General features: G+C 44.4%; 2 protein-coding genes across 3 annotated transcripts; one reads left to right on the top strand and one right to left on the bottom strand.

Moving 5' to 3' along the window:
• The first annotated feature begins 213,132 nt into the window (after positions 1–213,132).
• GPR153 (G protein-coupled receptor 153) lies at positions 213,133–774,146 on the top strand. Its single transcript, XM_085608887.1, has 7 exons — positions 213,133–213,385; positions 307,964–308,030; positions 391,746–392,275; positions 438,330–438,759; positions 673,126–673,315; positions 756,414–756,598; positions 768,654–774,146. The coding sequence occupies exons 3-7, from the start codon at positions 391,899–391,901 to the stop codon at positions 769,413–769,415; spliced, it is 1,944 nt and encodes a 647-aa protein (XP_085465013.1). The 5' UTR covers positions 213,133–213,385; positions 307,964–308,030; positions 391,746–391,898; the 3' UTR covers positions 769,416–774,146.
• Positions 774,147–1,100,248: 326,102 nt separating this feature from the next.
• Positions 1,100,249–1,103,900, bottom strand: HES3 (hes family bHLH transcription factor 3). 2 transcript variants are annotated; one of them, XM_085615179.1, is made up of 4 exons: positions 1,103,817–1,103,900; positions 1,103,028–1,103,123; positions 1,102,115–1,102,196; positions 1,100,249–1,101,623 (listed from the first exon to the last, which is right to left on the bottom strand). In XM_085615179.1, the coding sequence occupies exons 1-4, from the start codon at positions 1,103,868–1,103,870 to the stop codon at positions 1,100,953–1,100,955; spliced, it is 903 nt and encodes a 300-aa protein (XP_085471305.1). In that variant the 5' UTR covers positions 1,103,871–1,103,900; the 3' UTR covers positions 1,100,249–1,100,952. The 2 variants fall into 2 exon arrangements, with proteins under 2 accessions (XP_085471305.1, XP_085471307.1); XM_085615181.1 differs by having other exon boundaries at positions 1,102,115–1,102,191; positions 1,103,817–1,103,857.
• Between the last annotated feature and the right edge of the window lie 49,533 nt (positions 1,103,901–1,153,433).

Here is a 1,153,433-nt window from a genome sequence, read left to right as displayed (position 1 = left end):
GTGTTTCACACTAAACGACCATGGTATTATCTAATGCCACGCTTATTATCCAGCCCCCATTCCCATGTATTTTCTTTTTTTCACTTTCCTTTTATCCTTATCCTTTAATTAAAAATTCCTCATTTTCTCCTTGGATCTTTTAAAAGATCTTCACTTGGGTATACGTTTAGTCACATGAAGCCCACACAGCATTTACCTAATCTCTTTTTCTTTTCGGTACATTTTTGCATGCTCATAGTCTATATTCTATTGCTACAATCACGTGATCGGAACTCTCTTGAAAGCACAACACTGCCGACTAACCGCTCACACATGCTCACACAGATGCTCCGTTTTACATCTATTCGTAAGAAATGGTGAGTTGCTTTAAGGTTACTTTGAACACTTCAATTACGAGCACTGACTTTTTGTTCCATTCACAGGTTAAGCGCTGTTAAAAATTGCCATTACGTTTAGCTTTCCCGTGAAGCAGCTCACTCCGTTTTCACCAAAGGTTTGACTTTTTATATTATTTAACGCGCCACATGACTACACAGTTAATGCATTTAAACGCACGTATAACACATTTGACTAAAACTTGGGAACCAGTTATTACTCTTCACCCCTTTTCACAGAACCGCGAGCATGTATATTCAAACACTTCAATCACGTGCACCTATTTGATTCTAAACATAGACACATTTTTTAATGTTAAGAAACACACGCTTTTTCACATTAATTTTTCCACCGGTGACCTTCAGTATAAATCGTCTGCTACTTTCTATCCTTTTGAACCTTTGCTCTCTTATCGACTTAACCCAATCACCTTTTTATCCTAATTGATTCACCTTTTATAACTAGGATATCAATTCATTACTGAGCATAAGATTTGTGTTTATTTTATGATTTAGAGACCATAATTTTGCCTGTACCAACGTTTTTTGTTCCTTCATTAATACTTTCAGAACGCAAGTCCCCTGATGAAGGGCAAGCCCAAAATGCATTGGGCAGAAATACGTGAAAAACATTAAATATTCGAGACACATATACTATGACTGCAATAGTATGGAACGAAAATTGAAAAATAAAAGAATATACAATGAAACAGTCAATTACAGCGTTTTTCTACATTTACTGAAATTCACATTAAAGAAGTGCCGATTGGAGACGTTACTCCCACGGGAGATAACGCTTGACCAGTAGTCTCTACTAGTGACATACTTTAGTTTCGCCTACCTCTAAATTAGGTGGCTTTGCAATGGAGTACCTTCTTCGCCAAACTTTAAAACAAGCACTAAGCCAGAAGGTCAACTTTTTGACCGGGACGAATCTGATTGGTGTATCTGACCAGTGCTCCTTCTCATTCATCGTGAATGACAAGACCGGAGGCTAATGGAGTATGCATTCTCAGTCATCGTGAAATTGCACCTAGGCCCCGGTCTACCCTAGCCTGTCATTGGCGCCTAGTGCTTTCTTGCAGCTATTTCTACTTAAAACACAAAAAATTAATGTCTACTGTTCCCCTTATTGGATTTTTGTCATTTTCTTTATTACATGTTGCTCTATTTTCCTAATTCTGGTTGAGATTTGTATTGCTTTCAATTGTGATTTTGAATGTATTACTGTTTAGGTACTGCATAAGCACTTTACACATTGTCCTAAATTAATATTATCTGCCCTGTGCTATAGCTACAAGATGGTTTGAGCTCAGGTTAATTTAGTGACTTTGAGGGTTTACCCTGACAAAAGGTGTGATTAATCCTTGAGGTGGGCAGTTGGCCATCCCAAATAATAATCCAATTTCTTACAAGTATGTTGTTACGAAAAGCATTATCCTCAATCTACATTGTGGAAGAAGAAGCTGTATGCCGCCATGATCTGGAAACTCATGTTTTGGCCAGTGCTGGGAGAAGCTCCAGTAATATTCTGAATCCTAGGGGAAATCTTTGGTGAATCTCAGCAGAGTAACATTTGCATGTTGTTTAATGGATAGGTAGTCATATGCTAGAAATTGGGTTTCTGGTTGGCAGAGGTGTGCACCCTGCCCACGCAGAAACCACAATCCTAGTCACCCCCTGGTAGCTTGAAATAGAGCAGCCAGGCTTAATTTACGAGGCTATGTCTAAAGTATTTGTGCAACACTTGAAACAGTAAAACCATAAAACGACCACACAAATAAATACCTGCTTAGGAGATTTGAGCTTAATTTAATGAACAAAAATACACTGAAATGGCAAAAATACAATACGTATAACCAAAGTTATGAATTTGTAAAGAATAAACTGAAATGTAGTGCTTTAAAGCATAAATTACCAATCACGGCAATCTGGTCGCTCTAGACCTGTTCAAATCCAAACGTTCAGGCTGGCCATGATGAGGCATGGGTCGGATACAGGGACTGGCCTTGGCCCACTGAAACAGTACCTTGTTTGCGTCGACATCAAGGACGGGATGAGAGAAGTAAAAGAGGCAATGTGTCAATGTCAATCCTTAGGATGTAGGCGATTCATTGGCTCTGAGCTGCGTAGAGTCAGAGATGCACCGGAAAAGGGAGGCAATGCGCTTGCCTAGTCAGCAATAAGATGTCCTTGATTCTTGCAGCAGCAGTGAGGCATCGACGTAGATGGAGATGCAATGCACTCGATCCTCGCAGCAGTGGTGATGCGTCGGCGTAGATGGAGATACACTGGTTCCTAGCGATGTAAAGGCGTGGATGCATAGATTTGAGCTGGAACAGCTCTTTATACCCACTACCAAGGTTCCAGGCCTGGATTTGCACCACTAGGCAGGGCAAGATTCTCAGAAGGCAGAGTTCAGCTGCTGTAGCAAGTGGAGTTAGAAGTATTTTATGTCCCTAAGACTTCAATCAGGAGGCAAGCCAGCAAGCAGGTGCATAGCTTAGTTGGGGGGGGGGGTGGGGGGGGGGTGAGTCTGAGATGTCCCAACTAACAACATGGGGGACCCAACTGAAAAGAGTAGTGACGGTCTGAGGTCACTGAACGGGAATAGCAGACAAGCTTAGGGGCATTAGTTTTAAGTTATTTAGTAAAGCAAATATATACTTGGTCCAATAAAATAGTCATTAAGCCACAGTACAAATTAGCCTAGAACTCAAAGTGTCTACTATGTATTTGCAAACTGCTGTATACTATAACTTAAGGTCTTTAGCATGTTCTTAAAAGGCGCCATAGAACACTTCAAATTGGAAACAAGCAGCTTTTTTCTAAAAAAAATAATTTTATTAATTCTTTTCCACAGGTCTGGAACTATCAAAACACTGTTTATTAGCATTCAACTAGTCTGTTGTCATTCTATATTAGTTTAAGTGTCCTTTGAATGCATTCTGTGGATCAGTTTATCTTTACCATGAGTAACATTTCGGCCAGATAAACCTCAATTCACAAAATTTGATCAAAATCATAAACTGTGGAACCCATATGAAAAATATAGCATAATTTCTGGCAAGGAGCAAAATAAAGTGGGAGCTTAAACTGAAACTTGTTGATCCTTTAAAATGCTCCAGTTTGAAGTTATGGTGTTCAAGTTCAGTTCATATGCGGTATCTGCTTCACAAGTGATGCGCATCAAATTATTTAACCGCTCATTTGTCATTGTAGATCTTCGGTAATTATTTTCCAGTTTTAGTCAGCTAAAACTATGCTTGTTGCAGGTAACAGTAACCGGTACACGCACTGCCAATTTGTAAGCCAAAGCAAGTTGTTAGCTTTGTCTGATAGGAACTGTGCTGCTTCATAGAGAGTAGTTTTCCCTGATTCTTTTGGATCTTCAAATGCGAGCTAGTTCTATGAAGCTCAATTTTAATGACTGCGCAGTCCTCCCAAGACATACAGCGTAGGGGTTTAGTTTTGCACGGACGAACCTGGAGAGGCCAGGAGACAGCCAGGAGAAGGAGGACAGGCCGTGCACGGTGGGGAGAACGCACCAGTTAAGCCAAGCAGGTGGCAGTCTGGGGGACAGGAACCCTCCAGGTCTGCTACCTGCATCATGCTGCATGCAGGGGGTGGAGAGGAATTCCACTGAGTGTTTAGGCAAATCCGTGGAATTCTGTGAAGTGAGACTCTGCCAACTTCCCCACCCCTGATATTTACTAAGATTTTATTCCATGATTGTGTCACAAAAGTGATGCTTATCAACATAAAATCTTTGTTTGCCTATTTACTTTCCAGCACAAAACCTGTTTTGCGCTGGAAAATGACTTGAAAGCAACGCAAAGCAGCGCATTGTGCTCCTTTGCATTACTTAGCGGCAAGTGGCCATTCCATGGGTGGTGCATGGCCGTTCTCATGCAACTACCCAAGGTTTTTGACTCAAAACCTTATTTACTTAAAAAAGTAGACATGGTTTACCTGCACAGAACTATGCCTATTTCAAATAGGTGCTATGAAGGAGAAATACTTTCATTTCTCCTTTCTGTTCTGGCTTTGCATGTTTGCTGCACTATACAGTACACATACAAAGTGGGAAAATGTTTAAAGTTAGTCTAAGCATAGTATTATGTACTGGAAGGGTATACTTCCAGTACAAAACCTATGCTAGACTCACAGAGACACCCTTGCACTAAGGTGAAAAGGCGTGTCCGTGGCACAAGGCAGCACATTTCTGCACCAGCACTCGAGAGAGAGGGAAGGAGAGTGCAAAATTTCTGGAAATATGGCACTCTCCTGCTGTCTACTTTTCACGCAGTGCCACATTTGTGGCTGCTACACTGTGTTGCATGATAATCTAGTAACTCTGGGCTAGAGTCATTTAAGTTTCATCCTATACCTGGGTCACAGTCACAGAAGGAGAAAAAAGTTACAATTAAAAAATAACACTTGGGAGAGCGCGCAGCGCGGTGAGGCAAGATGGCCGCCAAGTGAAGAGCTCCGCCTGGTTGAGCCGGCTCGAACATGAAGGGATCCTGTTTTAGCAGCGGAATTTTGCAAAAAACAGCGGTTTTCGCTGTCGGAAGTGGCAGTGCTCCACATGACAAGTTTTCAGACCGAAATGCGGTCTTTTCGTCATTTTATTAGTTGAATTCTGTTTACCTCAGTCAGCGGCCGCCATTTTGACTCCTATGCAGTTTTTTTTTTCTTTCTGCTGCAATGATGTTTTTTGCTCACTCCTAGCCGCAATTCAATGCTACTAAAGAGGAGGCTGTCTTCTTCAATTTACGCCATTTTCCATTAGTGGTTCTTGCCTCACTCTCTTGCGTTTTTTTTTTCTTGTCTGCTCCTTGGTTCCCTTCAGTGCCTTTACTGTATTTCCTAGCATCAAATACTCAAACAAATATGGGAAGGAGAGTTTTGCATGCACTCCTCACGTGAAGTTCTCAGTTTGCTCCGATGGTATGATCTAATTTCCTATTATATGGTCATTCTAGTGCTGCTGGTGTTACTGTTTTTCTTTGTTCTGCTCTCACTGACAACTCGCTGTTTCCCTGAAGCGCTCTTCCAGCACCCCATACTTCAGCGCTATCCATCGCTGTGCTGCGTTGGGGAATTTGTCACTTTTTTTTTTATCTCACGAAGTGCCGGTTTTGCACTATACTTCCTCTCAACACTGCTCCATTAACATTATTGCTGTTCTGTCTGCTGTCTTCATTTTGCCTTCATTTGCAATTCATCTGCTGTGATACCTTCATCATGGATACCACACATTCAAATAAACCTCATGGATGCTCCTCAGGAGGTCCAAAGGATTCTAATGCCTCTTCTGTCAAACGTACCAAAAAAGATCCACCCTCCCCAACTAAATCTCCACTGCCTCTTACTCTCGAGGACATCATGGGGGAGCTGCGTCTTATCCATCTCTTTATGACAGACACTGTTACCACACTTCAGAGGCTGGATGACAAATGGTCTAGCCTGGATACGAGACTTCTGATATAGAGCAAAAGATCAGTGATGCTCAAGATGTGGTCCCCAGAGTTGACACACTCACCAAGGAAGTCAGCCAGGTTAAAAGGGTTACGGAAGATTTAGAAAACCGTAATAGATGCAACAACCTTTGCATTTATGGTATTCCAGAAGGTTCTGAAGGGTCAGATATGATCCAATTCTTGAAAACTCAAGTTCTCCAAATTGTTGGTCTCCCAAAATCTTCAGACTTCAACATACAACGTGCTGATTGCCTGGGGCCAAAGACTACGTCTCCTACATCTAAACCTCGAGGAATCATTGCCTATTTCCTCCTATACTCGACCTTATGACGATTCTCCAAGCTGCTAAGCAACATAAGCAAATGATTTGGTCTGGTCATAAAGTCTTTTTCACTCAAAATGTTTCTAAACCTACTGCTTCTCGTCGAAAAATTTTTTTGGACCTTAGACCTGCATTGAGATCCATGAATGCACGCTACGGTTTAATCTATCCTTGTTTTTTCAAAGTGACATATAAAGACAGAACTTTTAGTTTTGAAGATCCTTCAGACCTGCGGAACTTCATTCATACTCACAAAGGAGAACTCATGGAACTGAGCAAACCCTAACTGTTATGTTATTGTCTTATTATTGAGTCTTGTTCTAGTTTTATTTTAATATGTATAGTATAGCTCTTGTGTTTCCTTTGTTCACCCCTTCTTATCTCGTGCAGGTCTCCCCCATGCGGTGTTGTTGTCAAGGTCACCTCTCGTATCGTTCTGGTGTATATATTGTGCATTCCATCCCGCTGCTGTTTTCTTTTCCCTAGATGCTTGGTAAGTTCCCTTCACTTGTCTTATTTGGTTGCCTTTAGTCTTGTATTTTCATTTCATAGTTTTTTTTTTGCCGTTTTATATGGTGACCTGTTCTCTTTGGTGTCTCTTCTTAGTGTGGCTGTCTTGCTCTTCGTTGCCCCCCTCCCACATTAATGTTTTTTGTTCAACTGTTCTTCGTGGCTAAAGCCCTTTGGCTTTTTGCCATCCTTCTTTTGATGCTTTTTTCTGGGGGACTCTGTTCCCCCTTACCCTCTTTTTTACTCTTTTCTCTTTCCTCTCCCTTTCTTCTTCCTTTCCTTACCTTCTGTTCCCTCCTCCCTTCCTTGTTATCCCTCTCATCTCTACAACATTTATACTACCTACCCCACTCTACATTTTCATCTTTCCTATTTCAGCTTATGGTACTCCACTGTTTTCCTTATTTATTTCTGTCTCCATTTCTGTGGTGGTCACATGCTTTAGCCTCTTCGCTTCTGGCTCTCCCTTGTCATTTACATTTATCCAACATCTCTTTTCTTCTTTTCTCTCTTTTCCTACTCTGTTTTGAATTCTCTACCTCCTTTTGCTTACTCCTATTCTACTCCCAGAGATGAACGGTCTTCGTGTCATTTCTTGGAATGTTAAAGGTATTCAAAATCCTGTTAAAAAGCAACGTGTTTTATCTCATTTAGCGAGACTGAAATGTCCTGTTGCATTGTTACAAGAAACTCACCTTAACTCACAAGATTTGTCTTCACTACGTAAACAATGGGTTGGGGGGGCCTTTTGCTCTCCGGCAGTGAACAACAAAAATGGTGTTATCATTCTGTTTCATGAAACGTTGTCTGTTCAGTTACATAATGAGCTTCATGATAACTGTGGTAGATGGTTGTTTTTAGATGTTACTGTTAAAAATGCACAATTTTCCGTCTGCAATGTTTAAGGCCCTAATGGTGTAGATTTAACCTTCTGAAATGACTTTTCCATGCTTCTTTCTTCTCATGCGACTGATGATTTAATTGTGGGCGGTGATGGTAACCAACTTATGGATCCCTTTCTAGATCGTAAGTCACTCACCAGATATGTTCCTAATAAGATGCAAAAGTCCTTTTTTAAGGCCATCTCTTCTAGAGGTCTTATAGATTCATGGAGACTTTCTCACCCTGACACTTTAGAATTTTCCTTTTTTTCTCCAGTGCACGCATCACACTCCCGTATTGATTATATTTTTCTTACGCAACATGCCCTCCAATTTATGACTAACTCAGAAATAGGCTCTATTCTTATATACGACCATGCCCCTGTTATAATTGACATGGATTTTCCCTCATCTACTCCCACCTCTCGGCGCTGGCGCTTTATTAACTCGCTCCTCCTAGACCCACAATTTACTGAACAATTTACGCTTTTTACAGAGGATTTCTTCAAAAATAATCTTCATTCTACTTCTCAATTTCATTTTATTTGGGATGCTTTCAAGGCTGCTGCCAGAGGATATATTATTGACTTTGTATCCCGAAAGAGGAAAAAAGCCCTATCACAGTCAGCTCAAATTCTTAAACAAATTAAAGACCTGGAGCATCTTTACTTCACCAAGAATTCCTCAGAAACACTCTCTTCTCTCATTAAAGCGAAAATGCAATATAACAAACACTCTTGGGACTCTGCATGTAATACCCTTCTCAAATTCCATGCCAAAATGTACGTGGGACGCAACAAGGCTGGCAAATCTCTCACTAACTATCTCAAAATTAAAAAACAAAAATCCAAAATAAGAACCATTATTGATTCATGTGGAAATCATCACTACACTCCTGCACAAGTTGACTCTTTCTTTCAGTCTATTCCTAGATCATCTGATAGTTTTTCTGATCTTTCTTCCCTAGATGTTCCCATCTCAGAAAAGGAAATACTTAATGCTGTTACTCTTCTACCTAAAGATAAAACACCTGGCCCAGATGGCTTTACGGTTCGTTTCTATCTTCACTTTAAGGATAACCTATTACCACATTTATTTTCGTTGATTACTTATTTTCTCGCCCAGGGAGAATCCAAAGGTTCCTTTACGCAGGCAATTTTATGTCTAATCCCTAAAAAAGATAAAGACCCCTCCCTCTGTAAAAATTATCGACCTATTTCTTTAATTAATACTGATAGTAAAATTCATGCTAAAGTTTTGGCCTCTCGCATTAATGAAGTCATTCCCAACCTTACTAACATCTATCAATCTGGGTTTGTTAAAGGCAGGTCCATTACTGACAATTCGAGAACTCTCCTCAACATCATTCACCTTGCCTCAAAGATGGACTCCCCAGTCACAGCTATTATACTGGATGCTGAGAAAGCATTCAACAGAGTTTGCTGGGATTTTATGTTTGGTGTGTTGAGGTGGCATGGCTTTAGCCCTTCCATTATTCAATATATTCAATAGTTATATTCTGCTCCCTCTACCTCTATTTGGGTTAATGGCTCTTAATCTCACTATTTCTCTCTGCATAGAGGCACCAGACAAGGTTGTCCTCTCTCCCCTCTTCTTTTTAGTCTTGCTGTAGAACCCTTCTTAGAAAACATTCGACGTTCATCATCATATACTGGCTTCACATTTCAGAACATTGATATTAAGTTTACTGCTTATGCAGATGATATTTTAGTTTATATCTCTAATCGACCACTTCTTTACCTTCACTCTTCTCCTTGTTACAGAATATTCTCTGGTTTCTGGTTACAAACTTAATATAGACAAATCTGAGGTTTTACCCCTTAACAAATTTTGCCTTCCTCACATGTTTCATGACTCTGGCTTCGAATGGAATTCTGGTAATATTAAATGCTTAGGTTTTCTTTATGCTAACACTATTAGAGAAACCATTAATCTTAATCAGAGAGATATAGTTAAAAAGCTCTCTTCCCTTATAGATAGTTGGTCTCCCCTTTTCTTATACTGGTGGGGGAGGTTAGCAACTATCAAAATGATGCTTCTTCCTATTGTTAATTTTTATCTTTCAATGCTTCCAATTTCCCTTCCACTCTACTTTTTTAAAACAATAAATTGTATCTTCACAACATTCCTATGGAATAAACGCAAAGCTAGGATCTCTCTCTCTCGTCTTCAACAACTCAAAGATTTAGGTGGAGTCAACTTCCCCAACCTCACTCGATTCCATTATGCTTTTAGCTTAAAACAAATTGGGCCTTTTTTATCTGATTTGTCTAATCCTCCCCTAACAGCCTGGAGCTCAATAGAACTTGCGCAACTTTCACCTTTCTCATTTATTACGGCTACTCGCTTATCTCAACCTCCGCAGCGTTTTCTCACCCCCATCTTTAAGCACTCCAAAACACTTGCTCTCTCAGTGTTTCGCTCCTCCCTCTCGCAGTCAGAGTGTCACTCCTTAACTCCAATTTGGTATAACAAATCTTTAAAGATAAATCACAGAGCACTTTTTTGGAAAGAATGGATTGATAAAGGTATTATTACTTATGACCATTTACTAAGCAATAATTCCTTGCGAGACTACTCTGACATTCGTGCCTCTTTTCACCTTTCCAACGCATTTTCCTCTCAGTATCCCTTGCTTAAAAATTCCTTAGCCTTCATTATCTCTCAAAATGCTTCCCTGCCCACTACTGACACAACCCTTCCCCCGTTACCAGAATTTTCTTCTATTCTTCTCAAAGCTGCTGCCATCTACAAATTACTTTCCCGCCCCTCTGCTGATAGACTCAAATCTAAACTTGAACTCTCCTGGGAAAAGGATTTAGCGCAAGAGTTTCCCCTTCAGGCTTGGAATTCTTACAACAGACTTTTTTTTACTCCTTCTGATTTACATAATTTTAAATTAACTGATTCCAAAAAGTGCTGGTCTTGCTCTAATGCTGATAGTGATTTTATTCATATGTTCTTTCACTGCCCGTTAGTTAAATCCCTTTGGTCTCGTATTTGGTCAAAATTAAATGAAATGTTAGCTACTGACCACTCTTTTGAGATTGTCCATATCTTTCTGGGTGGTGCTTCACCTATATGGAATGTTCAATGTAATGTGCGCAAATTTATAGATTTGTATATAGCCATTTCTTTACAGATAATTACAACCAATTGGAAAGATACTTCAAAGATTTCATATAATGCCTGGTGGAACTTATTGTGCCACCATCATAGGCTTGATCGTGCTTTTGCTACCACTGTACCTCTTTTGTTATGGTTGCCTTTAACCAATTTTCTCTCTCGAATTGACCCTTGAATATCTTGTTTTTTGTACCCTTTTTCAATTATGACCATTACTTATTATTTGTTTTTTTTATACTTTTATTAGTTTTTGTTAATTATTTGATATTTACTCTGTATATTGATTGCCTTTCTCCCCTCCTTCCCTTCCCCTCTTTCCTTTTCCTCCTCTTGCTCCTCCCTGCTCATTTCACATAATACCTTTAAAAGCTTTTTCCCTAAGTATATTCCCTAATTCCTTTATGTCATTCTTTATATCTTGTAAGAATTCAATTTTTCTTGCTTTGTCTCACTGCCTGATGATTTTCTTTTTGTACTGATGTTTTACTTGGATTATCATATTCAATAAAGCTTTCTAAACTAAAAAAAAAATAACACTTGTACTTTAAAAGGGGCAATTCTCTTTTTTTAAATTGTCTCTTGTTTATGCAACTTATTCCGATGCAAGGGCCGATTTTAGCACTGATGGCGCCCTGTGCGACAATCTTTTTTGTCACCTTTCCCCCAGAGACCTCTTTTTCCACGGATTTCCTCACTACTACTGTCCAACATTGCCATTCACCTCTCCATAGACCCTCTTGCAAATGCAATGTATTTGTTTTATAGTGCTATTCATACTAGTGTAGGGTGTCAGAGAACTTTACATCACGCATAAACTACGCACATGAAATGTTACATAAGAAATTGAGTATTACATGGTGTAGGAATCACATGACATCCATACTAGTAGGCAACATATTTTAAGAGCGTTTGGTCTGAAGAAACACAAACATAGGACTTAAAACGAATCACAGTGGCTGGGGTTGATGTTACTAATAAGAATGTATTACTATTCAAACTAATTCATTTTTAGCAACATTTGGATAATGAAAGACTAGAGAAACAACATAACGTTCTAACCTTTACCATGGAGTTTGCATGCAGCTCTTCTTTGATACAGTTCAAAGCTCATTGTGCTATATTAGGATTGTAATCTATGACCAGCAAGTAACAAAAGGATCTCTGTGACAGAAACAGAAACCCACTGAGCTATCCACATAAATGCAGATGTGGCATCTGCATGGTTCACATTCTTTGCAAAAGCCATATTAATTATCAGCACGCCAGTCAAAACTACCACTAGACAAAACGCCGATCTCTCTCCAGCAGGAACATAACCTTTAAAATCACCAGTATGTTGTGTTATCTTGACATTTCTATTGTTGCCTAAATCCTACTGGAACATACAAGGAACTCTACAGCAGGTGTGTGTAATTCAAGTTCTTTTGTAACACAGTGCCCCACAAATCAGTGCCCAGAACTCAGTGCTGGGTGCTCACTGTCCTAAAAGACGGCCCTGTCCGATGCCCAGCTGTTGGTCACCCAAAATGACATGCTCAAGTTTTAGATGTCAATTGCACGTTATCGGAATCATCCAAGAATTCACTTTTTATTGTCTGACTTTCTAACAGTGCTGATGATAATTGACAGCCATTTGAAAGCACAGGCTAATACATACATACATGAAACTCTTACAAAAGAGTTCCTGAACAAGTAGAGTACATATGCAATGCAGGTGCACATGCGGCCTTTGGTATACAGAAATATAAAAAATACACACCTGAAGCGCATCAGTCTCTCCCACCTGCCTTCTCACGGGCAAGCACAGCCCTCCCAGAACACACAAGTAGAATTCCAATTGTAGATAATATCACTGGCATGCAGAGGCGTGTTACTATGCTGCTAAAGCACTGGGCCTCGAATGCAGTGTCCGACAAAGGCGCATAGGGATGAACATTAGTTAGTTCACTGAGGGGTCAGCCGAGCACCAGAAGCACAGTGGAGTGAGTGACATGCAGAGAGAGGACCTTTGCTCTGGTCAGATTGTGTCAATTTTATTCTGATATGTGTTTTAAGCTTAGGGCCCTGCACGTGCTCTAAGCACTGCCTCCGCCTGGCCCCAGTAATCTTAATAAAATGATTACATGATTACTGGCAGTAGAACGACTATCCTGCTTTGTAACCAACAGAGTGGTTATTAAGGGAGGGGGCCTATACATCCCCCTGAAGCTGCGCCCCTGCCAGCAAGCCCTTGGAGTCATTATGGTACTGGTTTCAAGTGATGTGGGTCCAGTTCTTCTCACCCACGCAAGGGGGCAGCAGGCAGAAGGTCAGCACAGCAAGAAAGCAATTCTTCCAGAGCAGTAGTCCAGCAAAATGGCAATCCTTCAGCAGCACAGCAGTCCTTCTTCCTGACACAGTATCCACAGATCCAGAAGTATGCTGAGTTGGTAGGGTCAGAAGTCCAGTTCTTATACGCAATGGTGCCTTTGAAGTGGGGAGACTTCAAAGAGGAGCTTTAAGTGCACAGAGATTCTCCCTTCCTGCCCTGGCTCCAGATTTACTGCAGGAGGTTAAGCAGTCCTTTGTCTGGGGACATGATACAGCCTATTCAGGTGTAAGTGTGAGGCTGTGCTCAGATTCTCCCTCCCATCCAGCCCAGGATGACCCATCAGGATGTGGATGGCCCATCAAGTCACAACCAAGCTACCTTTGTGTGTGGCTGTCTAGAGGTAATGCACAAAGCCCAGCTGTCACCAACCCCAGACGTTTATTGGAGGTAGGCTGTAGGCACACAGGGCTAAGAGCACACAAATTCTATATTTCTAAAAGTAAATAAATACCATCAAGAATACCAGTACTGATGTATATTTTTCTATTCGCACCTATTTGCGGCAGGACATATTGAAAGAAAACAACATGGACCTTTTGACCACTTTTTCCGTCTATTTAATCAATCAATTTAAACAATTATTATTTCACCATAATTTTAGTGACTTCTCAAAAACTTCAAAACATGTATCTCAAATATATAGCTGTGAACGCATAAAAGCTATTACAAACACATTCTTTACGCACGTCATTCATTTAAATCTTTCACATCTTACATTCATTACCTATATCACACTGCACAGTCCAGAACAGACATACTTTCAACTTTCAAGAAAACATCATATAACCACTTCTAAAAATACACGGCCGTAGAAAAGTTTTTTAACAAAGTAAACAAAGTACAATGTTTTTCAAATATTTTTTGTGATTCTTATGGCCGGAAAAACAATAGGTCAAAAGGTCCATGTTGTTTTCTTTCAATATGTCCTGCCGCAAATAGGTGCGAATATACATCAGTACTGGTATTCTTGATGGTATTTATGTTACAGGCTTGGCCTTACTGATATAAGCCTAAATCGCACAACTATAACGCCTATCTGGCAGAATTTTGTTCCACTTTATCCTAAGTACTCCAAGTAATCCAATTTTTTTTTTTTTTTTTTGAAAAACCTTTATTAGCATTTCAACCAATAACAAGTATGGGCCTACAACCCCCCGGGGCCGGCCGCTAAGCAGTCAAAGCAACAGAGATCCAATGTTGACACAAGCAGAACCTCGGGGAGCAGAATCTCCATGCTAATATATTCTCAGCCAGTGAATGGCGCAAGTAGGACACCAGGATTAAGAAGGCTTTCATTTTATAATAGGGAAAGACGAAAGGATCAGGTGCCAAGCAATTTCCCAGCAGCAAAAAATGGCAGGCAGAATAACAAACGTAAACAATAAACGGCAATCTATCGAGTCAATGGCGCTAAAACAGGAAGTGCAGGATGTAGAGAAGTATCATGACCAGTTGCGCCTGCAGTCCCATGCCCTAAAGCCCAGAAAACACCCCGGAAATTGTGGCACACATGAAAAAGCAGTGATTCACCACAAAGGAGTTGTACCACGCTGATCCCAGAAAAGAAAAACAAAGAAGAATCAGAGAAGAAAAAGGAGGCCATGGAAAAAAAGGGTAAAGACTAAAGAATCCCCTTCCCCAACACCCCACCCTGCACCTCTGCAGATGAGTACGCCCCCCCCCCCCAGCAGTGTGCCTGTCGCCCTGGAACCCGAAATATAGAAGAACAGAGAAAAGGGAGTAAGAAAAGAACCCCACCAGACGGGGGGTAGAGAGAGTATTAATAAACTAGAGGAGGGCCTTCAAAACATGCCCCCGGCTTCTCCCTCCCGCACGGTAAGTTTTCCCCAAGGCAAACAGTAAGCAGCACAAAATCGACCATGTCAAAGAAAGATGGGGAGCATTATGCACCAATTATACTAATAGCTATGCCATGAGAGCACGCAACCCCTGAGCCCGCCCGTCTACTAGATGACCACCCCTGAAGGATCAGCCTTATCCTTGACCACTCTTTGCAAATCTGCCCATGCATACCCCTCGACCCAACGCCATGTCCAATGTTACAAGGTAAAGGAGTGTCCAAAAACGACCGGGAAGCGACGCACACAGGTGGGGTGGAAGTCTCTGAGTACCAACACAGTCCGCATCATGGAGGGACGTCTTTCCCAGTGTTGCCCCAGGATCTGCACTGCACATAAGGTCCAGGAAGGCGGAATCAGCCAAAGTAGACAACTGTTGCTTGAATTTTCCCTGGGTCGCCGGAGGCCGTGCACGGGACGAGGCCACCACCTCCCACTCAGGTCCAATACCTCCGGAACAGATCAGACCCACAGCCAGCCGATCACACGGAAGCATACTGTCCGGAGTTTCCAGCTGTTCACTAATCTCAGGGGTGGCCGCGACATTGTCCTCCTGTGTGCAGTGTGGGAAGTCCCTGTGTACCTGAGGACAGGCAGGCCGCAACTGTCCCGACGCTGATGCCACACCATCGAGCTTACTCCCCAAGACCCCAATGCCATGAACCAAGGTGGAATGAAGGGCACCGAGAGCCTCGAGGAGGTCGCCGTACCCCAGCACAGCTCTCTGCGATCGCTCCGCCACACTCCCAAAAGTCACACACTCCCAATCCTGCTGTGACCCGGTGGACAGGATGGTAGGCTTCATCATAACAAGATGGCCGCCGGGTAGGCCCGACCCGTATTGGGACCGGGACCCAGAGACAAGCGCCTGAAGGTCCACGTCGCTGGAAACAGGGTAACGGGGGCAGGCAAAAATTAACCGTAGTGTGGTCACGGGCAACAGTCGTCCCCACCACGGACCAGCGCCCGCGAAAATCCGGGAGCAGCCCGCAAGAATCAGGGCGAGTTACGGGCGGCGTCCGGGCAGCGCACCGTCAAAGGCAGGGGCAATCACCGGAGAATCTCAGAATTGCCACCCCGGGCATGCACTCGGTCCGCTACGCTTAGCGGTAGGAACGACCACGGCGAAATGTAGGCCGAGGTGTGCACCGCTCCGGTGGTCCGACTCCACCCAGTCACCACAGGCCGCTGTTGTTGAACTGCCACCCGGCCAAGGCGTCCACTCGAGGTCCTGGCTCCAGGGCTACACGGGCCGCAAATTTCAAAGGCACATTTCTCCGGCGGTACCGCCGCCAGAAACTTCGGAGTCACACGGTCGGTTGCCACTCTCATTCACAAATACGAGCGCGTAGCGCAGGCTGAGGATCTCATGCAGGATATCCGTGCGGGATGCGGAGGTTCACAGAGCCGGGAGTCTACGCTGCCGTCCCGGTCGCCATCTTGTAATCCAATTTTTTGACCAATTATTATGACTTTAGTTCAACACTTTTCCATCGTCCACACACGGAGTGGTATGCCAATTTTCAAGTTTCTTATATTCCAGCTGGGCCATCCGTAACTCATTTTCAAGAATACGATTGACGCAAATTCGTCGAAGACAGTGTTTTATTAAAAGCCCAATGCATTTCGGGCAACTGGTGCCCTTCATCAGGGGTCAACGTGCATAACACACAAATCAATTTACAAATTAAGAACCATTACTATTCGCAATTTACATTGTGATTTTGCATCATGTAATATCAACGCTTCCAAACATGTCATTTCATCAAGATACAGCGTAACTATAAAACTTGCACATGTACTTATACTCACACATTTCCCCCTCAAACCTGCAGAATTAGTGTGAACCCTTCATTAACCCATTCTATCGCGTTCTAGACCGAAACCTTCCTCATCCATCTTCACGTTCATTTAAACAATCATCCCTCCCCCTTTTTTTCCCTTTTTCTCCCAGTGAACTGTTGTCTTACGTTAACCAATATTCTCTCTCTACCACCTACTCATTTTATGTCATCTATATGCACCTAAATCCAAAAGTTACTTTTACTCCGAATTTATCTAAAAAACTTTTTTTGCCTCTACCTTTTAATTATACAGCACCCTGCCCTATGGGGACTTATTTTTAACACTAGGGGAGTTTAGGACTTGGCAAGGGGGTTGAAATGCCAAGCCGACATGGCAGTGTAAACTGCACACACAGGCTCTGCAGTGGCAGGCCTGAGACATGTTTTAAAGGGCCACTTAATTGGGTGGCACAACCAGTTCTGTAGGCCCACTAGCAGTGGCAGGCCTGAGACATATTTTGAAGGGCTACTTAAGTGGGTGGTACAACCAGTGCTGCAGGCCAACTAGCAGTGGCAGGCCTGAGACGTTTTAAAGGGCTACTTAAGTGGGTGGCACAACCAGTGCTGCAGGCCCACTATTAGCATTATTTTTTACATGCTCTGGTCACATGTGGTAAACTTTACTAGGGACTTACACGTAAATCAAATATGCCAATTGTAGACAAGTAAATCAAACCATGTTTAGGGAGAGAACACATGGACTTTAGCACCGGTTAGCAGTGATAAAGTCCCAGAGTCCTAAAGCCAACAAATACAAGAACAGCAAAAGGGGGGGGGAGGAAGGCAAAATGTTTGGGCGTGACTCCTCAGAAGGGCCATTTCCAACATGATGTTGAGGATTTTAACCTCATCTTGAAACAAGCTAAATTTTAGTTCTGACCAAGAGGATAGGAAGCCTTTGTAAGTGGAAAAACCTTAGATTTTAACTCATTTGTCATAAACCCAGGATAACTTCTAAAATATACGATTTCATTCATGAATGCCTGAAAATTCAATTCAGGATGCTGAATGCATAATTTACTACTATTTTCTTGCATGCTAATATTAGTTTTACAAGAACAGACACTAGTTTATTTCTCTAAATGTTTTTCATGCATAGTGCATAACATACACCGAAGTCTTGTTTGTCATAAGGTTGATCGCACCAAAGTGACACGGCTTGCGCCGTTGGACAGGTATATAAAAAAATTAAAAAGTGAGATCACGTCTACTACGGTCATGTGGTTAATAGTCTGGAAATTACATGACCACTCGATAGTTAAATACCTTTTCGTGAATAGCAGTACTGTGGATGTAGAGTGCACATGATCAATCAGATTAAGTACAGCAATTAGTATACGTACTGCATGTAGAGGAAATGTGGGGGTAGAAAGAATGGAGGTGTCAGTGTCAGTAATCTGTTGGCAGTTTCCTTAGCTAGCATCTCATTAAGAAGGTTAATGAGACACAATGGACCATGTAATAAAGTGACTTACCTGGTCTTATTATGATCATTATGTCAGCACATGTTAAATGTCACAGTGAATCATCTACTTGAGACCTCTACATGTATTTGTAGTGGACTGGATGGAAGACAGGATATCCGCATTGACCTAATAAATCTTAACTGTAAATTCTGAGAAACAAAGGCGTACACTCCCTGCCAAACCTGAAATTGCAACTTGTATCTCTTGAACAAAATTAAGAGTGTCTATGGTAGAACGCCCTCAACTTCTATGCAGGTCAAAGCAGCCTGGTGTAGGGATCAAAACCAAGTTACAGGGCGAAAACATAATTAATATCCTGATTTGCACCTAGCATGTCACCATCAAAATTTGTGTCATTGAATGTAGAATCTGGACTCTTTTCTAACCTCACAACCCATTACAGTATGTTACCATGTGTATTCCATCACCATATATTCTAGTATCTATGCTGTCTTCCAGGGATTTAAAATGAGTCCTCACCTGATTTGATTTAGAACCCTTTGTCAAATTAATGTAACTAGGACAAAAATGTTCTAGTTCCTCACTGAGTGCCTTGAGGCCTACTGCCTCCTGAGAAATACAAATACTGCATATAGACTTTAAAAGCTTCCCATACTGTGCATATGCTATCAAAGGCCCATTGTTTCATTAAACAAGTATAATGTCCTCCCACACTGTACTTGCTAATACATGGTATATCAATACATCCCTATGAAAACACTAGCCCAGAGCTATGCATCTATCAAAGGAGAGGCACATTTTGCAACAGCTGGTAAATGATCACACACCAGTCTTGTATAATTCTTCATTGCCTCCAGTCAGAGAAGAAAGTATGCCTTGTGTTTGATCTGCACATGAAGATGCCTAAGGCATCCACCACACCAATAAATACTCAGGTTGGTCAACAGTAACAGTGCATTTAGAGATTGGTAACTTCTGGGACAACCTTGGAAGAGCTGTAGGAATGTGTTGCATTCTCCAGCTCATAACAAGATGGTGACTATGAATACAGCATACATGTTTAACCCTCCTTAATGAAACTTTCAGGGGCCCATTTTAAGAACACATATATTTATCAGGGCAATAGGCACATGTCAGATTTGCTTACTCCCAGACCTTGAAATTGCTAGGGCAACCAAGGGCTATCAAAGGGATATGGGTACTCACTCTGCGATAGAAAGCTGCCCTCTATAGCCCCCTCACCTCCACAGCTACCTTGACTCTCCGGGGCATATTTACAAGCCCCTATCACCACAGGAACGTCACTTTTAGTGAAGTTCCTTTTAGTGACATTCCTGTGGCGATATGTGCTTCACCTTATTTACATGGAAGTGTTAAGCCACTTAACGTGGCTTAACGCCGCCTTGTAAATAGGGCCCCCTTTCACGCTATACTTAGAGTGAAAGGGGTGAGCAATGGGTGTTACGGTGGGCGTTCCACGGCAACACAATTTTGACGCTGCCCCATATTTACAAGGACAGCGTAAATATAGGGCAGTGCCAAAATTAAGACTAGGGGAAACTTGGGGGAATATTTACAAGAATTGCCGCTTACTAGCGTTAGCATTAGTTAGCGGCAGTTTTCTTAACGTGGCCTATCACCAAAAACTTTTGCGCTGTTAGCGATGTATTTACAATTTGTCACTACATGGCAACAGAAATAGCTAGTCGCAGTGAAAACTGCTGCTAACACTGAGATCAAGGCGATAAAATGTTTGACTGTAGCGAGGGAAAAGTGACAAAAGGCCCATTAGCGGCAAAAAAACTCATGTTAGTCAGCCCAACTTAACTTTTTTTGCCTCTAGAGGCAAAAATAGCCTATGTGTCCACCTCCAATGAAAAATAAAAAATAAAACCAATTGAATGCAGAATGGAGCAGCCAGGGCCAAGTGCAGCACAGATCAACAACCCCTCCAAATCCCCCAAAAGCCAGGATGACTAGCCAGAGTCCTAGTGGAAGAGGAAATGCAGATTCAGGGCTACAGTTATGAAACGCGGCGCATCACTGGGGAAAAAACAGTGATGCATCACTTTTCAAAGTCCCCTCCTTGCAATACCATTGCAGCCAAAACCTTGAAAGCGGGGACGGTCCCCGGGGCCCGGAGGCCTCATTGGACCTGCATCTGTGACCCGGAGTGGGAGGCAGAGGTGCTGTGGAGTTGCTGGGCCATGGCAGTAGACATTGAGGCATCGGCGATCGCCCTTACCTAGTGGTGAAGTCTGGCAGGTCGCATGGATACACGTTGCTGTCCTGCGTGAGAAGATCGCCTGGCGCCCCTTGGAGCTGTGAATGGTAGAGGCGCTCCGGTGTACCAACATTGGGAGGTCTGCATAGCATAACACGCACCACCACAACACCGAGGTGCATGGAGGAGATTACCAATGGTGGGCTGCGCCTCTCTGCATCACAGGCTGGAGGATGTTGCACTGGCCAGACGCTGTGGAGGGTGAGGCCCCTGAGCTGCACCAGACTTGTGTGGCAGGAGCACTGCTACTTCACACGTTAGGGCACCCTGTTGCATCACCTGCATCTGGAGGTTCCCCTGCATTCTGAGTCACAGATTTGGAGAGAGTGCAGCCCATTGAGCCCTGGTGTTAATGTCCGATGAGAAAGTGGGACGCATAGCGGAGGAGGGAGGGGGCGAGTCGGGCCCAGGCCTAGCACCTGTGGGCGATGCACACCATGCCCTAAGCAATCCCTGCGCTGTGGCTGACCTGTATCACCAAGGGCACCGCACAAGACTGGTGGGGGACTCCACTATCTGGCTCAAGTCGCTGAGATCGGCCATTGGTTGCAGTGGGTGCCAGGGACACGGGGGCTGGTTCTGGCCCAGGGCCTTGGGTATGCAGCATGATCCACCGTTACTCGCTGGGGAACTGGGGAACATGCAATCTTGTCACCACTGTTAGATCAGAAGAGGCAACCGGGTGGTGCTGTCTTTCATTGCCCCCTGTTATTTTGCTTTCGGGTGTATGGAGACTAACCCTTAGTGGATTTCCTCTTCCCACAGTGCTGCGCCGTCATGTTGCTACTGCTGCTGTCCCCATCTGCTGCTGCTGGTTACTCTGACCCAGAGCTCAGGTGTTCGAGTCCCTTCTCCACTCGCAAGCTCCTGCCTGCACCTCATCCCTGGTGGTCCAGTGGTAGAGCTTCACTGCTTTACAGCTTGACTGCCCTCCTGTCCCTCTTTTCTGCTGTTCCTGTTCATCTTTCTGATCTTCTCCATTGCTTTTCTACCTTTGTCTTCCTTTATAATCTCTGCTTTGTTTGGCTTTGTTTTTCCCGTGCATTTTTGCGGTTCCTTTTTCCCTATCTTCTCCCTTGTTGCCCCTGCAATCACCTGCGTCCCCGCTCCCTCCAGCGTCCTCTCCCAGGTTTCCTGCCTCCCAGCTGCCCTACTCCCCTGCAGCACTACTTAATGGCAGACGCTGTGTGGTCATGCGTAGCGGGCGTGCCACTGATGTGCCAAAGGCAGGCCCGTCGGCACCCGTCCGCCCCTGTACCGTGTCCAGCACCAGGGACCCTGCCTCATGGACACTCTACCACTACAACACCAGCAACCTCCTCACCCTCAACCCTAGATGCCACGCCACCTGCCATCTAGCATCACAGAAGAATACCCTTGCACCCTGCACCTGCCGAAACTGGAAATGCACCTCCTGCCACATCAGCATACCAGTGCCTCTTGCCGCCCAGCCCACCAACAGCGCATCCGACTGGCTCAACTGCGTCCTCCTCAACATGCGGTCCCTCCACAAATATGCCAAAGAAATCTAGGACCTCCTCGACACCACCTCTTCAGACATTGCCTTCTTCACGGAAACCTGGACCAACCTCTGCTCTGGACCAGACATTGCCATCGCCATCCCCGACAGCTACAAAATCACCCGCAAGGATCACCCCGACCGTTCAGGAGGAGGAATTGCCATTGTCTACAAATACACACTCCGACTGGCCTCGCACTCTAATGACCCAACGACGAACATGGAACACCTCCACTTCCAGATCCAGACCAACCCCAACAACACCCCCCATGTCACCCCCGTCTACAGGCCCTTCGTGCCATGAACCCCCATTCACACATGCCATTGTAGACCTCATCGCAACCCAGGCTCTCCCATCTACCGACTACATCCTACTCAGAGACGTCAATTTCCACCTCGCCAACCCCAGTGACCAGAACACCAACCCCCTCCTGGGGAACCTCGCTAACATTAGACTCAATCAGCTAGTCACTGCACCAACCCACCAAACACAGAGACACACTTGGGCCTGTCATCTCTGCCAGTGGGAACTTAAGCTACAGGCACACCACCGAACTCTCCTGAACCAACCATCATTGTATACATCACACCTTCACCACGCCCACCGTACACCACTGTCATCATCGCTCCCCCTTTCACAGCTGAATCAAGGCCACCGAAGAACTTCTCGTCAACTCCCTCAGCACCACCACTCCGCCAACGCTTCCAGATGCCAACACCGCAGCGCACAACCTCCACCAATGGGGATCTCCAACTGTGCCGACACCCTGGCACCCCTCAAGAAAAAAACAGGCAAACAGTACTTCAAGAAGGCCAACTTGTTCACTCCCGTCCTCCACTAGTCCAGACCCACCTGCAGACGTTCTGAGAAGAGATGGAGTCACAACAATACCCCTGAAATTCACACATCCTTCAAATCTGCCATCAACGCATTATACACAGAGGACAAGGAGATACCATGGATTTAGGTTTTGTGCAGGTAGGTGTCCCTTCCCGCACAACATCAATCAACTCCGCAACACCATGGCCCAAGGGTGCCTGCATTGGCGCATGACAGCCATTGTGCGTCAATGTAGGGGAATAATACAGGGGCCCCTTGAGCACTTTCCGACAGTTTAATGCCACAGGTGCGTCATTTTCTTGACATATTTGCAGCGTTAATTTTGCACCACGTTGCGCCGTATTTACAAAGTGAAGCATCAAGGCATATGCGTGACCTTGTGAAACCCTGTGCCACATTATACCTGCGTCAGGTATGATGTATGCAGGGTGGGCGTTCCCACGCAACAAAGCCTCATAGGAGTGGCATAGTGAAATCCATCAGATTTCACTGCATCAATTCTAGGACGCCACTGTGTCAGAACCTTACGTCTGCCTCATGGCAGGCATAAGGGTGATGCAGTGCCATAAGGATAGGCTGGCCCCATGCATTGCTGGACTTGCGTCATGCTTGTGACACAACTGCAGCAATGCGTGCCTTTAGCGCTGACAGATATGTCAGGATTCCAGACGTATCTGTCATGGAGCGCCATACAGTGAATACGGCACATCCATGATGTCGCAAGAAGGGACCATTTAAAAATGTTGCAACACTGTTTTGTCACAGCGATGCAATACTTTGCATGAATGAGGCTCAGGAAAATGTGCATTTCTGTCCTTTTGTTTTGTCGCAGTGCAGCGCAGCAACATTCCTTGCAGCGCTGTCCACCACCGAAACCTCTGAAATGAGGCCCCAAGTGTTTGCACCAATTTTAAGACCAGATATTTTCTGGACTTAAAAAACTACCTCTAACTGGACTTACCACAGTTTTTAGGGGTTATTGCCAGATGAAAATGTCATTGGAAATATTGCAAAGTTGGGTTATCGGCAGTCTTTGCACGGGAACGCCCACCTAGTATTTCATTTTTGTTAAGTTGCGCTAACAGAAGTGGCGATCTTGAAAATTCACGTTTAGGCTGGAAAAGTGCTGCTGACTGCAGTTAGCGGCAACTTGTAAATAAGGCGATAAAAAAAGCCGCCGTAACGTCAAAGAATTGACGCCACGGCGGCGTTAAGTCCTTGTAAATATGACCTCTGGTCTTAAACAGGTGCAACGAGGAGAAATGTTTATTCCTCCTCGTTGTTGCTGTTTCCATATGTGCACTCATAGAAACAGCAAAAGGCCATTGGTTGTTTATGTGCAGGAAGGTGTCCTTTCCTCCACATAAACAATCTTCCCCTCAATGCCGGCACCTTTGCACAATAGCGTTGGCGCTAGGCAGCTGAAATTAGCGCCAGCATAGGGGGAAACGCACGGCAGCACTGACGGTGCAGCCCTGTCTTCCTTAAGTGACGGACCGTGGGGTTAGCTTTCTTGGCTTAAGGCCACGCTTCACCCCTTTATTAGTAAATATGCCCATCCATGTGGCCTAAGGCAAGGCTCAGCTGAAAGAAAGTTCTGTAGGTTTGAGGTACGACACATAACAACACAAGCTTGACAGCAATACAGCGGCGATTGCAAAGCATGTGTTTTTAATACATGACATTTTAATACAATGTGAATATAAATATATTTTTTTTTAAACGATCTCAGAAGCCTTCTCTGGCAGAAACCTTAACTATTCATCCCAGACAGGTCTGGGAGACAAAGGAACTTGAGAGAAAGATATGAGAAATGTTCGGGCATATTATCAAGAATGGCGTTAAAATCATTGCCATTTAGCGGCAGGATACCGCCCCTAAAGCGGCGATAATGGGCTTGATAATGTGCCGCAGAGAATTCCAATAGAAGCCCATGTTGACACCAGAACATGGGCTTCTATTGGAATTCTCAAGGGCATATTATCAAGCCCATTATCGCCGCTTTAGCGGCAGTTTCCTGCCGCTAAAGCGGGAATGATTTTAACGCTGTTCTTGATAATATGCCCCGTGCTGTTTTTGTTACCTGTGCTGGTTGCATCGATACTCTGTACTGCAAGTGAAATTCTTACAAAACGAGTTATGTTTGCAATCAATTAAGGGTAGCCCTGGTGACAGGTCTCTTGCTAGTGCTTACCTTCAGAGCATAAACTTTTTGATATTTATGATGGTTACTGCAAAACCACTGCATATAATACTCACAGACATTATTGTTCATGAAAACAGGCCGCTCGACTTCATTTAGAACAGGCGAGATGGCATCATTCCTGGGAACAAGCTAATTTAGGGCAACTGTTTGTGCTGCATCTCTGTTCAACCTACTTCTTTTTGTGCCTTATGTGGCACACATTTTGGGAATAAAGAATGGCATAGAAATAAGAGCCACAACAAGAGTCAAGTTGCAGAACCAGGTAAGAAATCATCAGTATGAAATTGTGCACACCTGTATTTCTATGGATTAGCACTTTAAATCCGGACTCAGTGGCTTTCCTGGGAGAAAAGTTCTCCTATTTCTTTTTCTGCCAAGGTCGCAGAATTCCTCGCCAAACCAATGAACAAGTGGGAAACGCACATTACCATCTGCTGAGAGTCCTTTTCTGTTGACTTTCACTGAGAGAGGTTTGACTCCTTGTGATGGACTGCACAGCTCTTCTGCTTCCTTGTTGTGCAGGAAGGGAAACTGCGCTCTGACATGGAGCAGTGTTTCATACTGACACCTTTATTATTATTATTTTTTTCCAGTGATGAGGTGTCTGGAAATGGGCTATGCCGCTTGCTTTACATATTAATGGTTTGAATTAATAAAGTCAAGGCTATTCACTGAAATTTTCAAGGTGAAAATAGCTGTTAGTTTCTCTAATCTTGATTAGAATACAGGACTTTTGAAGTTGGAGCAGAAAGGAGATTAGGTATGTTTTTGGAAGAAGAAAAAAATACGCCACAAAAGTACAGGAAAATGGAGTGCAAAAAAATTAGAGTGCCCCCACACCCCAAAAATGTCCACATGGACTAGCAAATCACTCTAAAAAATGAGAGTGGGAGATGAGCGCATAAGAAAAAATAACCCACTTGCCAGGCTCAAACCTTCCCTTTAATTGCATTAAATCACCCCTAAGGTAGACCTGAGGCAGCCCTATGGGCGGGATGCAGTGTATTTAAAAGGTAGGGCATGTACTTGTGAGTATTACTTGCCATGGTAGTGACAAACTGCTAAATGTGTTTTTCACCACTGGAAGGCCTATTTCTTCCATAGGTTAACGTTTGGATTGCCTTAAACACCTTTTACATGAACTCTCCAATTGGGAGCAAATAGAAATTTGGAGTTTGGTGTCTGTGGAATCACAATTTAAAACCACAGCTTATGCTGAAGTCGGATTTTAAATTGCAAGTCTGAAAATGCCACTTTGAGAAAGTTTACATTTCTAACTTTAGCCATTCTGTGCCTCTGCCTGTCTCTAAATACACGTCTGGGTTGGGTGACAGCTGGGATTTGTGCATTCCCTCTAGACAGTCACACAAAGGGAGCAGCTGTGGGACATTTGTATCCTTATGGCCCATTACCAGGCTGATGGGCCTTCCTGAGGTAGGTTGGGAGGGAGGAGCTGACACTAGCACCTGACTAGGGCTGTGTCTGTCCCCACGCAAAGAGCTGCATACCCTCCTGTAGTGGAGCCAGGGCGAGACAGGCAGGGACCTTGTGATCTTCGAAGGCTTCTCTGAAGTCTCCCCACATTTAACAGTCACATTTGGATAGAAAGACTGGACCCCTGACACCAACAAATCAGAGCTCTTCTGGTACCAATGACATTCTCCCTGGGAGAAGAGCTGCTGTGCTGTAGGAGGGACTGCCACTTTGCTGACTACATTGCTGTGTTCGCCTGCTGATTGCTGTGATGTAGGAGGGACGGCCACTTTGCTACCTGTTCTGCTGTCTTGGCCTGCTGCCTGATGCTTTTTGTCTGAGAGTGAAAGGGACAGACCTGCTCTCTCCATCCCTGAACCAAATATTCTCCAAGGGCTTGTTGGCTTGCCTCCTGTCTTCTGAAGTCTCAGGGACACAAAACACTTCTTGCAACTCTGCTGATGCTGCTGGACTCTGCAATCTGTCAGTCCTACCCTTGCCTCTAGTCGTGGGCCTCAGATGTGGGTTCTGCAGCTGTTCTCTTAAAAAACTCTATGCAGTGGCCCCTTTGCGCCATTCTGAACTGATTTAGTATCCTTTGATGCTACACAGTGCCAATTCGATGATGAGAGTCCTGACTGTGAGGTTTGATGATGATGCAGTGCTGATCCTTCAACACCTTCAGCGAGGCTTGACAAAGAAACCGCGCCGATCCTTTGAGAACGCCTGCTAGGCTCGACTCCGACTCATTGATCGACTGTGTTGAAAAGACTGATGCATCGTGCTCTCAACATCGATGCTTTGTTCCATACAAGGTACTTATTCAGCGAACCCGGCATGGGATCTGTAGCTGGCATGCCCTCCATCGCGGTTGGCTGGAACTTTGGATTTGTACTGTCCCTCACGACCTCAAGTAACCTTTTGACTGCTAGTGACTGTTATGTTTCCCATACACAAGGAAAGCCCAAGGCTCCCTAGTGACCAAAGGTGTTAAAGGAATTCCTTTGGGGCCCCGCTGGCATTACGCTATTGTAAGCTTCTGTTTGTTTGCCGGATACTGGGCTGCTCACCTGACTTCAGGTATTAAACCGCTGGCTTAATTCGTGATTTTCACTTTTTGTATTCATCTGATCCAGGCCAGCGTAGATGCTGGCTCTGATTGTTTATGACTAGAATCAGTAGCAATAGTTTCCCCTTTATTGTTAATGAGGTTCTAGACCCCCAGGGGGGTATACTCCCTTGGAGTGCTCTGGTTTTCATTTTGATCAATCTACATTTTCACGTTGTCGACCTAGACACTCTGGGGCTTATTTATAAGCTCTTACCTCACTTGTATTGATGCACCGGCAGCGCAATGGGCTTCCCCATATTTACAAGGCCATGTAAAGTCACCCTGTGTGACTTTTCATAACCTTGTAAATATGTTGCCCTTTCACGCATAACTCTGTGAGAAAGGTGCGTGCCATGGGTGTTTTTGTGGGTGTTCCCACGCAGCATCCATGGAACTTGACGCATTGTGGGTGTTCCCATGCAAAATCCATGGAACGTGACGCATTCCCAGATTAACAACATTTTGTAAACCAGCTGCATGCATAGAAAGAGGAAAATGCCTTTAATTACTGCTTTTAGCGCAAGGATGTCTGTGCTGGTGCACAGCTGCTGTTTGTCTGCCAGTCAAGGGGAGAAGGACTGGAAAGAGCCATATATTGTAGATACGGCAAATTACTGCCCTTTTATTTTGACGCATGGCAGCGCAGCAGGAAGACTTGCTGCGCTACTGTACGGAAAATATTGTAAATGAGGCCCTCTGACTCTATTGAGTATGTACAATTGATTTTTGGTACAGTTGTGTTGTGTTGTATATATTTGTGACTTTGAGCCTTTGTATATTTTTTAGTCACTTATTGCTGCCTGTGTGTCCGTTTGGTACCTGTAGTAGTATGCCCCGTGAGGGTGATTTACCCCTACAAAATATTTTTATTGTTCCAATAAGTGAATTAATTTGAAACAGTTTATTGAACACTACCTGGGTATTGTTCTTTTCCCCAGTGTATCCTTTATTATATTACTGTTTAGGGACCTCGGGTCCTTATAACGCTAGTGACTACTAAGCACTGTTTTTGCAAGTAATCTTTTAAAATTAATATCTCAAGTTCTACTTATTGGATTCTTGTCGTTTTGGTCTTGTTATACTCAGATAGATATTCTCTATTGTTCTAAACTGGTGTGGAGTCTTTTTTGTGGTGTTTTCACAGTGTTACTGTAATTTAAGTGTTGCACAAATACTTTACACATTGCCTTTTAAGTTAAGCTTAACAGCTGTGTGCCAAGCTACCAGAGGGTGAGCACAGGTTAATTTAGGTTGTGTATCTGACTTTTCCTGACTAGGATTGCGGCTCCTGCTTGGACAGGGTGTATACTCTGTCAACCAGAAACCTCAATTTCTAACAGGTACGGTCAAATACAACAACAACTTTGGTCCAGGGCTTGCTGATAAGTCAAGGATGATGAGGGTGCTTTTGAAGAAAGGTGTAGGGTTTGTGTGGGATGAAGAGTGTAATAATAGGTTTGAGGATGTTAAAGAAAGCTTGCAGTTTGCATCTTATTTACAGCGCTTTGAGCTGGTTTGAAGACGACCATTGTAACTTTTGCCATCACCAAAGGTTTGGGTGCAGTCCTGAAGCAGGGCGAGGGTAGCTCTGAGCAAACAATCATGCCTATTACCAGATGTTTGAGGGAAGCTGAATTTAACTACTCTGTCATATAGCATGAAGTGCTTGTGATATATTTGACTGTGAAGAAATTGAGGAAGTTTGTGTGGGGAAGCAAATTATTCTGTACATCTCATAAGCCTTGGAGGAAGTATTTGAAAGGAGGGTATTGCCATGATTTCTAGTAAGATATGTAGATGAGTGGTCACATTCCAAGAACATGATTTTGCAGTGTTTTATAACCCTGGTGCCAGGGATCGTGTGGTGTATTGTCTTGGTTTGTTGACAGGAACAAATTGGATGACTTAGAGGAGGAACATGTGGATTTTACTGCTGTATTTGGAAAGTACAAAGTTTGTGATGTGCTCAGGACATGGATGAGGAAGAAAGGAAAAAAGGAATGTGAGGGGTGAGTTGTCGGGGTCATAGAGTGGTACCCCTGGATGCTCTTAAAGATGTGCTAATCAAGAAAGCTCATTGATGGGCACATGGGTATCCGTAAAAAGGGAGAATTTGTGTATATCTTATTGGTGGTCCACTTTGGACATTCAAGTGGAGAGCAATGTGAGGAATTGTATTGAGTGTCTGCAAAGTGTATAAAGGGTATAAAACATAAATGCAACCAATGGCATTATGGAGGTTGCTAGAGGCTCCCTCAGAGAACATTGTTATGGACATCTTGGGCCCACAGAAATAGAGAGGTGCATGTGGTATGTGATTGTCTTAATGGATGCATTTACCTGCCTTCCCAAAGTGGACTGTGTGAATAAGGTGGAAACGTGCAAGGTGAATACGTTTGGGTCAGGTGTTCACTGGGGAAGATTTTTCCCGTACTTTTTTGTTGGACAGTGGTGTCCAGTTGATTTTACATGAAATGGAAAAGTATCTGAGTGAGAAGAATATAAAGCATAAGACATGTGTGTTCTAAATGCAATAGCATGGTGGAGCGTTATTAAGAAAATGATACAGTGTGGAGTAGTGAATCAGTGCAATTACAAAGCAGTGGTATTGAAGAGGAAGATGTATCAGTTGATCACACATTCCATCACATGGAAAATGGCTTTTTAACTATTCAGAAGTAATTCCCTGGTTAGCCTGAATGGATAGAGAACAAGGTGAAAGAGAGAGAAGGTGAGTGGAGACACTTGGAGTGAAACAAGCTGAGAGTCAGAAAACAATGGTTCAATAGAAGGCCACCAAAGTGTAGCTGAGTGACATCTGTGTGAGGTTGACTGAGATTCAAGGGGGGTGCTTCCAAGTTTTCAAGCCTATGACGGTCACCGAACTGCTTACGAATGACAAGAAAACGAATGATAGGAGGGTATGGAATTTGAATAGAGTAGTGCTGCATGTTGTAAATGCTGATGATGAGAGGAAGAATGGGTGAAATGGTGGAAATGTTGATTGCAGAAATGTGGATGAGGGTGTGTAAGGCGATGATGGTGTAAGGAGTAGTAGTGGGAGGTGGGTTACTGAGCCTGTCTACTTGAATGAGTTGGTAAGTGGTGTTGACACTCAGTAGAGCAGGTCTGCTTCTTCCTCCTTGTGAGAGCTGCCTCTCATCCATGTAGTTCTGTTTACCAACATGAACCTAAACCTAGTTTTAGATAAATATATTATAGCAAAAAAATCCCCACTTTACCTAGGTTTCATGGATTTAAGCTCTGCTTTTGACTTTGTCAACCGATCTCGTCTATGGACAGCCTTGCTGAGCTATGGTTTAGATGAATCTCTGGTCCAATTTTTGGCTTACCTACACAGAGATTTAAAGGCTCGTGTTCGCATTAATAATGATGGTGAGGTTTCGGACGAGATTTTAATTGGTAGGGGTGTAAGACAGGGTTGTGTCCTGGCTCCCCTACTTTTTATTTTATATATAAATGAATTAAGTTCATCACTAGACAAACTAACTACTGATGTCCCGCTCGTCAATGGCAATTCTTTACCCGTACTTCTTTATGCCGACGATGCGGTACTCATAGGCCGTACACCTAATGCACTCCGCACTTTAATTTCAGGCTTTGTTTCTTTTATGGCCGACCTCGACTTATGTACAAATTTTAAAAAATCTTATATAATGTCTTGTGGGCCAAAGAAACATAAAATTCGACATATAATGGCAGGGAATAATATCCTAGACAGCACTTGCACTTTCCCTTATTTGGGCTTGCTGTTCTCTGATTTTGGATCCTGGCAACCACATGTTGCCAGAGGGAGGAACAAACTGGGTAAAGCCATTAATTCTTTAATCACTTTACGCCAACCAAGGCACGCCGAGGTCACCTCATCACTACTACAAATTTATAAAACCCAGTGCGTCCCTACAGGAACTTATGGCGCCGAGGTGTGGGGATACTCGAGCTGCACCAATATTCAGGTAGAAGAAAATAAATTCTGTAGGAAGGTACTGGGGGGGGGGTCATTTCGGCTCCGTCATACGTATGCCATAGAGAACTGAACCTCCCCTACATAGAGGATTTTATAAAATCAAGACCCGCTTTATTTTGGTTAAAAATCTGGCGTAACCAAGCTGCTTCATTGACCCGCGACATAATCTTAGACTGCTTAAAATGTGAGCGGGTAAATTACATCCCTTGGCTTAAAGCGGTACAGATGAGCTTAGAAAGTGTAGAAATGGGGCATCTTTTCTCAGCACCTGACACAATAAACCCATCACATAAGCTCATAGTGAAAAGGGCCTTATTTGATTTGTATCGAACGAATAGAGAAAATATTGAATTTAGAAAGCCAGCCATCCTTGGGTACCTACACATACAAGAACATTTTACTAGGCCACCTAACAAACCCCAAGGTTATTTGTGTAAGGTACTGGGCAGATGGAACAGGAGCCTGTTGTTTAGATTTAGGGACGGGAGCGTGGTAAACTTACTCTGTTTCCCCCTAGGTTACTCCTATAATTTAAGAAACTTACCCTGCCCATGTAACCAAGGCGGTAAGCAAAGTTTGATGCATTTTACATTGTTTTGCGGCTTTTATAAAAAATATACTAAATATTTTCTCATTCCCTATTTTAAAGTCAATGCCCTGACAGATTTCAAAGAGGCCTTTAGAATTTTGCGGACACTAAGCAATGAGGATGTAATTTATAGAGTCAGTCACTTTCTCCAAACTGCTGTCCGCTCCCGTGCCTCAATGAATACGATTTGAATTATGTCTATTATCTTACATACCTGTATAACGGCTGTTTACATATTGTAATGAATGTGGCCTGATAGCTTGTTTATTATTTGTATGTTGCATTTCTGCCCATTAGGTGTACGACAATATGTGTCGAATATATGTTTTATTTTTTACTATTCATTGGGATGATCTTTTTATATATTTTAAAGATGTATTTTATTGAGCTTCTGATGTGAACAAAATGGATTTGGCCTGTTAGCTTTTAGAAGTATCCTTTGCATATTTGCACATTGACTTTGCACTTTTGTATGAGAATGTATGAAATAACTTTTATGTACTTTTATGGATGTTTTTAACATATCCGAATAAAGATCATTTGATTTGATTTGATTGATTTTGACTGCTAGTATGTGTTCTGAGCATTGATTGATTTAATATTGTATACCTTGCTTTCATTCTTTTTTGTTGGTTCCAAGGGGACTATTTGCAAGCCCAGTGTGCCGCTGTAACATCACTTTTTATGACGTTCCAGCGGCACCATGGGCTTACCCGTATCTACGAGGCCACGTAAAGCCACCCTGCATGGCCTCATCGATATGGTGCGACTTGTGCTGCGTTGCCTCACACTGCAATAGGAAGGCGTGCCATGGGTATTACGGTGGGTGTTCCCATTACATTTGACACATTCCAAAATTTACAACATTAAACATGTAATTGAGTCAAAAGCCTACGCCTCCCCAGGGGTGGTGTAGGGGTTGTTTCAAGACAGACACTCTTGTACCATGGTGCAAGGGTGCCTGTATTAGCTCATGGCAGCCAATTGTGCGCCAGCGCTGTGAAAAAGGACAGGAATGTGCCATATCTCATAGATATGTCACATTCCTGCCCTTTTCTTTTGAAGTAGGGCAGCACAGTAGGAAGGCTTGCTATGCTGCCCTACACCAACATTTTATAACTAAGCCCCTACATGCATAATTTGATTTGTTCCTTATTTGTTGATACTATGTGCATAGCTTTGATTCATCATTTTTGTAAAGGGGAAAGATGTTTGTCGTCTCATGCTCATAGTAGGATGCCCAGGCACTTGGAGTTGGGAGCACTGAGGCTGGGATGCTCAACTTTGACCTCTTTCTGGATGAAGCATTTTACCCAACTAAATACATTCATCCTGCTAGGCTATTCTGTATCCTTTCTACAGGGGGCTGACCCATTGCCCACTCCATGTATACAAACTGTAAGCTGCAGCAAAATGTGATAAACACTTTAACAAAACACCGTCTGATGCAGGCCCGATCCAAAGTCTCTTTATCTTTGTGTATGTATGTATGAATGTATGAATGTTTGTATGTATGTATGCATGTATGTATGTATTATTATTTGTAATAGCAGTAATAGTAGAAACCTTGGCCCTGAGCACATACACATAAGTGTCCAAATATGTGTAGCCAAAATGATCTTCACGTCTTTAATCTTGTTTTGAGGCAGACTTCATTTTATTCATGTAGTCACATCAGCCTCACATCAGCCAACAGGTTTTTCGTCTTTGGGTTCAAGTCACCCTACGACTTCTTCGGGCTGTCAAAGATTAGGTCAGTATCTAGGGTGCTGGGTTGACACCCTTTTCCTTGGAGCACTACCTACATCCAGAGTTATAAAATTGGGGAGACAGACTGAGCGCTGGATTGCCCCATTCCCCACCTTTGTAGTTGTTAGTAGTAGTATTAATAGTGGTAATAGTGATCCAGCGCAAAAATCCGAGCAACATGGAAACAACCTGCACCGATATCCTCCCTGCGTCACAGACCCGACGTCACACTAACTCATTCACACACGCAGTCGTTGGTGGGGCCTATAACACCAACACTCACACGTTACTTCCACACCGGTCTGCACACACAGGATGGATGAATGATTCAAGCGCCGGACATGTGGGGGAAACACCATATAACCTATAGGGAAGGAAAATCATTTACAAAATATACATTAACGCCCTTTCGCCTACAGATCCTTAATCCTAAAACATCAAGGCACTCCTCCCACTTCGGTCAAATGGACCAAATTAGTTGGATTGGTTGATGGTAATTTAGAACCAGCTAAAACACATTTTAAGACCTCAGAATCTATCTCTTGAATGAAACTCACAACTCCTGAATTCTTGTTTATCAATAATTGTTTATCTAAAATTTCATAATGATCTAAATTCGCATTTGTCTCGTCAAAATTTTAGAAAGTTTATATCAAATTTTTAGTAAATTGCAGAACATCATATTTACCTAATCTTGCTATTTGGAGTCCTCTAATTCATTGGCTCTGCATAATTTTGTCATAAATCGTCCGAAAGCAAGCCAAAGCTCAAAGTTCTTTGCTCAGCACGCTACTGTCCCAAAGATCGGGACAGAGACGTGCAAGCATCTATCATTGCCCGTAGATTTAGGAAAAGTTTGCAGTCATCAGATGATCGGGCAGCATCCAGACCTTCAAGGGTTCAGGAAAACGCGCAAAACGAAGCAAGGCAACGTAAGCGACGTGACCCAAAGGTAAGAGCCAAATGAGTCAAACGAGTCAAACGAGTCTAACGAGAGTCAGTGGCGTAACGAAACTTGAGGGGGCCCCCCTGCAAAGTACATGGAGGGGGCCCCCCATTCTCCTTGCCAGTCAAGAGCCCTCAGGCCAGCGACCCGCCATACTGCAGGGGCTCACCCCAGCCATAAAAAAAGGATTCTGGTTCCTCTATTGGTCACATCCGCCCTCTCATCGAGCGCCCTCCAGCAAAGTTACATAACACTGCCTCCAGCCGGTCCACCAAACACATCCTCCTACTTGATGAGCCACCTTCAAGCGAAGCCCTCTCAGTTAACCACCTCCAAACTCAGATCACTTCCGTTGTGCCTGCTACTAACTCATCCATTACACTCTACCCTCACCCCTATGAAACCCGCAATTATGCTTTTCTGCCCGCCTTTAAAACCACCCCTCGGATGTCACTGCAAACCTGTGACCGCCGCCTACTGCTCCCCTGTCCATCACCCACAGAAAGACTGATGACCGGTCACCATCTAACCACTGCCTACCAGTAAAGACAGAGCCTTTCAGCTGCTGGCCTCCCCAATGCCACTATGGAAGTTTTAAAAATGTTGAACAATCTCTGCAACTGACCACCTCAAAACATTTCTTCCTGCTAGCCTATACGGCATCAAAGCCGTTCCTGCTACTTTTCATCCTCTGCATGATGCACACAATAATATCAAATGTACAAAGGGTCAGATTTTTGTTTCCTCACGCCAACATTAATTTACACTATGTACCCCACTAAACCATACCTGCTGTCAAAGGCAAACCAGATCCCATATGTAGCACCAGTCAACAAGTACCCCAAGGACAAACACCAGAGAGAATGAGCGATTCATGAATTAAACCTACAATGACAACGTAGCATTTCCCCACCAACTGTCAGCCCAGCGAAGTCTGCAACCGCACAGTAGCCATCAATACCAGCAACGTCTAAAGCGCATTTCCACTTCCTTTCTTTGGCAGCTCCTGATACATATACGTATGCCTTCTGGGCGCCATCTACCACAGACCACAGCATTCTTTGTGTCCCTAAGACTAACCGAATGCTGTCGGTGAACGCTTCTCTTCCCCCTTCCTTACTAATAACTAATGGAGGATAACGAAAAAAAAATATAGTATTTTCTTTTGCAAATAGCGTGTCAAGCACTTGCTGCCCGCAGTCCTCGCCAGATCCACCCAAATCAATATTCTGCTATCGCACCATCCTGTCACCCCTATTATTATCTGAAGATATTTTTTTATCCCTTCCTTGAACTGGGAAAAGCAATACTTTGCACAAAAACAAGTCCCTTTAAAACCTTTGCTACTTACAGACTCGCAAAGCACTTCCTTGTTTTACTAACTGTTGTAAAGCAAACGGATAACTCATTCTAGGATTGGGATTATTGTTTAGAGGTGTGGAAGTTAATACTGAGACATAGGATGATTTTTTGCATACACTCGTTCTTCCCTGCATGCGCACACAAAGCAACATTACAATTTAGCTAAACAAATTGTTCAGAAATGTACCGGAAGGTAAAGAAACAGCCCAAATAATTTTTACAAAGAAAAATAGACAATCGTCAACTTTATACCCCATGACATAAAAGCCTTAGCGTGCACAGCTTGCTCAAATCCACGCTACCTAATTCTACCAAACTCAGCACATTTGAACATCTCATAATTCCATGCCACACAATTCAACTATAAATAATTTAACCCTACATTCCATACCACATAATTACAATCCTAAAAATGAAAAAACATATATTTCTACTTCACTCCATACCACATAAGTCCACATCACATAATAACATTCCACACAACTTAATAGCACTCCAAACCACATAATTACACTCCACACAACAAAATTTAAGTATACATAATTCCACTTCAACCTATATAATTATACGTCACACAACATATTTACACTCAACTTTAAAACACAGAATTACCCTCCACAAAATACAACTCTGCAACATGCTACATAATTCCACTCCACACAATTATACACCACACCATGCCACATAATTCCACACGTCTCACAATTCCACAATTCATCCCCACACAATTCATCACACATAATTACTCCACATAATACCACTCAGCACCACATAATTAACCTCCACATAATTATGCTCTCATCCATATTGCATAAATACACTCCACATAAATCTAGTCTATGCCACGTAGCAACATTCCACATACACTCGTTCTTTCCTGCATACGCACAAAAAGAAACATCACAATTTAGCTTAACAAATTGTTCAGAAATGTACCGGAAGGTAAAGAAACAGCCCAAATTATTTTTACAAAGAAAAATAGACAATCGTCAACTTTATACCCCATGACATAAAAGCCTTAGCGTGCACAGCTTGCTCAAATCCACGCTACCTAATTCTACCAAACTCAGCACATTTGAACCTCTCATAATTCCATGCCACACTATTCAACTATAAATAATTTAACCCTACATTCCATACCACATAATTACAATCCTAAATATGAAAAAACATATATTTCTACTTCACTCCATACCTCATAATTCCACATCACATAATAACATTCCACACAACTTAATAGCACTCCATACCACATAATTACACTCCGCACTACACAATTCAAGTACACATAATTCCACTTCAACCTATATAATTATACGTCACACAACATATTTACACGCAACTCCAAAACACAGAATTACCCTCCACAAAATACAACTCTGCAAAATGCTACATAATTCCACTCCGCACAATTATACACCACACCATGCCACATAATTCCACACGTCACAATTCCACAATTCATCCCCACACAATTCATCACACATAATTACTCCACATAATACCACTCAGCACCACATAATTAACCTCCACATAATTATGCTCTCATCCATATTGCATAAATACACTCCACATAAATCCAGTCTGTCACGTAGCAACATTCCACATAACTACACTTCACACCATGCCTCATAATACCACTCAACATAATTTTCTCCCAGCAGCGAACACTTCCACGTCACACATTTCAACTCTACACATTTCCATTCCACACCACATAATTCAACAACAAACTACATAATTCAAACCAACAACAGAATTACATAACACACCACATACATCCAATCTACACCACAAAATTCCACATCATGCTATAATATTTAACAGCACACCACATAAGTAAACTCCACTACATACTACTCCACAACGCAAAATACCATTCCAGATAATCTCATTCCAAGACACACAATCCCACTCCATGACACACAATCCCACTCCACATAATTCCAGTACACTCAATACCACACAATTACTATCCACATAATTACATTATTTCGCTACACAGATCCAATCCACACAATACAATTCCACAACTAACAATTCCAATCCAAACCACATATGTCCACTTGACACCACACACATTCACTCCACTCCAAGCAGAAAACACATAGGTAAAATACCCTGTCCTTTACAATGTCAATAGCTCTAACTCTCACAAATGCGAGACCAATTGCATTGCAAATGCTTGTTTACCTTCCAATGCGACCGAGCAGATCCTGTTCATTTTTTTTATTTTTATTTATTTTATGGAGTTTTATATAGCTCGAACTTGACCCGTATCGGGTATCATAGCGCTTTACATGAGCACCAGTTGCGTTACATGAGGACACACATTCATATTTGTTAGGCACAGGTAGATTAAGTGATTTGCCCAGAATCACAGGATGTTCAGCGTCATTGTTGAAACTCGAACCCAGTTCCCCAGATTCGAGGTCGACCGCCCTAGCCGTTAGGCCAACTCCTCTCCCAAGTATGAGTCAGAATAGGCATAAGAAGGGCTAAGCAGAAGAGCCGAAGTATTTAGATGTAAAAGTAGTGGAAGGTAGGTTCAAGTAGGAGTATGCAGGAGTAAGAGTGCAAGTAGGAGTAGGTAGGACTAAGTTAATGGTAATAAGGGCATTGGTAAATACGGTAGCAAAAGTAAGAATAGCAGTTAGAAGACGTAAGAGGAGTAAGAGGAGAAATGAGTAAGAGCAGGAGGAAATAGGCATAATAAGTTGTAAGTGGAAGCAAGAGTATGTTGGAATAATAAAACGTAAGAGTGGGAACAAATATGAGGTGCAAGAGAAAGGTAAAATTAAGAGGTTACGTAGCACAGTAAAAGGAAGTATGCAACATATGAGTAGAAACAAAAATCAGCAGTAGGCATAAGTAGGAAAAGTTAGTAAATTAAGTGCAAGATTAATGAAAGTAAGATTGAAAGAGACCAAGATGAGAAAAGAAAGACGAAGACAGCAAATCCTTCCATATTCTTCTACGACTCCAGTGCTAACAAAGCGTGACATGCTTTTCATTTTATGCACACATCAGATGAAGAGCAAGGACCTTCCATTAAGCACTGTTGTAACACGCTTCAGTTGGTAACTTGCGTGCAGCTGAAATAGGTACAATTTATGTGTTTTATAGCGCTCACAAACAGCATAAGCGTGTTTCTTGGCACTATTTCAACAAAAGTTAACACTATGCCACTGGCAGAGGTGCAATTTGTTTTATTAATGGGTTGCACACAGACCGGTATCTGTGACATGCTGTTCGACGAAAAAGTGCAAGAAAAGACTTCTTAATACCACGTGAGCAGCACTTCAGAACTGTTTGGATAAAGCTTAGCCGATGCCCGGGAGCCGAATAGTGATTTTTGTGTGTCTCTGGCGCCCAGTAGCAGTGCGTTTACCCCGAGGGCCACATTTGGCATGTTCTGATTTGAACTCACCATTATAGAGAGAATGTAATACTAGGTCATTTATTGTCACATGCAACAAGGGTTGTCAATCCCGGCCCCCTTTCTCTGTAGTCCCCGGCACCTGTTTAGAGGTGGACAGGAAGGAGCCCTCTCTCCTTCCAGCACAGCAAGCAATACCACAGAACAGCGCCAAGACCAACACAAACGGCTCCCGGTAGCTCAGCTCATGTGCCCCGGTAGATGTGAGGCTGTGAGCTGATGAGTAAGAGGTTGAGGAGCAGGGTGAGGAGCTGGCAGCCTACACCAGGGTGGAGCAACAGCACCGAGGCGTCTACAGCAACAGGGGACGGGTCTCCTCAGCTCCGAAGTGTGAGGCCAGCACGTGGGAGCCATGCAGCGGCAGCCAATGCTTGTGAAGCAAGTAATCAAGCATTGGCAAAGGTAAAATAAAACCAAGCTAGTGCCAACTAACACGAAGGGTGGGACGGGGAATGGTAAAATTGGGGGCAGGAGGCAGGCCCGGCTCCAGGAATTTTTATTTGGGTGGGCCAAGGGTACATTCGGGTGGGCCACTGCTGGCCCAATTTATCGCTTATATATCTAGCCAGGACTGCTTCTGGGCCCTCCTTTATCTCTCCTTACTCTTACAAGGCACAGTAAAACGCACTCTTTTCAAAGTCTCTTTCTAAATGTTATCACTCTCAAAAAGTGCTTTTCTTCCATGCAATGTCCCTTTGATGGGAAGAGGAAGTTTCTAAGGTGGGAGTATCAAGCAAGTGACACTACCCGGGCTTCCTCTGTGCGAGCCTTCAGGGAGAAACCCTCTTCATTACTACCTCCACCTGACCTCTGACTCTGCAGCGCACTCTCTTACAGGCTTGATTATCCACTTTTCTACCACCCTTCTCCATCACACCTTATCTCACACCTGACCTTGGGCCCTAGCCCCATATCAGCCACCATTCAGTTCCACTTTCACTATTCCCAGTAAAAAACAATAGTAAAATCACCTTCAAACTTGAAACATTGAATATAGCAGTAAAAATAATTAGCATGCATGATAAAGTATGCTCCACAGTTGTCCTAATCACCTGACTGTTAATTAAATAAATGAAAACAGAGAGGCCATGACAGGGCCGGCTTTATTGCTGGTGCAAACGTCTTTTTGACCTCTTTCTCTGTAGATAGCTTAACTACCACCCTCCAACAGTACCCTTCATCTCGCCATAGCCACTCCCCCTCATGGCCTCCTCCTCAGACTCCCTAACTACCACCCTCCACCAGTGTCCCCCATCTTTCTGTAGCTCCCCCACACCCCATGACCTCCTCCTCAGATTCCCTCACTGCCACCCTCCACCAGCGCCCCTCATAGCTTCGTATTTCCCCCACTCCATGACCTCCTCCTCGGATTCCTTGCCACCCTCCACCAGTGCCCCTCATCTCTCTGTAGTCCCCCCCCAAGACCCCCTCATCAGATTCCTTCACTGCCACCCTCCACTAGTGCCCCTCATCTCTCTATAGTTCCCCCACCCCATGACCTCCTCCTTGGCTTCCCTCACTGCCATCCTTCACTAGTGCCTCTCATTTCTCTGTAGCCCCCCCACCCCATGACCTCCTCCTCAGATTCCCTCACTGCTCCCTCAACCAGCGCCCCTCATCTCTCTGTAATTCCCCCCGAGCCCCATGACCTCCTCCTCGGATTACCTCACTGCCACCCTCCACCAGTGCCCCTCATCTCTCCATAATTCCCCCCACCCCCATAACCTCCTCCTCAGATTCCTTCACCGCCACCCTCCACCAGCACCCCTCATCTCTCCGTAGATCCCCCCACCCGTGACCTCTTTGGATTCTCTCACTGCCACCCCCCACTAGTGCCCCTCAGCTCTCTGTAGTTCCCCCACCTCATGACCTCCTCCTCCGCTTCCCTCACTGCCAACCTCCACTAGTGCCTCTCATTTCTACATAGCCCCCCCACCCCATGACCTCCTCCTCAGATTCCCTCACTGCTCCCTCCACCAGCACCCCTCATCTCTCTGTAGTTCCCCCCCACCCCATGACCTCCTCCTCAGATTTCTTCACTGCCGCCCTCCACCAGTACCCCTCATCTCTCTGTAGTTCCCCTCCACCCTGTGACCTCCTCCTCGGATTCCCTCACTGCCACCCTCCACTAGTGCCCCTCATCTCTCTGCTGTTCCCCCCACCCCGTGACCACCTCCTCTGACTCCCTCACTGCCACCCTCCACCAGTGCTCCTCATCTCACTGTAGCTCCCCACCCCATTACCTCTTCCTCGTTTTCCCTCAATGCCACCCTCCACTAGTGCCCCTCATCTTTCCGCAGCTCCACCCCCACTCCAGGACCTCCTCCTCGGCTTCCCTCACTGCCACTCTCCACTAGTGCCCCTCATCTCTCTGTAGTTCCACCCACCCCGTTGACCTCCTCCTCTGACTCCCTCACTGCCACCCTCCACCAGCGCCCCTCATTTCTCCGTAGCTCCCCACCCCATGACCTCTTCCTCGGATTCCCTCACTGCCACCCTCCACTTGTGCCCCTCATCTCTCCATTGCCCCTCTCTCATATCCATTCCATTTGTTGTACAGCGCTACTCATATGAGTGTAGGGTGTCACAGTACTTTACATAACAGCACGCATTATACAGAGACAATAAATCAGTCTATGGGGAATGTCACATAAGCCAATGAGGATTACAAGGTGTAGAAATCACGTCATCCATACTGGTGTGCAATATATTTTACGGGGGTTTGGACTGGAGAAGCACAAACTCAGGATTTAAAGAGTACTCCAGTGGTTGGGGGTCAGCTTTACTGATTAAAATGTATAACTGCCCAAACAAACTCTTTTTGGCAACATTAGAATAATGAAGGCATGGAGAAGTTCTAACTATATCACAATACAAAAAAGCGAAGTTTGTATGCAGCTCTTTAAAGACAGTTCATAGGTCACTGTCCTATGTTAGGATAGTAACTTCTGAACTGCAAGTAACACAAGGATATCTGTGACAGAGGTAGTAACCCACTGAGCTATTCCCATAAAATTCAGTTTATCAGCACTTAAAAACTACCAACAGACAAATGGTTACTCTGCAGCAGGATCGCAAATCACCAGTTATCTGCACAGTTTTTATTGTAGTTGTACATCGGTGGCAGATTCACTGGGAGGGCCATGGCTCATGTTTGGGTGGGCCTGGCCCACCCGGCCCACCCCACCCTCTAGAACCTGGCCTGGCAGGAGGTAACATATCCTGCACTTGTTAGTGGTGTGAGACAAAGAAAAGGGTCAGCGACAGGAGGATATTTACAGCTGGGACTAATTAAAGTCCCAGATAACCTATCTGTAGAAATGTAAATGCTGCATTTTAAAACATATCAAGCATTTGTTATCAACCCACAACATAGCATGTTTTTTGAAGGAGCTCACAATGAAAACTTACAATTAAAACTGCTAGACTTACCGACAACGCTGCAGAATGTTACCTGTCCTGCTCTTTACAAGTCTAACCTCTCTCCCTGAAAGCCCCCGTGTTTCTGAAGAGTGCAGGGCCCCATCCTTTTTCCGGCGGGCTCTGACTGAAGAGAAACAATGTAACTTGTTACTTTGTTTCTCTTCAGTCCTGCCCTGGGTCAGCGAGGAGCTCTGAGCAGGCTGCACACTGCACCTGCTTTCTAGAGCAAGCATTTCTCTCCCAGCTCTTTACCGAAGAGCTGAGGGGGCCCCCTTCACCTAACCGAAGACTGGGGGCCCCCCCGCACCGCGGGGGCTGCGGGGGCGTTTGTTACGCCCCTGACGAGAGTCTACGCTCTCTATTCTACTACTTCTTTTGTAACACAATGAAGTCAAAAAGATACAATATAATATTTTAGAACAGTCATGATTGGCTGGTTAAGATCGTCCGATGTCAGTTTTAAGTTTTCAGTTCAGTTCGAGGGGTGATGTCATGAGTTTGTCCAAAAGTCGACTTGTTCCGGTTTATTGTAAGGTCGATTGTTCTCTGGTTTTTGGCTGATGTCCCACTCTGTCCTTGTTCGGGTACATGGTGAACAAAGCTTGTGACAAGGTTTAGGAGAATTCTTGCGCATGTGCAGCTCACTCCGCGCCGCGTGGGACAGTGGCCACTTCGTCGTGTGGTGTCAGCGGCCATCTTGGATTTAGGCCCAAATGCTAATTTAAGCGAAACAAACACAAAAGTGTAATTAATACATAGAAATAATTAATCTAATGTTAATCCCTTACTAATCCCTCTATGTGCTTGTATTTAACTAGCGTATAGCAACATTTAAAGCCATTATATTCACCTTTTCGGTCCTCCTCTTGGCCAACATTACAAAAACAACATATATCATGCAGTATTCTATTTACCACATATACTACTGTTAATATGCGTACAGATTTTAGTCATAAAGGTTATTTTAGCCATGCAAATGCAAATCCCACGTGTAATTTCGATATTAATAATGTTGGTTAATAAACATGCAAACTCGTTTTAATAATATTATAGTTAATAGATTATTCAATTAGTATTTTCATGCAGAATAGAGGAGGTATACAAAATTTTGCACTACCCGCTCCATCAGTAGTAGTAGGAAGAAGTCTGACAGACATCTGAAGTCGGCTCTAGGCTAGAGCTATGAGTGGTTGAGGAATTTTTTCCTTACTCGAATCATTAATAGTGCCATTCATAGTAACATATCTCCCTTTCGGGTTTGTGAGGGCCTTTTGTAACCTGAAATTAAGTGTAGCGAGTGTATTTCTTCAAACATTGCTACTGGATTTTGTGGGCATACGGAGACACTTCAATGTTTTCCTTGCTTTTAGACCTGATTAAAGCACTTTGTATTCCTTCTTAATACATTTTATGGAGTCCCATGATTTACTAAAACACAGACATATATAGTTTAGAATGCCCCTTCTATCAACCGCCGAAAGTGCCTTCCTAGTCCCAGAAAACAATGAACCCATAAAAAAAGAACACCACTGTAACGAAGTAGAGCACTCAGGTTAAGGTTGAAATTAGGATTTATTCCAAGTAAGAATCCCATCCAATGTAACACTTCCACCAGGGAGCAGGCTCAGCTTCAACTGCTTTATAGAGCATCTTACATCACTACATTCCAAAGCTCTTGGCAACAGAAGAAGCCTAGAATACCACAACTACTAACTTCAAACCGCTAGTCACCATCTAATAATTAACCAACTGGCACATGCATCAACAATGCCATTTGCGATTCCTTAATAGCGAAAAATAAGGATTCGCTAATAAGGAATAGCAAAAGGCTATACATGTAGAAATCGCTTACAAAATAGCGATTTCTAAACATTCCTTAATTGCTACTCGCAAATTGCGAGTCGCAATTAAGGAATACCTCCCCATTGATTCCTATGGGCCTAGAGGCCCATAGGAATGAATGGGAAGACTTTCTCAATTTGCTAATCTCAATTAGAGAATCGCAAATTGCTCATGCTATTTCAAGGGTGACAGGGCGTCAAAAAGACACCCTGTTGCACCCCTGAAATCTGCATATGAATACATCTTGCACACACATGGAACTTTGAAAAATGCACTTTAGTGCATTTTTCAAAGTTTTTGCAAATTACCATGAAGTTCAACTTCATGGTAATTTGCTCCCCCTATTAGCGAAATCGCTAATTTTTAAACCTTCATGCATTGCATTTAAGGAATCTCAATTTGGGATTCCTTAAATGCAATAGCAATTTAAGGAATCGCAATTTAGAGATTCCTTAAATTGCGATTTTTGCATTTGGGATGATGCATCCCAAATGCAAAAATCCCAGTCGCAAAGGGGCAGATTCTGAGAATCTGCCCGTTTGCGACTGGCTTTTGCTTTGATGCATGTGGGCCCAAAACGTATAAATAATAGCCAATTTCAAAGTTTAGTCAAAGATTCCCATAGCAGCTGAGTCATCTACCACCCAGGGGCTGGTAGGCAGGCCTACTCTTTGCTGCTCAAGCAACATGCTCACTCCACCCCCCTTGCACTAGCACTATAATCCTGCTCCTTCCATCCACCGACGTCAGCCCTTGTGCTATTGGTGCCCGAACCTGCCTCTGGACTACGTACGAATTCTGTCACAGCAGCAGGAGTTTAAAAACAGGTATTAACATCTTGAATATTATTTGACAAGAATAACACTGTGTGATAATTAATTATTTTGGCCACGCAGGGCTTTCTTACCACTTGCAAAAGCTTTTCTGCAGCGGTGATAGCAGCGGATATTGACACTTGACATCATATGTAACTAAATTCAACATTTTCCATAGCTGTTGAAAGGGCTAGCTCACAATCCCAGTAATTCAGTATTCTGTCCATGAAGTGGCGCACAGGCAACACCAAGACAGGTACAGGGACCAGTGAATACTGGGCACACTGCTTCCAGAGGTACAAGGTGACCTGCAAGGATTCTGATCACTAGTTTTTCAACAAAGGTCTGTTTTCTTGGTTTAGTGCCTGAAATCCAAGTCGTGCAGACGTTGTGTGTGCCTTGATTCTACATCTCATTTTTAGCACCGGATAGCCTTGTCAGTGGCATCTAATTTGTGAATAATAAACGGTGCGTGGCGCCCATTGCCTAAACAATGGGCTACTCTGCTTCATTCAACCACCCAAGCAGCTTCTTCTCAACATTTGTTTTTATTTCCAGCTGAACATTCCTCTTTTTCAAGTTTTTTCACTGTTGCATAGGTGTCCACTTTTGCTTGCTGTACACATTTGCTGTATTTCTAAACTCATGTTAACGCACACAGGAGAATGAATTAGTGAAAGGTCATTATTTTGAAAAAGACAGTATGTTGAAGGCAATGAAGCTACAGTGGCCTAGTGATGGTGTCTTTCAATCCAAGATTAGTGAAAGGGGAGAGACAAAATTTAAAGAGGAAGTAGTACACCCTCCTAATCGCATGTATACTTATAAACAGAGCTCCTTCCTCCACGCACATTGCTAAAGGTACATTTGCTATTACTTCGTATTACTTGCTGGCCTGAGTTGCGTGAAAGGGACAACGCAGAAATTCTCTATTTTCACAAAGATATGGAGCATTTTTGCTCTCTCCTTGTGCTAGGGCACTGTGAGCTGCCTAGTGGCAACATAGGTAACCTTAAGTGCAAGGGTGCCTGCATTACAAGCAGGATTGTTTTTGTGGGGGAAGGGACTCCTTAGAGGTGTAGTCCTGTGTGCTGCAGATGCAGGTAGTGATGAGGAGAAATAAAGATAGGTCTTATAGTTATTCCTCTGTTGGGTAGGCGCTCCATTTTGGTGCATTCCCATGTTTTCAAGTCTTTGTAAATAAGGGTTTGCATTAGAGTGGATGGATGGATGGATGGATGGATGGATGGATGGATGAATGAGAACTCCCATGTCCCACCCATATAAAGCCTACCCAGCTCAAAGTAGAGCAAGGCAGCGCTATGTGCTGCAAAGCGTTACTTTGTATTTACTAAACCATGCAAAGCCACTCAAAGTAGTTTTGCATGGCTTAGTAAATGCCAAAATAATTTGATGTTGGGGCTGACCAATGAAAAGTGACACAACCCTGATTCAAAATAATAGTAAATCTGGACCCAAGTCTTTTCTGGCATGCATAGCAGTCCTAGTAAGTGTGTATAATGAGGAAATCTTTTTTAAAAGGGTGTCCAACCCTCACAGACAACATGTGGCATGCGTCATCTTTGGGTTCCCTCCATGTGGGACTGGACATCCACTGGAAAACATATGGTGAAATGTGTGGTGACTACAGTCCTGTGAGTCTAGGGGGCACATGTTCTCTGTCACCATACCTCACAGTTTCTTGACTTCTCCGCAGAGTACAATAGTGCAGATAGTCCTGCTCTGTTCTATTGTGTTGCCACCTACCATCCTATACTAAAAAATTGTAAATGGGTTGGAAATATCCTCCCTTCCACAAGTTAAAAACAGCTATTGTGCCATCCTATATATTGTTTTCTTGTCAGAATTATAGACTAGTTTCAGTGCTACCATGGTTGCCCACTAGTGATTGAGAACATTCATCAGTCGTAGCACATGTATATGGTGGGTGTGCTCCAGTATTCAACTAAGAGGCACTGCTGATATCTCATCAGCTACTGATACATGAGGAGCAAAGGCGTTCTAATCATCAGTGGAACCCTGGAACCTAAATCAGCATAAAGGACACACAATTGCTTTCATGCACGTTAAGGATTCCACCAAAGCACCCAATATGGTCTTGTTCATTCAGCTGACCACTGAAAATTAGGCAACTGAGACCTATGGGTAAAATCACACCTTAAACCCTCTAAATAAAGGGACTAACTGGATGATTATGGGTATACAAATTTTAGGCTTTTGCTTGATTGTTAGTTGTCTAATCAATAAGGACGTTTTTGTGATTATGAGAGCAAAGTGCTTCATGTAAATGTTGAATAGCAGTGGTAACCATAGATAGTCTAGGGAGATGTCAATGATGATTTTTTTCATGACAAGTTGATAAAAATTGTAATCAATTGCATTGAGTTTGTGATGGAGGATCAACAACCAGATGAACTTGTGGCTTTGAGGCCAGCTCATGTTATTAAAGGCGTCATAAAATTTCTTAACAAACCTTTTTGCGATCTGCCCACACAACGGCCAGTCTCCTTCTGGCAGTACGGCCATGCCCAGGCTGATCTCTTTCGCAATAAAACAGCCATGCAGAGACTGATCCTCTAGACCATAAGACCATGCACAGGCTGGTGTTCTTGGCAAAACTGACACACAAGGGTTGATCTTCCTCTGGGCAGTAGGGTCATACACAGGCCAATCTTCTAGGCGACACATTCATGCACAGGTTGATTCGAACTCAGGTCACAGACCCAACTGGGCAAATCATCATGGGTTTTCCCGGTACCATTTTCCGCCAGGTGCAGCTTCCGGAAAGACTGTAGGTCAGCAGGCGCAGAGGTGTACAGCTCACTCTGCACAGTCCTCCTCTTCTTGAAGTACTACTATCATAGGACACCCATCTCACCTCACGCCTCCTGGACAGTCTCTCCACCTTCGAATTGACAGGCTCGTTACATCTCTTAGCAGGCATCGTGGCTTCTGGTGCTTCAGAACAGTTATACAGCTGTTCCATCAAGGGGTTATACTCAGGTGAGGTCCCCTCACCTCTGAGAACCTGGCTAAGGTGCTACACTCAGGTGATATCCCCTCACCTTTGAGAACCTGGCTATCAGTGAGACACCAGCTGTGGTTGACCAGCAGCACTCTGAGTACTCTACAAGGCAAGGCACTCCCTTCTCTGGCCCCAAGGGTCTTTGAACTGGAGCAACAAGTTGGATAGAGAAGTACCTCCTTTACACAGAAAAAGCAGTCAGGAGATGTTTACCCACTATCTGCACTTTGGAGTAGTTCTCTTTACAAGTAGCCTTTCCAGGCTGCTCTCCAGACGTTTTGTAGAGGGAACAGAAGAATTGTCTCCAGCTTGGAGCAGCCAAAACAGAGGGACAAAGAGGTGTGTTGTTTCTGCAGCTGAATTTCATCAGCCAACTAAAAGTATAATCAGGAAAGATAAAAGTCTGGGCCCCTCTCAACCTTTGGGCAACAGATTCTGCAGTCCCACCATTCACCCCTGCCATCCACCAAATGGCATTCAGGAAGACTACTCAGAAGGTCCTTGCTCAGCAAAAGGCCAAAATAAATTTCTAACGGGCCCTTGTCTCTTCTTCTCTCACTTCAATGCCTAGGTCTCCTCCCCTCAGCTGCAGGACTTTCAGAAATATGCATCCACTCTCTGGGAAAACAACTTCATGACCACCTTGTGCAAAAAACCAGGCCAGGAGAACCCAAGCAATTGGCATAGGCCTCCATAACTGTGGCTTGCGCCATATACAATGCATATATCTCATTGGCTGCATCTCCAAAAGCAAACAAACACTTGGGATTTTAGTGCTAGGATTTGGGTGAGGGTATAGAAGTGGTAATTTACATGAGTGGGCCAGTAAGCCCTCACTCTAGTGACATAGATAAAAGTGGTCTGATAACAACTAATGATTCACAAAGCATTGCTACACTGCCACAACCGTTCAATGTGCTGAACTCTCAGTAGGGATAATAGTCCACTCTTTCAATGACGAAATGCTTGATGAGCCCCTCGAGGTCACAGGAAAGGGTTATGACATTACCCAAGTCAAGGGGCGGGCCTAGGTTAGTGTGACACTAATGCCAAAATCCAAACACGAGACACACGCAGTCAAGCACCCAGGGAAGGGGACCATGACTGTATATCATGCAGGAGACTTTACCATTCCAACAGTAATTCACAAATTCTTTGTAGTCTATCAGTTTTGTCTGGTGCAGTGAGCATTTTAGAGCCCTGGGAATCACATCCTGTTGGAGAAATACATTGGTTCTCATTATAGCATCAGGAATTATGGTTTAGAAGTGGTCTTTGAGGATGGATGACGGGAATTTCTCTGATTGGAGGGTGAAACCTTTGATTCTTTTTGTTATGTCATGATTCGCTCCCTGCGCTCTCGTGCCCACCACCAGAGGGCCGCATGGTGGAACTTTCCAATATTCTAATAAGCTCTCAGACACTCCCCTGTATGTCTTTCCTGACTTCCAGCCATTTGGACACTATTTGTAAATTGACATCCATTCCCAATCCGTGTCGGGTTTTGTGGAAGCCAGCCTGCTCATGCCTGAAACTCCATTACCTAGAATTCCCTGCTCACTGCTACTTCTCCACCCGGCAGGCCAAGGATGGGTGGAGGAATTTAGCTCACCTGTGGCTGGCCGCTGCTAGCCTGCTCACACCTGAGGCATGAGATTACTGTGAGCTCTTTTAAAGCCCCAGCTCCCTTCAGTCCAGGTTGGTCATTGTAGCTGTGTACCTGTGAGACCGACCCTTGTTTCCCACGGTTTTGATATACTTGTTTCAAGTGTTTCCTGAGCTTTAGGTATTCCTCGTTCCTGAGCTATTGCTGTTTTCCTTGTTCCGGAATTATCACTGCCTGCAGTGCTACCTTGACTCCTGAGCATTCCTTATTCCTGAGCTGCAGCAGTTTCCCTTGTTCCTGAACTAGCACTGTCTGCAGTGCTACCTTGACTCCTGAGCCTTAGCATTCCATGTCCCCGAGCTGGAGACGTTTCCCTTGTTCCTGAACTAGCACTGTCTGCAGTGCTACCTTGACTCCTGAGCCTTAGCATTCCATGTCCCCGAGCTGCAGACGTTTCCCTTGTTTCTGAACTAGCACTACCTACAGTGCTACCTTGCCTCCTGAGCCTTAGCATTGCTTGTTCCTGAGCTGAAGCAGTTTCCCTTAGTCCTGAACTAGCACTGCCTGCAGTGCTACCTTGACTCCTGAGCTTTTGCTCAATTCTAGTTCCTGTTCCAGCACTGACTTCAATGCTGCTTTGTTTTCTTGATTACTGAACCAGCACTATTCTAGTATACCCTTGTAGCCTCCCCTTCTATATATCCTTTTCCAGTCCCTGCTTTTCTTCCCTTTCCTTGGTTCCATTTCCTAATACTGTCTTTCTATTTCTGCTGTCTTGCTTCAATTACCTTGGATGTTTGTTACTTTGTCTGCCAAGTTTGCCCTGTGGTTTATTTCCTTTCCTATTAAGCACTCCTCCTTGCTAGTTCCTTGACTATTGTGCTTGTGTTTAGTTCTACCCCCTTGCTGTTACTGCCTTGCATGTTCCTGGTTGATGGCCAGGATCTGTGGGCACAGCTGAGTAATTTTGATATTGGGTGTGAATTTAGCATGATAAGGTGCTATCCCTTAGCATGATGCTCACTAAAAATGGGAATATGGTGGTTCACATAGACAAACTGAGAATCAAAAGTACTCAAGAAAAAGGAATGCCAGGAATCTGAAAGCACAAAAAGTGGTTCTAAGGCACCACAACCTTTTCAGTAGCCCAGGATTGCAAAGCCACATCCTTTGGCTATACAGGAGTAGATGGGTATTACTTGTATGCAGGGGCATCACTGAGCTAGAATGCAGCTATCATATGGCAAACCATGTCAAAGTACCAAAGAAGTACCATAGATGGCCACCTGGAATCAGAAATTGTCATTATATATCACCACTGTTATGAAAAACGAGTACATTTTTATTTATTTTGATGTCGAAATGGTCTTCACGTTTGCAAAAAAACACCCTCACGCTTCATAGGGCTGTTGCTTCATAATGCAGACACCTTGGCTTCTTTATATCCATGCACTGGCTGGGGACACTAAGAAATGACCGTGCAGGAGGAGGCGATGCGCTCTAAAAGAAGTTGTGTCTGAACATGTCTGACATTGTCTCATGCTGTGATGTGAAAAGTCACCTCTTGATCATTTTAACATTGATCAGTTCTAGTTGCTTTTACAATTTCCATATTCTACAGTTGTCCTCCGTATAGACACGAGCTGCAGAACGACCTTGAGGTCTGGATGCTTTTAGTTTTTGCTCGTTTAGAGATTGTATCCGTCACAGGAAAAAATGAAACTGACAAAAATAGAAAACGATGTCGTCTGTCCACAGTCACATTCACTTAAAATTGCCTCTTCTTTCCTTATTTGCTCGTTTTAGGCATGCCCAAGTAGTATGTGTTTTCCAGATGTGAGCATTTTTTTCAAACCCTTTAAATGCTAGGTTATTTTGGTAATTTCTCATGTATGTTTCAAAATCCAACTGTTTCTGTAAGAAATTACATCCATGCAAGTTTGAAACCATTGTTGTGGTGAAAGAAAGCCTAACCGAAATGTGATTTCTCTTGGTTTATCTTCCAAAATGTCAAAGGTAAATACAGTTGTTTTTTTTCCTCATTTAAGTTTCATCAATATCTGACTATTTTTTTTATTTCAAACACCCCTCACAGAATTACTACTTTCTTAAAGTTAGTATTTTGTCATCTTTTACAGAGAGTAGAATTTTTCTGATATATTTTCCTTTGACAGCGAGTGGCCAATGTGTCTTTTGTGATTTGTAGATACATCTACTGAAAATGTTAATAAGGAAATAAGATATAGCGAAGGAAGTAATAGCAGTCAGGCACGATTTTATTTTCACGAACGATTCACTTGTATACATCTTACCAAAACGGGCATTCATATTCTTCACATTAAGTTGAAACAATAGCGACAATAAATCGTTTACATATGAAACACCATAGACAGCCAGACACCGAGATAGATAGATAGATAGATAGATAGATAGATAGATAGATAGATAGATAGATAGATAGATAGATAGATAGATAGATAGATAGATAGATAGATATCTTATGAGGAATAGATAGATATCTTTCGAGGAAGTACTTTATTTTTTTCTAAATCCACCTATGGTGAACATTTGTTATTGGCTGATCAAAGATTGTAGCTCCTTTCCTAAATTTTGGTATTATTCTTACACAATTTTATGAGAATTCTAAACCTAAGTAATTAAAGTTTGTATTTTTCCTTTTAATGTACACATTAATTGTTTCCTATTTTATATAATATTTCTGAGGAAACGTTGCATACTGAAAGAATTATAAGATAGATAGATAGATAGATAGATAGATAGATAGATAGATAGATAGATAGATAGATATCTTATGAGGAATAGATAGATATCTTTCGAGGAAGTACTTTATTTTTTTCTAAATCCACCTATGGTGAACATTTGTTATTGGCTGATCAAAGATTGTAGCTCCTTTCCTAAATTTTGGTATTATTCTTACACAATTTTATGAGAATTCTAAACCTAAGTAATTAAAGTTTGTATTTTTCCTTTTAATGTACACATTAATTGTTTCCTATTTTATATAATATTTCTGAGGAAACGTTGCATACTGAAAGAATTATAAGATAGATAGATAGATAGATAGATAGATAGATAGATAGATAGATAGATAGATAGATAGATAGAGTGCTCGTATGTCAAGAGAGAAAGTCATGGCAACATTCTTTAAAAATACTTTTTGCATTCAAATATGCCTAGACCTGATATGTTAAGGATATATGAACAAGAAATCTTGCACGAGTTAGTCTGATGTCATTCTGTTCAGGGGACTTTGTAAAAAAACAGCACAAGGATCAAAAACAGCTGTGCTGTTGCTACAGATGGGTTCCAAAACCAATTATGTTAATTTGGGCTTAGAACTTGATTGGCTTGCAGGAGTTGAAGATTTTACTCTGGTAGTCATTATGAAGTCTGTAATAACCCAAGTTTGGGAAACAGATCCTATCTCTTAAAATATCTTTACAGGGGCCGTGGAAGGAGGTGGGGGTGGGGGTGAAGTAGAGCCCCATCGCAGGGGTAAAGGGCTTTCTGCAGAGCAGGTACAAGCACAGTGAGAGGATACTTATTTAAATACTAAAAAAGTCAGTTTTGATCAAGGAAACAGGTTTGTCAAACCAAGCGAATAGAGATATGAATATTTTAGGCTATGTTCCTATACCAAAGGAGGACAAAAATATTCTTGATATCAATGGGCTCGTTAAGACCTGCGGACATTAAAGATAATTAAAACAATAGGCTGCTTGGCGGATTGGTACACAGAATCACAAAAGGCCATATCTTACTCTGGGTGGCTGTAGCGCAGTGCTTTCATCCATGCAGTATAACATTTACAGGAGGCAGTGAAAATGGGAAAATGGGCATCGACTAAAGCTACACACTGTGGACAGAATAAAGAGCATAGTTGAACATCATAAAATGGAGACCCTCGGTTACGGGCTACATGTCACGTACAAAAGTCATGCCCGTTTCCCAGCATTCACAGATGATGGCTGCAGACCATGACCTGTGGGTGCTGCAGGCTTGGGTAGAAGGACATGAGAAACAGCTTGGCTTGCTCAAAAATTATTCTTTTCTAAATCCAATTATCTGAAGTTTTTTTTTAGAAGACCGAAAACCCAGCTCAAATTTTGCTCCTAAGAATTGGAATCTGACAATTATCTATAGTCCTATCCCTATCCCTATCTACATAATTTCGTTGTAGGAAATTCAGATAGCAGGCTATGTGGAAGAGAGGGCATACGTTTCGTATGACTTGTAACTGTGCTTCTACACTGACAAAAAAGGGGCTCACAATGATACACAAGGTTCATCATAGGTAGCCTTCTCACTTGTGTTATCTTGGCCAAAGGAGCAATTCAACTTTCAGAGATATGTGTGATGTGTACTGTGAAATTTATGTAATCAAACCACCAAACCACAATACAGCCAAAGATGTGTTCAGTATTTTTGTAGCAAACCCACTAAACAAGAGAGGTCACGATCTTGACATTAACCACGTTGGTGCTTCTACACTGAAAAAGAGGGACCCACAATAAATGACAAACATGTTTAACTAAGAGAAGTTTTCTCTCATGTAGTAGTTTCGCCTGAAAAGCAATGCAACTTTCAGAGATGTTTGTGATGTATTTTGCGTAGCTTGTGAAACAAAATCACCACACTGCAATAAAGCAAAAGAAAAAATTTACTTAAAGGTCAAAATTGAATTTAATTAAAAGCTTACCCATTTTACAGGAAAAATTAAACGTATGTAGGAAAACAGATAAAGATTTCAAAAGATGGTAGTACTCTTTAAAAATCTTCTCTATTGGAATCAATGTGGGAAAATGCTCACAATAATTCTGCAGGTTAATAAAGAAAAGTAAGTGAAAGTTTAAAGTACCTTTATTGTAGGTTTTCCAAAACCTCATAAGGTGACCTGTCTACGTATTCTACGTTCAGGCATAAACAAATATTGAAGCTAGCAGGATAAAGCTGAAAGCAGCTTCTGGGTTAAACTACAAAATCTCAAACAAGCTGTGTGAAAGCTCTAAGTGATCCAGGGAAATCAGGTGTTAAAAGTTCCCAGAGTGACGTTTTACACCAAGAGCCTTTGTGATTGTTGATGTTCGTTATGAAAAAGCAGATACAAGACAGATTTATGTCTCCATTTAGGACCAGTGGTGGCCTATCTGGCACAAGGGAAAGTTCCATTGTAATGTAGAAAAAATATTTTTACACAAGGTAAGTCACCCTAAAGTTTGCATTGTAACCCCAGAGGGCTAAGTCCTTGATACATAAAATGTGGCAAATTACATATTGGGAGTAGTATGACCTCATATTGAGCAATTATGCAAAAGCTGTTTTCAATGCATATGTAAGGCTACATCTATCAGGAACAGGACTAGATTGGATTAAAATCATGTTTTATGTCCACCTGAGAAAATACAAGACAACTGATAACAAAGTTATTTTTCACTAACTTAACAAAAAAGTAACTGTAAAAAAGTATTTCTTCTGCTGTCTGAGGGAAAACTGGTTTCGAGTCAGGTTGCTTCTTAGAAATTCTCCAGACAGCCAAAACGGATTACTGGTTAGGAGTTAAAACCCTGATCCCACAGGCAAATTGCTTAGTTTCTGGTTCCAAGAAGGGATGAGTGTTACCAACTGCTGGACACTTATCATGGATTAGCAATCTAGCAGGGAGACCCTGTCGCAACTCAAAGTACTTCTAACGTATAGCAGAGGTGATGCTTGGACAAACAGTTTCTTTTGGGAATAATGCTCAGGCAAGGGAAAATGACTATAGTCCTGGAAAGGTCTATCCACCTTGGATTTGGCCTTTTGTGAACTTTTGCAGGATATCAAAGATGAAGTGTTAATAAAGCTGCTGGGTATAGGATGAGAATATAGATAGGAATGGGTATGGAAAATTATTAAATCACAGGCTAGTGCACAAGATAAGACTGTCACCTCACCATTACCGCCTCAGAACAACCCTGGACCTTGTGAGAAAACATCTTGAAAGGAGAAGACTCGGGGAGAACCAAGATGGCGGATTGAAGCCGCCACGGAGAGCTGCAGCCCTGATGGTCTCCCTATACCCCCTGCAACAACACGCGCAATGCTGAGACTCTAAGTGAAGTACCTGCAGAGAAATCTACGGCGACTATTGAGCCGAACGAATGTGGCAGCTTTTCCTTTTGAAACTCGAGCGGAGATCGCTAGAGCGGTTGCTGGCTGTTTACTGCTCCCTCCCGAGACGTTCGCCTGGCCGCTCGACATTCTACTGGTCTGGCCTCGCCCCTCTTGCCGCAGCAGCTGTCTCAGACTTCGAACGCGGGGAAAGTATGGCGCCGCCGAAAGTGACACCACGGTGCACCCGCACCGGCCGCAAAGGAGAGGTTAACTTGCTCACGGGTGCTGGTGGAAAGGAGAGACCAGGCATTACAACCAGCAAGCCACTCTCGCATCTCCTTCAAACAGGAAGAGTTCCGGAGCTCCTCGCAGGCAAGTGTTCGACCGGCAACAATGTTACGGAGACTTTACTCTTCGCGATCTCGGATGGTAACATTGTTGCATCCAGTATTGCCGCTCCTCCAATAGATATTGCTTCGGTATTAGCGGACAATGACTGTGATGCGAGTGCGCCTGCCGCAAGTAGTGGAGAGGGTGCGGGGGGCTTGTTACCTGAGCCTTTGTTATTAGTACAGCATGATGAGGGGCTCAGCGGTCAAGAGGAGGAGGGAGAGGTGGCGGAGCTGCCCATATCTTTTGACTTGAGACAAAGCAGAGAAACAGGGGGACACAGTGTGGCTGCGATAGCTGGTGGGGGTCAGACTCTTGTTCCAGAAGGCTGTGTCACACAAGAAGGAGAAGGCAACAGCGAAGCTAACGATTCGGCTTCATTTGATGACATAGAAGAACCAGTCGAGCATCCAGAACAGACGGGGAGTAAGTTATCGACCATCAGAAAGGGCAAAGGGAAAGTTAAAAATAAATCCAAGAAAAGTACACTTCATCTACATACTGTGCCTGCAACAGGGAAAGCTATTTCCGATAACAGCCCCCTTAGGAAGTGGGTGCAAGCAAAAGGTGGAGTGCGAAACATGGCATTAAGACTCTCGGGTGTTAGCTGTATTGAGGTTAACTCACCGATACCTCGTTCTGGTGATGTGATATCAGAAGCTAGCTCTGGGCAGGGTGTCCCAGGAGGAGCACAGCCTAAATCTACAAGTTACAATGATGTGTATTCCCCAAAGGAAACTCAAGCTACTCGGGAGACGGTTTTACCTGAGGTAGGAACTGCTGGTTTTCAAGAGGGAGCGGCACCATCACTTTCTCTGATTTTACAGTCTCTAGCTGAGCAAAGACAAGAGGCACAGCTACATTACTCGCAGGTCAGAGAAGATAATAATAAAATCCAACAATCCCTGCGGGAAATGACTGATAAAATCAGCGGCCTAACACAAGATATAACTGAATTACAGCAGAGAGTTTCCGCAACCGAGGATCTATCAGCAATTACAGATGTCTCTGTCAGAAAACATGAGGGACAGATCTCGGATATACAAATTAAATTGGAGGATATTGAAAATCGCCAGCGAAGACAGAATCTCAGACTTTTTGGTATTTCAGAAGGAGCGGAGGGGTCAGACCCGAGGGGGTTCTTGGTTAAATTATTTCAAAAAGCTTTCCCTGATCTCTCTGATTGGGACTGGGACTCGCAACTCCAAAGGGTACATAGACTGCCGTTAACTCAGAGGAACAAGGGAGGGCAATATCCTCGCCCTTTTTTGATCTACTTTGGGAACTTCTTACTAAGACAAGCAGTTTCAACAAAAGCACGACCTAATGCCCCAGTCTTAGTAGACTCTTTTTCTTTTTTTGTCAGATCAGATCTGAGTAAGGCTACAATGGACAGACGTTGGAGACTGCGCCAATTTATTGATCCTATAAAAGCTCTCGGCGCTCAGGCCTTTCTACAAGAACCTGCACGTCTGAAAGTTCTCAAGGGTAGCCATGCTTATATTTTCTTGGAAGAAAAGGAAACAAGTGCGGCAATCGCCAAGTGGCGGGCAGAAGCCGCCGAACAGGGATAGAAGGGGGGTCTGCTTTATTGTGTCTGTGGGCCCTGGTTCTTCTTTTCTTTTCTCTCTTTTTTTTGAAGAGCCAAAATGAAGTGCAGCACTCGTAGAAACTGTGAATTATGACTTTTGATTATGATTAGAAACAAGGGAGGGTTGGGTTGACCTATTGGGCTGTGGCTCTGTAGCGCTGCCATTTCCAGCGGCAGCTGTTAATAAGGGGGGGGTTCTTCTAGGAGACGGGGTGTGGTGTCACCCTCAGACTTGAATCATGTTCGGTGAGGGTCAGGGTCAGGGAGGGAGTTTGAGGTTAAAGGGGGGAGAAAATCGTCATCACTGGGGCACTGTGGTTTTAAAGAATGGGGAAGATTTTTCTTAGTTTTACGGGGCATAAATAATAAACCATATGCAATAACTCATTTAATTTTTTTGATAATTATTATTGTAGGAGGAGGATTAACACAAAAGATAAAATTTAATTATGAATTGGATCAAGTGTCTGGTCTGTAATGTTGCCGGCCTTAATAGTACAGTTAAACAAAGGCTAGTCCGAGAGGAGCTACGAAAGTATCAGTATCAATTAGTGGTTTTGACAGAAACACATTTGTCTTACAAAGACCGGAATTTATTGGCGGATCTGGGGTTAGATGTAATCATTAGTACTACTCAAACTGTATCTATTAAAGGAGTAGCTATCTTAAAAGATAAAAAGTTTGTTTGCAAAGTCATTAACAAACAGGCTGACCAATGGGGGCGTTGGGCAATAGCTCAGCTGGATATAGGGCGTAAGAAGTATGTGATCTGTGCCGTATACGGCCCTAATGTGGATGACCCTGCTATTTTTGAATTCCTCAATTTGGAATTATTAAATTGGGAGGGGGAAAAATTAATTATGGGGGATTTCAACTGCGTTATAGATTATCATATAGACTCTACAGGGAATAGGCGTAATCTAAGAATGTGTAAAACACGCAGAGCAATCCTACAAATGATGAGGCTTCAGTCCATTAAGGACGCTTGGAGACATATATATCCTTTAATACCGGGCTATACTTACTATTCGGCTCCTCATAAGTCATATTCTAGGATTGACATGGCCCTGGTGTCTGATAGTGTACTCATAGCATCAAAAATGGAAATATGCCCCCGGGTGACCTCCGACCACAACCCTATTATTTTTTCTTTTCAGGTTAAAATCGAAGATAGGGAGATTAGGCAATTCTCCTTCCCCAGGTACTTGCTGACAGATAATGAATACTTGTCGAGTACAACACAGCAGTTAGAGGAATTTTTTAATATAAATACTGGTTCCGCATCCCCAATAATTGTATGGGATACTATGAAAGCGTTTGTTCGCGGCATTACACAGAAATATATTCTCTTACAGAATAGAAAACGAAAAAGCGAAATGGGGAATTTATTACTTAATTTGCGTAACATTGAGAGACAACATGTGAAGGTGGTTAAGAATAAGGATTTAAAGGCTCAGGAAAGTATGTTTCTCTCTTTAATTGATGCAAGAGTTGCTGTAAAAAAAAACTTAAGAGAAAAAATGGCCGCAAATTACAGTAAGCTTCGGTTAGAAAAGTATGAGTATGGGGAGCATATAGGACATGTATTGGCATATCAGACTGCAGAGGCAAAAGCTAAAACTAAGATTGATTCTATTAAGGGAACAAATGGGATATCATATACGGAAACTACGGATATTCTAGACCAATTCTTGCAGTTTTATCAACAGCTATATTCCTTGACATGGCCCTCTAATCAAGACGAGATACTAGGGTATATTAATAATTGCGGCCTTCAATCTGCAGATAACGAGAAAATTATTACATTAGAAGAAACGGTTTTGTTAGAAGAGGTTGAATCTGCATTGTCATCATTGCCTAATGGGAAAGCGGCTGGTATTGACTCGATACCATTAGAGTTTTATAAATCTTTCAAACAGATTATACTCTTGCCTCTTACTAATGTGATTCAATATGTAGCTATTAATGGAGAGGTGCCGCCATCATGGAATAGGACACAGATCGTGTTCTTTTTAAAAAAGGGCAAACCACCAACTGAATGTGGTTCATACCGGCCAATTTCTCTTATCAATGCGGACGCAAAGATATTTTCTAAAATCTTGGCAACCCGCTTAGCCCCGCTTATGCCGGATTTAGTTTCCAAAAGTCAACACGGATTCATATTAGGGAGGGATACTACTGCTCACGTTAACATGGCTATTAGCTCATTCGACTATGCAGAGCAAAAGAAAATAGATTTTGGTATGATCTTATTAGATGCTGAAAAAGCATTTGATCGTGTCAGATGGGAATTTTTATGGGCTATTCTATCAAAGATAGGTATTGGTAAGCAGTTTCAGTCCTGTGTAAAAGCTTTATATTGTAATCCACAAGCCAATCTTTCTTACATGGGTTCTAGGTCAGTATCATTTAGGATTTTGTGCGGGACCAGGCAAGGTTGTCCGTTGTCTCCACTACTCTTCGCTCTCTATATAGAGCCATTTTTACGTATCCTTCAATCCTGTGCATATATTGATCCGTTGGTTTCCGGCACTTCTCAACTTAAACTCACACCATATGCTGACGACATAGCGGTTTATGCTACTAACCCAAGAGTGGCCGTGATTAGGATTACAGACGAAGCTCAGAAATATGGTAATGTCTCAGGGTACAAGCTGAATGTGAATAAAACTCAAGTACTTACTACAGCAGGGATCCAAAATGCTACGCCTGGGGCGTGCACAACTGTAACCTATCTGGGGGTAAAAATAACTGCTAATGTTAAACAGATTATAGATATTAATTATTTACCACTTTTACAGGCAACTACTAAGTCGTTTAAATTTTCGCACAGGCTTCCTTTGGGATTACTGGGTAGATCTAACTTAATAAAAATGAAAATACTTCCCAAATTCCTATATTTGTTTCGGTCCATCCCGTTGAAAATCCCTAACAACTTGTTTAAAAAACTTGAGGGCATTTGTAGTAGCTTTCTATGGGGTTATAAAAAACCTAGGAGAGCAATCGAGCTACTTAAATCTTCGTATGAACAAGGAGGATTGGGCTTCCCGGATTTTAAAATATATTTCTGGGCTTCATTTACTGGTCGTTTTCGTTGCTTGTTGGGCTTGGACCAGTCTGATCCATTATTCAAGCTTATTTTAGGTAATCAGAGGGACATGTTTTTGTATGGAATAAACGACCCAAATTATTTTAAGAGAGTCAAGTTTAAGACTTTGAAGGATATTGTGGCTATATGGAGAGATATGTCTCTCAAGTGTAAACTACCAAAAATCCATACTAAATTTCCATTGTGGGGGAACCCATTGCTCCCTGAGATCTTTCAGGATCAGGCTGGCAAATCTTGGAGTCAGTACGGGATCTCATGCTTGGGCGAAATTTATGATGAGAGAGGAATTAAATCATTTGAAAATTTGCGTATAATTTATAAGCTACCGATACATTTTTTTTTCAAATATTTGCAAATAAGAGACTATTTGACTACAAGTTTTGTCGCAACTGAGTTCATTCAGTCAAATGTTTGGGACTGTATATATGGAGGAAAGACCAAGTCTTTAATAGGTATGATGTACACTCATCTATTTAGCTTTAAATTAGACGGTAGTGTAAAATTAGCCGAACGCTGGAGTCAAACTCTGGGTATAGTGGTCTCTCCTAGTATGATCAAACAAGCACTAGCCAAAGTAAAGGACTCGGTGCACTCTGTTAATTTGCAACTCCAACAACTATGTATTACCTGCATGCTATATTACACGCCGGCTAGAATTGCTAAATGGGATCAAGGCAATATGGTGGGAGATAAAAAATACTGCCCTAAATGTGGATTGTACGCTGCCGATCTGCTACATATGTTTATCTCGTGCCCTTCACTGACGGTTTTTTGGCAGAAAATCGAACAGTTACTCCAGTTAAAACTTGGATTGGATCAACCATTGACTGATCTTGAAATTATGTTGGGATGCAAAGAAAACAATTCAGGTTCAGCACGTCTTTTTTCAATTTTAATGGCGGCTGCTAGATTAGCTATTGCTAGGGTTTGGATTTCCCCCACATCTCCTCAGGCTGAGGATTTTTGGGTGATAATTAAAGAAACTTATGGCTTAGAGGCTGCCCTGGCAAATACAAGGGGACTTCGTTCCCTGGTCAAATTAGAAGCACTTTGGCGACCAATGTCCTTTTGATTATATATTTTATATTGACTTTGGGATTATGTAGATTTGCGTTGTCAGGTTTTTCAGTGCCCTCGTGATCATATCACTCTATATCATTTGGTGATCACCTCAATTCGTGCTTATATGGTCCTTCATGATTATTTGTCTACTTTATGATTGCTACTTTCCTCCTTCATATTTTATTTATTTATCTATGCAAAAAAAAGGGAAAACATTTTTTTTTTTTTTTTTCTCTTCCCTCTTTTCTGAATTTACCATATGGTTGATGTATATTTTTATATGCTTTTGTTTTATTGTATCTATGTGTCTACTATGATGATGAAAATAAAAACATTAAAAAAAAAAAAAAGAAAGGAGAAGACTCTGCCTGAAAGCAAGAAGAAAGACTCCTGGCGCTTGCTAGCACTCAGGAACTAGGACTGCTCTACAAGTGTCAAGGTATTGACTTCCTGTTTGCCTGCTCCAGGGAAGCAGAAAAACTGACTCCAACACAGCCCAGCTGACCACTGAGAACTAGACTTTGCAGGCGCCCTTGTCAAAGAGGGTCTTGGAGCATGGAAACCTATCCTGAAAACTTAAGGGCAGCAGGAGTGACCAGGGTGATCTTATTATCAGTTGGAGAGAAGCAGAGCCTAGTTATTTTTCCACCTCTGGGATACCGGAACAAGCTGCTGAAGCTTTCCTGGGAGGGTGCATCCTACCTGCCAGAGAAAAATAGGCTTGCCCTGCTTTGAGCTTATGTGAGTGGAAAAGATTCAGCAGGACCTCACATTAAAGATACCTGGGGTCATATGTATCAAAATGTTCATTTGCGATTCTCAAATAGCGATTTTTTGCGAATCGCTATTTGAGAATCGCAAAGCGCTATGTATGTAGGATTTGCAAAAAAATATTGCGAATCCTACATATTCCTTAATTGCGAATCGCAAATTGCGAATCGCAATTAAGGAATACCTCCCCATTCATTCCTACGGGCCCAGAGGCCCATAGGAATGAATGGGAAGACATTCTCAATTTGTGATTCCCAATTAGAGAATCGCAAATTGAGAATGCAATTTCAAGGGTGCCAGGGTGTCAAAAGGACACCCTGTTGCACCCCAGAAATGTGCATGTGTGCACATGTGGCATACATACATGCCCTAAAGGCATGTATGTGCATCACATGGCACCTTGAAAAAATGCGCAAGAGTGCATTTTTCACAGAAATCGCAAATTACCACCAACTTGAAGTTGGTGGTAATTTGCGATTCCTTAAGGCCAAATTGCACTTTTTCTGTGCTTCTTACATTGCATTTAGGGAATCGCAATTTGCGATTCCTTTAATGCAATCGCAAAATAGGGAATCGCAAATTTTGCGATTCCTTATTTTGCGAGGCTTTTTTTCATTGATACATACCACTAAGCGATCGCACTTTGCAATGATGCATATGGCCCCTGGTCTCTTGGCCTTCCAACCAGCTATAGCTTGCAGTCTTGAGAACCAAAAATGTGACAGAGTCTGAAGGTAAAATATTGGACCAGGAAAATTCAGCAAATCTATCCCAGCAGGAAGTGGCCTCTGTAACTTGTAATTCAGCTTGGTCTTGCTTGGATCTTTTTGGGCCGAAACCAATAGAGTCAGTGGGAGCTCGACAATGAAGTATCCAAATATGAGGGACCCTTGCCAGCTTCAGTCTTTGACCTTGCCCCACTGTAAGACTTTGAGACCATAAAGTAGATTATGAGCCTTATGTTGATCTTGGCGGGACTAACTTTGTCCCGCCACACCGGCGGATCCAAGTACTCCATCAAGCTGACAGCAGTCCGCCCTCCGTATTTAAATGTTGTGGCAACCAACAGTGGACAGTACTTCATCGCTGTTAGGCCAATGGGTTTGCGCTGAGCCAATTTAGATGGTCTCTTTGTACTGACGGTGTCCTAGCAGTGGTCTGCTGCCGTAGTAAGTTCCTAGTGGAGAAGAGACTGGTAAGTACAATTATTAATGTGGCAATACACAAATATGTCATGTTTGCATGAAAAACATATGTAGGTAATTTGTTACGTCTCTTTGTGTTACATGTTGCATGCCACTCACACAACATACAGAAATTAATAAATTCCCACCCCACCCACAGGCACCATTAGCAAAACACCACCAAGCACCACAACATCCCCCAAAAAATTACGTGTCAATACAGGTGTGTTCTTTTTTTAAAACTTTTTTTATTGATTTTAATACCTTTTAACATAAGGCAATACAGTCATGGCTTTCAGTCCAAACATATAAATATATTGAACATTACATCTCATATAGAATGACATATTCAATGGCAATAAAGTAAAGAAGAAGAGAAGAAAAAAGAAAAAAGGAAAAAGAAAAAGGAGAAACAGAGAAAACACAGTAAGAATATCCAGGCAAAAGGGTGACGAGAGGAACACACTGCAGAGCCTTATCCTATTGACAATCTAACCATAGCCACTATTTAATCCATTCCTCCACCGGAGACCAAATCTTAGAGGCAAACTTCCGCCTCCGCCTGCCCTTAATTGAGTATACTGAGGATTCCAACTTATGGATAGCGAGCAATCTAGTTCTCCAATTTATAAATGTCGGAGCTTCAGGGGAAAGCCATTGTGAAGTTATACATAGCCGAATCATAGACATAGCGATGAACAGAAACGCAGAGGTGTACCATGAATTGCCCGATGACGCTGCCCCGTCATACCCCATTATCACCATCTCAGATGTCAAAGTACACTGAATCTTAAGTGTAGAGTTAATAAAACATTCTATGTCTGCCAATTTTTTTTTCACATTTGGACAAAAATAGAACATATGGGTTGTATTTGCTGCATATAACCCGCACCTAGAACAATGGTCACCTCTTCTGCTACCCCATTTTGCAATTCTTGCAGGTGTATAATAAAGATCGAACATCGACATATAGCTCTGAGTCCGAAGACTGCCAGATACCAAAACTTTACTAGCAAGCTCCAAAGCCGGATTTAAATCCATAGCGGTCTTTCCCAGTTTATCCGCCCAGCTTAATCCTTGTGCATTCAAGTCATCCGGTAAACTGGAGAGTACATACCGTTATATCATTCCAATTCTAGCTTTCTTTTGAATAAGTTCGAATATGGTTATTTTATCGAATAGAGAGGGAGTTGCATCAAGATGTTTAAACAAAACACTTCTGACCTGCAAATACTTAAAAAAATCATGAGTATGCAACTGAAATGTGTCCTTCAAGAATAAAAAAGGTAATAATTGGCCATCGCCTACCAAATCTCCTATAGCCCGCAACCCTTGTAGTTGCCATCTAGACATTACCTGATCTTGAAAAATAAGAGTAGGAAGGAGTCGGGATGCTTTAAATGGAGTATATACATTAAGCTGATGTATAGACAATTTCCGCCGAATTTTCTGCCAAATTAGGAACATAGCATTAATTACCTTGAATCGAGTCCTTTTGAAGTAGCTCGGCTCCAGAACTTCGACCAAGATACCCTTAGCCGCAGTACCTAAGCCGATCTCAAAAATGGTAGGGCAATTACATAGCGGAACTTCAAATCTATCTCCTAGAAGCGGCACTACAAAAGCCTGTACCATTGCAGACCAATAATATAACACCAAATTGGGTACTGCCCATCCGCCTCGGTTCCGAGGGAGACACATCCACTTAGCAGCCCTTCGAGAACGCCTATAACCCCACAAAAACCTGTGGCATATCCTATCTGCCTTTAGCAGACTACTTTGTGGCAGTACTAAAGGAATTGTCCTAAAAAGATATAAGAACTTTGGGAGTATAAGCATTTTAAGGACACTGCAGCGACCATAAAGAGACAAGTGTAGGTGATGCAATCGTTCGAGTTTGGTATTTACTGCATCTATTACCGGAAGAATATTTAAATCCGATATAGAATCGACTGCCGCTGAGATTCTTACCCCCAGATACACTGCTTCAGGAGCCACTGGGTTGCCAGAATGCGGCATATCTGGTGTTTGAACTACCTGGGTTTTAGCCACATTTAACTTATAGCCGGATATTGCACCGAACTGCGCAGCAGACACCTTAAGTACCCGAAGTGCAGAGGAAACGTTGGAGGTTAGGTAAAATGCTCCTATCCCCTTCAATCTGACTAAAAAACGTATCAATATATAAGGCAAACAACAGGGGTGAGCACGGACACCCCTGTCAAGTGCCCCTACTGATATTGAAATAGCTGGTTTCTTGACCCGATATTCGAAGTACTGCCTCTTGAGAGAAATATAATGACCGGATAGCTTGTATGAGCTCAATGCTGAAACCCTTCCAACTAAGCACGGCCTACAAGAACCCCCAGGAGACCCTGTCGAACGCCTTCTCGGCGTCCAACAGGATCACCCCAAGGGGGGAGGCCACGGCCTGAGCCCAATCCAATAAGGCAATAACACGCCGAACATGGTCTGTTGTGTCACGGCCCGGGATAAATCCATGTTGACGTAGGGATACTAATGGAACTATTACCTCAGCAAGTCTAGAGGCTAGTATTTTAGAATAAATTTTAGAGTCACTATTGATAAGAGAGATTGGGCGAAAAGATGACGGGCTCAGCTCTGGCTTTCCTTTTTTTTTAAACAGAACAATCGTAGTCCGCCGCCATGAGTCACGAACCATACCTTTCTGAGCTGCCCTAAGAACAGCAAGTAGATCGTGCCGAATCTCTACTAAAAAGGTCTTATAGAACTCGAGAGGTATCACGTCTGGGCCTGTGGCCTTGCCATTGGCCACGGCTTTGACCGCTGCCACCACCTCCTCCCATGAGATAGGGGCTGATAGTATTTCATTCTGGTCTGGCGATATCTTCATAGTATCCTTACTCCCTAGATAAGCCTCAATCTCAGACTCTACCTGAGCACTCTCAATATCTTCAGAGTAAAGCTTGGTATAATATTTTTGAAATACCCTATTCACTCCCTCCTGGGTATCCTGAACCATGCCGTTTTCATCCTGAATTCTAATAACACGACTCTGTACACTTTTCTGATGGAGCCTCTTCGCCAGTACCCTTCCAGAATTTTCACCAAATTCAAACATAGTCGTCCGATATAAAAGGTACTTGGCAGCCAGATCCAGACCAAAGAATTCCAAAAGGTTGGATTTTATTATAGCAACAGCCTGCTGGGAGTGCTCTACATCACAACCATTCTTAATTTTAGAAGCCAGTTCTAATTCTGCTATTCTAAGCTCCTCCAGACGAGACTTCGTTTGCTCTTGCCCTTGCTTCCACCGGTACGAGGAAACACTTTTAGTCTCTCCACGCACTGCGGCCTTTAGGGCATCCCACACCACCTCATTAGGGGCTGTACCCCTATTGTTACCGAGAAATTCTATTAGCCATTTCCTCATATGTGCCTGGTAAGCCTCGTCAAGCAAAAGCTTCCTTTCGAAAGACCATTGCCTGGGAGGCTTTCTATTTCGGGGCCACAAACACTCAACAATTAATGAATTATGATCAGATATGATCCTAGGAGAGACATGAATAGAAGAGACTTCGGCGAGCTGCTCTGAGACCAAGAAATAGTCAAGCCTGACCAATTTATTATGAGGGGCTGAGTAATATGTGTACCCATCATCCATTTTATTGTGTCGATACCACAAATCCATCAGCCCATGCTCTTGAACCAATGCCTGCAGTGCCTTGAACACTTTAGGTTTCCTACCACTGTAATTGAGATCAGCTACCAAATTAAAATTACTAAGTAAATTGATATTCAGATCTCCACAGATGAGGAGTGGACAAGGCCAAGTAGCCAATTCAATATTTAAAAATGTAAATACTTCCTGATTGTCACTATTGGAGCCATAAATTGTGCAGATGGTTAGTGACCTTTGACCTACTAGAATTTCTGCTATAATCCATCTGCCCATTTTATCCTCTCGGGATTTTTTGCATATCCCTACCCCGGTCTTCATAAGAATAGCCACTCCTCTGATCATAGATGTTTGTTTAGTGCACGCTATTAAGTCATACCCTGGCAGCTTCAGACAAACATGCCTACCCCAGGGTATATGTGTCTCCTGTATACAAATTACATCTACATGCATAGCATGCACAATTTTAGAAAATAATGCTCGTTTTTTGGGATCATTAAGACCGCATATGTTCCATGAGCAAAAAATAATTCTATCCTGCCCCATTAAACCTAAAGTAACATTTCCACCTGGACTGCGCTTTTTCCAACATTAGAAAAACAATAATCAGCGAAGAAGAATATATACAAAAAACTGAAGCCATCACTACAGCATCTTTCCGATACCAATACTTCCGTACCCCCCTCAGCCCCCCCCTCCCCTCCCCATTCCCAGTCCCTCCCCAATACAGCCCACCCCCATTACCCACCCACCCCTAACAATACCCTTATATGGCAACAGGACCTAAGTCCTTGTGATGAGCGAGCTGGTTCAACAACCTCCCCTGACAACCCTCACCCCTCATAACAATAATAAAACGACACCAAAGACGATAAATCTCACATACATTCATGTCCAATAGAATACATTTATTAATTCCATACACTCTTGCTATTTGTATGAAGCCCAAGATACACCCAAGTAGCTCACACTTGCCTATCGTCACTCCACCCCCGAAACTCGAACAGAACTATTGGGGGAAAACACCGCCACCCCCAAAAAGAGTGGGGGGGGGCAAGAAAGCAAAAGAGCAGAGAGAAGGCAGCAGAGATACACCTTGACTATATAGTGGACAGATACTCCTTGGCCTGAATTTCTGACAAGAAAAATCTTGTCTGCCCCTGAAAGACAATTTTTAATTTGGATGGGAAAAGCAAAATAGCTTGTGCGCCCTTCGCCTGAAAAAGGGATATCAGCTGGCGAAGCTGCCACCTCCGCTCCACTGTTGCGGGACAAAAATCTGTCCGCACAAAGAAATCACAATCTTTTCCCCTCCTCTGTCTGTCAGGCCTCGCTAAATCATATATCTTTTCCCTTGCCAAACAATTATTAAGGCATATCAATATTGCACGAGGTTTACCCCCAAGAGATCCAGACTTTTGCCGCTGTTTTAGCGGAGAGCGATGGGCACGTATCACTTCCATCTGCCAATCCCACTCCTTTACTTCCGGGAATGCCTCAGAGAATAATTCGACTACAAATTGCCTAGCATCTCCACCTTCAAGACCCTCCGGTACCCCTAAGATCCTGAGGTTATTTCTTCTGGCTCCATTTTCTAAGTCAGTTAATTTCCAGAAAATGTCATCTTTCTGAGCACCCATCAGATCAGTTGCGCTCTTCTGTGCTGCTAAGGCATCCTCTAGATCTGAAATCCTCTCCTCGGCTATCCCAATTCTGGTAGCAATATCAGTACAGGTTTTAGCGACTCTACAAATGGAATTCTGAACTCTCCTGCATGCCCCCTGGGTTCGGATGTTTTCCTGCCTAGCCTCCTCCCGATGCACCATCATCGTCTGATAGATTAACGCAAGTGAAATTTCTCCCGGAGGCAACTCAATCTGATTCAATGCAGTAGAGGAGCCAGGTGTTATGACGCCCCCTGGGCCATGCTGCTGAAAAGAGCTCTCCCCTGGGGGTAGTCCCAAAACCTCTGAGTCCAGAGAGCCTGGCCCATTCATTTTACGAACTGTGCCAATGCGACAAGAAGTTAGCCCTTCCTTAAGAGCCTCATTCTGCCGCCAATCCCCAACTTCGCTGCGATCATCAGTCCATTCAGGGTCATTCTCATCCTCATCGTCCAAAGAAGAGCCAGTATGCTCTGACAAAGAGAAAAATGTATCCCCCTCAAGCTCCTTACAGAATTCATTAGCAACTGAAGCATAGCAGGTTGGAGGATTCATTGCCTTGGAAACCAGAGTGTCAGAAATGGAGAGAGAAGGCCCAGAACTTGTAGAATTCTCACTGCCCTGAACTACATCTCCCATAATTCCATTCACTATGATATTTGAACCAAGTACAAGACGACCGTTTCCTCCTGCATTCCCAACATTGTCAGTAGCACCCTGTTGCTCCAGCACTGTAACTTCTTGACCTATAATAGTATTATCAGCCGAGGGAGAGCCAGATAAGATTGGAGATGATTGAATCAGTACCTGAGAATCTGCCAATGCTTGCCCAACTACCCCGACAGCGGGTCCACACTCAAATAGGAGGTTCTTTGAGGTTACATTTTTAAAAAGAGCCGGCACTGTAACCGGCAATACAGCTTTACCCTTCCCGGGTCCTCTAGAGTAAGAGCCTTTGCGGGTAGAGGTGCCTTCCGTAGCGGTATTCCCACTGCTACGCACCGCGCTTTGCAGACCTCCCGCGCTGTTCGTGTCTCCACAGTTACTTCCAGATATTGGAGCAGCCAGCGCGGATCGCGCCCTCGCTGTGGCTGCCGTGGTCGTCTTGACCTCCGGAGGCATAATTCCAGGCCAGTAAGGTACGAGGCGGCAGGACACCAAAGGAAACTACACGGTCCGTACTCCGGTGAAGAACGGAAGATCAGCTTGAGCATGCCACTGCTTTTCCGCGACTAGAAAACGGTAAGGAGAATCCCGGTCTCTGACAGATTCTCAATCGAGGGGTGGTTCAGAGGACAGAGACCAGCTCACATGACCGAATCTACGGCCGCCATCTTTCCTTGTGACCTCCAGGATCAATACAGGTGTGTTCAATTGATAAGTAGGAAAATTAACACTACTGCATTACACCTGAGAAAATTATTGCATGTAAGACCAACTCATAGTAGGAGGGATTCCCACCACAGTTACCTCTATGGAAAGGCTCCTCACAATCAGCTCTGCAGGGCTCTTAGCTAGAGTCCCCCCACTTCTGCCTACGGAGTTGTTGATGCAGACGAAGATTCATGGCATAGGTGGCGGGACTGTGGCAGTCTTTCACCCATGCAATCGCCAGCATCTAAATACAGTGGGCGGACTGCCAAGTCGGCTGGTGAGAAGACTGTCGAAAACGCGACATCTGAACCTGATCCGCTAATATCTAAATCGTGCCCTAAGTCATCAAGTTCTAAGGTAAAAACTACAACCAGTGTGACCACTTCGCTAAACCTATGTAACAAATGCTGTTTTGCGTGGTCTCCTCGCCCCATTTTTTGCTGGATTTTATTGCTGATATATGACCCACGAACACAGGAGCACTGCTGTCCAGCCCACAATGCATGTACTCTGACCCCTAAAATATGTGTACAATTGGATAATCCCTGATTGGCATATTTAATTTACTTGCAAGTCTCTATTATACTTTACCTGGTGTGTCCAGGGCCTGTAAGTTAAATGACGTTAGTAGACTGCAGCACATATTGTGCCACCAGTAAAGTGACCATCTAAAATGTGACTGTAGGCCAGCCACAGTAGCCTAGCATGGTAATTTAAAAAAAGCATTTTAGCCTGTTAAAATCACCCTTTTAACAGGCCTAAACTAGGCTGGGGAGAACTTTTAATTATGCCAGAGTAATAGGAGTAATTTCAGTAATTATGCATTACTTTAGTGATGCTAAATTTCTGAAATTACGCAATTATGCCAACTTGAGTAATTAAGAGTCATTTGAGGCAAAATCCTACCACATGAGCACAGGAACAACAATCTAAGAAAGCTTGGTCATTGCTGGCTCCCTCTGTTCGTGGCCTGTAGCATTTAGAGTGATTTTCTTAGCGCAAAATGCATTCTTGGGCCCATTTTGGATGAGATGGTTGCACTAGGAAAATAGCGATAAATGCTGAATTATGCTCTCATGTAACTACACATAATTACAAGTAATGTTGCAGTAACTACATTAGAGAGAAATATTGCAGTTATGCTGTAGTGTAGTCCCAATAGTACCCTGTCATGCAGGACCTATGCTGTTTACGGATAACATATACTGTGGGTCTGGTGGCAGACTGACTCTGTGCACCCCCATCGCATATGTTAGCCTATGGTTTGCATTAGCTAGTTCGTAGTGCCACTAGAATCTCCTGTTATCAGAGAGATTCGTTTTTGGCAACCTCAGAACACAATAACCACAGACTTGTGGAAACAATATACTTCTTTTCACCCAGTCACTCGTGCTTGCTTGTTATGCTCTCAGAGAGATACAGAGAAGAAACAGTTGAGCGTTTTTACAATAAGAATTTATTGTACCGTAGTTCTTCTCATGTAAAATAAGTGTGCTGTTACAATTGTAACACAGTAACAGAGATATAGAACCAGCAGTACAGTGAATAAAAAGGAATAGTATTGTTCTACCATTTTGAAATAGTCACGAACATATACATGAATATGACATGCATTTATAAAATAAAGTGCGTACTGCTAAGATGCCTGACTGGATGTACCTAAGTGTACCTAGCATGTGAGTAGGTACGAAAGAGCTACTAAGCCTAAGAGCCAAGAATCCCCCTAGGATTGAGTCGAACCCCCATACCTGAATAGTAAGAGTGTGGGACTTTGTCCTGGACTTGAGCTGGACACCCAGCGAGGGATCTTCAGACCACTGTCAGTTGGAGCGATGGATTGCCGGAGCTGCAGAGTCTCTGGTCAGTGTATCGGCCTTGAAGTCTCAGTTCCCTCCTGCTCTCTGGTAGGAAGAGGTGCTGTTTCTATACAGTCTTTATACATGTGTTACCCATTGTTCAGTATGAGGATGACGTTGGGGATTAAACCTTGTGCGTCGATGGTAGAGGTGAAGTATACCTCCTGGAGAGTGTAATCATCAATTATTCATATGTGCTAAGGATGACATCTTAGCAATATTGATTGGGAAAAACCCACCCTCGGCATGGAACTAGGTGAAAGGTTTAGTCCATAAAAGGCAGCAGTCCTTTTAAGCCGTGATGTCCCTATAAGGCATTTTGTCCTTATTTAGAGTTATTACTTTTAAGGCTCGTTCATATGAATTAACAGGGAGATGATATAGGGAACGTGTACGATGTTCCCTGGACCTATATTAGGGTACAGATATGAAATATAACAATGCCCACCCCTCACCTATACCCTCCTTTTTGATACTTATAAGTAAGCCCTAAAGCAATCCCTAAATGTCCATGTAGCAGAGTGCATAGTATCTAAAAAGTAGGACATGCCTTCATAAGTTTTGCATGTCCTGGTGATGCAGCGTGGAATGTCAAATCCTCCCTTCCGCACAGACCAAATATCGCAATAACACATTAATTCAATACATTCATTGGTGGGGCTCATAACACCAACACTCACACTTCATTGATCTACTTTTCCGGGAGGGATAAGTTTCCATACGCTGACATGAAAGGAATATCTTTTCACCTAAACCCTAATATACCTTGAATACCTTTGTTAACTTCAAACCTCGTGATATTCCCCTCATTTGGCGATGAATGAGTTAGTTGGATTGTAATTTGGTAATTCAATTCTTTTATTTATGCTCTTCTCTTAATCTAATTTCTTCTAAAAAACAACTCAACACATTTTTCTATTAATCAAAGCATCGTTTATCTAATTAATTGCAAATTTTTAGAAACTCATCGTCCAAACCACAGAACATCATATTTAACTAATCTGGCTATTAGTCGTCCTCTAAGTCAGTCAAGTCGTGGTAAAATCTTTAAATTCATCAAAGTCAGGCCGCAATTCAGTCTCTCAAAGATTCAGGATAACAGCTGTCCAGCAGTGTCACCGTCCTCTCCGTCAGCATGACATCAAGAAAATGAAAGTTCGCTCAAAAGAAGGAAGATCACTAATTCGCCTTGTCTACCCACTTTTATAATGAAACTAACGTCAAAATGTAACAAAAATCAGTTTTAGACAGTCCTGATTGGTGGAGTTGGGGTCATTCGGTAAAGTTTTCCCATAGTCCGTTAGATTAAGTCATCGCACTTACTGGTTCCGGTTTTAAAGACAGTCCTTTGTTTTGTGGTCCTGGCAACTCTCCCAGTACGACCTTGGTTGGTACATCTTGCCTGGGGTCAGGACGAGGCCATTGTTGCTGGCGGTGGCGCAGGCGCACTTCACGCAAAATCTCGTGAAACGGTAGCAGTCACGTCGTGTGTCTCAGTCGGCCATCTTTTCTTAGGCCCAAACGGTCAACTTAAGCAAAACAAACACAAAACATAATTAAACATAGAAATGGCTAATAAAATGTTAAACCCTCACTAATTCCCCTATGTGTAAGTAATTATCTAGCATAATAGCAACATTCAAAGCGTTTATATTCACCCAGTGATGTAATCTGGTGCAATTTACAATTACGTCACAAAAGCAACATATATCATGCAATATTCTATTTATCTACCATTAGTATGCGTACATATATTAGTATACAATTGGTTTAGCCATGCAAAATGCAAATCCCACGTGTAATTCTTTTGTTAATATAATTGGTGAGTTATCACTTCAAACAGATTAATAATATTACAATTAATAGATTATTCGGATTAATATAAACATGCAGAGTGGGAGGGGTATACAACATTTTGTACTAACCGCTCCAGCAATCCCCCCTTTGGTGATTATATCACCACACCAACAAAATTTTGTATCCCTTTTCCGGAATTTCAAAGTGATTTCTTGTTTTTATTCATATTTCAGTTTCCTGAGTTTCTTGTCTTTTTGCTGATTTATACATGCTTTCCTTAAACTCCTCAAATTCTATCTCTTCAAATTCTCTATCTTGTTTCTTATCTCTTCTCCTTAAGTTTTCTCTTCTTAACTTTTTCTGATTTTTATCCTTTTTACGACAAATACACCCTAATTTAATTATTAATACTATGAAAATTACACATGTTAATGGAAATAATATCTCACCTAAAAATGTACTACCTAGTTTTACTACAAAATCTTTAATAGCTGATAATTTCTTTCCAATCTTTTCCCAAACACCTTCAACCTCCGGTGGTGCAATTTCGTCATGCAATTCTGTAATATTTTTAATATAAATTTTCAAATCTTTACTTTCGTCAGGAATGTAAGTACAACAGTGTTGAACTTTCAGCATTCCACAGACTCCACCCTCTTTTGCCAATAATATATCAAGGGCAAGTCGATTTTGCATTACCATAGCACGCATGGCAACCATTTCAGTGTTTACCAACAAAAATCCTCCAGCGGTGCTTGTTGACAAGCGATTCACTACTGTTGAAAGTCTTCTAATTTTGTTTGCATTCAGAGATATTCCCACTGCTGGTATCAATGCTCCAAAAATGTCACCTACAATTTCTGTCCAAGATTCTCTCTTACTACGTGCTAAATAACTACCTAAGCTATGTACATCATCTTCTCCTCTATCCATATGACATTTTTTGGGAAAAACCAGGCCTACATAACACGTGCCATACCAATGGTCTGGGAAATGATAATATGCCCTGTTCCCACAAATGAAATATAATCCAGGAAAAACTGGATCTTTTCCACCTTTAAATCCCCATCCACCCTTGATTCGGTATGTATCATGGCACTCACTGTTACCTACAAAATAATTATCATATGCAGTTTGATTCCTTCTAATACACATTTTCCTTTTCTGAGGCCAATCTAAAGCCATAGTTGGACTTGTTTCCCCTTTCAACTGTGTTTCCATTTCTACATCCCAGACTGTCTTCTCCACTTTTCCTTCAGATGCTTTTCTTTCCATTTTCGGTCTCCTTTCTTCAACCATATCTAAAAATGTCTTTTCCTCTTTCTTTAAACTGCAAGTCAAATTATTTCTAAATATGTATTCTAATGTTAGTTCTTTAGTCTCTAAGAAAAATTCACCTAATACTTTTGCAGGTTTTACCTTGTTTAGCTTGTTAATTGATGGTACTTGTGAAAATATAGTATCTACATCTGAAAAATAATGCTCTAATTTCCCTGTTTGATAAAATAGACTAGCTATTACACTACATGTTATTCCATAAGTTACTGGAAGGTGGTGATAAGTCACTCCCTCCGATACAGAGGCAGGTAGCTGCAAACAAACGTAGCAGTCCCTTACGTCCATTGTCTTTACATATTCATACAACAATTTTGAAAACACATTATTAGAAAAATCAGTTATAGACCTGTATTTATGTAAATAATTTGTATCTATTCTAGTCGGAACTACCTTTTGAATCTTCCCTATATTAGTTACGTTTTTACTATGTCCTTCTAATGTATCTATAGTAACTTTAAATGAGATCAGTAGAGCAAGTATACTCCATAGAAGCATTAATAATCCTGTACAACAACAACACATTTTACACCATCTCCTCAAAAATGTACATCTACCTTTGCTACTATCTATGTTTGCCATCTTTGCTAAAATGGACCGTGTCTTTTGACTTAGCCTCTTTTACTTCACAACTAGTTTTCTAACCCAAGGATCTAAGCACCTTCTTGGTTCTACCAGTTTTTGTCTTTTTCTGTATTTTAATTGTCTTTCTCTCAGTTGGTTTCTTGTCTCATTCACTTTGGCATTTCATCATCTTTCACTTTTCCTTCGTGATCTGTATACAGAATGTCCTGAACATCCGCTTCTTCTCCAATATCGGACAAGATAACTCTCAGGATTACCGATTCTTCGTCTTCCTCAACCACTTCTGGTACAACCATCTCTGGATTTCTTTGGCTACCCGCCTCTTCTTTTACTTCAGGCAGGGCCACATACATCCATTCTGGTGATTTATACTTCTGGTTAGGTTTCCTTGTTCTTTTGCTTTCTTTAACTACAATTGTTTCTTCTTCTTTTGATTTCTCGTCACTTCATTCACCTGTTCAGCCCTTGGTGAATTTACTCGTGTCAGTCGATATCTCAATCTTTTTATTTTATTCGGCCAAACGTCGTCTTTTGCAGTTCTTTTCAATTTACTCCCTTTAGCGTTCTTTTTACATTCTCCAAGCTCTCTTTCTTAGAACTCGACCTTCAGGTATTTCATCTTCGTTTTCCTCTGACTCTGTTTCAACTTGCTTTTTAATCTCAACAGTTTCTTTTTCCACCACTTGTTTTGTTTTCCCTACTTCTGTCCCTCCTCGAATCTCCGGCACGCAATCTTCCTGCTGACTACTTGTCCCTGCTTCTAACTGGATGTTGGAGTTCCCTACACCTCCTCGGGGGTCTTCCGCAATAATCTTTCCCTCTCTCTCTGTATCTGGCACCTGTCCATCTAAATGTGTTGTTTCAGGTGGAATTTCTCTTAATCTTTCATCTGGCACTTCCTTCTCATGAATCTCTTTTATCGTCTCTTCACTGTCTTTTTCTTTGTTCTTTCCTTGTTCTTTCCTGGAAGAATGTGATCCTTGTTCGGTTTCTGAGTCTGAACTGGTATCAGAAATCTGTAACCTTCTCCTCAGGGATCTACTTCTGGGAACAAAAGTTAAGCTTGGTTCTGTTTCCCCCCTTTCAGGGTTTTCTTTGGCTTTTGGCTCTCCGTCATCTGACTCAGTACTAGATTCTGATTCATCAAAATACTACTTTTCTGTGCTGTCCACTGGATTTGGAATTCTCAAAGTATGGCGTGCATGGATCCAGTTTTTCAATCCAGCACACTTCACAGCTGTTGTGGTCAAGATGACTTGTCTTGGCTTTACCCACCTTGGAACCAAACAGTTTCTTCTTCTGTGGACATTTATCCTTACCCAGTCCCCTGGGCTTAGATCATGGGCTGGCTTCTTTTCAAGGGTGGTGGCATCCGCTCCAACCTGATGAAGCACAGAATGATCTGCGTCAGCCAGGCTTTTACAGTATTCCAACACCATGTCATCAGTTATAGTCATCAGCTTATTGACTGGTATAAACACGTAACGCATGGCCCGTCCCATGATGATTTCATGGGAGCTTAACCCTGTAGTTCTGTCTGGAATTTATCTAATAGTCATGAGTACTAGAGGCAAGACATCAGGCCATTTCATACCTGTGGCCAAACACATTTTCCCCATTCTGTTTTTGATAGTACCATTCATCTGTTCCACCACACCAGAAGCCTCTGGTCGGTAGGCACAATGTAGTTTTTGTCCTACATTCAATGCTTCACAAATCAGTTTTATGATCTCATTATGAAAATGTCCTCCTCGGTCTGATTCAATTGTCACTGGGAACCCAAATCTAGGGATAAATTCCCTCAAAAGTAATTTTGCCACTGTCATCCCATCATTTCTTTTTGTTGGAAATGCCTCTACCCATCTGGAAAATAGACAGACCATAACCAAAACATACCTTAGTCTGTTACAGGGAGGCATCTCAATGAAATCTACTTGCATTCTGGTAAAAGGCCCTCCTTCTCGACCTATTGTTCCAAGACTCACTACTGTCTTTCTTCCTGGATTGTATTGCTGACATATTAGGCATCTCTGACAAAGACTTTCTGCTACAAGTCTGAACTTTGCATTGTACCAGGTTTGTTTAAAGGACCTGATCATAGCATCTCTCCCTGTGTGTCCCTGTCCATGATACATCCGTGCCATGGCAGACATCATGCTATCAGGCATGACTGGTCTTCCATCTCGATAGACCCACACATGCTCTTTCTCTCTGGGTGAACATCCTGCTTTTACCCACTGCTTCATTTCCTCATATTCTGCTTCTTCCTGCAATTGTCTTACTTCTTCCCATGTTCCCACAGTGTTAGTAAACATCAAAGAGCAAGAAATCACCTCTTTTTCCTTAGCCCGATTAATTGAATTCTGATTTTGTGCACAGTATTGTGCCATGTCAATTGCAAATTTATTTCCAGTGGCGATATAATCACCACTGCGACTATGGGCAGCACGCTTTACAACTGCCAATTGCCTAGGCAGCTGTATCGCCTCAAGCAACTTTCAAACCACTTCAGCATTCTTAATGGGAGTTCCACTTGATGTTAAAAATCCTCTCTGCAGCCGTATCTGGCCGAAGTCATGGACCACTCCATAGCCATACTGGCTGTCAGTTATCACAGTCACCGTCACACTTTTCCTAATCTTGCATGCTCTCGTCAAAGCAACAAGTTCAGCTACTTGGGCTGATTTAAATCCTTTCAAATAGGATGCTTCCATTACTGCTGCAACTGTACATACCGCATAGGCTGCACTTACAACTCCATCATCTGTCCTCAAATAAGACCCATCAACAAACAAAACAAAATCACTTTCTGATAAGGGTTCATCTTATATGTCAGGTCGTGGTTTTGTACAGAAATCAAGTACATCCAGGCAGTCATGATCTGCTTCATCCATTACTTCCACATTCTCATCATCAGGCAACAATGTTGAAGGATTCACATTCAAGCATCTCACAAGACTTACATTTGTTGCACCTAATATGACCTTTTCATACTTAGTCAGCCGACTATGTGTCATATACTGAGTATGATTCCTTGTTAAAAGGATCGCCACATCATGAGGTACAAATACTTTCACAGGATATCCCATCACAATTCCCTCACTCTGTTCCAAACTCCGACATGTAGCAGCTACTGCTTTCAAACACCCAGGTAGGGCTACAGCTACTGGGTCCAACACTGATGAAAAATATGCAATTGGTCTCCTCAGTTTTCCATGCTTCTGTATTAGAACAGAGAGTGCACATCCATTTCTCTCACTGCAATACAACTCAAACTCTTTCTCATAGTCAGGCATACCCAATGCAGGTGCTTCACACAACCCATCTCTCAATCTTTTGAATGCTGCCAATTCTTCTTTATTCAAATCAATGGGATCTTTCACATCGCTTCTTGTCAGTCGTACCAAAGGTTTTGGATCGACGAAAAATTGCTGATCCATTGACGACAATATACAACCTTTCCCAAAAACATTCTCACTTCTCTTTGGGTCATAGGTGGACTCATTCTTTTTATGATCCTGATTCTGTCTATTGTTATTCTTCTCAGTCCTTTTTCAATGTTATGTCCTAAATATTGTACTTCTTTCTTGCAAAATTTTAATTTGGATGGTGACACTTTAAGTCCTCCATCTGGCAAATGATTCAGCAAGGCTATCGTGTCTACCTCACAAGCTTCACGGATTTTTGACGCGACAAGAAGGTCGTCGATGTACTGGACAAATACAGAATTTTTGGGCATTTCTAGACTTTCCAAAGACTTCTGGAATTTCTCTCATAGGGCATTCTGTTACTACCTTCTCTTTTTCTCTAACAGGGAAAGCTGAAAAGATTTTATCTGAAACATCATCTCTGGTTATCGATACCATCTACTTTCCATTTGTCCACATCTCCCCATTTTCTCAACAAAATAATTATTTCCTTAATCTGACTCATTCGTCCTGTGGTATTCATATTTTCAATGTCCTTTTCAGTGAAATCTACTCGATATGGTTTCTGTAGGGCTTTTACCTTTTCAATGTCTATACCCATTTCATTTGCCACTTCTTCTAATCTTTCATGGAGACTTTTTGCTCTCCACGTTATGCTTTTACACAGAAATAACAACTCCTCATCATGGTAGGTTTTTAACTTCTCCGTAGGGATAGTTCCTACTATTAACTCTTCCAGTACCATTCGTAGTTTGGTCACATCTATTGACTGAGATTCTTTGTCTTTCTTCTGCAAGCTTCTCAACCATTCACTTAATTCCTCTGTAGATGGTCCTAATGACTTCTCTACATTTCCTTGTCCAGAATCCTTTTGTGTTTCTAATATTGACTCCACTGTTGTTATACGTCTTTCTGCACAATTCTGGCCTACAAACGGATTATTTGAAAGATTTGGTTCAGTCATACTTATTGTCTGTCTCCATGGATTATCATTTTGACTCAGTTTTGGTTGTTCAACCTGTTTATTGCTTTTATAAGGGACCGTTAAACAATGTTCGCTATCTTTCTGTTTATCAAAAATAGGCATTACTGGACCTATCGTTACCGGAACTGTTACAGCTTCCAGATTTTTAGTCAATTCTCTTATTTTCTCTATTAATTCTAGGGTTGTCTTTGCTAGTTCTGCTGAATTTTCACCATTTATACTACCTCCGGACTTCTTTTCTACCTCTCTAATGGAATTGTTTTTTCCCAAATCTTGGAACTCTGGTTCCGATTTTATGATTCGTACAGTTTCTTTCATTGGGGCACTTGGGGTTAATATTTCTGGTTCTGGCCGATATGCGGGTGGATTCTTATAGAACATGTCATCAAGAACATCATCCTCTGATTCATTCACTCCATACCCTCTCGTTCCCACATTATGTCTCTTTTCTACGCATTTTCTTCCTTCATTTTCTCCTGCAGTTCTCACGGGAAACAAACCCTCAGTAATACTCGCATTCCACCACCTTCTCATTCGATCATCATGATTCTCATGTCCGTACGACCTACCAAACATGTACCTATACCTTCCGCCACTCCTCTGTCTTTCTCGGTCATGCAGCTCATCTTCCCATTCTGTCAATGCTTCAAATTGTGTCAGTCTAGGTCTTGGTTCTAAATTCATCATTTTCTCTCTTAAATTTCTCAAAACTGCCAAATTAAATGAACCATGTTCTGGAAAAGCCAACACTCCGTCTTTCTCAGTATACTTGACCCAATTGTCTAACCAAATACAGGTGTGATATCCATATTTCGCAACCATAAAGGATGCGGGGGTTTTCGGTGGAGGAAGTAACTGTCCTTCCCTAGTTACAATCGGTTTGTCCTTCTTAAACCACTTCTTAATTTTTCCAAACCACGACTTTTTCTCCTTTTCTGGTGGATCGTAATACATTTTCCTGTCTTCCGTGTATCGCTTGTCTCTCCTTACAACTGTACCACTATTCTGTCCAATCGTAACGCGACTCACACTAACGCACCAATCCGGAGCGTTTACGTCACCTTTGCAATTCTCCAATCCCAGCGCGACTCACACTAACGCACCAATCCGGAGCGTCTACGTCACCCTGTGCTTCTCCACTCCTAGCGCGGCGTACACTAACACACCAATCCGGAGCGTTCTACGTTTCCGATTAACTGGCCAATCCCAGCGTGGTCGTTCTGACATCAGCAGCCGCTGCCGCAACTCCTGCTCCTGTCTACCCCTCCTTTACAAAATCCACTCGGTAAGTTTTGTTTCAAATTTACAATTCTGTTAGTAACAACACAAAAACACCACCATTGTCCACTTCGCTAACCAAGGAATAGCAATAGACCTTTCTCACGAGAAATACGTTTTTCCCGAGAGCAGCGCTTACCTCTGCCCTACTACGGAATCGATACTTCCGTTGATAAAGTATCACATCCCTCTACCTTACCCTTCTAACAAGCATTAGCTAACCGTTTCTCCAGAATTAAGACACATAGTTGGAGACCCAATGCTCCTGAGAAATAAAACTAGAGTTTCACAATTAACCCGAATGCCTTCACATTCACGCACTTTCACACGAGAAAATGTAATACATTCACACAGAATCCTGTCTTTCCCGAGAACAGCTAACAGTCTGTCCTACTACAAAATTATGACATACGTTAACAAAGTAGCACTTCCCTCTACTTTATAAAGCAAGCTCAGAGAACACCTGTTACCTTTCCAGTGATAAGCGTTATCGGAATGCCATTTGGACTCCTGGTACCTAAGACCAAAATTTCACAGGTGACCTTCGCTATCATACATACTTTTCTCACACAGAAAATGTCTCTAATGGCAACACACGGCGATGTCACCGAATCGAACCAACCCAGACAATGCGTTGTGCAACTTCAATCGTTACACGTTTCTCCCTGTGTACCTACAGGGCAACAACAATTCCGTCTTTCCCGAGAGGAGCGCTTGCCTCTGCTCTACTATGGAACCGTTACAAACTTCTGACTTCCTACATCCCAGAAGCCGTGCAAACAACATAAAACTCGTCGCGACTCAACATAGAGTGTTAATACATAAACAATATCAATCAATAACCAATAATCAATAAGCAATTTACAAGCTATATTCACCAAACCAAAACAATAACAACCCTCATTCTGCTACCAAAAAAACAGATGCAGCGTGGAATGTCAAATCCTCCCTTCGGCACAGACCAAATATCGCAATAACACATTAATTCAATACGTTCATTGGTGGGGCCCATAACACCAACACTCACACTTCGTTGATCTGCTTTCCCGGGAGGGATAAGTTTCCATACGCTGACATGAAAGGAATATCTTTTCGCCTAAACTCTAATATACCTTGAATACCTTTGTTAACTTCAAACCTCGTGATATTCCCCTCATTTGGCGATGAATCAGTTAGTTGGTTTGTAATTTGGTAATTCAATTCTTTTATTTATGCTCTTCTCTTAAACTAATTTCTTCTAAAAAACAACTCAACACATTTTTCTAATAATCAAAGCATCGTTTATCTAATTAATTGCAAATTTTAGAAAATCATCGTCCAAACCACAGAACATCATATTTACCTAATCTGGCTATTAGTCGTCCTCTAAGTCAGTCAAGTCGTGGAAAAATCTTTAAATTCATCAAAGTCAGGCCGCAATTCAGTCTCTCAAAGATTCAGGATAACAGCTGTCCAGCAGTGTCACTGTCCTCTCCGTCAGCATAACGTCAGGAAAATGAAGGAAGATCACTAATTTGCCTTGTCTACCCACTTTTATAATGAAACTAACATCAAAATGTAAAAAAAAATCAGTTTTAGACAGTCCTGATTGGTGGATTTGGGGTCATTCGGTAAAGTTCTCATATAGTCCATTAGAATAAGTCATTGCACTTGCTGGTTCTGGTTTTAAAAGACAGTCCTTTGTTTTGTGGTCCTGGCAACTCTCCCAGTACGACCTCGGTTGGTACATCTTGCCTGGGGTCAGGACGAGGCCATTGTTGCTGGCGGTGGCGCAGGCACACTTCACCCAAAATCTCGTGAAACGGTAGCAGTCATGTCGTGTGTCTCAGTCGGCCATCTTTTCTTAGGCCCAAACAGTCAACTTAAGAAAAACAAACACAAAACATAATTAAACATAGAAATGGCTAATAAGATGTTAAACCCTCACTAATTACCCTATGTGTAAGTAATTATCTAGCATAACAGCAACATTCAAAGCATTTGTATTCACCCAGTGATGTCATCTGGTGCAACTTACAATTACGTCACAAAAGCAACATATATCATGCAATATTCTATTTTTCTACCATTAGTATGCAGACATATATTAGTATACAATTATTTTAGCCATGCAAAATGCAAATCCCACGTGTAACTCTTTTGTTAATATAATTGGTGAGTTATCACTTCAAACAGATTAATAATATTACAATTAATAGATTATTCGGATTAATATAAACATGCAGAATGGGGGGAGTATACAACATTTTGCACTACCCGCTCCAGCACTGGTAGTGAAAAATCTAAGTCTGGGTGGTGAACTCCGCTCCACTTGCGGAGTTTGCGGAGATTTCCACACACCGCATTAGGTAGAGCTCACGGAGTTCAGAAAAACTCTGCTTTGCGTTGCGGAGCGGAGTTTTTTACTCGCTCAAGTTCGTCAACATCAAGTTGGCGCGAGCGATGAAAATCCACCTACTGGTGAGATTTTTCTTCACTCACAATCGTCAACATCAAGTTGTTGAGCAGGAGCGTGGAAAAACAACCTCCCAGCGAGATTTCTCAACGCGGGTGGTCATATTTCTCATTGCAAGAGGGCATGTATACTCGCAACCGCTCGCGTTGAGAAACCGTCCGTTCGCGTTGAGAAAGCTGCCGTTCGCGTTGAGAAAGCTGCCGTCCAAGTAAAAATCTAGTCGAATGGGAAAAAGGAAGCATGCGGAAAAGCACCTGGCACTGAAAATCACAGCAAACAGCATTTTTTCTAATGCACTCCGCTGCTCGCAGAGCACAGCATAGCGCGTTTTTTTGCACTTTGCGGACTTCCACTTAGCGAAACTCCGCCGAGGCTTAAGAAAAATCTCCAAAGTTGTTTTGCACTGTAGCCAAGCTAGCTCTCCCATAGTAAAGCACTGGGTTACATTATAACACCGTATAATTCATTTTTCAGTTTGGGAATAGCTAGAACCATGGTTCAAGGACAAATTATTAGGAATTTAAAATCCAATTTGAGTAAATTGATATTTTTAAATGCTAGTTTTAGAAAGTTGGAATTTGCCTGCATAAAGTCTCTAGTAACCTTTGCAGAGTTAATCCACAAATGTCATCTGGCAGCCTGCTGTGAGGTATGAATGGCTCCCAGGAAAGGTAATAAGAGGGCCTCGGTTGGGAGGGGACATAACCTCCTTTTGACAAGATGGCCTGGTGGATGTTCCCACCAACTGCACAAGCTACAACGGGCATCCCCGATCATAGACAGATGTAACTCATACGTAGGCCTGCCATTGTCCAAGTAGCCAGAGTGGCATCAATCGCAATGGGGGGAACCTGTCCCAGAACTGTGTTGCAGTGGAAAGTTCCTAATTTCCCTAGCCACTCCTCAGGGGTATGCCCAGAGCTCTCACCAGTGGAAGAAAGATTCTCCCATATTAGATTTTGGCAGAGCAGGGTATTGTGGGATTGTTTAGGCCCAACCCTCTTGGAAATTATGTCAAAGTGGGTATGGTTACCCCTTGGAACTTTTTTCCCTATTGGATTGGGAGTTTTACTCATGCACAAGCTAGTGCCAGGCATAAAAGTGCCAAACTTGAAAACCATCTTCAGAACAATGCTGGACCAGATGAAGACAGAAGAAGGACTGTACCTGTTGATCCCTTTGAACTTCAGAAAGAGGAATGCAACTACCGTAACCTAGAGAGAAACCCCACTAGCTGGACCTGCTCCCACTTGAACTCAGGACAGGAGAGTGGAGTCCAAGGGCATTTTGGCTAGCCTCCTGTTAAGCTTCAGTGAGACAAAAGCTGCAAGAAGCCCACCTTCCCGAAGACCCCAGATGACCAGTTCCAAATGGTCCCTCTGGATCTAGCTGGTGGCTTTTTCTGGAATGAATCGTGACCCCTAAGCGGTGTCCCAGAGGTCCTGGGACCCTTGTTTAAGTGTCAGAGTATACTCCTTCTGTCTAATTCTAAATGTTGCTACAAACGTTTTCAAGTATTTTTGCCAAAAGTACTAGGGGTGGGTGGAATGTTTTATTCAGCCAGTGGAATTGGTGGAATTTGGTGACTAAAGTTCCTGCCAAATTCTGCCAATCACCACGTGGCAGAATTTGTTTTCTGCAAAGCTCCAGAAATGCAAGTGTAATTTGGCATTCTCTAGCGCCATTTTCTAATGTGGATGGGGGTAGGAGGTCACAGTCAGGGGGCTGCTTTTTGAGTAGATTTTCTGCCGCTCTAGTGGATTTTCCTCTTGAGCAGCAGTAAAATCAACTTGAACGGCACACACTCTTGCACACCGCATGACATCATTTGCACAGTTTTTTCAGCACTGCTCATGCTAAATTTCAGTGTGAGCAGCACAACATGCTGGATTTCTGCCCGTTGGCAAAACTCCATGGAATTTGCCAGAGTTTTTATGTAACTCTGCTGAATTCTGCGGGGTGAAACTCTGCGAGTTCCGACCAACCATGAAAAGAACAAGAGGCTAACACCGGACCACAGCCGAGGCACAGCTGCCGACTTTGAATTACCGGTCAGACTAAACTTGCTGGTTTGCCCCACTAAAAAGGATCCTGAATTCCCCAAAACTTTCTAAGTTTGAACATAGAGGACTTCACTGGGATTAATGTCGAGCAGCACCTTGCCACAGCCAGCACCTACCTGGACCTGATTTTCAGACTTCACCAGCTCTGAGATTGTTATGCCTTTGATGACAAGAGCGTCAAACTTCTTCCCAGATCCAAGGCTCCTACTAAGGTCCTGCACTTCAGCCTGCTAACATCAACGAGACCTTTTTCAGATCTAGCTTGCACCGCAACCTGCCGACGGCCTCGTTGACAAGGATCTTCTCCAAAAAAAAGACCATGTCAGAAAGCAAACTTTTCACTAGGTTAAACCTGGTCCCCGTAACTGATAATCACTCCCTAACTGTTGGCCTTAACTTTTGACTGTCACCCTGTCTAGTGTGACCAAATTCCTGTGGTTTAAACTTTGTGTTTTTTGGCACTAGAAACATCGAACATTTTAAAAATCATATTACTAGTTTCCTACATCAAATATTTGCTGTTTTGGTGTCTTTTTGCTCATTAAAATTTACTGGGATTTTGGAATGGGATTTTATTGTATTGTGTTTTCTCTTTTTAAGTATTTTGGTACTGAAAGGTGCTTTACACATTTCTCCTACATTAAACCTGCCTGCTCTGTGCTACAGCTACCAAGGGTTGAGCTCAGGTTTTAGTTATTGTGTCCTAACCGGACCTAGTAAGGAATAATGCCATCATTACTTGATGAGAACTACCATCCACTTCAAGCAATAATCTCCTTTCTCACAATTGACCTCTGCTCCTTTGCTGCAGAGCGGAAATCACCCTAGGTTCCCTCTAACCTTAATCTGTTATTTTTCACTGGTACTTTACCTTTTCTAGGATCTTTTTCCTTGAACCATTACATTTTTTTATCTTTGGCTCTTATCTGATCTTGATTATTTTGGTGTTTTTTTTAATTATTAAAAAAGCTGTACTTTTCTAAATTGTTTTCAAAATGCTATTGGGTTTTTCTTGGGTTTAAAATTGTTGGTACTGCTTGAACTTAAAATACACCTCTCTGGGGAATTGCCTACTGCTGCCAAAGCTACCAGTGGTTGAGCAGAGTTTCACTTAGAACTATATTGACTCCTCACCAGTGGGTGTTAGTTAAAATTGTAATGGCACCCCTTTCCCTAAATGCTTTCTGGCTACGATGATTTAACTATAGGAGACATTCAGGCAAATCACTTGATATTAAATTAAAACTAGATTCTCAATCAGTGAAAAAGCACATATAGTGGATAAATACAAGAAAAAGTACAGGAAGAGAAAACTGAAGTATGTTATGAATGATTAACATACTCGGAATGCATTGTGAGCCAAAGTTATTAAAACCTGTTTGAAAAACCAAACTATGGCATTCCCAAATGACATGAATTCGGAATACAAAGTGAACTACCTTAGAATTCACATTGAGTTTATCACATAGAAATGTTAAAATCAGAATTTATCAATTTAATAATACCGAAAATTAACTATATTGGGATAGTGCCCTGATTTACTATTTATATTCTATTCAAAGTAGTACTTTGTAAATACCAAGTACTATTTGAAACTGAGGGCAATAAATCAACAAATATTTTTGGAAATCAAAAGAAGACAGATTAGCATATAAGATAACATAAGCCAAGGACTTCTTATTTTAGTTCTTATTTTAGTTCAAGTCATAATCACTACAGATATGAAACTTTTGTACATGCTCTGCCAGATTGCATGAGTAGAGCCTAAAGGTTATGGTAAAAATAGTGGTACACAAGAGAGGATGGAAGGTTTTACCACCAGGGGGAAAAGGACAAAGCATTCCATTTTGTGCCTACACTTCAGTGGAGCGTGTGGTGAAAATGGCTGTACTCTATACAGGTGAGGCTGTGTGGTGTCCTCTTGACTCTCTTCCGGATTGGGAGGATAAGGCATCTCCAAACATCCTTACATAATGTGCCCCCAGTACACCAGCAAAGGCTAACACCATTAAAATAGGGTCTATTCCACATTGGTAGCATTCCTTCTCTTACTGGTACCACATTAATGCTATTATATCTTACTGGTACCACATTAATACTATTATAAAAAGCTCTGTTCGTAGAAGGAGGTAAGGCACATTTCCAAAAGGCACCACTAAGTAGAGCACAGCATTTTGTATTGAAGAACATATAATGCTGATTGATGGTTGCCTGCACTAATTTTACTGACCCAAGGGCCCGGTTTAGAGTTTGGCGGACAAGGTAGTCCGTCGCGAATGTAATGAAGTACCTTGCCCACCAAACCCTCAGTCCACCTATTTCATTTAATGATGGACGGACATTACATCGACATAATACTTGTTTTGGCAATCCGATGGCATAGAGGCGGTTTGATATAGGCGATTACACCACAAACCTTATTTGGGGTGGGCAGCGTAATGCCGTTTTTTACAGTCCATCACCACAAGGAAAAAGATAGCAGTGAAGGACAGGAAAAAACAATAAGAATCCCCACACCCTAGATAAAAACTTCCAGACAGTGTGGAGTCATTGGCTAAACGTTTGGAGGATGACTATCAAAACCGACAGCAGCCTCCATCAAACTTTTAGTACAGTAAAATGAACTTCTGTTAAGGTGGTTTATTTGAATGCACAAAGATGACCACTAAGCCAGCAGTGAGCGCTACAATTGATGAATGGAGTACTATCAGGATTGTGAAATCCTGACCGAGACTACTCCATCTGTCAAACACATTTGCATCATTTTTAACATGGGAAAAGTGACGTAAGGGTGGCGCAAGGGGCCTGTAAATCTGCCCCTAAGTTTTTTTGTCTCTCATCAGCAACATTCTTCAAGGAAATCTATTTGACATATATTTTATCACTTATGCATATCTGATGCATGCGTACAAAGAGAAAAGATATCATAAGTCTACATTGGAAGTCACCAACATGGAATAATGCAGGACGTGTTAAAGGTATTTAAGCTATCAAAATTACAGACAATGTGAGTGGGAAGCTTCAGCAAAATTTGTGACTTTTCTTAACCATGGTGGATTGTTGAAAACTACAGAGCAATATCACAATTTTACAAATAAATCATGAAATGATACTTGGAATTCTATCAATTCTCTGATTCGGGTACTTGTATTTATAATGCTTTTTGAGAAATGTTGTAATTATAGCTTTTAATTATACATCAAGTAAGATTGTACAAGTGAAGTAACATTACAATTTTATAAATTATTCATAGAAAATTACACTGATTGCACAAAGTGTCTGAATGGCAACAGCATATCAGAGCATTCCAGTTTATGTTCTCTCTGCTTTGGGAGGTTATGATTAGTTTGTAACATGCATTCATTGTTATTACTAAAATAAATTTATATAGTTCATGAAGACTTCCAGAAGTGTTTCTCTGACTATAGTAACAAATCTGTCTTCTGAGTTCATAATTTTGAAACTTGCCCAATATTGCCAGAAAGAGATACCTGGCTGTGGCCAAATATCATAATTTTGAACTTAAGCTACAACTCTGCTTGATTATACTTGAAAAATAATCTCTGTTAACATTTATTGAAATAAAAACAGAATTTGTCATATGCATTTTCAAATAGGATTTCTTTATCTAAATGAGTCTTATTTAAAAGGCAAGTTGAGAATAATATAGCAAAGTTGTTGCATTGAAATGAACTAATTTAAATGAGAATGTTTATATAAGGACTAAAACACAGATTGAATATTCAGCAATACTTATAAGGTCTAAGATTAAATATTAAATGATGCAGTGCTGCCATAGTGATTTAGAACAGATACTCTTGGCATGCAGGTAATTTGGCTGTACATTTATTTGTTACGTTTCATCCTTTATTTTCAATGCATTATAATTTTAGGCTCTTTTTTCACACACTATTGAGGATATCTTATTTGTTTAATACAATAATAGTATATGTTTTCCCTGTAGATCCAATCACGCAGAGTGCTTTAGCACATTTCTCGTACCATCTGTAATCCCACTAATATGTGGCAGTGGCAGCCTTTTTCTAACTACTGTGACAATGAGCTTCCCTGGAGGCTTACTTTTCTGTTCCATAGTCTGGATTTATCATTGCAAATGCTTTTCTCACTGATGGTGGTATGCATATGCTAAGATAGGTTATAAAATGAAAAATCATATGCTTATAAGTACAATTTTGTAAGACCTCAAAAGATATGGATGAGTTGGAAATATTTATCCAGATATTCATGAAACAACAATAATTCTTCTTGTATGTTAGTGTTTACTACTCTGCATTGATAAGAAAACATTCTAGAGGAATTGTTAGACCTGTTTTTTTCAGCGGGTTTATCCCCAGAATTTTGGTTTTTAGCCTCCTGTTTTTTAACCTGTTTTTGTTGGTTTTAGGACTCTGGGCACTTTAACACTGTTAATCAGTGCTAAAGTGCATATGCTCTCTGTGTAAATTATTATGGATTGGTGTTTCTATGATTAACTTATTTGATTTACTGCTAAGACCCTAGTACAGTGTATTGTGTGTCCCAGGGCCTGTAAATCAAATGCTGCTAGTGGGCCTGCAGCGCTGATTGTGCCACTCACACAAGCAGCATTTCATAAGGTTCTCAGACCTGCCACTGCAGTGTCTGCGTGCAGTCTCTACTGCCATGTCGACCTGGCAAGTGCATCCACTTGCCAGGCCCTAACCTTCCCTTTTATTACATGTAAGTCACCCCTAAGGTAGGCCCAAGTTTCTCCTGTGGGCAGGGTGCAGTAGATATGAAAGGTAGGACATGTACCTATGTTTGTGACATGTCCTGATAGTGAAATACAGTGTATTTCGTTTTTCACTATGGCAAGGCTATCTGTCCCATAGAATAGAATGTGAGTCTATGTATAACATTTTCTAAATATAGCTTCCCATTGGGACAAGATAGAAAGATGGAGTTTAGTATGCCTGAAGTATAAAAATACACCTTTTAGTAAAGATGATTTTTCTATTGTGTGTTTAAAAAGACCCCTTTAAGAAAGTGTTTTTTTCTTGTTTAGCCATCCTGGATGCCTCTGCTTGTTTGTGGATTGACTGTCTGGCTTTGAAGTAACAGGGGTGCGGGATGTGTATTCTCTCAGACAGCCACTGGGTGGGGGTGGTTGATGTGTGTCCTGCCTTTCCAGAATGAGTCAGGGTTGGGCCGAATAGACCTGGGCTGCATTTAGAGTAGGGGAGGAGATTTCCTTGCATCTGAATGGGCCTGGTCTCCCGTACACAATGCTGTCTCCACCTCCTGTCATGAAGCTGGACCAGAGAGAAATGAACTGTTATTGACTGACCACAGAGCCTCTCTGCAACCAGCGAACAAAGGAAAATGCTGTGTAAATATTGGGGTCCAGGCCCTTGAACTTTATATTACTTCTGGACTCAAGAGGAACCTCTGCCAAGGAGAAGAGCTGGGAAAGCTGAAGGAGAAGTAATGCCCCTTTGCTGTGTGCTGTCCGGGGTTGGTCTGCAGTGGCTGTTTCAGCCAAGGAGAGGATAAAGACTTTGCTGTGTATCCCGCTTGAGGAATATCTCCAAGGGCTTTAAGTAGAGCTTGCCTCCTGTTTTGAGGTCTCAGGGACACAAAGGCCTCACTACCAGCTCCCCTAAACTTCCTTGCTGGGAGTCCTGACCTGCCAAGCGGTGCCTGTTGCCCTGTTGGGCACTGGAGGTTGGTCCTGCTTCTGGGAGCTAGAAAAGAGACCCAAGACGCCGCTGTGCCACTGAAGAAACCGACGCAGTGCCTGCCCGTGGCTGGAGAAGTTGTCCATGCTAAATCCTGTGACCTGATCTCCTAAGCCCAAGATCACCGCACTGATTCCAATGCAGGCCCTGCTGTGCGGCTGCAAGAACCAATGCGTTGTGGGACAGCAGCTGGAGAGACCAACATAGCCCAGTTGCCTTGAGAACCGCCACATCCTCGATCCCCACGCATCGTACCGGGCACCAAGTCTATAAGAACGCCAAGACCGCAATAAGAAACCGATGCATCAACCCCCCCACAGTAAGAAACCGATGCATCACTTCCCCTGCTTGGCGGTAAGGAACCAACGTATCACCTCCCCTGAAGTAAGGAACCAACGCATCACTTTCCCTGGGCATAAGGAACAGATGCATCACCTTCCCTGCGGCTGTTTTTTTTATGATTGTGACGCACCCAAGGTATTTTATGTTGAAGGTGTTGCATCTATAGTTTGCTGTGGACCTAACTGTTTTTACCTTCTAAGAATCACGTTTTTAATATTGTATGTTGGATTTTTGTCGTTTTGGTCTTGTTTGGTTTAGTTGAATAATTACTATTTTTCTAAACTGGTGTGGTGTCCATTTGCAGTGTTTTCACTGTTACTGTATGTGTGCACAAATGCTTTACGCACTGCCTCTGAGATAAACCTGTCTGCTCATGCCAAGCTACCAACGGGGTGAGCAGAGGTTATTTTTAGAAGTGTATCCCCCTTACCCTGACTAGGAAGAAGTGCCCCTACTTGGACAAAGGTGCAAACCACTGACAACTGGAGACCCCCATTTCTAACAGAAATGAGCTTACCCTTTAACAGAATGGAAAGGTTATCAAACATAATGTATTAACGTTTCTTTAAAACACTAATTAAAATAAATATATATTGAATAAATATTTATGCTGTATCAGGATAAGGGTGTAAAACTTGCTCTAAAATAATTAAGCAATATTAGTCGAGGAAAGAGGATACGCCCACTTAGATATTGATCATGGTGGAATCAGAGGGTCCTGAAGCATCGTCTGTCAGTATGTACCTAGGATTGCCCTTCCACATGGATAACTTTTGATTGTTCGAAAGTTTCAAAATTGTTTATTCAATTGTGTGTGTTTTTTTATAGGTGGAGGGCTGCAAGAAGAAAAGCAGCTGGATTTTTGGGGTGATGAGGCTGTGCCTTTTTTGTCCCTATGAAATACATTATAATGAAAGCCTGGTTTTGGAGCTTACAAAAAGATGAATATAGAAAGGGTGATAACAGCGTTTAGTCACAATATGATAGTTAATGGTGATATAATCATTTTAAAACTGTGGTGAGCTTTAAAGTCATGTCGTTTATATTTGTATAGTGCACAACTCACCCTGGAGGGTATCCTGGTTCTGGAGGTGATTTCACCATGTTTCAGAGCACTAGCATTTTACATCTGTGACAAAGGAGGTGCAAACCTGAACATCATGCTGTTGGAGTAGGAGGTGTAGAAATGAAATTGTCTCAATTAGAGGAGACAGTAGTAAGTTAACAATATGATGGGTTGGAGTTTGTTACAAAAAGTACAGTTAGTAATCTGAAATGCTAAATGGATGATACATTTTCTATAAATTCTCAGATTTCTCCTGCTTAATGTCAGAAGTAAGTCTGGCAGGCTGAGTTAAACGTACTTCCAATAGGAGTAGCAGTCTGTAAGTTAATTTCCCAGTGGTCTATATTCACCACAGATTTCTAATGGACAAATAAAGTATTAACGTTTTATATTCATGACAGAGTGGATGTCATGTTTCTGAATAAATGATGTCCAAATCAAAGCCCTTCTTATTGAGCAGGATGAAGTAAAGTGAGCTGTTGATGGAGATATATAACTAGCTATGGCATAGTAGTATTTCAAAGGGCTAATATACTTTGGGTTTGATTACGATGACGGTCGGACCGCATCCGACATCTCGTCAGTTGTGGTATGACCTCCATCTGCTGATGTGGTTTGACCTATGCATTACAATGCGTGCGATCGGAGGCAGCAGGTGAAGTGACCGTCTGATGCTTTCCAACGGGCTCAAGAAGCCCGTTGGTGTACCGCAAACACTCCATCATCCGTTAATGACGTCAGCTCTGCCGTTGGGATTATGATGTTGGTTTCCGACAGCCATTCCATGTCGGCCTTTCTGACATTGAAAGGCTCTCGGAAGAGACATTCCCTCCTGGCCCTCTGCTCTGGGGCCTGGGGCTTACCTATGGTGCCCCCCCAAACATACCTGCACCGTGTGGCAGGCACCTAATGGGATTTTTGAAAAAATCTATTTTTCAATGGAAGCTTGTACTACGGTCCTTTTCCACCCACCACACAAGGTTCCATTGAAAAATTGATGTTTCCGACCTTCCTATGGGCGGTCGCATCATAATACTGCGGTCGAAACCACCAACCTAAGGTCGGGAGGTTCCCAATCCACAACAGTGTTGGGCAGACATGAGTCCATCTGACATCGTACTCAGCCCCTCTATGAGAGAGATCCCTACATAAGTAAAGCATCCCCTTCCACCTCTGTTTTCACTGACTATCCTTCCTCTCTCTTTTCCTTCTTCATACCGCCTTTATTTTAAAATAGTTACATTTCGTTAGAGATGAAGGTTATTTAATTTATCATTTCAATGTACAGTAAGAGATTTTTAGAGGTACAGGAAGCTATTTGCAGACTGACGTCTTATTTAATTGTATTAGATTAGTGTTCCTAATAAGTTGCCATTTGTATATTTAATTTTCTTTTTACATTTTCCCACTTCCATTAGTGAGTAGTTGCCTCGCCCTGCATGAGTGTAGAATGCTTCAAAATTATTTTATTGTGAGTTAAATATGAAATAATGCTAAAACATATGCAACTATATATAAATATGTCTTGTATAATGAAATGTTGTACTGAATCCCTTAAAATCACTACATTCAAAGTCAATTAAAACAGTTTAAAATAAGTACTACACAAGCCCTGCACAACTTTAATAATATAATATATGCAAAATAAAAGAAATGTTTATGGGGGCTAATTTATTTCAGAAACTTGTAGTAGCCAAGGCAATGACCATTTTCATGTACACATTATCAAGCTGCTTTCTACAGCAGATTGTCTACCAGTTCAGGCACATTCTGTTCGATAGGTGAGCATTCTAGTTATGTATTAGAATGCTGTAATATGTACATGCAGCTGTATGGGAAGAATATGTAGTGATATGTGTAGATGTGTGTATTGATATTGTTCAGGTTACAGCTCTGAATCTCCTGAGTAGATATTGATCATAATGCAGCATTCCGGGCAGTGAGAGCTATTTGAGTTACAACATTCCATATATTTCTAAGGAAGAAATAATATAGAATTCATTTGAGCTATTAGAAATGCTCAGTGATATATTATGACCTACCATTTAAACTTAGATATTATGAATTCCACCAGAGTCTCATTAGTCAGACTAAACAAATCATGGCAAAATGGAGGCTTTCAATTTGCCAATATAAAGTGTACTGTGTAGGAGCTAGGCCATAGCTTCATATATAATGGTCAGGAACATTTTCAGACTATTCATTTTCAGAAGCGACTGAGCAAAGTACTCCTTTGTAGGGATCGTCAAAGAATGATAAAATTGAGTGCCTTTGTTACACCCTACTTTGTAGTAGGTCTCATTTTGCCAAATGCCCATTGTTGGTTTCACAAGTAATACTTGACAAAGCATAATGTCTCTTTGTGGCACAAGCACAAATGTTCTTTTCTAATGCATTTGGTACACCAGACAAATCACTCCTTGGCTTGAAATTACCAAAATAGCTGCACGGTGGATTGAAGATCAGCGGTTATGCATCTTTGTGTATGGACTATTTTGTGACTAGCATTTGCGCTGCGATTTAACATAACCCCAAAGGCAGCTGTACACTATTATCAATTGAAACCCAGTTATCACATTTTGGACTTCATTATGAGTGGCTTAGAAAATCAAATGTTCTTTTCCCATTTATGGAGTTACTCAAACCGGGAGTAGCAATAACTCCAGGTGCGGGTAAACTCTAATCTGTTAGAAGGTGGGCTGTGAGGAACCACTAATAAATTAGGAATTTTAGGGAATCTAGTAATTCTGGATCGAATTTCCCAAGTAATTCCTCATTTTGGCTCACACTTTCACCTTGAGTTTTTGGTTGCTTTCTATTGATAAGAATTCAAGATGAAAATAAGAAAACTCAACGGTTACTGCTCCCACTGGAATTAAATGACCACTTATAATGCAGGCCTATTTGTGATTGACAGAAGAGTAATCCCCTACTTTGAAGTATTTCTACGTCCTGCTCTCTAGACCTGCCAATCTATTTGACCATGGATACTGGCCAAGAATGTTGGTTTGCACTATCTTCAAAGATGATTGAATTGTTTAAAGACCATCAACTGCATCGCTGCATGGGGCAGTGCTGTTTACAATCATACAGTTTGTAGAGTGTCAAAGCTGATGCTCAACTGCATGTTTTCATGCTCTCCTCTTTTGACTATATTTTACACTGCATCACTAATACACCTTGGTATAATTTAAATTAAAAGCGTGCAATTTAACAAGCAATGAAATTGTCAATATGAGTATTTTCATTGTTAGAATTGGGGGACTCTAGTTTGCAGTGGTATGTACCCTGTCCAAGTAGGGACCCTTGCTTCCAGTCAGGATGAGGGAGTTACACACCCAGATAACCCCTGCTCACCCCCTTGGTAGCTTGGCACGAGCAGTCGGGCTTATCTCAGAGGAAATGTGTAAAGTATGTGTACATAGCACACACAGTAACACAGTGAAAACACTGCAAATGGACACCACAGCAGTTTAGAAAAATAGGCACTCTTTTTCTAAACAAGACGAGTTCAGAAAGACAAAAATCCAATATACATAAGTAGAGATGTCACTTGTTTCAAGTAGGAGGCTTTCATTGTAGGTGTAAGGTTACACAAACACTCCCCACAGCATGGATAATAATGACTCTTAAAGCTAGAGCACTTCTAACAAAGCAATTATGGTACCAGGTAAGTTGATGTAAGGGGCTCAAAAGAAACACGTTGGAACTTGGGTACAAAGTAAAGAAAAGCAGCTTGTCCCCAGGTATTGCAGTAAGCTCCGCTTGCAGCGCAAGCGCCTTTCAACAGCAGGTGATGTTCCACCACAGATTTAAAGGTTGGAACACAAAGTGCGGGCACTTCCTTTACTGGAGATTACAGTAGTGCTCCAGACTTTCCCTCCCACCTTGCAGCAGTCTCTGAGGACAGGGAGATTCAGAACGGCTCCGCTCGCTGATCCCAAATCAGAAGTGAGTTTTAGGGATAAGGGGGTCAGAAACAGAGTGGCTGGGAGAGCGAGGATCAGTGTCTCACAGTACTTTGCAATTGAAGAGGGCAACACAGGCGGTTGCAGGCGAGGGTCTTTGTCAGGGACTCCAGCGCGGTGTTCCTCTCACTGGCAGGTGCTGACCCACACTCGGCAGTACCGTGGTGATCTCCTGAGATGTTCACAATCAGCACCAACACTCCCTGGCGCTTGTCCTTGCTCGCTGTAGCTCTGGGGAAAACCACAGGGAAACAAGGCAGCTCAGAGAAGGGGTTGCTTGTAGGGCCCACAGGAAATACCCAACTCCAGCCCTCGGACCTGACTGGCACACTCCTGTCACTTAGAGCGCCCAAGTCAGTTAGTTTGTAGTCGGAGGTCCTTGATGTCCTGGAGACCTCTTTGAAAACCAGAGGCAAGCACACACAAGCCCTTGGAAAACCTTTGGGAAGCAGGAGAGAAAGTCAGCTGAATGCAGCTTCGTGCCACCACATTTCCGAAATTCTTGCTGCACCTTCTTTTTAATTTTTGACTCTTTGAATGCCCTTGATGTTATAACTAATTGAATAAATATTTTTTTTTAAATTGACATTTCTGCCTAAGTTACAGTGGCTGCAGTTTTCGCGGGTTGGGAGTGGTTTGGGACGTACTGGTAGCACTTCTGATTGGCTGGCAAGGGATCAATCGAGTGTCTGATGGGTGGAGTTTGTTTGAGCTCCTACCCTTGAAATCTTTGCCAGTAGCATGGACGCGCATCGGACGCGCGCAAGGGTGCGCCGCTGGCAAGCTTGTCTGCACCCGTACAGGAACAGGGGCTAGGCATTATGCCCCAAAAATGTTTAACTACATCACTTAGAAGCTCAAACAACTCTACATGGCCAACAATCAACTTGAGCCAACCATTGTTGCTAAACTTTCAAAGCTAGGCATCCTTAATCAGAACATGCCCAATGCTGGCTTGCACCATTAGGGGCCCAGCACTAATTCTCCTCATGCCAACATATCTATCTCGGACCCTATAAATAAAAGCCAGCTGGCCTCATGCATTTTGAATAAAAATCAACTCACTGTTTTCTACCTCAATACTCGGTCCTTGGTAAAGCATCAATTAGAGATCTTCCATTTGCCCAATTCTGACTCACCGGATACCCTATTTCTGACTGAAAAATTGTTTACAAATTACTTAGTAACTGATATTGTAGCAGCTCTCCCAGACAATTTACATTACTCAACACTAACTGGCCACAGGGGAAGAAAGTGGGAGGGCTGGTGGTTATTGCTAAAAAACATCTTAAAATTGTTAAAATCACCTCACTACCTCTCCCGAGGGTGTACAATATTGTGATTAAAATTGACTCCCCTGCTTCCCCCCATTGCTGTTTGTCCTAATGTACAGACAACCGAGACACATGCAGAATTTCCCCCAGCTTGTGGCTGTGTCACTATCTGAGCTAGCCATCGATTATGCAAACATTCTTGTCCTGGGTGACTTTAACTACTGGGCGAATTAAGTAAAGGGTGGACAACTGACACCCAAATTGACGGATAGGTCAGCTATCACCAATCTTGACCAACATGTTTTTGTACCAACTCACATTAAAGGCCACACTTTAGATCAAGTCTTGTCCTTTATTTTAGTCATAACTAACCTTAACGTCTCTCCTTGCACTTGGTCCGACCATCACCTTATTTACTTCCCCATAAAAGAGATAACTCACCCAAAACCTCCCTCACGTCCAGATATTACCACTAGAAATTGCAAACGCATGGACCTTGATTCATATTGTACCTCTTTGCATCTCTCTCTTCCTGCTCCCTACGCTAACCTGGAGTGATATAAGGAAGCGATTTTGGACTGGCTCACAGAAGCCAGCAATTCTCATGCCCCCCCTCCGGAAGATAAAGCTTGCCCGCCGCCATGAAGCTTCTAAGTGGTTTTCGGCAGATTTGAAAGCCGCTAAACTTGAATTACAGCAGGCCAGGAGCTAATGGTGTAACACTTATCTGCCTGAAAATAGAGAAGTCTTTATCCAAAATGTGAAAACATGCAAAAAAATAATCTTGCAAAATCTACATTCTTCTTTAACAAAATCATAAATTCAGAGAATAAATCTAATGTCATTTTTGAGAAACGGTCAGAAAACTATCTAACCCTGACAGACTCTTTGTACCTGTGGTCCCCAACTAAAATGTGTTTAATGAATTAAACCTTTTTTTGTGTGGAGAAAATAAAAGTCATAAAAAACAAAATCCCTCCCAAGTACTCGAGCCTTCTATATACCATCAGAAGATAAACATTTGACCTCTCTTGCTGCGTTTCCAGCCATCAGCAAAGAGCGGCATGCCGAGTTGATGGTCACAGTCAAAACAGGGTCACCGACCGATATCTTTCCTCCTCACGTCCATAAGACAATATTTTCTTGCTTTCCAGATGTAGCAATGTTTCTCCTCAATTTATCTCGTGTCACAGACCTATTTCTTTGCTGCCTTATTTAGCTTAATTACGACAGCATCATGTAGCCCAACACCTTTGATCCTTTTTGGAGGAGTCAGGCTACCTGGACTTCTACCAGGCTGGTTTCAGTCCTTCACATTCCACTGAGACAGTCATTCTCGCTGTTTTGGATGAAATGAGGAAGAAAGCAGAAAATGCTGGACCTCTCAGCGGCATTTGACACGGTTGATCACGCTTTATTGATCCACCATGTCAGCAATACATGACTGTGGCACCGCACCTGAGTGGATGACCTTTCTCAAAGATTGGATTCAGTCACTTTCCCTTACCCCATTTTGCTCACCCAAAGTCAACTTGGACTGTGGTGTGCCTCAATGGTTGTCCTTGTCCCCCACTCTACATCTGTCCTTTAATACACTCTCTTCAGAAGCAATATGTCAAAATATTTAATTACACTGATGAAATGCAGCTAATTTTTGCGATTGACACAATAGAGTCTAAGGTACTCTTTCAAAACACCATACTTTATATTCGGAACTGGATGATTTTCATCAGTTAAAGTTAAACTCTGATAAAACAGAAGTAGTGGTAACGAAAAATAACTCGATCCAATGAAGCTCCTCCTTCTGGTCTTTAGAATTACGCTCTTTCCCCACACCTAATAGAGCGGTGAAAAGCCTTAGGATTCTTATTCATGAAGATTTATCTCTCAAACAACAGATTGTTGCTTTGTCATCTTCTTGCCACCTTCAACTTTGAAGAATACGGAAAATGTGCAGATATTTTAGAGAAAGTTGTCATTAAAATTATCATCACCCTAGGGATATCACGGATTGACTATGCAAGTGCCCTCTACCTGGGACTCCCTACTGGGTTAATTCACAGGTTGCAATTGGTGAAAATCAGGGGGCCTGGATGGTCTTCTCCAAGCCACAACATTGCCACACTAAGTCACTGTTGGAAAAGCTATACTGGCTCCCCGTTGCCCAGAGGACCATCTTTAAAACAGGCTGTATGAACTTTAAGGTAAAAGCCCCGGTTTTATATCGACCAGACTTCAAAACCACATGTCCAATCTGCATCTGAGATCAGCTCTTCTCAATTTACTAATGGTGCCAAGAAGCAAAAAGAAAAGGCTAGGAGGGGCCATGTTTTCTGTTCGGGGTCCTCTCACTTAGAACGGTTCCTTTTGGATATTAGATCAGGATCCAACTATGGAAAATTCAGGAGACTCTTAAAAATGTGGTCGTTCCGACAATCCTATGCTTAAATTGGTGATCGATGCTACCCTCTGCTACTAGCGCCAAGAGATCTTATGGTGAACGTGCGTTCTACAAGTGACCCATAACATAACATAACATAACAGCCTATTTCTCTCACTGCCCACATAGAGAAGCAGCAACTACAGGCAGCCCAGCAAAGCAATATACAAAGTAGCAGTACTCCTCCTGACAGCTCTTCATCTCTTCTTCTTGGCAGAATCGTCTCTTGATCCAGAAGCATTCTAAAAATGTGGGGTTACATTTCCAATACTTATACCCCTTTTGGCATACTTCAAAGGGAACTGTTTGTTGTCCACAAGATCCTGCCTTGCCCTGCCATGGCTCTAGACACATACAGGGGGGTGGAGATAGCACTGACAGAGGACAGGCACAGCCCTATTCAGCTGTCAGTGACAGCTCCTCACACCACTCTAGCCCAAGAAGACCCATCAGCCTGGCGACGGGCCATCAGGATATGCAGGGCACAGCTCAGTTCCCTTTGTGTGACTTTCTAGATTGAATGCATAAACAGCCCCTGTCAGTCTAAACCAGATGTTGGTTCTATAGGCAGGCAGAAACAGAATAGTAGAGCAAGAAAATGCCCATGTTCTAAAAGTGGCATTTTCAAATGTACAATTTAAAAACCAACTTCACTAAAAGATGTCTTTTTCAATTCTGAGCTAGGGGGGCCAAACTCCCAATCTCTATCTCGTCCCGAATGAAAGTTACACTTGTAAAATGGTACAACACAGCTCCAGGAAAGAGATTGGCCTTTCAATAGTGAAAAATGGAATTGGCAGCATCTCAACATCAAGAAATGTAGAACAAACCAGGACATGCCCTACTTTTCACATACACTGCACCCTGCCCATGGGCAGCCTTGGGCCTACTTTAAGGGTGCCTTACATGTAGTAAAACGGAAGGTTTGGGCCCGGCAAGTGGGTGCACTTGCCAGGTCAGCATGGCAGTTTAAAACTTCACTCACAGACACTAAAATGGCAGGTCAGAGACAAGTTTACAGTGCTACTCATGTGGGTGACACAAACAGTGCTGTAGGCCCACTAGTAGCATTTGATTTACAGGTCCTGGGCACACATAATGCACTTTACTCTGGAGAGAGAGTGTGCGTTGGCCACATGTATGTAGTGTACTAGACGATGCACCAACACAATCAGGCCATTTTACTAGGGACATTGAATATGCTACTACATTTTAAATAAAGTATTATTTTCTGACCTAAGCTGAGGGTGTCAATACATGTATTATTTCTTGAAAAAGTCATAAAATGAGAAAACTATAAATTCGAACATACACATTGATGCATGCAACATAAGACGTTTATCTTGCTCAAATCTCAATATTCTCACAATTTCAGGAATTAAATATGCAAAAAGATAAATTCTGGTAGAGAATACATTTGTTATGTTTATAATTTGCAAATTATTGTTTGCCCTTTCCTAACCCTGGTGCACTTTTGACTGCTTATCTCAAAAGCAGGTACCCTTGCGTCATGCCGTAAGGGTGCTTGCATTGCAGACAGGATTGTTTTTGTGCAGGAAGGGGGCATTTTGTTTTTTATATTATTCCAGCATTTTTCATTTTCTAAAAATACCTTCAGCTCTATATTCATTTGATGTTAGGCTTTCTCGCTCAATGTTTCACACTGAGATAGGGTGGTAATGGCAGAACAGTGTTTTCTCGCTGAATGCGAGGTAATACTTTTCACAGCCAGTGTGATACAGCATGTTGCAATATTTGGTTCAGCAGTAAGGCTTCCAAGCAGAGAATATATGCAGAGGAACCATTATATTCTGAGCACACAAAATGATCTTCCCTTTGATGTGGTTTCAGATGGCTTTACTGTTTCTTTCCAATTTGAAGAATTACTAGGTATGAGAGGACAGATTAAGATTCGCCTGCACAACTTGCCTAAAATTTGTATTCATTGTTTCCTTGGAGAGGCCGGATGCAGCCACTTTATTTCACCAGTATGGCATTTGCAGTATCCCATGTTTAGTGGTAATGTAGGCACAGTCATTTTCTTATATTAGTCCTTTTGTTAGATGGTGGCAGCTGGAAGAATTTAAAACACCGTTGTTTACAAATAATGAAAAACATAAAATGTTGATCGAGAGACAATTAATTTTTTTCAATGTGCTTTTTCCAACATTTTCCCCCTGCATTGCATGGAGTGGTTCACTGGGCCCACACCCAGGTGTAGCGGGTGATTCATGCAGAAGAGCCAGACGCCGTGTCCAAAGACTGAGGTAAGGAGAGTATTATGGATACATGCCGTACTAAAGCATTATACCTTCCAAGGAAAGATTCATTTTCAAAAGAAGGGATTTTTCACAAACTTAAACATTACATGTTCCGAGGAAGAATTCATTTTCACAGAAAAGTGGCTTTTTACACACTTAGGGCCAGATTTAGATCTTGGTGAACGGGTGACTCTGTCACAACAGTGATGGATATCCAGTCTACTGAAATATAAATCCCATAAGAGATAATGGGATTTATATTTCGGCGGACAGGGCATCCATCACCGCTGTGACTGAGTAATCCGTCCGCCAAGATCTAAATCAACTAGTGAAAACAAAGAAGGCGTGGGTCCTGTACTCCCCAGACTGGACCACCCAAATATTGAAATCACAGAAAGGTGTCAAGGGAGGTTTATTTTAAATATTCGCGATAAACCTGAGACCACTAATTCTGAGGTTTTTGAGCACTTATTCTGCTTAGTTTTGATAATTCAAAAAGACATTCATAAATGAATTGGATATGTCTTTTAAAAGGAAACACCACATTAGTAAATCACACAATTTCAACACATTTGTATGCGTGATTTAGAACCATTTCTTCTGTGAGACAATATATACAACACATACATAATACCAAACGTTATTTGTGACAGAAATATATACAACAAACCAATGATCACAAGACAAACACCGATAAATTATGTGTGCCAGCCTGAAATTAATACAGCCCTGCATTTGCACTGAAAACACAAGGTGGACAATTGCTCATTCAAAGACCTATGTCTACTGTCCTGCCTGTGGGAGGGTGGGGATGAATATCCTACTTGAGGGTGTTGACAATCTAGAACAAGGGGGAAATAATTTCTATTCAGTCCCCTCGTGGCAAACCCTGTTCTACCGTCTCCCACACTCAACAGCCAACGCGTTTCGAATCCCCAACAATTCCAGGATTCTCTTCAGGACTCGGACTTGGTTTGGTTAGGGCTCTAAAAAAATGAAAAGAAAAAATTTAACTATAAATCTGCTGACCCCTTGTATGACTCTATCTCAATAGAGTATGAAGGAGATTCTATTTAGCCCTGGATCAGAGACAAATACATTGTGCTGAACATTCTCAAAGGAGAACTGCTGGTATAGGTGTCAGCAGAGTATGGATGAACTGGACCTGATACTGGAGAATGGATTGGCACTGGTTGACGGTGGTTTTCAGCTCAACTGCCAAGAATTTACCACATAATCTGAAGCCCCACTTCAGTAATTGCAAGGGTGACATTGACATAGAACTATGTGGCCCATGATGAGGCGCTTTCTTTAATGTATACATACAGGCGACTGTTACTTTAAGGCTAGAACTAAGCCTGATTTCCTGCTAATGCTCTCCTGCCCTGCCCTGCTGCTGACTTTAACTATGTAGACACACACAAGCAATCCAAGGAGACACGTGGATCTGTAGTGCCAAGAAACCCTCCCTGCCATTCACCAGAGACTGGTGGATGGCTGCTTAAGAAGTATTGCTCTGTAGGCCTAGGTGCGCTAAGGGCTGAGCGTCTGGTGAAAATACTCCCTTTCAGCGCTCCCAACTTGCTATTTTCTGATTACTAACCCGAACCAAGCATGATATGACCATGAGCCACACATAACAGCCCTGAGTACGAAAACAGTAGTCCCAAATCACATATGTAATCAGAGACGTTTTAAGGCATGGTCAAAGTGGGCTCTGGCCCAGGGCCCCAAAATCCTTAAGATGTCCCTGCATGTAATACGCCTGACCCTGCCTTCTGTCTACAAATCCAGCATCCACTTGACCTACGTGCTCACAGAATCTCGATAACTTGAAAAGGTCATGTGCACCCTTGTTTATCTGTGTGCCTGTGAGCTCGCACCACAATTTACTATGATGGTCAGATTAGTGTATTTCTCCCTTCCCTAGTGAGATCTGTTCCAGTATAAAGATTTATTCATCCAGTGTCGATGGCACCTCACTTTTCTTAGGTATAGAGGCAAATTGCAATCCAAATCTGGGAGGCATAACATCTTTATTGGTCCCATAACTGCTAAATTGAACACTGTTACTATATCACAATCTTGTTTCTTTCCCTGTGGATTGCACCATTTACAGTATGTGCTTTATCTTCCTAGTCATCAAGATCTGCTGATGATTGCAAAGGTCACCTTTTGGGAGGAAGAACCAGTTCTTTAATGTGCTCTCGTTTGCTTTACAAGCAGAACATTATTTGCCATCATGTGGCGATCATTATTTACTATTTTTAACTGTGTTTTATATAGCGCGGACTTGACCCGAAGGTATCGGGTATCCGAGCGCTTTACATAGCAACAGTTGCGTTACATCCAGACACGTTCGTTTTTGTTAGGCACGGGGAGATTAAGGGATTTGCACAAAATCACAGGATGTTCAGTGTCATTGCCGAGACTCGAACCCGGTTCCCTAGCCGTTAGGCCACCTCCTCTCCCAAATGAAGGTGTATATTGTGTGGCATTACTATCTGAACCCTAATTGGATTCCAATTATGTTATAGTGCTGTTTTTCACAATTTGGATGGTTTGCAACGTTTGCTTACTCTTTTTAAGTATATTTATGAAGTTGTTATGAAAGTATTTCTTTTAATGAACAAATAACACCTCATTGCAGCTTGATAACTGTGTTATGCTGTATGTAGATCCAAGCTCCAAACCAATTTCTTTGTCCTAAGTATTGACTGCTCAATAAGGGTCGACTCAAGGAGGCTTGTGATGTTAATTTTCCACATAGTGAAAACCCAGGGAATTGTTCATAGAGCACACCTAAATCTCACGCTAATATTGCTACATTGCTCCATTTAAAACTCAAGATAAACTAATTTAACGTTTCTTGCCTTTCCACAACAAATTGATACTTCCTGTGAGTGTGCATGCTCATGGAAATCCTGTAAAGCCTCCAGACACCAAGGTGCCAATTACGATCCGGTAAAAAATGTCCCCGTACGACTCGTATCCGGTCTTTTTACCGTACGAATCGTACAAGTGCCGTACGAACTGGCAATCACGATTCGCATGGTAAAAAGTCCATACGAACCGCACTGGGAATCATTCCCCACACGTCCTCGGGTCGGAAAATGTGTCCGACACGTCCTCGGACGATTTACCTTACAAACGTGAAAAGCCAAGTCCGACCGAGGAATCACGATCCATCCCGTGCGTCCGAGCTTACAACCGTATGGAAAAAACACCGTCCGCACCGAACTCCTATAGCAACCATGGAGACATGTGCCCGCATACGCGCCCAACACTCCCCCCAGCCCCCGTACGTCCGACACGTACCCCCCGTGTATGTATACCCCCACCCGTCTAGGTATACCCCAGTACGTTCGAGTCCTACCCCCACCCCTGTACGTGTCGCACCACCGTGTACCCAGTACGTTCCAGTCGTACCCCCACCCCAGTACGTGTCGTACCACCGTCTATGTACACCCCAGTACGTTCGAGTCCTACCCCCACCCCTGTACGTGTCGCACCACTGTGTACCCAGTACATTCCAGTCGTACCCCCACCCCAGTACGTGTCGTACCACCGTCTATGTACACCCCAGTACGTTCGAGTCCTACCCCCACCCCTGTACATGTCGCACCACCGTGTACCCAGTACGTTCCAGTCGTACCCCCACCCCAGTACGTGTCGTACCACCGTCTATGTACACCCCAGTACGTTCCAGTCGTACCCCCACCCCAGTACGTGTCGTACCACCGTCTATGTACACCCCAGTACGTTCGAGTCCTACCCCCACCCCTGTACGTGTCGCACCACCGTGTACCCAGTACGTTCCAGTCGTACCCCAACCCCAGTACGTGTCGTACCACCGTCTATGTACACCCCAGTACGTTCGAGTCCTACCCCCACCCCTGTACGTGTCGCACCACCGTGCACCCAGTACGTTCTAGTCGTACCCCCACCCCTGTACGTGTTATACCCCCGTGTACCTGCACCCCAGTACGTTTCAGTCGTACCCCCACCCCAGTACGTGTCGTACCACCGTCTATGTACACCCCAGTACGTTCGAGTCCTACCCCCACCCCTGTACGTGTCGCACCACCGTGTACCCAGTACGTTCCAGTCGTACCCCCACCCCTGTACGTGTCATACCCCCGTGTACCTACACCCCAGTACGTCCCAGTCGTACCGACACCCCAGTACGTGTCGTACCACCGTCTATGTACACCCCAGTACGTTCGAGTCCTACCCCCACCCCTGTACGTGTCGCACCACCATGCACCCAGTACGTTCCAGTCATACCCCCACCCCTGTACGTGTCATACCCCCGTGTACCTGCAACCCAGTACGTTCCAGTCGTACCCCCACCCCAGTACGTGTCGTACCACCGTCTATGTACACCCCAGTACGTTCCGGTCCTACCCCCAACACAACCTCCTAAGTACGGAGCGCACCCCAGGCCCCAACATCACAACCGCATGTACGAGTCCTACCAACCCACACACAAGGACAGCACCGTACAACCAAATGGCCCATCTACACACCGTACACACGCTCAAAACGCACGTACACAACCAGGACAAAACAAAACAACACAAGAAGACACTATTCGAATGGCACAAAGCCACTAAACATGGCCAACAAACACTACAAATACACCTTCACTGACCTGCAACTGCCAAAGACAAACAGAGGGCCAAAACACCACCACTACTTATAACACACCCACCCAAAATTCAAACACTGCCACACCCACACATGGACCAATAAAAAGGGCCCACACACACAAACCATGAGCCTTTGCAACAGACTCACTGCTGCCAGACACCACAGAACCATACAACAAGCTACACCACACCTTACACTTGCACACCTTCACACAACCACCCTCACAAACACCCCCTCATCACATTCACACACACAGACACACACAACCATCCACACCCCCCCCAACATCCACACACCCCCCCCCACCATCCCCACCCACACCCCTCACCATGCCCACTACCAAGAATCCAAAGTTCAGTAACCGAGAGTTGGAGGTCCTTGTTGATCAAATCCTCAGAGTCGAGCCACAGATCTTTGGAACATTGGTCAGAAACACCAGCCTGGCAGCAAAAACAGCCATGTGGCAGACCATCGTCGATGCTGTGAATGCTGTTGCGGACACTAGAAGGACCAGGCAGGAATGCCAGAACAGGTGGTACGATCTGCGGAGGAGGGTCAGAGCCAAGAGGCAGGAGGAACACGACCAGGCCAACGCCACCGGAGGAGGGCCCTCCCGCAGACCCGTACAGTACCATCCCTGGGAGGAGAGGGTGATGGCCATACTGCCGGTGGAGGCAGTCGAAGGATTAGAAGGACTCCGAGACCCGGGTGAGTACACAAACAACGCACCTCACATGGGGGGAACGGCATCCACAACCAAAATCACTAACAGGCACGCAACCACCACAAGCCATCGCATTACTCAACCACACTCCATGAGCACGCACATGCCACTGCTGCCACCATGCCCCATGCACCCAGCTGGACAATGTCAAGTCACAGGCCACAGAAGACAACAACACATGACACGGTAACCCGGATGGCGGGAGGCTGGGCCCCAAAAATCACATAGTGCGACTCCGAAGCAGACAACAATGCACTCTGCCCATATGGCCTAGGTCACAGCCAGACAAACAGTGTGTCCCAACACAGGAATGACTTGCCAGCAAATGGCGGACGCCTTGCATCAACACATGGGGGTGAAGGCACTGTTTTGCACATGACAGCAGCTAATGAACAGCCAACATTGTGAAAGAGTGGCAGCACACACCACCACAGCAGCAGCGCACATCAACAAGCCAAGGGCCACTCAAAGATCTGCTAACAGTGTGTGCCCAGGAAGCTGGGCTGAGGTGACAGAGGGTGACACACAGAGGGAGGGAGAGGGGGACAGAGAGGGAGGGAGAGGGGGACAGAGAGGGAGGGAGAGGGGGACAGAGAGGGAGGGAGACACAGGGAGACAGACAGAGGGAGGAGGCTGACACACAGAGGGAGGGAGAAGGTGACAGAGAGGGAGGGAGAGGGGGACAGAGAGGGAGGGAGAGGGGGACAGAGAGGGAGGGAGACACAGGGAGAGCAAATCAGCCGTGTGGTGTGTGGGAATGTCTGCTCGTCAGCAGGTAGACTGCGTGCATGTAGCCAAGGGTGGCCCGTGCCAGAACCCCCCCTCTTCTCCATGGCAAAACACAGGGCCATGTCACAACCTGTGCACGAGCACAATGACAGCTACCTGCATCACATAAGTGTGTGGAACAACTCCATGTGCACATGTACAGTGCTACACGGAAGGCGCCAATGCATGGCTCGCAACACCTGCCCACTCCACTGCTGACTGCAGTCACACTTGACGCAGCAAGTAAGACTGTGCCACACATAGTTAAAGGGGCCAAAGTGGTGCCCAAGGGACACACCCATGCACAAGTGCACTGTGAGTGGAATGCAAGACAGATCCTAATTCCAAGAGGAAATGTGCCAACTTTGGAAATGATGAAACATGGATGTTGCATGGACCAAAATTAACATTGTCTCTCTCACACACAGGTCAACGTCGTGGTGCACCCCCCAACACTGGGGGGGAACACTCACAGGACCCGGATCTGCAGGAGCCCGATCCCACCGGCAGCGACCACTCTCACCACTCTGTGGACGACCCCGACCGACCTGGCCCCTCTGGTGTCCAACCGCCTGCAGCACCTGCGTCAGGTACAACTGTGCCAACCACCACCCCCACTCCTGCCACATCCCAGGAGACACCCAGGATCCCTGCCCCAACACCACAATGCAGCCAGGCTGGCCAGGAGGGACACGGTGTCCCGGGCACCCAGGAGGAGGCAGGCGACAACGCCAATGCCACCCCTCAGGGGTCCCGGAGACCCGATGTGCCCACAAGGGCAGGCCAGGCGCAAGTGGGCAGGGGTGGTGGGAGTGGAGGACGGCGGAGGCACGAGCCTGACCAGTTGGCTGGGGATCCGGTATTTTCCCATGTCCGTAACATCCTGGACTCATACCGGCAGGACACCACGGGCATGGCCCAGGTTGTGTCCACCCTCAATGGGATCAAGGGGAGCCTCGATGAGATAAAGACCCAGCAGGCCCAGCAACATGCGGAGCTACATGCCTGTCTACTGGTACACCAACGGAGGATGGAGGACAGACAGGCTGAGCAAGTGACGGCATTCCAGGGGATTCACGCTACACTCCGACAACATGGCCGACCCTCCCTGTGCCAGAAGGCGGAGAACATCACCACCCACAGGAAGGGATCAGGAGGAGGAGGAGGAGGAGGAAACATCCGACGGAGCATCCCAGATGTCGTCACGGCCTGCTGCTGAGGTTCCCCGCAGGAGGCCGGGTCATCCACGGAAAGGACCGTGAGGGTCGGCGCTACATCACCATCTCCCAGGACACCTGGCCTGGCACCTGGCCCACTGGAGCAACAGCATCACAGCATCAAGAGACATTCTCTGCCCTGGCCCTGCTGGTCACTGGCTGACCAATGTTGACAAAGACTGTGGCATGGACTCTGAGGACATCCAATGGCAAGGACACCAACTCCCCTACTGAACTTTGGATTCCAAATTCCCGGAAAGACACTCACTTTGTTGTCCCCCCCCCCCCCCAATAATAAATCACACTATGAAGAGTAGATGCCTGCTGGTAGCATTATTACCTAACATGTGTCTTGTAAAGTCAAAACATGCCTGAGTCATCTTTTGTCTTCAACCACCCACACCCTGGGGCCTGAGTCTGGCACAGGACACATGGGTCACAGTGTATTAGGCAAGACAGACATGGAGCACCATACACACCCGTGATGGGCCCAACCAGCTGAGGGGGTTACCGAACAACCGTGCTGACACACACATTGAGTACAGCAACAGTCATGCGCAGAGGTCAGGGATCCAGTCCAGTGTCCTGGGGGGCACCCAGGTATGTGTAGACAGGTGGCAGAAACATGTCCTGCAAGCTTGAGTCCGGTGGATGCAGAGAATGGGGGCCTGGCTAACGTTGGATGCATGGGGATGGCACATGTCACAATACCCACACAGTCATGGACATCATGCCCAATACACAGTCTCAGCCCACACACACAGCTTGCATCTTGCCACTCGACACATTGACACATAGCCACAATCAGGGAATACCATGCCAGACAAGCAGGATGCACCGTGGCAACACACCAGCATTGACTGAGAAGAGGCACCTTGGAGGCATAGGGACACCTTTATTAGTCATGTATTCGGGATTGCAGAGGCAACTCGAAGTACACATGAACACATCATGTGGAGTAACATGTGGGTCCAACACTGGCACCCCCCTTCAGCAGCACACATGCGTGTTCGCCATGGAACTGGCACACAAGCGTCGGCTAACAGCTAAATACCCACAGCTGCACACGGAGAGCCTGCCATACACCATAGATCCGCGGATGTCGAAGTCCCACACCATGTCAAGCCAATGCTAACCGAATGTGTCCGAGGGCAGTGTCACACACATTGATGCCATCATCAAAATCCCCTATCCCATCACTGATGACTGTCAACCAGGCAGACCATCTATTCAGGTGTACACAGCTGCATGTCGTGTCCCATGGGGATGCGACATGGCTGCAGAGGAACCAAACACCGACAGGGGCAGTGTGCACACATCGTGAACAACTGCCACACCCAATACACCCCAGATGCATCCCTTACCCCATGGAGACTTCCAAACGTGTCCGTGCCTGTAACGCTGAGTCAGCCCACGATGTCATGTCCATGAGGAATAGCAGTGCCACAACAATGCAACCAGCAGACGGCATGCGCAGGTACCTGGGGAAGAGAGACACACAAGAAGTCAGCCACAAAAAGCACAGCCACTTGCATGTGCATTTACTCGACACATGTATGGATGACAACATGCTAGGTCACAATTATGACTGAGGAAGTACAACCATCACTGGCACCATCACTCCAGTGACACACCCACACACACCTCTGACTCACGTGCCATACATGCAGGTGGAGACACACATCACAACGCATGCCACACGGGGACCAATGCGTGCACACTCAGACACTGGTACTCACCACTATGCAAAGAAGTCGCGTATGAGCCGAGTCCAGATGTCCTCTTGCGGCTCCACATCCTCCACATCACTAGCCCCATTGCCAAGCCCTTCGTCCTCCACGGGTGGATGGTCCTCGTCATGTTGATTCAGGATGAGTGGCACTGCTCTTTCAACTGCCATGTTGTGCAGCATGCAGCAGACCATGAAGATCTTGCAGACCTTCGCCGGGGCATATGGGAGTGCGCCGCCGGTCTTGTGGAGGCACCTGAATCGGCTCTTCAGCATGCCAAACGTCCTCTCTATCACTCGCCTTGTCCGGCCATGGGCGGTGTTGTAGCGGAGCTGGGCCGGCGTGATGGGGTTGCGGAGAGGTGTGAGCAGCCAAGGCATGTTGGGATAGCCAGCGTCCCCTACATGGAAAGCACATGGTCATCGTTAGAAGTGGTGAAGCGGTCGTGCTGGTAGGCTATACTGAATACAGGACAGACAGACTGTACCCACCAACAACACATGCCCGTTCGTTGCGCAGCTGCATCATCATATCAGGCATCCCGCTACGCCTCATGATGTAGGCATCGTGTGCTGATCCTGGAAAACGAGCACAGACATGTGAAATCACCATGTTGGACAGACACACATCAAGGGCATTGATGGAGTGGTAGTGCTTCCGATTGCGGTACGCCACCTCCCGTGCGTGTGGTGGTACCAAAGCTACATGTGTCCCATCTATGGACCCAATGACATGGGGCATCCCTCCCAGGGCATAGAATCCACGCTTGACCTCAGTCATCTGTTCAGGGGTTGGGAACTTGATGAAGTCATCCAGGTGAATCAACATGGCCTCTAAGAAATCATGCAGCACACCACTGAACGTGCTCTGGGACATGCCACCAACATGAGCTATGGTATTTTGAAAGGTACCCGTGGCAAGAAAATGTAGGGCAGCCATTACCTTCAACTGGGGTGTCAGTGCCGTGGGATACCTGTGCTGCGGTTGCAGGTGTGGTGCCAGTCTCGCCGTCAACTCCAGAATCAACGGTTGGGTGAAGCGGTAGAGCCGGATGCTGTCATTCTCCTGCATGGCAGCCAAGTCTGGAATTCTTCGGTGCTCTGCAGTAATTTGGAAGTGACAACGAAGAGTGAGTGCACTACGACAACAACTCATGTGTACTGAGCACATGTTAATCTGGCAATACACACATGCTACATAGGGAGTCAGGTATGTGCTACATGGCCAGGACACGTATGGATGCAAGGTGACACTCCTTCAAAGACCCAGCTACACACGGAGATTGAGAACCTCCCCATGCCACGCCATGGGAATAGCTGTGTCCCAGTGCAAGTGAACAGCCAGACGCAACACAGGAGTGACATACGCCCACACATCAGCAGCAGTAGGATGCCGATTGCAGAGATTGGTAGCGGAACACTGGAGCCACAGGTCACATGACATTACACTAGGCCAGCCCACACACCTTGCCATGAAGGTGCACATGTCATGACTCACCACACATACCTTGTGAGGATGCTGACATGTCCTTGTCACGCTACTCCGTGTCCCATGCATACATGTGCACCTCACATCCAATACCACATGTGGCATGGTGTGCGGAACAGTGTGCAATGACAATCTACACACAGACACATGTTGGTTGCTGCAACGGCTGCAGCTTTTGAGGGTGCTCCAACATCAACCTGATGGGAAGCCCCCACACATACATGACATAGTCACATTGTGCACCGTGGGTAGTGACAAGTCAGGTGTCATAACCCCTGTACCGGGCATCAGGGGACACTTCCGTGTGTTGGTGTCCGTGCCATGCCAGTGACGCTCACCCCAAGTGCGCAGTATGACATGCACACATGTCAAAGGAGTCAAGGGCATGCCTGGCACACATCGCACCATCACACAGTACATCTGTAGACATCTCATCATACATCTGGTGCCTTCTCGACTCAGGAGTAATGTTCCACATCACAGGCCTTTCACACCTGTGCCCCACACATGTAGTGATGCACAGACGATGCCTCGATGTCAATTAATGGACAAGTATGTCCATCCATGGACAAGTATGTCCGCCCTATCCCTACCTGTGTGCCGCCTGTCACCACTGTGATGTGTGAATACCGCTGTACTGCTGCAAAGAGGGCCTGTGTACGTTCCCATATCACTATGGGAGTGCTGCCGTATGTGTACCCATCGTGATGGCGAGCGTACAGGCATGTGTACGGCCCGTACCACTACGAGTACGCATACGCGAGGCCACCCATACTGATAGGGAGCGTACAGGCGTGTGTACGCTCCCTATCAGTATGGGTGGGCTCGCGTATGCGTACTCGTAGTGATAGGGAGCGTACAGGCGTGTGTACGGCCCGTACCACTACGAGTACGCATACGCGAGGCCACCCATACTGATAGGGAGCGTACAGGCGTGTGTACGCTCCCTATCAGTATGGGTGGGCTCGCGTATGCGTACTCGTAGTGATAGGGAGCGTACAGGCGTGTGTACGGCCCGTACCACTACGAGTACGCATACGCGAGGCCACCCATACTGATAGGGAGCGTACAGGCGTGTGTACGGCCCGTACCACTACGAGTACGCATACGCGAGGCCACCCATACTGATAGGGAGCGTACAGGCGTGTGTACGCTCCCTATCAGTATGGGTGGGCTCGCGTATGCGTACTCGTAGTGATAGGGAGCGTACAGGCGTGTGTACGGCCCGTACCACTACGAGTACACATACGCGAGGCCACCCATACTGATAGTGAACGTAGTCACGCGTGTACGGGCCGTTGCAATGCATTTGGGGTGCCCTAGGGCCCCGGAACGCACCGTACCTGTGTGTGGAGCTCAAAATTACATAGGGGACACATGAGGGACAAGTATTAAGGCCTACATGCATGCTGGTTGTCATGGAGACCAAGTTCAAAATTCGAATTTCTTCTGGAAGGTGAACAGCAGAAGTCAGTTGGAATAAAAATACTTTGTTGCAATGTGTTTGTGGAGCTGACATCATGCAGGAGAATGAAACCGATAGAGTACACACAGACTGCTAGGTTTGAAGGGATTGGTGGAAACATAGGATGCAAATGTGAGTGACCAATCACTCTGTACTCCTGTGCATGAGACAGGGCAGAAAGGCACATATAAGGCAGCCAGGTCCCATGAGGGAGTACTTGCCTGCACATCTTTGAATTCGTCGACCCAGCTGCTGCTACTGATTCCCTGGAACCATGTCAAGGGCTGTGGAGAGGTCACAGCCATTCACCCTGGAGGAGAACATGGCATTGCTGGATGTGATCCTCCCACAGTACCCCATGCTGTATGGGCGACCAGGGTATCAGGTGAGTGCATAGGCCACTGGCACAGACTGTCCCTATGTTGTGACTGTGACTTCTGGCATTGTGTCCTGGTGTGACACACATGCCATGTACTGTTGGGGGGGTCCCAGGGGGGGGGGATGCCTGATGTCTCCCAGCAGTGCCCTGAGACAGGAGGGGTGTGTGCCTATCACTAACAGCAGTGCCCTGAGACAGGAGGGGTGGGTACAGAGTGCTCCCAGCAGTGCCCTGAGACAGGAGGGGTGTGTGCCTATCACTAACAGCAGTGCCCTGAGACAGGAGGGGTGGGTACAGAGTGCTCCCAGCAGTGCCCTGAGTCAGGAGGGGTGGGTACAGTGTGCTCCCAGCAGTGCCCTGAGACAGGAGGGGTGGGTGTGATGCACAGTGTGAGCCTTGATCATTGATTGTGACATTGCCATCATTCCACCTGTGTACCCACTATGGCACGTACTGCTTTTTCCCTCACCAGAGGATCATGTCCCTATGACAAAGGTGCAATGCGTTGGCTGCATGACATGCCTTGTTGTTACCAGCTAATTTGTTATCAAATGTCTCTCTGTGACATGTGGCTGGTGTATTGATGTGGTGTCACTTGTTCTTCCTCACAGGTAGGCGCCACTGACAAGGAGCAGATCTGGCTGACCGCCGTCAGTGCCGTGAGGGGTGTGGATGGTCGGAGGCGGAGCCTGTCCCAGGTGAGGAAACGCTGGCAGGATATCCGGTGCTGGACGCGGAGGATTGCACGGGTCCTGCTGGGGGACTCACCTGAGAGCCACAAGAACCGCGGCCGCCGCCGTCTGAGCCACCTCCACAGGCGTGTGCTGCCGGTGGTCTTTCCAGACTTGGATAGGCGCTTACAGGCGAAGCAGCAGCCGGAAGGGGGTAGGTACATGTGTGTTTGTTGTGTGTCACCGGCATTTGTAAGGGCACAGTAGCATGAATTCACTGCCAGGGTTTAAAGGTGCTGTGCAGATCCATTTTGCCCCAGTATAGCGCTGCGCCCCTGCCACCCTTCCCCTCCTTGCAATGTGTTCCCTGGTCTGTGTGTAGTCACTCCTTCACAAGGTAATGTAGGCTGGCGCTTTGTCCACGAGAACTATGCCTGTAGCATCATGTGTGGGGGTGGTGTGTAACAGGTTTTGGGACCTTGGCTGTGCCCTGTCAAGTTCACTGCATGTGGGTTCCATGTCAGTTGGCACTGATGCTGACTCCAGACATGGGAGTTGGTCTCTCATGTGTCATGCCTTACAGCGCGCATGTCCTATGTAGTGGCCTGTGACATGATGTGCATGAGTGTGCGATACGCATAGTGCAGGGATGGTGGCGTGTGTTGCAGTCATTACCATTCAGGAGCATGGAGTTGTGTGGCCACTACTGTCCCCTGGGGCACCTTTTCATCGGTGTTGTATGTGTCATCATAAACGTGGACACTCTCAGTGTCTACAGCGTAGGTTGTGCTCTGTGCCATTGTCCCCTGGCACCATGTATATAGACGTGCTATTTTGTACAGGTGTCCACTGTGCAGCCTGACCTGAATGTCCTTCTTCATACTCACAGTTGCTAGTGCCTGTGTGTCTTGTTATACTCATCTGAGGATGGGCACTGGTACCTCATTATTTGTACAGGCGCACCTTGGCTGTTTGGCGTCCAATCTTGCATTTTGCCTGCCCCTGTGTTTATCACCCAGACTATGAGATGTTGGTGCCACCTGTGTCTCAACTATTTGCCTCGTGTAGGGGGTGGTTGGGGCGGGCAAAGCCTATATGTCAAATCCAGATTTCTACTTGCTGGGTCTGGGCAGTGTGTGATGTTTGTCTGGACACACACGCAAGGTGCAGTGACCGAGTCATGTTGTGCATGTTTTCAGCATTACCTATGCAGCATGTGTCTCAAGTTCATGGATATGGTCCCTGGTCATCGGTATTTTCGCCAACGCTGTGTGGTGCAGATGCAGTGCTGGATTGTCCCCAGGGCCTGGGTGCTATGTCAGACTCCGTTTCCTGTCTTTAGCTATTGTCTCATGCTCTCCATGGTATTTCAGTGGCATGGTGGCTCAACCAACTGTGTGTTTCATGCCCTACATCGGTACCTTGTTTAGTAGATGTTAGGGATCTTCCTTTTAAGGCTATGCAATGTTACCTATGTAGATTGGACTCATGTAACAGATGTGTACAGGTTTCTGATTAATTTCTGTCTCTCCACCCTGCCCACAGCATCGTCGGGGGACACAGAGGGAGACATGGACACAGACCAGGCGGAGGGACCGAGCACCAGTGCCATCCGTGACATCGGGGCTGGCACATCGAGTGGGACAGAGGCGGAGGATAGTGCGGCCGAGGACCTGTCGACTGGCACATCAGAATACGAAGCTGACAGGTCCGAGGAGGATGTCTCCGAGTGGGCGGAGGCTGCACCAGCAGCTGACAGCGGAACAACACCTCGCACCGCCCCCTCAGTTCCCATCAGCCGCCTCCCACTTGCTCGTGTCCCTTCCCAGCGTGCCCGGTCACCGCATGTCTCCTTCATGCCAGGCACCGCACCCCCTGCCCCTGTCTCCACTGCTGCCGCCAATGCTGAGTCTGTGGACATCCAGCGGCAACTGCAGGTTGGTCAGGCTGCGATCCTTAATGTCCTCCATGCCCACGGGCAAACCCTCAACAACATCGAGGCATACTTGGAGGGCATTCATTCATCGCAGGCTGACCAACGCAACTTGCTGAGGTCCATAGACTCCACACTGACTGCAGCAGTGGGTCTCCTGCAGCGCGACCTCCCCCCACCTACCCCTGCCCCATCCACACTTCCCACTCCCATGCCTGTCCCACGTACACCCAGACGTCGGCATGCACCCACATCAACAGACACAGGCACCACACCAGCAGGGAGGGTCCACCGCACTCCTCCTGACACGCACACACAGGGTGAGGTAGGCACACCCACTGGGTCGGGGGGCAAACGTGTGACACGCAGCCATAGTGGGAGTCCGCATTCCACCCAGTCCACTCCCTCCAAATCCCCTCCCCTCAGCTCTCCTGGCCACATCTCCCCCAAGGACTCCTTCATGGCCGCTCTGTCCCTGAGCCCCACAGTGACACCACCCCGCAAGCGGTCAAGGAAGTCCTCGGTCAGGGTGGTTTATTCTCCCCCCCTGTCTACACCCTCCCCCGGTGGCGCTGCGACCCATCCCTCTGACCCCCCCCCACCTTGGGGCCTGTGGATCCTTCGGGTGCAGGGGAATCCCTGGAGGACCTTGCAAAGGTGTGTAGTGCCATCCTGGCCTCCGCCTTTGGCCCTGCCCCACCCCCTGTGGTGGAGTCCTCCATCCCTGCACCCACAACGCCTCCCCTTTGCCCTGATGTCCCTGCGGTGCCTGTTGCTTCCCCCCCCCCATGATGCCCTCACCCCTGTGGAAGACGATGGCATGTAACTGTGCAGGCAAGGTAGGGGACACGCATCCCACTGTGTCCCCCATCCAGCTGAGACTCATTGACTGCCCTATGGGCTTTGTGAATATTGAACTGCCTGCGATCCACGGACATTGTGCTCATGCTGAATAAAGCTTAATTTTCTTTTCATTATAACACTACTGCTATGCTGGTATTGGTGTTGGTGGGGCTGCTACATGGTTTTGGGTGGTGTTTATGTGTTGGGTGTGTGGGATATGTAGTAGTGTGCTGCTCATTGGGGGGACCCTGGGATCTGTGTGCCATCACAAGGTGTTAGCTAACTTTCTTTGTTCATGTAAGCAGTTACTGCATGGTGCAATTGTCCCAGGGTGTATTCCTTCCTCTGTGTACCCTGATATCTTCCCTGCAGGGTGTTCCCAATGTTTAGCGCAGAGCTGTGTCTACATGAGCTGTGTGTGTGACGGAGCCCTTCTACTTTGGCCATGCATGCAGGGCCATGTCTCCACCTGCAACATTCGTGGCATCCTTGGTGATCACTGTACTTGTGTGTGGAGTCTGTTGACATGAGTTCATGGGGACATGTTCCCTTGTAGGCAGTATGCATGTGGGTACTTCCAGCCTCACACACATGTGTTGCACACCTCCTGTCTCTGGGCACTGCTGGGAGTGATAGGCACCCACCCCTCCTGTCTCTGGGCACTGCTGGGAGGACTCTGCACACACCCCTCCTGCGTCTGGGCACTGCTGGGAGGACTCTGCACACACACCTCCTGTCTCAGGGCACTGCTGGGAGTGATAGGCACACACCCCTTCTGTCTCAGGGCACTGCTGGGAGGACTCCACACCCACCCCTCCTGTCTCAGGGCACTGCTGGGAGGACTCCACACCCACCCCTCCTGTCTCAGGGCACTGCTGGGAGGACTCTGCACACACACCTCCTATTTCTGGATATGTACGCTTGGAACATACACGGTGGGGGTACGCTCCATGCATTCGAGGTGAGGGTACGGGTCGTACTTACACTGTTGGGGTGGGGGTACGCTCCATGCATACGAGGGTGAGGGTACGGGTCGTACTTACACTGTTGGGGTGGGGGTACGCTCCATGCTTGCGCGGGTGAGGGTACGGGTCGTACTTACACTGTTGGGGTGGGGGTACGCTCCATGCATTCGAGGTGAGGGTACGGGTCGTACTTACACTGTTGGGGTGGGGGTACGCTCCATGCATTCGAGGTGAGGGTACGGGTCGTACTTACACTGTTGGGGTGGGGGTACGGTACGTACATACGCGGTTGGTGTGGGGGTACGCTCCATGCATACGCGGGTGAGGGTACGGGTCGTACTTACACTGTTGGGGTGGGGGTATGCTCCATGCATACGAGGGTGAGGGTACGGGTCATACTTACACTGTTGGGGTGGGGGTACGGTACGTACATACGCGGTTGGGGTGGGGGTACGCTCCATGCATACGCGGGTGAGGGTACGGGTCGTACTTACACTGTTGGGGTGGGGGTACGCTCCATGCATACGAGGGTGAGGGTACGGGTCGTACTTACACTGTTGGGGTGGGGGTACGCTCCATGCATACGCGGGTGAGGGTACGGGTCGTACTTACACTGTTGGGGTGGGGGTACGCTCCATGCATTCGAGGTGAGGGTACGGGTCGTACTTACACTGTTGGGGTGGGGGTACGGTACGTACATACGCGGTTGGGGTGGGGGTAGGCTCCATGCATACGCGGGTGAGGGTACGGGTCGTACTTACACTGTTGGGGTGGGGGTACGCTCCATGCATTCGAGGTGAGGGTACGGGTCGTACTTACACTGTTGGGGTGGGGGTACGGTACGTACATACGCGGTTGGGGTGGGGGTACGCTCCATGCATACGCGGGTGAGGGTACGGGTCGTACTTACACTGTTGGGGTGGGGGTACGCTCCATGCATTCGAGGTGAGGGTACGGGTCGTACTTACACTGTTGGGGTGGGGGTACGGTACGTACATACGCAGTTGGGGTGGGGGTACGCTCCATGCATACGCGGGTGAGGGTACGGGTCGTACTTACACTGTTGGGGTGGGGGTACGCTCCATGCATACGAGGGTGAGGGTACGGGTCGTACTTACACTGTTGGGGTGGGGGTACGGTACGTACATACGCAGTTGGGGTGGGGGTACGCTCCATGCATACGCGGGTGAGGGTACGGGTCGTACTTACACTGTTGGGGTGGGGGTACGCTCCATGCATACGAGGGTGAGGGTACGGGTCGTACTTACACTGTTGGGGTGGGGGTACGCTCCATGCATACGCGGGTGAGGGTACGGGTCGTACTTACACTGTTGGGGTGGGGGTACGCTCCATGCATACGAGGGTGAGGGTACGGGTCGTACTTACACTGTTGGGGTGGGGGTACGGTACGTACATACGCGGTTGGGGTGGGGGTACGCTCCATGCATACGCGGGTGAGGGTACGGGTCGTACTTACACTGTTGGGGTGGGGGTACGCTCCATGCATACGAGGGTGAGGGTACGAGTCGTACTTACACTGGTGGGGTGGGTGTACGTTCCATGCATAGGGGGGGTGGGGGTAGGGTCCGTACATCTCCGTCCCCACGCTATGTGATGCTTGTGCAGGCCGTACCCAGGCCTTTGCCACGTGGGTACGATCCGTCCCGCCATTGTTGGGGTGACGTGGGTGTGGGCGTGGTACGTCTCATACCCACGCTCTTGAGGCGTGGGTACGGGACGTACCGGTCTAGTTGTATTGCCGGTTCGCGTGGTGACGGACTTCCGTTGTGGCGGTCGCTGGCTTAGCTGGACACGCCCCCACCCCCTCGTAGTGACCAGGGCATGGGTGTCAAGTATGTCCTGGGCATGTGTGGTGTGTGACTTTGGTGGGGGTTTTGTGGCCTGCCCTGGTCCTGCCACCCCCACCCCCCCCACTTTCCCCCCTCCCTTAGTTGTTCTGACCTTCTGCGGCGTCTGCGTCGGAACCTGTAGAGGAGGTGGACTGCTATGAGGGCCGGGATGACACGTAGGTTCGGGTCCATGTCTGTCCGTCGCGTACGGGTCCTCCTTGTTTGCGTCGTCCTGTGTGTCCGTCGCGTACAGGTCCTCCTTGATCGCGGAGTCCTGTCTGTCCGTCGCGTACTGGTGGTCCTTGTTCGCGTCGTCCTGGTTTCCCGGCAGTTTTTGGCAGCCGGAAAATATTCACCGTGCGGGATGACGTCGGTGCGAATCGTGATTCCTGGTTCGTGAATGGCAGGCTGCGAGCGTCCCGACATCAGGTCGGCCCTTTCCCGGATCGCATTGGTAGGTTTATTTTATTCGGTCGGGCTTTTTTACGAATCGTACGGAAATGGTGTTCCGTGCGAATCGTAATTCCTTGTTTGTAAATTTTGACGACCGGGTACGCGTCGGACGGAGAATTTGCTCCGTCCGACGGTTCGTACCCGGTTTTTACAGGATCGTGATCGGCACCCAAATCTTAGGATGACTTGTACTTAAATGGCTGCTGGGCGTATGGGAGAAGACTCTCAAGTATGTACACTTAAAAGGGCTCACTCATGAAGGCTCTAGGTGTGAGGAAACCTAACCTGGTGCTTTATACTAACCAGGCTGCCCTCAGGTGGGCCCTCTGAGGTCGTTGTGATGTTTTCCAACCAGATTTCCAGAAAAACTAATAAGTTATGGTAAAAGGGTGATTGGCTTGTGAAAGTCAGGAATTAGTCTTGCAAAGGTAGATCAGGTATAAAAATATTTTGTAGGGTTAATATGTTTAAAGTTAAACTGCCTTAGAGAAAAGGTAGTTCAGAAGGAATGCACTCATCACCTTGCAAGTAATTAAGAAGACTGACTTTGTAAAGAATAAGATTGAGTTAGACCTCAGTATGTGGTATATATAATGAGCTCTCTCAAAATCACAAATATCAATCGTGTGCTCTATGTAGTATTGCGATACACCTCCCTTTCTGTATGATAAACAAGATTTCTCACTATTCCAGTTATAGAAAGCGTGAGTGATTCCTATATTTTGAATGGCATCAGAAGTAAGTCTTTATTCATCCATCAGCAGTAGTGCGGCGAATTGGTATTAAGACTTAAAAGACGGAAGGAGGTACATGGCGTGGCATGATAACCGCCGGTTTTGAGAGAGCTCATTATATATACCACATACTGAGGTCTAACTTATGCCCTATGTGTTTGGATTTTTGCAACATAGGAGCCCTGACGAAGTTCCCTCTGGCAAAGAAACGGGAACGAAAAGCGTTGGATGTGTGCCAGTTTTGAGAGATTTATTGAATAAAAGGACTTAACTATGGAATAACTGTTTACGCTGCCTTATTGACTTCGGAACGAGTGCACCTTCCAACTTTCTGTTTGAATTTGGCTTTCATTTGACACCCTTGGACGACGGGTGCGGGAAGAGATTGCACCACCATTCAAATTGGTAGTACATATGGATTGGAAGTGCTTGACCTTGGTCTGCCATTTGTTCTTTCTTCAACATATTTATTTAAGTATACATATCTAAGATTAGAAGAGATGGAGTAGAGGATTGATTATATCTCTGCCATAAAATAGTATATGGGCACTGGCCCAGTACTCGAGTAAAAGTAGAGTTTATTTCACCTTGGTGCTATGTAATGATGAATTCTCTGCAGGTCACTCTAGCTATTTGTAAATAATATAAGAATAGAATTTATATTTTAATTTGCTGCCTCGGACCACACGAAAAAGCCCTAAGTTGTTGAGAGATTTTTAGAATTTGAAAGAAATTTCGTTTATGATGAGGTCTAATCATGATTCATGAATTGGACGCTTAGAGAATTGTATAGAGAGTACAAATATATTTTTGTATTCCTGCATGCTTTTAATATCACATATTTTATGGTGGATGAGCACAGAGATATCACTGTTTACCATTTGAAAACTGTAAAAATATGGGATGAGAGACATAAGCAGTGTTTCTTCAGTGTTTATGCCACAACAGCATTTATTGTTAAAGCGTGATGGGGCTTGTTCACCTTGACAAAGGTCAAGCCGAATTGTGTCGGAGGAGCGATGTGGTCCATTTCATCATATAATAAAGCACGCTGATATCTGCAATGCTTACTGGAGTGTCAGCGTTCCTTTTTTGGTGGCTGCTGATATATATATATATATATATATATATATATTATCTACTGGCGGTCGCCAGTAGATAGTTATAGTTAGGACCATGTTTCCATAGGAAATCTCAAAATTCTATTTTGAATAACTTTGGCGCCGGTTGACGAATCTTCACGAAATTTTCAAAACTAATGGGGCGCTCCGCTCAGCTCCTACCCTAGAAGTCTCGGGGGGATTCGTCAAGCGGGGGCCGAGAAAAAAGGGGGGTCCCAAAACGCGTTTTCCCCATGCATTTTCACATAGGACCTTTAGTCGAAGGTACAGCCTGAACGGCTGAACAGAATTACTTGAAATTTGGCAGAGAGGTAGTTCTCAGGTCAGGGATGTGCCTTTTGCATATATGGAGTCAATCTGTTCAGTAGTTCCAGAGAAAATTGCATTAAAAAGCACATACAAATCTATAGCCGCTCACCGTGCGCGCACCGTGCGCGCACCCTATCGTGCGCGAGCGTAATTCTGCTTGGTTGTTACATGTCAGTCAACATTCGAATCGGTCGAAATCAGGAAGTGTCGGCCGCCATTTTGTTTGTTTTCAGTGCGAGAGTGGAAAAGGAAGGTGGCGAACGTGAAAAGGGGGCAGGGTAGAGAGTTCCTGACCCTCTAGCCTTGGTCAGGGGGTCCCTGAAGGACCCCGAAGGCAGAAAAAAACATTTACATTTTTTTTTTAAATCAGGGGCACGGTGAAAAACCACAAAAAATTTTTTTACAATTTTTATACGTAGTTTATTGAAAAATAAATATATAAAAAAATAATAATACATACATAACTTAGCATTTAAAAAAACATACAAATTCACTGAAAAAACCATAGGTTTCACACACGGTATAGTTAGGAATTAGCATTTAAAAAACCTTGCAAATTCACTTAAAAAACCATAGGTTTCACACATGTTATAGTTAGGTGGATATTTCACTCGTAAAAAACCAATGAAATTCCCCCATAGAAATTATGATTAATGCTGAAGAAAGAAAATGAGGGCACATTTTGAGTGACTTCTCAAATCCTCTTCTATTTCATTAAAAAATTCTGACATGCAGACTGAAACAAGCACTTTTAATACCAGGAGCAGACTTCCATGGTGAACAGTAGTTTTACTACAGTGATCTAATGAGCAACTAGAGTGCTAACATTCAGAATTTATTGCAAATGTGTGACATATCTGAATACCTTCATGATGGAATCAAAGTAAAAAACTGAAAGCATTTCCTACTGAGGAGACTGCAGTACATGAGGAAATTAGGACACTTCATAACAAATAAATCTCCCAAGATGGCCACCGGAGACAAAAGAGCCCAAATGTAGCCCAAAATCACCCAGATGTAGCCCAAATATAGGCCAATGACAGAAGTGTGCAAAACACTTATTATTTTGTGTTTTTGCAGTGTTATATAGTGCAGACTTGTCAGGTATTGGAGTGCTTTACATGAGCATTGGTTACATCACACAAGAACAAATTCATTTTGGTTGTAGACATGGGGAGACTAAGTGATTTGACCAGAATCACAGAATGTCGAGCTGAAGCAGAAACTCCAACCTGGTTCCCCAGTTGCAAAGTCTGCAGTTCTGGAAGTAACACCACATCCTCTCCCCTAAGTGCAACATTTAATCAAGTGGTCAACTGGATAAAAAAACATAAAGATAACAAATCATTTAAAAGTGCTTTGTCGCTATTTGAAAACTCAGAAAATATGTCCTTATTTTAGACTTTTAGAGCACTAACCATAATTTTGATGCCAATAAGATCCTCTCATATATGTAATTTCTAAAGGAAATGCTTTAGGTATTACAGTTTTGATTACATCAAGATGATGTCAGGCGTTCCACACTTTTGTAATAAATATAGAATGTTAGCAATCTAGTTGTTCATTAGGATACTGTTGAGAGGCAGAGGCCAGGGGCACGGATTCTGAAAATTGAAGGCAGGTAGGAGGGTGAAAAGGCAACAATTTAACCACACTGAGCAGGCAGGAAGGGCCGTGGCAGCACAACAGACTATGGAGGGCAGTGGAAAGGGGGGCAGGGGCAACAAACCAACAATACAGGACTTGCAAGAGAGGCTGTGGCAATATAATAGACCATTGTGGGCAGAAGGAAGAGGCAATGGTAGTACAACCATACATGCCAACAGACCTGATTCAGCCAGGAAACGTCCAATGTTTTTAAGCTCAAATGGGCTTTATTTGATCTGTCTCCTGTCTACAATCTCCTCTTTTTCAATGTAACTCAAAGGGAAAAATCAATACCCCAGTTTTTTTTCAAAATCTCCCTCTTACCAAGTTCAAAATGTTCGCAAGTATGGTACATTGGATCATGGAAGGAAATGGGGTAGTGACATGGACTTGGATAACAGAGGACAGGAGGGACATGGAGAGGTGCACCAAACTGACCCTGCAGGGCAGGCATCAGGGTTTGCAGCAGCACAATACACCACAGAGGGCATGCGGGACGGGAGTGCAGCACAACAATCCATAGAAAGCAAGAGGGAGGGGACAGGACCATGCACATGGACAACAGAGAACAGAGGGGCAAGAGGCAATGGTAGCTAGCTGACCATAATGGACAGACAGGAGAGAAAGCTGCAGCATAACAGACCATAAAGGGCAGGAGGGACGGATCAGGGGTATTACAATGGAACAGACAAGCCAGGAGGGAGGGAGTAGGGGTCTGCACATGTAAACAGAGGGCTGGGGGCAAGGGGGCAGGGCAGGAGCAGCAAGATAGCCATGGAGGTCAGGCAGGATGGGCACTAGAAGCAAGACACACCATGAAGAGCAACAGTGAGACTGTGATGGCATACACACAGACCATGGAGGGAAGGTGGGAGGGGGTCAGGGGCAGCTAACTGACCACACAGGGAAGGTGGGAGGGGCCATGGCAGCACAGAAGACCAGGCATGGCAAGTGGGAGGGTTAGTGGCAGCACAATGGCTATGATGGGCAAGAAGGAGGGTGCAGGGGCATGCACAAAGGACGATGGAGGATAGAAGGGAGGGTCAGGACCTGTGCACAGACGAGAAAGTTCAGGGGAAGGGGCCTCACAACAGACCGCACGAGGCAGGCAGGAGGAGCAGTTGCAGCACTATAGACCAGGGAGGGCAGAAGGGTGTGGCAGTACAATGGACCATGTAGGACAGGAGGAAGAGGATAGGGGCATGGCATGTGGACAGGCAGGGTGGAGGTGGCAGGGACAGGTTACAGTCATCTGACAATGCTAGGCAGATGGGAGGGGAGTGGCAGCTCAACAGAACACTCAGAGTAGATTGGAGTGGCAGGTACATGGAACATGGTGGGCAAAAAGGATTGAGCAGGGGCATGCACAAAGACATCGGAGGGCAGAGGGAAGGAGAATAGGGGCAGCAAGCTAAGCACAGAGTTTAAGCAGGAGGTCAATGATGGGGCATAGAATTGGGCAATGGAGGGCAGGAGGAGTGGGCTGGTACATCATACTAAATTGAGGGCAGTGGCAGCACATCAGACCATGCATGGCAGGAGGGAGGAGGCTAGTCCATGGATTCACACAACAGAGGATAGGGAGGAGGGGGATGGGGCAGCAAGCTAACTGTTCAGAGAAGGTGGGTATTAGGAACTTTATTGTTTTTAAAACGTGTGTCTGTGCGAACTACTTAAAATATGAACAAGTATGCAGCATAATCTCACTTTTATTCAGGAAGAAGAGGACGTTTGTGACTGTGACTCCGGGCTCACTTGGCAGAAACACCCCTTGAGCCTCCACCCCCTATCGCAAAATGTAATGCCCGTGAAAAGGGTAGGTGAACACAGTGTTATATAGAACATAGTCCTGAGAGCACGATTGAAAATGAAAACTAGATATAGTGTATGGTATGCACTATGCACCAAAAAGTGTGATATAAGATGAACCGGGCGTGAAATATAATATGCAATACATTGTGCGCAATGACAGATTCATTGGAGAGCGCGAGATAGCACAGGCACTAGCGCGTGCTATGCGATATGCGCCTTGGAGTGTAATATGCACAGGGCAGTGTTGTGTAACCTAACTAGTCTCTAAAGTTGTAATATAAAATATGTGCTGGGGAGTGTAACGTTGCATATGCACTGTGACAAAGATATGGATCCCAGTTGCACTGTGCGTTATAACATAGGCATCGAGGAAGGCACGTTAGATGGGGCAATATAACCCGTGTGAAGACAAGTGTGGCATGACATATTCACGGGGTGGTGTTACAGTGCACATGGGCTAGAGAGTGTCATAGCATATGCACTAGCTAGTGGAATACAACACAGAGGTGTGTGGCACTCAGCAGGCAATGGTGGGTTACACAGCATTGGGCTCTGCCAGGAGCGCGCTGTGACTCTCAAGTGATGTTCGTCCCCTTTCCAGAGAGTAAAATAAAAAGTATTACACATCCGGCAGTGGATGTGTGTTTTATTAACCTTGAGGGGGGTTTCTTGCATAGTTTTGGTCGAATTTTTGTCGAATCCCCTTTGAATGGCTTGGTGTGCATGTGTATTAAATGTGCCCGTCAATAGCTACCCATGTTTGTATAAATAAACGACAAGGGTGTCTACGGGGATTAGGCACGGTAGGGCATCAGACATGTCAGAGCTTCACTAGTGGTGTAAATACATTCCACGTGGATTCATTGTATGCATAGTCGCCTTTTAATGAATATCACGCAAATCGTCATGGTGATAGGTACGTACGGTTTGTTCAGCATGTCCTAGGTGTGTCTATAAATATATATATTTTTAAAATAATAAAAAACAGTGGCCGGCCCTGGGGATTGGGGTCAAAAAAATATAATTAGGAGACAGGCCCTGGGGGATGGGGTCATCAGGGCTAATAAATTAGAATAAGAAGGGGAACCACACAGCCCCCCTTCTTAAAAAATTAAAATAAATAAAAGACTGGCATCGTGCCGGAAGCCACGCCCCCACCTTGCAGCACTCTGCAAACGCGCCCCCCTGGCGAGTTGTAAGTTAGGGAATTAATTCCTCTTCAATACTGAGGGTCCCTGAGGGCCAACTAGCCAAACAGGCATCTCCAGTATGCGCCAGGGAGCTGCGCTGCAGACAGGTGTTCTGAGGCCAAGCCCCTTTTTACACCTCTCTGCAACACAGCTCTGTGGCGCTTACTGGAGGTACCTAGTGGTCTAGTTTGACCCTAGGGACCCTTAGGATTCAAGGGGACTTAATCTCTCAACTTAGAACAGCCACAGGGCGCGTTTACACAGTGGTGAAGGGAGGGGACGGGGCCTGAGGTGACCTGTGCAAACACGCACTATGGCACTTTTTAAATTGGGGATATAATTTCCCTTCAATACTGAGGGCCCCTGGGGGCTAACTAGCCCACCAAGTGCTTCCAGTAAGCGCCACTGAGCTGCATTGCAGAGAGGTGGTCCAGGCCGTGCCACTTTTTACACCTCTCTGCAACGCAGCTCTGTGGCACTTACTGGAGGTTCCTAGTGGGCTAGTTGGACCCTAGGGACCCTCAGGATTCAAATGAACTTAATCTCCCAACTAAAAACGGACACAGGGCGTGTATACACAGTGGTGAAGGGAGGGGACAGGGCCTGAGTTAACATGTGCAAAAACGCCCTGTGGCCTGTTTTAAGAGGTAGTTTTAATCCCCTTGCCCTATTATATACTAGGGGCTTACAGAGGAGGTCATGCTAATCACAGGGGGACCCCAACGCATAGTGTTCCCTAGTGTATGTAGGTGTTTTCACTGTATTCTAAGTGTCTTTTAACATAGCACTGGCTCTAGGACTGGTTAGTCAGACTCAGTTACCACCAGTATCCGTCTGAAAAAGTTGAGGGTACAGGATGATTTTGCAACAAGGCTTCTTTCTGCTCTTCTTTTTGTTCTTTCTGCACAATATCCTTCTTCCTGCACTTTTCTTCGTCTTTGATGACTTCTGTTGCTTCTTTCTGCACTTCTTTTTTTTCTTTCTGTGCATTTTTTCTTCTTTCTTCACATGTCCTATCTCTGTAGGCATAGTTAGAAATTAGCATTTAAAAAACCTTTGAAATTCACAGAAAAACCATAGGTTTCAGGCACGTTATAGTTAGGAATTAGCATTTAAAAAACCTCAGAAATTCACTGAAAAAACCATAGGTTTCAGGGTTGTTATAGTTAGCTGGACTTTTCACTTCTACAAAACCATTGAAATTCCCCCGTTATAGTTAGTTCAGCTAACTATAACTCGCGCGCCCGCAATGCACTGCTGATGACGTCACATATTACATCACTCATGACATGGTCAGTGACATCACTCATGACATCACTGATGACATCTCAAATGACATCACTGATGACATCACTGATGACCTCATCCTTGTGATAGAGTGGCAGACCTCCTCTCACCCTAATATAACCTTTGATACACACATTCAAAAATAGAGACTAAAATTTTCAAAACAGTGGACATACCAATACCAGTTACAACAACCTCTTCAGTAATTCTAAGATCCACATACACATCCACTCATTCACCAACAGTCCTATACAGTCACTCATACATGTACTCACTCATCATATGTACTCATACACCTATACATCCTGTTACACAATGCCACTCATCCATAGAGCTACTCACACACATAGTCACTCATGCTAATAAAGAATCAAACATACATTTACTTGCATATACAGTTATACACACACCACCACACTTACTCCTACGGAAACTTAACACATACTTAGTCTTTTAAACAATCACTTATAGAAACACATACTTATTCATACAGGAACTCTTTCAATCTCTCACTCTCCCATAAACTCACTTATATACACCAATAGTCACATATACTAGTTTAAAACATATGTAGTTACTCATAAAGACACTATTGAGAGTCATTCACTCACTAACACACCCATACACACACTCATCCACCCATACAGTCCTGCACACATGCTGTCTTCAACACATACAAACAGTGAGTCACTCATTCATGTACGTATGCACTACGTAATACCCCCCACCGAACCATACAGACACTCAGACACTCATACTGATACTCAAAAAACCAACTAATAACCTATATAGACACTCATGTAGCTACTCACCAACCTATGCAGCCACTTATACACAAAGTGAGAGACTGATACAGATATTTACATATTTAAACATTACTCACTAAGCCATGTATTCACTAAGATACACTTAATCAGTCAGTATACAATCAATTTTTCAAAAACAAATCATCCATTTAGACACTTATATACCCATTTATTCTTCCATCGACCTTGAGATATACATATATAAAACATATTTAATTTTCAGAAACACACACATTCACTGGATGATGTCATCAGTGATGTCATTTGAGATGTCATCAGTGATGTCATCAGTGATGTCACTGACCATGTCATGAGTGATGTAATATGTGACGTCATCAGCAGTGCATTGCGGGCGCGCGAGTTATAGTGAGCTGAACTAACTATAACGGGGGAATTTCAATGGTTTTGTAGAAGTGAAAAGTCCAGCTAACTATAACACCCCTGAAACCTATGGTTTTTTCAGTGAATATATATATATATATATATACAGTCGTGAGTGTGTGTATATAAATCGATATACGTATGTGTGTGTATGTGTATATATATATATATATATATATATATAATATCTACTGGCGGTCGCCAGTAGATAGTTATAGTTACAACCTAGTTTCCATAGGAAATCTCAAAATTCTATTTTGAATAACTTTGGCGCCGGTTGACGAATCCTCGCATAATTTTCAAAACTAATGGGGCGCTCCGTTCAGCTCCTACCCTGAAAGTCTCGGGGTGATTCGTCAAGCAGGGGCTGAGAAAAAAGGGGGGTCCCAAAAATCGTTTTCCCCATGCATTTTTCCATAGGACCTTTAGACACAGCTACAGCCCGAATGGCTGAACAGAATTACTTGAAATGTGGCAGAGAGGTAGCCATAAGGTCAAGGAAGTGCCTTTTGCAGGTCTGGTGTAAATCTGTTCAGTATTTCCTGAGAAAATAGCATTTAAAAGCATATATATATGTGGGCGGAGCCTAACCACACATCTCATCCTGAGATCTGATTGGCTGTCAGCACTTCATCCAAGAAGTGTTGGCAGTCATCTTGGGACCAATATACATGATAGCACCTCATTAAAAAGCATTGCAGTTAATAGAAGGTTTTAAGACTTTAGTTACATTATAAATCATTTGTTGATGGTACCATACTCATTTTAGGAATTGTGGTATGTTCTAAGGTGATTTCACCATGTGAAAAAAACCTTCTGCTGGGATATCATGATTGAGAGAAAAATATTTTCTCATGCTTTTACCACAGAGGTTTGGAAGGTGATCTATAAGCTAAACTGAGAGCTTATTTTCTGTAAATTCACATTATCTTTCTCAGTCATGTGAGAATGAAGTCTGACATTCTCAGTAAAACATGTACATCCAACAAGGGCAGAGACTGTCAGTTGATTCCTTTGTGTTCTACTGCAGCTTCCCAGAGTGTTCCAAAGAACTACTAGAGTGCTAACAGTCCTACCTATGATAAACGTATGGCACACCTGAAGCCATCTTGCTTGGATTAAAGTGGTAACTCTTAAAACATTTAATTTAAAAAGGAACAAAATGAGGGGGTTCATTTTTCCATAAAAAGTATGATTAGTGCTGCAGAAAGAAAAATTAAGGCACATTTTGATTGACTTCTCAAATCCTCTTCTATTGCATTAAAAAATCTGACATGCAGACTGAAACATGCACTTTCAATACCAGCAGCAGTTTTCCCTGGTGAGCAGTAGCTTTACCACAGTGATCTAATGAGCAAAAAGAGTGCTAACATTCTGAATTTATGCAAATGTGTGACACATCTGAATGCCTTCTTGATGGAATCAAAGTAAAAAACTGAAAGTATTTCCTACTGAGGAGACTGCAGTAAATGAGGAAATTAGGAAACTTCATAACAAATAAGTCTCCCAAGATGGCCACCAGAGACAAAAGAGCCCAAATGTAGCCCAAATATCACCCGGATGTAGCCCAAGTATAGCCCAATGACAGAATGTCCCAGAATGTTCTTAAAAACAACTAGAGCGCTTACTGTCTTCATTATGACAAAAGTATGGCACACCTGAAGCCATCTTGATTGGAATAAACTGGTAACACTTAAAACATTTAATTTAAAAAGGAACACAATGAGGGGGTTCATTTTGCCATAGAAATTATGATTAATGCTGAACAAAGAAAATGAGGGCACATTTTGAGTGACTTCTCAAATCCTCTTCTATTTCATTAAAAAATTCTGACATGCAGACTGAAACATGCACTTTTAATACCAGGAGCAGACTTCCATGGTGAACAGTAGTTTTACTACAGTGATCTAATGAGCAACTAGAGTGCTAAAACTCAGAATTTATGGCAAATGTGTGACATATCTGAATACCTTCATGATGGAATCAAAGTAAAAAACTGAAAGCATTTCCTACTGAGGAGACTGCAGTACATGAGGAAATTAGGAAACTTCATAACAAATAAATCTCCCAAGATGGTCACCGGAGACAAAAGAGACCAAATGTAGCCCAAAATCACCCAGATGTAGCTCAAATATAGCCCAATGACAGAAGTGTGCAAAACACTTATTATTTTGTGTTTTTGCAGTGTTATATAGTGCAGACTTGTCAGGTATTGGAGTGCTTTAAATGAGCATTGGTTACATCACACAAGAACAAATTATTTTGGTTGTAGACATGGGGAGACTAAGTGATTTGACCAGAATCACAGAATGTCGAGCTGAAGCAGAAACTTCAACCTGGTTCCCCAGTTGCAAAGTCTGCAGTTCTGGAAGTAACACCACATCCTCTCCCCTAAGTGCAACATTTAATCAAGTGGTCAACTGGATAAAAAAACATAAAGATAACAAATAATTTAAAAGTGCTTTGTCGCTATTTGAAAACTCAGAAAATATGTCCTTATTTTAGTCTTTTAGAGCACTAACCATAATTTTGATGCCAATAAGACCCTCTCATATATGTAATTTCTAAAGGAAATGCTCTAGGTGTTACAGTTTTGATTACATCAAGAGGATGTCAGGCGTTCCACACTTTTGTAATAAATATAGAATGTTAGCAATCTAGTTGTTCATTAGGATACTGTTGAGAGGCAGAGGCCAGGGGCACGGACTCTGAAAATTGAAGGCAGGTAGGAGGGTGCAAAGGCAACAATTTAACCACACTGAGCAGGCAGGAAGGGCAGTGGAAGCACAACAGACTATGCAGGGCAGTGGAAAGGGCGGCAGGGGCAACAAACCAACAATACAGGACTTGCAAGAGAGGCTGTGGCAATGTAATAGACCATTGTGGGCAGAAGGAAGAGGCAATGGTAGTACAACCATACATGCCAACAGACCCGATTCAGCCAGGAAACGTCCAATGTTTTTAATCTCAAATGGGCTTTATTTGATCTGTCTCCTGTCTACAATATCCTCTTTTTCAATGTAACTCAAAGAGGAAAATCAATACCCCAGTTTTTTTTCAAAATCTCCCTCTTACCAAGTTCAAAATGTTCGCAAGTATGGTACATTGGATCATGGAAGGAAATGGGATAGGGACATGGACTTGGATAACAGAGGACAGGAGGGACATGGAGAGGTGCACCAAACTGACCCTGCAGGGCAGGCATCAGGGTTTGCAGCAGCACAATACACCACACAGGGCATGCAGGACGGTAGTGCAGCACAACAATCCATAGAAAGCAAGAGGGAGGGGACAGGACCATGCACATGGACAACAGAGAACAGAAGGGCAAGAGGCAATGGTAGCTAGCTGACCATAATGGACAGGCAGGAGAGAAAGCTGCAGCATAACAGACCATAAAGGGCAGGAGGGACGGATCAGGGGCATTACAATGGAACAGACAAGCCAGGAGGGAGGGAGTAGGGGTCTGCACATGTAAACAGAGGGCTGGGGGCAAGGGGGCAGGGCAGGAGCAGCAAGGTAGCCATGGAGGTCAGGCAGGATGGGCACTAGAAGCAAGACACACCATGAAGAGCAACAGTGAGACTGTGATGGCATACACACAGACCATGGAGGGAAGGTGGGAGGGGGTCAGGGGCAGCTAACTGACCACACAGGGAAGGTGGGAGGGGCCATGGCAGCACAGAAGACCAGGCATGGCAAGTGGGAGGGTTAGTGGCAGCACAATGGCTATGATGGGCAAGAAGGAGGGTGCAGGGGCATGCACAAAGGACGATGGAGGATAGAAGGGAGGGTCAGGACCTGTGCACAGACAAGAAAGTTCAGGGGAAGGGGCCTCACAACAGACCACACGGGGCAGGCAGGAGGAGCAGTTGTAGCACAACAGACCAGGGAGGGCAGAAGGGTGTGGCAGTACAATGGACCATGTAGGACAGGAGGAAGAGGATAGGGGCATGGCATGTGGACAGGCAGGGTGGAGGTGGCAGGGACAGGTTACAGTCATCTGACAATGCTAGGCAGGTGGGAGGGGAATGGCAGCTCAACAGAACTCTCAGAGTAGATAGGAGTGGCAGGTCCATGGGACATGGTGGGCAAAAAAGATGGAGCAGGGGCATGCACAAAGACATCGGAGGGCGGGGGAAGGAGAATAGGGGCAGCAAGCTAAGCACAGAGTTTAAGCAGGAGGTCAATGATGGGGCATAGAATTGGGCAATGGAGGGCAGGAGGAGTGGACTGGTACATCATACTAAATTGAGGGCAGTGGCAGCACATCAGACCATGCATGGCAGGAGGGAGGAGGCTAGTCCATGGATTCACACAACAGAGGATAGGGAGGAGGGGGATGGGGCAGCAAGTTAACTGTTCAGAGAAGGCGGGTATTAGGAACTTTATTGTTTTTAAAACATTGTGTCTGTGCGAACTACTTAAAATATGAACAAGTATGCAGCATAATCTCACTTTTATTCAGGAAGAAGAGGACGTTTGTGACTGTGACTCCGGGCTCACTTGGCAGAAACACCCCCTGACCCTCCACCCCCTATCGCAAAATGTAATGCCCGTGAAAAGGGTAGGTGAACACAGTGTTATATAGAACATAGTCCTGAGAGCACGATTGAAAATGAAAACTAGATATAGTGTATGGTATAAACTATGTACCAAAAAGTGTGATATAAGATGAACCGGGCGTGAAATATAATATGCAATACATTGTGCGCAATGACAGATTCATTGGAGAGCGCGAGATAGCACTGGCACTAGCGCGTGCTATGCGATATGCGCCTTGGAGTGTAATATGCACAGGGCAGTGTTGTGTAACCTAACTAGTCTCTAAAGTTGTAATATAAAATATGTGCTGGGGAGTGTAACGTTGCATATGCACTGTAACAAAGATATGGATCCCAGATTGTAATATGTATGGCATAGCACTGTGCGTTATAACATAGGCATCGAGGAAGGCACGTTAGATGGGGCAATATAACCCGTGTGAAGACAAGTGTGGCATGACATACTCACGGGGTGGTGTTACAGTGCACATGGGCTAGAGAGTGTCATAGCATATGCACTAGCTAGTGGAATACAACACAGAGGTGTGTGGCACTCAGCAGGCAATGGTGGGTTACACAGCATTGGGCTCTGCCAGGAGCGCGCTGTGACTCTCAAGTGATGTTCGTCCCCTTTCCAGAGAGTAAAATAAAAAGTATTACACATCCGGCAGTGGATGTGTGTTTTATTAACCGTGAGGGGGTTTCTTGCATAGTTTTGGTCGAATTTTTGTTGAATCCCCTTTGAATGGCTTGGTGTGCATGTGTATTAAATGTGCCCGTCAATAGCTACCCATGTTTGTATAAATAAACGACAAGGGTGTCTACCGGGATTAGGCACGGTAGGGCATCAGACATGTCAGAGCTTCACTAGTGGTGTAAATACATTCCACGTGGATTCATTGTATGCATAGTCGCCTTTTAATGAATATCACGCAAATCGTCATGGTGATAGGTACGTACGGTTTGTCCAGCATGTCCTAGGTGTGTCTATAAATATATATATTTTTAAAATAATAAAAAACAGTGGCCGGCCCTGGGGATTGGGGTCAAAAAAATATAATTAGGAGACAGGCCCTGGGGGATGGGGTCATCAGGGCCAATAAATTAGAATAAGAAGGAGAACCACACAGCCCCCCTTCTTAAAAAATTAAAATAAATAAAAGACTGGCATCGTGCCGGAGGCCATGCCCCCTCCGGGCAGCACTCTGCAAACGCGCCCCCAACAGGCATCTCCAGTATGCGCCAGGGAGCTGCGCTGCAGACAGGTGTTCTGAGGCCAAGCCCCTTTTTACACCTCTCTGCAACGCAGCTCTGTGGCGCTTACTGGAGGTACCTAGTGGTCTAGTTTGACCCTAGGGACCCTTAGGATTCAAGGGGACTTAATCTCTCAACTTAGAACAGCCACAGGGCGCGTTTACACAGTGGTGAAGGGAGGGGACGGGGCCTGAGGTGACGTGTGCAAACACGCACTATGGCACGTTTTAAATTGGGGATATAATTTCCCTTCAATACTGAGGGCCCCTGGGGGCTAACTAGCCCACCAAGTGCTTCCAGTAAGCGCCACTGAGCTGCATTGCAGAGAGGTGGTCCAGGCCGTGCCACTTTTTACACCTCTCTGCAACGCAGCTCTGTGGCACTTACTGGAGGTACCTAGTGGGCTAGTTGGACCCTAGGCACCCTCAGGATTCAAATGAACTTAATCTCCCAACTAAAAACTGACACAGGGCGTGTTTACACAGTGGTGAAGGGAGGGGACGGGGCCTGAGTTAACGTGTGCAAAAAACACCCTGTGTCCTGTTTTAAGAGGTAGTTTTAATCCCCATGCCCTATTATATACTAGGGGCTTACAGAGGAGGTCATGCTAATCACAGGGGGACCCCAACGCATAATGTTCCCTAGTGTATGTAGGTGTTTTCACTGTATTCTAAGTGTCTTTTAACATAGCACTGGCTGTAGGACTGGTTAGTCAGACTCAGTTACCACCAGTATCCGTCTGAAAAAGTTGAGGGTACAGGATGATTTTGCAACAAGGCTTCTTTCTGCTCTTCTTTTTGTTCTTTCTGCACGTTATCCTTCTTCCTGCACTTATCTTCGTATTTGAGGACTTCTGTTGCTTCTTTCTGCACTTCTTTTGTTTCTTTCTGTGCATTTTTTCTTCTTTCTTCACATGTCCTATCTCTGTAGGCATAGTTAGAAATTAGCATTTAAAAAAACCTTTGAAATTCACAGAAAAAACCATAGGTTTCAGGCACGTTATAGTTAGGAATTAGCATTTAAAAAACCTCAGAAATTCACTGAAAAAACCATAGGTTTCAGGGGTGTTATAGTTAGCTGGACTTTTCACTTGTACAAAACCATTGAAATTCCCCCGTTATAGTTAGTTCAGCTAACTATAACTCGCACGCCCGCAATGCACTGCTGATGACGTCACATAGTACATCACTCATGACATGGTCAGTGACATCACTCATGACATCACTGATGACATCTCAAATGACATCACTGATGACATCACTGATGACATCATCCTTGTGATAGAGTGGCAGACCTCCTCTCACCCTAATATAACCTTTGATACACACATTCAAAAATAGAGACTACAATTTTCAAAACAATGGACATACCAATACCAGTTACAACAACCTCTTCAGTAATTCTAAGATCGACATACGCATCCACTCATTCACCAACAGTCCTATACAGTCACTCATACATGTACTCACTCATCATATGTACTCATACACCTATACATCCTGTTACACAATGCCACTCATCCATAGAGTTACTCACACAAATAGTCACTCATGCTAATAAAGAATCAAACATACATTTACTTGCATATACAGTTATACACACACCACCACACTTACTTCTACGGAAACTTACACATACTTAGTCTTTTAAACAATCACTTATAGAAACACATACTTATTCATACAGGAACTCTTTCAATCTCTCACTCTCACATATACTCACATATATACACCAATAGTCACATATACTAGTTTAAAACATATGTAGTTACTCATAAAGACACTATTGAGACAGTCATTCACTCACTAACACACCCATACACACACTCATCCACCCATACAGTCCTGCACACATGCTGTGCTCAACACATACAAACAGTGAGTCACTCATTCATGCACCTATGCACTACGTAATACCCCCCACCGAACCATGCAGACACTCAGACTGATACTCAAAAAACCAACTAATAACCTATATAGACACCCATGTAGCTACTCACCAACCCATGCAGCCACTTATACACAAAGTGAGAGACTGATACAGATATTTACATATTTAAACATTACTCACTAAGCCATGTATTCACTATGATATACTTAATCAGTCAGTTACACAATCAATTTTTCAAAAACAAATCATCCATTTAGACACTTATATACCCATTTATTCTTCCATCGACCTTGAGATATACATATATAAAACATATTTAATTTTCAGAAAAACACACATTCACTGGATGATGTAATCAGTGATGTCATCAGTGATGTCATTTGAGATGTCATCAGTGATGTCATGAGTGATGTCACTGACCATGTCATGAGTGATGTAATATGTGACGTCATCAGCAGTGCATTGCGGGCGCGCGAGTTATAGTTAGCTGAACTAACTATAACGGGGGAATTTCAATGGTTTTGTACAAGTGAAAAGTCCAGCTAACTATAACACCCCTGAAACCTATGGTTTTTTCAGTGAATATATATAAATATATATATTTATTTATTTATATATTTACATTTTGGAAATAACATTTAGACAATCAAAATCCTTGAGAGACCATATAGTCAAGTGTGAATATCAAGAAAATGTGGGTAACCAAACTTGGTTACACCAGAGAGAGGGTTTTAGAAAATGTCTAAAATGTAAGGGATGCCAACATGGGGAAAACCGTACAGAGCTGAAAACAGCTTTTAATAAAACTATTAAAATAAATGATTGTTTACACTGCAAATTGAGTTTTGTTTTATGCATTTTAAAATGCCTTTGTGAGAGAATATATATAGGAAGCACAACCTTACCAGTTCATAAAAGAATTCTGCAACATAGAAGGGCAATAATCAATAAAGACAGAAGTTATCCGGTAGTCAGGCACTTTGAGAGAAATCACCAAAGTGACCCGAACTTGATGCGCTATAGCTGCATAGCAGAGATTCCAAGAAAAAAGAGGGGTGGTAACAGAGAAAAAGAACTGTGAAAGCTGGAAACTTATTTTATCCTTGAATTTGATAGCAAAGAGCCTAATGGATTGAACATTGATGAAGATCCATTTACATACCTGTATTAATAACTGCTGTAGAGATTGTACATTCAGGAAAGCCATTTTTATGAGAATTTTTAGGAGAAGGGCAATGGACAATAGTACTTTATTACTAATCACTTTAAAGTAATATAATAAGCAATAGTATCTGACACTTAAAAAAACAAAAAAATTAGAAATCAAAAAGCACTAAGAACTTTACATGAATAAGGTGGACATGAGGAGGTATAGATAGATATCTATATGTAGAAAGGCAGCTAAGGAACAGTATGCACTGATGCACTTTATATTCAAAAGGGAACTTTCCTTTTTACTTGTATATATATATATATATATATATATATATATATATATATATATATATATATATATACATGTTATCTACTGGCGGTCGCCATTACATAGTTATAGTTAGGACCGTGTTTCCATAGGAAATCTCAAAATTCTATTTTGAATAACTTTGGCGCCGGTTGACGAATCCTCGCAAAATTTTCAAAACTAATGGGGCGCTCCGCTCAGCTCCTACCCTGAAAGTCTCGGGGGGATTTGTCAAGTGGGGGCCGAGAAAAAAGGGGGTCCCAAAACGCGTTTTCCCCATGCATTTTCCCATAGGACCTTTAGTCGAAGGTACAGCCCGAACTGCTGAACAGAATTACTTGAAATTTGGCAAAGAGGTAGTCCTCAGGTCAGGGATGTGCCTTTTGCATATATGGAGTCAATCTGTTCAGTAGTTCCAGAGAAAAATGCAGTTAAAGTACATAAATATCTATAGCCGCGCACCGTGCGCGCACTGTGCGCACACCCTAACGTGCGCAAGCGTAATTCTGATTGGTGGTTACATGTCAGTCAACGTTCGAATCGGTCGAAATCAGGAAGTGTCGGCCGCCATTTTGTTTGTTTTGAGTGCAAGAGTGAAAAAGGAAGGTGGCGAACGTGAAAAGGGGGCAGGGTAGAGAATTTCTGACCCCCTAGCCTTTGTCAGGGGGTCCCTGAAGGACCACGAAGGCAGAAAAAAACATTTATATATATTTTTTTTTTTAAATCGCAGGGTGAAAAACTATTTTAAAAAAAATAATAATTTTTAATTCGTAGTTTATTGTAAAATAAGTATATAAAAAATATAATAATAAATACATAACTTAGCATTTAAAAAAACATACAAATTCACTGAAAAAACCATAGGTTTCACACACATTATAGTTAGGAATTAGCATTTAAAAAACCTTGCAAATTCACTTAAAAAACCAAAGGTTTCACACATGTTATAGTTAGGTGGACATTTCACTCGTAATAAACCAATGAAATTCCCTCGTTATAGTTAGTTCAGATAACTATAACTCGCGCGACCGCCACTCTATCAAAAGGATGATGTCATCAGTGATGTCATGAGTGATGCCACTGACCATGTCATGAGTGATGTAATATGTGACGTCATGAGCAGTGAATTGCGGGCGTAAGAGTTATAGTTATCTGAACTAACTATAACGGGGGAATTTCATTGGTTTTTTACGAGTGAAATGTCCACCTAACTATAACATGTGTGAAACCTATGGTTTTTTAAGTGAATATATATATATATATATATATATAGATATATATACATATATATCTGTCGTTTTTTAAATTCATCGAATAATTCTGAATTGTTGGTTTCAATTGTATTTGATTGATGAAATTATGCACTAGTATTAGAAAATGATGGAGAAGTATGTAATACAAAACCTGTTCCAAAATGGCGCCCGTATTTACCTAAAAGTACTGCCTTAGGATGCAATGGGAATTGTCCTTTGTTAATGTAAATTTTTGGTTACCGTAGATTTTGTGTATTTAAAGTCAAAAGAAATGGCGATCTGTGTCGTGGACAACGCTGTGTGTAACAGCCGAAATGCGTATATACCATCACTAGAAAATTAATAAAAAACGAGAGAAATCCCTCTGGAGTGCTGGTTCATTTCTATAAAGGAGAAAGGAGTCGTGAATATATATGTTAGAAATGGAGGTCTCTTGTTGCCTGTGGTAGATACCTTTGTCCAAATAGGGACCCTTGCTTCTAGTCAGGGTAAGGGGGATACACACTTTAGATAACTCCTGCTCACCCCCTTGGTAGCTTGGCACGAGCAGACAGGCTTATCCCAAAGGCAACGTGTAAAGTGTTTGCACCAACACTCACAATAACACAGTGAAAACACCACAAAATGACAGCACACCAGTTTAGAAAAATAAAATATCTTTATCTAAACTAAACAGGACCAAAACGACAAAAAACCAACTTACACAGTCAACAATATGACTTTCAAAAAGTTTCAAGTACTTGTACCATAAAATAACTATGGATGCGTGACTTTTCACCAAAGTACCTATAGTTGCGTCAAAGTTCACCAAGCCAAACAGCCGCAGCGTTGGAAAACAAACAGATGCGACACTCCTGAGACCCTGAGGAGGTGATGCGACAGTCTCGATGCACGCAGAGGTAGGGTTGCATCGATTGCGGTCTGTATGGGGAGTGATGCGTCAATTCTTTGTTCCGGCACGCAGGTGATGCGGCGGAAGAACTTGCCGCACAGGTGCAATGCGTGGAAATCAGGGATGTGTCGGCGATCGATTTGGCGGCGTTGTGCAGCGATGTGTCTGTCCTCTTCAGCCGCAATCCCTCGATGCGTCAATTCTTGCAGTGATGACAGGTACTGCGATGGTTTTCGCAGCGGCGCAGTGATGCATGGAAATTCTTCTTGCGCCGTGAAGATGCATCGGAAAAACAGCCGCAATAGAAGCGATGCGTCCTTTTCTGTATTTCGTTAAGTTTCTTTTCTCTTCCAGCTCCCAAACAGCAGCGACAACATCCAGAGGCCCAAAACTAGCACAGGCACCTCAAGGCAGGTCAGAACTCAGAACAGCAGGGTACAGGGGAGCTGGGGGTGAAGTCCCTGAGACTTCTGAACAGGAGGCCAGCTCACTTCAGGCCCTTGGAGATCTCCTTCAAGCAGGGGACACAGCTCACAGCAAAGTCCTTCTCCTTTCCTTGGCAGAAACAGAAACTGCAGGCCAACCCAAGACACACAGCAAGGGCAGTACTTCTCCTCAGTCTCTCCAACTCCTCTCGTTGGCAAAGGTTCCTCTTGAATTCCAGGAATGATCTAAAGTCTGGGGTTTCGGGTCTGATACTTATACCCCAAAATTTCTTTGTTCTCTTTGTGCAAGGGGCTCTGAGCCCAGTTCAAACCATTTCTATGGGGCACTCTGCAAGTGCACCACAACATCCATTATCAGTGTGAGCCTTCGCTCCAGACACACCACAGGGGGGCAGAGCCAGCAATGTAGATGGCAGGCACAGCCTTTTCAGGTACAGGTGCTACTCCTCCAACCACTCCAAATGCAGATCAGGCCTATTCAGCCTAGTGCTGACTCATCCAAACACAGGTCAGGAAAACATAGGAGGAAAAAGCAAAACTTTTGGGGATAACCCAGCAAAAAGGGCCACTTCCAACAATATATATATATATGTCTAACAGGTTAGGCAGCACTCGAGTACAGAAAGAGCTTTCCCCATCGCTTTATTTGGTACAACAGACACGCTATCCAGCAATTAAAACCAGCGGACCGCAGCCCTGACGCGTTTCGAATAATTTTCGTTTTCAAAGGGATAATTGCAGTCCAAAGCGCAAATGCGGCAACACCTTCGCGCATTTACCCATATCGCGAGTCCTGATTGGACGGCTCTAAATGAGTTCTTCACGTTGGCTGCTGGGAGGTGAAGTGCAAAATATTTCCCCAAATGGTTGCGCTTTAATTTTTCTGCCAATTTCAAGCTCTACAGAAGCCCCGGAGAGCGTGTCTGCATAAATCCATCTACTGTGCCCCACTCATAGGGTCCCTCATAATTAGAGACTCAGTGGCCCCTGTTGTTTGGAGTGGTGCTAGCCCTGCGGCAGGACGGCCGCACATAGATTCAGCTCCACGGGGAATGTCCAACAGGTTAGGCAGCACTCGAGCACAGAAAAGCTTTCCCCAACTGCAATTATCCCTTTGAAAAAGAAAATTATGCGATACCCGTCAGGGCTGCGGTCCGCTGGTTTTAATTGCTGGATAGCATGTATGTTGTACTAAATAAAGCGATGGGGAAAGCTTTTCTGTGCTCGAGTGCCTAACCTGTTGGACATTCCCCATGGAGCTGAATATATATATATATATATATATATATATATATATATATATATATATATATATATATATATATATATATATGTATATATACAAATTCACTTAAAAAACCATAGGTTTCACACATGTTATAGTTAGCTGGACATTTCACTCGTAAAAAACCAATGAAATTCCCCCGTTATAGTTACTGCAGGCAACTATAACTCACGCGACTGCAAACCTCTGCTGATGACGTCAGATATTACATCACTGTACTTAGACACTTATTTACCCATGTCTTCTTCCATTAATCTTTAGCTATACATATATTACAAATATTTATTTTTCAGAAAGACACATATGTCATCAGTGATGTAATATCTGACGTCATCAGCAGAGGATTGCGGTCGCGTGAGTTATAGTTGCCTGCAGTAACTATAACGGGGGAATTTCATTGGTTTTTTACGAGCGAAATGTCCAGCTAACTATAACATGTGTGAAACCTATGGTTTTTTAAGTGAATTTGCAAGGTTTTTTAAATGCTAATTCGTAACTATAACGTGTGTGAAACCTATGGTTTTTTCAGTGAATTTGTACGTTTTTTTAAATGCTAAGTTATGTTTTTATTTTTTTTAATTTTTTTCAGGTTTTACACCGTGCGCGCACTGTGCGCGCAGGGTGCGCGCACCTCGCGATTTAAAAAATAAATAAAAATTGTTTTTTTCTCCCTTGGTGGTCCTTCTGTGACCCCCTGACCAAGGCTAGGGGGTCAGGAACTTTCCACTCTGCCCCCTTTTCACGTTCTCCACCTTTGTTTTTCACCCCATAAGACTGCGAGAGACAAAATGGCGGCCAACACTTCCTGGTTTCGACCGATTCGAATGTTTACCGACATCTAACAACCAATCAGAATTCGCTCGCGCACGGCAGGGTGCGCGCACAGTGCGCGCACGGTGCGCGCGTATAGATATTGATATGCTTTTAAATGCTATTTTCTCAGGAAATACTGAACAGATTTACACCAGACCTGCAAAAGGCACTTCCTTGACCTTATGGCTACCTCTCTGCCAAATTCCACGTAATTCTGTTCAGCCGTTCGGGCTGTAGCTGCGACTAAAGGTCCTATGGAAAAATGCATGGGGAAAACGCGTTTTGGGACCCCCCCCTTTTTCTCGGCGCCCGCTTGACAAATCACCCCGAGACTTTCAGGGTAGGAGCTGAACGGAGCGCCCCATTCGTTTTGAAAATTTCGCGAGGATTTGTCAACCGGCGCTAAAGTTATTCAAAATAGAATTTTGAGATTTCCTATGGAAACTAGGTTGTAACTATAACTATCTACTGGCGACCGCCAGTAGATAATATATATATATATATATATTAAATGAATCCGCAGAGCCTCTGCCTTAATTAGCCACGTACGGACACGGACCACATTCCTGGTGCAAATTTATACACACACACACATATATATATATATATATATATATATATATATATATATATATATATATATATATATATATATATATATATATATATATATATATATATATATATATATATATATATATATATATATATATTACCTACTGGCGGTCGCCAGTAGGTAGTTATAGTTAGGACCGTGTTTCCATAGGAAATCTCAAAATTCTATTTTGAATAACTTTGGCGCCGGTTGACGAATCCTCGCGAAATTTTCAAAACTAATGGGGCGCTCCGCTCAGCTCCTACCCTGAAAGTCTCGGGGTGATTCGTCAAGCAGGGGCCGAGAAAAAAGGGGGGTCCCAAAACGCGTTTTCCCCATGCATTTTTCCATAGGGACTTTAGTCGCAGCTACAGCCCGAACGGCTGAACAGAATTATGTGAAATTTGGCAGAGAGGTAGCAAAAAGGTCCATGAAGTGCCTTTTGCAGGTTTGGTGTAAATCTGTTCAGTATTTACTGAGACATTAGCATTTAAATCAATATATATATCTGTAAGCGCACAGTGTGCGCGCACTGAGCAAGTACTGTGCGCGCACCTTGCCGTGCGCGAGCGCACTTCTGATTGGTTGTTAGATGTCAGTAAACATTCGAATCGGTGGAAATCAGGAAGCGGCGGACGCCATTTTGTCTCTCGCATAAAGAGGGGGTGATAAACAAAGGGGGAGAACTTGAAAAGGGGGCAGAGTGGGGAGATATTGACCCACTAGGCATTGTAAGGGGGTCACAGTAGGACCTTGTAGGGCAAAAAAAAAGATTTATATTTTGAAAAAAAATATCGCCGAGTGCGCGCACCCAGCGCGCACCCGATTATTTTTATTTTTTTTAAAATAATAAAAAATCGCATTTAAGTGTTTAGATATAAGGTGGCTCTAAAAAGAGCCCTTGTGTTTATTGTTTGTTTTTTGGTACCTACAAGTAAGTACCGATGCAGAGTCTAAAGTTCAAGAGGAAGACTCTGTTGCCTTCATCAGTGAAGTGTACACCGTCTCCTCTATAAATGTCTTGCATGTTGTAACGCAAGTTGTTGTGGTATATAGAACCCATACCATAGTCTCTGAGGAAAGCAGAAATAGATTTGTTGACGTGCTTCCTTGCTTTGTCAATCTGCGGACAAAATTGGTTGGACCAGTTCCACTTTTGCCTTTGGCATATGTTAGAATATACGAAGGCAGTTTGTGGAAAAAGTGACATCAATTGCACAAAGGTGTCCTTAATAAGCATTTCCAGACCTACCCCAGTTAAAGTGCCTAGGTCATTTCCACCACAGTGCACAATAATAAGGTTAGGCTGTGGGAGATGTAGAAAGGTTTTCACCAAAGGCATTAATTGGTGCCACTTTAACCCTCCCTGACCAATCCATTTGATGTCTACATTTGGCAAAGCAATGTCTCTCACCATACCTCTTTTTTCTGCAAATTTTTCACTCCAGAAGACATAGCTGTGACCTACAATCCACACTGTGAACATCTTCAAAGGAGATCTAGATGCACTCAGGAGGTGTCTTTCAGTAGAAAGGCAAAAAGAAATGAAAGACAGTTGAAAAATGGGGGCACACATACTTTTTTTTATAAAAAGGACTCATTGGCTGTTTCAAACCATTCTACACTAAAAACTAGGCTGTATGTTTAAATTTTAAAAAGCATGTATTGTATTGGTTCAGAAAAATGTGTGAACAAAGAACATTAGTTTGGATTTGCTGTTAGGTTTGAAAAGTCAACCACTCTTGCTCTTTGGAAATGAAACATTGTCTGTTGAACTTCTGACCTCTCTGCTCACACCTGTGTTCCATGACCTGTTGCTATGGTAGCAGGCAGAAGTCAAGTTGGGGGAAGGGTACATTTGGAAAGGGGTTGAAGTTTTCAACCAATAGAAATGTGTGATTTCATTTGAAAAAATGTGGGAAGCACTGAGATTTGAAATTAACATGTATATGTGTGAAAAAATAGAGGGAAACTGTGCCATTAACTGGTTCTGCTGAGAGGAGAGAGGTGTTCAGCTCAGAGATTCTGGTCTGATAAACTGCTGTGTGACTGCCACATTTCTTTCACAACTAACTAATTTTAAAGGGGAGTTATGAGTTTGAGAGGGGGTGTTTGTGGTTAATTTTGATATAAATAAAACAATTATGATTATGTGTTTAAAGTTGTGATTTACATTTTCTGTTTTGTGAGATATTTAACTGTTTTGAATATGTAAAATATTATGGAGTATGTTTTCACCATAAGTTAATGTGTACTGGTAACAATGAGGAATACTGTTTTGTGCCTACCATCAAACCATGAGTCTGTGTGCAGAGAAGAATTGTTGACAGAGATTTAATTTGTGTTGCTGTTGAAAAGTAAGACTTGCAGTTGAAAGAAAAGGACGGCTTCTTTTTAATTGTGATGGTTAGCATTTAGCAGAAATCACTTTGAAAGAAAAGAGAGGAAAATGGCAGCACATTTGAAAAAAGCATTAGTTCTGTTAGAATTGATAACCCAGGAAAGGGGCAGCCTGTGTTTTGTGCCTACCAACACAGCATGAGTCTGTGTGTATATAGGAATTGTTGTCTGAGATTTAATTTGTGAAGTTGTTGTTCAGTAAGAAATGCAGTCCTAGGAAAGGGGCAGCCTGTATTATGGGCTTAAAATGATGACATGAGTCTGTGTGCACACAGGAATTGTGGGCAGAGATTTAATTTGTGAAGATGTTGTTCAGTAAGAAATGCAGTCCCATGAAAGGGGCAGCCTGTGTTATGTGCCTAAAATGATGGCATGACTCTGTGTGCACACATGAATTGTGGGCAGAGATGTAATTTGTGAAGATGTTGTTCAGTAAGAAATGCAGTCCCTGGAAAGAGGCAGCCAGTTGTGTTTACACAAATTATCCCTTAGCACACATGCACTGTTACATACATCCCTGCAGTCTTCATGCAGTTCTGGAAGTCTCTTTGCTCATCTGTCTTGCACCAGACAATACACAGTGTTCAGAAACACACTCTTGGCACACACGCAGCAGCTTCTCCAACACTCTCATGTGTAGTACTCAGCTCTGTGTGCTGTTTCAGATAGCACTGTGTAATGCAAACACATTCAACGTCAGCAAGGCCTCATTTAAATTGATCTAGTCTAATCACTCACTCTGTAACACATGGTCATTGTCTTAAGGAGCTGTTAGGACATGTGCTGTTTTCTGCTTCTGTAAATGATAAGGGAAATGTATCAGGCTGTAACAGTAATTTGGTACTATTCAGGGACACTGTTTTGTTCCAAAAAACATAGCATGAGTCTGTGTGCGCACAGGAATTGTGGGCAGAGATTTAATTTGTGAAGATGTTGTTCAGTAAGAAATGCAGTCCCAGGAAAGGGGCAGCCTGTGTTATGTGCGTAAAAAGATGGCATGAGTCTGTGTGCACACAGGAATTGTGGGCAGAGATTTAATTTGTGAAGATGTTGTTCAGTAAGAAATGCAGTCCCAGGAAAGGGGCAGCCTGTTGTGTTTACACAAATTATCCCTTAGCACACATGCACTGTTACATACATCCCTGCAGTCTTCATGCAGTTCTGGAAGTCTCTTTGCTCATCTGTCTTGCACCAGACAATACACAGTGTTCAGAAACACACTCTTGGGACATACGCAGCAGCTTCTCCAACACTCTCATGTGTAGTACTCAGCTCTGTGTGCTGTTTCAGATAGCACTGTGTAATGCAAACACATTCAACGTCAGCAAGGCCTCATTTAAATTGATCTAGTCTAATCACTCACTCTGTAACACATGGTCATTGTCTTAAGGAGCTGTTAGGACATGTGCTGTTTTCTGCTTCTGTAAATGATAAGGGAAATGTATCAGGCTGTAACAGTAATTTGGTACTATTCAGGGACACTGTTTTGTTCCAAAAAACATAGCATGAGTCTGTGTGCGCACAGGAATTGTGGGCAGAGATTTAATTTGTGAAGATGTTGTTCAGTGAGAAATGCAGACCCAGGAAAGGGGCAGCCTGTTTTATGTGCGTAAAAAGATGGCATGAGTCTGTGTGCACACAGGAATTGTGGGCAGAGATTTAATTTGTGAAGATGTTGTTCAGTAAGAAATGCAGTCCCAGGAAAGGGGCAGCCTGTTGTGTTTACACAAATTATCCCTTAGCACACATGCACTGTTACATACATTCCTGCAGTCTTCATGCAGTTCTGGAAGTCTCTTTGCTCATCTGTCTTGCACCAGACAATACACAGTGTTCAGAAACACACTCTTGGGACATACGCAGCAGCTTCTCCAACACTCTCATGTGTAGTACTCAGCTCTGTGTGCTGTTTCAGATAGCACTGTGTAATGCAAACACATTCAACGTCAGCAAGGCCTCATTTAAATTGATCTAGTCTAATTACTCACCCTGTAACACATGGACAAGGTTTTAAGGAGCTGTTAGGACATGTGCTGTTTTCTGCTTCTGTAAATGATAAGGGAAATGTATCAGGCTGTAACAGTAATTTGGTACTATTCAGGGACACTGTTTTGTTCCAAAAAACATAGCATGAGTCTGTGTGCGCACAGGAATTCTTGGCAGAGATTTAATTTATGAAGATGTTGTTCAGTAAGAAATGCAGTCCCAGGAAAGGGGCAGCCTGTGTTATGTGCGTAAAAAGATGGCATGAGTCTGTGTGCACACAGGAATTGTGGGCAGAGATGTAATTTGTGAAGATGTTGTTCAGTAAGAAATGCAGTTCCTGGAAAGGGGCAGCCTGTTGTGTTTACACAAATTATCCCTTAGCACACATGCACTGTTACGTACATCCCTGTAGTCTTCATGCAGTTCTGGAAATCTCCTTGCTTATGTCTCTTGCAGCTGACAATACATAGTCTGCAGAAACACACTCTTGGGACACACGCAGCAGCTTCTCCAACACTCCCATGCGTACTACTCAGGTCTGTGTGTAATGCAAACACATTCAACGTCACCAAGGCCTCTTTTTCTTTGCTCTACTCTAAACACTCAGCCAGGTTGCAGATACTTATGGTATGAAGTAGCTGTTAGGAAATGTGCTCTTTTCTGCCTCTGTGATTTTCCAGGTAAAATGTGTAAGGCTGTAACAGCAATTATCACTTGATCTACCAGAGTAGTAAATGTGCTTTGAATTTGCAAATCAAATTCTGTTTTCTGCTTAGAAGCACACCATGAGGCTGTGTGTGCACAGAAATTGTGGCCACAGATATAATTTGTGTTGCAGTTGTTCTGTTAAAAAATGCACTTGCAGGAAAGGGGCAGCTTGTTTTTTTTCAACTGTGGTGGTTAGTACTGTGCACAAATTAGTAAATCACAAATGAGAGACAAATGGAAAAACATTTGAAATAAATGAAAAGTAAAAAAAAATATTTAAATGAATTATAATTACAAAAAGGATTTTTTTTTAGTTCCTTGCAGGTATTGCTGAGCAACAGTGAAAAAAAAATGCCTTTAAGGACAAGAAAAAGGAAAGAAAAGCAACAACAAGTATATCTGGACAAAACTGGGAAAAAAATAGCAGGAGAAGCTGGTGATGGCAAAAAGAAAAAGTCTACTGGTAAGCAGAGCAGAGATTTCATAAAAAAGATTTTCAAAAAACAAAAAAATGGCAAAAATAACTGTAAAACAAAGAGAGTTTTATGTACAAAGCCACAACACAGTCAACAGCAAAAAAAAAGCTAATGTACAATCAGAAGTATGTCAAACAGATTTAACACGAAAATTAGATTTTAAAAACATTCGTCGAAAAATATTTCAGAGAAGAGTGATGTTAAATTTGCTAAAGGATGTGAAAAAATATAAGAAAAAATCTAAATTTATTAAGAATTTTTTTTTTATAGAAAATATTGTAAGTAAGACTTTGGAAATAAAAAGAAAACTTTTTATTCTAATTTTGAATAGGATGCGTAGATTAGAAAAATTAGTGAATGCAATGAAGTCACAAAGCAAAAGGAAAAGAGAAGTGAAAAAAAGTAACTTTTGTAAAGTGTTCTTGGGAGAATGGAAACACAGTTCAAGTACTGAACCATTTTTTAATGAAGAGAGTTATCTTCAAAGTAATAGTTTGTTGCATGCAGTTGACACTAATGGTAGAGCATATGAAGTTAAGGATGGTTGTGTGATGCAAAAAGAGAAAATGGTCCCTAGAAATGAGGAAGGAGTAATGGCTGCTGAGGCTATGGGGAGACGTCCAAAAGCCCCAGTGTACACTTGGAACTGTAGTAGTATTTGTACTGTGCGTCAGGAATCTATTGATAAATTACGTGACTTTCTAAGAGAATATAGTAAAAAGAGTGTAAAACAGAAGATGAAGGTGCTTCAAACACTAGATCCATGCAGAGTGAGAGAAAATACTGGTTTGCAGGGACATTCTCTGGCTTGTCTATCTAGAAAAATGTGTAAAAGTGTTTTTCATCATTTTAGGATGCTGGCTGTTCATCATACTGAAATGAGAAAGTTTGTGAGAACATTGTATTTTGCTAAAAGTCCAGCAGTAAAGTTGAATGAGTTGAATAATGCTCTGTTCCGTGGATCTGTATCAGATGTAGTGAAGGTTACTGATGAGATTCAGTTTTGTTACTTTGGTCCAGAACAAGAAAGTGCAGAAAAGGACACAGTAAATGAGGAAAATGAGGAACAGAATGTAGAACTCATTATTACTAAAAATTTTGAGGATGAAATGACAAAATTTACTATCACCTCTAATGAAACACCAAATATTACTTGTATTTGTTGCCGCAGAAGTCATTATAAAATTCAAACAAGGAGTGTTGATCTGTATAAAAAAAGTGAAAATGAAGATAATTATAAGTGGAAGGATTTTGCAACATATATATTTCTTGAAAATTGTTTTGAATTGGGTGAAGATCAGCGTATTTGTAAATACTGTTATAATAAATTAGAAGAAAATAGAATGCCGACCAGAGCTGTACATAATAATTTAGAATTGGATGCTATTCCTGCCGAACTTTCTGAATTAAATACATATGAGTCTATACTTATTCAATGTGTTCATCCGTTCCAGACCATAGTACGTATGGAGCCCAAAACTGGTAAATTACCTCCTTCTGATTTACTGAGAGGTTTAAAAGGAAGAGTGGTGTATTTGCCCTTGGATTTGAAAAAAAATATGGAAACTATTGATGCAGATACTTTGGAAACTGAACCATTAGTAATTCTGGTTAATGGTGTACCTACAAAGAATAAGAAGATTTGGCAAGAGCTGGTGGATGTACGAAAAGTACAAAGAGCAAATTTGTATTTGAAAAAAAATAATAAATGGTATGAATCAATTAATATAGAAGAAGAAGAAGAAGATTTACAAGAAGACACAGAAACACCAACTGGTCAAATTGAAAAAGTGGACAAGTCAAAGGAAGAAGAAATTTATGAACATTTTAGCATACATCCTCTTCATTCAAAAGAAGTTATGGGAGACACTATTGATCTGTTTCAGATGAAGAAAGCAAAAGGAACTCCCGTGAGTGTATGGGAGGAGAGCTTGGAAGCTCGATGTTTTCCCCAGCTGTTTCCTACAGGAAAAGGAGGACGATACGATGAACGTCAAGAACAGATTCCAGCTTCTGAGTATCGGACTACAAGACTATATGCAGAAGATCCAAGATTTCATCAAAGTATTCCTTATTTGTTCCATCTTTTATTTGAAAGCGACTTGTCTGCATTATCATATGCAGTAAATCACATTTTAAAAAGTGGAGTACATTTACAAAATGTGTCTGCTAAGGATTTTATGGAGAAAGTGCAGCACCGAGATGATCATTTGGAAACACAACTGATCAATCTGATGGCTTGTCAGCGTGGGACAAATGAATATTGGTACCGACGCCATGGTGAATTAAAATGCATGTTACGGAATTTAGGAACTCCAACATGGTTCCTTACCCTAAGCTGTGCCGAGTACGCTTGGGATGATTTACTGGATTTTCTAAGAGAGGCAAATTCAAACATTAAAAACATTGAATACAAGACAGCTGGAGAACTGTGCTCTTTGGATCCAGTTAATGTTTGCAGATATTTCAATCATAGATTTGAGACTATGATGTCCTTCATCTGCAATAAAAAAAATCCACCTCTTGGAGAAGTAGTGGATTTCTTTTGGAGAAAAGAGTACCAGGCAAGAGGTGCTCCTCATATTCATATGCTGTTGTGGATCAAGGATGCCCCAAAGTTTGGAACAGATACTGATGAAGCAGTGTTATCTTTCATTGAAGAATATGCAACATGTGCTATACCTAAAAGCACAGAAGAGAAAAAGTTAAAAGAACAAGTTTTACGTTTCCAAAGTCATCGGTGTGGAAAATACTGTCGACGGAAGTACAAGACCAAAGATAAATTCTACACAAAGTGTCGATTTGGATTTCCTAGACCTGTTCTTTCAAAAGAAAGAGTCAACAGTTTTATGTCAGCTGTGCGACATACTATAACCAGAAAATTTCCCAAAAATACCTACAACCTAAAAAGAAATGAAGAGTCAAAATTTATAAATGACTTCAACCCAGTGATTTTATCCATGTGGAATGCTAACATGGATATTCAGTATGTGGCAGACAATTCTATTGCTGTTGCTCGGTATGTGACATCTTACATCACTAAATCTGAGAAAACAGAATTGAAGGAAATGTGGGAAGAGATTTCTCACGAGAAGACTGTCAGTAAGAAGCTGTACAGTTTCAGTTTAAAGATGTTATCGCATCGAGAAATTGGATCCTACGAATGCTCAGATAGGTTATCATCTGCAAGTCTTTACTCGAAATCCAGAAGAATAATTTGGGTAAGCTTAGGCCTTGCAGGAATGAGAAATCGGGTACTGAAATCTGTTGGAGAAATTGAATATTTGGCCGAGAATGACCCAGAAAGTACAGATATTTTGAAATCAAACATGTTGGACACATATTACCCAAAGAGAAGTCATCATCTTGAGAACATGTGTCTCTATGAAGTGCTGCAGAACTACATTTATTCACGGAAAGCCACAGAAGACATCAACAATGGAAAATATAAAGTCATTGGTGAGGAAGGATGTTTGGTGAAGCAAACAAAAGGAAGTTTGATAAATCACAGGAAGCTGAGTTGCGACACTACTGACAAAAAGGAATTTTACTACTTGGCTCTTTTACAGCTCTTTAAACCATGGCGTTCAGAGGACGAACTACTGGGAGAATTTCAAAGCTATGAAGATTCTTTTAATGCTAGCAAAGACAGCATAGAATGCAGTACTTTCACAACTTATGTCCAAATGTTAAATGAAGAAAATGAACAGGAAGCAAAAATTGCAGCTGAAGTAGCTAGAGACAGTTCTCAAGACAGCCAAAGTTCAGGAAGTTCAAGATCCCCTAGGACAACCGATCATAGAAAATGAAGCTGCAGTAGCCATGACTGAAGTAGAAACGGCTATGAATCAAGCACAGGAAGATTCAATTGACTTACTAAATCTGGAAGAACAACTGAATGAAGAACAAAAAGAAATTTATGAAGAAGTCATCAAAAAAATTGATCATGGATTACTACATGAAAAGAAAGAGTGCTCATGCACATCATTTGAACCAATCAGGATGTATGTGAGTGGACAAGCTGGAACTGGTAAAAGTTTCTTAAGAAAAGTCATCAGAAGCTACATACAGGAAAAAACAGCTTCAAATTTGTCTTGTGTGGTAACTGCTCCAACTGGGTTAGCAGCCTATAACATAAAATGAATTACCTTACATCGCTTGCTAATGTTACCAGTGGAGCATGAGAACAAAATAGAATACCTCAAACTAACTGGAGAAGCATGCCTCGAAGTTTCAAGAGTGTTGAAGAAGATGCAAGTTCTCATTATTGATGAGGTGAGCATGGTTTCAAATGTAATGCTTGCCTTTGTGCATTTAAGAATGCAGCAAATTCTAAAGAGAGACTATGACGTGTTATTTGGAGGTAAACACGTCATAGTTTTTGGGGATCTTCTGCAGCTCACTCCAGTTAAAGGACAACCAGTGTTTAATACTGTGACACATGAAGACACGAAGAAGTCATTAGGAAGCATTGGTAATGCGAATATTTGGTCGTTCTTTGAGTACAAAGAACTCACTACCAATATGAGACAAGCAAACGACGAAGATTATGCAAGTATTCTGAAAGATATCAGAATTGGACTACTCACAGAAGTTGGTAAAAAAGCATTACAGAGTCGGTTGCTACATAACTTATTTCCAAATGAAGAAATAGTTGCAGAGAAAATATACCAGAACATTGCAGAAAAAAATACTGTAATCTGCTTAATGCCAACACTACGTGAGTGCTCAATATTCAATGAGGAACTTTTGAAATTGGAAAACGAAGAGATTAAGAAAATGGAAGCAGAGGACAAAATTCAGCATGGAAGAATTACTTTTACATTAACAGGCAAACTGAAAAATAAATTGGATTCACTAGAGAAGAATATTTCCAAAACAGCTGGGTTAGAAAAAAATCTATATGTTTGCATGAATTGTCGATTAATTTTAAGGAGAAATTTGGATGTAGAAAAAGGTTTAGTGAATGGAGCTATGGGAAGAGTTGTGGGTTTGATTAATTATCAGAAAAAAGAAGGAATTGAATGTTTAAAAATAAAATTTGATCAGATAGAAGAAGTTAAAGACATTTGTCGTTGTTCAGTTCGTTTCATGCTTGTGAAAGACTTATATGTGCGTAGAAAGCAGTTTCCATTTTCTCTAGCATATGCTGTAACTATTCACAAGTCTCAAGGATTGACTGTAGATAGTGCTTTTGTAAACATTGGTTCTACTGTGTTCAAAGAAGGTATGGCATATGTTGCTCTGTCACGAGTAAAAACATTATCTGGTTTATTTATGATAGACTTTGATGACTCAAACGTTAGTGCTGATACAAACTATGTAAAGGAGTATAATAGATTAAGAAGTACCTATGCTCCTCATTTAGGTCAGTATCCTGTGATTGAAAAACATGTTGTTTCTCGGAAAAGGAGATTTGAGAATATCTGTAATGTGGATGAACAGAACAAAAAAAAAAAGGACAGTGATATGATAGCAAGGAAAAAGAAAAAGGACAGTGTTGAAGAGGTTGTTGGTTGCCATTTTGAAAATAGCTCTGGTGTCAACTGCTATGCAATGTAGTGCTGAATGTTGTATTTTATCTTGAAAAGTTGCTTGAACAGATAATAGTAAATCATGGAAAAAGATTGTGTTCTCTGCTGAGTCTCCTTTTTGAGAAGCTGAGTACTGATAAAACTGAAATAGAAAGTGCTACTGATGTTAGAAATCTTTTAGATGTATGTTCTGGTTCTACACAGTTTAAAGAAAATGTCCAGCAAGATGCTCAGGAATTCTTAATATATATTTTGAGTGTACTAGAAGATGAAGGAGTAGAAGTAGAAAACTTATTTGGTGTCTCTTACAAGTGGGAACATTGCTGTGAAAACTGTATGAACACTTGTAGTAGTAATGTTGATTCAGAAAGGTTCATATTTTTACCATTACCACAAAGTAAATCAGTGACTTTTAGTAAATTAGTTAAAGATGCCAATCACAACATGGAATGTTCTGAATGTAAACATTATTTTTACAGAAATATGGTCAGTATGTAATTTTAATGATGCAACGTTGTAGAACTGATGGTTCAAAATTGGACACTTTAATAAAGAAGTTTACAGGACAGCAATTATCAATTTCTGGAAAAACTTTTGTTACAGTTGCAATAATTTTTCATGAAGGACCTACTCTAACTTCTGGACATTACACAGTTTATCTTAAATGTGAAAAAGGCTGGACACTGTGTAATGATTCCCAATTGATTTTCAAGCAACGTTTGCCTTATGATTTACCCAATTCTTACTTAATTTTTCTGAAACCTAAATTTTGAAAACTAAAAACTGCATCTGAAGGAAGCATTTTTTGTAATTTTAAAGGATTATAATTGAAGATATCACTTAAAAAGGATATTGAAATTACTATTTGGCCTAAAGGAAAAATTTTTGCATGTGTACTTTTGCGACAAGGTTTAAAGACGGTTTGTCTAGAAATTTTTTATTCATCTAGAGAAGTAGTTGTAATATATATGTAATATTTCTAACAAGGTATATTTTAGTGAGGATAGTTTTGGGGCTTTTTTTAAGCAATCTTTCAGATTGTTTTTTTTTTGCCCGCTGTTAAATGATGAATACAATTGTTTTCACTATTTTAAGTGAAAAATAAAAAATTCTGAAAACAGCAAAAAAAGGGCAAAAAATTGCTTAGTAAAATATGTAAAAACATGTAATGCTTTTTGTAATGTATGATTGAATATTAATACTTTTTTTCTTTTTTTGCAGAACTGGAAAGAAAAAATAAAAAAAAAATTCTGTTCCCTTGCAAAATACTTTTAAAAAATTTTTTTTAGAATTTTTTTTTTTTTTTTAAAATAAGTGAAAGATATTACTATTATTCAATCCTCCCTTTTCATGCTTCCATTTCTTCACCTCTTTTTGTACATTAAATTTAAAAAAAAAAAAAAAATGTAAAAAAAAACCTTGGGTGCGCGCAGGGTGCGCGCACCTAAAAAAATATTTTAAAAAAAATCCCTCAAAACATTTTTTGGGGGGTTTAGTTTATAAGTGGCTCTTAAAAGAGCCCTTGAGTTAATGGAGTGAAACAGGAAGAGAAAAACTAAAAAAAAGAAAAAACATCTATGGCCTACTTGCACTCATGGGCATCAAATTTTCTCTGAATGAGATCAAGACTGGTCTCACCCACAGAAATAAGTTTACCGCAATCAGTGCAGCGTGTGGACAACCTAGCCAAACAAGGTGGTCCAAAAAGAGGTGTGGAAGAAGGCAAAGGCACCACTGCAGAAGAAGTGCTCGGCTGAGCTGCCGAAGATATGCTCGGCTGAGCTGCTGCAGATGTCGTCGGTAGAGCAGGTGGAGGGTTTGCTCCAGAAGCTCGACGAAAAGTTACTGGATGCATTTTGTTAACATGTCTCAACATAGTGTGAATGCTAAAAGAATATTTCTTGTTAGGATTCCCACGAGATAAGACTTTATCACAAAGTACACATGTAACTTTAGGTGCATTTACCTTTTTTTGTCCCTCTGGAAAAGTGAAAAACTGCCATATAAAGCTGTCTTTCTGCTTCCTGCTCCTCTGCCTCTCAAGAGTGTCCAGATCACTGTCTGAAGATGGTTGCTGTTCAGCCATTGTCTCTCAACAACAGAATAGCTCCTTCTCCAAAGGAATCAGAACTAATAATGAGGGGAGTAGGTGTGGTTTGGGAAGAATCTGGAACTGAAAGTACTTCAAACCAACCAAAAGTGATGATTCTTGATCACATGACTTGCCATGAGGGGATTGGGTGTGGTATTGAAACAATTAGAAACTGAAAGTAATGATAACCAATAAGAAGTACTGTTTTATTATGCATAAACCCGAGGTGCGCGCACTGCGCAAGCTCCGAGCGCGCACCTCGTGATTACGTATGCGCGAACGCGTAGGAGCGCATGTGCATATGTCATATGCGCGTACCTAGCGCGCATACGTTGAACCACTGTATACGCGACCGTTATTGCGCGTAATTTTAGCGTATGCGGAAGTAAACCGCGTGGAGCGCGTAGGACGCACGCACGCATGCGTACGTACGTACGCATAAGTACTGGGTGCGCGCTCCCAGCGCGCACTATGACGTATATTTGCGTACGTAAATAACGTACGACGGTATTCATAAAAAACTTACGAAATTGTACTAGGAGCGCGCCCAGAGCGCGCACCTCAAGAATTTATATAAAAAAAAAAAAAGTGGAGAAAAATTAATTGCAAAAATTAAAAAAAATAATCAACTTTATCCTAACTGAAATTTAAAAATAAATAAATACATAAATAAAAAGATACAGATAATATATAAATGAATACATAGGAATTTTATTGGAAATAAAAACATTTTTTTTAAATTAAATAATACAAAAATTAGCATTTAAAAAACCGTACAAATTCACTGAAAAAACCAAAGGTTTCACACAATTTATAGTTAGAAATTAGCATTTAAAAAACCTTGCAAATTCACTGAAAAAAACATAGGTTTCACACATGTTATAGTTAGCTGGACATTTCACTCGTGAAAAACCAATGAAATTCCCCCGTTATAGTTAGTTCAGCTACCTATAACTCACGCACCCGCAATCCACTGCTGATGACGTCACATATTACATCACTCATGACATGGTCAGTGACATCACTCATGACATCACTGATGACATCTCAAATGACATCACTGATGACATCACTGATGACATCATCCTTGTGATTGAGTAGCAGACCTCCTCTCACCCTAATATAACCTTTGATACACACATTCAAAAATAGAAACTACAATGTTCAAAACAATGGACATACCAATACCAGTTACAACAACCTATTCAATAATTCTAAGATCCACATACAAATCCACTCATTCACCAACAGTCCTATACAGTCACTCATACATGTACTCACTCATCATATGTACTCATACACCTATACATCCTGTTACACAATGCCACTCATCCATAGAGTTACTCACATACATAGTCACTCATGCTAATAAAGAATCAAACATACATTTACTTGCATATACAGTTATACACACACCACCACACTCACTTCTACGGAAACTTACACATACTTAGTCTTTTAAACAATCACTTATAGAAATACATACTTATTCATACATGAACTCTTTCAATCTCTCACTCTCACATATACTCACTTATATACACCAATAGTCACATATACTAGTTTAAAACATATGAAGTTACTCATAGAGACACTATTGAGACAGTCATTCACTCACTAACACACCCATACACACACTCATCCACCCATACAGTCCTGCACACATGCTGTGTTCAACACATACAAACAGTGAGTCACTCATTCATGCACCTATGCACTACGTAATACCCCCCACCGAACCATGCAGACACTCAGACTGATACTCAAAAAACCAACTAATAACCTATATAGACACCCATGTAGCTACTCACCAACCCATGCAGCCACCTATACACAAAGTGAGAGACTGATACAGATATTTACATATTTAAACATTACTCACAAAGCCATGTATTCACTATGATACACTTAATCAGTCACATAATCAATTTTTCAAAAACAAATCATCCATTTAGACACTTATATACCCATTTATTCTTCCATCGACCTTGAGATATACATATATAAAACATATTTAATTTTCAGAAAAACACACATTCACTGGATGATGTCATCAGTGATGTCATCAGTGATGTCATTTGAGATGTCATCAGTGATGTCATGAGTGATGTCACTGACCATGTCATGAGTGATGTAATATGTGACGTCATCAGCAGTGGATTGCGGGTGCGCGAGTTATAGTTAGCTGAACTAACTATAATGGGGGAATTTCATTGGTTTTTCAAGAGTGAAATGTCCAGCTAACTATAACATGTGTGAAACCTATGTTTTTTTCAGTGAATATATATATATATATATATATATATATGTATATATATATATATATATATGTATATATATATATATATGTGTATGTATATATATTACATTTTGGATGTTATACTTTCTCTGTATGCCAATGCAAAAGGTAGGTGGCAGCCTGGAGATAGAAAACTGAGACTGTATGAATCTAATACTTCTGTGGACTTAATGAATCTATCAGAAAGAAAATGGTCAGTGGCTTGTTGCAGGTTGTGCTGGTTTTCTCATAGATAATGTTGCCGTCGCGGGAGGAGTTAACAGCCACTCTATGAAGCCACATTGAAAGGTGATGCAAGAGCATGCACATTTATCCACTTACACAGCGGTGATAATGAGTAGGCTGGCATGTGGGGAGGAGGGAGGCGCGAACACACATTTGTTTCCAGCTCAAAGCTCCTGTGCAGACTGAAGATTTGGCTTTTCTCCTGATTTCAGCAGAATGTCATAAATATATGATGAATGATAAGTGCATTAGCAGCCATGGCCCAAAGAGATGTATACCAAAGCTCAGTATGCGATATCATAACATCGGAACAGTGGAGAAACTTGTCATTTACTAATAAAATAATTCTTCCGCTGCAAAAGACAATAAATAAGGCACTGCTTTTAGTTATTAGCCAGTCATTAGCTGCCTGCAAGATTGTTATTGGCGTTGTATTAAATTCAAAATGTAGGTTACTTTTGTCTGGATGTGCATGTTGGTGACTAGGGCCGGGGTGACTTCTGGTGTCCAGACCAATGTAGAAAGACACATGCCTATGTTCTCAGCTACCTTCCTTTCCATGTGCCTGACAACCATTTTTTGTGAGTTTGTGTCTATTTACCATGGTTGATATTGTACTTCACTCTTATTTCTGCAACTTTTAAAAGTATTTTGGAGGAGTAATTGATGTTCCCATGGGATGTGTGTGTTTGGTGAAATGTTAAAGCTAATTTTTCTTTTCTGACATTACCAAATACTGACAGTAGGAAAAGGTCAGTCCTATGAGTGGTTCCAGACACATTTTGGGCATGTCTGTGCAATCTTTTTCCTGCAATGCTGAAAGATTTTTTGGGGCGAAAAGGGTGCTCGAAGCAGAATAGGGCAGCATGCTCTTTGTTCTCCATGTCTCATTATTTCCTGGACATGTTGCGATGGCCATTTTGTGTATCCACGCGTGCTTATCACAGGCAGCCATTTTTATTTGTTCTCCATGCCTCCTTCTTTGCTGGCCATGCCATGGTAGCCATTATGGGGAGCTAGCGTGTGTGAACATGTAGTACTTTAATTCACTTTTTGCCGAAGGAGGAATAATGATTTTGATGATGTATTGCAAATCAAAATTTCGGAACCCATGAGGGCCATTTTAGCATCGTTCAGAGTTCTGAAAGTTGATTAACTTAACACTGGAGTAATAAGTGTGTATTTTTTATACAGTGCTTTCACAAGGCAACGTGTGACATGAGGCAGAACATTAAAAAAGGTGTGTTGTTGCTTCGTTGGCAATATTCCATTCATGGCATCCATGAAATGAAGGGAGTCCAGCTGGATCCTTCATCCACAGCTATTTCTGAGCGGGGTTGATGCAGATTGGGGTGTATAAAATCTCCCTACTTCCACGGATAGAGTAATTTCACAGTTACACGCACATACACTCACCATACACTAGGGCCCATTTCACTAACATACACTCAAATACTCCACCAGCATTGAACCTGTGGAAAGAAAACTCCTAAAACTCCTAAACCCCACAACTACATCGAGGTCGATAAGACCTAGCTATTGCAATTGTCATAATCTAAACAATCTATACATCAATAATCAAATAGAGTACTCAATAATTGACAAGAAATAATCACCAACACCGTAATTAAAATTATGATTCTTTATCTAAAATTAGTCAAAGAAATTAATCAGAATAAATCATTTTCTCATAATTACCTATTCTAGCTAAATGTCAGAATGGGTCATCAGGACAAGTCTCTCAGTAGAAATCTCCCGAGTCACCGTCTTCACAGCATTGATCCTCACCAACGCAGGTTTGGGAAGAAAATGGCAAAGTGGCAAAAACCCTCTCTAGGCTAACAATTTTTATAATATTTTAAACAAAAGAAAGCAACAAAAAGTATTCATCGCGTCCGCTGAACCTCTGAGCAAAGCGAGAAGGAAAGGATGTAGCATCGCTACATTTGGAAAATCTCCGCTCAGGAAATCACAAAAATAAAAAGACAGAACAGGAACCAAAAATAAAAAAGTATCTCTTTACAGTCCACATTTCCTCAGCGATGACACAATGCTCAGAGTTCTTTCTTAACAGTTCCTTTGTCCTCCAAGGCTGTCCAATACATCTGGAAACTGCCCAGAACTGCTGCTGTCCTCACGGAAAGTTTTAACCAGGCAAGGACTGTGATCAAATGTGTTCAGCAAGGCCTTATCATCACAAATTCTCACTCGAGGCCAGTCTGCAAACGGCGGACATGTTTGGTTAGGCCAAAATGGACCATCTTAATTAAAAGAGACAAAAACAACGTTACCACAGCATAGTGATTAAACAGTGTTAACCCCACTAATACCCTTATGTGTATGTAATTATCTAGCTTTAGCAACACAGAAAAGCATTAATTCAAAAGCGTTTCGTGCTTAAAATAAACAGCACTCAGCAACGTTTATTTAATAGAACATGTACACTGTTAATAGCAATACGAAAGCATTCCCTCGTGTCGGTTTTCTTCTCATTAGTATGTTGGTAAGTTTAAACATATACACAAAACAAATAATTAGTAATTAATAATTAATAATGTTAATCTTATGACGAATAGACAAACCAGAGATTCAAAACCCTATAGATTTTCATTAGAAAATCCTGCTCCAGCAATCCCCCCTTTGGTGATTTTATCACCAAATAACCCAAAAAAAAAATGTTGTGAAATTTAGTCCCATTTTAGGAGAAATTGGAAATGTCTTTTTCCTCCTTACACAACACTACACACCAGACACTCTTTCATCATCCCTCTTTGTTTCTAAGTAGACACTCTCCCTTAATTCTTCTAATTCAATTTCTTGTGGTTCTCTTTTCAACCTTTTATTTCTCTTTTCATTATTTCTTCTAATTAATTTCTTTTTCCCTCCCCTGTTTTTACAACACAAACACACCAATCTCAATATCAATAAAGCAACAATTATACAAGTTAAAGGAAACAATATCTTACCTATAATAGTACTACCTATTTTTGCAATAAAACTTTTAACAGCTATCACCTTATTAGCTATTTTAGTCCAGATACTTTCAGCTTCAAGTGGTACTAATTCTTCATGCAAATCAGTAAAATTTCTGATATAGACCTTCAGGTCTTTACTTTCGTCTGGAATGTAAGTGCAACAATGTTGAACTTTCAGCATTCCACAAACTCCACCCTCCTTAGCCAATAGAATATCAAGAGCAAGTCTATTTTGCATAGACATGGCACGCACGGCAATTAGTTCCGTATTCACCAAAAGAAACCCTCCAGCGGTATTTGTCGATAAGCGATCCACCACTGTTGACAGTTTCCGAATCCCATTAGCATTTAAAGAAATTCCCACTGCTGGAATTAAAGCTCCAAAAATGTCACCCACAATTTCAGACCAAGTTTCCCTCTTGAAGCGCATTAGTAAATTAATATGTTCTACATCTTCTATTCTATCTATATGAAAAATCTTTGGAAAAACCAGGCCCACATAACACGTGCCATACCAATGGTCAGGCAACTTGTAATAAGCCTTGTTCCCACAAACATAATACACTCCTGGAAAAATTGTATCTTCTCCACCTCTGAAACCCCATCATGTTGCAATGAAGTATGTATCATGACATTCACTAGTCCCAACAAAATATGTATCATATTGAGATTTCCCTCTTGTAATGCACAGCTTACCCTTCTGTGGTGCATCTAAAGCTAAAGTTGGACTAGCCCCATTTCTCAATTCTTTTCCCATCTCAATGTCCCAAATTGTCTCACTCACTTTATATTTCCCTGCCTTTTCATGCATACTCAATCTCCTTTCCTCCACCATGTTCAGGAAAGCTTTCTCCTCTTCTTCCAAACTACAAGTTAAATTATTCTTAAAAATGTAATCTAATGTTAATTCTTCTTTCTCAATAAAAATCTCACCAAAAATGTTAGCTTCTTTAGCTGGATTCAGCTCTTTGTTCATTGGCAAGTGCCCAAAAATACTATCTTTGTTAGACATCTTATAATCTATTTTCCCTAACAGATAAAAAACACTACTTAATACACTACAAGAAATTCCATACGTAGCTGGTAAATGGTGATAAGTAACACCCTCTGAAACGGATGCAGGTAATTGCATACAAACGTAGCAATCCCTCACTTCCATTGTTTTCACATATTCGTATAGCAACTTTGAAAAAACATTACTAGAAAAATCATTAATTGACCTATCTTTATGCATGTAAGTATTACTAATTCTAGTTGGAACTACTTTTTGCAAATTCTTTTCTACATTTGTCTCATTCTCAGTATGTATTTCAAATGTACCTATTGAAACTCTAAATGTAACTAATAAAGCTAAAATACCCCATAGTAGCATCAATAATCCAGTACAGCAGCAGCACATTCTACACCATCTTTTTAAGAAGGCACATCTACTTTGATTATTCTCTATGTTAGCCATTTTACTACTTTGACCTTGTCTTTTGACTTAGCCTCTACTACTCCACTACTGTAATTTTTCAAACTTTGGATTACTTCAGACAGCTGAATTTCAGACTTTCTCCTTTCACTTTTTCTCCAAGTGATTTCTTCAGTTCACTCAATTTGGATATTCATCACTTTTCACTCCTCCTTCTTCAGCAACATCAAATTGTATCAGATCATCAACAACATCCTGTGCATCTGACTCTTCTCCAATGTCAGTCAGAATAACTTTTAAGATTCCAACAGATTCTCCCTTTTCCTCAACCACTTTTTTCAAGATCCCCTCCGGATTATCTCGAGTCACTGTTTCTTCTTCTCCTTCTTCAGACAGTGCCACATAAGACCATTCCGGTGATCTGTACTTTTGGTTGGGTCTTCTAATTCTCTTTATTTCCTCAGGTTCTCTTGATTCCTTTTGCTCCTTCCTTTTTACTTCGTTTTGACTCGACACTTCATTCACTTGTTCAGCTTTGGATGTATTTCCTCTTATCAATCTGTATCTCAGCCTCTTTACTCTGTTGTTAGGCCAAAAATCTCCTCTTACAACCTTTTTCGGTCTTGTTTCTGTATTATTTCTTTCTCCAATCCAAGTTCTCTTTCTCAGAACTCGACCCTCTGATTTTCCATTCTCACTTTCATCCGATTCTGTTTCAAATGCCTCTTGTTCTTCAGCAGTTTTCTTTCGCTCTTGTTCTTCAGCAGTTTTCTTTCGCTCCACAGTCTTTTTCACCACTATTTGAGACTTCCCTACTTCTTTCCCTCCTCGGGTCTCCGACACGCAATCTTCTTGCTGTCTACTTGTCCCTTCACCTAGCTTATTAGAAGGTTTCCCTACACCTCCTCGGGGGTCTTCCGCAATCTGTCCCTCTCTATCTTCTTCTGATCCTACTTCTTCAGATATAATCTCAAGAGGTTCTTCAATCTCCTCCTCTTCTGATTCAGGAGTAATTTCTGTGGAACTGCTCTTTTCTTTTCTTTTTCCTCCACTGCTTTTTGGAACTTCAGGCTCTCTTTCAGAATCTGATCTCCTTTCTGAGATTCTCAATGTTTCTCTTGAACTTGAAGCCTTTTCTGCTTCTTTTCCTGAACTTTGATTTTTTCTCACTGGTTCTGGGTCTTCATCATCACTGGAATCCGATTCTTCAAAATACTCTCTACCAGTCCCATCCTTTGGGTTTGGAACTCTCAGAGTATGACTCGCATGCACCCAGTTTTTCACACCAGCACACTTCACTGCAGTCGTCGTAGTTAGAATGACTTGTCTTGGTCTTCCCCACCTCGGAACCAAGCAATTTCTTCTTCTGTGAACTTTAATCCTCACCCAGTCTCCTGGACTCAGATCATGAGCTTGCTTCTTCTCAAGTGTAGTAGCTTCTTCTCCAATCTGGTGAAACACAGAATGGACTGCGTCAGCCAGGCCTTTACAGTAATCCAAAATCATGTCATCAGTTATTGTCATCAGCTTATTGACAGGTACATATGCATGTCGCATTGCACGTACCATTATGATTTCGTGCGGACTTAAACCAGTAGTTCTATCTGGAGTAGATCTAATAGTCATTAGCACTAGAGGCAAGACATCCGGCCATTTCATGCCAGTGGCTAAGCACATCTTACCAATCCTGTTCTTGATTGTGCCATTTATCTGCTCAACCACACCAGAAGCCTCTGGTCTGTATGCACAATGTAGCTTCTGCTGTATGCTTAATGCTTCACAAATCAAACTCATGAGTTCATTATAGAAGTGTCCACCTCTATCAGACTCAATCGTTACCGGAAATCCATACCTAGGAATCAACTCTCTTAACAGTAACTTTGCCACTGTTACTCCATCATTTCTCCTAGTCGGATAGGCTTCAACCCATCTTGAAAACAAACAGACTACCACCAGTACATATCTCAGTCTGTTCACTTGGGGCATTTCAATGAAATCAATCTGCATTCTTGTAAAAGGACCTCCTTCTCTGCCTATTGTTCCCAGACTCACCACTGTCTTCTTCCCAGTGTTAAATTGCTGGCAAATCAAACATCTTTGACAGATACTTTCTTCAATTGTCCTGAACTTTGCATTGTACCAGGTTTGCTTAAAAGACCTAATCATTGAATCCCTTCCCAAATGTCCCTGGCCATGATACATCCTTGCCATTGCTGACAGCATGGAATTCGGCATTACTGGTCTGCCATCTCTATAGACCCAAACATGGTCTGTCTCTCTTGGGGCACAACCTGCCTTAATCCAATCTTTCTTTTCTTCCTCCTCTGCCTCATCCTGCAACTGTTTCACTTCATCCCATGTCTCTAAGACATTAGTAAACATCACAGAACAAAAAGACATTTCACCCTCTCGTTCCCGATTAATGGACTGATTATTTTTGGCGCAATATTGGGCAATGTCATTTGCATAACGGTTGCCCACTGTCACAAAATCATCTCCTTGTCCATGAGCAGCACATTTTACAACTGCTAATTCTTTAGGCAGCTGTATCGCCTCAAGTAATTTCCCAATCACTTCAGCATTCTTTATTGGAGTCCCACTCGACGTCAAGAAACCTCTTTGTAGCCAAAGTTGGCCAAAGTCATGCACAACTCCAAATCCATACTGACTATCAGTCATCACAGTCGTTCTCAAATCTTTCCCAATTTCACAAGCTTTTGTCAATGCAACTAATTCAGCAACTTGCGCAGATTTCACTCCTTTCAATGATGATGCTTCCATTACTTCAGAAACCTTACACACTGCATATGCTGCACATAGCACACCCTCATCATTCCTCAGACATGATCCATCCACAAACAACACATGATCACTCTCATGCAAGGGAAGATCCCTTATGTCTGGTCTCGGTTTTGTACAGTAATCAAGCACATCCAAACAATTGTGATCATCTTCTGTTTTCACACCCACATTTTCAATATCCGGCAACAATGTCGCTGGATTCACATTCACACATCTCTCAAGAGTCACATTTGATGCTCCCAGAATGACTTTCTCATATTTAGTCAACCGACTATGTGACATATACTGAGTTCTACTTCTCGTCAAAAGAATTGCCACATTATGAGGTACGAATACCCTTACAGGATATCCCATTATGATCCCCTCACTCTGTTCTAGGCTTCTGCATGTTGCAGCCACAGATTTCAGACAACCTGGTAAACCCACAGCTACAGGGTCAAGTGTCGATGAGAAGTATGCAATAGGCCTTCTCAGTAATCCATGCTTCTGAATTAACACTGAAAGTGCACATCCATTTCTCTCACTGCAGTACAATTCAAATTCTTTTTCATAATCTGGCATACCCAAAGCAGGGGCTTCACACATTCTGCTTTTTAACTCTTCAAATGCTGCCATTTGTACCCCATCTAATTCCAATGGGTCTGTCATCTCACTTTTAGTCAGCTTAATCAGTGGCTTTGCTATCAGTGAAAAATTAATTATCCACTGACGACAATAACCCACCATTCCCAGAAACATTCTCACTTCCCTCTGGGTCTTTGGGGCCTTCATTTCCCTGATAATTTTGATCCTGTCATCAGTCACTTTTCTCAGACCTTTCTCAATATTGTGTCCAAGATAATGCACCTCTTTCTTGCAGAATTGCAATTTAGTTGGAGATACTTTTAACCCTCCATCTGCCAGATGATTTAGTAAAGCTATAGAATCTACTTCACAAGCTTCACGTGTCTTTGATGCCACAAGTAGGTCATCAATATACTGCACTAATACTGAGTTTTCAGGCATGATCAAACTCTCCAATGACTTTTTCAATAACTGATTGAATATTGAAGGACTCTCTGTATACCCCTGTGGGATACGACACCATGCTAAAATACGCTGGCCAAATCTAAATGCAAAAATCGGCTGACTGTCATGATGCAATGGAATTGAAAAGAAAGCATGACACAAATCAATCACTGTATACCACTCAGCATCATGTGGAATCTGATACAAAATCACTGATGGATTTGGCACAATAGGACAACATGCCACCACAATTTGATTAACTTTTCTCAAATCCTGTACAATCCTGAACTTCCCATTAGGCTTCTTTAGCCCCATTATCGGTGAATTACACGGACTACTCAGTAGTTCTCTCAGAACTCCCTGCTGAATCATTTTCTCAATTATAGGAGTTATTCCCTCAATTATTTCTGGTGTCATTTTGTACTGAGGAATGTTAGGATAAGTAATTCCCTCTTTCACTGAAATTTTCACAGGATCTACATTATTCATCAATCCCACATCCTCTCCAGTAAAATCCCAAACTGTCCTTTTCACTGTGTCTCTCAGCTCTTGAGGCAAATCCTCCGGATCAAACACAGCATATGCACCAATTAACTCACTCTCTCTATTTTCTAGAGTCATTCGGTACAAAACATGCTCATCTGGTGTTTCAAAAGCTATTCCATCTGGTGTACAAAAAATTGTACAGTTCATTTTACATAACAAATCCCTACCTAACAGGTTCACTGGACTTGTGTCACAGACGATAAATCTGTGCATGTCTGAAAATTTCCCTATTTGTACTCTTACTGGTTCAGTAAGACGTGTTCTGATTTGTGTATTGGCTACACCAACTACTTGGATTGCTTCATCCGAGAGAGGAAGATTTCTAATATCTGTTGACCTGACAGTTGATCTTGTCGCACCTGTGTCTACTAAAAAAGTAACACCTTCTTCATTTATTTTTCCATCCACAAATGGTCCTGCCTGGTCTATTTCTAGAGTTGCACCAAGTATGCACTCTTCCTCCTCTCTTCGGCACCGTCAATAATCACCCTCAGACTCACTCCCTTCATTCTTTAACAAGTACTGTTGTACCTGGTTAGAACGCCTTGGTTTGTTTACCTGCTCATCATTGTAGAATCCCGAATCCGGATTATACTTTTGTGCTCCTCATTCTGCGGCAAGGGCGGTTTTGGCTCTTGACTCTGCTGTCTCACAACTTTCTGCTGTTGCTGTTGATTATTCCTCTCGTTCTGCACCTGTTGATTTAAGGATTTTCCCTCATTATTCACTAATGGTGGATTGGTACATTCAGATCTCCAATGTCCCAGTTGGCCACAGTTGTGACATGGGAACTTTTTTTTAGCTTCCTCAAGATTCCCCTTTCCTTTCCCTGCATACCTAGGTCTATTCCCTGCATTATTTCCTGCATTATTCACCTGTTCCACCAACTGTGCTTCCTGTCTTTCCGCAACTTTCACTTGTGCCCACATTGCTTTCTCTTTCAGCTTTCTCTGTTTTGCTTCAATTTCATCACTGAAGTATTTTGCATGTCTCAGAATCTCATCTATTTTCTTACTTTGCCAATCCACAGTATGCTCACGAATTCTTTCACTAATCTCAGGTCTCAGGCCATATACAAATCTGTATACAAAATGACTCAAATCCTTGTCACCCAGGCGTTCATCTCCACTGAATTGTTTAAATGCCAGTATCAGCCTCTCGTAAAAAGCATGAACTGATTCTTTTGCTTCCTGATGTGTTCGATCTATTTTAACCCAGTCTGTTTCTTTTGGAGGTACTTTATTTTTCAGGTATACAATCACCTGCTCATACTTTCTCATTACTTCTGGATCTGGTGCTCCTGTTCTCTGATCTCTTGGATATTCCTCAGTAGGCCAACTCACAACTATTTTACACTCAGCCCACAAGTCTGCTGGAACAATTATATCAAACAGACTATTCAGGTCAATCCACAGCACTTTTGACAATTTCACAAACCTGTCTACCTGCCTATACCACTCGACGGGCTTTTCTCTCAATCAAGGAAATTCATTTGTAAATGATAAAATATCCTGTCTGGTCCATGGAACATGTACATATCCTCCTCCAGGTATTTCTCTCATAGGATAAGTATCCACTGGTTTTTCCTTTTCTCTCACAGGAAATGCTGAATAAGTCCTATCCCCTGATTCTTCTCTCTTTTTGTACCATCTATCCTTCCACTTCTCAACATCACCCCATTTTCGCAATAAAGCGATCATTTCTTTAATCTGTCCTGTTCTACCAGTACCATTCAAATTCTCTATGTCTTTGTCTGTGAAATCCATCCTGTAAGACTTCTGCAAAACTTTCACTTTATCAATGTCAACTCCATAGTCATTTGCTATTGCTCTTAATCTGTCATGTGTATTTCTCGCTCTCCAGGTGATATTCTTGCACATAAACAATAATTCACCATCATGATGATTTTTTAGAATTTCTGTTGGAACTGTCCCTGCAACAAGCTCTTCTAATTCTACACGTAACCTAGCAACATCAATTGCTTGTGAATCTTTATACCTCTTTTGAAGAACTTTCATCCATTCATTCAAATCTTCAGCTGTTATTTCAGTAGATTTTCTCACTGGAACCACTTTCTTCTGCGGTTCTAAAATCGGCATCCCTGAACAACTAGCTTCACCAGCATCCAGTCCTGAATTAGACTCCTCTAATCCTTCATTACATGTGTCATGTCTGAATTTTCCTGCCCTTTTTCCTGAATCTCCTGAAGGACCAGCCAAACTTGTCAATCTATTCCCAACATATGGAATAACCAAACCATTCTCACCCGTCCTCTGCTTATCAAAAACAGGCATAACCGGACCTATGGTTACGGGTACCGTAACAGCGTCTAGATTCTTTGTCAGTTCTTTGATCTTTTCAGTCAACTCCGATGTAGTTCTGGCTAATTCTCTCGTATTTTCGCCACTGCTTCTATTCTCTCTTTCCCTGAAAGGATTACCACTTCTTAACTCAGGTGTCACATTTTCTGTCTCAATGATACGCACTGTATCTCTTATCGGAGAAACAACTGGTGTACTCTCTTCTGGTTCCGGTCTATATGGAGGTGGTCTTTTGTAAATCATGTCATTTAAAACCTCATCCTCATATTCATTAACTCCATATCTTCTCACTTCTGCCTCAGGAACCCTTTCTGCTCCTTCTTCAACTGTTCTCACAGGATATAGTCCCTCTGACATACTAGCATCTCGCCATCTCGTCATTCGATCATGATGAGTTTCACGACCATGTCTCCTCCCGAACATATACCTATAGTTGCCTCCAGACCTCTGTTTCTCTCGCTCATGTACTTCCTCTTCCCATTCCACTAAAGCCTCGAACTGTGTCGGCCTTGGTCTTGGGTCAAGACATAACATCTTTTCCCGTAAATTTTTCAACACAGCCAGATTAAATGAACCATGTTCTGGAAATGCTAAAACTCCATCTTCTTTAGTATACCTAACCCAATTTTCCAACCATATACAGGTATGATACCCATATCTCGCAGCCATGAAGGATGCAGGCGTTTTCGATGGAGGTAACAATTCACCCTCTCTCGTTTTAACATCTTTATCCTTGTCGAACCAATTTTTAATCTTTCTGGACAAAGATTTTTTCTTTTTCTCTTCTTGGTAATACATTTTAACGCTTACCAAAACTTTCTAATCCCTTCCGTAATACAACTGCACAATATGATTTTTTCAACCAATAACAGCGCGACTCACACTAACGCACCAATCCTGGAACGTTACGTCACTAGAATAGCTCCACCAATCCTTGCGCGGCTCACACCAACGCACCAATCTCAGCGCGAGCACTATCCTGATCTAATATCCAATCAGAGCGCGGTCTGTTTGATGTCAGCAGTCGCTGCAGTCGCTTCTGTCTCCTGTCTCTTGTCACTCGTCTACCCCTCCTTTACAAAATTTCTCAGTAGACTCCGTGTCAACTTTCTACAAAATCTATTAGTTACAACATATAAACATCTCCATTGTCTGCTTCGCTAACCACAGAATAGTAAAGAAAATCTATTTCACAAGAATCAACAAAATTCTTTCATACATTCCTTAACTGTTTCCTCTAGGACTTGTCCAAAGAGTCTTACAGTCAACTAAATATTCTAACATTCACGCACATTCATACAAGAAAATATAGTACATACACACAGAATCCTGCTTTTCCCGAGAACAGCGAACAATCTGCTCCACTACAGAATTATAACACACATCAACCAAGCAGCTTACTTCTACCCAGTTTCTCAAACAAGCTCAGAGAATACCTATTACTTCTCCCGCGATAAGCTTTAACGGCGAACCTTACGGATCCCTGGGACTTAAAACCAGAGTTTCACAGATAACCTTCACTACCATACGCACTCCTTATATACCAGAAATATCTCTAATAGTAACATATAACAATGTCACTGATTCCGAATCCAGACAATGTGAATTTTCCTGCATACGTACAGGACCAACAATCCCGTCTTTCCCGAGAGCAGCATATACTTCCCTCTGCCCTACTACGGAACTGCTACTAGCTCCCAAGTTCCAGAAGCACTACATATAACTCAACATGACGACTCCAACATATAGTATTAGTACATATACCAACATCAATCAATAATCAATAATCAATAAGCTAATGTACAAGCAATCTAATCAGATCAAGACAATCATCAATAACCATCATCACTCTGCTACCAGGAACTTGATGCAGATTGGGGTGTATAAAATCTCCCTACTTCCACGGATAGAGTAATTTCACAGTTACACGCACATACACTCACCATACACTAGGGCCCATTTCACTAACATACACTCAAATACTCCACCAGCATTGAACCTGTGGAAAGAAAACTCCTAAAACTCCTAAACCCCACAACTACATCGAGGTCGATAAGACCTAGCTATTGCAATTGTCATAATCTAAACAATCTATACATCAATAATCAAATAGAGTACTCAATAATTGACAAGAAATAATCACCAACACCGTAATTAAAATTATGATTCTTTATCTAAAATTAGTCAAAGAAATTAATCAGAATAAATCATTTTCTCATAATTACCTATTCTAGCTAAATGTCAGAATGGGTCATCAGGACAAGTCTCTCGGTAGAAATCTCCCGAGTCACCGTCTTCACAGCATTGATCCTCACCAACGCAGGTTTGGGAAGAAAATGGCAAAGTGGCAAAAACCCTCTCTAGGCTAACAATTTTTATAATATTTTAAACAAAAGAAAGCAACCAAAAGTATTCATCGCGTCCGCTGAACCTCTGAGCAAAGCGAGAAGGAAAGGATGTAGCATTGCTACATTTGGAAAATCTCCGCTCAGGAAATCACAAAAATAAAAAGACAGAACAGGAACCAAAAATAAAAAAGTATCTCTTTACAGTCCACATTTCCTCAGCGATGACACAATGCTCAGAGTTCTTTCTTAACAGTTCCTTTGTCCTCCAAGGCTGTCCAATACATCTGGAAACCTGCCCAGAACTGCTGCTGTCCTCACGGAAAGTTTTAACCAGGCAAGGACTGTGATCAAATGTGTTCAGCAAGGCCTTCTCATCACAAATTCTCACTCGAGGCCAGGCTGCAAACGGCGGACATGTTTGGTTAGGCCAAAATGGACCATCTTAATTAAAAGAGACAAAAACAACGTTACCACAGCATAGTGATTAAACAGTGTTAACCCCACTAATACCCTTATGTGTATGTAATTATCTAGCTTTAGCAACACAGAAAAGCATTAATTCAAAAGCGTTTCGTGCTTAAAATAAACAGCACTCAGCAACGTTTATTTAATAGAACATGCACACTGTTAATAGCAATACGAAAGCATTCCCTCGTGTCGGTTTTCTTCTCATTAGTATGTTGGTAAGTTTAAACATATACACAAAACAAATAATTAGTAATTAATAATTAATAATGTTAATCTTATGACGAATAGACAAACCAGAGCTTCAAAACCCTATAGATTTTCATTAGAAAATCCTGCTCCAGCAGGATCAGTAATCCGGGCTGGGGCTAGTGAAATATGCTGAATGTGTTCCTGTGCAATTTGCAGACACCAGGACTCATTCAACAATTTATTATTTAATTTTCACTTTCAACTGGCTCCAAAATAAAGATTTAATTTTAAGCCATTATCCTTGCTGGGTGCAATCTGAAACCTTACACCTAGATACTAGTACAATGGAGGGAAAGAAAGGCACACAGCTTATCACTTAACACTTATTTAAGAGAAAACAATGAATTAGAGGCAGGTTATTGACTTTTTTTACCCATATATGTAAGTGATAAACATGGACTATAAGAATACCAGATGTCTCTATATGAACAATACTACCAAAAACATTTTATGCAGCACTATTTTATTATTGTTTCTTTTATAATGTTACTCATTACAATATAGAGTGTCACTACACACTTCATCACACACATGTATTACACAGAGATAATAAATCACACAAGTCTGTAGATTTATGATCAGGAAATGTTACATAAAACACTCAGGTTTGCAAAGAGCAGGAGTCACATATCACCCTACTGGTATGCATTATATGTTAGGAGTACATAGTATCTGGAAGCACAATGTAGGGATTTAAAATGTAATGCCATAGTTCCGGTTTTCTGTACTATTAAGACTTTTCTACTACCTATAGGAACATTTTTTAGCAGTCTTACAATAACGAATGATCGATAAAAAAAAATGTTTTAAATCCATGCTTTGCAGTTTGCAGCCAGCTCCTTCGGGTCAGCTCCTAATTCACTGTGCTACTGTGCTATGTTAGATAGATTGCAATGTATGAACTGCAAGTAACAAAATAATCTGTGTGACAAAAGCGGTAACCCACTGAGCTATCCACACAAACTACAAATCTGTGATCTGCATGTTACACAATATGCTTTGTTCCAGACACATTTACCATCACATTTGACAATTTCTATGGAGAAGAATTGTTTTTAAACAATTGTATAAGAGGACTGTCAGACTCTACTTTTCATTATCCTGCCTCTCGTAACTCCATCTCATTTTTGCTACCACACATAACCCAAAATATATGGGTTCCTGGAGTATATTTTTACCTTTCCAGCACTGAAACACACTATTGTTACAAATAAAGTCCGTAATCGATATGAGTTCTTCAGTCATCTGCACTGTACTGGAAAGCACACTCCCTTCCATTTTGAAGATATCCCAGGGGTGTAGCTATCTTTAATGCGGAAGGTGTAGTGGCACCAAGGCCAAAGGCAGTTAGGGATCCTCTTCACCTCAATAATTGCTGCATTAATACCTCTCTGGATGGCATGATGGTCCATCATGCTTAGGGGTCACAGCTCCCCTCCTAGAGTCTGCATGCCCTAAACATCAGTTACTGTGAAACCAGGGCACAAGTTGGGATACACATGGGTGGGCGGTTTCCACCCACTATTTTCACAGGGTGGAAACCGTCCCCCCCTCCAAGAGGTTGGGCCCCATGTAATATGCTGAACATGTCCTGATGTAATTTTCGGATGGAGGACACATTCAGCAGAGCCAGCATGTTGTCTGCATTCCTTTCCAAGAAGCAACCTGCAGGCGGTGGAGGGGCTTTCTTACATTTACCCCCAGTTAGCTCATAGACAAAGGCCAAGTTTAAAGGGCTATCAACCCTCCTTTTGATCTAGTAGCATCCTGCCTGGGAGCTAGCTCAAGCTTATCAATTAGATGCCAGAGCTATGAACGGGAAACAAAGTCATACAGCTTGTTATGCCTCACTTTATCACTTAAGAGAAATTATGATTTGGAAGCAAGCTGTTGACTTTGTTCAATCATATATTAAACAGATGTGAATGCACTGGAATTGCAGATGTATGTGCAAGTATTTACATGAATAACAATTTAAATGGCACAATTTTTTAAATTACATTTCTTTATAGTGCTATGGTGTTAAAGCGCTTTGCATTTAATGCACAGATTTTACATTGACAATAAATCTTATCTGTGGGTAAATCAATGTACAAGATTTGTTTCATAATACAATGATGACTGGGCCACTGGAATTATGCAGTAGGGACAGACAAAATTGTGCGGCAGGGTTGACTAAATTATTAGGCAAGAAGAGTCAAATTGTGTGGCAAGAACTGGCAAATTCTGCAGCCGATTGCAGTACATCGAATGCTAGTAGTTCTTCATTATTTTGGAATTTGTACACATGTTGACATTATCTGGCTAAGGTTTCATCTCCTTAGTAACACTGTGACACCAAAATGAGGATATAAGCAACATATAAGTGGTCATTCAACCTCTGCAATGTGCCTTCCACTGTGCAGCAACATGTGTCACTGTGATTTTAGCAACTTTTAATTCGTTTGAGCTAGAACCAAATATTTTTTTTGAAATCTGCAGGTTATGCAGCAAATGATGGATTATGTGGCAAATCCAAAATTATGGGGAAAATGCTGCGTCTGAAACATCATATAATTCCAGTGGATCTGAATGAGGGTTATGTTATAACGTAGAGGAGTCACACGTCGTCTTTCATAGCTCACTGCTAGATTAGAAGGATTGCAGTTCAAGAACTGCAATTGACAAAACGATTTATGTGTTAAAAGCAGTAACCAATTTACCTATTCACATAAAATAAATATCTGTCATCTAAATGATACATATTGTGCTATGCAGCAGACAGATTAGCCCTTTATTCTGCTTTGAGTCAAAACTGTGACCAGACAAAACAGAGATCTCCAGCACATGCCTTAATCATCACAGTTATCCTACCATTATTATTATTCCTTGAGATTTACCAGCACACAAAGATCTCTGCAGCAGGTGCCTTAACCCTATAAGATATTTTACAATGTGGACTATGCAACAGCCAGAACAGATTTACTGTCACGTTTCTCCTTATTGTCAATTTCTTTGCGGCAGAATTTTTTTAAAAGAAAAGTTGGCTGTCAGATTGCCTTCCATGAGTCCGCCCCTCATGACACTATCAACATGTGTTGCATGAAGACATGGGTAAGCCAACAAACTAACAGGGAGGCCAGAGTCGAGCAAAAAGTCTGGCTTGGCTGTATGGGATTGTGCACAAGCCCAGCCTTGGAAAGATTTAGCAAGTAAATCATGCAACAAACATGTTAGAATATGGTAGGATGTCTTCAACATTCAATTTAGTGTATTTAGCACACAGAAGCATTTTACGTTTGTACATCAGCTCATATCACTGCATTGATTAACAGTAATGTTTTTAAACATGAACTTGAAAACGTACCTGCACACACCTGCTACATATACAATGGCTTTAGTAATCTAAGAAGCAAGTCAGTTGTCATGCATACCATAAAAATGGCCCAGATTTGAATTATAAATGGAGCAACATTGTAGTCAATTTAATGAAACACGAGTGGTTTTTGAACAGTGCACATCCAGAACTCACTTATCTGAAGGTGCTCTCATATGTGGTGATAATGAAAAAGAAGGCTCAGTGAAATAAAACGCTTGCCTAGGATCACATAATTGGTGAGCATGGCAACCATGATTGATCACTAGTTTTCTTGTTCTACATTGTGCAGTTCAAGCCCTAGATGGGTATCTGTTTTGTGTTAACTGTTAATGCTATGTCTTCAACTCTTAGGGGTCGATTCCGATCCCGGGTCAGACAGCTCTCCGAGAGCTGTCCGTAGCCTTACCGTGTGACCGACACGTACCCGTAGCCGGTCCGTCCTGTAGAGGAAGAACGATGCGCATAACTGCCAAAAACACGACCGACACGTAGGCTGTGATTCAAGCTCCATTCTCCGTCCGAGCCGTACCTCAGAATGCTGAACCGAGTCGCCCGGAAGCAGTATCCATAGCAGTTTCCGGCCTGACAAGTACGATGCGTACTTCTTACGCGCCGAAAGGGTCGCCACGTACAGCACGTCACAGCATCCAGAAAACAAGCATATCAGCTACGATTCGCGCCACAACTCAATCCATGGCTACAAGACGGACCAGCTTGCAGCGGGTACGAGACGGAGCAACAAGCAGCGTGTATGACACGAACACATCATGAATCCCATCGCGCAGGTCATACCAGTACTCTACATCTATGACCGGATCAGGAACCGACGCAGACGGCGCAGGCGGTAAGTCAGACACCTACCACACAAACAAACAACACGTACCCGCAAAATGGCACACACACACAGGGGATCCACATCCTGGCCACTAACAACAGGCCACCATAGGGGTTGTATGGCCAGCACCACTACCACCCCCACCCATAGGGCTTATGTTCCCCAGCACCCCTGCCACCCCCAGTCATAGGGGACCTGTTGCCCATCACCCTTGCCACCCCCACTCATAGGGGACCTGGTGCCCATCACTACGGCCACCCCCAGCCATAGGGGACCTGTTGCCCATCACTACTGCCACCCCCACTCATAGGGCTCATGTTGCCCATCACCCCTGCCACCCCCAGCCATAGGGCATATGTTGCTCATCACTACTGCCACCCCCACACATAGGGGACCTGTTGCCCATCACCCCTGCCACCCCCATTCATAGGTGACCTGTTACCCATCACCCCTGCCACCCCCACTCATAGGGGACCTGTTGCCCATCACCCCTGCCACCCCCTCTCATAGGGGACCTGGTGCCCATCACTACTGCCACCCCCAGCCAATAGGTGACCTGTTGCCCATCACCCTACCACCCCCAGCCATAGGGCATATGTTGCCCATCACTACTGCCACCCCCACCCATAGGGGACCTGTTGCCCATCACCCCTACCACCCCCACTCATAGGGGACCTGGTGCCCATCACTACTGCCACCCCCAGCCATAGGTGACCTGTTGCCCATCACCCCTGCCACCCCCACTCATAGGGGACCTGGTGCCCATCACTACTGCCACCCCCACTCATAGGATGGGTGATGCGCCACACATCCATCATACTCCAATATTAGGTATGTCAGCAAAATACATACCCCCTAACATCATGACAACAGTGTGTAGTCTGTGACAAATGCCCACAACAGTGATTATGACTTCGAACATACAATGTAACTAACAGCACATGTGTGACCAACAAATGAGTGTGCCCTACGCAAGGCGAGCATCACCATAGCACTGTGTCAATGTAAAAAGAACACCCCCTCACTGTGTAGAACAAAAGTTAAGTGTGGGCTTCCAAACTGCAGCAGATGTTGAGCATTGTGGTGATGGGGTCTAAACCTCCCCTCATCACAGTGACCAAAAGGTAAGTGTCATAATGGTCAAAGCATCAAATAACAAACAGCATGTATGATCCCTGCTCCCAACACATTAAACACTTTTGGGGCGAAGTAGTGGTTGTGTCCCTTTCCCACAGAGATGTGGTGAGGCTAACAGTGCTGTGAAAACATAACACACTCTCGGCCATGTGCAGACAGGCACCACACATGCGGGCTGACAATGCATACAGTGTACAATGACACAAGAGCAGAAGTGACCATCACAAAGCATACACACATCTCGAAAACAGACACACTAATCAAAACAACCTGTGTAGACTGTAGGTGCCAGCTCACAAACTCCCATTCCTTGCCGGCAATGGCACCTAACAACCAGGATGAATGTGCACAATGATGTGATATGACTCACAGGGACAGCAGGGAAAATCATAGAAACAGCATCCAGACAATGTCCCATGACAGCAATACCAATGCACTGATGCACATGCACAATCACAAACAGGCAACCTCACACTGCACATCTGACACAACATGTGTGTGTGTGTGTGTGTCTCAGTATCCCCAGACAACTACGCAACACATGAGGGGGGTTGAACCACAGTGACACAGATGTGGACACAGTGCCATACAAAAGTAAACCATCATTGGGACACCCTTAGTGGGCAATCAGGCATTGTGAGATGATAGGGAGCACAACAGACACATGTGACACAAGCTGGAATGAACACCAACAAACACAGCAAGAGACTGACATAGAACAGCACTACCCCCAGTGACCGGACATTGGGGTGACACAAGCATGCATGACACCTCCACTGTGATGACAAAGGCAGATGTACAAACTGGGAAACCCAGACATGTGTCCTGTTCCACAAACATACCTCACACATACACAAACACAAATCACTCAGCATGGCCCCTCATCCATGGACAAACGGGAGCTAGGGGACCATCCATGCAAACATTTACATCAGTCCACCCTCAACACCACACACCCTGAACTGCAACAGTGTGCATCTGTAAAGCCCACATGGACAGGTGACATTGCACATGCACCCATGACAAACACAGGAATGTTGGGAGGAACTAAGGTGCACAGACGCATCACACAAGGACAGTGTACAACCGTGGGGAATAACAGACATACTGCACAGTATGTGGTACATGGCCATGACGTCAAAGCTCACATAACCTTCAGAATACCTATCACAGTCCCAGGACAATGCAGAAGCCAAGGAGAACCACAAGGCACACATGCTGACACCTGCCAACATTGCAGCCCTGAACCCGACAAGTGGGAGCAGTCACACACACATACACATGTCTCAATCACTGAAAGGTACTACCTAGGGACAACTACTTGACATTGCAAATAAACAAGTGCCTTGGGGAACCCTGAGTGTGTCCCATCTGTGTCTGACAACATCATCACCACTCAGAACTGACAAATCCCAATGATGATACACCAATTAACAGTAGTGTGTCATGAACCCACACATCTGGTAGCCCATGGCAAAGTAGTGGGATGAACCCAGTGCCACTCAGCAAGCATCAACAACAGGAACATATCAAGGGAACACTGCCTGTGTATGAAAAGGGATGTGGACACACACACACACACATGCTCATACAACACACACCATGGGCCCAGGCTATGTCACGGGACAACGCACTTACTTGAGGGGACCCAACTCCTGTGGGAGCCCAGCTGTGCCAAACATATTCACAGCACGTCTCACTCATGTCAGAAGAACACTTGTTCAGTCAGCCATCAGTTACCACACAATGAAGGCTCTGGTCACAACAGCCTGGGTACGTGAGTCTCCCCTAAGTCATCTGCACATACTCAATACATATGTACAACAAGTTGCACAGAGGACCCAGTTGCTCCTATACCAATGTTGCCCAGACCTGTAGGTCCAGTGGTGATGCGCACAAAGTCTGTGAAATTGACAAATTGGACAATGGGAAGCACATCATATGTGCATGGGTGCAAGCCAGAGATGTGACCATGCACATTAAATGTTCACAGAGATGTCCACAAATAGTTGCTTATGACACACCCAGGTAGCTGCAAAGGATGACATGGATACCCACCAGAATAGGATACATATCTCATGGACCACATGGAGTACTTCACATCAACACATCAGTATTCTACATTGGAAACCAAGCGACTCCAAGTGCAAGGGCATGTTAAACATCATCAACATAATGTACAGCTAAATCAAGTTCACAGGGATAAAGAAAAAAGCTTTATTCAGCATATTAAAAGTTGAACGTCCGTTCCAACAAAAGGCCAATGGCCAGTCCATGTCCAAATGCCAAGGAGTGAACTAGAGTGACAAATGTCACACGTTGCTTGCCTGCACTGCTAAGGACTGGGGTCATCCCCTCGGAGGGGCATACATGGAGGCAGGCCAGGCACCGCAGGGACAGGATCAGGGTGCAGTAGAAGGAGACAGTGAAGAGGTGGTGGATGCAGGTGAGACACTTGCAACTGCAGTGGAGCTGACTGAAATGGTGGGTGCAGTCACAACTGTGAGGCACAAGTCAGATGGGGTGGGTTCCGGCACAGCTCCAGTGGGCAGGTCAGATGGAGTGGAATGGGTCCCTACTGCAGTGTCCAAGTCAGACGGGATGGTCGTGGACTCCACTGCAGTGCCTACATCCATGCTAGTGGAATAGGGTGCAGGTGAGGTGGGCAGGACAGGGGGGGGGGACACGGTCCCCACATCAGTGGCACTAACCCTCTGACCAGGTGTGGAGTAGCAACTGGTAGGGGGGAGGGCCTTAGCATTTTGGGGATGGTGTATCTGTGGGTGGGGGAACCCAGGGCAGGGAGTGGCGGGGGAACCTCTGGAGTGGTGGCCTAGGGGATGGAGGACGGAGACTTTGTCTTGGAGCTGCCTGGTGGTGGGGGGGTCTTGCTCTTCCGGCTCCGGGGGGACTTGCGGGTGGGGGTCTCAATCTGACTGTGCCTGGGGGAGGGTGTCCGGGTGTGAGGGGCACTCCCCTCTGTGTGTGGGGACTTCCTCTTCCCCTTGTAATCAGCATCTGCAGGGTGGGTGGGGAAGAGGCCAAGGACACAGAGGAAGAGCTTCTGGGGAGATGGGGTTGCAGGTGAGGCAAGGGAAGGGGGCTGGGAGGGAGAGGTTTCGGAGGACTGCGGAGTGGTTTTGGATGACTGTGTGTGTGTCTGCAAACCAGCCCCTGTGAGTGTGGTATCAGTCCCCTGCGCTTGCTTGTGTGCACGTCTAGACCTTGGTTTGGGTGTTTGTGTGCTGCCCGTGTCTGTGCCTCTGTGAGAATGTGCAGGTGTTTGTGTGCTTGGGACAGGTAGGCTGCTATGAATCGTGGGTGGTGCAGGGGTAGGAGGGGTGTGGGACTGTTGGAGGAGGGACACTGCTGTCGTCAGGGAGGAGGCCATGGACTGATTGGTCCTCTGTAGGGCAGACATGCCCGATGAAATGCCCTCCATGAACGACACCAGTTGTGTCAACAGACTTGTGTGTGCATGGAGGACCTTCAGCATCAACGTCTGCCCTACATGGCACAAAGGAGACATGCTCACGAACACGTGAGCCTACAGGGACCTCTGGGATGGGAGCCGATGGGAGGGTGGTGATGGTGGAGGTGGTGGTGGTGGCAGGGACAGCCCACTAGCTGGGGTTTGGTGGCTGCTGACACCCGCCTCCACAAGGGAGTCATCCTCAGAGCTGCTGTGGCCCTCAGCTGGGGGGGATGGTGCTGATGACTCCTCTGTGTGGCTTCACTCGCCCTCCGTGCCACTGGGTCCCCCCGACTCCTCTCCTTCTGTCCCTGTCAGGCTCTGTGGCTCCTCCTGGTCCATGGAGCTGTCCCCTCCTGTGGCCGTGGATGGAATAGGAAGTAAGAGAACAACATCAGTCACCTGCACCAACTGCACACACCACAGTGAGTACATCACATCACAGGGCAAGCCCTGGCATCATCAGCTGAACACAGCTCGAAGTGCCAACACTGTTTAGAATAAGCCAATTGTCATTCTCAGCATCAACCATGGCACACATATCCCTCCTTGACTTGCACACATATGTCTGTTGCATGTTGGATGCTAATACCCCAATGTGCCGACATGCACCACCCACACATTATTTGGACATGCAAGTGAACAAGTAGGAGTATGTCACTATACACACAGCACATCTCTTGCTACTGACTCAGTACAGGTGTCCAGATGAAGGAATGGGCAGAGACTCATTTCACATGTTTGTGATGCATGCCAGCAACACACATATGATGTTCTCATGTCCTGATGGGAAATGCCACAATGGGGTGCAGGGTGCACATTTGAACACAATGCAGGATCACTCATAGCAAGTTAAATGCCATGGCACTGGGATGCCCTGAAAGTCAGTCAACACTGTCTCCTGTCACAGGGGCAGGGCATCCAGACAACAACAATATGCACTGACTCACAATCCTAGCTCAGGGGTAAAGCTAACTCTGCAGATGACCGGCGCAATTGCCCATCCCCTGCAAACAACATATACAGGACCCAGAAGACCCCACATCATGCAAATCAGACATATGAGTCTCTGCAAACACAACTCCCTGTACATTAACACATCACAGTCTGCCATGCATGTAACACAGCTGCATGAAGGACACAGTTGCATACACCAGTGTGCGCTGTCAGATGATCACACACCTTTTGTCACACAGGTCTTGTCTCTCACAGTCACATCTCAAATGTCCTGCTGACCCTCTGAATCATGGACACCCCAGTTGTACGTAACAACAAGCCACACCCTAATGACACAGAGGCAGACACCTAAGGGCACATGTCACTAAGCACAACCTGTAATTTAGTACACAAGAGTGGGATTACAGAGTGTTTCTAAATGCCCTTGAGGAGGCATGACTGCCCAGGTCTCCATGAAACAGTGTTTGGCCCTGGACAGTAGTCAGGTGGCTAAGCAAGTATGACATACTTGATATACATACTCCTGAGGCCCCAAAATTGGAGTCCCCTGCTGCATGGGTTTGTTTGGAATACCCCAGCCACATGTGGCGAGTCAGACCAACAATTGGAACACATCTCAAGGGCACACACAGATCACATGTCAGATCTCAGGCATTGGGCAAACAATTGACCCACCCATGAAACACACAACAGAGTCACAGGAACAGATGCTGTCTGGTAGATGAAGCATAGCTGACTGCAGGGACACAGTGCCCTAGTGACACAAGCAACAGACTGTAGGGGCCACACCTGTGGAACAGATGAGGAGGGTTCATCACACAATTGAGGGACCTGAGTATTGGACTACAAGACCTATGTAATGTGGAAGTTTGACCAGGCCAAAAGACTGCAATTAGCATGTCAGACATAGTACACAGATTAGGCATGGACTTACCCCCTTCCTGCTGCTGTCTGGCCTTCAGCTACCTATCCAGGTCCGGGAAGACCACCACCAGTATCCGGAGCATGTGGGGGGTCAGGGTCCGGTGTCCGCCCCTCCTGCGCGGAGGTGACAGCTTCAGCTGGACTCTATCTATCCTCCGGGTTCAGCCCCGAAGGTCCTGCCACCTCTTCTGGCAGTTGCGGATCCGGCGCTTGTAGACCCCCACCGAACGAACAGCCCGGGCGATGGTCCGCCATATCTCCTGCTTCTGGTGGGCATCAACCTGTGAGGATGAAAAAGTTAAAAGTACATTAACTCACATGCCCCAGATTTGTGCTGCACACATTTGGATATACATGTCATCATCGCAAAGGGAAATGAGTTACACAGGTAGTGCAACCATGCGGAAGGACAAATCACCTGCATGTCTGACATGTTAACAATGCCTGGATAGTTTAAGCTTGCACTAATGCACTATAGCAGCAGGACACCTGTACATTACATGTGCCTACACACTTTGGGGGATGAAAGTAGTCAGTGAGAATGGTTCCCCATAGAGCTTGCTGTACTGTGGAAGGAGCCCGTCCAGCAGGGCCTGGTTCTCCTCCTCAGTGAAGGCTGGGGCCCTCTCCAGAGTAACTGCCATCGCAGGATCCAGAGGATGCAGAGACAGCAGCAATGGTAGCAGGGATGTGGTCCAGTAGCATGTAGTGCAGGCAAGTGAGCTCCCTCGGGTCCAGCCAGCCTTATATCTGTGCCATGTGTCCCAAGTGAAAGGTCCAACACGGTTGCATTCTGTGAATCTGGCCAATCCAAGGAATTGTGCGACTCGTAGACGCCTTCCGCATCGTTCAAATCTTCACCTGCATGAAACACGTGAAATTGCAACATTGTTGTAGGCATCCAACTGAATTTCCAGTGTACAACTCGTACAAGTTTTGAATCCGCATCCGTCTCCATGACAGTCCAGAGTCAATTGGTGCGCCCGGCTCGGTCAACTGACTGTACAGCGCTTATTTTGAAAATACACATGCACCCGTCTCCATACGATTCAATGGCCAAGGCGTACGCCTGTCTCGGACCATGCCTGCCCGACGCTTATGCATGATAGTCACCCACATCGGACCTCATTGCATTCAATGGCAAAGCGTGCGCACGGCTCAGTCATGAACCGTGCAATGCGTATGCATTGTCACCCGCGTCGGACCTCATTGCATTCAATGGCAAAGCGTACACACGGCTCGGTCATGAACCATGCAATGCGTACGCATTGTCACCCGTGTTGGACCTCATTGGTGTGACTATTCTACGGATTCAACACACAATTACTAGAAAGGGACACCTGTGCACAGCTACCACACTACAGCATTGGCCACACAGTGTCCCATGGCATGTAAGGCTGCATTCTCTGGGTGTTTGGGGGGGGCACATTTGGTTTGTTGGGTGGCACTTTTGTGCAGCCACTCCCAGGCTGTGCACGTGTACATGGGGGCAGAATCTTTTGTGTGTCGTGCACATTACCACTGTGATGTGCAATTGTACAGTAATGGGCATGAGTCACGGACACAGTTTCATGTTGGATATGTTTGGGGCATGTCACATACACCCTGAGTCCAGGGGGTGATGGCATGTACGTCACAGTGAGACCTGTAGCCACAATACTGATGTGCACGCACAGTCTGTGTGCATGTTGTGTCTCAGATGTGTCTGATCAAATGTGCCCAATGGGTGACAGTCTCCACATCCATGTGGTATATGCATCAACCTTGATGGTGTGTGTGTGTCTAAGAGACGTACATGTAGGGCCTGCAGGAACAACAGTGGCCACTATCTGTGGGACTTACGCTTGCCTTGTGGTGTGTACGTGATACGCTATGTCCATGCCAGTGTCGATGTGGCAATACAGGGACCCTGGGTTTCTGCATGGCAAAGATCTGTGATGCCTGGGAGACATCAGGCCTCACTTGTCACTGTGGTGTGTGTTTGGAATGTCACAGCAGTACATAGGTTGGGTGACACTGCCAGATGATTGGCCATTGCACTACATGGGACTCATGTGGGCATGTGGAATTGAGATGTGAGGTGATGGTCATGTAGGTGACATATGTGTCCATGCCCAACAGCACACTCCTCAGTACATTGTGTAATGTCATGATCTATCATGTGATATTGAGCATGGTCATGGCCACATGGGTGGATGAACTGACAATCTTCCTTTGTGCATCTCTGTACTGCAGGGCACCAGCTGTCCATAGACCATTCCTAGACCTTACAACCATGCAGGAACGCGACTTCATCAGACGGTACCGCTTCACCAGGCCGCTGATTGAGGAGTTGTCGGAGCAGTTGGCGCCACATCTGCTACCTAGCCGGACATACCCTACAGCACTGACCCCAGAGGTGAAGGTGATGGCAGCCCTGCACTTCTTTGCTACTGGTACCTTTCGGTACACTGTGGCTACTGCTGGTGGTATGTCGCAAACGATGTTTAACCGGGTGCTACGCGATGTCTTGGAGGGGATGTTGCATTTCCTAGACCTGTACATCAAGTTCCCTAGCCCAGCTGAACTCCCTGAAATAAAGGATTGCTTTTATACACTGGGGAGGATGCCGAACGTCATCGGATCTATTGATGGGACACATGTGGCCCTGATACCACCACAGGCACATGAGCAGGCATACCGGAACAGGAAGCACTACCACTCCATCAATGCTCTGGTGGTATGTCTTGCTGACATGTCTATCACACATGTGTGTGCACGGTTCCCTGTTTCGGCTCACGATGCCTACATAATGAGGAGTAGTCGCATTGCAACGCTGATGTCAATGATGCCAGCTCAGCATGCCTGGCTTGTCGGTGTGTACTGACTGTTTCTCATTGTGTGTGTTTGTCAATGTTGTATTCCGCACTCCTACAAAACTCAGCTACTTGTTCATTTTTGTGTGTGTAGGTGACTCCGGATACCCCAACATGCCATGGTTGCTGACACCCCTCCGGAACCCTGTGACACCAGCCGAGATGCGCTACAATGAGGCACATGGTCGGAGCAGGAGGGTGATTGAGCGGACATTCGGCCTCCTGAAAAGCCGCTTTCGCTGCCTGGACAAGAACGGAGGGGCCCTCTCATATGAGCCTGCAAAGGTGTGCAAAATAATCCTTGTATGCTGCATGCTACAGAACATGGCAGTGCGGAAGGAGGTGCCTCTCATCCAGGATGACGATGATGATGACCAACCTCCGGCACCTGTGGAGGATCCCGGCCTGGGCCAAGATGCCAGTGATGATAAGGATGAGGGTGACGTCCGCTCACAGCTCATCAACAACTTCTTCACCTGAATGTGAGTTTCCAGGCTTGTTATGTCAATGTATGGAGGTAGCCTGGAATGTGTTGTGGCTGGTCTGTTGCTGTCTGAGTGTGTCTGTGTGCCACTTGACTGGATGCGTGCAGTGATATGTCCATTCAGGTGGTGTGTACTCCACAATAGGGTAGTACTGCTAACTTGTTTTTGTGTAGGTTTCTTGCGACATGTTTTGTGCATGTGTATTGCATTTCTCTCCTGTTCTGCTGTGCTTTTGACTGTGTCTTGTGTCTGTCCTTCCCAGGGTACTTTGCCTGTTGTTTGGTCATCACTGACCCCCAACACCCAGAATCCAACACCAGTGTGGAAGTTGTCAATTCCCATCAACTGATGTACCACACATCAACTCTCCAACACTTTGTGAGCGTGTGTCCACTGTTACGTAGAATTACCGTGCAACTATTGTGGAATAAACATGTTGCTGATGTGTAATGAACCTGTGCTACGCTTTGTTATGTGCGGTGTCTGTCTTCCCACATCTGACTGACATCTGCTTACCTCACCTGTGGACTTGTTACCACTGACTGGGGTTGGTGTTGTGTCTGTGCATGCCAATGTGTTTCAGGTCAACATCATTGTGTGGGATGAGTAACATGGCCATGGTAAGTATGTGTTGTGGTGCCATAGTGGTGTGTCTCCCTCAGATGTGTCACATCACCATGACTCATGTTACGTTGGTCACATTGTTGCAGTATTTGGCATGCACTGTGTTGTGTAGCAGATCGACATCTCCATGACACATGACAAGTTGGAATCACAACAGAGGCAAGTATGGTGTACTGGTGAGTTTATTTTCAAACATGTGTGAGGAAAGTGCACAGGATGGTGGGTGCTGTACATTGGTTTTGGAATCCAAAGGTCACATTAGAGTTGGATGTGCTGGTAGATGAAATGTCCAGAGTAAAGTCCACAGTCATCTGCTACATTGGCCCAACATGTACCCTCCATGTTATGTGGGCGAGTTGTGTGCGATTGGACAAGGTGAACGGGTTGTGCACAAAGAACATTGTCCAGAACAGGTTTAGAAGCCCTGGGGGATGTGCTGGGACATCTGCCTCTCACATATCCTTCTTCGGATGACCCCTCTTCTTCCTGGAGGGGTGGATCCTCAGGTGCAGGCCTCTGCGGTGCAGGGGACTCTCCGCCAGAGTCCTCCTCCCTCCCTGTGGTGCTGGCAGATGGTGTTGCAACAGATGTTGTGGTCAAACAGGGAGGTGTGGACAGGTTTGTGTTGATCTGGCGAAGGCATTGGAGTATGTCCCGATGCACCGCAGTAAGGGCATCCCACTTGGTCTCCATGCGGGCATGGTGGGCAGCCTGTTCCTGTTGCATGTCCTTGAGGATCCCCACTACCTAGTCAAATCCTCCGGTGCTATCCTGGTACGCATCTATGATGCGTGTCAGGTGGGAGTCATTATGCAGTCCAGACCCCTCTGCAATGCGCGTCCTCTGCCTCCCAGCCCTCCCAGCACCCCTATCCACACGGGCAGGACCAGTGGTGGGACGCACAGGTGACACTGGGACCCCGTGGGTGGTGTTGCTAGTGGTGTTTCCTGTAGCTTCCGGGGGGTCCTGTGTCCCTGTGCTGTGGGTGTTCAGTGGCCTTGTCTGTCCGTGTTGGCGGGGGTGCCCTGTCGGTTTCCAGATGCTGGAGGCGTTGGAACAGGGGGTGCAGATGTTGATGCTGCTGGTGCTACATGATGACTCACACCGGAGGGGCCAGGTTGGTCGTTGTCATCCGAAGAGGACAGAGACAGAGTCAAACCAGAGAGCTCAGTGTCCGCCAGAGTCTGGGACTGGGAATCCTCTTCATTTGGTGCTGGGTGCCCAGCACCACCTGTGTTTGGAAGAGAAACACGATGTGAGTTATGTTTCTACATCCATCGATGGTTCACAAACATGACATTTTCTACTTTACGAACAGATGCCTGCCTGTACACTGCTTTTTCCCAGCTTGTCAGGAAACAGAGTTTGATATTGTTGTTGCCCATTTCTCAGCATGGCCTTGTGCTCCCCACAACCGAGCCCAGTGTCAGACATCCTGTCAGTCCCTTCCCACTCCCTGTGGGGTGAGTATGGTTCAGTTAGAACTTGCTGGGCCATGTGGGTGGGTGTAGATTGTCTGTGACTGCAACTCCCATCATGCTCCTGGCTACACCTCCCTTCCCAGCATGCCCATACTTCCTTCCTCTTGACTCTGCTTCCCTGTGAGGGGGTGTGACAGCAATGGCAAGATGGCTGACTGTGAAGTCCTGGTGTTTGTTGAAGCCCAGTTCCCAGCAAGGCCTTGTGCTCCCCACAACAGAGCCCAGTGTAATACACCTTGCCAGTCCCTTCCCACTCCCTGTGAGGCGAGCATGGTTCAGTGTATGCTTAATGGGCCATGTGGGTGGGTGTAGATTGTCTGTGACTGCGACTCCCATCATACTCTTGGCTACACCCCCCTTCCCAGCATGCCCATACTTCCTTCCTCTTGACTCTGCTTCCCTGTGAGGGGGTGTGACAGCAATGGCAAGATGGCTGTCTGTGAAGTCCTGGTGTTTGTTGTAGCCCATTTCCCAGCAGAGCCTTGTGCTCCCCACAACAGAGTCCAGTGTCAGACATCTTGTCAGTCCCTTCCCGCCCCCTGTGGGGCGAGTATGGCTCAGTTAGAACTTGCTGGGCCATGTGGGTGGGTGTGGATTGGCTGTGACTGCAACTCCCATCATACTCTTGGCTACACCCCCCTTCCCAGCATTCCCATACTTCCTTCCTCTTGACTCTGCTTCCCTGTGAGGGGGTGTGACAGCAATGGCAAGATGGCTGACTGTGAAGTCCTGGTGTTTGTTGAAGCCCAGTTCCCAGCAAGGCCTTGTGCTCCCCACAACAGAGCCCAGTGTAATACACCTTGTCAGTCCCTTCCCACTGCCTGTGAGGCAAGCATGGTTCAGTGTATGCTTACTGGGCCATGTGGGAGGGTGTAGATTGTCTGTGACTGCGACTCCCATCATACTCTTGGCTACACCCCCTTCCCAGCATGCCCATACTTCCTTCCTCTTGACTCTGCTTCCCTGTGAGGGGGTGTGACAGCAATGGCAAGATGGCTGGCTGTGAAGTCCTGGTGTTTGTTGTAGCCCATTTCCCAGCAGGGCCTTGTGCTCCCCACAACAGAGCCCAGTGTCAGACATCTTGTCAGTCCCTTCCCGCCACCTGTGGGGCGAGTATGGTTCAGTTAGAACTTGCTGGGCCATGTGGGTGGGTGTAGATGGTCTGTGACTGCAACTCCCATCATACTCTTGGCTACACCCCCCTTCCCAGCATTCCCATACTTCCTTCCTCTTGACTCTGCTTCACTGTGAGGGGGTGTGACAGCAATGGCAAGATGGCTGACTGTGAAGTCCTGGTATTTGTTGAAGCCCAGTTCCCAGCAAGGCCTTGTGCTCCCCACAACAGAGCCCAGTGTAATACACCTTGCCAGTCCCTTCCCACTCCCTGTGAGGCGAGCATGGTTCAGTGTATGCTTACTGGGCCATGTGGGTGGGTGTAGATTGTCTGTGACTGTGACTCCCATCATACTCTTGGCTACACCCCCTTCCCAGCATGCCCATACTTCCTTCCTCTTGACTCTGCTTCCCTGTGAGGGGATGTGACAGCAATGGCAAGATGGCTGACTGTGAAGTCCTGGTGTTTGTTTGGCTACAAGTCCAAAGAGAGCCTCTGTGCTTCACACAGCAGTACCCAGTATGGTGTATCTTTTGCTGATATTTCACAGAGGTGTGGGTCAATGCATTCTACCCGGTGAGTTGTGTGGAGTTTGTGTTGAGGGGTGTGTGTGTCTCCACATGCTGATAAGTATGGTCAGAGCTGTCAGTCCTCCTTCCCACCCGGCCAGACATCCCACCATGAAACGTGCTTCCATTGTGGGGCGTGCAAGTTGTCTTTCAGGATGTCAGTCAGTGGTGTCCTGCTTCTGATTTGTGCACATGCCATAGCAGGGCCTTGTGCTCCCCACAGCAGGAGCCAGTGTCAGCCATCTTGTCAGTCATTTTCCACTCCCTGTGATGTGGGCATGTTTCAGAGAGGTCTTGATGGGCCAATCAGGAGGGGGAGCATTATCTGTGACTACAGGCTCCATCATGCTTTTGGATACACTCACTTCACCTGCATCCCCACTGTTCCTTCCTGTCAGTCAGCTGCACTGTGAGGTAGTGTGTTTGTGGTGGCAAACTGTCTGGCAGTGTCTATTTAGCTTTGTGCCACTGCCTTGCTCTATTTGTTTGTAGATTGGTGCATGTCATGACACAGTTCCAAGTCACTTTGAGATGGCAGGTATTGTGTTTGTCTGACTGGCATGCACATCTTGGTATGATTATCTATTGGTTAGTGTAGCTTTGCTTGCGGTGCATGGTTTCACTGTCCCCTTGCCACACAATCTTGGGTATGTTGTTTGTGTACTCACCAGGCTCTGGTATGTCTGTTAGCCCATGGACGCTCTCTGGTGGTAGGATGTCCCGCACCTTCTCCTCCCAGGTCCTGAAGTAGACTGGTTTGGCAGGAGGGCCACCGCCGGTGCACTGACTCAGGGCGTGATCTTTTTCGATGAGTTTCTTGACCCTCCTGCGCATGTCATACCACCTGTTCTGGATATCGTCCTTTGTGCGCTTTGCTGGTGCTTGAGCGTTCACCTTGTCCACAATCCTCGCCCACATCTTGGTTTTCTGTGACATGGGGGTCCTTTGGACCAATGTACCAAACAAATGTGGCTCTACTCTGATGATCTCGTCTACCAGCACTTCTAACTCACTATCTGTGAACTTTGGATTCTTCTTTGGGGGCATGGTGATGGGTGGTGGTGGTGAGGGATGTGAGGGTGCAAGTGAGGGTGGGTTGGTGTTGGTTTTGCTGGCTGTATGTGTGTGTGCTTTTGGATGAGGTGCTGATGGTGTGTGGGTTGTGTGATGGGTGAGTGGCGAGTGTGTCTGTGGTTGCTGTGTAATGGTGTTTGCTGCTGGTTGTGTCTCCTGTTTGCAAGGGATGATGGTAGTGATTGTAGTCCTTTATATAGTTGGAGTTGTGGCTTTGTCTTTGTCCCAGTTTTTTTTATTTGATATTTATTGGCTTTGTCATTGCTTGTTTGGTCCTTTTTTTGTCTTTTTTCCTTTGGGTTTTGTAGGCATGAAGGAGACATTCATCTGACGGAAACAGACTTCTCCGCCTCGTTCACGCAGCCTATCTTCTGTGTTTCATACGCGTCTGTCGCGAAGGTCTCTATTACTTGTGGGCCTGGTTGTCTGTGCGTGTCGGTCGTGCGGCTTGGTCTCCGTGCGAGTCGGTCTGGTTTTACACACATTGCATCCTACTGTGCGGATCGGACATCGCGGGTACGGGTCAGTCGGGTTCATTACAGGTTTGTGTCGGTCGGTGAAATTCGCATTGGTTTTCCGGCCGGATCACTATTTTCCCTATGGCTCGGTCGTACGGCTTGTATTCCGTACGTGTCGGTTGTAATTCACATGCGTTGCATCGTACTGCATGGGTCGTACGCGCTGGTCCGTGTCGGACGGTATCCGGTCTGGGTCCGTGTCGGTCGGTTCGTTTTGCGGCCGGAATCGGAATTGGCCCCTTGGTGTACAAGGCTAGAACATGGTGTCAGGCAGAAGACACATGAAAGGTTGGCTTTTGTTGGGCTTGAGGGCCGAAGAAGACTTCAAGTGAGCCAGCAACCTGGCTCTAGCCTGCCTCAAGCTTTTAATGTCTCACCCACCTCTAGGTGCACACCATTTAAAAAGCCGAGAAGCCAGAATGTTGGTCTTTTTGTTACTGTGCCCCTACACCTGCTTACTCACCCTGACCTGATGGGGCAGGATTTTCGTGAAAGAAACCTGCTTAATCGAACACCCCTATAACATGTACTAACAGTCAGTAATGGTAAATGGATTAACACGCACAAATACACTACACATGGGAGGCTTGCTTTGCAAAATGCATGAACTAACCAAAATTTTAATACGTAAATGACCGGAACTGTAATAATCTTGTGTATAGTATGAAGTAAGAAGGTTTTTTTACATGGCAGGACCCCATGTATATGTAGTAAAAGGCATGACGTGTGCTGCTTTATTCTAATAAAGAAGGCTGCTTTCCTGCTTATGGTATGCTAGGAAACATGATAACATGAAATAGAGCTAAGGTGGGCGGTAAACAGTGAAAAATACATTATCACATAATTAATAAATGTCTGTTTTCCGTTTTCAGTAATGGATGAATCCTCCATCTTTTTAAATTTGACCACATAGTGGGCGGGTGGAGATGTGTGCATGAGGGAGCCATGTGACCACATGATTGAGTTGTTGAACAAGCTGAGAAAGCGTGACCTGGTGAAAGACAGAACATTTGCCAAGCGGCCAACACCAATGTCTTCGTGGGAACGGAAACCAAGCTGTTGAAATTATTAGTTGTATATTAAAATGTTGCATATGAAGCTGAAATTGATGACTGTATAAAAAAATGTTCAGAACAATAGTGTAGTCAAGAGTAGAATGATTTCACCAAGTGTTGACATCCCACCCCCAGAACTTAACCAATCCCTTCGCTTGAAAATTTGAACTTAGCAACTATTGTGGGAAGGACATGTAATTTAGAGTATAAGAATAGGTGCATTGGGGGTGTGGTTAGCGCTGCTGCAGGTCGCATAGGCTGAAGGTGTCCGAGTGAGGGGTGAGCCGCTGATCGTCGGGTTGCAGAGAGGCCTAGCCGTTCCTGTCCTGTCTCTGTCCTGATTCTTCCTGAATATTTTATCCTTGACTCTTAGTCCAGGGGTCCCCAGCACTACCTAGGCATGGGTGGTGGTTTTCCCTTACCAATCCATTGGGTTTGTATTTGATCCAATCAAGCATTGCCGAATAATTTTGCAGTCATATTTCTTGTCTCTGTAGCTTATGTCTCTTCAATCTGTCCCTCCAAATTGACATTTAAATTGATATATCTTGCCTGTAGTCTGATGTCTCTTCATCTGTCCACTCTTTTGCAACGTAAATTTGAAATTACAGTTTATTTATAATGTTGATAAGTTTTGCTCTCTCTCACGAGGTTTCCAGCATTTGATTTTATGTAATAATCGATATGAGCAATTTAAATTACTAGATGAAAATTATTAAATCCCACTGAGAGTCTCTAATTATTTTAGTCAGTTTATTGATTTGATGTTTCCTTTAGAATTTCCATTACCATCAACTCTTCAACTAGTTGGTCCATCGACCAAGTAGATGAAAAGTTGAGTATGATGACTTCAGATTGCACAAATAATACAAATGTGTAAAGTTTAACCTGAAAAGCGAGAGTAAAAATTGAGATAAGTTAACAAACCTGACCCCAGCGCATCAGGGATCTGGGTGAGTGTGTATGGGACAATGTATATGATTTATTGAATATTTATCCCTGATTAAATTATTGGGTTCACGCTGTATCAGTTTTTTGGCAGCAGAGGACGGTTTATCTCTATTGATTAGTTTGGTAATGGTTATTGAATACTGATTACTTGTCTTAACATGAAGAGTTAGTGTCTCGTTTTATGTTGTCTAGAAGTTCAGGTACAGAGTTGCCTGAGGAATACCGGGAAGGAATTAGCCTGAAGTAGGCAGAAGAAGAGTATGCTAAAGAAATCACACTGCAGAAGTACTTTGTCTCTTGGAAATAATACTGAAAAGCTACGTAGGGCTGTCAGTGTTATAATTAGGGAATTTTCATATGTATGGAGAGTGTCTGAGATAGCGAAGGGTCCCTTTTGAAACTCTGGCAGTATCTCCGGGAGAAGTAACAGGACACCCTTTTTGTATGTCAAAAGGTCCTCTTGTGAAACTTCGGTTTTATCCCTAGAGGAGTAATAGGTCTCCACAAAACTTGGTAGAGAAGTGAGATAACGCTGGTCGTTATTGTTGCTTGCAGTATAAGACTCTCTTGGAAAAGTGCAAACTATCTCTTTATTTAGTGGAGCAGACAAAGTAGCATAGTCTTTTATTTTGTCACTAAAAGATATTTGAATTAAAAAAAACTCAGAAAAATACTGTCGTAATATTTTGTAAAGGAGGGGTCAGTAGAAGGAGTGATACTGACGTCACAAAGTGCCGCGCTGGTATTGGACAAAGCAGAGGGCGTGTATCGAGAGCAGATTGTAAAGGGAGGGTCAGTAGAAAGAGGAATACTGATGTCATACAAAGGCCGCGCTAGCATTGGTCAGATAGCGGGTGTGAAAAGAGCTGTGATGGGGTAGTAGGAGCGAGACGCGCTGACATTGGTTAAGACTGTAGTTACGTAGGGAGCTGTAATTGGTTGGTTGGTGTGAGTTGCGCTGGTATAGGACATAATTTAGCAAATAAAGAAAAGAGAATTACAGGAACGTTTGTTATTCTGTCTGTTGAGAAATTCTAAGAGAAAAGTCTGAAAATTGGTCTGATTAAGACAATAAAGAATTTCTTTAAGAAAGACAAACCAATTGTGAGTAGAGAGGGAATTCTGATTCCACCCCCAAAAACGCCTGCATTTTACCTGATGACGGAGTGAGGTTATCATACGTGTGTGTGGTTAGAAAATTGGATGAAATATACGAAGGATGATGGGATGTTAGCTTTTCCCGAGTATGGTACATTTTTGGGGCCGATTCTGATCCGGGTCGGAAGGGCACCGAACGCGATCCGGACGGAAAAACTACGAGCTGTACGCGTGTTTTCCGCCCGACTTGTACAGCTGTACGAGCGAGCCAGTACGATGCAAGCTACATGAAATTCACAGACCGAGTCGTTTCCGGGTCCGATCCGCTCCATACATCTCGGTCGTAAGCTAACCGTGGCGTGCAATGAATGCGATTCACCACCGAGCCAGTACGATGCACGCGTTAGACAGCCTGTGCGAGCTGGAGTGTCCGGCTCACAAGAGCTCCCGGGGTCGGACTTCGGGGGTCCGCGTCGGAGAACCCCGACACCCGCAGCCGTACGACTCGCACACAGGGGGAGACACATGGGTCTCCCCCACACAGGCATGTACGATGCAGATGGCACTGACGCGTACCCACTGTAGGGGGCGCACTTGTTCGAGACGTACCCATTCAGTCAATGGGAGCACATGTACGCGTCGTACAACTGGCTCCCATTGACTTCTATGGGAGTCCGACCGAACCGAGTCCGACAGCATACGTGCGGTCGGACTGTAGGGGTCCGGCTCAGTCGGAAAACACTTTGGATCCGACTCGGTCAGAGTGCTTTCCGACCCGGATCAGAGTCGGCCCCTTAATGTAAGAATTTTACAGAATTTGAGAACCAGAATGAACACGCTAGAGCCAAATCCAAGACGTACTCAGTATGAAGCGTTAGAAGAATGGGAGGTAGAAGCGTACGAGCAAGAGAAAGATCGAAGTGGTAGAAGATACAGAGGCTTTATGCCTAGATTTCGGATTGAAAAACGAGAAGATCAAATGAAAAGATGGAGAAGAGCGGTAGTAACCGAGGGTCTATATTCAGTTTTGACAGTAGGGAATCAGACAGGTACAAAGCGTAAGGAGAAGAAGAAAAATATAAAAATGAGGGGAGAAGGCTTGGATGAATCTGATGACGAATTGTTGGAAGATATGATGATTAAAAGACCTCTGCCATTTGATGAAAATTCAGGGGAGGTGATTCCAAGTGCTCCACAAATGGAAACTCCATTAACTCCCCAAGTTACCGAAATAGCTAGAATAGTGCGCGAAAATGAAGTGAGTTTGTTAAATAAGGCTAGAATGGAACATGTTCAGAAAATAAAACCACTAAATCTGAATGCCGAAGCTTTGACAGTGCGTGACAATTGGTCCTGTGGTACCATTATTTGGAGAAAAATCGTCCTTGCCAAAAGTGCACACATTGTCAGTTCCAAGAATTAGTATAAGGAGTGAAGTAGTGTCGGTAACAAATGAGAATAGAAGGGATGACCAGAATAACACATTGTTAGACCTACCAGTTGGTGACTTGTTAACAGAAACACCGAGAAGAGGCATTCAATTAGACCCAAGAAAAATAGGGTCGAATTTTACTCCAATAGCAGGGAGTTCAGCAGGTCCCTCCCCAGAAGACTTAACTAATTGAATAAAAGAAATGATCATGCCACAAGCTCAACCACAGAGTTTAAATGTGAGCCAATTGAAAGTAGATTTAAAAGAGATTATTATTGGTACGGTAAACTCAGATAGACTAGGGACATACAGTGATGAAGAGCTATTGTTTTTGTGTAAAAGTATTACTTGGAGAGCGAAGAACTTTCATGAAAAATTATCGGAGGTTGCGAGTGAATTTGGGGTAGATATAGAAAAGTCGAAAATGTTGCAGAAAACATACAGGATGGCTTTCACTGACAAGGATATAGAGAGTTTGAATACGTCAGGGAAAAGATTGCAGATAAAGGAATTAATGAATATCTTGAAGAAATTGGGAACTGTAGAGCGGTGGAGGAGTAAATGGATGAAAAAGAAAGAAGAGACTACTGGTAAAGGAAGTTCCATGTTAACGTTAAAGGAAATCGAGCAAGTTGAAAGGGCATGTCCCATGAGAAAAGTTCCAGGTGGTGAATATGTTCATGTGCCTTGGACTAGACAGGATATATTGTCATTAACAAATGATTTCCCCAGATTACAAGAGTAACCTGTTGAATGGTATAAACAAGTGGACAGATTTGTAAAAGTTTCAAAGGTTTTGTTGAAAGATTTAGATGGTCTTTTTGAAATAGTGGTTCCGGCTGATTTGTGGACAGCATGTAAAATTACTGTCGACTTGCCGAAAGAGGAATATACCAGAGATGCAAAAACAGGAGCACCTTCTGAAGAGGTGATGAAAAAGAAAAGTAATGTGAGTACTGAGATTCTGTGCTATGGGGAAATGTCTAGTCTGAGTAATTAACACTGTAGATACTAGATAGGCCAGTTAAGAGGTTTTCTTTTTGTATTTATTTCCTTCCCCCTCCTCTTAGGCCTTAAAGTAATTGGAGGATACCTTTGTGTACACAGGTTTCTTGGCAGTCTTTACCGCAGGTATTTTTTGTGTAAAGAAATTATTGTGTTTCGCTCTAGCGTGGCGCTACTCATAACCCCTGAAACTACCTAGTTGATTCTTCTGTCTTAGAATAATTTTCTTCACACTATTTCTCCTTACCCTCTTTTTTTTTTTGACCAGTGATTACACTTCTGGGAGTCCTACCCAAGAACCAAATGAAAAGAATAATCAACCAGAAATAAATTTGATGGACTTGTGAATGTCAAAACTGTGTTTTTGATAACTGTGACCAACAGGATTAATGAGTAGGACTCCATCACAGATGTGCTTTTATTGTGACCCTTTTGCTTGTGTTGGTATGATTGATGGTATGTATGAGTAGAATGAAAGGTGAGATTGGAAGGATGATGGTGTTTATTTGGGGGATACTATAATTTGTTTCTAAACTAAGAGAAGCTAATAATGGTCTCTTGCAAACTGAAATGATATCATGATTTTGTCGTATTTGTAAATGTTTTTGTGAAGTTTACACAAATTATAAAAAATATATGGCAATATATAAATATATATAAATATAAAAAAATATTTTTGATAAATAAACAAAACAAAAAAAGAAAAGTAATGTGTGTACTGAGATTCTGTGCAATGGGGAAATGTCTAGTCTGAGTAATTACCACTGTAGAAACAAGATAGGCCAGTTAAGAGGTTTTCTTTTTGTATTTATTTCCTTCCCCCTCCTCTTAGGTCTTAAAGTAATTGGGGGATAACTTTGTGTACAAAAGAAGGTAAAGATATCACCTTATTGTTGGACACTGGTGCTACCCATTCTACTGTGAGAGCAGCAGAAATTCCAAACCTACCCCTCTCTGGAGAAACTATCCAAGTTGTAGGCGTTGCAAATAAACACATCAGAACCCCTGTTACAGCCCTCATAGAGGTCCACATTGGAAATTTTAAAGATATGCATATGTTTGTGGTATGTGATACCAGTCCCGTGAATCTCTTGGGCAGAGACCTTTTGTGCAAAATGAATTGCACTATTTATTGCACACTGGATGGTGTTGCCTTTATGACACCTGATGAAGATGTTGAATACAAAGTATTGATGGCGCAACGAGAGTCAGAAGTGAGTGAATTGTATTCAATGCTAACCGAGGAAGATTTATCTGAAGAGTTCAAAGGTACAGTGACAGCAGATGTTTGGGACTTCTCAGGAAAAGAGATAGGATTAATGAAGAATGTGGATCCAATCCAGATTACAGTGAAAGATGGTGCAGTATATCCCAATACCCAACAATACAAAATGAGTCCTAAAGTAATTGCTGGAGTCACACCTGTGATTGATCAAATGATATAACAGGGAATTCTAAAAGAAATAATGAGCAGTCCCTGAACTCACCCATTATTGGAATCAAGAAGCCTAGTGGAAAATACCGAATAGTCTAAGATCTGAGAAAGGTGAATAAAATTGTAGTGCCATGTTGTCCAATAGTGCCAAATCCAGCAGTAATTCTTTACCAAATTCCCTGTGATGCTGAGTGGTACACTGTCATTGATTTGTGTCAGGCATTTTTCTCCATTCCTTTACACCCAGAAAGTCAATATTTATTTGCCTTCCGCTTCGGAAACCGTGTCTTGGCATGCTGCCGAGTTCCTCTAGGGTACACTGAGAGTCCCTCAATCTTTAATCAGATCCTGAAAAAATATTTGGAAGCCTTAGTCATGCCTGGAAATTCTGTACTGGTCCAGTACATTGATGACCAACTGGTGACATCAAAAACACGAGAGGCATGTGTGTCAGACACAATTGCTTTACTGAACCAATTGGCAGAAGGAGGACAAGTGTCACCATCCAAATTGCAATACTGTAGACAGGAAGTTCAGTATAAAGGTTACAAAATTGAAAAAGGGGTCAGAAAGGTGACGCCAGGCTGGACTGTTCCCATGAGGCACAGGGTCAGACTGATTTGCATATGGCCATGTCTGAACTGGGTTGGCGGAGTGAGCTAAAGAATGGTGATGGATTAAACCCAAATCAGTTGACTGGGGGTGAGTGCTTGCAATCTTCAACACTCCATCCATCATCCCCTTTGGTTTTGCTTTGTTCGCCCTAAGTTGGCAGGGTATGCCCAGACGTGGGTCCCTTGCTCACTTTGCCACTGGATTCAAGATAGCCTGGCTGATGAGGGTTATGAACCCGAAACCGGTCCCAGGATGCTTTTTTCCGGTTCAGGGAAGACATGGCTTGGCAGTTCGGGCTGGACTGTTCCCATGAGGCACAGGGTCAGACTGATTTGCATATGGCCATGTCTGAACTGGGGTGGCGGAGTGAGCTAAAGAATGATGATGGATTAAACCCAGATCAGTTGACTGGGGGTGAGTGCTTGCAATGTTCAACACCCCGTTCATCATCTCCTTTTGTTTTGCAGAGGTGTGCCATATGCCAAAAACAAAATCCAGTAAGGAAGACAGTCGTAAGTTGGGGTGTAATTGGGAAAGCAGGAGGTTCTTTTACCTGACTTCAGATCAATTTCATAGAGTTGCAGCCATGCAATGGGCTGAAGTATGTCCTTGTCATTGTCTGTTTGTTTTCTCGCTGGGTAGAGGACTATCCAATGAGGAGGAATGACAGTCTCACCATGGATAAACTGTTGTTTAGAGAACTGATCCCTAGATTTGGTTTTCCAGTCACTTTGGAATCAGACAGGGGATTACATTTTAATAATGAAATAATTTGGATGATTTGTGCACCATTACAAATTGAACAAAAGCTGCATTGTGCCTATCGACCAGAAGCATCTGGTATTGCGGAACAGATAAATGGCACAATAAAATCGAGATTAGGAAAGGTTTGTGCATCCACAACAGTGAAGTGGCCTGGCGCTTTACCCCTTGTACTGATGAGTCTTGGAAGCATACCTGACAAAAAGACTGGATTGAGCCCCCATGAAGTACTATTGGGAAGAGCCATGAGACAAGCATACATACCTGTGAACAAACTGATGAATATGTCTGATGATCGTGTGCTTGATTATTGTAAGAGACTGGCTGACCTGGTACGTTCTGTGTCTCGCCAGGTTGGAGGAGATGCCACACCCACACAGCGGAACCAAGCACGTGATTTGAATCCTGGTGAGTGGGTTCTAGTCAAGAAGCACGTGAGGAAAATGTGCCTAGAACCCCGCTGGAGCGGCCCTCACCAGATCATATTGGTGACGACCACAGCAGTGCAGTGTTTTGGCTTGCCAAATTGGATACATGCAAGTCATACCCGTCTAGTTCCAAGCCCAATTGAAAGACCTAAAGAACAGCAACTGGTAAATCAAAATCAATAACCAGCAGCTGAGGTGTGCGAAGCTGAAGAGTCTGGAGTGACAGATTCTGATGAACATTTTGACAATGAACAGCCGAGCACTAATCGAGTAGAATGGGCACCAGATACTGGGGCTGAAAAGACTGCTGTTGAGTCAGGAAAAGGTGAGGTTTCTCTTGAGCCAGAAGAAAGAGAAACAGCTGTCGAGACAGAGGGAAAAGAAACAGCTGATGAAACAGAAGCAGGGCCAGAGGAAGGTGAATCCACAAAGGAGCTAGAAGAAGGTGAACTCACTGATGAATCAGGAAAGAGTGTAGAACCTGCAGAGAAAGAAGTACAAGAAAATAGGGAGAAACAGATAGAAAGAAGATTAAATAAAAGAAATGGTGAACAAAACACAGAAGGTGAAAGCATAGTACAGTAAAAGAGACTAAGAAAAGGAGACAATTGGCCAAGTGGAGCAAGTAAACTAAAATATAAAATAGTAAGGAGAAGATTGAGAAAAAGACCAGAACAAAGTAACGAAGTCTCAAGTCAGACAGAACAAGAAAATTCAAGAAGAAAAACCTGAAAATCAAAAAGTGCAAGAATTCCATGTAGAAAGTACAAAGCTCCAGAATGGACATACATTATCTTGGAAGAATTTGAAAGTCTAGGTTTAAGCGAAGCACACAACAGTAGTGACATTGAGAAGGAAGATGAGAACAAACTGAGACCACCTTAAAAGGAACTGTAAAGAGATTAAGGTGAAAGATTTGTCAGATATGTAAATAATATTGGTAAGAATACTAATGATGGGCCAATTGAAGGAATGAAAAATGGTTCTAAACAAACTGTGAATACTAACAAAGAACAATTGGATGGAAGTATTCTCCATCATGACAAATCAATTAGTGATTTTTCATTAAATGTTTTTGCTAAGCTGTTGTATGAGTATACTGACACTATGAATGTGAGTGATTGTTACGTCTGCATGAAATTACTTTCGTCTGTTTCTGACGGTATAACATACCACCACCTGTCACTAACATATGGTGTGTCTTGTAGTGTCCTTAGCAGCTTATCTAAATCGCAGGTAAGCTAGAATATCAATATACTGATTTAGATTTAATATTTTCAGAAGTACCAATTGTAAGGGAATTAAATAAAGTAATAAATGGTAAGAATGCACGCTATATAGGAGAGTTCTTCCATATTACTAAACCATTAGATGTAGAATATGCATATAAGAACAATTTAACGTGTAGCTTGCATATTGAAGAGAAGCTATTCCTGAACATGGTAGAAAATAGAAGAGTAAGGGGCATATTCTCAAGGACACATCGCCGATTTAGCTGCACTTTTCCGCCATGAAAGTGGCGATGAATTATTGCCCTATTCACAAGCCTGTGCTAACAGCTGACATTGTCAGTTTTCCTGCGATAGCTGCCGCTAAAAACACCGCCAAGGCTGACAGCGACAACTAACGCTAATCATATGCAGAGTAGGCGTTCCCGTGCAAAAACACACGATAATACCACTTCACGATATTCTCAACGACCAGCCAGATCGATGATGTGGTCCAAAAACAGGCGATAAGGCGCGTAGCAGCAGGGATTTAAGACCTGCTTTTTTCTGGTCTTAAGTAGGACGACAACCTGCAGTATTAAGGGAGCCCAGTCCACAGCCACATCTGAAGATCAACATATGCCACGGAGCAACTGATCATGCAGCTTGGAGACCCAAGAGGGCAACAACACCCACCACCACCCCCCCAGACTACCACCGAGACAGCGCAGAACAAGACAGTGGACCTTCCGAAAGCGCACCAGTCTCAGAGACTTAACACCAGAGGATGTCATTGCCCACTACAGGCTCAAAAGGACAACCATCCTCCGCATCCTGACCCACATTGGAGGTGATGAACAGTCATTGGTGGTGTTCTATCACCCCCGTAATCAGGATCTTGCTTTCCTGCGGACTGAATGCGGGTTCCTCTTTTTCTTCTCCTTGCCCTTCTCCTTCCCCGAGATCCCTGGCTGGTCCTCCGGGGGGTTTGTGGGGTTCTGGTGGGCCTCTGTAGTTGCTCCAGCTTCCTCCATGGTGCTTCTCATTTGTTTGGGTTTTGTTTTTTGTTTTTTGTTTCTTTTTCAGCTTTTATAGTGATTTTTCCCACCTGACGTGGGAATTGCAAGCCTGGCACTGCTTATCGCTGATATTTTATTTGCTGTTGGGCCAATCGCCACTTTTTTCATGTTCAGGTTTCCTTTTTTATCGGCGTCCCGGTAATTTTAACGCGGACATTTGGCGCGTTATCGGGAAACTATCGCCTGTTGCCGGCGTGTTGAGAATATGCCGTTAACACGTCGTTAGTTTCCCTGCAATAGACGGCGTTATGTAAAGTTGCGTTAACCTAGATTGGCGATAATTATCGCTCGTTCTTGATAATATGGCCCTAAGTTTCTAGAAGAAAGCTGATGAACAGAAATCACAGACACCTCCTTGGGCATTTAGAAAGGGAAATTATGAGAAGGGGGAGACATATGCTGCGATGTCCCTGTACTGGTCACCGAAAGGGAATCTATATTTATTTAGGTCAAAGACTAATTATGCAAATTATTACATTGGCACTAGTGAATGCGAGCATACTTTCCAAATTACTGGAGGATGGGGATTGAAGGGTGGAATGGATCCTGTATTCCCTGAGATATATTATATGTGTGGCAAGAAAGCCTATTATAGGTTACCTGCACATTGGTACCTGAGCTGTTATTTTGTGATTGTTTTTCCCAAAATGTACCATGTAGACCGTGAGGATAATAGTGTCAATGAAAGAAAACAGGGACTAATACGTAGTAAGAGAGCAAGTTTTTCAGAAATAGAAGGTGATATCTTTGGTGCACTGATACCCTCAGTTGGAGTTGTTTTGAATTTGCACAAAATTTGCAAATTGTCCACAGTGGTTGATCGTTTATCAATATATACTGCTGGTGGTTTCTTGATGATTGATACCGAAATGGTGGCAATCAGATCAATGGTTTTGCAAAATCGACTTGCCCTTGACATTCTTTTGGCAAAAGAGGGTGGAGTCTGTGGCATGTTGAAAATTCAACACTGCTGTACCTATATCCCGGATAAAAGTAAAGGGATAGAAGGGTATATTAGAAACATTACACAATTACATAAAGATTTACCCCCAACTGGAGGGTGACAGTATTTGGGAGAGACTAGGGGCCATATGTAGGTAGCCTCACATTTACCGATTCATAAATACCGAATTTTACCGATTCGGTATTTATGGATCGGTAAATGTGATGTAGGTAATGATTCGGTAAAGTTTACCGAATCGGAAAAATTCGGTAATTATGAATCGGTATTTACCGATTCGGTAATGAGGCATACCTTCCCATTGATTCCTATGGGCCTGGAGGCCCATAGGAATCAATGGGAAGGTATGCCTCATTACCGATTCGGTAAATACCAATTCGGTAATGGGGGGAGCATATTCAAGGGTGGCAGGGTGTCACATTGACACCCTGTTGCTCCCCTGAATCTTGCCTGTGTGCACATGTGGCGCACATACATGCCCTAAGGGCATGTATGTCTGCCACATGGCACTCTTAAATCTGCAAAATATTGCTTTTTGCAAGGTATTCGTTATTTATCACCAACCTGTATTTGGTGGTAAATAACGAATTTCTAATACTAATTTTCAATCTTTAGAGTGCTCCCTACATCTGATTTCTGGATTCGGTATTTACCGAATCGGTATTTTACCGATTTCTTAATTTCCGAATCGGTAAATACCGAATCCAGAAATCAGCCCCCTACATAGCAAATGCCTAAATACCGGTCGGTAACGGGATATTTACCGAATTTCGGCCGTTACCGACCGGTATTTGGCTTCCTACATGAGGCCCTTGGTGAGAGTTTCTAGAAGGTAAGTAAGTGTTTTTCAATCTTGGGAAGTAGTTTATTAGGAAAAATAATAATTCCAATACTTTCTATAGCAGTAATAGTTCTAGTGATCCTAACAGCATATAAGTGCTGTAAATGCATAGAAGAAAGAAAAGAAGTAACAGACAAAAAGAATAAATGAAGGGGAATAAAAAGAAAGAGAGAAGAGATAGAATTAGAGGAAATAAATGAAGAATATTATGAAAGAATGAAGAAGCTAGATGAGAGTGCCATAAAAGAAGAGAAAGAAAGTAGGATCTAGATAAATTGAAAGGTGGCACTCGGTATGGTGAGTATTTATGATGGCTCCTAAAAGCCATGAGAGGGGGGATTCATGGATCAGGATTTTCACGAAAGAAACCTGCTCAATCGAACACCCCTACAACATGTACTAACAGTCAGTAATGGTAAACGGATTAATGCACACAAATACACTACACATGGGAGGCTTGCTTTGCAAAATGCATGAACTAACCAAAATTTTAATACGTAAATAACTGGAAATGTAATAATCTTGTGTATAGTATTTTTTGCATGGCAGGGCCCCATGTATATGTAGTAAAAGGCATGATGTGTGCTGCTGTATTCTAATAAATAATGCTTCTTTACTGCTTATGCTTTGCTAGGAAACACAATAACATGAAATAGAGCTAAGGTGGGTAGTAAACAGTGAAAAATACATTATCACATAATCAATAAATGTCTGTTTTCCATTTTCAGTAATGGATGAATCCTCCATCTTTTTAAAGTTGACCACATAGTGGGAGGGGGGAGATGTGTGCGCGAGGGAACCATGTGACCACATGACTGAGCTGTTGAACAAACTGAGAAAGCGTGACCTGGTGAAGGACAGAACATTTGTCAAGCGGGCAACGCCAGTGTTTTCGTGGGAATGGAAACCAAGCTGTTGAAATTATCAGTTGTATATTAAAATGTTGCATATGTAACCGTGAGAAAGAAGCTGAAATTGATGACTGTATAAAAAAATGTTTAGAACAATAGTGTAGTTAAGAGTAGAATGATTTCACCATGGGGTGACATCCCACCCCCAGATTTCAACCAAACCCTTAGCTTGAAAATTTGAATTTAGCAACTATTGTGGGAAGGACATGTAATTTAGAGTATAAGAATATGTGCATTGGGGGTGTGGTTAGTGCTGCTGCAGGTCGTATAGGCTGAAGGTGTCCAAGTGAAGGGTGCGCTGCTGATCGTCAGGTTGCAAAGAGGACTCTTTACTGAATCCAGGAACTGATGCCTCGCTTACTTCAGTGAACCCTCCCCTCTGTTGGGCCAACGACTAACACCAACAGTAAGGAACTGACGCTGCATCGGCCTCAGTAACACCTCACCTCTCGGGTGCCTTGCAATGTCTTTGTTTTGTCCTTGTTTCCAAGGTACTGTAACTGGGGGTCTGTACTACTCCGTAGCCAGCCTGCGGTCCATTGCGGTCAGCCCCAACCCTTTGGGCCCGACTTCGTCAAGCACATTGCTATAGCCCCTGCCAGAGCTCTTGTGTTTCTAAGCACTATAACTGCATTTAATTTTGAGAATTTGATATCTTGACTTGTGTATGTTGTATTTTTGTCATTTTGGTATTGTCTTACTCAGATAAATATTGGCTATTTTTCTAATCTGGTGTGGAGTACTTTTGAGATGTTTTCAATGTGTTACTGTTTCATACAAATACTTTACACATTGCCTCTGCAGTTTAGCGTGACTGCTCAGAGCCAAGGTCCTCTAGGGTGAACATAGGTAAACTTTGGGTGTCCTACACTTACCCTGACTATAATTGTGGGTCCCTACTTGGACACGGTGCGTACCTTTCTCAACTAGAGACCCCATTTCTTACAGGCCCTATCAGGGCTGTGGGTTTTGTTGCGTGAGAGTGAGACTTGCTAGGGGCATGCCCCTCCAAGGTGGTAGGGTCCGAATATAGCTGCGAAAGGTGTCTGATCTATACCTCCGGAGGAATCATTGTGTCAAGGCTGGATTCCTGGCCTTTCTCTGGGTAATTTGTGTTCACTGTCCTTGAGTTGGCTGGCCTTTACTAAATCGTGATACGCTTCCTCCTTTAGGGTTCTTTTTCGAGCCTGTAAGGCAGCCTTATACCCCCTTCTACAAGTGGGAACCCTTTCCAAATCTCTTGGTACTGCTTTAAGTGACAACAATAAGAGGTTGTGAGTTTTAGTACATGCAGCATCAAACCACCTTGCCCGTTTGTTGTGGCCAGCCTCCAATCTAACGCTAAGAATTTCTCCTTCTGTTCTACAGATTTTATCGAAACTGCTTACTAGCTCTAACTCCCCACCATTGTTCTTCTCCAAACATGTCATAAAGTAAGAAGCAGAAATTAAATTTGACAGAAAGGAGTGCTTGTCTACTTTCCCCCAACTCATGATAACCCCCTTATTGGAAACAGAGGACAGTGCTAATGATGGTCAATGGGATAACTCCTGCTGTTTTTCAAAAAAATGCATTGATTGTCTTAACTGAAATCAGCCTGTAATCTCAGAGGTGAATCCATTTTATAGATCTGATGTCTGATTTATGACAATTGCAGATTCTAGCATTGCTAATGTAATGCATGAAATGTGCTTCGCTCTTGGTCCCAAAGTTTGTATGTCTAGCTTGTAGAAATTAGTGGCTTGTCTACTGTAGTTAGTCAGAAACCAAACTTCATCCACATTTGGGCTGTTAATTTCTTCAGACAGGGAACTCAAGTCACAAACTGAAGTACAGATCGGATTTCATTTTTCACATCTTGTAATGTTCTCAAAAGTACTCATACAAGACCCGCTAAACATATGTGTGAGGTCTTAAGATCTGATGCCACTTGTGATGTAACTTCCTGTGATGGCACACGTGATGTCATGCACTGTGATGCCAATTGCATACTGCTACTTGGTTAGTCCCCCCAAGTGTGTGTTTTTTAGGACATTAAACAATCGTGAAAGTTCCCCGCGTTGGGTGCTTCAGAGGGGTCCCGTGCAGCAGCGAACAAGCCCAGCGGAGTGTGTGCAAGCCCCGCTCCTGCCTCTCGAGCAGCTCGCCATCCCTGTGCACAGCCCATCAGCTCTCCTGGCGGGGAAGAGGGGGGTTGCCCTGCCTCTGTTTGGCTTTTCTAACACAAAAGCGTGCGTTGTGACAGAGGACACGCAGTGCCAGCCTGGAGAGAGAGAGAGAGACATTAGGTACTCCCGGAGCAGGGAGAGGTACTTGGCTAAAGGGAGACAGGACCTCGAGCAGTCAGGGAATAAATACATTGTAATCTGCGAGTGTATAACTGGAGCCCCGGAGCCCAGACTGCACGAGGACACACAGTAGCTACCAGGAGGAGGTGGCTCGAGCCAGGATGTGCGGGATCTACTGTGGCAGATGCTGACGGGGGTTACACGGTGACCAGTCCGCTGACAGGAAGGAACACAGGCGGATTAGAAATATACAGTGTTCGACAGGATTACACGAGGCAAGGGGATATACCGTAACTAGGAGGGGAGGAGACCATGGCTCACTTGGATACTTCGTGACCATCAACGAGGACAGGAGAGCCGGGCTCGAGGGGACACACCGCCGCCTCCAGAGGACGGTCCAGTGTGCACGAGGGCACACACAGACCATCGGGAGAGCGCGCGACTTCACTAAACCGGCCAGGAGGACAGAGCCCTGGCAGACTCGCGGCGCACTATGTAGCCAGCAAAGCATTGGACGTAATGTTTATACAGGGAACACTGCAATAGGAATTGTTTATATCCGTTTGTATCGAGCCCGGCTGTGTTTATTGTACTTTTCCGCGGAAGGATGAGGAGCTTCGAGCCTTCAACCCCTAAGATTTACACCTCTTCGCAATGGATGCATGAATCCACTGAGCTGCCTGACAGGTGCTCGCCCAGAGGTTGAACTCGGGAGTAAAGCACAGCAGCATCACGGCGCTGTAACCATCACAATGCTGCTAGTCTCTCGGCCGTGCAGTTCGGAGGGAGCTGGCCGGCACACCGGAGCCGCCTCGCCGGTCCGTGGAGCAGCCTCGGGGCTGGAGCCGGAGACGGGTTCGCTTCAAGTTCGGGGGCCGAGCCCTAGCTGTCCGCGGATGCACGGAAGTGATGGGTGCGCGCCCTGACACCAGGAGACACCTCTCGCGCCAGGGGTCACCGGCAGAATGCGAGGTAACACTCATCACTTCTAATTATTTCCAAGGCTAATAGCTGGCTGTACACACTTTTGTTTCTACAAATATATAGAACAGAAAGGGGCGCCGTAGTCAAAGGAATGTTACATAATTGCATTCATACTGGAGCGGAAACGGTTATTGTGTTTGTATTCGCGGTATGCTGACGGGGCTACAGCACTCCTTGATAGTGAATACATGGTGTTTGTTTTGGTGAGAGGTTGTGTTATATCCTATGGCACAACAGAGTGCGAGAGAATACATTTTTTTTTAAAATTTATATTTTAGCAAGAGTGGGAAACTTGTCAGAAGGGTGACGTCAACATTTTGCCAAGCTATCAAAAGGCTCGTGTTTCAATTATTTTTCTGTACATTACAATGGCAAGCGCCCCCTGCTCTCGTGACTTTAATTAACAGATGGGTGAGCTGCGGTAACTTGTAAGCCTTCACTGACGGTGCTTTTGTCAAAGCGAAACACGGAAGGCGCCTTTCCTGCCAGCAGCAGCTGACGGGCGCGCGCCCCGGGGAGCCCCGGGGCATCTATCTGCCCCGTCCCCTCCCGAACACACTGGAAGCAGCGGGGGCGGACACACAGTGCACAGCCAGCCTGCCTCTTGTCACGCGCCCGAAGCTGCACGCACCTTTATTGCCCGGACCGTTTCACTCATATATGTGGTATGGGTTCCGTGCGTGGGTTTGTGCGTGCACCTGCACTTAACGAATCGGACGGAATGCGACTGAATGTACCTGTACATTCACTCGCCTTTAGCTGCTGCACTTGCATGCATTGCGAGGGGTGCTGCTACCTATGAGTCATTTGTTTTTGCAGACAGCTACATCATTTGCTACGTCACTATATGTTTGTATGAACCTATAACACAGTTCACTAGTGGCGTAGTGTGGTGTGCGATACATTAGCCAGTGAGCTCTAAAGCAAGCTATGCTTTGAATTTGCTGGGATTTTGAACACATGCAATTGAAAATGGGAGTTTATAAGTGCTGCTATTAAATGTCAGATTTGAGTAAAAGTGGCACCTATGATACGGGTCCTCTTCTTGACAGCATGTAGCATTACCAGACACTGGGCCCTTATCACAAGGGCAAAAATACATGCGGCATTTACTCGTGAGTAAATTTACACTTGCACTTAGATGTAAGTCTGTGCTTTTTCGCTATTCATCATTTAGATATGTAGATTTACACTTCGGTCCAGGGTTACATGTCTCCATCTCCTCAGCCCAGGGAGTGGAGACATCTAAGACAGGGTGGAGCCATCTAAGACAGAATTTACAAGTGTAAAGTTACTGCCAGTAACATTTCACATGTAGGCAGAGATTTACACCACTGGTGCAGGGACAAAAGGAAAATAATGAAATGTATTGTTAAGAAATATCAAAAATATTTACTGTAAAATGAAAAGGTGAAATAATGTAAAATATTTTTATTAAACTATATATATATTGAACAGAAAAGAAAAGCAAGATGGCAGTGGTAATCGCAAACTGCCAGCAAATTCGTCAAGTCTGGGGTGAGTGTAAAATTACAATGAGTTTGGTGTGCTCAAATGGATAAACACTATGCCACCATAGTAGTGTATATTAAGATATGAAAATGAGGCTTTCATATATATACAAATAATTAACAATCCAGAGCACTACACAAATATAATGATTTAGATCTGTTAGAACTCCGAATCCAATTTTAATTTTTCAAACATACAAATCCAAAAGTTGTTGATACATAAGTCCATGGGTGAACAGCACTGGCAACCGTAATTTGTTGACACGCAGGTCAAACGGATGAAGAACACAGCCGACACGTGTTTCATCGTATTAATGACTTTTTCAAGGCTGTTGACACAGGTAAATTCAGTACATTAGATGCAACTAAAACTGCTGTTCAGAATATCGCCTTGGTATCAGGTTTGAACATCTCAATTATATTCTAGTGAATTTCAGTTCAAAAGCTTTATTTCGACAGTTAGTCATAAAAGCACAACAATACAACACATATCGCACAATAAATAAGACATAATACAATACAGTTACAAGATAAAATGATTATTAAATTCCATATACTGTCGGATATCTAAAAGTTTAAAAAAAGGATATTACTGTAACAGCTGTTTCCTTGCAGATCTTATCCTCCAAGCCCAACCCAAAAATTTAGCTAAACAGCAGGCAAAGAAGGGACGAGCGTCAGAGTGCAATATGCGTAAAGCTTCCAAGTATGATCTTGTACCTAGGCTCCTACATAAAGGCTTCAGCCATCTCGACCTAGGCACAGAATAAGCATGACACTCGAACAACAGATGAGCTATGGACTCGACCCTTAAATTACAAAAGGGACAGTAAGGGACAGTTTGGTATGGAGGTTTCCAGGTAGACGTAAAAAGACCTAGAGGAAGAACACCCACCCTGAATTTAAAGTATAATGCTCTATCACCTGGGTTGGAGATTGCATCCAAATAAGGTTCTCTGAAAGGGATCTCCTTGACTAACAAAAACTGGGCGACAGATTTACAATGATTGGGGTTACACAACCTCTCATTATCCACCCAGAGCCAATAGATCTTTTTGAGCAATTGTTTTGAGGGTGCTGTTCTATTGACCCAAGCATCTCCTAAACCCAGGTCATAGAGAAGTCGCTTAACCTCCCTGAGCCAGATTACCTTATGCCAACCGGATGAGGATAAGATTTCGCTCAGGGCATCTGCGTAACTACTCAATTCAGGGACATTCCATATCCTGGCCCATAATAAAAGGGGACGTAGCCTGGCTTGCTCGCTGATTGAGCGTGTGCCTGCGTCAAACAGGAGGGGAATTGTGGGGGTACTGTGGGGTAATTTCATAAGGTCTTTATGAAAGTTGTTTTCAAGGTGTGTCAAAATGTCAACTCTTTGTATACCCCACAATTCCGCACCATACAGAGCTGCACTCACCACCCTTGCCCTGTATATATCAATAAGTGCCCCAATAGGTTTTAAAGCTGAGGCACGTTGTTCCTTGAGCAGGGCCCCTGTGACCCTCTTGTGGGTCAAGAACACCTTTTGGTGATGCACCTTCCAGCTCATATTGGCACATAGACGGATACCTAGATAGTCAAATTCGTTGACTCTATCAAGGGGAACAGAGTCCAGGGAAGGAGGAACAGCCGCTTTCCTGGGAGGGTTGAGAACAAGGAATTTGGTCTTGCTTATATTTATGGACAGGCCCTTGGTATCACAAAAGGCCTTAAAGCTAGAAAGCAACTTTTGGATACCTGCTGGTGACTTTGAAATTAGGAGGGTATCATCCGCAAAAAGGAGCGTAGGTACTTTTCTGCCAGCCAAGGATGGTGCGTCTGATGGCTGTTGGAGCAGATGTTCCACCACTCCGTTAACATAAAGAGAAAACAGAGTGGGAGCAAGCACACATCCCTGGCGGACGCCCCTATCTACGGAGATACGAGATGTTTTCTCCCCCTGGGTACCCCACCTAATCTGGGCAAAGTTGCTTTCGTGAAACTTTATAAGCAAGGCCAACAAATAGGGAGGTAAACCCAACCTACCTAAGACATTCCATAGTTGGACTCGTGGGACCAGGTCGAAGGCAGTTCGCAAGTCTATAAAGACTAAATACAAGCTGCCCCCACCCAGCACAACCACTTTCCAATATATCATTAGAAGGCGAAACGTCTGCTCGATGGTACCCATCCCTGCTCTAAAACCAGCCTGGAAGTCTGACAGAACCTGATTTTCTTCAATCCACTGCAGAATCCTACCTAGCACCACTTTGCCCGCAACCTTTTGTGTAGAATCAAGCAAGCTAATAGGACGATAATTAGCTGGGTCATCCCGACAACCTTTTTTGAAAATAGGGACGACCTCAGCACCCCTCCATGAGTCAGGGAGAGAACCTCCCGACACAACCTCATTCAATAGTGATGCAATTAACCTACTCCAGGGTAATGGGTATTTCTTCAGCAAGTCACCCGGGATTCCGTCCGGTCCGGCAGCCTTGTTAGAAACAATACAACTAATTGCCCTTGCAACTTCCTCAGTGCTGAAGGGGCAGGGATTAATGGAGGTCTCAGCTGATAAGCTGGCGAGAAGGCCCATGTTAGGATGGAGTACCCCACTTTGGGCAGAGTAGAGTTTAGAGAAGTGGGCAAACCAAAGATCGCCAGGAATATTGCAGGTAAGCAGGGAATCAAAAGGTTTGTCCCTAGCTCTCAGCAGCTCCCAGAACCCCTTGGTGTCTTTCCTGGAGCTTGCCTCCACTAAATCCCACCAAAAACTATAATCATGGGCCTCCTTTGCCTCAGCCATAACTTTTTTATAGCGTTTCCTCGCCCATCTAATGCTGCCTGCATCCTTACTTTTCACTGCAGAAATAAGTTCCCCCTTTGCGGCCCGACATTTAGAGGAATACCACTTGTTTCTTGCCCTAGGAGCACTTTTCGCAGAAACATTCGCGCTCGGTTGGGGTATAATAAACAAATCACTTAACAGCGCAATGGTTTCTGTGAATAATGATGAAACAGATTGGCTGGTGGTACCCAGGGCTTCAAGGCGCGTGCCCGATGCTGCCATAGTGGTCCCTGCCTGTGCCATCCTTTCCTCATCCGCTGCTACTTTAGCCCACTTTAGGCGCCTGCCACAGCGCGAAGGAGCAAGCTCATGGGAGGTTTTCCACTTGTAGGGGAACTCAGCTATGTTCCCAGCCTGCCAGGGGGAAATCAATGTTAAGGAGAGAGGATTGTGGTCGCTATCGCAAGACGCAATAACCTCCATATCGTAATGGAGTGGCCACAAGTTATAATTCAACAGAACATAATCTATTCTAGAAGTGTGTCCCATCCTGTTATAGGTGTGCGCACCCAAAAGATCCGATTTGGATCGACCATTAGTTGATCTTAGGTCAAATTCCATACAGAGAGCATTGATGTCTACCGCGCTCTGGGACCATTTAGGGATCGGGTCTAGGGTCAGGGTGGGAATGCCTCTCCTTATATCCTCATCCCAGGTATCCAAAATATCCTCCCTGGCCAATGGCTCGAAACAGCAATTAAAGTCGCCTGCGAGAAGAATATAAGAATCAATACAGCAGGCGGAAAGATCGTTACTTTTTTTTTTTTTTTAATTTTTCAAAAACCTTTATTCAGTCGGAAATAAGCAGTACACAGCCCCTATGCCTACAACCAGCAACTGGCCGGCAGCGTAATACACGAACTGGATGATGGTGAAGTACACAGCTGTCCGCCTACAACCCCTTCAGGGGCCGGCAGCGTTGCAGTAAACATTAATGCCACAGTATGATGTTCAATAGGGCTGCAACATACTTTACGTCATGTGATTTGTATTTGTTATTAAACCTGATAAACCATTACAATTTGTGCATAGGTTGAATCTATATAATGTAGTGACCTCTTATGCTACACCTGAGGAACATAGTAGAACTTGGTCACAGTGGCACCTGTTTCGTGGTCTATGGAGACATTCGGGATGGCTACAACCCCGTCGCCTTTCTGAACCCACGAAGAGGGGCATGCCAGCTCTCGGAGGGACCATCAATTAGCAACGGAAGCTCCGGTCTGCCGATCAAGAGTGAGACCTAGGACCTCCCCTTCCCAACAGAGTCTCTACCTCCCACCTCCCGGGTGGTGTGACCCAGTGGAATCAAGAGCGTAGAATTCGGGCAATCGGGTAAGTGGAGGTGCGCTATGTCAGCGGGTGTGATAATAGATATGTCGTAAGGGGGCTCCAAATATCTACCGGTCTGGATGCTGTGGGCAGCAGCTCAGCATAGCAGAGCAGCGTATCTTGGCAGTGCACCATGTTTTCGATCCAGTCTTTGTATTTAGGAGCCCTGCCCCTTCCCCACCTGCAGGCGATGAGCCTCTTCGCAATGAGGAAAGCAATGGTGGCAAACTGCCGAACCGGTTTCCTTATGGTTTTCGTGTAGCCCAGAAGTGCCTGCATCGGAGATGGCGTAAGTGAGACTCCTATCATTTCCGAAATACCGGAATATATTTGTTGCCAATAGTCGGCTATTTCCCCGCAGCCCCAAGCCATGTGCAAAAAATCTGCCGCTGGTGTGCGGCAGCGCCAACAGAGATCGTCCCCTCGGAGGCCCACCCTACACATGTGAGATGGAGTACAATAAAGACGATGCAGGAACTTATAGTGGATGACCCTGAATCGACTACTGGAGGAGATCTGCGCGGTCTGGAGACAACAATAACTCCAAAGTTCGTCTTCTATGGGTATGCCTAAGTCAGCCTCCCACTTAGTACGGGCCCTGCAGATTCCCGGGTCGGACACCGTGCGTATAGAATGATATAGATTGGAGACCGCGTGTGCTGGAGTGGCAGCTTTAAGCAGCTGATGTAGAGGTTCTAAAGTGGGTGGTTCTTCCGGAAATCCCTCGGTCAGCGATCGCATCCCCCCACGCAGGCGAGTGTAAAGAAATGTATCCATGGGAGTGGGTGTGAGGTCTGCTAACATGTGCGTCTGAGACCGAAATAGTCCATTATGGTATAGGTCTCCCCACGTCTTAATGTTGAGTTTGGCCATAAATTTCTTAAATAGTTGCTCCTGCAGAATGGGGAGCCGGGGATGATATGCCAAAGGCAACAGAGGAGAATACAGAAGTGTCATTCTGGCGTCTTTTGCTATCTTTCGCCACGCGAGGGCCGAGCTGGAGACTGTGGTGTGGTGTGCAGCTCTAGCCTCCGGCGCACTAAAGATGGCCCCCTCCAGCGGGATGGGATCCACTAACCAGTGTTCCACCGCTATGTGTGGCATAAAGGGAGTGGGGTGGATCCAATGGTGCACATAGTGGGCTTGAGCGCTGTAGTAGTAAAGTTCGAGCTCCGGTAAATCGAAGCCCCCCTGGGCGAATGGACGAGTCAAGATGTCCCAGCTCAGGCGCGGACGCTTCCCCCCCCACACCAGTCGGATGAGCTCGGAGCGCAGAAGGCGGAAGAAGGACCTGCCCGGGTAATATGGGATATTTAAGAAGAGGTAAAGTAGCTTGGGAAGGATCACCATCTTAATGAGAGACGCCCGCCCTGCAAAAGAGAGGGGCAGCGTGATCCATCTGGTCACGCAAGTTTGGATATGGTCAAACGTGCGACCATAATTCATCCGCATCAGTTCTGCCCTATCACGAGAGAGTAGAATGCCCAGGTAACGGACCTCATCCTCACACCATCTCAGTGGGTAATCTAGAGGAAACGGCTGGGCGGACGCGGTGAGCGGGAATATAGTGGATTTGCCCCAATTAATGTGTATACCTGACAGGCCGGCAAACCGAATGAATTCTCTCAAGATAGGGTTAAGATTGGCAGCAGGGTCGCGGACGTACAGCGTGATGTCGTCCACATACAATGATATAAGCACTTCCCTCTGAAGACATCGCAGAGCCCTTTCCCGGTGATGCTGTCGAAGGCGAGCAGCAAGCGGTTCCATCGCTATGGCGAACAATAATGGAGAGAGGGGGCACCCCTGACGAGTCCCCCTGGATACAGCAAAAGCCTCAGAGATCCGACCGTTCACCCCCACCCGAGCCACAGGTCCGCGGTAAAGGACACTGATCCATTGCGTGAATCCTATCGGCATCCCCATGTTCCGCAGGATACATTGGAGATAGTCCCACTCTAGGGAGTCGAACGCCTTGGTGGCGTCCAGTAGGACAGCCGCCAGAGGCAAGTTCGGGTCCACATTATCCACTATAGAAAAAAGGGTCCGGAGGTTGTGGGAAGTGGCTCTGCCGGGGACAAATCCAGCTTGGTCTGCCAGTACCAGGCCCCCCAGTATTAGCTGCAGGCGATTGGCCAGCACTTTGGCCAAAATTTTTGCATCACAATTGATTAGTGAAAGGGGGCGGTAGGAGTCGCAGTATTGAGGCGATTTCCCGGGTTTTAGAAGCGAGGTGATTAGAGCTTCCTGCATAGAGGGGGGAAGTGCGCCGGATTCATGAGCTTCCATATAAACCTCCCGAAGCACTGGCGCAAGTAGATCCACGTATGCCTTGTAGAAGTCCATAGGCAAGCCGTCCAGGCCAGGGGCCTTCCCGGGTGTCATCTGCCTGATAGCGTCCCTAATTTCGTCCAGGCCAATGGGTTCAGCCAAGAACTCCCGGTGACGATCTGAAAGCCAGCCCAGCATCAGCTCCCTCAAGTAGTCGTCCATATCCAGTGCACCCACCCTAGTAGTTGAGTAAAGGGCCGAATAATGGGCAGTGAAGGCAGCCAGGAGCGAGTCCGAGTCTCGCAGAGGCACTCCGTCATCTCCCTCTAGCTCCAGAATGAAATTTGAGCCTCGTGGGGGCCGAACCATTCCCGCCAGAAATTTCCCGGGCCGCTCTCCCTCCCCATAGGCCCTCGCCCTGAAATATTTGCCCCGGAATTTGACCTCTCTCTCGGCGGTGGAGGTGTAGTCCGAGAGGGCCTTCCTGTATTGTACCTGTGTATCCGAGTCGGTGGCATAGTCCGGTCGGGTTTCTAGCGTGTGTAGTGTAGTTTCCAATGTGCGCAATGAAGCACGCAAAGTTCTCAGTACTCCTGAGCTCTTTGAGATGCAGATTCCCCGCACTGTGACCTTCAGCGCTTCCCAGAGAGTAGCAACTCGCTCCACCGAACCCTTGTTATGAGTAAGGAAGTCGGCAATCTCCTGACCTAGTTCAGAGCGGAATAGTTCATCGAGTAAAATGTTGGGTTGGAGTCGCCAGGAAGGTGGCCTTCCCATTATATCCGGTAAGCGGAGCTTCACCAACACCGGGGAGTGGTCCGAAAACGTGCGAGCCACATGTTGGACCGTGACCAGTGAGGGTGCCAAACCTCTGGACACTAAAATGTAATCCAGTCTGGCCCACGTGGCATGAGCGGTATTCCAGTGTGTGCCCTCCTTCTGAGTCGGATGTAAGTGGCGCCAGGTATCTACGATGTCCTGTGCGTCGCAAATGTCACGCAGGTATTTGTGTGTGGTGGTGTAGTGTTGGGCAGAGGGGTTGGACCTATCCAGAGCGGGATTAAGCACAGCATTAAAATCTCCCCCCCAAATGAGATGCGTTGAGCCCACCTCCCTGATCTTGTTCCAGAGAGCAATGAAGCTGCTCGAGTCATCACAGTTAGGGCCATATGAGCAGGCAAAGGTGACAGTTTCAACTCCCATCCTACCCCAAGTCATGCAATACCGTCCCTCCCGGTCTACAGCGTTACCCATGGGAACGTAAGGGACATTTCTTTTTATCAGAATTGCAGTGCCTCTCGCATAGGACGAATAGGAGGCAAAGGCAGAGTGCGCCGCCCACCTGGAGGCAAAGGAACCCCCGCGTCGGGGATCCATATGAGTCTCCTGTAAGAAGGCGACCTGGGCCCCCAGCCTGTCAAGGGCTCCCAGAATTTGTCTCCTCTTTCTAGGGTCTCCCAGCCCTCTTACATTCCAGGTTGATAACGGAGAGCAGTCCCCCCCCATTGATGTCAAGGTTCACGATGCGACTCATAGTTTCCGATAGGTGAAGAACAAGTCATGGGACGCACTGTGCCATCCCCTCTTTGGTGCCACTGTGCCGTTAAGGTGTCGGATGTTGCATCAACTCTATGCCAAGTAACCATATCAGTATTTACTGCAAACCAAACAAGAACAACCCCTTGAAATCCTCCCCGCCCTCCCACATCGACAACCCCAACCCGTCGGGCATCTCCCCCACCCCACTTAATCCCACAACTTCGAATCATATCCTACTGGGGAATACCCAATTGGGGGACACAAGGGCTCCGGACCTGCCTCCGACTCCCCCGATATTGCACCCGCTGTCCGCTAGCGATAATAGCCTGCGGAAAAACGCGGGAGGGGGAGGTAGGTGCCAGGGCAAAGAACAGATGTAGTGCACATCTAGGAAACCATGAGTTAATGAAGGCTCAACTGTTTGTAGCCTACCAAGTCCAGGCTAGAGCCGAGAGCAACCAAAAAATAGCGAGCGCCCGGGCCTAAACCCCAGGCGGGAGCAAAGCACAATGTCAGCAATAAGAGGAACCAATGCAGGAGATGTAAAGACATGATCAGTCCAGAGCAGAAGTGGGCGAGCGGGAGCCAGCACCCCCCCGACGGGGACCCAGCAGCTCCGCGGGCCCGCCTGTGGTCTTTCAGGAAGAGTTCCACCTGAGCAGGGTCCTGAAAAATGTGGGGCTTGCCCTGATGAAACACCCTAAGCCGGGCCGGGTACAGCATGGAGTATTGGATTTCGCTTTGCATAAGTCGTTTTTTGACCGGACCAAATTTACGGCGCGCCTCCTGCACCGATTGCGTGAAATCAGGAAAAAAGGAGAGGGTGGCGTTTTCGAACTGGACAGGCTGCTTCTCCCGGGCGAGGCGAAGTAGGGTATCACGGTCTCTATAGTTCAGGAATCTGATAAGTACAGGCCGTGGGGGGGCTCCCGGCACCGGGCGAGGGCCCAAGGTGCGATGCGCCCGCTCCACCACCATCTGTGGCGAGAAGGCATCCGCGCCAAACAGGTCAGCAAGCAGTTTTTCGATGAAGAGTTCCATTTTGCCTACCGCGGTGGACTCCGCCAGCCCAAGAAGGCGTACGTTATTGCGGCGCGATCTCGCTTCTAAGTCCTCATTCTTGTCGGCGATCACTTTAAGCAGTCTCTCCATCTGCGATACTTTGACTTCAGTGGCCGTTGCCCCATCCTCCAGGCCTGAGATCCGCTGTTCAGACTCCTTGACTCGCTCCTCTTGTTGATCAAGTCTATGCACCACTGAGTCGAGGCGGCGAGACATACCGTCAATTTTGGAGTCTATGGAGGATAGGCTGGTTTGCATATTAAGTAAAAGCGCCTTCCAGTCCACTTCGTCAGTATCCCTACCATCGGAATCGCCGTCTCCCGGCAGCGGGGCACGGGATTTTTTCTTTGGGGTGTCAAAGGGGAGCCGAGACTGCTTAGTGTCCGTCTTCCCCATTGTAGGAAGCTGGCAGGTTTGAAGTGCCCTGTAGGTGCGTCGGTATGGGAGACCTTCTTCGGAGTTGCTGCTACCACGCCGTGAAGGTCGATAAGGTGCAGCGGTCGCACCCGACGCCACTCGGTGTCAGCGGATGTAAGGGCAATAGATTGGCAAGAGGGGGGGACGGGTCACCCCATCCAAGGCGTCGATTGTAGTGCTCTGTCTCGAGGCGGGGGCCAAGCGCTCCGCCGCGGGTCCGCTAGTCCAACTCCACAGAGGCCTCAAAAGTTCAAGGGGGACGGCACAATCCGGTACAGCAAGTGGGAGCAGCCCGGGTCAGGGTCACAGTCCACCGGGTATGTCGATCACTTGGTGCGGCAATGAAACGGGCCAGTAGCGGCGCCTTCCGTGGGCCCCACCGATCCCCAGGGGCTCAGCCGCTGTCGGAGGGACTGCACCCTCAGTTGGGTCTCCACCGGGTCAGGCGCGGCTCCACCCAGGCAGCGATCAACCCTCCGTCGGGAATCGGGAGGAGGGGGGGGGAATAAGGGGGGGGGGTCCCCCGGCAGCCAGGAGCCCAACCTTCTCGGAGCTACAGGGCGAAATTCGGGCCGGTGATGCAGCACCCCCCCCGTCCCCAAAGGTCAAGTGCTGGTACGCCGGGGCCGCAGGCAGCTCCACCCCAACGACTTCTCAGCTCCCCCTCACCTTACCGGCACTCCGGGAGGGCAGCCAACCCGAGCCACGATCACCCAGCGTCTCCTCCTCCAGACACAGCGTCCCGCGGCCTTCCGCCCACGTGTGAGCCGCGGCCTCGCGTGCACACCTCCGCCGGCCGCCTCGCGTCGCAGGTTCCACAGCCGCTCCCGCTGGAAGTTGCGGCGGCTATTGCTCCGGGTGCACCTGTCAGAACAGCCCAGGACTCGCTACAGGTGCGTCGCAGCCCCAGCCCAACACTCGGCGCTGGTCAGATTTCGATTCCCAGGGTGCAGGATGGTCTGATGAAGTGAAATCTCGCCCGGCTGGCGGGAGCCTCACGTATGTGCGGCCATTACAGTCCGGCGCCCTCTAGCGCCCCCCCCGGAAAGATCGTTACTTAATCCTGTGGAGGATAGAGTAGAAGACCCGCCCCTAGCCCCCCTTAAGTAGAGGTTAAAGACCTCCAACTTCCTGCCCCCTGGGCAAAGGATGGATATCCTCTGGAGATCAGGAGAATGCGTCGGCTTTTGGGTTACACTTAAACCTAAAGCAATATTAACCCATATAAGAAGGCCACCCGACGGGCGGCCTTTACGTCCATATTGAAGGGAGGCTGGAACAAAGTAGGTCGTAAAGCCCACTCTGTGCTTAGGTTCAAGGCACCACGTTTCCTGCAAAAGACAGATGTTATAAGGGTCCAAAAAGGCATTCCATTCAGGGATTTCAAAGTTACGGGCGAGCCCTGCTACATTCCAACTTATAATCTTTAGCAAAGGGACGTCAGGGGTAATCTCCCTTGGAGGATTATCTAGTGTGGCCAGAATGGACGCAGGTCCTACCCCCTCCGCAGTAGATCTGTTTAGCCTAGGTAGTGGCTCAAACTGGTGGTGATAGGGTGCTATTGCTACATCAGACAACCTCCTGATTGATGAAACATTTTGAATTGGCAAAACATCCTGAATTGGAGGCAAGGGGATCGTACAAGATGGATTCAGTTGATCCCCTACTACTTGGGAGTCGGAAATACATGGCGTATACAAACTCTCCTCTATAGGTAAAACAGTAAACGTTCCCTCTAGACTAAGGGAGCTAACAACCGAAGGAACAGACACTACAAGAGAAGAGTCGCTGTGCCCCAAGGCCTGTAATAAGGGGACCTGGGGAACCGGTTGGCATACGAGTCAATCTACCTCCTCAAGCCCAGCAAACCGATTCGAGGTGGAGAAACCATACCAATTTATACATGAATCTTGAACTTTTTTGGGATGGCTCCTCCAGTTATGGTGGTGTACAACAGACCAATTCTCTTCCCGTGTGTAACTAGGACACGGAGGGTAAAAAAAGGGCAATGGCCTTGGTGTAACAAGAGAACCTTCACCAGTAGGCCAGGAGCAGATGTAATGTGCCGTGTGAGGGTCCTCAAAGGTCACCACTATACAGTCCCCGGGACTAGATTTCTTTGAGGGGCCCACCCAGGGGGTTCTGCGTACCATCAAGATTCTACTTCTCTGTCCAATAGGGATTGGTCTATTCACGTTAAGCCAATGAACTGTCTTGTTCTTCAGAGACTCATAGTTCTCATGATGGCCACTTCCTAACTCAGGGACACCCGTCAGCACAACCACATGATCATTGGCCTCTGGAGGGAGATCAATGTAACCCCCTCTAAAGTTGTTCTTAGCAGGAGGGCTCTTAGATGAATGTAACGCCACTTCGCTAGGAGGGGGCCTACGCGGTGCACCAACTTTGGATTTAGCTAATAGTTGGGGGGTAGGACGCTTTAGAGCCTTAGGTATGGAGGCGGTGTTAGTAGGATCCACACCCACAGTCCCTGATGTAGGAATCAAACGTGCAATGGCGGGGACAGGAAGGGAGGTTTGCGGGACTTGAGGGGTTAAACCATGGGGGGGTGGCTCAACAGCAGGAAAACCCTGGTTTTCTAGACTTCTCAGGCCGAGAGTGGCCAGAGCAATGATGCTCTTTTCCATCTCGAGCAGATTATTCTCAATACGTGAGAGTCTAAGATCGAGAGGAGTAAGAAGTTTTTTGAGGGTTTCCCAAACTAAACCTATGAATTCTCCTTCATTACTTTCCCCATTCTCTACATGTAGGCCCTCAACCTCAACCTCTGACTCCGTGACCGTAGAAGCAGTCAAGGGAGCAGAGACTGGACCCTCTTTAGCTCCCACATGATGTGGTTGATCCCTGGGCACACGCCCTTCTATGGAATTTAATGCCGGAGCACTAGTCAAATTCGGGTATTGTGCAACCACAATTTTAGCCTTCTTGCGACCGTAAGCAGACCGGGAGGTGCATCTTTTTTTGGGTTGATATTTTTTATTAATAGAGCGCCTGAGTGGAAACATAGCAGGGGTAGAATTATTAGAACTAACATCCTGCTTAAAAGGCGTATTAAGAGAATTCATTGCACTATCCTGGGTCAGTGGCTCTAAAGTGGGGGGTAATGTGGGGAGAACCGGGGTATGATGAACATCAACCTGTGCAACTACACAGTAGGGGATAGGTGGGCGCACCGGGGTAACCACAGTAGCTATATGGCCTAGGGAAGATTTTTTTGACTGATCAATTACCTGGGACAATCTCCTAGCGGATGCCAGTTCCAGGGAAACTCGAGTCTGGAGTTTAGAAATCTCATAGTCTATGGCTGTGTTAGTACGAGTAATAAAATCGTCCATAGGACCAATGATTGAGGGGCCGCCATTTGCGGCCTTGCTCCGTGTTTGCCTTGTAGACATAGCTTGGTAAACAACAACGGCAACCCCCTGGCTAGACTGTGGGTAAGAAACAGTAACTAATCAACAAATAAGGAGCAACAGAACTGTTAAAATGATATACAAAAGAGGGTAGCCCCGACCTGACCTCGCTGACCTCGAACGGCCTCAAACGGCCCGCTCTTTGCCCGGTCTTCGCCCCGGGCTGCGTCCCGCGCGCGTCCCGTTAGCGCGAGTAGGCAGGGAGACGTTCATATAATGGAGGGCAACAGTATTGGGGGAGCAGTCAGGAAGAGGACCAGGTGCGGCTGATCTGCTTCGTGCACAGCACCCTGGTCCTCGCAGTCCTGAATACGCCGGTTCTTGCAGGGTCAGTGTCAGCACACCAGCAACAATTCCCCAAGTGACTGCAGCAGAGTCCCGGTCCCTCGAGCGGCTCCCGCGAAGCGGGGGCCGCGAGGCGCGGTGTTGATTTCAAAAGAGCTGGGATGAAAGTCCAAGAAGTCCCTCCGATGGGCAGCAGCACCAGACGAGATCACAGATGGAGCCCACGATCAGGGGGCTGCACCGCGAGGCGCGGTGTTGATTTCAAAAGAGCTGGGATGAAAGTCCAAGAAGTCCCTCCGATGGGCAGCAGCACCAGCCGAGATCACAGATGGAGCCCCTAGTGAATTTACCTTTGTCAACATCCTTGAAAAAGTCGTTAATATGACGAAACACGTTTCGGCTGTCTGCTTCATCCATTTGGCCTGTTTGTCAACAAATTACGGTTGTCAGTGCTGCTCACCCATGGATTTATGTGTCAACAAGTTTTGGATGTGTCTTTTTGAAAATTTTAAATTGGATCTGGAATTCTGACAGATTTGAATCATTATATTTTTTTAGTGCTCTAGATTGTTAATGATAAAAGAAAATATTACAGTACATCAACTCATCACATTACATGTTTATTAAATAATTAAATATGTAATATACATACATTACATTTTTATACATGTCATTTTTAATCACAATTAAAAATTAATTATGCAAATTTTAATATTTTATTAATATGTATTCAATTTCATTTATGTATATATATTTTTATTGAGGTTTTATTAAAGTATCATTCGATTAATTGTAAAAAGAGGTAGATTATACATTTTTTAATTTCAAAATATTTAATTTAATGTCCCTTTTAACACTAAAACTATTTTGTACATATTCAATTTAAAAGTCAAATTAATTTAATTTCTTTAATATTAATTTCTATGTGTTTTTATTTACTATGGAATTGTAATGCAGTACCTGTGAGTGGCCATGTGTGATGCTAAACTTACTCCCTGGCTGATGTGGAGTACATTGGAGTACATTTAATAATGTTTTGGGACATTTTTGGCTTCATAAGTTTTGTGTGTTGATGTTTGTATTTGCATGTCCTTCCCTAAACCCCTTCGTACTCCTTCCTACCAATTTAGGAGTAAGTATTCTGCCTTTTCCAGTGGCTCCCTCACAGATTTACTACTAAAATGTGTTCCTGCATATGTGGGGATCTATAGTGGAGATCACTGCACAGAAAAGATAGGAACTGGTGGAGGCAGATGTTTCTGCATGTACATTAGTGAATAACATTTTGTAGTACACAAGTAGTATTGCTGTAGTAGTAATCCAAATACTACAAAATGCAGCTTGTGAATCAGGCCCATTACATTGAGTGAAGAAGTGCAGAAGCGTGGCATGTTTGCCACCGAGACCATGAATATAATAGTGTAAAACACTTACTACATGGGGTTCCTGCAAACATACTTGATGCAGGATCTCTGTGTTTGCACATAACGCTCAAGCACATGTATATCCTCTCAGATTGTTTGCACCTCTACAGAAAAGACCCTTTTGTTTCCAGACACAGCCACATCATCTTGTGCCTGTTCCATTTGCATGAAATTATGGGCATTAGAAAATTAAATTGTGCAGCCACACTGTTGTCTACATAGATATAAATATGCACACTCACCATGTACCCCATCCTTGTTGTTTCGAGCTGAAAGGTATCCAACAATATTACAATTACTACAAATGGGTTTCAATTCCCTACCAGACTTTTTAGTTAAAGTGGCTACCTTCAGCTATTCATTGTTTTTACTAGACACGTTAAAAGGTGACAAAGTTGCAGAGATAGTATAAAAATCCCGATTTGGAGGACTGGGAGAATTACAAGTGCTATGAACTCTTGCTAAGGTCACTTGTTTTGCATCCTGAAGTGTCTCCTAGTGAGACGCTATACTCATAAATATGAAATGTTCTATATTGTTCTGCAGAGATATTTTTAATGGAAAGTGATGCCACTCACATACTTCATAATTTGCCTTACCTTACCGCATAATTTAGTCAATCCTCCCACATAATTTGGTCCTCCAGTGCTGTATGAATCCAGTGGCTTTGTCTGTAATGCATGACATTTTTAGCCGTTTTATTTATCTTTATCTTCTTTAAACTTGTGCTTTTTTCTCAGCATCATATGAACATTTAAAAACACACTGCATGTAATGCACAGTTGGCTAAAAAGACAGAATTGGTAGAGAATTTAAAACCTGACATATTGCCACTGGTATGTTAATGTTTCCATATATACCGTTGTTTAGGGTGTCTCTTTCTGAATACAAGAAAAAGTAAGCTTTTTAAATGAATTACAGCAGTAGACCCTGGCCCTGTCTGCTGTTACTACCACCTTGTATTGCACGGGGTTCATCTGTATTCGCAAGTACCTGTAATCACAAAAGGAGTTATGTAGACTTTGGTAGATATGGGCCATTCCTAAAAAAAATGGCGAATCTCACCCTGTGTAGAGTGTTCGGTTAAGAAAAGTTCTATAGTCCACGTCTTCCCGAAGTTGTCTTGGCACTTGCGGACAATGAGTTACTAAGCTGGTGCGTTACTGATTCCTAAACAGCCACGTCTTCAATTCCCTTCTAAAGGCAAGAAGAGTGGGTATAGACCTAAGATGCAATGGGAGTGAGTTCCATAGCTTAGCAGTGCTATCGATGAAACTCCTTCCTCCCCATTTCATTCTCCTAATTCTTGCGATGGTAATCAGTTTGGCATTAGTTGACGGTAAAAGTCTACCATGTGAGTGCCAATTGAAAGCCTCCCACAGGAATTCCGGTCCTTCTCTGTACAAGGCTTTATGGGCCAGACAGAGAGCCTTAAACTTGATCAGTTGTCGCACCGGGAGCCAATGCAGCTCCCGAAGGCCTGCAGAAATTGACTGGAATTTGGGGGTGTTCAAGGCCAATCTGGCTGCTGCATTTTGAATTGCTTGGAGTTTCTACCCGTGCATGCACTGAACACAGGATAGCTGCAATTCTTTGGCAAAAGTAATTCATCTGCCAAACTAAAGGTATCACAGAAAGTCTCTGTGGAATAGAATCCGTCTGCAGTGCTCATGACACTATAAGGGCCTAATTATGAGTCTGGGGGTCCTTGTACCGCCAGACTCAAGGTGGGGCAGAGGTCGGAATGAGCTTGCCGGTCGTGCCGCCATGGGACCGCCGTCCCGCCAAGCATATTACAACTTTCCTCACGCCACTGATTTCATTGAAGTCTTTTCTCCACAAAACAGTGGTGGTGAGTACAGTAAGGGAGCCCTAAAGGGCCCCCTTGTGCCTCAATCCATGTAAATACACCCAGGGAGGTTCAACATGTGACCTCCTGTGTGCATGCACCCTCAATTCCAGCACGGTATGGACTTCACAGTCCATGCCATGCTGGAACATCCTTTGATGTTCCCATTGCGGTGCTTATTTCATAGGCTCTGCCATGGGAACTTTAAAGTAAACGCCAGCCAAGGCGAGCGGTTCTCACATGGGTTTGGCTTACGGCGGTTCTGCCGCTGCACCGTTAAACTCTTATCGGGCCCTTAGTGTGATGTGTACATATGTGTTGCACAGACCATTAAATCTATCACCCTCACGTAACACATGGGGCCTACATCTTCCTGATTACATGGTTCTGTAATGCGTGCAACCAGTTGCTGAATCCACCTGGGTTTTGAACCGTGAGCCCATTTGATTGTATGCACCTGCAATTCACTCCCTCTGCACATATTTGCAAAGTGAATCAATTGGAGGTGTGACACGTTCAACCAATTCTGGCTTTTTAACCAACAGTGCAATGCACTTTAGGATCTGTAGCGTTCTTTTTACCATTAGGAGCGTGGGCTAAACAATAACTGCAGGCAAAGTTCCACTGGGTAAAAAGCAAGGCTTGGAAAAAGGTGTCATATCAACAAGTTGCCTGTTGGTAGCAATGCCCATATTTCCATACACTTGCAGAATGTGGCACCTCTTTCTTAGCATATGTACGTGTCAAGTATTGTTTTATTGAAGTAGAGGAGTGGACCCTTTACCCTATTTTTGCTGTTACCTCTCTTTTTTAGTTGTATCCACAAGTACTCCATAGGGCTCCTATGTTATTGTATGCACTTGCAATGCAGGGCGAGTGGACCATTTTGCATGCATATGTGACGCTCAGGTTTTTGTCTCATTATTACAAATGGTATTGACAAGACTGCTGTTTGAGTGCATTTCTCTGGAATACGTGGTTACTGATTCTTGAATGCCACTTTATATTGCACACTGTCACTTTCCAATTGCATACTTCTGCAGTGCATGCACCTGCTATTTGCCACATACGTTTACACCATGGGTGACTCTGGTTACAAACATCTGTAACACATTTAAGGGCTTGCTTATAAGAACCCTTCACTTTTGCATCAAGTAATGTGTTACAACCATGAGGCAAGGCTCTGAATCAGATTTATGAAGCTATGCAAAGCCACCCTGCTTGGTTCTGAGTGGCCTCATAAATCTTGAGTGGGGCAACACAGCACAAATCGCCTTTCTCTGCACCCGAGAGGCGCTCCATGGGCGTTGCGGTGGGTTTTCCCACGCAACACCCATGGATTTTGACGCTGCCCCAGATTGACAAAATCATGTAAACTGGGGAGGTACAAAATCCTTAAGCCTACTGAGGTGAGACGTAACAAAAGAAATACCTTTACTTCTCCTTGTTTTTTCCTCTTTCTGCAGCACACATAGAAAGAGGAAAAAACCTCATAGGATTGTATTTGTGCAGGAAGGTGCACCTTCCTGCACAAAAACAATCTTGCATGCAACGGAACACCATGGTGCAAGGGTACCTACGTTGGCGCTAGGCTGCCAAAACGGTGCCAGTGCAGGGAGAAAGGACAAGTATGCACCGTATTGCATAAATACTGTGCATTCCTGCCCTTTCACTTTGGCATAGGGCAGTGTAGCAAGGTGCCTTGCTGCCCTGCCTTACGCCAAAATCCCGTAAATGAGGGCCTCAGTAGTGAGGCAGCCACAGTAGGTCATCATGGACCCATTTTGAAGCCCTGGACTTTTAATGAAAAACCAGTGCTACCAGGTGTGCCCGTCTAATTAGTTCACTGGGAGCAAACTAAGCTTGTAGCACCCAGGATTTATTAGTGCCTGTGATGACATGGAGTAAGGTGGCAACTCTAGCTGCAATGGGTATCACTTTAGTATGCTCGATGGGATGGGAAGGAGCAGCACACAGCTGCCCAAAATGCAGAGGAAACTCAAGCGTGGACTCACTATAGTTACATTTCAACAATATGCAGAAACATCACCTGGGTCACCAAAATAGCTGAATTCCCTAGAGACACTCATCCCACATATGTGTTCTGAGGAACACACGATATAATGGGTCCAAAACAACAATGAAAACTGGACAGCTCCAAAGCGTGGTAAAGGGACCATTCCGGGAATGTGTTGTTAGGTTTCGCCTGCACAGCACTTGTGCTGTCCTAGAGAATGTTATTGTTTTTAATGCAAATTTAAAAGGTGACTTAAATCCCGTCTCCTTTCTTTCCTGGCTTCTCATTTGGTCCTGTGTGTGCCACTTACCTTTCCTCCATTTCCATTGGCTGCAGCATATTTTCCTGCATTTACTAATTCTTGGTGCTCGTCTACTTCTCTTATCAGTTTCCCGCCGCTGAAGTACTGTTTACATCCACATTGGTCGAACTATATTTTCATAAAGTTTTACCTTTCACTGTTGCAGCAAATTTATATAACAATTTATCACCGGGAGAGAGCAAGTGATTTTCAAAGAATCACAGGATGTAGTGCAGCGCCCCCGAGACTCGACCCGGCATCCCCAGCTCTTGAGCCAACAGCTCTGGCCGCTGTGCCACATCCTCTCTACTCCTGTGTTATCTGTCAGTTAGCTCTTACCTTCCGTAGGAGAATGATTTATAAAAACAGCTATTTATTCATTACTTAGGTGAAACCAGTGCATTACCAATGCTTGTTTAATGTAGCAAGTTCAAACATTTGTCAGCTTGCATTCCACTGTTTACTAAACTACACATAGAACTGGCTGAATGTGTCACACAATGACATTACACCATCCTCATATTGCCTGGGAGTACAAACACTATGCTGTTGAAAACTCACCGTTCCCCAAGATGGCACGTCTCACCATGTTAAGTGAGGCACATTCAGCTCCTCTTGGTTTTTAGCCAGCCGCATTTGCAGGCTGGGGTATTTGTGCTTGGCACTTCAATGTTGAACATGAACTTACAGGCCCGGGAAGCAGAATAATGTTGTCTTAAAATCAGCCATGTCACACACCACTTGTAGGGTTATTTGGCACCAAGGCTTTATAAAGTGGCAAAGTCATCTGCTCTCAAATTTAATGGGTAGATCACCCCATAAAATAACATATTAGTCTCTGTAAAAAGCGATGGCACAGACAAAATAACAAAGAACTATGAAACCTACATACCGATAACAGTCAGTTAAATTAGTGACACTTGATATTTTAAGTGCTTTACAACCTAAGCCTCCTTATTAAAATTGCCATCACGTGGCCCAACGTCACGGGGTTATCCATGGCCCCTACTTGATGATGGAAAAAGTGAAGTACAGGTTCTAGAGTACAAGTGCTATTGCCAAAAAGCCAGGGCTGAACATTAAGGATTACAACATGGAGGGCCAGCCTAAAATCTTAAAAGATTCTAAAAATAAATTTAAATTTGGCTAGCCAGTTCTATCCTCTGCAGGTAAAAATATTGTGTATGGAAAATGAGCACGTTGTTCCTTTGCTTATAACTTTATCAACCATATGTCTGAGAACTAATCAGCAATGGTATGAAGAATGTAAGAAGGAATAGACTGACAAAAGGAGCGCTAATAAAACTAGACTGAGACAAGCAATGCAGACACACAGTGACAAGCAACACAGGCATATTTATATTTGCCAAATGGGATGCAGCGCGCGCAACAAAATTCGTTTTATTATTTTTTTTCGTAACTTACCTGAAATCGGCCATTTGCCGCATTTTGCAACCCCCCACCCTGCCCCTCCTCTGAGCCACGTCACCGCCCCAGTAAAACGCCCTACACGGGCCGTCACTGTTTACAGGGGAATGGTGGAGTGTGGCGTTAAGCACAAAATGCTAGCACCACGGTCCGCCATTCCAAAAATGCTAGGATGAGCCGTATTTATGGCACATCCCTGAGTTTTCCCTAGCACTGGCACTAAATTAAGCTGCCTAGCACCAATGCAGGCACTCTTCGCACCATAGTACAAGGATGCCTGCATTGAGGGAATGATTTTTCATGGGCAGGAAGGTGATTTGAAACTTCTATGTGTGCTGCATTGTGCAGCCCACATAAAAGTTGCACATCTTCATTTTTTTATTGATTGTTTATGTGCAGGAAGTGACATCCTCCTGCATATAAACAATCATTCATGGCGTTTTGCTGTTTCTTTGTGTCCTGCACAATACCGCACACATGGAAACAGCAATAATAGGAGAAATAAAGCCTTTCTCCCTGTTTTGCCATGTTAAGTTAAGACCAGGCTTTTCCTGGTCCTAATTTTGACGCTGCCTCCTGTTTACGCCACCCTTGTAAATAGGGGGCAGCATCAAAATCAATGGGTGTTGTGGCGGAAACGCCCACCACAATACTCATCGCTCACCCCTTTCATGCAGAAAAAAAAAATAGTGCCTTTTTACAAAGCGACCTTGTAAATAAGGCGAGGCCCGTTTCACCACAGGAACGTTGTTAAAAGTGACGTTCCTGTGGCGATAGGGGCTTGTAAATACGCCCAACACACTCTTGGAGCAGTGATTATTCTGACGCTTGTTCATAGGAAATGCTTTTCTTGGTTTGTTAATAACTTTAGTACCATTTGACAAATCCACATAGAACTTTTTTAAAAAGAGCTCTTTTTTGCTTAGTTTCTTCATGGAACGTTCTAGGTATGAGAAAAAGGGGGGCCCCAAAACACAAAACCCCATGCAATTTCCATAGGGACATTTGAAAAGGGCTACAGCCAAACCAGCTGAATGGAATTCTACCAAAGTTGGCAAGAAGCTACATATTGGTCTGAAAGCTTGCTTTTTGTAATATGGTTAAAATCCATTCAGAGGTTTTTGAGAAATTAAGGTACAAATATATTTGGATAATAGGATGGCTGGGGTTGAGTGTCTCTCAGGAGAGTCCAGTGAGCTCACCTTAAAAAAGATTGAGTGTTCTGGTTGGCCTACGGGGCTGTTTTCCCTATGGCCACCTCACTTCTGTGGTAGTGAGGCTCCCTTGGGAGCTGGCTGCTACATGAACAAACATGTTGCAGCTGCCTTTAAAAGACTCCAGTGACTCAGTCTCCTGCTCTGGAAAAAAGCCACGTCCTGGGGCACAATATATGTACCCTACCCCCCAGGGTCTGACATATTATTTAAAGGGAGAGGGAGCGCAGCCCACATCTCCAAGCCTCTACGAGGCCCGGGGATCTCATGACCTGGGGCCGATTAGAAAATAAAGGGGAGGGAGGAACGTAGGTCCCCTCCCCGAGTATCTCCTGGGCCCCAGGGACTCCATCCCCATGGGCTGATTTTTTAAAATGGGGAGGGGACTCAAGGCCCCCTTCCCAATCCATTGTTTGCTCCTGGGACCCCATGTCCCAGGGCCAATTTTCTTAGTAAAGGTGAGGGAGGAATGTGGCCCCTCCTTGTGGTGCTATCAGCCCCAGGGACCCCATGCCTCTGGACCCCGATACTGAACAGTGTCCTGGGAAACCCAACCTGGAACACGGTGGTTCCCTGCCCGGGAGTATACCCTGCATGCACTCTCCCAAACAGGTAACTCAATTTGGCTCCCGCCCGGCAGGTACAGTAAAGAAATGCTGCTTCCATCCAGTTAGGTGCAAAGAGAAAGTGCAGACCCCTGCCAGCACCCAGTATGGTGCAGGCTTGGGAGCTAGTGGAGGTCACAGGGGCTTTTGGGGCTCCAACTGTGGACCCCAACAACCCCTGCACTGTGGGTGTCCTGTGTGGGCACTGAGGCACCTACCTACACTTTGAAAAGGGGCCGGCTCCCACAAGGGAATCTGGCACAGGCCGTGAGGGCTGTAGAGCTCCCCTAACAGCCTCCAATGACCCCTGCATTGTGGGTGCCACAGGTGGACACCAGGGTACCCACCTACAAAAAAGTCACTGGCTTCTGCAAGGGGAACCAGCTGGGCCCTTGGGGACTCTGGGGCTCCATCTGCAGACCCCAATGACTTCTGCAGTGTGGGTGTGCTGGATGGCCACTGGGGCACCTACCTACAAAAAAATGTGGTCTGATCCCACTAGGGCCCCCACGACCCCCATCTAAAAAAGATGTTCGTGCTTCGGTTGAGCACCGGGGTACCAACTTAATACTAAATATTGAGCAGTTTAACAACCCTGAAGATATGCTAAAGACAGATTGGAAATGGGCGAGGGATCAGTTTTTAAAATGAAGAACGTTGGCTAGAGCACAGGAGGAATTGTTAAAATAAACAGTACAGGGGTATGTCTTGATGAATACGACCCAATTGATTGAGCCTTATTTAAAAATTGTGAAAAATAACACGGAACACTTTTTGCTCACCAGATTTAGACTCAATTTATTGCATTTATAGCGAGATTCTCCTAGCGGATGGCATGAGGTTGCCTCACTGGGTCCTTGCGGTTGCGACAATGTCTCTCTGCAAGACACAATGCATTTGATTATGTTCTGTAGGTTTATTGATGCACCCAGAAAAGCTTTTATTGTTACTACTTTATTGAAGGCTATGACATTTTCACAAGTCCGACCTGCTCTCATGTTTCTACAGCTATTATCTGATGAATATGTTATTTTTGATGTCACCTGTTTTTTAAAAGCTATCATGAGATTGCAGTATATTAAAAAAGATGAACTGTTTCATGTGTTCTAAATGTATCTGAAGGTTTACTGATTATTGTATTGTATTTATTATTTTTTAAATATTGTGTTTTTATGTTTTTAAATGCAGCCGAATAAAGGTTAATTTGAGTGAGTGAAAGAATATGCTGGCTCCAGCTGACACACACGATGTGTGCAGGCAGGGGAGCCAGAAGGGACCGAGGAGGTCCTCAGGCTTCCCCCATGGGCCCCAGGCAAAATCAAACATGTGTGTGTCCCGAATGGGCACCGGGACACCCACACAAAAAAAAGACAAACATGGTAAAAGTGAACAATAAATGAGTGGCAGGAGTCACTCATTTATTATTCACCCCTGCTTGAAGGAGAGCCCCATAATGCCTTGCCAGGGCTATTTAATTTTTTTTGTTTAGCTTGATGATTTCCCTAGAAGGGGAAGGGGCACCACCAAGTATTTTCTTTAATGTTTTGGGTGCTTCAGGGAGTGCTACACCCCCAAGCAACAACTTACCATATATTTTTAAATCACTCCTAGCTGGAGCTATATGCTCTTCAGCTGGAGTGCAAGGTCCTCTTGTGGTTGTTTTTATGATTGCATTTTGAAGGCTGAAAATTGTTAAAAGAAAGATTCAGAGATATATTAGTTTTATTAAAAAATGTCTCCAAATCGTCCTTTTAACATATTTCAGCCCACAAAATGCAATCATAAAAACGATGCTAAAAAAGACTCACGGACATGTTGATTTTTCAAAAATTAAAACTTTATTGAACATTTTATTAAACTTTTTATTGTGTGAATTACTACAGAATAAATTTGATTAAAAATATTGGTGATTTTTGGACAAAGATTACAGATTGACTTTACATATATATTTATATATCGCCCCTAAATAAAGCCAGTCGGCTCACTTTTTATATTTTGGTGTTATGACTGTTTGACAAAGTCCTTAAGTCTACCTGAGTGCATCTAAGACCTGTGAGACCAACCACATCCCGTGCATGCCAGAAGGCCTTGTGCTGCATGAGGAAGAGCACTTGTAGGGGTTTTAGGTGCAGGCCTTGCACCCAACCCCACACTGTGCACACCAAAGGCACTTGTAGGTGGTTGGGTATCGGGCCTTGCCGCACACACCCCACGCTGGGGTTTGGCTGCTTGCAGTGGGTTGGACACAGGGCCTGGCCACAGGGGGATTGGCTTTATGTATGATAATGAATTATTACTTTACATTGAAAAAATCCTGGGAATTCACTGATAAAACAGAGGTTAAAGTGATGTTATGGTTAGGAATTGTAATTGTATCTTACATTACATAAAAAAAAATGCAGTGAAACAACCAAAATTCAGTGACAACCTAACATTTTAAACTAAAACAACACTGAAATTCACAATTTATAGTTATCTCAAGTAACTATAACTCGTGCCCTAAAGTTACTATAACTTGTGTTGTGCCCTCACCACGAACAGCTACATATTACATCCCTCATGACATGTTCTACAACATCATTGATATCATCACTGCAACACTTGAAATAACATCAGTGATAACAAAATTATGCATGGTGGGGGGCGAGTTACAATTACTTCAGGCAGGGTTGGATTGGGATCAGAAATAGGCCCGGGTACACTAAAAAAAGTGGCCCACATTTGCATATTGCATTTCTGCTGTGACGAGCAGAGGCATGTTTTCTTAACTTCACTTAGTGCACGGATTTATTCACACTGGTGAAACAAACCTGAATACAAGTAAAATCACTTCTGCTCCATTAATGGGCTGGCCCAGCGAGAGAAAGGGGGTGACACCTCTGCCCCATTGTTAAAAGGGAGGAAATGGAGGCTCATCTGCCTCCAGAAAGGCCATTCAGGCACCCACTGGGCCACTGGCAGCATCCAAACAACAGACATACCCCAGGCTGTCCAAAAAAGCAGCCCACAGCTGAACTCTGATACCTGCCCCTCGGCCATTGCCCTAGTTCCCGCCTTACCAATCCGATCCTGACTTTAGAGCAAGAGTTATAGTTACTTGAGATAACAATATCTGCTGAATTTCTGGCTGTGTCTCCGCTTACAGCATTCTTCCACAAGTCAGAGGAGTGGGGGCAGGTGACTCTCCCTCTTGATACTGTCAACTATACAGTTAGCTTAACTTCTTGACCACCCTATTATTTCAGTAATATTTACCACCAATTTACTTAGGTAACTGTCTATTCTCTACAGACCTGCTTCCAGTCTGTCCTATTCTCGTTTTCAATTTTCTCATTAGCACTATATCTATTAGTTTCGGATCTACTTATGCTCTACAATTCAGATACTGTCCTGATGATGGCCCTACTAATACCCTCTGGGTTGAAACTCCGTCAGCACTAGGGGGAATAAAGACACCCTATTAAGAAATTGACCCACCAGGAGCTAATAAGAAAATTGAAGGATGCCTTTCATTTTGAAATTCAATCATTATTGTGTCAGCCCTGCAATTAGATCATTGTATTGTATATTGCCCTTTTCATGATCCCCTTTATGTTTTTCTTAATACTGCATTCACTTGCACTGTGTGATCGCTTCTCTTCTCGGAGCACCATTTTATTGATTGCAAATCCGTTTTGTACAGTATTTGAATGTGAATCCTGTGACGTCTATCATCTATAAAGGACTTTTGCACTTTATACAGGTCACTGTTGACATTCATTTGCTTGTGATTATGTTAATTGATGATCAAAGAACTTTGCATTACCAATGTTGTGAGAGGAATCCTAGAGAGAGATTTGTTGCTTTATAATTTTTGGGATTCCTGGTAGCAGGGCAATTGGAACATTGCTGTTTCGTCTCAGAAATAGTAAGTACCCGTTGAGTAGCAAGCTTATGGAACAGGAAAAGTGCTATAGGCAAGGCACATGCTTGACCCAATTTAAAAATATATATTTTTAAAAACATTGCAAGTTTCACGGATCATGAGGCTGGCGAATTCTACACAAAATTGTTAAGTTACATTAAATCGCTCACAATTTTGCACACACTTCACACGCTCCCCTAGACAGCTATTCGTGTGTAACATTTATCTACAGTTGATAGAAGATGTGCTTGTTGTTTTGTTCACTCTCTATGTTAAAAAGTCTTTGGAGCTTTCGAAACTGCAAATAACAATTTGTCCTAATAGACAGCAACTGCCTTATCCTTCAATGCTTCAAACTTTGACCTCTAAGGGGGCGCTCTGACGTTTAAATCTGCCTAGAATATCAAATGTTTTATTTAAAATTTGAAATTACTTTGATTAGATCCTTTTTTGTTAACAAGCAATGGGTGACTGCATATCGGCCAAGCTTTTCAATTGAACTCCTCAGGTCTATTAAAAAATATAGCAGAGACTAAAGGTAACGATTTTTTTTTACCAACAAGATCATCGCACTTCACTCAACTGTGTGTTGTTGTCAAATGATTCATGAATGAATGAAACGTAGTGCAGCTCTGCAAAATGACGTGGCTCAAAGTACTTCACGGTTAGGGGGAGTGGGTGCATTTAGGATTCAGAAAAGAAATGTTTTTACTTTTGAATGACAGGGAGAGGATGACTGCGTGTGGATGGTCCTAGAGAGTGGCAGCCATATTTGGGGTCTTTGGACTATAAAGCCTCTTTTTCCTTACAGGATACTGCCTTTTTGTGGAAGCTGGAGTAGGGTTTAGGCAGATGAGTATGGCCATGCTCACTGATGCTGTATTATATTTGTCATTAAGATGTTAATGCTCTATTACTTACCGGTAATCTTCATTACTGCAGGTCTCGTTGTCCTCGTCCCATTCATTTACATATTGGAGATGACCATCTCCACAACAGAAAAAAGACAGAAGAATGCTGTTACACTAACCCCGCCCCTCCCACAGGGAGTATATATACCGGCCTAACCCAGCATTCTCCCTGAACCACCAAGCCCCCAAGAGGAAGGCCGGCCGGCCGGGAGGGTGGGCGGGGCGCATGAATGGGACGAGGACCACGGGACCTGGAGTAATGAAGATTACCGGTAAGTAATAGAGCATTACCCCCAGGTCCCTTATGCCCTCGTCCCATTCATTTACATATTGGAGAATACCAAAGCAGAAAAGCCGGGCTTCCCAAAAAAAACAGAAGCCAACCCAGGAAACCACACCAAAGCAGCCATCGAAGGAAAGCCAAAAAGGAAGAACTGCCGAAAACCCCCAGGCAGAGCACCCAGACAAGAGGGAGCCTCACCAAAGCAGGAGTGCACCCAACAAAACAACTGGAGACCAGCCAGACGAGGAGGCCGACAACCACAGAGGCCAAATCAGCCAACCGCAGGCCCCACAGCAAGCAAGGGAAGCGGAGAGAACGGACACCACAACCCACCTAGACAGCCAAGAACAAAAACAGCGAGGAGGCCACCCAAAGAAGAAGACCAACGGCAAACACGCCACCAAGCCAAAACAGGGCAACAGGAACCAGACCAAGGCCCAGACAACCTACGCCAGCCGAAAACAGGCAGCGGAAAGGGAACCCCAAGAACAGGCCACAGAAGCCCACCATGGGCAGGACCAAACAGAAGAAGAGGGGAGCAAACGGCCAGGCCCAAGCAACCCCCCCCCCAGAAGCAACCAGCACGAAACGGCACCAGAGAGCCCTGAGGACAACAGCCCCCGAAACCCCACAGAAGAGCACCAGGCCCCAGGAAAAAAAGGAGACCAGCATTAACCACGACAGACGTACCCAGCCCGGAAGGCGAAAGAGCCCAGGGACACGCCAAGACGGAAAGCCAAGGCACCGGGGAACGAAAGATGAAAGGGGAACAGGAGGGAGCGTATGACCCAAAGAACACAGCCCCAGCAGAACATCCCAACAGCAAAGCCGGGGAGACAGGAGCAGGAAGCCACAGCCCGGACAAGCACTCACCGACCACCCGAGAAGAGGCGCAACAGGCCCGAAACTGAACAGGAAGCCGAGCAAACGATCCAGAGAACCCAAGACCAGAACAAGGGAACCACAAGGGAGCAGCAGCGGCCAAACTCAACCAAAGACCACCGAAAGAACAAGCCTGGCAGAGAGGAACCCAAATAGACCAGGCAGAAGGCAGGACCAACAACACAGGCCAGCAAAGACCCGAGCCCAACAACCGGAGCCCCCAGGGGCCTGGAAGGAACCGGAGAGGTCCACACACCACAGCCGAGAAACACCAACCCCCAAGGGGAAGGACGCACAAAACCAGCTCGGCCACAGAGGCAACAGAAGCCAGGGCGGAAGAAAAACAAGCAAACCAAACCCCAAGGCCCAGCACACACCAGGGGAAGGCAGAAGCAGGGGAGAAACCCCATGGCCGAAACCGCAACAAAACACAAGCAGGCGAGAAGCCAGAGCCGAAGGCAAGCAAACAGCCCGACCAGAAGGACCCGAATGACTTGTGGAAAGCCAAAGAGGGGAGGACCCCAACAAAACAAAGGTAAGCAAAGGCCGGAAGGGCGCAGAGAGCCCCAGCAAGGAAAACAGCGGAGCGAGCCTGACCACAACCAACAAGGAAACCGCACAAAGACCCAGGAACAGCAAGGGCCAAGAACACGGAAGACACCAGGCCCCGGCACCCCACAGGGGAACCGAGACCAGAAGAGTCCACAGAAGAGAAGAACTGCCAGCAGCCACAAGGACAAAACCAGAAGGCAGAGAGCAAGCAGCCCCGGGGACAGCCCCACAAGCGAAGCCGGAAAGGACAGCCACCCAAAGGAAGCCCCCAGCACCCGCAACACCCAGGCGGACCCCACAACCAGGCACGAACCAGGACCAACCCAGCCGAACCACAGCGAACAGAGGAGAGAAGGCTCAGGCAAGGAAGCAACGCAACAAGCCACCAGACCCCTTAAAAGAAGCTGCAGCCAGGCACGCCACTCGACCGACACAACCAGAGGCAGCAGGCAAGCAGGAAAGACAGTAGCGGGAGACAGCCCAAAACAGGCCCAGCCGGAGCCAAGAGGCCACAACGGCGGGAACACCACACACACGCAAGGACCAGAACCCAACCACAGAGGAACCAGCGCAAGCGAACAGCCGAGCAACCCCGAGCAGACAGCACCCGCACATCCAGGAGGAAACCCCACCAGGACGCAACCAGGCACCCAAATGTCAACAGGGAGGAAAGGCAGAAGGCAACCGGAGACCACAAGGAGGCACTGCCGGAGACCAAACAGAGGCAGCCGCAAGCCCGCAGACCAGGAGCGGCCAGAAAACTGCCCCTGGAACAACAAGACCATGGGGAAAAAAAACGAGGCCCAACCCCGGCTCAAGAAACAGGACCAGGCAGGGACAAGAACACACCACCACCAGAGAACCAAGGCGGAGAAGAACACCGCAGGTCAGTGGAAGCACAGCCGAGGCCAACCGCACCGGGTAAACCAGCCAGGCACAAGCATGGCCCACCCATCCCCAAAGACACAACCACCGCAGGAAGAGCACAGAGCGGGAAGGCCACCCGAAGGGAGCAGGCGCAGAGACCCAGAACCAGCCGCGAAACAGAAGGAAACAGGCAACAGACAGAGTATCCAGCAGACATGGAGCCACAGCAGGAGCAGCCACAGACCGGGCATAACCACTGACAGAACCAGGAGCCAGGAAAAGCCAGACCAGAGGCGAAGGGCACGAGCAGGACCCACCGAAGGAGACCAAAGGCAAAAGGCATGCACAGGAGACAGAACCGCAAGGGCAACTCCCGAGAATCCAGCGGAAAGCAGCAGCCGGGAAACACAAGGACCAAACCAAGGAAACCACAGAAGCCAGGAACAGTGCAATGAAAGTACCAGAGCCCAAAGCAACAAAGACAGCCGAACCCAGCATGGAAGTGTCATGACGCTGAACCCAGCACCACCCGGGCAGGCCTCACAAAGCAGCCCAAAGGCAGAGGACAAGCCACCCATGCCACATAAAGCCAGGACCAACACAAGGAAGGAAGGAAAAAGGCTCCATGCACCCAGGAGGCCCCATGGTCAAACCCAGTCACCCCAGGCTGTACAGGACTCAAACCAGGACCACCCACAGGGGGCAGCTGGGGAAGCACGCAGCAACAGAAGCCGCGTAGTGGAACCACACAGGACACAAGACCAGACGCCAGGGCCCGAGCGAAGCACCAGAAAACAGCCCACCGCAGGAACTGAGAGGCAAAGAAGGAACAGCCAGGAACCCCAAGAACCAGACCGGCCAAGCCAAGGCACGCCAAGCGAGCACAGTGGAACACCCCAACAGGGACCGCCAGCCGGCAACAAACCAGCACCAAAACAACAGGGCAGCGGCACCCGAAGACCAGGACAGGTACCAACGCGCGACACCAAAACGCAGCGCAGGACACATACTGGAAAAACGAGACCTAGAGGCAGGAAGGACACCACCATTCCCAACAGACCCACACAGAGAGGGTCGTCTCAAAGAGACGCAGAAGCAAAAGGGACAAAGGCGGAAGAAACACGCAGCAGGGTACCAGAGCAGAAAGCACGCAACCCAGGGAACACCAGAAGCCCAGGAAGCGGCAGCGACCCTGAGGCGCGAACAATGGCCCCCCCGCACCAAGTCCATCCAAAGTGCAATAACAGACCACAAACTGCACAGAGGAACACATACACATAGAAACATATATGACAGCAGCAGTAGGCACGAGGGGAAACAAGACAAACTGGATCCGCACCCCACCCCCACCAGACAGCTATCACAGGCAGGGAACACAAGAGAGTGAAACTCAGACCAATGAAAAAAGAATATATGACCACAACCACCAGGCCACAGTCACACCGCAAGGCAGGAAGAGCAGGACACCAAAAGGAGAAGAACCCCTGCAACCTGGAAAAAAACATCAGGCAAGAAACGGCCAATTTGGAGCCGGTGGTGGGACTCGAACCATTGCAGCGGAGGGAACTGTCACACCAAAGACTCTTGACGCGGCCTCCAAACTACAGCTTCAGGTCGATCCACGAATCCAAGCATGGCACACACAGAATCGGTAGACCCCCAAGTGTATAACAGAGGAATCGGCAAAGCGCACGGCCACCCAAACAACCTGGCACTGAACAACAGATGAGTCACTGTCAGTAATGAAAGAAAAAACGGGAACACAACCCAGGCACCCCGTGGGCCGCCGTAAGCAAGTGGTAAAATAAACCACTATGCGATCCTCACCACGAGGGTAGTCAGCCACCAACACTCCAGATTGACCCCCAACCACCAGCCCAGACGCCATCCAAAAGCGAGCGCCGAGGCATCAGAGGAAAAACCAGGAGCAACCGGCACCCCCAGGTGTCCATGTAGAGTCCTGGGAGGAAGGCCAAATCCAACATCTGCAACCGGCACCCAGGGACACCAGGAGCCTCACCAAGACCGGCTCGAGGCATCCCAAACAGCAACAGCAGCGCGTCTTCCCGACCGGCCCAGCCACAGGAAGACGCGGCCTTCTACCCGGAACAGCCCGGGAGGAGCAGCGCCCCAGCCACAAAGGACCGGCCACCCTCAACGTGGCTCCCAGCAAGCTCGGCAGGCCAGGAGACCGCGGAACAGGACGTCGAGAAGCCCAGCAGCTCGACGAGATAACGAGGAAGACTTCAGGGACGCAGAGGACAGCCAGGCAGCCCGACGAGACGTCCCAGAAGCCAACGGCAGGTAAGAGCAAACTTCACATCTTTTCTGTCGGAAGACAGAAAAAAGAACAGGGAGAATGCTGGGATAGGCCGGTATATATACTCCCTGTGGGAGGGGCGGGGTTAGTGTAACAGCATTCTTCTGTCTTTTTTCTGTTGTGGAGATGGTCATCTCCAATATGTAAATGAATGGGACGAGGACATAAGGGACCTGGGGGTAATGACTTTTCTGTGGATGCATTTTAGGTTAATAAAAATGTACCCTGACATTGACAGAGAGGCAGTGTAGTGATGTCATAGTCTAACAGACGGCGTCTCAGAGCATCATGGCGTCTTAGAACATCATTCCAGATAGTACACATCCTGCCACATGCTGGACCACTTAGAGACATTTGATGCTTTAGCATGTGGAGGGAAAGTGAGTTTGCCTAGTCCAGAAGACAATCAAGTTGGTTCTCTACTATTTGAAGGCAGAGTTCAGGGCATGGAAAGGCAGATATATCACAGTATGCTGAAGTGTTGCTGTGATCGGCTGAGCACAAGCCCAATCTAGCAGTCCGGGGGATACTTCAAGATTTTTTATTTTAGTGTTGTTTTGGTGGTAATTGATGGATCAAGGATGCGAAGAACAAAGTGGTTAGATGGAAGTGTTGTGGTACATAGAGGTAAACAGAGGGAACTTAAAAAAATGTAACTAGTATATTTCTTAATTTTCCCATCGAAGAGACAATGTAGAAAAAAACAAAGTGAAGGATGATGCAGCCTTTTGAAAAAGTTGTTATATTTTGTTAATATGTTTATGTACCGGGAAGTGCTAACTTAACAATCACTCATCTGTTAACGTGGTATATCGCAATGAAGATTATTTTTCCACAGAGAAAAGAGTATTGTAGAAATTGACTTATTGAAGACAAAGGATCTGTGATGGATGCAAATGAACACATTGAGAGCAGTTTGGCCTGATTTATGGTAAACAAGTGAATATGGACTGTAATTTATCAGGGGACAGGTCGATGATTACTCCGGAAATGATGGAATTCAACTCTGTTCAGCAGTAACATTTGAGGCAGAAGGGCACATTTTGAGATTGTAAATCTATCCGAAAATTGACCAGATCCACGGAGTTAAAAGAAAGACGCCACGTTCAATCTAAAGTAGGAATTTGGGATTAGTACAGTGAAGGTCACTGAGAAGCTCTTTGCTTGTGCATTTGCACTGCCCACCACACGCATGTCAATGCTCCCTCACCTCTGACACCCTTGTAGCATAACTCCACCCTCCTGGCAGAGTCGCATCACTTCTGGAAGATCTTTCACTCAGGAAGGAGTTGTCACATGTAGGGAATGGTTCAAAGTGCCCCCTTCCTCACCATCTGTCTGACACAGAGTGCCTTTAGTGTAGTTCTGGTGTTTGTCATTCTAGGTTACCATCCAGGTATGCAAGATTAAACATACATTTTGTTACACCAGACCCTTTTTTGCAGGTCATTGAAGCTAGTTTCCTTATGGAGTGATCCGCTTATAATGCGTAATACAATGGAGTTGTAATAGCTAGCTCTCTGTACAGTTGCAGTGCATTGAACTTGAAATGAATAAAAAAGGCGCGTATTTACAAGCTCTGAAAACTGAACTGTACAGACTTTATGAACAGGCAGCTCAGGAAAATAAACTCACAATCCTGTGGGCTGAAGCTCTCACTGCCTAAGCGAAATTTCATACATAATCAATAAGCAGCATTTCTTTTAATGTTATTTTGTCTGCTGAAGCTAGCCTGGACTCATAGGTGTTCAATAATCCAAAATGATTTACGCCCTGTTTGTTGCCATCAGTTCTATGCAGTTGACAGTTTCCATGGGGTGCGAGATGGGAGTGATGGCTAGGATGCCACAGGCTATATGACCACACAGCTGCAGGCTTCTACTTCTGAATCAGATCTAATGGTGTTGCTGCATAGGCGGTGTTTGATGTCACTGCTGTGAGAGTAGCAGATGCATTTGAATTCAATTGAAATTGCATTTCTAAAGCCCTTACTGCTCCTGACAAGGCGTTGCAGCACTTTCCGACGCGTAGCACGTTACGTGATACCAAGTTAGTGGTTAGTCCAGTGGTTATCGGGATTAGTCTTGTGCTCTCATGGAAACCATTCCATGCAGTTTACTCCAGTTTCTCTGTGGTACATTGAAGAATCAGATGTGATCAACAGTGGGGACTGTGTGAGAAGCAACTAGTTGATGCAATGAACAGACCTATCGTTACTTTGCAGGGACTTGGCATGCCATAGAGTAGTCTATATACTCAGGAAGCATACTAAAGCTAGAAGGGAATGAGAAAGAAGAAATAAAGGATGGAAAATTACATGTTTAAATAAAGGGCAATCTTTCATGACCGTTTTTCGAAATACATTGGGTTGCCTTTTTTGAGATAGCATGTAATCTGTGAACCTATAGAAAGAAACAGCAAACCATCTGCTGCAAGACCCAGCTACAGTTTCCTATTCTGCTCCAAAGAAAGGTGGCTTTTCACAGTCTTTCTAAAGACACTTAAACTTTAAAAGAGGTGACAGATTGTTGCCTCGCCACAAAAAGCAACCTGAGTGATGGTTGAGAGATACTGTTATAAGTGACCAACAAACAGTGTCCTAATTCCTGTATTTACTATTTGGCAACACCATTGAGAAAATCAATTATTCAAGGCAAGTGACCAAATGTCTAGCTCTTGTGCACACTGTCTCAATGTATGCATTGGGATCCATGCTTGAAAATCTGGGTAAGGATCCCTGTGTGTACCTACTACAACATATTATTCAATTTAAAAATATTGTTACCATTTGTGTATGGTTTCAAAAATTTGCATAAACCACATATATGTTAAAAAACATAAAAACTCTAATGTAAAAAAAAAAACAGGGTAGCTGGTGAACAAATTTAAGCAATCATTAGTAGATTCAGTGCAAATGTATCTGACCCATTCATTACCTGTTTCAGAAAGGTGCTGCTCATTACAGAAACTTTCTGTCCCCAATCCCCATCTGAAGGCACCAGGCTCCGCAAAACAATATATTTTCTCTTCACAGAGCTGACATCGGCCTAAACATATTAAAGGCCAGTCATGTTTATCCAGAGGAGTGGGGGCAGATGTTAGAGAGTGCAAGTGACAGAGGAAACACATTAGGGACAAAAAGTGAGTTCCATCATATATCAGGGAGCATAGGGCCAAGCTTCAGGCTCTGTTAGATATGGATAATTTTATTATTTACCTACCACTAAAAATGAAAGAAATCACATATGGAAAGTGGAGAAAATAGTGTTAATCATTTCAACAGATGTAAATGGCAGCAATTATTCAAAATGGTGTCTACAGAGTTGCCAAAGTGACTATGCTGTGCTACGGATCTTTTTAGAAGGACCCGTAGCAAAGTGAAATATGATCATGTTTGTTCACAGTTCTATAGGGTATAGGGTTAATCAGGTCAGTAAATGGTACCTTAGGACTAATGTTTGTATGCTGCTCAGAATTTGCCAGAAGAGGGTATCTCTCTACTCTGTGTCTGAAGAGGAAAGCAGAAGATTGAATATGGGGATAGTGTAACCTTATGAAATGTACATTAAATGTTAAAAGCTCTTGGTGGGAGAAAGGGTCTCTCTGCTGCAAATGCAGAACACCCTGCTACCATTAGATCCTCCTAGCGGATTCCCTCATTTGGTTCTGTTTGCAAATTTCTGGACATTTCTCTCATCAGCTAGCAGGGGCTACAGGTTCAGACTGAACATCTCCCTATACATTCTCATGTTGACAACTTCAATAATGGTCAGCAATATGAGGAGGTTCTGACAGAGGCGTCATATGGTGTGCTTTCCCAGACAGATGATTCATTCAGGTTCTTCTTTAGATCTTTAAAGATTACTCGGTGAAAACTTGTAGGTGAGATTGTGCGGACTACGCTTACTGCAGGTCTCCAGGGAACTATAAGACAAAGTCTCATTCACTCCATTCTACCTGGCCATCTACAGGGCGTAGAGCATTAGCGAGACTCTGCTGGAAAAGAAAATGCAATCTAGTTTGCTTAGTCCAATGTTCTTCTTGAAATAATATAACAAACCGAATTGTATAAGTTACATATTTTGCATTGATGAATATTTTGCATTTCAAAATGCACTGAAATAGCTTCACAATTTGCTTATACCTTGAATCCCCCCTGTAGATCAAGAAACCCTGAGATCCTCTTTCTGTAAAAGTGAAGGTTGGGAGCTTATGTTATCCCTGTATCCGCTCCCAAACCATATGCTGGAGAGGCTTAATATGATGGTGGCTTCGTGGGATAGCTAAAGTAGCAATGGGCGTAATGCTGGTGAGCCAATCTAACAATTACAACTAAAAAACAGAGTTCAAGTTTTTCAAAAGAATCACCAATATTGTTTTTGTCGATGGTCTCTGTTTTTGTATGTAATGCCATCTGTGTTCGTTTCATTGTGCCAAAGTGACAAGAATTGGTTGAATGGGTATGAATGAGCAATAAGTGTTTGTTTTGTACTTTGTCATTGTCGTAATTTGTTATGAGGTGTCTAAAATACACAAAAGTAAATATATGTTCCTTAAACAATATGGACACCACTATGAGATGTGTTTTTAGGTTTGTAAAATATTCAATGTAATTTGAGTGAACTTTTTGATTAAATCTGACAGAAAAAGTAGTCACCAGTGTTATTGTTTAAGTCATTACACGTTGTGAAAAGCTATGTTCTGAAAAAAGTGCAGTATTGGCATATTTTTGGTATCTGATGTTATTAGGCTAGGCCTTGCTGCCACTCAAGCCACAACCCGAGATTGTTTTTTCCGGTGAGCCATACTTGGCACTGCGTATCTCTGAGATGCTGATGTAGTTCAATCTAGTTGATTAATGGAGGAAATAATTCTCTATCTTTATAATTTCTACCTTTCTAGCATTAGGTACAGGAGATGGCTGAGAAGTGATTGCTTCCTGATACCAAATGCCATGCCCTTTTTAGGAAGCAGGGTTACATTCAATGGAGTACCCTGGTCACTTTATGATTACAAAAGAGGGTGATTTGAGATTGGGAGGTGCTAAAACCTTAAATCTTCCCATCCTATGTGGCAGGGTAATTCATGCTTTATTTTACGACGAGGTTAAACAATTTTTCAGTATAAACTATGGTGCAACCATCTTGTGGTATCCTAAAGAATAGTGGTAAACATATAAATAACAGAAATGTAGAACGATAAAGCCATAGGATCAAGTAATGTGGGGGCAGCAATTGAATTATTCAATAATGACAACAAAAGCTTAGAGCTCATTTTAAAGAATAATACTTATAACAAGAAACAAAAAATAATAGACATGGTTAAAAAAAGAAGAAACTAAATTATCAGGCTGTCAGCGCAACTCTCAAAAAGTAGAAAAACTGAAAACCAATTGATAAAATATTATCCTTTGGCTGAGATGTAAAATAATATCTCACAGTTCTTCCTACTCTATTACACTATTCTAAAGAAATCATACAATTCAAATTGAAATGTAGGCCATGTGCCTCTATGGAGCTATCTCCAAGCAGGCGGAAGAGGATCAGCAGGCCAGCAATCTGCCAATATTTTTTCATTACAGACGAAACTGACAATGGATCTGGATAAGAAGCACCCTGGCTGCATCTGTTGTATGCAGCAACATCATTTGGCCAGGTAAAATCGGAGTTGTTATGGTCAGCGCTGCAGGAAATGGCCTTCTCCTGCCAGTTTATCAGATCAACACATTGGATTTATTATGGTGCTTACTCAGAACTAATCATTAGTTCTAGATCTACTGAGATAGTGTCTGAGGAAATAAACAGGAATGTTGGCCTCACTTATTTGTAAAAAAAAGTAGGTTAGATCATTGTTTATAGCAATTTCAGTAAGTGTTACTCAGATGCTGCAATATTGAAATATCCCTGGTTGCCGGATAAAAACCATAGATACTTTCAATGCAAGCAGCAAGGGGCACAATCCATCAACACTACTGGAAAAGAACCGTGGAGGTCACAGAGACACATATGCCCTAATTAAAATGCCGGTCAGACGAGCGTCTGGCCGGCATCGTGTCCGAATGGAACCCAACTGACAAGCAGTCGGCGGTTCTGTCTGACGAATTTAGATGCGAACACCCATGAGGCGGTCGGAAACATCCAGTTTCCCATTGTGGCTTGTACCGCAGCCAGAAGAGAGCTGCAGCACAACCCACATTGGGAAAATGGAGGGGTGCAACCATCCATGCAACCATGTTTGGCGGTCTCATAGTGGAGGCCGCAGATGGATGGGACCCTGCCAGGGGCCCCCAAAGGCCTCTTTTGTCTGCTTTTTTATGGTGGTCAGACCACCATAGAAAGGCAGACCAAAAGGGACATTGTAATCCTTACGGCGGAGCCTGAGAAGGCACTGCCCTTATTGTAGGGATTACATTCCGGCCGCTGGGCTGACTGGCTCCTTGAGCCAATTGGAACAGCAGCTGTTGGTTACTCCACATGCTGCCTCCGATCACTGCATCATAATGTGGCGGTCTGAATGCATCCGACTGACATCAAAATCAGGCCCATAGTGTTTAATGGCATAATTTACAGATGGGTAGGTAGCCAGCCAGCATGGTGGGCCAGTAGAAGCATAACGTCTGCTCCACCGGCTGAGGACTGCCTGCTGTAATTAGAAAACCCTGCATGCCTGGAGGGAATTACATTGATGAAAGTAAGTTCGCTGCTGTAGTAGATGCAAAAAAGTGAAAGTGAAAGCTGAATGCAAGAGGGCTGACATTTTGTTTCAGCCCATTTGCCATTTTATGTCTTTCACAAAAAAAGCAAAACAATGGAATTTATGAATAGGGAGTGTTCGCAGATCCACAATGCGTCTTTTATGATATTCAAAATGTACTTAAAATTATTCGTTTCCCATGAAAATTCACATGCCACAAAGTCCATGTGATACCTTTTTCTTTGGTTTTCTCCAGATTTAGAGCACAAAAGAACCACTTTTTTATTTCAGGAAATTACAAAAAAGACCCCCCAAAAATGTCATGGTGTAAAGCACTGATTCTCATTGTTGACTGTCCTCATGTGGGGCATTATGTCAGACATTCTTTTTATAATCAGTGAATATGCAAATAATTCCCTTTCAGATTAATGGAATGCAAATGTATGTCATAAACATTACTTATGAAAAGTGTGCATGTCTGACCGGATTTAACTCTTGAGCGCCATTGATGGGTATACATGCCCTAAAACAGTGTCACATTAAATATGTGCTTGTAAGCCATAGACAGACGTCTTTCAAAGATGTGCATCAGTCACTCATGTATTTTGCACTGTTTGAAGACAGTCAATGTAAACTTTACTCCTGTCTAACCTTTCCTGATCTCTTATGACCCTAACCTACTCTATTGACCACTCATTCCTGTTCAACTCTACCACTTCTGTATAGTTTTCAGAAAATGGCACTAATTAACCTGTAGATCATTGAAGCTTCATTGCAAGGTTGTTAATCTTGAATCTGGATGTCCCTACCTGCTAGCAGCATTGTTATGATTTTCTAGTTGTGATAAACTACTGCTTTTGAATTTGTATAAGTCTCCCACCTGCCAATGGTACTCTGAGCATTTGAGGACCTTGAGACCCTTTGTAGAGCATTTCAGCGAGGTACATACTTCTGTTGCGCCACTTGTCAATCTGGGTGATTTTAATTTACATCTGTGTGAGGCCAATAATTGAGCCCAAGGTACTTGATTAATTGGTGGGACACATAATCTGGGAACATCATTCTTATTGAAAACCTTCACTGATGGGGAATATCTGAATTGCATTTTAAACAAGTGTAATCTGGTATTTTCAATGTATAAAGGGGACTCTAATCAATCTCATAATAGGTGTCCAACGTTTACTGGACAGGGTTCTGCAACAGTTATTGATTATATATTTATTTCGGTCCCATTGCTCCATTTATATAGGGTTTTAGGATCTTGTGGAATGGACTGAGTGTTCATAAACCATTAAGGCTGGTAGTATGACAGGAGAAGGCGGAAAGTAGGCCGCCCCAGCCTACATTCTGTCACCATCTTGACAAGAATCCAATATCCCGGGTTAATCAAGGGTTAAGGATAAAATGGGCCAAAGTCACTCCTGTTGATTTTCTTAGACATATCATAACTATCTGAAGAAAGGTTACCTACGTGTATCTTTTGGAAACCTCTTCTAATCTTGAGATTTTTGATGCCTTTGAAGTCATTTGTAATTAGATCACCCTTGGTCTGACCTTTTATGGCCCACTTAATAGTACTTGCCAAGAGACAGAGACTCAGTCAGGGCCTGCCTGTTGAAGTATAAATCTGCTACTAGAAATAGAAAAAAGTTTTAAGAGAGGAGGCCTTGGAACAATTGGCTCAGGCCAGTAAACTCGCTTAAAATATGCTATATTGGGATATAGTTAATTGCCCCATCTTTACCCAGCCTAATTAGAATTCTGTTTGCTCACATATTTCCCCAGAGAATTGGGTGAAGCATTATGAAGGGGTTTATAGTCCCACAGTTGATTCTCCAGATGAGTCTGCAATATGGCCTGTGCAGGACTTGCCAAATATTTCCTTTATTTTGGAAGAAGTGCAGTATGCCCTGACCTGGCTGTTCTGATGGCGTGCCTCCTGACTTTTATAAAACAGTCTCAAAGTATGGACCTTCATAATTACTTAGGTTGTTAATGCTGTAGCTAGAGATGGCATTCCTACCTCTTGATCATGCATGGTCTACTATCCTTTGAGTTTTCAAAAAAGGTGATAAGAGTGACCTCTGCTTTTATAGACCTATTTCGTTAATCGATAAAACTAGGGCAGAGGAAAATCAAGTTATTACAGATTTGCAATATGGTTTTAGGACTACCTAGAGAATGCTTGATCAGTGCTTGAACTTACATCTCCTGATAAATACATATGCTGTGGCAAAGAATGGCAGACTACACTTGGCTTTCATGGGTCTTACCTCAGCATTTGATGAAGTCAATAGTAGCAAACTGGGGAGCATATTTACAAAAGAAGTGTGGAGCGCGGTGTTAAGCCAAAATAGCTAACTCTGTGCTCCACCATTCTGAAAACGCAGGGACGCAACATATTTAAAACAATACAGTGCATCTCTGCTTTTTGCCTAGCGCTGGTGCTGAACTCAACTGCCTAGCGCCAATGCAGGCACTCTTGCACCATAAGTCAAGAGTGCCTGCATTGAGGAAATGATTGTCAATGTTCAGGAAGGTGTACTTTCACCTTCCTGCACATAAACAATCCAGAATGGTGATTTATAACTTCTGTGTGCTGCATTGTGCAGAAACAGCAAAAATTAGGAGAAATAAAGCATTTCTCCTCGTTTGGCCATGTTAACATCAGGTTCTCCCTGGTCTTAATTTTGGCACTGCCTTCTATTTATGCCACCCTTATTTACCACATTAAGTGGCTTAACTCCGCCTTGTAAATAAGGCAAAGCCACTGTCGCCACAGGAACGTCAATAAAAGGGATGTTCCTGTGGTGATAGGGGCTTGTAAATATGCCCCTATGTTCCTTGATGATCTATTTGGGAATGGATTATATTATGGTCATTTTCTCAAGGGATCTACATAAGGACACACTGGCCTCTGTAAGATATGGTGTAGAGGGCCAATGTACAGTGCGTTTTAGAATCAGGAGGGAGTAAGGCAAGGATGTATTTTAGCCCCATTTTTATTTACAGTATATTTCAACCATATTGAGAAGACTCTTCCAACGGATGCTAAAGATCTTGCTCTTGCAGGGGATAGACCAATTCTGGCACTTCTCTATGCCAATGATGCTGTCCTACTAGCCTGTATCCTGTTAGCCCTTAAGAAACTTATTAGCTCACTTGTTTCTTTTATGAATTCCTTGGACCTCTCTACCAATTTAAAAGAATCTCATATAATGGAGGTTGGCCCAAAATCAACTATATCTAGGCAATTTTCTATTCAAGGGCATGAATTAAGTAGGGTCCTGATGTTTTCTTACTTGGGTTACATTTGGATGAAAACGACTCTAGAGCGCCAATTATGGTTTTTAAAAAACATCTTTTTATAAAGTCTGTTTCTGCCATCTTTCCCTTTGCATTGAGACTGGGCAATTGGACACTGACAACTATGTTGAAGATATACCAGGCCAAATGTGTTTCTGCTGTTTCATTATGGCAACGACATTTGGAGGGATGGGGACACTTTATCTTACAATCAGGCAAGAATAATTTTTGAAGATGTTTGTTGTCCCTGCCCTGGAATACCCAGATTTTTATAGCTCATCAGGAACTAGGCCTGGTATACATCTCTGTTATTCTTGCTTTGCTCCTTTACTTATTTGGCTTTTGGTCTGGTCCAATGGAGAATTAGTCCGTAATAGAGCGATATTGAAGGATTGTCTGCATCTTAGTGGTGTTCAAGGAATCCATTAGCTGAACCATATTGAGGTTTTTTTTTGCACTTGGTCAACTGGAACTGTTTGGTAATGTCAGATATTATCATTATATGAGATCGGAAATGACTACTTAAAATTTCCTTGCACATTGTATGGATAGGCAAGAATCCTTGGACCTCTTGGACCCTTCTGCCAGGGGGCAAGTGCTGTGAAAACTACCTTTTATATGGAACATTACTTGTTGCAGGTGGCTAACCTAAATTGTCATTATTTTTCAACAAAGTTCAGGTTAAATCTTGTGCCCTGTCTTTTTGCTATCCTAGGGGCCTTGATCCTGGTAAATAATCTGGATCCCTGTGGAAGTGATTTATTTTCAACCCAAAACACATTGCACTTTGTCCTATTTTGCTGGTTTTAGGTCTTCTTGTGAAGTAAATTTATTTTTTCATCGTGAATGGATATGAATTTTAAACAAGCAGACCAGCCCTGCTTTACGTGCTAATATTATCCTCTGCTTAGACCTGCTTTGCGATTGTTGCCTTTTTAAGAGGTGCTTTTAAGAAGAGGTCAGCTATAGTTTCTAAAGATATATTTTATAACTTTATTACATATTTATGATATTATTGTTTTTGGTCTCATGAGGAGTTTTAATGGATTTATAGTTTGTTAATGTAATACTTATTTGGTGTGTAAATGAAATGGGTATTGTCGTTCTGATTCATCACAAACCTCGGTGACCTTGTATATTGTTTTATTTACTTGATTGTTTTCTGCAAAACCGAATTAAAGGCATTTTGTTAATGATGATGAGACGAAGATCATTAAAATAATTTGAGAAAAGTTTTGGCAGCACCACCTCATGCTTCATTTTCTGATGTAGCTTTCTAAACTCTAGACTCTAGCTATCCACAATGTAAGAATTTACATAAACTGATTTTAAACTATTATAAATGTGATGTTTGAAAATTCACGTTGGGTGTCCTGTTTGAGGCCCTTTGTAGCCTCAGTTTGCATCCCCTCTGCGAGGAGAGAGTGTTCCAGGTTAAGACCCCTCTAGTTGTGTAAGTTAGCGCCCATTTAGGCTGCGAAAGTGACTTCTATTTCTGTTAAATGAAGTTCACTTCCTGCTTTGAGTTCTTTACTCCGAACCCGCATATGAACTGTTTATTAATGACCTGTGTGACCAGATTGGATTTTGTTTGCTGTACAGGGAGCACAGATGACAGTGAATTATTTTACTGAATCGCATCTCTGAGCATTCACAAATTAACTGGGCGTAGGATAGAAGGAAATTCAATGATTTTATGACAGAATAACCACTTTTATTTCGCCCTGGGCACGGTGACACTTAATCCCTCTGGGTCCTTTCCACCACTTTAACACAGCGCATGCTAAGGACTTCCAGAACTCTGACAGTGACAAATGTTTCTGGAAAATCTCCGTGACATCGACCTTGTCTGAGGCATCAGCGAATGTGCGGCTTCTTGCTCGAGCACAGCTGGGAAGAAAATCTGAGCATCAGTCGCCAATATTGAACAGCATCCCTTGAAGGATAACGCAGGCGATCATTGCATCTGAGTGTCATGCAACCCTAACTGCCCCCCCCAACCAGAGGAATACATTCCCATCATCTTCGTTATTGTAAACAATAACCTTACATCTGTTTGTCTACAGCACAGGGGTCCCCAATGAAGCAGGCAGGGCTGGAGACGGGTGGAACTGCACATCATTCAGACGCCTCTATCCCTGGGGGCAGCTTAAGACGGGCCCTGTGCAATTGTAATGGTACATCTGCGGACTGCAGTATATGAGGGAGGGTGAAGGGAAGCCCCTGTAATAGATCTGTAGAGAATAACCCAAAAAACTTAGGATGGGTGATCTGGGGACAGTTGGCCTGGTTTAAAGGCACAGTTAGTTCTAGGGCAAGGCAAGGCAAGGCTAAGCAGCTACCTAGAGGTCCTTGATTGTCCATAAAGGCTGCCAAATGTGCCCTGGTGCTAGGGATTATTAGAAAACCCAAGTAGTGGCGGCCCGTGCAGGTAAGCGCGGTGGGGTGGGGCAGGGCGAGGGTGGGGGGCGGATGTGACAAACGATGAAATAGGAAAAATAAATAAATAACATCACTTACCTTGCGCTTGCTTAGTGCAAGGTAAGTGGTTTTATTTTTATTTATTCACTTTCACCCCTACCCCTACCCCGTCCACGCCGCACCGCGCTTACCTGCACGAGCCGTGACTGATCCCAAGGTTTTCTGAACGTAGCTGCCAAGTGGTCTGTGGGCACCTTTAACCAGTCCTGGTTTTAAACCAACAGCCCTTTGCATGGTGGAGTGTATGTTCTGTACTTTTAAGGGGAAAACAAAGTTTAAAGTTACAGTATGCATTGTGTATCACACACATTTATCATTGAGAAGGGAAAAATCTTTATCTTACACACAAATGCACACACACAAATACACCCACACACACACACACACACACTGTGCCATAGAACAAAGAAAACTAGATGAATCTTTTACTTGCACCACATCAATTTATTCAAATCACAACACCTCAAAAACAAAAATCTCCCATACTACGTCTCCCACCTATTCAATATTCACACCACTGCACTTTTGAGCCATGCTTCTATAAACACAGATAGCGAAAACAACAGAATACAATGTTACAGCTGCCACAAGTCCCCTTGTACCACAACCACCAGCAGAATGGAAATCCCTCTCAACTACCTGAACAAACAACAAATAAAAGAAGTCATTGCCCCTCTTGTGCTGCAAATGTCTTCTCTGCTGTCACCAGCAGAGCGTATCACCACCTTATTCCTACCTGTAACACATAACAGAACCAGTGCTTAATTTGTAAAATATTAAGTGCAGGTGCTCAAATTTTTTAGGCGACCACACCCACCGCCCCTGGCTCCACCTACTTCCTCCACTGGCTCCACCCCCTCCTTTAATGGTTCAACCCACAAGCTCTAACATCAGAGCCACCTCCTCACTTCATGAGTTCTGCAAGAAGATGAAGACCTGGCTCTACATATAAGCACCTTGAGGACCTCACACCTACACAAGCACCTGAATACCCTCTTGGGTGAGTAGTGCACTATACAAATCAATATAACATAACATAATATAAAAATAAGGACAACAACTCAAAAGTGAATTCAAGTTAGAGAATGTGTGTACGTCTCAAAATGCAGCTTTTGGAAAGGTCATTTTAGGACTTGAGGCAACTTTGCAAACTAAAGAAATGTGCTTGTACTGTGCTGGAAGGGATGAAGGAAGAAATACATTAAAGAAGGCAGCAACAAATGAAGGCAGGATGGGGAGTACTGGACTGAGGAAATTAATTAATGGATGAATAAAGGAGAAACTAAGAAAAGAATGTGAAAGGATTAAATGAAGGGATAGAGGGAGAAAGGAAGTGAACGATGTGTGATGGATGAATAGAAAGATGAAAGGAGGAAGAAAAGAAGAAGGAAGGGTTGAGAATATGAAAGAAAGACATTAAAGGGATAAAGAAAGCAGCTGGAAAAAAGAAAGTAAGGAATGAATGAATGGAGGAAAAAATGTACCAAGGGAAGAAGGATGGGGGAATGAATGAGGATGAATGGAAGAATGGAATGAAGGGAGGAGGCATGGCTGGAGGTGCGGAGGAAGAGAAAAAGGAAAGAAAAATATGGTACAAAGGAAAGAAAGGAGGTCAAGATAATGTATAAGAGAATGAAAGGTACTGGGTCAAAGAGGGACAGAGGGAATAATGACAGTATATTACAAATAAATTGAAAAACAAAAGATTAAAATAAATTTCTGTGTCCTTCCCACACCATGTATGTTGTAAAGCACATATTCACCAAAGAGGGTCTTGACACCTCAGAAAGATGAAAGACTGGGTGGCCACACCAAGATTTAGATTTATAACCCTGAGCTCAAAGTAGAGTTACAAAGGCACATCATGAGCACACATGGTAAGCACTCAAACGCCTGCCTTTAAAACGTACTGCTCTCCAACCCTCCTTTACCCTGCATTGCTCTCGAAACCCATTTTCAGCCTGTGCCGGTCTCCCACCCAGTGGAAACCCTTCAGTGGTCTCACCCCTCCACTGCCTCAGGCCAGGCACTGCCCCTATCTCCCTTTATACCCCGTGCTGCTCTCCCACCCCTCTGGACAATGCAGTATTTTCTCCCCTCCACCGCCCTAGGGCTGGCAGTGTTCTCTATAGACCCTGTGCTAATCTTTGCAGCATGCTAGTGTCTGCCCTCTGAGCTCTCTTGGCACCCTGCAGCTCTCTGCCTCTATCTGCTCCTCGCTGCCCTCTTTTCCGCTTTCTGCTCCTGTTTGCTTCTCTCTGCCCCTCTGCGCTGCTCTCTGCTCCTCTGTTGCTCTCTTCTTCTCTCTGCCGCTCTCTGCCCCTCACTGCTCCTCTCTGCCCCCTATACCATCCTCTCTGCTCCTCTGTACTGTTCTCTGCTCCTCTTCTGAGCTGCTTCACATTTCATCTCCTTTGGACCCTGCACCGGTCCGTCCTCCTCACACCCTGAACAGCTTTCGAGTCGACTCCACTCCCAACCCCAGTTCACACACTGAATGTGGCAGTGAATTAGCCTTTGTATAATGATGAGATATTTACTAGGCGTCACTAACGGATAATTCAGGCATTGAATGGGCAGCATCACTGGTGCTGCATTATATGGAGAACAAAAGCATCCATTACTAACACCCATGTGCTGCTGTTATAAGCTGGCAATATAAAAAAGCCTAAACTATAGGCATCACAATGCGAATTAATATAGTACTTCTGAGGCTAGCCAGTTTCTAGCACTCCGAGCTTTGTTAGATTTCAGATCGGAGATACAGTGACACAGCTGACCAGGGCAGGAAACAGAGTTTGATAAAGTTGGATCAAGAGCCAGCATTAGTTTCCAGGTTCGTAGATTTCAAAGTTGCGACTGGGTTAAAACAAACCGATCATAATGCAAATATTTATAGGTGAGTCACACACTGGCACTACGTTTTCTTTTACATAGCAATCGGTACCACAGTTGAGTGGCAGTGTAAATGGTAGTTTTTAAAACTATTATCCAACTGAGAAAATCACATTTATCAATCCTAGAAGCATGAAAGGTTGTGCTACGAGATTCAAACATGCGACCTTTCAGCTGTCCTCAGCAAGCAGTAAAATGTGGTACATAAATGCATCTGTAGAAGACTAGCTCAAAGGGTTAAAGTGCCCATTGCAGCAACTGGTTTGTATGAAGTAGGTCTCTGCTCTTCTGTTAAGATAGATAGGGTGTTTAATGCCCTTGCTGCAGATGCCTATGTGAAACCAGCTGATCACAGGTTTACATCACCATAAAAGAGACCTGGTATGTTCACATGCCTGCTGCTGAGCAGTGTGAAAGAAAACGCAATACGCCATCATCCAAGTATCATAGCTTAGCAGGTTCATGTGCTTGCTGCTGTGATTCATGCATAGCTTTCATACCACACAAGACATACAGTTTAATCTTTGAGGTGCTACTTGAGGTTTTTGTTGATTTCAATGTGAGTACTAGTGAGTTGGAAACCAAACACCACCAAAAGTATAAACAATAGTGTGGCCTGAACATCTACTTCTCCACATGCATAAAAGTGTTCTACAACCGCCCTACTGACCCCGACTGATAATTAATGTAAACAAAGACAGAAAGCCCATTTTATATGAAGTTTTTCGTAAGAATCCCGCCAGGCCTTTGCAGAATGTTAAAACATGAAGCGATGAGCAGTACTTTTATCTGGTAATGTTGGCAACGCTAAGCAGAGTCAAGAAACATGAAATTTAAAATATGAGGCCAGCAGGACGAAGTTGTCACTACCTCGATTTACCTGATTTAAAAGCAGTAAGGGGGAGCACAGGCTCTTGCAGCACCTCTGAGTGCAGAGCGGATGGAAACAGCCTCTGAAGGTCAAGTCATATGCTTTACTAGCACAGCACAGCTCTTCAGTTTGGAGTGGAGACTGGTATACAGAGCTGTACGTGAAAGTAAGTTGTAGCTTCAGTTCATCCACAGACTAGGGAGGCAAGGCCACATCCACTCCTGAAAGGAAAAGCCCGGGCCTCCTGCCTCACGAAATAGATACATTTCAGCTCCTGAAATAACAACCCAAGCAGGGTCCAGCGAATTGTTTTTATAATCATTTTGAAATACACAATGCAGGCTGAGAGGGTCTATGTGATCGGCCCGCTTATACTATTCTTGGAAATCTTCTCACCGTAGCCGGTTCCTCAATACTTTCCTTGCCGAACGAGGATTTTGGATCAAGCGACCCGGCACTTCTTTTACTGCCATCGGGTCCAGAAGTGAAGCATCCCGTCACAGCTTGATGCAATTATCTCACTCATGGCTATTCTTTGGCCCACCCCCGCACTGCGGGGCCTTATGTTACACCTCTGCATCCAAAAAATGCTGACAAAACGGACCAATGTTTTCTTCTCTCCCTCAGTGAGCTCGGCCTGAATATGCACAGTGCCCGGCCCGAGCAGCAGAACTTCTCATTCCCTCTCAATCTCACGGCAAGTAACCAATCAGCTTCTGCTTCAGTTTCGAGGCGGAAACAATACAGTGGAATGCGAGAGATTGAAAACGGACTATAAAAACATTTAGTGTATCTTAGCGGCCATCAAGCATTGGCAGTCACAACATGTCCTGATATACAATAGACCCGGCCCTGTGAAATAGGTGCCGGTGCTGAGCACCGGAAAGCACCAGCACAAATTAAGCACTGAACAGAACACTTGTATTTTGACAAGATTGCCAATCCTCCATCTATCTCTCTTATGTTGCAGTCACCACTGGCAAAAAGCTCACTCTTTCTGCCCGTCTTAATGCAGAACAGCAGTAACATAAACTGTATGGTTGCAGGATCCTCAGCCATGTGAGAGGTCAATGCTTTCACCTTTCAACCACCATTCACACAGTCCACTCCTGCCCCTGCCTATCAACCAACACACAACATTTCACTTCAAGAGAGCTTGTATGGTCACATCTCTACAACTTGATAGTCCATATGCCACTGCCACTCAAAACGATGTCAGTCACTCACCACTGGATTCAACAATACAATTTTTAGAATAAATACAGGTTCTGCATCCCCAATAATTGTCTGGGATACTATGAAAGCGTTTGTCCGCGGCATTACACAGAAATATATTCTTTTACAGAATAAAAAACGAAAAAGCGAAATGGAGAATTTATTACTTAATTTGCGTGACATTGAGAGAGAACATGTGAAGGTAGTTAAGAGTAAGGATTTAAAGGCTCAGGAAAGTATGCTCCTCTCTTTAATTGATGCAAGAGTCGCAGTTAAAAAAAACTTAAGAGAAAAAATGGCCGCAAACTACAGTAAGCATCGGTTAGAGAGGTATGAGTATGGGGAGCACATAGGACATGTATTGGCATATCAGACTGCAGAGGCAAAAGCCAGAACTAAGATTGATGCTATTAAGGGAACAAATGGGATATTGTATACGGAAACATCGGATATCCTAGATCAGTTTTCGCAGTTCTATCAACAGTTATATTCTTTGACATGGCCCTCTAACCAAGAAGAGATACTAGGTTATATTAATAACAGTGGCCTCCAGCCTGCAGACAACGAGAAAATTAATACATTAGAAGAAACAGTCTTGTCAGAAGAAGTTGAATCTGCATTGTCACTACTGCCTAATGGGAAAGCGGCTGGTTTTGACTCGATACCATTAGAGTTTTATAAATCTTTCAAACAGATCATACTTCTACCTCTCATTAGTGCAATCCAATATGTAGCTATTAATGGTGAGGTGCCGGCATCATGGAATAAGACACAGATTGTGTTTTTCTTAAAAAAGGGCAAACCACCGACTGAGTGTGGCTCATACCGGCCAATTTCCCTTATTAATGCGGACGCGAAGATATTTTCTAAGATTTTGGCAAATCGCTTAGCCCCGCTTATGACGGACTTAGTTTCTGAAAGTCAACACGGATTCATATTAGGGAGGGATACTACTGCCCACGTTAACACGGCTATTAGCTCATTCGACTATGCAGAGCAAAAGAAAATTGATTTTGGCATGATCCTATTAGATGCTGAAAAAGCGTTCGATCGTGTCAGATGGGAATTTCTATGGGCTATTCTAGCAAAGATAGGTACCGGTAAGCAGTTCCAGTCCTGTGTAAAAGCTTTATATAGTAACCCACAAGCTAATCTTTGTTATATGGGCTCTAGGTCGGCATCATTCAGGATACTGTGCGGGACCAGGCAAGGTTGCCCGTTGTCACCATTACTTTTTGCTCTGTATATAGAGCCATTTTTACGTATCCTTCAATCCTGTGCATATATTGATCCGTTGGTTTCCGGCACCTCTCAACTTAAGCTTACAGCATATGCTGACGATATAGCGGTTTATGCTACTAATCCAAGTGAGGCCGTGAATAAGATTATAGACGAAGCTGAGAAATACGGCAATGTCTCAGGGTACAAGCTGAACGTGAATAAAACTCAAGTACTTACTACTACAGGGATTCATAATGTTATGACTGGGGCGTGCACTACAGTAACCTATCTGGGGGTAAAAATAACTCCTAATGTTAAACAGATCATAGACATCAATTATCTACCACTTTTGCAGGCAACCACTAGGCTGTTTAAATTTTGGCACAGGCTCCCTTTGGGACTACTGGGTAGATCTAACTTAATAAAAATGAAAATACTTCCCAAATTCCTATATTGTTTCGCTCCATTCCGTTGAAAATCCCTAACAATCTGTTTAAAAAACTTGAGGGCATATGCAGTAGCTTTCTATGGGGTTATAAAAAACCCAGAAGAGCAATTGAGCTACTTAAATCTCCGTATGAACAAGGAGGACTGGGTTTCCCGGATTTTAAAATATATTTCTGGTCTTCATTTATTGGTCGTTTTCGATGCTTGTTGGGCTTGGACCAGTCAAACTCACTATTTAAGCTTATTTTAGGTAATCAGAGGGACATGTTTTTGTATGGAATAAATGACCCAAATTATTTTAAGAGAGTCAAGTTTAAGACTCTGAGGGATATTGTGGCTATATGGAGAGATATGTCTTTTAAGTGTAAGCTACCCAAAATCCATACTAAATTTCCATTGTGGGGGAACCCATTGCTCCCTAAGATTTTTCAGGATCAGGCAGGCAAATCTTGGAGTCAATATGGGATCTCATACCTGGGCGAAATTTATAATGAGACAGGAATCATGTCATTTGAAAATTTGCGTATAAGGTATAAGCTACCGGTAAAAAATTTTTTCAAGTATTTGCAAATAAGAGACTATTTAACTACAAGTTTTGCTCCAATTGAGTTCACACAGTCAAATGTTTGGGATTGTATATATGGTGCAAAGACCAAGTCCTTAATAGGTATGATGTACACCCATTTATCTAGCTTTAAACTGGATGGTAGCGTAAAATTAGCCGAACGTTGGAGTCAAACTCTGGGTACAGTGGTCTCCCCTAGTATGATCAAACAAGCACTAGTTAATGTAAAGGACTCGGTGCACTCTGTTAACTTGCAACTCCAGCAATTACGTATTACTTGTATGCTATACTACACACCGGCTAGAATCGCAAAATGGGATCCAGGTAGTATGATGGGAGATAAAAAATACTGCCCTAAATGCGAATTATACGCTGCCGACTTGCTACATATGTTTATTTCATGCCCTTCACTGACGGTTTTCTGGCAGAAAATCGAACAGCTACTTCAGTTAAAACTTGGCCTGAATCAACCATTGACTGATCTTGAAATCATGCTGGGCTGCAAAGAAAATAATTTAGGTTTAGCACGTCTCTTTTCAATCTTAATGGCGGCTGCTAGACTAGCTATTGCTAGGGCTTGGATTTCTCCCACATCTCTTCAGGTTGAGGATTTTTGGTCGATAATTAAAGAAACTTATGGTTTAGAGGCTGCCCTAGCAAATACAAGGGGACTTCGTTCCCTGGTCAAATTAGATGCACTTTGGCGACCAATGTCCTTTTGATTATTTACTACATATTCTATATCGACTCTGTGGTTATGTATTTTGAGATGTAAAGGTTTCTCTGTGCCCTCATGATCATATTGCTTTATATCATTTGGCGATCATCTCAATTTGTGTTTATATGGTCCTTTATGATTACCTGCTTACTTTATTATTGTTGCTTTCCTTCTCCATATGTTATATGCTACTTATTTTATCTTCTTTTTGAATTCACCATATTGTTGATGTATACTATTATATTTGCTTTTGTCTTACTGTATTTTTTTGTGCCTACTATGATGATGAAAATAAAAATATAAAAAAAAAAAAAAAAAGGAATGCGAGAGATTGAAAACGGACTATAAAAACATTTAGTGTATCTTAGCGGCCATCAAGCATTGGCAGTCACAACATGTCCTGATATACAATAGACCCGGCCCTGTGAAATAGGTGCCGGTGCTGAGCACCGGAAAGCACCAGCACAAATTAAGCACTGAACAGAACACTTGTATTTTGACAAGATTGCCAATCCTCCATCTATCTCTCTTATGTTGCAGTCACCACTGGCAAAAAGCTCACTCTTTCTGCCCGTCTTAATGCAGAACAGCAGTAACATAAACTGTATGGTTGCAGGATCCTCAGCCATGTGAGAGGTCAATGCTTTCACCTTTCAACCACCATTCACACAGTCCACTCCTGCCCCTGCCTATCAACCAACACACAACATTTCACTTCAAGAGAGCTTGTATGGTCACATCTCTACAACTTGATAGTCCATATGCCACTGCCACTCAAAACGATGTCAGTCACTCACCACTGGATTCAACAATACAACCAAACCTCAGAACGTAAAAGCTGTCAGAAAGCATCTTGCACACTTACAACACACCTCAGGGCCCATGACAGTCCTAGTTTAATTCAATACTCCATACATTAGCACAACACTAACATCATACATTTAATCAACAACAGTATTGCGATTAAACTTTAGCTACCATCTTTTTTTAGAAAACTAATGTAACAAACAAATACAAACATTTAGGATAGCGCATAAAATTCGAATATAAGTTTAATTTAAAAATAGCCAACAGACATTCTAAAACAGCAAGGTTATTACCTAATCAAAGAATGAGAGCTTCACTCTTGATCAGCTGGAGTATGTAATGCTAAAGTCCATACGTTTTGGTGCCACATTTATACACTTTTTAGGTCTGGCATTAGCCAAGACTTTTTGATTTTGCTAAAAATGTATAATATATTTACACATAGGGGCTTTCAGCCACATCTCTTCATCTATTGGTCTGTTGTTGTGTCATTTACATGTTACTTCTGCCCGCTACAGCATACAGCATGGGGCAGTGGGTCAGCCCACTTAAGCCACTGGTTAACTTCACTTTGACCGAGTGCATTTTGCGCTCTCAAAAAGAGCACATCCGCACACAAGCTTGTTCCCTTCGGAGACAGTGAATTTGTTTTCACTTTATAACTACTTTACTGTTGCCTTTGTGTTTAGAGCCAGATTTGACTGCAGGACGCTTCTGATGCACAGCCCATCTTTACCAGATCCCATCCAATGCCAGTGCTGTTGTAAATTCCATTTTGCAATGTTGTCATCAATGATGTAATTTGAGATGTCATCAGTGGTGTTATCAATGATGTCATATAACATATCATGAGTGATGTTCTATGTGAGGTCATAAGCAGTGCATTGCAAGGGTGTGAGTTATAGTTACTTCAGTATCCTCATATTGACTATGATAAGATATATTTCCCTTGAATGTCTCTAACTCCCTTCCTCCAATCTTGTTCTCAGTTTGGGGGAATGATACCAGAATATAATCTTCAGAATATCATTTGACATAAATTATGTGGTAAATATCATCTACAATTTACTGCCCTATTGTAGTTAATAATACAAAATCCTCACACAATGGGACAACACTTTTATAAACAATATTTAGGACATGATATTTACAGCAAAATATATTTCTGCATAAGATTCTTTGACATACAATCATATGGAGCTCTAACATATCCAATAGTCTGTTCTAGGTACCTTTTGCATTCTGTCATTAAATAGGGAATTAGGGTTTGGTTTGGCTCATACCTAACCAGTTCGTTGGCCTACTGTATTTTTTTGTCATAAAAGCAATTAACTTTCACAATTTATGATTATCTTCTGTTTCAACACTCAATGTCTCCAGCAAAATGATAACCTGGTTCCAGTTGACCATTGCCACGATTCCATGTCAGAGTCATGGACCAGAAATGTAAATCTTTCCAAGAGTAAATGATTTCCAACTCAATTTCCAAATGAGGTATTTTGCCCAGCCAATTATGCAGAGGTGGCTGGTCTTCTACTAAACTATGCATCTGCAGAATCATGCATTACATTTTCTTTATGAACATATGATGCTTGGATTGCCATTGCAGTCCCAATGAAAGAGATGTGAATAAGCATCTGCAGTTCCGAATCACTCATGCAGACCAGCTTTGTTATGCTGTGTGCTGTAGCCAGACATTTCCCATCTCAAACACAATATGGGTGGCTGGGTTACAAGCATCGGACATGAAGTAATTAACCACCTCTGCTCTGTAGCCCAGAACCCTTATAAAGCACAACTATAAAATATAAACATATATTTTAATATGGAAATGTATGTATTTTTAGTTAATAAACAACTTTACAATACATAAAATCACTTATCAAAAAGGATTTCATGACAAGCATGTTGTTTGTGTAAATTGAAATGAATGTCCTATTAATTAGCACCATTGGCTACAAAATGTACAACAGGTCTTGGTAATAGACTTTGAAGTGCACGAAAATAAAAATAACTCATGGCCTGATTCACAAAAGGCCCCCACACTAATGGCGGGGGACCTGCAGTCAAACTGCAGTTTTTCATTGTGGGGGTCCTCCCGCGAGAAAGGGCCCCCGCCACGACTGTGGGGCCTCCGCCACAAGTGTGTAGGCCCTTTGTGAATCGAGCCCCCAGTTTATTTTCAAAGAAGACATTTGTGAAATATTTTTATAATTATTTCACCCTTTGATAGCTTAAACTCACACAAAATCCCCACATACATATTTTCTCCCATGCCAAAGCAGCCCTTTTAAAATTGTAAGGAGGCAGAGACAGTGCCTTATTAAGAGTTTGGTGGATGGGATACTCTGTCCTAACATTGCAAGATCCTGTCTGACATATTGCAAGTGCCACAGGCTCTAATGTACTTGTAATGGAGTTAACAGAATATCTGCCACATTTTTGGCAGAGTATCCTAACAACCAACATGCTTCAGAGTATGTATGAGCTTTGTTTCTGAAACGGTTATTATTAACAAATGAATTACTTCCTGCACTATTCATTGTGAATTCTATTTAGAGCCCTGTTGGCATAATGTCTCAGTGCTGTGCACAGAAACAAAGAAAAGATACATCAATTGTTCTTGTTAATGTTGAGAGATCCAGTGCTCTGTTCAGTTGTGTATGTGCTAAAAAAAATATTTTGAAGAGTCTCTGCTGAGTGCTTTGAAATGCAAAGCAAGTGGTATCATCAGTTTGAAGTGTCTTAAGTTAACAAAACAAATTCTACTGCAGCAAAGGAAGATTCCTGAAATAAGAGTTTGTTGCAATACTAGTTGAAATGCAGGTTGAAGTGTCCCTCAGTAGGTAGGATTTACTGGGCTGCAAGAACCGGATCTTCCACTTCTAATGCCAAGTGGCCCCCATTTTGTGGACCCTCAACAGGGAACCAAGTAGTCCTTTTTACATGTGACTCTCAAGGATGTGAGCCAGAGCAGTCTAAGTCTTACTCATGGAATTGCTATGGGTTAGAAACTAAAAAATCAGCAACAACAAAAAAAACAATCAATACATCAATGTCCATTAAGGGATTTTTCTTTTAAAATAAAGAGTACTCTAATTCATACAAAGCAAACACTACCTCACAAATGTAGAAATATATATCTAAACTAACCAATGGGAACATCCTATAAAGTAGGCCTAGGTGAACTTTTAATTCCGGCGGGGTAATTGGAGGAATTTGTAATTCCGCATTATTCTTGTAACGTGAAATAATTGATAAATTCCACTGCTCCGCCTGCAGAGTTAGTCTGCAGTGGTTGGTTTCTAAACAGGGTTGGAATCTGCAGTGGTTGTTAAACATAGACGGACTGCTCCCTCTTCTAGCTCTGTTTTGAAACTACTGCACTGCAGTCAATACTCCTCAGCGCCCTTCCATACTCTGCAGTGATTACTGCAGAATATGTTTAGGGGGCTAAGTGGTATGCACCGCAGTGATTTTTAAACAGGACGAGAAGAGGGACTGCTCCCACTCTGGCCCTGTTTTGAAACCACTGCAAAGCAGTGCATACTTCTCTGCGCCCTTACAGCGTCAGTAATTACCGGTGAGTCCGTAGAGGCGCTGAGAGGTATGCACAGCAGAGGGATATGCAGTGGTTTCTAAAGTGTACCACTTGGTGGCAGTGGCCTTACATACTCTGAGGTGATTAAACGTTGTAATCACACTGCAGAGTATGCAGGTTACTGAGTCGTGCTGAGTATGCTATATTCTTAGCGCAAAATGCCTCCTTGCATCCATATTTGGATGTGAGGGTGCATTTTGCGCTAAGAAAATAGTGCCAAATGCCCACTCCACCCCGTTGTGGAATTCCATGGAATCTTGCAGAATCAAACTGCGCCATTTCCGCCCACCCCTACTTTAAAGGGCCTCACAAACTACCAGTGGTGGGCACTAAAGGATGGTCATGGAAGTCAACTATCTCCCTAGATGCAGACTAGACCCAGTAAGGTTGAATCGTCCCAAATGGTCCATGAACCAGACAACTGTATCCGCTCAAACCACAACACACCCATAAAACTCTTGAAAAAATTACATGGTATCTAATTATATAAAACCAGGCCTATTTGCTTTGATTCAGTTTGCTGGCAAATCATTCAGCAGTAAGAAAATAAACATTTCACTGTATGTATTCTTCTTAGTACTGTTTCACAAATATGAGCATTCACTTTTTCACCATTGAAAGAAATACCAAATGGATTAGTTTCGTTAAAGTCCCACTAATAAACCTTGGTCAACAGCAAACATTTAAATGAAAAACGATATGGCTGCTGTTGTACCCAATTGTGTATCTAGAACTCAAACTTTAGCACTTTCCATGCACTCCCAGAGTAAAACAAAAGGATAGCCATAGAAGGGCTTGACATTTACTAAATCTCTCACAACAGAGCACTATTTCAATACCATAAGACTTCTAGGAAGCCATTCTTATAGAAAAAGGTGGAGGGGCTCATGAGGAGGTCTGCGCTGCTCCTGCCAGTCATTCAGAGCCATCAAGACACTTTTAGTGGTGCCCCTGTTCCTCCTAGGAGCATCACAACTAATATGCAAATTGTGTAGCCCCACCCATGAGCAGATGGAGTGCTCCTTCCAATCACGGCAATGCTATTTGATGCAGCCATGGATGCAACATTTTCCTGTTCTTTTAACCTTTGTTTTTTAACAACCTTTTAATGTACCCACCTCCCAGCAGTGTGTTTTCTCCCTTTTCCTCTCTAGCTAGGCCTATGTCTAAAGTGCAGGATGGAAAATACACTGCCTCTCCCTCTCCTGCATTGCTTTATTTCTGGTTTGTCAGCAAGGTGGGACACATTTAATTGGTTCTGATTTGCCTGAGGGCCACCCAAAGTTTACAGGGACAATATACTCAGATAAGGGGGCTTCCCAGATTGAGTTGTTGGTATGGTAGCACTCCACCTCTAATATGGGGACAATTTGGAATATCACAATGGCTCTCTTTCTCTGCCTTCAGAGAAACTCAACGTTCACGGGCTCCCTGGTAGGGAAATGAACTTGCATTTGCCACTTTTTGCTTAATGGTTGCACATGTCATTTAAGACACCAATGCAGAGGATTTTCACCCTAATTTCGGGTAGCTGGCTCGTCTACACATAACTCTGTCCCTGATGGGCAACTTTGGCTGGAGTTGGTGTTGTTTAGCTTCTTATGGCATACCACCAGTAGTGTTCTTGTGAAGCCCTTGGCCATTAATTATTATTGAAATTTCTTGAAGACTTTTTCATAGGCCCTTGCACTGTTCCTTTCCCTTTTTTAGCAGCAGTGGTATGTAGGAGCCTGGTGTGCCCTTCTGTACACCCCTTGGTGGTCTCCTGATTGGGGGTCATCCTACAGTAGCATCCCACAGTTCTGAAGGCAGATCACTCTCCCTGCCTGCACTTCCCATGCACACAAGGTATTCCGCCACTTGCATGGTGCCTGTGTGCCTTGAGGTAGCCTTGGGTACCCAATTGTAGGGTGCCCACACACACAGGACCAATCCACAGACGTCCAAGGGGAGCTATTTTTATGTTTAGAGTACCCAGCAAGTCCACACTCTACTGTCCCTGGGAGAAGGGTGGGAGCCAGTGCCACTATATCTGGAGACATAGTCGAACAAAAGTGTCAGGTTCAGATGTGTTCTTCACACTTCAGACAGGGGTACATGTCTGACCCAGGTTCATCCTTTTTCTTCTGATGCTCTTCTTCTTGACTAATCTTCTATGCAGGGGTTTAAAAATGGAGGTGGAGAGTTCCAGTAAGTTAGATTCACAATCCACTCCAGAGATGCCCCATTGCCACCCCACCTCTGACTGCCATGTACAGGAAGCAACTCACTGCCTGTTCACAACTTCCACATTATTCCTGGAAGAATCTAAAGAGCAGCTTGACGGAAAATTGGGTTAGATCCCTCTCTTGCAGCCAAGCTCCTCAAACCAAGATTTATTTTTTCCCTTCTAGCTTTCAAGAATTTCCCTAGTGGATAGTGGTGCCAGAGATCAATGTTTCATATGGCAGCATCCTGCCAGTGCTGGTCAGGGGAGACGGCTAATTGATTCATGGAGATTTCACCCCTCTTCTGTCTCCTTCAGGGAAAAGGCTAATCTCTCAGGACGGTTATATTTTATGGGAAACTCTGAACTGCCAGCATGGTAGTTAATTCACCCAGTAGTGCAGCTAAAAACAGAATTCCATTAAGACTGTCTCCGGTGAGCATGCCCAGTTTTACAAATGCATAAATAAACACATATACAGATGAAAACAAACTTTGGATATGTGTTTGAAACTCAGTAATAGATAGGAAAGGCCACGTCAGTGTTTTTTTTACCAATAAATTGCCCAAAAGTGTAAAAACAGTTTAAATTCTACAAAATATACACTTCATCCAAAAAGAAAGGGGATATTTATTCTTGGATTCACAGCTGAATATTAAGCCCACAGAATCCATAAACAATTTATTCTTGGTCCCATCTGTCTCACTTTTCCTGCACACAGATGGCCCGGCTGGGTCATACAACCAGTCTCTCTCCTAGCCTCTTCAAGTGTGCATTCACATGGAAATATTTGTTGCTCATAAGCTTCCCAGAGCCCTTTACCAAAGATTGAACCCTAAAGATGACCTTATTTTAAAAGGAAGACCAAAAAGGTTGCAGATCAAAATCATTGTAACAGCAGTGTGCAGCAGATGAGACTTAGGGGCATATTTACAAGCCCCTATCGCCACGGTAACATCACTTTTTACGATGTGCCTGTGGCGATAGGGGCTTCGCCTTATTTGCAAGGCAGCGTTAAACCACTTAATGTGGCTTAACGCTGCCTTGTAAATAAGGCACCCTTTCATGATATGCTTAGCCTGAAAGAGGAGGGCAATGGGTGTTGCTGTGGGCGTACTACCACAACACCCATTGATTCTGACGCTGCCCCCTATTTACAAGGGAGGCGTAAAGAGGAGGCAGCACCAGAATTAAGACCAGTGAAAACCTGGTCTTACCCTGGCGCAACGAGGAGAAATGTTTCATTTCTTCTAGTTTTTGCTGTTTTTATGTGTAGTGCGTTGTGCAGCACACATTAAAACAGCACAAGGCCAATGATTGTTTATGTACAGGAAGGTCCCCCTTCCTGCACATAAACAATCATTTTTAAAAATGCCGTTTTGCAACTTCTATGTATGCTGCATTAAACAGCACACATAGAAGTTACAAAAAGGCATATAAAGATTATTTATGTGCAGGAAGAGGGACCTTCCTGCACATAAACAATCTTCGCTGCACGAAGACACCCTTGCACTATGGTGCAAGGGTGCCTGCGTTGGTCCTAGGCTGCTAAGTGTTGCGCCAGTGCAGGGGGAAACACAGGGCTGCACCATATTCTTGTAAATATGGTGCATTTCTGAAGTGGCGGAGTGAGGCGTTAAGACAAGACAGAAACGCTAACACCTCACTCTGCCACTTCCCTTGTAAATATGCCCCTTAATTCGGGAGACTCACTCACTGGTGAGGTTCAAACACCAAGGGTCGAAAAGCAAAATGGAATATTCTCATGGGTCACAATCAGCTTCCCTACAATAGTTCATGGAAGTAAAAATCCAAAAAGCATAATTATGACATTTAATTATTACTTGTTCACATACAATTTAAAAAAAGCAGAAGGATCACTATAAGTATAAGACTTGATAAACTGTGTCCCACAATGCTGATGTCAGGTGCTGCTTAGCCCTTGATATTCATTTAGGACTTCTTTGGTCTAAAATTCTTATGAAAAGAAATAATTTATAATTTGTTCTTAGGGCCTGTGCAAATCTGGAAATATGTGTATCTATATATTTTGAAAAACACGCAATGGAAACCTATGGCGGCATAAAATTGAACATATACATAATTGATGTTAATTGAGTATAGTTTGTGAGTCCCTTATAATGAGAAAATGGATTTTTTGGCCCCCCTCCATATAGACTATAAGAACTTCTGGGCATGGAGTGGTATTACACAAGTTGCAGCTGGCTGATCTATCTATACGAAAGGCATTGATGGGTGCATTATTGCTGGATGAGTGTTCGCAAAAACTCTTTAAAAAAAATCTCAGTTTCTGGAGTGAGTGCTAAATCGATAATAGGGGCTAGAAATGGAATTTGCGCCACAATAACATAATAATACTGATAGTATGGTAGATGGCATTGCAGTTGTGGTTTGCTCTTTAAATTTTGTTTATCAGATCTGTTATAACACAAAACTAAATCTGACTCCCAGTCTATTGCTGTAAAAGAAAGCCTTCACCTGGTTGATGGTGGTGAAGGATTCATTCAGCAAAGGCTTCACGAGTTCTAATGACCTCACCGAGGTACTGCGACCAAGATGAGAACAAAATTGAACAAACTGCAGAAAGGAGCACCTTGATGGCTGCTATTCTATTTAGTGATATAGAATCTGTTTGTCCTTATGGATCATCAGACCACCTCCATTGTCATTCAGTCAGTTATCTGCAGTAATTATAGCCTGACGATGTCATTTCACTAAAATACATATATCGTAATTAATTATCCTATGTCTGTAAGGACCAGAAAAACAAGTTCATGAACTCCAATTAAGTTGGGAGTGTTGAGTAGAGTGCATCGAGATACCCAGAAATCTAATCATTCCTCGTAGTAAGGGATATAATGCCTGTTCCTTATGCAACAGTGGTTAGCCTGGGGGTCAAGCTCAGCAGATAGATCTTCTACACAATGCAATGACATAATCGAGGAAAAGGATTACATCATTCAACATTCCATGGAGTACACTTCTGCAGAACTGCTTTGCAGTCCAGAAACTCCCTCTCTGCATAATTTCAACTTATAAAAGCATGGTGAACATGATACAAAACATGAGAGTAGGCTTTTTTTCAGAAGAAAGCCAGTGATGGTAAACTAACACTCTACCCAGATTAGCCTCTGCCAGTCAGTGATGTAGTATTACATAACAGGATTGTTAGTATTCCATTACTAATGGTGCTAAATGCCACTGGTGAAAGTGACAGATAGTGATAAATCAACACCTTCAGTGCAACCAATTTCTTCTTTTTAAAAGCTGTGAAAGTGGTATTGTTTTGTCATGGGGGAACATTTTATATTGGTGGTGCCACTTGCCACTGTCTTGTATTAAAATATAAACTAAAGTGGCATGTTAAGGGCAGCTTTTGCTAAATCAATTCCTTACTAAATGTGTAGTGACCTTACCTAGGCTGCTGTTTACTTATTTAGTGTTCCCACTAATTTTCTCGTGGGAGTCAGTAAAGTGTTTTCTAGCTGATAATTCCTCTTTAGCAAGAGTGTAAAATTACCACCCTTTCTAGAATGAGATACAAAACTATGGTAGCTGTGGGAAGAGAAATTGTTGCACATCCAACACAACAGCATGGGTGTGAAAAATTAGGTTGATGGTTGAGGGGGATGAAACCCTACTCCAAACCACAATCTTCGTCAGGGCGAACCACAAAGAGTCACTAAATTAATCTGTGCCTAATCTTCTGGTAGCTTGGTGCAAAAGCATTCAGGCTTAACTTAGAATCAATGTATTGTATTTATGCAACACACACACAGTAATAAAGTAAAACCACAACACATGTACAATCCCACACCAATTTAGAAAACTGGAGTAAAATGTAATACATTATTTGAGATGAAAAAGATTAAAATCCAACAGTTGAACTGGGAATATGTAATTTCAAAGATTTAAGTAAAAATAGTGCCTAAAAGCACAAAGCGCCAATTGCAGTTATCTGGTCACGGTGGACTAGGTTCAAGTCATGAAGTCAGGCCAACCACAATGGAGCGCGGGCTGGATACAGGACTTAGTTCAGTCCACTGTTTCTTGTCCCTCGGTGCATCAAGATGTGAAATTCTTGCGTAGGCCTGCGCAGTGTGGTCATCAAGGATCCGTTGACAGGAGCTACAATGTGAGGTTCTGCATCAAGATGCATTGCACTGAGACGAGGTCCTTGGCACCTGCGCAGTGATGCAGAGTGCTGTGTCAAGGACGATGGAGCCGCTGGTGCAAGCCATGTTGTTAATCCCACTGAGCATGGCAAAAGGCCAGGCCTTACAGCAAACCCTGATTCTTGTTCATGATGATCATGCACATCTATGTATAATTGCTTCAGGGGGTTGGGCACAAGTATTGGCAAAAGGCCTCACTCTGTAGCCAACCCCCTGCTGCATAGAGGTGAAGGCTGTATATAGTCACAGATGTGTCAACCATAGTAGGTAGGGCACACAGGTCTTGCCGAGTGCAAGATCTACAAGCCTTGGCCATATGGAATGGTGAGTGGCCAATCATAGTATGTTGGGTGAATGGCCTGGACATAGGCCATTCTCCGTGGCCCACCTCTACTGTGCATGGTCAAAGGCCTTTCACTTCATGGGAACCAGCTATGTGGGTTGTTGCAGGACCTGGCCTTCAGTGTGGGATGGTCGCAGTGAGGTTTTGCTGTCCTTGAGATTTTCAAAGTTTTATGAAATGCAGCATCAAACAGATTGCTGAAAAAACACATTGAAATTGAAATTTAGGCTGCTACTGCTTATGAAATCTTACACATATTAAAAAAAAAACTTCAAAAGTTTACTTTAAAAGTACAGTTGTAGATGCATATTAAAACAAAATCACACTGAAATTCACTTGTTATGGTTAGCTCCACAAACCATAACTTGCATAATAGCCATTCAAACCAAAAATTGCACCCAAATGCAATAATTATGACTTCAGAGGGGTTATACCAACAAGAAACAATACCTAAAAGCACAACATCATGAAAAACCAACAAATACTCAAACAATTAATAATAATATATTCATGGTTATCAAGTCAAGTCAAAATGCTTTGATTCGATTTAACATAGAAAATCATAAAAGTACAATAAAAACAATTCAGTATCATTAAAATCAATTCCAATTGCTAAAATACTTTTTCATACACGAGAATAAAACACCCCCGCTAAAAACCACGATACATAATAGCAAACATTAAAATTAGCTAAGCATTGCAAGTACAGTAAGGCTGGTTTTGCCTGCTTAAAATCCAGAGGAGAGGCAAAAGAAGGGGCCAAAAATATTTGTGACTTAAACTAGTCCATTTGGGAACAATCCAGAGGCAGAAGAAGGGGGCAAATCTATTTGTGTCTTAAACTAGCCCATTTGGGACAAATAAAGGTGATATGTAAAGTGTCTAGTGCTGCAGCCATATCACGTGAGCATATCAGAGGGTCTGAAAGCTTAAACCACTCCACTAATAATTGTGGGAACAGATTCAGATGAAAATACGTTAAAAGTCTTCTATGTAAAACTGACATATCAAGCGTTCAATACAAGTCTATCATACTCGACGATTTCACCACATCATAATGGAAGCACAAGTTTTGTGCAGTGAACATTTAGCCATTTTTTCTTGCATGTATCCCATAAAGGACCCATTTACCCTAGCAACATCTGATTTAGTAATCGAGCATGAATCACTAAAAAGCTGCGATTTACCGAGTTCAGCCACAATGGTTTTGATATAATTCAACCATGGTATATGAAGACAATGATCCAGGCTGAGGCAGCCTCTTCTTCTGTTGAACTCTAATTCACCTTTTGTGTATACTGTGAACCATAAAAGTAAGGGACGAATTCCTGTATGGTCCGAAATAAAGCCAGCACCCTAATACTCATGCACAATCTCTGCGGGTAAATTCTGGGGGATCCTTAATATCCACCTAAAGAATTTATTCTCTGCCCTGAATGACACAGTTGGTACACATTTTGCTTTGTAGAGAAGTAATATTGACTTAATATAGGCTGTATCCTAGGCGCCTAGAGAAGGCATTGACTATGAGCTACCCTATTGAACGAATGGACATGCGATCTAATCAAGGGGTCCCAATTACTTTTAGTGTCTAGCAAACGAGCAGAATTGATCTACTTTGTCAATATGATGATTTTTAATTGCCTATCTTTTGGTTACTGCATTTTTTGGGCCTAGTGTCATCGTGTAGGATTTAGTATAATTAATTTTCAGTCCCAGCTTATCCCTAAAATCGTAAAAAAGTTGTAAAAAAAGCTGCACGCCATTCGCTGTACGTGTTATGAGGACGGTATCGTCCTCACACAGTAATGCTGGGACCGATCTAATTCTTACCTTTGGCACGTCTTTTCACTGACTGCCAAAAAACTGCTCTACCCAGTTAATATAATGAATAAAATTCATAGGAGCCAATATAAAGCCCCCCCGGACTCCCATCCCTAAATAAAAGTGCGTGATACATTCACCATTTGCTCCAAATCTAACTTTAGCTTCTAGTCCCATATGTAAATCCTGTAGAAAAGCTACGAGAGCATCATCCACCCCCATGTCCCTCAGGTTCGATCTATCCACTGTGTAAAATGCTGTCCTGAGGCATTGTAAAAATAAACACCTAGGCAGTCTAAGCACACAGCAGAATAATGTTCAATAGAAAGACAATAAACAATGTAATATTCAATAAGAGAACATGAATGTTATAGAAGGAGACACAACATAAGATATATTGTAAAAAATATATTAAATTTATTATTTTTAAGTATAGCAGTGATAGAAATAAATTGATGATACAGGACTATATAATTAGAGGATGTGATTTAAACAGAGGTTGAATAAAATGGACAATGCATTAAACAATGTGCAACAAATCACATCTGTGGTCAATCAGATAACAAAAAATAAATACAGAAAAATAAAAATAGGAGTGGCGAAAACCGAGATGTTCTCAACGCGCGTTTCGACGCTAACACAGCGTCTTCATCAGGAGAGCCACAGTATCTTTAAATCCTATGGACATACAAAATATACAATATAAAACACTATGTACAATATATATATTTTTCATAGAAGGTCAAACAGTTATTAATTAAATGATCATCATTTTTTTGTTAGATTTCTAAACATTTTTTTTCCCTTGAAAACGTGGTGCTCCTTCATATGAGTTTAATATCAATAACGTCAAAGTGCTGTCACACACCAATCCAATAGAGGAAATACCAGATAAGAAAATGAAATGAACAACAGCTGTCAATGTGTAAATAAGAGAAAGAAGTAGGAATAGATAGAAACAATGTTGCCGGGTTAATGTAGAGACGTCAAAGTGATATGTAGAAAGTAAATCGACAAAAGATGTCAGAAATAGTCATGAAATGATAGTTAAGCAGAGAAAGAAGAAAGGAAGAGAGAAAAAGGAAGAGAGAAAAAAGAGAGAGGATCTTACTGTATCGATAATAGGACAAGACGGTGAGTAAACCCATACGGTCCAGCTGAAAATCACGGGCGTGAAGAATGCTGCCTATTTGAGATAAGAGCAGAAAAAGCCTCAAAATACATATACAGTACTCGACTTGTAAATTAGAACCTGTGGTGTGGGGCAGTACAATAATACTACAATCAGGAACTGTCCAACCTACCTAATAATTAAAGGCGTCGTTTGTGGCGAAGGATGAGCCCAAATGGAGACAATCCGCGAAAGGAGAAAGTTCAGAACCTTCCAATTACAGGCGTCGCTTGTGGCGAAGGATGAGCCAAAATAGTAAAAATACACGAAGGAGGAAGTTGAAAGCCGTCCACTTCAAGATTTTAAACTACCGAAGGGTACTATAGAAAATGAGAATAATGAATGAAACACAAGAAATATAATTAGGGGCGATAGCATGGACGTGGGACATCGCTAAAACGGAGGATGCCAAAATGTACCTGCTATGCAGATCCGGTTGATGTATGTAATCACGGTAACCATCCAGAAATAAGCGGAGGTTTTCTTTTAAGCAGATGTAGTTAAATGAAGCTGGCTGCTTGCGTAGTAGATCAAGGATAGACGCATAAAATATGCAGGTGACCACTGGGGGAGTCAAACAGGTATGGGAAAAATTGTAAAAAAGACCAATAATGTCTTTTAAATTGCTTAGAAATACTTGCAAATAAATGAGGTTTAGGAAAAGGAACCAAAGGTCAACTTACTTAATGGAGTCACGCATCGAAGAGCTCCGCGTCGATGGACCACCGTCAAGGGTGAGCTGGTCAAATGAAACGCCCTATTTAAACGGAGTGCATGCGCTCTTCCTTTCTTCTTTCTCTGCTTAACTATCATTTCATGACTATTTCTGACATCTTTTGTCGATTTACTTTCTACATATCACTTTGACGTCTCTACATTAACCCGGCAACATTGTTTCCATCTATTCCTACTTCTTTCTCTTATTTACACATTGACAGCTGTTGTTCATTTCATTTTCTTATCTGGTATTTCCTCTATTGGATTGGTGTGTGACAGCACTTTGACGTTATTGATATTAAACTCATATGAAGGAGCACCACGTTTTCAAGGGAAAAAAAATGTTTAGAAATCTAACAAAAAAATGATGATCATTTAATTAATAACTGTTTGACCTTCTATGAAAAATATATATATTGTACATAGTGTTTTATATTGTATATTTTGTATGTCCATAGGATTTAAAGATACTGTGGCTCTCCTGATGAAGACGCTGTGTTAGCGTCGAAACGCGCGTTGAGAACCTCTCGGTTTTCGCCACTCCTATTTTTATTTTTCTGTATTTATATTTTGTTATCTGATTGACCACAGATGTGATTTGTTGCACATTGTTTAATGCATTGTCCATTTCATTCAACCTCTGTTTAAATCACATCCTCTAATTATATAGTCCTGTATCATCAATTTATTTCTATCACTGCTATACTTAAAAATAATAAATTTAATATATTTTTTACAATATATCTTATGTTGTGTCTCCTTCTATAACATTCATGTTCTCTTATTGAATATTACATTGTTTATTGTCTTTCTATTGAACATTATTCTGCTGTGTGCTTAGACTGCCTAGGTGTTTATTTTTACAATGTCATTTACCCTGCCCTAGGAGTACTGCTAGTCCCTGCAGGGGGTCCCTATTTTTGAACATTAAATGCTGTCCTGAGGTCCATAAAGGCCAAATGAATGATTTCCCTCCTTGCTACTCTGTTTGGTGATTAATAAAGATTCAGATTCTGTTCCACTGTTCCTCGACCCGATCTAAAACCATGTTGAATTTCCAACATGATTTCATTGCTATCTGCTCCCTCAATTAGCCGATTAAGCAGGGTCATTCCAAGAACTTCCACTTCAGCGGTTATCAAAGAAATTGGTCAATAGCATGCAGGATCCGCTCAGTTCCCTTTTTTGAAAATTGGAACAATAACTGATTGCTTCCACGATGTGGGAATTAGGCCACGCACTACTACATTTAAATGTTGAGTAATGAATGGGGCCCAGAATTCAACACATGATTTGAAAAGGTCTCCTGGCATGACTTTGAGGCACAGCGCTTTTTCCTGAGGTAAGACCCACAATTCCTGCCTTCACCTCCACCAGGTCAAAAAGTAGTTTTAACTCTCAACTGAAAATGCGATGGGGGCTGGATGGCTATTATTCGCATGCATAGATTGAAAATGGGATACCTACTTCGGGCTGGGATAGTTTGGGCCTGGACCTGCTACCTCATTGAAAAGTGGCTGGTTCAACACTTTCCAGAAGACCGAGCTATCTCTAGAGCTGCACACCTCTTTTAATTCTTCCCATGCTTCTTGTTTAAGGGCACTCTTCCTATTTCTACGTACCAGCGTTTACAACCTAGTGGCCTCCTTTACAGATTCTTTCGACCTTGGTTTATGCTGTAAGGTCAACTTTAAATCGTTGTAAGCTTTGGTACAGCTCTTGTAAAACCATTTGGGACAAGAACTATCTGATCTTTTGCTTTTCCTGGTTAAGTCAGTCTGAACTTCTTTACAAATAGGGGAAAAAGAATCCACAAAATCTTGGTCAGCCATGTCTAGATGCAGGCATACTTCAAGTTCCGAACTGCACCTTTGAACCAAATCCCTCTTAATGAGCTTTCCTAACCAATTCACCTACCTTGTTCCTTGATTAGAAAGATCTCTTCAGGAATGTTGCTGCTTTTGTCCCTAAATTACCAGCAGAACTCAGGTGTGTGTGGGGTATGATCTCTATTAGAACTCCACTCTGTCTTAATAAGAGAGGGAATCAAGCCATCAGACACAAAGATAAAATCTATAGTGGAATTGACACCTCTCCAACTTAAATGTGGGTATTAGACCGGGGGACTCAAACTCATCATTACTCAAAAGGTTGGTAATGTTAAATTCACATGGCATGAGATTTAAACTGGCAGGAATGACTGAAATTTACATACTCTGAATCATCACAAAAAACGTAGTTTTTGTGTTCTTCGCAAGCAGGGAGTTGGTGGTTGTTTGAGGTATGTAATATGCCCAGTGCCCTCTTCATACCAATGCGTGTATGGTCCAATATCACCAAGTCGTCCGCATATTGTATGATAGGTCATTTTGTCAGGCCTAGCTTCGGTGGGAAGCGATTCCCTTTCAGCAATTCCGAGCCTAAGTCTGCTGTATACAGATTAAACAAGATAGGGATAATAACGCATCCCTGTTTCAAACCTATGTTTGTATGTATTCTTGAGGTGAAATGGGTTTGGGTTATCTTAATCTAGACCCAAGTATGAGTATACAATGCTGTAATGGCTGCCAGAAGTTGAATTGGGATTCCCCAATCGGAGATTGGTCCATAGTATGTTTCGATAGATTCCATCAAATGCAGTGCTGTAATCAATAAAACAGGCATTGAGCGGGCTGGTAGATTTTTTTAACAGCTTTGGCCCCCAGATAAGAGAGGGCTTTCACGTTGTCAATTGTTTGAGGCGTTTGGACGGAATACCATTTGGTAATATGAGATGACGTTATTATCCTTGATCCAATTCTCCTGCTCATGCAGGAGCACCATCAAAAAGGCTTTTCCACTTTTATGCTGTGGACTTATCACTGCTTTATGTTTTTCTTTTCTTTCCTCAATAAAAAATGTTTAAAAAAAAAAAAAGGTTTTTCCATCTATGTCTCTATTAGTGAGATTAGCCTATAGTTTTCAGGTGAAGTGTTAGTTTCTTTTTTGTGGATTGGGTGCTAGATGGAACCTTTCCATGACTCTAATATGACAGACAGCAGGATGTATTCATTAGAGAGGTTATTCATATAGGGTGCCCATAATGTGATGTCCTCTTTGAAGATGCTGCCTGGTAGGCCATTTGCCCCCTGGGATCCATCCTTGTGAATTGGCTCCAGGACGTTTACTGTCTCCTTTTCATTGACTCAAGGCCCTCTAGGGCTCCGGCGAGTACATTCTCCATTGTGGCCCTTGGTTTCGTAGTTTCTATGTAGAAGTTTGACTCGTGGTCAACCCATTTTCCTGCGGAAACATGATTCTCCATGCCCACAGATTTCCTTTCCAGGCCATTGATAAAGCCCCAGAGTTCTCATGACTTGCTTGGGGCCAGCAAATTATATATTTGTTTCCACTCCTCCTCTATGTATTTTTGTTTTAGAGCCCAAACTGTGTTTTTGCCTTGCCTCTTTTAGCACACTTTTCGTGTTTGGGCCCTTCTTTCTTCTGTTTTAGTTCTGCCAAGCCACACATTCTTTTACTCTCTTTGAACTCTTTATTTACTGGGCATGGGGAGGACCTTCCTCCCATAGGCATGCACGGTTTTGTTTGGGCCTAAGAGGATGTTAAGGCTGTGTGTAGCTCTCTTATTGTTGCCCCCCAGTGCTTCTCTACTGGGGTCATTTTGTAACCAAGGGTGGGCAATGTGAATGTTGCTTTCCATCTTTGTATAAGGTTTAACTGATTGGGCCCCATTTAATTTGTGTATGTTCTAGTTTGAACTTTGTACGCCTCACAATTGCTCAACCAATGTTTTCTCAGGAAAATATAGTCCAGTGTTGAAATATTTCTAAGGGTAGGTTTTATTTATCCTCCAGTGTGCCTCTCTGGTCAGCCCAGTATAGATCAAATTCTCTAATTCAGGCCTCTAGTATATTGTGAGATGCATCCTTGTGGTCTCCCCCAGGTTGACACATGTTTTGTGTATTAAAATGGTTGATCTTCCTGCTTCCACACCCTCCGCCTCCTTCGTAAGACCTTCAAATGGATCCCCCTCGAACACAGAAAGACCGTCACTCACGCCCCGGTCACCAGCAGACTCGACTACGGCAACACACCCTATGCTCGAATAAACAAAAACCTCACCCGCAAGCTACAGAACATCAAGAACGCCGCCGCAAGACTGGTCCTCAACCTGCCAAAACACTGCCACATCCCCCAGCACCGGTACACACTCCACTGGCTCCCAGTCGAGGCGAGAATCACCTTCAAGATACTAACCCAAGCACACAAGGCCCTCCACGGCACTGGACCAGCATACGTGAACAGCCGACTCAGGTTCCACGCACCCCAAAGGAGCTTACGATCAGCCCAGCTCTCCTATGACGTGGTCCACTGTACCAAAAAGACCAGATCGGAAAGCGGGAAGCCACACCTTCTCCTTCCTCGCGGCCACAGCCTTGAACGCCCTTCCGCTCCACCTCAGACAGACAACATCGCTCCCCATCTTTGGAAGAAACCTCAAAACCTGGCTCTTCGACAGACCCCCTCCTTGATGTAATGGAACCTGCTCCCCCCTACCCCTAGCGCCTTGAGACCCTTACGGGTGAATAGTTGTGCATAAACAAACTCCTGATTGATTGATTGATTGACCACTAAGCACTCGTGTTCTGGATATTCATACGGGAGAGTTTTTATCTGGTCAGTGATATTCATGGTGACTTTTCTTTTCTCGTCCCTGTGCGGATTGATGTACAGATTTATCCCCATGTTGGGAGTGGCTTTACCATCCATTCGAGTTCAAGGTCCTGTACGTTGTGGGAACGTTTTTTTGTTTCCCTTGCTTTTAGCTGCAGGTCGAATTTCATGAAGATGGAAAGGCCACTGGTAAGTCTCCCAAACAGTTTCTTCAACTGACCTACTGTGTGGATTGTGTGGTACCCCGGAATAGAGATGGGCACAGTAAATCACTTTTCTTGAAAGCACATGATGTCACCTGTGTTCATGTATTCAAGAGTGCCTTTATTATCCATCAGAGTGTTAATCCTGCCTCATTCCAGCCTATTATTTTAATAGTAGATATAATCACCTTTTTGGTGTTTCACCTGCTGCTAGGGATTCGTCTGACCCTTAGTTGTAATTGTTTATCCTCCATTATGATGTTTTTAACATCTGTGATATCAGTCCACTCTGTTAATGTGGATTCTCTGTGAATGATCCTAGAGTAGGTTTTAAACTTCACTAGTTTAAGATGCTCCAATGTGAGGTATGATAGTGAAGGTATGTTGTTTGAGGTGTAGGATGTTTGACCTGTGCCCTCTTGAGTTGAATTCTGGGCTGAAAATCAATACTACTGGTGTTGGTGCACGTAGATACTCATCCTTTTTTTCGTCAACATTGGGGCATGAATGATGGGGGATGGATCCTTGTTTGTTCTCTACCATCCACCATTCCAGCCAGGCTGCTCCCTTGCTTGTTGGGAGTGGTTAAGTGTTCCAGTTTCGCCATCCTAATTGTTGTTATTGGTTGTGGCTAATTCACCCATGTTTTCACAAACTGGTTTTTTTGGTCTTCAGTTCGGAAGGGACTCAATTGCGCGGGGGCACTACCTTGGCCACAACCTGTGAAAAAGACAAAGACTTTGGCCAAACGCCGTGCATACATTGCTTGTGGTTTTCCTTTTCTTGTGCTTTTGTGTGCAGAATGAAATTGATGTTTGTCAGTGCAAGGGTACGTCCCAGGATGTTTGTTCCTTGATCTTCTTGTGGGGTCAGTTTAGAGGTCTTCTTTAAGATCGATTTATGGTCTTTAGGCAATGTAAATGACTCTGGGTTCCATTATGAACGTTATCCCTTTAATTTCTTTGACTGTTTTTTAAGGGTTTTTGTAGTCTTTTCTTTTGTAGTCATGAAAAGGGTCTTTGAGTGTTTTCCACCACTTGGGGTTGACTGGCATTCATGACATCTGGAGACGTCACGATTGCATTATTACTTATCGATGGTCTAGCAGTTATGTTCATGGGGGACCTGCTCTAATCTGTTCATGCTCTTCATGTTACAACTGCTTATTGCCCTTAATATTTGTACGGAGGTTGCCCAATTGGCTAAAAGGGACTGACAGAATATGCTGTAGATTCTCATTAGGACCGCTTTGCTTGCCCTTGCTTTTCGACACTTGGTTAATTGGGTTACAATGCACTTCCAATTCTGTGAGGGTAAGACTCCTAATGGGGCCTCTCGTTGAGTCATTGCCGTCTGCATGTGATAGTCTCGAGGAGGAGTATCTCTACCTTATCTAGTATTGAGCTGTGTAGTTTTCATATAATTTACTAGCTTGGTCAGTAGCTTCTACAAAATAGCTAGCTTATCAATTATGGCATCACCAGCTGCACTGTCTTCTCCGTTGTGTTTATTTACATTTGGCCTATCTTCTGATTGAGCATATCCAGCTTCTTGTCAAGCATCAGCTTGACAAGAAGGGCCCAAGAGCCCTCGCTTGTGGTCCTTGGACCCATGCACCAGGTTGGGATCCTCAGAGCCTTACTCAGGGTTGTTAAATCCTGCTCAAGGGTTCATGATCATTTAGACTTTTCTCCTTTTCAAAACAAATTGACTCCCACCTCGGCCACATACTCATCCTGCCACCGTGTGGGTCTCCTAATTTTTTTTGTCTATGACATGGGGAGCAAGCACTGCATCTTGAAAAGGCAATGACCAGTCGTCAGAGCCTCCCTTATCATGGGTCTCACTTTGAGTCCACCAACTTAACATGGAAGACTGAGAGAAAAAGCTCACTTGTCTAATTGGGACCTTTATTTTTTAAATTTAGGACCACAAACAGTCCTTGAATCACAATTGTTTGTGGACTAAATGACACAGATTTTGTTAACTATTAACCCTTTTTACCTCACCTGACGCATTTGTAATTGTTAATTACTGAACGGATTTACACCAAAATAAGTAAAGGCACTTTCCTGATAAAGTCCCAGTTTCATGCCAAATTTGCTGTTATCACATTCAACGCACTCTCTCTAGCAGAGAGCAAATGGCCTTACTTTCAAAGCTATTTTGAGGTTGCAAAGGCTCCCTTTTGCAAAATTGGAGATTTTGCAACTGCAGAATAGCTTTTGGATATGTTCAAAACCGAAATTGCAATTTGATAACTTGTTGCCGAATTGCAAAACAGATTTGCAACTACATACCGAATCGCAAATTGAAAGTAGCGTATTTAAGGCACCCCTTCCAATTTGTGATTTCTAATGGTATGTACGACTGGTTTGCAACAGCAATCATAAATCAGTGATAGGTTGCTGAATGGCAAATGGGAAAAGAGATCCCTTAGGGACTCTTTCACCTTTGTTGCAAAACACATTTTTTAAGAGTAGGCTGTGGTCCCTGGGAAATTCAGAACCTTTTTTTCCCTTTTCTAAACACATTTCATTTTTCTTTTAGGAAATTAAATTAAAGATTGCTGTGATTAAAAACAAACACAGACATGGTGCACTCCTGACCCCAGTAGGTCGCCATTCCTGAGATGGCAGCCACTTTGTAGTGGGTTGCAATTTACAAGCTATCTCATGCATATTATTAATGAGCTAGGTCAAACGGGAAACGGCCACTACAACGCGGCCGTTTCCACGCCTAACCATAACCACGCATGCATAACAACGAATGCGTGGTTACAACGAAAAGCCTTTACCATGTATACCTTTACTACGAAATATGTAGTAAAGGCATGTGTGCTAAAGTTAAAAGAAAAAAAAAAAGGGGTTGGGGCTCTCCCCCCCACAAAAAAGCATGGGATTAAAAAAGAGGGCTGGGGGGGGCAAAAGACAAAATAAAATATAAAAAAACCGCACCTGATTCCGTCATTTAAAGAGGGATGTGGAGGCAATCCACGTCATTAGAGGAATCGGAAGGACACTTCCGCTTCCTCTTAATGACGTGGAACGTCACCAAGGAAGATCGAGGAGAGGAGAGGTAAGGGGGAATGAGGGGGCGGTGTCGCGCAGGGGTAAATTTAGAGGGGAGATTTTTAGTGCGATATCCTGTACCAAGAAAATGCCATTAACATGCATAATTTAACAACGAAAATCGTTGAAAAAATATGCGTGTTAAAGGCATTTTCATGGTAAAGGATATGCGAGGTGATGGCATTCGCGTTGTAACGCATGCGTGGTAAAGGCATGCGTTACAATGGTATGTGTTGTAAAGTCATACATTCAGGTCAAATTACAACCTTTATGAATCAGAATATTGAGAACTAACATGTTTGAACATATGTTGGTTCACAAAAAAACAACCTATTCTGTAAAGGTTGGTGTGCAACTTGCAACCACTTTTAGTTAATGCATTGTATGAACCTAATCTCAAAGTTTCCTATAAGCCTTAAACAGGGAACATATGCTTGTTTTGACAACTCCTTTGTTCCTAACCCCTTTGACAAATATCTATGAAACTTGACTGAAACCACATACCTTTTTCTTTTGTAAAGTTTAATGCAGATTCACCTAACAAAATAATGTTATTGACAAAACAAAAAACAGCTTTCCAATAGAGACTTTAACCTAACCATACTACAGACTCTAACTGGTTTTCACCTCACGTGCACTGATTTCATGCCTCACTAGCACTGCTGGTCTTTCTAAGAAGTGCAATGGAGCTCCATCCATTGAACCAGAGCAGCCTGTATGTGGCCATTCATTGATAGAAAACATTCTTATGTGTGCTTGGTGGGCAGGTGTAAATCATGTTTAACAAGGTAAGAGTGTCCCTTCACGCAGGTGCAAAAAAGATCCTTTTCCTGTGTATCCAAAAGACCAGCTTCCTCTGCGTTCAGCCTGATAACACAGAACCTCAGGGCAGGCAATTTTCATTAATTGGTCAGGATTTGCAAGTAATTTTTAGATGAGAAATATGTTTGTACTTGTCTTCAGTGGTCTCATTTTACCTACCTGTTAATGGTTAAATAAAGGCGGGCTGAGCTATAGTTCACTGTGGAGTCTTTGATTATTCCTGCAAGTCATCTCTCCATGGGGAATCAATAATATAATTATGCATCAAAGATGATTACTCTCAGAATAATGTCTGTAGCTGGTACCCGACAAGAGTATAAGCGTAGGTTTTCATGCTTCATCTAGCACCTATACTTCTTTCTCCTCTCGCTGGGCTTCTGCGGAAGGACCATGACACTTTTATATGTGGGGTGGTGGTTTTTTAGCCATAGTTGCTTTCTTGGTCCTCGTTGTTTCTCAATTAGTTGAACATCTTTGTCTTGTAGCTGTACTAAACTTGCTATCACAATTTTATTTCATGAAATTCAATGAATGCATACCTCCTGCACAATCTGATAGGCATGAGATTGTCTCTCAACTTAAAATGTTTGAATCCATTGTCACAGACCTCTCTGTACAATCAGAGTGCTGATCAGGGAAACAGCTATGTTGAGCATACTCCCACCAGCAAAGGAAGCTGAAACCCCTAATAGATCACCTGTGATACCATAATGCACAGTCCTTTCACATAAAAATGAGAAAATGAATGCATGTTCCCCATCAATACCAAGTCAAGTCCTACACTGACCAAGCTTGGTAAGGCCCTTCTAGGACTATTGGTCCCTGACAACGTGGTGTTGTGTACCATTAAACTGTTTATGTTGTCAATTGCATAAGAAATCAGACTTGGAGCCGGCTTTTTACATGACATATTTGACTTTGACCAAGAACTTATCCTTTGGCTAAGCCATTCAAGTAGGCTTACATTCAGGTGTGACTGCTGCAATCTTACCACGTGTTCAAGATGGTGAAGGATGAGAGGTCATATTTTTATACTCCCAGAGTCATGCTGTGGTGAGTGGAAATTGAGTTTAAACTCAAAACCCCTTCTTCGGGTTCTTTCAGGCCACTGGTAACCCAATAACTCCTTGGCACGCTCAGTCGTGTATTGGATGAATGGACGATTCACGGTCTTTTGACCCTGAGTTCTTCCATGGGATCTGTGACTCCTATTGTCACATTTTCAGAGAGTTTCTACAATGAAACATTTCGTCACTGCAAACCAGCAAGGCAACTTTTCAAACATTGTTTGCAGTACAGTTGGTGGCCAAGTTAGGTAAATCTAGGAAGTGGAAAAGAATATGCTTTTCAGCCAAATTTCCACCCAAAAGATTGAGTACGATGATATGTACCAATGGTTGCAACAATGCTGATGTTTGAGGGAGGTACTTTCACTCTCTTGCAGAAGTGTCGATACTGATTATTTGCAGAAGCAGTATAATGCATACAAAGACACTTACAATACTTCCATACTAATTGATTGGTCCAGCATAGTTACTGACCAGATAGACTGGAACACTGAATGTCATGAACATGCACAAGTAATATAGGCATTTCAAGCACTCATTGCTGGAATCAAAATCGGTTGTAGAATTATCTAACCATGTTTGTTGCTAAAACATCTTTCTTTTGACTTGTTTTATTAGTGCAGAGAGGAACAGGAGGAGGTTCAGTAGAGTGATCATGTTATTCCCACTTACCCGGTTATTTGAGGTGTGTGGTTTAAAAACATAATATAGTGACATTTGAGACTTATTATAGCCAGTGAGCTTCACATAAATGAATATACTCTAAGTTCCTCAAATTCATGGAAAACATAACTATTGACTACATTAACATAGGAATAGCTGATAGCCAATATAAATCTTTACATGAAGAAAGCCATCACCAAAAAATCTAGTACTCAACTCCCTAACCAAGGAACCTTTATAATAAATGTGTTTTCCTATTGCTACTTTTATTTTGGGTGGTAAACCTCCAGAACTTCTGAATCAACCCAAATCCAATATGCATGTCTACATCACGTTTGGTCTATCTCCCAATTTGTGGTTATAGATTTCATTTATTTTTTTCCGATATAAAAGCTTTCCCCGTAATGTGGTAGAGATGTTCATATAATGCTGCTTTATCAACTAAGGGGCCGATTTCGATGTTGTTAGGAATAACATTTCTGCAAAAAAGATAGTCCTTCAACAAATCATAATATCCCTTTACCTAATAAGCACTCTGGAACTGTAGTTGACCCATGTTTGGGTTGCATTTAAAACTGCAGGTTTGCAAGACATATGCAGTATTTTTACGAATAAATATCTCTGCGCTCTGTAGAACAGATGTCTCCCTGTACTAGTTGCTGATGTTGTAGCCAAACTATTCTGTTCCACTTACCTTCATCATGCAGACCAATCAAGGCCCCATCACCATCCTGATACCTAGAGCTCGTCATGACTTGAACGTCATGATTTGAGCATTACGCATGACACTTCATCCGTACCACCATCGTCTCTCCTTCAAAAGCACAGCAGCTGTCATCACTTTGACAGGAGAGGGAAGCTTTGACTCACCTTTATCAGCTCTTTCTGAGTTTTTAATAGTGAACCAATCTCCTACCATTACGTCCACACCTCTGGTTTCAGTTTTAGAGTCATAGTATTATTTAGTTACTGCATGATTAGCAACTCTCTCCCTCAGATTCTTCTGCAAGTTAGGTGTGTAACTTCTTGCTTTTGAACTACACTTCAAGCAGACAGCATTTAACATTCTTTCTTTCTTCAAAAGTACAAAAGGAGAAACTCCCATAGTACACTGTGGAGTAGTGATATAACCCCACGTTTTTCCTTAAATAAAACTTCCTTGGTAAATGTGTTGTGTGTACGCCTTCTTTGAAAAACTGGTTATCGATTTAAACAAGACCATTGTATGCAGGAATATACAGTGCCGTCAGCAGATGTTTGACATCATGTAATTTCTCCTCACAATATCTTCAGAAATTAAATGAGTATATTTCTCAGTGATTTAAGCCTTAGGCAAATCTTACCCCACAATATTTGTGAGAATTCGATCACATTATCTCTGGTAGATGCTCTAACAAATGAAAAATGCAACCATTTTGAGTTATAATGTACAATGACAATCCAGTGCCGGTTGTATGACATTACAACACAAACATTTACAACGCATGCCTTTACAACGCAGTTTTTATATCGCAACATCCATTACAATGTATGATTTTACAATGCATGCCATCACAACGCATTTTTCGAAACTACACTTACAACTCATTCCATTACAACGCATACCATTACAACGACTACTATTACAACGCATATTACTTTTAGAGCAACAGTAGGGTAAGTGTTGGATAGTGTAGGGGTAAAAATTACTATTCCCACTTCAGTGAGTGCAAAGTAGGGTAAGTGTTGGATAGTGTAGTGGTACAAATTACTATTCCCACTCGAGTAAGTGCAACAGTAGGGTAAGTGTTGGATAGTGTAGGGTTAAAAATTACTATTCCCCCATTAATTACCTTATAATGCGTTGTAATGGCATGTGTTGTAGTGACATGCGTTATAATGATATATGTTGAAGTGACATGCATTGTAATGGCTGCGTTGTAATGGCATGCAATGTAAAGGATGTTGCGGTGTAATGACTGTGTTGTAAAGGTAGTGCGTTGTAATGACTGCGTTGTAAAGGTTGTTTCCCTCCAGTGCCTCATGCCTGCAGAGAGCAAATTGAAAGGCCTTGAGCGGTCCAGAGCAGGTTTTTCCCAGGGCTCCAAAGATAACGGAATTGGATGTAATGGCTTCCTCTCAGTCTTCCAATGCTTGTTAAATCAGAAGCCCACCTTGCCGTCACGCACATATTCAATGGTGCTGTAATGAGAGTGTATTTACTTTAGTAACTTAAAGAGAGAGAACGTTTTGTTCTTTGCTGTAACTCACTAACTCAAATACGCTCATAAACCACTACTGCTAGCATCTACTGTAATCACATATTTGTCATCGGACTCAAATGGTTTCAAAGCGAGTGTGTTATTTATTAAACCCTTCACTCTGTTAAATGCTTCATGACAAAGTGGCCAATTCAAACTTACACCCTTTACAATGCCTTCAATGGTTGTACAACTATAGTATTCCCCTTACAAAAATGTGGCATATTATTCATTCAGACCTAAGAAGAAGTGTAGTGCATCTTTACCAACAGGCTGAGAAGCATTGTTGATTGCTTGTACTAAGCTAAACTTTGATTGACTATCAATGGACATATTTAGAGTGCCCTAGGTATTCAACACCCTCAGTAAAGAACGTGCATTTCGCTTTGCTAAGGTCATGCCTCTATCTCTCTAAATTGATAAAACCAGGTTTAAGCAGCAGCGGCCCGTGGAGGGAGTTCCGTGGGGCGGAAAGGCAGGGCGGGGGAGGGGCAGGGTGGCGGGGTACTAAAAACCGGAATATGGATAATTGGAGGTAAGTACACAATTAAATAAATAAAACTAATTTGGTAGCGCGCGCTGCATCGCATGTTGTGATCCAGGGCGCGCAACGATATTCGTTTTATTCATTTAATTGTTTACTTACCTCCAATTATCCATATTTCGGTTTTTAGTACCCCCCACCCTGCCCCTCCCCCGCCCCGCCCTTCCGCCCCACGGAACTCCCTCCACGGGCCGCGGCTGGGTTTAAGCCTATCATTATGTACTTCTGACTTGGTGGCGTAAATGAGGATGTCATCTTGGATACATTTGAGCCCCTCCAAACAAGACATCCATTATTTTTTTTAATATGCTAGTAGCAGATGCTAACCCAAATGGTATAAGTATTTATACTCCCTGACATATCACAAAAATAGTAAATCTATAGACTCTTCATTCAATGGTACCTGGTAGTAAGTTGAGTGTAAAACTATGATGAAAAAATATTTTGCCTCCTCCGGATTGACTAACATAATCATTAATGGGCAGTCTACAATGATGATCTTTTTAAGTGTGCAGAGGTCAGCACACACACCTATGTCCCCAAGTCTTTACAGACACCGATTCTGATGAGTTAGTGGGTTGGATGATACCATCATTAACAAATGTGCCCAGACGTTTCTTAAGCTGTTTACACATAGTTCTAGGAAGAGGAAAATATTCGGGAATCTATTGTGAAATACTTTTGAGTAACTGTTTAGTATTGCTTAAATACTACCGCCTTTCTATTCCACATTCAATACTGACATTTCTCCCAAAACAATTGTTTTTCATAACCTATCTCAAAGGTTTCCCAACTTGGCTCTGTCTTGCCATCCCAGAATGTCTTTCAGTTTGACTGAAGCATATATCGTGGTGGTAATATGTCTACCAATTTCTTCAAAGATGCTCTCAAAATAGTCAATGAGTTAAATGTTATATTCCTCCAAATGCTTTGGGATTAATATCTGTGGTTGTTAAATATAAATTGCTGTACATATTTAAGAAGGTGAAAAGTAACAAAATTGTTATTGATGACCCAAAATTAGTCATTATATTTAGGGAAACATTCCCTATGTGTACCCTACGCAGGCGTCCTTGTATGAATCAATTCAAAGACGTACTCTTGGCAGTTTCAGCAGCGAGCACCAACCTACTTACTCTACATTTACATCCCGCGTTCACCCGTCTCAACATGAATAACCCTGACAGTGTTATTTAAGCCCCCCCTGGACTGTTTGAAAGTGCCCTGTTCCTTTATAGTAATTTTAACATTTAAAAGTAGCTGGACAACTAACACTCTTGCTGATGTGTGATTATGAACATCTGTAACAAAACATGTCATTATGTTGCTGTAGCACAGTCTGTCTTCAGAGTTGACTAAGCACACAGGTTCAGTTTCCAGGACGCTGCTAACATGGAAGCCTCATTATCCTCATCAGCTGCTAGAGCCTTAAATGACAAGGTAGATCAATCTTTGTCTTTTGCCATGGCCGAAACGCCCCTCAAACTAGGAGTTCTGCAGATCAATGGACTGAGTTGTATCTTCTTGGAGAAACAATTGAACACAAATGTGTCTCTTAAGTAAACTCCAAAATTAGTTTCAAATTTGTAATTGGCAGCTGAAATGCTCAAATCTGTGCTATATATAGTTTCATGACTGCTGTGTTTTCTTTTGAAAACATTATGCCATTCGAGAATGAAGCTCTTCTCCTTGAAGTACTGTTTCTCTATGTGTACAACATACTCACAGTATTCATCTCATTGTTGAAATGTGTTTTTAGGGCTCAATCTCAGGGTGATTATCAAAAGCTTGCTTGTCTGCGTCCCCAAAGTGATTGAAAAAATGGGCTTTTCTCATTTCTGCGTCATTATTTCTAGCATCAATTGCTACCAAACGATTTTCAAATCGTCTTAGCCGCTGCTTCCATTTCATGAGTGGGCTTCCTGGATTTTCCAGTAAGGGAGGGGGCCGCATTACTGTCTCCATAATACCATACTGCTGGAAGCAATGAGTTGACGCTGCTCATTAAATTTTAAATCCACTTCAAATTCCTCTTTACATCATAAAATGAATCAAGAATCCATTTCCTCTTTATTTTTTAGTCTGTGTGTAAAAGTTACAACTAGAGTCGTTTTATTTATTAATGCCATCTTGTATTACTTGCAAATGTACCTCATGAATTGAGGAAGGTCTATTTATATTTCCTTTTAGAAACCTTTGTACTTGCAACCTTAATGGTTGCCGGGTGCAGCATCTTCAAGCGCATCCGCTGTGTTAACCCTTGGTAAAGCCTTTCAAACGAATCAAGATGGCCACCTAGCACAATGACGTCTTACACGCTTGTGCGGCATGGCAAGAGGATGCTGGCCTGGGTACACTTTCCACGTTGCAGATAAAGTCTGATATGCACACATGGCTAGTGATGCTGGAATGCTTGTGTTACTTAACAGCTGGTTGTGATGTCACATACCTCAATATCAGGCCTCAATTGCACTGCATTAGTTTCAGGTGGGTTCTTGCTATGGGTTCCTGGTGTTGGTAGTAGAAGAGAACCAAAGGTGTGCACTGCCCTCGAAAGGCATCCAACATCCACAGGAGCTAATTGGTAGTCACATGGCCCACCTTCACTGTTCTGCAGTGCACTGAACATCAGCCTGTAGAGGGAGGAGCCACAAGCAGAAGCAGGCACATAGGTGCACAAAGAGACATAGTTAATTACAGATGAAGCCCACAATGAGACACAGGACCTCAGCAACTAGTAACTGATTGGAATGCATCAGTCAGAGTTCTCTGGACCTGTCAATTCCCTGGACCACAAGCATGAGAAGGAATGTTCCATGAACAAACATGGAAGAAAATATAACGCAAGATGTAAGGCCCATTTACAGAAATGACTGTGCTTGTAAGGTTTGTTAACAGAAATGACAGTGGCACATTTCTCACAATACCCAGTTAATTCAGCAAATGATAAGGAGTGGAATCCTAGCTGAGCTGTATGTTCATTGCTACTCAAATATTTGCATTGCTTGTCTAAATAGAAATTTCAAAGCTGTCACGGCTCATTCGCGTTGACCTTTTTTTGCTGTGAAGTCTCTCATCATCTGTAAACAATTTGTTAGGATTTCTACCTGAATCACATAGCAATAGCATGAGCAATTATACCTGTGAGACTTCAAACCTTAATTATAACGAACTCTTTGCTGGAAATGAAGCTACTTTGACACCTGTTAATTTCTGGTTTATGTCAGCACCTTGTACAAAACAGCAGTGCATATGTTCTAGCTAGCACTTTCTCTACTGGTCTTTAGAGAGTTCTTATCGTTAACAGTAGATTTTAAATTTGTATTATATCTTTTTGCTGATACACTGAACCGATGAATGATTTTAAAATTCTATCTTTTATTACGGCTGTCACAAATAGTAAAATTGGTAAGGTTTTAATTAACTAAACAATAACCTTTACCTACCTACCGAACTGTGAGTGCACTCATATATTTGCAAGAAAATGCAGATGCACACTGTCTATGGTTATACCATCCATCAAATTGCAGCATTTTCACGTGAAAATAATGTCTCCTGCATTACATTGAGTTAAACACTACTGTTTAAACAGCAATAGTGAATATATATTTACCATGATGATGTCGTGGAGGGCAATATGATGGTTGCAGTATTATTGTAGCTCAATATTGTTGACTGGTCCGTAAAAGCTGTACCAACTCACAAACTGTTGTTCAGGATATGTAGCAATTGTGATTCCTAATGTGTACTGCATTTCTCCTCTTTGTTGTAATCTGTATGGTCGATTCACTGTGTTTAATAAAAAAAATATATAAAAAAAAATATTGTTGACTGGTGAAATTGTCATACAACCAGTCCATATGATAGTTTCAGAGATCCTTTGAAAACAACTCAGTGATGAAAAATCACAACCTCATGTAGATGTTTAAAAATCTGTTAACCCTAGACTTGTCCAAAGTAAATATTTTCAGTTACAACACTGATGCCAGCCAATGCAGGTAGTTTAAGGTTCTCTACAGCTAACCTTAAAAATATTAATCACCCTCTGCTAATTCTTCTCATGGGGCAACCCAAACATTTGGAACTACCTCCTTCTGGATCTGCAAGTGGCCCCTTTGCAGAATGTGTCCATAAAGGATTTGGGAAAACACTTGATCCCTCTTTACTTCTCCCATCTTCCTTCCCACGCTCTCACCTCTCACCTATGATACACTTTAGTGTGTCCTTCTATTAGCTTTGTTTTTTCATCTGATTCATCTGACTGGAAATATCCCTTCTTTTCCCAATTACCCAATTATCTAACTCTGTCTTGCCTATATCATGTGCCAGTGAATACAGCCATGTATGATCTGACTATCCATTATGTCTATATTACTGCAATTTAATTATCTCTTAAAGTATAATATTCTGACTCTGGCATTACTATTATACTTGTATGCATTTGTCTTGATTTAATGTTTTGACGCCAATTGCTCCTGTTGTTCACTTTCTGATCATTTATTGACCTCCTAAAATTGTAGAACTGCCTGACAGCTTTTGAGCATGGTTCATTTAATAGAAAACTAAAAACAAATTGTTTATTTGGCCTGTTTTTTCATATTTCATATCTGCATCACCAAGTAAGGAAAATAGCAAATGTGTGCTCAAATATCATTTTATCCCCAAAGACTTACAAAACTCCATCTAGAGTTCTTTTTAATGTTTAACCCAATTTAATACTGCTTTTACTGTTCAATCCAGCTTACAACTGCCTTTTGATCAACCTTAGAACAAGAAGAGGCAAGACAGACTAGATAAACTTTGACATAGGACCTTAAAGTTGCACATGGATGCCTTCAGGGGATGCATTATTCCATGGAACTGCCTCAATGGCTAGGGTCCAGCTAAGGTCAAAATTAAACTCCCAAAATTTAACATAAAAATGCATTACTAAAAGTAACATTTCTCCAAAAATAAAACGGAAGAAAACATAAAATAATAATATAAAATGTAAATACATTCTTAAAAATGTAATAAATAAAAATAAATTTTAAGCACTAAAACAAATACACTTAAAAAAACAAATAACACTCAACAATCGAATAAAATTTAAATACACATATGCTGGCAGAAATAACACCCCAAAAACATAAATAAAATAAATATAATTTAAAAACAAAGAAAATAATCATTCCAATTTTAACTCAAATATTATACTCAATTTTAAAAATATATAAATATTTTTCCATGCATAAAACACATAAATCAAAGAAAGTACAATTTACTACTCAAAGTCCAACCTAAGGAGCAGCAAGGAAAGGATTTTACTTTGAAGGGGTCTGATTTATTATTCCCACTCCAAACTGAGCATCATTAGTAAACGTGTTGGACTTTGGAGGGTTCTGATTTACTGTTCCAGCTCCAAACAGACCAATAGTAAGAAACTATTTGGGCTTTGGATGGTTCAAATATCTTTATTGCTTGATTCATGAAAACTGTTGCAATATAATGCACAATAAAACACATTATAAAACACATAAAACATTCACATCCAAAACGTCTTCAAAAATAAATGCATTGCAAAATGTTCCATCTTTAAATCCATTTAAAATAACACATTCAAAACGTATAAACCTCTTGTTCATAGATAAGTTAAAAACAGTTGAGAGAGGGACCCTTCCACTTACCCTGCTACTCGATATTGTTGGCCCTTTGAAACATATGTGCACTAAGGCCTGGCAGCTAATGCACAGGGTTTAAGGTACATAAGGCAATATGGGAGATAAAGTGCACATGCTCATAATAGGTTTCCAAGGTGGACGCAAAACAACCATTCTAATCCACCTTCCATTGGATCAGAAAGAAAAATGTCATTAAAGTGCTTGCGTCTTCCCCAACATGTGCACCTCCTCACCCCCCCCCCAACAAAGTGCATAGGACAGAGTAAGGACTCAACTGCAATTGTTGCAGTCAAGTGGCATAGGGAAATGTGGGAGTTAAAGTGCACATGCACATTACAATTTATGTGTTGCGCAAAGAAAATGCGTTCTAATAGGCCTTCCTTGAAATCAAGATCAGGTGTATCTTAAAATGCTATGCCTTCCCTAAACATGGTACCACTACTTCCCGTACAAGATGCATTGAACAGTGTGAGGTTTTAAGTGCAAGTGCGACAGTTAAGGTGCATAGGGCAATATGGAAGTTAAATTGCTAATGCTCTTTGCCAGATCTAGAATGGCTACAAGGCACATTTTTCAATAGTCCTTCCTAAAGGTCAAAAGCAAAAAGAATCTTATACTGCTTGTGCCTACCCGAATTCCCCTGCGAAATGGTCACCTATGCCAGCTAAAATTGAGCTTAAGGGACCCTTTGGGATTATAGAATCTAAGTCTTCAATAGTGCTACAGGTCACTAAACAGGCCAAGCCAAATGCTTAAACCTGTACCCGCCTCCACTGCTTCTGCAAGATCTTTAGCCTCAGCCCTTTTCCCAAACCTCTGAAGAAATCTCACTAATGCAGTGTTCAGCTTGGGATCAGTTGGTTCAAAACAGGCCATCACCACCTCCCTGCATGACCTTATTCCTCATTCTTTCAATTTCCTGTGCAAAACCACATGCCTTTCCCCTTAACAGAAATGCACAAGCACAGTACATGAAGAATGTCCTCCGGCCCTTGTTCACATAGCCAGCAGATCTCTTGCCCTTCCCTTCCCTTCCATGGAAGGCAATGTCTTAAAACAGGTAGAAACCCCAACCTATATTTCAGGAACTGTTCCTTAACCTGATTACTATAGGATTCACTTAAGTAGCATTGGCATGGTATAACTGGGGGGTTTCTTCCATCCATGGCTATGTTTAGGCAGACTGGTTTTTTCCTGAACCACTGATAACAGCTGAGTGTTAGATTTAGCCCGTTTAATGAACTCCGAGTGGCTTAGAGGTGAATCCCAGGTGCTAAATAGACCAAGGGTGCTAATGGCCAGATGCAGGTAGTCTCATACCACAGAGTTCAGAGTGTCTTCCATTTCGGGCCAGAGAAGATAGCCCAGGGAACCTTCCGGTGCCAGTTTTAGACTGTGGCAGCAATTCGTGAAAGCCGCCTTCCGAGCCAATGATTGTTTGGCAATACCAAACTCCAACCTAATTTGGGCCAGTGATGTATTTGATGGTAATTGGAAGATTGCCCTGTATACTTTAAGTGTCATTTTATCCAAAATGATACTGTCCCTTCCCCTCAGGGCCTCATTTCCATAGGTAAGTGATGGGATGACTTTTGCTTGAGCCACCTGCAAGATCAACATGAGCATTGACCCTTTCAACTTATTATATAGGAACCTTAGACTGAAACCCAATACATTACCTTTCTTTCTCATTTCATCCAGTTGATCACTGTACCTTCCATTCAAGTTTAAATAAACCCCATTGTACTTGAAGGATGTCAACAATTCTATTTTTTTGAAACCCAAAAACCAAGAGTGCTTCTGAGTCCTTTTGCCTTGAACTGCTAATATTTAGTTCTTCTTCCTATTAATAGTCAGACCATTACTTGCTGAGTAGACCAAGGTTGCATGAAAAAGATGCTGCAGTCCAACCTTAGTTCTGCAAATGAGGACTAAATCATCCGCATAAAGTAGGTGTGAGAGCTGAAGACCCCCCTAGTTTGGGAGCGTGGTCATTAACTGCATTTAAAACAGGTGAAAGATCCGATAAAAACAAATTATACAAAGTTGGGGCCAGCACACAGCCCTACTTCAGGCCTTGAATTGTTTTAACTACCCTTGACAAGTGGGAGCCATCTTCTAGTTTAACTCTTGACCCATGTATCCGTGTGCAGTAATTCCAGAGCCCTTAGCAAGCCATCTGGAAAGTTCCAGTTGGTCAGTTTCCTCCAAAGCCTCCCCCGGTCGATCCTGTCAAATGGCTGACTTATAATCTATAAAGCACAAATAAACTGGATCGTTGTTTGTCATTGCAGAGCCATTCAACAGCGAGAGAGCCATGATGTTAATTTAGGTCCCTGTATGTTTGGTAAAGCCTGTTTGGTTTAGTGGTATGATGGTGTTCCCCTCCGCCCAGTGCTGCAGTTCTTCAAGTAATAGCCCTGCAACTTGTTCAGCATTATTGTATATTAAAGCCACCAAGTGATTATTCCCAGGGTCTCCTTTGTCTCCTCTCTTGAAAATAGGTGAAAGAGTTAGATGAGCTGCCCAGAATGGTGAGTCATCCTTATAGATTCCTGGCAGGATTCCGTTTGGGCCTGGAGCTCCTTCTCTTTGTTCCTTAGCAATTTGCCTCTGGATGATACATTTGGTAATAGTGCACACAGGTGGTTTATGAACCCTTTCCCAGTGTGGCGGAGGCAACAATTTGAATAACTCTGGGTCTTCTGAGTGAATACTTGTATATTCTACCTGCTTCTCAGGATTAAAGTGACTGAACAGGAGGTCACACCAAGTTGGCTGCAAGATATTAGAGGTTACCACTCTTGGGAAAGTCCTGCTAATTCCATTCACAGTCCGCCAAAAACTAGTGGAGTTGTTTTTCCTAATATCTTACAGCAATTTTCCCCAGAAAGAGTCACAGCACTCCCTTTGAACTCTTTTCAGTTCTTTCCTCGCATTCCTGAGATTATAAAGGATCTCTGAGTCCTTTGGGGTCTTTTTAAGAGCCTGCCAAAGTTGATTTACTTTCTTATTAGCACTCCTGATCAAAAGGTTACACCCCCACACCTGATGACCGTCCTTGTAATCATAATGTTACCTGTTGCCCAGAACTGGTTTAGCATATTGATTTACAAAATTTGCTGTGAACCTTTCCCAGTTTGTCAAGGTTTTTCTCCCGCCGTCTTCGTAGATGACACTACTTGCTTGGCTCCATGCACCACGGCGGATGCTCCTGGGAAGCAGCAGTGGGCCAGTGGAAGGGGAAGAGAAGGAAGAGGGTAAAAAAAAAATCACTTACCAGCTGGCCAGCCGCCACCTCTTCTCCTCCATCCTCTTCCTGGCTTTTTTTGTGGAAACAGGAAGCACCCAGGCTCCCCATAGCCAATTACAATGCTACAATGCAGCATTGTGATTGGTCTGAGCGCCGTGGTTCGGTTGTCTCAGGGAGATTTCACAGTTTGTCCAGAACAGGGAAGCAATGGCAATCTTGGCCAACACCCTGTGACAGAGCTGCAGGTAAGTGTGTGTTTTTTTTCTCCAATGAATGTTTGGTGCGTGCTTGTGTGTACGTATGAATGTTTGGTAATGAGTGTTGTGAATGGTTGTGTTTGTGTGGGGCATTTGTGAATGCATGGCTGTGAGTGTGTATGTGTATGTGTGCGTTTGCCTGTGTTTCCCGTGCTCCCCCCCTCCTAAACTTACCAGTCGCCACTGTTGAAAACGAACCTATAGGAAAGTTAAAAAAGCTAAAATGAGACAGTTTACTGGCAAGTTCATCCCTGGGTTAACTGATGGATGGGTTTTTACAGCACAAGGCCCTATACCAAGCTGAAACATTTGTGGATGAGGTGGTGCCCAATTTAGCTAGAACGCTGTATCTACAGTTTAGACATGGGGCACTACCCCTGCGTGCTTTATCTCATAAATGAAGCGATACCAAAGGGGATGATGGACGGAGCGTTTGAGCAAATCAAACACTCACCCCCAGTCAACTGATCTGGGTTTAATACATCATCATTCTTTAGCTCACTCCACTACCCCAGTTCAGACATGGCCATATGCAAATCAGTCTGACCCTGTGCCTCATGGGAACAGTCCAGCCCGAACTGCCAAGCCATGTCTTCCCTGGACCGGAAACAAGCATCCTGGGACCGGTTTCGGGTTCATAACCCTCATCAGCCAGGCTATCTTGAATCCAGTGGCAATGTGAGCAAGGGACCCACGTCTGGGCATACCCTGCCAACTTAGGGCGAACAAAGCGACACCAAAGGGGATGATGGACGGAGCGTTTGAGCAAATCAAACACTCACCCCCAGTCAACTGATCTGGGTTTAATCCTTCATCATTCTTTAGCTCACTCCACCACCCCAGTTCAGACATGGCCATATGCAAATCAGTCTGACCCTGTGCCTCATGGGAACAGTCCAGCCCGAACTGCCAAGCCATGTCTCTCATAAATGGGCATTTTATCTCAGTAGAGATAACCTGGTATGTCCGACATGTGCTAGGTGTACGGAAACTGTGGTCAAAATAGATTATACCTATCTGTAGGAATATGGGGATTGTCTGGCATAAGGAAGCTTTGTGAAAATACTACAAACTGAAGCAAGCCATTATATTGTATTCACAGTGCCAAAATACTTGTTTTCATTATGGTGTATCAGGAAGAAGTTTACTTTAACCGCTTCAGTTGACAACAACACATAGGATCACAAAATATATCTTCAGTGAAAAGGCATGTGCATTTTTCGAGACACGAACAAAAACTTGATTCCAATATTTGGGCAGTAATGTCTGGACAAAAAAGCATTGTCTGGACATGCATGGCGATATGGTCTTTTAAAACTGCCTAACGGAGAAAACATTCTCTACATATCATTAACTATACATGTGGATAGTTTTTTGAAGTTGTGTTCATTTGATAGGCTTTTTAATGTTCTTAATATTTTAATCAATGATCATAGAGAATGATAATTTTATTTGGACTTTTATAATGTTTTGTACTTTAAATGTCTTAATCTGTTTTATGTTGTTCATGGCATTAAGCCGAAATAAAGATTGCCTAACGGTAAATAAAAGGTATTTAACAATTTTACAGAATGACCAATTATTTATACAGTTTGCCACCAAAGTATTTTAAATAGTATACATATTCAATAAGCGAATTAATGATTACAAAAATAATGAATGGATTTAAATATATATATTTAAAATAGTTCCCACAATACACCCATACAAACACAAGAAACCACCCAAAAATTCCAAATTACGTTAAAGTCTAAATCTTCATTCTGTATAAAAGAAACACAACATCATACTTATTCTGTAAAAACAAAAATGCACATGTACAAATGCATCAGTTAATAAAATAAGTACTCAAGTTAATCAATTGAAATGTAATACATTAATGATGAAAATGATAAAATTATGTACAATATATGTTTAGAAACACCTCCCTGCTCCTCTACAATCCCAGCAACCCACCAATAAATGAAATATAAATGCTCAAATATATTACGAAACCCAAAATTAACAAACTTTACCAAATATAATTATAAATACCATAAAGAAATAATAATTTGTAATGCTAACATGTTTAAAGCATTACAAAAACAATCAAAACAGATCATATATGCAACAGTATATAAATACTTTAATATTTTAAAAGGTAAAAAATACTATATTCTTACCTGTGATATTATGTCCCACAATGTTATTGTCATCAAGCTACATTTTGAATTATATTAAAGTACTATATTTTTTTAACATTATTAAGGTGGAACACCACGTCTGCATGCTCAATTAAGGTGCATGTATTTTCTAAACATTAGAGTGAAATCTGAAAGATACAAATTAAAGACTTGGACACAGCATTTGTGCTAAATGTCATATTTCTAGAGTTTTTTTTACCTTTCCTCCCTGCCTCAACTCAAGCCTTTAGGGTTGGATGCAGGAATACCACTCATTTTATAACCCACCATAGGGGAAAATATAATTTCTTACACTAAGTTTTGGAAAAGTGTAAGTACATTCTCTGCATTCACTCCATACATATAAAAGCTTCTTTTCTTTAATAAAGGACAAGATCCACTGTTGAAACATTTTTTCAAAATTTGATATGCAGTAAGGACCAATCGTCCAATAGATACCACTCAACTAGGTGCCTCAATAGTACCGCAAAACAAATCTTCATGAGGTGAATGAACCAAATGCATCACAAAAAATGGTGATCATATTCTTTTCCTGTCCAGCGGTTCCAGAATATGCGAGGGATTTACCAAAAAATCAAGGCGGCAGCTGGAAAACCAGCTCAGCTGTTGCACCATATTTGGCTAAATACAAGCAGAGGGTTATTTAGAATATATAGTCAGTAAAGAAGGAGTTGCAGTCCTCTTTAAGCAGCCTAAATTGACATATTTATCAGCTTAAGAAATAGAGAGTTCCTATGTCTCACCAGTGAGCATGAGCTGGCGTGAGTACTCGGACTGGAGACCTCACAATCTGTTCTTTTGAATCAAACCATCAACTAATTGGTGCCCCTAATTTATTTTCCCTGAGTAACAAAAGCAGCATTTAAATGTTATTAACAGTTTCTCTCTTGACTATTAGCCTGCTGCCATATAGTTGGATTTTAATTTAACTGATTTTGCAGTTTTCATCTTTCTACAAAAACACTGGGAAGCTCAGTGTAATGAGAACTGTTTTTGAGATTACAACTTCATCATTTGGTGCTTCCGCTGTTGTACTGCAAAAAGAGCAAAGAGCTTAAATGGCCAGTGACTGAAAAAGCACTCTCAATTGTAAGCCAGACCTTTTAGAATTGCCAATGCTTGTTTTTGAGAAGCCCAAGAGCCATTTTTCTTTTCATCTGTTTTAATGTGCTAGTTTTAAACAACCTGAGTTTCAACCATACTGGGATATTGAGAAGCTGCAAAGTTGATGACTTTGTCAATGGTAGAGAACACTTATTTAATGATCAATCTGATCATTAGAAATGGGTTTATGAGAGACTGTACAATGTCAAATTAAATGTAAAAGGCAGATATTTGTGATATCGAGCGATTGGAATGTGTTCGCACTAGTTACAGAGAAGACAAAATAATGTAAGTTCATTTTTGTCAACAGCGTACTCCAAAAATGCTGGCTGCAGAAGAATGAAAGAGAACATCTGGTGGAAATGCGATTGTTAGAGGTAAGGGGAAACATGTTGCACAAAGCTGAACAATAGGTGATCTCAATGTTCATGAATTTGTCTTGATGGTACTCTAAGCCACCCAGTGCATGACAGCAGTGTGACAGCTGGAGATTTGAGTTCAGAGTCTAAAGGAGATAAAGGAGAAGAATATTTAAGTCTCATAGGCATAAAGGGAAAAGAGAGGGAGGCGATATCTCTCAGTGAGTTGTAGAGTAAGAAAAGTAATGAGCCTCAGTGTAAGACTTAGAGGATACCTTTGGAAGATGGGAGGAAGAGGACTGCATAAGCATTGTAAGACAGAAAAGGAATGATTGCGCAGGTAGGAGTAGAGCCACTTGAGGATACGTGTTGCCAGTGACTGTTATGCAGAATGGAACACTCTAAAATATAGAAATGAAATGAAAAGTTGAGGAGGTTAAGTACCTCTAAATGATTGTTGTGATAGGCTGAGTTAATGACGTTAGAGATGTGGGAGAGGACAGCCATGATTGTTTGTAGGGATTCTTTAAATGGGCATGTATTGTGAGGTGCTGAGAACTTGTACTTCTTTAATTTTAAAGAGAGAGTAATTGCCCTTGTCAGGAGAGGTGTAATATTTCTAATTTGAGGATGCCAGCATTTCTCTAAAGCATAGTGAGTACCTACATTTTTGCATTCAATTTTCAAGCATAAAAGCCAGACCGGAGCGGGTTGAACCGACTGTGAGAGGATAGGTAAAGACTAACATTGTTATATACAAGACGATCCAGCTCTTTATAGAAAAATAATAGTTAGGAGGAAGATTGGGTGGTGGATGGAGAGCAAAGGTCATCTTTCAGTTTTTCAGGAGTGGCAGTAACACTGCAGATTAGAAACATTGTGAATGAATGTGAGTGGCTAGGAATTTGGGCACAGTATGTGTAGCTAACCTCCATCACAAATGGGGAACAACTAATTAATACTAAGTAATAAGACAATAATGGACTATGGATCTTGAAAAGAACTCTGTCCTCTAGTGACCATACAGGTTTGTGGCCAACTACTGTTCATGACATAAAGAATCTGGGATTCATTAGTAATCATAATATATCATTCCAGGGGATATGGATACATGAAGCAGCCCCCGCATGGTGCGGCGTCCTTAGCGCGCATTAGTGGGATGGGCCCAGACATAGGCTTCGTTAGCCGGTCTCTAATTCAGAGAATAGGCGGGGACAATAACACTGTAAGCCTGTAAGCTCCGCTGACTCTAAAAGCAGCGTCTGTACACTGTGGTTCAAGGGCTCATATCTACTGTAATTCCAACGGTGAAAATGTATGCAATGTCTTTTTTTTTTTTTACTACAAATGCCAATAAAAAGAGTTTAAAAAAAAAAATCATAATATATCATTCAGGTGCCAAGGTAATGTGGTAGCTTCCATCTGTATGTATCATTTGGAAATGCAAAAACATTCTCTCTTAACACTGGACCGTATTGGCAGAAATAATTGAAGTTAGAAGAGATTCTACTAAGTTGCTCTATAGGGGCCTAATAACATATTTTGTAATAAGATCCTAATGATTCAGAGAGAGGCTAGTCAGCAAATTCCTTCAACAGAAGGGTTTGACCATACGTCCCTTTTGCAGACTGTAGCCGGGGCTCTATTTGAAGACTACAGTATGAAACCCCTTGTACAAATGCTAAATCTCTCCACCATTCTAATCCTTCTATGACCTCCATACTGACTGTCACCTGTTACAGGAAGAAATGGAGGGGATGCAAGGTCTTAATAGCCTTATCCTTTCATTGTGAAATAACACATTTTCTAATTTTCAAGTGTTTCTGACAGCTGCCACTGGGCCACCAATATTCAATCATCTGGTAACCCCACCATAATCAGAGTGGGGCTATGTTCACTGATTTCCATGCTACTGATTTCCCTATTGGGCATAGATGGGAAGGGAAAACAAACAATGCTTCCATCCATGGGGAGAAATTTTTCTGCATGTCATGACCTTCAGTAGCGGCTCGCAGGAAGCAGGGTGGAGGTGCGGGAAGGACAAAATACAAAAAATAAAATACCACTTACCTCGTCCGTGGGTCGCGTCTCTCCTCCGCTTCTCTGGCGAGTCCAGAAAGCACACAGCCTCCCCTAAGCCAATCGAAATGTTGCAATGCAGCATTGTGATTGGTTCCGCTGCGCCAATCGCAACACTGCAATGCAGCGTTAAGATTAGTCTGAGAGCCATGGTTCGGCGCTCAGACAGGGACAGCGAGCCAGTGGATTTTCACCACCAAGTTGTGCATTACAGCCTGGTGGGGAACATGCAAAGTGTTCATGACTGTTTGGCCGGCCCAAGACGACCGGCCTAACCGTCATGCGCACTTAAAGTGTGCAAACCACTCCTCCCCCTGTGCTACCAACCCCGCCCACCCTGACCGAGCCCTGAACCAACAAAAAATAAAATGATAATAACAATGTTATTATCATTTTATTTTTTCTGCTCTGAGAGCAGTGTGATGATGCTCCTCCACCTTAGCGAAGGAGCTGCCCCTGATGGCCTTTGATTATTTGTGTTTTTCTCACAAACACATTACAGCTTTTGAAATGTGTTTGAGAAAAACAAAAAATTAAAATACTGAATGGGGAAAAAAACTGGATCATGATTGGCAAACAGCTGTTCTTGTGATGTGGCAAATGCACTGTATGCACAGAGAACCCCTCAAAGGAGACGACGATCTCCAAATATGGCGGTCTGGCATCCTTAAAGAAAAGTGTGGTACTGTTTAGAGTTGAATTATGAAAAAACTGGGTGGCTGATAGCAGAGTTTCAACTAGCTGACGCTCAGGGACAGATATCACAACTGTCTAGGCTCTGAGTGCTATGGGGAGTAGAATCTAAGACTGTAAACAAAGCGGTCAAAATCCTTGCCTTATTGTAAAAGATAGAAATGGAATGTCAGCATCTTATTGCAGAGTCAAGGGTGGTATTGACTCATAGGTCTAGTGAAACCACTGAAAGACATTGGCTTGAGTGGAGAAGATTGATGCTGTAAAAATTAAAAAATCCTAACTTCAGTTGGCTATTCACATTCAAAATATTTTTAAATGTGATGGTGATTAACAACTGCATGTTACATGGAGGAAAAATGGGTATGCACGATGCCGAGTGACAGATTTTAGAAACAAAACACTCAATCAAGTTAAGCACCTCTACATAGGTGAATTTTCTTTTTTTTTTTTATATCTTTATTCAGATTTTTTCCACAATTATCGCCCCGCCCCCCACCCTCCGGAGTCAGACAAATATACAAACAAATTCCTTATACACATTACATAATAATCAGCAAAAGCATTCTTATTCATCATACATTTGGTTAATTTACAGAAAAATGTATAGCAGTTAGCTTTGAGCTAGGTTCCATTGTATAAGAGGAGTCCAAATCCTCAACCCCCTTTTGCACCGTAGCTTTCCCTTCCGCTTATAGATGGCAACCTCCAAATTAGACATGGCTAATAGCCTGGCTAACCACTGTTGGAAAGATGGTGCTATGGGATCTAACCATGCCGAGGCTATACATAATCTTAAAACCGCCATCGCAATAAAAATAAACTCGTGGCCAATACCAGGGCTGTCCGGGTCGTTGACCCCTAATAGGATTACTTCCCAGGGTAGAGCTGTCTCTCTATGCAAAACAGTAGTCAAACATTTCTCTATGTCTTGTTTTAACATTGTTAATCCGGGGCAAGTGGCAAAGATATGAATAGAATCAGCATTAAACATCATGCATCTGGGGCAGCAGGTTCCCTTGCCACTCCCCCACTTGGCTATTTTGTCTGGCGTGTAATATAAGAAGAAGCAGGTTTTGTAAAACTGTGCCTGAAGTTTGGTAGACATGAGTATGGTTTGAGAAAGAAGATAGGCATAATTAAATCCATCTGCAGATATTTCTAACTTGTCCAGCCACTTCTGTGAGATTTTCTCTAAATCATCCGGAAACATTGCGATGAGAAAGGAGTAAACTCCCCCTATAGTGTGGTTCCTGGTGTGTATGACTGTCTCCACTAAGGATGTTTTTCACCCAATACCCCCCCCCCCCCCAAATTACGTGTAAGAAAATCCCTGATTTGTAGAAATTTAAGAAAGTCCCGCCAATCCAAGTGATACTCATTTTTCAAAGCTTCAAAAGATTTAATCCCGGATGGGGAGAAGAGGCATCCTACCTGTATTATTCATGCCTTGTTCCATCTGTTTATGCAATTGTCTCTAAAGATGGTTCCCGAAAGAATTGGATTATCCATTATGGGGGTATACTGAGAAATTTGCCCTAAACCTAACATTTTCCTCACTGCCTTCCAAACCTTAAACCCACTGTAGAGTGTTTTAAATTTGACCTTCTTGTGATAACTGTCATGCAGATGTCTTCATAAATACCATCTGCTTTTGTTACCAAGAATTACTTGGAAAATAGACAGTGTATTGCCCTCACACATTTCCTCAGCCCCCATATTTTGTAGTAGCTCACTGCTATAGAGTAGCAACGATGCCCAATAATAAGCTTTTAAATTAGGGAGAGCTAGACCTCCTCTATCCTTGGGGAGAGTGAGAAATTTATAAGCACGCCAGGGTTGCGAATATGCCCAAATGAAACTAGAGAACGTGCGTTCCATTGACTTAAACCAGTGACTGTCGAATTCGAGGCAAATTGCTCTAAACAAATACAGAATTTTAGGGAAATACACCATCTTGACTGCATTCACTCTTCCAATAATAGACAGATGAAGATTGTATAAACGGCGCGAAAAGAAATGGTGTATGAAGTTAACGAACAAATGGGTCATCAGCTAGCCGTGCGAATGCGACAACAAACCACATCCAATCTGTTACGCGAAATATATGATCCCGTTGAGGGCCAATTATCCGATCCAGAACTTATTAGAGATGCTTTGTGGCGGTTCTATCGAGATCTGTACACGGAAGAAGGAAGGGGTGGCTTAACCGAGGTTGATAGATATCTAGACTGCGGCGTTTATGATAGGCTTGCTGAGGAGATCAGACTATGTTGGAGGAATCTCCTAGATGAAATCGTAATCACCATTAAAAATCTCCCGAAGGGGAAAGCTACCGGATTGGATAGTATCCCTTCCGAGTTTTACTTAACGTTTCTAGAGCAAATTAAAAATATTTTATTAGAACTAATTATACGTATTTTTAAAGGCGGCCAACCTCCAAATTCTTGGTCTAGGGCAAAAATAGTTATTTTCCCTAAAATGAATAAACCTCCAGAGCAGCTAGGCTCATACCGCCCTATTACCCTCATCAATGTAGATTCAAAAATATATATTCAAAAATCCTGGCTAATAGGGTTGCCCCTATTGTCCACAAAGTGATTGCTAAGTGCCAACATGGTTTTGTGCCAGGGAGGTCAACTATTAATCACATTCAGAGAGTGATTACCCTATTTGACGGTACAGAGGTTGCGGAGACCCTATGGCATTGATCCTTTCTTGATGCCGAGAAGGCTTTCGATAGGGTCTCCTGGCAATTTCTTTGGAACTCTATGTCTAATGTTGGGATCAAGGAAGGTTTTATACAGGCAGTACAAAAATTATATATCAACCCCAGAGCAGTGGTATTGGTGAATGGAAGCTTAACCAAAGAATTAACAATCTCCCGAGGAACACGCCAGGGCTACCCATGCTCACCATTGCTTTTTGCAATTTACATAGATCCCTTTATCCGTAGACCAGAAAGGAATAGGGAAATAATACCTATTGTGTTACAAGAATATCCAACCAAAATATTGGCATACGCCGATGATATAGCCATTGTTACTGCTGATCCTATTACAGCTATGTCTGGTATTGAGAGTGAAGCTAGCAATTTTGGATTAGTTTCCAGCATGCGCTCAATCGAGGGAAGACACAGATTGTTTTGAATAAAAAAAGCAAGATGGATGATCCTCAGGTGGTGGAAAAAGCTACATACTTGGGAATCGCCATCTGCTTTAATCTTGATAATATGGTAGACATAAACCTAAAACCAATTTTGGGCTACATAGGTGAATTTTCTGGTGTGTTCAATAGAGAAGGTTTTGGGAGGATCGCTTCCACCAGTCCAATGGGGAGGAGGGATAAGGAGTGGGGGGAAATAGGTATGAATGGGGTAACAGAAGAGGGGTGGTGTGGGGTGGGGTTAGAGTGGGTGGGGGAGGAATGGCACAAAAGAAGAAAATTAAATGTTCCAGCATAATGAATTTTGACAGTTTTGACAGTTAATTGTATTTCAGATTGCAAGAACTGTGGTTAATTAGGTGGAACATTAGGATCTTTTATATATATATATATCGTCTCATGCTGCCAGAATGCAAGAATAGTCGCACTCAGGATATGCAGTTTACGGAGTAATTAGTATTTAATGACTTGACGTGTTTTTGACAGCACGGTCTGTGTCAAAAAGTCATACAATGACCCAGAAGTAGCAGTGATCTTTGAAACTTTTCCTGAGTGGTAGTAAACATAGAAACACTGTGCATGTTAATAGTCTGTCTTGGAATTCAGAAAACAGACTTAAAACTTTTTCATTTCATTGCAACATAATAATCTGACAATTAGTGAAAATGAAAATTAAATGCAGTGCAACATTCAATAAAAATTCATGTGGGAATTGAGAAGAAAAGAAAAAAGGAAGCGCAATCCAAAATGCCAGGTGGCAGATTAAGCTAGTGCTACAACTTGCTAGACAACTCTAGAGCGCTGCGTGTTGTGTGCTGTGGGCTTCGATTTAAAACAATTCTAGTGAGTAACATGAGATAAGCTCCCATTAAATCAAATGGCCAGGCCAGAGTCTGATGTTGAAACCAGGGAAATGTCCGAAAAGGGAGACACTGGGTTAGACCCGCTCCGGGCCAAATTGAAAAACAAAGTTTGACGGTTTCACAGAGAGAAGGGGGGAGGGGAGTGGCAGACCAGCATTGGTCAGTAGAGCAGCCGCTCTGTAGACGTGGTCGGCTATGGTGCATAGAGGAGTATTGGTTCGGGTTCAGGCCATTGGTCCCGCCATGGGAAGTTTACGATTTTCGGTATTCACAAAAGGCTCCTAATTGTGTTTGTGAACCTAAAGGTACCCCCACACTCCTGTAGATGTTGCACGAAGGGTGTTTTAGTAGATTAGCATGACTTTGGGCCTGATTTAGATCTAGGCAGATGGATTACTCTGTCACAACTGTAACGGATATCCTGTCTGCCAAAATATAAATCCCATTACATCCTATGGGAATTATATTTCAGCAGATGGGATAACCATCACAGTAGTGACAGAGTAACCCATCCGCCAAGATCTAAATCAGATCCTTTATCTAAATGTTGTCTGGCACTTTAATATGTGTTTTCACACCAAGGAAGATTTTCCACCTAAAATTGATGTTGCACCGAAATATATTTTGCATTGAAATCTGGATTGTTGTATGTAGAAATGTTTCCACACTGTGGAGACTATTACACCAATAGTCATTTTGCACCTAAATGTTTTTGTTCCTAATTATGAGTTCTTCTCCTAACAAACATACCATATTTAATGAGTTTCTTTTTAGCCGCCCATGGCGTTTTAACAGATTTATGTGAAAAGTGTGCTTTTAAATTGCCCTATTTGAATTTCCAATTTTATTGTGGTGAGACCTCTTACCCCTGTATCCATTGAAAAGAGATCTGGTTCATTCGCTTTGATCAGTGCAATCTAGGGCCATAATTATATTATGTATGTTTATATTTGTGCCATGGATATAATGTAACTTCAGTAATGTCAATTATTGTGATGTGATCGTGGTTAATGCCTAATGACATAACTTGCTGGGAAAATTCAGGGTCAAAGGTCATATGATGTCACTTCCTTTGATGGCAATAAAGTCGAAGGGTGTATGATATCATTTCTGCTACACTTGGCATTTTGGCGAATTGATGTCCATGATCATTGTCTGATATTGAACTAGGGGTGGGCGGAATTTGCGAAATTCACTTTCGCAAATTATCGCGAAAATGTTAAAAATCTCCGCAAACACGCGGAAATATCGCGAAGATGCAGAAGTTTTTTTCCCGCCCATTCGCCGTATTTTCTGCGTGGTCGCGGCTCGCCAACTTACCCATGCGATTGCTCGCGGACGCGGCCATCTTGTTTTCACTTGTCTCGCGGTGCATGATCGCGAGAAGAAAGACGTGATCGCGCGACGAATGGCGTTACTGCGGGCGCGAACTGTCGCGAGACAGCGCAAATGGCTACCAACAATCCAACATCTCGTGGAGAACACGACCGGATCGGGAAAACTTGTCGGCGAACGCGGGGATTCAGGTAAGGTGATCGCGCGCACGCGAGAATGTATTATTTTACAGCGCGAGCAAGCAAAACATTTCCGGTAAAATGCGGATTGCGGAAATTTTGACATTTTCGCGCTCTCCGCGGAACGCAAAAATGTCAAATTATCGCAATTTCCGCGAGCGGAACGGAATTTTAGCCCAGGCCTAGATTGAACTCCATTAAAACTGATCTGCTCTTTTTATTTTTTACTAAGGACTATCTCTCTGGATTGATGTACTCTGGGAGTTCTTCATAGTCTCAAAGAACACATAAAATCCCTTAAGGGAATAAAACGTACTATCTCATGTTACCAGTACCAGGAACATGATCTACACATCATCCTTTATAAAAGTGGGAAGGTCATGAGCCAATTCTCAGATATCGATTTTCATATTTTAACCCCATTGCTTGAAACCTTTAAGGCCTTAAAAATGTTACCAATGTTAGGGTATGAGTGTTAATACAGATTCAGTGTCTGCATTTCCACTGCATATAATACTACTAGCTCACTTTCCTCCACTCCTCATGTCCAAATTATTACCCACCGACCACCAAAGAATCAAACAAGACAGCATAATAGCAGCATTTATCAAGGTAGTCAGGACCATAACTGGAACAAAGCTACTCCTAAACTGACGCAGACTGAAATACTGTCAAGATCAAATCCACAGTTCTCCCGGTACCCTCCCAATCCCCATCAATACAGCTTCCCTCTGTCAACTAAACTCCTACTCTAGTCCAGCTATACTGAAAAAACACCATGCAAACCGCCTCTCCGGAATGGTCCTCAATAACCCGCAGGCACAATTCACATGGGATGTGCAATTGCTAGTCTATTTGTGCGTTAGAGTCACTTATGACTAGAGAAAGCACTAACCTCTTACCCGTTCCATAAAATGAACTGCTTGACATGAAACCAAGGCTGGATCACCTGCATTTGATGACTCAAAGCTAGAAAATCACACTCACCATCTCTCTCTTTCTCATGCAGTCTCCTCAGTGGGATCCTGATCCCCTGTTACACCTCACGTAAAACATCTATTCCTGAAGACATGCACACAAACACCAATGCTTCCCAACAATCCACCACTCGTATTACATCTACAGTATCTCCTAAACATGTGTGCTTCATTTTCGCAGATCCCATTACATATCCTATTACAATAATCTCTAGTGCTAGATATCAGCTAGCGCTGTGAAGCCTTCGGGTAGCTATGCGCTTTGCAAAATCCCCCTGAATTGAATTGAATGTTTTAAAAGCAATCAAGGATCAATCTGCCAAACAACCTCAGGAGAATCACCTCCTGTCAATCTATTGGCCCGTGTCCTATACATCATAACAACAGTGTCCTCCTGAATTGCACGCACTAAAGCTGAACAACTGACATTCCCGATAGCAAAAAGTGTTTTATATGTGGTTTCCTTTAGCAAAGCACAGAATCAATTCAGCTCCACTGTTGATTTGATTTTCCGAGGAGACTTTAACCTCCACATTGAACAATATAAATACAACCACATTCATGTCAAGATCTTGACCTTCACTCACCCTGCCCATGTTAAGCAAGAGATGTAAATCATAAAATCTAAAGATCTCACACACATTCACAGCAATCATTGACAAAGGCAACACATCAGGCTTTAATGTGGTAACACATTGAAACACAGACATATAGAAATGTGAACAAAGTAATGATGCTTGGTGTACAAGTGTTCTGTCCTCGAACCATACTTCACAGAGATATGCCATAATTAGTCTGTGTTCATGTGTGCTTGGCTGTGTTGGAACACATTAGCACAATAAAGTCAGTTCTATTGGCTATTGTGTATATAACAAATGCATACTGTACCATTGCTCAGCAGGAGTGCTAAGGAAAATATAATCATGACCTGCCTATTTCAAAACCCTATTATTTATTTCCAAATATTCATTTTCAAATATTGGATTTTGTAATAACATTAGCTTTGTTAGTTCTTTCGATGAAGCTGGTTTGATAAAAGGTGCTCTTTGTGCCCATTATTTTAAAAATCCACATCTGAGGTTTCTTTGTTGTGGTTAACGTTGGAAAAACAGCAAGTCAATTTTATCAAGCAAAGCAAAAAATTGGTGATGCTCTTAAATCTATATTTGCGAAATTACCATGGAACAGAAATTTCTCCAAAATACGACTCTGGGAACAGAACCAAATGTTGTTATTCCATTTATCAGGAAGACTTCAATGAGCTCACAGTGTAAAAACGTATAATTTCGGGATGATTAAAGATGGATCTCTCGAACTTGAAATACAAAATATGAGATAATGTAACATAAAGGAAGCTTTGAATAAAATGAATGTAACTTTGAACGGTAGAGATTTTACACTCTTTATTTTCAAAATTCACAAGGACATGAGCATTGCAATCGTAAGGCCACCTTGGTTCAAAGGAAAAAAACAACTAGAAAAATCCAATTAATAGCTCTTAGGACTTCAGGGCCACATGTACAGCTCCGTAGCATTGAGCACGGATAGGACATAAGAGGCTCTAGACCTCAGCCAACATAACCATCATGTGGGAAAACCATCATAGCTTGCAAGGTCACTGATCGCAGGGGTTTCTATAACAAGAGGGGCCCACAAAACATCTCACCTGCAAACTCGCATAAACTTACCAATGCTCAGCATGGTGTTCTGCCATCATGTACAGGCAGAAAGAACCACACAACTGTGAAGAGGAGCTGGTAATCGATTCCCAAAAATGGTGACCTCTGTAGGACACATGAAGCCAGAGGTCCAGTGTGGGTGCCATGACCACAGGTGTCCTATTAAAAGAGATTACAGGTCTACAAAATATTTTTTGATTATCTCCAAAATCAGTGATACAGAAATTCACTCACTTTGGCATTTTTATTTTGGTTACTTATTTGTATTAAGTATTGTTGTCTCTGTTATATATTGACATGATTCTGAATCCACAGTTATCTGTGTTAGTCACTCAGTTTGACATCACATGGTTCATGGGTACCTTCCGAAAACCCCTAACAGTGAGTGACCAAACACTGCTTCCAATAAGCCTGGCTAGGCTGCCATTTACTCTACCATGATCTAACATGGGCAAACCAGGGGGCTGTTCTCAGAAACTGGCACAAACCTGCACCCATCGATTTACTGCCTCGCAACAGTGCAGATTTATGAATTTTGGAAAGTTCAAAACTTTTCAAGAATACCCTGGGAAATCTGCTCCTGTCTTATCTATAGTCTTAGACATAATGCCACATTTTGATCTTGTTCGACAGCCCATCCTCTGCCAGGGCAATGGAATAAATGCCCTAACAGAGATGCCTTTTGCCATTTTTTTAAATGTCTGTCGGCCCAGAGGATCATTCAAGCATTGACGGTGACTGCCAACGAGGCGGTTCCTGCCAATGCATTGTAACTTTACTGGACAGCTCCATCAAATGTGATAAAGTCATAAGGCAAAGTTCAATTTTTGTTTTACTTTCTCAAAGCAGGATTTTCTTTTTCAATGCCCCCCTCACAATGGGAGTTTTCTCTCATGGCAAAAGGGCATTGAGCACTTGCTGCTAGGTTTTTCTTGACAGTGATGGGCATTGAAAAACGGCTATATGTCCATCCATCTAAATTAGGTGGGTAGATATATAGCTAAATCTCCAATGGCCCTTACTCCATCAAGCCCTCAGAGAAGATTGATCATGTTGAAGACCTAGTAGTCTCTGCTATCATCAAAATATGGTCTGCCCGAATGAAAATCGAGTGGGCAAACCATAATATTGGTCCACCAGCATTTATATTATTTTTCTCTTTTGTTCTTCCTCCTTGGGGAAATCCTTTTTCTTGTGAAGAAATCTTTCTCGGATATCAATTAGGGGGTCATTTCCATTCCACTCCTGAAAAAGCTTTACTTATGTAAACCTCCCACTATTAAGATATGATATGCTTGAAAATAAAACAAAAAAGGCTCAAACCCCTTCAGCAGCTTAGAATCAAAACTAAACGTGGCTGAAACCAAGATCAGCATGCGAGGCAGGAAAATACAATCGGTCTTGATAAACAGCAAAGGGACAAACCGTGACACCCCCTACTGTACAAAGATTACAACAAAGGTACACTAACATTCCAACATTGAAACCAACATCCAGAGGTGCCTCGCACAGAAAACATCAGTTGCAGCAAGATTAGCAACCGCATGTATTTGCAACATTTGGCGCACATTGAGGGATTAAGCAATTACAGGTTGAGTCAGACACTGCTCTAGAACTCAAGATTTGCGGAGATGTTGCCCACTGATTAATTGTTTCCTCTTTAGGTGTTTATCATCTGTACAGTGCTTCTCAACTTCTTGCCAAACTCCACACCTTACCGACTATATACCAAACACACTGTTCTCATCCAGATGCTTTCAGCATTAGCTTGCGATGATTGGTATGAATTGCTTTGGTTCCTCCACCCAGTGCAAGGAATTCACTTTCAGCTTCAATGATCAGTGCATTGTCATGACGGCAATTAAACTGATTCTTCTCTAGATCTTATTATCGTGACTCTTGTAGTGCCCCTACAAAAGTCATAAGATTAATGGTGAATCCATGACAGCAAGTGCTCGTAATTTGGTGATTATTCTATGGCAATTACAGCAGGGGTGTGCACTTCACACAGTGTGTACAGCCGTGAAGTGTACAGGAATGTAAGCTTATACAATTTCAATGGAGATCCAAACCTACTGTGACATATTTGACACTAGACCTTTCTAAACATCTAGCATCCATGCCTGTGGTCCAACACTTGGTTATCTTGTGGTCTAACTCTGCTGTACTACATATTGATGAGATGGTTTTAGCACATGTCCTTAAAATTATCTTCCATGACTTCCCTACATCCTGTCCTCAGTCAGAAGCTCACAAATGATCAAAGTATATGCATATCACATGTTTACATTTATTTCCTGTGTCTTTCTTTCCCTAAGTAGTGGTCTGAAAGCTCTCCTGTTCTGCTATCCCACTCTGCAGGTTTTGAATTCAAATATCTGTGAGATCTCTGATGAATGTTGGGGCTTCAGACACCAGGCCCCTGAACCTTCTGCTTTAACTCAGTCTTGATTTTAGGACGTGCAAGATATACCAGCTTATTGTTCAGTCACTACTTTTTCAAGTTGTCTTGCGTGTGGCGCTGTAACAATTTACATTACAGTATAACGTGGTGTCAACTCGTGCCTGTATTATTTGTGTTTGTTATAATCACTAATAGAACTGGCTTTAGCCAAGACACTGGTCTTGTTCTGCACGCTGGATCCCCCCTTGCGTTTATGCTCAAGTCAACTTAATGTCAACAACTTTAGAGTTATTCTTCGATTTACTATTCACTCTAACCCTGAGCCTATGTCTGTTCCACTATAAGGTTAACCTATATGTCCTTTAAGACCTTCAAAGTGAGAACGTAGAAACGGCAAGGAAAGAGAAAGAGGAACAATCATTAAACCTACCCAGAGTTAAGCAGGTCATGCCAACGCCAAGTGCTTAAAAAGAAAAGAATTTGTGGAAGAGAAAAGAAATGGGGCAACCTCAACAAAACAGAAAATACAATCTCTGTTTGGGGCACATGCATCAAGCTAGGCAATTGCGATTCCTTAATAGCGATTATTAAGGAATCGTATTAAGGAATAGAAATTGCCTATGCATGTGGAGTTTGCAAAAATATGCACGATTCCTACACATTCCTTGATTGCAAATCGTAAATTGCGATTCGCAATTAAGGAATGCCTTCCCATTCATTCCTAAGGGCCTAGAGGTCCATGGGAATAAATGGGAAGCCATTTCGCAATTTGCGAGTACAAAATAGGTACTCGCAAAATGCGAATGCAATTTTAAGGGTGCTAGGGTGCCTTAAAGGCCACCCTGCTGCACCCCCAAATTTGGCATCTGTGCTCATGTGGTGCACACATATACCCTAGGGGCATATGTGTGCGCCACATGGCACTTTGAAAAATGCACTTTTGTAAATTTTTCAAAGTTTTTGCAAATTACCATCAACTTTCGGTTGATGGTAATTAGCGTTTCCTAAATGCGAAGTCGCATTTAGGATAGACTTTGATGCATCCCGAATAGGGATTTGCAATTTGCGATTCCCTAAAAGCATTTGCAATTTAGGTAATCGGAAAATTTGCAATTACCTATATTGCGAATGGGTTTTGGGTTGATGCATTCCAATTGCCTAAATACCGGTCGCAAAGGGGCCGATTCTGTGAATCGGCCCGTTTGCGATCGGTATTTAGGTTAATGCATTTGCCCCTTTATCACCAAAATAAGTTATCCCCAAGTCAAAGTTTTAAAAAAGCAAGTCCTTTTGAGCAACTAATGCCAGCATAAATAGACACAGACCCCATACATAGCAGCAATGAAAGATAAGACAATAATACATCTCCAGCATGTCTCAAAATATCTCTCAAGTGCATAATGAAATGCAATGGTCCGATACATTAACACTACAATAAACTAATCACACATTACATTAAGCCTTATTTCCAGACCTAGATTATTAAACAGAAATTAATATTTTGATTTATGAGCCACTTTATTCTTTAGCATTTGTTTTTTTTCTGTTCGAGTCAGTGACATGTTTGGGCAGATTTACTAACATTTTGCACCTGCAGTGTGTCACAAAAGTGACACAAGCCAGTGCAGAATGTTGAGTTTGAATTTACTTTAAAGCACAAAACTTGTTTTGCACTGGAAAGTTTCCTCAAACTAAAGCAAAGCAGTGCGTAATGCTGCTTTGCATTACTTTGTATCAAGGGAACATACCATGGGTGACACATGGGTGTTCCAAAGCAACCACCTATGGTTTTTGATGCAAAGCCCTATTTACTAATAATAGGAGACATGGGTTTGTGCCAAAAAACAATATCTCTTTGAGACTGCGGTCAACTTGGAGAATTGCTTTGTTTCTGATTTTTGCACCTTATAGCACATATCCCAGGTGGGAAAAGTTTTTAAGTTTGTCTAGGCATGGTATTTTGTATTAGAATGGTGCCTAACTAGTACAAAACCTATGCTATATATGACACAAATCGTTGCACTATAGTTCAAAGGTGTGTGCGTTGCACTAGGCTGCCTAATTTGCACCAGCACTAGATAGCAATCAGGACAGTGCCATATCTTAATATATATGACACTTTCCTGCTCTCTCCCTCTCATGCAATGCAGTGCAAAAACTTTAATTCCTACACTCCGTTGTGTGCCATCTGTGTGCCATCTGCATTATGTGACATCTTTGTAAATCGGTACCTTTGTTTGCTAACTCCTGCACTTAGGCACCTTCATCTCAGCTGTACTCAACATTCAGTCATATGCAGTGCTGAGGACTGCTGCCAATCTCTTGTATGGTGCACGACATGGAGCATGCATACAAAGGGACTGATTCATCGTTGATTGGTGCATATTTGTAAGGAGAAAAATGCCCTTATTAAATATGTATCACACTTTTCAGAGCCCCTAGGTCTTGATTCATGAGCAGGAGCTGGTGGTGGTTCTAGTGCAGGGTGCAAGGCCTGGTGCGGCACTCACAGTTTCAGTCTGGTACTCCGTGCATGACAGAGAAGTAGATGCCCTACTTCTGCTCTGCAACACATTGAGATCATGACCCATGGAAATGCTGATGCCCGCAGGTTCCCACTCTTTCACCCATGTTACTCTGACATGTGCAGCCCATATATAGAATTCAGAGAACTGCAATTCCTTACATGTTAGGTGATGAACGGAAGGCCTCCCTCACATACATAAAAGCTTTTTGTGGTTGTAAATCCTGCCATTAACAAAATCAATGGTACTGCAACCACAAACTACTTGACCTCAATTTACAAATGTTGCTTTACCAACAGGAAAAGTATTTCCGACTCACAAAGTAACTGCTATGAGTCATGACCCACTTCAAAGAGGAAGAGGCGCGAAAGAGTCATAACCTGATTACTTGTGAGTCAAAATGTAATGTATCAGTTGCTTGGGACCACAATTGTAGGCACATACTGTTGGAAACGGCCATTTTTGCAGGGTTATCCACAAACTTTTTGCTTCTTCCTCCTTTATTTTTTTCTGACCCGTGGTTGTTGGCAATAGGACTCTGGGCACTTTTACCACTGCTGATCAGTGCTAAAGTGCATATGCTCTCTGTATAAATTGTTATATTGATTGGTTATCCATGATTGGTATATTTGTTTCACCTGTTAGCCCCTAGTAAAGTGCACTGAGTGTGCCAGGGCTGGTGATTCAAATGCTACTAGTGTACTGCAGCACTGATTGTGCCACCCACAGGAGTAGCGCTAAAATGATGTCTTAGGCCTGCTTGCAGTGCCTATGTGCAGTCCAGGACTGCCATGTCGACCTGGCCAGTGCACCCACTGACCAGGCCTTATCCTTCCCTTTCTGTACATGTCAGGCATCCCTATGGTGGCCCTAGGTACCCCCCTGGGCTGGGTGCAGTGTATCTGAAAGGTAGGGCATGTACTGAGGTGTGTAACATGCCCTGGTAGTGAATTACAGCCATTTTCGTTTTTCACTGCTGAGAGGCTATCTTGCCCATAGGATAGAATGGGGAAGGCTGTTTACATGCCTATCTTCCCATAAGGGCAAGATGGAAAATCCAAGTTTGGTATCTCGGTGTTCAGAATTTAATTATACATCTTTTTAGCAAGATGGTTTTTAAATTCACTGTGTGAGAATAGCACTTTTTAGAAAGTAGCTATTCTCCTGTTTAACCTTCCTGTGTGCCTGTGTGCTGGTTGGCTGACTGGTGTCTTGTGATGGGCTAGGTGGCTCCAGGAGCCTGGATGAGTCAGCAGCAGGGTGAATAGGGAGAACTGCTTTAGATGGGTGGGAGGAGTAGTCCCTGGGTTTGAATAGGGCTGCCCCTGACAAACACAATGCTGGCTCCACCCCCTGCTGGCCAGGCTGAGGACTCTGCCTCTGCTGGCACAAAGAAGGCTCCACCTCCTGCTGAGCGTCTAACGACCCTGCCCCTCACTCTGAAAGGAACCAGGTGCTCCAGAGCAGAGCACACCCAGGAACCGGTTTGAGCAGGGGAATCCCCCCACTGGAACATAGAGAGACAAAGACTTGGAGGGGTATAAGAAGAGGACCCCAGACACCTAAACTTTAGATCACTTTGGAACTAAGAAGAAACCTCTGCCAAGGAGAAAGCTGAAAAGGACTGAAGAGGAGAAGACTGCCTGCTTGCTGTTTTGCTTTGCTGCCAAGGAGAGGGGAAGGACTTTGCTGTGTCCCCTTCTTTTGATTCTGATCTCCAAGGGCCTGAGAAGAGCTGGCTCCCTGTTAAGAAGTCCCAGGAACAAAAGGACTTCACCACCAGCTCCCCTGGAACTCTGCTGAAGGAGTTCTGACCTGCCTTGGAGTGCTTGCCCAGTCTTGGGGCCTCAGGAGGTCGTTTTGCTGTGTTTTGGGAGCTGGGAAGCAGAAGCGTGAAAAGAGTAACTGGTACCCAACGCATCATCCAATTGTCGCAAGGACGAGAGTGCGTGGAAAATTTCATCGCAGCACCATCGCAACACGCAGGGTCCCCGCATCGCCGAGTGCGTCGAGCATCATCCCGAAGCGTGAAGATTCCTGACATTGCGAGGGTCGTCGCTGAACCAGTTTGCGAGCCGCACCACTGCCGGTGTGTGGAAGTCTCCAGTCATCGTGTGCGTCGACGCAGAGTCCCGTTCCGTGGCGCATTGAGAGTTGCGGCGCCGGAAGTCAATGCTGCGCCGCGCATCGTGCCACATCGAAGCGTGTCGCATCGAACCTGTGCGTGAAGCTTCCCCCTAAGAAACCTACGCAACGAAGGCCAAAGTCATCGCATCCTCCCTTTACAGATCGGAGCCGGCGCATCCACCTCTGCTGCGTGAAGCAGGGCTGCTGCAAAGCCTCCCCAGGATCTCAGGAGTATCGCATCGCCTTTGCAAGCTTCCTTTTTATAGCTTTTGGGAACCTTATCGCAACTACAGGTACTGTTGGGCACGAAAGTGTCGCATTTTGTGCATTAAGAGTCGCATTGTGCAAGACACTGACTTTTACATCCTGGAGTACTTTCTGCAAACTCTTGAACTATCTTTAAAGTAACCTTTTTGAATTATATGTTGGTTTGTTTGTAGTATTTGGTCTTGTGAAGCTTTTAGTAAAGATACCTTATTTTTCTAAAACTGGTGTGGAGTAAATCTGTGGTGTTTTCACTGTGTTACTGTGAGTGTTGGTACAAATACTTTCCACATTGCCTTTGATAGCCTAGACTGCTCAGGCCAAGCTACCTAGAGGGTGAGCAGGGGTTATCTTAACAGTGTATCCCCCTTTCCCTGACTAGAAGCAAGGGTCCCTACTTGGACAGTGGTACCCACCCTGCCAACTAGAGACTCCCAGATCTAACACATACCATTGATCAGTTACCCACACCCGAACTGAGTGGGCTCAGAGTTTCAAAGAGGAAGCATTCCCTGCAGGACAAATTCCCATTTATGAATAAATGTGGCGATTGACCTCAGTGGAGCACACCATAATCCCTTCAGGAGACACAGCCTGCTTTTAATACAGATTCACATGGAATGAATGCGAAGGAAGGGAGGAGATATCCTGGCACTTGCAGGGGATTATAAATGCATCATATTTTATTAACATTCATGAGGCAGAAGGCTTAGTGGTCACCTGCCAATGTACATTTTGTGGTGCGACTGATTAGTGCATTAATCACATCACAAAATGCAGCCCTATTTGCAAGTCAGTCAGTTGTAAATTGCACCAACTGGTTTGTAAACTGGACCTTGTACATGAGGTGGGTATTTCTATTCTCCACAATGCAAGCATTCATATACAATGAAATACAGGCAGTGCTATTAGAGCAGGTTACATTACTCCTCACATCAGATCATGCCTTTTGTTTGTGTTTGATGTGATGTTCTTCATTTTGAGAAACAGGCCAAAAAAGTCCCTACCTAAATGTAAAGGACACTGGAGTGGTGGGCACTGCATTTACAGTTTCACTGTCATTTGAATGCCTTGTTGGGTCTCCGTGACAGCCAACCATTGATACATTGAGCAATCAATCACTAGATCAAATCATTGGATGTGAATTACATGTGGTTCTAACCAAATGGTTTGAAACTAGTCGGATAATAAACAGTGAGGAGGGAAACAAGCTTGAGAAAATGAGCACATAGGCTTAGTGTGAGGAGTAGGGTACGGGGAAAGCTAGGTTTCAGATTTGGGTGTGAAAGTTATAGTTATAGTGAGGATTAGGATTGGAATCAGGGATTAGGTTAGAACAAAAGGATAGTTCAGCCTTAGTGGTAGGTTGAGTGTTAGGATGAAGTTGAGACTTAGGGTTTAGATGAAAGCTAGGGTCAGGCTAGTTTGAAGTTATGATCAGAGTAATGGTTAGGCTCAGGGCCCGACTGTCCGTAGCGGGCACTAGGCATTTCCCCAGTGGGCCGCCAGGATGGGGGCCGGTTTTGGACCGCTGGGGGGCGTTTTATCGGTTTCCACACACAACCCCCGATCGGCCAGTCTGACTTAATTGCCAGGGCGGGTCTGCGTTCCTAGTTCGACCCTGGTTAGGGTGATGAATAAAGGTTCGAATTTGAGCTAAGGTTCGGTTTAGGCATGGATTCAGATTAGGATAAGAATTAGAATTAGGGCCTGGGTTAATGTTAGGGTTAGAGCGAGGGTTAAGATTAAGGCTGAGAATGAGGGAAATTACAGGAACTAATGTAAATTCAAACCAATTGATTACAATTAATAACAAGATCAGCAGAGATTAGTAATTTCAAACCATTTGAAAAATAACATTTTGATTAAACGATTTTCAGGCTAATTCAATGAAACGGTTCACATAAAATCAATGCACTGTATATAGGTTCTGTATCAATATAGGGGCATATTTACAAGGCCACTGCGTCACAATAATGTCTCCGAAACGTCTCTTTTATGATGCTCTGGAGGGGCAGTCCGCCTGCCCATATTTACAAGGCCACGTAAAGCCACCCTGAGTGGCTGATCATGGCCTTTTTAATATGCCCCCCTTTCAAGCACTACTCTGCGTGAAATGGGCGTTCCATGGGTGTTGTTGTGGGTGTTCCCACGCAACACTGATGGAATCTGGTGCATTCCCAGATTTACAAGGTTTCGTAAACATGGGAATGCATCAGTTTCCTATTCCTCCCCAGGGGAGGCATAAAATTGGCGCAACGAGGAGTAATACCTTTATTTCTCCTTGTTTTTTCTCTTTCTATGAAAACGCCATCAATGATTGTTTACATGCAGGAAGGTATCCCTTCCTGAACATAAACAATCATCCCTGCAATGCAGGCACCATTGCACCACTGGCGCTAGGCAGCCAACTGTGCACCAGTGCAGAGGAATGCACAGGATCTGTCATATTGCTGTAAACAAGAAGCGTTCCTGCACTTTCCTAATGACGTTGCTTGGCACAGCAAGATGACTTGCAGTGCCGCGCTGCATCATTTTCTAGTAAATATGCCGTATAATGGTAATTTACAGTTACATTGGTCCTCTGGTTATCCAGCTGAGCTCTGCCAAATAGTATTCTACAGTGAAAACGTTTCGGTTCTATCGATAAACACTCCAACTGATAGTGTTTGGGTTACCTGTTGACATGTATTAGGCATTGGTTGCATCTAATAATTTGTTTCAAGTTAAATACAGATAGGGAATGCTATCAGCATGGGAACCATAAAAATATGTAAAGTGTCAGAGAATGTGATCAAGAGCTCAATTGCAAGTAGCTTTTAGGAGCACTTTCCTTGTTACCAGGCGAGTGGGCTAGTAAGCGCTTTTATTTCTAATGACCTTGTTTACATGCAAGCTTCGGAATAAATCTGCTGTTATCTATATATACTGTATTCTTTCTCATTTCAACCACTGATCACAGGCAGTCAGTGACTTTAAATTGTAGTCACTAAAGCCATCTAATGTTGACCATCATTATATGGCTCACCTGCAACTGTTGTCGCTATCTACTCTATCTTGCATTCATTCGCCCTTTTCCGACCATTGCATCTGCGCGACTACTCTCTTAGACACTAATCATTTATAGCATCACCATTTGAACTAACTTTTTTCTGTAATTTCCTGCTTATTGTATTTCTCATCTTCAACTTCTCCAATTCCCACTCTGTTTACAGTCTGCCTCATATTTGCCACTTCTTTGTGCTTCACTCTGAACTCCATTAACAACCCACCTCCCAAAGGATCCCTTTAATGTTCTCTGCATCATTTTTGCACCTACACAATATATTTTGCTCCCAATGAATACTCCTTCTCCTTCCCTTTTCTTTCCGTCACACCTCATGTGCTCTTCTTACCCGCACCTATTGTTTTCTCCTCCTTCTACATACCCCCCTTTCTAAAAACCTCATTAACCCTCTTCCCTGGAACGCCTGCCTTGTGGAACCCAACTGTCTATCACCCTCTTTTCTACTGGAACTGAAACCCATCTTACTTTCCTCACCACCATTTCTTCCGTTTGATTGTTTCCGTTGTTCACCACTCTCAGGTAATTGTGTTTATTTTTCATTACCTGAAGTGTTTTCCCACTGTTTTTGGTTCAAACACCCTCGACAGAGGTGCTGAAAAGACAAGATGATAAATATATAGACAGACAGCAAGAGGGTGAATTTGAGGCATGTGAAGGAGAAGTTTGGAAAGAAAAGAACATGTTTGTACTCCAGTAGTTTTCTATCTGTTTTAAAACTGAGACTTGCCTGATTTCTCATAGTTTCACCCTTGCTGCATGGGGAGTAGATGCCGCAATCATCACACACTCATAGAGAGAGCTACGTCTATGTTACTTTTGAAATGCTGTTTTATTCCTTTTGCATGTCATATTCTCTGACATATGACACGATCTTGGACATGCAATTGATTCCTCGCTCCTTTTTGTATTAATGATTTTCAATGATTTCAAAGGGTGTTATTTATTTTCAAATAGAAACCGCCATTGCAAAAATACTCCCGCTTGCACCACCCACTTTTTCTACAACATATCTCAAGGACACTTTTCTCTCCATTGACTCTTTTGACATAAATAATTACATTGTTTTTAATACACTTCACACTTTCATTAAAAATAGATTTACCTTTTATCTTTTTAGCAGCAACTGCAATTTCCTTATGTAAAAAAAACACCCTAGTCCCAGCTACAACATAAATATCAATGCAGGGTCTGGATTTTATTTCACAGCTTTACAAATAAAACTGGGATATCTCAGGGGTCCACAATGTCACTGTTGCTGTTTAACTATTACATACGACCCCCGCAAGAGCTAGAACATAACAAAAGCTGGCTTTTTCAGGTGTAGCAATGATACTAAGATTATGGTTTCATTCGGCACAAACTTTAGTCTTGCTGTCCATGATCAGGTCGTACATGTTCACATCATTTTAAAAATTCAGTTTGAGGAAGACTGAGGTACTGCTGACTACTCTGAACTTTCATCTCTAGGATCCCGGACTATGACCAGGATCTATCAGTATTACAGTACAATAGAGTGGCGGTCGTGGTAGCAACTTTCTTATACAAAGGAATAATGGAAATGCATTCACCACTCCTGCTTTTGTATGATGCTCAATTCAGATTATAATTCTAAAGTTGAAAGGCATCAAATGCAATATAAAGTCAAAGCATTACTTAAAGGCAACACAGTTGCTCCAATAGATAGCAGTGTGATAATTATTTACAGTTCTCTTGGTTTGAAGGAAGAAGAGGAAAGGGTAGGGTGAGTGGTGGTGAGTCTGTGGGTGAAGGACAGGGTAAAGGTATAGTGACATATATACATCATTAACACTTGAAGTTAAACCTTTCCAGCCTAACATAGGTCAATTGTTCCTGAGTGCGAATATAGCTCAAATGTACATGTTATTCGTAACAGTCAATCCTTTGAACTTGTGGTTGGGTTGTAGGTTGTCAACGTTTCGACCCCTAAAGTTGAGGGTGAGTTAATCCTCACGTTGGGGTCTTCGTCAGGACAGGGTTGGAAAGAGCACCTACGAGTAATTAGAGAAATGTGTAAGTGGGGTGGTGGTATTTACAAAGGAGGGGTGAGTGCCTGGGTGAGTGAAGTAACAAATACCTACTTGTAGGAAAAAGCACGATCAGTGTGCATTCCAGGGTATAGTGGGCTAGTTCGTACCTCCTAAAAGAGAAAGGAGGAGAAACATAATCAGTTTGAGAGGTCCGATGTGCTGGTAGAGCATCTCACTCACTGGACTGACCAAAGAAAACGAATGGAAACTTACTGTGTAAAAAGGTTGCTATCGAGGTCATTAGTCTCTCGCAGCAGGGAACCAATCCAAACAATATCTAGTACAAGGAGAGGGGGTCATTAGAATACAACTCAAAAGTAAGCACGGACTACCCTGACATGAATAATCAAGTCTGAACAGGGCGTGAGTCACATTATGTGATGTGCGAAATGGAGACAAATATGACTGTGCGGGCATCATTGTCCCATAGTGTTGACATGATAATGGCTAACGGGATGCAATATGAACATAACAGAGCCGCTGTTTTCACAGAAACAGCACTGTGATTGGGCATCGTTAGTGAGAAAACCCTAGTTGGGTTTACGTTGCCACAGTGTTTAAAAGAAACAAAGAAGACTCAGTGCTAAATAAAATCAGGCGTCTACGCATGCGTGGCCACAGCATTCTGTAAAATAGATGATTCAGTGCTAAATCAACTATAATGTCGGCATGTACATTGCCGTAGTGATCTAAAAAACGTCCCAGTGCTAAACACTTCTAGTATCAGCGCAGTATAGCAAGTGCAACCAAAATCGAGGGCATAACCAAAGTGACCGCACAGTAAGTGGCAAAATGCTGCGGGAAGTGCTCCTCGTCAAGTCTAAGATGTGACACAGCGCCGATCCAGGCATAGATCGCGTGGGAATAGGGCTTACCTCTCTATCGGCCGTCTGGCTCAAGGGTGAGCACGAATGCCAGATCTCACGCTTTATGTAGTGAAAGGGCAGGGCGTGCGTGCACCGCAAGGGGCAGCTGCTAGATGTTGACTCGGGGGCTCGTTTGCTGACGGCCAATGGTAGAACAGGAAGACGTCATTGTCTTCGGGGCTTGCAACTCCATATCGCAAAGCGAAATGGAGGACTCGTCTAGACTACGTACGCAGCTAAGAAAGTGAGAAACCTTGGTCTAATGACCAACTACAAAGTATCTTTGGGTAAGCTGTTGTGAGCCATGTTTTCATCCTGCAAGTCTACTTCATCAGGGTTAATTTTCTTATTGCCACATCTTTGGTTGTTGCCAAGACATATATCTGTATGAATTTGCAGAAATCCATTAGCATCTACATTAAATTAAGAACTACACAGCCAGACTTCTGACAGAATTTCAAAAATTGAATAATTAACTTCTGCTTTCCAAGTCTAAAGTGGATGGTTGTGACAAAACTACAAAAATACACAGCCTAATCTTTGGTCCTTGTTCCTAAAGATATATACAACACAGCAATGTATTTTGAGCCTCAAAATCCAACTGGTATCACTCAAGTCTAACATCAGCAGCCGGTGCAGGTAAGTGCGGTTGGTTGATGGGCCGGGGAGATGTTGACAGACGACGGAATAGGGAAAATTAAATAAATAAATACATCCTATTCCATTGTTTGTCAACACTTCCCCCCCCTCCCCGCCCTGCCTCCCACCGCACTTACCTGCACCAGCCGCTGCTGCAAGACACTTTAAGCTGGGTTTGCCAAGGAATTGTTTGGATTGCACATTGGGACGGGATCTTCTGAAATGCGGCTATCAACTTATAGACTACTCTGCCCATCTTCATCAGAAGGCAATCTCATCCACTGAAATTAGTTGAGAACTTTGGCCTTTTTGTGTTAGATTCCTTGAATAACAGGGATGGTTGGTTATGCTCATTCCATTGGTAGATAACAGAGCCAATAAACAGTGGAAATCCAGGATTTATAAATCAGATAAACAATAATGTAACATTTACGACTATCTTATAAACAGTGCATATACTAGGAACGTGCCTTAGTGTTTTCCAACTGTGTTACGTAGCTACAAACCAAACTGTAATAGGATCAGTAGTTTGAACATCCTTACTGTGTCTGGCAACTGAGTAGTATAGGGTTAAGTTTTTCACAGCTGAAGAGGAGTGTTTCCCAATGAGATATGCATTGTATCTTATAACTTATTATACAAAGTTTAAAAAAAATGGAAATCTAATCCTGTATTTGTTAGAGTACTGAATACACCTGTTCCATCACCTAGAAGGAAGTGTAATGGGCCAATCTTTGGCACTCTAACTTTAAGGTTAGCAGCATTCACCATCAAGCTGACCGGTCTTCAAAAGTTAAGAACAGTGGGAAGAAACAACCATGGGCTTTTCCCTTATTATAGGACACAAAGCAAGATGATAATAATCGATAAAGGACTGAATAATATATCAGTAATAATGGAGATACAGTTCTACTATAACCAAAACTAGGAAACCATTAAACCACCCAGTCGGGAAAATGGAATAAGTCCCATAGAGAGTGACGTCCTAATATGGAGGATTGGTTATAGAGAGCAATCTGGCAACATTTACATCTAATTTAAAAATAATTATTTTGTCACAGAGAAGGTGTTTGGTGTAGTTATATATATAATATTTAGTATGTTTAGACAGACTTTGAAGTCTGTATGTTGAAATGAATGCAAGATATCATAATATTCCAGGATTTAACTTGTAGAAATGTGTAGCAAATTACTTCTCTGCTGTTCTCCACTGAATAGCTCTGTAGAATGTACCATGACATCATGGAATGCCTGGGTGTCTCTCTGTGCTTACAGTGTCAGTTGGTCAACTCAGGCTGAGCTGCTAGGAGCCTGCTCCTGGTGGGGCTACATATGTACTTCCTATCTTCTCCTACTTACCTATCCTAGAAGCAAGCTACAATAAAGGATTATCTACTTATACAGCTGGACTGTGTATCTTCCTTTACCACAAAATGCATCTGAATGGTCAATCTAATGGTTTATGTTAAAAAGCAAAATTATAGAGCATAAACGGATGGAAATGCAGTGAAACACAATTCCAGGGGCAATTGCTAAGCAACATACCTAGAAAGGAAAGTGACTATTTGTTGGTACAAGAGAAAGGGAACATTCTTGCCAGATTTTGTCACATTTGTTATAAGTTTAATGCATGTGAAACCAGCTCAAAAACAGTGACACTGATGTATGAGTATCAATAGATCTAATGACTGTCAATCATATGAATCTCCAAGACTGAAAACAAAATATCTGTATTGTTTTTACTTCTAGCCTCTATTAATGTGTACTGCCAAAATGATAGTTCAGGTGAGAATCTGTGCCAGCTTTAATATCAAACAGAATGAGACATTGAAACTCTCAAAAACCCCGCTGTGCCATAAAACCAACCTCTCTTCCTAATATTATAGTTCATAGCATGGCTACGTTCTTCAGGTTCCACTAATCACAAGATGGTTGACTTTCTGCTTGCAGAAGAGTGTTGTTCATGCTCCTTTTAGTTGTCTTAAAGTCAGTAACAAATACCTTACGACTTTATGTGACTGTCAAGCCAAATATTTCCTTACCTCCAATTTGGTTTTCTATAAAAAAAAAAATCTTTCAGAAATGTCCTTGCTGTTCAGTAACATCAAGTTCATGAATACAACACAGTGTGGGACAGAACAATCAATACGGAGAAACTGGGAGCACATCCAGCTCCTGCAAGAGGTTTAAGAGGCTGACTGTGCATTGTGAAGAAAGTGCAAACCAAACCAATAAATTCTATTTGAAGAATAGAACTTGTACTTATTATGACAATTCCACAGTTATGCGCCATGCATACTTTTGTTGTGCATGTTCCCACAAATTTATGCTAGCCACTTTCTGAAACTGTCACTTTTGAACTTAGGGCCATTTATACTGAGCATGTTAACCATTTCAAATGCGCTAATTTGGCGTTATGACCATTAAAATGCTTTTTCCTATGTACTAAATCCTTTTTTACTAAAATGGAATTCCTAATGGATATCAATTTGTTATCTGGAATGGGCATGTTGTAGTTATCCCTCCCAAATTGCAAATTGGCATCTAATATATCAATGTTTTGCAGCCAAACCAGGGCACTAAACTTTGATATTTTACTGACACCTTAAACGAGGAGGTAACACATTCACAAAAGTGAAAGGGTTGTTTTGAGACACCTCCTTCTTTGCAAATGTAAAAACAAGGGGCCAAATTACAATGGTGGTCGGACGAGCATCCAACTAACATCGCATTGGGTTGGAAACCGACCAACATGTTCTACCCGCCAAATTAAGATGCGACTGCTGTGTGGGCAGTTGGAAACATCCCCTTTACCGGTGCGGCTTGTGCTGCGGCCCAGAAAAAGTCTGCAGTGAAAAGAGGATGTTTTCAAAAATTGATGCCCGTGTGCCAGACACCATGTGGTGCCTGGTACACAGGGCATCGATGTTTGGGGGGCACCACAGATGCTCCCTGGGTCTCATAATGGAGGCCCACAGGGTAAGGGGGACAGGGGCCTGCTAGTGGATCCAAAGTCCCTTTCCGACAGACTTTCCATGGCAGTCAAACCGCCATGCAAAGGCTGTCGGAAAGGGACATTATAATCCCTATGGCAGTGTCTGCACAGGGACCGACCCAATTGTAGGAAATAGGATCCGACTGATAGCCTGATGGTTTCTTTGAGCCTGTCAGGTGCGTCGGTCGGTCCCTCCGACCGCAGCTGTTGGTCCGACTTCATCACAATGCAGACAGACGGCTATACTGGATGGCTGTCTTAAATATTTTATAATTAGCAATAATATAATCTAAATTAAATACACGCAAATAATATGTAATACTATATATGAATAAATACTTATATAAACACCCAAATATAGTGTGTAATATAACACTGTTCATAAATATATATATTTTACATTACAGAAACATAAACAATATTAATAAATCAACTGAAAAAACATTAACTAAACAGCCAAATTGATTAAATATAAAAAACAGACATTTACTAAAAATATCATAAAAAATATAAATATTATAAAAATGTAAAACATCTATAATATAAACAAACAATATAAAATTAAACAAATTAACAAATATTAATAACATATATATTTGAACAATATCAAGAAAAGTATTGAAGTCTGGGAATAATAGATATACTATTCCCACCCCAGTCTGTGCAACAGTTGGGAAAACATTGGACTTTGGAGAGTTGAGATTTACAATTCCCACTCCAGTCTGTTAAATAGTTGGGAAAGCGTTGGACTTCGGATGAGTTACATTTACTATTCCCACTCTATAATGTGCAGCAGTAGGTAAAGTGTTTCATTTCAAACATATAACATATTTGAATAATCCTATTAATTTACAACACATATAAAACTCTTAATATGAACATTATTAATTAACCCACAAATTATATATTCAAAAATAAAAAACAATTTCACAATTTACATAATTATTAAGCAATTTAATAATTTAGTATCAATTAAAACGTTTATTATTTATTTATTACTTAATTAACTTCCCACACTGAACCCCCACAAACCTAGCAATCCGCACTTACAATATAACTAAAATAAATTAGTAAAATACAATTAACATGATTTATAATTAGCTAAATAATTATTAATAAATTAATAATTAATTCTAAATTAATTATTACCTAATCAACTTACCACCCAATACTCCTACAAACGGAACAACATAAACCTAATACGTAGCTAAAAATATAGTTAATATAAAATGTACTTATTAATCAATTGAATAATTAATAGTACATCAATAATTAATAGTTAAATAATTATTACCCAATTACCTTCCCACCCTATAGCCCTACAAACCCAGCAGCCAGCACATAATATGTAACTTAAAAAATATAATAATTACACAATTTACATGAATAGCAATCAATTAGATAATTAATAATAAATCAATAATGAATTGGTCATTCATTTTACTTTATTTACTTCCCACCTATACTCCTACAAACGTAGCAACCTGCTACAACACTATAAATTACTATTAGCAATGAAACAAAAATTTGTAAATCACTTAAAATTACAAACTATATATAAACGGATTCTTAACAATTAGACAAACAAAATAGCACATAAAATTAATTTATGAACTAAAACACATAAAGATAATTAAAAACAATATTTTTGTGACTATATTGATGAAAACGAGATTAACAACGATATTCTTGACAACAATATTACTTACCTTAAAAAATGGATTTCTTGGCAAAGATATTTCTGCAATACAATATTTCTGTATCACAATATTTTTGTTTTGATGTTTCTGTAACTCATTATTTAAAACTCAATATTTTGCCCAAATACCCTGGCAAGGCTGGCTCTCCCATAGGTTAACACTGGTTTACACTGTTACCTTTAATAAGTACTAATTTGAATTTGGGAATAGGTAGAAAACTGATTCCAGGACCTTAAATTCAACTTAATGGTCAAGTCAGAATTTATATTACTGTTTTGGAAAAGACACCTTTAGAAAGTTTTTATTTTTTGCATAAAACCAAAACCCCTAATGGCTCCCCTGTCGGGCTGTGCTCAGTCCTTTCCTGATGTCTACCTTGTCACTGGCAGAGGAAGCTCACACCTAGGTCAGCGTCATTTTGTCTCTCTAGTCAGTCTGGCACCAAAGCCAGAAGAGTGACAGAACAGATCACAACTGGTTTGTGGGGTGGACAAAGGCTAGCTCTCCATCCCAGGATGGCACTGGGCATAAAAGTGGACCCCATAAACCTCTCCTCAGAAAACTTTTGGACTTGTGAGGAATCAGGAGAAGGGCTGGCCTGCTGCCTGAAGAACCTGATGGGAGACTGGATCGACTTGCCTTTAACTCAGAGTTCTAGTAGTGACGTCAATGGTAATTTAACTGACCTCCTGTTTGAGCAGCAGGGACGCAACAAACTTCCAGAGGCCTTTCTCTGCAACTGCTAAGTTGACAAGTTCCAACTAGACCTGCCCAGGACCCTGCTGCTAGCCTATGTGGAAGTGAGTCCTAACTTCCAAGTGGTGCCCCCCCCCAGTTCCTTGGCTGGAGTTAGAGTGTACTCCTCCTGCCCCAACCTGCAAAACTTTTTTCCAGCTTTCTACCTTGAGTGCCGCCAGAGACCCGGGTAGCTGTTGAAGCTGAAGATGTCAACTTTGATTTGTTGGTAAGCCTTAGCTTGCTCATTTGCCCACTGAAGGAGATCATACTTCAAGAACAGTTTCTAAGTCTGAACGGAGAGGCCTCATCAGTACTCATGCAGATCAGCAGCTGATCGTTGTTCATGCCTTCCATCGGGACCAATGCCATGCAGCAGCTGATTGACATTGAGGCCTTCCCAGGCATGTACTTTGCCCATTTGAGGCTTTCCTGCCTTCAGGACTTTGCCCACTCAAAGCTTTCCTACCTTCATTGACCACTGCATTTGGACTGCACACTTCAGCAATCCACCTTCTTCGAGCCTCGCTGATGATTCATTGACTGCCATTTTTTCTCCATAAACGTTTCTAAGTTAGAAGGTAACTCTTTGACTGGGACCATCATGGTCCTTGTATCTGACCCCCACTCCACCGTGACCGGTCTCAAACCTTGTGACCAGTCTAGAGCAACCAGTTGCCCACAGCTGGTGCTCTGGGCTTATTGGCACAATTTTTAGGTAGAACTTTAAGAATTCATATATCAGGTTGCTCTTACTGGATTTTTGTCATTTTGGTGTCATGTTGGGCAATAAAATATTCTCTATCGATCCCTTCTCCCTTTCTCTCACAGGAAGAGGTAACAGAGCAGGGGTTGATGGAGTCCGTCACAAGCATGGTGCGAGACACAACTGTGCAAACACAAGGAGATGGTGGACGGAGTGCTGAAACTTTTCAGACACTCACCCCCAGTCACAGATGTGGGTTGAATCCATCATCATTCTTTGGCTCACTTCACCACCTCAGTTCAGACCCAGCTATATGCAAATCAGTCTTGACCCTGTGCCTCATGGGAACAGCCCAGCCCGAACTGCCAAGCCAGGTCTTCCCTGAACCAGAAACAAGCATCCTGCGACCGGTTTCTGGGTAACACCCTTCTTCAGCCAGGCTAGCTTGAATCCAGTGGCAAAGTGAGCAAGGGACTCACGTCTGGGCATACCCTGCCAACTTAGGGTGAACAAAGCAAACACAAGGAGATGATGGACGGAGTGCTGAAACTTTTCAGACACTCACCCCCAGTCACAGATCTGGGTTGAATCCATCATCATTATTTAGCTCACTTCACCACCTCAGTTCAGACACAACTGTGCCATAATGTCATTATCTACCTGCAATAACTTATCAGTAGTCTGACTTTCATTTCTTATTACAGTCACCTTTTGATGCAAGAACATTCCTGTAATAAGAAACTATTTTACACCCCTAATAGGGAGAGTAACATCTCCAAAATCTCTTCAATATTAAATATAGGACAGACAGGATCAGCTATAAGCATGACCACATTCACTTCAGTGTTTGTGTTTACATAAAACAAATGTATAAATGCATTTCTTTAGCATTTCATATGTACACTGTTAATATTGTTATACAACATTTAGCACCCTGATTGGCCCTCTTTTGATATGTGAAAGTGCAGCACATAGTATTGCTTAAAGGAAGGCAAATCATAGAAATTGGACCAAATACACACATTTTTGCACTGATCCTGGGATATTTTGTACGAGTCAAAGGCTGACAATTGCTTGAACTGAACAGTACAAATTGTTCTTGACTGGCAATCTCATTGTATGTGCCATTTTTGTAAAAACGTCTAGATTGCTTCAAAATTACTCTGGACCAATACAAAATTGTGCAAAATCCATCCAGTTCATGTGATCTGGCCCTTGGTGTTTATAGACTCATTGTGTTTTACTTTTCCCTTTCAGTGGTTCTGGGGCTATCATGTTGCTGCAAAGTTCACTTATATGCAAAGACCTGACTCCAAAGGTCTTTTGGTTTTAAATTAATTGCCAGAATATTCCTCTGTGGCTCGCATGCATTTCTGGTCTATTTCCTGCTCTGAATGAATTACTTTATGATGGCAAAGGTACGTTTTTTCTAGTGTCAATTTGGCCTTTTGGAAAGCCTCTCCCCCATTTGTGGCTCTGCAGAATGTGACTTTCTTTTCTCTACATTTATCTGAAGTAGAATTCACTGGAAGGCTCTCATTCAATGATTACCAACAGTGAAGCCAAATGACACCTTTAGTGTTTATGCTCCTGCTTTTATTTTTAATGTTTCTCTACAGACAGCATCAAGCGGTCAGTCTCAGACAGTGCTACACACAACACTCCATAGAATGGCCTTTGCTGTATTTCCTCGCTATTCTTTTGTTTGTCTCCCACCTTGGAGCATTTCTTCTTTACCTTCACTCTTGATTGATTTGGCTGTACCTTCCACTGCTGACATTTATGGAGCTATTTTGCATATCCTCTTCCCTGCTCCCGCTCTGTACATGAAGCATACTCACATTATTTCCCTCACTCTTCCAGCCTACCCACCTCAATGCTCTCCTCCCACCTCCCCTCATAGTATGTGACACCAAGCACTCTAGTAGTCCCTGGGACAGCCCAGTGGTGCTGGTGCCCAGGGTCGGCTTTAGGGCTGTGCGACCGGTACCGCTGCACTGGGTGATGACCTGGGAGGACCTCAAAAGGGGTGCTGTGTTTAGCAATAACTTATGATTTAACTTACAATTTAAAGACACCTTCTGCAGAGTTCCGTGTTGTAATGAGTGCCTTAAGTGTATTTTCCTGCAAGATTAAATCTGCTCAGGAGTGGGTGCCTTTATTGGATGAATTATTGCAGGATATTATAATGCTAATCATCTCTAGATTTATCTAGTCATGTTAGGTTAGAAGTGAGCTTGAATATTTTGTGTCAATCAAAATCTGAAGAAAATAAGGTCTGCAAGTTTGAGTAATACTAGCCACAAAGGATCTGCACGGGGCGTCGGGTTTGCATATAGTTTTTAATCACGACATGGAACACATCTTGAATGTTACCTTCAACTACAACAGCAGCAAGGTCCCACTCACTTTGCACTGGACACAGTGTCACCTTAACAATTTTTGTGGCCCTGGGCAAGATATACTTTGAGGCTCCCTGTTTGGAATAAATTTGAATTTTGCTACCCATTTTATGCTAGCATAATGCCCAAAAAGATAAAACTATATTAAACGTTCATAAATTAAATCACATAAAACAGCTGACATATGTCTTACACTGGTCCTCAAACATCCGTAAGATTACACAGGAGAGTGGGAGGAGCTGAGATAGAGAAATATACAGAGGTGACATATAGCGAGATAACACTTTTTTAGGGGGTCCCTTTAGAGCTGGGGGCCCTGGTCAATTGCCCACTTTGCCCATGCCCTGAGACGCCTCTGACAGGTTTCATGTTCCAAGGGCACAGCTAGATAGATAGACAGTATGACTGCTACCTTTTGCCCCAGGAATATCCTACTGTGCTTGAAAAGTGAAATAGTAAACGAAAACATCCACTAATCAAGAATCACCATGAAAAAGAAAAATGTGTGTCTAAGGCTGCTTTGATTTAAATCTTGGGAGAAGCCAAAGAAATAGATCATCATGCAAATGCAATTACCGCCGTAATTATGTTTAATTACCATACGGATTCATAGCTATTAATCTTACAGAATTACGGTGCAGGTGTATTTCCGGTGGAAAGCATGTAGTAATAGAGTAAGTGCCTCCAGATAAATGATACTCAAAATATACACAAAATATGTTCTTTACAGTGGAAGATGAGGAATATTGGTGCAGTTGTTGGCCACTGGAATTCATTATCCGGTCCCATCATGCAGAGCATAGCACTGTTTTGCTTTACTTAACCCCAAGGGGGTGTACAATGGCAGGTGCACAAGTGTTCCCATACAACCACTCAAGGTTTCTGACACTAAGCCCTATTTACTTAAAAAAGTAGACAAGGTTTAGCATCAGAAAAATAGCACCCTTGTCAATCAGGCGCTGCCATGGAGAAATGCTTTCGTTTTGCCTTTCTTTTCGGACTTTGCATGTGTGCTTCACTGTACAGCACACGTACAAAATGGGAAAAGGTTTAAAGTGAGTCTCATCATAGTATTTTGGGCTGGAGGGCTATCCTTTCAGTACAAATCCTATGCTAGACTCACCTAGACACCCTTGCACTACGGCGCAAAGGTGTGTCCATGGCGCACAACAGCACATTTCTGAGTCAGCGCAAGGGAGAGGGGAGGAGAGTGCTATGTTTCTGTAAATATGGCGCACTCCTGCTCTCTCCTCCTTACGCAGCATAGTGCAGCATTTACGGCTACTGCACTGCACTGCACTGCGTGACAAACTAGTAAATCTGGCCCAAGGTGTCTAAAGGTCATAAATTCAGAAATCCTCAGAGTTCATGCATGAATTCCAAATGGCAATAAATTGGAAAACAGAGGGAAGCAATCCCTGCTCACTGTTTTGGTCTTGTGTCTGCATTAAATGGGCTAATTCGGAGGGTACTCCTTCGGGTTTGCAATGGCGTACCCTGTCCACCAAAACTAAGGGCAAGGGCAACACAAAACTAAAGCCAGATTTACTCAGCAATGCAAGGCCACCTTGATTGCCCCTGCGATGCTTTGTTATTTCTGGTGTAATGCAAGACAGCGCAAGTCTCTGCCCTGCATTACTCTGCACCAGAGAGGCGTTCTATGGGTGGAGTGTGGATGTTCCCATGCATCCACCCTTGGATTTTAGTGCATTCCCAGGTTTACCATGAGTGGTAGACCTAGGAATGTGTAAAGATGCTAGACCTTCCCATGGGACGTGTAGCAAGTAGAAATATGTTTATTTCTCGTTTTTCTTCTTTCTTTCTGTGCTATAGAGGATTGTTTATATGCAGGAAGGTGTACCTGCCTTCATAAAAAAAACAATCCAGACTACAACACATGCACCCTTCTACATTAGTGCAAGGCAGCACATTGTGTGCCAGCACTAGGAGATAACAGGAGTGCGCCATAGAATGTTAAATATGGCTCATTCCAGCCCTCTCCTATTCATGCAGTGCAGCAAGGTGTCTTGCTTCGTTGCATTGCATGAAAGTTTGACAAATCTGGGCCAAAATCAGGCCCTTAGTTACAAATGCATCCCCCATTATTATATCTGTTTGCATAACAAATTAGATAACTCAAAAGCCTAACTGTCCACCTAGAGACCTGAAAGGAAATGTCAGCCTCATTTAAAATGAAGCAATAATATTGGAAAACATTAAGTATCGCGCTGTTGAAGTTTGTAATTTGTTTTGTTCATCTTTAATCATCTGGATAAGGTTAGAATTGGCTTGAACTTTAAATAGAATACTTCTTTTCCTTTTTGGGCATAAACTTAAAGTTGTGCGTGTTTGATGATTATAGAATTGAATTTATATTTAAGGCACTTTAGTGTCATCAGGATAGCTGTGTCATTAGTTTCCCGGTATCTCAGTTCTTTATCTTTTATTTCTGATGTCAATTGGTCCAGGGATGATTTGATTAGTCTTTTCTGGGACATCCGGCTTATAATTTGACCCTTACAGTAGCATTTCAGGGAGTCCCAAAGACTTATTGGGGAGGATACAGAATCTTTGTTTATCTGAATGGATTGTGATAATTCATCATGGAACTCCTTAAACGTGCCTGAGCCTTCCAGGATCTCTAGATTCATACACCAGGCCTTCGCTGTCAGGGGGGGTGGGAAGGAGTTGGAGAGTTATTGAGATGGCTGCATGGCCCAAGATAGTGATAGGTTCTATGGAGGTAGATTTGGCATGTTGAAGTAGAGTGGAGTTCATTAAAATATAGCCGGTTTTGGAGAAGGTGTTATGTGGGGGGTGAAAAAAAATATAAAGTCACAGCCAGTGGGGTTCTAGAGTCTCCAGACATCTGAGAGTTTGTGGGCTGAGCACAAGGCATGTAGTGCTTTGTGGAATGTAGGGATTCCCGTATCTGAAAGCAGACTGTCTGTCCATAAGGGGGTCCATTGGGAGCTTAAAGTCGCCAACAAAAAAAAGCTGTGCCTCATGGGGGGAAAAGTGCAGGTTTGAAAGAGAGGTTGTCCCAAAATTTGAGGTTGTCTATGTTGGGGGCATATGCGTTTGCTGCATACATTTCTGTAGTGGTATTCTGTAGTTGTGTAATTAACCATCTGCCATCATTATCTGTTTCTGATGAAATAATTGAGAGTCCAGAATTCTTGGAAATCCATGTAAGTAATCCATTTGTTTTGGATATTGCAGGGAAACAGGCACTGTCTGATATCCATCCCTTGTGGAGGGTAAGAGCTTCTTTAAATTCAAGTTTGATCTCTTGTAGAAAGACAAGGGCGTCCTAAGAGAGTGGCAGTAGTCAGAGAATTGTCTATGCTTTACGAGATGTTTAAGACCTTTGGCATTAGGGAAATCACTTTGAGTATGGTGAAGTTTTGATCAGCCATTGGTGTACTGCGAATTCATAGCGGGCAAGGGATTGTGGCTGGCCATGGAGTTTGGTGCAGCAAATGTGGGTTTGTGGTGATCACATGTTTCAGGGTAGGGGTGAAACAAATGGTTACAGTTAGTGTTTAGAATAGAATAAAGGGTCAATGGGAGACCTGTTTTACTCCAACAGGGAGAGAGAGTCTCAAGCTATGAGGTGTAAAGTGTGGGGCAGTGGGTATCAGTTGCAAGATACAACTAGCAAAAAAGTGACTCATTTGTAAGTTATAAACAGCAAGGCCCTGATGGGCAATAGATGCATACATAGAACATTTACGACTTAATACAACTCAATGCAATCGAATTGTCTAGACGAGTAGCCTCCGCAGCTGTAACTAGGTACATAAAGTCATGAGACACTGTGTTGAGACATCATAAAAGATTCTATAACAGTGATGTGCGGAATATTTTATTATGAGGAATCATATAGTGACTAATATACTTAAATGCGCCATAGAGTGTAGAATGCAGTAATTGGGTGCCTTGTAGCCTGCATGTTCAATGGAAGAAATGAGGACATAAAACCTGAAGGTCCGAGTGTTGCATAAGTAGTATGTCGGCAACTAAGAAGGAGACATCATATATGGGCTCTTTCTGAGGCGTTATCCTAGAATAGAGTTCTTATGCCTCACGGGGGTCATTTATTGGGTCATATGTTCGATCTTTTGTTGGGTCTTATGTTAGCGCACAAGGGGAGCTGAATTGCGTTGTAGGTTGTAGGATTCAGTAGTATGGTAGTAGGGTGTCTTGTAGAGTGCATTGTCGGGTGTGCACTTCAAACTCACAAAAATCTGTATATGCGGTATATAGATTATGTATAGACACTTGCACAGGAGACAATGTGTCAACCCTTTGTAAGATGTTATAGGAGGATGGGGTGCGTGTATCTTCTATAGGGCCATATGTTGGGTCATATTGTGTATGGAGCTTCTAAGATGTGTGACATGTGAAACATGACAAGTGAGACATTATAGTGAAACATTATTGTATTCTGGTACATTATGCAACATTATGCGATAATATGAAACATTGTGAAGCAATACAGAGCATGTAGAGAAATATATTGCATATAGTTAGACTTTACTGGTCATTCTATGATCTCCGTAGAACATACCACATCACATATTGAATCGAATTGTAGGGTGCAATACTTTGAAGGTCAAAGCCATATATAAGGATCTAAGTATCTGGGTAGATATGGATTGTACATTGACTTCAACCGAGACCACTCTGGGAGTCTTCCATATGAGTTTCTGCAGAGTTGTCCAGGAACGCTCGCAATTCATTGGGGTCCGAGAACACATGGGTCTTGCCGTGATAATTAATCTTAAATTTGGATGGACCAATAAAGGAGTGTTGGATTGCTCTATCCATCAGTGTTTTTTTGAGGGCTGGAAACCCTTTTCCCTGAACAACCTCCCCCCTATCATAATCCTGGGAAATATTGATCCTTGCGCCTTGCCAGAAGACTGATTTGTTTTTTTCTGTATCCGATAAGTTATGTATGCTGATAATGCAAGGGTCGAAAAACTTGTGCCCGTGGGGTGGGCATGTTTTTAGGTTTGTAGAAAGGCACCCTATGAATGGGTTCAATTTCAAAGTCCTTGTTGAATGTGACTTCTAAGGTCGCTGGGATCCAATTTTCAAGGAAGGCGATCACAGTGGGAGCTTTGTCCTCTGTTCCTTCTGGCAGACCAAAGCTTCTGAGGTTCCCTCTCCTATTTCAGTCTTCCAGTTCGGTGATTTTGCATTTGAGAGTAGGGAAGGCGTTGTCGTTCTTGAGTAAGTGCTTGGATTGCCCTGTTAGGCGATTCTCTGTCATGCTTATTCGGCTTTCGCTGTTTGATACTCTCCAGTTTAGTTCTTTGAGGTCTCTTCTGATTGCCACTACTTCCGTTTGCATCATGTCAATGTTGGTCTTTGTGCTTTGAGCAATGTCGGAGGCATCATTTAGTTTTCTGAGAATACCTTCCAGGGTAGACTGGCTCTTGTGTTTGTCCTTACTGGGAGACTCAGAGTTCAAAGCTACATGTTTTGACCTTTTTAATCCAGTTTTGCTTTCTTTGTCTTTGAGTGATTTATGATTCCTCTGGTCTGCCATTTTTGCAGAGTATCCAATGACTTCTGATGGAGAAATGAGCAAATGAGTGGGGTGCTGAGGCAATGTGGTTTGCGCTGGGCCAGCTGGGTCAACAATATGGGTGACTGTGGCAGGGTGTCTGACAGCCAAAATATGAAGAGTCTGTTATGAGTTTGGTATGGAGCCACAGGTAGAGTTTACTAAAACGGCGCTACCCCTGCACTACCCCTGCAGTGCGCTATTGGAATTAATTCAAATTAATTTCTCCTCCTAGTACGTAGTGTACGGGCCCACTAGTAGGTTAGTTTATGGAATTGGATCACATTATTCATTGGAGTATACCTGAGATTACCTGAACATCACATATCAATCATTCATTCATTAAATATCCATCATTTATCCGTAGAAGGCACCTGCATCAAAGAGGCGTATAGATGTTGTCATTTTCAGTTTCACATTCTCTAATCTCTATTGTTGATTGCAACATCAGGCATTTAGTTATGTGCTGTGCTTGGCAGGCTGAGGAAGTATTTGGATCAAAAGGTACAGGCTGGGTACTGGCCCAGTAATATGCACTGCATGCTGGGTTCAATGTTCACGCACTGGAAAAGAGCCAAGAGGGAGAGAGGGTCAGGGCATACCCCACAACGCCAGCCAAAATCAACAAGACCACTAGCCAGCTACAATCAGGAAGATTTGCAGAACGAAAAGACAAGTTGGAAGTATTGATCCCAACTTTGCTGCGATGGAGGCCCTTGCAACAGTGAACGTTATTAGGCCAACAAGCGCATCCTAGATGCAATGTTTAAGGCCTCTGTACACTGTATGCAATGAGGGCTGATGGCCACAAGGCTTGCAAATTAACCATTAGCGGTCGTGGGGCGAGGTAAGGTTAAGGATTGTTTTGTGGCGCTAACATAAAGTTGTGAGATCGGAGTCCCGATCGCCCTACCTGGATTGGAGATGTTTAAGGAATCTGGAGCATTTAAGGCATGGAAATGTTTAAAGCATCTGTTGCGTTAAAGGCATCGGATGCATTCTGAATGCCAGAGCTGAGGTACATGGGCCACAAGGGCATCCCATAGGCCGCTAGGGACCACGGGGTGAGAGCAATTCAGAGTACGTGTGTCGGATTGATTGTTGGGAATATGTAAGATGTCAGTGGGCACAGTGATTATTGAAGAAGTCTGTGCAGGTGCTGAATCTGCTGGAGTACTTGCACACAATGTCTTCAGATGAGGGAGTGGGCGCCGCCATTTTGTTGCCCATAGTCCATGCGGGTCTCAGCAAGTTTGTAGAGGATTCAGCCCACACGGGGTCTCGGGACCTCAAGGACCCCCTGCACCTACAAAGTAAGACACTGGTTCTTGCAATATGTCGCCGGAGAGGTGCTCAGGGACAGAGAATCCAATTGACGATGCCACAGGCTCAATGGAACTTAGTAGGGAGCCACCACCTTCTGGGACTCAAGTAACATCCCCGATGTTTTATTTTGTACAATATTTTACCACATAATTAAACTCCATCACCCTCACATCCATAAATGTTGTGGATGTTTCTTGTTTTTTTAATAAGGAAACATGCTTACTTCTATCCTATCGAAGAGCATATCTGCGTGCATTTTCAAAAGGGGAAACTAACTGCAAATTGTTGGTGAATCGAGTTTGTGAGCGTTCACCAGATTTCACAGGTGGACCCACCAAGAAACACCCACAAACATTTACATTCCTGATACTTTAAATCAGAAATGTTACTTTCCCATCACATTTTTTTCTAAATTTTTTATAGACTCCATAATTTTAAACTATCAGATAAGAACATAAACAACTTTTGTGTGTTCAAGAATCTGGTCCGGTATGGACATACATGACATATAGTTTTCTCATGTATTATATTCATAGTGTATTAACTATTTAAACAATAATAAATGAGTACACAGTATATTAAAAAGGATAATATCAAAGGTATCAAACATTTCTGAGCACCTTGTGTCTTAAACAATATCTTAAGTCTTAAACCACCTGTAACCTAAGCCAAAGCTGATGTAAATGTATTTTCTGTATATGCTAGCTGGAGCAAAAGCTGGGACTAAATGAGTTGAAGCAATTAGAGTATTTTTTAAAGCCTTTCAAATGCTTCTGTTCTTTATTGGATAAATGGTAATGTTTCTAAAAAGCACTTAGTAGGGGTCTAGGTGATCATTAGTTAAACATCCTCTGAAACCAGACCAAGAAACTTATTTAGAGCTTGGCTGATGCAGGGCATTTATCAAAAAGTGCTGGTGACATTGATATACTTGTAAGACGGCAGACAGGACATATGGCAATTTCTGGCAGAAGTCCCACATCTGTAAAACTCTAAATAAGGCCCACAATGCTTTAAGACACAAGATATTGCTCTACTAGAGGCACAAGCTCAATATATTTCCCAAGTCATTCTATGTATCTGAAATCCTTAGCTTGCAACTCTCAATTCGCCGATTCATTTTTTCCCGAAAATACTTCTTGCACTTGCCAGTACTAATAACATCAGTTCTTGCTTCCGCTCGATTCAAGCCATTCAGCGATCCTTGCTAACGAGTGGATGTTTGAAATAATGTATGGGGATTTAGCATTGCAACTTGGTTATTTTATGAGGGAATATACAACTTGCAATATTAAACTACTAAAACATATTTTAAAAGAGGACGAGTTCTTATTTTGAGCAATTGCACAAGTCAACAAGGGACATTGAAATTAAGAATTTGCAGTGTGCAAAAAGAGGTTGCTGCCATAGTAATCCTGTCCAAGATTCCAGGAATTATGTGTCATGATACCTTTCCATGGACAAACTCAAATGTCCATCTAAAGAACTTTGTCCTGGCTTGAAAACCTTATGAATTGTATTTTCTTAGCCTAAAAAACTGGTAATCCACTAATCTCTCATCAGAGGCTACAAGACCACTTTTGAAATAATTCAGGTTTTTCAAATGCAAAGTAATTTGATGCTGTAAAAGCAGGAGTATTTGAATATGGCAGGCTATATCACCTTGTGCAGTTGACACGCTGGAAAAATCTCTTTAAGGGCAGCCATCCAAATAGCTGCTGATATTTTGCCATGTGGTCTTGTAACAACTCCTCAGGCTTTGGACATTCTAGGGTAAAATGTCTTTCCACAATGTATGATTGCATGTTGGGTACAGGGGAATCAAATAACTTTCTGTAAATGTACAGGCAATGAAGAGTTCACAGTACTAATGATTGTTATATTGTACTAATGATTATTATATTGTACAAATGTGCATCCAGTACACGGGGCAGCCATGTGACACTTTCCCTTTTGACAATGCCTTGGAATCACTTAGTGTAATAAAAGGTGTTTGACTTTTATGGGGGATAAAAGTTGCATGTCTTACACATAGATTCTACTGCCAAAAAATGCTGCCAAGATTTCACAAGCAGTCCAACTGTTGGCCTTGTTTTTTGCAAAAGATCTATAATTGTAAGTGAAATGTTCAGTTTTATCTTCTCAGTACAGTCTCTAGTACTTTCTTGGTTTAGGACTTACAGCACACATGTAATTCTAAAACCATCCACAGCAGAAAAGATTATTTATAGAAAAGTAGAGAAAAGAAAGTGGCGTGAATCATTGCTCCATTTGGTACGGTAAAAACGCTAACATTTAAATGTGTAAAATCTCCATATTTGATTAACCCTTCATGAAGTTACTCATTTAATTTACCATTTCAGTTTTAAAAACATTCCCCCGCTTTAAACCTGCATGTTGTTTTACTTTTATGGAGGAAAGCTATCCAGCTGTGTACTCCAGTTCCCCTTTACATGCTATCTCTTTTTTTTACCTACTCATTACCCTTATTCAGCCCTATTTTCTTCACAGGGGTTAGCTCAGGCCACATTCATTGTACCCTCTTCTTTCACTGACCCCACATCTCTCATACATGGTTTCTCTTCCCTTTCAGTCATAATCCCCAAATTTGATTTGTTGTTACCGCTTCCGGCAACATTTAGGTAAACCACAGTACTGCTTCTATTTGTGACCAACACTGTGCTCTTATAGCCTGCAATGTGTTATGTTTCTACTCCATTCTTTTATTTGCATGTGCTCTGTTACCATGACTGTTCATTAGAATGTAAGGCTAAGAGAGTCCATTTGGTGCCAGTTGATGCTGGGACCTCGGGGAGGACTGAAGCCAGGCTGTGTCCTTATTAAAACGTATTTGTATTCCTCAATATCTGCCGCGTGAGACCTGTACCTTGTTTCACCACATTTTGGCGACGAGTTAAAGCTGAAGACTTTGAAGGACAACTAGAAGAAGCACACACAGCCTGGGTGGTCCAATCTCACAAAAGCGGTGTGATACTACGTGGGAGAGGGAGCTCACCGCATGAATAAAGGGGTGAAGAAGCAATCCCACAGGTACTGTCATTTTGAGAAACTCACCATTTATTGTAAATTGGCATACGGAATTGAGCGCACTCGCTGAGATGGCAGCGAGCACCTCCTATTAAAAAGTGGCACTGGCGCGAGCAGTCTTGATGTTAAATGGTAGCGGCAGTTTCAGTCGATAACCTTTCAAGTATTGCCCGGCGGTAATCGCCTCTTATACCATTCGATGATTAACCAACAAAAGAGGCAGGCGCCGGAGACTGGAAGGCAGGAAACAAAGTTTTATTCCGTCGGAGCAGAACACATCAGATCGGACAGCAAGGTATCGTCTCGAGGTGCTCTAACCACATCTCTGAGGCCTGGCCTCTTATACACAGGTTTATTGCTTTATTACACATGACACATTCTTGTTGAGACTTTGATGTACGGAAAGACATCCTTGGAATCCCCACTTCAAGCTCGTTCCCACACATATCTACAGTAAGTGATGGCTATTCCACAGCAGGATACTCTGTCGATTCCCGGAACGGGGTATCTGATCGGATCGCACGGGGTGGGAGGCCTTTGATTAGTCGGAGATCCTTTGAATCGGGGCAACTGCTTACAGGAAGGGGGCCAATAAATGGCAGCTGCAGGACCAGGTGGTGGCTTGGGAGCGGGGCAGGGTAGAGGAAGGGGGTTCATCAAAGGACGGGGAGGTGCTGGCCCCGGGGGGTTTTTTCGCTTCCGAAGTATGGTCGCGCTGGGGAGGGGTGTATGGTCAATGCACGAGAGAGCGGGGGGTGTTCGCAGCACCAAGGGAACACGCTGGTGATCGGCGAGGGGCAGAGGGGCCATGGCGCTTTCAAAATGGCTACTGCTTAAGTGAGCGTACGGGCCTGAGAGGGGACAAGGTGGCGCCGATTATGTTGACATCGCAAACCAGATTTTAACATAGAGGCACGTGAAGTCTTCGGTGGCTGCGCTCCAGCATCTCATATTCAGAAGTTGCTTCAGCGCGTGCAGTCATGAGGCACTCAAAGCTTTCCTGTGTCACGCACCGCTGACGTTTCAGTTGGACGTCTTTCCACACATCATTCATTCGGGCTGGGTGCATCCGTGCGACGACTAGACTGCTTAACAGAATGCAGTCACTCAATTTATACTGTCTCACGCATCTCCCTGTGACAACTCTGAGGCAGCTACAAGAACCATGCGTAATTTAGTCAAAGGCGGCCTCTGCTGGACATAACGATCACAGGCAGCGAAAGCTTATTACTACATGCTGTGAGGAATAGAATTTCTTTGGCTATTCCTCGTTGGGTGAGTTTACCAGTACATGGAGTTTTAACTTTGGTACATTACGCTGTGTATCATCATTGTGGCCCGTTCAGTAAGTGCCTTTGCTTAACCTCATCATCACTCTGTTTTGTTTTGAGTGGATAAACGTAATGTCAGGTACTTTTCCCCTGGTGCCTATTTTGACCTGTGGAGTATGTCCAATAAAATTATCACACCACCATTTTTTCTATCTCAACCAGGACCCCAATCAATACCATGGGAAGATTGGGGGGAAATGATGGACAATTATATAGCAGCATTAGATGGCCATGATTTTTCCGCAGCAAGGATGAAAGCATTACTCTAGAGTTTACAGGGGAATGAGGGACAAAGGATTTTCAAGTACTTACCTGTAGCGATGGGGCCCAATGGTCAGCCTATATCTAATGTGTACAAGGAAGGCATTAAACGATTGGAGAATAGGTTCGCTAAGGAGATCAACTTAGTTATGGTGCTCTACAAGTTTTATACTCAACCACAGGCGGAGCATGAGTCAATCGATGAATTTGTAGCAAGGTTACGAGAACTTTCAACTAAATGTCATTTTGGCAATATGACTGATGAATTGATACATGACCAGCTTATCGTGCAATGCAAAGACAAAAAGATTCAAGAGAAGTTGTGGGCTGCAAAGGATCCTTCCCTCAAGAAAGCGATGGACATGGCGAAAGTCATTGAAGAGTCTCAAGGGTGTATAAGGGAACTTAACAAGAAGGAGAGAGTGGGTTACACATCTGTTGTAAATGAGTATTGTCAAGAAGATACTGATGAAGTGGTATGCGTGGCAAAGAAGAGAGAAGGGAAAGGAGTACCAGCAGCTGGGCCTAAAAATAACAAAGGGAAGGAATGTTTTAGGTGTTGCAGTGGCTACCATACTGCTGAATCCAAGAGATGTTTTGCCTTCAGCAAGGAATGCAGGGTCACATCATGGACACCCCTCCTGGTGATAATGATGGCACTTTGTTAAAGAGTAGTGTTTATGGTGAAAGGGTGTTAATAGTGGGTGATAGCCAAGATACCACTCGGTATGATGTGAGAAGACGAGTGAGACCTGTAGCAAAATTTACTGTGTGTGGGGAGGAAGTAGAATTAATGGTGGATTCAGTTTCTATGTACACTATCATACCCAAGAAACGTTTCAGCGTTGTTTGGGGTGGTGTGAATATATTGGTAGGGTACCAAGGGGAGGCAATTGATATTGTGGGGTACATGGAGGGAGACATCCAATTTGGTATGCGATGCACATAAGTAAAGGTGTATGTAGCCGAGCAACGGCCTCCGATTCTGGGATGGATGCATTAATTCGACCTCAACATAATGATTAATCTCAGAGCTGACAACCAGGTTATGATTGTGCATGAAGTGCAGCTGGATGATGTGCTGAAGGGAGCTGAAAAAGTGTTTGACAAATCTTTATTGTGTCTCAAGGGATATGTGCACAAAGTTGTGGCGAGGAAGAATACGGTGCCTGTGCACCATAAACTTCGGAGGGTACCTTTGTCCAAGAGGGAAGGGGTTAAAGAACCAGTTGAATCATCACCGTGGGTTTCTCTGGTGGTGATCACCCAAAAATCTGACGGCCGCTTGACATTCTGTGTCGAATTGAGGTCCCTTAATCAAGAGATTGTAGTGGACACTATTCCCCTTCCTAATATAGAAGACATTTTGAACATGGTGAAGGGTGGTAAGTACTTCTCGAAGTTAGATTTGAGGAGTGCTTACCATCAAATTCGGATGCATGAAGATTCAAAGAAACTCACTACTTTCATCACTAATGAAGGCACATTCCAGTTCACCCGTATGCTGTTTGGTTTAGCCTCGGTATCGAGCTTGTTTCAGCGTGTGATGACAGAAGTATTGAAAGGAGTTAAAGGTGTCATTTACTTTCAGGATGACATTCTGATCAAGGGGGAAACTATAGAGCAGCACAGTGCCACACTGATGAGGGTGTTAAAGAAGCTGGAGGAGGTCGGATTAACATTGAATAAAGACAAGTGTAAATTCTTGACTGAGCAGGTGGATTATCTTGGATATTCCATATCCAATGGAGGTGTCAGTCCTAAACACTCGTTATTGGATGCTATTGGGAAAGCACTTGCTCCTGTAGAAAAAGATCAATTAGGATCCTTCCTTGGATTTATAGAATATTATTTAAAGTTCGTGGAGAGGTTTGTGGATTAGACTGAGGTTTTGAGGAGATTATTGAGAAAAGGAGAGAAGTTTGTGTGGGGCGAGGAAAAAATGAAAGGGGAGATTTACTAAGCTTTTGCGCCGTGTTTGCGCCACAAAAGTGATGCAAAACGATGCAAAATAATTTTTTGGTAATTTTCTTACCAGCGCTAAACCTGTTTAGTGCTGGAAATAATGTAAAACTAATGTGAAGCAGCGCATTGCGCTGCTTCGTGTTACTTTGCACCATGGGGGCGTACCAAGGGTGGTGGATGGGTGCTCCCATGCAACCACCCAAGGTTTCTCACGTTAAACCCTATTTACTAACACAGTAGATTGGGTTTAGCGTGAGAAAACGGTGCCCTTTTCAACTAGGCACAAGGAAGGAGAAATGCTTTCATTTCTCCTTCCTTTCCTGACTTTGCAAGCGTGCTGTATTGTGCAGCACGCATAGAAAGTGGGAAAAGCTTTCCCTTGGGTTGAGCATAGTATTTTGTACAGTAAGGGTACCCTTCCTGTACAAAACCTATGCTGGACTCATGCACACAGCTGCGGCGCTAAGGTGTTTGCATGGTGCACGGCAGCTGTAATCAGCGCTGGCGCAAGGGAAGGGGGAGGAGATAGCCATATCTTTGAAGATATGGCGCTCTCCGGCTCCCTCCCTGTCGCACAGCGCAGCCTTGTAGGGGCTGCGCTGTGCGACTTTTTTCCGTAAATCTCCCCCCAAGTGTTTTGACAACATCAAAGCAGAAATTTGCATTACAGGTGTCTTAGCACTTTTTGATAACAAGTTGAAGTCTGTCTTAACAGTAGATGCGAGTGGTAAGAGGTTAGGAGTAGGTTTCTCACAGGTACATGGAAAGGAAGAGAGGAATGGCAGAAAGGCATTATTCTATGATTGAGCGTGAGGCATTAGCAGCCACGTGAGGGTGCTGCATTTTTCGAGTTTATTTATGGACATGGGGTCTGCCAGACTAGCTAGGTTAGCTGCCAGGCTACAAGAATATTCTCATACTATGGAATTTGTGCAGGGATGGAGCAACATTCAGGCAGACTGTCTATTGAGATTGTCATTGGAGTGGGAGACTGTAGATGTCACTATTGAACAATGGGAAGAAGAGATGGAACGTGATTTGGTGCTAAAGGAGGTGTTTAAAATGATTTGGGGTGGGACACCAAGAGGGTGTGCATTGCCACAGACTGTTCAGCCTTACTTTAAGGTTGTTGATGAGTTGTCCATTTGTGGAGGGAATCTTTTAATGAAGCTTTATGTCTTCGGAAGGGTTGAGACGAAGGTTGTTTGAACTTGCCCACGAGGGACATTTGGGTCAAGGTTTGACTAGCAGAAGACTCATGGTAGAATTGTGGTGGCCGGGCTAGGATGATCAAGTGAAAAGGTGGGTGGAATGTTGTATCATTTGTATGGAAAGTGAAAAAAGATTGAAAGTAGGGTGTAAGGAGGATGGAGTACATATGGAAGATCCAGGCAAGCCTTGGCACACTGGGTGCTTAGACTTTATTGGACCCATGATGGAGCTGCCAGTGCATTTAAGATTTGCTCTTGTCATGGTTGATGTACATTCCAAGTGGATTATCATAAAATGTATGAAAGATGTGACCACATGTTCCATGACTGCTGTATTGAAAGGAGTGTTCAGGGAAGAGGGTTGCCAGTTGCGTTGATTACTGACAATGGCACTCAGTTAATTTCTGCATAGGCACGGTATAAGACATGTATGCACTTCTCTGTATAATCCCTGGGGTAATGGTATTGCAGAGAGGGTCAACCGTTTGGAGAAGGGTACTATTCGGTTAGCCATGTGCAATCGGTGTGATGTTGAAGAGATGGTGGATTATGTGGTGTGGTCTCATCGCACCACCAGGCACAGCGTCAAGCATGAGATTCCATTTGAGGTCATGCATGGGCGTTTCCCGCGTTCTAAGTTGGTGCCTGTATGGTTGAAGGAACGGGTCATACAAGAAGATGGCAGGAGAGGTAGGACAGCTGGCAAATCAAACTTAACATTGGTGACTGAGTTAAGGTGATGTCTGGGAGGATTGGAAGGGGACTATCTAAGTTTAAAGGTCCGTTTCGCATTGTTACAGTGGGGAAGTATGTGGTCACATTGGAAAATGGTGACGAATGGAACTTCAGAAATATTGCTCTATATCAAAAGGGAGGAGAGTGTCCAAGGAAGGATGAGGGTTGTCCAGCAGCAATGTATATGAAAGATGTGGTGGTTAGAGATGAGGAGCTGGGTCACACCATGGATACCTCTTCTGGGGAGAGTGATGGCACTGTGGTAAAGAGTAGTTCAAGAGTTCGTAAAGCACCTGCTTATCTGGATGATTTTGTCAGATGAGGAGGTTCTTGTTATAACTGCAGGCTTTGTCTAACATTTGCTTTTGAATATACTCACTGAGAGCGAGCTCTTGCAAATTTGTTTTTTTCTTTTTTTATGGTGTTCTTGGGTTCAAGTGAAGGAAAGAGGATATGTTATGTTTCTACTCCATTCTTTTATTTGCATGTGTTCGTTTACCATGACTGTTCATTAGAATGTAAGGCTAAGGGAGTTCCTTTGGTGCCAGGTGATGCTGGGACCTCGGGGAGGACTGACGCCAGGCTGTGTCCTTTTAAAAACGTATTTGTGTTCCTCAATATCTGCCCCGCGAGACCTGTACTTTGTTTCACAACTCAACGCCCTCTTCATTGGTTTCCCTCCTGGTAGTCTTCCATTGCAGCTATCTTACAAAAGGCTTCCAATTTTAAGTCAGTTTATTTCACAACTGTTTTAATCTCTATAGACATTTTTTGTCTGCTTATTAAGGATTATACTTTTTCGTTTGATTATTTTTACTATAACTTTTTTTCTGCTTAATTACTGCATAGCCAAATTTCTGCTGGAACTGTAATGCCCATTCTTGTTTCTTTGAAAGACTCACAAGAGAACTGATAGATCTGAGAACACAAGAAATGTGTTTGATGATGTGTGTTTTTTGCATTAACTGATTTAAATGTTGTGACAGGATACACAGTCCTGTTTGGTTGTTGCAGTTATCCACTTAAAGATACATTTTTTCTTGAGTATTTAAACTAGCAATTTTATGTTCTTGAACCTGTGATGCTGGGATATGAGCTAAATACAAAGCCATTTCTGTATATGATTAATTAGTCCAATAAAATTATCAATTCCTTTCCTATTTGAACAGAAATTTTGTCTGACCAGTTAGTCCACGCCCCGCACATGCATTCACCATGTTATTTGAAACCGGCCAGCATTGTGAGCTTATTGATTACATCAGGGGCGGCTCCTCCACTAGGGTGGAGGAGCATCGCCCCACTGCTTTCTCGCAGTGCGAAAAGCAGAACCATAAAATGGTAATAACTACCATTTTATGTTTCTGCTTCTTGCACTGAGAGAAAGCAGAAGGGTATGGTTGCGGGCGGGCGGGTGGATGGGGCTGCTCTGCAAGCAGGGCTGGGCAGGGGAGGAGTGGTGTGCCCACTCCTGAGTGCGCATGACTGGTTTGGTCGGCCGTCTGGGGCCGACCAAACCAGTCATACGCACTCTGCCCTTCTCCATGCAGCCTACATGTAGAATATGGCCGGGCCATTAGCCCCTGGCTGTGTGGCGTCCCGACCAATCACAACGCTGATTTATTATTAAATCAAATCCCCCGCACCACCCACCTCCCCACACGCCCCACCCAGCCCCCACCCGTGACTGAAATACATTTTTGAATTGACTCACAAAGTTTTCTTGAGTTTACTTTTATACTTGCACAATGTAAAATTCATAATTTAATCATGTGTGAATGATCGGCAATTGGCAAAGCCTGAGAAGTCCAAGTAGGTAATTTAGAATGCAGTGAACCACTGGTCGAGTACACACTCTCCCTAAGATGGAGTTCGCCCACTTCAGTTAAGGGCTAGTTTCCTGATAGCAAAGTCTCAGATAGATATACCATCTGAAACACTTTACCTGGCGGCCTATCTCCATGGGCACAGGTTCCCAGTGACTGTGGACCCAACCTGTTTAGAGGGGAAGAATGGCACTCATTTTTTGTGCCCAGCACCACTCTACAGCCATTTGAACTTGGATATAAAAAATGTTTTACAATGTGCTTGCGCCTATGACTTAAACAGATTGAGTAAAAAGGTGGAGTGAAGAGCACAAATAATTACAAAAAACAAAAGATGATTTTAGGAAATGGGAAGATGTAAGATATTAACGTAAAATACCTCTGCTAATAGAAGGTATAGTTGTCCATCAAAATCAATGAGTGTAAATAAAAACTTAAAAATTACCAGACCACTGGTACTAGAAAAAGATTACTAGCAAAAAAACAAAATAGCACTGAAATGCCATGGTTATGTTTACCCCTTTCCCAGTGGGGGCATCAAACCACTGTCCATGACATCATTAATGGCATCACACTTGGCTTCATCAATAGTGTCATGGGTGATATTACTTATGACATTACCCTATTCAATCAGATTGGTTAATTGACATATTATGGAGGCAGGAAGACTTGCCTTCATATCTAGGCATGGAGTGTGTCAGACTTAAAGACAACATAGCACATAAGACTCTGCAAAACAACATATATTTATTTCATTTTCATTGTGAGAAGTGCATAACTTCTATGAATGAATGTTCAGGCAAGGTGCTTGTGCTTAGCACACAATAACTAAAATATTGCATCAGAGATTGATTTTTTTTAGGGATGGGCAGAACTTGTGGAGTTGAACTCCGCGAATTCTGCTGAATTACAGAAACACTCTGCAAGATTTCATGGAATTCTGCCAATGGGCAGAAAATATGCAGGTTGTGTTGCAATTTAGTTCTGATAACGAAAGCAGTGCTGAAAACCAGTGTGAATGGCACCATGCATTGTGCAAGAGCGCTCAGCCTTTTGAGTTAATTTTGCTGCCACATGAGTAGAGAATCTACTCGAGCAGAAGTAAATCTACTCTGACTGCTCACGAGGGTCGGTTATCACCCGCAACAGAAAATTGTGCTATGGGATGCCAAATCTCATTCACGCTTGCCAGCTTGCATTTTCTGGAGATTCGCAGGAGAAAAATTCACCCATACAGTGATGGGTGGAATTTGGCCACAACTCTGCATTAAAGAGTAATGCAGACTGGCCAAAATTCTGCCAATTCTGTGAGCAGAACGTAACATTCCGCCAACCCCTAGTATTTTTTTAGTATGCAGCATATATGAAATGGATAATGCACTCTATATATATTCTTGTGAGGCTTTGTGATTTCAAAACTTTAAATTCTGAGTTCCAGGGTAACATTAATCCAAGACAGGCAGGCTGGCATTCCTTAATGTAGTTTGTAGTTGGCGGAAGATAAGATATTTCACTTGGCAAATAAAACGGTGTGCATGTCAAAGCTCATTTAATTACTGCCTTAAGAACTTATTTCATGAAAGATAGAAAATAAATTACTTTGTTAGACTAATGAATGTATCACTTTTTTACATTCTTTTATTTTTAACATAGATAGATAGATAGATAGATAGATAGATAGATAGATAGATAGATAGATAGATAGATAGATAGATAGATAGATAGATAGATAGATAGAGAGAGAGATAGATAGATAGATAGATAGATAGATAGATAGATAGATAGATAGATAGATAGATAGATAGATAGATAGATAGATAGATAGATAGATAGAATAAGATATTTAGATGTAGAAAGAGGTTGAATTGATGCCTCAGAGGATCGTCCAGATGTACCTACAATTGATAGATTAGGAAATCAGGCTTTATTTCACCTGATGAATGTATGTTGGTCAGTCAGTCAAGAATCATTATTTCACTACATTTCTGTAGCATAAAAGCACAGAGAAAAGATAAAAGAAATACATTACAATTATAAAAGAACAAATACGTTCATCAAATAAAACATCTCATGTTACATCCTAATTTAGAACAAGATTAAACGCATATCATATAACCATAAACAGTGCTCAAAAGATATAGCAGAAATGGATTGTACAGTGCATAGTGAGTAGCATGTCAAGGAGTAATACGTTTCCGTAATTTAACAGCCTGCCATATAAATGAGGCCACAGCATAACATACCCAAGGGCTATGTAAGTTTTATAAGAACAGCAACGCCGGTCTACACTGTCTAAATTTGTTTTTTTTCAAATGGTTATTAAAAATAGTTTTCTGGGAATATCATAGAGTGAACAAAAGAGCATAATATGCAAACTGAATTCACTGGAAACCACATCACAAGGGCACAGACTCAAATCCACGAAACTAAAGCCTTTGGCAGGGTAACCAATCATGAGTGGTAGGAGATTGAATTGAAATCTTGTCAGCAAATAGCGATGTTGTACATTCTGTATTTGGGATAAATAAGTCGGGAGATCTCTTGAGAATATAGTGAATTGTAAGCGACTACTAAGGGGTTCACTTTTTCCCTCTCAAATCTTTTTAACTGGGCCTTGTTTATAAACATTTGTTTCAAGGTTGACTTTGAGATTTTAAGACAGTATTCCGGCTCTTCAAATAAATTGGGGCATCCAAGCTCCTCAAATATTAATTTTACATAAGCGAGCCATGGAATATCCTGTGTCGCGTGAAGTTGCAGACAATCCTTCAAAGTCAGTTTAGTTAAAACTGTTTCCTCCCTTCTCCGCCAGATTAACAAAGGTGCCATCTTAATCTTATCTGTTATAGATTGAGTCTGAAGTTCATCATGAATAATAGCAGTAGAACAGCTTTGGGGAACTGCCAAAAGGTTTTTTAGAAAATGCATTTTCTACGGACTGAATACTTTGTACATTCTGAGTACCTCAAATACCAGCCCCATATGCAGCTATTGTTACACATTTAGATGCATGTAATATGAAAATTTTAGCGCCCAGCTTTTCCATGAATCTATGTAATCTGTATATTTCTTGTTCAAACACGGCCCCCCTATTTGCAATCATGGGTTTCCAATCATTTCTATTATCAAATAGCATTTCTATATACTCAAATGTCGCGGTCTCCGCCACTCTACTGTTGTTAATAGTGTGTGCAGGTCTTCTGCTTGGCTTTGCCCCACATATCAATGCAAATATTTTAGATTCATTAACTTGTAAGTCAAGGTTCTGCTTGACGACAATTTAGTCATCAATCAACCCTTGTAGACTTCTACCCATTCTCGCAATTAAAACCGCATCATCTGCATGCAAAAGAATCTGTTGTGGTCGCAAGCCAATGAAGGTGTATCTCGTGACCCTGAACTCAATACATTAGCAACACTATGTGTGTACAAAGAAAATAAAAAAGGAGCGGGTACGCACCCCTGTCTTACTCCTCTTCTGATTCTGAAGTGCTCAGTGTATTCATCATTACTTCCATAGCATACACATGCATTGACATCCTTACACGTTTGTCCTATAAATGCGATGATTGTCTCCTCTGCTTCTAGATCTGCCATAATAACCCAAAGTCTTGAATGTGATACACAGTCAATGGCTGCTGTCATATCAATAAATACAATAGAAATGGTGCCCTTTTTTGCAGCTGTGTAGGACAGATTTAGTCTCTTAAACAATAGGAACCAGGAGCTTTTTTAAACAGGTCCTGCACATGTACTCCTAAGACGTAATATGAAAAATAAACCAGTATGCAGTTCCTAAGTGTGTGGGAGTGTTCAGGTCTGTTATGAAGTGCCCTCACACACCCCAGGGGATGTCATGCTTCATCATTGGGCCTGCTCCTCGTCGGGTCGATGCTTCAATGCCCGACGGGCACTCGCGAAGGGGCTCTTTGGCGGAGATCTTTTTTTGATGAAGCTGTTGGGTGTGCGAGGGTTTGTGGACAGGGCAGTGTCGTGAGTGCGTAATGTAATTTAAAATAGGTCTGGGGCCCTTTTTAATAATTTGATTCCCAGGGTGCACTAACCTAACTAAAAACTGAAAGCCCTGTCTGAAGATAATGGTCCTACAGTGTCTGTGTGGTGCATAGGGTCAACATGTTTCTTGATTAAAAAGAAGCCCCTAACGGGTCTGGTGGCAATTCATCAGGACCGTGATGTATAGGAGAAGTTAATCTCAACTCTTGTACTACCGCAAAGCTGGTTCTTGATGTTGTATAATGGGGTAGTAACCAGCGTTACTGTTGAGCACCAGGTCCAATGGCCTGGTGTACTGAGTCCTGAAGGAAAGAGGTAAAACTATAAAACAGTGTTGAAAATAATGGGGGGGGAACGTCCTCGTGGCACTAGGTAAGCAGAGTGAGCCCATAGGGGTCTCATTGTGCTGCAAGTGGGAGAGAAAGGTGGTGGTTTTAAGCTTTCCCTCGTGAAGTGCCTTGGCTTGTTTCTAGAAGTACTATTAGAGAATTGGCCGGGAAAGTCCTGTGTGACCAGGTGACGGCAGCGTGCAGTGGATAATATATCATGTATCTTACCGGCAGAGATAAATCGTAGCCGGTCAGCGTGTCCTGGATGAGGGCAGGCAGGCAGGCATACTCACGTAGGGTGGCGCGGCAACTAGCTGTGATCCTACCCTTGCTCCGGTCCCAGTGTGTGTGTCTGCGTGGCTAGAGTATTTGTAAAGCCACGTGTTGGTGTCCCAGCATGACGACGCTAGAACGCTAGTTGCGACAACCATTTTGTGGATGAACTTTATTGAGGCTATGCTACGCTACCAGTGGCAAATGTAGTGGCGAGTGTGTCTCCAGGTTGCCTATGTGTTAGGTCGTGTTAAAGCTGATACGATCTTCCCTATACTCTAGTGGATATTGCTTATGAATTAGTGTGTTACCAGTAAATTGGTGTATTACCAGTTTTTAACGTTGATGGAAGGGATCTATTGTGATTGGTGGTAAGAGGACCTCACCATAGACTGCATAGAGTGATACGTAGGTGGATTATACAATCATAATGAAAAATTGTAATATGTAATTATCGTGATTAATTCCCCAATACTACATAATGTTCAGTGTGGCTTATGATGTAGGCGTAGTTACCTTCCACATTGAGTGTAAGTATGGTGGTAAGGTGGAAATACAGACCATGATGTGGTACAACTATCATGAATTGTGGCCCCCATTGTGCGACGAGGATGGGCACATAACGTCGCACAATGGCAGCCCCAATTCATGATAGTTGTACCACATTATGGTCTGTATTTCCACCTCTACGGATCTAAACTTCCATGGGCATGAGAACCTTTTCCATGCCAGTCTTACTCATAACCATCGTACCCTTCGCGGGTGCCCGTCTGGCATTGCAGCACCAGCCCAACGAGGAGCAGGCCCAATGATGAAGCATGACATCCCCGGGGTGTGTGCGGGCACTTCATAACAGACCTGAACGCTCCCACTCATTAGGAACTGCATACTGGTTTATTTTTCATAGGACAAATTTAGACCTTTGTCAATAGTGACCATTCCTTTTTATAACCATATTGAGTATCTGCTCAAATATTTTTCTCCATAGTCCAATCCACCAATCTGTTTGATTAAATATGCCCATCACCTTCAGAATCGAATCAAGAAGGGATATGGGCCTATAATTTTCTGGAAGAGATCTATCAGCTTTTAAAAAAATGAGGATTATGATCAAAGTCTTCCATGTTGGGGGTGGATCTAATTAGTGAAAGTTCAAAAACATTCGTACTTAAAGGTGTCCATAGCTCTTGTGGTTCATAAAACACACCCAGTTTGACCCCATCTGGGCCTGGAGCCTTGCCCCTACTGCTTTCCTGCTTTCCTCTGTACTTCCTCTAATTGAAAACTCAAATGATTGGAATTCTCCCTCTGAGCATGTTCAGAGATGACTTGTGCCTTTATTTTCAGTGCCGTAAATACTACTAAAATGATCCACCCACTTTTTCTCTTGTATGTGGACATCCATATTAGGATCGGAGGATTAACTAAAATACGGTGCATTGATTACTTTTCAAAAGGATGTGGTATCTTTTCATTCACTCGCCTTTTGGAGCACCTCCCAAGCTTCCTCCTTTAACTGGGACTTCCTGGTGTTCAAAACCTCTTTATAAATCGCTTGCAAGGTCTTAATATGTTCTGCTATTCTGGGTTTGGCAAGTAGTGCTTTATGGAGCTCATTAAGTGCTCTGGTTGACTCCTGTCAAACCAGCTCCTGATGTTGGACATGAAAGGACGCCTTAATAACTGCTTTATATTGGCCAAGATACCCAGAAAATCATTTTTAAGTAAAAATCGGTCAGCCTGCGAATCCAAGCAGCTATCCACCTCCTCCCTTGTTTTCGACAGGGTAGAGGCCAGAAATCTTTTGTGCTCTACCTTTCCCCATTTAATGGTAAACCCATTTTTATTTGCCAAAGATGGAGGCACCTTAACAAAACCACTTAGCCCCAAACTACATACCGCGAGATCACTGTACGCAGCAAATCTACAAACAACATCGCCACCCAATTGATTTGGTCCTCAGTGATTAAAATATAGTCAATTGATGAGGTAACCAAGTTACTCTGGAATGTTGGTGCTAGCTCCCCCGTATCCTCCAAATCACTAACCATCTTAAGATCCAGTTTGACCAATACATTATTTAAACTGGAACCATAATCATTGTGTCTAAAATGCATTAATGGCTCTTCCTGGGAATCCTTTAACCCACAAACTGCTTTAACTGAAATGGGACAATGATGTACATTAAAACCTCCAGCCCATAAAAGGTGAATCATGTGAGGAAGATCCCTGAATATTAAGTGATTTGCCTTATCCAAATCTTCAACCACCTGGGGGCTCTTCCCATTAAAACATTGTATCTCATAATACGGTCACCTAAATATTCGCTCATAAAAATATTGTGATCTAAGTATCATTTACAAAAATATTGGATTTTTAGGTTACAATATTTTTGTTGGATGATATTTAGGCAACCATATTTTGTTACCACATCTACCTGACAACAGCCATATGTAGAAAACATCACCTAGTTGTGGCTTTAATGGTAGTTTTATCTTTTGGACCACATGGCCTTGGAGAACTTTTGTTTTTCGCCTACGAGGGAGGGCATTCTACCCATGGATACTGCAATTTTTCATTATTTTTAAATTATTTTCCGTGGCAAGGGGCACCGTTGTAGAGGTGTTTTCATAATTTTAAGCCAAAGGATTTCACTGAAAAATCCTTTATTAAGTGATGTTATGGATTTGCACTAAGGGCAGAGCTTATATGTCAATAAAGTTTAAAAGTGATGTTATAATTGGTTTGTTTAGCATTACTGGTAACTGCCAGCTGTGTTTGATTATACCCTTAACTTTCCTACTAAATAATACCGTTAGTGCCCACAGGGCCATGGGCAAAGGGCACAGCACTTGGCTATGATCTGTACCCAGTTCAGTCTGCTCTACTTATCCGCACCTTCCTCTCTTTTTAGACCTCTACGAGTGATTCTCTACACCCAAATGTGCATACGAAATTTGTATATGTGCATGGTGGTTCACAGCACCAATAGTGAACTTGGTGAAATGCCATAATGTTGTTATTTTCAGTAGAATAAAACACAAGAAGGCATGTTTAACCCCTCTTTCTGTACTTGTTTCCACGTGGTTTTAGTGTGGCAAAGTTAGCCGGATGTGTCCTCAGCAAAATTTGTGTGGTTTAGGAAACAAAAAGTGGTCAGTGGTAAAAAATGTCTCAGATTTAAGTTTAGATTAAAAATGTGGGTTGTGAACACAATCACAAGCACATCCAATGCTATTGACCATTTTTTACATCTCTCGAAATATTTTGAATATATTTATAACAAATTCATCATGAAAACGAAGTTGTGCCGAAAACTATAATTTAAAATAGGTTTAGTGTAGTTCTCGACAGCATTTTTGCTATGTTGTTTTGCAAAAAATCATATGAAGGTTTAAATAGAAAATTCTACATTTACTTCCCCATTATAACTTTCCTCTCATCACAAACCTCTAGGGGAGTGAGGTCACCATGGACCCTAGTGCAAGCAGGGAAAATGAAAAATGGGGCCCTATGCCACCAAGTTAAGTATTTTAAGAATTGATAGAATTGGGGAGCCGTCGGCCCCTCACACTTCTGGGCCTCAATACCTCTTCACCTTCACGCTAGTGATAAATCTTCCCAAAAATAAAACCTAGATACATCTTCATTTCACGTAAATCTTTTTTTAGAAAGTGTGGAAATATGGATTCTTATGATCAGTTATGTCCCCTATCTTGGACCCCAACGGTTTCATGTATAAATCATAAGTACATGTATGTTTCCTCCAGTTCCAGTTATGAAGACGCAAACACATGTGAGTCCACCGTCAACATGTCCTCTTTCAGATCCGCCATGAATGGGCCGGATATTCTATTCCTAAGTATGAAAGGCCACCGGCTTTATATGGTTCATTTATCCTATTTTACAGTCCAGGCGAGTAGGCCCTGATTCCGCCATTAAGCCTTTTCTGCCTTCTGCCTCTGAAAGCTCCAGTCTGAGCTCGCATCTGTATCCATGAACTTTGTCCTACTCCCTGTGCGGCTAACGGTGCCTGACTCGGCCTGTCTGACTGCCTGCCAAAAACTGTATTTCACCTTCAAGATTATCTGCTCTGCTCCGCTCCTCATCCAATGCATTCCTGTCTAGTAGTTTAAGTAAACATTCTTTCAGCTACCGAGCAAAAGGCCCGGCTTCTCTGTCTTTATGCAAGTAATTCATAGCCCTGTTACTATGGAAGATTTCTGCCCTCGCATCTAGTGTAGACACTTAGACGCTTGTACACGCACTAACAGTCAGTATAGTCAGTATAGAATAAGATTCTATCCTAAGAGACCTTTCTTTTTGGATAACACAGTTCTTTAAACATAGGATGTTAGATATGATTTGGGATTAGGTTGACATAACCCCAGACTTCTGTCTCCACATGTAGAGCTAAATGTCAAGTCCCCTTCACCCCCTAGTTGCACGTCAATCACACGTCATGCTGCTGCGCGCGCATCTCTGCCAAGTATTTCTGCTGACGTTGCGAAATTCTTCCGTAGAACCACCCATTTATGACATCGTATCCAATGACGTTCTTTAAGTTACGCCCAGTTACACCCATTCTTGTTACGCATGTATGTTCTTATCTTTGTAATTAACTGTTACGCCTCCTGCATCTGTTTCACTATAACGCCTATTGTATAAAAATGATTACTTGTCAATAAAGTTTGTTCTTCACTTCCTGAACCTTCGTGGTGATGGAACATGGAGTCCATCGATTCGAATTGATTTTGGAATAAAGCCCGTTCCGAACCTCTAATACCACGGATTCTGCCTCTTATTTTACTGAGCTATTATTATAGATTTTCCGCATCAAATTAAGTCCCGGTAATTAAATTATTTACCACATAAATGGCGCCCGAACAGGGACACTTTCTCATCTCACGCGCCGGAGGTGCGTTGCAGGCCCGGTCTCCTGTCACAGCTGGACGGACAACAACGCGTACCCACAGGATTTCCTGTATCTCCCTCCTGCCGAGCGGGGGTAACTGAGGCTGCGATCAACACCCAGACGAGGTGGTGAGAAGTGCGAAGTATCCCGACCAGAGCTTAGCTGAGAGAGCAAGATCCGAGGTATACAGAGGCCCACCAGGTTCCGAAGTTCCGAAGTTTCGAGTCGAGTCCAGTCCGGTCCGAGTCCGAGTCCAGTTCAGTTCAGTTCCGAGGCCTTCCGTTCCGAGCTACCCGGTGAGTACCATTATCGGGGAGGCATTCTGACGTGCACATAGGTTGTGCCGGTCAAGACGGGTTTGGGTACACAAATCCGGTCTGCACTGTTTCAGCAGTGTATCTGTACTGTTTAGCAGTATATCAAGTATGTCTAGTATATAATTCAGAATTACCTAGTTAATGCCGAGTATCATGTTTAGTGACTAGTTCCCTAAATGGCCATCATTGTTGTTCATTAAATATTAAATGTTAAATGTTTTAAATATGTTCTGCATATTGTGGTGTGAATGACTGTTCATTATTGTGTTTTGTTGTATTAAACGTGTTCAGAATTAGGTATCAGATCAGATCAGTTCTCAATATGCCGCTCTTTTCGAAATTAAGACAGATCAAAACTAGAAAAGGAGTACTCGAAGAAGCTGTTCCCATTCCTCCTAGGGACACTCCAGGGTACTTCATGTATCATAAACATGGCCTAGACGCCATATTATTTCTTGATTTATGGGTAGACTACACCAAGGAATTACCAGAAAGTCAGAGGTGGCCCGCAGCTGGGACCTGGGATGCAGATTGTATCGTGAAAGTAGAGGAAGAATTATGGAAAAAGAAAGCTAGACAATCACAGAAAGATGCCATTGAATTATGGCGTAAAGAATCGTATAGACGTACAGAAAAAGCACGTAGACAGGAAGAGAAGAGTAAGGAGAATTCAGATAAAGTTCGAGAAAATTTATTAATTGAAGAAGGTACTCGAGTAAAAGCAGAACAAGTAGACAGACAAAGAAATGCCCTTATGAATGGTATGTATCCTCTTCTGGCCGAAGGGTTACCTAAGGCTACTCTGGAGATACCCAAAGACTTGCCACCCCCATTGTTTCCGATAAAAGTACATCCCAAAGGGCATCCCAGAACCGCAGAAGATGTTTTTCTTTCTTCTTATTTAGACGACGCAGCTCCCGAGTATGCTAATGCTGCGCCACATAGACCGCCTGCCGAGGGGGTTCAACGCCAAGACCCTCCTCCGTCTGTACCTCCGCAACAACAAATTCCGACACAAGTCCCGGCAAGCACATCTGTTTCTACAGCTGCACCCACCACTATGGTTGCCATATCACGTTCAACGAATCCTTTCACATCCAGCACCCCAGGTGGTGCTACGGGAGGTACAACAAACATTTTTTCCACGCCACCCAGAGTAAATAAACTTTCCTTTCAAGAATCAACCCACCAACGTACGCCCAAACTAGTAACTCCCGACACGCTTAAAGAACTTCTAATAGATTGTAGATATGATCCTGTGCCCGGCAAAAAGGATGAAATGCTGCTGGCATCATTACGTATCCGACGAGCTGCAATATATTTAGGGAGGCTACCAGGAATGACTGCACATTTAGAAAATATATATCATTTTGTCCAGTCAGGACGAGATTCTGAAAGTATTAATAGAGCCTTGGAGTACCAGAAAGTGGAGATACAGGGGGAACTGTTACGTTTCCTCATAAATTGTGTGGTCAGAAATCAAGACCGACCAGGAGTAAATCCGGAAGAAATGCAAATTCTTACCACCTGGAGTCGGAATATATCAGAAGGGAGACATGATAAACGATCATGTATAGTAGCTATGTGCCGCAAGATCCGCAAAGAAATAGAACGAATACACGAAGAAAGATTAGCAGTAGACGAGCCTGAACAAACCGAAGAGGGGGAAGAAATAGAACTGCCCACAGGACAGTTAGAAACTATGGCCTATGTAGGTAGAGGAAGATCTTGCAATAATACTAGATGCTTTACTGATCCGATACGTCCGATACGTTCAGATAATAACAGAAATTTCCAAAACCCAATAATAAATATAAGGTCCCCCGAACATTCGTTCCAAGCCGCTGACAAATTGCTCCGAGCACGAAGGGGTTATCACATACTCGATTCTATGGACGAACAAGAATTAGCCAGGTCAGCCGTTCACTGGGTTGACAGTCCCGGAAAATATAGTGATGATACACTAGCACACACGTTTTTGAACCTCAACCCCGATGAACAGCGTTTAGCTGGTATCTACATGATTCAACAACTCCTCGTATTATATAAAAGCCAACACTCCGATCCTGGTCTCTTACCTGATATGTTAACTGAATTACTCACGAATAAATGGAGAGGTTCAGGTACTGAGTTAATTAGAGAAATACTAGAATCCAGAAAGCAGTATATTCTTTTTGTATGCCCCGAACATGTCTCACTGCCCATCAAGGAAAGAACGACGTATTATATGGATAGACAGAATCCCTTACGCGAAGTGCACCCGATAAAAGGTGATGACAATCAGTTTAAACGTGTGTTTGTATACACACCCATATCTAAAATAGAACTATTAGAAATGAAGAAAGTGGTACCCAGTCATGACAAAGACCCAGCGGGTTTCCACCGTGAAATTAAAGACATGTTGCTCATGGGAGAATATACCTATCCCGACATTATGACAATATTGAAGGTATTAATGCCTGCGGGCATTTACGAAAAACTCAAGGAAAAGGACTGGGAGGTGGGAGACCAGAAGATAGATTGGACAGCATTAGAAAACGAAGAAAAAGCTCGAGGTCCAGGTTCAGGGCTTGGGGAAAAGACCAAAACACTACCAGGTTTACTAGTACAGGTACTGCCACGTTTATTAACTACGAAAAAGGAAGACTGGGGTGCAATCTCAGCCTGTAAACAAAAGCAAGATGAAGACACTAGTGATTTCTATGCCCGATTCGAAAAATGTTTTGGTATAAATAGTGGAATAAAAGCAAGTAGCGAATCTTATCCACATCTGTTTGTGACAAAATTAGTTGAAAATGCCCTGCCCCAAGTTAAGAATAGAGTATTGAAATTCGAGAGTACCTGGCAAGGTAACACTCCGTCACAAATGTTACAAATGCTACAGTACCATCACAATAGAATTAGAGAGGAACAAGAACATGAACAAAGACGCATGAAAGACACGAAAACGAAAATGCTAGTTTCCCAGACAGTTCCAGCTGACGGTCATAAAAAGGGTATGACACAGTCTAGTGTTTCAGCAGGTTCTGTAAAAGGGACATGCAACTATTGTAAACAGCCAGGTCATTATGTACACGATTGTCCAGTTTTAAAACATAATATCGCCATAGGTAATACAAAAGAAAGACCACGACCACTTAGACAGGATCAGAACCAACCAGGAGCTCCGCAGCATGCACAGGCCATGCCAGCTCCGCAACAGTCTATGCCAGCTCCACCACAGCAGCCTATTGCTGCTACACCAACAACGACACGACAGATGTACCAGACTGCACAGTATGACTACCCTGATTATCAACGATACTCATGAAACAGCCTAGAGAGGGAAGTTGGCTTACCCCTTATCGAGGTCCCTGTAGATCAAGAAGGACCTTATGTACACAGTGAACTGTTAGGCCAGGATAGGAAATTTTTACTTGATACAGGGGCAAGCCGAACAACAATAAAACGTAGTGAAGTTCCAGGGGCACCCCTCTCAGGCTCACAGAATATTTCCCTTGGTTTTTCAGGAAAACCTATCATTAATGAGGTATCACAGCCTCTTCCACTTACGATTGGTCCTTTGACATGAACTACAGATTTATTGCTTACTAAATCATGTCCAGAAAACCTGTTAGGTATAAAAACATTGAAAGCTCTAGGAGCTATAATATGTTGTTCTCCGGAAGGAGTAAGATTGTTTTTACGTGATTTCAAGGGGCACTATGTGTCCCGAGATATGGATCACCGACTGCAGACTTTACCCACACATTTATGGGCACAAGGCCCTACAGATGTTGGTTGCATGAACATTACACCATATTGAGTCACACTAAAGACAGGAGTGGTACTACCACGAATGCGACAATACAAGTTACCCCCAGATGCTGTAGTGGCTTTACTGCAAATCATTGACGAGCTTATTACCCAAGGAGTGGTTGTGGAAACCGACTCCAATGTATGTAATTCCCCGATAATTCCGATCCTTAAACGAACTGATCCAAAAGCCTCGCCAGTATATCGATTGGTTATTGATCTGCGCGAATTAAATAAATGTATTGTACCACAATACCCCGTAGTTCCAGACATTTCTTCATTACTGACAACCATTGATTCCGAAGCAACATTCTTTACTGTAATTGATCTCAAGAATGCCTTTTTCAGCGTCCCAATAGATCCGGAAAGCCAATACTTGTTCGGATTTAGTTTAAATGGACGAAGCTTTAAATTCACGCGCGCACCTCAAGGATTCACAGAAAGCCCCAGCATCTATAGCCAAGCACTGAAACGAGAACTTGACAGTATCCACATGCCAGTCAACACTGCCCTGCTTCAATATGTCGATGATCTGCTGATCACCGCTAGAAGCGAACCTGAATGTGAAAAAGCTTCACTGACGGTTTTACAATTTTTGGCCGAAAAGGGGCACAAGGTGTCCCCTTCTAAGCTGCAATTCTGTGTCCAGCGAGTTGTTTACCTTGGTCACTCGCTGTCCAAGGAGGGAAGGCAGCTTACACCCGACCGCATACAGTTAATTGATAACATGTCAGTACCCAAGACACAAAAGGAGGTGCGGGCTTTTATAGGCCTAATTTCATATTGTAGGCAGTGGATCCCTCAGTATGCATTTCTAGCAAAACCACTTATTCAGTTGACAACACAGGAGGCGGCCACATCGACTGTCCTCCCTTGGACTCAAGAACATACACACGCCTTTGAAAGTTTAAAGAAAGCTTTATGCCAAGCACCTGTTCTAGCAACACCATGTTACAGTAAACAGTTTACACTCTTTGTTACAGAACGCGAAGGTACTGCCTTGTCAGTACTCACACAGGAACAAGCAGGATCACACAAACCATGTGCTTATTTTTCTAGTACATTAGATCCCGTAGCTCAGGCTCTGCCTGCGTGCCTGAAATCAGTGGCAGCGACAGCTTTAGCAATCAGACAAAGCGATGCCATAGTGTTAGGACATCAATTGACAGTACAAGTACCACACGCAGTAGAGGTTCTCTTGAACCGCACACAGACACAACACTTGACTATAGCAAGACTCACCGGTTACGAACTAACATTGTTTCAGCCACACATAGAAATCAGACGTTGTAGTACATTGAATCCTGCCACACTTTTGCCAGTAAACGGAACAGACCCACTAGCACATGATTGTATTGAAGTTATTACTATCACGACGAAACCCAGACAAGACTTGACAGACGTCCCATTGACAGATCCAGACCTGACGTTGTATGTAGATGGTTCATGTATGAGAACAAGTACAGGAGAGCTAGTGGCCGCGTATGCAGTCACAACAGACACTGAAGTCATTGAAACAAATCGTATTAATACCTTGTCAGCTCAAGCAGCAGAGCTCATCGCTCTGACACAAGCCTGTATTCAAGCCACAAATAAGAAAGTCAACATATACACAGATTCACGTTATGCATTCGGAGTCGTCCATGACTTCGGCGTGCTGTGGCGAGAGAGAGGTTATTTAACTTCTCACGGTGCCCACATTCAGCACGGACCCCTCATTCATGCCTTATTAGATGCAATACATCTACCCACTGCAATATCAATTATGAAATGTAAAGCTCATACGAAAGTTACTGATATCATTTCCCAAGGCAATGATCTAGCTGACAGAACAGCTAAACAGACTGCTCAAACTCACAAATCTGACATGACAAAGACAATAGTTCCGACACCAACACATTGCATGACGGTTAAGGATCCCGCTCTTGACGTAATTGACATACAGACACATGCTACACCAGAAGAAATAAAGAAATGGACTGAATTAGGAGGGATCCAAACCGATCAGGGATGGATGACGAAAGAAAAATCTATATGGTTTCTTCCCGACTCAATGGTCCAAGTTATCATTAATACAATACATAGTCCAGCGCACCTAGGAGAAAAAGCTATGCTAGACAGCATTCAACACATTTGGTTCAACAAACATTTACGAGCAGCAGCTAAACAAAAAGTTCGTACCTGTATGATCTGTTGTCAGTTTAACCCAGGTAAAAGCATTCCCGTAGAACAAGGTGGATTTCAGCCTCCTGATCACCCTTTTGAAGTCCTCCAGATGGATTATATCCAGATGGAACGATGTCGAGGATTCAAATATGTTCTTGTAGTTGTTTGTGCTCTTTCCCGTTGGACAGAGGCATACCCGGTTTCAGATTACACTGCCCCGACTACTGCCAAACAGTTGGTTCGAGAATTCTTCCCACGGTACGGTTTACCACGTGCTGTCTACTCAGATAACGGCCAGCCGTTCTCATCCGAACTAATGAAACACGTTTCACTTTTGTTAGGTTATCAATGGAGATTTCACTGTGTCCGACACCCCGACGCGGCAGGTCTCGTGGAACGACATAATCAAACTCTGAAAATAAGATTGTCCAAAATATGTAGAGAAAAAGGTGTCGACTGGGTAGTAGCCTTACCAGTTGCACTCTTTTACATGAGAATGGTAGCACACTCTCGAACAGGGCTATCCCCGTATGAGGTGATCTTCGGTAGACCACCAAATATGTGGGGGACGCCTATACCTCGTAAAATAACTGACGTTGACTGTAATATGCTGACAGATTACCTGGCTTCCTTGATGTCTGCACTACAATCTTGTCGTTCACAGGTAGCTGCAGCCTTTCCCGACAACACCGAGGTGAAACCCCACGACGTAGTTCCGGGGGATTTGGTGTTAGTACGGAACTTTGACCGGAAGTCTCAGCTGGATCCTAGGTGGAAATCGCCTCAACTCGTACTGTTAACCACGAGGACAGCCGTGAAGATCGAAGGTCGAAAAGGCTGGATACATTCAAGTCATATCAAGAAATTTCATGGACTACCATCCGATATAGAGACTAAACCCTGTATTTCCTCAAAGACAGACTCAAAGCTTCCTTTGGTTGAAAAAACGAACTCAGAACTGTATAGACTAAAACTACGGTCCAATAAGTCAGACAATTTGATTGTTTAAGTCCTCTCCAAGGTGAATCGGTTGAATTTGTCTCTGACATGTATCCTCTGGACCGGAATAGAGAAAGAAGTAATCAAATCAAGTTGAAGAAACATGCGTACTGTAAATCACTGCGTAGTCATTGCACAGTGACGTTATTAATTTTATTTTTCTTATGTCTTTTAATAATCGCTGCAAGTATATTGTTGCACATATATTATCCTATTTCTAAACATGTTTACAATGTTACTGCTGAACATTCTTTTAGTGAATTTCCCCCGCATGAGTTGTCATATAGATTTGCGCTGCGCAATAACACTTTTATTAGTATGTTACATCATTCCCATCAGACTAGCAATGCTACAAATTGTTGGATATGTGGCCGACTCCCTCCCTATCAGAACTATAAGGGAATTCTGCCTCTCTTTCCATATCCGTTCACACACAATGGCTCCTGTGGAGCATGGTTTAGTTTAATTAATTCCCTAGATTCGAATTCCGCAGTTTATCAAGACAACTGGGTTTGGGGAAACCTGAACTTAGCTTTGATTAAAGTCTGCTACCCTAACAAGGAGGGACTTCCCAAAAGAACAGGAACTGATCTAGAAAATGAAGTATATGGATTAGGTAATTTTACACTTAACCTCATGATCCTGAACGTTGAATCTGAAGCTACACCAATTTTGCCTGCCATGTCCGTATTCCCAGTTAAAGGGGAACTATGCATAAGAAAGAATGGCTCCATACACATGGGCCATAGTAAATGCACCACTGTGATAAAATTCAGTGATCAAGGCAAGTCTACATTTAGAGCTTCTCGTCATTCCTATTTTATATGTGGACAGACCGCATATATACACCTACCTTTAGATTGGGATGGTACCTGTTACATAGCATTCCTTCTACCACCTGTTTTCCTAGCTCCTCCTGATTATCATAGAAATACTCATTTAGTACACAATAGACAGCAGAGAGATCTCCCAATAGTCGATTACACTGAAACAGCATGGGAGAAATACACAGATTTCAATAAAGGTTTCTTTCCTTATATAGGTACAGTCACTAATAGTAAGCTGATACGTAGATTAACCAGAACCCTTGAAGCAGTAGTAAACGAAACTATTTCCGCCTTAGGCAATTTAACAGAAGAGCAGTCTGCTATGCGGATTGTTGTGCTTCAAAATCGTCTTGTCCTTGACGTCATCCTGGCCGATAGGGGTGGAGCTTGTAGGGTCATCGGATCAAGTTGTTGCATTTTCATACCAGAAAATTCGCCGTCAGTATATAAAGCCATAACCCGCCTTCATAAGATTGTAAGCCAGATACACCAGAATCCAGGCACCTGGACTTGGTCCGGTTGGTTCTGGAGTGTATTATCTACCTTTGGATGGAGGGTCCTATCCTTCCTAGGTATTGGCTTTCTCATACTATTCAGTTGCTGCTTATGCCTACAATGTGGGCCAGCGATTTGTGGTCTATGTGCCACCTCGTGTATCCCACATCCAAGTTTTCATTCAAGATTCCGGAAGAAGAAAGAAGAACAAATGATGTTATATGAACAAATCAACGGATTGATGAAGATTGATATCTCTTAAGGGCAAGTAGGGGACAAGGAGGGAATGTGGAAATATGGATTCTTATGATCAGTTATGTCCCCTATCTTGGACCCCAACGGTTTCATGTATAAATCATAAGTACATGTATGTTTCCTCCAGTTCCAGTTATGAAGACGCAAACACATGTGAGTCCACCGTCAACATGTCCTCTTTCAGATCCGCCATGAATGGGCCGGATATTCTATTCCTAAGTATGAAAGGCCACCGGCTTTATATGGTTCATTTATCCTATTTTACAGTCCAGGCGAGTAGGCCCTGATTCTGCCATTAAGCCTTTTCTGCCTTCTGCCTCTGAAAGCTCCAGTCTGAGCTCGCATCTGTATCCATGAACTTTGTCCTACTCCCTGTGCGGCTAACGGTGCCTGACTCGGCCTGTCTGACTGCCTGCCAAAAACTGTATTTCACCTTCAAGATTATCTGCTCTGCTCCGCTCCTCATCCAATGCATTCCTGTCTAGTAGTTTAAGTAAACATTCTTTCAGCTACCGAGCAAAAGGCCCGGCTTCTCTGTCTTTATGCAAGTAATTCATAGCCCTGTTACTATGGAAGATTTCTGCCCTCGCATCTAGTGTAGACACTTAGACGCTTGTACACGCACTAACAGTCAGTATAGTCAGTATAGAATAAGATTCTATCCTAAGAGACCTTTCTTTTTGGATAACACAGTTCTTTAAACATAGGATGTTAGATATGATTTGGGATTAGGTTGACATAACCCCAGACTTCTGTCTCCACATGTAGAGCTAAATGTCAAGTCCCCTTCACCCCCTAGTTGCACGTCAATCACACGTCATGCTGCTGCGCGCGCATCTCTGCCAAGTATTTCTGCTGACGTTGCGAAATTCTTCCGTAGAACCACCCATTTATGACATCGTATCCAATGACGTTCTTTAAGTTACGCCCAGTTACACCCATTCTTGTTACGCATGTATGTTCTTATCTTTGTAATTAACTGTTACGCCTCCTGCATCTGTTTCACTATAACGCCTATTGTATAAAAATGATTACTTGTCAATAAAGTTTGTTCTTCACTTCCTGAACCTTCGTGGTGATGGAACATGGAGTCCATCGATTCGAATTGATTTTGGAATAAAGCCCGTTCCGAACCTCTAATACCACGGATTCTGCCTCTTATTTTACTGAGCTATTATTATAGATTTTCCGCATCAAATTAAGTCCCGGTAATTAAATTATTTACCACATAAAGTGCACGCACATTTATGAAATGAGCTGAACATTACTATCGAAATTAAAGCAGTTTTCTTCTTTTATTTCTTTCTATGATGTAGGGTATGACTTTCCATTATCGTTCACCTTTTTTTCCTTGAAGAGTTTACTGGTGCTCCTAGCTGAATTGTAAAAAATCAGTGCATTACACGTTTCCCTAAACTCCATTCAAGCGCGTGTTGAGGAGGAAAATAAAAGAAGCTGTTGAACCTTGACTTCTTGCAATTGGCTCACAAATCATTACTATTCTAGCATAGACAGGACATAATAATTTGCTTCGTTTCTTTGGGTTTCCAACAACAAACGTCAAGGATGACTTACAAAGTCTGTAGGGTCAGTCTTTCTCCATCACTGAAAATTGGTGTCAGAATGTGTTCAGATTTAAGAACTAATGGCTGAATATAACATGTCAGTGTAAGCTTTTCATTGCCAATTATAGGCTCGGGCAAATGGTACACACAGCAAGAAAATGCAGTCTTGCAAAGAGGCTTAATGTTGGGAAGCCGGAGGAGGATTTTACTGAGTAATTGTTTTGACATATATTATAAACATTCTTCACACTGAGCTATAATTCTGTTCAGCGCAAAAGAAAAGACATGGGAACCAATTTTCTAAAAGGCTCATTTTGTGAGAAAAATGCACCCGACTGCTCTGTCGACATATTTGTAAATTTTCCACTCTCTCTTTTCAGCATGATTCAGTTTCTTGCTTCCCGTCCGTTACTGCATAAACCCTATATTTATCTTGGCTACAGCATCTCTATGTGAAGGACCCCATCTGTATCAACACTCCTATATGCTTTAGTTACCATATTTTAGATGCAGCATTTGTGAAATTTGCTATTATTATGGTCTAGTACTTTATATACAGGGAAGCAGTGGTCACTGTGCTTGGACCTATTATGATATATGCAGAGCTCTGAACTCTCACATGTCCTGTATGAGTAGCTCATCCAATCCAGATGTTTTTTATTGCTTCACATTTTGGAACTTGGAGTCTGATTCCTAATAGGATAAGTGCCTAATAAAAGACGAATATTTTTAAAGAACACTGTGTCATGATAAAGTAATAATTTAAAAGCCAGCCACCTCTCAAATCAGTGGATGACTGTTTCTTTGCCTTTGACTCTGTAAAGGTGGTCTCTTGTTTTAGCTGGGATTTTGCTGTGCGTACAACTACCACATATAAGTTTACTATGTATATAATCTGCCAGGTTTTAATAAAGGGAAATGGCCCATTATGTACTGAGACATACAGATTATTTCACGTTATTGCCCAAAGAGTTAGAAGAGGGTGGTTATTATCACATCCAATAATTTCCAAACACCTGTGTCTGATTTTTTTCAGGTATAATAATTTACACATTCAAATCTGGTCACTCATAATAAGCCCCTATGACTGTTCCTCATGGAGGGGTTCAAGTCACATGGATGAACAAAATGAACATATGGACACACAAAAGAATTAACTAAATGGACAACTTGGTGCAGAATTTGAGACAGCCAGAGACATGTGGAATGCCTAGAGCTTAGATTGATACAAAAGATGGTGGCTTCCTACACTGACCTTTCTTAGTTTGACATCATCAGTAGTCTAGTTTTGTGACAGAAATGCATGGGAAGGATTATACCTTTTGAAACACGGTCAGAAATAAGAAGAATCAGAGAATGAATAGTTGTGTTAGTCGTCAAAGTGTTTCTCATGACAACTGAATGCATATGAAAGATGTCCAGAGATAGACTGCAGCTGTTGTAGCCACAGATGCTCTGCATCATTTTGAATGATCTTTTGGGGTATTAGATTTATGAAGACTTAGGTATAGAGAGTTACCTTGGTACAGATGATGTAGGAATAATGCCTAGCTCATACATTTCTGATCATTAATGTGCTTAAGAAACGAGTTTTTCCTGACCACATGTGGATGCAGGGGTAGAGAGCAAGTTGGAACCCAAGAGGAAACGCAGACGTGGCTGGCATGAGAAGGCCATCTAGTTCAAGAGGCCTATCTGAGGAGTTCTAAGAAACAATAGAGTCTCCTTGAAGTATCAGAACCTTCATTTTATGGAACTTAAGTTTGTGTGTTTTTCCTGTTATTCACAGTGAAATGGCCAAGATACACTATTTGAAACATTATGTGATGGCCTCAGAATCCCCATCCGGCCTGTTGGAGATATGTGTCTGTTTGTGCAGAAAATGGAACCTGAAATAGTGAGTGAAGTAGGCCAGAGGGGCTGTATAGTGATATAATGAGGGTGCGCTCATGGACGAAGATGATTATTGGGCAATCCCATCTTGCCAATCACCGTCCCCCAAAATATGGTCCCCACTGGCAAATCAGATCGTGGCCTTGACCTTGAACAACTCCTTGAGAGCCTGCAATGGGCGCACCCCGTCCGACACTCCTTCAAAGTCTACCTATAATAAAAGGGGACAAGAGTCTCGCCTAGATTACATCATGGTTGAGACCAAGTTATGGTCTAAGGTCATCGACTTTAGGGTAATTCCTAGAGTCGAGAGTGACCACAATGCTCTCTGCCTGGAAATGGTACTACCAGGTTCTGTAGGCTCCCCATTATCGGAGTCGGATAACTTGGGAGAAGGACTGTTGCTCTCTAACAAGAGACGAAGAGTAAAATGGGCTAAAATTATAGATACCCATGACGGAATAGCTAAACTCTACAATATAGTACTGCCCAGACTCCTACAGATTGAAAGTCTAATCACTGAGTACCCTAACGATGATTTTAATAGGAAAGTAGGGGCTATTCATCGGGACTTGGTGTCTAGTTTAGCAGAGGTTACTAATCCTCTTACCCTTAGGCGGAGGAAATATAGAACCCCAGCCTCATCCTGGTATAATTCAACGTGTAGAAAGGCTAAGGCAGAGCTACTCCTGGCAGTAAAATCTGGGAGTGACAGAGCGAGAATCAGAGAATTAAGATCACACTATAAAGGGGTTATGGTCGATGCTAAAAAGGAGTGGGATACGGAAAGGTGGACCAATCTAACTGCCGCTCTGGAATCCAGGGATGCACGAAGATTTTGGTCCTTAGTTAATATAGGAATAGGGGACTTGAAATCAGCTGTGGAACCCAATATTGAACCACCAGTGTGGGAAGCACACTTTAGGGGCCTTCACACGGATGAACAGAGTATGGACACTGTCCTGCCTCTGGCAGCCATCTCCAGCGAGGACGAGCCCTAGAATTTACTTTAAGTGAGGTGACCACTGCAATTGACAAACTTGCAGCAGGAAAGGCCCCGGGGCTCGACAAACTCCCCGGCGATCTTTTTAGGCAGCAACCTGGGATATGGGGTCCCTATTTCCTTGTTTTGTTTAACGCCATATTGGGCGGTATGGAGATTCCCTGTACCTGGCTGGGAGCAGAGATAGTCCCGATTTTTAAGAAGGGTTCTCCTCTGCTTCCAGTCAAACACAGGCCTATTAGCCTTATTGACGTCCCACAAAAAATCTTTGCCCGACTTGTACTGAACCACCTCCTGGAGTGGATGGAGGACCATGATGTCCTGAGTCCCTTCCAGGCGGGGTTCAGAAAGAATATTTCAACCATGGACCAGATCTTCCAGCTGCTCCTTTTATACTGGAAAACTGTAAAGATGGAGGGAGGCAGCTTATATATGGTCTTTGTGGACCTTCGGTCCGCTTTTGACTTTGTACCACGGAGGAAACTGTGGGCCGTGCTCCGGGATTTGGGTGTCCAATCGAAAATTTTGAACATCCTAACGAGGCTCCATGACGAGAAATTTGCCCAGGTTAGGTGTGGGAGGAATGGTGTACTGTCCCCTAGGTTCCCGGTCAGAAGAGGGGTGAGACAGGGCTGTGTATTGGCCCCAACTCTCTTCTGCCTATATGTTAATGACCTAATCCCGTCTCTGAACGAGGTGCCAAATAATGATGCTCCGCTATTGGCGGGCAGGAGGGTACCTGCAATCATGTTTGCTGACGATACCCTCTTGCTCTCCAAGTCCCCCATGGGGATTCAACGGATACTGGACGGCTTTCGGGATTTCTGTAGTCTGCGAGGACTAGAGATTAATGTCGACAAAACTAAATACATGATATTTAATCCCGCTGCATCTACACGTTCGACTCCGACCTTGGGCAAAGGGAACCTGGAAAGGGTAACTACCTTCACCTATCTTGGGGTTCTAGTACAAGAAAATATGTCATGGGGACCCCAAATTGCTAAATCCCAACTAAAACTTACACAGTTGGCGGGTGGTATACTCAAGGTGTCAAATACTTCATCATTGAAGCCAGTGAGCCCCGCCCTTGAGATATACAAAGTACAAGTAAGAGCAGCAGTCCTCTATGGCGGGGAGTTGTGGGGTCACACGAAGGTAACAGCAATTGCCAAAATTGAAACCAAATTTATGCGACAACTGCTGTCCCTTCCGCAAAGTACACTTACCCTACCCCTAAGGTTGGACTTGGGATTAAATCCAATCGAAGATGAATTAGAGATCAAACCCTTAAGGTTTTGGCACAGACTCTGGTCAACGCCTGAACTATTCAATTATAGGGAGGAATTAAAACAGTTACTTGCCTATAACAAGGCAAGAAAGATCCATTGGTTAGTGTTCATCAAGCAGGAACTGACGAAAATTGGCCTAGAAGCCATGTGGGAAGACCCAGAAAAAGCGTGTAGTGAGATCTCGCGAAAAAACCTTACTAGGATTTATAAGGAGCACAGATTTAGTTCCACTTTCTGTGCCGTAACACTGGGTTCACTAACCACTTCTTTCCTTGATTTTAAAAATTGCTATGGCTTTGAAAACTTTATGGATATTGTATATCCAATCTTTGTCAGGAAACTCTACATCCAGTGGAGACTTGGCACTCTTCCGCTTAAAGTCTTCACTAGTAAGTGGTCAGCATCCTCGGACATGTCATGCCCGGGTTGTACCTGTGGCGTGGAGGATGAACTCCATGTCTTTTTTTTCTGTCCTGCATATATGAATTCCAGGAGATTTTGGCTGGTACCACTGTGTAGAAAGTTGGGGTTTAAGCAATACCAACATGCTTATAGAATTCTAAAGTCAGACATAGCGGGCTTTACAGTATTTGCAATTTGCAAATATCTCTCAGCCATGTGGCTTAAGCGGTGCAAATTAGTTGATATCCAATGCTAACTTGTAGCAAATTGAATTTCATGGAACTAATGAATTTCGATTCAGATGGTTCTAAGTAATACTATGCAATGAGATGTAATTTTTCTTTTTTGGTGTTAATTATGAATTTTGAAAAGTGTTGTTTTATTGTCTATGTACCCTTTTATGACATTGTCAAAATAAAGGCTATTTGACTTGATATACAGTACCAGGCTTAGAAAAGGACCACTACTGGGCTTCAATAGAAATGACAGAAGTTGCAGAGATGGAAGTAAAGAGAGAGAGAGACTCCTGGTTAGTAATAAAACGAGGAGAAAATTGGTTTATATGTTGATCCAAAGAATGGGTTAACAATGGCACATTTAGGCATTTCAGGACCTACATTGGGCGTAAGTCGGAGTGGAGTTGTTGTAGATGTGACTGATTATAGAGCACAGATGTTCTCCAACTTTATATAGATTTTCATCATAATTGTGGTCAAACTTAACCTGGATGCAGAACTGGAAGTACTAACCTCTTCGGAAAGCTCATTAAATGGTAAGGACTTTGGGTGGACAACTTCAGGACGCACCAGCACCTTATATCTGATGATGTCTGGATGTCCTTGAAGACAGGGACTGCAGCCATTAAACCAGCATCATTCATGGTAGTTTTTAGAAATGAAAACATTAAAAAGGGATTGTGAGAAATTGAGTTATTGGTTGACTGGGGTGTGAGCCCCGGTAAAGCTTAATCCCTGGCAGGGTGAACCACAAAAAGTCACTAAATTAACTTGTGCTTAACCCTGGTTAGCTTGGCACAAAAAGCAGTCAGGCTTAAGTTAGAGGCATTGTGTAAATTATTTAGGCAGCACACAAACAGTACAAAAGTAAAAATAAAACACAAGAAAAATAGAGCAAATTTAAATACATGATTTTACACGAAAACAACAAAAATCCTATCAGTAGAACTGGAGTTATGAATTATTAAAGCTTTTGGTAAAAAGTAGCACATAAAAGATCAAAGCACGAACTGAAAACATATAGTCGTGGGTAAAGATTGAAAAATATTGGCAACCACAATGGAGAGTGGGTCAGATCCACGGAGTGGATTGAGCCCCGGTCGGGGGCTTACCTTCGGAATTGGAGTCATCTTCACAAAAACAATTTGGTGAAGGTAAAGTTCAGACGGGCAAGGCTTCAGGCGATGTTCGAGGAGTGAGCTTTGCCGTCGGAGAGCCTTGGGTGGAAGACGCAGTAAAGAGTTTTAGTTCGGACTTAGTTTCTTTTCTGAAAGTCATAAATATCTCCAGCAAGACAAGGCAGAAGGCTGCAGCCAAAGATAGTTCCAGGGGATCGGAAACCCTTTGTCAAAGGACCGCTAAACAGGATTTGCTGCTGTGGTGAAGAACGTAGTAGAAGCAGTTGCGAACTCAGACCGACTGGCGATGTGACTTGGGTGGATAGACGAGCAGGTTGGTACTGGTTTTTGCTTGGTTCTCATAGCAGTTTTTAGCCCAAAAATGTTAAGTCCTTAGTTTTGGGTTTTGCCTAGTGGGCATCTTTAGCACAAAAACTAAGGGTCCATAAATGGTTCAGGACTCACTTAGGCTAGGTCAAGGTGTGGGTTTAAGGTGGGTGCCTTTTATGTTCCTGTGGGGCTCTGAACAAGTGGCCTGCAAACTAGCCCTTTGAGTAACTTGTAGTCCTGGGTTCAGGTGAAGATTCAGAGCGCATACAGCAGGGCTGGCCTCTGAGGGTTCAGGGCAAGCCCCAGGCAGCTAAGCAGATCTTCCAGGTACAGCAGAGTAGTCTTGCAGAGTGCACAGCAGCTCCTAGCAGCAGGAAGTACTCTAAGAGGGCCAGAAAGTGAACTGAAGAGTGGGTCTGAGGGCCCTATTTTTATATACCCAGTGCCTCTTGTGAGGTTGGGAGAAGTTTCTAGAGGCTTCTTCTTTCAAGTGCATGGAATTTCCTGACTCTCCTGCCCTGGCTCCAAGCTGGCTGCAGTGACATTGTGGAGTTGATAACTCCTTTATGTAAAGGCAGAGCACAGCCTATTCAGTTGCAAGTGGGGATGTGCTCAGCTACACCCCTCCATTCTGCCAGCAGATGGCACATTCAGGCACACCTATTACCTCTAGTGTATGACTGTCTGGGAGGAATTTACAAAGTCATACAGTTACACCGAGTCAGGTGACCTAAAACAGGCTACAGGCACCAAAAGGCTAAGGGCAGGAAAATGCCGACTTTCTAAAAGTGTCATTTTCAAAATTGTAATGTCAAAGCTGACTTTACCATGAAAGATGATTTTTCATTACAATTTCATAGATACTACATATGAAGTGTCTACCTGGTCCGAATCAAAAGTTAACACTTATTAAATGCAATAATGCAACATAATGTTATCCTATAGGGCAGGTAGGCCTTACAGAAGTGAAAAACAAATATAAGCGTTTTTGCCTACCAGGACATGTAAAACGCAAAAACTACATGTCCAGCCTTTTTATTACAGTGCACACTGCCCTATGGGCTACCTGGGGTCTACATTAAGGGTTACTTACATGTAAAAAAAAGGGGAATTAAATGCTTGGCAAGGGATTCATATTCAAACACAATATGATGATGGAAGGAGTGTTGAAACTTTTCAACCACTCACCCAAGTCAAGAGATCTGGGTTTAATCTATCGTTCTTTTGATCACTGTGCCACCCCAGTTTGGACCAAGTCGTATGCAAATCATTCTTGACCCTGCTCCTCGTGGGAACAGGCCAGCCCAAACTGCCAGGCCAGGTCCTCCCTGGACTGGAAACAAGCATTCTGCGACCAGTTTCAGGGTATCACCCCTCATCAGCCAGGCTAGCTTGAATCCAGTGGCACAGCGAGCAAGAGACCCACATCTGGGCATACCCTTGGCCACTTAGGGCAAACATAGCAAACAAAACAAGATGATGGCTAGGGTGCTGAAACATTTCATCCACTCACCCCCAGTCAAGAGATGTGGGTTTAATCCATCGTTCTTTTGCTCACTATGCCACCCCATTTTGGACCCAGCCATATGTAAATCAGTCTTGACCCTGCTCCTCAAGGGAACAGTGACGCTCGAACTGGCAAGTCAGGTCCTCCCTGGACCGGAAACAAGTTTCCTGTGACCAGTTTTGGGGTAACACCCCTCACTAGCCAGGCTAGCTTAAATCCAGTGACACAGCGAGTAAGTGACCCACGTTTGGGCAAACCCTTGACCACTTAGGGCGAACATAGCAAACACAACAAGATGATGGATGGAGTGCTGAAACTTTTCAACCACTCACTCCCAGCCAAGAGATCTCGCCTCGATTTTGGCCAACCTCTGATGTAGAGTGGCAATATCCTGAGCTTGTACCTGTTTGAGATCTCTGATCTTAATAAGGATTATCTTGAGTAAATGTATTAGTGACTTAGACTGTCCCACAAAATGCATCTGCACCTCACTTGAGCTTTGATCAATGTTTATTGACTTAGGGGCATCACTAGGTCCCATAATCTCCCTAAGAGTTCCCACTATTTCTAGTGTGGCGCCAAGATCTTCCGGGAGTAAAACTAAGCCCTGTGCAGATACATTTTACTGACACATCTTGTCTCCTATGAAGATGGCTGTGCAGGTATTTGCTTAATCATTTTGTCAGCCTGAAGTTTTGCTTGTCTCAAAAAAAGTGGATATTCTTTCTGTCCAATCTTGCTACACTGGCCCTCCAACAAGCACTCAGGGTAAGCCTCTTGCTCCGCCCCCAAATCCATACTTTTTTGTGTCTGGTCGACCAATTGAACGTTATGATTTGGCAAAACTGATAAATTAATCTCCCAATTAGTCTCCTAATTAACTAGGTTATAGTCTTCCTCCTGAATGCCAGCCATCGCATTTAAAGTTGTTAGCATTGTCTCTTTCAGGTCTGGTCTTGACAAGGCGGTTTTCCTGGTCGGCCCACTGTCAATTGGCCTTGTGTACCACGATTTTTCCCCTTTTGAGTAAACAGTACAATGCCTCTTGGCATGCAGCTGTTGCATGTTGCTGTGTATCTACACAAACTAAGTCAAAGAACTTGTAGTGAAGAATCAAATGATGTCCGACTCCACCACAGAAAATCCCTTGGATATGTCCCGGAAGCCTAGGACCATCCACACTAATTACTTGGGCTACTGCAATCTTTCGACCTTCAACCCTGAAGCCGACGCCCACAACTGTGACCAGTAGTTTCTCCACATTTCTCCTGCTAATTCACAGTCCCTCTGTGAATCCTTCACGTAAGAGAATATGGTAAGGGTTTAGCGGAGATGAAATGCAGCTCAATTTCAATGCTGCCTTGTGTCTCACGGCTCGCTGCAACCCCCCACTCTGAAATGGATAATGGGGAGGATCGAGGCAGCAAATCATCTGGGCTCCACTTGCTGCCCTCTTAGCCCAAAAAACAGACATCTTAAACAATAGGATCCCTGGGTCCTCTCGACACCACAGGCACGAACATAACAAACATGGACATCTACAGGGAGTGAAAAAGATAAGCAGACAGGATAGAAAACTTAGGGAACTAAAAGCAAACTAAAATCTTAAATGTCAGCACATACTTGACATTTTCAAAAAAAATAAAACAAGCAAAGGGAAAAGCATTAAAAAAAAAAAAGACAACAGACAGCTAAAATCTCCAAAGCAGGTAGACACCAGTTGTCAAAGGCAGCTGTCGCAGCAGCGCCTATAAGAGGGCTGTGGGAGTATCCATCAGTCTGGCTGTCATGTGATACAGACTACTGAACAACAAAATAGTAAAGAAGGACAACAGAAAAAATACACAGCACAGGACACTATTGATGCTCCAGCAGGAGACAGCTGCATCCATGCGCTGTGCACTCGCCAACAAAATGAAATGATGTGAGGGCCACAGTATATGCTGTTTTTTTTATCCTTCCTTAGCCAGGCTGCACAGCATCAGTTTGCATGGCTAAAAACAATTGGCAAAGTCCGTAGGTATTAAAAACAAGACCTATTGTCTTTACCAATGCATATTATTGTTTATTGACCCTGTTTGGCAAGTGCCATCTAATTGCTACCACCCATTTGTCATTCAGCCCAGGGATATAGATTTTTGAAGATTTAGGTCGTCAGCTCACCTCTCTCCATCCACATGATATGGTTTAACCGAAGTACAAAAATGCATTTTTTTATTCCTACTTTTCATAAATCCTTCACAATGGTAGTAGAAGCTATCCAGAACTGCTTTTGTAGCCTGGAATGTAAAGAAATGCTGTAATGAGCGGCTGTGTTCCTGCTGCTTAATCCTTGAATGAACAAAGTTCAGAGCAGAAAAAATTGTAGTATGGAATCATAACCATGTCTCATCCCAGATGCTTAGATTCTGCAGCCAGGGCAAGCAGTTTTAACTTTAAGACTTTTCCAATAAAAGAAAGCTCTCACCTAATTTCAAACACTCATCTCTGCTCTGTATTCTCTTGTATAGGCTTGCAGGTAGCAGGCACATTGTGAAACTGTGACATCTGTGAAACGTCCACTGAATATTACAGGTCTCCACAATCTGATTACATATTGAAAAAAAGACAGTTTTGACTGTTAGCAAATTTAAAATAAGCGTACTGAAGAAGGTTCAAGATGGCGTTCAGCCATCAACAAGTTTATGTCTTTCGAGAGTAACACCTTCAACAATAAGCGAAGGAATTATCGATATTTGTTGAGAGGAGGGGTAGGGGGAGTAACTTTGCACTGAGTGAAGTGAAAAAAACGCACTTTGAAGACAAGCCAGTAATGCATTTTAAGGAAGTGGAGAAATTATTCGAAACTATGCACCCTGGTGTGGTGTTGGTGGTTTGTTAGATACATTTTTTGAATAAAAGTGTATGGTGCTTTGGATTAAGGTCAAGCAGATCATTTAAGTTACTAGAGATGCACCTCTAGTAGTATTTTTCAGGTTTTTCGAAGTTTGGCTTTGTTGGTAAATTATGGTTTGTGTGTGGGCAGGGGAATAAAGAAACTAAGTTGACATTCTAAACATTCAAAGTCGTCATATTACACTGGAAAAGTACAAAACATCTAACTTTCGTCATTGCTTTTTTTGAGGACATGAATCTACAGCTACTCCAGTGAGACACTGGAGTCTACTAAAATAATGTATCATAAATATAGCTGACATTACCTTAAGAATTTCATGCACACCTTCCATTTGAAACAAGCATTGGCATAGCCAATAGGTCGCGCCTTTGGGACCTTATAAGTGTTTAGCCATGCAACAGTTGCATAACTAAATACTTATAAGGTCCCAAAAGCGAGATCTATTGGCTATGCCAAGCGGCCGTGCAGCCGCGAAAGTGATCGCGATCAAACATCAAAGCGGAGAAAGTGAAGGTAATCGCGGTCAAGCGCGGCGCGCGCGCCCGCGCACATGCACTGTAGCTCTAGGCTGGCCTGGTAGCACTTTTTGGAGCCCTCTCAAAAAGTCTCGCCAGTCCAGCGCATGCGCTGGGTCAGGCGAGACCTAAAAAAATACAATATAACGTGTATTTGTAAAGTACACATTCACCCAGAAGGGTATCTTGGTGCTGAATAACAGATGTTTATTGTTACCCAACTGTACTCATTTTATCGACCTCAGAAGGAAGAAAAGACCCATTGGGATTTGTGCCTTTGACCACACATTGTTAAACACAGGCCCCTGCAGTGGGTGCATTAGTCAACTTAGCCCCCAAACACGGTCACCCAAGTGGCCAGACCCGGAACATGCAGTTTTGACTAGGAGCTATACAAGGGCTGTCCAGCAAGAGAGGGGAATATAACATTGGTTTGGAATACCCATTGCAGAGAATATTTTCATTGACAAAGGCATGCTGGATGTAGACTTCTTCTTTGAGATGTATGCACACATGATGTAACATCGAATCCCACAAATCAGAAACCAGGATGTATCAGACCTATGGGAATAAAAAGACCCTTGCTTTCTAATTGACTTTTGTATGCTTTTTTTCATTGATAACGTGTAGCATCAATTCTGCTCAAGCATCATTAAACCCAAACCTATATATGCACCCTTTAAGATTTCTACTTTTTCAAGACTTATCCGTTAGGTCTACATTTGTACCAGGATACTTTACTGCAATTTTTACGTACGTTTTACCACCCTCATTTTGAGATACATTGGCATACCAATTTTTGAGAAAACTGGAGTTTACCCAAATTGGTATGCCAAGTAATCCAATATTTCTACAAGTGGTATCACGTTTCCTGTGTGTTCCTGTGCTACACTTTGCTGCTTCTAACCTGGTGGAATGTGTCCCATAGAAAACGACCCTGTAATTTGATATTACCTGAATTATCTCTGCTGTCCCATTTCAAAACAAAAACATGGTATAGAGTGATAATTGTGCGTCCTAGAATTACTGACTCCTGTGGTATCTATAGTTCTGGCAGTCCAGTACACTTTCAGGAGTTTTACAAACCTTATTGATGGCCATAATCTCTAATGGTATTTCGATGTAGTGGTTGAAAAATCATCAGGAGCACAGTTTCAGTGGATAATTATCCTAGTAGGTTCATCTCAATATCTTAAGAGTAGGAGGACAAATGTATTATTCAAGATTGATATTTCAGTGTACATTTCCTTGTTTCACATGTAGCACATTCAATTAAAGAGATATATTTTAATTTCATTTGTTTGCTCTCGAAAGATTATGATCAGAAAGGAAAATACATAATTTCACCTTCGCTTCTCTTCTCTTCTCTTCTTGATCTCATCTCTTCTCTTCTCTTCTCTTCTCTTCTCTTCTCTTCTCTTCTCTTCTCTTCTCTTCTCTTCTCTTCTCTTCTCTTCTCCTCTCTTCTCTTCTCTTCTCTTCCCTTTCCTTCCCCCTCTCCTTCCCCTTCCTTTCCCTTCCTCCAAGTCCTTCTTATGAGGAGAGCTGAAAGAAACCAGGGCCTTGTCCATGCTGCTCTTTCCACATGTTCTCATTCAGTAACACTAGTACCACGCAAACAGTGATCAAGTGCAAAAGTGCTGAAAATTCCCATCTACATTTAGATATAGATAAGTTTTAAAATTGCTTAATTTATTAGGAAGTTTATTGAGGCAGGGCAACATTTCCAAAAAAAAGTACAGAAACTGTTGAAAAGCTAAGCAGTGAACAAAGTAGTATGAAGTACTATTTATTAAATTCAGGGACTGCTTTAGTGATTCGGTGGAAAGTTTGTAATATTGTTTTTGCCTTTTTTTGTTTTTTGACAGATATCTGAGCTGTGACAGCTTCGAGCGATGCATTTACTTGCTGGTAAAAGATGGTGGTGCCTTTTCCAGACTTACCCTTGAGGATCCTGTCCCCCTGTAGGATGCATTTATTTTTCCTCTTCTTCACCGCCAGTTCACCGTTTGCCGCTTCTGATGGTGCCCCCTCGCTTCACCATGAATGATGAGCAGAGACTGCACAATCACGCTGTAGCCTGGCTCGTCTGCTCAGGGATATCGCTGCTCACTAACACCTGGGGGATTCTGAGCGTGAGCGCCAGGCAGAAGAAATGGAAGCCTCTTGAGTTCCTAATCTGCACTTTAGCTGGAACTCATATCCTCAGCCTGACCATTCCCATCACCATGTACTCCGTGATCCAGCTCCGCAGGCAGCACTCGGATTACGAGTGGAATGAAGGCCTCTGCAAGGTTTTTGTGTCTACGTTTTATACCTTAAGTCTAGTGACTTGCTTCTCTGTCACCTCCTTATCCTACCACCGGATGTGGATGGTTCGGTGGCCAGTAAACTACAGGTAAGAAAAATAAAATGTAAACTTTCTATCGATGATTTGTAGAATGCTTACCTTAATGCAAATTCACTATGGACTGGTTAAAAAATAGGGGCCAAATTTCTGTAAAGGTTGGGTCGTTTTTGCACCATGCACGGTGTGCATGCACGGCACAGCCCTAAAATGAGGTTTATCAAACCACACAAGGCCACCCTGCGTGGGCCTAGTGGCTTGATAAATCCAGAGTAATATTAACGGTGCGCAAATAGCTGCATTGTGTTACTCTGACCCAAGGAGGACTTCCATGGGTAGTAAGTGAGTGTTGCCACATAAAACCCATGTATTTTGACGCATTATCAGATTTACCATTAGTGGTGTACCTGGGAATGCGCCAGGGAGTGTAATGGAGAGAAATAGCTTTATTTCTCCCAACTTTTTCCTCTTTCTATGTGGGCTGTATTCTGCAACACACATATAGAGGAAACTGCCTCAGGGGATTGTATTCCTGCACAAAAATGATCCTGTTTACAAAGCAGGCACCCTTGAACCAGGACGCTAGGGTGCCTGTATTGGTGCTGGGCAGCACAATGTGAGCCAGCACTGGAAAAAGGCAGGAATGTGCCGTATAGTGTTAAATACAGCACATTTCTGCCCTTTCCCTGTCACACAGCACAGCACAGCAAGGTGACTTCCTGCACTGCGCAACGTTTACATAAATATACCCCTTAGAGTTGTCTGTTTTACTCATTTTAACAATTGAAGAAGGATAATTGTGGTAGGGAATATCAAATGCAGAATATCAAAGGGCCAGAATATCGTGACCAGAATATATAGAGGGGCAAAATATTGAAGAGGTAAATGCATACAGGAAACTATGGATTTATTATTCTTAACTCCACATCTACGTACAATGAAGCTATACTGATCAACAAGGTCCGTATATGTGGAGGTATGTATAGAAAATCCATACAAACTTATCTTACCATATTTTGTCTTTCAATGTTGTGACCTTTTGATATTCCCAATCCACACCTACAAGAATGAAATGTTGAAATGTTGAGTCTCTGCTGGGATTTAAATTTGCGACCTAGCCACTGGTTACAAAGAGATGTTTTTACACAATTTGCTAAAATGGTTCCAATGTTCATTTCTCCATCAATAATTTCTTTGTGATTAACAGTGCAGAAATATTATCTTTGAACTAAACTTCACAGGTGAAAACATGACATGATGTTTTATTTCATTAAGGTACAACAAAAAAGCTGTATCGTAAAAAAGGGTATTTTAAATCAGACATAAGTGGGTTAATTAAAATAAGAAGAGGCTTAATTTATGCATGAAAGGAGCCAGCATGGGTGTAAGGGGAGGATTCCTAACTCCTCCTGACATCAAGAAGCCTCCGCGCTGGGGAAGAAGCATCCATCTATGCAAATTAGTTATGAGCCACTGCTGATTTTGTGATGGTGAAAGGATCTAATTTTGGGATGGCGAGCAAGCAATACAGAAAATGATATTCTAAAAGGAGCAGCTATGAAACCTCTTAGGTTGGAGCATTAACATAAACATATATTCAGGCAAATGATTCATATTCCTAGTGCGTTGACGTTCTCAGTTGTGATTTTTTGGGCTCATGGATGTTGTCAGCTATACAGGCCCCTGTCACTGTATGCTCATGGTGAGATGACCAGCCATGACATAAAAGTAGGACTTAGCAATGGTGAATCCAGAGCCATGTGAAATGGAGCTGCCAGAAAACTGAAACATGCCTGGAACCACTGGTATTAAGGAAACCCTCTGTCCCCAGACTCCTCCCTGCAGGAAAATACTGCTCTGTGATTAGACTGGGTACCAAGAGTAGATATGTTCCTGAAGAGGAATGAACACCACGAACTTAATAGTGGCAATAGTTTGCGGCCGATTGTGAGTTTGTGAGTAATATACAAATCTGATAAAGAGAACATTTTGTGTGTGAACAGCTTTGGACAGAGATTCATATTTCTTACGTTTATGTGGCTTGACCAGAGTTAGTGACATTGATTGCAGGTAGTGGGCACCGGCACTCATTTATCATCTTCAGACTTGGGCCGGGAGCAAGAGAGAAAAACCTATAAAAGTGAGACAGAAGGAAGATGGGAAAATAGGTGCCCAATGAAACGGGATAATCCAAGGGTAATAAATTGGACGTTTAATTGGGCCTGGGGGTAGTGGAAAGAGGCATGATGTGTAATAAAAACCAGGGAACCTCGATACTGGGCAACCCCATTGTCGGTGATGGGCTCCTGAGAAAAACTGTGGGTTCCTACACTTTTTATATTTTAATTAAGCACTGAATTCGAGGGAGGATAAGGAGGTTGTTTTTCGAGGTATTATTGTCATTTAATGTCCCTTAACCAGGAAAGGAGCCTCCTGAACACTTCTTGAAGTTAAGAATTACTTGTAACGTTTAAATCAAGAATTACCAGGAAAAATTACTTTGCTTGTTTTTGATTCTAGCAAGAAATTTAAACTTGAAACAGGATTCCCCGTTTTAAGTGTTTTGTACAACTAACCATGTGTCTCTACCCTTGCCTTCATTCATCGCTGCATGGCCTGTTAATAGAAATACAATACTGTATAGGCTAATAAACAGTAGATAGTTAACTTGTATGATAATAGTGCACTCAACACAAGTTATAATATTAAGTTATACATGTCCTTGAATACCCTACAGAAGCTCCCATAAAGGTCTCCGATCTTACGGCTCCTCATCCTGACCGCCGTCTGAAGGAAAGGCTTGATGAAGGCCAGCTTATAGCATGGCCCCACTGTCTACACCACAATCCAAAAACCTCAACAATATGAGGATTCAAAATGAGGCTACCAGCCCATGCTTGAGCATGTAAAGGACCAATCATATAAACCCGGCTGTGTTACCATTGTTACGGTTAAAGGTGAAGCCTAAATTCAACACCTTCTGCCCAGAATAGGGAGTACTGGGTACTGCCAGGACCTTTCACTCAGCAACAGTCAGTGCTTAATTGGTGAAAGAATAAGTGCTCGGTCCCAAAGTTTTGCTCCGAAGTTCACTGCTGCCGCTACAGAATGTCGGCACGCTGAATACCACGGCTTTGTAGTCTTGATTATTAGAAAATATTATTATTAGAAATTCTTATATATTGCTCAGCTAGCCACACGCCCGTTCCTGGTACGTTAGAGGCAGGCAGGGTCTAACCAGATCATGCTGACTCAAAACAGCCAGGTCTTTAGCTGTTTTTGGAAAGTGGCAGCGAGGTACACCTTCTCAAATGTTACAGTAGAGCATTCCAAAGCTTAGGGCCCAGATATGCGAAGGACCAACCACCTATGCATGCCTGTTTAGCTCTGGGAACAGTGCACAAGGAAAGATCACTGGACTGTTTCATGAAGAGAACGGAGGCTGACTTCTGATCTTGCTCTATAAACAAAGCACAGGGCTTTAAACTGAATTCGTTCCACGTTGAGCCAGTGAAGCTCGCGAAGGAAATAGGAGGCCAATACACTTTTTAGGAGTCTGTAGAGCATCTTGGCAGCTGAGTTTTTGACCACTTGCAACCATCTCAAGTAGGCTTTCTCTGCTCCAAGATAGAGGACGTTATCTTAGTCCAGTCTCAATAGGACCTGGTTAACTGTCCTTTGGGCTGAGAATGGGAGTATCCAGAGAATTTTCTGCAGCCATTTCAGGATGGCAAAGCAGGTAGCGGCCACCTTTGCTATTAGAGACCTCATGGACAGCTTTTGTTCAGCAGAAGCTAAGGGGCATAGCAGCAACAACTGGCGATAATTATCGCTAAGCGCACTTAGCGCTAGGATAATTATCGCCGGCTATCGCCGAATTTTATTGCTGAGATAGCGTGCTATTAGCAACGTTCATCTCAAAAGCGATAAAATTCCAGGCGCAAGCTGCCAATTGTGCGATTATCGCTGCAAATCCAGCGGTAATCGCACAACGTTTGGCGATAGCTTGCTGATAGGGCAGGGCAAACTCAACCATGATATCCACCTTCCATTGGATATCATGGCTAAGTCAAACTAAAAGCAGGCGTAAGGAAAGTAGCGATAACCGCGGTTAGCGCTACTTTTCTTATCTCTATGCTTGTTAGCGTGCCCATTGATAATTGAAGAAATGTCAGTTTGCGACATTTCTCCGGTTATTTTGGGACGGAACTCCCACTTTGCATCTTATTAGTGATGCAGAGGTTGGCATTACGGAAAAGGGCGCTAAGGCAAAGATTCACGCGGTAGCGCGACCTTGCTGATATAGCGATAAAATTATTGCCGCTTTTCATCCGAAAACGGCCGCAAAAGCGGCGATAATTTTTAATCGCCGCCTTGTAGATCTGCCCCCAAGTTTCTTCACTTTACTAGCCGGAGCAGGAAGAGCACCCAAGGTTACTGGCTAGTGCTGTCAACCCCAGGGGGATGGGTTATTTCCTAGCATCAGTACCTCAGTCTTGCCTCTGTTAAGTTTAAGAGAGTTGTTCTTCATCCACTAGGCAACCAGACTCAGGCAAGAGTTCACAGCCTCAAGGTTGTGGTCCTGAGTGGATGTCAGAGAAAAGATGATTTGTGTATCATCTATGTAGAAGAATAAGGTGAGGCGACAGCTGTTAACCCGGTCAGCAGATGGCGGACAAAGATTTTGATAAGTGCCGGGCTTAATGAACCCCTGAGGTAACAGTGTGTCGTGTGGAAAAGTCACCAACTGAGGAGACCTGGAAAATTCGATCCTTTAAAAAGGATGCCATCCAGGCTAAGGCTGTTCCTTCGAGACCTAAGTTGGCCAATCTCTCCAATAGCGTGGCATGCAATACCATATCGAAGGCAGCGCTTATATCAAGCAAGATCAGTGCTGCCATCTTGCCTTCATCCAGGAGACGCTTGGGATGCTCTATGACTCCTAGATGGGTGGACTCAGTGCCGAATCCCACTCGGAATCCTGACTGAGAGGGATGTAGAGAGTTCTGAGACTCCACGAAGACGGAGTGTTTATTTTTAACATGTTATTCCATGATTTTAGACAGAATAGCGAGCATAGAAATCAGTCTGTAGTTAGACCAGTTGGAATGACCAAAGGGCCTGATTTAGCCCACGGTGTTATGGCCATTCCTGAAATAGAGGCTTGTAGGCAAAGGTTAGCCCACTAGCCGAGTGGACACGTGACCCCAAGACGGCAGCTAAACCAAAGTTACGAGCAGGGCACTTAAACACATGCACCTCGCTCGCAATGCCACAAAGACAATTGCCAATGAAGAGGAAAAGGCCCCAGGTTCCCATCGCTGATATTAGCGGCAAGATCAATTTAAAACAGCACACTCAGATTAAAAATGATCAAAAGCAGTCATAAAAAGTAGCGGCGCCAGAGAGACACCCTACCTGACTCTACCTCATGCCCCTTTAATCTGCTGCACGTCACTCCCTGCCACTCTGGCAGGCTAGTGTTACCCCCGCTTTCTCCCTTTGTCACAGCTTTTCCATCTTTCTCTGTGTGTTTTTCTCTTTCTTAAGGCACCCGCAACCACTTGCTCAAATTGAGCACTGGCACAAGCACAATTTATGCAAACGGCTCACCCACAGAGGTAGACCATAGAGAGCCAAGGCTCCTATGCTGTATAAAGAGTCCAAACCTGAGGGCGGAACCAAAATATTTGCATTTCAGAAACAAGTTGAAAACCAAACAAATTTTGAAGAATGAAGGAATAGAGCAGTCTCTCCTTCGACCGGCCTCTCAACCCTCTCTCATCAAAACATATGGACTCTGCACATTCATATGATTTCGATGAACCGAAAAGGTAACACACAATGCTGTACAAAATGGCAAGAAATATGAAATAATAATAATAATAAATAAATAAACAAAGTAGATCTAAGCATGTCTTAGCGCCTTGAATACCACCGGTTAATGTTCTGGCTCCACTAAAGGTCCACTTTTTCCACTCCACAATTTTGAAGCGCTGAAACTGCCCTCTGCTGCATGTCTTTCATACTCAACCTAGTAACCATCATCCACCGCGAACCTGAACCCTGCACTGCGTCGTCATCTTCTTCTTCTGAGCAGGCATCATACATTGCTGCGCTGACCCCACTGACAACGCAGGCACCCTTACAAGGGTGGTGCAAGGGTGCCTGCTTTGGCGCTAGGCAGCCAAGCGTGCGCCAGTGCATGGAAAGGACATGAATGCGCCATATGATGTTAAATACACCGCAGTCCTGCTCTTTCCCTGCCATGCAGTGCCGCAAAGTGGCTTGCTGCGCTGCGTGAACATTTGATAAATGTGCCCCTAAAAATCAATAACTGTAAGCCCATACTAAAAGGGACTTCGCTGTAAGTCTTGGATCTCTGCCTTGACATCGGCCACGCCTTAAAACATTGAAACCTATTAAAACAGTGAATTGCCACTCTATCGGTTGTCCCCCACGCTAAAAGTATACATTTATAGGACCAAAGCATGTCAATTCTGTCCTCACCGTATATCTTACCGTATACCTTTTTTTTAGAGCTGCATGAATTGTGAAGCTGACAGCAAGATATTTGCAACAGAGGTTGCCTGAGGCCTTCTCTGGTAGCAATAAGCTCTTCCTTGTATGGCTCGTCTTAGCGAATGAGCGAAGGAGGAGAATGTCTATATCCGTCATGATTACAGTGTAAAAAAACGCGCCTTCACAGCTTCACAAAGATCTGTGTCCAGGGGTGCTTTTAATGCCCAATGTGTAAGCCAGTGCATTTGGTTGCCTGCTGCTTTCCTCTCGCGTTTTTCTTCTCCATTTTCCCCCTCGTTCATTAAATAAATGTGATTATTCACCCTGCTACTGCATCAACATGAGGACTGGGACGTTTAAACATTAATGTGACGTACACCGTGACCAATATGGAATTAAAGAACGGGGGCTATCCTACTCAGGCACCAGTGTAGAACAAGAAGAACAAAACTACCAAACCTTCATGACGGAAGTAGATCATTTTTATACGGAAATGACAGATAACCCAGAAACATGTCCATTCCCACCATGGGCATATTTCACGACTTTGAAGTGATACCTTCCAAGTTGAGACAACTGCTAGGAAAATCAATTCCAGCAGCCGGCTGGTGGAACCATGCAGGGCGGCAGGGTCAAGGGGCGCGTTCTCTAAGTTCGCCCTGGGGGTTCTGCTCAGTTGGGTGGGTATCATGGGGACGCTGCAGGCTGGGATAATCCACTTCAAACAGAGTCAAGTACTCAGGGCAAAAAAAAAGGTGTAAACAGTTCTTCGTCGACAGCTCTCACATTTAAAACAAGTCAATGATTTAAAAGACAATACAAACATTACATGGATCAATATAAATTGTATTAGTTAGTAGCAGATCCAATGACCTGTGCTTGAAGTAACTAATTGACAAGAATGCAAATTCCCTACACAGGGTTGAAATAACTTAAAACCGTACGGCTGCATCACTGGTTAAAACAACCAAAGTAGTACATTAAATGGTGCCTATCAACATTGTTTAATAAAAAGATATTTCTAAAACAGCCTTTCCCTTTTGCTTAAGAAAAAACTGATTTATTAATAAAACGTATTCTTCTTCCTTAAAATGTATTCGCAAAATCTGCAAAAGCTATTCTGCCGTGGCCCGTGGACCGCTTTCTCATGCTCCAGTTATTGCTCACTTTATTTATTTATCTATGTCCCCATTCATTTATTTAATTCATATGTTATATATTTATTATTTATAGTCGCAAAAACATTTCGGTCAGCAATGCCGTGCAGAAGAATATTTGTGATGCAAAGGGCAGATGTGCAGGGGTTATACTGCTGCTGTACAACAAATATAAGCATGAGCAGTTGCAATGATGACTATAGGCACAACTGTCAGTAACAGAGCAGCAAAGAAAGACATAGGACAAACATGCCTAGATCGTATACGATAAACAGGCATCAATATACATCTGTAGACTGTATGAAAGCCGTATTTAGCTATCATCACTACTTCCCTTGTAGCTTCAGGGGATGGATTGAACAATGAATGAGCAGTTTATAGATACCCATGTTTTGGCAGAGAGTCCAGTCGCGGCCCATGCAGGTAAGAGCGGAGGGGTGGTGGGGCCGGGTGAGGGGGGAATTCGACAGAAGATGACGAAGGAAAATTACTTATTTATTTAATGTTCCCTCGTCATCAGGGCCGGACTGGCTCTAGCGGGCACCTGGCAATTCCCCGGTGGGCCGCCAGGGTGGGGTCCGGTTTTGGGCTCTCGGGGGGCTGATTTTGTTACAGGGCCGTGTTTGCAGCATAGCTGCAATATCAGCCTCTGTAACAAAATTGGCCAAAACCGGCCCTGACAAACAGCTTGGCCGCACCCACAACCCCCTGGGGAGCCGGCCGAGCACTTTTCCAGGGCCGGCTTTGGTTCCCAGTCCTGCCCTGCTCGTCATCGTCTGTCGAAACCTCCCCCAGCCGGCCCCACCACTCTTACTTACACGGGCTGCGGCTGAGAGTCAGCCGGCCTGATATAGAGATGTTGATGTAGGTGTGTGTTCTGCGAGATTAAATAGTGTTCAGTGGCACTGAGAACATTATCCAGAGGATGAAAGGAGTGTGCTCCTTGAATATTGAATCCAGAATATTGAGACATGCAAATGTTCAGGACAAAATATTGAAATCGAAATATCGAAAGGAAAGTAAGCATACATTTTATATACCTAACTCCACATATGTGTACCTTGGTGATATATATTTCTTAAAGGTATATAGATTTAGATTTAGGAATAGTAAATCTATACTCCCCTATATGCGCTTACCTTTTCATATTTTATCTGTCAATATTCTGTTCACGATTTTGTGAATGTTGCGATTCTTGGGCTTGATATTCAGTAGTACAACAGATGAAAGGATGTTGGGTAAGATCCATTGGTACACTGAGGGCCTGATTACATATTTTTCTGGGAGGTGGGATATTACTCCACCCGATTATAAGAGGCCAGGTGTTCCCACACCCTGATCTATGGGTCTGGAAACATAGTGCTCGATTTTACTGGCGAGAAAATCTGGCTGGTAAAATCATACAAATATTGCAAGGTGGCCTTGCCCCCTCCCCTGCCTGACTCTCCTGTAGAGCCACATCTTTTCCTACCCACTGCCATTTTTCCCAACTCAAGCTGCTGCCTCCCTCCTTGCAGAGGCACCCGCACTCCCAGTTACCCCCTGGAATAAGAACACTGTATGTAAAAATTGGACCCAGGTATTCCCCATTCTGAGGAGAACAACTCAGAAGAGCGGACTTAAGATGCAGGGATACTGCATTTTTTATGGCCACATGTTATACATGTAGATATGTATACATGCATAGAATAAAGGGCATAACATTTCACTGGTGCTTCTTCTTCATCTTCCAAGTAGGGCATCTATGTCTAAATTGATGGATTTTTTAAATTGGCAAATGGAACCAGAAATCAAAACCAACGTAATATGAATATTTACTAACATCCTGTTACTATTTGCTATGGAACCCTGACCTAAAGCATTTCTTGGCAACTGCAACCTTTTAGTTATTAAACACTTAAGAGGTTTCATGTGAGCCTTTATTCAATTGTACCAAAACAGCAGTAAAATATTCACATTATTATATACCCCTGAAATTAGTTTTTAATCCACTATATGGGAACATTAACATATAATATTTGATGTTAAGCTGCTCCCTTGAAATATTAAATACATGTTCCACTTGAGTGCACTTCCTATAGAAGTCTTATTCACTTTTTTTTTTTTTAAATTGGAGCAATTTTAAATTCAATATCTCATCCTCAATAAAGAGAACAGTAGTACAACGTTAGAAATAACTTTACCTTATTGACTTGAAGCAGTGAAATAAAATTAAGCACACAATATTTTAACATTAACACGTAATAGAACCTTTCCATTTTTGCACCCAGGATAACATCCCCACATCCATCAGGACTGTCTCTACTCTGCTCGGATTGAGGAAATAGTTGAATACACATCTCTTAAAAGAGTACTACACCACCGTGCATTAACCATCACCAGACCAGCTACCCCTCTTAACACTCATTGACATTAATCTTGCCTTTGACCCTACATAGTGTTATGCTGCCTTTTTGTCTAGCTTTGCATTATAAAAATGCCACATCCATGCATGCATACAACTCAGATAGTTGCAAACATCCTTATATGCAGCATGACTAAATGCATATACCCTGTTGGGAGCTCGTTGAAGCACAGGTAGGTTAGTACATTTAGTTACCATAGCCAATCTGTAACTCTCGATGTGCCAGGTAGTTTCATCATCACCTTATCAAAAATACATAATTGGAATCTTCTTATAACCTATATTTAAGTGATTTTTTTATGACTACTAATACATTCGGAGCCAGGGCCGGATTTAGAGCTGGTGGAGCCCTGTGCGACAATGTTTGTTGGCGCCCCCAATGACCACCTCCACCACGGATTCCCTCAGCACCACACTTTTACAGTGCCCAAGTCTCCATAACCACTCTCTCTCTTCTATGCATATATAGCACACTCTCCTCAGATACTTAAATATTGCCACTCATACCAGTGTAGGGTGTCAGAGCACTTTGCATTACACACACATTACACAGACAATCAATCATACGTGTGTAACTCAGCGTATAGGAAATGTTACATAAGGCAGAGGACTACAAGGTGTAGGAGCCATATGTCATCCATACTGGTAGGCAGTATAGTTTATTATTGCTTGGTCTAGAGAAACACAAACACAGAATTAAAAAGGAACACCATAGTTGGGGGTTCTCTTTAATAATGAGAATATATTTCTGCCTAAATTAATCCTTTTTGTGACACTAATCTTTACTCAAATCTATACTTTGCAGGGTGCATGCAGTTCTTTGATAAAAGTTAATAGTGGAGTACAATTACAAAGTGCATAGAATGTAAATAGGTCAGCGGGTTACTGCTTTTAAAAGAGACATCATTTTGTTTCTTGCAATTTATAAATTCAAATCCTATATTAGGATTTTAACCTATAAATTGCAAGTAACAAAATGATGTCCCTTTTAAAAGGACTAACCCACTGACCTACATACATTCTATGCACTTTGTAATCTGCTCAGTACTTGTTTTCTGCAACAGGAACATTAACCCTCTGCACTACTTTATAGTGGGTCAAATCCCCAATTAAACCAAACTCCGATCTCTCTTCAGGAAGAACATTAATCACAGGATTTATCCTGACATATTTTTGTTGCCGGGAAATTGCTGGAGGAAACCAACGCTGCAGCAGCAGCAGGTGCTTTAAAATAACAATAAACTTGCAAACAGCGCCCCCTGGAAGCCAGCACCCGGTGCGGTGGCACCGGTCGCACCGCCCTAGAGCCAGCCCTGTTCGGAGCTATCAAAACTCATGTTAGAAGCCAGGAAAAAATTGCAGTTTTGTCTACGTAGTTGTCCGTGATAAATGCAAAACACATCCTGCATTGGAAAAAATAATTCTCTCTACTCAATGCTTCTGAAACCTCAGCAGTACAATTGTTAAAAAGCAGCAGGGCAAGAACACACCTCTCCTTTCCCACATTTCTTATAGAAATTCAATGAGATGGCTCCCTGATTGTCTAGGTGCATTTCCTCTGACAAATCCATATATAGAAACAGATCAAGGAAAGCACGTAGTCTTTGCTCCATGACTATAGTTTTAAACACACAGCATGCAGTCTATCAAATCTAAAGATGTCCGCTATTTAATGAGCATTCAATAAGTAGTGAATTACCAGGTCTCACAGGGCACCTGAACTTCCATCAACCATTGAGAAGACTACACTCCACCTCCCTTTCACTTGCCCATACTCCCTGCATCTACAGAAACAGAAGTGGAGGATACTTCTTCTCCCACTTCGCAGTGCAGCCCTGGAAAAGCCTCCTCACGCACCTCCAGACCATCATATCACTTGGGTTATTCCGAATGGCCCTCAAGACTTGGCTGTTCGAATAAGCATCTGGGACCTGCAAGCTCCTGCATACCCTATCACGGGGTTTGCCTCACTTTATAAATCCTGATTGATTGATTGATTGAAGGCGCTAGCAAGAACAGGTTTCAAGAATTAGCACTTGTCACCTTTGCTGCATTACAGTTTAGGGAGAACCTGGCACGGGTTTTCAGGCTGGACTGTTCCTATTGGAGCAGGACCAAGGTTGATCTGCATATGTCTGGGCTAATCTGAGGTGGCATTGTGGGCAAAAAAGAACTATGGACTGGACTGGGACCACAAGTAAGTACCAGAGGCGGAGATTGATTCAAGCATCCCACTCATCACTTTTTTGTTTACTTCAGTGCAATACCCCAAGCGCAATGGGTATGCCCAGATGTGTTTCCTGTGCTCACTTGCAATTTGAACCGAGCTGCACCTGATTGAAGAACCATAACAAGGGTGAAGCCGGTCTTGGGTTCCTTGTGTCCCGGTTAATGGAGAACCTGGCTTGGGAGTTCGGACTGAACTCTTCCTATTGGTGGAAGATCAAGGAAGATTTATATATGGCTGAGTCTCACGTGAGGTGACATTGTGTGCAAATAAACAATAGACTGGGATGTGGCATCGTAGAAATGGCTGAGGTTAATTCATGCATCCCAACCATCACTTTTTTGTATACTTCAAGAAAATTATATGCCTCATCTTTATTTTTACCTGTGCACCGCAAAGGTATTTTGACAATCTTCGTTGACTGATACAAAATGAGATCATTTCAATTACATGGAAGTACTATCTTAATTGTTTTTCCAAAAACTGATCTCAAATCTAGAGGCACTAGGTATTCTCAACATGGAAGATTTTACAACTAGATTTAACAGTAAGACACTTTACAATCTCAGCATCACAGATAAGCAAATTACTTTTGAATATGGATTTGATATAACCAGCCAATCCACCCATGTGGTGCTCATCTCGGTAATTTATGGCAACCTTCAAAACTCTCACAAAAGTTTGCTTATGAAGACAGGGTTATCACTGATTTGCACTTTGAAATATAAAAGGTCATACAAATTGAAAGAATCAAGGCATTCTGCGTTATCACAATATTGCAGGAGGTTGAGGTAAAATGAACATCTCAGGTTAAAGTATTGACAATTAAATGGTAAACTGTTCAAATCCTCTCTTGGAATGCATGAGCAATACTCTTCCAATTTTGGATTGATTAGGTATAGGATCTTTAAGTGAGGTTTTCTGTGAGAAATTTGATATTGCCCCTGCCATTATTGTCATCACCCAACCTGGTGGTTTAGCACTAACAGGTGAGACTCTCATGCAATTACATGTTGCAAAAACTCCCAACAAACCACAATAGAAATAATTCCTACTTTTTTTAGTAAAATTCTACCAATCATCCACAATGTTTTATAAGTGGACTCTCTTTCTCTAGTAGTACCCTTTGACTCTGAGGACATTGAGCGACACAAAGGAGGAGAAATCCATTGGAAAAACCAGCAAATTAGCCCTCTTAACAAACTATGAAAGAAGTTTAAATATGGCAATTCTTATCTATGAACAAAGGCAAACTAAATTGATTAGTGTTGACTCATTAAAGGAGGTTAAGATATAGTGCTGACAGGTTAAAATGGTGCCTGCCACTATGCCATAAAATTTCGGCTCCATTTTCTTCACATGGCAAACAACAGGGGAACAGATTGGAGTGGACTCACATGAAAAAGTGAAAAATAAAATTCTCAGAGCCTCGGAGTTCCAGAAAAAAAAGAAAAAGCAACACCTCACTCACTTAAGGGCTGAACAGATTAGAAGGAAACTGCTTTCAAGCGAGTTCACTGTAGATGCTGTGGCAAACATCCTCAGAAAATCAAATAAAACATAAGTATGTCCTCTCACAAAGAACACCACAAATAGAATGATACTCATTTACTCTTATCACATATACAACATGCTCAAACATGGGGCTGTCCAGCACTGCAACCAAACACATTTCAATGTATCGTAGACACTCGCCAACTAAGCACTCATTCAGAGAGCAGGGAGAGTCATACACACCTACAACTAATTTGTACCCTTCAGCAGCCAATCAACAGACAGGGTCAAACTCCACCACCATCTTACACTTTCCCTTACTGAATGTCTGTATCGGTGCCCAGAAACCACTATCTGATGTATAAATACTTTGCACAGAATACCTTTCATTAATGTACGTATGTCTTATTATAATATGTTCCACCCTCTTCATGCAGGAAAAATAATGAAAAAATCTCAATAAAAGTCGATGGCACAGCACTTGTCCTCATCAAAGGCAAAATATACTGTCACACTCATGCAGTCATGATCGTAACCACTATGACTAGGCTACACATCTTAAATTTTGGTGGATGGGTTACAACGGTGCCGGAATATATATTCCATTATATCCTATGGGATTGTTATTTTGGCGGACGGGATTACTGTCACCGTTGAGATGGAATAAAAGGACAAGCAATCTATTCCATGACAGTGGACAGTCATATAGGGTTAATTCGTGAAATACATTCATTGGATCATAAATATAGAGTATATGCAATGGTGCTTACTTTTGGATGATACTGTTCAGAAAGGCTTGTCAGTAAGTAGAGGGAAGACGATCGAAAAGTAATCACAATTAGGAGATTATATGCAGAGACCTAGCTATCAATAATGTACCAGATGGAGATAGATGTTGGGGGCCCACCACACCCAAATGATGGCTGTATTTTACTATCCAACCAGTGGAAGGCCCATGTTCCTCACTTGCACCATAGCCCATGGCACCTAGCTCCATTAATTATATTTTATATGCTACTGTTGCCATCCATATTGCCAACAAATGAACATACAGAGTGACGAATGAAGGTAAAATGGGTAGAAAAACAATAAAGGAAGTGTGTACATTGTAGACAGTGTTGGCTTGAGAAATGTATGACTGAATGTCCTCCTTTTTGAAAGCCACATGAGAAATTATCTCGTAAGGATGTCTTAGACCATATAAATCACTCTGCTGCTTTTTTTGCTAAGTTTGCGCTACAGAAATACCCTATACATACAGACATACATCTCAGAGGAGGAAGATTAACATTCTAGGAGTATGTATCGAGAACGATTGGGCAGCTGTATGTTGTCTCTGTACAAGAGCATTGTCTCAGTGCTGAGTTTGGACCATTGCCCTATAGAGAGTGCCAGCTTGTAAACAAAGTACATAGAGGTAGGTGAGTGTGAAGAGTTTTGTTGCCCAACAAGGCAATTTTGCAATACATTTTGCATCATTTAAAAGCCACCCCAAAGTGTCAAAGACAGGGATGTTGTTGTATGGTTTATAAAACGTGTCCTGTGCCATGATAACCTACTGTAGAGTGAATAGTGGGACTCCAATTATATAAATATTGCACATTTTTATTGAATTGAGAAATACTTAGTTAAATGAGGAACACAATGAACCATGCATTAGACAAGAGAGTAACCTTCTCTTTAAAGCATCAATGTTATTTTCATTGTAGCATTAATTATTTTGTACTACAGTGGAAGCAAGCTGTGGAGTTAACTCTGTGCAGTCTGAGGGCTGTGCAATATTCTGTAATAAAAGTGAAAATCATCATTCAAATAGAATACTGAGAGGCACAAAGGAGTAATTATATTGTGGAATAAGACAGAATATGAGGCCTTGTCGAGCCAGTGGTGTTACAACCTAAAGCAAATTGGCACGATAAATGTTACTTGCTTTCTTTACTTGCTGTATTTATTTATATATACATTAACCCTATCTTTTAAAGGTGCATACACAAACCACACACAGCATCTGTTAATGAAACTAGCCATTTGATGTGTAATAAAATGTGGTTTTAAATTTAGCTTAACCATTTTCCAAAGGTTATTCACCCCTATTGAGTTTGTAATATTTTGCTGGTATGTTCCTTATACACTGGTAACTTTGACATATCCTGCAGCCAAACAAACTGTATTTGACGCATTCTGGGAAAACATTTTTCTCTGACCTCCAGGCCAATACTTAATTCCATGCAAAAATAGTGAGCTTTAGCCGGGTTGTAGATTGTTAATGCTTTGTACTGCACTGCTCTTTAAAGAGGTGAGCCTTCAACTCTTTCAGAAATTGGAACAGCATTGAGGATGTCCTGATGGAAATTGCTCCAGATTCTGGTTGTACAGCTGGAAACTGCCTACTGTCCTGTTTTTATTTTTACACATCTGAGGGGCATATTTACAGCAGCATGAAGAAGTGTGGTGTTAAGCAAACATTGCTAATGCCACGCTTCTCCATTCTGAAAACGCAGAGATGTGCCGTATTCACAAGAATGCTGTTCACCCCTGCGTTTCCCCCTGCGCCGAGTTCAGCTGCCTAACACCAATGCCAGCACCCTTGCACCATATTGCAAGGGTGTCTGCATTGACGGGAAGATTGTTTATGTGCAGGAAGGTCCCCCTTCCTGCACATAAACAATCATTTAAAAAAAAAATGCAGTTTTGTAACTTCTATGTGTGCTGACCATGTCATGAGTGATGTAATATGTGACTTCATCAGCAGTCCATTGCAGGGACGCGAGTTATAGTTATCTCATCTAACTATAACGGCTGAATTTCACAGGTTTTGTACAAGTGAAATGTCAGCCCAACTAGAACGTTCCTGTATTTTTGTAAGTGAATTTCTACGGTTTTTTAAATGCTAATTTCTAGCTATAACGTCCCTGAAACCTGTGTTTTTTTTCAGTGAATTTCTAAGGTTTTTAAATGCTAATCCATAACTATAACATCCCTGAGACATTTGTTTTTTTCCAGTGAATATATATATATATATATATATATATATATATATATATATATATATATATATATATATGTATTATATAGCCGAAACACGTAATAGCTGGTTTACCGTGGGGTGAATAAACCGATTCTATGCACCAAAATTGTGGTCCGTGCTCCATTCTTCACCATTTGCAGTGCTAGCAGCAGCAGTGGAGTTTTTAAAATATATATATATATATATATTACCTACTGGCGGTCGCCAGTAGGTAGTTATAGTTAGGACCACGTTTCCATAGGAAAACCTCACCATTCTATTTTGAATAACTTTGGCGCCGGTCGACGAATCCTCGCGAATTTTTCAAAATAGGTGGGGCGCTACGCTCCGCTCCTACCCTGAAAGTCTCGGGGGGATTCGTCAAGCGGGGGCTGAGATAAAAGGGGGGTCCCAAAACGCGTTTTTCCCATGCATTTTTCCATAGGACCTTTAGACAGGGCTACAGCCCGAACGGCTGAACAGAATTACTAGAAATTTGGCAGAGAGGTAGTCCTCAGGTCAAGGAAGTGCCTTTTGTAGGTTTGGTGTAAATCTGTTCAGTAGATTCTGATAAAATAGCCTTTAAATCAATATATATATCTGAGCCAGCTTACGGTGCGCTTACGGTACGCTTACCGTGCAGTTCGTTCCGTGCGCGCACGGTGCGCTTCGCACCACGCGCCCACTTTACGCAGTTAGTGCCCACCGTGCGTGCACGGCACTAACTGCGTAAAGTGGGCGCGTGGTGCGCGAAGCGCACCGCGTGCTCACTGTGCGCGCACGGTGCGCGAAGCGCACCGTGCGCGCACGGAACGAACTGCGTTAAGTGGGCGCGCACGCCACGAATGGCGTAAAGTAACTTAGCATTTAAAAAACCGTACAAATTCACTGAAAAAACCATAGGTTTCACACACGTTATAGTTAGGAATTAGCATTTAAAAAACCTTGCAAATTCACTGAAAAAACCATAGGTTTCACACATGTTATAGTTAGCGGAAATTTTACTGATAAAAAACCAATGAAATTCCCCCGTTATAGTTAGTGCAGGCAACTATAACTCACGCGACCGCAATCTTCTGCTGATGACATATGTGTCTTTATGAAAAAAAAATATTTGTAATATATGTATAGCTAAAAATGTATGGAAGAAGACATGGGCAAATAAGTGTCTAAATACAGTATTAGCATCAGCAGAGGATTGCGGTCGCGTGAGTTATAGTTGCCTGCACTAACTATAACGGGGGAATTTCATTCGTTTTTTATCAGTAAAATTTCCGCTAACTATAACATGTGTGAAACCTATGGTTTTTTCAGTGAATATATATATATATATATATATATATATATATATATATATATATATATATATATATATATGTATATATATATATATATATATATACAGATAGATAGATAGATAGAGAGAGAGGGAGAGAGAGAGAGAGAGAAAGAGAGAGAGACAACAATTTTGACAATAAAAAGTCCACAAGATGCCAGCATATTTTAAAATCAGTACCCAGGATTTATTCCGTAATGTTGTAATATAGTGAGATGGTGCCAGGTACAAATAAATCCTGTGTACCGATATCACTGTGCTCTGGAGTTTTTGTGGACTTTTTACTGTAAAAGTAATTTGCACAGATTTAATTGGTCACCATCCTATGACGAGTATGTATGTATGTATATATATTGGTCATGTGATCAAGGCACCTTACGAGTTGAAACGCGTTATGGCGCCATCCTATTAAATCACTGAAAGAAATACATTCTGTGGTCCGTGTCTGTGGTTTGGATGAATCCGAACTACTGACGGAGAGTGCAATATTTATATATATATATATATTCACAGAAAAAAACATAGGTTTCAGGCACGTTATAGTTTGTAATTAGCATTTAAAAAACCTCAGAAATTCACTGAAAAAACCATAGGTTTCAGGGGTGTTATAGTTAGCTGGACTTTTCACTTGTACAAAACCATTGAAATTCCCCCGTTATAGTTAGTTCAGCTAACTATAACTCGCGCGCCCGCAATGCACTGCTGATGACGTCACATATTACATCACTCATGACATGGTCAGTGACATCACTCATGACATCACTGATGACATCTCAAATGACATCACTGATGACATCATCCAGTGAATGTCTGTTTTTCTGAAAATTAAATATGTTTTATATATGTATATCTCAAGGTCGATGGAAGAATAAATGGGTATATAAGTGTCTAAATGGATGATTTGTTTTTGAAAAATTGATTGTGTAACTGACTGATTAAGTGTATCATAGTGAATACATGGCTTAGTGAGTAATGTTTAAATATGTAAATATCTGTATCAGTCTCTCACTTTGTGTATAAGTGGCTGCATGGGTTGGTGAGTAGCTACATGGGTGTCTATATAGGTTATTAGTTGGTTTTTTGAGTATCAGTCTGAGTGTCTGCATGGTTCGGTGGGGGGTATTACATAGTGCATAGGTGCATGAATGAGTGACTCACTGTTTGCATGTGTTGAAGACAGCATGTGTGCAGGACTGTATGGGTGGATGAGTGTGTGTATGGGTGTGTTAGTGAGTGAATGACTGTCTCAATAGTGTCTTTATGAGTAACTACATATGTTTTAAACTAGTATATGTGACTATTGGTGTATATAAGTGAGTATATGTGAGAGTGAGAGATTGAAAGAGTTCCTGTATGAATAAGTATGTGTTTCTATAAGTGATTGTTTAAAAGACTAAGTATGTGTAAGTTTCCGTAGAAGTAAGTGTGGTGGTGTGTGTATAACTGTATATGCAAGTAAATGTATGTTGATTCTTTATTAGCATGAGTGACTATGTGTGTGAGTAACTCTATGGATGAGTGGCATTGTGTAACAGGATGTATAGGTGTATGAGTACATATGATGAGTGAGTACATGTATGAGTGACTGTATAGGACTGTTGGTGAATGAGTGGATGTGTATGTGGATCTTAGAATTACTGAAGAGGTTGTTGTAACTGGTATTGGTATGTCCATTGTTTTGAAAATTTTAGTCTCTATTATTGAATGTATGTATCAAAGTTTATATTAGGGTGAGAGGAGGTCTGCCACTCTATCACAAGGATGATGTCATGAGTGATGTCATCAGTGATGTCATTTGAGATGTCATCAGTGATGTCATGAGTGATGTCACTGACCATGTCATGAGTGATGTAACATGTGACGTCATCAGCAGTGCATTGCGGGCGCGCGAGTTATAGTTAGCTGAACTAACTATAACGGGGGAATTTCAATGGTTTTGTACAAGTGAAAAGTCCAGCTAACTATAACACCCCTGAAACCTATGGTTTTTTCAGTGAATATATATATATATATATATATATATATATATATATATATATATAAATTCACTGAAAAAAACAAGGGTTTCAGGGGCATTATAGTTAGCTGGACATTTCCCTCGTACAAAACCCTAGAAATTCCTCCGTTATAGTTAGTTCAGCTAACTATAACTCGCGCCCCCGCAATGCACTGCTGATGACCTCACATATTACATCACTCATGACATGGTCAGTGACATCACTGATGACATCACTGATGACATCTCAAATGACATCACTGATGACATCACTGATGACGTCATCCATGTGACAAATTAGTGCATCTTCTCACACCCTAATATAACCCTTGATACACCGACTCAAAATTTCAGACGGCCATTTTGAAAACCATAGATACTCCAATACCAATAACTATATACCCACTCGTTGACTCTTAGGTCTACATACACCTCCACTCACTCACCTGTACAGTCACTCATACTTACAGTCACTCAGTACAGGACTATCATATGCATTTATACACCTATATAGACACTCACACACCGCCAATCACCCATTGAGGTACTGACACACCTAGTCAGTCATGCAAATAATTAATCACAGTCCAATTTACTCACCTATAAAGTTAAACACACTCAAGTTCACTTACTCATAAAAATACTACCACATTCTGACGCTTTTATACAATTACTGATACAAGCACACACTCATCCATACAGCCACTCTCGCAATCACACACTCTCACATATGAACAGTCATATACTCTTACACACATATACACTGCGTTTCACATATGTAGTTACTGACACATGTACAACTGAGATATACATTCAATCACTAACACACCCATACATACACTCACCCAACCATACAGTCCATCACAGTTGCACTCTTAAAACCATGCACCCATAGAATCACCCACTCGCACATCTATGCACAGAGTCACACACACCCTACCCACACAAACACTCAGGCACCCATACAGATACTCAGACAACCAATCAATAACCCATATAGCCACTCATATAGCTATTCACAAAACCATGCAGCCACTTATACACCAACACATACATACAGACATTCACACAGTTTAGTCACTAGTCTGCAGTAAGATACATTTAATGACTCACCTATAGAGTCAGTTACGCACCTAGAAAATCATCCATTCACACACTTGTACACCCACTCATTCTCCAACAGGCCTTTCCCTATATATAATATTACAACTTTACAGAAACACAGACTCACTGGATGACGTCATCAGTGATGTCATCAGTGATGTCATTTGAGATGTCATCAGTGATGTCACTGACCATGTCATGAGTGATGTAATATGTGACGTTATCAGCAGTGCATTGCGGGGGCGCAAGTTATAGTTAGCTGAACTAACTATAACGGGGGAATTTCTAGGGTTTTGTACGAGGGAAATGTCCAGCTAACTATAACGCCCCTGAAACCTATGTTTTTTTCAGTGAATTTCCAAGGTTTTTTAAATGCCAATTCCTAACTATAACGCCCCTGAAACCTATGGTTTTTTCAGTGAATTTCAAAGGTTATGTAAATGACAATATTTAATGTATTAATTGTTATACTGATTTTTTTGATACTGATTTACTACATTTTTTAAACTATTTAGTTTTAGATATATGTTTTTTAATTACATTATAATTACATTTTACATTACAATACAAAATTTACTTTCTCAGAATGAACTAATTAAGTTTAAATACTTGGCAAATAGGCAACAGACTTATAAGTACAGTAGTTACAGTTGTTGCAATGGGCAACACAATTTCAAACACAAAGCAACATTGAGCTCAATGTGAATTTCTAGTTAAATGCAATTAGTTGCTTTATGGATTACTTTTCTAACCACAGGACTGGATCCTAGATTCAGTCCTGGGACATCTCCTGTAAACAGTTGAGTAAAAGCGCTTTGGTTACAGTAGTAATTTTTAAGGAATATTATTGCATTTTAAAAGTTGACACTTAGAAACTTTTTCCCATAGAATCACCAATGTTATCCCATGGCAGAAAATTCACTTAGCAGGTAAGTAGTGTTATCGTTACTTTTTCTTACTCAGTGGTGGATCCTGGATCCAGCACTGGCCAACCTCCTGTAAACAGTTGAAAGAATGTGTTTAAGTCATACAGACGATTTTTTAGGAATATTTTTAGTTTGTGAAAATAGACACTTAGAAACTTTTTGGGTGAAAACCACACAATGGATTCCTATGGAAGAAAATACAAGTTACTGATAAGTACGCTTAGAATTACTTTTCAGGGTCAGTGCTGGGCTAAAAGATGCAGCCCTGGGTTCTCTCCTGATAACAGGTGAGTAAATCGGAATTCGTAGTTCGGCTGATTTTAGAGGAATATTTGTACAATGGTGAAGGAAGGGGGAGGGGCCTGAGGTGATGTGTGCAAACACGCCCTGTGGCGCGTTTTAAGATGGGGAATTCATTCCTCTTCAATCCTGAGGTCCCCTGGGGGCCAACTAGCCCACCAGGTAAAAATCACGTGGCCCCCTCCCGAGGCCGTAATTTGCCCCGGGGATCCCATCCCCCGGGGCATGGCCTTTTTTAAAAATGTTTTTGGAGGGGCTGCCTTGCCCCCCTCCCGGGCCCCTACTGGCCCCAGGGACCCCATCCCCCGGGGCCTGGCCATCTCGTTGGGGACCGTGGGGGGTCCCAATCCCCCCACGGTCCCAGCCGGCATTGCTTTTCCACATGGGGAGCAGCTAACATGCTGCTCCCCATGTGGAAAGCAATCTGCTTTGCTTCATTGAAGCGAGAGCCGGTTTCCCTGCTCTCGCTTCAATGAAGCAAAGCAGTTTGCAATGGCAGGGTGGGAGCCGCGAGGCTCCCGCCCTGCCATTGCAAACAGCAGTGTCCCGGGGGTGGGCACCCCGGTACACTGCAGGAGCCGGCCCTGGGGGGTGGCGGTCCCCAGGGCCATCATTGGCTCCAGGAGGGGGGCCGCGCGACACCCCTCCCACATAATTTAAAGCGTGGTCCCCGGGGCTTGGGGGTCCGTAACGGACCCCCTATTTTAAATAATTAGTGCCATGGGGAGGTGGCGGTCCCCGGGGCGTGTGGAGGGGCTCGAGCCCCCCCACACAGGGTTTTTTTATTTAAAAAAACAAGCCCCGGGGGTGGTGGTCCCCGGGGCTGCGGAGGGGCCATGAGCCCTCCCGCATACATTGATATAGAGCCCCGGGGGGTGGCCTTTGAGCCCCCCCACCCATATCTAATTAAGCCCCGGGGGTGGCGGTCCCCGGGGCTGGGGGGGCTGAGAGCCCCCCATAATTCTGTTAAGCCCCGGGGGTGGCGGTCCCCAGGGCTGGGGGGCCCCTCTAGGCCCCCCATTATGATAAAGATATTGCCCCCAGGACTTGGCCCCACCGGGGGCTAAATAAAAACGTAGTCTGCGCTTCATTTTTTTTTTCATCAGTGGGATGCGCATCCCGTGATTTAAAAAAAACAAAAAAAAAATTTGGGCCTTGGGGGTCCTTGTGGGACCCCCTGAGCAGGCCTAGGGGGTCAGTGTGTTTCTACCCTGCCCCCTTGTCGCGTTTTGAGCCTTTTTTTCAGTTTTCTTGTGCCTAGGATCTACCGAGGCACAAGATGGCTGCCAACACTTCCTGATTCAGAGTGTTGGCAGCCAATTAGCATTCAGCTCGTGCTCGGGAGGGTTCAGGGAGGGTGCGGGGAGGGTGCGCGGATCCTCCGAGGCCATAGATATATATGTACTTTTAACTCTAATTTTCTCTACTGAATGGATTTACACCATTTAAGCAAAAGGCACGAGCCTGAACTGAGGACTACCTCTTTGCCAAATTTGGTGTAATTCCGTTCAGCAGTTCGGGCTGTAGCTGCGTCAACAGGTCCAATGGGAAAATGCATGGGGAAAACGCGTTTAGGGACCCCCCTCTTTTCTCGGCCCCCACTTGATGAATCACCATGAAATTTTCAGGATAGGAGTGGACTGGAGCTGGCCAAAAGTTTGGGAAATTTCGCGAAGATTCGTCAATCGGCACCAACGTTATTCCAAATAGAATGTTGCGGATTTTCTATGGAAAATAGGTCCTAACTATAACTACCTGCTGGCGACTGCCAGTAGGTAATATATATATATATATATATATATATATTGAATCCCAATCCTGGCAGTAGAACAACAGTCAGGCACAGACTCCGTGAAATAATGGCAAAAAGATGTAGTTTAATCCAACAAAAGGCAAGACGCGTTTCGACGGCGAGCCGCCTTGTTCACTTGTCTATAACACACTCTTGTAGCACTTAAGTACGTTCATGTATAGTTGTCAGAGCAACCACCGCTCTGTCATCATAGACATAGAAAACCATGACTAAACATACGGCATGACATGGCAAAAAACGAACATAATTATAACAATGGTGATAGAGTTAAATACATAGAGAAAAATGGAAAGAGCACAAGATACACGTATTAGTAGCATACATATATCTAAAATAACAAAATAACATGCTCAACTAAAAAAAAAGTTTCTCGTGTGTCACTGAGTCCCGTAAACAGGTAGACATAGAAGAAGTGGTAAAGGTGCCGAAGGGGAGATACAGAGTCAGATTGTGTGTAGTAAACAAGGTGAGCATGACGATGAAGATTAAGCAGACGACTACCCAAAGGAATCGGTAAACAATCTACTGTCGTAAAGGAAGACGCTCTCATGATGATATTATCTCACCCGCGTGTCTGCCAGTAAGTGGGCGATTCAAGTGAACACTCGCGACAGAGACAGGCACGACCAAGGTGGAAAGTAAATGCAAGAACCAGTGTAAGCATTTAAGACACAGAGTGAGTCTAAAATTATCCTAACTCGACTACAAGTGGGTAGAGTAGATGAGGTGCCGCCCAAGTGGGCTTTGAAAAGTAGAGGTCCTGATATGCAGAAAAGTAAAACTAGATCTATATATATATATATATATTATCTACTGGCGGTCGCCAGTAGATAGTTATAGTTACAACCTAGTTTCCATAGGAAATCTCAAAATTCTATTTTGAATAACTTTGGCGCCGGTTGACGAATCCTCGCGAAATTTTCAAAACTAATGGGGCGCTCCGTTCAGCTCCTACCCTGAAAGTCTCGGGGTGATTCGTCATGCGGGGGCCGAGAAAAAAGGGGGGTCCCAAAACGCGTTTTCCCCATGCATTTTTCCATAGGACCTTTAGACACAGCTACAGCCAGAACGGCTGAACAGAATAACTTGAAATTTGGCAAAGAGGTAGTCCCCAGGTCAGGCATGTGCCTTTTGCATATATGGTGTAAATCCGTTCAGTAGTTCCTGAGAAAATCAAAAGTAAAATCATATACATATCTGGGCGGAGCCTAACCACACATCTCATTGTGAGATCTGATTGGCTGTCAGCACTTCATCCAAGAAGTGTTGGCAGCCATCTTGGGATCAATATACATGATAGCACCTCATTAAAAAGCATTGCAGTTAATAGAAGGTTTTAAGACCTTAGTTACATTATAAATCATTTGTTGATGGTACCATACTCATTTTAGGAATTGTAGTATGTTCTAAGGTGATTTTACCATGTGAAAAAGCCTTCTGCTGGGATATCATGAATCATGTTTGAGAGAAAACTATTTTCACATGCTTTTCCCACAGAGGTTTGGAAGGTGATCTATAAGCTAAACTGAGAGCATATTTTCTGTAAATTCACATTATCTTTCTCAGTCATGTGAGAATGAAGTCTGACATTCTCAGTAAAACATGTACATCCAACAAGGGCAGAAACTGTCAGTTGATTCCTTTGTGTTCTACTGCAGCTTCCCAGAGTGTTCCAAAGAACAACTAGAGCGCTAACAGTCTTACTTATGACAAAGGTATGGCACACCTGAAGCCATCTTGATTGGAATAAAGTGGTAACATTTAAAACATTTAATTTAAAAAGGAACAAAATGAGAGGGTTCATTTTGCCATAGAATTAGTGCTGCAGAAAGAAAAATTAGGGCACATTTTGAGTGACTTCTCAAATCCTCTTCTATTTCATTAAAGAATTCTGACATGCAGACTGAAACATGCACTTTCAATACCAGCAGCAGACTTCCCTGTTGAGCAGTAGCTTTACTACAGTGATCTAATGAGCAACTAGAGTGCTAACATTCTGAATTTATGGCAAATGTGTGACACAGCTGAATGCCTTTTTCATTGAATCAAAGTAAAAAACTGACAGTATGCCTACTGAGGAGACTGCAGTAAATGAGGAAAATAGGAAACGTCATAACAAGTCTCCCAAGATGGCCACCAGAGACAAAAGAGCCCAAATGTAGCACAAATATCACCGAGATGTAGCCCAAGTATAGCCCAATGACAGAAATCTCAGAGTGTTTTAAAGAACAACTAGAGCGCTAACAGTCTTACTTATGACAAAAGTATGGCACACCTGCAGCCATCTTGATTGGAATAAAGTGGTAACATTTAAAACATTTAATTTGCAAAGGAACAAAATAAGAGGGTTAATTGTGGCATAGAAATTATGACTAGTGCTGCAGAAAGAAAACTTAGGGCACATTTTGACTTCTCAAATCCTCTTCTATTTCATTAAAAAGTTCTGACATGCAGACTGAAACATGCACTTTGAATACCAGCAGAAGACTTCCCTGGTGAGCAGTAGCTTTACTACAGTGATCTAATGAGGAACTAGAGTGCTACCATTCAGAATTTATGGCAAATGTGTCACATCTGAATGCCTTCTTGATGGAACCAAAGTAAACAAGCATTGAAAATGCAATAGGTCTCGCCCTCGTTTAAGTTAAAGCAATTCTGTTTGTAATTAGGTGGCTTTTTAGCTTTGCTTTTATTAGTGTTTTTCAAAATGTCATGTAAATAAGATGCATATCTGTATATGTATGCATGCATTTATATTTGTATTTATATAGATATGCAGATTTTATATATGTATGTATATACATATATATACACATACATATATATAAATGCATATATGTGCATATGTGTGCGTGTAGAGAGAGGTAGAGAGAGGTAGAGAGGTAGAGATGTAGAGGTAGAGACGTAGAGGTAGAGAGGTAGAGGTAGAGAGGTAGAGGGAGGTAGAGGTAGAGAGGTAGAGGTAGAGAGGTAGAGAGTAGTAGAGAGAGAGGTAGAGAAAGGTAGAGAGGTAGAGAGTAGAGGATGAGTAATAGAGAGTAGAGCGTAGAGAGAGAGTAGTAGAGAGTAGTAGAGAGAGTAGCAGAGAGTGAGTAGGAGAGAGTAGTAGTGAGTAGTAGAGAGTGAGTAGTAGAGAGTAGTAGCGAGTGAGAAGTAGAGAGTAGTAGAGAGTAGTAGAGAGTGAGTAGTAGAGGGAGTAGTAGAGAGTAGTAGAGAGTGAGTAGTAGAGGGAGTAGTAGAGAGTGAGTATTAGAGAGTGAGTAGTAGAGAGTAGTAGAGAGTGAGTAGTGGAGACTGAGTAGCAGAGAGAGAGTAGTAGAGAATGAGTAGTAGAGAATGAGTAGTAGAGTGAGTAGTAGAGAGTAGTAGAGAGTGAGTAGTAAAGAGTAGTCGAGAGTGAGTAGTAGAGAGTGAGTAGTAGAGAGTAGTAGAGAGATAGTAAATGAGAGTGAGTAGTAGAGAGAGTAGTAGAGAGTAGTAGAGTAGTAGAGAGTGAGTAGTAGAGAGTGAGTAGTAGAGAGTAGTAGAAAGTGAGTAGCAGAGAGAGTAGTAGAGAGTAGTAGAGTGAGTAGTAGAGAGTGAGTAGTAGAGAGAGAGAGAGTAGTAGAGAGTGAGTGGTAGAGAGTAGTAGAGTGAGTAGTAGAGTGAGTAGTAGAGAGAGTAGTAGAGTGAGTAGTTGAGAGTGAGTAGTAGAGAGTAGTAGAGAGTAGTAGAGAGTGAGTAGTAGAGAGTGAGTAGTAGAGAGAGTAGTAGAGAGGGAGTAGTAGAGAGAGAGAGTAGTAGAGAGAGAGTAGTAGAGAGTAGTAGAGAGTGAGTAGTAGAGTAGTAGAGAGTGAGTGGTAGAGAGTAGTAGAGAGTAGTAGAGAGTAAGTAGTAGAGAGTGAGTAGTAGAGAGTAGTAGAGTAGTAGAGAGTAGTAGAAAGTGAGTAGTAGAGAGTGAGTAGTAGAAAGTAGTAGCGAGTGAGTAGTAGAGAGTGAGTAGTTTAATTTAAAAGGAACACAATGAGGAGGTTCATTTTGCCATAGAAATTATGATTAGTGAGGAAAAAAGAAAAATTAGGGCACATTTTGAGTGACTTATCAAATCCTCTTCTATTTCATTAATAAATTCTGACATGCAGACTGAAACATGCACTTTCAATACCAGCAGCAGACTTCCCTGGTGAGCAGTAGCTTTACTACAGTGATCTAAGGAGCAACTAGAGTGCTACCATTCAGAATTTATGGAAAATGTGGGACACATCTGAATGCCTTCTTGATGGAATCAAAGTAAACAAGCATTGAAAATGCAATAGGTCTCGCCCTCGTTTAAGTTAAAGCAATTCTGTTTGTAATTAGGTGGCTTTTTAGCTTTGCTTGTATTAGAGTTTTTCAAACTTTCATGTACATACCATGCATATGTATGCATATATGTATATGTTTGCATGAATTTATATTTATATAGATATGCAGATTATATTTATATGTTTATATATTCACTGAAAAAACCATAGGTTTCACACACGTTATAGTTACGAATTAGCATTTAAAAAACCTTGCAAATTCACCGTACCGTACCGTACACGCACGGTGCGCTTCGCGCACTTTGCTCGCGCTGTGGGCGCGCAGTGCGCTTCGCGCACCGCACGCCCACGTTACGCAGTTCGCGGAATTTTTCTGTTTCTACCGTACACGCACGCTACGCGCACTCCGCGAATTTTCAAAACAAAATTAAAAGAAATTTTGGCCCTCGGGGGTCCTTCTGGGACCCCCTGACAAAGGCTAGGGGGTCAGGAATTGTCCACCCTGCCCCCTTTTCACGTTCTCCACCTTTGTTTTTCACCCCCTCAGACTGCGAGAGACAAAATGGCGGCCGACACTTCCTGGTTTCGACCGATTCGAATGTTTACTAAGATCTAAAAAAGCAATCAGATTCGCGCTCGCGCACGGCAGCGTGCGCGTACGGTAAGTTTTACCGTACGCGCATGGTGTGCGCTTATAGATATATATATGCTTTTAAATGCTATTTTCTCAGGAAATACTGAACAGATTTACACCAGACCTGCAAAAGGCACATCCCTGACCTGAGGACTACCTCCCTGTCAAATTTCAAGTAATTCTGTTCAGCCGTTCGGGCTGTAGCTTGGACTAAAGGTCCTATGGAAAAATGCATGGGGAAAACGTGTTTTGGGACCCCCCCTTTTTCTCAGCCACCGCTTGACGAATCCCCCCGAGACTTTGAGGGAAGGAGCAGAGCGCCCCACCTATTTTGAAAATTTTGCGAGGATTCGTCAATCTGTGCCAAAGTTATTCCAAATAGAATGTTGCGGATTTCCTATGGAAACACGATCCTAACTATAACTATCTACTGGCGACCACCAGTAGATAATATATATATATATATATATATATATATATATATATATATATATATATATATATATATATTCACTTAAAAAACCATAGGTTTCACACATGTTATAGTTAGCTGGACATTTCACTCGTAAAAAACCAATGAAATTCCCCCGTTATAGTTAGTGCAGGCAACTATAACTCACGCGACCGCAATCCTCTGCTGATGACGTCAGATATTACATCACTGATGACATATGTGTCTTTCTGAAAAAAAAATATTTGTAATATATGTATAGCTAAAAATTAATGGAAGAAGACATGGGTAAATAAGTGTCTAAATACAGTGATGTAATATCTGACGTCATCAGCAGAGGATTGCGTCGCGTGAGTTATAGTTGCCTGCACTAACTATAACGGGGGAATTTCAATGGTTTTTCACGAGTGAAATGTCCAGCTAACCATAACATGTGTGAAACCTATGGTTTTTTAAGTGAATATGTAGATATATATATATAGATATGTCGCAGACTGCTTCTGGAAACATCCACTTGTAATTTCGAATAGACGAACGCGGACCCAAAGTTCTTCGTGCAGAAAGTTTTATTTGTTGCCCTGCATCGCCGCCATTACGCATTTCAGCCCCACCTGGGCCTTGATCACAAGCTATAGATAGATATATAGATGAATATATATATGTATTCGCCACACTTATTCCTTATTCAAACAATAAAGTTCAGGACACTTCCACAGTTCTCAAATGCTATTTTTTGCAGACACAATAGCCTCGGACCGACGCGTTTCAACTTTGGTGCTGTTTAATAAATCAGCAAGGAACTTTCCAAAAGAAAGTTCTTCAACTTTGGATTAGATATTGAACATATCGACCTGATCTGTGAAGTGGGGGAGAGGCAAAAAAGAGGTGATGCCGATATAGAAAAATATGGCTGAACAAAATTACGTGGTGCAGGAATGACCTAAAAGAGCTCTAAAATATGCCCCTTAAGGTTTAAAATGTCATCAGGTCCTCAGCAGTGAATAATGGAGGTGCAAGTTATAGTTAGTTCACTGAACTGTAACTGATGATTGATAATGTTTTTCAGGTTTTTAAGCATAAGTTCTTGTCTCAGTTTCCACATCTAACTTTAAGGTCACTTTGTTTTTCAGTATATGTGTGTGTTTATATGTATATTTATATGTATATATATATGCACACACACACACACACACACACACACACACACACACAGGCATATATAATTATATATATGTAAAAAAATAATATATATACATATAGGTATGGCCAGATCGTCATACACTCAAGCCGAACAAAACCACAGTACTGCGGCTCCAATGTCACAGCGTGTTTATTCAAAACGCCAGCAACAAGGTCCCATCGCATTTTGGAGCCTTTCGCTCCTTGATCACGGGTTAGGTTTGTAAGCTACTTCCATTTCTTTTAAAGAAACCACCACATGTGATGGGTGCAGGTAATACACATAGTAAACATACTCTTTGTCTGTTTCAGTTTTTGTACATGAAATAGTCCTTTTGCATCTGAGAGATTCATACAATTGCAGCAATTGGTATAACTTATTTTTAGAGTCTTACGAAATCTGGGGAAATATATTTCATGATAAATTTGTAATTTTAAAAAGCGCTTACCGCCGACTTTTACGGCACCGTACATCAGCATAATTTGCCCAAGTGGGCGAATCTTATTCTTTTTTCACAAAACTCCAAGGTACAGTAAAACTACAAAATTCTGCCCCAGTGGGCTAATTCTCATTGGTGCTGATGTACAATATCTTGACCCCACGATATTTATAATTAATGAAACCAACCGATAGTTGCTAAAGTAAACATTGCCTTGGATCAAAATCACTGATTTGTGTGCCTGTGTGTGGCCTATATTACAACATCATTCCACCCAAGTGGGTGATTTCAGGATAAAGTCCAAATATTGCTGAAACTCCAAACTGAATAAGAAGACCCTTTCTGCTAAACCACAATCAAAAGACAAGATAGCACTCCTACGTTTTCCATATCTCTTCATCTGTAACAAAAAAAAACAAAGACTAATGGTTAAAATCAAATTCACGAAAACATGTTACATTTAAAAAGGCCTAAACCTAAGATCAATATACAGAAGGGAGGTTTGATAATTCAAAACGCCTGCTTCTACATTGAATTATCCCAAATGAACAACCAGTTCCTCATCCAGGTTCGAACCTATTGGATGAAGAGTATTGTATTTTATAATCAATTTCAATTCTAATCTTCTAAGCTCTAACGTTCGGGTCCTTCCTCTTTCACTTGTTGGAATCTTATTTAGGACATACAATTTCAGTAAATTCCAGCTCTGATTGTGACTGGCTTTAAAGTGGCGGGCAATAGGATATTGCATGTCATCATTTTTAATAGCTCGCATATGCTCGAGCACCTGTCTTTTTTGCTTTATGTACGGTGCTTCCTATATAGAATTTGTTGCATGGACACCTGAGAGCATAAACTACATGTTAGGTGCTGCATGTCAGATGTTTAGTGATGGTGTATATTTTTTGGTTATCTGCTAATTTTACCGTTTTGCAGCTCTCACTATATTTGCATGCTTTGTATTTGTTACAGGTAAAGAACCCCTTTATGTCATTCTTATCTTTTTCAGTATTGACCAAGCAGCGACTCGAGGTGTCTTTCAGAGATCTTGCCTTTCTAAAGATTATTGCTGGATTATTGCCCACTGGTATAGCTAAATCTGGGTCCATTTTAAGGACTTTCCAGTATTTCTTCAAACGTCTTTTAATTTACCAGGTTTAATTATGATACCCAGTGATGAATCTAATCTTTTGTTCTTCATTCTCTCCCAGTTGTTTAGGAATAAGTAACTCATTATGTTTTAGTTTTTCAACTTTTTCAACTACTTGTTTAATGATTTTGTTACTGTATCCCCTATCAGAAAATCTCTGAGTCATGACTACCTTTTCTCTCTAAAACTCCTCTTCCGTACTACAATTCCATCTAGCCCTTAATAGTTTGCCAAAAGGGATACTTTGGATCAGAAATAATGGGGTGACACCTGTCAGCATGCAGCAGGCTGTTGCCTGCCGTTTCTTTGCGAAACAGGTAACTTGTTAGTTTGTTGTATTTTAACTCTAATTTCAGATCAAGAAATTCAATAACTGTATCATGTATGTGGCTGCTAAATGTCCAATTCAAGGAATTATCATTCAGTATGTTAATAAACTCATGGGCTTGCTTGTGCGTACCTTTCCATGTACAAAAAATATAATCTATGTAACCCACCCAGAGGACGACAGAGGTTCTCAAATTGCCAGATGTTGTTGACACCCTGCTTCTCCCACCAGCCCAGTTACAACCCGGCAAAACTGGGGGCGAAGCACGTTCCTATCGCCGTCCCTAGGGTTTGTCTATACAGTTGTTTATCGAAGAGAAAAAAATTGTTGGTCAAACAGATATATATCATTTCAATGAGCATCTCTGTATGTAAGAGATAGGAGAGAGATCTTCCCATAAAGAAGTATCTACAAGCATCTATTCCTAGGTCATGCGCAATACAGGTATACAGGCTGTTGACATCTAAGCTCATTAGTAGATAGTCATTATTCCAAGTGATGTCATTGATTAATCTCAGAAAGTCTCCTGTGTCTCTAACATATAAAGGGAGAGCATGAACATAAGGTTGTAGAAAATAATCAACATACTTTAATGTATTATCTAACATGCTCCATCTAGATGAGACTATTGGTCTGCCTGGTGGATTGGAAAGATCTTTGTGCAGTTTGGGCAACAGATATAAAACCGGGATTTTGGGAAATTTACATACCAGAAACTGATATTCTTCCATTCCAAAATTCCTTGATCCCGCCAACTAATGAGTTTGCCTAGATTCTCATTATTGGCATCCTTGTAAAATGTTTTGATGATACTTCATATCTGTCCGTGTCACGTAATTGTCTTTTCCCTTCTTTAAGGTACATGTCAAGGGGCCACACCACTACATTGCGGTCCTCGTTGGATTTCTCGATAACTATGTTTTTGTTACTCTCTAACTCCTTGATAGCATTAAGGTGAACCTTTTCAAATTGTTCCTAGTATAAGGTTTTTACAAACGAATGTTTTGCAGCTCTTTAGGCATGCTTCGATAAAAGATGTCTATGAAAGATGTCTATGGCATCATTGGTAATTTGGGGCATGAACACATACTTAGGTTTAAAACCACTCATACAACCCAAGCTTACATCAATGTCCTCATTTATCAAATTCAAAAAGGGATGTTCCCTCCAGCTCATGCATAGTGTGCAGAATATTGACATCATTAATAGTTAGGGTTGTGGGTTCCGCCTGGTGAGTTGTGACTCTTTGTACATTTACCACTGTTCTGTTGTCCTTCATATTACAGCTTTTTGCCCCCTTGTCAGCACTCCCAATGGGCTTTCTTGTTGATGTTCTTTGCTTGTTTCCTCATCTGCCTCCTCGACCACGACCTCTTTCTGCAGGGGGTACCCTTGTTTGCCTTGGTGGTTCAGCACGTGATGCCGCGATGAGGTCACCATCCGCGGGGGCTCCAAATGCTTCATGCTTGCGCTGGTGTCTGCCCCGGTTGAATGTATCTCAGGGTCATTGCAGGACGTGAGAGACGGGAGTGCAGTGCCGTCCTGAGCTCCGTCGTGCTAGCAGGTAACCCCAAACTGCAGAAGAAGAGAACAGGGGCACGTGGGGAAGTTGGATGAGACCCCAGCTTCTCCTTTAGTGGCACAGCCCATGGTAGTAACGACGCCCGAGATTTTTTCCAGGGTATAATGTCTCGGTGGGTTAATAAAACCCATGCCCTTCCCACCGAGCTCTATGGTTACAGGTTCATATCCCGCCTTTCACTACGCGAGGACTAGAAAATGAGGGTCGTTGTACTGCGTAGCAATACACCTGCAATATAGAATAGTGCCGAAAGACCGACTGCTGTAAAAAATGTTTTATAAATGCTCTTATGTAACCGAAGACAATGTTCCGTGACCACCCCGATCCTAAGGGCTCAATGACACCGCAGTGGAAAGCTGTCACCAGGCTTTAACGGCGCCAGGAGGCTGTGTAACAAACATAGCAATAAAGTGTACCTCCTGTTCACCGTGAGGCTTCGTGGTGGGCTTTGAGTGGTATCTCACACAGGAATAACCTTGAAGAGCCGGTGTCACAAGAACCCAGAAGTCGGTAATCACCAGCCAGGTATAAATAGCAGATGCTATAATGAAGCTTCTATGCGTTCAGGCTCCATATTCAGTTCATCCATGAGAAGTTATTCCCCACCGTATTGGGCACTAAACTCTCACTTGCTTTCCAAATCCGACCTCAAGATGTTTGTGTGTGTACGAGGCATAGATTGGCTACTTTGTAATACTTCTGTCAGAGAAGGCACCAAGCCTCACAATAATGTCAAGTTTGTAGTAACCGGGTTAAAGCACGCGTGGCCCTCGTGCATGGTGCCTCGCGCTTCTCATGTAGGACTTCCTCCCACCATGCATGAAGCACACCTTTCTATGAGAGCAGCACACTGAGCTGTGCCATCATGTGCACGGTGACTTTCAAATCAAAGCACATCCCTGGCCCTCGCACCCACTCCCAGTTCATCCCATCCATGCAACTTCCAACCATTTGTGCAAGGTCCTGCTCACTTTAATTCTTACTAGGGAACAGGACTCGGAGGCCTCATCAGTGGCATTAGTTGTGACCTATACACGACACAAGCTATGACAATTGCTGTTCTCTGATGTCTTCTTAAGTAGCAAATGTGTATCTAAGACTACGTCTTGTTACAAAACTACACCGCATACACGTAGACTGAGCAAACATGCGTCCACCATAAAATGAAATGGTAATTATTCAGGGGAGGGGTTAGGTGGAGGATGAATTAAGCATGTCATCTTTCAGCTGTAGTATTACATTCTGTTGTGTTCTGTTACATAACACATTTATGCGCTCATATGATTCCAAAGCGCTTTCAGAACGTGGGCCCCTTTTCTGGGATTCTTGTTTTCCTGAGTCAAAAAGTCTATGATCATTGTATCTAGTTAAATGTCATAAAGGTCAGAGCTGGATTATATTAGTGGCCAGGAAGATTCTATTATATCATGTATTAGGTATGTTTTCTAAGAACAAAGTTGTTTAGACAAAACTAATGCCCATGCAACATTCATACAAAACAATATACATAAAGTCATTACATAACAACCTTTTAAAAGATTACCATATGCTAAAAAAACACTATTCTGCAACTTTATAAATACATTTATTGCACTTTTACCTAATTTAACCTTAAGGGCTCATACTTAAGACACATAATAGATTGAACAGTAATCATATATTTACAACAATGGCCATAAGGAACTAAATCTAGCCGTATAAGATAGGAATTAAATGTAGGGGATGGAGGGCCGCTGTACTGCCTCTGTGTAGAACATTGTGTGTACGGATGGTGCAGATGGCCTTTGTTCTTTGTTTTCTTTTGCTTGAGTGTATGATTGTCTATTGCTGATATTTGCGAGGTGGTTCTTTGGAAGCATGTTGCTTATTATATGTCTTTGATGCAAAGTGGTGTGCATGTGGTAAAATCAGATTAACTTCAGTATGATTGATATGATTGGTGAGAGGGTGTGAATGTACTGTAGAGGTGACTCCACTAAGTCAACTATATGGTTCAGAACCATGTCCTGCACAATATAGTATCAAGGACGATCTCTATTGTGCTCTGTTGGTGCACAGGTAAATCTGACTTAGACTATAAATGGATGGGTGCAGAGCACTGCTGTTGTATTCTGTTGTGAAGGCTTGACATCTCTGCAAGTGTGATGGTACAACTTCCAGCAAGGCCGTCTCTGTCTTTCAAGTGTGCTTTAGGGATCATGAATAGTGAATATGACTGGAGGGATGACGTGAATACAGCTGTACCAGCAAAGCTGCCCAGAAGGAGTGATGCACTCACCAACACACCTGTAGACAGCAAACATCAAAAGAGTACAGAAATGCTATTCTTTGCAGTTGGCCCATTAAATATTCTGTTACTTTTGGTGATCATAACCTTTGCAAATTGATTAAGCATATATGAATGACACATGTCAGCGCAACAACCCATTCAATAAAGTACTTGTTGCTGAGCTGAGTGTGAAATATGTCAGATTACAAAGGCTTCACTTGGCCTTCTATCCTTCTTACTTACTGCCTGATATGCCGACTGGCATGTAGGGCAGCATCGAAGGACCTCCACTTCCATTTGTCTTGGGCAAGTGTCTGTACGGTTCCCCAGTTGCCAAAAGGTCTCGCCTTTGGGACCTTATAAGTGATTAACCATGCGGCAGGTGATGTTGTTGCACCAAGGATATTGTGCTGCATAACTAAATACTTATAAGGTCCCAAAAGCGAGACCTATTGGCTATGCCAATGCTTGTTGAAGTTGAGGGCTGTTCCGGCTTTGCTGTCTCATGTGCTATTGTCCTTAGATGCTCAAATGTTTCGCCAAATGTGAGGATTTGTCCTCTTTCATAGTCCATTTCGTCTGGGTGCAATCTCCTCTGTTTTGTAGCTTTTTAGCTTTGATTTCTTCTTCCACCTTTTCCAATCTAGTATCTAATTTGGCCATTTCTACATCAAATTCTTCTTTATTATACATCTCCTTTAATTCGATGGTATATTTGTCGATTTCCTGTGACATTTTTTCACAGTCTTTTTTTGCATATTTGATCAAGATCTTTAGCATAGTTGTAGAACATTTGTGATTGTTCGCTGCCCACTCCTCCACTATATTAGGGTCAGGATTATCAAAATCAGTGTGATTAAAATGTTCTACAACTATGCTAAAGATCTTGATCAAATATGCAAAAAAAGACTGAGAAAAGTGAAAGTATAATTGATTTCTCTGCTCTTTACACATTCTTCCTCATTTAGACAGTACTCAATTATGATTTATGTGCACACTCTTCCATATTTTACAGTTCAATTATGCCCACCTGCTATTGCATTGCATCCCTTCCATATCACTATTAAAGAAAGGGGACTTCCATCTTGTATCATTTGGTTTCATGGGCAGTGAACCGCACGCCATGCACAGCCTACGATAATGTGCCGCTTGCAGTTGGCAACAGGTCACGCCCGGGACCCAACCTCCGCTGGTGCCTAACCAACTAGCTGCGCATAAGGGGTGTCATCAGTGATGTCATTTGAGTTGCCATCAGTGATGTCGTCAGTGATGCCACTGACCATGTCATCTGTGATGTAATATGTGAGGTCAGAAGCAGTGCATTGCTGGCGTGTGAGTTATAGGACCTGCGGATCCCGCCAAAAATAAAAAATAAATGCTTTTTTGGGCCCAGAGGACTAGGGGGTGAGGATGTTTCTACCATGCCTCCTTTTCTTTTAAGATCAATGTTGTGGGACTCAGTTCAACCGAGTCTCAAGATGGCTGCCAATACATCCTGGTTGAAGTGTTGAAAGCAATCAGATTTCAGTAGGATTTCAGTAGGCTGCTGGGCTTCCAGATATTTAAACTACTAAACGGATTTACAACAGATCACAAAAGGCACACTTTCTGAACCAACATCTAGCTTTCTACAAAATTGGGTGCAATTCGGTTCAGCAGTTCGGGCTGTAGTCACGTTAAAAAAATGAAAGTTCCCCATAGACATAACATGGAGAAAATGCATTTTGGGACCACCCTTTTTTCACGGCCCCCGCTTGACTCATCACCTCAAAACTTTCAACACAGCAGCTGAACCAAAAAGGGGAAGCTTTGTGAAGATTCCTCAAGTGGCGCCAAAGGTATTTGTAAAACTTTGGTCCTAACTATAACTACCTACTGCCAGTAGGTAATACACACACACACACACATTCACAAACACATATACATATAAATATATTTATATATTTTTGTATATATAAATATATATATGTATATAGATAGATAGATAGATAGATAGATAGATAGATAGATAGATAGATAGATAGATAGATAGATAGATAGATAGATAGATAGATAGAGCGAGATAGAGAGATAGATATAGATATATATAAACAAAGTTTACAGTGACATTATAGTTAGGTTCAGATTGTATGCACACAAAACAATAGACTATAAGTCGTTCCCTAGGTAACTATAACTCACACCCTCACCATGCAATGCTAATTACCCCACATATTACATCACTCATGGCATCTTCTATTACATTATTAATAATTGGAGTGCACCATTTGGTGTAAAATTATCAATGAGATGCATGGCAGGGGTACGAGTTATAGTTACCTTATGGCACAAGTTAAAGTTTGTAGAGATATCTTTAACTACAACTGCTGAATTTCTATGGTTGTAATATTACATTTTTTATTATAACTCATACATATATGTATATATATACACACACACACACACACACACACATATATATATATATTGGGGACCTGATTAAAAAAGTATATATATTCTTTGCTTTTATTAGTGAACATTCTTGAAAGGATGTTATCCAGAGGGTGTTGCTTGCATTGAGTAATGATAACCTATTATTGTGATGACATACTGACAAAGCCTTAGGCTTGATTTTAGTGCTGCCACTTCATTATGCAGTATTCACATATGTGAGTATGTATTGTGAATTTAGGTTTCAGGCCCAGTTGGGGTATCATTTGCTTTTTTCTGGGCTTTTTGGTTAATATTTTTCCCATTTTTGGTGTGTTATACCTTTTGACTATGTGAATACAGAGGACACTCTGAAGCTACAGAACAGTAAGTCATATTTAACATATTTGTTTTTGGTTGGAAGTGTTATATTTAATTATTTGTGTAACTATTCTGAGATTGTTATTTGGAAATGTATATTTTATGTAATGTAATTATTTTATGTAATGGATTGAGTTTGTTTTTCGAACTTTTGTTGGTGAGGTTGATATTTTTAATATAAATAATGTATGTATTCTATCATTCTTATTTAAGATTGGAGTTTTAAATACTGTTTTGACTTATGTAATAAAATATTATGCTTATTATTTATATAAAAATTATTTGTCATGTTGGTTAAGAATATGTTATGGTTTTGTGGCAGTTTTGTAGGTTAGTAGTATTTTTTTTATAATATGCTTTTGCATATGCATTGCTAAGTAATATACTCCTTTGTTGTTTATGAAGAGTTTCACTTTAAATTCTAGCACATTGCACATTCTTTTGGTTTGTTTGCTAAGTTTAGGTGCAATTTGGGCTACATATTGCTTCATTCGTACTTATTGGTAGCTTTGCTCTTTTTGTAATTTTTCTATAAATTTATAGAGTGTAGGTTGGGTTCTTCCTTGTTTGGATTAGAAGCCATTGTGCGTTGTGTTGTTTGTTTTGGTTTCTTGTACCAAGGTGCTGTCATAGACATTCCAACCATGGTATTTGGAATATGGATTCACATCTGTGTCTGGGGAAATGAAGTCTCCCAACCCAAATATCTTCAAAATAATCCATTAGGGGGCCTTAGTTTGTGTTCATTTTTGGTGGTAGAAAGGGATTTCTATTAGTAAAATAAAATGGTTAGCTATCTCTGTGACAGAGACATGGGCTAGTGCTATCATTATTTTTGTTTGAAAATCATTTTTTATTTCAAAGGCAAATTGACTGTTTGTATCATATTCTATATTTAGTGTAGATTGTTGAAGGTGTCTCCATATGCTTTGATTTAAATGACAGTAACAGCCTTACGTGGCTGTGTGGGGCTACATTTTAAAAATAGTTTGATTTATTGCTTGTTCAAAGTCCATGATAATTTTTTGTGGGTAGTAGTTATTTCTTTTATGTTTAATGTGGCTTAGGAGTTTGTGGTAAGTGCTACTTTGTTTATTTGGTGGTAGGGCATATATAAAAGGGACATTTGAGTTGTGATATTTACCATGCATGGTGCATATCCGAGTGAATGGTTTGGGACACATTTTGAAGGTTCCATCCCTCATTAAGGTTTTACAATGGCTTAACTTTAGTAGGTTATCTGCCATAGTAAATATTAGGGTTTGTCAATCATTGTTGAAGCAGTCATAGAACAAGACGGGTTCCTCATTAAGTTTAATTTTTAAGTGTTCGAGTATTTCTATATCTTGTTATCTTCTAGGAGCAGGAGGACTACAGCCGGTGGATTTTTTAGTTTGTGCAATTAAATGTTTTAAAGTGGGTATTTGTGGTATTTGGCCTGTGATGTGTTCAGGGACTTTAGGGAGCATATCTTTTAGCATTTTGGAATTAGGTTCCTGGGAGCTAGTGTTTGCCTCTCTTATATCCTGCAACACCTCCCTTATTTCAATTTCTGTCACAATTGGGGGTGGTTGTTTTTCCTTACATTAATTACAACATCATCTTTTGTAGTGGCCGGGCCATAGCACGCTATAGAATGCTACTTTCTTGTTTGTAGGTGTAGACCATTTAACTTAATAATTGCTTTCCTTCTGGGATGTTATATATCTTGCTCTTACTGTCACTGTGTCTGAAAGTAGTGTAATAGTATAAACAATTACACTTTTTAAATAGTTATAAGTTTATTTTCACATAAACTTATGCAACTACTTTTATTATTCATATTTACATGTATATTCTTCTTAGATGTTTCACACGTTTTTGCAGCTTTTCCATTATGAGTGTTTTAATGTGGAGCAGGTGCTTTCTTTTCTGTTAGAAGCAAAAAAGAGTGCCATTTTCATTTTAAATGTTTATTTGTTGGTAGCTTGTAGAGGTTGAGTTTGTTTTTTTAATCGTTTTTGGGTGAGTTTCTATTTATAATATTTTATTAATGCGTACTTTTTTATGTCTTCTTTTCTGGTTTGTGATTGTTGTTGATTTCCCGCAGGTTAGCCCTTTTGGAAGTTGCAGTCAGGGCCCGTAAATATGTGTTTTCCGCAATTGCTACATAATTCATCATCTGTTGCGTAAGGTGCAATTTTGTTTCTAGTTCAAATGGATCAAAGTTTACTAAAAACGCAGAGACGTGGATTTGCGCATAATGGAAGGCCCTTTGCAAAGGCTAACCAGTTATCTTTCCATTCCTTTTTCCAGTATTTAGTTGTTAAACTAGTTCTAATGAGAGGAAGTGTTTGCCCAGGCAGTATTTCCATGTGCAAAAATGACAAAATAGTGAAGTAATGTATCAAAAGAGGTGCCACATTATGTCGCATAATTAGCTTTTTCCTGCTGCATAATTTAATTAACTGTGCTGCATACTTTGGTGCTACCCTGCCACATAATTCCAGGGGCCCTGGTTGTAGTATTTTCTTTTAGTAAGTACGTGTAAAGAGATAGAAGTTGGAGAGTGTCGTTTCAATATTTGCTATTTTACATTTATATTATTAATTACAAGTACATTTTAGTTAAAATATGTTTTACTTACTTTGCAAGGTAGTTGTTGAGATGTATATATTTGTGTTTTAAGGGTCTGGTCGAATAATTCAGCAGAGTTTCCTCTTCTTGCAGCGTTTGTTGTTTGTGAAGGATTTAGTTGATGACGTACATTTGATTTTATTAGTCAGTTTAGGTTTAGTTTGATTTTTGTTTTATCAGTTATGTCCTCCAATGGTATACGCTAATTTAGGTTTTATTTATAATGTTTAATAGCTAGTTTGATAGTTTTGAATAATATATGTTTATGAATAATTAGTTTGTTGTATAAATGTTTATGTAAATACTTAGTTTTGTTAATTGCATTTGTTTATGTATATTAATAGTAATGTAATTATTTTGCCAATATTATTGTAGTCGATGTTGTGTGAGGCAATATTTTTGACATAGGATGTATTTATTTAAAGGTGACAATATTTTTGTTTCTGATATGTGTTTTCGATAGAAGTTGAAATCAATATTTTCAACAACGATATTTGTGTTATTGATATTTGTAGTTTTATTAGTTAAGTATAGGAAGGTGATTTTTTTGTTAACAATATTTATTTTCTGGATGTTATTGTGTTTCGATATTGTATGCATCGATATTAGATATTTCTCCTTGTTATGCCTCACCCCCTCACTTGGGAAGGCATACCATTTTGATACATACCCACATTTACAAGTCTCTGAAAATGTGGGAATGCCCATGCTCCAACCATTGAACACCACCCAAATTAAAATGTAACATAACGCAGCACAAGCAGCTGCTTTGCTGGACATTTCTTTACAAAGCCACGCAAGGCCACGCAAATCAGGCCTGCTTGGCTTTGTAAATATTACTAAAGCCTTTGCATTCTTAACGTAAGGACAACATAAAGGCTTCATAAGCATGAGCCATAGTATTTTGCGTTGCCAAATGTAAATGAATATGCATTTGTAATTTTATGACTGTATGCCTGACGGTTGCCTTGCGGGAAAGCTTATGCTCACTACTGCAGGTCTGAGTTGGTTATAATGAGATCCCAACAATAAAAGCTTTATGACTGATTGGTGCCCTATTGGCACTTTAAAACAACAATAGACTATGTACAATACCGCTGCAAGACAGACACCTGCTGCCAAGTTTATTTTCTTTATTGCAGTTATTGGCCCCCCATATATAGATCACAACATGTTTTCTTTTTTCTATTTGTATTTATTAATTAATCTTGCATAGATTTTTAAGTTCATATGTGTTTTATTGTGGTTGTTTCAGAGAATGAATGCAAGAACGAGGCAGTGGACAGATGACTTGATGCATGAGTGCAAAGATGAGTGACCAAGTGCACATATGATGAATTATTGAGTGCATAAACCCACCAGTGACATAAAATTCACTTTAATTCATAAGCCAGACTTATTGCCTTTGCCAATGCTTTTTTATTATCTTGTGACTGTGCAAGAAAATAGTCTTCTGAAATATGAGAAAAACCATAACATATGACTGGTATTTTCTAAAATATTGTCAACCTGACCCATATAGTAACACATCAGCAATTCCAATGACTTTTCATGACTAGTGTATTTATGTATCAGGTACAAATAAACGGTTGAGTTGAAATAGTTGAAATGATGAATGCCTTTACTGTATCACCCAGAAAGGGTTGTCTTTAAAATTTCCAGAGCAAAAATGTCATAATTTAGGTTAAATTGAGGGAAACAGATCATTCAAAGCTTTTAGAATTCCTTAGAGACACTATAATGTTCATAAACATGCATAACTCCGCCTCTCAATTCAGGAGTACATCAGGATGTGTAACTGTGGAAAGAAGAATTTCCTCCAGAGGTTCCGATAATGTGGTCGTTTGTGTATTGTTTTAGACTCACAAGAAAAGAAAAGTACAAATGCGTATTGTCCTGGTCACATACCTAAGATTCAAGACAAATATAGTAAAAAAATCGATATATTTTCTGATAGTTTGTCCTTCATTGTTTTTGATGAGTGTAGCTTGTGCTTCATAAAAATATGTTTTGCAGGTTCATTATATGTACAATATAAGTTGCTAACTCGAGTATTCAACTGTAAAGGTGAGCAATAAATTGAAAAGCACAGCAAACTCATGTTGGTAGAGAACAGTGGCAGCTGCTTTTGAAAAGTAGTGGTAGGGCGGAGGGAGAAGGGGGCTCGATTTAAAAAACAAAAGTTCACTTACCTGAAAGGACGCGGCCTCTCTTCTGTTCGATGCAGGAAACAGACAACACACAGGCTCCAAAACTGCCCTAGTCAATCACGACGCTGCTGTCACCAGTATGACAGCAGCGTCGTGATTGGTATCAGTGCCGTGGTACGGTGCTCAGACAAGGAGTGGGAGGCCATGCATGTTCTCTACCCAGGCTATGCTATACAGCTGGGTGGAGTACATGTTAAGTGCAGATGACGGTTTGGCCAGCCCAAGATGGCCGACCAAACCATCATACGCACTTAAGTGCACATTATACGACTCTCCACACTCTCCCTGTGACACAGCCCAGCCCTGCCCTTCCCTAACCTGGCTCGGGCTCCATAGAGAAAAATAAAATGATAATAACGTAATGTTATTAACGTTGCGTTATTATCATTTTATTTTTCCTTTTACACTCAGTGGGGCGACGCTCCTCTGCCTTAGAGGAGGAGCCACCGCTGGTGGAGACGCAGTCTAATCTGCTTGAGTTGTCTCCACCATTTCTATGAAAGACCACCTCAGAAAGCGTAGCAGGCTTTCAGTAAAAGGAAACTGCAATGTCCCTTACATGCTGAATAACATCCACCAACATTTTTGGGAAACTAAGGGGTGTATTGTCAAACATTTTGTTCTGGGTTAGCGTCACAAAAGTGACGCTAACCAGCACAATTTATTTTTGCCTGATCCCATTTACAGTGCGCACTGGTAAGTACCTAAAAAATAACGCAACGCAGCCTGAAACACTGCTTTGCATTACTTAGAGCTACAGGAGAGTTACATGGGTGGTACATGGGCGTTGCCATGCAACCACCCATGCCTTTTGACACAAAACTAATCAATAGTAGACATGGTTTAGCACCAGAAGTTGACACCATTTGAAAGGAGGCATTAAAAGGAGAAATTTGTTTTTTTCTACTTTCTTTTCCGACTTTGCATGCCTGCTGCACTGTGGAGCACACATACAAAGTAGGAAAAACTTTAAAGTGTGTCTAAGCATAATATTTTGTATTAGAACGGTACCCTTCCAGTACCAAACCTATGGTAGACTCAAGCACGCACCCTAGCACTATGGCGATACGGTGTGTGCCTGGCAGACGGCAGCTAATATCTGCACCGGCGCTAGGGAGAGAGGATGAGATTGCCATATCTTTGTAGATATGTCGCTCCCCTGCTCTCTCTCTGTCATGAAGAGAGCACAGCATTTTTATCTTCTGTGCTGCATTCCATGATTCTTTTGAGAATCGGGGCTTAAATATTTCAGTACAGAAAATATACTAGTGTTATGTTCCTAGTGCTGATAGTTGGGGGAAGAAATTCCAATGTAGTCCACTTGCATTAGTAGATTTCTGATTGGGTGTAACCAACAATTTTGCTACTCTGATGGTAGGGATAGCCAATTTACAGATGCTGTCATGCCCTAGAACTCAAAGGCCCTGATTTTAAGTAGGCCAGATGGTGAGGCGGTATTAACCATACCAACACAGTGTGGTGAGGTGTTTACTGGGAGTGATAAATTCTTCCTATTTCAAGATGTCACTCACAAAATGGGGCACAACATACGAAATTCGATGCATATTGCACCAAATTTCTCATATATCATATTTACCTTACATTTTGTCCTGGGAAAACTAGGGGGGTTAAGATAATGACTGTAAATCTCAAAATTCTGATCGCTGTGGAAACAGGGATTTACTCAGGGATTGGAATTATATCATCCACTCAGAATGGGGCATCAAAATGTGGCAGAATTTCTGGCACTGGTGTGGTCGGGAAATGGATCTGCCTTGCTAGTGGACATAAAGTCTGCTGAAACAACTGAATAAAGCTGATACTAAGAAGTTCTCACCATCTTATCTGATACATTCGCCTATTAAAGTTGCATTTGTTTTTCCGTAGGTTAAGCAATACGAAGAAGCAAGCTGTGCACACAGTAATGGGAATATGGATGGTATCTTTTATCCTCTCTACACTTCCGGCAGTTGGTTGGCATGATACCACTGAACGATTCTATGCTCGCGACTGCCGCTTCATAGTTACTGAAATCGGCCTGGGCTTCGGTGTTTGCTTCCTTCTTTTGATCAGTGGCAGCATCATCATGGGAGTCATATGCATTGGGATTGCCTTGTACCAGACATTTTCCATCCGAACTGGGCACCACATTGATAACAACAAGTTCAACGTGCCAACCATTGTGGTAGAGGATGCCCAGGGCAAAAGAAGATCATCCATTGATGGATCTGAACCTTTGAAAACGTCACTTCAGATTACATACCTTATAACTGGGATTGTGTTTCTTTACGACTTTCTAATGGGCTTTCCAGTATTGGTAAGTACTTTTTGTAAGGTGTTGCTCACATGCATATGAATTTTGATCTATGCTTGACTAATACTATTTTAGAAACAAAAATGTGTAAAAATCCATGATGCACAGTTATGATTTCATAGATGTGAATTATGCATAGTTGTTCATGGAAGAGGTGCCATTTCCTTGAAATAAGGATTGTCAACAATGAGAATCATATTCTGACATTAGAAAACCTCTATCGCAGTTTAGAACATATTGACCATATTGGTTTGTGATCCATCATCTCCTTGCCTTCTGCAATCTCTTACGCTAGCTCTCATGGTCTGTTTCTCTCTCTTGCTTTCTCTCTTGGCCTCACTCATTAAATATCTTTCCTATTTCTCTCCCTGTCTTACTCTTACCTTTTCTTCCCCTCTCTCATTGAGCAGTGCGTTCTATCTAGATTTTTATACAGGTTTCAGCTGTTGCAAGTCTAAGCGTGGGATTGCTCTCTTTGAGAACTTGTGAACGCTTTAATTGGAGGATTGGCCTGTTAACCATTTTCATTGGCAAGTATCGAAATTGCGCTTGCTCTAGTGTGGTTAACGCTAGGCATCGTTGCGTGATTTTAAATGTGTTATGCTCTTGTTGTAACACAGAACAAATTGAGCTCCTTCGCTTATTCACAGTGTCAGTGACATTTGTTTCAATCAGTAAAGTGGTTTCTAATAATAAATAGTATTATACCCTAATTGTTTGTAGCAACACCGGGCATTGTTCTTACCCTATATTAGAACAGTGGAATGTTGGGTGCTCCATTGAAGACAATGAAGAGGCTTGGGGCTTATGAGTCTTTTGATTCAACAAGCCAATGTTTATCTTTCTGTTTCTTCCTTTTTAATTTAGAACATTCTACCTCAGTGGGTGAGATGTTATAGTACTAAGAAGCCAACAGGCCCAAGGCAAGGTCCCCACTGGGGCCCTATTTTCAGGAAGGGAAGAGAGACCTTGAAAGAATAGGCCAAAGACTACAATCTCCCTATTATAACCAGAAAAAGTACAAATGGGTATGAAAACGTGCAAAGCTCACCAAGTGTGATTACATGTAGTATTCACGGACTGATATTTTGGTAAATATAGCATGCTTGCATGTTTGCATGAATCATACGTGTGCCAGAGATGTGACAGAGTGTGAGATGGCATAGGTGATCACCAACAAGTGTCTACAATCATAAACAAATGTGTTTCTCTGTTTTCCTTTAATATACCTGTTGCTGCCAATACAGCTTTTTCTTATCATAGGAATCAAGACCTATTACATCGACACAAAGGTGATTAGTAACTTACATTGCATCACGATAGTGCCGAATGCTTTCTGAGTGAATGGATTGTGAATCTGGGGCAGTGTGTATGTGATGTCCTGATGAAAGCCCTGGACCCAAATGGCCTTAGAATAGGGGCTGAAACATGTCGATAAACTATTAGGGTCATAGGACCATAATATCCTTAGCCCCCCCTCTTTTTAGATGTTTTCACCATACCCGAACATCCGTTCAATAAAGGAAAACTGAGGCTAGTTTGAGGTATTTTTATCTTTTTATACCCTGGCAATGAAAATATCCTAAGTACTACCTGAAATGTGGTTGATCCCATACTGGCTTTTAGGGACCATGAGGAGAGCCGATGATGAAGCATACCACTACAAGAGTGGGTGACGGTCTTGCAAAAGAAAAATACACTTTTCCTTCTCTCTAATAATGGCAGGGCACTGTTAAAAGGAGAGACTTAATTTTAGGCAGGGGATACTCATTTGTATTTTTTTCAGGTTGTAATAGGAATTTTATAATAGTCTAACAGCCCTTTTGCCTTGAGCTATACCGGTAGTTAAAGACCCTCTCGCTCGTTATAGGCAATAACTCAGGTTCAAGGCCTTTAGCAAGTGGTATAGCCCTTGCCAGCAGTCTATAAGGCTATAATAAGTATTAGAACATTGGAATGTTGGGAGCTCCATTGAAAACAATGGAGCGCTCCGGGCTTATAATGGCTGGTATAAGCCCGGAGCTCCAACATTCCAATGTGTCTTTGTTCACAGCTGTGGCTGTGAACAAAGACTTCAGGGAGCCTGAGGGGATTTCAATCCCCTCGCGCTCCCTGAAGGCTTTGTTTTGTTAGAACATTCTGCCCTCTAGTGGGAGAATGTTCTAATAGCCTTATAGCCCTTCGTAGCAGGGCTATACCGGCTTTTAAAGTCCCTCTGCTTTGTTAAAGTCCCTCGCCTTTGGCTCGGACTTTTAACGCTGCAGTGGGCCTTTAACAGCCGGTATAGCCCGCTACGGCGGACTATAAGGCTATATTAGAACATTGGAATGTTGGTAGCTCCATTGAAAACAATGGAGTGCTCCGGGCTTATAATGGCTGGTATAAGCCCGGAGCACCAACATTCCAATGTGTCTTCGTTCACAGCTCTGGCTGTGAACAAAGACTTCAGGGAGCCTGAGAGGATTTCAATCCCCTCGCGCTCCCTGAAGGCTTTGTTTTGTTAGAACATTCTGCCCTCTAGTGGCAGAATGTTCTAATAGCCTTATAGCCCTTCGTAGCAGGGCTCTACCGGCTTTTAAAGTCCCTCTGCTTTGTTAAAGTCCCTCGCCTTCGGCTCGGGCCTTTAACGCTTCAGCGGGCCTTTAACAGCCGGTATAGCCCGCTACGGCGGGCTATAAGGCTATAATAACCCACTTCATATTAGGTTAGGATAATACATAAAATATTACTAGACATATCTAACTATATAGTTTTTGACATGATTCTTTCGCATGTGTAGAAGTTGCAAACCAAAGTATTTAAGAAGAAACCGGGCACAGGGGCTAAATTGGTGTAGGATGATAGAACATTACTTAGTATGTTTTATGAGTATGAGTAAATTTTTACAAAGAAAATGCAATTCATAATTAAATGAAAAATGAATGCACTGAGAGGCAGCAAGGAGAGATTTCTCAAGTTGGTTTTTGATGCAATGAGAATAACATGCAATTAGACGTTTACATAAAAAATGTGTGAATGAGTTTTTAGCAGAAGTATTTTTATTAACATTTAGGTTTACTGGCATGGCATATACAGACACAGTGCAGAAATAATATAATTTGAGATCTGTAAAAAGCCTTATATTTGCACATTGAATTTCTCACGAGAATATTTCATGATTTATGACCTAGTTCAAACGTCTTTGGGCTTGATGTGGCCACTATGCTCTTTTTTTTTTTAAAGACAAAACCAAAACAGTTCTTTGTAATTCTGTAATGAATACAAATAACAAACCCTGACACCCTTGTAGTGTTCCCCAGCATGTGCGGGTCATTTTTATATTTTGTTGTTGGTTCCAGCAGCCTTTCCCTGGCAGGCACAAGCATGAAAATATTAATCCGAAATATGCACACTTAGCTCTAACTAAGAGGCTGTGTACATGAAGACATGAAAATAGTTGTACATCAAAATGCCATATATGCTTGTAGATTGTGCACATGGTTCGTTCTGGAAATGAAGAAACACAACACTAAGAATAATGTGAACTGCGACCCAAGTAAACACCTGTGTGGGACATTTGTTAGTTTAAATGTAAGTTGTTTAGCAAGTTAAAAAGTGGTTCCTAAAGGAAGTAATGGTCAAGCATATCAAAAAAAAAATTTCTTAGTACATACCATTGTCTGCTTTGCCTTCAATGCCTACAATGCCTTCACTGTAGTGTATTGTCAGGTATGATGAGAATGGACTCTTGCACGCAAGTCATTCCACCTCTTGCGGATGTTGTCCTGTGAGTGTCAGACACTAGAAACAGCTTCCAGCCTATCCACTCTTCTGGTATATTTCCCTGTGTTGATTACAGTTTTAGTCTGCATCTGAGATTCAAACAGCTATGGTTCTAACCTCACAATTTCATCTACCATTACACTTTGCACATTCTCAAACAAATCCCCTATCTGCCATGATAATAGTGTTTCCTGTGGAGCAACGCAGATTTGTGCTGTGAGTGATAAATGGTCTATTTTGTTTTTGATACAAGTTTTGTACTGAAGGCAGAAGGTGTTAGGAATTAGTAGATGTACATCAGGTGTGTTTTGACCAATCAGTCGCTTAATATTGCCCACCATATATGATGCTGTCTCCATTGCCATACTTTGGATCCTCCATCACACTATGGTGGCAGACAACTCTAGCTGTGGTGGACATATGACCACCATCAAAGGAAGGATGAACACCTAGCAGAAGTGGGATGGGCTGCCGATGGACTTTACTCTGCTTTGGCAGACATAAATGAAAATACCCTTAATATAGAGAATGGCCATTCACCACAGGAAAGAGGATCCCTTCCATTGCATCTGCTTAAGTAATTACAAGGAACTAACAACTGATTCCAGTAATTTACAAACATTAAATACTCACTTTAATGAGCATCCATGACTATCTAGAAACCTTTAGTTATCATTTCTTCTCACGGTATTTAATAAAATGTCCAAATTTCATTAGCATATACAGTAAAAAGAGATATTGGCTAGGAAAGCATTCACAAAATAAAAGTAGAAAACTTTCCACAACTCTACCACAAGTTTTGTATAGGTCTGAACAGAGCTTAAGGAGTTTCACTCTGCAGTATTCTGTGGATTTAACTCCACACTATTCTGGGGAATTGCCAAAAAATGGCATCAATTTCTGGGGAGTTACGCGAGAAGGTGGAGTACGACGTACACAATGCACCTTGGCACAGTTAAGGTAGAGGCTGCTTAATAAAACACAAGCACACAGACATAGCCTGGCAGGGAATCTGTAGGTGCCATAACTCACTGTGATGTTTTAGCTTCACTGTAGCGCACACCCACTCACATACAAAACAGTGATGCTCATCCCCCTTCAACCCACAACTTGAAAACATTGGCCACCCCTATCCCCGTGCTCGGACCTTGCTGCTGCGCCGGGTTTGGCAGAGTCCTTGATGGAGAGGGAGGGTGCCCAGCAGGAGGAGTTTGGTGGCTGCATGGCTGTGGCGGGAGGTTCCCTGCCAGGCTGCTTCTCTCCCTCCTCCTTTCTCTGAGGCTCTTCTTATCACCGCATTTTCAGCTCTCTCAGCTGGCCTCCTATCTCCCCAAGGGCAGCTGCCTTTATGCTCACCTCAGATAGCGAAAGAGGGCGGGGATGCTCCTGTATGGCTGCTGAGTGGAGAAGCCTTAGCCTCTGACACACACAATGTGATTTCAGCCTGCTGCTGTAGCCACTGGGCCCCGCCTATGTACTGAGAGAGGCACTGCCCACCCACAGCAATGCTGCCTTACCCACAGCACAGGGCATGTGCAGAGCAGGATGAGACATTGTGGGATTGACATGGAGAAGCGTTGAGGGCACAAAAATAATCAAGGGGGCGCTTTTACAGGTGTCACACACATGACACAACCACTAAGTACTTTGATTTGCTGCTTTATTTTTCCCACTCCCAATGCAACATTAGGAGGAACTTGTTTATGGGCTGTCAGCACATACCACATAAACGTCCATATTATTGTTCCTGTTAAATGTCTTGCTACATGGAAATAATTTGCTCTGACACCGTCACTTGTTGCTAATGCAATTCAGGCTCTGTTTTAATTTCCATGCTAATGCTTGGAATGCTTTGTAGAATGGCCAAAATGTAATTATAAATATTTTCAAAGGAGCACTTGGAGCACTGGGAATGAATGTTACAAACTATTCTAGGAGTGGGCGCCAGTAAACTCCGCCATTCATCAGTTGGTGAAGTTTTTGCCGATCTCCACGGTCCAAGCAGAGCGAAGAGTAGCAAAACTCTGTGAACTCTGCCAGCAGAGTGGAGTTTGACACCCACCTCAAGTTTTGTATACAAATTTTACAAACGGTTTTCACAATATCTCATTTGAGCAATTTCGATTTCAGTAGTTATTGCTCGATACTATTAACTATGGAGAGGGATTTACCACTAACTATAAAAAAATCAAATAATTATTAGAAAAAAATGCTGCACGTCAAAAAGGGAAAGACGGAGCTCTAATAAGGCAGTGCTGCTCGGACCCTGTAGACACTCTTGGTTCTGGACCCTTCTATTCTGATCTCACTGTTTAGATGCTAAGCTCTCGCCAGTGGCATGAGTAAAGAATTTGGGCATCAAAATTGATTCTGCAATGACTATGTTGGGTAAGAGAAGGCTGTTGTTAGTTTTTGTTTGTTCCAGCTCCCCACACAAACAAATCTTGCATCTGAGCTCCTCTTCACACAAGGTTCAAATTCTGAATATCTTTATATCACCATAGCTAGATTAGTGTAACTCAATTGTTAGAAAATGTGTTTTTAATTGAAGGGGTGAAAACCATTTTCAAACAACAACCACAACCCATATCAGGGTGAACCACAAAAATAACTAAATTAACCTGTGCTTAACCCTCTGGTTGCTTGGCACAAAAGCAGTCAGGATTAACTTAGAAGCAATGTGCTTAGCATTTATGCAGCACACAAACAGTAATGAAGTAAAAACACAACACAAGTACAATCCCATACCAATTTAGAAAAATGGAGTGAAGTTCAATAAATATTTGACACCAAAATGACAACAATCTAATCAGTAGAACTGGAGCTATGAATTTTTAAAGTTTTTTGTAAAACCTGGAGCCTAAAAGATTAAAGCACCAACCATGGGCATTTAATGGCACAAGATGGGGCAAAGTTGAAAGTCACCAACCACCTAGCTCTTGGACTTACTCTGGTAGTCTTCGGTACAAGCAGCAAAGCAGTTCGAAAGCAGCAGGGCAGCCCTCTGGGAGGGGTAGGGCAGTTATGTAAAGCACAAAGGAGATCTCAAGCAGACAGACAGTCTTCTGAAGTTCTAGGCAGGCCTTCTTTTTTTCCTTTTAAATGTAAGTGGGTCAGGAACACCCTCTCCCATCCTGGCAGGATGGTCCATCCTGCCAACACTCAGTCCCCCTTTGTCCCAGTGTCTGGGAGGAATACACAAAGGACAACTGCCACTCTAAACACTCTCATGTGACTCAGCACATGGGCACCACATGGTTAGGAAAAGAAAATGCCAACGTTCAAAAGTGGCTTTTTCTGAATTTAGACATAAAATCCAACTTTATTAAAGAGGATTTAAAAATACAATTCATGAGAGACCAAACATGATATTTCTACCTATTCCCAAATAAAGGTTATCACTTATTAAATGTAATAAGGTAGCCCAATGTTATCTTAAGGGAGAGGCAGGCCTCACAGGTAATGAAAACAAATTTGGGAGTTTTTCACTTCCAAGACATGTGTAACATAAAGGTACGTCAATCTTTTTTTACATACACTGCAACTTGTATGTATTTGTTGGAAAGTGGGTTATTAGTAGTGGCAACTATGGTTCTACCATTGGTAATAAGGCCACTAACACAGTCTAGGGCTCAGAAATGTATTCCTATGCTCAACCCTTGTTAGCTTGGCTGCAATTAGACAGGCTTAACTTAAGAGACAGGTTTGTGAAGCATTGAAAAACAACAATTCAGTGAATAATTAGGAAACAACATCAATTTATAGAAATAGGAAATACTTTTATTTTTAAAATGACACCAAAATGAAACAAATCCAATGTAGAGAACTAGAGATATGAATTTTTGAAGACCTAGTACTATATAGCACTTAGAAAGTTATAGAGCCATGTTGGTTTGGTTGCACTTGAAAAGGGACAAAGTCAAAGTTTTAGGCTGGCCGTGATGGAGCCCTGCTCGGATACCCCTAGTGGTAGTCCTCGGTCGAGATTTTACCTTCGGTTTTAGAAACTTTTCTGGAGCTTTTTCTGTTGGGGTTCCTCGATGTTCTTCACCGGAGCTTTTCAGCAGGACAAACCAGCAGGGCAGGCCCGCTCGTGGTTGAAGGTCACGGGCTTGGCTCTCATGGTTGAGTTGGTCCTCCAATGGAGCTTTTTCCAAAATTGCTCCAAACGCCTCCAAACTTTTAGAACTTCTAGCTGAAGTTCCTCTGGGGGCCCTAAAGTGTCCAAAATCCACTCCAAGGGTCTGGAATCTCCAAGATGGTCCTTAAAAGTTTGGGACTTCAGTTCCCATAGTCCACTTGGACAAAGCCCTTACAAATCCACTGGACTCCACGCTGGGGATTCCTGGTGGTGTTAGTCCAGGTGAGCTCTGTTAACCTGCAGGGAGTCTACTCTTTCTTCCTTTTGAAGCAAGGTACATCCAAAGGGCTATAGTTTCAGATCATGCAGCAGGCACAGTCAGTCAGCATGCAGGGCATGATGGTGCAAATCAAGTTTCCAACTTGGCAAGCCTTCTTCTTCTCTTAGTTTGAAGCAGCGGATCTGAGATGCTCTGCACCTCTCAAATATTTATTCAGTGGTCTCTGGGGTCAAGCATAAGAACACTCCTGTTCAATGAGGTGCAGGGCAACACCCCAGAGCATGATCACTTCCTCCAAAGTGTGGCATAATCTTCTCCCAAAAAGCAATATTGCTCCAAAATTAACTATGGCTGAATTTGTAGCAGAGGATCAAGAACTAGTTAAGCCAACCTCCAGTACAGTGGCGGCTGGTGACATTTGAAAGTGGTGTGCATAAACATTGGGCATTATTTTTATATATTAAGCGATGTGAACAAGTTCTATGGACAAACCTGGGGTCCACGGGGAGTCCCTCTCCTGAGAAAGAAATGAAAAAAAGATTGGCAAATGGTGCATTTTAAAGCAAATGAATGTAGCCATAAAGCAAGGCTTATTAAGCAGTGGGAACATATAGTCTTGAAATATTAAACACATTAAAAACTGCCCCATATCTTCTTGCATTAATTTGTTTAACAGTGTGTAAATTGTTCTACATGACAGCTTTAGCCCTTTAAAATGTATGCTTGCCCAGTGTCTTGCACTGCCTGCAGCATTAACTTTGGAAAAATATGCTTTAACCAGACTTAGTGAAGTACCCACAGATACTAGCTGTAACCAGTCATATAGAAATATGTGCAGACATGTCTTTAAGTGAGATGAAAAAGGTGGGTGCTCACTATAAAGGAACATGTCAAATACATTTCTGTGATTCCCATAGTGTGCCATCAGACCAGTATTTTGGTTTCTCTCTGAGCTGTAATTTTATCCAGATAAATGGCACAGCAACTGACATATGTCAGTATAATTGGCTTTGTCACTGGGTGTTAGCTGTTTAAGATAAATGAGTAGCAACAAAGATTTCTTATAAATAATTAACATTAAAATTGTCATCCTTTTACCCAGTTCCCATTGTCTCGTGGCCATTATTTGGGAAACATCAGACCTGATGGTATAAGAGAACGGGCTGGGATATAAGTTACACTTCACTGGACCTGTTTTCAGCGCAAGAGATAAGATTTTCTCTTTGGATGTATAAGTAAGAAAGTTCACCAAGATCTTTCTCGGCTTAGGCCTTGTGGGATTCCTTCTGTAGGGATCTCGGTGAACTCGTTGTATATCGGTAACTAGGTCCATATCCGGTACGTCCTTGAGGATTGTTCCCTTCAAAAGTGCTATCACGAATTCTTTTATGTCGCTTCCCTCCAGATCTTCCGGGACATTCAAAATTTTCAGATTGTTTTTCCTGGCATGATTCTCGAGCCGTTCCATGTTGTCTTTTAATTCCCTATTTTGGAGGGCTAGCTTATCCAGTACAACAGTGGAGCTATGTACGGCTTCCCTTAGTTTAGGAATTTCCTCTTCCAGTGTATCAGTCCTTTTAGAGACCTCTTCAATCCTCTGCGCCAGAACCTCACATGAGGATTTAATATCGGCTTGGTTAGACTCGGAAATTGAGAAGCGCTTCCCAATGTCTTCCTTTAAGGCCAGCAAGATATCCGCAAGACCCCCTACTCCTTCATTCCTATTACTAGGGGATCCGCTTTCTGGTGGACGGGGGATTTCTGCGACAAACTGCGGTGTTTTCGCAACTGGGTCTAATTCCGTTGCTATTTTGACTGGCCCTGATGAAGTTTCATGATTTTCACAGCTGAGGGGGCTGTCTAAGGTTTCTAAAGCCGAATATCTATTTGACACGCTAACCGAAGGGTGAATGTCTCGAGTGTCGGTTAGAGATACTATATCACCTCCTTCAGCTAGCTTCGACTGAATGCCATTCTTAGAAGATAAAAGTGAGGGTGATTTCTCTGATTGTGAGTTCTGTTTGTTCGAGGAAGCCATATTATTTTTGTTGATTGTTTCTTTACCTCTGTCTAAGGGATTAGATAATACCCTATAGAAGGACTTTAAGGAAGGGGTCACTCTGACTTTAGACAAAGGAACTTTCTTTGCCCTTCCCTTACCTTTCCCTCCTTCACTGGAAAGACCCTCCGTGGTGTTTATTTTCTTTGTCTGGCAAGCAGAAACTTTAATCTTGGGAGCAGGGGGGGCCGGGTCTGTTATCTCCAGCCTTGCTGCTCTATTCGCAGGGTATATCTGCTGACCGGGGTTATGTCGCTGATGTTATTAATATTCAACAAATCCCCCTGCTGCGAAATAATACTACAGGGGGCACTCTGGGAATCGCACTCCCTGCTATCCATACAATCTTGATAGATAATATGTGGAAAAAACACTCCACTTACTTCTTTAGGAGTAACCTGAACGAATTTCAAAGAGTCGAATTCCAGAGCTCCCAGAGCTTCCTGGGTTTCGATAGCAGGGACAGCCTCACCTCGAGTCTTCCGTCTCCCCCAGCAGGCCAGCTCCCTTGAATACCAAAACTTCCTCCACTCGGTGAATCCGGGTTTGCAGGTTCTGTCTCTGCCTGTGTTAGCCCGGAACCAAAGCTCTGGGACTCGCTTCCTCCACTCCCGAACTGCTCCGCCCAGCCTAAGCTGTGAGATCCCCGAAGAATCGGCAGGCACCATCCAGGTATAGTTATTCCAACGATATGCGCGGTAAAATTAGGAAAAGCTTCATAGAATTCCGAAATAGCGGAAAGAGTGCATCTTGCTGCGCTTCACGTAGAGACCGGGAAAGAGTGTCAGGGAGCTCCGCCACGGCCGTTAGCTTCTGGCCGCCATGTTCCCCCCCTCTGGCTCTCCACCACATGACAATTTTAAACAATTTAGGTGCTAAGGTTCAATTAAGGTTCCCAGCTCTCCTCAGAATAATGTGGAATAACCACATGTATAATATGCACCAGATTGAGGAAGTTGATGACCTTATCAGGAAAATAAGAAGCGGAAAAGAGGGAGAAACTTCCGTGTAATGAATTGTCAATAGTTATCTCTGCACATAGCTCTTGCAGAGCGCTCTACAGTTTTTTTTTTTTTTCTGCATACATAGTGTCAGGGAGGTCCTGCCCAATGAGCTCATGCTCAGAAGAGAAGGGAGGGTTCCCCAGGGCAGTACGGTAGGGACACTGGGGTTGGATAGGATCACGGGTGTTAGGGGAGGTAGAAGGGGGGTAGGGAGCACAGGTGGGGTTGCAAAGGGAAAAAATCCAATAAAATATCCTCATTCTCATAGAAATTTTGTAAATATGGCACTCAGTAAGCAGCGTATAGAATCTCTGAATAAAACCCGGTTAAAGGGGTAGCCACAATGAATAGTTGTATAAACTTCATCTCATGGAATGTCAATGGTCTTAGATGTTCACGGAGGCTGGGGTTGGTAATGAAATATCTTGAGCAAACCACAGCTCAGGTTTTTCTCCTTCAAGAGTCGCATTTAAGTCTTTTAGAAAGTAGGGCTTCCTTTAGTAAATTCCGCTGGGTTGAGTTGTATTATTCATCTGAGCAAGTATGCCATACTAAAGGGGTGGTAATTTTAATTAGGAAGGGTACCGGAGTGAGCATTAAATCAGTCTCCTCAGATCAGACAGGTAGATGGATTACTGCACAAATTGAAATTGAAGGGAGAGAGTTATCTATAGCTTCATTCTACGGACCAAATCTCGACGATCCAGCGTATATGTATAAACTCCAGGCTAAGCTAACTGAAACCTCGTCCCCAATTATTATTGGAGGCGATTTTAATGTCCTTCTTAACCCTATTCGGGATAGATCTAATAATAGTCATTATGTTGGAAATCCTAATATCCGCCGTGGGATGATTAATATGATGCATGAACTTGGGTTAGTTGAAGTTTGGAGGATAAAGCAAGGAGAGAAGACAGGTTTCACCTTCTTCAGTAAGAAATACGGTCATTCTTCAAGAATAGACTACATACTAGCTGATAGGTCTGTCTTGGAGAATGTCCTTGATATCTCGATTCTACCTACCATCCTCTCGGACCATGCACCCATATTTTTTTCATTTTCATGTTCAGGAGGAAGGAGAACCCCCGGTCCCAGATGGACATTAAAACGGTCAATGCTTTCTAACATAGATATTATTAATGCTCTTAAAACCTCCACAGTAGACTATTTTCAACTTAATTTAGGTTCCACATCTTTAGATTTTGTTTGGGATGCTTTTAAAACAAACATACGAGGGCAGTTGCATAGTTTGATTAGCTCAAAAAACAGAGAAGAAAGATCAATCTTTAAAAACCTGGAATATAACATAAGTAAGTTGGAGGACGAAAGGATGAATAACCCCCAGTACCCAAATGAAAAAATGATACAAATAAATAAAGATCTTGAACATCTACGGCAGGTCTATAGAGGTAAATTAGAGACTAAAATTAAGGCACAGTGGTCCGTCCAAAACATGCAACATCTTGAATATGGAGAAAAAGCGGGAGCTATCTTAGCCTGGAAAGCAAGAGTAGACCGCGCCAAAAATAATATAAGTGAGCTAATAACTGACGAGAGTGGGGAGAGCTCAGGAAAATGGGAGGATATGCAGAGATGTCTTGTGTCCCTGTTTTCAGACCTATATAGAGAGGAGTCTATTCCTAATGCAGATAGCATTCAGAAGTGGTTGCAAACCAAAGAACTACCTACGTTAACTGAAAACAGTCAACTCACTATAGATGCCCCTATAACTGAGTTAGAAGTAAAACTATATATTAGTAAGATCAAGAATAATAAAGCTGCAGGGACAGATGCCCTTCCAGGCGAAATATATAAAATATTACAAAGTGAGTTAGTCCCTGGGATGTGTGCATTATTTAATTCAATATATAACCTAAGTGGTAGAGTTCCAAACTCTTGGAAAGAAGCTACCATTGTTCTTGTACTAAAACCAGGGAAAGATTCTCGGAAAGCAGACTCATACAGACCAATCTCCCTGCTAAATGCTGATTATAAGATCTTTATGAGCATACTCGCAGGGAGGTTGGTCAAGGTAATCCCCCTCTTGATAAATGAGGACTGTTAGACCTGTCAGCCCTTTGGGTGGTCCCTCCTCATCATTATTTATTTTGTCCCACTTTTGCCTCAAACCCTGTTTGAATTTTTCCTTTTTGGGAACCACCAGACTTTTTCGTGTTGCTACAGATTCAGGGAACCATTTTAGCTACCCCTGAAACTTCTGTCTGAGGGCCTGAAGCACAAAATGGTGGCCACCTGTGACATCACCAGCATCCACTGGAACCTACCAGCACCTTCCAGAACATTCCAGGAGATTCCAGAACCCTGTGACCGTTGGAGGCGGTTTAGAATGTTGGGAGGATAAGAGAGGCAGTTGGCAGTTGGAGCTGGCAGTTGGCACCTGACTGGTGAAGAGAGAGCAGCACAACAGTGAAGGAGGAAGGAGTGAAGCAGCAGGGGTGGAAACTTGTGCCTGGAGTGGGGTCCATAAACCCACCCTTGATACTTGTCCCTACTGATGGATCCCAGCCTATAGCCCTGTGTGGGAAGAAGACAGAAGAAAACCATCCTAAGGACCTGGACAGCAGGAACAGGCCTTAGAACCAAGAAAGCAGCAAGATCCTGACCTGGAAACTGGTTTCCCTGGAGCCCGGCGTCGAGTAGCCTGAAGACCTGGAGCCCGAGGTGGAGAAGCGGCGCTGACTGAAGTAGCAGACGTCGTACCCGGAGCCGCCTGAGGTCGTGAGAGGGCGCCGACGGGGGTCGAGAGGAATACCAGAGGTCGAGGAGGAAGTGAACCGAGGTCGAGCGAGCGGCGTCATCGGAGGAGTGAAGTCCGCCCTCCGGAGTCGTCGGAGACCGAGGTAGAGGAGCACCGGAGGTCGGGAGTGAGGATCGCACTCCGGAGTCACCCGGAGCCTGTGAGGAGGAGCACCGGAGGTCGGGGGTGAGGATCGCACCCCGGAGTCGCCGGAAGTCGACATCGAGGCCAGGCCGGCCGACGTCATCGGAGCCGAGAGCGCCATCGGACCGGAGCCGCCCGAAGTCGACATCGTGAAGAGACTGCCTGACGCCGTCGAATCGGAGGTCGAGATCGAACCGAGGCCACCGACATCGGACCGGAACCGCCTGCCGGCGTCGTCAAAGAACTGACATTGTGCCGAGGCCGCCGAGACCGAACCGGAACCGCCTCACGGCGTCGACACGACTCCAGCGGCGTCGGAACATCAGAAAAAGGGCAGTAAGTGGAGTAGAGGGCGCCTAAGGCCCTGTGGAGACCTGAGAGACTGCTCTAAGGGGCTAGGGAGGTGCTGAAACCCATCTGACTGTGCCTGGGGTGAACTGGGACTAACCTAGAGAGGTTGTGTGGAGAAGGAAAGCCAGGGCATTGGTATTTCCCCCCTTTGATCTACCTCAGTTTAGGCCTCAGCCTTGTCCCAGCCAGGGAGTAGCCTCCCCCCTCAAGCCTTCCACAACCCTACAAGCTGTGCCTGGGCCATATCAGCCCTTAAGAAGTGAAGTGTCATCTGATTATATGAGGGGTGCTGTATACTTGTAATTATTTATTGGGGATACTGTATTTATTGAATTTTTATCTATTTATTGCTGCACTATATTTATAGGTCCACAGGACTTGTTGGTGTACAATATTTATTGGTACAGTATTTATTGCCTCAAAGTATTTAATTGTATATATTGCACTTGTATTTATGCCCTGTTATTTATGATCACCCCTATTTATTTCATCAAACAGCCAATATTTATTTGACCTGCACTAATTGAAACTTGTATATTGTGATTGACCTATTTATTTTTCCAATCAGCAACTAAGAGAAAAAGATAAAGAAAGAATATTTTCATAATTTTTACGGTGTAGAGTCGTTTTTGGAACGGATGCACGCATGGTTCTTGTATGGGTATATTGTATGCTTAGCACTGCGCCTGTTTCCTGACCACTCGAGCCAAGCTACCACAGTGTGTTCGGGGAGTCCACCACCACCCTGCGGAGTGGGGGTGGGGCTGTTTCCAACATAAATTGGTGTTCAGTGGTGGGATAGAGCTGTGCCTACGCATACTCAAAAATAACTGTGGGTAGTCCATAGGCCTACACCGGGAGTTTTCTCAAGAGCGGCCTTCCTAATTGTGGGTTTTTGTTTTTTCCAAATTTACTCTGGTGGTGGGAGGAGGTATTATTAAAGGTACCCCCCTGCATAGTTACTGCACAAAACCTGTCCTCTAACCTGAGTGGGCAAGATGGAGTTTGTACTAGAAAATCTAGAAACGTACACTGTGGCCCAACTCCGGGAGTTTTGCCAGCGGGAGGGGGTGTACTGTCCCCCAGGAGCAAAGAAGGGTGCACTCCAAACCAGCTTAAGGGCTTGGGGGGAGGCACGCCGTGAAAGCAAGGCTGAGGAGGAAGACAGGGATGGAGAGCCTGACCCCGAGGGGGCTGAGATGTACCAACCTGAGGTGGGGAACCTGTCAGCAGGGCCCAGAACCATTTCTAGGAAGGGCAGCAGTGCCTCTAGCGGTGGCTTGTCTGAAGTGGAGCTAACAGACCGGAGGGAGAAAAGACAGCTCACATGGGACTTAGCAAGGCTGGAAAAGGAGAAGGAGGAGCAGAGGATGGCCCATGAATTACGACTGAAAGAAATAGATCTTCAGATCCTGAGAATCGGGGCACAACCTGTTCCTAATGGTGGCAGCCAAACCCAAGAGATCACCAGGGAACCTAAACCATACCTGCCAAAGGACATAGTAGCTAGCTATGGAGTGGGCGACGATATCGCCAAGTGGCTAGCGGCCTATGAGGTCTCATTGAGGGCCCATGGGGTTCCAGAGAAGTACTGGGGAGGGGGATTGTACAAGTACATGCCTCCAGCAGGTAGGGATGCTTTATTGGCCCTCGAGGAGGATGAGCAGACCCACTACCCCACCATGAAACTGCCGCTCATCAGAAAGTTTGGACTAACACCTGAAAAGTACAGACAGAAGTTCAGGGGTAGTCACAAACTGGGCACGCAGAATTGGGTGGACTTCCTGGACTATGCAAAGAAGGCACTGGAAGGTTGGATTCAGGGCAGTGAAGTAAGGAACTACGAGGAGCTGTTTGACCTAGTACTGAAGGAACACCTACTCGAGAAATGTTTCCCTGAACTGCGGCAACACCTGGTGGATAGCAAGCTGACCAGCCCCCGGAAGCTTGCTGAGGAGGCGGACATTTGGGCTAGTACCCGGGTGTCCACAAGGGGGACTGGAGGGGATACTCAAAAGGCCGGACAGGGCGCCCCCCAGAAGAAAGAAGGAGGGGAAAAGAAAAAGGAGTTCTCCAAAGGCCCCCAAAATAACTTCCAAGGGAAGGGAACAGGATTCACCTCTAAGGCTAACCCACCCAGAAACCCTAATCCTGGCCAGAGTCAGCAGCCAAGGGTTGTCCATTGCTACGAGTGCGGTGGCGTTGGACACTATAAAGGAGATCCGAAGTGTCAGAAACGATCACCCCCTCCCACTGGAGGAAAGACCCCCGGAGTAGCTAGTGTAGTGCTCGGGGAGGAGATGCCCTTAACTAAGGGAAGGGAGTGGGCGGGTGTCACTTTAGTGTCCCTGGGAGAACGGGAGATGGTTCCTAAGATCCAGGTGCCCGCAAATACCGCAAAGTATGGGCAATGGGTCACCATCAACGGCCAAAGAGGGGAGGCTCTGAGAGACACAGGAGCCAGTATGACTATGGTGCGTAGCCAACTGGTGTCTCCAGAGCAGGTGATTCCCGATGTACTCCACCCAGCCGCGATGGCTGACGGCAGAACAGGCCACTATCCCGTGGCCGAGGTTCCCTTTGAATGGGGGGGGGTTGCAGGTTCACTTCGAGTTGCCGTAAGCCCTGCCGTGCCAGTCGATTGTCTGCTGGGGAATGACATGGAGCACAACGCTTGGAAGGAGGTGGAATACCGGACTCACACCGAGATGCTGGGTACACCTGACTGGGCCTGTGTTAGCACAAGGTTCGCGACTTCCCGAAGAGGGAGTTCATTTCGGCTGGAGCCTGGAACAAAGGCCCAGCCAGCTGCCAGTCAAGGGAAGAACCGAGGACAGGAGGAGCCTGCCTCGGCGTCCCCACCCCGTAGGACGGATAGGCCACCGGAGGTGGTGGACCAGGAGTCTGCGGTGGGGGACGTTACCAACCTGGAGGACCTACCCATCCCGGCCGAGTGGCACGTGGAGGGAGGCCCTTCCAGGGAGGAATTCTGCCAGGGCCAGAGGGAGTGCCCTACCCTTGAGGGGCTGAGGCGGCAGGCCGAAGCCCAGGCAGCAGGGAACGTTGAAGGGAACTACAGTGTTTACTGGGAGGATGGCCTCCTCTACAGTGAACCCAAGGCACCCCTACACGGATCGTCACGAGCCTTGGTAGTTCCTCAACGTTATCGAGCCTTCCTTCTGGAGTTGGCTCACGAGATACCATTGGCAGGACACCTGGGGCAAGACAAGACCTTCGCCCGTCTTGTCCCACACTTTTATTGGCCTCAGATGAAAGTGTCGTCCGATACCTACTGCCGGACATGTGTGTCTTGCCAAGCCAGTGGGAAAACAGGGGTGAAGCTGAAAGCTCCCCTGGAACCACTTCCTGTCGTTAGCACCCCCTTTGAAAGGGTGGGCATCGACATTGTGGGTCCATTAGATCCGCCGACTACAGCTGGTCACAGGTTTATCCTGGTTCTGGTGGATCATGCCACACGGTACCCAGAGGCAATACCTCTGAGGACCATAACAGCACCTGTTGTGGCAAGGGCCCTGATGGGAATCTTTACCCGAGTGGGTTTTCCCAAGGAAGTTGTGTCCGACAGGGGGACCAACTTCATGTCAGCGTATATGCGGGCGATGTGGAAGGAGTGTGGAGTGACATACCGGTTCACCACTCCTTACCACCCCCAGACAAATGGTCTGGTGGAGAGGTTTAATAAAACCTTGAAGGGCATGATCAGAAGTCTGCCTGAAAGCCTGCGGAGGAAATGGGACGTCCTCCTACCCTGCTTACTTTTTTCCTACAGGGAAGTGCCACAGAAGGGAGTGGGCTTCAGCCCCTTCGAGCTTCTGTATGGGCACCCTGTACGTGGACCTCTCAACCTGGTGAGAGACGGATGGGAAAGAACTCCCAGAAAGCTTCCCCAGGATGTGGTGAGCTACATGCTGGCCTTCCGGAGCCAAATGGCTAAGTTGTGGAAGCAAGCTTCTGACAACTTGGAAGCCAGCCAAGCAGTAATGAAGGCGTGGTATGACCACAATGCTCACCCGGTGGAGTTGGAGCCTGGCCAGAAGGTGTGGGTGATCGAACCGGGAGAGCTTAGTGCCCTCCAGGATCGCTGGTCAGGACCCTTTGAGGTGTTGGAGAAGAAGGGTAAGGCTACCTACTTGGTGGACCTGAAGACCCCTCGTCAGCCCCTGCGGGTGCTGCATGCCAACCGCCTCAAACCCCACCACGAGAGGCCCGAAGTCATCTTGATGATGGTGACTGACGGAGGAGAGGACGTGGAAAGCGAGCCTCTCCCTGATCTGTTTGCGTCTCAAGAGAAGGATGGGTCGGTGGAGGGAGTGATTCTCTCCCCATCTCTAACTCCTGAACAGCAGGAGGACTGTCGCCAGGTCCTGGGGCAGTACTCTTCGTTGTTCTCCCTTGTCCCGGGTAGGACTCACCTGTGCGTCCATGACGTGGACACAGGAGACAGCCCACCTGTGAAGTCCAAGATCTACCGGATGTCAGACAAGGTGAAGGCCAGCATTCATAGTGAAGTCACTAAGATGCTGGAGCTAGGAGTGATCGAACCTTCTAGCAGCCCCTGGTCCAGTCCGGTGGTACTAGTACCAAAAGCTGCACCACCGGGTACCCAACCAGAACTGAGGTTCTGTGTGGACTACCGGGGACTGAATTCAGTGACAAAGACTGATGCACATCCGATCCCTAGGGCGGATGAATTAATTGACCGGCTGGGAGCTGCCCAATATCTAAGTACCTTTGACCTTACTTCAGGGTACTGGCAGATCTCGTTGACTGATGGAGCAAGGGAAAGGTCAGCCTTCTCCACGCCCAATGGCCACTACCAGTTCTGTGTGATGCCCTTTGGGCTCAAGAACGCACCTGCCACGTTTCAGCGCCTGGTAAACCAGATCCTCACCGGAATGGAGAGTTTCTCTGCTGCTTATCTGGATGACATAGCCGTCTTCAGTAACAGCTGGGAGGATCACTTGCGTCACCTGCAAGCTGTTCTCCAGGCCCTGAGACAAGCTGGATTGACGATCAAGGCCAGCAAGTGCCAGATCGGGCAGGGGTCGGTAGTGTACCTTGGACACTTGGTGGGTAGGGGAACGGTGCAACCCCTCCAGGCGAAGATCGAGGCCATCATGGCCTGGGAACCCCCCAAGACACAGACTGAGGTCCGAGCATTTTTGGGCCTCACGGGTTACTATCGCCGCTTCGTGAAGGGGTACGGTACCATCGTAGCCCCTCTCACGGAGCTCACGTCCAAGAAACAACCTCGACGGGTAGTCTGGACGGAGGCTTGTCAGCAAGCCTTTGAGAAATTGAAGAAAGCCATGTGCGAGGCCCCGGTCTTAAGGGCCCCAGACTTTTCCAAGGAGTTCATTGTCCAGACAGATGCATCAGAACATGGCATTGGGGCAGTGTTATCGCAACTCAACGAAGAGGGTCTGGATCAACCCGTGGTCTTCCTATCCCGGAGACTACTTCCCAGGGAACAGAAGTGGAGTGCAATAGAGCGCGAAGCCTTTGCAGTGGTATGGGCTCTGAAGAAGTTGCGGCCATACCTGTTTGGATCGCACTTCCTAGTTCAGACCGACCACAGACCCCTTCGTTGGCTGATGCAAATGAAGGGGGAGAATCCCAAGTTGTTGAGGTGGTCTATTTCCCTACAGGGGATGGACTTTCAGGTGGAACATCGGCCTGGAGTGGACCACGCCAATGCAGACGGTCTCTCAAGGTACTTCCGCCTTAGTGATGAGAACTCCCAAGGGGTTGGGTAGCTCTCCCCACTTTCAGCTGGGGGGGACGCGTGTTAGACCTGTCAGCCCTTTGGGTGGTCCCTCCTCATCATTATTTATTTTGTCCCACTTTTGCCTCAAACCCTGTTTGAATTTTTCCTTTTTGGGAACCACCAGACTTTTTCGTGTTGCTACAGATTCAGGGAACCATTTTAGCTACCCCTGAAACTTCTGTCTGAGGGCCTGAAGCACAAAATGGTGGCCACCTGTGACATCACCAGCATCCACTGGAACCTACCAGCACCTTCCAGAACATTCCAGGAGATTCCAGAACCCTGTGACCGTTGGAGGCGGTTTAGAATGTTGGGAGGATAAGAGAGGCAGTTGGCAGTTGGAGCTGGCAGTTGGCACCTGACTGGTGAAGAGAGAGCAGCACAACAGTGAAGGAGGAAGGAGTGAAGCAGCAGGGGTGGAAACTTGTGCCTGGAGTGGGGTCCATAAACCCACCCTTGATACTTGTCCCTACTGATGGATCCCAGCCTATAGCCCTGTGTGGGAAGAAGACAGAAGAAAACCATCCTAAGGACCTGGACAGCAGGAACAGGCCTTAGAACCAAGAAAGCAGCAAGATCCTGACCTGGAAACTGGTTTCCCTGGAGCCCGGCGTCGAGTAGCCTGAAGACCTGGAGCCCGAGGTGGAGAAGCGGCGCTGACTGAAGTAGCAGACGTCGTACCCGGAGCCGCCTGAGGTCGTGAGAGGGCGCCGACGGGGGTCGAGAGGAATACCAGAGGTCGAGGAGGAAGTGAACCGAGGTCGAGCGAGCGGCGTCATCGGAGGAGTGAAGTCCGCCCTCCGGAGTCGTCGGAGACCGAGGTAGAGGAGCACCGGAGGTCGGGAGTGAGGATCGCACTCCGGAGTCGCCCGGAGCCTGTGAGGAGGAGCACCGGAGGTCGGGGGTGAGGATCGCACCCCGGAGTCGCCGGAAGTCGACATCGAGGCCAGGCCGGCCGACGTCATCGGAGCCGAGAGCGCCATCGGACCGGAGCCGCCCGAAGTCGACATCGTGAAGAGACTGCCTGACGCCGTCGAATCGGAGGTCGAGATCGAACCGAGGCCACCGACATCGGACCGGAACCGCCTGCCGGCGTCGTCAAAGAACTGACATTGTGCCGAGGCCGCCGAGACCGAACCGGAACCGCCTCACGGCGTCGACACGACTCCAGCGGCGTCGGAACATCAGAAAAAGGGCAGTAAGTGGAGTAGAGGGCGCCTAAGGCCCTGTGGAGACCTGAGAGACTGCTCTAAGGGGCTAGGGAGGTGCTGAAACCCATCTGACTGTGCCTGGGGTGAACTGGGACTAACCTAGAGAGGTTGTGTGGAGAAGGAAAGCCAGGGCATTGGTATTTCCCCCCTTTGATCTACCTCAGTTTAGGCCTCAGCCTTGTCCCAGCCAGGGAGTAGCCTCCCCCCTCAAGCCTTCCACAACCCTACAAGCTGTGCCTGGGCCATATCAGCCCTTAAGAAGTGAAGTGTCATCTGATTATATGAGGGGTGCTGTATACTTGTAATTATTTATTGGGGATACTGTATTTATTGAATTTTTATCTATTTATTGCTGCACTATATTTATAGGTCCACAGGACTTGTTGGTGTACAATATTTATTGGTACAGTATTTATTGCCTCAAAGTATTTAATTGTATATATTGCACTTGTATTTATGCCCTGTTATTTATGATCACCCCTATTTATTTCATCAAACAGCCAATATTTATTTGACCTGCACTAATTGAAACTTGTATATTGTGATTGACCTATTTATTTTTCCAATCAGCAACTAAGAGAAAAAGATAAAGAAAGAATATTTTCATAATTTTTACGGTGTAGAGTCGTTTTTGGAACGGATGCACGCATGGTTCTTGTATGGGTATATTGTATGCTTAGCACTGCGCCTGTTTCCTGACCACTCGAGCCAAGCTACCACAGTGTGTTCGGGGAGTCCACCACCACCCTGCGGAGTGGGGGTGGGGCTGTTTCCAACAAGGACCAAAAGGGCTTCATCCCTGGTAGATACATTCAGGATCAGACTCTCCAATTAATGGGTAGTATCGACCTAGCGATTGCAAGGTCGGAGCCCCTGGCTATTGCTGCATTCGATGCGGCTAAAGCCTTCGATCGCGTTTGTTGGACCTTTTTATGGGAACTCCTGAAATCAATGGGCTTGGGCCCAATTTTTACTCAGACTTTGATTAATTGCTACCAGGGGGCCTCTGCTACAATTCTACTAAATGGCATGTTAACATCCAGCTTTCCAATAACTAGAGGGACAAGGCAGGGGTGTCCTATCTCGCCCCTGTTGTTCGATTTGTACATAGAGCCTTTGGCTCAAGCCATACGTCTAGAAGAGTCAATTACTCCCTTCAGTGTTAACTTATACAGCAGCAAGGTAGCTCTCTATGCAGATGACCTACTTATATATACCAATAATCCAAGTGAGGCACTCCCCAGAGTAGAATCAATCATGGATGAATATGGTGTCTTTTCTGGGTATCTTACCAACTCAACTAAAACGGAGGTGATGTGCTGGAACGTCGAGAATTGGACTGGCCGTATTAGTAAGGAATTTAGATACCTAGGGGTTACTATAGTGAGCAATTTAGAGGACATTCCGAGGGTTAATCTGAAAAAAGTGTCAAATGAGGTTGATCGCCTATTCTTAAGATGGAAGAACTTACCCCTAACTATATACGGAAGGGTTAACCTGGTAAAAATGGTAATCTTGCCTAAACTAACTTATCTATTCAGTACTATCCCTCTTGGTTTCTCTAACAAAGATATTAGTAAAATTCAAGGCAAGATTGGCAGCTTTATTTGGTCCAATAAAACCACGAGACTCTCATGGAAGAAGCTAAGGCGAAAACTTTTGAAGGGAGGTCTCGGCCTTCCCGATTTGCTTTTGTACTTTTATTCATTCCAATTTAAAAATGTTCGGACACTACTCACCTCCCCGGGAGATTCAAACTGGGGGATGATCCTGAAGGAAATGGCTACTTTCGAAGGTGGAGGAAGGGGTTTCCTATACAAATTCGGAGCCCCGAGGTTCTTCAAAAAGGTGCGCCTGAAGATACTAAAAGCTGCCCTAAATGGGTGGTATAAAATCAGGAAAATGTGGGGAATCTCATATTACTCAGAGTTTGCCCCAATCTGGGATTCCCCAGGTATCCCCGCCAGTCTGAAAGATAGCCTTGCTAAACCCATAAAATATGCAGGTCTTACGATCTGGGCTGACCTCATTTCTCCAGAAGGTGTCCATCCTTGGGAGGTGTTAAAGTCCCGAATTGGTTGCTCTCTTTCAAAGTTCAAGTATTTACAACTGGTTTCCTGGTTTTCCGCAGAGAGAGAACATATAGGTGGAAATTGGGAAATTGAGTCTCTTTTCCAAAATACAAATCTCATCAAAAAAGAGGCCGGCTTTTGGTATAAAAGTATTTTGGAAAATGTTACAACTGAGTCTCCCTCACAACAGACGGTTTGGAACCTGTCAGCCCTGGATAATGTTGCAGAAGAGCTATACGAATCCTCATTGGCTATACTATACAAATCCATCAAACCTGCCTCGTTAAAAAAGAACCATTTTTATGTCATAAACCGGTTGTATTATACCCCAGAGAAAATAGCCAAGTTTGCTCCCCTAGTTTCTGCAAAATGTCCAAGATGTGAATTCTCTCCGGCCGATGACTTACATATCTTTTTTGACTGTCTGATATTGAGGCCCTTTTGGCAGCAAGTAGAATATGCGCTCCAAGCCATTTTCAAAGCTAAGATCAACTTGAGCCCCTCGATAGTAATTTTTGGAATTGATAAGGATTTGATAGTCTGGATGTCTGCAAAACAGAAAGGTCTGATTATGTATTTAATCCTTATAGCTAGAAGGGAGATATGCCGGCTATGGAAAGATCCATCACCTCCACTGTACGAAAAATGGCTGCGGACTTCTTTTAGTACTGCCCGATTAGATCTTGGTCATTTGGATGGTATGGAAACTAGCACGTGGTCACCTCTTTTAAGCTGGGGAAGAGATTTGAGATTGATTTAATACCCCCAGGTCCTATGATTACACCTAGCTTCAGAAGAAGCCGACCTGGGTAGGTCTATAGCTAATGCAAAATGCAGATGCCAGAGGGAGCTCAGGATCATAGTTGGCTTACTGCTCTTTATTGCAGGTGCTATATGGTGAGATGAGGACAAAAAAAAAAAAATAATAATAATAATTAACATTGGAAATGTTTAAATTCTGAAATAGTGAGTCTGTGAATTAAATAGCATTGAGGCCTGTGGAAGGCGTTTTGGCCATCAATTATTTGTGCTTTATTTTAGATATGTATCCTCTTTTTCTCTGCATATCTTGTCCATCTGCACATCTTCAGTCCCCTCTCTTTCCTCTTCAGCATCCTCTTTTCACTCTTCCCTGAATACCCTTCCTCGCACCTCTGTCACTTCACCTTCACCAACATGCACTGCACTCCTTAAAATGTAAGCACTTTAATTTAACTTCTTTTACCTTGCAAATATTTTGACATCGGTGTGTGGCCTTCACACACATATCCACAGAATTACAGTTGCAAATGGAATACACAAACATTGTTCTGTGTGCTCTGCAGAGAGGCCAACCCACTGACAGGCACTTTGTTTGGCTTTAGCTTTAGCGCCTGAGCACTCAATCAAAGTACCTCATAAACATCTGGCATGGCTCTAGCTTCAAATTATTTTAACAAAGCACTGGCCCGGGGCCTGCCCAGAGCAGAGTCCAGGGCACTCTCAGAAGTCAGAAAACCAGCATCTAGGGGTCTCAAATAGGGCAAAAAGTGGGGAGACACTGCAAACAAGTCCTGATTTCCAATAGTATTAAAGGGGGATTTCAAGCCCGGAAAAAGGTTTATATTTCCAGGTCAAATTGGCAGTTTTAAAACTACACACAGGCTGCAATGGCAGGCCTGAGATGTTTTAAAAGGCTACATATGTGGGTGGCACGCCCGCTAGTAAAACTCAATTTATAAGCACTCGGTACATGTTGTACCACTTTACTAGGGACCTATAAGTAGATTAAAAGTGTAAAGGTGTAGGCCAATTTTTACCATGATTTGGATAGTGAGCAGCAGCACTTTATCACTGGTTAGCTGTGGGAAAGTACAAAAAGTCCTAAAGCCAACAAAAATGAATTTCAGCAAACAGGAGAGAAATAGGCAAAACATTTGGGGGAAGCCATCCTAAGGCTGACGTGTCTAACAGTTTACAAGAGGAAACACATTTTATTTACAGCAAACTCTTCTTTGAGTGAATGCTTGAACTTTTTAAATGTCATAACCTAATCTATCTGTCTCTTGGGCACTCATCAGCTAGCCTTCTATTTCCATAGTCTCCCATTTTTGACTCAGTCTCCTCTCTCTTGTGATGTGGGTAGGTTAAGGATATAATTATAAGTTCTACTTTCAAATGCTCTGTGTTTATGTTTTAAAGTTTTCTTCCTAATGTTGTGCAATATGTTGTTAAACTTTGATGTTTATTTTTTCTGTTTTTTTAATTAATCATTGATTTGATCATTGTTGTTTTACAATTAAAAGTCCCAGCTTTACATTTTGACACTGCTTTTAAAAGATAAACACAGACGAAAAACAATCTGTTTCTCTGCCTGCAGTTGTTTTTGAAAAAATGGTAAACAGAGAACTGCTATCTTCGTTTGAGTGTCTCTCCATGCTGTCAGTCTTTACATAGAGGCCAATAGCTGTGCACACTGACAGAATAGGCATTTAAAAAAGGAATACAACTTGGTAAAGAATTGGTTGCATCTGTGCACAAGTGATAGTACAACAATGATGCCTAGATAAAACATCGATGCCTGAACGTAGATGTAAATCGGTATTTGTAAAGTGTGAACTACTCACCCTTACTTGTCTCAAGGCGCTGGGGGCTGCCATGGAAATTAAGTGAGCTATTGCCCAGAGTCACATGGTGCTGAGCTGCTGCCAGGGATTGAACTGTGAACCTTGTGCTCTGAAGTCAGTTGCCCTGGCTGCTGCACCACACCTCTCCACACCTTACCAAGAAATGCCATGTGCACCTGGGTTCTAGACTTTCCATTTTGGGTAGTAATCAAAAACGCACAAAAGTACTGCAAGTCAGTCCTTAGAGTTTGGAAAACAGCTAAAATGTATTCCCAACAAATATATTTCAGGGACATTAAAAGTATGTGTGTTTCCCCAGGTTGTGTTACCACCGCGTGTACCACTACCACCCAGACCATGCTATTCTATTTCATCAAGGGAGATTGTAAAGGTAACTCATGGAAACATCTCCCAGTCCTTCTTTGCCTGTGTAAATATCGGAAATTCTTGCCCTTGGAGTTGAAATCTGGTAATCAAAACTGAGTCAGAGTTCTACAACACCTTCTCCCAAAAATGTAGGGCTTCTAGTTGCATTTATGTTTTTTGCATTCCAGGCCGTATTTATCCAAATTCATTTTTTCTCTTAATATATCGCTATTGATCCATACTTGGGGCATATTATCAACGGCCAGCGATAATTATCGCTAAGCGCGCTCAGCGCAAGTATATTTATCGCCGGCTATCGCTGGATTACATTGCTGAGATGGCGTGTTATTATCAACGCTTATCTCCAAGGCGATAAAAAATCCAGCGATAGTGGCGAAATGCAGGAATATCGCTGAAAATCCAGCGATATTCCTGCAGCTATAGGGAAAACCTTGATAATAGGGAGATGTGGATTCAGCCATAGAATCCACCTCCCATTATATGTATAGCTAAGTCTGGATTTTTGCAGACGTTATCTTACGGCGATAATCGCGGTTAGCACAACTTTTTTTATCGCAACGCGGGCATTGATAATAGGGAGAACTTGTCTTGGCGACTGTTTCCATTTACTGTTAGTGAGGAACGCCTACTTTGCATGTCATAACGATAAATATCGCTGACATGCAAAGAGGCAAAAAAACGGGCGCTATTGCCAGTAAACTGTCACTATCAGCTGTTAGCGACAGCTTGCTAATAGGGCGATAAAAATATTGCCGCTTTAGCAGCAAAAAGTGCCGCTAACGCGGTGATATTGCCCTTGATAATATGCCCCCTTATTTCTTAGTGAGAGAAATGAGTTAAGTTTGAACTCGTATATTTCCACATTTAACAGAATAATAAATGCACGTTTAGATTAAGAATCAGCAGATTTTAAAGCTCAAACAATGAATTTACAACACCAGAACCTCAGTCAAGTGTCCAGATTTAGAGTAAAAAGGTAATCAAAGAGAGGGAGGGAAGAGGTATAAGGATAGAACCTACCTCCTATCTGGTATTTAATAAACAAAAGTGATTCTATCCTATCAAAAAAGTGTAAAAAAAGTGATACTAAATAGTTAGTTAATTACTTGATTTTATATATTTTTTGTTTTATATTAATTAGTACAGTGAGATAGAAGTGATCCGTGGAGTGCCACGGAAAGCACTAAGTGTTTTTAAAATACCCCTCACACACTATGAGTCCCATAGTGTCATGCTTCATCATGGGGGTCTTCCCGTCCCTCTACGGGGCGGGGCGTGCTACTACCAACGACTGCGCGGGAGCACTGTTGTTGTGATAGTAAGGCTTATGTGTAGTGCAAGGGATGTGAGTGATTAGGGATACGTGAAAATAAAAGTAAAATTAAAAAGACCCTGGCTAGTAGAAAAAACAATTTTATTCTGTTCTCTAGCTGGGACCATTAAAAATGGGGAAAAGGAGTAGGAAATCTCAATTTTGTGGTTACCTACTGGGTCGACATGTTTCGTGAGCAGTCCCCACTGCTATACTCATCAGGACCAGAAAATAATAATCCCTTAAGCACTAGAGAAAATTTCTAGAGTCATATGCCTATTCGTCTCTGTTGGCAGACTTAAATGAAAGCTGCATCATAGGGTACACTGACCCTAATTGAAAAATAGGACCAAATTGGTATCTGAAAAAAAGAAAAGAGGATGAAGATAACACCAGAAATACATGGCTGTTTTGTCATTTGTCGGGTATGAGCACATCACCGTACTTATGATATATCTTGCTGCAATTGATCTGTGATATATTTTTCTCGATATATATATTTTTCATTCTATATCTATGCGGGTATGGTAAATTGTACACAGCACCCGTTTTTTAGGAAGGCTGGAAAAGAAAGTTGGACATAGAAAACAGACTATACGAAACGTTACTACACAAAGGCACACAATAGTATATACATATACGAAATACGAAAATTAGACATAATGGTACACAATCATACATACAAAAAAACGTAGTGTACATACTTTGGTTAGTTGTACTGTTCAGGCTTCATGAGCACGCACTGGAGGGGAGGACGCCTGGTAATAGTCACTACAGAATAGTAAGTATCGTAATAGTTAGTGAAGCGGTAGCTGTTGGTGATAAGCGAGCTTACCAAACTCCTGACCTGTTTTTAAGGACCTGGCCCGGTCACAACTTACAGTTTTCAGGATCATGCCTCGCTTCCGTCTGCCTCCGTGCCGCTCCGTCGATGTAAACACTGAGGTGTACAGCAGTGTTTTTATTGGCCGGGAGCACGTAGGAAGCGAGCGCGCTGCTAGAGCGTGAAAGGCTAAAAAATGGCCGCCCAGCATGGACTTATTGAGACACCAATCCCTCACTTCCTGGTTGTTATGGTAACGTCTGGATTTAAGGAAGCAAGCGCGCTATTGGCGCGTGACAAGCTAAAGATGCCCCACATGGATTCTTTGTCAAATAACACTCCCTCACTTCCTTGTTGCGGCATTAGAATTGCGATTTTCTGCAGAACACCAGATAAAATCATCGATCGATCGCGTTCTTCATTGGTCGTTAATTTCAAGAAACATTTATTCATGGTCTGACTTCATCTAATGACTCCCCGTCGTTTATATGGAAATTGAAGCACGAAAGACACAAAAGAACACACTGTTCCGTGGCGCGTGCTCCTAGAACGGAATCAGATTGGTCATTTCATTCATTATTACTCATTGGAGGCGCTGCGTGCTGTACAGATGAAATGACAGAACCATCTACTACAGTGTATATAACAAAATGTGAGGCGCTCCTCAAGGTATATCAAAGGTTTCACAGTCTGCCCGAAGGTGAGTTAGATAGATAGAATGCAGCGGGCGTTTGAGGAGTGAAGTAATTATAGCTGACTCCAAGGAATATCATCGTTCAGACCTTTGATATTGGTCTTAATGCGATGGACCCATCTTTGTTCTTTTTCGAACAGGTGTTTGTCATTAGGTACATGTTCTATGACTGTCCATGATATTTCTTCTGGTGAGTGTGCGAAGTCAATGAAATGTGCTGCCATTTTCGTTGCTCCTTTTTTGCACTTGATGTTGCTTTTGTGCTCGCCGATTCTCACTTTTACGCATCTCGTGGTCATTCCTATATATTCCAATTGGCAGGGGCATCTGATCAAGTACACAACGTTCTGGCTGTTGCAGGTGGTGAATCTTCTCTGTTCCCATTCTGTGCCATCAGAAAAAGTGATACTTGTAGTTCTTTTGGTAAGACTGCAGACTTTGCATCTTCCACAAGGATGGTGTCCCTGGATTTTGGCCATGGCGGTTGATAAACCTGTGGGATCCTTGTTGCTGGGTCTAGTATGGACCAACATATCACGTATGCTTTTGCCTCTTCTGTGTGCGAAGATGGGTTTTGGGAGGTTGAGTCCACCACTGTTCAAAATGCGCCAATGTTTATTTACGATTTTCGTAATTCTATTGGAGTTGGTGTTATAAGTGGTAATGCAAAAAGGACGTTCTTCCTTTACTTTTGGTGTGGTTGGTTCAAGAAGGCTTTCTCTGCAATTGTTGCGTGCTCTTTTGTATGCTTTCTCAATAATACGTTTGGGATATTGTCTTTTTGCTAATTTCACTTTTAGTTCTTCTGATTGGTTTTTGAAATCTGCAACCTCGGTGCAGTTGCGTCGTAGGCGCAAAAATTGACCATAGGGAAGGTTATCCCGTAAGTGTTTTGGGTGGAAACTTTGATACAATAAAAGGCAATTTTTCGCTGTGGTTTTAAAGTGAGTGGTAGTCACAAGTCTGCCATCTTTAGGTGATATGTTTAGGTCAAGAAAGGTCAGCTCCTTATTGGATATTGTGCTGGTGAACCTCAGAAACTCATCTTGATAGTTTAGCCAGGTCATAAAGTGATTGGCAGTGGTTTCATCGCCATTCCATATGATCAAAATGTCATCAATGTATCTTTTCCAGATACCAATGTGGCCCTGGAAAGGATTATTTGGATGTAATATCCTCGTAGTCTCTAGATGGTGCACGTAGAGACCAGCTACACTAGGAGCGAAGGTGCTCCCCATGCTGGTCCCGTGCTTCTGAAGGTAAATGGTATCTTCGTATTTAAAGAAATTTTCCTTCAATGCTAAGCTGCAGCATTCCATGATGACGTTTCTGGGGGTTTGGTACACCCAGTCAATACTGAATAGAACCTCCTCAATTATGTTGAGAGTCTCTGTGTGTGGTAAGCTGGTATAAAGACTCTCAACATCACAGCTAATGAGCAGTTGGTGTCTAGGATCGAAAGGAAGGTCTTCTAGTAGTACGAGGACATCTTTGGTGTCTCGCAAGTACGTGGATGTTTTTTGAACCATGGGTTTTAAAAAGGCGTCTGCAAATTTAGAAATTGGTTCTAAAATTGAGCCTATGCCAGACACAATAGGACGACCTGGAGGATCTTTTAGTTTTTTATGTATCTTCGGGAGTGTGTATAGATACGGTGTTCTCGGTGATTCTTGGATAAGAAAGTCTCCTTCTTTCTTAGTTATCCATCCATGTGTGAGGGCCTCTTCCACCATGCTCATAATCTTGATCATTACCCTTTCAGTTGGGTCATTCTCCAGAATTTCGTAGTTTCTAGGGTCTTGGAGTAGACGCTTACATTCCTTGTCATACTGTTCTTTTGATTGTATGACTATGGCCCCTCCTTTATCGGCTGGTTTTATTACCAAGTTTCGATTGCTATTCAGTTCTTGTATTGCTTGTTTTTCGCTTCTCGTTAGATTTTGAAAGACATGGTTGGTAGTAGGGTGGAGATTCTCCAGATCCTTCATCACAGCCTTCTCAAAGGTAAGTAGCTCTATGGGGAGGGTGATGTCAGGTGGAATGAAGGTGGATTTTGGTTTCAGACCGGAGTCTCCCTCTTGTGTTTCCACAGGTTCTTTGTCTGTAAAAAAGACTTGTAGCTTCAGTCTCCTCATGAAGTCTTGAATTTCTTTGCATAACAGGAACCTATCCATGTTTGCTGTAGGTACAAAACCTAGTCCTTTCTCCAGGACTGAAACCTGTGCAGTGGACAGTGGTTCATCAGTTAGGTTGACTACTAGACTCATTTCTTGCTGGTCGATGCCTTCGTCATGCTCCTGGTCGATATTCTCTCCTGTTCTTCTTCTCTCGGTGTCCAATGGATGTTGGTGCCCCTTCGATTCCTTCCCCTGTTTCTTCCTTGGCGCGTCCCTAAAAAAGGAGTTTGGTCAAAATATGAGTATTCTTGGGGTGGGTACTGCCATGGTGGATATGCTCCTTGAGGGTGTGGGAATGGGGGTGGACCATAGAATTGTGGAGGATACATAGGGGTTCCCTGAAAATTGCCCCATCCTCTCGGTCTTTGTTGACTTGGGCGTCTGTAGTTGTTCCTCATGTTGGAATATCTTGGACTTTTCCCATAGTTGGATCCTGAGCTGTTTGAACCAGTGTCAGATGAATCATCGTCTGTTGTCGCTTCTTGTTGTGGTTTGTAATCCTCTCTGATATAAGGATATACCCTCTCATGGCTGAATTTGCTGGTATCCTTTTTAAGTTTATTGTATTTACTCTGTTTAAGAGTAGCTTCAAAGTCATTCAGTGTCTTGTTAAGTTCCTCTAGATGTTTCTTCAAACTACTGGTCGTCTCATAACTTTTCAGTCGTATTTCGATGGTTTGGATTTCAGTTTTTAATTCAGATGCCAATCTACTTGCTGTTTTTATGATTAGAACTATCCAATCCCTCGTGCAATGCCACGATATCTGTGACCAATCTTTTTTGAACCTCATATCGTGTAAAAATATATATGGTTCGTTGCGAACGATCAAACCCTGTGGTGCAGCGTTCGCTTTCAGGTATTCTGACATAAGTAACCCATGAAGGGCTGTTCTTATTTGGGTACGTCTTAGTTCCTCTAACTCATCCCAGTCGTTATTTCCAATTGAGGATTCTGTAGTGTTAAGTCCTTCAAAAGTGCCCAGTGACGACAGGATGTTCTCTATTTCTTCGTCAGTGAACGTTAGGCCTGTGTTTTCTGCCATCGTGTGTATAGTGATAACCGAATGATGTTGCAAAAGTATCGTCCAAAAACTACTCCAACTAACAGATAGAACTCAGAAAAGTGACTGAGAACAAAAGGAGACCAAATAATGGTCAGATATAGGGAAAATAAACTCCCACAGCTGCACGCTGTCTAGATGCAAAGAGGTAATCAAAGAGAGGGAGGGAAGAGGTATAAGGATAGAACCTACCGCCTATCTGGTATTTAATAAACAAAAGTGATTCTATCCTATCAAAAAAGTGTAAAAAAAGTGATACTAAATAGTTAGTTAATTACTTGATTTTATATATTTTTTGTTTTATATTAATTAGTACAGTGAGATAGAAGTGATCCGTGGAGTGCCACGGAAAGCACTAAGTGTTTTTAAAATACCCCTCACACACTATGAGTCCCATAGTGTCATGCTTCATCATGGGGGTCTTCCCGTCCCTCTACGGGGCGGGCGTGCTACTACCAACGACTGCGCGGGAGCACTGTTGTTGTGATAGTAAGGCTTATGTGTAGTGCAAGGGATGTGAGTGATTAGGGATACGTGAAAATAAAAGTAAAATTAAAAAGACCCTGGCTAGTAGAAAAAACAATTTTATTCTGTTCTCTAGCTGGGACCATTAAAAATGGGGAAAAGGAGTAGGAAATCTCAATTTTGTGGTTACCTACTGGGTCGACATGTTTCGTGAGCAGTCCCCACTGCTATACTCATCAGGACCAGAAAATAATAATCCCTTAAGCACTAGAGAAAATTTCTAGAGTCATATGCCTATTCGTCTCTGTTGGCAGACTTAAATGAAAGCTGCATCATAGGGTACACTGACCCTAATTGAAAAATAGGACCAAATTGGTATCTGAAAAAAAGAAAAGAGGATGAAGATAACACCAGAAATACATGGCTGTTTTGTCATTTGTCGGGTATGAGCACATCACCGTACTTATGATATATCTTGCTGCAATTGATCTGTGATATATTTTTCTCGATATATATATTTTTCATTCTATATCTATGCGGGTATGGTAAATTGTACACAGCACCCGTTTTTTAGGAAGGCTGGAAAAGAAAGTTGGACATAGAAAACAGACTATACGAAACGTTACTACACAAAGGCACACAATAGTATATACATATACGAAATACGAAAATTAGACATAATGGTACACAATCATACATACAAAAAAACGTAGTGTACATACTTTGGTTAGTTGTACTGTTCAGGCTTCATGAGCACGCACTGGAGGGGAGGACGCCTGGTAATAGTCACTACAGAATAGTAAGTATCGTAATAGTTAGTGAAGCGGTAGCTGTTGGTGATAAGCGAGCTTACCAAACTCCTGACCTGTTTTTAAGGACCTGGCCCGGTCACAACTTACAGTTTTCAGGATCATGCCTCGCTTCCGTCTGCCTCCGTGCCGCTCCGTCGATGTAAACACTGAGGTGTACAGCAGTGTTTTTATTGGCCGGGAGCACGTAGGAAGCGAGCGCGCTGCTAGAGCGTGAAAGGCTAAAAAATGGCCGCCCAGCATGGACTTATTGAGACACCAATCCCTCACTTCCTGGTTGTTATGGTAACGTCTGGATTTAAGGAAGCAAGCGCGCTATTGGCGCGTGACAAGCTAAAGATGCCCCACATGGATTCTTTGTCAAATAACACTCCCTCACTTCCTTGTTGCGGCATTAGAATTGCGATTTTCTGCAGAACACCAGATAAAATCATCGATCGATCGCGTTCTTCATTGGTCGTTAATTTCAAGAAACATTTATTCATGGTCTGACTTCATCTAATGACTCCCCGTCGTTTATATGGAAATTGAAGCACGAAAGACACAAAAGAACACACTGTTCCGTGGCGCGTGCTCCTAGAACGGAATCAGATTGGTCATTTCATTCATTATTACTCATTGGAGGCGCTGCGTGCTGTACAGATGAAATGACAGAACCATCTACTACAGTGTATATAACAAAATGTGAGGCACCTCCCATTATATGTATAGCTAAGTCTGGATTTTTGCAGACGTTATCTTACGGCGATAATCGCGGTTAGCACAACTTTTTTTATCGCAACGCGGGCATTGATAATAGGGAGAACTTGTCTTGGCGACTGTTTCCATTTACTGTTAGTGAGGAACGCCTACTTTGCATGTCATAACGATAAATATCGCTGACATGCAAAGAGGCAAAAAAACGGGCGCTATTGCCAGTAAACTGTCACTATCAGCTGTTAGCGACAGCTTGCTAATAGGGCGATAAAAATATTGCCGCTTTAGCAGCAAAAAGTGCCGCTAACGCGGTGATATTGCCCTTGATAATATGCCCCCTTATTTCTTAGTGAGAGAAATGAGTTAAGTTTGAACTCGTATATTTCCACATTTAACAGAATAATAAATGCACGTTTAGATTAAGAATCAGCAGATTTTAAAGCTCAAACAATGAATTTACAACACCAGAACCTCAGTCAAGTGTCCAGATTTAGAGTAGTCATGACTGTGGTGGAGAAGCTGGGAACATGGGCATTCGCCGAGAAAGTGGAGGTCGGAGAGTTGTCCATGGGAGTGTGGGTATTCACAAACATTCCGAAATAAGGGCCATATTATCAAGGAACGGCGATAATGGGCTTGATAATATGCCCTTGTGAATTCCAATAGAAGCCCAGGTTCTGGTGTTAAAGCGGCGATAATGTTATCGCCGTTCCTTGATAATATGGCCCTAAATTCCCAATCAAAACGTTTAGGTAAACTGATTTTAAAGAAATTATCGGATTAAATTAGTATTTTTCTCGAGACAGTAACCCAGATTACCCATCCGCCGGGTGCCATGGATGAAGAAATGTTTTAATATGGAAAAAGATTTCCATGGGAATGAAAACGTGAATCAAATAAAACTGTAAAAATACGTGTTTCATTTACCCCTAAGCCTTTCTTTGGAAGTCTGTGGACAATCCTCAGCTGCACGGCATATGGAAACATTTCTAGACTGAAAATCTATGGTTTTCAGAAATTCCCAAGAATAAACCTCAGAATTTATGCTAATCCTGTGAAATTAGCTAATTTATAAAAATCGACAAGTATAACAGTATGACTTGTAGAATTACTCACTTTGTAAGAATCAGGCAGACAATGTTCTTGTGTCATTGTGGAGTCATTGCAGAGTCTTAGGCGCAAAAGCACAGACCTGCATGTCCCCATATTCTCATTGGACCTCATGTTGTCTACTGAAAACAAATGTGACCATGGCATGACTTTCAAAATGCAAATAACATACCATAACTTGTGTTTTTTCTTGTGGTGTCTTTTTCGTGTGCCATTTTCTGTAATTGGCTTTTTCTTCAACTCGGAGTTATGGACTGCAAGCTCCTTGGAACGCTGTACTCATTTTAGAAAATATAAATGATAAACTACTTTAGTTCAAAGCTGAAACAGCTACAGCTTAGTATAAAAAATGTTGCACCATGTTTTAAATATTAGCCTCTGGGCAGTGCCAGCTTCCTGCTACTTGTCTCCATGATTTTCCGCTAGCCTGCTAGCAGTTGTAATAACATCTCGTGAATCATGATGATTAGGGGGCATCCTTGCCAGCCTGGTGGAATCATGCCATCATGCAAAACAAAAAACATAATGTGCCATTTCTGCGTTCATTATTCGTGTCCTTGTCATGGCGTTTAATTATCTGCAGTCGAGCTGCGTGAGACAAGAGTTTGCAGCATTGTGACTTCTCCATTTATTCTTGACCTCTGTTAGAACGGTGACACTTGTGTGAAATCAGTGACAATATCTGTTCTATACTTTCCCTTCTCTTCAGAACAAATCATGTTGTGCTCAGTGGATTAATGTGCATTGCCATGAAAGGTAGAACTGCAAGGAGTTACACAAAGTCTGGTTGCACGAGGCTTCCTTCATAAATGATCTTTCTTTTGGTCTTTTCATGGAGCTGGGGCTGGCCTCAGAGAGGGTTGGGCGCAGGGCCTGGCTGCAATTCAAGCCCTCAAAGTAACCCGCACAGATGTGAGCAGCAAGGGCTGCCCACACAGGTGCGTGGGGCTAGTGGAATATAAAAACATTGGAGTTGGAAGTCTATCTTCCTGCTGAAACCAGCAGCCTTTACTAAACTTTGTATTATGCCTGATAAAATGGAATATTTATCTACCAAAGGCAAATTCAAATGTCATTTGTTCTGTATTTAAAGAAGGCGTTTTTGCAGTCAGCACCAATCAATGAATCAATCAGGGATTTACAGAGCCCACTACTCACCTGTGAGGGTCTCAAGGGTCACCAAGAGTTGTTTCCTGCAGGCTGTACACCCTAGGGACCCAATAAGGTGATTCAAAAGTCAGGCAATGTGAAAAACAGAATATAAGGAAATATGCTTAGATAGAAATGGGCATTTAAAAGTAAGACACGTGCAAACGGAACCACAAATATAGTGAGAGCCTTAACCAGCTTGCGTAAAATCTTTCCACTGCCATTGAAAGTATTTGGTAAGACAGAGGCTTGTCCGAGACTGTAGATCTCCAGTTGCCATTTACTGAAAGTTAGCTGAGAATGTCTCAGAACTTGAGATGTTCCTCAGAAAGGAACAAAGACGGGTTGTTTCATCCTCCACTTCGCACACCACAGCCTTCAGCAGCTCGGTCCTGGGGGAAGGTGCTTCTCTATGCAACGCTTCTCGCTCTGGAATGTCTTTTTTATTCATTCGGCTATTGGTGGCTTAGTACAAGAATAATTGGCTTTCAGGGGTTCCTGTTAAAAGACACCTTTTCTAACATCTGAGAATTGAGAAACTTTAGGTGTTTTCCAGACTAATATTTGCCAAACAAATCCATTAAAATATTAATCCATTTGTCAGCAGGCTTCTTCATCCATTGATTTATTTAACTGATATTCACATATTGCTTCTGCCCACAACAGCATCCTGCATGGGGCAACGGGTAACATGATGGGGCAAAGGGTCAGCCCACTTCAACTATTGGCTCCCATCACTTGGACTGCACAAAGCTTGTGCATATTGTTCATATCCTCTTAACCCCTTCCCCGCTCATGACGGAACCACTCCGTCATGAGCCACGGGTGCGCTGTGCTCATGACGGAGTGGTTCCGTCATGCTGCGGCTCCTCCCACGCGGCGCTAATTCCCCGCCTGTGCGTGCGATTAGCGCAGTGGGTGGAGTAATGACGGAACCACGCCGTCATGAGCACAGCTCACCCGTGACTCATGGCGGCGTGGTTCCGTCATTAGCACAGCGGCGCCGTCAACCCCCCCAAACCCGTCCAGCGCTGCGGCGGAATTCGCGCCGCAGCGAATGGGTTAAATATAGTTCCTTTCTCTTTAGTGCCAAAGCTGTTCCAAAGTGTGCTTTTTAAATTGTATCCTTCTACATTAGCTTTAAAGAAGCAACGATTTTGCTTACGCTTTTTGTGCCAAGTTCTTTAGTGATTTGTTCCCTTTCTCTTTTTTAAAGTTGCTTTTATAAAGGTTTTAAACACCATGGTGGCGTCATAGCTGCTTGCAACTGGAGCGCACGGTTGCTGGTGTTTTCTTCTTGTCGCCTTTGTGAAAAATAATGGAACAACGCAGGGCACAGCTGGAGGCTCGTTTCTATAAAAACAATACTAGTAACAAGAACAAATCAGTAAATATTGTCTTAAATCTTCTCCTCTGACCCAGCTGATCAGCAGACGCTGAGACTGAACGTGGCGCTGTGCCATGTCAGTGACTCACTCACTCGCTTGCTGAACTGCAGGTTCTACTCGGGATGAGCTGAAGACATGAGACATGAGCCAGGGAGCCTGGGAACCAGCAGCGTGCATGCCGGGGGAGTGCCTGCCATACCACCGGCAGAGTTGTTAGTCATTTGTCCCCCACTGTGAAGGAACCCATTGGAGCAGGTAAGTCCCATAGATCGATGGGTTGATGCAAACAATATAATATCGGTCAGCTCAGAGCTGTGACTGGTCACTAGAACAAGGCTCATTCATTGTGCAAGTTTGCTGCGGCTGGTTGGAGAAAGGGACTCCAAGGCACCACAGAGGCCCTGGTGTCTAAGACTCGTGCTTCCAGGGCTTTAAAGGGATGACAACAAATGGGAATTTCTAAAAGGGGCGTGGCAAATCTATTAAACGGGCGTGACCAACACAATTAGGGGCATGGCTAGAAGCATGCTTGCTATTCATTATATTTTACCTGGTTTAAATGTCTCTTTACCAGTACCAGCACTAAATGTAATTGAACAATAAATTCATATGTATCTAATATCGTCAGCACCTGAACAGAGCCTCGGGTTAATTATTTAGTTAGTAGCTAAATCCCGGGAACTCGATTCTGTCCATAAAACACCTGAGTCCGTTTGCCTTGTTTATAACAAGACACCAGCAACTCCTTCAATGTACTTGTAACGCTTTTTAGATCAGGCTCCATTTATCTGTTTTGTGTGTTCAATTGCAGTTGACAGTTTCGCATAGTACTACAGTCAACTTTTCACGATTTCAGGCATTTAAATGCTCACATTAATTGATGGAATGAGTTTTCTGCTGACCCTTGAAGGCTGGGAAGGCAAGTCTTGTGTGGCTGTTGATCCTAGGTGTGGACTTGGCAGAGACTGAGTCCTAGCATGCTGGTGCTGGTGCTGGTAAGGCTGGGGCAGGGCCAGCCAGGCTTCAATCCCAAGCCCCTATGCTCCCCTGTAAACTCTGACTCCAGTGGGCAGAGCAGGGTCGTGCTGGTTCAGCTAACCTGGACCTGTTGTCACCAGTGGCTGGTACAACGACGTTGTTGGTGAGATGCAGAAAAAGAAGGGAAATCCAGAGAGAAAGTGTCTCTTTAAAGGATTTCCCTTCCCGCTCCAACTCTCACCTGGGGTGACCTCATGCCACAACTTGTCAAGTAGTGAGACAAGAATGAGCAGGTTGGCACAGGAAGTGCACACGGAGGGTCGTCGTAAGGTAACGTCATCAAGAGGCGCAACGAAGCCTCAGCACTATTTAAGCCCGCTCGCTACGTAGAGCTTCCTCTTTGTCCCTTTCATTACGCCTGGTGTGGGCCAGGAATCAGGATCAGCCGTCGCTCGTCAAGGACATCGTCTCTGTGCTCATGGACTTCACTTCGGGGTAATTCCAGTATACGTCCTTGGCACTTGCTGCAGTACACGTGATCATTATTGGTGGTAATTGGGCATTGTGCACACTGTTGAATAGCTTGGCTGTGCTTGATTTTCTCTAGGAATTAATAAGTGGGAGCGCAGTAGATTTTACCATTGGCGTTGTGCATTCCGATGTTCATTACAGTTAAGGGCATTCCCGGCCCTCCTAACAAGTACAATAGGTTGTTGGTATGGAGATCTTCCAGTAGTTCGGGGGTCACAAGCTAGGCAAGGCTTGTGGAACCTTTCACCTTTAGGTAGGAGGAGATGGAGATGTGGTGAAGGTGCCCCACTGATTTTCCTGTAAATTCCCTTTAGGAAGGGTGCAGGGATTCCCTGGGTGGAACCTGGGGGAAGGCTTTTGCAAGGTGGGGCTTGCTGGCACACTGTGCACAGAGGATCTCACCATAATGTGGGCTGAATGTTCTTGGAAATATGATATTTGACTTGGGTATTAACCTTCCATCTTGTATTTGATATCTATGAAATTAATGTTTTCTACATGCATAACTGTCCTTTGACAGACTTCGCTTACAAGCTATTTCAAATGTTGATATGATCTGAATAAAATGGCTACGCTGTGGAAAACCACAAACTGGTTCTAGTCTCTGTTCTTGAGTATTGCAGTGAGAGAATGTGGGTCAAGTTGCACGTTTGCACGTCCTATGAGAAGTGATAATGTGTACATCTTTTTTTACACTGGTGCATGGTCACCCCAGAGTTTCTACTACTTTTTCATTCTTACAGTTTTACATAGCGCAAATTTGGCCCAATGGTATTGGAGCACTTTACTAAGCCCGAGTTAGATTACACAAGGTCAGATTCATTTCTTTTGCCAGAGCATAGAAACAGAGCCCGATAGGGACCCGTTTCAATACCGCCTTTACCAGGGCTTTAAGTAGGCTGGGTCCTGCCGGTGCTCAGCACAGGCACTTCTTAGAACCAAGTGCAGAAACGGGTCTTTATCAGGCTCTCCATATCGGCCCTCACCTTCGGGGTGAAAAACAAATCTTAACTCTGTAGCAGTATCATCCTTCACAGCCTTTGATAGAACTTGAAAGAGACTCATTATCGTTCTTTCACGATCTCATCATTTCAGGACTGAAGCATTTTTATTATCATATACAACGATGCCAAAGTTGTGGCCAATTTATCTTATGCAAATAACAACCACTGGCAAAGCCAATAGTCCTGGCTTGTTTTAGGAGTAATGTTACTTGTATTATATATATGGATGCAATGACAGAAGCAGCAAATTACCAGTCGGGCAGCACACTATGCTAAGTACAACTTTTTAGGTTACTTTTTAAGCCACGCCCTAATTGCATGGGCCACGCCCCTTTGAGGGACCCTCTAGGTATTTCATCCCACTTAAAGCCCTGCCCTTTACAAAATGGTCAGTGCTCAGCACCGGCAGAACCCCGCCCACTTAAGCCCTGCGTTTCTCTCACTACTGTGCCGGCATCCCCAGGGAGTCAGAGGTGCAAGAGTGCGGCAAGGCGTGGGTGGGTCTGGGGCTTGACCTTACTGTGGTCCCTCCGTGTTCTCCGTATGGCCTACAATATTTTGTATGCTTTCAGCATATCCAAGCAGTATTGGTACCAAATAAGGCTGGAAAATAGCACAGAACATATTTTTAATAACTGATTCTTCGGGTTGTGGCGGCTACTGCAGCTGAGGTGCGGGGATTGTAGAGAGAAAACATTTTTTCTTCATCCTCTAGAACAAATTCATCGTCTTGGTTGACCTTTTTTTGACCAAACAGTGTCTCAGAACTATAAGAAAGTGGAGGGTAAAAAGTAATTATGACTAAAGAAGAAACATCAAGCATGGAGATGCCTACTCAAAAGAAGAGGCCTGGAAGGGCACAAGGGACTTTGAGGGGGAATTCAGAAGTAGAGTAGAATAAAGTAAAAGTGCAAAATAAGGAGGTTACTGGCAATAAACTTATGCTGTTTTGTCGCCGACTCTCCCTCGCAGGAGCGTGCTTCCTCCTAAAATAATTCTCGAGCTTCAATAAAGGATTTTCTAGAAAAACGTTTAAAAGAAAAAATGAGCGCATGGGTGACTGTTTTCCTGGACTAGGTGGGGATCCACTTGATCTTACGAAGGAGGCAGAGCATGTGGAAGCAGGAGGGTGAGACGGCGTTGATTTGGCAGTCCATTGAGAGCTAGGAGTCCAGGAAGATGCAGAGGTTTTGTGCGTGGTCCGTGGGGGTGGGGGGATTCTGAGCGCTACAGGTCACAAAGAGTCATCCCAGGTGGAAGGGGAGGAGCCCGGGATGAGGACTCTAGTCTCATCTGAGTTGATCTTGAGGCAGCAGCCCTTCATCCAGGTGGCGACTGCTTTCATCCTGTCATGAAAGTTGCACTTGGCAGTTGTGGGTTTGTCTGTGAGGGAGAGAATTAGCTGGGTATTCTCAGTGTAGGAGATGATGTTGAATCCATGGCTTTTGACGATGGCTGCAAGCGGAGCCATGTAGATGTTGAAGAGAGTGGAGTTTAGGGAGGTTCCCTGAGGCACACAGCAGCTGATCTCTGTGGGTTCTGATTTGAACAGTGGATTTCTGACTGTCTGTGTACGCCCGGTGAGGAAGGAGTAGATCCATTCTAGGGCTTTGTCACGGATGCTGGCGTCATGGAGTCTTGCGCAGAGGGTGTGGTGGGAGACGGTGTCAAAAGCAGCTGAGAGGTCTAGGAGGATGAGTGCTGGAGTGTCTGCTCAGTTGAGGAATGTGCCGATCTTGCCTTTAGCAGCGAGGAGAGAGATCTCAGTTCTGTTGTTGCTTTTGAAGCCCTATTGGGATCCCAAGACTCCTTCTGAGAGCCACTCAATGTATCACAGTCTAAAGAGTCTTTATCTATGGTATGGTCCGCCACCTCTCCTGCCAATAAGGTCAGTGTTCATTATATTTTATCCATCCGGTACTGCCATGGCTAGTTCAGGAATACTAGAGCTCTTTAACTACATTTTAGTAATTCAAACAAAATCCAGGTTCAGGCTTTGAATTGTGCCCCACACCTACACACAGTCTTTTGGTAGCAATCTAGTATTAATATAAAGAAATCTAGGTACCGAATCATCACCCATGCAATCTAGACCACGGTCAGGAACAACCTCCCCATAAGAGAGCCCTCCATCCTGGGCTATCATTGATGCCAAAGGACCTCTCCAGGAGCTCCCTTGACCCTCCATGGTGGGTTAAGCAAGACCATTTGCAACTGGCACACGAAAAGGGGCCCAATGTACTCCCAGGGCCATCTCTGTAGTATTTCCCCCTATGTTGCCCCTCGGAGCCTAAAACCAATAAGAAATCTCAGGATTAGGTAAACGTAGTTCCCTTTCCTGAGCCAGGACAACCAGAGGTCTCGGCGACTGGTGATGACTGGGCGTGGATGGGCTATGTGGATGTGCTGCATCTGGGTTTTTATCTATGATGGCTTATCATCATCCCTGTGTTTCTCTAAGCTTTAACAGCTGAGTTTTGTTTCACTGGATGCTAGAGAACATGAGGAAAGGGAAGCATCACAAAGAGGAGCGTCCTTGGAGAAATCTTCATTTAGGCATATTGGCAATACCTGTTTTGAAAACTCTAACAGACCTGGAATTGACGAAGCTAAAAAATCCTTTGTGTCTTAGAGTATGCATCTGCCCTCAAATATGGAGAAATCTAAAGCTGTATCTTCTTCAATGCTAGAAGTTCTATTGCTAATGCAAATAATATTGCTTGTGATTTTAGAAGATACCTTACCTTCAGATGACCATATGACAATCCAAACAGGTTTAATTATGGAATTAAAACAAATTCGTTTTTGTATGTCCTCAATAGTCATGTCTATAGAAGACCCAGAGAGAGAGGGCAGCAATGGGGCAGGACAAAAGAAGAAGCAAAGGCAAGAGAGTACTACAGTTTATAGGTAGTCTATGTTGATAAAGAGAATAAATGAGCCAGTTCCATATAAGAGACATCAGTCATATTGTAGATGGTGGATGATGATTACTAAAAGGTCTACTAAAAGACTTAATAAAAGAGAGAAGGCTAAGAGGCATCAACATGTTAATAAGGAGTTGTTATAAATTGTGCTACTGGTTGACAGGGGTGTGAGCCCTGGTCAAGCAGCAAACACAGTCCTAGTCAGGGTAATGCAAATGCAAACCCCAAATTAACCTATGCTCACCCCCTGGTAGCTTGGAACATAGCAGTTAGGCTTAACTTAGAGGCAATTTGTAAAGTATTTGCGTAACACTTCAAACAGTAAAACTGTGAAAATACCACACCAAAAGTATCTCACACAGACTAGAAAAATGGTGCAAAATGTAACAAATAAAAGAAGGCCAAAACAACAACAATCCAATCAGCTGAACCGGAGTTATGAATTGTTAATGAATAAACTGTAAAATAGCACCTAAAAGCATAAATCACCAACCAGAGACATGCTGTACAGGTCAAAAATCAAACGGTTAAGCCAACCAAGATGGAGCGCAGTTCGGATACAGTCCCAGCTTAGTTCTGTTGCAGGTTAACCTTCTCAAGTTTTTGCCAAGAGTCTCATTTGTGATGTAGAAAGTCGTCTGGAGCAAGGAGAGCATTGGTGGTGGTGGACGGCGTAGGATGAGGAGAAGGGTGAGGTTCGCGGGCAGGTGGGCTGGTACTTTGTATTGATGGTCCTCCGCGGGTGATAGATGCTTTGTGGCAAAGAAACAGCCTTGCAGCATCTCACGCTTATTTCTGTTGTGAGTAGCGTTGTTCGGGTTTGAATGTGCCTGTTCGCGGTCACAATGAGCCCAAAAGCTTGAATTTAAGAGCTAATGAGTCACACCAAGAGTTCAGGACCTGAGAGGTACCGCCTGGGGGTCATTAACATGCTGAAGATGTGTCCGGAAGCTGTTGGGGAGCCAGTTATGTCCCTGAGGCTCATATCAAGAGGCCAGTGGACTAGCCCTTTGAGTCACTCTGGGGCCGTTGACAGACCTAGTAGCAGCACAGCAGTCCTTCTTCCTGGCAGAGTATCCACAGGTCCGGAAGTGTATTGAAGTGGTGGTGTCTTAGGTCCTTCTTTTACACACTTTTGTGCCTTTGTAGTGGGAAGAAACTTCTAGAGGCCTGCATTTGAAGTTCACATGTGCCCTGCCTTCCCAGCCCTGGCTCCAAGCTGGCTGAAGTGACAATGCTGGGTTGTTAGGCATTTTGTGTGAAGGCAGGACGCAACCTATTCAGGTGTAAGTGAGGTTGGGCCCAGCTCTTCCCTCCCATTGTGCCAGTATTGGCCCATTCAGTCACACCTAAGCCCCCATTGTGAATAGCTGTCTAGGAGGAATGCACAAAGCCCAACTGCCAACTATACTCAGTCATGTGACTAGAGACAGACTGCAGGTACCAATTGGCTAAGGCACAAAAATCCAACTTTCGGAAAGTGGCATTTCCAGAACTGAATCCGACTTCACCATAAATTAGGATTTTAAATTAGGATTCCAGAGACACCATATATGAACCAATCATCTCTTCCCATTTGGAAATTACACTTGTGAAATATAATAAGGCAACTCCAATGTTACCCTATGGGAGAGATAGGCCTTGCAGTAGTGAAAAACAATTTTTTTAGTTTTTCACTACCAAGACATGTAAAACTTAAGGGCATATGTCCAACTTTTTAAATGCTTTGCACCCTGTCCTTGGTACTGGCCAAAGCCTACCTTAGAGGTGACGTATATGTATTAAAACTGAAGGTTTGGGCCTGGCAAAAGGTTTATTTTGCCAGGTCCACATGGCAGGTTTAAACTGCACACACAGGCTTCGTAATGGCAGACCTGAGACATGTTTAAAGGACTACATAATTGGTGGAACAATAAGATGTTCCAGGCCCAGTGGTAGCATTTCATATAAAGGTCCTTTGTACATGTAATGCACTTTACTAGGGACTTAAAAGTAAATTAAATATGCCAATTCGGTATAAGCCAAGGTTACCATGTTTTGAGCACAGAGCACAAGCACTTTAGCACTAGTTAGCAGTGGTCAATTGTGTAGAGTCCTAAGGCCAGCAAAAACAAAGACAGCAAAAGCAGGAGGTCTGAAGACAAACAGGGGGAAACTATTCCAAGGATGCCACGTCTAACAGGCGGAAAGTAGAGGAATTATGATCATTGAATCCAGAAGGAAAAGGGAGCAAAAATACATCATTAGCTCCAGTTGTTGAAGCAAGTTTAACAGGATATGAAAAAGCGTTTGAGAAAATGGAGGTGAGTAAGGAATATAAATTTAGAAAGACACAAGATTAGGAAATGTATACCCAGGGATCAACAAAAGTCTGAGAGGAACCTAGTAAGCAAGATGTGGGAAGGGAACAAGAAATTACCTATGTATGGAAATCATGCCATCAAAACTTTCCTATGAAATAAAAGGAGGGGAGTTTTTACTTATTTAGGGTGAAAAACATTATTTATATTTTGATGTATTAAGGTGAGGGAAGAAAGTAAAAAAATATGAAGCCCCTGAATAGATCAAATTTGTTATAAGCTTTCCAGAATTGGACACCATTAAATGATATTTACTCTAAGGATATCAAACAAGTGGCCTTCTGCAGTAGTACCAGTGGTAGAGAGAATACAAAGGCAGGGTTTTATTCCTCGCTAGCTATTAGTTTATTTAAGGACATGGAGAAATACCTAAACAGGCTTGGCATAAGGATAGCCCATATGAAGAAGACAGAGCAATTCCATGAAAATACTTTCATAAGTAACCATGTAGGTCTGAGTGGTAAACTAATAAGCTCTGCATTGGAAGACGAGCAATGGAGTGTACAAAAATGGGCAGTACGTTTTAATAGAGGAAGTTTAAATATAACGATTCCCAGCAATATCAGTAGGATGGAGCATATGGAACAGTTAACTAATAATTGTATTTCTTGCCTACGCCTCTTACTGGAGGATGAGTTGTCTATCATGAGTATTGTGAATTAGGGAATGGGGTCTCCAGATAACCTGGGAATGTGTTCCTGTAATGTACGTGGGCTAAAAAGACGATTAAATGCAGTAGACATCATAAGTGTGTTGGCTGACAATGAAATAATCTGCTGCTGGGAAACCTGGTGATCAACAGAATTTTGATGGGTTTGTACAATTTAGTATGGATGCAAACCAAATAGCCTTATGCCGCGCCTCTGGGGGACTTCTAGCTTTATTTTTTTACTGAGATTGCCAAAAGCTCTATGCTAATTAAAACAAATTGTGATTGGGTACATGCTTGCTTAGTAAATTTATTCAAAAGCCCAGTAGCTAAAAAAGCATTAATTGTTCTGAAATTTTATCTTAACCTCTCGCTGAAAATAGCTATAACTTAAAGCAAATACAACTGCTCTGTAATGTATATGCAGGTATGGAGGTTTGCATCAAAATACCCCGGTTGTAATATTGAATGATTTTAGCTTACGCTTGGCTCAGGTCGTGGGGGATGAAATACCAGGTGGAAGTTTTCGAAGTCTTAAACATCGCAATGTAGCTGGGTTTATATGTCTCATTGGTCATTATAGGGAGACATACCAGTTTGACAAATATTTATATTTGGGAATCAAAAATGCCAATTGATTGTATATTTATTTTAACAGGGTGTGTTGGGCTCTGTAAAAGCTTTATGGTCACAAATACGGCAGTTAGAGAACACTGTGCTTTAAAGGCAGAGTTCCTTTTTGATTTTTGGCAACAATAATGTATTTCCTTAAAAAGTACCTTTACAAATATGATGTCATGTATTGATAAACAGCATCTTGAACATTTGACGCAATTGCAAAAAACACAAATCACATATTCTTTAGATTTTTGCAGTAAAGATTATAATGAAATACTGAATTAGTAAACCTGATGATTTCAAATGCGGTAAGCTGCTTAGTAATATTGGTTAAAAAGTGCAATGTTAATTCCATGAGAACTGAGACAAAACATCTAAAAAAACACAAACTTGGCATGACTTGCAATGCCAGGTTCTAAAAAAGAAGTTAAGAAAAACCTGACAAAAACAAGTTCTTCAACATAATATGTGAAGAAAACATGCTAATACAGTCAGAGATATATTTAGCTCTAACTAAAGAAACGAAAATTAGTTATGATAGGGGTAATTGGGATGAAATGCTTGAGGTTTTTTCTTCGAAGATAACAAAAAACATTTTGGAAACTTGTACTAATTGGGATTAAGTAGAAAACATGTAATACCAGGTGTATGGTCCTAGAGAATGTCTGGGTAGCTTACTTGAGTAAAATTTATAAAAACAATAACAATCACTGTGAAAGGGAATGGGCAAGACCAAAGAAGGATCTGCTGTCATATTTGACAGTAACCTCGCTTAACAAAATAACATCTTCCTTAAATCTAACAAAGGTGACAGGCCCGATAATTTCTTACCTGTTATTATTTTTAAAAAAGCTGGTAGGCATGGTTATTTTTATTTTTTTTAATTTTTATTGAGCAGAGACAACAAGAAGCAGCCAATATTTACATTTAACAAATACTTTAAACTTAAACAAACAAAAAAACAAAAATCCTTGTTCGTTAATTATTAATTACTGATAGCAGCAGCCAAAAGAAAAAGCCGGCATCAAATTAACAATCAACTAAATACTCCCAGACCGGTGAAAATTTCTTAGTTGCCCCCACCCGTTTGGCATAGGCTTCTTCGAAGCGCTTTGTTCGTTTCATCTTTATCAACCATTTCTCAAACAAAGGTATTTCCGATGATCTCCAATTTTGTAAAATTAATGAGCGGGCAACCAACATACCAATAGCATAAAAAGTCCCTCAGTTTTCGATAATATCGCCTCCCTAGACCCTATCCCGAACAAAGCAGCTTCTTCTGAGGGTTTGTACATTCTCTCAATCGCCCTACTAAAATATGCAATTTTTTTTCCCCAAAACATTATCAGCTTGGGGCAAGAAAAAGAAAGTATGCCGCCATCCCCCTTCCGCTAGAGTACCACAATGAAAACAACTATTTGCCACCTCTGGATATATTTTGTGTAATGCTTCTGGGGTATAATATGCCATCCAGTGTGCAAGAAATGCCATTCTTTTATAGTTAGCAGCTCTCAGAGCCTTATTACCTAAGGTTGAAATCTTTTGCCATTCTTGATAAGAAAAAACGCATTGTGTTTGAGCTGCGACTTTTTCCAGCATCTTTAAAACCAAAGGAGATTCGTTTTGAGAGTTCATTAAACGGTACCAATTGCCCACTCCAGATAGTCTCGAAATATATAACGCGGAAGCAATTCTTCCTGGGGGGATATTAAATATAAAATTAAATTTTTTCAAAAAATTAATAATTTGAATAAATTCAAAAAAAGAAGGTTTATTGGGACCCAGGCTTCTGACCTATACTTCTTCCCAAGTAATCAGCCTGCCCTGAATACAAAATTGATTAACTGTCCCCAAGCCTGAATCATTCCATTTTTTCAATTGAGTAGGATGAATATATAAACCTAAGTCTCGACACTCGGTTAATTTTAATGAAAAAAAACCAGAGAGATCTTTTTGTTTAAAAATAGTACGAAGTCTATTTGAAAAGTCTACTAACGTTTTATATATTGTTCTCTTTGGGAGTTTGGATGTCTTTAAAAAAGTAGGAAGTTGAGTTCCGGCCTCTTGGATCATTCTGATGACAAAGAAGTTGTCGACCTGGTGCGGTTTAGACAGTAAACATGCTACATAATCAAAAATTTATGAATCATAATATAAACGAATATTTGGAAGTGCCAACCCACCCTGCAGAGTATCTAATTGCAGAATTGGCAGCTTAATTCTAGCTGTCCTTTTATTCCACACAAATGACCTAATCATAGAATCGATCCCTTTAAAAAAACTAAGGTTAACCTTTACCGGAATGTTAGTAAAAAGAAATATCAAAAGAGGTAAAATAGACATCTTAATCAGTGCCACTCGTCCTATTAAAGTTAAAGGAAGATTAGTCCATTTATCCAACAGTTTCTGAATCTTAATACTGGTGGCTTCATAATTATTCTTAACCAGCTCCCCATAATGACCTGTAACGTAAATTCCTAGATACCGTATGGGATCGGTTTTTATTGCCTGTTGTTTTAATTCTTCTGGAAGGCACTCATGCCCGGTGTTTAACATTAAAATTTCAGTTTTACAGGGATTAATTTTATAGCCCCCTATTTGTTCGAATTTCCTAAATTCTGCCATAGTTGACTGCAGATTTAATTTTTCTGGATCTAAATATAAATAGCGTCATCAGCTAAAAGTTTCAATGTCGCCATTCCATCGTTCGGGGCTCTAATATTCCTATTAGCTCGTAATCTAATAGCAAGAGGTTCAATAAAAAAGGTAAACAAAAGGGGTGATAAGGGGCAACCTTGCCTAGTCCCACAATTTATATCTATTTACCATGCTTGGGCCCCATTAACTATTATCTGTGCCCCAAGGTAAATGTTTTTAAGCATAGTTATTACTGAAGACGGGATTCCAAACCTAAAAAGTGCATAAAATAGTGAATCCCAATTAACTAAATTGAAGGCTTTTTCTGCTTCTACCATCATGATGCAGGCAGGTGTCTTATTGATATTAAAATAATCTAGGGCTTGAATCAAAAATCGAGTATTGGTCGTCATCATGCGACCTGCTATAAACCCCGTTTGATCACCGTGAATTACTTCCTTTGCTGCAGAAGTGAATCGCTGGGCCCAAATCTTCATAAAAATTTTATAGTCGGCGTTAAATAGACTGATGGGTCGATAGGAATTCAAATTATTAGACGGTTTGCCCTTTTTTACAAAGCTAATTACTATCGCTCTTTTAAATCCGGAGGATACCGACCGCCAGTTTTAATATGATCAAATATTTGTTTCCAAAAATGAGGTCAGCTCCTTCACAAAACTTTTATAAAATTCGATCGGGATTCCATCCTCACCGCAAAGACATAATAACTGCCGATATCTCAGCTTCTGTAATTCTCTTCTGCAACATCGTAACTAGACTCTGGGATATTGTTGGTACTTGAAGTGAAGCGAAATGCTGCTGAATCATCTCTGGATTAACTGGATATTTAGTGAGTGGTATATACTTGTTGAAAATGATTGACAAAAATTCGAGGAATATCAGCTCTGTCAGTTACTAATGTGTTTGTTTTGGGAACTATTATTTCTACGATACAGGCGGATTCTCGTCGAGCCCTAGTTGACCAAGCTAGCATCTTTCCAACCATTTGGCTTTCTTCATACACCTTCTGGAAATATGTCTGAGAGCTATTTATTTCTTCTAAGACAAAGAAATCTCTTAATGCCTTCCTGGCCTGTTCCAGCTGAGCCCGATATGTGGAGCCCACAAGTTTAGAAGCATGGACCAATGACTGGTAGAGCTGTGCAATTTGACCTGAACGTTCCCTAATTTTCTTGGTGGAAGCGGCAATCATCTGCCCGCGGGCTGCGGCCATAAAACCCCCCAGACAGAAAACATATCAGCAGTCCCTTCATTAATAGTAAAATAATCTTGTAGCCAGCGTCTACACTACTCAAGCCATACTAGATCTTAAAGGAGGAGGCGGTCCATCTGCCACTTGGACCTGCACTTTTTAGAAGAACCCATTTCTATGCTAACTTGAACATAAGAATGATCGGAAAAGGCATTAACACCAATATCTGCATCTCTGAGAACCAGTGAGCGTGACAGCAATAAAAAATCAATTTGGGATGCAGTTTGATGTAGGCGTGAAGAGCCATGCATCAATTAGCTGAAGATCTTCTACCAAAGCCTCAAAAAGCTTCTTTGTTTTAGGTTTCAGTTTTTTTTCCCTCTATTTGAAGTATCCATTTTCAAATCCTGAATATAATTAAAATCGCCCCCAAACACTATTTGCCCCGAGACCCCAATCAGAAGTTTGTAAAGTGTACGTAATGCAAATACATCATCAGTTATTGGGCCATAATAAGTAACAAAATTCGGGAGCTGACCATTTAACGAAACCTGTACACAAATCCACCTCCCCTGCGGATCCCTTTGCTCCTGGAGAAACACCCAATAAAATTCCCAAGAAAAACAAATAGCAACCCCCCGCATTGCAACACCCGCTGAAGCAAAAAAACCTTCGAAAACATTCCTGGAATATAACATTTTGGGGTATTAGTTTTCAGATGAGTTTCCTGAAAGAAAAGAATTTGAGGTTTTAAAGTAACTAGCCATCTGATCAAACCACCGTATTTACGTCTATTCAGTATTCCATTAACGTTGACAGATAGAATTCGGCATTTACTAGATAGACTCATTCTGCCAGGTAGACAAGGAAAAAAATAAGAAACATTCTAAGAAACAATATAAGCTGCAATTCTATTCTAAGTTGATTCCTGAACCATTTAGCACTTTCCTGATAGCACCTGCTCATGTTTTCTGTTAACCCAAACCACCCTATCCCTCCCTCAACAAAAACCCTCCTTCCCTTGGGAGATGTGGCTAATCCTGCTATCCACATACTCCATACTGGGCAAGGTTATTGGTGGGTAATAACTGAAACTGGTTACTTCCCAGACAGTTGGCAATTATTAAACTGATTCACAGGAAAAATTGTGACATAGACATGTAAAATTACCGGTTAATTAGCTTGAGAGATATGGCGGCTAAACTGTACCCCAAAACTATATTATTATATTTGAAGAACTCGATAAAGAGCAATCACTTAATCCCTATTTAACAGGGTGGCTTTGTAGAGGGGCAATCCACGATTGATCACTGTTTTAGGCTCTGTTCAATGGGATAGAAAGCAATAAAAAACCACAAGGAATTTATATTGTTGCTGTGTTGATTTTTGTTGAGTTTGACTTAGTAAATTGTACTATTTTGTAGAATAAATTAAGGAACATGAATATACCCAACCGTCTTCTGGTTATAATAGAATAGTTGCTCAGAGATATATGGGTAATGGTGGGACTGGATTAGAATGGTTCCTTATCGAGGAAGATTCCAATAGGGGATGGTCTTCGGCAGGAATGTGTTTTAGCTCCAACTCTATTTGCACTTTATCTTGCCGATCTATGAGCAATGTTACGGAAGGTGCATGGCTTCTACCCGAAAATGGGATGGAAGGCATATACCACGTCTTTTGTATGCAGGTGATCTTTCAATTTTAGATCTAACTCAGGTGGAGCTTCACAGGAAGCTTGAAGCTTTCCATAATTATTGTATGGCAAATTCACTGATTATAAATATGAAGAAAAACAAAATCATGGTATTTGTGGAAAAGGGTAATCTGTTTAAATGGTCATTTAAGGAAATGGTAGTGGAAGAAGTCTGTTATTATATTTATTTATATATAACCTTTCAAATAATCTAAACTCAATTTAAAGGCCCTTTAAACAAGAGCTATGGCAACAATTGGAGATCTAAGGGAAATTAAAAGGGATTTTATAGGTAAAGGGATTTTTAGGGTTTAGGGATGGGTAAGGGCATTTTAAATGTTATGGGGTAGGTAAGGGAATTGGGTGGTAAGGGTACTTTTAGGGTTTAGGGGTGGGTAAGTGTATTAGATAGTAAGGGTATTTTTACGTTGGATGGTTGGATGATTTTACGGGTTAGGGGTCGATAGAGAGGAGAGAGAGAGAGAGAGAGAGAGAGAGAGAGAGAGAGAGAGAGAGATACAAATATATACACATAGGGGTTTCACTTACATGATGTAAACGTACCATTTCATTGTAAAGGCATGAGTGTTAAAGGCATGTATGTGGTAAAGACCTGCATGGCAAAGCCAATGCATGGTAAAGGCATTGCGAGGTAAAGGATGCATGGTAAAGGTATTGCGAGGTAAGGGATACATGGTAAAGGTATTGTGTGGTAAATGCAGCGTTGTATAGGCTGTTTCCCTTCTGGGTAGTGGCACGCTAGTGACCAGTACCCAGTGTCTTTGTGCGTATCTGAATGTGGAAAGAAACAGACTAACTCGCTTAGGTTGCTCCTTAGAAAGGCCTTATTTTGGACTGACTGCCCTGGCTGGGGTCGCACTGGCCTACAGGGCAATAAGCAGTGCCTGAAGGGCTTTGTCTCACTGGTCAGTGTGTGCGCTGCTTTTTTTGGGCAATGTGTGGGCCGGTTTATGGTCTGATGGCTGGTAGTTACTGTTAATTTCCCAGATATTACCACTAAGACTGCCTGCAGCAAGCTCAAATCCATGAACTCTTCTATACCTTTCAATACACTTAACCAGCTTGTCTTCGCACGTTCAAAACTGGCCCAACTTGCAAGCAGGGGCCACTTTTTCCCCGGTTTAATTCATTAATGAGGGACAAATATATTTTGGTTCCCGGCACGATTGTCTGTCCAAGTCCGTCCTTGGCCCTTCTGCTTTCTTCCATTTGGACTTTGTCTGGAGGACCAGCAAAGTGTGACAAGATCAGGATTTCTGATGGGGATAAAGTGAAAAGACAACTTCAGGTTTGCAGCCTGGCAAGGCCGCAGACAGCTATTATTATCTACCAGGAGTCAGAGGAGCAATATTCCGGTAAAATAGTCTGCATGCTTAATATGAAGCAAATGTGCATTTGATGTTTTTCTACGTTTCTTAATGGAGAATTTTTTTTTCCTATGTAGACTTCCTCAACTGGAATCTGCCTTCTAGCCATGAAAAGGCACTTACTACACCATCCAAAGGAAGTCTTTTTTGTGGTGTTTACCTACTTTTGTAGATGAGCCCACTTAGAATCTCCTTCAATTTTGACTTATGTACGCACAATGCCTTTTAATTGGACCCTTTGAGTTTCGAATGCAGTTTAAAGTGGCGTTTCTATATATTTATCATGCATGCAACGAGGACTGATCTGATAAGGATTTACTAGGTTGGTGCATGTTTTGAATCATGTTTTGAATCATGTTCAGTTCGGATGCCTTCATGCAACTCTGGAATGTCGCAGTGGGGGGGGTATGGTGCATCTTAATCCGGTTTTTGGATTTTTTGATTAGTGGCAGAATTATCCCAAGCAGTGTAGTCATGTGAAGAATGTGGCCTTCATGCCTGAAGTGTCTGCGGGGCCTTGGTAAGGAAATTTCATGTGGGGGCCACACAGCACGAGCATCCGTTTTTAAGGTAAAAAAATATCCCCATGGAAATATAAAACAGAGAAGCATCATATAGTGCTATGGCAGGGTTAGATGCGGATCCGCTACAAATTCTAAAAATAATATTGCAGCAAACGCATGGGGCCCTGGAAAATATAGAGTCTGAAAAATACTGCCTCCTCTGCTGCCCTCCCTCTGAATGCCCTGATCTGTGCCACTTTCCTCTGCATCTGCACCGCTGCTTAGAGCCAGCCTTCTTTTCATATAGGAGTGAATCTCCTTCGCTTGCTCCGCAATGTTGTATCGTGAAGAATAGACTCACAGCAGGTGGCATTACTCATCTTTTTAATGTGTCTCCTGCAGAGAAGTCTGTGCTCATCCATAGCCGAACAATGTGTCATATCCAAGCAGGTGGCTCAACCTTTTATCAAAGGGGTGTTTCATTTTATTATAATAATATTATTAACAACATAATAATAATAACAGTGGTAATAATAATCGACTTATTAATTATCGTCATTGTACAGTTCATTATAATTTATATAGTTGCATGTATTATTACAATTTTTTTAAATTATTACTATCATTATTGTTGCTCTTTTTATAACTCTGAGTTACACAATAGTGTCATATATTTTGGTTTTCAAAAAACCGCACCACTAGTTCTTGCTGCTTTATTGTCTTTACAGTGGTTTCCCCACGCCACGCTTCATTCAAGTCTGTAAACATGTGTGGGAGTGAAAACAATGCAGTTCCTAGGAAAAGCTGGTACATGCAGCCTGTGTGATTACACCAGTCTCTGCCCCCAGCTGTGACTTCAGGGACTGTGGGGGAGGGCTGCATTTCCATTGCCAATTCCTTTGTTCGCGGATCTGCAGAAGGGTTATTAACTTTTTGTTTCCAGTGCCTACAGAAATTGAAGTGAAGCTTTATATCTGTTTTTTTGCTTGGAATTTATGGAGTGTTGTCTTTTGCTACTGAGCAGATAAACATTTTTGAGATCTAACATTTGTTACACCGGGAACCAGTGACTTAAACTGTCAATACAATACTATAAATTACATCCCAAACATTGCACAAAAATAATTGCTTAAGTGTATTTTTCCTTGCTGATTGAAACCGTGTGTATGTAGGAGTCTCTGTCTTAGGTGATTTGCCCTTGCTATAGTGTTAAACACAAAACAAAGTGGAATTAAACGTATACCAGGGCTCATTTAGTTTTGAATTTCTGCAAATGAGTGGTCGACTCAGATAATTCTCCAAAACTGGAAATAGACAATGGATCGTGTTGTCTTTATTGTAAGCACCGAGATTTTGTGTCATGCTTTTCTGTGTAGTAGAATACTTGGTTGGTTACTTTTGTTGCATTTACCCATGCCGTGTAGTGTTAGGGCACTCTTATGGTCTCACAAACGGTGCTTAATTTGAGTTGGCGTCTCAGGTGGGTCCCACTTGCACTCATTTTTGGGGACTGGCACCTATTTTTCCTTAACAGACTTTGATCCAGCCAGAAAAAACAGTGCCAAGGGGGGAAAGCAGGGGTGAAAAAGAACCTACAAGAGTGAGATGCATTGGAAAGGGGATCTCGTTGTGGATTAAAGAGGCATGAGATCAAATAAAGTCGATTCAGCACCCCGGCCTTCGGTAGTGCCAGCCGTCGGCTTCTAATGCACAAATTCGGCACTTCTCTCAAATAATATCTTTGGGTACTTCAAGAATTTGCTTTCTCTTCCCATAACCGTCTTTCACTGTCTTTCGTCATCGTGAAAGACAGTTCAGACTGGCAGTATTTTATTTTTGTTCTGACTTTTCTTTGTCCCAAATAGGGATTGGCGGATGCTTGCATGCAGCATTGTTATCATAGGCTAATAGCACATGGGTCAGACTGGCCTATAGGGCAATCAGGCAGTACCCCACGGGCTGGTCCGACAGATCAGTATGTAGGCCAGTTTTTGCAGATTGTGGGCCTGTTTTATGGTCAGGTAGGCTGGTGTTTACTGTTGATTTCCCTGCTAGTAACACAAGCATTGCCTGTAGCAAGCTCAAATCCATACAGTCTTCCATACCTCACAAAATACTTATACAGGGTGTTTGTAAACATTCAAAACTGATTTGCAGATGTGTGCCCCTTTTTCGGTCTCGCCTGACCCAGCGCATGCGCTGGTCTGGCGAGACTTATTGAGAGGGCTCCAAAAAGTGCTACCAGGCCAGCCTAGAGCTACTGTGCATGTGCGCGGGAGCGCGCGCCACGCTTTACCACGATTACTTTCACTTTCGCGGCCGCTTTGATGTTTGATCGCGGTCATTTTTACTTTCGCGGCCACATGGCCGCTTGGCATAGCCAATAGGTCTCGCTTTTGGGACCTTATAAGTATTTAGTTATGCAACTGTGGCATGACTAAACACTTATAAGGTCCCAAAGGCGAGACCTATTGGCTATGCCAATGCTTGTTGTGCCAAGTTGTCTCGGAGGTCAGTAGGCAGATTCACGTGTAATTTGGTGTAAGGAATACATAGAACATTGAAGTGTATCATCACCTCAAGCAGATAATTAATAATTGAGGTGCAATTTGTCCATGATTCCTGGCTTCAATTATCAGTGGGCCAAAGTATGGTGCTGGACAATCTTTAAAAAATCCTATAAGTTTTATTTTGGTTCTTGTAGAACCTTCAGATGTGCCCCAAACTGGAAACCCTAAAGTGAACCATCTGGTTGGACATTCCTTCTGACCTCCAATCTGCAGACCAAGTTCAATGACAAACACAATTATTTCTGCTCGAATTGGGGTTTAACTATCCTCTGGGAAATATGTAACCTATTGATCACTGCACAAACTGCCGGTTGGTAGTACCCTTCAAGATCATCTAATGCATTTATATAGACATCCCGCTCCCCACTTCCTCTAGTATTTTTTCCATTTTGTTAAAAAACTCTTAGACCTTCTGGACCTAATCTATGTAAAAGAATTCTTTTTCCTAGAAGATGAACATTCTTCAGATAATTCCTTCTCTATGGCCAAAATATAATTTAAAAAATATTCTTGTCATTCAGGCCATTTCATTCGAGGTACGCCTGGACATGGTAAAATGGGCAAGGGTGAGGTAAGTGAAAATGTTTGGGCACACATACTTTATTTTTACAAAATAGCTCCTGACTGTATGCATTAACAACACTTGTGGCAGTTAATAGTCAGGCTCATTAAAATGCAATCCAGACAGTTCTCCAGTACTGTTCTTGGCAGTACAAGTACTTGTAAATGGATGGATGACCCAAAAACGTAAGGTACGCACAAAATCCACAGGAAGTGTATCTGATGCGTTTTACCTTGAAAAGTGATTCCTGTCTGCCTTTACTTAATATATGTAGTGTAGGATGTACATATCACCGAAATGCCTTGAATTTGTTTTATAATAACATTCATAAGGTGTACCTATCACCACAACAGACATGCCATAGTGAGCGTATCACTGATATGACTTGAAGCTTCCCCTCTCAGATGCAGATTAAATGACACGGTGTTGTAAGAATATCACCTAAACAACTTGAAGCACAACCCGCTTCAAAATGTCCTCCGACGTAATGTCGTGACACAGAAGGACCACATGATGCACCTTCTCCAGTCATTTGACCATGTCCCCAAACTTCACCATGGAAACACTTCAGGCCACACACCACGCCACAAGGACATGGATAAAACGACTGCCGTACGTACTTTGCCGGCTTTCCCCCCACCTCACTGTGTGACCTCTGAAGACGACAACGATGCAGTCGACTGTAGGGAACTGCTCTGGATCCAAGAAAGCATAGATAAATCTCCTCAACACCTCACTGAATTTGTAGTGAGTACTCCAAATATGTGTACTTGCTTCAAATATGTTTATTCTGCACAAATGGGGTAGAGCAGAAAGCAAGTCCTTTAAGCAGGAATTTTGCAGCAACTGTCACTCCTTGCCTACAAGTTCTAAACAGAACATACATATGTCATCACGAGTCAATAGGCATTCATTCCCTAAGACCCTACCTAGCAATACCACAATTGGAACTTTCAACTAGGTCTGGTGTTATATAATGCTCTCTAGGGCCTAGTAACATAAGGCAGAGCCTTCTTTAGTGGCCCTTGGGCTTCCTTATCTGAATACATTGGCTAAAGTGACCCTGAGCTACTGAATATTAGAGTTGTTACCAGCATGCCTTTGGACTTTTCTTGCTGGTTTCCCTTATCTGAGGTTACTTAAAGGGTCTATTAACAGGGCTTATTGGAATTTCTTCAGCAGGTACTATGAGACAGCAGCTGTCTGAGACTATCTAATGCAGCAAGATTGCAGTTTTCACCTAGATCTTTTCATATTTTCACCAGGTATAAGTGATTTTGGGGTCTGCAAAGGGTACAGAGCAGGGCTTTCTTTATAGCCGTCAAGCCTTTAAACTAGAGGCTGTTGACAGGGATGTATAAGTGGAATCTGATACCCGGTATCCCCCAACCAATTACCATTTTATCAACTAGGGACATGCCCTTGAGAACCGTGTATAGTTCCCTTTACAAGATCCCATAACCTTCAGTGATCACTTGTCTAACTGAGTCATTTACGGGTGAGTTGGAGGCTATCACATTTGATTTGCCTGAACTGTATTTTTCTGATGTCCACTGTGAGATTTTCGAGAAGGGGGAAACTTGATCAAAGGCTAGTGCCTCTGTTGTCTTTGAGTCCTATGGGGATGAAAGAGAAGTACATCACAGATTCAACTAGAAATAATCAAAAATGTCACCAATTGAAATTGAGAACTAGTGACTTCTTCTAAATTACTCTGGTGAAGTTATAATTCTACATAACCTTATTTGGACCAATTTGCTCCTGCTTCCCTCTCTCCCAGAGCCATATAAATGTTTCTCTCCTCCACTTAGCGAGCAGAACTCAAATTTTCTTGGGGAAATGACAAGTTCCTCTGTTTATGCAGGTCAACAGCCCATCTCCACATCATCATTGCCAAGTGGAGCATTATTTATCTTCTGTCCTAGTTCTTACAGCGGTAGTGTCATGTTTGCCTTCCACTTATTAGACTTCACAGAAAAAGTCTCAGTTCAATTTGGGTGGGAGCTGTGAGCGGTACACTTCTAAAAGATGTTTCTTAGAATTTTATTGGTCCTTTTCTGCATCTTATCCCTCACAGCAAACCAGAGTGCCCTGCTTTGCAGCCTCTAAATACACTGGGTTAAGAAGATATATGGCCCAAGGTGACTTTTACATTTTTTATGATTTTGACATGATTACAATAATAATTTCTTTCAAATGTGTTACAAAAGACATTATAATTTCTCTTCACTATTTCTGATTAGATTGCATATTTAATAGTGCATGAATAACATCCTTAAAGGGAAGCGGACTTGAACAGAGACCAGGGGGTATGTTATTGGGCATGTTTGTCGACTTTCCACTGGAATCACTCAGTCTTATTTATTAGGTGATTTGATCCTGTGCTGTTTTTGCCCTGATCAAACATCCCGTTTCCTGATGACTGAATAATAATCTTTTTTATATCCATGTTTGGATTAAAGTACTTTCTCAAAGTCAGTGACCCTTCATCATCAAACCATATTCACCCCTTCACGTACTACAACAGAAATGTCTTTCAGAAAGTTTTCTCATGATCAAATCTGTCTTTTAATCTTATGGGTAGTAATTACGGACTGGAGAAAGGAGTTGCTTTCTTTTTCCATGTAGTCTGATAATATTTGTATTGGTAAAGCATGGAGCTGACAAGGAGTGTATTGTGTTGAACGGAGAAGAGATAGTGGTCACTTGAGTTGGTCTTAAGGAGAGATGCTGAAGTTGCCGTACTCCAGCATGAATATGATGTTCAATATTTCAAGAGGTCACAATGTAAAAGTATTTCCATAAGACCAAAATGACCATGCACCAGACATGAACAACTGATGAAGTGGTGAGTCTGGTCATAGGCTTCTGTCCAGGCTAATTTGTGATATGCTCCATTAAGGGGAAGACTTGTTTTGCAATGCCAGTGGAGTTATTGTTATGACAGCTAACTTATTGGGATTTTTAAGAAAGGTATTGACTTATTTGGGTTTAGATCGTTCAAGACTTGGTACAAATTCATTAGGACTGGAGCGGCATCTGATGTGGCTAGGCTAGGTTTTCAGTCTGAAGATATGAGGAGGATTGGGAGACGTCATTGCAGGTGCTCAGATGACTATGTGAGGCAAGGGTTTGGCATGTTCCATAACTGCTGGCTGTGTTGTATTTGATACTGTAAAATGTTTAGTGAATATTTGTGAACACAGCAGGTGTTCTAGGCGCATAAAAATCTGCAAATTACTGTTGAAAATGTGTAGTCACCAGACTACAAGGATGTACAAAAGGATGCATGTACTGAACTGGCAGCATAGTGAAGTTACAGAAGACAATGGGCAATCTGGGCGCATGCTGGTGGTCTTTTAACTATACACACTGGGGTATTGATGTCCAGTTCCGAGTGCATGTGCCCTGTCCCTTAAAACAAGGTAAATTTGACTAATTCCTAATTAGCATCTTTAACTTTCCAGTAAGGCCATAGTATATGGTGCAGGAAACAACACCAAGTCATAGAAAGATAAATGTCACCTGTGTGCCGCTCAAAGATCTTGAGCTCCAGCAAAGACCTTGTAAACAAGGAGAGGGGCTCTAATGTTCCAAAGGGACAGACCACCTAATAACTTGGCTGTTAGAAAACAAATTTACCCTCTGGAATTGCCACTTCATACCTCAGCATCTATGCAATTAATTCAACACCCATGCCTTTTCCTTTTTTCCTTATCCCAACTGTTTGTATTAACCTACCATAAAAAGACAAGAATAAATATATATACGGGTCAAGAACAAATACATCGTATTACATCCTCATTCACTAATAACCTATCTACATATATTGCATATTTACTTGTTAAAAACCAACCCCTTATACTAAACCATGTTTTAACATATATTGCAACAGTGGGTATATAACAACTACTAAGCCAGTTTCTATAATTTATAATGTTTATGATCAGTTAAAAATGCTGGGACAAAAGCATTGACACGTCCTTAGAACCTTCACGGAACTGTAGGGTGAGAACAAAATTATTATATGCACGATTAATAATGTCACTAGAAAATATTTACACAGAGGTTTGCTTAACCCATATAGGATATCATTGCATTGAAAGTGAAGGCCAATGAAACTGTCTCCACATTCCGTGAAAATAAAAAGGTAATAATTTATAGTTAGGAATTGACAAAATGAATTGGTGAGAAAAGTAAAAAGAACTATTGATGGACAGAATGCAGAACAATGTCATACATTCACCCCAATACAGAGATCTGGGCCTAAATCCATCGTTTTTTTGTTCACCACGCCATTCCAGTTTGGACCCAGCCATATGCAAATCAGTCTTGACCCTGTACCCAATGGGAACAGTCCAGCCCGAACTGCCAGGCCAGGTCCTCCCTGGACTGAAAACAAGCATCCTAGGACCGGTTTCGGGGTTTCACCCTTCTTCAGCCAGGATAGCTTGATTCCAGTGGCATGGAGAGCACGGGACTCACGTCTGAGCATACCCGTCCCATTCAGGGTAACAAATGCAAAAAGAACTATTGATGGACAGAATGCAGAACAATGTCATACATTTACCCCAGTACAGAGATCTGGGCCTAAATCCATCGTTTTTTTGCTCACCACGCCATTCCAGTTTGGACCCAGCCATATGCAAATCAGTCTTGACCCTGTACCCAATGGGAACAGTCCAGCCCGAACTGCCAGGCCAGGTCCTCCCTGGACTGGAAACAAGCATCCTAGGACCGGTTTCGGGGTTTCACCCCTCTTCAGCCAGGATAGCGTGATTCCAGTGGCATGGAGAGCACAGGACTCACGTCTGAGCATACCCGTCCCACTCGGGGTGACAAATGCAAAAAGAACTATTGATGGACAGAATGCAGAACAATGTCATACATTCACCCCAGTACAGAGATCTGGGCCTAAATCCATCGTTTTTTTGCTCACCACGCCATTCCAGTTTGGACCCAGCCATATGCAAATCAGTCTTGACCCTGTACCCAATGGGAACAGTCCAGCCCGAACTGCCAGGCCAGGTCCTCCCTGGACTGAAAACAAGCATCCTAGGACCGGTTTCGGGGTTTCACCCCTCTTCAGCCAGGATAGCTTGATTCCAGTGGCTTAGAGAGCATGGGACTCACGTCTGAGCATACCCGTCCCACTCGGGGTGACAAATGCAAAAAGAACTATTGATGGACAGAATGCAGAACAGTGTCATACCTTCACCCCAGTATAGAGATCTGGGCCTAAATCCATCGTTTTGTTTGCTCACCACGCCATTCCAGTTTGGACCCAGCCATATGCAAATCAGTCTTGACCCTGTACCCAATGGGAACAGTCCAGCCCGAACTGCCAGGCCAGGTCCTCCCTGGACTGAAAACAAGCATCCTAGGACCGGTTTCGGGGTTTCACCCCTCTTCAGCCAGGATAGCTTGATTCCAGTGGCATGGAGAGCACGGGACTCACGTCTGAGCATATCCGTCCCACTCGGGGTGACAAATGCAAAAAGAACTATTGATGGACAGAATGCTGAACAATGTGATACATTCACCCCAGTACAGAGATCTGGGCTTAAATCAATCATTTTTTTGCTCACCACGCCATTCCAGTTTGGACCCAGCCATATGCAAATCAGTCTTGACCCTGTACCCAATGGGAACAGTCCAGCCCGAACTGCCAGGCCAGGTCCTCCCTGGACTGAAAACAAGCATCCTAGGAACGGTTTCGGGGTTTCACTCCTCTTCAGCCAGGATAGCTTGATTCCAGTGGCATGGAGAGCACGGGACTCACGTCTGAGCATACCCGTCCCACTCAGAAAAGTAACTCTGCCAACACGGGTGAAGAACAACTCTTAATCCTTCCCTTTCCTGTGATATATAGGAATTTAAACTTGAAATTTCACCGTTGAAGTGTGGACAACCCTTACTCAACAGAGAGCCACACCCTTCCGAGTGCTGTTGCACCGGTGAGTGTAGTCATTGATTGGTGGTGTTTGGAATAGCAATGAATGGATGTGATCCCATGAGACACACATATAAATGCGATAGCTTGGAGTGACCGGGTGGTATCTTGGAGACTCTACTGGGAGTTGTGTTGGTACTTATGAACTGGGATAATGGGTGACTGTAGAGGGCGAGACCCATTATAAATTATAGAAATTGGCTTAGTAGTTGTTATATACTCACTGTTGCAAGATATGTTAAAACATGGTTTAGTATAAGGGGTTGGTTTTTAACATGTAAATATGCAATATATGTAGATACGTTATTAGAGAATGAGGATGTAATACGATGTATTTGTTCTTGACCCTTATGTATATTTATTCTTGTCTTTTTATGGTAGGCTAATACAAACAGTTGGGATAAGGAAAAAGGAAAAAAATTAGTTCTGAGGAAGGTGGCATTATTATTTACTGCTACACCGAAATGCGTCGACGCATAATATCAATGTTAAATTTGGGAAGAGACAGCGATCAAAGACATAAAGTATTGTCTTATGTAATTTTCCTGTGCAGGGGATTGTTTTTTGATGAATTGTGATGATTTGTATGTTTTTAAATATATTTTTTTTAATTGTATATTTAGATATGTGTTTTAAAAAAAAGAAAATTTAAATGACTTATTAAATATACGTATAAGTGCACATACATTCTTAGTAGAGCTTCTATATTCACGTTTCAATGAGTAAGTGAGGCATGGGTGTTGAATTAATTGCTTAGATGCTGAGGTATGAAGTGACAATTCCAGAGGGTACATTTGTTTTCTAGCTCCAGCAAAGAGACAAAGGTAGAAATCTTGACTGGGCGCAGGCACGAGATGTAGCTACCCAATGAGAGAACTTTGGTGTCCATAAATTTTAAATTTACCACCAAGACCAACAGTCTAAGTGGAACTTCATCCAATGTTCAACCTTGCCTGCTGGAGAATTTTGAACCAGAAGTTAAAACTTTGACCGGGTTAACCTGCTTGGTGTATCCGACCTACGCTCCATCGTAGTTGCCTGGAATTCGCACCTCAGTTCTGTCGAGCATGAACTGTGATTTATTATTGGCGCCTTACTTTTTCTTCGACCCTTTTGCCTTAAAACTCATATCTTCAGATCCCTTTATTTTCAGAAATTGGTTGTGAGATTTTTATTGATTTGTGTTTTGAATTTCTGACTGTTTTAATGTTGCTAAGTACTTAGTACATTTTCCTAAGTTAATCCGGTGTCCTCTAGGCCATAATTACAAGGGGTTGGGTCCATGTTTAAATTACTGAAGCTCTGTGTTTGATCTGGCAGCATTTTGACTCAAATTCTCGCCAACAAATAACCCATTTTGTTGCACTTGTCAAAGGCTTACTCAGGCAAAGCGCTGAGAACTTGTCCGATAGGTCAGATAGTGGATGTTTGACGTGTCCCAAAGGCCAACTCTCATACAGAGCTTTCTCTGTCCTGGTTAGCAAATGTATGCTAAAAGGGGACCAACCACAGGAGATCCTTCTGAAACCTTTGTGGTCATACAGACAAGCAAGAGCCTCCCTCCACTGAAGAAATGCCTTTAAGTAGTGTTATTTACTTTGATCATTAAGGGGCTGGATGTGGCGGGCTTTGAGTAGTACTAGGAAGCAAGGGAGAGCGAATTTTAGATCACCTTTAAAAGTTGGGAAATAGGGAGTTGTGGGACAAGCAACTTTGAGTTCCTAAGTTATAGACTAAAGGCGATCTTCAAAGGGGAAGCCATCTTTGAAGGGCAAATGATAGTCATACCCAAGAGGGACCACTCTTTTTGATTTTGCAAATAGGCTGTCATAGGTAACAGATATAGGGAAGCCATTGCCAAACCTTTTTTTCCCAGAGCATGTAGCCCTCAGGTTCCAACACTTTTGGAATGGGCTAGGGAGCTCCACACGCCAAGGGAAGGGTCCTGCCATGGGAGTGGGCAGAATGGTATATTGTGTGCTAGATTCATGCCACACTTTACAGGATGTCGTCAATATTTGGGAGAGGACCTGGTAGCCTTATGGCTACTATTGACCACATCCTGCAAGAACTGGGCATAAAAGTGGCACCCCTGGCACCAACAACTGAGATCACGTCTGAACTAGAAAGAGGACTGAAGATGTACTGCCCTGCTATTCCCTAGACCCAGCAAAGATAGTCTGCAACATAGTCTGAACTGTGCCTGCTGCTGCTTGGGCTATAAAAGAGAGGACTGTGCCTGTGGTGCTCTGCTTGAGGAAACGTCATTCCTGACCCTTATACAGAAGAAGTGACTGAGGGGTGGCCCAAGGAAGACACCCGTTGCCAGCTCAGCATCGTCGGCATCCTTGAGCATCTTCAGCATCTTGTATCACTTGTATTAGGACTATTTCAGTAAATCCTATGGCGGTTTATCCATAGAGCCTAGAACTGGACTGGGGACTGCTTTAATTGCAAGGTAACTGTTATGTTAGACCTTATAGGTCTGGGTCACTGGCTCCCTGCCAGAGTTGTTCACTAAAGGAGCCTCAGGAGGGCCTTTATGGCCATTTTCAAGTTACTTGCCGTGGCTAATCCTAAATTATGTGTCACAGTAGATTACAATAATTTATTTTGCTAAGTGAAAATCTATGGTGTTATTGTTTCTTTAACTATATATATTTTCAGAACCCACCAATGAAATTTCATAATTGAGATATCTATTTAAAGATAAAAATACAACCTATGTTCATAAATTGGTGTCAGATTGGTATTGTTTTGTGTTTTCCTACCATTCAACTGTTTTGGGGGATTCTTAAGGTTTACACTTGTTTATTTGATAAAGCCTTACTGCTCAGAGTCACAGCTACCCAGTCCCACTCTCACTTTCGAATTTCAAACCATTTTCATGATAACCATTAACATGCACAGTGTGCAACATGGGTTGTCACGTGGCATGTTCCAATCGCTGTGTGACTTCATCAAAGAAAAGCACTTATCATTCCAAATTTAGAATTGCTGTTGTTAGTTATGAAAATAATATAATCTGTTCTTGTTTGAGCACAATGCTTGACTGGACAAGCTGTGCCATAGCATTGGATGGTTTCACTAACTAGCATGAAGGAAAAACATAATCATATTACATGAATACAGGAGCAATGCTGCTGAAGAGAATCTTTAGTTCAATCAGCACCAATGAAAATATAATTAAAAATGCAACCCAGAAACCCCCCCCCCCCGGCAACACAACTAACATTGTTATTAAATAATCAGCATCAGTTCAGTAATCGTTCCAACAGAATTTCATTCCTCCTTCCATGAAACTCAGACCCTGTTCCAGTGTTGGTCTGGCCTATCGGGGACTCTAAATCTGGCACTGCTAGGTGAGCCAGCTTGAAAGGGGCCATTTTATTTTGTCCTATCGGCCATTGCAGGGTTAAAAAAAATGGACCACACTCTGACTCTTTCAAGACAGCTTATCTGTCAGTGCCAAAGTGCCCAATGGTCCAGTTCAACACTGACTTGCTGTGAAGTAGCAAAAGAAGAACTCTCACCCAAACTATGTTGAAACTGGTGGCAAGAAGACCTGGTTGGACTCCCCCCCCCAAAATGAACATCGAATATTGGCAGGTTTCCTAAGGATAGTTTGCATTTACGATTCTACCAGAAGCTGTCAAAAAGTATTTGATTTGACATTTTAAAAGACCGGTAGGGCATTGCAAGCCAGGATCCCCCTAGAGCAGAAATGCATTTTTTGAAAATCAGTGAGTCTATTTCATGTCTTGAATTAAACAATTTAAACATATTTTTAACCTTGCAAGGGACATCAGATCCCCATAAAGCAATGAAAGAACAGTAAAAAAAAAACAAAGAAACCGAAAATATCAATTAAAGTGTTGTATGTCAGACTAATGTTAGAAAAAAATATTGTCTAAGGGAAATATTAAGTACTATTTCTAACTCCATTGAGAGTAGATTTTCTATTACAAGTGTTGGTAATAATATTTGCACCCATGGAGCGATATTTTTGTAAGCATTATTTAGATCCCAATATTTCTGGCTGATGATATTTTCCTTACTGTATTATGATATCTTAACAATACAATATAAGTCTTTTGTGTATATTTAACAGAGTTGCTGAGCGGAGCAGTACTGGTCGTTGTCGCCAGATTCTTAATAATTGAAGAACCTCTCTTGGCAGATCTTCCCTTCTCAGCACAGGGCAAGTCTGTTAGCAATACAATAGAAATAAATGCTTTATCTGTTAAGCCTACAGCAGCTTTGGCTCTTTGGGCTGCTTCTATAGTGTCTAGACCATCCTGAAAATCACTTTGTTATTAATGCTTTGGCTGCCATGCAAGTTCTCATCGAGTGTGCATAAACTCAACCTCTCTGCATGGAATCCCAGAAGACCTGCCTGGGAGGACATAATGGGATCACAGCTGTCCTAACATTCTGAATAAAACTGATTTTCCTTGCTAAGGACCACTTTTGAGTCCTTCCTTATAAGCTTTATATGTGACGTAAAACAATCACTAACCAATGGCCTAAGTTTAGCTGAGTTTTTATACCCTATTACATTTTTATAGTCTTATGAACGTCACGCAATTCACAAAAATATGAAGTTTAAAAACGATCTTTGCAAAAACGTTAAGAAGACATTAAGGCAGGGAAAGCTAGGGTTCTAGGGACCATAAATAATAATTTTTGAGCATATACAATAGGCATGATTCACAAAGTTAAACCTACAGTTTTGATTAAGTTTACGATTGTTTGCTTTTCACAAAGGTATTTTACGAGTAGTATATTTTCAACTGCGTAGTCTCTGCACTTCAAAAGATACAACATTAATTGTTTTTTCTTAAATTAATTTTTGGAGTGCCCAGCAGCTGCAGTTCCTTGGCACCCAGGCAGTTCCTTTGCTAGAATGTCATTTCAAAAACATTTGTTCTTTAATTTACCATTTCAAGATAGACATCCACCATCTAGAAAAATTAAGTAAAAAAAAAGAACAAAGGCCGCATCATGACGTATAAGCATGCATGTGACACAACACATGCATTTATGTCATGACACACACATGTTCAGTTGTCATGAAGCACACATCACAATATGTGCACAATCAAATCATGACACATGTGCCCATGTGTGAAGACACATGGTGGCTGTTCCCACATTGCCAGGTATGCATGTACTTGATTCTTGACACATACATTTCCATGGCAGTGCAAACAAGCATTGTTAAAATCTAGAGAAATTTTAAGGCATGGGTAAAGTGAGCAATTTTACAGGGACCCCACATTCCAGGGGCCCCTAAAGAAATGTAACTCTCTCCCTCTCTGTGTCACTTCTAGGTACCTTTGCCTTTTTTCTCTGTCTGCCCAGTGTCATTTTAAGGATTTCTGGGAACACTATAAAGATATGCCTGAACTGTTTTTGTTTGGCCACATATCTGAATATTTGTTTGGTATCATGCCAGCTTGATGCACCGAACATAGCCCCCCTGGAGTGTGTGTTGCCCAGCACCCACATATCCTTAAACTGACATTGCTAAAGTCAACAACTCAGCCATTTAAAGCTGTAAGCTATTGGATTTGCCTGTATTTGTTTTGTAGGGGGATAGCTGTTGACTCAGGCAGAACAAAGCTTGTTTCATTGCTTGTTTAAAAAGGCTTTTAGGCTATCCACAGTAGCTTAGCTTAGCACTAAGAACGTATCCTTCCGTAAATTATCTCCTTTTAGTAAGCAATTGGGATGTATTCTAAAAAATGATTCAATGGATACCCTTATGCATAATGACCAAGCGCTGTGATTGTTGTACAGGAGCATTTTTCTCTGTGTTTTTTCTACACAATGGACTACATAGCGAATCTGCAATGCATTTTACTGCCAGTTGAACGTAACTGAAAGATTATTAAAATGTTGGTAAATATGAGGTCTTTATTCAATTCATGTAACAAATTCATTCAGTTAGTCAATGCTACCTTACGTCACATATTTTGAGGCATAAATAAGACTATTATAAGCTAAACCCTACAGAACAGAGAATAACTGTGCAGACCAGGATTTACCAGGTGGAATTTCACAAGGAATTCCTAAATCCTTGGAGCTGAATGCAAACATTTACCATCTGCTCTGAGTACATGGGATTTCTGCTCCGCTTGAATTTGTAATCTATGTCAAAGTTGTTAAAAGATGCATGTTTTAAACAAAATGACATGTGAGGAGAAACCCGCAGATCATAACATGTTCACACCAGGGGAAAGGATCATTGGAAGACAGGGAATAGAATAGTGTTTTAGGCAGGACTGTTCAGTGGCAACAGGAATAACCTGATATTTATCATACACAACTGACAGTAAATATAGCGCAGTTTATGGTTCATCAATAGGTAATATTTGAATTGTCTGTGGAGCGGTTTAGCTCTGCTCTGCAAAGGTAAGAGAGAGAAATTCCACAAATCACCGTGTGGCGGACTTTTTCTGCTGCGAGGCTCCAGAATGTGTGACCTGGCAAGCATGAGCAAGATGTGGCATCCCTTAGTGCGATTTTCTAACACGACCGGTCACCGGGTTCATGAACGGTCACAGACAGAGGGATGCAGTTCGAGTAGATTTGCTGCCGTTCAAGTAGATTTTCTGCCGCTCTAGTAAATTTTCTACTTGAGCAGCAGCAAAATCAACTCAAATGGCTGTGCACTCTTGCACAACACATAGTGCTATTCGCGCCAATTTTCAGCGCTGCTTGCTCTGCCAGTGCTAAATTGTAGCGCAAGCTGCATATTTTCTGCCCATTGGTAGAATTCCATGGAATCCCACAGAGTTTTTATGTAACTCCTTGGAATTCTGCAGAGTGAAATTCTGCAAATTCCACCCACCCCTAGGGTTTGTTGGCCATAGAGCTCTGTGAACTTTACCACTGCTAACCAGTTCTAAAGTGTGCATGCTCTCTCCTTTAAAAAATGATGAAATTGACAAACACTCAATTGGCACATGTAATTTTCTGGTACTACGTGTTCCCAGGGCCCTTAAATTGAATGGTACTAGTGGGCTTGCAGCATTAAGTGTGCCACCCTCCTAAGTAGCCTTTCAGGCCTGACATTGCAGCTTGTGTGTGCCGTTTAACCTGCCATTTGAGCCTAGCAATATCAACCTCTTGCCAGGCCTAAACCTTCTCTTTTTTAATACATACAAGTCACATTTAGGGTAGGCCCTAAATAACCCATAGTGAAGTCTGCATTGTATTTAAGAAGTTGGGCACGTACTTTGCCTTTTAAATGTCCTGGTAGTGAAAACTCTTACACTTGTTTTCCATTACTGCAACGCCTGCCTCTTCCATAGGATAACATTTGGGTCAACTTATTACATTTAATAAGTGAGTTTGGTGTCTAACGAATTGCATGTTGAATCCCTATTTGATGGTAAAGTTAGATTTTAAGTCACAATTCTGAAAAAGCCACTTTTAGAAAGTCAACATGTTTTGGGGGCCCAACCATTAGGTGCCTACAGTCTGTTTCCTCGGTCAGATGACTTAGTGTAGCTAAGTTGGTCTCTATATATTCCTCCTAGTGAGACACAAGAGCATAGGTGTGTCATGTCTGACTTGATGAGGGGGAGGGGTTCTCATTTACCACACTTACACATCACAAATGCTCTGCCCAAGCACACTCACAAAGGGTTTGTCACTTGTCTACTGAGACCCCAGACATGCTGGGCCAGGGCAGGGAGGGAGGACATTCCAAACACCTCTGGGGTTAAAATCGTCTAGAAACTGTACCTACTTCAAAGTTGGCAGAAGGTATACATATTGGACCTTTAAACCCAACTCTTCAGTACACCTCACTCACAGCAGACTGAGCCCAGGTACTAGGTTCCTAGTACCTGGGCTCAGTCTGCTGTGAGTCTTGCCCCCCAAGTGGTGCCACCCCAGTCCTGGACCCTTGGAAATGGCCCTGAAAGTGCTCTGCCAGGCCAGCTGTGGTCCTGTGGGCAGAACCGACGCAGTGCGACACATCTCTTCGAAGTAGTTTCAGAACCTCCGCTGAGCAGGGGATCCCATATGCTGGACCTCGTATTACAGCCCGCAGCTTCCTTGGAACTACTGCTGTGCAACACATCCTCGACGCAGGCCGTTGCATTGCAAGACCCTTGTCAATGGCATCCTCAACGACGACGCAGGACTTGGCATCCAGTGGAGGCTTCTCGAGGGAGTGCTGCGAGGCGCAGGCGGGGGAGGGGCAGGGTGGGTGGTAGTAAACTCCGGAATGCGGCCAAATAGAGTTGTGTATATAAATAAATTAAAACACGAATTACATTGTGCGCTGCATCGCCAATTTGGCGTTGCAGCCCGTGCAATGTAATTCGTTTTATTTATTTATTTTATACACAACTTCGTTTGGCCCCTTCCCCTCCCCCGCCCCGACCACCGCCCCGCAGCACTCCCACGAAGAGCCGCCACTGTTGGCATCCCAGCACCACTGCTTCTTCTGACCCATCAGTGCGCAATGCATCTTTGACGCAGGACTTCGCATCACAAGCTCCTGCCTGAACCAGATAACCATAGTTAGCACTTTGTGCTTGTAAACATTATTTTTACCTAAAAATCTTCAATTCTCATGATTGGATTTCTACCGTTTTGGTCTCAAATGATTTATTAAATTTTAATCTATTTTATTTAATTGGTGTGGGTTTTTTCTTGTGTTGCGTTTTCACTGTAATATTGTTTGAAGTGCTGCAGAAGTACTTTACACAGTGCCTCTATGTTTTGTGTCAAGCTGTCAGAGGGTTAAGCATAGTTTAATTTGGGGTTTGCTTGTGTTTCACCTTGACAGGGATTGTAGTTGCTGCTTGAGTTGCTTTTCACCCCCTCAACCAGTAACCCAATTTCCAACAAAAACAACCACTGGATGTCATCCTTTTAGTCTAATATTTGAATCTCTGATGTTGCTTTTTGAGATTGGGTTACACATCAGTTCATCTTTTACGGTTTTCTATTTGAGGCAAGGAGAAGCAAGCTGGAGCATAGGAAACAAATGGCCATAATAAAAATCAATATTGTAGCCTCATGTTGACATTTCTGCAACATATTTGTGTATTAATAAAAAAATTGAGTGCCAGTCTTTGCTGCTAATTCAAAGTTTGAGTTTAATATAGACTTCATCAAAATTTGATTCTCCAACAAAGATCCTAAAAGCTGAGTTCTCTGATCCTAGAAATCATCTTTTGTTCATTAGTGACCAGTATGTCTTTAAGGCCTTTCCTGAACCAGTGAAATTGGCAGGTAATTTTTAGTATGTAGGTGATTGTTACCCTTCTCAGATATTACAACAATAGTTGCTTCAGCAGCTGATCCTAGACTAGACTCTGTTTTTGCAAAATGAAGGAAAAGATTATGTAAAGGAGTGAATATGCAAAATCTCTATAGAATTTGCAAGGAAGTTGGGGGCATATGTATCAACATCACCATTTGCGATTCTCAAATAGCGATTTTTAAAGAATCGCTATTTGAGAATTGCAAAACGGGATGTATTTAAAAAATTGCAAACTTTTTGCGATTTCTTAAAATTCCTTAATTGCGATTAGCAAATTGCGAAATCGCAATTAAGGAATACCTGCCCATTCATTTCTATGGGCCAGGAGACCCATAGGAATGAATGGGAAGTAATTCTCAAATAGCGAATCGCAATTTGCTAATCGCAATTTGAGAATAATTTCAAAGGTGCAAGGGTGTCATGATGACACCCTGATGCACCCCTGAAATGAGCATGTGTAAAATTAAAAAAAGTGCATTTTGAAAGGAAATCGCAAATTACCACCAACTGGAAGTTGGTGGTAATTTGCGATTTCTTAAGGATAATTCGCACAACTTGGGTGCTTTTTACATATCATTTAAGAAATCGCAATTTGCGATTTCTTAAATGCTTACGCAAAATTAAGAAATCGCTAAATTAGCAATTCCTTAATTTTGCGATGGGATTTGGCTCATACATCCCGATTACCAATTTTTTAATTGCAAACGCTGTTATTTTGCGAATCGCAGCGTTTGCGATTAAAAAATCGTTTGATACATATGCCCCTTAGTTCTTTAAGTATTGCATTTAAGATTTCTGCTTGCGAGATGAGGCTATTCAGTTATTTTCTGTGGTACTTTTTCAATGTGAAATGGCAACGTTTATTTAGGTATGCCTCACAGTTATTGATAATAATTTCCTTGTGAGGGTTGTGTAATTTTTCATAGAATTCCTGGGCAGCCTCCATAATATCTCACAATGGTCCCCAGAATTTATCACATGGTGGGATAGGTTGGTGATAGCCAAGATGGTGCTGACTCTCATAGTTAACTTCCCACGTTTATGCTCCCACAACGATTCTCTGAATCATTTTATAAAATAGTTGACAAACTAATATCTGAATTTCTTTGGTGTAGTAAAAAAACAAGCATATCCCTCAAAAAACCTTGGCTAGATAAAATCAAAAGTGGTCAAACTACCTGACTATATAAGATACCACGCTGCCTTTTTTGGCCAGACAATGTGCCTGGTGGCTGTCTTCAGATGTACAGGAAAGTATTGTATGGCTACCTATTGAATCACAGCTCATCCAGCCTTTATCGCTGCAAGCACTTCTCACAACAAAAAGTTTATCTCTTTTGAAAATTGAGCACTCTTACACTATTATGAATAGTACACTGGAATCACTATGCAAACTAGAGAAAATCCTTCAACTTCAAATGCCTAAATCTATTCTTGTTTCCTTATGTCATAATAAACACAGAAAGATTGATTGGAAAACAATTTTTTAGGGGGAAATTAGGGGTAAAAAGGCATAAACCAAATTAAAGACATTGGGTTGAGAGGACAACTCGACATCCTTTGCATCACTATAGCACTCCTAGAATCTTTCTAATATGGGTTTTTACCAATTCCTAAAAATTACGGTTGCGCTAAGGAAACTAGGGTTAGACCATATACCAGATCTTCCAATATTGCTAGATTGGCTTACAAGCTTGGGCCATGTAGCTTAAAAAATATACTCACTTCTCTCACTCTGAACACTACACCTTACTCTTAAAACCATTTCTATGTAAATATTTGGCATACCATTTCAGGCTACATAGTCTCTAGTAAACACCATGAGATAATATACGATCCTCTTCTTCTTTCTAAGGCAAGATCACACCTGCAATCCCCCATGTAGATATTGGATACAACTCAAGGTTATTTGGACCCTAAAAAACTAGGTTTTATAGACTCACAACTTTTTTTGGCGATGGTAAGACTACCTTGAGAGATCTAATGGATATGTTATTTAATTGCATGCATGTACGTCCTCGGAACAAAATTCGAAACCTCATTGGGAATATATTCAACATTCATCTAAGCATTGATGCTACAACAGCTCTGCTAGGCATTTTTGCTTATATAGAGCTTCCTTTATTACCCAAAGATGACCTCCTACTTATAGATCTCATGCTTGCCTTGGGTATGAAACTAATAATTTCTAAATAGAACAGTACTGCTAATATTTCCTTCCATATGGGGTGGGATTGTCTGTGCTTCACTTGAAACGCAGACAATGCATGCTTTTCAAAATCTCACAATTTCTTATGTTCAAGGAAACTCTGGAACTCCCTGTATGTACCACTATAATCACTTCACAGCCCAACATCCTGAAGCAGACGCTCCTAATAGAGAATGTAATTACATGTCTCCCTTGACCATCATGACTATACATAATTTGATTATCCCAGATCCCTTCTTCATATCTCTATCTCTTCATTTCCCCTAAGTCTTTTTAAACCCGTGTTATGCTGTTACTTTTCTCCTTTCCTTTATAGCCATAAAATAGTACTTCAGTTTGCTACTTGGAAGCAAGTATGCTTCTGATACATATGTCATTATAACTAGCGGACCCATTAATAGCTATATGTCCCATACTTTGTATCCAAATTCTTTATGACTGATCACAACATATATACATTTTATGTGTACCTCTTATAGCGTAACACACATGTTCCATTATCATCCATGCTATAAGCCTACTAAAAACATCTGAAACAAATGAAAAACAATCTAAACGTCCGGATCTTAACAAAAAGAATATTCCACAGTGTTTCACTCGATCATCGATGATGAGAAACTATGAAAAAAAGAGAAACCCAAGGGACAGATTTTGTAAGTTGTCATGCAGCATGGTGCAGCATCCAAATTTGCTGTGCTGTGCTGCACAAAGGGGAAAACAGTGCTATATCTACAAAGACTGGCTGGTTGTTGATGTCATCCCCAACGTTGGTGGACAAAAAGGTGGCCTTGCATGAAGCACAATCTTGCACCATGGTGCGGAGGTGAGTGACCACTCTCTAAAATAGTGTTTGTACTGGAGTCATACCCTTACAATACAAATTAATTAATGTAGACAACCCTTTGAGGATCCTGCATATTGGATGCGGGCTGTGCATTGATCATATTATCCTTTGTTTTCATCTGCTTCAACTAGGTGTTAGTTTTTGAGGCAATGCTCAGTCTGGCTACCTTGGTAGATCAGCTTTGAATGAAAATCTCTGAGTGTTTTTATTGATCTTCCTCAATAACACCCATTTGATTCAAAGCAGCACAAAGCGGCAACAAAAAGGTTTTGGTGCTGTGAAAAATTCATGTTTCCAGCGCAAAACACCTTTTGCACTGGATAATAAACAGGATGTGCCACTTTGTGTTGCACTACTGCCAGTGCAAAGCTTTAGTGAATATGGGCCCAAACGTATATAATCCAAAAACAGAAGCAGACAATTGAGAGGAAGAACTGAGATAGATGTTACAGCACAGCTCATGAATGTACATAGATGGGCAAGCCTGTGGATAGGTCAATCAGAGGACAAGCATCAAAATAGGATTTACTAACAACACAGATTGTAATCGGACAAGGATTTACTGCCAAACAGCCCAGGATAGGAATAGGATTTACATCCAGCACAGCACAGACATGATGCAGAGTGTTTTTTTCCAAACGCAGAACAGTTTGAAAATAGGAGTACTTATGCTATCTTTAGGGACAAGGAATGTTATAGAGGACGTTGAAAACAGATAGACATCAATCAAATCCATCACAACCAACGATTAAAATGAGCTAGCAAGGACAAAGGTAACGGCAAAACACAAACGTAAATGGAAAGACAGGTATTAAAAAAAGAATCAGAAGCGGCAAATTTACAGCAAGGCAAAGGCAGGTTGTGCTATACATCTGACAACTGACAGGAACGGATCAAACCGAGGTCAATTGGAGTCCCTACGCAAGGGCTACAATTGATCCTAGTTTGATCAGTTCCTGTCGCGGGCACTGGGCCTAGCCACAGAAGTGAGGCAGTGTTTCTATTGGCACAAGTGGGGTAATGCTGGGTGGTAGGATTCTGTGGATTCCTGCAGGATCCAAAGGTTTCCATCACAAAAATATAAGGAAAATGCATAATGTTACGCAAAGTTTACGATTTGCAGGGCATTGTAGGCTTAAAAACCTCATGAGATCCATGCAAGTCACCCCATCCTGGATTCCCCTAGGTGTGTAGGCATTACAAATGTGCAGGTTTGCTAGATTTCCTGTAGAAATTATCATTCTTCAACAAGCTGGATGTAAACTCTTCCTTTATTCATGCACATAAGTCCAGTAAAATAAACCCCATCCATCAGTCAACAGCTCCTGGAAACTAACTGCCTCTTCACTTCTAATAAAAACATTCCTCCCTGGAGCCTTCATTACATAAACCTTTCAGAACAGTGGCAGGCTAGCAAGACTACCACAAAACCCATAGTATAGCATACCACATTTCCTTAAGTGGCCTCTGAGCTAGGGATTAAAATCCACAGCTATCCATTTTGCAAAAAACGGGTCCGTTTTGGGTGGAAAAATGTGATGTATCCATGTTGTGTCTTTGGCCGTTTCCTGATGAAGGCACTAGGCCAACTCACACAAATGAGGTACCATTTCTATTGGAAGTCTTGGGGAAATGCTGGGTGAAATAAAGTTTGCAGTCCCCTGCAGATACCAGCACTTTCCAAAACAGAAATGTGAGTTTTTTTGTAAACGTTTGAGGTTTGCAAGAGATTTTGAAAAAAACAACCTGGTGAGAACTATTCAAGTCATCCCATCTTGGATTGTCCTATGTGCCTGGTTTTAAAAATAAATGTACAGGTTAGCTAGGTTTCCCTAGGTGCTGGCTGAGCTAGGGCCCAAGATCCACGACTACACACTTTGCAAAAAATGACGTTGTTTTGAGGGGAAAAATGTGATGTATCCATTTTGCGTTTTGAGCCATTTCCTGTCGCAGGCACTAGGCCTACCCACACAAGTGAGGTAACAATTTTATCAAAAGACACGTGGGAGCATAGAATAGTAGGATATTTGTTATTGGATTTCACTGCATTTGTGCCTTCCAAATGTAAGCTAGTGTGAAAGAAAGAAGACATACTAAAAATACCCTTAAATCATATGCTCCTACGGGTATCCACAAATTCAGGGATGTAGATATAACTACTGCTTCTAAATTCCATATCTTGTGTCCATTTCAGAACCACTTAGGTTACCTTGATACTTATTTTTCACTTTACATATTTCACCATATAAATTGGTCGATACTCAGTACACAATGAAAAACCATTGTACAGTGCAGGTCAGTTGTTAGCTCTGGGTGCTTCGGGTACTTATAGAACCTACAAACCCTATGTGTCTCCACCACCAAAAGGGGTCCAACAATAGTAATAGTATGTTGCTTTTGTAAGTCGGCCATCATGACAAAACGTTACAGATGAAAACATTGTCACAAATGGCCATTTTTTCCTGCTCCTTTACAATATTTCTTTATTTCAACACTTATGGCCTTATTATGAGTCTGGTGGTCCATGGAACCCAGGGCTCACGGTTGTGGTCGGGCCGCTATAGGACCACTACAACAACCAGGGAACTACTGTTCCCAGGCGATTGCGCAGCAGTCCTGAGGTTGCAATATGCTTGGCAGGCTCGCTGCGGCCCTGTCAAGCATATTACGAGTTTCCTCACCACCACATTTTTCAAGGCAGTTGAACCACCATTAAAAGTGTGGCGGTCAGGAAACCTGGTACCTCACACCATGTGGATGCACACAGGGGGCACAACATGTGCCCACCAGCTTTTTAAAAGTATTGAGAATGTTGTTAAATGTGATTAAAAAGCGTTATGCCTTAATAAGTTCTGGCTTTGGCACTAATTAGTCTGTTACTGATATTTATATAGTGACAACATACTAATAAAAGTTGAAATTAGTCCTTTTGGAAATATTGCAAACACTTCGGCAAATCAAATATATGTGTGCACAAATGTTTTTCAGAGTTGTACAAAGTTGAGGCATAGGAGCAAGAGTTCAAGGAAATGGTATGGCAAACCCCAAAAGTGGAATAAAAAATACAGAGTGGTCGGATATATATGGGAAAGTTCTGGCCTGAATACACTTTGGGCCTCTCATGACAAAAGCCAATGTGCATGGCTAATTGCTTTGAATGATTCTTCTGTGCCACAAGGTGCCTTTAGAGTATCAGGCTGCTGAGATACCATACATTTTTTAATACTGTAGATCAAACTGATTGCCATATTCTGCACTGAATGCAATTTTTGGATAGTCCTCGATCCCCAAATAATTGGCTTTCGCATAGTCTAACTATCATCAGGAGCATAGCAGCTACCGCTACTGAAGTACACATGTGATGTGGGCTAAAGGCAGAATCTTCCACAGTAGCCTCATCTGAGAGTAGCCTGTGGAGACTGCGCAGCTCACTTTGTCCCCAAGAGAAGCTGCTTGTCAAAGTGGAAGCCAAAACTCTTGATCTTGGACAGTGGAGCCAGAAGGGCACTATTTAGCTAGAAATAGTGATTCCACAAAATGTTGATTCCACAAATTGTCTTAGCCTATTATCAACCTCTTTGTCTTGTTTGCCTGTCGATCAAGTACTAAATAGCCAAGAAGCAGGACTGACAAGTGTGTTGAAACTCCTGTGGGGTGATTAAACAGCGGACCAGCTGAGAGTCACCAGCATAAGTAAACAATCATTGGAAAATCCAATAGTTTTGGGGTTGGTGCCCAGCCTTCTGGCAATTCTTGTTTTGGCATGGTTTTGGTACAATTTTATTGTTTGGAATGTACTGGGCCCTCATCGATCAAAAAAGAGAGTATTGGCTACAGGGAAAAACGTTTTTTTTGTCTCTAAAAACCACAACACAATTACCATAGTACTCCCTGATGCCAAAAGGAACTAATTTGTATGTGAATATGCACTTTGTGAAAGGGGAGCATGCCATAAGTCTCAGTGAAGTGAACCAATGGCTAAAGTGGGTTAATGAATGCTGGAATTGGTGGATGAAAAATATTAATGACACCAACCACAGACTAATGGATGAAGAGTGGCGGAAAATCCCTATGAGTAACTATGTTGTTCATATTATGTTAGTAGAATCAAACAAAGACATAAAAAAGTTGAGTACCATTGAGCTGTCCAATAATTACTCTTTTCGCTATATACTGTACAAAAATACAGTTTGTGCTCATTACAATGTTCTTGATTGTTCCTGGTGTTCAAACAAATATAAATATCTAATAGTATACAATATTCAAACAATGCACAATAGTATGGTATGTAAATTGTGTAAGCCACCTAGATCAGGGTCATGCTAAGCATAAAGCTACAGTCATGGTACTTGGTAGTCACTTCCAACATTGAAACAATGTTCCTGAGGCAGGGAGAGTTACATTTGTAGCATAGTATTAAGTTGATGCACCCACCAGAGGACCTTGCATTATTCTTGGTGGGTGGTCATGTGTACAGCTCATGTGTCCATGCCTGAATTTTTTTCTAGGTCCAGTAATCTTCAGGGAGTCTTGTACCCATCTCTCCTGTTGATATGTCCCCAGAGTAGTGCGCAGCTTGGCCCTTTACACTATCAGAAATGAGGTGTCTTATAGTTTTAAGGTTCAGGCTGTAAGCTTGGGCCTACACACCTTAGTGTACTCAATGCTCTTGGATGAAAAGACAGAACTGGGGCCATATTAAACAAAGTGCCCAGGGGCGCAACGGGCGTTTGCGCCCACTAAGCATGCACACAGGACACTTCGGTATTACAGAAGGGGCAGCAGACACTTGTGCCGCCCCTTCTGTAATACAGATAGTGCTGATGTACATATAGCACCAGCGCTATCATCAGAGGGTGCTCCCTCATTTGCATGAGGCGTGGTCCCATGCAAATGAGGGAATTTCTTTGCCTTGGTGCCTACGCCATATTAGAGATGCGGGCGCAAAGGGAAAGAAGCTTTAAGGAGGCGACCAGGCAGTGTGCCACAAAAAGGTGGTGCAGTGTCATTGCACTCCCTGATGGCAGCCCTCTGGAAGGGGTGAAGGTGGTTTCCCCTGACATCCCTTTGCAAGTGGGTGCAGTCACTCACTGCACTCCCTGCAAGGGGATCTCTCACCCATCTTAAAAGTGCAGGTGAAATGCCGACTGCACATTGAAACAAGGACCAGTAGCTTCAACGCCGCTCTGTATTTTACATGAAAGCTTTCCCCCAGGGCAGCGCACGTTTGAGACTTCCCTGGGGGCAGTGCTTTCATCCTAATATGGCACACTCTCCTTGTTTGCGCAGGTGCAAATAAGAAAAAAGGAGCCACATTCTGCAATACGGCCCCTTGGTTGGCTGTCAACCACATGATGACATTGACATAAGCTTCAAAGCCTTTAGAGCATGAATGCACTGTGGTGCTGCTGAAGTTTGAAAAAGTGCACTTGATTCAGGAAAGAGTGCAGGAGGTTGTGTGCAGCGCTTTATAAAGCTCGAAACTTCTTACATAAATCTTATTCAATGTGATAAAAAGAAATGAAAGCATGTCCAGTTAAAAAACATGCTTGAAAAAGGTAAACCAGAACATGCTTTATCAAGATTAAATAGCTAGCAGAACAGATGTCTATTAAAACAATAGAAAAAAAAGTGTTAAGGAATTGTCAGATAGATGTGTTTTTCTTCTAAATTTCTGTGCAGATGTGTTGTATTTCATTAACACCTGGAAGAGGGAGAAGAACGCAGGCTGCAGTTTTCTCTACATTTGCCTTCTCTACGAATGATGTTAAGTGGTTGGTTATTTTTAATTCCTGAAAATATATGTATGGCACTTACAGTTCCCAATGATTTCTCTTTTCCCACCAAATGTAATTGAGTGCTGGTGTTAAGTAGAACTGACAGTTGCAACGGGAGAATGTAGTGGTTTAATATTAACGGATTCATATGCATTAAAGATTACATGTGAGACTTAGAACATGCACTGAATCAAGTGTTGGACAGAGACTGAGATGTGAAACTTTGCAACAGACTTCTGATTTAACATCCATGCAGTACTTTCTAAAGTGGTGTCTTGGGAACCCAGAGATGAACAAGCTATGTGCCAGGTACAAAGGTATTAATCTAAAATGTGGTTGCAATTTGCAACCAGTTTCTAATTTTGCGATACGACCTATATACAAATAGGTCCATTCGCAAAATTCAGATTTGGAGTGGGTCTCAGTCCTGCCTACTTCAATAATATTTATTAGTAGGTCGCAAATTGCAACAACCTCCAATTGCTCACAATCAAGGTGTTGGTGCCTGCAAGAATCAGCAGACCACCGTCATTGCAGCTGTTTTTAAATAGGAGGATTTAAAAAAAAGAATTCACACTTACTCACAAAACTCAATACATTCTTTTAAACGTTTCAGCTCGAGTTGGCCGTGGTCCCATGCACCATGGCCTACTTTCCCTGAAACTTTGTCCACGATTCACAAAAGCGTCCAAACAGGACTCTTTCCCTTCACAAATGGTAACTTTTCAATGGTTTGTTACCAGCATTCTTGTTGCAAAATATTGAAGCATCTGACAGTTGCGGCTCCTCCTCTATGGCGGAGGAGCGTCACCTCACTGCGTTGCAGCTTTGAAAGAAAGGAAAAATAAATGATAATAACTTCTTCCTTCTGCCGGCAGCTTTGTGGTTTGTCCACTCCAAATGTGCATGACTGCTTGGTAGCACTTCCCACGTTCTACACCAAAGCTACATTACAGCCTGTGTGGAGAACATGCCAAGGCCCGAAACACCAGTCTGAAGCGCTGAACCACGATGGCATTGCAGACTTGTGATTGGCTTAGGGGAACCAATCACAACACTGCATTTTAGCGTTGTGATTGGCTCAGGAGAGCCTTAGCCTGGCTCCTTACTGTTTGGAACACAGGCCATGAGAGAAGACAGCAGGACGAAGGCAAAGAGGCGCCTACCCCTCTACCCCTGCCCCGCCATACCCGATCAGTGCCGGATGCTCCTGGCATCAGATACCAAATAAAGAATTTTGAAAGGGACGCCCACAACACGCTGCTTCCAAGTTGTGATTCAGTATTCATATCTCAACCCATTTTAGGGGTAGGTGAACCTTCACCAAGTTCTAAAATGGGTTTTAAGCATCCCTAAAAATCTTTTTACTATTTGCAAATGCTCTGATTTTGCGAATCTGTCTTTGTGTTATATTGTTTTTTGTATTTGGCCCCAAACTAGGTAACATTTAACTTTGACAAATACATGTAAAAGTGACTAGATGTTAGAAAACATGACATTGTGAAAACTATCTTTAACTTCCTCAAATACTTCTTTCTTTTTTCACTCTCTGTTAATTAAATTGAGATACCCAGGACACTAAATCAAGACAAGTTCATACGTTTTTTGTACATTTCACATTGCTGTTATCATGATGTACCTTCTTGCCATTTTTTAATTTATAGGAGGCAATCGACTATGTAAGTAAGAAGTATTCTCTTAGCTGACTGGTTCTGGACCCCACGTTGGGTGTTGCTTTGGAAACTCCGGCAGAAATCATAGCAACATTTGTCAAAATGTATCCATACCAAGCGATTGTTTTACTTACCTCTAATTCCACCAATAAAACATAATTTAAAATGAAGCAAGCACTAGAAAAGCTAATCGGTCTGTTTTTTTAGTCTAATTGTCCTGAAAAGTTTCATATTTGCGCAAGTTAAGCAAATTTCACAAATGCCTAATTTCTATGCGAAACCACATTAAAGCAGGTTTCTTTACTTTGCCATTTATTGATATTGCTGATGTTGGTATTTGTTGAACTGTTGGGGTGGTACTGATATCACTGTTGGTGGTGTGAGTATTGATGCTATTGGTGGTGTTGATGTTACTGGTTATTGTGGTTTTAGTGGTGTTGTTGGTTTTGGTGTTGTGTATTTTTAGTCGTTATGATATTATTCTGGATGGTATTGGTTTTGTGGAAATGATGACGTGGTATTGACAGTATTAGTTCTGGTCTGGTATTGGTGGTTTTGATGGCATTGGTATTGTGAGGGTATTGGTGATGTTGGTTGTGGTGATGATGTAGTATTATTAGTGCGGTTATAGTGATGATATTGGTGATTACATTGCTATTGGTGGTGGTGGGGTATATGGAGGTGCTCTTAGTGTTAAGATAAGGCTTTGTCCCTATTTCACATACAAAAGAGAAGTTGGTGGAAGGTCATGGCAAGTGATATTAGAGGTGTGGTATTGGTGTTGTTGGTGGCATCGATTTGGTCATGATGTGATATTGGAGGTGTTGTGCTGATGTGGTATGGGTGTTGGTGTGATATTGGTAGTATTAGTGGTGGTGTTCATGGTGGTGTGGTACAGCTGGTGGAGTGGTACTGATCTGTATATTTAGAGTGACAATTGTAGTGGTGGTGCTGATTATGGTTTTGGTGGTTGTATTGGTGGTATTAGTGGTAGTGGTATCTGTGGTATTTTGTGGCAGTGGTATCATAGCATTCTGAAGGAGATTCACAAACACAACCTATTAATAAGAAAGCATATTTTCTCTATAGATTACTCATTTTATTATATATTTGATTCTGCAAAATGTTTATGCAACATGAACAGGCCTGAGGAAAATGTAATTGTGCTGCATATTTGCACGCTGTCTTAAATTTTGCATTGCACTTGTTTCACATAATAGAAGAAGTTATGCCAAATTACACAGTCACATTCTTATGCTGCTTTCATGGCAAAAGTATAGTGTAGGAGTGTGAGAAAAAGGAAAAAAACCAGATCAAGAGTTGCTGTTGTTTGTGTTTTTCATGATTGTTTTTTTGGCAAAATGTGTTTTTGTGTCAAAAATTGACACAAGGCTGCTTTTCATGCTAACAAATAGTGATAAAATTGATGGATTTGCATTTTCTGTGTAATGTGGCTTAATTTCTTGACATTTTGTATAATTATGCAAAAGCAAAGTATGAACATTTTACACACACCTATATAATTTCCCGTGGATGCAGCATTGGGTCTGTCTTGATGGATACAAGACTGTTGCTCCATATCCTATGTGCCTAAATAGAAAAGGCCTGCTATCTTGATTTTTTTTTTTTTGCACTTGTTCGTCTCCAGTCTTAAGGTGTTTTGCCTGTGGATGTGCTGAGTGTTAGAAATGGGATCTCTGGTTGGCTAAGGCTTGCGCTAAAGACAGGCAGAGACCACCACTCTAATCAGGGCAAGGGAGTTACACGCCAAAGATAACCCCTGCTCACCCCCTTGGTCGCTTGGCACGAGCAGTCAGGCTTATCCCGGAGGCCATGTGTAAAGCATTTGCGCACGCACACAGCAACAGCATCTCAGGCACACTACAAAAGGAGCTCCACACAAGGTTATATCAAAAAAAGCCTTTGTATTCTCATAACACATTATAATAGTAAACACATAAAATACATGGTGCCACCTGAAACTAGGTCATATTTACAAGGGATTATATACACCTGACAGGGCCCACTGGACCACTGTCAGAACCATCACAAAGCAAACTTGGTAAAAGTAATACATCTCATAAACGTACAACCAGTAATCACTGGTAATCACTGTTTAGCATCAACCTGTAACATAAACTACATTATGCACAGTATCACATTTAGGCGTGAAATACATTCTGCGCCAACCCCACCAGCATAAACACATTATGCAATCCTCTCATAAGTCGAAACGCATTAGACCCTAACCTCCTAAGTATAACTCACATTAGGAAATAATCTCAGTGGAACATAATCTTACTAGCATAATCCATAGTATGCAAAAAACCTCATACATAAAACTACATTTAGAGGTATAAAACAGGGTGCGTAAATCATACTACATGAATCACATTTCCTAGCACCACATAAATCACATTCGCACAAAATCTCCTAGGAAAGACCATAGTAGAGGCATAAATCACATTAGGGCCTGGAGCCCTACAAACCTCCCAGTCCCCCTGGCCAACTGGCCATCTCCAAAGGGGCTCAAACGCCCTGTGTCCAGAATGTCACGGTTGCTGCCTAGCAGCTGAATCCAAAGTGCGCCCATGCACTAGGGCAAAGGACTGCATCTCATTCCTATCTCATAATGCCCCCAAAGAACTGCGGCCTAAACGTTGCAGCTGCCCACTACTTGCTGGGCAGCTGTGAAGCAAACGAGGCCGGGCACCACTGTTCCCCTTCTGTCCCTCTCAGGGACTATGGATTTACTTTGTGCAAAGCGTTGCAGCTGTCTGTGCTCTCGCAGGGCAGCTGGAGAAGAAGCAAGCACCAACAAGATGCACGTTGAAGTAACTGGGCCCTGGCACAACTGTGCCCTCGGGGCCTCACTGGGGCTCTCTTAACAAACATGCCCCCAAACGTGGCAGCTGCCCTCTAGCAAGCGGGGCAGCTGTAGAGGAAAATAGGGGCCCGGCACTACGGTGCCGTCTGGCCCCCACGGGGCTTGTAAATAAACTTGCCCAACGGGAAAGGCACGGGCCCCTCTGGGCCCTCTGTCAACAATTATGCCAGCATCATGGGAACGGCCCGCTCTCCTGGCGGGACCACTCAGACTGTGCCTCGGTCGGCACCAAACAGCACAGAGCCATTACTCATTGTCTCTCAGTATCGAGGATGCACCCCCACTCACCGGGGTCTGCTGGACTCCTCCTGTGTCCTCCATCTCCTCTCCTCACAATGTCCAGTGCGGGGTGGGCTCCCACCTGGATTCTCGGTCTACTTCACCCGGGCCCCCTCCTGGGACCTGGGACTCTGCACTGACACGGGGCTTCCCTTGCTCACGGGAGCCCCGTGCTGCTCTCGGCGGCCGTGGTAGACTTCCTCCTCTTGGGCACTGGTCCAGAGCGGGGTGGGCTTCCGCCTGGATTATCTCACTCTCTCCTTCACCTGCGGCGTGCGCGGGACTTCCCTCGAGAAACCGGAAGTCCCGCCCGCCGTCAGGCACTACGTTGCCTGACTTCCTCCCGGCCACTGTAGATGCGGGGTGGGCTCCCGCAAAGGCATACAAATGCAGGGTGGGCACCCGCAGTTGGAATAAGCTCAGAAGCGGGGTGGGCACCCACTAAGTAACAGGCAGTTACCGTATCCATGGGGGGTGGGCACCCGCTTCCATCTCCACCAGCAGGGGAAATCCTCACGTCGGGATTCCCTCAGGAAGATTGCAGCCCAGCGCTGCGGAGCCCTCGTGCTCCTGCTTGGGAGAATAATTAAAATAAAGCTCTCGAAATGCGCTAGAAGCACAGTCCTGCAGAAAGAAGCATCAGCAGAAAGTCCCTGGAGAGATTAAGGGGGCAATGCAGGGCCCAGGGAGGCAAGCCCTCCTGCCAGCCCACCCTGGGCCCCAGCAGCAGCATGCCCCGGCAGGGACAGCACACCAAGACTGAACATCTTCATGGGGTCACAGCCCCTATATTTATACTACAGTTCCCATTGTGTCACAGCACAGGGCTTGGGGATACCAGTCAGAACTGGTTTAGGGGGGATTTGGAGCACTTTGTTTTGCCCAGCTCCTCTCCTCTTTGTCAGGTGGGGACTCAGTGATCAGACACACCACAGGGGGCGGAGCCAGCATTGTGGAGGGAAGGCACAGCCCTATTCAGGTCCCAGGTGCAACTCCTCCCTCCCATCTAGATGCAGATCCCTCTATTCATCACTGGGCTGACTCACCCTGTCTCCTGGAGCCACCCACACCCTTCAGCTCCTGTCAATCACAAGCCAGACATGCAATTCACATCAGGCCGGCAGGCACACAGCGCACAGAAATGCAAACTTCTAAAAGTGGCATTTCTCCACCAGTCACCGTAAATCTGCGCACAACATTGCGCAGCATTTATTCTCACGAGTTCATACATACTAAACTCGCCCCTGCACTCCTCTCATACCCGGAATTACCATGGACACACATATCCCCCATGCATTCCTATGGGAGGGCAGGCCAATCTCACCACATGCACTCAGAGCGCGCACGCACTTTACACTGTGCCCAGAGGCCTAAAACCACTACCACCGTGCCAAAGCTTAAGGCAAAAAGTTCAGGGGTGAACCTGCCAAAAAGGGCCAAGTCCAGCACTGAGAATCACCAGAGATGGTGAGCTTGTTTGCAAGATAAAGGGGAGTGCTGGTCATGATGGCTTTGTAAATGATGCCGCTGGTTTTGAAGATGATGCGGGTCGGCAAGGGGGGGCCAATGGAGGTCCACCACGATGTGATCATATTTCTTCTGTCCCTGGATAGGACATCCTGTGGTGTGTAGGATGCCCTTAAGGAGTGCCAGTGTAGAGTTTCAGAGGTTATAGAGAAGAGCAAAACCACCATCCAGATACAAGAGTACGAGGACTTGAAAAGCAGTTCTAAAGTCACTTTTTTGTAGAAACAGTTTGATTTTCTTTGAACGAGAGAGCTGGTACCTGGCCGTCTTTGTTTATTGTCAGTATGCTCCTTGAGGGTGATGTCGGTGTCCAGGTTGAGTTCAAGTGACTTAGATTTTTGTAAAAGTTGGGGTTTAAAGCCAGTTAAGGTTCATGTCATTGAGGCAGGATTGCTCTTTATCATGTACATTGTACTTATCAAATACCAGGAATTCTGTCTTGGTTAGGTTGTGACTCAGATAGGCACTGGACATACAGGACTGATTGATGTGCAAGCAGTGTTTAAGGTACTGGATGTCTGATGCAGAGAAGACTTCCAAGTAGAGTTGTATATCATCAGCAAATTGATGAATCCTGATGCTGTTATCTGTGAGTACACAGCACTAAGCGGCTCAATGCAAAGGTTGAAGATGACAGGAGGCAGTATGGAACCCTGGGGGAGTACCTAGGTGATATGGATAGTTTGTGGCCTGGAGATGCCCATGTGAACAAACGGATTTCAGTTGTAAAGGACTGTAAACCAGTAAAGGACATTTGAAACATCGGGTGTGAATGAGGGTGGTATGGTTGACTGTGTCAAAGGCAGCCATGTGGTCTAGCAATATTAGGAGGCAGGAGACATCTTCATATGTGGTCAAGAGGGCATTGTCTACAACGTGTACGGTAGCAGCCTCTTCCTCATGATCACTGGTGGTTCTCAACACCCCCGCAGCCAAGAAACCAACAGACTGCAGAATAAGAACTATGAAAAAGAAAAAAACAGGACAACAGGCCTCTTCCATCTATGCACCCGGGATCTGGAACAACAAACCCGTATCCATCAAAACTGATCCAGTGCTGCTCCAATTTAGGATCAAGTTGAAGACTCACCTCTTCAAAGAGCACTACATGACAATATATCAACCATTCACAATTCTGCTTCCTCTCATATTACTTGACTCTGATGACCTACAGAGTTCTGCTGCCTTTTGGCTAGGTTTGCACAATACCTCCGGGCCTGGTATTCTGAGCATTACAGTTGAAGAGATTTTCTCTTGGCCTTCTGCATCAGTTGGCCAACTCTGCCAGGATCTGTAGGGGAAAACAGCTCCACAGAACATAGGTGGTTGGCTTTGTGATTATGTTCTTTGGATTGCTACTTTGGTGAGACCAAAGTAGTAAGGTATACTTCTAGTATTTAGTTTTCCTGTGTTATTACTAATATTTTTGAAGTTATAACAAATCTTTTCTTAGTAGAAACAAAGGATGCTACAAAAGGTTTTTTCGCTATCTGCAGCATTAAATCATATTTCCTCTCATTAACCTGCAGTTTATACATCAAATCATTTCTACTTTAATTGCAGTTTTTCAACCATTCTTTTCATTTTAAGCATTAATTTTTCGACTTTTTCAATCATTGAAATGTTTATCTAAATGTATATTCTTCATATAAGAAAACATTTTAGGGCCAGCTGTGTGCAAAGAATGGTCACATGTCTCTCTCACTCCAAAATGTTCACCTTCTAGGTTGATAATTGTCACCTCAAGTGAGCAATATCTTTGCAGTGCCCTATTTATAGTGTTTATGATATATAATGATGCAAGATTACATTTTGTAGCATGAGTTGTGTCCTCTCATTCCACAAAAATGGCCTGTACGCTGTAGCAGGTGATTGTGGCTCGAAGAACTCCAATGACCTAAAAACCTACAGCTTAAATGAGAGGTTGGTGGATGCAGGACACAAGGCTAAAATCGGCAAATATTCTCTGGCCAATTTCACAGTACCTGGAACCTTTTAGAGGTGAGGGAACCACAGATGTTCTGATGGTGAAGCCTTGCTTGACTTGATGGTCCATCCACTGCTGGGCCAGCAGGTCACTGTGGCGCTCAAGCCTTCTTATTTAGGATGGAGCAAATCTTACTCATTCATTTTAACTGCTGAGGTATCCCAGATCTGGTATGGTTGGCTTGGGGTGTGGAGGGGGGGTCATTGATTGTTTTGTTTTAAACATTAATGGTTATTAAGCACAACAAATTGCAATATCTTTGTATTCTGACCTTCCATCAATGCATTCACTGATCCGACAGATGCACTTATGGCATAAAGATCTCCACCAGGTAGACAAGGATCCCTAATTATGACCATGAGAAGCAAACTAAATGAAGCTTGAGTGAAATAAATATGGTGTGAGGGGCTATCAGAAGTTAATTGGAATGTAGAAGAGAACACTATGAGTTACATCAAAGGTGGAACAAGAGTCAGCAATGAGTCATTCAGAGGGAACATGAAGGTGATGGGAGGTATGCTTGCTAAAGTCTTGCTCTGTTTTGTATTTAAATTTATCGTCTTTTTTGCCCACTGTTACACACCATAGAGGGACCGTCCACATGCAAATCAGACTTAATCATGCTCCAATAGGAACAATCCAACCCAAAATACCAGACCCCCCCCCAGACGGCTACATGAACAACCAGATTGTATGGTAAAATGGACAATTCCTCGGTCTTAGGTGAACAGCAAAATGTGCACCTTTGTATTTCTAGCTACAGGATGTGGGCATGGCAGGCTGAAATGTTTGCTTGGAGGTATAGGTAATATTTCCCCATAGTTGGAGCTCTGCTAATTATTTACACCTATTAGCAGCGGCGGCCATAACATGTAATTGAATACCGAATTATCAAATGCATATTTTTCTATGGGCTTTTCCCATAGTTTAGTAATGCGACTTTTTTTTTTTTTAACTGGAATGCACTGAAGATGTCATTAATTGTTTTGCGGTGAATTTACCTCCCTTTGACGCACGTCTGTAAAGGTGCATATTTTTGTCTAGCCCTCTATGTTGTGTTTCTGAATGAAAACCATCTTATATGGCCTATGCCTCACATCCACATATCTGGCAATGATTAAAAATAGTACTGAATACCCCATTGGGACTTAAAACGTCGCATCCGATCAGCTAGTGCCTAAAATAAACTTACAACTAGACACCAAATTGACTAAAAAATACATGTCACAAGAAGGGGGCCCTTAGCGAGAAGAAGTCAGCGGTGAGAGAGGCACATTTCTGGGCTTGTTTCCAATTAGCTTTTGCTCTGCTGAAATAGGAACAATTGAAGTGAACGGATCAGTCAGGATCTTAAGGCTTCTAGCAGTCGGCCTATTTTTGGATGTGCTTGGAACCCGAAGGCTTGCGACAGGCTTTCCAGACTGAAAAGCTATGTTTGAAGAAAGCCTTTTTTTTTGCTATCTTTTGATTTGTTTTTTACTCTAACTGGTGTTTCTGCATCTCAGCAAAATCTTCTGGCCTTTTTTGTAATACTGAATTATTTCACGTCTTTTTTTGGAGTATAAAAATCCAGAATAAGAGCCTACTGATCTTCAATTGAAAAAGTTGGGGTTTCTCCGCCTAGGAGCAGATAGGCTTAGCTTCAAATTCCTTTTGCTGATGATGCTATGCTGCAATGAGATAGGTCAGCAGTTCTTAACCTTTGACCTCTGTGGATTCCCAATGAATCACTACTGCGTGCACCTAAGCAATTTCTATGATTTGAGCCTCCCAAAAAAACTACAGAACCAAGTATACATCAAACAAATTCACAAATTCTCAAATATTTGATTTAATTCACATAAAAAAATTTGAATACCTCAAATTTACTGGGGAGATTGGAGTATTTTCAAACTTTAGTTTTGTTTCTGAAATACAATGCAATTTGTTATAATCTAGCATATCATTTTGATTTTTGTGCTCCTAATGCATGCTTTCTTTTTGTTGACACATAAATAGTGCCATTTCAATTGAGGCCTCCTATCACCCATACTAGATTCACTTTGCTGTACCTTTGCTAATCCCATGTATCAAGATAACAATACCAACTTAATTTGTAGCATCCAATTTCAACTTCTATTCTATTTAAGAGCATTCTACAACATTCACTTCTGCTTTATGTATTTGTACTTTACTGATCCGCTAAATCATATTGTTGGAAATCGAGGCAGCATCTGTGAGGCCTGCACAAATAACATGACTACATTTGTCCTTCACTGGGAACCAAACACCCAATTGTAGCGCCTGACTCTCAGAGGGTAGCGTTGCAGAGCAGTCTGAGGCTTACTCAAGGGAGGTGGTGTGGGCTAGTAATCGCCATTTGCAGGTGCACAAAAATAACACTTAATAATTGATTGTCCAGTCTGTACTTTGCTTTATAAAAGTAAGAGTACATTTATTAAACACACACAAAACTCAATACTATGCACCAATTTACAAATATACATAGGCTGTTGGAATTACTTTGTGACATTGCATAACATCTCCACCCCTCCCGCGGGGCGGTGGGGTCTAGTACCACCACTCCCATGTATGCACATCAACTTGCCCCCAATGCAGTTAGTTGAACATAACCTGGAGCGAGGGATCTGCGCACTGGCACCATCCCAGTGGCGACCCACCCCATTACCACAACAAGCATTAAAAAGGGGTAAACCTGCCTTGGTGACACATGACCCTGACTGAGCATCTCCTACTGACCATAAAGTATGCACCTCTATATCTTAAGGGCTAGCAGTCTGGGGTCTTCACCTAAGCGCAGCAGCAAGAATCCATGTTTACGCACACTTTAGAATGACAGTACTCATCACCTTGGTTGATCATTTGAATGCATTGCAATTACAGCCCCCAAGGGCATCACAGATTAAATCACAGGATTGCGCATATACAGCCATACACCCTAGCAGGACTGTCTGGCAACATAGCCCCACTTGGCTTATGACATCTCCTTACACATGTGACTTACATTCCCTTCAAAAGAAGTACTCCTGGCAACTACACTTCTCCTGCAGTGCGCCTCTTCACTTTAAAAGGAATCACAGGTAAAAGCATGGGATTACGTAAATACAGCCAGACCCCCTAGCAGGAAGGTCCAGCAACATAACTCCATTTAGCTTAACATCACCTTACACATGTGACTTACAGTCCCTTCAAAAGAAGTACTCCCGGCAACTACACTTCTCCTGCAGTGTGCCTCTTCACTTTAAAAGGAATCACAGGTAAAAGCATGGGATTACGTAAATACAGCCAGACCCCCTAGCAGGAAGGTCCAGCAACATAGCTCCATTTAGCTTAACATCACCTTACACAGGTACTTCACTTTACACATGTGACTTTCAGTCCACCTAAAAAGAAATAACCAATAGTAAATGCATTTTGGTGCAATTAGACCACTTCACCTCCAGGGGATGCCCTGCTCCAGACATCCCCAACTCAGCCCTTCACTCCATGATGCACTTCATAGTACACCCTCAGCTGTAGAACATAAGTTCCAGCCTAGAAGGTGTTAAAGGCTGGCAGAGCCCTTGAGGGGTTATTCTTTCAGATGCCCCGTGAAACTTAGGGGTGGACTGTTCTTCTTTATGCTGGGGGAGACTGCGGTGCTCCTGCAGCCCCCCTGCACCCCATTTCACACGTTTTCACTCTGGGGGCCACAAAGCACCAAAACGGCAGATTTCCAAATGCCTGGCGAGGCATTATGGGGCGCTTCATGCTCCTCTTTACCAGCCCCAGCCACTGGGAACACTCTCCTCTGCCCTCTGGGTCTCTGAGAGGGTAGATTCAGCAGTGTGCTGTCTTCACTGGCTCCCTGCGCCAGCCTTTCGCCAGGCTCTCCTTCTGGGCCTCTCTCCGTGCGCAGAGGCCCCTGCTTCTGTGCACCAGTCCTGGGCTCTTCTTCTGGTGCTGATAGGGTCCTGAGGGCAGTCAGGGGGTCTCTCCTTCCAACTGCCCATTGCGCCAGGCTCCAGCACCTTCACCCTCAGCAGACCACACCCCAGAGAGACCTTCTCTTCCTGTGCAAGCACTTTTTAAAAGTTGAGTAGGGGGCTGGCAGGAAGTCTCTGTTGGTCCCATCAAACAGCGACACATCACGTCCCTGCCCCTGCTCCCTCCTTCTTGTCCAGCCTCTGAGCTTGTTCAAAATGGCGTCGTCCAGGGTTTCTGCCACATGTCTCGGAAGCACCTTCCCCCCAAGCTGCCTTTCCTTCTTGGTGCAGCCTTGTGCCTGGCACCCAGCGACAGCGGTTGATGAATTGGCCTGTAGCCCCACCCATCTTCTCTTCATGGAGAGGAGGCCCTCGCTTGTGGAAGAAAGGTTATCAATCCATCCAGCTGAGGTCAGCCCTCAGCCTGGGTCTGGTCATGGCTGGCTCAGAGAAATATGACAGTTCTGGATGACCCAAAAGCAGTACAAATATGACTTTGGACTCTGCAGAATACTTATTTTCACATTCGCTACATTGGACTTAAGTGCGTGTCTGGAATCTGTAGGCCTAACGGAAGTTAATCTAGCCATGGGCCCCACATTCCCTTAGGGGAATAATGAAGTGAAAACACAGTAAAACACACTGACTTTCCCTGGCATGTTTCTTTCCAGCCTATAAAGTCTATTCCATGTACACACGTGTCTGCATGTAACCAGCCCGGTGTCCCTTACTCCAGCTGCTGCGCAGTGGCCTGGTCAAGCCAGGGGAACACCAGTAAAATCCCCATGCAGTCTCTTACATCCTGAGTTCACTGTGGGTAAGTCCCAACTTATGAGGCTACCCCACAGTAAAAGCTCAACAATTAGGTGCTCAAAAAGCGAAAAATCCGGGGGGCCCATAGTGTCAGAACCACCTTCAAACACATAGTTAATTTTCCAAACCTTTGTGGGCCCCCTGAGTTGGCATCGTAGACCCTCAAGCGTCCATGGAGAACAAGTTAAGAACCACTGAAGTAGGATATGCTTGTGCTATGAAATGGACATAAGGCAACACGTCAACATTTCTTTAATACATATTTGTTGAGGAAGAAGCATATACTGCAATAAAAAAAGACAATTGCATAGATACATTTCTCTTAGTCAATTAAAGTGGAATGTTTAGTAGTGGATTATTTGGTCATCCTGCAGTGGTTGATCAAGGCTGGTGATGGATTAGTGCTTGCTTGCTTGGGTAGCTGAAAATGAAAAGGTAAGTTGGTTTTGCTAATAGGTCAGAACAAAATATTCGCAGCGATTAGTATCTAAAGAGAAAGGCTTGAGAAGTTAGTATCATTCATGACGTAGAATCTGTTAAGCCTGGATTGATGTGCATCTTCACTGGAGGAGTGTTGTGCTTGGATATGACATCAGGAGACTCTGATCCTGCCTCATTGTAGCCACCCTGCCAGGGTCTGTGGCCCCCTAAACAGAGCAAATGGAGATTTGTTACTAGTAAACGGAGCATGACTCGCTTGCCTCTACTATGGAGTAAACAGTATGTTTCCTATGAATAACCACAAGTGGAGATGAGTAAGGGAAGCGAGCTAGAATGTGTTCTGGGCTTACGGATTCAACATGATGAAAACCGCTGCATGAGACAGTAAGGCTTGGCATGTTTGCAACTTTTAGAGACTTCATTCAATTTTGCCCACTGAACTTTCCTAAATAATGACATAATGCAGTGTTTTTACGAAACTATAGATATTAAACACTGCATGATGATTTAATTCTTGATTGATGCTCACTGCACATGCTTGCAAACAAATGACCGGAGGGACAGTGTTACTATTCAATTAGTGTAGTCTTTAAAACAGATGGTCATTTTGGATCGAGCAGAGACTTTAAAAAAACAGTGAACAAGGCTCGTGAGTAGACCTGAAACGCTTTAGGGACTAGCATTTCTTAAGGCTGCCAAATGATGTATTTCTGAAATAAAGAACTTTGTTTCCTCTGGAATTTTGCTTTGATGTACTATTTCATTGTAGGCAGGTTGTACTTGGACATATATATATATATTTTTATACCTATATAGATATCTATATATCTATCTATATCTATATATATATATATAAATATCTATATATATATATATACATATATATATATATATATGTATGTATATATATATATATATAATACCTACTGTTGGTCGCCAGTATTTAGTTATAGTTAGGACCTAGTTTCCATTCGTGAACCCTCCCGAGCATGAGCTTTACTGTGATTGGCTGCCAAAACACCAAACTAGGAAGTGTTGGCAGCCAAACCGAGTCACAAGAAAACAGTAAAACAAAGTGAAAAATGAAGAAAAGGGGGCAGGGTAGAAACACCCTGACCCCCTAGGCCTGCTCAGGGGTTCCCACAAGGACCCCCAGGGCCAGAAAAAGCATTTTTTGAAAACAAAATCGGCAGAATTTGCATTGGGGTCGCGAATACCGCCAAAATAAAAAAAAAATGCCGCAGCCCCGGGGACCGCCACCTCCCCTGGGCGTATTACAATGTATGCGGGGGGCACTACGGCCCCCCCACAGCCCTGAGGACCGCCCCGGGGCTGTAAAAAAAATGTGTGGGGGTCCCAATCCCCCCCACGCTGCCTCGGGTACCATCACCCGGGGATCTTTTCTTTTATTTTGAAAGATGTGGGGGGGCTCAAGCCCCCCCACATGCCCCGGGGACCAACACCAGGGGCACTCTATATTTAAATTCGAGGGTCCGTTATGGGCCCCCAGGCCCCGGGGACCACCACCTCCACATAGCTTTTGGAGCACCGTGGGTGCTCGGTGCGCGAAGCGCACCGAGTGCCCACAGAGCGTGCACGGTGCGGTGAGTGCACAATGCGTGCACGGTGCGCGCACAGTGCGCGCACGGTGTAAGACCTGAAAAAAAAAAAGGAAATAAACCTTACTTAGCATTTAAAAAAACGTACAAATTCACTGACAAAACCATAGGTTTCACACACGTTATAGTTACGAATTAGCATTTAAAAAACCTTGCAAATTCACTTAAAAAACCATAGGTTTCACACATGTTATAGTTACCTGGACCTTTCACTCGTAAAAAACCAATGAAATTCCCCCGTTATAGTTACTGCAGGCAACTATAACTCACGCGACCGCAATCCTCTGCTGATGACGTCAGATATTACATCACTGATGACATATGTGTCTTTCTGAAAAATAAATATTTGTAATATATGTATAGCTAAAGATTAATGGAAGAAGACATGGGTAAATAAGTGTCTAAATACAGTTATGTAATATCTATATCAATATGGGGTATTGATTTGTTACCTGAGTATCTGTATGGGTGCCTGGGTGTTTGTGTGGGTAGGGGGTGCGTGACTTTGTGCATAGATGTGTGAGTGGGTGATTCACGGGGTGTATGGGTTCAAGAGTGTGTCTGTGAAGGGCTGTATGGGTGAGTGAGTGTGCGTATGGCTGTGTTGGTGAGTGAATGGATGTCTCAGTGGTATATGTGTGAGTAACTACATATGTGAAAGGAAGTCTATGTGAGTGTTGGAGTATATAAATGACTACATGTGAGAGTGAGTGATAGTGAGAGTTGCTGTATGGATGAGTGTGTGCTTGTATCAGTGATTGTATAAGAGAGTAAGTATGTGTTAGTATTTGTATGAATAGGTGAGGTGGTGTGTGTATAACTGTATAGATGAGTAAATAGGAGTGTGATTGATTCTTTACATAACTGACTAGGTGTGTAAGTAACTGTATGGGTGAGTTGCGGTGTGTGAGTGTCTGTATAGGTGTGAGTGCAAATGATAGTGCTGTATTGATGAGTGACTGCATGTATGAGTAACTGTATGGGTGAATGAGTGAATGTGTGTGTAGACTTAGGAATCAGTGAGTGAGTATGTAGTAACTGGTGTTGGTGTATCTATGGTTTCGAAAATGGTACTCAGTATTTTAGAGTGAGTGTATCGAAGGTTATATTAGGGTGTGAGGAGGTGCATCAGATTATCACGTGGATGATGTCATCAGTGATGTCATTTGAGATGTCATCAGTGATGTCACTGACCATGTCATGAATGATGTAATATGTGTCGTCATCAGTAGTACATTGCGGGGGCGCGAGTTATAGTTAGCTGAACTAACTATAAGGGATGAATTTCTCCGGTTTTGTACGAGTGAAATGTCCAACTAACTATAACATCCCTGCAACCTATGTTTTTTTCTGTGAAGCTCTAAGGTTTTTTAAACGCTAATTTCTAACTATAACGTACCAGAAACCTATGGTTTTTCAGTGAATTTCAAAGGTTTTTTAAATGCTAATTTCTAACTATTCCTACAGAGGTAGGACATGTGAAGAAAGAGGAACAAAGGCACAGAAAGAAGCAAGAGAAATGCATAAAGAGGCAACAGAAGTCCAGAAAGATGAAGAAAAGTGCAGGAAGCAGCAAGAGATGTACAGAAAGAACCAACAGAGGAACAGAAAGTCCTCCTGTGCACCCAACTTTTTGCTGACGGGTACTGGTGGTAACTGACTCTGACTTACCAGGCCCAGAACCAGTGCTATGCTAAAAGACACTTAGAATACAGTAAAAACACCTTCATACACTAGGGAACACTATGCATTGGGGTACCCCTGTGATTAGCATGACCTCCTCTGTAAGGCCCTAGTACATAATAGGGCAGGGGGATTAAAACTACCTCTAAGTCAGAGGTGCAGAAAGATACTTCTTTAAGTGGTAGTCATGTTTGCAGATTGGTGGAGAAAGGGTGCTGGGCCTCCGACCAACGCTCAGGAATTCCACTGCCTAGGAATTACAGGAGGTACCAGGAGCGCTTCTTGGCCCCCAAACTCCCTCAGGTCTAAATTGGACTTCATCCCCCATCCTGTAGTCTGCCAGGAGGCGCATTTGCAGAGTGGTGGAGAAAGGGGGGCATTGCCTCCGAAGACGTCTTAGCAATCCCACTGTGTGGTACTTACTGGAGGTAACAAGGACATCCTTGGGGGCCAACTTTCCCTCCTATTACCTCCAGTAAGTCCCATACAGCAGCATTGGTAAGTATTCGTACCAGGCCACGCCCCCTTTGCCACCACTCTACAAACGGCACCCTGGTGCACTCTTGGATGGGGATTGAAGTCCCCTTCGCTGCTGGGGGTTCTTTAGGGGCCAACTAGTCTACCTCTTACCTCCAGTAAGCCCCGTACAGTGGAATTGCTTAGAGGTAGACAAAGGCCATGGCCCCTTTCTCCACCATTTTGCAGACTCGCACCCTGGTGCCCTGTTAGTTGGGGAATTACTTCCCCTTGAATACTGAGGGACCCTGGGGGCCAACTAGCCCACCAGGTACCTCCAATATGCGCCACAGAGCTGGATTGCAGATAGGTGGTCCGAGGCCATGCCCCCTTTTTACACCACTCTGCAAACGCGCCTCTTGGTGCACTGCTGCTCGGGGGATGAAGTCCACTTGTGTCCTGAGGTCCTTAGGACACAAGAGGACCTCACCGCCCCACCAACAGTGCGCCAAGAAGCGCGTTAGAAAAATAATGCATTTTGGCAAACATTTAGGGCCTTATTTAGATCTCGGAACATGGAATATTCTGTCACAAATGTGACGGATATGCCATCCATCGTCTTATGATCTCCATAGGGTATAATGGGATAGCAATATGGCGGACGGGATATCCGTTACTTTGTGATGGAGTATTCCTCCATTCCAAGATCTAAATCAGATATTTAGTCATTGTCGAGTTCAAATAACGTGTTCACCAATCGTCGAGATAAATGTTTGCAATTCATGGAAATAAAGAAAATACTTCTATACATTGAATCGACCCTCCTACCCAATTCAAATGGCAGTTTCAGTAATATTCACAAATTGATCATCTCTACTTAGACATTATCTATATAGGAAGTATCCCACAATATCAAGCACATTTCAGAATAAATATATAAGTGCCAGCTTTTGCATGAACATATAAAACATACTTGAGCACTACCATTACTTTGCAGTGCTGAGAAAACGATAATTCTTTTTTAAGATGAAATCGCTTTCAGCAAAGGAGGGCTTTATGATCACATTATAAACAACAAATGCATACTAATATTGCAAATATAGTACATAGTTGAAGTGTTATACATATAATACATGTGACATCATGTGGGACGAAACTTGATATTTTCTTTTGCATAACAGTGCATCGAATAATTCACCAAGTGCAAAACCCAATTACAAATCGTTTGTGAATTTACCTACTATAATCTCACGGATGCTTCATGCATTAATACCGGTCCAGGGGTCAAATCAAGGTGATGCTGAAGCAGCATTGACGGGGTGCCAGCCGTCACAGGTACCAACATTGCCAGGTGGGAATCAGCCTGCTTGCAGCAGCCAAAATGCCATGTATGTATAAATGTTTATGTATGTATGTAAATATATGTATACATATAAATATATACATATGTATATGTGTGTGTGTGTGTAATGTATAAAATACTAAAGGAAATGTACTGTAATAAAAAAAGATGACATACTTTTCTCCACCAGGGCCTCCAAGTGGGTGGAGATGACACAAAACTGAAGTTCCTATCTCATTATCATGTCATCTGAATCCTTTATTTGCAATATCAGACCATAATACACAGCTAGCATCCTTTTTTTATTAAGACATTTGCAACATGTCTAGTGATGCTGTCATTAAATGTGAGTGACAACGAAATAAGCCAATTTTCTTAAACAGGCATTTTGAAGGCGTACATAATACAGATGATTTCTTCAAATCCCATGATACTATCGGTTGCATTTAATAGTCTGTCAGGCTGATTGCTTAGGTGATTTCAGGCAGTATGCAGGAAGAGTGAATTTTTGTACTTTATTTAACAGTGTTTGTGTCTCATTTTGTGATTTTAAAGCTAGTACAATCCATGGTAGTGCAACCATTATAGTCCCTGTAATGTGTGAAGCACAGGGAATCACAAGTCATGATGAACTACATGTAAAAGGCATTTCTTATTCCTAAGTATCACAGCAGCTGATTCACAAAGCAATATTTACATGTATAAATAACGTATTACAATCAAATATTCTTCAGCTTTAAATTGTACATTCATTTTAAATTTTGCTGTACAGAGCCCACTGTTGTAAGCCAATAATCAAAAGTAAACACTATTTACCAGTCTAACTTCAATCCAGAATGTGTTATAAAAACAGTGTATGAAGTAAACACTATTTACCAGTCTAACTTCAGTCTAAAATGTGTTATAAAAACAGTGTAGGTGAAACTATTTAAAAAAGGACTACTATAACTCCGTTCCAACAAAACTAGAGGAGAGTGATTATATTTGGATGGGTGGGAGGTGTCAGATTTACTATTCTACCCTCAGTATAACTGACATTGGTGAAAGTACATATATTTGTGGTGGTCAAATTTACTATTCTGTACCGAGACTGGAAAAGAGGACAATCCTCTTTTCACTCAACATTGTGTAAAGTGTAATAGTTTAGGGAGATCAGATTTAGTATTCTCACTCCAGTACAACACTAATTGGGGAACAAAAATATACTTAAGAGCGTCTAAGATATTTATTTAACTGTTGTCCAAGAAACGTTGGGGGAAAAACACATCTTTGGCGGTGGGTGAGATTTCCTATTCTAATTCAGGACTGGGAATCATTGTCAAAAGTCCATATTATTTTGGGTGTCAGACTTTATTTGCTAACTCATTGGATGAAGTCTATACATTGTTTGGAGGTTGGGATCAGATGTACTATTCTAAAACCAGACCCAACAAACACTGGGGGAATTTCATTAGAACTAGCCATAATATTTTAACATTCACTAAACAACCAAAAATAATGTGATACATTTACGTTTTTTAAAGAAAAAGTTATTAATTATTATTTCTTTTAAATATTAATTTACCCCAAATAAAACACTCTGTCCAAATTTGATAAAGTTAATACATACATTTTAAATAATTGCACATGGAAAAATATATTATTTGTAATAATTATCAGAATTAATATAGTAATCAATTAAAATCAAATTGTATAGAGTCCCCCAATAAACCCTACACACAAAAACAAATAAAAGGAAATAATTTAACAGTAAACATGAATATTGTTTTTTAAATCATTCGCAATTAATGTACTATCAATTAATTTAAATAATATACATATTATTTAACCTACTATCCACTCAATCTCACAAATAAAACTCACAACCTGAAAACAATAAAAAATTAACATGTAAACAAATATATAGCAATTTAACAAAGTTACATAACTAACATGTTAATCAATTATTTTACTTAAATGATTAAGTTCTAACTACCCAATCCCCCGATAAAACTAAAAACACAAAATAAAAACACAAAATTCACATTAAAATAATTACACATGGAGATAAAAAGTCAAGGAATGAAAAATTAACACCATTAAAAAATAAAATATAAAAAAAATACATTATTATATATTTATTCATCTACTATGACCCTAATTATGATGGCGTCGGTCGGAACTCTGACTGCTGTTGCAGTGAGAAGGAGACCGCCCGACAATGAGTCAGTGGTCCCATCTTCCCAATTAGGATGAGACCACCGTGCTGTCGCCCAGGAAAAGGTCCGCAGCACAAGCTCAATTAGAAAAAAGCACTTTGTGCACATTCATGCACCGTGTGCCAGGCACCATGTGGTGGCTGGCACACAGTGCATGGATGTGTGGGGGGGGGCACTACATGTGCCCTCAAGGCAACTTAGCAGTGGCCCATGGTGGCCTTGCTTGGGGCCCTCAAAGTCCCCTTCCATCTGCCTTTTCATGTGGGTCGGGCCTTCATGAAAAGGCCGTCAGAAAGGGACATCCAAATCCCTACAGCGGTGCCTGCGCTGGCACCACCTCCATTGAAGGGATAGGATTCTGCCTGTCACCCAACAAGATCATGGATCCTGTCGGAGGCGATGGTCTTTCCCCCCGACCTCTGCGGTCCGACAGCCTGCATCCAAATGTGGCGGTCGAACCAATGGCCTGTATGTCGGTGGGACCACCACCAACAGCCTGTCAGTGGCGCTCCCACTGACATTGTAATTAGGCCCTATCTTTCTAACCCCCTATAAACCCTACATGAATGAAATGAAACAAATTAATTTAAATATAAACAATAATTAAACATGTAAACTAATAACTTTTCTTTTGAATTGCGCTCATAACATATTGATCAATTAACATTCCTGCATATAATTTAAATACAAACATTTAAAACAAAATATCACTATAAAATAGTTTTTTTAAAGGGTAATAATATACACTTAAATATTATGATATTATGATCTGATATTATAATAAACAATATTTTATTGTGTTGTATATTGCAACAAACTACAAAAAATAGACTTACCTCCTATATGTTTGTCCAGAATATCACAACATTTTAACCAAAATATTTTGGAGTCTACATGTTTTGGCCAACAGTGAAGCCCAGACCAGTTAGTGGCCTTCCTCAGGACCATGGATCTGTGACACTTGCCCTACCTGAAATCATGAGTAAGGTGTAGGAGACAGTGAAACATGAACAGTTTAAACATTTCATTATACTTGCTGTTACTTTCTGTGTAGTACTAAGGATGTGGGAATAAGAGACATTCAGCCAGCATATTTTCTTTATTTTGATCCTTTTCTCCTCTCTCTTCCTTTTGTGGATACGAGTACTGTGCAGTCAACCGCTGTGGGAGTATTCGTTTTCTTATCAAAAACTGAAGTAATAAAAGGAAAATCTTATTACCAATACCCTTTGTTGGTTTCTAGTTTATCTGAAATTCTGCCCACTATCAAAACTGCTTAGCTATGTCTTTTTAGAAATATGGCGGAACAATTAGGAGCATCTTACAGAGACGAGATTGTTATGTCCATCTTAGCTGCACCTTTTCTTCTGGGGGTGGGTGGTATTAATATTTTGCTGATACTATCACAAGGAGAGAACTCATCACCAGAGTTAAAAAGAATTTAATGAGGACTGACCTTCATGGGGCTATAATGACAGAAAACCTAATTGCAAATGGAGCCGGTAGAGGGCTGATTGCCACAAATGACCCCATATCTTAATAGTGGATTTAGGGCCAGATGTACAACCTCTACAATTCGGGAGTCGCAAATTGTGTAGCTTTGTAGCTCCCAATTTGCGACTCACAAAATGTAATGTACAACAGTGTCTCAGACACTGTTTGCAATTCCTAATGGGGTCGCAAATTGCATGCCTCATTAATATTCATGAGACAGGTGCAATTTACAACCCCATTGGGAATGGCTAGCACTCCAAGGGATGGTGGCCTGCTAAGGTCGGCAGACCACCATATCTGTGACTGCTTTCTAAATAAAACAGGTTATTTTTTTTTAAATACAGCCCGTTTTCCTTAAAGGAAAACGTGATGCACTTAAAAAAGAAAAGCAAAACGTTTCTGTTTAATTTTTTAGGAGTAGGCAGTGGTCCATGAGCCCACTGCCTGCTCTTAAATTTTTTTTCCGCATCCATTCACAAAGGGGAAGGGGTTCTCTGGGGACCTCTTCCCCTTTGCGAGTGGCTTACCACCTACTTGAAGTAGGTGGTAAACTGCAAGTGCTTTGCGACCGAAATTGCAGTCGCAAAACAATGGTCCATATCAAAGGGAGCCGGTATTAGGGAGGGACACCCTTGGCACGCCCCTTCCTAACAGGGAGTCACAAACCCTATTTTGGGAGTTTGTAATAGGTTAACGACTCTCAAAACATGGTTTGTACATAGGGCATACCGATTTTGTGGTCGCAACCAGGCTGATTTCCCGTTTGCAACCGCAAAAAACATACATCTGGCCCTTAGCTTTATGCAAGGACTGGTCCCTCATATCATGAAAATGCACAAGGGATTAATTCATTCACAACATAAACATTGAAAACAGACTATGTGATACAATGTTAGTAATTATCCAAATGGGTGACATACGGATTGTCCTTCATAAGAAAAGACTTGTGGAAATTGAAAGTAAAATGACTGAGTTTAAGGAATTTCTAACACAATTTGAAATCACACAGTTAGACAAAGATATCAAATATTTCATACATTACACCACTTAACAACCTATGACAAAGAAATATTATAAACAAGCTAATCCACAAACTGTACAAAAATGTATGAATCAGAGAAGAACCAACAGCAGTTGGTCTTCAATCTCAGAGAGCTGAAGCAGTAGAAATGATTTTAATCATAAGGGGCATTGCCAATAATATGGACAGCCTCACACATTACCTCCCCCTAACTCCTCCTAGGTGGTCCATATATGCATTAGCCACATTTGTGTGACCCTTCATCAATTAGTTTGCCCATCCAGTATAATGCACAGACTTTTTAGGGCAAGGCTGGGGAAAGGGGAAATAAAAAAAAGATTGAACTTAAAATGGGAGACTGCTACCATCAAGGACATACAGTTAGGAACCAGCAATTCAGGATCCTAGCTGAGAACTATAGAGAGACACCCCTCACAGAAGTCCAACTTGGAGTCCTTAATAAGGGTTTGAGTTTGTCTTGACCCCAACAGTGGATATGTTTAGTTTACGCTGTCAACCAGCAAAAATGTTTTAGACACATAACATTAAAATGTTTCTTTGTTGGATAGGAAGCGACCATGAGATGACCATTGACAATGGTTTACACAACAAATCACACTTCTAAACCCTCACCTTCTAGCTTGTTGCCTCAGGTGATAATATTTGAACAGGCAGTTATCAATGAACTCAAATCTATCAATACAAGGTATATTAAAATGTCCCGTAAACCAACAAGTGTAGAAGAGTACATTTAGGATGACCATAAGTATAAAGCAGAATTTATCTAAAAACACGTAGATAATTTCTGTGATTGGTTTCTTCATCCTTTAGTAGTGACGATACTGTCATGCTTAAAGGACATTTAGGAAATGATTAATCTGTTGTCTGACACGTTCTTTGACTTTAGCAATGGAGTCATGTTGGGTCTTGATACTGAGTCATTGTATGCCAATATTTCCAATGCACAAATGTTGCAGGTCACTGAGGAACTCCTCAATGAGTCACAATGGAATTGCAAGACATCAGTACACTTTGTTATAGAATATGCCTAATTAACACTCACTAAGAACTTTTTGAAATTCAAAAGTGTGATTATCAACACATCCATGGTACATCTATGGACGTCACTTTAAGACTAAATATATATTCTCAGAAATCAACCTTTACAAAGATTGTATGCGGATGCGGTGCAAGTACCTGCATGATGTCTTTGTTATCTGAAGGGCATTAGGGACCAATACATTGAATTTATAAATGTAATTGATACTCAGAATACATATTTAAAGTTCACACAATCAGCAGCAGTAAACAAGCTTGTATTGACCTTAACATTACAACAAAGATTCGGTCTTTTAATAGTGATGTCTATCAAAAGGCAGCTGACAGAAATAATCTTCTCCATTCGAATAGCTTCCTCCCATCATTCTTTTGCCCACCATGCCACCTCAGTTGGGACCCACCCATATGCAAATCAGATTTGACCCTGCTCCAATGGGAACAGTCCATCCCGAATTGACATGTCAGCTCCTCCCTGAACTGGAACTCAAGCAATCACAGGACAGTTTTGCCCTGATTGCAGTTCCTCAGTTGAGTGCAGCTTGATTCCAGTGACACTGTGAGCAAGCATCCCATGTTTGGACATACCCTTGGCCACCTAGTGCTTTACATTAAACACACAAAAGGTGATGGTAATGCTAGAAACAAGTCTAAACACTAGCAATATCCTCTACCTTACATACTGCTCATGATTTAAGGTAGGACAAGTACTGTGGAACCTGGCCTTGAAGGAGGTCACTGACCCACCTGGGCAAAAAATGTTCACCTAGGGGAGTGGGAATAATAGACATTCCTCCATCATCTTTTAACCTTCTCAGTGGCACCGAAATAAAATTATGTGGGTGAATCACTAAATAATTTTAACAGCAATTAACGGATCCTACACACTGCTACATGTAAATTATATATACGCATCCCACTAATAATGGGTGAGGGATCTTTGTCCATTTTAATATTAACTTCATAGCATTTCTCATCACAGTCTTACATTTTAGTCTTGGTTCACAATATAATTTTTTAATGATGTGTTTGTAAGAGGATGCATTAGCGAACCTGTTTTCCTCTTTCTCCTTTTGTGGATACAAGGAGTTTATATGACTTTGTGGCCAGTGAATCGCCTTGCTATCAATTTTACTGTGCAGCACTATTATCCACCCATCAAAGTCTCTTCTCCTGTGAACCTCAAATAGAACTCTCTGAAGTTGCTGGGTTATACATGTGTCACTTTATCTACATCACAGCTTTTAGTGAAAGTAACAACTCTCTCCACTTCCTGCTCCTAATTTAGAGTAAGTATACCATCTCCTGCAGAAACAAGATGCTTAAAATGAAAAGTGACTTTATAACTATTTCCAGCAACATTTGATTTTGCATATATGTATATTCGAGAAAAAGTTGAAGCCTCCCCTGCCAATGAACACAAACACACATAGACAAACTCATAAATGCACTAACACTCTGAGTTCCGGTTCAGGCAAATTCCCTTCATACATATGTGCATTCTTACACAATCACAAACCCAACCAAAGACCCTAATGTGAACACATGCACACTCTCAAAAACACACGTGCAAACCTGCAAAAACTCACATGCCCACAAATGCCCCACTATGCAAGCAAACATACACACAACACACACACTAAGGGGCTCATTCTCAAGGAGTTATCAGCGAGTTAACGACACTTTATCACAGCCAAAGTCGCGATAAATTTATCACCCCATTCACAAGCTGGTGCTAACAGCCCATAACACCAGTTTACCCGCGATAGCAGCCGCAAAAAACATCGCCACAGATGACCCCGGCAACTATCGTTAATGAGATGCGGAGTAGGCGTTCCCGGGCCAAAAGCCGCGACAACACCACTCCGCAACATTCTCATCGACCAGCCAGATCGGCGAAAAGACCACGAAACATGCGATAAGGCACGTTAGCAGCAGGATATTAACACCTGCTCTGACCTGGTACAAAGTCGGACCACAGCCTGCACCACTTATGGAGCCCAGCCCAGAGCCACACCTGAAGGGCAACAGATGCCAGGGAGCCACTGATCATGCAGCTCGGCGCCCCAAGAGGGCCACAACACCAACCGCCACATGCCACATCAACTACACGGAATAATGTACCAAATTATCCACCTGATGTCGCACAATCACATTTGGTGATATGCATGTGTTGTCACAAAATCGAGCATCACACATTCACCTTCGATGTAACATATGAATATGTATTCAAAGAAACAGAACAGAAATGAAGACAAATGGCGGCTCCCCTCGGGACAATCCGTAGGTCACACCCTGCAAGACAAAAATCATGATGAGAAGGCGTGTCTTGCGCACATCAAAGGACAGAGAGAGACCGAAGGAGAGAGAGAGAGAAAGAGAGGGAGAGAGAGAAAGACGGACAGAGAGGGGGAGTGAAAGGGATAGACGGACAGAGAGGGGGAGAGAGAGATAGACGGACAGAGGGGGGAGCGAGAGAGATAGAAGGACAGAGAGGGGGGAGAGTGATAGACGGACAGAAAGGGGGGGAGAGAGAAACACGGACAGAGAGGGGGGAGAGATAGACGGACAGAGAGGGAGGAGAGAGATAGATGGACAGAGAGGGGGTAGAGAGAAGGACGGACATAGAGGGGGAGTGAGAAAGCTAGACAGACAGAGAGGGGGGAGAGAGATAGACAGACAGAGAGGGGGGAGAGAGATAGATAGACAGAGAGGGTGGAGGGAGATAGATAGACAGAGAGGGGGAGCGAGAGAGATAGACGGACAGCGAGGGGGGAGAGAGATAGATGGACAGAGAAGGGGAGAGAGATAGACGGACAGAGAGGGGGGAGAGTAAAAGACGGACAGAGAGGGGGAGCGAGAAAGAGAGGGACAGAGAGGGGGGAGAGAGATAGATGGACAGAGAGGGGGGAGAGAGATAGACAGACAGAGAGGGGGAGCGAGAGAGATAGACGGACAGAGAGGGGGAGCGAGAGAGATAGACGGACAGAGGGGGGAGAGAGATAGACAGACAGAGAGGGGGGAGAGAGATAGACGGACAGAGAGGGGGAGAGAGACACAGATAACAGAAGAGATGGACAGGGAGAGAGAGTGACGACAATGCGCACCCAGGCCACACTGCTCACCTGCTGCCACCGGTGTGTCTCCAACCATGTGCTGGTATGTAGTGCAGTTCACCAGGTCACACATCTGAAACAGATCAGTCATCTGAAACAGAGTCCAGATACATGAATGGCAAAGTACATACAATTGCACAAGACATCATTGCATGTCCGCCCCTGTGCACCCAGGCAGATGCACCCCAGCCCCTCCTGCCACCCAGTGGTGCATGCCCGCCTCTGCGCACCCAGGCAGATGCATCCCAGCCCCTTCCGACGCCCAGCGGTGCATGCCCGCCCCTGCGCACCAAGGCCTCACTGCTCACCTTCCGCCCTTGGCGTGTAGCAATGAGGGCCCACCAAGTGCCGATGCAAACCACATGCCCGGGGCCCGTGAACATGGCACCCTCAACATCAAGCAGCCCCGCTCCGCAGGCCACCAGGTCTCACATTTGATTCTGGGTCTTGATTTCGCCATGGCAGAGGACATACCAGTGCACCCGGAATCATCGCAGGCTGCACACCCGCTCAGCCTTATAGGTGCCACTAACTCTGTGATCCAGGAGGCGACGCCACATGGCGGTAGGCCCCGCTGTCCGCTGGCTCAGGCCTACAATGCGGTCCAGCAGGGCACACAAAACCTGAGCAATCCGGACCACTGGGACGGGGCATTATTGCAGGCTGCACACCTGCTCAGCACTTCAGGTGCCCCTACCTCAGTGCACCGAAAGTCACCGTCCTGTGGCGGTGTGCCTGTGCCAGCCGCAATGTATCCGGAGCTACCAAGTCTGTGCCCTGCAAGTCATGGACCCTCTATGATTGGGTATCGTGGTGCGGATGCCATCATGTCACCCCCGGGTCAGCAGAATGTGATGTTGCAGGCCCCTGGGCCCCCATGCCTACATGTACACCACACAGATACACCCAGAGAGAGGCTTGAAATGGCGTCGAGCACGTGCGCTCTGCCCTTTTCATTGGCGGGGTCACATGTCCTGTGACGCATGTGCTGGATAGGTGTGGTGTGGGTGTCTAACAGCCGTGAGAGAGTGGCTGTGGCATGCTGACAACTAAACCTGTGATCAGCAGATTACTACAGGGCAAACATGGGACTTGTAGCGTTGCCGTCCCCCCCTTGTGAGCGTAAGCGGAGTGGGCTGGCTGGCCTGGCGTATGCCAGTCCAGCATAAGGGTTTGTTCAATGACCCCGGGGCTCTGTGCGTGGTTCCGTACAGGGCTGGATAAGGAAGTAACAAATGCATGTGTCCCTGTTGTTGCGTCGGCGCCACCCAGTCAACATTCGGCAATGTTTCACCCTGTGACCCAAGTCCAACGACATGAGTCACATGGACGTAAGAGGAATTCACTGACCCTACATTCATCCATACTCTCACACTTGAAAGACCATAGACACAACACATCTGAGTGATTATGAATGCTAAATGCACATTCAGTGGAGTGTTGCATCTGGAGCAGTACAGGGCCGTGCAAACCCCAGATGGCGATGTTGGCCCAAGGAGGGCCAGTCAGAGTCCGTCAGGGAATGACAAGTCCAAAGGAAAGGGAAGTGTTCAGTCCGCAGTCTGATTGCTGTGTCATTGGCGATCAAACAGTAGATGGCAGTCCATGTTGAGGTCCAAGGTGAGTGTCGCAGAGTGTATAGGGGGACAGTAGAAGGTGATGATGCAGAGGGCAGAACCAAGCAGAAACAGGCCCTAGTGCGGAGATGAATGCTAATTGGTCCTTCTTACCACGAAGCCAGATTCATCCACATCTTTGTCCTCTGCTGTTTCATGTGCCTCACGTGTGGGTGGTGGTTCCCTTTCTCCAGCACTGTGTGTCAGTGACACCTCAGGGGCCGGAGGTGGAATGTCTGCCGCACTACGTGGTACTGACACATCAGGGGGCAGAGATATGGATGTAGTGGTAGCAGCAGCATGCATCAGCGCCAGGCCTTGTGGCAGCAATGCAATGAGGATGGTCTTGAGGTCATTGAGGAACCCAGCTACCACTCGCTGGTGTGCAGCCGTGGTAGCCGCACTTTCCACATTCGCCTGCTCCATGCTCTTCATTAACCTCCGCATGTTTCCCAACTCCCGTGTGACATCGCTAGAGCCACTCTGACTGGACAGTAGTAGTAGCGATGTCAGCCATGGTTCGTTGGAGAGCTTGGAGCAGACTGTGGGTGTCCTTCGGGGACTGTGAGTGGTCCCTGGTGGGACTTAGACACCCACGTATGGCATCCAGTTTGTCTGCCATGCAGTTGAAGCCCTCCCGCACCTGTTCAGCCAGCTGCTCCTGGCACCCCAACACACGGCGTTGGGGGGACATGTGTTCTTCGTGGGGGTCCTGGGAGGCAACTGTGGTGGTGGGTGCTGCCTGCTGTGTGGTCTGTGCAGGGGGTGGGGTCTCCTCGTAGCAGCTGGGCTACCCAGCTCCTGGAAGTGGGCTGCAGAGGCTCTCCACGAGCAGTTGGAGGGTGTTGGAGTCGAAGCTGTGATGGTCCTCTTCATCATCAGAGGAGAGAGGTTCGGGCTGCTCTGCAGGAGGTGTTGATTCTCCCTCTGCAATCTGAAGTGGAGATACAGTTTAACAATGTGTTCAAATGTATGTTGTCGCATTGTACATGTTTACATACAGACTACATGACCGTGTACATCGTGGCTGTTTGGGAGGAGCTGCCTATTTGATGTGGGACAGTGGACATTTCGACAACAGACGTGTGTGTTTGTACTTGTACGTTATCAACTCACATTTCCCTGCAATGCTAATTGGTATTGGTCAGTGTCTACACCCAGTCGGCACCAGTTGTGTCCTGTGTTCTGTTGTAGACGTGTTGCGGTGTGTGCCACATCATTGTCAATGTTGATGTGCTTTGCATGTTCTGTGTGTGTGCTGCATTTTGGGAGAGTCGCCCCTGCAGCTCTGATTTTGCTGCCCCTTATCACTTTCATGCGGTGTGCCTTTGACTTCTGTGCTTATACAGTGCTGAGATGTTGCATACTTGTGTACATTGGTCTCTTGGTGTGAGTTGGGGGCTGGGGCATGGTTTGTCTGCAGATGTGCTCAGCTCAATTGTGCATGTGTGCCATTGTGCCCATCTCCCCCCGTCCCCCCAGTCCCTGGTCGTTACTCACCCTGTTGCTGTTGTGTCCAGTCCTGTTGAGCAGTGTCCATTCCCCCAACTCCTGCCACCGTCTCCCCACTGATGACTGTGGACACCATTTCCTCCATCTCGTCCAGCTCCTCCTGTGGCGCAGGACTCCCACCTCCAGTCAGCATTGCTGCCTTCCGGTTGTTGGCGAGTTTCAGCTTGGTTTTGGGCTTGACATCATTCCAGCACCACTTGACCTCTTCCATTGTCCTCTTCAGCACTCTGACTGCCTTCACCTTGTCCATGATGGACTGCCATAGTCCATTTTTGGTTGCCAATGACACAGTGGAGTTGACGAACAGTTGTTGATGGTGTTCTACCACCTCCGTTATCAAGATCCTGTTTTCCTGCGGACTGAACCGCTTCTTCCTACTCTTCTTCTCCTTGGCCGGCCCTGACCCCGAGGTCCCAGGGATGTCCTCCGGTGGGCTTGTGGTGTTCCGGTTCTCCTCCGTACTTACTCCGGCGACATCCATTGTGTTTCGCTGTTGTTTGGCATTTGTTTGTCTGGTTTTTTTCTGCTTTTATGGTGATTTTCCTGCCTGACTCTTGTGAATTGCAGGCCTGTCGCTGGATTTCGCTGATCTTTGTGTCGCGATTGGCCTCATCGCACCTTTTTTAGCGTTCGAGTTTCGCATTTTTGCTGTGTGGCATTGATTTTAACGTGGCCATTTGACACGTTATCTGGTGACTATTGCATGGTACCGCTGTGATGTGAATACTTAGTTGACACAGCGTAATTTTCCCACAATAGATTGTGATGTTGAGAGTTGCGTTAAGTTACTTTTGCAATGGTTATCACACGTTCTTGAGAATATGAGTACATTTATGAGTATAAAGTTACTATGAGTACCTTTTCACATGTAGGTGGAGATCTTCAGTACTGTGGTGAACTTCTCCCTAAAGGACAGTATAATGAAAATTATTAAAGCTGATCATTTTTGTAATATAATGATTAATAATATCTAAATATAAAATATGTATAAAAAGTATTTTAAAATATTTAATATTTATGCAGAATTAATCAAATAAAATGTTATAGCACATTAACTCATGTAATTAAATGTGTGTTACATACTTAATTAATTTAAAGATGTTCAATTTATAAATAATATTTATAATAATAATAATAATAATTTCCCCACAGTAACATTTTCATTTTTATTTTACGTGTATTTTCATTTTGTTAAAATGTATTTGTTTAGTTATTTGAAATTATTTGTATAATTTTAACAGAAGTTTAAAAGTGTAATTTTATTTCATTTTTAAATTAAGTTCATGTGGATTTTATTTTATTTATTTAACATTATTTCCTGAGGGGTTATTTTAATTCCCTGCTTCCATTATATTCTATGGAAGAGTGTTGCAGTGCCTTTGAGTAGCCATGTGTGAGGCTTGACTTACTCCAAGGCCAAGATTGAGTACATTTACAACTGTTTTTCACCAGTAGGGCTGTAGTAACTTTACAAGTGTAGTTTGTGAATAGCAATGTGCTTACTCTTTTGTGGGTGGGTGCGTTTGTAGTAGGCTATCCCTCCTTAAAGCCCTCCTTATTTTTCCTTGAACCCCTTCAATTTGTTGTAGATATTTTATATGTTTTTCTACCACTGACCTTCGTCCCTCCCGCATTTACTGCTAAGTAGTAACCCTGCATGTGTGGAGATCTCCTCATGCAAAATATGACAGGAGTGGAGGCAGAATTTCCATTCACAGGTTTGTAAATTGCATTTCGTAGTAAATATGTAGTGATACTGCAGTTCTACTTTAAGTACTACAAAATGATGTTTGTGAATCTGGCACATTGTTTCTAGTTTAACTGATCAAAATAATAATGCCAGAGAAAAGACACCTTAAACACTCTTAAGTGTATTACATAAACATTTAGTACTGAACAAAAATTGAGAGAAGAATCACAAGGTTTGTTGTTGATAAATTAATGTAGGGAATAATAAATTCGAATGAAACAAATACGGCCCTAAATAGGGGCGAAATCCATGCCCTTTCTTAGTAAGAATCCAAGCTGGGTCAGGATTAATTTCCATACTTTCATATTTCCTTTGTCAAGCTTTGTTTTAAATTTGCCTTCCAACAATAAAAACGCGTGGCTATACTTTCCTTGGAAAAGGTGATATACTCCTGTTTGAAAAGATATCTAAACAAATGAGAGAGCTGAAAGTGAAGCTCGCCAGCTTTATTTCCTGGAAGAGACTTGCTCTCCAGGGAAAATGTCTCCAACGCGGGTATTGTTTGGCACACATGCCCTGGAAAAAATATCTACCTCAATCCAGAACCAGGACATGCTTGGGTAACACTCCCTATCACCCTTTCACATTTGTTTGCAAATGCACTTTATGGCTCTTTAATATGGCAAATAGGGGTTTGTTTTGCAGTTGGCATGCATTCACTTCTTTGGAAACCACGTCTAATATATGTTTTTTTTGTTTAGAATGGTTGCAATGTGTCCAGTAATGGTTTCTTGGTTAATTCTAGTGCAGTTTCTTTTTCTATGACAAAGTTGTCATTTTTTTTATTTTTTATTTCAAAGTGTTTTATTAGTTTTTTATGAACAAGTACATTAGCATTTCCGTTACGGGGTACCCGCCAAAACGTGGTTGGTTTTGCAGTAGTTACAGGGATTTGGTATATGTGTTTAGCTGTGTCCCTTTGCATTGATTTGCTAGGAAGTTAAGAACCAAATGAAAGAAAGAGAGAGGATAGAAAGGAAAGGGTGGAGATAGAATACAAGAAGTGTTCTATAGCAATGTGCCTATTCTGGGTTTGTAGCCTTGAGTGCCAATCCGACACCCCCCAAGTGGCCTCACGGGGGTTCATAAGTGTCCAGAAATGTGTAGAGTGACTTCCACATCCCCCTAGTGGCTGGTTTCCAGGGGGAGTTTTGCAGGGCCATGCTGTCTGCGCCTCTGAGGTACGTCACCCAGTTAAACCAGCTTCTGTATGATGTCTTAGCGGTATCCTTCCAGTTGGACAGGACCATTTTCACTGCCGCGGTCAGCAGGAGGTCTAGCAAGTCCTTGTCATGCTGTGAGGCAAGTCCTGTGGTCAAAAATGTGGTGGTGAGGGAAGAGAATTCTGGGTGTAGAGTATATCCCAGCGCCTTTTTTATGAACTCCAAGATTTTTCCCCAGAACGTTTTGAGTTTTGGGCAGTGGAAGATAAGATGTGCTAGATCCCCCTTTTCGTTGCCGCAGTTCCAGCATAGGTGGTTTTCTCTAAGGCCTAGTGAGGCTAACCGAGCAGGGGTCCAGTATGTCTTGTGGAGTAGGCAAAATTTTGTTTGGGATAATACTGGGGAGATTTTATTGCGTGAGGGAGAGGCACAAAGCAGAACTAACTCTTGCTCATTTAGTGCATTATTGCTTTGTTTTACCCAGTAGTTAGTTGACTTATCATTAAGTTTGGTCGAATTTGGGCGTAGTAGTTTGTAGAGGTGCGATACTTGATGACCTATTCTGTTGTGATTTTCGCCATATACTGCATAATTGACGGGTTGGATGGTGATAGTTTGGCTTTTGTTAGGGCTGTTTTGATTTTTAGGAAATCGTAGAACTCAGTGTCTGGCAGCTTATGTCTATCTTTTAGTGTGGCAAACGTGATGCATCTCTAAACATTTCATCCCACTTACTTTTTGAGAATGAATGTTTCCACCCCAAAGCAAATGTAGGAAAAATGTGCTGCATAGGTTTTTGCACAACATTTCGCCCACAGGTTTAGCTTTAAAACGATGAAAAAGTTTGATGTTTTCAAAGTTGAAAACTTCCACACTCTCTCAAAACTTTTCAGCATAATCATAATTTTGCACATCATTAGTTAATTATACTAAAAACACTGTCTCAAAGTGTAGAACCTAACTTGACACATTTTAATGGTGAGGAGTCTTAATCACCCTTTCTCCCACAATTATTTTAAAGAAATAAGAAATTGAATCTGAAAATATGTAGGAATTTTACTACAATGGAGCTACTTTATGAAACTGCCAAGAAGTGTAAAGGACGTGTGAGCCTGTGTTCAGGGAACTTTGGTATTACAGAAGGGTCAAAACACCCAAGCACTGAAAAGTAGGTGCTCCCTCATTGAGATGGGGCAAAGAGCCATGCAATAGCAAAAACACTTTGGTTCCCAGCATGGGTGGGGGCCAGTTTTGTAGCTGTGAGGGCTGGTTGTGTTTCTGTCGGCCGGTTGTGCAGCAGTGCAGCAATTTCGGCTCCTAGTAACAAATGCAGCAGAGCACACTTCTACTTCCCTCCCCCAGCCTACCGGGGGGACTGGTTCAGCAAAATTGTCAGGGCTGCTTTGGGTTCCCAGTCTGCCCCTGTGCCCGGTCTGCTTGTACCATATTACAGACACCGGTGCGAAGTGAAGATCCCCTCATGGGAGCACAAACCATGCCCATCTGAGGGAGCCCATTGGGAGAAGGCACGAGGAATTCCAAGAATCCCTCAGACAGCCCCTACAATCATACAGTGCACACCTTCTGAAGGGTGTCTCGGGACACAATGACAAATGAAAGTGGGCATCACACCTACAGAGAAACTGTCCAGTAAGAGAAATACAGGCAGAATTTCTGCAAAGGTACTCTCCACTCCACCCCCAGCAGGGGTCAAACAACCTGACCTTGCTTGTGGTTGGGTTCAGGGCATCTAAACTATTTTGGGGCCACCTGGAATACTCAATTGAAGACATGAACCTCTGTTTAGTGTTTCTGTTGATTGTGCAACACATGTACTAAATCACTTATTAAGCATATGTGCTGCAAACAGTTCTTTATGTTAATGAGGTGCACAGCCGTAGTGAGAATGTACAGTGGTGTAAACCATGGCTGCATACCACTGTGCTAACACAGTTCCATATCTGTGATATTAATGTGATGTTTCTGTTAAAACAGTTCTATTTTTAAAGAAGAGGTGTTTTTTATTTAGCTATTTTTTTTAAATAAAATTATTCTTCGGGTCTATTTTCTGCCACAGTCTAACCCTAAACTTGCTTCCCCCTGGTGGAAGTCTGGGTGATCAGAAAGGAGATATGGTATAATATGGTTGATTGTTTTCCCCTTCCCAGTGACCAACAGAGCCATTAAGTGCTAAACTACTTGATGATTCAGCAGTTTGTGAAGTCTGTTGTCCTCCACATCTGTTACAATGAGTGGTTGCTAAGTATAAGGCCTTCATCCTGGTACCAATTTGGGTGGAAATAGGTGTTTCTACCCAGTTTGGTGTTACTAATAATACACTAGTTTTGCATATAGTATTACCACAAGCAAAACGTCTGTAGGTGTTTACAGTGTCGAATTTATCAGGTCAGACCTGGAATAATTAGGGGGATATTCACAAGGACATATCTCCGATTTATCTCCACCCTAACGCATCAAAAGTGGAGATAGATTTAGCACCCCATTCACAAGCTGGTGCAAACTGCAGACAACGCCAGTATTCCCGCGATAACTGCTCCAAAATGTATCTCCACGGTGGACACCACCAACTAACCCTAATGAGATGCAGAGTAGGCATCCCGTGCAAAAACACACGAAAAAAACCACAACACCACTTTCACAACGAACTGCCAGATCTGCGAAGCGAACCAAAAACAGGCGATAAGCCGTGGTAGCAGCAGGGAATTAACACCTGCCTTTTGCTGGTGTTAAGCAGGACGACTATCTGCAGCATAAATGGGAGCCCGGCCAAGAGCCACACCGGAAACCCACAGATGCCATGGAGATAATGATCATGCAACGCGGATACCCATGAGGGCCACAACACCCACCGCAACCACCCCAGTCCTGCCACTACCCTCCGGACCCCCCCCGCCCCTCCCCCCCGGGAACACCACAGAGGCAGCGTTCACAGACAGCAGACCCACCTGAAACGCACCTGCCACCCAGACCCAGCGCCAGAGGAGGACATTGCCCACCACAGGCCCAAAAGGACAACCATCCCCCGCATCCTGACACCCAGTCCCCACCTGCTGACGGTACCAACCCAGCGGACAACCAACATCCCACCGCAGACAAAGCTGCCGGCTGCGCAGCACATGCCGGCCTCTGGTACCATCCAGCCCACAACTGCCAGAGTCAGAGGTGTCACACAGCCAGCCCCTCCAAGGTCATTACACCTGTCCTGGATGCCAACATCAGCCTGGTACCCCAGCACCCCCACGTCACCCACACTGCGCAGGAGCAGCTGGAGACCAAGCAATGCCCCTACGCCATAGCTGGATTCCCTCACGTGTCAGGGACAATCAACTGCACACATGTACTCCTCATGCCCACTGCACACAACTACTACAACAGAAAGCACATGCATACCATGAACGTGCAGGCAATAGTGGACCGCCCGGGACTCCTCAACAATGTTGTGGCCAACTCCCCACGGAGAGTGCATGAAACTCACATCTCCCGACAATCCATCATCACCCAGCCCTCCCAGGATGGCACACATGGAAATGCAGTGCCCGTTGGTAAGTCGAAAATATACACACCACATACCTCCAGCCCACAGTCATGTAACTCACGACACTGCCAATGGGCACGCAGCACAACTACATTCAACATGACACACAATATGCCAACCGTACAGACACGACAACACAACTCCATTGGGAATCCTGCCTTGCCATGCCCACAACCCAGCCACGCCATGGCACCACAGACACACAATAGCAGGATGTGAGGAGAGGCATGGAGCAGGCATGTGCGAGAGCGGCAAGTGACTAAGGAATGTGAACATACCCAATGCCAGGTGTAGCGTAGAGGTGCCGGACAGACCACAGAGTGCAAACCACGGAAATGGCCATGGGGAGATCAACTGCTGGTGCATGGAGTGTAGTGGCCAGTGGATGCTACCATGTCCCCACAGGCTGTGGGGCTGAACGCGGAAATGTCTCACATCACGTCCACCCCTGCATGAGCGTGTGTAGTGGGTTGGACCTGCGTAGGCCAGGCCTGCGTAGGGGTGTGAACAAAAAGCTTGTCGCACTGGTCGTGGTTCTCATTCGGAATGGACAACGCGTCTGACAGGGCGGCGCCTCTCAGCCCACCACGAGTCCTGCGCCGAGCACGGCTGGGCCTGCGTCACTGTGTGCCTGCTGTACCCCAGGCTGCCGGTCTCCAGAACCGTCATGCCTGCGAACCAATGAGGCTCCGCTCACCTGCCTACACCGGCATGTGTCAAAGAGGGCCCACCACGTGCCGGTGCAAGCTCCAAGCACCACTCCCACGACCTCTGCAGCCTCCGCAGACCATCGCTGGCCCCCCAACGCTGGCCCACATTACTCCTTTCTCATTGACATACTCCACCAGCGTCCCCTTCGGCCCAGTTGGTCCCACATGTGGAACTTTGTCTTGAGTCCAGAATGGCAGTGACCCCAAGTCCATGGCAGTGGCCACAGCACCAGACTCCCTTCGATCAGTGAGGCATAATTCCATATCACAGGCCTGCAACACGTGGTGCCACTAACCCTGTTCAATGCAAACTGGCAACACGTGGTGCCACTAGCCCTGTTCAACGCAAGCCGGTGACATGTGGTGCCACTAACCCTGTTCAACGTAAGCCGGCGACACGTGGTGCCACTAAACCTGTTCAACGCAAGCCGGCGACATGTAGTGTCACTAACCCTGTTCAACACAAGCCGGTGACATGTGGATGAGGGCTCAGGCCTACCCAGCAGACCAGTAGGTCCCACATCCAGCACATAGTCGTGAATCATCAATGGCAGAGTCCACACCAGTGAACGCACGGAGAGGAGTAAGAGGAAGATGCGGCTCAGTCCGGACGAAAGCCGGATTAGAGTCACGGAGGTGATCGAACACTGTCAACAACTGACCTGGTGCCATAACACCTGTTCACCGCAAGTCCGCGTCCCGTGGTGCCACTGAACCTGAACTACGCAGGCCGGTTGGGCCATCCAACCTAAGCCGGCGACACTGGGTGAATGGCCCGTGCTGACCGCTGCTTCCAGTAGGTCACACATGTGGAACTTTGTCTTGGGTAAGATGTGGAGGAGTCCACACCATTGGACACGCCTCATCGCAGGTGGCATCCCTGAACAGCACTGGTGCCACTAACTCTGTGCGCAATGATTCATGGGCACCATCTGGTTGGACCTTGGTGGCATCTGAGTTCATGGCCTGGTGGTCTTCTGCATCTTCATCTGATAGGACCTGGCCTGGTGTCCGACATGTGTCTGTTCCATTCATCTCCACCATAGTGGCTGTTTCAGCGTGGTCCTACCCTCTGCATCATGCCCTGAGGGTACACCTTCTGCTGTCCACCGAGACACTCCGTGGCAAGCCCCTTTGTCATCTACAGAAACCAGCTCTGCACTCGTGACCCTGCCCGAGTGCCCCGCAAGTCAGTGGCCTGTGGCGGTAGGCCCGTGCAGGACGCTGTGCATCCGGGGCCACTAACTCTGTGCAGCACCAGTCATGGGGCCTTTATGGTTGAATGGTTGTGTCCTTTATGATGTACACTGTTTTCGATTTCTGACTGCACCAGTCAGCCCTTGCCGGCTGGTGTGCACACACCCCACACAGGTGTCACTCAGTATGTGTGCCTGCTAATAAATGTGGCCGGGTGCACGTGCCCGTAGCCATTCACACCATATGAGCAAGTGTGCCCGTGTGGTCATTGTCTCAGCATGATGGGCACGGGCCCTGCAACATCACAGTGTGCTGTCTTCATCGGACGTTACCATGTCACCTCAGCGTTGGCAGTGACCTTGGACATGTAGCTTCGCATGCACCCCCCTGCATGCACAAGCGGTGTGCTGGTCCAGCGTACATCAGGTCAGCGCAGGGTGTGCTGATTCAGCAGGGGGGCGATACCAAAGGGGATGATGGACGGAGCGCTTGAGCAAATCAAACACTCACCCCCAGTCAACTGATCTGGGTTTAATCCATCATCATTCTTTAGCTCACTCCACCACCCCACTTCAGACATGGCCATATGCAAATCAGTCTGACCCTGTGCCTCATGGGAACAGTCCAGCCCGAACTGCCAAGCCACGTCTTCCCTGGACCAGAAACAAGCATCCTGGGACCTATTTCGGGTTCATAACCCTCATCAGCCAGGCTATCTTGAATCGAGTGGCAAAGTGAGCAAGGGACCCACGTCTGGGCATACCCTGCCAACTTAGGGCGAACAAAGCGATACCAAAGGGGATGATGGTCGGAGCGCTTGAGCAGATCAAACACTCACCCCCAGTCAACTGATCTGGGTTTAATCCATCATCATTCTTTAGCTCACTCCACCACCCCAGTTCAGACATGGCCATGGTCCCTTACATTTGTCACCCCGAGTGGGACGGGTATGCTCAGACGTGAGTCCTGTGCTCTCCATGCCAGTGGATCAAGCTATCTTGGCTGAAGAGGGGTGAAACCCCGAAACCGGTCCTAGGATGCTTGTTTCCAGTCCAGGGAGGACCTAGCCTGGCAGTTCGGGCTGGACTGTTCCCATGGGGCACAGGGTCAAGACTGATTTGCATATGGCTGGGTCCAAACTGGAATGGCATGGTGAGCAAAAAAAACAATGGATTTAGGCCCAGATCTCTGTACTGGGGTGAATGTGTGACATTGTTCTGCATTCTGTCCATCAACAGTTCTTTTTGATTCAGCAGGGGGAGCACGGCGTGGCTTGGACCTGGCCTTGGACAAGAAGTGCGGTAAGTGTGTCTCTGTGTTGGGGTGTTGTCCCCACCAGGGCCACAGTAGGCGATGTTGCCATGTGGCATGCACCAGGAGGGCGGGCCCGCACGTACGGGGACATGTAGGAGCGCAAGACCACTCGGGGTCTTGGCACATGCATGCCAATTGTCATGTTTATCAGACCTGCGGATCCATGAGTCAGTTGCCTAGCCTCAGTCGCAATCACAGCCAGCCATGGGCTGTACACCTGTATCCGCCCTGTCCGGACCATTGGCCTACACTCACGCGGCCGCACACCTTCAAAGGCCAGCGTCACGGTGTTGTTGGCATGCCGCTGGACATGCGTGGACAGACATTACAATGGTGTGCCGTAGGAGTGCACATGATGCAACTGTACAGCACACACAAGTGTGGGGGCTCGTGAGAGGGAAGAGCAGCTGTGTGGCAACGTAACACACAGTGAGGCCACTCATGTGCCACGTTCTGGGCATATCATCCATGAATCCCAGGGTCGCAGACATCCCACCACACCCACGACAGGCCTCTGTACATCTCCTGTATGCATGCAGATGGGGAAGTTACTGTAGGGATGAAAGGTCCTTTGTCTGAACTATCAGGCGGTAGCACATCTGCATCTCCGAGCAGGAACTTGCATGTGGCCAGCACCCCCTGACAGATACAATTGCATTTTTCTTGAGACTCCCACACTACGCACTGCCTGACGTGTGACCAACGTGTACACAGCCCACACGCAGACGTCCTTGGTCGTAGTCAGTGTGCGTGAAATGGCCTTCAAACGTATTCCCACCCCACCCCAGGCCTGCACCCGTTGCACACAGACACTGCTCATTGCACCGAGCTGTGCCATTTCATCCACAGGACTGGCACAGGGCAAGCCAGTGCCGCTTCAAGCAGAGCCACTGACGCAATGGCAGACCATCCCAGACACATGCTCTACTCCAGTCACATGGACCTGTACTGTGCACGCCTGCTGCATGTACTGGGGGCACTGCCATTGGCAGTGCTGCAGATCAGTTACCGGCTGAGCTTCTGCCTTGTGGACGTCACCTGCGTTCAGCCTGTGTTGCATTGTCGCTCGTGCACATTTGAGTGGTCCATGGATGTCTGCCTCTCCAACGTAACGGTAGCTGACCTGAATAACGACGTGTGTGCACGCCCCCTGTTGGCCCATGACCAGGAGTGTCACCGTGATGCCCGTTTATGGCATGCATGGATGTTTGGCATGAAGGCTGGAAACTGGACCTGGGAGATTGGATGAGTCGTCGTGTGCAGTGAAAACATTGAGCCACTAACCGATTGGGCTTTGGTGCCCATTGGGTCCAGTGGTTGGAGTCAGCACATCTGTCTGGGTCAGCTGATGGATTACGTCGACGACATGTCAGATGTGGTGGACAACAATCGCTCATTGGAGATGTTGGCCTACGCAGCTGCACTCGCGTTCATTGACGAGTGACAAGGTACCTAAAGCCACAACTGGATGTGACCCATTGCACGTGTCCTGACGCCTGGTTGCATGTTGGGAATCTGGTCACATGTCCCAAGACGACAGTGGACATGGCTGCATTGGCCTGGACTCATGATCCAGGCGCGGACAACCAACTCAGGTTGGCAATGACTTGTGTTGGCAATGGACTCCCCTGAGGTGGACATGGGCGCTTTCCTACGTTCCTCATTCAGACATGCTGCTGCATTGGTCTGCATATCGTGAAACTGGCCGTACTGACATGCACTTGTTGATAAAGTTTCCGCACTTTCACTTGTCTCCAACTGTGTTGTGTCTTGATTTGTATGCCAATGTCTGTGTCACAGACTCTCTGGCTCCCTGCCATTCGTGCATTGCTACCCCATCAGGACTGTGGGTTTGTACTTGTGCATTATCATGTCCCTGTTTCATGCTTAGCCAGATGCGTATGGCTGTTTACCGGCCACAGGTGGGTGCATTTGTGTCCTGTGTTCGGTTGTGCAAATGTTGGTGTTTGTGCCACATTGTTTTCGATGTTGGGGTACTCTGATTCCTATGTGTGTGTGCTGCATTGTGTGTGAGATGTCCCTTCAGCTCTGATTTGGCTCACCCTTCTCCCTTTCAGGCAGTGTGGTATTCACTTCTGTGCTTGTTCAGTGGTGTGATATTGCTGGGTTGTGTGACGTGTGCTCCTGGTTGGTGTTGTTACTCTTGGGCAAAGTTTGTCTGCAGTTGTGCTGTGCTTAATTGTGCATGTTTTCCATTGTGCTCATCTCCTCCGTCCCCCCAGTCCCTGCTGGTTCTTCCCACTGTTGCTGTTGAGTCTGTTGTTTTGGGCTTTTTTCGGTCCCGAGTCCTGCCACCATCTCCAGACTGTTGCTGTTGAGTCTGTTGTTTTGGGCTTTTTCCGGTCCCCGAGTCCTGCCACCATCTCCAGACTGAAGTAATGGACACCATTTCCTCCATGTCATCCAGCTCCTGGTGTGGCACTGGACTCCCACCTCAGGTGTGCATTGCTGCCTTCTTGTTGTTGGCGTGTTTCTGCTTGTTTGTGCCTTTCGCATCATTCCGGATGTTCTGGTTTTCTTCCATTATCCTCCTCCGCTCTCAGGCTGCATTCACCTTGTCCAAGATGGCCTGCCATGTACAATGTTTTGTTGCCAATGGGGCTTGTGGGGTTGTCTGCTGGCTTGGGTTGCCTCCATTGTGCTTGGCTTTTGTTTTCTGTTTGGTATGTCTTTCTTTTTCCTGCTTTTGTTGTGCTTATTCCCGCCTGCTGAGTGTGTCGCAGGCCTGGTGGTGCTTGTCCCTGCTTTCCTCATCACGAATGGGCTCATCGCACTTTTTTTGTGTTGTGCTTTGTGTTTTTATCTCCGTTGAGGTGGTTGTATCGCGGACATTGGCCGCGGTTTCGGCCGACTATCGCATGGTACTGCCTTGTTGTGAATTCCGCGTTGGTACGGGGTTATTTTCCTGTGATAGGTTGCGATGTGTAAAGTTGCGTTAGCATTTTTTGGTGATGTTTAGTACATGTTCTTGTGAATATCCCCCTTAGTCTCAGAAAAATGGCTAGGAATTCAGGAATGACATGGAAAAAATGCCTAGAACAACGCAAAATCATCAGTTTAATGGCCCGATCTCAAGGCACTGTGAGATGGATATAAAATGACCTAAAATTACCACACTGACAGCCAATTTCCATTTCTGAGCTACATTTTGAAGCAACTTCCCACATTTCCTAATATTACTTGTATTTGTTTCAAATATATTCCAACACACACTTGCAATCCTGACTATTTCTCATCACTATCGTCAAATGTCATACAAAAAAAATATAGATATGGTTTCCAAGGTAGTGAAAGCTTGCAAACTGCAAACAAAACCCGTATTTGGTGAAATTAAGGAGCCACAAAGTGCATTTGCAAAAAAAAGTAAAAGGATGATGCAGAGCATTACCCAAGCATGCCCTGGTTTTCGATTGAGGTAGATATTTTTTACAGGGCATGTGTGCCAAATAATACCCGCGTTGGAAACACTTTCCCTGGAAAACATGTCTCTTCCAGGCAATGAAAGCTGGTGAGCTTCACTTTCAGCTCTCTCATTTGTTTAGACATCTATATCTTTTCAAACAGATCTATATCTCCATTTCCCAAGAAAGTGGAGTTCATGCGTTTATTATTATTGGAAGGCAAATTTAAAAAAATGCTTGACTAATGAAATATGGAAATAGGGAAATTCACCCTGCCCCAGCGTGGATGCTTACTAAACAAGCATTGGCATAGCCAATAGGTCTCACTTTTAGGGCCTTATAAGTGTTTAGCCAGAGCTATTGACTTTGCCAATGTCTTTAAGCTGTGCTGTAGAGAAGTGTGGCTACTGTGCAGCATGCTAAAAAGTTTTAATAAAAAAGTGTCAGAAGCATTTTTGTTACCTTATATATGACCAAGAAGCCATTATGTACAACTGAACGACCATATTAAAAAAAGTATTTACAATAACAAATTCTCAGTTTTCTTTTGTTCTTGCAATGCTGGCAACTTGTTTCTGCCTCTTCCAATGGTTGTTTGTTAAAGCTTTTTTTTGAGGGGGTATAAACAATCGGAGGGTGAAGGCTGGGAACTATTACCTGTATTATAACACTAGCAGCGGCCAGACGCTAGGGGAGAATCAACAGATGCCAGATTCCGAGAGCAGGCTGTGGTGGTGCTGAGGGATGCTGAGGTGGTAGTGGTGGTGGTGGTGGTGACTTGTGCGGAGACGATGCTGAGGTGATGCTGAATGATACTCAGGTCTTGCTGAGTAATGATGATGTGGTGGTGTACTATTGCAAAGGCGATGCTGAGTGATACTGATGTGGTGCTGAGTGATGCTGTGGTGGCTCCGAGTGATGCTGTGGTAGTGCAGAGTGATGCTGTGGTGGTGCCGAGTGATGCTGTGGTAGTGCCGAGTGATGCTGTGGTGGTGATGAGTGATGCTGTGGTGGCGCTGAGTAATGCTGTGGTGGCGCCGAGTGATGCTGTGGTGGCGCCGAGTGATGCTGTGGTGGCACCAAGTGATGCTGTGGTGGTGCCGAGTGATGCTGTGGTGGTGCCGAGTGATGCTGTGGTGGTGCCGAGTGATGCTGTGGTGGTGCCGAGTGATGCTGTGGTGGTGCTGATGCCGAGTGATGCTGTGGTGGTGCCGAGTGATGCTGTGGTGGTGCTGAGTGATGCTGTGGTGGTGCAAAGTGATGCTGTGGTGGTGCTGAGTGAAATTGTTGTGGCGCTGAGTGATGCTGTGGTGTCCCTGAGTGATGCTGTTGTGGTGGTGAGTGATGCTGTGGTGGTGGTGAGTGATGCTGTGGTGGCGCTTAGTGATGCTGTGGTGGCCCTGAGTGATGCTGTGGTGGCCCTGAGTGATGCTGTGGTGGCCCTGAGTGATGCTGTGGTGGCCCTGAGTGATGCTGTGGTGGCCCTGACTGATGCTGTGGTGGCGCTGAGTGATGCTGGGGTAGCGCTGAGTGATGCTGTGGTGCCGCTGAGTGATGCTGTGGTGGCGCGAAGTGATGCTGAGGTGGCGCTAAGTGACACTGTGGTGACACTGAGTGATGCTGTGGTGGCGCCGAGTGACGCTGTGGTGGTGCTGAGTGATGCTGTGGTGGTGCGGAGTGATGCTGTGGTGGTGCTGAGTGATGCTGTGGTGGCCCTGAGTGATGCTGTGGTGGGCCTGAGTGATGCTGTGGTGGCCCTGAGTAAGGCTTTGGTGGCGCTGAGCAAGGCTGTGGTGGCGCTGAGTAAGGCTGTGGTGGCGCTGAGTGATGCTATGGTGGCGCTGAGTGATGCTATGGTGGTGCTGAGTGATGCTATGGTGGTGCTGAGTGATGCTGTGGTGGTGCTGAGTGATTCTGAGTGATGCTGTGGTGGCCCTGAGTGATGCTGTGGTGGCCCTGAGTGATGCTGTGGTGGCCCTGAGTGATGCTGTGGTGGCCCTGACTGATGCTGTGGTGGCGCTGAGTGATGCTGGGGTAGCGCTGAGTGATGCTGTGGTGCCGCTGAGTGATGCTGTGGTGGCGCGAAGTGATGCTGAGGTGGCGCTAAGTGACACTGTGGTGACGCTGAGTGATGCTGTGGTGGCGCCGAGTGACGCTGTGGTGGTGCTGAGTGATGCTGTGGTGGTGCAGAGTGATGCTGTGGTGGTGCTGAGTGATGCTGTGGTGGCCCTGAGTGATGCTGTGGTGGGCCTGAGTGATGCTATTGTGGCCCTGAGTAAGGCTGTGGTGGCGCTGAGTAAGGCTGTGGTGGCGCTGAGTAAGGCTGTGGTGGCGCTGAGTGATGCTATGGTGGCGCTGAGTGATGCTATGGTGGTGCTGAGTGATGCTATGGTGGTGCTGAGTGATGCTATGGTGGTGCTGAGTGATGCTATGGTGGTGCTGAGTGATGCTGTGGTGACGCTGAGTGATGCTGCTGTTGCGCTGAGTGATGCTGTGGTGGTGATGAGTGATGCTCTGGTGGCGCTGAGTGATGCTGTGGTGGTGCTGAGTAATGCTGTGGTCGCTCTGAGTGATGCTGTGGTGGTGCTGAGTGATGCTGTGGTGGTGCTGAGTAATGCTGGGGTGGCCCTGAGTGATGCTGTGGTGGCCCTGAGTGATGCTGTGGTGGCGCTGAGTGATGCTGTGGTGGCGCTGAGTGATGCTGTGGTGGTGCTGAGTAATGCTCTGGTCGCTCTGAGTGATGCTGTGGTGGTGCTGAGTGATTCTGAGTAATGCTGTGGTGGCGCTGAGTGATGCTGTGGTGGACCTGAGTGATGCTGTGGTGGCCCTGAGTGATGCTGTGGTGGCCCTGAGTGATGCTGTGGTGGCACTGAGTGACGCTGTGGTTGTGCTGAGTGATGCTATGGTGGTGCGGAGTGATGCTATGGTGGTGCTGAGTGATGCTGTGGTGACGCTGAGTGATGCTGCTATTGCGCTGAGTGATGCTGTGGCGGTGCTGAGTGATGCTGTGGCGGCGCTGAGTGATGCTGTGGTGGCGCTGAGTGATGCTTTGGTGGTGCTGAGTGATGCTGTGGTGGTGCTGAGTGATGCTGTGGTATCCCTGAGTGATGCTGTGGTAGCCCTGAGTGATGCTGTGGTGGCACTGAGTGATGCTGTGGTGGTGCTGAGTAATGCTGTGGTGATGCTGAGTGATGCTGTGGTGGCCCTGAGTGATGGTGTGGTGGCCCTGAGTGATGGTGTGGCGGCCCTTAGTGATGCTGAGGTAGCGCTGAGTGATGCTGTGGTGGCGCTGAGTGATGCTGTGGTGGCGCTGAGTGACGTGTGGTAGCGCTGAGTGACGCTGTGGTGGCGCTGAGTGATGCTGTGGTGGCGCTGAGTGATGCTGTGGTGGTGCTGAGTGATGCTGTGGTGGTGCTGAGTGATGCTGTGGTTGCAACCGATATTTGTTCCGGACAGCAAGGAAACTGACTGAGGCTTCTGATTACCTTCACCCATTTAAAATCACAAAGACTGCCACATGTAATTCTATCATAAAGATTCTTTATCAGTATCTTATTGTGAATCATTACACAGCTACTGTATAGTCCTTCGGGACTTCAGTGCATGTGTATGGAGGAAAAAACATTTCAATAAAAGGCATTGTAGTTAAATACAAATTGAAGCGAGGCCTTCGTTATAAAACACCTTTCATATAAGCACCAAAGGAAAGAATCTGTGGGTTGGGTGTCACAATATTCTGCAAGCATCCATTTGTTTCTGCCTTTCACACATTTTCGTGAAACATAGAAGCGAGGATTCGAGTGAAAGTCCTTGGGTTTTATAGCCAAGCAGCCTCTAGAAGTCATCTCCTTTGGCAGTGGACAGCTCGCTCCCTCCCTTCCGGAGCCTTGCATGTCCCCAAAGGAGGTCCTGAACCAGGGGCACTTGTGTACACAGTGTTTGGTAGGGACCCGCAGGCAGGAAGCGTTCCCTAGGCAAGGCAAACAACGAAAGGAGCCTAGTATGCACTAAGCCTAAGCGGGAAGAAGGTAGTATTGCACCGGGCAGAACAAAATACATTTGCGCAGGCTCCGTAAGCGCCCTCCACGATTAAACATAAAGCACTGCTTAGAATTCTGGGACCTGTAGGCCTCATTTTGTCATCGGAAATGCAAAACTACAATTCCGAGATTGAAAGGGTCCTTCAATAAAAAAACAAACAGAACAAGCAGACAGTTTCATGCATGATGACACGTGGTTATGTGACAGTATGTATAAAAGCAGGGGTGGGTTACAGCTTGCCCGTTACTTGTTACAGAGTGCTCGGCTTAGCCTGCTCAATAAAAACCTACCACTGACTTCAGATGATTTTATAGGAATTCCATAATCAGTGCCTGAGATTAAGCATGTGTTTTGAGGAAAAAAGAGGGAACGTCTTCTAGCTTGCTGTGTCCCCGCGTGCTGATCTTGCATCTGACTATTTTCGGAGCATTTCTGTTAAGTCTACAAAGTGCCAGTTGGAGCTTAACCTTGGTGGAATGCTCGTTCAATGTGAATGAGGTGAAGAGATCTCCAGAAAACACAATTATTTGCCACTCTCCTGTAGCTGTTCACTCAGTTAGGTTTTGTTAATGCGCTTGGAAAGCACGCCTCACAGATGTCAAATAAAGGCTACCAGGGCTACCACGGCCTTGCTTTTGGTAACCATGGCTATAGCCCTACTACAGTGGCTGAAACAACAAAAAAGCAAGTACACGTGCGCCTCACACGGCAGCAGGGGGAGGGGAGAGAGGAGGGGGTCTGTGCCGGTTTCCCTTGCGGGAGCGAGCAGCAAGGCGCGATAATTGATAACATATGGTGCCGCTGCTCGCTCCCGCAAGGGAATCGTCAAACGTGCACGCGTTGCCATTGAAAGCAATGCAACGTGTGCACGTTTTTGGCAGAAAAAGGGAATCAATTGCAAAAGGTCTTTTTACTAAGCAACGTATGCGCGCTGCGTAGGCGAGGCCTACAAAGGACGTGAATGTCGCCTTTTTTAAACCCATTGATTATTACAAGTGAATGTAGTATTCCCTAAATTAATTCATTAACGACAAACATTGACATTCTTTTTAAAATTTTAGCTCTCACATTTGAGCCTAGGCACAAAGGCATTTTAGAGTATATAAATTAATAGTCTTGTAGTACTTTGTTAAGTACTCTTACATGCTTTTAGGAATTGGCTCTAAAACAGCCAAAATGGACATAAAACTGGAATATTTTGAGAATACTCATATACACATAGTACAAGCGAAAAGGACTGTGCTGTCTTTGCACGAATGGTAATAGTGAATTAAATGTTTTTGGCTGAATCACAAAGGAATATAAGAGAATGTTAAATAATTCTACTGTAATATTACTTCCTGCACTCATAAATTCTTTTGTGATTAGGCCCCTATGTCTTTTGTTTCAGACAGTAGCTTGTTAACCAACTGGCACTTAGATGTCCCATTTTGTAGAACCTTCTAACTTTCCTATTTGTTTCTGTGTCTGCATCCTGATTCCAATATTTGTCTCACACTATGGTGGTATCACATTTACATAGATTCCTTTAGAAGTGTTTATGATTATAACAGTCTTTTGCCTCTCCAGAAGGTAAAATATTTAATTAAAGCAGATTTTCCTTGTATGCTAATTTGAATCCCCTAACTTCAGTGGTTTGGGTTTAAAGATACGATATCACATGGTTTCATACAAAACTGTCAGCAATTATATTCCCAACTCGCTGCATGTTGTTCTTTTGTAAGCCCTCACGAGTTTCCTGTTCCTCTCTTATTTTAAGTCATAACACTGTTTCCAAGCATATCTGATAATGTCATCCACATCCCACGATCTGGGTACATCTGTCAGTGTTATCACTGCTCCCCTTGTGATATAGAAGACTCCCAACCTGTGCCAACTCTCCCCTGCAAGACCCCATTTAAACAATTGGGTAGCATGCTCACCATGCTATGATTTATCAACCAATGTACACAGGACAATTGCTAGATAAGGCTCAATCTGTCCCATCTGATACTCCTCTAAAACACTAGCATGCATAATGACTGCAACAATTTCGCTGTGGCAATAGCAAAACGTGTGTCAGGATTTTAGGCATGAAAAAGAACTCCACAAACAACAAGCACAAAGGTAAGAGGCGTGGCGCTGCGGCCAGGGCGACTGACACCCGAACCTGAGGATCACGGTTCGATCCCCAGCGGCAAATTAGCCCAGCACCATGTGGCTCTGGGCAATAGCTTGCTTAATCTTCCCGACGGCCCCCAGCGCCTAGAGACCCTTACAGGTGATTGTTCGCGCTTTACAAATGTGATTATTATTATTCCAATAAATACACAGGTCTGCCTGGCATTGCTCTGTTAAGTTTGAGTGTTACCATGCCCCTCTAGCTGCAAGAGTGCCATGGAAATATTAAATACCATAGGATATTGTAAATTCATTCTTCTCTATTAGGTGCTGAGCCTCACTTGTGGGATGTCACCATTCGACACATATTTTAATAAATGCAGAAATAAGCCGCATGCTTGAGTTACCCAGTGCTGTTTTGAAATGCACTTCCATGGCTTGGATGCTTTAAGTTTCCCTAGTGACAATCCTTTGCTTTTGTGATGTATTGCACCCAACCATGATTTAACATGGACACTACACAGCTTTAATTAACAACTGGCTGTGTGCAAGACAAGATGGTTTGCTATTACTCGTCTGACCTACTGTAATACCACTGACATTCTGAGCGGTGCCTACAGTAGTCATTTCCAGCCCCTCCCGCTTTTTTATTAAATTTCCTGATTATTTCTTTTTTTGCACATAGACTTCAAGTTATCTTATAGCCGTGTCTTTATTTTGACCTACATATCCACTCCGTTGTCGGCTCCTGCCATGCCCAAGGTTTCATTATAGGGAGAATCTGTCCATTCCTCTCTCTTCCCACGTCACTCACGCCCATGTCTCTTTTCTAATTCTTAGTGATAATGATCTATGCAGTTCTCTTCTGCTACATTTGCTAACCTCTAGTTTGACTCAGCTCTAGCTTATTCAAAATGCAGCTGCGAGGAGAATATTTAACCATTTAAATACATTTCTCATTTGAGCTTTTGAATTATCATGCATGCCCGTCAAAATCAATCTATCTATCTATCTATCTATCTATCTATCTATCTATCTATCTATCTATCTATCTATCTATCTATCTATCTATCTATCTATCTATCTATCTATCTATCTATCTATCTATCTATCTATCTATCTATCTATCTATCTATCTATCTATCTATCTATCTATCTATCTATCTTTCTGTCTGTCTGTCTGTCTGTCTGTCTGTCTGTCTGTCTGTCTGTCTGTCTGTCTGTCTGTCTGTCTGTCTGTCTATCTATCTATCTATCTATCTATCTATCTAACTATCTATCTATCTATCTATATATCTGCCTGCCTGCCTGCCCTCTATCTGCCTTTATGAGCAGATATAAGTGTAACGTGACTGGGCATTAGAAAAGCAAATGTTAGGTGCAAACGTACAGTGCTAACATGGGTAGAAGTTGGGCCGGTTATTAAGCAATGCTGAATATTGCAGGAAACATCAAAACGTATGGAATATATGTTAAATAGCATAACTGGTTTAGCAGTGACCATGTTTAAACAGAAAACCAACAAGCTGATGGTTGAAATGTTTGAATTAATCTCAGCCAATACAGATATCCCAGGGCCAGATTTCAGGACAGATTTGTTTTACCCACCATGCCTCTAGACAATCAGTACTGACCCTGCTCCTCATAGGGACAGTATGTCCAACACTGCCAGGTGAGGCCTCCTTTAGAACGGGCCACAAGCAACTTCAGAGTGGTTTCATACTACTTAGAGCTTTTCTGTAGTGTTTAGCTGGTGTCCTATAGCACAGTGAGCACAGGGCCCACAGCTGGGGATACTCATTACACTTAGGGCATCAACTGCAGCAACACCAAGGTGAGGTATGAAATGCTTGAATTAATCTCAGTCAGCAACCATTGCTTAGGGCCACATTTGATTACTGAAAGACCTTGAGGTACTACAGGATCTGGAAAGCATGCAGGCCAAAGAGATGATCTACCGGGCCAGATGACCCTGGATGCTTCCTTGCCAATTATTCATAAACATGAGGGGGAGAGATGGCCTCCATTATGAGTTGGAAGGAATTTGGCACAAGGATATTGGGAATTGGAGGAAGTAGGTTGAATCTCCAATTCTGGTTGATCATCCTTCACCAGATTCTGACCTTTTTTCAGGAATAGGGAATATCTGTTCAAACGCGGAGATACTGGGTCCCTTACTAGGTAGCCCTTCTCCATTCCAGCAAAAAATCATGACATTTTCTGCCTGCTCTAAGTAAGCAGAAAGTGTCAGCAATAGGGCTATGAGGGATTAGAGGGAATCAGCGGCTGCAGGGTCTGGGCAGATATCCCTCTGCTGCAGGGGTTGATGCTTCTGCCCACAGCTTCTGCCCCTGCCTCAGTAAAGCCAAGTCCAGTTCCTCCGGGGCTAGAATGAACAGGTGTAGGAAGGTGGAATCTGACTATATGGTTGCCCCCATTTTTTTCCTGGTATTTGAATGGTTTTTGACTAGTCTAGCTGGGATCCTGCTATCCAGGACCCCAGCCTATCTGCTTCCTCTCTAAACCGATGAGAGTACTTTAGGTACATACCAATTGGATACTGAGGGCACCCTACTAGCACCTTGTAGATGGTACCCTAGGTACCCAGGGCATGGGTCCCTCAGAGGCCTACCAGGGCCTGCAGCACTTATTGTGCCACCCCTGAGACAGCCATACAAACTGACACCACCAGACCACTACTGTAGTCTGTGTAAGGTGGTGTTTGCACCCCTTACAGGGATATAGGTATCCTGTATCCCACTTAAATACAACACATATATCCTCATAGGTCACCCCTAAGGCAGGCCTTGCTAATCCTATAAGGCAGGGTGCTGAGATATGTGTGAGGGGGAACCCCTACCTGAGTAGGGCCCCTCTGCAACCTTCGTAAAAACTATTACTGGTTTGTTTGTAGTGCAGCCATACCATATACTCTTAACCGCATCATAAGTAATCGCAATAGCGTGATAACTTGAGAGTGGCTGCACAGAACCATGTCATGTTTGGTGTCAAACATCGTGGAATCATACCCCCAATCCAACCGTGGGAGTGAGGGCATGATTCCCCCCTGCTAGAGGGGTGATATGGTAAAAGCGGCAGATTTTAGACACCATTTTAAAAGTGCACACATAGTACAAAATGGATGCTACCCGCCACCCACACGACTCTGGCTGCCTGTTGCTGGGCAGAACTCCAGCCACGGCAGCTGGACAATAGGGATCTTGTTGCAGGGAGGTGTTCCCACCTCCCCAGGCAGATTATGTGGATTGGAACTGGGTGGGTGCACCATAGAATGTCTTTCAAACTTGCACGTAGGCTTCTCCAGTGCCTACTTCTGCATACACCGCCTCAAACCAGTTCAGGGGCATTCTGTCCCCTGCCCAGGTGGGAAAACACATAAAGGGGAGAGGGTGTAGCCACCCTTTCCCGTCTGCACTCTCATTGGTGGGCTCTGATTCAGACACCCCCCTAATCTCTGGATAAAGGTGGGTGCAGGGTCCCCAGAGCCTCAGATTAATCTTGGACTTCAAAGACTTGAACCTTCGATGAGCTGCCGCACAGCTGAATGAAGAAATCTCCCGTGGGGTAAAGGAGTTACCCCCCTGCTTGGCAGGCACCTGAAACACTGCAAGTGACCCAGTTGGAACTCCGCTGCTCCTATGGACATCGAAGACTTCTGCCTACCCTGAGGTGGGTTTCCAAGCATCCCAGAGGCCAGTGAGTGTGCACAGCAAATCTCAGCACCGTGGACCCCGTGCGTGCTGAGATCCCCAATACCCCAGGACACCAGCCACCTCTTGCACAGTACACGACCTCGACCAGTGGGGAAGTTGTGCTTTGGCCCATTATCGAGCCAACCTCTCAGCATTACTTGTGCCAAAGGACGATGCTCCAGCCTGCACCGGCGACCCGTAGCCTCATCTTTACGCACTCCAAATTGCTGCCTCCGGCGGTCCCTTGTCTCTCGACTGGTGGGCCCTAGCGGAGGTCAATCTTTACTTTAAAGGGCTCCCCTGGTTGCTCCAGGCCTTCTCTACAGTCTCCTCACTGGAGACCTCGCTCAGACCTCGTGGGTCTGCACCGTAGCTGTTTTCTTATTCTTGCGTTGGTTGCGGTTGCCAAGGCTTAGTGGATCCAATCCGGACACTAATACCACAGCAGCCTTCATCCTTCGTGGGACAGTTGCCCTCCAGAAGCTGGCCTTCCTTGAAGCCTCCTGGACCCCGTGGCTGCTGATCCAAGCTACCCGTCTTCAACCTGAAAACACCCGACATTGAAGGGCTCTTTCTCCTGAGCTCCCTGGTCACTGGCTAGCTACCCAGACTCTGTCCCCTCTACTTTCAGGTCCTTACCGTAAAGATCTACATCTTCAATCTGCACGACATCGACGACGCTTCACGCCAGCAGCAGTTCTTCACCTTTTTCCATTGAAAACAAGATCGCGACCCGACATCGAAAACAACCTATGCACCCGGCTTCCCTGGGGCAGGTAACAGGGGTACCTCGGTACTCTCATGGGTGTGGGCCCTCCAAGAGCTTAACTCTAAGCTCCTGACCCTGAACTCCTGCTAGAAGTGTCCAGATTCTTGTAATTTCCAACCGCAACATTTCCCATAGGGTTTAATAGAGATCCCGACTGTAGTTTAAACACTGCACCCGTCTCCCGTGGGTCCCCTTCCTCACTACCTTGGGTGGTTTTGTAAGGGGCCAGCGACCCTAAGTGCCCTAGGCACTGTCTGCAGAACTGTTGTGGTTCTTATACCACTTTTTTAATATATGGTTTGCCTCCCCCCCCCCCCCCCGGGCCCTGTGATTGCAGTGCTATTTATTGTTGTTTAAATGCTTTATTGAATTGTCTCTTTACCTCCAGCCACACACAAGACTAGTGGGATTTGTTCTTAGAATAAATACATATATTTTGAATATATACCTGTGTGGACTACTTTTTCATTTGGTCATTCAGGAGGTTTTCCATGGTAAAACAATAAGCTTAACACTCCTTCAAGACTTAGCCTGAAGGCTGCTCTCCACAGCTACCACTAGGATAGCTTTCTTTAAAGGTTGTCTTTTAACCTATCACCTTAAGAGTCAAATTGGACTGGTGCAAGGTGTCCCCTATAACTAGTGGACAGCATATGCCAGGCCAACTTCTCACACCAGGTCTGTAGTTTGGAGACTGAATATTTTCAGGCCCAGTGAAACCGGAAAACTTGTGGTTGCCTGGTATGGCATTCCTAGGAATACTTCTCAGAGCAACTACAATTTTTCCAACAACTGGTAATGAGTGCCTGAGAGTGGATGATGATTCATATGTTCTCCCTTTCCTTGATGTAGTCAGTACCAATGCAAAAACATTAGACATTATTTCTATGTTCTTATTTTCCCAGGCACAGAAGGCTGATGTGCATTTGGAGGACCTGAGGAAGATAGGTGACCTATTGGACAGAAACAATACTGCAGTAGATCTTCGCCTTTAAACAGCTTTGATTGTCTCTGACTTGTTAAAACCTACTCCTCACAACTCTGTCCAGCACAGGATGCACTAGCAGGAGTGATAGAATCCTGCCTGGAAAACTCACAGCAAACTATACTACATCAAAAACACAGGGTCCTGGAGAAAAGAAAAACACCAGCTTATAATGGTGCCATTGGAGACTGTTAAGGTGAAGAAAAATGCAATTAGTTAGTAAATGACTCACCACTGATCTCTGAAGATCTAGCCTAGGGTGCACTGGATGATCTCAGCACACGGCTAGCAGATTTACACCCTACGAACTTCGCTCCGATCAAGAAACCCTCCAAGAGACACACCAGCAAGAAAGCCAGCTGGTTCACGGAGGACCTCCAAGCCTCCAAGCAAACCTGCCGAAAGCTAGAGAAGAAATGGCACCGTTAACAGACGCTGGACAGCTACGCAGCCTACAAGAATACCACCCGCAGACACCATCACCTCATCAGATCCACCAAAAGGGCCTCCTTGAAGACCACCTAGACAACAATGCACACCACAGAAAAGCGCTCTTCAACATCGTGCAGGAACTCTCCAACTCCAGCTCCAACGCCAACGACATCCCACCCTCGCAAGACCTGTGCAACTCCCTTGCCACCTTCTTCCATTGCAAGATCGCAGACATCCACGACAGCTTCAACGTCAGGACTGCCCCGACAACCACTGAGACCTCCGTCCCCACGGCCACCATCCGCACTGATCCCCTGCTCTCCTGGACCAACATAAACGATGACAACACCATCAATATCATGAACACCATCCACTCCGGATCTCCGTCAGACCCATGCCCACACCACATCTTCAATAAAGCCAGCACCACCATCGCACCCCACCTCCGGAAAGCCATCAACATCTCCTTCCAGACAGCGACCTTCCCAGAGAGCTGAAAGCACGCCGAGATCAACGCCTTACTCAAAAAAACCAAGGCGGACACCAAGGACCTCAAGAACTTCCGGCCCATCTCCCTGCTCCCGTTTCCGGCGAAGGTCATCGAGAAGACCGTCAACAGACAACTGACCCGCTACCTCGAGGAGAACAGCATCCTGGACCCGTCCCAGTCCGGGTTCTGCAGCAACCACAGCACCGAAACTGCCCTCATCGCTGCCACTGATGACATCAGGGCCCTGCTGGACAACATGCGAAACCGCGGCCCTCATCCTCCTGGACCTGTCAGCCGCCTTCGACACTGTCTGCCACCCCACACTTCGCACACGCCTCCACGGCGCTGGGATCCGTGACAAGGCTCTGGACTGGACCACCTCCTTCCTCTCCGGCAGAACCCAGAGTGTCCGCCTCCCCCTTTCTGCTCCGAAGCCACCTAGATCATCTGTGGGGAACCCCAGGGCTCATACCTCAGCCCGACATTGTTCAACATCTACATGGCACCGCTCGCCCACGTCGCCCGACTACATGACCTCATCATCATCTCCTACGCCGACGACACCCAACTGATCCTCTCCCTCACCAAGGACCCCCTCACCGCCAAAACCAACTTCCACAAAGGAATGAAAGCCGTCGCCAAGTGGATGAAGAACAGCTGTCTGAAGCTAAACTTGGACAAGACGGAAGTCCTCATCCTCGGCTCCACCCCCTCGGCCTGGGACGACTCCTGGTGGCCGACTGCACTGGGAACAGCACCAACACCCACCAACCACGCATACAACCTGGGGTTCATCCTCGACTCTACTCTCTCCATGACAAAACAAGTCAACGCCGTCTCGTCCTCCTGCTTTAACACCCTCCGCATGCTCCGGAAGATCTACAGGTGGATCCCCACTGAAACAAGAAGAATGGTCACCCAGGCCCTCGTCAGCAGCAGGTTGGACTACGGAAACGCCCACTACGCAGGAGCCTCGGCCAAACTCCTGAAACGACTTCAACGCATTCAAAACGACTCTACACGCCTGATCCTCAACATCCCTCGCCGCAGCCACATCACACCCCACCTGAAAGACCTGCACTGGCTCCCCGTCAACAAGAGGATCACCGTCAAACTCCTCACCCACGCACACAAGGCACTCCAGAACACCGGACCAGCATACCTCAACAGACGACTCACCTTCTACACCCCCAACCGCCAGCTCCGCTCCACGACCTCACCCTCGCCACTGTCCCCCGCATCCGAAGAGTGACCTCCGGTGGCAGATCATTCTCCCAACTCGCCGCCAAGACCTGGAGCACCCTCCCCATCTTCCTACGGCAGACCCAGAACCTGCTAACCTTCAGAAGACTCCTCAAGACCTCGCTATTCGAGCAGTAGCAGCATCCCCCCCAGCGCCTTGAGACCCTCACGGGTGAGTAGTGCGCTTTACAAATGTTCTGATTGATTGATTGATTAAATCAGTCATAGCATGATGTAAAAATTGCGGTTTCAGTCGTACCCATGCACACTGATTACCCTGCTCCATTAGAGATTGGCCAAACCCTCTGTGCTGGAAGGATGAACCAAACTTTTAATTAATTTAAAATAGAACTAGGGCCTACACAATACCGTATCTACTTCGCTTGCTGAAACATTATGGATAGTTGACTAGAATTGTTTACACTGACAAGCCTTTTATAGAAATCCGTGTATGTACTGGAATGTGTGACAAAAGGACACCTGGGATCTGTTGGGAGAAGCCATGAAACTTAGGAATAAATGCATTGAAGATGCCACTGGGGCAATAGCCATTGTTCATAAGGCATTGTAAAGAAATGAGTGTCACTGTTGGACCCAGACCTTTCTGCAGGATCACCCTTAAACTTTTTGCCTTTGTTCTCTGATTTTTCTGACCTTGTTTTTGTTGCCTTTAGGACTCTGGGCACTTTACCACTGCTCACCATTGCTACAGTGCATATGCTCTGTACTCTAAACATGGTAACATTGACTTATTCAGAACTGTTATATTTAATTTAGTTATACGTCAATAGTAAAGTGCTACTAGTGGGCATGCAGCACTGATTGTGCCACCCACTTAAGTATCACTGTAAACATGTCTCAGTTCTGCCACTGCAGAGCCTGTATGTGCAGTTTTAAAATGCCATTTTGACCTGGCAAGTTAACCTACTTGCCAGGCCCAAACCTTCCCTTTTATTACGTAAAAGTCACCCCTAAGGAAAGCTCTAGGCAGCCCTATGGGCAGGGTGCAGTGTATTTATAAGGTGGGACACATACGTTTAAGTTTTTCATGTCTTGGTAGTGAAAAACTGTTACATTAATTTTCCACTACTGCAAGGCCCATCTGTCCCAGTGGTTGACATTGGAATTGCTTTAAAACATCTTTTAAGTGTAATTTCCAATTGGGAGAAGAATGAGATTGGTGTCTCTGGACTCACAATTTGAAATCACAACTGATAGTGAAGTCGGATTTTAAATTGCGCGTCTGAAAAAGCCACTTTTAGAAAGTTGGCATTTTCTTACTTTAACAATTCTGTGCCTCTGCCTGTCTCTGAATACACGTCTGGGTTGGGTGGCAGCTTAGGTTACAGCTGGACTTTGTGCATTCCTTCTAGACAGTCACACAAAGGGATCTGGGGTATGACATTTGCATTCCCATTACCAGACTGATGGGCCTTTCTGAGGTAGATTGAGAGGGAGGAGTTGACACTTGCATCTGAAGAAGGCTGTGCCTGTCCCCAAACAAAGAGCTGCATACCCCCCTGTAGTGAGTCTGGAGCCAGGTCAAGAAAGGCAGGAACCTTGTGATTTTTAAAGACCTCTTTGATGTCCCTCCCACTTCAAGGGCACCTTTGGGTATACCTACTGGACCCCTGACCACCAAATCAGAACTTTACTGGAACCAAGGACATTGAGCCTGGAAGAAGAGCTGCTGTGCTGTAGAAGGGACTGCCACTTTGCTACCTGCATTGCTGTGTTTGCCTGCTACCTGCTGATTGCTGTGCTTTAGGAGAAATTGTCACTTTGCTACCTGCTCTGCTATGTTCGTCCTGCTGCCTTCTCCTATTCTCTGAAGTCTCAGGGTCATAAGTGACTTCTCACAACTCTGCTGGTGCTGTTGGACTCTTTCTGACCTATACATATCCCCTCTAAAGCTTCAATATATGTGCAAGGAGGAAGTGAGATCACATGCCGAATCTAAGCACCACTCGAATAGGAATGAGGAAAGAGAAGCATCCATTTTTTAATAACCCTCACCCACTTTAGTAGTGGCATTCTTCATCATTGGGTTCCCCCTGGCTCCTAAAGAACAGGATGGGTTCAACCAAAACGTATTGAGGCGACATTAAAATTGCCTATCATAAAATGTTTTGGGCCCTTGCGTGCGTACTTGGGCCTCCCACATGAATGAAGCACCATTTTTATTGGGAGACCTGGGGGAATGCTAGGTGGTAGGAAATTTGTCTCAGCCCGGTGATGCCACAACTTTCCCTCACAAAAATGTGTGGAAAAAGGGATATTTTCAGCAAACTTTGAGTTTTGCAGGGGATTCTGCGTATGAAAACGTTGGGGGATCTACGCAAGACATACCTTCCTGGAATCCCCCGGGTGTCTAGTTTTCAGAAATGAGTGGGTTTGCTAGGTTTCCCTAGCTGGCCACCGAGCACAAGGCCAAAAACCCAGGTGACCCCCCTTGCAAAACCAGGTCGTTTTGTGATAGGCAATTTTGATGTCCCCTCAATGCGTTTTGAGCTCTTGCCTGTCGCGGGTACTTGGGCCTCCCACACGAGTGAGGCACCATTTTTATCGGGAGACCTGGGGAAACGATGGGTGGGAGGAAATTTGTGTCAGCCCGATGATGCCACAACTTTCCCACACAAAATGTGTGGAAAAAGTGATTATTTCAGCTAAATTTGAGGTTTGCAGGGGATTCTGGGTAAGAAAACGTTGGGGGATCCATGCAAGCCATACCTCCCTGGAATCCCCCGGGTGTCTAGTTTTCAGAAATGTGTAGGTTTGGTAGGTTTCCCTAGCTGGCCGCCGAGCACAGGACCAAAAACCCAGGTGACCCCCTTGCAAAAACCAGGTTGTTTTGTGATAGGCAATTTTGATGTCGCCTCAATACGTTTTGGGCCCTTGCCTGTTGCAGGTACTTGGGCCTCTGTGGTAAGTGGTAACTGGTAGAGATGTGTATCTGTGTTATTAGCAATGGTTATATCTAGTATTGTGATGTAGGTAGAATGTTAACTCATCGTTCTAAGTTCTAATGTATCTTGATGTCAGATCTCACTACTTCTCTGTTTGGATCAGTCGTGGGTTTCCATGTCTCAGAATAAATCTACATATTTTGGATTCTGTTACTTGAAACGTGTTTGGATTCTTTCTTTCCAAATCTGGGACCTTACTACAATTATTGGCGACGATTGCTGATCTTGTGAGACCCACCGACCTAGGAATTTAGATGTTAAGATTTTGATTTCAAGAATTTTGTTGAGTGGATTTTTTTTTTTGGGCATCATTTCATGCTTCCTTTGAGACATTTCTGTTTTCGTCCCGGATTCGAGTGGATTTGAGGTATTTGGACTTTTCCACTGTGTCATTTGGATTGCTGACGAACCTGTTGTTATTGAGGAAAGGGCTGAATCATTCACGGAGTATTGGCATGTACGATTTGAAAAAACGAAAACTGTAACTGGTGTAATTCTAATCAAAAGGGATCGCACATCAACTGTAAGTTACCTTCGTTGGTTAGGCCGTTGCCTTGTAGTATTCCTTTGAATGCAGCCTGGAATTCCTGAGCGCGCCGCTTCGCCTCCTTCAAGTGGTGTTCTCCTGCGCACGCATTTGTTCGTCTCTTGTTCGTTTGAACGCGTCTATCATCAGAGAAACTTCACGTAAACGACGTATCACGCAAGTGCGGCATCATCATCACGCTTTTCACGTCGCTACGGCCATCTTGGATCACCATGACAACTCGGCGATTGCTAGTACACTATTATCTTCGTTCACGTAATGAATGAAAAGCACATTCATAGTCAAAACGTTTCAACAGTTCTCTGTGGATTTTACTCAAAGGATAATACTTTCTCTTACAGGTATTCAATTGTAATTGGGGACTCTTATACACTTTAGTACCTAGACTTTGACTCAGAATTTACGTACTGTCAAATATATATATATTTGAGTTTTTTTTCTCTTTTATTTTCTTTTATTTCCAAAAGCACTCCATAATTTCAATACCTATTTCCTCTTTACATTGTTTATTATTAAGATGGCTTCTTCTTCTTCAAATAACGTCATGCAACCACCTCCATTTTTAGAAAAGGCTAGTAAACCAATCACTCCTTGGCATAAGTGGTACAGAGATTTTGAAAATTATCTTGAAGCTATTGATGCGTTAGAGTATCCGGCTGCAAGGAAAAAAGCCCTGTTTTTAATCACCTAGGTAATGCTGGTCAAGAAGTTTTCGATAACTTACCGGTTGTACCTGCCCCTTCCAGAGATGAAAATTGGAATGTATTCACTGAAGCACTTACTAGAATGGGTAAACAATATGTTGATGAGCCTTCGGGTATGGTTGAACGTCACATGTTTTTCAAACGCAAGCAGGACCAAGAGGAATCAATTGAAGATTATTTAGCTGTTTTGCGTGTTCTTGCCTCTAAGTGCCAATTTGGTAACTATTTAGATACTGCTTTATGTGACCAACTTGTATTCAATTGTTTTAACAAAAAGATACAAGAAATGATTTTAACATGTAAAAATCCGTCACTTGATGAGGTAATGGAATTAGCACGAAGCATTGAACGATCTGTTGTCTCGTCAAAAATAATTGCACAGGATACTCACAAACTTTCGGAAAATTCGAAAGTTATAGCTTGCACAATTGATAATGATGAGGTTAATGCTGTTAGCAATAGACCAAGAGTGAATCGACCTTTTGAAAAAAGAGGTACCTGTTTACGGTGTGGCTCAAAGTTTCATTTGGGAAATTATGCAAATTGTCCTGCACAAGGCAAAAGGTGCAATACGTGTAAAAAGATAGGCCATTTTTATACAGTATGCAAAGCTGTCAAACCCAAAAATAAGGTTAACTTCCTCAAGGTAGATGAGGATACGCTGACTGAGGGGATGAGTAATATTCTTTCTTCAATTGAAATTAATGTTTTACAGAGTGATAACAAAAGGTGCAAAAGGCCCATATGTAATGTTTTGATTGGCTCTATTGAAATTAATGTTATGGCAGATTCGGGATCGCCAATAACTATCTTAGACAAAAGGACGTTTGATAAATTTTGGTGTGAATCTATCCTTAAACCAACTGATGTTAATCCTAAAGCCTTTGGCGAATTTGACATAGTTGTGTTTGGTTATTTTAGTGACTCAATCAAATTTAAGGATCGACTCATCTACACCAAAATTTATGTGGCGCTCAATGGTCGCGACATTCTGGGTTGGCAGGATCAAGCGAAATTTGGTATGATTCTTAGAACAGGTCATGCTGAACCCATTGTTTTAGGGGATCTTCCTCTTGTCGCGTCTTTACAAGAACCTATATGTCCTTCACAATCTGAGCATCTGGAGAATTTTACTTTACTGAATTTGTTTTCAAAGTACCTTAATGTGTTTTCTGATAAAGTGGGACTTTGTAAGGGTTTTGAACATACTATCAGACTTAAAAAAAATGTTATACCAATTATTCAAAAGTGTAGGCCTGTTCCACTTTCAGCTCGAGATGATTTACACAAACTTCTTCAAGATATGTGTGCTCAGGATATTATCAAACCTGTTGAGTCATCTGAATGGGTATCGGCTGCTGTTGTCGCACGCAAGAGCTCCGTCGAGATTCGTCTGTGTGCAGATTTAAGGGTTTTGAACCGCAACATAATAGTGGATTGTCATCCTTTACCACGTATTCAAGAGATGCTTGCCAGGTTAGGGGGTAGCAAGTTTTTCACCACTATTGATTTGCGCTCAGCATATCACCAGATCCCTTTATCAGAAGAATCTCAACATCTGACTACCTTTGTGACTCCTTTTGGAGTTTACATGTACAAACGTCTGCCGTTTGGATTAGCTTCTGCAGCTAGTGTTTTCCAACGATTAATGGATCAAATGTTTGGTAGTTGTGTTGGGATACAAGCGTTTCAAGACGACATTTTGATCCATACTGAAACTCTTGCTAACCATTATGTTCTACTTGAAGAGGTTTTACAGAAATTAGAAAAGTATGGCATGACTGTAAATAAAAATAAGTGCAAATTCATAGCAGAGCAAGTAGACTATTTAGGTCACAATATATCAAAAGGGGGAATAAAACCAAAATCTTCCCTTCTGAATGCTATAGAGAAAGCTCCCATACCTAAAGATAAGGATTCTTTAAGGGCGTTTTTGGGTTTGAGTGAGTATTATGCACGTTTTGTACAGGGATTTGCTATTATCGTACAACCTTTGAGGGACTTGTTGAGAAAGAATGTGAAGTACGTTTGGTCTGATGTTACACAATGTTCATTTGACTCTGTCAAGAAGTTAATTCTTGAGGCTCCTGCTATCAGATCTTTCACGCATGGATGTTGTTGTATCATTACGGTTGATGCAAGCTCTAAGGGTTTGGGAGCAGTACTCAGTCAAATGGTAGAAGGAAAAGAGTTCACTGTGGCCTTTGCTTCTAGAACTTTAAGCAGTGCTGAACAGAATTATAGCACTATCGAGCGTGAAGCCTTGGCTTGCTCTTGGGCTGTAGAAAAGTTCAGGATGTATATATGGGGATCAAAATTCCAACTGTATACTGATCACAAACCACTCATGTATATGTTAGGAGACAGTACTTCAAATAAGGCTTCCTCAAGGTTAATTAGATTACAAGCAAGATTGCAGGAATTTAATTTTGACATCAAATACATACCTGGTGGTAAAAATATAAGAGCAGATTGTCTTTCCAGATTACCAATTGAGGATAATGAGCTTGTTAAGAATCAATCGTACAATCAAGATTATGATTGTGTTTTCTCCATGATGGATGTAATGCAAGATGCTAATCTTTCCGAAAAAGAATGGGTTAAATGCTATAATGAGGATTTATGTTTAAACAGAGTCAAAAGATTTTTAGTTCAGGGGTGGCCTTGTGATCGCAGTATGTCATTACAAGACAAGTCGTTCTCTTAGATTGCTCATGAACTGTCTATTGTAAACGATATACTTGATAGACAGGACAAATTTGTTCCACCTGAAGGTATTAGGGACAAAATAATTTTGCTTGCCCACAAAGGAAACTTGGGTGTTTCTTGTACGGATCGTAAAATTAAAGAAACTTACTGGTGGCCTGGGATTGATAATCAAGTCAAATCCTTCATTGACAAATGTCCTGAGTGTTTATGCTCAGATAAGCATTGGCATTCTTCCACCTCTCCTTTAAGTCCTGTTGAGTGGCCGAAAGGACCTTGGCAGAAGCTTGGGTTAGATTTCTCGGGCCCGTTCAATTTATTAGGGAATGATGCGAAATTCTTAGCGGTGGTTATTGATTATTTTTCCAAATGGCTTTATTTTGCATTTGTAAGGCATGCTGATTCTTGTTCAGTCATTACTTTCTTGCAACGCATATTTTTGATCGAAGGATTACCAAAGGAAATTGTCACTGACAATGGTACTCATTTTGTTTCCAAAGAATTTGAGAATTTTCTTGGGCAGAATCAGATTAATCACACTCTTGCACCCCTATACAGTCCATCTTCTAATGGCTTAGTAGAGCGTGCCAACAAAATATTAAAAGAGGGTGTTCAAACTGCTATTTCTAACAAGTTAGATGTATCGCGTTACATCAGTCAAAAAGTGTGGAGTTATAATACCACTCCCCATTCTACCACCGAGGTTTCACCATATGTATTACTCAGAGGTAGAAGACCTATATCTTCTCTCAATCCTTCTTGGTTGACCGATAAAATTGATTATGGTGTGTGTTTAGATCTGCAAAGAATTAGAAAACATGTTGAGCATAAGCAAGCTTGCTATAAAAGAAACTATGACGTAAGAAATCATGTGAAGGAAGTCCTGTTGTCATCGGGTGATTGGGTTCTTATTAAAAAACCTATTAAAGTAGGAAAAGGTCAGTCTAAGTTCACGGAACTTGTGAAGGTCATGAAAGTTGCTCGTATGTCTGTTCTCTTACAAGATAGGGGCTGGTGGAATCGTAATACTTTAATCAAATTGACTAATGAACAGGCAAAAATCATTCTTAACAAGTTTCAAACTCATCCTGAAAAAGATTGGTTTGACTTGGGTCAGTTGACTTCAGTGAGGGAGGATGGTGAGAACAATTCTGATTTGTCCTCATCTATTTTACAAGATAGAGGGGACAATGTGATTCGTAATCCTGATAATTCTCGGTATTTTGACTCCAGTACTTCTTCCAATGTTTCTGGGGATTGTAAACAAGTGAGAACCAGTTCTCGTGTTAGAACTTTACCTTTTCGCTCAAATGATTTTGTTTAATACTAAATGGTTTTTTAGTTCCTTATATGTTATAGGATGGGGGGTGTGTGGTAAGTGGTAACTGGTAGAAATGTGTATCTGTGTTATTAGCAATGATGGGGTTATATCTAGTATTGTGATGTAGGTAGAATGTTAACCCCTTCGCCGCGGCAGGAATTCCGCCGCGGCGCTGGGGGGGTTTGGGGGCAGTTGCGGTGCCGCTGTGCTCGTGACGGAACCACTCCGTCACGAGTCACGGGTGAGCTGTGCTCATGACAGAGTGGTTCTGTCATGTCTCCGCCCACTGCGCTAATCGCCCGCACAGGCGGGGAATTAGCGCCGCGTGGGCGGAGCGGCCGCCAACGGCCGCGGCATGACGGAACCACTCCGTCATGAGCACAGCGCACCCGTGGCTCATGACGGAGTGGTTCCGTCATGAGCACGGAAAGGGTTAACTCATCGTTCTAAGTTCTAATGTGTCTTCATGTCAGATCTCGCTACTTCTCAGTCGTGGGTTTCCATGTCTCAGAATAAATCTACATATTTTGGATTCTGTTACTTGAAACGTGTTTGGATTCTTTCTTTCCCAATCTGGGACCTTACTACAGCCTCCCACACGGGTGAGGCATCATTTTTATCAGGAGACCTGGGGGAAGGCTGGGTGGTAGGAAATTTGTGTCAGCCTGGTGATGCCACAACTTTCCCACACAAAAATGTGTGGAAAAAGTGATTTTTTCAGCTAAATTTGAGGTTTGCAGGGGATTCTCGGTAAGAAAACATTGAGGGATCCATGCAAGCCATATCTCCCTGGAATCCCCTGGGTATCTAGTTTTCAGAAATGTGTGGGTTTGATAGGTTTCCATGGCTTGCCGCCGAGCACGGGGCCAAAAACCCAGGTGACCCCCCCCCCTTGCAAAACTAGGTCGTTTTGTGATTGGCAATTTTGATGTCGCCTCAATATGTTTTGGGCCCTTGCCTGTCGCGGGTACTTGGGCCTCCCACACGAGTGAGGTACCATTTTTATCGGGAGACCCAGGGTAACGCTGGGTGGTAGGAAATTTGTGTCAGCCCAGTGATGCCACAACTTTCCCACACAAAAATGTGTGGAAACAGTTACTTTTTCAGGTAAATTTGAGGTCTGCAGGGGATTCTGGGTAAGAAAACATTGGGGATCCACACAAGCAATACCTCCCTGGAATCCCCCAGGTGTTTAGTTTTCAGAAATGTGTGGGCTTGGTAGGTTTCCCTAGATGGCCGACGAGCCCGGGGCCAAAAAAACTCATTGGACCCCCCTTGAAAACCAGGTTGGTTTGTGATAGGTAATTTTGATGTCGCCTCACTAGGTTTTTGACCCACCCACGCGAGTGAGGTACCATTTCTATTGGCATACTTAGAGAAAGTCAGTGGGGGGTAGGAAATTTGTTGTTTCTTTCGGCAGCATGACAAGTTTGGCATAATACTGCAAGGAAAATGTGATAGACACATTTTGAGGTTTGCAGACCATTGTGGGTAAGATAACTTGTTGGGATGCACAAGAGAGACATCACCATATACTCCCATGGGTGTTTAGTTTATGACAATATCTACAGTTGGTAGGTTATTCTTAGATGGAATGTACACCTTGGCAGAAAGACAAAAAAGACAAAGATTACTGCACAGCCAGCTATTCCTCAAGCACACACACATACTGGTTGGATTTGGCACAAGGGTGAGTGATGGTTCAGTATATAACATTTTATTAACAAGAGTTTTCACAAAAATGAAATGCACTGTCAATAATTGAAAGGACAAAAAACTGAACCAGTGACTTGCAGCTCGTGAGCTGTAAAGCCACGTCAAGGCCCCAGCCGCTTTACTGGACATTCACACACCTTTCATACATGATACACACAAGACCATTCACACCACCATGCACGAAACCAACACATTACAACATTCACAAAAAGGGGCAAGGTACACCCTGCTGCAGAAAGACAGAAAAGACAAATATTTCTGCACAACCACCTATTCCTCAAGCACACAGACATACTGGTTGGATTTGGCACGAGGGTGAGTGATGGTTCAGTATATACAGTTGTATTAACCAGAGATTTCACAAAAATTAAATGCACTGTTAATAATTGAAAGGATGAGAAACTGAACCATTAACTCGCAGCTCGTGGGCTGTAAAGCCACGACAAGGCACCAACCTCTTTACAGGCCATTCATACTCCTTTCATATGTGTGCCGCATTCAAAACCATTCATACCGCCAGCCGCGGGCCCATCACATTAAAACACTCACATCAGCAGACAGCGCCATTCAAGGGCCCATCACTTTCACACGTACACATTCCTGAGACTACAACCACACCAGCTGATGGATTGTGTGGAGTGGCGTTTGGCTAGCAGTGTGTGTAGTGACCAGCAGCAAGTCACTACTCACACACCGCCAGCCAACCGCCAGTCCACGCACACCACCAGCCAATCACCAGTCCACGCACACCGCCACCCAAGCGCCAGTCCACTTACACCACCAGTCAAGCACCAGTCCACGCACGCCGCCAGCCAAGCGCCAGTCAACACACACCACCAGCCAAGCGCCAGTCCAGGCACACCGCCACCCAAGCGCCAGTCCACACACACCACCAGCCAAGCACCAGTCCACACACACTGTCAGCCAAGCGCCAGTCCATGCACACCGCCAGCCAAGCGCCAGTCCACACACACTGTCATCACATATTTTATGCAGCAAAAAAACCCACAAACCAATTGGCAATAGATGCAAATCTTTAACTACAAGCACAACAGCTTGATAACTGAATACAACACACTTTTGCCAACCATGAAATCTGAACAAAAATATAAAACCATACAGACCTGTCACTTTACTTTTATACTCATGGTTGTAACCAAAAACTCTGTTGTTTGTGGTACAATTTAAGTGGAGTGGCGTTTGGCTAGCAGTGTGTGTAGTGACCAGCAGTAAGTCACTACTCACACACCACCAGCCAAGTGCCAGTCCACGCACACCGCCAGCCAATCACCAGTCCACGCACACCGCCACCCAAGCGCCAGTCCACGCACACCACCAGCCAAGCACCAGTCCACGCACGCCACCAGCCAAGCGCCAGTCAACACACACCACCAGCCAAGTGTCAGTCCACGCACACCGCCACCCAAGCGCCAGTCCACGCCCACCGCCAGCCAAGCACCAGTCCACGCACACCACCAGCCAAGCACCAGTCCACGCACACCGCCAGCCAAGCGCCAGTCCACACACACTGCCATCACATATTTTATGCAGCAAAAAAAAACACAAACCAATTGGCAATAGATACAAACCTTTAGCTACAAGCACAGCAGCTCTAACTGAATACAACACACTTTTGCCAACCATCAAATCTGAACAAAAATATAAAACAATACAGACCTGTAACTTTACTTTTATGCTCATGGTTGTAACCAAAAACTCTGCTGTGTGTGGTACAATTGAAAACATGTGGGTCTAAACAGCCTAGGATTAGAAGGGCAATAGGGGCAGTATATACGACTCTCCTTCTGCACACCTCTTTGCGCACACTCTACATTTTTTAGCGGGAAAGTCTTTTTTAGCCGTGGGAGGAAGGTGATCAGGAAAGTGGCGATCTTTCAATCTAGCCACATCCTCCACCACTGCTTCTTTAGGAACTCCTGCCTGTTCTACTAAAACAAAGCTGCCTATCAAAGACTGCTGAAACAGAACAAATGTCATCTTTGACTCTGGAGAGCAATCCTTAAATACAACAAAGGATAGCCAACTTCATATACCAAACGTACACCTTACGAACTGCAGTGTAAGGTTCCAACCTCTGATCTACTCGATCTACACCACCCATGTGCTTATTGTAGTTTAAAATGCACACAGGTTTGCGCACTTCAGCAACCTGACCCCAAAGAGTCACAGATGAAGTACTTTCATCATGGATGGTGGTCAGCATATAGACATCTCTCCTGTCAGAAAATTTCCGAGCTAGAAGCTCGTCACTATGCAAGGCACTGCACTGTCCCTTCACAAGTTTTTTACAAACCAGCTCTTTTGGGTAACCTTTATGGTTAGAGCGGATTGTGACACAAGCAACAGTGTCCACTTTGAACAATTCCTTGAACAATGGCACAGCAGTGTAAAAGTTATCTACATATAAATGGTGGCCTTTGTTAAAAAGTCCTCTGCTCAGTTCCCACACAGTTTTCTCTGCAACTCCAAAAGTGGACGGACAACCAGGGGGTGAATACTGGTATCCCTACCAGTGTCGACCTTGAAATTATAGACATATCCAGTACTACTCTCAGACAGCATATACAACTTAATTCCATAGCGTGCCCTCTTGCTAGGAATGTACTGCCTAAAAACCAATCGACCCTTGAACAGAACCAAAGACTCATCCACAGCTATTTCTTTCCAGGGCACATAGATCTCAGAAAATTGATCAACTAAGTGATCAAGGACAGGCCAAACCTTAAAAAGACGGTCACAATCATGGTGATCGCGGGGCAATGCAAAAGCATTATCAACAAAATGCAGCATCCGAAGAAGAAGCAAATACCGATTACGACTCATGGTTGCAGGAAATATAGCTGTTGCCATCAAGGGATTAGTAGACCAATATGAAGACAGAGATGGTTTCCTAATCAGGCAAATCAAAAAAGTTAAACCCAAGAACTTCTTCAGCTCAGCCAGATTTGTAGTAGTCCACCGGGTAGCTCTAGAGTGGGTCCTAAGCCTGGCACTGTTGTCCCTCAAATACTGTTCAGCATACAAATTAGTCTGCTCAACAATCATAGCCAAAAATACCTTGTCCAAAAACAACTGAAAGAAATTTATAGGCAAAAAAAATTCACAATTCACTCTACACCCTGCAACACCATTAAAGACAGGCAGCACCGGCTGCACCATGTTTGGGTCAACCCATAGTCCAGCAATTCCAATAGGAAGCCTCGCAGACTCAGGCTGCAATCCAGATGCCTCTTGCTGCACTATCGAGAAAAACATCAGTGTCCTCCTCTAAAACAGGCACTTCATCCGTACTGAGAGTAGCTTCATCATCAGATGATTCCATGTGGAGAGACAACTCACTGCCTGAATCTTCCCCTCCCTCCTCTGCCTCAGATGCAGAGTCAGTCTCATAATCATGGTCAGAAGAAGACTCGAAAAGCATCCCAACAACCTGCTGAGCGGTCATCCTGTGGCTAGCCATAATCCTTAGTTAAACAAATAACTTGACAAATAAGTCAACAGTACCCAAAGTGTATAAAAAAGTAATAAACAAAGTGTGGATTTATAAACCTAAAAGAAAAACTACAAGCATATAGCAGTAGCAAGGCAAAGTCTATCAATGCAAAGCACACACAGACCTATATACTGTAAAACAATACCACTCACTTGCCAGAGGCAGCTAGACTCACCAGCACCTACTCTGTACAGACACAGCAAGCACCAATACCCCACTAAAAAAGAAAACACAAAATAGATTACACAAAAAGCAACACAATACACATGGTGCACAAATACAAGGAAAATGGCACAGATAATCAAACAAAAGCTAAATAGGCTTCTAATATTACAAAATTTCCCAGAAAAAACACATTCATGAAGGTCACATTTGTAGCAAACAATATAAAAAAAAAATCTTTACCAAACACTTGCTATCAAAGTGCAGCTCTACCAGTGCCGAAACCGCAAGCACAGTTTTTCCTATTTGCTCCAACATAAGCCTTGGTTAGTGTGGTAATTGGGGAGGCCTAGACATACGCGCATAGGTACAAGCACCAAAAAAAAAAATCAATTGCTAAGCAATGGTGAACATGAAAAGCTACAGACTTTTTATGCTTTGGTGGAGTGCTCCCTACTAGGTCCCCCAAACCTCTGATTGCTCACAGCCATCGCCTATCACTTGAATAGGAAGTAATACTTTCAAGGAACAATTCTCCATGACTCGCACCCCATTTAAAAGTGGCTATGAGAAATGAGACATTCCTGTTCAGTGCAGTGAAAGAAGAACCATCTCTAGGAAAAAAACTTATTACTATTTTCACATTGTTTCAGACGCTTTGATGAACCAATACTGATATGCCGCTCATACATTCTCCAAGGTGTCTGCAAAACACACCCGGCTCACCCCCCAGAACAGCAGTCACAAAAGGAGGTCCCGGACAACATTCACTAAATAGGAAAACAAGCTCAGAAGACCGGTAAAGGAGCTGTCCGAATTTAGCTTAAATGCCTCATGGAGATGACACTTCAAAGGGGAAACAAAATGGCCAGCCGTTCCTACAACAATCATAAAACATGAGCCGAAGCAAATGAAAACCAATGAAGCTAAACTGCGTGTATGCAAATGTGAGCATTTGAACTTAATTTGGTAAAGTTTAAAAGTTTCTTCCTTGCAGTCATGTGAGCACTGGATCAACCCCACTTGAGTTGCGTAATGGGAGGGTCTATGTGCAAACCAACGAAGAGTGGTGCAGGGGCTGGCTGACCAGTAAGTAGCAATAGAGTTCATCTTGCAGAGTACCCACATTTAGTCACCGTTGCCTGTTCCTTTTCACTATGTGGTACTGTCCTGTTCAGGCTTCTGCGCCTCCAGGGCACTGTAGCGTTGTTAATGCGCTAATTTGCATATTTGCGCGCTCGCGCTAAATAACTACAGGAGCCGGTACATTATGGTTTACACGCGGCTCCCAACTAACTCGCCGAGGCCACGCCTCTTTATTTATACTCGCTAGCGTCTGACGTCACGCGTCAGCGCTAGCGCACCCCGGCAGCGCGGAAGGCTAGAACGCCTCGTGCGCGCCGGACATTACACTCCTTCCAACCTTTATCAAAAACATCAACCAATAAACACAAAATGCAAATGAACGATGAATCTGTTACCAGTCTGCCTGTCTTTGCAGGTTACACCATATAGTCCGCCAACTGGGATGATGGTGCGGGGTTCTTCCGCAGACTGTAGCGGGATTGGCTGCCTCTGGATAGGGCCACATCGGGGGTCCTGCGCTTTGGGGTGTTATGCTCCTCCCGGGATGGGGAGCAGCCGGGCTGGTTACCCCCAGGTGTGGCTAGTAGGGACTGGGAGTCACAATCTTCGCTCGGACCTTCTTCCCCCTCTTGGTCTCCACTCAGTTGGTCGGGGCTTGGTCCCTCTGGGTCGGCCCCGGGGCGTGAAGGTGTCCCAGGATGGACTTTCTTGAAAAAGGACACATCTCGGGTAACAGTTTCAGCTCCTCTTTGGGCGGTCACCATCGTGCCTGTCCGGCGGGTGACGATCCATGGTCGTGGTTCGAACGGGAGTCTGAATTTGCTTCCTGGATTGCGGTCCTTCACATACACCTGGTCCTGCCATTGGATCGTGGACTCCTTAGCTCCCCTCCGTCGGCTGGCTTGATCATTCGAGCGCGTCCGATTGGCTAGAGTCCTCTCGTTACTGGCTTGTACCGGAACCCACGTCGGGTGGTGGGGAATCGTGTCACTCACTATTCTTCCCATGGTGGCCGTTCCCGGTGCTGCCTCCGTTGTGACATGGGGTGTCATCCGGTATTCCCTCAGGAAACTGTAGATCGCCCTTTCCAATGGAGACTCGTCCGCCACGGCTATGCGTATGGTTTTATTGAGTGTCCGCATAAACCTCTCCACCCCTCCATTGGCTTGGGGCCAGCGTGGTGTCACCTTGCGATGATGGATCCCCCAGCTCTTGAGGTACTCTGCAAACTCCTGCCCTTGGAAGGGGGGTCCGTTGTCGGTCTTGACCACTTCAAATATGCCATGAGTGGCGATGGTTTTCTCGAATTTCGCTATCACCTCGTTGGCTGTCTGGCTCCCCACTATCTCGACCTCTGGATATTTGGTGAAATCATCGATGATGACTAGTGCGTAACGTCCATCTGGGAGGTGTCCGAAGTCGGCACTCATGCACTCCCACGGCCTCTGGGGGTTTGCTTCGGTTGCCACTGGGTCAGGGCGATCCGGCTGTCCTGCCGCTTGGCACCAAGTGCAGGTTCTCACCGTCTGCTCTACCATAGCGTCCATGCCAGGGAACCATACCTTGGCTCTGAGCCTGCCCTTAGTTTTCACCATTCCTTGATGCCCCCTGTGGGCTAAGTCTACTGCTTGCTGGGCAAGGCTGGCCGGCATGACCAGTCTAGGGCCTCGTAGAAGACATCCTTGGCCGTCGACGGACAGTTCACTCTTTATTCTCAAAATGGATTCCAGTGTCAGTTTGGCTTGGGGTGTCCTCCGACTTAGCGATTCTTGGATTGCTCTCCAATCCCCCGAGCATTCATCGCCTCTTGACGCTTCTATGATTGCAGCTAGGCTCATCGGAAGGGGTCGTGACCGCTCCGTCACATACCGGACATATTCCTCAGTGTCCTCGGCCTCTTCCCTTTCTTCCGTGGTGGCTTTCCGCGGGTGCCTAGACAGATAATCCGCCGGGTTCATGGCCCCCGGTTTGTACTCCACCCGGTAGTCGTACCCTTGTAATTGGAGTATCCACTTTTCGATCCGGGGTGGTGGTTTAGATGTGGACCCTTGGAAGAGAGGTATAAGGGGCTTATGATCCGTTGCCACCGTGAAGTGGTGGCCATACACATATACATGAAAGTGTCTGCAGGCCCAGTGAATGGCAATGGCTTCTCGCTCGATTTGCGAGTAACGCTGCTCTGTCTCGGTCAGGGACCGGTTCGCGTAGGCGATGGGGGCCCACTCTCCGTTGCTCTGCAGTTGAGCTAACACTGCTCCCAGACCAAAAGGGCTTGCGTCCACCTCCACGTTGGTGGGCTTTGCAGGGTCGAAGTACGATAAGGTGGTGTCCGACGAAAGGGCAGCTTTCGTTGCTTGGAACGCTTGTCTTGTTCCGGGCCCCACTGCCATGTGGTCGATGACTTGGACAACTCTCTGAGGGGTTTGGTGAGGTTGGAGAGGTCAGGGATGAAACGGCCGCAGAAATTGACCATGCCCAAGAAGCTCCTGGCTTCCGAGATGTTTGTTGGGGCTGGGGCTTCTTGGACGTCCTTCACCTTATCCGGGTCTGGGGCCACTCCTTGATCCGAGAATGTGTACCCGAAGAAACTAATCTTGGTCTGCAAGAATTGGCACTTCTCCCGGTGCAGGGTCAGGCCTGACTCCTGGATCCTTTTGAGGACTCCCCTCAACCGCTGGTGGTGTTCCTCTATGGTTGACGCATATATCAGCAGGTCGTCGCTCACATTGAGCACTCCAGGGAGCCCGCTGAGGACTTCTCTAATGGTATTTTGGAATACCTTGGCGGCACTTGAGATGCCGAAGTTGAGACGCCGATACCGTCTGAGGCCCACATGTGTGGAGAAAGTGGTTATGTACCGTGAGTCTGGATGGAGTGGCAGCTGATGATAGCCGGATCGTAGGTCCATTTTCGAAAACCACCTGGCCCCGTTCAGCTCTCCCAAGATGTCATCAATGGTGGGCGTCAGGTGTCGTTCCCGTTTTACTGCGTCGGTGGGGAGGCGCATATCCACACAGATGCGGACTTGTCCTGGCTGTTTCGGCTTCCTGGCGATGACGATCGGGGATACCCATGGGGTTGGCCCGCTGACCTTCTTTATGAGGCCTTGTCTCTCCAGAGCCTCCAGATCCTCCTCGACCTTTTGCCTCAGATGGAACGCGATTCGCCTGTGCCTCAGCGCCACTGGTTGGACAGATGGATCGATATGTAAGGACACTTCCTTCCCTTTCAGGCACCCGATGCCTTTGAAGACTTCTCCAAACTCTTCCATGATGGTATCCAGCTCCTCCTCTAGGACCGCCATGGCAAACTATAACAGTCTCAGTTCTTCGGCCGATTGCCCACTCAGCAGCATCCCACTGCCCTCTTCCGTGACATAGATGGCGGTGCTTATTTTCCTCTCCCCATGTTGCAGTTCCGTTTTGAAACACCCAATGAGAGGGATGGGCGTCTTCTGGCTGTACGCGAATACTCGGATCTTTGCCTCTCGCAGCGGAGGTTTGGTGCGCAATTGGTGGTAGACGTTGGCGGCCATCAGCTCGATGGACGCCCCGGTATCAATGGTCGCTTTTACCTCCTGTTGTTGGACCAAGATGCGACACTTTGGAAGTCTGCGCTTCTTCTTTTGTGGCTGGTTGATCGCGAACACAAAGTGGACTGGGTACTCTTCGGTGTCATCATCCATGTCTTCGCTATCCGCCCCCTCCTGCACCGCATGGGCCGCCTCTTTCTTAACTCTGGTGGACCTGAACACCGCCGCGAAGTGGTTCATCCACCCGCAGGCGCTGCACTTTTTCCCTCTGGCTGGACAGTCTTGCATGCGGTGGGGCTGGCCGCCGCAGTATCTGCATTCTTTCTTCTTTGTCTCTGGTTGTCTTTTCCCTCCGGCCGGTCTCACTTTGGGCCGTACCACATTCATCGCTTCCGCCACCTGTACTTGTTCAGTCTTCACGGGGCGATGCAGGGCAGCTTCCATGTGCGAGGCCCTCGCCTGCGAGAGCTCCTTCGACCGTCCTAGAGTGAGGATGTCCGCTAGGGGCTTTCCTTCCTTCTGGAGGACTGTGACCCGGAGCTTAGACGAGTAGCACCCTTGTATGATCTGCCCTCGGATCTCCTCCTGCTCATCTCGGAATCCACACGTGCTGGCTAACTCCTTCAGTCTGCCGTGGAACGCATCTAGGAACTCTTCTGCCTCCTGCTTGGCTTGACGAAAGATAAATCTTTCATAGTCTCTATTCGCCATGGGTTCGAAATGGGCGTTTAGAGCGTTTAGCAGCGTGAGGTAAGTCTTTGGCGTCGCCTCCACGAGGGTTTTGTAGATGCGGTGGATGTCTTTGCCTCCTAGGTGGAGTAGCAGTGCTCTGCGCCTTTCCCTTGAGATGCCTGCCCCCTCAAAATATATTTGTAGGCGGTCTGTCCAATCCCTCCAGCGCGGGGCAAAGGACGACGGGGCACCGTCAACGACAAATGGCTCAATGGCGGGAATCAACGCCATCTTGGCACGTGCGCAGCGTGCGATGGAAGCCGACTGTTTCTCCCCTTCGTCGAAAACGAGTGGTGGGCACCCCCTTGTGGCCCAGGAGACATGGGTGGTAGCTGCACCTCACAGTGGGGACACATACAGCAGATGCAGGGCTCAAAACACCCCTCGTCGCCAGTGTAGCGTTGTTAATGCGCTAATTTGCATATTTGCGCCCTCGCACTAAATAACTACAGGAGCCGGTACATTATGGTTTACATGCAGCTCCCGACTAACTCGCCGAGGCCACGCCTCTTTATTTATACTCGCTAGCATCTGACGTCACGCGTCAGCGCTAGCGCACCCCGGCAGCGCGGAAGGCTAGAACTTCTCGCGCGCGCCGGACATTACAGGCACCACCGCCAAAATTCAGAACGAAACTCGACTGCATAAATGAAAGCAGCCTGTCCAACTCTTGACAAAGGATTTGCTTTCAAGGGAGCAATAAACCATCCAAGTTGGAGTGACTGTTGTGAAACCCCACCCTCCGCAGCCTCACGTGGTTTAGTTTTCACTATCTGTCTGGTGAATAATAAATAGTTGCGCAGTCTGCAAGTGCAAATCATATTGAAACTTTAAATAAAGTAAAATTGTAATTTACACTGAAAAAAACAACCTTCATTTTATTGCTAGCTCTGCTGCCAAGCTGCAGCTCGCCTGTACCAGAGACGCCGGGGCCATGGTGTCAGTCTTCTGTGTTGGGTGGGACTAGCTGCTGAATTTGTGCTTTGCAAAATAATGGTGGGTGAACTTTTCTAGTAGTGCTTTAGGGTTTAGGGTAGTGTAGTGGTGTTTCAGTAGTATAGGGTAGTGTAGTGTTTTAATGTATTGGTAGTGTTTTAGTGTTTTAGAGGTGTAAGGTAGTATGACACGTTATTCCGCATACCATTCTTATTGCTAGGTAAGTTTTTACTTCGCATATATTAACACTTTCATTGTAATGGTATGCGAAGTAAAAATTTGCGTAGTAACGGTTATTGCTAAGTAATAACAACGTAGTAATAGCATGCGAAGTAATGGCATGCGAAATAACGTCTCATATTCCGAAATAATGCCTCCCCGCCTGATGCACAGAAGGGAAAACATGGCTTATGCACACCCTCTTTTACCTACTTATGCTGCATTTCAAATACATGTAAAGAAGCAGCTATGGGGGCATATTAATAACAGGCAAGTACCGACGTAGGAGGGTGGTGGGGGTGGGTTGTGGAAACAGATGAAAGTGCTGTGCTGGGACGCAGAGGAGCAGCGAGAGCATGATGGGAACCGCGGGCAGTAACCAGACAGCACTCACCTTTCAGTTCCTGTCTAGTCATACATATAAAGGCTGTCCATAAAGATGTAAACAGGTAAAACAGCACAGACATCATGTTCCCACACATTGTCTCAAAAGAAGACGAGATTTCAAAAGTACCCCAGAAAGCAAGAGCGCGAGCTACAGTCCACCTTGGTTGAATTAGGGGACCGAACTGGACTGTGAAGCCGACGCCAGGGTGCGTGGATGCATGAATAAGTGCTGAATGAATATAGTAACATCAGTAACAAGCAAGCCACTGAACTAGGTGAGGCCGAAAAATAAACAAAGTAGTCCCCAAAGGAAAAAACACACACCCACAGCGTAATTAAACTGTAGTTGGCCGGTGCTCCCGGGCAGAAAACACAAGTGATGTCCCGGGAGCACCAACCAATGAGGAGCCAGCACAGAGGATGGACGCAAGAGTAAACCTATAAAAAGCAGCAATTAGTTCCTTTGTCACTATTGTACATACAGTGGCAGGCTTGTTAACTGTGCTGGCTTTCACGGTCTATTCGGATAGCACAGGATGGTTTGACAGTGGGTGTTCTAAGGCGCTAAGGAATCTGCAACCAGCATTGAAAGAGTTACCGCTTGGTAAACTCCGGGTAGCTACTTGACGTAAAAATTATAAATGTGTGCTAAGAGAATGGAGGTTATTATTACAGAATCAAGCCTGGGAAGAGCTGGTTCAAGCAAGTGAATCGAAGGATAGCACCCTGTTTTGGAAGGTTAATAACAGTCCTTGTTTTTCAGACCCAGATAAACCAAGATTGGTTCATCATATAACTCAGGATCAATGGAAGGCACACATTCAGATGGTTTATAATCATAAAGAAGGAGAACAAGACACTGATGATCTGGTGCCTTTTAAATGTGATGATGAGATTAACTTCCTCTTGGATGAGGTTATATTAGCCATCGAGGGATTGTCAAGGAACAAGGCTCCTGGCTTGGATGGGATCCCTCCTGACCTGCTAAGGAACAATGTAGATGTCTGAGCACCATTTCTGACCCAGGTTTTAAATGCAGCAGCATGGACAGAAATGCCTCAGTCGTGGTATTTTGCTACTATTGTTCCCATCTTTAGGAAGGGTGACAGGGACGACCCACAGTGCTATCGTCCCAAATCCCTGTTAGACTCGATAGTCAAGGTTATGGGTAGGGTTTTATTAAATAAGTTATCGGATTGGGTGGAGAGGAATGGAATCATCTCTGATGTCCAAGATAGTTTCAGAACAGGTAAATCAACAGTTGTTCAATGTCAGAATCTTTACCTATTAATCTCAAAATACACAATCGCTAAAGCAGGTCCTATCTATTTGGGATTTATGGACCTTACCGCTGCGTTTGATGGAGTAAACCACAGTAAACTTTGGGTTCTACTAGAGGAGATAGGGGTAGAGTTATTATAAATGTACTAATGTCCTTATACACCAATACATCAGCTGTAATTCGTTATACACAGGAGGGGGGAGTAACTGACAGTTTTAGATGCTCAAGTGGAGTGCCTCATGGTGCATCCTCGTAAGCCTTCTTCTTTACATTGTATATAAATGGGTTAGAATCCCATCTGATTTTATTGCATGCAGATACCCCGAGAGTAGGCTCCAGACCAGTACCAGTCCTGCTATATGCGGATGATGCGGTTCTTATAGCACGAACACCCAGGGCATTGCAGGTGTTAATCGATGGGTTTGTCGCCTTCATGAATACATTGGATCTATCACCCAATTTTAATAAATCACATGTTATGGAATTAGGGCGCCGGGAGAATAGCACAAAATCCTATAAGGCAGGCACTGCTAGCATAGCTAAAGTCCCGACTTTTACTTATCTGGGTGTTTTATTTGATGATTAAATAAGTGGAATAACCAGAAGGAAGAAAAGGCAAAGGTCATAAATAAAGCCCTGGGAGCCATTGCAAATTATGCCCATAGATTAGGCACATGGTCCCCGGGGGAGATTTTAAAATTATTTCAGTCATTTTGTTTATCCAAGGCCTTGTATGGGAGCGAGATGTGGGGCTATAAGACAGTTAATAAGCTAGTAATCATTCACAATACATTTTTAAGACTGATTTTAAAAGTGCCACAGGGGACATCCGTCTATTCTGTACATGCGGAGCTGGGGGTCAAATATATTAGCGATTTAGTTGCAGTTAAGCCCCTTCTCTGCTGGGTTAATATATGGTTTAACGAAGAGGCTTCTTTTAATCAAGCAGTAATTCTGGACTGTCTTGCCCTGGACCATGCTCTGAAAATCTCCTGGTTTAAATATATCAAAGAATCATTCAGTGTCCTGGGAAGACCTGATTTTAGTAAAGAAGGTGGACAAAAAGCTAATAGGAGACCTATTTTTTAAAACGAGTAGTGCTGAGCGGGAAAGAAAGGAACTTGATAAGCCAATGGTAAGAGCTCATGCTCCAGTTAAATCAGTATTGGGCATGGAGCCATATCTTACCATTTCAACTAGCCCCCATGAATGTTTTTAATCACACATTTTAGAATGAATATGTTTCACCATTTAGTTGCCTCTCCTCCTGGTTTTATAGTACGAACCGAGGATAGAGGGCCCTGTGGCTGTGATAACAGGTCTCCACAGGATATTTTACACTTTGTCTTTTAATGAAAATATTTTACTCATCCCAGACGGCAATTTCTTAAACCTTATTTAAAAGAAATGGGTTTTAGACAGGCACGTGTTGCTCTCCTGCATCTGCAATTTATGCAAAACGCTAGAACACTGTGTGTTGTTTTACATTTATGAAGAGCGATGTTAAGATCAAGGAATTCCAGAATGGACTGAGCCCAGGAGGGATACTATGGAAATTGGCTTGGTAGATAACAGAATCAAAAAGTATAGGGCGCATGTAACAATGATTTTATATAAATGGTGATAGGAACAAATGTTATTTTATAGCAAATTAAATGTAAGATTGAAGGTTAACTTGTATTCTCCCATGAGTAACTGAAAGACTAGGATTGTTTGGACCCCTGTCAGATTGTTAGCGGTATGTGTATATTTATTATGTGATTAAATATGTTTTAATGAATTAGTTACTGGCCAGAATGTATGATGTCTTTAATGGCAGTTTTACTGCCGAATAGAGATTATTTATTTATTATTATTATTATTATTATTATTATTATCATTATTATTATTATTATTATTATTATTATTATAGAAAGCAGCAGGTGGGATTGCACTCAGAATAGTAAGTACAACATGTCTTGCAGACAGCGCATGCGCGCTGACGCTCGACCTAACAACTGGCAGACGGTGTAGGCTCAAGCGGAGATCTCAGCCTGCAGCAGCAATGGGAAGCTGGCCTAGGGACCAGAGAATAATGGTTCACTCACTACCCATCCTTGTATTATGCTGCAGTGGTTTAGGAAGAGATGCAATTCTACTTTAATTTGCCTGATGGCAAAACAACTAAAAGCAAATGCACTAACAAGTAGTAGATAAAAAAGACAAAAGACCCCTCAAGTCTTAACAAAATGCCAGATGACTTGTATAAATCTGAGCCCATTTTATAGGGCTATTACATCATTTTTGTAACACATTATTAAATGGTGACAACATGGCTTAGAGCTGAAATTGTGCCTTCACACATGAAGAGCTCCAGAAATGATCCAGCAACTACAGGTTTCAGAAAGAAAACTAGTTCTGTTGTTTAGGTTTTCAGGTTTTATCTACTCTTAGAAAATTATGGTGCACTCAGGATGGAACGATATTACACTGTATCTGTGTACCTGTGTTAAACTACTCTCTCAATAGGGGGCAACTGGGCTGCATTTCTACTCTTCTCACTATTACAAATTATCCTGTTTAGGTCTCTCCTGAGACAGCATATTCTGTGTCACTTGCAAGACATTTTGTTATCTTGAAGGAGGCTTAGAACCCGCCCATTGCTTACCATTGTTTGGCTTCATCACTACTCTTATTTGCTGACTTCTGTTTGGTCAGCGGGTGCTGAATTTACTTCCTCTTCATGTGTTTCTCCCTCCACTGGAGTATGACCCAAGTACTGCTTCCTTTCTTAGTGAGAGTCTTTCCACAGCTCACGCTTTCTGGCCCAGGCTACTATTTTCTTCTACTTGCAGCAATCCTTAAAAGTGCATGTGTCTTCATGCCATCTCCCCTCCTCTTCCCCGTCTCACTCCATGTCATTTCATGACCTGTTACTCTCTCCCACCTCTCCCACTGTTGCTTCCCCATCCACCTCCCCTTCTTCCTCACCTGTTGTTGTTTGAACCATTCCCCCCTCCAACTGTCGCTGTTGTCCCATCTCCCTACCTCTCCTCTCTCCCCCTCTTGTTGCTTGCCCTGTCCCTCCACCTCTCTTCCTGTCATTGCTTGCCCTGTAACCCCACCCCAAATCACTTTTGATAATGGTTCCCACCTGAACTGGCGTGGTTTACGACCACTATTTCGATACCAAACCAGGAAGCCTTCAACACGCCCCACTGAAACAGTGATTCCTTATCCATTTCTAAATCTATTTTATGAGTTTTAAAAACGCTACCAACTTCTTAAGTGGCCTTATGACATTGCAAAGGGCATTTTAGCGGCAGCAATCCCCCGAATCAGAGTGTGTGTGACCGAAAAAAGGCTTTGTACATCTGGCCCTAGATGTGTTGAGGGCCTTAAAATAACAATATCCTAAATAGTAGTTATAAATCTAAAAATGATGATGCTAAAGTGAACATCATAGAAAGGTTGCGCTAGTCACACAAACTGTCTGCAAGCTGTTCACATAACTATTACTGCAATCTGCATACGTTTTTGAAAAATGCCATAATCCACTCAGGTTCCACACGCATGAATGGTTAGATCTGCAGAATGTCCCAGTAGACGTGTAGTGTCAGTCTGTTGTTTATTATTTATGACACACTGCACATGTAAAACCGGCAGAGTGAAAAAGTAGACAAGCTTGGCTGGATATAAAACAACACTGGCCGCTCAAAAGCCCAGCTCAAAGAGAACCAATGAATGGTCTTTGGAACCTTCCATGAAGTTGCACATGCTGTATGTCAGAGACTAAATTAGGTGAGGTCATGCTTATTGGAGGTAAACTGTTTTCAGGAAATGTGCTTTTATGAGTGCTGAGTTATAGGGTTGAGTGTGGCAATGTCAGTATTTCTGTACTTAGAGATTGTTGTAATTACCGTGCAGCGATGTGGTCTTCCACTCATAATGTACGTTTTCCGGCACAGGGTTTTAAGGACCTCTTAAAAGTTAGGTTTCTGGTTGGTGCCATCTTAGTTAGTAAGCAGTTGTTTATAAGGGTCAGGGATAATTATCTGGTTAAACGTTGCCTTTTGACCTTGTAAAATTACCCTTTTGTGTGCATATATCGACTAACATAATACCTTTACAATACTGGAAGAACCCTGCAAATCATCTATTATAATTCCCTGCATTTCCACTAGTTTACAACGTTTGCCCCAATGATGCTAAAATAATATTCCTTGTGGGATAGCATTTTAGAAAATGTGTGGGATAAAAGATGGTGGAACTCAATTCCCGATTCCATTAGACTGAATCCGGATCTCCAAAAAAGATTTTAAAACACACACCTCTTCAGTCTAGTGGCTGCTTGTGAACTTTGAAAGTGTGGGCGGCATTAATACCTTCCTCGATTTGAGTGAGCTAGTGAAGCATGCAAGTTTGACCTTCGTTCAATAGTAGAAGAACATTTAAAACAAGCATCGGCAAAGTCTATAGGTCTGGTATTGGCTGCCAGCCATTTGGTAATACATTTGTCATGGTTTTTGCAAAATTTTGTTTAGGAACCTATCAGGCCCTTATTATTATTTTATTTTTTTAATGGTTAAAGGCAAAAAAAATGTCAGGTCTCAAAAAAGTATGCATTGCCCTAGTACACCAGGCACTGAACGTAATTACCTTGTGTGAGGTTGTGTTCCTTGTGAATGGGTTGCATGCTGAAACTAATAGTGAAGTCAGTCAGGGGCTAAGTTTGGTTAACATTGCCCCTTGATGCCTGGTGGAGTAGGTTAAGAAACACGTGAATGCCACAGTCACAGACCAATGGATGATATCTGGCTGAAAACCCCTATAAGTACCCTAGGTTATACATACTGCTAGTAAAATTACAATGTTATTGGGCTGGCATTAGCTGCTAGCCTCACCTTTGAGAAAGAAAGCAAATAAGAAATTGAAGAAGGGAAGGAGGAAAAAGGAATAAAGGCAGACAAAAAAGGATGTAAGAAAGTCAAAGAACACAAGAAGGGAAATAAATGAATGAAGGAAGGTAAAAAGGAAGGAAGAGAGGGGTGGAAAAAGGGCAGGAAGGAAGGCAAAAAGAAAGAGAGGGGAAAAGGAGGAAAGGAAAATACAAAAAGAAGAAAAAAGAAAAGGAAAGAAAAGGAAAGAAAGAAAAGAAGGCAAAATGAATGAAAGAAGAAAAGAGAGCAACAGAGAAAGAAGGAAAGAAAGAAAGGAAGGAAGAAAGAAGGCAAATAGAAAGAAGGTAAAGAAAGAAACAAAGAAAGAAAAGTGGGCAAAACGAAATAAAGAAGGAACAAATTAAAGAAAGTCAAAACAAGAACAAAGAGGGAAATAAATAAGGAAAGACGGTCAGAAAAAAAGGCAAAATAGGAAATTAACAAGGTAAAAGAGAGAAAGAAAGAAAAACACAGAAGGAAAGAAGGGAAGCAAAAGGAAAGATGTAGAGAATAAGGAAAGAAAGAAAAAAATGAGGAAATAGGGCAAAAAAGAAAGAAAAGAAGAAAAGAAAGAAAGAAAGAATGAAAATGGAAGAAAAAACTAAGTGAAAGCAAAAAGAAAGATTGAAGGAACAAAGGAAAAAAGAACACAAAAAAGAAGGAAAAAAGTAGTAGTAGTACTAGTAAAATAAGTTTATTTAAACTATTCTATAAAACCAATAAATACTTGTCACAGCAATATTTAAAACAAGCAAATCAGCAGAAATTCATACATCTAAAGAAGAATAACTTTTAAAAACCTTAACAATGTGCATGCAGCATCAAAAAGTTCCCTATCTAACTGGAGTGAAATTGCCTCACTACAATTGTAAATTTTATACTTTATTCGTTTTTTAAAAAAGTCCTTCCATTTCCTAAAAATATAACCAGTCAATTAATAAGTGCACATTAAAATGTGTAAAACCTAAACCACATTTACATTTTTAATCCTCCTTCAGGAAAGCTTCAAACATTTCCCTATTTAAAAAAAGAAACAGATTAAAAGCAGCACAACATTTCAATAACAACAATAATTGGTGAGGGTTGGATGGTAAGGATAGATACAGCTATACACATTTTGCTGCCACATTTCCAACATATAGGTTGCAGATGGTTTTTTATTTATTTATTTTTTTTTCAAAAATTTTATTGAAACAATAAATCAGTTACAAGCATGGGCCTACAACCACCAGGGCCGGCCGCTAGATACAGAAAGGATCGTACATTAGTCAAGGCAGTAGGCGACACCTGGGGCCCAGCCCCGTAAATGGCTCAGGATAGCTCGAGAGAGGCAGGAGACATACATTTAACATAAATAACAACAAAAAAACAAAAAAAAAAAAAAAAAACAAAAGGCGAGGCATACGGGAAAAAAAAAAAACGTGGGTCAGGCTACATCCGGGGGACTTTACTCCAAGACTTCAATTAGCTATCAACAGGAGGGAGTACTGAAAGATCGGGGGGGGGTAACGGGAAAGGAACATCTATATTCGATTATCACAATCAGTTGCGAGGAACCATCAAGGGTCAGGGGGACAAAGCAATATCGGTGTCCACTAGGGGGGGCGTACAGATACCCCCACGATATACGTTCCATTGCCCCCAAATTCTACCCCATGCCCCGGGTTTACCGCGGGCCACATATACAGTCTTCTCCCTGAACATACACCAGTCCATGTTTTCCTTCCATACTGACACGGTGGGTGGCCGCTGGGCGCCCCAAAGCTGCGCTATATCCCTCTTGGCAATCATGTAGCCCAGGGCCGCCCACCGAGTCTGCGCCGCGTTATAATCATTGGGCTCCCACACATTCAACACACAGCGACGCACCTCCGGCAGCAGCGCCACCCCGGTGACTTGTCCCATGACCCCATGAACCCGACGCCAGTATTCCGCCACCTCCCGGCACTCCCAAAGGATATGGAGAAAGGTGGCACTGAGCCCACACCCCCGCCTGCAGAGCCCATCCTCCGAGAATCCCATCGAGACCAGACGGGGGCCCGTAACATACACCCGGTGGAGAATCTTTAGCTGGACCAGGCGGAGGCGGGCTGGAATGGCAACTTCCTTGGGGGATGATAGTGCGGACTGCCAGTCCTCGTCGTCTAATTCCACCCCGTCCCCCGTCCACGTCTCCCGAAGGCGCACCAATAGGTCAGCCCGATTATTAATGAGTTTTTTATAGATTAAGGAGATAGTACTGTCGGGAACATGACCATCAAGGATGCGGTCCTCGAGGGGCGAAGAGGCCGGGATCTTGGTCCCCTCCCCAAAGACAGAGAGCAGGGCGTGCCGAACCTGGGCGTATCGGAAGAACTCCTTTTCCGTGAGTTCGTATTTGCTCTGGAGCGCCGCGAAGGTCTTAACCGCGCCCTTCATCCATAAGTCTCCCACTCTACTGATGCCAATCGTGTCCCAACGGTCAAACCCCTTCGTTGTCCAGAGGCTTCCCAGTCGGTCGGAGGCAAATAAAGGAGTAGCGCATGTTAGTCGCTCACTCCAGCCCATGGCTACATTGGCCGCCTTCCAAATCCGTACCGCGATCTTAGTGGGGCCCGTCAGGGTCCGTCCAGCCGAGCGGGAGTAAAGCGCCCTGTTATAGTTACCGCCGGGAAGCAGGAATTTATCCATCTCATACGCCGGGTTCAAGCCAGGCGCATACGTGGCGTGGTTAATGGCTGATAGCTGTGAGGCCCAATAATACCTGCGAATGTCGGGAAGCGCAATGCCCCCGTCGTACCAGGGGAGAGTGAGTTTGGCCAGGGCGATACGCGCCCGTCCGTCCCACACCAGTCTCCTCTGCAGGCTCTCTACTTCCCGAAAGTAGGCCACTGGAATGATGTCGAAGGAGTTCTGAAGTGCATAGAGGAACCTGGGAAGGGACATCATTTTAAACAATGCGGCCCGACCCAGTGGGGACAGGGGCAGCCTACACCACCGAGCCGTGTCTTCCCTCAAACGCCGAAGCGGAAGCAGGAGTTTGTGCTCATAGCGAGCTACCGGGTCCAACGAGATGTGTATCCCCAGGTATTTAAAGCCGGACAGAGATATTTGGATCGGAAGCCGAGGCGGCAGGAGAGGGGGGCCACCGGAGATAGGATAGACACAGGATTTAGACCAGTTAATCGTGAGACCCGAATTTCTCCCGTAGGAAGTCAGAACATCGAAGAGAACGTTAAGCGACTGCCGCGGCGAGGTAAGATACAGGAGGATATCGTCAGCATATAACGAGACCCGATCCTCAAAGCCCGGGGCCCACCGGATCCCCCTGATCGAGGGCTCCCAGCGGAGCCAAGCGGCGAGTGGCTCCAGGGCGAGAGCAAAGAGCAGAGGGGACAACGGGCACCCCTGCCTCGTACCCCTACCAAGAGCGAAGGGCCGAGAGACCCGCCCATTAACCACCACCTGAGCCATGGGTCCCGTGTAGAGAAGCTTCACCCAGCCAAGAAATCCCTCCCCAAAGCCGAATTTGGTCAAAACAGCCCAGAGGAATGGCCACTCGATGGTGTCAAAGGCCATCGTGGCATCTAAAGAAACCAGCACGGCCGGTTCGGAGAGGTACTCTGCCCTGGCGAGGGCGCCATGGAGACGCCGCAAGTTGAGGGCGGTGTTGCGGTGTGGGATGAAGCCGCATTGATCAGGATGAATCAGATCGCAGATGACGCTCAACAAACGATTGGCAAGGACTTTAGCCAGGATTTTAGGCTCCGCATTTAGCAGTGAGATAGGCCTGTAAGAGGCACAGCGGTCCCGTGGCTTACCGTCCTTGGGGATCACGACTATCGTGGCCAGTCGCTGGTCGACCGGAAGGGAACCGGCCTCGAGGGACTCCTGAAACATACGACGGAGGAAGGGCGCTAGTTTATCTGGGCGCAACTTATATAATTCGATAGGTAGACCGTTGGGACCCATGGCCTTGCCCGAGCGAAGGGACCGAATCGCAGTCGCGATTTCATCTACCGACAAGGGAGCGTCCAGCTGCTCACGGTCCTCGGCAGAAAGGCCAGGCAAAGCAATGTCCCTCAGGAGAAGGCTAGAATCTTCCTCATCCCTATCAGTCACCGGGGAGTACACAGTCCGGAGGTGGTCGGCAAAACAGTCCACAATCTCACCAGGCTCAGTCACACACACTCCATCCGAGACACGCAACTCCGGGACCACACGATTCACTCTCTCCTTCTTATCCAGCCACGCAATCAGCTTTCCCGCCTTGTCCCCGGCATCATACAACCGACCCTGCTGCTCCCTATACATAGTTTTGGCAGCGTCGGTGACAAGAGCTCTGTATTCAAACTGTTTCAGGTTGAGGGCATGGAGCCCGTCCGGAGTGACACCCGCCTCCAAGGCCGACTCCAGCCCCGAGATGTCAGTCTCCAGCTTCACCACCGCCTCACTCCTGAGCTTCTTCGCCACCACTATCTGGGAGAGGGCGTGTCCGCGGATTACGGTTTTAAAGGCTTCCCACAGGGACATTGCAGACAACACAGACCCCTCGTTTTCAAGAAAGTATTGGTCCATAGCCTTAACCAGACTCTCGCGGGTCGTAGGGTCTCGCAGGTACCACGGGTTAATGGGAGCGATCCGCCCTGCAGACCGCGACTCGGTGTCAAAGAGAAGCCACAGCGGGGAATGATCGGAGATACCCCTCGCCAGGTGCCTGACCTCACGAATTCGACCCGTCTGCGCCGCGGGCATAAGGAAATAGTCTAACCTAGAAAGACTCCCATGTGCCCCAGAGTGAAAGGTGTATTGACATTGGGTCGGATGCATTAATCGCCAACTATCCACCAGGCCGAAGGTCTCCAACAGACCACCTAGCCAGGCCTGGGCAGCGGGGAGGGCCCTGGGTGGGTGACGATCCAGGTCACCCGAGACCACCGAATTAAAATCCCCGCCCATAAGCAAAAGGCCATCCGGAAGTTCAAGCAGCATTCGACCCAAGTCCGCGAAGGTGGAGTTCTGGAGGCCCGGTGGGACGTAAATTGAGACCAGGGCAAGGGGATGTCCCTCCCACCTCCCAGTCAGACAAACATAACGCCCTCTGTCATCTGAGACCACCCTCGTGATCTCCAACGGAAGTGAGGATCGCAGGAGAATGCCCACCCCCCTGGAGCCAGTTGTGTAACCAGAGTGAGCCACGAGGCGGTATCCCCCCCTGTTCATTGCATGGCAGACATTGCCAACCAAATGCGTCTCCTGGAGAAACACCACATCAGGAGTCAGACGACGCAGATACTGCAGAACTACACCCCGTTTGATACGGTCCCCCAACCCATTGACGTTCCATGACATCAGCTTCAACCCGTCCCCCCCCATCCCCTCCAATAGATCAGAGGTCCCCCCGCAAGTAGCACAAGTCCCAAAAGTGGAAGAAAATCAATACCTCGCCCTGCAAACAAAAACCACACTACAAAACAACCCCTCCTTCCCCCCCACCCCCCCCAACACCCAACTCCCCCCACCCTGCACCCCTGCGGGCCAAAAAACCCCCCCAAATTGCAGTGTGCCTGTCGCCCAACTAACCCCAGTCTACAAAAAGACCCCGGAGGAGGAAAGGGACCCGTCCCCGCCCGCCCCCCATACAGGTACTAGCAAAACACACTGAACCAAAGAAGTACAACCCAGCTGAGCAGTGCAAATTGGCAAAATCAAGGACCAAAAGTCACCCCAAAGGGGACCCGTCACCGTTGGCACCCGCAGAGGGCCCGGGACGGCCACCTCTGTCCGGCCGCGAGTCCAACCAGTCACTCACGGCCACAGGAGAGTCAAAGAAGGCAGTCCGATCCTCATGTTCCACTCGGAGTTTGGCAGGGTAGAGCATAGAGTACTTTAGGCCCAGCTCACGAAGACGACGTTTCACCCCCTGGAATCCCATCCGCTGCTTCTGGACAAGTTGAGTAAAGTCCGGATAAAAGTTAATGGATGAGTTCTCATGTCGAACCGGACCCGCGAGGCCTGCAGAATCGCATCCCGGTCTCTGTTGTAAAACAGTTTGGCCACGATAGGCCTCGGGTAGGCCCCCGGCCGTGGCCGCCCGCCCGGAACTCGATGTGCCCGTTCAACGGCAAAAAATTTACTCAAGCCCGCAGGGGTCAGCTGTTGGAGGATGAGTTCCTCGACCAGGAGGTCAACCGGGCGGTCGTCGGAGGACTCCGGTACGCCGATGACACGGATGTTGTTGCGTCGGGCCCGTCCCTCGAAGTCCTCCAGCCGCCGGGCCATCTGCTCATTGACCACCTTGATGTCGCCAAGCGCGGCCTGCAGGTCCGACACATCCGCACCCAGGGTGGAGGTCCGCGCATCGAGAGTTTGAACCCTCTCGTTTGTTTTGGAGAGGTCCGCCCGTATTAAGGTGACATCAATCGCCACCGTATCGATCTTGCGGGCCAGGGCCTCGTATTGCGTGGCGATGGTCTCCCTGATGCCATCAATGGCGCCCATGATGTCCTGTAGGGAAAGTTCCGAAGAGACGGATGTGCCACCACCGGCGACGTCTGAGGGGGGACCGGCCGTTCCAGGAGAGCCTCTGCCCTGAGTGTAGCGGTCCATGTTGTTGGTCTGGACCGATCCTCCACGGAGGGAGGATTTAGTCTTACGCCCCTCGGGGCCCCCCTTGCCCCCCATGCGGCCACGGACTCCGAGGGGGACCGCCGATCAAAAGTAGTTGGGATACCGGCCCTGGAGACCAGCGCCTCACCCGAGGCCACAATATGGCGGTGCGGGGGGACCCAAGGCGATAGGCACTCTAGTGGCAGGTGGAGACAAAGCTTTGTGCAGAGCTCAGGGAAACACCCCGCCACCTCAATCGCTCCACCGGCCAGCCCCCTGAGGTCTGAAAGTGAAACCGAAAGTGGCCAAGCGGCCCCTGGCACCGCGCCACAGCCGTTGTTGTTCAACTGCGACACGGCCCCACGGCTCACCTTCGCCCCGGGCACCTCCGTCGGGTGGGTCCCAAAAGTTCAAACAACGATATTTCAGGATTCCCGGGTCCGATTCAATTCCTGAAAAGAGATACGTGCTCAGCCGGTCGTCATCTCCCAGATTCCATAAACCAAATCAGGATATTGTCAGGATAAATTCCGAGGAGCAGCGAGGGTCCGGGGAGCCCTGTGCTCACGCGACCATCTTGGATGCGCGCTAGGCTCCTCCTCGTTGCAGATGGTTTTAATGATAAATAGTGTAAGTCATTGGTCCCAGATTGCCTCTCACAAGCTTCCTTCAGTTCTCTTTAGGAGAGTTAGCGAGAGTCTTCCAATTTATAGTCAGCAATGTGCAATTTTTGTGCCATATTTCACAATGTTTTCTTTACCTCTCTCGCGCATAACAGGCCACTAACTACTATTTCTATCATCAAATTCTCCCGACACCAACATTTACCCCAGAATCTCAGTGCTAATGTGCAGGTAAGGTAACTCAAGGACGGTAACACTGCTTCAATTTTTAAAGCCTGGCTCAGTGCCCCCTTGGGTAAACCTATAAGATGTTTTAAGCATTTTCCTTCGCATGTATTCCAAGTTGGGTCTCAGCTAAGACATAGTACTTCAGCCCAATTCAAACATAGTATGGGGATCATAGCTTTATCTGTGAGTCAAAGACGGCCCTTCTAAATCGTTTTTAAATTTTACCAGACCTCAGTTTTTGAAAGGAACCAAGCATCCCCAATTTCCCTGTGCAGGGACCAACTTAATTTTGAGGGGTGACATGATGAGCAAAAGAACGATGGATCCATCCCAACTCTCATGACTGAGGGTGAATGGTTGAAAGATTTCAGCTCTCCGTCCATTAACTTGTGTTTGCTATGTTCGTCCTAAGTAGCTAAATGTATGCCCAGATGTGGATCCCTTGCTCGCTGCGCCACTGGATTTAAGCTAGCTTGGCTGATGAAGGGTGATTCCCTGAAACCAGTCCCAGGATGCTTGTTTCCGGTTCAGGGAGGACTTGGCCTGGCAGTTAGGGCAAGGTCAAGACTGATTTGCGTATGGCTGTGCCCAAACTGGGATGGCATGGTGAGCAAAAGACCAATGGATTTAACCTAGGTCTCCTAACTGGGGGTGAGTGGTTGAAACGTTTCAGTCCATTATCTTGTTGTGGTTTCTTTAACTTAACCCCAACATCCATTAACATTATCAAACGAAAATTTCTGGGGTCAGATGGGTCCTCTTTTTTAATATTGGTTTTATTATTGCTCCTTTCTACCTAGCCAGGAATATTCCCATTTTGTCATACATTTAAAAATCAGCCCACTATTTAGGCTGGGATTTTGAAATAATCACTGGTAAGTTATCTGGCCCAGCCGCTTTGGTTAATTTAAGGAAGGCAATGATCTTATTTAAGGAGTCCTTATTTAAAAGCAAAAATTGATCCTCCTGTGGGGACGGCCTTGCCCTCTATGACCATCCCCCCGGTTCTTATCAATATTACTCAAATAAGATTGACACACATCCTCCGGAACTGTACAATTAATTGCATCAGTTTTGTTCCCACATTCTTTCTGAATTAGCATCCACACTTTTTTAATATCTTTTGTGACTAATGTAGTTTCATTTCTTGCCAATTAGCTTTATAAAAAAGATAAAAGAAAAGAAAGCAGATGGAAAGAAGGAAGACAAGAGGGTTCACATTATAAAATATTGGAAACTAAAACCCAAATTACACTCCACTTCTGTTTACGTAAAACAGTTACAAGTCCACTGCAAATTAAACACAATAAAGTTTGTTTTTCTTCCTGGGCAAAGTTTCTTAAAGAACCATTGGTGAAACCGAGTCCAGGTACTCAATATAGTATACTATGAAAAAGAAGCAGTATACTGCAAAAGGTATTTACCACAGCATTGGAAGGAGACGGGAACTAATAAGCTGGAATATGCCTTTTTTCATTTCAAGTGCATCCTACTGTTACATCAGGCCAACACTGGCACTAAAAGGAACTGCATTGTGTGCGGATGTCCGCATAATGAAAGAGGAAAATGCAATCACTGAAAGTGATGTCAACCAGAGGCTTAAGTAGGCTAACCCTTTGGCTCATGCTGTATGTTGTAGTGGGCGGAAGCAAAATGGTAATGACACAACAACAGACAATAGGTGAAGGGAGGTGGCTAAAAGCCCCTTGATGTAAATATATTATACATATTATTTTAGTAAATCAGTCAGTCAGTCATAATCACTTTATTCGGTTAATCAAAACCATAAAAGCATGCTACAAAAATTCATTTTTGAAACAATGATAAAGCGTGAACATACATTGTCTTTACAACCTGATAAAAACTTTACATAATTAAAATTTTCTTGGACATAGTAATCAACCAGAACAACATGCAATTCAGTATGATTTTTTAAAAAAAGGTTATAATATATCAAATCATGGAGTCCCTCTTTTTTTCCTTTCTCTAACTACTGCAACCAAGAAACTAGCAATATTAAAAGTTTCCCAAACATTATTCAACATCTGCAAACATGCTAGTGCGGACCTCACCTGCATAAGGTTTTTGCCCTTTAAAATGGGTGATATAAAACATTTACGAATGTGCAGATAATGCTCGCAGATCAAAGTGCGAAGTGTCTTGGGTGGAAAAATTATCATAGGAGCAGGGACCCAAATCCTCCACCTTTCTGCATCCCTGGGATTCAGCCAATAAAAGGTGCAAATAGTTAAATCTAAATCTTATTAAAAGGAAACTATGATGGGGCTTAGTTACTACATCTAGATAGGGCTCTATTGCAAGGTTTGTTTTCAGTAGTTGGTGGGCTCGTACCATAGGTTTCATCAGCTCTCTAGCCTCTCTTTCAGTATGTATCATATATAGATAGGATTTCTTGGCCCCAGATAAATCTTCCTTTAATAACTTATCTGGTGAGTTAAACAACTCAGGACGTCAGGTCCTAATTGCATTGCTAACCTTTTAACGCAGCTCAACCAGGGTATACTGCTTGCTCCATCCAAGGCTAGACAATCACGCATGATCTCACGATTCCTTTCTAATTCAGGAGTGATCCAAGTTGTTATCCATTTAAGTAAGGGTGGCATTCCAATCAAATCTGACACAAAACCAATGCCAGTTTCCTGGTGAGTTTAGTAAAATCAAAACGTCTTGGCTAACGCCAGACACAAAAAGTATGGGAACTGTTATCCTAAATGCAATGGGGGCGGAGCCAGTGAGTGTGGGTGTGAGATAAGAGGCATGGCTAAAATTAACAAAATATTCTGTAACTGTTTTGATGATCTTTCACTTTCCAGTAATTGCATTTAGACTGATCACCCACCTTAAATGAAAAACACAGACATGCACTATCTTATGTTATGAAGCCCTTATTGGTTAACACAATCACTGCAGACAGGGCTGGCTTTAGTGCTGGTGATACCCCGTATGAAATCTTTGTTGATGCCTTCCAAAGCCTCATTCTCCATGAATTCCCTCACTACCATGCTCCGCCAGTGCCCGTCATCTCTCCATAGCCCTGCTCTCTCATGCATTTCATTTGTTTTATAGCGTTACTGATACCAGTGTAAGGGTTTAGAGCACTGTATATCACACACAGATTACGCAGAGTCAATGAATCATATGCCTATTGATTAGTCTATAGTAAATGTTACATAAGACAATGAGGATTACAAGGTGTAGGAGTCGCATGGCATCAATACTAGTAGGCAGTATATTTTAAGAGTGCTTGGTCTGGAGAAGCACAAACACAGGATTTAAAATGTACCACAGTTTTTGGCTTTACTAATAGGAATGTATTTCTATCCAAATAAACCCTTTTTAGCAACATTAGGATAAACAAAGACTGGGGGAAAAATACAACATTCTAACCTATACCGTGCAGTTTGCATAGAGCTCTTTAATGACAGTTCATAGCTCACTGTGCTATATTATGATTGTAACTTCTGAACTGCAAGTAACTAAGGGAACTCTTTGACAAAAGCAGTAGCCCTACAGAGTGATACACACAAAATACAGCTTGGTCATTTGTGTGGTACATGTTCTTTTCAGCAGGCATATTAACACTCTGTGCTACTTTATCATAAGTGGAAACTGCCACTATATAAAAGATCTCACTCCAGCAGGAAAATTAATTACTAGAGTTATCTTGACATTTTATTGTTGCCGAAAACTGCTGGACTGAAAAGGAACTCTGCAGCAGGTGCTGGTTAAACCTGTATTATTTCTAAATACAGCAACCCTCCCCCCCCCCGCCACTCCCCCAGGTTGGCGCCAGGTGTGGCTGTACCGGTTGAACCACCCTAGGGCTGGCCCTGACTGCAGACACCTGGTTGGTGCAGTGGAGAATAGTGACTTGAGTATTTTAGTGCTACGATGTCCCAGTCATTTACAAAAAGCACTGTGAATATGTAAATTATTACTTTAAACTACCATCATGTAGCATAAATCAGGCTGCAGCAAAATGCTAAAAAAGATTTAGGCAAAAATAATTTAAAAAGTGGTTTAAAGTATAGATTTTAATAATAGGCAATCAGACTAAGGCAAATGCGAACATTTTTCTATAAGTGTCCATTAAAAGCAGACACTCCAGAACTCGCCTGCAAGCAGCCTCACATGAAGAATTCCTCTTTCTCATCATAAATCTTCAAGTTATTCTATCAATTTATGCTAATTCTGGCTTCCAGCAGTCTTTATATCTGCAGAGTAACCAATTGCACACATTTAAAAAAATTCTCAGGGAACAGGCACCCTGATGATAAGGTGTGTTTCTTCTTTAGCTCTGTCCCTCAATTGACTCCATATCACAGGATACCCCACTCTCTTTAGTATTCAGCCAAGGCATTCCAGGTATGGGAATTAACTGTTCCTGTGCTTTTAAAAAACACAGTTGAGAACTATTTTTGTTAAATGAAAAAAGTATGGGAACAGTGTTTCCCTTGGATCCCATCCATTTCGACCCTTGCCTATTTTAGTGAGTTTGGAGTCAGGAGGATCTCCCCCAAGTATAATTATGAAAAAAAACATGACCAAACGGTTTATATTGCAAAGCAATTTTGTATTAACATATAAACATTCAGAGTGCCCGAAGTCCTTGGGGAGGCTCAGGGGGATTCCCAAAGTGAAAGAAGGTGGCCTGGTTAATGAGCATTACAGGAAAGTGACCTAAAGATATATTCTAAGAGTATAAGTGGTGGGCAGCAGGGTGTGAGTGATCTCCGAACGGTGAAATATGTTGGATGAAATGACAGAACCATTTCAGAGAATGCGTCACTAAGCACATTTCATTTCAATTTTAGATTCTAGCTGGCCACAGAATCTGATTGTTATGCTTAGTGCATGTATGTCATGCTCAATGTGTGTAGTGTATCTGTAGCCCAATATGGATCAATGTCCAGTCAGACTTGGAAGAGAAGAAGGAACCTCTACCTTCTGATCATGTCTTCCTCACACGATGGGCAACATTGCTGTAGTGTCGTGCCTGTGACGTAACAGCTGCATCGCTGGACTTGTGATTAGAGCCCCAATCACAGGGGGGTTACATGTTGTCCCCTGTGAGTTTCTACATTAATGGTTGGTTCTGCACCACGTGGTGCATTACAAATAAATATGACCAAGGCCGGGTGTGAGGTCATTGGAGAGACCCGGGGCAGTGCATACCAGTCCTAATTGTCAGTGTAATTCTTGCTGCGATGCTAAGCCCCCACCCACGCCCTAGGCATACCTTGTAGTGCGTCTCCCTCGGCCAGGTCGCATCACAACAGCACAACAATTGCCTCACATAGTATGGACATTGGATGTAAGAGGCACTCAAATTCTACTGCAGTACTCTGAGGAGTTCAGTTTAGCTTCATGAGTCCTGACCAGATGGCCACCTGACCAGCGCGTCACAGCAGTGCAGCACAGCACAGCACAGCACAGCACAATAGAGTTCCAGGAGCCCAGATAGAACACAGTGTATTTCAATACAGGATGAAGGTCTTTTCAGGGTGGAGGAGGTGTGATGGACATCTGCATGTCAAATGCCATAGTATAATATAAAGAAATAGTACCTGACATAAGGCAATGCAGCATAACATGACTGCACAAAATAGCAGAACAGCATACCATAGTACATAAGTATAATATATTCACATGCAAACATATCAATCAGTATAATCAGTTATGAGCCATGATACTAAATAACATAATGTGGCAGCACAATTGTGCAGAAAAACAAAGAATCATAGAATAGAAGCATAGCACAACAGTGTGGTGTACAATGTGTGCACAGACACACCCATGCATAACATATCATAAGGTATCTGCTATCATAGGACAAAATCACCAAGTATAAATGAATCTAACACTGCATAACATAGTATGCCAAGGTATCACTTCATTCAAACCCAAATTAGTGTTGCAACCTGACAGTATAGGGCAACACCCAAGCTCATGAGAATAGTGAACAGCAGTGATTCACAAACTGTGGGCGGTGACACACGGATGTTTGTGAGCTGACTTTTGGTGCGTCGTGAAATTCCAAGGAGTACATAAAGATGCCTTTAAATTCTGTATTTATCTTGTCACATTTGCTGCATATCAAAGGGCCATATCAGCAACGGACAGCGATAATTATCGCTGGCCGTGCTTAGCGATAATTTTCTTATTGCTGGCTATCTCTGCTTTTTATCGCCCTGGTAGCGCGCTATCATCAACGCGCTGCTCCAGGGCGATAAAAATTCCAGAGATAGCGATGTTATCGCCGTTTTGCAGGGAACATCGCTGGTTTTCCAGCGATGTTCCCTGCAAAAGGGCAATAATCTTGCTGATACGACCCTGTGGTCGTATCAGCATAATCCACCCCCAATGTTAGGGGTGGCTTAGTCAGGATTTTAGCAGACGTTAGTTTTTGGAGAAAACAACAGTTTTATCCAAAAACTAACGTCTGCTAAAATGAAAGGGCATACTTGCTGATAGCGCTAAGACGCGTTATTGCTCTCCTGACATGTAGTGTATGTCAGGAACGCCCAATTTGCATCTCATTAGAGATACAAAGGTAGGCGTAGTGTAAAAGGGTGCTAACATGCGAATACGCCAGAAAAGCGGAGATAAAGCCCTTGATGATATGCCCTATGTTTTTAACATGGGGATTGGTGTTTAGAAACACCTCTCACTGTTCATTCAGAGATAGAAAAGTAAAGAAAAGCATGGTACAATCTTGCTGGAGTACAAAGAGTGTGAAAGGAAAGATTGCAGGATGTAATTTTTTTGTAACAGACAACAATCATGTAAACACCTGTAAATGAGCTGTAAGCATTCAGAAGTTTCAAAAGAAATGCACATTTTTGTGTAATTCTGAAGAGTAATGGAAGCAAAAAATGTTATAGGATGGAAACAAACCAAGATACTGTACTTAGTGCTGCACAAATGATAAATGTTCCCTGAATTCTTATTTCCACACATGATCATTTGTGTGCGATATAGTTTTATCAGTAAAAATGTAGGCCATAATAAAAACATTTTTACGCAATGCAACACAGCAAACAACTTGCTGTGCTGTGTGAAAGGGTGAATTCAGGAATGCACCATATCTACCAAAATATGGTGCATTCCTGTCCTCTGCCTGCACTGGCGCACAATCTGCAGCCTAGAGCCAACGCAAAATTCCTTCTGCCATGGAGCAAGGGTGCTTGTGTTACAGGCAGGAATGTTTTTGTGCAGGAAGGGATAATAGGTCTGGGCAGAACTTGAGGAGTTTCACTCCACAAAATTCTGTGAGATTCTGTGGAATTCCGTGAATGGGCAGAAATAGGCATGTTGCGCTGCTCGCGCTGTGATTTAATGCCGAGAGCTCATTCCATGCTGAAAAATCAGCACGTACTGCACCACACCGTGTGTCAGAGGGCGCAGCTTCTCAAATTGAGTTTGCTACCCCCGAGTTAATTTTCTACTCGAGCTGCAGCTTTCTGACCAAAATCTTGCCCTCAACTGAAAATCGCGCTAGGGGATGCCAACTTTCACTCACCAACTTACCATTTTCCAGTGTAACGCAAAGTGCCAAAATTCTGCCAATTCTGCCGGCAGAGCAAAATATATCACCCACTCCTAGAAGGAATACCTTCCTGCATAAAAACAATCCTTTAAGGCATCTTCCTCTTTCTAAGTGTGCTGTAGAATTAGTAAATCTGTGAATGCTTCAGAATACATGGGCGGATGAGTGTGAACATCCGTGCTCCACCAATGTAATGCCCACACACTCAAAGTAATACAGGGAAGTTACTGCAGATTTACCAAGTCACGCAGGGGCAAACAAGGTGGCCCTGCATGGCTTGGAGAATCTCATTCTAGGTTTTGCACCACCCTGCGATCCCTTGCATGGCTCAAGGTCGATGCAAAATCTTAATAAATCTGGGCCTGTATGTCTGAGCAAATTTTTTGCCCATTGTATTGGACAATGTGCTGTTTGTAAATGACAGTGTACTGCTAAACAATGCTTTAGTTACATTAAAAAATCGCCCACCTGATGTCCATTAAAGTAAGGTTGGTCCAAAAAGTGGGTTGTGCTTTTAAAATGTTTGGGAAGCAATGGTACATAATATAGGTGCACTTAGAGCCTTCTACGGAATAGCATAACATTCCAAGAAAACAGACCTGGTTTTTGGTGCTGTCCACTCTTGTTTCTGTCCTTGTTGCTAACAAGCATGTGTTTCTCACACCATCAATAAGCTTAAGTACATTTTCAGCGGCAACATCAATCAATCTCCACATTTCATGCCTTGCAGCTCTACTCCATAAAGTGCTGTCACTGCTTCTGCATTGCTCTCACGAATGTATATTGCACCCTCCTGCTGCTAACATGTTCTTGCTAAATAACATTTTGGCTTTGCTTCCACATGTCAATATTAATACTAGGGGTGGGCGAAACCCCCATAGTTTTACTCTATGGAATGCCGCAGAGTTACATTAAAAAATACGCGGAATTTTGCGGAGTTAAATAAGGGAGACTCTACGAGAGAGTGACCAATCACTGCCCGGTCAGTGAAGGCTACAGTGAGGTTTGTGGCGCTGTGATTGTGTCACAGCAGGAGGCGCTGTATATTTCCTTGTGTTAAAGGATGCGGTTTGGTGTCACATTTATTCCAGGCGCTTTGAAAGTTTGACGCATTGACAGAAAGTGATGCTTCGGGATCTCATAAAGCTGAAACAGATGTTTGGTGGCACTGCTAGAACACGAGCCGGCTTGGAAGCCTCAAGCGGCCTGAGTAGGATGACCCTCCCTCCTCCCTGCACACCATGAGCATGGACTGTGAAGGGAGGGGCCAGAGACTGTGCACATAGTGAATGGGGCAGGGATGGGCTTCGACACCGAACATGACCTGTAAATGACAGCTTTAGAACTATATACATATAGCCCATCCTCAAGAGCATGTGGTTTCCTAGAACCCTCTATAGAACCACAGCACAGATGGCATAACTCCTTTCCTGGCTTTAGAGACCAAAGGGGGCAACAACAGATCAGAGCCCCTCAGCCCTTGTGGCACTGGAGGGGCAGATCCTTCAGTTTCCAAGCTATTGTGAGTGATCCCTCTGCCCTAAGTCCCTTCTTGACTGGGGCCATTTCAGGCTTTTCTGGAACACTGTCTCTGGCTGAGAGGCAGTCTCACAGTTTAGACACAATCAGGATGTGGTCTTCAATTCTTTGTGTGGTGTGATCGGTGTACCTCAGAGGTGATCTGCAGAGGTGGTCTGTATCCAGACTCTTGTGATTCCGCATGCATCAAAGCGCATTGTCTTGAACACCTATGTGGCCCAGGAAATACAAGCCTCTGAAACAAATACATAAATATAAACCTGATATATGCACACTACTCCAAATAGACGGTAACACATGGACGGTTTATCAGTGATGTATACGGTGGCCTATACGGAAGGACATACACACATCCCACGTCCCATCTCTTAATAATCCTGTTATGTTCATATTTGCACAAATAAAACCCAGAGGGCTGAGCCCCACGAGCTCAGCAAACACACTGGGAAGGATCACCAACCATTCCCTTTTAATTGTCCTACACTGCACAATGAACATGTCACCCTGCCAACTTCCAGCAGTCCACTTAACTGTCAAACATGACAATGTCCTACCCCCCACGGCACTCACCAGTGTGACATATCCCCAGTTTCTCCCCAGCAGGTAAGGACTTTTCAAGAAACGCCAGGCCAGCACTCCATCACAAGTAGGCTACTGGGATGTCTGAGTTTTCTTTCACCCAACAGTCATCAACACCAAGGCATCCTGTATACATTTTGACCACAGCTTCCAACAACGTCCATGACTGCGGCTCATTGGTGGAAGCTGAATCACTCTATACTTCTTAAAGCATTTCATTGGTTATGCCAAGTAACATTTCTAATTACAGCGCTAGTGCAGAGCTCAGTGCAAAATAATTTGTAAATATCTTTAAGCAAGCAGCCCGAGTGAGTATTGAGTCAATAGTGTAGGGAGTATGCAAGCGACTGAGTAAATGGTTCCACAAATCCATTAGTGACTAAATAGTAAATCAGTGCATTTGTACAGCAACACACAGTCCGAGAAAGACCAGCTCTAGGTACTGCCACGTGTGGAGGACTAACAGGCTACCAAGACTCTTGCACTCTCCTGTGCTGGGCTACTGCTCTCTTTATCCTCCTGAGGTCGGGACTTAGCTGTTCCTGCCCATACGCTCTCCTGCTTGTCCGGCGACCCAGAGATGTCCATCTAGATCACCCCTTCAGCTACTCACTTTCTTGGATGTCCTCTATGTCCGGCTCTTAACAAAGGTCATTAACACTTCAGGACGTGACATTTGTACGGTCAGAGCACAGGAAGGAGAGGCAGGGAACTGGTAGACAGGAGGGAAGATGCACGCACCCCCTTCTCTGGGGGTAGGCAGGAAGCTCGGAGACACAATCTGGTTCAAGTTGTGTTGTGCTCATATTTTTTTGGCACATGGGGTGGGCAGCAAACTCTGCTACACTGTGGTCTGTTGAGTTTTTGCCGAACTTCGTGTGTGACAAAACTCTGCAAACTCCACCGGCAGGGCGGAGTCCACCGCCCACCCTAATTTGTACCAGACCTGGGATCTTTACAATTAAAGAACAAGAATCATGTGAGTTTTCATAGCAAACCTGCTACTCCTCTGCTGCTCCAGAAACGGTGCAAATTTCTCACTGCACTTGGAGTGTCAAATAGATCAGTGACCTTTTTATCTATGAAAACGTGCATATTTTTTTACCAATATAACATATTAGACCCATGTATCCTTGTGTCAGATGTTATGTATGCTTTCCGCTCCACACTAGGACCACTTCCATGGATCCACAAGCATACACTGAATATATGTGTGCATGCATACACACAAACATTACATACACACATGTACACAAGAACTAGTATCACCTTGGTTCATGACGATAGATGATCCTCTTCATGGACTCCACATTTCCAGGCTCCAAATTAAAGGACTTCATGCCCCACGACTCCACAGTACAGTGCACCAGAAGAAACAAGTGGAATGTGTCATGAATGACAGCCTATGCTTGTTACTGCACTGGCCTGTGAGCTTCTACCCAATCAGAAGCCAGGGTAGGGCTGGAGGTGGACACTTGTTCTCTAGTACAGTTTCTGGTAGGGCTTAAAAGTATATATTTAACAATCCCATTAGCTCCATTAGAATGCAGCACACATAGAAAGAGGAAAAAACAAGGAGAAATAAAGATTTCTTCTCCTTATGGCTGCCCTGGGGAGGCATCAGATTTTGACGCAGTCCCAGGTTTACAAGTCCTTGTAAATCTGAGAATGCAGCAAAACCCGTGGGAGTTGCATGGTAACACCCACCGCAACGCCCATGAAATGCCTCCCTTGTGCAGAATAAGGTGACACCGCGATTTGTGCTGCATTGCCTTTTTAATTTTTTTGCAGATTTACATAGCACAAACTCAACACGAAGGTATTGGAGCGCTTTACATGAGCACCAATCACATTACACAAGCACACATTGATTTTTTGGTAGGCACGGGGAGATTAGGTGATGAGCCCAGAATCACAGAATGTTGAGCCAACGCCGAGGATCGAACCTGGTTCCCCAGGTCCAAAGTCGGCAGGGCTAGCTGTAAGGCTACATCCTCTACCCACTCTCGCCTTACTAAAGATTTATGAGGCCACTTAAAGCCACACAATGTGGCTTTGCGTGGTTTCATAAATCCGTCTCAGAGCCTTGCATCGCGCATGTACTACTTTGCGTGGTGCAAATGTGACACAAGGCTCTAATAAATATGCCCCCTGAGTGTGTGCTGCTTGCACTCCGCTCCTGAAAGATGCAAGTGTAAAAGCAGTACAAATACAGTTTGCACTAGCACACGGGTGTAGGTTCCAATGGTGCAGCAGATGCAGTGGCACCAGGACCCTGATTATTGCAGTATTGTTTGACCCATACAGAAGGCAGTGGGCCCATTTCCTTCCATGCACTAGGGCCAATGACACATTGGCTATATGGGTCTACTGCATGTGTGATAGTTCGAGCTGTGTGCTGCCAGTTGCACATAGATTTTTGTGTAGCTGTTTTTGAACTCCTCGTTCTTTTCCTACTTCACTGTAATGAATATATTGTTTTTTCAAATGAAAATAATGAAGAATATATATATTGCCAAATGTAACGGAAACGCTGTCAATGGACTGACAGGCATGCGGTTTATGAAACAATTAGTCAGTTTCCCATGACTCCATTTAAGGCTAATTGGTTACAGATCGTAATATTTTAAGCGACATATGGGAGTATAGAGCCTAAAATGTCTCTTTTGCCTCCCACACGCAACCCATCGTGTTCATATGTGTCTTAGAATTGTGAAAGGCTGTCTACACCGCAGTTTATGCTATGATTATATTTTGACAATGCAGCAAATTAACTCCAAATATGACATGAGCTTGGTTTATGTCTTTTATTCTCTGCGCCTCTAGGAAGCAAATCCGTAATCCTTTTAAAGCCTGCCATCTGCTGTCCGGAACCTTGTTATGCACTCAGAGCCAAATGAAAGTCAGCAAGAGCTCTCATGTTAATTTGTTAGGTGGCGGGAGCTTGCTCTTTTTCATGCATGTGTTTTTTTGGGTCTTAGTCTGTGCATTCGAAATCATTATTTACATTTGCGTGTGCGCGAGGGTACGATGGAGTTAGCATTTGTCACCACTGCTTCAGGTCGAAATGGCGGTGATATGTCAGAAAGGAGCTGGGGCATAGCTATTGATCGTGCCGCAGGTGCAGTGGCACCGTGACCCATAAGGTGACGGCCCCACTTATAGCTGTTTTTCTACCAGACCAGGAGCTGAGAGATCAATGTCCTTGTTTATTTATTTAAAGGTTTTATATAACGCTGGCTAGACCCGGAGGTATCAGAGCGCTTTACATGAGTATCAGACAATAATTGCAGGTTACATCTTTACAAAGGTTACACAGTTATTAGAGCCTGGCAACATAGTGACAGGTAAGGTTGAGCCAAACAAAAAGAAACATATAGGTAAGGGAAAAAGCAGGCAAGGGGAGAGATGTGGGGGGGGGGGTATGAGCAGGGGAAGTAGACAGAGAATGGAGGAGGGAAAGAGGAGGAGAGGGTGAGAGACACAGCATGGCAAGAGGAGGGGGAGGGTAAACTGTGATCCCAAGAGGAGTGGTATCATTTCCCCATCTCTGTTGCAAGAGGCACCCTAAGCGCAGTGGACTCTCTCAGAGGGGTCTCTGAGACTCCAAGGCCTACTTACTGGATCCTTCCCCAAAAAAGGGGAGAGGGAGTGCTTTGGCAAGGGGTACCTTACCATACCTCAATTGTGAGTGGTTCCCTTGGCGCTGTGGACTCTCTCAGCGGGTATGCTGAGACTCCAGCGTATATACCTTGGATCTTTCCCCAACAAGGGGAGAAGGAGTACTTAGTCAAAGGGCACAAAAGGACAGGGGGCTAGGCGGTGTAGCGGGCAAGGGAAAAGATTCAGGTGAGAGGGGATAGGAGCAAAGGAAGTAGACAAAGAACGAAAGAATGCTGGATGGGAACAGATAGATCGATAGGAGACAAGGAAAAAGCAGAGTAATAGAAATACGATGGGGGGGTGGGCGAGACAGGGAGACAGGGAGAAAAACTGTGCCCAAAGTCCAGCTGGGTAGGTGACGGTCAGGGGATGAACCAAGGCCGATATCCACAATAGCTGAACAGAGCAGCTCCACCGGGCGTCGGACATAGTGCTCGGACTCCGCTGTCAGGATGCAGATCAGGAGTATGCTCAGAGATTGTCATTGTGCGTTGATTAGGTGGTGGTCGCTTGCACCCCTCGTTCACCTCTGCTCCATCGCTGCCTTTTTGGTCTGTTTACTCTGCCCAGGGTCCCAACAGGCGCTCCGGTCCCAGCCACATTCTCTACCTAGTGACGGTAGCAGCGAAGAATTGCAAGTTCTTGTTATTTGAGGCTTTTTTGGGTGGCATAAGGCGAGCGCCGTCCGGTCAGCCACCGGCCGCCCTTCGTTCTTTGTGTATCGAAGGCGCCTTCTCATCTGCAGATCCCGAGAGGGGTAAAATAGGAGGAGGAGGGAGGAAGGGACATGAGGTTGTGTACCTGGCCGCTCCGATCGACATATTATGGTGCGCGGAAGGGCACAAGCTCGGTTTAATGAGTGGCAGCAGCAGAGGATCGTCTGGGGTCAATTTGCACTGCTTGTGGTCATATAGTACTTTACTTTGCATTTTCTACCTCTGGCCCAGGCACAAGCCCCTACCCAAAAACAATAGCTAGGTACCCAGTGAGGTGGTGGCGCTGACCCTTGGCATAGGTAACCATGTTCATGGGATGCCAGCTCTTGCGCACAGGTTAGCTCATGGTGACCACTGGACATGGATGGGCTGCACTCTTCTAGTCACTTCTTCATCAGTGGGATCATCTCAGGGCACTTTGAGTGCATTTCAAGGATGGGCACAGGACCCGTTTGCAGGGGACTTGCAAACCTTTATAAAGTACAGTTGAGGTTGGAAGCCTACTTTCCTTTGTAGGTGACAGATAACTGGGCAGGCACTCGCGGTTCATTCTCCAGGTCCCCACTGCCGCTTTGTTGCGGCCGCGGCTCACTTACCGCTCCGCCTACAGCTGTTCTCACTCCCTAAGCCCCAGGGGCCCTTTATCACCTGGTCGGTCACCGACGGGGCCGGTCGCTCGGGGGGTGTCCCTGCCGCCTTCTCACTATGCCGAGTACAGCATCATCTTCAGGTACTCTCGCGGTTTATGCGAGTCCCCAGCGCTGCAGGCCATCTCCCGCCGGCGCCGCTCCCAATAACCCTGCAGTATTGGCAGCGGTTGCTCCCCTTCTATTGCAGGCACTCACCAGAGGTGTGGAGAAGTCAGCTTCAGGTCTCGCTACTCCCTCGATGTAGTCTCCCGGGGCGGGCTCTCCTGATTTTGCGATCTCCGCCTCAGTTAAACAAAGCGGTGAGTCCGCTCTGCTTCCAGCGCCATTTTGAGGCGCGATCGCCCCTCGAGATTTCTGCCGATTTCACGGCAGCAAAGCGGTTTTGGAGAAAGGCAACTACAGCGGCAGACGCTCACAAAGCTCCAATGTCGGGAGAGAGCTTTCAAGTCGGTTTTGTTGTGATTGAAGCACAGTGCTTGGCTGTCGTGCATGGGACTTCCACGGAGCTTCAGCTCCGAGCAGCCATGATAGTTAAGCTCCGCCCCAAGTTCTTGCTTTCATTAAAAAAAAACATGCTGCCCTGGTAGACTCCTCCCACGCACCAGTGAGCATAATTGGATTTAGAGTTTAAATTTCTCCAATGCGGGGTATGGGACAATAAGCCCCCCGCATTCTTACTGTTTTCCAAAACAAGCATTGGCAAAGCCCATCGGTTTTGCCGTATGAAAAATCTATTGGCGTCGTCAATTATTTTTTGCATGTTGCACAGAAGTTGATCTGCTGTACAACATGGCTTAAAGTTAGAAAGAAAAGTGCCATGATATGGTAAATGCAATAGATCTTTTTTTTGGTTACCACCTCATAACGTTTTTTTTCTTTATTCTAAGCCATGTTGTACCACAGCATAGCTGCTGCTCAACATGTAAAAAAAACATTGCCAGAGCCAATAGATTTCACATAGGTGAAACCTATTGGCTTTGCCAATGGTTTTCCTTCCTTTCTGCTACGTGCCACGGCTACTGTCGCATTGCATTCCCACAGCCCCAAAAAATGTAGTGAGGGATGGGGCACTAAAAATAAACCAGTTTGAACTAGGGAGCTGTATTAGCACAGTTGCTGAACCGGAGTTTTCGATCACCACACTCACAATGAAAAAAACAAATAGACTAAAACTATTTGTCTGTGTCCATGGGATCCCTCTTCCGTGTCAGAATGCCAATTGTACCAAACAATGAATATAAGATTGTGCAGCCTACAGATTCACAAAGAAAAAAAGTATCATACTGCAAGCCCATTTTGCCTGCACCAGCTTCACACCATCAACTTGACTGTTGGTATCCGCTCGTAACATACCCTCAGGACACACGGGGTCATCAGAATGGTTGTCTTGCACACTTATAAGCAATGTGAACAGATCAATTTAATCTACCTGTCCATAACAAATAGAAAAATAATGTGTCCTTGTGTAATGTAAATGGTGCTCATGTAAAGCGCTCCAATAGCTTAAGGTTTAGTTAGAACTATATAAACCTGCAATAAAAAGAGGGTTAAAGAGAAAGGGGCTCGCCGAAAAGTAAAAAGCAGGGGTGAAGGGGAGGAACCGCAGAGACATGCACTCAACAATAACAGTACATGTAGAAAAGTAAAAAAAGTCCCTGCATAAGCCTGCAGTGGAAAGACACTGGCCACCAGAAGCAGTTCTTGGGTCAGGCTCCACAGCAGGACGAAGGATCAAAGACCAGAAGATGGAGGCAAGGAGGAGGCACTCACCAGCAAGGAAACCAGAGTGACATGGGAGCCATGAGGGAGCCAGCCAATGGTAAGTAAAGCGACATGGAAGCCAGCTGATGGTAAGTAAAGTGATGTGAAAGCCACGTGGGAGCCAGCAAATGAAAAGTAAAAGTAAGCAATGTTCAAACTCTAAGCCTCTTTTAAGATTTTCTTTTTTAAATACAATAGATTTCACAGGCACAGTGCAAGTGCTGTGCAGGCAAAACCTAAAAAAGAAAAGAAAAAAACAAACAAGACTAGATGAAAGACACCCTCATGATACTACCTCACTAAACCCTTCCTTTCAACTCTAGAATAGAAAAAAGTATTCTTTCTCCTACTGACAATGGAGGGATTAGGTGATTGAAAAAATGCTTAAGTTCGATCATCCTTTTACCCTTGTACACATATTATATCCAATGGTATATTCTATTCATCCACAAACCAGACAGGCAAAACGGCTACTTCTTCCTTCTTTTCTCCCTCAAACCAGCAGCCAGTATATAGTTGAGACTACAATTATATGAACGCGAGGGCTAAGAAACAAGAGAAGGGCGGGAAATCAATGATCTATGGAGTTTTACTTCCATACCCTTTGAGAGTTTGTGATTGGAAATAAGGAGTACACACATACAGTTCAAAGCCTGAAGTCCCTGATGCACAGTTTATAATGTTTAATGGCTAAGGCCATAAATAATAATGGAAGGGTTATATATACCACCAGCACATACAAAACCAGTGTATATTAAGAGTAAAAATGAGATGTCACTTCATGTTAGCTCATTTACAGTAGTGTAATGTGCCTGACATGCTTCCTAGGCAGTAGGCAAGCAGATTCTCTCCAGGGCTATGCTAAGCCTACCATGTGAGCAGCTGGCGTGGTGAAGCATGTCTGGTACAGGCAATCAGAAACTGGTAAGCCTCAAGAGGCCCCTTGGGATGCCAAAAGAGGCCCGCAGGAAGTCTCTCATGCTGGCCTGCTCACTGTGAACACAAACTGTGAAGAAGTGCCCACATTTGTTTACAAATTGATTGGGAGTAAGGAGCTGGAGGAGAAATGATAGCCCGATAAGGTTAAAACATTTATAGGTTTTAGGAGTGTTGGAAATCTTTCTTTTTGTTGTGCTTCACCTGATTTTCTTTTGATTTTTGGAATCTGGATAAGTTGTGTTATGACATCCAGTTGGGTCCTTTTGAATTGCTCTCAGCGAAATCCACCTTTCCCAAAACTGAAAAATGATTTTACAATTAAACATTGGCATATCTGACAAGTGAATTTTAATGAGTCCACAAGACAACGTGAGGTACAGGAAAGTCGATTTCCAGATGCAAACCTGCAATATAGGCTTTATGACAGGCAGGTGCCAGCAAAGGCAAGTCCTGTGTCTTAAAAACAAATAATGTTGGTTACAGCTTAAATGTTGTGTTTTCCACTCTTGAAACTAAGCTAAATACATGGATTAAGCCATTAGGAACAACAGTTTAGTGACCAAGGGCCTCATGTAGGAAGCCTAATACCGGTCGGTAACAGCCGATTTTCGGTAAATATACCATTACCGACCGGTATTTAGGCTTCTGAGATGTAGGGGGAGAATTTCATGATTCGGTATTTACCGAATCGGTAAAATTACCGAATCGGTAATATTACCGATTAGGTAAATTTACCGATTCGGTAAATACCGAATCATGAAATGAGATGTAGGGGGAGTGTGTGGTGGGTGTGGGGATTCGTTATTTACCACCAACTAAAGGTTGGTGGTAAATGACGAATAGGTGACAAAAAGCATTTTTGTGCACGTTTAAGTGTGCAATGTGGCAGACATACATGCCCTTAGGGCATGTATGTGCGCCACATGTGCACACATGGCTGAATCAGGGGTGAACAGGGTGTCAATGTGACACCCTGCCACCCTTGCATGTGCTCCCCCATTACCGAATCGGTATTTACCGATTCGGTAATGAGGCATACCTTCCCATCAATGGGAAGGTATGCCTCATTACCGAATCGGTAAATACCGATTCGGTAATTACCGAATTTTTCCGAATCGGTAATATTTACAGACTCATTACCTACATTGCATTTACCACTTCATAAATACCGAATCTGTATGATTCGGTATTTATGAAGTGGTAAATGCAAGCCCACCTACATAAGGCCCCAAATGTGTAAAATAAAATGTTTGTCCTAATTGCAACTAATAAACTAACATGGTTTTATGAGACATGTATGTCAAGTAGAGGTTTGAAAGTGCCATCAAGGTCTAACGTAGTGAAGACACCACAAAAGTACTCCACACCAGTTTAGAAAAATAGCCAATATTTATCTGAGTAAAACAAGACCAAAACAACAAAAAACTAACCTACACAAGTCGATATAAGAATTTTACAAGATTACATCATAATTGCAGTGCTTAGAAGTCAGAAGCTCCAACTGGGGCCATCTGATCGCACTTGACCGAGGCAAATCCAAAAGTTCAGTCTGACTGCGATGCAGTGGGTGCTCAATACAGAAGTAACGCGAACCCGCTGACAGTACCTTGCTCAAGGATGATGCATTGAAATCCAGAGGTGATGCGTCGGCGTCACAGGTGATGCGTTGGTTCCGAAGTTAGGCAAAGTTGTTGATGCGTTGATATCAAGAACGCTGTGCGTTGGTTCCGAGGCTTCAATGTCGAACCGTTGGGATGAAGGTGATGCGTTGGATAGAAGCCATGCCGCTCCGGGAATGCACCGGAGTCGTGACATGTGTGTATCTATATATATGTATACCGAACTGGCTGCCAATTTTAAAAAAAGGAACACACACACATACCGGAGTGCCTGCTGTCTTTCGACTTGTCGATTCATCTAGAAATATATACAGAAGTATATATATACGCGATTAAAATATCTGACAATTTCCATAATTAGATTTTGCTGGTTTTATTTTGTTTAACAGAAAAACAGTTTATACAAGAACCACTCTGAATCAAACCATCAAGCAGTAATTATTCTGCTGTCATACTATTCCACTGTCCTTTTGTGCATGAACTGTAGCTATTGGCACTCATTGATTGGTTAAATACACTTTAAGCTAGTAATGGCTTTCACTTTATTGATTACAACTGCCAGTCCGGTGATGCAAAAGTAGATCATGTTCCTATTATATATACAGTTGACAAATTATGGTGTTATTTAAGAAAACAATAACTGAGTAGTGTTGGCATCCAGAGTGAATTATATTCCAAACACTTAGCCCATGAGTGTACCCTAAAAACATAGGAACAATTGTTTCGCCCTAACCTGTGGTTCAGTTTTCAGAAGCATAAAAATAGGTTGCTTCCTGCGGCTTTACAACTTTGTGCTTGTTTTATAGTACTGTGGGAATGGAAAGTTCTCTGTAAGCTGAATGACCCCTGTTCCAATTCAGTTTTATCTTGCCTTGAACCGCCAGGGCGGACATGGCAGTAGAAAACCAACTATGTCCATGATGTGCTGGGAAAATACTCCCAGAGCGTCTTGGACATTTACTTTTTTAAGAAGCAAGCCCCACTTTCCAGGAAAAGAGAAAGAAATTGCCCATTCACCACGGGCCGGACTGGGAACTAAAACAGGCACTGGCAAAGTGCTCGGCCAGCCCCCCGGGAAGTTGGGGGTGCGGCCGAGCTGTTTGCCAGGTCCGGTTTTGGATGATTTTGTTACAGGGGGCAATATTGCAGCTATTCTGCAAAAACAGCCCTGGAACAAAACCGGCCCCACACTAGCGGCCCACCAGGGAAACACCCGGTGCCCTCAACGGCCAGTCCGGTTTTGATTCACCATGTTGTCATGACTTGCTTGACAGTCGCTAAGCAGCATTTTCTACCAGGGTGCTTCCATCATTTCGGGAGTAGCTCTTTTAATGAAAAATCTCAAACGATAAAGTATGGATCGAAAATATAACAGACCGGCAGGTCACGCTGGTTGGTGACATCGTAAGGAATTTGGGGACCCTAGGCAAGAAAAACTTGGGGGCCCCTCTTCAGAGCAACTGAATGTTATTACTCATTTTTCTGATAATTCATGTCCATTGGTGCAAAACTATTGAATTCTCTGTCCAAGATTAAGACACAGTAATACACAAGAGTGAACTAAGTAATGTTCACTTTCCCAGGGAGTTCCTTGGAAATGGGGCCCTTGGCAATTGTCCACTTTGCCTTAAAATGCATCTTACCCTAGTAGGGTGGATATGGGCCTACCCTACCCTAACAGCTTGATGGCACACCCAGCAGGGTGTAATTGGCCACTTGGTTACCTGCTATCATTGTACTCATCATATGGTATTCCAAAACTATACAAAAGAACAAAGGATGTCCTAATCTTTTATGACAGACCTGTAGGTAAGTTACTGAAAATACTTTATTGCATTACTGTATTCGAGTTTCTTTTCTTTGTTACTCACACCCCATTGACAAAATGCTCTTTTCTGAGTTAAGCACATAAGAATGCGTTATGTTCACTTTAGTTAGATCGCTGTACAAGAATACATAGGAACACACAATAGAAGTAAAGCAAGCATTGGCATAGACAATAGGTCTCGGTTCTAAAATGCTGAGCAATTGGCTTCGCAAATCTTTTATAATTGGCAGACGAATGTGTCATGAGACATGTGCACGCATTGCTGGCAATTCTATTGAAGAAAAACCATTCTAAGAAGGACGCTGATGCGTACATGAGTGCGTGACACATTCACAAGCATGCATCATAAAACGTGTGAATATGCCTCATGGTATACATGTGCACTTATATCATGATTTACGATGGCTATTTTTAATTCACTATTTTTTAACATGGTGGATGTCCATTTCTGAATGGTAGAGTGTTGGACTTGGCCCTTTTTGCAGGGTTATCCCCAAACTTTTTGCTTCTTCCTCCTATTTTTTCCTGACCTTTTGTTGTTGGTTTTAGGACTCTGGGGACTTTACCACTGCTGATCAGTGCTAAAGTGCATATCCTGTCTGTGTAAATTGTTAACATGGTTGGTTTCCGTCATTGGCATACTTGAATTACTGGTAAGCCCCTAGTAAAGTGTACTGAGTGTGCCAGGGCCTGTAAATCAAATGCTACTAGTAGGCCTGCAGCACTGATTGTGCTACCCACATAAGTAGCCCTGAAAAGGTATCTCAGACCTGCCACTGCAATTTGTTGACTTCCATGTCGACTTGGCAAGTGCACCCTTTTGCCAGGCCCTAACCTTCCGTTTTCTTACATGTAAGACACCCTATGGTAGGCCCAAGGTACCCCCATGGGCAGGGTGCAGTGTATGTGGAAGGTAGGACATGTTCGTGTGTGTGTGACATGTCCTGATAGTGAAATACTGCTAATTTCATTTTTCACTATTACAAAGCTATCTGTCCCATAGTATAGAATGGGAAATACTTTGTAACATCTTAAAAATATAACTTCCCATTGAGACAAGATACAGAAATACAGTTTAGGCTCTCTGAACTCAGAATATTGTAAAACATCTTTTAGTAAAGCTGGTTTTTAAATTGTGTTTTTGCAAATGCCACTTTTATAAAGTAGGGATTTTCTTGTTTAACCATTCTGTATGCCTCTGCCTGTGTGTGTATTGACTGTCTGGTTGTGGAGTAACAGGGGCTGGGGATGTGCATTCACTGTAGACAGCCACTGGGGGGGTTGAGGTGTGCCTGGCCTTTCCTGGGTGACTCAGAGCTGAGCTGAATCGGGCTTAGCTGCATTTAGAGTTGTGGGAGGAGATTTCCTTGCACCTGAATAGGGCATGTCTCCCTTGCACAATGCTGTCTCCACCCCCTGTGGTCTTACTGCACCAGTGAGGACAGAACTGGTTTGGACTGGGCTCAGAGACCCTTGCACAAAGAGGACAAAGACATTTTGGGGTATAAGTATTACACCTAAAACCCCAGAACTTTAGATTACTTCTGGACTCAAGAGGAACATTTGCCAAGGAGAAGAGCTGAAGAGCTGTGAGGAGGAGTACTGCCCCTTTGCTGTGTGCTGTGTTGTGTTGGCCTGCAGTTGCTGTTTCTTCCAAGGAGAAGACAAAGACTGGAACTTTGCTTTGAACCTGCTTGAAGAAGATCTCCAAGGGCCTGTGTGTGCTAGCTTCCTGCTCTGAAGTCTCATGGACACAAAACTTCACCCCAGCTCCCCTGAACTCTGCTGCTGAGAGTTCCGACCTGCCAGGAGGTGCCTGTTCCAGTTCTGGGCCTCTGGAGGTTGTTCCTGCTATTGGAAGCTGGAAGAAACCTATAGAACTGAAGAAATCAACACATCGCTCTTCTTGCAGCTGTTTTTCCGATGCAGAACCGCTGTGCGATAAGAATCTCCACACATCGCCGTGCCTCTGCCGAACTGACGCAGCACCTGTCGCTGATGCAAGAACAGACGCATCAAGGGATCGTGGCTGAGGAAACCGATGCAGCACCGCTCGACGACGACGCATCGATCGCCGACGCATTCTGGATTTCCATTCATCGTCCCTGTGCTGCAAGTTTTCCTGATGCATCACCCGCGGACCAGAATCGTCTAGGAGCCGGTGCATCACTTCCCCCTACAGACCGCCGCATTGCCTCCCCAAGGTCTCAGGAACTGACGCATTTCTTTTCGACGCTTCCCATCTGTGCGGCTGTTTGGCCTTGTGAATTTTGACGCATCTACAGGTACTTTGTGTGAAATCACACATCCATACTTTCCTATTGACCCAGTTGCTTGAAACCTTTGAAAAGTCATATTCTTATTACATGTTGGATTTTTGTCATTTTGGTCTTGTTGAGTTTAGATATAGATACTTCATTTTTCCTAAACTGGTATGGTGTCCATTTGTGGTGTTATCACTGTATTACTGTGTGTTTTGAGTAAAAATATTTTACACATTGCCTTTCGGATAAGTCAGTCTGCTCATGCCAAGCTACCCAACGGGTGAGCAGAGGCTATCTAAAGTGAGTATCCCCCTTACCCTGACTAGAAGCAAGGGTCCCTATTTGGACAAAGGTACCTACCTCTGTCAACTAGAGACCCCCATTTCTAACATAGAGTAAAAAAGAAAAATTGAAAATCAAGGTGTGCAACAGTGGAAAGTCAGTTGCCTAGTAGCACTTTGCGGCTGCTGGCCCAGCACAAAAATCCCAAATAAAAAAAATGAAAAACATTTACCATCAGGAGCAGGACTAGGAGCATTAGGAAGGAAGTAAAAGGGCTCACAGGGCAGGTGGATGTAAAATGAAAATATAAAATTTGTAATGCAAGGAGCAGGGCGGGAAGCATTGGGAGGAAAGTAAAATGAGTGCACAGGGAAGCAGAGTAAAAAGCAGTGAAGTGCACAAGAAACCAGATATCCATTAAATACTAAATACAAATACAAGCATCTACAGGGCTGACAGAAGCCTACAAAAAGCAATTTGGAATCTGGCTTTTAGCATAAGTTAGCACAGTAAAAATTAGACCTATTTGCTAGGGAAGTACTTGCTATTTTATAATCTTGCAGATAAAAATAGAATTCACACAACCTTTCCAGTCTTAGCTTGGTAAGATGCAACTGGTGCTGGCTTCTAGTTGTGAAATGGAACCTGTTTTGAATTCCTGAAATAAGTAAATCTTTACACATGTGAGGCAGTAAAGGTCCAAGTGCAGATTTCCTCATTTATCTATAGTTTAATACTACTGATAAGGATAAGGCATCTAAACACTCGCTAAATGGATCCCGGGTGCCCTTTCAGAGTGATTAGAAGGGTGTGGGATTTCGTTTGTTGACAGTTGAGGTGCATGAGATTCAAAGATGTGCTTCACACATGAGGTCAGACCTACTAATATTTTATGCAGGGTTTGCTTCACAAAAGTGATGCAAACCTATGCACAATGTTAATTTTTTATTTTGCATTGGAAAGTTGCCATTCCGTGGGTAGTTCTTGCACGTTCCCATGCAACCACCCATTAAAAAGGAAAAATGCTTTTATTTCTTTTAACGTTTCCCACTTTGCATGTCTGCTACACTGTACAGCACACTGCAAAGTGGGAAACATTGTAAAGTTAGTCTAAGCATAGAATTTTGTACTAGAAGGGTAGCTTTCCAGTACAAAGCCCATGCTTTAGTCTAAGCATAGAATTTTGTACCAGAAGGGTAGCTTTCCAGTACAAAGCCCATGCTAGACTTGACACAGACACCTTTGCACTATGATGAAAAGGTGTATACGTAGTGCTAAGCTGCTTAATTGTGCGTCAAGACTAGGGAGAGAGAAGGTCAGTGCCAAATCTTAGTAGCTGTGGCACTTTCTTGCTTTCTCCCTCTCACACAACACAGCACAGCAACGCTGGTTGGTGTGCTGCACTGCATGACATCTTTGTATTTCTGCCCCATTCAGTGGTGAACGGGAAGTTGCGCTTAAATAGTATTCAGAACAGTGTCAGAACGGAAGCAGCTGTTTGTGGTATAGAGACGTGAAGGCTCAGAGTTAGAGCTACTGCGCATGCGCGGGCGTCCGCGCATGCGCATTTGTGAGAAGAAGTTGCCATCAACCAGGAAGAGGGAGCCCTGGGACGCCGCACCGCAGGCAAGGCATTTTACTTTAAATTCTTTATATTATTTTAAAATGAGGGCGGGCGGGTGGCGGGCAGCTCTGCTTCGCCGTGGTGTGTGCGTAGCGCTGCCTGCTACACCTAATTCGTAAACCGCGAAGCAGGCAGCGCTACGTACACTCCGTGGGCGGAGTGGAGCACTACGCCCGGGCTTATTCAACAGGAGAAAGCCAAAACTTAAAGTTTGCTATAACATGTTTAATTGTGCAGCATTTAATATCACAATTATTTCTCTTTTCAATCTATATTAAAAATAGACGTTATACAACTATAGAAATCCTCTAGACATTGAGTACCAGTTTTAGTAAGATTTAGGCATCTTACCATGTGCCCAATGCACTGGCAGGGCGTCTTTTAAGAAATTGTTTGTATTTTCTGCTTGTCTTGTGGTATACTGCATCTATAGCAAGTGTTGGAAAGGAAGGTAGAGTCATGGTGCAAAAATAAATTACGTCAGTGAATCATGATTTAGAGAAAGACTTATTTTAACAAGCTAAAACTCAAGACATATCTAAAAGTGTTTTGTCCATTGGTTGGCTTGTATGCACCGTTTTTCTTAACTTTTGATCCTCAGCTGTCAGAAAAATGGACTTGATGTAAAAATCCCTTTTGCAGTCGCAAACCCTGCAAAATCCAAAATCACAGGATTTTTGATCCCAGGAGGCCTTTTCTTAATGTATAAAAGTCCTTCTATGAGTTTGTAAATTCTTTCCGACTCATAGCAGGGCTTTTTGTATTCCTTTACGAATCGTTAATAAGAAGGGCATGAAAGTGACTGTGAATGCAACAGCGGCTCAAACCGTTGGTGAGTTAATGACCCACAAGTTGGAGTGGTAACTGATATGAACAAGGGAGGGTGTCCTCTTGGGACACCTCTACACTTCGTGAATCAAATCAGAAAGGGAGTGAATTACTGCTGTACCGGGTGAGAGGAGACTGCTAGAAGAATGTGTGTGATTGGAGGACAGAGGAAGAAAAATGGAGGAAGATTGATGGGGAAGGAGAGGAGATGAACGAAGAAGAAGAGAGAGATAGCAGAAAAGGCAATACCAAGGCAGATCTTGGTACGTTCCTTTCCCCCCTCCTCCTCTTGTCCTTATGGTTCTACCCTTTCCCTGTCACGAACATTCCACTGTACCCTTCCTCAGTTATGCTGGAACCTGTGGTGGTGTATGACCAATAAAGAAGAGTTTCCTCGTTACCTGCCATCTGGTCATCTTTATAACACTGGCGACGTCTTGCTGTGTGGGGACGGCTCACCACCACCCCCAATTTCTTCTTCAAATCCAGCTCTCCTGTTGTCGGCGGTCGTGAGTACCTCGTTGTCCTCAACCTGGGAGGCTCCGCTGCTTCATATTTTCAAAGTAAGACTGAGGCTGTGCTGATAATAGTGGCACTTTTACCACCTTCGTTTTGATTTCGCCAGCGTGCCTTGTCGTGCTACTGCCGGCCTGTGGCTGAGAGAAGGATCGCCTTGCCATTTAGTTTCGCCTCTTTGACCTTGTGACACTTGCTCTGCGTGTGGCCTCTTAGCGCTGCCTCTCCTGTCCCTGCCGCGGCCCTGTCTGCTGCCCTAGGGGTGAAGGTGTTTGCTTTCAGTGCTGTCCGCCTTCGCCTCAGGTGGGATGCCTCAGTGACGAGCTTTCTATTGTCTTCTGTCCCTGCTTGGGCACCTCAGCGCCGCTTCTGCCTTTGAGGCGGGTGACTTCCTTGCTCTACCTCATCGCTGTCCGCTACCAGTGAAGGAGTAGCTGGCTGCCGTCTGAGGCGCTGTGAGGTAGTCTCTCTCTTCGGTGGTCTCCAGGGAGGTTTTGGCAGTCCTTTCGCTCTGGGGACCGCTGTGGGGGGCATCCCCTGTGGTGTTCTTCTGTCGGCGGCCATTCTTCAACATTCCTGACAGGAGCCGGGCATTCTATCTCGAGCGCCCTCAGCTGATCGTCATTATTGACTTTCCTCAGCTGAGGCGTACAGTGGTGCGCTGCCGATTTAATCCTCCGGGTGGCAGCGTGATTCTACTTTTCAGTCCGGTTGTGGGGAGATTTTCATGAGGAAAGCCACTGCTTGTTTCCAGCGTTAGTCTCCATACAAATCCACGTAGTGGCTGTGGATATCCTTCTTCAAGCTTCTGTTCTTTTCCTTTCGCTGATGGGCACAGCTCAAGGGGTTCCTGCCTGTCATTTCACGCTGACGGGCACAGCTACACGTAGTTGTTGTCACTGATGGGCACAGTTACTATCTCTTTGGTCGTGCTTGTCTGCTCACGCTGACAGGCTCAGCAACCTCGTTGCTAAATATTGATCAGTCACACGCTCTAAGGGTTTTTCATTGCGTGGTGATTTTCATCATTGTACTGCAGAACTTTGGTGATTCTGTTTTCTTAGTATTTCATGTTGACTGCACAAGCTTATACTTTGGCTAATTTTATGTATTGCTCCATTTTGTATTGCAGTGCACAGGTGGGTTGTGCATGTGGGGGGTTGTAAAGCAATTGTTAGTAAATTGTTGTTGCTTCTCTGCATACTTAGCGACGTTTTGCATTGTCCTGGGTGCTGTATTTTACCCCCTCCATCCAGTTATTGTAAATTATGGCAGCTGCTAATATGTCGCAGCCCCCACCTTTCCTTAACTAGGCAGGAGAGCCTGTTCTGCCTTGGAAACAATGGTTTGGGTTACTGGAGTCCTATCTAATTGCTATAGGGGGGGAGAAATTTTCCCATTTACGTAAATTACACACCCTGTTACACAATTTGGGCATTGAGGGACGTAAAGTGTACGATGACATCTCCACTAATGCAGAGGGGGGAAGTGACAGCGATGATGATGAAAATGTGTATATGGTGGCTGTAAACAAACTACAAAAGCATTTTAGTAAGAAAATAAACGTAGTATTAGAGAGACATAAGTTCTTTTCAAGAACACAGGGCAAAAGTGAGAAAGTTAAACCATTTATTGCAGCTTTAAAGGGTTTAGCGAACACATGTGAGTTTGAGTCCCTTCAGGATTCCCTAATTAGGGACCAATTGGTCAGGTGCACCAACAATCATAAGATTCAGGAGAGGCTTCTGGTGGCCAATCCTGACCTCAAGGAAGCCATTGATATAGCGGTAGGGATTGAGCACACAGCTGATTGTATGGTGGAAATGAAAGGAGAAGGGAGCAAAACCATGGAGGTCAATGCCATAAGTAAAGATCACAAAAATAAGATGGTTAACACCTCATCTCAGGGAAATAAACTCAAGTGTTATAGGTGTGGTAGCCCAACACACCTAGCCAACAACCCGATATGCCAAGCACGTTCTGTTGTCTGCCACAAGTGTGGGAAAAAAGGACATTTGTTCAGGGTTTGTCACGAACAGCGCTCGAAATCGGTGTTGGAGATCGAGTCTCAATCATTTCCTGATCCCAAGTTGATTTTTCAATTAAAAGACACAAACAATTCGGACAAATTTCCTTCGTGCAACATCACCCTTGATAACAAAACTCTAACTGTCTTTGCAGACTCATGTTCCCCATACACCCTTGTTTATGCGAAGGAATTTTCACAACTGTTTCCCTCATGGGAAGAAACTGTACAGCCCCCTGACATTCAACCAGGAGGCTACAATGGGGACCCCATACCCCTATTGGGCATGACCACTAAGGAAATAGGGTTCAATGGGAGGAACACGGTGGGCAAGATTTACATTACCCAGCAGGGGTCCAACTTGTTGGGATGGAAACACCAGAGGGAACTTGGGATTAAGTTAGATCCTAACAGTCCCGATCAGGTCCTCTTAGTGGATCCCTCAGTTAGAGGGATGGATGTCTGCAATGACTTCCCCAAGGTGTTTTCTGATGACCTAAGCTTACTCAAGAATTATCAACATTCCATCAAATTAAAATCCAATGCTAAGCCGGTAGCACACAAAGCTAGACCCATACCACATTTAATGCACGTTCCCCTTCGTAATGAGTTAGACAGATTGCTGTCTTTGGGGGTGATTGAACCCATAGAGTGTTCACAATGGTTGGCCCCCATTGTTCTTACCACCAAGGCTACTAGTAAGGATATCAGGCTATGTGTAGACCTCAGGGACCTTAACCAGAACATATGGGTAGACAGGCACCCTCTTCCACGTATTCATGAGGTGCGTACCCTCATTAATGGTGCGAGTTGTTTCAGCGTTCTCGACCTATCCTCTGCATATCACCAGGTGGAGCTTCATCCCAACTCACGGCATCTCAACTCCTTTGTGACACCCCTGGGAGCATTCCAATTCCTTCGCATGCCTTTCGGGTTGGCTTCCGCTGCGGCTGCCTTCCAGAGGATCATGCAGCATGTCTTGAAAGACCTTTCCAGAACTCTCTGTTTCCAAGACGATATACTAATCTATGGGAAGGACTTGACTGAGCATAATGCCACTCTCAGGATGGTCTTGACCAACTTGGAAAAATCTGGGCTCACTCTTAAAAAAGAGAAATGTCGCATTGGAGTGGGATCGGTTGAGTACCTGGCGCACACCATCTCTCAAGATGGTATCAAACCTAAAGTAGACCTAGTTAAGGCGATTCGCGACACTGTGGCCCCTAAAGGTGTTCAAGACCTCAAGTCATTTTTGGGCCTTTCCGAATATTATTCCAAATTTGTGCGTACTATTCCTCCATAGTGGAAACTTTACGCAATTTGCTCAAATCCAGAACTTCAGAAGGCCTTTGAATTGGTTAAAGAAAGCATAATCTCTGCCCCATCGCTGGGTAGGTTTGACACTAACAAAACCACAATCCTTTGCACAGATGCAAGCAATAAAGGGCTGGGGGCCAGTCTCACCCAAATGGGGGAGGGTAAGGAACACATTGTGGCTTTTGCATCTCGGTCTCTAAAGGGTGCTGAAATCAACTACTCGGTGGTGGAGAAAGAAGCACTAGCTTGTTTCTGGGCGATCAAACACTTCCGCTTCTTTCTGTGGGGCATTCCTTTTACGGTGAAGACGGACCACAAACCACTGATGTTTGCTTTCACCACCAAAGGAGCCAACAAAACCACCCCCAGAATTGCTAGATGGATTTTGGGACTGGAAGTACATACCAGGTTATCAAAACACGGTTGCTGACTTTTTGTCACGGTCGTGATACTGCAACTTACCTGCTTAAAAAAAGGAAGAATGGAATGACAGTATGCAAGCTGATGCAGAAATGTGTTCGATCAAAGAGTTCATCAAAAATGGTTGGCCTGAAAACAAGAATGACATTCCTACCAATTTATGTAAATTCTGAGAAGTAAGAGTAGATCTTAATATACAAGGAAATGTGATTTGCAGAGGGGAGAAAGTTATTCCACCAGAGAACTTGAGAGAGAAGGTTGTGGGACTAGCACACGTAGGACACTTAGGGCGGAGTCTAACCAAGAACAAAATCAGACTGGAATATTGGTGGCCAGGTATGGACGCCATGACGGAACAAGTGGTGAGAAATTGTGTAGACTGTAGTCGCAGTGACAAAACTCACCAGACCCGCAAGCCCCCCCTTTCTCCCGTCGAAGTGCCTGATCGACCATGGTCAAAGTTAGCCTTGGACATCATTGGTCCTCTAAATTGAACACATTGAATGAACGCTTCATCTTGGTGCTGGTGGACTATCACTCACAGTGGTTGGTCTACAAATGCGTCCATCAAATCGACACAAGAGTCCTCATACAATTCTTAGAAAGTGTGTTCTTTGAGGAGGGGTTACCTGACACCCTCATAACGGACAATGGAGTACAGTTCACTTCGGACAATATGAAAGAGTTTCTGTATCACAGGGGCATTACTCACCACAAATCTGCATTGTATTGTCCCCGTGCAAATGATTTAGTGGAAAGGATCAACCGGTTGTTCAAAGAGTGTTTGCAGAGGGCAGAAGTAATGGGGACACCAGCTAATTCAGCGCTAGTGGAAACGGTATGGGCCTATCGCACTTCTCCAAATAGTGTTACTGGGGTTTCCCCGTTCGACTCTCTCAAAGGAAGGATCCCGAAGACGAAACTTACTCCACCCGTAGGGTCAAGAAACGACACTTGTGTAGTAAACAGAGGTGAAATCTCAAGAAAAGTAGAAGGACACCAAGCTAAGTACAAAGTCAGATACGACCAGACCAAACATGTAAAAAAACAAATGTTCAAAGAGGGAGATTGGGTCCGGGTGGATTTACCTAAAGCACGCAGGAAAGAAGCGTCCAGATTTTCGGATCCGTGCAGAATTTCTAGTGTAGGAAAGAATGTAGTCCATCTCGACAATGGCCAAACATGGAGCATGGACAGAATCACCCCTCATGGACAAGGGGGTGTCTTCGACAACGGTAGTAACCCAGAGACAGAGTCTCAAACTCTCAGTCCCAGAAGATCTCTGAGAACAAGGAGCTCACCTATCTGGACCAGGGACTACTGTGTTAAGTAAGAGACAATGTTAATTCTCCCTCCTTGTCCCCCTGCAAGCCCTGTTGTTTAACTGCTTACATTGTTATTGCCTTGACTTCGCTGCTTCCCTCTCTATCCTGTCTTCACCCTCAAGGCTCTTTGTCCTCCCGTCTTCCTCCCTCCGCTTTCGCCCCTTTCTCCCCTGCCCTCTCTATCTCTCTCTCTCTCTCTCTCTCGCCCTATGCAGGGAGGTGTGTTGTAATCCTTCCTCTTGCTACGTTCCTTTCCCCCTTCCTCCTCTTGTCCTTATGGTTCTACCCTTTCCCTGTCACGAACATTCCACTGTACCCTTCCTCAGTTATGCTGGAACCTGTGGTGGTGTATGACCAATAAAGAAGAGTTTCCTCGTTACCTGCCATCTGGTCATCTTTATAACAAGTGAGATAGCAGAAAAGGCAATACCAAGGCAGATAAGTAAGTTTCAGGGGGTGTAGTATTGTGCCTTCCCCATGGTTGGTGAAAGTGCGGCAAATGGCCTCGGAGAAAGAGGTAGAATTAGGAGGCTGATGTGAGGCAAAAGTGTGAAGGATCTGTTTGAACCACATTTATTTTTTTATGTTGAATCCTGAAAACTAAACAATAGATAATGGATTATGTGGCATGAGTGGAAGAGTGGAAAATCCATAACTCAGCCGCAGAATCACTGTGGCTAGGAGGTTTTCTACTGATATATGAAGTGCAGCTATCGCCAGAAGTAAAATCTTTGGCAGTTTTGCTGATGGAGTTTAACCCATTTAAAGTAATATGTGTACTTATACTGAATACATACATGTGACGCGCTGAAGCAGGGTCAGAATCAGATACATCAAGATGGCCAGAATAGAAATGTGGATACAACCCTGCTGGTGGGAAAGCATTAGAACGCCCGTGAACTTGTGACACCTTCTCTACCAGGCTCCTGTACCACCAATTGGGGGATGTCTCCTGCACCCTCAGCCAATCAGATCTTGGGAGAATCCTTAGCAGCCTAGAAGTGTGCACAGAATCTACGCTGGGTGGGATTTCCATTTTCTTAGCAGCACTTCCAGTCCCTCATCTGTATGTGCAATTGAGCACAACAGACAATGTAATAAATGTACGAAGAGGCTGCTGTGAAACCTTTCCATCTGTAATACTAAAATTGCACAGAGCTAACGTAGGACAAAAACAAATGACAGGAACATTGTAAAGGCATTGACATAATGACACTGTGACATCAGCTACGGAGGAACTGGGGGTGGTGGTTGGCCTGGTTGGGATAATGGAGAAGTAGGAGGGCTTCGTGGGCGTGTGAAGCATAGAAGACTGCACCACTGTTTCACCTGCCCTGCACCAATTTGTTGTTTTTGGGAAGCACGTGCTGCTGCCGCCCATGGTAAACCCCCGTTGTTGTGTTGTAGTTGAAGAGCTTGGTTAAACATATACAGAATAAAAAAGCTAAAATAGTGGGCATTGTCAATATTTGGTTGTATACAGGCTGCATATGAAAGAGTGAACTCCTAGTAAGCATGTGAGCAAGGCTCCAAGTGGCTACATCCATTGGGTGCCACCTTTAACCAGTCCTGGATTTTGGCCAACTACACTCTACATGGTGGTCTTAGAAAAGCCCTTACTTGTAATGGGTAAAGCAGATACTGGGTAAATAAGAAATTTATAGGGCCTGTTTCACAAAGGTAAACTTACAACTTCTGCCATGAGTGAGTCTCACTATCTGACTCTCATTCACTGTAAGCTCTGGATGTTCTATGGACTGGTCCTGTGGGAGTGTGACCTGACTTTCACGGTCCCAGGTGCCCGGCAAAAGGACTGTGGTGGCCAGGATACCTAGAAGGTGCAGCCTTGTGGTTCTTTGAGTCACTGGCGTAGCTAGGGGGGGGGCGGTGGGGGCGGTCCGCCCCAGGCGGCACCATTTTTGGGGCGGCGGCCTCACTGCACTGGTGGCCCGTGGCGGGACAGTAGTGTCAGTGTCCCAGTGGGTCCCAGGGCCGTCAATCTTGTAGCGCGCATAAGCGCTACCAATGACGGCCCTGGGCATCGTTTTCAGCCAGCCCCCACGCCGCGCTGAAAATGCAGCAAGGACGCGTGCCACCTCTACGGCCCTCGGGAGTGGAATGGAGTCTGGGGAGACTGAAAAGAATGCGCAGGCCGCGGCGCGCTTGAGTTGCAGCAGGAGTTGTTGCGGCCACGAGGCGGCCCGGCCCGGAACCGAATTGCTGCAAATTAGCCTCGCAAAGTAAGTGTGCGTGACCGTGCCCCCTGAAGTCTGTTTAATTTATAGGCTATTTCGAGTCTGTAGTAACCTACTTAGACCACAGTGTGCATTGACTGTTGTTTGTTTACTGTCCCCAGTTTGAATGCTGGACAGGAAGAAGGGCGAAGGAGCCCTGTGAATGCATTTAACCCATCGGGCCCTCGTCGGCTTTGCTTCCCTCAGCCTGCGAGCATGGAAGCATGGCAGTATATTTAGAGACGGACGACTCGTCCGTCTCTAAATATACTGCCATGCTTCCATGCTGGCAGGCTGAGGGAAGCAAAGCCGACGAGGTCCCGATGGGTTAAATACATCACAGGCCTGACGTCACTTTCGTAAATTATGGAGGAATGTACATCATCCCTTATGCTCCTATGAGGTATAAACTAACACTCGGAGATATATATATATACAATTACACACATACACACTTCTGTCGACCCGCACTACTGCTGTGATTACACCAGACTTGACGCGGAGACAAGAACATTTGTGTATTGCTGTCAATACATTCAGTGGTTTTACAGTTTTAAGCATTAAACACGAGTCACAGGGGCTTCTAAAAGTTAATTTCCTATGGTAATCGATGCTTTTCTATTGAATTATCTGCAGGTGAAAACTTTTCAAAATAATCAAAACTAATTCTTCTTAGGAGCATTTCTTCGCGCCGTCCATAAATCCAGCGCAGGTTGTGTAAATCCAAGACTAAACCTAGGCGCCATGGCCGAGATACATTTACAGTAGCGCACAAACGTGGTTATTTGCGAGGTTGTGTCTCCACGTCATGAGGAAACAACCATGGGATGTAAAATGGGAAGTGGGACTTCTAGATCACCCCAAACAATTTTACTACAACATGACCTCTTTGTAAGTAAAAGGGAAAAAGAAATACAGCTATATTTCGTGCAGGTTTGTGGAACTCGGCGGTGTTCGCAAATAAACAACTTCAATTCCTTTGGAAGGAGCAGCCAACCCGAACTGCAGAGATGGTACTGGCGGTAGGGCGAGGGTCACGCATGCCCCCGGTTCCTCGGTTTGCTAATGAATAACCCTTTTGTGCGTGTTGAACTTACCACCACCACCACCACCCAGCCCTGAAAGCTCGGCATCGGCTGCCAGGGAATGCAAGGATCAAATTCAAAGCCCTCCACTGTCCACATAGCCTAGTGGCTCAAAGAGCCAGCCAGGATACTTCCCAAAATCCCTACCCCAAAATGCTTTGCAGCACCTTGGCAATGGCATGTCAGAATATATTCGCATCCTTCCAAAACTCACTTTACTAGTAGATTGACAGTTTTTCCTGACCACAAAATGGCAATTTTGTTTATTTTTTTTAGCGTATTTGAACCTGTAACTTTAAAACATAATGGGCTTTGATAAACCCTTTTGTAGGTGTTGCTGGGTTACTTATTCCCTGTGCTCATTAGACGCGCTGAATAAACATAAAGTAGAGAGGTCATGTTTTTCAAAGCAGCAGTGCTTTGATGCCAGGCCTCTATGTGCTGCTTTTGTCTGTGGCTGTAAGGCTGTCAGTAGGCAGTCAAGGGAGAGTGCTTTGTTTGGTGTCTCACCTGGGGCTCTGCAGTGGCAGACTGCATGACACAGCAGCAAGGTGGCTGAGACAGGTGAAGAAGGGAGACTTTAAGACCCCTGCATGTCATGTGACACTCGGAAAGTGCAGAGGTGTGCCACTATGCAGGAAACTGAACCCTGTAGTCTTCAGTAACACACCTCATTATGCAATGTAGCTGAAAATGGAGAAGATGATTGGAAATCTAGAGCTTCAGGATGTGACGTACACTACATCAGGCTCTGGTGCCTGTATAATCTGTATCATTTATTGGTTTTTTCGTTGGCTATGGTAATAGTGTTATAAGTTAGCAGCAGCTGTGGCGCGGTCATGATCACCTGCCTGCCTGTGCCCTGTAACAGAAGTTCACACTGGTCAGCAGCGTCACTCAGCAGAGCAGCATTGGATGGCTCTCCGTGACAGGCCTGCCGTGGTGTGATCTGTGGGTCAGGCACCCGAAACCACGTGGCTAGAACGTCACTAGTGACTACATTGTGAGCCGAGCCAGGCACTCTTTAATTTACTACTGCCTCCTGAGATAGGAGCGGGGTCGGAGCAGCACTCCTAATGTTTTTATAGTCTGCCCTGGTGTAAGTGCTGAAGGGGAATGGTAACCAGCTCTCGCCACGCCACAGTATCCTGCGACATCACAGACTTGACCCCCGTTGCCTTTTGCTTACCTGCAGTGGCACACACTTCTGCCCCGGCAATATGGCAGAGAGCTGCTGGCACTCGGTATCCATAACTGGACCTGACCCCCCACCGACCGCATCTGAGACTGTGTTTGCTCAGGGTTGAGCGAGAAAGAATCATGCAGCTGCAGCGTTAAGACTCGTAGCAGCCACGGTGACGGGCTGGCAGTCAATTCAACTACACAGTGCACTTTCTTACAACTAGGAATACAGGTACTTTTGTGGACGGAGTGAAGCTGTCTCTGTGCCCTGCACCCGTTTGTTTGTGTGGGTCTGCAATCACATGACCTTCATTTGAGGGCCTAGCTGGCTCCACTAAAACTATTTCAAGGTCCTAAAAGTTCATTGCGCTGGCAGAAACATTTTAATCTTAATTTTTATTTGGCCTGCGATTTCATTGTCAGGGGACTCACAACTTTGACAGGTAGAGAGCAATGGCCCTGAAAAATCTGGTGGTACTATAGTGTGTTTATGGTTCAAAAGAATGACACCGCTAGTGCACAACTATAAAAACTGCACTGAACAAAAGTCAACATCACAGCCTTTGTAGTGTTTGGAACTGGCTAAAAAAACCCTGACCGCCTAGACCCCTGTTCCACATTTTACTAAACTTTGGTCATCAGAGATCACATCACACCCCACACTTTCTATGTGTCGGTGCATTCAAGTAATCTTTCGATACGGGTAGGCCCCTTTTAAAGGGTGCAGGGTTATAAATACAAGTCGTAGAGACTGGCAGAATGGCTTCAGCTCAGCTGATGAGTTCACATCAGTAGACAGATGCACATTTTATTAGAACTTACTTTATTGTACATTACTAGTGCACATTACTTTTCAGGGGCCCTGAGCCGCGCAACATAGTTTAAGTCGCACTTAACTCGCCGGTGGGGTGACTCTGGTCAGTGGTGACGGAGATAGTGTCCCTAATAGTTGAAATGTCACTCATAATTACACTGAAATTCTGAAAATGTCACACTTAGCAATCTGAAACCTTGGCAGCTATGGGAGTGCTGGGTGATTTGCAGCAGAACAACCCCTACGGTAGGGGCCCTGCCACCACTGTGGACTCTACACATGACCGAGCCTGAGGTAAGAGCTAAAAACGGTTGTTATAAGGGGAGGAAAGGATCTTTGGTGAGCGATGCACCTCCTCATTTTGGGGTTTAGAACTGCCCCTGAACATTACCCCAAAAGAGTTCTTTTGACAGGGCTCCATTCCCAACTACCTCAGACCAAGTGCCTCTAGTTTCAGCAGCAGCGAAATCGTGAATAGGTTTGGTTGGTATCGTTAGCTGCAGCAGTTTGCTCCTGTCATTGCTTGACTCTGTATGGTTTGAAGAGGATAGTGTTCTGCTTCCCCATTGCCAAGATATTAATGGGCGTTTAGTCATATAACAAAGTATTAAACCTTCCTTCATACACGAGTCCTAATTCACTTCTTCTGTCCTGATGATGGTCCCGTTCATTATTTGTACGTGGGAACAAATCCTTTACACCGAAAAGTCGAATATTATTAAAGCTGATGTAAGAATAAAGCAATCATTTTTTGGGAAACCCATAGAAAGAGTAACACCATCATAGTGAGAGTATAAAGGAGCATGGGCTATTCCCCGAAAGAGGACATGTAGAATAAAAGCAAAAAATTGGCATAGGATATCTGAATCCATTTTGTTATATATTAAAGGAAAGAAATAGAAATAAACCAAAGGTTCTGTGGTAGAAATGCGGTTGGCCCATTACCATCACAGATAAGGCCGGGAGTCAAGTTTGATTGAGTAAAGTATACATCCTGTAGGTTGGCAAACAAATTTCAGAGCAAATACGTATCCCCGCTAAATGCCATGGGCGCCAAACTGAGGGATAGCCCCGGGCGCCAGAAGCTCTAGCTACACCACTGCTTTGAGTGCTGCTGAGGATGTCCCTGGGCCAAGGAGAAGTGACGGGCACTCAGACAGGAGAAAAGCCCTGTGGAAGGAGGAAGAACAATTAAAAAACAGGTTCCCAAAAATTTTAGAAGGCAAAAGGCCTGAGATATATGTTTACAGTGGCTATATAACTTAGCAGTCTACCTTTCAGCAGAGAAGTAAACTAAAGAACATGTAGTCAGAAACATTCAATGACACTGGGCTAACACGGGACTTGTAGTTATCTTTGAAATTACATCTAATCTTAATGATAATCAATTGACTCATTTGAGCAAAGGACATGTAAGTCTGACAATTTAGACAGGTCTCAAAGTTGTAGGGTTTTATACCACAAAGACACTCAAGGTCAGGCAGGGGGGATTCAACTACACGGTAACATTCACCATAACATGCTTGAGTGGCTATTAGTTTTAGGCCATGGTCATGCAGCAACTTTCGCACCATGAACATGATACGAACAGGGGAGCGTGGCTACGGCAGAGATGGAAGAAGACGTGTCCGGGTGAAGCTCCAACGGAGGCTCCCCCAAACGGGCTTCAAACCCCGGCAACGGACACCCCAGTACCCAAACCTAAGCGTCGACCTGGCGGGAACCCATCCTGGACCTCCGCTGTTTTTGCCGGCTTCGTAGCTTGCTCCGGCTGCTGCGGACCGACGGGTCTTCGATCACTCGCCCACCAGGCCGCGAGAAGATGGCGTAGCGGCAAAACGCAACTTCACCGAATACTGCAAGGGGTGAGGTAGGATCGGAGTTCCCCCCCCCCCCGCTGTACTGCCTGCCCTGGCCTCCTGCGACCCATTACTGCAATTGCTGCCGGCTGGATCGCGAACGCGTGAACAGCGAGCTGCTGCCTCCGAGGTCCGGCTGCGGTATGTGACCTCCCCGCCGGGCGAAAACGCTGGACTGCCCACACATTTATGCTGGAGGGCTTGCTCTGCACAGGCTGTGAGCGAGACAGCTGTGGGGATCGTCTGGCTGCCCATGCTTTACATCGAGGCGAAGCAGTGGCCCCATATGAGCGGGGGTTGCCTGCTTTGCTGACTACTGTGAGGCTGAGGAGCTCTTGTGGACCTGTGGGAGGCTGCTGCGTGCTACGTGGACTCCAGGGGGAAAGAGACAGCAGAAACAGCTGCCAGCCCTGTTGTCATTGGCGTTGCCCTCCTGGCAGGCTCAATCGGAGCAAGCCACTGCTACTGGGCTGCTTGCTGAGGCCTGAAAACCCATGCCCGCCTCCTCGCTACCTCCCATGCTGCCACTACCGACACCGGCGTCTCTGGCGTGGATATCTTACACCAATTGAGGTGTGATGAGGAGTGCATTGCTGACACCTCTGTGCATGGGACGTGGTGCTGCATGGTGAGGTGCGAGGCCTGTCCTGTCTGGTGCCCGGTGGCGGCAGCGCTTGGGATCTAGCACGCCCCGCCATTTGACTATTATACTGGAATAACACACCATGGCCTTGGTGTTGACGGTGGGGCAACTATTACTAACCTGCAGGTTATTGAACCATTGGCACGAGGAGGCTCCTGCACTGCTGGGTCACGCTCGGAGGACTCTGTGTGGGATGTTTGGGTGACCAGCAGATGCCCACGAACCGGAGTGCACCAGATGCCTGCAAGATGCGGATGGTGATTGTGTTGTGACGGAGACACCAGTGCGGGGTGGGAATGCCCTATCGTCAGGGTCCCGGGCAGCGGAGCAGACGCAGCTGCTGACCAGGACTTCCGAATAGCACCGAGACCCCCGCCGTGGCCCTTGAGCCCTGACACCATGGTCTTGAGATCCTGTCCTAAACAGAGCGGCACGGGTGTGTGGTCGCAGTGACCCATGTCGGGGGGTACCCGGGCACGGGCCGGAACGAGGGGTACACAGGCTCAACAGCTGCCGACGAAGTCCAAGTCAGACAAAATGGCGAAGTAAGGACACGCTGATCAAACTGTGAACAAATTGGATGCGGTGCTGGCTGCAATGGAACGTATGGAAGAAACCCTCAATCAGACCCGTACATCCTGTGGTAAATATTCTTTTTACCTTGACTGAATTTCATGCGGAATCTAAAATAAAGTAAAATAGCTCAGAATAACAAGAGGCAGAATCCGTGGTATAAGAGATTTTCTGAATGGGCTTTATTCCAAAATGGCCGACTCGAGTGGCGGCCTTCAGGTTCCGTCACCACGAGGGTTCAGGAAGTGAAGTACAATACTTTATTGACAAGAAGTAAGTTTATAGTTCATACATTACAATGAAATGAATGCAAAAGGCGTAACAATTGATAAGAGAGATGACATAGTGGTACGTAATCGAAACTAGGCGTAATAAGGAGCAGAAAGAAACATGATTGGCTCTGATTATCATGCATAGGTGGATCTATAAGATAATACTTAACATAGATGCGCGCGCAGCAGCATGACGTGTGATTGACGTGCAACTAGGGGGTGAAGGGGACTTGACATTTAGCTCTACATGTGGAGACGAGAAGTCTGGGGGGTCAAGTCAACCTAATCCCAAATCATATCTAACATCCTATGTTTAGAGAACTATGTTATCCACAAGAAAAGACTCTCGGACAGAATCTATTCTATACTGACTGTGTGTGCGTGTACAAGCGTCTAAGTGTCTATATGAGATGCGAGGGGCAGAAAACTTTCCATGGCAACAGGGCTATGAATTACTTGCAGGAGGACGGAAAGGCCGAGTCCTTTGCTTGTGAGCTTAGAGGAAATGTTTACCTAAATCACTGGACAGGAATGCATCGGCCGAAGAGCAAAGTAGATAATTCGAAGGTGAAATACAGCTTCTTGGCAGGCAGGCAAAACTGGCCGAGGCAGGCACCGTTAGCTGCACAGGGAGTAGGACAAAGTTCATGGATACAGATGCGAGTTCAAGCTGAAGCTGTCAGAGACAGAGAGCAGGGAAAGGCTTTAAGGACAGGATCGGGCCTACTTGCCTGAACTGTAAAAATGGAGTAACTTAGCCATATAAAGTCGGTGGCCTTTCATACTTAGGAATCGAATATCCAGCCCATTGATGGCGGATCTGACAGAGAACATGTTGACGGTGGACGCACATATGTTTGCGTTTTGGAAACTGGAACTGGAGGGAACATACATGTACTTGTGACATGCACATAGAACCGTTGGGGTCCAAGATAGGGGACATAATTGATCAGGAAAATCCACACTTCCACATCCCCTCCTTGTCCCCTACTTGCCCTTCAAGAGATATCAATCTTCATCATTCCATCGATTTGCTCATGGAGCATCATTTCTTCTTCCTTCTTCTTCCGGCATTTTGAACGAGAACTTTGATATGGGATGCATGATGTGGCACACAGACCACAAATCGCTGGTCCACATTGCAGGCATAAACAACAACTGAAGAGCATAAGAAGGCCAATACCTAGGAAGGATAGAACTCTCCATCCCCAGGCTGATATCACACTCCAAAACCACCCGGACCACGTCCAAGTGCCTGGATTTTCGTGTATCTGGCTCACAATCTTATGAAGGCGTGTTATAGCTTTATATACAGATGGCGAATTTTCTGGTATGAATATGCAGCAGCTGGATCCGATGACCCTGCAAGCTCCGCCCCTATCGGCCAGGATGACGTCAAGGACAAGACGATTCTGGAGAACAACAATTCTCATTACTGATTGTTCCTCTGTCAGATTGCCTAGGGCGGCTATAGTCTCGTTTACTACAGCTTCGAGAGTCTTGGTTAGTTTACGTATCAGCTTACTATTTGATATTGTACCTATATAGGGAAAGATACCTTTATTGAAATCTACATACTTGTCCCATGCTGTCTCAGTATAATCGACAACTGTGAGATCTCTTCGCTCTCTATTGTGTACTAAATGAACATTCCGATAATAATCAGGTGGAGCTAGGAAAACAGGTGGCAGAAGGAATGCTATGTAACAGGTACCATCCCAATCTAGAGGCAGACGCATATATGCCGTCTGACCACATATAAAGTAAGAATGGCGAGAAGCTCTAAATGAAGATTTACCTTGATCACTATATTCTACTGTAGTAACGCATTGGCTATGGCCCATATGTATGGAACCAACTTTTCTTACACATAATTCACCCTTAACTGAAAATACTGACATAGTGGGCAGAATTAGTTCAACTTCGGATTTGACATTCAGAATCATAAGATTAGGTGTAAAATTACCTAATTTATACACTTCATTTTCTAGATCAGTTCCTGTTCTACTGGGGCGACCCTCCTTATTAGGATGACAGACTTTGAATAAAACTAGATTCAGATTTCCCCATATCCAATGTTGTTGATAAACTGCTGTGTCTGGGTCTATGGAATTTAGTAAACTAAACCATGCTCCACAGGAGCCATTGTGTGTGAACGGATGTGGAAAGAAAGGCAGAACTCCTTTGTTATTCTGATAGGGAGGGAGTCGGCCACACACCCAACAATTGGTGGCATTACTAGTCTGATGGGAATGATGTAACATGCTAATGAAAGTGTTATTGCGCAGCGCAAGTCTATAAGATAATTCATGTGGCGGTAGGTCGCTAAAAGAATGTTCAGCAGCAACATTATAAACATGTCTAGAAATAGGATGATATATGTGCAAAATCACACTCGTAATAATTACTAAAACACTCAATAAAAACAAAATTAATAATGTCCTCATACAGTAGCTACGCAGTGATTTACAATACGCCTGTCGTTTCAACATTTCTCGGGTATTTTCTCTACTCAGGTCCAAGGGATACATGTCGGAGACAATTCAACCGCTTCACCTTGGAGAGGACTTAAACAATCAAATTGCTCGACTGTTTGGGCCTAAGCTTTAATTTATAGCACTGAGAGTCATTCTGTTCAACAAAAGGAAGTTTTGAATCAGTCTGTGAGGGAGTGCAGGGCACAGTGTCTATATCCGAGGATAGTCCATGAAATTTCTTAATATGGCTGGAGTGTATCCAGCCCTTGCGGCCCTCAACTTTCACGGCTGTTCTTGTGGTCAGCAGGACTAGCTTCGGTGCTTTCCACCTGGGCTCCAACTGGGTCTTCCGATCAAAATTTCTCACAAACACCAGATCCCCCGGAGCAACGTCATGGGGTTTCACCTCAGTGTTGTCAGGAAAAGCTGCAGTTACCTGTGAACGACAAGATTGTAGTGCAGACATCAAGGAAGCCAAGTAATCTGTCAGCATATTACAATTAACATCAGTTATTTTACGTGGTATAGGCGTCCCCCACATATTTGGTGGTCTTCCGAAGATCACCTCATACGGGGATAGCCCTGTTCGAGAGTGTGCTACCATTCTTATGTAAAATAGTGCAACTGGTAATGCTACTATCCAGTCAACACCTTTTTCCTTACATATTTTAGACAATCTGATTTTCAAAATTTGATTATGTCGTTCCACGAGACCTGCTGCCTCGGGGTGTCGGACACAGTGGAATTTCCACTGATATCCCAACAAAAGTGAGACATGTTTCATTAATTCGGATGAGAAAGGCTGGCCGTTATCTGAATATACAACACGTGGTAAACCGTACCGCGGGAAGAATTCTCGAACTAACTGTTTGGCAGTAGTCGGGGCCGTGTAATCTGATACTGGGTACGCCTCAGTCCCTCGGGAGAGAGCGCAGACAACTACCAGAACATATTTGAATCCTCGACATCGTTCCATCTGGATATAATCCATTTGGAGCACTTCAAAAGGATGATCAGGAGTCTGGAATCCACCCTGTTCTACGGGAACACTTTTTCCTGGGTTGAACTGACAACATATCATACAGGTACGGACTTTTTGTTTAGCTGCTGCTCGTAAATGTTTGTTGAACCAAATGTGTTGAATGCTATCTAGCATAGCTTTCTCTCCTAAATGCGCTGGGCTGTGAATTGTAGCTATAATGGCCTGGACCATAGAGTCAGGAAGAAACCATACAGATTTCTCCTTCGTCATCCATCCCTGATCTGTCTGGATCCCTCCTAGTTCAGTCCATTTCTTTAATTCCTCTGCAGTAGCATGTGTCTGTATGTCAATTACGTCAAGTGCGGGATCCTTAATTGTCATACACTGTGTTGGTGTCTGAACTATTGGCTTTGTCATGTCTAATGTGCGATTCTGAGCAGTCTGTTTAGCTGTTCTGTCAGCTAAATCATTGCCTTGAGAAATGATATCAGTAACCTTCGTGTGTGCTTTACATTTCATAATCGATATGGCAGTTGGTAGATGTATTGCGTCTAACAAGGCATGAATGAGGGTTCCGTGCTGAATGTGGGCACCATGGGAGGTTAAATAACCTCTCTCTCGCCACAGCACGCCGAAGTCGTGTACAACTCCGAATGCATAACGTGAGTCAGTGTATACATTAACTTTCTTATTTGTGGCTTGAATACAGGCTTGTGTTAGAGCAATAAGTTCTGCTGCTTGGGCTGACAAAGTATCTATACAATTTGTCTCAATAACTTCAGTGTCTGTTGTGACTGCATACGCGGCCACTAAGTTTCCTGTACTTGCTCTCATGCACGATCCATCTACATACAACGTCAGGTCTGGATCTAACAATGGAACGTCTGTCAAGTCTTGTCTAGGTTTCGTCTTTATTTCAATAATTTCAACACAATCATGAGCTAGTGGGTCTGTTCCAATTACGGGTAATAGTGTAGCAGGATTCAATGTATTACACCGTCGGATCTCTATGTGTGGCTGAAACAATGTCAGTTCATAACCGGTAAGTCTTGCTATGGTCAAGTGTTGTGTTTGTGTTCGGTTCACAAGAACTTCTACTGCATGTGGTACTTGTACTGTCAATGGATATCCTAACACTATGGCATCGCTTTGTCTGATTGCTAAAGCTGTTGCTGCCACTGATTTCAGGCATGCGGGCAAAGCCTGAGCTACGGGATCTAATGTACTGGAAAAATAAGCACATGGCTTGCGTGATCCTGCTTGTTCCTGTGTGAGTACTGACAAAGCAGTACCTTCGCGTTCTGTGACAAAGAGTGTAAAATGTTTGCTATAACATGGTGTTGCTAAAACAGGTGCTTGACATAAAGCTTCCTTTAAGCTTTCAAAAGCTTGTGTATGTTCCTGAGTCCAAGGGAGAACAGTCGATGTGGCTGCCTCCTGTGTGGTTAACTGAATGAGTGGTTTTGCTAGAAATGCGTACTGAGGGATCCACTGCCTACAATATGAAGTGAGGCCTATGAAAGCCCGCACCTCCTTTTGTGTCTGGGGTATTGACATGTTAGCAATTAACTGGATGCGATCTGGTGTAAGCTGCCTTCCCTCCTTGGACAGCGAGTGACCAAGATAAATAACTCGCTGGGCACAGAATTGCAGCTTAGAGGGAGACACTTTGTGCCCCTTGTCGGCTAGAAAATGTAAAACTGTCAGAGAAGCCTTTTCACATTCAGGTTCGCTTCTCGCGGTGATCAGCAGATCATCGACATATTGAAGCAGTGCAGTATTGACTGGCATGTGGATACTGTCAAGTTCTCGTTTCAGTGCTTGGCTGTAGATGCTGGGGCTTTCTGTGAATCCTTGGGGAGCGCGTGAGAATTTAAAGCTGCGCCCATTTAAACTGAATCCGAACAAATATTGGCTTTCCGGATCTATTGGGACGCTAAAAAAGGCATTCTTGAGATCAATTACAGTAAAGAATGTTGCTTCGGAATCAATTGCTGTCAATAATGATGATATATCGGGGACCACAGGAAATTGTGGCACAATGCACTTGTTTAGTTCCCGCAAATCAATAACCAATCGGTATACTGGCGGAGCAGTAGGGTCAGTTCGTTTAAGAATCGGAATTATCGGCGAATTACATACATTGGAGTCTGTTTCTACAACTACTCCTTGGGCAATTAGCTCATCAATGATTTTCAACAAAGCCACTACAGCATCTTGCGGTAACTTGTATTGTCGCATTCGTGGTAATACCACTCCTGCCTTGAGTGTAACTCGGTATGGCGTAATGTTCATGCAACCAACATCAGTAGGGCCTTGTGCCCATAGATGTGCTGGTAAAGTCTGTAGTCGGGGATCCATGTCTCTAGACACATAGTGACCTTTAAAATCACGTAAAAACAACCTTATTCCTCCCGGAGAACAACATATTATGGCTCCTAGGGCTTTCAGAGTTTTAATTCCTAACAAATTTTCTGGGCATGATTTAGTAAGCAATAAATCTGTAGTTCGTGTCAAAGGTCCTATCGTAAGTGGAAGAGGCTGTGATACTTCGTTAACAATAGGTTTTCCTGAAAAACCAAGGGAAACATTTTGAGAGCCTGAGAGGGGTGCCCCTGGAACTTCACTACGTTTTATAGTTGTACGACTTGCCCCTGTATCGAGTAAGAATTTTCTATCTTGACCTAATAATTCACTATGTACATAAGGTCCTTCTTGATCTACAGGAATCTCGATAAGCGGTAAGTCAACTTCCCTCTCTAGGCTGGTTCATGCGTAACGCTGATACTCAGGATATTCATACTGTGCAGTCTGATACATTTGTCGTGTGGTGGTTTGTGTGGCAGTAACAGGCAACGGTGGTGCAGCTGGCACAAACTGTATTGGCTGTTGTGCGGCTGGCATGGCCTGGGAATGTGGCATAGCTCCTTGTTCATTCTGATCTTGTCTGAGTGGCCGTGATCTTTCTTGTGTTTTACCTATGGCGATATTGTGTTTTAAAACTGGACAATCGTGTACGTAATGACCTGGCTTTTTGCAATAATTGCATGTCCCTTTTACCGGTCCTGCTGAATCGGACTGTGTCATACCCTTTTTATGTCCTTCAGCCGGTACTGTCTGAGACACTAGCATTTTCATTTTTGTATCTTTCATACGTCTTTGTTCGTGTTCTTGTTCATCTCTAATTCTATTGTGATGATACTGTAACATTTGTAGCATTTGTGACGGAGTGTTACTTTGCCAGGTACTCTCGAATTTCAATATTCTATTCTTTACTGGAGGTAATGCATTTTCTACTAATTTTGTCACAAATAAATGTGGATACGACTCACTACTTGTTTTTATACCACTATTTATTCCAAAACATTTTTCAAATCGGGCATAATAGTCACTTGTGTCTTCATCATGCTTTTGTTTACAGGCCGTGATTGCACCCCAATCTTCCTTTTTCGTAGTTAACAAACGTGGCAGTACTTGTACTAGTAAACCTGGTAATGCTTTGACTTTATCCCCGAGCCCTGAACCTGCAGCTCGGGCCTTTTCTTCTGTTTCTAATGCTGTCCAATCTATCTTTTGGTCTCCCACTTCCCACTCTTTTTCTTTCAGTTTTTCATAAATACCAGCAGGTAAGAGCACCTTTAATATCGTCATAATATCAGGATAGGTATACTCTCCCATCAGCAACATGTCCTTAATTTCTCGGTGGAAACCCGCTGGGTCTTTGTCATGACTTGGTACTATTTTCTTCATTTCTAACAATTCAATTTTTGATATGGGTGTGTATACAAATACACGGTGAAACTCATTGTCTTCGCCTTTTATTGGGTGCACTTCTCGTAAGGGATTTTGTCTATCCATATAATACGGCGTTCTTTCTCTGCGGGGCAGCGGGAAAGAATCCGGATTTACAAAAAGGACATACTGTTTACGTGACACTAATATTTCTTTAATCAACTTGTTACTAGAACCTCTCCATCTGTTCGTGAGTAGTTCCGTTAATATATCAGGTAAAGGACCAGGGTCAGCATGTTGGCTCTTATATAATATAAGGAGTTGCTGAATCATATAGATTCCAGTTAAACGTTGTTCATCTGCACTAAGGTTAAAAAACGTGTGTGCTACGGTCTCATCACCGTATTTTTCAGGACTGTCAATCCAGTGAACGGCTGATCTGGCCAATTCTTGCTCATCCATGGAATCGAGGAGGTGGTAACCCCTTCGTTCTCGTAGTAGTTTATCTGCGGCTTGGAACAGATGTTCAGGAGACTTTAAATTTATTACAGGCGTCGGATACGTTCTGCTATTATTTGGACATACAGAGTGTATGGGATCAGAAAAGCATCTAGTATTATCACAGGATCTTCCTCTGCCTACGTATGCTATGGTTTCTGACTGTCTTGCGGAATTCCCTGATTCGGAGACTTCATCTTGCTCGAACTCGTCTGTTTCCAATCTTTCTTCGTGAATGCGTTCTATTTCTCTACGGATTTTTCGGCACATGGCTATTATACAGTTTTTCTTATCGTGTCTCCCTTCTGATATATTCTGGCTCCATCTTGTAAGAATAAGCATTGTATTCGGGTCTACCCCCGGACGGTCTTGATTTCTGATCAGGCAGTTTATGAGGAAACGTAACAGTTCCCCCTGTATCTCTACTTTCTGGAATTCCATAGCTCTGTTAATACATTCTGGGTCTCGCCCTGTTTGGACAAAATGATATATGTTATCTAGATGCGTAGTCATTCCTGGTAACCTCGCTAAATACTCTGCGGCTCGTCTGATACGTAATGATGCCAGGACCATTTCGTCCTCTTTACCGACCACCGGGTCATATCTACAATCTATAAGGAGTTCCTTAAGCGTACGTTCACTTACGAATTTGGGTGTACGTGAATGCGCTGATTCTTGAAAAATAAGTTTATTTATTCTAGGTGGCGTAAAAGTATTGCTTGCACCTCCCGTGGCCCCTTCAGGGGCGTCGGGTGTGAATGGATTCGTCGAACGTGACACAGCAACTATAGGTGTCGATACCACTGTAGAATCGACTGCGGGGACAGATGCGGAAACAGACGTGCTTGCCGGAGCTCGCGTCGGGACTTGCTGTTGCACGGGGACAGATACCTGATCCTGACGTTGAACCCCTCCGCCAGACGGTCTATGTGGTATGGGGTTAGCATACTCGGGAGCTGCGTCATCTAGATATGAGGAAAGAAAAACATCTTCTGCGGTTCTGGGATGCCCTTTTGGATGTACCTTAATTGGAAATAATGGGGGTGGCAAGTCTTTTGGCATCTCTGGAACAGCCTTAGGTAGTCCTTCGGCTAGGAGGGGATACATACCACTCATAAGAGCGTTTCTTTGTCTATCTACTTGTTCTGATTTTACTCGGATACCTTCCTCAATTAATATATTTTCTTGAACTTCCTTTGAACTCTCTTTACTCCTCTCTTCCTGTCTACGTGCTTTTTCTGTACGTCTATGAGATTCTTTACGCCATAACTCAACAGCGTCTTTCTGTGACTGTCTGACTTTTCTTTTCCATAACTCTTCTTCCACTTTCATGATGCACTCTGCATCCCAGGTTCCCGCTGCGGGCCACCTTTGACTTTCCGGCAATCCCTTGGTATAATCTACCCATAGATCAAGAAATAATATGGCATCTAAGCCATGCTTGTGATACATAAAATGCCCTGGGGTGTCCCTAGGAGGAATAGGAACTGCTTCTTCGAGCACCCCTTTTCTGGTAGTAATCTGTCTTAACTTCGAGAAGAGCGGCATCTCGACAACTGATCTGATACTTACTCTTGAATTCACTTAATACGGAAAACACAATAATGAACGGTGAACAATGAACAATCATTCATACCACAATATGCAAGACATTTGAACACTTTAAACATTTAAACATTAAACATTTAAAAAAATGACCGACGATGATGACAGTCTGCATGACTAATCACCACGCTGAATTCTTGACAATAACTGAATACTTCGGAATACTTGATATACTGCTAAACAGTACATATACACTGCTAAACAGTGCAGACCGGATTTGTGTACCCAAATCCGTCTTGACCGGCACAACCTATGTGCTGTCAACACGCCTCCCCGGCGATGGTACTCACCGAGTAGCTCCTTGAAACGGAAGGCCTCAGAGAATGAACGGGACTCGATGACTGCGGACAGCGGACCCTCTGGACATCGGGATTTCGAAAACCTGGTGGGCCTCTGTATACCTCGGATCTTGCTCTCTCAGCTAGGCTCTGGTCGGGATACTTCGCACTTCTCACCGCCTCGTCTGGGTTGATCGCAGCCTCAGTCGCCCCCGCTTGACCGGAGGGAGCTTACAGGAAATCCTGCTGGTACGCGTTTATGGTCCGTCCAGCTGTGGCAGGAGACCGGGCCTGCAACGCACCGCCGGCGCGTGAGATGAGAAAGTGTCCCTGTTCGGGCGCCATTATGTGGTAAATATTCTTTTTACCTTGACTGAATTTCATGCGGAATCTAAAATAAAGTAAAATAGCTCAGAATAACAAGAGGCAGAATCCGTGGTATAAGAGATTTTCTGAATGGGCTTTATTCCAAAATGGCCGACTCGAGTGGCGGCCTTCAGGTTCCGTCACCACGAGGGTTCAGGAAGTGAAGTACAATACTTTATTGACAAGAAGTAACTTTTATAGTTCATACATTACAATGAAATGAATGCAAAAGGCGTAACAATTGATAAGAGAGATGACATAGTGGTACGTAATCGAAACTAGGCGTAATAAGGAGCAGAAAGAAACATGATTGGCTCTGATTATCATGCATAGGTGGATCTATAAGATAATACTTAACATAGATGCGCGCGCAGCAGCATGACGTGTGATTGACGTGCAACTAGGGGGTGAAGGGGACTTGACATTTAGCTCTACATGTGGAGACGAGAAGTCTGGGGGGTCAAGTCAACCTAATCCCAAATCATATCTAACATCCTATGTTTAGAGAACTATGTTATCCACAAGAAAAGACTCTCGGACAGAATCTATTCTATACTGACTGTGTGTGCGTGTACAAGCGTCTAAGTGTCTATATGAGATGCGAGGGGCAGAAAACTTTCCATGGCAACAGGGCTATGAATTACTTGCAGGAGGACGGAAAGGCCGAGTCCTTTGCTTGTGAGCTTAGAGGAAATGTTTACCTAAATCACTGGACAGGAATGCATCGGCCGAAGAGCAAAGTAGATAATTCGAAGGTGAAATACAGCTTCTTGGCAGGCAGGCAAAACTGGCCGAGGCAGGCACCGTTAGCTGCACAGGGAGTAGGACAAAGTTCATGGATACAGATGCGAGTTCAAGCTGAAGCTGTCAGAGACAGAGAGCAGGGAAAGGCTTTAAGGACAGGATCGGGCCTACTTGCCTGAACTGTAAAAATGGAGTAACTTAGCCATATAAAGTCGGTGGCCTTTCATACTTAGGAATCGAATATCCAGCCCATTGATGGCGGATCTGACAGAGAACATGTTGACGGTGGACGCACATATGTTTGCGTTTTGGAAACTGGAACTGGAGGGAACATACATGTACTTGTGACATGCACATAGAACCGTTGGGGTCCAAGATAGGGGACATAATTGATCAGGAAAATCCACACTTCCACAATCCTTGGAATCTAAGATCGAAAAGGTTACCATCGATCTCACTCATCTGCATGCTGACCATCGGAAACTAACGGACCGCACAACCGCCCTGGAGTCCGCGATTGCAGACATTAAACCGCAGGTGGCCCAGGCAGATAAACAAGTACAAGATTTGCTCGCCCGAGTGGAGTTTCTGGAGGACAGAGCCGAGGACGCGGAAGGACGGGCGCGTCGCAACAAAGTGCGAATAGTAGGTGTGCCGGAACGCTGGGAAGGAAAGGAGCCCACCATGCACATGGAAAAATGGCTCTGAAGCCTGCTGCCGGAGGGAACACTATCGCCTCACTTTGTCATAGAACGTGCACATAGAGTTCTGGCAAGACCTCCCCCCACGGGAGCGAATCCTCGGCCAATGCTCCTACGACTTCTCAACTATCGAGACCGTGACTCAATCCTACAAGAAACCAGAAAGCTACAAGACATTCAAATAGATAATCACGAAATAATGTTTTTCCCGGACTATTCCATCCAGGTGCAGAGGCAGAGGTTTTCATTCATGGCAGTGAAAAAACGTCTTCGGCAACACAACCTGAAATACTCCCTGCTTTTTCCGGCACGCTTGTGGGTCGTGGCAAATGACAAGACACATTTCTTTGCCACATCAGAAGAAGCGGAGGACTGGCTGGACACCTTCACTGCTGTGGGGGCCTCGTGATGCCCCTGTGACGACGGCCCCATCGGGACTGAGGGGCCCCTTCCGCCGCCGCCGGAGAGAGCGTAGGCCAGAGAGGGTCCGGGCGCCGCCCTCGCCTCCGGTGGGACCACATACAGATTTGATTCTTAGCGGACAACGAGATGCCCTGCAGGCGGTAGCGGAGATCAGCGGTTCTTTGGTGACCGAGGACGCATCCAGCTCCGGCCAGCGTGACCTGTCCAGTGATGATGAGAGAATATATGGCCTACAGGACTCACAGGAATCGACTGAGCAGCCGGACGTTACCCCGCAGACAGCCGATACAATTATATAAATATTGTACAATTTACTCCTATTCTGGACTGCGAACTGAGGTATTGTACTCTCTACATGGGGGTATGCAGTCGCACACGGTATAGTCATATGTAATAGTCCTGAGGTGACTTTGAATATTGCATGCGATGGTGGGTGGTGTCGCGCTGGGGGCGGAGGAGGACGGGAACTGATCTTGGGTTTGATTGCGGCTGGGCAGACACCAACACCCAACGTCGGCCTGGTGGGTAATTCTGAGCCGGGATACAAAGTTTGCTTTTATTATATTGTATTATGCCTGAAGGCGGGGAGCCTCTGAAACACGGGCCACATATTCCGTAAGTCAACGGAACGAGAGACGTAGCGCATCCCCCCTAGATTGGTTGCTACTGTTATCTCCATTAGGAGTTTGGGCGATTGCTGGTTGCATCATCGTCCTTTTGGCATTCTCTTTGGTTTATTATTCAGTTTTGGTTTTATTATGAGATATCCTTTACTGTGTGCTGTTCACACACATTGCATGATGCCTTGGGTTATTGAGCCTGGGGGCTGGTACGTTGCTGGGTCCTTCACTCTGCATAAGTTTGTCGCACTGCCGCGAATGAGATGCTACTCAACACATTATAAGAACTATGGCTACACTTAAAATCGGTACTTGGAATGTGCGGGGAATGCATACACCGTCACGTAGATACCAGATATACTTGTACCTCAAACGACATCACATACAGATAGCTCTTTTGCAAGAGACACATGTGGCCAAGTCAGAAATCCAACGATTACACCGCCGCTGGCGCGGTCAACTATATGCCACGGGGTATTCAGCCTACGCGCGAGGTGCACTAATCTGGGTACGCCCAGGGGTCCCACTTAAGATCACACAAACATTAGGAGACACAGAAGGCAGATATGTAGTGATCAGGGGCTCATTAGATGGCCGACAGGTGGTAATTGCATCAATATACGCTCCCAACACGGACCAGGCTATTTTCTTTGACGATATGTCGCGCGTCCTGGCGCCATGGCATGATATTCCTATGCTCTTGGGGGGGGATTACAATTGTGTACTGGACGTCTTATTGGACCGCTCCTTTCCACCCCTTCCAGGTACAAATGCGCATGTAGCCATGAAGGCATTACACAGCTGGGCAAGGCAGTGGCATCTTAAGGACGTCTGGAGACACCGGAACGCCCATGACAGGGTGTATTCCTATTACTCTGGTGCTCATACGTTGCATGTCCGGTTAGACCGCTGCATGCTCTCAGAAGGGTTGCTCCCACATGTATCTACAGTATACTATTTGGGCAGGATACATTCAGATCACAACCCGCATGTATTGGAATTATCCTGGGAGTGCGCCCGACTGCCAATTCCTGCCTGGCGATTGCAGCCGGATGTATTATTGGACGCACCTTTCAGGAGTCTCCTAGCCGCCAATATTGCACAATATTTTGAGGCGAACACAGGCACAGCTGCAACACCTCAGGTTGAATGGGATGCATTTAAGGTAGTGGTCAGGGGCGATTGCCTAGGCATGCAAGCGGGTATGCGGAGACAATTAGAGACTGAACCTACACACCTTGAAATTCAGCTGCTCCAATGACAGGTGGTTTGTTTTTGTTTTTGTTTGTTGGTTCTAGTGATTGAAAATTGCTCGAAGGAATCGAAGAGACCCAGAATTCCTGAGAAGATACAAGTGCCGAGGTTTGGTGCCTAATAATTGTAGTAGCCATGACATAGTGTCCTGTTTGATGCACAGGGGATACTTCATAGATGTTCTCTCCCGTATATAGGAGCTTCCAACTGACGTGTGGGACCGGAGTATAAATCGACCTTGTAATTCACGAGACCAGGTTGCCTCATTAGAACCCACAGGTATTTTGGCCCCCACACGGGCCAGGACCCGTTTATCTTAGGTCTCCACGGTGATGCCTTTCACTACAGTCGGAGGTGGTATACAGAAGGGGTACAGGACCCCGCGTGTGTTTCACATCTTCTGGTTGGGGTCTGTGGCGTCTTGAACCATGTCTTTCATGTTGCTTCAGTTTTAAGTGCATGTTTTTCTTCATGCATAAGTGCGCGTTTTGAGCATTCACTGTGACACTTATTAAGCATATAAGTAGGATTCTTCATCTACTAGCCTGCATGATTTATGTTTTGTTTCTTATTTTATTTATGTCTTTATAAATGGCTTGGAGGTTATGTTCACGCATCCCCGTTGATTCTCCTCTTCTAACAGCACTGTCTGGGCAAATAAGGGATAGAACACAGCGCAAATAGACAAAAAGTACAATATAGGTTTTTAAAGTTCACTTTAGCGTTATTATTTTTGTAGATCATATCCCTGTCCTGAGGAAGCCATAACGAAAGTAGAAGGCTGAAACGCGAACGCGTCGACACCTTGACAAAGGAGGAGTCCACTGTATTGTGGAATAAATACATAAATTGTATTGGCATTACAAAATAAGAGGAAATACTATATCTGTGTATTGCTGATAGGACTACCCCCGGTTGTAGCACTACGCAATGTTAAGTGCACACATGTTTGATGGAATGAGCTAATAGGGAAAGGATTTTTGATTGAATTACTTTGTATATGAGTTTGTATATATGTGCTGTAGTGTAAATATAAATTGTTTCGTTTTAGATGTATTGACTAAACTGTGTTACATTATGTGTTTGGATGTTCACCGATAGATATTTGTGCCTGTATTATAATCATTTAATTTTGTCAGAAGAAATTGATTTTTTGCCGAGGTAATTAATAAACACTTGTGCAGAAAGTAAACATGATCTATCCCTCTATACCATTTGTATATATACCGTAGATGTTCCCTTGCCCAGGTATAGGAGGGTCATTTGGGCAAACCCCTAATTATTTTGATTGTAGTTCCAAAGCGAGGGGGAGGCACTAGGAGGAGACGATAGGTCCTTGATGCAAATAAGAGGCGAACACTCCAGATTGCTGGACTGGCTTCGCAATCTGAATTATGCAGCACACTCAGCGCGCTCCCATAGTGCGAGAGACAAACCGGGCAAGCTGATGTCGTGACTGATAAGACAGGAGGCAACTACCTCACCCGCGACGTCTATACGAACCATGCACGGTGACTTAGTACATTCCCAAAGAGATATACATGAAGCCTTTGTAGAACATTACTCCGCGAAATACAAGTCTTGCCTCCTAGCTACAGATGCGGACATACGAGAATTTCTCTCCACCCTGACGCTTCCGCAATTGACAGACCATCAGCAGGAGGAATTGGGTGCTCCTTTGCTATCGGACGAACTGCGCGATAGTATTTTCTCCCTCTCAAATGGTAAATCTCCGGGTCCGGATGGACTGCCGGCTGAATTTTATAAAGCCTACTCGGACATATTAATTCCCGGAACTATTGCGTATATACTCAGCGGCCCTAGAGGACTCGTCCCTCACGCTCACGCAAAATGAGGCAATGCTGGTCTTCCTCTTGAAGCCCGGTAGGGACCCCGAAATCCTTGGTTCTTATCATCCACTGGCCCTATTGAACACAGACTATAAAATACTTGCCTCCGTCCTAGCCAAACGAATAACCCCGTTTATCCCAGCCATAGTCCACACTGATCAAAACGGCTTTGTCCCAACCAGAAGCACCTCTCTTAATATACGCAGATCATTCAGAGTTCAGAAGGATGCAACGGGGACTGGCCACGGTCAGGCTGCTTAGTGCTGGATTTAGGAAAAGCCTTTGATTAATTGGAATGACCCTATCTAGCGGCAGTGCTACGTAAATATGAACTAGGGGACGGGTACCTCCAACTGGTGCAATTACTATACCAGCGACCCGTGGTACGGGTTCACACAGGTAAACTCATATCTGACGCGATCAGGGTCAGGATTGGCATTAGGCAGGGATGCCCTTTATCACAGCTACTTTTCTCTCTTGCCATGGAACCGTTGGCAGCTACGCTCCGGGAGAGCGGCACAGATGATGGTTTGCATACGGTGTCTCTATATGCGGATGATTTGCTGATATATGTACGAGACTTGCATGCTATACCACTGGCCATATCTGAGATATTCCGTAACTTCGAGGCGGTGTCCGGCCTTAGGGTAAATTGGGCTAAATCGGGAGCCTATCCTTTTCACGAGAGTGTAGCCACGACGGACATAGTTGTTAATGGGACTATGCTTGCTTGGTACCCGACCACGTTCAGATACCTCGGCATATATATTTACAGGTCACTGGTGGACACACTGGAGGGTAACCTGGTATGAGCTGTCTCCTCCATAAGGGCGCAGATCCAATTCTGGAAGACACTGCCGCTAAATGTCATGGGCCGTATCACCCTAACCAAGATGATAATACTGCCGAGGCTGCTGTATTACTTTGCAAACCTCCCAGTGTATGTTCCGGTGCGAATGTTTAGGGAGCTAGAGGGATTAATACGGGGTCTAATCTGGAATGCGGGACGGCCCAGGATAGCATTGTAGAAGGTATATGCACCGCCGGAGAATGGGGGCTTAGCAGTTCCTCATTTAGAGGCAAGAACATAACGGACACTGCCACTGCATCATCGTCATGGACACAGACTCAGATCTATAGTTTATTTCATCCATTGGCGAAACTTCCCCGTCCGACACAGATACATATAGAATTAGCCCATAGATGCTATCGACGCACAAAAGACGTCATTCCCTACGCCCCAATACTCCCACTTACTGGGACACCTAGAGGCAGGGATACTGTAACAGACACGGTACAAACGCCCTGGACCACTGCAGGAGTGGAGACACTAGGAGAATTATTCGAGGATGGTGCTCTGCTGCCTTTTGCAGCCTTGTCGGCGGATACAGGATTGCCCTTGGGCCAGTTCCTCCTGCATGCAGCCATCATACGAACACTGACACTAACGTGGGGAGATTTGACTACTGAGCCGCCGATGCATCAGCTTATACAATATCTGTATGTGATGGGGGAGGGGTCGCTTGTGGTTCACTGGCTGGTGCAGGCCCTACTCACGCATGTATTAAAACCACCACAACGACTCCGTACGCGCTGGACTGAAGACAGGGGAAGGCCCTGGACTGACAAAGAATGGGAATGTATCTTAGCTAGTGCCACAAACATACCACGCAACTCACGATTTAAACTCATACAGACATTCATACTACATAGAGCGTATCTGTAGCCAGACAAGATAAATAACGATTTTAACGTTACTACCTCTGATTGCCCAAGATGCCATTGCATAGGGGCTGACCTGCTACATATGTTGGCACAAAGTAACGGAAACACAAGCAGCACTGGCACCGAGATACTGAACACGTGGGAGGTCTGCATATTGGGACTCTACAAACGATCAAAAGAAAACAAAGTGAGATCTAGGTTCCAAGACTTAGGCCTAATAACCGCTAAACGATTGATAACCAAGAGATGGAAACATAAAGACCCTCCAGAGGCACCCCATTGGTTGAAATCCCTAGAGGTCTGGACGCAGGCGGAGAGCATTATTCTGCATCGGGAGGAAACGGCAGGGCTGCGCAAATTCCCCATCGCGCAGGCCTGGGATGAACTTCTAAAAACCCTCATACAAGCTAATACTATGCCACATACACCTCCTACGCAGCAGGCGGAGGTGGATGCCTAACAAGTAGTCTGGGTAAGAATGGGCGGGCTGTGCATGCAAGACGTCTAAGTCACAGCTGTCAAGTTCAGTAATGACCCCACATTCCATCACGGTGATCCATAGACAAAACTCCAGATACACGACACCTCATTGCCTGTATGCCCTCACACAACACAGGAAGAGCATCTCATACCCGCCATGCACACATGACTCTTGCACAACCCTACTCGGAAGGTGCAAAACCCGGCATATACACGCTCTGTTAGATAATTGATTTCTCTCATTCTCTTTTTATTTATTTATTTATTTATTATTTTTATATACATTTATCTTCCTTTCGTTAGTTGTGGTTCAAATGTTATAAACAAAGATATCTTGTAATGCATTGAGATGGTAACTGTTTATCGCCCATGCACCAATGTTTACTGTGATTTTAAAACAGCATTACGTATGAATCACGCACCCCTAAAATAACTGACGTCACTGTACATGGTTCATTGTCATTATGGGGACACATAAGAGGTAGATGGACCCTGCCCCCCTGATAGGAGGTGACAGTCCGAATGAGATGCAGACTCCCACACCAATCGGTACATTTATGTTAACTCTTGCGCCACAGACGTTTCCTGTGCCATGGCTGTTAGATGGCAAATGCTTGGAACAATATTAATAATGGCATAGCGAAAATGATTCTGTTACAGCATAAAGAAAAGAGGGGGAAAAACACAGGGGGAAAAAGTGGAAAATGTAACACTGTTTGCTTGGCTGTATTAGGAAAATTGAAAAATGTAATAAAGATATTTAAAAAAGAAAAAATGAACATGATACGAACAGCAAGCCCTCTTGAGATGACTGGTATGTCTTTGTCTTCCATTGGCATGGCATTGAAGTTAAATTACATTTGCTCCCAATAGGTCAATAATGGGTTTTAAGTATGTATTAAAGACTGGTTGAAACATCAGGAGTACTGCAGTATTCCACATGGAACAGCAGTGGCAGCAGATGTGAATGTCCCCAATAAGATCTATGCTTTATCTGCATCCTTTTATCTTTCAGAAAAGATTAGAACAACATCAAAGCTGAATTAGAGATTGTGGCAACTAAAATAGGACATTCTAGCATCACTGCATGGTTCACACTGTCAGATGCTACACAGATTTAACACAACCAAAAGAGACCTATATTTCACTGCCACCATTTTCCTGGTTTTAAAAAGGTCAGGCTAACTCTGCAAAGGCAGGGAGCTTGTTAAATGATCAATGATCCATACTGGACTATTTGGAAAAGAGGGGTCATGAAAGCTCAGTTTGAAGAACTTTCAAGCTCAGGGTCTGAGAAATATTTGGCTATTACGCTCTGTCCTACATTTCATAAAGGTTCTTCAGTTAAACTTTGGTTTACCCTTCATCCAACGGTAAATGAGGCAGCTAAAAACATTGTATTTCACTGCCCACTGTACACTGACATTTCAAATATGCACTTGAAAAAAGCATTGAAAGACAAAAAATACATTATAGGTGATTTCACCCTATAAAGAGGTGATGAAAATGTAAATAAATGGCTGCTGAAATGGATCTGCATGAAAGGACTATTAGTTATTTATTATTTACTACAGGGAGTAATTAAATCAGTTTAATTTGTTTATACATGTCTTGCTATTTTCTATATAGATTGTCATATTGCTGCTTTGCCAAATATCTGAGTAACTCTACTAAATAGCATGAACCCTAAAAAGTGCAGGCTTCAGCACTTTTGGCAGAGGTCGATCAGTCATGGGGAAGGCTCTGCACTCGGGGTGAAATCTCTACTTTGAGGAATCTCATTCCAGAGATTCCATCAGTGCGGAGGCTCCCCCATGACTGCGGGGCCTCTGCCATGAATGCGGAAGCCCTTTCTGAATCAGGCCCTAAGTCTATCAAGTGGTCTAGTCATAGACACCAATTGCTTGGTTAAATCCAACCTTACACCCAATAGGGGTTGTGGTGAAACACCATTTCAGCTTTGCCCCTGCCATGGGAGAATGTGGGATTTTACTCATCAAGGGGATAATTAGAACTTACAAGCAGTCAACAAATGTTGACCAACTGGGTAGAAGTATACAACTGTTTGAAGGCTGACTATCTATTACTTTCATCTTTCACTTTTGTGCCAGTTCTTGTGCTTACCATTCATGGTAGCAGTGTAGAAGAAGTGTAATATTGGAACATTGTTGACTGTGGATTATTTCAGAATGTTTTCTTTTCAATAGGAGTCAGCATAATGTTATTGTGAAGTTCAATGTGTAGCCACAATTTCTACATATGTTCATGTATTTGTTACATGATCAAGACAATGACAGTGGGGTTATCCCAATCTCATAATCACATACACCTGTGTGTCCAAAGGCAGTCTGGCAGTCTCTATGCAGATAGATTGGTTTGTGGGATAGAAGATTAAACACTGCACAGATAATATATTACTACAACTAGAGTGAATTGTTGAAAATCTGAAAATGAAAAGTGCTGGGTCTTTCTCACTGAATGACAACACACTGGGTAACATGTAGAGATGTCCTCACTTATCATTCAAACTCTGTATAAACATTATCAGGCATATTGATTAACAATACTAAACTCAATCTATTCATTAAATGCAGCCATGATTTTTTTCCCCAATTCTTGGTCTGTTGTACTTTAAATGACCATATGTCTATTCACATCTCAAGTTATGCCCTACACCATCTTACTAGCTACTGAAACAAACTTCAATGAGCGAAAACCTTGTTAGTGGTAATGATGATATTCGGCTGTTGGCGTGTAAGGCACATTTGCTTTTATAAGTGACACACATTAATTCAATTAAAATTTCAGAAATGTCACGTAGATAATATATCTTCATATTAATTCTAAACATATATATTTGTTTTATATCCCTAGGTTGTGAGCTTTGCTAGCTTGAAGTTTGATACATCTTATGACTGGATGGTCTTGTGCGTTCTCTGGTGCTCAGTAGTGCAGACACTTCTCCTGCCCATGTTACTTTGTACCTGTGATCGCTACAGAGCTGATATAAAGACGGTGTGGGAGAAGTGTGTAGCCATCATGTCCAATGACGATGCAGATGATGGTAAGTGATTTTAAGTGCAGATCTGTTAAGGGAATAAACTTAGTATAATCAGAGCTAAGCTTATAAGAGTGAAGTGGTTAATAACTTTGCATATGTTCCTTACGCATCTGTGGATTTTCCTTTTGTTTCATTTAAAGGATTATATTCAAAACATTTTAACAATGATGTCTTGCACTGTCATAGCAAACAATTGATTATCAAGAATATAGCCTTCTTTAAGAGACATGTCTTTTTCAGAGTCAGTCAACAAAACACTCACAGCTTCCTCACAATATTTAATGTTTTTTCTAAATATAGTAGAGGAAAGGAAGGAAAGCATGAAGTAGTGTTGTGATAAGCATGACACCCAACATAATAGGGGGAATCATTTGTTCTCACTGTGTTTAAATTCTAAATAATAACAATATAAATATGTTTTAAAAGCTCTACAGTATGTTATCCCAATGATTGTTTGGCAGATTATCAACTATAAAAATATTGTGATACAAAAATACCATAGTACTTATGTGGTAGATTTCAGAACTTATAATGGTAGGCACAAAAATATCAACAATAAAAAATATCATTAACCCTTTCGATGCGCATGACGGAGCGGTTCCGTCATGCGCATCGGTCGCACTGTGCGTATGACGGACCCGCTCCGTCACGGCCCACGGTACAATCACTATTTGTTTGGTTGTTGGGTTTATCGGGGGAATGGCTGGATAGTATAATACAAAATATTATTCTATGCTTAACTTATATTGAAGTATATTAACAATCTTTTTTATATGTGGAATTGTTCATTAATTATATTTTGCAGGGCTATATATATATATATGTCATCTATGTAAACAACCATCTATTCCTTGGTACTAGGTCTGTGTTATATAACATGGGAAAATGTAAGCTGTTACAGAATATTTAATATTAATAAGATGTTTGTGAGGAAATAGCTGTGGGCTTAATTTCCACAGTCCAACCTTTGTAAATAAATGGATTATTTTTTAGTAGCCCAGAGCAGCACAGAGACTCTTGACGAAAATATGCGCAGTCTCATATTTAACAGCATAACCAAACAAGAAGGCAGTTAAGAAATAAAGAACTTAATGGCTCAGACCAGGCTTCTATGAAAAGATAATAATGTAGTCAAACTAAAAAAATGGTTAAAAGGAGAGAAGCCTTGGTTTTAAATAAGTGAAGGGAAATGTGAAAACATCCTTAAGAACAATAAAGAGGAACATCGGCTATGGTTTATAAAAGGGCCAAGTTATGACACCCCGACAAACAGCACAGTTCTTCAGTATATACCTTTACGGAATCAAAGGGGTTCACTGTATCTCGACTTTCAATGTCTGTCAGGGTATTTCAGCTCACATCACAATACAGTGCATTGATCTAACACAGGATATTTGTTGCAATGACATTAAACCAAGTCGGCTACCTGAATTCATGCTGGCCCAAGCTCTGAGATGGTGGTAACTCTTGCTCATAGATGTCTAAATTCCAGCTCAAATAAGTAGTACTGGGAAAGAGTTAAAGTGAAGTTGTATATACTTTAAGTCAAACAATGATGCACTGGCCATCTAGGTGACGTGAAAGGAAGGTGCACCAATCAGTTTTGACCTCCAGTATTAAGCTGTCAATCTGCAGCACACAGTGGCCAAGGTGACTGACGTGGCTACCTCAGTAAAACTAACATTGAGCAAAGTAGTCTTCCTAGGACAGTGGGTTGATGCTGACTCTGTGCTGGTGGTCCAAATCAGTGGTAGCGCTGATTGGAAGGTTTGTATAGGTAAAGAATGATTTACCAGGAGTTTTCATCAGGGCTGTTTCTACTGAACTCAAGTATGTGTATGCAGGTATTATGTAGCCAGCTCTCCCTTCACCCCCAAAACACTTTCAGTCTTAACAAAAGAGGCATGTCCACATATCCCTATATACCAGGTAGGGCAACTGGTTTGCTCTTTTCTTCAACAAAGCCCTCGCCAAATAGATTCAATTTGTTCTGATTTTGCTTGGTAGTTAGCAGAAGATCCTCTTGCAGTAAGCTTGTAATCTTCCCCTTTTCAAATGCTTCAAGCTGGTTCTGAAGGGAGAGCCAAGTAAGGGTAAAATAAAAAGATGAACGAGCATCCCACTGTTGGTTGACACTAATCTGATTGGTAAAAGATTGTCATAAACCACTGTCCATCTTTTGCTTTACAGTGATACTGTGCAACTTAAATTCTCATAAATTATTTCGTAAATTGATATTCAATTTTGGCTTGGAACAATGAACTCTCCTTTACCTCTTAAATACACTCACTAACAAATAATTGAGTCCAGTCTACTTCAATGGATTCCAGACCCTTGTGCCAACGCTAGCTCAGGAGCTCTTACTGGGAAGTGGAGGCAGCATACAACTTCCTTTTGAAAAGAAGTAAATATGATTGTGTCTATTCAGTAACATATGGCAATTCAGAGCATCCAGCTCAACGAACTGGGCATTGCTTGACCATTTTGTGTGATCTCAATGAAGCATGGGTCAAAAAGGAAAAGAGGGGAATGGAAACTGGATAGGGAGAAAACAACATAGTGCTGGAACTCAAACCCAGCTAGTGAAATGGTTTGAGAGTGAAAACGCCACAACTAGGGATGTTGGCAGGTACCCACCCAGTGCCCGTGCACATCTAATATACTAACTCTGCCCTATATCTCTTAGAGGCTCAGCTCGTAACCAGGAACTGTGTCTACACTATCTCAAATGCTAATTTTTATGTGCCAGTCTTCTATAATTTCCAGATCTAATCTCTTCTGACCTTATAGACAGCTCTAAACACAGGATACCGGTCTAATGAGCACTCAAAGGTATCATATGCGTTCCAAGAAATGAGATACTGAAATTGCCCAAGGTAAATGTGTGAGTCAAAGATATTCTCTACTTCATATTCTTGTGAACCATTTACTAAAACTAGAGGATGCTATGATACCAGTTTTGATACAGCTGATTTAATGCTGAAAACATGGAAAAGTGAATATATCTGACATCTATTGGGTAATTAACGTAGTACTGCAGCAGAACTCATCTGCCTTAGAGCGACTCACAAATCTAGTGGTAAACTTTGAATGAGACCCTGGCAGATGACAGTCAGACCTTGTCTCCAATTTGATTGACAGGAGAAAGTCTACAATGGTGTTCTGCCTGTATCTAATAATCTGCCTGTTACTTGAGAAGAATGTAAAACAAAGAAGTATGGAGGGATGAATCACTCTTTTATTTTCATCTAAGGCACCATTAATTACCCTGACATTCTCAATATTTTATGTGGCTACAAATACTCATGATTCTGTTGGGTACACATACCATTAGGCAGGTCTCTGGCACATCAATTTATTTAACATGAATTAATCATAAACATAAGAAATATAAAGAAATCAAAAAATATATATAATGACACATTGATCAATTTCACAAACTAACATACAAATGTACATATACACAATATATACAGCATATACAATACCCTAACAATTACGTATATTCTCATGCACACTCATCAATCTGAATGATACAATCTGAGGTAGTCCCATTCGCGCAAGAGGTATCACACCTCTCTCTCTCATTTAATTATGTGTTCCTATGACTTTTAAGCAAACTCAAATTCTGACCTTATAGACAGCCCTAATGAGGCCCTCAATCTGTGATGATAAGTTTAGGGAAACTATGGAGTCTAAACACATTGTTAAGGAAGAATTAAGCCAGTTCAACTCCTCTAGGCAACCCTGTCAAGGGAACAAAATGTCCCAACTTTGTGAAATACTCTACAACAAACAGTGTTGAATCATTGTGACAAGGGCAGCACCACTACAAAGTCCATTGAAATCACTGACCAGGGTTGAGTAGGAGTGGAGAGTGGTTGCATCAAACCTGGTGCTGGAGCATTCATAGTCTTAGCTTGAGCACAGATAGCACACCTTCGTACAAGGTTCTTTACAGATATTGTCATATTGGTCCACCAGAAATGTCTTTTTAATAGTCCTGGTATCTTTCTTTATTTCAGAGACCTGGATAATGGTAAGTTTTTGTGCAAGACAGAGAACTGATTTGAGGACATTTCACCATGGGGTAAACACCAGCACACTCTTGACGCTGGTGTTTGTGCTGCATTGATGGCTGTTTTGTTTTCTTTATGGGGATGCGCCCCTGTGCACCCACTTCCCTCTCCACCCTGCCTGTTGACATTTCGCCACCTCCAACTGTAGAGCTGGTTAATAAGGGGCTGCAGTGCAGGCGGTAAAATGTCTGTCACCAAAAACAGAGGCACAAACTCCACATACCCATAGAACCTTTATTTACAATAATTTACCTATGGGGCATATTCTCAAGAACGTGTGACAACCATCGCAAAAGTTACTTAACTCAACCTACAACATCGCAGTCCATCGTGGGACTTTTACGCCGTGTTAACCAGGTATTCACAATACGGTGGTAGTCACCAGACAACACGTCAAATGGCCTCGTAAAAAACAACACCACGCCACAAAAATGCGAAACACGAACACAAAAGAAGCTGCGATGAGGCCAATCGTGATACAAAAAGCTGAGAAAACCAGCTGCAGGCCAGCAAATCCCACGCGTCTGGCGGGAAAATGCACTATAAAAGCTACAAAAACAACACACCAGAAACAATCCAAAGTGCGTAGCAACATGGATGCACCATGACCGAGCACAGAGGCCAATGCGAACCCCACAACCCCCACAGACCTCAAGGAACAATGGGCTTGAGGAAGGCCAAGGAGAAGATGGAGAGGAACGATGCACAAAATGGTCCACCTCCTGACATCCCCAACTCTGTAAGTAATATATATACACAGAGTGGTAGAGCAGTCAAGTGAGAGAAAAGGGAAATGAGAAGGAACAACAGAGAATATGAATATGTTGAAAAAATAAAGCATAATCAGCAGAATACAGAATGAAAGGCTACTCTCATATTTTCTCACTAAGAGACTGTAAGTCCGCAGGAAAACAAGACCAGCGTCACAGAGGTGACAGAACACAACCAGCAACTGACCCACAATCAGACTACTTGGAATGCAGCTGGAGTGTTGAGGAGGACAATGGAGGACAATGGACAATGGAGGAGGCCAAGAGGCGCTGGCATGATGTGAAAATGTAAACCAGGCACAAAGCCGCTGCTAACAGGAAGGCAGCAACGGCCACAGAAGGTGGGAGTCCTGCGCCACCGGAGGAGCTGGAGGAAACGGAGGCCACAGTCAACAGTGCGGAGACGGTGCAGGGAGTCGGGAGTGCGGACACAGCTCGGGAGGACCTGACACAACATCAACAGGGTGAGTAAAGACCAGGGACTGTGGGGACAGGGGGAGGTGGGCACAATGGCACACATGCACAACCATGTGTAGCACACTGCACACCCACACTTACCCAGGGTCATGTCCCCCATCCTCGTTGCACACTGCAGCACACACACATAGCAATCACAGCACATTACATGACAATGTGGCACAAAGTGCAACACCGACACTGCAGAACAGGGGACACAACTGTGTCCGCCCATGTGCAGAAACAGGCCAATCACATGTGACAGAGCAGGGAACTGTGAGATGCATATGTACGGGTGCAACCTCGCATCAGTCATATAGTCCAAATGTCCACTCCCCCTCAAATTGCCAGCATCGCCCAAACAGTCACAAGGTACATTGTCACACAGTCTGCATGTCTACAAGAACAATGCGCAAACATAAATGTCAACACAATGTCAACATGCATCTCCCCTTCACATTGCAGAGGGACAAACAACACCTCCAACAGGTCAGACCAGACAACCCATCAGTGATGTTGGAGACAACCACCACACCTTCGACACCGACGCACTACAACAGCCCATGGACATCCCACGCAACCCACCACCAGAACCAGGGCAGACAAGCTACTTAGAGGAGAACCCAGCCCCTGCAAGAGACCACACAGCATGAAGCATCCGCAAGCACGGCAGGCTCACAACACTTCACCGACCCACACATGGCACCCAATGCCATGTGTCAGAACACCAAAAGGAGGCAGCCGAACAGGAGCGGGTGTGGTCCGAACCCATGGAAGTCAAACTAGATCACATACGTGGGTGTCTATTACACTTCAGGATCCACCTACACCCCACAAAGGAAACCCACACTGCCATAGAGACACATGCAGATGCACATTCCCAGTACAGAACCACGCACAGGGGCACGCACATATCAGTCACACACCCACGTTGGATCTGCATATGATGGCCCAGGCTCACTCCCCTTACGAATTGAGAGGGTGACGACAAAGCTACATGTCCAAGCTCTAACCCGCTGCCTGCGGTGACATGTCTGCGTCCGCTGTACACAGCACAATGCAATGTCCTAGGGCCCAGGGCCCTCATGCATACAACAAGACCACAGGGACAGACTCAAAGATCATGTTGAACTGGCTACGGGCACCTGCGCCTGGCCCCTTTGTTGGCAGGGCCACATGTACAGTGACTCCTGTGCTGGATGGGTGTGAGTATAAGCCAGCCTGCATGGAGTGTTTGGTGCGGTCAACAACTTGGAAACAGAAAACACCTGCATAACAGAGTCAACTGCTGAGAAACATGGAAGGAGCTGGAGCAAGTACAGAGGTCAACAAACATACAAACAGAAATGTCCCTGAGTTTCAGTGCGCTGAGGTTGGGGCCCCAGAGCGGAGCGTGCTCATGTGAAGAAAATGTCTAGGATTGTGTCACTTCTGGACATTCCAGATGCAGCTGCAGTGGGGGGGTGTCACACCTGCATCATCCTCCTCATCATCGTCCCAGGTCTCCAGTACTGCCTGAGGTGACATTGCAGCGGGAGCTCTTCACAGCACATAACCAAAACAGTAATGGACAATGATTCATGGTGCACAGAGCTAGTGGCACCTGGAGTGCTGAGCAGGGGTTCAGGCAGAAGATGGCATCCATGACAGGTGCGAGCAACTCCTTCAGTCTGCCAGTACAACCGTTTCGACACTGGCAGTTGGACTTGGCCCTGGCGATGGTGGCGTGTGCCTCCTGCGGTGATGCGACGTCCGGGCCAGTCAGGACTTGATTTGATGTGTGAGCACTGGTGGGCCGCAGTTGAGGCCGGTGGCAGCGGACGGTGCAGGGCCACAGATATATCCCGGACCTGACCAGCACAGAGTTAGTGGCCCCAGATGCACTGCGGCCGGCATAGGCACCCCGCCACGGTGAATAGCGGTGCAGTCAGATGGGCCACGCGAGCTGAGCGGGTCCTCATCAATGTCCGAGGTTCATGTGGCAGAGGGTTGCGTGCGACAGTGGAAGGTGTCCTCCAGGGCATGATGCAGAGGGTGGAAGTTGTCCAAAAGCAGAAAATGGAGGAGTGGAATGCCACAGCATCGTTTTAGCCACGAGGTCAGTATCACCGACATGATGGGGACGACAACCCCAATTCCATGGACTCAGTCGCCACCAAAGTTCAACCAGAAGGTGTCCATGGGTCTAAGGGAACAGACTTAGTGGCACTGGGGCTGAAAGGGGATGCAGTCTGCGTTGAGGCCTGTACTATGACATCAAGTCAGCCATTAATAAACCAAGACTGAATTCGAATAGTGTGACCTACTCGCCCGCAGCGTAGACCGAGAGCAGTAGTCCGCGTGAGCCCACAGAATCTTGCGGATGTGATGTACCACTAAGTTCTGGTAGCACCACATCGAAGGGTGTATTGTGACATACACTCAGCCATACTTAACGTGATCTGCCATGGAGTAATCAAGACTCAGTTCCAAATTTGTGACCTAGTTGGCCGCAGTGTCGGCCAGAGGCAGCGGTCAGCGCGGCCCAGACGCGGTTAAGCGAACTCCTCCTGGATCTCTCACACACAATGTTGGAATGGCATTTGTATTACATTTGCAGATGACAGGTAGTGGCACCAGAGCTGTGCGGGTGTTCAGTCAGCGACAATGACGTGTCCTGCCTGGTACGGACTGGAATGGATTGGCGTGAGGCCTGCTGTGCTGCCGTGTAGGCTGATGGCGTAGCCATCAAGGACCCACAGACATGTGTGGTTGGGATGCCAGGCACATACTTGGTGTCACCACATTGAAGGGAGTACAGTGAAGTATACTCTGCATTAATGTGCGTACTCGGACAATGTATGATCAAGACTCAGTTCCAAATATGTGTCCTACTTGTCCGCTGTAAATGCTGGTGGAGTAAGTCAACGATAAAGGAGTTCTGCTGGCCTGTGTCATGGAGGCTGTGATTGTTCGAGGACTCTGCCAGGGTCGGGCCCTCGGACTTGGAGCTTGCACCGGCACGTGGTGGGCCCTCTTTGACACACGCCGGTGTCGGCAGGTGGGCATTGAGGCCTGGGTGCGCAGGGCCTGGCAGGACTGGTACGGGGACCTGTAGCCCGGGGTGCAGCAGGCACAGAGGATCGCTGGCAACACCGCTCACGGCGTCGGCCTTATGGCGGGGTGAGAGGCGCCGCCCTGGCAGAGATGTTGGGCATTCCGGAAGAGGACCATGCCCAGAGTTACGTGCCTTTTATTCACACCCCTACGCTGGCCTGGCGCACGATGGGCCAGCCCACTCAGCTCACGCTTTCAGGAAGGACGTAACTAGCTACATTTCCACGATTGTCCCCACTGGCTGGGGTGACATGGTTGTGTCCACTGTCCACTACTCTCAAAACAGCTCTGTGTTTCAGCATGGATATGTGTGTGGTCTGCATACTGCAGTCTGGCCAGCACATCACCGCCACACTTGGCGTAGTGTACAGTCTCATTCATTGGTCACTTGCCTCCTTTGCACATGCCTGGTCCCCACCTCTTCCGACATTCTGCTATTGTTTGGCCTAGATGCCATGCTGTTGATGGCTAATGTACATGGCTAGCCCAGGTTCCCACAGTGAGTTGTGCTGTTGTGTCTTGTGGGTGTGCATGTTGTATGTGAGCTTGTGACGTGTGCATTTCCTGTGTCGTGTGTTGCATGATTGTGGAGTTGAGGTGTGTGGTGTGTGCATTTGGTATTGGGCAACGGGCAGTGCGATTCCGTAGGTGCCATCCTGGTGCCGCAGGTTGATGATGGACTGTTGGAAGGTGTGGGAATCATGCACACTGCCTGGGTCGTTTGAGGCGGCGTTGGCAGGGATTCCCCGGTGGTCCACTATTGCCTGCACCTTGGAGGGATACGTGCGCTTTCTGTTGTGCTTCTTGTGTGCAGCGTTGCCAGGGGCCACTAGTAGGACATGTGTGCAGTCAATTGCCCCCTGACATGTGCGGGAAGCCAGCTGTGGTGTACATGCCTTGCTTGGTCTCTGGCTGCTCCTGCACAGTGTGTGGGAAGTATAGATAGTGGGATACCAAGCTTATGGTGTCATCCATGGCCGTTGTGAGGAACTTGGCTTGGCCTGGCTGTGTGACTTCTCCGTCTCAGGCGGATGTTGGTTGGAGGGTACCAGAGGCCAACAGGTGCAGCACGGCCATCAGCTTTGTATTTCAAGTTTTTATATTGTAATTTTAGGATTTGCACCTTCAACGTATGGTTTCCATAGAACAAAGGCTTCCTTGATGGCCAGTAGTTACTAATCATAAATTGTGCAATTATATTGAAATGATGACAAGGCTCAGGAATAATAGGCAACAGGATGAACAGCCCTTGATTCTTGGCATTTCTGTGAAAGGACTGCCCTGATAATAAAGGCTGAAGAATCAGTCTCTACAATGAAGTGAAGTTGCATATTTGAAGTCTTAAAATCGGACCAGTGTTAAAAATTGTATTGAGAGTTTGAAAAACATTTTCCTGAGCTTTCACCAGAGCAACAGGTGTGTTTCCTGAGTTAACTGTTTTCAGGGGCTTGGCAATGATAGTAAAATCCCACATAAAATGTCTTTAGAAGTTGGCAAATTCCATAAACTTATGGATCCCCTTAATGGTTGAGGATGTGGCTCTGTCTAACACCTCTTTTTCTATTGCCATACCCATGCTGATACCTTTCCCTGATATCTGGAAGCCTTTCAAAGGAATGTGTGTAGCTTTAAACATAGATGTCTCTGCCTGTGCATATAAAGAATGTCTTCTTAGACTGGTAAGGATTTCTTCGGCAGGTAATCAATGTTACTTTAAGTTGTTACAATAAATCAACATGTTATCTAATATACAATAATGAACAGTGACGGCTGCTACTTAACGGCGGTGGGGAGTCGGGTCGCTGGGGGCAGGGGATTGGAATATATATATTTTTTTAAATCACTGCCTACCAGCCGCCGCCTCTCGGTCCTCTTCACCCACTTCCAGGACTCCAGGGCAGAAAGCAGAAACAGGGAGCCCCCATGCTTCCAGACTCCCATAGCCAATCATGACGCTCCAGATAGCAGCATTGTGATTGGTCTGAGTGCCGTGGTTCAGCGCTCAGAGAGGGACTGGAACGCTGTGACTGTTCTCTACCCAGGCTGTACAATACAGCCTGGTGGAGAACATGCACAGTACGCATGACTGTTTGGCCAGCTCAAGACGGCCGGTCATACCTTCATGCACACTTAAGAGAGTGCTCACCACTCCTCCTGCTCCTCTGTGACAGCCCAGCCCCACTCCAAACCAGCTGAGGAACAATGGAAAAATAAAATGATAATAACAATGCATTATTATCATTTTATTTTTTTCCTTTATGACCTGCTCCGAGAGCAGTGGGGCGACGGTCCTTCGCCTTAGTGGAGGAGCCGCCCCTGATCATAAAGGATTATTAAAGACCTCAAATTATATGATTATCAAAGAGCTAGAAGGTTGCTGGAAGGTTACAAACAAAATGGCATGACTATGTACTCATTGTGACTTTAGTGCATATTAAATGCAGTTTTCCACATATCCTCCTCATGAACTGAGACCAAATTGTATACCAATCAAAGATCCAATTTTGATAAAAACGTGTTTCCTTCATCTGATCTAAGAGAATTGATATTAAGGGCAGATGCTAAAAAAAATGTAAATGGTGATTGCATTAAAATTACTATGGCCAATGTGTGGTCTGTATTCTCCAATATATTTTGCTATGAAGAATATTGTGCCACCTTTGGAGAAATTGAATGAAACCTTTTTAGATGCTATTTTAAGTCAATAAACCATTTTTTTTTCATGATGAGGGGGGTGGGTGTTAGACCCCTTCCTACTGAACACATCTTGAAAGTCACTCTATTTTTCAGGAATTTTTCTACCTCCGGTTTCTTCTCTGGTGAGGGCACACAGAATTAATTTGTTTCACAAATAAACATTTTTATGTTGTTTTTGTTTGCCATATCCTTGAAATGACAAGTTTATTTTGCCATATCAGGAACAAAAAGAAATTACTTGGTTTCCAAGTCAAATGTAGGAATATGTTGATATAGCTACATGATTGCAAAGGCTATGGAAAAGGAGGGAGTACTGACAACATCAACCATTAGGGACTCTCCATGCCCTGACTAGGTAGACATAATTATGCTCTCCGTTTTCTTGCAAACTGCACCAGATGTAAGGGTCATTCCATTTGTCCCTTGACTGCTTGTGGTCTTTCTTTGTCTAATGTCAGAATGTTTCTGTCCTGTTGGTATCGCTAAAACAGCCAGTTGCCCCAGAGTCTCTTAATACATAAAGTTCCACTTGTCTATCAGATATCGAAAGTACTGCTTTAATATAAAAGTGTGACATCTTACTGACAGACAAATTGGATATAGTTAAGCTTGAACCCATCTGTCCTCTAAGGATGAGCTTTCTTATTTTCAGAAAGGGAAGAACAGTTCCTAAAAATGCCATTCCTTGCTAGAGGAAAGGCACAGTCCTTCTTGACATCTTCATTCTTTTTCCTCATGGGGAACACAGCTATTTTGCCATATTCAATTTGAAGACGTTCTTCTCCCAAGGTCTAAACTCATGTTCACTCACAAGTGCAATTCACACCTCTCTATGTTGAGAGTGCCTTTTCTCATGCTTACAGTTTATTTGTTGGGCATTGATCTATAAAGTTAAATTAATAAATGTGCATGAGTTATGGATTGATTATCCATCATAGATTAGGCATCTTTTAGTTCATCTTTCAAACCTTTACAGAAGGAAGCCATGGTGGCTTTTTGGTCCATGTCTTTATAGGGCGTAGTTGGAAACAAATGAAATGGGGCAAACAAGTCTTGATTTCCTTGTTGAAATATTAGGAAACCTATATGTGCAGCTTGTTTATATTGTTGCCCACAACACAACTTGGAAGTGTTGGAGAAATTGCACTAAGTTATTAATGTAAGTGCTTTGATTCAAACAAAGCATCTTTGCCAATTCGTCACTAGTTAAATATAATAGCATGAAGGCCACTCTTAAGATGTCTGTAGGAAACTTCTGAGCCATAGCTGAAAATATCCAGCTGATGAGCCCATAACAAGGGCTATGCCGGTCATGGGTTGCTTTTGTTTCAGTTCAGGGAGGTTAATGCAAAAGAGAGAGGCCTCGCTACTCTAAGAGACAGAGTTCCAAATTAGACTTAACAATCACAAGTAAATTCTCTTGGAGACCTAAAATCATACACTTCAATTATACAGAAGATTCTTCAATTGTCACATACTCGTACACCCAGTCTTGAAAGAGCCAGAGGGACAACTTTATATTATCAAATTTAATGGCAATAAAACTCATCCAGAGAGTACAAGTCAATCTAAAAACACATACAATTTTTTATCATAAATATACAAATAAAAGGAGAGACAACATGTAATACAAAAACATTAGTCGTAAAGATGAGTTAATATTTCGGAATCCATAGAGATAACACTACGTGAAAAACTTCTTCAACATGTAAAAACCACGTTCCTCAAATTTAATAACACTAGCCGTCGAAGCTTTTCAGTGGATATTGTAGAATGACTCCACCTTCTTCAGGACAACAAGAATATTTCCCTCCTATTGATTTATGCAATGATAGCCTGCACAAAAACATAAACATGTATAAGGGTCCTCACGTGTAACTAATCCCAACCCTATGAGTTGGGTGGAAGTGGAGGAAGAAGAGATGGACATTGTTGGCCACACCCAGAAACTATCAGCCAAGACCACATCACATCCAGGCAGCCGTCTTTCTCTAAGATCTGTTAAGAGGACTGCTAATCCCCAGGCACCAGCTAAACAGGCACAAATACTTTTCTCAATTATGCAAGGCTCACCTCCATGGAGCCCTCAACTTATAGGTACCTTAGCTGTCACGCCTACACACTCTGTCAGGTCGTCAGAGTAGAACTCCTCAGAACTGGAACGATGCACAAAATGGTCCACCTCCTGAAATCCCCAACTCTGTAAGTAATATATATACACAGAGTGGTAGAGCAGTCAAGTGAGAGAAAAGGGAAATGGGAAGGAACAACAGGGAATATGAACCTGTAGAAAAAATAAAGAATAATCAGCAGAATACAGAATGAAAAGCTACTCTCATATTTTCTCACTAAGAGACTGTAAGTCCCTTGTACACAAGGAATTGTTTCCTCAAGCAAATTAAATTCTGAGATAAGACCTTCTGTATCTATCTCCCTGCATGCTCCTGATAAAACAAAAAACAAAGAAAATCAACTTACTCTTCTTCTCTCATTCTTATAAGGGACTTGTGAGGTGTATATCTATTTATTTATAAATCTGTTTATTGAGATTTTTGAAAGGTGTACATCACATCATGAAGCAGAATAATGTGCAGCGACATTTAAATCATAGCTAAGTATTCATACTGGCAACAAATAACTGTAGGAATGGGTGCATCTCTCGGTTCCCTATCGCAAGGAAGGCCCCCACGACAGTGGCGCCAACCATTGAACCGTTTTGTGTCCTAAGGCCTTACCCCATAAGGAGCGACCTCAAGGCGAAAGTTTTACTATTGCACCCATTCTCCCCTAGTGTTTCTCCATAAACAAATAGCAAACTTATATATCAATAACGGGGACTAAACAGTTGGGCAACCATCGCCCCAGCAAAACAACAACAATGATAACAGCAGCAATGTCCGGCCATTGTCCAAGTATCGTCCACCCAATGCCCCGTAGGTCGCCCCCCCCAGCCCGGTACCCCCCACTCGGGTCGCTGTACAGACTGTGTTGCGTTTGCCCTTATGCCTCGCCATTCTGACTAAGTCTACGCTGCCGTATGCCTTGGCACTCTGCCGGACAAACCAACTCTCCACCACCCGGAGCGGCTCCCTCAGTGCGCACCTGACAGTCCTCTGCGGCATCCTCCCCTAGCCGTATCATGATCTGTAATAACGCCTCCCACTGGGCCGCAATGGGCGTCTTCCTGAGGCCCAGCGTTTCCTCCCTCCGGAGGGTCACGCCCTCTGCCCTAGCCCAGACCAGGAAGGAGCCGCGCCATGCCCTCATGTGTGGTGGGGCAGCCGTCTTCCAATGTTTGGTAAGAAGCCGCTTCGCCACCACAATCCCCAGGTCTATGAACCTAGAGGTTACCTTTTTGGAAGGTGTTCTGTGGAAAAGGTGTAATAGGTAGGCTGACCACTCGAATGGGATATCACGACCTGTGCACTCGCAGAGCGCCTCCTGTACTGCCTGCCAGTATGTGTTCAGCACAGGACAGCTCCACAGCATATGGATCAGGCCAACATCCAGTTCCGCACAACGGGGGCAGCATGCATCCGCACGGTGAAAGTATCTATTAATAGAGGCGGGCGTGAGATATGCTCTGTGTAAGATGAAGAATTGTATTTGGCGGAAGCGCATGTTCCTGGGAACTCTCTTCGGGCCCTGCAGTACCCCATCCCACTCCTTGTCAGTCACGGGTCGAACCAGATCTGCCTCCCACTTACCACGCAGCGGTGCCAAACTCAGCGCCGTGTGCGTTCGCAGGGACGCCGCGAACCATTTAACCAGGTGCTTCCCCCACCCCATAACATGAAGGTATTGTACCATTAGATGTTGTTCTGGCTCCTCCCTTAGGTCTCCCCAGCAGCCTGCGAGCGTCGCCACCAGAGCCCGGTGGCGGAGAAAGTGGCCCGGAGCTAAGCCCGTCTCCTCCGCCAGGGCGGTAAACGAAAGAAGAGTCCCATCTCGGTAGAGGTTCCCTAAGGTGTGTACGTCAGCCGCGCTCCAGTCTTCTAGTTCCGAAGCACTAAGCACCCCCTGCCCACTAGGGGAGCCTTCGAGCGGTATAGACGGGGCATAGGGGGTCTGAGATCGGGTAAGACGGAGACACCGGTGATAGCATTTGTAGGCCACTGCTAGTTGAAGAGGCTCAGGCCTTGCCACCCCCGCAGCCGGATGGAAGAGCCCAAGGATATCAGCCAATGAAAGGGGGGGGGGTGCCGCAGTCGCGGTATCCTCGCGGCCTCTATCTGCCAGCCAACGGGCTATCCACTGAAGCTGCGTAGCCAGATAGTAGTGTTCAAAACACAGCATTGCAAGTCCCCCTTGGCCAGTGGGAAGGTACAGCTTGGGCAACGTGACCCTGTGACGCTTGGCACCCACAAGAAGTCCCGGAGGGACCGCGCCAATCCTGCGAAGAAGGACGCCGGGACATAAACGGGCAGATTGGCGAAATAATACAGAAGACGGGGCAAAATCACCATTTTAACTAATGCTATTCGGCCGGTGACCGAGAGAGGAAGCGTACCCCAGAACCTCATCTGAGCCCAGACTGCGGATACGGCTCTGCCCAAGTTGCCCTCCACAAGATCCGCCGGTTGGCGGTATATTAGGATACCCAGATAGCGAAAGGTGTCAGGCCGCCATTGCACCTGCACTCCCCCAAGGTGATAACTCGGATCTTGAGTGTCGGCCCTAAACGCATATAGGCAGGACTTAGCAGCATTCACCCGGAGACCTGAGAGGGCCTCGAATTCCATCAGGATGCGCTCCAGGTCAACAAGAATGTGAGACACATCCCTGACAAAGACCAACAGGTCGTCCGCATAGAGTGACACTTGGTGTGTCGCATCACCTAGGGGAATGCCGTCAGTCAGCTCCCTGCGGAGTGTGGCCGCCAGCGGCTCCATCGCGAGCGCAAACAGGAGGGGCGAAAGCGGACACCCCTGCCTGGTGCCGCGGCCAATAGGGATGGCATCAGATATGTACGGCCCAGTTCTCACTCTCACTGTGGGGTCCTTGTACAGAAGGGCTGCCAGCTGGAGGAAGCCGAGGCCCAACCCGAAGTGCGACAATTCCGCCACCAAATATCGCCACTCCAGGCAGTCAAAGGCCTTTTCAAGTTCTAAAACTAGGCAGCCCGCCCTGGGCCACTGCTGGACACTGTCTGACGCCACTCGAAAAAACCGCCGCAAGTTAAGAGAGGTACTGCGCTTAGGTACAAAGCCATTTTGGTCGACATGCATCAGCGCCGGCACCACTGGCGCCAGGCGCTCTGCCAACACCTTCGCCAGAATTTTATAATCTGCATTAAGCAGGGCGAGGGGGCGGTAAGACCCCAGCTGGGTGGGATCCCGCCCAGGTTTGAGCAGAGATACCAGATAGGCCTCTCGCATTGAACCTGGTAAGGTACGCTCCTCAAGGGCGGCCAGATAAAGAGTGTGCAATTTGGGTATCAGTGTTTCCCGATAGGTTTTATAATATTCTGCCGGGAGCCCATCGGGGCCAGGCGCCTTCCCAGTGGCCAGAGAGGCAACCGCATCCCTGATCTCGTCTGCAGTAGGGGGACTCTCGAGTGACTCCTGGTGTTCATCTGGGACCGTGGGCAGGCAAGCAGCCTCCAAGAACTGGTCTAAGTCATGTGCTTGCCGACATCCCGTCGAACGATACAGAGACGCGTAATGCGCCGTCATTACCTGGTGGATCTCCCACTGCGTGTACACCAACGACCCGTCAGGCCCACGTATAGCGCCGATCGGAGTGTGAACAGTCTCCTGCCGGAGCAGCCAGGCCAGTAGCCTCCCTGCCCTATCTGACGTGGCATGAACTCGAGCCGAATGGGCCACATAATTGTGACAGCGCAGGCGCTCCAGCAATTCGGCATGGCACGCCCGAAGTCTCAGCAGCTGGTCTGAGTCATGACCGCTGCCTTCCCCGAGTCGTTTGCACGAGAGTAGGCGAGATTCCAAGGCAGAAAGTGACAATGCGAGTTGCTTGCGAATATTCCACGTCGCGCCTAAGCAATACCCCCTGATGCTGGACTTGTGGGCATCTCACTCTATCAGTTCGCTGCTCGTGGTGCCCTCATTCAGGTCAAAGAACTGCTCTATCGCGGTGCCTAAGGAGGCTTGAAATTCCATATCCTCCAGCGCTGCCGACTGGAGGCGCCACGTAGGGATTGGGGGACGGCCAGGGTTCCACCGGAGGCACAAACTGAGGGGGCTGTGATCGGAGTGCGTCTGACCTAGATATTCAGCCTGATCTAACAGGGGAAGTAAAGGATAGGAGCTCACCACCCTGTCAAGACGCACATGGAGGTCGTGTACTGCCGAGTAGTACGAGTAGACGCGGTCGTCGGGGTGTAGATTGCGCCACACATCGAGCACAGCCCAGCGCGACATCCAGTCTGCCAGAGCCTGTGCGTTTGAGCCCAATTGCGTACTACGGAGGGGCGGAAAGGACCGATCAAGGTGCACGTCGAGGACCGAGTTGAAATCCCCACCCAGTAGCCAAGGGAGACCCGCATATGGCGCTAACACCGTGGACAGACGGGCAAGGAATGATGGCTGCTCAACATTTGGGGTGTACAATGAGCCTAGCAGTATGTGCTGCCCATTAAGTTGCCCGTGCACTAAAGTGTATCTCTCGGCCGGGTCGACCAGTACCTCCATACATGTGAACGGGGTGCCTGCCCTCACCCAGACCAATTTGCCCCTGGCACGCGCTGAATATGTGGTTCCGAATAACTGACCCCTCCAGCGGGTGCACAACCGGACTATTTCTGCCTGTGTCATGTGAGTCTCCTGAAGGAGGGCTATGGCCGCCTTGTGTCTCTGCAGATAAGCGAAAATGGAATATCTACGCGCTGGCGTGTGCATGCCCTGAATATTCCATGTGATTATATTGGTGGTGGCCATTTGGAACAATTATAGTCTGCATAGGTGGCGGGGCCCGGGTCCACCCAACCAACATGGGGTACAGGAGCTCTATATGTCAAGCCGGTGCGCTGCATTAATAAACAGAACAAAGAAACATTTACATGGTGCCAAACACGTGAACTGAACAACAAAACCACTATAACTAGCAGGTCAAACCCTCGTGCGGGCATTCGTCCAAACTGTAAGCTAACGCTTATGGAGTAAAACTAAGCCAGGTAGTGGCTAACGGGTGCTTATTGTGGCTTTAGCTGCCGCGAGCTGCTCCTCTACCACGGTGCCCTCGCGCGCGCTGTGGATGTCTCCTGTGACATGGGCTCGGACAGGTATGGGCAGGTGACCTAACCACTGCTACCTACGTCTCCAGTCGCAGATTCCGCCTGGCATGCTATCCCCCCCCCTGGGGGGGCCGGGCCTCCCATCCCCCGCACTCACACAACTGCCAGCTAGACACATCACCGCCATCACACAGCACTTCCCCACTTTGTACATCAGAGCCTTAAAGCAGTCGGCCACCAAAACTCATCGTCTGTCTCTTGGTGACGTGCATGTCAGTGGGTGCTGTCCCCACATCACTCCCGGCTCACATGATCTGCTCGGAAGTCTGGGGGGTCACCAGCGGCATTAGTTGGTCCTCGGAGAGCGTGGTGGATGGAGAGGACGATCCGCTGGTCTCAGGATCACTATGCCTGTGAGTGTCCGCTTCTCCCTGACTACTTGGAGATCTGAGGTTTGCCACCGCTGCCGGCGCTCCCTGGCGCTCCAAGTGTATCCGCTCTGGGCTAGGCGCCACCCCCGGGCCCATTCCTGCATCTCTTCGGGACGCTCTCCATCTCCTCCGCCGGGGCCTCTTCCCCCTATGATTGCCAGGTTCCGAATCGGTGGCCTCTGCCCACCACTCCTCTAGCCAGTCCCAGACTTCTGACGGGGCATCGAAGAAGCGGGTCCCCGCCTTTGTGACCACTCTGAAGTGTGACGGAAATTACAGAGAGTATGGGATCTCCAGGTCACGTAGTCGGCGCTTCACCGCCAGATAGTTGCTCCGCCGCTTTTGCACCACCGCCGTGTAGTCCGGGAAGAACATCACCTGCCCACTTCCCACTGTGATTGCGCCCAACTTCCTGGTCTCGCGGAGCACCACATCTCTGTCCCGGTAATTGAGGAGTTTGAACAAGAAGGGACGGGGCCGAGCCCCCGGTCTGGGCCGTTGCGCTGGGACCCTGTGGGCCCGCTCCACCACAAACTGCGGGGAGAGTACCCCCGGACCGAGCAGATCTCAAAGCCATCCATCGACGTATTGCTCTGGCTGTCGTCCCTCCTCGCCCTCCGGCAGTCCTACCACCCTGATATTACTGCGCCGGGAGCGCCCTTCGGCATCTTCTGCCCGATCCTCCAAGGTGTGGACGCGATCTATTAAGTCCTGTAGGGTTACAGTGTGGTTGTTCACCACTGGTTGGACATCCTGAAGGGCCTGGCGCTGTAGAGCCACCGTGTCCGCTAACTTGCGGTGGTCCGCATGAAGGAGGGTGAAGTCCACCGTGACCTTGTCGATTCGGGATTCTAGAGAGGCCTTTGTCTGCTGCAGCATAGAGCCGATCCGCTCCACCGCGGCAAGCACCGTGTCCAATTTCGCCGCCAGTGCCGCCGCCCAGGGCTCCACTCCCTCACCGCGACTCTCCGCCATGGGGCCTGAGCCCGCCAACAGTGTCCGGCCTTCCTTTGGCGCGTTCCGTAGCCGGCCCATGACCAGTTGCTGAGCCGTAGGCATCTGCTGGTAACTGCAGCACCAGGCAGGCGGTCCGGGCCCAGACCTTCAGCCCACCACCACAGTAGAGAGCCAACACCGTAGGCCTCCTGCACCGCCGCGGGAGCGGGGAACAGAGAGGGAAAGCCAAAGTCCTCCCCGCAGAGTCTGCCGCCACACACCGGGAAACGCCAGTCCCCCGCTACTCACTGATGCCACGGGACCACAGCAGCTGCCACTCGTCACTCCTCCGATGCGTCTGAATCCCCTTTTGGTCACCCCTCCTCCTCCTGAGCATCGGTGTCCCCTGGCAATTAGGATTGGTGGGTATCCGTCGCCTCACCCCTTGGCAGCTGCTCCTGTGCAATCGCCCGCTGTGGGGCACCACTTCAGCGCTGCAGGCACGGTACCGGTGTCGACACACCCCAAACGACTCCCCGGCACCAGCTATGCCAAGGCACCGCGTGTAGCGCACGTCATCTCCAGCACCTACCGGTCCGTCCGTGCCTCTCCTAGTCTCTCGGTGCCTTACTGCATGTACGGTTCCTGGCGCCACCACCACGTGCCAGCACCTTCGGTGTGCGACTGGAGTCCAGGTGCTCCCCTCACGTCAATGCCAGGCGGTCTCCCCCTCCTCCACCTCTGCTCCTTGCGCTGACCGGCACCAGGATGTCCACCGGTCGCCCATCATGCTCCAGGACTCTAGGCCCCCGCACAGGCTCAGCAGGTCACTGCGCAGTCCGCCCCAGTGAGGGCCACCCCAGTGTCTGGCATCAGGCCCACCACTCCACTGTTGTACGTAGGGAGGTCCACCTTAACCATCCGACCACCTCACTGCATCTGACTGTTCTGCGGAGCCCCCCGGGGGGGATCGCCTCCCAGCGCTCTGCCCGTCCACTCACCGGGTCACTTCAGGCACTTGGACAGGGTCGTTGCAGCACCTCGGGAGTCCGCAGGGGGGCCCACACCGCAAGGCCGCCAGCCCAGCGGCGCCACCAGCAGGCCGCGGCCACCTCCACACCTCCGCCGCTATCAGCACTACATCCCGGGTGACTCACGACGTCAGGGCAGCCCCGGCTGTTCACCTCACGACCGGTCCCGCTCCCGCTGTCGTCGCTGGTCCAGGGCACCACATTCAGGGGTTCCGGCGGTGCCACGCCTCCACCTTCGCCGGCGCTCCAGCCCGTGCGGCCTGGGTCCCTCGTGGCAAGCCGTGGGCTAAATTTATTGATGCGGCCGGCCGCGGCACATGCCCACCGCACCGCGTCTGCCGGCTGCGACTCTCATGCGGCAAGACCGGAGCTCCCGGCAGCCGCGCCAGCCAGCTCGTGCTCCATGGCGGTGAGGGGGACACAGGCCTCACCCCCGCCAGCGCCCAGAGTCCGGAAGAAGCCCAGCCAGGAGAAAGTGCCAGGATAACGGCACCGGGCGGCGGGAGCTTCACTCTCTCGCGGCCATCATGTAAGCGCGTCCAGCCATGCCCTTGTGAGGTGTATATCTTAAGGTAAAAATAAAAACCCTATAGCATACATACCACAAACAAGAATTTGTAAAAGGTGTAAGATGGAATGGCCAATACTGGAAGCACTAATTTGTATTTCAAAAGGCATGAACCGTAAATGACCTCACCCATATTCGAAAGTATACAAATGCAGATACCGGTCATTTCTCTTATCACTTGATAAGGAACTCAAAGATCCAAGAAAGAATGACATCAAATAAAATAGCGAAACAAACAACTGTTCTTTCTTGGTGATATGCAATTCAAGGATTTGTTTTTGCAAGTCTTCACGTTCACAATGAACGCTAATCCAAATAGAAGTGGATCAGAATACTCCTAGTTCTCAACACAAGGTATTGAATGCCAGCTGTAACAGGGTAAACAGCACAAAAAGATTTCCACTGAAACAAAAATTCAGCCGCCCACGAGACGGCTCCCTACCAGGAAGCCGATTGTACAAAAGTTCCAAGCGTGAAAAGGATTACTCCAAAAGCAGAAAACGATCTTGTTTTGCCAGTAAGATAAACAATGATTGCGTACTCATTTATGATTCCATGGAGATACAGGAGCAATAGGCGCACAAGTCTCCTCATCTTACCGCACTCATCCAGTGCATTTCTCCCAAGATACCTTCCTGGAAAGGCCGACGGCGAGACTCCGCCTCCAACGAGACGCAGAAATCCAAAAGTTGTCACGAAGTGTGGGATGCAGAGTCGGTCCAAACGAGAAGGTTAGTCTTGACCCGATCAGCCGATACGGGTCAGGAAAACACCAACAGCTAGAGAATTACGCACGCCGACTGGTGTGCAATTACGTTTTTTATTTAATGAGCCTTGGGACAGCCAGCATCATGGGATTTGTAGTCTCTGCTACGTTATCACACGAGGTAGGCACACGAATCCTGACAGTATGCCCCTCTCCCATGTGCCTCTTTTCACCAGGTTTGGATGGATGTGTTGCATGAAATGTACGTATAGCCAATGGAACATGTATATTGGCCACAGGTTCCCAAGAATCTTCCTCAGATGAATAGCCCTTCCATGAAATTAGATGCCACAACTGACCCCTTCCGTACTTGGAATCCAAAATGCGCCGCACTTCATATTCCACATTTTTGTCCCTCAGAACTGGAGGGGTCGCTCTACATCTAGCCCCCACAGCCAGTTTCAGAAGACTGCAATGAAAAACCAGATGTATGCTAAGATTGAAAGGTAATCTTAGTTTGTAGGCTACTGGATTGATCTGCTTGAGTACGGTATAAGGGCCAATGTATTTGGGGTGAAATATACTGCGTACTTTTAAATGAATGTTCTTTGTCGACAACAAACCCTATCTCCCGGCCGATATTGTGGACCCTCTTTACTATACAGATCTGCCCATTTTTTATATCGTTGTTTGGCACGAGTCAGATGGACATTAACTTTCTTATGCATGGCTTGGATTATTTTGATGCATGATTTCACCTCCGGTTATTCCTCAATATCACCAGGCAATGTTATTGGAAGGATTTTAGCGTGGAACCCATGATTAGCGGGGATAAGGTGACTCTCCTATAGAGCTGTGCCATGTGTTGTTACACGATAGTTCTGCAAGCCATAACAAAGACACCCAAGAATCCTCGGTTTCCTTGGCATCGCATCTCAAGTATTTATTTAGTGTTTGATTTAGTCTTTCGGTCTGACCATCCGTTTGCAGATGGAAGCTGGTAGACAAGGCAGTAGTGTCTTGTAAAGCCTTGCAACACATCTGCCAGAAACGAGCAATAACCTGTGGGTCTCGATCTGAAACAATGACTCTTGGAAGACCATTAAAATCTCACCACGTTTGTTAACAACATTTGTGCTGTCTGACCTGCTGTAGGCAAGTTAGTACATGGTATGAAATGTCCCATCTTGGTAAGGCTATCCACCACTACCAGGATGGTGTTGTACCCTTGATTATCTGGTAAGCCTGTGATAAAATCCATACTAATGGTTTGCCATGGTTGAGTTGGGGTTGGCATAGGCATAAGTTTCCCTTTTGCTTTTGCATGTTCTCCTTTGGATCTAGCACAGACCTCACACCTAGCCACCCATATTTTTGAATCTTGCGACACTGTCTCCCACCAAATGTTTTTTTTTTTTCACAAGTGTGTGGTTTTTAGACAACCTGGATGTCCAGCAAGGGTGGACTTATGACACCAGTCAAATGCCATTGGATTGCTCTAGATGGTAAATATAGGTTGTTATCAAAGAAAGGCAATCCTTGTTTTAGACTTCATTGATCACCTACACCTACCCACTGATTCCATGATTCGGCAGAGTCAGATTTTCTTACTTCTTCCAAGAAGTGTTCAGCAGTTATAACACACAACACTCATGTAGGAGCAATGATGGCTTCATTGATAACTTTCTTGTGGACGCTGTCAGTGCCTTGTCGAGATAAGGTGTCTGCCTTTCTATTTTCAATTCCTGGTCAAAAAGAATTACAAAATCATACTCTGCAAAGAACAACATCCATCTCATTTGCCTCTGTGGCAGCTGTCTAGCTGTTTTCATGTATTGATATTTTCTGTGATCTGTCTACACTGTTACTTGGTGCTGTGACCCCCACAAATAATGTCTCCATTGTTGAAAGGCGTTCTTAATGGCCAACAACTCTTTTTCTGCAATAGTATAGTTTTGTTCTGCTGCATTCAGTTTCCGTGACATGTATGCCACAGGGTGTAATTGTCCTGTTTGTTTGTCTCTTTGAGAAAGGACCGCTCCTATAATCATATCAGAGGCATCAGCTTCCACTATAAATGGGAGCTCTGGTAGTGGATGCTTTAGAACTGGATCAGTAGTAAAAGCTTTTTGGAGGAGTATGAAGGCTTCCATGGCATCATTGGTCCACACAAAAGGTTCTCTCTTTCTTAACAGTCTTTTAATAGGAGCCACTACATGCAAGAAGTGCAGGATGAATCTTCAATAGTAATTTGTGAACCCCAAAAAGCTTCACATCACGCACATTGTTTTAAATTGGCAATTCCTGTACTGCCTTTACCTTTCGTTTGGTCATCCACATGGAAGTCGCACTTACTCAACTTGCAAAACAGGTGATTTTGTCTTAGTTTTTGTAAGACCAAAAGAACATGACTTTCATGTACTTTCTCATTTACAGAATATACCAAGATGTCGTCTATGTAGACCACCACAAAGCAATCCACATATTCTTTAAGAACATCATTCAGAAAATACTGACAGGCCGCTGGGGCTTTGCACTACCCAAATGTCATGACAGTATATTCATACAGCCCATAACGTGTTTTGAATGCTGTCTTCCATTCATCCCCCGCTCTTATTCTGATCAAATGGTAGGCACCCTTTAAATCCAACTTTGTATAAATGGTGGCCTCTTCCACCTGATCGACAAGCACAGACACAAGAGAAAGAGGATATCTATTTCTGACGGTATTTTTGTTTAACATGCGGTAGTCAATGCACGTTCCCAGTTCCCCATTAGCCTTAGAAATAAAAAAAAGAGGAGAGGCTGCAGGAGAATGAAAAGGTCGAATAAACCCAATATTTAGGTAATGATCCAAATATTCTCTTAAGTGTTTCGTTTCTGACTCAGACAAAGCATACACTCTACAGGATGGTATTGTGGCCCTGGCTACCAAATCGTTCTGGCAGTCGTACTCTCTATAAGGAGGGAGCTTTTCCGCCAGGACTTCACTAAACACTTCCCCATATTGGGCATAGGCTGTGAGTGATTCAATATTCTTCTCTGCGGCAGTGGCAATGCATAACAGATATTGCCAATGCTAAAGCCTGCTTGGGGGTGGACGTCAAACATGTGTTCTTGTACTCCTCAGATAGAAAGTGCACTACTTTACCTTTCCAGTCTATGGTAGGGTTATGTTGCCATAACCAAGGCATACCCAAAATGATTTCATATTGAGGAGCCACAATAATGTTCAAAGATATCGTTTCTACATGCCTTTGTGTATCCTCAAGTATGGTAAAACAAACTGGTTCTGTTTGTTCTGTAATCCAACAACAAAGACCTGGCAAGAAAAACGGCACTTTCCGACAAATTTTTACATGTAAATACGTAGGATTACTTGTAGGGTAATGTATAAATCTATTTCCCCTAAATCAGTCGTTCTTTTCATGAACTCTGAATGAATCCCCTGTGCCATGCAACTTAATATTTAATAGTTTCCAAAATGTGAAAAAACCAGCCACAAATGAAGTCACTCAACCAGCACCAAAAAAATATATCTCATGAAAGTGATGAGGTGCAGAGAAAAAAGTGGAGAAATGAGAAAGTATCTCACTTGCGCACCACCAGAGGACCTGCTGGCAGGTACTCACCAGCTTGCCCACGATTTTATCATCATTGATAACTTTCTCATAAAGAAAAAAAAAAAAATCATAAAGAAAGAAATTGTGTCCAGAACAAAGTAAAATTAGGTCTAACTCACGTATATACTTCCAATTTCTTTATTTCATTGCGTGAGTTATCCCAAGGTTAAAAATACAGTCATGTCGTATAACCACATCAAGGATGGCCAACATGTTTCATTGCCTTTTTCAAAGATAGCGGCAAATTTATCAGGGCATATGAGGTCCGCATTCACTTCCCTGGACCTTTATATTTAAGAAAGAGTGACTGCGAAAATGCAAAAAAGAAAAAGAAAAAGAAAAGGCTGGTAATTCATGAGAGACATCACCCATTTCCATCTTCAAATTCAAGACAGGTAGTCTAAGTTAAAATCAACTGAGTTGGGATAACAACCACATAACACAAGGCTATCAGGGTTATTTACCGAGTGAGAGCCACGGGCCCACATACCAGCTCTCATTTAATTACGGGGGGTGTGCTGTGTACACTATTCTCCCCAACGGTAAGCACCTCTGTTGCTCACACCTTCATCTGCGGAGACAGACATATACAGTGAATACACAAATGTGTTACACCAGAATCCTCTACCAACACTACCAATATATCCTCCATTATACTAAAACTCAGGCTTGGATTTGAAACGAATTTCGACATCAGTGGCAATGCATAACTGATGTTGCCAATGCTAAAGCCTGCTTGGGGGTGGACGTCAAACATGTGTTCTTGCACTCCTCAGATAGAAAGTGCACTACTTTACTTTTCCAGTCTATGGTAGGGTTATGTTGCCATAACCAAGGCATACCCAAAATGATTTCATATTGAGGAGCCACAATAATGTTCAAAGATATCGTTTCTACATGCCTTTGTGTATCCTCAAGTATGGTTAAACAAACTGGTTCTGTTTGTTCTGTAACTGGCCCAAATTTGAGAGGCTTGCCATCAACAGCCAACTCCCTTTCCGAAACTTCTCTAAGAACTCGTTTCAAAGCTAGCTTTTGTACCAATCCCTGACCAATAAAGTTACCAGTGGCCCCAAAATCAATCATAACCATCACGTGGTGAGATTGATCAATGACTTGTAATATCATTGGGAGCAGGATATGTGACTCTGTTTCTCTAACTTCTGACACAGTCAAGGAAGGTACCTTCCAATTGTCTTCTTCTTCTGGGACTATCAGTACTGAAATGTCTGTTAGCGCTGGTTTCTTTTGTAAAACAGAAACTGCCACTTTCTTGCTTGAAACAGAAGAACTGGATGTTTTAGGCCTCAACATTCCCTCACAAAATGTTCTTTTTTGCCCAATACATACATTGCCCATTCACCAGACGAGATTCTCTTTCTTCCTTTGAAAGAGGGGATCTCATAGCCCCTACTTCCATAGGTTACACACTTGTTTCGTTTCCTACGAAAGGTCTTCTATACCCATGATCATATTTATTAGACAACTTTTCTCCTTTCCTCTTATCGCCCCCGCATTCACTTAATCTATGATCCAAGCTCAGAGTAAGGTTCATTAAATCTGTGCAATTCGTTGGTTGAGGATCTATCTGGGCAAGTACATCCTTCATTTCCTCCCTTAAACGCTAATAATACAATGACATCCTCTTCTCAGGCCACGCTGTCTCTGCAACTAATTGGTTAAACGAGGTTAAGTAGGTCACTAGAGATCTCTTCCCTTGTTTTAATACCAACAGTTCTTTGTCTGCACTAAAAGTGGTTGCTCTTCTATCAAACACTCTTTCAAACTCGGAATGAAAAGCATTCCAAACAAACACTGCTGGATCATCATTCTTTACTACAGGGAAAGCCCAATTAGCTGCATCTCCAGCTAAATAGGATATGGCAAACACAACTATTGAATGGTTATTAGGAAAAGAAGCATGTTTGCAAGAAAAATGTAACATGACTTGTGTTAGAAATACATGTATTTGATAAGGGTCTCCAGAATACCTCTCAGGTGTGGCCAAGGTTATTGGGGAGGTATGTACACCTGTATCTGTGACACAGAGGGAGAGGCATCAAAAGCATTTTTTGTCTGTCTCTCTATTCTCTCCTTAAGCGCTGCGGTTTCAACCCTAGAGGTCACGAGTTCCTGCTGTACTAGTGCTAATGCCTGAAGGACATCATCCAAGGCAGCCATTCTTTGTACAGCACCCCAATTGAGAGGAGTTGTAATTCGTGGTTGCATAATTCTGTCAGGCCCTCAAAGTAGAACTCCTCAGAACTGGAACGATGCACAAAATGGTCTGCCTCCTGACATCTCCAACTCTGTAAGTAATACATATACACAGAGTAGTTGAGCGGTCAAGCGATGAAAAGGGAAATGGAAAGGAACAGCAGGGAATATGAACCTGTAGAAAAAATAAAGAATAATTAGTAGAATACAGAATAAAAGGCTACTGTCATATTTTCGCACTAAGAGACTGTAAGTACCTTGTACACAAGGAATTGTTTCTTCAAGCAAATGAAATTCTGAGATAAGACCTTCTGTATCTTTCTCCCTGCATGCTCCTGTAAAAACAAAAAAAAAACAAAATCAACTTACTCTTCTTCTCTCATTCATACAAGGGACTTGTGAGGTGTATATCTTAAGGTAAATATAAAAACCCTATAGCATATGTACCTCAAACAAGAATTTGTAAAAAATTTAGGATGGAACGGCCAATACTAGAAGCACTAATTTTTTACTTCAAAAGGAAGTACTAAATTACTGATTGCATTATACAAACTCATGAAAGAAACTATACATCAAGATATGGGGAACACATAATTCCAAATTATAGGAAATTATGCAAATCCTCTCCGCTATTCAATCCATCAATTTGGAATCTAAATTTAATATATAAATTGATTCCAGTTTTCTCAGAGCTTTGACAGGATCCCCCCTCTTTTGCTGTGTGTCAATTACAAAGTTGCGCGTGTGCTGTGGGCCTGCATAACAGAGCATGCCGCATATCTTAAATCGCAGCTGCACATTAACACGTATACTGCATAGTCACTTTTGCAATTAAAACTGCTGTCGATTTTGGTACGTCACTGAAAGGTTTTATGTATTCCTTAGTACTGATACCAATAGAATATGCCCTGCATCTGGAGCATTTGTAAAAAACGTTTCTACCCGACAACCAGCCTCTGGCTCGACTGATCTCACAGCTTGTTCTCACTAACATATCTCTCATTGAGGTTGCTCTGCGATAAGTTATTTTTGGCTTCATGGGCACCAGTGGCCCTATTACTGGCCACTGGTGCCCAAGAAGCCAGAAATAATTCATCGCAGATCAGAGCAAACTAAATGGAAATTTTTCCTGACAAGGGTAGTTAGTTCACTGCCCTGGTAACTAAAGGTGGTTATGAGCCTGATTGCTCCCGCTGCCTGTATTTTGGCTGGGCTTTTCAACAAAATATTTTCCCTGGTCACGTCATTGACTTTATCATGTGCAGTTTGACGCATTTTGTTGCCATATCCCCTTTGCTTGAATCTACCCACAGCTTCCTTCTGACATGTTGTTATGTTGGTGGGTAAGCTGCAGTTGCGCTTGGCCCACATCAATTCATCATATGGAATGCTGGCTATGAGATGCCTGGGATGAAAGCTAGTTGCATGTAAAAGCGTGTTTCCTGAAGTTTCTTCTGGAAAAGTTTGGTTTCCAGGTTTCCCCTTTAGAAACAAATGCCTCCAAATCCAGAATATGTTTATTTTTCTGACTGATTTCACCAGTGAAATTGAAATTTAAATCTTACACATTAATCAAATCTATGAAATGTCTGTCACTCTCCTCAGTGCCCCTCGAATGACAAATATATTGTCTATATATCGTAGCCAAACCACCACACTCTCATCATAGATATCAAGGTAATCCCGCCTGAACACCCGCTCCTCCCACCAGCCCATGTGGAGACATGCATAACTGGGGGAGAAGCAGGCGCCCATCATGGTCCTGCGTACCTGATGGTAATGACGGGTATCAAACATAAAATAGTTGTTATACAGACAAATATATACGTATGTATATATGTATACTAACACAAACACTTTACGAATTATAATCAAATTAATCTAAAAATATAAAGTAAATATTGAAAGACATAATAAACAAATGTATAAAATATTTAAACAATTGCAAAATTATAAATTTTATATTCATAAACATATCATAGAAAATAGTTTGATACTTCCCTAGAAAACCAACAACCCAAGAAAAAAATAAAACAAGCATAACAAAACAAACACAATGTAAGTAAAAGTATTAAATAACAAAAATATTTAAAAACAAATTACAGTTATGTTACTAACAAACTATTATAAAATGTACCTAAATAATTTAAAAAACATTTTCATTGAAAAAACCAAAACAAACAATTACAATTATTCACCAGTAAAAACCATATATATATATCTATATTACCTACTGGCGGTCGCCAGTAGGTAGTTATAGTTAGGACCCTGTTTCCATAGGAAATCCGCAACATTCTATTTGGAATAACTTTGGCGCCGGTCGACGAATCCTCGCGAAATAGGTGGGGCGCTACGCTCCGCTCCTACCCTGAAAGTCTCGGGGGGATTCGTCAAGCGGGGGCTGAGATAAAAGGGGGGTCCCAAAACGCGTTTTTCCCATGCATTTTTCCATAGGACCTTTAGACACAGCTACAGCCCGAACGGCTGAACAGAATTACTTGAAATTTGGCAGAGAGGTAGTCCTCAGGTCAAGGAAGTGCCTTTTGTAGGTTTGGTGTAAATCTGTTCAGTAGATTCTGAGAAAATAGCATTTAAATCAATATATATATCTGTGACAGCTTACGGTGCGCTTACCGTGCGCTTACGGTAAGCTTACCGTACGCGTACGGTGACGTGCGCGAGCGCGATTCTGATTGGCTGTTAGATCTTAGTAAACATTCGAATCGGTCGAAACCAGGAAGCGGCGGCCGCCATTTTGTGTGTTTCACACAGAAAAAAAAAGGGTGATAACTTGAAAAGGGGGCAAGGAGGAGAGTTACAGACCCCCTAACATTTGAAAGGGGGTCAAAGAAGGACAGAAAAGTACAAAAAAAACATTTATTAATTTTAAAAAAAAATCGCGGGGTACGCGTACGGTAAGCTTACGGTAAGCTTACCGTACGCGTACGGTAGAAAAAAAAAATAAAAAGAGAAATAAAATTCAGATTTAAGTGTTTAGATATTAGGGGGCTCTAAAAAGAGCCGTTGTGTTTATGAAGTGATTTTTTAGTGGTACCTACAAGTAAGTACCGATGCAGAGTCTAAGGTTCAAGAGGAAGACTCTGTTCCCTTCATCATTGAAGTGCACACCATCTCCTCTATAAATGTCTTGCATGTCGTAACGCAAGTTGTTGTGGTAAATGGAACCCATACCATAGTCTCGGAGGAAAGCAGAAACAGATTTGTTGACGTGCTTTCTTGCTTTGTCAATCTGCGGACAAAAATGATTGGACCAGTTCCATTTTTGCCTTTGGCATATGTTAGAAAACACAAAGGCAGTTTTAGGGAAAAGTGAAAACAGTTGTGCAAAGGTCTCCTTCATAAGCATTTCCAGACCTACCCCAGTCAAAGTGCCTAGGTCATTGCCACCACAGTGCACTATTATGAGGTCAGGGTGTTGGATTTGCATGAAGGATTTCACCAATGGCATCAATTGGTGCCACTTTAACCCTCTCTGACCAATCCATTTAATGTCTACATTTGGTAAAGCAAGGTCTCTCACCATATCTGTTTTCTCTGCATACTTTTCACTCCAGAAGACATAGCTGTGCCCTACAATCCACACTGTGAACATCTTCAAAGGAGAACTGGATGCACTCAGGAGGTGTAATTCAGTAGAATGGTAAAAAGAAATGAAAGACAGTTTGGAAATGGAGGCATACATATATATATATATTTTTAAAACTGATTGGCTGTTTCATACCATTCTAGAATAAAAACTAGGCTGTATGTGTAAATTTAAAGAAGCATGTTTTGTATTGGTACAGAAAAATGTGTTACCAAAGAACAGTACTATGGATTTGCTGTTAGGTTTGAAAAGTCAAGCACTCCTGCTCTTTGGAAATGAAACATTGTTTGGTGAACTTCTGACCTGACTCTACACAGCAGTGTTTCAAGAGCTGTTGCTATGGTAGCAGGCAGAAGTCAAGTTGGGGGAAGGGTACTAGGCAGAAGTCAAGTTGGGGGAAGGGTACTTTTGGAAAAGGGTTGGTTTTCAACCAATAGAAATGTGTGATTACATTTGAAAAAAAGGGGGAAGCACTGAGATTTGAAACTTACATGTATATGTGTGGAAAAAGAGAGGGAAACTTTGCCATTATCTGGTTCTGCTGAGAGGAGAGAGGTGTAGAGAACAGAGATCCTGGCTCTGATAATCTGCTGTTTGAGTGCCACATTTCTTTTACAATTAACTAATTTTAAAGGTGAGTTTAGAGTTTGAGAGGGGATGTATATGGTAAATTAAGAAATGAATAATAGAATTGGAATTCCTTTTGTTGAAGTTGTGTTTATTATTTTCTGTTTTGGGAGAAATTTAAATGTGAGGAACATGTAAAATAATATGGACTATGTTTTCACGAAAATTTAAGGTGTACTGGTAAAAATAAGGAATACTTTAAGGGTTTGAGGTTGCACTCAGTAATGCAAATACATTCAGCATCAGTGAGGCTGGTTGCCCTTGCTGGAGTGTAGTGAGTCACCCAGGTTACACATGTTGCTGGTCTCAGAAAGCTGTTTGGTATTGCTCTGGTGATTTTACATTTGCATTAGATGGAAAGGGGGAGGTTTTTTTTGTGCAGAAGCAGACTCTTAGCACACAGCCAGCTGGTTATCCTGTGGAATCATGGATAGTATTCACAACTGAGTGGGGTTTCAGTTAGTAATGCAAATACATTCAGCATTACTAAGGCTGGTTACCCTTGCTGGAGTGTAGTCAGTCACCCAGGTTACACATGGTGCTGGTTTCAAAAAGCAGTTTGGACATGTGCTGTTTTCAGAATCTGAAAAGTGGATTCAAAATGTGTCAGTCTGTAAAAGTGTTTATCACTTGCCAAAAAAAAGAGTAGTAAGTGTGCTTTCAAATTGGCAAAGAAATTTCGTTTTGTGACTAATATGAAAACATGACTCTGTGTGCAAATAGGAATTACAGGCAGAGATTTATTGCGTATTGCTCTGGTGATTTTACATTTGCATTAGATGTAAAGGGGGAGCCATTTTTTTGTATGCAGAAGCAGACTCTTAGCACACAGCCAGCTGCTTATCCTGTGGAATCATGGATAGTATTCACAACCGAGTGGGGTTTGAGGTTTCAGTTAGTAATGCAAATACATTCAGCATTACTAAGGCTGGTTGCCCTTGCTGGAGTGTAGTCAGTCACCCAGGTTACACATGGTGCTGGTCTGAAAAAGTAGTTTGGACATGTGCTTTTATCAGAATCTGAAAAGTGGATTCATAATGTGTCAGTCTGTAAAAGTGTTTATCACTTGCCAAAAAAAAGAGTAGTAAGTGTGCTTTCAAATTGGCAAAGAAATTTCGTTTTGTGACTAATGTGAAAAATGACTCTGTGTGCAAATAGGAATTACAGGCAGAGATTTATTGCGTATTGCTCTGGTGATTTTACATTTGCATTAGATGTAAAGGGGGAGCCATTTTTTTGTATGCAGAAGCAGACTCTTAGCACACAGCCAGCTGCTTATCCTGTGGAATCATGCATAGTATTTACAACCGAGTGGGGTTTGAGGTTTCAGTCAGTAATGCAAATACGTTCAGCATCACTAAGGCTGGTTGCCCTTGCTGGAGTGTAGTCAGTCACCCAGGTTACACATGGTGCTGGTCTGAAAAAGCAGTTTGGACATGTGCTTTTTTAAGAATCTGAAAAGTGGATTCAAAATATGTCAGTCTGTAAAAGTGTTTATCACTTGCCAAAAAAAAGAGTAGTAAGTGTGCTTTCAAATTGGCAAAGAAATTTCGTTTTGTGACTAATGTGAAAACATGACTCTGTGTGTAAATAGGAATTACAGGCAGAGATTTATTGCGTATTGCTCTGGTGATTTTACATTTGTATTAGATGGAAAGGGGGAGCCATTTTTTTGTATGCAGAAGCAGACTCTTAGCACACAGCCAGCTGGTTATCCTGTGGAATCATGCACAGTATTCACAACCGAGTGGGGTTTGAGGTTTCAGTCAGTAATGCAAATACATTCAGCATCACTAAGGCTGGTTGCCCTTGCTGGAGTGTAGTCAGTCACCCAGGTTACACATCGTGCTGGTCTGAAAAAGCAGTTTGGACATGTGCTTTTATCAGAATCTGAAAAGTGGATTCATAATGTGTCAGTCTGTAAAAGTGTTTATCACTTGCCAAAAAAAAGAGTAGTAAGTGTGCTTTCAAATTGGCAAAGAAATTTCGTTTTGTGACTAATGTGAAAACATGACTCTGTGTGTAAATAGGAATTACAGGCAGAGATTTATTGCGTATTGCTCTGGTGATTTTACATTTGCATTAGATGTAAAGGGGGAGCCATTTTTTTGTATGCAGAAGCAGACTCTTAGCCCACAGCCAGCTGGTTATCCTGTGGAATCATGCACAGTATTCACAACCGAGTGGGGTTTGAGGTTTCAGTCAGTAATGCAAATACATTCAGCATCACTAAGGCTGGTTGCCCTTGCTGGAGTGTAGTCAGTCACCCAGGTTACACATGGTGCTGGTCTGAAAAAGCAGTTTGGACATGTGCTTTTATCAGAATCTGAAAAGTGGATTCATAATGTGTCAGTCTGTAAAAGTACTTATCACTTGCCAAAAAAAAGAGTAGTAAGTGTGCTTTCAAATTGGCAAAGAAATTTCGTTTTGTGACTAATGTGAAAACATGACTCTGTGTGTAAATAGGAATTACAGGCAGAGATTTATTGCGTATTGCTCTGGTGATTTTACATTTGCATTAGATGTAAAGGGGGAGCCATTTTTTTGTATGCAGAAGCAGACTCTTAGCACACAGCCAGCTGCTTATCCTATGGAATCATGCACAGTATTCACAACCAAGTGGGGTTTGAGGTTTCAGTCAGTAATGCAAATACATTCAGCATCACTAAGGCTGGTTGCCCTTGCTGGAGTGTAGTCAGTCACCCAGGTGTACACATGGTGCTGGTCTGAAAAAGCAGTTTGGACATGTGCTTTTATCAGAATCTGAAAAGTGGATTCATAATGTGCCAGTCTGTAAAAGTGTTTATCACTTGCCAAAAAAAAGAGTAGTAAGTGTGCTTTCAAATTGGCAAAGAAATTTCGTTTTGTGACTATTGTGAAAACATGACTCTGTGTGCAAATAGGAATTACAGGCAGAGATTTATTGTGTATTGCTCTGGTGATTTTACATTTGTATTAGATGGAAAGGGGGAGCCATTTTTTTGTATGCAGAAGCAGACTCTTAGCACACAGCCAGCTGGTTATCCTGTAGAATCATGCATAGTATTTACAACCGAGTGGGGTTTGAGGTTTCAGTCAGTAATGCAAATACATTCAGCATCACTAAGGCTGGTTGCCCTTGCTGGAGTGTAGTCAGTCACCCAGGTTACACATGGTGCTGGTCTGAAAAAGCAGTTTGGACATGTGCTTTTTTAAGAATCTGAAAAGTGGATTCAAAATATGTCAGTCTGTAAAAGTGTTTATCACTTGCCAAAAAAAAGAGTAGTAAGTGTGCTTTCAAATTGGCAAAGAAATTTCGTTTTGTGACTAATGTGAAAACATGACTCTGTGTGTAAATAGGAATTACAGGCAGAGATTTATTGCGTATTGCTCTGGTGATTTTACATTTGCAATAGATGGAAAGGGGGTGTTATTTTTTTATGCAGAAGCAGACTCTTAGCACACAACCAGCTGCTTATCCTGTGGAATCAAGCACAGTATTCACAACCGAGTGGGGTTTGAGGTTTTAATCAGTAATGCAAATACATTCAGCATCACTAAGGCTGGTTGCCCTTGCTGGAGTGTAGTCAGTCACCCAGGTTACACATGTTGCTGGTCTGAAAAAGCTGTTTGGACATGTGCTGTTTTCATAATCTGAAAAGTGGATTCAAAATGTGTCAGACTGTAAAAGTACTTATCACTTGCCAAAAAAGTAGTAGAAAGTATGCTTTGCAATTGGCAAAGAAATTTCGTTTTCTGCCTAATTTCAAACCATGACTCTGTGTGCACACAGGAATTGTTTTTAGATATTTAATTTGTGATGGTGTTATTGTGATTTTCACTTGTAGGAAAGGGGTACATAGTATTTTAAGATTTGAAAAGATCATAAAAAATGTAGTAATATATTTAAATAAAATAAAGGAATTTTTTTTTAGTTTTTTTCAGGTATTGCTAAAGAGCAGTGAACAAAATTTAAGATGCCTACAAAATCCAGACTAAAGAAAGACCACAAAAAAAACTATATTTGAAGACAACTGGAGGACCTAAGTTAGTTGGAGATGCTCATGTTGGGAAAAAGAACAAATCTTCTGGTAAGCAGACAAAAGATTTTTTAAAGAACATCTTCAAAAAAAGGAAAAATGTACAAAATGTCTGTACTGGAAAGAATGTTTTCAATAGAAAAAAACAGGAAAAAATTGAGAATTTAGTTAATGCAAATATACCTTCTGCAACAACAAAGATTAACTTAAACAGAAAAACAGCATTTAAAGAGATACGTAGAAAAATGTTTCAGAGAAGAGTTATGTCCAATTTGATAAAGGATGTGAAGAAATATAAGCAAAAGGCAAAATATTACAAGAGAAAAAAAGAAATTGAAGCCATTGCAGCAAAGGCATTAGAATTAAAAAGGAAACTATTCATTTTAATTTTGAATAGGATGCGTACATTAGATAAAATGGTTAATGTACTGAAATCACAAAGCAAAAGGAAAAGAGTAGTGAACAGAACAAACTTTTGTAAAGTGTTTTTAGGAAAATGGATGCATAGTTCAAGTAGTGAACCTTTTTTTAATGAAGAGAGTTATTTTCAAAGTAATAGTTTGCTGCATGCAGTTGACACCAGAGGTCGTGCTTATGAAGTGAAAAATGGTTGCATAATGGAGAAGGAGATAATGGTTCCAAGAGATGAGGTACAAGTGATGGCGGATGAGGCTATGGGGAGACGTCCTAAAGCCCCAGTGTACACTTGGAATTGTAGTAGTATTTGCACTGTGCGTCAGGAATCTATTGATAAATTTCGTGAGTTTCTAAGAGAATATAGTAAAAAAAGTGTAAAACAGAAGATTAAGGTGCTTCAAAGTCTAGATCCATGCAGAGTGAGAGAGAATACTGGTTTGCAGGGTCATTCTCTGGCTGTTCTATCTAGAAAAGTGTGTAATAGTGTTTTCCATCATTTTAGGATGCTGGCTGTTCATCATACTGAAATGAGAAAGTTTGTGAGACGGTTGTATTTTGCTAAATGTCCAGCAATAAAGTTAGATGAATTGAATAGGGCTCTGTTCCGTGGATCGGTATCAGATGTAGAGAAGGTTGTTGATGAAATTCAGTTTTGTTACTTTGGTCCTGAACAAAACAGTGCAGAAAAGGAAACAGTAAATGAGGAAGAAGTGGAAGAGAATGTAGAACCCTCTGTAAGTAAGACATTTAATGATCACATAACAAAATTTGAAAAAATCTCTAATGAAAGACCAAATATTACTTGTATTTGTTGCCGCAGAACTCATTATAGAAAACAAACTAGGAATGTTGATCTCTACAGAAAGAGTGAAAATGAAGATAATTATAAGTGGAAAGATTTTGCCACATATATATTTCTAGAAAATTGTTTTGAATTGGGTGAAGATCAGCGTATTTGTAAATCTGTTACAACAAGTTAGAGGAAAATAGAATGCCGACCAGAGCTGTACATAATAATTTAGAATTGGATGCTATTCCTGCTGAACTTTCTGAATTAAATACATATGAGTCTATACTTATTCAATGTGTTCATCCGTTCCAGACCATAGTACGTATGGAGCCCAAAACTGGTAAATTACCTCCTTCAGATTTACTGAGAGGTTTAAAAGGTAGAGTGGTGTATTTGCCCTTGGATTTGAAAAAAAATATGGAAACTATTGATGCGGATACTTTGGAAACTGAACCATTAGTTATTATGGTTAATGGTGTACCTACAAAGAATAAGAAGATTTGGCAGGAGCTGGTAGATGTACGGAAAGTACAAAGAGCAAATTTGTATTTGAAAAGGAATAACAAATGGTATGAATCAATTTATATAGAAGAAGAAGAAGAAGATTTACAAGAAGACACAGAAACATCAACTGGACAAATTGAAAAAGTGGACAAGTCAAAGGAAGAAGAAATTTATGAACATTTTAGCATACATCCTCTTCATTCAAAAGAAGTTATGGGAGACAATATTGATCTGTTTCAGATGAAGAAAGCAAAAGGATCTCCCGTGAGTGTATGGGAGGAGAGCTTGGAAGCTCGATGTTTTCCCCAGCTGTTTCCTAAAGGAAAAGGAGGACGATACGATGAACGTCCAGAACAGATTCCAGCTTCTGAGTATCGGACTACAAGACTATATGCTGAAGATCCCAGATTTCGACCAAGTATTCCTTATTTGTTCCATCTTTTATTTGAAAGCGACTTGTCTGCACTGTCTTATGCAGTAAATCACATTTTAAAAAGTGGAGTACATTTACAAAATGTGTCTGCTAAGGATTTTATGGAGAAAGTGCAGCACCGAGATGATCATTTGGAAACACAACTGATCAATCTGAAGGCTTGTCAGCGTGGGACAAATGAATATTGGTACCGACGCCATGGTGAATTAAAATGCATGTTACGGAATTTAGGAACACCAACATGGTTCCTTACCCTAAGCTGTGCTGAGTACGCTTGGGATGATTTACTGGATTTTCTACGAGAGGCAAATTCAAACATTAAAAACATCGAATACAAGACAGCAGGAGAACTGTGCTCATTGGATCCGGTTAATGTTTGCAGATATTTCAATCATAGATTTGAGGCTATGATGTCCTTCATCTGCAATAAAAAAAATCCACCTCTTGGAGAAGTAGTGGATTTCTTTTGGAGAAAAGAGTACCAGGCAAGAGGTGCTCCTCATATTCATATGCTGTTGTGGATCAAGGATGCCCCAAAGTTTGGAACAGATGCTGATGAAGCAGTGTTATCTTACATTGAAGAATATGCAACATGTGCTATACCAAAAAGCACAGAAGAGAAAAAGTTAAAGGAGCAAGTTTTACGTTTCCAAAGTCATCGGTGTGGAAAATACTGTCGACGGAAATACAAGAGCAAAGAAAAATACTACACTAAATGTCGATTTGGATTTCCTAGACCTGTTCTTTCAAATGGAAGAGTAAACAGTTTTATGTCATCTGTGAGACATACTATCACAAGAAAATCACCTAAGAATACCTACAACCTAAAAAGAAAAGAAGAATCAAAAAATATAAATGACTACAACCCAGTCATTTTATCCATGTGGAATGCTAACATGGATATACAGTATGTAGCTGACAATTCCATTGCTGTTGCTCGATATGTAACGTCTTACATTACTAAATCTGAAAAAACTGAATTGAAAGAAATGTGGGAAGAGATTTCTCACGAGAAGACTGTCAGTAAGAAGCTGTACAGTTTCAGTTTAAAGATGTTATCGCATCGAGAAATTGGATCCTACGAATGTTCAGATAGGTTATCTTCTGCAAGTCTCTACTCGAAATCAAGAAGAATAATTTGGGCAAGTTTAGGCCTTGCAGCAATGAGAAATCGGGTACTGAAATCTGTTGGAGAAATTGAATATTTGGCCGAGAATGACCCAGAAAGTACAGATATTTTGAAATCAAACATGTTGGACACATATTATCCAAAAAGAAGTCATCATCTGGAGAACATGTGTCTCTATGAAGTGCTGCAGAACTACATTTATTCACGGAAAGCCGCAGAAGACATCAACAATGGAAAATATAAAGTCATTGGTGAGGAAGGATGTTTGGTGAAGCAAACAAAAGGAAGTTTGATAAATCACAGGAAGCTGAGTTGCGACACTACTGACAAAAAGGAATTTTACTACTTGGCTCTTTTACAGCTGTTTAAACCATGGCGTACAGAGGATGAACTACTGGGAGAATTTCAAAGCTATGAAGATTCTTTTAATGCTTGCAAAGACAGCATACAATGCAGTACATTCTCAACTTATCTGCAAATTTTAAATGAAGAAATTGAACAGGAAACTACAATTGCAGCTGAAGTAGCTAGAGACAGTTCTCAAGACAGCCAAAGTTCAGGAACACTCAGTCAAGATCCCCTAGGACAACCAATCGTTGAAAATGAAGCATCAATAGCCATGAATGAAGTGGAAACGGCTATGAATCAAGCTCAAGAAGAATTTATAGACTTACAAAATTTTGGAAAGACAACTGAATGAAGAGCAGCAACAAATTTATGAAGAGATCAGAAGCAAAATCACGGATTTCTACATGAAAAAAAAGAGTGCTCATGCACATCATTTCATTCAATCAGGATGTATGTAAGCGGACAAGCTGGAACTGGAAAAAGTTTCCTAATAAAAGTCATCAGAAGCTACCTACAGCAAAAAACGGATTCTACTTTGTCTTGTGTGGTTACTGCTCCAACTGGGTTAGCAGCATATAACATAAAAGGAATCACCTTACATCGTTTGCTGATGTTACCAGTGGAGCATGAGAACAAAATACAATACAAGCTAACTGGAGAAGCATGCTTGGAAGTTTCAAGAGTATTGAAGAAGATGCAAGTTCTCATTATTGATGAGGTAAGCATGGTATCAAACTTAATGCTTGCCTTTGTGCATTTAAGAATGCAGCAAATTCTAAGGACAGACTATGACGTGTTATTTGGTGGAAAACATGTCATAGTTTTTGGGGATCTTCTACAGCTTACTCCAGTTAAAGGACAACCAGTGTTTAATACTGTGACACATGAAGACACAAAGAAATCATTGGGAAGCATCGGTAATGCAAATATTTGGTCCTTCTTTGAGTACAAGGAACTTACTACTAATATGAGGCAAGCAAACGATGAAGAATATGGAAGTATTCTGAAAGATATCAGAATTGGACTACTCACAGAAGTTGGCAAAAAAGCATTACAGAGTCGGCTGCTACATAATTTATTTCCAAAGGAAGAAATAGTTGCAGAGAAGATATACAAGAACATTGCAGAAAAGAAAAGTGTCATCTGCTCAATGCCAACTCTACGTGAATGCTCAATATTCAATGAGGAGCTTTTAAAATTGGAAAAGGAAGATATCAGGAAATTGGAAGCAGTGGACAAAATTGAGGATGGAAGAATTACTATCACATTAACAGGCACACTGAAAAATAAATTGGATTCACTAGAGAAGAACATTTCCAAAACAGCTGGATTAGAAAAAAATCTATATGTTTGCATGAACTGTAGAGTATTTTTAAGGAGAAATTTGGATGTTGAAAAAGGTTTAGTTAATGGAGCTATGGGAAGAGTTGTGGGTTTTATTAATTATCAGAAAAAAGATGGAATTGAATGTTTAAAAATAAAATTTGATCAGATAGAAGAAGTTAAAGACATTTGTCGTTGTTCAGTTCGTTTCATGCTTGTGAAAGACTTAGATGTACGTACGAAGCAGTTTCCGTTTTCGCTAGCATATGCTGTAACTATTCACAAGTCTCAAGGATTGACTGTAGATTGTGCTTTTGTGAACATTGGTTCAACTGTGTTCAAAGAAGGTATGGCTTATGTAGCTTTGTCACGAGTGAAAACATTATCTGGTTTATTCATGATAGACTTTGATGACTCAAAACTTAGTGCTGATACAAATTGTGTAAAGGAGTATAATAGATTAAGAAGAACCTATGCTCCTCATTTAGGTCAGTATCCTGTGTTGGAGAAACGTGTAGTTTCTCGTAAAAGGAGAAATGAGAATATCTGTAATGAAGATGTAGAGAGGAGGAAAAAAAAGAGGAGTGATGTAATTGCAAGCAAAAAGAAAAAGGAAAATGAAGAAGAGGTTGTAGGATGTCATTTTGAAAATAGCTCTGGTGTCAACTGCTACGCTAATGTAGTGCTGAATGTTGCATTTTATCTGGAAAGTGTGCAAGAGCAGATAATAGTAAATCAGAGAAAAAGATTCTGTTCTGAGTTGAGTCTCCTTTTTCAAAAGCTGAGTAATGATAAAACTCAAATAGAAAGTGCTACTGAAATTAGAAAACTTTTAGATGTATGTTAAGGACGAACACAGTTTTCTCAAAATGTACAGCAAGACGCACAGGAATTCTTGATGTTTTTTCTTCAGGTACTGGAAGAAGAAGGGGTTCCCATTGAAAATTTGTTTGGTCTCTCTTATAAATGGGAACATAGTTGTGAAAACTGTTATAATACATGTGGCTCTAATGTTGATTCTGAAAGGTTTATTTATTTAACATTGCCAGAAAGTAAAACAGTCACTTTTGCTAAATTAGTTAAAGATGCTAATCATAACATGGAATGCAGTGAGTGTCAATCTGAAATGTTTTCAACGTTACTTTTAAAGGAATACGGACAATATGTAATTTTAATGATGCAAAGATGTAAAGCTGATGGTTCAAAATTGGATACTTTAATAAAGAAGTTTACAGGACAGCAATTATCAATTTCAGGAAAAACTTTTGTAACAGTTGCAATAATTTTCCATGAAGGCCCTACTGTTACTTCTGGACATTACACAGTTTATCTTAAATGTGAAAAAGGCTGGACACTGTGTAATGATTCCCAATTGATTTTCAAGCAACGTTTGCCTTTTGATTGAGCAAATTCCTATCTAATCTTCCTGAAACCTAAATTTTAGAGAGACTTGGCAAGATGTGTACAAAACAATTTTACCATTTTATTGGATTACCATTGGAATTTTAAAAAAAAATGATTTTTCAAATTATCATTTGGCCTAATGGAAAGGTAACCAATTGTAATGTGGACTTTTTAAATTTTTAATGAAACTTTGGAAAACCAAAAATTTAGACAAAATCGGTAACATCTGCACAATTTAAATTTTGGAATGTTATTGGATTGCCATTGGAAATTTATTCAAAAAAGATTTTTAAAATTACTATTTGGCCATGAGGAAAGGTAAACAATTGTATTGTGGACTTATTTAATTATTAATTAATCTTTCGGAAACCAAAATGTTACAGAGAATCGGTGAGATCTGTACAATTTAAACATTAGAATTTTATTGGATTACCATTGGAAATTTAATCAAAAAAGAATTTTAAAATTACTATTTGGCCTAAAGGAAATGGAACCAGATGTATTGTGGAGTTATTTGAGATATATTTTTGTGATTATACTTCTGAAACAAAAATGTCAGACGGTATTTTAAAGAAATAAGCATTGATATTAGTTGTTATTTTTTTAGAATATTATGCATTTCTATAATGTTATGTTTAAGTTAAAAGAGATTCTGGGCTTTTTTTATACAATCTTTGAGATTGTTATTTTTTTTTTGCCCGCTGTTAAATGATGAATGCAATTGCTTTCACAATTTATAGTGAAATGCAATATATTCTGAAAACAGCAAAAAAAAAGGCAAACATTTTTTTGGGAAAAACATGTAAATACGTGTACTGTGTAATATATTGATTTATTAAATATTAATACTTTTTTCTTTTTTTTCAGATTGTGGAAGAAAATTTTCAAAAAAAACCAACCATTTTTTCAAGTAATTTCAATTACATTTTAATTAAAAATTAAATTGTTGGGTGGGACAGGTAACTGAGAAATTAGAAGGTCCCTTTCTTCCACTTTTCCTCAAACAGATTTTTAGTATTTAGTTATTAATTCCTCAAGGATCTTGAGATGTGGTAATTGATTTTTAGTGTTTTTAAAAAAAAAAAAAAAAATACTCTTACCGTACGCATACGGTAAAAAAAATAAAAAAAGTTTTAAAGAAAAAATAAAAAAAAGTTGAGAGGTAAGGTTGGCTCTTAAAAGAGCCGTTGTGTTCATGCAGGGACAGAGGAAAGGAAGTATGGTAACATTAGCTGGTTGGACATTTGTGCTGATCTATTCTGTTGTTAATGAGGGAAACACTGGTCTCCCTATGAACAATTAGATCATGGCAAAATGAACACCGCATAGTAACCCTACCAAACCGAGGGTTCATTTCCAGAGGTTCAGAAAAAGGTGAATGTGCCCCCACAGATGAAGGGCTCTGCTGAGCTTCCGAAGAAGGACTCGGCTGAGCTGCTGTGGATGTGCTTGCTCGACTTACTGAAGGGTTGCCCCTAGTATGTCGTGCATGTGTCCTAGGATGCACATCCTCAAGGTGTCTCAACATAGTGTGATTCCCAAAGGAATACTTCTTGTTGGGATTACCTCGCGAAAGTACACGCTGGCACAGCTTGCAAGTCACCAAGGCAGCATTGACTTTTTTCTCACCCTCTGGAAAACTGAAATACTCCCATATGAAAGAGCCCTTCTGTTTCCTCCTTCTCTGCCTGATGGTGGTGCTGCTAGCCTCACTCTCAGCAGAAGAGTGCTGTTCTGCCATCGTATCACAAAGACAAGTCAGCTCCTTCTCCTAAGGGATCACAAGCAGAAATGAGGGGAATGGGTGTGGTGTAGGAGAGTTCTAGAACTGAAAGTAGTTTCAACCAATCAAAAGTTGTGTTTCATGATCACATGACCCACCGTGCGCGTACGTTACGCTTACGTTACGCTTACGGTGCGCTTACGGTAAAAGTGCGCATGCGCGTAAAAAAGACACGCGCTCGCGCGCATGCGCAAAACAGTCACTCTACAACACTTCCGCGTAACGTGCGCTTGTAGCGTACACGCCTACGCGCCCACGCACAGTACGCGCGGCTACGCAAATTGTGTAACTATACGCAAACAGAGTAGATAAATTACAAACATTGCGTAAACCGTACGCTTACCGTACGCTTACCGTACGCGCACTAAAAAAAATTGAGATGTCATCAGTGATGTCATGAGTGATGTCACTGACCATGTCATGAGTGATGTAATATGTGACGTCATCAGCAGTGCATTGCGGGCGCGCGAGTTATAGTTAGCTTAACTAACTATAACGGGAAAATTTCATTGGTGAAATGTCCAGCTAACTATAACGTGCGTGAAACCTATGGTTTTTTCACTGAATTTGCAAGGTTTTTTAAATGCTAATTCCTAACTATAACATGTGTGAAACCTATGGTTTTTTCAGTGAATCTATATATATTTATATCTATCTATCTATGTCTCTCTCTCTCTCTCTCTCTCTATATATATATATATATATATATATATATATATATATATATATATATATATATATATATATATATATAAAAATAATCTCATTCACATTTAAATTATTATTTTAAACGCAAACATAGGATTACAATGTGCGATTTTCCTTAATAGAAATACAGAAAAGTAGAGCAGAATATTAATTTCTGGAGCAGTGAAATCATGAATGAATATCTTTTATATTTAAAATCATGTAATAGGATAGCAATTTATTGTTTAAAGAATGACTGCTAACAATAATGAATTACAATTATGTTGGTTTGCACATTTCAATATGGCGTCAATGAATTTTCATGTGTAGTCCTTTCTTTGTTTTGATGCACCTTGTCATTATTTTCTTCCGCTTCAGAGACGTTAGCCGACACTGATGAAGGCCGTTCACCTGTGTCCTGTGGCCATGCCCCGCCTACAACACCAGCTACTGCCTCCTGATAGGCGAGTGTGTAACTGGCAGTTCCCACAGAATTGTGGTTAATGTAGTGCGGAACAGAATAAAACCCTGAATGGGTGCCGAAGGATCAGGATCACTCATGCACGCCCTGGATGGGATGACCCCTCTGATGACTTCTTCTCGGCTTAGGTTCCCTCGTGGAACTGGGGAGATCCCCAGCTGACGACCCGCTTGTGTTGTTGCGGTGGTGCTCTCCTCGCGGCTGGACACTGGAACTGCCAGTTACACACTCGCCTATCAGGAGGCAGTAGCAGGGGTTGTAGGCGGGGCATGGCCACAGGACACAGGTGAACGGCCATTGATAAAGAGATAGGAACTCGAAACGCGTCTGGCCGCATTGTTCCTCTGCTGGGGCATCTAGAGGCATCGCTGGTTCTGGAGTGCTTTCCTGCCACGTGGGCACCTTGGGAGCAATAATTGACACGCGGCTTGTCCAGCCGCGAGGAGAGCACCACCGCAACAACACAAGCGGGTCGTCAGCTGGGGATCTCCCCAGTTCCACGAGGGAACCTAAGCCGAGAAGAAGTCATCAGAGGGGTCATCCCATCCAGGGCGTGCATGAGTGATCCTGATCCTTCGGCACCCATTCAGGGTTTTATTCTGTTCCGCACTACATTAACCACAATTCTGTGGGAACTGCCAGTTACACACTCGCCTATCAGGAGGCAGTAGCAGTGGTTGTAGGCGGGGCATGGCCACAGGACACAGGTGAACGGCCATTGATAAAGAGATAGGAACTCGAAACGCGTCTGGCCGCATTGTTCCTCTGCTGGGGCATCGAGAGGCATCGCTGGTTCTGGAGTGCTTTACTGCCACGTGGGCACCTTGGGAGCAATAATTGACACGCGGCTTGTCCAGCCGCGAGGAGAGCACCACCGCAACAACACAAGCGGGTCGTCAGCTGGGGATCTCCCCAGTTCCACGAGGGAACCTAAGCCGAGAAGAAGTCATCAGAGGGGTCATCCCATCCAGGGCGTCCATGAGTGATCCTGATCCTTCGGCACCCATTCAGGGTTTTATTCTGTTCCGCACTACATTAACCACAATTCTGTGGGAACTGCCAGTTACACACTCGCCTATCAGGAGGCAGTAGCAGGGGTTGTAGGCGGGGCATGGCCACAGGACACCGGTGAACGGCCATTGATAAAGAGATAGGAACTCGAAACGCGTCTGGCCGCATTGTTCCTCTGCTGGGGCATCGAGAGGCATCGCTGGTTCTGGAGTGCTTTCCTGCCAGGTGGGCACCTTGGGAGCAATAATTGACACGCGGCTTGTCCAGCCGCGAGGAGAGCACCACCGCAACAACACAAGCGGGTCGTCAGCTGGGGATCTCCCCAGTTCCACGAGGGAACCTAAGCCGAGAAGAAGTCATCAGAGGGGTCATCCCATCCAGGGCGTGCACGAGTGATCCTGATCCTTCGGCACCCATTCAGGGTTTTATTCTGTTCCGCACTACATTAACCACAATTCTGTGGGAACTGCCAGTTACACACTCGCCTATCAGGAGGCAGTAGCAGGGGTTGTAGGCGGGGCATGGCCACAGGACACAGGTGAACGGCCATTGATAAAGAGATAGGAACTCGAAACGCGTCTGGCCGCATTGTTCCTCTGCTGGGGCATCGAGAGGCATCGCTGGTTCTGGAGTGCTTTCCTGCCACGTGGGCACCTTGGGAGCAATAATTGACACGCGGCTTGTCCAGCCGCGAGGAGAGCACCATTGCAACAACACAAGCGGGTCGTCAGCTGGGGATCTCCCCAGTTCCACGAGGGAACCTAAGCCGAGAAGAAGTCATCAGAGGGGTCATCCCATCCAGGGCGTGCATGAGTGATCCTGATCCTTCGGCACCCATTCAGGGTTTTATTCTGTTCCGCACTACATTAACCACAATTCTGTGGGAACTGCCAGTTACACACTGGCCTATCAGGAGGCAGTAGCAGGGGTTGTAGGCGGGGCATGGCCACAGGACACAGGTGAACGGCCATTGATAAAGAGATAGGAACTCGAAACGCGTCTGGCCGCATTGTTCCTCTGCTGGGGCATCGAGAGGCATCGCTGGTTCTGGAGTGCTTTACTGCCACGTGGGCACCTTGGGAGCAATAATTGACACGCGGCTTGTCCAGCCGCGAGGAGAGCACCACCGCAACAACACAAGCGGGTCGTCAGCTGGGGATCTCCCCAGTTCCACGAGGGAACCTAAGCCGAGAAGAAGTCATCAGAGGGGTCATCCCATCCAGGGCGTGCATGAGTGATCCTGATCCTTCGGCACCCATTCAGGGTTTTATTCTGTTCCGCACTACATTAACCACAATTCTGTGGGAACTGCCAGTTACACACTCGCCTATCAGGAGGCAGTAGCAGGGGTTGTAGGCGGGGCATGGCCACAGGAAACCGGTGAACGGCCATTGATAAAGAGATAGAACTCGAAACGCGTCTGGCCGCATTGTTCCTCTGCTGGGGCATCGAGAGGCATCGCTGGTTCTGGAGTGCTTTCCTGCCACGTGGGCACCTTGGGAGCAATAATTGACACGCGGCTTGTCCAGCCGCGAGGAGAGCACCACCGCAACAACACAAGCGGGTCGTCAGCTGGGGATCTCCCCAGTTCCACGAGGGAACCTAAGCCGAGAAGAAGTCATCAGAGGGGTCATCCCATCCAGGGCGTGCATGAGTGATCCTGATCCTTCAGCACCCATTCAGGGTTTTATTCTGTTCCGCACTACATTAACCACAATTCTGTGGGAACTGCCAGTTACACACTCGCCTATCAGGAGGCAGTAGCAGGGGTTGTAGGCGGGGCATGGCCACAGGACACAGGTGAACGGCCATTGATAAAGAGATAGGAACTCGAAACGCGTCTGGCCGCATTGTTCCTCTGCTGGGGCATCGAGAGGCATCGCTGGTTCTGGAGTGCTTTCCTGCCACGTGGGCACCTTGGGAGCAATAATTGACACGCGGCTTGTCCAGCCGCGAGGAGAGCACCACCGCAACAACACAAGCGGGTCGTCAGCTGGGGATCTCCCCAGTTCCACGAGGGAACCTAAGCCGAGAAGAAGTCATCAGAGGGGTCATCCCATCCAGGGCGTGCATGAGTGATCCTGATCCTTCGGCACCCATTCAGGGTTTTATTCTGTTCCGCACTACATTAACCACAATTCTGTGAGAACTGCCAGTTACACACTCGCCTATCAAGAGGCAGTAGCAGGGGTTGTAGGCGGGGCATGGCTACAGGACACAGGTGAACGGCCATTGATAAAGAGATAGGAACTCGAAACGCGTCTGGCCGCATTGTTCCTCTGCTGGGGCATCGAGAGGCATCGCTGGTTCTGGAGTGCTTTCCTGCCACGTGGGCACCTTGGGAGCAATAATTGACACGCGGCTTGTCCAGCCGCGAGGAGAGCACCACCGCAACAACACAAGCGGGTCGTCAGCTGGGGATCTCCCCAGTTCCACGAGGGAACCTAAGCCGAGAAGAAGTCATCAGAGGCGTCATCCCATCCAGGGCGTGCATGAGTGATCCTGATCCTTCGGCACCCATTCAGGGTTTTATTCTGTTCCGCACTACATTAACCACAATTCTGTGGGAACTGCCAGTTACACACTCGCCTATCAGGAGGCAGTAGCAGGGGTTGTAGGCGGGGCATGGCCACAGGACACAGGTGAACGGCCATTGATAAAGAGATAGGAACTCGAAACGCGTCTGGCCGCATTGTTCCTCTGCTGGGGCATCGAGAGGCATCGCTGGTTCTGGAGTGCTTTACTGCCACGTGGGCACCTTGGGAGCAATAATTGACACGCGGCTTGTCCAGCCGCGAGGAGAGCACCACCGCAACAACACAAGCGGGTCGTCAGCTGGGGATCTCCCCAGTTCCACGAGGGAACCTAAGCCGAGAAGAAGTCATCAGAGGGGTCATCCCATCCAGGGCGTGCATGAGTGATCCTGATCCTTCGGCACCCATTCAGGGTTTTATTCTGTTCCGCACTACATTAACCACAATTCTGTGGGAACTGCCAGTTACACACTCGCCTATCAGGAGGCAGTAGCAGGGGTTGTAGGCGGGGCATGGCCACAGGACACAGGTGAACGGCCATTGATAAAGAGATAGGAACTCGAAACGCGTCTGGCCGCATTGTTCCTCTGCTGGGGCATCGAGAGGCATCGCTGGTTCTGGAGTGCTTTCCTGCCACGTGGGCACCTTGGGAGCAATAATTGACACGCGGCTTGTCCAGCCGCGAGGAGAGCACCACCGCAACAACACAAGCGGGTCGTCAGCTGGGGATCTCCCCAGTTCCACGAGGGAACCTAAGCCGAGAAGAAGTCATCAGAGGGGTCATCCCATCCAGGGCGTGCATGAGTGATCCTGATCCTTCGGCACCCATTCAGGGTTTTATTCTGTTCCGCACTACATTAACCACAATTCTGTGGGAACTGCCAGTTACACACTCGCCTATCAGGAGGCAGTAGCAGGGGTTGTAGGCGGGGCATGGCCACAGGACACAGGTGAACGGCCATTGATAAAGAGATAGGAACTCGAAACGCGTCTGGCCGCATTGTTCCTTTGCTGGGGCATCGAGAGGCATCGCTGGTTCTGGAGTGCTTTCCTGCCACGTGGGCACCTTGGGAGCAATAATTGACACGCGGCTTGTCCAGCCGCGAGGAGAGCACCATCGCAACAACACAAGCGGGTCGTCAGCTGGGGATCTCCCCAGTTCCACGAGGGAACCTAAGCCGAGAAGAAGGCATCAGAGGGGTCATCCCATCCAGGGCGTGCATGAGTGATCCTGATCCTTCAGCACCCATTCAGGGTTTTATTCTGTTCCGCACTACATTAACCACAATTCTGTGGGAACTGCCAGTTACACACTCGCCTATCAGGAGGCAGTAGCAGGGGTTGTAGGCGGGGCATGGCCACAGGACACAGGTGAACGGCCATTGATAAAGAGATAGGAACTCGAAACGCGTCTGGCCGCATTGTTCCTCTGCTGGGGCATCGAGAGGCATCACTGGTTCTGGAGTGCTTTCCTGCCACGTGGGCACCTTGGGAGCAATAATTGACACGCGGCTTGTCCAGCCGCGAGGAGAGCACCACCGCAACAACACAAGCGGGTCGTCAGCTGGGGATCTCCCCAGTTCCACGAGGGAACCTAAGCCGAGAAGAAGTCATCAGAGGGGTCATCCCATCCAGGGCGTGCATGAGTGATCCTGATCCTTCGGCACCCATTCAGGGTTTTATTCTGTTCCGCACTACATTAACCACAATTCTGTGGGAACTGCCAGTTACACACTCGCCTATCAGGAGGCAGTAGCAGGGGTTGTAGGCGGGGCATGGCCACAGGACACAGGTGAACGGCAATTGATAAAGAGATAGGAACTCGAAACGCGTCTGGCCGCATTGTTCCTCTGCTGGGGCATCGAGAGGCATCGCTGGTTCTGGAGTGCTTTCCTGCCACGTGGGCACCTTGGGAGCAATAATTGACACGCGGCTTGTCCAGCCGCGAGGAGAGCACCACCGCAACAACACAAGCGGGTCGTCAGCTGGGGATCTCCCCAGTTCCACGAGGGAACCTAAGCCGAGAAGAAGTCATCAGAGGGGTCATCCCATCCAGGGCGTGCATGAGTGATCCTGATCCTTCGGCACCCATTCAGGGTTTTATTCTGTTCCGCACTACATTAACCACAATTCTGTGAGAACTGCCAGTTACACACTCGCCTATCAGGAGGCAGTAGCAGGGGTTGTAGGCGGGGCATGGCCACAGGACACAGGTGAACGGCCATTGATAAAGAGATAGGAACTCGAAACGCGTCTGGCCGCATTGTTCCTCTGCTGGGGCATCGAGAGGCATCGCTGGTTCTGGAGTGCTTTCCTGCCACGTGGGCACCTTGGGAGCAATAATTGACACGCGGCTTGTCCAGCCGCGAGGAGAGCACCACCGCAACAACACAAGCGGGTCGTCAGCTGGGGATCTCCCCAGTTCCACGAGGGAACCTAAGCCGAGAAGAAGTCATCAGAGGGGTCATCCCATCCAGGGCGTGCATGAGTGATCCTGATCCTTCGGCACCCATTCAGGGTTTTATTCTGTTCCGCACTACATTAACCACAATTCTGTGGGAACTGCCAGTTACACACTCGCCTATCAGGAGGCAGTAGCAGGGGTTGTAGGCGGGGCATGGCCACAGGACACAGGTGAACGGCCATTGATAAAGAGATAGGAACTCGAAACGCGTCTGGCCGCATTGTTCCTCTGCTGGGGCATCGAGAGGCATCGCTGGTTCTGGAGTGCTTTCCTGCCACATGGGCACCTTGGGAGCAATAATATATATATTATCTACTGGCGGTCGCCAGTAGATAGTTATAGTTAGGACCCTGTTTCCATAGGAAATCCGCAACATTCTATTTGGAATAACTTTGGCGCCGGTCGACGAATCCTCGAGAAATTTTCAAAATAGGTGGGGCGCTACGCTCCACTCCTACCCTGAAAGTCTCGGGGGGATTCGTCAAGCGGGGGCTGAGAAAAAAGGGGGGTCCCAAAACGCGTTTTTCCAATGCATTTTTCCATAGGACCTTTAGACACAGCTACAGCCCGAACGGCCGAACAGAGTTACTTGAAATTTGGCAGAGAGGTAGTCTACAGGTCAAGGAAGTGCCTTTTGCAGGTCTGGTGTAAATCTGTTCAGTATGTCCTGAGAAAATAGCATTTAAAAGCATATATATATGTGGGCGGAGCCTAACCACACATCTCTTCCTGAGATCTGATTGGCTGTCAGCACTTCATCCAAGAAGTGTTGGCAGCCATCTTGGGACCAATATACATGATAGCACCTCATTAAAAAGCATTGCAGTTAATAGAAGGTTTTAAGACTTTAGTTACATTATAAATCATTTGTTGATGGTACCATACTCATTTTAGGAATTGTGGTATGTTCTAAGGTGATTTTACCATGTGAAAAAGCCTTCTGCTGGGATATCATGATTGAGAGAAAAATATTTTCTCATGCTTTTACCACAGAGGTTTGGAAGGTGATCTATAAGCTAAACTGAGAGCTTATTTTCTGTAAATTCACATTATCTTTCTCAGTCATGTGATAATGAAGTCTGACATTCTCAGTAAAACATGTACATCCAACAAGGGCAGAGACTGTCAGTTGATTCCTTTGTGTTCTACTGCAGCTTCCCAGAGTGTTCCAAAGAACTACTAGAGCGCTAACAGTCCTACTTATGATAAACGTATGGCACACCTGAAGCCATCTTGCTTGGATTAAAGTGGTAACTCTTAAAACATTTAATTTAAAAAGGAACAAAATGAGGGGGTTCATTTTTCCATAAAAAGTATGATTAGTGCTGCAGAAAGAAAAATTAGGGCACATTTTGAGTGACTTCTCAAATCCTCTTCTATTTCATTAAAACATTCTGACATGCAGACTGAAACATGCACTTTCAATACCAGCATCAGTTTTCCCTGGTGAGCAGTAGCTTTACTACAGTGATCTAATGAGCAAAAAGAGTGCTAACATTCTGAATTTATGGCAAATGTGTGACACATCTGAATGCCTTCTTGATGGAATCAAAGTAAAAAACTGAAAGTATTTCCTACTGAGGAGACTGCAGTAAATGAGGAAATTAGGAAACTTCATAACAAATAAGTCTCCCAAGATGGCCACCAGAGACAAAAGAGCCCAAATGTAGCCCAAATATCACCCAGATGTAGCCGAAGTATAGCCCAATGACAGAATGTCCCAGAATGTTCTTAAAAACAACTAGAGCGCTTACTGTCTTCATTATGACAAACGTATGGCATACCTGAAGCCATCTTGATTGGAATAAACTGGTAACACTTAAAACATTTAATTTAAAAAGGAACACAATGAGGGGGTTCATTTTGCCATAGAAATTATGATTGATGCTGAAGAAAGAAAATGAGAGCACATTTTGAGTGACTTCTCAAATCCTCTTCTATTTCATTAAAAAATTCTGACATGCAGACTGAAACATGCACTTTTAATACCAGGAGCAGACTTCCATGGTGAACAGTAGTTTTACTACAGTGATCTAATGAGCAACTAGAGTGCTAACATTAAGAATTTATGGCAAATGTGTGACATATCTGAATACCTTCATGAGGGAATAAAAGTAAAAAACTGAAAGCATTTCCTACTGAGGAGACTGCAGTACATGAGGAAATTAGGAAACTTCATAACAAATAAATCTCCCAAGATGGCCACCGGAGACAAAAGAGCCCAAATGTAGCCCAAAATCACCCAGATGTAGCCCAAATATAGCCCAATGACAGAAGTGTGCAAAACACTTATTATCTTGTGTTTTTGCAGTGTTATATAGTATTGGAGTGCTTTACATGAGCATTAGTTACATCACACAAGAACAAATTCATTTTGGTTGTAGACATGGGGAGACTAAGTGATTTGACCAGAATCACAGAATGTCGAGCTGAAGCAGAAACTTCAACCTGGTTCCCCAGTTGCAAAGTCTGCAGTTCTGGAAGTAACACCACATCCTCTCCCCTAAGTGCAACATTTAATCAAGTGTTCAACTGGATAAAAAAACATAAAGATAACAAATAATTTAAAAGTGCTTTGTCGCTATTTGAAAACTCAGAAAATATGTCCTTATTTTAGTCTTTTAGAGCACTAACCATAATTTTGATGCCAATAAGACCCTCTCATATATGTAATTTCTAAAGGAAATGCTCTAGGTATTACAGTTTTGATTACATCAAGATCATGTCAGGCGTTCCACACTTTTGTAATAAATATAGAATGTTAGCAATCTAGTTGTTCATTAGGATACTGTTGAGAGGCAGAGGCCAGGGGCACGGACTCTGAAAATTGAAGGCAGGTAGGAGGGTGCAAAGGCAACAATTTAACCACACTGAGCAGGCAGGAAGGGCCATGGAAGCACAACAGACTATGGAGGGCAGTGGAAAGGGGGGCAGGGGCAACAAACCAACAATACAGGACTTGCAAGAGAAGCTGTTGGAGGGAAGATCTATTACGGGTCAAGGAAGCTAGGGGCCGTCCCCAGAGCCCCGGGAGCCACCACAGAACTGAGCAGGAGAGTGAGTCAGGGACAAAAGGGGCACCTTAATTTGAGCCGGGGTGCCTAGGAACGCTTGCTCCAAAAATGAAGAAAACAGACATATGAGACATGGAATTGGAGGCAGAATACAATGGCAGTTTAATGAGAATATGCAACTTCAAAGAAACCGCAGAATAGAGACATAAAGTACAAAATACAGAATCCAGATAATCATACAGCTGTCATGATATTCTCTGTATCTCAATTAATGTACTGACAGAGAGAGAGAGAAAACACATCTATAAATGCATCATGAGAAACAAGTTACACCAAGGAAAATGTTACCTAGGAACACTCACGTTTACTCTTAGAGCAAGCATTCCTGCAATTACAATACAAAATCTTTTAAATGCAAAAGTAAAGAGAACAATGGTTAAACATAACATGACATTTCATATAGGTAAAATAGAATAAGATACTTCAAGCAAAGCAGAGCAAGACATTTTAAGCAAAGGAAGACAAGAGCTCCCAGCTCTTGGGGAAAACCTGCACAGCCTGTTAACCTACATACAGACGGCGAGGTAGTCCGTCGATATCTGTGGGTGCTTCCTTTTTATATCATTTTGTGGGCTCCTTTGCACGCTACATCTACCTACGTATGCTACCCAAAAGCTTTGTCTGCAGATTTTACCAGACATTTCGTCATTTACCCACTTAATGCTGACAATGGACTGGGTGAAAAGGTCAGTCTCTCAGGCCAATCGCTTATCGTAAGTTCCATAGAGCAAGCAGAAAATAATGGGTATTGTACGGGAATTCAATATATTCATGTATAAAATCTCCTCAGTTCTCCTAACTTGACGCTCCGTGGTTGCCACTTCCTTAAAAGCGGGAAACCTGCCCAGGTAGCAAGTACCAGTCCAGGATGCAGCCTACTGTATGTCGACAGCTTCAGGGGGATGTTGAACTTTGATACCGAGCACGGAGCACTCGGGTAGGGTGGGGGCTACTAGTTTGGAGCAGAAGGCCTCGCAGACCTGCCTTCAGACTGCTATACACTAAAATTGCAGAGCTATGGTCAATTTAACAAAGATGCCTACATATTGAACAGAAGGGCCTACACAGGGGTTTTATGCTGGCTGAGTGGTAAGGATGTCTCAGGATAATTATATAGCAACACAGGACCCGCTGGTCAATTTAATACGGCCTACAAATGCGGCTGGCAGGGCAAGGACAAGGGTCTCATACTTGAGGTGTGGACAGAACGGGCCAGGGGCCCCCTGTGATACAAAATCTACCCTCCTTCAAGGCTTTGGCAATGTAATAGACCATTGTGGGCAGAAGGAAGAGGCAATGGTAGTACAACCATACATGCCAACAGACCCGATTCAGCCAGGAAACGTCCAATGTTTTTAAGCTCAAATGGGCTTTATTTGATCTGTCTCCTGTCTACAATATCCTCTTTTTCAATGTAACTCAAAGGGGAAAATCAATACCCCAGTTTTTTTTCAAAATCTCCCTCTTACCAAGTTCAAAATGTTCGCAAGTATGGTACATTGGATCATGGAAGGAAATGGGATAGGGACATAGACTTGGATAACAGAGGACAGGAGGGACATGGAGAGGTGCACCAAACTGACCCTGCAGGGCAGGCATCAGGGTTTGCAGCAGCACAATACACCACACAGGGCATGCAGGACGGGAGTGCAGCACAAAAATCCATAGAAAGCAAGAGGGAGGGGACAGGACCATGCACATGGACAACAGAGAACAGAGGGGCAAGAGGCAATGGTAGCTAGCTGACCATAATGGACAGAGAGGAGAGAAAGCTGCAGCATAACAGACCATAAAGGGCAGGAGGGACGGATCAGGGGCATTACAATGGAACAGACAAGCCAGGAGGGAGGGAGTAGGGGTCTGCACATGTAAACAGAGGGCTGGGGGCAAGGGGAAAGGGCAGGAGCAGCAAGATAGCCATGAAGGTCAGGCAGGATGGGCACTAGAAGCAAGACACACCATGAAGAGCAACAGTGAGACTGTGATGGCATACACACAGACCGTGGAGGGAAGGTGGGAGGGGGTCAGGGGCAGCTAACTGACCACACAGGGAAGGTGGGAGGGGCCATGGCAGCACAGAAGACCATGCATGGCAAGTGGGAGGGTTAGTGGCAGCACAATGGCTATGATGGGCAAGAAGGAGGGTGCAGGGGCATGCACAAAGGACGATGGAGGATAGAAGGGAGGGTCAGGACCTGTGCACAGACAAGAAAGTTCAGGGGAAGGGACCTCACAACAGACCACACGGGGCAGGCAGGAGGAGCAGTTGCAGCACAACACACCAGGGAGGGCTGAAGGGTGTGGCAGTACAATGGACCATGTAGGACAGGAGGAAGAGGATAGGGGCATGGCTTGTGGACAGGCAGGGTGGAGGTTGCAGGGAAAGGTTACAGTCATCTGACAATGCTAGGCAGGTGGGAGGGGAGTGGCAGCTCAACAGAACACTCAGAGTAGATAGGAGTGGCAGGTCCATGGGACATGGTGGGCAAAAAGGATGGAGCAGGGGCATGCACAACGACATCGGAGGGCAGGGGGAAGGAGAATAGGGGCAGCAAGCTGAGCACAGAGTTTAAGCAGGAGGTCAATGATGGGGCATAGAATTGGGCAATGGAGGGCAGGAGGAGTGGACTGGTACATCATACTAAATTGAGGGCAGTGGCAGCACATCAGACCATGCATGGCAGGAGGGAGGAGGCTAGTCCATGGATTCACACAACAGAGGATAGGGAGGAGGGGGATGGGGCAGCAAGCTAACTGTTCAGAGAAGGCGGGTATTAGGAACTTTATTGTTTTTAAAACATTGTGTCTGTGCGAACTACTTAAAATATGAACAAGTATGCAGCATAATCTCACTTTTATTCAGGAAGAAGAGGACGTTTGTGACTGTGACTCCGGGCTCACTTGGCAGAAACACCCCCTGACCCTCCACCCCCTATCGCAAAATGTAATGCCCGTGAAAAGGGTAGGTGAACACAGTGTTATATAGAACATAGTCCTGAGAGCAGGATTGAAAATGAAAACTAGATATAGTGTATGGTATAAACTATGCACCAAAATGTGTGATATAAGATGAACCGGGCGTGAAATATAATATGCAATACATTGTGCGCAATGACAGATTCATTGGAGAGCGCGAGATAGCACAGGCACTAGCGCGTGCTATGCGATATGCGCCTTGGAATGTAATATGCACAGGGCAGTGTTGTGTAACTTAACTAGTCTCTAAAGTTGTAATATAAAATATGTGCTGGGGAGTGTAACGTTGCATATGCACTGTGACAAAGATATGGATCCCAGATTGTAATATGTATGGCATAGCACTGTGCGTTATAACATAGGCATCGAGGAAGGCACGTTAGATGGGGCAATATAACCCGTGCGAAGACAAGTGTGGTATGACATATTCACGGGGTGGTGTTACAGTGCACATGGGCTAGAGAGTGTCATAGCATATGCACTAGCTAGTGGAATACAACACAGAGGTGTGTGGCACTCGGCAGGCAATGGTGGGTGTAACACAGCATTGGGCTCTGTCAGGAGCGCGCTGTGACTCTCAAGTGATGTTCGTCCCCTTTCCAGAGAGTAAAATAAAAAGTATTACATATCCAGCAGTGGATGTGTGTTTTATTAACCGTGAGGGGGGTTTCTTGCATAGTTTTGGTCGAATCTTTGTTGAATCCCCTTTGAATGGCTTGGTGTGCATGTGTATTAAATGTGCCCGTCAATAGCTACCCATGTTTGTATAAATAAACGACAAGGGTGTCTGCCGGGATTAGGCACGGTAGGGCATCAGACATGTCAGAGCTTCACTAGTGGTGTAAATACATTCCACGTGGATTCATTGCATGCATAGTCGCCTTTTAATGAATATCACGCAAATCGTCATGGTGATAGGTACGTACGGTTTGTCCAGCATGTCCTAGGTGTGTCTATAAATATATATTTTTTTTAAATAATAAAAAACAGTGGCCGGCCCTGGGGATTGGGGTCAAAAAAATATAATTAGGAGACAGGCCCTGGGGGATGGGGTCATCAGGGCCAATACATTAGAATAAGAAGGGGAACCACACAGCCCCCCTTCTTAAAAAATTAAAATAAATAAAAGGCTGGCATCGTGCCGGAGGCCATGACCCCTCCGTGCAGCTCTCTGCAAACGCGCCCCCAACAGGCATCTCCAGTATGCGCCAGGGAGCTGCGCTGCAGACAGGTGTTCTGAGGCCAAGCCCATTTTTACACCTCTCTGCAACGCAGCTCTGTGGCGCTTACTGGAGGTACCTAGTGGTCTAGTTTGACCCTAGGGACCCTTAGGATTCAAGGGGACTTAATCTCTCAACTTAGAACAGCCACAGGGCGCGTTTACACAGTGATGAAGGGAGGGGACGGGGCCTGAGGTGACGTGTGCAAACACGCACTATGGCACGTTTTAAATTGGGGATATAATTTCCCTTCAATACTGAGGGCCCCTGGGGGCTAACTAGCCCACCAAGTGCTTCCAGTAAGCGCCACTGAGCTGCATTGCAGAGAGGTGGTCCAGGCCGTGCCACTTTTTACACCTCTCTGCAACGCAGCTCTGTGGCACTTACTGGAGGTACCTAGTGGGCTAGTTGGACCCTAGGGACCCTCAGGATTCAAATGAGCTTAATCTCCCAACTAAAAATGGACACAGGGCGTGTTTACACAGTGGTGAAGGGAGGGGACGGGGCCTGAGTTAACGTGTGCAAAAACGCCCTGTGGCCTGTTTTAAGAGGTAGTTTTAATCCCCATGCCCTATAATATACTAGGGGCTTACAGAGGAGGTCATGCTAATCACAGGGGGACCCCAACGCATAATGTTCCCTAGTGTATGTAGGTGTTTTCACTGTATTCTAAGTGTCTTTTAACATAGCACTGGCTCTAGGACTGGTTAGTCAGACTCAGTTACCACCAGTATCCGTCTGAAAAAGTTGAGGGTACAGGATGATTTTGCAACAAGGCTTCTTTCTGCTCTTCTTTTTGTTCTTTCTGCACGTTATCCTTCTTCCTGCACTTATCTTCGTGATTGAGGACATCTGTTGCTTCTTTCTGCACTTCTTTTGTTTCTTTCTGTGCATTTTTTCTTCTTTCTTCACATGTCCTATCTCTGTAGGCATAGTTAGAAATTCACAGAAAAAAACGTAGGTTTCAGGCACGTTATACTTAGGAATTAGCATTTAAAAAACCTCAGAAATTCTCTGAAAAAAACATAGGTTTCAGGGGTGTTATAGTTAGCTGGACTTTTCACTTGTACAAAACCATTGAAATTCCCCCGTTATAGTTAGTTCAGCTAACTATAACTCGCGCGCCCGCAATGCACTGCTGATGACGTCACATATTACATCACTCATGACATGGTCAGTGACATCACTCATGACATCACTGATGACATCTCAAATGACATCACTGATGACATCATCCTTGTGATAGAGTGGCAGACCTCCTCTCACCCTAATATAACCTTTGATACACACATTCAAAAATAGAGACTAAAATTTTCAAAACAATGGACATACCAATACCAGTTACAACAACCTCTTCAGTAATTCTAAGATCCACATACACATCCACTCATTCACCAACAGTCCTATACAGTCACTCATACATGTATTCACTCATCATATGTACTCATACACCTATACATCCTGTTACACAATGCCACTCATCCATAGAGTTACTCACACACATAGTCACTCATGCTAATAAAGAATCAAACATACATTTACTTGCATATACAGTTATACACACACCACCACACTTACTTCTACGGAAACTTACACATACTTAGTCTTTTAAACAATCACGTATAGAAACACATACTTATTCATACAGGAACTCTTTCAATCTCTCACTCTCACATATACTCACATATATACACCAATAGTCACATATACTAGTTTAAAACATATGTAGTTACTCATAAAGACACTATTGAGACAGTCATTCACTCACTAACACACCCATACACACACTCATCCACCCATACAGTCCTGCACACATGCTGTGTTCAACACATACAAACAGTGAGTCACTCATTCATGCACCTATGCACTACGTAATACCCCCCACCGAACCATGCAGACACTCAGACTGATACTCAAAAAACCAACTAATAACCTATATAGACACCCATGTAGCTACTCACCAACCCATGCAGCCACTTACACACAAAGTGAGAGACTGATACAGATATTTACATATTTAAACATTACTCACTAAGCCATGTATTCACTATGATACACTTAATCAGTCAGTTACACAATCAATTTTTCAAAAACAAATCATCCATTTAGACACTTATATACCCATTTATTCTTCCATCGACCTTGAGATATACATATATAAAACATATTTAATTTTCAGAAAAACACATATTCTTTGGCTGATGTAATCAGTGATGTCATCAGTGATGTCATTTGAGATGTCATCAGTGATGTCATGAGTGATGTCACTGACCATGTCATGAGTGATGTAATATGTGACGTCATCAGCAGTGCATTGCGGGCGCGCGAGTTATAGTTAGCTGAACTAACTATAACGGGGGAATTTCAATGGTTTTGTACAAGTGAAAAGTCCAGCTAACTATAACACCCCTGAAACCTATGTTTTTTTCAGAGAATATATATATATATATATATATTCACCAAAAGGTTTCCCTTGACTTGAGACCGCACTCCACTTCAGGATGAAGTATCCGCTTTCTTTTATTTTGAAGATATATATATATATATTCACTGAAAAAACCATAGGTTTCACACATGTTATAGTTAGCTGGACATTTTACTGATAAAAAACCAATGAAATTCCCCCGTTATAGTTACTGTAGGCAACTATAACTCACGCGACCGCAATCCTCTGCTGATGCTAATACTGTATTTAGACACTTATTTGCCCATGTCTTCTTCCATTAAATTTTAGCTATACATATATTACAAATATTTTTTTTTCATAAAGACACATATGTCATCAGCAGAGGATTACGGTCGCGTGAGTTATAGTTGCCTACAGTAACTATAACGGGGGAATTTCATTGGTTTTTTATCAGTAAAATGTCCAGCTAACTATAACATGTGTGAAACCTATGGTTTTTTCAGTGAATTTGTACGGTTTTTTAAATGCTAAGTTACTTTACGCCATTTGTGGCGTGCGCGCCCACTTAACGCATTTCGTTCCATGCGCGCACGGTGCGCTTCGCGCACCGTGCGCACATGGAGGACATATGAAGAGCAAACTCTTAAATCTGCTTTTCATTTTTTTTTTTTTATTTTTTTTACCGTACGCTTACCGTAAGCTTACGGTACGCGTACCCCGTGATTTTTTTTAAAATCAATAAATGTTTTTTTTGTACTTTTCTGTCCTTCTTTGACCCCCTTACAAATGTTAGGGGGTCTGTAACTCTCCTCATTGCCCCCTTTCCTTGTTTTCTCTGTTTTTTTTCTGAGTGAAACACACAAAATGGCGGCCGCCGCTTCCTGGTTTCGGCCGATTCGAATGTTTACTAAGATCTATGGGCCAATCAGAATCTCCTTCGCGCACGCCATGTTTCTTCCGTACGCTTACCGTAAGCTTACCGTACGCGTACCCCGTGATTTTTTTTAAAAATCAATAAATGTTTGTTTTGTACTTTACAGTCCTTCTTTGACCCCCTCACAAATGTAAGGGGGTCTGTAACTCTCCTCATTGCCCCCTTTTCTTGTTTTCACTCTTTTTTTTCAGAGTGAAACACAGAAAATGGCGGCCGCCGCTTCCTGGTTTCGGCCGATTCGAATGTTTACTAAGATCTAAGAGCCAATCAGAATCGCGCTCGCGCACACCACCGTACGCTTACCGTAAGCGTACGGTAAGCGTACCGTAAGCGGGCTCAGATATATATATTGATTTAAAGGCTATTTTCTCAGAATCTACTGAACAGATTTACACCAAACCTACAAAAGGCACTTCCTTGACCTAGGGACTACCTCTCTGCCAAATTTTGAGTAATTCTGTTCAGCCGTTCGGGCTGTAGCTCGTTCTAAAGGTCCTACGGAAAAATGCATGGGAAAAACGCGTTTTGGGACCCCCCTTTTATCTCAGCCCCCGCTTGACGGATCCCCCCGAGACTTTCAGGGTAGGAGCGGAGCGTAGCGCCCCACCTATTTTGAGAAATTCGCGAGGATTCGTCGACCGGCGCCAAAGTTATTCAAAATAGAATGTTGAGGTTTTCCTATGGAAACGTGGTCCTAACTATAACTACCTACTGGCGACCGCCAGTAGGTAATATATATATATATATATATATATATATATATATATATATATATATATATATATATATATATATATATGTGTGTTTTTTCCCAACAACAAATTGAAATGATACAACAAATGTATAAATATTAATGCAGTAATAATGCTATATATTTAAACAAAATTAGAACATACACATTAAAATGAATTAAAATAATTATTTTAAACAATTAAATATTTTACATAAATCATATCTAATAAACTAATTATAGTTTAATAATTAAATAAATAACATATAATCTATATACATAGATATATATATATTAAAAACATTTAGCTCCCTACTCCCCTACAAAACCAACAACCAGACAATCAATAAATAAATAAACAAATGTAAATGAAAAGCAATTCATTAAATATATTTACATAAAAGCTATCCAAAAACATTATGAATAATTAACAATAAAATATTGATAATTTATAACATACAAACTAATAAAACACTATAAAATAATTGAAAAATCATATATACAACAATATTAAATAATAAAAAATTGGATACTTCAAAAACAATATTCACTCGTTATTCAGTCTCACAATATTATTGGCATCACAATACGATGCTTATGTCCAACAATACTTTTGTAACAATATTATAGTCGTCCATTGTTTCTTTAAAACAGTTTAGAAAATCTAAAACTTTATAAAAAGAAACATCCAACCTCAGAAATAACAGAAATATAAAACTATATAAAAAGGAACATCCAACATAACAAATGACACATAGATAAAAAGTCTTAAAAGCAAGTGTAATTTTTAAATGACAGTCAATTTTCTAAATTATAATCAAAGTAGATTTCCTCAACCAAGAGGGATATTGGAATAAAGTTCACTGATACCCTCTTAATCTCACATTTACAATTGAAAAACATTTTATGGAATATCATACGTCTTTGTTGCAGGTGATAACGGGTATACTCTTTCTTCCCATCTGCTCACACCTTTCCAACACTCAGCTACTCAGCCTCAACATACACATTATGTTTATTCCCTATTTTCCTACCACTCCCCATTCTACCTCTCACATTTACTTTAAAAAAGTATACCTACTGGTGCAGAGATCTCCACACGTGTGGCAGAGTCCTCCATATAGAAAAGATAGGGAAGTTGGAGATATTCTGCAGTAGGTTACTTGAAATATACTTTATGTACACCAAAATACAGTTTTCAAATTGGGTGCAGAATGTTTATTCTTCTGTGAACTATCACAATCTTTACTATTTTGCTAAAATTCAGAAATGTTCAAACTTTGACTAGAGTTTAACGATAAGGTTGAGGTAAACTGCTAAGTGCATGAGTTAAGGAAGCAGCACTTACTAAAATGTCTTTCAGCACTGCTACACTGTGATAAAACAGGTTAGCCTATCCATAGAAAACAAACCACTATTTTGTTAACCAACCACTGTACTCAAGAACATGCAGCACAAATTCAGATCTTGAGGTTTTGCACTTATTATGACAACTCACATATGAAACACACCTAAATGATGTGCCCACTGCTGTAAATGAGAGTTAGGTGTACTCTAGTGTAGCAGAAAATATACAGTGTCATAACCTTCTACATCCCCCAGTCCCGGGCAGTAAGTAATTGAGTTTCACACTAGAATCAAGACACAATTTGGTGCTGCAGTATGTAAATTTTCAGTAGAGAACTGGCACATTGTATCATCAATGCTTTAAAGTGAAGGCTGCAACAATTTCATAATCTGATGGTAATAGTACCATAAACGTGACAATGTGAACTAAAGACAGACCTCTATGAAAGAGGTTCATCAAAGACAGAGAGTTTTTTTCCTAATCATTTGGGCCTTGTCAGTGTAATGTACATGAAAGCCACAAGGTAAATTATAGGTATAGGTACAGTCTGACACCTTAATGATGTAACGAGTAAAAAACAATATCAACATGCTCTGTAATGTGGAATGAAAAAGCACAATTAAAGTTAAACATCTCCATTAAAAGTATTTAACATTAATGTGTCACTGAAAGCTACATTGTCACAAGGTGATTAAATTATAGGTATTATTAATACTCAGCTCAATTACTAATCCTTTCTTTCTGTTGAGCCGACATGGATAAAATCTGCATTTACTCTGCTAAGGGCTAAAGATGTGACTTGCAGGTGTCTATGAAGGAAGGTACTTAACTTCCTGAGAGAGCTATGACCCAAATGTACAATTCTGTGATGCAAGGCAAAGCTGCACCAAAGTAACTGTGCTGTCTAGTGTCAAAGGGAGAGAGAACTATGCTTTAAGGCTTTTCCCGCTTTATATGTGTGCTGTACAATACAGAACACATGCAAAGATGGAAAAACTAGGAGAAATGAAAATAATTCTCCCCATTATGTCTGCCTAGAGCAAACCCCTGTCTACCAATATTTTACATAGGGATTTGCCTCAAAACATGTGGGTAGTTGCATGGAAACACCCATGCACCACCGAGGAATGTCTCTTTGACCCTACCCTAAGTAATTAAAAAACAATGCATACTACACATTTGCGTTACTTTGGGATTCTACCCGTGCAAATCCTGATTTCTGAATCCTACCCTAACACTTGTTGCCAGGTTTGTGTCACAAAAGTGACGCATACCCAGAACAAAGCGTTCGTGGATTTGGGCACATGCATCACACAGCCCTCTTCTGTTCATTATGGCAGCACAGATGAACTTTTGTGATTGTCTTTTCATTACTACTGTCATATCCTTTTATTCCCTTTTTTAATGAGGAGTTAATTTCAGTATACATTTCAAAGCGTTGTCACAGAATACATTCTTCAAGTAACACAACCAAGAACGGATGCTAAATGCAAACATTGTCTAAGATGCTTATGACGAGAATGTTAATGCAGTTAAGACAAAAATCTCTATAAATGTAACTTTAACAAATACATATTTTAACTCAATAGATAGACTTTATTCGGCTCAAAAGAGCCATAAAAGTGAACAATACAAATATTACAATACATATTAGAACAATAAGTCAATAAAAACATTGATACATTTCTCACAAGGTATTCTAAAGTACAATGACAATTTCCCTCTAAAAGCACATAAAAACCAGTGACATATTTTCACTCAATGTCTGTTTCACTGACAATGTCATGTTGAACGTACACATCAACACATCAAAAACTGCACTTTCAAATATGTCTCCTTTCTTCACCTCATCTGTGATCTCCACTGTGGACCGAGGCATGAATACCCACCTCATATATTGTTTCCATAGTCAAATAGGTACAGTGTTTCATTCCAATGTAGAATACACTTGTAAAATTAATGTGATCTTATACCAGTCAGGCCATCTGGTGTACGTGTGGACATTGCTTTAAAGAAATATCTAACATGTGGACTCTATGGCACAGCTTCTGTGTTCGTTCAAATGCACCTGGAAGGAAAACATAATTAATTTCTCTGGGCTTTGTCTGCCTCTGTGCAGTGTATTGCCAACACAATGTTAACACAGAAAGGCATATTGACCCAGTGTTAATAAGTGAAAGATATTTAAATGTAAGTATTTGAAGTATCTCACTCATTTCAGCTCCAACTCACAAGAACATGTAACTTGCAATGAAACCTGCACTTATGGAATTGGTTTGTGAAACCTTGCTTCTACTTCACACTGTTGCTAGAGGATAAATGTATAAATGCATTATGGTGTGCTTTACTTCAAATTACTTTTCCCAGGTTGGATTTGGATTGAGGTGTCGGTATGTAATGGACCTACTTGTACAGTGGGATTTCTCATTTGGCTCTGTCGTGCCATTTTCAGGTAATCAGCCAAGTAGTGAATCATTTGCATTGGGACCAACATGTCATAATGGTCCTAAGTTCAGCATGAGTGTCCAAGCCTGTGTTCTGACTCTTCAGCTTTTATCCCTTTAGAATAGATGAGGGAGGAAAGAAAACACAATCAGAACTTGTACTCCCAAGTACATCCATCTGACAATTTAAAGCTGAGCAAGCACAAGATGAACTGAGGATTCAGATATTGCACTGGTAAATGCTGGAAAGTAGGAGGCTAGTTAGTCTTTGGATAAGTGGGTGAAGCACGGTCTACCAGCCCCACCCTGCAAAACCCGTGGTTCCCCCACCTCATTTTGAGGAGGAGAACCACAGGGTTTGAGCCAGCAGAGCTTCACTTAGCTCCATTGGCACAAACCATTGACCTAGTGGTTCAACTGTAACTATGGTCCCTGGCCATTGTCACAATCACCCTTCAAGCTTTAAGGTGAGGCGACCTTCACTAGATTTCCTGTCCCGCAGCTGCCAAGTCCAGAAATCCAGACAAAATAAGCTATCAAATGTTTTGTTTTCTAATCATAGAGCATGTGTTGCAACAGGGCCCTATTAACACAGTGAAATGCAAGCAAGTCCTTTAATAGCCCAGTTAAATATTGAGTGTTGCTTTTCAGATACATTGTATGGAGGAGTTGTGACGGAATCTTAATGTGCTGCAAATTCCACAGATTATTTGGAACAAAACTTTCTCAGAAAATAGCCTCCTTGAATGACTGTTTATCTTTGATTCCCTGGATATTATACTTAGTTTGTATGGTAAATGGCACAAACAGATGCTAAAAAGTAGTAATGTTTTGTTCCAACATGCTAGTGCCCCCATTGACTTCACTAGAACATCCAGGACAACTTTAACCTGCTCTAGAACTATGTAGGGTCATGGCTCAATCTCAGCTATATATGGTGTTGAGATTCGGGATTGTCTGATGTTTCTTCCTTGATTAAGTCAGAAAATTGTGTTTTTTAAAGAGTTTGGGACTCCTCAAGAGCACGCTCTTTATTCCCTTATGTTTGGATGTGGGTATAATTGATATGATAGTCCTTTAAATATGAAACACTTCCTCTATTCAGTTCACATTTGGAGATAGGAAGGCCTTACCCATATAGGTCAGCCTTGAAGGATTTTTTATGACGATGAGCTACTAGCCACTTTGATTCATTTCAATATATTTGTAATAATTTTTAGGTCTGGCCTAAAGATAGCCTTAACCACCTTGCCAGCCTCTTGTTTTCAAAAATATATCATGCAAACATATATACAATAAATAAATATACAGAAGCTCTCAATCAACACACTTTTGCCATTGGTATGGTCAAATGTCACTCAAACAATTCTCCTGCGCTATAGACAATTTTAGTTCTCTAATCCATCTGATCCTACACTAACTATTATCACTGACACATGAACACTTAACACAAGCAGTGAAAACATTCTACTAAAGTGTCCCCGTTAGGGGCCCGCTAGGCATTGCACCACCTGCATAGCATGGGACAGAATTCCATGATGCAGCATGCCGTCTTGGTGGGTGAGGATTCTTGCCCTGAAATAATTCTTTCCTTGCTTTCCCGGGGGGGGGGGTGAGGGAGGGGGGGGGGGGGCACCGAAAGGAAAAGTTTAATGGTGCCATTCAGACAATGCTAATGTGATCTTTCAAAAGTTAATATGTTTATTCATTGCACTTGTTACAGGAAAACATGGACGTAGGAGCCAAGCAGTGCTTTATGCATTTTCCCACACTGTCAATGTTGTCAGTGCACACTCATTCCTTTGTTTAGTACAGGGCACGTTTGTTTTTCATTTTACTGAGAATAAATACAAAGGTTGCATAACTCACTGTTCAGCAGTCGTTATAAATAGCGGAAGAAGGCAAGATTTATCTTGTTTTTGGTCTGGTACTGCTATTTCTGTGTATATTTATTAATAAAAGAATACAATAATAGAATGCATGGAAAACGTTGCACTAGATAAACCATGAAGTGTTCACCCAGTAAGACCAGTGATGCTCAAAAAGTGATGCCCTCCTCAGAATTCTATACCCCCTCCTGCTTCTAGATAAGAGGCTGTTTATTGCAGCTTCAATTCTCCCCTCTACATTATAATTTCATGTGAGTATACCTGTCTTCCCTTTAGTACAACTGCAGTACTCCATCTTCAGTGAGTGCCTCTGAAGGTAGTACAGCGCAGCTGCAGCTTCCCCATCTCCAGTACACCTTTCTGTGGGGATCTTTGTTGGTAGTATTGTGTAACTGCAGGTTACCATCTCCATCTCTTCAGTGAGCACTTCTGTTGGTAGTATAGTGTGGCAGGTTTTCTATCTGTATTGCACTCTTCTGTGAGGACCTCTCTTGCTAGTATGATGCAACTGCAGGTCTTCAACAAACACAAGGCATTAAAGCAGCATGAGTGCATATGCAATTTTCTAGGCTGATGCAACACCCCTCAGTTTTGTGATTGGCGTTTCAAGCAATTGAATATTAACTTGAGAGGGACCTCTACTAACTAATTGACAGAGGTGACAACCTCGCCAGCATCGGACTTAAACAACTCGTCAACACACGGACCCACAGAGCAGGACACACCCTCGACCCCATCTTCGCGGCAGGAAACAGCATCCAATTCAGCCACGCAAAGCAGACGCCATAGACCAACCACCCCTGCGTACACTTCGCTATCAACAAACCCAAGGCACCCAAACCAGCCCCACGCCCACCATGAAGGAACTGGAGCAAGGTTACCGACGAGCAACTTAAAACCACCCTCACCCGAGACAACCACACCTGGGCACCCGACGCAAATGACGCAGCCAGAGAACTCCACACCTGGATTTCCGACCGCGCAAATGAGCTCGCCCCGCTTCGCAACCCCAACATCCAACTCCCCAGGAAAGCCGCCTGGTTCACCACCGCTCTCCAAGAAGCCAGACATACCTGCAGACGCAAAAAGAACAATTGATGGACAGAATGCAGAACAATGTCATACATTCACCCCAGTACAGAGATCTGGGCCTAAATCCATCGTTTTTTTGCTCACCATGCCGTTTCAGTTCAGACTTGACAGTTCCCATGAGGCACAGGGTCAAGACTGATTTGCCTATGGCCAGGTCTAAAATGGGGTTGCATGGTGAGCAAAATAATGATGGATTTAACCCAGATCTCTTGACTGGGGGTGAATGTTTTGATTTGTTCTGCATTCCGTCCATCAATTGTGTGTCTTTTGCTTTCTCGCCCTAAGTGCGCCAGGTATGCCCAGACGTGGGTCCTGGGCTCACTGTGCCACTGGAATCAAGCTATTCTGGCTGATGAGGGGTGAAACCCCGAAACCGGTCCTAGGATGCTTGTTTCTGGTACAGGGAGTACCTGGCTTGGCAGTTCGGACTGGACTGCTCCCATGAGGCACAGGGTCAAGACTGATTTGCATATGGCCAGGTCTAAACTGGGGTGGCATGGTGAGCAAAAGAATGATGGATTTAACCCAGATCTCTCAACTAGGGGTGAATGTTTTGATTTGTTCTACATTCCGTCCATCAATTTTGTGTCTTTTGCTTTCTCACACCTGCAGACGCCTGGAGAAGAACTGGAGAAACACCAAGACAACCGAAAACCACAACACCTACAAGGACGCCATGACGGACTACCACAACCATATCAGAGCCACCAAGAGGAACTTCATCCACACAAAATACTGGCCAACTCCACCAACTCCAATGAACTTTTCAGTGTCATTCAAGAATTCACCAACCCACGCAGCAAAGCCACAGACGTCACCCATCCCAAGACCTCTGTGACAATCTTGGAACCTATTTCCACCTCAAGATCAAAAACCTCTACGACAACTTCATTGACCATCCACCAGGCGCCACAGATGGCCCCCGCAACCCAGAAACACCAGCCAGCCCACCATCTCCAACTGGACACCGACCACGCCCGAAGACACTGCCTCAACGATGAAAAGCATCCACTCAGGGGCCCCCACCGACCCCTGCCCACCTCACATCCACCACAGAGCCGCGACTGCCATCGCACCCGAACTACAACCCACCATAAATACCACCTCCAAACAGGCACCTTCCCAGATGACTGGAATTGCGCAGAAGTCAGACCTCTGCTCAAGAAGCCCACAGCTGACCCCACCGACCTCAAGAACTATCGGCCCATCTCGCTCCTCCCCTTCGCAGTCAAAGTTGCAGAGAAAACAGTCAACAGGAAACTGACACAATTCATTGAAGAGAACGCCATTCTCGACCCGTCTCAATCCGAATTTCGAAGCAACCACAGCACAGAGACTGCCCTACTCGCCGCCACAGATAATATCCGCACCCTCCTGGACCAAGGCCACTCCACAGCCCTTATCCTACTCGACCTATCAGCGGCCTTTGACACCGTCTCCCACCGCACACTAGTCGCCAGACTACACAACACAGGCATACAAGGATCAGCCCTGGACAGGATCCGATCACTCCTCACCGGAAGAAGCCAAAGGATCAGACTCCCACCCTTCCTCTCCGACCCCACGAAAATCACCTGCAGAGTCCCACAGGGTTAATCCCTGAGCCCCACCCTCTTCAACATCTACATGGCCCCCCTCGCAGCCATCATACGACAACACGGCTGCAACATCGTATCCTACGCCGACGACACCCAGCTCATCCTCTCCCACACGAAAGACCCCACCACTGCCAAACTTAACTTCGAGAAAGGAATGCAAGACGTCACAGTCTGGATGACCAACAGCTGCCTGAGGCTCAATGGCGAGAAGACAAATGTTCTCGTCCTCAGTACCACCCCTTCTGCATGGGACAGCACCTGGTGACTGCCCGCCCTCGGACACCCACCTACCCCCTCAGACCACGCCAAGAACCTTTGCATCGTACTCGACTCATTACTCACCATGAACCGACAGGTCAACGCCGTCGCCTCCAGCTGCTTCAACACCCTCCGCATCCTCCGCAAGACATTCAAGTGGATCCCCCCTGATTCAAAGAAGACAGTCACCCACGCACCCATCACCAGCAGACTGGACTATGGAAATGCACTCTACGCCGGCATCAACAAGTCCCTACTCTGCAAACTCCAGACAATACAGAACACCGCAGCCAGACTCGTCCTCGGCATCCCCTGACACGAACACATCAGTCAACACCTACGAAGTCTCCACTGGCTTTCAAAATCCTCACTCACGCCTATAAATGCCTACACAACATCGGACCCAAATACCTCAACGACAGAATCAACTTCCACGTACCCAAAAGAAACCTCCAATCTTCCAACCTTGCACTGGCCAAAACCCCACGCATCCACAGAGCCAGAGCGGGCGGAATATCCTTCTCTCACATTGCAGCCAAGAACTGGAACGAGCTACCGGCAGACATCAGACGCGCCCCCTCCCTGAACACCTTCAGGAAGACCCTTAAGACCTGGCTCTCGGCTAAACAGATCTGCGGACCCACCCCCTCAGCGCCTTGAGACCCTCACGGGTGAGTAGCGTGCTTACAATTCCCTGATTGATTGATTGATTGACAACTGAAAGCTAGGAGGAACTCATTCGCAGACTGGAAGGGGTCCCCAAAAGAGTCCTTCTCTTTTGTGATTGGTAAAAAACATTTTTGGGAGTAGGTGGTGGTCCATGTGACCAATGAGAACTCTTAAAAAAGCTTTCAATTGTTTTTTTTTAATGCAGGTCGTTTTCCTTTAAGGAAAACGAGCTGCAGTAAAAATAGATTGCTTTATTTAAATGCAGTCGCAGACATGGTGGTATAGGCCTACATAACATTCTAAACATGTAGACTATAAATAGGGAATTGTATGCACACTTATTTGTAGTATGTACAATGAATCAGTTCAAACAGGCTCTATCCCATAAGTGTCAATGACATATCTTATGGTCTTTATTTTAACACCAGGTAAAGAATGTTTCAAATGGGGTTAGTATCCATCTATTCATTAATTAATATAAAAAAACTATAATGTATTCGTAGTGAAATTAACCGTGACTGAAACAAGTGTTACCCCTGTAATGTTTACTAGTAATAATGCGCATCATAGAACAAATATTTTAACAGCTGAAGAATAATGGCAAATAGATATGACAAAATGCATTTGTCTCCATAAATTGAACTTATCTATGGTATGCTTTAAAAATGTTCAGGATGCAGGATACATTCATCATGTGGCTAAAGCTTAAAACTAAAGTCATATTATCAAGAATTTCAAATAGTTCCATCAATAGTAGGTACAAACCATTATGTTATGCCATCATCTATTTGTGATGGCAATTTAGCCTCTTGAGTTTGGGATTGATGACCAGTTTCACACTATTGACGGTGTGCAAATTGCATGCAGACTTATGTCACTGTGCATAACACTGCACCAGTAACGTTTTCTGCATTCCCAATGGAGGGTAAACTGAGTAAGACCGGATTTACAAGTCGTGGAACCACGTAAAAGTCCCAATTCCAACAGGTTTATTGCACACATTTCCACCTGATTTGAGCACATGGTAAATGTATGCTGAAGCCTCTTGTGGGGTCAGTTTAGAAGGACAAGAGTGTGGGGAGTTTGAGGGAATGGGAAGCTAAGTTCTGGCAGGGGTGTTTTGTTTGCTAACAGGGACAGGCACTCATGTGATTTTTCCAGGCGGACCACTGATAAAGTTGTGCCAGTGCTCCAACACAAGGGAAAACTGAGTGCGTTAAAACCAGTCCACTCATAATCAGGTGAAGCAGATTTTTATGTGATAATTCCACTCCATCGGACTCACAAGCAGGTCCTGAGACCAATACTTCATTTGTGCAGGTGGATGCAAATGGTTGGCACAATCAGACATTTTTAAGGCTTTGGATTTATTTTGCATCCTCAAAGGCAGAAATTGAAGAAAGAAGGTACAAGAGAATTATAGGAAAATGGTGACAAAAGGAGAAGCAATGATAAAAAAAAGAACCAGTGAGCAAAAGAGACAGGAAGTATAGGGTGCTGAACGAAGAAGAATGAGGTGCACTAAAAACAAGGAAACCGTATTATTTGGCAACCCTGACTTTTGGCAGAAGTATTGGGGAGTTCCTGAGAAAAAGTTAGCATCTCTGCATTTATATATTTATGTATTTATTTTTACATATTAACCACTGACTTAATAAAAATGTTTTTAATGCAAAGGTCTAGAGAAATGTTTATCACTTCATGTTGATGACTGCTTGAGTTTTGTGAAATGAAATTAAATGAAAAAAAGATTTGTACATATACCCAAAGGGCGCTAGGGGCCCCAAAACAACCTTTTCAGATTGTTCCTAGAGAAATGTTCATCTAGTTCAGAAATAGACAGCGGAAAAGAGTTCCAAAGTGTAGCTGTGTTAGAATCCGGGTTCTCTGGTTGGCACAGGTAGGTACTTGTGACAAGCAGGGAACCTTTCCTCTAGTCAGGGTAAGGGGTTACACTCATAAAATAACCCCTGCTCGCCCTCTAGGTAGCTTGGCGCGAGCAGACAAGGCTTATCTCAGGGCGTTATAGGTTAAGCATTTGTGAACACATACAGTAACCAAGTGACAACGCTACAAATGGACACCACACAGGTAGGTATATTAAAAATAAGGATTCTTTATATAGGATTTATCACAAGACCATTAAACGATTAAAAGTACACAATACGGTTGCTTAGTTGGTAAAGGGTTGCTTAGTTTCTCTTAAGTCCTTAGATGCGACACTTTAAGTCAATGTACCTTAGATGCGACACGCAGGGCAACGAAAGTGTTGCAGCGATGCAGATGCGTTGAAGTTCTTGGTGCAAAAGAAATAAAGACGGGATCTTCCAGATGTGTGACGCTTCTCTGGTGTTGCGAGAAGGCCCGACTCGATGCGTCAGCTACCGCGGCGTCATCTTTGACGAGATGCGACGACAGCGGCCTTGGCAGCGGCACTCTTCTCCGACGTTACGAGACACTTCCGGTCGATGCGAGACGCTTCCGCTCGATGCGATGCTGCAGCGGCGACACTCTCTGCGAGATGCGACGGCAACTGCTCTGACGGCGACACGCTTCTCTCCCTTGCGTCGCGCTTCCAGCTCCTTGCGACACGCAGTCCCTCAGAAGGCCCAACAACAGCAGCAGGCACTTCCAAAAGACTTTGGGGAGCTGGGGGTGAAGTCCACTGGTCCTGGGACTTCGTTCAGGGGGCAAGCTCCGTTCAAGCCCTTGGAGATCTTTAAGCACAAGTTGAAATAAAAGTCTTTGTAGTCTTTTCTCCTCTCCTTCAGCAGCAAGGCAACCACTGCAGGCCAATCCCCCAGGTCAGGGACAGTTACTCCTCCTACAGCTTTCCCAGTTCCTTCTCTTCTGGCAGAGGTTCTTCTTGTTTCAGCAGGATGTGATCTAATTTCTTGGGAGCAGGGTCCCAATACTTATACCCCTAATTCCTTTGTTCCTCTGGGGTAGAGGGGCCTTTGCCCAGTCCAAACCAGTTCTTGAGCACTCTGTTGACATGACTCGGCCTTTCTATTCAGGGTGCAGGGCAGAGACATCAGCCGCTCCGCAGGAGGCGGCGCCAGCATTGTGGTAGCAGAGCACAACCCTATTCAGAGCCCAGGTGTACTCCTCCCACCCATCTGACTGCCAATCCTCCTATTCACCACCAGGCTACCTAGCCCTGCCCCTCTGGGTTTCCCCAGCCCTGTCACTCACACAACCAGACAGGCAGATACACATCATAGCAGAGGCGGGCTGAAATGGTCAGGCAAGCAAATACCAACTTTCTAAAAGTGGTATTTGCAAACACAGAATATCAAAATAAACTTTACTAAAAGATGTATTTTATTATTCTGAGTTCAGGCATACTAAACTCGAATTTCCACCATGTTCCCTGGGTCTGTTAGGATCATAGAATGTAACAATTCTGACAGCCCATTCTGGCCTATGGAGAACAGGTAGCCTTACAATAGTGAAAAACGAAAATGGCAGTAATTCACTATTAGGACATGCCACACACATCAGGGCTTGTCCTACCTTATACGTACAATGCACCCTGCCCTTGGGCCTACCATAGGGGTGACTAATATGAAGTTAAGGGAAGGTTTAGGGACTGGGAAGTGGGTGCACTTACCCAGTCAGCATGACAGTACCAGACTGCACGCAGGTTCTGCAATGGCAGACCCTAGACACATTTTACTAGGCCGCTTCTGTGGGTGGCACAACCAGTGCTGCAAGCCCACCCGCAGCATTTGTATTTACAAGCCCTGGCACTCCTGGTGCACTTTACTAGGGGCTGACAGTAAACCAAATGAACCAATCATGGAATCCAAACAACATAACATTTTAAATAGGGAGCACTTGCACGGTGGCACTGGTCGGCAGTGGCACAGTGCCCTGAGCAGCTAACACCAGCAAAAACATATGAGGCACAACGAAAAAATGTGGAAGGGAGACTCACGCCAAGGTGCCAGGTCTAACAAGCTGCAGCATTGATGAGGGACCTTCCACCTCATCTGGCCCTTCGGAATCTAGGAACTGTCAGCCATCTGCTCTGTGCCGAACTCAGCAACCTGGTGGGGAGATACCAGTGAAATTTTAGGATATAATTAATTTGTTTGATGACATATTGAGTTTGAATATTGTTCTCAGTGAAGCCTCATAGAATCTGCAACAAAGTCTTGCAAGACTTCAATGTCTAACAAGATATACTTTTTGTTAATACCATGGAAAAACACAGTAAAAAAAAAAGTGAAAGTCCAGGTTTAATTAAGCTACAAGTTAGGTTTCGCAAAAAATGTTACCTTATCAGCTTCGGATTGTTATATGTTGTATTAATGCAAATTTGCTCAGCAAATCAAAGACAGTTCTCAATAAGTGTGTCTGAGATACATATATTCACACAATTTAGTGCTATAAAAACATTGAAATTACCAATTGATGAAGGTGGGTAACTTTCTGGAGTTCTGTAATTATCGAAGTTTGGATCAAGTCCCTTGAATTATCAGATTTAGGGCCGATGTACAGAGCACCTTTACAGTTGCAAGCCCTGTGACTCATAAAATGTATGGTTTGTGACTGCAAACGCGTTTATACTAGTTACTAAGGGGCAGATGTACGAAAACTATGTTAACCGATTTCCTAATTGCAATATTTAGCAACTTGCAATTAGGAATTCGCTAAATGGAATGCCCGTACGGTAATGGATCCTGAATAACAACTCACAAATATGAGGGTCGCAGATAGCAATTTCTAAAATTGCTAATGGAATTGCGATTCCCAAATTGCAATTGATTAGCAAATTGCGACTCCCCCCACCAGAAGTGCATAAAAGTACTTACTGGTTCAGGTGAATGACCCTCAGACTGGGAAACATCCATCATTGCCATCTTGTGAAGCCTACTGTGAGGAGGTGCTGCAGACGACTGCTGATAGTCTGTGTGTTTGTGGCAAGGAGGACACAACTTGTACTAAGTATGGCAAGCGAGGATGCTGATAAGAACTCTGGGGGTAGGAAAAGAAAGCGTACATTTTCTGAAAAGGAGTCAGAAATCCTCACAGAGGAAGGCTGCACAATCGTGAGCAGCTCTTTGGCAAAGCCTCCATTACAGTCCCTGAGGCCCAACAAAAGATAATCCGACCGGACATGCAGGTACACATCAATGCAGTTGGAGTGACAGAGCGGGCAGTGGATAAAATCTGCAAACGTTGGTATGACCCCAGGTCAAGGACAAAGGAAAAGATAGCCACTCGCCTGGCAGAGAATCATGTCACAGGAGGAGGACCCTCCAGAGTGTAACCACCCACATCCATGGAAATGCTAGTGGAAGGCACCCTTGAGCCAGCGGCCGTTGGCGGATTTGGACACACAGACACCTCAACCGCAGGACTGACCCAAGTAAGTGCATCTTGTCAAATGTAATATGTAGTCAGATACATGTATAGTTAGCATTCACTGCAGCCATACAAGTGCATTATGGGACATGTAGTACATTGAATATAGTGTATGTATTAGACACATTTTATTGTGCTGAAACAACAAATAAATTACATGTTAATATGAATCACAAACAATACTGCACAGCACACAGAAGGGTCTGAGTCAGAGGAGGGTGATGCCACTCAAATGCATGAGGAGGACAATCAAAACGGGACATACTATGGACCCCAACATCACATGGGCACACCTGTAGTGCAGTATGTTCACTGCAGCCTGCATCAGGAGAGGTGTTTGCTGGTCAACCACAGCCAAGCACAGGCTAAGCTCCTGTTGTGAGACCACGCCAGCAGCGACTTCTGGGACATGGCCATCAGCAGTGGCCATTACAGGTGAGAGCAGTGGGGTGGAGCGGGGGGGGCGGGGGGATTCGACAGACGACGGGATAGGGAAAATAAAATCAATAAATAAATCAAATCACTTACCTTGTGCTCGCCGTTTCGCCGACTCGGAGATGTGGTGAGTGCAAGGTAAGTGGTTTTATTTATTTTATTTTCCCTCTCACATCGTATGTCGACTTCCCCCCGCCACTCCCCACCGTTCTTACCTATACCGGACTCGTCGGATGGTTACCCACAACACAGGCAAAGATCTGTCTCACAACCAATCCCGTTCAGTCCACAAGCAGGTGACAACACCCAGGTGTTTTATGGCATTGAGAACTCCATTATACAGGTTCAACGCCTTACACAAAAACAGATAAAAATCATGAATAGGAGGTTACAGACAATGCAACAAACAATGTCCTTTGGATTGGCCAATGAATCTAGACAGTTGGCAGAAAATCAAACGCAAATGTACAGGTGGGTTGGACAGCATGACAGCTGCAATTGAAAAGTGTGTGTCTAACTATCAGACACTGACACAAACCAAAAGCTCCCGGAGAAGCACTTTGCTACCAGAATGGACACTCTAAGCAGTTCAGTCGGCTCGTTGACACATGACACAACTACCCTTTGTAGGAGAACAGTTAATGTCCAAGTTAAAATTTGCCATTTCAGTGGCGACTTAGCAAAGCATTTGTAACGCATCACAACAGCGGTTGAGGCAATGCAAACTGACCGCCTTGCAGGTGGAACATCTGGTAATGGTCAGAGGAGCGAGGACTTCTCTAGCATCAGTAGCGTGCCCACTACCAATACCACAACCCAAAGAAGCAGCAGTAGCCGGACACATGCTGCCACCCTTCACGAGAGTACACCATCAGGCCGCAGGGGCAGAAACCATTTGCGTTGTTATATGTTTTTTATGTGTCTCATATGTGATTATGCTCATATCTGGTGGATTAACCAGCATTTGCTACATCTTTGTTTGTTAATGAAGAAATTAAAATACATACAAGCCATTAAAAAAACTTTCTTTCAAACATTACGTTTCTGTTTTTTGTTAACATGATCAAATGCATTATAACTGCAGACTTACCTTCCAAAATAATTGTTGGCAATGAGGTCCCGTCCCATCTTCCCTCCACTGATCTCCTTTCCTCTGCTCACTGCTGGGTTGGACGTGCAATGTCGTCATCTTCAAACAAAGAGTCTGACACTGTGCTGTGTAGTCCTCTCCTGGTGGCAATGCTGTGCAGCACTGCAGTTGTTGCCCTGATTTTGCATGAGGTTCCTGGTGCACACCGCAGTGCTGCTCCACTCTTATGTAAACACCGAAATCAGTTTTTCAACAGTCCAAACATCCCTCTGGTGCGTTTATGTACAATGTTGTAGCGTTGCTCGGTGGGGTTATTTGGTGAACTGTCTGGTGTCAGTATCCAGGGTTGTAAGGCATACGCACTGTCACCTGTAGAAGACATGCACACAGGTCACAACAGTCACAACATGAATGTCAGAATACCACTCTTCACGCATTGCAGTGCGCTCCATTACCTAATAGATTGCCATCATCAAACTCCCCATTTTCTAGCCATCAGGCGATGCCACTTTGCCTGAGCATGAAGGAATCATGGGTGCTTCTGGGGTACCGGGATACAATGTCAGCGATAATGTTGTGTGCATTACACACCACTTGTGTGTTAAGTGAATGTATGTTTTTGCAGTTACGGAAAATATATTCCAGGTGTGATGGGCATATGGCCACATGTGTACCATGCACACACCCTACCCTATGCAGAAAATGACACTCCTATGAAAATCTAATTTTGTGGTTGGATTTCTGTGGCATTTCTGGGTAGATAGATGCTGGATTGGGTTGTATGATATATATTACTATGGTATCGAGGAATGCACACACACAAAAAATGACAATGTACTCTGACACACACCAACAGCAATGCAACCCTGGTAGCTACCAGATGCTGTCAGGTGTAGTTAGCACAGCACCTTCACATGCGCGGGAATGGCATTATTGCGCAGTGGGTTGCTTTCAAGGTGTGCTCTCAGGATTGCAATGAGATCTCAAATGACAGCTCTACTCAGCCTGCATTGGCCATAGATGTCCTCCTCTGTCTGGTTGAAGATGGTCACCCTGATTCTGAATATCCTCTCCCATCTCCTCCTCTTCAGCTGAGCCAAATTCCTCATTCTCCTCGCTTTTATGTACAATGCTGCCATTTTGAAAGGACTTTGATGCATTTCGGGCCTTTTTTATAAGTTGCAGTCAGTTACCACCTGTTCTGACTTGGTGCTAATTTGCTCATGCTAAATGACGAATATTTTCCCATTCCCTAATCGTGACTTTATTGAATATACAATTTTTGACTCACTATTTAGTACTTCCTAATAGTGAATCGCTGAATGCTGAATGTGTCCGCATTTTTTTTTTAAACTCACAATACATTTGCTTCACTATTCCCAGCTTGTGAATAGGTTTCGAACATACCGATTCCTACAAATAGTGGTCGTAAAGTACTTAGCGACCGATTTGCAAATCGCTAAAGCTATGTGCATCTGGCCCTTAATCCCTTTTGCGAGTCAGAAATGCATTTCCAACTTGTAAAAGGGGTTTGAAGGTAATTCTGAATTACAATCAGGCGGGGTGTGAAAGGGCGTCCCCGCCACCTAATTACTATTCATAATGACATGAATAAATGATTTGGACCGTGATTGCAGTCACAAATCTTTGATCTGATACTGACACCTGAGCAGAGTTGCTCTTCTTTTTACCCGACTTGGGTTGGCATCTCATTTGCAACGGGAAAGATGTCTTCCTGAGATAGCTGCCCCTTTGGGAATCAGGTGGCCTCAAGGGGAGTATGCAGTGATCGAGGAACCACTATATGCTCTCTCTCATGTCTTTCCAAGTGGCAAGACCTTTTTATTTAAAGAACACAACTTCCTCTAAAAAATGCTTCTGGTTTGAAAATGGGAATGTAGGGATGACAGTCTGCTGTCTCTTGCACGTACATAACCACCCCTGAGTTGGCCAATTGCCAATCAAAGTTCGTTCCAGATAGCGACCTACCTAATTAGTATTAATTAGGAAGGTCATTCTGTCATTCCTGCCAATAGACATTTTGTGACATGACCTACCACTACATAGGTCTCAATGCAAAATCACAGGTAGGTTGAAAAAAGTTGTCGCAAAATTTGCATCCACTGTTTAAATCTGCTTGCTCATCCATCAGGCTCTTATAGAAATAAATGATGGTAGTCAACGCTGACTTAATCATTAAGGTCTAAACTAGTTCACCAAGGCGACAAGGTAAAGCCGAAATTACATAGGCAAAGGCATCCAAATAAACTATGGTTATATTACAATCAGCTATTAGGTAAATATAGGATTTGAAGGTCAATTGGGAAGGTTGTAGAGAAACTGGTCATGTAAAATGAATTTCTGTCTCAAGTATTGGTGAGCTGATAAGACATAGTTAAATAGTATAATAAGAGATAAGACAACAAAGGCTGACAATAATGAATGATCCTGGTGCGACATTGAGTACTTAATGAAAACATATTTCTAATATGGCTAATCAGCCAGACATAGGGATGCTTCAAAATGATGAGAAGGGCAAAGGCACAAACATACTATTTCCTTCTTTTGTTGCACCCTGCTGCTCTGATGCAAGGCTATTGGAAAGTCTCAAACAGTTTTTAGAGTGGTAGCAGTCATGATACATGCACTTCACGGTTAATTGCTTGGAAGTTGACTTCTTTACAGGAACTTCTACATGACTGTTTTCAATTTCACGGGTCCCTTTAGATTTAAACTCATGATTATTAACATCTACTTCACTTGGTTCTGAGTTGTCTGTGGGCACAGATATTCAAGTCAGGGCAAGGGGCAATTCAGTCCTGACTACTGTTTTCTTAGCAAGTAGTAAAATATCTTTTGCGTCAACCAGGATTTTTTTTAATCTTCTGTGTTGCAAGCCAATGTTGAAGTGCAGATAGACCACAAAGGCCACAGGTGCATGGTGCATGCCCTTTGTGACCCCCAAACCCACCATGTACTTTGTATTCCACTGTGCAGGATGGAATGGAGAAGCTCTGAAGCTACAGATCACCCACCTCTGCCCACTGTTAATCAGTCAAGCCTTTCTCACTTCAAAGGAATTCCAGGCAACACTAACTCATGAAGATTTACTTGGCAGAAGAGTTGTGGTGTCATTGAAGGCCCTTGCATGGAAATGCCTCATTCACCAACTAATGTATTGGCTTTCCTCCTATAATATTTGTCTCCTATCAACACGTTTCTGGCAATTCCCCCTGAAGCTTGTAGTCAGACATCTAGGAAAACTGCTTTGATGGTGTGAGCTGGCGATTTGCCTCAGTAGAGAGGTGTTGAATGGTCTAGCTAAAGTATACCTTTTGTTAGGCTACAGAAGTTGGATTGTGCGGAGAACAAGCCATGTTCAAAACGTTGCAACATTAAAATATGATTTAAGGTTTGATTGTATGAGTTGGTGGAGTTTTCAGTTATTAATTTTAAGATCCAACTTAATACTGGAGTAAGATTTTTAATCATCGGGAACATTTGATCTCCGGGAAAAGCCTACAGCGCCCACCACAGCATGCAGTTGGCTAAAATATACATAGCAATGCACAACATATCCTGCAAACTAGTTCTCATACATGCCCCAATTGCAGTAGGGTATCATTCTACAATGCACGAATACTACTGACTTATACACAGTGAGTTATTAATAATTTGACAGCCTACTGTTCTCACAGTGTATGAACAGGCCACAGTCGTGGCGGTACACTGAGAGGCTAAAAGCATACTATTTTCCAGAACATATGAAATCCAAGATAAACAATGGATTGAGTTCCTGTTAATAGGGAAGCAACTAAGTGAACTATAACATCCAAATTAATGCTATGTAAGACTAGCCAATAACCTTTTACTATTTTTAGATCTTTTTCAAAGGTGTCAACATGTTATGGCTATTCATAACTAATTCTTAACCAAAATAGCATTGATTGAATGAGTAGAAACTTTGCAAAATAAGAAAACCACATGATGGGGTGAAATAAAGACACTCTGGACGATAAATAGAGTTGATGGAACCAAAGAGAAAATATGGTACTATGTCAAACAATTCAATGTACTCTATGATGTTCATTGTGAAAGAGGGATGAATGCTCTCTTATTTTTTGCAAGCAGCTCTAATTTGAAATGGACATACTCTAGTGCATTGGTTTAATAAATTGTAAGCGTATTTTTTCAACAGAAAACAGTCGCGACGGTGGAATCCATGCAGATTTGATTTATGAAAGACCATATGACTACAATTATGGAGGAGATATTTTGGTGATGAATCGCATTACCAAGTATGAGTTTTCAGCACTGGAAAGAGGAATTCCTCAGATCTTTCCTTTAAGAGACATGCAGGAAGACAAAATGCATTATCTTCAGGTAATGTAATTAGGAAAACCATTTCTGTAAACAAGGAACTCAATATGTTGTGCTGCATGGAAGTATAATACTACAAAAATGTGTGTCTTGAAGGAAGATCAACTTTCAGATATCTTATAATGCTTTTTGGTATGCAATTAAATCTGTGGTGATAGATTTCAATTTATTTATGTTCAGAAAACAAAATACCTCATTTTTGGCAAGAAAACTAAACTACAAACGAAAACAAATCACATTCCAGAAAATAAATAAAATTGTCTACACATTGTGAATAATATTTACAAAATATGTTCAACACATTGATATAGATGCATACAACATGCACTATAATTCTCATTAATAAGCTCAGAATAGTGAAGACATGCAGACTTGTATTTCATAGATATTGCTTTACATTTTTAATTTGAACATTTCTATTAACAGCCATTTTAGAAACAAAAATGGCATATAAAACTGTCACTAGTGACGAAATTATACATACAAGTAGGATGATTACAAAATCTAAAGCTTGTGATACTATTTAAAAAAATTATGACCGCATAAGTGATGAGAGTTCTCTTGTCTTTAAAGCATACACAAATATGCAGCTGGAATTGGTCTGTTCTGCTCTTTACATTGTTACAATGATAACGAATCTGTGGACAGATGTACTAAAGAACTGGTCTCAAAAAGCCGAATCAAAATATTCACCATTTCTTTGCCTTATAACTTATTTTCCAAAAGGATCTACAAAGTAATTAATAGGTTAGTTTGCAAACCAAGAAATCGAAGTGGATTACAGAATGGACTGCCTAATTAATATTAATGGGACTGGTTGCAAATTGCAACTCACTTTGATTGGCTACAAATACTTGTAATGGTCGACTGCAAAGGTAGGCAGATCAACATGTCTGCATTTGTATTTCAAAACGGAATACTTTTTAAGCTCAAAGCAGACCAGGGGCCTAATTTAGAGCATGGTAGATGAGATACTCTATCACAAACACAACAGATGCCCTGTCTGCCATATTACAAGTGTATTATATCCTATGGCACTTGTAATACAGCAGATGGGTCATCCGTCATGTTTGTGACAGAATATTCCGTTTGCCAAACTGTAAATCAGACCCAAGTTTTTTAGTGTTGAATATTATACTGTTTAAAAAAAATTAAAAATATAAAAAATAAAATTAGAAAGCTTAACAAATAATAATAAAAATTATATGAAACTCATATTAGGTAAAAAATTGGAGTCTGGGAATATTAAATACGCTATTCCCACTCCAGTTTATGCAACAGTAGGGCATGTGGAGGATTCCGGAGGGGTTACATTTACTGTTCCCATTCAAAACAACGCATGAATGTTGACTTAAGGTTCCATAGAAAATATGGACATTTTCTACATTTACATGCCACCATTGTTTAACTCATTTAATATTTATATTTCCCTGTAGGGAACCTGTTAAAATAAAGATTCATCCGCGTTCAAGAATTTGAAGGGTGTGCAACATCCTTTCTCTTGTGTATACTGAGCCCCTACCATTTTTTTTCTAAGAAATATCTTTTCCCTATCTTTGCCCTGGGTTGATGAAAAGTTTCAAATTATTTAACAATGCCTCTGTGACTTACACTCTACAACAATAGCACTCCTTCCTTCTCCTTAATCACTTAATTTTCTACTTCGGCCAACTTTGCAATTTGAAATATTATCTTTAAGTTCAAGAGACACTGCCATGGTGTTGGTGGACCTTCAAAACTTTGAACTTGAAAAATGCATTTACCTTCTAATTATATGTACTGTACTTTCATTCTTTTAATAAAAGATGTCCTCCAACAAGGACCTCCCCCAGAATGCCTGAAGATGGGCCAAGTATCTCCCCCGACTAAGAAAAATTAGCACTGACCAGAAAGACTTAAACAACTTCTGACCTGTACCCAATCTGCCGTTCCTGGCTAAATTGGTAGAAAAATGCCCCCACGATCAGCTATGTGAACACATCAAGAATTATAACCAATTAGACCATGGCTACTCATAAACTTTCTCTTGGGGGCAAAATTTACAGTGTGGTTTGTGGCCGAGGGCAACACCAGTAGGGGCGGGGTCAGTGGGGGGGCAGGCTAAAGGAAAAAAAACTGTGACCATGAGGTTGAACACTGGCCCATCAGACGCATTCGTCCACTGAGCCACCAGACCCAGCATACACACATCTATCTATCTCTCTATCTCTCTCTATCTAACTCTCTCTCTATCTCTATCTATCCCTCTCTCTCTATCTCTATCTCTCTCTCGCTATCTCTCTCTCTCTCGCTATCTATCCATCTCTCTCTATCTATCTCTTTATATCTCTCTCTCTCTCTCTCTCTATATATATATATATATATATATATATATATATATATATATATATATATATATCTGTCTATGTCTGTCTGTCTCTATCTGTCTCCGTTTCCATCTGTCTCCATCTGTCTCTGTCTCATCTGTCTCTGTCTCCTCTGTCTCTGTCTTTATCTGTCCCTATCTCTATCTGTCTGTCTCTCTCTGTCTCTATCTCTATCTGTCTATACCTGTCTGTCTCTCTCTGTCTCTATCTGTCTCTGTCTCTATCCATCTCTGTCTATATCCATCTCTGGCTTTATCTGTCCCTCTGTCTTTATCTGTCCCTCTGTCTCTATCTGTCTCTCTGTCTCTGTCTCTATCTCTGTCTCTAGCTGTCTCCGTCTCTATCTCTATCTCTCCCTGTCTTTATCTCTATCTGTCTCTGTCTCTATTTGTATCTGTCCCTATCCATCTCTGTCTCTATCTCTGTCTCTATCTGTCTCTGTCTCTATCTGTCTCTGTCTCTATCTTTCTCTCTCTGTCTGTCTCTGCCTGTCTCCATCTCTCTCACGGTCTGTCTCTGTCTCTATCTCTCTCTGTCTGTCTCTGCCTGTCTCTATCCCTCTCTCTGTCTGTCTCTATCTGTCTCTGTCCCTGTCTCTCTATATATCTCTGTCTCTCTGTCTGTCTCTGTCTCTATCTCTATCTGTCTCTATCAGTCTCTGTCTCTATCAGTAACTACTGGTACCATAATGACCTAAGCATTATCATATTAGCATTAGACACCATCCTAAAATATCATAGCATGACATTAGGCAATAAATCACATTAGACCCAAACCTCATTAGCATAAACATATTATGCATTAGGCCTCACCAGCATAAACACATTATGCCTAAACCTCCTAAACATAAACACATTACGTTATAGGCATCACATTAGGGCCTTGCGCGCTACCACTGAAAACTGACCCCCAGGCCAACTGGCCTTCTCTAGGGCTCAAATGCCCTATGTTCAGAATGTCAGGGCTTGGCTGCCAATGCAGCAAACTCCAAAGTGCGCAATTGCGCTGGCACCACTGTGCCTCCTGGGTCCCCACTGGGGACTCCTCCAAAGGGATCTGGCCTAAATGATGCAGCTGCCGCTAATGGCGGTGCAGCTGTAAGGAAAAATGTGGGCACTGGCACTACTGTATACGTAGGAGCCCCACTCTGGAGCTCTGCAGTAAAAAGATGCCCAACGTTGCAGCTGCCCGCTTCTGTGGTGCAGCTGTGTGAATAAGGACAACGGAGCACGGGTCAAGTTGGTGCCCCTCTCCGGGACTCTGATATTCGAAATGCCCCAAACGTTGCAGCAGCCTGCATCTGTGGCGCCGCTGTGGAAATAGACACACACAGGCACTTCTGGTGCCACTCCCGGTACCCTTGATACCTCCAAGAGCCCCCCACTCACCGGGGCTCTTCGGGTTGCAGTCACCGGGGCCAGCGAGGCTCCCTTTTTCTCCCTCGGCGCCTCCTTCTCCGGGCTGCAGGGTCCTCACTGTGGGGTAGGCTCCCGCGTGCAGGTCGGTTTCTGCTGGGGTGGGCTCCTGCCTGACGGTCGACGTGCCGGCATCTCTCCTTCCCGCGCAGGGCTCTTACCGCTCACGGGAACCCTGCTTGCCGCAGCACTTCCGGGTTTGGCCCCGACCATATCCAGGCAACTTGCCTGCCTTCCGGGTTGCCGCGGGCTACGTGGCGGCTCTCAGGGTTCTTCAGCGGCGGCAGCACTCGACTGTGGGGGCAAGGACCGGTGGGGTGGGCTCCAGCTTGGGTTTTTTTTAAAGTGCAATTACGCCGGATGGGCACCCGCGAAGGGTGGCAATACGGGGTAGGCTCCCGTTCCTTTAAAGCATAAAGCGGGGTGGGCACCCGCTGATCTCAGGAGCTCAAGGGGGGATCCCCACTCCGGGATTCCCTCGAAACAGGTCGCAGCCTCCGTGCTGCAGGATCCATGCTCCTTCCTCCAATTTAAATGTAGCGCTCACAAGGCGCCAAGGAGTCCTGAAAGGTCCTTAGAGTTCAGGGGGCAAAGCTGGGCCCAGGCAGGCCAGCACACAGGGCCCTCCAGCAGGGAGGCAGTCCCTCATGGCGATTCCTCCTGGAGCCCAGCAGCAGCAACAGGCCCCCCCAAGTCAGGAACAGCTCCTGTATAGAACCATTTCATAGGGTCACAGCCCCTACATTTATACCACATTTTCATTTGTCTGTAGTACAGGGCATGGGGGAACCAGATGCAACTGGTTCAGGGGGGATTTGGAGCAATTTGTTTTACAAGCTCCTCTTCCCCTTTGTCAGGTGGGGGCTAGGTGAGCAGACACACCACAGGGGCGGAGCTAGCATTGTACAGGCTGGGCACAGTCCTATTCAGAGTCAGGGGATTACTCCTCCCACTACTCCCAACGCAGATGTCCCATTCAGCCTAGTGCTGACTCACCCTGCCCCTCCTGGAACCACACATATATCCCATCCCCTGTCACTCACCAGCCAGACATGCAATTCACATCAGGCAGGCAGACACATAGCACAGAAATGCCAACTTCCAAAAGTGGTATTTCTAAAATATTCATAATAAATCTGCGCACACCATTGCGTAGCATTTATTATTACTATTTCAAACATACTAAACTTGACCACGCTGCGCCTCTCATATCAGGGATTACCACTGAAACACTTATCAGGGAATCCCCAATGCATTCCTATGGGAGGGCAGCCCCACAGTAGTGAGAAACCATATTGGCTGTTTGTCACTACCAGGACATGTCACACACTTAAGGTACATGTCCTATCTATTACCTACTATGCCCCCGGCCCATAGGGCTAGCTAAGGCCTACCGTAGAGGTGACTGACATGTAGTAAAAGGGGGGGTCACAGACATGGCACACACTTTAGGTGCCACGTCACATTAGCAGTAACACTGCGCGCACAGGCCCTGCAATGGCAGAGGCCTGAGATAGGTTTGAAAGGCTACTTTGGTGGGTGGCGCAATCAGCGCTGAAAGCCCACCAGTAGCATTTAATTTAATAGCCCTGGGTATATGAGATACCACTTTACAAGGGACTGACAGGTAAATTAAATAGGCAAAAACAGGTGCAGACCAATCCTTATCATATTTAACACAGAGAGCGCACGCCCTTTACACTGAACAGCAGTGCTAAAGTGCCCAGAGTCCTAAAACCACCAACACCATGTCAGAAAAAATGCTAGGAGAAAGGCAAAAAGTTTAGGGATGACCCTGCAAAAAGGGTCAAGTCCAACAACGTCCTTCTTGCAGAACTGACAACAAAGAGTGAAAATCGTCAGCACCATGTCTGATGTAGCAGACATCAACAGGGGCGTTCCGCATGGATCTAAAATTAGACCAGCGCTCTTCAATCTATAAATGGAACCACTCACTGACCTCCTTAAACAATCAAAAATCTTGTACCACATGTATGCTAATGATACTCAACTCTACATCAAACTCTCCTCTCAAGAGGATATCCGGAGACTAGATGGCACCCTGAGGAAACACAAGAATGGCTGTTGCACAACCATCTTAAACTTAATCCACTGAAAATCAAATTAATTCTCTTCTCCTCTAATCCCGGGCGTAGTACTCCGCTCCACCCACGGAGTGTACGTAGTGCTGCCTGCTTCGCAGTTTACGAAGTAGGCGTAGCAGGCAGTGCTACGCACATGCCGCGGCGAAGCAGAGCTGCCCGCCACTCGCCACCCGCCCGCCCTAATTTTATAATAAATTAAAGAATTTAAAAGTAAATTAAATACCTTACCTGCGGTGCGGCGTCCAGGGGCTCCCTCTGTCTGCTTGACCGGCAACTTCTTCTCACAAATGCGCATGCGCATGTGCGGGCGTCCGCGCATGCGCATTTGTGAGAAGAAGTTGTCGTCAAGCAGGAAGAGGGAGCCCCAGGACGCCGCACCGCAGGTAAGGTATTTAATTTACTTTTATAATACTTTAACTTATTTTAAAAAGAGGGCGGGAGGGAGGCGGGTGGTGCGTAGTGGGGCTACGCGGAGCGCGTGAGTGTGCGTAGATTTGGCCACTCTACACGATGCTCCACGTAGCCCCACTACACCCAGGGTTATTCTCCTCACCCCTCAGATCTCAACAACCTCAACTATAAACTCATACCCTCAAATCGCTAATCTTCACCCCAACCATCTGTGATTCTGTGATATCACTAGGAATCACACTAGACTCAAATCTAAACATGCAAGCTCACTACAAGCTGCAACCAGAAGCAGGCTAACCTACATCTGCACCTTCTAAGAAAACGAAAACCCTTCATACTCCTAGGAGCCTCAAAATGGTGGTTCAATCTCTAGTACTCTAAAGACTGGACTATGGGAATGTCACACTCATAGGTCTACCGAAAGCCGGCCTAGTCCCAATAAAAGCGGCAATATATGCAGCTGCAAGACTGTTAACCGGCACACAACATTATGATTGCATTTCCCCATCACTCAGAGACCTCACCTGGCTCCCAGTTGAAGCTAGGATCCAACTGAAGGTTGCATGCATAACCCACAAAGCTCTACAAAACTCTGGTCCTAAATACATAGCGAATAGGATCACGCTATTAAGTGGCAGAAGGAATTCTAAAAGTGCTAAATACCTCATACTGGAACAAGCCAGATTTTAAAAAGAAGAAAACACAACTGCACTTTCAGCTGATCCGCTGCTAAAAGATGGAACTACCTGCCACCCTCAATGAGAGCAATTACCTCATTCAGGCTTTTCAAGAAGGAAGTTAAAGCCTTACTTCTAGAAAATAAATGTGTCATAAGAGAACTCTTTTGAAATTGTCATTCACCCTTTTTTATATCTATCCGATTGTTTTGTACCTTGCTCTTCAACTACTATATACAGCGTATCATAAGAGATAGATGCTTTACTGTATTGCAACCTTATTTATTTAGAAATGTATAGAGCGCACAGCTACCTCCAACGGAGGTGTCATGGCGCTAAGGCAGTTGACTGACATAGGGTGCACACAAGATTAGGAACGGTTGAAGAGCCACGTTTTAGAGCTCGCCTGAAGGCTGGTTCTGGTTCAGTCAAGCGGAGAGGGAGTGGCATGGTGTTCCAGAGTTTAGAGGTCCGTACCGCGAATGCTCTGCCGCCTATCCTCGCCTTACGAAAGCGGGGAATGGTGAGGAGCTTTAGGTGGTTGGATCTCAAGGCCCGGTCATGTTGGTAGTGTTGGAGTCTGACTCTCAGGTATGCCGGGCCTTGGCCCCTGGTGGCTCTGCACGCCAGGGTGAGTGCCTTAAATTCAATTTGCCTGATGACGGGGAGCTAATGGGGGAGCTAATGAGGGTTTCCCAGGTGGGGAGTGATGGAGTGACGGTAGGGTAACTTGCAGAATATTCTGGCTGCAGCATTCTGAATTGTGGGTCAGATATGTGGGGAGTCCCAAGTAGGGACCAATAGCGTAGTCCAGGTGAGATGTAATTAGGGCGTGAACTACCGTCCTCCTGCAGTCCAATGGGAGGAAGTGGAGGAATTTCTTCAGAGTTTGCAGTTTCCCAAAGCAGGAGGAAGAGACTTGCCGAATCTGACATTTGCAAGAAAGATCGTTATCGAATCTGAACCCCAAATTTTCACCGAGTCCACTGGCTCAGGAGGGGGATTAAGTTCTTGTGGCCACCAGAGCGCAGCGGGTGGGGAGGCCCGTTGATTGCCGAAGAGCACCTCGGTTTTATCCGAGTTCAGCTTTAGGCAATTTTGGGTCATCCAAACCGAGATGTTACTCAGACACCTTCTTTAAAGTTGACAAACGCAGCCTCGATTGTTCTTTAAAAGAGAACAGAATCTGGATGTCATCCACGTAGGAGATCACCTTCACCCGAGGGGTTTGACCAGGGCTGCAAGCGGAGAGAGGTAAGCATTGAAAAGGAGTGGACTCAATGCGGATCCCTGGGGAACCCCACAGACCAGGTGTTTCTGGGACGAGACCAAGAGACGTAGAAAAACTTGTGACTGGTTCTCAAGGAAGGACCAGATCCAGGACAGGGCCGCGCCCTGTATTCCCAGGTATTTTAATCTCTCCAGGAGAATCGGATGGGCCACCATGTAGAAGGCCATGGACAGGTCCAGCAGCAAGGGCATTGCTGCGTTGCCCTGGTCAATGTTGTCGCAAACTCTCTCTCTGACACTTCTAGGAGTGCAGTTTCCGTACTATAGCCTGCTCTAAAGCCAGATTGGGAGTCGTGGAATAGATTGTTAGCTTCCAGGAATTCCGAAAATTGACTCTGGACTATCTATTCAAGAATTTTCGCTGGAGCAGGCAGAAGAAAGATAGGTCTGAAGTTTTTATATTTCGCAGAGTTTGCATCCGGTTTCTTCAGGATTGGCAGTAGGAAAGCCTGTTTCCAAGCTGCTGGAAAGATGCCCGAACTCAGAGAAGAGTTCCAGATCTGGTTCAGGAGGGCATTAAAACAGAGGGCCAGATGTTTAAAGAACTGGGCTGGGCAGGGATCACCCGGCGAGCCAGATTTACAGTCCAATAATTTTTTTAAGGAAGCATCTTGAGAAAGAGGACGGAATTTGGTCAATGACTCAGTATTGTTCGGAGTAGCATTGTGCTCAGATGGGGTCAAGTTGGATGGGAAAATGTCATAGATAGATTGAATTTTGTCCTGGAAAAAGTTTGACAATCCAGCACAGAGGGAAGGGGAGGGAAGCACGGTACTGTCAAGGGCTGCTGGTTTGATAAAGCATTGAACAATTTCTAATAATTGTTTTGCTGAATTTTCAGCTAATTTAACCTTCATCAGCTCTCTCTTTGTACAGCACTCGGATACCATGGTGGTCATGTTCGGGCTTTATAAAAAGCAATAAATAAACTTTGGAAGCAAAGTATTTTGAAACATTGCTTTGTTGTTTAATCCTTATTGATATCCACACGCACATAATGGATAACTGCTGCTCCAAGATCTTAAAAAGAGTCTCTGCAGGTGATAAGCTGTTTTAATATTATTGAATCCTTTGCAGTTTAATTTAAATTAATTGGTAAGACCAATCACCTATTTACTCTCCATAGTGTAGGACATGGGTGTGTTCTGAATTTTAGGGAATTTTACTCCAGATTTAGGGCGAGTGTTGCATTGACCTTTTGTCATGCAAGTTAATGCAAGGGCAATGCTACACTAAAGTCAGATTTACCAAGCAATGCAAGGGCACCTTGCGTGCTTTTCAGTGCTTGGTAAAGCTGGAGGAACAAAAAGCAGCACAAGTACCTGCCTTGCGTTACTCTGCGCCAGGGAGGCGTTCTATGGATGGAGCTTGGGTGTTCCCAAACATCCACCCATGGGTTTTGGCCCATTCCAAGATTTACAAATAGTGGTAGGCCAGGGAATTCGCCAAAATGCTACGCCTTCCCAGGGATGCCTAACGAGGAGAAATATATGTATTTCTCTTCCTTGTTTCTCTTTCTATGTGTGCTGCATGCTGCAGCACATGCAGAAAGAGAAAAAAGCCTCAGAGGATTGCAAGGTGGCCTTCCTGCATAAAAACAATCCTGCCTGTAATGGATGCACCCTTGCACCTTGGTGCAAAGGTGCCTGTGTGGGCGCAAAGCAGCACATTGTGCACCAATGCAAGGAAAGGAGAGGAATGTGCTATATAATGGTAAATATGGCGCATTCCTTCCCTTTCACGCAGCGCAGCAAGGTGTCTTGCTGCGTTGCGTGAAAGTTTGGTAACTCTGGCCCGTAGTATACATTTGCGTAACACACTAGCATTTTAAGAATAAAGTGCCATAAAAACTTTACTTAATGATGATATGGCAGGGCAATGCAGAATTCTGCTTTCATCTTTCTGTAAAACATTATATATGGTCACAGGTGTCCTTAGCGATACATCCTATCCTAAATAAGTAAGACTGGAGTTCTTACATTTTATAAAACAATAAGAATTTATTGATATGGATGTTGGGATACCCTTAGGCTCTATTGTTAGTTCCTGCATAATTGTCGTGAAAACAAAAAGACTCATTACAACACAATTGTTTCCATGTATGTAGTTGTATTCCTAACAGTGATTAACATGTTATGCTGGAAAACGTTCCCCCCAACTTCAATCTCTTTCTTTATATTTTTTTAGTATACTTGATTACAGTACTGCGCAAACTGAAGGATGACAGCTCTGAAGGATAAAAAAATTACACGTAATGAACCCTCTATCTGCAATTTATGACCATCAAGTATAAACCTATCAGAATGAGTCCCGCATTCTGATTGGTAGAGGATTGGTCATTGCAAGGAAATGACTGATTTTCACGGCCCCTTTGCACTCTGGTTGAGCTAATATTATTTGTCGTAAGATGTTGATGGTATGTTGGAAAGTGAACGATCTGACCTACAATTTAAGTGTGCATTTGGCAATAATACTTCAGCTGTATTTTTGGACTCAACCTCAACATTTGAATAAATCATAACACTTTTTTTCTAACGATTAGCAAGCTGGAGTGCAACCAAAGGCCAAACATGCTTATCATACTTGTTGATATTATTTCTATCCAATATATTTTTAAGTTCAAATATGTTTCTAAATAATCGTGCCATAACCACATACTTGGCGTATGACACATATAAGCAAAAAGTTCATTTCCGATTCAGAGAGCGTACTCATTTTGAAGATTAAAATTCCAATGTAATGTCAATGCCTGTTTCACTAGTGTCTTTTCTATTTAAAGTGGAGTTGAAACTGAATCAGTCACGTTTACATTTCCATCACTTTTACTTCTTTTTCAAAATGTAATTATTTGCTAAATGAAACCGGTATTGTACAAAAATATAAACCCAACAATAGTAACAAATCTTTTTATCTAAAAGGAGGCGTATACAAAAAATCTTTGCATTTCGAATGTCTAAATTAAATAACAAACCACAAAGTGGATTCGATTGTTTTAAGAGTATGTTAATGTTTCTTTCAATAAGGGAGAATACACCCAAATAGCTATTATACGACTTTATTTATAGACCAGAAGCACCCCATTTGGGAGAGGTAATCAGTTTGTGGGATGCATCTGAAAAGGAATTTGCTTTGTAAAGTTGTTTATGCCTTAAAATGTTTTCAATACACGGGAGACCCAATATTCGAATTCTTAACAATGTTCTTAAATGTGAGCTGATAGTCAGTGATAGTGAAGTAATTTAAAACGTCAATTTCTGAGCCCCTTTAAAGCTTTATAAATAAAGAGTATCTATCTAGTACTGTTTGAAACTAGGCGCACTTACAAATGGAGCAAGTATTGTATGCCCTCTGTTAAGAATAGTAGTTTGACTAAAGTACTGCTTAATGAATCTGTTAATATACAAATGTAAATTGGGGAGGACGGAAATGTAGCATTACCTCAATTCACTTTTTTTGTTCTATTTATAAAATAGTTTCATGGGCATTCAGACTTTAGAAAGTATATTAAAATTGTTCTACAAGAGTATTTGCCAAAGCCTTCAGAAACAACAAGTGGACCTGCTTTTTATGCTAACATAGTTAATAAACTGTGTGGTGCCACAGAATGAATGGGTGGATTATATTTCTAAAGTCTCCGGGTTGAAACATTTCTCAATAGCTTTCTATCAAGTCATAATCATTCATGAATCTTTTATTTGTGCCATAGCTATCACGTGCAGCATGTTTTGAATACACCATTGCATCACTGCAGATTATTTGGAAAGGCTTCATCAATGTGTTATTTGTTTTCTTAGGTCCCACCGACAAGGCGTTACTCTCACGATGAAACAGAGATATGGACCACAGGTCACATTCCTGCTTTTCTTCACGGCTGGGGATCAGCAGAGGACATGGCGGCGGTGTCCTTCTTCAGCTTGCCTCGACATGAGAGGAGGCGAAGCAGCGGCCAATCATACCACGAAGAGGGCGTCCCACACCGGAAACGGAGGAAGTCCGCAGAAAGCGTAATTTCAATTAAACAGTTTGCAATGGAAGAACTTTACAAAGAGGATTATAAATGTTTTAGCAGGGAAGAGGTAGTCAGTTTTATTGACGAATCACCGCACCCGAGCCCAAGAAAAAGCTCGCGGAGGTCGTCTTCAGTTTCTATTATCCCAGATACTTTCGCACATCAGACTATTGCCTTGGCTCACTTTCCTCTCACAGACTTTGAGCGGGAACCTCATGCGTTGCGCCGGTGTTCGAACCAGGGGAAAACGTGTACCCTCACAGTGCCTGCTAACGCCAGGTCTCAGGAGGAGGACAGACATGTTTACACGGAGAGGGTTAAAGGGGTCCACATGAGTGAAAAACATGATACCCCAGCTGTAGATAAACTTCCAGCAAGGAGGGAGATTTCTGAATCGGGCCAACACAGGACAGCTTTGAACCCTGCATGGGGCGATCAGGAAAGTGGACAAAATGAAAATAAAGGAAGCAATAACAGCTTTTTAAGTTCTCCTGCTTCCTCAGGGTATATAACATTTCATTCTGATTCCATAGGCTCTACATCTTAGGCAACACAGGAGTGTTTTTCTTACTAATGGGGTTTTTTCCATTCAGTTTCCTTGGGAAGGCGGATATGTTGTCTTTTTGACTTTGTTGAACCAATTGGACATGAGCAGAGCACCAAAGAAATTACATCCATGATCATACATACATATAATACTTGGAAAACTGGAATCCTTTTTGGGAACACAATCAGAATGAAGAAAAAGCTACTATGAGGCAAAAAGTACATCGTTTCTGTACTGTAGTTCTTCCAAACTTTTTTATTCTAACAACTATGGCATATCCTATATGAATGAAACCAGAACATCGAATAGAAAAAAAACTGCTGTGTTTCACACGTGCTGTTTTATAACCTACTTTTAATATGTCCACGAGGAGTAATATTTGAAACTCCATATTTTTCTGTTGATTATGATTGTGCATGATATCTGAATTTTTGCATTATTTCCGTCTATATAAAACAGTACTCGAATAAGAGGTATTTCTTAAAATATAGGTGAATTTATCATTTGAGAAAGAAACTGTTACAATGTTAATTCGAGTGACATTTTGGAGTAATAATGCGTTTAAAAGTACAATATTTTATGATGATGATGATGCAGTTAAGGATTTAAAGAGAAGGGTCTAATTTGTTATCAAATGTTCAGCAATATCACAAGGTATTCCTGTAAAAGGTCATACTACTGAACAAGAGCGAATTTACTCAAGATGAACATGAAATAACTTGCTTATGCCATCATAAAAGAAATATATCTTTCTACATTGAAGCCTACAAAAGAATTAAAAGACACTGTAAATGTAAGCATCAGTCTCTCCCAATGTAATTTTTGGGATGTGGAACGATTTTTTTTGGCATGCAAATGGCAGACCAAGAGGAGTTGAAAACAATCAAATACATCTGATTTTATAGTAATATCCGGGCTAATAGTTCAAATGTTGACAAGAGTAGTGTTTATGAGGTGCAGTCAAGATTAAAAACAATTCGGTACAGACACTTCACTTAGAGAAATTGACAAGAATTGTTAACCTAAATGGTAAAGTAAAACATTTCTTTGAAGGTAATTACAGTTTTACGATATTGCTGAATTGTGCAAATCAAATAAGCCACGATGAAGCATTTGCATTTCACTCATCTGCTTAGTTTCTATAGGCACTTTTGTGCACTGTCCTTTATATTTACATTTTACATTGTACTTCAGATGTCATAATAGATCCTTATTGAGCACATAAATTTCAGATTTAAATCAGGTAAAATATATTTCTGAATCTATTGATTCGAATCTGAATCTGTAAATTCTCCTGGTAGTATTGCTATATTTGCACTGAGCCTTTCTTCTATGTCTATGCACCATAGCCAAGCAAGTAACACTCAACTCTATGGATCCTGTGACATGTCTTGACCCACTCTCTGCAACTCAGACCGCCATTTTTCATCTCATCTACTGGCCTCCTTGGCAGAACAAAGACTTTGTGGATGAATTTCCAGGTGTCCTCACCATCTTGTTCATCCTTTATGCCCACTCTGCTCTCTTGGGGGACTTCAACCGCACAAACAACACAAGCTCAGAAAAATTAGATCCGCTCTTCAACCTCAATGTGGTACAGCATGTCACACAACTAACACTCCAAGAGCCACATCTTCAACCGTGTCTCATCAACATCACCAACAATCCAATGCCAACCACCCATACACCTGGACTGGACTGACCACTTTGTCATCCCTATCTCCCTGCTGAGCATCCTACCAACAAATGAAGGTAAAAAAAGTAGAAAAAACCAAACCTTCACATCCTCCAAAGGATTCTCCACAGACAACCTAATTCTTGAACTCACCTTTCATTCTAGCAACTCCATGTCCGATGTCAAAATTGTTTTATACAAGTTTAACAATGTTTTGGAGATCAATGTAAACATTTACGCCCCAATTACAACACAAAAGCACCAGCCAAAGCCTCCAGCACTCTGGTACTCTAAAAACCTTGCTGACAATAAACGAAAAATTTGCAGGCAGGAAAGAAAATGGAAGAAAAACATAACTCCTGATGACCTCATGATACTTATGTTGCTCAGGCCAACATGCAGATAGCTCCTCACATCAGTCAAGGCAAAGTACTATACCAGCGCCATCAATGATGTCACCAATGGAAGCCGAATGCTTCCCAAGACAATGAAGCACTATATCAACCCCCTGCCAGACCCACCTATCCCTCATTCCAAAGAAAAGCTCAATGCCATCAATCTCTTATTTAGTGGGCAAAAAATCTGATAGCGCATCAGCAACACCTAACCTGCTTCATCTCCCATGCCCACCCCGGAGCATCCTGCAATGGTCAGCTCTCAAATCCTCATCTCTCACACATCTCAATAACATTCTCAACTCCCTCAAATCTACTCTTTTTGATGATAACGTTTTACCCTCATCTTTCCTCAAAGCTCTCTCTGGGGAGGCTCTCTCACCCCTACTCACCATTGTCATTTTCTTCTTCACTCAAGGCATCTTCCCAAAGGCTCTCAAGACAGGCCAGATACCAACACTCCTAAAACCCTACACTAGACTCTGATGACTTAACCAGCTATTGTCCAATCACTCAGCTGCCATTTATTGGCAAGATAATTGAAAAAGCAGTCTATGTTCAACTCCAAGTTCACATTGATACAAACCATCTCCTGCATAACTACAAGTCTGACTCCGGATCAAACTGCAGCACATAGACCACTAACTTAAACACCGTAGACAATTCCCTCCTGACCTCAGAGAAAGTTGATCCCTAGATACTGATGTTGTTGAAACTTTCACCTGCCTTTGACACAGTCGACCAGGCCACTCTCATATACACCTGGGAGTTTCAAATGGAACTCTTCTTGCAAGTCTTATCTGCTTCAGACATTCAACTTCTCAGACACTGCCTGCACATCATCCAGACCTGGATGTCCAGGGCCTTTCGGAAGCTCAATCCACCTGAGACAGAGTTCCAAGAACAGCAAACCAGAACCAGTTCAAACCTGGTGCAAATACATGGACCTTGAGGGCTTGAAACTCCAACTATCACTGAATGCCAAGTCACGTGCATGGACTCTGAACACCAACCTCATCTTCAAGGAACACACTGCCAACAAAAAGATGGCCTGGTGCCAGCTCTTTCTGCTGAAGACAATGAAACAGTTTTTTTTTCCAGAATGTGACTTGAAAATTACTGTTCAAACCCATGTACTCTTGCATCTGGATTATGGTACCACCCTGCCCCACGAACTCCCAAACCCCACACTGGCACCCCCTAAGGACATTCAACATGTTGTAGCATGTCTTCTCCATGGCCTCATGAAATAAGATCACATCTCCTCATCCTGATGTAATGTTATTACCCCCCCTTGCCAGCCTTTACCAACTTCAACTCAAACTCTATCATTTAGGAAGCCATCACAATCAATACCCCAGCATAGCTCACAGACAAGCTCACAGACTCTTCTGATTCTCACACACCTGAAGCGAGCATACAATCAGACTGCCATAAAAAAGAAAAATCAAGGCAGCACACCTTTTCTATCTATGCACCCGGGATCTTGAACAACATCCCATATCCATTAACACTAACGACTGCTGCTCGAATTTAGTAAAGAGTTGACAATGCACCACTTTAAACTTTAGTACAGTACAATGCATTAACTGTCCACAAATCAGCTGCTTCTCTTATTACTCATTGACTTTAAGCTTGTCTTTGACCCTGTTTAGTTCTCCACTGCCTTTTAACCAGGTTCTTACTATAGAAATACCACAGACATGCATGTCACATACATTATATTGTCAGATCACTCATAATAAAACTCCTGGATATGGTGAGTACTGAGATATATGCTTACTTTTACCTCAGAAAGGTAAATAAACCAGTAAATATGGTGGTCAAAAAGCCCACAGTATGCCATATTATGATGTTGACAAAAGCACACTAAAAATCCAATGTAATATTTAGATCCTATATAGGGTAATAATAAAGGTCTGTACTGGGCCAAGCAAAGCATGGATGACCTGAGGAATGCTTTAATTAAATGCTAAAGTAGCTGGTCATTTATATTGTACTTGAAACAATTTTGCAGGATTGTGATAATCTCTAATGATTATGTAAATGTAATAAGTCTCTTGAAATACAGTAAGTTCGACCTTCTGAATTATACTCTAATTTAAATATATGTTAACATCAGGGTCCTGCTTACTTATATCGTCCCCTGTCTGAAGCTGACATCCCATGGGCACAGAATTTCCTTGGAGGAAAGCAATTATTTCCAGGCGTCTTGCAATATGGAAATTCTAGCCACGGAGAGAGTATTCACGGAGAGAGGACCCATACCTGATCATCACCTCTTGGAATTATCTCTGATGGCAAGACTGTTTTCATCTGCTTTCCACTTTTAAGGCACTCCCTGCTACTTGGAGTGCATCAAGAGAAGCTTGTTACATAAGAGCCATAAAAGGGAGGCCTCAATTTAACCCTGTCATTTACCAGCACAGTATGTTTTTTCTATGTATGTTTCATTCCCTCAAATGCTTATGCACTTAACATTTTTTTCAAGCTGTTTTTATCTTCCTCTGTTTCAATTCTCTTTGTACTTTTGGATATGTGAATCGTAGTTTTTATGCTTCTGTATTGGATTTTGGGTCTTGTGATGACCTCTGTATTTTGATGATTTTCGAACACCTAGGAATGGTGTGCTTCACAAATAAATGATTCAATAATGTCAAATTCAGAGTAAGACTGTAATTTGTGTGAACTATGGCAGCAGCCAGTGGAGCAGTAATTACGATGCAAGTGACTCTTACTTTCAGAACCCTGAACTATGAATGTTCTATTACTTACCGGTAATCTTCATTACTCCAGGTCCTGTTGATCTCGTCTCATTCATTAACATATTGGAGATAACCATCTCCCGACAGAAAAAAAGAACAGAAGCATGCTGGGACCCTAATACTGCCCCTCCCACCGGGAGTACATAAGCAGTACTTACCCAGCATCCCGTCTGTACAACCAAGCCCAGGTAGGAAGGCCGGCTGCCCGGGAGGGAGGGAGGGGCGCATGAATGGGACGAGGACAACAGGACCTGGAGTAGTGAAGATTACCGGTAAGTAATAGAACATTACCCCCAGGTCCCTTATGTCCTCGTCCCATTCATTAACATATTGGAGAATACCAAAGCAGAAAACCGGCCTTCCGCACCCACAAGCACACCCAGGAAACCACAACCAAAGCAGCAAACCAAGGGAGCACCGAGAAGGAGGAAAAGGGAACCGTAGGAAAACAACCGGCCCGAAACCCAGAACAGGACCGGAGACAACCCAAAAAAACAGAAGGCCAGAGCCCCAACAAGTAGGCAGTCAACCAGAGAAACCGGAGACAAGGCAACCGGAACCAAGACCCAAAGGACACGGCCAAGCAACCCACCGGACATCGCCGCCCAGCCCAGAACCACCGGGAAGGTACACAGGACACACCAGCCACAAAGACAAAGAGCAAACCCCGACCGCCCCGAAGAAGGCCAAAGAAAGAAGCCAAGACTGGCCAACAGAGCGCAGGCACAAGCACCCAGACCAACAAGGAAGGAGGAGAGCACAGGCAAGAAACCATCCCACCCCACCAAAACGAACGACCCGGCCCTAGAGAGCCTAGAGCAGGGTCCGAACAGGAGCAAGACCCTACCAAACAGAAAGACAGGCAAGGGGAAGAAAAACAAAATCCAACGGAAGGAGGCCACCAGCCCAAACGGGAAGGCCAGCAAACCCAGAACAACAGGGAAGAGGAGGCCAACCCAAAGACCACAGGCCAGAGACGCCCCCAGAAAGAACCAGCCGACAGCCGACCAGCAAGGAGAGGCCATCAAGACCGGAAACCAACAACGAACAAGCCCAACAAGGGCGGGGACAGAGCCACCGGCCACAACCCCCAGAAAACCCCCAACCCCAAAAGGGAGGGAGAACAGGGCAGGAAAGAAGGCCAGAGCAACCGGGAACACCCAGCAGCCCCCAAACCAGGAAACAACCAGGCAGAAACCCATCGAACCACAGAGGGCAGACAAAAACAGGCGCCAACACGGCAGAGGACCGCTCAGCAACCCACCCTCAGGCCAAGCACGCAGCAAGGCCAGGAGCAGCTGAAAAAGAAACATCCCCAGGGTGCACAGCACCCAGACCAAAAGGCCCCAAGGCCCAACCCCAGCCACACCGGAGAGGAGCCAAGAAAACAGCACAAACCAGGGCAACAAACGCCAAAAGGAGCCAGGAAGCCAGGACCAAGGCCAAGCAACCCGATGACGCAGGAGGACCCGCAGGCCCAACCAAACCCCAGAAGGAGCCCACGCAGCGCCCAGGCCAAAGCAAAGGGCAGGGAGGAACAGAGGACCCCCAGCACACCACCGCCGGACCACACCAAAGGCCGGAAAAAGAAACAGAGGAAACCGCCAAAGCGGAAGCCGCAAAGAAGCAGAGGGACAAGCAGCAGGACAACATCAGACAACCCGCAGCCAGGAAGGAGGACCCCACAGGGGCAAGAGCACCACAGAACCGCATCCCAACCAGAGAGGGGCAGGAAGGCACCCAAACAGACACACACCGAGCACAAAGCCCGGGGAATCAAGGAGCGAGCCAGGACACCAGAACCAGGACTGCCTAGCAAAACACACCACAGAGCAGGCCCTAAAATGACAGCACAGCCACAAAGCCAAGGAGGCACAGCCTGAGGCCACCCCGAACCAGCAGGAAGCCGGCAAACCCAGAGCCACAGGACCCCCCACAGGCCCCAACACAGTTGAAACAAGCCCAGGAAGAGAACTGCCGGCAGGAGAAGGCCCCGAAGGACCCCCCAGGACGCGGCCACAACCGCACAGCGCCCCGCCAGGACACAAAAGAGAGCCCAGGCAATGACGCAGAGCCCAAAAAGGCGACCAACAGCTACACAAAACCCCACAGGAGCGGAAAAGCCCCAGCAGACACGCAGCCAGGCACCCACCACGGGAACCAAAGGAGACCAGAACCACCCCGGCACCAAACGCACCAGAGCGCAGACGGATCAAGAAATCAACGGCACCCGGCATCGACTTCGGGGGAACCGAACAGAAGAGGGGAAACAGGCGCCACGCCAAGAACACGGCAGTAGTGAAAGACAGCCAGGTCCAAACAGCAGCGGCACCAACCCCAGGGACCAAAAGGCGAACCGCCACCGGAAACACAACCGGGGGGACGCCAAGGAAAGGAAGAGCAGACGCCAAATCACACCAGACAGAAAACCAGGTGGGGCGGACAGGAAATCTGGAAACAAGCCAAAGGCAAGCACAGGGAGAGCCAGGGCAGGAGCAAACAAAAACAGAAGCAGCCAGACCCCAGAAGCAACCTCAGCACACAGAAGGCCCCGGGACAAACACCCGAAACCCCAGGCCGGAGCAAAGGAGAACAGAACAGCCACACGCACGGCAGCACGAGCCACCCAGGCGCAGGCAGAGGAGGCAGAGAGCCCCAGGCATGACACTAGAAAGCCACAAGAGGAACCAGGCACAACCCAAGGGACGGGGGAACCAGGAGCCCCCACGCACCAAACCTCAACCAACCACTCAGAAGCCAGGAAGCGAAAGCAAACACCCAGAACCCACAGCGGAGCAGAGGCTACAACACAACAGCCAGCCCGTAGCGGAGGGAAGGCCACCCAAAAAGGTGCGGACAGACAGACGGACCCAACACACCCAAGGCAAGGCCACGACACCCGCACCCACGACACCCTGCAGAGAGGCAGCAAGAAAAGCAGGGAAAACCCCAGGCAGGCCCAACAGGAACCCACGGGAGCCAATATGACCCCCCCATAGCTGCCCAAGGAGCAGGAACAGAGACCCACCACTCACCAGGGGCAGGGAGCTGCGGAGGCACACAAAGGAGCGGGGACCAGAGGCGCACCCCAACAGGCCCCCGCCGATGAAGCGAAAGGCGACCCCGACACAGGAGCAGTAGAGGAGAAGGCACAAGCAAGCAGACAGGGAGACCCCAGCAACATAGGGAACCCCAGGAACGAGCACAGACAGAGCCAGCAACAAAAGGAACCAGCCACCACAGAGGCGACAGGAACCCACGCCAACCCGATGCAGGCCCCCAAATAGAAGAGCGAATGCCAACAGCCCAGAGAAGCAGCAAACGAACCCAACGGAGAGGCAACCCCCCCCCCCCAAACAAGGTCCGAAAAGAAAATGCCGAAGAGCCGGGAAAGAGGAAGAGGCAGCGGCGGGCCACACTACGCAAGCCACCCGACCCAGGTTCGCCAGCAACCAGGGGAAAAACCGCGACCAACCCCACAGACCACACACCCCAGGTGGGGGGCGGAGCCCGGAGCAACCGTAGGCACAGCCGCAACCAAGGGCGCACTCGAACTGGGCAGAGCAAGCCCAGAGCAGGGCGAAAGAAAGAGTCGGCAGCAAGCGAACCAAGATGGAGGAGGAGAGCAGCCCCGACAGGACGCCCCCCGAGAGGAGCGGCAGAAGCAGAACTCGCACCCACAGAAGCCCAGCCCAAACCAAGGCGCAACGGACCAGGGCAGCAGACGCCGTAGCCCGGAGACCACAGCAAGCCCCCCGCGAGGAGCAGAGCGGACCCAATAGGACGCACCCCAAGTGGAGCCAGATGAAGGCACAGAAAGCCAACATCAGGCCCCAACCCGGAAACCCAGCGCCAAAACAGGCAGTGTCACAGGCACAAACTCTGGCAGTAGGAGAAGGACCCGGACACACAGATGGCAATAGGGCAGAAGGCGCCGCAAGGAGCCACGCACCCCAACAACACCGGAGCAGGGCAGCCCAAGCGAAGAGCAACAGCACAGCGCCAGCTCACAGGGAAGCCGGGAGGGCGCCGACAGGGAGGTAGCTCAGAGGCAGGGCGCATGCAGCAGAAGCATGAGGTCCCGGGTTCAAATCCCGGTATCCCTAGGAGCCACCGCAGCCCAACAATGCAACAGTAGGCAAAATAAGACAGAAGTACAGAACCAGAGACATGTGCAGAAACAGACAGACTGAAACATTGCATGACCCAACAGAACACCTGCAAATGCAAAGTGCACTCATCACCCGGGGATCGCAAGGCACCGAATAACAGATGTACATTGATACCCAACTCAACGGTGCAGGAATATGAACAGCAAACCGTGAAAGAAGGAGCTGGCAGCGGGACACGAACCCCAGCAGCGTAAGGGGCCGTCACACCAACGCCACAAAACGCAGCCACTGAGCCACAGCCACCGGCGCCCAAATGCGAAGGCAGGCAGCAGAGAGAACAGCACTCCAGGGAAAACGAGTGAGAGAGCAGGAAACTATGAAAGGAAATGGCTCAGGGCATCGCCCTAGTCCTCGGGACACTGCACACTGGACGAGGCGCCACTCAGTACTGAGAAAGCACGGCAGGAAGCCATTCCATGAGGCCACAGAAACTCTCCTGCCAAAGAAAAGGAAGACCGCTATGCGGTACTCACCCGGAGAGGGGGCCAAGACGCCACCAGGAAGGCGGCCCCCCTCCAACAGCCCCAGCGATCCGACCTGGCGGGCCTATCAAAATCAGGAACGCCAGGAGACCAGCAAACGCGGCGCGCCTTCAACCCGGCCCAGCCCCAGGACGACGCGCACGCGACCCGAAAGCAACCGGGAGGCCAGCCGCAAAGGGCCAGCCGGAGAAATACAGAGGCACGGGAACCCAGGAATCGAGCAGCAGACTCCACCAACTGCGAACGCGAGGGCGCCCACAGCCCTACCAGGCGCGAAGAGCCATTGGGAGCAGATCCGGCCACGAACAGGCCCGCAACCCAGCAAGCCCGGCAGGCCAGGAGGCGGACCAGAAGAGGGAGGAGAAAAGAAAGACCACTCCAGCCCAGCAGGAGCAGCACCAGCAAAACCACGTCCCTTCTGTCGACAGACAGAAAATAGAACAGACGGGAAGCTGGGTAAGTACTGCTTATGTACTCCCGGTGGGAGGGGCAGTAGTAGGGTCCCAGCATGCCTCTGTTCTTTTTTTCTGTCGGGAGATGGTTATCTCCAATATGGTAATGAATGGGACGAGGACATAAGGGACCTGGGGGTAATGACACATGTTTTATTTTTACATAGGGAGTACATCCTTGAAACCGACACTGACCTCTAAAGTGCAGTGAGTGGTGTTGGACATTTTGTAGTGCTACTTACTTGATACTCCATAGGTGTTTATTTACTGCCGTAGACATTGGCATTTGTATGACACCAACACATGGTATTAATTTAATGTACATTCGGTTCAATGTAAGAACTGATTCAAAAAAGCATTTATGACTAAAGGAAGTAGAACTACAGGAGTACTTTTTACATACTCTTACACACATTTGTGAACCATTGCTGAAACGTTCAATTCTCTGTTCGCAAAAGTGTACCGTGGGCACAATCCTTTCTATTTGTACTAACTGTATATGAATATTTTCTGCACATTTCCATTTTATTCCCATTTAAACATTTTGGGGCCTATTCACAAAGGCATGTTAGTATATGTAAAGGAATGCTACGTTTTATACCCCCAAAACGCTTTTGTAAATAGGCCCCCTAGTTTCAGTGTACACATTAAAAATTGGATGAAAATTATCAAGCCATGTAATAATATATTGACAATTCTCACTGAATGGTCCTTCTGCTCCTGATGGCAACATTAAGAAGAACCCCATTTTTGTGAAAAATCAAATGAAGAACACCATACTGAAAATACCAGGCTGGTGGATCTCCACTTTGGCAAGTAACTAAAATGTATAAAATCTTTTGTTTTATGAAAGTAGGACCCAGTACTAACTCCCAAGTTGAGAATGAAAAACAAATCTGACAACTTCTCAAAAGCACTAAACAATATGGAATTGTAAGTGTACTTTGGGACTGATTATCGGTAGGGTGATGATTTGAAGTCCTGTGATTTCTGGTGGAATACCATTTGTTCTGGGGACATTTTTCCACTGTAAAGATTATTGTATTTATTATTGTACTTTATGTGGTGGCCTCACAGCACTTCGGTGCATGGGTACATATGGAAGAGAGGGGCTAATTGGATTATAGCTCTATTGCCGGAACTGGTGATAAGAAACCAGTCAATCATCCAGAAGTAGTGGCCACTGCGTTAGGATAACTAGCCATCAAATAAGTCAACCGAATAATTGACAAACGGAGAGTTAGAGTATTGAGTGCCTAGATGGAGGGGTTAGGCTGGTAGATTCTCCTTCAGATCTAGCACTGTTTTCAAACACCAGACTACAGGATAACAAAAGCTGGAAAATTATTTCTGGTCATTTTTGAAAAAAAAAATGAAATGTTGAGGTACTCTGAGTTTCTTGGCTACCGTCAACCATACAGTAAGAGGAAGGAGAGGCAGACAAATAAGTGCAGGATGGCAAATCATACAAAGGAAAAACAGGTAAGGAAGACTAGGGACAGGAGTAATGTAGGTAGGAAGAAGATAAGTGACAGAATGGGTAGGGTGTGTGTAGTCGAAAAAAAACATCTGTGAGGGAAAACAGTGTACCAATATGAGAACTGTAGCAAGAAAAAAACGAGACGATTAATGGGGAGTAGGCGGAATACTGTCTCCAAATAAAGAAAGAAAAAGCAGGGAGAAGAAGGAGAGGAAATATAAGGATCAGTTTTATACTAGAATAAAGGACTGCAGGATTCATTTTAATGACATGTGTTTACCATGTTGATTCACCAAACACTTAATACCATACATTTGAAATATTTAAGAAAAAGAGTTCTTGGAGAATATAGCTTTAAAATAGATTTTCTGCAATTCATTTTCTCCAGAAATACAAGAAACGACTTTATTTAATTTCACTATATATGCATTTATATAGTGCTAAACTCAGATGCGTCCTATTATGTTCATGGACAGTCATGTAAATGCTAAAATAAAATAGATACATGTAGATGACCTTCAGAAAGCCTAGTAGCCTAGTAACTTGCCACGTTTGTTCATAACAGGTGTAGTTGGTTTGTTTGCTTAGTGGACTGAAAATAATTTCCCAATGGCTCTGCTCTTGACCCTCTTAGGAACAGTTCATAGAACAGTTGTATTCTGGTGGGCTCACATGTATGATAATATAGTCCCAGCCGGCTTCCAGTGATTTTCCCTTAGATCAATTTATATGTCATGGTTAACACCTTAATTAGAGATCTTGCTTTTAGCTGGCTGCCAGTAAAATCGACGACCTCTAGAGTTTATTTAATTTAATGGAGGATGTGAATGGCTATTCCCACTGCTGAAATCTTGATATTGGCAATAATATCTTTGAATGTTCCTTTATGTAGAGGACTACAAAAATTATATTTTAGCAGCAATAAAAACTCAACCAATAGCTGCTTGATTCAGAGAAAAAGAAACACATTGTTTGAGTTGCTAAAGGGAGCAGCGAATGGAATTAGCAACAATGGTGTGTGGAATGCGTTGCAAATCGACACACTGTCATGCACAACCTCGCACGGGTGCAGTTTTGTGACTTATGAACATTTAGAATACATTTAGAAGAATGTATGGAAACAAGATGCAGGAGTAGCTCGAATTATGGCTACCTAGATGGAATTGCTGAACAGTTCAGTTAATATTCAATGCAATTCAAAATACTTTATTTCGGCCAGAAGCATAAAAGTATCAAAGACAGTTTCATCAATGTAAAACATTACAATTGAGCTGTTGCACACCATAAATACGTAAAACCAACATAAAAAACATCATACAATCTATACAATCATAACATTTTATAAGCTCGATGAATAAAATCACAAGGTTATGCAATTGCAGTCTTGATCCATCTATATTCAAAGTGCCAGTGCATGTGGGAACAGACGAGAACTCAAAACAGACCCTGATCAATCCCTGTATGTGCAAATGCGGCACGAATTGTGACCGCGCTCAGCTATTTTGGGGCATTTGGAATCTTATGCCACAGCGTCACAGGTTACTGATGGGGGTGAGGTGTCAGAAACATTAAAAGCCCCGGATGCTATCAGGGTATCAGGCCCTGTGTTTGATTTAAGGATCATGCACCTGATCCTCTCCATTGCAAGAATGATAACAAGAAACGGCGAACACAATGCATTGTTTTGTGTCATATCTTGAAATACTAAGGGCCTCTACATCCGTTCTCAACCCTAGTATTCGACATACAGGAAAGGTCCATTTTATCCTCCCCTTGGTATATGCGGGACAAAAAAATAAGACGTGCTCCACAGATTCTTTATTGGCACCGCAGGCGGGACAATCCCACCTACCTCATTCATGCGGGCGAGACCAGCCAGAGGTGAGGGAGAACAGAGGTAGAGTACCATAAGGAAACTGCAGATATAGTTTGCTGGCTCCCGCAGGTTTGATCTCGTCAAGGAAACCTTCCATCTTGAACTCGTGTTTAGCCACTAGAAAAGCATCAGTCGGGGGGCCAAAGGTGGCTTGAGACTTCAGTAGATCCAATTTATACTGAGCATAATATGATTTAGTAGTATTTCTGTTTATAGTCCCAGGTGTCAACGGGTCTTCCCACAGGAACCCTATACCCAACGTTCCGAGTATATCTCTAATGTACCTAATACAAAGGATTTTGACAGAGCCAGGAAGCCTCAGAATCTCCTCTAGACCTATGCCATATGTGATGAGTTCAGGGATTGACCAGAATCTCCGCCAATAGAGAATTGGCCTCAATCCTATACCTTCTGATATTGGCCTAATGCCTATATCTAACCTCAGAGGGGAGTAATAAGGTACTGGCAGGAAGGCCTGTCAGCTGGTGCAGAAATCTATTTTCGACTAAAGTGAGGGCCATTGCATCATTGTGACCCCAGAGCTCCACCCCATAGAGGGCAGCTCCCGTAGCCTGTTGGTTGTAAATTTGCAGCACCAGTGATATCGGACGTAATTTTGACCTGCTCTGCACCTTCAGCAGCCCTCCAATGTGTTTTTCCAGTTTTAATCTACACCTGTGATATGGTGTCGCCAGTTTAATAGCTCATTAAGAGTTAATCCTAAATACTCAAAGGTGTGAACCCGCTCCAATATGGAGCCCTTGAGCTTGGGACTGGGTCTAGTTGTGGAGAAGGGATTAAGGACCATATATTTGGTCTTTGAGACGTTAATTTCCAAACCCCTCTTGGAACAAAACGTATTGAAACTATCTAAAGTCTTCTGTAACCCCATGGGCAATTTGGATATTAATAGGGTTTCATCTGAAAACATTAGTGCGGGGACCCTATATCCAGCAAGTTTTAATGAATCACCCACACACCTATTCAGATGGTCAATCAAGTTGTTAACATAGATTGTGAAGAGGGTGTGGGCCAGAACACAGCAGTGCCTTACCCCTCTTGTGACAGGGAAGCGATCTGTCAGCTCGCCTGGTTGGCCACACCTGACCTGGGCTTAGTTATACTCATAGAGTTGTACAATATTAGCTAATAAGTATTTGGGGACAACCATATCAGATATTACTTGCCAGAGGTTGGATCTCAGAACCAGGTCGAAGGCTGACCGAAAGTCTACAAATACTATTTACAGCCTCCCTCCTCCTAAGATCATAGTCTTTCAAAAAAGCATTTGTAGATGATAGACCTGGTCCATGTGCTTGTACTGTCCCTGAAACCCTGTAGGGGAGTGAACACTTCCTTAGTGGCTAGCCATTTTTGGAGCCTTCCCAGTATGATTCTACTAAATCTATTCAGCGAGCAGTCAATAAGGCTTATGGGCCTGTAGTTAGCCAGGAGCGATGGGAAACCTTTATTGTGCTGGGGAAAGATTTCTGTCCCCAGCCATGTGGGTGGAATGGGCGCCCTATTCAATATGCCATTAAATACAGCTGTGAGGTATGGACCCCAAACGTCCAACTCACTATGGTAAAGATCTCCCGTAATTTTATCAGGGTTTAGTACCTTGTTGGGAATAATCTTAGAGATTACAGATCTGACTTCTTGCAGCGTAATACTAGGTGGCTCTTCTCATTTGTACACATGTCTCGTGCCCACTGGTGTATCACAACTAGAAACTGCCACGGTGGAACTGGCCTCTTCAGTTTCAGTTTCAGAGTATAGACTGGAAAAATGAGTATCCCAATCAGCCGCTGGGACATTAGTCTCCACAATGCGGTATCCATCAGCTGAGCCTGCCGAGATCAAGTTCCAGAAAGACCGCTGGTCCCCCTTTCGTACAGTCCTTCCCACTTCTCCACTTCCCACTCCCCTTTAGCTTGGCAAATACTATTTTATAATCAGCCCTTTTGATTTGGATCTCCTGTCTGTCTTGTTGCTTGATAGCTGGCATCATGGCAGCCCTAGCCCGTCTACAGGAGGAGTTGTGCCATGTTGGGGGATGCGACTTCCATACAGACTGACTTTTTGGCTTCCACAGAAAAAAGACTATATAGCTCTCCACACATTTGAGTACGACCCACACTGATTTTCTCGAGTTTATCAGTGGTGTCTACTTGCCCAGCCTGAGATAAAAGACCATCCAAATATTTTATTTCTATTCTACAGACTGCCACCAGTTGTTCCTCAGACAGGGCCATTTGGCACCATTTCACTCCGCGCTTGTTGTTGGTTGGCCTGATTATCCAAAGGATCAGAAGGGCTGTCTAACATGCCACAACATGGAAGAGCAATGACACGAGAGAGAGAATTGTGATCCCTATCTTATCTCTGGCAGACTTCAATGTCGATTAAGTAAAGCCAGACCGTACATCAACTAAATCATAATCAATACGACTTGTGCTAGAGAGGCGATTAAAGGTATGTTTACCGTCTCTATCAGATGCAGTCCTGCCAATTGCACGCTCAGAGGCCCAGATTTAATGAGGACCATTTTTTGATTGATGGAATTGCTAACCTAGGAATGGACCAGAGTCCTGTGCCATCAACCCTTGACCATTAAAGTCTCCTCCCACCAATTTCCATTCTCCTGCTGGGGCTGATGACAAATGTGTGCTTAGCAGCTCTAGAGTCGTAGAGACTCTATTCAATGTCCCTGGTCTTTGATACACATTATCAATGTAAATTGTGGAAATGTCAGGGAAATTCCCAGGATGCCCGAGAAGGGAATTGTGAGTTCCTCCATTGCGGAGGAGAGGAACGTATGCACCCAGATGGTAAGCCCCCCAATGGTCTCCCCTTGCCTTTACATAAAGCAGCCTTGCTAAAATTTCAAACCCCATCCGAAATGCCAACTTTGTACAACAAATCTCTTGAAATAAACAGAGCTCATATGATTCAATGAACTGGGCCTAGTCAGGGCAGTCTAGAAGCAAGCCCTGCAATGTTCCATGAAAGTAATTTCAAAGGGGAAGCTGAGCTTGGGGCGTTATGTACATCTGTAGGATCAAACCCTACCAACCCTTCCCCAACCCTACCAAGACTACAATTTATGGGTAGGATGGGGAGTGGAACAAGCTTGTTGTTATCAAAATTGGCCCGGGGTTGGGTTGTCGGCCTGCTAATTTTGGGAGCGGAATTGGTCATGGCCTCCATATGTATGTGTAGCTTAGTAGTTAATGTTTCCTCAGCCAGGCCACTCCGATTGGGCAGCTTGAATCACCTAGTTGTGATGTGGGTGGGAAGCCTGATTCCAGGTGCTGGAGTATTGAACAAACCTGATCCGATGGGTCCCCTCTGTTCATTTTGGTTTCCCTGATTCCCGACATGCGCTATTTCAGTCAAGGCATGTCTGTGGGAGCCTGCCATGAGAATTTGTCAATGAACATCAGCAAAAACATCAAAGCAGTTAGATGTGGTGAAACCAAACATACCTTGCGCACTAGTGGTAACTGTTGGTGTTTACACCAGAGCGTTCACCAACTGACCATGCTGAAACTGATGGAGAGCTGGGGACCTGAGGGAGCAGTAGGGTTTGTATTAGAAACCCAGTGGTTAAGTCGATATCTGAATGACCCACCCATCTACTGAAATGACCCATCAAAAGATATTCCATTAGATGGGGGACCTAAAATGAATGACCACACGGTCTCCTGGTATATCTGCCTTGCCAGGGACTAACCAGCTAACTCAACACTTTAATAAGATATTGTTTGCTTGGGAATAGGGAACATTTATATTTCTCACCAACCAGTCCAGAACTCACCTGAAGTCTCACTCTGCCCCTTATGCATCATTGGGACTCCTACCAATATTCCAACATAGGGGAAGGAGGCTGGGGGTAGATCTATCACTGGATGGCTCTGAAATAGGACATGTGGATTTACCAAAGCAGGAATAGGTCCAGGTCTGGATGTTCTACTATTGCTGCCCATAGTGACTTCACGTTGGGCCTTGTTCCTACTTAAGCTAAAAGACATCGAGCAAAGTGCAGGCTGTGCAGGCTGTGAGCCATGGGTGCGTGGCTGTGCAAGTGTAGAGCTTTTTGCTATAAGTCCTTCTAACATAGTAGGGGCTAGAGGGATTGGGGGAATATAGGTGGGGGAATTGGCCAGGCTTTATTTTGTCACTCAGGGCAGTGCTTAAGGTCTGGGAGGCATTCTGATGATTTATCGTGAGATCCCTGAGCCCCTGTTCAACCATCTGTAGCAGTTAAAAAATGTTCAAAAATGGGAGAAAGTGCCTTTTCAAGTGCATTTTTGATTTAAACAATCCTCCTTTTGTTGAGTGATTCAGGTGCGAGTTAAGTCTGTACCATTACTTTCTGCCAGGTTCCTAGAAGTTTAGGAAAGGCCCCAGAGTCTCTAGGATCTGAAGTAGAGCATTTTTCCAACCTCATCGGAGGAATAGAATAGTGGTTCTGCAACTGTCGCCTAGTTCTCTTGTTGGTCACAGATGGTTGGAAGCTTGTTCCTGGTGAGGTTGCAATAGTGCAACAATTTTGTGATATTTCAAGAGGGGAAGCTTCTCTTTCAATGTCGTTCGAAGATGCGGGGGTGCATGCTACTACTTGTTTATTACAAGTGGGGGGGGATGGAACTTGCGGCTGGTAGTAGTGTTTGCGAGCGCGGGTGGCTAGAATTCAATGATAGTCTCCTCTCTGTTAGTTCAATTTCAGTTGATATGACTCCCATAGCTCTCTGCAACATTCTGTCAATTGATGTGGTCTTGGGAGGTAAGGGAATTATGGGGGTGCTTCCCATGGCTTTCTTTTTTCCCATTGTGTGTATTGATCAGGGTACCGGCGAGTCACATGAAAAACCTTTCGCAAAGCCTGGGGATAGACTTTAAAGCGCAGAGGACCACATGTGCTCCTGACAACCGCAGACAACCACAGACCGTGTGAAGTCCTTAGCATTGATACCAAACACTGGTGAAGATTGTTGCAGGACCTCTGTGCAGACTAGGAAATGCAATCCCCACAGGGGAAAAGGAGGGCGTTGTATGTCGTCAGAATCAGGCACAGATGAAGGTGCTTGCTGGGCCAAGTCCAGGGGCCCAGTGCAGGCTTTGGTCTATGAGCTATGGGTTGCAGTCTTCCACAGGAAAGCAGCTGGTGCACGTCAGTCAGAGGTTTTTTTTTTCAAACTGGCAGCAGCAAGTAGGAGCAAAACAGAGGATATCAGTGCAGAAGAAACACTTTAGCAAGCAGCATGCAGACAGCAATTGTTACTTACCTCCTCCTCTGCGCCTACCTCCACCACACAAAGCTGCAGAGGTCAGAGTCAGAGAGTGTGGCCCACGATGTAGTGCGACACACAAAAACACTTGTTTTTCACAGCAGCAGGCTGAAGTAGCAGCAATGAGCGTGGCTGGTTAGGTCGTAGGATTAGGAAGCTCTTAGCGGACCATTATTTGGAAGACTTTCGAAGTGTGGAGTTTTTTTTAGTTTTTTTTATTTTATTTATTGCTTTTACAGGATTGAAAAAACCCACATACAAATGAAAAAAAGGAGATATAAAGAAGAAAAAAGAAAGGAAAAGCAGTCACAGTGTCCATTTACATAAATTCAGAAGCATTACTCGTATCTGGATACAGTATGTAAACAACAATACCCAAGGGATCGACATTTTTACATTATAAATCATCACATGGCAACGTCACGTGCGATTGTCATATTATCAAATAAAACCCATGCAGGGATATTAACCTTGATACAATTTAAGGACACATTCTATGAGGTGGTTACCGGTTTTAGCGCCCCGGAAGACCTGTCTACAACAGTAATATATACTCCTGCAACACATCACCACTATTAGAAAAAAAGCAGGATTCAGATAATTCACTCAGAACCAGCTAGGAAGGCCTGATATAGGCTCCAGAAAGTTTTAGGTCGACTCTGGGGAGGGAGTAGTTTGCTATACAATGCAAACTGCGTGTTGCAGAACAACAGATCCCTTGACCATTGAGCCATAGTGGGGCATTGCTACTCCCCGCTTTGCTATCAGCAATCCCATATCAACCAGTCAACCTTACATCTTTCCACAGCTGCTTAGAGAAACCAAGTAGGGCCAATAAGGAGTCTGGCGTCAAGGGCTCTGCGCTAAGTTTTGGGAAAATTAACATCCAAAATTTAGCTCTAGGTGGGCACAGCCAGGCCAAATGTAGAAAACCTGCTGATTCCTCCCCACATCTCTCACATCTCGCTGTATCCCGTAAACCATATCTATGTAATCGTGAAGGTGTATAATACACTCTGTTAAGAAATTTAAATTGAATGAGTTGGTGCCTTCCATTCAGGGAAATCCATTGTGTAGCTTCGCAGTGTAGGGCCATGTATCATCATCAAGGGTGACCCCCAAATCAGTCTGCCACTCTAACCTGGCTTTAATGCAATAATTCTTTTGATAGTCTTGTACTGTGCTATAGATGTGGGAGACCATTTTACATGGGGATTTCATGCGTAACATTAGAGAAAAAGGAGCCACTTCCGGTGGTTCCAGCATGTCTTCACCTAACCTATCGCGGAGCACCTGTCTGACCCTGTGAAAAAGGAATTTCTAAGAGTTACTCCTTCCATCCACGACCTCTACCATCTACAAACAGGTCTCCTATTTCGGATATACCCAATAGCGCCAGGGCACGTACCACTTGTGGTTTGCTTAATATCGGCAGCCACACATAATAGGGAATACAAAATAGATGTAGCTTGTCGTTTTATCAGATTATGCCAAGCGTGGGTAGTGGCATTCATAGAATCTAAAGTGCCAGCGTGCCTATTAGGTGTACTGAACAGGGACATAGATAGATGAGAGGGCGCAACCCTCTCTATATTTAGATGAGGAGGGGTGGTTTGTTGGTGAATCCAACAGAAGGCATGCGAGCATTGTGCAACTCGGTAATAAAGCTCCAGCTCAGGAGCACCGAGCCCTCCAATGTAAAATGGGAGAGTAAGGACATCCCATTTAACCCGAGGCTGTTTGCCAGCCCAAACCAAACTGAAACTTGATGACTTTGAAGAAGTGGGTAGGAAGGACCATAGGTATATCTAAAAACAGGAATCTAGGCAAAATTACCATTTTCATCAGGGATATACGCCCGATAAGGGACCGAGGGAGACTAACCCATCTACTGATATCATCTTCTAATTTAGGTATTGCCCTACCATAATTCTAAGTGCAAAATATTGAAAAAATATTGTTCTACATTAATATTGTTAAAAATCATACACAAATATTGTTATTATATAGTGTAAAATAATAAATCTTAAATAGTTTAATATATAACAATAAACTAATGTAAATTAAATAAATATAACTAATATTAAATACTATATAAAAATCTATACTTATATAAACACTCACACACATATATATGATATATGTGTGTAAAATTATACATAAAGTAACACTATTATTAAAAACATATTTTACATTATATTACATAAAAAAAAATAAGTGTACTGTTCTAAAAACATACACACACACACACACACACACAAATACAATTTAACAAACCAATCACAAAACACTTACCAAATTATAAAATAGGAAATTTTTTAAATACAAAATAGAAACCTTAACCTGAAAAATTATAAAAATTATATTTATATATTATATATATATATATATATATATATATATATATATATATATATATATATATATATATTACCTACTGGCGGTCGCCAGTAGGTAGTTATAGTTAGGACCACGTTTCCATAGGAAATCCGCAACATTCTATTTTGAATAACTTTGGCGCCGGTTGACGAATCCTCGCGAATTTTTCAAAATAGGTGGGGCGCTACGCTCCGCTCCTACCCTGAAAGTCTCGGGGGGATTCGTCAAGCGGGGGCTGAGATAAAAGGGGGGTCCCAAAACGCGTTTTTCCCATGCATTTTTCCATAGGACCTTTAGACACAGCTACAGCCCGAACGGCTGAACAGAATTACTTGAAATTTGGCAGAGATGTAGTCCTCAGGTCAAGGAAGTGCCTTTTGTAGGTTTGGTGTAAATCTGTTCAGTAGATTCTGAGAAAATAGCCTTTAAATCAATATATATATCTGAGCCAGCTTACGATGCGCTTACGGTGCGCTTACCGTACGCGTACGGTGGCGTGCGCGAGCGCGATTCTGATTGGCCCTTAGATCTTAGTAAACATTCGAATCGGTCGAAACCAGGAAGTGGCGGCCGCCATTTTCTCTCTCGCACTCTGACAGGGGGTTGAAAAACCAAGTGCAAAAACATGTAAAGGGGCTGTTTACACAGCTCCCAAGCACCTAGCCATGTCGAGGGAGTCCCCAACGATCCCCCAAGTGAAAAAAGGCAATTTTAATTTTTTCGAAAATTTCGCCGATTACGCTTACCGTACGCGTACGGTAAGAAATAATAAAAAAAATAAAAAATATATCCACATTCTCCCCACCGCGTGTGCAAAAGGTGCCCGAAGGGCACCTTTTGTGCATGGCTTAATAGAGCTAAACAAAACATATATTTTACCTGTCACAACGATGCTCATCATACCGCGCGCGCACGGAACGAACTGCATTAAGTGGGCGCGCACGCCACAAATGGCGTAAAGTAACTTAGCATTTAAAAAACCGTACAAATTCACTGAAAAAACCATAGGTTTCACACACGTTATAGTTAGGAATTAGCATTTAAAAAACCTTGCAAATTCACTGAAAAAACCATAGGTTTCACACATGTTATAGTTAGCTGGACATTTTACTGATAAAAAACCAATGAAATTCCCCCGTTATAGTTACTGTAGGCAACTATAACTCACGCGACCGTAATCCTCTGCTGATGACATATGTGTCTTTATGAAAAAAAAATATTTGTAATATATGTATAGCTAAAATTTAATGGAAGAAGACATGGGCAAATAAGTGTCTAAATACAGTATTAGCATCAGCAGAGGATTACGGTCGCGTGAGTTATAGTTGCCTACAGTAACTATAACAGGGGAATTTCATTGGTTTTTTATCAGTAAAATGTCCAGCTAACTATAACATGTGTGAAACCTATGGTTTTTTCAGTGAATATATATATATACATTCTCCAGCGCAGATCCTACCTGCAGCTGTCGAACTCTTAGGGCAGGTGCCTCCGTTATCGTGAGGGTAGGATTCACGTTCTGCGTACAAACTCTGACAAATACAGGGCACTCACGGGGTTGCCTGGATTATACATTTTATTAATACATTTTATTAAGTGCAAATGCGTTTCAGCAATCAGCCTTCCTCAGTGCTTAAAGTGTATATACATTGCACACAGAGTTCAGTTCATTAAAATAGTGAGCACATCCTCCTCATTAGTGAATTCAAAGTAGTAGCAAATACAATGTTAGTGAGGCACATCATGGATACTAGTTGTTATATTTCCATATCGAATTTGATGTCACAATAAGTCATTCCACTTCCACAGCTTGCCGTGCTGCATACTAGTCTCATCATTCACTTCAGCCTCACATGGGCTGCCACGATGTTACTGTTCACTGTACACCCCAAGCCAAGCTGCTGGATTTTGCATCAAGATAAGTCTGCAGGCAACTTTTTAAACACAAAACATATCTAAATAATCCTGTTAATTTGCAACAAATATTAAACACTTAACAGGAACATGAATATTTACCCAACAAATAAATTATCTATGATATGTAATAAAACAATTAAACAATTTAATAATTAGGTATAAAAAAATGTATTACTAAATTACCTTCCCACACTATACCCCCATAAACCTAGCAACTCACACTTAAAATGTAACTGAAATAATTAGGTATAGCACTATTAATGGGACGTGACTAACGGGCCGAAGATGGCGGACACCTAGACCCGCAGCTCCGTGCCTGCCCGTCCAAAAATCCTGCATCATCGGTGATCTGAGTGGCTGGTGGCATAAGTGACTGCCGGCGCTGGCAGAACCCCGGGCCTGCCCTTTGCTAACTTACCTGGCCGGGCGGCTGCAGCTGGAGCCACTGGGTTGGGCTTCTTGATCTCAGCCCATGGCCAGGGAGAGGCCCAGGGGCTGTGCTTCTGCCCTGGTGATCGGAGGCAGAGTGGCGACTGGCAGAGTTGGGGCTAATTGCAGCCAGCGGCTGCTGAGGTGGATTTGGGACCCGTGTCAGGGTCCTGAGGACGGCTGCTTTGGTAGGAGCCTGAGGGCGGTGAGGTGACGCAGTGGGCCACCCGCTTGCGAAGACAGGCGCCCACCTTGGGCTGGGTCCTGAACCATTCAAGGCCCCCCTGGCATTGTAGTGAGTCTCTGTCTTTGGGCCCATGGAGCGGGGTGGAGGCGCAGAGCGGACTTTCCCTATGAGGCCTGTTCTCCGGCCTGGGAGTCCGCACCATTTCCTCTGTGACAGCAGCAGGGGAGAACAGGCTCTTCCCCTGTGCTGTGCTCGATTCGGAGCCCCACATGCTGACACAGCAGCTCGGCCGAGGCACAACCTGTGGCAGGCAGTAAGTGGGTGAAGCGTAGCTTGGTTCGTGGTGGGGCTAGCTGGCAGATAATTGATGTCTGCCAGCCAGAGCTGGAGCCATTGGAGATTGACCTAGGCCACCTGCAACACCCTGCTGCTTCGGTGATGATCCCCACCAGTGGAGCCTGGAGGAGTTTGGTAGGGGGTCCCCTCCACGAGCTGTTGGATATAGCCTGCTCGACAGTGTAGGCGTATACATTGCCTTGTGCTGATATATTGTGGAAGGGGGACAGTGCGCAGAGCGGAAGGCTGGGGTCCTGTATAGATGGAGGTAGACCCATTGGTCGGAGGGGCTTCCCTGGGGCCAGACAGTATGCTTGGTGGAGTGGATGCACCGCTACATTCTTGGTGGAGTCTGCCTGTAGACTTGGAGCACCAGGGTGCCTTGCGCCCATTTTAGGACCTCTCGGTCAGCGACGATCCACAACTAGAAGGTACTGCACTGGCAGCTGGCTGCGCATGCCTGCGTGTTCGACCCCGGTCATTCACTGAGATGGGCAAACTTAGGCCCAACAGGGGGGCGCACAACCGGGGTCAGGGGGGCCATGTACCCCTGCCTGAGCTCAGAGAGGAAGATGAAATGTAGGAAACTACAATACGTTCCATCTGGACAGGGTTTTGGCTGCTATCGCAGACACCAAGGCCACTTTTCAACAAAATATTGGGGCGTGTCAGTGGGGCTGAGACTGCTGCGGGCAGAGCACCAGATGTTGTCTGACCGGGTAAAAACTTCAGAGCAGTCATTGGGAGACCTTCTTCCTGCACAGAAAGCAACAGATCACAAGGTTGAGGAGCTTGTGGCTAGGGTGCTTACCCTGGAGCGAAGAGCAGAGGACGTGGAGAGGGGAACCGTCGCAATAATATCCGCCTGATTAGCCTCTCTGAAGGGATTGAAAGGATGGACATGGTTGCCTTTCTGGAGGATTGGCTTTCCTCAGTAGTTGCTGTTGACCATCTCACAAAATCTTGGGCTTGGAAAGGGCACACGGAGTGCTGGTGCGTCCTTTATTACCAGGGAGACCACCTAGGCCCGTCATACTAAAGCTACTGCATTATAAAGACCAGGACGTTATTCTTCAAAGAGCCCGTGAGAATGGCCTGTACGAGGTTGAAGGTGGCAGAGTGCTAATCTTCCCAGATTGTACAGCAAAAGTCCAACACCAGTGGGCCTCCATTGGGGAGGCCAAGATGGCTCTCCACGTGGAAGGTATACAATACTCTCTGATGTTCCAAGCCAGGCTCTGCATAATACTGGATGGTAAAACTCACTTCTGTGACACCCCAGCTGCGGTGTGGGCCTGGATAGACTCCTAAAAAACAGGGGTGCCTTCTGTGGGTTCCGAGGGGAAGCTGGCGCCCTCCTGACGCCAACACCTTAAAAGACCTACTGGAGGTCCCACGTCGCAGGAGCCCTCCACATCACAGACAGAAGTGGAACATAAGGCTGCCTTGCAAGATGTGGTGAATATTGTATCCTCCCAGAGGTCGGTGGGGGACATGGATACCTCATTGGAGCTCCAGTCAATGGCTTCTGACTCTGCGAGGGTTTGCCTGTTATCACATCTCAATCAGTTGAGGCTATTGTTTGATGTATATTTTTCTTGATTTCGCTTCTGGAGGTGTTGTGCACTACAAACTCAGGTGCGCTGGAATGGGGGGGGGCTGCATTGCATTGCATTGTATGCGTCATATATATTTGATATTGCCTTAGCTGGGGAAGGATGTTTTTTCCTCTACAGGTTTGGATGGCCAGCTGTTGGGAATGTCATTAAGTCATCTGGGGAGACGGAGGAGACTCTGGGGGTCAGGATGTGGCGTAAGGGTTACAGTTGATTACCATGTCAGACCTGCATCATAATATAAAGCTGATGACCTGGAATGTGCAGGGAATGGATTCAACATCTAAGCGGCATAGCATTCATCGCTACCTGTGTAGACGGGGGCCACAGATAGTTATGCTACAGGAGACCCAGCTCACTCTTGAGCAAACCATGCGTCTGGTGCAGATGGCGGAGACAAATATTCGCCACCTCTTATTCTGTTTATTCATGAGGGGCCTTCTGTGAATACGGGCGGGGGCGCTCTTTGACGTTCTACGTTCCTTCATTGACCCGGAGGTTCGTTATGTTCTGGTTAAGGGCAGGCTGCTGGGAAGGGAGGTCACGCTGGGTAGGGTATACACATCAAATCATGATCAGATCATCTTTCTCCGTGCTTTATCGATAACACTGTCTACGGTAGCAGCAGAGGACTTAATATTGGGTGGGAACTATAACTGTGTGGCTGACATGGACAGGTCTACTTCCCCGCTACGTGTGGCAGCAGCACGTGCGACATCAGGGGGTTTCAGTGACTATGTTGCCCATTGGGACTTCAAGGATATTTGGAGGGTGCAGCATGATCAGGTGCCTGATTATTCCTATTATTCACATCTTTACAGACTATACACATGCCTTGATATGTTCTAGCGCTCCCCCAGTCTGCCCTGGCATAACACACACCGAGTATTTAGGACGTACGTTGTCCGATCATTGTCCTTTGCTGCTGTCCCTATGTCCCGTTAACGAACCCCGGTGGTACCAGTTTGACGTCTTCGTCCATCCTTTCTTGAGGACGCATGCTTTAAAGACTCCCTGCTAACAACTGTTTCGAAATATTTTAAATTCAACAAGGGAACTGTCGGGGATCCCCTTCTAGTATGGGACACCTTTAAAGAGGTGGTAAGGGGCCAGTGTATGGGTCAGTCAGTTGGGGTGAAAAGGGAGTTACACCGAAAACTCACTACACTGGAGTGGGACCTACACAACATAAGCAGATTAGACACTGATAACAATGCCCAAGCGGACCTCGCAGAGATGAAGGTCAGATATAGTGATACCTTGGATTATCAAGCACGTGTTCGTGAGGAGAGGGGCCATTCGGACAGACTCTTGGCTTGGCTGGTACACCTGGAAGCCAGGGGCACTCCTATAACACAGATCCTTACTGGTGAAGGGGAACCGATATATGCTCCTAAGGCCATTTACTTTGCTTTTTACGATTATTATAAAACTGTCTTGCCTGTCTGGAGTCCATTTTGCCGGGAGATGTGGAGGACTTTCTTTTACCCTTACCTCTGCGCACTTTAGACCTGACTATTTTTGAGGGCCTTGGAGGGCCTGTAACAGTACAAGAAATCCGCCAGTCCATCAAAGACATGGCAGCTGGGAAGACGCCCGGCACAGATGGCCTGCCGCCAGAGTTTTATTCCACATTTGTGTCCTTGCTGGCCCCCAAACTCGAAACCGTGTATGCAGAGTCACTACGGTTGGGTTCTCTACTGGTGTCATCAAGGGAGGGTGTGGTGATTCCCCTCCCCAAATCGAAGTTGTCTGCCACTGCTCGACAGGATACCACCCCCTCTCTATGTTGATTGTAGATTTTAATATTTTCAGCAAACTCCTGGCGACAAGGCTGCTCCCACATATGATGAGCCTTATAAATGAAGACCAGAATCGATTTGTTCCAACTAGGTCCACTTCTGGGACTCTCTGAAGGTAATTCCGTGTTCTTTATCATCGAGATACCGCTTATTGCCCAGGCGCTTTGATCATGTCTATTGACCCGAAGAACGTCCTTCAACTCGCTGAGGTGGGATTTTCTATACACAACTATAAGGAGAATGGGCTTGAGGGAGGGTTGGATCCTCTGGGTGTGCTTATTGTACACTGATCCCACCGCAAGGGTTAAGACGGGCAGGACAGTCTCAGCAGCATACAGAGTATACCGGGGCACCAGGCATGGGTGCCCATTGTCCCCTCTACTGTTTGCCCTAGCTATTGAGCCTCTGGCAGTGCTCTTCCTGCAAAAAGGGATGAGTCAAGGACTGGTCATTTAGGGTAGGGTGCATGGTATATCTCTGTATGCAGATGACCTTTTGCTCTACCTTAGGAATGGAAAGGCCAGTGTAGCCAATGTCATTGAGTTACTAGCATTATCGGGTCTATGAGTTAACAGGTCAAGGACCCTATGAAGGTTGACGTGGCACAAGTGCCTGGAGTGCTGACAGGACTGACGTGGTCACCTCATTCTTTCCGATACCTAGATATCCAGGTGTTCCACGCCTAGGTAGATCTCAAAGAAGGCAACCTAGGCTTGTTGTCCAATACTTAAAAACCTGTATTCAGTTTTGGCACTCCTTGAAACTGCCGGATATGGCCCGTATTTATTTGTCTAAAATGATTATGCTTCCCAGACTCTTGTATTATTTTACAAATCTTCCAGTTGTATAAGTGCACTCTTGGTTTAACGGTCTAGACTCCCTTATCCAGTAACTGGTCTGGGACAGTGGGCATAATAGAGTCTCCCTGACGGTCGTGCTAAGGGCCCTGGGGGCAGGCCGGTACGGGGCTCCTGATTTAGAGCTGTATTAATTGGCCACCCAACTTCAGAGGGTAGCTCAGTGGTTGGATGGCAGACACATTGACTTGTTGGGCCCCATTGGATTGGCAGGCAACCAGGGACTTTTGCTAGCAAAGCTTCTCAACCCAAAGACACATACGCCTTGTCCAGGCATCCTGCTGAGGGTGGCACTACAGTGCTGGAGGAGGTGTGTGAAGCGAACATTAAGGGCGCCTCTGTATGCCCCAGACTTGACATTGGTGGGCTCGCTGCATGAGGATCCTCTGTCACCATCTTTGAGTGTACAGCTGGCTGCTTGGACGACAGCGGGCCTTGTGACAATGATCGTCTGTTTCCTGTTGGGGGAATTGCTCCGACTGAATGACATCATAGACTAGTATGGCCTGCCCATGGCTAGTTCCTGACCTACCATGCCATGGCCAAGACATACAGGGACCTGTGGCCTTGGAGTGGTGGGGAACCAGTCACTCACAGTGTATTGCAAGCACTGATGACCCTGGGTTCTGCAGGTCCCCTTGTGAGATGGCTTTATAGGGCGCAGTTGAACTTGGCCATGAGACCACTTACTGGGGTCTGGTAGAGGTGGGCTTTATTGATGAGCAGAGACCTGACTGACCTGGAGTGGAGTCGGGCCATGGATGGCCCTAGGCGAGTCTCCAGAAACATCAGCTTTAAATACGCCCAATTTAATTACTTACACATGGTATACATGACACCCCATAGGTTGCGGATCATGTATGGGAGTGAGCCACAGGACTGCCCAAGATGTGGGGAACTTGATGCAGGGTATAAACACATGATATGGGACTGCCCGGGGTTATGGGACTTCTGGGAAGCTGTGATTGCAGAGCTTAGTGGTGTACTGGAGTTCTCCCTTCCTTGTACTGCAGAGGTTTGCATTTTGGGCTTATTCTCTAGGCTCAGGAGATGTACGGTGGGCACAGATTCATAGATCTTGCGTTGGACCTAGCGAAATGGCGCATAGCCCTGGGGTGGAGATCGAGGACAAGTCCCACTGTAACAACCTGGGAAAGGGACGTTGAAGTATGTATGGGCCAGCGCGAAGGAGAGGGCCCTGCTTAGGGACAATCCCCAGGGAGTTCAGCGCCGACCATTGGCGCCATTGTGGATGGAGGTACTCCATGCCTGGGACACCAACGTAACGCTACGCCAGCAGCTAGCAGAGGACACTATGGAACCCCCTGGCTGAGAGATCACCCTAAGCGGTGAGATTGTTCAATTGCACTGATAGCGTGAGGTTCCACCCTCCGTGGTTCTCCTACCCCCGACAAGTCACTTTACTCCTCTGTTAGACTTCTAATATGATTCTATCTTGGTAATAAACCCCACCAGGCCCACCGGGTGACTGTTGGATTTCTTTTGGGATTTCCTGCTCACATGTTTTTGCCATTAGGATTGCTGTAATCACTGATTGTGTCATAACAGCCATGACTCCAGTGTAACCTGGCTGCACACAGACAGACCAGCAAACTATACGGATAACTGTACGTGTTACGCCGTGCAATCTGGCCAATCCAAAGTATTACAGTGTACGATCAGAAGGTTGCTGAACATTTCACACCGGCTACCTGTCTCACATGAGAACATAACAATACTAGTAATGAGACTCATTTGTTAAGATGTGAACATCTATGTTTACAAAAAAGTATCACACAATTAACATAATAATTATTAAATAATTATTAAATGAATAAACAATTAGTAATTAGTCTTTAATAATTTTTCACCCAATCCCCCTACAATTCCAGCAGCCTGCACCTAATATGTAACTTTCAAAATATCATTATTACACAATTTACATAATTAATAATCACTTAAATAATTAATATTTTTTATAATTAATTATTAATTATTTGATACTTAATTAACTTACCCACCCTATACCCCTACAAAACCAGCAACCTGCACCTGATATATAACTAGATAATATAATGATTTCACAATTAACATAATTAGTAATCAATTATCTAATTAAAAATAAATTAATTATTGTTTGTGAATTAATTACTACTTCATTAATTTCCCACCCGACACCCCTACAACCCACATCTAATGTATAACTTACAAAATATAATGAAAACGCTATTTAAATAATTAATAATGAATTCAATAGTTATAAATACATTCATTGTTAATTAATCATTACATATGTAATTTCCTACCCTATACCCCTGCAAACCCAGTAACCCGCATCTAATATATAACATACAAAGTATAATAAATACACAATTTACATAATTAATATTTAATGAAAAAATGTAAAATACATTAATAGTTAATTGTTAATCATTACTTCAATAACTTCCCACGATTTACCACTAAAAATCCAGCAACCCGCTCCTAATATATTTACATAATTAATAATCAATTAAATAATTAATAATAAATAAAAAATGGATTGTTAATTAATTAAACTTAACTTCCCACCCTATACCTTACAAACCTAGCAACCTGCTATGACATTATAAATTACTATGAGCAACTAAATAAAAATTATAAATCACTTAAAATTACAAACTATGTTCAAAAAGATTATTAGCAATTATACAAACAATAATAACAAATACAATTACAAATGTATAACATAAAAATAAAATACCAAATACAATTAATATTTGGACTAAAATACATAAAGATAATTAAAAACGATATTTTTGACAACTATATTCTTGAAAACGGTATTAACAATAAAAATATTCTTGAAAACGATATTACTTACCTAAAATAACCAATTTTTTTAATATGATATTTCTGCATCACAATATTTTGTATCACAATATTTTTTACCCTACATTTCTGCAACTCAATATTTGAAACTCAATATTTTGTCTAAATACCATTGTAATGCTTATGATAAGGAAAGGTCTCTGTCAGAATGACATACAAAAGATTATATAAATTCATGATATAGTGTAATAGGGGCAAGAGGTCTTCACCTAGGTTTTCGAAAGCTGTTAGATATACATATAAACAGAAGGTGCCAGATGACTAGGAAAGAGTTTTGCAAACCACATGAATGTAAGCAGACTCTACCCCTGCAGGTGCCTTCTTTATGGCCAGCCTAGTAAAAAACCCTAGGTTACACAGGAGGCAGTCTCTATAAGAACAATTTGACATCATTTACAATTATCAGCCCACCACAAACTACCAGAGGTACCAGCCACTCTACATGAGTTAATAGGCAGAGCATAGACCTGATGCTCTCAGGGCCAATGTTTATTGTCATTCCAGATGCATTATTTGAGGGACCCAAAAGACACCAGCTAAGGTTGCTATGACGGGAGCCTGATAGATAATATTGTGTTTACATGGCCCATCATAAATTTCAAGAGCAGCGTAATTGATGGAAATGTTTATGTGGCTAAAGATAGACCACCAATTTTAGGATGTCCTCATCAATAAGATCTGCGTATTATTAATAACCAGGGAGCTCTAGATTAGATAATGGTGGGGTAAGATACAAATTTGCAAGTGATATTGATGAGTGGGATCATACATGTATTCAAAGGCAGATTGAAGGGCTATGTTCACAAAACTGCATTGAGAGAGGGGATTATGCCAGTGATGCACAAAGTGTGGAGAGTGCAAGTTTTTTATAAGAGATCAAGTTATTGGCATGTTGAAAGAACTGGAGACGGAAAGGGGAGCAATCCAGCCAAGGTGTCTGAAAGGCTATTGCCAGTAGCTGTCACCAAAGAAGAAGATGGTGGCTAAGGTTCTGTGTTGATTTGAGCAGTCTAAACGACACATAAACTTGAACAGTTTCCTCTTCCTAACAATAATGAGATACTGCTACTGTTGAAAAATGTACCTTTCTTCTCAATCTCAAGTGTGGTTATCAACAGATTACATTGCATCCTGAATCTAAGGTTTTAAAATCATTTATCACAATGGAAGGGTTATTTCAGTTCAACGCTTGCCTTTTAGTCTTTTGGTAGCAAGTGAATGCCAGAGGATGATGTCCAGTATGTTTGATGATGAGCCGTGCATCTTGTTTACCAAAGATGACATCTGAGTGTTTGAGAATATAATGGAGGGGAATAATGTTATTCTCATACAGGTGTTTGATAGATTGGTGAAAGATTGACAATCCATAGGGATAAGTGAAAGTTTATTGAGTGTGAGTTGGAATTCTTGGATTACACCATATCAGCTAATTGGGTGGCACCAAAGGCAGGCATACAGAAATCTTCAGGACTGCCACTCACTCAGGTTCCTCATGAGCCTGATTGAGTCTATGCAAAGTAGATGAGGTTGGGATTGCATAAAGGTCAAACATTTCAATGAGACGTGATGGTTCAGAGGGACTTTGAAAGTTTAAAAAAATACACTGTGAATGCAGATATATTGACTACATTTGATGCTCACCAGACAACAGTTCTAATAGTTGATGCCAGTGTGCAGCACAAGGCATTGGAGCTGTGTTACAACACCTGCATGGTGGGATGAAGAAGGTAGTTTCCTTTGCCTCCCAGTCTCTGGCATCAGCTGAGCATAAATCCTCACTGAAAGAGAGGTGTTGGCAGCTGCTTGGGAAGCAGAGTATTTCACAAAATATATTTGAGGAGATAATGTCATTTTGAGAGTAAATCATAAACTATTGAGTGGTTCAGACTGGAGGAGCACTGAATGTCTTTGGAAGGAGGCAGACTGGCTGAAAGTATTTGGTGTGTACTTCTACTCTGTCTTGCGGTGAAGTTACAACCCATGTCCCTGAAAGTAATAACAATAATGTTAATTGTATTTAATTAATATATTTTTAAAATACAACATAATATTTTCAATCTTCTTTGGATTCATTATACTGAAACATAATGCCCTGTTGACTCATTGGCTGAGAAATAAAGTATAGGCTATAATAATTGCAAAACATAGTAATTGGAGAAAATGTAAAGATTAGAATTATATTATCTGAAACTTTTTATGATTTTCTTTCCATTTTTAAACATTTGGCAACATTTACACTTTAGGCTGGAGACAAATTATGATTAAAAAATTGTATGTGTCACACCATTTAATTTAAAACTCATACCTGACATAGTGGGCACAGGCAAGAAAGTATCAATTGAACCAGCACCCAAGAAGGATTGTGCCTGCAATGTGGACAAATTCAATTTTTCCGTGGTTGTTGGTGAAGGTTGGTTCCCTGCTTCTTCCATCTCCAGTTGCTAAAACTTCAGGGCTTCTTAAAGCCATTCTTTCATTTGTACGATACCGAACATTGCACCAGAGTTTATGTATTTCATAGGTACTGTTGCTGGTAACATCGAGTTCATTAATTCCGTCCTTGATTCATGTCCAAATCCTCTTCTTTGTTCTGTGACAGAAAAGGAGGATTTGCCAAATAATTTGTCATGATTATGTACACAGTTCAATCCTGACCTAATATCGTTAAATTAAAGATACCCACATTAATACATGGCACTTAACAATTCCTTAATAAGGATTCATTAAAATGTGCAATTAAAGAATCATGCATTTGTCTTTTTGTACATCTGCCTCTTAATCTTGGCTCTGTTACACATGTGATTTGACAAACTCTTCGCTTAGAACTTATCCATGAATGTAACTGCTCATAAAGGTGTGGTAGCTAAGGTCCAGGTTCAGAGTTTGCCAGAGAACGTACTCTGTCACAATGGTAACTGTGTACCTTTGCAGCTAATTTCTCCCTCAGCTTGTCTGATTTAGGGGGGGCGACCAACAGTATGTCGACAATGGAACCAAAGACGGCTCCATTGTTGACTTACTCCTTCAACAGCCCGAGATAGTATGAGCCATCTCAGTTAAGCCATCAGACCTTTCACCCAATAGGCATTCAGATGGCTTTTTTTTGCTGTCTGTCACCTGAGTTTGAGGGATAGTAACAATAAAAAAATGACTGCCACACCATGAGAGAAAATTCCAATGGTATGTGGGGCATTAGTTTTCCATTTACATTTTTCAAAAACAAAATCTTCCTTTGGGAGTTTTGTCTTGGAAAATTAACTTTGGAGCAGTTTGATGGCCAGCCCTCATGTTTGACGGAACCATCCATCAAACTTTTCCAACACTGACAGGAACCCTTGTGAGAGCTAATGTATTGAGATGGCCGTGGGGCAGATGGGCTTCTCTAAATTTGGTGGGTGGGATGTCCGTTAGGACGACGGGATTAAGTATTCCATCACCATGACCAACAATACACCCTCTGCCAAAGTCTAAAGCAGGCAGCCCTAAATTACATGTTAAGGGGGCGTGGCCAAGCGACGGACCAAGATAGCTGCATAGCTTTGGAGCTCCCGCGAACTCCCTGAAAATTCAGCCACCCGGGTGGCCACGATGCATCATGACCCGCAGAGAGGGTGCAACGGCTCCCTCGACACAATCATCCACACAGCGGTCCCCTTAAAAATGTCTTTTGACCCCGGAACCCGCAGATACATGGAAGGAGGCGAGATGCCCTGAATGTGTGGTGCAGCCTGGGGCTCGAGTTTCATCAAAGCCGTCAGTGAAGAGGGAAGACTCAGCAGTTCCCAAAATCAAGACCCTTGGAGGCCACCGCACCGAACAGCTATGGCCCTGCAAATCATAACTGAGCCGATCTCAAGCTCGGCACAAGAGACCTCCAAGCCCCGCAGGTACACCCGTGCCGTGAACCCCGAGGCCCCGTGGAGCGCACTGGGGCAGGACACAGGCACACATGGGACGTGCCAGCCCACCACAAGGCCCAATCAGAATCGGCTCTGAGGCCTAAACAGTGGGACACTTTGAAGGAGGCCAGCTCCGGTCAGAAATTAGGGACAACACAACGGCACACTGATGTGCACAACCACTTATCGGCGAGGAGTGAGCAGTTGGGCATAAGACATGACCCTGCAGGCTACACTGGCCCCCTGATAAGTACAATCCACTCAATTGTATGCAATAAGCTCACGGCAAGGCGCTGATTGCTGAACACGAGGGGGAACGTTTCCCAATTGGTCATGGGCAAGGGTGATCCCAAGCAGAGGAAGGTTGCCCTTTGAAAAGATTGGCGGAGGGGCAGAATCGACCGGTGGCACAATGGCGGAGGAAGGAAATGCCACTGCCCCACCTCAGGCCGCTTTGCAGGGCAATGAAGTGCTCATGGCGTAATTGTGGGCTGGTTTTAGAGCATTAGGCACTTGCTTCGACGAGCTGGACAGGAGATTAGACAAAATGGGGCCAGACTAGACCAAAATGAAGGAAGGCTAGACACCGCAGAGGGCAGGATATCAGATCTGGAGGATTGATCAGCACAAGCCAACAAACGCCTAGAGAGGATGGAAAGGGTACTCAAAACTATTACAATTAAGAACGAAGACTTGGAGGCCAAGTGGAGAAGCAATAACGTCCGCATTCTGGGGGTCCCTGAATCTATAAACACTGGTTGTCTAGACAAGTTCGTGGAGAGCCTCCTGATATATCCATTTGGGCGGGACTCCTTCACACCCACGTTTGTGATCGAAAGGGCGCATCGAACCATTGGACCCCGGATGTCCCCCCTGGCGGACCCTGGCACGACTTCTGAACTTTACGGACAAAGACATAGCACTGCATCTGGCCTGGAAAAGGGGGTCACTAAACTGGCAGGGATCCTCATCTCCCTGTACCCAGATTTTACAGCTATGGTGCAGGATGCCAGGAGGAAATTTGCAGTGGTAAAGACTGCGCTACGAATGGCCGGCCTGAAATATGGGATGTTGTATCCTGCATAATTAAAGGTGGATGTCGACGGTTGGTCTCAGATTTTTGACTCATCCATGGTTATCCAAGACATTCTTAAGGCACGTGCTAATGTTGGACCTACAAGGAAATCCCCCTTTCCAAACCAATCCCCCCTGGTGACTCCGGAACCAGTGTGGGACTGTTTTCTGCCAGCTGAAGAACAAACTGTACCATAGTAGTCGATAAGAATTGTTTGTGTTCACTTTAAGTTGTGACTGAATATTGCTGGCCACCGTGGATATGGCCGTAATGAAACGTTATTTCATCCATGTCAAACGGGGACAAGGAAAAGTGTTGCCACCCCCCTCATGCTTAGGCACCCTTATTTGGTTAAGAATTCCTAGAATAGCTAGTAATGGACATTCATGATGCTACATGGTATTTGGGATTTCCCCTATGGAAAAAGTAACGGGATGGTTGGAGGGCATGGGGAGTTTTGGGGAATGAGTAATTTATTTCTGTTTTCTTTTCACAGGCAAATGCTCATATCGTACAATGTCACTGCTGGTTCACAATGTAGATTAATTTCACGGTTTTATCATGGTACATAACACCAGCTTTGCTGGGAACATTCAACTTATGTCCTGGAATGTACAAGCTTAACGACACACGCAAATGTAAACAAGTACTGCATTATTTACAGCGCCACCAGGCGGATATAGCGTTCCTTCAGGAGACACACCTAGCCCCACATGCGTCCCCAGGCTTTGCCGCCATTTAGGGCTCTAATCGATATTTTGCAGGTTATAGCACATATGCGAGGGGAGCCTCTATAGTGCCTACACTTCAAAACAGTCGAGGTATACACTGATAAGGCAGGCAGGTACTTTTTGGTGAAGGGGTGGCTCCTGGGGAGCACATACTCTTGGTTAATGTTTATGCACCCAACGTGGACCCAGACTTTTTGTAGAGCTCCACTCCTGCTTGGACAGGATGGGGGCGGATCATATCTGCTTAGGTGGTGACTTAAACATTCTATTCAACCCCAGATCGGCTAGTACAGCCACAACACCAGATACGAAACCTAGGGCCAGGCACGATCTAGCCAGTTTGATGGAAAAGTATCAGTTATCAGACACATGGGGTCACCTACACCAAGATACACCTGCATATATACACTATTCTGCCCCTCACAACACGTAGACCTGATTGGACTATTGGTTACTGGCCCCCAGTGTAACTACATAGCTAGGTGACATCACGCATTTACCACACACCTTATCAAATCACGCCCCGGTTGTGCTTAAGCTGCAAGTCCCTGGAGCGAGTGAGCAGGCACGCCAGTAGATTTTCCCGCAAATGGCCCTCCGAGACCCGGTCTTTGAAGCAGAGTTGAGTTTAGCTATAGAGGAGTACTTTGAGACCAATACAGACACGGTGAAGACCAAGGCCATGCTCTAGGAGGCGTTTAAAGCATATATTAGGGGGGGTTGCATTTCTAAAGGTGCTGGGATACTCAAAGATTTAAGGCGTATAATATCCAGGCTTGAAACCCAGCTGGCGGCAGTGGATGCAAACCAGGTGGCGTCACAGACCACCTCTGGTCTGAGGCATAGGGCGGCACTACTAGCCGAATTCTATGAAGCGGCAGAGCGGGAAACCCACTTTTTGGGGAAACATGCGATAGCCAGGAGATATGGGGAAGGTGAGCGTTCAGAATGAACATTAGCCAGGCTTATAAAACCTAACCAGGGGCGACACACATTACGAGCCTACTAGAAGACGGTGTGCCTATCTCAGACTGTGAGGGCATCGAAGTCAGGGAACTGCAAATTACAAGGACCTCTACACTGCCAAATTCTCCCTGGACACTTCGGCCAGTAATACTTACCTGGATGAGGTGGCCATGGTCTGGCTGGAAGATACACATAGTGAGTTTCTAGCAGAACCCTTCACTGTGGACGACGTAATCCAAGCAATAGAGCACATGGACGACTCGAAAGTGCCAGGTTTAGATGGGTTGTCGGTCTGTTTTTCTAAATCATTCAAGAAAGCGCTCACCCCACACGTCATTGATGTCTATCAGGAGGCAATAAAGACAGGCGAGCTCCAACCGACACTGCAGGAAGCAGTGATCACACTCCTCCCTAAGGAAGGTAAAGACCCACTACAGTGCGGCTCTTACAGGCCCCTCTCATTACTGAATTTTGATTATAACATTTTAGCCAAAATGCTGACCACTAGGCTGTCCCTGATAGTTGATCAAATGATATCCCCAGCCCAGGCGGGCTTCATTCCGCGAAGTTCTACTGCACTGAATCTTCGGACCCTATTTGCCACCCTTCATAGGCTAGACCCCTTGTTTCTGGCTGCGGCAGTCCTCTTGGATGCCTAAAAAGCCTTTGACTCTTTGAAGTGGCCTGTTCTTCGTGCCACTCTGATCCGGTTAGGGATGCCCCCCTGGTTCATTTTGGTGGTATCCCTGCTATACACGCGCCCATTGGCGCGTGGAAGACTGAATGGGTCGCTGACAGCCTCCTTCACCCCGTCGAGGGGGACCCGCCAAGGGTATTCCCTCTACCAACTACTATTTATAATAGCGGTGGACCCTCTCGTACGCCATCTACAAGATAAGCACTCCGATAGAGGTCTACAGTTTAAGACAGGCCCTTTATTGATTACATTATATGTTGACGATATCATCCTATATGTGAGACGCCCGGATGAAAACCTAGGTCCGATTTTACGAGAGGTCACCCAGTACAGTGCCCTGTCAGGCTTGCACATTAACTGGGGCAAGTGTGAGGTCTTCCCCCTGATGTATGCCCATAATGATCGACAAACGGAGTACCCCTTAAAGTGGTGTGATGACTTAGTTAAATATTTATGTATACATATCCACAGACACCAGACGTAAATTCTCCAACTCAATTTTTACCCCGCTATGGAGAAATTAGGAGACAAGATTGAGCACTGGTTGAAACTACCATTAACTATGGCCGGGAGAATCGCCCTGATTAAAATGGTTGTTCTTCCACAGTTCTTATATCTCTTCCAGAACATACCAATATCTTTGTATAAGAGGTTTTTTACCACGCTCCGCTCCCAGCTAATATGGTTGGTATGGGGGATGGACAGCCCAGGGTTAGCTGGGATGTCCTGACACTGCCGTACGAGTGAGGGGGGTTTAGAATCCCCAATTTCCGTGTCTACTAACTGGTTGCTCAATGCAGCTTCTAGAGACACTGGTTCCATTTCGACTCCCGGATCCCCTATCTATGCCCAGAAACTGACCTCTCTCATTTTTCTCCCCTGTCGGCCCTGTTGCCAATTGGCTTGGCCAGGACCCACATGACCTTCAGATGTTATCCACAACAAGCTGGGCCTGGAAGCAGCTGACCGGGGCGACCGGGGCTCAGCTCCTTTATTCCTCACCCCTAACATTATGCGGGAACATCTGGGTGCCTATCACCCAGGAGAGAGTGGTGCAGCGCACCTCATCTAAGTTCAATTTGGCTACATTTGGAGATGTATTTCCCAATGGTCATATTTATTCTCTGGCTGAGGACGCCCGATTTAAAGAAGCCACATTCATGGATCAGTTCACACTCTGCAGGTTGCAGGGGGCTATCAGGTCACAGGTCCCCCGTTATCCCATAGAACCACCTGACTTTCCCCCACTGACATTACTCATTGCAGATACCGGCGGAGACTACCTAATGTCCAGAATGTACAAGGCTACTGTTGCGCTACTAGGGATGGCACCGTACGACAGGCGTGGGAGCGGGACCTAGGGCAACTCATCACCTACATTCATTGGCGCTTTTGCTGTTAACAAACACGCATGGTCTCCTTCAACAACAAACATAAATATTACACTTTAAATTCTTATGACGGGCTTCGGATACTCCAGATAAGGTACACCGCATTGACCCTTCACGCCCCCACACATTTGCCCTCGATGCAGCACTCCGATGGCAGATTTTACACACATGACATGGACCTGCTGCAAGGTGGCCCGATTCTGGAGACGGGTGTTTGACGAAATATCACACATGGTAAACATACCCATCCCCCCACTCCCCTAATGGCACTGCTGGGATACGTCAAAGACCTCCCCAAGTCCGCTCAGCGCTTTTGCGCACTAGCGTTGTTGTTAGCCAAGAGAGGAGTAGCACTACATTGTGGGGAGTAAACACTCACTGACATTGACGGGCTGGATGTTCAGCATGTCCTACTGTAATACCAACAGTGATCTATATGCCCAATTGCAACACCCATGTCTAGACCACTCGATGTTTGGCAACCGTTTGGATCTCACCTACTGGCACACACATCGGCAAGCTCGCAGACAGACCAGGTCTCTCCTGCCGGGGTCACCACGGGGTGAAGAGAGGCAATCATATTAAAGTGTGTGTGACTGTTGTGTATGACGCTATGACAAGGCTCCCTCTGTGGCTCAGGACAGTAAATGTTGTATACTGTAGTAGTTACCATGTATGTATATGAATCCCCAATGTAATGTTAGTTTTGTGGAAAATAAAAATAAAGTTTCAACAAAAAAAAAATTACATGTTAAAATAAACTGCGGCCACACTTGCAACAAAGTTAGACAAACACAAGTACTGTGTTTCATAAAAATGGATACTCCAGTATGTACCTTCTGATTGGATACTCCTTTGTATTTTTTCTGGGAGTGTATATAAAGTCACCCAAAAGGAAAAGAATTTAAACAAAGTGGGAAAAACAACATAACATCTAAATTGTCCCCGGATTGTGGATGTTTCTACAAGCTGCATCACCCACTTCACAAGTCTCATCCTCTGTTCATGATTTGTGTGCTGCTTTAGGCCATTCTGAAGCCACAGCAAGACTTAAGAGGTGGGCAGGACAGAAAAAGGGAATGAAGAAGGCCCTTATGGATATAAGTGTCACACCCAAAATACTAAAACCTTAGCGTACAGAGCAGTAAGGCATTGCGGTGTGTTGGCCTTCAGTGTCTCATGCATAGATAGGGAATAAGGGATCAGGGAATGCATAGATAGGGAATGAGCAATCAGGAGACCTTCTAAGAAGAGGGCAGGAGGTAACCCAGGACAGGAGGCAAAAATCAAATGGGAGAGGACAGCGGACAGATGGCAGAGGTAGAATAGGAGTCCCATACAGGTTGCACAAGGTTTCGCCTTAGAAAGTGCCAGCCTAGCATGCCTAGATTTCAGTGCTCTATCAACGTACACAAGCTTGTCTAGCTGTCTGATTGGGTGAGCTTCCGGTGCTTTTTTTTTTCTCTAAAGGCTGCAGCTTCCATCTAGAGTGTAAAGGTGGGACGCTGCCTGTTTTAATCCAGGATTTCTGGGACACTGGCATGACGACCCCTCTGCTTGACCTCGGCCTTATAAGCAGACGGTTGAGAAAAATAAAATAAAGGAAGGGACTTGCTTTGCAACACATCCATTTGCAAATTATTCTATTGACATGACAAAGTTTTCCATTGTGTAGGTGGGGTACCTGAAGTTGTACATACATTTTGATATTAATGTTGCCTTTCGATGACGTTTCTTGTAAAATGCTACTTTCTGTGTAGTTTCTTGTCTGGTAACTTGGAGAAGCATAATATCACAAAAAAGAGAGACTAGGGAGAAAGAGAGCCTTCTCTGAATCCCCTATCAAACGTGGAAACTCGCTAAGCAGAGAAGAACTACATTCATTAAAAATTATTACAAGGCAATAAGACAGTGACAAAGAAATAGTTTTATCCTTCACTATCTAAAACCCAGAGGTATTACGAGAATAAAAACTCATTTTTATTATAATTCTGCCCTCACACACTTTGCAGTGTCATGCTTCATCATTGGGCCGCGTCAAATGCCCCAGTGCAGACCAACACAATGGGCGGAGCGCAACTTTTTTAGAGTGAAGTTTATAGTGGTGAGAGTACAGAAAGACAAACAATGTCAACAGAAAACGCAAATAATGAAGACAGATACAAGGAGAATTATTCCCTGAAGGAGGGACCACAAAGTGCAGACATAAAAACTTAAAACTACCTAGGAGGGGACCATCAGCAATCTTTATTCCTGTCACCCCTTGGTAGGATTAAAAGTAATATCTCGGGACGGTTAGGGGAGGTAAGGACCCCTAGATCCCTGCTGCGTAAACCAACATGTTTCAGCCACTGTTACACGCTCATCTGAGTCGTTCTGGCATTAATCAGGGTGTTGGTCCTGTTTTTATCTGGACTATGCCCCTAATTGTTATTTTTTTACCTTCTATCGACAAGCAGCCGATACTGTTGTCATCATGTACTCTGGGTAATTTCCAAGAGAGAACACATTTCTGCAAAAGAAAGTAGAACATATATTTTATCGTTCTACTCCCCTGCTGTACATTCCATAAAAATGATTTTTTTTCACCTCCTCTAAACTATTATACCAGTGAATATACCATGTCACCCAAAACATAACCTCACCACTTAGCTACTGTGACACCGGTAACAAACAGGCATACATTATACCTGTGAGGTGAGAAGAAAAGTTTATACAACCAACTACCTCCACTCGAGAACACCAGAGAGCAGAGTTTGGACTTTAGGGAGACATGCTCCTCTCTGCTTTCGAACCCATAATGCAAATCAATAAACTTATTATATCCAAAAACTTACAAGGGTTTATTAGAAATTCTCCAAACCCGGGACCGTTGTGGGACCGTGGTCTTGTTGTCACACTCTATATCCCGAACAGACAAGGAGAAATGTATAAAACCATCATTATGTTGATCCCAATACAAGTTCTTTTGGATGGAGATTGCAGCAATCATTCAACTATCATGTTCTATTGCATAGGATTCTTATAAATCAGCAGCGGTAGTCCAACCACTTTTTACACGTTAATCAAACTCCTGTCAAATCACCGCTGGTCTACAGATTGAACTGACCAAATTATGATGAAAAACACCATCTGTGATTTACACGCGGCGTGCCAGACATCCGTTAGTTACTTACTACTCCAAAGACTCACGCCACTGCGACTCCTCACACCGGTCCACCGTCGATACTGATGGAACCGAGTCGCCTTCAATTTAAAGGGAGAGCAAGCAATGCCTAATTGGAGGGAAAACCCAACTCACTGTATTATTTGGCACTTCCGGCATCGCGCGTTGGGCAACAGCGAAGAAGGACACCGAAAGTGAGACTCCCGATGAAATGCCTATAACGGCAGACATCTTAGGAGGGCTAATTATTCCCCAGCGATTATCGTACAATATACGTGGGGATCATAATTCAAAGAAGTAGCTCTATTCACCTTCATACCCATTTTATTGCACTTAGTCTCGAATTAAGGTCTCACTCTCCATTACCTAAACAACACACCTGAAAAAATATACCAATCTGTTCTAAGCTCGCTCGCATCGAGCGAAGAACCAGGTGAAAAGGGAATAATCTTATCGAGTCTACAATCTGATCCCATACAGGGCCAATGCAATGACGATAACACAGGTCCTATGTTCTCTTCATATCAAAGCGCATATTCTAGCAATATTGTTATGCGCAGTATCGAGAGTCTATAAACACTAGAAGTATTTAGAATCATTCTGATTTCTTCTGTATTACTTCATTTTTTACCTAACCCATACAGATGGAACCATGGAATTGAATCATTTAAACCCACAGAGCTGCTTCTAAGTCTGTTTACCCAACGTTGTTCTCTAATCAACAGGAAGCTGGCAATATCAACTGTATTGGGTGGTATGAAGGGTTTATCTAACACTGTCCACCTTAGATCTTGTTCATTATGTTTTTTCTCTTGGAAATGAGCTGTTAGTTTTGTGTTTGTTTTGCCGCATCTTATTGTGCTCATATGTTCCAAGATGCGGGTTTTTACTCGACGTGTAGTCATTCCAACTTACAGTAAACCACACGGACACCGTATCAAATAAATGACATTCTCAGTGTTGCATGTCGTATGTTTTCTCTGCTCCCAGGGGTGGTTAGTTCCTATATCCACCTTTTTACCATTCAGTGAAAGGGGGCAGGCCCTGCAAAAACCACAAGCATAATGTCCCATCACAGGAGGCAAGAAGTGTTCATGATGACATACACTATTACCATCAATCAATGATCTAGGGCGTGTGTTGACCACCGTATCTTTAATGCTTGCACTTTTCTTAAACGAGAAAAGTGGGAAAGGTTGTTCCAACCCATTGGAATTCAAAATTTTCCAGTTTTTTTGTATTATCTTTTTAAGGTTGTTAGATGCTGTATTGAAAGTTGTGACACAAATGCTTTCCTTGTCATATGTTTGTAAAAGGGCTTCCCTATTACAGTTTCTTGCTCTCTTCTGTGCCTTTGTAATAACATACTCCGGATAGTCTCTGTGTCTCAGTTTTTCACTAAGGTCGCTAGCCTCTTTTTTGTAATCCGCAATTGAAGAGCAGTTCCTACGGAGTCGCAGGAACTGTCCATAGGGCAGATTTTCTTTCAATGAGCAAGGATGGAAACTCTGAAAGGATAGCAGGTTATTTCTATCAGTAGGTTTGTGGAAAACACTACTAACTAATGCTCCGTTTTCTGCTCTGATATAAAGGTCCAGAAAGGGCAGCGCCACATTTGTGAGTGTGCTTGTAAAAAACAAGAAAGGATTTTTGTGATTTAACCAATCCAAAAAAGTTTCAGCCAAATTTCTACTACCTCTCCAGATGATGAAAACATCATCGATGTACCTGCGCCAAACCCTAATATGTTCTAGATAAGGGTTGGTTGCTGCAAATACCATCTCATTCTCAAAATTAGAAACATAAAGGCATGCCAAACTGGGGGCACAAGAACTCCCCATGGAAGTTCCATGGGTTTGCAAATAGAACCGATCTTCAAATTTAAAGAAGTTTTTTGTCAGTGCCAGTTCCAAGAGGCTCAGGATAAATGCACGTGGTGTATTGTGGTTCCATTCCTCCGCAAAGAGTATGTTCTCAATCACCCTTAGTGTTTCTTGCTGGGGAATATTTGTATAGAGCGACTCTATATCGAGGCCGATCATCAGATCTTTATCAGGATCAAACTCTAAATCTTTAATCAGATTTAAGACCTCTCTTGTGTCCTTGAGATAGGCTGGCATTTTTTGGACAAGGGGGCGTAATAAGACATCGCAAAATTTAGACAGTGGTTCCAAAATTGAATTGGTACCCGACACTATCGGGCGCCCTGGGGGAGGCCGTGCCGGTTTATGCACCTTAGGCAAAATGTAAAAGTAAGGCCACTGTGTGAGTTTGATCCTGATAAAGATCTGATGATCGGACTCGATATAGAGTCGCTCTATACAAATATTCCCCAGCAAGAAACACTAAGGGTGATTGAGAACATGGGGAGTTCTTGTGCCCCCAGTTTGGCATGCCTTTATGTTTCTAATTTTGAGAATGAGATGGTATTTGCAGCAACCAACCCTTATCTAGAACATATTAGGGTTTGGCGCAGGTACATCGATGATGTTTTCATCATCTGGAGAGGTAGTAGAAATTTGGCTGAAACTTTTTTGGATTGGTTAAATCACAAAAATCCTTTCTTGTTTTTTGCAAGCACACTCACAAATGTGGCGCTGCCCTTTCTGGACCTTTATATCAGAGCAGAAAACGGAGCATTAGTTAGTAGTGTTTTCCACAAACCTACTGATAGAAATAACCTGCTATCCTTTCAGAGTTTCCTTCCTCGCTCATTGAAAGAAAATCTGCCCTATGGACAGTTCCTGCGACTCCGTAGGAACTGCTCCTCAATTGCAGATTACAAAAAAGAGGCTAGCGACCTTAGTGAAAAACTGAGACACAGAGGTGCCGATCACGATCCGGTAAAAAATTCCCCCGTGCGACTCGTATCGGGTCTTTTTACCGTACGAATCGTACAAGTGCCGTACGAACTGGCAATCACGATTCGCATGGTAAAAAGTCCATACGAACCTCACTGGGAATCATTCCCCACATGTCCTCGGGTCGGAAAATGTGTCCGACACGTCCTCGGACGATTTACCTTACAAACGTGAAAATCCAAGTCCGACCGAGGAATCACGATCCATCCCGTGCGTCCGAGGTTACAACCGTATGGAAAAAACACCGTCCGCACCGAACTCCTACAGCAACCATGGAGACATGTGCCCGCATACGCGCCCAACACTCCCCCCAGCCCCCGTACGTCCGACACGTACCCCCCGTATATGTATACCCCCACCCGTCTAGGTACACCCCAGTACGTTCCAGTCGTACCCCCACCCCAGTACGTGTCGTACCACCGTGAACCTACACCCCAGTACGTTCGAGCCCCACCCCACCCCAGTACGTGTCATACCCCCCGTGTACCTACACCCCAGTACGTTCCAGTTGTACCCCCACCCCTGGACGTGTCGTACCACCGTGAACCTACACCCCAGTACGTTCGAGTCGTACCCCCACCCCAGTACGTGTCGTACCACCGTCAATGTACACCCCCCACCCCAGTACGTGTCGTACCACCGTCAATGTATACCCCCCACCCCTGTACGTGTCGTACCACCGTCCATGTACACCCCAGTACGTTCCAGTCGTACCCCCACCCCAGTACGTGTCGTACCACCGTCAATGTACACCCCCCCACCCCAGTACGTGTCGTACCACCGTCAATGTACACCCCCCCACCCCTGTACGTGTCGTACCACCGTCCATGTACACCCCAGTACGTTCCAGTCGTACCCCCACCCCAGTACGTGTCGTACCACCGTCCATGTACACCCCAGTACGTTCCAGTCGTACCCCCACCCCAGTACGTGTCGTACCACCGTCAATGTACACCCCCCCACCCCAGTACGTGTCGTACCACCGTCCATGTACACCCCAATACGTTCCAGTCATACCCCCACCCCAGTACGTGTCGTACCACCGTGAACCTACACCCCAGTACGTTCGAGCCCCACCCCCACCCCAGTACGTGTCATAGCCCCGTCTACCCACACCCCAGTACGTTCCAGTCGTACCCCCACCCCAGTACGTGTCGTACCACCGTCAATGTACACCCCCCCACCCCTGTACGTGTCGTACCACCGTCTATGTACACCCCAGTACGTTCCAGTCGTACCCCCACCCCAGTACGTGTCGTACCACCGTGAACCTACACCCCAGTACGTTCAAGCCCCACCCCACCCCAGTACGTGTCATACCCCCGTGTACCTACACCCCAGTACGTTCCAGTCGTACCCCCACCCCTGGACGTGTCGTACCACCGTGAACCTACACCCCAGTACGTTCGAGTCCTACCCCCACCCCAGTACGTGTCATACCCCCCGTGTACCTACACCCCAGTACGTTCCAGTCCTACCCCCACCCCAGTACGTGTCGTACCCCCCGTGTACCTACACCCCAGTACGTTCCAGTCGTACCCCCACCCCAGTACGTGTCGTACCCCCCGTGTACCTACACCCCAGTACGTTCGAGCCCCACCCCCACCCCAGTACGTGTCATACCCCCCGTGTACCTACACCCCAGTACGTTCCAGTCGTACCCCCACCCCAGTACGTGTCGTACCCCCCGTGTACCTACACCCCAGTACGTTCGAGCCACACCCCCACCCCAGTACGTGTCATACCCCCGTGTACCTACACCCCAGTACGTTCCAGTCGTACCCCCACCCCAGTACGTGTCGTCCCACCGTCAATGTACACCCCCCCACCCCTGTACGTGTCGTACCACCGTCAATGTACACCCCCCCACCCCTGTACGTGTCGTACCACCGTCTATGTACACCACAGCACGTTCGAGCCCCACCCCCACCCCAGTACGTGTCATACCCCCCGTGTACCTACACCCCAGTACGTTCCTGGCGCACCCCCAACACAACCTCCTAAGTACGGAGCGCACCCCATGCCCCAACATCACAACCGCATGTACGAGTCGTACAAAGCCACACACAAGGACATAATCGTACAACCAAATGGCCCATGTACACACCGTACACACGCTCAAAACGCACGTACACAACAAGGACAAAACAAAACAACACAAGAATACACCATTCGAAAGGCACACAGCCACTAAACATGGCCAACAACCACTAAAATAACACAATCACTGACCTGCAACTGTCAAAAACAAACAGAGGCCCAATACACCACCACTCCTTATAACACACCCACCCAAAATTCAAACACTGCCGCACCCACCCATGGACCAATGAAAAGGGCCCACACACACAAACCATGAGCCTTTGCAACAGACTCACTGCTGCCAGACACCACAGAACCAGACTACAAGCTACACCACATCTTACACTTGCACACCTTCACACGACCACCCTCACAAACACCCTCTCATCACATTCACACACACACACAACCATCCACACCCCCCCAACATCCACACACCCCCCACACCCACACCATCCCCACCCACACCCCTCACCATGCCCACTACCAAGAATCCAAAGTTCAGTCACCGAGAGTTGGAGGTCCTTGTTGATCAAATCCTCAGAGTCGAGCCACAGATCTTTGGAACATTGGTCAGAAGCACCAGCCAGGCAGCCAAAACAGCCATGTGCCAGACCATCGTCGATGCTGTGAATGCTGTTGCGGACACCAGGAGGACCAAGCAGGATTGCCAGAACAGGTGGTACGATCTGCAGAGGAGGGTCAGAGCCAAGAGGCAGGAGGAACACGACCAGGCCAACGCCACCGGAGGAGGGCCCTCCCGCAGAGCCGTACAGTACCATCCCTGGGAGGAGAGGGTGATGGCCATACTGCCGGTGGAGGCAGTTGAAGGAGTAGAAGGACTCTGAGACCCGGGTGAGTACACAAACAACGCACCTCACATGGGGGGAACTGCAACCACAACCAAAATTAATAACAGGCACGCAACCACCACAAGCCATCGCATGACTCAACCACACTCCATGAGCAGGCACATGCCACTGCTGCCACCATGCCCCATGCACCCAGCTGGACAATGTCAAGTCACAGGCCACAGAAGACAACAACACATGACACGGTAACCCGGATGGCGGGAGGCTGGGCACCAAGAATCACATAGTGCGACTCCAAAGCAGACAACAATGCCCTCTGCCCATATGGCCTAGGTCACAGCCAGACAAACACTGTGTCCCAACACAGGAATGACTTGCCAGCAAATGGCGGACGCCTTGCATCAACACATGGGGGTGAAGGCACTGTTTTGCACATGACAGCAGCTAATGAACAGCCAACATTGTGAAAGAGTGGCAGCACACACCACCACAGCAGCAGCGCACAGACACACAGCAGACAAAATGGGTGCCTGGAGATCAGAAACAAACTCACATCAACAGGCCAAGGGCCACTCAAAGATCTGCTAACAGTGTGTGCCTGGGCCAAGGTGACAGAGGGTGACACACGGAGGGAGGGAGAGGGGGACACAGAGGGAGGGAGAGGGGGACTGAGAGGGAGGGAGACGGACAGAGGGAGGAGGCTGACACACAGAGGGAGGGAGAGGGGGACAGAGAGGGAGGGAGAGGGGGACAGAGAGGGAGGGAGACACAGGAAGATGGACAGAGGGAGGAGGCTGACACACAGAGGGAGGGAGAGGGGGACAGAGAGGGAGGGAGAGGGGGACAGAGAAGGAGGGAGACACAGGGAGAGCAAATCAGTCCTTTGGTGTGTGGGAATGTCTGCTCGTCAGCAGGTGGACTGCGTGCATGTAGACAAGGGTGGCCAGTGCCAGAACCCCCCCTCTTCATCATGGCAAAACGCAGGGCCATGTCACAACCTGTACACGAGCACAAGGACAGCCACCTGCATCATATAAGTGTGTGGATCCACTCCATGTGCACATGTACAGTGCTACAAGGAAGGCGCAAATGCATGGCTCGCCACACATGCACACTCCACTGCTGACTGCAGTCACACTTGACGCAGCAAGTAAGACTGTGCCACACATAGTTAAAGGGGCCAAATTGGTGCCCAAGGGACACACCCATGCACAAGTGCACTGTGAGTGGAATGCAAGACAGATCCTAATTCCAAGAGGAAATGTGCCAACTTTGTAACGGATGAAACATGGATGTTGCATGGATCAAAATTAACATTTTCTCTCTCACACACAGGTCAACGTCATGCTGCACCCCCCAACACTGGGGGGGAACACTCACAGGACCCGGATCTGCAGGAGACCGATCCCACCGGCAGCGACCACTCTCACCACTCTGCGGACGACCCCGACCGACCTGGCCCCTCTGGTGTCCAACCACCTGCAGCACCTGCGTCAGGTACAACCGTGCCAACCACCACCCCCACTCCTGCCACATCCCAGGAGACACCCAGGATCCCTGCCCCAACACCACAATGCAGCCAGGCTCGCCAGGAGGGACACGGTGTCCCGGGCACCCAGGAGGTGGCAGGCGACGACGCCAATGCCACCCCTCAGGGGTCCCGGAGACCCGATGTTCCCACAAGTGCAGGCCAGACGCAAGTGGGCAGGGGTGGTGGGAGTGGAGGACGGCGGAAGCGCGAGCCTGACCAGTTGGCTGGGGATCCGGTATTTTCCCATATCCGTAACATCCTGGACTCATACCGGCAGGACACCACGGGCATGGCCCAGGTTGTGTCCGTCCTCGAGGGGATCAAGGTCCAGCAGGCCCAGCAACATGCGGAGCTAATAGCCTGTCTACAGGTACACCAACGGAGGATGGAGGACAGACAGGCTGAGCAAGTGACGGCGTCCCAGGGGATTCACGCTGAACTCCGTCGGATGGCCGACACCATGGCCGACCCTCCCTGTGCCAGAAGGCGGAGAACATCACCACCCACAGGGAGGGATCATGAGGAGGAGGAGGAAACATCCGACGGAGCATCCCAGACGTCGTCACGGCCTGCTGCTGAGGTTCCCCGCAGGAAGCCGGGTCGTCCACGGAAAGGACCGTGAGGGTGGCTGCTACATCACCATCTCCCAGGACACCTGGCCTGGCACCTGGCCCACTGGAGCAACAGCATCACAGCATCAAGAGACATTCTCTGCCACATGGCCCTGCTGGTCACTGGCTGACCAATGTTGACAAAGACTGTGGCATGGACTCTGAGGATTTCCAATGGCAAGGACACCATCTCCCCTACTGAACTTTGGATTCCCTAATCCCGGAAAGCCCCTCACTTTGTCCCCCCCCCCAATAATAAATCACACTATTAAGAGTAGATGCCTGCTGGTAGCATTATTACCTAACATGTGTCTTGTACAGTCTAAACATGCCTGAGTCATCTGTTCACTTCAACCATCCACACCCTGGGGCCTGAGTCTGGCACAGGACACATGGGTCACAGTTTATTAGGCAAGACAGACATGGAGCACCATACACACCCGTGATGGTCAGAACCAGCTGAGGGGGTGGCCGAACAACCGTGCTGACAGACACATTGAGTACAGCAACAGTCATGCGCAGAGGTCAGGGATCCTGGCCCGTGTCCTGGGGGGCACCCAGGTATGTGTAGACAGGTGGCAGAACCATGTCCTGCAAGCTTGAGTCCGGTGGATGCAGAGAATGGGGTCATGGACAACGTTGGATGCATGGGGATGGCACATGTCACAATACCCACACAGTCATGGACATCATGCCCAATACACAGTCTCAGCACACACACACAGCTTGCATCTTGCCACTCGACACATTGACACATAGCCACAATCAGGGAATACCATGCCAGACATGCAGGATGCACCGTGCCAACACACCAGCATTGACTGAGAAGAGGCACCTTGGAGGCATAGGGACACCTTTATTAGTCATGTTTTTGGGATTGCAGAGGCAACTTGAAGTACACATGAACACATCATGTGGAGTAACATGTGGCTCCAACACTGGCACCCCCCTTCTGCAGCACAAATGCGTGATAGCCATGGAACTGGCACACAAGCGTCGGCTAACAGCTAAACACCCACAGCTGCTCACGGAGAGCCTGCCATACACCATACATCCGCTGATGTGGAAGTCCCACGCCATGTCAAGACAATGTTAACCGTATGTGTCCGAGGGCAGTGTCACACACATTGATGCCATCATCACAATCCACTATCCCATCACTGATGACTGACAACCAGGCAGCCCATCTATTCAGGTGTACCCAGCTGCATGTCGTGTCCCATGGGGATGCCACATGTCTGCAGAGGAACCAAACCCCGACCGGGGCAGTGTGCACACATCGTGAACAACTGCCACACCCAATACACCCCAGATGCATCCCTTACCCCATGGAGACTTCCAAACGTGTCCGTGCCTGTAACGCTGAGTCAGCCCACGATGTCATGTCCATGAGGAATAGCAGTGCCACAACAATGCAACCAGCAAACGGCATGCGCAGGTACCTGGGGAAGAGAGACACACAAGAAGTCAGCCACAAAAAGCACAGCCACTTGCATGTGCAGTTACTCGACACATGTATGGATGACAACATGCTAGGTCACAATTATGACTGGGGAAATACTACCATCACTGCCACCATCACTCCAGTGACACACCCACACACACCTCTGACCCACGTGCCATACATGCAGGTGGAGACACACATCACAACGCATGCCACACGGGGACCAATGCGTGCACACTCAGACCCTGGTACTCACCACTAAGCAAAGAAGTCGCGTATGAGCCGAGTCCGGATGTCCTCTTGCGGCTCCACATCCTCCACATCACTAGCCCCATTGCCAAGCCCTTCGTCCTCCACGGGTGGATGGTCCTCGTCATGTTGATTCAGGATGAGTGGCACAGCTCTTTCAACTGCCATGTTGTGCAGCATGCAGCAGACCATGAAGATCTTGCAGACCTTCGCCGGGGCATAAGGGAGTGCACCGCCGGTCTTGTGGAGGCACCGGAATCGGCTCTTCAGCATGCCAAACGTCCTCTCTATCACTCGCCTTGTCTGGCCATGGGCGGTGTTATAGCGGAGCTGGGCCGGCGTGATGGGGTTGCGGAGAGGTGTCAGCAGCCAAGGCATGTTGGGATAGCCAGCGTCCCCTACATGGGAAGCACATGGACATCGTTAGAACTGGTGTAGCGGTCGTGCTGGTCGGCTATACAGAATACAGGACAGACAGACTGTACCCACCAACAACACATGCCCGTTCGTTGCGCAGCTGCATCATCATATCAGGCATCCCGCTACGCCTCATGATGTAGGCATCGTGTGCTGATCCTGGGAAACGAGCACAGACATGTGAAATCACCATATTGGACAGACACACCACAAGGGCATTGATGGTGTGGTAGTGCTTCCGATTGCGGTACGCCACCTCCCGTGCGTGTGGTGGTACCAAACCTACATGTGTCCCATCTATGGACCCAATGACATGGGGCATCCCTCCCAGGGCATAGAATCCACGCTTGACCTCAGTCATCTGTTCAGGGGTTGGGAACTTGATGAAGTCATCCAGGTGAATCAACATGGCCTCCAAGAAATCATGCAGCACACCGCTGAACATGCTCTGGGACATGCCACCAACATGAGCTATGGTATTTTGGAAGGTACCCGTGGCCAGAAAATGTAGGGCAGCCATTACCTTCAGCTGGGGTGTCAGTGCCGTAGGATACCTGTGCTGCGGTTGCAGGTGTGGTGCCAGTCTCGCCGTCAGCTCCAGAATCAACGGTTGGGTGAAGCGGTAGAGCCGGATCCTGTCATTCTCCTGCATGGTAGCCAAGTCTGGAATTCTTCGGGCAACAGGAGGCGCTCTGCAGTAATTTGGAAGTGACAAGGAAGAGTGAGTGCACTACGAGAACAACTCATGTCTACTGAGCACATGTAAATCTGGCAATACACACATGCCACATAGGGAGTCAGGCATGTGCTACATGCCCAGGACACGTATGGATGCAAGGTGACACTCCTTCCAAGACCCAGCTACACACGGTGATTGAGAACCTCCCCATGCCACGCCATGGAAATAGCTGTGTCCCAGTGCAAGTGCACTGCCCGACGCAAGACAGGAGTGACATACACCCACACATCAGCAGAAGTGTGATGCCGATTGCAGAGACTGGTAGCGGAACACTGGAGCCACAGGTCACATGACATTACACTAGTCCAGCCCACACACCTTGCCATGAAGGTGCACATGTCATGACTCACCACACATTCCTTGTGAGTTTGCTGACATGGCCTTGTCACGCTACTCCGTGTCCCATGCATACATGTGCACCTCACATCCGATAACACATGTGGCATGGTGTTGGGAACAGTGTGCAATGACAATCTACACACAGCCACATGTTGGTTGCTGCAACGGCTGCAGCTTTTGAGGGTGCTACAACATCAACCTGATGTAAATCCCGGACACATATATGACATAGTCACATTGTGCACTGTGGGTAGTGACAAGTCATGTGTCATGACCCCTGTACCGGGCATCATGGGACACTTCCGTGTGTTGGTGTCCGTGCCATGCCAGTGACGCTCACCCCAAGTGCGCAGTCCCACATGCACACATGTCAAAGGAGTCAAGGGCATGCCTGGCACACATTGCACCCTCACACAGTACACATGTACACATCTCATCATACATCTGGTGCCTTCTCCACTCAGGAGGCATGTTCCACATCACAGCCTGTGACACCTGTGCCCCACACATGTAGTAATGCACAGACGATGCCTTGATGTCCATTCCTGGACAAGTATGTCCATCCATGGACAAGTATGTCCGCCCTATTCCTACATGTGTGTCGCCTATCACCACAGTGATGTGTAAAAACCGCCGTACTGCTGCTGAGAGGGCCTGTGCATGTTCCCAAATCACTGTGGGAGTGCTGCCGTATGTGTACCCATCGTGATGGCGAGCGTACAGGCATTTGTACGGTCCGTAGCACTACGGGTACGCATACGCGTGCAGACCCATAGTGATAGTGAGCGTAGATGCGTGTGTACGTTCCGTACCACTACGGGTACGCATACGCGTGCAGACCCATAGTGATAGTGAGCGTAGATGCGTGTGTACGGCCCTATCACTATGGGTCTGCACGCGTATGCGTACCCGTAGTGGTACGGACCGTACACTCGCATCTACGCTCACTATCACTATGGGTCTGCACGCGTATGCGTACCCGTAGTGGTACGGACCGTACACTCGCATGTACGCTCACTATCACTATGGGTCTGCACGCGTATGCGTACCCGTAGTGTTACGGACCGTACACACGCATGTACGCTCACTATCACTATGGGTCTGCACGCGTATGCGTACCCGTAGTGGTACGGACCGTACACACGCATGTACGCTCACTATCACTATGGGTCTGCACGCGTATGCGTACCCGTAGTGGTACGGACCGTACACACGCATGTACGCTCACTATCACTATGGGTCTGCACGCGTATGCGTACCCGTAGTGGTACGGACCGTACACACGCATGTACGCTCACTATCACTATGGGTCTGCACGCGTATGCGTACCCGTAGTGGTACGGACCGTACACTCGCATCTACGCTCACTATCACTAGGAGTACGCATACGCGTGCAGACCCATAGTGATAGAGAGCGTACATGCGTGTGTACGGTCCGTAACACTACGGGTACGCATACGCGTGCAGACCCATAGTGATGGAGAGCGTAGGCATGCATGTACGGGCCGTTGCCATGCATTTGGGGTGCCCTAGGGCCCCGAAACGCACCGTACCTGTGTGTGATGCTCCAAATTACATAGGGGACAAGTATTAAGGCCTACATGCATGCTGGTTGTCATGGAGACCAAGTTCAAAATTCGAAATTGTTCTGGAAGGTGCACAGCAGAAGTCAGTTGGAATTCTTCTACTTTGTTGCAATGTGTTTGTGGGGCTGACATCATGCAGGAGAATGAAACCGATAGAGAACCCACAGACTGCTAGGTTTGAAGGGATTGGTGGAAACATAGGATGCAAATGTGAGTGACCAATCACTCTGTACTCCTGTGCATGAGACTGGGCAGAAGGGCACATATAAGGCAGCCAGGTCCCATGAGGGAGCACTTGCCTGCACATCTTTGCATTCGTCGACCTAGCTGCTGCTACTGATTCCCTGGAACCATGTCAAGGGCTGTGGAGAGGACACAGCCATTCACCCTGGAGGAGAACATGGCTCTGCTGGATGTGATCCTCCCACAGTACTCCATGCTGTATGGGCGACCAGGGTATCAGGTGAGTGCATAGGCCACTGCCACAGACTGTCCCTATGTTGTGACTGTGACTTCTGCCATTGCGTCCAGGTGTAACACACATGCCATGTACTGTCGGGGGGGTCCCAGGGGGGGGGTGCCTGATGTCTCCCAGCAGTGCCCTGAGACAGGAGGGGTGGGGGCCTATCACTCCCAGCAGTGCCCTGAGACAGGAGGGGTGGGGGCCTATCACTCACAGCAGTGCCCTGAGACAGGAGGGGTGGGGGCCTATCACTCACAGCAGTGCCCTGAGACAGGAGGGGTGGGTGTGATGCACAGTGTGAGCCTTGATCATTGATTGTGACATTGCCATCATTCCACCTGTGTACCCACTGTGGCACGTACTGCTTTTTCCCTCACCAGGGGATGATGTCCCTATGACAAAGGTGCAATGCGTTGGCTGCATGACATGCCTTGTTGTAACCAGCTAATTTGTACCCATATGTCTCTCTGTGACATGTGTCTGGTGTATTGATGTGGTGTCACTTGTTCCTCCTCACAGGTAGGCGCCACTGCCAAGGAGCAGATCTGGCTGACCGCCGTCAGTGCTGTGAGGGGTGTGGATGGTCGGAGGCGGAGCCTGCCCCAGGTGAGAAAACGCTGGCAGGATATCCGGTGCTGGACGCGGAGGATTGCACGGCTCCTGCTGGGGGACTCACCTGAGAGCCACAAGAACCGCGGCCGCCGCCGTCTGAGCCACCTCCACAGGCGTGTGCTGCCGGTGGTCTTTCCAGACCTGGAGAGGCGCTTACAGGCGATGCAGCAGCCGGAAGGGGGTAGGTACATGTGTGTTCGTTGTGTGTCACCGGCATTTGTAAGGGCACAGTAGCATGAATTAACTGGCAGGGTTTAAAGGTGCTGTGCAGATCCTGTTTGCCCCAGTATAGCGCTGTGCCCCTGCCACCCTTCCCCTCCTTGCAATGTGTTCCCTGGTCTGTGTGTAGTCACTCCTTCACAAGGTGATGTAGGCTGGCGCTTTGTCCACGAGAACAATGACTGTAGCATCATGTGTGGGGGTGGTGTGTAACAGGTTGTGGGACCTTGCCTGTGCACTGTCAAGTTCACTGCATGTGGGTTCCATGTCAGTTGGCACTGATGCTGACTCCAGACATGGGAGTTGGTCTCTCATGTGTCATGCCTTACAGCGCGCATGTCCTATGTAGTGGCCTGTGACATGATGTGCATGAGTGTGCGATACACATAGTGCAGGGATGGTGACGTGTGTTGCAGTCATTACCATTCAGTAGCATGTAGTTGCGTGCCCACTACTGTCCCCTGGGGCACCTTTTCCTCAGTGGTGTATGTGTCATCATAAACGTGGACAATCTCAGTGTCTACAGCGTAGGTTGTGCTCTGTGCCATTGTCCCCTGTCACCATGTATATAGACGTGCTATTTTGTACAGGTGTCCACTGTGCAGCCTGACCTGATTGTCCTTCTACATACTCACAGTTGCCAGTGCCTGTGTGTCTTGTTATACTCATCTGAGGATGGGCACTGGTACCTCATTATTCGTACAGGCGCACCTTGGCTGTTTGGCGTCCACTCTTGCTTTTTGCCTGCCCCTGTGTGTATCAGCCAGACTATGAGATGTTGGTGCCACCTGTGTCTCAACAATTTGCCTCGTGTAGGGTCTTGTTGGTGCGGGCAATGCCTATGTGTCAAATCCTGATTTCTACTTGCTGGGTCTGGGCAGTGTGTGATGTGTCTGGACACACACGCAATGTGCAGTGACCGAGTCATGTTGGGCATGTTTTCAGCATTACCTATGCAGCATGTGTCTCAAGTTCATGGATATGGTCCCTGGTCATCGGTATTTTCGCCAACGCTGTGTGGTGCAGATGCAGTGCAGGATTGTCCCCAGGGCCTGGGTGCTATGTCAGACTCCGTTTCCTGTGTTTAGCTATTGTCTCATGCTCTCCATGGTATTTCAGTGGCATGGTGGCTCAACCAACTGTGTGTTTCATGCCCTACATCGGTACCTTGTTTAGTAGATGTTAGGGATCTTCCTTTTCAGGCTATGCAGTGTTACCTATGTCGATTGTACTCATGTGACTGATGTGTACAGCTGTCTGATTAATTTCTGTCTCTCCACCCTGCCCACAGCATCGTCGGGGGACACAGAGGGAGACATGGACACAGGCAAGGCGGAGGGACCGAGCACCAGTGCCAGCCGTGACATCGGGGCTGGCACATCGAGTGGGACAGAGGTGGAGGATAGTGCGGCCGAGGACCTGTCGACTGGCACGTCAGAATACGAAGCTGACAGGTCCGAGGAGGATGTCTCCGAGTGGGCGGTGGCTGCACCAGCAGCTGACAGCGGAACAACACATCGCACCGCCCCCTCAGTTCCCACCAGCCGCCTCCCACTTGCTCGTGTCCCTTCCCAGCGTGCCCGGTCACAGCATGTCTCCTTCCTGCCAGGCACCGCACCCCCTGCCCCTGTCTCCACTGCTGCCGCCAATGCAGAGTCTGTGGACATCCAGCGGCAACTGCAGGTTGGTCAGGCTGCGATCCTTAATGTCCTCCATGCCCACGGCAAAACCCTCACCAACATCGAGGCTTTCTTGGAGGGCATTCATTCATCGCAGGCTGACCAACGCAACTTGCTGAGGTCCATCGACTCCACACTGACTGCAGCAGTGGGTCTCCTGCAGCGCGACCTCCCCCCACCTACCCCTGCCCCATCCACACTTCCCACTCCCATGCCTGTCCCACGTACACCCAGACGTCGGCATGCACCCACATCAACGGACACGGGCACCACACCAGCAGGGAAGGTCCACCGCACTCCTCCTGACACGCACACACAGGGTGAGGTAGGCACACCCACTGGGTCGGGGGGCAAACGTGTGACACGCAGCCATAGTGGGAGTCCGCATTCCACCCAGTCCACTCCCTCCAAATCCCCTCCCCTCAGCTCTCCTGGCCACATCTCCCCCAAGGACTCCTTCATGGCCGCTCTGTCCCTGAGCCCCACAGTTACACCACCACGCAAGCGGTCAAGGAGGTCCCCGGTCAGGGTGGTTGAGTCTCCCCCCCTGTCTCCACCCTCCCCCGGTGGCGCTGCGACCCATCCCTCTGACCCCCCCCCCTCCTTGGGGCCTGAGGTCCCTTCGGGTGCAGGGGACTCCCTGGAGGACCTTGCAAAGGTGTGTAGTGCCATCCTGGCCTCCGCCTTTGGCACTGACCCACCCCCTGTGGTGGAGTCCTCCATCCCTGCACCCACAACGCCGCCCCTTTGCCCTGATGTCCCTGCGGTGCCTGTTGCTTCCCCCCCCCTGATGCCCTCACCAGTGTGGAAGACGATGCCATTTGACTGTGCAGGCAAGGTAGGGGACACGCATCCCACTGTGTCCCCCATCCAGCTGAGAATCATTGACTGCCCTATGGGCTTTGTGAAGATTGAACTGCCTGCGATCCACGGACATTGTGCTCATGCTGAATAAAGCTTAATTTTGTTTTCATTATCACACTACTGCTATGCTGGTATTGGTGTTGGTGGGGCTGCTACATGGTTTTTGGTGGTGTTTAAGGGTTTGGGTGTGTGGGATATGTAGTAGTGTACTGCTCATTGGTGGGACCCTGGGATCTGTGTGCCATCACAAGGTGTTGGCTAACTTTCTTTGTTCATGTAAGCAGTTACTGCATGGTGCACTTGTCCCAGGGTGTATTCCTTCCTCTGTGTACCCAGCTTTCTTCCCTGCAGGGTGTTCCCAATGTTTAGCGCAGAGCTGTGTCTACATGAGCTGTGTGTGTGACGGAGCCCTTCTACTTTGGCCATGCATGCAGGGCCATGTCTCCACCTGCAACAATCGTGGCATCCTTGATGATCACTGTACTTGTGTGTGGAGTCTGTTGACATGAGTTCATGGGGACATGTTCCCTTGTAGCCAGTATGCATGTGGATAATTCTGGCCTCACACACATGTGTTACACCCCTCCTGTCTCAGGGCACTGGTGGGAGGACTCCACACCCACCCCTCCTGTCTCAGGGCACTGCTGGGAGTGATAGGCACCCACCCCTCCTGTCTCAGGGCACTGCTGGGAGGACTCTGCACACACCCCTCCTGTCTCAGGGCACTGCTGGGAGTGATAGGCACCCACCCCTCCTGTCTCAGGGCACTGCTGGGAGGACTCTGCACACACCCCTCCTGTCTCAGGGCACTGCTGGGAGTGATAGGCACCCACCCCTCCTGTCTCAGGGCACTGCTGGGAGGACTCTGCACACACCCCTCCTGTCTCAGGGCACTGCTGGGAGGACTCCACACCCACCCCTCCTGTCTCTGGGCACAGCTGGGAGGACTCCACACCCACCCCTCCTGTCTCAGGGCACTGCTGGGAGTGATAGGCACACACCCCTCCTGTCTCAGGGCACTGCTGGGAGTGATAGGCAACCACCCCTCCTGTCTCAGGGCACTGCTGGGTGGACTCTGCACACACACCTCCGATTTCAGGATATGTACGCTTGGCACATACACGGTGGGGGTACGCTCAATGCATTCGAGGTGAGGGTACGAGTCTACTTACACTGGTGTGGTGGGGGTACGCTCCATGCATACGCGGGTGAGGGTACGGGTCGAACTTACACTGTTGGGGTGGGGGTACGCTCCGTACGTCCGCGGGTGGGGGTACGGGTCGTACTTACACTGTTGGCATGGGGGGTACGCTCCTTGCATACGCGGGTGGGGGTACGGGTCGTACTTACACTGTTGGGCTGGGGGGTACGCTCCTTGCATTCGCGGGTGGGGGTACGGGTCGTACTTACACTGTTGGGCTGGGGGGTACGCTCCTTGCATTCGCGGGTGGGGGTACGGGTCGTACTTACGCTGTTGGGCTGGGGGGTACGCTCCTTGCATTCGCGGGTGGGGGTACGGGTCGTACTTACGCTGTTGGGCTGGGGGGTACGCTCCTTGCATTCGTGGGTGGGGGTACGGGTCGTACTTACGCTGTTGGGCTGGGGGGTACGCTCCTTGCATTCGCGGGTGGGGGTACGGGTCGTACTTACGCTGTTGGGCTGGGGGGTACGCTCCTTGCATTCGCGGGTGAGGGTACGGGTTGAACTTACGCTGTTGGGCTGGGGGGTACGCTCCTTGCATTCGCGGGTGGGGGTACGGGTCGTACTTACACTGTTGGGGTGGGGGTACGGTCTGTGAGTCCGCGGGTGGGGGTTCGAGTCGTACTTACACTGTTGGCATGGGGGGTACGCTCCATGCATACGCGGGTGAGGGTACGGGTCGAACTTACATTGTTGGGGTGGGGGTACGGTCCGTGAGTCTGCGGGTGGGGGTTCGAGTCGTACTTACACTGTTGGCATGGGGGGTACGCTCCATGCATACGCGGGTGAGGGTACGGGTCGAACTTACACTGTTGGGGTGGGGGTACGCTCCGTACATCCGCGGGTGGGGGTACGGGTCGTACTAACACTGTTGCCATGGGGGGTACGCTCCTTGCATACGCGGGTGAGGGTTCGCGTCGTACTTGCACTGTTGGCATGGGGGGTACGCTCCATGCATACGCGGGTGGGGGTACGGGTCGTACTTGCACTGTTGGGCTGGGGGGTACGCTCCTTGCATACGGGGTGGGGGTAGGGTCCGTACATATCCGTCCCCACGCTATGTGATGTTTGTGCGGCCCGTACCCAGGCCTTTGCCACGTGGGTGCGATCCGTCCCGCCATTGTTGGGGTGACGTGTGTGGGCGTGGTCCGACTCGTACCCACGCTCTTCAGGCGTGGGTACGGGACGTACCTGTCTGGTTGTGTTGCCGGTTCGCGTGGTGACGGACTTCCGTTGTGGCGGTCGCTGGCTTATCAGGACACGCCCCCACCCCCTCGTGGTGACCAGGGCATGGGAGTCAGGTATGTCCAGGCCATGTGTGGTGTGTGACTTATGTGGTTGTTTTGTGGCCTGCCCTGGTCCTGCCACCCCCACCCCACCCCACTTTCCCCCCTCCCTTAGTTATTCTGACCTTCTGCGGCGTCTGCGTCGTAACCTGTAGAGGAGGTGGACTGCTATGAGGGCAGGGATGACTCGTAGGTTCGGGTCCATGTCTGTCTGTCGCGTACTGGTACTCCTTGCTCGCGTCGTCCTGTCGCGTACGGGTCCTCCTTGATCGCGTCGTCCTGTCGCGTACGGGTCCTCCTTGGTGGCGTCGTCCTGTGTGTCCGTCACGTACTGGTCCTCCTTGTTCGCGTCGTCGTCTGTCCGTCGCGTACTGGTGGTCCTTGTTCGCGTCGTCCTGATTTCCCGGCAGTTTTTGGCTGCCGCAAAATATTCACCGTGCGGGGTGACGTCGGTGCGAATCGTGATTCCTGGGTCGTGAATGGCTGGCTGCGAGCATCCCGACGTCAGGTCGGCGCTTTCCCGGATCGCATTGGTAGGTGTTTTTTTGTTCGGTCAGGCTTTTTTACGATTCGTACGGTAATGGTGTACCCGTGCGAATCATAATTCCTTGTTTGTGAAAATTGACGACCGGGTACGCGTCGGGCGGAGATTGTGCTCCGTCCGACGGTTCGTACACGGTTTTTGCAGGATCGTGATCGGCACCAGAGACTATCCGGAGTATGTTATTACAAAGGCACAGAAGAGAGCAAGAAATTGTAATAGGGAAGCCCTTTTACAAACATATGACAAGGAAAGAGTTGAGAGCAGCATTTGTGTCACAACTTTCAATACAGCATCTAACCACCTTAAAAAGATAATACAAAAAAACTGGAAAATTTTGAATTCCAATGGGTTGGAACATCCTTTCCCACTTTTCTCGTTTAAGAAAAGCGCAAGCATTAAAGATACGGTGGTCAACACACGCCCTAGATCATTGATTAATGGTAATAATGTATGTCATCATGAACACTTCTTGCCTCCTGTGATGGGACATTATGCTTGTGGTTTTTGCAGGGCCTGCCCCCTTTCACTGAATGGTAAAAAGGTGGATATAGGAACTAACCACCCCTGAGAGCAGAGAAAACATACGACATGCAACACTGAGAATGTCATTTATTTGGTACGGTGTCCATGTGGTTTACTGTATGTTGGAATGACTACACGTCGAGTAAAAACCCGCATCTTGGAACATATGAGCACAATAAGATGCGGCAAAACAAACACAAAACTAACAGCTCATTTCCAAGAGAAAAAACATAATGAACAAGATTTAAGGTGGACAGTGTTAGATAAACCCTTCATACCACCCAATACAGTTGATATTGCCAGCTTCCTGTTGATTAGAGAACAACGTTGGGTAAACAGACTTAGAAGCAGCTCTGTGGGTTTAAATGATTCAATTCCATGGTTCCATCTGTATGAGTTAGGTAAAAAATGAAGTAATACAGAAGAAATCAGAATGATTCTAAATACTTCTAGTGTTTATAGACTCTCGATACTGCGCATAACAATATTGCTAGAATATGCGCTTTGATATGAAGAGAACATAGGACCTGTGTTATCGTCATTGCATTGGCCCTGTATGGGATCAGATTGTAGACTCGATAAGATTATTCCCTTTTCACCTGGTTCTTCGCTCGATGCGAGCGAGCTTAGAACAGATTGGTATATTTTTTCAGGTGTGTTGTTTGGGGAATGGAGAGTGAGACCTTAATTCGAGACTAAGTGCAATAAAATGGGTATGAAGGTGAATAGAGCGGGGAACTACCTTTACAACGCAACTTTTACAACGCTATGCTATTACAACGCATTTTTTACAACGCAAAAACTTTTACAACGCATGCTTTTACAACGCATGCTATTATATGGTAAGTACTTTTACAACGCATATACCTTTACAACGCATTCTTTGAAAATGCCTTTTCAACGCATGCATTTACAACGCATGCATTTACAACGCATGATGTTATATGGTAAGTACTTTTACAACGCATATACTATTACAACGCATTTTTTAATGTTGGTATTTTTTTTTAAATAAATATATATATCGTATAATTAATTTTTATTAAATAAAATATAATTTTTAAAAAGTGAGTAGTTTTACAAAATATTAATTCTTGAGTATTTTGTCTAATAGAAATGTTTTTTTGGATAGTTAAATTAATACTAGAGTATTTCTCTAAATAGAAAGAGTATTTTTAAATTTAATTTGATACATATTAGAGTTAATAGTGAGTTTTTTAAAGTTAAATTAATACTTGAGAATTATTCTAAATAGAAAGAGTATTTAATATTTAAAATAAAAAAAATAAGAGTGAGTAACTAAATATTAATACTTGAAAAGTGAGTAGTTTTTCAAAATATTAATACTTGAGTATTTTGACTAATAGAAATGTTTTTTAGGATAGGTAAATTAATACTTGAGTATTTCTCTAAAAAGAAAGAGTATTTTTAAATTTAATTTGAAACATATTAGAGTTAATAGTGAGTTTGTAAAAAGTTAAATTAATACTTGAGAATTATTCTAAATAGAAAGAGTATTTAATATTTAAAATAAAAAAAAGAGTGAGTAACTAAATATTAATACTTGAGTATTTTGAAAATTTTAAAGTGTATTTTTTACATTATTTTATTACTTGATTTTTTTTTGAAAAAAAAAGTATATTATAAATTTAATAAAATAAAAAATTAAGAGTACTTAATAAGTAATAAGAATGATTAATACTAGAGTATTTTTAAGTTTCTAAAATAAAGTATAATTATTTCCCATAAAATGGAAGAGTAATTTTTGACTTTTTATAAAAATATTAAGAGAAATTTTTAAAAAAAATTTACAAATATAATTTTTTTTTTTAATATTTAAAGAGTAATAAAAAATGCATTTAAAAAATAATATTATATTTAAAAAAAAAAAAAGAAAAAAAGTACTTACTTTTTAAAAAAAATTCCCACGGTTTTGCATTGAAGTCTATGAGCTTATTTGTCCTTCATTTATTTTGGCAGCTTCAGAATATACAACCCGCGGAACAAGAAAAGAAGGATCAGAAAGAGAAGAAAGAGGAAGTTTTGAAGGGAAAAGACAAAAGAGTCGAGGTAAGGAACATATTTAGTAAATTTACATTTAAATAGTTACAATTTTGAAGTTTAAATCACTTTTTAATAAATAATAACAGCAAACAATTATTGTTTTGAAAATATTTATTTATACAAAAATAATGATAAAATAAACCATATTTTTATTTAATTTTGCAATGTAAGTAACATTTTCCAAAAAACATATTAATATTTTATTTACATTTATAAACATTTATTAACAGATTAGTTAAATAAAGTAGTCCGTTGAATATTTTGATGCACGCGATGACGTAATGACGTGAGCGTCGACGTAATGCGCCATTTTTCAGAGCATCGGAGGAGGAAGCAGCAGGAAGCTGATCTGCGGTCAGGTAGGAAATACTTTCATTTGATATTATAGATTAAACCTTTAAAAGGGATACATATATAGTGAGGAAAGAATAAGGAGAGGTTGCGGGAAAACTAATTGATGTCTGAAATGTTTTTAAACATGTCCACATTAATGTCATTAATGTATGCCTAAGTCGGGTCGCGAAAAGTTATTTTTTTATTTAAAAAAAGTTTGTAACTGTTAAAGAATTTAAAGTTACTGTTCAGAAAGTTGATTTCTTTACTTAGGAAGTAACAAAAGTAATGTCGATCTTCATTTCGAATTAGATAAAAGTAGCGCACTTGTAAAATTTGGAAATTAAAGATTGATTAAAAAATGGTGATTAAGCAGCAAAGTGCATTTTGGATTATGGTTTGACGTGTAGAATTTAGATATGTTTGACTTTTGGTGATTTCTTAGGACGGAAATTATAATGGAAGTTATCGGTAATTATATTAATGGCGTTCCGATTTAGAAAAATTGTTCAAATACTATGGGACAGTAAATTTGAACACATTGGTAGTTTTTGCTTGAAATGAAGATTTGTTAAAAAAAAAAAAAAAAGGACCCGACTCGTTTGTTTGTAAAAGTTTTTAGAAAAAAACATTGTATGCCAATTGTAATTTGAAAAATATTAAATTTTGAAGCAAAGCAGGAAAGTAAGTTAATACATTATTTTAGAAAGAAAGAATGTTAGAAAGATTTTCCAGGTAGTCTATAGCCACACACAACGAAAATTGTTGTAGAATTGCCAATAGTCTCTCAGACATTTCCCTTGTTTTGACTGTTACTCGTGGGTTTAGACTACCTGCGAGTGTTTGGGCTATTCTCATTTCCTGAAAACTTTGCTCCTTCTTCAAAGTTTCCAAAAAAGAGTAGAAGTTTGGATGTGGTTTGCCAATTGTGTGGTTGAAGGAGTTATGCCATCCCTCAATGGCATTGTTTGTTTTTGCTTCTCCCTCTAAACAACTCGTGTAGCAGTTCCACCACTCCACATGGAATCGTGGCTTCCTCCTGCGACCCGATCTGCTTAGGTGTCCAATCCATGTGTCCTCAAAATAATTTAGAATGGGTGCCAATTTTTCTTCGTTACTCGTATAATAAACAGATTCTATAATTGCAGTGTAGTACTCGTCCACACTATCGGGAGGAACAAAACAAAGTGCAGTTAATTTTTTTAGTTCAAATTGTAGTTTGCTATCCCGAGAATATTCTGCAACTAGGGATGTTTTCTGTAATTTACGCCAAAATGCCTGCGAAAAATGAAAAAAACATCCCTGAATTTGGGTATCCGTGTACGTTTTAGTGATCACATTGATCATGCTCAATTCAAAATCAATAATTATTTTTCGAGGACTTGAAGATGTTTTACTTTTAATCACTGATAAAAGTTCAGTGTATGTTGCAGAAGTCTTATCAGGTAGCAAACTATAAACTAAGGGAATAACACTATTGTTAATTTTAGCATGTATAGTGTAAATTTGAGTGAAAGGATGGGGTGTACTTTTAAACGTCCCATCCATCATCCAAATTTCACTACTTTCTAACTTAGCAAGGTTACGTGGGGTACTAAAAATGAGAATTCGTTTCTGAGGGTTTTCGTTGTCATGCAGAAGGAAAGGTTCATCAGAAAAAGAAATAGAAAGATCATGAGGAATTCTAATGTCAGAGAAAGAATGTGGTGTAGATAATTGAATGTTACTTGCCTGCTTTTGTCTCTGAATAATTCTTCTCAAATTAGGAATTATAGGCATGTTACTAGCAACATGACTGGGGACATGCTGTGCAACCTCTCTTAAAATGGATCCTGTAGAATCATTGGAGGTGCTTGCAATAGCTTTCATTTCGTTTATTGTTTCTCTAATTTCTACCTCCATTGCAGAGGCAGAGTGGTTATGTTCTGTAGTTTTCACAACTAAATTATCAACAGTAACCGCTCTGCCACTGCAATGGGTAGTGTAGTATTGCACACACCTCCAATGATTTCTAGTTAAACTTATTCTTTCCTTACTATATATGTATCCACCATGGTTTAATAAATTTTTGCCCTTCTTGGATTTAATAAACTTTGCAGCTTCCAGACTAGACATTATCTGAAAAGAGAAGAGAAGAGAAAAAAATTAGCCTGACAAAATAAATGAAATACCAAAAACATAACATTTACACCATCCAACACTTTCCCTACTGCTGCACCTTCCTGGAGTTAGAATAGTAAATTGCACCCCTACACCATCCATCACTTTCCCTACTGCTGCACCTTCCAGGAGTTGGAATAGTAAATTGCACCCCTACACCATCCATCACTTTCCCTACTGCTGCACCTTCCTGGAGTTGGAATAGTAAATTGCACCCCTACACCATCCATCACTTTCCCTACTGCTGCACCTTCCTGGAGTTGGAATAGTAAATTGCACCCCTACACCATCCAACACTTTCCCTACTGCTGCACCTTCCTGGAGTTAGAATAGTAATTTGCACCCCTACACCATCCATCACTTTCCCTAATGCTGCACCTTCCTGGAGTTAGAATAGTAAATTGCACCCCTACACCATCCAACACTTTCCCTACTGATGCACCTTCCTGGAGTTGGAATAGTAAATTGCACCCCTACACCATCCATCACTTTCCCTACTGCTGCACCTTCCTGGAGTTGAAATAGTAAATTGCACCCCTACACCATCCAACACTTTCCCTGCTGCTGCACCTTCCTGGAGTTAGAATAGTAATTTGCACCCCTACACCATCCAACACTTTCCCTACTGCTGCACCTTCCTGGAGTTACAATAGTAAATTGCACCCCTACACCATCCAACACTTTCCCTACTGATGCACCTTCCTGGAGTTGGAATAGTAAATTGCACCCCTACACCATCCAACACTTTCTCTACTGCTGCACCTTATAATGTTGTTTAAAAATACCTTGTTTTTTTTAAATTGGTTTTCTTGCTGAGTCTTCTTAAGTGGGAATGGCCTGTAGGCTGGAGTAGACACTTATGTATTGATTGGATATGTAAAACAAAAACAATTGTCTGCAAAAGTGATAAAAGGAAAAAATGAGAAAAATGAACGTTGTAGAGAAATGCAAATTTACAATAACTTTTTGCAAAAATTAAATTCATTTTAACATATAGTACATAACACTTTCCCTAGTGCTGCACCTTCCTGGAGTTAGAATAGTAATTTGCACCCCAACACCATCCATCACTTTCCCTACTGCTGCACCTTCCTGGAGTTAGAATAGTAAATTGCACCCCTACACCATCCAACACTTTCCCTACTGATGCACCTTCCTGGAGTTGGAATAGTAATTTGCACCCCTACACCATCCAACACTTTCCCTACTGCTGCACCTTCCTGGAGTTGGAATAGTAAATTGCACCCCTACACCATCCATCACTTTCCCTACTGATGCACCTTCCTGGAGTTGGAATAGTAAATTGCACCCCTGCACCATCCAACACTTTCCCTACTGATGCACCTTCCTGGAGTTGGAATAGTAATTTGCACCCCTACACCATCCAACACTTTCCCTACTGCTGCACCTTCCTGAAGTTGGAATAGTAAATTGCACCCCTACACCATCCATCACTTTCCCTACTGATGCACCTTCCTGGAGTTGGAATAGTAAATTGCACCCCTACACCATCCAACACTTTCCCTACTGATGCACCTTTCTGGAGTTGGAATAGTAAATTGCACCCCTACACCATCCATCACTTTCCCTACTGATGCACCTTCCTGGAGTTGGAATAGTAAATTGCACCCCTATACCATCCAACACTTTCCCTACTGATGCACCTTCCTGGAGTTGGAATAGTAAATTGCACCCCTACACCATCCAACACTTTCTCTACTGCTGCACCTTATAATGTTGTTTTAAAATACCTTGTTTTTTTGAAATTGGTTTTCTTGCTGAGTCTTCTTAAGTGGGAATGGCCTGTAGGCTGGAGTAGACACTTATGTATTGATTGGAAATGTAAAACAAAAACAATTGTCTGCAAAAGTGATAAAAGGAAAAAATGAGAAAAATGAACGTTGTAGAGAAATGCAAATTTACAATAACTTTTTGCAAAAATTAAATTCATTTTAACATATAGTTCATAACACTTTCCCTACTGCTGCACCTTCCTGGAGTTGGAATAGTAATTTGCACCCCTACACCATCCATCACTTTCCCTACTGCTGCACCTTCCTGGAGTTGGAATAGTAAATTGTACCCCTACACTATCCATCAGTTATCTTATTTCTGCACTTTAGTGGAGTAACAATAGCAAAAGGAATGACTATTAAATTGTGGAAATTATAACACTCATAATGTAAAATACCTTTTTCAGTTGTTTTTTGTTCTCGTGCCTTTAAGGTAATGCTTGCTGCAGGATAAAGTTATATTTTTTGTAACCGATTTACTCTGGAAAATTTTTTTTTTTTTAAAAATTAATGTTACTTAGCCAACGTTGGTTTAAAAAAAAACCTCATTTTTGAAAAGTATGATATTTGACAAATGAGTATGAGTAAAAATTGGTTAAGCAAAACATAATACACATTGAATGCATTTTAAAATAAGAGTAATAATGGATACAGCTACACTATCACTCAATTACTCTACTGCTGAACATTCTGGGACTTAGAATACTAATAGTTACCTCAGTAACTTGAAACGCTTTTTCAGGTGTTGTACCTAACTGAAGTCTTATTAGTAATTGTTACCCCTGCACCATGGTATAATTTCGTTTATGATGTAGTGAGAATGAGGAAAGAAAAAAAATCACCTTTGCCATTACAACACTTTAGCTAATGTTAAAAATATATTTTTAAACAAAAATAATTTAAAATAAATTACATTTACCTTCACAATACTAAAGGTGAGTCGTTTATGTGGAGGTGATGCAAAATTAGGTACACCAATTTTTGATTCTCAATGTATTGCAAGTTTCTGTTTTTGGAAAAGAAAGTAGTTGTTTTTAGTTGGTATATATTTTTAGTCATAACAAATTAGAAACAGTACATTTTAAAAGTTAATATTAAAAATTTAAAAATATATTTTGTATGGAAAGTAGACATATTTTACGCAAAACCATGGTTTAAAAATATTTTACTGACTTACTAGTAGTTGTCTACTAATAATGGTTTTCCGAAGGAATTCAGTGCTCTCTCTGAGGAGGTCGCAGTGGAGGTGACAGAGGGTCAGGTTTTCACGTCTGGTCTCTCTGGTAGTTGATAATCAACTGATTGCAAAATGGTGTCTTCCTGGTATTTATAAGTTTTACTCTGTGTCACTATTAATTTTTTTTAAAACTGCGTTCGATGTGTTTTTTTTTATACTTTATTTTACTGTGGAAAATGATAATTTAAAAATGCATTTTAAAATGTATTGTTTTCACTCATTTGCTCCGTTTTGGCATCCATTTTGGAACATGTCTTTTGGTATTGTTTCCATAGAAAGTGTTGTAGGACAAGTTTTACAAGTGAGATGGTTAAAATGGCGCCTATGTGTATGTGTCTTCTGTTTTACTCTGTTTACTTACTTTCCGATTTAATCATGATAAAAATGTGTAAGCACTGTTGTTAATTCTATCGTTCTTTTTGTTAAACTTTGAAATGTGTGAAAACGGAATTTTATTGGGGATTTTGAGTATTAATTTTAATACTCGAGTATTAATTTAAATACTCGAGTATTAATTTGGTTATGCATTTCAGTAGATTTACGCTCAGTTTTTCTCCACATTTTAATACACTTCCCCACCCTAAAACCCCTAATTTCCCTGCATCCCGTGCCAGATTTTATTGTACTTTTAATTAAAAAAAAATAAAATCGCGTTGTAATGGTATGCGTTGTAATAGATTTCGTTGTAAGAGCACTTTTCAGTATTTTAATAGGTTTTGCGTTGTAAAAGTGTTCGTTGTAAAGTAATGCGTTGTAGTAGTACTTGCGTTGTAAAAAATGCGTTGTAAAGGTATGCGTTGTAATAGCATGCGTTGTAACGTCATACATCCGAATAGAGCTACTTCTTTGAATTATGATCCCCACGTATATTGTCCGATAATCGCTGGGGAATAATTAGCCCTCCTAAGATGTCAGCCGTTATAGGCGTTTCATCGGGAGTCTTACTTTCGGTGTCCTTCTTCGCTGTTGTCTAACGCGCGATGCCGGAAGTGCCGAACAATACAGTGAGTTGGGTTTTCCCTCCGATTAGGCATTGCTTGCTCTCCCTTTAAATTGAAGGCGACTCGGTTCCATCAGTATCGACGGTGGACCGGTGTGAGGAGTCGCAGTGGCATGAGTCTTTGGAGTAGTAAGTAACTAACGGATGTCTGGCACACCGCGTGTAAATCACAGATGGTGTTTTTCATCATAATTTGGTCAATTCAATCTGTAGACCAGCGGTGATTTTATATGAGTTTGATTAACGTGTAAAAAGTGGTTGGACTACCGCTGCTGATTTATAAGAATCCTATGCAATAGAACATGATAGTTGAATGATTGCTGCAATCTCCATCCAAAAGAACTTGTATTGGGATCAACGTAATGATGGTTTTATACATTTCTCCTTGTCTGTTCGGGATATAGAGTGTGACAACAAGACCACGGTCCCACAACGGTCCCGGGTTTGGAGAATTTCTAATAAACCCTTGTAAGTTTTTGGATATAATAAGTTTATTGATTTGCATTATGGGTTCGAAAGCAGAGAGGAGCATGTCTCCTTAAAATCCAAACTCTGCTCTCTGGTGTTCTCGGTTGGAGGTAGTTAGTTGTATAAACTTTTCTTCTCACCTCACGGGTATAATGTATGCCTGTTTGTTACCGGTGTCACAGTAGCTAAGTGGTGAGGTTATGTTTTGGGTGACATGGTATATTCACTGGTATAATAGTTTAGAGGAGGTGAAAAAAAATCATTTTTATGGAATGTACAGCAGGGGAGTAGAACGATAAAATATATGTTCTACTTTCTTTTACAGAAATTTGTTCTCTCTTGGAAATTACCCAGAGTACATGATGACAGCAGTATCGGCTGCTTGTCGATAGAAGGTAAAAAAAAAAAACAATTAGGGGCATAGACCAGATAAAAACGGGACCAACACCCTGATGAATGCCAGAACGACTCAGATGAGCGTGTAACAGTGGCTGAAACATGTTGGTTTACGCAGCAGGGATCTAGGGGTCCTTACCTCCCCTAACCGTCCCGAGATATTACCTTTAATCCTACCAAGGGGTGACAGGAATAAAGATTGCAGATGGTCCCCTCCTAGGTAGTTTTAAGTGTTTATGTCTGCACTTTGTGGTCCCTCCTTCAGGGAATAATTCTCCTTGTATCTGTCTTCATTATTTGCGTTTTCTGTTGACATTGTTTGTCTTTCTGTACTCTCACCACTATAAACTTCACTCTAAAAAAGGTTGCGCTCTGCCCATTGTGTTGGTCTGCACTGGGGCGTTTGGTGCGGCCCAATGATGAAGCATGACACTGCAAAGTGTGTGAGGGCAGTATTATAATAAAAATGAGTTTTTCTTCTTGTAATACCTCTGGGTTTTAGATAGTGAAGGATAAAACTATTTCTTTGTCACTGTCTTATTGCCTTGTAATAATTTTTAATGAATGTAGTTCTTCTCTGCTTAGTGAGTTTCCCAACTTGGAGAAGCATACTGTCTCTGCATGTTACCACAGATTCTGAATTACAGCCGTGTTCAGGACCGGCTTTAGGGCAGTGTGACTGGTGCGGCTGCACTGGGCGCTGACCTGTTGAGGGGGTGCTGTGATCTAAGGGGGGCACTGTGTTTAGCAATATCTTATGATAGGAAAAATGAGGGGCACTTTTGCAGGTGGTACAGTGAGAATCATGGCAGTCATGGGAAGTGGGGGCGACAAATGCGATTGTCGCCCCGGGCGCCACTAGCTCTAAAGCTGGCCCTGGCTGCATTTGAAAGCGATGTACAGTAAACTACTTGTATTTGAGCAACAAATTACTAGCTGCATATAATGGATTTAAATGTTCACTGCAGATTCCACTATATTCTAGGTATATGCAATCATAGTTTATTTCTCATATGAAAAAGCAGGAAATCAAGTATTCAATCTGTTTGAGGTATGGGTAATGGTGTGACCATCTATCATAAAAATTAAATATCCTTTGCTGCACATTATAAATATATTGAGAGTCCCCTCAGAGGGAATCTCAGCTTTTTGTCTTAGTCTTGTCTATGGTCACAGAACTGCTTGGGGTCTTACAATAAACTTATAATGTACCTTGGAGGGTACTTTATCCTCTTTATACAGCTGGGTAATTTTTTTGAGGAAGATTCTGAATCTTGAAGTTCCTTTCATCTTGTCGGCATCAACACCTGCCTCCACCACTGACTCTCAGGTAGGTTTTGTGATTACCAATCGTTTGAATACTAAAAACAACAGTAGACTCAAAATAAAAAAAAGATGTAAGCTCTAAACTGAGTTCCTAAAGAAAAAACATATATAAGTTAACTACTACAAATGAGAAAAATAAAGCAGTATTACTAGATAAAAATGTCTTTAATGGGAGTGCATGAAGCTGAAATGATTACTACGGCTGAATTAAAAGTACATTTGTGAGTGGATGTGGTCAGATAGGATTTGTCAATATATGTGCATGGTGTGACTTTACTTAGCTGATTCTTCAATCGAGAAGATGCAGAAGCTGTTCTGTCTTTTAAGAGCATACATTTCAGACTGAGGGCAAATAGTGTTTCTTTGCCTCAGATACTGCAATACAGACCTTACTGAAAAGAGGAGTTACAGAGCTGGGAGAGCTTAGAACATGGCGAGGAATGTGCAAATTAATGGGAAGCCATGTTGTTTCTAGACAGATTCTGTGTGAATGACTACATTAGTTCATTTATTTATCAAACACTGTAGAATTGGTGCCTAAATTTCAGCATGTGGTTGCTAGTGGGGTCCACTGGCACTGATTTTGAGGATCAGCACCCAGGAAAAACACATAAATGGGAAAGAAGGAGGAAAATAAAAACGGAAAAGCCATCACAAAGTGAGAACGCAGGGACAAGCAAGATTGCAATAAAACGGCAGGCAGTGTACCGTAGTTGATTAATTAAATAGGCCTGAGGTGGATTCAAGACTATGCAGCCTTGGAATTCGGCATACCGACATTTAGGGGCCGATTCCGATGTCGGACAGACCTGAGTCCGTCCGATATCGGTCAGGAACCGTGACCGACTGACCTACTGTCGTCGGTTACGGACCTGCAAGTACGATGCGACCGAACCCTGTTCGATCGCACTCGTATGTTTCACAATGGGAGCATGCATTCCGAGCGTAATGCATGCCCGCATTGTGAAATGGAGGGGTGCAGTTTATCCCTGCACCCTGTGGCTGGCACCCCAAGGTGCCAGCCACCGGGTGCAGGTATCAACAGAGGGGCACCGTAGGTGCCCCCTGGCCACCATATGGTGGCCTCGCATCCATGGGGGCCCTACTGGGGGCCCTAAAAGACAGTTTCCGACTGCCTTTTGGTGCGGGAAAGACCGTCACTAAAAGGTAATGGAAAACTGCCATCGTACTCCCTCGGTCGTAAAGAGGCGGCCAGGGGAGTACTGAGGGATTTCCGGACGACGGACGGGCTCTCCGAGCCTGTCGGAAGCCGTCCCGAAATCCGAGGTGGATTCCTTTCCGACCGAGCCCATCGGAATGGCTTGGCCGGAAAGGAATCCGAACGCCACCTTCCAATGCGGATGGAAGGGCTCCGACCGTCGGTTGGAGCCCTTCCGTCCGAGATCAGAAAAGTAGTGTCAGCTGCCGGCTACTGAGCAGAGCTTTGAGCACTTATTCTTTTACAAACTAAGCACTGTGTAGAATCAATTGTCTTCTAGTGCTGGTAAGCACTACTTTGAAAGGAGAATTTATGGTCTGACTGGACGTGCAAATATAAACTGTCAGTCAGGTACCAAAATAGGGATGATTCGTTTTTGCTTGGATAGTTTAGGGAAGAAGTGGCCTATGGTGCAAGCTGCAGAGCATAACTGTGATATTGGCAGATCTACATGTTGATCTTCACTGGGCTTTCATAAGAGTTCATGGGTGTTATTGGCCTGCCATTGGCAGTACTGGTATCTGAATACAGTATTCCTGCAGTTAGTGCCTATCGCTGTTTGCATATTATGGACCTGATTTAGCCATTGGGGGATGGGAATTTTCTTTATAAGGGCAAGAGAGTTAAGAACTCTGTTGCCCTGAGGGAGCACCCGCTTGCCAGATTTTTAGATATTTGTCAGCCCAGCGGACATCTCTTGCTTTTACAAGAACTGTCATCACCGTGGTGCCTGTAAATGCTTTTAAAGTTTGACTGACAGCTCCTTCAGCATGATGGACTGCTCTATCAACATGACTTAGAACTATGCCAAACTTTAATTTTTTTTATTATTGTTAGAGTCGGGGATCTCTGGTTGGCGCAAGGTTGCCCTTGTGTCAAGCAGGAACCCTCTCCTCCACGTCAGGGCGCAGGATAACCCCTCGCGAATGACCCTTGCTCACCCTCTAGGTGCGTGGCGTGAGCAGCCAAGGCGATTCCTCAGGCGTTGTTGGTTAAGCACTTACAATCATACACACAGTAAATACATCAATCCCCCCAGAAACGGACACCAGACTTGAATATATATAAAAATACGATTCTTTATGTAAAAATAGGTATATATATCTCAGCAGACTTATCACAAGACCAATAACGTTTTCGCTATGCCACCAGGTTGTAAAGCGGGCAAATGTTCGTTGTTCGTAGCTCCAAATGGATACTTTGTAGTCTCTTGCAAATGTTACTTGTGGTTCCAGTACTCACAGAGGTCGACTCCTGCGAACGGGGAAATAAGGTGTTGCGGGCCCCGAGCCCGATGCTGGAACTTCTTTCGTGATGTGGAGAGTCGGCACAGGTCGGTGCGACTCTCGGCTTGGGAAGTGCTCTTGGGTCCTCAATCAGCAGGTGTGGGCAAGTAGGCAGGCGCGGCCCGCGACCCTTTAGCACGGCGGTGCAGGAGGGGTCTCCACAGCGGGGGCGGCGCGGCCTGAGATGTCCGGGGATAGCGAAGCGGGGTCGCAGGGCACGGTCAGTGCAGCTGGATGACCCGACGTAGATCACAGTCGTCGGACGGCTTCCGGCGGGAGGGGTGATAGCGCGGTCAGCGCGCTCCCGTAGCAGGCAGTGACAGGGATGCAGGCGGCCTGGCCCGGGAACAGAGAGCGGCTCGGGACGGAGCGGGGCTCTCACGGGTTGGAGGCAGGCGAGCTTCTGAGTGTCACGGCCCTAGGAGGGGCGATGAGGGGCGCAGTCTCTTTTCCAGCGGGATGCCCACACGGCTCGAATTGGAGGATGAGCAAGAAGCACAGAGAACCCACTGGTCCTGGGGTTCAGTTCAGGGGGCAAGCTCAGATCAAGCCCTTGGAGAATGTTCAAGCACAAAGTAGCAAAGTCTTTTCAGTAAGTCTCTTCCTCTCCTTTCTCAGCAAGGCAAGCAGCAGGCCAGCTCCTCCGGCGTCTTCTTCTCCTTCCAGTCGGGCAGAGGTTCTTTGTGGTAAACAGGATTCTGATTTCTTAGGAGCCAGGCTCCTACTTTTATACCATGATTCTTTTGTTCTTTAGCGCCAGGGGGCCTAGGCCTGGCTCAGTCCAGTTCTGGAGCACTTTGTTATGGTGACTCTGCTCTTTCCTTTCAGCAGCAGGGCAGAGACATCAGCCGCCCCACAGGGGGTGGCGCCGGCTTTGTGGTGGCAGAGCACAGGTCTATTCAAGAGTCAAGGTGTACTCCTCCCACCCATCCAGGTGTAATCTCTCTACCCACCACCTGGCAGCCAACCTGTCTCTGGGGATCCCCCCACCCTGCTCCTTACTGTTGCTGGGCAGAACACACACACATACAGCAGAGGCGGACTGAGATGGTCAGGTCAGTAAATACTAACTTTCTAAAAGTAGTATTTACAAACCCAGGATATTAAAATAAACTTGACTAGAAGAAGTATTTTATCATCCTGAGTTCAGGCATACTAAACTTGACACTTCTACCATGCTCTCTGAGTCCACTGGGGTCACAGCGTTGGCGTGATCCCGGCAGCCCATCCTGGCCTATGGAGAGCAGGTAGCCTTCAATAGTGAAGAACGAAAATGGCTGTAATTCACTACTAAGACATGCCACACACATCAGGGCATGTCCTACCTTATGCCTACAATGCACCCTGCCCTTGGGCCTACCAGAGGGGTGGCTAATATGTAGGTAAGGGAAGGTTTAGGGACTGGCAAGTGGGGGCACTTGCGCAGTCAGCGCGACGGTCCCGGACCGCGCACAGGGTCTGCGGTGGCAGACCCTAGACACACTTTACACGGCCGCTTCCGTGGGTGGCGCAACCAGCGCTGCAAGCCCACCAGCAGCATTGGCATTCACAAGCCCTGGCACCCCTGGTGCACTTTACTGGGGACTGACAGTGAATCCAATAAACCAATCATGGATATCAATTACAGGTACACTTTACCTAGGGAGCACTTGCACTGCGGCACGGATTAGCCGTGGCGCAGTGCCCTGAGCGGACAACACCAGCAAAACAATCGAGGCACACCATCAAAAAGTGGAAGGGAAACTCACGCCAAGGTGCCAGGTCTAACACGTGTCCCCTCCAGCTGAAATGTGGGGAGAACTACCCTTGCCCAGGGGGTTCCTCGTCACTAAGGCGGAAATACCTGGACAGACCGTCAGCGTTGGCGTGATCTGTACCAGGACGGTGTTCCACCGTAAAGTCCATACCCTGTAGGGAGATGGACCACCTCAACAGCTTCGGGTTTTCACCCCTCATTTGCATCAACCATCTGAGGGGCCTGTGGTCCGTCTGAACCCGGAAGTGAGACCCAAACAAGTAGGGTCTTAGCTTCTTCAGCGCCCAGACCACAGCAAATGCTTCTCGCTCAATTGCACTCCACCTACTTTCCCGTGGAAGTAACCTCCTACTGATGAAGGCTACGGGTTGGTCCCAGCCCTCCTCAGTCATCTGTGAGAGAACAGCCCCTACACCATGCTCTGAAGCGTCTGTCTGTACTAGGAATTCCTTGGAGAAGTCAGGGGCCAAAAGCACGGGCGCCGTGCACATGGCAGTCTTCAGGGTGTCGAAAGCTTTCTGACAGGTGTCAGTCCAAATCACGTTCCTGGGCTGCTTCTTCGAAGTCAGCTCTGTCAAGGGGGCAACGATCGTTCCATAGCCCTTGACAAACCTCCTGTAGTACCCAGTGAGCCCCAGGAAGGCCCTCACTGCGGTCTGCGTCTTGGGGGGCTCCCAAGCCAGGATGGTCTCAATTTTGGGTTGCAAGGGTGCCACCTTGCCACTCCCCACTTGGTGTCCCAAGTACACCACGGAACCCTGCCCGATCTGGCACTTGCTTGCCTTGTTCGTGAGGCCTGCTCGGCGCAGCGCCATCAACACTTCCCAGAGGTGGCGCAGGTGTTCAGGCCAGGTGGCACTGAACACTGCGATGTCATCCAGGTAGGCGGCACTGAACGCATCCAGCCCAACCAGTACCTGGTTGACCAACCTCTGGAAGGTGGCAGGGGCATTCTTCATCCCAAATGGCATGACTCGGAACTGGAAGTGCCCATCTGGGGTAGAGAATGCTGACCTCTCTTTGGCCCCATCGGTCAAGGCGATCTGCCAGTACCCAGACGTTAAATCAAACGTACTGAGGAACCGGGCAGCCCCCAGCCGATCAATGAGCTCATCAGCTCTGGGGATGGGGTGCGCGTCAGTCTTCGTGACTGAATTGAGTCCTCTGTAGTCCACACAGAACCGGAGTTCAGGTGTGGCTCCCGGCGCAGCAGCCTTTGGGACCAAGACCACGGGGCTGGACCAAGGACTGCTGGAGGACTCAACCACCCCTAGCGCAAGCATTTTGGAGACCTCCTCCTTAATGCAAGCTCTGACCCTGTCAGTTACCCTGTAAGCCTTGTGCTTTACAGGTAAGCTGTCTCCTGTGTCCACATCATGGACGCACCAATCTGTGACACCAGGAACCAGGGAGAATCGGTCGGAAAATTGTCCCAGCAAGTGGCGGCAGTCTTCCTGTTGTTCGGGCGTCAGGGTGGGTGAGAGGTTAACTCCATCCACTGACCCATCTTTCTCAGAGGCCACTAAGAGGTCAGGAAGAGGCTCGGTCTCCTCTTCCATTCCATCATCAGTGGCCAGCAGCATGCCCACTTCGGTCCTCTCTAAGTGGGGCTTAAGGCGGTTAACATGTAGGACCCTCAAAGGGTTCCTGGGAGTCTGCATGTCCACCAAGTAGGTGATAGGACTTTTGCGCTCCACAACCTCGAATGGACCTGTCCACTTATCCTGAAGTGCACACGGCTCCACTGGGGCCAAGACCCACACCTTTTGTCCAGGTTGAAGCTCTACCAGAGTGGCATTCCGGTCGTACCACCGCTTCATCTCCTCCTGGCTGGCTTCCAGATTTGCCTCGGCAAGTTGCCTGAAACGCCGAGTCTGGTTTCGGAAGGCCAGCATGTAACTATATACATTCTGGGGAGGTTTCCTGGGAGATTGCTCCCAGCCTTCCTTTACCAAACTCAGAGGTCCTCTTACCGGGTGACCATACAGAAGCTCAAAGGGGCTGAATCCTAGAGACTTCTGTGGCACCTCTCGGTAAGCGAAGAGCAGGCATGGCAAGAGGACGTCCCACTTACGCCTCATTGGACCGTCCAGGCCCATGATCATGCCTTTGAGGGTTCGATTGAATCTCTCAACCAACCCATTTCCTTGGGGGTGGTAAGGAGTGGTGAACTTGTAAGTTACCCCACACTCCTTCCACAGGGATTTCATATATGTGGATATGAAATTGGTCCCCCTGTCGCTCACCACCTCTAGAGGGAATCCCACTCGGGAGAAAATTCCCATCAGTGCCCGTCCCACCACGGGGGCCGTCACTGTCCTCAGAGGGATGGCTTCAGGGTACCGGGTGGCATGGTCCACCAAGACCAGGATGAACCTGTTGCCCAGGGCTGTCTTGGGGTCCAGAGGCCCCACAATATCAATACCCACTCGTTGGAATGGCGTACCGACCACAGGGAAAGGTTGCAGAGGAGCCTTATGCTTCCCTCCGCTCTTACCACTTGCCTGGCAAGTCTGACAGGTTCTGCAGTAGGAATCTGAATTCTTATGCATTTGGGGCCAGTAAAAGTGGGTGACAAGCCTGTCATAGGTCTTGTCCATCCCCAAATGTCCTGCTAACGGCACATCATGAGCCAGCCCCAGTAGGAAGGTTCTGAACTTCTGGGGTACCACCAGCACACGGGCTGACCCAGGTTCAGCAGCCTTAGGCTCGGAATACAGGAGGTCACTCTCCCAGTACACGTAGTGTGTTTTGGCCTGAACACCATTGGCCTGGTCTGCAGCCTGTTGCCGCATACCCACGAGAGAAGGGCATTCTTTCTGCTCCCTGCAGAATTCCTCCCTGGAGGGACCTCCTTCTTGCTGCCAATGGGTCAGCTCAGGCAGATCTCCCAGTTCGGCAATCTGTTCCCCGGTAGGCTCCAGAGCATCCCCCTCAGGGTCTACTTCCTCCTGGGCCGTGGGAACTTCGGGGGCCGGTTTCCCGCGCCTCCTGCGCCTTCTCCCTAAGGCCGGATCCTGGACCTCTCCCTCAGGCTCCAGGACCCTCTCAACACCCCTACTGGCTGCCATGGACCGGGTGGTCACGCACGCCCAGTCGGGTAGACCCACCATCCTCAGATGCGTGGTCTTCTCCACCTTCTCCCAAGGGGAACTCTCCAGGTCGTTCCCTAGCAGACAGTCTACAGGCATGTCAGTTCTCACAGCGACTTGTAGAGTACCAGAGACCTCCCCCCACTCAAAGGGAACTTGAGCCATTGGACAACGACTCTCTACGTTGTCAGCATTGACAACCCTACAGTAGGCATTGGGTACAATCTGCTCTTGAGACACCAGGTGTTGCCTCACCGAGGTCACGCTGGCTCCTGTATCTCTAAGAGCCTCCACCTTCTTTCCATTGATGGTCACCACCTGCCCATATTTCTTAGTGTTAGAGGGCAGGTAGGTTACAGGGACCATCTCACTGTCTCCTAGCGAGACTAGGGTCATCTGCCCGGGACCCCCACCCTCCTGGACTGCTACCTCCTCCCCAAAGTTAACACTAGCTACTTGCCGGGGTGGAGCACCAGTGGGTGCGGTCTTACCGAACAGGCGACACTTAGGATCAGAGGCAATGTGACCCGGGTCACCACACTTATAACAATTGAAGGGCCCCTTTGGAACAGGTCTACCTGTCGGGGCCCCGTTCTGCTGCGGGGGTGGGGGAGGCTGAGAACCCTTCTGCTGGTTCCCTTGGGAATTACTTTGGGGGCCTTTTTGGAACCCCTTCTGTTTACCCTTGTCCCCCCCTCTCTTCTGCTGGGGACCCTGCCCACCTTTGGCGGAGTCTCCCACTTGACCCTTGTGGACCCTGGTGCTGAGCCAGCGGTCCGCCTCCTCAGCAAGCTTCCTTGGGTTGGACAGCTTGCTATCGAGCAGGTGCTGGCGTAGCTCAGGAAAACATTGACTGGACAAGTGCTCCCATGCAATTAAATCAAGCAGCCCTTGATAATCATTCACTTTGCTACCCTTCACCCAACCATCCAGCGCTCTGCAGAAAAAGGTCACATACTCCACATACGTACTCTCAGGGATCTTCTTCGTCTCCCTGAACCGCTGTCTATATAGCTCCGGAGTTAACCCATACCTGGTCATTAAAGCTTCCTTCATATGGGGGTATGAGGTTTGGAGATCTAAGGGTAAATCTAACAGTGTGTCACGCCCTTCAGCAAGGAACCTTCCCCACAACCCCGCTCCCCAGTCTTTCTCAGGGACCCGGTGTGAGGACATGGCCACCTCGTAGGCCCTAAACCACTGCCCTATGTCATCCTTTCTAAAATACTCCTTTACTACATCTTTGGGGATGTACACCTTGGACTCTACCTGCGCTGGTGGAGTGCTGCCACCAGAAGGAGCGGTGTCCAAACTTTTCGCCTTCAGCTCCAACTCCTTCAATCTGATATCATGATCCATTTGGCGTTGTTGTGCCTCCAGGGCCAACTTCTGCTTTTCCATTTCCATTTGTCCTGCCAACTTTGCCATCTCCATTGCATGCGCCCTGTCTGCTGCCCTGTCTGCCAGCTCCTCTGGCGACCGGACTCTGCTGGGCTCCTCAAGGTTGTCGGGTGGAACGATGTCCCCCGCATTCCGTGGGTCTCGTGACTCCTTCCAGGCTCTCAGCGCCTTGGCGTACTGGGTTCTCCTCTTGAATCCAGCATGGGGGACTCGGAATTTTACACTGTAGCCTTTCAATTGCTCTATCGTGTAGCCTTCCAGTCTCTCCCAATCCACCTCATCGATTCCAGAAATCACAGAGAGTGCTCTCCCAGCGGAGTGTGAGCCAGGCATGGTTGCAGTAATGGCAGATGTCTCAACAAAGTTCAACAATTACAAACCTGTGGCTGCGTTATTTGGTCTGCTCTCACTATCTGGTGATTAATAATTCACTGTATGCAAATTACAAGTGCAAATCCGAAATCCCAGCCGCTGCCAACAATGTTAGAGTCGGGGATCTCTGGTTGGCGCAAGGTTGCCCTTGTGTCAAGCAGGAACCCTCTCCTCCACGTCAGGGCGCAGTGACAGGGATGCAGGCGGCCTGGCCCGGGAACAGAGAGCGGCTCGGGACGGAGCGGGGCTCTCACGGGTTGGAGGCAGGCGAGCTTCTGAGTGTCACGGCCCTAGGAGGGGCGATGAGGGGCGCAGTCTCTTTTCCAGCGGGATGCCCACACGGCTCGAATTGGAGGATGAGCAAGAAGCACAGAGAACCCACTGGTCCTGGGGTTCAGTTCAGGGGGCAAGCTCAGATCAAGCCCTTGGAGAATGTTCAAGCACAAAGTAGCAAAGTCTTTTCAGTAAGTCTCTTCCTCTCCTTTCTCAGCAAGGCAAGCAGCAGGCCAGCTCCTCCGGCGTCTTCTTCTCCTTCCAGTCGGGCAGAGGTTCTTTGTGGTAAACAGGATTCTGATTTCTTAGGAGCCAGGCTCCTACTTTTATACCATGATTCTTTTGTTCTTTAGCGCCAGGGGGCCTAGGCCTGGCTCAGTCCAGTTCTGGAGCACTTTGTTATGGTGACTCTGCTCTTTCCTTTCAGCAGCAGGGCAGAGACATCAGCCGCCCCACAGGGGGTGGCGCCGGCTTTGTGGTGGCAGAGCACAGGTCTATTCAAGAGTCAAGGTGTACTCCTCCCACCCATCCAGGTGTAATCTCTCTACCCACCACCTGGCAGCCAACCTGTCTCTGGGGATCCCCCCACCCTGCTCCTTACTGTTGCTGGGCAGAACACACACACATACAGCAGAGGCGGACTGAGATGGTCAGGTCAGTAAATACTAACTTTCTAAAAGTAGTATTTACAAACCCAGGATATTAAAATAAACTTGACTAGAAGAAGTATTTTATCATCCTGAGTTCAGGCATACTAAACTTGACACTTCTACCATGCTCTCTGAGTCCACTGGGGTCACAGCGTTGGCGTGATCCCGGCAGCCCATCCTGGCCTATGGAGAGCAGGTAGCCTTCAATAGTGAAGAACGAAAATGGCTGTAATTCACTACTAAGACATGCCACACACATCAGGGCATGTCCTACCTTATGCCTACAATGCACCCTGCCCTTGGGCCTACCAGAGGGGTGGCTAATATGTAGGTAAGGGAAGGTTTAGGGACTGGCAAGTGGGGGCACTTGCGCAGTCAGCGCGACGGTCCCGGACCGCGCACAGGGTCTGCGGTGGCAGACCATAGACACACTTTACACGGCCGCTTCCGTGGGTGGCGCAACCAGCGCTGCAAGCCCACCAGCAGCATTGGCATTCACAAGCCCTGGCACCCCTGGTGCACTTTACTGGGGACTGACAGTGAATCCAATAAACCAATCATGGATATCAATTACAGGTACACTTTACCTAGGGAGCACTTGCACTGCGGCACGGATTCGCCGTGGCGCAGTGCCCTGAGCGGACAACACCAGCAAAACAATCGAGGCACACCATCAAAAAGTGGAAGGGAAACTCACGCCAAGGTGCCAGGTCTAACAATTATCAAAAGCAAAATCCCAAAGTGGGGCTTATTTTTTTTAAAATAAAAAAAGCAATGACCCCCTTCACCATGGGAGCTTTTTCCCGTGGCATGGGGGTAATATGACAGTTTTTACCGTTCATTTTATCTGGCAGTGATAGATATTGAATACTTGCCATTGTCCATCCACTCTAAATAGGCTGGGCAGACAAATCACTAAACCGCTGATGGCCATTACTCTTTTGGCCCTTCGGAGGTGTTTGTCGGTGGTGGGGACTGAGTAGTTTTTGTCATCGAGATACTGAAGATATGCCCACTCTAAATGAGGCACGCGGACCATCACTTTGGCAGATAGGGTACTCTGCCGCCATTGCAACGAGTACTCTCTCATGGGACCCTGGGCCACTATATGAACACACTCCCATACAACATTGTACTAGTTTGTATCAATGATTCCTTCACTTCTCATGTACACAATCAAACACATGGCATGGAGCAGGCATGCTTTAGGCTTCAAAAAGCTTACTCAACAGGTCTCCCTTGCTCTGGTTTTATCTTGGACCCACCAGAATCAGGATTTCTAGTTTCTTGCCTCCTGGTGTTCTTAACAGCAGGCAAATGTGTAGGCAACTAATGAGAAGAGTACCCTAATAGTTCTGATGGTCGATCAGGAATTTAGCTTCCCCAACTCTGAAACATTTGCAGAGTCCTTGGATCCATGTACTGTTAAGAATAGCTATTCTGCTTCCAGTACAAGGAGTCAGGAATTGTCTTCTCTAGAATTTAGTACTGTTAAGGATTGATAAAGGTCATAATTCTATTGATGTGATTGCACACTTTAATGTTGCCAAGCCCAGTATTTCCCAGTGCAGGCTAAAACATAATTTTACAACTGTGGCTTGCCATGTTGCAAATCCTAAGGGTATTAGAGCAAGGCTAGCAAAGTTGCATACTACAGCTTTCCATTTCCAGATGGTTGAGGTATTTTCTTCCTTTTAATAGATTATCTCATTGACTCTGCTACTTAAATGGCTGGGCCACCTGTCAGTCAGAGGTATGAGGAGTATCAATGACTGGGCCAGAGCCATTCTCTGTGTTTGACAAAATAACATCTGACATCTGATTTTTTTTATCACTAAGAATCTTTCTTTAATGGTATTTCTGTTTTTTTAACACCTCCCTCTGTATTTTTCCGTGTTTATTTTAGTTCCATGAAAAATACAACTATTTTTTCTTACTTAACTTTGATAAAAATCTGTAGTCTCGCTACAATCTTGTAAGGTTTTATGTATTAAGAATCCGCTAACAATACAACAATGTGTTCCATTACAGGTCTTTTTTATCGTCCTTATTAGTTTTCTACAAGTTATGCATAGTACAGTTTGCCAGCTTTATTAAACAAAACATGACAGTGACATTTACTAACTTTACACTTGGTGGGGAACCAGGCTGCGTTGCATGCTGGTGACAGTAAACGTGATTAACAGTTTATATATGTCTTTATATGTTATCAACTTTGTAATCATCAAATAAAGCAACAGACTTTCTTTGTCTCTGTATTTTCCCACCAACCAAACCGCAGTAAACACAGAACTATACGACCTTATCCAACCTACATGTACTGTGCGATTCGGTTAATGTATGAGTTAGGGTGACTGCTTATGTGTGCACTTTTAAGGACAGCAGGAGCAGTGAGAAGGGGAAGGGGAATGCTGCACGCATCGCACCACTGTGTGCAAGCAGGAGCCGGAGTTCTCGCCCAGTTAGGTTAGTTCATGCCCGAGGAGGGGCCCACCTTGCTTGCGTATAAATGTTAGCGTGTTATTACAAATGCCCACAGCGAGAAACCGTCTCATCCCTGGTGTGGTGACCCTGTGCAGGCCACGTGTTCACGGACAGCAGCGTGATTCAACACAGAGACGGTGAGTCTGGTGATGGTTAACCAGAAAGACCTCGGGCGGTCTTCTGCTACTTTATTTATACCCTCGAGGCGAGCCCGCCTCGAGGGGTGGGGGATGCATGTGTATGTGTATACATTGTGTCGTAGAGGCCGAGTGGCTCTCTACACCTGGGAGGTTTGGGTGTATTCAATCTGCCTTCCACAAACGACAAGTATTCTTGCAATTGCATGGGGTTAGTCTGTGGGGGGTTACGGGGTGTCTTCAGTGCTTGCGTCGTATGCTCTGCCACTAGCAACTTGCGGAGATCCAAAAGCCAAGTACGTGTGTTGGGAGCTGCACTCGATTTCCAGGACATAGCTATTCTACGCTTTGCTAGTGCCAAAGCTAGGTCCAAGAATTTATTATGGTTTTTCCGTGCTGCAGTGCGCTTGGTGATACCAAGTAAAAAGTGTAGGCCTTGCACAGGCATTGTGGTGTCAGTTGCTTTCCCTAGTGTGGCTGCGATCTCAGTCCAGTAGGTGCTAAGGCGAGGGCATTCCCAAACCATGTGGAGGAACGTGGCGTCTGTTCCTAAGCAGCGAGGACATATGTTGACAGAGGTGGGGTACATACGGGCTAGTCTGTGTGGTGTTAAATATGTATGATGTAAATAATTAAACTGTGTATATTTCAGTCTAGCATTCTTGGATATAATTTTGGGGTACCCTATACACTGCACCAACTGCTTATTGCTCAAGGTAGCTGACAATTTGGAGTCCTAGCATGCACGAAGTGGTGCCAGTAAGGTAATAGGATCGGGTCTAAGCATGTCTGCCTCTACCATGTGTAAATAAGGTCTGCAGGACCTGTGATGGGTCTGGTTCTTTCTCAACGTTCCCCCATGTTTGAAGGAATTGTCGCACTAGTAAAGCATAAAGCATGAAGGTACCCTGTGTTACACCAAAGTCCTCCATTAACCCTTTCACGCTCTGTAGTTGTGCATCTACGAGTAAGTCAGGCATCCAATCCCCCCGCTGCCCAGGACTCTAGTTCCCGACTCTCGTGGCAAGCAAATGAACCCGGTAGAATCTCGAGTGGTAGCATAGGTGCATGTGGTGTTGCTTGGCTCTTAGGCATCACGTATCGTTGCCAGCTACGTCTGGCTACTGTCATTAGCAGGTTACCCTGTTTCCTCTGTGAAAGAGTTGTGGAGCTTGATAGCCATTCTATTATGGCTGTATGTCCTAATGGCATTGCCAAGCAGGACATCTCTGCCACATGGGCACTCACTAGTTATCTCATTGGCCACTGGAGCTGTGCAGCAGCATAGTAATGCTCGTAATTTGGTGCCCCAACCCTCTGTCTGTAAGTGGCAGGTACAATTTACAGAGTGCCACTCTGGACCTTGAGCCTCCCCATATCAATGCAGCCAGGAGTGCTTCCATGTCTTTCAATATACTCCATGGCAGCCTATGCGGGAGAGCGGTAAAAAAGTAGAGAAGCCTCGGAAGCAACAGCATTTTAGCTGTGGCCACTCTGCCCATAGGGTACAAGGGGAGTCCACGCCAAAACGGTAATCCTGCATGTGCTTTGGACACTGCCTTGCCCAGGTTCCCATCTATGATATCTGTACTGGGGTGATAAATCTGCATGCCCAGATACTTGAAGATACTTGAAGGTGTCGAATGCCCATTCCAGCGGGGTTCGAGGCATGGCCTGTCTTTGATCTAGTGGGACGCTCTCATGGGAAAAACTACTGACTTAGGCCAATTAACCCGAAGACCTGATGCCTGCACATGGGTATCTAGGAGCACCATCAGGTCTTGCAGCACAGCGCTATCTCCCCGGAGGTAAACCAGCGCATCATCTGCATATAACGAAATTATATGCTATTGCCTATCTGTGTGAATTCCCCAGTCCAACACTCGTCGTAATTTGCATGCTGAGGGTTCCATAGCAAATGCAAACAAGATAGGCGATAGGGGGCAGCCCTGTATGGCGCCTCACTCTATAACGAACTGTAGGTAGATGTCTCGTCCTGTCCTTAATCTTGCCTGCGGGTCAGTGTACCCTAGCCAAGATTTCCATGGAGCAATATATTGCATCAATTCACGTGTGAAGATCATGCAACGAGGAGTAATGGGAGTATGTGTGCGTTTCAGAGTGTTCACTGTGCCATGCATCTTTTAGCTGCATGTGGTCTGCCCAGTCTCTCAGGTGCCTTGATAACTGAATGGATTGCGCTCCCAGGAGCGGCAGGCGTGAGCAGTCCAGATCAAGGTCATACATACAAATATAATCCCCTCCCCATAGTGTTGGTGCTGTAGGGTCAGAGAGCAGGGATGGTGTGATTGACTGTAGGAACTGTGCTTGCCCAGTATTCGGGGCGTACAAGGAGATTAGTGCCAATGGGGATCCATCTGGCAGGCCCTCAAGTACCACATATTGGCCCTGAGGGTCGATTCGAGTGTGTACCACTTTTAAAGGTGTGCCTGGTGCCACTCATATAAGGGCACCTTTAGCATATCCAGAGTATGTGGTGCCTATGGCAGTGCTACTCCAACGCTTGCGCAGTGAGGCTAATGATTGTGTGGTGAGGTGCGTCTCCTGTATTAATGCAATTATGACCTTGCAGGTACGTGTAGGAGAGTAGAATCTACACGTATGTTGCCCCCACTTTTTTCCTGATGTTTACACTGGTTTCTGGCTATAGTCTGGCTGGGTCCATGCTAATCAGGCCCCCAGCCTCTCTGTTCTCTCTAAACAACTTGGAGTGCATATTAGATGCACTAGTGATTGGATACTGTGGTACCTTATGAGCCCCTAGTATATGGTACCTTAGGTACCAAGGGCATAGGTACAGACCTACCAGGGGCTAAAGCATGTATTATGCCACCCCTGGGAAGCAGACTAAATCTGACACCACAGGCCTGCTACTGCAGCCTGGGTGAGGTAGTGTTAGCACTCCTCACTGAGGTATAGGTTCCCTATATCTCACCTTACACACACATATAAACCTATCAGTCACCCCTAAGGCAGGCTCCAACAATCCTGAGGGCAGGGTGCTTGGTTTTCATGTGAGGGGGTGCCTCTGCCTGAGCAGGGCCCCTCTGCAGCTCTTAGAGTCCATTCTCTGTAGCTGTTTGTGAATGCGGTTAAACCATATACTCTTAAGTGCATTATAACTAAGCGGTAAATGCTAACTTTGGGATGGCTGCATCAAAACATGTTGTGTTTGATGTCAAACACTTTGGAATCTTACCCCCACACCAGTAACTAGTGTGGGAGTATGATCCCACCCTTCTAGAGGGATAGACATGTACCCACTGTGGAAACACGGTAGAATCCTGAAGAGCCCTGGCATCACAAAATGGATGCCACCAGCACAGACACTAGGCTGCCCTCCTGCTGCTGACCGAAACTTGCAGTGGAGGAGGCCCAACAATAGGCATCCTGTCACAGGGAGGTGTAACCACCTTCCAGACAGGATTTAGTGTATTGGGGCTGGGTGGGTGCACTCCTAGAGTGCTTTGAAGTCCTGCACTGGGGGAGCAGTAGGCTCCTCTGTGCATATGCCAGCTCAAACCGGTTCGGGGGCTACAAGCCCCTGCTCTGGCATGAAACTGGACAAAGGTAAGTGGGTGTAGCCACCCACTCCCCCGACCCTCCCATAGGAGTGGTTATAGAGCTAGTCCCTCCCTTCCTTGTAGTATAAGTTAGGGAACCCTTGCCATTGCAAACTAGATATCCCTGGACGACGCTCTGAAGAAGAATCCTGGACCTTTGACGTTCCACTACCTTTGGAAGACTGAAGAACCTCCCTTGGAGTCAAGGAGTGACTCCCCTGCTTGGCAGGCACCAAAACTTTGCATCAACAGTCGCAAGCTTTCCCTCTCCCGCCGGAGTCCAAAGTCCCTGCAGCCCCAGAAGTAAATTTCCTAACTTCTCAAAGGCCATCGTGAGTCCCCAGTGAAGCTGAGGCAAGTGGACCCCACGAGTGACGAGGAACAGCAATACCCGGGTACCATGCACTATTGTCAAGTGCAACCCCTTCACAACGTTTTATGAACTTGTACTTTGGACCATGTGTGGTCCAAGCCTCCAGCAAGATTTCATTCGAAGATCAGAGTGACCGTGGGCTCCTGGTGAGTGATTCCTCCTGAGGTGTCTTTGTGATCCTTTGCCAGCTGGCTTGTGGGTCCCCAGAAGACATTTTTCTACAGAACCAAAGGGCTCCCCTGGTTGCTCCAGGCCTGCCCTGACTTACCCTTGCTGGGTGAGTCCCTCAGACCTTGCTGGTCTGCACCGCTGACTTTCTTCACTTTCCATGAGACTTGCTGTTGCCAAGGCTTGTTGGCTCCAATCTGGTTGCCAATACCTCAGTAAGCTGCAGACTTTGTGGGACACTCCGAATCCAGCTCTTGGTCATCATCGACACCTCCTGGACCTCGTGGCTGAAGAGTCAAGACACCCGTGATCACCTGAAATCACTCCACTACTGTGGGCATCCAGCTTCCTGGCCCCGGGTCACTGGCAAGTGACTTTGAACACTGTCTCCTCTGCTTTCAGGTCTTCTTTCTTCAGAATCCAGCCTTGGATTCCACCGGACACTTCTCCTGTCTTCACAAGCAGCAAGTCTTCTTTGGCTACCATTGAAAACGACGCCGCGACCCGACACCAAAAGACACCTATGCACCCGGCTTCCCTGGGAGAGGTAACTTGAGTACTCTGGTGCTCCTGTGTGTGTTGGCTCTAGAACTACTTACCCTGTAAGTGACTTGCTTGTAGACTCTCCCGAAGTATCCTAAAACTTTAAAATTCCAACCGCGACTTGCTCCATTGAAGTCTATTGAGATCCGCGGCTGTGTTCTCACACTGCATGCGTCTCCCGTGGGTGCTTTACTTACCTGTCTTAGGTGGATTAGTGAGGCCCCAGCGCTTCTGAAGACCTTAGGCATTCTTCCTTCTCAAGTCGTTCTTCTTATACCGCTTTTTTAGTATATGGTCTGGTAAGCCCCTAGGGCCCCAGCCATATAAGTGCTTAACCTGTTGTGAAATGTTGATTTGTGCATATTTCCTTGACTTCTAATCTCATAAAGAGATTAGTAGAGTGTGTCTAGTAATAAATACATATATATTTTATATACATACCTGTGTGGTGTCCTTTCATTTAGTGATTCAGGAGATTATAAGGTAAAACATGCTGCTTTACATTCCTCTGAGACTTAGCCTGAAGGCTGCTCTCCACAGCTACCACTAGGATAGCTTTCTTTAAAAGGTTGTCTTAAACCTATCTACCATAAGAGTCGAATTGTACTGGTGCAAGCTGGCCACTTTAACTATTGACCAGCATATACCAGGCCAACTTCTCACATTGGTGGGCAGCGTGTGGGATTACAGCTTGCCATTGTGTTACCAGAAAATCTCTATTTGAATTACTAACTGAAAACCACTAAAGGTACTCAAGGTACATATAAAGTCAAGCTTAGTATCAATAAGTTCTACTGAACTTAGAGCTGTGTGTGAAGGAGTAGCACACCCTTGCTACAGCTCTAGCTAGGATCAGTAGGCCACAAACTAGTGTAGGTAGTACAACACTGCACAACACTAGAATGTCCTTAAGGGTTGGAACCAGTGGGTCCACCCAGCCTCAGTATAAGGACATGACTTTCTTTGACTTGAAAGCCATGTGTGCTGCAAAGGCACCTGAAGATAGGACAGAGTCCCTCCACACTTCACCTGATAGATCTGCTGACAGCAGATGATCTTAGATTAGCTCTAGGCGCTAAGGGGTCTGAATCAGGGAGTGGGTCAGCTATAGTCTCTGGGTCAGATGATGAAAATCAAGATGACCTGGACTCTGTGGTTGAAGGGCCAGATCCACAGGGATCTGAAAAGGACAGAGGAATTCTCCCTAAGAGAGCTGACAGAGTGGAAGAGAGGCCTAGGTCCCCTTCAAGGGAATCTGACCACTCCTATCACCCTGGCAGAGAGTCTGTCCAGCAGAGGAACTCATACTTTAATAGAAGAGAGACCTCCTCTGAAAGAATGTACAAACTGCTGCAGTATGAGGAAGCAAGAGTTGCCCTCAAGGCCAAGCAGTTGGCATTAGACAAAGAAGCCTTTGAGCTCCAGAGAGCTTCTAAAAGAGAGGGGTTAGAACCCCCTGGTGGCAGCAACAGTGTCCCTAGACTCAGAGATTACCTTCCAGACCATAGGAACCTGTCCAAGGTTGTTCCTCCCTACCAGAGTGGGGATGATATCCACAAATGGATAACTGCTATGGTGTAGAGTATAACAGGTCCCCCAGAAACAGTGGGAAGCAATCTTGTGGCTCTCCTTTTCAGATAAAGGCAGAGACAAGACAAGCTCTTCACTGTTAGAGCAGAGGATGCTGATGATTATGAAGTCCTGAAGAGTGCATTAATAGATGGGTTTGGCTTAACCACTGAACAGTACATGTTGAAGTTCAGAGACACCCAGAAAGCACAGACTCAGGACTGGACTGACTTTGTAGATTGTGCAACCAAGGCTCTGGAGGGTTGGCTGGTTGGTAGTTGAGTTACTGTTTTAAGGGATTGTATAATCGATTGATGAGAGAACAGATCCTTAATAATTGCCAAAACCAGTTGTTGTATCAGTACCTGGTGGACTGTGATCTGACCTCTCCCCAAGAATTGGGAAAGAAGGCAGACAAATGGGTCAGAACCAGGGTGAGGCAGAAAACCCAGCACCAAGGGGGTGACACTAAGAAGCAAGATCCTAAAGGCTCTGAGAAAGGTGGGGATAAGTCAAAAGACCAGAAGTCTTCACAAGTGCCCCAAAAATCTGCATCTGGTGGGGATTCACAGTCTAACAAAGGGAAAGGCCAAAAGAAGCCCTGGTGCAAATTCTGTAAACAGAAAGGGCACTGGACTTCTGATTGTAACAAGTCCAAAGACCAAACCACCACCACTCCTGCCAATAAGGCAACTGTTCCCCCTACTACAGCTACTAGTGGAAGTGGTAATCAGAATAAGGGTGTAGTAGGGTTGACCCTGGGTTCTGAAGTGGACTCTGGCCTAGTCATAGTACCCACTCAGGCATTGCTGATTTGTGATGGAGACATTGATATGTCCTTCCTAGTGAGCCCCAGTAATCTGGAAAAATACAAACAGCAGCCTGTAATAAATGGCAAACAGGTTTTGGCATTCAGGGACACAGGTGCTAGTATCACCATGGTGGCAGAGGATCTTGTGGACCCTGGGCAGATCATCCTGGGTGAAATGTACCAGGTTACCAATGCAAGCAATGTCAGGACCAACCATAGTCAGGCAGTTGTGAATTTCTCCCAGGGAGGGGTAACTGGCCTTAAGAAGGTTGTAGTCAGTGCAGACCTCCCTGTCGAATGTCTATTGGGCAATGATCTAGAGACTTCAGCCTGGTCTGAAGTAGAGTTATGGACTCATGCTGAGATGTTGGTCATACCTGCAGAGGTGTTTGCTGTGACCAGGTCACAGGCCAAAATGCATCAAACTGAACCAGCTCTGGATCCTGAAAGTATGGACCAGGTGCTACCCAAGAGGAGGAGCAGTAGGGTTAAGGCAGTGCCTTCCCCTCTGTCTCAGATCACAGATTCCCCTCCTGAGGGAGGAGAAGCAGATCCTGAAGAAGAAACTGCCCCAGAGGGACTTGAGCCTGATCAGGTTGAGTTCTTGGGGGCAGGGGGACCTTCTAGGGAAGATCTGAGCAAGGAGCAACAGTGCTGCCCCTCTCTTGAACCCCTCAGACAGCAGGCTGCTGCTGAGGCTGCTGGGAATGCTAGTGGGTCCCATAAAGTTTATTGGGATGAGGGACTCCTAAATTCTGAGGGTAGAGATCCAACCCCTGGAGCCACCAGGAGGTTGGTAAAACCTCAGAGGTTTAGGGGGTTCCTCTTGACCCTAGCACATGATATCCCTTTAGCAGGCCACTTGGGCCAAAACAAGACCTGGGACAGGCTTGTTCAACATTTTCATTAGCCACATATGTCAGAGGACACCAAGGAGTTTTGTCGCTCCTGTGTCACTTGCCAAGCCAGTGGCAAGTCAGGTGGCACAACAAAGCCCCCCCTGATACCACTACCTGTGGTGGGGGTACCCTTTGAAAGGGTAGGGATTGACATTGTTTGCCCCCTTGACCCTCCAACAGCATCTGGGCCCAGGTTTGTCCTGGTGGTAGTGGATCATGCCACCAGGTACCCAGAAGCCATTCCCCAGAGGACCACCACAGCCCCTGTGGTGGCAAGAGCCCTCATTGGAGTTTTCTCCAGAGTGGGTTTCCCAAAGGAGGTCATATCTGACAGAGGTACCAACTTTATGTCAGGATATCTAAAAGCAACGTGGAAGGAGTGTGGTGTAAATTATAAATTCACTACTCCCTATCACCCACATTGCAATGGGTTAGTTGAACGTTTCAACAAAACCCTAAAGGGAATGATTAAAGGCCTCCCAGAAAAGCTTATGCGAAAATGGGACCTTTTACTTCCCTGCCTTCTGTTTGCATACAGAGAGGTTCCACAGATGGGGGTTGGTTACAGCCCATTTGAACTTCTGTTTGGGCATCCTGTAAGAGGTCCATTATGTTTGGTGAAGGAGGGCTGGGAGTTACCTCTCAAACCTCCCAAACAGGATGTGATGGACTATGTACTTGGTCTCCGCTCCAGGATGGCCGAATACATGAAGAAGGCAACTAAAAACCTGGAGGCCAGCCAAGAACTGCAAAAAACTTGGCATGACCAAAAGGCTGTGCTGACTGTGTACCAGCCAGGACAGAAAGTGTGGGTGTTGGAGATGTGGCCCCAGCAGCTCTCCAAGACAAGTAGAGTGGCCACCATACAATTGTTGAGCAAAAGGGAGAAGTCACCTACCTGGTGAATCTTGGAACTTCCAGGAGCCCCCTTAGGGTGCTCCATGTCAACAGATTGAAACCATATGTTGACAGGGCTGACATGAGCTTGCTCATGGCAACTGATGAGGAACAGGAGGAGGAGAGTGACCCTCTCCCGGACCTGCTCTCACAGAACCCTGATGATGGGTCAGTTGATGGTGTTGCTTTGGCAAGCAGCCTAACTGACCATCAGCAAACTGAATGCAGGCACGTTTTGCAACAGTTTAGACATATGTTTAGCCTGACCCCTAGTCAGACTTCCTGGTGCACCCATGAGGTGGACAATGGAGACAGTCTGCCTGTCAAGAGTAAAATCTACAGGCAACCTGACCATGTCAGGGACTGTATCAGGACTGAAGTCCAGAAAATGTTGGAACTAGGTGTGATTGAGCCTTCAGATAGCCCTTGGGCTAGTCCAGTAGTCCTAGTACCCAAACCTCATACCCAGGGTGATAAGAAAGAAATGAGGTTTTGTGTAGACTACAGAGGCCTCAATGCAGTCACCAGGACTGATGCCTATCCAATTCCCAGGGCAGATGAACTGATTGATACTTTGGCCTCAAAGTATCTGGGTACATTTGACCTAACAGCTGGCTACTGGCAGATCAGGTTAGCTACGACCATCCAGTAGCTTTTATTAGCAGAAGGCTGACCCCTAGAGAGAAACGTTGGTCAGCTATGGAGAGGGAGGCCTTTGCAGTGGTGTGGGCCCTGAGAAGCCTCGGAAGCAACAGCATTTTAGCTGTGGCCACTCTGCCCATAGGGTACAAGGGGAGTCCACGCCAAAACGGTAATCCTGCATGTGCTTTGGACACTGCCTTGCCCAGGTTCCCATCTATGATATCTGTACTGGGGTGATAAATCTGCATGCCCAGATACTTGAAGATACTTGAAGGTGTCGAATGCCCATTCCAGCGGGGTTCGAGGCATGGCCTGTCTTTGATCTAGTGGGACGCTTTCATGGGAAAAACTACTGACTTAGGCCAATTAACCCGAAGACCTGATGCCTGCACATGGGTATCTAGGAGCACCATCAGGTCTTGCAGCACAGCGCTATCTCCCCGGAGGTAAACCAGCGCATCATCTGCATATAACGAAATTATATGCTATTGCCTATCTGTGTGAATTCCCCAGTCCAACACTCGTCGTAATTTGCATGCTGAGGGTTCCATAGCAAATGCAAACAAGATAGGCGATAGGGGGCAGCCCTGTATGGTGCCTCACTCTATAACGAACTGTAGGTAGATGTCTCGTCCTGTCCTTAATCTTGCCTGCGGGTCAGTGTACCCTAGCCAAGATTTCCATGGAGCAATATATTGCATCAATTCACGTGTGAAGATCATGCAACGAGGAGTAATGGGAGTATGTGTGCGTTTCAGAGTGTTCGCTGTGCCATGCATCTTTTAGCTGCATGTGGTCTGCCCAGTCTCTCAGGTGCCTTGATAACTGAATGGATTGCGCTCCCAGGAGCGGCAGGCGTGAGCAGTCCAGATCAAGGTCATACATACAAATATAATCCCCTCCCCATAGTGTTGGTGCTGTAGGGTCAGAGAGCAGGGATGGTGTGATTGACTGTAGGAACTGTGCTTGCCCAGTATTCGGGGCGTACAGGGAGATTAGTGCCAATGGGGATCCATCTAGCAGGCCCTCAAGTACCACATATTGGCCCTGAGGGTCGATTCGAGTGTGTACCACTTTTAAAGGTGTGCCTGGTGCCACTCATATAAGGGCACCTTTAGCATATCCAGAGTATGTGGTGCCTATGGCAGTGCTACTCCAACGCTTGCGCAGTGAGGCTAATGATTGTGTGGTGAGGTGCGTCTCCTGTATTAATGCAATTATGACCTTGCAGGTACGTGTAGGAGAGTAGAATCTACACGTATGTTGCCCCCACTTTTTTCCTGATGTTTACACTGGTTTCTGGCTATAGTCTGGCTGGGTCCCTGCTAATCAGGCCCTCAGCCTCTCTGTTCTCTCTAAACAACTTGGAGTGCATATTAGATGCACTAGTGATTGGATACTGTGGTACCTTATGAGCCCCTAGTATATGGTACCTTAGGTACCAAGGGCATAGGTACAGACCTACCAGGGGCTAAAGCATGTATTATGCCACCCCTGGGAAGCAGACTAAATCTGACACCACAGGCCTGCTACTGCAGCCTGGGTGAGGTAGCGTTAGCACTCCTCACTGAGGTATAGGTTCCCTATATCTCACCTTACACACACATATAAACCTATCAGTCACCCCTAAGGCAGGCTCTAACAATCCTGAGGGCAGGGTGCTTGGTTTTCATGTGAGGGGGTGCCTCTGCCTGAGCAGGGCCCCTCTGCAGCTCTTAGAGTCCATTCTCTGTAGCTGTTTGTGAATGCGGTTAAACCATATACTCTTAAGTGCATTATAACTAAGCGGTAAATGCTAACTTTGGGATGGCTGCATCAAAACATGTTGTGTTTGATGTCAAACACTTTGGAATCTTACCCCCACACCAGTAACTAGTGTGGGAGTATGATCCCACCCTTCTAGAGGGATAGACATGTACCCACTGTGGAAACACGGTAGAATCCTGAAGAGCCCTGGCATCACAAAATGGATGACACCAGCACAGACACTAGGCTGCGCTCCTGCTGCTGACCGAAACTTGCAGTGGAGGAGGGCCAACAATAGGCATCCTGTCACAGGGAGGTGTAACCACCTTCCAGACAGGATTTAGTGTATTGGGGCTGGGTGGGTGCACTCCTAGAGTGCTTTGAAGTCCTGCACTGGGGGAGCAGTAGGCTCCTCTGTGCATATGCCAGCTCAAACCGGTTCAGGGGCTACAAGCCCCTGCTCTGGCATGAAACTGGACAAAGGTAAGTGGGTGTAGCCACCCACTCCCCCGACCCTCCCATAGGAGTGGTCATAGAGCTAATCCCTCCCTTCCTTGTAGTATAAGTTAGGGAACCCTTGCCATTGCAAACTAGATATCCCTGGACGACGCTCTGATGAAGAATCCTGGACCTTTGACGTTCCACTACCTTTGGAAGACTGAAGAACCTCCCTTGGAGTCAAGGAGTGACTCCCCTGCTTGGCAGGCACCAAAACTTTGCATCAACAGTCGCAAACATTCCCTCTCCCGCCGGAGTCCAAAGTCCCTGCAGCCCCAGAAGTAAATTTCCTGACTTCTCAAAGGCCATCGTGAGTCCCCAGCGAAGCTGAGGCAAGTGGACCCCACGAGTGACGAGGAACAGCAATACCCGGGTACCGTGCACTATTGTCAAGTGCAACCCCTTCACGACGTTTTACGAACTTGTACTTTGGACCATGTGTGGTCCAAGCCTCCAGCAAGATTTCATTCGAAGATCAGAGTGACCGTGGGCTCCTGGTGAGTGATTCCTCCTGAGGTGTCTTTGTGATCCTTTGCCAGCTGGCTTGTGGGTCCCCAGAAGACATTTTTCTACAGAACCAAAGGGCTCCCCTGGTTGCTCCAGGCCTGCCCTGACTTACCCTTGCTGGGTAAGTCCCTCAGACCTTGCTGGTCTGCACCGCTGACTTTCTTCACTTTCCATGAGACTTGCTGTTGCCAAGGCTTGTTGGCTCCAATCAGGTTGCCAACACCTCAGTAAGCTGCAGACTTTGTGGGACACTCCGAATCCAGCTCTTGGTCATCATCGACACCTCCTGGACCTCGTGGCTGAAGAGTCAAGACACCCGTGATCACCTGAAATCACTCCACTACTGTGGGCATCCAGCTTCCTGGCCCCGGGTCACTGGCAAGTGACTTTGAACACTGTCTCCTCTGCTTTCAGGTCTTCTTTCTTCAGAATCCATCCTTGGATTCCACCGGACACTTCTCCTGTCTTCACAAGCAGCAAGTCTTCTTTGGCTCCCATTGAAAACGACGCCGCGACCCGACCCCAAAAGACACCTATGCACCCGGCTTCCCTGGGAGAGGTAACTTGAGTACTCTGGTGCTCCTGTGTGTGTTGGCTCTAGAACTACTTACCCTGTAAGTGACTTTCTTGTAGACTCTCCCGAAGTATCCTAAAACTTTAAAATTCCAACCGAGACTTGCTCCATTGAAGTCTATTGAGATCCGCGGCTGTGTTCTCACACTGCATGCGTCTCCCGTGGGTCCTTTACTTACCTGTCTTAGGTGGATTAGTGAGGCCCCAGCGCTTCTGAAGACCTTAGGCCTTCTCCCTTCTCAAGTCGTTCTTCTTATACCTCTTTTTTAGTATATGGTCTGGTACGCCCCTAGGGTCCCAGCCATATAAGTGCTTAACTTGTTGTGAAATGTTGATTTGTGCATATGTTCTTGACTTCTAATCTCATAAAGAGATTAGTAGAGTGTGTCTAGTAATAAATACATATATATTTTATATATATACCTGTGTAGTGTCCTTTCATTTAGTGATTCAAGAGATTATAAGGTAAAACAAGCTGCTTTACATTCCTCTGAGACTTAGCCTGATGGCTGCTCTCCACAGCTACCACTAGGATAGCTTTCTTTAAAAGGTTGTCTTAAACCTATCTACCATAAGAGTCGAATTGTACTGGTGCAAGGTGGCCACTTTAACTAGTGACCAGCATATACCAGGCCAACTTCTCACAGTACGCAAGTATTGATATATTTTATGTCTTTTTACACATCCTGCCAGCCCTTGCACGTTCCAGGTTAATAGGGTGTAATCGTTGTTAGCCATTCAGTCCCTAGAGAAGGAAGAGTCGAAAGACCCCTCATTGTGCTGCCCCCCTGCTCCACAGCTCGGCCCACATTATCACCCACCCTCCCCACAACCGCCCAGCTGTATACGATATTGCTCAGTTGCTTCACATACCTAGCACAGTAGGAAATAGAGATCGCATTAAAAAATAAGAACATTCCCCTAACTCTCCACCCGAAGTTTCGGCTTGCCAACAGGCAATTGGCCACATGCACTGAAATGCCATCAAACCTGTTGTAGAACAATTGCTATCTCAGCCACTTATGGTTGTTTGGGGGCGCAGTTGTATTCTGTTCCAACCTAACTTTGGCTGCCATATATTAATCAACACTATGATAGCTCAGAACTCAGACCCCTGTATTCGGGAAAAAAGAAATACAAACAATTGAGGCGAGCCCCACATTGGTGTCTAGTCATTCAACCAAAAGCTGTGGATACTCAGAAAAAGTATATTCAGGGCGTCCCTCAGGTTCTCTTGCCATCTGCTGATTGATCACGGGATCTCTTCCCCACGACTATGCATGTTTCAGGGCATCACCCAAGTTCATTTGCCGTCTGTGGGGTCATCTCTGGGCCTCCTCGCAGCTCTGCGCGTTGTGAGTCTGTCAAAGATAACAGGCGGTCCTGCCCATCGTCAGAGTCAGATCTAGTGGGCGCTGTAGTGTTGTTAAGGTGTTGTGCCATCTTTATGGCCTGCGCCCACTCAGCTGTCACTTGCTTCTTGGTAGGTCGTTGTATCTCTGTTCCTCCCATGCCCTCTGCATGTGCCTACTCGTTTCCAGGATGGTTGTGAGTCTGCCAGGGTAGTAGGCGGAGGGTGTGCTAGTCCATTTTGGTCTATCCAAGACCGGGCTTCTTCAGGAGTATAGCAGTATATATTGGATTCTTTGTGTCGGATGCGCAGTTTGGCTGGGTATTGTAGCACATCTTATATCTGGTGCTCCCCTAGGTATTGCTTAACCCCCATATAGGAGGATCTACGACGTTGGACAGTCAGGGTGTAATCAGGGTAAATATGTACTGTTGCGTTCTCCACCTGCCAGGGGCCCCTGGACCTGGTCGCTTAGAGGATATGGTCTCTGTCTCGGTAGTTAAACAACCTTGCCATCACTGGTCGCAAAGGAATACCCGGACGTGGAGGGCCACCCGTAACCCTGTATGCCCTTTCTATTGAAAAGAATTTTGAGACCTTACCCTGTAGGATTTCGTTGGAGATTGAGGATTCTAGATACAGGTCCATGGCTGGTCCCTCTATTCGTTCCGGTAGCCCCACATTGCAAATATTGTTCCTGCGAGAGCGACTCTCCTGGTCCTCCACACCACTCGGCAAGTATTCCACCTCTTGCTGCAAAGATTTAATTTGGTCTGTGGCCGTAGACGCAGTTGGGTACAGGACCGCCAGTGCACATTCCGACTCCTCCACTCGGGCCCTAAGTTTTTTATGATCCTCTCTCAGGAATCCCATATCAACGCATAGTGTGCCTATTTTGGGCCCTAATGTGGTCTTAATGTGCAGTATTGCTGCCATCAGTTCATCGAACCCTTGTGAGTGATCTCGTGGGGCACTTATATTGGGAGCATCGTGTTGCATGTTATGTCCACCGTCGGCTGCACACGTCGTTTTTTCAGCCTGCTGGGGCTGCGACTTGTCGAAGCGTGGCTTTCCCATTGTGTGTATGGATGCCGGTTGGGCCCTCTAGCAGTAGAAGTAAAGGCCTTTCCCCACGTGGTGGGCCTATATCGGACTTCGAGTAATTGTCCACCCACACCTCGCAGGCTGTCGTGCAGTGTCACCCTCGCTCTGCTAATCGTGATATGCCAAGTGGTATAGCCCCTATGTTCTAGTGTCCCAGGGGAGGAGAAAGCATGTGCGGCATCTCAAGACACAAGGCAGGCAACTAAGGATCTCGCCCTGCACAGTGGTCTGGTCTGTGTTCCAGGCGTATGTGCGCTTGCGTTGTGGGGATGCCAGGCCACCCAGGATATGTCTTCAGCAAGTGCAGCAGGTAAAGTTCACAGTGCACCACAAGTACTGATCTTCTAGCTCCTTCACATTGGCTCCGCTTCCACCATCTTCGAGCACCCCAATGATGGCCCCTGCATCATCTATAGAGCCGGCGGCAGTCCAGGGCCCCTTGTGGTTTCCCTTTGTGGTTTGCAAATGCTTCTCATAGAGCGCTCCTACCTTGCTGATGATCCCAAGGTGCAGTTTGAGTCACTAGGCCTCAGACGCGGGTGATGCCCCAGACGTGGGAGGGAAACACAGCTTTGTCACCGACAAGGCCTCACTGTGAGACGGGTAGGGCCCTCCTGTATTGCGCCTCCTTCGTTCTCTCGCTGCTGGCTACCCAGTGCACGCCTTGCAGTTCCATGCCTGTGTCCAGGCGCCAGCTCCTGTCTCGTGAGGGGAGGAGTCCCCGTGTATTCCCGATGCAATCAGGGCTGCCAGCTGCTTGATCTTTGAGGCGGGGGGGCAGGTAAAGGCGCCGTACAGGCCCAGACCCAGCCACCCGCAGGACAGAGCGGGTGCCAGCCGCATGGATCGCAGTGTCGGCTGGTTTGGGCATGCAAAGCGCTCACCTCCGATGGTAGTTTTCAGCTCCGGGGGACGCCTTCTCTCGCCCTCACTTCATCTGCGTTCCTCCTCTCCTCACCCTATCTCTGACGACACCGGGCGGTACAGTCTTAGCCGAGGTCCGCGGTCGTTGGCGTTGGCAGATGCAGCGCCACACCTCCATCGTCGCTCTTGGCACACCTCTGCTCCGCAATTGGTGGTCAGTATGCTTGCAGGGGGTTTCGGGTGCACATTACACCCCAGATAAGTGGCTCATATGGATGAAATTCAGGATAATTGGGCAGGCCACGCACTGTGCTCAGCAAAGCGCGTCTGCACTCGCCTCCATCTTGGCCACGCTTCTTCCATTACAGTTTTGTTAAATACACATCATGAGTCTATTGAATTTGTGTACCACTTGCACCCAAAATTATCAAAGCACTGCAAATGTTAGTGCTTACATGAGAGTAGCTAGAGTAAGAAAACTGGAAAATATGGTCATTGACAGCAGTGAATGTCAGCTCAGGCAGGCCCGTACTGAGTAGCAGTACCAACAGGAAGTTTTGGAAAATTCTCTATTTGTTTTGCTTGTGTTGTTTGAACATTAGCAGGGAAGAAGATATACTCTGAGAGTATACCACTTTTTTCGACGTGGGATATAGCAAGACGAGCTTAGGACGGAGCAAGCTCCACCACCGGTGCTCAAGAGTGCCAACTGATTGATGGACAATAGGAGCCTTTACTAGTGAGGCTCTGACGGACACTGGGAAGATTTACCTTCTTTATTACTATACGTTTCTTTACTTATTCTATAATGCATCCTTTTGGTAGACTAGTTGTTGAGGAGGAGCAACCAATAATTCTGAGTCAACGTCGTGTAATCTGGCCCATTCGTAGTAAAATGATATGTGTCGTTGTTTTAGTAATGGTGATGATAATAGTGTGGGGGTGTTGTGGTTTTTGGAGGATGTATAAGATGCACCCACGCTTGATCTGACTGGACCCACCGCTTTGGGAAGGGGCAAGAGGGCTATGACAAATAATGAGTTTGTAGCAGCGCATAAGAGATTCTTTGGGAATGGGACTGCTTGTTATCTTATTGGTTCTGTTGCTAGCCTCTGAATAGCATCTCCCTTGTCGCTTGTTAATCATACATACACCACGCCACCAGATTTTGTAGAAGTTTTGGGTATGTGTGGACAAGGTTACCTTGGGCCATGTCTATAATATAGAATGCCAAAGGGGGAGGGTTATCCTGGGTGTGATAATAGAACATATTGTGATAACTTTGATATGGGTCACAACCACAGATATCGCCAGCCAAGAGCCACCCATTCTGGCAGCCAAAAGCTACCTAATCACCACTACACACATACTAACAGCCAATGTTGGGGGCTAGTCTGGAAAACCTATTCCACCTTGGGCATCTTCATGCTAGCTAAACAAGAATGAGACAAAAACAAACCTCGCTAAACTTCGGCTACCTTTTCACATCTGCCTCACTTGGAGTCCTGTTACCTAGAGGGTTACAGATGCACCTATATTAGCACTTCCCTATGGCAGCCTGTTTAGGCTCAGAAAGACAATGATGCTCATTGCTCTCACTTTCAGCACTAGATTCAAATCCTTCCAGTATGTAGAAGTGAGTTGGGTGGGTCAAAGAATGTCTAAGGGCCCATTTGTCAGACAGTGTGAGCACTTCTACAGAGTAACACTCATGTAACTATGCTAGGGCAGACTATCCTAAGATCCTTAAAGAGCACTTCCAGAGAGACTAAGGGCTTTAGGATTTGGAGCACACAGTAATTTGTTAAAATGTGGCATATGTCTCATCCATTGTTATGTGCAGTGCAAAGACTGTGATGCACTTGTAATAAGATGAAGAGACATCCGCCACATTCTGATGTCCTTTGCAGTGCCTACAAGCTCAGACGGAATCCTTTGCAATGACTTTGGATTGTACCAAAAGCCACAGTACCAGCTTTGTACACTTTGATATACAGCTGGGCTCCTGTATGGGCTCCTGTATATAAGTTGTCCATTTAAAGGTTAGAACCCTCATGAAGGAGTGGTTAGGCAAGCTTCAAAACAATTGTCTCACTAATTCAAAGCATGGTAGGGAAATCAACATGATTTATTGATTTATAGTGTACTATATCACATTAAATAACCACTAGAGCTCTCGTACAACATGTATAACTTGAAGCCTTAACAAGTTATTTTCTTGTCATGTACTGTATGGCATGCACTGTATGAACAGCAGTCACACTTTCTACATGCTCAAGGACTCATCATCTCAGCGACGGCTCCTCTTTAATGGCGGAGGAGCGTCGCCTCACTCAGAAATAAAACAGTAATAAAGCAATGTTATTATTGTTTTATTTTTCACTGGCAGCTGATGCTTCCAAATCTAGGGTTGCGCCATACAATCCTCTGTTGATAGGCCAGGGACTGGGAGGAGTAGTGGTGGGCACTTGTAAATAAGCATGTTAGTTTAGCCGGCCATTTTAGGCCGGCCAAACAGACATGTGCATTTAGGTTTCTCCAACCCAGATGTGCTCCACGGCTGTGTTCTACATCCAGGCGAGCGGTGAGTCCCTGTGACATTCACATGTTGCTTCTGCTCACCCCAACACAGAGAAATGTGTCCGCTCGCTCCAGCCATTGATCAAGGATTATTCCATTCAAATGTTGCTGGTTCCCATCACAGTATACATCCTGGGGCAAGACGTGAAGCCACTTTACTCATAGTTCTGCCACAGTGTCATTCACGTATTGCTACTGCCCACCACAACATAGGACAATGTGCTAGCCCACTCTAGCCATAGATCAGTTATTTTGCCATTCACATTTTGCTTCCACCCATGCCCGTTACAGCACAGGGCAATTTGTCAGCCCACTCCAGCCATTGATCAATTATTGTTCCCTTCACATTTTGCTTCTTCCTATCATAGCATACATCGTGAGGCAAGGGGCGAGCCTGCTTCACCCATACAGTGTGCTGATGCCACTGATTGCCAAGGGTGCATGCAATAACCCAGACAACGCAGATCAGCAAATGCATCTCAGTCCCCGCATGGACGTCAAATAAGTGCTGCCACGGTAGCAGCTGCTACCACTGGCCAGTTCTTCTGTACCCTGCCGCAGCCCTTTCTACCCTGGTCTCAGAGTTCATGAAGGAAGAAGCAGAGAGAAGCAGAAGTCATCAGGGTTCTAACAGCCGTGTTCACTTTTTTAGTTTCTACTACTTGCCCAGATAGGAGAGATTGGTTTATCGAGCCTGACTGTTGCGGAAGGACAAGGACCGATTCCTGAACGGATTCACATCTTTGCAAAAAAGATCGGTGAGCAGACACCATAATTGATTAGAATTCTGCTGAATCCGTGGTGCAGAGGGCCATCCGGAGGCCACCAGCACAAGGGTGAGAGATTACATCTGATACTTAGTTCCAGCATGTGGCTATGGTAAACTAGGACAAGCACGTAGATAATTTTTTCCCTAGTCAGCACACTAGAGAAAGGGGACGGTGGCTACAATTATTTTTTAGCTTGAGCAGTTGGAATTGAGACAACATTACACCTCTGACCCTTGGTGTGTTACATATGGCTACTTTTTAGCTTGAATAGTTGGGCATGACACAACAGTACACCCCGATCCTTGGTGTGTATATAGGATCACCACCCCAATGCTATTTTGTAGTCAAATTGTTTTTTTTCTAGACTTTTGGGTTTTCTCAACACTGGGAAGATCTAAAAGAAGTGAAAAGGTGAGTTTTTGCTCTTGGACTACTGGGCATCAGGTAGTTGGTACGCAATACCACTGGGTGTGATGTAGGGTGTAATTCTGAATGTTAGGGATAAGTGTGACTTTTGTGACAAAGGCGTAACTTGTGTCTATCCACAGAGGGCCGATAGATGTAAAGTTATTCCTTTTTCTGCACAAAGCGCTGCTTTATTTGTCTGCCGAGCTGATAGTGACAGACTATCAGGCTCACTTCGCTCTGCGCAGTACACAGAGCATCCCCTCTTCTTGAGCCATAGGCGGTAGGAGGGGGTTAAGGTTTTTTGGACAAAGTAATATTTTTTTCTGTCAACCTTTACTCTCTTAGGGCCTCATGTAGGTAGCCAAATACCGGTCGGTAACGGCCGATTTTCGGTAAATATGCCGTTACCGACCGGTATTCAGACAAGTGAGATGTAGGAGTCCAAAAACGACTTTTCGGTAAATATGAGGCAGTAAATACCGAATCATATTTACCGAATTCTAAAATACCGAATCAGAGTTACCGAATACATACTTAACGAATCGGTAAATATGAAGTGGTAAATATGAAGTGGTAAAAATGACAATGACATGTAGGAGCACTCGGTAATTAAGAAATCCAAGAAAATCGGTAAATAAGAGTCGGTAATTAACACGGATTGAAAGCAGGTGGTAACCATCAACAGTGCATATTAGCAATCCCAAAATGCAACAGCGTGGACAACATGGCCGCTATGTATGTCATTGCAAGGCGCCTACGTCTACAGGCAGCAGGACTGAGGGTTTGGCGACGGGAGGAACGCATCTACAGACAGCGCATCACACTATTCCACCTGACTGATGCAGAGATACATGAGAGGTACAGGCTACACCCCGAAACCATCATGGACTTAATCAGGGACCTTCACCCACTCCTGGACCAGCCAATAAGAAGGGCGCACGCCATACCCCCACATGTGCAGGTGCTCTGCAGCCTACATCTGCTGGCATCCGGCAGTTATCAGGTGGTGATAGCTGCGGTGGGTGGTGTATCCCAGAGTTGCCTGTCACGTTTCTTCAGGAAGTTCCTGGATGCCATGATGCAGAGAATGCACCACTACATCAGCTTCCCCAACACACAGGCTGCACTGCAGAAAACTAAAACTGACTTTTATCACATGGCACAGTTCCCCCATGTCATCGGCTGTATTGATGGTACACACATCCCAATCTGTCCACCAGCTGACACAGAGCACATCTACAGGAACAGGAAGTCCACCCACTCCATCAATGTGCAGGTGATCTGTGATGCAGGGAACATCATCACAGATATTGTTGCAAAGTTTCCTGGGAGCACCCACGACTCGTACATCTTCCAGAATAGTGGGATCTACACACGACTGAGTGCCGGAGAATTTGGAGAGGGATACCTGCTAGGTGAGTAACAGTGACGCCCCTTGCAACCTGCAAATCATAGTGTAAAGAGGCATGTGACTGATGCTTCCCTTCAACTCATATAGGCGACAGTGCATATGCATGCCGGTCATTCATCCTCACTCCCTACCTACACCCAGCAACCCAGAGTGAGAGACGATACAACGTGGCACACAAAACAACACGCAATGTGGTGGAGCGCACGTTTGGACTACTGAAGAGCAGGTTCCGCTGCCTCCACAAGAGCGGAGGCGCACGCCAGTACACACCCATCACCTGCTGCAAGATTATTGCCACTTGTGCATTGCTGCACAACCTTGCCACGAAAAAAGGTACAGATGTGGAACTAACATATTTTGAGGACAACGAGGATGAGTCAGGCCAGCCAGAGGGCAACGCAGCTAGAGTGCCAACTGCAATCGATGGGAGAGAGAGACGGGCAGAGATCACATGCAACTATTTCTGAGTAAGTAAGGGGACACAACCAGTTGTGATTAGTCATGACGTGGTTTTAATGTGGCACCACGCCATGAACACATGAACAAGCCAATCTGGCAATATAACATCTATACAAGGAGTATGTCCAGGGTTACGTCACCCATTGGGAAGTGGCTAAGCAGGGCCACATCAATGTTTGCGCATACGCGCTGCAGTGGTGGATGGCATGGCCTGTGCATCCTCACTAGAGCCAACCCCAAGCCGCCTGCTGCTCCTGCGTGCTTCTGGGATGGGGGGTGTGATGCTGCTCCTGCTGCTGGTGTCGATGCTCTCCGCAGCATCCCCTGCAGCAGTTGTCGACGCCTGACTAGTCAATAGCACCCCTAGTGCACTTGTCACCTGCACCATCCCCCGAGACAGGTCGCTGCAGCAGTGTGTTAGGCCCTCCTGCATCGTCACAGAGCGCCGGCACAGTAGAGAAGTCGCAGTTGCCAGACGGTTGAGTGCCCTGTTGGTAGTGTCCCTTCTCTGCCGTTCCCGGCGCCGTGCCTCGATGTCAGCATCCAATTTGCTGCACAACTGCTGGACTGACTGGGACATGTCCCGAATGCCCGCAGCCATGCCGCTGATGTTAGTGTCCATGTTGAGTAATGTAGTTTTCATCACCCGCATGTGCCTCTGGACTGTCATGACTGCCTTTGTTTGCAGGCGCTGTTGCTTCAACATTTGGCCCTCGAGACCCAAGAAGACACCATGGCCGTCAATGGGTGCTGGTGGACTCTGGACACGCGACCTGCGGCGCCCTCTTGCTCCCGTCTGTGCTGCCTGTGAGGTGTGGGGCACAGTGGCATGGCTCCCTTCCTGGGGCCTGGAGAGTTCTTCAGGGCCCATGCTGTCGTCTGACGAGGTGTCTAAGGCTCGTAGCCTGGCTGCTGGACGCCTCCTCATTCCCACACCTGCAAGCGGAGATGTGGCCGGTGATTCGAACATGAGTGGCGATGCTGGCTCTGGGTGAGGTGATGCTGGCTCTGGGTGAGGTGATGCTGGCTCTGGGTGAGGTGATGCTGGCTCTGGCTGCGGCGAGGCTGCCTGTGTTGGTGGTGCGGCTGCCAGTGGGCCTGCTCCCTGGTCTGAACTTGTGCTGGCTAGAGGTGATATTTGTGGCCGGTGTGCCGTCTCTCCTGCAGCATGCCCTGTCCTGCATGATGTCACATCTGTGGACAGAAATACAACATTGGCTCAGTGTCCCCGAAGGGCTGCATTGAAAGCGTCACAATACATTATTTCACATTCCAAAATGTCCTCTGTCTCCTTGTGCCTCGAGTGCGTGACATGCCTTGTTGCCCTGTAACATTTACGTCATGGTTGGTGTTTCCCTGACTACATCTCCCGGAATGCATTGCCTGTCTGCACTGACACGTGTGGACTGCAGTGTGATTCTCGTTTCACATTGGGGGATGTGGGATAGGGATAGGGGGTGCTACATTGCTGTGCTTTCGTCTTACCTTGTTGTGTGGCGGCTCTGGCAGAGCTGTCGGCGTCCCCAAGACCCACGACGCTCTCTTGCTCGATTGTGGCCCCCACCAGCTCCTCCAGTTCGGTGAGGGCAGGTGCCCTGTTGGTTCCACCTCCAGTCTGGCTGGCCTCCTTCTGGATGTCGCCCATCTTCCTCTTGGTTACAATCCTCAGGTCATACCAGCGCTTCTTTAGGACCTCTATGTCCCTGTGGGTCACTCCCACGGCATTCACATGGGCCTGGATGGCCAGCCATATGTTGCGCTTTTCAGCCTCAGGCACTTGCAGGGATTGCCTTCCAAACAGCTTCTGGTGCTGCTTCACCACCTCCTCCACCAGCACCTGGAGTTCCTTGGGGCTAAATTTCAGCTTCCTCCTCCTTTCCCCTCCGTCTCTCTGTGTTCTCTGGCTGGACATGATGTTCGTTTTCCCGCTCGCACAGGCACCGGCACCCTGCCTCTCCTCTGCACTCCAAGCCTCTCCAGGGTCGGCTAATTATGTACACCTGCCTGGGTGTGGCCACTTCCTGGTTGGGTGGGCTGTGGTTGCACGGGATTAGCTGTTTCGTCAAGTCATGTGATTTTACTTAACGGTTCCGTACATACCGATTCGGTATTTTCCGATTCGGTAAATACCACCTCGGTATTTTCCGATTCGGTAAATACCACCTCGGTATTTACCGATTCGGTGAATTCCGATTCGTGATTACCGAATGTTACCGAATCGGTAACTGTTACTGAATTTTTACCTACATATAATTTACCGATTCTAATTTACCGATTCGGTACGGCTCGGTATTTAAGAACCGGTAAAATTTATTTACCTACATGAGGCCCTTAGTCTCTTTTAGATTTTTCCATTTTATGAATTCATTGATGTTGGTTGCTGTTATATATTGCAATATGCTGCATGTTCAAATGTTATGTCATGTTAAGTAAGTCTATGTTTTATGCAATAATAAAAAGTTTTCCCCAAATCAGAATATAACGTTTGCTAATTTACTGCTACATATCAACTCATACTGCTCTGAACTAACTATTGCATTCTGTTACATGTTGTTACTATTTCATTCCATTTATTGTTAAAAGTCCTTTTTTCAGATTAATCGATTTTTATAGAGCTTGTAACCAGTAGATTGTTTTTGGTACCACTCTGTGTACACTGTTCCCCAAAAATTAGAGAAGAATTAGTAATTATTTAAAGAATCTTGAGACAATCCTAATTTGCAAAATCCTTAAGAAATGTTTTCCGACTTATTATGGGGACTCGGCCAAACCAGATGCAAGTGCGGTGCCCACTCAGGTTAGAAAACTAGAGAAACGCTGCTGCGAGTGGCACATCCATACCAAAGCCCACGCATTTCCCTAGCCTGAGAGGGGACATTCGACACTAACACCATAGAGCATAAAAAGACTCACATACTGACCAGGTATAGGGGACATAAGAAGGCTGAGGGGAAGGCCCTACTAGAACTGTGGTTGATCTTCAAGGTGGCCCCAGGCTAAAAGACTTTCCCAGCACCCGTAGGCAATACATCTGCACCTCTCCCACTGTACACCCGGAGTGATGTGCTCTCGTTGATACCTGCCATCCCAGTTACTGCAGCACTGCGTTACACTAATCCTCCGGTTGAAGAGGTTGCTGGACCTCCCCGGAGCAGCAAGCCGCCAGTCAGGGAAGAAGATCACAGGCCACATCAGCACTGGCTCAGTCCAGTACCAAGCCCCCTAGGAGCTTGACTACTCACCCCTTAGGTGCAACCAATCAAGTCAAAGCCGAACGGGAAGCATGTAGTCTTAAACTCCTCACTGGGTAGCATAAATTCAGAGGGAGGTTTGTGGCTCTCCTGGAAGGTGACTTAACCAGTGGAAGGGAAGAAAGGAGTGCCAGTCCAGCAAGGTCCAACTCTGAAGGGGGAGCAGTGGGCTACACTCCACCCAGGCAGGCCTGTGGCATGGAGGAAGCATCAAGGAGTGAGGTTGAGACCAACACATTGCCTGGAAAAACAGCACTTAGCACTCAGAGAAGGAGGCAACCCAGGTGGGAGCTAGATGGAAAAGCGAGAGTTAAGAAGGGAGAGAGAGAAAGCCCTTGCTTGGGAAGCCCAGCAGGGAGGGGGCACAAGTTACCCTTCCCTAGAGGAAAGTTGAGCCAGGCCGCTGGCCCCACATAGAGATGAGCCCAAGGATGATTCGGGAGGAAGGCCACTAAAAATGTCACACACATCACCTGGCCATCGGTGTAGGAGAGGGGCTGACCAGGAAATAAGTAGCAAGGAAAGTTTGACGGGGACACAATTGAGACACAGAGAGAGCAGCATGGCACCTTTACGCAAGCATGAGGAAAGCAATGAAGAGGATATCCACCGCTCCCTTTAAGCGCGCTGGTCAGGTAGGCCAATCCGTGGAGAGATAGTAGCCAGAGAAGAGGGTGAGGCCTTTGTCTGACCTTATTGTCATCTACTAGCCTGCTAGACCCAAAGGAAGGGCCACCAGTATGATCGTTCTTGACTTAAGGAGGGATCCTTTAAATCTGAAGACGTGGCCATTGTGGTGGTCTACGTTCAGCATAGAGGGGGGGTCGAAATGAAACTACCCCTACATACAGAAGTGCCTGAGACAATGGGAGTGCTAAGTCAGGGAGAAACCAACAGAGCTGCCAAGCCAGGATCTGTTCAAAACTGCAGAAAGGGGCAGCAGGATCCATCTGCGTGCCTTTAGCACAGATGGCCAAAGAAGGGCCAGGAATAAACTGCCCTCCTTGATGTATGGGGCAGGAAAGTGGGTCTCATACTTTGAAAAGAACACCGCAGGTATAAACTTAGCTTTAGGTGACATCAAAAGTCTTCTCAGCAGCCTCATAGGGGAGCAGACTGACACAGTTTTCTCTCGAGCCTGCATCCCCACAGTCACGCTTATTAACACCGAGCATGATGGGGCTGCATTTAACTCATTCAGACATCAGATCTGGATGGCCCTAAGTGAGATAATCCCTGACCCCCAGACATAGGAGAACTGATGGCAAAGAGCATGAATCCTGGGGGGACCGTGACAGTATTCCTAGACTGGATGAGAGAACAATGGGGGCAGGAGACAGGACAGCCCCGGACCTTCACTGGTCCTCAGGTTGCATTCTTCTACAACATCCTCAAGAGAGGGCTACCTCTGAGATCCAGACTGGATTGGATAATGTACTAGTGCTAGACAGCAAACTTGGTAGGAAATACAGGCCCACATTCTACACTATTACCGGAAGAGACAGTAGAAGGACAGGTAGAAGCAGGAGCAGGCCCAGAGAGACACCGCCAAGCTGGTCCAACATAAGCTGAAAAAGACCGCTCTTAAGGGGGCCTCGTTAGCCGCATGTGTCCAGATGGCACCACTCTCAAGGAGTGCTCTACTTATGGACCCCAGAGGGTATCAGCCCAGTCCTAGTGGCCAAAGTCAGGGAGGCTGGGTCCAAAGAGGCCATGTACAGTGCCACTGTTGTCACAGAATGGGTCACATGGCTTACCGGTGCCATCTAAAAATGTGCCACCATCAGAATGGGATATCACCGGGAGAGCTAACACAGAGCATCCACACCCAAAACTAAGCTCAGAACAATGCACCGGCATTCCACCATCAGCTTCAAGGAAATCAGGCTGCAGCCACCTCAATGTGTGGTTTGCTGGGCACAGGGCAATCACTGCAACAGACAGAATGTCCAGTCCAGCCGGGACCTAACGGCAAGGTGGGGTGACTTTCTGGGGTGGTAGTACCCTAGCACTATCACAGGGTAAAAACACACCATAAGTCCAAAACCATCCCCCGAAACGACCTTTCCCTGCATACCTCTCCCAGTCATATTTCCTTACCTGCCACCACAGCCAGCCATCAGGACTGCCATGATATGCTGACCGGGAGCCCACGTTAGAATTTGCCATCCGGGTACTGGCACGGGGCCAAGGGGCCCCGCTTCTGCTGATCCCCTGAGGAAGGGTTGACTGACCATGCCCCCAGGGGGAAGGACAGTCTGATGTGGGAGCAGGGCAGGCCCCCATCTGATGCATGAAACCAAGCAGCCAGGACCGCTCACCCAAGCCCAACTTTGGGCAGACTATGTACGTCTCATCTGCCTCGGGGTTTACCGCAAAATGGAGGCCTTTCTTTAGTTCCAAAATGAGGCGAATGCTCCAGCATCGATGTCTGGAGTCGGGTTTCTTAACATACAGAGTGCAGCGATTGCCACAATGACAACAGTATGCTCACAACTCCAAAGATACCCAGTTTACATGACCCCAGTCCACAGGAAAACCCATTGAATTCAGTAGCGTCACCTCCATCAGGTCAAATACACAATGTCCCAACGTGACCCCTGACTCTGGCTGAAAAAACATTGCAAACAAACTCAATTCCAGCCATTTCCCTACAGGTTCCTGAGGGGGGCCACACACATGACCTTCCGACCACCTCCAGTAGCCTTTGTTAAAATTAGCAGCAAAACACAACAGTAAAACACAGGTAGCTGCCCACCCAGGCCCACACAAAACATCCTAAAAACATTCCAAAGATTCTCGATCCTTCCAGAAGATGGGCGTAACCCAGTAACTCAGCCTAGTTAGAGAAAAGCCTTGTTTTGCACCACATACAGAGACCCAAGGGACACACACATTTCAACAAAAACATTAGCCTAAAATTTAAGCATCCACTTCCCCTCACAATTGCACACAGGTAATGCAGGTTAAAAGGTCACTCCTACCTGATCAAAATGTCACACCTTTAATTGAAGCTGCCCACAGGGAAAGAGTATTGTCCCCATCGTGGCTAGAAAAAGGGGGAACCTGAAATACAAATTGCATTAAAACAGTTTGAAACTCACCATTCCCCTAAAATTCTAGCACCACTTAAAACAGTTTAAAGCTCACCATCCTCCTAAAATCTTAGCATTTCCTTTTCAGTACCCAGTTAGGAAAAATGTGTTCACAGTTAGACCATCAAGTGCATCGGTAAAATGTAAGCACAGGTATTTCTCAGACAACTGCCTAATGGTGTGTTTTTCCAAGTTAACCTACAAACCGCAGCCCTTATGCTACAGGTCTGTGATCAACCTGAAAATGCACCAATATTGCCACGGCCCACTACTCCTTCAATCAAAGCTAAACATAAAGAACAACTTGCAACAGCAAGTTGGGAGTAGCACCTCTAGGAGGGACAGAAGTGCAAACCCTGACATGGGGTGATTCCCTCTGCATGACAAACTAGACCACTTTCTTCATCAACCCATACCCCCATCAGGCCAATTTTTGGTGCCCAGGGTGAGACAAGCAGAATACCTCTGCCAAAATCCTCACATCTACATATCTAAAGCAATCCTGTCTCCAGTCTCCCACACCTGAATGCCTGATACTAAACTCACAGCTCAAAAATGCCACCAAAATACTGCCATTCTGGGGAGGCTGTCCCTCAGCCTCCATCTTGAGTCATTCCTTACCATGGATGATCTAAAATCTATTTTACTGACCTCACAGGCATGCTACTGCACTCAACATTTAGGCACACTAGCAGTCACCATTTATATTTCTAATGCACACAACGGTTGTCTGCAATGTCAGTGCCTGGTCCGGGCACATCCTTGTAACAGAAATCTCCCGGCTCAAGGTTGGTAGGCATCTCTCTCTTCAATGTCAGGACAAAGGCCTTTGATGTGCTGTACATCAGAAAAATGATATGGCGCCCCACCGCTCATAATTATGTCCTGTGACATGGATAGTAGTCCCATTGCACTAGGAATGCACACTTGGTGCACCCCTCCAGACTAAAGAGCCATGGTCTTTGTCTTAGAACCTTTGTCACAGCCTAGAACTCAGTGTGTGTATATGATAGTTTTTGGCACTGGGAACACAAAGATATGATACCAGTGAAAACTACAGTTGTATTACTCAGGGCAGGATTGTATACCTGTAATACCAGCCAAACATAATACAAATTGCAAAAAAAATATATGACATACAACATATTACTAATCAGTGCCTTAATATCCAACAAGTGATATTGATGTTATCAACATGCGAAGGATGAAACATGTGATATGTGTTTTCAGTAAATGAAATACCCTACACTGCATTACTTATCCTTTGAAAATCATCAGGATTGATAAGTATTTTTGAGGGTCTCAGCCAGTGTTTTAAATGGGTAGGTACTGTCTGGTGCTGAGTACCTGCAATTCTTTAATTTGAAAGGGAGAGTACCTGCACTTCTCAGCACTGCTACACTACCTTTGATAAGAGAGAACTGGCATCTCTCAGGAGCAAAGAGGTACTCTAAGTAGCGCGTCCTTGCACTTCTATATTTCCTAATAAAGTAGTGGTCGCAGCACAAAATTGCTCATTCACTCACTAAAATTAAGGTTGAACCTCCTAAATGAGGGTAAGAGCCATTACCATGTAACACGTTTAAGTAGATAACCAGGCTGCATTGTGCATCAAGTAGGAAACGAAGGTTGGAGAGGGTTGATACTAGAGTTTTTGAGTTTGTCACTGAGCAAAGGGTACAGTTCACCTCTCTGAGAAGCATCTATGCTATCCCATTCTCTAGTTACAGATGTGTTTTCAAGAAACTCGTGAAGCTAGCACCCTGCTATGATTCAGCTGTCCCAGAGGTAAGTTGGCAGGTCACTTCCAAGAACATTTGACTTCAGATATGATAACTTTATAGATAGCCACAGAACAGCTGTTCTTTTTACAGCGGTGAATTTCAACTAATATACCTAACAGACTTAGGGGCCTATGTACAAGACCATAGCGTCACTGGAGCATCACTTTGTTGATGCTCCAGTGGAGGTATGCCCTTCACAGTATTTACAAAGTGGCGTTAAGCAGCTTTTTGTGGCTTAACGCCGCTTTGCAAATATGGTACCCTTTCAAGCAGGTATCTGCATGAAAGGAGCATGTAATCAGTGTGGCTGTGGACGTTCACCGCAACGCCCATTGCTTTTTGATGCTGCCCCAGATTTAGAACGATGTGTGGCAGTGCAAAAAACGAATGCCATGCAAGAGCAGGCGTTAGAATGACACACAATGAGAAATGCTTATATTTCCCCTTGTTCAGCACACATAGGGGCATATTTACAGCCCTCACCGCCAACGGGACATCACTTTTTTGACTCTCTGGTGGTGCAGCGCCATTTCCAATATTTACAAAGTTACACCATGTTAATAATATTTACACGTTGTGTGGCTTAACGCCACCTTGTAAATATGCCCCTTTCCAATGCAGTCCTCTGCGGTAAAGGGGCATGAAATGGGTGTTGCTGTGGGCTTTCACTGCAACACCCATTGCTTTTTGACGCTACCCCAGATTTACAAGGCTGAGGCAGCACCAAAAACTAATACCATGGAATACCAGGCGTTACAATGGCGCAGCGAGGAGAAGTTATTAATTTCTCCTGGTTTTTTGCTCGTTACATGTGTGCTGCACTGTGCAGCACACATAGAAGGTGCAAATCACCATTATTGATTGATTATGTGCAGAAAGGTGTCCCTTCCTGCACATAAACAATCATCCTTGCAACACAGGCACCCTTGCAATATGGCAGAAGTATGCCTGCGCTGTCGCTAGGCAGCTATTTTTGCGCCAGCGCTAGGGGAAACACAGGGATGGAATGTATTCTTGTGAATACACCGCATCCCTGCATTTTGAAAATGTCAGAGTGCAGCCCTTCAAATTTTGTGCAGGTCCACGCTTCGACATTTTATTGTAAATAGGCCCCATAGAAAGAGCAAAAAGCCATTGATTGTTTATATGAAGGAAGATGTCCTTTCCTGCACATAAACAATAATTCCCTGCAACACAGGCACCCTTGCACTATGCCCCTCAGGCCCTGATTACAACCAGAGAAGAATTTCCAGGTGGTCATCCAATCAGGTCTATCATGAACGGGCTCCAATATTCCTTAACCTGGATTTACCTGGGCAGTAACAATGATATATTTTCTGAAAGGTAACTGAGGCAAACAAAATTCTAATGCTATATTCACGCTTGCCGTTAGATGGCAGTCTTGCACCATTTTTACCGTCTACAGCACTACAATACTTATTAGAAAGTACAAAATGAAGAGGGCCCGATTTTCAAAGATGTAATGTGAATTGTGCATTCTTATGCGAATACTGTTCAACTTATTATTCGTTTGCCCACATTTACATTTGTAATGTACCCGATGCGTAAATGTGGACAGAAAATGTGGGAGTTAGCATAAACGGCGATATTGCAAAACTGTTGCATATGCGTTTCAAAACAGTTGTCAAAGCCACTGAAGTACATTGCTATGTGATTTTCACAAAGGTGTCTCTATGGGGCTCATTTATGAGCCCCTGCGTCACTTTTGCGCCACAGGTGCGTCACTTTTTGTGACGCACCAGTGGCGTAAAACATATGCCATGTTGCGCCATATTTATGAAGTGACGCATCTAGGTAGATGCGTCACTTCGTAAACCCCTGCGCTACATTATACCAGCGCCAGGTATAATGTATGCAGGGTGGGCGTACCCCCGCAAGAAAGGGTCGTAGGAGTGGCGCAGCAAAATCTATGAGATTTCGCTGCGCCACTTCTAGGACGCCAATGCATCAAAACCTTACGCCTGCCTCATGGCGCAGGCCCTTTCACATGAAAGGAACATTGCTGGAGTTGCGTCAGGCTTCCGACACAACTCCAGCAATGCGCCACTTTTTGCGCCGACAGATACGTCAGTTATACTGACGTATCTGTCCTTCCTTGCGACATGATGCGTCATATTATAAATATGACGCATCATTGGTGTCGCAAGGAGGGCGCACTGAGAAGTGACGCATCACTGCGTTCACGCAGCGATGCGTCACTTCTCAGAAATGAGGCCCTGTATTTTGGACCATTTCAAAACTCCCGTGGGGACAACCTTTGGAAACACCAGGAAGCCACACCTTCCCGTTACTGGCATCCAACGCACGAGTTAATAGTTTATTTGTACGGTGTATGCTTAACGTACACATACATTTTATGGTTTCCTCAAGGTGTACCTTAAATTCTTTTGTTTTATATATTAGATGCATTTTTGTCTTTGTACTAACTACGACTTTAGCAAGAGCATTTCAGACATTTGTGGGAAAACTTTGGGAATACGCATCTTTCCTTCAAGCCATTGAACTAGTACATGTACAGTAAGTTTGCTCCACTTTTCCAATATAAAAAATAAGTTTGAGCTCAAATCAACGTGTTTCATCCGTTCAAAAATATTTCAAAATAGGTCCATGTTTGCTTGGTGTAAATCTCGAGGCGCTTCAGAAAAACCTGTTTGTTCGTTCACTTGTCCAGAAGCAGCAACAATAGTGCAACATGTGATTGCTCCAGTTTGGCTCAGAGCAAACCTTTATTATTGGCCCTTTTAAGATTGTTTATTATAAGGGAGGTTTGTTTCTCGAATTAAGGGCCAAAGGATTTTTTCCCCACTATGAAAGTGTAGGTTTTCATGAAAACAAAGGAATGGATCGGATCTAAGTCAGGTATCCCAGATCTAAGTCAGGTATCCCAGCATCCCAGAGAAAAGGCTTCTTGAATCAGAGCCTATGTTTCTTTTTAAAATAAATGTTCGGCACAGATAGGATTCTGCATTATAGTTTGCTATGCAACTATTTGCTACCATGCTGTTTGTAAAATAAAAGCATTCTAGATCATATTCGGAACCGCAATCCCTTTGTTCACAGTCTCAAATACAATCTTTTGTAGATACCTGCCTCCGTTAGGAAATAACCTATACTAATTCATCATTGGAAAAGAGCAAGCGACACGTAAGCATGGGTGTTTATTCACAATGTCAGCAGAAGGCACCAGTAGTAGAAGTGGCATCATGCATTCTATGGCCACCAAAGACATCATGAGGTTGAACCAATATGTCCACCACCCCCGCCCCTTCCTCACTTAGCTCCTCAACAGCATCCAACAGGAACAGCCCAGCCATAATGCCAAGCCAGGTCCCCTCTGAATGCAAACATAGAGGGCAAGGCCGCCCTATCTCCTCTCAAGCTTCTTCCTTTGTCTCAACTCAAACTGCTCTTTTTCTGCCACGGTTAGTACTCTTCTTAGGAAATAATGTCTGAATCCTTGCGACTCCTACAGTTTCTGACCTATGTATTTGCTTCCAGAACCCTCCAAAGTTCCTGAGCGAATTGTTTTGCTAAAATATCCTGCTTTCTTCATACGAACAACCTTTTGCTGCTCAATGTGGTCTTTGTTCTGGATATTCCATGAAAACTGCACTCATCTGTCATTATTTCTTTCCTTAATTCTCGTCAAAATAGGTTCTAATCTGTTCTGATCTTTCTAGACCTTTCTGTGGTTTTTGACATTGTGGACCATTGTACTTGTCTTCCTTCTCTCTAACAGTGGATATATTCATAACTGGTTTTGCTCATATTTCACCGGTCGTCCTTTCTCCTGCCAATGGAAGAGCTCCTTTACTTACACTTTTCTAGTCCAGTTTGGTGTTTCCCAAGGCTTTGCCCTTGGCCCTGTACTTTTCTATTTATACAAAATCCCTCTTTTTTCACAGTTCTCACCATTTGCCTTTGATTTGCATTTTTACAATTATAAATCACAAATGTCTCCTTCTCGCTTACTTCCTTCTCTAAAACCCTACATCAGCATATTTCTGCAGTCAAATTCTGGATGACCTCTGATTTCATTAAACAGATCACTAACCAGATGATTTTCTTACCTGTGATTTCCTTTACTCCTATCCCTTCATCTATTTAATTATGCATATAACTATGTATGTGTTATTTGTATAGCACAAATGTAGACAAAAGGTAGCAGAGCACTGTACAAGATCAAAGGCAGGTATACAGTCACCAAGTGAGTGGACAGTTTGTTGGTTTCTGGGAGCAGTGTGGGTGTAATTAAAGCCACAAGAGATGGTGGACTTGTGAGCCAGATGGGTAGGAGTGCTGGTTGTGAGGGCTTTGTAAATGATGCACCTGCTTTTCAAGGTGGTGGAAGCTAGCAAGGTGAGCCAATGGAATCCCATCAGGATGCGGGGGGGATTCATATTTCTTCAGGCCCAGGATAAGTCGTGCTGCGCCCAATGTAGGAATACCGAAAGGGTGGCCAGTGTGGAGTCTGGATGGACATGAAGCAGGGCATTTCCAGCATCTGTGTGCTGGAGTACAGGGGTTTGAACTGCAGTTCTGAAGTCAGAGGAACATGTTCAGTTTCTATAGCAGAGACAGTTTGCACCAGGCCATCTTTGTTTTCTTTTCAATATGTACCTTGAGGGTGGGTTTGGTGTTCAGGATGAATCCAAGTGACTTGGCACTGGGTGAAAGGTGGGTTTGAGGCTACCAAAGTGCCATTCGCATAGGTTTGGACAAGTTCTTGCTTGTTTAATTGAATTCAGTCTTGGTAGGGTTGAGATTAAGGTAGCTGATGAACATTCAGGCATGGATTCCTTTTTTTTCAACACGGCTCCTCTGCTAAAAATCTTGGCTTTATAGTTCAATCATCTCTTGATCTTATTCTAAAGATTTCTGCTGTCATTAAAGCGTGTTGTTTTAATCTGCTCAATATTTGGAGAAACATATTTCCTGTCCATTTATGTTAAGAAATTGCTCATAAAACTCTTGGCTCTCTCATATCATACATCCTGCTTCTCCCTTTATGCCTCCTAAGTAGTTCATTATTTCGCTTGAAGCTTTTCAAAATGCCTTTATGTCCCTTCTCTTGTATCTCCCTCTCTGTACTCACATTTCTTGTTATTGACCTCAGTATGGGTGGCTGTTTATGTGCAATGTAAATTTCAACTTCTGTGTACTGTTTTCAAGTGTCTTCATGCCCTGGCTCCACCCTATCTTTGCTCTACATACTCCCCCCCTTGTCCCCTGCACTCTGCTTCACTGCATAGTATTGCGGTGCCCGTCCTCCTCGTGGGCTATCCAAATTTCAATCCTTTGAACTATTAGCTCCCAAATTATGGAACGCACTCCCAGTTTATGTGAGATCAGCCCGTTCACTAGATATCTTAAAAAAACACTGAACCTTTGTCTTTGTTATGTATTCATCATTTTGTGTGCTATTTTGTCTTGTACAGCACTTTGTATAAAAGTTAATAATTAAGTATATAAATACATTCTAAATAAATAAATAAAGATCCATCATGATGTATTTAATTCCAGTTAGGTTCTGTGCATCTATTCTGACAGCTTATACATAGCACTTAAGAACCTGGGATGGACCTGAATATTTCTGTAGGTCTGCCTGTATGGTAGCTACGCCATCTTCCATCACCTTTGCAGTTTGCTCTTGGTAGTCAATGAGGCAATTGTCAAAGCTGAGGATTTCATCTCCCTTTTCAGGTGATGTCATGTGTTGCTGGTGGTATTGTCTTGCAACAGCTCATTATTGCTGTCAATGTTCCATGGTATTGTGGGCTGGATTGTCTGTTTTCTTTCAGTGCTTTGTGTGACTTTATCAGCAGTAGTCGCTGCCCCTACACAGATTACAACATGTAGCAGTATGAATTGCTGTCACACTGTGTACTTCATGTTAAGATGTCCAGATATGTGTCTAATGAAAGATATGGACATGTTCATTGCTGTAATGGTAAGTGGCCCTATGTTGTTGTAGTATAGGGGATGGGTATTACGTATTTTGATAATTGTTCCTACTTGTTGGAGGGTGTGCAATTTTACACAGTGAGGAGAAATTTATTCCATGTTTGACCGTATATTATTATCTTGGTTACACATTGTTGCATGTTGCATTTCTTTACATATGGTTGACCTATCCTTGTGGTCTGCAGTGTCTTTCTCTTGGAGCACACCAACTCAGGTGCAATAAAAGCTGTTGCATTCAGCTGCTCAAGGCTCTTGTGTCCCCCACCTATCGCCAGTGGTAATCCACAGTTGTGCAAACGACTTTCCTTAGTACGCATCTTCATATCATTGGATTTAATTATAGTTGTCTTTGTTGGAGCAACTTCATTGATTTTCCCAAGGTGCCAAAGACCTGTTTTCTGATTGGATGTAATCTGGAGCACACAACAGGTTTTTCTTGCAGTTTAGTCTCTTCACTGATGAGGCTTTCTAGCTCTACCTCCTGTGTATTTCATCTTTATGCGAGATATAGCAAACTTTCCATCCTCGCTCAATGCAGCAATGTTGATTTTCAATCTGTGTTGCTCTGCGTGAAAAATAGTCAATCTAGACCCATATGTTATTGGCAACAACTGACAAACTTCCCATTTCCACTCACTAATTACATGATTATACTGATATTTCAAGATATAATACAGGTTCATTGTACTACACACAGAGAACCACACAAAGTACCAAGCATAGTACTATATACAGATTATCAAAAGGAAACCTATGTTGATAACTGAAGCAAATATGCATTTTTGTGTTTCATATAGTTGTGAACCATTGGGGTTAACTAATATGAATTTCTTTAGATTGAAATTAGGCTTTGGTTCAAGGAGATGCAAAAAGCGGAGGTCTGGTCTTCCAAGCAATCCTTGTACTCTTCGGAAGCTGCTCCAATTGTCAAAGTTTGAGCCACAGCTGCCCATCACACCATATAAAGCAGAGATGACCTTCTGTAAGGAATTCACTGTGAGACAGGTGATGTACTTACTCGTCAAGGGGCAGCTGCAGTGGTCATTAAAATATAGACGTAGGCAACATTTAAATTACACCTGCGAAATTTGTGTATTTTTTGGATATTTCCAGTTAGGCTTCCGACACAAAATTCTGCAATGTATGCCGTTTTTCCATGCTGCATAATTATACGCCACTCATTGCAAAATGTTACATCGTGCATGGGGTAATAACATGAGCACCAAGAACACGATTGCGTCACTTGTGTTTTTCGCACATTTTTACTGCAAAATGCATCCTTGCATCAAAAATTGACAAGAGGACACATTACGCACGAAAAGTTTGCATTACATAATGATTTTCCATTTTTGTGCCATTATCCCGAATTTCGCGTGATTTTCCTGAAGTCCCATTTAATTATGTGAGACAAGTTACGCAAATTTTGCACCTTCCTTTAATGTTAATGTTAATGTTAATTGCATTTGTAAAGCACAAATTGTTACCCGAAGGTGTCCTGGCTCTATGTGAAGACCTGGTGGGGGTTCAAATAGTGTGGGTATTGACCAACTTAGTTTATGAAAAGCCAAGTTTTCAATGCCTTCCTAAAGGCCAGTAGATTGGTCATGCATCTCAGGTGTATTGGGAGGGCGTTCCAAGCCTTAGCCACATTGGCTATGAAACTTCTGCCACCCCGGTATTACCAATTTAGCATCTGCTGACCGCAGTGCTCTTTTTGGTACATACCAGCTGAAACATTGTTTTAAACATTTTAGGCCGGCACCCCGAAGAGCTTTAAAGACCAAACATAGAGCCTTGAACGCTAGACTTAACAAAGACCAATTTAAAATATTGCGCACACAAATTCCAAATAGTATTCACCCTTCTTTTAAATCCGATATCACACTTTTGCAGAAGAACGAGCATAAACGTGATGTGCAAACCGGAAGTCCTCTGTCACCCGGAACCGGTGATTGAATGCGCACGCGGGCCATTTTATTGCTTCACATTGAGAACATCACATGCCAGTTTCACAGCAATTACACCCTGACAGCCCCTTTCGCATCGCTCTAATTAGGTAATGATTGGATTCCAGCCAACTCTCTAATTGTGTCTGACACTTAAATATAACTGTGAAAAATAATTGTTGCAATATTGATTAAAATAAGACTTTAAGCTATGATGATGGTCTACGTCAGGCAATGCCATGCATAATGACCATAGCCAAGCCTGCAACTTGTAAGCCTTAGTGTTAGATGCTGTTTCTTGCTCCTAACTTTGACTTATCGTGAATTTAAAAAAACTGGGACGCGCCTTAACTGGAACAAATGTTTGTGAATGATGAGAATCGGATACAAATGCTGAAGAGTTAGAAATGGTTAGATCTGAAGAATTTGCCATTTGTTAATTGATGTCCACCCATTATTCCAAAGTGCCATTCCTAGTTACACTTTATAAATCCATTATATCACTCTAAATACTCTTCAACAGGTTGCTTAGCTTTTTGGTGAAATCTCCTTTTTCACAGATGTGCCGGAAGGCACAAAAACATCTTAACTGCTGTATATTACCTTTTAAATGTGTTCGACAAATACGATTTGATGCTGACACTTATACAATCCCCAGAACAAGGAAAGCTTGGACAGTTGCAGAGACGGATTCTCCGCAATGATCTGCCCATGCGATGAGAGTAAAAGCCAATGAGAAACAAGCAGCATTGAGAGTTCCATACTCACTACGTTTGGGGTGCCCAGCATAGGTCTAGGAGTGCCAGAGTTATGCCTGACTGTGTGTTAACCACTCATAATATAGCGAGTCCATTGGCTTCTCTGTATTAACAATTAAATCATGTGGGTAGCATGAAAGTCTATATGAACATGACTGTTGGAACTGGCACTTTCTGGTTGGCTGAAAGGATGCCCCCTGCTAGGCAGAACCTACAGCTACTGACAAGGAGATCATGGGGCCTTATGGTGAGAGCTGTTGACTTTGGAGCTAAGGAACCAGGTTCGAGCATCGGCGTGGGCTCAGCATTCTGTGATTCTGGGCACAATACTTAATCTCCCTGTGCTTACCAAAAATGAATGTCCCATGTAAAGCGCTCCAATATCTTCGGATTGAGTTCGGCTATAGAAAATAAGTGCTGTTAGCTGTCATTTTCGAGTTGTTCCAGTTTTGTTAGTCAGAGGAATCATTTTTTAACAAGTAAATCATTATCTTTATCTCCCCTTTTTTTATTTGATACAATCTTGTGAGGTAGGGAGAGACCAGGCTACTGCTGAGCCTACTATTTGTTTTCAGATTTTTTAATGCCCTTCAGAATATTTCCAGCTTTGTCTGAGCCTGTAGATTGTCTTAGATAATGTCCTCAAAAAGTAACCATGCTAAGGGTATAGCTAATACTTTTTCTTTCCCACTTCCCACTTTTTCTCTTTTACTTTGTAATGGGGGCAGGATTTAATATGCTCTTCTTTAGTTTACCACAGCTCCTTCTAAGATGAGATATTGGGATTTGCTATGTTTAACTTTTAGTAACCCTAGATTATGCTTTTAGATTATATTTCCTACTTTGTGAGCATTTTGGATGCCAGAATTTCAAGAGGTGGAAATTGTAACAACTGTTCTTCCTGCTGCTACCTTACGCTTACAATTAAACCTCCCTTGCCCGTCCCTCAACAGACCCTGCTCTCTGCCCCCAGAGTCTGATAGGCAAGCTCAAACCTATCCTTGATCCACGCTCTCTTGATTGTGTCACCTCTATTCCAGGTAAAAACTCCAGGGAAGTGTGCAGGTTGCGCTTACTTTATTTAGAGAGTTTTATATTGCAAACATGACCCAAAGGAATCAGAGCACTGAACTGAGTCCTGTTATATAACATAAGGTATCAAGCAGCAGACAGGCAATCCAGACAAATAATTCATATAAAACTAAAATAACATAGTCATCCATTGCCTCCTTCTTGGTGATGCAACAGGTAAAAACTACATATAGCTACGTCTCAGTTCCCTAGGTGTCCATGAGTCAGCCAGGGTCAAGAACAATTAAGGTAGGAATCGGTTTAGTTAAATTCGTTTAACCTCTTTCCTGGAGGTGATGTATTGAGGTAGCTCAGGTAGATAATGTTCATATTGGAAGCAGATAATTTTATGTATAATCCGTGTGCATCTTTTTTAATAGGTTGGAGGGATAATGCTCCTGCTTTAGGTCATTGTATGTAATATAACACATATGTACTCTTTGTTAGATAGCAACCCTATCTACAGCATATTAGGCAACAGCATCATGTTCTTGCTGTAGCTGACATAGTCAATATTAAATGTACCTTCAGCCTGTGAGTTACTATATATTGTATCTGTAGTCTGAGGTGCCAGGGCCCTGTATTTGCATTTCTGTGTGTTTCTGTACACCATGCTTCATGTTGTGTCTATGTATTACACCAAGAGTGTATACATTTTCTGTGTAAAATGCCTGTATATATAAGATGCTTGTATACCACCTACAGCCTGCTAGGCATATATACATTGTGACCATGTAAAGCACAATTTATGTACACACTGTCTCAGAAAAATGTGTTCTCACCGATGATCATCCTCTTGGGAAGGATATTCTTGTACTGTTAGTGAATTCCTTGACTTAGGACTGTAACCCTCACCCACCCCTAGGTAGCATGCTTCATCATCAGGTTCCTCCTCTCACCAGAACCAAATGTTCTTAGTGCGGGCTGCAACCCCCTTAAATATGGGCGGAGCTCTTTGGAGTGTTTTTTGACAATAGAGGTCAAATGAGAGTCAAAGGGTGAGGTTGAGGAATGCAGAGTGTGGGGTCAGTGTGTGGTAGGAGAAAACTTCTTCTTGGTGGGCTGAACAAGTTTTATTCTGGTGCCCCCAGGAAATAAGTTAGAAGTGGGAGGGGAGTGAACTTCAACCCAACTCGGGAGGGGTCAACAAACTACTACCTTTCTCGTGATTTTACAAGGAGGTTTTAGGCATTCTTCAGGACCTTTAATTTAAGAGAAAAGTCACAATGCCAAATACTAGAGCTGAAGTGTGGTGCTAAAAAATAGAAAAGTATCACAGAGAGTGACCAACAATAGTTGTGGTAGGTGTACACTGCCGTTTTTACCCAGAGGGGTTAGATGTTGTTGGGTACTGTGCCTCAACTCAAGCCTGCAAACCAGAAATCAAGACTGCGACTGTCTGCTGTTCCTCCATGGGTGGATTATGGGGTGAGGTCTACACCCCCTGTGGGTACATACGAAGGAGGACACTGTTCAATTATTATGGGGTTGGACTCCGGAGTCTGTCCTTCCTGCTGCGCTGTCCTACGGCAAAAGAGAAGGACAGGAGTGTACCATTTCTTTATCAGATATGGCGCATTCCTGTCCTCTTTCTCTGTGCTAGCGTTCAATTGGCCGCCATGCACCAATGCAGGCACCCTTGCATGTCAAGCGGGCATTCAGAAATGGTGGTTCACAGCATTTAAAGCAACCACCCCACGGACGGTTGCAACAAGGCCTTAGAAATCCTCCCAAGACTGGGTAGGAGCTCAAACTATGGTGGGGAGTCCTGCTTTCGATAAGTGGAGGCCATAGCCTCAGAAAACCTTGCAGCATATTTACAAAGGCATTGCCCCACAGGAACGTTTAGCGACCTTCCTGTGGCGCAGTGCCCTGCACCATAGTTACAAAGTGGCATTAAGCCACTTTTTGTGGCTTAACTCTGCTGTGTAAAATATGGAACCCTTTCACACAGGTATCTGCATGAAAGTGGTGTGCAATGGGTGTTCCACCACAACACCCATTACTTTTCGACACTGCACCAGATTTACAAGGATATGTAAATCTGAGGCAGTTCCAAAAACTAACGTCATGCAAGAGCAGGCGTTAGAATGGTGAAACGAGGAGAAATGCTTTTATTTTTACTCGTTTTTGCTTTTTCTAGGGCAAAATGCCTTTAATGATTATCTTTGGGCAGGAAGGTGTCCCTTCCTGTGCATAAACAATCATTAAATAATGATGATTTGCTACTTCTATGTGTCTGCATTCTGCATTCTGAAGCACACATAGAAGTAATTGTTTATGTGCAGGAAGGGACACTTTGCGGCACATAAGCAATCATTCCCTGCAAAGCAGGCACCCTTGCACTATGGTGCAAGAGTGCCTGCGTTGGCGCTAGGCAGCTAATTTTAGTGCCAGTGCTAAGGGAAACACAGGGGTGCAAAGTATTGTAATAAATACGGCGCATCCCTGTGTTTTGGAAATAGAGCGCGGTGCTGCCAAATTTGGCGCAGCTCCACACTCTACATTTATTTGTAAATATGCACCCTTCTGTGCTGATGGACAGTTCGCTTAAGTCTAAAATGAGCCAGTTTGTTCACATATATGGAATAACTGAGGAATGTCGCTTCTTTATGGCTACTCAAATTTTGAAGCAAAATCACCTATTATATACAGCAGAATTTGCTGCAGATTGGCAGCGATAAAAAGAAAGATAGACAGGAGAGCCAACCAGCTAGACAGCCATAGTTAGAGGGGTAGATAGATAGATAGATAGACAGACAGACAGACAGACAGACAGACAGACAGACAGATAGACAGATAGATAGATAGATAGATAGATAGATAGATAGATAGATAGATAGATAGATAGATAGATAGATAGATAGATAGATAGATAGATAGATAGATAGATAGATAGATAGATAGATAGATAGATAGATAGATAGATAGATAGATAGATAGATAGATAGATACCGATTGAATTTCATGGACAGAGACCACTCAAGTTTTATATAAAAGTATGCTTTAAAAGATGTCTGGAGTTCATTTTGGAGTAGTCAAATTAATGTAGTCTTCAGGTTTTGTGTATTCTGACAGATGCCACGAATTTAGCGAACCCGTCTCTTGTTTCCTCTTGAAAAATGACCCCGTTTGCTTGGCCTTTAGATACTCCTTCAGCTGGGGAGAGGATCCAATTGAAGATTTCTGTAAAGAAAGAGAGTCCTGAAAGCTCTGGTTTTGTTTGTCGATTATCTCTTTTCTCAACTCTTGACTAAACACAATGTCATGTTAATCCCTCTTCCTTCCCTCCCCTGCCTCTTCGAGCTCTCTGCCTTTCACGCACTGGATGACAGTTGCAGAACAACTTTACCCATGGTTCATCGAAATTTCACTTCACTGTCTCTCCTTTCTTTTATGCTTCCATTGAAATAGCAGCTGTCAATCTGAAATATAGAAATGTGCTATTTGGATGACCCTGTTGTGCAGAGTAAACGGTCTGGTGTTGTCAACATTGTTCTGTGTGCTTATGGTGGTGGGAAGTTAAGTGCCCCGGCCTGCTGGTTAACCATAAGCGGTCAATTTCAGCAGGTGATTGGTTTTGTTTAGCAACCATAACTTCACTTTAACTATGCCTATGTAGATATAGCCATACCTGTCTGTATTTATCTATCTAATTTCTCCCTCTTTCTTGCACTCTCTCTCTCTAAATGTGTAGTGGCGACCACCACTATATAGTTATAGTTAGGACCTAGTTGCCATAGGAAAAGCATTTTTGCTTTGCTAATAAATTTGGTGCCATTTGACGAATCTTCCCAAAAAAGTTCATCCACCTCAGCTCCTTCCTGTGTGTTTTTTTTAACATATTTTGTTAAGGTTTTAGGTATCTCATACATCCGTAGCAAAGGAACAGTATCTTGCCTATATAGACCCACAGTAGAAAAGCTAACATGGGCATCAATGACACAGACATTTGCATAATTAAGTATCATTTAGACGGATCAATAAGAATAAACTTCAATCAAGAATACAGTACCGAAGTGTCTGGTTGTGCAACATCCGTGAGCAAGGTATGACGAAGCACCAGGAGTTGGTGTGGGGAGAATTGGCAAAGTAAAGCAGTCAACGAATAACCCTGATAATGATCATTAACAAACTGCTGCTGAGGTGTCATTTCAAACGCAGATGTTGTGCCAATGCTGTGCAGGGGGAACGGGTGCCGTCTGAGCCCCAAGGTACATATGCTGTGTCTCTAGCCTAACAGTATTATATTGAGATGGGGCATGCATGTCGGGGTCTACTGCTTCATAACTTAGGTCCTTCCTTCAAAGTTTCAGGATGAGATATCAAGCGAGGGCGCAGTAAAAAGGTTGGCACCCAAAATTAAATTCCCCAATGCAATTTCGATTGGGATTTTTGAACAGCACTACAGCCCTATAGGTGGATGGAATTACAAAAAGTTTGGCAGAAAGCTAGATTTTTACACAAAAAGCGTGATTTGTTTTTATTTATTTAGTAGTTTTTGAGAAGTTAAGGTTCAAAATGTATGTATATCTGGATGTTTGAGTTCGCAGGAGGCCTGCGAGCAAGCACCTTTAAATAACAGAGAATTCTCATTTGCAGAGAGGCCCTCTTTTCCCACCGACCATCTCACTTCCACTGGATTGAGTGGCTCCCGTGAGTCCTGTGGGTCTTCTTGGCTGACTGCAACATGAGGAGAAATGTTGCACCTGCCATTTCAGGACATAGAGATCCATGTCTAGAAAATTGAAAAATAACTTAGGTATAAGGGGGCATGGTGGTGGTACCATAACCCGCTGGACCTTGTGGGAGGTCCTAGTGGGGGCCAAATAAAAAACAATATTTTAATGGTTGCCGCGATCAAGCGCGACTCTCACATAAAGCAGCAGGACTCTCCTGGTCCCTGAGAGTCCCACAGGAGTGCAGAGGGCATGCTGGCTCCCGCAAGAGTCTTGAGGCATCAGAAAAATATTTAAAGGGAAGTGGAATGTCTGTGCTTGTTTGGACATGTACGAGTACAATCAAAGGTCACGCACAGTGTGGGATTGGCTGCCTGCACGTAGTAAGAGTCAACATGTTTGCAGCATAGCATTTAAAGACCAGTGCCTCCTTAACTGTTCATCCAGCAGCATGTTACTGTAAGGATCATCTCCCGCTGGTGCATAGCCAGTGGTCTCGGGAACCAGTTATGCAAAAAAACAAAAACTTCCATTTGGCAAAACAAGACTGGAATTCACCAATAGTTTTCAGTTGTGGGTTTCAAATGAAATATGACTCAGTAGCCCTTCCAATGCTTTCTCATAAATGTGGTCCATCTTTTACATAGTTGCAATTCTTCCAGGGACCCAATGCTTGGTAACTAATAATTTCTTCCATATTGCATTTCTTAGCTTGACAGCTATTCATTTCTTTCAATCTTTCATTTACCAGACACTTATTTCGCCCCTCATGAGCTCTACGGTGGAGTACAGCAGGTACTAAGTGCCAAACTTGTTTGCGTATAACATTTTTAAAGCCCAGTGCCTTCTTAAATGTTGATCAAACAGCTAGTTACTATATGGAGGAAGAAGCAGAAGAAATAAAAGAAAAACATGACTAAAAGGATAATAGAAAAGTCAGTCGTCCCCCCACCTACCTACTGTAGGTTGTGTCATAGGCTTGACCCCTGTGGCCAGCCCCAGCTGTGCACTGGGTGTTAGCCACCTGTGGTAAGTTGGGCGCAGGACAGGTCCACTGGACAGGCCTTGCAGCCAGCCTGCTGCGCACTGCCAAAGACAGTGAGGAGAGGAGCAGACCAGCAGCAGCGAGCTGTCAGCAGGGCTTGTCTGAAGGTAATGCCTGCTATACCCAGCCTAAGGCTATGCGCTTCCAGGAAAGAGTTGCTTTCATTGAATTTAGGTGTAATATAACATACAAAAATGACATTTACTGCAAAAGCTATGGCTAAAGTGAAATTATGGTTAGGGTGAGTTATAAAACCCTAGCATATGTTTAAAAAACCTATGTAATTGAATTGAAAACCAAAAATTAATTGCCAGTTATGGAGAATCCACAATCTGTAGTTCACAAAACAGCAATGTATACCATAACTTGGACTCCAAATTCAATGCCTAAAAATGGAACTACTGATCTCATAGTTATTGAGATATGTAAATGCACAAAACGACTAAAATTTACCAGCCATATTTTAAAATGCACATAACACTTGATATAGCTCACAAAGACGCAGTTAACTCGACAATAACATGGCGGCAGACCATAAGTTATGTCATTTGTAGAGTCTATTTTAAAATATAACTGGTGAATTTCACTGGTTTTATGCTTTTAAGTTACAACCTTGGCTCACTTTTTAACTGTGTTTTCATAAGTAAATTACATTTTATTTATGATTTCCTTTATTTTTAACCATAAACCTGTACCCAGCCCTTTGTTGTTGGCCACCCCCTGCTGCACACCACCTTCAGCCAAGGTTGGTCAGACTCTGTGTGATACACTACATGGGCAATTCACAGAGAGCGTGTGACTGCAGGACCTTCAAGGCAGCACGGTCATGGGCCACCCCGTTGCATATGGCCAAACACAAGTGTGGCTAGTGGCCCTGTGCAGCTGTAGTGTTCCAAATAATTTATGGTTTTTGTTTGCTAGATTTTTTAATCTAAAGCTTGATTCACAAAACCTTCGGCCCATGGGAGTCATCATACTTGTATCCAGCAAAGGATTTGTTTATCCTATGTTAAAAAAAAATATTTAAACAGGTATTTTAATAACATTCGGTCTCTTTGGTGCCACCCTCACAAAGCCCTGAATTTCAGGGTTTACTCAGGCTGTCCCTTTTTTCACATTTTCTCTACATAGTGCTCTGTGAACTGTAATTGTAGCCAAAAAGAAATATGTGATAGCCTGTAAATTAGGATCTGTAGCCACATTTGCAAATTTGCAGTGTGTGAAGGGGAAAACATCCTTCCTCCAATGATGTGCATTTATTTGTTTAATTGAATTTGCAAATACTCAAAGGTTCCTCGAATTAACAGTCCAGGCAGCTCTAAAATCCAAACTTGTCATGCTCAACGTGTGCATCTATTTAAATGCTAATTTCTGAAAAGCTACTTTAACGGATTGACACCAAACCAGCAAAAGCACAATCCTCGTCTTAAGTGCTACCTTTAGCCAAATGTTTATGTAACTCTGTTCGGTTGTTATTTCTGCACTGAAAGCAAAGTGTCCTTAGGGAATTAAAATGGGAAATGGCACTAAGGAACCAATCCTTTTTCTTGTCCTTCGTTTGATACATCTGCACAAAACTTGTCAAGTAGAACCCAAGGAGGATACATATTTGTTTTTAAACGTTTGGTGCAGAAACATCAAATGGTGCAAAGGTTACTAGAAAATACAAATTGCCTCTCCTATGAACACTCTCAACTAACCATAACAACACTGTCACTATATCTAGATAGATATCTATGGGTACATATATATGTATCAGTCATTTCAGATATCATCAGTGATGTCATCAGTGTCACGAGTGATGTAATATGGGAGGTCATCAGCAGGTCATTGAGGGGGTGTAAGTTATAGTTAGATGAGATAATTATAACTGCTGAATTTCAAAGGTTTTGTATGTCTAAGATGTGAACCTAACTATAATGTCCCATTAACCTTTGTTTTCTTCAGTGAATTTCTAGGGATTTAAAAATTATATTTCTTAACTATGACGTCCTTGTAATCTTTGTTTTTTTCACTGAATATTTTTCACTGTGCATGTTTTTTAAATTCTATTCCCGAACTATAACGTACCTGTAACCTTTGGTTTTTTCAGTGATTTTCTATGGTTTTTAAATGCTATTTCCTAACTTTAATGTCCCTGCAAACTTTGTTTTTTTCAGTGAATTTGTATGTTTGTTTAATACTCTTCCCTAACTGTAACTCTCCTGTAACCTTTGTTTTTTTTCATGAATTTCTAGAGATTTTTAGTATAAATTGTACTACAAATTCATTTAAAAGTATAATTTAGTAATACTAGTTTTTTTGGAAACTATAGAATTTAGTTTTATATACATATAGTTATTATACATTTTCTAAAGTAAAAAATCACAATTCGAGTTAATGGTAATTATTTATTGTTTTTGTACATGTAATAAAACATGCTTTCTTTTTTAAAAAAAATGAATTCATGGTTCCTCAGTACCCCAAAAAAAGACATGACTGCAAGTACTCTATGGTTTCTAATTCCCGTTACGTTATTGTAATGAAACCATGATTCTGATTTGCGGACTTGTCAAAACCTGTAAAAATGAAATTAAAATATATTTATCCCATATATTTTAGTAATGATGCCTGTGGAAACATTAATTTCTACATATATGCAACCTTATGTGTGTTTATAAAGATACTTATATTAAGAGTTTCACGATTTCGTGAACCTACGAACTGAATCCGCCAACTCACTCGATGATACACCCAAACCATAACGTCTGATTGAGTACATTAGAATCCGACCCATGTTGAAGGAAAACCACACCCTAAATCAGTTATTTTCCTTTCAGCTCTGTACAGAGAGTATGGAGAAGAACTGGTGCTATGTTTTTTTCTTGTCTTGTACGAAAACAACATAGAATGGCTGCAGCTTCCACTGAGCAAGAAGATCCGGCACTTGTTGTTAAAGAGATGGAAGAGATGTGACCTGCTAAAAAGGAAAGTAATGTATGGAAAAATGTCAGCATGCCTTCTGAGGAGAAGGTCACTGCAGAGTATGTGCAGTGCAACATCTGTGGATATCAATTATCCAGAGGCATTGCAAAAAATATTTTCATGGGACCAGTTGCACATGGAAGCACCTGAAGACCATCCACGAGTGCACATACAACAGAATGATGCGGGAGAAAGCAGGTGAAGCAGGGCCTTCAACGTCTTCAGCAGCATTGTTACAGCCATCAGCAGCTGAAGTAATCACATTCCAGCTGTCAGTAAAAAACTTAGGTGACATGACTACTCATTGTGACAAATACCACATGCCTGTGGGCTTGAACATGATGTTGGTGCCTGCATACCTCAAGGTACTGAGAAATGACCGCTGTTAATTTTATTTTTGCTCCCAGTTAAACCTTCCTCTTTTTCAGAGACTGGCACCTGTTGTTTCTTCCTAATTCCCTTCCCCCTTTTACTACCTTGTTTATTTTTGTTGTTAAAGAGAATCCAACAAAGTATAAAGCTGTTACAAAACCTTCTACAGAAAAATACAGTTCTTTTCACAACCATTCCATCTGGTCAAAGAAAGAGCTAACTACGTGCTTTATTGTTTTGTACATTTTTCTTTTTAAGTGTGTGTTAGTTTTTGTATGTGTATATGTACCCCACATAAGTGAAATTAAAATAGTACACGTGACTACTTTAATATTCACCAAGGGTAATGAACCTATAAAGTATATATATATATATATATATTCACTTAAAAAACCATAGGTTTCACACATGTTATAGTTAGCTGTACATTTCACTCGTAAAAAACCAATGAAATTCCACGTTATAGTTAGATCAGGTAACTATAACTTGCGCACCCGCAATCCACTGCTGATGACGTCACATAGTACATCACTCATGACATGGTCAGTGACATCACTCATGACATCAATGATGACATCTGAAATTACACATTGCGGATTGCGGTCGCGCAAGTTATAGTTACCTGATCTAACTATAACGTGGAATTTCATTGGTTTTTTACGAGTGAAATGTACAGCTAACTATAACATGTGTGAACCCTGTGGTTTTTTAAGTGAATTTGCAAGGTTTTGTAAATGATAATTCCTAACTATAACGTGTGTGAAACCTATGGTTTTTTCAGTGAATTTGTACGGTTTTTTAAATGCTAAGTTATGTATTTATTTTTTATTTTTTTTTCTGGTTTTTCACTATGCGCACACCCTGCGCACCGTGCGCGCGCTGTGGGCGCTCGGTGCGCTTCGCGCACCGAGCGCCCACGTTGCGCAGTCCTTGGCGTGCGTGCCTCGCCTTTTTTTACGCAGTAACATTTGTTTTGTTCTCCCTTGTGGGTCCTTTAACCCCTTCAGTGCCCATGACGAGCTGGACTCGTCATGGGCCGCAGTGGCGCTGTGCCCATGACGAGTCCAGCTCGTCATAGACCCCGCCCGCTAATGCAACGGCCGGCACTGGGCGGGGAAAGGGGCGGGCACTGAAGGGGTTAATTTATTTAATAAATGTGATTGTTACTTCTTTATTTTTTTTTTTTGCCGTGCGCGTACGGTAAGCTTACCGTACGCGTACCCCGCGATTTTTTTTAAAAATTATTAAATTTATTTTTCGGACTTTTGGGTCCTTCTTGGACCCCCTGACAAACACTAGGGGGTCTGCAACTCTCTTCGTTGCCCCCGTTTCACGTTCTCCACCTTTGTTTCTCAGTGCGAGAGACAGAAAATGGCGGCCGACACTTCCTGATTTCGACCGATTCGAATGTTTACCGTCATGTAACCACCAATCAGAATTGAGCTCGCGCACGTCACCGTACGCGTACGGTAAGCTTACGGTAAGCGCACGGAGCGCGCTTACAGATATATATATTGATTTAAATGCTATTTTCTCAGGACCTACTGAACAGATTTACACCAGACCTACAAAAGGCACTTCCTTGACCTTATGGCTACCTCTCTGCCAAATTTCAAGTAATTCTGTTCAGCCATTCGGGCTGTAGCTGTGTCTAAAGGTCCTATGGAAAAATGCATGGGGAAAACGCGTTTTGGGACCCCCCTTCTTTCTCAGCCCCCGCTTGACGAATCCCCGCGAGACTTTCAGGGTAGGAGCGGAGCGTAGCGCCCCATTAGTTTTGAAAATTTCGCGAGGATTCGTCGACCGGCGCCAAAGTTATTCCAAATAGAATGTTGCGGATTTCCTATGGAAACATGGTCCTAACTATAACTATCTACTGGCGACCGCCAGTAGATAATATATATATATATATATATATATATATATATATATATATATATATATATATATATATAGTTATATTGTAGCAGAAAATAGTTTGCAACGCCATCTATAATACTAAAATGGAAATTAATGTGCAAATGGTTGTATTATGTGAAAGTGAGTATGCCAGTGGCTACATGGTTGTATGAGTGCTTCTGTAGGTGTAAATGTCTCTCTGGGTGTGTGACTAACTGTGTGAGTTGATGTATTGATGTGCGCCTGGGTATTTGAGTACCTGTATCAATGTGTGGTTAGGTGTGTTAGTGACTCTATTGGTGTATGACTGCGTATAACTGCCTGTGTTGGTATGCGAATAGGTGTGTGAGTGGCTGCATCATGTGTGAGTGGGGAGTAACTGTCTGTATCACTGTGTGAGTTGGTGTGTAAGTGTCTGTATTAGTGTTTGAGTGGGTGTGTGAGTAGCTGTATGAGTGTGTCGCTAGGTACTTCAGTGTCTCTATTGGTGTGTGGCTAGGTGTGTGAGTGGCTGTATCAGTGTGTCAGTAGGTGTGTGAGTGGCTGTATCTGTGTATAAGTTGTGGGTAAGTGTCTGTATCCGTGTGTGAGCGGGTGTCTGAGTAGCTGCATTGGCGTGTGCCTGGGTGTTTAGATGACTGTATTGATGTGCAGCTGGGTGTGTCAGTAGCTGTATTGGTGTGTAAGTAGTTGTATCAGTGCGTGGGTGGGTGTGCCAGTGGATATATTGGTGTGTATGTGGGTGTGTTAGTGTGTGTATCAGTGTGTGACTAGGTGTGTGAGTGGCTGTATCAGTGTATGGCTGGGCATATGAGTGGCTGTATCAGTCTGTGAGTGAGTGTGTTATTGGCTGTATCAAAGTGTGCCTGGCTCTTTGAGTGGCTGTATCAGTTGGGGCTGGGAGTGTGAGTGGCTCTATCATTGTGCGAGTGGGTGTGCAAGTGTGAGCATCAGTGTATGGCTGGTTGTGGACTGTATTGGTGTTTGGCTGGGTGTGTGAGTGGCTGTATCAGTGTGTGAGTGGCTGTGCAAGTGGCTGTATCAGTTTGTAAGTGGGTATGTAGGTGGCTGTGTCCATGTGCAAGTGGCTGTATCAGTGTGTGGTTGGGTGCATCAGTGTCTGTATCAGTGAGTGCCTGGGTGTTTAGGTGGCTGTACTGATGTGTAGGTGGGTGTGTCAGTAGCTGTATTGGTGTGAGTTGGTGTATGAGTAGCTGTCTCAATGTGTGGCTGGGTGTGTGAGTGGTTGTATCAGTGTGTAAGTGGGAATGTGTAAGGCTGTATAACTGTGTTATTGGGTGTGTGAGTGGCTGTATTGGTGTGTGACTGGCTGTGTGTTTGGCTGTATCAGTGTGCAAGTGGGTGTGTAACTCTCTAAATCAGTGTGTGAGTTGGTGTGTAAGTTTCTGTATTAGTGTGTGAGTGGGTGTGTGAGTGGCTGTATGAGTGTGTCGCTAGGTGTTTCAGTGTCTCTACTGATGTGTGGCTATGTGTGTGAGTGGCTGTATCGGTGTGTCAGTAGGTGTGTGAGTGGCTGTATCTGTGTATGATTTGGTGTGTAACTGTCTGTATCTGTGTGTGAGTGGGTGTCTGAGTTGCTGTATCGGTGTTTGCCTGGGTGTTTAGATGGCTGTATTGATGTGCAACCGGGTGTGTCAGTAGCTGTATTGGTGTGTGGGTGGTTATATCAGTGTGTGGGTGGGTGTGCCAGTGGATATATATCGGTGTGCACGTGGGTGTGTTAGTGAGTGTATCAGTGTGTGAGCAGGTATGTGAGTGGCTGTATCAGTGTATGGCTGGGTGTATAAGTGGCTGTATCAGTCTGTGAGTGAGTGTGTTATTGGCTGTCTCAAAGTTTGCCTGGCTGTTTGTGTGGCTGTATCAGTTGGGGCTGGGAGTGTGAGTGGCTCTATCATTGTATGAGTGGGTGTGTAAGTGTGAGCAACAGTGCATGGCTGGTTGTGTGAGTGACTGTATTGGTGTTTGGCTGTGTGTGTGAGTGGCTGTATCAGTGTGTGAGTGGCTGTGCAAGTGACTGTATCAGTTTGTAAGTGGGTATGTAGGTGGTTGTATCAGTGTGCGGGTGGCTGTATCAGTGCAGTGTTGGGTGTGTCAGTGTCTGTATCAGTGTGTGCCCATATCGGTGTGAGTTGGTGTGTGAGTAGCTGTCTCAATGTGTGGCTGGATGACTGAGTGGTTGTATCAATGTGTAAGTGGGTATGTGAAAGGCTGTATAAGTGTGTGATTGGGTGTGTGAGTGGCTGCATTAGTATGTGGCTGGGTGTGTATTTGGCTGTATCAGTGTGTAAGTGGGTGTGTAACTCTCTACATCAGTGTGCAAATGGGTGTGTGAGTGCCTGTATCAGTGTGTGGCTGGGTGTATGAGTGACTGTATCAGTGTGTGCGTGGGTGTATTATTGGCTGTAGCAGTGTGTGCCTGGCTGTTGGAGTGGCTGCATATGTGAGTGCCTGTGTGTATGAGTGGCTCTATCAGTATCAGTATGTGAGTGGATATGTGAGTGGCTGTAAAAGTATGTAGTTGGGTGTGTCAGTAGCTGTATCTGTATGCACCACGGTGTTTAGGAGGCTGTATTGGTGTGTAGCTGGGTATGTCAGTAGGTGTATTGGTGTGTGATTGTGACTGGCTGTATCGGCATGTGGTGGGTGTGTGAGTGACTGTATTGGTGTATAAGTGGGTGTGTGAGTGGCTGTATCAGTGTATGAGTGTGTGTGTGAGTGGCTGTATTGGTGTCTGAGTACCTGTATTGGTGTGTGGCTTGGTGTGTAAGTGCCTGTATTGGTATGTGACTGGATGTATGAGTGGCTGTATCAGTCTATAGGTGGCAGTATAACTCTCTGTATCAGTGTGTGAATGGGTGTGAGAGTGCCTGTTCAGTGTGTGGGTGGGTGTGTGAGTGGCTGTATCGGTGTGTGCTTGGCTGTTTGAGTGTCTGTATCGGTAAGTGTCTGGTTATGTGAGAAGCTCTATCAGTGTGTGTGTGTCTGTATCAGTGTGTGGCTACATGTGTGAGTGTTTGTATCAGTATGTGGCTGGGTGTGTGAGTGGCTATATCAGTGTGTGAGTGGCTATATCAGTGTGTGAGTGGGTATGTCAGCGGTGTGTACATGGGTGTTTGAGTAGCTGTATTGGTGTGTGAGTGGGTGTGTGAGTGGCTGTATCAGTTTTTCAGTAGGTGTGTAAGTGACTATATCATGTGTGAGTCTGTGTGTGAGTGGCTGTATCGGTGTGTGAGTAACCATATCAGTGTGTGGCTGGGTATGTGAGTGGCTGTATCGGTATGTGGCTAGGTACATGAGTGGCTGTATTGGTGTGTGCTTGGTTGTTTGAGTGGCTATATTGGTGTGTAATTGACTGTACCAGTGTGTGAGTGGCTATATCAGTGTGTGAGTGGGTGTGTAAGCATGTATGTAGGGTTATCCGAGTGTGGATCAGTGTGTAAGTGGCTGTATCGATGTGTGAGTGGCTCTGTAAGTGTCTGTAATGGTGTGTGAGTGGGTGTGCGATTTGAGAGTGTCTGTATTGGAGTGTGGCTGGGTGTGTCATAGTCTGTATCAGTATGTGCCCAGGTGTGTAAGTGGCTGTATCAGTGTGTGAGTGGGTCAATACGTGGCAGTATGGGAGAGTAAGTGGCAGTCTGACTGTATACGTGGGTGTACGTTTTTCTACTTGTACTAAGGAACACCCACATCATATAAAGTACTACAACAACCCTGTACCAACTAACTTGTAAACCACATTACTCCAAGAAACAGTGATATTCATCTGTATAAAAAAGAAAAAAACAAATACGAATTAGTATTGAAATTTATAAAATTAGAAATTAAACTTACAAAATTTCAACAATGCACAACTACATAATAACAACAAATCACTACACATTTGTCATGTTATAATGCTATGTTATACTAAAAAAAGCATTTCATTTTCCCTTTTTTACTATTATCAGGTTTTACACTTATGCACCATAAATGATGTACTGTACGAAAAAATCATCCTGGAACAGTAGGGAAGAAACAGTCATTTAGACTGTATAAAAAAAGAAGTACAAGTAATCAACACTGAACATTGAATTCACTATAATTTCTCAAATGATCATTTCATCTATACTTCCTCTACTTATCCAAACAAGGATAAGCTGAGCATATGGACATTATGATTAGAAGTACTAGTATACATATAAGGATCACCCGAATATGAAAACCTTATACAGACATCAACCTATGTTGGCTGCATAATGTCATAGATCCTGATAATGTGTCTATAATAACGAGACTATTATACATTTACAACTGTAATCCTCTTTAGAACTTTGGTTCCAGAAATAACAGATAGGCATTTGGTAGCTTATAAGGAAATCTTTGCTTAAATTTTAGGTTCCTATCAATACAGTCTGTCCATCCACTTCCACTTTATAGATAGACTGTGCAATTACCAGATCCAATACTAACTCCTTCATGAAAAAGTATAGCAATAGTCCCATAGGTTTTCCAGAAATAGATATTTGTCCTGCTTTAAAGTTATATTGTTTCATCAATCTGTCAAAACACACTTTTGCAGTCTGGTACTGATAAATAAATGAAACGCTCTGAATATATTTCTGTAGTTGATCTGTATGAGCATCGAATCTGTCATATTGGTTTCTAGCAGAGGGGCTTTGATGTAGCAAAAAATATATAGTGCCTATCTGCAATATGGAGTTATGTGAATTATCAGCAACAATGGTGATTATGCTGCTTCTAAAATGGGTTCACAATGAGGAATAATCAGGGCGAACAACTCACTAAAGATAGTGCTGCATGTGCAGATCTGTTACATGTCCGATTTCTGGAAGGACCGCTTAGGATGTGGTTAACGTCATCACATTATTTTGGCTGGAAGGTTTAAAAATCAAGAGCCTACATGGGCTGTACACTAGCTGCCAGACAGGGAGCAGCGTGGATGCCTGTACTCATGAAAAAATAACTTCCAGGCAAGCCATTTGGGCAGTGCTTATAGGCAACGAGAGACCGGGATTGGGAAATTAGGACCGGAAAGGGTTATATAAAGAATTGAATATGCCTGAAGTGGGCCGCTTTAGAAATACAGTGAACTTCCCGAACCGGGACACACAAGAGATTTTTGCATCTGTAGGCCTTTATAATAAGAAATAAATATACACAACTATTCTAAACTATTAGTAGAATCCTTTTCGCTCCTAACAGGTTTACACTCCTAGAATAACTGAGGCAATTATCTTTTTGCAGGCAATGGGAAGCACTGGAAAACTATAGCCCCCAGGATTGAAAATGGTGACCAGAAAGCTTCTTTGAGCCTCATCATATTCTTTTATTCTACCTAGTCAAATAGGAGAACGACTCTACCTTTATTGGAGATATGTTTTGTAGCAAACCAGATATACTTGGTCACAACGAGGTACCCACATAAAATGAAGTGGTCGTATTGTGTTAGGACCAAATCTATGTTTATGCCTTCCTATTGACCCATCTGCAGGTCCTCATTATATTTTATCTCTAAGAGCGGCCCTGCATATTTTATAATGTTGGATTTGGACCACAGCCCAACCAACCAAATATGAAAGACGATTACTTTCAGGTGGTGAATTAAAGCACTTAGACTTACACCAACTTGGTTATGAGTATGCCTGAGTATCGAAAGGTGAGATGCCAGTATTGTTTGATGGTTTGAAGTAAGATAATGGTTTGAAGTATAAAATTCGAAGGTAATGTGTGACTCAGTGAACTCCCGGTCCTGAGTGTAGAATGGTATTAACTTTTTGATCCATGTTAAATGTATACAAGTTTATCAAAATCCATAAAGAGTTAAATTATTGTTGCATCATAATTACACTACATATGTAAATAAAAGTGTTTAAGTTTGTATAATTATTAGAAATAGGTCTCATTCAGGCACGTATAAGTATGATTTACGATTTATGTTGGTACATTTTAGATAATCTCTGGATTGACATGTTTTTATGCCGAATTTTATAAAAATGTGCATTCTTGTGAGAGAAACAACATCACTATACTGCTTTGAAAGTTTCCGCTTTGGACAGATGGAGCGATTTTCAGAAACTGCATACTGTCCTACATGAGGAGCATAAAGACTTCTTAATAGGTTATATTCTTTTACACAACTTGGATCTGTATTTTCTGTGCTATTATCATGGCAACTAGATACAAACCAGATGATGTCCTAACTCTAGACAAGGCTACATATGACATACCTTTCTTGAACACTGTACTACCAATATTCATAAATGCTGCATCTACACTTAAACCTTGTGATTTATAAATAGTAACAGCATATGCTAGAGAAACTGGAAACTGTTTTCATCAAACATATAAACCTTTCACAAGTAAAAAACATGCAGTAGATTGTCCAATTTGCTTTGCGTTGTCAATCTGATCAAATTTAATCAAAAGGTAATCCACCTCATTCCTGTTAGGAAAATTCATAAAATCAACAACTTTACCCATAGCACCTTTAACCAAACCTTCTTCAACATTTCGGTACAAAATCACTCTACAGTTTTTGCACACTTAAACACGTCTCTAATCCTGCAGTTTGTGAAACAGATTTTTCTAATGAATCCAGTTTTCTTGTAACTTTTCATTTGGCAATACAGTAACACCCTGGTGTTCCATTTTATCTGTGGCCTTTAGTTGCACAGTTTCTTCTTTCTCCAATTCCAGCAATTCATTGTTGAAAGATGGACACTTCTCTAGAGTAAGCATTAGATACACAATAGGTTTACCTACTTGTAAAAAAACTAACATTAGTTCTGCTGCTGTCTTTGTTGGTGGATAAACTTTTTTAACAAGATGGCTTGTTAGAAGACCCCTTACCTTGTTTGAAAGAACACCTACTCTAATATGTTTTATCCAGCGTTCTCATTCTGTTCAGCATTAAGAAAAATAGTTTCCGCTTCAGGGCAGATGCTTTATCAACTACACTCTCAATATGTTGTTTTTGCTTCAATACTGCCCTTCTTCTCTGATGCTCCATCTTTCGTACCAAATTCTGTATTACTCTACCTCAAAACATTCTCATTCGTATTTCTTTAAATTCTTTCTGTCTCCTTGTCCAACTAGTCATTTTTTGGTAACATTCTGTACTTTCAATATGACTTACACCTTTTCAATTCTGAGTTGATTGTAAACTTTGTTTTTTATTTGAAGCTTTTACCACATTTAGCATTTTCCTATATACTGTTTTAACAAACTCCCTACTTAGTTGTCTTACTAGCAGCTCTTTTTTTCTCAGTCCATTTTCCACATCATCTGCTTTTGTACTCTCTCTTTGAAGCAGGTACTACTGTTCCCTCCATTTTTTTGTCCTTTGTATCTTTCTTGGAATTGTAAATCCTCCTCTTTAAACACAAGTAAATCTGTGAAAAGCGAATATAGAATACATGTAACTTATTATTATATTTAATGCATTACATATTATAAGCAAACCAGTAGCTTTATAAATGTTTATATCAGTTTGTAATAGGCTCTCTGTAAGTCTCTAAATATAAGTATATTATTTTCTATGTAAACCGCTTTACGGGTAGGTGTCTAGGTATGTTACTGGTTCAGTGGATAGCTGAGTAACTGTATCAGTGCTTCTGTGTCTGTCACTGGATGTGTAGGTAGCTGTTTGGGTGTCTCATGGGCTGTGATACTGACTATATGGGTGTGTAAGTGACTATTGTAAGTGCCTCTATGGATTGGAAACTGTCTGTGTTAGTAAGAGTTTGGGTGTGTAACTGTGAGTACTACTGACTCTTTTAGTTGTACAAACATAACTGCTATGTAGGTGTGTGAGTGGATGTGCAAATGCCTCTGTCGCTTTGTGACTGAGTATGTAAGTGACTGTTTCATTTTGTAAATAGGTATAGCCCTGCCTATATGTGTAGGTGACTGAGTGTGTAACTGTGTAAAGGTGTGTGCAAGTGTCTGTTTACCTAACTGTCTGAGTGCTGGGTATATTGCTCTATAGGTGTGTGAGTGGCTCTGATATTGCCTTTATGCAGCTCTCAATGACTATATAAGTGGATCCATAGGTAAGTACATTCATGTTTGAATACTGTTAATGGTGTGTTTCTGAGTGTCTTAGTCACTGTCTAGCTATAGGAGTAGTGGGTACATAAGAGCTTTTCTGGGGGTGTAACTGGGTGTATCAGTGACTGCCTCACTTTGTTAATATTGAAGTTGATGTACGCAACGATACGCATATGTACAAAACCAAAATCAAAACACTGTTGTTGAAATCTCCCAATATGACCTTTCCATTAACCCCAAGTAAGAAATATGTGGTCAGGCAGGTCCTGCGCCCTAGACCATAGGCTACTGATTGACAGATCGCATGTGGGGTGGTACGTAACCAGTAGGACAAACACACAAACAGGAAAAAAAACCAGATTAGTCCCACAGATAGCCAGGAATACCACCGATAGCCAACAATACCACAATGGTCCTGGGAGATTGGCTCCAATAAAACACACATGGCCGGAATGGCGCTTGTTTTCAAAACACCATAAAGTTAGATGCCACATGAAGTTATGAACACTCAGCCAATCAGGACACAGCACATGGAGTGATCACGTGCTCCCCATGCCGTACATCTGGACACGTTATCCACTGGCCCTAATTGTGTCCACGCAAGTTCGCGGCCCACCTGCATTTGTCATCAGGTGGGAGGAATTTATTGCTTCATGACTAGTCCCACATTCCACTCCCAAAACAAAATCCATGAATTGTTTTATGATACTTCGAGAAATGTATAAAAGATGTTCAAAACGAGTATACTTTGAGTCAGTCCTCAGACTGTATGCTGTACTTCTGGGCACATTGTTTACATAAACCAACTGTTCCTGTTTTGCCAAACGCCTCTTGTCTTTGTTTTTTCAAGGTATATTCATTATCGAGCAACACTATGTATAAGCGAGTATCTACTTAAATGTTTTTTTCAGTTTATAAGAGCCTGTTTAAATTTCTGACTATACGTTTATAAATTAGTATAACTGGGCCTGGTGGCTTAGTGTACTAATGTGGGCTATGTTTGATCTCATTCTCAGATGTTCAAATCGCAGCACATCCACTCTGCCTTTCATTCTTGTAAGGTTGATCAAATTAGTACCATTGAGGTCGGTAATAATAAACATCTCTTTTTCAGGGCCAAAATACCCTTCTAGGGGAACATGCACCTTACAACTAAACATTATGTTATGTTATGTTATGTTATGTTATAAGAGTGCTTGCATGGGTGGATGACTGGGTTTGTGATCAGTTGAGTTCATATGTGAGTGAGCATATCAGAGCCTCTGTGGACCTGTCACTGGATGTCTAAGTGTCTGTGTGGGTGTATGACCGGGTGTGTTAGTGACTGTATAGATGTCTAAATGGGCATGGAAGTGACTGTATATATTGGTAACTGGCTGTGTTAGTGAGCAAGTGTTTAACTGTGTGTACAAGTGGCTCTCTTACTGCTGTGTGGATGAGTGAGTAGATGTGTAAGTGCCTCTGTGGCTGTCTTACCAGGCATGTTATTGGCTGTATAGTTTTGTAAATAGATATGTCAGTAGCTGCATGGGTGAGTGACTGGATGCACAACTGGATGTATGGCTCTTCCTGTGTTTCTGTAGCTGACTGAGTGCTAGATACATGAATGATTTTATAGGTATAGGTGTCTGAGTGGATCTAACACTGCCTGCATGGGTCTGGGAATTACTATATAACTGAATGTATAGGTGAGTAAATGGGTGTATGAATGGTTTTATTGGTTTCTTTCTCAGTATGTCATTAATTGTCTGCCTATATGAGTGGTAGGTACATAAGCAATTTTCTGGGACTGAAACAGGGTGTAGGAGTTCCTGCCTGACTTTCAATCATAGTAGCTTAGAAAAACATCAATATTTTTTCTTTATAACCATTTCTCTTCCTTCTTTGTTGCTCACTATGGGGCCTATTGACAAGCCCCTTGAGCCGCAGTTGCATCACTTTTTTCCAAATTAAAAATGATGCATCGGTGGCACAAGGGGCTTGTTAATAAGCCCCTATGTTTTTACTTAATATCCTCATCTACCTTCCCTTTCATTTTCCCTTTTACTGTTGTGTAGAACCTACACAGTTTCATTTAGCTTATATACACTATTACATTTTATTTACTGACACTATGTTAAAGTACACACTAATTCACATACCTGTGAAATCTCTTTGATATTGTCCAATTTTTATCTCAGTATCACTAAGAATCTCTTGCCAGTGAAAATCTCAAGTTGGAAATATATCAATGGAGTTCCACTCTCAGTACAAAAGAACCAATAATAGCTACCCTTCCCATGTGCTTTCACTGATAGTGCTGTACTGAGCAAATTTCAACCATTCTTTCATCTTCTGTTTTTGTTATACCACTTCAGAAATGTCAATTATTTTTTCTTTTTTAATACTCCCATAAAGAAGCCCAATGTGGTAGTGCTTTTGGGTAGATCCACCACAGCACTCAGAGCGCTGCCCCCAAGTAAATTTGCGGCGGATCCGCAGATCCACATGAATGCCCGTAAAAGCATTTTATGATGAACTGTTAATGCTTTGCATTTATGTTTTACATTGTAAACTACTGAAGTAAAACCCAAACACTCCCTAATGAGCAATGTTTCCACACCACTCTGCTACTCAGTTTCACAGTGCAGTCATTTTTATTCCCTTCCCCATACTCTTTTAGCTTCGTTTCCATGGTGACCATGTTTGAACTCTCTAGCTACCACTAAGTCAAAGGATTACATTACTTTCTCTAAGTAGCACACTAGTTTCAAATTTCACTGTAGCAGGTGTGATTGACTGGTTGCAATTTGAAACATAACCCTAACAACAAAGCACTTTTGTATTTTTTTAAACCAATCACAGACGCAGTTTCTTTTTTCTCCAAGTCACTACCTAATTTTACTTACCTTCACATCTCCACCATCCAATCAAATATGTTATTTTATATTTTAGGTGCTGTCCTCTATTTTGGGTGTGTGAGAGGCTGTGTGGGTCTCTAACTGGGTGTGTGAGTTGCAGTATAGGTCACTGAGTTGGTGTGTCAGTGTGTGACTGTGAGTGGTCGTATGAGTATGTGAGTGGTTTTATGGGTGTGAGTAGGTGTGTGATTGGTTGAATGGATGTGTGAGTGGGTGTGTGAATAATTGTGTGGGTGTATGAGTGGTTCTATGGGTGGGTGTGTGAGTGGTTTTATGAGTGTGTGAGTGGCTTTGTGAGTGGGTGTATGGGTGTGTGAGTGATTGTATAGGTGTGTGAGTGGTTGTGTGGGTGTGTGAATGTGTGAGTGGTTCTGTGACTGTATGTGTGAGTGGTTCTATCGGTGTATGAGTGATTTTATGATGATTGAGTGATTGTATGGGTGTGTGAGCGGTTCTTTGGGTATGTAAGTAGGTTGTGAGTAGTTGTATGGGTGTGTGAGTGGTTATATGGGTGTGTGAGTGGTTCAGTGGGTATGTGAGTGGCTATATGAGTGTGTGAGTGGGTGTGAGGGGTTGTATGGGTGTGTATCTGGGTGTGTGAGTAGCTGTGCGGGTTTGGGTGTTGGTGTGTGAGTGCTTTTATAGACGAGTGAGGGAATGTATGAGTGGTAGTATGGGTGTGGAGTGGTTGTATGGGTGTGTGTGAGTGGATGTGTGAGTGGTTGTATGGGTGTGAGTGGGTGTGTGAGTGGCTGTATGGGTGTGGGAGTGATTGTATGGGTACGAGTGGATGTGTAAGTAGTTGTATGGGTATGTGAGTGGGTGTGTGAGTGGTTGTATGGATGTGTGAATGGGTGTGTGGGTAGCTGTGTGGATATGTGTTGCTGCTTGAGTGCTTGTATAGATATGTGAGCGGGTGTGTGAGTGGTTATATGGGTGTGTGAGTGGTTGTATGGGTGTGTAAGTGGGTGTATGAGTGGTGGTATAGGTATATGAGTGGGTGTATGGGTGTGTGTGAGTGGTTGTATGGGTGTGTGAGTTAGTGTGTGGGTGGTTGTATGGGTATGTGAGTAGCTGTGTGGGTATGTGTGCTGGTGTGTGAGTGCTCGTATAGATGCATGAGTGGTTCTGAGTGTGTGAATGGGTGTGTAAGTACATATACAGGACTGTGTGTGTTGTTTATTATTTTTGTAATCTATCTCAAAATACGCAGATCTGTTGTGAAATTACATAGGTGCAGCTCTGAGCACCACGGAGGATCTGTAAAAAAACATTTTGGAGCAATTTCTTGCCCATCAGTGGTCCCTAATTGACCCCTCTACCCTGGGTACCTCTATCCTGACCCCATCAATCAGTTTACACTTGTATTTTTAGGCCTAATTGATATAATGGTGGCTGCATCTTTTCTGTCAGGTTGCGGCCAGTCAATCACGGCATTGCTGTTGGCACATGAATCCACTGTTCTACTGTGGAGGGTCCACAGCCCTACTTATCTGTATTTCTTTTCCCTCTAATAACTCCAGACTTACTGAAGAGATTCAAACCAAATAACAAAAAGCACTCTTTCTGGACCAAGATCTAGCTTTCTGTCAAATTTGGTGAAATTCTCCCCTTTTTCTTGGCCTCAGCTTGACAAATCACTCTGAAAATTTCCAGAGAATAGCTGAAGCAAGTAGCAAGTAAAAGTTTGTGAAGATTCATCAAACGGTACCACAGTTCTTATCAAAACGAAAAATGTGTAGTCCATGAGACTTAGGTCCTAACTATAACTACTGACAACCGCCAGTAGGTGATATACACATATATACATACACACACACAATACACATACACCCACATACATACACAAGCATACACATGTATATTCATTGAAAAAAACAAAGGTTAAATTAAAGTAGTTAGTTGAAATGTTCAGTACCAACATAACATTTTAAACTCTAAAAATCATTCAAATTCACAAATTATAGTTCAAATATTGCAGTGATAGTATCAATGATGCCATAGAGGATGTCATGAGTGATGCAATATGTGGAGTACTTATCAGTGCATAGCTAAGTTACATTAGGATGCAAGCTATAGTTGCTTCATAAAACTATAACTGGTGAATTTCAGTGGTGTTTAGAGTTTAAAACATTATGTGTTACTGAACATATCACCTAACGCTAGAGTTGCTTTAACCTTTGTTTTTTTTCAGTGAAAGTCTAGGGTGTTTTTAACATTAAGGAATATTTAATTACCATATGTAAATCGAACCCCCTCTACACACAGCAGAAGGCCAAGCCCTTTCCCATGCAACCAACCCCACGCTGCACATGGCCTTCAGCTGTGTGCAGTGAAGGGTTGGCCACATGGCCTGTAGCCAACCTTCCCAAAGGCAGCCAATCCCACACTGCATACAACCTTGGGCCTTGCGTGGCAGAGGTTAACCACAGGGCCTGGCCCTGGGGCCTGATCTCTCCAGCCCTTTTATTTTTTAAAGGGGAGGTGGGACACGAGCCCCCTCCCCAAGCCATCATAGGCCCTGGGGACCCCATCACCCAGGGCAGTTTTTTTAATTAAAGGCGAGTGTTGCCATGTGCCCCCCACCTCCGGAGCCTTATTAGGCCCTGAAGTCCCCCGTCCCCAGGGCCCTTTCCTCTGTAATGTTAGTAGTGGCCCTGGGGGAGGGGGTCTACAGGGTCTAGCAAGGCTCAGGGAGGGGACCACATAGCCATCTCCCCTTTAATTGAAAGAACAGCCGTGGGGATGGAACATGGATGGCCGATTGCAGCCTTAAGCTTAACGGGGATAAAATTGGGCTTATGATCCTGGGTAGCAGTCCAAGCCCATGCACCAAGATCGCCTGGCCAGTAAACTGGGGACCCCCTCCTACCCCAAAAACATCCATAAAACACCTAGGGATGTGGCTTGACCAGAACTTAACCATGGAAACGCAAGCCAAAAAATTGGCAGGGACCTGTTTTGGGATGCTTCAGATGATTCGGAATATTCTGAGTCTACTGCCAGAGAAATCAAGAAGGATGGTGGTACAAGCCTTGGTAGTCTCGAGACTTGATTATGGCAACTCATTATATCTCAGCTCCCCCAAATATGTCACCGATAGGTTACAGGTGGTGCAGAACGCGGCCGCTAGACTGCTTCTCAAGATACCCAGGCACCAGTCAGTGAGATCATCCTTGAGGGAGCTACACTGGCTGTCTGTTCAGGCCAGGATTACATTTAAGGCCCTCTGCCTGGCTCACAGAGCCATGCATGGGAGAGGCCCCACTATGTTGCGAACCTTGATTTCCCCCTACTCCCCCTGCAGATGTATCAGGTCAGGAGCAAATTTTCTGATGAACACAACAAAAGTTAAGAGATCAAGGTGGGGTGGAAGATCATTCGCTCATTTGGTCCCCAAGATCTGGAACAGCATGGATCCAGAACTCCGACTAATCAAAAATGAACAGTGTTTTTGTGGGCGGGGAACATGGCGGCCGGAAGCTAACGGTCGAGGCTGAGCTCCCCTGGCGTGCACTGCCAGGACTCTCCACTGAGCACAGCGAGCATCATAAAAATATGATATGATATTATAGCTAAATGCTGCAGCGGACCCCCTGGTTCACTATCCCCCAGTTTGGAATACATTTTTGCTAATCTCGTTAGAAAAGTGTACTTATGGTCTATTTCCTCTTCTTGTTGGTGGCGGTGCCCTTTTTTTTCCCCCCGGATGGTGATCGAGGCTCGAGGCAGTGCGGCGCCCCTGGAGCTCTCGTTGCTGCGGTTTGTCGGCGCAGCGTGAGAGTGGAGGCGGCAGACTCCTGGTCTACAGTTCCGAGTCTTCACCGGCAGAGTCAGCACCTACGAGTATGCTCCAGAGAGGTGCGGTGAGCAGACACGGGGGAGCATCTTGGAGAGCGAGTGTAAGGTGGGATTCTGCTCCTTCTTTCCCTTCGAGTGCGCTGCCTGTTTAAACAAAGGTGAAGGTAAGATTTTGGAATTCTCCCAAGCTCTTCACCACGAAGGCTCACCGGCTGTTTGGACTGCCTCTAAGATTTGTAGCGAGGTCAATGTAGCACAGGAGTGTGTGAAAGGGTCGGCTGGGATTGTTTTATTGCAGGTGGGCTCCCGGAACTGTATGGAGAACGGTGGGAGTAGTGTCCCTCATAGCGCCCCCTGCAGTGCTACCACGAATCAAACTATTAAGCCAGCTATTTGTCGCTACACTTTGCGTAATAGGGCTGCTAAACTTGCTTTAGACTCTGCTAAATCCACTTCTGTTTCGCCTCAGGTAGCGGAAATAAGGGTCACTGCTAGGCAGGGCAAAGGGAGAGCCACCATGGAGAGTACCACGGAGAGTACCTCCCCAGTAAGTGGAAAAGGGAAAGGGAGGACCAAGAAAGTTTTGTCTTCTAAACTCAGAATAACCCCATCGCTGAAGACATACTATAAAGTGCTATCTAATCTACCACATCGGATAGGGGGCAAAATAAAAAAAACACTATGGCATCTATTGGTATACAGTCTGGCCTTTTCCCACCTAAGGAAAATATCCAGCCCTCCGTCATGCCTCCCCCCGGGGTAACGAATGAAGGGGACGCATTGATCAAGCAACAGGTGGTTATCCATTCCTCTGTGGAAGTATCGAATAGGTATTCGGCTCTGGATATCCAAGAAAACAGTCTAGGCACTCTTCCAGCAATGGAGAAGTTGGATGTTGTTGTACCATCATCGGACACTGAATTATCTAGACTGCCTGACTTCCCCCAAGGGCTACCCCCTAACACGGTTGTGACTGGGTCATTAGCTGATATCCGATTGAGCCTAAAGGAGGACATTGGGAGAAGATTCTCAATTTCAGAATCTAATCAAGCTGCAATTCAGTCCTCATGTGAGGTATTGGCACAAAAAATAGAAGAGGTTTCGCAGGGAACAGATATTCTCGAATCTGAGATTTCTAAAATCAAGGAAGTACTTCACTCTTCTTCAGTGGAGATGGATAAATTAGTCCACCAAAACAGGGAACTGAAAGACGACATAGAGCGTCTTGAAAATCATGCTAGAAAAAACAATTTGAAAATGTTAAATGTCCCTGAAGACCTGGAGGGGGGAGACATTAAACATTTTGTGATTTCCCTCTTAAAAGTAACAATCCTTAAGGACACCCCAGAATTGGACCTGGCTCTGGACATTCAGCGAGTACACCGGGACCCATATAGGAGGAATCTAGAAAAAGAAAAGCCAAGGAAGATTTTAGTAGACTTCCTCACTTACTCCGTAAAGGAGAACATTTTATCATTGGCTTTGAAAGCAGGTTTGGTCAAGAGTAACTCCTTCTCCAACTCATTTTCTTTTTCTATTAGGTCCGACGTCTCCCACATCAAAACAGTGGGAGTTACGTAAAAGAAAGGCAATTTTAAACTCACTGGGGGCTAAGACACAACTGAGATTCCCGGCATCTCTCCGGATTATGTGGAATAATCACATGCATAATCTGCGTCAAATCGAGGAAGTAGATGCCCTTATAGATAAAATAAGGAATGGGAGTGGGGTATAGGTGGAAAAGGGGCAAGAGTACTCACTCGACTTTTTCTGTATTGACTGTATCGCTGGGCTTCTCTGGAGAGACTGGTTTATTATTTATAAAACTGAATTGTTTTGTTATGGTCACGTCCGGGGTTCCCGCCCATATGGCTTATGCCCAGAGGAGAAGGGGGAGTTCCCCAGGGTAGTGAGGGGCTGAAGGGGTCACTGGAGGAGGGAGGGGAAGAGGGGGCGTGGGGGAGCATGGGTGGGGTTGCAATGGGAAAAAAAAATCCTCAATCTCAACTGCGTTTTAAGATTTAAGCCATCCCGAGAATGCCTGAATAAAGTTCTGTCAGTGGGAAGATGTCGCAGGTCTCAATGAGTACTAAAATTAAATTTATCTTGTGGAACATCAATGGGCTTAGATGTCCACGTAGACAAAGATTAGTCATGAAATTCCTTGAACAATCATCCGCACAGGTCTGTCTCCTACAAGAGACGCACCTGAGCTATTTGGAATGTAAGGCCATCTTTGGTAAATACCACTGGGTTGAGCACTTCTGCTCAACTGAACAGACAGTTAATAATAAAGGGGTGGCAATCTTAATTAGGTCAGGAGCTAGAGGCAATTTCAAATCAGTTTTATCAGATCAATCTGGGAGATGGATTATAGCACAGCTGGAAAATGGGTGGACTGAGCTAACTATAGTTTCATTCTACGGCCCCAACGTTGATGATCCTGCCCATATCTATAAAATACAAGCCAAATTAATAGAAACCACTACTCCAATAATAATTGGAGGTGGTTTCAATGTCCTCCTCAACCCCTTACGGGATAGATCCAATCATAGTCATCATGTCGGTGCCCCACGTATTCGTCGGGCAATGACTAATATGATCCATGATCTTGGGCTGGCTGATGTATGGAGGGCAAAAAGGGGTGTTATATCAGGTTCTACCTTTTTCTCCAAGAAACACGGGCATTCCTCCAGAATCGATTATGTTCTAACTGATAGGCTGGGCTTAGAGAATCTATTAGATATTTCTATTCTCCCAAGTATCCTTTCAGATCATGCTCCTATCTCCTTTTCATATCTAGGGAAAAAGCAAAGTATTAGTCCTAGAAGGACATTGAAATGGGCAATGCTGTCTAATGTAGAAACAATCAGTGCGCTTAAACTTTCTACACTGGACTATTTTGCTGTTAATATAGGTTCAACATTCTTAGATTTAGTGTGGGAGCATTTAAGGCGCATCTACGTGGACAGCTACATAGTCGGATATGCTCTAAGAATAGGGAAGAGGCCCTAGAATCTGCAAAGGGAGATAAACAAGCTGGAAGTAGAAAGAATGAGTTGCCCTCAGACCTATCCTGAAAAATTGACACAAGTTCATAACGATCTTGAGCATTTGCGTCAGGAATATAGGGGGAAACTGGAACAAAAGTTAAAGGCCCAGTGGTCAGCCCATAGCATGCAAAACTATGAGTATGGTGAAAAGCCGGGTGCCCTTTTGGCCTGGAAAGCGCGGGTGGATTGAGCTAAAAGTAATATAAGCAAATTAACCATCGATGAGAGTGGGGTAACCTCAAGTAAACAGGAGGATATGCAAAGGTGCCTCCTTTCCCTGTTCTCCAATTTGTATAGAGAAGAGATAACTCCCAGTCCTGAGAATATTCAAAAGTGGCTGCAGAATAAGGGATTACCGGTACTAACAGAGGGCAGCCGAGTTTCTCTTGATGCCTCTATAACTGAGAGCGAGATAAAATTGCATATAAATAAGATCAAGAACAACAAGGCTGCAGGGACTGATGCTCTTCCTTGGGAGATCTATAAAATCCTCCAGGATGAGCTAGCTAAAAGACTGTGCAAACTATTTAATTATATCTACAGTTCGGAAGGTAGAGTCCCTATATCCTGGAAGGAGGCTATGATTGTTCTCATCCTGAAACCAGGGAAAGATCCCCTTAAAGCCGACTCATATAGACCAATCTCCCTGCTTAATTCCGATTACAAGATCTTTATGAGTATTTTGGCGTGGAGATTGGTCTAGATAATTCCGCAGTTGATAAACATGGACCAAAAGGGCTTTATCCCAGGGAGGTTTATCCAGGAGCAGATGCTGCAATTAATAGGCAGTATTGATCTGGCAGTGGCACGGTCGGAGCCCTTGGCAGTGGCGGCATTCGACGCAGCCAAGGCATTCGAACGGGTCTGCTGGGTTTTCCTTTGGGAAACCCTAAAGATAATGGGATTTGGCTCAATCTTTATACAGACCTTGATCAGCTGCTATCAGGGTGCCTCCGCAGTTATCCTGTTAAATGGCATGTTAACAACAAGCTTTAACATAACAAGGGGAACAAGGCAGGGTTGTCTTATCTCGCCCTTATTGTTTGATATATATATAAAGCCTCTCTCGCAAGCTCTAAGACTGGATGAATTAATTACTCCTTTTAGCGTCCATCAATATAGCAGTAAGTTAGCCCTATACGCGGACGACTTACTGTTGTATACTAATAACCCAGTGGAGGTACTCCCAAGGGTGGAAGCACTCTTGGAGGAATTTGGTTTATATTCAGGTTATCTTGCCAATTCCTCTAAGACAGAGGTAATGTGCTGGAACATCAACAACTGGGCTGGCAGAATAAGTAAGGAAGTTAGATACCTAGGGATAATCATAGGTAAAGATCTGGAAGATATCCCTCAGATCAACCTGAAGAAGGTATCTAAAGAAATAGACCACCTCTTTTCAAGATGGAAGAATCTACCACTGACCATTTACTGCCGGGTCAATCTGGTAAAGATGGTCATTTTGCCAAAATTGACATACCTGTTCAGTACCATCCCCCTTGATTTCCCCAGTAAGGTTGTGAATAAAATCCAGGGCAAAATAGGCAGCTTCATCTGGTCTAATAAAAGTGCCAGGCTATCCTGGAAGAAGTTAAGACGTAAGCTCCTGAATCGTGGTCTTGCTCTCCCGGATTTGATTTGGTATTCTTTTGCTTTTTAGTTTAAAAATATACGGATGCTGCTCACTATTACTGGCAAAACCAATTGGGGGAAGATATTGAGAGAGATGGCCACATTCGAAGGGGGGGGGGAGGGTTTTTTATATAAGTTTGGGGCTCCAAGGTTCTTTAAAAAGGTTTGTTTGAAAGTTCTAAGAACAGCTCTTAAAGTGTGGTATAGATTTAAAAGTAACTTGGGAATCGGCTATTATTCTGAATTCGCTCCTATTTGGGATTCCCCTGGGTTACCCACATGTTTGGAGGATAGTCTCGCGTTACCTATTAAAAAGGCTGGCATCCCGATTTGGTCTGATCATATATCATCAGACGGAGTCCACCCATGGGAGGTATTAAGATCAAGAATAGGAAGCTCTTTCTCAAAATTCTAATATTTACAACTGTCGTCCTGGTATACAGCTGAGAAAGAGTCTATAGGTGGAAATTGGGAAGTTGAGCTTCGTCTTCAAAATGCAAAACCCCTAAAAAAGGAGGTCGGGTACTGTTATAAGAACTTATTGGATGCTGACGTCACAGATCTCCCCCCACAGTATTCTGTATGGAACCTATGAGCCTTGGATATTATAGCTGTTGACTTGTATGGTCTATCTCTTCAAACACTAGATAAGTATATTAAACCGGCATCCCTTAAAAAGAATCATTTTTATGTTAACAACAGATTATATTATAACCCCATGAAAATAGCTAGATTTGCCCCTCTCTCCTCCCCGAAGTGCCCAAGATGTGACTTCTCCGCGGCGGACAATATACATATATTTTTTGAGTGCGCTAACCTAAGTCGATTTTGGCAGAATGTGGAGAGTGCTCATGGAGCAATTTTTAAAGTTAAGTTCAATCTGAATCTCTCTATAGTTATATTTGCTATTCATAATGAACTGATGAATTTGTTGTTGGCAATTCAAAAAGGTCTGTCATAGTATTTGATCATTGTTGCCCGGAGGGAGATTTGTAAACTGTGGAAAGACCCAAGGCCACCACTGTATGAGAGCTGGCTGAGTGCTGCATTTGGTATGGCTCGTTTAGACCAGGGACACTTGAATGATAATAATTTTAACATCTGGTCATCGCTATCATCATGGGGTAAAGAAATGAGACTGGTTCAATGCCCCTTGGTCCAATGATTACACCAAGCTTCATACAAAGAAGCTGGCCTGGTCAGGCCTAAAGCCAATGCAGTAGCAGAAGTCCGGGGTGCCCAGGATGCAGGGATGGCTACTTGCTTGTTTTGCAGATGCTATATGGTGAGATGAGGATTAAAAAAAAACACACAAAAAACGAATAGTGTTTTTAAAAAAAAACTTGAAACGCGGTTGTTCCTTTAAGTCTCACACATGATACCTGCTCCCCCCTGTTTCAGCACTGGGGTGACTGTGGGTAGCCATGCGCTGTGCAAATCTCTAAACCTAAACCCAAGTACCTAACAAGGCTTGGGAAAGGGAGCCATACAGCCCCCTCCCCTTTAATAGAAACAAAAGCCCTAGGGATGTGGTCCCCAGGTCCTAACAAGGTGTCAAGACTTTGGCCACGACTACAACCATAGCGAGAGGCAACTCATGGACAAAACAAATTAAGTATCCATGTAGGAAACGAAAGTGTGTGACACCCAAAATTTTGTTGAGACAATGCTTAACAATGATAAGAAACTCAGGTGAGGAAAATGGCTGCGCAGATGGGCACAGATCCAAAGCGGGTCAGCGGTCTAGTGTTTCCCCTCACGTGACAATTAGGGAGCTCAAGGTGCGCGTTCCACAGGGGAACTGCGCACTTCAACTGTAGTTTTCTGGAAGAGTGTAGCGTCTCAGCGAGGCGCAGAACTTGTTTTGTATTTACCTCAGGGAATAACGTAATCACAATTCTTTGGTTCTTTAACGCATGCGCAACGTGGGATTCAACTTTCCTGACAAGAATTTATCGAAGGAAGAGAATTTCAAGCAACGCTTCAGTCTTCATGTTCCAGTTGCGGTATTTGTTCCAACCTTCCTAGCATTCCTAAGGTAACATCTATGTAACGCTTCGTGTTCCCGATGACAGTGTGGTGAAATTTCAACCTAAAAGAACAACAGTGCTTATGTGATTTTATAAAAGCTTTCCTGCCTGAAGCACATGAAACCGAGACTTAAAATAGACTTGGGGTTCCAGTTATTGGTGCATCTGGGGGAACCTCAGGGAGTTATAACTCCTTCCAGAATAAAATACTGACAGTTGGATTAATAAGCTACACACGTAGCTAAGGTGATTAGGAGAGCGCTAACTAAGAGTACATATTCTGGGTGACTAGTTCTTAGGAAACGAATTTACAAGTGCTGTCTTCTTTCTTTTACATTCAGATGCAGAATTAACCCAAATTATAAAACATCACAGAGAGAAGCAATAGCCTGGGGTCGACAGGGTAAATTTAGTGTTGTGGTGTTACATCTAGCATTAAACATGTTTTAGGCAGTTTTTACATGTATGTCTTTAAAATCCAGGTGCAGTAAGAAGATCCACCCAGACGACCGTGTGAAGTACCATCAACTTACCAGGCAGTCTCTCTTGTTTCTCATCCACTTCCCCTTTCCCCCCTGCTTTAGTCGCTACCTCGAGTTGATCTTAGGTGGCGCCTGAGGTGGCGGGGCGTTGGGACCATCATCGGCTCCTGTGGAGATTTGGTACTTTGACAGATTGAAGTGCCGCAGGATCCACCTGAGTCGATATGGCTGAGGGTTTCGATTTAAAGGCTTTGGCTGGAGTGCTTGAAGGTTTACAAAACCAATTGACTCAATCAGCTGATGAAAATCGAAATCTTAGGGATGAGATTAGAAGGTTTCAACAGGAGACTCACCAAATTAAATTGAAAATGGAAGAGTTCCTTGCTGGAACCACTCCATTAGAGGCAACCCGTGGGTCAGCGGCAGAGGTAGCTACACAAGTTATTCATTCAGTTGCCCCAATAGTACCTTTAGCTAATCCTGAAAGATTCAATGGGGATCCTCACAAGGCACAGATATTTCTGACTCAGTGTTCCTTACACTTTTTGTGTAGATCGGTAGTGTTTAAGGAAGAGCAGGTTAAGGTTGCATTCGTGCTGTCCTACTTGAGTGGTGATGCTGCCGCCTGGTCTATGCCTTTGATCTCTCGAAATGACCCAGCTCTGTACGACTATGAGCTTTTTAAGAAGGAATTTCTGAGAATTTTTGATCGGAGAACCGCCAACCAAGCCACAGACAACGAACTGCTGGATCTGAAGCAAGGGAGTCGTGATTTGGTAGCGTATATCGCACAGTTTAACAAACTGATTGTGGAGACCAACTGGCCAGAGGATAAACGTTCAGCCTTATTCTATCGAGGTCTAAAGGATGACTTAAAAGACGCCCTAGCCCAAATCCCCTAGAGACCTCAAGAAATTTCGGAGTTGATTGACCTAGTCCTTCAAATCGATCATCGATTATATGAAAGACGTTCGGAGAAGAAGAAAGAGTTCCGGTCTTTTGTTCCCCGTTGGGACCGCGTCAAGACAGACAGTAGCAAAACAGATACAGTTAGCGGAGAAGAACCTATGCAGATAGGATCCATTAGAGGGCCTCTTACCAAGGAAGAACGAGAGAAAAGACGAACAAAAAATCTATGCATGTATTGTGGAGATTCTGGACATTTTGTCAAAGACTGTCTCAAAAAACCCAAGACCAACTTGGGGTTAAAAGACAGATCCCATCAGTAGAGGGAGTTGCCCTGGTGGGAAACAAGGATCAGTCGACTCCAGAACACCAACAATTGGTTAATACACTACAATCGTCAGCTCCGCATTTGATTGTGTCATTTACAATTAAGTTTGGGCGCAAAGAGGTTCCTGGGGTGTCAGTCATGATTGATTCTGGAGCCACGGGGAATTTTTGTGACCTGAGCTACGCAAAAGAAATAGGAGTAAGAGCAATCAGAAAGAAGAATCTTGAAGTGGTCAAGTCAGTAGATGGCTCAAACCTCACGTCAGGGCCCATTACAGATGAAACTGAGACTTTAGAGTTAGTTGGATTACAGAGTCACCGAGAATACATTAGATTCAATCTCATTGATGCTCCACAGTTCCAACTGATTCTTGGTTTACCCTGGTTGACTAAGCACAACCCCACAATTGACTGGGAAAGAAGAACAGTCAAAATGAACTCTGAGCATTGTATCCAGAATTGTTTCGCAGGAACAAAAACCAAGTCAGAAGGAACTCCAGCTACAGAATTGGCTCAACTCATCAATTGCATATGTACTTTGAAAACACAAGAAATCCCAGTGGAATATCAAGATTTGGCAAGTGTATTCGACAAAAGAAATGCGGAGAGGCTTCCACCACATCGAGAATACGACTGCAAGATCGAGTTAGAACCCGGAGCCACATTGCCGTGTAGTCGTATCTACGCCTTGACTGAAGCAGAAAATGTCTATCTCAAGGAATACATAGACGAATACTTGAAGATTGGCTTCATTCGACCTTCCCAATCGCCAGTGTCATCGCCGCGTTTTTTTCGACCCAAAAAGGACGGAACTCTTCGCGCCTGTATAGATTACAGAGCCTTGAATCAGGTAACAGTGAAGAACCGATACCCGTTACCTCTTATTTCACCTCTACTGGATCAGGTTAAAAGAGCGAAAGTTTTTACTAAACTTGATTTACGTGGCGCTTATCATTTGGTGAGAGTGGCTGAAGGTGATGAGTGGAAAACAGCCTTCAGGACAAAATATGGCCTTTTCGAGTATCAGGTGATGCCATATGGATTAAGCAACGCTCCTGCGGCATTCCAGCATCTTGTAAATGATGTTCTTCGGGAATATCTGGATCGAGTAGCCGTGGTTTATATCGATGACATTCTAGTTTTTTCAAACAGCCTGGAAGACCATGTGAAACATGTGAGAGCAATCTTACAAACATTATTAGAAAATCATCTATTCGTCAAGTTGGAAAAGTGCTCTTTTCATGTTGAGCGTGTGGAGTTCCTCGGTTTCATAATATCCGCTGAAGGAGTTGCTATGGATCCCGCAAAGGTGCAAGTCATTCAAGACTGGTCTTCACCAAAAAATGTGAAGGAAATACAAAGTTTCCTCGGCTTTGCCAATTTTCATCGAAGATTTATTCCAGATTTTTCGGCCAAGGTGTCCCCTATTACTCAACTCCTGAAGAAAGGGAAGAAATTTTAGTGGTCCAACGAGGCTGAAGAAGCATTTCAATTCCTTAAAAAAACCTTCATTACAGCCCCAATTTTGATGCACCCAGACCCGGAGCAGGCCTTCTTTGTGGAAACCGATGCGTCAGACTTCGCTACAGGAGGGATTCTGTCACAAAGGGACAAACTGACAGGGCAGCTTCATCCAGTGGCATTCAGATCAAGAAAGTTGTCTGAATCGGAAATTAACTATTCTATTGCAGACAAAGAACTGTTGGCTGTAAAAGAAGCCTTCCAGGATTGGCGACACTATTTATTGGGAGCCAAGCATTGCGTGACAGTATTCACAGATCATCGTAACTTGCAGTTTCTGAAATCAGCCAAAACACTCACTCCACGGCAATTAAGATGGTCTTTGTACTTTTCAGACTTTAACTTCGTGATCACCTATAAACCTGGAAATAAAAACGGAAAAGCAGATGCCTTGTCCAGAATGAATGCACCAGAAGAATTGAGAGTCCCTAAGATGGAACCAATCATTCCTTTGGATAAAATTGTAGGAGCGGTCCATCTGGAAGAACTTACTCAGGAAATCCGAGAAAACTGCTCAGACCAAGTTTGGGAAGAATGGGTCGGCGAGGACAACAAGAAAACAATATCGGAAGGTCTTCCGTACTATAATGGAAAATTGTATCTACCTACTGAAGACTTGCAGATCAAGGCTCTGAAGGGATGTCATGATGATCGTTTGGCGGGCCACAAGGGCGTAAAGAAAACTCTGGAGTTGATTGAAAGGAATTTTTGGTGGCCTGGCATGGCAGCTCAAGTGGGACAGTACGTTTCAACGTGTGAGACTTGCATAAAAGGGAAGCCCAGTAGACAGGCTCCACAGGGGCTATTGCAGCCCCTGCCTAATGCACCATACCCATGGCACACTGTGTCTTTAGACTTGATAGTAGATCTACCAGATAGTCAGGGTTATACAGTCATAGTGGTGTTAGTGGATTCATTTTCCAAAATGAGCCATTTCATCCCGTTAAAGAGATTACCTACAGCCCCCCAACTAGTTCAGATATTTAATCAACACATAGTTCGGGCACATGGGATTCCACAAATAATCATTTCTGACAGAGGAACTCAATTCATTTCAAAATTTTGGAAAACCTTCATGCACAGTTTAGGAATTGACACACGGTATTCTACCAGTTATCATCCTGAAACCGATGGTCAGACTGAGAGAGTCAATCAGGAGCTGGAACAATATCTGAGACTCTATTTGTTGGAGCAGGATGGAAACTGGTCGGATCTCTTGTGGACTGCGGAGTTTGCTTACAACAATGCAGTGCATAGTTCAACTGGGTATTCCCCGTTCTATCTGAACTCTGGAAGACACCCAGATTTAATGGTGGGAAAAATTAATGAGACAGTGCCAGCAGTCACAGTAATGGTGAGGGAGTTGAAGAACTCATACAAAAGGGCACAAGCAAACTTACTCAGGGCAAAAGAGTCCTACAAAAGACAGGCTGATAAGAAGAGACGGGAGGGCACCCAGTTCGTGGTGGGAGATCAAGTCTGGTTGTCCACCAAACATCTGCGACTAAAAGGGAATAGAAAGTTTCAGCCGAGATTCCTCGGTCCTTTCAAGGTCCTTAAGATTATTAATCCAGTAGTGGTGAGGTTACAACTGCCCAAACAGTTAAAGATCCATCCAGCTTTTCACATATCATTGCTAAAAAAGAGTCCTCCTAATGCAAGACTGAAACCAGACCCCCCCGCTGTTAGAGTGGAGTCCGGAGATGAATTCGAAGTGAGCAGAATTTTAGACTCAAAAATCTCCAGAAATACATTGCATTACTTGGTTGATTGGAAAGGGTTTGGGCCTGAGGAAAGATCGTGGGAGCCTCATTCTAATGTGCATGCACCCAAGTTAATTAGAGAATTCCATAAGATCAATCCCATGAAACCAAAATTGGGGGAGCCCCTTTTGGAGGGAGGTACTGTCAAGACTTTGGCCACGACTACAACCATAGCGAGAGGCAACTCATGGACAAAACAAATTAAGTATCCATGTAGGAAACGAAAGTGTGTGACACCCAAAATTTTGTTGAGACAATGCTTAACAATGATAAGAAACTCAGGTGAGGAAAATGGCTGCGCAGATGGGCACAGATCCAAAGCGGGTCAGCGGTCTAGTGTTTCCCCTCACGCGACAATTAGGGAGCTCAAGGTGCGCGTTCCACAGGGGAACTGCGCACTTCAACTGTAGTTTTCTGGAAGAGTGTAGCGTCTCAGCGAGGCGCAGAACTTGTTTTGTATTTACCTCAGGGAATAACGTAATCACAATTCTTTGGTTCTTTAACGCATGCGCAACGTGGGATTCAACTTTCCTGACAAGAATTTATCGAAGGAAGAGAATTTCAAGCAACGCTTCAGTCTTCATGTTCCAGTTGCGGTATTTGTTCCAACCTTCCTAGCATTCCTAAGGTAACATCTATGTAACGCTTCGTGTTCCCGATGACAGTGTGGTGAAATTTCAACCTAAAAGAACAACAGTGCTTATGTGATTTTATAAAAGCTTTCCTGCCTGAAGCACATGAAACCGAGACTTAAAATAGACTTGTGGTTCCAGTTATTGGTGCATCTGGGGGAACCTCAGGGAGTTATAACTCCTTCCAGAATAAAATACTGACAGTTGGATTAATAAGCTACACACGTAGCTAAGGTGATTAGGAGAGCGCTAACTAAGAGTACATATTCTGGGTGACTAGTTCTTAGGAAACGAATTTACAAGTGCTGTCTTCTTTCTTTTACATTCAGATGCAGAATTAACCCAAATTATAAAACATCACAGAGAGAAGCAATAGCCTGGGGTCGACAGGGTAAATTTAGTGTTGTGGTGTTACATCTAGCATTAAACATGTTTTAGGCAGTTTTTACATGTATGTCTTTAAAATCCAGGTGCAGTAAGAAGATCCACCCAGACGACCGTGTGAAGTACCATCAACTTACCAGGCAGTCTCTCTTGTTTCTCATCCACTTCCCCTTTCCCCCCTGCTTTAGTCGCTACCTCGAGTTGATCTTAGGTGGCGCCTGAGGTGGCGGGGCGTTGGGACCATCATCGGCTCCTGTGGAGATTTGGTACTTTGACACAAGGCTTGGGAGGGAGCGCACATACTCCCTCTCCTAAAAAATACACTGGGCCATGGTAAAGGGGTCCACAGGGCCAGAAATGGCCCGGGGTAGGGGGCTGCGTGCCCCCTACCCCTAAACAATACATCAGGCTCCAGGAATGGGGTCCTCATGGCCACAAATGACCTGGAGATAAAGGACACAGGCACCCCCACACATTAAATAAAAAGCATTGTCCCCTAGGCCCTGGTGCACCCCGGGGGATTACAAAAGAAGTGCAGGAGACCACGGTTCTTTTTTAAAATCATATTCAATGCAAACTTTAAAAAGAAAAAACATTTTGGCCCCATGTGGGGCCCCTCTGGGACCCTAACACCAGGTCTAGGGGATTAGGGGATCAGGGGATCTGTACCCTGACCCCTTATGTCTCGAGCCCTAAGTCCTGCTTCCTAAGATGGTTGCCTCCACTTTCTGGTTGAGGTGGTGGCAGCCAATCAGATCTCAGCAGGAGATCTGTCAGATCTGCGGAAGCTCAGCGTCCCTAGATGTGCAATGTTTTTTAACATTAATTGGTCAAAAGCTACTGAGCAGATTTGCACTGGATCACAAATGGCACTCTTTCTGGACCAAGATCTAGCTGTCTGCCAAATTCGGTGTATATCCGTTCAGCGGTTTAAGTTGTAGCTATGTCTAAAGATTCAATGGAAAGATGAATGGGGCTACCGCATTTTGGGGCCCCCTTTTTTCTCAACACTTCCTTTGATGGATCACCCCGAAACTTTCCATGTGTAAACCAGTCAAACAGTAGCACTTTTTGGGAAAGTTTTATGAAGACTCGTCAAATGACGGCAAAGGTATAAGCATCAAAAAACATGCATTTCCTATGGAACTATGAACCTAGCCATAACTACCTAGTGGCAACTGCCACTCGGTAGTAAATATATATATATTCACACAAAAAACCAAAGGTTACAGGGAGGTTATAGTTAAGAAATAGATTTTTAAAAACCTTAGAAATCCACTAAAACAACAAAGGTTACTGGGATATTATGGTTAGGTTTAGTATCTACACACAAAACCAAATAAATTTAGCAGCGATAGTTATACTTATCTGAAGAAATGATAGCTTGTGCCCTAAGGTAACTATAACTCATGCCTCCACCATGCACAGTTTTCTCATCAATTATCTCACTGTAAATGTTGCAGTGATATTATCAATGATGTCGTAGAAGATGTCATGAGTGATGTAATATGCGGGGTAATTAGCAGTACATGGCAAGGGCGCAAGTTATAGTTACCTTAGGGCACGAATTATAGTTTCCGTGGTCCGCTGTGCGGACCCTGAACCACGTGATGTGAAAGCGGATAAACGCTATCTGGATAAACGCTATCTGCTATAGGCTGGTTCCCAGCAAAACTAGGTGTGGAAATAAATGAACACAAAGGTGCCGATTCCGATCCGTTAAAAATATTCCCCGTACGAATCGTATCCGGATTTTTTTGCGTACGAATAGTACAAGTCCCGTACAAACTGGCAAGTACGATTCGTTTGTTAAAAAATCCATACGAATCGCATTGGGAAAATTCCCCGACACGTCCTCGGGTCGGAAAAAGTGTCCGACACGTCCCCGGACATTTTTACGTACAAATCGGGAAAATGAAGTCTGAGCGCGCAAGTACGATCCATCCCGTCTGTCCGAATGCACAACCGTATGGAAAAAACACCGTACGGAGCGAACTCGCATAGCAACCATGGAGACGTCCAAACATGTGCCCGCATACGTGCCGAACACCCCCCCAGCCCACCCCCCCAAGTACGCGCCATACCCCCAGCCCCCCCATGTACGTGCCGTACCCCCACCCCCCCGTATTTACGGTGCGTACCCCCACCCCACCCCTTAGGTACGGAGCATACCCCCACCCCCCGTATGTACGGTGCGTACCCCTCGTATGTACGGTGCGTACCCCCACCCCACCCCGTAGGTACGGAGCATACCCCCACCCCCATATGTACAGTGCGTACCCCTCATATGTACGGTGTGTACCCCCACCCCCCGTATGTACAGTGCATACCCCCAGCGCGTAGCGCTGGGGGTACGCACCGTACATACGGGGGGTGGGGATACGCACCGTACATACGGGGGGTGGGGGTACACTCCGTACCTACGGGGGGTGGGGGTACGCTCCGTACCTACGGGGTAGGGTGGGGGTACGCACCGTACATATGGGGGTGGGGTACGGCGCAGACATGGGGGGGTGCTGGGGTACGGCGCAGACATGGGGGGGCTGGGGGTATGGTGCGGACATGTAGGGATGGGGGTACGGTGCGTACCGGGCCCCCTTTTCGCCATGCATCGTGGCGTACTTAGCTTTTCCGGCACTTTTTGGGTCCCGTAAAAATATTGCCGTGTGAAGTGCTGTGGGTACGAATCGTACTTGCTGGTCCGTAAAACGCTGCCTGACTCCGTGCGAATGTCGCGTACGCGGTGTCCCGGATCAGAATTGCGGGTATATTTTAGCCGGTCAGTGTTTTTTACGATTCGTACGGAAATGGTGTTTCCGTACGAATCGTACTTGCATGTTTGTAAGGTATTTTTCCCGGGTACGAGTCGGACGGAGATTCGACGATTCGTACCCGGTTTTTCCAGGATCAGAATCGGCCCCAAAATGTCTGTATAAGAATTGAGTACACCCGGTTTGCCTTTTTGGGAAGGCTCGTTGGTTATTCTTGTAAGGATTAAGGGCTGTAAACAACAAATATGTTGTTTTGACTGCACAAAGCAATAAATGAGTGCACCGAATGTCTACAAAATTATTGAAACGACAAACAAATAATAATAAGGGAAGGTGGCATGGTGAAAAAGTAACATACGAATTGTAAGTTATCAATAAGGAAAAAGACAGATGGAGTAAACGTGAACAATTGGTGAAGGAAGTGTTTGATGGTGATAAGGATGGCAATGAGATGCTGCAGAACCTAAGAATGCAATAAGCAACTAACTAACAGCCCTAAACAACTAATGTGGGATCTTGAGCAAGTACGTAAAATGGAAATCAATAAACGGTTTGTCGGTCGCCGTCTGACCGACATCCGCTGCTACAGTCCGACTGCCCCATTACAATGCGTGCGGTCGGAGGAGGCAGGTGTATGGACCGTCTAATGTTTTCCAACGGGCTCAAGGAGCCCTTCGGAATGTTGGAGGGACAGCAATCCCTATAATAGCGGTGGTGCCTGCTCAGGCACTGCTGTAGGGATTACAATGTCCCTTTCCTCCCGCCCTTTCTCTGCGGTTTGCCCGCGATGGAATGGCAGGTGGAAAGTGACTTTGGGGGGCCCCTAGCAGGGCCCCCTTCTCCTCTGGACCTTTGCTATGGGGCCTTGAGGGTACCTATGGTGCCCCCTAAACATCCCTTCGCCATGTGGCCGGCATGTTTTAAAAGTGTACATTTTCTATTGCGGCCCGCATCACAAGCCGCAAAAAAAATAAATACAATTTGCGGCCTCTGTGAAGGCAGTCACATTGTAATAATGGCAGCGAGACCGCCCACTCCTTGTCAGCGGTCCTGTTTCCGAAACTATGCTGATCGGATGTTCGTCTGACCGGCATTGCAATGATGCCCTAAATATTAGGGATCCTGACCTGCTTAAGCAATGGCAGACTGATACAACGGACTGTTCAATGAAATTAATAAACAATCTTATCTTGTATGCTGAACGCAGGTTATCAACAGCCACAGAAAAGATCATGGACCTAGAAAAAGCACTTGCGGGATTTAAAGAAAATGAAGTAGGGACAAAAGCCCTTGAGGAACTTGAAAGAAAACTGGAGAAACATGAGAAAGAAGTACAACTCAAAAAGCTGAAGAAATTCAATAGAGACAAAATGGATTATGTTATAGGAAGAGTCGATACTTTCACAAGATGCTTTGATGCAATTTACAGCAGACAAGTAATGGACCAAATATAGTAAAAAACAGGACCTTTATCCAGCGTGGAAAGCTCTGAAGTACGTTCGGGTGCTAAAGGACCATTGACATCATGACCAAAACTGAATTTCACGGGGGAAATGCACCTTTTCCAGATGACAACTTGGGGAAGAGGCAGAGGATCCCCAAACAAAGGGAATTAAAAAGAACAAGGCAGGCCAGAAAAGGAAAAAGGGACAGAGGCACAAGGAAACAAGAAATTCTGCTGTTTTAATCCCAGAAGATAATTTGGTGATTAACTTATCATCAAAAGTGCTAAATGAGGAACATAAAAATCTTCGAAATAAAGAACTCATGTTTTGTTTGAATATTGGAATTGACTTATATAAATTTTGCTGGAAATTAAAACTGAAAAAGTACTTTGCCATGAAAATACATATTTAGAGAAGATCAAGTCCTCCCCAAATGATGACAATCTTGATGACAGGAGATGTCGCCTCCATGAGGGCGTTATCCAGCTTAGAAATGGAATCAAATGAATCACAGGAATCAGGAAATCAGGAGCATATCCCACATCAGGAATATTGCGAGGCAATGGGCATTGAGACCAATAAATCAATCACAAGCAGATGTAAATCAAAATCAAAATTCTGCCTACAATTGCCACCAGGGAACGAGGTGAATCTGTTTCACGAATAGGTAGCAGAAGGATTAATGGATATACCCCTAAAAGAAAAGAGAGACCATTACCATCAACAAAGAAACATGGCTAAAGAGGGCTGGTGGGCACTGAAAGATCTACAAAAAGATAAAAACATTGTCATTAAAGCCTACGACAAGGGAGGGAACATAGTGATTAAAGACAGGACGAAATGCTATTAGGAATTTAAGAGACATCCTAATCTTGAAAGAAGAGAAAGATGAACTGGAATCGCTTTTACAATCCTTAAATAACAATCCCCAAAGGTTGCAATTTACATATGAAATGAGGAAAATTACAATAAATTATCTGTATATTTAAGTGTACATAGAAAATTAGAAGATTTGCACAATATTGCATCGGAAACCGACTAGTTGTAATAGCATCCTGTTTGCGAATGGTGCACATAGAAGCCTTGAAGAGAAGAAGGGCATGAAAAAGGGAGAATATGTTGGTTCTGAAAATCACAAAAAAGTTACAAAGGAAAGATTAACAAGATACATTATGGACTTTAACCTCTTGGATAGAGAAATTAAAAAGGTATTGAGGAATAACTGGAGCATTATAAAAAAGCATGATGATTTAAAGAAGTGGATTTCAGACTACCCAAATATCACGTATAGAAAAAACCTTTCGTGGGAGATATTCTTATTCAAAGCTATATACCAGCCTGAGAAACAGAAACAGGCAATTGGCTTAGAAAACCAGGCTTTTTCAAATGTCAAAAATGTAACGCATGCCAACATTTGCAAAATAGAACAGCTTTTGAATCTTTTGATGCCACAATCAGGAATATCAAAGTACAAATATTTTGTGAAACATCATATGAGGTTTATGTGCGCTAACGTAGATGTGGTAAAAAGTATATCGTAAGTACTGTGAATAAACTTAAGCTCAACATACTTCACCATTTAAGAGTATTTTCAACAAGGATTATAATTATCACATCTGGGAGGACCATAATGGTGATAAAAGCGGATTATATTATTATGGAATCCAGCACATCCGGGCTAAACCAAGAGGAGGAGATTTGTGAGTCAGCATTAGGAAGGTCCGAGTCAATATTAATCATCAACATTGGGACGGAGATACCATGGGGCCTAAATACAGATGCTGAACTATATGTACACTTATGTGTATCTTTGCTCAGTTGATGGTACTCTCTAATTAGGGCATCTGGTTCCTTAAGAAGAAAAGCCTTTTCTCCATTGGATCCATCCTTTGTTCTTTATTCGGAGGAGTTCTGTATCCAGGTTACAATGATTTTTACTCTCTTGCCATCTGTTGTCTTATTTGTTTTATTATATGGTATTTTAGAACCTGATGATACTCATTGATGGAAGGAAGTGAGGAAGACACAGCACTTTATTGCAGTCAAATATATACTTTATTGTTTATGGTTATTTTCGCAACCTTTGCAAATATTTGAACAGGTACTTACAAGTAGTATAGAATAGAAAACTTGTACATGTTAAGTTAAAAATTATACTAAAAATACCAGCACAGATTTCCTTAAACAGTGCAGATGTATTAAAACAATTAGTTTATTTCACTTTATTGCATAGCATTTTAAAGATCATAGTACTGTATGTGTATCCAGGTTACATTGATTTTGATTTTCTTGCCATCTGTTGTCTTGTCTGTCTTGTTACAAGGTATTTTAGAATCTGATGATACTTATTGAGAAAAGTAAGAGAAGAAGATATATCACTCTACTGCACAGCACTTGCAGCTCATAGTACTGTATGTTGGAAATTATCCTAAACCTTGGGTAGCGCATGTCAATTAGGCAATTTAATCCAAGCATATTGCACTTTAGAACAACTTTGATGAATTTAGATCTAATAATGGGGAACTTTGGTTTATATATGTTTGAAAAAAATCAACACCATTGCACTTTAGGTATTCAGACTGAATGGCGAACAACTTTGCTAACATAGTAAGAGAAGATGGAACTTTGATAACCAAAGATATTCAGAGATGAAATGAATAAATTGTGTCACAGCAATTTATAGTTCAGGACCATAAAAACTAGCACTGTGCACCAAATAGTATCTGGAAGGGAGCTACAGTTTATATCAAGTACTCTAAGGAGCAATTTGCACTTCAGAACAACTCTAAGGAACGTAGATCCAATAACAGAGAATTCTTGTTTTATGCACGTCACGCTATGACATTATATATCTGACATTATTGCACCTTAGTAAAACAGGACTAATGGTCAACAATCCAGAATAAACTGTCAAAATAGAGGATTATCTTCTATTTTTTCTTTGATCAGATGTAGGCAAAATAGAACGGAAAGATTGGTTGCAATCATTAAAGACTATTATAAGTGATGCTTATAGTTCAGTAAGGATAGATCACATAGAGGAAATTTCAGAGAAAGAAGGTTGTGATATCCCATCCATAATGAGAACTTTACTCCGAAAAGGCTATAACTACCTAGAGGTAGGAGATCGCAAAAGATGATCAGGATGAGGGATGGAACAACCATATGTGACATTGATAACAGCAGCTTGTCCAGAGAAAAGCTAATAATAACTCAATTTTTGCAGAAACAAAGATAGGTAGCCAATAGAAAAAAGAAAAATAATGAGAACACAGTGACAGATCACTTAAAGTGATTTAAATAGTACTTTACTTCCAAGATACCTGTCTATAAATGTGTGCACACATTTGGGACAAAGCATGGTAAATGCATAAAAGTACTTTACGAATAAAAATGATGTGAGATATCAGTAATTTTTAAATTAAAGTGGATGTTTTGCTTTATGTTGGAATAGAAAAAGAGGACATAAATTCATTAATGTGTAATTCGGGAGATTGATCATCTTCAAACAGGCTTTGTTTCATAAAGGCATAGAGTGCATATTGTATACATATGAGGTTGTTTAAATATCAATGTACTGAAATGGAAATGTTATTGCAGGAAATGTATTGCACGGAGTAGCCATCAATAAGCAAATCAGAAGTAGTGTATATGGTTCAGTATTCTTTCAAGGAGGAGGGTAAGAGGGATGTTTTCCCTTTCAGTAGACTCTTGATGTTACCACTCTATGGCCCAGTTGAAGGCCCCAGCCAAAACGCGTAGGCTATTTGTCATTTTGTTCAGCACAATGCACTATGGCTTGTAAAAGAAAATAAAATAAAAATATCCTTGGTAACTCACCGGAATGTGCCATTTCCTGCCTATGCCTGGAATTGAGAGTGGCATCCGCCTTCCTCACGTAGTACAAGATAGTTTGCTTAGCCACTCCTCAGATGACACTGCTGGATTCTCAAAAAGCACCACAAGGGAAGATTCCATTTACAATGTGGAATCAATGCAGTCATAGGATCTCTTGAGATATGCATTAATCAGGTGGTATTGTAAGTGAGGCTCATTCCATCTGGAGCAGTGATTTTAAACAGCAAATCCAGATGTTTTCTCTGGAGTCCAGTAGTTATTCCTTTAAGACATGTTCCACAGGGAAAATCTTCAAATCTGATAGTAAATGATCTAAAAGGTTAAAATGATTGGCTACAGTCTGGTCAAGTTTCTTATTCATGATTTCTGATTTGTGGTGCCTGAATCATGTTCAGAGCTCATTCACTGTTTGGCCTACATATTTTTTTTTCCAGCTTTGGCGTTAACACTGAATTACATAAATAATGCATACTGAGCTACATGTAAGATGCTGTCTTATTCCATAGGTCCTTCTCATAACAGGCTAGTTACTGATGATGTTTGCAAAAGGTATTCACATGTGATGTACCTTTTAGAGTCACTGCAATGAACCCCTGTATTTGTTACTGCTTGCTTGAGTTCAGCTCTTACAATAAGAGTTCATAAATAGGGAGCTCTGCGATAAGCAATGACTGACTATTTTGAAAAAACCTTTTGAAATTTTTCACCAGTGGACAGTAAAAGAAATGTTTTTTGCATTATATTTCTATAGTTGGGAGCTGATGGATGATAGTAAATCACAAATGGAATGCTGCCACTTTTGGTTCTGCTGTTGGTATTCCAAATAAGTGCTTCCCTGGGTAATTGCAAGGACTTAACAATGTGTTGCCATAATATATAGAGAGAATATCCTTGCTTTTTAAATATTGCAGCAAGCTTCTGTAGATGGTCTTTAGAGGTGTCTTCATTGCTGCAGATGTGTATTATTCTGAGTGCTTGGCTATAGATGATGCTGAGTTTCGTGTGATGTGGGTGAAATGAAGTACAGTTTAGATACAAATGAGCATCTGTAGGCTTGTGGTACAGATCAGTGATAATTTAGTGTTCAGTATTGGTGAGTAGCACATCCAGAAAAGGAGGATTATGCTTCTGTTTAGTATTGCTGCTTGGTAGTGGGCGGTGAACTCTGTTCCCCCTGCGGAGTATTGCCAACTCTGCGCTCAGCTGGGACAGCGAAGTTTGGTTATAAACTCTGATCCCGCCGCATGGCAGAGTTTGCTCCCGCTGCCAACCTTAGTCATACTCTCGTTATTACGAGGACCGTTCGGTAATACGCTGGAAGCACAGAGTACTCAAAGGAAAGCATAGATAGGGGCCATTTTCGGAGGAGGAGCCTAGCGCGCAACCAAGATGGCCGCGTAGGTGCGAGGCTCCCGAGGACCTCCGCGACCTCCTGAATTAATCCTGGCGATATCCTGTCCTTGTTGAGGGGACTGTGTTGGGGAACCGGAGCTGAGGCGCCGCCCGTTTTTTGGGCTCGAATCGGACCCCGGACGCCGGTGGGAGCATCGATCGAAGGTTGTGGCCTTCTCCTCGCCGGCCCCCCGGATTGGAGTAGTGGGGCGATCCGGGGACAAAGTGAATAACAGCGGCGAACGTGGCTGGGCGACTGGCGTACCCCGCACTTTCACTTTCGCTTTTGCGCCCTCCTAGCTCACAAGCGGAGTCGGACTGCGGAGCGGGGTGTGGTGGTGTGGCCTTGTCCGGGAGCCCGGCTGACCCGCCGGCGGTGGGTTGCCCGCGGCTCGGTGGTCGCCCCTGCCCCCCCCCTGGCACCCGTGACTTGGTATAGCGGCCCGTTTGGGGTGCTTGGCACGACGGTGGAAGAGCCAGCATGTCCACCAAACAAGATGGCGACCGGGCGAAGGTGAAGACGACCCGCCGTGGCACGGCACACCAGGCCAACAGTATGGACCGCTACACGCTCCAGAAGGGTTCTCCGGAGACATCGCGTGCATCCCCGGTGGGCCCGACGGAGGCATCCGCTCATCCGGTGGATCTGACCCTCCGGGACGTCATGGGCGCCATCGCAGAGATGAAGGCCTCGGTGGACCAGCGTTTCGACACCTTAGCGCAAAAAATAGACTCGGTCCTGGTGGATGTGAGCCTTGTGAGGGCAGACTTGTCCAAAACAAACGACCGAGTCGACTCCCTGGCCCACACCACAACGAGCCTCACGACAGACGTGGTGGCCCTCCAGAAGGAGGTGCGCCGGCTTGGCCAGGCGAGCGCCCTGATGGACCGGCGACTGGAGGACTCCGAGGGTCGGGCCCGGAGGAATAATGTCCGTATTGTGGGGGTGCCGGAGGGACGAGAGGCGGAGGCGGCGGATCTTTTCGTGGAAGAGTTGATCCTGACCCATCTCCAGCCCCGGGGGCTGAGTAAGTTTTTTGCGGTGGAGCGCGCTCATCGGGTCCCCGGGGGCAGACCTAAGACTGGTGCCCCGCCGCGGCCTCTCATTGCCCGGATTTTTAATTTCCGGGACAGAGATGCTATCCTCCAGACCTCCAGACAACAGGGACCGGTCAAGCTTGACAACATGGAGGTGCATTTCTACCCAGACTTTACCCCGGCGGTCCAGAAGCAGCGGCAGAGCTTTCTTGGTGTTAAACGTCGCCTAAGGGACCTGAACCTCAAGTACTCAATGCTCTTTCCAGCTAAGCTGAGGGTGGAGGTGGATGGTCGCACGCACTTCTTCGACCGGCCCGAGGCGGCTGGGGACTGGCTGGACACTCTGCCTGGAGATCGGGGCCGGGGGGGCGGGGGGGGCGCGGCTGGCGAGGAGGGCCCACCGGAGCAGAATTGAGGGGTGACTGCATAGGCCGTGCTCTGGACGTTGTTCCTTCACCATTTATTGATTGCGTATTTTCCCCTCCTATGGAGGTCGTGCGGGGTCTGTTGGGGGCTTCCCTCCTCCTCTGGGGGACTAGTTAGTATTTTAGCTATGGGGCGACAGGCACACTGCACTTTGGGGGGGCTGTCTGGGCTCATGCAGGGGTGCAGGGAGGGGGGAGTTTTGTTGGGACCGGGGGGTGGGGGGGGTGTGTTGTTTGTTAGCACCGCAGGGCAAACCCGCTACTATGTTGTTGTTTTTAGGATGCTCGATGGGGGACGACCGATTGTTTCGACGTATGATGGGGGGTAGGGATTTGGCTGTGTTGTCATGGAATGTTAATGGCCTGGGGGATAGGATTAAGCGTGGTGTGGTCCTGCAGTACTTAAAACGTATTTCACCAGATGTTGTCTTCCTGCAGGAGACGCACCTTATAGGTAACTCCTTTCATGCAATGAACCGGCGGGGATATCGTTTGGCGGCCCATTCTGGCTTCACCTCGGGCTCGCGGGGGGTGGGTATTATGATCAAGAACTCGCTCCCGTTGGAGATTGATGAGGTGCGCCATGATGAGAGGGGACGTTACGCGGTTCTGGTGGGAAGAATGGAGGGTAGAGTGTTTGTCTTTATATCAGTGTACGTCCCGCCTGGGTTACAAGCCACCACATTTGCGGACCTGGGGCGCCTCCTTCTGGACCTTCCGAGTGGCCTGCTGGTGGTTGGAGGGGATTTTAATGCGGTAGCCTCTGGGTCTATGGATCGCCATCCCCCTAGGGACCTCCCCCGGGCACAGGCGTGGCTGCCCGGCCTTCTGGACACGTTGGGCCTGGTGGATTGCTGGCGATTAAAGCATCCTGCATTGCGACAGTACACCTTCCACTCGGGTGCCCATGGTAGCCTCTCGCGGCTTGATTACATCCTTGTCCCGGCGGCCCACGCAGGGAGGGTGGGGGAGGTGCGCCATCTGGCGCGGGGTATCTCAGACCACTCCCCATTGTTGTTGCATCTCGATGTCTTCCCGAGGGGGGATGGCAGGGTGGCCCCAATCAATGCATGGTATTTGCGCGACCCCACCATTCGTGCTGATTTGATCAAATCCCTACAGCGATATTTCGATGAGAATGTGGGGTCGGTCTCTTCGGCCATCTCCCTGTGGGAGGCTTTCAAGGTAGTCCTTAGAGGGGAGGCCCTCTCCTTTATCTCCCATGCCCGGCGGCGCGAGCGGGAGGAGGTGACCCGGGTAGAGGCCGAGATTGCAGAACTGGAGGGTGACCTGGGAAGCGGGGTAACAGACGACAAGTTGCATGTTCTACACCTAAAGCAGGCGGCCTATCGGGCCCTCGTCACGGAGGCGGCCAGGGGCCTCAGTAGAGAGCAGCAGGGGCGATTGTATGATGTGGGTGATAAGGCTGGCAAATTGATTGCGTGGTTGGATAAGAGGGAGAGAACGAGCCGTGTGGTGCCTTTGATTGAGAGTGTTGATGGTGCGTGTGTCACTGAGCCGGAAGCCATTGTCTCCTGCTTCGCGGATTATTTCCGCGAAGTCTACTCCCCGGTTTCTCCCTGCTCGGAGGCAGACTCCCATGCCCTGCTTCGGGACATCGCACTGCCCTCCCTAACGGTGGAGGACAGGGATTCGCTGGACGCCCCTCCCACCTCGGACGAAATTGCCTTGGCTATTCGCTCGGTTGCATCCGGCAAGGCCATGGGCCCCAATGGTATTCCCATCGAGCTCTACAAGCTACGCCCGGATGTGTTGGCGCCCCACCTGCGCGCGATGTTCCTGGCGGCCCACTCGCGGGGTTCCCTCCCGCCGGACCAGCGTCTAGCCACAATTGTGGTGATCCACAAGGAGGGGAGGCCCCGTGAACGGGTCACATCCTATAGGCCGATTTCGCTTTTGAACGCGGAGCCCAAAATCCTTGCCAAGGTGTTGGCCAACAGGTTGGTTGGCGTGGTGGGCGATTTGGTCCACCAAGACCAATCTGGCTTTATACCGCACCGCAACACGGCGCTCAACCTGCGGCGCTTGCACAGGGTGCTCGCGCGTGTCCCATTTGTGCGGGAGCCGGCCATCTTGGCGTCCTTGGACGCCACCATGGCGTTTGATACGCTTGAATGGCCATACATCTGGGCGATGCTGGCAAAATTCGGGTTTGGCCCGGGTTTCATTAGCTGGGTCAAATTGCTATATTCGGGCCCATTGGCGCAGGTGGTAGTGAATGGGCGAGTCTCGGCCCCATTCGCGCTGGGGAGGGGTACGCGACAGGGCTGCCCCCTGTCGCCTCGACTGTTTGCCCTGGCCCTGGAGCCCCTGGCGGAGTGGCTGCGGTGGCACCCTTCTATCCGTGGTCTCCGCTGGACCCCCGAGCATGAGGACCGTGTGTCCCTCTATGCTGACGATATCCTTCTGTATCTCGCCTCCCCGCGTAAATCACTGATCGTCCTGGTTGATGTTTTGCGTTCATTCGGTCGCAACTCAGGCCTGGTCATCAACTGGGCGAAATCCTGTGTATATGTGCTTTCCGGGGAGGCTCCGGCCCTACCACGGGACTGTCCGATCCAGATTGCCTCCCAAGGTTTTCGGTACCTGGGTATCTATATCACTCTTGACCCGGAGGCCCGCTACGAGCGGAATTTGTTACCCCCCCTTCGGCGTTTGAGGGAGGACGTGGTGCGCTGGCGGCGTCTGCCGCTCTCGCCGCTCGGCCGAGCGGCCTTGTTTAAAATGATGTCCCTGCCACGCTTCCTCTACGCCCTCCAGAATACTATGGACTTGGTCCCGGCACGCTATTTCCGTGAGGTGGAGGGCCTCCAGAGGCGCCTGTTCTGGGACGGGAGGCCGCGCATTGCTCTGGCTAAATTGACGCTCCCGTGGTACGATGGGGGGGTCGCCCTCCCTGACATTAAACGGTATTACTGGGCCTCCCAACTAGCTGCAATTAATCATGGCCTTTACGGGCCCGCCTTGAACCCGGCATTCGAGATGGATAAGATGCTCCTGCCCGGTGGCGATTACAATCGAGCGCTCTACGCTGGCGCGCCCGACTCCCGTTTGACGGGACCGACGCGTGTCATGGTGCGTGTCTGGCACGCGGCTAATGCAGCTATGGGGTGGAAGGACCGTTTGACCCGGGCGTCACCGCTGTATGCGTCTGAGAGGTTGGGCTCCCTGTGGACGTCGAAGGGCTTCGAGAAGTGGGACACGATCGGAATCAGCACGGTGGGAGATCTCTGGACGAGGGGGGGATTCAAAACTTTTGAGACGCTGCAGGCGGAGTTCCAGCTGCAGGGCAGTGAGTACTTTCGGTACCTACAGGTCCGCCATGCGCTGGGCTCCGTCTTCCCGGATGTCGCATCCATTCCGGAGTCTTCCCCCCTGGAGGACAGAGTCCTAGATGGCCATGTCCCGGACAGCACGATCTCCCTCATATACAAAAAACTGATCAACGATAGATCGGGCCTGCTGATCAGTCTCCGCGAGGCTTGGGTTGCCGACGGGCTGGAGCTGGACGATGAGGATTGGATTTCCGCGGTGGCCTCTCCGAAAGAGGTGGCCATCCCGGCTCGCCTTCGTTTCGTCCAGCTCAAGATCCTTCACCGGGTTTACGTGACGGGGCCAAGGCTTCTGCGTATGGGTTTTGCTGGTGACGGAATGTGTAAGCGTGGCTGTGGTGCGTTGGCGACTTTCATGCATATACTGTGGGAGTGCCCGAGGGTGGAGCGATTCTGGCGTGGTGTGCATGAGGTCCTGCGTGTGGTGACGCGTGTTGCGCTGCTGCCTGAAGCGAGGAGATGCTTGCTGAATGTATGGGAACCGAATGACTATTCGGTCCCGCAGACGCGGTGGGTGACTCTGGGATACATGATAGCCAAGCGCGACATTGCTCAATTGTGGGGATCCCAGAGGCCCCCTGCGGTGTTGGCCTGGAAAGAGCATATGGATTGGTGTATGTTTCGTGAAAAGGTGGTGTATGTGGCGAGAGGTAAGCCTGGGGCGTGGGTGAAAATCTGGGGCCCCTGGAACGCCTACCGCGGGGGTATTTGTGAGCCACCACTGCTACAGGCGGCCTCACCTGCTCCGTCTCCCTAGACGGCCCCCCTCCCTCAGCCGCGGGCGCGCGGTCCCCCAGTCCCTGATCTATTCCCATTCCCCTCTCCAGAGTTCTGCTGCTGGTTTGGATCCCCCACTTACGGAGCACGTGCTGTTATTTTGGATCGCGGGTTGCCTTGCGGGTGTGGTTTTTTGGTGTTGTTTTGTTTCAAGAAAAGGGAACCGTACTGTGGGCTTGGAGCTGTGTGGCCTGCACCATTGATTACTCCTGTTTCACTGCTCTACACTGCCTAGAGACTTTTACTGAATGTGTGCAATATGTTTTTTGTCATTCTAGCGGCCGGCCGGATGGTTGTAGGCCCATACCTGTAACTTTTACGAACTGCAATAAACGGTTTCAAAAAAAAAAAAAAAAAAAAAAAAAGATAGGGGCCATTTTCTATTTCATTAGTAAACAGTGCAATCTAAGAGATGGCCTTCAGTGTGATGTCAAGCGATGTCAAATATTTAGCATGTACTTTGTCCATTTCCATGAACTCCGGCCTTGTGTAATTGTACTCGGTAGGGCTGAGGTGCACGTGCTAATCTCTTCCATCCTCGTTTGTTCCTGAGTCTACTCTGTAACTCCTGTCTGTTGCGTAGGCCCAATTACTGCTACCCCCATGAGGCTGGTCTGGACAGTAGGGCTCTTGCGCTGGTTTCAGCGTGGTACTGCACATAGCTTGAGCCCGAAATCTGGTCTCTGAGGCATGCAAGATTGATAACAACAACAAATAGCTTGGCATCAAGAGGGTTCAAATATCAGTCCAAGAGCCAACCACTGATGGTGGGAGCAACTGTGTTCCAACCACTGGCAATATGTCCACAAAATTGGACTGGCCCTAAACCTCTTTACTTATTAATTAAGAACATCTGCAATGCAACCCTTCAAGAACTCACAGAAAGTGTATCACCCCAGCTCACACAAAAAGTGATGTGATTCGTGAAAAGAGTGTGAAAAATGAGAAGGCACCTCACGTACGCAACACCAGGAAGGCTGCCAGCTGGTACTCGCTGGTATGCCCACGTTTTGTCATCATCGGTTGCCAACTCAAAAAAGAAGATAATGTCCAGTAAAAAGAAAGAGAACAGAGATAGTTTTAGCAGAAACACTTTGCTGTCCCCATAAACAAAGAGTGAGAATGAAGAGACCCAGTGAATTGCTAAGAACAGGTTGTTCAGAGCAACAATAAAATTGAGATATAAACTCACTATAAAGGACAAACTCTTTATTCACAACCAGTGAGTTCACTCAAAATAAAAGCACTAATATGTCGCTAACCTTTATAAAGAAGGCCAACATGTTTCATTGCCACTAGTCTTTCGGCAATTTCATCAGGGCATGGGGGTTTTTTGCACTCGTTTAACTGGACATCCACTTTACTGTTTTATGGAAGGGCTGTATAAAAAGCAGAAAAGAAGACAAATAGAATGACTATTTTCTATTCATACTTCAATAAAAGTTGGACCAACCATTCATCGATAACACCAAACTGCTAGTTCCCATACATATATTTACCATGTAAAGGCCGAGGACGCTCATACCAGCCTTCACAATGCCAATCGGAATTGTATTTACTTTTCTTTTTCCGATTCCTTAGAATGCGCTGCAACTAGCGCGTGTTCCACCTGCGGAAAGGGGGGTTTTCAATTCATCATCAAGTCACAGTACACAATTTGAGACAGCGAGTCTGGTGATTCTCTCCCCCTCGCAACACCATCCGTCTTATTTTATCTGTCTCTACAAGCCGAATGTACTTTGCTCCGGCCAGATGTAAACACTACGAATATCTGCCGCCCCGTTCCACTGTGGACAAAAGGGTTGCAAATCATCATGGCGAATTTTAACAATTATCTGCCTCTTGCATCACCATTACTTTCACTTTGACTGTCTCCGAAGCCGAATGGACACAATTCCAACTCGGCATAAACCACACTGGCTTTTTCAGCCCTCTTCCGTGACTCAACACAAGCCCGTTTTGAATTAATTTAAATCAAACGAGGTCACAGATGTCAGCATAGGGCGAACCTTACCCTACCCACGGCATCCCACTACCTTTAGACACGGAAGCAATAATCTCACCGTAACCTCTAACGGAGCAATCCTTGTCTCGTCACCGCCTCAACTCAAAATCAATATCCGGCCTCTGATGTAGTCCTGTTTAGCCACACCCCCTCGTCCGCATCACGTATTGCGCGAACGGCATTGCGGGCCACTAGGATCTTATAACTAACGTGGCGGCCATCTTAGAACAGTGTGCCACAAAACAAAACAATCTCCACAGAAGCCTTTATGTTATTGACTAGGACAATTCACTCATGTTACTATGGTGTGCCACATCACAGTCTCTGGTGTAATCATCAAGCACACCTACACGTCCACAATAAAAGCTAGAGACGAACCAGTTCGTAATTTCCTGAGAGGGCCAATTTCACAACTCTCAATGTGGTGCTCTTGTTCGCTCATCACCAATAAAGCGTACTTAAAATCAAACTCTGATGCAATTGTGCTGAGCCACACCACTTCATCAACATCACGTGGTGCGCGGCCAGCATTAAAGGCTGACAGAGTACACGACACTTCTGGCGGCCATCTTAAAACATTTAAGCAACACTCCAAAAAGGCTCAAAAACAAACCTTTATATGATTTGCTGGGTCAAAATGCCATTGTTATTTTGATTGTGCCAAACACACAACCTATGTATTCCTCAGGGACACCTGCATGTACCAAATCAGAGTTAAAGCGGCCCACTTCAAGAATTTATGAAAAAAAACGAACTTACAACTCTCAGTACAAAGCTCGTGGAGCTCATCACCAATAAAGCACGGGTATTCAATTACTAGTTATTCACTAATCGATCATATGTTCACAAATCCCCACATCGTGGGTAATTTATAGTTTGGAAAGCCTCATAATTCCAAGACATCAGTTAGTGATATAGGACTTGTCCTAAAGGCAGAGTGGGTTAATAGCTACTCACTTTATTCCACTCAATGTGGTCATTCAAGCCTGTCACGTCCACCTTCTCAGTATAAATCCAACGAGCTTCCCTGGTAGCCAGAATTTTATCTATGGTGTCATTGCTAGCTGTCACTCTCTCCAGGACAACCCATCTTAAAGCTTGCAAGTCATGTTTGGATTCAACGAAATGCTGTACCAAGCGCGTCGTAAGTTTTCCAGCTTTAATGGTACTCAAGTGCTCCTGAATTCGTATCTTTATTTTGCGAGTGGTGAGGCCTATATACTGTAACCCGCATTCACAGGTCAGTCTATAGATCACATTGGTCGTGTTGCAATTGGAAAACGAATTCAAATGCCATTTTCTACCACTGGAGAGGTTGACACAGTTTGTTTTTTCTGTTAATTTGCAAACTGAACAACCACCACATGGGTAATGTCCAGCCGGCAATGAGGTGTGTCTTTGTTTGACTTGTGGTCGTGTGTGTACTAGCTTGTCCTTAAGATTTGTGGCACGCTTAAATGCAAATCTAGGTTGTGGCATTCTGAAATCTGCAGTTGATAACAGTGACCAGTGTTTTCTCATAATTTGCCTAATTCTTGAGGCCAAAGGATCGTAAGTCATGACCACTGTGAGGCAATCACCAGTCTCCCTTCTGTTTCTTTCTAAGAGCGCCTCCCGGGGTGTATTGCGGGCTCTTTTACACGCCCTCTTAATGACAGTTTTGGGATATGCTCTTTGTGTCAATTTATTAGAGAGCTCATCAGCTTGTTGAACAAAGGTTTCAACAGTAGAGCAATTACGCCGATACCTGAAAAACTGGCCAACTGGCAGGTTATCACGTAAGGCTCTCGGATGGTATGAGTTGTAGTGTAGTAGTGAGTTCCTGTCTGACCCCTTTTGATGTACCATAGTGTTAAGGGCCTTCCCATGCACCATGATGTCGAGATCCAAATATACCGCACATTCCTTGCTGAACGTCCAGGTAAATTTTAAACACGGATCACGGCTATTAAGCCAATTCAAGAATTCCAAAAGAGAATCCTGATTCCCTTTCCAAATGCACAACACATCATCGATATACCTCTTCCAGAGGCAAATATGCCCCTGGAAGGGGTTCGATGTGTGATACAGGAAATTCTCCTCAAACTGGCCTACATAAATGCAGGCCAGACTCGGCGCAAAGGTCGCGCCCATAGATGTACCTGACACCTGTAGGTAGAGGTCATCCTTGAAACAAAAGTAGTTCCGTGTCAGGGCAAGCTCGATACATTGGAGCACAAATGATTGGGGCGTGTCATAAAACCAATCTTGGTCCCCCAGGGCCTTCGCTGCTGCCACCAGCGTGGCCTCCTGGGGGATACTGGTGTACAGCGACTCAATGTCGATGGTGAGCAAGAACTGCTGTGATGAATCAAATTCCAAATCACCAAGGATATTCAAGATGTCAGTAGTATCCTGGACATATGATTTTTGTCTCAATACGGATTCTCGCAAAAAGAAATCCGCAAATTGCGACAGTGGCTCAAGAATAGAAGCTATTCCCGAGACTATCGGTCACCCGGGGGGAGGCCGTGTAGCCTTATGCACCTTTGGGAGTATGTAGAAGGCTGGAGTTCTCGGCTTGGTGTTAACTAAAAACTCTGCCTCCTTGCTCGTGATCCAGTTCTTACTCCTAGCTTCCGCCACCATTTTTGTGATCACCTCTTGCAATTCAAGGATAGGATCCCTAGGGAGAGGGTGATAATTCTTCCGATCACCTAGTAATCTTAACACCTCCTGATTGTAGTCTGAGGTGTTCATAACCACAATGGCCCCACCTTTATCGGCACTCTTGATAGTAATTTCTGCATTATTCTGAAGAGTCTTAAGCGCCTCCCAATCTCCACGGCTCATGTTATTAAAGGGGCGGACCTTATGATCAGACTGTTCTAGTTTAGAGATTTCCTCCAGCACTTTCTGTTCGAACACCATCACCTCTGGACCCACCGTAGAACCCGGAGGACAGAATTGTGACGGACGTCGGAGATTGGTGGAGAAAAGTGACTGGGGTTCCAATTCTTTGCCAGCAAAAAATGTTTTAAGTTTGATTTTTCTCATGGTTGCGTGAAATTCAGTCCTGCACTTAAAAGCATCATGTCTGGGAGTGGGGACGTATCCCAACCCTTTATTCAGAACACTCAATTCATCCGTAGTCAGTGTATAATCGGATAAATTCATAACAATATTGTTCATGTGGGGGTCCTGCCCCTGCTGCGCGTTATCCGTGGGGAGAACATAGACCATTGCTGTCCCTGGTTGTGGAAGGGTCTTGCCCTGCCTCTGCCCCTTTGTCCGCCCCCTCTGTTGCCCCTGTTGGTGTGTCCTAAAAAAGAACGGAACAAAGCCCCCAAATCCTCGTTGGATTTATACTGAGCGTCAGGTCTACCTCCACTCTGATTGGATGTTTGAGCACTCTCTTCCTCCTCACTGGAGGTGTTGTCGAAAGTCCAGTTCAAGGGGGTCCTACGCTGTTGTTGTTTGCCTCCCCTCCCTCGATAATTGGACTGTGGTGCCACTTCGTTTGCCTGCTGGTAGTGTTTGTCATCCACATAGGGGAACGCCCATTCATGGGTGAATCTCTCAAGGTTTCTTTTTAAACCTTTGATTTTCTGGTTTACCATATAATGCTTATAGTCTGCTAAGTCCTCCTGAATCCGCTGCAATTGCTCTTTAGTATCAGTAATGGTTGTGTCTTTCTTCAAGGTTTCTTCTAACTCTAGAATCTCTACCAATAACTCATCACTAAGTCTTTTTGCAGTATTAATAATTAGAATCAGCCAGTCTCTTGTACATTTATTGGCGATGTAACTCCAGTCAAGCCTGAATTTCTTATCCTCTAGGAAAATCCGAGGTTCTATTCTGACTAGTAAGCTTGCAGGGGCAGCTCCAGCTCGGAGGTACTCTGTCATCAACGCCCCATGAAGGGCTACTCTCACCTGACGTTTTTTCGTGTTACTTAATTTTTCCCACTCCTCCCTTGCTGTGTTCACACTAGTCAATGATGAATCTGGGAAGAGGGAGGGACCTGCTAAAATAGCAGCTATCTGGTCTTCGGAAAACGCCAAACAATTTCTATCCATTACTCTTAATATGAATAACAATTAACACGATTCCACAGGTGTACACTCAAATTACCAGAAACTTTGGTATGTCGCCCGAATGGTCAGTCCAACTACTATCCTGAAAGCAGGGGAAAAGTTAAGAGTTAAAATTAGTTATATAGCTCTCACGGCTGATCCGCCGTTCAATAACCCATTTCAAAATGGAGCTTTAGAGGGAAGAATGCCAAGCTGCCCTCCACTCAAAGTCTAATAACAACAACAAATAGCTTGGCATCAAGAGGGTTCAAATATCAGTCCAAGAGCCAACCACTGATGGTGGGAGCAACTGTGTTCCAACCACTGGCAATATGTCCACAAAATTGGACTGGCCCTAAACCTCTTTACTTATTAATTAAGAACATCTGCAATGCAACCCTTCAAGAACTCACAGACAGTGATGTGATTCGTGAAAAGAGTGTGAAAAATGAGAAGGCACCTCACGTACGCAACACCAGGAAGGCTGCCAGCTGGTACTCGCTGGTATGCCCACGTTTTGTCATCATCGGTTGCCAACTCAAAAAAGAAGATAATGTCCAGTAAAAAGAAAGAGAACAGAGATAGTTTTAGCAGAAACACTTTGCTGTCCCCATAAACAAAGAGTGAGAATGAAGAGACCCAGTGAATTGCTAAGAACAGGTTGTTCAGAGCAACAATAAAATTGAGATATAAACTCACTATAAAGGACAAACTCTTTATTCACAACCAGTGAGTTCACTCAAAATAAAAGCACTAATATGTCGCTAACCTTTATAAAGAAGGCCAACATGTTTCATTGCCACTAGTCTTTCGGCAATTTCATCAGGGCATGGGGGTTTTTTGCACTCGTTTAACTGGACATCCACTTTACTGTTTTATGGAAGGGCTGTATAAAAAGCAGAAAAGAAGACAAATAGAATGACTATTTTCTATTCATACTTCAATAAAAGTTGGACCAACCATTCATCGATAACACCAAACTGCTAGTTCCCATACATATATTTACCATGTAAAAGCCGAGGACGCTCATACCAGCCTTCACAATGCCAATCGGAATTGTATTTACTTTTCTTTTTCCGATTCCTTAGAATGCGCTGCAACTAGCGCGTGTTCCACCTGCGGAAAGGGGGGTTTTCAATTCATCATCAAGCTCGGGAAGCTCGTTGGATTTATACTGAGAAGGTGGACGTGACAGGCTTGAATGACCACATTGAGTGGAATAAAGTGAGTAGCTATTAACCCACTCTGCCTTTAGGACAAGTCCTATATCACTAACTGATGTCTTGGAATTATGAGGCTTTCCAAACTATAAATTACCCACGATGTGGGGATTTGTGAACATATGATCGATTAGTGAATAACTAGTAATTGAATACCCGTGCTTTATTGGTGATGAGCTCCACGAGCTTTGTACTGAGAGTTGTAAGTTCGTTTTTTTTCATAAATTCTTGAAGTGGGCCGCTTTAACTCTGATTTGGTACATGCAGGTGTCCCTGAGGAATACATAGGTTGTGTGTTTGGCACAATCAAAATAACAATGGCATTTTGACCCAGCAAATCATATAAAGGTTTGTTTTTGAGCCTTTTTGGAGTGTTGCTTAAATGTTTTAAGATGGCCGCCAGAAGTGTCGTGTACTCTGTCAGCCTTTAATGGTGGCCGCGCACCACGTGATGTTGATGAAGTGGTGTGGCTCAGCACAATTGCATCAGAGTTTGATTTTAAGTACGCTTTATTGGTGATGAGCGAACAAGAGCATCACATTGAGAGTTGTGAAATTGGCCCTCTCAGGAAATTACGAACTGGTTCGTCTCTAGCTTTTATTGTGGACGTGTAGGTGTGCTTGATGATTACACCAGAGACTGTGATGTGGCACACCATAGTAACATGAGTGAATTGTCCTAGTCAATAACATAAAGGCTTCTGTGGAGATTGTTTTGTTTTGTGGCACACTGTTCCAAGATGGCCGCCACGTTAGTTATAAGATCCTAGTGGCCCGCAATGCCGTTCGCGCAATAAGTGATGCGGACAAGGGGGTGTGGCTAAACAGGACTACATCAGAGGCCGGATATTGATTTTGAGTTGAGGCGGTGACGAGACAAGGATTGCTCCGTTAGAGGTTACGGTGAGATTATTGCTTCCGTGTCTAAAGGTAGTGGGATGCCGTGGGTAGGGTAAGGTTCGCCCTATGCTGACATCTGTGACCTCGTTTGATTTAAATTAATTCAAAACGGGCTTGTGTTGAGTCACGGAAGAGGGCTGAAAAAGCCAGTGTGGTTTATGCCGAGTTGGAATTGTGTCCATTCGGCTTCGGAGACAGTCAAAGTGAAAGTAATGGTGAGGCAAGAGGCAGATAATTGTTAAAATTCGCCATGATGATTTGCAACCCTTTTGTCCACAGTGGAACGGGGCGGCAGATATTCGTGGTGTTTACATCTGGCCGGAGCAAAGTACATTCGGCTTGTAGAGACAGATAAAATAAGACGGATGGTGTTGCGAGGGGGAGAGAATCACCAGACTCGCTGTCTCAAATTGTGTACTGTGACTTGATGATGAATTGAAAACCCCCCTTTCCGCAGGTGGAACACGTGCTAGTTGCAGCGCATTCTAAGGAATCGGAAAAAGAAAAGTAAATACAATTCCGATTGGCATTGTGAAGGCTGGTATGAGCGTCCTCGGCCTTTACATGGTAAATATATGTATGGGAACTAGCAGTTTGGTGTTATCGATGAATGGTTGGTCCAACTTTTATTGAAGTATGAATAGAAAATAGTCATTCTATTTGTCTTCTTTTCTGCTTTTTATACAGCCCTTCCATAAAACAGTAAAGTGGGTGTCCAGTTAAACGAGTGCAAAAAACCCCCATGCCCTGATGAAATTGCCGAAAGACTAGTGGCAATGAAACATGTTGGCCTTCTTTATAAAGGTTAGCGACATATTAGTGCTTTTATTTTGAGTGAACTCACTGGTTGTGAATAAAGAGTTTGTCCTTTATAGTGAGTTTATATCTCAATTTTATTGTTGCTCTGAACAACCTGTTCTTAGCAATTCACTGGGTCTCTTCATTCTCACTCTTTGTTTATGGGGACAGCAAAGTGTTTCTGCTAAAACTATCTCTGTTCTCTTTCTTTTTACTGGACATTATCTTCTTTTTTGAGTTGGCAACCGATGATGACAAAACGTGGGCATACCAGCGAGTACCAGCTGGCAGCCTTCCTGGTGTTGCGTACGTGAGGTGCCTTCTCATTTTTCACACTCTTTTCACGAATCACATCACTTTTTGTGTGAGCTGGGGTGATACACTTTCTGTGAGTTCTTGAAGGGTTGCATTGCAGATGTTCTTAATTAATAAGTAAAGATGTTTAGGGCCAGTCCAATTTTGTGGACATATTGCCAGTGGTTGGAACACAGTTGCTCCCACCATCAGTGGTTGGCTCTTGGACTGATATTTGAACCCTCTTGATGCCAAGCTATTTGTTGTTGTTATTAGACTTTGAGTGGAGGGCAGCTTGGCATTCTTCCCTCTAAAGCTCCATTTTGAAATGGGCATGCAAGATTGAGCCAGCAGTGTGAAAGTCAACAACTTGTAGCAAGGAGCTGGGTAAAAGAAGTTCAGGCAAGCAGCAGGTGAGATGTTTTAACTGGCACATGATACATGTCCTATTAACAGGGAATGCATCATGGTTTAAGTTCAAGTGGGATTGGTATCTGATGTTTCATGTACATAAAGGTCCGTGGTGTTTGTGCGGTGAGTTTATACCAAAGAGGGAGGGCCCCAAATATATGTGCATATTTAGCAGATTTTCATACTACCTTAAGCAAAGTGAGAATTTTGTGTGCAGCATACAGCTGGAGGGAAACTTTGGCTCCCAGACAGGAAGGATATGCTGTTGTGTGCCCAATCGTTAGAGGATGCTCTCGAGCTTACCACTACAGTGGCATCGTTTATATATATGGTTCTCTTGAGGAAGTGTTGTTGTGATCTCAACTGGAAGATAAATGTAATGGGTGCCCACTTTTGCATGTGTGAGTAAGGCTGTATTTCTAATTGTGAAGTATGTTGTAATGGATATTCATTCTGGGAACGAGGCGACTGTTCTGTACCCATGTGACAAGGACTAACCAGTGAGTACTGACCCTGAAGCTGAGCAGGGTTGTGTTCAGCTACAGGAGATGTAACATACTTAAAATACTTGGCGATGGCCTTGTCATTGTATTTGGTAGGAAGAACATGATACGAAAAGCTAGGATACATTAATACTGTTTGTGGTCCAGCATCATTGCATTACTTGTTAATAATGCCACACTAGGTTTATACCCTTGAGTGAAGCAGCTGTTTGAGAAGCCATGTGTCAAATATTTGCCTTCCCAGAATGGGAGGAGGAGGCGGCAATGCTTTTAATGTTAAGGATTCGTGGAATCCGGTAGCTCTGAGTATGTTTTAAAAATATGTAACAACAGTTAGGAAACCATCTGATGTGTGTTTTGAAAGGCTGTGGTCCCAAAGCTGGGTCTCAGTAGAGGTGGACAGAAGCCACCTTGTTTTGGCCTTTCCAGGGGTAGGCATTTTGTTTTGCATCATTAATCCTAACTGCTAATAGGAAACTAGGGTGGAACTGAACTCTACGGAATTCCACTGAGTTTTTATGCAACTCCGCAGATATCTGCCTAGTGCAACTCCGCAAACTTTGCCCACCCCTATTGCTGCTGGTGAATTTGATGGTATGGTGGATAGCGTTGATATAAGCTGTAAATTGTTCCAATGTTCTACTTCTTGCATTCGATATTATAAATTTGTCATAAATATATCATAGCCATACCACTAGTTTGATGCTAAAAGTATATAGTCCTCTAGTTTGCCCATGAAAATATTTGCATAAGATGGAGTCATCCGAAAGCCCATGGAAGTCTCTTGTATATGCAGGTAGTGTTTGCAATTGAAGGTAATATTGTTTGATGTAAGGATAACTCTTGCAAAGTTGGTAAGCATGTTTGTTGATGGCTTTTTCACAGTTTTTTGAGCTTTAGATAACACCATAAGCCCATCCTCATGTGGTATACTAGTGTATAATTATGTAACATCAAATGTAGGCAGAAGGGTGTCATCATCAATGTGTAGGTTTGGTTTAATTTTTCAATAATCTGAAGGAAGTGACTGGTATCCTTAACAAATGATGGAAGTTCCTGTACAATGGGCTAGAGGTGCAGGAACTCTGCAAAAGAAACAGTGCTGGGAAAACACTAGCAAACTCCCTAAAATATATCAAAGATAAATCAATATTTCACTTAATCAGATATAACAAAAAGGTAATACCCTCTCCTCAACGAAAGGTATATTTATTTTATTTTATTTTAATCGTTTTTTTATGAACATGACCCTTGTGGGTGTTAGGTGCTTTACAAAGTTACAGAGAGCAGAGTAGTATAAACAGTTACATCAAATTCACTACAAATTTAGTAACAACCGAATATCATAGTTGCGTCACTAATAACAACATAATGTCATAGTTCAGATCACTGCAAGTACCAGGCAGTGCTGAGAAACAGGGGGGTAAAGCCGGTACTGCTAGGAAGAGTGCACAAGGTAGCTAGAGGTAAGTAGTCATGTGAACGACTGAGGAAACTACACTTGGAATCTAGGGAAGAAATTTGTTCATAAGAAGTTCTTTGACTTCTTTCTTGAAGGATATGATAGAGGGATTCATTAAATCATTTCAAGATTTCTACCAGGATTTCTGTAGCTCTAAGCAAACATCACAACTGATGACTATATGAAATACTTACACAGCATCAGGCCTTGGAGTAATTTTAATTGAGCCGGAATAATCAAATTAATTTTGGTAATTCTGCATTTCTCTTTGATCCAGAATTACCAACAATAATGCAATTATCTCACTCACATAATAAGAGTAATTTTGGGGAAATAAATCTTACTGTGAGAGCACATGTAAATAGTGGGAGCAGCTGCTCACACTGCTGTTCATGCTCTGTTGCATTAACCGCTATTTTCTTGGCGCAAAATTAATCCTCACATTCATTTTGGACACAAGGGTGCATTTTGCGCTAAGAAACTACTGCTAAATGTGGGGAGCAGGTTGGGGGAAAATTCTACAAAAAGAGCACATTTAGTGAGCGCACGCAGTGCTGGCACTGCTATTTATGATCCGTTGCATTTATTTATTGAAAATGCATCCTCGTGTCTATTTTAGATGAAAAGGGGCATGTTTAGCTCTAAATGGAGATTTTCTCTTTTTGCATACTTCCTTGTAATCTCGAGAATCTTTAGGTAATTCTGCATGATTACTCTACACAGAATTATACGAGTGATGCCCACACATAGACAATACCTTCATTAACCAATTGAAAAAAATCTAATTGCCAGAGCCATTTGTGGCATCATATTAGGGAAAGCTCCAGGCTAAGGCAACTTCACTGGAGAATTTGATTAAATCTTTGAAGACACACATCACTTTTCAGTGACATGCTTGATATCAGAGCAATGAATGAAACTATAGTGTTCATCCTAAAAGAATGGAAAGACCAACATGAAATCAAAAACAGCCCCCTCTCATTAAAATAACATTCACTACATGACTTGCATGAAGATCCTCACATTTCAATTGGAGAATATTATCCATAAGCTCATTCTCCCAGACAAGACAGGTTACCTAAAAGGCAGATTAGAGGCTGAAAACTATAAGAACATATTGTGACATGAAAAAGCAAAAGTTCTGACCTTCCCTATGACTTCTTTGGCATTAGATACAGAGAAAGCCTTTTGCAAGGTCTCTTGGACCTTCTTACAGGCTGTCCTTTAAAATATCTAATTAGGTAGTGACCTCATCTGCATGGCCATTGACCTATATTTTAAACCAGAAGCAAAGGTAAGTAATCAACTGACACCAATGCACTACATTTAACTTGATAAAGGGTATGAGACAAGGGTGCCCCTTATCACCACTCCTTTTCTTACTGGTCATTGAACCTCAGCTATCCTCATTAAAATTCAATGTTAAAACCAAAGGGATTGCATTCCCATCCAGTAAACACTCAGTTGTGGTATGTCCAGATGATTTTCACAGAAGTAACAGGCAAGGTTATCCCAATCATCATGGATGAAATTAGTAGTTATTCAGCAGTCAGGATACTCCCTAAACAAAGAAAAAAACGTATTCCCATAACATTATATCTGCACCTCTGCAATATTAGTATCGGTTTAAGTGGCAAAAACAGACTCTATGGATCAAAAATGACCGGCAAAAATCTCAGTTACCTAATTAAACCAAGACACTAACAAAGGTTTAAGGCATACTGACTGCATGGTTCCCCAAATAAATTACATGATGGGTTAGGACAGAATATTTAAAGATGATGATTTCTCCCTTAGTTAACTTCCTATCTAGCCAGGGAAAAATGGTCCTGGATTGCTTATGTTCCAGTTCGGGAAGGACCTGACCTAGCAGTTTGGGCTAGGAACTAGGCATTAGGAACAGGGTCAGACTGATTGCAGAATGCAGCACACATGAAAAGAGGAAAACATTTGGAGAAATAAAGTAATTTCTCCTTGCTACGTCTCGCCCCGGGAGGCATAAGATTTTGGCGCATCCCCAGGTTCACATGGTTTTGTAAATCTGGGGAAGCATCTAAATCCATGGGTATTGCGTGGGAACACCCACCGCACCGCCCATGGAGCGCCTCCTGAGTGCAGAGTAAGGTAATGCAGCAATGTGCGCTTTCTTTCCTTACTCCATATCTATGAGGCCATTCAAAGCCACACAAAGTGGATTTGTGTGGTCTCATAGATAACTTTTCAAGGTGTGCGCGCCAGAGCATAAATATGCCCCAAAGTGTTTTGCAGATCAGGACATGTCTAATGCAAAATCCAATGCTGTGCAGCAGTGCGAAAGAGGAATTTATCAAAAAGGTCACAAGGTCTGCTGCATGTTTTTTTTCACACAAAACCACCATGCATGCTCACGCCCACAAATTTACAGAGAATTGGTGTAGCAGAATGGGTGTGGAAGCAATTGGGGAATGGAAGCAACACAGAGGGCACAGATGAGAGAGTGAGCAAATTAGAGGTGGGGGCAGAAGCACACATGGCAAGAAACCAATTTGAGGAAGAAGCACATAAGGGCAATACCTTCATGAAGGATGAGGGGAAAACACATGGAAGAGACAGCAACACAGAACGTGGCGAGGGAGGAACAAAAGTACATGAAGGAGACAGCTGGAAATCGCATGCACTCTAGTGAAGTGCTTCATCCAAAAGTAAAAATATATATGTTTTTTTAGGAAAGTTGGCAGTGTAAGGAAAAAAGTAGTGCAGAAAATAAAGTAAAGCGGTTTCTTCCTGATATTGTGAACTTATTAGCAAGGTACCTGAGTGTATCATGTTGAAGAGCTTTGAGTGTCAGGCACGCTATTTTCATTTGGATCCTGGCTTCTAATGAGAGCCAGTGGAGAGACTTTAGAGAGTGTGTGCTGTGGTTGAAACACCTCTTTTCTATTATTAATCTAGCTGCAGCATTAAAGGTTGCCTGTAGTGGTACAGTGTGTGTTTTTGGTAGGCCATTAAGGTTGAGGATCCGTAGTCTACTCTGGACACAACCAGGGATTGAATCGCGATTTGAAAATCTTGTGGCCTTACGAAAGGTTCACCTTCTTCAGAATGTGGAGTTGTCCAAAAACCCTGCATGCGGATGAGCTGATGTGAGCTTGCATGTTAAGGGTTACTTCTAGTGTTATCCTGAAGAATTTTGTAGATTCAACAATGATGGGTGTGCAGTTGAGGGCATCTAGGTGGATCATCCATTCTTGTATTGGGGGTGGGAGGTGAGGGAGAGAAGAGCAGGAATTCTGTTTTCATGAAGTTCAGTTTGAAGTGGTTTTGTGACAACTAGGTTTGGATATTCCTGAGAAAGTCATTGAGTCTTGTGATAACATCCCTTGAAGAAATATTTAATATAGCTGCATGTCATCTGCATTCATGTAATATGCTAGGTTTGCCTCTTTTATGATTTTTGTCATCAATACCATGTAAATATTAAAAAGTGTGGGGAATATGACCAGATCCGACGAGGAGCGAGAGGGTTGACCCCAGCAATGTCTGTATTGGAATTCAGGGCCATGCCCCGTCTCTCCCTCACTATGAGATCACTGCCAATGATTTCTTTTTCTTTTGTTTCGCCCCATTGTACCTCCCCCCCCCCAGCTGCTGCCCTTGTCCTACATGTCAGTCAATGATATGTCTCCGAATGGCGATTTGATGCCGATTTGTTGGTTTGATATTTATATTGTAACCTGTAAAAATGAAAAATAAAGTTTATTAAAAAAAATGTGGAGAATATGATGGATCCTTGAGGTACTTGTATGTTAATCAGGTGCAAATTTGACATTGAACCCCCCAGTTTGACACCCTGCGTGCAATTTTGTAAAAACGAACCATTTGAGTAAGTTACCAGAGGGCTGCATTCTGTGTTCGAGAAGCTCCAGAGGCAATCTTGGTTGACTGTGTCAAACAACACGGATAGGTCAAGTAGAATGAGAAGACTGGATTTGTTTTGGTCCATTATTTTTAGTGCATCATCTATAATGTGTAATATGGTAGATTTTGTGTTGTGTCTAGTTGTGAAGCCAGATTGGAATCCCTCAAGTAGGTTCAATTGTTCAGTATGTTGACATAGTTTGCTGAGGGCAAATTTTTCTAGTAATTTCACTAGGAAGGAGATGCTAGATACAGGATGAAAAATATTGAGGTCTTTTGGATCAGTGTCATGTTTCTTCAGAAGAGGAGTAACTAGAGCGATCTTCAAACATTCTGGGATGATGCTTTGTGTTAGAGATGTGCTTATGATTCTGGTCAAAATGGGGGACACAAGGTGATTTAGTTGTTTTATGATTGCAGTAGGTATTGGGTCACTGAAATGTGAGGTTGGTTTCATAGATGCGATGGCCTTGCGGATCTCCTCTTCATTGAGTGGTTTGAATTCTTTCCATGCTGCCTTATTTTTTGGGTTGGTTGTAGGTAGTGAGACTTGAGCATCACTAGTGAATAAATTATCCATATGGAAGGGTTGACCATTGCTATACAGAAGTCTTGTCATTACATTGTCAGTGGAGATAGATCTTTCGATTTTTAATAGTTTGTCTTCGAAGTACGCAAAGACTCCGCAGTTCTCTGCAGAGCTGTTTGTAATGATGTTGTGATAGCTGTATTCAATCGGTTGATTAAAAATTTCAAAGAGCTTGCCTGGTTGGTTTTTGCCAGGCATAGGACACATTACAACGCAAACTTTTACAACGCATGCCTTTACAACGCGGTTTTACATCGCAACATCCATTATAACGCATGATTTCACAACGCATGCCATCACAACGCATTTTTAGAAACTACACTTACAACGCATTCCATTACAATGCAGACCATTAGAACGCATACCATTACACTGCATAATACTTTTAGGGCAACAGTAGTGTAAGTGTTGGATAGTGTAGGGGTAAAAATTACTATTGCCACTCCAGTGAGTGCAACAGTAGGGTAAGTGTTGGATAGTGTAGGGGTAAAAATTACTATTCCCACTCCAGTGAGTGCAACAGTAGGGTAAGTGTTAGATAGTGTAGGAGTAAAAATTACTATTCCCACTCCAGTGAGTGCAACAATAGGGTAAGTGTTGGATAGTGTAGGGGTAAAAATTACTGTTTCCTATTGTTGGACTTGGCCCTTTTCGCAGGGTCATCCCTGAACTTTTTGCCTGTCTCCAGTATTTTTTCTGACCTGTTGTTGGCTGTTTTATGACTCTGGGCAATTTACCACTGCTGATCAGTGCTAAAGTGCATATGTTCTCTATAGTAAATTCAGGTATTGATTAGTAACTCCATGATTGGATTATTTGATTTACTTGTCAGACCCTAGTACAGTGCACCATGTGTGCCCGGGACCTGTAAATCAAATGCTGCTGGTGGGCTTGCAGCACTGGTTGTGCCACCCACAGAAGCAGCCTGTAAAGCGTGTCTCAGGCCTGCCATTGCAGAGCCTGTGTGCAGTCTAGTACTGCCATGTCGACTTGGTAAGTGCAGCCACTTGCCAGTCCCCAAACCTTCCCTTTTCTTCATATCAGACACCCCTAAGGTAGACCCAAGGGCAGGGTGCATTGTACGTATAGGTAGGACATGCCCTGGTGTGTGTGGCATGTTCTAATAGTGAATTACAGCCATTTTCGTTTTTCACTATTGCAAGCCTACTAGTCCCCATAGGCCAGAATGGGCAGTTTGATTATAACATCTTATAATCCAAACTGACCCAGGGAACATGGTAGAAATTCGAGTTTAGTATGCCTGAACTCAGAATCATAAAATACTTCTTTTAGTGAAGTTGGTTTTAACATTCTGTGTTTGAAAATACCACTTTCAGAAAGTAGGTATTTTCTTACCTAACCATCCAGCCTGCCTCTGCTAGCTTGTGTATTGTGTGTCTGGTTTTGTGAGTGACAGGGGCTGGGGGATTCCAGGAGACAGAGTGAGTCAGCACATGGCTGAATAGACCTATCTGCATGTAGAGTGGTGGGAGGAGTCAGCACCTGGGTCTGAATAGGGCTGTGCCTGCCTTCCACAATACTGGCTCCGCCTCCTGTGGTGCGTCTGATGTCTCTGGCCCACACTGTCAAAGGAAAGAAGGAGTCCTATAAACAAGGTGCTCCAGGACTGCACAGAACTGGTTTGGACTAGGTACAGGCCCCTCTACCTTCAGAGGACAAAGGATTTAGTAGTATAAATATGGAGACCTAGACCCCAAGACTTTAGATCACTTCACTGGAACAACAAGATGAATCTCTGCCAAGGAGAAGAACCAAGGAAGCTGTAGGAGTTGGCCTGCCCCCGTGACAGTGTGCTGGGTTGGCCTACAGTGGTGTCTTCAGTGCCAAGGAGAGGAGAAGGAACTTTCAAAGAACTTTCATCATGTTGCAGAATATTACTCCAAGGGCTTGAACTTGTGCTTGCCTCCTGCTGAAGTTTCAGGGACAAAAGACTTCACCACCAGCTCCCCTCTGTATTTCCTTGCTGGGAATTCTGTCTGCAGAAGCCTGCTTGTTGCTGGGAGCTGGATGCATGACTCAACGAGGAGAAGCGTGTCGCAGTCGCAGCTGTTGCTGCCGCATTGCCGAAGAAGCGTGTCACTGCCGCATCACCAGAGAAGTGTGCCTTCATCAAATCTGTTACCCGCCGCCTCACCGGAGAAGTGTGTCGCCGCCGCAGAGGTCGCCGTTGCATCACTGGAGAAGCGTATCGAAGGGCCTGTCGCGGCTCCAAAGTTACAGAGTTTGCCGCACGGCCACCGGGCGTGCACGCATCATCTTCACGTTGTCACATCAAGGGCGCCATCTTATCGCACCGGATTGTCCCATCGCATCGAGGCGCCATCTTGTTGCATCGTAACCGGAACGCAGTACGAGAAGCAACGCATCACCTCCTCGCCGGTAAGGACAAAAACGCATCCCCTACTCTGCACAAGCATTGAAGCACGATGCATCATCTCCCCGGAAGCAAGGAACCGACACATCTCCATCCCTGCGACCCATTGGTTGCTTTGCGTTACGCATCCAGGTACTTTTGTGAGAACTGTGTGGCATTTATCATCAACTTGAACTAAGTGACTTCTACCATCTTTAAGTCTATTTTGAATACAGTATTGTGGATTTTTCTTGTTTGTGGTCTTGTGTTAAGTCTATATAAAGAATACTTATTTTTATAAAACCTGTGTGGTATCCATCTGTAGTGTTTTCACTGTGTTACTGTATGTGTTCACAAATGCTTAACACACTGCCTCTGTGATAAGCCTGGCTCGTGCCAAGCTACCAAGGGGGTGAGCAGGGGTTATCCAGTAGCGTAATCCCCTTTCCCTGACTTAGAAGCAAGGGTCCCTATTTGGTCAAAGGTACCTACCTCTGCCAACTAGAGACCCCCAGTTCTAAGTTCTAAGTTACTTACCTTATAATGCGTTGTAATGGCATGCGTTGTAGTGGCATGCGTTGTAATGGCATGCCTTGTAGTGACATGCGTTGTAATGGCTGCTTTGTAATGGCATACAATGTAAAGGATGTTGCGTTGTTATGACTGCTCTGTAAAGGTAGTGTGTTGTAATGACTGTGTTGTAATGGTTGTTTCCCTTTTCCCAATATCTTATTGAGATCTTATGAAAGATACTACAGCATTCTGTAAGTTATTCTTGTAGTTGTTTCTTATTTCCCATAGTAGTTTTAGGTGAGCTGTGGAGGATTTGTGGCTCCAAAGTCTTTCTGCTAGTCCCAGGCTTTTTCTCTCTCTAAATTTAGGTTCTCATTGAACCAGGGATGGGCTCCCGTGTTTTTTTGTCCTATGAGGTGCAATGGGGCTTCTACCTCTATTAAATCATTCATATTCTGGTTCTAATGGTCAGGTAGAGCTTACACACTGGATTCAAGCTAGCCTGGCTGATGACGGCTGATTAGCCAGAAACCGTTCCCAGGATGCTTATTTCCGGTCCAGGGAAGACATGGCTTGGGACTGGACTGTTCCCATGAGGCACAGGGTCAGACTGATTTGCATATGGCCATGTCTGAACTGGGGTGGCGGAGTGAGCTAAAGAATGATGATGGATTAAACCCAGATCAGTTGACTGGGGGTGAGTGCTTGCAATGTTCAACACTCCGTTCATCATCCCCTTTGGTTGAGCTTACACACTGTCAAGAGCATTAGGGGGTGAGCATTTGCTGACACAGAGAGAGGCCAGCTGTACTATGTTCATGTTTCTGGTGTCTCTAGACTAGTATTTGGGTTTGATCTCTTGTCCTCTTGCTTTCTGTGTTCATGCAAAAATGTGAAATAAGATTTGGTGATGGTCTGGCCAGTGTGTTGGGTTTATTTGGGTTTATGGAATCTATGTCTAAGACTCAAATGTTCAATATGGTTAAGAGGTAGGCCTCACAATAGCGAGAAACGACTTTGGGAGTTTTTCACTACCAAGACACGTAAAACTTAAAAACGCATGTCTGATCTATGAATACAATGCAACCTGACCTATGGGCTGTTCAGGGTCTTCCTTAGGGGAACATATGTATTAAAAAGGTTTATTTTGCCACGTCGTATTGGCAGATTAAAACTGCACACAGGCTGCAATGGCAACCTGAGACATGATTTAAAGGGCTATTTAAGTGGCTGGCACAATAAACAGTAGCGGCTCCTGGAGGGAGTGCTGCGGGGCAGTGAGGTGGGGCGGGGGAGGAGCAGGGTGGGGGGGTAGTAAACTATGGAATACAGCCGAATGTAGGTAAGTAAACAAATAAATAAATACAACGAATTTCGTTGCGCGCGTTGCATCGCATTTGGCAATGCAGCGCGCACAATAAAATTTGTTTTATTTATTTATTTGTTTACTTACCTCTGTTCGGCCGTATGCCGTAGTTTATTACCCCTCACCCTGCTCCTCCCCAACCCCGCCTCACCGCCCCGCAGCACTCCCTCCACGAGTAGCTACTGACACTAAGGCCTACTAGCAGCATTTAATTTACAGGTCCTGGGTATATGAAGTACCACTTTATTAAGGACTTATAAGTAACTTAAGTGTGCCAATTTGTTGTAATCCAATTTTACCATGTTTTAGGGAGAGAGCAATTTAGCACTGGTGAGCTGTTGTGAAGTGCACAGAGTCCTAGTGCCAACAAAAACAAAATCCAGACAACAGGAGGGGAGAAGGCAAAATGTTTGGGGGAAGACACATCAAAGGTTGTCAGGTCTAGCATTATATTTTTCAGTATTTTGAGACTTGCAGAAGAGAAAATAAATGAAAACCTTCCTTCACCAGGTACAATGGTGAAGCGAGGGTTAGTGTTGACAAATGCAAGCACGGAAAATCGTTCTGTCTACCTCTGTTTGCTAGTAAAAGAGTGCTATAATTGGAGTACGTGCGTCCCTCATCCACCTGGGTGCAGTGCCACCGGCCAAGCTCACTAATGGTAGTTATGCCCCCGTCCAGAAAACCAATGGTGTTGATAGATTTTTACCACTTAACTTCCACTCTTCCGGGTTTGGCTGCTACTACTAATTGTTTATGTTTTTGTGGTATAGTGCATGCTGCCTCTAGGTACATTCAAATCACATTTCCTAGTGGGAAGGGTTAGGGGTGGAGTGGAGAAAAAGAGGACGGAATCACAAAGTTGTACAAGACAAGGAAAAGTCTATGTCAAAATCCAAACAAGGAGTGGAACAAGGAGCTTGTAGACCATTTATTTTATTCAGAAAGTCAATTTCTAGGTACAAGTGCTGTCGATGGACATTACAGAAAGTAGAGCCTATTTACTCCAAACTTCTGTCAACATTTTCAGATCTGTTTTTCTCTGTTTCTGTGCTCCATCAACACATATTTGCAGCTGAGCCTTGTCCCAAACTCACCGAGGAAAACTTCCATAAAACTTTTCTGAGCCTCAGTGACTGCAGCAGCTTTGAGTTTATTGCTGGAATCCTCACTGTTAGCAACCGGGTAGAGAAAGTTGCTACAACCCAACTTAAAACCACTTAATCCTACATTTACAAGGGCTTTGTACCAGCACAAGCAAAACAAAGTGGTGCATGGCATTTACTATCTGGCACAAAAGGGCCCTCATTTATGGGGATTAGGCATAGGGAAGCGCAGCCCCTATGCCAAAGTGAAAGGGGAAGAATGCACCGTATTTATCCAATACAGTGTCATTCCTGACCTTTCCCCCTGTGCTGGCGCTGTTTTGGCAGCCCAGCCCCAACGCAGGCACTCTTGCACCAAGGGGCATTGGTGCCTGTGTTTTCGGCAGGATTGTTTTTGTGCAGGAAGGGGCACCTTCCTGCACAATAAAAATCCAGAGAGGTGTTTTCCTCTTTCTATTTGTGGAAAGAGGAAAATAACCTCACCTCAGGAGGGGTAAGATTTTGGTGCATCCCCAGGTTTACATGGTTTTGTAAATCTGGGGAAGCATCAAAATCCATGGGTATTGCGTGGGAACCGCCACCGCACCACTCATGGTATGCCTCCCGAGCACATAGTAAGGCAATACAGCGATTTGCGTTTTGTGGCCCTACTCCGTATCTATGAGGCGGGAAACATCCATTACCACGCGGGCATTGCATCGCAATGCCTTTACATTGCGGGTATTACAACGCAAGTCGTTACAATGGCTTGCGCTGGATGGCGCTCTATCCTAAGGAATAGAATGATTTACTTTTCCAACACCTTCCCTACAGTACGTAGACTGGTGTTGGAATAGTAAATCATACTATTCCTAAATCCAGCGCCCTCCAGCGCAAGTCGTTGTAATGACTCATGTTGTAAAAATTGTGATGTAACATTCCGCGATCATTTTGATCGCGTTGTAACGTCACATATTCCTATGAGGCCATCCAGAGCCACGCAAAGTGGATTTGCGTGGCTTTATAGATATGATTTCGAAGTTTGCGCAACCAGTGCTTCACAAAAAGTGAGGCTCCGGTGGCATAAGGGGCTCATAAATATGCTCCAAGGTGTTTTGCAGATCTGGACTTGTCTAATGCAAAATCCAATGCTGTGCAGCATGGCTAAAGGGGAATTTTAAAAAGCCTGTGACGAGCCCTGCTGCATGTTTTTCTACGCAAACCCATCATGCATGCTCATGCCTACAAAATGACAGAGAATGGGTGTAGCGTAACGGGGGGGAAAGCAATGCAGGGATGGAAGCAACACAGAGGGCACAGATGAGAGAGTGAGCAATTTAGAGGTGGGGGCAGAAGCACACAGGCATGAAAGCAATCCAGAGAGAAGCACATAAGGGCAATCCCTTGATGAAGGGGTGAGGAAAATACACGGAAGAAAGAGCAACACAGAACGTGATGAGGGGGCAACAAACGTACATGAAGGAGACAGATGGAAAACACAAGCACTCTTGTGAACTGCTTTGTCAAAAGAGGAACACAGGTTTTTTCAGAAAAGTGAGCAGTGGAAGGAACAACATGCAACCATTCTCAAGGGGAGGGGCAAATAGAAGAAGCTGGAGTAAATCTCACAGAAAACTAATTAATAGGAAGCAAGGAAAAGATACTGACAATAAAGCCAACCAACGGTGAGCAATGGATGGGATCTAACCCCACTTTAAGCTGACAACAGATGTTTTTGCAAACCAGACGGCTTGTGCTGACCTAAAGAGAGAGGTACTATGACGTAAGATGAGTACATAAATGAGAAGCTGAATCTTCTGGCGTTCCCCTTTCGAGAGATGCATTGAATAAACTGGAAAACAATGGACGATGACGTTTAACAGCAAATTTAAATATATTACGAATATAACATGCATTTGCCTGTTCCTCAATGTGCGTGGGAAAATAACAATGGTAGACAGTCCTCTCCAACCGACGACCTGCTTTGCCGCCCTTCACCACTTTACAGCACCACTTAGTCAGCTCTTTGGTCTGTGAGTGTTATTATATTAAGTTAGTAGCATCGCCATATTCAGCCAATTACTTCCCCTGCAGCACTACAATTAGATATCACTCAGCAAAGGGCCTCCCTGTTGGTGCCCTAACACTGTCTAAACAATAGAGGGCTAAGTACTGAAGTATCGCTTACAACCACCCAATGAAAGGCTGCCCCTTGAATTGCTGCTGAGGCAATGGCGCCTTCATTTACACATAGCTTCCTGGGTTTTGCAGTGAAAGGGATTGTCAATAATTTACTTGCCCCAAGTGTCCTGTCATCTCATCCATACTAATCCTCCTACATCGCTCTTCATCCCGTGCTGTAGGACAGTCCCTGCTGTCCTGGGTACCTGTGTCCGTCAATCATTTACCATCCTCATTCGTGAATCTATGAGGAGACTAGGACAGGAGAATAAAGAAAATTGAAAATCTTTCGACAGAGTAAATATGCATATGTGGAAAGAGTGCATCTTTATCGATTCATAATTAAACATTGAGCAAAATGCGTAAACCACAATGCAATCTAAAAATGAACGAGATGTCGCTAAAATATTTGTAACAAGACCTCAAAATAGTTACATCTGTACAACCAACTTTGAACATACAGAAAAGTTAGCATGTTTCGAAATATTGATTTATAAAGGAATGCAATATGGCTTTGCATGACCGGATGTTTTTGGAGGTTATGTGCATGTCTTTTAATGTGAAAGGACAAAAAAATTAAATTCGGTGACCCAAAACGAACTACATCAAGCCAGCGATCGAGAGAGACAGACTGGCAAACGAGTGAGAAAAACACCATTAAAAAATAAGCATTGGAAAAGCCAAACGGTCTGAGTTAAATGTGCTAAGTCATTGAATCACAGTGTTCGCACATTAAAAGCAAACAAATGTAAGAAATGAAAACCGAACTATAGTGAAAAGTGTCTTGCCTTAATTGTGATCCAGTTTTTATTTCTATGCTAAATGAAAATTGGTTGGCAAGAGTGCCTTCAATATACTCCTTTTTTGCTATGTCAAAGAAATAAAAAAAAGGACTATAGTTAATGCTCTCTTGCCACCATACCTTCATTTCACAAAGAAATAAAAATTGAAGTGTATAAAGACAAGAATACTTTAATTATAATGAGGGCTCCTCGTTTTATGGTATTTATATTTTTTTTAACATTTCCATCTGTATTTACCCATATTAATTTTTTGGTTATTTTATCTGTTTCCACATATATTTTTGTCACAAGCAAAAGAAGACGCCTCAGCTAGTATTTTTCCACATTTATGTAAATAGACATGCCCATTTGCACTCGGTTGTTATAGGGTGTTATAGCTGTTTTTGAAATTGAAGCCTATGTAAGTTCACTTTACAAATTGGGAGCAAATGTCTTCCCTGTCCGCTAAGAAAAAAACGCGTGAATTAGTGGTATTGATCAGGTCTCGTTTGCACAGCTGTCTGTCAAAGCATTACTCCTTCTTTTACTCGCATTTTTCAGCCATCTCTGTGTCTGCTAGAAGATGACCTACTCCACGAGGCATTGTAAATCACCGAAATATCTAAGGAATCCTGCATATTTATCTGTACAGAATAGTTATCTGATATGGACACTACAGGGAATTCCTCAAATAAATGAATGTCATGCAATGCACATATCTTGATTTATATGATATTTAAAACAGCAGTTTTTGCAGTCTGTTGGAGCTTTCAATAACAGGTGTTAGTCTATGAATTAATGGTGACAGCTTGGCTGGACTCTGTCTGTTATACCTATGCACATAGTTTGGTATATTTATAAGGACATGTACAGCCACGTTGCATGGCTTTTCAAGGCCTTATAAATATGTGCCCCTTTTACGCAGAACACTGTGTGAAAGGGGTGTTCCATGGGTGTTGCTGGGGATGTTCCCAGCAAAATCCATGGCTTTTTGACACTGCCCCAGATTTATGAGAAATAGTAAATCTGAGGCAGTGCCAAAAACGTACGCCTACCTAGGTGAGGTGTAAGGTGGGGCACAATGAAGAGAAATATCTTTATTTATTTATCCTCGTTTTTCCTCTGCATTCTGCAGCACACATAGAAGAGGAAAAAGCCTCTTGTGATTTGTTTGTGCAAGAAGGTTTCCTTCCTGCACAGAAATAATCACCCCGCAATACAGGCACTCTTGCACCAGGGTAAAAAGGTGCCTGCGTTGGCGCATGGCAGCCCATTGTATGCCGGTGCAGGGGAAAAGGAGAGGAATGCGCTGTATCTAATAGATACAACGCATTCCTGCCCTTTTCTTTTGCCATTGGGCAGTGCAGCAGCAAGTGCAGCTGTGCTGCCCTATCCCAAAAACAACATAAATGTGGCCCATAGTTGTTTGCCAGCATACCATAAACCAGAGCCTACAACTGCGTAACATGCCACAGGGCAGAAAGGAAGCGTAGGATAAAATGTAGAGCACAGGTGATGCAACAGTTACATCTGTTATTATTTAAGTGCTACTAAGTTTCCAGACTCTGGCTGGAATTGCTCAATTAAATCATTCTAACTGACCCGCACACTTCTCACTCAGCCTCACTGCCCCACAGCGGTGCATACTCACTGAGAGATGCACCCAGGCTTTATGCTGATTGCTGTTGGATGCATGTCTGCCCTGTGCCATGCCCCCATTGACCTGCTTCCCCCCCACACAACAAAAAAAACAAAAGGTTGCTGCAGCTGATGCCCTCAGGTGTTTTCACACCTCCTAATGGACATCGGCTGCTTGCACTGCTCCAACAATTTACCGTGAGTGAGCACCGCGGAGAGAGGTACTGGAGGGTCTCTGCAGACACGGCGCTCCCAGCTGCACTTGTTCATCCTTCTCCAGATCAGCAGTTTGAGTTCAGATTTCTTCCCGCAGTCTCTGTGCATCTCAGACACAGTTTTACAGAGGAGCACAGAGGTGGCAGCAGCATTTGATTGATCAGTATTTTTTCATTTCTATATATAAATACAATATATAAATACAGACAAAGGACAAATCGTTTTCTGTCAATATTTATATGTAAAAATCAGCTTAAATGGAAAACCCGGAGCCTTAATTATATTTCAGCTTACATTTCTGTGGAACTAGTGAGAAGACATCGTAAATGTGGGGTGGATGAAAGGAACAAGGAGCACCACACAGGGGAAAGAGGGAGGAGCAGGAGGAAGAGAGGAGAAGTAGATGCTGGTGGAACAAGGAGCAACACACAGGTTAACAGTGGAACAATACGAAAGGAAAATGGAAGGGTGGGAGGCAGGAATTCGGAGGCGTGGGAGGAACAAAGAGTGGCACACAGGGAAAAGAGGTAGAGTTTGGGTAAGGAACAAAATGGAGGTGCGGGTGGAATAAGGAGCACCACACAGGAAAAAGAGATGGGGTGGATGGACGTAACTAGATGGGGACGTGGGCCAGGGAAAAGGAGAAGCGACACACAGGGGAAAGAGCAAGGGGGGAGGGAGTAACCATGTGTGGAGAAAAAGGGGAAAGTGGAAGGGATGGGAACAGGAGACAAGGAGCTGACAGAGAGACATGGAGTTGTAAAATGATCCCTCATGGCCTTTGTTCCTCCTAGACAGCCCTTTATGCAATTTGCCTTCACCCTCCTGTTTTCTGAATATGTTCTGTTGGCTTTTAGGAATCTGTGCACTTTACCACTGCTAACCAGTGGTAAAGTGCTTGTGCTCTCTCCGTAAAACATTGTAGAGTTGATTAAACCGAATTGGCATACTTAGGGGCCGATTCCGATGGCCGGTCGGACAGCTGTCCGTAGCCTTACCGTGCGACCGGCACGTACCCGGAGCCGGTCCGTCCTGTAGAGTAAGTACGATGCGCATAACTGCCAAAAACACTACCGACACGTAGGCTGTGAATCAAGCCCTATTCTCCGTCCGAGCCATAACTCCTAAAGATGAACCGAGTCACCCGGAAGCAGTATCCATAGCAGTTTCCGTCATGACAAGTACAATGCGTACTTCCTACGTGCCGGACGGGTCTTCACGCACGGGACGTCACAGCATCCGGAAAACAAGCATATCAGCTACGATTCGCGCCACAAATCAATACACGGCTACGAGACGGAACAGCTTGCAGTGGGTACGAGACGGAGCTACAAGCAGCATGTACAACACGAACACATCATGAATCCCATCGTGCAGGTCATATCAGTACTCTACATCTATGACCGGATCATGGACCGACGCTAACGGCGCAGACGGTGAGACAGACACCTACAACACAAACAAACGACACGTACCCGCAAAATGGCACACACACAGGGGATCCACATCCTGGCCCCTAACAACAGCCCATCATAGGGGTTGCATGGCCAGCACCACTAACACCCCCACCCATAGGGGACCTGTTGCCCATCACTGCTGCCACCCCCAGTCATAGGGGACCTGTTGCCCATCACCCCTGCCACCCCCAGCCATAGGGGACCTGTTGCCCATCACCCCTGCCACTCCCACCCATAGTGCTTATGTTGCCCATCACCCCTGCCACCCCACTCACAGGGGACCTGTTGCCCATCACCCCTGCCACCCCCACTCACAGGGTTTATGTTGGCCATCACCCCTGTCACCCCCAGCCATAGGGCTTATGTTGCCCATCACCCCTGCCACCCGCACTCACAGGGGACCTGTTGCCCATCACCCCTGCCACCCCCACTCACAGTGGACCTGTTGCCCATCACCCCTGCCACCCCCAGCCATAGGGGACCTGTTGCCCATCACCCCTGCCACCCCCACTCACAGGCCTTATATTGCCATTCACCCCTGCCACCCCCCCATAGTGCTTATGTTGCCCATCACCCCTGCCACCCCCACTCACAAGGGACCTGTTGCCCATCACCCCTGCCACCCCCACTCACAGGGCTTATGTTGCCCATCACCCCTGCCACCCCCACCCATAGTGCTTATGTTGCCCATCACCCCTGCCACCCCCACTCACTGGGGACCTGTTGCCCATCACCCCTGCCACCCGCAGCCATAGGGGACCTGTTGCCCATCACCCCTGCCACCCCCACCCACAGTGCTTATGTTGCCAATCACCCCTGCCACCCCCACTCACAGGGGACCTGTTGCCCATCACCCCTGCAACCCCCACTCACAGAGGACCTGTTGCCCATCCCCTCTGCCAACCCCAGCCATAGAGGACCTGTTGCCCATCACCCTTGCCACCCCCACTCACAGGGCTTATGTTGCCCATCACCCCGGCCACCCCCACCCATAGTGCTTATGTTGCCCATCACCCCTGCCACCCCCACTCACAGGGGACCTGATGCCCATCACCCCTGCCACCCCCAGCCATAGGGGACCTGTTGCCCGTCACCCCTGCCATCCCCACTCACAGGGGACCTGTTGCCCATCACCCCTGCCACCCCCAGCCATAGGGGACCTGTTGCCCATCACCCCTGCCACCCCCACTCACAGGGCTTATGTTGCCCATCACCCCTGCCACCCCCACCCATAGTGCTTATGTTGCCTATCACCCCTGCCACCCCCAGTCATAGGATGGGTGATGCGCAACACATCCAGCATACGCAAACATCAGGTATGTCCGCAAAATACATCCCCCATAACATCATGACAACAGTGTGTAGTCTGTGACAAATGCCCACAACAGTGATTATGGCTACGAGCATACAATGTAAGTAACAGCACATGTGTGACCAACACATGAGTGTGACATAAAGAAGGCAAGCATCACCATAGCACTATGGCAATGTAAAAAGAACACCCCCTCACTGTGTAGAACAGAAGTTAAGTGGGGCTCACAAAATGCAGCAGATGTGGAGCATTGTGGTGATGGGGACCAAACTCCCCTCATCACAGTGACCAAAAGGTAAGTGTCATCATGGGCAAAGCTGCAAACAACAAACAGCATGTATGATCCCTGCTCCCAACACATTAAACACTTCTGGGGCAAACTAGTGGTTGTGTCCCATACACACAGAGATGTGGTGAGGCTAACAGTGCTGTGAAAACATAACACGCTCGGCCATGTGCAGACAAGCACCACACATGGGGGCTGACAATGCATACAGCGTACAATGACACAACAGCAGAAGTGACCATCACCAAGCATGCACACATCTCGAAAATAGACACACCAATCAAAACAACATGTGTAGACTGTAGGTGTCAGCTCACAAACTCACATTCCATGCCAGCAATGGCACCCAACAACCAGGATGAATGTGCACAATGATGTGAAATGACTCACAGGGACAGCATGCAAAATCACAGAAACAGCATCCTGACAAAGGCCCACACCAGCAATACCAATGCACTGGTGCAGATGCACAAACACAAACAGGCAAACTCACACTGCACATTGGACACAACATGTGTGTGTGTGTTTGTGTGTGTGTCACAGTATCCCCAGGCAACTACACAACAAATGATGGGGGCTGAACCACAGTGACACAGATGTGGAAATAGTGCCATACAAAAGTAAACCATCATTGGGACACCCTCAGTGGGCAATCAGGCGTTGGGAGATGAGAGTAAGCACAACAGACACATGTGACACAAGCTGGAATGAACACCAACTAACACAGCAAGAGACTGACACACAACACCACTACCCCCAGGGACCAGACAGTGGGGTGACACAAGCATGCATGACACCTCCACTGTGATGACAAAGGCAGATGTCGTACAAACTGGGAAACCCAGACATGTGTCCTGTGCCACAAATGTACATCACACATACACAAACACAAATCACTCAGCATGGCCCCTCATCCATGGACAAACGGGAGCTAGGGGACCATCCATGCAAACATTCACATGAGTCCACCCTCAACACCACACACCTGAACTGCAACAATGTGTATCTGTGAATTCCACATGGACAGGTGACATTGCACATGCACCCATGACAAACACAGGAATGTTGGGAGGAACTAAGGTGCACAGACATATCACACAAGGACTGTTTACAACCCTGGGAAATGACAGACATACTGCACAGTATGCGGTACATGGCCATGACCTCAAAGCTCATGTAACCTTCAGAATCCCTGCCACAGTCCCAGGACAATGCAGATGCCAAGGAGAAACACAAGGCACCCATGCTGATACCTGCCAGCATCGCAGCCATGAACCCGACAAGTGAGAGCAGTCACACACACATACAAATGTCTCAATCACTGAAAACTACCACCTATGGACAACTACATGATATTGCGAACAAACAAGTGCCTTGAGGAACCCTGACTGTGTCCCATCTGTGTCTGACAACATCATCACCACTCAGAACTGACAAATCACAATGATGATACACCAATTAACAGTAGTGTGTCATGCACGCACACATCTGGTAGCCCATTGGAAAAGTAGTGGGATGAACCCACTACCACTCAACAAGCATCAACAACAGGAACATATCAAGGGAACACTGTCTGTGTATGAACAGGGATGTGGACACACACACATGCACATACAACACACACCATGGGCCCAGGCCATGTCACTGAACAACACACTAACTTGAGGGGACACAACTCCTGTGGGAGCCCAGCTGTGCCAAACATATTCACCGCAAGTCCCACTCATGTCTGCAGAACACTTGGTCAGTCAGCCATCAGTTACCACACAATGAAGGCTCTAGTCACAACAGCCTGGGTACGTGAGTCTCCCCTAAGTCATTTGCACATACCAAAAACATATGTCTAGCAAGTTGCACAGAGGCCCCAGTTGCTCCTATTACAATGATGCCCACACCTGTAGGTCCAGTCTTGATGAGCACAAAGTATGTGGAAGTGACAATTTGGACAATGGGAAGCACATGATATGTGCAGGGGTGCAAGCCACAGATTTGACTATGCCAATTAAATGCTCACAGAGAGATGTACACAAATAGTTGATCCTGACACACCCAGGTAGCTGCAAAGGATGACATGGATACCCACCAGAATAGGATACATATCTCATGGACCACAGGGAGTACCTCACATCAACACATCAGTATGCAACATTGTAAACCAAGCATTACAGGTGCAAGGGCATGTAAAACAACATCAACATGATGTACAGCTAAATCAAGTTCACAAGCACAAAGAAAAAAACTTTATTCAGCATATTAAAAGTGAAACGTCTGTTCTAACAAAAGGCCAATGGGCAGTCCATGTCCAAATGCCAAGGAGTAGACTAGAGTGACAAATTCAGTATATGAAAATCTAAACGTCTGTGCAAACAAAAGGCTAATGGCCAGTCCATGTCCAAATGCCAAGGAGTGAACTAGAGTGACAACTGTCACACCTTGCTTGCCTGCACTGCTAAGGACCGGGGTCATCCCCTCGGAGGGGCATACATGGGGGCAGGCCAGGCACTGCAGGGACAGGATCAGGGCGCATCAGAAGGAGGCAGTGAAGAGGTTGCAGGTGAGACACTTGCAACTGCAGTGGTGGGTGCTGTCATAACTGTGGGGCACAAGTCAGATGGGGTGGGTGCCGGCACAACTCCAGTGGGCAGGTCAGATGGAGTGGATTGGCTCACCACTGCAGTGCCCAAGTCAGACGGGGTGGTCGTGGACTCCAAAGCAGTGCCTACATCCATGGGACCGGAATGGGGGACAGGTGAGGTCGGCAGGGCAAGGGGGGGGAAACGGTCCCCACATCAGTGGCACCAACTGTCTGACCAGTTGTGGAGGAGCAAGTGCTAGGGGGGGATGGCCTTAGCATTTTGGAGATGGTGTATCTGTGTGTGGGGGACCCTGGGGCAGGGAGTGGCGGGGGGAACCTCTGGAGGGTGGCCTGGGGGATGGGGGACGGAGACTTTGCCTTGGAGCTGCGTGGTGGCGGGGGGGTCTTGCTCTTCTTGCGCCGGGGGGACTTGCTGGTGGGCGTCTCGATCTGACTGTGCCTGGGGGAGGGTGTCTGGTTGTGAGGGGCACTCCCTTCTGTGTGTGGGGACTTCCTCTTCCCCTTGTAATCAGGATCTGCAGGGTCGGTGGGGAAGAGGCCAAGGTCACAGAGGAAGAGCTTCTGGGGGGATGGGGTTGCAGGTGAGGCAAGGGAAGGGGGCTGGGAGGGAGAGGTCTCGGAGGACTGTGGAGTGGTTGTGGATGACTGTGTGTGTGTCAGCAAACCAGCCCCTGTGAGTGTGGAATCAGTCCCCTGCGTTTGCTTGTGTGCACGTCTCGCCCTTGGTTTGGGGGTTTCTGTGCTTGGGACAGGTAGGGTGCTAGGAATCATGGGTGGTGCAGGGGTAGGAGGGGTGCGGGACTGTTGGAGGAGGGACACTGCTGCCGTCAGGGAGGAGGCCACAGACTGATTGGTCCTCTGTAGGGCAGACATGCCCGAGGAAATGCCCTCCATGAATGACACCAGTTGTGTCAACAGACCTGTGTGTGCATGGAGGACCTTCAGCATTGACGTCTGCCCTACATGGATCTGTCTAAGTAAGTCCACAGACTCCTCACTCAGGGCAGCAGGGGACACAGGGGCAGGGGGTGCGGTACCTGGCACAAAGGAGACATGCTCATGAACACGGGAGCCCACAGGGACCACTGGGATGGGAGCCGATGGGAGGGGGGTGGTGGTGGTGGTGGTGGCGGGGGCAGAGACAGCCTCACTAGCTGGGGTTTGGTGGCTGCTAACACCCGCCTCCACAAGGGAGTCATCCTCAGAGCTGCTGTGGCCTTCAGCTGGGGGGGGGATGGTGCTGACGACTCCTCTCTGTGGCTCAACTCGCCCTCCGTGCCACTGGGTCCACCTGACGCCTCTCCTTCTGTCCCTGTAAGGCTCTGTGGCTGCTCCTGGTCCGTGGAGCTGTCCCCTCCTGTGGCCGTGGATGTATCTGGATAGGAATAGGAAGTAACAGAACTACATCAGTCACCTGCACTGACTGCACTCACCACAGTGAGTACATCACATCACAGGGCAAGCCCTGGCATCATCAGCTGAACACAGCTCAAAGTGCCAACACTGTTTAGGATAAGACAATTGTCATTCTCAACATCAACCATGGCACACATATCCCTCCTTGACTTTCACACATATGTCCGTTGCATGTTGGATGCTAACACATCAATGTGCCAGCATGCACCACCCACACATTAGTTGTACATGCAAGTGAACATGTAGGAGTATGTGACTATACAAACAGCACATCTCTTGCTACTGACTCAGTACAGGTGTCCGGATGAAGGGATGGGCAGAGACTCATTTCACATGCTTGGGATGCATGCCAGCAACACACACTATGTCCTGATGGGCAAGGCCACATTGGGGTGCATGGTGCACACTTGAACACAACGCAAGCTCACTCATAGCAAGTTAAATGCCATGGCACTGGGATGCCCTGAAAGTCACTCACCACTGTCTCCTGTCACAGGGGTGGGGCATCCAGACAACCACAATATGCACTGACTCACAATCCTAGCTCAGGGGTAAAGCTAACTCTGCAGATGACCGGCGCACTTGCCTATCCCATGCAAACAACATATCCAGGACCCAGAAGACCCCACATCATGCAAATCATTCATATGAGTCTCAGCAAACACAAATCCCTGTACATTAACACATCACAGACTGCCATGTATGTAACCCAGATGCATGAAGGACACAGTTGCATACACCATTGTGCGCTGTCAGATTATCACACACCTATATGTCACACAGGTCTTGCCTCTCACAGTCACAGCGCAGATGTCATGCTGACCCTCTGAATCATGGACACCCCAGTTGTACGTAGCAACAAACCACACCCTAATGACACAGAGGCAGACACCTGAGGGCACGTCACTAAGCACAACCTGCAATTTCATACACAGGAGTGGGATTACAGTGTGTTTCTGAATGCCGTTGAGGGGGCATGACTGGCCAGGACTAAGTGAAACAGTGTTTTGCCACGGACAGTAGTCAGGTGGCTAAGCAAGTGTGACATACTTGATATACATACTCCTGATGCCCAAAAATTGGAGTCCCCTGCTGCATGGGTTTTTTTGGAATACCCCAGCCACATGTTGCGAGTCAGACCAGCAATTGGTACACATCTCAAGGGCACACAAAGATCACATGTCATATCTCAGGCATTGTATAAACAATTGACCCACCCATGAAACACACAACAGATTCACGGGAACTGATGCTGACCGGTACATGAAGCATAGCTGACTGCAGGGGCACAGTGCCCTAGTGACACAAACAACAGACTGGAGGGGCCACACCTGTGGAACAGATGAGGAGGGTGCATCCCACAAATGAGGGACCTGAGTTTGGGACTACAAGACCTACGTAATGTGGAAGTGTGACCAGGCCAAAAGACTGCTATTTGCATGTCAGACATAGTACACAGATCAGGCATGGACCGTGCAATGCGTACGCATTGTCACCCGCGTCGGACCTCATTGCATCCAATGACAAAGCGTACGCACGGCTCGGTCGTGAACCGTGCAATGTGTACGCATTGTCACCCACGTCGGACCTCATTGTATTCAATGACAAAGCGTACGCACGGCTCGGTTGTGAACCGTGCAATGCATCGTTCAAATCTTCACCTTCATGGAACACTTGAAATTGCAACATTGTTGTAGGCATCCAACTGAATTTCCAGTGCACAACTCGTACAAGTTTTGAATCCGCATCCGTCTCCATGACTGTCCTGAGCCAATGGGTGTGCCGGCTCGTTCAACTGACTGTACAACGCGTATTTTGAATATACACATGCACACGTCTTGTTAGACCTGGCATCATTGGCATGAGTCTCTCCTCCATTTTTTTCTGTTTGCCTCCTCTGTTTACGATGTTTTTGCTAGTTTATTGCTTTGGGCACTGTGCCACTGCTGATCAGTGCCACAGTGCAAGTGCTCCCTATGTTAAATTGTTACATTGATTGGTGTTACCATGATTGGCTTGGTTGACTTACTGTTCAGTCCCTAGTCTAGTGCACTGTGTGTGCCAAGGGCATGTAAGTTAACTGCTGCTGGTGGGCTTGCAGCACTGGTTGTGCCACCCACAGAAGCAGCTTGTAAAATGTGTCTCAGGCCTGCCACCGCAGAGCCTGCATGCAGTCCCTGACTGCCATGTCGACTTGGCAAGGAAACCTACTTGCCAGTCTCCAAACCTTCACTTTGCCACATCTCAGACACCTCTATGGTAGGCCCTAGGGCAGGGTGCATTGTTGGTAAAAGGTAGGTCATGCCCTGATGTGTGTGGCATGACCTAATAGTGAATTACAGCCATTTTCGTTTTTCACTATTGAAGGGCTACCTGCCTCCCATAGGCCAGAATGGGCAGACGGATTATTAACTCCATTATAATCTATCTGACTCAGGGAGCATGGTAGCAGGTCGAGTTTAGTATCCCTGAACTCAGAATTTAATAACACATCCTTTTGGATGGATGGTTTTTAAATTCTATGTTTGAAAATAGCCCTTTTAGAAAGTGGCTTTTTTCTTGTCCAACTATCCACCGGTCTCTGCTGGTTTGGTGTGTGTGTCAGGGGCTGGGTGGCTCCAGAGGTCTGAATGAGTCAGGTGGGGTGAATGAGGCATTTACACATAGAGTGAGGGAAGAGTAGCCTGCCCTGCCTGACACAATGCTGGCTCCACCTCCTGCTGGGCGACTGATAGCCCTGCTCCTGCCAGTGACAATACTGGCTCTGCCTCCTGCTGGGCGGCTGAGGACCCTGCCCTGCTCAGTGAATAGGCCAGGTGCCTCTGCCTGGCAACACCCACAACAAACCTGAGATGGGGGGAATTTCCCTGCTTGGACAAAGGGAACAAAGGAGAAATGGGGTATATGAGAAGGACCCCTGAACCAAGAACTCAGATCACTTCTGACAAGGAAACCTGTACCAAGGACAAGAAGCTTGCTGATCTAAGGACTTGCCTCCCCTTTCTGCCAGAGTGCTGTTTTGCTGTGGAGGAACCTGAAAGCTGCTTCTTTATTTTTGCCAAGGAACAAGGAGAGAGGAACTTGGTGTGTACTCTCTAAAGCTTGCTAGAAAATCTCCAAGGGCTGGAAGAGTGCCAGCCTCCTGTTGAAGTCACAGGGCCAAAGGACTTCACCCTCTACTGAATTGCTGAATTGCTGGAAAGTGTTGTTTCCAGTACACAAGGGAAAATCTGCAGTCTCGACGACGCCGACGCCGCTGAATCCAGCTCGACATCGTGAGTAACGGCTCCAGTGTCCCGAGCCTTCGACGCCGGGCCCGATCGACACCAGCAGCAACGCCAGTGAGCAGTGGGTATCGGCCCCAGCTCCAAGTGACCCCGTCCAGATGCCGGTCTCGACGCCAGTGAGGAGTGAGTATCGGCTCCACCTCCAGGCGACCCCGTCTCGACGCCGCTGCTGATCACATCGACTCAACGCCCTTCTCGACGCCGTGAGCGCTGCTCCAGCCCGACATCCCTTGACGCCGCTGCGGATTGACCCGACTCCGAGGCACGATCGGCGCCGACCTCGACGCCGACATCTCGACGCCGTGGATCATCGTTTTCTTCATTTCTCAAGGTACTGTACTTGTGGGGTCTGTTGCAACTCCAGGCTCGACCTAGCGCTCCACGTGGTCGACGCCGAACCTTGGGAATCTCGTAAACTCGACGTCGTGTGACTCCTGTGGGGGTTACATTGTTGCCAAAGAACTGTGTTGCAGAAGAATACTTAATTTTGTTGCTGAAGAACTATTTGCCAAGAAGAAACCTTACTTGAACTATTATTTTTCCTTCCAAAGAGTATTTATTAAGACTGTGGTATATTTTTGTCGGTATTTGGTCTTGTGCTAAGCCTTATATAAAAATACTATTTTTATAATAACTTCTGTGTCGTGTCCATCTGTAGTGTATTCACTTTATTACTGTATGTGGTCATAAATGCTTAACACACTGCCTCTGAGATAGGCCTGACTGCTCTGCCAAGCTACCAAGGGGGTGAGCAGGGGTTATCTGAGTGTGTAATCCCCTTTCCCTGACTAGAGTTGGTTGGTCCCTATTTGTCAGAAGTGCATACCTCTGCCAACTAGAGACCGCCGGTTCTAACACGTCTCCATACGATTCAATGGCCAAGGAGTACGCCTGTCTCGGACCATGCCTGTCCGACGCGTATGCATGATAGTCACCCGCATTGGACCACATTGCATTCAATGACAAAGCGTACGCACGGCTCGGTCGTGAACCGTGCAATTCTTACGTATTGTCACCCGCGTCGGACCTCATTGCATTCAATGACAAAGCGTACGCACGGCTCGGTCGTGAACCGTGCAATGCGTACGCATTGTCACCCGCGTCGGACCTCATTGCATTCAATGACAAAGCGAACCCACGGCTCGGTCGTGAACCGTGCAATGTGTACGCATTGTCACCCACGTCGGACCTCATTGCATTCAATGACAAAGCGTACGCACAGCTAGGTTGTGAACAGTGCAATGCGTACGCATTGTCACCCGTGTCGGACCTCATTGCACACAGTGTCCCATGGCATGTAAGGCTGCATTCCATGGGTGTTTGGGGTGGCCACAGCTGTTTATTTGGCTGGCACTTTGTGCAGCCAACCCCAGGCTGTGCACGTGTACATGGGGGCAGAATCCTTTGTGTGTTGTGCACATTACCACTGTGATGTGCAATTGGACAGTAATGGGCATGAGTCAAGGCCACAGTGTCAGGTTAGATATGTTTAAGACTTGTCACATACACCCTAAGTCCTGGGGGTGATGGCATGTACACACAGCGAGACCTGTAGCCCCAATACTGATGTGCCCCCACAGTCTGTGTGCATGTTGTGTCTCAGATGTGTCTGATCACATGTTACCAATGGGTGACAGTCTCCACATCCATGTGGTTTATGCATCAACCTTGATGGGGTGTGTGTCTAAGAGACGTACATGTAGGGCAGGCAGGAACAACAGTGGCCACTACCTGTGGGTCTTACGCTTGACTTGTGGTGTGTACGTGCTACACCATGTCCATTGCTGTGTGATGTGGCAATACAGGGAGCCTGGATTTCTGCATGGCAAAGATCTGTGATCCCTGGGAGACATGAGGCCTCAATTGTCACTGGGGTGTGTTTTTTTAACGTTGCAGCAGCACATAGGTTGGGTGACACAGCCAGATGATTGGCCCATTGCACTACATGGCACTCATGTGGACATGTGGAATTGAGATGTGAGGTGGTGGTCTTGTAGGTGACATATGTGTCCATGCCCAACAGCACACACCTCAGTACATTGTGTAATGTCATGAACTAGCATGTGATAGTGATGGTGGTCATGGCCACATGGGTGGATGTACTGACAATCTTCCTGTGTGCATCTTTGTACTGCAGGGCACCAGCTGTCCATCGTCCGTTCCCAGACTTTGCAACCATGCAGGAACGCGACCGCATCAGACGGTACCCCTTCACCAGGCCACTGATTGCGGAGTTGGCAGAGCAGTTGGCCCCACATCTGCTACCTGGCCGGACATACCCTACAGCACTGACCCCAGAGGTGAAGGTGATGGCAGCCCTGCACTTCTTTGCTACCGGTACCTTCCAGAACACTGTGGCTACTGCTAGTGGTATGTCGCAAACGATGTTTAGTCGGGTGCTACGCAATGTCTTGAAGGGGATGTTGCAATTCCTCGACCTGTATATCAAGTTACCAAGCCCAGATGAACTCCCTGAAATTAAGGATGCCTCTTATACACTGGCGAGGATGCCGAACGTCATTGGATCTATTGATGGGACACATGTTGCCCTGATACCACCACAGGCACATGAGCAGGCATACCGGAACAGGAAGCACTACCATTCGATCAATGCTCTGGTGGTCTGTCTTGCTGACATGTCGATCACACATGTGTGCACGGTTCCCTGGTTCGGCGCACGATGACTACATTATGAGGAGTAGTCGCATTGCAATGCTGATGTCACCGATGCCAGCTCAGCGTGCCTGGCTTGTCGGTGTGTACTGACTGTTTCTCATTGTGTGTGTTTGTCACTGTTGTATTCCGCACTCCTACAAAACTCAGCTACTTGTTCATTTTTGTGTGTGTAGGTGACCCCGGATGCCCCAACATGCGTGGTTGCTGACACCCCTCAGGAACCCTGTGACACCAGCCGAGCTGCGCTACAATGAGGCACATTGTCGGAGCAGGAGGGTGATTGAGCGGACATTCGGCCTCCTGAAAAGCCGCTTTCGCTGCCTGGACAAGACCGGAGGGGCCCTCCCATATGAGCCTGCAAAGGTGTGCAAAATAATACAGGTCTGCTGCATGCTACACAACATGGCGGTGCGGAAGGAGGTGCCTCTCATCCAGGATAACGATGACGACGACCAACCTCCGGCACCTGTGGAGGATCCCGGCCTGGGCCAAGATGCCAGTGATGATGAAGATGATTGTGACGTCCGCTCCCGGCTCATCAACAACTTCTTCAGCTGAATGTGAGTTTCCAGGGTTGTTATGTGAATGTATGGAGGTAGCCTGGAATTTGTTGAGTCAGCTCTGTTGCTGTCTGAGTGTGTCTGTGTGCCACTTGACTGGATGCGTGCTGTGATGTGTCCATTCAGCTGGTGTGTACTCCACAATAGGGCAGTACTGCTAACTAGTGTTTGTGTAGGTGTTTTGCAACATGTTTTGTGCATGTGTATTGCATTTCTCTCCTGTTCTTCTGTGCTTTTGACTGTATCTCGTCTGTCCTTCCCAGGGTACTTTGCCTGTTATGTGGTCAACACTGACCCCCAACACCCAGAAGCCAACACCAGTGTGGAAGTTGACAATTCCCATCAACTGATGTACCCCACATCCCTGGACTTCCATTCTCCAACACATTGTGAGCGTGTGTCCACTGTTACGTAGAATTACCGTGCAACTACTGTGGAATAAACATGTTGCTGATGTGTAATGAACCTGTGCTACGCTTTGTTATGTGCATTGTCTGTCTTCCCACATCTGAGTGACATCTGCTTACCTCACCTGTGGACTTGTTACCACTGACTGGGCTTAGTGTTGTGTCTGTGCATGCCAATGTGTTTCAGGTCAACATCATTGTGTGTGAGGAGTAACATGACCATGGTGAGTATGTTTTGTGTCGCCATAGTGGTGTGTCTCCCTCACATGTAGTCACATTCCCATGACTCACCTTACGTTGGTCACATTGTTGCAGTATTTGGCATGCACTGTGTTGTGTAGCAGATCGACATCTCCCTGAACATGACAAGTTGGAATCACAACAGAGGCAAGTATGGTGTACTGGTGAGTTTATTTACAAACATGTTTGAGGGAAGTGCACAGGATGGTGGGTGCTGTACAGTGGTTTGGGAATCCAAAGTTCACATTGGAGTTGGAAGTGCTGGTAGATGAAATGTAGTAAAGTCCACAGTCATCTGCTACATTGGCCCAACATGAACCCTCCATGTCATGTGGGCGAGTTGTGTGTGATTGGACAAGATGTACGGGTTGCGCACAAAGAACATTGTCCAGAACAGGTTTGGAGGCCCTGGGGGATGTGCTGGGACATCTGCCTCTCACATGTCCTTCTTCGGACGACCCCTCTTCTTCCGGGGGCGGTGGATCCTCATGTGCAGGCCTCTGCAGTGTAGGAGACTCTCCGTCAGAGTCCTCCTCCCTCCCTGTGGCGCTGGCAGATGGTGTTGCAACACACACAGGGGCACACAGGGGTGTGTGGACAGGTTGGTGTTGATCTGGCGGAGTCATTGTAGTATGTTCCGATGCACTGCAGTGATGTCATCCCACTTGGCCTCTATGCGGGCATGGTAGGCGACCTGCTCGTGTTGCATGTCCTTGAGGATCCCTACTAGCTGGCCAAATCCTCTGGTGCTATCCTGGTACGCATCTAAGATGCGTGGCAGTTGGGGGTCATCATGCAGTCCAGACCCCGCTGCAAGGCGTGCCCTGTGCCTCCCACCCCTCCCAGCACCCCTCTCCACATGGGCAGGATCAGCGGCGGCACGCACAGGGGACACTGGGACCCCTTGGGTGGTGTTGCCTGTAGCTTCCGGGGGGTCCTGTGTGTCTGTGCTGTGGGTGTTTATTGTCCTTGGTCTGTCCGTGTTGGCGGGGGTGCCCTGTCGGTGTCCAGATGCTGGAAGCGTGGGTACAGGGGGGGCAGATGTTGATGCTGCAGGTGCTGCATGACGGCTCACACCGGAGGGGCCAGGTTGGTCGTCGTCATCCGAAGAGGACAGTGAGAAAGTCAGACCTGAGAGCTCAGTGTCCACCAGAGTCTAGGCCTGGGTATCCTCGTCATTTGGTGCTGGGTGCCCAGCACCACCTGTGTTTGGAAGAGACACACAATGTGATTTATGTTTCTAAATGCATTGTTGGTTCACAAACATGACATTTTCTACTTTTCAAACAGATGCCTGCCTGTACACTGCTTTTTCCCAGCTTGTCACAGAGTTTGATATCGTTGTTGGCCATTTCCCAGCATGGCTGTGAGCTCCCCACAACAGAGCCCAGTATCAGACATCTTGTCAGTCCCTTCCCACTCCCTGTGAGGCAAGTATGTTTCAGTTTGATCTTGCTTGGCCATGTGAGTGGGTGTAGGTTGTCTGTGACTGTGACTCCCATTTTACTCTTGGCTACACCCCCCTTCCCAGCATGCCCATGCTTCCTCCCTTTTGACTCTGCTGCCCTGTGAGGGGGTGTGACAGCAATGGCAAGATGTCTGACTGTGTAGTCCTGATATATGATGTTGGCCATTTCCCAGCATGGCCTTGTGCTCCCCACGATAGAGCCCAGTGTCAGACATCTTGTCAGTCCCTTCCCACTCCCTGTGAGGCGAGTATGTTTCAGTTTGATCTTGCTGGGCCATGTGGGTGGGTGTAGGTTGTCTGTGACTGAGACTCCCATCATACTCTTGGCTACACCCCCCTTCCCAGCATGCCCATACTGCCTCCCTCTTGACTCTGCTTCCCTGTGAGGGGGTGTGACAGCAATGGCAAGATGGCTGACTGTGAAATCCTGCCGTTTGTTTGGCTACAAGTCCCAAGTGAGCCCCTGTGCTTCACACAGCAGCACCCAGTACGGGGTATCTTTTGCTGATATTTCAATGAGTTGTGTGTCAATGCATTGTACCCGGTGAGTTGTGTGGAGTTTGTGTTGAGGGGGGGGGGTATCTCCCCATGCTGAGTAGTCTGGTCAGGGCTGTCAGTTCTCCTTCCCATCATGAAACGTGCTTCCATTGTAGGGCGTGCAAGTTGTCTTTCAGGATGTCAGTCAGTGGTGTCCTGCTTATGATTTGCACACAAGCACTAGCAGGGCCTTGTGCTCCTCACAGCAGGAGCCAGTGTCAGCCATCTTGTCAGTCATTTTCCACTCCCTGTGATGTGGGTATGTTTCAGAGAGGTCTTGATGGGCCAATCGGGAGGGTGTGCATTATCTGTGACTACAGGCCCCATCATGCTTTTGGCTACACTCACTTCACCTGCATCCCCACTATTCCTTCCTGGCAGTCAGCTGCACTGTGAGGTGGTGTGTTTGTGGTGGCAAACTGTCTGGCAGGGTCTATTTGGCTTAGTGCCACTGGCTTGCTCTATTTGTTTGTAGGTTGGTGCATGTCATGACACAGTCCCCAGTCACTATGAGATGGCAGGTATTGTGTGTGTCTGACTGGCATACACATTGTGGTATGATTATCTATTGGTTAGTGTAGCTTTGCTTGCGGTGCATGGTTTCACTGTCCACTTGCCACACAATCTTGGGTATGTTGTTTGTTTACTCACCAGGCTCTGGGATATGTGTTAGGCCATGGACGCTCTCTGGTGGTAGGATGTCCCACACCGTCTCCTCCCAGGTCCTGAAGTAGACTGGTTTGGCAGGAGGGCCACCGCCGGTGCACTGACTCAGGGCGTGATCTTTGTCCACAATCCTCGCCCACATCTTGGTTTTCTGTGAGATGGGGGTCCTTGGAACCAATGTACCAAACAAATGTGGCTCTACTCTGATGATCTCGTCTACCAGCACTTCTAACTCACTATCTGTGAACTTTGGATTCTTCTTTGGAGGCATGGTGATGGGTGGTGGTGGTGGGGGATGTGTGTGTGAGGGTGCAAGTGATGTTGGGTTGATGTTGGTTTTGCTGTGTGTATGTGTGTGTGCCTTTGTATGAGGTGCTGATGGTGTGTGAGTTGTGTGATGGGTGAGTTGTGAGTGTGTCTGTGGTTGCTGTGTACTGGTGTTTGCTGCTGGCTGTGTCTCCTGTTTGCAAGGGATGATGGTAGTGATTGTAGTCCTTTATATAGTTGGAGTTGTGGGTGTGTCTTTGTCCCATGTTTTTTTTTTTGGTATTTATTGGCTTTGTCATTGCTTGTTTGATCCTTTTTTGGTCGTTTTTCCTTTGTGTTTTGTAGGCATGAAGGAGACGTTCATGTGACGGAAACGGACGCTGCTGTTGTCTTGTGCGGGCTTCTCCGCCTCGTTCACGCTGCCTGTCTTCTGTGTTTGGTACGCGTCGTTCGCAGAGGTCTCTATTGCTTGTGTGCCCGGTTGTCTGTGCGTGTAGGTCGTGTGGCTTGGTCTCTGTGCGAGTCGGTCTGGTTTTACACGCATTGCATCGTACTGCGCTAATCGTACATCGCGGGTACGGGTCGGTCAGGTTCATTCCGGGTTTGTGTCGGTCGGTGAAAATCGCGTCGGTTTTCCGGCCGGATCACTATTTTCCCTACGGCTCGGTCGTACGGCTTGTATTCCGTACATGTCGGTTGTAATTCACACGCGTTGCATCGTACTGCACGGGTCGTACGGCGCTGGTCTGTGACGGTCGGTATTCGGTCCAGGTCCGTGTCGGTCGGTTCGTTTTGCGGCCGGAATCGGAATCGGCCCCTTAATGTACTTGCAAGTCCCTAATAAAATGGTATTATTTAAAAGCTACTAGTGGGTCTACATCACTGATGATGCCACCCACTTAAGTTCCCCTTTAAACATGTCTCAGGCCTTCCAGTGCACTCTGTGTGTGCAGCTTTTAAACTGCAATTATGACCAAATAAATGTTTTGTCAGACACAAAGCCTTCCTTTTTAATACATATGCCACCCCTAGGGTAGGCGGTCCTGGACAGACCAGGGGATAGGGCCTACAGTATTAAAATAGTTGGACATGTACTTTTTAGTTTTACATGTCCTAGTAGTGAAAAACTCTTAAATTCGTTTTTTACTAGTGCAAAGCCTACCTCTCTCATATGCGAACATTGGATTCAATTTATTACATTTAATAAGTGATCATTTCCAAATTGGAGAAGATGACCACCTTGATGTCTTTGGAACTGTAATAAAAAGGTTATCTTACCGTGAAATGGGGTTTCAAGTTACATTTTTGAAAATGCCACCTTTAGAAAAGTGGCATTTTCCTGCCTTAGCCATTTAGAGCGTGCAGCCTGTCTCTAGGTCAAATGACTGGGGTGCAGTTGACAGCTGAGCTTTTGTGTATTCCTCCTAGACAGCCACACTCAATAGAGAGCTAAGGTGTGCCTGGATGGGCGATCACTTGTAGGAGGATGGGAGGGTGGAGCTGATCACAGCCCTACTTACACTTAAATAGGTTGTGTCCTGCCTCCACACAAAGGGCTGCATACCCCCTGTAGTTAGTCTCGAGCCAGGACTGAGAAAGTAAAATGTCTACAGACTTCAAAGGGAAACCTTTTAGAAGCTTCTCCCACTTCAAAGGAAGGCCCCGGATATAAATATTGGGCCCTAGACACCAACTCTTCAGTACACCTGTGGAAACTCTGACAGGAAGGACTGCTGTACTGCTAAAAGGACTACCACTCTGCTGGACTGCTGTCCTTGAGGACTGCTGCCTGATCTTGGGGGAGGGCAAATTTGTTTGTGAATGAAAAGAAGTGAATGTTTTTGACAATAACTGGGTCCACATTTAAACATAATCCATATGTTTATAAACATAGAGGGCTGATTTAGTGTTTGGCAGAGAGGGAACTCCTACGCAACAGGGTCCCTGCTCAGTGTGCTACAGGATTCAAGCTATACCTCACTTACGAGAGCTAATGAAGCCAAAAAACTCTGCATTTGCTTGCGTTCCTTCTTAGTGTGGGAAGCATTCCTGGCAATTTGGGATTCACTTTTCCCATGAGCAGCAGGGTCAGTATTATTTGTATAAGGCAGGCCTCTGTCTAAAGTGGCACAGTAGGTGAGAAAAACAATGGGTTGGAATGCTACACAGAGGGATTGTCGGTGCTTTAGACTATTTGCACTAAAGCAAAAGGTTTCTACCTATTCACTCTGTCAAATGCTGACACTAGGTCCTTGAAGGTAAGATGTAACATGCCTCCCTTAATTACTGTGTATTTCTCTATGATCAATTGCAAGTTAAGGCATTGGTCGAGAGTGCCCTTCCCTGGCCTGAACCCATTCTGTAAATTCGAGAAGACTTCATTTTTTGTCCAGCCAGGCAGTTAACCTTGAGAGGATCACTGTCTCCATGACTCTGACCACAGAATCTATTAAAGATTTGGGCATATAACACCTGAAGTCCTTTCTTACTGCCTTCTTAAAGACCTCAGACTGGAGTAGTTGGCACCATGCTTCCTTTCCGATTTCCTATTTTCGTTTTAATAGGGCTTGTTTATATCTCTTTCTGCCTTGGATGACCTCTCCCATATCTCTAGGACTTTTTTCAAAGCTAAAAAGAGATTATGATGTGCATTCATTCAATTTTGATCAAACCACCTCTCTACCATTTGCTTGGGGTTGCCTTTAGACTTCCTCAGATTTGTAGCAACATACCCACAAATCCGTTCATAGGCACACAAAATGAAGGCCCAGACCTGAGCTTCCCTCTAGACAAAGGCCAATATCCTGACCACAGTTAATATGCAGATAATATAAAAAAAGAGTCTACTGGGACCTTGCTCCATTTTAATCTGCGTGCTTGGTCCTAGGTTGTTCTGTTGCTGTTCTTAGGGCCTTTCTTCTTATCCTGGAAACTAAACTTCCCTCTGGTGGATAAAAAAACACTAGGGGTAGCACTTTAATGCCTGTATTTGAGGGGCACACACAGGCCATCTAATGTAGTAACAATCCTTCTACATCTGGTTCATTGAGCTGTGCAGGGACAGAATATCGAATCAAAAATATCAATTTACACAAATATTGAGTTAAAAATATAATGAGTCAGAAATAGCAACAGACAAATTCTCGTGGTCAAGAATATCGAATTTCGGTAGGTAATATCAATGTTAAAAATATCGAAGTGTAAAATATAATTTGCAAAAATAAAGTTGTTAAAAATATTGATTTTATAATTAATATTAGGTATTTTAGTATATATTTTATATGTATGCGATATATGTTTTTTTGCATAAGATTTGTTTGTATTTTTAATTTATGTGTTACATTTTTAGTAGTTATTAAGAGAACGTTTTTGATTTTTGCGTTTTTAATTCCGTAGTGGGTTATGGGTTTATAGGGGAATAGGATGGGTAGTAATTTAGTTATATAAAATTAATTGATTATTTTTAGTAGTTATTAATATTTTTTTTTTATTTTGCGTTTTTAGTTCCGTTGCGGGTTGTGGATTTATAGGGGAATGGGGTGGGAAGTAATTTAATTATATTAAGGTGCCGATTCCGATCCTGTAAAATCCGGGTATGAATGGTCGTACGGAGCATATTCTCCGTACGACTCGTACCCGGGAAATCCTCCTTACAACCAGCAAGTACAAATCGTACAGAAATACCATTTCCGTACGATTGGTAAAAATCTACGTGCGGCTAAAAAATACCCCCAATTCTGATCCGGAACATCTCGTACGTGACGTCCGGACGGAGTCAGGCAGTGTTTTACGGACCAGCAAGTACAATTCGTGCCTACGTCACTCCGCACGGCTCATTTTTTACGGCAGCCAAAAACTCCCGGGAAATTGAGGACGACGCGAAGAAGGAGCACCGGTACGCGACGGACAGCCATGGACCCCATCCTACGTGTCATCCCGGCCCTCCTAGCCTACGACCTGGTGCACCGAAACCGCCGCGCACGCCACAGAAGGTCAGAACAACACCCAGGGGCAAAGGGGGGGCGAGGGGCAGGAAACATAACCTCTACCTAATTTAAAAAATACCATATTCTGTCCATACATCACCTCCAGGGTCTGGTCACTTCAGGGGGCATGTCCACCAATCCCTGCGTCCCGCTACAACGGCAGTGGGTGTGTACGCGTACCCGTCACCACTACAATGGTGGTACGGGCTGTACCCATGCCCTCAGAGCGTGGGTACGGCCCGTACCACCATTGTAGTGGTGATGTAGGGGTACGCGCCGTACCCACGCCCTCAGAGCGTGGGTACAGCCCATACCATGCATACCCCTACATCACCACTACAATGGTGGTACGGGCCATACCCACGCTCTGAGGGCATGGGTATGGCCCGTACCACCAATGTAGTGGTGATGTAGGGGTACGCGCCGTACCCACGCCCTCAGAGTGTGGGTACGGCCCGTACCACACCTACCCCTACATCACCACTACAATGGTGGTACGGGCCGTACCCACGCTCTGAGGGTGTGGGTACGGCGCGTACCACCATTGTAGTGGTGATGTAGGGGTACGTGCCGTACCCACGCCCTCAGAGCGTGGGTATGGCCCGTACCACCATTGTAGTGGTGATATATGGGTACGCGTGGTACAGGCCGTACCCACGCTCTGAGGGCATGGATACGGCCCGTACCACCATTGTAGTGGTGATGTAGGGGTACGCGCCGTACCCACGCCCTCAGAGCGTGGGTACAGCCCGTACCACGCGTACCCCTACATCACCACTACAATGGTGGTACGGGCCGTACCCACGCTATGAGGGCGTGGGTATGGCCCGTACCACCATTGTAGTGGTGATGTAGGGGTACTCGTGGTACGGGCCGTACCCACGCTCTGAGGGCGTGGGTACGGCGCGTACCACCATTGTAGTGGTGAGGTAGGGGTACGCGTGGTACGGACTGTACCCAACCTATGAATGCGGGGGTACGGACTGCATCACCCGTACCCCTAGGGCACCAGTACATCTGTGATACAAGGCGTACACATGCCACAAATGTTGGCTTAGGGCTTGGTGCAGCATATAACCAGTATATTGGGGTGTGTTCATGGCCAGGACAGCAGTGTACTGCGTCAAGGGTGCGGGCCTAGGATCCCCCAGCAGTGGACAAAGACATGTGAGGCGTGGGTGCAGAGGAATACCAGCAGTGGACAGAGACATGTAAGGGGTGGGTGCAGAGGAATACCAGCAGTGGACAGAGACATGGGGGTGGGTGCCTATCACTCCCAGCAGTGGACACAGACATGTGAGGGGTGGGTGCAGAGGAATACCAGCAGTGGACAGAGACACGTGAGGGGTGGGTGCAGAGGAATACCAGCAGTGGACAGAGACATGGGGGTGGGTGCCTATCACTCCCAGCAGTGGACGGAGACATGTGAGGGGTGGGTGCAGAGGACTCCCAGCAGTGGACAGAGACATGGGGGTGGGTGCCTATCACTCCCAGCAGTGGACAGAGACATGGGGGTGGGTGCCTATCACTCCCAGCAGTGGACAGAGTCATGTGAGGGGTGGGTGCAGAGGAATACGAGCAGTGGACAGAGACATGTGAGGGGTGGGTGCAGAGGACTCCCAGCAGTGGACAGAGACATGAGGGTGGGTGCCTATCACTCCCAGCAGTGGACAGAGACATGTGAGGGGTGGGTGTAGAGGACTCCCAGCAGTCGACAGAGACATGGGGGTGGGTGCCTATCACTCCCAGCAGTGGACAGAGACATGTGAGGGGTGAGTGCAGAGGAATACCAGCAGTGGACAGAGACATGTGAGGGGTGGGTGCAGAGGAATACCAGCAGTGGACTGAGACATGGGGGTGGGTGCCTATCACTCCCAGCAGTGGACAGAGACATGTGAGGGGTGGGTGCAGAGGAATACCAGCAGTGGACAGAGACATGTGAGGGGTGGGTGCAGAGGACTCCCAGCAGTGGACAGAGACATGGGGGTGGGTGCCTATCACTCCCAGCAGTGGACAGAGACATGTGAGGGGTGGGTGCATATCACTCCCAGCAGTGGACAGAGACATGTGAGGGGTGGGTGCAGAGGACTCTCAGCAGTGGACAGAGACATGGGGGTGGGTGCCTATCACTCCCAGCAGTGGACAGAGACATGTGAGGGGTGGGTGCAGAGGACTCCCAGCAGTGGACAGAGACATGGGGGTGGGTGCCTATCACTCCCAGCAGTGGACAGAGACATGTGAGGGGTGGGTGCCTATCACTCCCAGCAGTGGACAGAGACATGTGAGGGGTGGGTGCAGAGGAATACCAGCAGTGGACAGAGACATGTGAGGGGTGGGTGCAGAGGACTCCCAGCAGTGGACAGAGACATGGGGGTGGGTGCCTATCACTCCCAGCAGTGGACAGAGACATGTGAGGGGTGGGTGCATATCATTCCCAGCAGTGGACAGAGACATGTGAGGTGTGGGTGCAGAGGACTCCCAGCAGTGGACAGAGACATGGGGTGGGTGCCTATCACTCCCAGCAGTGGACAGAGACATGTGAGGTGTGGGTGCAGAGGACTCCCAGCAGTGGACAGAGACATGGGGGTGGGTGCCTATTACTCCCAGCAGTGGACAGAGACATGTGAGGGGTGGGTGCCTATCACTCCCAGCAGTGAACAGAGACATGTGAGGGGTGGGTGGAGAGGAATACCAGCAGTGGACAGAGACATGTGAGGGGTGGGTGCAGAAGACTCCCAGCAGTGGACAGAGACATGGGGGTGGGTGCCTATCACTCCCAGCAGTGGACAGAGACATGTGAGGGGTGGGTACCTATCACTCCCAGCAGTGGACAGAGACATGTGAGGGGTGGGTGCAGAGGACTCCCAGCAGTGGACAGAGACATGGGGTGGGTGCCTATCACTCCCAGCAGTGGACAGAGACATGTGAGGGGTGGGTGCAGAGGACTCCCAGCAGTGGACAGAGACATGGGGGTGGGTGCCTATCACTCCCAGCAGTGGACAGAGACATGTGAGGGGTGGGTGCCTATCACTCCCGGCAGTGGACAGAGACATGTGGGGGGTGGGTGCAGAGGACTCCTAGCAGTGGACAGAGACATGTGAGGGGTGGGTGCAGAAGAATACCAGCAGTGGACAGAGACATGTGAGGGGTGGGTGCAGAGGACTCCCAGCAGTGGACAGAGACATGTGAGGGGTGGGTGCAGAGGACTCCCAGCAGTGGACAGAGACATGGGGGTGTGTACATCATTAGCAGATGACCACAACTCCATGGGTGTATGTACGCATCCCTAATTTTTGACTATGTTGATAATGCCATAACAACACATCACTGACAGCAGTGTCCCACTCCCATGAGGATGGATGTCTTTCCCCCACTGCATGACACACCACATGTGGGTGTGAGGACAAATGACACATGCATACCCACCCCTGGTGGATGCAGCACAATACACACACAGAGATCATGCCACAAGACTGTATAGTCATTTCAATGCCTACTAAACTAAGAGAGCCAAAGGGAACACACACTGGCACGCACATCCCAGGACTGATAGGATTGTACAGGTGCTGGGACAGCCACCAAGATGTTGTCTCTCATGGAAGGAATAGGGTGGAGTTCCCACAGATACAATGCCCACAATTGTCAGTCAGGTGCCCAAATACCCTGCAGAACAAGTACCATATGTGTGCTAGGCTGGGATTACACACATGCATAGTGCGGAAAAGGGAGAATTTCTCCATGAAGGTATGGCAACATACTCAATACACAAGTACAGTGACTAGCAAGGATGGCACAGACGATGCATCCGGAGACATTGCTGAGCAGGCATGGCCATAGTTGAAGGGATCCGTCACCAACAAAGGGAATGTATACACAGGTCCGCACAACAATTGTGCAACTCTCTGCAGGGAAGATGTCATGTGCCACGGAGGAAGGGACACTCCTTGGGACAATGTCTCCAAACACAAATAGCACACACGACCAAAGATTCTTTGCAGAGACCTTGTGATGGCACGCAGATACCATGGTCCACCCCATGAGCATCAGACTACCACATTTCCCTGAAACATAACACGTTACCACAACCCCAACTCCTGGAGAATCAGCACCAACATCAATACCTGAAATGCAATAGTGTTCAAAGTAAAAATAAAATGCTTTATTCAGCATTCAACGAAAAATAATTAAAGGACACTATTTACAAAGGCCAATGGCCAGTCCTTGGGGGGGACACATGGCCACGCGTCTCCCCTAGCTTGCCTGCACATTAGAACCCTCAGGTTTGTCGACTGGGGGGCATCATGTGGGGAAGGACCAGGCACCGCAGGGACAGGAGGGGGAAGGGTAGGTGTGGTGGGTGCAGGGCTGGACGCCTCCACCACAGGGGTTGGGGCAGCGCCAAAGGTGGAGGTGAGCTCCGCGCTGCACACTTCTGCCAGGGCGTCCAGAGTATCTCCTGCACCCAAAGAAACCACAGGCACAAAGGAGGGGGGGGTCGGAGGGATGGGGTGCAGCGCTACTGGTGGAGGGGGTAAACAGGGGGGGACTCAACTCCCCTACCCGTGGAGTGCCTTGCCCGTTTGCGGGCTGGTGAGCCAGTGGGGCTGAGGCCCAGCACAGCCAAGTAGCTCTCTTTGTCAGACTGTGTGTCAGGGGAGCCGAGGGGAGTGCCTTTGGAGGGACTGGGTAGTGAGGCATGCAGACTCAGTCTGTGGCTGCGTGTATGCCTGTGTGCCCCAGACCCAGTGGGTGTGGCTTTATCCACCTGAGTGTGCGTGCCAGGAGGTGTGCGCCTGCCCTTACGTGTTTGTGTGCTGCCTGTGTCTGGTGGGGTGCGTGCTTGGGAATGTCTGGGTGTGCATGGGACAGGCATGGGAGTGGGAAGTGTGGATGGTGCAGGGGTAGGGGGGGACGAAGCGCTGCAGGAGACTCACTGCTGCCGTCAGTGAAGAGTCCATGGACCTCAGCAACATTCGTTGGTCAGACATCGCTGCTGACATGCCCTCCATGAACGACACCATCTGTGTCAGCAGTCTGGTGTGGCCATGGAGGACATTCAGCATCGATGTCTGGCCAACCTACAACTGCCGCTGAATGTCCACAAACTCTGCAGTGAGGGCAGCAGGGGGGACAGGGGAAGGGGGTGCGGTGTCTGGCACAAAGGAGACACAGTGGTACCCTGCACGGACAGAAGGGACCGGAGCAACTGGGAGGGCGGTGATGGGAATGGAGGGGGCGGTGACAGATGTTGTGCTGCTGCCAGGTGTTGTAGCACCTCCGCCCCCTCGAGGAGTTCAGCCTCAGACCCGTCAGCGTCGTAGTCGGTGTCGCCACCAGACAGGTCCTCCGCCTGACTCCCCTCGCCCTCCGTGCCACTTGCTCCCGCAGACTCGCCAGCAGTGGTGGCACCGGTGCTGGATCCCTCCTCCAGGTCCATGCAGGTGTCTCCCTCGGTGTCCTCCGATGATGCTGTGGGCAACGTGAAGATACAGAAAATAATCAGTCACCTGTATACATCTGACCCCTGAGTCCAAACAAAATATGTCACAGTGCATATCAGGAAATGCATCATGAGTAACATCTAGAATACTCCGCACATATGTAAGCCCTGCACTCCCCAGTTCGTTGACCCACCATGCCACTTGGAAACCAGGAAAATTAGGACACAACAGCAAATAACTTGATATCGAATTAAACTGAGAAGCTAGTGTCTGGGAACAGTTGAGCACAGCAAGACTATGAAGGCATGCCACCTCACGTTCACTGTGAACGAAACAGTATTGGTGCAGCCAAGGCCAAATAACAGACCTCAATGCTGAAGGTGTCCCCACACTCAGAGACCTGTGAGTACTTTGGAAACTAAATACATTGTGATCCCTTGGAAATAACAACACTTTACACAATCTCCATGTTTAGAATGTGTGAATGTGCCACTTTGTGAACAGAACACACATGTGCCTGTATAAAATAAGTCACACAATGAGGTGCACACAAAACTACATTCACACAGTCATTGTATGAGCTGCCAGCCTTATTCATATAAGCCAGACAATTATCACACACAGGTCAGACCTGGCAAGGAGACATAAGGTTTGGACATGTAGGCCTTGCCCGCACAAACCCCCCATACCTGAGACAATGTTATAGAGACAGATCAAGAAGTGACATCTCTTAATCTGGGTTTACTAAAATGTGCATCAAGATCTCCTAAATGTACTCCACATCACCTCGTGAGGCTGCCAACACATATTTGTGACAAACAACCATCAACAGATAGTTGTACATAGACACACAGGCACTGCCCAGTGTGAGGATGCACAGGCCAAATGGGTTCACCCTGTACAGTGGACATATGTAGCACACTTTACATAAATACAAATGAGGCCAGGGTACAATGCCACAGAGGCCAACCTATGCTGAACACACAGAGACTGGGCACAGTGTTGGATGACACACATGATTCCGAGGCAAGGGTGTCTTAGGGGACTGTAGTGGGCACACTGCTCCATGGTCCTGGAATGATCTGACTGTAACATGACCAACCGTCCCGGCACTATGCATATCTCCCACTCATGCACATCATGTCTGAGGCCACAACATCGGTCATGCATGCTGCAAGTCTGTTAATTTGAATCCTCACACTCCTATGTTGAGACTCAGCATCAGTGCCAACAAATATGGACCCCCAAATGACTGAACAGGACAGGGCACAGGCAAGGTACCAACACATGTCACAGACCACCCCCACACATGATGCAGAAAGCAATGTGCACGTGGATTAACTAGCAGTCTAGATTACCATGTGCAATAGTGTTTACACACAGACCAGGGAACACATGTCAAGGAGGGGAAGAGAGAAAGAACAGCACCGGTTGACTTGGGGGAAAAGGATATGCACTGCACATATAAACCCTGGCAGTGTATCCAGGCGACTGAGCACTTCTAAAAGCTGGTGACACACAACAAACACACATGTACCTACCCCCTTCCTGCTGCTGCATCTCCTGTAACTGCCTATCCATGTCAGGGAAGACCACCGCCAGGACACGCTTCATCTGGTGGGTCAGGCGTCGGCGCCCGCCAGCAGGACCCGGGTGATCCTCCGGGTCCAGCACCGGATTTCCTGCCACCGTTTTCTCACTTGTGCTAGGCGCCGACTGCGACCCTTAACCGATCTCACGGCCCTGACGGCCTGCTTCCATATCTCCCCCTTGGCGTAGGCAGTTACCTGTGAGGATGACAAAGTTAGACAACATCACTACACCTGCTCCATGTCAAAGAGACACACATTTGAACATCTTTGAAATGTTGAACAGGGCATAGGATGCTGCCAAGGAATTGCATCTTAGTCATATGGACATTGGCCTCTGTGGAAGCCCCAATGCACTACATGGCATGCAAAGTACACAGGTGGCATGAGGGGTGCGACACACTCCATGAACATGGCACACACTGTGCATCACAAGAGACACCAGGCTGATGGACAGCACCTCCAAGCAGTTACATGCCCCAGGCCACTGACGCAACCTCAGCAGAGTACACAGACACACACAGGCACAGATCAATCACATGCCATTGGCAACAGCAGATACAAACCTCACTCTGCACATGTGCCACTTGCCTGTGGGGGGTGACAGGTGTGGGGCTAGCTCACAAGTCAGACACACAGCACAGCTTACTTCTCACATAAGATGGGTAGAGCTGTTGCCTCCTCCATGCAGCTGTGGTGCCATGCAGCTGTGGTGCAACACTTCACATAGACACTCACCAGCATGACAAGGAACATTCACACACATCAATGTCCAGGGGGCGTACACATCACTTGGACACTCTCACCACAGCTCCACTCAACTCAGACACATCTGTGGTAACAGTCACCTGTCACACCAGGGGGACCACTGAATCACCTCAGGACAATAGATAAAATATGCCACAAAGGATTAGCCAGGCTGAATGTGTCATGCACTATGCAGTGAATGTCACAGTAAGCACAATGCAAGTGAGGAGTGCACACATGAACTACATCATGCTCTGCGTGGGAGACATAAGCCATTCCCCCTGTGACCTGTGCGTCTAGCTTGCCGTCAGCTGTCTGTATGAGATGACATCCTTTAAATGCAGATATGTGGATGTATGTCACTCCTGTGATGTCTATGGCTGTTCACTTACACTGGCCCACAGGTCGTTTCAGGGCATGTCATGTAGACTTGCCAATCAACGGTTGTATCTGGCTTTCCGTAGGAGTATCACCTGGCTGGCATACGTCTCCTGGATGTATTGCACAGACCAGACTCTGTATTAAGCAGATGTGTAGTAGCAGTTGAGCATGTGCTCACTTCATTGACATTGATGTTGTTATGTTCTCACTCTTCGTTATTCATTCCAATTTTCTGCAGGGCACCGCCTCTCCCCCGACCAATGCCAGACTTGGTTGCCATGAGGGAACGTGACTGCATAAGACGTTACCGATTCTCTCAACAGTTGATTGAGGACTTGACCGCCAGGCTGGCACCACACCTCCAACCGCGACACAGGTATTCTACAACGCTGACCCCCAAGATGAAGGTGATGGCAGCCCTACATTTTTTTGCCACTGGTACGTTTCAATTCAACATAGCTGCTGTCGGTGGCATGTCTCAGACGATGTTCAGCCGTGTCCTGCATGATGTTTTAGAAGCCATGTTGGAGTACCTGGATGAATTCATCCATTTTCCGACTACTGAGCAGTTGACAGGTGTCAAGGGGGATTTCTATGCCCTGGGAGGGATGCCCCATGTAATTGGGTCCATTGATGGGACACATGTGGCTTTGGTACCACCACAGGCACAGGAGGTAGCCTATCGCAACCATAAACATTACCACTCTATTAATGCCCTTGTGGTGTGTCTTGCTAACATGCTGATTTCCCATGTCTGTGCACGTTTTCCAGGGTCAGCACACGATGCCTACATCATGAGGCGTAGCAGGGTGCCAGAAATGATGCTGCGGCTGCACAACGAACGAGCATGTCTTGTTGGTGGGTATACTCTGTTTGTCCTGTGTATTGCGGTATCTTTGTATCTTACAGCATCTCCGGACCCACTTCTTCACATGATATTTCCATGTAGGGGACTCTGGCTATCCCAACATGCCATGGTTGATGATGCCTCTCCGCAACCCAAGATCAGCTGCAGATCACCGTTATAATAATGCACACGGGCAGACCAGGCGAGTTGAGAGGACGTTTGGCCTCCTGAAGAGCCGATTCCGGTGCCTTCACAAGACAGGCAGGTCCCTCCCATATGCACCGGCAAAGGTCTGCAACATCTTCCTCATGTGCGGCATGCTGCACAACATGGCAGTGGAGAAGGCAGTGCCACTCATTCTGGATCCGGATGAGCTGGAACATCCACCCGTGGAGGATGAAGGGCTTGGTCACGAGGCAAGTGAGGAGGAGGAGGAGGAGGAGGACATCCGGAGTCAGCTCATACACAACTTCTTCTCATGATGGTGAGTCCCTGGTTCTGAGTGTGCACGCTTGGAGCCTTGTGTGGCAGGTGTTGCAATGTGTGTGTCCAGCTGACTGTATGCTAAGTGACTTAGAGGTGTGTTCTGATGTATCACTCGAGTGATGATGTCATTCCACACATTTTAGCAGAGACACTAAATTTTACATTAGCATGGTGACAACATTATTCATGGAGAGTAAATGACCATGCATGCGGATAACAATATTTTCGCTGTCTCCTTGTGTGTCTGTCATCCCCAGGGTCTTGCGCATATTTCTGCTCCTGTCATCGTTGGCCTCCTGATATTCCTCATGAGTATTGCAACGTGTGCTAAATCAGCGTTCCATGCACGGACATGTTGAAAAGACATTTTGGGTAAGGATTGCAGCAAGGCATTTTGGGGGTGTTACGTGTTTTAAATGTGTGGGGACTGCTCCTGTGCATGTTGTGTTACCATGCATACATGTCGACTCACCATGGGGCACATGAAATGTAGCATGACTCTCATGAATTGATAGTCACCCTTCGTGACAGTCATCTGTAATGGTTTGTGGATTCTGAGGAAGGCATCAATGTGTGTAAACCTTCACTCAGACACATACAGGATGCTACAGGTGGACATAGTGTGGGACATCCCCATAGGAGGCTCACTGGGGAATTGCAGCCTCTCCGTGTGCAGCAGGGGGTGTTTGGGCCACCTCCTTCACTTGTGTGCCAGTTCATTTGGATTTACAACATTTGTGTTGTGAAGGGGGTGTCCAGTGTAGGTCCCACATGTTCAACCAAATGACCTGTGAGTCTGTTCATATTGATGCATTTCCCTTAGTGTGAGCCTGAGTAATAAAGGTGTTCCTCACACTCCAAGGTGCCGCATCTCTGTCAATGCAGGTCTCTTGCCACTTTGCATGCGGCATCTCTGGCATAGTTGTCAAAGATAGTGCATATGAGTCTATGTGTAGTTTAGCAACATGCATGCAGTTCTTCATGGATTCGAATCTGTATTGTGCATGAAGTCCATGGTTGTGTATGTATTTGGGCATGTTGGTCCCCACAACGGGCCGTCAACACCTGCTGAGGGTGTGTCTCCTGTGCGCAGCTCGGCCTTCTGTTTCCTGATCCTGTGTCAGTCGTCTTTGATGATTGTGCATCCATTCTCTCTGGGTGTGCCATGGGTGACCGGACACTCCTTCCTTTACATATGCCTGTTGCAGTTGTCCTTTCTGACATCCTTGTTTTTGTGTGCAACTCTTGGCATACTTTCCAGGGCATGGCGCCTGCTGCTGCAGCCCCTGCAGCAAGGGCCCACAAAATAGCGGGAGTCGGCAACACACACGCCTCAAAGATGCTCCTCCCTGCCTCCCTCAACCCATTCATTTGGCTGTCATCATCTTGTCTGTGCCACTGTTGCGGCCACGCGGTGCCAAAGGCTGGACCGTCAGCACATGCAACGTGCACATTGCACGACCCTCATGTCCTTGCATGACCTACATCACACTACAGTCTGATGTTGTAGCCACCCTCCAAGCAATGTCTATCCAAAACTCAACCGCCTGCTCTCAGGCATACCCTAACCGCACACACAACACCTTTGCATGCTGAGTGTGCAACTCCAACTGGCTACACAGCGCTGCCCCGCCTTCCAGGCCCTGTCACACCAACCAGATCATGTCCCTCCTGCTCCACACAGGCTCCCTCCACCAGCAAGGATATGGGAGTGGGACTCAAGCCTTCAGCATGTGGTATAGTGGTGTCATCTGGCACATGGCCCAGGGATCATCTCTCAGCGTGTCAATCTTCAATGTGTCCAGGACCCCCCTCTCCACCGTCACATGCGCACACAACCTCCACATCATGTCGTATGCCATTGACACCCAGGTGCTCCTCAGCCTCACCAAAGACGCAGTCATTGCCAGTTCCAACATTCAAGATGGCATGAGGTCCGTTGATGAATGGCTGAACATCAGCCACCTGAGGCTGGACTTGTACAGGACTAAGGTAATCATCTGAGGATTGTCCCCTTACAGCTGGCTCAACTCCTTATGTCCGACCCGCAGGGGCCCTACACAAGCACCCAGTGGGCACGCACACAAGATGGTGTGCATCATGGATTTGTCACTCAAATTTGCCATGCAAGTCACCAGCATATGTACCTCATGCTGCAACACCCTCTGCATGATGCACATGATCCTCAGATAGATCCACTCCAAGGAAAGACAGACCATCCCCCAGGTCCACGACACCAGCCGTGTCAACTACTGCCCCGCCCTCTACGGAGCAAGTACCTCCAAACTCACGGGAAACTTGTCCACATCCAGGGTGCATCTGCACAACTCAGCTTCAACATCCCGCACCCCATCAACATCACCGTCCACCTGAGATAGCTGCAAGGGATCACTGTGTGCTGGAGGATGACCTTCACACTCCTCACACACACTCAGGAGGCAGTCAACAACCCCATATCCCAAAATCAACCTTGTACGTCTGTCATCCAAGACCCTGTTGGCCCAACTCTATGTATCCGAACTTGGCCTGGACAACATTCTTCACATCCACAACACTCCAGCATGAAGTAGATGTTTCTCACGCCTGGACAAACATACCTGGGACTCCCTCCCCGGGAACCTCCACATGAGCCATGACCTCTAGGCCTTCATCATCCTCTTCCTGATTGATGTGTCCGCTCAGTATATCAAGCACCCCCTCAGTAGCTTGAGGCCATCACGGGTGAGTATTAGGATCCCAGGCTGTATCAGATGATACATTGTGACACATGTGTGTCCCGTACCGGACTCAGATCCCAGGGTATGGATGGCTGGAGTTAGTTCAACACTCAGGCATAGTTTGACATTTACACACACGTATGTTGTGGACTAATGCAGAATGACAGCAACATCTCATGACAAATAAATAGTTTTATTGTCGGTGGGGTGCGTGTTTTTGTAGAAAAATAAGGTGCTCTACCGGGTGCATAGAATCCAAAGTTCACAGGGGGAGACGGGATCCTTGGCATTTGAAGTCATCAGAGTCCAGACCACAGTGTTGGTCATCATTGGTCAGACTGTGACCAGCAAGTCCATGTGGCAGAGAATGTCAGTGAATGATGTGCTGCTGTTGCGCATGAAGGCCAGGTGCCAGGCCAGATGACCTGGGAGATGTGGATGGTCCGCTGCCTCTCACGGTCTTTTCCATGGACGACCCACCTTCCTCCGGGGACCCTCAGATGCAGGCCTTGACGATGTTTGGGAGGCTCCGTCGGACGAATCCTCCTCCTCCCTCCCTGTGGCTGGTTCTGGTCTGCGCCTGGTGTCACAGGGAGGGTTGCCCATGTTGTCGGTGATCCGATGGAGTGAATGGCTCATGTCCCTTTGCACCGCCAGGAGCTCAGCCAGTCTTGCCTCCATCAGTCCTTGGTGTTGTTGTTGACTGGTGTGTTGCTCGGCCTGCTGATTCTTTATGTCTGTGAGGGTCGCCACTACCTGATTGATGGCCCTGGTGTCACGCCGGTATGCCTCCATGAAGTTGCGTACGTGTGACATACCGGTCCCTTCAGCTGTCTGGTCAGGTTCTCGCCTCCGCCTGCCTCCACTCCCACCACCCCTGCCCACACGAGCCTGGCCTGCTGTTGTGGGCACATCGGGTCTACGGGACCCCTGAGGGATGGCAGTGTCGGTGTTGTCTGCCTCCTCCTGGGTGCCCGGCGAACCTTGTCCCTCCAGGTCAGACTGGCTCAGTTGTTCAGTGTGGGCAGGGCTCCTGGGTGTCTCCTGAGATGTGGCAGTAATGGGGGTGGTGGTTGGCACAGATGTACCTGAAGCAGGTGCTGCAGGGGCTTGGACACCAGAGGGGCCAGTTGGGTTGGGGTCATCCGCGGAGTGTTGTGAGGTGTCGCTGCTGGTGGGATCAGGTTACTCCCGAGCCTGGGACTGTGGTACTTCCCCCCCATTATTGGGGGGCGATCCGTGACGTTGCCCTGTGTGTGAGAGAGAGACAATGTTAATGCTGTTTAATGCGACATCCATGTTTCATACATATTCTAGTTGCCACAGTTCCTCCAGGTAGTTGTATGTGCCTAGCATTCATGTCAATGTTCACTTGTGGATGGGTATGTTGCAGGGGACTGATTGAAATGGTCTCCAGGGTCTTTGACATGTCGAATTTGGGCTTGGATGCTTTTTTTGCTGTGGCTTGATCTTGTTGTGTCACATGTCCATTGTGAGAGTGGGTGACTCCATTGGCTGCCCCAGGGGTGTGTGCTTGTGTAAGGGGTGAGTGATCATCCCTCAGCCCGACGCTGTTCCACATCCACATGGCCCCCCTCACACAAGTGGCCCGCCATCACAACCTCTAAAACATCTCCTACGGCCATCTAATACAGAACTCGGACAAGACGGAGGTCCACATCCGTTGACCCACACCCTCAGCCTGGGACGACTCCTGGTGGCCGATCGTTCTGGGGACATCACCGACACCCACCAAACACGCACGCAACCTAGGATTGATCCTCGCATCCTCCCTCTCCATGTCCATGCAGGTCAACGTCGTCTCCTCCTCCTGCTATGACACCCTACGCACGCTCCGCCCGATCTACTGGTGGATCCCGACCTAATCAAGTAGAACAGTGACACAGGCCCTCGTCAGCAGCTGACTGGACTACGCCAATGCACTCTACGCAGGACTCCCATCCAAACACCAAGGGCGGCTACAACGCTTCCGAAACGCCTCCGCACAACTGATCGTCAACGCCCCCCACCACAGCCACATCACCCCCCTCCTGAGTGACCTGCACTGGCTCCACATCGACAAGAGGATCACCTTTAAGCTCCTAACCCACGCACACAAGGCACTCCACACTGCAGGACAAGCATACCTGCACATCAGACTCAGCTTCTACACCCCCACCCGCCAGCTCCGCTCTAGCATCCTCGCCCTCACAGCTGTCCCCCGCATCCAACGTACACCCGCCTGCAGCAGATCCTTCTCCTACCTCGCCACAAAGACCTGGAACACCCTCCCAACCCACCTACGACTGACCCAAGACCTACTTGCCTTCAGAAGACTCCTCAAGAACTGGCTCTTTGAGCAGTGGTGGAACCCCCCCCATCCACCCCCTCAGCACCTTGAGACCCTGGCAGGTAAGTAGCGCGCCTTACAAGTACTCTGATCGATTGTTGATTGATTGACGGTGCCTGCTGGTGGGTGTGGTATGATTTGGCAGTGGGTCTCCCAGGTGAGGTATCTGTCCCCCCATGGCGCATGCTGCCATGTCAGTGAGTGTGAGTTCCTGTCCTAGATATCTGAGCTTGTTGTGTTTGTGTTCGAGTTTGCAGTTGTCACAGGAGGGCCTTGTGCTGCCTACAGCAGGGCCAAGTGTCAGCTACCTTGTCAGTACTTTGCCAGTCCCTGTGCATTGCGCATGGTGCATGGGTATGTACCTAGGCCATATGGGCTGAGGGTAATGGTGTCTGTTTCTGAGTTGTACAATATGTTTAGTGATCCCCACCCTCCCAGCATCCCGGACATCCTGTCTTGGGTTTGTGGTTTGTGTAGGCTGGGACATGGCATGGCCTTGCTTTGTGAATGGGGCATACTCATGTTAGTGGCATGAGCGTTGTTTTTTAGTGTGGTTGTGTCCGGTGAGGGCTTGGGGGTAGGTGAGTGTATTTTTTGTAGTTGGGATGTGGATGCCATTCCCACCATGTTACGTAAGTTGTTTGTGTACTCACCAGGCTCTCGGACTCCTTCGATTCCGTGTACTCCCACCGGCGTAAGCAGGGCCATCACCTTCTCGTCCCAGGGATGGTAATGTACCGGTCTGCGGGGAAGCCCACCTCCAGTGATGTTACTCTGGGCGTAGTCCTCGTTCATTTTGCGCTTGACTGCCCTCCACAGATCGTACCACCTGGCTTGGCATTCATTCCTGGTCCTTCTGATGGGCGCAACAGCATTCACCCGATCGACGATCCTCTGCACAGGCGTGTTTTTTCGGCTATGCTGGTCTGTCTGACCAATGTTCCAAAGAGCTGTGGCTCGACTCTGATGACTTCGTTGTCAAGGATGTCCAGCTCCTCCCTTGTGAACTTTGGATTCTTGTCTGTGGGCATGGTGTGGGGTGTGGGTGTGGATGGTTGTGGGTGTGTGGGTGTGAATGTGTAGGTGTGTGTGTATGTGTAGAGGGGGTATGTGTGAAGGAGGTTGTGTGAAGGTGTGCAAGTTAAGGTGTATGGGTGCAGTTGTTTGTGTGTGATGTCTGTCAGCAGTGGGTCTGTTGCAAAGGCTCATGGTTTGTGAGTGTGGGCCCTTTTTATTGGTCCATTAGTGGGTGTGGCTGGGTTTGAACTTTTGGTGGGTGTGTTATAAGAGGTGGTTGTGAGTTTGGGCCTCTGTTTGCCTGTTTGGATGTGCCAGGTCAGTCTTTTAGATGTTTTTGTCCTGTAGACGTGTTTTGTGGTGTTGTGCGAGTCGAATTGACCCTCCTTGTGCTGTTTTACAGTGTCCTGGTTCAGTACGAGTCGTTTTCGCGTATGTAATGTGCGTACATACGCTATGTTGTTGTACAGTGCTCACATATGCTATGGTGTTGTACGATTCGTACATACGCGATACTGGGGTACGGTGTTGGGGTACGGTGCATCCGAGTACGGGGCTGGGGTGGGGGGTACGGGGCGTACATACGCGGGTGCTGGGGTGGGGGTACGGTGTGAACATGCGCGGGTGCTGGGGTGGGGGGTATGGCACGTACATACGCGGGTGCTGGGGTACGGCGCGTACATATGCGGGTGCTGGGGTGGGGGGTACGGCGCATACAATCGTGGGTGGGGTGGGGGGGCCGTACGACTTGTACCCCGGGCCCAAGTGTACCCGGGGTAGGGGTCGTACAAAGTTCGCTCCGTACGGGACGTTTTCATACGCTTGTGTATTCGGGACGCCGGTACGGATCGGACTTGTGCGCTCAGACTTCAGTTTTACGACTCATACGTAAAACTGTCCGGGGACGTCTCGTAGACTTTTCCCGAAGTCATTCGTATGGATTTTTCACGTACGAACCCTACTTCGCCGTGTGTACGGGACTTGTACGATTCGTACGCAAAAAAATACGGATACGAGTCGGACGGTAAATTTTTTTAACGGATCGGAATCGGCACCCAAATGTATTGAATATTTTGTATTTATTTAATTGAGATGTTATAGTATATGGGTAAAGTAATTTAATATTAATTAATTAATGATTGGTTGTTAATTAATTTTAATTAGTTAATTGGTAATTAATTATGGTAATCATGTAATTAATTTTAGGTGTGTGCTGAGGTGTTTATAGGTGTAAAGGGTGGGCTGGGTGGGAAGTAATTTATTTTTAATTGATGAATTAATAATTAATTGTTAATTAATTTTAATTAATTAATTAGTAATTAATTATGGTAATTGTGTAATCAATTTTAGGGTTGAGTTGTGGTGTTTATAGGAGTAAAGGTTGGTAAGTATTTTTTTTTTAACTAATTATTGTTAATTAATGTTAATTATTTGATATTTATTTTGTGTAATTCTTTATTTTTTGTGTTTTTTTTACTTTTAAAGGGGTAAAAGGTGGATATTAAATACATTTTAAATATGTAATTATTAGTTTTTAATAGTAATACTTTTTCTTTCAAAAAATAATATTTAATTGTGTTTTATTCTTTTATAGTTTAATTTATGTGTGTGTTGTGGATATTATAGTGTTAAAGCATGTGTACTCAATGAATGTTTATTATTATTTTTTTATTAATAATTTATTTAATTGATTATTAATTATGTTAATTATGGAAATAAATGTAAGTGTTTTGTTATTGTTGTGGTGTTATAGGGTAGGAAATAAAATAAATACATTCATGTTTTAAATACTTTTTTTGTTTGTAAATATTTGCTACTTTTAAATAAATATTGCTCATAAATGTATTTATTAATTAATTTATTTTATATATTATTTGTAGGTTTTTGTTATTTGTGATTAATATTATAATATGTGTTCTTTTTATATGTTTAATACATTTAACTCTATATTTTTAAAATATTGTTTATTTATTTTTATGATATCTAAAAATGTTGTAATATTTTTTGTGTTTTTTAAATTGTTTAAGTGTAATTAGTAATTTTTGTTTCTCTGCTATCCAACACTTTCCCTACTGTTGCATTCAGTGGAGTGGGAATAGTAATTTCTATGCCTTTGCTATCCAACACTTTCCCTACTGTTGCAGTCACTGGAGTGGGAATAATAATTTTTACCCCTCCGCTATCCAACTTTTTCCCTACTGTTAAACTCACTGGAGTTGGAATAGTAAATTTAATTCTTCCGCTATCCAACACTTACCCTACTTTTGCACTCACTGCAGTGGGAATAGTATTTTTTACCCTTCCGCTATCCAACTCTTCCCCTACTGTTGCACTCTTTGGAGTGGGAATAGTAATATTTGCCCCTCCGCTATCCAGCACTTCCCCTACTGTTGCACTCACTGGAGTGGGCATAGTCATTTTTTACCCCTCTGCTATCTTACTCTTTCCCTAATGTTACACTCACTGGAGTGGGAATAGTAATTTTCGCCCCTCCGCTATCCAACAGTTTCCCTACTGTTGCACTCACTGAATTGGGAATAGTAATTTTTACCCCTCCACTATCCAACATTTTCCCTACTGTTGCACTCACTGGAGTTGGAATAGTAAATTTAATTACTCCACTATCCAACACTTATCCTACTTTTTGCACTCACTGCAGTGGTAATAGTAATTTTTACCCCTCCGCTATCCAACACTTTCCCTACTGTTGCACTCACTGGAGTGGGAATAGTAATTTTTTCCCCTCTGCTATCCAACACTTTCCCTACTGTTGCACTCACTGGAGTGGGAAAACTAATTTTTACTCCTCCGCTATCCAACACTATTCCCTACTGTTGCAGTCACTGGAGTGGGAATAATACATTTTACCCCTCCGCTATCCAACTTTTTCCCTACTGTTGCACTCACTGGAGTTGGAATAGTAAATTTAATTCTTCCGCTATCCAGCACTTAACCTACTTTTGCACTCACTGCAGTGGGAATAGTATTTTTTACCCTTCCGCTATCCAACACTTCCCCTACTGTTGCACTCTTTGGAGTGGGAATAGTAATTTTTACCCCTCCGCTATCCAACACTTTCCCCACTGTTGCAGTCACTGGAGTTGGAATAGTGAAATTTAATTATTCCGCTATCCAACACTTGCCCTACTGTAGCATTTATTGAATTGGGAAATGTAAGTGTACATTTTTTTAATAGCTTAATGTTTTAATTTATTATAGAATGTTTTTATTCAAAATTATTGATATATATATATATATTTTATTTGTATATAAGTTTTAAATTAAAAAATTAAATAAAGGTAATAGTTAATAAATTATTTTTAAGTAAATATATGTATACATTATTATGTTTGTGTGTTTATTTTTTTATTAAGTTTATTTGTTATATTTAGTTGAAATGTATATTACATTTTAATTATTTTGTTAAAATAATATTAATATTTAATATATTTACGATATAATATGTTACTTTATATATATTTTTACATCGAAATTTTTACATCTATATTTTGTACCTTAATATTTTTGTACTTAACTGTTAAGGTATTGGAGTCGATATTTTTGCAGTCAATATTTTTTTTCGTTATTTAAAACATCGATGTTTGTTGCATCGATATTCTATCAGTGAACCACATTGAGCTTCATAACAATGCAGTCCCCGTCTCCCACTTTGTCTCTCTGACCTATCCAACTCACTCTTCTCACCATGATTATATGTGTGGCCAGTATTTTCCTGGACCCGTCTTGGCTGTTACACCAGTTCAATGAGTTTTGGAGTGGTTTCTACTACAACAGGTCTCAAGGGTGGAACATCAGCCACAATGGCCACCAGTGTTGTTGATTAAGGAAGTAACTATAATCTGCTACAGGGTTCAGGCCCTGGACCTCTAGGCTGGGGGGAACTAGGTCTACTTTGCCTACCAGTATGTCTAAACTGTGGGCCTATGCTAAGACTAGACAAACCCTGTAAGCTCAGAGAGCGGACCCTCTCATGACCCGGGTGATTACTGACCCCAGGCTACCCTTCTGGTATCAAATTTTTTAATGGATTGAATTATGTCCGCATTCATCCCACCTGCCGTACCTGCTACAGGGGTGTTATTCAATTGGTGAAAGGGGGTTCGCAACTAGACCAGGTATATGCAGGATGCTCATGTGTGTCCAATGCCCTACCCCCAGCCTTAGACTGAAAGAGACAAGTTGGCAATAGCAGTTTCTAAAGCATTCAGTTTAGTATCTCTCACCAGGCTTTTAACCAATTTTACATTTTCCAATAAGTTGCTCAACAGAGGCTCCAACTCTTTTCTAATAGAACGAGCAACAGAATCAAAACACAAAGGTTCCCTTTTTCAAGGATAAAATGAGATTAAGCAGGGACTGCAGCCTCCTTATTTTCCTTTACGATAACAGATTTTCTTTTTGTGGTTTTAGGTTTGGCTCCCAAGTCTTTCTTGTACTTAGTTGAGGGAATCTGTTCAGAAGAAAGAGAGCAAGGAGAGTAGTGATTTTGGCTGGAATGGTCTCTCTTGGAGCTCTATCAGACAAGCCAAGATTCCTCTTTCTGGCCATTTAAGTATGTAGCATTTCAAAAGGTTGTTGTACTTTCCGTACCATTCACCTCAATGATGCCCAGTTTTTCCTCAGCACTAACAATTTCATCATTTAAGTCCCCCACTGTTGATGTGAGAAACAAAATAATCAACTCACACCTACGAGGTACTTTCAAGTGAAGTGGGCCATTGTTGCAAGTGGACTTACAGTTGCCCCTTGTTGACAAAAAAGTATACATGTTAGGGAGGTGGCCCAGCCTAGCCTCCTCCGGGCTCTGACAGGTGCAGGACGGGCCCAGGCTCATGTAGCACCCACATTATCGGGCCAGCTGCGGGTGATGAAAGGGCCACCTCCTCAGCCCTATTGTCTCCAGGGAACCGAGATCCCAACTCCTTAAAGTGCAGCAAAACGTCCCCCTGAGTCTTCATGAGACTGAGTCCGTAGCAATCAAATAAACATGTGTGAGACAGAATTCCAAGGTAAATCATATAGGTGTATTCAAAATTTAGATCATTAAACAAGGCAAAAGTGGTTAGTAAATTTATATCGATCAATATCTCAATAGGAAATCAACATAAAAAGTGAGAGTATAAACATTAGATCTACTGTCAAAGAAAGAAAGCCGCCAGAACTACATATAGTTCAGCAAAAGGACCAACGTTGGCAACTTTGAGCGTAGCCTATGGATTATTCTTCCGGTTTCCTTACTTCACTTGCGTGCAACCTGTTTTCCATTGCCTAGATTGCCCATTCGAATGGGCTCTGGATTTTTGCCTGTCGAACACGGTGTCTCCTGCTCCGGCTTATGATCGACTAATGAGTCCCTTAGTGGCTCATGAGTTGGACTGTTCTGGTATCGGGATTATAGCCTGCGGAGCGGCGCACGTAGTCCTTGGGAATTGGGATATATATGCGGCAGCATATGACTTCCTGGTGAGAAGTTATCTTGAAGAACACGCAAGTTGTCCTCTGATTGTTCTAGAGGCTCCGGTTATCGAAGAACATGTATGTTCATTTACTTTACTTGACTGGATGGCTGACTCATTTACTGAACATTATAATGACTTCCTCTTAGAGGCAGTTGTGACTTATTGTGCCTACACGTTGATGGATTAAATTGACAGTTGTCCATCTTCCGCACATCCTAATCCAGATTTTTAATTTTCCTTTTTACACCACATTGGGCTGTATTCCGCCCCTGAGAGATGTTTTAATTTTTATTTTTTCCCAACAAAATTTTCGAACTTTCACTACCAATTATAAGGCTTGACAATTTATGAACTTGGTTCTCTCTCACTCGAGCTTGAACTCAGCGTTCCTACATTGCTTCCCTATTCTGTTCGTGGTCTGATCAAGGGAGGGTGTAGTGGAGACAGGGTTTCACGTACACACATTGCTATGTTAGCACAAGCGTTTTAGAAGATAAACGCCATCTTGCCGCTTTACTGCTTTTGCACACGACACTACAGGTAGCTGTTATTACAAGTAAAACTGCTTGCTGCTTTTTCTTCACATGAGAACGGTCTGTTGCTCACATCCCTAGACGTGCCCAGCGACCTTAGTCTGAACACTGTGTGCAGAAGCCGTCAAGGTCAAATAACAATGTATGCTGTTAAATTCAGGTTGATCGGCCCACGCTCTAGACACAACACACACACAGCTGCAAATATCTGAAACTCGGGTGCCTTTAATATTGCATTTCCATGCATGATTCAGACACTTGGAGAAAACCTTTGCAGACACAGAGAGCAGAGCTGATGTGATGTGATTCACCTAAGCTGATCTTTGAGGTATGGAGTTCCCCATTCAAACCTAGAGACCTTCTATTAGTTTATAAAACTAGTTCACTAGCCAAGGGAGGGTGGTTCACAAAGTATTATAGGACTTGTTTTCCACTATCATTTTTAAAATGATTTCTCCCTTCATTTTCTATGGTATTGTAACAATGCTGATGGTTTTATTTTTAATCATTTGCCTGCTTATATTAGCCAAAGTACTGCACCTTAGAGCACGTAGTTAAAAATAAACATTTTAAACTTTTCCGTGTCTCTGATTACTCTTGTTGTGGACTGATATGAGAATAATAACGAAAAGGTGTTTCTGATTCCCACCATTACTGAGAGTACACTAACAGGCACATGCATCAAAGGAAAAACCGGTCGCAAACGGTCGGATTCTCAGAATCTGCCCCTTTGCGACCGGTATTTTTGCATTCTATTTTTGCATTTGGGATGCATCATCCCAAATGCAAAAAATCGCAATTTAAGGAATCTCTAAATTGCGATTCCTTAAATTGCGATTGCATTTAAGGAATCACAAATTGAGATTCCTTAAATGCAATGCACTAAAGTAAAAAAATTAGCGATTTCGCAAATAGAGGGAGCAAATTACCATGAAGTTGAACTTCATGGTAATTTGCAAAAACTTTGAAAAATGCACTTTTATGCATTTTTCAAAGTTTCATGATGCGCACACACATGCCCTTAGAGCATGTGTGTGTGTGCAACATTTGGGCACAGATCAATTTCAGGGGTGCAATAGGGTGTCATTTTGACACCCTTGCACCCTTGAAATTGCATGAGTAATTTGCGAGTACCTACTGGTACTCGCAAATTGCTCATACAATCTCCAATTCATTCCTATGGGCCTAGAGGCCCATAGGAATGAATGGGACGTCATTCCTTAATTGCGACTCGCAATTTGCGAGTCGCAATTAAGGAAAGTGTAGGAATCGCTATTTTTATAGCGATTCCTACATGCATAGGCTTTTGCAATTCCTTAATTGCGATTCCTTAATAATCGCAATTAAGGAATCGCAAAAGTCTACATTGATGCATGTGCCTGTAAGTCGCTTGTTCTGGGTTGTCTAATCATTGGTAGCTTCGAAATGATATGGAGAACGAATGAGACACTGATGCTAGTCGGATAGGGGTTCTGGGTACTGAGGTGAGTTTTTTGGTACACCACAATTCACTGAAGTCCTGGTTTCCTGTGCATAGTTCTATGCATGAGCAGAATCCCCCAAAAGAAGAGCCAGGAAACGTCAAGTATAAATCAAATGACAGACTAGCATAGAGTCTGCACAGTTAGAAAGGCAAATAAAGTTTGCCACATATCCCAAAAATATCATCTATATATAAATTTTGGACAGAAAAGCCACACATTCATTGTTGCGAAGTGACATAATAGGGTTGAACTAGCAATGAATCATTCTAGTAAGACAATGAATAGTCTAATACATAAGATACATTCAATAAGACACATCTAGAAACACCTCTTTCTGCTGCATTTTAATGAATGGTGTAAACATAGCAAATGAAGGACATGGCATGATGTTTATGAAACACAGAAATACAATAGACAGTCCAACAAAAGAATGGTCCCTAGGACCCAAGAAAAGGCTTGAGTAAAGGACCTTGAAAGTTACAAAGACAGAAACATCCTGAACATGGCTTCCTCGAGAGGAACACAAATTAATGCAATTTATTAATATATAGATCTTGGATTAGTCTTCAATTTTGCTGATTTTCTGAAATGGAAACACGTCCACGTGGAAAAGCTTGTTCACATAAAATAAAAGTGCACATTTCTTTCTGCAAATATGAATTGATGGCAATTCATGCTGGCTGGGGTCTAGTCATACTAACTTACCTTTATCTGAATTATGCATTATTGTTCTAATTAATAAAAACACTCAAACACCAAGGTGCCGATCACGATCCGGTAAAAACCGGGTACGAACCGTCGGACGGAGCATAATCTCCGTCCGACGCGTACCCGGTCGTCAATTCATACAAACAAGGAATTACGATTCGCACGGGTACACCATCACCGTACGATTCGTAAAAAAGCCCGACCGAACAAAAAAACCCTACCAATGCCATCCGGGAAAGCGCCGACCTGACGTCGGGACGCTCGCAGCCAGCCATTTACGACCCAGGAATTACGATTCGCACCGACGTCATCCCGCACGGTGAATATTTTCCGGCACCCAAAAACTGCCGGGAAATCAGGACGACGCGAACAAGGACCACCAGTACGCGACGGACAGACAGGACGACGCGAACAAGGAGGACCAGTACGCGACGGACACACAGGACGACGCGACCAAGGAGGACCCGTACGCGACAGGACGACGCGATCAAGGAGGACCCGTACGCGACAGGACGACGCGATCAAGGAGTACCAGTACGCGACGGACAGACATGGACCCGAACCTACGAGTCATCCCTGCCCTCATAGCAGTCCACCTCCTCTACAGGTTACGACGCAGACGCCGCAGAAGGTCAGAATAACTAAGGGAGGGGGGAAAGTGGGGTGGGGTGGGGGTGGCAGGACCAGGGCAGGCCACAAAACAACCACATAAGTCACACACCACACATGGCCTGGACATACCTGACTCCCATGCCCTGGTCACCACGAGGGGGTGGGGGCGTGTCCTGATAAGCCAGCGACCGCCACAACGGAAGTCCGTCACCACGCGAACCGGCAACACAACCAGACAGGTACGTCCCGTACCCACGCCTGAAGAGCGTGGGTACGAGTCGTACCACGCCCACACACACGTCACCCCAACAATGGCGGGACGGATCGCACCCACGTGGCAAAGGCCTGGGTACGGGCCGCACAAGCATCACATAGCGTGGGGACGTATATGTACGGACCCTACCCCCACCCCGTATGCAAGGAGCGTACCCCCCACCCCAACAGTGAAAGTACGACCCGTACCCTCACCCGCGTATGCAAGGAGCGTACCCCCCACCCCAACAGTGTAAGTACGACCCGTACCCCCACCCGCGTATGCATGGAGCGTACCCCCCACCCCAACAGTGTAAGTACGACCCGTACCCCCACCCGCGTATGCATGGAGCGTACCCCCCATGCCAACTGTGTAAGTACGACCCGTACCCCCACCCGCGTATGCATGGAGCGTACCCCCATGCCAACAGTGTAAGTACGACTCGAACCCTCACCCGCGGACGTACGGACCGTACCCCCACCCCCACCAGTGTAAGTACGACTCCTACCCCCACCCGCGGACTCACGGACCGTACCCCCACCCCAACAGTGTAAGTACGACCCGTACCCTCACCCGCGTATGCAAGGAGCGTACCCCACACCCCAACAGTGTAAGTACGACCCGTACCCTCACCCGCGTATGCAAGGAGCGTACCCCCCACCCCAACAGTGTAAGTACGACCCGTACCCCCACCCGCGTATGCATGGAGCGTACCCCCCACCCCAACAGTGTAAGTACGACCCGTACCCCCACCCGCGTATGCATGGAGCGTACCCCCCATGCCAACAGTGTAAGTACGACCCGTACCCCCACCCGCGTATGCATGGAGCGTACCCCCCATGCCAACAGTGTAAGTACGACTCGAACCCTCACCCGCGGACGTACGGACCGTACCCCCACCCCCACCAGTGTAAGTACGACTCCTACCCCCACCCGCGGACTCACGGACCGTACCCCCACCCCAACAGTGTAAGTACGACCCGTACCCTCACCCGCGTATGCAAGGAGCGTACCCCACACCCCAACAGTGTAAGTACGACCCGTACCCTCACCCGCGTATGCAAGGAGCGTACCCCCCACCCCAACAGTGTAAGTACGACCCGTACCCCCACCCGCGTATGCATGGAGCGTACCCCCCACCCCAACAGTGTAAGTACGACCCGTACCCCCACCCGCGTATGCATGGAGCGTACCCCCCATGCCAACAGTGTAAGTACGACCCGTACCCTCACCCGCGTATGCATGGAGCGTACCCCCCACCCCAACAGTGTAAGTACGACCCGTACCCTCACCCGCGTATGCAAGGAGCGTACCCTCCACCCCAACAGTGTAAGTACGACCCATACCCCCACCCGCGTATGCATGGAGCGTACCCCCCACCCCAACAGTGTAAGTACGACCCGTACCCCCACCCGCGTATGCATGGAGCATACCCCCCATGCCAACAGTGTAAGTACGACCCGTACCCCCACCCGCGTATGCATGGAGCGTACCCCCCATGCCAACAGTGTAAGTACGACCCGTACCCCCACCCGCATATGCATGGAGCGTACCCCCCATGCCAACAGTGTAAGTACGACCCGTACCCTCACCCGTGTATGCATGGAGCGTACCCCCACCACACCAGTGTAAGTACGACCCGTACCCTCACCCGCGTATGCAAGGAGCGTACCCCCCACCCCAACAGTGTAAGTACGACCTGTACCCTCACCCGCGTATGCAAGGAGCGTACCCCACACCCCAACAGTGTAAGTACGACCCGTACCCTCACCCGCGTATGCATGGAGCGTACCCCCACCACACCAGTGTAAGTAGACTCGTACCCTCACCTCGAATGCATGGAGCGTACCCCCACCGTGTATGTTCCAAGCGTACATATCCTGAAATAGGAGGTGTGTGTGCAGAGTCCACCCAGCAGTGCCCTGAGACAGGAGGGGTGGGTGTGGAGTCCTCCCAGCAGTGCCCTGAGACAGGAGGGGTGTGTGCAGAGTCCTCCCAGCAGTGCCCAGAGACAGGAGGGGTGGGTGCCTATCACTCCCAGCAGTGCCCTGAGCCAGGAGGGGTGGGTGTGGAGTCCTCCCAGCAGTGCCCTGAGACAGGAGGGGTGGGTGTGGAGTCCTCCCAGCAGTGCCCTGAGACAGGAGGGGTGGGGGCCTATCACTAACAGCAGTGCCCTGAGACAGGAGGGGTGGGTGCCTATCACTCCCAGCAGTGCCCTGAGACAGGAGGGGTGGGTGCCTATCACTCCCAGCAGTGCCCTGAGACAGGAGGGGTGTGTGCAGAGTCCTCCCAGCAGTGCCCTGAGACAGGAGGGGTGGGTGTGGAGTCCTCCCAGCAGTGCCCTGAGACAGGAGGGGTGGGGGCCTATCACTAACAGCAGTGCCCTGAGACAGGAGGGGTGTGTGCAGAGTCCTCCCAGCAGTGCCCTGAGACAGGAGGGGTGGGTGTGGAGTCCTCCCAGCAGTGCCCTGAGACAGGAGGGGTGGGGGCCTATCACTAACAGCAGTGCCCTGAGACAGGAGGGGTGGGTGCCTATCACTCCCAGCAGTGCCCTGAGACAGGAGGGGTGGGTGCCTATCACTCCCAGCAGTGCCCTGAGCCAGGAGGGGTGTGTGCAGAGTCCTCCCAGCAGTGCCCTGAGACAGGAGGGGTGGGTGCCTATCACTCCCAGCAGTGCCCTGAGACAGGAGGGGTGTGTGCAGAGTCCTCCCAGCAGTGCCCTGAGACAGGAGGGGTGGGTGCCTATCACTCCCAGCAGTGCCCTGAGCCAGGAGGGGTGTGTGCAGAGTCCTCCCAGCAGTGCCCTGAGACAGGAGGGGTGGGTGCCTATCACTCCCAGCAGTGCCCTGAGACAGGAGGGGTGGGTGCCTATCACTCCCAGCAGTGCCCTGAGACAGGAGGGGTGTGTGCAGAGTCCTCCCAGCAGTGCCCAGAGACAGGAGGGGTGGGTGCCTATCACTCCCAGCAGTGCCCTGAGCCAGGAGGGGTGGGTGTGGAGTCCTCCCAGCAGTGCCCTGAGACAGGAGGGGTGGGTGCCTATCACTCCTAGCAGTGCCCTGAGACAGGAGGGGTGTGTGCAGAGTCCTCCCAGCAGTGCCCAGAGACAGGAGGGGTGGGTGCCTATCACTCCCAGCAGTGCCCTGAGCCAGGAGGGGTGGGTGTGGAGTCCTCCCAGCAGTGCTCTGAGACAGGAGGGGTGGGTGTGGAGTCCTCCCAGCAGTGCCCTGAGACAGGAGGGGTGTGTGCAGAGTCCTCCCAGCAGTGCCCAGAGACAGGAGGGGTGGGTGCCTATCACTCCCAGCAGTGCCCTGAGCCAGGAGGGGTGGGTGTGGAGTCCTCCCAGCAGTGCCCTGAGACAGGAGGGGTGGGTGTGGAGTCCTCCCAGCAGTGCCCTGAGACAGGAGGGGTGGGTGCCTATCACTCCCAGCAGTGCCCAGAGACAGGAGGGGTGTGTGCAGAGTCCTCCCAGCAGTGCCCAGAGACAGGAGGGGTGGGTGCCTATCACTCCCAGCAGTGCCCTGAGCCAGGAGGGGTGGGTGTGGAGTCCTCCCAGCAGTGCCCTGAGACAGGAGGGGTGGGTGTGGAGTCCTCCCAGCAGTGCCCTGAGACAGGAGGGGTGGGTGCCTATCACTAACAGCAGTGCCCTGAGACAGGAGGGGTGGGTGCCTATCACTCCCAGCAGTGCCCTGAGACAGGAGGGGTGGGTGCCTATCACTCCCAGCAGTGCCCTGAGCCAGGAGGGGTGTGTGCAGAGTCCTCCCAGCAGTGCCCTGAGACAGGAGGGGTGGGTGCCTATCACTCCCAGCAGTGCCCTGAGACAGGAGGGGTGTGTGCAGAGTCCTCCCAGCAGTGCCCTGAGACAGGAGGGGTGGGTGCCTATCACTCCCAGCAGTGCCCTGAGCCAGGAGGGGTGTGTGCAGAGTCCTCCCAGCAGTGCCCTGAGACAGGAGGGGTGGGTGCCTATCACTCCCAGCAGTGCCCTGAGACAGGAGGGGTGGGTGCCTATCACTCCCAGCAGTGCCCTGAGACAGGAGGGGTGTGTGCAGAGTCCTCCCAGCAGTGCCCAGAGACAGGAGGGGTGGGTGCCTATCACTCCCAGCAGTGCCCTGAGCCAGGAGGGGTGGGTGTGGAGTCCTCCCAGCAGTGCCCTGAGACAGGAGGGGTGGGTGCCTATCACTCCCAGCAGTGCCCTGAGACAGGAGGGGTGTGTGCAGAGTCCTCCCAGCAGTGCCCAGAGACAGGAGGGGTGGGTGCCTATCACTCCCAGCAGTGCCCTGAGCCAGGAGGGGTGGGTGTGGAGTCCTCCCAGCAGTGCCCTGAGACAGGAGGGGTGGGTGTGGAGTCCTCCCAGCAGTGCCCTGAGACAGGAGGGGTGTGTGCAGAGTCCTCCCAGCAGTGCCCAGAGACAGGAGGGGTGGGTGCCTATCACTCCCAGCAGTGCCCTGAGCCAGGAGGGGTGGGTGTGGAGTCCTCCCAGCAGTGCCCTGAGACAGGAGGGGTGGGTGTGGAGTCCTCCCAGCAGTGCCCTGAGACAGGAGGGGTGGGTGCCTATCACTCCCAGCAGTGCCCAGAGACAGGAGGGGTGTGTGCAGAGTCCTCCCAGCAGTGCCCAGAGACAGGAGGGGTGGGTGCCTATCACTCCCAGCAGTGCCCTGAGCCAGGAGGGGTGGGTGTGGAGTCCTCCCAGCAGTGCCCTGAGACAGGAGGGGTGGGTGTGGAGTCCTCCCAGCAGTGCCCTGAGACAGGAGGGGTGGGTGCCTATCACTCCCAGCAGTGCCCTGAGACAGGAGGGGTGTGTGCAGAGTCCTCCCAGCAGTGCCCAGAGACAGGAGGGGTGGGTGCCTATCACTCCCAGCAGTGCCCTGAGCCAGGAGGGGTGGGTGTGGAGTCCTCCCAGCAGTGCCCTGAGACAGGAGGGGTGGGTGCCTATCACTCCCAGCAGTGCCCTGAGACAGGAGGGGTGTGTGCAGAGTCCTCCCAGCAGTGCCCAGAGACAGGAGGGGTGGGTGCCTATCACTCTCAGCAGTGCCCTGAGCCAGGAGGGGTGGGTGTGGAGTCCTCCCAGCAGTGCCCTGAGACAGGAGGGGTGGGTGTGGAGTCCTCCCAGCAGTGCCCTGAGACAGGAGGGGTGTAACACATGTGTGTGAGGCCAGAATTATCCACATGCATACTGCCTACAAGGGAACATGTCCCCATGAACTCATGTCAACAGACTCCACACACAAGTACAGTGATCACCAAGGATGCCACGATTGTTGCAGGTGGAGACATGGCCCTGCATGCATGGCCAAAGTAGAAGGGCTCCGTCACACACACAGCTCATGTAGACACAGCTCTGCGCTAAACATTGGGAACACCCTGCAGGGAAGAAAGCTGGGTACACAGAGGAAGGAATACACCCTGGGACAAGTGCACCATGCAGTAATTGCTTACATGAACAAAGAAAGTTAGCCAACACCTTGTGATGGCACACAGATCCCAGGGTCCCACCAATGAGCAGCACACTACTACATATCCCACACACCCAAACCCTTAAACACCACCCAAAACCATGTAGCAGCCCCACCAACACCAATACCAGCATAGCAGTAGTGTGATAATGAAAACAAAATTAAGCTTTATTCAGCATGAGCACAATGTCCGTGGATCGCAGGCAGTTCAATATTCACAAAGCCCATAGGGCAGTCAATGATTCTCAGCTGGATGGGGAACACAGTGGGATGCGTGTCCCCTACCTTGCCTGCACAGTCAAATGGCATCGTCTTCCACACTGGTGAGGGCATCGGGGGGGGGAAGCAACAGGCACCGCAGGGACATCAGGGCAAAGGGGCGGCGTTGTGGGTGCAGGGATGGAGGACTCCACCACAGGGGGTGGGTCAGTGCCAAAGGCGGAGGCCAGGATGGCACTACACACCTTTGCAAGGTCCTCCAGGGAGTCCCCTGCACCCGAAGGGACCTCAGGCCCCAAGGAGGGGGGGGGTCAGAGGGATGGGTCGCAGCGCCACCGGGGGAGGGTGGAGACAGGGGGGGAGACTCAACCACCCTGACCGAGGACTTCCTTGACCGCTTGCGTGGTGGTGTAACTGTGGGGCTCAGGGACAGAGCGGCCATGAAGGAGTCCTTGGGGGAGATGTGGCCAGGAGAGCTGAGGGGAGGGGATTTGGAGGGAGTGGACTGGGTGGAATGCGGACTCCCACTATGGCTGCGTGTCACACGTTTGCCCCCCGACCCAGTGGGTGTGCCTACCTCACCCTGTGTGTGCGTGTCAGGAGGAGTGCGGTGGACTTTCCCTGCTGGTGTGGTGCCCGTGTCTGTTGATGTGGGTGCATGCCGACGTCTGGGTGTACGTGGGACAGGCATGGGAGTGGGAAGTGTGGATGGGGCAGGGGTAGGTGGGGGGAGGTCGCGCTGCAGGAGACCCACTGCTGCAGTCAGTGTGGAGTCTATGGACCTCAGCAAGTTGCGTTGGTCAGCCTGCGATGAATGAATGCCCTCCAAGAATGCCTCGATGTTGGTGAGGGTTTTGCCGTGGGCATGGAGGACATTAAGGATCGCAGCCTGACCAACCTGCAGTTGCCGCTGGATGTCCACAGACTCTGCATTGGCGGCAGCAGTGGAGACAGGGGCAGGGGGTGCGGTGCCTGGCAGGAAGGAGACATGCTGTGACCGGGCACGCTGGGAAGGGACACGAGCAAGTGGGAGGCGGCTGATGGGAACTGAGGGGGCGGTGCGAGGTGTTGTTCCGCTGTCAGCTGCTGGTGCAGCCACCGCCCACTCGGAGACCTCCTCCTCGGACCTGTCAGCTTCGTATTCTGACGTGCCAGTCGACAGGTCCTCGGCCGCACTATCCTCCACCTCTGTCCCACTCGATGTGCCAGCCCCGATGTCACGGCTGGCACTGGTGCTCGGTCCCTCCGCCTTGCCTGTGTCCATGTCTCCCTCTGTGTCCCCCGACGATGCTGTGGGCAGGGTGGAGAGACAGAAATTAATCAGACAGCTGTACACATCAGTCACATGAGTCCAATCTACATAGGTAACATTGCATAGCCTGAAAAGGAAGATCCCTGACATCTACTAAACAAGGTACCGATGTAGGGCATGAAACACACAGTTGGTTGAGCCACCATGCCACTGAAACACCATGGAGAGCATGAGACAATAGCTCAAGACAGGAAACGTAGTCTGACATAGCACCCAGGCCCTGGGGACAATCCAGCACTGCATCTGCACCACACAGCGTCGGTGAAAATACCGATGACCAGGGACCATATCCACGAACTTGAGACACATGCTGCATAGGTAATGCTGGAAACATGCCCAACATGACTCAGTCACTGCACCTTGCGTGTGTGTCCAGACAAACATCACACACTGCCCAGACCCAGCAAGTAGAAATCAGGATTTTACATATAGGCATTGCCCGCCCCAACCAACCCCTACACGAGGCAAATTGTTGAGACACAGGTGGCACCAACATCTCATAGTCTGGGTGATAAACACAGGGGCAGGCAAAATGCAAGATTGGACGCCAAACAGCCAAGGTGCACCTGTACAAATAATGAGGTACCAGTGCCCATCCTCAGATGAGTATAACAAGACACACAGGCACTGCCAACTGTGAGTATGAAGAAGGACAATCAGGTCAGGCTGCACAGTGGACACCTGTACAAAATAGTACGTCTATATACATGGTGCCAGGGGACAATGGCACAGAGCATAACCTACGCTGTAGACACTGAGAGTGTCCACGTTTATGATGACACACACCACTGAGGAAAAGGTGCTCCAGGGGACAGTAGTGGGCACGCAACCACATGCTACTGAATGGTAATGACTGCAACACACGTCACCATCCCTGCACTATGCGTATCGCACACTCATGCACATCATGTCACAGGCCACTACATAGGACATGCGCGCTGTAAGGCATGACACATGAGAGACCAACTCCCATGTCTGGAGTCAGCATCAGTGCCAACTGACATGGAACCCACATGCAGTGCACTTGACAGGGCACAGCCAAGGTCCAAAAAGCTGTTACACACCACCCCCACACATGATGCTACAGGCATTGTTCTCGTGGACAAAGCACCAGCCTACATTACCTTGTGAAGGAGTGACCACACACAGACCAGGGAACACATTGCAAGGAGGGGAAGGGTGGCAGGGGCGCAGCGCTATACTGGGGCAAGCAGGATCTGCACAGCACCTTTAAACCCTGCCAGTGAATTAATGCTACCGTGCCCTTACAAATGCCGGTGACACACAACAAACGCACATGTACCTACCCCCTTCCGGCTGCTGCATCGCCTGTAAGCGCCTCTCCAGGTCTGGAAAGACCACCGGCAGCACACGCCTGTGGAGGTGGCTCAGACGGCGGCGGCCGCGGTTCTTGTGGCTCTCAGGTGAGTCCCCCAGCAGGAGCCGTGCAATCCTCCGCGTCCAGCACCGGATATCCTGCCAGCGTTTCCTCACCTGGGGCAGGCTCCGCCTCCGACCATCCACACCCCTCACGGCACTGACGGCGGTCAGCCAGATCTGCTTCTTGGCAGTGGCGCCTACCTGTGAGGAAGAACAAGTGACACCACATCAATACACCAGCCACATGTCACAGAGAGACATATGAGAACAAATTAGCTGTTTACAACAAGGCATGTCATGCAGCCAACGCATTGCACCTTTGTCATAGGGACATCATCCCCTGGTGAGGGAAAAAGCTGTACGTGCCATAGTGGGTACACAGGTGGAATGATGGCAATGTCACAATCAGTGATCAAGGCTCACACTGTGCATCACACCCACCCCTCCTGTCTCAGGGCACTGCTGGGAGTGATAGGCACCCACCCCTCCTGTCTCAGGGCACTGCTGGGAGTGATAGGCACACACCCCTCCTGTCTCAGGGCACTGCTGGGAGTGATAGGCACACACCCCTCCTGTCTCAGGGCACTGCTGGGAGGACTCCACACCCACCCCTCCTGTCTCAGGGCACTGCTGGGAGTGATAGGCACACACCCCTCCTGTCTCAGGGCACTGCTGGGAGTGATAGGCACACACCCCTCCTGTCTCAGGGCACTGCTGGGAGGACTCCACACCCACCCCTCCTGTCTCAGGGCACTGCTGGGAGGACTCCACACCCACCCCTCCTGTCTCAGGGCACTGCTGGGAGTGATAGGCACACACCCCTCCTGTCTCAGGGCACTGCTGGGAGGACTCCACACCCACCCCTCCTGTCTCAGGGCACTGCTGGGAGGACTCCACACCCACCCCTCCTGTCTCAGGGCACTGCTGGGAGGACTCCACACCCACCCCCCCTGTCTCAGGGCACTGCTGGGAGACATCAGGCTTCCCCCCCTGGGACCCCCCCTACAGTACATGGCATGTGTGTCACACCAGGACACAATGCCAAAAGTCACAGTCACAACATAGGGACAGTCTGTGCCAGTGGCCTATGCACTCACCTGCTACCCTGGTCGCCCATACAGCATGGAGTACTGTGGGAGGATCACATCCAGCAGAGCCATGTTCTCCTCCAGGGTGAATGGCTGTGTCCTCTCCACAGCCCTTGACATGGTTCCAGGGAATCAGTAGCAGCAGCTGGGTCGACGAATGCAAAGATGTGCAGGCAAGTACTCCCTCATGGGACCTGGCTGCCTTATATCTGCCTTTCTGCCCTGTCTCATGCACAGGAGTACAGAGTGATTGGTCACTCACATTTGCATCCTATGTTTCCACCAATCCCTTCAAACCTAGAAGTCTGTGGGTTCTCTATCGGTTTCATTCTCCTGCATGATGTCAGACCCACAAACACATTGCAACAATGTAGAAGAATTCCAACTGACTTCTGCTGTGCACCTTCCAGAACAATTTCGGAATTTGAACTTGGTCTCCATGACAACCAGCATGAATGTAGGCCTCAATACTTGTCCCCTATGTAATTTGGAGCATCACACACAGGTACGGTGCGTTTCGGGGCCCTAGGGCACCCCAAATGCGTTGCAACGGCCCGTACACGCATGCCTACGTTCACTATCAGTATGGGTGTCCTCGCGTATGCGTATTCGTAGTGGTACGGCCCGTACACACGCATGTACGCTCACTATCACTACGAGTACGCATACGCGTGCAGACCCATAGTGATAGTGAGCGTAGATGCGTGTGTACGGTCCGTACCACTACGAGTACGCATACGCCTGCAGACCCATAGTGATAGTGAGCGTAGATGCGTGTGTACGGCCCGTACCACTACGAGTACGCATACGCGTGCAGACCCATAGTTATAGTGAGCGTAGATGCGTGTGTACGGTCCGTACCACTACGAGTACGCATACGCGTGCAGACCCATAGTGATAGTGAGCGTAGATGCGTGTGTACGGTCCGTACCACTACGAGTACGCATACGCGTGCAGACCCATAGTGATAGTGAGCGTAGATGCGTGTGTACGGTCCGTACCACTACGAGTACGCATACGCGTGCAGACCCATAGTGATAGTGAGCGTAGATGCGTGTTTACGGCCCGTACCACTACGAGTACGCATACGCGTGCAGACCCATAGTGATAGTGAGCGTAGATGCGTGTGTACGGTCCGTACCACTACGAGTACGCATACGCGTGCAGACCCATAGTGATAGTGAGCGTAGATGCGTGTGTACGGTCCGTACCACTACGAGTACGCATACGCGTGCAGACCCATAGTGATAGTGAGCGTAGATGCGTGTGTACGGTCCGTACCACTACGAGTACGCATACGCGTGCAGACCCATAGTGATAGTGAGCGTAGATGCGTGTGTACGGCCCGTACCACTACGAGTACGCATACGCCTGCAGACCCATAGTGATAGTGAGCGCAGATGCGTGTGTGCGGTCCGTACCACTACGAGTACGCATACGCGTGCAGACCCATAGTGATAGTGAGCGTAGATGCGTGTGTACGGCCCGTACCACTACGAGTACGCATACGCCTGCAGACCCATAGTGATAGTGAGCGTAGATGCGTGTGTACGGCCTGTACCACTACGAGTACGCATACGCGAGGACACACATTGTGACAGGGCCGTACACACGCATCTACGCTCACTATCACTATGGGTCTGCACGCGTATGCGTACTCGTAGTGGTACGGACCGTACAAATGCCTGTACGCTCGCCATCACGATGGGTACACATACGGCAGCACTCCCACAGTGATTTGGGAACGTACACAGGCCCTCTTAGCAGCAGTACGGCGGTTTTTACACATCACAGTGGTGATAGGCGACACACAGGTAGGAATAGGGCGGACATACTTGTCCATGGATGGACATACTTGTCCATGGATGGACATACTTGTCCAGGAATGGACATCAAGGCATCGTCTGTGCATTACTACATGTGTGGGGCACAGGTGTGACAGGCTGTGATGTGGAACATGACTCCTGAGTGGAGAAGGCACCAGATGTATGATGAGATGTGTATAGGTGTACTGTGTGACGGTGCAATGTGTGCCAGCCATGCCCTTGACTCCTTTGACATGTGTGCATGTCGGACTGCACACTTGGGGTAAGCGTCCCTGGCATGGCACGGACACCAACACACGGAAGTGTCCCATGATGCCCGGTACAGGGGTTATGACACCTGACTTGTCACTACCCACAGTGCACAATGTGACTATGTCATTTATGTGTGGGGGATTTACATCAGGTTGATGTTGTAGCACCCTCATAAGCTGCAGCCGTAGCAGCAACCAACATGTGTCTGTGTGTAGATTGTCATTGCACACTGTTCCGCACACCATGCCACATGTGGTATCGGATGTGAGGTGCACATGTATGCATGGGACACGGAGTAGCGTGACAAGGCCATGTCTGCATCCTCACAAGGAATGTGTGGTGAGTCATGACATGTGCACCTTCATGGCAAGGTGTGTGGGCTGTCCTAGTGTAATGTCATGTGACCTGTGGCTCCAGTGTTCCGCGACCAGTCTCTGCAATCGGCATCCTACTTCTGCTGATGTGTGGGTGTATGTCCCTCCTGTCTTGCGTCTGGCTGTTCACTTGCACTGGGACACAGCTATTCCCATGGCGTGGCATGGGGAGGTTCTCAATCTCCGTGTGTAGCTGGGTCTTGGAAGGAGTGCCACCTTGCATCCATACGTGTGCTGGCCATGTAGCACATACCTGACTCCCTATGTAGCATGTGTGTATTGCCAGATTAACATGTGCTCAGTAGACATGAGTTGTTGTCGTGGTGCACTCACTCTTCCTTGTCACTTCCAAATAACTGCAGAGCGCCGCCTCTTGCCCGAATAATTCCAGACTTGGCTGCCATGCAGGAGAATGACAGCATCCGGCTCTACCGCTTCACCCAACCGTTGATTCTGGAGTTGACGGCGAGACTGGCACCACACCTGCAACCGCTGCACAGGTATCCTACGGCACTGACACCCCAGCTGAAGGTAATGGCTGCCCTACATTTTCTTGCCACAGGTACCTTTCAAAATACCATAGCTCATGTTGGTGGCATGTCCCAGAGCATGTTCAGCGGTGTGCTGCATGATTTCTTGGAGGCCATGTTGATTCACCTGGATGACTTCATCAAGTTCCCAACCCCTGAACAGATGACTGAGGTCAAGCGTGGATTCTATGCCCTGGGAGGGATGCCCCATGTCATTGGGTCCATAGATGGGACACATGTAGCTTTGGTACCACCACACGCACGGGAGGTGGCGTACCGCAATCGGAAGCACTACCACTCCATCAATGCCCTTGTGGTGTGTCTCTCCAACATGGTGATTTCACATGTCTGTGCTCGTTTTCCAGGATCAGCACACGATGCCTACATCATGAGGCGTAGCGGGATGCCTGATATGATGATGCAGCTGCGCAACGAACGGGCATGTGTTGTAGGTGGGTACAGTCTGTCTGTCTTCTATTCTGTATCGCCTACCAGCACGACCGCTTCACCACTTCTAACGATGACCATGTGCTTCCCATGTAGGGGACGCTGGCTATCCCAACATGCCATGGCTGATCACACCTCTCCGCAACCCCATCACGCCGGCACAGCTCCGCTACAACACCGCCCATGGCCGGACAAGGCGAGTGATAGAGAGGACGTTTGGCAGGCTGAAGAGCCGATTCCGGTGCCTCCACAAGACCGGCGGTGCACTCCCTTATGCCCCGGCAAAGGTCTGCAAGATCTTCATGGTCTGCTGCATGCTGCACAACATGGCAGTTGAAAGAGCTGTGCCACTCATCCTGAATCAACATGACGAGGACCATCCACCCGTGGAGGACGAAGGGCTTGGCAATGGGGCTAGTGATGTGGAGGATGTGGAGCCGCAAGAGGACATCCGGACTCGGCTCATACGCGACTTCTTTGCTTAGTGGTGAGTACCAGTGTCTGAGTGTGCACGCATTGGTCCCCGTGTGGCATACGTTGTGATGTGTGTCTCCACCTGCATGTATGGCACGTGACTCAGAGGTGTGTGTGGGTGTGTCACTGGAGTGATGGTGCCAGTGATGGTAGTATTTCCCCAGTCATTATAATGACCTAGCATGTTGTCATCCATACATGTGTCGAGTAAATGCACATGCAAGTGGCTGTGCATTTTTGTGGCTGACTTCTTGTGTGTCTCTCTTCCCCAGGTACCTGCACATGCCGTCTGCTGGTTGCATTGTTTTGGCACTGCTATTCATCATGGACATGACATCGTGGGCTGACTCAGCGTTAAAGGCACGGACACGTTTGGAAGTCTCCATGGGGTAAGGGATGCATCTGGGGTGTATTGGGTGTGGCAGTTGTTCACGATGTATGCACACTGCCCCTGTCGATGTGTTGTTCCTCTGCAGCCATGTCGCATCCCCATGGGACACGACATGCAGCTGTGTACACCTGAATAGATGGTCTGCCTGGTTGACAGGCATCAGTGATGGGATAGGGGATTGTGATGATGGCATCAATGTGTGTGACACTGCCCTCGGCCACATACGGTTAGCATTGGCTGGACATGGTGTGGGACTTCGACATCAGCGGATCTATGGTGTATGGCAGGCTCTCCGTGTGCAGCTGTGGGTATTTAGCTGTTAGCCGACGCTTGTGTGCCACTTCCATGGCAAACACGCATGTGTGCTGCAGAAGGGGGGTGCCAGTGTTGGACCCACATGTTACTCCACATGATGTGTTCATGTGTACTTCGAGTGGCCTCTGCAATCCCGAATACATGTCTAATAAAGGTGTCCCTATGCCTCCAAGGTGCCTCTTCTCAGTCAATGCTGGTGTGTTGCCACGGTGCATCCTGCATGTCTGGCATGGTATTCCCTGATTGTTGCTATGTGTCAATGTGTCGAGTTGCAAGATGCAAGCTGTGTGTGTGGGCTGAGACTGTGTATTGGGCATGATGTCCATGACTGTGTTGGTATTGTGACATGTGCCATCCCCATGCATCCAACGTTGGCCAGGCCCCCATTCTCGGCATCCACCGGACTCCGGCTTGCAGGACATGGTTCTGCCACCTGTGTACACATGCCTGGGTGCCCCCCAGGACACTGGACTGGATCCCTGACCACTGCGCATGACAGTTGCTGTACTCAATGTGTGTGTCAGCACGGTTGTTCGGCAACCCCCTCAGCTGGTTGGGCCCATCACGGGTGTGTATGGTGCTCCATGTCTGTCTTGCCTAATACACTGTGACCCATGTGTCCTGTGCCAGACTCAGGCCCCAGGGTGTGGATGGTTGAAGACAAAAGATGACTCAGGCATGTTTTGACTTTACAAGACACATGTTAGTTAATAATGCTACCAGCAGGCATCTACTCATCATAGTGTGATTTATTAGTGGGGGCGGGGGGGGGGGCAAAGTAAGGGTCTTTCCGGGATGTTTGAATCCAAAGTTCAGTAGGGGAGTTGGGGTCCTTGCCATTGGAAATCCTCAGAGTCCATGCCACAGTCTTTGTCAACATTGGTCAGCCAGTGACCAGCAGGGCCATGTGGCAGAGAATGTCTCTTGATGCTGTGATGCTGTTGCTCCAGTGGGCCAGGTGCCAGGCCAGGTGTCCTGGGAGATGGTGATGTAGCAGCCACCCTCACGGTCCTTTCCGTGGACGACCCGGCCTCCTGCGGGGAACCTCACCAGCAGGCCGTGACGACGTCTGGGATGCTCCGTCGGATGTTTCCTCCTGCTCCTCCTGATCCCTCCCTGTGGGTGGTGATGTTCTCCGCCTTCTGGCACAGGGAGGGTCGGCCATGGTGTCGGCCATCCGACGGAGTGTAGCGTGAATCCCCTGGAATGCCGTCACTTGCTCAGCCTGTCTGTCCTCCATCCTCCGTTGGTGTACCAGTAGACAGGCAATTAGCTCCGCATGTTGCTGGGCCTGCTGGGCCTTGATCCCCTCGAGGACGGACACAACCTGGGCCATGCCCGTGGTGTCCTGCCGGTATGAGTCCAGGATGTTACGGACATGGGAAAATACCGGATCCCCAGCCAACTGGTCAGGCTCGCGCCTCCGCCGTCCTCCACTCCCACCACCCCTGCCCACTTGCACCTGGCCTGCACTTGTGGGCACATGGGGTCTCCGGGACCCCTGAGGGGTGGCATTGGCGTTGTCGCCTGCCTCCTCCTGGGTGCCCGGGACACCGTGTCCCTCCTGGCGAGCCTGGCTGCATTGTGGTGTTGGGGCAGGGATCCTGGGTGTCTCCTGGAATGTGGCAGGAGTGGGGGTGGTGGTTGGCACAGTTGTACCTGACGCAGGTGCTGCAGGTGGTTGGACACCAGAGGGGCCAGGTTGGTCGGGGTCGTCCGCAGAGTGGTGAGAGTGGTCGCTGCCGGTGGGATCGGGCTCCTGCAGATCCAGGTCCTGTGAGTGTTCCCCCCCAGTGTTGGGGGGTGCACCACGACGTTGACCTGTGTGTGAGAGAGACAATGTTAATTTTTGTCCATGCAACATCCATGTTTCATCATTTTCAAAGTTGGCACATTTCCTCTTGGAATTAGGATTGGTCTTCCATTCCACTCACAGTGCACTTGTGCATGGGTGTGTCCCTTGGGCACCACTTTGGCCCCTTTAACTATGTGTGGCACAGTCTTACTTGCTGCGTCAAGTGTGACTGCAGTCAGCAGTGGAGTGGGCAGGTGTGGCGAGCCATGCACTGTACATGTGCACATGGAGTGGATCCACACACTTATATGATCCAGGTAGCTGTCCTTGTGCTCGTGAACAGGTTGTGACATGGCCATGTGTTTTGCCATGGTGAAGAGGGGGGCTTCTGGCACTGGCCACCCTTGTCTACATGCACGCAGTCTACCTGCTGACGAGCAGACATTCACACACGCAACATGGCTGATTGGCTCTCCCTGTGTCTCGCTCCCTCTGTGTCCCCCTCTCCCTCCCTCTCTGTCCCCCTCTCCCTCCATCTCTGTCCCCCTCTCCCTCCATCTCTGTCCCCCTCTCCCTCCCTCTCAGTCCCCCTCTCCCTCCCTCCGTGTGTCATCCTCCTCCCTCTGTCCGTCTCCCTCCCTCTCTGTCCCCCTCTCCCTCCATCTCTGTCCCCCTCTCCCTCCCTCTCTGTCCCCCTCTCCCTCCCTCCGTGTGTCAGCCTCCTACCTCTGTCCGTCTCCCTCCCTCTCTGTCCCCCTCTCCCTCCATCTCTGTCCCCCTCTCCCTCCCTCTCTGTCCCCCTCTCCCTCCCTCTCAGTCCCCCTCTCCCTCCCTCCGTGTGTCAGCCTCCTCCCTCTGTCCGTCTCCCTCCCTCTCTGTCCCCCTCTCCCTCCATCTCTGTCCCCCTCTCCCTCCATCTCTGTCCCCCTCTCCCTCCCTCTCTGTCCCCCTCTCCCTCCCTCCGTGTGTCAGCCTCCTACCTCTGTCCGTCTCCCTCCCTCTCTGTCCCCCTCTCCCTCCATCTCTGTCCCCCTCTCCCTCCATCTCTGTCCCCCTCTCCCTCCCTCTCTGTCCCCCTCTCCCTCCCTCTCAGTCCCCCTCTCCCTCCCTCCGTGTGTCAGCCTCCTCCCTCTGTCCGTCTCCCTCCCTCTCTGTCCCCCTCTCCCTCCCTCCGTGTGTCACCCTCTGTCACCTCGGCCCAGCTTCCTGGGCACACACTGTTAGCAGATCTTTGAGTGGCCCTTGGATTGTTGATGTGAGTTTGTTTCTGATCTCCAGGCACCCATTGGGTGTAGTGTCTGTGTCTGTGCGCTGCTGCTGTGGTGGTGTGTGCTGCCACTCTTTCACAATGTTGGCTGTTCATTAGCTGCTGTCATGTGCAAAACAGTGCCTTCACCCCCATGTGTTGATGCAAGGCGTCCGCCATTTGCTGGCAAGTCATTCCTGTGTTGGGACACACTGTTTGTCTGGCTGTGACCTAGGCCATATGGGTAGAGTGAATTGTTGTCTGCTTCTGAGTTGCACTATGTGCTTTTTTGGGCCCAGCCTCCCGCCATCCGGGTTACCGTGTCATGTGTTGTTGTCTTCTGTGGCCTGTGACTTGACATTGTCCAGCTGGGTGCATGGGGCATGGTGGCAGCAGTGGCATGTGCGTGCTCATGGAGTGTGGTTGAGTCATGCGATGGCTTGTGGTGGTTGCGTGCCTGTTGGTGATTTTGGTTGTGGATGCCGTTCCCCCCTTGTGAGGTGCGTTGTTTGTGTACTCACCCGGGTCTCGGAGTCCTTCTAATCCTTCGACTGCCTCCACCGGCAGTATGGCCATCACCCTCTCCTCCCAGGGATGGTACTGTACGGGTCTGCGGGAGGGCCCTCCTCCGGTGGCGTTGGCCTGGTCGTGTTCATCCTGCCTCTTGGCTCGGACCCTCCTCCGCAGATCGTACCACCTGTTCTGGCATTCCTGCTTGGTCCGTCTGGTGTCCGCAACAGCATTCACAGCATCGACGATGGTCTGCCACATGGCAGTTTTTGCTGCCAGGCTGGTGCTTCTGACCAATGTTCCAAAGATCTGTGGCTCGACTCTGAGGATTTGATCAACAAGGACCTCCAATTCTCGGTTACTGAACTTTGGATTCTTGGTGGTGGGCATGGTGAGGGGTGTGGGTGGGGATGGTGGGGGGGGTGTGTGGATGTTGGGGGGGGTGTGGATGGTTGTGTGTGTGTGTGTGTGAATGTGATGAGGGGGTGTTTGTGAGGGTGGTTGTGTGAAGGTGTGCAAGTGTAAGATGTGGTGTAGCTTGTAGTGTGGTTCTGTGGTGTCTGGCAGCAGTGAGTCTGTTGCAAAGGCTCATGGTTTGTGTGTGTGGGCCCTTTTTATTGGTCCATTGGTGGGTGTGGCTGTGTTTGAATCTTGGGTGGGTTGGTTATAAGGAGTGATGGTGTATTTGGCCTCTGTTTGTTTTTGGCAGTTGCAGGTCAGTGAATGTGTTGTTTTAGTGGTTGTTGGACATGTTTAGTAGCTTTGTGCCATTCGAATGGTGTATTCTTGTGTTGTTTTGTTTAGTCCTGGTTGTGTACGTGCGTTTTGAGCGTGTGTACGGTGTGTACATGGGCCATTTGGTTGTACGGTGCTGTCCTTGTGTGTGGGTTGGTACGACTCGTACATGCGGTGGTGATGTTGGGGCCTGGGGTGCGCTCCGTACTTAGGAGGTTGTGTTGGGGGTAGGACCGGAACGTACTGGGGTGGGGGTACGACTGGAACGTACAGGGGTGTACATAGACGGTGGTACGACACGTACTGGGGTGGGGGTACGACTGGAACGTACTGGGGTGTACATTGACGATGGTACGACACGTACTGGGGTGGGGGTAGGTCTAGAACGTACTGGGGTGTACATTGACAGTGGTACGACACGTACTGGGGTGGGGGTACGACTGGAACGTACTGGGGTGTACATTGACGGTGGTACGACACGTACTGGGGTGGGGGTACACGGGGGTACGACACGTACTGGGGTGGGGGTACGACTGGAACGTACTGGGGTGTACATAGACGGTGGGACGACACGTACTGGGGTGGGGGTAGGACTGGAACGTACTGGGGTGTACATTGACGATGGTACGACACGTACTGGGGTGGGGGTAGGACTAGAACGTACTGGGGTGTACATAGACGGTGGTACGACACGTACTGGGGTGGGGGTAGGACTGGAACGTACTGGGGTGTACATTGACGGTGGTACGACACGTACTGGGGTGGGGGTAGGACTGGAACGTACTGGGGTGTACATAGACGGTGGTACGACACGTACTGGGGTGGGGGTAGGACTGGAACGTACTGGGGTGTACATTGACGATGGTACGACACGTACTGGGGTGGGGGTAGGTCTGGAACGTACTGGGGTGTACATTGACGGTGGTACGACACGTACTGGGGTGGGGGTACAACTGGAACGTACTGGGGTGTACATTGACGGTGGTACGACACGTACTGGGGTGGGGGTACACGGGGGTATGACACGTACTGGGGTGGGGGTACGACTGGAACGTACTGGGGTGTACATGGACGGTGGGACGACACGTACTGGGGTGGGGGTAGGACTGGAACGTACTGGGGTGTACATTGACGATGGTACGACACGTACTGGGGCGGGGGTAGGACTGGAACGTACTGGGGTGTACATAGACGGTGGTACGACACGTACTGGGGTGGGGGTAGGACTGGAACGTACTGGGGTGTACATTGACGGTGGTACGACACGTACTGGGGTGGGGGTAGGACTGGAACGTACTGGGGTGTACATTGACGGTGGTACGACACGTACTGGGGTGGGGGTACGACTGGAACGTACTGGGGTGTACATTGACGGTGGTACGACACGTACTGGGGTGGGGGTACACGGGGGTATGACACGTACTGGGGTGGGGGTACGACTGGAACGTACTGGGGTGTACATGGACGGTGGGACGACACGTACTGGGGTGGGGGTAGGACTGGAACGTACTGGGGTGTACATTGACGATGGTACGACACGTACTGGGGCGGGGGTAGGACTGGAACGTACTGGGGTGTACATAGACGGTGGTACGACACGTACTGGGGTGGGGGTAGGACTGGAACGTACTGGGGTGTACAATGACGGTGGTACGACACGTACTGGGGTGGGGGTAGGACTGGAACGTACTGGGGTGTACATAGACGGTGGTACGACACGTACTGGGGTGGGGGTAGGACTGGAACGTACTGGGGTGTACATTGACGATGGAACGATACGTACTGGGGTGGGGGTAGGTCTGGAACGTACTGGGGTGTACATTGACGGTGGTACGACACGTACTGGGGTGGGGGTACGACTGGAACGTACTGGGGTGTACATTGACGGTGGTACGACACGTACTGGGGTGGGGGTACACGGGGGTACGACACGTACTGTGGTGGGGGTACGACTGGAACGTACTGGGGTGTACATAGATGGTGGGACGACACGTACTGGGGTGGGGGTAGGACTGGAACGTACTGGGGTGTACATTGACGGTGGTACGACACGTACTGGGGTGGGGGTAGGACTGGAACGTACTGGGGTGTACATAGACGGTGGTACGACACGTACTGGGGTGGGGGTAGGACTGGAACGTACTGGGGTGTACATTGACGATGGTACGACACGTACTGGGGTGGGGGTAGGTCTGGAACGTACTGGGGTGTACATTGACGGTGGTACGGCACGTACTGGGGTGGGGGTACGACTGGAACGTACTGGGGTGTACATTGACGGTGGTACGACACGTACTGGGGTGGGGGTACACGGGGGTACGACACGTACTGGGGTGGGGGTACGACTGGAACGTACTGGGGTGTACATAGACGGTGGGACGACACGTACTGGGGTGGGGGTAGGACTGGAACGTACTGGGGTGTACATTGACGATGGTACGACACGTACTGGGGTGGGGGTAGGACTGGAACGTACTGGGGTGTACATAGACGGTGGTACGACACGTACTGGGGTGGGGGTAGGACTGGAACGTACTGGGGTGTACATTGACGGTGGTACGACACGTACTGGGGTGGGGGTACGACTGGAACGTACTGGGGTGTACATTGACGGTGGTACGACACGTACTGGGGTGGGGGTAGGACTGGAATGTACTGGGGTGTACATAGACGGTGGTACGACACGTACTGGGGTGGGGGTAGGACTGGAACGTACTGGGGTGTACATTGACGATGGTACGACACGTACTGGGGTGGGGGTAGGTCTGGAACGTACTGGGGTGTACATTGACGGTGGTACGACACGTACTGGGGTGGGGGTACGACTGGAACGTACTGGGGTGTACATTGACGGTGGTACGACACGTACTGGGGTGGGGGTACACGGGGGTACGACATGTACTGGGGTGGGGGTACGACTGGAACGTACTGGGGTGTACATAGACGGTGGGATGACACGTACTGGGGTGGGGGTAGGACTGGAACGTACTGGGGTGTACATTGACCATGGTACAACACGTACTGGGGTGGGGGTAGGACTGGAACGTACTGGGGTGTACATAGACGGTGGTACGACACGTACTGGGGTGGGGGTAGGACTGGAACGTACTGGGGTGTACATTGACGGTGGTACGACACGTACTGGGGTGGGGGTAGGACTGGAACGTACTGGGGTGTACATAGACGGTGGTACGACACGTACTGGGGTGGGGGTAGGACTGGAACGTACTGGGGTGTACATTGACGATGGTACGACACGTACTGGGGTGGGGGTAGGTCTGGAACGTACTGGGGTGTACATTGACGGTGGTACGGCACGTACTGGGGTGGGGGTACGACTGGAACGTACTGGGGTGTACATTGACGGTGGTACGACACGTACTGGGGTGGGGGTACACGGGGGTACGACACGTACTGGGGTGGGGGTACGACTGGAACGTACTGGGGTGTACATAGACGGTGGGACGACACGTACTGGGGTGGGGGTAGGACTGGAACGTACTGGGGTGTACATTGACGATGGTACGACACGTACTGGGGTGGGGGTAGGACTGGAACGTACTGGGGTGTACATAGACGGTGGTACGACACGTACTGGGGTGGGGGTAGGACTGGAACGTACTGGGGTGTACATTGACGGTGGTACGACACGTACTGGGGTGGGGGTACGACTGGAACGTACTGGGGTGTACATAGACGGTGGTATGACACGTACTGGGGTGGGGGTACACGGGGGTACGACACGTACTGGGGTGGGGGTACGACTGGAACGTACTGGGGTGTACATAGACGGTGGGACAACACGTACTGGGGTGTGGGTACACGGGGGTATGACACGTACAGGTGTGGGGGTAGGACTCGGACGTACTGGGGTGTACCTAGACGGGTGGGGGTGTACATACACGGGGGGTACGTGTCGGACGTACGGGGGCTGGGGGCAGTGTTGGGCGCGTATGCGGGCACATGTCTCCATGGTTGCTGTAGGAGTTCGGTGCGGACGGTGTTTTTTCCATACGGTTGTGAGTTCGGACGCACGGGATGGATCGTGATTCCTCGGTCGGACTTGACTTTTCACGTTTGTACGGTAAATCGTCCGAGGACGTATCGGACACATTTTCCGACCCGAGGACGTGTGGGGAAATATTCCCAATGCGGTTCGTATGGACTTTTTACCATGCGAATCGTGATTGCCAGTTCGTACGGCACTTGTACAATTCGTAGGGTAAAAAGACCGGATACGAGTCGCACGGGGGAATTTTTTACCGGATCGTGATCGGCACCCAGGTCTTTTCTGAACCAGGACACAAGCAACCTAAGAAGGCTTTCATCATAGGTGAGCTTCTTCTGTCGGGTGCAGCTTGGGTCCAGGGACAAAGTGAGCAAGGGACCCAAGTGTGGGCATATCCATTGCACTTAGGGAATTGAAATGAAGTAAACAAAACATTGATCGCTGCAATGCTTGAATTACTCTCAGCCACTAGTAATTACTATGGACACATCCCAGTCAATAATTATTTTGCTTACTATGCCACCTCAGATTATAACCAGCCATATGCAAATCTGTAGTCCTGCTCCAATAGCAACAGTCCAGCCAGAACCGGCGAGCCTGATCCTTTCTAAATCAAAACACATGCAACCCAAGACCTGTTTTGGACTATTTGGGCCTCTTCAGTCAGTTGTAGTTTGTTTTCAGTGGTATGGTGAGCACAGGAGTCACATCTATGCATACCCGTTGTACTTAGAGTATCACAATGAAGTAAATAAAAAGGTGATGAGTGGCTTGCTTGACTTAATCTCAGCCACTGATAATTACTCGGGCCATATCCCAGTCCATCATTAGGTGGCCAAAGGAATGCCAGATGTGGGTCTCATGCACACTGGAAACAACCTATACCTGACCAAAATTAGTCAAAATTAGTCTTGAGTATTGGATTGCTTGTGTTCCGGTTCAGAAAGGACCTTGCTTAGCAGTCCGGGCAGGATTGTTCTTATTAGAGCAGGACCAAGGCTGATTTGTATATGACTGGGCCTAATCTGTAGTGGCGTAGTGGGCAAAAAAAACAATGGGTTGGAATGCTATTATGAGTGATTGCCAGTGGGTAGACTATTTGCAAGCATTTCTCCCATTACCTGTTGTGTGCTCACTTGAGGAAACTAATCAAATCCTGTTTGATCTATCAGTGGAAATGCCTGAAATTACAGTTTCATTGTGGCAGTGATCCCAGAGGCGCTCTCACTGAAATTCCACTGTTTTCAGAAGATTGAATTCCCTCAGCAGGTTCTAGCCTGGATTATGTGTGATTTTTAAAAGAGTTCTCACATGCTATCAATATTCTCCTTTTTGATCTTCAACTCAAGAGCTCAGCTGTGAATCCTACTGTGCTCATCCCTATCAAAGCATATTATCTTTTTCACTTCATGTCTAACCAGTGCTTAATCTGTTAAATAATTAGTGCCAGAGCCCAGTTTTTTTTCAGAAGCCAACAGACAGTGCTCATGAATGTCAGAGCTGCCGAATACAAAGGCTGTGTAGTCTAGATTCCACCTCATTCCTCTTTCTACCCCCGCAATACACTCCCAGACCCTTTATTTCAGTCGTATATGTTTATTTTCATTCCAGCTTTCTCCCTGTCACTGTTATTCCATCCTTATCTTCTTTCTCTTTTCCTCTATTTTTTTTTATTTTGCTCTGGGTCAAAGTCTGATGAGGAAAATAGGTGCAAGTCCCAAAAAATGAGTACCGTTGGACCCGACTTGCAACCACCGGCTCAAATTAAGCACTATTTGTACCTTCTCTTTCTGTTGCAGGTTATCCAGTCATTCTGCTAATCCATTTACAAGTAATTATTGAATTGTTAGATTAAGCAACAATCCTTCAGCTCATCTTCAAATTTAGGCGGATGCACTCAATCCATTGACGAATGGTCCTCTTTGGCTCCAATAAATAAAGTTCATTGAGAACATGGCTGATATCCAGCAAGCAGTATCCTAAACAACATAGAAGTTGTCCTACACAACTTTGCCCTTATACTGCTCCCCATTTCGACAGCATGATTCCATTTCTATTTCCTGTTTTTTTCATAGCAGTGATAGTGTTGGTCGCATCATATGTGAATTACACCAGCAGACAATCTTGATGTGCGAGTTTACCTACTAAGACAATATATGCAGGGTTTCAGTGCTATATTAAAACTGTTATGATATACTAGCACTAGGGAGCACATTTCACCAGTTGTGTAATCCTGAACGTTCCATAGGTAGCGACACTATTTAGCATTGAACAACAAGAATTGCATTTGCAAAGTCAATGGTGAGACCTATTGGATTTGTCAATGCTTGTTTTGCCTCACTCCACCAGAAAAAAAAATCCTGGGGCAGGGATGCCTTGTGCATAACCTACAGGAAATATGGTGCTATTTGGGAGATTTTCACAACTGCCACACTAACTTATACACTTTTTGTGGCTAAAGATGTTATTTTATGTTGTAAATATAATTGTAATTGCATTTATTTAGCGCTAACTACCCCTGACAAGGTGTCAAAGTACTTTTTCTATAAGGAGCACTGTACTCCAGAACCCAAAAAGGATTAGTCGTGAATTAGTATCTGGAAATATGAAATTAATTTGAGCGGTGGACATGTTAGTCTGTTATTTGGATTGAAAAGGATAGTGGAGGGATATAAGAGGGAAGGGTTTGCATTTATATAGCGCTTGCTACACCTGATGAGGTGTTGAAGTGTTTTTTGGCAGCTAGCACACTACTCTGGAACCCAAACAGGATTAGTGGGGAGTTAGTGTGGGGGAATATGAAATTAATTTGAGCTGTGGACTTGTGAGTTTGTTATTTGTATTGAAAAAGGAAAGTGGAGAGGTAGAACAGTGAAGGGTTTGCATTTATATAACCGTTGCCACCCCTGATGAAGTGTTAAAGGGCTTTTAGATGGGTAGCACACTACTCTGTAACACAAACAGGATTGGTGGGAATTAGTACAGGGAAATATGAAATTAATTTGAGCGGTGAATATGTTAGTCTGTTATTAGGATTGAAAAAGAATAGTGGGGGATTGAAGAGAGAAGGGTCTAGAAAGGTTTTTTGGGGGGGAGTTCATAGCAGTAGAGTGATGTTTGGAATTAGTAAAGGGGAGATGGAGGGGGAAGAGTCAGAGGGAAGGGTTTAGAAAGGCTTGTTTTGGGGAGCTGAATAGTAAAATAGGTATGAGATTATGCAAGGTGGGGTAGAGGAGGGAAGAGTCTAGAGAGTGTTATTTTGGGGATCACAGGAGTAAAATGGGATTTGGGATAAGTGAGAGAGTGGAGGTAGAGGATATCTTGAGAGAGGTTTAGGATGAGAAATAGGGTAGTGCATCGGAAAGAGTAGTAGAATGAGGTTTGAGATTAGTCAGAGTTGTGGTAGAGGATATATTTTGCGAGAGGTATAGGGTGAGATATAGGGTAGTGCATTAGAGATGCTTAATCAGAAGCAAAGTAATAAATATAAAGATACATAAGTACATGTACGGTATATATGTATAAGGAAGGTAATATATGTAGATTTAAGTTGTATTTAATAAACTCAGACTTTCAACTATTGCTGTACTTGTTTTTTCAATTGTGAAGCAATTGTCGATTAATAGTTATGATAAAAGATTTACTTAGTTATGCACTCACCTATATACATGTTAAACATTCAATTATACAACTATAAGTAATATGTATATTTGTTAAGCAAAACTAATGAATATCTATATATTTAAAACATAATTATTATACATGCTCATACAAAGCAATAAACATATGTAGGTACACATCTATAGTTCAAATAAATGCCTATTTACAGAGGGACATGCTGTATCTGTATGTTTGAGAATGGTGGTTATGTGGGGAAGATCCAACTCTCGAGTAGTCTTCTGAAGATAAGGGAGCAATCCATGCATGTTATGTTTGGGGGTATTGAGCTCCATAGTTTGGCTGCATGAACAGAGAAGAATGTGCCACTTTTGGTTTTTTTCTTGTATGGTGGGATTTTGAGGCAAGGTGCCAATCTAGAGTGGAGGTTCCTTTGTTGAAAGTATTTTGTGATTTTATTCCTGATGAAGAGTGGCACTGTCCCATGTATCACTTTGTGAGTGATACAAAGCAGCTTGAATGTGGATCTTCTGGCAACCAGTAAGCAATGAAGGGCTTTCAGGGCAGGGGAGATGTGGGCTAGTGGCTTTATATGTAAGAGTAGTCTGGCAGCAGAGTTCTGAATCCGCTGTAGTCTTTTCATAGCTGTTAAAGGTGATCAGTGGTAGAGGCTATTGCCGTAATAGAGTTTAGCCAGAACAAGAGAGATGGTAGCATGGACCTTGTGTGGAAATCCCAGGTGGGGGAAGATGTGTCACAGAGTTTTTATAGTAAAAAAGCTAGATCTTGCTAGTTTGTCAACTTGGGCATTCATTGATAGCTTGGAGTCCATGGCAATTCCGAGGTTTCTTACTTCCTTTGAAACTTTAGGCGGTGCTCCCAGATCATCGGGACAGGCGGTGAGTGAGTCATCATTTTTCCAATTGCCACAAGTGAGTATTTCCATTTTGGAGGCATTCAATTTGAGATGGTTCCATGTCATCCATTGATCCATAGCTCTGAGAGAGCTGAAAAATTGTGACTTTCCAATGTCTTTAGGGCTTTCCATATTTAAGGAGTATTTGTGTGTCATCTTTATAATTATAGCATATGAGGTGAAATTGATTGATCAGTAGCGGTAGTGACTTCTTGTAAATGTTGAAAAGCATGGGTGAGATGATAGAGCCTAGATGGACCCCTGCTTTTCTGAAGTACAATTAGGAAGAGTAGGGGCAGTATGGATGATATTTGTTCTGTTGTGAAGGTAGGATGTAATCCAGTTGAGAGCAGTCCTCTCTATGCCGGCTTTGTAGAGTCTTTGTATTAGAGTGTCATGGTCAACCGTGTCAAAGGCAGCTGAGAGGTCCAAGCAAAGTATAGCTGCAACCATGTTCCCGTCAACTGTGTTCTAAAGGACATCCCAATTGGCAACAAGGGCAGATTCTATGCCTCTTCCTAGACGGAATCCTGTTTGGAAGTCTGTAAGTTTAGAATTGTCTTCAATGAATTGTGAAATCTGGATGAATGCTGCTCTCTCTATCAGTTTGCCCAGCAAAAGGACCATTTGCAATCGGTCTGTAGTTGTGAGGGCTAAGCGGTTCCAGATTTATTTTCTTTATTAATGGGCGTATGTATTACTTTTTTAGTTCTTCTGGAAATATTCCTGTGGCTAAGGAATTGTTGATGGTTCTTCTTAATGGTGTGGCAGCAGAGGTAGTTAGAAGAATTTTATTGAAGGTTTGTGGTAGACACAGGTCAGAAGGGCTGCCGGTAGGCCTACTTGCTTTGACCAGGCCTATAAATTCACTGTGGGAAATTTGTTGGAAGGAATGGAGAAGCTGGGTTAGCGTACTATTGGATTGTTGTTTTGGAAAAGAGTCTATGCTGGTGTTTTTTCTTTGTTTTATATAGGACCCCAATGTGTCTGCTTTGCTCGTATAATGATTTGCTAATTTGTCTGTGAAATCTTGAGTAATGGGATGATCTCCTTCCAGGCAATTTGGTTTACGAGTTTCAGCGAGATTTTTATAGAATTCTTTATTTGATCATTTAGCATTTTGAATTCTGTCTGAATAGTATTTTTTTTTAGCTTTTTTTGATTGTTGACTTGTATAATCTGTTAAGTTTCTGTAGGTGAAGTTTGTCTTGATTGGTGTTTGTTTTGAGTCAGCTATATTGTAGATTTCTAATATGCTGTTTTCTCTCTTTTAGCTCTGTACCTCTCCAAATGCCTGTTTTCTTTTGTTCTGTTGTGTCGTTCTTAGTGGTATTAGGATATCAAAAACTTCCTGCAGCCATTCAAATAGTTTTTGAATGGACTTTAATGTGTCTAGAAAGGTACTGGATGTTAGCTGTGTTTCTAAGTGTTCAAAATAGAGTTTCTGCCACGGTCGATAGGTGGATACAAGTAAGTTTGTTTTCGGTGTGCTGCTTTGTGTTGTTTGGTGTTAGAAAGCAAGCAAATGGTGGTCTGACCACGTGACTGGAGTAATCGTTTGAAAGGTAACTAGTTCTGTATTTGCAAAAATGATATCTAGGATGTGTCCAGCGATGTGTGTGGGCTTCAAAACTATCTGATGTAGGTTCAGTGTGTCTAGGCCAGTGATTATGGTTTTGGATGACTTTTTTTGACATGCGTTTACCTCTGACACCATTGATCACAAAATGTCTTATCCAGCTAGCCTTTTTAATGACTGCGGTTTATAAATCAATTGTTACACTTTCTTGTTATTTTAGAATTGAACGAACACTACTTCATTTCGCAATGCACATGTTCTATACATAAAACAGTGACGAATATTTACATTTGTACAGTGACTTCATAACATATCGTACAACATGGAAAAAGACTTGAAAACAGACAAATAATAAATTTTTACATAACAATAATAAGTTGTCCGATTTTGTATATCTTTGTGAACTCGAGCAGGTTAGCTCCTCTAGTTCTGACTGTTACTATGGTCCTGAGCAGAGTCGAATATTTATGGCGTGATGGTTTGGGGGAGCAATAAACTGATTTGCTGTTTGCGCTCTCTAGGGGGTTCTGATATCTAGATTGGTCTCTCCCAGAATTTTCTGGATCTCTGCTTGTTAGCCAACGCGTTTCGACCTATATCATATAGGACCTGTATTATATTTGTAAGGTCGTCTTCAGGGCTGTTATATGGTTAGATTCGGACATCTATTCGTGCACTTGGGTAAGGGTAGCTTTTCGTCTTTGTCTTGCAGTTCTTTGTGAAGGGGACCGACTTGCGCGGTTGAACTTATCTTGCTTGATATGGCTGGTTTCTCTCTTTTTCTTGGTTGTTGTTGGGTGACGGGCCGTCTCACTTAAAAGTTCATGGTTTTTTTCTTCTTCTCCGCGTCTTCGTCGAAAAGCTACCCTTACCCAAGTGCACGAATAGATGTCCGAATCTAACCATATAACAGCCCTGAAGACGACCTTACAAATATAATACAGGTCCTATATGATATAGGTCGAAACGCGTTGGCTAACAAGCAGAGATCCAGAAAATTCTGTGAGAGACCAATCTAGATATCAGAACCCCCTAGAGAGCGCAAACAGCAAATCAGTTTATTGCTCCCCCAAACCATCACGCCATAAATATTCGACTCTGCTCAGGACCATAGTAACAGTCAGAAGTAGAGGAGCTAACCTGCTCGAGTTCCCAAAGATATACAAAATCGGACAACTTATTATTGTTATGTAAAAATGTATTATTTGTCTGTTTCAAGTCTTTTTCCATGTTGTACGATATGTTATGAAGTCACTGTACAAATGTAAATATTCGTCACTGTTTTATGTATAGAACATGTGCATTGCGAAATGAAGTAGTGTTCGTTCAATTCTAAAATAACAAGAAAGTGTAACAATTGATTTATAAACCGCAGTCATTAAAAAGGCTAGCTGGATAAGACATTTTGTGATCAATGGTGTCAGAGGTAAACGCATGTCAAAAAAAGTTAATATAGATTCCTACCTCTGTTCACCTTATTGAATCTTCCCCCATCTTACATATCTCTATTGTTTTGGATGAGGCATATTGGGTTTGTCAAACGAAATGCTTAGGTCACCCAGAATGCATAGGTTGGAGTGTAGTGTTATAAGGTTTGAAACTGTGTCTAGAAGTGTGTCTGGTGATGTTGCATTGCTAGGTGGATGTCTTTAAAGGAGCAGGGAGTTACAGGAGGCAGATGTGTAGGGTTGCATCTGGTGATGAGGGCCTCACAACCTTGTATGGAGACTTCATCTGCTTTAGTGATATTTAATGTTTGCTTGAACACAACAGCTAGGCCACCTCCTCTTTTGAATATTTTATTTTGTGTGATAGTTTGATAGCCTAGAGCAGGGGTACTCACAAACTTTCTCTCGGGGGCCAAATTTACAGTGTGGTTTGTGGCAGAGGGCCGCACCGGTGGGGGCGGGGTCAGTGGGGGAGGGGGCGGGGCTAGAGCAACAAAAAAAAACTGTGACCATGAGGTTGAACACAGGCCCCTGCAGCAGACGCCTTCGTCCACTGAGCCACCAGATTCACACATCTCTATCTATCTATCTATCTATCTATCTATCTATCTATCTATCTATCTATCTAGCTCTGGCTCCCTCCCTCCATCTATCACTCTCCCTCTATCACTCTCCCTCTGTCTGTCTCCCCCTCTCTCTCTATCTATTTCTCTCTCTCTCTCTCCCTCTGTCTCCCTTTCTCTCTCCCTCCCTCAGTCTCTGTCTCCCTCCCTCTCTCTCCGTCTCCCTCCCTCTCTCCCTCCCTCCCTCTCTCTCTCCCTCCCTCTCTCTCTCCCTCCCTCCCTCTCTGTCTCCCTCCCTCCCTGTCTCCCTCCCTCCCTCTCTGTCTCCCTCCCTGAAGGACCACACAGTGTTCGTGTGTGTGCAGTTCTCCCTGTAGAGTGCACGTGTGCAGACTTCCAGCCTACAGGCTATAGATATGCAATCTTCCCTCCTGCGCTCTATGCATGTAGAGCCCTTCCCTTTGCAGGCTATATGTGAGCCGTTAAATGGCGTTCAATCCTCTGTGCAGCGAACACATACATCCCTTTCCTGCAGTGTTTAGTGTTCACGTTTCCAGGTGGGAATTCCCTCAGAGTCTTCCAGTTCACCCCGGTATGGAGTCTGGGCAATACTTTTGTGGTAGATCCTTGTTTGATATTAAAATCGCCTCGCCTGCAGTCGGCCCTATCCAGAAAATGCAGACGTCCATAGACACGTTTTCTTTTTTGGATCCATTTCACAGGGCAGCAAATAAGGAAAGGAGGAAAGAGAAGGCACTACCCGTTTCCTGGAGTCTTGGTTTTCACTGAGGTGCGAGACCGAAAGAGAGGGAAGACTCGGAGGCTTAGAGGCCATCACCGTGGCATGCGCTCACAGTTTAATTTATAGGGGCTTGGGGAGGCTGTGCGCAGGAGCCAAATGTACATAACGATTAAAAAAACATACCTGTGCAGGCGCTGCTGCGAAGGTTCTCCGGGGCTGGAAGGACGTCGTGACACCAGGGGCACAGGAAGCTCACCAAAAGGTCCTTTAAAAGTCAGCTGTAACTAGCGCTAGTTACCGCTGACTTTTAAAGGGCCTGAGCTTCCTGTGACGTCAGAGGCAGGCAGGCCAATCGGAGGAAAGCAGAGACGATGGCCGCAGGAGGAAACGTTGTGATTACGTATTAAACGCGTATTCACAACGTTTGCTCCTGCGGCCATCTTCCCTGCTTACTCCAGAGAAGTGCACTGTACTCGATCTCGATCAAGGTCCGCGGGCCGCCAATGAAGGCCTGGCGGGCCGCCATTGGCCCGCGGGCCGTACTATGAGGAACACTGGCCTAGAGGAATGACTTCATGCAAGACTGGAGTCATATCATCTCCCAACCATGATTCAGTTATGAAGAGTAAGTCAGCTTGTGTGTCAGTGAGAAGGTCGTAGATGTGATGTTTGTTTTCTGAGAGTGATCAACCATTTATTAGTAGGCAGTTTAGAGAATGTGCTTTGATGATAGAGTGACTTTGTTTTGTTTTGTTTTAAGTGAGCAGTATTTTGTGGGTCTGTTGCAGGTGTGTCCTTAGTGGTGGTATTACCTGAATGAGGATATCAATAGTGTAGCTGTCTGTATCATGTTCCTTGTCCAGTGGGATAAGAAGGCATTTTGGTGGGTCTGCGTGTGTAGATGGTGGAGATTGTGGTTGAGGGAGATTTACTGAACTGTGTTGTTTTTGTAGAGTAGCCTTGTTGTGCGGTAGACATGGAGATGGAAAGTTGTGAAGAGTGTCATGATGCCTATTTTGTTTGCGTCTGTTTAGGTTGGAAGGTGTATGAGTTAGGAGTGGTGGTGCTGCATGTGGGTCAGGTCTCTAAATTGTCCAAAGGATGAGAGGCAGTTAAAAGAGAGTTGCTGTGTTGCTGTATATTTCCTAGGTGTGGGGAAAGAAGGAAGCTTGATTTGTATAGCACACTAATCATCCACAAGGGTATCCAGGTGCATAAGCGGGAGTGTAGGTTATTCGAAGAGCCAGGTCTTCAGCTTTGTGTGGAACTCAAGAAGACCGGAAAAGGCACTGATGTGTTGTGGGTGTAAAAATAAGTCGAAATGTGTGTTCAAACTGGGTGTCAAAAACAATTTGAAATATTTGTGAATGGTTTTTTTAAGTATTGACTTTGTTGAGATATTTTTCCTTTCACCTGTTTTCTACCGCTCTCTGTAATCTGAAATACCAATGTTCCTAACCCTAACCTCACTCTTATGAATTAATACAATCCACCATTTTTTGTGGGTTTTCAGCTGTAGTCAGTTTCATCTGTGGGAATATGTCTCCACTGATTCTGACTCAGTAAATCAGGATATACCATTGGTTACAGCAAATAGCACTTTTTGTGCACCTAAGTCGATTTTAGGAGCTCAAAAACCATGAATTAGGCCTATTGGGCCATTTCTCAACTCTACAGAAACTAGGATGTGTTCAATTTCAGCAAAAAACTTGCTTATATTAAGCCATTGCTTTGAAATAGACGCGGCTTACATCTCTGCTGTACAAAAAGCAGCTAATTTGGGACAAATAGGAACAGTGGCTTTGGTCTGTCTGTGACCATTTATAGAAGTTAATACTCTTGTATTCAATGGACAGAAAGAGACAAAGACTATTTCAGGTTCTCTAAAACATTAAAGTTTCGTCGTCCAAAACTCACATTGAAATCCCCTTATTTAATTACAACTCTCCAAGAAAAACCCACTCTGACACTGACTGACTTACTGACAGTAACACCCCGGACTTGAAACAAATTCCTTTCCTGTATTTGTTTGTCCAAGCTTTTTTAATATGTTTATAACTTTATTGGGAAAATACAAGACGGTCATAACAACCAAATATGTAAAATGTCTTAAAAAATCCAGCTTTGCAAAAGAGTGGGTCCTGACATCAATGTTTGCTATTCTAAAGCCTCACAAGGAACAATCGGCCATGCAAACAGTTGGACAGGCCACTTCGAGACTATTTAAACATTTACTTTAAACAGTTTATTTGAAAATGTAAAGAGGGAAGTGCGTGTGACTCCTTCCGGGTGCAGGTGGCCTTATGATCCTCTGCCTGGTGGGAACGGTCCACCATGCCCAGTTTAATGGGAAAATAAGGTTGTTTGGAGTTTGAGAGGCCTCATTATTCTATATTTTGGGCGCTCTAAAAGTTTAAAGTTCTCCGGGAATTTCGATCTTCTCATTCGTATGTTAAACCGTCTCGAGTGCCTCGGTTGTGAGGGCAGATGTTGAGCCATTGACGCTTGACAAAGCCGCAGCTCCCATGTTTAAGAATGAAGCCAGCCCCCCTTTGTCCGCCCTCTGCCTTTTTCCCCCCACAACAGAGACACAATGGATGCTCCCCTCACAATGAGGCCATAAATCTACTCTCCCACTTGAGAGCTCCTTTCAGGCCCGCGGGCTGACACAATCCGATGTTAATAAGTGCTTCTCCGACTCTTCGGCAATTCGGATCAAATGCACAGGCCCGAGAAGGACCTTTGTCTGCCAAACCAAACTAAGGAGCTTTAAACAAGTGGCCGAGGAGTCCATAGAAATTCTCCAGCGCCCCAGTCTGGGGCAGGCCCTGCTTGAAAGGGGGCAGGCGCGTGCCTCGGTCATACCGCGGCACTTCCTGGTGAATATGTATCACTATCTGCGCTCGGTTTTGCAGACTAGCCCTCGAGCTACTGCGTCCTTATCATCACTTTTTGTTGCAGCCCTCGCCTCAGGGCAGGAAATTGCCGCTGCCCCCGCGCACTGCTGCGCGGGACACTGACTGGCACACTGGTGCTTAATGGGCGTAGGGCGGTTCTGCGATTCTCCTCGCTGCAGGTGTCTCTGCCTGTTGAGCGTCCTGAAAGGGACGGCTGCAGAGCTGCTGCGCAAGCTGTGAGCCCTCCGCTGCCCCCAAACTCGCGCCAGAGCCGGGGCGCACCCCTTTCACAGACAATATAAGACTCCGAGCTGATCGTGCGATGCTCATTGGTGGCGAAATAAAAACTGCTAAAACTTGTTGCGCAGTTATAATTTCAAAGTGCGCGCGCATGTGTGTGTGTCTGTCTGATGTATGTCACCGTGTAAGTGTGTATGTGTCAATGAGTTCTGTTATATATCTGACGATTCTCTGCGCGTTTGCCTCTGTGCATGGGAGGCTGTGATGGTACACGTGTAACATACAGTCAGGTATATCACCCTTTGTTTATATATGCATTTTGGTATACATATAAATGCTCTGGAAACATCTAAGTATATGCGTTGTGTCTGTGCATAAACATTTATGGTACATCAGGTATACCAGTGTACATCTTTTTTAAATCCTGCAAAATGATTAAGGATTGCATTTACATGTACTTGTTGTTTCCCATAACATTACAAAAACCTGTTCTAATTTAGCATTAAAACATATCAGCCCAAAACACAAAATATTTCACATACATAAATAACATTTCGATTAGATGCGTGCTATTTAAATGTAATTGCAATACAATACAATGCACACAAAATGTTGGCTGAAATTCCTGGATTTCCTGGCATATTCAATTTACTCCTGTGGAAAATCCACCAGATTTGCAGATTGAATCAGGGGCAGGAAAATGGGTGTTGTTTTATGGCTGTGTGTAAACGTGTTGGTGAACCCAGTAGGTTAGTTTAGGTACTCACGAACATGTTGCAGATATTTCCCCACCACGGAACGTTACTCTTATGAAGAGCAGAAATAAGTCGCTTCCTGGGTGGGTGTAAATGAGGAGTTGTGTCTACTTAGAAAATGTTTTCCCTTTGGTGGAAAAAAATATGCAGAGGAAAAACCATTTCTTTTGTTCTTTTCACTCATGGTAGTCCTGTGGATTATGCAACATAATGCGGCACATTTTGTGACAGTATTCATTTATTTTGTCATTTTTACACTTGTTAAAGCTGTCTAGGAATTGCCTGCACCTCATAGGTACCCGTTTTACACCCAAATTCAGTAATGAGCAGCAGAAAGGTGACTCGTCAATCTTTGCAAAAGTGCTTTTTACTGAGCAGAAACATGTGCAGCCGCATTTTTAGTAACTTTTAAACCGTTTGAGCTAAAAACATTTTTTTTGTTAAAATGTGCAGATTATGCAGCAGATGATGAATTGTGTGGTAAATCCAGCAAAACTATAATTATGGGAAAAATGCCTGGCTGTACAATCGCATAATTCCAGTGGCCCTGGGTATGAGTATACACAAATGCATATGCCCCCATACATGTGGCCCATTAAATTCCAGTATATGTGGTAACTCCTGCTACTGCACATACCAGAATTAGGAGGCTTGCGGTAACACCACAACCACACAATTTTCCCTTTATACATTTGATTGGAATTTACAGGTGGTGGGTGGCATTAATTAAGGGACCATGCCAAATTCCGTGCTTATTCACAAAAACTCTTACTAGGCAATAATGAATAATGTCAATATATTCTAAACCCCAATTTGTTGAGTTTTACTGGGTGCAATAATTATCGCATCCGATGATAGGCAACCCCAGATTAATCTGAATGATAAGATTAGCAGCAAAAATAGTATCCTATAAATTGTAGACATGATGATCTCAAGCAGCCCCTCTTAATTTAATGTACGCCAATAATGCTACCTTTACATTCCAGGCAACAAGCTCTGATGCCTACTGATCTCTTAGGATACAGCCCTGGGCCTCTGAATTTAAATGTATCAAATAAATCTCCATTTCGCATCTTCAACATTTCCTTCTTCTCTGTAGGCTAGGAGTGTCTTAGCCTCTTTTCTCTTGTTTAAGTAATATAAATTCATATCGAATGCACGGTGTCGTTTGCGTTATCTCATGTTGGAGAATATATGTGTCCTCTGAGTAAAGATGCAGTGACAGAATAGAAGTTATATGCCATCGAGCACACCTCAGCTGGAAGAGAAAGGGTTAAAGAAAGCCATTGCTCTGCCACGAGCTATATTTCCCAAGTCACAAAGCAGCATCCCTAAAGTGACGTGTTTATATCAGAGGGCTCTTTCAGCCCCTAGCTACCCTATAATTGGCGTGGGGTGGGGGGACCATGGAATTGCTAATTTGCCTGCACACGTTGATGTGTGGCAGGGCGCTGCGGTCGGACCGGAGCGTGAAACTGTTTCTGTTCCTTGATGAAAAAAATCCCCCCTCCCCATTAGGATCGCCCGGGCCCACGCTGGGACCATAGCATTTCAGTTTTCAAGGCGCTTGTCATCTAATGTTCCACTAGTTAGACTCCAGAATGGGATCTGGAGACCGACTGTGGCTCCCAACAAAGCAGGCCCGAGGAACATTTGTAGCAATTATCCGCCACATATTACCTCAAAATATGCCCCCAAGGCGTGACTCGAATTTGCAAGTGATTGGCGAGAGGGCTGAACATACATTTTATGGCTGCTGATGTGAAGAGCTCTTGTTCAGGGCTCTCGTCACTTTTACCATCACATATGTTTCCGGGGCTGCGGTTACAAGATCACTTCCTGTTGGCCATCGGCCACAGGTGTATTGCTTCCTGCAATATCAACCCATATACCCGACATTGCTGTGGTTCACTGGCTATTGTAGGATTACTATAGTCCTAAACTATTGTGTGTATGTGCTTTGTGAATGGGTTCAACGAGCTAACAGCAGGTGTTTCACTCATGGGCGTAGCTATCAATGGCACAGCAGGTGCAGTTCCACCAGGACCAGTGGCCCACTGAACCCTAATTATCGGTGTATTTTACCATTTATTCGGGGAGGAAGGGGGGGGGTAGTTTCTTGTAGTACAGTCCATGTCACCCTTACGAAGCCACTTGTTTCAACGAGTTGGTTAAACAGGGCATCCTATTTTAACACGTTTATTAATCACTTTGTGCGTATTTGGTGGCTGAAAATATATTGACTGACACGCAAAACTGAAAGGACGGCCGGCGACAATATCACCAAGTCAAGTCTAAAGCATTATTGTCAAACTGATCTCAAATATTTCACCAAAACACGTTTCATTTCCGAGTTTGATGCGTTGCGAATGTCACCATACAAAAGTCATTTCCATCTTTCACAAGGAGAAGATGTGGTCTTACAGCTAGTTTAGGGGTGTCCAAAATAGGTGCAGGAGGGCCGGAGCTCATTGTGGGTGACTAAGGCTACTTTTTTTTTATCGTGATAGAGAACAAGAGAAATATAAAGGCAGAAACAGTGAGGAAGAGAACAATAGGAAAACAGTAACAAAGGTGAAATGTAGGGGTGAAAAAGAGGCAACAAGATCCGGAACAGGGACTGTGGGTGGTAGAAGAGGCAAGATGTGGAATCCCGATTAGGAAACCTTGCTATTCAGGAACTCTGGCATTTGGCTGAGTGCGTAGCTCACGAAAAACACTTTGACCACGGCCCTTATTTATTTTATTTTTGATAGATTTAGAATTGGTTCCATTCAATTCCAACATTTCGGAATTTCCACATAAAACAAGTTTACAGAGATAAGCCTTGGTTGAATGTGATTTCATAGAAAACAATGTACTGGAATGTCATTATTAAGAAACTATTCCACCTAAACAGTTAGTGGGATGAATTATATTTATAATTTCATAAATAACCAATTCATGGAATGCCTTTTTCTCAAAGTTGGATTTTGCATGCTTATGTTTTAAGGTGTAAATGCAATATTTGCAGGGCTTACTTTCAAAAACATACTTGTACGTTTTTATTTCAGTGCTTTACATCAGATGACATTACTTCAGATGTATGTCTTCAACACTGTCAAACAATTTCTTCTTATGGTTTTAATTTGCTCACCCTTCACCACCCCAAAACACCATCCATCTCTGACTCCCTCAGAACCCCTGAGCACTATCCTTCCTTGCCCACTAAAATTCCCTCACCAAGCCTAAACTACAACCATCCCTGAACCCTATAAGCTCCTTATATCTCAAAAGTCCACCCATCCTGGAACCCTAAAAATCCATCTGCGTGCCTAACCTACACATGTCCTGTCCCCTAAACTCCACCCATCCCTGAACCTCAAAACACTTTCAAAACCTCAACTCCAACCCTCTCTAAACCCTAACAGCCCCCCTTTATCCCTAAATTCCACCCACTCCTAAACTCTAAAAAAACCCTTTTTATGCATAAACCCACCATCCCTAAAACCTTAACCATCCATAAACTACATCCAGCACTGAAACCCTGAAAACACACTTCAACACCCTTAAACACCATCCATTCCTGACACCAAATATCCCCTCAACATCTCTGAATACCCTTAAAAACTCATCCCTAACATCCACTCTTGATGCATAAAAACTGCTTTCTACATCTAAACTCAACCCATCCTTGAACCCTTACACCCCCTCACCACCCTAAACTCCACTCATTCTTGAATCCTAAAAGTCTTTCTGGCGATAAATTCTACCCATTCTAACTCCTAAAACAACTCATCACCCATAAACCCCATAAATTCCTGAACCCTAAAAACCCATCATCACCCCTACCCTCTACACCTCACGTAAGCTTAAAACCCCTCACCACCCCTAATCTCCACCCATTCCTTATTGCTAAAAAACCCTGCTCCACCTCTAAACTTCGCGCATCCCTGAACCCAAAAAACAATTTCTACACCCAAACTCCACCCCTAAAAAGCCCTCACCACTTCTAAACATCACTCATACCAGAACCCAAAATCACCTCACTACCTTTAAACTCCATCCCCTTTTAATGTCGTTTTGGCTTTCTTTCCTGAACATAATCTTTCTTTTAAAATGTTTCCTTTATTAAACATATTTTTTATATTTCCTTGAAATGGGAAACAGCCTAAATCATCCAGTCTGAACAATGTGTGTCTTAACAATGCAGAAGTAACCACGGATGTATAAACCACCTTTATGCCTTTACCACACATATGCATGATTTAGATGTACGTGGTTGTTAGCACTATAGTGTGCATATTTACAATGAAAGTGCTGAGCTATGGCATTCAGCCAGGAAGGCTAACAACACTTCAAAACGCAGGGATGCACCATATTCACAAGAATGTGGCGCACCCCTGCGTTCCTCCCTGTGCTGGTGCTAAATTTAGCTGCCTAGGGCCAACGCAGGCACCCTTGCACCATAGTGCAAAGGTGTCTGCCCTAAGGCAACAATTGTTTATGTGCAGGAAGGTGTCCTTTCCTGCACATAAACATTCACCAATGGCGATGTATAACTTCTATGTGTGCTGCATTGTGCAACGCACATAGAAGCTGCAAATCGTAATTTTGCTAATGATTGCTTATCTGTAGGAAGGGACACCTACCTGCACATAAACAATCATACATGGCAATTTGCTGTTTCTACGTGTGCTGCACAATGCACCACACATAGAAAAAGCAAAAAAGGAGAAAAAAAAATTCTCCTCGTTTTGGCATGTTAGGACCAGGTTTCCCCTGGTCTTAATTTTGGCACTGTCCCATATTTACGCCACCCGTGCAAATACGGGGCAGCATCAAAATCAATAGGTGTTGCGGCGGAACGCCCACTGTAACAACCATTGCCCAGCCCTTTTGTGCTAAGTACAGCGTGAAAGGATGCCTTATTTACAACGCGGCGTTAAGCCAAGTTAAGTGGCATAACTCCACTTTGTAAATAAGGCAAAGCCCCAATCGCCACAGGAGCATAAAAAAAAGTAATGTGCCTGTGGTGATAGCCCCTAGACTCGGTCAGAGGAGGACTGGGTGGAGGGTCGGAGGCTCAGCTGATTTGATTTACCAAGGGAATCTTGCTCCCTACACGCCGCAGGAGGACCATGGCCACCGCGACTGTGATTAAAGTGAGGATGTATTGTATATTTCTTTGAATACACGCCTTTGAGCGCCATTCCCTTGGAGAGTGGACAAAACTGCCAAAATTATCCTTCTATATTTTGAACTACTACCCCAGCGGAGTTGGATTATCGTCTTGTTCAACCTTCAGCTCTATCTATTTAAGCGCCTAGACTCTGTGTGTTGAGCCCTTGGCCTACCGATTCTTTTACCATTGTTGACTAACTTAGATGCCCTTTATTCAGGCGCATCTATTCATGTGTTCCACAACTGATTTGACGGCCCTGATGAAGGTGTGACCCATATTGGGTTAGACACCGAAACGCGCATTGGCACTTTATTTCCACCTTCTATAATTAGAAGACACATGAACGACTATTGACTACTTGATGCCCATCTTGTATCTTGCATCACAAATGTTAACCAATTTGAGCTTTGACCATATCACAAATTGTGAATTTCTCTTGAGTGTGGAGAGTATGGCTGTATTTGTGGTTGTTAGGATGTATTGAGTGTGTGTTTGTGGGACTCTATGTATATTTATGTACATTGAAATATTTTTCTATCGATTGTTACTTTTATGAATTTTGATAAAGTATTGGAAGTAATAAAACATATATATATTTTCTCTATCCTCTTTCGGTTTATTCGTTTGGGGGAACTTTTCTGTTTGTATGGCGAGGTCTTAAAACAGCAGTGACTCTATGAGCACTCCTCTATCAGTTTTCAGGCAGCTTGGGTTTCTTTAGATTGTTTTCTGGAGGGTCGGAGGTGACTTCCTGCCCGGATGAGCAACTTATTGACGGCTTGATGTGTACAATTATTTAATTACTTTTTTTTAGCAGGGAGCCTGGTTTTAGGTCTCTGAGTGGGGGGCTGGGTGGTTGGGACGTGGGGTAGGGTACTATTTACAGCTGGTGGCGGTTTTAGCACTCAGGGTGGGGGGTTGGGTAGTTAGGACAGGCATACTGTACTTTTTACGGGTGGAAGTCAGCTTTAGGGTGGGTGCTGGGGTGTTTTTTAGTTATGGGTGGAGGTTTTAGTGCTCAGGGCAGAGATGGGGGTCAGGGTTGAATTCGTGAGTTGAGGATTTAGGGCTTAGGGGTGAGGGGTTGCTTTGAGGTCGAATTCAAATATGGGGGCCGGGCTTTAGGGCTCAGGGCACGAAGGGGCTAAGGTTAAGGTTAAGGGCTGGCGTGGGCTCTGTATTTAGGGCTGGGGTCTGCTTTTAGGATTCATGATGGGGTCGAATGTCAGGACAGGTGGCTGGGTTTTAGGACATAGAGCAGGGGCTAGGGCAGAACCTTAACCAGGCATATGCCTTTACTAAATATGTCATTACAACTAAATTTGTTGTAAAGGCATGCATGGTAAAGGCATGCGTGGTTAAGGCGTGGTCTTTGTTAAGACCGTGTTGTTCAGCCATGCATGATTGGGGATAGCGTGGTTGGAAACATACAACCCCTTAAAATTGCCTTTCCTTAAAATTAGTTTTCTTTCAATGTTGTTTCTCAGTTTGTGTTGTTCCATTAATTCAAATACATCAATGACAAATAATTACCTGTCCTTACCAGGGTAATGGAAGGTCTTTTCAAAGGCTGAGATGTTGATTCAATGTGCCTCAATAATAATGCTTTTGTTGGTTTAGATGTCCACTGTGAGGGTTTTGCAAAGACCACAGATAAATACCATTACCATGATGTGACAAATTGGATAGACCAGCTCTTGGCAGTGGCCAGTGGCAGCTCCTCCGCTAAGGTGGAGGAGCGGCCGTCGAACTGCTCTTTGAGCAGTGGAAAGAGGAAAAATAAAATAATAACTATTATCATTTTATATTTCTGTACTGCGGAAGTTTTACAGCGTGGGGTGGGGCTAGGCTGTCGTCACAGCCAGCAATGGGAGGAGTGGTGGGCACGTTAGTGTGCATGATGGTTTGGCTGGTCGTCTTGGGGTGGCCAAACCGTCATGGGCACTTTGCATGTTTGCCAGAGGCTGCATTGTACAGCCTGGGTGGAGAACAAGCCCAGGACCCCGGTCCCTCCCTGGGTGCCGAGCCACGGAACTCAAACCAATCACACTGCTGCTATACAGCAGCATTGTGATTGGTCAGGAGAGCCTGAGTACTTCCAGGAGTCAGGAGGCGAGGGAGAACAGAGGAGAGGTGGTGGCTGACGTTGGAAGTTAAATCTTTTATTTTCTTGTTTTTTTCTAACCCACTTGCCCCGCCTTCCGCCCTCATTCCCTAGCAGCCGCCACTGGCATTGGCCTGTGATTTCTGGGCCATTACTGCTTTATCTTTGGGCTGCATGTGTGTGCACTATTTGCAAAGCTTTTAGTGCACCTGTCTATATAATGGTGCACAGCGAATCCAAGTCTGAATACAGATTCCACCTCCAGATCGAGGAATGGTAACATTTAGAAAGTGTGTTTATGAATGTAGAAATTGAGAGGAGACACTTGAAAAAGTACATGAACACCCAAAAACACATTAGTTTTTAGCTATTCACATCTTGCATGCTGTTCTACTCCATCATAAGGCATGCAATATGCTCATGTAAAAGGCAGAAGTGTGTTTCGAGGGTGTGAGTTGGAAGGGAATAGCCCTATAATTGACATGGGTGCACAGAAGGACTTTCTCCATAGGAAAACATATTTCCCTGACTATGGAAAAGGAAGCAACATGAGCTAAAGTATATTTGTGTCAAATGTATATGTGCTGAAGTGTCTACCAGGTGAAAAATCTGTATTTATACATTTTAGAGGATAACAAGTCAGCAAATTCATGTTGAGAGCCAAGCTAGAGCTGAGCCAGGTGGCTTGCTTGGCTCTAAGACACAAAGTGATGTGGTACCAGAATAGCATTATCAGAATGACATCTGTCAGAAATATTGTGGAATAAGTCTTATCCAAGTTAAATATTGCCTCCTTGATGTTTATAACTGAAAATCTACATCCAAATAGAATATATTTTTGTAAACCATATTTAGAATACAATGTTTATGCCAGACTATATTTTGGTATAAAATACCACAACCATTAAAGCATGAGCCGGGTCATCACAAGATTTAGGGCCCTATTTCTCAAGGGAGTTGAGTCACATTTGCACCACGCAATGTGGTGTATGTACTAAGCAAACATTTCCAGAAAAACGTGTAACATTAAGCAAAAGGGAAGACATTACACTTTTTTTTTTTTTAAACACATTTTATTTGTCAAAATATCACATATCAAGCAGAGCTCTGTGCCCCAGAACCTTCTGCAGCATCAGCATACACCATTTTGACGTGTATACAGAAGAAAATGAAAAGCAATACAAATAAATATTAACCAAAGAACTGAAATCCCCCCCTAACCCTCCCCCAGCGCACTATCTTCCATTCCAGAGCAACAAATCAGAGCAATAGCTTCATCTATACAGTTATGAAGTGTCATCACCCAGGAAACGACTGTTCTGCCTCTCACAAGCAACCAGAAATTATACTGGGACAAGGTGTCAGGCTGGCGGAGCAGGCTCTAGCTCCAGGCCACGGTAATCTACCAAGCGCTTCCAAATTTTAAAGTGCTTTCATGGACACCCCCTGGCCCCAAAGATAGGGGTCTCCAGACCCATAAAGAAGTCCAGACCGTTTTTCCAGTCAGAGACAGAGGGCGCCACAGCCTCCTTCCAGCCCTGTCAATATCCCTTTTTAGCTAGGGTACATCCCAGAAGCATGGGATGGTGCTTGTAGATGTTGCCACCAACTCCATCCATAACGTGCAGGAGAACCAGCTTCGGTGAGCAGGGACGGTCCCACCCCAATACTTCAGAGAGACAGGCCATCACCCCCCTCCAGAATCACACCAGTGTGGAGCATTGCCAAACAGTATGTAGCAGGGTACCCTCCTCATGCTCACATCGAAGACACACAGGGGAAGCCACCAGCCCACCCTCCACAACCTAACCCTGGTATAATACACCTGATGGAGGTAGAACTGGATAAGCCGTACGCTCATCGCAATAGCCGCCCCTCGTGGAGAGGCCAAGGCCACAGTCCAGTCTTCCTCCTCCATCGGGCCTACATCGCCCTCGCATGTCTCCCTAAGATGCTGCAGTGAAGGGGAGCTATGTGTAACCAAGGACTGGTAGAATTTAGAGATCTTGTGATCCTGGAGGTCTCCCATAAACACCTTTGCCTCCACCGGACTAAACTCCGCCAGCGTCTCCAACCCCTCCAAGCTAGGGGAAATGGCATGTCAGAGCTGTAAATATTTAAAGAATTGGGTTTTCGGCATATAGAAGTCTTTTTGTATGTCCTGAAAGGATTTCAATACAGGCCCCCGCATAACATCACCCAGGGTAGAGATCCCGATATTGTCCCAGTCGCGGAAACCAGGCAGAACCGCCAATTGTGGCAGGCGCCCATTGTGCCAAAGAGGAGTCTCCCGGGTCAACCTGTTCCGCCAACCCTACCTCCGGAGCGCGTGCCTCCAGATCTGGAAAACAATCCTCGTGACAGATGGCAGGGAGCGTCTTAACTGTGCAGAGTAGAGAATTGTATGTAGGGTGTGTTCCCCCATGCACCTCCGTTCAACAGCATACGCTGGATCCGTCCTATCCCCATACCTCCATTTGTTAAGGACTACATTTTTTTTTTTACATCGTTGACTGTTTTCATCTTAACAAAAATAGACCCATTTTCGGTGTCGCTTAACACCTCAATGAGGTAAGTAAAACAGCTGCTGTCAGTGACCCCTCAGTGGGTGCTCTAGGTTACAGGTCTTCATGAGAGAGAAGGGAAGTCCAGCTTGCCATGAAGAGACATTTATTTACATATCAATTCCTACCTTAATTGGGTTAGGTTCATCTACTCGAAGTCATTGATCCTACAACCATTGGACCATCAGTGGATGCTGCTCTTCTTTACCTCATAGTGGGCCTCCTTCGTAGCCTGCTAAGTACCTGTTTATTGTATTACTCTCCTTTGACCCATCTGTCTTGTAATTATGTGATTATTCTTGTTTTTTATTCTTACTTTTGATGTCGATATTGCATTAATTACCTTCCTTCCATCCTTCTGTAAAGCACTCTGATATCCTTCAGGATCTTGTTTGCGCTACATAAAACTTTATAAATAAATAAAATAAATAAATATTCTGTGTAGGAAATTGGGCTACTGTTTACGTGGGGGGGGGTAAAACCCTACTCAAACTGCAACCGCAATTCTTGTCAGGGTAAGGTCACCAGCAATCTCCAAATTAACCTGGGCTCACCACTCTGATAGCTTGGCACAGAGCATTCAGGCTTAACTTAGATGCAATATGGAAAGTATTTCTGCAACACTTCCAACAGTTGTAAGGTGAAAACACAGCCTAAGAAAAATCCTACACCAATGCAGCACAATAGAGTACATGTTAATAAATTAAACAAGACCAAAACAAAAAGAATCCAGTCAGTAGAACCAGAGATATGCAAGTTTAAAGATTTCAGTGAAAATAGTGTCAAAAACCACAACCAACTGTGGGTATCTAGGGGTGCCGGATCGGGACAAAGTCACAAGTTCAGGCTGACTGCAATGGAGCATGGGCCGGCTACAGGGACCCAGTTAGACCAGCTGATCATAAATTCCTCAAATCATGGTTGCAGAATGTTCATTGGTCTCAGGTCAGAGATGTGTCATGCAATGTCAGCTCTGGGGTGCTGTGAGACTGCAAAGTGAGGTCCAAGGTTGTTGTCGAGTAGGCTGTCGACGATGCGTCGTGCACTGGCTGGTTCCAAAGAAGCTGCAGGGCTTGCGATTCAGAGTCCTCCATTGTCGTCGAGGCTGCAGTTTGGAAAGGGCTTGTGATGTGAAGGCCTGCATTGAGGATGTGTCGCTCAGCAGCAGTTCCGATGAGGCTGTGATGATTCAAAGCTCTAGCACTGGAAAAGTCTACATAGCAGAGGCGATGCATCGGTTCAGCTCGGGGTTGGGCCACGCAGCAGAGATTTGTCGATTCTGCTGGGCTCACAGATGGGCTTGAATGGCATCTCCAGGCCCACTTCCAAGGGTACAGGACTGGGGTGTCACCACTTGGCAGTGTAGGACTCACAGTTGTAGAGTCAAGGTGCTGGCTACAAGAGACTAGCCCTTGGAGTCACCCTGGTGGTCCTGGGTTCAGGTTGCAGGTTCCAGTCCTTCTCACCCAGGCAAGAGGGCAGCAGGTCAGTACAGCAGGGCAGCAGTCCAGCAGAGTGGCAGTCCTTTCAGCAGCACATCATTCCTTCTTACTGGCAGAGTCTTCCACAGGTCCAGAAGTGTACTGAAGAGTTGGTGTCTGAGATCCAATATTTATAATTGGTGCCTTCTTTGTAGTGGGAGACATTTCTACAGGATTCCCTTTGAAGTGCTCAGGTTTCCTTTCTCCCCTGCCCTGGGGCCAGAGACAGGGGGTATGTAATCCTTTGTGTGATGGCAGGACACAACCTATTCAGGTGTAAGTAGTGCTGCGCCTAACTTCACCTTCCCATCCTGCTAGTTTGTTTATGTGTATTGTGTATGGCTGTCTAGGCAGAATACACAAAGACCAACTTCTAACCACGCCCAGCCATGCGACCCAGAGAGAGGGTGCAGGCACTACGGGCCCAATTAAGTCTGTCTTAAGTCTGTCCTAAGTTTGTCTTAAGTTTGTCTTAAGTCTGTCTTAAGTCAGTCTTAAGTTTGTCTTAAGTCTGTCTTAAGTCTGTCTTAAGTATGTCTAAAGTCTATCCTAAGTTTGTCTTAAGTCTGTCTTAAGTCTGTCTTAAGTCTGTCATACTACTTTTGCTATTCACAGAAGGCATTTAGTAGTAGTAAAGTTAGGATTTTGTCTTAAGTTTGACTTAAGTTTGACTTAAGATAGACTTAAGACAGTCTTAAGACAAACTTAAGACAAACTTAGGACAGACTAAAGACAGACTTAAGGCAGACTTAAGACAGACTTAAGACAAACTTAGGACAGACTTAAGACAAACTTAAGACAAAATCCAAACTTTACTACTACTAAATGCCTTCTGTGAATACCAAAAGTAGTAAGTTTAGGATTTTGTTTTAAATTAGTTCTGTGAATCTGGCCCTACTTTACTAAGGCAGGAAAATGCCAACTTTCTAAAAGTACTGGAATCAAACAACAAGAGATCAACGTATACCTGGTTAAGACCTGGGTGATAATAGTATATAACAAAAAACAATGTCTCATTGGGTAATGTTTCTAAGACCATTAAATAAACAATGTACATCAAGTTGCAAAAAAGGAGAAGAGAGACTCAATAGTTATAGAGAGATGCAAGGAGCAATCTGTATTTAGGACAATGTAAGTCATGGAACAGTATCAGCACTGTTTACAATAAATGTGAGCGTAACCCGAAGGAACTTGTTCACACGAGAGCACGTGAGACATACGGTGAGTGGTGCAAGTGACTAGTGACACAGGGGAGGTAAGCTCAAGGTAAACACACTTAGCAATATATACAAGGTACTTTATGTTCACAGTTAGTTTTGACACAAATTGTTTTACAAGGGATAGACAATTTTGTGAACAATAGAGTTGCGCCAATGATTTGCGCTGGAAGGTCAACAGCGTTTCGACCTTTAATAAGTTAAGGTCATCTTCAGGACCGGGTTACTGTTAGTTTGCGTACTGAACAAGAAGGGAGAAAAGAATTAAGATAAGCAGGGAGTGGAGCAAGGTAGGGTAATGGAGGTAGGGGTAGTAGAAAGGTGGTAAGGTACCTGAATTTGGTGCGGGTCTAGGGAACCGAGTTAAAGAATCCTGGATGGGAAGAAGGACCAATGTAGGTAAACGAATTGCACCGCTGGTTGGGTGCTGTGTGGAGCTGATCTATGTATGGGGGTGGGAATAAAAGAGAGCATGGGCTGAGGAAGGGCCGTGTGAGAGGTAAGAATTGTGCAACAGTCCGAGTAGTAAAGGTCTGTGTGGAAGACAGTCAATTGGAACTCACCAGTCTATCAGATGTACGGGGACACGAATGGAGTTGGGAGGGGGAGTAACGGTCCAGCGTGGGAACAACAAATGTCTCGGCAGTGAGCCAGCCCGGTGTCCAGTGGAGGGTATCCAGCAGCTAGAGGGGAGGGAAGAGGGGGTGAAATTACAGGGTGACCACATGAGCAGCAAGGTGGTCGGGCATACGGGTTGAACATGGTACTTACTGGAAGGAATTATTCCAAAGCAGTGACTTGGGGGCAAGAGGTATGGCGGGATCCTCAATTGGTGGGACACTCTCCTTGACGTGAGTCTGGGTTAGAGTGATCTGAGAGAGCAATTGGGAGAGTGCTAGAACGTCGTTGATGTGTTGCGTCACATCGTCCAGTGTGCGTGTGGGAAGCGGTGGGGTCGCAACCAGGGCATTCTTATCGAAAGGGGGATAGGAGAAGGAATAAATGTGTAATGGAGACCCAAAACACTGGGGAAGTGAGAGCACAGAGAGACAAGGATCTAAGCACAGACGTAAGAAAGGACAATTCGAGTAATGATGTTATACAGCTGAAGATTGCCGACAAGAAGTAAATGTCATTTGATTAGTGATCATGGTCAATTTGTGATTGTTGTATATTGTGGTGAATATTAACAAGATAAAACATTGAAAATGAAATATGAAAACATATGAGTACAATCATGAAAATATATAAGACCATAGGAACAATCATGAACAGTAGTTCCAACATGTGATCATTCTGATAAATCGTTGTTCCTAAAGAGTGGAATGAAGGTACAATAAGGACATATGTATGACAACCATATCTATACCTGGGGAACAGACATAGAACTAAGGAGCGAGTGCCCATAATACTGCATCATATGGGTTCAGCACAGGCATATGTCCTGTACATAGGGCAATTACTGAAGGGATGTACAGGCAATATGACCATAATGCCGGGACATCCTGGGAATCTTACTATGTGGCAACAAGGTCTGCGGTATGACAGGAACCTGAGCTAGAAGTGTGTACAGGGGATCAATCAAGGTGTATAGTATTGTGTCACTCATCAAGTGTATTAATCCCTTGGTTAACGGAGTTACATTGTGTAATCCATCTGCATTCAAACTTGTTGAATAGATGTTGCATGCTGTCACCACGAATGGGTAGCCTAGGTTGGTCACTCAACTGCCAGATCATGCCAGTTTTACTATGATGTTTCTCTATATAGTGTGTAACCAGGAGGGCACTTTCTACCTTGCAATGGATGTGGTTCTTATGCTGTATAATGCGTTGCTTGACCATTTATGTGGTTTGTCTGATGTATACAAGATTGCAAGGGCATCGTATCGCATAAATGACGTTAGTAAATCGACAGTTGGTGAAGTACTTAATTTTGTAAGAGCAGCCATTGGCTTTGAATTCCTTAGTATTGAGAGTTAAGGCACATGCCACACAGTTCTGACATTTGTAGTGTCCAACGAAAGGCGGGAGACCCCATGCTGAGGTAATGGATTCTGTATTGTTGGGTTTCCTGGGCCGCGTGATGGCGTGTACTAGAGGGTTCGCCAAATTGTTTCCTCTTTTATAGGAAAAAAGTGGAGGTTGTAGGAATGCCTGGTGGGTGCGAAGAATGTGCCAATATTTCTTGATGGTTTTGCTGACCTTTATTCTTGATGGGCAAAAAGTGGAGACAAAAAGGATGCGGTTGTTTTTCACCTCTGTTTGGGTGTGAGTAAAATGTCTCAATGACAGTTCCATGCACGTTTGCATGCCCTGGAGACCAAGTGACATGGATAACCATGCTGGATGAGTTTAGTGGTAAGAATGGCAGCTTCTTGGAAATAATCCTTTTTCCATTTGAAGTTCCTTGAATGCGAAAGGAACTGCCCGTAGGGAAGGCCATCTCTTAGGCCCCGGGGATGGTGGCTGGAATAGAGTAGCAGAGTATTGCGTTCAGTGGGTTTTCTGAACAATGTGGTTCCTATTAAACCATCTTCCACATGGAGGGTGAGGTCAAGCAAGGGAAGATCATTGGATTTGGATTCACAAGTAAATTTCAGGTGTGGTTGGGAAAAGTTAAGCCAATTTAGGAAGGCATCCAAGTTTTCTTTACTGCCCTGCCACAGCATAAGGACATAATCGATATATCTTCACCAAAAGGAATTATGTTTGAGGAAAGTGTTGTTGGCCTTTAGGCTATGGATTGTTTCAATGTTGTGTACATACAGGATGGTGAGTTTGGGACAAAACAAACACCCATTGAAACAACCTTGATTTGCAGATAAAAAGTATCCCTGTATAAGAGAAGTAGTTGTTGCTGAGTGCAATTCTGAGAAGATTCACAATGAAGTCTGTAGGTATCTGTGTGGGGTTTGGTCTAGTTTCCAGGTGATTATGGATAACTAGTAGGCCATCGTCATGCGGGATGTTGGTGTATAAGGACTCAATGTCCAAACCGACCATAAGTTTGGAGTTTATGTCAAATAGTCTATCTTCAATGAGATTAATGAGATCCATCCTGTTTCTGACATAAGTGTCAGTGTGAGGAGCAAATTCCTTTATTATGGTGGCAATTATTTTTTTTTGGTAAAATCATTTTTATTGGCATATGTATTTTGAAAGTACAGTACATCATAAGCAAACTCTGGCAGAACATATTCTGATCAAGTATAAATCTGATCATGGGGTAGATTATTGTTTCAGTACATGACACCTTCAACATTTCAATAAGTAGTAATGTCAATGTAGAGAGAGGTGTGAAGTGAGTCAAGTAACCTTGTAGGGCATCTGACGAGCTGTACTGGGAGTCGGGTGTTCGCTCTCACCGTCAACCCTATGCTTTGTGTGCGTCTATGCGCCAGTTAATGATACAAACTGTACAAACCAGGGGGATATAACTGGGGTACACTGTATCTGATAACATGTCCCATGGTAGGAATCCGCAAACCACTACATTCTAGCTGATTCACGATTAAGACACGCACAGGGGAGGGAGCTGGAAGGGACTGCTGGAAGCGATTTATGTGTTTTTATCATGGTGTCAATATATGTGCCCAAAGGTTCAAGGATGGATCTGAAGCCAGAGACAATGGGGGGTCCTGGTGGATTGGAGGCATCTTTATGAATTTTGGGGAGGACATAGATAAAAGGCGTGCGGGGTGTTGGTTGTTTAAGTAAGCAAGCTGTTTCTAGGAGATTATGTTGAGTATTCTTGCCCGGTTGGTCACGGTTTATATTTTGGTTCTAATGTCAGGAAGGGTGTCAGCAGGGAGCAGTTGCCTAAGTGTCTAGTTATCTCTGTGTCATATAAACATTGCCCATTGAGACATTGTTTTTTTTATAAACTTTCTAAAAGTGGCATTTCAAAATTGCAATTCAAAATCCAAATTTACCATCAAAGAGGATTTTTCATTACAATTCCAAAGACACAAAATATGTACTGTTTACCTGTTACCATTTGCTAGATATCTTATGAAATGTAATACGGTAACTCCAATATTATCCTATATTGGAGGCAGGCCTTGCAATAGTGAAAAACAAATGTAAGGGTTTTTCTCTATCAGGCCATGTAAAACTTGAAAGTACATGCCATACTTATTAAATATATTACACCCTGCACTGTGGCCTGTTTAGGGCCTACCCAAGGGGTGAATTATATGTACTAAAAAGGAAGGTTTAGGCCTGGCAAAAGGTTTAATTTGTCAAGCCAAAATGGCAGTTTAAAAAGTTTAACACTGCACACACAGGCTGCAATGGCAGACTGGAGACATGTTTTCAAGGCTACATAAGTGGGTGCCACAAAAGTGCTGCAGGCCCATTAGTAGCATTTCATTTACAGGCCCTGCGTACATGTAGTACCCCTTAACTAGGGACATATAAGTAAACTAAATATGGCAGTTGAGGATAAGCCAAGGTTACCTTGTTTTAAGGAGTGTGCACACACACTTTAGCACTGGTTAGCAGAAGTACACAGAGTACTAAGGCCAACAAAAACGATACCAAAAAAATATGGAGGAGTAGGGTCAAATGTTTGGGGGAAGACCACTCTAAGGCTGACAGGTCTAAAATTCTGCTTTTTAGTTCAAGCACAAAAGCAGGTTTTATATATTTCTTTACCTGGCTTGCATTTTTATGTTTCAAAAACATCTCCATGGAGAAAATGGATCAGGGAAAGGGGTGCTTATTATTACTACATTTTGTTCCAATAGGCGCGGAAAGTAGGGCCACGGGGATCTCCCCCCAAATAACCATACTGTGGCAATAAAGATGACTTTAAAGTTTATTTTTATCTTCTCACATTTGTGTGAGTTCAAAGAGAGAGGCAAATTATCAGGCAGGAACAGCCCATGCAGGTAAGAGCAGTGGGGCGGGGTGTGGGCGGACTCGACAGACAACGGCAAGGGCAGCCCCGGCCCGTGGAGGGAGTTCTGTGGGGCAGTAAGGCGGGGCGGGGGAGGGGAGGGGCAGGGTGGGGCGTTCTGGGCAAGGGAAAATTAAATAAACAATCAATTGTTCCTCGTTGTCGCCTGTCGAGTCGTCCTCCCCACCCCGCCCCATCGCTCTTACCTGCACGGGCCGCTCCTGATATCATGCTATGTCTTCTGGCAAATTGCTGCTTATTCTTTTAACAGGTGATTGGTGTTTGCTTTTCTTTCTCTGACTGCAAGGTTAGAGGATTCAAAGTTGGAGAACTATCTGACAATTTTGATGGATACAGGGAATGCAAAAGGAAAGGATGCCAGTTTTTTCTAACACACATCAGCATTTAAATAACTGTAAATGAACTGTGCACATATTTGAAAATATATTAACAGTTAGGAAAGCTTCTAAAATCTAATGGAAAAATATTTTTTTAATAGGATGAAAGAAATCAATACACTACAGTTGGTGATGTGCAATTGATAAATATTTACTGAAATCCGATTTTCACACATTATTTGTGTGTTATGTAGTGTTATCAGTACAACTGCATATCAGTGTGAATTTTCACCTATCCTTTTTTTAGTTCCTTAAAAGGATATCCCTTCACATGAACACACATGAACACATGAACCTTCTCAATTATTTTCTGCGTACAAATCAAGGGTATCCCTTATTTTATTTTTTCATACATTTTTCCCCTAGGATCTACAGATAGCTCTGAATACTTTTAGTCCTGATGATGACCCTACAGATTCTGTTTTTGGGTCGAAAGATTGACACCAATGGGCTTAAAAACACACTATCTAATTTGATGTTCAATTAGGAGCTTCTATGAATCACATGACTCATCACTACAATTGCATAAGCTTCATTTAGGGGCATATCAGCAACAACCGGCGATAATTATCGCTAAGCGCACTTAGCGCTAGGATAATTATCGCTGGCTAGCGTGGATTTTTATCACTGAGATTGCGTGCTATTAGCAACGCTTATCTCAAAAGGGATAAAAATCCTTGCGCTAACTGCCTAACGTGAGATTATCGCTGGAAACCCAGCGATAATCTGACGCAATGTGGCGTTAGCTTGTTGATAGGGCCCCACAAACTTAGCCATGATATCCACCTTCCATAGGATATCATGGCTAAGTCAGTCCTGAAGCAAGCATAAGGAAAGTAGCGATAACAGGGGTTATCGCTACTTTTCTTGCCGCTATGCTTCATAGCGTGGGGCTTGATGATAGGAGAAATGTCACTTAGCGACATTTCTCCTGTCATATCAGGTCAGGAACCCCCACTTTGCATCTCATTAGAGATGCAAAGCTGGGCGTTAGGAATTCCTGCGCTAACGCAAGTTTTCACGCGTTAGCATGAGCTTGCTAATTAGGCGATAAAATTATCGCCGCTTTTCGGCCGAAAACGGCAGCAAAAGCGGCGATAATTCTATCGCCTCGCCTTGCTGATATGCCCCTTAGTCTTTTATGTATTAGCCTTTCTTGACCATTTCATTTTCTATCACCTTGTTTACCAATCACATTTCTGGGCTATTTCAGTGCTGCCCTTCTTTGCACTGTGAGATCACCTTTCTCACAGAGCACTATTATTATCTGCTGTAGACCCTTTATAGGCTTATATTTTGAGTAATTGCTCATTATGCTCTTTCATACAAAGGATTTGTGTATACAATTCAGGTCTCCACATAATCTTTATTACATTTGTTGATTGATTTTTTGGATAGATATGGAAGCAGTGACCTTCTTTAATATCCCACTGTGTTTAATGACATGTAGAAGGCCTTCTGTTGTCTCATTGTGAAATAATTTTGTGGCCATTTCCAAAAAATGAGCCACCTTTAAATGACAGTACATTTCCAAACCATGCTTTATTAATATGTTTGTGATAGTGTGCTCCAAACTGCACCACTGGCTGCATACCACACTTCTGCTGGCTCATTCACTATATTTGTTCTTTGTGTGATGCTTGGATGTTTCACAACGCCTATGACTTCAGTGATGTAACATTGATAGCAGCATCCCCACTTGAAATTGGCTCTGGCAGCACTGTTTGTGCCTACAGGACAAGGGTTTAGCAAGACATTTGTTTCGAACCAGGCTTATGCTCTGTCCAGTTTATCCACCTCTAATACATTTTAGCCATTGGAATACACCAGGAAGTCTACAAGTACAACCATTGTAGATTTTTGGGACCACAACTGAGATCCTATGTGAATCCATAAAATGTTAAGAATGTGGAATGAGCAGAGGAGTAATCCTACAGGTATTTTTGAAACAGACCCTATAATGCAAAGTACTGTCACACTTTTACCCATTTTCTGACTGTATACATTCATGATGAGGGTTTCTCTAAACTATTTCAGGGTGAAACATTTTAGCCTTTTCCTTGCATTCTTAGATATTGTGGTTAAAAGGCAGATGTCCACCTTGGTCTCCTCCTGCCTTATAAGAGTACACTGTAGTTACTTAATTAGTGGGTAAAGGGCTATGGGCATCTGCTGGAAATGGGAATCATAGCTGTTGGCATTGTTCAGGCGTGAGATGCTTTGGGCAGATTTTGTACATTTAGACGGATTGAGTTCAGTTTTATTAGTTTAATAGTAAAGACTACCATGGTGATTTTCTACTGCACGGTTTCAGTTTTAATTCACGTTTATTTGGACCATTGGTCCTCAAACAATACATATATTTGTTAAAATACATCTAAAAGTACACAATATTAAATACGCTAAAACACATCTTAAAACACATGCAATTATAAAACCCTCCATTTCCTAAGTTAGGGTAAAATGTTTTGCTAAAACTCATTAAAAAAAGCTAAAAAGAAGTGCCTTCACTCTTTGCATAAATTTCCCAATAGCAACGGCAAAATCTAAATGAATCAGTTCAGTCACCAAAACTATAGCCTGGGCCCTTGTTTTCTCGGTCTTAAAAACATAATTCGAATATCAAGAAACTTCTGGCAATCTATTAAAATATGTAACATGTCACATGAGGAGATCAAAGTGCAAGTGCATCTTCCCGTCTTATGAGTCATTCAGCTTTTTACCACAGTATTTACATAACACGGGTTAACCCCAATTCTTACCCTAAAAACCTCTCTTCGTAATTGACAATTGGGTAACCTGTCAACGTAGGGAAAGCATTGTTCATTTTTCCATGCGGCAGTCATAAAATGCACTGAGATTTTATTTGCAAGGTAGTTTTGGTCCTGTACCTGAGATATTTCCTTCCCCAGCGTCCTAAGTACCTTCTTATCAATACTAATCATGTAGGTAATGGGGCACAATTTAACCTTCATCATACAACATAGCTTCGTCATGATGGCCCTAGTCTCTCTTGCCCATTTTAATTCACTGTTCTGTATTTCGTTTTTACACCATTGTGATATTTTGGTGTTCTCGCCTACACCTAGGCGTTGCCAAAAACGGAGTAGGGCCATACCGGCTAAAATGCCCCATGAAGTCAGTCCTAATTCAAGTCTTACGGCCTGGATCATTGCCGACAAAAGGAGTGTGAATAGGTTTTTTAAATTTTTGCCTTCCTCGACATCCCAGCCCTCTTTGCCGCTCAAGTATAACAGTTCTGCGCCATACAGAAATTGTGGGGGTACCATGGCCGAATAAGCTTTTAACACTGGTCTATCTGACATTGCGCCATAGGCTTTGATAAACAATTTCAGTCCACTAATCGATGCTGATGTTCTTAATTTTAACGCATCTAGGTGGGTATGCCATTTCAAACTTCTTTCAAGCCATAAACCCAAGTACCTACATTCTGTGACCGTTTCCACTTTCTCAGTCCCCAACCACCATGTGAACCCGACTTTCCTCCGGCCAAAGCTCAAGGCTTTAGTCTTGTCCATATTAACCACAAGTTTTTCTTGGAGCAATAATCATTAAATATATTTAGTTTCCTTTGCAGGCCAACTTCGGTCTGATCCATAATCACCAGATCGTCTGCATAGAGCAAACATGCAATATGCTTACCATCTTGTTTCGGGCTTTCCCCGTTGACATTCCCCAAGGTCAACGGCAAATCTGCTAAGAGCAGAGAAAACAGCAGGGGGGCCAATACACATCCCTGCCGTAACCCATTTCCGATCTCAATCTTCCCAGATAAACTTCCATCTATATCTAAAATTATCTGGGCCCAGTTCTTAGTATGGAGCATTCGAATCAGTCCTAACAAATTTTTGGGGACAACATAACTAGTTAGGGCCTAGTGGGTAAAGGGCTATGGGCATCTGCTGGAAATGGGAATATTAGCTGTTGGCATCGTTCAGGCGTGAGATGCTTTGGGCAGATATTGTAGATTTAGATGGATTGAGTTCAGTTTTATTAGTTTAATGGTAGAGACTACCCTGGTGTTTTTCTACTGCACGGTTTTGAAAAACACAATGCTTATTTCTTTACGTTTGCCTGAATAAAGATTATTTTTCAAATTGCAAGATTATTTTCACTGCACAGCAAGGCAATCATCACTCCAATACAATCTATCATGACTAGACACTTTTTTTTGTCTGCAAGATTGTCCCTTTTTAACGCTTTTCCATGAACAATGGCAAAAGTTTGCAGACTTGTCCACTAAAAGTTTACCTTTTGCAAAGGGGTACTGTGCACAATAGCATTGGACAGGAAAAGAACAATGATTTCTGGAAATAATGCCTTATGCAGAACTATTTTGCTAGTGTTAAATAAGGATGTGTGCATCATAAACCATTACAAAATTCACACTTTTCACACATCAGTTGCGGAGGGAAAGAGTCTGCAACGTCGTGGAGTTTTCTTTAGAACTTTGGAGAGGTTGCATTCCAAAATGTTGCATCTTCACAAACATTTAATGATAGGACAGATTGTGGTAAAAAAGGAGGGATTATTATCAGACTCTGGGTCTGTTACTGTCTAGTAATTGTTGGGACATCAATTGTTGAGTTTATGGAAAGCTTTTTAGGTCAGTCTGGTCAGTATATAGAGAGCAATAGCTTTGTGGGAAGACCTAATATCACTGCTTCACACCAAACAGCACAGCGCAACGGGCTCATACAAAACACATGCACATACATACACTTGCCCTCAACCCCCCTCTTTAGCCATTGAGTTGTTTGGGTGAGCCTCCTCCTATTGCATGAGGTTTAATAAGATTTTTGTATGTATTTTCAACAATTGTCATGCTACTACTGCCTGTATGTTACTTTATATTTATCCCTCCTAAATGAAAATAAGGGAGAAGAAGATGAGTAATGCAAAAAGAACAATTGATGGACAGGATGCAGAACAATGTCATACATTCACCCCAGTACAGAGATCTGGGCATAAATCCATCTGTTTTTGCTCACCATGCCATTCCAGTTTGTACCCATCCATATGTCGTTTTTTGCTCACCATGCCAGTCCAGTTTGTACCCAGCCATATGAGTTACATAATGTATATGTGCATCGCCATCTACTCCATGTCCTATTCCGACCCTATCCATCCTGCCCCACTTCCAGCCGCGGTGCGTCCATTGGGGCGTAGGGGCGTAGCCCCACCAGCCCTGGACCCGCGTTAAAGAATTTCAATTAAAATAAATCAAGTTTTAATAAATATTACTTACCATTTTACACGGCGCCGCTGCGCCGGGCAGCACCCGACTTTATCGGGAGTGTGCAGGGGGGGGGGGGCGGGCCGGGCTGGCTGGTGTCTGTGTTTAAAAAAATACGTTTTTATCCCCGCATGTATGCTCCGGGCAGCAACTTGCCCGAGCATGCGCACCCAGGCCGGCCCCATTAGCTAGTAGGGGGGGGGGGTGCAGGACCTGCCGGCGGCAGCGCTGGCAGCAAAAGGGCCGACAGGGCGAGGAGTCACTGTGCCCTCCAAGCCAATCCTGGTGCTGCATGCAGCGCCACTGCGCCAGGATTGGCCGGTCACCGCAGGGGCGGGCAATTGGATGCCGAGAGCGTGACGACGTAAGTAACGGTCGGGTTCACTAACTTGAACTTCACTCTGTCTCGACTGACTGACTCGTGCGTGCGCGTCGCTGCCTGAGCCCAGCCTCGTGGTCGTGAGGGACGGTGTGTGTGCGCAGGACCTTCATTAGTTCCCCTATAGACAGGTAAGATTATTCTCTCTCACCCTACACACTGACCTCTGTCTTCGTCTCTCTCCACTTTCTCTCGTTCTCTCTGCTAAGTTACCATCCATGTTGCCCCATCTCGCACTCTGTCTTTAACATTTCTTGTTTCTTTACATATCTATGTATCTCTATTTCTCGTGTCTGTGTTTTACGCTTGTCTCTCCGCTGTTGAAAATGTTGTAGCTTCAGGAGCATCTCATTCTCTTGTTGTGACATTTTCTTTTGCCCCCCAGGCAGCAAATCACTCTGGTCTCCCCCCCCCCCCCCCCTCATAATCTATTTCCCATTTTCTGGTTTTCCAGCGCGGCGAGTTCATGCAAATGTCAAGAGCGCAATGGAAATATATATGACTCCACTCCATCCAACAAACTAAAGGAAAATACTTGTCATTTTCAACACCAAACGCTCAAGCTTTCGAAAACGAGACACCTGTTGCATTGCAAATGCTTGCTTAGTTTGGTCCAGCAATAAACTTCCTTCTCACACTCGGGTGGCAGCACACGAAGCTTTCAGCTCTCATGCCGCCGGGCTAGCCGAAGCCATAGGCAGGGGCGGTGGGTGAGATTTCATAGGTGCAGAAACCTTTCCAAACCACCGCTGCGGCGGCGGCCGACTGTCCCGCTCTGCCTGATCATGACTCGTGCGTGCGCCATTCAAGCTTCTTTTGGGTATAAACCGGGATCACAAATTGCACCGCTGTACACGTGGGCTGTGCCCAGCAGGCTGCTGAGGAAAAACGTTCAAACAGATAGCATTTCTAGTTTTTAAAGTTAGAATAGTAAATAACGCAGGGGTCTCAAACCTTTTCTGTAACCAGAGCTTCTTATGTTCAATAAAAGTTTTCCCGAGCTACTAACGTTGTTGGCCTTGTAATAGCAACGACATGAGACAAGATGATATAGGTGGTGGCCACGCTATTCAACATTACTGACAGCTCAGTGCATAAGGCACTGGCAGGGTTGCCAGCAATAACTTTAAAAAGTCTGTCAATTTGGAATCTTTTTACATAGGAAGTGCTTAACAGCTGTAGCTGAAATGCTTATGGCACTAAGGTAACAGTATTATTAATATGTCTCCCCAATGCTACATGTTTTATCACTTGACTTTAAAAGTATTTTTGAAATCCAACCATTTTTCTCCAAAAATCTTATGACTTGAGCTCTGAAAATAATTTTTTTTTCTCGAATAAACACTTTTTCGATTTAGTAGAGTACGCTTTCCCCCCCGGAAAGCTACTCAAAAGGAGCTGGAGAGCTACTGGTAGGACAAGCCTGAAATAACGCTATAGTCCAAAATGTTTCAGGAAGACACCAGGTTATATTTTGATTGGTGTTTGGCCTTGCGTATTGCTATTCCCGAAGAGGAAAGATAAATTAATATCAAAAAAATTGTGCCAGCAGTGTGTTTGTCTTTTACTGTGACAAGCACGCGTGTGGCGCACGCACGCACCGCTCCCGGGCTTGCTGGAGTTATAGCTTCTGACATAATTCCAGCCGCTTCATGTAGATTTACAGAAAGGTAGCAAAGTCAGACCCTTGCAAGAATTCAAATGCTGACATAAAATGGGCCCTGACATAACCAGAGAGGCTATTTTCAAAGCACTGAATCATTAGAATGCTTAAATAATTTGTGATCACGCTGGGGGGCACCAAAATGTGCAAGTGGGATTTATACAGAACATGGAGACTTTTGACGCATTTGTGTTTTAAACAAGGATTCCACACTCAGTTGCCCAATCCACTCCCCCTCTTTACCCATTTTTATTCTTCCATCTTTCTGTATCCTTTCATCTCTCTTGCTCACTATGTCTTCCATCTCCTCTTTATCCCCTCCATGCCTTCCTTCTTTCTAGCTCATCTTCCTTAACCTCTCTTCCACCCTGCTTTCGCCTCCTTTTTTTCATTCTCCTTCACCCAATGTTTAGTCGCTCACTTGCACCCTATACTTTTTACTCTCTTCTAACTCAAATTCCCACTCTCTCTTTCTATATCATTTCTCTTTCTCCCTCCTTTTAGCTCTTCCTCATCTCTTATTTTAACATTTTTAGGTCTCGCTTGAACGATCTATTGTGCACAAAACCAATGCTTACAGAGGGCTTTGAATCGACTTATTTCTCATGATTGTATGACTTTCTTGCCTCTTTTGCGTGTTTCTTACTCAATGGCTTTCATTCCTTTTCTTGTGTTTGCCCATCCTCTTGAGCATAACTGTTTTACAGTGTTTCTGACTGGATGAGCTGCATCCTTCCACTGTTTCTATTCAGGGAACAACTTAAAAAAATGTTTTTTTAAATCACCCCATGGAAGTGCATGTGTTTTCTTGTTGCCTTTTCCGTGTGCTGCTTTCCCCTCACATCCCCACCCTGCACTCTCTGTGTTGTTGCCCCAAGCATGTCCATTTTTTGCTCTACCCCACTCTGTCCTCCACAGACTTTTAAATGTTCTTCCCACCTCTCCCTAGCTCCGACGTTGTTTGTCTCCCTCACCATTTAAAAAAAATATAATAATTTGTTTTCGAAGGGCCCCGGAGCTTTAATTTGCTACTGAGCTGCTCCTTTCTCTGTAATGCATTTGCACACACTTTAAAATATACAGTAAATTAAAAGTAAAGAAAACAAGCATTGGGATAGCCAATAGGTTTTGCCTTTGGGACCTTATAAGTGTTTAGTTATCCAGCACAATATCCTTGGTGCAACAACATCAAGTGTTGCATGGCTAAATACTTAAAAGGTCCCAAAGGCGAGACCTATTAGCTATGCCAATGCTTGTTTTATAAGCCACCAGCTATGTATAGATCGAATACACAGAGTCTGAGCCATTTTGCAAATAGACATTTGGTTTCTACTTCTAGGCCAGCCAATAGTATTCTACCTACAGGTTGGCCCCTCTGTAGAACATGGATACTTGTGACTGACTTTCTACTTCACTTATCCAAGTCCATCCACCCAATAATTTGATGAGCAAAGGTTTAAACGCACCAATTGATGTAAATAATTTGGGTGGGCTGCATGGATCAGATTTTTACCTGCAAGGCATCCATAACCCGCACCGCGTCATATATGCTACCATCAAGGGGTGTATTTGCCCCCGGGGGCTCAAATTGACACCTCACTTCTCTCATGGAATATAGGAGGCCATAATAATAAAAAAGGCAGCTCGGAATGGCACAGGGAGTTGCGGAATTCCGAATGTATTTGCCTCCAGCACCTCCCTCGAGCTCGGGTAGATCCAAAGGTGCTTTACTGACACTTATAGCTCACACTTGAGAAGGACACTTTCCTGAACACTTCGCCACATTCTCATATTTTAGTGGCCAATGGGCGGAAGAGCCCGATTTAATGTTGATAAACTTCTATAATAAATACTTTGCTAAACCTACAGCAGTGGTTGATGAGTTTGGGAGAATTGGTGAGGATTTGCTCTCTCTCTACCCCAGACCTATATTTATTGTCTGGGCGGGAGATTTCAATACACACCTTTGAAGCAGGACTGATCCGCGTATATGTGGGGTCATTGACCTCACTGGGAATCTGCCATTTCAACCACCAAAGTCATGGACACGCCTTAAATAGGTTATTATTGACTTGGGGATTAAGTTATCGTAAACCCAACGCACACTTCTACAGATACAAGTATTTATGGCGGGGGGCGGACTGACCAGATGAATAACTGAACTCAGTGAACTGAAGTAAGTTGATGGCCCCTTGGGCTGCTCTATTTGTGAGTAGCCCCGATCCGTATGTGTATGTATTCAGGGCAAATCATATAAGCAGGTCTGAAACACCTCCTGTGCGGGGGCCATCTGTAACAGGTAATCAGATATACTCCCTCGCTTGAAAATCAAATGATAAAACGGAATTGACCTCGGGGCATGATGACATATTAACAGTAAATGTACAAACATATTTGATCAGAACTGAATCAGCCAGCTTTATTTATGTTTGTTGCTGAAAAAGGCACTTCACCATCGCGTGCTCGTTTCTTTAAAATGCGTCATTTCTACATCTTAGAAGAAGAGTAGCTGGTTTAAAAAAAAGTTGCCTCAAAACTTCGCACCGTCTCTCTCGTTTGTATAATCATCCCGGATCAGAACTCGAGGTATGGAAATGTGTTATCTCCCAGAAGAACTGCGAACAAGCGTCCTGTCAAGCACGCGCATAAATTAGAAGAGCTCCTATTTTCCATATGATTATGGATTCAAAAGTGCACGAATTACAGCAGCGCCGACTCCCTGCGGACAGGAACAGCAGCGCGCGCAGTCTGAAGCAGAACCCATTTGTTTAATTTAGCCGACTGAAGTGAGTGAACCTGTACGGAAGGCTCCGAGGGCAGCATCGTCGATCTTTATAATAGAATAAGTGACGAAAATAATTCGGAGGTTCTCCGGGTGAAAGTTTCTGGGTTAGGGGCCTGAACTAAGAAAGCCCCGCCTCCCATACTGGATATTAATTATCTTCAAGTCGTCATTAACATTTTATTCGTGGAGCACAACCACCAGTCTGAAAATTCCTTTAAAAGCAGAGTCCCATGTTATAAGTGTCAAAGGGATGGTCAGGGACCAGGGCTGGACTGGGAACCAAAACTGGTCAAGAGCTCAGCCGGCCGCGTGGCGGGTATGAGGGTGGTAGGGGTGCTAGCAGAAGGCTTTGTGCCTCTTTTGTTGCTGGGGGCCGATATTGCAGCTACGCTACTGTAACAAAACCGGCCTCCCCGTGTGCTGACATCCAAAAACATGCGGATAGCTAAATAAAAGTTTTAACTTTTGAATGTACACTGGTGAATATTTAATCTGATTCAAATGAAATCTGTGAATTTCCCAGTGCGTTGCGAGCCTGCCTTTATTGTTTTGTGAATTGTAATGGGTATTGTTCATATTAATGCTTATTGGAGCGTTATGTTTTTTCCCCACAGTCTTTGTTTTATTACCCTACTGTTTCAAAAATAAATTGTTATCTTTTCATTTTCAGCACCTGACAACCTGAAACATTACCGCATTTTGGGGCAATTTTCCAGCAAACAACAAGAGGACCCCAACCTCCTTTGCTGCTCTCTCACCCGACCCCGGCTACAACCCAGCAAACACCAGTGTTAAAGGTAAGGCAACTGATGCTATATATTTTTTTACATCGTAGTTAGAGCATGTATGTCATGTGGTCACTCTCAAGGCCCTCAAGCAGTGTCTTTCAGTGCCTCCAGCAACACTATGGCACAGAGAGGCAGGAGGCAGTACGGCTCTATTTTTAGCAGTCATTTGAGATGTATTAGGATAATGCACACAATATATATGTATAATGTATTTATACTGAAATTTGATATTATTGCACTGCACCTTATACGTTGTACTTTGATTATTGACAGGTTTCTTTAATATATATATATATATATATATATATTGGTAAGGCCAGCAACACCCGACACCCCATCATGAATACAGTACAAGAGCTGATTACAAAGTCATTCCAGTCACGGCCACTTGAACAAAAACTGAAGTTAAAAGAATTGGGACCTCATCAGCCTGAAATAAACCTACAGCAAACTACCCAGGACAGAGGAAAAATGTCAAAACGTACATTCTCAAATGCCTGGTACACAAAAGCTGATTGGCTTACAGGCTGCCCTATACGCAATTCTCTGTTCTGCTTCCCCTGCTTGCTGTTTGGCGGTGACTTTTCTTGGACACGGCAAGGAATGGTCGACCTGAAGCACATCGCTGAAAAAATAAAGAAGCATGCGCTCACAAGAAATCATCTGGAAAACCTGACAAGACTGGGAATGTTGGGGGAAGACGCACCAATTGAGCAGCAGATAAATGATGCGTATCGCAAATCCATTCAAAAACACAATGAAGCTGTGGATAAGAACAGACAAAATCTATCCAAGATCATTGATTGCATTCGTTTCTGTGGTGCTTTCGAACTGGCATTGCGAGGCCATGATGAATCGGAAACTTCCTCAAAACCTGGGATCTTCCGAGGCCTAGTGGATTTAATGTCAACCATAGACCAGGATTTGGAAAGACATTTAGCACATGCTACAGTCTTTAAGGGCACCTCTAATACAATACAAAATGAACTCCTTGACTGTATGCTCGAAATTATAAGAAGCCATATTGTGCAAGAGTTGCGAAACACAGACTTTGTGGCTATTCAGGCTGATGACACCACTGATGTGTCCACTCAAACACAGTCCGTGTTAGTGTTTCGGTACCTTGACAGTGACAGAAACATTGTGGAAAGATTTTATGGCTTCACGCATTTAAGTGACTCTAGTGCAGCAACCATCACTGAAGCAATACTGTGTCAACTGGACTTAATTTTCCCGGACCTGCCTCAAAAACAAAAGCTTATCGCACAAAGCTATGACGGTGCATCCGTAATGAGTGGGAGCCTTAGTGGAGTTCAGAAGAGAATTCGAGATGTGTACCCTAATGCTCATTTTGTGCACTGTTACGCCCACCAACTCAATCTTATTATGCAACAGGCGGTATCAAAGATCAGAGAGACACGAGTCTTCTTTCAGGATATCGGAGGCATAGCAGCATTCTTCACACGTTCCCCCAAAAGAACAGAAGCCCTTCATGAGATTGTGGACAAAAGCGTACCAAGGGGATCCTCAACTTGTTGGAACTTTCACATTCGTACAGTCAACTTAATCTTTGAACAGAGGGAGGGCCTTGAGAAATGTTTTGTCGCCATAGCATCCAGAGCAGACTTTGATCACACAAGTCAGAATGAAGCCCATGGCTTTATTAGAACACTACAAGACAAAGAGTTTCAGTTCTTACTGTTTTTATTTCATGACATAATGATTCCTGTTGATGTGTTATACGATCAGTTGCAAAGAAAAGACCTAGATACTGTCTCTGTGAAAGCCAATACATCTGCATTTGTACAACAGATTATGAAAGTGAGAGATGGGGTTGAAGATTTAGAGAGCAAACTGCCGCAGCATTCTGTTTTTGCAAACCGCAGACAAAACATCACCTCTCTGGTTCGAATTGGAAAGGAGATATGTGACATTGTAATTGTGCAGGCGAAAGAACGCTTTTCGTTCACAAAACATTTGGTGAGTGCGACTTTATTGCAAGGTAAAGAGTTTGCACAATATGATGAATCCTTCCCTGAGCGTGCTCTGAATCAGGCTGTGGAAGCGTATCCTATGCTCAAAAAAGAGCAGCTGAGAACTGAGTTAACTGTACTCTACGGAATGCCTGTGTACCGGAAGGCCACAAGCGCCTTGACTTTGCTGAGTTTAATTCATAAACTGCATATGGAAAACTCACTTACAGCGACAGTGACTTTACTAAAAATTGTGATTACGACTCCAATGACAACAGTAGAAGCTGAACGATGTTTTTCAGCCTTAAAGCGCATAAAGACATTCCTCAGGAACACCATGCTAGAGGAAAGACTAAATGCTTTGGCGATGCTATCTGTAGAGAGCAAGCTAGTCCAAAAGATACCGGACTTCAACATGAAAGTAATTGACAAGTTTGCTACACTGAAAGAGAGACGTGCGGATTTCATCTACAAAAAGTGAATGCTGCTACTTGTTTGAATACAAAAAATTCTGATTGAGGTAAGAAATGCATTGTTATCTCTGTTTTTAAAAGTTTTGTAGTGTTTGTTCTATTTGGAGACTACACAGATTTGCTCACCTTTGTTCACTGGCCGGACCTGTCTCCCGCAGGGTGAACGATTCGTTGCTTGTGTTGCCTATCAAACCTTTCCCCTTGGCAAATTGCGAAAACCTTTATACCAGTGGTTCCCAAACTGTTTACTCCTGAGGACCCCAATTGAGTCACCACTGGAAGCCGGGGACCCCCAAGCAATTTGTATGACTTAAATTTCAAACATTAAAACAGTAATTCGAAAACAATAAACACACGTGTGCACACAAAACGGATACTCGAATTACTAAGGATTTTAGTATTTTATATCGAAAGAATTAGCAAAAAACAGGAGGGTTAGCGCTGCATCTCCATGACTAACTTTTAAATGGTTGGTTTTATTTCGCAGTATGAGACTCCTGCCAGGGCCAGACTGGAAACCCAAAGCAGCCCAGGCAAATGTTTTCAGACCAGTCCCCATACAGTGCACACCTAGTGCAGTGAGTGCGCCTGACCACTACAAAGGGGGCTTTGGGAGGCTCTCCCCCCAAGACAATTTAGGAAACAATGGTGCAGTCTACAACAAATGTATCATTATATATTGAATTGTATCAGCTTTTAAAGAGTAGTAAATGATGACCTTACTATGCACCAGGATATGACAATCTTTGTTGGGGTTCTTCAATGATTCCCATATTATCCCCTCCTCCAACAGTGCCTCTCATCTCTCCATAGCCCCTCTGTCACATGTATTTAATTTGTTTTATAACATCTCTCATACCATTGAACGATGTCAGAGCACCTTAAATCACACACATATAGGGGCTGATTTACAAGCCCCTTGCGCCACAGGTGCGTCACAAAAAGTGATGCACCAGTGACGCATTTATTTTTAGTGCCCCATATTTCCAAGGCAGGAAAAGCAACCCTGCGTGACTTTTACTGGTCTTGTAAATATGGCCCAATTGCACACAGCACTTTACGTGAAAGGGACGTTCCATGAGTGTTGCTGTGGGTGTTCCCACGCATAACCCATGGAACCAGACACATTTCCAGATTTACGAGGAATCGTAAATCTGGAAATGTGTCTGAATGCTACGCCACCCCAGGGGAGGCGTAGGGAGGGGCAACTTGGAGAAATTTATTAATTTCTCCTCTTTCTATGCATGTTGCATTCTGCAGCACGCATAGAAAAAGGATATTACCTCTGGTGATTGTTTATGTACAGGAAGGTGTCCCTTCCTGCACATAAACAATCAGTAAAACAATGACGTTTTGCAAGTTCTATGTGTGCTAATGCAGCACACTTAGAAGTTGAAAAACACCATTTCTGATTGTTTACATGCAGGAAGGGTTACTTCCTGCACATAAACAATCTCCCCACGACACAGGCATCCTTGCACCATGGTGCAAATGTGCCTGTGCAGGCGTATGGCAGCAGTTTGTGCGCCAGCACAGGGGGAAGCACAGAGATGCAACATATTGTTGTAAATATGTCGCATCCCTGTGCTTCGAAAGTGACTCAGTGCGGCGCAGCCAAATGGCTTGCGACACACAGTCAATTTTCTTGCAAATCTGCCCCATGGAGACAATGATTCATACGTGTAAATCAGTGTATAGAAAATGTTACACAAGGCAAATGCGACTACAGGGTGTAGGATTCACATGTTATTCATACTGGTAGGCATTTTTAAAGAGTGCTTGGTCTGGAGAAGCACAAACTCAGGATTCAGAACATAACAGTGGTTAGCATTGACTTTAACAATAAAAATGTATTTCCACCCAAATAAACCTTTTTAGCAGGATTAGGATAATGAAAGACTTGAAACAAACATATGTTTCTAACTTGTATCATGCAGCTTGCAAGCAGCTCTTTGATGACAGTTTATAGGTCACTGTGCTAGATTACGGTTGTCACTTATGAACTGCACAGTAACAAAAGAATCTGTGACTAAAGCAGTAACCCACTAACCTAGGCACATAAAAAATGTTTTTCAAAATGCATGGTACACGTTCTTTGCAGTAGGCATATTAACCCTCTGTGCTACATTAGATAAGTCAAAGCTGCCACTTGACACAACTCTCATCTCTCTCCAGCAGGTACATTAATCACCGACGTAATCTTGACACTTTTATTGTTGCTGGAAAACTGCTGATTCTACAAGGAACTTTTTTGTGCTTTTAAAATTACTGCCTGAGGACCCCCCTGGGAATGTGACCACAGTTTGGGAAACACTGCTTTATACCATTTATATTTGGGGTACTTGCGTGGACCTATGTGAAGTGTGTGTACAAAGTTCAGCTCAACCAGAATCACGGTAACAGCGCATTGCGCTGCCTCTTTTATATTCAGTATATTGTAAGACTGTTTTTCTTCCCCCGCCTTTCCTTGTTTTGTTTCCCTGTTTTCCCCTTGCTTGCCATTCGTTACTCTAGAGTCTTATTCAGTATGTTGTAAGACTGTTTTTCTTCCCCCGCCTTTCCTTGTTTTGTTTCCCTGTTTTCCCCTTGCGTGCCATTCGTTACTCTAGAGTCTAATAGAGTCGGAAGGCCGTAGGGGAAGACTGTGGACTTTTCTTCAAGTTCCTGACGCTCCTGCGGAACGAGCCTGGCAACCATTACACTGCTGTGCAACTTCTTCTACTCTTAGAGCTGAGATTTCCATGAGTCTTATAGTCTGAATTCAGCACCTGAGCATAATAGGACAGAATGTATGAAGCTCTGTGGTAATACTGAATAAGCAGCTACCTATGTTATGCCATCTATTAATGTAATAACTGCACTTTCACAATTGCTTTATTAACCTTCCTGCTTTCTCAAATTTGCTTGAAAATGCACGATTTTTCTTCTTTTTTTTCAAAATTTTCTTGGGGGGGGTTATCCCCCCAAACCCCCCTTTTGGGGTTCGGGCTCGCTCGCTGCGCTCGCTCGCTACGGTGCTGTATGCTAATTCGTTTGCGCCCCACCACTTTAAAATCTCACCCACCGCCCCTGCCCACTTCCATCTTACCCATCATATAACATTATGCCTTCAACATTGATGATGAAAAGTAATCTTGCATCCCCAAAAATGAGTGCTGGGGATGTATTACAAAAAGAGTGCACTGTCCGTGTTATCCCTGTAGCACACCATCAAATTGCTGCGGGGGCACCAACAGGGACAGTGCACCCTGAGGGCACTGCATTAGTGAAAGATGGAACGACTGCTTCAACGAGCCACTCTGTCTTTCAAGGTACAGGTGGCACCCATCTGCATTTCAAAGCAGGGACAGAGGTCACCTGCAGGTGGGTGCAGGGAGTGACTTCACTCGCCTGCAGGAAGACGTCTGGGACATTCATGAAACCCTCTTACCCCACCCCCCCCAAATAATTAGAATCAGGAGGAGGACCCACTGTATGCCCCCTTTTTGTAACAAACAGTCAGTGCGCTACCCGACGGCCACCTTGCCCCAGCACCAATGTTCATTATATAGCTTGAGCATGGAGGCAAAGTTTTCCCTTCATTTGCATGGGGCCACGACCCAATGCAAATAAGGGAATTACTTCTTTAGATAGTGCCCATGCTATATGTGTGCCTGCACTATCTGTATTACAGAAGGGGCCACACAAATATCAGTGGCACCTTCTGTAATATTACTGTGCCCCCAGGGCACAAAAGTGGTCGAACATGCCCATTGCACCCTCTGAGAATGTATGTATGTGGCCCATGATGTCCACCTTTACAACCACCAGTACAAATCAAGTGCAAAAACTTTCCAGGCGTTCACACTGCCATTAATTAAGTACTGATTGCATTTCACTACTTTTGAATGGCGTGGTGTTACGGAATTGTAAATGCAGGAATGTTCCTTAAGAGAAAAGAAAAAGTAGTTGTCACCAAGGATGTAAAACTATGCAACTAAATATGGAAAATCTTTTAGGCATCGTAGTTCCACGAGTTATTTCCCATTTGCAGTTAATTTTGCTGAAATACTGTCCACTCAAAATGTGTTAATGAAATTACGTCATTTGCTGCAGTAGCAGGCATTTCACAGCATTCTATAAATTAGTCCAAATAGCTCAATGTTTCACAATTAACTAGTCCTCTTTTGAAGAGGTCTTACTAAAAAAGACCAATGTATTGGAATGATAAGGGTTATTTTTGGCCTGTTTGTGTCACGGTTGAAGATCCAACAGGAGCCTTGCTAACATCCACTCTTCCTTGGAGCCACCAGTGACCATGCAGAGTATTAGTATGCCATCAGTGGTAGACCAGGGGAATGGGACAAGGGAGAGAAAAACAGAAACATCACATATCTTCACCTCACATGATCTTCCTGTCAGTCTGGACCTGTGCCGTGGAGGCATGGATATTGAATCAATAACATAATATTGATGCACATAATATCATTTCACACAAATTAAATATTATTCACAAAAGTATTGCCTTCCTATACATAATTAGTAAAAACACAAATATCGATCACCTAAAAAAATATCACTGTAATATCACTGTTAAAAATACCTATTTCCTCTAAGATGGATAACAAAAAATAATTGACAAAAAAATATTGTAACCTTTAAATAAATATGGTTGTGTGATGGAACCACGCATGCGATTACCATGCATATCAGTTCCACGTGGTCTTTACCACTCAAGTCTTAACCACGCATATGCCTTTACCATGCATGCCTTTACAATGAAATATGCTTTTTTAAGGCATGTATGCCAAAGACATGAGCGTGGGTAAGACAGATCAGATAAGTGTAATGCCGCAACCCCTGCCCCATGCTGTGAGCCCTAAAACTACCCCTCTCCCTCTTGAAAACCAAACCCTTACCCCGAGCACTTTAAACATCCCTGCCCCCTAAGCCCTAAAGTGTATCCCGGTCCCTGCCCCAGGCCCTGGGCCCTAAAACGGCCCCCAAAGCCCCCACCCTGAGACCTAAAACTACCCTCCTCCTCCCAAAAACCAACCCCCTCCCGCACCAAGCTCTAAAAACGAACCTGACTCTCCCCATGAGCCCAAAAAGCTACCCCAACCCCCCAAGCCCAAAAAACTTGCACAACTACCCCAGCTCTGAAAACAACCCCGATCCCCCAGTCCTGAAAACTACCCCAACTCTTGAAAACCCTGCCCCACTTACCTCACCGCGTTCCTCTCGATCCTTCCTCTTCCTTCTTCAGCATGTCCATTCCAGCAGCTAGACTGCGCACTGCATTAACCACGTATATGCATGGTTAAGGCATTTGTGTGGTTAAGGCATGCGTGGTTGCGCTTGCGTTGTTGGGACACAAGTGGCTGAAACCGCGTTGTTCCGACCGTTCCCCAATTAACATATAAATAGTCACAAATATGCAATATCAACTATATGAATATCACCCTAAAAAAATATTTTAATTACAAAACATAAAAAAAAAAACATTTTACATCAAACAAAAAGTAAAAATAACATATAAATATTCTAACACTCTTATGACCATTTTACTTTACTAAAATACACATAAATTACCCCAAAAACATTAACTTCAATACATCAAAATATTAGCAAAAAATAGCTCCAATAATTATTAACATTTAAACATTAAACTAAAATAATATTAAAGATATATGCATATATGCATTAAATTAAAATTATTGAAATATATAAATTCAGCATTTTAAAATAAACAGTAGTTAGCATTCACTATAAAAGGCTATAACTGAACAAAATATCAAACTGAAAGAAAACTAACAAATAACTAACCAATAAAAACAGACCATAAACAAAATTAACCAATACAATTATACGAACAAACTAACAATATAAATGGCACACATATATACAGCATATAACTACAAAAGCTGCAAGAAGAGGAGTTCCACTGGATTTTCCAATCACAACCTGAAAACAAAAATAGAAAAATATATAAAACTACCTTTCAAAGTAAGTCAAACACTTATTTAAACTAAATCATAAAATGAATTAAATTAAAAAATATAAAATAACAAATAACAAATAACTTACAAAACTCTCTACTGCTTTTATGACTTTACGTTTAGATCCTACAATGAAATTACAACAACATCAAGAAGCTGCTAATCTACTGAAAAAAGACTATGCCAGAGCGGAGTTTGTGGAGTTCCATTATGTAGAACTCTGCGAAGTAACTAAAAAACTCTGTTGTGCTACGCAACTGGCGAAGTGTGTTAGGTTGAGCCATTTGTGCCAATTCTTAGCACTGGGTGCTTGTCCCGTGCTGGGAAATAACCATGAACAACACCATGCACACCGCACGGGGCGCTGCTTCTTGCTGCCGCTCAAGTAGATTTCCTATTCGAGCGTCAGCTTCCTCAACCGAACGGATGGTTTCTCAATGCAAGCAGTTGTGACAATCCGCGACTGCCCATATTGAGAAAACTCGCTCGGAAGTGGTCTAGTGTTTGATTTTCCATGCTTGTGCGAGCTCGAACAGGGAAAAAAACTCCACTTCGCTTTGCAGAGTGGAATTTTTTGCAACTCTGTGTGCTCCGCGGATTGCAGGAAAGTCTGCAAACTCCACGAACAGAGCGGAGTTCACTGCCCAGGCCAAAAAAAAGACACCAACCATTTACCTGGATAAAGACACACACAACATAAGTATATTTTAAATATTAGTAGACAACAACTCACCCTAAAATGTTTAAAAAATAAAAATCTAACTCCTTCAGCTACCACTACCTACCAACAAACAAACATTTAAAATTAAATTATAACAATGCTTCTTCCAACTGAAAAGGGACCTCATGGTCCACATTACAACACCCCCAAAAGAAACTGTGACAAAAGACTGCTTTTTCCAGCAAGAACACAAATATAAGTATGAAATAGAAAATGAGTGCCATAATTTTGTATGTCAATAAGCAGCATATTATACATTTCAAACATTTCATTCTTTATATTATTATACTATTTTCAGACACAATGACAAAAAGAGCAAGATTCATCACAGAAAGGAATACAATTACAAAAGTACAAGCATGGAAACTATCAATTACAAATGTACTAAATATTATTCTAACGCTTGCTATGGGAAGCCCACTATAAAAGATGACATTGTAACTAATCTAAGGGGGCCCGATTCACAGAACTAACTTAAGACAAAATCCTAAACTTACTACCATTTTGGTATTCACAGAAGGCACTTACTCATTTTGTTATTCACAGAAGGTACTTACTCATTTCGGTATTCACAGAAGTTAGGAGTCCTAACTTTAGGACTCCTAAATGCCTTCTGTGAATAACAGCGCAACCTCGCGTTACCTTTTCCGCGAGCTCATTCACATTTCCACACTCAGTCCTCTTTCCATTAACACCATTCTACATTTACCACGTGATATCGTGGGCGTGCATTTAACTTCCTGGTAGGGCACGCCCATGCCGCTGCCTTTCCCGGTTGTTCTCAGTAGCTGTTCCCCTTTCGCCTCTGTACCATACGCCTGAGCGGTAAGCATTTTATATTTTGTTTTGCTGTTTGTTAACACACTTTTACCCCACCCTCACTGTCTTTGCATTTCTCATGTTGCAGAATTCTCTACGCCTCCCCACTACATAGTGCTCCACAGCATCCCTAAGCGTACACTTCCTCCTCTCTGTGCTGAAGCACGCCGCCATCCCATCGGTTTACTTACAGCATATGCATTTTCAGTAAGTCCTGTTTTTGCCAGTCTGCTTCTTGTTCTGCCTCCATTTCGTTTACCCTTGATTTACAGCTTTTCTTTCACATCATAGCATATACAAAGTTGGAGTTCCTCACCCTCAGCTAGTACCTGTGAACCCCGTTCCCAGAGATAGTCGTCTTTTTGAACCAGTAAGAACCTATCATTATTTGTGTACAGCACTATTAGAGTGATTCTCACGGCATACTGCCTTACTAATGCAGTTCCTTGTCATTTTTTTTTTTTTTGCACTTAGGATACTTTAGTCACTCCGTGCACAATTGCTTTTTCTGTCTTTTCCCCACGACATGTGTAGCGAGACAAGAATAATTTTGGCACTGCCACTCGGGCTGTGCAAACTCAGTATTTTCAGACGCCCCTGAAGAAGGGCAATTGTTTATGCCCCCCGAAATGCATTGGAACTTACCTATAATCTGTGAGATACTGTCAACTTGTATTCTTCACAACTGATTGAAGTTCTCTTTGGAAGACTGATGAAGGTTGCTCAATAAAAAAAGATTTTTCTTGTATTACTTCATTGTTTACCGTTAAAAATTCGGGCCTTTTGATCTATGCCCCTACATTTGTATTTACTAGTGAAATATGATTACTTGCAGAACAAAATGTAACACACTCCATCGGAGTGTTTTATAGTAGTGCACTTGACGGCTACGTCAACTGTCTAAAAGTGGCATTTTTAGAAACGTTTCTCAAAATCTGACTTTACCATAAAAGGGGATTTTAAATTACAATTCAGGTAACCCAGTGTTAGTCTGTGGGAGAGAAAGCCTTGCAACAGTGAAAACTTAGGTTACCAGTTTTTCACTGTCAGGACATCTAAAACTTAAGTGGATATGTCCTACTATTTAAATATGATGCACCCTGCCCTATGAGCTATTGGGGCCCACTTTAGAGGTGACTTATAAGTACTGAAAAGTAAGGCTTAGGCCTAGAAAAAGTGTTATTTTGTCAAGTCAAAATGGCAGTTTAAAACTGCACTCTAAGCTGTAGTGGCAGGTCTGAGAAATGTTTTAATGTGCTACTAGAGGGTGGAAAAATGAGGGGTGATGCCCACTAGTAGCATTTTAATTTACAGGCCCTGGGTACATATAGTGCAATGTGCTAGGGGTTTATTAGTAAAGTGGATGTACCAATCAGGTGTATACCAATTGTACCATGTTTAGAAGGGAAAGCTTAAGCACTTTATTACTGATTAGCAGGGGTAACGTGAACAGAGTCATAATGCCAACACAACTGAGTTCAGCCAAAACAGGGGTGTAAGGGCAAAATGTCTGGAGGAATACCATGCCAAGGGTATCAGGTCAAAGATCTACAGACTGAAATGCAACACTTTTCACCTTCAAATAGCGTTTGAGGAAAGATGCCAGCTGCCATTTTAGGAGCAGATAATCTAATAAAATGAACTGTAATGGTCTAAAGAATTGTAAGAATTCAGACTCCACAAGATTTTCATGCTTCAATTCCATTCTGAATAGATTAATTACTGTTAAATAGTTCAATAACAAGTCCTTACTAAGTAAATAGGAACCCTGAATCATACATTTGGTGACAGCCTCAGATGGCTCCAGCCTACAAAAACCATTGTGCATCAGCTGCCACTGTGATGGTGTGGCAAAGTTTCCCTCCTAACATTGGGTGTTACTGTACATGCATCAGTACCAGGGGCACTGGAATCCTCCGATTTTACGGCTGCGACTTTTCCACATAATTATGGATTTTCTGCATTTACCATAAAATCCATCATTTGCTGCATAAGCTGCATATTTTAACAAAAAAATTGTTTCTAGCTCAAACTGATCAAAAGTTACTAAAAACGTCAATACACACTTTGCAGAAAAGTTGAAGACCCTTCTCAAAGGTTGACTGGTCACCTTTCTGTTGCAAATTGCTGTATTTGGGTGCTGCATTGATACTAATGAGGTGACATCTTTGCCCAGACAGTGGTAGCATGTGTAACAATTACAAAATACTAATGTAATTCTTTCACAAAATTCTCTGCATTATGATGCATAATTTGCCTTTTCTTGACGCACAATTTAGTCAAACCTGCTTCATAATGTGGACCTTCGCTGCCATATAATACCAGTGGGTGAACAGGATTCAATATATCGTAAGACACAGTAGGGGAAACTGTCCAGAAATACAAAAAGATGTATCGCCGTGGAAGCTTGGGTTTTATATTTTCCTTTCTTTTAGTCTCTTTCTTCCTCTTTTCCCCCCATGTGCACTTATTTATTTGTGGGATGTGGTGAGTGATTCTTTTCTGGATAATACATATTCGGTGAATGTGTGAAGTCTAGCTGTGGCTAGTGCAGGATCAGCTATGGTTGAAGAATGATATTAGACTCATTACTGAAATTCACGAGTATTCCATGTTTCATATGATATTCCACACGATTTGTTGTGAGTACTAAAGAGCAGAGGTGATGAGCACTATGTGTCACATGAGTTCATCACAGTGCATCCATCACAAATACACAAACATGTGATGTTATGTATGTCGCACCCTTAAGGACATACAAACACAAGCTATTGTCCATAAAATATGATACTTTTTACATTGTGTTGTTGAAAAATAGTGCAGCCACATTTGACGAGTGTAGTTCTTGGAGCACAAATGTACTAGCATTTGATGCTGTGTCACACACTTGATGACCTGCCAACACCCATCCTCCTCCGCAGACTATGACAATCCCCAAAGCAGTGGTGAAACGTTCTGTAGTCAAAGGTGATACATTCAGACCTATAAGCAAAGATTTACAAACTCACACTCTTGCTTAGCTGCCAGATAACACGCTACTCCACAAAGTCTAAGTCGAAAGAGTGCTGAAAATAGAGAACATGAAAAACTTCAATGTAGCTTCTGTTTAAGGCCAATCATGTTATATCAAGGGCGAGTCTGCAGGTATTGGGTTTCCACAACACAAATGCCACATATTTCATCATCTACAGAAGGTTTTTGGGGATTTCAACAAAAACAAAGGTTTCCAGCACAAATAGATCAAAGGTTATAAAAAATTGTGGCACACATGGTAGACAATTTGAAAAGATCAAATGGTCACCCTTTAGTGGTTGAACAGCAATCTGGAATTAACAGGGGTTAATGTGCTGAAACATTTGATCAAACTGTATTAGTGTCCTAATTGATGGACTGGGGAAGGACAGTCCTCACATATTTAAATGTGATTCAGAGTGGAAACAACCTACCAAAACCTAACCTCTTTCATAAATTGCAATGACTCGTTAACTGGTGGAGCAATGTGTTGACAAAATGTGATCAGTTTATCAGTCGCAGTGCACAAATTCAGGAGTATAAACCCTATAAAGTTTTGGGGGCGTTAAATGCCCCAGAATTATGTACTCATTTTATTTAATCAAATGTAACTTGTGGCATATGAAGACTAGAGCTGGACTCATGATGCTGCAGAGTGTTATGTGATAGCGGCTCCACCGCCTCCAAGCATGTATATGTGCGTATGAGGACTGCAACCGGAAATATGAGCTTGCAAGTGAAATCAACTGATGCCAATACTATTGGCTGAGCCACGGTATGCTAATGTAACCCTTAAGACCTGCCACAGTGTTCGAGCACTGCAATGAGACACATTACTCTTAACCTGTACCACTGAGATTCTGCAGTATTTTCGGCATAATTAGGGATTCACCACATTTGAGTAATAGCAGCGGTGGCTGCCTCGGAACGGGGGTTGGTGGTTTTATCCAATCCCCCATTGGATAAAAAACTAAATAAACGTACCTTCCGTTCGCCGCCGCACGCCTCTCCTCCATCCTCTCCGTCTGCACTGGCAGCACCAAAACAGACTCTCTGAGCCAATCACGATGCTGCATGAGCAGGGTCATAATTGGTCTGAGCAGCCTGTGTGGCCCTTCAGGCAGTGCCTGGGGGCCTGCCCATGTTCTCTATAAGGCTGTGCATCACAGCCAGGTGGAGAACATGCTAAGTGCGCATGACTGTTTGTACGGCTGAAGAGGGACAGCCAAACAGTCATGCGCACTTAGGGAATGCAAAACACTCCTCACTTTGCTCTGGCGAGCTCAGCCTCACCCCGCCCCGACCTGGCTCCAGTCCCATACAGAAAGATAAAATGATAGTAATGTCATGTTATTTTCATTTTATTTTCATTATGACACTGCTCAAATAGCAGTGGGGCGAAGCTCCTCCGCCTTAGCAGAGGAGCCGCCACTGAATAATAGTGCATCTTCAGCTGCATAATTTGCAGATTTTACAAAAAAAATTGTTTCTAGCACATCCTGAGCAAATGTTACTAAAATGCCTCAATATGTGTTGCTGCACAGTGGAAGGCCCGTCACAAAAGTTGACTGCTCCCCTTTTAATTGCCTGTTGGTGTATTTGAGTGTTAAACTGTTACCAATACGGTGGAACCTTTTCTTAGACTGTTAACGTGCAAAAAAAGACAAAATGGCAGTAATACTGCCACAAACTGTGCCCCATAATGCTGCATGATTCGCCTTCAGTTGATGCACAATTTAGTCAACCCTGCCACATAATTTGGTCCTTCCCTACCGCATAATCCCAGTGACTCTGCTCATACCCTTCCAAATAGTACTCATTTGATTGGCCTGTGGTTTAAAAAGCTGAGCCAATGCCATGAGGGACCCCAATTTCTGCAGCACGGGCGTTAACCACCCAAACTGCCAATCGTTTCTCTTATTTAGTGTATTTCACATAAATCCAATTTTTCACCCTTAATTCATTGGACAGTTTAAACACCGTTTTTAAAGAAGTCTAAACACCGTTTTTAAAGAAAATGACAGCCTTAGTGTCGATTTCAGAAGGGCTTTTCTACAATCCGAGAAAGCAGGGTACATACCTAACTCGATATAGAACGTGTGTCTTGCTTTAATAGTGATGTCTCTTATTTAATGATACAGAGGTGAGAGTACAGGGGTTTGGGGTGTGTGAATGACAAAGCAGAAGTTTTGGTCTACAGACCAAGACAGTGAGGGCCTTGACATCAATCTATTTGGCAGACAAAGGAAAGAGATTGGTAAAATCAATCAAGAATCAACAGTTTCACATTCTTGGTGCCTTGTGCATTCAAACATCGAAAAGACACATTTCAGAGACAAATCAAAGCACTGCAAAGGATACACGCGGATATTTAAGTCATTTTTATTTTAAAACGATTCTCAAAAGTGCACAGTACAGTTACAGGTTAATGGTTAGAACACAAAATGGGACACGGAATTAAGAAAGGAGCATACAAGGACAATATGTGTCATTCCTTTTGGGAATCAAATAATGGAAATGGCTGCGGTTCATCCCCACTCTCCAGGAAGTCCTTGTGATGCTACAATCCGTGTTATAATGTTTTCAATACATGAGCACATGCTTGTTGCCGAGATGCTAAGGGTCCCCTGCTATAAGAGTCATCTTCCGCCATTTCTGTTTTTTTATTGGTTAGCACTTTGCATGCTGGTATTTGTAAGGCCGTAGCGACCCTGTTAACGAACAAACTACAAGTTCTGGAACTCAAAGTCCTGTTCCCGGAACATTTAAGCCGTTGGTGACATAATACGATTACAGTAAAATGGTGCCATTTGGAAGCTATGATTTTGATGTCGGTGGTCTGCAGTGCATTGTCCAGTCCCTCTATATTAGGCCAAAACAGATTTTTTTACACAAGAAAATCTTCAACAACAAAAAAAGGCATTATTCAATTTAAGGCTACAACAACCTTTACTCCTGGTACATACAGGAATTAATAAAAAAGTTATCTACACCATTATAGAAGCAACGTACAGTCGATCGGTACACATTCTTATAAAGAACAATAACCACAGCTCCTCAAAAGACGGGGCTACCAAGGGCGCCACACACTTTCAGCAGAGTGCAGAGTCCTGTTGCTAGCGGAAAGGTGCTCTTGGGCACATGGCAGGCTGGGGTTTAATAGCAGAGGCACAGAACTCAAAGGAAAGTCCATATTCAGTTCATGGGTCTGTGCCCGCCTTGAAGCCTGCTTGGGGGGCGTTTGTGCGCTGACCCCATCTCCAGGCTGGGCCCCGGCCCTCTTGTTCTTTCCCGCGCCCTGCTCCTCCGGCCCCAGTCTGCTCGCAGCCGGATGGGCCAGGGGGCTGTCTGTGGTCCTGAAGCTGGGGCTAGTTGGGGGCAGGACGCTGTCCGCGGTACTGATGCCCAGGCTAGCGGTGGAGAGGGACCTGTGAGAGGCCATTCGGCTGTCTGAGTTCCTAAATCTAGGACAGGCTGCGGAGAGGGTCCTCTGAGAGGCCAGGCCGTTCTCTGGGGTTGTAGGGCAGGGACTGGTTGTAAGGAGGATTCTCTGGGAGGCCTGACCGCCGTCCGCGGTCCTGAAGACCGGGCCTGCTGCTGGAAGAGTCCTCCCGAGGTCCTGCAGCAAACGGAGGTAAAGGGTCTCGCTGGCGTCCTCCGACCTCAGCAGGAACTGGCTGACGCCGTAAAGACAGCTCCGGAAGCCTGTCTGGTATTCGGCGCTCTTCAGCAAGGGCGCACCTGAGGAAAACAGGAAGAAGAAAAGAGAATTTAATGCACGCGGAAATGTGGAGATTGAAAGCTGGGCTCTGCTAACAGTAACTATATAGCTCATTCCTCTCGTCTGTGAGGTCTCGTGGCATATTTTGGAAACTAAATGCCAATCGCAAATGGCGATACATTCATATGATTTAAACGGGATTTGCGATACATGCAATACACTTTTGGAATGATATATATAACAGCTTTGAGTGGGAGTGACGTCTCCTTTACAGTCTATGCTGCTTTCAAGGGTTTCGTGATATGCTGAACTTCTAAAAAGACTCACATACACAGTTTCATCTCGGAAATAAACGCGGCTATCATATTTTAAAGCAAGTTTTTATTTAAAAGCACACAAAAGTCATTGCACGAAATTATCACGCGATGTTATTATTATTGCTGTTGTATGATGATAACAATAATTTAATTACTGATACTTTTGTTGCTGTTTTTAATTTTCAGGAACTCACCTTGGGCAGCGCTCTGGATGTTCTTCAAGTACTTCACAGTCAGCTCCAGAATATCTGCCTTTTCTAGTTTGCGCTTCCTAATCTAAAAAAAAGACCCTATGATTAGTCAAATTCTTGATGCAAGTGAGTAGAGATAATCGTGAAAAGCATTCTGGAGAGCTTTGCAGCTGAGGCCTACTCTGGCGGCAAATCTCAGCTTCCACTGGACCTTTTGAATTGCGAAATTCAGTTAATTCCTTTCTAAGGGCGCCGCCTCCCGCTTTTGAAGCTTAATTAGAGTGTTGTTTTTTATTTCTGTGTTATATCCCCACATTCAACCAAACTCAGTGACCTCATCACACGTGTAGGGGCCAGGGTTCCCCTTCCTACCGGAGGTCTTCTAAAGGGCCGCGAAACTCCCGACTTGAAACATACCAGGGGGCAGATTGACAAGCCCCTTGCGCCACTTTTACGTCACTTTTAACGTGGGAAAATTGACGCAAAAGTGGCGCAAGGGGCTTGTAAATCTGCCCCATGTTCTGTAATACGTGTCTCTAGGGCGCGCTCTAATGAGGTAGCTGAGTTTGGCTTTGCGAAAGTTACGTCAAATGAAATGACCCGGCGTAATTTCGTTTTGCGCCGGCCCACAAGATGTGTTTTTTAAGTACAGCAGTGAGGACCGTTTGGCGAGGGTTTCTTTTTTTTTTAAATACAACTTGCAGAGTGTACAATACACAAAAATATGGCATTGAATCCCGAACACACTTTGGCCGAAAGTACAGCAAATTTCCTCAGTCTAATTCTTAGGGTAAATTCAAAAGATGTCACGTGTAGGGTATATCCTTGTAAAAAAACATAAACCGCTGCATGCTGCTCGACGTATCAATAGACAGATATTAGTTATATTGTTAACTCGACGTGTTTCTGGACTTACATTCTGAGAGTAGTGTTTTTCTAGGAGAGTTTTCAGCTGCTCGAGAGACACGTTGATCCGGGCCCTCCGCTTCTTTTCCATAAGAGGTTTCGAAATCTGAGGGAAAGACGGACATCAAAACATATTTAAAACAACCTGTGTCAGCTAACAGCATTAATGAGTGAGATGTCTGGAGACTGGAGCTCACTGCCTCCCGCCAGTTCCAGACCCACTTTTCTGTAGAGACCCCAAGCCTCATGCCAAACTCATTTCTCACCTGCGGCCGGAAAAGCTAGCCTCACAGTGCCTTGGTTCTACAAATGTTTTTCTAAAGTTGCGCCTTATTAAATCGATTCAATCTATTACTGGAAACATGGCGCATTCTGAACTCCAGGGTCTGACATTGTCTTTTCCTTGAAATTCCATGCATTCCCATTTTTGAGTGGGATATCTGGCACTGTACGGACTGCACACTCCAGCCCGCTTTTCTTGCGAGGCTTTGTTACATTTTGTTCGATCTGTTCTGAGAAATCTTTCTCTTTCTCAGCCACCTTCCCAACCTGCTCTTGGCTTTACTTGTCGCCTTCAGTGAGTGGGATATCAGGCCTCCATAGCTCCCAGTTTCCCTCCAGTCTAACTTTCCTCAGCGCCTCCTGACTGCGCATCCCCTTCAGAGAATGAGGCACCCGACTCCATCACTCCTCAGTTCCCGCCCAAACCCACCTTCTTCAGCGTGCTCCTGACACTATTCATTCCCTTCAGTGAGTGACCCGCCTGGCCCCTTAGCCCCGACTTCCCGCCCAGACCCACCTTTCTGAAGCTGCACCGCTGGCTCTTCTCGGGCGCGTCGGCACTGGTACCCATGGTCTGCGGGGGACAGTCGTGGTCACTGGCTGCTCTGAGTGAGAGAATCTCCGAGTGAAGGAATGCGGGGCTTATATGTGGCGCTCGTTTTACATATGAATGCAGCCTGTGCCCTGTGACCTGCCGCCTCTATAATACGGCACCAACAATAGCAGCCCATTCAGCCCCTTTGAGCATCTGCAAGGGAGGAAACTTTGTTCGCCTCTGAAAGCAGTGGCGGGTTTGGCCAATCAGAAGCCAGGAGGAAGCAGCGTACAAAATCTCCATTCAGATTGTTTAAGAGAGAATTCAATACAATGCCTATTGTGGCATTAGAAAGTGCCCATCTACAGAGTGCAAGCACTATTCGTCCAGGAGCGATCTATCTTTCTACTGCATGGATGAGACATACTTAGAAACTGAACGCTATGTTCCAGTTTCAGTTGATTTTTTTTACCAGTTTGATATCTTGCCAATAAGGCAAAACAAACATTTCCTATTCTATACATTTCTTTGAAAATATTGATACATAATCTTACTTAAATACTCAATTTATGGGTAAATATGTTGTTCCTCAACACTGTATGCATCACTAACAGTACACAAATCATACGGACAAATCATTCTAAAACCCACAAGCAGCTATTTATCTACAATATAACAGTATCATTATTATTACATTTTTAAAATCACTTTCATTGAGCCCATAGTGCATTGCGCCTATAATAATTCTGACAGCAAAGGCATGTGCAAATTCTAATTATAAAAGGTAAAAATAGTGAGCGACCATCCAAGTCATAATTTGTATTCTATAATATGCCACAACATTGGTAATTAAAATCTAACACTTAAAAACCTCAATCCCTGAATTGGTAGATCATTCCCCCACACTCCATAAGTATACACCAGTAACTATAGGCAGCTTAAATCAACGAAAACTAAACCATACACAGGAAAATCCCTACGGCAAAACACAATCCCATATTATTACACTTCAAAATTGCTCTCATTAAATGACTAATACGGCGGACTTGTAAGATTCTAAAAACAGGGAGGAACAGACCTTATTGTATCAAAACATGTGCAAAATACAATATATGCGGTAGAGACAATGGAGCAGATTGACAGAAGAGACTAGTACTTGGCCAGCTTCCACTTTATAAAGCAGGGACCTGCCCCAGTTAGACCTTCAAGGCCCACTTCCTGATGTTACAGCTAATTTAGATCACAACAATATGGCTGGATAATCCCCATGTAGCCTGACTCCGATAGGTTTTGCAAGTTGTTTCTCTTCCCCACATCATCTAAGTCGCCCTTCCTGGAACTCTATTTTGTCAGTCAATTTAATATTTGTTTCTGCTGTAATACAGCCTTCTTTTGCAGATCAGAACCTGATGGAATATGCAGAGAGACCTTAGTAGCTTGAAGATTGGCAACCCATTTGGACTGAATGCTTCTCCTGCGAAGAAGATTTAATTAACTGCCCCAGGGAGCCCTCAGTTGACTTTAAAAATAGGCCCAATAATTAAGGGTCCTCTGCTTGTATTTGTACATTATATTAGTGAGGCTCAGCTCTAGTCTAGCCTCTGATCACTGCTCACTGAGCCTCTAGGCAAGCCAAGCCACCTTTGCAGATATTCGTTTCAATGATTTGCAGCCGCTCTATGTTCTTGGCTGACATAACCTCACAACCGTACAGTTATACATTTACACTTTTTGCATTATAAGACTCTCTTAATACTTCAACAGACTTGTGCCCCAAAGCAAGATCCAACCTATGCAAAGCACCTGCAATAGCCTTTAAACGAGCTTCCTGAAAATCTGTATGAGCTTTAAAATTTAGATTCTATCTAAAAGAACAACTAGATCTCTATATTCTTTTCCCACCTCCACTTGATCGCTACTCAGACACCACTTGTGCCTGAATCTGCACGCCTCCTCTCGAGAAGACCATTACCTTAGTTTTAGACATATTTATTTGCAGGTCATTGGCCTTACAGTATCCTTAGAGAACATCGAGCTGCCTCTGGAGGCCAACCGGCGTAAGGTCCAGAAGCACAGCAGCATCAGTATAGAACATTGCTGAAATGGCCTCTACTACTAATTTTGGCAGAAAATAACAATTCTGGTTAAGTACTGTTATATGCATCTGTAATACAGATTGAGAAGAGGAGCGGGGCCAAAATACACCCATCCCTAAGGCCATTAGGAGTGACTATTTATCTGGGCAAAAGACACACATTTGATGGACGGAATGCAGAACAAATCAAAACATTCACACCCAGTCAAGTGATCTGGGTTAAATCCATCATTCGTTTGCTCACCATGCCACCCCAGTTCAGACCTGGCCATATGCAAATCAGTCTCGACCCTGTGCCTCATGGGAACAGTTCAGCCCGAACTGCCAAGCCAGAGCCTCCCTGGACCAGAAACAAGCATCCTAGGAATGGTTCGGGGTTTCACCCCTCATGAACCAGAATAGCTTGAATCCAGTGGCACAGTGAGCCCCGGGCCCACGTCTGGGCATACCCGGCGCACTTAGGCCAAGAAAGCAAAAGACACTGCTCTCCATGCCACTGGAAGTCAAGCTATCCTGGCTGATGAGGGATGAAAACCCGAAACCGGTCCTAGGAGGCTTGTTTTTAGTCCAGGGAGGACCTGGCCTGGCAGTTCGGGCTGGACTGTTCCCATTGGGCACAGGGTCAAGACTGATTTGTATATGGCTCGGTTCAAACTGGAAAGGCATGGGGAGCAAATAAATGATGGATTTAGGCCCAGATCTCTGTACTGGGGTGAATGTATGACATTGTTCTGCATTCTGTTCATCAATTGCTCTTTTTGCATTTGTCACCCTGAGCGGGACGGGTATGTCTAGACGTGGGTCCCGTGCTCTCCATGCCACTGGAGTCAAGCTATCCTGTCTGATGAGGGATGAAAACCCGAAACCGGTCCTAGGATGTTTGTTTCCAGTCCAGGGAGTACCTGGTCTGGCAGTTCGGGCTGGACTGTTCCTATTGGGCACAGGGTCAAGACTGATTTGCATATGGCTCGGTTCAAACTGGAATGGCATGGGGAGAAAATAAATGATGGATTTAGGCCTAGATCTCTGTACTGGGGTGAATGTATGACATTGTTCTGCATTTTGTCCATCAATTGTTCTTTTTGTATTTATCTGGGCAAGGCTCAATTTGCTACGATATGAGCCTCCCTTATGTTCTTATTTAATGTAGACCTTGCCTACACCTTTGCCAAACTATGGCCCACATGCAACAAAGCAAAAACCGGTCGCAAACGGGCAGATTCTCAGAATCTGCCCCTTTGCGACCGGTATTTTTGCATTTGGGATGCATCATCCCAAATGCAAAAATCGCAATTTAAGTAATCTCTAAATTGCGATTACTTAAATTGCGATTGCATTTAAGGAATCTCACATTGAGATTCCTTAAATGCAATGCACTAAAGTAAAAAAATTAGCGATTTCGCTAATAGGGGAGAAAATTACCATGAAGTTGAACTTCATGGTAATTTGCAAAAATGTTGAAAAATGCACAAAAGTGCATTTTTCAAAGTTCCATTTTACACACACACATGCCCTTGGGACATGTGTGTGTGCAAGATGTCCTCATATGCAGATTTCAGGGGTGCAACAGGGTGTCCTTTTGACACCCTGACACCCTTGAAATTGCATGAGCAATTTGCGATTCTCTAATTGAGAATCGCAAATTGAGAAGGTCTTCCCATTCATTCCTATGGGCCTCTAGACCCATAGGAATGAATGGGGAGGTATTCCTTAATTGCGAGTCGCAATTTGCGAGTCGCAATTAAGGAATGTTTAGAAATCGCTATTTTTTAAGCGATTTCTACATGCATAGCCTTTTGCTATTCCTTATTAGCGAATCCTTATTTTTCGCTAATAAGGAATCGCAAATTGCATTGTTGATGCATGTGTCAGTATATATACTTTTCCTTACCCCGCCACAATTGGGACCCATTATCATAGCGTCCCCAATAGAGACAATAAGGTTTTCATAGTCCTCACGATGATGGACTGAGGCGTTTGACTGATCTGAGATTTCAAAAGCTCAACTATACCATCTATAGTATGATGTTTCAATTTAGCTGCCCACACTAATCCTAATCCTGCAGAATATTGGCTGACTGTTCTGCCAATGTTCTTTTAAATATGCACAACTATACATTGAGAGCAAGAGTGGTTTGTGGTCGCTACCTGCAGGATCACCTATTGCTGGGTCCTTTACTATGCCAACATTTTCAGAGGAGATTATATCATAGTCAATCAGTGTAGCCACCCTCCCATTGTCAAAAGTGAACTGAGCCACCTTTAATGATAGTCATTCAGTCTATCTAATTGCCTACCAATCCCATCCCCCAGCTGGCAAGGCAAGACCTGTCACGGAATCATTTTCTTTATCCAATTATAACTCATCCTTCGAGGAAGCAGGGGTAATCTTCACATTAAAACGCCCACCAATACGTTTGACACATTAGGGAAGGTCAGGTAACCATATCCATTAATACCGCCAGCTCATTTAACAGTTTTTAATGATTTTTTTTCAGGAAGAAGTATGTGTTTATTTAAACTAAATCTGTACAACCATTTCCCCCCTCTTTTTCCTACTTTTTTAGTGACAAAATGGATACTGACATCGTAAACAAGTTAGTAAATTCCTTGAATGTAATGTCTCCAGTAACTTCACAATTTACAGATAACATAACAGCTAAGTCCCCTGCAGGGTGACCAAATTGCTCCTTAACTGCTTTAACACTTAAAACTCTATAATCACTCAGCACCACATCCTACAATTCCCACGTTTCTTGCAATGCAATAGTCATGACATTTGTATCGTCTATAAGAGACAAAAGTGATTCAAAGTTCATTTTCAATCCATCCATATTCCAGGACAGAAAATTAAATCAATTGTCATCAGGATCTGCAAAATAGGGGCCTTTAAATCACCTTTTCTGAATAAATTATTCCCACAATCCAGTTCCAATCATTGTAATGCTTTTCTGATAATACTTCACGGTGAGTAAAGATTTGCCTTTCCTTCTCTGATTTAACTATACGTATCCAATCTGACCCAGCAACCTCATGGCCCCCAAAACCCGATAATAAGAGATCATGATTGGACTGATTATACTGTGCCCCATTGAGCCCATCCAAAGATTTCTCGTTGGTTGACAGCCCCCTATTAAATGCAGGCCGGTGGGTGAATGAATTATAGATATCAAAGCCCGTTCAACATAGCTTGTCAATTGAGTTCAGAACCTCATGTGCTACCATCCTGGAGTAAAAATGGATCAATAAATGTGGCCAGTAAGCAGCTTTGGTATGGGCTTTGGGTAGAACAACCAGGGCAATGTCTTTCAAGGACATTTGGGCAAACTGAGGGATTGATTTAAAAAGAGATAAGATGCAAGATCTATTTAAGACACATTCTAAATCAGGGTCAGCAAAATTGTCCACCAATTGAAGAACCCAATCAGCTGCCTCATAGGGCTTAAAGGTTTCCCTTACCCAACCGATGATTGACCTCCCGCCTAATAATGTCTGCTCGAACAGCCATAGGGAGTATGACTTAATCATATAAGGGAGCTGATATATCCTGGCCCATCTGCATAGGCTTATGGACAGGGCCATTATTCACTGTTAATAAATCAGAATACGTTTTGGGTACTTGACCATGGCCAGGCATATCTGTAAGGATGTTATCCAATTGTGTCCTCATTACAGATTTACTTTCTCCGGGCTATCCTGGATTTCCAGGCTTTCGCCCACCATTATTTCAGCAGATTCCTTAATTTAATCGGGCTTAAACCTTTGTTATTCTGCTCTTCCATTTTTTCTTGGGTTTGAATGTAATCCCTGCCTTCAATAACTTTAATTTCTTTTGGAATAAAGGAAACATCTTTTCCTCTGGAGCCACATTATCCTTTGTCCCCATGCTATTTTTCTCTCATTGAATTACACAAATGGAATCATCAAAACCATTGCAAACAGATTGTGGTACCTCGGTGGGGACTACCTCCAAAGTCGCAACATCCCTCAGATTAGGCTGTATTGCTACATCAAGCATTGCCAGTACAGGAGTACATTTGCTCTGTACATCAGTATGGGCCGCAGCCGTGGGAGCACAACTGATCACACTATTCCAATTTTCTTTCTCATGACATTGTCTTTATCTGTTTTTGACCTTATCTCAAAAATAAACTGTAATAACGCCAAGATAGTATCAACATTGTGATAAGTGTTTCACAAAAGTTGGGCCAGAAGTTGGACAATCGATTCCAATATTTAGTTTATTGTCACCATCCAATTGGAATTAATAGCGACTTGTTCCCCTTGAGGATGGTTTATATTTTGGACCCCTGGAGGGCTATCTATTTGTGACTCAGAGATTGCAACCAGCCTTTCATTAAGTTGCAAAGAGCTCGCCTCCAGCATTGATGATAAATCAATTAGATATGGAAGAGAATGTCTACTTAATTTAGTCTTCTCTTGGGATCCACTGTGTACCTCATCCACAAGAGCTACACAGGGGCTTGACAACCGATTTGAGCCCCACAGGCACACAGAATTTGAGAGCATGGAGAATAGGGGCATATCAATTTTATCCTCCCCATCCTCTTCTCTCTCTAGGTTCTCCATGATGGATTTATCACTAAGTTGGTTCATGAAGGGACTGTGTATCCTCTCTCTAACTGGGTACTCAGCTGTCCCTGAGAACCAGCCACTTGTTTCACCAACGGGACTCCCACCGTGCCAGGACACTCATTATTTACCTTCCAATCAATAGCGTTTATTGCCAGGTTAAAATTAGGGCAAGGGGAATCTAACAAGATTTTCTCTAAAGCCTCTTGGCCTGAGCCTTGCTCAGATGACTCCTACATGCTATCCTTAATATACGCAGGACCTGTGTCTGCATTGCAATGCACTTCAGCTGTCACCACAAGCTCAGCCTTTTACCACATGACATCACCTGCCAGCAAATTCCTTCTATCAACCGCAGAGACCACGCCACTGAGGATCCTTTGGATAAGAGAGGCACCTGATTGACACAGTAGATGCTCCTCTTGTGGAATCTTTTTTAACCCATTGTCCCCCGTGGTTGACTTGGGTGACTTGGCTCCCACCCATCGTAGCAGTTTGCATAAGGTCCCCTTTTCTTCAACTTGGGTTGCAAAAATGATCTTACTGAGTAATTTGGGGCCCTCATAATATTACGACTCCTAATTCGTTCCTTCCATCTGACAACTTGCAAACTCACAACTCGTAATGGGCTAGTTTCACTGTGAGAAACTGGGACACAGCTGGGATGAGCACTGGGGTGAGCACTGAGCTGAACACAGGAAACAGCACCAGCTCCATCCTCATCCTCCATTCGACATTGGACAACTCCTGATGCACTTTCAATGCTAAGTCCTGAGTTGCAACAGAATCTTGCACATTCTGATTATTTTCACCATGCAGACAAGCTGAGCAGGATTGCGAATTGCAGAATATTAGGCTGAAATCACTTCGTAACACATTAAAATTTATTAAAATCACAACCAATCAGCTAACTCTGAGTGTATGCCTCCCACAAGATGTCAGGTCCAAAATAACTGTTGCCAGACTTTGAGTGGCTGTTCTGGACCGCTCATCTCTGTAGGCAACGTAATGTAACTGTTTTTCTAATACTGCAGTTTATTAAAAAAGTTTCAACAGATTCAGTAGACCTCAATGGGCAGCCAAACTTTGGAGCAAACAGGACCATATAAAAGAGGAACATGACTCTGTACCAGTGAGGCACAATTCGGACCAGCCTAAGGCCGGCTGCCTCCGCACCTCTTGACAACCTTCCCCCCGGACCTAGACTGGTCCCAGGCACGTCCAGCTGGGAAACAAGCGGACTGGGGAGGTCATTGTGAGTGGGACCAGTCTAGGTACCAATACAACACAGTGGATAAGGTACCAGTAATCTAAATGCATTGGAAGCCAGGGTAACTGCAAAGAAGCAGAGTCCTTTATAGTGCATATCATAATATGGTGAGCACCCTGATGAATATCGACACCAGAATATCGATGGGGCAAAATGTAAAAGAAAGAAAATTGAGAAAAATATCAAAAGGTAAGTAAGTCTGGATATATATGTAAATGTGATCAAGCTCGCGGAGGCGAGCGAAACGCGTCATGGCGGACACTATGTCCGATGAATGCAATGGATATATATTTTTTGCCAAATAAATTGATGTCTGCACTTATTCCGGACTCCTGTTGGTTCCTATCAGCCTGAGCACATTGAAGAGGTCTCTGCCAGCGTCTTTCCTGCCCATGGTTGCTAGTGGCGGTGCTGGATTAGTTTTGTGTGATATATATATATATAATATATATATATATATATATATATATATATATATATATATATATATATATATATATATTCACTGAAAAAAACAAAGGTTACAGGGGTGTTATAGCTAGGAAATGGAATAAAAGAAACCATAGAAATTCACTGAAAAAAACCCAAAGGTTACAGAGACGTTATAGTTCGGCTAAGGTTTCACTCATACAAAACTAGTGAAATACATATATATAACGTCCTTGTAACCTTTGTTTTTTTTCAGTGAATTGCTAAGGTTTTTGAAATACTAATTTCTAACTATAACATCCCTGTAACCTTTGTTTTTTTCAGTGAATTGTTAAGGTTTTTTAGTTGTATTTTCTATCTAAAATGGCTGTATAATGGGTATTTTTAAATTTCTATTTCCTAACTATAACGGCCCTGTAACCTTTTGCTTTTTCAGTGAATTTCCAAGGTTTTTCAAATTCTATTTCTCAACTATAACAACCATGTAACCTATGATGTTTTCATTGAATTTTTAAGGTTTTTTAGTTGTATTTTCTATCTAAAATGGCTCTATAATGTGTATTTTTATAACCTTGTATTTTCTTCAGTGGATACATAAGCCTAGTTTTTTTCTTTACTCTGTAGACCGCAATGTCATCGGTAGTCACGAAGTGCGCATGTTTTTTTATAAATTCGGGAGCACATACTTACACATATTTTAATTAATATTTGACACAAGTTGTTTATTGATATACTCTTTAAACCTAACTTTTGGAAGAATTTTTCAATTAAAAGCCTTTTACTTGGTGTTTTGCGTGATCGCGGTGATGCCTGAAGTCACGATGACATTTGTAACCACAATGAACATGTGTTTTCGGTAAAGTCCACAACACATATTTATACATATTACATCGTATGAGCCACATTTGGGGTTTAATATCAGTCGATGATGGCGATCATGTAGCGAAATCGCAAAACAAATGCAAACATTCAACGATCACCACCACATAAAAAAATTATAACATAATAAATTCCTTGTAACTATTACCAATCATACATTACTAACTTAAAGAATATGTGTTACACATATATTTATAGTAACTTAAAAAAAAACTGTGTTTGAACCCTACTTCCTGTTTGTGTGATGATGCCAAGACTCGCGATTACTTTGGTAACCACGATGATCGCGCCTTTTTTAGGAGGTGTAAAACACATATATGCATATATGCACACGTTTTACAATATTGTAGACACAAGGGGTTTATAGCTGAACTGTTTAAAGTCATATATTTGTAAGGAGTTTGGATAAAAACAATAATTTAAGCCGATTTTCAGTTTTTGCGATGACGCCGGGCGCCGCAATGATATCGGTAGTCACGATCACAGTGAAGACACCACTAAAATGAAGCTAAAGTAGGAATTCAATAGCCACCACCACATTCAAAACGTATAACTGCAAAATGGATTATAGCCAACAGACTAAACACATTACTATCTAAATGACTGTATAATAGCACATACAACTCCCTTAATACCTCTATAACCCAGTGCATAACTTTTTAGTGTAATCTATACCTGCATGCATCACTATATCAGCAGGTCTCTCATTCACTGTATAAGTATTTGAGTGAATCTGTAAGACAATGCATCAGTCTATCATTGCTTCTGTAATGAACTGCATGACTGCCTCAGTGCATCTATGGGTGGGTGCATCAGTGTCTTAATAGGTGTGTGATTGGTTGTGTGGGTCTCTGAGTGCAACTGTGAGTGGGTACATGAGTCTCTGAGTGTATGGTCTGTGAGTGGGTGTCTGAGTGACTATGGGTGTGTAAGTGTCTGACTTGATCTGTGAGTGGGTGTATGAGTGTCTCAATGGGTCTGTGAGTGAGAGCATAAGTCTCTGAGTGGGTGAGTGAATGGGCGCATGCATGAGTGTCTGATTGGCTCTGTGACTGGGAGGGAGAGTGTCTGGGTGGGTCTGTGAGTCAATGCATTAGCCTTGAGTGGGCGAGTGAGTGGGTACATGTCTATCTGGGTGGGTGTGTGGGTTTCTGAGTGTATGAGTGAGTGACTGAGTCCATAAGTCTCTGAGAGGGTCTGTGACTGAGTGTGGGAGTGACTGTATGGATGTGTCAGTGGGTGATTGAGTGTCTCAGTGGATCAGTAAGGGGGTGTATGAGTGTCTCAGTGGGTCTATGAGTGCATACATGAGTGTGTGACTGGGTCCATAAGTAGGTGCGTGACTCTCTGAATGGGTCTGTACATGGGTGCATGACTCTCCAAATGAGTCTGTAAGTGGGTGCATGAGTATCTGAGTGGGTCTGTGAGTGGGTGCATGAGTGCCCATCTGGGTCTGTGAGTGGGTGTAAAAGAGTTTAAGTGGGTATGAGGCTGTATGCATGAGTCTATGAGGGGTCTCTAAGTAGATGCATGAGTCTGAGTTAGTCTGTAAGTGGGTGCATGAGCACCTGAATGCGTGTGTGAGTAGGTGCATGAGTATTTGAGGGGATATGTGACTGAATGTATAAGCGCGTGAGTGGGAATGTGAATGGGTGTATAGTGTCTGAGTGAGTTTGTGAGTGCATACATGAGTGTGTGACAGTAACCGGCTAGTGTGTACAACAATATATTTTTTTATGTTTTCACCAATATTTGCGATGATGTCACGATATTCATGATGTCCCAGCGACAGTACACAGGGGGCAATCACATCATTGTCACATATATATATAGTGCTAGATTAATAAAATCAATTTTGAACACATAATTTGTGTCACTAATACTCCCATTTCACAAACATGGGGTCAGAGTACCTCCACCCTGACCCCTTATGTAAGCCTTCACAGACATTTTCAGTCCCGAGAACTGTTCCCTATCAAATAAATGGTGGCTGCAACTTTATGTTCAGGTTTTGTCCAGCCCATCACAGCATTCCCATTGGCGTACGCATTCGCGATTAATTGCAAAACCGTCGCAAAAAATCAGCCGCCATAGATATCACAATAATTTTGGGCTTAAATTTGTAAAAAAAGTATTGAACGGATTTGCAGCAAATAACAGAAAGCACAATTTGCATAACAACATCTACCTTTCTGCCAAATTTAGTTTAATTCTGTCCAGTGGTTCGAGCTGTAGGTTTGACAATGCGTTCTTAATGGAATTAACATTACAAACGCACCCTTATTTCGTGCCCCTATTTTTCAGTCCCCACTGCACGGATCACCCCCAAATTTCATGACACACAGAACCTACTCTGACACTTTCTTTGGAAAATTTCATGCAGATTGGTCAAACAACGCTAAAGTTATAGGCAAGTCAAAAAATGCTTTTACTATGGAAACTAGGTCCTAACCATAAGTACCTACTATATATTCACTGAAAAAAGCAAAGGTTACAGAGACGTTATATTAAGGCTGACATTTCACTCATAGAAAACCAGAGAAATTCAGCCATTATAGTTAGCTGAGTTACCTATAACTCGTGCCCCCGCAATGCACAGCTTATGACCTCACATATTACATCACTTATGATATGGCCAGTCACATCACAGATGACATCTCAAATGACATCAGTGATGACATCATCCAGTGACTGTGAGTGTTTTTAAAAATGTTTATGAGTGTTACATGTATATACCAAGGGTATTGGTTAATCAGTGTGTGTATGAGTAGCTGTGTGGATGACTGAGTGGGTGCATAACTGACTGTATAAGTGAGTGATTATGTGTCTCAGTGAATGTATCAGTGAGTGACTGGATGTGAGAATGTATGTATCTGTCTGTCAGTTGATGTCTAAGTGGGTGTATGAGTATGTCAGTGGGTACAAGAATGGCTATATGGGTGATTGATTGGTTGTCTAACTACCTCTATGGTTGTCTTGGTGTCTGTGTGTGTGAGTTAGGAGGTATGTGACTGCCTGTATGGATGAGTGAGTGGGTGAGTCAGTGGCTGTATGGGGTAGTGAGTGCATGTGTGAGAAGCTGTATGGGTGAGTGAGTGTCTTTATGGCTGTGTTGGTGATTGAGTGCTTGTGTCACTATGGGTGAGTAACTGGGTATGTGTAAGGCAGTATAGGTGAGTGACAGGGTATATGAGTGACTGTATGCATAAATGAGTGAATGTGAGAGTGACTATATGGATGAGTGCATGCTTCTGTCAGTGACTGTGTAGTGGATATGTTAGTGGCTGTATTAGAGAGTGAGTGGGTGTATGAGTGGCTGTATGGGTGGATAAGTGAATGTGTGTGTAGATCTATGAATCAGTAAATGAGTGTGTAAGTACTGGTATGGCTCTGTGAATGGGTTTGTGAATGGTTGTGTGGGAGTGGCAGTGGCAGTGGGTGTATAAAATATTCGATAGGGGTGTGAGTGGGATTGTCAAAGATGCTGTGGATGATGTAATCACTGATGTCATCAGTGATTTCATTTGAGATGACATCAGTGATGTCATCAGTGATGTCACTGACCATGTCATGAGTGATTTACTATGTGAGGTGTAGCAAGCTGGGTTTCTGTTGCAGTACCCCCCCCCCCTTTTTGCCAGATTTCTGATGTACTTTGACATGATGTGCCCTGGGTCCCTGCCAATCAGGTACCCAGGGCCTGTGTTCTTTCTCAAAACCTTTGTACCCAGAATTGGCACCTCTCTAGCCACATATAAGTCCCCTGTGAAAGGTCCTATATGTACCAAGAGCACTGTGACCAGTAAAGGTCTCTAAGGGCTGCAGCACATATTGTGCCACCCATAGAGGTCCTGTACCTTGACACACACACTGCCATTGCAGGCTGCATATTTTGGTGCAGATGGTACAGATTCCTGTTTGCCATATCTGCAACCCACTGGCTATGGTATAGGTAAGACACCCCTCTAGCTGGGTGCACTATACTACTGGTGAGGGCACAGCTCCATGAGCACTGTACCACTACAGTGTCTAAGTTCATTCTTAGACATTGTAAATGCAGTAAAGCCATAAAGAGTATATGGTCTGGGAGTTTGTCATTACGAACTCCAAAGCACCATAATGGCTTTACTGAATTCTGAGAAGTTTAGTAGAAAACTTCTCAGCATATTAACCCACACTGATGCTAGTGTGGGATTTATTATACAATGCACTCAGAGGGCATCTTAGAGATGCACCCTGAAACATTACTAGCCTCTGGTGGGTTTCCTGACTGGTACACACCAGCTTGATACCAGAAGACATGTTTCTGGACCCCTGAGGTGGGAGCCTTCGCTCCCTGAGCCCAGACACAAAGCTTTTCCTGGGCAGAGGTGGTCACACCTTCCCCAGGCCAAGAAGAGCCATCTGTAGCGGGGGGCTTCAAAGGCCTTGCCGCCTTTGTAACACAACCCCCAGCCTCTCCTGCCATCAGGAGCAGCCCCCCTTCCTATATCCCCTCCTTTTCGGCGGAAAGACAGGAGGAAAAAATTTGCACAGCCCAGAAGGTGTTTATAACAGAAAAAAGGAAGGTGCACCAGTAAGAAGTCCAAACTTGACAGGAAGTCCTTTAAGTTTCTTTTATTCTTATAGATTATTTTTAAAAAAAGAGAGATCAGCCAACGCGTTTCGTTCTTAACACAAGAACTTCTTCATTGCTGAAACAAGCAACAAACAAATAAGAAGCCATCACTACATGTAAATATAACATATACAAATAGCCTGAACATAACAACACACAAGACCAAAGCATTACAAAAATATACATATAAAAGATATCATATATATATATATATATATATGTATATACAAAGACACAAAAAGCACAATATTTATATAGACACAAGACAATATAAATATACACGACAAGTACAACATATATACTTGTTAATATAAAAATACACATGATCAACATTCTTCTGAAGTTTGAAAACCAGATATAAAAGCAAGATTATACATCAATAGCTGCGATTAATGCCAAAGGCTAGACCAGATATCACAAACCCAGCAAACAGTAATCGCAAAGACACAAGGAACATGTGTATATTGAAATGTGATAAATTACATGGACATATCCAGCGGTCAAATATATGACCTATCTATCTAAAGATCAAGAGCAAAAAAAGACCAAACAAAAAATAATTATGGGTACACCACCAAAACAAAACGTGTAGACGGCATGTACCACAAAAACAGCATCATAGATTTACTAAACAATACGACAAAGCACTTGATGTTTTTTTTACATGGGAGGGAGGCCACACATCCCCCTCCCCAGGCCTATGTCAGCCCCGGGGACCCCATCCTCCGGGGCAGGCCTTCAACAATTTTTTTTATCTTAAATGGGGAGGGGGGCCAGCGTGGCCCCAGGCTGGCCCCACTGCATTTCACTGAATCAGCCCCAGGGAGGTGGCGGTCCCCTCCATAATTAATAACTAAATTTAAGAACTGTAATACATCATATACAGTGTTTTGCTTAATGTGCCCCTGTGAACTAAGATATGTGGGACCACGATTCATCCCACAAAAATGCATATTCTAGAACACCAGAGGGCAATTAGTAATAAAGACTCCAGTTACCCAGTCGCACGGCACTTTGAAATTCACCACCAGAGTAATAGGAACCTACTAAAGTTATTTTGCGTGGATCATATACCACAAATTGATAGGGAGCAAAAAGTACAGAGATTAGAATCAAGGTATATACTAGATATGCAGACAAAATCACTGTTAGGGCTCAACGCTGGTGAAGAGTTAGGGGTACATTTGTAGATAGAATTCTTCAAGAATAGTTATCGGAATAAACCGGAAGATCTGATAAGGAAAAGTGTGGAATAGACACCAGAATTCACATATAGTATATAGGGGATGGTGAAGATGAATTTACCAGTATTTGTTATTTAAGGCCCATCTAGGGCACAATTATACGATCACGAAACATAAAAATGTACTGACATAGATAATGTTCTAAGCCAAATTTGGAGATTATGAAATTTTCACTTGATTAACCTAGCACATTGACCCTTAATTTTGTGAGAATGAGTTACTTTACATTATGAAATTCTATTTGATCTTTGTGATTCTAATCTATGCAAGAATGGGTTGTAAAGAAATGTAACTCAAAGGTCATGATTAATGATAAACATGGTAGAGATATATATTTTAAGATGGCACCCCATTACTGCTGTGGAAAAGCCTGTTTTTGATGTTAATGCAAGAATAATTGATATAAAAGAAGTAAAAATGCAGCGGCCGTCAACATTGAGAAAGGAGCACTGCCAAAACCCGTCTGTATGTATAATAAATCCTAAACAGATTAACAGCAGAGGCACTCCAAGGGAATAATATAAACATAGATTTAATGGACTGAATCACGGGGTACTGCAAGACACATTTCGGCAACTAGGCCTTTTTAAATGTCAGTTGCGTTTTCAAAACAAAACGTATTTAAACATACAGGAAGTGCGTCACACATTGGGGAGCAATGAAAAGAGAGGACGTTCAAAAGTAATTCATACTTGTAAATACAATGGCGGCCATCTTGTAACATGTTCGGATATCACCACAGTTTATGAAGAGGTTTGCCAATCCTATGAAATGACATAGAAATCTAAGACAAGAACATCCTCTAAATGAAAAAATCAATAAAAATAAAGTATGTCACGCAAGCCCAAAGTGTATATATATATATATATTCACTGAAAAAACCATAGGTTTCACACATGTTATAGTTAGCGGAAATTTTACTGATAAAAAACCAATGAAATTCCCCCGTTATAGTTAGTGCAGGCAACTATAACTCACGCGACCGCAATCCTCTGCTGATGCTAATACTGTATTTAGACACTTATTTGCCCATGTCTTCTTCCATACATTTTTAGCTATACATATATTACAAATATTTTTTTTTCATAAAGACACATATGTCATCAGCAGAAGATTGCGGTCGCGTGAGTTATAGTTGCCTGCACTAACTATAACGGGGGAATTTCATTGGTTTTTTATCAGTAAAATTTCCGCTAACTATAACATGTGTGAAACCTATGGTTTTTTCAGTGAATTTGCAAGGTTTTTTAAATGCTAATTCCTAACTATAACGTGTGTGAAACCTATGGTTTTTTCAGTGAATTTGTACGGTTTTTTAAATGCTAAGTTACTTTACGCCATTCGTGGCGTGCGCGCCCACTTAACGCAGTTCGTTCCGTGCGCGCACGGTGCGCTTCGCGCACCGTGCGCGCACAGTGAGCACGCGGTGCGCTTCGCGCACCGCGCGCCCACTTTACGCAGTTAGTGCCGTGCACGCACGGTGGGCACGCGGTGCGATGACAAAGCAAGAAAGCACGTCAACAAATCTGTTTCTGCTTTCCTCCGTGACTATGGTATGGGTGCCATTTACCACAACAACTTGCGTTATGACATGCAAGACATTTATAGAGGAGATGGTGTGCACTTCAATGATGAAGGGAACAGAGTCTTCCTCTTGAACCTTAGACTCTGCATCGGTACTTACTTGTAGGTACCACTAAAAAATCATTTCATAAACACAACGGCTCTTTTTAGAGCCCCCTAATATCTAAACACTTAAATCTGATTTTCATTTTTTTTTTTTTTTTTTTCCTACCGTACGCTTACCGTAAGCTTACCGTACGCGTACCCCGTGATTTTTTTTAAAATCAATAAATGTTTTCTTTGTACTTTTCTGTCCTTCTTTGACCCCCTTACAAATGTTAGGGGGTCTGTAACTCTCCTCATTGCCCCCTTTCCTTGTTTTCACTCTTTTTTTTCAGAGTGAAATACACAAAATGGCGGCCGCCGCTTCCTGGTTTCGGCCGATTCGAATGTTTACTAAGATCTAAGAGCCAATCAGAATCGCGCTCGCGCACGCCACCGTACGCTTACCGTAAGCGTACGGTAAGCGTACCGTAAGCGGGCTCAGATATATATATTGATTTAAAGGCTATTTTCTCAGAATCTACTGAACAGATTTACACCAAACCAACAAAAGGCACTTCCTTGACCTAGGGACTACCTCTCTGCCAAATTTTGAGTAATTCTGTTCAGCCGTTCGGGCTGTAGCTCGTTCTAAAGGTCCTATGGAGAAATGCATGGGAAAAACGCGTTTTGGGACCCCCCTTTTATCTCGGCCCCCGCTTGACGGATCCCCCCGAGACTTTCAGGGTAGGAGCGGAGCGTAGCGCCCCACCTATTTTGAGAAATTCGCGAGGATTCGTCGACCGGCGCCAAAGTTATTCAAAATAGAATGTTGAGGTTTTCCTATGGAAACGTGGTCCTAACTATAACTACCTACTGGCGACCGCCAGTAGGTAATATATATATATATATATATATATATATATAACTATAGACGTCCAGAAAAATACTGTCAATTCATGATATTCAATATCATATTACACATCTAGCAGAGGGAGCAAGGGGTCACAATTGGCAAATCTATAATAATACAATTATTTAGAAAGCGGGCAGACGTCGTATTAAACCAAATACAAGTTAATTCATAGAAAATACAATCACGTCTGTTCCGCTTCAAAATCCTACACCACAAATGGACTCCCTAAAAGAAAATCAAACCCTGTATGGGTAGAGTACATCCAAGGGGTAGATGGCGGATGAAAAAGAGAGAGGGAAGGAACCAACTCTCAAACAGGGATGCATGACTACTCTATATGGACCCACAACTCTTACTCATTGTTGAAGCCCAGTGGTGTTTTTGTAGATAATTCTACAATATATCTTAATTCTAGACTGCGTAGTTTCTTCACCCTGTCTCCTCCTCTCTCATCTTTCATAGGATTGGCAGGCCCCTGCATAAACTGACTGTGGTGACATGCGAACATTTTACAAGATGGCTGCCATTGTATTTACATGTATGAATTACTTTTGAACGTCCTCTCTTTTTATTGCTCCCCAATGTGTGACGCACTTCCTGTATGCTTAAATACGTTTTGTTTTGAAAACACAACTGACATTGAAAAAGGCGTTGTTGCCGAATACCCCGTGATTTAGCCCATTAAATCTATGTTTATATTATTCCCTTGGAGTGACTCTGCTGTTTATATGCACGACTGTTAATGTTTTACTAATTAAAGACGCGACTCACCATCGTGTGGGAGGGCATCTGAGACAAGTGGTGAGACGCATGGTTAACTTTGTTTTTTAACCACATATATATATACCCCTTTGAAGACTCTTTAAATACAAGGACGTGTTTCGGCGTTCTGCCTTCCTCTGCTTGTTTAAAGACAGCGCAACCTGTCCTGATGGAAATTTAAACAGGTAGAAATAATTTCATTGGTTCTTGCTGCTTGGCATCAAAAGAGGACTCATTTCCTCGGAAAAGATGTTCCTTCCCCTGAGATGTATTATGGGATTTAAAGTCCGAGAGTGTTCAAGGGGGAGGGGGATACCTGGTCATCACATTCCCACCGGCCTTCACATAGGCATAACCCCCAAAAACCACAGTTGTTTGCAGTTCCAGGTAAATATTTACCGTCCCTCTCTGATACACAATGCAGATTCCAAGCGCCATAGCATGTTGCGCTGTGGACAGAGTCTCCTCTGAGGGGCACCTCGTCAAACCCCAAGGTTCCGCAGCACTTGACGCAGGAGCTTGTCGAGAACGGACACTTTATTATTCATCTGAATGCTAATATTGACTTTTGTTTCCAACACCATCAGGGTGAATGCAGGCTACAGGAACTACATTACCCAGCAGGGGCTGGGACTCATCTGAGTAACCCATTGGAGGGCGTGCATTTAAATAAAGTCCGGTGGCAAAGCAACTATTTGGAGACAAGCCTATGATTAAGGGATACTACCTGAAACGCATCAGGCTGCTGAAGTGCTTGTTCCTACCTGTGCAGGATTTCTTGTCTCTCGAGTGCGCCCTTGCTGCAGAAGCAACCGTTCCTTGATATATATATAAATATATATATATATATAGAGATAGATAGATAGATAGATAGATAGATAGATAGATAGATAGATAGATAGATAGATAGATAGATAGATAGATAGATAGATAGATAGATAGATAGATAGATAGATAGATAGATAGATAGATAGATAGATAGATAGATAGATAGATAGATAGATAGATAGATAGATAGATAGATGATAGATATTGCCAGTAGGTTATATTTAGGAACATGTTTCCATAGGAAAAGCATTTTCTGACTTGCCTATAACTTTGGTAATGATTGACGAATCTTCTCAAAATTGTCCAAGCAAAGTGTCAAGTTAGGTCTTGTTGTGTATGGAAAGTTTCAGGGCAATCCGTCAAGCTGGGCCAAGAAAGGAGGGGTCAAAAAAGTGTGCTTTTCCATGTTGATTCCCATACTCTTTAGACATGCCTGGAGCCCTCTGGGCTAAATTACACCAAATTTGGAAGAAAGCTAGCTTTTGGTCCACAGATTGTGCTTTTTGTTATTTGGTGTAAATCTATTCAGTAGTTGTCGAGAAATTGAAGGAAATTCAGAATTTGTATATATATGATCGCAAATAATTCATGACAATTTTTGGGCGAATCGTGAATGCGTGTGCAAAAAGGAATGCTGTGATTAGCTGGCCACAATCTGAGCAGATAGTTGCGGCTGCCATTTTAGTATATCGCAAAATTACCCATAGCTCAACTGAAATGGCAGAAACTGGCATTAGTTAGATGAGCCCTGACCTCATGGTCTTTGAGAGACCCCTGTGTTAGAAGGTGGTTCTGACACTCTGAGCCGCCCGGATTTTTCGCTTTTTGAGCACCTATTTGTTGAGCTTTTACTGTGGGAGAGCCTCATAAGTTGGGACTCACCCACAGTGAACTCATTATAAGAGAGACTGCATGTGGATTTTTTGTTTGGTGTCCCCCTAGCTTGACTAGGCCGCTGCGCAACAGCTGGAGTAAGGGGTACCGGGCTGGTTACATGCAGACACATGTGTACATGAGTGTGCACACGTGTACGGGCTGCGCAGGGGAGATTCCTGGCATGCGCAGCCCAGGAGCAGCTACAAAGTGAATGGTGTGGCAGGACTTATGCAGAATTGGGTGGTGACATGGAATAGGCTTTATACAGTGGGAAGAAACATGCCAGGGAAAGTCAGTGTGCTTTACAGTGTTTATTCCATTATTCTCTTATGAAGATAGGGAGCACGGGGGCTAGTTTTACTTTCCTAGAGCCTACAAATTCCAGACATGCACCAAAGTCCACTGTAACCTATGTGAGAAGAAGTATTCTGCAGAGTCCAAAGTCATATTTGTACTGCTTTTGGGTCATCCAGAAATTTTATATTTCTCTGAGTCAGCTTATAACCAGGGCCTGGCTAGGGTCTGGCACTGACAGGCTGGATTAATGACCTTTTCTCCAAGAGCGAAGGCTTCCTCTCCACAAAGAGAAGATGGGTGGAGCTACAGGCTAATCCATCAGCCGCTGTCACGGGGTGCTAGGCACCAGGCTGCACAAGGGAAGGGGCTCTCAGAGACCATGTGGCAGGAGACCCCTGGACGACACCATCTTCAACCAACCCAAAGGCCTGGGCAGGAAGGAGGGAGCAGTGAAGTGATGTGTCGCTGTTTGATAGGACAAACAGAGACTTCCTGCCAGCCCCCTCCCCAAACTTTAAAAAGTGATTGCACAGGAAGAGAAGGTCTCTCTGGGTTGTGGTCTGCTGAGGAAGACTGGTGCTGGAGCCTGGAGAAATGGGCAGTTGGAAGGAGGAACCCCCTGACTGTCCCAGAATCCTGAACAGCGCCAGGAGAAGAGACCAGGTCCAGTATGCAGAAGCAGGGCCCTCTGCACAGGGAGAATAGAGGCTCAGGAGGAGCGCCAGGCAAAAGGCTGGCGCAGGGAGCCAGTGAAGGCAGCTCCCTGCTGAATCCACCCTCTTGGAGACAAGAAGGGAGAAGGAAAGTGCTCCCAATGACTAGGGAGCGCCACCAGGAGTAAGAAGAGGCAAAAGGGTGCAGATCGGTTTCCTGGGGGCCGAGATATGCCCCCCAGAAGGTAGGCGACCTTTGACCTCTGCCCGGACTGACGACTTAGCATGTGAGGCTCTGCCGCCGATCCAAGATGAGCCCCTGGGGTGGGTCAGGTCCTGGGGGCTGCCCCCCAAAGAAGTGAAGTCGGGTGCCCCCGCGGGGTTCCAAGAGCCCACCCTGGCCCCTGCCGAACATGAACTCCCCGCAAAGATGTGCAGGGGGAGGGGCCCATGATCCTGACTCTGGGCCCTGTGTGAGGGGAAGGAGGCTGGCAGCGCCATTGCGCCCTCCCGCGAAGAGGTCTCTAGGAGCCAGGGAATCCATCTCCGGGCCCGAAGCCAAGCCGGGGAGTACTCCTCGTGTAGGTGTGTGCGCGGGGTGCCAGGAGCCGACCCTGTCCCCGAGGAAGAGCAGAGGTTGGGGAGCGCCATTGCGCTCCCCGGGAAGGAGTGCCTGGGGGCCCAGCACCCCATCCCCGAGCCCCGGATCAATGGCAAAGGCTGGGGGAGTGCAGCCGCACTCCCCCGCAGCAGCGTGAAGACTCCAGAGGGAGGGGAGCACCATCGCGCTCCTCTCGAAGATGTTTGGGGGCCCTGGACCCCATCTCTGGGCCCCGTGAAGAAGGAGGAGGTTGGGGTAGAGCAGCCTCACTCCCCCGAGGACAGGCAGGCTGGCGGGAGTCAACACGTCTGCCCGCAGGAGCGGGCACGCCAGAACTGCGGTGCCGGCTCCCGTGGCAGCACGTGAGGGTGCTGGCCAGGCAGGGGGCCGGTGGGGGAAGCCGGGGGTGGGCTCCCCAGGCTGCCTTCCAACATGGAGCGCGTGCGGTGGTCCCGGGTGGGACCAGAAACCCGTACACAAAAGGAGGGGTCCGGGTGAAGAAGAAGTGAAGTCGGGGTGCACCGTCATGCACCCCGTGAAGGTGCCATCGCAGGGTGCCAGGAGCCCACCCTGACCGCCACCGAATATGAAGCCGGGGAGCACCGTCGCGCTCCCCGCAAAGATGTGCAGGGGGAGGGGTCCGGGATCCCGACTCCAGGCCCCGTGTGAGGAGGAGGAGGCGAGGAGCTCCGTCGCACCCCGCGCGAAGAGGTCTCTAGGAGCCCGGGACCCCATCCCTGGGCCCCGAAGCCAAGCCGGGGAGCGCCATCGCATTCCCCGTGAAGGTGTGTGCGTGGGGTGCCAGGAGTCCACCATGGCCCCCGAGGGAGAGCAGAGGTCGGGGAGCGCCATCGCGCTCCTCGGGAAGGAGTGCCTGGTGGCCCGGGATCCCATCTCCTTGCCCCAAATCGATTGCAGAGGCTGGGGGAGTGCAGCCGTACTCCCCCGCAGCAGCATGAAGCCTTCAGAGGGAGGGGAGCGCCGTCACACTCCCCTCGAAGATGTCCGGGGCCTGGGGGCCCATCTCTGGGCCCCGTGGGGAAGGATGAGGCCGGGGGAGTGCAGCCTCCCTCCCCCAAGGACAGGCGTGCCGGTGAGTCAACACATCTGCCTGCCAGAGCGGGCAGGCCAGAACTGCGGTGCCGGCTCCCGTGGAAGCACGTGAGGGTGCTGGCCAGGCAGGGAGCTGGCGGGGGCAGCCTGGGGTGGGCTCCCCGGGCAGCCCTCCAACATGGAGAGCCTGCAGGGGTCCCGGGTGGGACCAGGACCCCATACACAAAAAGAGGGGCCCAGGTCTCAGAAAATCAGCATGAGCGGCCGGAGGTGGGCTCCTAGAGCCGCAAGGAAGCACTCACCTGGGGGTCCGGGTGGGACCGGGCTCCCCACCAAGGACTAGAGATCATCTGTGATATGAAGCGCCAGGAAGGAGGGGCAGCAGTGGGGGAGCCACTGCTCTAATATTCACAAGCGCCAATAATTCCTTGCTGGCTCGGACTGGCCTGCAAGGGAGAACAGCGTTTCCTCGGTTGGTGGTGGCCCCAGGAGGACAGGGTCACCACGAGGTGTGTGCAAGGGAGCAGGGGGAGCTGCAGGAGAACGCAGCACGAAGAAAATGAGTCTCTCCCCAAGTCTCATGGGGACTTGAAAGGAATAACCCCTCAAGGGCTCAGCCAGCTTTTTAAAACCTCCTGGGCTGGAACTTTTGTTTTACAACTGGGGTGTATTGAGAAGTGTTCCAAGGAGTGAAGGGCTGAGTTGGGGATTTCTGGAGAAGGGCATCCCCTGGAGGTGAAGAGATGTAATTGTACCCATAGAGCATTTACTAATGTTATTTCTTTCAGAGGGACTGAAAGTCACATGTGTAATGTGACGTACCTGTGTATGGTGATGTCATAAGCCAAATGGGGTTATGTTGCTCAGACACTTCTGCTAGGGTGTCTGCCTGTATATGCTTAATCATGTGATTTCATCTGTGATGCCTTTAGGGGCTGTAATTGCAATGCATTCTAATGACCAACAAATGTGATGAGTACTGTCATTCTAAAGTGATGCTTAAACATGTATTCTTGCTGCTGCACTTAGGTGAAGAACCCACACTGTTAGCCCTTAAGATGTAGAGGTGTATACTTTATGGTCAGTAGGAAATGCTCAGTCAGAGTTGTGTGTCACCAGGGCAGGTTTGCCTATTGTAAATGCTTGTTGAGGTAATGGGGTGGGTCACCACTGGTATGATGTCAGTGCACAGGGCCCTCGCTCCAGGTTATGTTCAACAAACTGCATTTGGGGGCAACATGATGTGCATACATGGGAGTGGTGGTACTAGACCCCCCCCCCGGGGAGGGGTGGAGATGTTATGCAATGTCACAAAGTAATTCCTACAGCTTATATATATTTGTAAATTGGTGCATAGTATTGAGTAGTGTGAGTGTTTAATAAATGTACTCTTACTTTTATAAAAACAAAGTACAGACTGGTCAATCAATTATTGAGTGTTATTGCTGTGCACCTGTAATGGTGATTACTAGCCCACACCACCTCCCTTGAGTAACCCTCAGACTGCTCTGCAACGCTACCCTCTGCGAGTCAGCCGCTACAATTGGCAGTTTGGTTCCCAGTGAAGGACAAATGTAGTCATGTTATTTGTGCAGGCCTCACAGATACTGCCTCGTTTTCCAACACCCTGATATGTAAAATATGTTGAAAAACTTTTTTTCCTACACGATATTTGGGAATTCGCTGCAACAATCAGCGCAGCCGCCGTGTAACTTCGTGAAATTCACGAATATTGGTAGCAAAAAATATATTATTCACACACCTACCCTCAGTCTCACTTAGACACTCACAGACCCCCTCATACACCCACACAGAAACTCATGCATGCATTCATAGCCCTACTCAAAAATTCATGCAGCCACTTATAGACCCACTCAGACACTCAAGCACTCTCTTACAGACCCACTCAAAGACTCATGCACCCACTCAGAGACTAATGCACCCACTCACATACCCACTCACAGATCTACTCAGAAACTCATGCACTCACTTACACACCCACTTAGAGAAGTCATGCACCCACTCACAGACCCACTGATACACTCATGCACCCACTTTCAGACCTACTCAGACACTAATGCATTCACCCATTGACCCACTCAGACATTCATGCACCCACTCACAGACCCACTCAAAGACTCATGCACCCACTCACAGACACGATTAAATACTGATACAACCACTCTCAGACCCACTCAGAGATTCATACATCCACTCACAGACCCACTCAAACCCTCATGCACCCAGTCACAGATCCACTGAGACACAGACACACACATTGACAGACCCCATAGACACTCATGCACCCATTCACAACCCAATCAGACACTCACAACCCCAGTCATAGATCTAATTAGACAGTGACACACTCACTCTCAGACCCACTCAGAGACTCATGTGCCCGACCATAGACCCACTCAGAGACTCACACACCCACTCATAGACCCACTGAGACACTCATGCATGCATTCACACACCCACTCAGATACTTAGCCATCCACTCACAGACCCACACAGATACTGATGCACCCACTCACAGACTCATACAGACACTGATGCACCTACTCACAGATGCAGTCAGACACTAATGCATCTACTCAAAGACCCATACAGACACTCACTCACCCAGTCACACACCAACTCAGAAACTCACATATGCACTCACAGACCCGCTGAGAGGCTCACGCACCCACTTACAAACCTACTTAGACACACACACAGCTACTCACAAAGCCATTGCCACATGCACAGAGTGAAACTCAGATTCACAAATCTTAAATGTGCTGTTGTTTATTGAATGTGTGCTTTTGCTTTCTGAATCTGTGATGGGTTCATGAGTCCCAAATTTAAAATAATATTAATATGAATATAAGCAACATATTACTGTACACACCTCACAGCAACTCTAATAAACCTTAGAAAATCACACAAAAATCAAAGGTTACAAGGACACTATAGTTAGGAAATACAATTTAAAAAAAAACAGATTATAATTAGAAATTCACTGAAAAAGAAACAAAGGTTACAGGGACACTATAATTAAGAAATAACATTAAAAACATAGAAATTCACTGGAAAAAACAAAGATTACAATGGCTTTATAGTTAGGAAATAAGGGAGGTCATAATCACTGCATTGTGGGGTCGTGAGTTATAATTAGATCTGATAACTATAACTGTTAAATTTCTATGGTTTTGTACATGGGAAATCGGAGCCTAACTATAACGTCCCTGTAACCTTTGTTTTTTTCAGTGAATAGCTTGGAATATATAGAGCGACCCACTGGGGTGACATTTTGTTGTATTAGCCGCATGCAAAAACAGCTCACTCGAGCAACACAAAAAGTTGCACTACAAGGATGAAGAGGCTGTGCGAGCAGGAGCGCCCACTGGGGCGGGGGACTTTATTAAATATTGGTGCTCCTACGTTTTTCTGCATGTTGAAATCTACAAAGCCAATGATTAAGGGCAGGGGCCCGAAATGCGTCTGGCTACAAGAAAGCTGTGCGCATCCCACCAACTTTTGCTACAGCCAGGAATAAAATATTTTAAGCAACATTTACCCATGTGTTGGACTCCTTCGTGAAGGTAACTTCGTGTGGATGGTGATATTAAACGGCCAGCCTAGCCGTGGAGGAGTCCCACTGCAGTTGTGCAGACCTGAGTGACACCATGTGAAAGTCGCTATTGACAGGACGGGAGCTGGATGTTCCAGGCAATAAGGTGTCAGCAATAAAGTAATGAGGATAGCAGAGCGACCCATTGGGGTGACATTTTGCTGTATTAGCCACGTGCAAAAACAGCTCACTCAAGCAACACACAAGGTTGCACAACAAGGACCAAGAGGCCAGGGGAGGGGCCACACCCACTGGGGCGGGGGACTTAATTAAATATTGGTGCTCCTACGTTTTTCTGCATGTTGAAATCTACAAAGCCAATGATTAAGGGCAGGGGCCCGAAACGTGTCTGGCTACAAGAAAGCTGTGCGCATCCCACCAACTTTTGCTACAGCCAGGAATAAAATCTTTTAAGCAACATTTACCCGCGTGTTGGACTCCTTCATGGAGGTAACTTCTTGCGGATGATGATATTAAACGGCCAGCCTAGCCGTGGAGGAGTCCTACTGCAGTTGTGCAGATCTGAGTGACACCATGTGAAAGTCGCTATTGACAGGACGGGAGCTGGATGTTCCAGGCAATAAGATGTCAGCAATAAAGTAAGGAGGATAGCAGAGCGACCCACTGGGGTGACATTTTGTTGTATTAGCCGCATGCAAAAACAGCTCACTCGAGCAACACACAAGGTTGCACTACAAGGACCAAGAGGCCGTACGAGTAGCCGCACCCACTGGGGCGGGGGACTTAATTAAATATTGGTGCTCCTACGTTTTTCTGCATGTTGAAATCGACAAAGCCAATGGTTAAGGGCAGGGACCCGAAACGCGTCTGGCTTCAAGAAAGCTGTGCGCATCCCACCAACTTTTGCTACAGCCAGGAATGAAATCTTTTAAGCAACATTTACCCGTGTGTTGCACTCCTTCGTGAAGGTAACTTCTTGCGGATGATGATATTAAACGGCCAGCCTAGCCGTGGAGGAGTCCCACTGCAGTTGTGCAGACCTGAGTGACACCATGTTAAAGTCGCTATTGACAGGACGGGAGCTGGATGTTCCAGGCAATGAGGTGTCAGCAATAAAGTAAGGAGGATAGCAGAGCGACCCACTGGGGTGACATTTTGTTGTATTAGCCGCATGCAAAAGCAGCTCACTCGAGCAACACACAAGGTTGCACTACAAGGACCAAGAGGCCGTGCGAGCAGCCGCGCCCACTGGGGTGGGGGATTTAATTAAATATTGGTGCTCCTACGTTTTTCTGCATGTTGAAATCTACAAAGCCAATGATTAAGGGCAGGGGCCCGAAACACGTCTGGCTTCAAGAAAGCTGTGCGCATCCCACCAACTTTTGCTACAGCCAGGAATAAAATCTTTTAAGCAACATTTACCCGTGTGTTGGACTCTTTCGTGAAGGTATCTTCTTGTGGATGATGATATTAAACGGCCAGCCTAGCCGTGGAGGAGTCCCACTGCAATTGTGCAGACCTGAGTGACACCATGTGAAAGTCGCTATTGACAGGACAGGAGCTGGATGTTCCAGGCAATAAGGTGTCAGCAATAAAGTAAGGAGGATAGCAAAGCGACCCACTGGGGTGACATTTTGTTGTATTAGCCACATGCAAAAACAGTTCACTCGAGCAACACACAAGGTTGCACTACAAGGACCAAGAGGCCGTACGAGTGGCCGCACCCACTGGGGCGGGGGACTTAATTAAACATTGGTGCTCCTACGTTTTTCTGCATGTTGAAATCTACAAAGCCAATGATTAAGAGCAGGGGCCCGAAACGCGTCTGGCTACAAGAAAGCTGTGCGCATCCCACCAACTTTTGCTACAGCCAGGAATAAAATCTTTTAAGCAACATTTACCCTTGTGTTGGACTCCTTCGTGAAGGTAACTTCTTGCGGATTATGATATTAAATGGCCAGCCTAGCCATGGAGGAGTCCCGCTGCAGTTGTGCAGACCTGAGTGACACCATGTGAAAGTCACTATTGACAGGACAGGAGCTGGATGTTCCAGGCAATAAGGTGTTAGCAATAAAGTAAGGAGGATATCAGAGCGACCCACTGGGGTGACATTTTGTTGTATTAGCTGCATGCAAAAACAGCTCACTTGAGCAACACACAAGGTTGCACCACAAGGACCATGAGGCCGTACGAGTGGCCGCACTCACTGGGGCAGGGGACTTAATTAAATATTGGTGCTCCTACGTTTTTCTGCATGTTGAAATCTACAAAGCCAATGATTAAGGGCAGGGGCCCGAAACGCGTCTGGCTACAAGAAAGCTGTGCGCATCCCAGCAACATTTGCTACAGCCAGGAATAAAATCCTTTAAGCAACATTTACCCGTGTGTTGGACTCCTTCGTGAAGGTAACTTCTTGCGGATGATGAGATAGCAATGCACTGCTGATGATGTCACATATTTCATCATTCATGACATGGTCAGTGACATCACTGCCTTAACATCTTGACCATTAGTGTTAGGATAGCCTCGCACTCACCGCTATTCTGCTGCTGGCTGCTGCTGTAATTTATTTTTAAAACGTCCCGTTTTTGTCTTTAATTTTAATTTTAGTTACTCGTTTTTTCCCTGTTTTTAAATTAGGTCCACTCGCATACCTGCATTGCTGCCACCTTACTCTCACCTAAATTTGGTCAAAGCACCGCGTTTTAGCGGGTCCCTGCCCACTGTCTCGTGTTGGTGGCCATCTTGGGAGGGGGGACATTGCAGGAGGCGCAGGTAGCGCTCTAGTGTCTTTAGTGTCCCGCGCTCGGCGTGCATAAAGCCAGGCAAACCTCAGGTGAGCACCCTTAACATCTTGACCATTAGTGTTAGGATAGCCTCGCACTCACCGCTATTCTGCTGCTGGCTGCTGCTGTAATTTATTTTTAAAACGTCCCGTTTTTGTCTTTAATTTTAATTTTAGTTACTCGTTTTTCCCCTGTTTTTAAATTAGGTCCACTCGCATACCTGCATTGCTGCCACCTTACTCTCACCTAAATTTGGTCAAAGCACCGCGTTTTAGCGGGTCCCTGCCCACTGTCTCGTGTTGGTGGCCATCTTGGGAGGGGGGACATTGCAGGAGGCGCAGGTAGCGCTCTAGTGTCTTTAGTGTCCCGCGCTCGGCGTGCATAAAGCCAGGCAAACCTCAGGTGAGCACCCTTAACATCTTGACCATTAGTGTTAGGATAGCCTCGCACTCACCGCTATTCTGCTGCTGGCTGCTGCTGTAATTTATTTTTAAAACGTCCCGTTTTTGTCTTTAATTTTAATTTTAGTTACTCGTTTTTCCCCTGTTTTTAAATTAGGTCCACTCGCATACCTGCATTGCTGCCACCTTACTCTCACCTAAATTTGGTCAAAGCACCGCGTTTTAGCGGGTCCCTGCCCACTGTCTCGTGTTGGTGGCCATCTTGGGAGGGGGGACATTGCAGGAGGCGCAGGTAGCGCTCTAGTGTCTTTAGTGTCCCGCGCTCGGCGAGCATAAAGCCAGCCATGCTGACGCGCAGCGTCATCACGCAGCGTCATCGCCGGACTATCGCCGGAGTTTCGCCAGAGTCAAGCCCGTCTGTGCCCGTCCGAGCCCAGACGGGCCCAGGGCACACCACTCTGCTAAACACCTCCTGCCCTCAGACCCCCTGTTACAGGTACTCACGGGACACACTGCTTGCTTTACGCACGCCCAGACACTCCAGCTGCTGCTATTATTGGGCTGAGGGCTCCGTTTTTAATCATTGTCTTGACTGTCGCCCGTACAATACTTGCAAGCACCCTAACTCTCTTACTATGGCACTGCTCAACTGTAGATCATTGCCTTGTCATACTACCGAAGTTCATTCCCTCCTTCTGGACCATAGTCTGGATGTTTTATTTCTGACGGAAACGTGGCTGACTACAGGTTCCGACCCTGACATCGTCAACGCTCTTCCCTCGGGGTATCTTATGTTCCATCTTGATAGGCCGGATGGGAGAGGGGGTGGAGTGGCCATTGTTTACAGAGACACATTTGTATGCAAAGCAGTCGACTGTGGCATTAACAACGCTGAAAGTTGTCAGTTTACCCTTTGCATCTCTTCAACTGTCTCTATCTCTGGCCTCCTTGTGTATCGGCCTCCCGCTACTCTAGGGAATTTCGTGGATTCCTTCATGGAGGCTGCCATCCCATTGGCTGCTGCCTCGTCCTACTTTGTCACCCTTGAGGACTTCAATTTTCATTTTGACGACCCCAATGATGTAGTGGCAAGGGAGCTTGTAAGCTCGCTTGGTGCACTGGACCTTCATCTTGTTAATATGGGAGTTACCCATAACAGAGGCCATCAGCTTGATGCAGTTTTTGCTAACTCTGTGAACTTGCAGGCTCTTCAGATGTTGGCTCTCCCCTGGACTGATCACCATCTTGTTCCGTTTAGCTGGCTGCTGGGGAACCGCAGAGACCCCGCTCCTAGACAACATACTGTGGAACGACTTTGGTCGAAGCTCCCGGTGGACAGTTGGGCGGAAGAGCTATCTAGAACCTGTCCTCACCTCACAGATGACCCCAACACTGCTGACCAGCTCTTGGGCAAATGGCTTACCAACTCTCTGGACTTACTGATCCCAAATAAAAGAAGGCTTGTCAGGGAGAGAAGAATTGGCTCTGCCCCCTGGTATACCCCCGAACTGGGGTGCATCAGAACCTCTTGTAAAAGGCTTGAACGTGCCTGGAGGAGAGAGCGGACGGAAGATAGCCGGGCCAATTATAAAAGGGAACTAAGGAAATATAAAAGCGCACTGAAGGACGCTAAAAAGACTTTCTTTAGCGACCGGATTGAGAGAGCAAGTAATTCTTCAGGAGAATCGTTTAAAATCTTTAAGGAACTTCTGAAAGCCCCGGTCCCTCCAGTGTTGCATGATAATCCCAAAGAAAAATGTGAGGAACTGGCCAGCTTCTTCCACTCTAAAATAGAGAAAATATTATCCTCCTTACCTACTATCCCTCAAAGCGATGAATCGGTTGCTAGTCCTACAAGTTGCCTGATTGAGCTAGCATCTTTTGGCCCCTTTTTGGAAGAGGAGGTCATAAAAGTCCTGTTAGAGATGAAGAGTGGCTCCCCGAGTGACCCAGTCCCCATAAAACATCTTAAACTCGTGGCTAACACCTTGTCAACTCCTCTGACTGACCTCTTGAACCTTTCACTTACGCAGGGCATAGTGCCCCAGAGATGGAAAAAGGCCGTGGTGAAGGCCTTATTGAAAAAGCCAGGAATGGACTCATCCAACTTGACCAACTTTAGGCCAATTTCACTTTTGCCTGGTTTCTCAAAAATTGCAGAGAAGCTGGTTAACCGTCAGCTCTCTCACCATCTTGAGTCTAACCACCTGCTAGGAGACTCCCAGACTGGTTTCCGTCCCGGCCATGGAACAGACACTGCCTTGCTGGCAGTAGTGGAGGAGGCAAGGAGCACTCTAGATACAGGAGGGTCAGTGGCAGTGATCCTCCTGGACTTGAGTGCTGCCTTTGACACTGTGAGTCATCAAGTGCTCCTCCAACGTCTGTCAGAGGTAGGTGTCTCAGGGACGGCCCTGAAATGGTTGGGATCTTTTCTATCTGACCGTTTCTACCAAGTCTGGGAGGGGTCAGAGCAATCTGCCCTAATCCCTCTTCAATGTGGAGTCCCGCAGGGCTCATCGCTGAGCCCTACTTTATTTAATATATATATGACTCCACTTGAAAGAGTGGTCGCCCCCTCGGGGGTGAAGATCATCAGCTATGCTGATGATACTCAGCTGGTGGTCGGCCTCACTCAGCTGGCGGAACAACCTGAGGTTTTACACGACTGCCTCGCCAATGTTTATCGTTGGATGTCCACCTCTGCCTTAAAGCTCAATGGAGGTAAAACCGAGCTGATGCTCCTGGGCAATCCCAGTCCCTCCATTATTGCGACCTGTTGGCCCCGGTCTCTTGGTGACCCACCATCCCCCAAGAAGGAGATCAAGTCCTTGGGAGTATGGTTGGAAGAAGATCTGTCCTTCAGGACTCATGCCAGGAAGACCGCAGGGGTTTGCTTTGGCTTACTGAAATCAGCCCGAAAGGTGCTACCTTTGCTTCCTGATCCAGCAAGGAAGCTGTTGATACGTGGCCTAATTCTATCGAGGCTCGATTATGGGAATGCGCTGTTTCTCGGTGCCCCCGAAGCGACCTTCAAAACTCTCCAACAGGTGCAAAACGCAGCTGCGAGAATCCTTATGGATGTTCCCAGAAGGCAGTCTGCTGCTCCCGCCCTTAGAGCGCTTCACTGGCTCCCCGTGAAGGAGCGGGTGAAATTTAAGGCGCTATGTACTGCCCACAAAATTCTACATGGCAAAGGCCCCCCTATCCTTGCGAATATGGCCCGTCCCTATAAACCTCCACGTCTGCTGCGCTCGGACCAAAAACACCTTCTGCAGTCAGCCAGAGTAAGAAAAGCTCGTTCTGGGGGTAGGCGTTTCTCGGTGCAGGTGGCTTCTCTTTGGAACTCTCTGCCCCTCAGGATTCGCTCAGAGCCCAAGATCCTACCATTTAGGAAACTTCTTAAGACCTACTTGTTTCCACAGTAGTGACTAGCTGAGTCTCCCCTTCTGGTCTGTTGCGCCGGGACGCCCCTGGGTAAGCTGAGCGCATTACAAATTTCATATTATTATGACATCACTGATGACATCATCCAGTGAATGTGGTTTAGTTTGAAATTTAAATATGTATTATATATATATACCAATCTGTATTGAAGATTGAGTGGCTATATAACTGTCTGGATGGAGGATTTAGTAGCTGTCTGACTGTCTGTTTAAGTGAGTAATTAAAAGTGTCTCACTTAATACATGGATTAGTAACTAAACTATGTGAATGTGTGCAGCACTGTCACTTTTGTTGTATAACATGCTGCATCAGTTGGTCACTAACTACATGAGTGTTTATATTAGTTATTGATTAGTTGGGTGAATATTTGTATGGGACACTGAGTTTGTGTGTGGTTGGATGGGGTGTGTGTAACTCTATGCATAGATGTGTGAATGGTTAATTGACTAGGTGTATAGGTTTAAGAGTGTATGTGGAAACAGTTGTTTGAGTGACTAAGTGTATTTATTTGTGTGTTGGTGAGCGAATATATGTTTTAGTTGTACATCTTCCACAAAGTAAACAAGCATTGGCATAGCCAATAGGTCTCGCCTTTGGGACCTTATAAGTGTTTAGCCATGCAACAGTTGATGTTGTTGCATCGGGGATAATGTGCTGGATAACTAAACACTTATAAGGTCAGAAAGCGAGACCTATTGGCTATGCCAATGCTTGTTTCCTCTTACTATGTCTGCTGCAGAATCAATTGTTTGATTTTGTGGAGAAAGGTGTCCCTTTCTGCACAAAATCAATCAGCCGCGCAACGCAGGCACCCCTGCACCATAGTGCACGGGTGCCTGTGTTGGTGCATGGCAGCCCATACTGCACCAGCACTGGGGGAAAGGACAGGAATGCACTACATCTCATGTATATAGTGCATTCCTGCACTCTGATTTTGACGCAGGGCAGCGCAGCAAGATACCTTGCAGCGCTGCCTTCCACCAAAATCTAGAAAATTAGGCCCTCAGAGTGAGCATTGGGTCTACCTCTTTCAGCCACTGGTTTGAGACTTTGTCAATCATGCCGTGGGTCAGCTCTGTGAATTATCAACCTCTCATCTATCCCACCTAATGACATTTGCGGTTTGCTTGTATCCTTCCACCTCCACTGGAGTGCATGCATTGAGCTGAATGAATAACTCCCTACCCCGTCCAGCTGGCATCCTCCTGTGTGTCTCACTCTAATGTGCTAACATATTAAACCCTGACCTATTGACTTTGCCAATGCTTACTTTAAGAATTCTTGCTGTGTAGCCTGTTTGTTCCATTCCTTTAGGAAAAGGTCAGTGAAATTTCTCCAAATTAATTTGCTCCACTCTTTTCTCAGTGCAGGTTTCATTAGTAGAAATCTGCCTGTTTCCCACGTGAAAGTGGTGCCTGTAGAAACAAGGAGAAAACGCAAACAAAAGACAGGCTCACCTCCTGCAAATGAAGTTTGTCCGCTCTGATAAATTGGGGCTTACTCCTGGTTTACTAGTAAATGTAGGAGTATGCGCAGAGCAGTACAAGAGTTAGACACAGTCAAATATTGAGACCCGAATCGAGCTGGGCCAGTAAAGCTGGACCATCATGTAGCCCCGCAAGGTTGAACCAGCCCAGGAGATCTCTTCTCTCCTGAGTGATCAATGGGTATTGTATACAGCAGGTCGGGGTTGTCTGAAATCTCACAGTTCATTAAGTAAAGAGCAGCCTCGTTATGGAGTGACTTTTAAAATGATAGATTTTTATTTATGGAGAGGTTCCCAGCCATTAATCTGAGAGGAGGGACGCACCAAAGGAGAAGCGGGTCCATTAATGATTTGACATTAGTAATTTAATTAAATTGGGGCTCTGAATATCGTTGCAGAAAATGAAACATTAGTTCTACACCAATTCGCAGAGCGTTTACCCTCTTTAACACCGAGCCCCTCACCTTTCAGTTTCGTCCATCGGCTCGTGCTGTCCGAACCGGAAGTAATTTTCCTGTCTACGAGCTTGGCAAGACTAGAGAGAATGACGAAAACTGAGGGTGCGCTCGGGGACAGACATTGCTTTTGAAACTTTTGCAAAGGACAAAATAAACTGTAAAATTTCAATGTTTGCAAAGTTGTTTGCTTTTCCATTTCATTGGGAAAATCTTGACTTTTCTGGCCATTTCGTTTTTACACCTATCTTCATTTAACACTAACAAAATAGTTCTGCTTTGAAATATTTTGCAGAGAACAGTGTGGGTGTTTCTGCTGTATAAGGACCCTCCCAGCTCGGCTGCATTCAATTGCAATGAAAATAATCCAGCTGTGTGATGAACACGATCTCTCAACACAGAAAAAAATGTTTACGGGATGTAAAGATGAACATTTTGCAAGTATTGTGTCAGGGAACTTCGCAAAACTTTGTCAGGAACAAAAAACACTGTATAGCACTAATAAAAGTCCATTATGGATTTGAAAATGTTTCCTTTGTGTTGAATTCTATTGACAATTGCTGGAGAGTTAGTACAGATCACTGGTGTTGGCTGTGTATGGCAAAGGAAGAAGGGAAACCAGCATTGGCTGTGAAAGTGAAACGACCGCGCGAATAAACAAGCCGAGGTGACAAGAAGGGCTGGGCGAGAAGGGAGGGGGGAATGCCAGCATTAGAGGAGCCTGATTAAAGCTGACGAAAAGGGAGGGGGAGAAGGGAGTGCGAGCAGCAGCTGTGCACATGCACGCCATCGTGCACTCAAGCTTTAGGCCTGCCAAATCATGTGGGTAGCACTTTTGAAAGCCCACTTACAAAATGTCTCAAAGAGACAGCTTGCGCTGTCTCAGCGAGACCTAAAAAATAAAAGGCATTGTATGTGAGAGTTGGTGTATATAAATAAGTATGTGTAAGAGTCAGTGATTGTGAGAGTAACTATATGAATGAGTGTATAATTGTAATGGTGATTTTTTAACATATTAACTATGAGTTACTATGTGTTTGAATAAATGAGGTGTTGTTGGATAATTGTGTAAGTGAGTAAATGTAAGTGTGATAACACTTTTTCATGAGTGAGCGGGATGACTGCATAACCGACTAAGAGGACTGCTGATGTGTCAATGTCTATATATGTGTATAAGTGCATTTTATAGTTTTCTATTCATTAGTGACTGCATGTATAAATGATTCTGTTGTTGAATGGGTAGTTGTGTGTAAGCCTGGGCAAAGCACTACGCTATGCTCGCGTAGTTTGCGAAGATTGCGCTACTTCGCACTATGCAAATTGCACATAGCACAGTGCAAACATGCATAGCGTAGCATTGCGTAGTGCAGAGGTCATTTTTTACTTGCTCGCGGTCCTCAACATCAAGTTGGCGACCGCGAGCAAGCAAAATGACATCCCGGCGAGACTTTTTCCTTGTTCGCGATCAGCAACATCAAGTTGCCGATCGCGAGCATGGAAAATGAACATCCCGGCGAGATTGTCAACGCGAGGAGGTCAGGTTTCTCATTGCGAGTGGTCGCGTATGCTCGCGACCGCTCGCGATGAGAAACTACCAGTCCGCATTGAGAAATCTGCCGCTCGAGTAAAAATCTACTCGAGCAGCAGAAAACTACAGCTCGCACTGTGCAAGATGCCGTTTTCAATGATTGCACAGTGCCGGATGCTTGGCCGCACTGTGCAATCATTGAAAACGTCACCTTGCACAGTGCGAAGTGCTACGCGTAGCTCGCTTACTGCGAAGTGCACTTTGCGTAGCTTCGCGTAGTGCAAATTCATGAACTACGCCCAGGGTTAGTTGTGTGTGTAGACTTAGGAATCAGTGAGTGGGTATGTAGTAACTGGTATTGGTGTGTCAATGGTTTCAAATATGGTACTCTGGGGCAGATTTATAAGCGCCTTGCGCCTATTTTACGCCGCCGTTGTGTCACTTTTGTGACGCAGCGGCGGCGCAATACCAGCGCCAGGCTGCGGGGTATTTACAACGTGACGCATCTGGGAGATGCGTCACGTCGTAAAGCCCTGCGCCAGAAGTAGGCGTTCCTGCGCAGGGGGGGTGTTCCGTCGCAGGAACGCCTCCTAAAAGTGGCTGAGTGAAATCTACAAGATTTCACTCAGTCACTTTTGAGCCCATGCTGCGTCACAACCCTGCGCCTGCTTGAAGCAGGCGTAAGGATTGACGCAGCATTGTGCAGATAGGGCACCACAGAGCCTCGCTGGAGCTGCGTCGCGCTTGCGACACAACTCCAGCAATGCGCTGCATTTACGGCACAGATGCGTCATGCATCTGTCCGTTTTTACCCCATGGTGCACCGCATTGTAAATGCGGCGCATCCATGGTGGCGGAGGCGTGACGTACAATAACTGGCGGATCCCCGCTGATATGCAGGGATGCGCCAGTTATTGTAAATCTGCCCCTCTGTATTTTACAGTGAGTGATGAAAGGTTATACTAGTGTATGATGAGGTGTATCAGATTGTCACGTGGATGATGTCATCAGTGATGTCATTTGAGATGTCATCAGTGATGTCATGAGAGATGTCACTGACCATGTCATGAATGATGCAATATGTGACATCATCAGCAGTGCATTGCGGGCGCGCGAGTTATAGTTAGCAGAACTAACTATAACGGAGGACTTTCTATGGTTTAGTACGAGTGAAATGGCCAGCTAACTATAAAAACCCCTGAAACCTATTTTTTTTCTGTGAATTTCTAAGGTTTTTTAAATGCTAATTTATAACTCTAAAGTCTCTGAAACCTATGGTTTTATCAGTGAATTTCAAAGCTTTTTTAAATGCTAATTTCTAACTATAATGTCTCTGAAACCTGGGTTTTTTTCAGTGAATTACAAAAGTTTTTTAAATGCAAATTTTTAAGTATGATTGTAGTTATACCTATGTTTCTGTACTGATTTTCTACAGTTTTTTAACTGTTTATTTATAAATATTTTATTCATTAAATAACATTATATATTTTTCTAAAAAATGTTTTACAAAATTTCTAAAAAACTTCAAACTGAAATATTGATTTATTTCCTTGTTTTCATTTTTTATTTTAATATATTTATATTATTTTCTTTAAAAAAAAAATCCAATTTTTTTTCGAGTGGCGCACTCAAAGCGTACACATCACGGTGGGTCCGCACATTCTAGCCGCCACTTTAGATAAGTCGTGAAGGATCCACGTACGGTGTGCGACGGCTGCGTGTTTTTCAGTTACATCATATACATTAAATATTACATGATGTGCGCGATTGGTATGCGACCAGTCCACTACTCCTGCTCCCGCGCATTCGTGACACATGCGCATTATAGTACGAGATGCTTGCGCTGTTGCGGGTCCCGCGTGACGTCATATACGAGCTGGGGCGCGCTGGGTCCGCGACTCCCGCAAAAAAAATGTACGTTCCCAAATGATATGTATGTGTCTTTAATATACATATTAGGGCAAGAGATTATCTAAGATATTCATAAAAATAATATATTTGTACTTATAATAAACTTATATTATTTTTAAATATATTTTCGCGAAGTCGGTGCGTGCATCCTGAGAGCAGAGAACCAGGTCAGCAGAGCTGCTGTACAGCCAGAGAAACCAGGTCAGCAGAGCCGTTGTAGAGCCAGAGAACCAGGTCAGCAGAGCTGCTTGAGAGCCTAAGAAGCAGGTCAGCAGAGCTGCTCTAGAGGCAGAGAACCAGGTCAGCAGAACTGCTTTAGAGCCAGAGAACCAGGTCATCAGAGCTCTTTAGAGGGAGAGAACCAAGTCAGCAGAGCTGCTTTAGAGACAAAGAACCAGGTCAGCAGAGCTGCTCTAGAGCCATAGAACCACCAGGTCAGCAGAGCTGCTCTAGAGCCAGAGAACCAGGTCATCAGAGCTGCTTTAGAGCCATAGAACCAGGTCAGCAGAGGTGCTTTAGAGCCAGAGAACCAGGTCAGCAGAGCTGCTCTAGAGGCAGAGAACCAGGTCAGCAGAGCTGCTTTAAAGGGAGAGAACGAGGTCAGCAGAGCTGCTTTAGAGCCAGAGAACCAGGTCAGCAGAGCTGCACTAGAGCCAGAGAAACCAGGTCAGCAGAGCTGCTTTAGAGGGAGAGAACCAGGTCTGCAGAGCTGCTTTAGAGCCAGAGAACTAGGTCAGCAGAGCTGCTCTATAGCCAGAGAACCCGGTCAGCAGAACTGCTTTAGAGCCATAGAACCAGGTCAGCAGAGCTGCCCTAGAGGCAGAGAACTAGGCCAGTAGAGCTGATTTAGAGGGAGAGAACCAGGTCAGCAGAGCTGCTTTAGAGCCAGAGAACCAGGTCAGCAGGGCTACTTTAGAGCCATAGAACCAGGTCAGCAGAGCTGCTTTAGAGCCAGAGAACCAGGTCAGCAGATCTGCAATAGAGGGTAAGAACCGGTTCAGCAAAGGTGCTCTAGAGCAAGAGAACCAGGTCAGCAGAGCTGCTGTAGAGCCAGAGAAACCATGTCAGTAGAGCTACTTTAGAGCTAGAGAACCAAGTCAGCAGAGCTGCTTTAGAGGGAGAGGACCAGGTCAGCGGAGCTGCTTTAGAGCCAGAGAACCAGGTCAGCAGAGCTGTTGTAGAGCCAGAGAACCAGGTCAGCAGAGCTGCTCTAGAGCCTAAGAACTAGGTCATCAGAGCTGCTCTAGAGCCAGAGAACCAGGTCAGCAGAGCTGCTGTGGAGCCAAAGAAACCAGGTCAGCAGAGCTGCTTTAGAGGGAGAGAACCAGGTCAGCAGAGCTGCTTTAGAGCCAGAGAACCAGGCCAGCAGAACTGCTTTAGAGCCAGAGAACCAGGTCAGCAGAGCTGCTTTAGAGCCAGAGAACCAGGTCAGCAGAGCTGCTTTAGAGCCAGAGAACCAAGTCGATTCAATTCTACGTGGAAGATAAGACCAAACAACCACGGAAGTACTACTTAATAGTATTTATTTCATGAATTTTTTTGCTATTTTTTGTTAAACATACTTTTGTAGGTACAAAAATCAGAAGTCGTCAACAATTTGTGATACATGAACAATAAAACATTGCAGACAAACAAAGAAATTTTTTCTCCTAAACCTGGAAATCCTTTTTAGTGGCAGGTTAGAACCACAATGTACTGACACAAGGACAGGCATAGAACTAATAACAAACACTCATACACCACTCCTCAGACACACCCACAAACAATCAGACACATTTTCCTTTGGTAACCTATTTGTATATCTTCTTTTGATATTACCAGAAGGTTGAACAAAAACTGGTAGGATTTTTTGACAAAATTATCTAAAGGTGCATGACCAACAATGTAAACCAATACATCATAAAGAACAGAGTTTTTAGTGAATTCGAATGCACCACACTTTATGTGTTAATGACACCAGTAATTGTTAACGCAAAACAACAGGTCGATGCGTTTCGAACCCCTTCTCCTTGGAAAGGGAGGGGTTCTCCTCAGGACCAAGACTCTACAAAACAAAAGAAAGGGAGTGACTAGACCGAATCAGATGTGCAGAAGAGCGTTCTACAACGCCCCTGTCTCAGCTTCAGAAAGCTCATAAATAAAACCAAATATACACAAGTCTTACCCGGGTGGCTGAGTGACTCACACCTTTTCAAACTTGGCCAACTACAACAGCAAGAAAAGACTGTATCAGTGCTCACAAACATGTAAGGCAAACACCAAAGTAAAAGGTACAATCACAGTCAGAACAGTCAGTACATGGACATGGGTTACTCACAACTATGGCGAAAATGTACGCTTTAGGGCTTGATAGATTTCTTTTTGAAGAAATTGACGAGTCCCATGTTTAAATTGAAGCCGGGGAACTCTGTATGGAGGAAATGCAGTGGTACTAAAATGTCGAGTGTTCGCATCACTGGACGAATTATACATGAAAGTGTGACAATTTCAGCAGTAGGAGGGAACGTACCTTAGTTTTCTTGTTTTTTTGACTCGTCTAGTACGAATTTCTATGCGTAAGGACGGCGGCGTCGAGTCTGCATATAACAAAAAGACATGTTACTCTAGGCGGACCCGCGGTCTCAAGAGCTATTCCGGTGCTCATAGGAAGAAAGGTAACGTTCGTGCAATTACCTTGTACACGACGGTGAACGCTTGTCTTGCACCGGGAAGCAGAAGTTTAGCCCAGTGTTATCTTCCATCTAGTGGTTGAATGGAATTCTGGGTAGTGCGGAATTGTGGGAGATGTAGTTTAATATTATGAATGAATTAATAACGGCCTGGAAAGAGATACAAAATCTTCGTATTAGCGATCCATGCAAAATGTGAACAAAGTCCTTGGGGATGATCTTACTGAATGCGATAATGTGGCACATACTCTGAATACATTATGCCATCTATTGCGGTGCAGGACAAACCTGGCGTAAACATGCTAGTTCATGGATTGTTCCATCAAAGTCTGTAAATCTCCGACAATTCGTTTAGGCCATTGATAGAAGTATCAAATTTGATAATTAGCAATGCTTCGCGTTGCGACAATTTTAACTCCAGATCTCCTCCTCGAGGGTCACATTCGACTTTGGAGATCACCGTCCAGAGAAGATCTTGTTCAGTATGTTCTTTTTTGTGCCAGTGGTTCACAAGAGGAGCCGTTTCCACATTTTTCCTTATCCAGGATTTATGTTGTATAATCAGATGGCGCACCTCCTGATTGTTTTTTCCAATGTATAACTTTCCACAGGGGCAAAGAATCCCATAAATTACGTATTTCGTCCTGCAATTAGAGAATGTTTCATGTTTCCAATGAATCCCTCTATGAGAGAATAAAGATCCTCCGATGGTTTGATCACAACACGAACATGTGCCACATTTGTGGTGGCCTGTTATGGGTGTGAGACCCAACATTTGTCTTAAGGAAGGTTGTGGTACTTTGTCCAGTGCTGCCCTAACAACGTGATTAGCCACATTCTTGTCTCTTTTAAAGGCAAACAAGGGGACCGATCCAAAGGTGGGATCCAAATTTTGAATAAGGTGCCAGTTTTGATGGATGACCCTTTCCAATTGATTGGAATTAGGGCCAAAGGTGGTGACAAATACCTGGCGTTCTGTGCAAGATCTTTCTTTTTTTGTTAATAATGTTTCTCTGGGAGTCCAGAAAGCTCTCTTTTTAGCCGATTTTACCAGTTTTTTGGGGTATCCCCTATCTCGCAATTTTGCGACGAGATTATTGGAATGGATGTTGTAATCTTCTTTGAAAAAACTGTTTCGTCTTATTCTCAGAAACTGCCCATACGGAAGGTTTTCTTTTAAACTCCTAGGGTGATTGCTTGAGAACAAGAGGGCCTTATTTCTGTCTGATTGCTTAGTGTACAGTGTGGTTACTAAGCGCCCTTCAGTTGGAAATACTTCGACATCGAGAAATGGAATCCTGGATCTTTGGTTTAGCCAATCAAGAAACTGGGTTAGTTGGTCCAGGTTACCAGTCCATGCCATGAAGATGTCGTCTATAAATCGCATCCATTATAGACGACATCTTCATGGCATGGACTGGTAACCAGGACCAACTAACCCAGTTTTTTGATTGGCTAAACCAAAGATCGCCAGACATCAAGTTCAGCATAAATTCTTCTAAAACCAGGATTCCATTTCTCGATGTCGAAGTATTTCCAACTGAAGGGCGCTTAGTAACCACACTGTACACTAAGCCATGAGACAGAAATAAGGCCCTCTTGTTCTCAAGCAATCACCCTAGGAGTTTAAAAGAAAACCTTCCGTATGGGCAGTTTTTGAGAATAAGACGAAACTGTTTTTTCAAAGAAGATTACAACATCCATGCCAATAATCTCGTCGCAAAATTGCGAGATAGGGGATACCCCAAAAAACTGGGAAAATCGGCTAAAAAGAGAGCTTTCTGGACTCCCAGAGAAACATTATTAACAAAAAAAGAAAGATCTTGCACAGAACGCCAGGTATTTGTCACCACCTTTGGCCCTAATTCCAATCAATTGAAAAGGGTCATCCATCAAAACTGGCACCTTATTCAAAATTTGGATCCCACCTTTGGATCGGTCCCCTTGTTTGCCTTTAAAAGAGACAAGAATGTGGCTAATCACGTTGTTAGGGCAGCACTGGACAAAGTACCGCAACCTTCCTTAAGACAAATGTTGGGTCTCACACCAATAACAGGCCACCACAAATGTGGCACATGTTCGTGTTGTGATCAAACCATCGGAGGATCTTTATTCTCTCATAGAGGGATTCATTGGAAACGTGAAACATTCTCTAATTGCAGGACGAAATACGTAATTTATGGGATTCTTTGCCCCTGTGGAAAGTTATACATTGGAAAAACCAATCAGGAGGTGCGCCATCGGATTATACAACATAAATCCCGGATAAGGAAAAATGTGGAAACGGCTCCTCTTGTGAACCACTGGCACAAAAAAGAACATACTGAACAAGATCGTCGCTGGACGGTGATCTCCAAAGTCGAATGTGACCCTCGAGGAGGAGATCTGGAGTTAAAATTGTCGCAACGCGAAGCATTGCTAATTATCAAATTTGATACTTCTATCAATGGCCTAAACGAATTGTCGGAGATTTACAGACTTTGATGGAACAATCCATGAACTGGCATGTTTACGCCAGGTTTGTCCTGCACCGCAATAGATGGCATAATGTATTCAGAGTATGTGCCACATTATCGCATTCAGTGAGATCATCCCCAAGGACTTTGTTCACATTTTGCATGGATCGCTAATACGAAGATTTTGTATCTCTTTCCAGGCCGTTATTAATTCATTCATAATATTAAACTACATCTCCCACAATTCCGCACTACCCAGAATTCCATTCAACCACTAGACGGAAGATAACACTGGGCTAAACTTCTGCTTCCCGGTGCAAGACAAGCGTTCACCGTCGTGTACAAGGTAATTGCACGAACGTTCCCTTTCTTCCTATGAGCACCGGAATAGCTCTTGAGACCGCGGGTCCGCCTAGAGTAACATGTCTTTTTGTTATATGCAGACTCGACGCCGCCGTCCTTACGCATAGAAATTCGTGCTAGACGAGTCAAAAAAACAAGAAAACTAAGGTACGTTCCCTCCTACTGCTGAAATTGTCACACTTTCATGTATAATTCGTCCAGTGATGCGAACACTCGACATTTTAGTACCACTGCATTTCCTCCATACAGAGTTCCCCGGCTTCAATTTAAACATGGGACTTGTCAATTTCTTCAAAAAGAAATCTATCAAGCCCTAAAGCGTACATTTTAGCCATAGTTCTGAGTAACCCACGTCCATGTACTGACTGTTCTGACTGTGATTGTACCTTTTACTTTGGTGTTTGCCTTACATGTTTGTGAGCACTGATACAGTCTTTTCTTGCTGTTGTAGTTGGCCAAGTTTGAAAAGGTGTGAGTCACTCAGCCACCCGGGTAAGACTTGTGTATATTTGGTTTTATTTATGAGCTTTCTGAAGCTGAGACAGGGGCGTTGTAGAACGCTCTTCTGCACGTCTGATTCGGTCTAGTCACTCCCTTTCTTTTGTTTTGTAGAGTCTTGGTCCTGAGGAGAACCCCTCCCTTTCCAAGGAGAAGGGGTTCGAAACGCGTCGACCTGTTGTTTTGCGTTAACAATTACTGGTGTCATTAACACATAAAGTTTGGTGCATTCGAATTCACTAAAAAACTCTGTTCTTTATGATGTATTGGTTTACATTGTTGGTCATGCACCTTTAGATAATTTTGTCAAAAAATCCTACCAGTTTTTGTTCAACCTTCTGGTAATATCAAAAGAAGATATACAAATAGGTTACCGAAGGAAAATGTGTCTGATTGTTTGTGGGTGTGTCTGAGGAGTGGTGTATGAGTGTTTGTTATTAGTTCTATGCCTGTCCTTGTGTCAGTACATAGTGGTTCTAACCTGCCACTAAAAAGGATTTCCAGGTTTAGGAGAAAAAAATTCTTTGTTTGTCTGCAATGTTTTATTGTTCATGTATCACAAATTGTTGACGGCTTCTGATTTTTGTACCTACAAAAGTATGTTTAACAAAAAATAGCAAAAAAATTCATGAAATAAATACTATTAAGTAGTACTTCCGTGGTTGTTTGGTCTTATCTTCCACGTAGAATTGAATTGACATTTTGAAAACTTTATCAGCACTGGCATGTCCTTGTTCTCCTAGTTTATTGGGCTCAGCCTTGCTGATTAGAGCCACACCCTCATTTGTTCCCAGAGAACCAAGTCAGCAGAGCTGCTTTTGAGCCATAGAACCAGGTCAGCAGAGCAGCTTTAGAGCCAGAGAACCAGGTCAGCAGAGCTGTTGTAGAGCCAGAGAACCAGATCAGCAGAGCTGCTCTGTAGCCTAATAACTAGGCCAGCAGAGCTGCTCTAGAGCCAGAGAACCAGGTCAGCAGACCTGCTGTATAGCCAGAGAAACCAGATCAGCAGACCTGCTTTAGAAGGAGAAAACCAGGTCAGCAGAGCTGCTTTAGAGCCAGAGAACCAGGTCAGCAGAGCTGCTCTAGCTGACACTGACTGACACTGACTGATTGACACTGACTGACACTGATTGACTGACACTGACACTGACTGACACTGACTGACAATGATAGACTGAAACTGACTGACTGACAATGACTGACACTGATTGACTGACACTGACTGACTGACACTGATTGACTGACACTGGCTGACTGACACTGACTGACTACTCTCTACTACTCTATACTACTCTCTCTCTACTACTCACTCTCTACTACTCTCTACTACTCACTCTCCACTACTGTACTACTCTCTACTACTCACTCTCTACTACTCACTCTCTACTACTCTCCAACATTAACTCTCTACTACTCACTCTCTACTACTCTCTACTACTCACTTCCTACTACTCACTCTCTACTACTCACTCTCTACTACTCTCTCTCTACTACTCACTCTCTAATACTCTCTACTATTTGCTCTCTACAACTCACTCTCTACTACTCTCTACTACTCACTCTACTACTCTCTACTACTCTCTACCACTCACTCTCTACTACTCTACTACTCACTCTCTATTCTCTCTACTACTCTCTCTCTACTACTCACTCTCTACTACTCTACTACTTTCTACTACTCACTCTCTACTACTCTGTACTACTCACTCTCTACTACTCACTCGCTACTACTCTCTACTACTCACTCTCTACTGCTCACTCTCTACTACTCTCTACTACTCTCTCTCTACTACTCTCTACTACTACTCTCTACTATTCACTCTCTACCACTCACTCTCTACTACTCTCTACTACTCTCTCTCTACTATTCACTCTCTACTACTCTCTACTACTCACTCTAATCCTCTCTACTGCTCTCTACCACTCATTCTCTACTACTCTACTACTCACTCTCTACTACTCTCTCTACTACTCACTCTCTACTATTCTCTATTACTCACTCTCTACTACTCTCTCTCTACTACTACTCTCTACTATTCACTCTCTACCACTTACTCTCTACTACTCTCTACTACTCTCTCTCTACTATTCACTCTCTACTACTCACTCTCTACTACTCTCTACTACTCACTCTAATCCTCTCTACTGCTCTCTACCACTCATTCTCTACTACTCTACTACTCACTCTCTACTACTCTCTCTACTACTCACTCTCTACTACTCTCTATTACTCACTCTCTACTACTCTCTCTCTACTACTCACTCTCTACTACTCACTCTCTACTACTTGCTCTCTACTACTCACTCTCTACTACTCGCTCTGTACTACTCTCTACCACTCACTCTCCACTACTCACTCTCTACTACTCTCTCTCTACTACTCTCTACTACTCACTCTCTACTACTCACTCTCTACTACTCTACTACTCTCTACTACTCTCTCTACTACTCACTCTCTACTACTCACTCTCTACTACTCACTCTCTACTACTCTACTACTCTCTACTACTCTCTATCACTCACTCTCTACTACTCTACTACTCACTCTCTACTACTCTCTCTCTACTACTCACTCTACTACTCCCTCTACTACTCTCTACTACTCACTCTCTACTTCTCTCTCGCTACTACTCACTCTCTACTACTCTCTCTCTACTACTCACTCTACTACTCCCTCTACTATTCTCTACTACCCACTCTACTACTCTCTACTACTCTCTATCACTCACTCTCTACTACTCTACTACTCACTCTCTACTACTCTCTCTCTACTACTCACTCTACTACTCCCTCTACTACTCTCTACTACTCACTCTCTACTTCTCTCTCGCTACTACTCTCTCTCTACTACTCACTCTCTACTACTCTCTACTACTCACTCTCTACTACTCACTCTCTACTACTCACTGTCTACTGCTCACTCTCCACTACTCACTCTCTACTACTCGCTCTCAACTATTCTCTAGTACTCACTCTACTACTCACTCTCTACTACTCTACTACTCTCTCTTACTCTCTATACTTCTCACTCTCTACTACTCTCTCTACTACTCACTCTCTACTACTATCTACTACTCACTCTCTACTACACACTCTCTACTACTTGCTCTCTACTACTCGCTCTCTACTACTTGCTAATACTCATTCTACTGCTCACTCTCTACAACTCTCTACTACTCACTCTCTACTACTCCACTACTCTCTACTACTCACTCTCTACTACTCACTCTCTACTACTCTACTACTCTCTACTACTCTCTCTCTACTACTCACTCTCTACTACTCACTCTCTACTACTCTCTACTATTCACTCTCTACTACTCTCTACTACTCACTCTCTACTACTCTCTCTCTACTAATCACTCTCTACTACTCACTCTCTACTGCTCTCTACTATTCACTCTCTACTACTCTCTACTACTCACTCTCCACTACTCTCTCTCTACTACTCTCTACTATTCACTCTCTACTACTCACTCTCTACTACTCACTTTCTACTACTGACTCTCTACTACGCACTCTCTACTACTCTCTCTCTACTACTCTCTACTACTCACTCTACTACTCACTCTCTACTACTCTCTAATACTCTCTCTCTGCTACTCACTCTCTACTACTCTCTACTACTCACTCTTTACTACTCTCTACTACTCTCTACTACTCACTCTACTACTCACTCTCTACTTCTCTCTACTATTCTCTACTACTCACTCTCTACTACTCACTCTCTAATTCTCACTCTCTACTACTCTCTACTACTCAATCTCTGCTACTCTCTCTACTACTCTCTACTACTATCTACTACTCTCTACTGCTCACTCTCTACTCTATTACTCACTCTCTACTCTCTACCTCTTTACCTCTCTCTTCCACTCTCTCTACTACTCTCTACCTCTCTACCTCTCTACCTCTACCTCTCTACCTCTACACCTCTACATCTACACCTCTACCTCTCTACCTCTCTCTACCTCTCTCTACCTCTCTCTACACGCACACATATGCACATATATATGCAGATATATGCATATGCATTTATATATATGTGTATATATATAGATACATATATAAACATATATATAATCTGCATATCTATATAAATACAAATATAAATGCATGCATACATATGCATATATGCATACATATGCATGTTATGTACATGAAAGTTTGATAAACACTAATACAAGCAAAGCTAAAAAGCCACCTAATTAAAAACAGAATTGCTTTAACTTAAACGAGGGCGAGACCTATTACATTTTCAATGCTTGTTTACTTTGGTTCCATCAAAAAGGCATTCAGATGTGTCACACATTTGCCATAAATTCTGAATGGCAGCACTCTAGTTGCTCATTAGATCACTGTAGTAAAGCTACCGCCCACCAGGGATGTCTGCTGCTGGTATTCAAAGTGCATGTTTCAGTCTGCGTGTTAGAATCTTTTTATGAAATAGAAGAGGATTTAAGAAGTCAAAATGTGCCCTAATTTTTCTTTCTACAGCACTAATCATACTTTCTATGGCAAAATGAACCCCCTCATTTTATTCCTTTTTAAATTAAATGTTTTAAGTGTTACCACTTTATTCCAATCAAGATGGCTTCAGGTGTGCCATACGTTTATCATAAGTAGGACTGTTAGCACTCTAGTTGTTCTTTGGAATACTCTGGAGATGCCGCAGTAGAACACAAAGGAATCAACTGACAGTCTCTGCCCTTGTTGGATGTACATGTTTTACTGAGAATGTCAGACTTCATTCTCACATGACTGAGAAAGATAATGTGAATTTACAGAAAATATGCTCTCAATTTAGCTTATAGATCACCTTCCAAACCTCTCTGGCAAAAGCATGAGAAAATAGTTTTCTCTCAAACATGATTCATGATATCCCAGCAGAAGGCTTTTTCACATGGTAAAATTACCTTAGAACATACCACAATTCCTAAAATGAGTATGGTACCATCAACAAATGATTTATAATGTAACTAAAGTCTTAAAACCTTCTATTAACTGCAATGCTTTTTAATGAGGTGCTATCATGTATATTGGTCCCAAGATGGCTGCCAACTTCTTGGATGAAGTGCTCACAACCACTCAGATCTCACGATGAGATGTGTGGTTAGGCTCCGCCCATATATATATGTGATTTTACTTTTGATTTTCTCAGGAACTACTGAACGGATTTACACCATTTAAGCAAAAGGCACGACTCTGAACCAAGGTCTACCTTTCTGCCAATTTTGGTGTAATTCCGTTCAGCAGTTCGGCTGTAGCTGCGACTAAAGCTCCCTATGGAAAATTGCATGGGGTAAACA

This window comes from Triturus cristatus, chromosome 1_2, assembly GCF_964204655.1.
Source record: "Triturus cristatus chromosome 1_2, aTriCri1.1, whole genome shotgun sequence".
NCBI classification, from domain to species: Eukaryota; Metazoa; Chordata; class Amphibia; order Caudata; family Salamandridae; genus Triturus; species Triturus cristatus.
The sequence above is the reverse complement of the archived record's forward strand: the minus strand, read 5'-3'. Positions and strand labels throughout refer to the sequence as shown.

Coding starts and splice junctions, on each gene's coding strand:
- GPR153 (XM_085608887.1), top strand. CDS start 391,899: ATGGTGCCCCCTCGCTTCACCATGAATGATGAGCAGAGACTGCACAAT. Junction 392,276..438,329: donor CGGTGGCCAGTAAACTACAG/GTAAGAAAAATA, acceptor GTTTTTCCGTAG/GTTAAGCAATACGAAGAAGC. Junction 673,316..756,413: donor CAATGACGATGCAGATGATG/GTAAGTGATTTT, acceptor TTTTTTCAACAG/AAAACAGTCGCGACGGTGGA.
- HES3 (XM_085615179.1), bottom strand. CDS start 1,103,870: ATGGGTACCAGTGCCGACGCGCCCGAGAAGAGCCAGCGGTGCAGCTTC. Junction 1,103,124..1,103,816: donor AGCGGTGCAGCTTCAGAAAG/GTGGGTCTGGGC, acceptor TCTTTCCCTCAG/ATTTCGAAACCTCTTATGGA. Junction 1,101,624..1,102,114: donor CATCCAGAGCGCTGCCCAAG/GTGAGTTCCTGA, acceptor TGTTTTCCTCAG/GTGCGCCCTTGCTGAAGAGC.